At 42.6% G+C, this 1,153,433-nt stretch overlaps 2 protein-coding genes, 1 long non-coding RNA gene and 2 pseudogenes across 18 annotated transcripts; 1 reads left to right on the forward strand and 4 right to left on the reverse strand.

The window, feature by feature from the left end:
* Nucleotides 1-7,598: 7,598 nt before the first annotated feature.
* Nucleotides 7,599-155,737, reverse strand: WWC1 (WW and C2 domain containing 1). Of its 4 annotated transcripts, none has more exons than XM_081231708.1 (23): nucleotides 155,617-155,737; nucleotides 84,654-84,763; nucleotides 74,168-74,371; nucleotides 63,484-63,560; nucleotides 61,675-61,754; nucleotides 55,446-55,575; nucleotides 53,620-53,766; nucleotides 52,335-52,408; nucleotides 48,131-48,373; nucleotides 42,493-42,582; nucleotides 41,155-41,690; nucleotides 37,584-37,692; nucleotides 37,103-37,183; nucleotides 36,351-36,437; nucleotides 34,950-35,142; nucleotides 29,335-29,487; nucleotides 28,602-28,693; nucleotides 21,851-21,974; nucleotides 20,397-20,561; nucleotides 15,007-15,099; nucleotides 12,247-12,480; nucleotides 9,947-10,068; nucleotides 7,599-8,669 (listed from the first exon to the last, which is right to left on the reverse strand). In XM_081231708.1, exons 1-23 carry the CDS (start codon nucleotides 155,733-155,735, stop codon nucleotides 8,603-8,605), a joined length of 3,330 nt encoding a protein of 1,109 aa, XP_081087834.1. In that variant the 5' UTR covers nucleotides 155,736-155,737; the 3' UTR covers nucleotides 7,599-8,602. The 4 variants fall into 4 exon arrangements, with proteins under 4 accessions (XP_081087834.1, XP_081087835.1, XP_081087833.1 ...); XM_081231709.1 differs by having other exon boundaries at nucleotides 9,978-10,068; nucleotides 20,397-20,573; XM_081231707.1 differs by having other exon boundaries at nucleotides 20,397-20,573.
* On the reverse strand, nucleotides 127,660-138,084 carry LOC308615984 (mitochondrial import receptor subunit TOM7 homolog; annotated as a pseudogene). Its single transcript has one exon. The product of its transcript is annotated as a mitochondrial import receptor subunit TOM7 homolog (transcript).
* Nucleotides 155,738-178,128: 22,391 nt separating the features above from the next.
* On the forward strand, nucleotides 178,129-231,091 carry LOC308615857. The gene is made up of 4 exons (XR_014015634.1): nucleotides 178,129-178,241; nucleotides 228,657-228,836; nucleotides 229,537-229,602; nucleotides 231,023-231,091. It is a non-coding gene; the product is annotated as an uncharacterized lncRNA (long non-coding RNA).
* Nucleotides 181,752-717,876, reverse strand: TENM2 (teneurin transmembrane protein 2). Of its 11 annotated transcripts, none has more exons than XM_081231704.1 (28): nucleotides 717,583-717,875; nucleotides 600,620-600,829; nucleotides 516,256-516,490; nucleotides 474,933-475,171; nucleotides 422,160-422,282; nucleotides 407,446-407,651; nucleotides 381,047-381,242; nucleotides 372,832-372,933; nucleotides 354,142-354,336; nucleotides 349,049-349,249; nucleotides 347,134-347,346; nucleotides 314,031-314,177; nucleotides 290,493-290,703; nucleotides 286,083-286,202; nucleotides 282,528-282,789; nucleotides 281,499-281,766; nucleotides 263,709-263,852; nucleotides 263,011-263,260; nucleotides 255,675-255,695; nucleotides 252,263-252,495; nucleotides 250,815-250,969; nucleotides 248,561-249,435; nucleotides 234,341-234,516; nucleotides 232,533-232,768; nucleotides 205,228-205,524; nucleotides 202,138-203,752; nucleotides 185,502-185,632; nucleotides 181,752-183,870 (listed from the first exon to the last, which is right to left on the reverse strand). In XM_081231704.1, the coding sequence occupies exons 1-28, from the start codon at nucleotides 717,632-717,634 to the stop codon at nucleotides 183,109-183,111; spliced, it is 7,875 nt and encodes a 2,624-aa protein (XP_081087830.1). In that variant the 5' UTR covers nucleotides 717,635-717,875; the 3' UTR covers nucleotides 181,752-183,108. The 11 variants fall into 11 exon arrangements, with proteins under 11 accessions (XP_081087830.1, XP_081087828.1, XP_081087825.1 ...); XM_081231702.1 differs by having other exon boundaries at nucleotides 347,161-347,343; nucleotides 717,543-717,875; XM_081231699.1 differs by having other exon boundaries at nucleotides 347,134-347,343; nucleotides 717,543-717,875.
* Nucleotides 211,939-213,219, reverse strand: LOC308615855 (PC-esterase domain-containing protein 1B-like; annotated as a pseudogene). The gene has a single exon. The product of its transcript is annotated as a PC-esterase domain-containing protein 1B-like (transcript).
* Nucleotides 717,877-1,153,433: the final 435,557 nt, after the last annotated feature.

The raw sequence follows: 1,153,433 nt of genomic DNA on the forward strand, positions 1-1,153,433 counted from the left end.
GCAACGGGAGAGGCCACAACAGTGAGAGGCCTGCGTACCGCAAAAAAAAAAAAAAAAAAAAAAAAAAGGAACCCAAAATGGAAAAGAAGAAGTTAAATTGTCACTGTTTGCAGATGACATGATACTATATATAGAAAATCCTAAAGATGCTACCAGAAAACTACTAGAGCTCATCAATGAATTTGGTAAAGTTGCAGGTTACAAAATTAATACACAGAAATCTGTTGCATTTCTATACACTAACAATGAAAGATCAGAAAGAGAAATTCAAGAAACAATCCCATTTACCACTGCATCCAAAAGAATAAAATACCTAGGAATAAACCTACATAAGGAGACAAAAGACCTGTACTCTGAAAACTATTAGACGCTGATGAAAGAAATCTAAGACAACAAAACAGTTGGAAAGATATACCATGTTCTTGGATTAGAAGAAGCAATATTGTCAAAATGACTCTACTACCCAAGGTGATCTACAGATTCAATGCAATCCCTATCAAATTAACAATGGCATTTTTCACAGAACTAGAACAAAAAATCTTAGACTTTGTATGGAGACATGTAAGACCCCAAAGAGCCAAAGCAATCTTGAGAAAGAAAAACAGAGCTGGAGGAATCAGGCTCCCTGACTTTAGACTATACTACAAAGTTATAGTCATCAGAACAGTATGGTACTGGTCAAAAATAGAAATATACATCAATGGAACAGGATAGAAAGCCCAGAAATAAACCCATGCACCCATGGTCTATTAATCTACAACAGGGACTTCCCTGCTGGTGCAGTGGTTAAGAATCCGCCTGCCAATGCAGGGGACACGGGTTCAAGCCCTGGTATGGGAGGATCCCACATGCTGCAGAGCAACTAAGCCCGTGTGCCACAACTACTGAGCCTGCGCTCTAGAGCCCTCAAGCCACAGCTACGGAGCCTGAGTGACACAAGTACTGAAGCCCGCGTGCCTAAAGCCTGTGCTCCACAATAAAGAGAAGCTACCTCAGTGAGAAGCCCATGCACTGCAACGAAGAGTGGTCCCTGCTCGCCACAACTAGAGAAAGTCTGCACGCAGCAACGAAGACCCAATGCAGCCAAAAAATAAAAATAAATAAATAAATAAAATAAAATTGAAATTAAAAAAAAATTAATCTACAACAAAGGAGGCAAGACTATACAATGGGGGAAAGACAGTCCCTTCAATAAATGGTGCTGGGAAAACTGGATGGCTACATGTAAAAAATGAAATTAGAACATTCTTTAACACCATACACAAAAATAAGCTCAAAATTAAAGATTAAAGACCTAAATGTGAGACTGGACACTGTAAAACTCTTAGAGGAAAACATAGGCAAAATACTCTCTGACATATACTGCAGCAATGTCTTTTTCAATCCATCTCCCAGAGTAATGGAAATAAAAACAAAAATAAACAAATGGGACCTAATTAAACTCAAAAGCTTTTGCACAACAAAGGAAAACCATAAGCAAAATGAAAAGACAACCCACAGATTGGGAGAAAATATTTGCAAATGATGTGACTGACAAGGGATTAGTCTCCAAAATTTACAAACAGCACATGTGGCTTAATATCATGAAAACAAACAACCCAATGAAAAAATGGGTAGAAGACCTAAATAGACATTTCTCTAAAGAAGACATACAAATGGCCAAGATCACATGAAAAGATGTTAAACATCACTAATTATTAGAGAAATGCAAATCAAAACTACAATGAGATATCACCTCACACCAATCACATGGCTATCATCAAAAAAATCCACAAAAAATAAATGCTGGAGAGGCTGTGGAGAGAAGGGAACCCTCCTACACTTTTGGTGGTAATGTAAACTGGTATACCACTATAGAGAGCAGTATGGAGGTTCCTTTAAAAACTAAAAATAGAACTACTATATGACCCAGCAATCCCACTACTGGGCATATACCCTGAGAAAACCATAATTCAAAAGGACACATGAACCCCAATGTTCACTGCAGCACTGTTTACAATAGCCAAGACATGGAAGCAACCTAAGTGTCCATCGACACAGGAATGGATAAAGAAGATGTAGTACGTATATATACACAATGGAATATTACTCAGCCATTAAAAAGAATGAAATAATGCCATTTACAGTGACATGGATGGACCTAGAGATTGTCATACTGAGTGAAGTAAGTCAGACAGAGAAAGAGAAATATCGTATGATATCACTTATATGTGGAATCTAAAAAGAAATGATATGGGACTTCCCTGGTGGCGCAGTGGTTAAGAATCCGCCTGTCAATGCAGCGGACATGGGTTCCAGCCCTGGCCTGGGAAGATCTCACATGCTGCGGAGCAACTAAGCCTGTGTACCACAACTACTTACCCTGCACTCTAGAGCCCATGAGGCACAACTACTGAGCCCACGTATCACAAACTGCTGAAGCCCGGGCGCCTAGAGCCTGTGCTCCACAGCAAGAGAAGCCACCACAGTGAGAATCCCACGCACCGCAATGAAGAGTAGCCCCCGCTCACCACAACTAGAGAAAAGCCTGCGCGTAGCAACGAAGACCCAACACAGCCAAAAATAAATAAATAAAATTTAAAAGAAATGATACAAGTGAACTTATTTACAAAACAGAAAGAGACTCACAAACTTAGAGAATGAAATTATGGTTACCAGGGGGGACGTGTCAGGGGAAGGGATAGTTAGGGAGTTTGGGACTGACATGTACACACTGCTATATTTAAAATCGATAATCAACAAGGACCTACTGTATAGCACTATTATGTAACAACCTGAATGGGAAAAGAGTTTGAAAAAGAATAGATACATGTAAATGTATAACTGAATCCCTTTGCTGTACACCTGAAACTATCACAACATTGTTAATCAACTATATTCCAAAATAAAATAAAGTTTAAAAAAAACTGAAAAAAAGAGAATGAAATAGCTTACAGACACCTAGAACCATTCTAGATATATTAACTCAATCATTTCTAAATGTGCTTCTATCATCACTACTTTTGCCATTTCTTTGTGCCACTATGTTGATTATGTGATTTTTTTTTTCCCCACCCCATGGGGCTTGTAGGATCTTAGTTCCCCAACCAGGGATTGAACCCAGGCCCTCGGCAGTGAAAGCACAGAGTCCTAACCACTGGACGGCCAGGGAATTCCCGATCTTTTTCTTTAAGTTGATTCACTTTTTTAACTTAAGTATTTGCTAATCCTCACCCTAAGGAGTAGCAGCTGTGAATTCATGGGTTTAATGGCCAAGTTAAAATAAACATATGATTAAAATTATACAAAGTTCACCTAGGTAACCTCTAACATCTTCTGCTACACTTTGCTTTGGGAAACACTGCATGACATCATTGGTTATCAAGACAGCCTGGCCAAAGGGTGGAAAACCACTGGAAATTGCCCGGGTTTGTGTTGTTACTTAGCAGGACTGGAATTAGAACTTTGGTCTTAGACTAATTCATTCACTGAACAATTGTTTGAGGGTCTGCTATCTCTCAGGGACTGCTTTGGCCCCGGGGCTAAAATGGTGCACAAGACATGCATGATGCCTGCCTCTATGCGTCCAATATCCTCATGATCAGAGATTCAAAACCAAAATATCAAATACGTAAATGCAAGCGGTAAAAACTTTTATAAAATTAAGCTTAGGTCATTTTGTTACTTCTGATTAGCTTCATGTATATTTATGGTTGGTTGTAAATATATGACTTACCATGTTCTCCTAAATAAATGTACTCAGTCCCAAGTGCCCTGGGAGAAGCCTTATTAGTGGTGCAGGACAAACTTCTACGTTTAGTTATTCCCAGGAGCATCTAGAATATAACAAGAATATACTTTCTACTAGAATCTAACAACTTCCCTGTCTCTCATTAACAACTTAATTCTTTTCAGTGCCTGTAACGTATATCTCCCGGAGTCTTCACGCCACTTAAAGAAGCCAGCAAACATGCTGAGAAGAAATGACTGAGAGGCACTTTTACAGCTTCACAGGGAGCTTTGATAATGCATTTCTAAAATGTAGGCAGTAGGGCTTCCCTGGTGGCGCAGTGGTTGAGAGTCCGCCTGCCGGTGCAGGGGACACGGGTTCGTGCCCCGGTCCAGGAAGATCCCACGTGCCGTGGAGCGGCTGGGCCCGTGAGCCATGGCCACTGAGCCTGTGCGTCCGGAGGCTGTGCTCTGCAACGGGAGAGGCCACAACAGTGAGAGGCCCGCGTACTGCCAAAAAAAAAAAAAAAAAAAAAATGTAGGCAGTAATTTATCTACAGATACTCTCATATACATGTGAAAGGATGGATGGAAAAGACAGCAATTAGACACTGTAAAAGCAAGAAACTGGCAACAATACAAATGTCCCTCCATTAATTTGTGGTATATCCATGCAGTGGAATACTACATGGTTGTTAAAAAAAGAATGCAATAGCTTACAGATATCTTATTAAGTGAGAAAAGGGATGGTGCAGGACAGTCTGTCTAGCATGCACTTTCAGGTGGAAGAAAAAAGGCTACACATATAAGATTGTTTACGCACTGCCTATCTCTGGAGAGACGTGGGAGAAACTGGTAATACAGGATGTCTTTAGCGAGGGAAGTAGCTGGTAGGGACAGAAATGTGAAGACTTGTCACTGTAGTGAGATGTCTCAAGAGCACACTCTGGGTTTAACCCCACTCTTCCCTGGGCCACTTTCCTCAACTGTAAAATAGGAATGATCAGGAGACTATCTACCTCATAGGGCTGTTGTGAGGATAAATGAGTTAACAATAAGTAAAGCTTTAGAACAGTGCCGAGGCCTATAGCAGTGGAAGGATTTGCTACCATGGCTCTTGAGTGCCCTTTGGACTTTGTGCAGTAGGTAAGTATTAGCCATTAAAATAATAAAACCAACTGCTAGAAGAGAGGACTGATTTCAGGGTAAAAAATCTAACTGTTTCTCCAAAGGACGTAAACACTGTGTGTGTGTGTGTGTGTGTGTGTGTGTATCTCTGTGTGCATGCACATGCACACTAGGAATCCCCATCAGTTCTGCTTCTTTATGTTGTAGGGTGACGTGTGGGTGTGTTTGGGGGTGTGCGCTGAGCCTGATTGGAGAGTCACCTGCATCCTGACACCCCCCCATAGCAGTCTTCAGTACTCTCACCCAGAACCTACCTTACTTCCTGATTTGGAATGACAAAGGAGACAAGATTACACACACCTCTGGGGCAGACTTTTCATCTCGTTCATTCATTCCGCAGGTATTTATGACGGACCCACTCTGCATCAGATCCAACAGAAAGCAAGGCAAGCAAGGTCCCTGCTTTTAAGATCTTATGTCCTAGAGGGAAGAGACAGTCAAGGGGGATATAACAAGATCACTGCAGAGAGGAACAGTGCTCTGAAGCAAACAAAGCAGGTCACTGTGTCACAGAATGACGTGTGGGAGGGTAAGTGGATGGGGTGGTCCAGGGTCAGGGTGGAGAGGCTCTCCAAGGGGGTGAGGATTGAACTGAGATCTGAATAGGGATGAAGAGAGGGCCGTATAGTGGGGAGGATGAAGACACGGTGGAAGAGTGTACCAGGCAGAAGGAACCAGAGGTGAAAAGGCCCTGTGGTGGGGATGGAGAGAAGAAAGGTCAGTGTGGCTGGAACCTGATCAGCAGAGGGACAGTTCACTGGACAGATCTTGCTGGTTAGCTGTCTTGGGAGGCAGGAGGCACAAAGGCTGCCAGTGTGCATACTGCAAAATATTTATAGTCAAAAGGCAACTACCGGCTTTATGAACAGGACAGTCAGACCCACTGAGGTTTACTGAGTGTCTTTTCCCAGACTAGTCTCCTAGTCACCCCTCCGTTCTCCATACCACCATACAGAGAAACCACAGCATTTCATGACTTCATTCTTCAAAACCAAATGTTCAAAGTCCCTTCAAGTAGGACCTCATGTGACGTGGTAACCCCAGGAAACAGAGAGTGGAGCTGAAAGACAACAGAAATTTTGAAGTCCAAAGATACGATCTGCATCCTAGCTCTGGCCATTTATTACCCGAGTGATCTTGAGCAAGTCATCTCACATTTCTGAGCTTTTGTTTCCTGAAGATTCTGGAGAAGACACAAGCACAATTACAGATGGAAGATCCCTTATTTATTCCTCAGTTTCTTGCCAGGCAAGCAACAGGATGTATTGGTGTCTGGCCAGTGAACTGCTTTTCTAGAGGGTTCAATGCCACGGCTGACAGAGGGCCTTCTGCCTTCCACAGAGGTGGTCTGCTGCTTCTCCCAAATGCTCCATCGGCTGAAGCAACACTGAGACACACTTCTCTAGCTGCAGCCTTTCCCACACTCAAGGAGGGCGTTCAGAGCTCTGCTTCGTAGCACTTGCTGCTCTGGGGGTGGGAGGGGCTGACGGTTGTCGGGAAAGCTGAACACGGATGAAGGTGTGACTGAGTGAAAAAAGTCCCATGGTAGGACCTTCAAGTTTTTACTGAGCACTCTTGACTTGGTTCACCGACAGACTACGAATAGAGCAAGGATGCAGCTGACCTCTGGTCCTGGTGGATTCAGACCCCAAAACACCCCTTCCTTCTCCACTTCTTTTATCTGCTCTTCTCTTAGGGTTGGCCCCAGAAGCTGAAACCACGGTCATGATAGCTTTGGGAAGAGAAAATCTAGCCTCCAACCTTCAGGTGGAAAATGCAGGGGGAAAGTTCGGATTGGTCCAGCTGGGGCCCCAGGCCTAGCCTTAGTCTAATCGTGGTGGCCAGTGGGATAGGTCATCTGCCCCACTGCTGCGGCCAGAGCCCTGAACTGGAGGGCAGGGGCAGCAGGGACAGCAGCTGTCTCAGTGCTCTCAGCTGTGCAGGCATTAAGGGCCACAGGAACAGCACAAGACGCAACCCCTGTGCTCTTGGACCTATTACAATTGAGTCAGGGACAACGTTGATACTCATTTAAAGAAACGTCCAAGCCAACCCTCGGCACGTGCGATGGATTTCCACAGAAGGTGACAGAGTGCATCTGACACTCGTGTGTTCAGAGAGGTGAGGCCCCGGGTTGGTGGTGAGGAATTGGACTGGATAGTTAGAGGGAGGCCTGGCTGTCCAAAGACCTGGAAGCCACGTGGGGAATAACGGTGGATTCTACACCACTCCAGGTTCCTTCTACATAAGGAATAATACACAAGGAACAGCCATGTATGGAATGTAGTGAGGAGTTGGGGGAAAGCCCCCGAAGCCTAGAAGGGGGCTGTACTCCCTCCTTACTCCTCCCCCAATGGTCCTCAGTGGCCTGGAGAGGGTCATGTCTATTAGTGTCCCCTGTCTGACTCTCCGGTAGGATGTGGGGTGATACCACTTTGCCTCTGCCTGGTCTTTATTCATATGAAACCAGCTGGTCCCTCAAACTGCAGTATGCGTTAAGACTTACAGTGGGAACGCGGATAAAAGCTGGTCTCTGAGCCATCCTGGTCTGGGGAAGGGTCCAGGAGTCTGTATTTTTAACAAGCTGCCCCAAGTGATTCCGATGTGGCTGGCAGCACAACATATTATAGTGGGTTGGCCCAAAAGTTCGTTCAGGTTTTTCTGTAACATCTTACGGAAAAACCCGAACGAACTTTTGGGCCAACCCAACACTTGGAGGACAACTGCACAGGCTAACTTCAGAGGAAGGAAGAAGGAAGAGATTCTGCTACTTGTTTGTTAACGGCTGACTTCGGATGTCTGCAACAGCCCCAGCTGAGCAGTGATTTTCACTTAAATGAGCAAATGAGCAGAGGAAAGAAAGAAATCATCCCCTGGACTGGGGATGGGTAGGGAGGGAACGACTGGGAAGCAGAGAGTCAAAATCAGGGAAAAACAGATGAAGTGAGGGGGTGGAGGAGAAAAAGAGAGCGAGGACGTTCATTCAGAAAGGCCACTTTATTGATGGAGATAAAACTGAAAGGAGTTCTCCACAGCCCTCCCTCACTCGTTTCAGTGGCTTCACTGGGCATCTGAGGCCAGCGTGGGCAGGCCTGTCACTTGCACAGGATGGGCAGCTCAGCCGGCCCCACGCTGCCTGCTCCGTGTCAGGCGGCCACATAAAAACACATCACAGCTCGTGAAGATTTGTGGGTGCACCTCAGAATCCCCCAAACAGTTCCCGTGCACTTTTTTTTTTTTTTCACTATTGTACAAAATATGTTAAGTAGGAAAGGTCAGCTGTGCTGTGACATCTGCAGGACGTCCTTTGAGGATTACCGTCCCCCAAACATTACTTCTTATTGCAGTGAAACCTCTAGAAGGTAGAGCTGTACAAAAAAAAAAAAAAATCTAAACAATTTAATTTTAAGAAGAGCAGCAACTTAACACTGCTTTAGTTCATTTAAATTTTCTTTCTCAAAAATACATTCCTAAATATACAAACTATACAATCTTGTCATTGTAATGCTGGTTTTTTGTGGGGTTTTTTGTTTTTGTTTTTTTTAATAATAGAACCCAAACTAAAAAAATCTGTTTGTCTTCAAACCGACAAGAGTGCTAGAGGACTCGTGACTCAGTACCTTCATATAACACCACATAAATAAATTTAGCCACAGTCTAGGTTCACAGCCTGGTCAGTGGAACAAAGGAAATACTTTTCTGGCGATTAGACGTCGTCCGCAGAGAGAGTCGGGATATTCAACCGAGGCCGGGTGAAAAATGCCATCTTCTCCCTGTAAAAGAGGCCATCCCTTTAAAGCAGGGTTTTTCAACCCCACTTTATAGGTATAATGGGCAGGATAATTCTTTGTGGTGAGGCTGTCCTGTGTATGTAAGATGTTTAGCAGCATCCCTGGCCTCCACCCACTAGATGCCAGCTGCAAGCTCTCCCACCCCTCCTTCCAGTTCTGACAATCAAAAATGTCCCTAGGGACTTCCTTGGCCGCACAGTGGTTAAGAATCCGCCTGCCGATGCAGGGGACACAGGTTCGATCCCTGGTCCGGGAAGATCCCACATGCCGTGGAGCAACTAAGCCCATGTGCCACAACTACTGAGCTCATGTGCCACAACTACTGAAGCCCGCACGCTCTAGGGCCCGTGTTCCAAGAGAAGCCACCGCAATGAGAAGCCCGCGCACCGCAATGAAGAGCAGTCCCCGCTCGCCACAACTAGAGAAAAGCCCGTGCGCAGCAACGAAGACCCAACCCAGCCAAAAAAAAAAAAAAAAAAAAAAAAGTCCCTAGACATGGCCAAACGTCCCCCAGGGGCCCAAATCATCCCTGATTGAGAACCACTGCTACAGGGGACATTAGCAGGCCCAGCCACCTTCAGTTCCAATCAGAGGCCTCCAGAGACTAAAAGGGCCCTTGGGCCACTTCCACTGTTGGTTTGTTTTAGATTTCCAATTGGTTAGAAATAAGGGATGTCCAAATGTGGTTAGACACATGACAGTATATTTTACATGTTTATATTCCACAAAGGAATGTGTTTTAGCACATACACAAACATGAGTATCTTTTCTGAGAGGACAACACAAGTCTAAATGCAAAGCCCTCTGTGAATGGGAGGCCCAGGCCCAATGACGTGGGGCGCTCTCCTGTGACACGCCTGGGTCCAGGGCGGCAAGAAGGCATCTCCCGGAGATCCCGGCAGGCAGCAGGCAGAGCTAGGGAGGCCCGGCAAGCATCCATCACTCCCAGGCTTATTTATCATTCAGCCAATCCTCTGCCATTACTGGGGATGGACACGCTACGAGGAACGGGTGGAGCAGGCGGCTCATTCATTAAACAAGAGGATCTAACCCATTAGCTCGAGGGGACGGATGAAGACGGCTGAGGCTGAGCATCGCAGGGCTCACAGACTGCCGGGGCGGCTCGGCAGAGGGCGGACATCTGCTACAGAGAGAGCTGGGGCTCCGCGACGGAAGGGAGCGTGGGATGGGGAGCAGCGAGGCTGGGCGGGCGGGGGGCGGAAAGGCAAAGCCGGCCGGCCGGGCGCCCACGCGCTGACCTGAAAGACTGCACTTCTGGGGGCTCCTTACAGCTCTGGCCTCGAAGCCTGTGCACGTCCTTGGCGGCCGACCTCATCATCTTGTCTGTCTGAAGCTCGCCCTTGTGCTCTGCTCGGTCCATCTGGAGGGCAAAGCGAGGTAGTAGAGAGTCCTTAGGGTCTCTAGAAATGGGTCAGCCACGGGGAACTTTCTGGCACAAATAAGGAGTCTGCTGCAGTTAAAAGGTTTGAGGGTCACAGAATAGGCACCCGGACGCTTCCTCTTCCACCACAGGATCCCCTGTATCCCGAACAATGAGGGGAAGGGATCCCATCATCTGTCAGACAGGACAGGTTTTTGGGGCCAGGAACTGAACACCTGTGGGGACCTGTCAGAAGTAAGGAGACAGGGGCTCCCAGGTAAAATGGGTGCTGCCTCTCTAATTCTCAGGGCCACCTAAGAAGGTAAACATTTTAGTTACCTCTGTATTACAGATGAGGAAACTAAGGCTCAGGCGTGTTAAGACATTTCTTTAACGTCAAACCAGTGAGAAACGGTGGAAACCCAATTCCAAGTCATGCAGTTGTGCTCAAGGGCTTTAGGAACGTTACACTCTTCCCTCCTGATACAAACCTATGGAAGCACTTTTGAGAACAAACCAGAGAGCCCTAAAATATCTATGTTCCATATACTTAAAAACATTGCATAAAGACAGAATTTTGGTCAATGAAGCTACCATTTAAATGGTTTTTTAATAGAAGCTCATCATCAGACAGTCACAGATGTACTAGTTTTTTTTTCTATTTAAAAGGTCAGGTTTTCTTAGTTGGTGCTTTCTTAAGGTAGGGCACATATGCACTTGTTTTCTTACCTCTTTTTGCCTTGGCTACTAGGAAGCTCCAAGATAAATGTAATAACAACTACCATTAGATTAGGGATACATTTATTGCCTTCTCTTCCTTAAAACTTGCTCTAATTTTCTATTTTCTCTTAATGCTATTATTATAACTCTATTATAAGTACATTAAGGTATAAGTAATAAATAAGAAAGAAATCAACATTTCTGGAACTTCTGAATTACCAGAGTCAATTTGAAGCTCCCACATTTGTCCAGACCTAAGAAGCCCAGTACCACCTCCCTGCTCTAAGATATCGTCACCCGCATTGAGAGCTGGAATTTTAGCTAATGGCTCTCCCAACAATCCAGGCAGGCACCCTGTGTACGGTGCTCTTGCACTGCTTGGCTGTGTACGGAGAAAACTAGCAAAAGCCTAACGTTTCTGCCGTGGACCGCAATCCTGGCAGGTATTATAGAAATTGAGTCGAAGGTGGCCTCTGTGTGTTGATCCTATGGTATTTATTTCTTCACCATAGTCCGGGATCTCAAAAGCCCACTGGTGCCAAAGTCAAATTTTTACCCATCCAACTGTTTAAAATGAAGCTCAAATAAGAAGAGTTTTTAGCTGTTTAGAACCTGCCTATTTTGCATACCCCCTAAAGCTGTACCCAACATCTGCCAGTCATAGATAAGATAAACCCCAGGGTTATAAGAGACCCCAAACTGCTGCTGCTTTGGTGTTCTCCAACCCAGAGACTCCTCATGGTGCTCTGAATGACATCATCTAGAAGCCTAGGCCCCCTTTCCAACCCCCTTTCCCCTGCCCTCCTCTTCTCTAGGTAGTGGTCCCAGAACAGCTGCCTTTGGGGGTGGGTGGGCATTGTCATGCAGTGAGGGACTTCCCCCAGATGCAAAGTTGTGAAAGCAGCAGCCACTCAAATTAAACTCATTGTGAGCTCTGGCCATTCTGCGGTTATATCTTCTTCCCTGAGCAACTGCTGAAATCCCTCAAACGCACTACACTAGGGCAGGGACGCGAGCAGGCCTGTATTCCCAGGCATCTCCCTCAGGACAAAGTCCCGCCAGGAGCCGCTCCTTTCCCATTTTGGAAACACCTGCTCTGCGGGACCGCATGGGCAGCCACTGGGGGCAGGTCAGCGTTCTGTATTTACTCTGTTCAAGCGTGTGCCCCAGCGTAGATTAGGTACCCAACATGTTTGATGAAGGACCACCTGGAGGAATAAACGTGTAAACAATAAGCTCTTGCACACATAAACACGGGAATGCAGCAAAAGGACCTGGCAGCCAGGTAAAGAGTTAATAAAGTTTGCTGGGCAGAGGGATTCCTGGATCTCTTTGCTGTTGGGCGTGAGGGGACCTGGGAACACTCCAAGGGCGTCACAGGGCTGCAGGACCCGTTCGAAGGTCCGGCCGGCCTCCCTGGCAGCAGTGCGCCCTCTGTGCGGGCGGAGCGCCACTCACCCGCTTCTCCAACATCCTCAGCAGCAGGCGGAAGCGCGAGTCCTCCCGCAACCACGGTGGAAGCTCTTTCTCCCCGTGGCTCTTGGCCTGTTCCAGCTGCTCCTTGAGCTCCTTCAGCACCGAGATCTCCTGAGTCAGCTGGCTGTGCCAGGTCCTGGTCGCCTGCAGGTCCAACTCAAGGTCCAGTGAGGTGCGTGGTAGGCGCTCAGCACGCAGGGATTTGACAGACGAAGGCTACGGAGGTGGGGATGGTTTTTGACCCGTTATTACAGGGCCGGGTCCAGTAAGCCCACACGACCCCCTGGTCTGAACCTCAGACACCCTCCCTCTTTCGTTCATCCGCGGGCTTCCGTTCCTTCAAAAATGGGGCTCGCCCTCCCCCTGGAGCCCGTCTTGATGTTTTCCATGTCTACTGCTCGTATTATTGAGCATTTTTATGTCCCAGACACGGTGCTAGGCGCTTTACTTCTGTTACCTCAGTTCATTTTCACAACCCTGTGAGGTCCTGACCGTTACCATATGCACAGATGAGGAGGCTCCCAGAGGTTAAATCACACAGATTATAAGCAGTAAAGCGGAGATTCCACCCCAGGCGCTGGCTCCAGAACCTACCCACTCACTCCCTACACGGCGCTGCTTTCCCTACTCACAGTGTCCTCAACATTTACCCCCTCCTTTACTGGATTCTTGTCACTATCCTGCTCTAAAGCTGTTTCCTCAATGCAGGTCTGTTCCCCATGCATTGACTTTGTGGTCCGGTAATGAACATCTATTGTTTCTGCCTGTCCAGCTTCCACTTCTCTAGTCTTATAGTAATAGCATCCTCATCTTCCCTTGGGGATCCACTCATCTGCCATAGTCAATCCATCTGTTTCACATGGGGGGCTTCAGGGATAGGAATGTGACCTGAACCTGGCCAATCAGAATCTCAGTGATTGCTTCAGGGGTGAGCACGTTATCCAAGCCCAGGCAGTACCACTCAATTCTGGCACTTTTGCTGAGCTACTGGGAAAAAAGGCAATGTCTTTACACAGAGGCCGCTGAGCCAGCAAGATATAAACCTAGAAATGATCATGGTCGTCTTCACCAGCATATGGGGTAGCCCTGTTTAAGCCCTCTGGAGAGAGCAGTGCCATGAGAGGGCGACTGAAGCTTGATGACATTGGTTCAGCTCCTGGATCAATCCATGCCTGAAGTCAGCCCAACATCCTAGAGTTTTCCATTAAATGAGCTAATACATTCCCTTTTTCACTTTCAAGCTATATTTGAGTTGAGTTCTTCAATTATCTGTATGTAAAAGATCTTGATTAACTATAATCATTAACTCTCCTCCTATCAGAAAACACTAATCATTAAAAAAGAATAAATGACTGTGGGAGATGGAGTTCTAAGATGGCTCCCAAGATTCCTACCTCCTAACATACAAGCCCTGTGTAATCCCCTCCTCTTCAGTGTGGGTGGGACCTGTGAATATGATGGGCTATCACTCCTATGATTAGGTAACTGCAGGGAGTGAGTTGTAGGATGTGCAGGGGGAGCAGGCGGGAGCTTCTGCAGCTGCAGCATCATTTCTCCAGGAGTGGATCCCGGAACACCTGCTCCAGGATCCTCCGAGGAGCTTATTAAAATGCGGTTTCCAGGGCCCCACCCCAGCTGCCTGGATGAGACAGTCTGGGAGTGTGGTCTCAGAATCTGCATCATCAACAAGCTCCCAAGGAGACTTGGTACTCCAGGGACTGCAACACCAGCCAGCCACAGTAAACGGGGTGGGGCTGGGGTGAGACATGCCTGTCACTTAAGGCCATGTCCACGTTCTCCGGCAGCCAGCACTCTCTCCTTTCCGGGTGCGCCTCTTCTGCACTGCCTTCCTTCTCCTGCTCTCTCTAGTCCTTTCTGGAGACTGGGGCGGGGCGGGGGGGGGGGACAGGCACAGGACCACTCTCCGTGCGGGCTGTCAGCAGCCGCCCCTGCGTGGGGCTGTCAGCACGCTCTCCTTTCTCTGCACTTTCTCTTTCCCTTTGCTCTCTCTGCTTCTCTTCCTGACATTCTGGCTCCTGGGTTTCTTCTAGTTCTGCAAACTCGCCAGAACTGCTGTCGAGCCTGCGTTGAAAGGCCAAAGTGCGGAGAGCCACACTGCACCTCCTGCAGCCCTGAATGGTTGGTGAAAGTCACTGTTGGGAGTTGGGCCATTGTCTAAGACGGCCCCATCCTGACCCCTCAGCCAAGTCTCCGTTAAGGAGAGGTCAGATTGCTCTGCGGGGACAGCTTGTGGCCTCTTCCCTGCGCGTTTGCAGCTGGACTGAGAGAAGCCCATGGCGGGCGGGGGGCGCCCAGCTTCTCCGCCAGCAGGGAGGCTGTCAGGACCTGCAACTGCCCAGTCAGCTAGACGACACACACCGAACAGAGTCCTGCCTGAGGCAGGCTCCCATCGGTGGCTGTGACGTCTTGGGTTGATTAGTTCTTAGTGACTCTGATTTCTACCCAAGAAAACAAAGCCAAGTATGCACACTCCTGATCTAACCCTATTGGTCATAATAACGATGCTACATTGACCCTCTGGCACTTTCCCCAGTGCCTACCCAGGCCTTACAGTTCATCACCTTCCATTTGCAAATATCCCCATGCTTGTGAGAGCGACTTTCTTGCAACCAGTGGCTGAGGAGAAACGGTCAGACGTCAGGGGATGTGTGTGCCGGACACACGGCTCGGGGAAAAGAGGGAGGAGCAGGTGGACACACAGCTCCGAGGTGATCATCTTACCCGCTTCATCCTGACACTGCGCCGCTCCAAGGAATTTCGAACAAAAGGTGGCTTCTTGGACAGGGTGGAGCTGTCACTGTCACTTCGGTTCAGCTGCCAGAGAAAAGGCGTGGGAAGCTCATGCAGGTCTAAGTGCATGCGGAAAGCGCACTGAGTGTGTCCTCAATGAGGCACACCCCTACGTGCCAGCCATGCGACATCTCATGTAACCCTTCCAACAACCCATGGGGGAGGAGACGGAGGGTTAGGGGTTACCGAGTTTGCTCAAGGTTGCAGAGCTGGTACCAGCAGGGCGGGGTTGACACTCGACAGTGTGACTCCAGGATCTACTGACCTCCTGACGTCCTACGCTAAGGCCTATTTGTATCAACTCTTCCCTGTTGCCCCGAGAGCCGCTTTCATGGCTGAAATGGAGCCCCTGTCAAGAATGACATATACATAAAAAAAGCAGCCCACAGGCAAAGCCTTGGGGACCACATCCCTGGAGAAGATAGGCCAGACACGCTCTGTGAGGGCTGTGCTGATCACAGCTCTCCCCTGCTCAGAATCCTTCAGTCACTTAGTGATATGGACTGTCCCCAGAGGGCTAAGGTTCCTCATCCATAGCCAGAGATCAGGGCTACGGTCAAGGAAGATGCTTTTCCACTGACAGTGTGTGTCCCCAGTGGGAGGACCGGAGAGGGGGGTGAGGATGGTAGCACATCCCAGGATGTGTGAGGCGGGGGCTTCTCTCCGGAGTCGTATTTTCAAGTCACTGGGATCGCCACAGGCTGATGCTACAGAGTCTGTTTATTCTGGCAGCTGGCAGCTCACTGCTGCAGGTCTCTTCTGAGAAGCTGTCCACATCGTCATTTTCGTGGTTATTAATAATTATTAGTGATAATGATATTAATAGTCCTGCTACGTTGATGAAATAGCTACTACACTAGGCAGGGGCTCAACCAGAATGAGAAATAGGCAACAGTAACCATGACGGCCACATGGACGGAGCCCCTACTATGTGCCATGGGCTTTACTGACAGTTTCATTTAATCTTCAAACAATCCTAACTGAGGGAACTGAGGCCTGGAGACATTAACACACTTTTATAAGTCATGCAGTAAGCATTTCATTCATATACAGTGAAATGTTCTGGTAAGCATCAGAACAAGAGTTCAAGGTCCCGTCTGTTTGACTCCAAGGCATGTCCTCTTCTGGCCCCCAGGATGAATGTAGGGCTCGGAGATGAAATGAACATACAGACAGAGGGGTGGACCATCCTGACTGGGGTGAATTCATACACATAGACAGGCTGGATATCATAGTAGAAGGGGAATTTATCCTACATTGTTTCAATCCATAGGTGACACTTACAGAATATGTGTCATACCAACTAGAATATGTGTCAGGACAATTGATGCTTAAGTCGTAGCTGTTTTTTTTTGTTGTTGTTTTTGTTTGTTTTAGTATTTATTTATTTATTTGGTTGCACCAGGTCTTAGCTGCAGCAGGCAGGCTCCTTAGTTGCAGCACGTGGGCTCCTCAGTGGCGGCAGGCGGGCTCCTTAGTTGCAGCTCGCCAGCTCCTTCATGGCGGCACGCAGGCTCCTTACTTGCGGCACGCATGTGGAATCTAGTTCCCCGATGAGGGATTGAACCCAGGTCCCCTGCATTGGGAGCACAGAATCTCATCCACTGCGCCACCAGAGAAATCCCGAGTCGTAGGTGTTTATGTGCTAAAGACCATGTTATAAAACAAGCGATGAAAGCTACATTAAGTCCTTGAATTTAACTTTTTCTTAAAGATGTTGTAATGCATTTGATCTCAGACATGGTACAGAATATCGTTCCCTTGTTGTTATTTCCATCTGATGGCTAGGGAAATTGAGGAGCAGAGAGGTGAAATAACTGGCAGTCAGAGGGAGCTACAGGGAAATGAGAATTTTGGAAGGACTGTATCCTTCAGGTCAAAGTGAGCCAACCAACACATGTGCCAGCACTGCTGATAAATATGCAGGTGTTAAAGACACAGGGGTTGGGGAGAGCTGTGGGGAGTATAAGATACCGTCTCTACCCCTCACGGATTTAAAGTCCAGTGGGGGTCCCAAGGCCAGGAAACTCACCAGGTGACACAGGCCATGCTGAGGACCAAAGAAGGGAGACACCCAGCAGAGGGTACTTGATGCGCAGATGTGTGGCATCAGGCCAGAAGGGATTGCTTGTATTCAGAACAAAGTGCCCTGACTTTCTGCATATATGAAATGGGATTAATACAACATGCCTTGCAGGGCTGTTTGTGACATTAGATGACACAGGAAAATAGGGGTCTTTTGCGGGGAGGGGAGGGGGTGCTAATCTAATTACCATCCTCTTATGACTCTTGGTGGGAGACGAAGCCCACTTTCCACGAATGAAGCAGACAGTACCAGCGTCTTGCTTTCATGGCCTCCCGCAGCGGTAGGAGTCTGGCGGGGGAATCAGTGCTGAACCCCAGAGGCAGTGGCACAGCCAGCTGGGACCACGTTCCACAGCATCACGTGGGGTGTCCTCCCCTGACTGCCTTTGTGGTATGATTTTGGCTGTAGTCTGGCCCGCCTTGTTCCTCCCTGATTTCTGAAGTTGGTTCTACAGCTTTCCGATGAATATGTGAACTACTCAATTTCCTTTCCAAACATTTTTTCCCCGCGTACACTGCCCACAGTCTGTTTCTATTGCTTGCTATGAAGAACTCTGACCAGTACAGGACTTGGTACTGAGGAGTGGGGTGCTAGAAACCACAGACCGGGAGACAGGGAGCTGGCTGTGTACTGGAGGTAGGATGGGGGGGGCACAGCACAGGCACCAATATTCCCTGTTGGGAATTTGAGAATGCTCATTCTGTGGGTGAAAACCAGAGGGATATATATACTCGTTACCTGTTGTATCCTGAGAGACAGACCGCACGCCTATAGAGTTTTAAGGGAAATGATAGGGAAAAAATTCAGGATGTTGTACCATTGGCTACTTCTTGTAGCCTTAAGTAAGAATCTACAAGAAACCGATAAGCTTGGGCTCAAGTGCAGTCAGAAAACAAAGAAGGAAAAATATACGGCTTTGCTAAGAAAGATGCCTTTTTTTTTTTTTTTTTTCCCTTTTTTTGGCCACACCCCATGGCATGTGGGATCTTAGTTCCCTGACCAGGGACTGAACCCATGCCTCCTGCATTGGAGGAGGACTTAACCACTGGACTGCCGGGGAAGTCCCAGAAAGGTTGTTTCTGCCTGTGGCAGGTGATCCATGCAGACTAGGAATTTTTTAATCTGCAGTCCTGCAGGGTTGAAAACTGGTCCAGATAATAAAATATGGGAAGGGCCCAGCATAGTGCTAGGCATGCTAAAGCTGCGTAATAAATGGGACTGGAGCTCTTTGTTATTCAAGGATGCCAATCCTGAAAAGGCCACCTAAGGCGAATCCATTTACACAGGAGACCAGAGTTTTATTGTAAATATTGGGGAAAAAAGTTTGAGTTTTTAGTTGGAAAAGAGAAGCACTTTTCAGAAGTTACATTTCATATCTTCCATTTGACAAAATTACAACTGCATTCTAAATCCTGATGACAAAGGATGAATCAAACACTCATTTCTTTTGGTGATGTTTCCAACAAGTGACATTCTTCACTTTGTGTTTGATTTCCACTGCACGTTCATAAAGTCGGGAATTTTGCCAGAAACAGATTATCCATTACCCTAAGGGCTTTTCTAAGTCCTTCAAGTTATCCACATTTGAAACATGGATTGGATTTTCCTCTTCTTCAGCTGTGTGCTCACTTAACTGCAAGATTCTTCACTTGTGATTCACGAATTCCCTCACGTTAAAATCACATTCAGGGCTTCCCTGGTGGCGCAGTGGTTGAGAGTCCGCCTGCCGATGCAGGGGACACGGGTTCATGCCCCGGTCCAGGAAGATCCCACGTGCCGCGGAGCGGCTGGGCCCGTGAGCCATGGCCGCTGAGCCTGCGCGTCCGGAGCCTGTGCTCCGCAACGGGAGAGGCCATAACAGTGAGAGGCCCGCGTACCGCCAAAAAAAAAAAAAAAAAAAATCACATTCAGTGACTGCAGGAAACCCTGTACCTTTCGCAAGATACGCAGCTACGTTGCAGGTGCTCACATTGTCTTTTCAGATGCTTACAAGCTCAAATATTAGCTAGACAATTGACACAGATGGAAGAGGTTTACGTTATTTCTGGGAGGTATTACAGGGAATGTTTTGGGGGGACTAATTTGAAAAGTAGCCAGTAAATTAGTGAAATTGTCATGTTATGAAAAAATCACCTTCCCTACTCAAGCTTATAACTGGAGGCCTTGGATACTGAATATCAGATATTGAACCCCCCATATCCCCTCCCCCTCCCCAATAACAATAGGCAGGTGGGCGGCAGGTTGACAAGGTGGGGCAGGTTCTATGGGCCTTTCCTGCGACAACTTATTGGCACACTAGGCAGGAAGGTTCTGTTTATGCTTCTGGTTATTGCTCGTTGGTTCTTCGCGGTAGGAGGTAAGGAAGGCAGGAGGTAAGTAAGGATGTTGACATGTCATTTGAGTGTCAGGAACAGGGTCTTGGTTTTGTAGCCCCAGAAAGCAGCATGACCCCTCAGACGGGGTAGGCTAATTAGATAGCAAGGCAAAGGGATCAGGGGGCCAAGCCTACTGCACGGCTTCTAAATCCAGCGGGGCCCGCAAGAGCAGGTCGGCAAGTGAAATAGGTTCAACGGGGCCAGGTGGAGGCCCCAGTGAACTTGAAAGCCCTGCCCCTCCACCCCTCCAAGCGCAGTGGCCCTCACTGCTCAGATCCAGCCAGTTGTGTCTGTGACAGAATGTGTAGCCCATGGGGACAGACAGTCCCTTTTTTTCCCAAGAGAAACTAGAATTTTATTTGAAACCTCTTCATTTTTTAAAAATTTCAATTGAATTTCCTAAGTTTTCATTGTTAGCAAAAAGTTCGATTAAAAAAACCCCTAGACCCATGACTGAGTAATAACAGGTCTGTTGCTATTTTGTAACCTCAGGCTGCAGGCTGCAATTGCCCTGGAAGGGGAGGAACTGCCCGCCCATCAGCGATGGTGAGGGTCAGCCTGATCTCAGCAAGGGGTGTGGCAGGGCAGGGCGTAAACAAGGAGGAGGGGGGAGTTGGCTGGAATTATAAAATCACTGGCCCTGTGTTGGTTATGGAGGCTTTCCCAGGCCCTAGCTAATTCAATCCTTAGAGCAAGCCCATAGCGTCGGTCTGTTAACATTATGAGGAAACAGGCTCCGACGGGGACGCAAGGTGAGCGTGATGGGAACTTGCACCCAGAGCTGTGTGAGAACCAGGGCTCTCGGCTACTGGGAGAGAAGCAGGTGCTCTGGGGGAGGAAAGCGCCACGTGGTTGCTTACCCGGCACACGTACTGGCTCTGGGGGCCCGGGGAGAAGGTCTTGGAGCGGATGATGGTGCTCCCTCGAAGAAATGGCCCTGGAGATGGCGCACCCACCCGGCGGTCCTTGGGCCGCACCACGGTGGGAGATGGGGCCGGGGTCTCCGTGTTGGTCTCCGTGTTGGTCTCTTTGTCCACCTGAGGAAGAGGTCACAACTGTGAGGCCACCGGTATCCGCAGAGTCTCGGGCACCTTCCACAGCTGCTCCCCACCCCTGTCACCTTGCCTCTGGCTCTCAGTCACAGCCAGGGGCTTCCGCGGCCCCAGCCCAGCCAGGACAGTGCCCAAGGCCCTGAGTACTGGCCCCCAGTCCTCCCTGACACCTGTGGGCTGGGGCTAGTGGGAAGTGTTCAGTCCCCTAACAAGCTCACGTAAGCAGTAGAGGTACCTCACCCACCCAAGTCCCGGACTTCACACCCTCAAGACCAACTGTGTTTTAACAAAGCCGTAGCCAAGGCCCCCATGACCCCAGCCAAGAACTGCAGATGTTTTCATGGAGTTATGGAGGCAACTAGCAGACCTCATTTAAACTAGGTGATCAGGTTCTCTATTGTCCTTTCACAGTCGTTACCGGCAGAGGTAGATAAGAACACCCAAATGAAAGGCCTGGATTCACCAAAACAGGGCCTTCATGTGATTTTGGGAAAGGCACCCCCTTTGGCTGGAGAAACTATGGAAGGACTTGCCCTCGGTGCGGGGCAGTCAGAAGGCAGGCCCAGGTTCTCCTCTCACACGCCTGTTGCATCCCACTCCCAGGGGTCAGGCACCTTTGTGCAGTGCACAACCTGCCTCTCCAGCCCCATGTGCCCGGCTCAGACACAATGGGGCGCTCTCCTTCCAGGAGTCCTGCAGGTCAAAGAACGTGGAGATCTCTTTGGAGCGTGAAGCCTGTTATATCATGTAACCCTAGTGCAGCAGGGAAGCAGGAGGCGAAGGGAACTTGACTAGAACCTCTTTCCTACTGCACTTTGGGCAGACCCAAATGGAGAAATCCAGTCACTCAAAATCTTAGAACCCACCTGCCAGGTTGGTATTACTGTGTCCATTTTAGAGATGAGGAAACCAAGGCTGGAGAGGGATGAAGTCATCTGCCTAAGGCTACACAGCTAGGAAGGAGCAGAGCTAGAATTTGAACCCAGACCCACCTGCCTGCAAAGACTGAGGTCTGCCCAGAAAACCGGGAACTGCAGAGGGCAGCAGAGATGAGGGGATGAGTCAACGTCTCCTGGCTTCCTGACCCCAATTCCAGGCAGGGACACGCCTGCACAACCTTCTGCAGGTTATCCCACTCGGAAGGCCTGTCCGCGGATGCTGGAGCATGAGACTTAGCCCCGAGCCTCTTCTGATTGCCCAGGTTCAAGGATTGAGGGCTATTTCCCCAAGACAACCCTTCCCATGCCCCCAGCCCTCCCTACCTTTAGCGCTGGGCACTCATCCATATCGTGTGAGGCTTTCTCAGCAAAGACGTCCTCTTCCTCTTCCCCCTCTTCCTCCTCCTCAGCTGCTGACTCGTTCTCGCGGGTCCCCTCCTCGCACGTCCTGCGATGACAAGGCACTTTGATTACCCACAGCACCTACTTTCATCTGTTCACCTGCCATTGAAGTGCATCCAGGGCAGGGCTTCCAGGCATTTTCAGGATTGAGGACACTTTTAAAAAAAATCAATTTTAGTGAGGTATCTTTTACATATAACAAAATGCATTTCATGTATAGTTTGATGAGTTTTGACCAATATATTCCCCTGTGTAACCAATACCACACTCAAGATAAAGAATGTTCCATTACCTTGAAAGGTTCCCTTGTACCCTTTCCCAGTTAAACTCTCCCCAGCCCCAGCCCACCACTGATCAGCTTTCTGTCACTAAAGATTCAATCTGATTTTTCTTGCATTTCACAGAAATGGAATCAGACAGTATATGCTCTTTTGTCTCTGGCTTCATTCTCTCAGCATCATGTTTCTGAGATTCATCCATATTGGTGCATAGTATCAATAGTTCACTCCTTCTTATTGTTGAGTCATCTTCCATTGGATGGATAGACTACACTTTGTTCATCAGGTGATAAACATCTGGATTGTTTCCATTTCTTAGAAATTATGAATAAAGCTTCTATAGACATTCACCTACAAGTCTGTGTAGAAATAGGATTTCATTCCTCCTGGACGTTGTATTAGTTTGCTAGGGCTGCCATAACACAATACCACAGACTGGGTGGCTTTAACAACAGAAATTTATTTCCCACAGTTCTGGAGGCTTAAAGTCCAAGATCAAGGTGTGGGCAGGTTTGGTTTCCTCTGAGGGCTCCCTCTGTGACTTGTAGATGGCCATCTTCATGCCGTGTCCTCAGGTGGTCTTCCCTCTGTATGTGTGTCCCTGGTATCTCTCTGTGTGTCCAAATTTCTTCTTCTTCTAAGAACAGTCACAATGGATTAGGGCCCACCCTAACTTTAACAGCCTTGTGTTAACTGAATCAGCTCTTTAAAGACCCTGTCCTCAAAAACAGTCATTCTCTGGTACTGGGGTCAGAGCCTTGAATATCTGAATTTTGGGGAGACACAATTCAGACTATTACAGATATATATATACATACCTAGGAGTAGAACTGCTGGGTCAGACAGTAAGTATAAGTGATTAAATGTTTTTCCCATGTGGTTATACCATTTTATGTTCCCACAGTAATATTATGAGAATTCTGGTTCCTCACCTATACTTGGTATTATTAATCTTTAAATTTAGTCCTTCAACTGAGTGAGTAAGTACTCATATCTCGTTCTGGTTTTAATTTTCACTTTCCTGTTGAGAATATTTTCCTGCATTTATTGACCATTCATATTTTCTTTTGCAAGGTGTCTGTTAGAATTTTTAGCCCATTTAAAAATTGGGCTGTCTTTTTATTACAGAGTTGTAAGAGTTCATTATATATTCTAGATAGGAATCCTTTGCAGATATTTTCTCCAAGTCTCTGGCTTGCCTTTTCCTCTTCTAAATGGTGTCTTCCAAAGAACAGAAGCTTTTGATTGTGACAAAGTCCAGTTTATCAGTTTTTCTCTTTAATGGTTTGTGCTTTTTATGCTGTACCTAAGAAGTCTTTGCAAAGAGTTTCTCTGGTAGTTTCTTTTAAAAGTTTTATAGTTTCAGCTTTTATGTTTAGCCCTATGATCCACTGCAGATTAATTTTTGTGCATGGTACTCAAAATTTATTTTCTTCTATATGGATAGGCAATGGGGTGGCTGTACCATTTGTTGAGGAGACTTTATTTTTGGTGATATTCTTCATAATTATCCTTTCTCCTTGGACTCCAGGGTTGGAAGGAGTTGGTGTGACAAATGGACGGAATTTGTTAATTAGTAATTTATCTCCATTCCCATCTTTACTTTTCAAAGACATAATAACTGCCAGGCTTCTGATCAGCATGAGGCAGTATTACCATACTGAGCTGGAGGAATTCCAGCCAAAAGCAGAGAATTTGACACCTAGTTAGCTGGCTCAGTGAGACTGTGGATAAACATAAAATCTCCCTTAGGATTTTCCCAACAGGGAGAACAGATCTTGGCTCTCCATCCCCAGCCCTGTGATGAAAACCTCCCTTGCACTTAGAATGGGGACTTATCGCTATGGAGGGGCTTCTCCCTGCTGGCCTTTTTTTTTTTTTTTTTTAAATTTGGTTGCACCGGCTGTTAGTTGTGGCAGGTGGGCTCCTTAGTTGCAGCCCACAGGCTCCTTTGTTGCAGCACGTGGGCTCCTTAACTGCAGCTCCAGGGCTCCTCAGTTGTAGCTCGCCGGGTCCTTCGTTGCGGCATGCAGGCTGCTTAGTTGTGGCACGCGAGTGGGATCTAGTTCCCTGAACAGGGATCGAACCCGGGCCCCCGGCATTGGGAGTGGGGAGTCTCATCCACTGCACCACCAGGGAAGTCCCCCCCAGCCACCTTGATCTACTCATAAAAGAGCCATTAAACGTGAGTGCTCACAGGGAGCACCTTGGTGAGGATTGTATAGATGCCACATCATTAACCAGCATTGACTGAGGGCTTAATGAACTGCAGGTGCTTCGCGGAGGTCTCACAACCACACTGAAAGACACTCTTGTCTCCGTTTTACAGATTCAAAAGCGGAGGATCAGAGAGTGGGTAGGCCTTGTCCAGTGTCACAGGCCACTCAGTGGTGCAGCCAGGTTTCCAATCCACGTTTGTTCAGTTCCACGAAGCGCTCAACCACTAGGGAAGTCTCTTCTTTGTGACTAAGAAGCTGATTTAAGTATTTTCCAGGAAGGAAAAAAAAAACAAAACCCTCAACTGTAAAGAGAAAAATAATTAGTCACATCTTTGCACCCTTTGGAAAAGTGGCCAAAAGTAAATAAATAAAAAATTTTAAATATATATCTGATAATACGAAGTGAGGGTTTGGGAAGAAGGCATATCCCTGTGGGGAGTGTTAATTGGAGCAGCCAGTTTATACTCTGAAGTCAATTTAGCAGCATCTGCTAAAACAAAACATGTACATATTTTTGATTAAATACTCGTCAATTATATTGTATCAGAGAGGATGTAGCTTTAGGGGTACTCTCAGTCACTGCTGGTGGAGCATTTACTAGGACAATCTTACTTGAGAATGATCCTGCAGTGCCTGGTAAAATATAAAACACACATGCCCTGGGACTCAGCTAGGCCACTTCTCAACCTCTGTCCTAGACAAACACACACAAGTCCCCGGGGAGGTAAATCCAAGGGTTTTCACTCTAGCATTGTTTGTGATTATATTCTTCTATATTTTCTAATCCTCTAAGAGTTTTGTTTTGCTTGTGGATCTTAAAAAAAAGATCGAGTCTTCTGATTATATGCACTAAAGAAACCTAAACAAATAAAAGGAGGGAGTAACAATGGCACCCTCCTTTGGGCCTTGGGTGCCGAGGGGGAAGGAGAGGAGATGAGAACTGAGGGCCAGTCTCTGGAACCCTCCACTCCAGAGCTGAGCGGGCACAGCAGAGCTAGTTAACATTCCAGGACCAAAAGAAGCCTCCAGTCTGGGGGGAGGGGGCTGCAGATGGATTTACCCCAGTATAGCAGCTCTGGGATTCCCAGCCCCCTTTGTAAGTCAGTGTCTGGGGAAGTTTGAATGGCAAGGGGTGGGGAGAGAGGGGGCCACAAAGGGAGAGAGAACAGAAGGTGGTTGCTAGGAGATGGCGTGAAAAGTCTCAACAGAAGCTTGGAATTTGGCGGAAACCACTGATCTCGTGCCAGGGTTTTGGAAGACAGGTCCTGGGCCTATTTCCGGCATCAGACCTTTGCAGTGTGCCAGAGAGAAGGAGAGAGAGGGAGAGAGAGGGAAGAGGGAGGGAAAAAGACAGGAGAAAGAGAAAGGCAGGGGGGATGGAGGGAGGGAGGAGGGAAGGAGGGGGAGGGGAGGAGGAGGGGAGAGAGAGAAGGAGGTGGGGAGGGAGGGAAAGGGAAGGAAGCAGGGAGACACAGATGGAGTGGGACAGAGAAGGAAAGAGAGAAACTGAGACCATTCAGAGAGAATCCTAAAACGTACGAACATACAAAAATTCAGGAACCTTGTCCTATTCTTTATCCCATGGAGGAAGAGAAGAGGAAGAGAGGGGCCAGCCTGTGGGCCAAATCCAGCCCACTGCCTGTTTTTGGACAGTGCAAGGTCCAAGCTATGAATGGTTTTTATATTTTTAAATGGCTGAAAAACACAATCGAAAAGAGAGGAAATTTCATGGTGTGTGCAAATGATGTGAAATTCAAATTTCAGTGTCTGTCAATGAAGCTTCAATGACAGAATCCCAGTGGTTGGTGTAGGTACCGTCTATGGCTGCTTTCACACGATGATGGCGGAGTTGAGTGGATATAACAGAGTCCGTATGGCCCCCAAAGCAGACATTTTCTATCTGGCCCCTTCCAGAAAACACCTGCTCACCCCTGGAGTAAAAGATACTAAGGAAAGACTTCATGTGAGACCAAACATATAATCTAGGGCTGTAACAGAAGAGTCACCGTGTGCTTCCTGTGAGTAAGGGTCTGTGTTAAGTGCTCAGCATGCATAATTTTTTGAGTCTACAAAATTCCCCATGTGTAGTGGCTATTTCTTAAATCTATATTTCACAGATAGGGAAACCAGGGTTAGAGCCTGGTTCTCAGCCCAGGCTTCACCTCAGAATTACCCAGGAAGTTTTTAAACTTACTGATGCTCAGGCCCCACCCAGCCCTAGAATCCCACAGGGAGTTGGACGAGTGAGACTCCAACTTCACATCTGTCTGGATTCAGAGCACATGCACTTAAGTACAACTACACACACTTCCTCCAGATGGCAAGGTTCCTAGGCTGTGCTCATTTCCAGCTGGTAGTTACCCGTGCCGCTCCTCGACTGACTGCTAAGAATCTCTGCTGTTTCTGGCGTGTCTCCTACGAGCTTTCTGCTCTCACTTCCTCAGTGGCTCTTCCTTCAATCCCTTCTGATAACCCCACACAGTCGGTGCGATGTCCCCACTTTTCAGCGGAGGATCAGACAAGGTCAGAACGACTTGCCTAAGAGTGGGGGCTCTTGAGGGGGAGGGCAGGGGCTGGGAGGAAGCATGTGTGGGCTTCCGGAGAGCCGGTGACGCTCTGCTTCTCGATTTGGGCACTGGATTCACGGGTAGTTTTGTTTCCGAAAATTCACTGAGCGGTACACTTACGTCAACATTTCTGTATGTACATTATGTTGCAATATACAAAGATTAAAAATGCTTTGCCGGGGCTTCCCTTGGTAGTGCAGCGGTTGAGAGTCCGCCTGCCGATGCAGGGGACACGGGTTCGTGCCCTGATCCGGGAAGATCCCACATGCCGCGGAGTGGCTGGGTGCGTGAGCCATGGCCGCTGAGCCTGCGCGTCCGGAGCCTGTGCTCCACAACGGGGGAGGCCACAGCAGTGAGAGGCCTGCGTACCGCATAAAACAAACAAACAAACAAAAACAAAAACAAAAACGCTTTGCCTAAGGTTACACAAAAAAAGATGAAGCTAGGATTTGAACCCTAGTCTGCATCACTGTTTCCTAAAGTGTGTCATAAGACTCTTCTGTGGGTAAACAAGGGACTAAACAACACTGATCACACAGTGAGAAAGCTGCGTCCTGTTCACTTCTCCTTCAGACCTGTTTACGTCAAGGAGGAAGTCTCTCTTGGGCAGTAGCATGTCTTTAACATTGCTGAAACACTGACTGACCTTCCTTTTTAACAATGGGAGAGGAGACCTTAGTCTTAGAACCTTGGCAAGCGATATACCCAGCAAGACTTGAATACTCTTGTTGTATTTTCATTACACTTAATCTTCCACAGTTACCTTCTGAGGCAGGCTTGGCTCATGGCCTACTCAATATCCATTCCTACTTTCTTCCTTAGTAACAGAATCCTGAATTTTGTGCCAACTAAGAGACCTCATTTCCCAGTCTCCCCTGCAGTTAGGTAGGCCAAGTAGCTAAGCTTGGCCAATGAGAAGCAAGTAGAAATTGCTGGGTGGGACTTTCAGGAATGCTCCTTGGTTACAAGGAGTGCAGGAAGACTCTGTTGTCTTTCCTCTTTCCTGACGCCTGCCTGATGGCTGGTGACTCCGCAGCCATTCTGTGCTTAGCAGCCTTGATGATGGAGGTCACACATAAGGCCAGCAAAGCAGAATGAGAGAAAGAGCCTGGGTTCCCAGTAACATCGTAGGGCTGACAGATGCGCCCCGGAATGCCTTTTTCCAGTCTTTTTTTTTAAGTAACAAAGAAGTAAACTTCTATCTTGTTTAAGCCCATTATTTCTGCTCTATGTTTCTAGCAGTCAACTGCAATTCCTTACTGAGGAATCTTCAATTTATGGCAAATTATACTTATTTCCACTTCTAGTAATATAAAGCTTCCTAAGATTTTTTTTAACCAAAATAAATGTAAATTCATTAAGACAAACACTAATATTAGATGTGAACTAGCATGAGTAATTCCTGGAACACAAAATGACAAAACGACAAGGGATTCTGGGAACTACTGTACCAGACTATATACTGCCTTTTTGCCTGCAGAGAACCCATGAGGAGAGAGGTTCTCCGTTTTCACAGAGGAACACTTCTGTTGGTTGCCCTGGTATTTGGGGATCTCATCCTTGGGCCCAGGTCCAAGCCAGGTCAGTTCCCAGGGACACCCTCACTTACCAGCTGTCTTCCAGGGTCTGTGCGCTGCTCCTTCCCTCCTGCCTCTTCTCCAGCTCCACAGCTGTCTGTTCCAGCAAAGCAGACACGGCATCCTGCAGAGACAAAGGCTGATGGGTCCATCTGTACACCATGGGCATAGCCCCACCCGGCAGGAATCAGAGTGTGTCACCCTCCCAGTGAATGGAGCGTAAAACTGAAGAGCAGAGTGGGTAAGCGTCTTGCTGTAGAGTCACATAAATTGGAAATACAGTCCTTAGTTCTTCTAACTGGCAGTTCTCTGGAGAATAACCTCTGCATGTACAGACAGAGTTTGGAAGACAGCCAAGTTTAGTGTTTGGGTGAGACGGAATTATAGGTCTCCAGCGGTAAGGAGAGCATGGTGTAGTCAGGGAGACCATCCCATAAACCATCAATAACAAAACAATCTGGGAAGGACTATGAGAGAGATAAGTACTGGATGTTTGAGAACAGAGGCATGGTGGCAAAGCTAGCTTGGGGGCTGTATTCAGGGAAGGCTTCCTAGAGGAAGAGTCTTCACACTGAATGGTGTCTATGGTGAGGAAGGCTGTGTGACTTGAGGAAATTATTTAATGTCTCGGAGACTCAGTTTCTTCTAATCATTACTCCACCTCTGATGTCCAGCCATCTCCAATTCAGGGAGAGGCTTTTCTTTCCATCCAGCCAGGTGCCGCATGTACAGGGGAGGGGTGCAAGGCTGTGTGACCCAGCTCACCGTGCTTTCAGGTCCTGGCATGGGGGCCATGGCTCCCGCTGGTTTGGCCTCCCTGCTCTGTTTCTTCAAGTATTTGTAGCTCAGGACGTTGTACCAGCGAGTCGACCTCTCCCCGGACCGGCAGACCTCAGCCAGGCTGATCTGGGCGCCTCCCTGTGGAGAATGGGAAAAAAAAGCACAACCAGGGGGTGACCAGGTATTCTGGGGGCAGTATGTAAGACACCACTCCAGGTGAGACAGAAGCTTCCTGGGAGGAAGAATTGGCTAGGTGCTAATCATTTTCCAATAACTCCCTTGTTCACTAACTTATTCTTTCATTGAGTTGTATGGGTTCTTTAAATATTTATCAGATACATGATTTTCAAATATTTTCTCCCATTCAGTAGGTTGCCTTTTCATTCTGTTGATGATTTCCTTTGCTGTGCAGAAGCTTTTGTTGGAGGTAGTTCCACTTGTTGATTTTTGCTTTTGGTGTCAGAGTCAGAAAACATCATGACCAGGACTGATGTCGAGGAAAACAACTCAAAGCTCCAGAAACAGGGGATCGGAGGCATGAACTGTAATATATCTATAGGGTGGCATGTTACATAGCTATGCACAAAAAATAAGGAAGATCTCTAGGTAGTGATGTAGAGAGTTCTCCAGGCTATATTAATTCCAACAAGATAACAGTCAGTTTCAGGCTGGCTCATAGGCGTGAATACTCTACCTCAGTAAACTGGATGCACTCTGATGGCATTTATGCATTTGTTCATTCGTTAAGTCAACACACACCCATTTTCCCAGTAGCCTCTGGGTGCCCGGCACTGTCCTGGGTGTTGTGGATAGGGAAGGAGTTAAGGCAGAGAAAAATCCCTGCCCTCATGAGCTTCTATTCCAGTCTGGGGGAATCAGATAATCAATAAGTAACTTTATATTGTGTCTCACAGAGTCTAAGATGCCATCGATTATAAAGTGCATTATTATTTCATGTACCACTAAGAAAGAAACGTAGGTGCCCATTAGACTATGACCTGCCATCTAGTGTACACTGCATCTTGATCTCACAGATGATAAACTGTGAAAATAACATGCACCCTGATACCTATGACATAGAGAAATATTAGGTGATGTAAAGTGCTGCAGAGAAAGTAATACAGGGAAAGTGGAGAGGAGGGGGTAAGAGAGTGGAGGGGGCAATGTGACTTTAAATAGGGCGGAAGCAAGTCATCGCATACAAGGTGACATTCGGGTTAAGATCAGACTGAAGCGAGGGGGCGAGACTTGCCCATCAATACCCGGGAGAAGAGGATTCTGGTTAGAGAGGACAGCAGTGCAAAGCGCTGGGGAGGGGGCGTCCGGGTGTATTCAAGGGGCAAAAGGGGGCCGGAAGAGGAGTCTTGGGGATAAAATCCAAGAGATGACGAGGAGCAGACCGTGGAGGGCCGGGGGGGCCAGGCAAAGGCCCAGGTGTTGACTGTGGGTGGAGACAGACACCATCCTAAGGCTTCAAGTAGAGGAGTGGCATGCAGTGGTCTGCGATCTAACAGGATGCCCCTGGCTACCGTGTTGAAAGGAGACGGAGGGCAGCAAGAACAGAAGCAGGGCGATCCCGTGGGGGGTTCTGCAACCATTGGGCCAGAGGTGGTAGTAGGTTAGGTCAGGAGCAGGGAGAGACGTGGTTGGAATCTGGGGATCTCCTGAAGGTAGAGCTTCCAGGAGGTCCTGAAGGATTGGAGGCGGGGTATGAGAGGAAGAATGGGGTCCAGGATGACCCTGATGTCTCTGGCCTGGGCAGTGGAGGAATGGCATTGCCTTTAGCTGAGATAGTGAAGACATGGGAGGCAAGGTCAGGGGCGTGCTTGTGGACACATCACTGCTGATGGCTACTGGACACGCAAAAGGAGATGTGGATTCCGGCAGAGGACATACAACGCCGAGATGAGTGGAAAGGCCCCGGCTGGCGCCATCCCATGGGATGGTGTTCGAAGCCAGGGGATAGGACGAGATCACCGAAGCAGTGCACACAAGTAGAAAAGGGGAGAGGAGCAAGGTCTCAGCTCTGGGGCCTTCAAACAGACAGAGGTCAGGGAAATGAGCAAGAATCTGCAAAGGAGACAGACAGAGAAGGCCGGTGATGGGGGAAGAAGGCCAGGAGAGCGAGGGGCCTGAGAAGCCAAGTCAGGGCAAAGGATGTTGAGGAAGAAGGAGTGAGCAATCGTGCCAAATGCTGTAGGCAGGCCAAGAGGGACAAGGATGGAGAGCCGGCCACCGGATTTAGCAACAAGGAGGTCCCTGATGAGCACGTTTCTGGTGGAACGATGTGGGCAAAAGCCCACGTGGACTGAGATACAGAGAGAACACACACACCTCTTTCACGCGTTGCTAGAGAGCAAAGGAAAGAAATAACGTAGTAACTGGAGGAAGAAATGGGGTTAAAAAAATTTTTTTAAAGCAGGGGAGAAATAACAGTATGTTGGCATACTGATAGGCCAGATCCAGTGAGGAGGGAAAACTGGAGACACAGGAGAGAGCAAAAGAGTAACGGTTGGCGTGACACCCTTGAGAGAGGATGGCCCTAGATGGGAGTGGGGAGGGCCCCTCCTTAGCTCCGGGAAGAACAGCAGAGCCCACGAGGACAGGCAGATGCGGCGTGGCAGCCGTGGGGTTCCTTCTACTCTTCCAGAGCTGGGTGTGAAGGGAGGGCCTCAGCGGAGGGAGAGTAAGGGCAAGGAGAGAGGAGAGGATAAGGATTTGTCACTGAGACAAGCAGGAGAGTAAGTGGTCCAGGGAGACAGAGTATAAACGCTGGGCAGCAAGAGGGCTCACAGGAAGTTCGTGACCACGATTTTAAAATGACACCGCAGGGCGGTGGTGTGTGCGTTTTGCTCCAGTTGCACGGGCGGAGAGGAGGGGAGAGTTCACTTTGATGGGGCTGGGTTTTTGCCAAGTGGGGATGGCAAAGTGAGAAAGGGGCAAGGGGGCGGTTGTGATGAGACATGGGATATGAGTGGGGCCTGGGCAGGGGGCTGCCTTTACAGAACGTGCACAGTCAGGGCTTGAGTAACCAGGACCCGGCTGGAAAGCCTGTGACTCCTGCGATGCCACCCTAAAGCATCTGGCGGAACTGTTGCCCACGATATTGGGGAAGGCAGTATTCATCCAAACCCATAATCCAGTAGGAGAGTGTGATGATGACACGACAAGATGCTGGAATCCTTGTTCAAATCCAGACTTCTCTACCTACTCGCTGGATGATCTGAGCCGGTTAATTAGCCTTTCTGGGCCTTGATCCCTTATTTGTCAGATGGAGATAATCCTAATATTGCTTCCCAGGGCTGTTGTGAGGATTAAATGAGATACTGCACACAAAGTTCTTAGCCCAGTACTAGACACGCAGACACTACTCAGGATGGGTACTATTGTCCTTGCCCGGCTGGTCAAATGGCTCAAAACAGACCAGGGATTCCACAAACCCAGCAGTGCAGGGAGACTGTGCTTGGGAGCCTATGGCCCTTCCTCCTCTTGTCTCATTTCCTTTCCTCCTCCAGCCACCAAAACACAACAGCCTAACACTCACGTCCCCACGGGACACGGGAACAGAGGCTTCCCGTTGGCCGAGGACGGAGACAAGCTACGGCGGGATGAGCGCTTTGGCTGCTGCCATGGCAACCAGCAATGGCCAGACGTCAATTAGGAAGGAGGAATAAAAGGCATCCAATTAGGAGAAGAAAAAGGATTGAGTCTCTTCTCATTTAGGAATGCTCGGGGCTAAGGAAACGCTTCACTGGAGGAGCCTGGATTTGTTTATTCATTTTTATTTTAAAAATTATATCCTTGGGGCTTCCCTAGTGGCGCAGTGGTTAAGAATCTGCCTGCCAGTGCAGGGGGCATGGGTTTGAGCCCTGGTTCGGGAAGACCCCACATGCCACGGAGCAACTAAGCCTGTGCAGCACCACTACTGAGCCTGCGCTCTAGAGCCTGCGAGCCACAACTACTGAGCCTGCGCACCACAATTACTGAAGCCCGCGTGCCCAGAGCCCGTGCTCTGCAGCAGAGAGAAGCCACCGCAATGAGAAGCCCGTGCACCACAATGAAGAGTAGCCCCCGCTCACTGCAACTGGAGAAAGCCCACGCAGCAACAAAGACCCAACTCAGCCAAAAATAAATAAATAAAATAAATAATTTTTTTTTTTAATTCTGTATTTTTTTTTCCTTTTTTTTTTTTTTTTTTTTTTTTGCAGTACACAGGCCTCTCACTGTTGTGGCCTCTCCTGTCGCGGAGCACAGGCTCCGGACGCGAAGGCTCAGCAGCCATGGCTCACGGGCCCAGCCGCTCCATGGCATGTGGGATCTTCCCAGACCGGGGCACGAACCCATGTCCCCTGCATCGGCAGGTGGACTCTCAACCACTGTGCCACCAGGGAAGCCCTATCCTTTTATATATATACACACACGTGTGTGTGTGTCTGTGTCTATCTATCTAGGTAGATATATATATATATATATATGTGCTTTTTTTTTTTTTTGGCTGCACTGCGCAGCTTGTGGGTTTTCTCAGTTCCCCAACCAGGGATTGAACCCAGGCCACGGCAGTGAAAGCCAGGAATCCTAACCACTGGCCACTAGGGAACTCCCTGGAGCCTGGATTTGGAAAAGCTTTCCGCTCCATCCTTCAGCGGCACCCACCCTGCCTGCCAAATCCTGCAGTCATCATCCACCTGGGGGCTCCAGGGAGCACTGTAACGGCACACAGAAAACATCCAGGGTCTGACATGGGTGGACCTGCCTGGGTTCTAACTCTGTTCCTGCCACTTCCCCACTGTGTGACCTTGGGCAAATTCTTTGTGCCTCGGTTTCCTCACTGGTGTAACAGTTACCTATTTTATAAGATTGTAGCGAGGATCAACAGAGATAATACATGAAGGAGCTTAGCTCAGAGCCCACCATACAAACTGCATCCAATTGACACAAGCTATTGCATTACTGTGAGCGTAACAACAACATAAATGGCAATGACGCTGTTATGAACCCTAGCCAAGCAGGAAAGGGATGGGAACTGATTTTCCGTGAGACCTCGTGTGCGCAGACACTTTGCTTTACATCCTTGCTACGGGGACCAGCAGTTCTGGCATCACCTGGGAGCTTGACAGAAATGCAGAATCTTGCTGCCTGCCTACCCAGACTTGCTGAATCAGAGTCTGCATTTTAACCAGAGCTGCAGGTAACCTGTGTGCACGTGAAAGTTCGAGAGGCACTGCTTTAGTGCTTCATTTAACCCTCGGAGAACCACCTGTGAGGTAGCCAGTGTTAGCTGGTTTTACAGAAAAGGAAACAGACAGAATTAAAGAGTCTTAGGCCACATAGTGGGGAAGGCTGGTGACTCAGCCTCAGGCACAAGGGATGTGGCGCTGCAATTCCACGGCAGAAAAAGGAGCTCCCCGCCCCCCCTTCCCCTGCTCTCAATAAGTCTGGGAACAACGCTGTTCATCTGTGGAAGAGCCCCTGCCTAGAACCCAAGAAAGGCTGGGCGGATAGCACAAGCTGTGTTTCTCCAAGCCTTCTTCCTGAAGTGCAAGGTGGACCAATCCCCAGAAGGACAGAAGGCTGCACAGATAGACAGACACAGTCCTCACCAGGCACGCCTCCAGATGGCTCCTGTCGGTGGCGCAGACATCGACTCTTAAGGTCTTCTGGTGAAGGGCTGGGTAGGACATGGACACCCAGAACATCTCGTTGAACACCAGGGTGTCCGAGGCGTCCAGAGGCCGGGTCCGGAACAGGCAGGTGGTACTCTCGGAGCAGGGAAGGATAGCCACGCGAATGTTCCTAGAGGGACAGAAACACAGGAGAGCCTGGGTCAGGTCAGCCCGGGTCTGGGGTTCAGGTGTTAGGCTAAACGGCTGCTGCAAATCCCCAAGGAAACAGCAGCGGACAAGAGTTTGTAATTTCTCCAGTAGTTATGCAGTTATTCATGAGGGATGCATAAGGGCCCCAGGGACAACGTGCTGCTTTTCCTTCTACTGAATCCCCCAATCATGAGGCCCTCAAAGCTTGTGGAGCCTGAGGCCAACGGTGTGCAAACTGCTGTGAACAGAAGGATCTGAGAGGCTGCTTGTTAACACTGAGAGATACTCATACAACCGCTGGTAGGAAGGCAAAATGCCACAACTCAGGTGGCGGGGAAGGTGACAATCCTAACAAAAGTACATGTGCATTCACCCTTTGACCCAGACAGCTGGCTTCTAGGCACAGATACTGCTGCACAAGTACCAATGAGTTACAGAGAAGGTTATTCATCCCGGCCCTGTTTGTAACAGCAAAGACTGCACACAAGTCCAGCGTCCAATCTTGTCTTCCTTCTGTTTTGCCTGTTTTCCGGCCTGCCTTCCTCCTTCCCACGTGTCACACCCCAGACGCTGGCTGGGTGCAGGCCACGGAAATATAAGCTCCTGATGCTGCCCTCAAGGCCTACGGTCTAGCAAAGGAGGAACATGTAGGCAGACGAGCTCAATGAAACATAAATCCGGTCTGCATAGGACCGAGCTGGGAGGCAGACAGTGCAGGTCTTTGCTGTATCAACAACTGTAAGGTAACACCCATCTCAACCTGCCAAAAGAAGCACAGTGATGGGAGCCGGCTCTTCAGAAAGGCAGGCCCGGCTCTTTCTGCGTGGAATACTCGAGCTTAGAGCAGATAAAAGAGGCTGTGACTTTCCTCTTCATCAGGCTTCAAGTTTACAAGGGCAGAGGTTCGCTCGCCACCCCTTCCTTAGTGCTGGCACCTGGTAGGGGCTCAGGACGCGTATGTGGAAGGTCTGGAGCTGTCTGGGGCGGTCCTCTTTAGAGTGAGCGTGTTTGCCGCCCTGCCTGCATCCACGTTCACGGCACTGACACTGTGCATCACGGTCATGTGCACTAAATACCCACAGAGGCTTACGGGGCCCGTTGGTGGAGCAGAACAGAGCAGGAGAGTGTCCCCTGGGATGGGCGCAGGGCGGGAGAGGATAATATACAGCCCGTCAGCTACACACTCACACTTTCTGGTCTTGCTGCAGCAACAGAGCAGAAAGGTTGCTCAGCTGGATGATTAATATTGCAAACTGCTTATTCTTCTCATCATACCTGAAATGAAAAGGGGGCATATGGAGCACCTGTTAGTAACACATTTATCTCTCTCTCCCTTAATCATCACAGATGCGGCTGCTGGCTGCCCTGGGGACTGCGGTGAGCTGGAAGGCACAGGCCCAGTGTTTGCTGCCATGCAGGGATGCAGGTCCAGAGCTGTCGGTCTGAATTTTTAAAGAGAAGCCAGAGGTTGTATCAAATTTCCTGACATTTCAACACTGGCAGTTAATTCCTATTTTAAAAAATATTGGGGCCAACCTGCATCAAGAGAAAACAATAAGAAATCTGGGCTGCAGCCCCCAGGGGTTGACTTCGGTCCAGGTGAGATGATAAGACAAAAGCCGTGGCAACGACGACCAAACAGACCAAAAGGCAGGAGGTCTTGGTCCCTGCCTGGCTCTGCCACTGGCCAGCTCAGTGAATCCGGGCAAGTTACAAGGTCTTCAAACCTTGTTTTTTCTCTTTTGTGAAATGGGGAACTGGGGGGCATGGAAAGAGACGCCCCCCACCCCCTTTAGTTAGGAGCCCACAGCCGTCAGCAGGTCCCGCTGGTTCTGCCTGCCTCGCTGGGCAGCTGTGAGGGTAAATGCTGGAGATGCTGCAGGCCAGGAGGAGACCCTGCACAGACCACGCCCCTCTGTCCTGCCCTCCCTGCCACTTACTTCAGGGCGATCTGAACCCGGGTTGCACCCACTACTTCTGACTCGTCACTGTCAAAAGCAGCGGCTTCTGAGGCACCCAGTCTGGAAAGCAACACAGGAAAGAAAGGGTGAGGCTTCCCTGTAGTGACCAGGGGCCAAAGTCATTTTCTAGAGACAGGGTTCTCTCTGGGAGGAAGCAGCTGTGTCCTCAAGGAGGAAGGTTTGGGTCTGCTCAGCCTCCCTGTGGACCCTGCCTGCCCACAACTACCCCGGATCCCTCTCTTAAAGCAGCAGCTGCGCTTTCTCTAATACTTGCTCCTCTAGCCATACACCCTTAATGGCAATTGCGGAACTAGCAGTCTCCCAAATGTGAAGCCTCTCCAGCCCCAGGAGGAGAAGCACTGCCTGCTTCTTCAGCACCACCCTCCTGTGAGTCCCTCCCACACACCTGAGGAGGCCCGGGGCCTTGCACACTCAGAGTTCCCAAGGCTCAGGGACCCACCTCTGCACGGAAGCCTCATACACACCACTGTCCCCGGCCACGGATTCATCCGACACTGCAGCTGAGACACAGGCCACTTTCAGGTCGCACCCCTGAGCCTTACTTGCAGCTGGAAGAAGAGAGGAAAAAAGGAAGGATGGCAAGGCAGGGTTTAGAAATCAGGATACTGTCGTCACAATACATCTTTTGATCCCCTCACTGTCGTAACGTGGTCCCACCAAAATCCAGCCACCTCTGAACCTGACAGCAAGGTCCTGCCTTTTTTTGCGGCACAGGAAAGGGTAGCGTGTGATTCTGTGTTTAACGTCTCAGACTCCAGAGCCAAACCACCTGGGTTCAAATCTCAGTTCTGCCACATACTGCTTCATGACAGTGGGACACTGATTTACTCCCTCTCAGCCCTGCATTCCTCATCTGTAAAATGGGGATAATAATACCTGCCTTGCAGGGCTGTTGGGAAGACTGGATGAGATGATAAAGGGAAGTCCTTAGTACACAGACTGGTGCAGGGGAAGTGCTCTAGAAAAGTCAGTACCACCATCCTTAGCTACTACGACTATCATTCGCATCACTACAGCGATGTCTTCTAGATCGATCCCTACACACCTGGGGCAAAATAACAGCCCCCGGACGCCCTTGGGAGGGGCAAGAGGAGGAGGAAGGGAAGGACGTAAGTCCTGGCTGTGCTACTCGCCTATCCCATTCCATTCCTAACTCAGCCCATCTCCCCTGCCCTTGACAGAGGCCCTCAGAAGTCTCTACCCGGGGCTCAGGCCCAAGCATTCAGCACACACTGCACATTCCTTCCTTCCCCCAAGTAATGGGTGCTGACGGTGTGCCAGGTCCACTGCTAAGTTCAGAGCTACTAAGATGAATAGGACAGCTCCTGACCTCCACGCAGCAGGGGAAGGACAGGTTCAGGGGCTTCAACCTCACGGCCAGCACGTCCCTGTGTGCCAGGCACATGGGCGGGGGGTGGGCAGACTGGAGAAGGGGCTGGGGGTGGGGATGGGGACAGTGAGCCTGGGAGAAGCCAAGGGGCCACGTGGGCGTGGCTTTCCCAGCCTGTGTCCCACATCTGCTGCTGCAGCCCTGGAGACCTCCTGCCTTCAGACCCACCCCTCTCCACCCTCCACTAAACCACTTAAGGAGATTAATTTGTCTGCTGACTGAACAGTGGGACTAATCGCATAACCTGCTTAGTGTCTGGGCTCAGCCTGGCATCAGCTGGCAGCGGGGAAGGCTTCTGGAGGTGGCATGAAGAAACGCCGACCTGAGACACGAGCGTTGTGGCGGAAGGCGAGGGGATGGGGGTCGTTCCCTGCACTCGGTTGGGGCCCCAGCATCCCCGAGCCAGCTGATCGCAGCCTTTAGACAGGGAGCGCCGGGAACGCTTCTTGAGCCTTGTTAGGGGTACCACCTGCACACCCCTCCTCTCCAGGGAACAATTTTCTGAAGCTTGCCACCGGCTGCAGTAGGAAGCCTGCTTTTATTTTTGTTTGAGGGCACTCAGCAAGACTCCCTTCCCGGTGAGGGAGCTCCAGGGATCTCTCAGCTCCTCTTCTGAGGAAGCGGCTGGCACGCACCCAGCAGAGCCTTTAATTAACGGGGAAATCTCGTCGTTTCCCCCTTGCTCCCACTGGCCCTTGCACATGAAGGAATTGATAGCTCTGGGTGCAGCGGCAGCCCTTCCACCCATTCCTGGAGCTGACGGCTGAAGTGGGTTGAGCTTCTAGCTGGCCTCACGGGAGCCAGGACCAGGAGCCCTTTGCCGACAGAGCTGGCACATGGCTCATTGCGGGTTCTGGGCAGGTGGTCCTGGAGCCAGTCCTGAGTCTACCGCTTCACAGCAGTGACAATGACCTTGGACAAGTCACTTAACCTTGCTGAGTCTCATTCCTTTCAGTCTGTGAGGGGAGGATAATAATAGCACGCACCTCATAGTGTTGTTGTGAGGCTTATGTGAGTAAGTGTGCCTAACGGTGCCTGTTATCTCGCACACCTGAACTTGATGCATGATGGCATCAGCGAGCACCAGGAGTGTCTTAGGAATAAATACACAGAGCTGCCTCATGTCCTAAGGGGAGCGTGATGATAAAGAGATTGGGCTCTGGGGTCAGAAAAACCCAGATGCCAATCCCTGCTTCCCCACCTGCTGGGGAAGCACCTCTCTGAACCTCTGTTTCCTCATCTGTGAAATGGGTATAATGGAAGTAACCTATTTCATCATGTAAAGCACATCGCTCACCACATAATGCACCCCAGTAAATTTTAACTATTATCATTTATTATGTGGTTGCTGGTAAAGATAAAGATTCTTCTTGTAATAAATCTTAGCTGTCATCATCAGCATCCGACCTGAAGCTGATGATGACAGCTTCCGACCTGAATCTCAGTCCACACCATAAGGCTCTTTTCTGACCCCATGCAGAATGGGAGTCATATCATTCCCTGGCTTCAAACAGTCACACGGATCCTTGCTGCAATGAGGGTAAAACGTAAACTCCTTACCTTACGCAACCCGTACTCTGCCCAATTCTCTGCCTTGTTGGTGATCTCCTCCCTCTGGCCCCTCTTGCAGCCCCTTGCTCCAGCCTCAGAGACTTTGCTCTTGCTTCTCCCAAGGCTGGCTCCCTCTCCCTGCTCAAGGCTCCGTTCAAGTGTTGCCTTCCTTCACCACCCAATCTGAACTGGCAGCCCTAACCCAACCCGAAAGGCTCCATCACATGCCCTGTTTTATTTTCTTCCTAGTGCTTTTATTGGTCTGCTTGTACAGTTATTGTCTGTGCCTTCATTTGCATGTAGGCTTCACGGGAACCAGGACCTTGTCTGTCCTCCACGCTGTATCCTTGTGACTAACCCACATGGCATATCAGTGGAATGAAAGAATGAATGAATCCATGTACACCCATTAGCACAGGACTGGCATTTAGTTTCAGGAGGTACTTAATATCTGTTGCATGAATGAACCCACCATGGAAAACCCTTCGCTCAAGACCTAGACCATAGTAAACACATAATAAATACCTACTGAATGAATAAATAAATCAGTATACCATGTAAAGATCTGGCACATAGAAAGCAGTCAGTAAATGTTGCCCGTAGGGGTTTCCCTGGTGGCGCAGTGGTTAAGAATCTGCCTGCCAATGCAGGGGACGCGGTTTCGAGCCCTGGTCAGGGAATATCCCACATGCCGCGGAGCAACTAAGCCCGTGTGCCACAACTACTGGGCCTGCGCTCTAGAGCCTGTGAGCCACAACTACTGAGCCCACGTTCCACAGCTGCGGAAGCCCGTGCGCCTAGAGCCTGTGCTCCGCAGCAAGAGAAGCCACCGCAGTGAGAAGCCCGTGCACCGCAACAGAGAGTAGCACCCGCTCTCCGCAATTAGAGAAAGCCCGCGCGCAGCAACGTAGACTCAACGCAGCCAAAAATAAAATAAATAAATTAATTAAAAAAACCACAAAACCACGTTGCCCATAATTATCACTGGGGTCTGGAACTCGGACCCGAGCACAATTCCCACCCTCCTCCCTCCTGGAGGCTCCCGCCCTCTGGATGTGGTGCCCTGTACCTTGGCCCAGCGGCTTGCCCTCTGTTCCGGGTTCCTCCAGCCGGTACCTCTCCCGGGTGCTGTTGCCAAGGCTCAGTTCGCAAAGAGTGGCACTCAGCTCGGGGTCTTCAAACTCTAGGTTGCTCAGGAAGGCGTCTCCAGCCAGGAGGGGGTCAGCGATGAGAGGGGAGCAGGGCGGGGACGGGGAGGAGAGCGAGGAACGGGGGGACAGGGAGCTCATGGACTTTGGAGTGCCGGACAAGGAGCGCAGGGCCTGCAGGCGGCCGCCCCCCTCTGTCTTCTGGGTCTTGGCCACCTCGTCCTCGTGGATGGTGGTGATGCAGCCCGAGGGCCGGAAGCCCGTGGCCCCCTCCAGGAGCAGGAATTCCACCTTGCTCTGTAGTTCCGAGTCCAGCTGTTCGAAGGGGTCATAGTAGAGGTCGGTGAAGCTGGCCGAGGTGGAGGAGTCCAGGCTAGAGGCGGCCAGGGAGCCCCGGCTGGACGTGAGGGATCCGGGGCTGCTGCCCGAGGACAGGCTCTGCATGCTGCCGGAGAGGCTGGGGCGGGGGAGGGAGGGCGAGGACACCGAGTGGGTGGGCCGCCCCGAACCTCCCCCGAGAAGCACCACGTGCACTGAGAACGCAACATCCCATCAGACCCTCTTGACAGTCTCCAGGGCGGACCACACATCCCCATGTCACTAAAGAGGATATCCTGAGAAGGCCACATAATCAGGAGCTGGCAGAGCTGGGATTCGAACCCAAGCCCGCTGCCTTAAAAGTCCACTTTCTCCTCAATATCTCTGTTTCTCAAACCTCCACCGGCGGCATTCCATTTTCATATTTCTCCATATCTGACTCCAACCCCAAATAATGCTGCTTAATATTTTCCTTCAACTCAACTCACTTTTTACACGTTAAGATAGTTTTCTGAAAAAGGAAACGTAATAGCCTAAGTGTAATTTGAAAAGCATTGTCAACCGTTAAAGATATTTGATGAAAACAGAATGTTGTGAGAAAATTCCAGCCACGTTGCCCACCGAGGCCCCAGCCTGAGGCCTACCTTCTCTGCGTTGTGCAAGTGGGCTGGAGAGACGTGAACAAGACACACCAGCACCCAACTGGGGCCTTCTGTTGTGCTTTCAGAGGACCAAGGAGGCTGCGGTCTGGGGAGGTGAAGGGCCCTGCCCCCAGCCACACCAGGCCCAGAGCGAGTCCCCCAGATCATCTGTCTGCCTGCTGTGCTTCTAAACGGGCACCCTCAGGCCATGGAGGACACGTGAAGCTGGGCTGGGCTGCCTCGGGACGCCTGCATGTGGCCGTGCCCAGGGGAGCGCTCACCCCACTGCCTACTACTCACCTTTTCAGCTGGCAGTGCAGAGCTGCTACCTGCCGGGTGGCTTCCTCAAGCTCTCTCACCAGCTGGTTCCTCTTACTGTTTAACTTCAACCTGAAGGGAGAGAAGGCATGAGTGGGGAGCTCGGAGGGAACCCGCCTCCATCTGCCCGGAAGAGGAATCACAGGCATGGGCTCACGGAGATGTACACACAGACCCACAGACGCACACACAAGAACTTCCTGGAGGCATTATATTATGATGTTTGGAGAGGTATGGCCTCTACGTATAATCCTATAGTAACTGCTATATGCATCACCTGCTATATACCAGGGGCTGACTAGGAAACTGATAACATTGCCTTAAATCATTTGCACAATAACCCTGCATAGTAAGAATTTTTTTTTAACCAATTTATATACGAGAAAACGGAGGCTCTTAGAGTTAAATAGTTTACTTAAAGCTAGAGAGTTACTGGCAGAATTAGAATTCCACCCAACCATCCCTCCCTATGCTGTGTACAGACATGCAGAGAGAGAAGACCAAGTGAAGACACGGTAGATGACCATGTGTAGATGGCCATCCACAGGCCAAGGAGAGAGAGCTCAGGAGAAACAACCCTGCCAACACCTTGTCCTTGGACTTGTGGCTTCCAGGACTGTGAGGACATAAATTACCATTGTTTAAGTCACCCAGTTTGTGGAACTTTGGTTTGGCAGCCCTAACAAATGAATGTACCATCTTAGGGTAAAATTTGGAAGGAGAAAAAAGGTGGGGTCCAGGACTGAGCTCTGAGTCTATCATCCCAAGGCTGAATGGACGGGCAATAGTCAGCCAAGGAGCTGAAGAGAGTGGTTCCAGAGAGCCTGGGGAGGATCCAGGTGAGCGTGACAGAGAGTGAGAACCCGGGAACTAAGGCCTGCACCCAGGCATGCCCACAGCAGAGCCCAATTCAGCAGCTCCCTTCCTGAAGGCAAAACCCTTGAGTTTAGAAGGGATGGCTGGATATAGGCTCTGCTCAGCCCCCAGTTTCTCCTGAAATTCCCCATGGGGGCAGCTTGGGTGGGCTCCAGAGAGGGTGCTGCTCCTTGGATCTGACAGGGAAGGAGCTCCATCACCCACTCATGACTTGGGCTGCTCTCCTGCATCCACTAGATTAGTGGTTCTTTGTCTGTGGCCCACAGAGCTCCCCCACCAGAAGGGGAGGTGTGCTCATTAAATGCACATCCCTGAATTCTACTTAGATCTACTGAATCAGAAAGTCTAGGGGCAGGGCTCAGGAATCTGCATCTTTTTTTTTTTTTTTTTTTTGGGCCACGCTGTGTAGCTTCCAGGATCTGAGTTCTCCAACCAGAGATTGAACCCGGGTCCCGGCAGTGAAAGTGCCAAGTCCTAACCACCGGACCACCAGGGAATTCCCTGGAATCTGCATCTTTATTCCCTATTCCAGGTGACTTTTAGGCACAGTAAGGTTTCTGAGCTGCTGCACTGGCTGGAGATTGTAAGGCAGGAACTGTGCCTCACTCTCTCAGCCCCTAGCATGGCGCCCGCCGCATGGATGTGCTTGAAAAGTTATTGCTGAATGGAAGACTTTTCCCCAGTTGATGGAGGGAAGGCTCATTTGCTCTGCTGAGAGACCTGGACGTTAAATCTCCCATGGTCAGATATGTCCCACCGTTGGCATCTTATCCCCTTATGCCATCCTGCTGCAGGAGGAATGATTGACTCATTGCTTCCAGAGCACAGCCAACCCAGCCTGGGGCCTGGGAGAAAGAGTTCATTTCCATGGAAAACCTAACCACGCCATCCCTCCACTGACACGCCCAAGGCCTCCAGCACAGGCCTTGCCGTGAAGACCAGAGCTGGCTTGAGACACAACTGCAAAGTGATAAGGGACCAGTCATTGGGGGAACTGGCCTTGTGAGATTTCAGAAAAGACCCCGGGAGCCGCGGCCTCGGCATGGTTCTTGGCCAGCTCAGTCCCCAGCCCTGTTTTTCCAGAGTCCTGCCCGGGACTAGGGGGGCTGGCAGATGGAGCCCATAATGAACAAAATCCCGGTTTTCAGCGCAATGGACACGACTATGGAATCTGACCCTTCATGAGAGCAAGACCTTGAAAGGGTGTGAGGTCTGGGGTCAAGGCGCAGCCTGGGCCACCATTTCTACCTTTGTTTTCCTCTCCCCTGGGAGGAGACCACAGAGGTGTGCTCTGGCAGTAAGTGCAGGTCCCCAGTGGAGCCCCAACAGGAGGCTGAGGGGACCGGGAGCCAGATGGCCTTGACCTCCCGAGCACAGGGGTGTAGCTACCAGCAGCCACACACAGATGCCGAGGCGGCCTCCTACAGGTATTGGGCTTTGCTGGCCATACGGTGTTTGCATGTGATGCCTGCCTGGCACATGCCGGGAGGCCAAGAACACATCAAGCGCGGAAGCAGGCAGAGGACCCAGGAGGTGGGGCTGGAACCCCCACAAGCTGCGGCTCAGCCCCTGGGGTGCTGGTTAAAAATGCAAGAGCCTGGGCTCCACCTCAGGCCTGGGGAATTGGTCCCTGGGGTGGGGGTAGGGAGTCCACACTCTAACAGGCACTGCAGCTCTCAAGGGTGCTGGGGAGGGCCCCTGGGGAGGGAGGAGGAAGCAGCGTGCAGGACGGGGAGTCCTGGGGGGACATCTGTGCCTCTGATTGATTCGACACTGGGGTTTGGTAGGCCCTGTGGTGTGCTCTTCCTGGATGTGTCTCTTCCTGGCCTTCTCAAAGGCACCTTGAAAAGAGAGGCTGTTGGGTGAGGTGACGAGTCTAATACTCCCATGTTGAGAGACAGAGAGAGAGAAGAGAGAGAGGAGCATGAGAAGCAAAAAGAGAAAGAAACCTAGAGAGAGAATGAGAGAGTCAGAGGGATGAACACAGCCAAACAGGGGGCCAGAGGCAGACAGTTGAACACAGAAGAAGACGGCTGGGTGGGCTTTCTCCTCTCTTTCGTGCAAGAGGCTTACAGCCGTCAGCCCTGTCCCTGTCCTTCCCGAGGCTCTCACCTCTTCCTGCCCACGTGTCCCCTGGTTTCTCTCTGCATGTCCCCCAGAGGACCTTGCCCTCTGGGACCTCGAGACACCTGCTCAGCAGCTGCTACGGCGTGGAGGTTCTGGCTTCCCTGGACTGGCCGTGTGAACTCACTGTTCCAGGGGAGCAATTAGACCTTTGAAAGACGGGGCTGAAGGCAATAATAAAAGAACTTCTAAGTGGGCAGGAGACTTAAGGCAAGCATGAGCTCCAGAGCCAGCAAGCCTGGGTTGTAATCCCAGCTCTGCCATTTGCTGATGTTGGGTGAGCCTCAGTTTCCACAACTATGAAATGGAGATTAACCTCAGGGTTGCTGGGAGGTTTAAATGAGATGATATAGCTTATAGAGTCTGGTACTTAATGGTACATTTTGCATGTAGTATAGGGGTCTCTAAGAGAATATCCAATCCTAGTTTCGAGAAACCAAAATTATGATAGCAGAGAAGAGCCTCAATTCACAATCTGGTTCAACCACCTGCCTTCAGAATATATAAGTATTCAATGTAATTATCCTGGTTTTTTTTTTTTCCCTATTAGGCCATTGAAGTCCATATTGGTCAATGACTTGCACAAGGTAGATGGTGGGAAGGGTATCTCTATTGACCCAACAAGGAGTAAGGCTGCCAGGGATCTGTTCTCTTCAGCTGCCGGCTGTGAGCATAATGAAAAGCTAAGGGCTTTCTAGTGACGGCTGTAGGGTCTGGGAGCAAGTCAGGGGCCCAGAGGACTGGTAGACAGATCAGGAGATGCATACAGAGGCCTGTAAGGGTCTGCCCGGGATGGCGAACCACTTATTCATTCAAGTAACACTAAAGGCACAAAGGTGTCTAGACACAGGCCTTGTCCCCAAGGTGCACAGACAGCCTTGGGGAAAGCAGGACAAAGTCTTGGCACTAAGAGAGAATTCTAGAAGGTGCTTCCTAGGGTTACAAAGCACCAAATACTGAAGCCCTCTCCTCCTCCCTCTCCCACCTGCCTGGTGGTAGGTCAGTGCTGATCAGCCACCCCTCCCAGGGGAAGATAAAGGAGAGGAAAGTGACACATCCTTGGTAGTAGTTCTGACAAGGGGCTTGGTGGGAAGAGATTCCCCACCATTGACCAGTTAATGGACTGTGTGATGTGGTTACAAGAGGCCAGAAAGAGGCTGGCCAACGTGACCCGTCTGGCACCCCACCATGTGCAAATAGAGCTTACTCAGTTACTAGGGGGGCGGGATTGCAAGCAGGGTTCCTTAGCACTCGGGAGGCTCCCTGAAGGCATCTTAGGACCCATCATGGGGTGATGCAAGGAGCACAGCCAGGCACCTAGGATGCCTGACCTGCTGCCACTGGGCCCAGACAGGTTTATCTGCTTCATAAACTGGGCTTCTGCCTCTGATTTCACTGGAAAGAGGAATTCCCTTACTCATCTCTCTCCCCCACCACCTCCCCCAACAAGTTTGAAAATCACCATCTTCAACTCCAGCTCCTTAAGGGCAGGGACCTTATTCAATAAAGTCTGCTGCCAAAAAGAGTGAAAATAACTGAATAGATTTTAAGGGTATCAGGGCAGGGATCGTGACTTGTTCATTTCTGAATCCTCCAAATTGCCTTGCACACAAAATATGTGCAACAAAACGTTTCTTACATGAATGAATGAATAAACAATGGGCTGATGGACAGAATGAATGAATGAATGAGAAACTGGGGACTGTAGGACCCACTGTGAACACGGAGTTGTGCTCTGTGCAATGTGGGTGTGGAGGCTGGTGAGACACTGAAGGAAGTAAAGTCTGTTATAAGGCTTCAACCGGAGAATGGAAACCAGTGGCTTTCAGGTTAAATCAAGCCCACAGATGAAGCTGATTTAGCCCTCATGGTATTTAAAAAAATTTTTGGATTAGTTCCCAATATTAAAAAAAAAAATCCAAAAAACTCTTTTCTTGAAATATGGGGGCCTCTGGCAGCCTGGGGCCTGCACCTCCACTGGCTGCAGACGGCGCCTGCTTTAGACAAGTGGGGTCTCTACCTTCCAGTCTAACATGGCCCACGGCCAGGTGGGCCTCTGGCATTTATATCACCTCCTTGACTCCTATAAACATCTCAGTGCGCAACCCCCATCTCAACCAGTGTATTTCAAACTGCAAAGTGCAATTTGTTAGCATGTGGCAAAATCAATTTAGTGGGTCATGACCAGCATGAAAAGAGATGCAACATAAAAGAAAATATCAGAGGGCTGTCACACAGAGAAAGAGTATGCACTGCTTTGTGAAACTGTTGTCTATCAGATAATAATACAATGTGAATCACTGTCACAAAGTTGGAGAACGACTGCTCTAAATTACATAGAGTTTATCTTAGTCAGAAGATAATTTCTGAAAACCTGCAGGTAAGCAGATTTTTTGGTAATGCGATTCCCTGTGTAAAGTTCTGGGGTAGCTGGATGGTGAGTCAATTCCCCAGATTCGCTACTTTGGAAAGTGGTGAGATCTTTAAACTGAGTGTCCTCGGGCTGGAGCCCAGGAGCCCCAGGTTGTCCCCGTCACCTCTCCCCACCCCGCTGAGGGCTGGAGGACGGACGGGCAGCGAGGGAAGGGCCCCGGCCCCCCGGCCCCCAGCCCAGCCCCACCTCTCGGTCAGCGCCTTGCTCTGGGTGTCCCGGGCTGCCTGCAGGTCCTTCTCCAGCCGCTTCCGGGCCATCTCCAGCTGCTCCACCTCCCCCTGGGTCCACTTCCGGGGGCTGATGAAGCGCATCTCCTTCAGCAGCTCCTCCTTCTCGTTGATGAGGATCAGCCGGTCCCTCTCAGAGTCGAGGACTCCCGGCCAGGCCTCGCTGTCAAGCTTGGCCAGCTGGATCTTCAGGTTGGCGACCCTGCGGGCCAAGAAGGTGAGCATGACTGGTGCGCCCAGGGCAATGCGGGAGCAGTGTGACAGACTGTGTTTCCAAGGTTACATGGTCCAAGGAGCCATGCTGTCCCCAGAGCATCCTCTTTGACAGTGACTGACCTCCTTTTAATCAGTGTGTGGTCTCAAGGAACAGATTTGTATCTAACAAACGTATGCGGTGCCTACCTTGTGCCAACCGTGAGTAGGCTCTGCAGGGATAGGCTAGAGGCAGTGTCCTTGCCCGCAGGGACACGAAGCCTGATAGAGTAGAGGTGGATTCGTCACCAGGCAATAGCCTCCTACCACTAGCTAGGTGACCCTGGGCAAGTCTCTTCGTCTCTCTGAGGGAATAACAAAACTTCCTTCCTTGTGGGGTAACGGTTGAAGGTTTTATGACATAATTCATAAAATGTCCAAGCACAACATTTCGTGCATGCTAAACATTCACTCAGTGAATGTTTCTGCTGCTACTGTGCTTATTCCCTGGTTTAACTACTTCTTAGGTGTGTAATGCTGGGCACATGCCCTGAGCCTTGTATATAAGAAAAGTTACTCCTTCAGAATTGGTGTGAAAATGAGCACTTATGTGTTCAGTGTGTCTGGCACGTAAGTGCTGAACCAGTGGCAGTCATGGGCCCACTATGACCACAGCAAATACTGCCGTTGCTCACCTTGCGTTCTCAATCTAGAAAGTGGCAGCAATACCCTGTGAAGAGCTGTGGATTTGAGGTCAGAGGCTTTGGGTTGGAGTCTTGGCTCTGACCTTCTTAAGAAATCATTTAGGTAACACAAGCTTCTAGCACAGTGCCTGGTACACTGCAGGCCCTTAATAAGTGTTACAGGAGGGAGTTGGGAGCCCTTCCCTGCTTTGAGACACAGTATCCTCATCTGTAAGATGGGAATAATGATGGCACCTGCAAGGTGGGTTACGAGGACCAAGTGAAAACACATCATTAAGAGCTCTTTGGGGCTTCCCTGGTAGCACAGCGGTTAAGAATCCGCCTGCCAATGCAGGCGACAGAGGTTCGAGCCCTGGTCCGGGAAGATCCCGCGTGCCGCAGAGCAACTAAGCCCATGTGTCACAACTACTGAGCCTGTTCTCTAGAGCCTGCGAGCCACAACTACTGAGCCCAGGAGCCACAACTACTGAAGCCCGCATGCCTAGAGCCCATGCTCTGCAACAAGAGAAGCCCGCACACCACAACAAAGAGTAGCCCCCGCTCGCTGCAACTAGAGAAAGCCTGCTCACAGCAACAAAGACCCAATGCAGCCAAAAATAAATTAAGTAATTAAATAAATTTTTTTAAAAAAGCTCTTTATATAATGCCAAGTGCTACATAGACATTAGGTATGATTATTGTTGGATCAATTAAGATTCACAGTATTGCTAAGAGTATTGCTTCAAATATTTAAAAGCAATCATGTGATCCTTTAGGATTTAGTCTTTGCAAAGTGCTTTTAGCTATCACTGTCCTAGCCTCACCCCATCCCTAAAGGGTGGATAGGACCTGGTGGTAACCCTGTTGGACAGATGGCCAGAGAGGATATGGCTCACCTAAGACTGCAGGTCATAAACATGGTCAATATCTGTTGAGGTCCCAGACCTCTGGACCCTCAGTTAAATCTTTTTTAAAAATAAATAAATAAATAAATGACTAATTTGCTGCGTTGGGTCTTTGTTGCTGCGTGCAGGCTCTCTCTAGTTGTGGGGAGCAGGGGCTACTTTTCGGTGCGGTGCGCTGGCTTCTCATTGCAGTGGATTCTCTTGTAGTGGAGCACAGGCTCTAGGCACGCAGGCTCAGTAGTTGTGGCACGCGGGCTCTAGAGCACAGGCTCAGTAGTTGTGACACACGGGCTTAGCTGCGCTGCGGCATGTGGGATCCTCCTGGACCAGGGATCGAACCCGTGGTCCCCTGCATTGGCAGGCAGACTCCCAACCACTGCACCACCAGGGATGTCACAGTTCAATCTTATCTGCAAACGATGTGACCAAACTCAAAACACTGTTGGAGACAAGATGTCCATGCTGTGTAGTGAAAATTCCATACAGAGAAACACATCTACATGTGCTCATTCCCCAGCCAAGTGTCTCAGCAGGGATTCTCAGAGTTAATTAATTTAAATTCCATATTCACATATAGAGCAATCCATCAAAACTGGCTTTGGGATAACTCTGTCGCTGCTGTTATCCATCCAGCTGCTTCAAGGATAGAGTGGTATGGCCAGGTCTGGCAGGGGCTCCACTACACATGGGACATTGAAGGGGTAATTGATGCTTTCTTGGATGTACTTTCTGGTGGCGTTTTTCTTATGCCAGTTATCCCTAAACTTTTAGCCATACATCCTTAGGAGAATCTGATGAAATCTGCTAGACTCACTCCCAAGAAACGCACACGTGACAAAACTTGGCATACAATGATCAGACCTTGCGTTATATAGCCACTTGCCCTCCCTGCTTCAAGACCTGCAGCCTCTGCTTTCCCATTCAGCAGGCTGCTCTATTCTTTATACGTAACACATGTTTGACCGGAGACGTATTACGGCCACAGGCGTTACTTTCTGCAAAAATCCCACGGTCAATAATGTGTTCAACTACCTTTGGGTGAAGGGGGAGGCACAAAGCTGGATAAAGGACGAGCCAGGAAGCTCTGTGATCAGAAGTTTAACGGCTCAACCTCAAAGGGAAGATTTCAGTCCTTTCATTTCTCCATAACAGATCATCTAAGATAGGCATTCCAGCAAACTGGAATAGATCCAGGGTTCCGAGTGGTCGCCTTCAGAGGGGACAAGAAGTGGTTGTCCAAACGTAGAAGTCGTGCTGTTTTGCTGGACCTCTAGGGGGAGCTGAAATAGTGCACAGGATGTGTTTCTTCCCACCTGAACTGTATCCAATTTCTCCTTCTTTTGTTAACAGTATTCCACATTTTCTTTGGGAAATCAGTCCTCCCGTACTTTCAAGTCACTTGGTTCCCACAAAGCTGACCTCAGTCCCCTTCCCAGAGTCATGCACGTGACCCATGCCTGGACCTTCATAGAATTCTTATTCCTCCCACCCTGCAATAATGATTGGTTCTCCCAGAAAAGCCAGTGAGTCTCAAACCCAAAGCTTGTTAAAACAGTTGTGGAAGGTAGGTCCTCTGGGGTTTCTAACCTGGTAGTATGTAAGCCTAGAATTGCTGGGGTCATCTTTCTGCTTTGACAGGAAAGTCTGTCAACACAAAGGCAAGCAGGGCTAAGAAAAGGAGAGCGTCTGAGTCTATGTAACATCATTTGAATCCCTGGATCCAGCTGTGCCTGAAGCTAGTTACCGCAGCACTTTGGAGTTCAATAGCCAACAAATTTCCTTTTTTGCTTCTTCTATTGAATAGTTTCTATCGGATTCCTGTCCACATTGCCTGGACCGTTACAGATGTTCTAAAAATGTCAGCTTTGATTACTATTTTAATTTTATTTGTGGCAGTGGAACCCAGCTGCTTAGGACTCTGTGAAGCCACAGAACATCTGAAGTCCCTGGTGTCTACACAGTTTAAAAACACAGCTTGTTCCCAGTTGGGCAGGAGACACTGAAGTGGGTAGTATCCGTAGTCTTTTTAGCCTGTTGCTAAAACCCCAGCTGTGCTCCTTCACACCAAACTACTTGTACGATTGCTGGTAAACCTTGATTTTAGAGGTTGATTTTCAGGCGGGCAAGTGGAAAGATTAGGAGGCTTTGAGGTTTAAAGTATGGTTCAAAGCACAGTTCCATTCTTTATCTAGCTAAGTGTCCCTGGTTGAGTCATTTCCTGAGTCTTAGAGAGGATTAAAGTATGAAGATGATAATACCTTCACAATCTTTGCGAGGATTAAACATGATGAGATGTGTAAAAAGCAGGCAGAGAGCAGACACTCTACAGCGGTAGTTATCATTGTTGGGGCCATCCTGCCCCCAGCCCCCAGCCTCTAATTACCTTCTCTTAGCCTCTTCATATCGAAGGCGCAATCTGACCTTCTCCGCCAACTGATTGTTGCTGCTGGTGCCGAACTGGAGGAAAGGACAAGTCGGGAATTATATGGCTATTGTGGCCAGTGCTGAGCTGGGTTTCAGGAGCTCATGAGAGACTTGACAGCTTGTGTGGGAAGCAGCTAAAAATAGTCCCCAATTACTGAGCTGGCTGTGTGAACTGCAGGGAAGCTAGTTAGGGGAAAAACACTTTCTTTCCTTAAGGCATGGGAAGAGCCCCAAACTCAGACATTTAACACTTCTAGAAGAGAAGCCGAGGGCCCAGAATATCATCTTGCAGCCCCAAATGGCTTGGAGCCCATTCAAGCACCAGAAGCATGGCGGACAGCTGGTCAGGAGGAAACACGGACAGCAAATACACAAGATAGCCATTCTGGGCGTGCTGGGGAGGGGGCCCCACCAGACACTCAGGGAGCCTGCAGTCAGGAGTGCAACACTGAGTGAGTGAGAGGACGGTTCCAGAACTTGGAAGAAGGCACACAGTTCCTTCACAAATACTTCGGCCCACAGGTGGCTTGTAGCTGGACACATGGGTGGTGTGGGGAAGGAGAGCGCAGCCCGTTTGCCATTCCACGCTCTGTCGGGAGTGACAAGAAGCTACAAGGCTCACCCCATCAGACGTGAACACAGCTTCTCCTCACAAGTGGGAATACGACTATAGAGACCAGACAGAATAGCCTTTAGCCATGGAGGCTGGTTCATTCAATGTCACCTGCTCTAGGAAAACAAAAGCTCTTCGAAGTTATGGATTGCCGTGGGTCCGTCCTGCTCTAAGTGTTTCAGCAGCGACGTCTGGACAGCACTTGCACTATTCATGACTCTGACCGGGCTGAGCTTTTGAACTGGGAGGCAAGCAGCTGTCTGAAAGCTGTATGCATTGTTTTGGGATGAACAGGAGGGAAATATCCTGTTTCCCAGCTGGTGAAAGAACAACAGAATGGCGCTGCAAATTAGCACGAAGGAAACCAGAGAAAGACGCCTGGTCCTTCAAGCATACTTTCTGTGCAGCATCTAGAGATGCGTTCATGGGGCCAGGGAGTCAGTGCTGGCTTTTTCTCCACATCATCATCTCATGTCATCCGGGGGGCCAGGAGGTCTGCAGGAGAACGGAGCTCCAGAAGGCTGAGTTAGCAGCCAGGCCCATAGACGGTCACCAGCCAGCTCCTCGGGTGAGTAACAAGAAGGGTACTCTGTCCGTCGGGGGCCCGCAGCAGCACACGCTGTCTACTCACACTTCCTGAGATGTCCGTCTGGGAGCTCACATCCAGGTACTGTTTCGGCAGCGGGAAACCTGAACTCTCCAGAGAGCTGCTGCTGGACCACAGGTCAGAGTGAGACCCTCTGTCGGTGCGGAAGCCGTCCTTCAGCATGGCAAGGCTCTGGAACGGAGGGCAGGGTTGGCGATGTGCCCTCCTGGGAGGGAGCTCTGGGCCTGTCACTCGCTATCAATCTACTAGGAACCCATGCTCCCCCTAGACATCCCACTTATCCTGTAAAGAGCTACCAGTGAGTAGGTGCCAAGCACTGGGCCAGGCCCTTTACATGGGGTCAACCAATGTGGACACTGGCTCTGGAGACACACTGACTGAGCTGGAACCCCTGCTCTGCTACTTCCTAGCTGTGTGGTCTGAGCTTGTTGATGAAGCTCTCTGTGCCTCAGTTTCCTCTCCTGCAAAATGGGAATAATCACGGGTCCTATCTCACAGGGCTATCATATTGATTAAACGAGATGACCCGTGTAAAGCACTAGTTCAGTCAATACTCAATAACTGTCAGCTCTACCATGATCTGATTTAATCCTAACCACGGTCCTGCGAGGAGTAACCTATGATTATCCCCCATTTTATCCACGAGGGAGTGGTTACAGGGAGAAGCTGGCAATTGACAGAACCAGGATTTGGTTTTGGTCTATCCGACTTGGTACTTTTTTTTTTTTAATTAATTAATTTATTTTATGGCTGTGTTGGGTCTTCGTTTCTGTGCGAGGGCTTTCTCTAGTTGTGGCAAGCGGGGGCCACCCTTCATCACGGTGCGCGGGCCTCTCACTATCGCGGCCTCTCCCGTTGCGGAGCACAGGCTCCAGACGCGCAGGCTCAGCAATCGTAGCCCACGGGCCCAGCTGCTCCGCTGCATGTGGGATCCTCCCAGACCAGGGCTCGAACCCGTGTCCCCTGCACTGGCAGGCGGACTCTCAACCACTGCGCCACCAGGGAAGCCCGACTTGGTACTCTTAACTGCTAAACACGATCGGAACATGCCTCACTGTCTGCTAATGTCTTGTCACTGGGCTGCAGTCCTGGGCAGGAGCTATGAATTATTCTGTTTCTCACAGAGTGCAAAGCTTCCTTCACCAAGTCATTTACAGTGTCTCTGAGCTTGACTGCTCATCTGCCGATGGGAACGAAAATAGAATATCTCAGAGCTCAAGGAGGCAGTTCCTTTGAGGGTAGGTGGGATGTACAGGGGTTAAGAGAATGGGCTTCTGAGTCAGGTGTCCATGGGTTTGAATCTTGGGTCTACCACTTACTCTCTGATCTGTGCAGTCTTTTGCTGTATGATGGAGATAACCTAGCACTGATGTAAGGGATAAGTGAGGCACAGTGCTTGCAGAGTGCTTGGCACTACTGCCTGAGAGATAGTAAATCGTATCTGTCATCATGTGTCACTTCCCAGCACAGAGCTGGAACATGAAATGAAATGCTTATAAAGATGCTACCTTTTGATGTCGAGGTAATGTTGAAACCACCTCCCTCCATTTGGTTCTGTGCAAAATAAGCCAGATGGCTAAAGCTAGTGGCAAGGAGGTGGCCTTTAGACTAGACCAGAGGGCTCCTGTTCCAGCTCTGCCATTGACACTAGCTGTGTGACCTTAGGCAAGTCACTTCATGCTTCTGAACCTTCATTTCCTCCTCTATAAAATGAGACTAAAAGCCCAAGAGAACTAGAGAGGAGAACTCACAGATCTTGCAGCATGTGGAAATAGCCCACATGAGTCCTGGCATAGGAAGGTGCTCAGGAGAAACTGGGATGGGGCCCACATCACTGAGAACTCTCGTACCTTAATGAGATCTTGCTTTTCCTTTTCTCCACAGGTGATCGCCTTTTTGATAGCTTTGGTTTCTCTCAGGACAGCCTGCGCTTCATCCAGTTTGTAGCTGCCCTGAGCATCAGACATTTTCTTATCGATTCTAGGAGACAGTCAACAGGAAAGGTCAGACAGAGATAGGGCAAGGGATGGGGTTTTCCCAGAAGAAAAGCATAGACCATAGTGCTTCAGTCCTGGAAGAAGTCTCCTCTCTTCCCTGCATACCCTTCTTCCCCAGGTCCTGCCTATTGGATAAGGCACAGAAGATCCCTGTCGAATTGCAAATGTCCCATAGTGCGGGGCTGCAGAAGCAACACCATTCCTGAAGTCAACTCTTACAGGAAGCCTTCCCTGATTACATCCTCGAGTCCTCCAGGCTGGGCTAGGTGTTCTCATAACACGTTGTGCATAGCTGTGACACTGCACTCAGTATGCTGTGCTATAATTAATAATTTATGTGGTAATGTCCTAGACTTGATCCAACAGGCTTGAATATGTTTGTGTAGTTTTAGTATCTGGCATGGAACAGTCCTTTTCTTCCCCCTTAACGTTATTTTGTTTTATTTTACCTTATTTATTGAATGAAAGATTCTTTAAATTCTATAGTACCTCACAATTTTCAAAAGTTTGACCCACATGATTTCATATAATCCCATAATAACCCTTTTATCTTCCTACCCCTATACTGGCCCTTCCCCCTCCCCTCTCCCCACTGGTAACCACTAGTTTGTTCTCTATACCTGTGAGTCCACTTCTTTTTGTTTTATTCACTTGTTTGTTGTATTTTTTAGATTCCACATATAAGTGATATCATACAGTATTTGTCTTTCTCTGACTTATTTCACTTAGGATAATGCTGTCCAAGTCCATCCATGTTGCTGCAAATGGCAAAATTCCATTCTTTTTCATGGCTGAGTAGTATGCCATTGTATACATATACCACATGTTCTTTATCCATTCACCTGTTGACGGACACCTAGGTTGCTTCCATACCTTAACAATTGTAAATAATGCTGCTATGAATGTTGGGGTACATGTATCTTTTTGAATTAGTGTTTTTTGGATATATACCCAGGAGTGGAATTGCTGAGTCATATGGTAGTTCTGTTTTTAGTTTTTTGAGAAATCCCCATACTGTTTTCTACAGTGGCTGCACCAATTTACATTCTCACCAACAGTGTAGGAGGGGTTCCCTTTTCTCCACATCCTCACCAACATTTGTTATTTGTGTTCCTTTTGATGATAGCAATTCTGACAGGTGTGAGGTAATAGCTCATCGTGGTCTTTGATTTGCATTTCCCGATTTTGCAATGTTGAACATCTTTTCATGTCCCTTAATCTGGCTCTCTCCACCTCAGGATTCTTGGGGCTAGACTATTCTTTGCTGTCGGGCTGTCCTGCGCATTGTAGGCTGTTCAGTAGCACCCCTGGTGTCTGCCCACCAGATGCTTGCAGCATCCTGACCTTGAGTTGTGACAACCAAAAATGTCTCCGTCCTTTACCTCATGTCTCTTGGGGGAGAGGAGCAAAATCATCCCTGGTGAGAACCACAGGGATGCTCCTCTCGTTAATGGCCACAGTGAAGGAAAGGTTAGAAGGATGCAGAACTCCCAGCCCTACCACTTAGTAGTGTGACCTTGGGCATGGCCCTCACGCACATGGAGCCTCAGTTTCCTCCTCTGAGAAAACCTGGATAATGTCATCTTGCCCGGCCCATGTTCACGGAGCTGTGAAGAATGTCAAATGGGATAAGGATGGAACATCAGGTAGGGAACTAGGGAGTACCAGGCAAATGTGAGGAGTTAGAATACTTCCATCCTTGGAAGCTTCCCAGCTGATCCAGGCCCTACACACAGGTTCGTTCTGATGGGGGACGATGGGAGTAAAACAGCGAAGGGTAACGGTGTCGTTTTCTGAAGGTCAGACAAATCAGAGGTGGTGGGGAGCCCAGCCCTCTGGGGAAGGAGGGCTGTGCTGTGGAAAAGGTTCTGAGGGCAGAGAGAAATTTTAACTGCTTCACACTTTCATCAAAGGCTAGGGCCGAGGTTTCAGTTCCCGGCGAAGAAAAGGAAGTTTTACAGTCTACGGGAACACCACAAACCCATTATTTCAGGATGAGAAACCACTCATAGGCATTCCTTTCTGGTTTCCTGCTCGAGGCCAAAGTGTCCTGGACTAAAAATAACCTGAGTGGGGAATCACAGGTTGCCATCCTGGCCTCATTGTCCGGGCCTGTGAGCAGGGGAGTGGGTCGGTAGGGGGTGGGGGGAAGATGCGGTCTCAGCTCGGCCCTCCCCCTCCTCCCTTCCGTTATTTCAGCCTCCTCCGTGCAGGGAAAACAAAGCCCCAGTTATGTCTTCCCACTAAAAATAGCCTGTCTGTTCCTTTCGAGGACTTGGGCCTGGGCAAGCCTGCCCGGTCGGCTAAGACTGGTCTCAGATTTAGTTTGAAAAATTAGTCTACAGGGAGCTTTTTCCCAGCAGAGCCGAGTGTCTGGGACCGGAGGTGGCCCTGCCCCAAATGGGAAAGGGGTGCAGGGGAGACGTAGTTTGCTTGAACAGGGCTGGGGGCTCTGGGGAAGGGTCTGTGCCCGGCTGTGCTCTGCTAACTGGGGGAGGGTGGCTTTGAATCCTCAAGAGGGGACAGACGCGGTCTGTCTGACGGGCCTCAGGCTCCTCAGGCACCTTCTACCTGATGGCTCTCAGCGGCCTTAGCAACCCAGGCTCTGGAATTTGGCTCCAGAGAGTAGCTGGGAGAGGGAACACTCTTAGGACTGGGGAGCGGGGGAGGAGAACAAAGGGTTACCATTATGCACTCAGTGAATGCATCTTTTTTTTTTTTTAAGGGAAAGAAAAGTTGCGTGGTTGGTGGGGAGGAGAGGGTGTGTTTCAGGATTTCCAAATCACACAGCTGTCCTTTCTCACAGCACTTGAGAGATTCACACACCCGGCAGCCACAGGACAGCTACAGAGACGCCAGGCGAAGGCTCTGACGGCAGCTGACTCCTCTTGGTCTTGTCCAGACAACTCTCACCTGGGCAGGGTGGCCCTGGGGACATGCAGAAAGATGCTGTCCTGCCCTCCTCCTCCCACGGGGCTGGTGGGCCTAGACTTCCCTATTGACGAGGGCTCGGGGCAGCTGACAGGGCCAAATCCCAAGCGTTGGGCTTGATTTTTCTTTTCAGGCTCCTCTACGAGGTATGCTTCAATCCTCAGCAACCTTTTTTCTTGTCTTTTTTTCATTTTTTTCAGCACGCAGGCCTCTCACTGTCGCAGCCTCTCCCGCTGCGGAGCACAGGCTCCGGACGCGCAGGCCCAGTGGCCACGGCCCACGGGCCCAGCCGCTCCACGGCATGTGGGATCCTCCCGGACCGGGGCACGAACCTGCGTCCCCTGCATCGGCAGGCGGACTCTCAACCACTGCGCCACCAGGGAAGCCCAACCTTTTTTCTTTTAAAAACTGGGTATGCTGACCACGAAGTGAACAAAGGGATGAGTTTCAGCTTCCCCCAGGTTCTGAAAAGCGGGGAGGCCATGAAGCGACTGGGTCATCCCCCACTAGACACTGAAAAGGGTCCCAAGCGAGAGGGTAAGGGGCCTGATGTTTTCTGGGTCTGGGGAGGGGGTTATCTGGGATGATACCAGGAGGGGAGGTGGTAACACACGAGCTTCAAAACCCAAGAGTCCCGGGTTCCAAACCAAGCTCCGACGCTCCCAAGCTAGGGGGCCTCAGCCCCATCAGTGAGGCAGAATAAAAACTGCTCTTCGAGGGAGTAAAGACAATGAAACGAGGAGACTGGTACACAAGCACACACCCAGCGCGGCCTCGAGCCCAGGGAGGACGCAGTTCATCCGAGTTCCTTCCCAAGCGCAAGCAGGCCACTAGCTAGAGGTCACCACCCTCTTCCGCTCACTGGGCTCTCCCTGTGTGCCAGGCACAGTCACGCGCTCGATGTGGATTTTCCAATTCAATGTTTACAATAACTTATTTTTCAGATAAAGAAACAGGAGCTCAAGGGGGTTAAGCCACTTTTCCACGTTCCCAGGGAACTGAGATTTGAACCTAGGCCATCTGTCCCTTGCGGCAACATCCCTAACCCTCTCTGCCAAGGTGCCCATTAAAGCAGAAACCTTCCACAATGAACACGGGGCCGGCTTCCGGCCAGGAGTGTGGGTAGCCAGAGCAGCGATGCAGTCTTATCTGGGCCCCCTATCAGACGGGCGGGCGAGGGAAGGGGAAAGAAAGGAGGCTTGTCTTAGGGGCTTCAGCGTCAGCTTACCAAGCAACAAGAATTTTCAATGCTGCTGCAGGGTGACAAAGTGGTAAAACAGGTTTGTGGTGGCTCGGAGGATAATGGGAAGTGTTCTAACCCGAAGGGGGGAGGCGGGAGAGGAAAGGGAAGGGCACCTGCACTGAGAGTGAATAGCCCTTAAACTATGTGCTCAGAACCTGCTCCACTACCAAGTGGAGGACTCGTGAGGCTATTTGCTTTGCAGGAATTTTCTGAAGTCACAGTACTGCCCTCAACTGTCCTTGGCACCACTGGTGATTATGAAGAAGCATAAAGCACGGCTCCTTGCCCTAATGAGACTTGGACCCGGTTTGAGAGACGGGATTGGCCTATGTATATATACCTACCGAAATAACATATATCTATATAAACACAAATATATAAACACAAAGCCATAATATAGAACACAAAAAGGTACTCTACACAGTAATCTATAATCCAAAGCCATACTTCCTTCTACCCTGTGTTCTGGGATAGTTGTGATAACTCACCCGGGCGGGGGGGGGGCGGTTTGGGGAGTGGGGAGATGTGAATAAGAACCAACCAGCCCCTCGACTGGTGGTCACAGTTTGCTCGATTAATTGGACTTGGAGACAGACACCCAAAGGCTCGGGCTGTGGCCACAGAGTGGTGAAGAGTGGACTGAGGTCCAGGGAATGAGGTAAAGGTACAGTCAGGGAGAGTGAAACAGCAAGTGTCTACAGAAGCTGCCGTCTGTACAGAGGTGGCCTCTCTGGGAATCCAAGTGGACGTCCCTTAGAACAGAGAAACCTACTGGCTGTCCTCCTCGGAGCTTCCACGAGGGCTACCAGGCACCTCTGTAATGACCATCCCGTAAGCCCATCAGATGTACCGAACGTGACTCAATGCACAAGTCTCGATGATCCCCGTGGTTAACAATGACAATAAGCTAACTCTTAGGGGCACTGACTGTGTGCCCCATCTATACAATGGAGTCAGCTAAAAGAACACTGCTTATAGAGTTGTGATGAGGTCACCCGTGCAGAAACACGGAAAGTGCTCCCTGGCACAGAGTATCTGCTCAACAAATCTTAGCTAGTATATTCATGAGTGATAATGAACACATCTTCTCTAAGGAAACAACAGAGCTATATCTTGCTTGGCTGCAAGTCAGCTTCTAAAAGTGAAAATTACATTTGGTCAAAGTTCTGGAAACCCTAGCAGTCACCCATAAAGCACAGCATGCTCGGCATGGTGCCCACTCTTCTAATAATTCATTTCTTGTGGAAGAGATCCTTGTTCCTTCCGGGTGAGCTCACTAGCTGAAGTCGTTGCTCACTTTTAGGGGCCATGGAAAGAGGTGGTTTTGTTTGTGTGCGTATCAGATTCTCCCGGATCTACTGGAGGGGATGAGACTGATGCACAGAAATGCCCAACGATGCTTGTTTCTATGACCGGCTGGCAAAACTCAACTGAATGGAACAGACTTTAACGGCTTCAGGAATTCAGAGGACGATGAGAACCAGGTGGTCTGAAATGATTCCCCTTTTCTCTTTCCAAACCTCAATGTTGGGTGACAGTAAATGCCAGTGGAATAGAACTGGAATCGAATGATTAGAGAGCCCCAATTTTTTTTTTTTCGTGGCACGCAGGCCTCTCACTGCCGTGGCCTCTCCCGTTGTGGAGCACAGGCTCCGGATGCACAGGCTCAGCGGCCATGGCTCACGGGCCCAGCCGCTCCGCGGCATGTGGGATCTTCCCAGACCGGGGCACGAACCCTCGTCCCCTGCATCGGCAGGCGGACTCTCAACCACTGCACCACCAGGGGAGCCCAGAGAGCCCCATTTCGAGGAGGATGGAGAGAGACTGAAGGGGAGGGGGACAGAGAGGGCAGGAGGGAAGCACAGCTTGGGGGCAATCCCCACGCCCCGCACTGCAGGGGGGACTTACTTCTTCAGTGTCTGAAAGCCACGCTCTTTGAACTGTAGCTCCTGTTGGAGGTGAGCCATCTCTCTCTTCAGCTTGTTAACCTGGATGGCAGAAGACCACACACGGGGCTGGGTCGTCAGAGGTTGGTATCAATCCAGAGTCCCCCACTGCCCCTGCATAATGACTCAGGTCAGCATCCCTTGGGCCCCCCTCACTGATGTTGCCTGGGTCTCAGCAGCTGAGCATTCGGTTGGCATCCCAGTCCAGCTGTCCTGCAGGCCATTCCTAGCTGCCCTTGCTCCAGAGAAGCAGGAAGCGGATAGGAGCTGGCTAACCTCTCTCATGCCACCTCACCTCTGTGAGCCTTCCCTTCCTATGCTGACCGATGAGGAGAACAGCAATTTCCTGGGTCGTGCATTACTTAAAGCAGGCACTGGATATGTTAGTGCATGGAGGTAAGAGGCAACGTAGTAACTTTACAGGCAAGACATGGCCCGGGAGCCAGCTTCAGCCTGCAGGATTGCTTTGTTTGGCTTGCAGTGCTATTAAATTTTTTTCTTTTCTTTTTGCGGTACGCGGGCCTCTCACTGCTCTGGCCTCTCCCGTTGCGGAGCACAGGCTCCGGACACGCAGGCTCAGCGGCCATGGCTCACGGGCCTAGCCGCTCCGCAGCATGTGGGATCTTCCCGTACCGGGGCACGAACCCATGTCCCCTGCATCGGCAGGCGGACTCTCAACCGCTGCGCCACCAGGGAAGCCCAAGTGCTATTAAATTTTTAAAACTTAGTTGCTAATGATTAAATATTGAGATGTTTCATATACTTGGCCTAGACAGACAGTTCTTTTCTAAAACTACTTGAAGATCTGCCAATGCGGAACTTCCATTCCAGCATGGCCATAAGAGCGTAGGGCTGAAATTCCATTACCCCTTTAGACAGGGCCCACCCCCTAGGCTACACAGTCCCCCCTACTCCCCACTGCCTCACTGCCAGCCCCCACCCCCCTTTCCTGTGTTCTTGCAGGCATCTGACTTTGTAGAACTATGTGAAGGTGCACTAAGCCAGTGTTCACAACACTGACTTCATCTTGAGCAAGTCATTTAACTGCTGGTCCTCCGTTTCCACATCAGTAAAGGGGGAATAAAAATCTCTCTCCCCCTAAGGTAATCAGGAAGTAACCAAATACAGTACTGCAGAATAAGCAGTGGTTAGCAAGACAGCATCTTTTTTTTTTTTTTTTAAGATCTTTTTGATGTGGACCATTTTTAAAGTCTTCATTGAATTTGTTACAATATTGCTTCTGTTTTAAGTTTTCGGTTTTTCGGCTGCTAGGCATGTGGGATCTTAGCTCCCCGACTAGGGATCAAACCCCGGCCACCTGCATTGGAAGGTGAAGTCGTAACCACTGCGCTGCCAGGCAAGTCCCAGCAAAATAGCTCCTTACACTAAAAACTTTAAAGTAAGCCTTGAGTCCCTGTGACCTTGGGCAAGTTACTTAGTCCTCCCCAAGCCTCTGTCGGCTCATCTTCAAAATGCAGATATTGACAGTGGCTACTTCATGGGGCTGTCTCAAGGGCATGAGGTAGAACTCTTGAAGCAGTTAGGGCTACTCCTGGCATAGACTGAGTGCTTGAGAAAGGGTGGCTGCTATTACCATTACTATTGCAGAAACGATGACTACTACTGCTACTATTGTCATTATTTAGAATCTTGTTAGTCAGCACTGGCTGCCACTGCCTGGTTGAAGCATCTCCTCTGATCTTGTGGGTGGGCTAGTAGCCTAAGGTTGCCTCAGTGACCCCCATCAATAGTATAAGCAAAGAGGACCTACCCGGGATTTTGCTGTGGCAATTTCAGCCTTCAGGATCTCAGGGTCATACTTAGAGCTGGATGACGAACCAGAGACCACTGCAAGGAAAAAGAAAAAAAATGTTTTCTATAGAAGAAACACATTTTGGTCAAGTTGGCTTATTTGGCCATCTAGGTAAACCCAGAAAGGAATGACTATTAGTGAGCAACCTGAATGTCCAACAAAGGGGAATTTGTTAAATAAATATGGTAAACATACAAAACGGGGACTATACAACTTAAGTGATTGAAAATGATGGTGCTGAAGGACACTGAACACTTGGGAAATGTCCAAAACTTACTGTTATATAAAAACAATAATTTACAAAAAACCACAAAGAAGGAATAAGTTAAATCTGCAAAATATACACAGTTAACAAACACACACACACACACACACATGGAAAAAGACCAGAGAGAAATATAGCAAAAAGATAATACTGCTATCTAGAGAGATTTGAATGATGAATAACATTCATTTTCATCTTTGTATTTTTCTGTCTTTGCTACATTTTCTGACACGTACAATTATTATTATTATTATTATTATTATTATTTTTTTTTTTTTTTTTGCGGCACACGGGCCTCTCACCGTTGTGGCCTCTCCCACTGCGGAGCACAGGCTCCGGACGCGCAGGCCCAGCAGCCATGGCTCACGGGCCCAGCCGCTCCACGGCACGCGGGATCTTCCCAGACCGGGGCATGAACCCACGCCCCCCGCATCAGCAGGCGGACTCCCAACCACCGCGCCACCAGGGAAGCCCAAACATACAATTTTTAATCAGAAGAAATTACTAAAAATATTTATTGTACTTTACAATATTAATGTACATTTGAAAAGGAAAATAAATTACCTGTAACGCTATCACCCTAATACAATTACCTTCTCTCCAAGTGACCTTCCAACGTTTATCTACAGTTCTATCATGTACAGTCATACCTCAGAGATACTATGGGTTTGGTTCCAAACCACTGTAATAAAGCGATTATCGCAATAAAGTGATTATTGCAATAAAGCGAGTCACATGAATTTTTTTGTTTCCCAGTGCCTAAAAGATCTATGTTTACACTATACTGCAGTCTATTAAGTGTGCAATAGCATTATGCCTAAAAAAAGTACATATCTTAATTAAATAATACTTTATTGCTAAAGAATGCTAACCATCATCTGACAATGCCAGGTTGCCACAAACCTTCAGTTTGTAAAAACCACAATCTGTGAAGTGTCAACGAGCTATGCCTTTAGCTGTAATCTTACTGCGTTTTAAAAGTAGTATTTCTTTGTGTCTTGATAAAGGATTTTAAGGCTTACAAAAATGGACACAACAGAGTGATCCATTTAAAGTAAGGAAAATGAGACAAGGGACAATGAGAGTGAGGAAGCCAGTGGCATGAGATTAGGGCTCACTGCATACCATGAGGTCCCACTTCCTGACCCGCGGCCACAGACCTGGCTCTGAGCTGATGTGAAGAGGAAAATCGGCCCCGTGTAAGAGTCACTGTGTCTTTAAGGTAAACACAGCCCCACTGTTCAGGAAAGGGACAGTCATTCTTGGGAGACAGGCCAGAGAAGCGTTTCTCCCAAGTCCTTAATCCCATAGTCTGAGCAATTTCATCACCTCCCCTTTCCACTTAACATCACCTGCTGGGACCTGGATTTTTCTGAGGCTAGAGAGGCTTATTTGGAGATTGCTAGCAATTTTCAGTGTCTGGAGGTAGAAGGGACGGTCATGAAGGGGACGCTGCTCTGCTCTTTGGATTTGGTTAAAATACACGAGTGGACCTTTTGATTATGCATAAGGAAAGTTAAAGTTAAAATGGAACACTGGGAAGTTTGGGAAACAAAATAGTATATAGTATAGTATTTACTGCATAGTAACTGACAAGTCATTCTGCACCATGGGTAGCATTACATCTCTGCTGAGTTTGCAATGATGGTGGTGAGGATGAGGATGAGGATGATGATGGAAGCTAGGCTTTACCAGAAGAGATGCGTGGCAGGAACACCTGAACAGGGAGGACCTCGCAGACCTTGTCGTGAGCATGGAACAGGGACTCCAGACACATGTTTTGTTTCCAATCTGAAGCTTTCATTTTCTGCACTCTGGTCTTTGCCGGACTTGGAGATTTCAGGGGAGGGACCTAGCTGGATACACAGCTGGAGGCACTGACTTAAGCAAATTCCCCAGATAGGCACTTTTGGAAAAATTTTAAGGTAATTAACAATCGTTACCCACCGATCGGTAGTGCAAACATGGTAAAAAGACAAGAAGAGTCATCAGTGAGGAAATAAGATGGGGATACACCTAAAAATGGGGGTGCCCGTTCCGTGAGCACCCTGTCCTGCTAACCACCCTGCTCATCGGTGCTGCTGGATGGGGGGTCTACACTAGGGGGAAGTGTTGAGGGGAGTTCTTAGCAGCCTGGGACAGCCTGTGAAGCATGGCAAGTCCCGATCCTAACAAGGAGAGGGTCACCATGGGGATCAGCGCTGCCAGGGCTGATTGTGGAACGTGAGTGTGTTCCATGGGCACACTTAGAAACCTTCCAGGGAAGGGAACCCAAAAAAGAACAGACTCTGCCAACTGGGCCACCAGGGGCTGGAATTATTACCCTCTGGAGAATCACTGTGAAATGCACTGTTTATACCCAAAGCAGCTGAAGTGGGATGTGGCCTGTTGTCTTTTAAATAAACTTTTTGTTGAAGTGAAAAATACATGCGAGAATGGAAAAGTACACAAATCATGTGTGCAGCTTGATGAATTTTCACAAAAGAAACACACTCAAGTGACCGGCACCCCAATCAAGAAACAGGTCATCAGCTTCCTTTCTGTGTCCATGTCCCCTCACTAACCCACAACAAAATAATTTTATATTCAAACAGGTGTGCCTTCAAGGTGACACCTTTTTATAGGTTTAATTTTTAGTTTTTATTCAAGTTATATATGAACAGTTTAACAGTATATATAAAATACTATATATTTTATACACCCAAGATTTGCTATAAAAAAAGAGCATTCCCCAATCCGCTTATCTCACTCATGAAAAAGGAAATGTTTCAACGGGTTCAGCCAGTTTCTTGAGTGTCCACCCGTGTGAGTCTGATAATATGCATGTTTCGCTGTTTCTTGATTTTTTTCAGTCTTAGGCATGATTTATTCACTTCTCTCTCTGGAGGATGGAGTGTTAGCTTCACTCCCTTTCTCAGCCCCTACCCCACACAGGACACCCCTCCCAGCTCCTCATCAGATAACTCTGGCGAGAGCAACCTTCAGTGTTTGCATTACTTTTACACTGTAAACACTATTCAGGGCCGAGGCATATAGCCAACTTTGCCTACTTTTTCTTTCCAGCACATTTTTTGGGTTGTTTTTCCTAGAGTTAATAATTATCATTTTTATGCATGCCTACTTTCCACAAATTTAACACTGATTCAACTTCACACTTGGCCAGTTATCTAAATCTCCTCTCACAGAGCTCCTCTCTTGGGCTCTGTCTTGCAAGGCATGTGCCAGCTTCAGTGCACTCTCTCTGCACAGCTGGCATCCTGAGACCCCTTCCTTGCCTCCTTCTCTCCTCCTTCCTAAATACCATGTTTCCCCCTCTGTGACTACTCCCTCATTTTGGCAGAATATCACTTCCAGGAGCTTCCTGAGAAAGGATCCATGAAGGAAATAAACTTTTGGAAAACTTGTATGTCTAAAAAGATCGTGATTCTAGCCGGCCCTTCATTAAAGGTAGTCTTGCTGGATATAGACTTCTCGGTCGGAAATGATTTTCCTTAAAAGTGTGAATGCATTGCTCCATTGTCTTTTAGGTTTTGTAGTGTTACTGTTGAGAAGCCTGGAGCTATTCTGAGTCCTGATCATTTTTGTGTGACCTGGTTTTCCTCTCTGAAAGCTTTTAGGATCTTGAATCGTTCCCAGTGTTTGAAGTTGCACAATGATATGTCTTTGGTGTGAGTTAACTTTTATCCATTGTGTTGGGTGCTCACTGAGCCCTTTCAATCTAAAAACTCTCCTCTATCAGTTCTGGGAAATTTTTCTGCATTATGTCACTGATGCTTCTTCCCCTCTGTTTCTTCTGCTCTCTCTGGAGCTTTTATTACTCAGATAGAGTTCTTGGCCTGATGCTCTTTTTTTCCATCTCATTTTATTTTTGTTCTGCTTTTTAGAAAACTTTCTGTTTTACCTTCCAGGCTTCCTGTGGATTTTTCATTTCTACTCTCATAGTTTAATTTCCTAAGGCTCTTTTGTGTTCTCTGAAGACTCCTTTTTTTTTTTCTTAATAAAATGTAGCATCCTGTTTTAGTTTCATGGTTATGTAGCTTCTCTCGATGTTTTCTTCTCCACGCATATTCCGTTTCCTACGAGGGCTCCCTATCACCATGTGTTTGTTTTAATCTCCATTGTTCATGTTAGAGGCTTTCCATGGATGTCTGGAATCTCAGCTGTCTGCTCACACTTAAGGCTGGGGGCCCAAAAAGCTGGCTGGAGTGGAGCTTGTTGATGATGGGTTACATGATTGACTGTGGGTTATTTGGTACGTGATTTGGCTGGACTGTTTCATCTAGGAATCCTCACTGTCAGTGTCTTTACATCTTTTCTCTTCACATCTCTTTTCTCTGAAGAGAAGAGACTCCGATTCCCCACACTCTTCTACTGTCTAGCCTGGAGGGTAATAGCCTGGCACCCTTCTGGGAGTCAAGTGGTACAGGCAGGCTGGGGTCTCAATCCTCAAGTCCATGTTCACTTAATCACCGTGTTTTCAGTATGATGCACCTCAAAAAAATAAACCTCCAATTTTTCCCCACGTTGGGGATGGGCAGTGGCCTGGTTGCACTGATCTGGGAAGGAGATCTGGTGGTCTGTGTCTCAGGAACAACTCTCCTCCAATCTTCTTTCAGGCACTCCTCACTTCACTTCCATGCTGAGACAGCCACTCCCTCCAACTCCCGAGGCTTTTGCACGTGCTCCAGGTAGACTAGAGGCCTGTTTTTTCCCTCACTATCAGCCCATTTTCTCTTTTCTCCAGTCTATCAGACAGGCTGCCACCTGACCTTCTGCTTTCCAGCCTCCATATTTTACTGCTGTTCTTTTTTCTACAAGTCTCCCTGTCCTTGTACATGTATGCCATAAAAATCTCTTATCTGATATTTTCTTAGTTTCAGGAATGAGTGAAAGCACGTAGGTGGTTCAACTCGCATTTTTAGCTGCAAGGCTCCCAGTGATTGATTTTTCAAATGGGAAACCAAGGCCCGGAGGAGGAAGGAGCATGGTGAGGTCCCAAAGAACCCAGCTCTCCCAAGTTCTCATCTTCAGAGGATGGAGGGACCCCAGTATAGCCCCCAAACCTTAGAATTTGACTGGCTGTCTTGGATTAAATTAAGAGAATTGGTTTTCAGGTCAGACACTCCTGGGTATAAAAGCTATTTCTGCCACTTTTTACCAGTGTGACCTTGGGGAAGATACTTTCCCTCTCTGGGACTCAGTTTTATTTGTAAAATGGGAACAACAATACCTTGTAAGATTGTGTGTGTGGGGGGGCGTGAGGTTACTTTAAACATAAGTAGAGTGCCAGCATATTGCCCTGCAGAAATTTAATAGGTGTACATTAAATGTGAGTTCTCTTCTCCTTCCCCATGGAGCTAGAGATTGCGCCAGAGATGACAACAAAGCCTCCATCCCCAGGGCAGGGCCCCACCTGTAGCCAAAGCCCTACAGCAGCCAAGGCAAGGTGGCAAGACTCTCACAAGCCCCAGCAGATCATTTGAGTTAGAGGGAGGCATGTTACCTCACCGGTCTATCAACATGCTGGAGAGCTTAACTTGGAAGGCAAACCTGGCTTATAAAATCCAAAGAAAGTCATGAGGAGCCTTGGGTCATGCCTATTTCACTGGGAAGCTTGGATTGGGCCATCCCTCACTGGTTTGCATCTTAGAACTAGTGATCTGACTCCTTCTTTAACATTCAAAATGATGGTGTCTTGGGACTTCCCTGGTGGTCCAGTGGTTAAGACTCCAAGCTTCCAAAGTAGGAGGCACAGGTTCGATCCCTGGTCGGGGAACTAAGATCCCACATGTCGCATGGCGAGGCCAAAAAAAAAAAAGAAAAAGAAAAACCAAAATGATGGTGTTTTAGAACCTGATGGAGCACTTAGTAGCGTTAGAAGTCATATGATAGGACTGTATCAATTCCTACCACGAATCATGTATTTATTCTTATTGGTTCCAGGGATCAGTTAAAAATCTTTGTCATTTCAAATGCCAATGAATTAATAATATCAAATAAGTATTGTTATTATTTATTGCGAGCTTAAGAATGTGACAAGTACTATTCCAAATACTTTGTATTTAACTAAATTAAGCCCCATAACACCTTAATGTGATACTATTATTATGTCAATTTTATAGATGAAGAATTTGAGGCAGAGAGAAGCTGCATCACTTGTGCAAAGTTACATGGCTAGGAAGTTACATATCCTGGATTTGAACCCTAGCAGTCCAGCTCCAGAGTCGACATTCTCAAAATGTATTTCCTGTCAAGAGAATATTTATTGAGCCATTAATATGTTCTAAGGGAATTGTGCTAAGTGGTTTATTTAGACTAGTGGGTCTCGGCTGGGGGCAATTTTGCCCCCCTAGGGCAGTGTCTGGAGACGTTTTTGGTGATCACAACTCTGGGTGGAGAATGTTAGAGGCATCTAGTGGGTATAGAGACCAGGAATGCTGTTAAACATCCCACAACACCCAGGACAGCCCCCACTAGGAATGCTTCATTCCTGCCACTTGACTCTTTTTTCCCCACCTTACCTTTATACTTTGGAAACTTTCTATCTACAGGACATTTGAAAGCATAAGGTCATGAATACTGATGGATCCTTCACCTAGATCCACCAACGTTTAACATTTCCCCACATATGTTCTGTCTATCCCTCCCTCCACTCCAGTTCTTTCTCTCAGTGGGATGCCTGGTTCATAGCAAGCCCTCAAAGAATGATTACTGGAAAATGGTGGCAAAGACGAAAACCTATCCCATATTCAAAACCATCAATGTATCATTGATCTACTCATTTAAGACTGACACCATAATTTTTTCATTTTTTTCCCCTGGACTTTTATGGAATTAAGTTGCAGACATGATGCCACACACGTGTCTTAAAAACACTCTTAGGACACTTAAAGGACACTCTCGGGACTTCCCTGATGGTCCAGTGGTAAAGGATCCGCCTTCCAATGCAGGGGACGTGGGTTTGATCCCTGGTTGGGTAGCTAAGATCCCACATGCTGTGGGGCAGCTAAGCCTGCATGCCACAACTACTGAGCTCACGGGCCTCAACTAGAGAGCCCGCATGCCACAAACTACAGAGCCCACACATCCTGAAGCTCACGCACCACTAGAGAGAGAAAAAACCCACGTGCCCCAACTAGAGAGAAGCCCACGCACCGCAATGAACACCCGACGTGGCCAAGAGAAAAATACAGAAAATAAATAAATTAAATAAATAAATAAATAACAGGACATTCTCCTACATAGCTACAACATCATTATGTTAACTAAGAAAATTCTCCAATTGCCTGAGAATATCTTTTATGGTGGCTTTCCCCTCCACCCAGGGTCTAGTCAAGGTGCAAACACTTCACTGGGTTTATGCCGCCTTAGGCTTTTTTTTTTTTTTTTTTAAGTCTAGAACAGTTTCCCCTCTTTTTGTTTTTTCACAGAATTTTTTTTGGGGGGGGTAGTGTCTAGACCAATTATCTTATAGGATATTGCACATTATGGATTTGTCTAGCCGTTTCTCCATGATTTGATTCAGAGTAAACATTTTTGTCAAGAGTCCTCTATGATGCTTTTATTGCATCACACCAGAAAGCACATAATGTCAGTTTGTCTCATTATTGGTGATGCTAATTTAACACCTGTGTAAGGTGGTGGCTGCAGCTCTCCTGTGTAAAAATACATTTTACCCCTCAAAATTAGTAAGTTATTTGTGGGGTGATACCTTGGGCCCATGTATACATCCTGACCTCCAAAACAGGAAGGTTTGTTTTTCTTTACACTTGTCACTTTTTCAGACTGCAGGACTTTAGAAAGAAAAACATCCTCTACCTCTTTGAATCTGAGTTTCATGAGCGATATTAATATCTCCCTTCAAGGCTCTGGTAAGAATAATGCTATACACTGAATTGTGTTCCCCCCAAATTCATATGTCGAAGCCCTAACGCCTAATGTGATGGTATTTGGAGAAGGGGCCTTTGGGAGGTAATTAGAGTTAGATGAGATCATGAGGGTGGGGCCCTCATGATGGGATTAGTGACCTTATAAGAAGAGACACCACGCAGCTTGCTGTTTCTCTTTCTCTCTCTGTGCCCCGTGAAGACACAGTGAGAAGTCAGGAAGAGGGGTCTCACCAGAACCCATCCATACTGACATCCTGACCTCAGACTTCCAGCCTCCAGAGCTGTGGGAAAATAAATGTCTGTGTTGAAGCCACCCATTCTGTGGTATTTTGTTATGGCAGCCCCCAGCTGACTAAGATAGATTAAGTGCTAAAGCCCTCATGATGATCTCTAGGACATTATTTGACCTAGAAACAGCTAATGAGTGTAATCCAGTTCTTTTCTATAATCTGAGAGTGTTTTTTTCCTTGAATTGCCAAGGAAAAGGGCAGGGCTGGGACAGTGAATAAACCACTCACAGTCTTCCTCCCAGACCAAACTTCTCAAAGACAGGGTGAGTGTTCAAGGACCCAGCTAAGCCATAGACACCCTGACACTATGGCCTAATGCTGGCCCTTTGGCCCACAATGCAGGTGTTGTTGGGACAGACGGAACTTGTATGTTTGCAACTTATCACCTCTCGCCAGCTGTAAGACCCTGGGCATGTTATTGGTCTTCTCTAAGCCGCAGATTCTTTATCTGTTACAGGAGGATATTAACTGTGCTTGCCCTTAGAACTGTTATGAGAATTAACTGAAATAACATACTCAGACTGCAGGCTAGCATGTAGTAAGCACTCATTAAACATAGGAAAGTATTAGTTATTAAAAAGAGTGGTAGGGACTTCCCTGGTGGTCCAGTGGTAAAGAACCCGCCAAACAATGCAGGCAACGTGGGTTCAATCCCTGGTCAGGGAACAAAGATCCCACATGCCACAGGGCAACTAAGCCTGTGCGCCACAACTACTGAGCTCACACGCCTCAACTAGAGAGCCCGCGTGCCGCAAACTACAGAGCCCTTGCGTTTTGGAGCCCGCACGCCACAACTAGAGAGAGAAAACCCGCACACCACTGCTAGAGAGAAGCCCGTGCACCACGATGAAAGATTCCGCATGCCTCAACAAAGATCCCACGTGCTGATGCAGCCAAAAAAATAAAAAATAAGATAAAATAAAGATTACTAAAAATTTTTTAAATTTTTAAAAAGTTAAAAAAAAAAAAAGTGGTGGGCTTCCCTGGTGGTGCAGTGGTTGAGAGTCCGCCTGCTGATGCAGGGGACACGGGTTTGTGCCTCGGTCCGGGAAGATCCCACATGCTGCGGAGCGGCTAGGTCTGTGAGCCATGGTCACTGAGCCTGCGCGTCCGGAGCCTGTGCTCCGCAACAGGAGAGGCCACAACAGTGAGAGGCCCGCGTACCGCAAAAAAAAAAAAAGTGGTAAATTATCAAAAAAAAAAAACCTCAACACATCAGAAAAGGTCAACGGGCTCCTTGAAAGCTACTGATTTGGCATTTCCCTATGTTGGGAATGAGGACTGGGGACCCTGGCATGCCTCTTCTCATCCTGCAGAAACCAGGGAGACAGGAAATCTCCTCCACTCGGAAATACTGATAGCAGCGTATAAGCAGATGTACTGTGATATGTGTTATGAACAAAATAAACAGAGAGCCATTACAGAGGCTAATGCTGGGGAAGGGAGTCTGTGGATGGGGATGTCAGAAGCAAACCTCTCAGAGGACATGACCTGAAGGAAGAGACTGGAAGGGTGAGAAGGAGCCAGCTGTGCAAACAGACCAACAGAAAAGCTTCCTAGGCAGGGGAGCAGCAATTACAAAAGCCCCAAAGTGGAATGGTGCGGGCCAGGCGAGGGGAACACGATGTACGTATTCAGCGCATCTGGAGCCAAGTGAATGAGAGCCTGCGATGAGGTGCGAGTGGCCAGCAGGGGTCTGATCACGTGTGACTGTGTGGGCTATGGAAAGAGCAATGGGACAAAATACACATAACATAAAACTTACCACTTTAACCATTTTAAAATATACAGCTCAAGGGCATTAAAGACATTCATACTATTGTGCAGCCATCACCAACCACCATCCATCTCCAGAACTTTTTCATCTTTCCAAACTGAAACTATCCATTAACCAAGAACTCCCCATTGCCCCCAGCCACTGAAGGGCTTTCAATAAGAAGACAGGTAATAAGTCTGGCATTTTGAGATGACAAATGAATGAACGGAAATGGAATGAAAATGGTAGATGAATCATTGCAAAGCACAAGTAGGAGCCGGAAAACAGTAGAGAGGGTGGTGGTTTGGACAAGGAGTGGAGATGAAAGAAAATAGGTAGATCTGAGAAACACTGAGAGGTAATAGAGGCAAGACTCAGTGTGGCCATTCCCTCCTCCCTGTAGTTGTGTTTGTGGGTGTCCTGGGGCGGAGGAGGTACTCACAGCTGACCTGGGAGCCCAGCTTGTGCTCCCAGACGGCATGCAGCTGCTGATACTCCTGCTGCGCAAGCTCCAAGCGCTGCTGCTTCACCTGGTAGATCTCCTTTTGTGCACTCAGGGCCTCCTGGGCCACCACCAGGTAATCCTTCAGCATGTGCTCCTGCTCCCGCCGCCATTGTACCCGGGGATCCTCAATCTGAGTGGTTTCTGGAAAAGACCCCAGAGACCCTAGGTTAGCACCTCACAAATGTCTGTTGAGTTGGTGGCCTGTAGAATCTACTACCAGAAAACAAAAAGCATAGTAAGTAGAAAATCACAATAAATGTGAATGTGTTAAACTTACCTATTAAACAACAGAGACTCATCCTTTGGATTAAGCAAACAAACACACACACACACACAAACCAGGATCAGTTTACAAACCTGAAGTCAGTCTGTCTGGGAACAGCCAGAGGAAGGACCAGATATGAATTCTAATCTAGACAGAGAGGCTCAACAACATTATAGATGCTTAAGGTCATTCATTTTGGCAAAGAATAAAGGAGAGTAAAATAACTGATATTTCAGAGGATGTGAGGAAATACTGTGTTGGAAATGTAAATTAGAACAGCCTTACTAGAAGGTTATCTGACCACGAAAATCAAGAGCCTTAAAACGTTAATACCCTTTGTCCAATAATTTCTCCTGTAGTAATTTATTATAAAAAGCAATAAATTCAGGCAAAAATGCATTTGTACAAAACCATAATAATCATCAAGCACTTATTTAATATTTATTCTATGCCAAGCACTATTCTAATTACTTTATATCTATTTACTCCTCCAATCCTTACATTAACCCTATAGGGAAGATTCTTTTATTACCCTCATTAAACAAAAGAGAAAACTGAGACATAAAGAGGTTAAGTGACTTGCTCAAGGTCACACAGGAAATAACTGCTCAAATAAGTATGCTATATTTACATAATACACTAAAACAGCCATTAAAAATAATGTCTTCGAAAAAAATTTTTAAAAAAACATAAAGGTGCTTATGATATAAAAGTGAGTAGAAGTACTGGGTGCAAATTTGCATAAATAATTTTGTATTTATCAAAATACGTATGTACATTCACAAAAAGATTAGGAGGAGACTTAGCAAATTATCAACAGCAGATATGTCTTGATGGTAGGATGCCTTTTCTTCATTCTTTTTTATTTTTTAAAATTATGTGTACAATAAATATGTATAGTGATAACTTGGAAAAAAGTCAGAAGACAAAAAAATTTTTTAAAAAGGGTAGCTGGCAGCTGAGCAGATGTCAAAGAGGTCAAAACCATGTCCAAGAATCAATGTCCATTGGCTGTCAACTCCTCAGTCATTTCCCAGCTGGTGGGTGGGGTAAAGGGCGACGAACACACCAGAAATTGTATAATCACAGCCATATGGTGAATCCAGCCTGTAGATAGGTTTTGCTTAGCCCAAAGAACTTTAATAATTTTGAACTGATTACTGGTATGTAAAAACAAGAAGATTTATACATTCAAATCCTGATGTCTGGTTTTTCTCGATCATTCAGAAGACCTGGCCACTGTGGGTCCACAATGTATCTGCTTCATTCATTTACGTCATGTGTGTGGCTCCTGAGGGCTTTGAGTTTGTACCTCCTTTTGCAGTCCCTTTAGCTCTCCATCCTCCTGAATAGGCCCCAATAAGTATTTCCAATGAAAGAAAGAAGAGACGGGAAGAATAATCAGAGAGGTAGCAGAGCCACGTTCTCATGCCTGCCGATAATCGCTGTGTTACAATGGGCAGGCTGCTTGACCTCTCTGAGTCTACGTTTCTCATTATAAAAGAGGATAATGGGCCCTGCCTCACTGCTTCCCAGGAAGCTGTAGTGTACTTACACCCAGGTAAAGTAAACAAATTATGGTGAGAGTAAAGCCAAAACTATTCAGTTCTTCAAGCTCTCCTCCTCCCTTTTTCTGGGAAAGAAAACAAGGTGTGAAGATGGCTGGCAGGGGCCACAAAATTGCTTCCCACAAAGAAAGCTTTGCAACTCTTCAACCAAGTAAGAGGGAGGAACACTTGCAAGAGAAGAAAAAAAGGGGGAGGAAAGAATTTACAAAGCTGGGCTGAAAGACGGTGGGGTCCGATTTCCCATCAGCAGATGTGGATTCCCTCAGGGTTAGGGACTCCTGGGTTCCCCTCAGGGGTCCCGCACTTCTGGCTGCCACGGGCCACAGAAAAGAAAAGAAACATGGCCAGGGTGCAGATGTTTTTTAAAGTTTGTCATTTTTTTAAAAATTTACATTTTGGGGAAAAATATTGAAAAATACAAAAAAAGAAAAATCTCACAATTCCACCATTGCAAATTCGTAAAGTAAGAAATGAGAGCTTAAATCTCTCCAATCCTACATCCTAGAGGCAACTGCTGTTAGGAGTCTCACACACTAACAGATATTGCCCTACGATTATATACAAACCTGTTGATACATACATATCTACACACACAAATTTATTTTTAATGTAAAGTGGCCCATGTTATGTATATTGGTCTGCAATTTGCTTTCATCTCCAAATGATATATCATGTTTTCCCTTGTAGGTACATAAAGATTTACCTCAATTTTTTTTTTTTTTTTTTTTTTGCAGTACGCGGGCCTCTCACTGTTGTGGCCTCTCCCGTTGTGGAGCACAGGCTCCAGACACGCAGGCTCAGTGGCCATGGCTCACGGGCCGAGCCACTCCACTGCATGTGGGATCTTCCCGGACCGGGGCACGAACCCGCGTCCCCTGCATCAGCAGGCGGACTCTCAACCACTGCGCCACCAGGGAAGCCCTACCTCAATTTTTAATTTATCCTTTTTTTCTTTTCATTTGTACCACTGTTTTTATTTATTCATTTTTATTTTTTACTTACCTCAATCATTTAAATGGTTGCGTAGTATTCCATGGTATGGCACTAAGATTTATTTATGATAGGGCTTTAGTGGTCTCCCAGACCACCACCCGGAAACATCCAGACTGTTTTCAGTTCTTTTGCTACCACAACCAATGCTGTAGTGAGGATTCTTAAAAACATACTTCTTTTTTTTTTTTTTTTTTTTTTTTTTGCGGTATGCGGGCCTCTCACTGCTGTGGCCTCTCCCGTTGCGGAGCACAGGCTCCGGATGCGCAGGCTCAGTGGCCATGGCTCACGGGCCCAGCCACTCCGCGGCATATGGGATCCTCCCGGACCGGGGCACGAACCCGTATCCCCTGCATCGGCAGGCGGACTCTCAACCACTGCGCCACCGGGGAGGCCCTTAAAAACATACTTCTGTGAACATGTGCTATTGTTAATTCTGTAGTGTAAAAAGAGGAATTCCTTAAAAGAGGAATTACTGGGTCAGTGGGTATACACATCTTAAATTTTAACAGACACTACCAAATTATCTTCCTAAAGGTTGTTCCAATTTTTATTCTCACAGACAGCCTTATGAGAGTGCCTTTTCCCCCAGACTCTCAGCAAAATTGCTTTAAAAAAAAGGGGGAGGGGGGGTGGTACTTCATCCAGTACACTGGGTCCAGTCAGCAAATTATAATTAGCTATGGAGCTTCAAAAAACAAAAATAAAAACAAAAGCCTGTATTCTGCCCCCCCAGAACACTTAACATCAGAGTTTCCAAGAGTAGGGCCCAGGCATTGGCAGTTTTAAGCTTCGCCAGGTAACTGCTGTGCAGCCAATGTCCAAGAACCCCTGTTTGCATAGTAGAATCACCGGGGGAAATTTTTTAAATCCCGATGCTCAGACCCCACCCCTGGACCAATTAAATCAGAATTTCTGGGGGTGGGAAGGAGGCAATGGTGACCCGCAAAGCTCCCCAAATAATTTCAACATATCACTGAAGGTTAGACCTGCTAAGAGGCAACAACAGCGGTGGGCTGAGCAGTCACTGAAGGTGGCAGGCAAGGCTGGCAGGTGCGATGCTGAGCTCCAGGTAGAATCACCTGCCAGAGGGCTAGGTGAAACGCTGGGTCCCTGACAAATGCCCTGGGGCACCCCTGGATGGATCCTCCCCGTGGCGCTCTGGGTTTAATCTGAGAGTGGCGCCCTCCTTTGGAGGCCACACTCCTTGGAGTATAAAAGCACGTGAGAGCCTTAATTGAAGGCTGGCTTGGCTACCATTTTTGGTGACCCAGGCTTTCTTCTGTAGCACAAACCAACACTGATAGATGGATGCACAGGCAGACAAACACAACCCACAACCCCACACCAGAACACTGGTTTCAACCTGGCTGCATGTTGGAAATTACCCCAGAGATTTCCATTTAATTGGTCTACAGTATTAAGGAGGCATCAATACATTGTTTAAATCACCTTTATTAAGGCGTAATTTAAATACAATGAAGCACAATCATCTAAAGTGTAGACTTGGATGTGTTTTGACAAACGCATACACCATAAACTACCACTTGTTATCAATGTGTAAATGGTTCCTTTACCCTGCAGTCCTGTGTCAGTCACTTCCATCCACTTTCTCCCTCCGGTTCTGTCTTAGAACTTCATGACAATGGAATCAAGCAGTATGTGCTCTTTGGATCTCACCTCCTTCACTTGGCATAAGGCTTTTGAGACTCATTTAGGTTCTATCAGTCGTCCATTTTTTGTTATTGTGGAATAATAGTCTATTGCATGAATACAGCATAATTCACTTTTTGATAGACTTTTGGGTTGTTGTTTGAGATTATTATGAATAAGGCTGTAATGAACATGCATGCACAAGTCTTTGCAATGTCTCCATTTCGCTTAGGTAAAACTATCTAGGGGTGGAATTGTTGGCTTGTATGTTAATTATATGTTGAATTTTATGAGAAACTAAAAAACTGTTTTCCAAAATGGTTGTTCTGATTTACATCCTCACTAGTAGTGAATTAGAGTTCCAGTTCCTGCACGTCCTCACCAACCATTGGTACTGTCAATCTTTTTCATTTTAGTCATTACAGTGGGTGTATAGTGGTACCTCGCTGTAGATTTAATTCCTATTTCCCTAATGACTGATTATGTAAAGCATATTTTTATGTGTTTATTGGCCACTTGTATGTCTTCTTTAGTGAAGTGTCTATTTAAATCTTTTGCTCATACTTTTTATTGGGTTGTTGGGTTTCTTACTATTAAGGTGTAAGGGTTCTTTTTATATTCTTGATATGGATCTGCTCTCAGATATATGTATTGCAAATATTTTCTCCTTATCTGTAGCTTGCTTTTTCAGTTTCTTAATGGTCTTTTGAAGAGCAGAAGTTTTAATTCAATGAAGCCCAATTATTACTTTTTTCTTGTATGCTTAGTGCTTTCTGTGCCTTGTCCAAAAAACCTTTGCCTACCCTAAAATCTTGCAGATTTTCTCCTTAGTCTCCTTCTTGAAGTTTTCTAGTCTTAGTATTTTTTTTTTTTTTTTTTTTTTTTTGCGGTACGCGGGCCTCTCACTGTTGTGGCCTCTCCCATTGCGGAGCACAGGCTCTGGACGCGCAGGCTCAGCGAACATGGCTCACGGGCCCAGCCGCTCCGCTGCATGTGGGATCTTCCCAGACCGGGGCATGAACCCACGTCCCCTGCATTGGCAGGCGGACTCTCAACCACTGCGCCACCAGGGAAGCCCATAGTCTTAGCTTTTATGTTCAGGTCTGTGGTCCGTTCTGAATTTATTTTTACATATGGTGTGAGGCGGGGGTAGAAGTGGAGATGTATTTTTTTCCATGTGGACACCAGTTGTACTAACAACTCTTGAAAAGACTGTCCTTTGGGGACAGCTCCCTAGGTGGCTGTAAGGAGCTGTGCTAACTGATGTACATCCTGAACTGGTCACACTCTGAGGGGTCCTCCCAAGTCCAGCCTCTCCTGCTGACGCTCCACTTCCTTAAGTCCACCTCACCAGAATAGATAACTTTACACCTGGGCAGGTTCTTAGAGATGTCCTTGGCCAACTATTTTTGAGTTCTCGTTTTTATTAAAGCTAAACATGGACATAGTTTAATCATTCAGCATGTCACAAACTCAGCTACATACAACATCACCCCTCTATCACCTTCCCCCTCATGCCCCCTCTCCCCAAAATGCAGCTACTTCCAGTAAACATTTAGTCGATTGGGCGCAGCCATCATTGAGACCCATTCTTCAGCCTCCCCCAGGCTCCAAACCTCTACCTACACACACACTCTACACTCACTCTCCATGCAGCTCACACGTTCACCGCACTTCACACATCCCTCACCCCACCGCCTCTACCCATCACACGCCTGCTTTCTACGTGCACCACGTGCGCACCCACGAGACTAACACTATTGAATTCTCTAACGGCTTGAAAAACAATGGTCTTAAAAACAACTGAACATCTGGAGAACGTCCATCCTTGTTAGTATGGAAATGAATGCAAATGGAAAACGATGAAGTAACAGTTTAAACCTGTGATGAATTTATCGAAAAGTAACTAGTCCCATACTGATCGATGAAGGTATGAGAAAAATAGTACCCTTATTGCTGTGGCAAATACAGATTGACACGATCTTTTAGAAATACTTATCAAACTAGGAAGAGGTACCAGAAGTCTCACAAGTGTTCATAATCTTTCACTTAGCGATCCTACATTTGGAAATACAACTCCAGGAAAGTATCATAGAAGAAAAAAGCAATATGCACAAAGATTCTTCCCCTAGTGTTATTTATTTATAACAAACAAATGGAAAGAACCCAAAAGGTCAGCAATAGGGGGGTATTATGGTACACTCACTTTATGTGTTAAAATGTATCAACACATCTATTTGATACATTAAAAATGACAAATATGAAGACTAGGTAGCATCTCTCCAATATTCATGACATAGTACGAAGGGAAAACAGCACAACACACAATTTGTTCACGGATTAAAACCATCTAATCATGCTGGATGTACACGGCAGTGGGAAAATTGAATACGGATAAATGAAATAATGAAAGCGGGCTCTATTTTGGAAAGAGTTGTCCATATTTGCTGTTTCCAATGCCTCCCCTCTGTTTTTTTTTAGACTCACTCTAGTCAGGCTTTTGCCCCCAGTCCTTGTCCAAAGCTGCCCTCCAAGTCAGGGGCACCAGCGTCACAGGGCTTTGCTAGATCTATCGGTCAATCCTCAGTCCTCTTTGTACTTGATCTGTCAGAAGCATTTCACGGGGTTGACACCTCTCTCCTCGGTGTGCCTCCTTCACATGGCTGCCAAGACGCTCTTGCTTTCCTCCCACCTTTCCGATCACTCCCCAGAATCATGACTGGTTTTCCTCTTCTCTCTACCCTCCTCCTGTCTGAGGACCCCATGGCTCATTCTTTGATTGTCTTCTCTCTGTCTTGACTTATTCCTTTGGTGATCTCATCCAGCTTCCTGTCTTTAAATACTCTCTCTATGCCAACAACTCCCAAATACACATCTTCAGCCCAGATCTCTTTTCCAAACACCAGATTCCTGTATCAAACTGACCAGGGACATCTTCTCTCAGGTGTGTAACAGGCAAGGAAGATGCGACACATCCCAATGAACCCTTGGTCCTCCTTCCTAAACCCACTCCTCCTGCAGTTTTCTCCATCCAATAAATGGCAACTCCATCCTGCCAGCTGCTCAGGCCCAGAGAGGCTCATTTATCCCATTCTTTCACACCGCACGTGCAATCTATCAGGAAGGCTTGTTGGCTCTATCTTGAAAATACCTCCAGCTTCAGGCCACTTCTCACCACCTCTACCACTACGGCCTTGGTCTGGGGCACTGTCCTTTGTCGCCTGGACTACTGCCATCAGCTCTTACAAGTCTCCCTGCTTCTACCCCCGTTCCACTAAGGTCTATTCTCAGCAAAGCAGCCAGAGTGACCCTTTTAAGACATAAAACGGGTCACGCCACTCATCTGCTTAAAATTTTCCAATAGCTCCCACCGTGTTGAATAAGAGCCTGAACCCTTCAGGGGGACCACTGCCCACACCCTGCTGGCCTTCTCCCCACTTCCTCACAAATTCTGCTATATGCACACCTGCGTCCTTGCCATCCCTCAAGCGAGCTAAATATGATCACGCAATGGAGTTGTTGTTCGATCAGCTCTCTCTACTTGAAACGCTCACCCCACCTCCTTCAAGTCTTAGCTCAAATCTCATTTTCTCGACAAGGTCTTCTTCCTGAAGACCTTTACCACTATCCCTGCCCGCCACCCACAAAGGCACCCCAGCACACCTCAGCCCCATGCTGTGCTTCCCCTTTTCCCATATCACTGATAATTTTCTAATATACTACATAATCTGCTTACTTCTTCTGTTTATTTTCTGTTTCTTCTGCCAAAACGAAAGCTCTGTAAGGACAAGGATCATTGCCATTTTGAACTCTCACGTACCCCATGCTCTCAGAACAGCGCCTAGAACATTGTAGGAGGTCGATAAATATTTGCTGAATGAACGAACGCTGGATGGTGGATTTAATTTGTTGCTCAATTCTATTGTGTCTAGAACTCTTGAGAGTAATTTCAGTCAGTGGACACATAGAGGATTGGCCTGAGCCCACAACTCTGAGTGCTTGGGCCTCGATGGTCACACACATACCGCATCTGTATCACTGGCTCCGTCTGCGGAGGTGGTACCCTCTGTCCAATGAGAGCACCTTCCAGCCAAAAGAAAACCAGTAGCCCGATAGCTGGTAAAACTACCAGAGAGAATGCTTCCTACTGTGTTTCTCATTTACTCACCTCCCAACACATACCCCCATTTCTGCCATCATCTCCTCCAGAAGAAACTCTGCCACTGCATGATACTCCTTCCTTCTATCTCTCCAAAAACTCCCAGAAGCACTTGAAAATCTCACTCCCACCATCAGATTTTAATGAGGGGGATGCACTCAGCAATTACAAACAGTAAAGGACTGATTAGGGGTCCTGTACATCAGTGTTTAACCCAGCATACCGTGCAGCCCTCCAAGCATTAACCTCATTCCCCATACATACTCAATTAGGCATATTTACTTCTCATTATCGCGTAGGCAATCATGAGTGCTAATAAAAACCTCGGCTACCACCAACAATGCAATTAATGCCATTAGCTGTCTCTCAGAAACCCTCCTATACTTTGGTGCCAACAACAGTCTGCTCATTCACCCACTTGGTCGTGCATTCATGCACGTATGCCCTTTTCTATGTAGCAAAGGTCAAGTGCACACCTACTATGTGCCTTACCAGGCAAAGGCCTGGGACCAGACAGATGAATTAGACCTTGTCCTGCTCTAGAAGAGCTAGTCACAGTAGGTAAATGGTTATACTACAGAGTGATGAGGGGCACAGCAGAGGTAGGACCAGGTGCTACTGAAACCCAGAGGAGGAAGTGGATGGAGAAGCCCAACTCCACTCCCAGCACCAGTTCAAATCCCAGCTCTGCCATGTTTTGACTCTGAGTGTTGAGCAGTCGATTTCTACCTCTGAGTCCCATTTATAAGGTGGGAATAATCACCCTAGCAGGCCACAGGGAAGCTGGGATGATTGAATGAGTGATGTCTCTCCAGTTCCTCTCCCAGCACACAGCACAGAGTGCACACTCAGGGAACAGGGACCCCTGGGATTTGGTGCCCTAATCTCAACCTTCAGAAACATGCCTTTGCATCCCATTTTCCTCTTGCCTGAGAGGACAAAAAGGAATCCCACAGTTCGGAAGGTGGAGAGCGAGACAGAAACCTCCTCTTTCCTCTGTACACATGAACAAAGGGGGCAGCGAGTTTCCGAGGACAGGAATAGTCTCGGCCGAGAAGGTGCGTGATGGCTGAGGCCCAAATACACATCAACCCTCCCCGGCTGGGGTACCCTGACCTGGGTTCTTCCACCTGTCAGACAACATGCTTCTTCCTGTATCAACCTATGCCTCCATCATAGTCACAGAAACAAAGACACTAAGAATCTTCACTCTGGGTCAGGATACCTGGAGCACAGATATGATGTGAGGGTGGGCTGAACGGTATGATGGGCTAGAGGCACATACACTCAGATCACTCCATGACAGACACATATGTGTGCATGCTGGCTGCTGGGGACCTGCTTTGGGGGCAGTGACGGCTCCAAAATGGTCTGGCAATGACAAGGACACATCTACCTTATATGAAAAAAACCTGTATGCATGGAAATCAATATATGTAAAAAAAAAAAAAGAAGATATGTACATATACACATAAACACACATGACTGGGAAATTTCTGGAGTGATACACAAGAAATTGATAGCAGTGGTTGCCTCTGTAAAATCGGGGAGATGGGTTGTGAGAGGTGGAGTTTTAGATTCTATTTAAAATCCTTCTGAACTGTTATTTATATATGAGCATACATTATCTATCTATATCTACATTGAGATCTCTGTCTAACTCTACGTGAAACAAAACACAATCTGGCTTCATGAGTCCCTGCTGGTAGCTCTTCCAGACTTGGGGGCTGGGCAGGAGGCAGAGGGATGGGCAGAGGGGATGGGAAGGGAGGACGGCCAGGAACTTACTGGTGTTGTGGTCTATGAAGTAATCTCCAACCTGTGGGTCGTACGCCTCTTCCCATCCCAGCGGCAACTCATCACTAATGCAGTCAGCAAAGGTGAGCGGTTTGGTGTACCTGGCAAGGGAGAGGAGAAACAGACTCCATCAGCCTACGGTCCCCAAGACCCTGCAACACGTAGGTGTTCTCAACCTCCCCGCTCCTCTGCGCTGGCCCACCAGATCCAGAAGCTTCGCACTGTGACACCAGCTCTGCTGTCCCCGGGGAAGATGAATGCATAACTGGAGCAGCGGGATGAGAGCACCTGAGAGGGAGGCGGGGAATCTGCTCAGCTCCCAACTTTGCCACAAACTGGGGAGTGATTTGAGCAAGTCACCTGCCTTCTCTGGGCCTCTGTTCCTGCATCTCTAAGTGAGGGGGGGGGGTCACAGGAAAGGGCTCGAGGGTCAAGTCTTACTTCCGGACTCGAACTCCAGCCCTCTCTGGCTGCTCCACCTGCAGTTCACTTGTCCACCACAGCCCCAGCCATCCCCCCCGGCTCTAGCCCATGCCTGTCCTACCTACTTCCCCTCTGGAAAGCTAGCTTACTGCAGCATCTAGAATAGCAGATGTTCCCTCCTTGTGAGTTTGGCCGTATTTCTTTGCTTCCTGGGCCGGTTCCCAAATGCCTGTACCCACTGCTGTCCCTCCCTGCAAAATCCAGGCCAAACTGATCTTTTAGTGATAACTACCCTCTAAGTCACCCTATTGTGGGGAGTGAGGTGGTGGTCATCACCCAGTCTTGGTGGCTAAGTCAGATGGACAGACAGACAAATCACCCAACTAAACAAACAAAGGTTTTTCAAGGCTGGAAAACACCATAAACCCTTGGTCAAGCACTTTAGCCAGCGTGCAGGGAGCCGGGAATCTAGGTACACAAAAGTCAGCCTGAGGGGCTTCCCTGGTGGCGCAGTGGTTGAGAGTCCACCTGCTGATGCAGGGGACGTGGGTTCGTGCCCCAGTCTGGGAGGATCTCACATGCCGCAGAGCGGTTGGGCCCGTGAGCCATGGCCACTGAGCCTGCGCGTCCGGAGCCTGTGCTCCGCAACGGGAGAGGCCACAACGGCGAGAGGCCCGCGTACCGCAAAAAAAAAAAAAAAAAAAAAGTCAGCCTGAGTGGCGCCTCTAGACGGCCCCTTTGGTTTTTTCCCATAGCTGTATCTGCCTAAAATACATATTCTAATATTCTCCCTCTCCTGTCTGCTCCCAATCCCCTCCCAATTCTGAAAGCCCGGAAGGCTCTGCTTCAACACTCTTTAGACAGATTGGCAAACTGACGTACAACGGGACAAGAGGAAAGATGAGTGGGATGGGGTCTAGGATTCCTGATCAAGAACTTCCCTCTAAGCCATAGGAAATGACTCTCCCATCTTGTGCAATCTCCTTCCCTCTTAAACCCACTCCAAATCAAGCTTAAAGCAAAATATGTGGGGAAAAAAGAAACACTAAAAGAGCCCCTGGTGTATAGACCTGGTGTGTTCATGTACCACTATATATCCAGGGTCCGGGAGGCTAAGAAAAGTATCTATTGACTGAAGGAATGGATAGCCCCAAAGCTTCTGTTAGTCAGTAATTTACTGCTGTATTGTGGGAGACAAAGGATGAGGCAGAGGTGTATATGATATGCAACAGACTAAGCCCTATCCAGTAAGGATTCAATAAGCATTACTTACCAGCTGTGTGAGTATGGCAACTTACTGTCGCTCTCTGAGCCTCAGTATTTTTATCTGAAATGTGGGGATAATAATAACTCTCCAGGTTGTCAAGTTAAATAGTCATGTTTGTAAAAACATTTAGTGCATAGGCTGGTGCAAATGAACGCCCAAAGAACATTCTTCTCTGCTTCCCAGAAGGGGAAACTGAGACTAAGAAAGATTAAATAACATTCTCGATGTTCACAACAATGACAAAGCTGGGATTTCAAGCAAGGCACTCTGTCCTCAGAGTCCCTGCTGTGAGCCGAAAGGTTCTCTTGAAAGTTGACATCTTCAATGCATCTCTTGAGCCCCTCGCAAAATTACAAGCCACCGTCTTGGAGTAAAAGAAGGAAGAGGTGGGGAAGACACAGGTGATTTCCTCGGGTCAGAAGGCACTTCATTCCGGAGCACCTTTGCCAACCTGGATAAAGTTTCTGCAAAGCTGTCTTCAGTCCACTCCACCACTACACCCCAAGCCCCGCCCAGACTTCAGAAACAAAAGACCATGTCCCTCAGTACCTCCTCCTCTTCCTCAAACTACTGTAAATGATTTGTTCCCACTTCCTTATGGAGAATGAAGACCAGTGACCAATAGCCAAATCTCATCCAACATCATTTCATCTAACACAGCTTTGAAAAGGCCTCTGAAGGAAAACTCCATACAGAGGCATACTCCTCCACGGCAAGTGACTCTATTACTGAGGACAGATAAATCTGGGAGGGAACAGGAACGCCTGAGCCAACCACAGTCAGACCTTTGTTTCTGACTCATTCCTCTCCCTGGGCTCAGCCGTGAGAAGCCCCACCTGCCAGCCTGGCTGGGGAGATGGGAATCTTGTTAGTTACACTTTGCAACCTAGAAAATCAAGAAGATAAAGATACATCTCCTCTCCACAGCTCCCTGAATCCCTGTGTGGATCATCACCTTTCAAAATTCTTCCCTGGGGATGAATTAAATGATTTCATCAATGGTGCATCTAAGCAACAGAATCCCCACGATCAGTGCTCAATAAATATTTGTGGGGCTTCCCTGGTGGTGCAGTGGTTGAGAATCTGCCTGCTAATGCAGGGGACACGGGTTCGAGCCCTGGTCTGGGAGGATCCCACATGCCGCGGAGCAACTAGGCCCGTGAGCCACAACTACTGAGCCTGCGCGTCTGGAGCCTGTGCTCCGCAACAAGAGAGGCCGCGATAGTGAGAGGCCCGCGCACCGCAATGAAGAGCAGCCCCCGCTTGCCACAACTAGAGAAAGCCCTCACACAGAAACGAAGACCCAACACAGCAAAAATAAATAAATTAATTAATAAACTCCTACCCCCAACATCTAAATAAATAAATAAGCTGGATGTTTAAGTCAATATTTAAAAAAAAAAAAAATATTTGTGGAATGGGTGAATACAATAATGAATACCTAAGAACAAAAAATAATGGTATGTTCTATATTTTGCCAACATGGAAGGATGCTCTTAACATACTATGAGGAAAAGCAACATTGTTGAACAAGATATATACAATGGAATATTACTCAGCGGTAAAAAGAAACGAAATTGAGTTATTTGTAGTGAGGTGGATGGACCTAGAGTCTGTCATACAGAGTGAAGTTGAGTCAGAAAAAGAAAAACAAATACCATATGCTAACGCATATATATGGAATCTAAAAAAAAAAAAAAAGGTACTGATGAACCTAGTTGCAGGGCAGGAATAAAGAGGTAGACATAGAGAATGGACATGAGGACACGGGGTGGGAGGGCGAAGCCAGGGCTAAGGGAGAGTAGCATCGACATACATACACTACCGAATGTAAAATAGTTGGCTGGTGGGAAGCAGCAGCATAGCACAGGGAGATCAGTTCGGTGCTTTGTGATGACCTAGAGGGGTGGGATAGGGAGGGTGGGAGGGAGGCTCAAGAGGGAGGGGATATGGGGACATGTGTACGCGTATGGCTGATTCGCTTTGTTGTGCAACAGAAACTAACACAGTACTGTGAAGCAATTATACTCCAGTAAAGATCTATTAAAAAAAAATGCTACAGGATACTGTTACAGAATATGACATTTTGCCTAAAATGTGTATATGTTTGTAGAAGAGGAACTGGAAAGATATACATTAAAATGCTATCTTGGTATAGGGATTTTAACATAATTTAACTTTTTCCTTTCTAATCATTTTTTTAAACTAGTTTCTCTGTAATATTCCTATATCAGTTGGAATTAAAATATTTAATAATGGCTAAATCTAGGCCTAGAAAACAAGTTATGTACATATCATGTTCCTTCTCTGGGCCACAGGCACTCTTCCTCTATTTTACCAGTGAGAAAACACACCCAACGTCACGGAGTTGGCAAACACCAGAGGTATAACCTGAAGCCCCATTACCTGACTACAGAACCTGAGCTTTGCTAATAAAAACAGACAAGACCAAGGGAATCTCAGAACAATCGAGCACAAAGGAAGCTACGCCCGAGATACAGATGATGAAGCTGGGCAGGGGGGAAATCTGAAGCAGGCAGAAGGCACCCAAGCTGCGTCCTATTTGCAACTTCAGTATTCTGTACCTTGGTGCAGAGCTACTCAATACACTTGGATAATGCACGACTGCCTCATGAAAAGACAACTGTTTCACCGTTACCACGACAAGGGATTCACTGAGTTCTGTGTGTGAGGATGGGGACTGAGGGAGGAGCGGCAGGTCTAAAACACCCAAAATGCATCCCTTTTCCAGAAAGCCATTAACTCCACTGATTGTTCCAGCCTTGGACATCAAGAAGTCAGACCTGAAGTAAATGTTAGATACAAGTATCAGTAATGTACCCGACATTGGATATCCTACCAGGGCTGAGATGTTGATTCCTGCCTGCGGTGAACACAGACATCGCGCCCCACAGGGATAAAGAAGAGGGAATCCAGAGGACCCAATGTTAGACGGAGGGGGGCAAGAGGAGAAAGGAAGGCTTTGGGTTTGATATTCAGGCTTCCCTTCAAAGCGATCATGGAAAAAAAAACCCAGAGGGCTGATATCCAGACTCCCAGAGCTCTTCCATGGGAAAGAGAAAAGCTTCTATTGGAAGACTATGCAACTTACAAGAAATCTGGACAGCGAGATTCTCTCTGGAACAAATGCCAAGAGGGAGATGAATTATTCAGTGTGCAGAGACGTGTCATTCAGAGAATCAGGATGAAGAGAAGCGTTTTTAGCTGCACAAGGATTTAAACACACACACACACACACACACACACACACACACACACACACATATACATGTGCACACAATCCTCTTCCCAGAGAGAGGAACTGTCCGTTTAAACCAGTCTCCCCTGGGAAACTGTGGGTGCTTCTCTGGCCCGCAGTGCTTCCCCTTGGGCAAGTGCCAAGAATGTGAGCTGGGAAGAGATGTCTGCTTTCAGATGTGGCCAGGACTTGGGGGCCTGCCTGCAACTCCCAGCCCCCAGCCCCTGTTGAAGCGATTCGCCCCAATCCAGCCCGGTACAGTCCCTTCCTCCAGCCTCCAAGTCCTGGGCTGCTGAAAACCCAGATCGTGAAATCAAATGACCCAAATGCCGGAGGGGTGAGAGGGAAGGAGGGAAGAGCGCCAAGAGAACTAGCTCTCTTAATTACAAATCTCTGAAGGAACACAAACATTCCTGAATGTTTCACAACAGGCTCTCTTGGAAAAAAAGGGGCCCGGATGTGTTGCCTTGGAGACAGGTAGGGTTCTGTGGGATCACCTGTCCAGGAACGCAGGCCCCTCATCCTCTTTCCAGCTCCACATCGCCACGGCTGGCATTCAGTATTCAGACAGCGCGTCTTTTCTAAGGAGGCAGCTCAGAGAAGGAGCAGAAAGACTTTTGCCAAGTCTAACACTGGGTGGTGATTCTCTTGGGACTGAAGAACGCATAACATATCTTTCATGTTCCTAGTGCTTCCCGAGCAATCTGAACGCTTCCCACAGCAACCTCTTTATCGCCGTCCAGCGGGATGCTGGCCCCCCCAGACCGTGCTCTCTCCGAGGGCCAACTGGGCGGGATCGCTTTCTAAAGGGCCCCGCAGACTGCATGCCAAGAACTGTCCAAACTTTCAGCCGAACCTCTCCTCCCAGCCCAGGCACAATGGCCAGGCCGGTTCTTCCCGCCCCGGGGTGTTTCACATGCATAGTTCCCATAGCTCAGGATTACACAGCTCCTGAGGACACGCCACCACCAGACCTCGGCAGAGCCCCAGTGCTAAGCAGCCCACACCTGCAAGGCTGGGGTGGCCGGAAGAAAGTGCAATCTTTGCAATTCTCCTTCCTCCCTTTAATTCGGTTTCGTGCAAACACCTTCACTCATTCCTTAAACGAATCTGGGGATGAAAAAAAATCACCATCTCATAGTTGGTGAGGACGGCTGAGCACATGAACCACAGCTGAATCGGAGCAAACACCCAGCTACAGAAGTGGACGAGACAGACAGGACCTTGCCCTTACACTCCCGTCAGGGAGACACCCCAACCAGAAAATGAATCCACAGGATCATTTCAGAGACTCATGCTATTCAGAAAAGTACAACAGGGTAGTGGGATTATGTGTAAGGGTGGGGCGGGGCAGGGCAGTCAAGGGAAGCAAGGGAAGCTTCTCGGAGGAGGTGATCGTGGAGGGGAGACCAGATGGTAGGAAGCAACAGGAACAGCCAGTACAAAGGCTTTGGGTAGGGATGATGGTGTGAGGAACAGAAAAGAAAGCCGCATACCTTCACATTATGAGTGATGGACTGGAGGTAGAGTGGGCAGAGGCTGGGCTTCTGGGGCCCTGGGGTCCCCGTTAAGACTTTGAGCGCCACCCTAGTGCCGAGCTGCAGAAGGTGACCCAGAGAGGCTCTCTGACTCACCCTCTCCTCAACTCCGTTCTCCCTCCTTTCAATCAGTCCTCCAAGCAACAAGAATTTATTGCATGGGCTTCCCTGGTGGCACAATGGTTAAGAATCTGCCTGCCAACGCAGGGGACACGGGTTCGAGCCCTGGTCTGGGAAGATCCCACTTGCCGTGGAGCAACTAAGCCCATGCGTCACAACTACTGAAGCCCGCGCGCCTAGAGCCTGTGCTCTGTGTAACAAGAGAAGCCACGACAAGAAGCTCGCGCACAACAATGAAGACCCAACGCAGCCAAAAATAAATAAATAAAATAAATAAACTTATAAATAAAAATTAAAAAATAAACTCAATCGGGCTTTAAAAAAAAAAGGAATAATTTACTGCATGGACCCAACAGCCTGGTCCCACGCCAGACACGACGAGGGCTAAGACACTTGAATAAGCCTTGTTTCTGCCTTCGAGAGCAGAAGCTTACACTGACAGCAGGGAGTGGCCCATCCCTGTGACAGTATGTATGGCAGTTCCACTACCTTAGACTGTGAACCCCAGGCAATGAGAGGGTGCAGGGATAGTTAATAAGATGCTAGGTCAGCTCTACAGATGTGAAGGACCAAGGGGGTGGGAGAAGGGAGAGACTGAGACGACGGGGTGTAGGCCAGGGAGGCTGGAGAAGGAAGTAGTCCAGGGAAAACAGTGGTGGGCTTCACGGCTAATGGGGAGGCAGGGTAGTTGCTACCCACAAAGGCTGCGGAATTGATGCTGGGCTGAAACCCACGCTCTGCTTCGTCTACAACCACAGGTGTGCTACTTAACCTTGTTAGGAGTTTCCTTCTCTGTGAAACTTAGAAATTCCAATCTCACAGGGTGTTGCAGGGATTAAATGAGATAATCCATGTAAAGTGCTTAGCGCAGGGCCTGCCATGTAATAAGCCCTCAGTAAATGTGGGCTGTTAACAGCCGAGAGACTTCTGTGCTCTGCGCACCGTGAGAATTGTGTCATCTCTCATCTTAAGTTGGTTGGATGTGTTAGCTATTATCATATCATCATCATCATCATCCCTGTCCCCATTTTTCAACTCGAGAGATACGAGTGGTGGTAAAAAAAAAAAAAAACATAAGCTCTAGAGGGGTTGCAATGCAGGCGCCGTCACTTATTCACTCTGTCCACTTGGGCGTGAACGCTAACTTGCCTGAACCTGCTTCTCCATCTGTAAAGTGGGGATGCTCAGAGTGACTACCTGTTAAAATGAGCTATGCTTGAGCCCACGACACACAGGGCTCAACCAACATTACCTGTTCTTATCAGTTGGGTTTTATATCCCTTTCCATGAGGAGGCAAAATACTTGTTCATGCTAACAGCCAATAAGCCTTGCACTGTAGTCCACCGCCTCCTTTCCTGGAGGACTTGGGACTGCTTAAGCTCTCTGTTTTTGGGGGAAATGAAACCAGAGAAATTTAAGCGGTGACAGCAGGATTGGCTTTGGCTCTCAACATTTGTCCTCTGACGGAGGCATTTACAACCAGGCATTTCCAAGTTCTCTTTCCCTCCAACACTTCCGCCCCTCCACTCTCAAAACACCTGTCTCGACATTCTGGTTACTCGACCCCCAGACTTCCTTGCTTCCCTGCTTTGGTAGGACTGGTTTATCCAGAAGCTTTCTTGGCCTAGTCACTCCCTCTCATTCCTGGCATTCTCCTATGGGGAGGGAAAGTTCCAGACGGTTCCCCCTACCCCCCTACAGGCTTTAACCCAGGCTTCCACAAACCAGTGGCTAACCTCCTCCTGCTAAATCTTGCCTGCACTCTGCGCCCCCCGAACTGAGTTCTTGGGATCACACACCTGAGCCTTGACTTGGGCCTGTTCCCTTCCTTCGCCTCCAACCCCATGTCTTTATGCCTACTCATCCCTGGATACCCTCCAGCTCACTGACACAGTGGTGTTTCTGCTATGCCTCTGCATCTCACTTGCTGGGATTTAAGGTTAAGATTCTGAGAACCAGATCATGGGTTAGCCTAGGCATGGCCAACTGACTACTGGGTGGCCAAATTCAGCTTATAGATATTTTTGTCTGTCTACTACAGTGCTGTATTTTTTTTTTTTTTTTTTTTTGCGGTACGCAGGCCTCTCACTGTTGTGGCCTCTCCCGTTGCGGAGCACAGGCTCCGGACGCGCAGGCTCAGCGGCCATGGCTCACGGGCCCAGTCACTCCGCGGCATGTGGGATCTTCCCGGACTGGGGCACGAACCCGCGTCCCCCGCATCGGCAGGCGGACTCTCAACCACTGTGCCACCAGGGAAGCCCTACAGTGCTGTATTTTAAGAATGGAGCTAGCGTGCCTTTTGAAGGCAGGCACTCTCTAGCTGCACATAGTCCCCACTTCTCTCTAACATCTTTCTCCTGCATCTTGTCTTATCAAGAGGCAGCACAGAGTAGAAATTAGGAGCACAGGGCTTTGGAGCCCAACTCCTTGGGCTTAAATCTAGGCTCTGCCACTTTCTCGCTCTGTGACCTTGGGCAAGATACTTAAACTCTATTAGGCTCAGTTTTCACACTTGCAGAACAGGAGAAATAATAATACATTGATTGAGCATGGATTCTGTGCCAGGAACTGTTCCAAGCACTTTACATATGTTAACTCCCTTGGACCTCATAACAACGCTTTCAGGTAAGTACCGTTCAAACCCACCTTAGAGTGTTCTTTGAGGATTAGATGAGATAATGGATGAAATATCACTTTGGTATATAGTGCGTGCTCAATAAATGTGAGCCACTCATTATTATTTTCATTGCTGTCCAAATGAGGCACCTGATGCAGGGGTGTTAAGGAATGTTAAAACTGAGTGTGATATCTGGGATCTGACGAATGAACTCCTTGTTTTATTGGTGAGGAAACTGAAGCACAGAGAGAAAGACTTGCCCAGAGCCACCCAAGGACCCAGTGGCAAGGCTGAGACTAAAACCTGGGGACCAACCCCAGGCCTGCATCACACTCATGACACCAAGAGATCAAGTCAGCCTGGTGCTGAGTTCAGCTCCATCTGAGATACAGCAAATCATCTGAACAGCCCTCAAGAAATAGCTATTGATAGTATTGTCCTGGGCTAACTAACCCTGCTATACTGGAAGGAGAATTATCACTGGGCCAGAACCCATATGAAACTATGAAGTTCCCATTCATGGACAGACAAGGTTGGGAGATGGGCCCTTCGTTTTGCTTGTTCCCTTGTTGGAGGGTTAATTCTCTTAAAGCCCAGTACACAGCACAACAGAGCACTGGGTATACATGTTTGCTCCTCACCCAGCTCCATTCTCATTCCCAAATTGGGAGTTAGGCTAAGGAGGTTCTGTGCCCTATAGAAAGGGCCAAAAGAACCAAATGGGACTCCCAGTTCCACCTTTCTTAGCTGTGTAATCTTAGGCATTCCTTCCCCAGCTCTAAGCCTCAGTTTCCCCATAGGTATAAAGCAGTCAGGAAAACCTGCCTCACAGGGCTCTGGTAGCGTTGAACGAATTAGTACATGGGAACAGCTCAATAGAGCCCTCGGCACGTGGTGCTGGGCAGACACGCAGAGCTCCTCCTTTTTGTATTTATGACCCTGAGGGCACTCAACCCCTAGCTTTGCTCCTTTCCAGTCCCAAGAGCTGGGTTTCCAAGGGGTCCTCCCAGGTGCTGGGCTGTCCAGGAGCTCCCAGCTTGACGGACAGAGGCCAAAGCCACCGTTCCCTGGAATCTGGCCATTCCTGTTCCTTGAGCTCTGACCCTCACCCCAGCCATGCAGCCTGAGGAGCTGATCCTTCTGGAAATGGAACTGGCCATGAAGGCTCCTCTGGGATCCTGACCTGTGGCTCCGTCCATGACAACACCGCTTAGGCAGAGCATTGGAAGGGGAGGGACGAGATCTGGGTTTGAATCCTGATGTTGCCACCAGATGAACCAGGCCCTTGGGGAAGGCACCCACCCTCTCTGGGCTTCCCATCTGTAAAATGAGGGAGCTGAGATGTAACATTTCTAAGGCCCCCTTTGCAGCTTCAGCTTTCACAAGTCTTCTATCTTGCCGGTCCCCAAAGTCAAGGGCATTGTGAGGCTGCAATGAAACAATACATCTTTTGCTGAAGGTCAGTAGAGTACTAGGCACTGGACCATATGCTCTACGTGAAATAAATCATGTGCTATACCTTCACAACACTTCTGTGAGGCAGATACAGCCACCCTCATTTGGCCAACAGGAAATTGATGCTTCACAGGAATGCAATAATAATAATAAAAGCTGAATTTCATTGAGTATTTACAAAGTACACATAGGCTCTGTTTCAACGATTCTGAGCTGCACATTTTAAAATACATTTTAGCATCTCCGAAACGGGGATGTGTGTTAGCACTGCTGACATCTTACAACACTGTCAGCCAGGCTGCGGTCTTGATGGAGCTGTCACCGCTCGTGTGTGCACAGACATCAAAGGTGTCATGGGCTTGGGATAAAATCTCAGAGACAATAGTGGAGCACTTTTAACCCCTAGGAACCAAACGATGGTGGGGAAGGGTGGAGAAGGCAATGAACAGACACGTTTAGCAACATTCCCAAAGCAGGAGTGCAAGGGAGGCTACCACTGCATAATTGCCACGCTGGCTGCAGAGCCCAGCACCAGAGCCTTTGAGCTTCTCTGTGGGCCCTGTAACAAGGCTGCAACACCAACACTCTTTTTCTTTTTTTCTTTTTTTTTGCGGTACGCGGGCCTCTCACTGCTGTGGCCTCTCCCGTTGTGGAGCACAGGCTCCGGACACGCAGGCTCAGCGGCCATGGCTCACGGGCCCAGCCGCTCCACGGCATGTGGGATCTTCCCGGACCGGGACACGAACCCGCATCCCCTGCATCGGCAGGCGGACTCTCAACCACTGCGCCACCAGGGAAGCCCCATCACCAACAGTCTTGAGGGCACCAAGGACGACGATATTAAAAGCACAGACATCAGTAATTCTGAGCTAAAGATTGACTCCAAAGAATTGGATTCGGAATGAGAAGATGTATTAGGAACACTGTCGCTTTATTTTTGTTTAGGTATTCCTTTTTTTTTTTTGTATGTTAAAAAGCGATATGTGAGGGCTTCCCTGGTGGCGCAGTGGTTGAGAGTCCGCCTGCCGATGCAGCGGACACAGGTTCGTGCCCCAGTCCGGGAAGATCCCACATGCCACGGAACGGCTGGGCCCGTGAGCCATGGCCGCTGAGCCTGCGCGTCCGGAGACTGTGCTCCGCAACGGGAGAGGCCACAACAGTGAGAGGCCCACGTACCGCAAAAAACAAACAAACAAACAAAAAAAACACTGGGTCATAATTTAATTGGTAGCGCTTTTCCTTTCTTAGTGGCACATAAAATAATGGTGCTTCTTAAAATGAATGTTATGTTGATTTGTAATAATCTTAAGCTAGAAACAATCCAAATGTCCATCAATAGGGGAACGGATAGACAAATGTACATCCACACTGGAATACTACTCAGTAATAAAAAGGAACAAACTATTAACACACACAACAATACAGATGAATCTCAGAAACATACTGGGTAAAAGAAACCAGGGAAGAAAGAGACTGTACTGTACGATTCCATGTATGTAAAATTCTAGAAAATACAAACCAACCTTAAGGACAGAAAGCAGGTCAGTAGTTGCCTGGGGATGAGGAGAGGGAGAGGGGGATTATAAAAGGGCACAAAGAAAGTTTCGGGGGTGATGGGAATGTTTGTTATATTGATTATAGGTTCATAGATGTATATGTGTATGTCAAAATTCATCAAACTGCACTCTTTAAATACATACAAGTTAGTGTGCTTCAGTAATTCCTCAATACAGTTGTAAGGAAAAAATAAAGGAAAACCCCATATTCAATACTATATGATATTAACTTATTTAAAAGAATCTAAGTACTACTATTAGTTCCATTTTACGGATGTGGAAACTGAGACATAGAGAGGCAAGCTGATACATCCTGGGACACTTAGTTTGTCAGGAGGCAAATCCAACTGGCTTCAATTTTCAGCTCTGCCACTGAGTAACTATAGCCAAGTCCCTTCCTCACCCTGGACCACTGTTTCCCCGTTCCCACCATAAGAAGATGACACAGTGATTGCTAAAGGACCTTTCAGTACTGAGTTTCTAAGACTGTGTTCTAAGGAACTGTCCAAGGTCACACAGCCACAGAGGAATGGATCCTCCTGGCACTCAGTTTTCCTAACACTCCCTAGTCTCCCTGGCCCATACGCACTCGTTCTCTGAACACCCCTTCTGACTTCCCTTTATTGTATACAGCAGTGGTCCTCAGCCCTGCGCTGCATCAGAATCCCCTGGAGGGCTTGTCAACTCACAGAGAGCTGTGACCCACTCTCAGAGTTTCTGATTCTGGGCGGCACTGAGAATTTACATTTCCCACAAACTCCCAGGTGATGCCAGTGCTGCTGGTCCCAGCACCATACTTAGGACGACTGGTGTATAACATCCCCTATTTAATAACTGCAGGAACTTTAAAAGCGGTATCGAACCTTGTGGTCGAGAAATCCCTCCCCTTCTCCTTCTTTATCAAAGCTTTCTGCCTCCCATCCCACTCTCAGGGCCTGGTCATGGCCGCCCAGCCTCTCTCTGAGCCCAGTCCTGCAAGCAGCTGCATCAGCCCTTTCCTAGTGTTTGCTGAGTTCCTGTCCCACACAATGTCTTGCCTGAGGGTACACAGCCAGTGAGCACACAGCAGCACACGGCCCTGATTCCGGAACGCAGGTTCTCAGCCCCTTTGCCTCTCTGCACTTAGCAGATCCTCACTGAGCACCACTTTCTGTCCTCCCACATTAAACCAGCCCTCTCCCCTTTGCATCCATTTGCAGACAGAAGGCCAAGCAGAGCTGGGGGGCGGGGGGCGAGGGGGAGTAACTGATTGCACCCTGGCCTACTGGCTCTACAGGAGCCCCTGCTCTGCAGGTGTAGGACTAGACCACAGAGCCCACTGGCCCCATCTCTGCAACCACCAAGGGTGTCCTGGGTGCCCTTTGTGTATTCAGATTCATACCCGTCACCTCATGCTGTAACCCACACGGCTTCTATCGGCCCAGGCCCTCCACACTCTACATCCTGCTACCTCTGGCGGCCCTTATATGTATATATAAGGGGCTCCAAATGCCTGGCTTCCAACCAGCCCCCTTCTCCAGGTCCTTCCACCAGGACCACCAGCAGAAGCCCTTTCAAAGCTGAGCCACGGGGGGCTTCCCTGGTGGCGCAGTGGTTGAGAGTCCGCCTGCCGATGCAGGGGACACGGGTTCGTGCCCCAGTCCGGGAAGATCCCACATGCCGCGGAGTGGCTGGGCCCGTGAGCCATGGCCACTGAGCCTGCGCGTCCGGAGCCTGTGCTCCGCAACGGGAGAGGCCACAGCAGTGAGAGGCCCGCGTACCGCAAAAAAAAAAAAAAAAGCTGAGCCACGCATTTCACACCACAGGCATCCTGCCAGAGCTCCGGGGGGGGACATGGCATTGGACCCCCTACTATTCTACAGGCTACATTGGCAGGGCAGCCCCCAGGTTGCCTGCCCAGGCAGGTAGGGCCTTCCTAATAAGCTTTCCTAGATGCTCTGGCTGGCATGTGTAGGAAAGCACAAGGCAGCACAGCCTGGCCATGTCTGAGAATCTCAAAATCTGTAGATGCCCAAGTGTTTGCCGACTGCATCACGGTGGGCCGACTGATCTAGCCCAGAAGGTCGCCTTGCCTGTCCATGTGACCGCTATTTCTTTATTCTCCAAGACCACAGAGGCCTACAGTGACTGATTACAAAGGAGCTCTGCACAGGAGGTGGAAAAAAAAATGGTTTTTACCTCTGAAAAGTACAACTTGAAGGGTTTATTTTCCCTCCCATTATTTCTTTTTAAAGAAGAAAACAGACCGTTGTTCCCCAAAGGGAAGCCCTACCTGCGAGTCAATGTTAAACTCCGAAGTGTTCTGAGCTGAAGGCGGCTGAATTCAAGTCAGCAGCGAAACAAATAAGCAATTAAAACAGCTACTTGGGGAAGCCCTGCAAAGCAGCAGATACAATGTGAATTATTCATTCGCGCTGCCAGGATGACTTCTGGACATTGTCCTCTGGGCCTCTGTTCTCTTGCTCTTGTTCATTCAGCCGTTCAAGCACAGAGAGGGGACACAATACACTGGCCCTGGGACATGGGTGCCTGAGCGAGTGTGTGCAAACACACAAACACACACACACACTCCACAAGGAGGCCAGGTGGCCACTCCAGATGGTGAACCACATGGAAAAGAAACCCACAGGTTGGCAGATGCCTTCAGCTCCCGTGCCAGGGGAGAATATATGAATTTCCAAGGACCCAAGAGGTATGTGTGTGTGTATGTGTGGTGTGTGTGGTCACACAAGCGCGGACGGTATGGGGGGGTGGGTCACAGGAAATCACCTGTGCAGTGCAAGAGAGAATATATATAGTGTTTCTAATACTCCACAAGCTTCCTAGCTGCTCTGGGATTGATCTGGGGGGCTTAAGAGGCAATGGGTGGAATCTGGACAATTAGCTGAATCCCACACTGAGCCCACCCAAGGCCTAGACATAAAGGATGAGCCACCCCACACCCCCTCCCCGGGCTTGATGCTCTGAAGCCATGAGCCCCTCCTGCTGCCCGATCATAGGAGCAGTATTGTGATGTCATATCTTACACCCATCCAGGTGACCCTTGACAAGTCCCTTCCCCTCTGTGGGCCTCAGTTTCCCCATCAATGAAACCAGGGGGATGGACTCCATCTCAACGTCATCCTTCCAGGTCTGGCATTACATGGTACCATTTTGTCATGAAAATCTAGCATCTTGGAGGTCACTTGCATGCTCCTGTTTTGACCCAGAGTCAAAACCTTTAGCGAATAACAACACTAATACACGGCACTTTAAGTGAACTAATCGTCATTAAATTCTCATAGCAATCCAGTTAAGTGGTTCCCATTATGATCCCATGGTACCCAAGAGTAAACGGAGCCTTAGAGAGAGATGTTAAGTTGACCAAGGTCGCTAGGCTAATAAGAGGTAGACTGAGGATTTGAATTCAGGTCTTGACTATTCCTCGGAAGGTGAACGGAGATGGTGAATCTACATAATTGGGAGGCCAGAAGAAGTAATTTTTTAAATACCGTGGAATTGAAAACTATACCCTGTGGTTTTAAACTATAAAGTCTGGTAAGAAGGGAAAATTAGGGGGCTATTTTTGCTCTGGCTACAAATATTAGGGATGAACATTAGGAATGTTTATTAGGAACGCTGTGGGTGAGGCTGTGAGAGCTGGGGAAGATAAAGAGAAGAAGAAGATGTGTTTTAGACAAACTGAAAGAGATGTTCGCTCTTGGCGCCCAACCCAGGAGCAGAAGTCACAGCTGACAAAGGACAGGAGCAGTCAGAGAAGCACCTGGTTCCTCTAAGAGAAGGGGCCTCAAGAACTTAATCCGCTTCCTTGAAGACAAACGCGTCCGCGACTTGCTGCTGTTCTCACCCTACGCGGGTGGGAAGATTTATACGCAAAGATATTCAAGGCAACATTATTTACCATGGGAAGAAAAAAACGGGTACAGCCTCAGTATCTGCAGGGAATGAATAGTTGGTAAATTATGGTTATAATCATTTGATGCAACTGTTTGAAATGGATGCTCAGGAAGCATTTTGAATGACAGAAGGGAGAAGGTTTATATTACAGAATTGAAAAGAAATTTTAAAAGCAGGTTACAAAACTGTGCATGCAGCATAATCTTACCTGCCTGCAAGTAAAAGGGAAAATGACTATAAGGAAAAATGCCAAAATGTTGACAGTGTTTGCTGTTTCACTGCTGGGGATGAGGTTCAGGTTTGTTTGTTCGTTTGTTTTTGCTGCTCTCATAACCAGAAATAAGACCAAAACCCCTAAAAATACCAAGTACATTTTTCAGTCCTTCTATCCAGAACCTCTTACTCCCTCCTTCATAAAAAAGTCATTCGAAAATGAATCCTAATTTTCCTCTTATAGAAAAATTCAGAGTCTAGAAAAGCATTAAAATATTGAAAGAAAACAAGCATAAACAGTAGTTACATGATTCCTGCATAGAATTGGGGCCACAAAGCAGTGTGGAGGCCAGTGAGACCCCCAGCATGGCCCTGGTCCAGCTGCCAGGAGGGGAACAGAGGCAGCCCTCCTGGGTCTCCTCCCTAAAGTCTGAGACCCCAGAAGAGACAAGCTTGGCAGTTTGTCTAGATGTGATTGATGTGAAAGGCCCCGAGGAGATGTGAAAAGCATTACAGTAAGTGCCCTACATACGAACCTTCAAGTTGTGAACTTTCAAAGATGCAAATGTGTGTTCACATGTCCAATCACGTAAGTTAGGTCACATGTCTGGCATACATTGTCACGTGCATGCATTCTCTACACGTGGTTGTGCTTTTGTGTACTTTACTGTACAATACGGTAGAGAGTACAGTAGTACAGTATCTTTATAGATAAAATTAAATCCAGCCAGGAACCAGAACCTGTGCCATCAACGTCAGGCATGCGTGAAACTGCAGCTTGCCCTCCGTCTCCTGTTGCTGACGATCCTTCAGCTCTACCATCTCCCACCTCCTCTCCCTCCTCCAGTCAGTAACTCTTCTTACCTGTTCACTCAATGCCAGCCCCTGTATGCCAGCTGTTGTACTGTACTACTGTACTTTTCAAGGTACTGTAAGATTAAAAATGTTTTATTTTTTTTTTGTTTTTTTTGTTTTTATGTATTATTTGTGTGAAAAGTATTATAAACCTATTACAGTACAGTACTATATAGTCGATTGTGTTAGTTGGGTACCTAGCCTAACTTTGCTGGACTTACGAACAAACTGGACTTACAGGGGCTTCCTTGGTGGCGCAGTGTTTAAGAATCCGCCTGCCAATGCAGGGGACACAGGTTCGAGCCCTGGTCTGGGAAGATCCCACATGCCGCGGAGCAACTAAGCCCGTGCACCACAACTACTGAGCCTGCACTCTAGAGCCCGTGAGCAACAACTACTGAGCCCGCGTGCCACAACTACTGAGCCCGCGTGCCACAACTACTGAAGCCCACGCGCCTAGAGCCCGTGGTCTGCAACAAGAGAAGCCACCGCAATGAGAAGCCCGCGCACCACAACGAAGAGTAGCCCCCACTCGCCACAACTAGAGAAAGCCCGCACGCAGCAACAAAGACCCAACGCAGCCAATCAATCAGTCAATCAATAAACTGGACTTACGAACACGCTCTTGGAATGGAAGTCGTTCTCATGTAAGGGACTTACTGTTCTAGATAATCTCCCTACTGACATCAGGGTATGAAGAACATAGGAAAAAAAACAAACGATTACCAATCACCCCAAATTAGGTTTTGCTGGAGGAGTGCTAGTGGAGGGTAAAAAATAAGGGGCAGCCTGAAATATTTTGTGTGTCAAATAGAAAGTTGATAGAGATCAGACCACAAACCGTTATAAGACCATGGTTAGAATACTCAGCAGCAGGAGCTGTTAAAACAACTCTCACCCCAGTCTCTCTGCCCTGAGAATGTTCTGGCTGAGGAAACATGGCAGCAGCTTCCTGCTGCTCCTGGTAAGGACACGACACCAAGATCACCCAATGCAAACTGCAGGCTATTTCACATGCTCCATACCTTTGCCTTCACTGTTCCTTCTGCCCAGAACATTCCTTCCTTCCTTCCCTTTGTTTTAAACAATATATGGACTCTTATAATTTGTTGATATGTCTGTCACTTCCATGAGTTTCACAAGGACTTGAGCAGTATCTTATTCATCGCTGTAACCTCAGCATCTTATATGAGCAGACGCCAACTGAATGTTCATTGAATGAATAAATGTACTCACAAAAGAGCAAACGAAGAAAGAAATGGTTCATGGGAATTCCCAGCAGGGTTCAGAGCTAGGTCCTCTACATTCCAAGTTTTGCTTGACCCAACAAAGAAATTTGTGATCGGGTCTTCAAAGTGCCTTTGCATTCTGGACCATATTTGATTCTCAAATACCCATCACAACAGCAGGATCATTACTATCTTGACTAGTAATCAAGATCTTGGGAATCCCCCATTTTACAAATGAGCAAACCAATACTCAGAGACTCTCCTAAACCGACAGGGCTCCCGGGTCCCTGTTTGTGCCAGGACTGGACATGGGCCACGGGAGCCCTGGCCCACTGCTCGGTCCCCTCCTGAACTGTCTCAGTGGCTCTCCCCTGTCATTCCCAGCTGGTAACTGGAGAAGAGTGTGGAAATGGCCAGTTCTCCTTCCCTGGGGAATGGATTATCCCCTGGGGAGCCAAGGGAGGCCTCTGTCTCCTACTCCTGTGTCACTTTCATTAGTATAATCATCATCATGCAGAAGCGAAATTTTCCCTGGCACATGCATTCCACAGGCCTTGGAGAGCTCTGCTCAGAAGTCCTGGGAGAAGGAGGTGACACCTGAGGGTGGACACGACCCTTGTGGATTGTCTATAGGTGTCAGTTACTCGGGAGCCCCTGCTGGCTCCATCACCACACGCTCTCCCCAGATCAGAGCAGGGGCTGGGCCGGGAACACTCCCAGCCAGCTGACTTAGAAGCCAGCTTGGCACTCATGTACTTCGGCTACTTTTCCACAGACGCCAGCACAGAGGGGCCCAGACCCTTAACTAGGTCAGGGGAGCGGGCAAGGGTTTGGGGACCACGGAGACCCGGGTCCCCAGCTGTGACAGCTCGCGCCAGCCTCTTCACCTCTGTGGGCCACGTGCAGCCGGCTCCCCCAGCACGGAACGGGGCTCACGAAGTGTGGGTTCCTTCGCTTCCCTCGACTTTCTCTCCTGAGTGAAGCCTTCCAAGAAATATGCTTTTTAGCTCCTTAACAAGTCTGATCAGTAGAAATCATGTGGCCAGATTTCATGGTGGAAAAAGAACATATTTGGGTCAAGTGCCAGTGGATGAACCAGGATCCTTCCCTTCTGGCTCGCTCCTCATGTCCTACACGGATGGGGAACTGATCCTCGAGCTTCACGCTTTCACAGTCCACGGCCTGGACCTTCACCAGCTAGCTTTCCAAAAGCCCCCAGATCGCTCCCATTTGCTCTCATCAGGGTCGCCAAGGGGGAACCACTGCCATCTTGCTCTCTCTCCCTCTCTTTCCTCTGGCTCTCAGCCGCCCCCTCCCCGCCTCTCCCCCTCCCCCACTTTGCAGCCCCCTTTCCTCACTCCTCCAGCCGTTGGCTTTCTTGGTAATTCTACCCGCTCCCTTCCTGCGCACCCACCCCACCCCACCCCATAAAAAACTCCAAATAAATCCAATCTTGTCCCTCTCCGGCTTCAATCCCTTCAAAGCCTTGCCACCCAAACCAGGAGGAAATCCGAACTTTTTGCGCTGGCCCGGCCCCCTGCCTACCTCTCCAGCCTTATTCAGTTCTCAGAACTCAACAACCTCATTCCCACCTCACACCCTTGGCTCACACCGTGCCCTCTGCCCGGGATGCCGCTACCTGTCCCCACCCACATGTCTGTCCACAGTTTGCACGGCGGATCCCTTCTGTCTGTCAGCTCTCAGCTGCAAGGCCATCTCTAAGAGGCCTTCCCAGGCAGCCCTGCCTGAGGGGGCCCTCCCATCACTTTCTATCACTGTATTTGTTGACATGGTGTCTGCCTGTCGGTCGGTCCCACTCAAACGGAGCCAGCCTGCCGACCTCACCACTATCTCCCTACGGCAGACCACAGACTTAGCTGATGCCTCTACTCTCTGCTGAATGAATGAAACAGGACTTGTGAGCATCCCTTCCTCTCCAAGGGGAAAGTTTTGTTTTGTTTTTTTTAAGATTTTTTTGATGTGGACCATTTCAAAGTCTTCATTGAATTTGTTACAATATTGCTTCTGTTTTATGTGTTTTTGGTTTTCTTGGCCGCTAGGCATATGGGATCTTAGCTCCCCGACCAGGGATCGAACCCTCACCACCCCCCAGCACTGGAAGGTGAAATCCTAACCACTGGACTGCCAGGGAAGTCCCTGGGGAAAGGTTTTTGAGTTTCTTTTTTTGTCTTTGTTTTCCTTTCCCTCCCTCCTGAGGCACAGTCCCTGAGCCTAACACTTACAAAGCCAGCACCAGACTCCTACAGAGTTCCAGGGGCACGAAGCATGCCAGGGTCTGTTCCAGGCTCACGCCTGAACCTCAATGCCCTCCACACAGTCCACAGCAAACTGGAAACTACCAAAGAACAGGCCCTGAGAACCCTCCTTGGGAAGGCTTTGAACTGATAGGGCCAGAACAGGTCCATGAAGAAGAAACTCGCTGATGGAGGGGATGACATGGGCCTCCAGAAACGTCTCTCTGTGGGCTGGCAGAAGCCAGACCCTGGAACTTGGTCCACAGTGAACACCCAAGGGTCCTGTTAACTTCAGGAATAATAATTTATTTTTGTACCTAGGACAGTGCTTGTGCTGGCCACATCCCAGGCTCCCATAGGATGGAGGAAAGAATGATTTTTTTTAAAGTAAGCTAAAATACGTTTCAGAAATTTATCCAAAAAAAAAAGAATACCAAAAAAAAGAAAAAAAAAAACCCAGACTTTTAAAAAAATTTAAAAAAAAGAAATTTATCCAAATAGTTGAAATGCTGCTTTTCCTTAGAGAACAAGCAAACCAGTGCAAAAAGATTCAATAATGAACCCTGATTTATGTCTGCTCGATGGCATCAATATTGAAAAACAAAAGATGAAAACACATTAATTTCTGAAGGAACCTAAGCTAATGAACAAATATCTTTTACAGAGTTATTAGGCGCCCAGCACTGAATACCGTTCATGAGCTTACACCCAGCTGGAAATAAACACACAAACATATTCATTCACACACGACAACATATATGAAGGCATGAAAACAATGAGGACATTGTTTAAAATGAAACTTTCGTGAAACGGGCCACAGGATTCAAAGAAAGGAGAGCCCTGCAGGCTGGCTGCTCCCAGGAGGCTCCCGAAAGGAAGCAGGAAGTAGCCTGGGCACTTGGAGTCAGCACAAGTAAATAACATGGTATATCTTCAACCTTCACAACCAGGCATGTGCAGCAGAGGAAACGAAGGTCTCGAGAGGGGCAGTGATGGCACACAGCTGAGGAAGAACAGCCCTCAAGACCACAGTCCAGGCCAAGGGGGCTGGGATCCCTGGGGCCTTAGATAGGGGAGGAGCAGCAACCCTGATTCTCTGGGGCGGAAAGACTCAGCAAGGTCAGAGCAGGCCAATGCTAGGAACAAGGCTGTCCCATGTTTGCACAGCAACAGCATCTTGTCTCTTTGCTTAAGAACTTCTCATGCAAAGGGCAAGAGCTACCTCAGGGTCTGGAAGAAAATTCTGGAAGGAAGAGGCAGGCTGGTCTTGGGGTTGCTCTAGGGAAGCCCGGGAAGGAGCGGGGAAGGTCAGTGGTGGCCTCTCCTTAGGGAAGGCAGGAGAGGGAAGTGAGCCGATCTGCAGAGGTAAGCCTGGGGTGCTCCAGGGATGAGAGGCAGCTGGGAGGGGCTGTCCCGGGCACCCTAGAAGGGCCCAAAATACACAGAAGGGTTTCCATGTGGGAGCGAGGCTGCTGGTGGAGTGGAAGGGACATGGGTGTTAGAGCACACAGGTCTGGGTTCAAGTTTGGGTTCACCCACTGATCATCTGGTAAGTAACTTCACCTCATCAACCCTAATAACAATAAGAGCTCTCAATATAGAGCATTACTATTTGGCAGGCACTGAACTAAGAGTTACAAGTATGAACTCAGTTTAATGCTCCTAGCAATCCCCTGAGAAGATACTATTTTGTAGCATTTTAGATGGAAACTGAGGCATGAGAGGCTGAGTCAGTTGCCCAAGCCCCTACAGCAGGAAAGCCAAGCCGCCGCAGAGCTGGGAATTTAACCCAGGCCAACAGGTCCTGCGCTCTTAACCACCAATGAATAAATAAGGGGATAAAAATAAGAATACCCTGCAGAGTTATTTTGACAATCAGAAGGAAAAAAAAAAAAAGTCTGGGAGGCTCTGGAACCAAGTTGGAGCTCAATGAATGATACCTGAATAATTACCAGATAAAGCCCAGCTGAAGCGGCCCAGGCAAAAGAAATATCTGCCAAGGGTATACTGTGTCTTTCTTTGTAAACGTTATTTCAGCGCCTGAGGCTCAGGGAGGTTAACTTTCTCAGGGTCCCAGAGTTGGGAAGCAATGGGGGTGGGAGACCAACTGTGTCTCTGTTGTAAAACACACGGTAAGCGCGTCCGGAATAATATTTTTCAAACCGTGTCCGTTAACGTTTATTGAGCTCTTGCCTGTGCCAGGTTGTGTGCTCAGCGCTCTGTGTGCCTTGTCTCATTTTACACTCCCATCTACCCTCTGAGGAAGGTACTTGGATGACCGCCAATACACAGGAGAGAGGAGCCCACCGCTGGAAAGGAGCAGCTCTGGGCTCTGAATCCACATGGGCTCCTTCAACTACACCAGCGGCCCCTCCAGGATGACTGGGTAGAGAACGTGGAGCAAACCAGGGTGTCCTGGGTGGAGAGCAGTGGATTGGGGGTTATTACCAATGCCTGGGGGTGATTTCTGAGGACCCCATCAGGAATGGAAGGAGGACCCTGAGTACGAGCCCAGTGTCACAGATTCAGAAATCTACACTAGGAAAACAACGCCTGTTCCTGTGCTGCAGAGCTCCTTCCATATGCCCCCCCCAACCACCCTGAGATTCCCAAGAGACCCTCAGAATGTGTGTCCAGTGTCCCCACATCAGAGGGAAAGCATCTGGGGACGGGGGAGACACAGTGCCTGACTTAACCACATGGCTCTTACGAAAATCCTTTTACAGGGACTCACACATCCACCATCACATTTGGCAATCATTTCTAAACCACTGCCAATTTATGGAACAATCACTCAAAAAGCATAGCAAACGTAGGCCCTGGGAGGTCCCCCAGCTTTTACTTTTTAACTAATTCTAACTAGTCACACAGGTTTCTCAACAATGGCTCAGCTGAATTCCTTTGAGAAAAACAGGAGGAACTCCAGTGTATTGTGTGCATTTATTCTTTCAACAAGGATTCCAGGCACGCCTACTACGTGCAAGGTGTGTGCCGTCTCTTTACAGTGTTTCTGTACCTCTGAAATACAGATTCCTAGCCTAACTCCAGCCCTGCTGGTATCGGTCTGCAAGAACTTGCCTTTTCCATGCCCTTTCCGTCTCTGCTTCTTACATAGGACACAAGGCAGATGATTAATATCAGGGAGCAGCGAGCTCCAGCTGAAGAGCTGAAGAGCTGGGGTGGTGGCATCTGAGTCCAGTGCTCTGGAAGGTGTGTGCCTCCCTTGACCATCAGGTTCTATTAAGAGACGGGTCAGTCATTTCTCCCTGCCAAGGTGGTGCTGGGTGAGCCTCTCACACCACACAGAGTCCCAAATGCTGGCAGTACTCTTGTTCCCAACCTTGAGGCGGTTCTCCTTCCTGCTGAAGCCTTGTTTATGCTAGACCCTAGACTGGATGTAGAGTGTCACTCACATCGTGAACTGCAGCTCCACAGAAAATCTGGGCCACAGATGAGTGAAAACTTCTGGTGAAAATCATGAACAACAACATTTGGTAATAATAACAACACCTACAGTAAGTTTCCGGAAATGAACCAAGCTCTTTACCTTAACGATCTCGTTTCATCTTCATTAAAAACCCTATGAGTTAGGGGTTGTAACACTGTCCCTTTTACACAGGCAGGAAAAACTGAGACTCTGATTATTTAATTATCTTGTCAAGGGTCACACAGATTGTATAAGTAGGTACTGAGATTTAAACCCAAGTGCTGCGGACTTCCCTGGCGGTCCAGGGGTTAAGACTCCGTGCTTCCACTGCAGGGGGCACGGGTTCGATCCCTGGTTGGGGAACTAAGATCTCACATGCCTCCTGGTGTGGCCAAAAACCAAACAAACAAACAAAAACAAACAAAACCCAAGTGCTCTGACTCTATAGCCTGCACTCTTAATCATGGGAAACTCAGTAACTGGATATTTATTAGCTCGATCCCTGTACATAGAAGACCAATTTGGGAAGCAAGAATCATCACGATCTGAAAATTTAACCCATGAACTGAGCACTTATAAAATCAGTGCCTACTCAAATACCACTCTCCATTTAACATCCAGCCCAGCCCATAACATTTCAAGTCGACAACCACCTGGGTTGGTTGGATGTCTTAGCAGTTGACAAAGCGATGCAAGTACAACACACATCATCTAAAGGGGAAATAACTAATATTCTAAATGATGCAGGATTTCAGGAAGTCGGTGAAAGGGATGCTGAAGAACTACTCAAGTCACACCCGAGGAGTGGTGGAGCCCCCCGGCTAACAAGTAAGGAGAAGAGCCAGCAGGCTGAAGAAGAGACAATAGGTTCTTCACAACAGGAGACCTTCAGTGACAACAGGGATCAGATGAGGCCCTTGGGAACCCGGTGAAGCTCTCTCCAAAATCTGGCAAAAATGACCTTCCTTATGCATCTGCTGGGAAAGTCAAGTGAGAAGAGAAAGCTGTCCCTATTGCTAATGTGAACTGTGTTAAAATAATTACACACAAAATAAATCAATGCTTTATTTGTACTAAGAATTGGGGCATAGTTGCAACTACAACTTAAATTTTGTTAAACACAACATAAAATCTGCTTATCGTCTAAACTTTCTGTTTTGCTTCTCAAAATAAAATCTTTTTTTCCCCAGTATCTACTACAAATTTGATCTCCGTTTTAATTAGTTTCTCTTCTAAGTGCAATCTCTCCTTGGAATAGGAACCCCTGCGATGTAGTTGTCAAGCCCTCCTTGCTTCCTGCTGTGGAAGACCCATTGCGAAGGGCTGAGCAATAATGCCGTTGCCTCAGAGATGCAGAGAGCTGCTCACTCTTCAAAGAACTCTCCCGTCTACTGTTTCACCAGACGCCTTCAAGAACTCCAGGAATGAAGGAAACTGTATACTGTTACTCCACACATGTATATCCACTTTGTAGTTTATGAAACTCTGATCACTTCTATGATCTCACCTTGACTGACAGGAAAATTCTGCCAGGCAAAAGTAACACTCCCATATTACAGGTGAGAAACTGCGGTTCAGATCTAAAGAACATGCCAGAGGCCCCGTAACTCAACGGTGGCAGCTTTAGGACTGGAACCCAGCTTTAAACCGCTTATTCTTTCCCATGGGATACCTGCCTCTCTCAAGCTTAGAAGGACAAATGAAAATTCTGCTGGCTAGCGAACAGTTTTCCAGGCCAATGAAGTCTTTTGAGAAACTATCTGATTTAAAACACCCAGACATATCTCCTTTCCTTTCACATAAATAGTCCAAAGTCTTTCAGCAGAACAGTGATAATGAATACACTTCTACTGCTTTATCATGACTGTTCTAGCTGGAAAATAAGTACCAGAGGAACTCTTAATTCAAATGCGATGCAGGGGTCTTGCAAACCACTGCTGCGATCTGCTGCATGATAGCTTCTGGTCCGTTACAGGCAGAGGTAGCAGTGTTCTCCAATTCCTAACTGAGCCAAGGGAGAAGCACATGAATTATTAAGAAATGCCATCAGTGGAAGACTGAGTCTCCTACTGGGGTGCTGGGAGAAACTCTGAGGTCTGAACCTCTGAGGACAAGGAGGAAACACACCTGGTGACCGACATCTTTGCAACCAGCTGTGTGCTGCTGCCGACAAGCAGCATGGCTCCGTGACCTTGGGCAAGTTACCTCCCCCTTTGAGGCTCAGTTTTCCTCATCTATAAAATGGGGATCAACACTCACACCTGTTGTGAAAAGCATGTGAGATACACAGTTAGCAGAGTGCCTGCTTCGTAGTAAACACTCAAAACAGAGACTGACATGCTCAAAGTCAAGTGCCGGGCACACAACAGCACGCAATAAATGTTAGGTCCCTCCATCAGGAAGGTACTTCTGTGTCCCCTAGCAATACCTTCAATACCATGAAGGGTTTGTCCAAACAGAAGAGGGGATTAAAGTTGGTCAAGTATGGGCTGGGAGCCTCATCTGTGCAGTGGGAAGTTCGTGTAGAGCCCCAGGGCAGGGTGGGGAGCTTAGGGCTGGGGCAGTGGTTATAGGACAAGAATGCCAAGCTGACGGGAGGCGGTCATTCCTTGGAAGGCGTAAACAGAAGGAATCACTTAACAATGGAATTGAAAACTCCCTTTGCTCCCTGCCTGGGCCCTGACACAGGTACTTGGCAGTGGGCACTTGAATAAGCTCCATTGCCTGGAGGACGACAGTGCTCCAGAGCCCCACAATAGCGCCCTCAATCCACATGCAACATAGTCTGCTCTTGGTCACGTTTGCATCCTCTCGTTCTCTGCTCAGGAATTTCCGAGGGCTTCCCATCACTTACAGGTTTCCTTAGCTGAGTCTCCAAGGCTCTTTTTCATTTACCCTTTTTTTTTTTTAAGATGTTGGGGGTAGGAGTTTATTAATTTATTTATCTTTGCTGTGTTGGGTCTTCGTTTCTGTGCGAGGGCTTTCTCCAGTTGTGGCAAGCCGGGGCCACTCTTCATCACGGTGTGCGGGCCTCTCACTATCGCGGCCTCTCTTGTTGCGGAGCACAGGCTCCAGACGCGCAGGCTCAGTAGTTGTGGCTCGCGGGCTCCAGAGCGCAGGCTCAGTAGTTGTGGCTCGCGGGCTCTAGAGCGCACGCTCAGTAGTTGTGGCTCACGGGCCTAGTTGCTCCGCAGCATGTGGGATCCTCCCAGACCAGGGCTCGAACCCGTGTCCCCTGCATTAGCAGGCAGACTTTCAACCACTGCGCCACCAGGGAAGCCCCATTTACCCTTTGAGTTCTCTCCCCTTCCACGAGTCCCCTTCTCCACGCAACAGAAACTAGTCACTGTGTCCCTTCCTGCCTCAGTGCCTTGACCTTTGAAAGCCTTCCACGACCCCTCAGGCCACCGGCGACCACATCAGTTTTGGCCTTTCTAAAACCTACAAAACCTTCAGTGCCTCCACCAAGTCCACAGGAATCTCCCTCTGCTTGAACCTGTCAGCACGAATTGAACGCAAAATCTAATTTCACTACATGCATCACTGGCTGACCTGTAAGTGCCTGGGAAGCAAGGGGATGTGCCACCTGCCTCTGTGATTCACCCACAGCACCTAACATTGTGACTTGGACTCAGCCAAGTGCCTGGCCAAGTGCCTGCCTAGCTGCTGATGCCCTGATTCTTGCTTAGCAACTCTTCCCTCCATAGTCCCTGTCCTAGGTGAGCTCCATCAGCCCCAGACCTATTACCCTGATCTGCACGTTTTCCCTCTCCCTCCTTCTGTTCCATACAATTCAGAAGAAAACCAGGCCAGCTGGACTGGAGCTGTGTCTGATCTCCCCCACGTCTGAAAGTCACTCACCGCGACTCACGTGGAGGGGGCCATTCCACGGTCTCATGAAGCACTTGGACCCAGGGCCCTGGGGACAGGGAGCTGCTTCCTGTATAATGGGACATTACAGGTTGGTGTCTGGCCCCAGCAGGGAGCAGCATGGCTGTGAACTATGAGGTGGTCACAGTTAACTAAGAACACCTGCTCCGCACCCACCTGGAAAAAAGGGGTGGGCTCAGTCGCTGCCAGCAAGAGACGACAAGGGCTGTCCTCTGCTGCCTGTGGGTGAATCACCAGGTCCTCTTCATGGCTCCCTTAAGAAGGGGTCAGGGGAGGACCTGGCTGGCCAAACCCCTGGCAGCGGTGTATCTGATGATGACACCTTCCTTTTTCCCCAACCCAGTTTTCATCAGCACAAGACACCTGCACCCGTTTGAAGAGGAATGGATCTCCTCCGCCATTGAAAGGTCAGCTACCTGTAGGGAAGGAGATGAAAACCACCACCCCAGGTTTAGATCTGAAGCATCCCAGCCTTTTGATGGTTAAGATGAGAGGTGGGGATTGAAATCTGGGCTCCCTGACTGAGACATCAGTAATAGACAACAGCAGGATGTGTTCACGCCTGGTGCAGAGCTTGAGGGATTTTTCTGTCAGCACTGCCCTAGGATCCATCATCCGTGGAGCCCTGTGCCTACTAAGAGGGCTAAATAAAAGCTAAGTAAATGCTTGGCCTCTGAAGGATGCATGCTGTCTTGGCGCTACCCTGGAGGGCTCGCACCCGTGCAAGGCTGCCAACTCCCTTCCCTCTATCTCTGCCTGGTTAGCACCTCTGCATCCTGCAGCTCTTAGCCCAGGCACCCCTGATGAGGACACATCCCAGGGCCTGCCAGTCCACCCACCACAACCTGTAACTCTCTACTGTTACAGCTGCTACATTAGTTGTTTTGTGCGTCTTTGATGATTGCACTGTGGTCTCCCGGTAAGCTTCGTAAGGGCAGGGATGTGTCTGCTTTTCTCGCCTGGTCTCTCTGGCTCCTTCCATCATAGCAGTTACAAGAGGAAGCTCTCAAGAGAGCACAGACTCTGGGGCTAGACTGCCTGAGGTCTGATTACAGCTCTGTCACACACTAGCTGTGGGATCTAGGCAAGTAACTTAACCTTTCCATGCCTGAGCTTCCTTACTTATAAGATGAGGGTAAGAGTAGTACCTACTAGGTACCCAAGAGAAGTTTAAACTTATATATACGCAAAAGCTTGTAAATGAATGTTCATAGCAGCATTATTCATAATAGACAAAAAGTAGGGGCTTCCCTGGTGGAGCGGTGGTTGAGAGTCTGCCTGCCAATGCAGGGGACATGGGTTCGAGCCCTGGTCTGGGAGGATCCCACATGCCGCAGAGCAACTGGGCCCGTGAGCCACAGCTACTGAGCCTGCGCGTCTGGAGCCTGTGCTCCGCAACGAGAGGCCGCGACAGTGAGAGGCCCGCGCACCGCGATGAAGAGTGGCCCCCGCTTGCCACAACTAGAGAAAGCCCTCGCACAGAAACGAAGACCCAACACAGCCAAAAATAAATAAATAAATAATTTTTAAAAAAAAAGTGCAAATAAGCCAACTATCCATCAACTGATGAATGGATAAACAAAATGTGGTAAATCCATACAGTGGAATATTATTTGGCACTAAAAAGGAATTAAGTGCTGACACAGTACTTAACAGCATGGATGAACCTCGAAAACTTTAAGTGAAAGAAGCCAGACACAAAAAGCCACATATGGTTCCATTTATATGAAATGTCCAAAACAGATAAAGCTATAGAGACAGAAAGTAAATTAGTGGCTTCCTAGGGCCGGGAATAAGGGTGGGAAGAAATTGAGGGGGTGATGGCTAAGGGGAGCTGGGTTTCTTTTGGGGGTGATAAAAATGTTCTAAAAGTGACTGTGGTGATGATGGTGGCAAAACTCTGTCTATAAACTAAAAGTCATGTAATTGCGTATTTTAAACAGGTGAGTTGTACGGCATTTGAATTACATCTCAATAAAGCTGTTTAAAACATCATAGTACCTATCTCATAGTACGGCTATAAGGACTAAATTAAATGTATTATTTGTGAAAGTGTTATCTAAACTAACTACGTAATAACTAATACTCACTGAACCTTGATTACACACTAAGCACTTTACAAATAGTACACTCTTTCAACCTCAAAGCCCATGGAGGGAAGTACTCACCCACTTTACAGATGAGGAAACTGAGGCTCACAGAGATTAAGTAACTCGCCTAAGTTGACATGGCTGGTAAGTGGCAGAAGCAGGCAAAACCCATGTGCTGAACCGTCACATACAGACAGAACAACGTTCCCCAAACCCTGGGGTTCCCTGGATTTGAAGTGGGAACCACTCGGCAAAAACAAACATTCTCCCTCGCTTCAAATGAGAGTACCCCCCTATTCGTCTGCATCCTCTCCCCCTAGGCAGCTGGTTGTGGGGTAGCTCCCTCCCTCCCCAGGTCCCAGGACACTCCACCCCAGCCCCAACCCTCTGTTCTGGTGGGGAATCTGGTTTTTACCAGGAGGCCAGCTGACATGCTTTGCTTCTCCTCTCTCAAAGTGTCTTCGTTCATGTAACTCCAAGTGTCCTCACCCCTGCAGAGGGTCAAGGCTTCCCTGGATCCCTTCGTCCCTACAACGGCCAGGACTGGTTTCTTAGCACCTCTCAACCTTTTTAATACAGGAAAAATCCCTTCCAATTCATACTTTTTAAATCTTAAAACAAAAAAAATTAAACAAGATCCTGCCACGTCCCTGTCACAGGCTTTTCAGTGGCTTCTCATTGTGTTTAGAACAAAAGCCACACTCTAGCCCAGGCCTGAAGACCCCTCACGTAGCTCCTAGCACTTTTTTCAAGGCCCCCCTACTCCAGCCATCCTGCACATTCTGACTCACGCCAGGAATCGCTCCTCCTCTCTCCGCATGGCTGGTTCCTGGGTTTCCAGATCCCAGTTTAACTGTTCCCTTCCCAGAGAGGTCTTATCTGACCGAGCCATCTTAATTAGATGTTCATTCTCCACCAGAGCACCATTTTATTTCCTTCAGGGTACTTACCACAATGGGCGATTATATGTTTGTTTCTCTGTTTAGTCATTTAATTTCTGTCCCCCAATCCCCACATGATGCACACTAGACTACAAGATCCATGTGAGCAAGGACCAGACCTGCACCATAGGTGCTTAACATAGATTTCACGGTTTTTTGACCTTGGCCTTCACCATGAGCCGTTGCTGACATTTGGGGCCGGATAATTCTTCATTGTAGGGGAAGAATTGTACTATGCATTGTAGGATGTTTAGCAGCATCCCTGGTTTCTAACCATCAATGCACCCTGCCAGTTGTGACAACCAAAAAAGTCTCCAGACGTTGCCAAATGTGCCCTGGGGCGGGTGGGAAAGGAGTTGTCAAAATGTTCCCCAGTTACGAACCACGGATGTATCTGTTGAAACATCAACAGATGTTTACTTTTCAAAAGTAAAGAAAAAATAATTCATCTCAAGTGCCATATGGTTTGAAAGTGGGGTGTATGGACACTCAGCAGGGCTGTTCACCACCACGTGTAAGAGTGGAGGGGGAGAGGAAAGTTACAAGTTTGGGGCTTTGCAGGACCCCACCAATTTCACCACCATCCACTGGTGTAGGTGGTTGGGGACTGTAGGGTGACGCTCCTTTTTCTTAGGATGCCACCCCAAACTTTGCATAACTCAAGGTTACCTATCTGGGTGACAATTTCTAACTGTGGTCATGGTACATGAGAAATAGCATGTGCTGTCAAACATGATGATGAATAATGGCGAATATTTGTTGAGCACGTACACCATGTTGTTTAATACTAGGACCTGTGGTGGGCATCATCGCCTTCTCAATGCACAGGAGAAACGAAAGCGCAGATCGATTTGGTATCTTGCCCTCCAGGCTCAAGGTGTGAAGTGAAGGTGCAGGGACTTGAACCCACTCGGTTTACCTCCAGCTGTCTTGCAATAACTACTAATCTATATGAATTTCCCAGCAAGTCAGAACACTAACTGCACAGTCACAACGATAAGTCGCATCTTCATTCCCTACAGCTGAGTCAGTGTCTAAACACGCAGGAAGGGTGTTCTGGGGCAGGGCCTCAGCACCTTTTGAACTGGGGTCCTGAGCAGGTGGGAGAACACAAAGTACTGTTTTTAAGAATAAGAACGTACCCTGGCTCTTCTACTGGACCCCAACTTACAGAAGCGGAGATGGCTGACCACAGTGGAAAGGCCTTTGGAAGTCGCCTACTGCTGAGGTCTCAAACTGGGATCTGTTTGAGAATATATGGGGTATAAGGGACGCACGTACCCAGGCAGGCTGGCTACAGCAGGAGTGGGCAGCAAAGGTAGGGGTGCATACACCAGGGTTCAGTGCAAGATTCCACTTGAAGAAATGGCTCCATGGCTAAAACACGTTTGAAAACCCCTGATAAGAGTCCAGTGTCCTTGGTTTATAGATGAGGAAACCGAGGACCAGAGAGGAAAAGTGATTCGCTATAAGCAACACAGACTTCCCTGGTCTCCTAGCGGGGAGGAAATCAAGGACTCTGCAGGTGGACAAAACTGTGTTCGAATCCTGGTTCTGTCGCTTAATTAAGTTCTCTAAGCCTCAGTTTAGTAATTGGAGAAATGAGAGTAATCATATCTTCCTCATCAAATTTGTAAACAATTAAATGAACAGATGTGAAGTGCTAGGAAGACTGTTAAGTGGTCAGGGGCTGGCTGTCAGGGCAATTTGCAGAGGGCACAGTGGTGAGAACAGAGGTGTGGAAGCTCCTAGATGGATCTGTGTTCACATCCTGCCACTTCCACCCCCAGTGGTATGGATGGATACAGGCAGATCTTTCAATTCTTTGAGTCCTAATTCCTCATCTGTCTAACTGGCATAGTAATTCCTCACTTACAGGTGTGTTGGAAGGACCAGAACATATAAAGCAGGCGAAGGGCTTAGCACATTTCCTGGGGCCATAACAGATGCTCAGTAAACACCTGCTATTATCATCAGCCCACCTTTTGCCTTCTGTGGCACCTCATTTGGGAAACTGCTGCTGAGATGTTCTGCGAGTGCCCAGGGAGCATGCCCCATGCAACCTCACCTCCTCCAGGCCGTGCGACGCCAAGGAGTCTTGGAAGGCGCACCTGTACCAGCAAGAAGCAGGTCTGAGTGATGAGTGGAGCATGACTCAGAAGCTCCTACCTAGCAGCTCCCTCAGATAGAATGTGTTGCGGGATTACCCCTTTTATCTCGCTTTTTTAGGAGAGAGGGGGAGAAAAAAAATAAAGGCGAGAACATCAAGGTCAGGTTCACTTCCCTGCAGACTCCTCCTGGGCTGAAGTGAAATTTCAAGAATGCAGCCTCTGGGCCCAGTTTACATTCCCACCCTCTCTGGTATCCAGGATACCAGAGGGACCTGTTGCGATCCATCCCACCAATCAGCCTCCTTGGTCACATCCTGCTGGGGGCAGGGCCTGCCGCTGCCTCTTGGGAGAAGCATCACTGCTTAGCAGGATGATCAGCCATTCATTTGTCCAACAGAAAAGTTCAGAGCTTGCTGCAGCCAGGCACTGGGGATAGAGTTTTATGGAAAAACAGTCCGAGCCCCTGCTCTCGGGGAGCTTGAGGCGGAGAAGAGAGTGAGTCACACAACTCATGTGAGCAGGTCTACGAAGCAGCTGCACACAGTGCCACGAGACTGTCTGTGGGGGGCCTGAACTACTCAGCAATGTTAGAGGAGGCTCCCTTGAGTAAGTGATGATTAAGCACAGGGCTGAAGTAGGTGTTAAAAGGTGAAGCAAGGAGGGAAGAAGAGTCCAGGTAGAGGGACTAGCGTTTGCAAAGACTCTGTAATGCACAGAGTTGCCAGGCCTTTGCAGACCTGTGGTCAGAGTACAGTGGGGGACGGAGGAGGGGGGCAGGATGGGGCAGGATGGGGCAGGAGAGGCAAAGTCAGGGTCAGACTTATGTCCTGTGTGCCATGTTAGAGCATCAAGTGTTTGTTTTTTTTCCTTTGCAGTAGTACATGGGCCTCTCACTGCTGTGGCCTCTCCCGTTGCGGAGCACAGGCTCCGGACGCGCAGGCTCAGCGGCCATGGCTCACGGGCCTAGCCGCTCCGCGGCATGTGGGATCTTCCTGGACCGGGGCATGAACCCGTGTCCCCTGCATCGGCAGGCGGACTCTCAACCACTGCGCCACCAGGGAAGCCCCAAAGTGTTTTTAACGCAAGGGATGGCATGATCAGATTGAATTTCTGTAAGAACCTTGTATTCAGATGATCTTGAAGAGTGGAGTGAGAAGGGAAGAGAAAAAGCAGGTATATCAGTTAGGGAACTTTAGTAGCCATGTCAAAGTCCCCAAAATGATGGGTCTGGGCTGATGGGGAGATGAGGGGAGCTGTCCTCTTCCCACATGTCCCTCTCCTTCTGGAAAGCCCTGGCGGTCACACCAGCACTGAGTTCAGCTTTTGTAGACTGACATCACTTCAGAGCAGCCTCTCTGGGTTGCAAAGGTCACAGAGGTGCTGCCCATCGTTAGGAATCTGATAAACCTACACCTGGCCTTGCATCAAGATCACTCCAGGGAGGAGAAGGCTTTTTCCCCCGGGGGTGGGGGTGGGGTGGGGTTCATAGCATTCAGGGCACATTCTCTGACTTAAAGGCTCTAAAGAGATGATCAAGGATTGTAATGACATACACATTTCTCAGGTACCTCTAGTGCAAAATGGACACCCCCTACAACTCCAGAAGGGAGAGGAGGGTCTGCAGAAGTTGGATGCTATATACACAGGAGAGGTGCTCAAAAAACATCTGAGGAAGGAATGGGGAAAGAAAGCGGGGAAGGCAACAAGATAGTTAATTAGTTAGTTAGTTAGTAATTTCTTTGAAACCCTGATGAGCCTCAGGGAATTCTTGGTCTCACAAATGCAGAGATGCTGGGTGGCTTTCAGCCTGGCTAGATAGATAACCGAACCTGGCTGCCTGGCCCCTGGGGTACTACCCCTAGAGATTAGGAAGTCAGGAGGTCTGAGATGTGGCTTGAGACTCCAAAGGTATTGCCAATAATTTTTTTTTTAACAAAAGTAAAAAAAAAAACCGGAGAAAATATAATGAAAATTATTTTTTTTAAAACCCCAAACAAACAAAAAAACGATCTGCAAATACAGGCAACAAGAACCTTTCCCCTCTTCACCCATGGATGCAAACCCCTAAAATAACAGGGAAGTTAAGATTTACTTCTCAGTTATATGTGAAATCTACAAAGGGGGGGAAAAAAAGCTTATAGATATAAAGAACAGATTGGTAGTTGCCTGGGATGGGGTGGCGGGGTGGTGGTGGGGGGTTGGTGGATCAGGTAAAGGAAGCCAAAAGGTACAAGCTTCCAGTTATAAAATAAGGCAGTCATAGGGGTATAATGTTCGTTCAGCATGGTGACTACAGTTAACCATATTATATTGCATGTTTAAAAGTTGCTAAGGGCTTCCCCGGTGGCGCAGTGGTTGAGAATCTGCCTGCCAATGCAGGGGACACTGGTTCGAGCGCTGGTCTGGGAAGATCTCACATGCCGCAGAGCAACTGGGCCTGGGAGCCACAACTACTGAGCCTGCGCGTCTGGAGCTTGTGCTCCGCAACAAGAGAGGCCGCGACAGTGAGAGGCCCACGCACCGCGATGAAGAGTGGCCCCCGCTCACCGCAACTAGAGAAAGCCCACGAAGACCCAACACAGCCAAAAATTAATTAATTAATTAATTTTTAAAAAAAAGTTGCTAAGAAAGCAGATCTTAATTTTTCGTATTGAAGTACAGTCAATTTACAATGTATTAGCTGCTGGTGTACAGCAAAGTGATTCAGTTGTACACATATAAATACATCGTTTTTCATATTCTTTTCCATTATAGGTTATTACAAGACATTAAATACAGTTCCCTGTACTATACACAGTAAGTTCTTGTTTTTATCTATTTTATATATAGTAGTTTGTGAGAGTAGAATTTAAAAGTCCTCATCACAAGCAAAAAAAAAACTTGTAACTACCTATGGGGACAGATGTTAACTAGACTTACTGCGGTGATCATCTCACGATACATACAAATACTGAACCACTATGTCATACACCTAAAACTAATATAATGTTATATGTCAATTACCCTCAATTAAAAAAAAAAAAGACTTCCTGTCTGTCCTTCCAGAAATACCTTCATGGACATACCAGCATGTGACGTGCCCAGCACACACACATCCACTAGACTTCATCAAACCTAAGAGAACAAACGTCACTTACAAAAGTTTTATTATATATACAACAAAGAAAGAACAACACGGCCAATAAACTATGTCCCATGCTTTCTTTATCTCAGAATATTTATATGTATTGAAAAAGCTTATTTAGGCTTATTCAGATATGGACTTAATTACATGGCTCTCTTTTCCATATATGCAAAAAGGAAAAACAGAAGCAAACGACATTAGCTCAGGTATTGATAAGATTGAACCTTTCTCAGCTCTGAGTCACCTGCACCTGCGGGTTCCTGACAGAGCTATTCTTTGTGCCACGGAGTGCTGGGGTGGCGTTTCTTGAAAGAGACCTCTGATAATGCCTCTGATTTTCTTCCAAGCTACTGAAAATGACTTTGAGTTTGGATTCTCATGCTTTCTTGATTTTACCAGAAGATGTCGAAGACGGGTTTTTTGATAAGAACAAAGGTCCGTCCACAATAGTTCTTAAATTGTTTGGGACTGAAACACAGAGGAGCCATGGTACCAGCTACACTAGCAGGAGCAGCAGAGTGTGTGCATGTGTCGGCAATTACCATGCCAGCGGCATTTATGAGACTCATCCCCAGTGTGAAGGTGTCAGCAGGTTAACATTTGAAGGTGTTAACATTTTGTTTTTGTCAAACAAACAAACAAAAAAAGTCCATCTCAAAACTGATGAGGGGGTTTCCCTGGTGGCGCAGTGGTTGAGAGTCCGCCTGCCAATGCAGGGGACACGGGTTCCATCTCTGGTCTGGGAAGATTCCACATGCCATGGAGCAACTAAGCCTGAGAGCCACAACTACTGAGCCTGCGTGCCCTAGAGCCCGTGCACCGCAACTACTGGGCCCGTGTGCCACAACTACTGAAGCCTGTGAACCTAGAGCCCATGCTCCACAACAAGAGAAGCCACTGCAATGAGAAGTCTGTGCGCCGCAACAAAGAGTAGCCCGCGCTCACCTCAACTAGAGAAAGTCCACGTGCAGCAATGACGACCCAACAGAGCCAAAAGTAAATAAAACTAAAAAAAAAACAAAACAACTGATGAATTACACTACAGTGGGACTTCCCTGGTGGTGGAAGTTAAGAATCCACCTGCCAATGCAGGGGACATGGGTTCAAGCCCTGATCCGGGAAGATCCTACGTGCCATGGAGCAACTAAGCCCGTGTGCCACAACTACTGAAGCCCGCACACCTAGAGCCTGTGCTCCGCAACAAGAGAAGCCACAGCAATGAGAAGCCCACGCACCGCAAGGAAGAGCAGCCCCTGCTCGCCGCAACTAAAGCCCACATGCAGCAACGAAGACCCAATGCAGCCAAAAACAAATAAGTAAGATAAATAAATTTATATAAAAAAAATTACACTATGGTGCGTACACAGTCTCCCTCCACTCACTCTCCGTTGACTGGGAGTTGCAAGCTCAAATCACAACATGAGTCAAGCAGGTAATTCAGTGAAATGAGAAAGGCGAGGCTGTAGAGACACAATGTAGTTCCAAAGTCGTGAGGCTCAAAGGGTGATGCTGGACCAGCAGCTATTTTTATCCTGTGTGGGCCCAGTGTTTCTGTGGAATACCTGCTGCTTTGGAGCCCGTCTATAAGACTCTATTATGTATGGATGTGTATTTTTAAACCCATTTAAAAACACAAAACATACTGTTCTGAATCTTGCTGTCTGCTTAATCACACTTGTTGGAATTCTTTCCGTGTCAGCACGTGTAACTCTACCTCATACTGTTAACTGCGTGGCACTCCATTGTGTGGATGCCCCCCAACTTAACGTGTGCAGCTCCCAGCGTGAGATGTTTAGGCTGCTTCCCGGTTGTGTTGCTCTCACACTCAAGGCTAAGTGAGGAAGTGGCAAAGCTGCTGTTTGAAGCATGACCCACCAGTATGGGTAGGGGGTTCTGATGGCCCCAAACTGGGGAATGGCTGTGAGTCACCCAGCTCACTTCTTGGCAGTTCTGCCCTGAGGTCAGTTTGAGGCTCTGGGGAGGCGGGGCGGGGTGGGGGCGGGATTGGAGGTACAGGATTCTAGAGGCAACCGCTGCTTCTTATAGTAAAAAAGATTCAGTAGCTTTACGGCAGAGGACTGGACGAGGGCCCAACCCTTTCTCCATCTCCCTCTTACTGAACCGCAGAGCGCTGTGGTCCCCAAACCCAGCCGCTGCCTGCCACACCCTCACTGCATCCTTCTCCCCGAGCGCTGTCCCCTTCCCTCCACTACCAGCCCCAACTCCTTCTAGAGGAACAGGGGAAAGAGAAAGGCAAAAGGGGCCTCAGGGAGCGAGTACATGTAGAGGTGGAGGGAGGTCTCAGCTTCATTACCCCCAGGATCCCCTTCCACTAAGCCATCCCCCTCCAGAACCTTCCATACCCGCAGCAGGGGCTCTGCAGGGGTGGGGCTAACGATAATGATTACTGAATGCAGGGGCAAGCATCCACAATCACAAGAGATCCTCACCATTCCGAAAGTGCCCACTGCTCTCCATTTCATTGACAGGAAAACTGAGTCTAGGAGAAGGTGAATGCCTTTGCCCAGGTTACACAAGGCACACGCGGCCTCCAACCACACAATGTCCCAGTTTTTCAAGGGTCTCTTCCGAGGGGGTGTATCTTAGGCAGCAAATTGAAGTCTTTTTCCTGGACAGTGTGGGTCCCAGGCTAATTCCCCAGACCCTCCTATTCAGTGTATTATGCCCCTGGGTGTGGTGAGGGGGACCCAGCCGGGGAAGCAGGGAAATGGACGCTTCTTTTAATAACTGTTTGAAGAATTTACGTTTTAACCAAACCCACGGTTATTAATGAATACTGCTTTGTATCATTTCACTTTCCCCTTTATCTTTCTCCCCTTTTCATTACTGTTTTGCCTTGTTCCTCCTATGTTCATTCACTGACTTCCCCCACAGGGGTTTCTGCCCGTGAGTCGGAATCTTCCTAAACTCCCTTTCTTTCCAGGGGGCCGCGGGCACGAGGTCCAGGAATTCGCACAACCTGGCAAAAAAGCTGTCTCCAAATTCCAGTTCATTAGCATGGCTCGTTAATTATAAACGCTCCCCCCACCCCGCCACCCGTCTCCCCCAAACACCCCAAACAGCAGGTTAAGTTTTAACTTTTACTGGCAGGACACCTGCTTCTGAAATTCCTCCCTCTCGCCCTTCCCCCTCCCCCCCCCTCCCCCCCAGCCCAACCTCCTAAGATTTATAACACAAAAGCAAACATTTACACTGGTTAAGATTTACCAAAAGGAAGTGTAGCCTGGAATGCTTCGTTTGAAGTTCTGTCTCAAAAGAAGAAGGAGCCCTTTTTTTAAACATATAAAATAAGAGACCTCAAAGCCTTCCCGGTGGTGTCCGACAGGCACTCGGCATAACCAGGCCCTCTCAGGTTTTCACTTGAGCCTTGACGTCAGCACACGATCAATCCTAAGCAGAACTCAGAACTATGGAGTTATCAATCAGTAATGCAATCAAGGGGCTTCCTGGAAACTCTAGGGTAGAACTTTCTTCCTGAGATATTACCAAGGGGGAAGGAAGGAAAGGGCACCCCAAAAGGGTGAGCCAAGAGGCAAGGCCCACTTTGCAGGCGGGAAAGAGCCTGAGGGCCACCTGCTCTTCTCCAGACAAAGCTGATGCTCTCAGTGAGGCACGTCTAGTTTACTGGAGGTGGGAGAGGGGTGAGGGCACAGCCAGCCCAGGGTGGATGCTAGCTGAGCAGGTGGAATAAGTACCAAACGCCACGGCAAACAGAGTCACCAGAAACTGAGGTCATGCAGATACTCTGGGGGAAAAGGAAGTGAGGAAATTCCCCGTACCTACCCCACGATTGCTGGTGTAGGCCAATGGAAATGCTCTAACAAGAAAAGTAAGGAGGCTGTACTTGTTTGACCTCTGTATTCAGTCAGAACCTTCTATTCCTTTGGTGAGAGCACCTAAGGTGCAGTCAACCAAGAATCTTGACCACGTGGGGCAAGTCCCAGGCGATGGTTGTACACACCGCCGAGCAAAGGAAGAGCTGATAAAGCAAGAACTCACCAGGAAACAGCAGCATTAGTAACCCGACTCTGTCCTAGGCACTTGCTGGCAGCTTTGCCTGACTGCTCACTAGTCTTCAACACTGCCCAGTGAGGAAAGGGTTCTTATCCAGGCCTTGCAGACAGATGAAAAAGCACTGAGGCCGGCTAACCTGGCCAAGGCTGCAGATGATGCTCAAAAGCCCATGCTCTTTGCACTGTACTACAGGGCTCCAACTGGAAGATGTGTATTAAAAGCAGCCTGCATGATACGCCAGAACCACTGGACCTGGACTCTTAAATTATGGGAGGCCCAGCTCAGCTTTTTTTAGCTGGGTGACCTTGAGCAAGTCCCTCACCACCCCATGGGCATTTCTGATTTCTCTTCTGTCCTCGGCTGCAGCATTTCAGCAAGCTGCACATTGGAGGAAGGAGTCTGCATCCACCCACTTGCTCCAACTTCCTCATCGATCCAGCTGAGCATTCAGAATTTTACCAGCATGAATGCAACCTATTTTGGTAAGGCTTTTTCCTCGTTCCTGGGTCCCCTATAACGGGAGAAGCATGTTCCTTCCAACATGAGCTTATATTCCCTTTATATATCCTTCTAGAGTTGGAAAAGCAGCCAACGCAATGCTCCGCTCTGCTATTTTACACTCAGGCTTTCACTAAGTGGACATCTACAAGCACTGGCCTTTCGTGGTTCTTCAGTCAAACTCAGTCCCCACAAAACCTCATCTTTCCTTGGCGAGAGAGCACATCCAGAGCCCCTGAGCATTCATTCTTGCTGCCTCCGGCTTTCCAGGATCTCATAAAGCCACAGTCTTGCTCAGAGCAACAGCTTGGTTCTGAATCTTGGTTCTGAATTTGATCCAAGGGTCAAAATTACAAACTCATTTCTCAGCAGTTCTAAGCTCAGTTTCTCAGCTTGTCAACTGGGTATGAAACGAATTGACTTCACGAGGTTATCACTGAAGAGCTAATGAGACCCCAGGTAAAAGTCTTTTCATCATAAACATTGCAGCACTTCTTATGTGCTGGGGCCTTTAACACACTATTTCAATGAGTCAGTATCAGACATGCACATAGGAAACAAATACAAAACTACAGCCCCCAGGGTGAACAAATGGGCCAATCAATAAATGAGGGAAATGGAGGGAAGGAGAGAGAAGGGGCCTAGAAGGCCAGTGGGGCCCTGAGTCATGCTAAGAAGCTTCGGGGTTTTCTATGGGCCTTGGAGAACCATGAGAAGTTTCTGAGAAGGGGAGCGATTTGCTCTGGAAGGCCCTGTGGAAGGAAGAAAATTCCAGAAGTGGTTGCCACATGAGTTGCTGGAAAAGGATCTTGGAGTCTGGCCACCCTGTTACAATAGCCGAAGCAAGAAATGACATCTTAACTGTGACGACGGGGGCCACGAAGGGCAAAGGACGGGTGGAAGGGTGGGCTGGACTCTAAAGCCCCCAAACTACCGAAAGGTTTCGACAGCTCTGTTGCATCAAATACGCAGATCTGCAGGGATAAACTCTCCCAGGTGCTTATTTTCTAGGTCTCCTGTGTGAAATAAGGCTGCCCGGGTCCTGAACCACTAACTTCTATCCCCACCGTTACCTCATTACCTTAACACAAAGCAAAATTAAACCAAAACATCACTGCTGTCCGCTCGTGTTCAGAGCAGCATTATTCACAAGAGCCAACAGGTGGAAGCACCCCCAGCGTCCATCAACAGACGAATGGATAAGAAACATGTGGTGGGCTTCCCTGGTGGCGCAGTGGTTAAGAATCCGCCTGCCAACGCAGGGGACACGGGTTTGAGCCCTGGTCCGGGAAGATCCCACATACATGCTCAGGGAGCAACTAAGCCCGTGAGCCACAATACTGAGCCTGTGCTCTAGAGCCCACGAGCCACAACTACTGAAGCCCGCACACCTAGAGGCCGTGCCCTGCAACAAGAGAAGCCACAACAATGAGAAGCCCACGCACCACAACGTAGAGTAGCCCCCACTTGCCGCAACTAGAGAAAGCCCATGCGCAGCAACGAAGACTGAACACAGACCAAAAAAAAAAAAAAAAAAGAAAGAAACATGTGGTGTGTACATACAATGGAATATTACTCAGCCTTAAAAAAGGAAATTCTAACACATGCTATAGCGTGGATGGACCTGGAGGACATTATGCTGAGTGAATCAGCCAGTCCCCAAAACACAAATACCGCATGATTCCACTTACATGGAATACACAGTGTAGTCAAATTCATACAGACAGAAAGTCGAATGGTGGTTGCCAGGGGCTAGAATAAGGAGGTAGTTCTTCAATGAGTACAGAGTCAGTTTTGCAAGATGGAGAGAATTCTGGAGATGGACGGTAAGGTGGTGATGGTTGCATGACAACGTGAAGGTATTCAATGCCACTGAACTGTACACTGAAAGGTGCTTAAGATTGTAAATTTTATATTATGTGTATTTTGCCACAATTTTTTTAACAGTTTGAAAGGGAGAAAGAAAGGAAAGGGAAAGGAGAGGGAAAGGAGATGGAAGGGAAGGGAAGGGAAGGGGAAAGAAATCATTGCTGGACTGTCAGCAAATGGGACGGAAAGTAATGCAATTCTTTGTCATCCAGGCACACCCTATCTGGAAACCACCTCCTTTTCCCCTTCCAGGCAACATTTCATTACTGCTTAAAAATTCCCCTAACCCCCTTCCCCTGCCCCACCTGGGGCTGACTCAGCCCCTTTCAGTATCTGAACGGCAGGAGCCAGCCTGAAGGTAGTAGACGCTGCCACCTTATCCTGTGTCCTGGGACACCTGCAGTTCCCCAGGACCAACTCTGACCCCATCCATCACTCTAGGACCCCAGTCCTCTCCAACCTCAGGGGCACGGGCCCTAGTCCTGGCTGGCTGGCATCCCACGTGAGGTTGGCAGGTTCCAGAAAACCCTTTAGGGCAAGAGGAGGTGGAGCAGCCTGTGGGAACTCTCTGCAAGGGCCCCTGTGGGACAGCCCAGGGCCTGCCTTCTCAGAGGCACAGGAAGGATGGACACAAATGCGGAACACAGAACAAGGCTACGGAGTCAGCTTGCTTCTGCCCGTACTGCTATCCTCCTCACTGACTCAGGGCAGACGGGCCAGGAATGAGGAATGTCTCCATCAGCCCTTCCCCTTGCAAAGAGTGGATCCAGTCACTTCCTTATTCATGTATTTTGAACTCAACTATTACATTGAGTAATAACACATTTAGGGTTACTATGGGTTTTTTGATGAATTGGCCAATTATTATAAACGCTCTCTGTATCTGCGAGTTCTCCTGTTTTGGGTATACTCTATGTGTGGTCATTACAGCCATTCCAGTTTTCTTTTGATTAGTATCTGTATGCTATGCCTTTCCCATCTTTTGACTTTTTTTTTTTAAATATTGTTAAAAACATTTATTTTAGTACGGTCTACCGTAAATAAGTCAGTAGAGGTTCCACTCTGCCACAGACACATCTGAGAAGAGCCTGTGTCATCCAACTGGTGAACATCTAAACGATGTCCCATCTCTTATCCCAGCCAGAGTGCACACCTTCCATGTTGTTCCTCTGCATTGACTGCTTCCAAAACCAGATGAGCAAAGAGTCCTTTATCCCCAGAGTAAGCTCAAAACAGTTGGTTCAGTCATTCCAGGATCTGCAACCCTCTTCAATCCCAGGTAAATCACGAGAGGAATAAAGCCCCAGCAGATGGCAAACTGGCCTCCCTAGAAAAGCTGCTGCAGCCTCTGCTTGGCCTCTTTGCTCAGCTTTACCATGGCGATGGCCCAGGTGACACACTTAAGACCCCCCTCCTTTTACCTTTAACCTACCTGTGTATTCACATCAAAGTGAATCTACTGTAGGCAGCCTGTACACTGGAGTTTTGTTTTTTCCCCCCAAGCTGACAATATCTGCCTTTTAATTGGCGTGTTTAGTCTGTTTACTTTTTTTTTTTTTTTTGCCGTACGCGGGCCTCTCACTGCTGTGGCCTCTCCCGTTGCGGAGCACAGGCTCCGGACGCGCAGGCTCAGCGGCCATGGCTCACGGGCCCAGCCGCCCCGCGGCATGTGGGATCCTCCCGGACCGGGGCACGAACCCGCGTCCCCTGCGTCGGCAGGCAGACTCTCAACCACTGCGCCACCAGGGAAGCCCTAGTCTGTTTATTTTTAATGAATTATTAATGTAGCTAGATTGAAGTCTACTAATTTACTAGTTGTTTTCTGTTTGTCTCATCTGTTTCTTGATTCTCTTTTCCTCCTTTCAAAAAATTTCAATAAAAATAACACTATCATCATGTTTGCTTTATACAGTCAATTATCTTTTAAAGAAATTAAGAAAAAAATTTAAGTCTTTTATATTTCTGGTGCTCTTCATTTCTCATGTAGATCCACATTTCCATCTGATAGCATTTTTTTTCCCCCCAAAGAATTTCTTTTGACATTTCTTATTGTGTAAGTCTGCTGGTGAGCATTTCTCTCAGGCTTTATAACTGAAACTAAAGCTTTTGATTTTACCCTCATTTTTTAAGGATACTTTTGTTGATATAGAATTGCAGACTGTTTTATCTGCCTTTCAGCACCTTAGAGATATTATTCAATTATTTTTTGGCTTGCATCGTTTCTGATAAGTTAGCAATGGTTCTTATTGTTCTACATGCAGCATGTCTTTATCCTCTGGGAGATTTTAAGATTTTCCTCTTTCCCTTTAGTTTTTAGCAAGGTGACTATGATGTATTTACGTGTGATTTTCCACATGATTATCGTGCTTAGGGTTTGTTAAGCTTCTTGGATCTGTGGGTCAATATTTTTCACCAACTTTGGAACTTTTCAGCCATTACCTCTTCAAATATATTTTCTTTCTCACTCTCTCTCTCTCTCCTTTCCTTTTGGGAATCCAAATATACATTTGTTAGATTGACTAACAACATCCCACAGATCACTGAGCTTCGGACCATATTTTTCCAACTTTTTTTTCTCTTTCTGTGCTTCAGTTTGGATAGTTTCTACTGCTCTGACTTCGCGTTCAATGATCTTTCTTCCTGCAGCATCGGAACTACTGTTAGAGCCATCTAGGGAAGTTTTCATTTCAGATACTGTTGTTTTCATCTAGAATTTTTATTTGGTTCCATTTCCCTACTGATTTCTTTTCCTTAAAAATCCTTAAACATATCTATAATAAACATTAGTTCATTTTCCGCTAATTCCAACATCTCTGCCATCCTTGGGTCTGTTTCTACTGTATTTCTTCCTAAGTCTAGTACCTTTTCTATCGTATGCGAGATACTCTGAACACTAAGCTGTCAAGAATCTGGATTTCATGTTCCTTCTTTAAAGAATGTTAAGTTTTGTTCTGATGGGCAGTTCATTATTGGCAGATCAGCTTAATTCTCCTGAGGTTCTTTAAGGTTGGTTGAGCCATGAGGTGAGTTTAATGATGGAAGTCACGTGCTAAGAATGGTGGACCAGAAAAGCACAAGGAACCTGGGTCCCTTGAGCCATCACCCTGGCCCTAACTGGCCTGACTCTTGATTTTTTTTTTTTTAATGTGCTAAAGAAGTTATACCTTGAAGTTAAGCCATTGTTATTTTTGACTTGGACAACCAGCCGCTAAACACTATTTCTGTTATAATTCCTAAGCATCTACTAAGTAGCAGGTCCTGTGCTAGGTGTTGGGGATAAAGCAATTTATCGGTTAGATGTGGTTCCTGGCATTTTACAGCTTAGAACCTCGAGCAGGAGATGGTAAATTATGGTCCATAGGCCAAACTCACTTACTGCTTGTTTCATTGGGACAAAGCCATGCCTATTTGTATACATATTATCTATGGCTGCTTTCATGCTATAGAGTTAAATAGTTAAGACAGAGAGGGTATGGTCCACTAGTCCTTTACAGAAAAAAGTTCCTGATCCCTATTTAGGGCAGCAATCCTCACTCAAATTTTTGGTCTTGGGACACCTTCACACTCTTAAAACCTGAGGACCCCAAGAGTTGTTGCTCATGTGGGTGGTTTTTGGTTTTTTTTTTTTGGCTGCACTGGGTCTTCATTGCTGCACGCAGGCTTTCTCTAGTTGTGGCACGTGGGCCCTAGAGTGTGCATGCTTCTGTAATTGTGGCTCACGGGCTTTGTTGCTCCACGGCATGTGGGATCTTCCCAGCCCAGGGATCGAACCTGTGTCCCCTGCATTGGCAGGTGGATTCTTAACCACTGTGCCACCAGGGAAGTCCACATGTGGGTTTTGTTGATCAACATTTATCATATTAGAAATGAAAACAGAAAATTTAAAAATATTTATTAATTCCTTTGAAAATAAAATAATAAACCAATCACATGTTAACATAAATCACATCCTTATAATTAATTATATTTTCCAAGCCCTCCCCCACAAATTAGTGAGAAGAGTGGCATTATTTCACATTTTTGCAAATGTCTTTAATGAATGGCTTAAAAGAAGACCGCTGAGTCCTAAGAGCTGCTTTTGCATCAGTCTGTTGCAAAACTGCATGTCACGTAGCCTCTGGGAAACTCCACAGTCCTCTCATGATAGGTAGAAAGTTAAAAAGGCAGATAATATCTTAGTATTATTATGAAGTTTGAGTTTGCAGACCTTCTGAGGGAATCTCAGGGGCCTCCAGGGAACACACTTTGAGAATGGCTAGTCTAGAAGAGTCCTCGGCTGACATTAAACAGAAGAAAACATGAGGTCTTAACTAATAACCATTGAACAACTGATTTAAAGAGAAAGACTATTGCTCTGTGAGGGAATATAAACACTGCCCCTGGCCCCATTTGGGGAGCAGGGCGATGATCCCTTGAGGAACTGATGTTAAAAGCTGGGCCCTCAGGGCTTCCCTGGTGGCGCAGTGGTTGAGAGTCCGCCTGCCGATGCAGGGGACATGGGTTCGTGCCCCGGTCCAGGAAGATCCCACATGCCGCGGAGCAGCTGGGCCCGTGAGCCGTGGCCGCTGAGCCTGCGCGTCCGGAGCCTGTGCTCCGCAACGGGAGAGGCCACAACAGTGAGAGGCCTGCGTACCGAAAAAAAAAAAAAAAAAAAAAAAAAAAAAAAAGCTGGGCCTTAAGAAGGAGTTAACCATGTAAAGGCAGGCGAGGGGGAAACCTCCCTCCCCGCCCCGCCACCGCTTCCTTCAGTATGTTTGCTAAGGAAACTGGGTTAGGCTTTAGAGAAGGATCAGAGATGAGGATTAACTTTCCCATGACTCCTTCCCTTGGGCAGAGTGACCAAGTCAGAGATTTGCCCTGGGAAGGACCCAGGGTCCTTCTGACACTCCTGGAATTTCCCCTGGAATTAGGGGCAGGGGAACCCTAATCTCTCTCACAGGAGGCTAATGACCTACAGATGGGGCACAACAGGGAGGCCCAAATGCTGAGATGCAGAGGATATAGGCCTGAGGACGGTTCTCCAGGCTGTCGGGATGCAAAGTCCCATGGTGACACATGCAGCAACACAAACCCTTAGCTAACTGCCTTACTCCAAGGCAATTAGGAGCCATTCCGCATCCAGATGGTTATTTGCTCTAATAGTTATTGGTTGAAGGAACCAGAGAAACTACCTTTGCACTAGATTCCCAGTCCCATTTCCTGGCCGCCAGCTCTATACAAACTCACTCTCGAAACCAGATGCTACCGAGTTTCAGGATGGATTTCAGAGGCTGCCACTGCTCAGTTTTTCTTTCTTTTTTAATAAATTTATTTATTTATTTATTTATGGCTGTGTTGGGTCTTTGTTGCTGCACATGGGCTTTCTCTAGTTGTGGCGAGTGGGGGCTACTCTTCGTTGCGGTGCGCGGGCTTCTCATCGCGGTGGCTTCGCTTGTTGCGGAGCACGGGCTCCAGGCGCACGGGCTTCAAGAGTGCCACTGCTCTTTTTCCTCCTGACATGCCCAACCTGGGGGTGTGAAAACCTACTGGGTTCAAGCCACCATCTTACCTCAAATTCCCCAGGCTGTTACCCCACTTGGAAAAGACTAGGCAGAGAGGAAAACCGTCCCTGGAGGACGGAAGGCAGCAGATTCTACTCTGAGAGTAATGAAGCCCAGCACTCATCAAACGCACATAGCAAGTCTCACACTTTGCATGAGATTTATCTGTATTAGATCATTGAATCCTCCCAGTAGCCCTATGAGGCAGTTTACTTATTACCCCATTTTACAGGTGAGAAGTTGAAGCACAGAGAGATCTTGCAACTGACCCACAGCTACAGTCAGCAAGCAGTGGAGCCAGCACTAAACCCAGGCAGCACAGCTTCTCAGATTCAGTGCCTTGAACCTTACATTTTACTGCCTTTAGCTTTGAAATGACAGGAGAAGTTCGTTTTTTTAAAAGTATCTGTGTAGATGCTCAACATCACTAATCATCAGGGAAGTGCAAATCAAAACCACGAGATACCATGTCATACCCATTAGGATGGCTACTATGAAAAAAAAACAAAAACAGACAATACTAAGTGTATTGGTGAAGGTGTGGAGACATTGGAACCCTTGTGCACTGCTGGTGGGAATGGCAAACGGTGCCGCCAGTGTGGAAAATGGCGTAGCAGTCCCTCAGAGAATTAAAAATAGAACTACCATATGATCCAGCAATTCCACTTCTGGGTGCATACACAAAGGATGTAAAGGCAGGGGCATGAACAGATAGTTTTACACCCATGTTTACAGTGGCATTATTCATGATAATCAAAAGGTGAAAGTGTGTCCGTGAATAAATGAATGGATAAACAAAACATGGTATAAACATACAATAGAATAGTACTCAGCCTGAAAAAGGAAGGAAATCCTGACACATGCTGCAGAGTGGATGGACCTGGAGGACATTATGCTGAGTAAAATAAGCTGGTCACAAAAGGACAATCCTGTATGACTCCACTCATATGTGGTACCTAGAACAGTGAAATTCGTACAGGAAGAAAGTAGAGTGGTGGTTGCCCGGAGCTGGGGGAGAGGGAATGGGGAGTGAGTATTTAACCCGGATAGAGTTTACATTCTGCAAGATGAAAAGAGTTCTGGGGACGGATGGTGGGGATGGCTGCACAGCAATGGGAATGTACTTAATGCCTCTGAACTGTACACTTAAAACTGGTTAAAATGAGGGCCTCCCTGGTGGTGCAGTGGTTGAGAGTCCTCCTGCCGATGCAGGGGACACGGGTTCGTGCCCCGGTCCAGGAGGTTCCCACATGTCACGGAGCGGCTGGGCCTGTGAGCCATGGCCACTGAGCCTGCATGTCCGGAGCCTGTGCTCCGCAACAGGAGAGGCCACAACAGTGAGAGACCCGCGTACCGCAAAAAAAAAAAAAAGGTTAAAATGATACCTTGTATATTATGTATATTTTACCCAATTAAGAACAAATTTTTTTAAAAGTAAACTAAAACAACTATCTATGTAATAAACCTCAGAATGTTTATTATTATAATTACACTAGGGGCTTCCCTGGTGGCACAGTAGATAAGAATCCGCCTGCCAATGCAGGGGACACAGGTTCGAGCCCTGGTCTGGGAAGATCCCACATGCTACAGAGCACCTAAGCCCTGCGCCACAACTACTGAGCCCGCACGCCACAACTACTGAGCCTGTGCTCTAGAGCCCGCAAGCCACAACTACTGAAGCCCATGCACCTAGAGCCCGTGCTCTGCAACAAGAGAAGCCACTGCAATGAGAAGCCCGCGCACCGCAATGTAGCCCCCACTCGCCACAGCTAGAGAAAGCCCACACGTAGCAACGAAGACCCAACACAGCCAAAAATAAATAAATAATAAATTTAAAAAAATATATATATATATATAAAAATACAGTAGGCATTATCCTGAATAAGAGTCTAATTATTTTAAAAATTGGGGCTGACTACATCTCTGAACTTCTGCATCTGACAGAACACATTAAGTGCTGTGGTCTTTCCTGGGTCCACATGCCAAGCTAAAGAGGTGATTAGCAGGCTTAAACTACTGTTTGCTAATCAGAAAGTTAAAAAAAAAAATCATTCTTTGTCAAAGAGAACAGGAACAAGGGGCCAATAAACCCAGGGGTTATACACTAAAAGCTGGATTATGCAGCGTAACCAGGCCCTTCCATCTTTTCATCGCTGCATTCTTGCCTGTGAACATGTTCTCCCAAAGCCTGGATTTTCATGACGTCATCGGGCTATTGCATTGCACTGATAACACATCATTCAACTTGGTGTGGCCCCTCACAAAGGCGGGCGGCATCCCTGAATGCAAACGAAGACATTCTGGATCATGAACAATTAGATCTAAACTGTTCCCGTACACTTGCCTCTCCCTCCCCACACAATCCTGCTTCTCTCTCTCCAGTGAGCGAGGGTACCAGGAAGACGGGAGAATAGGACTCTTTCTGAAAAGGCTTCTGTGCTCACCTTTCCAAATAGCTGTCGATCCTAGGAGGGCAGGAGGCAAAGAGGGAAATAGGAGAGGAGGTCCTGGGCGGGGAGTTGGGGGGGGGGTGCCTGTGTTCAGTGCCTGGGAACTGACAGGGAACACGTGCCCTGTGGGTCATCACAACCTGCCTGCCGGTCCCCCAACCATGGGGCCACATCTCTCGTCCTCACCACCCGACAGAGCAGGGTCTGTGGGATCTGGCTGCCTGCGGATTCTAGGAAGGAAGCAGGATTCCAGCCATGGCTCCCTGGAGAGCTCGAGAGCTTAACTAATTCTCTAATCAGGACACGTGGACAAAACGCTCTGAGAAATGGTGGAGAAATGGTTAGCGATGTTATATCAACAAGCACCAATGACCTCCAGGAGACAACGAAGCGGCACTGACAAGCACCCGGGGCCGTGGAGTCACAGAGCCTGCAGTAAAATCCAAGCCACTCGCCAACTTGCTGTGTGACCTTGATAAATTCTCTAGCCTCTCTGGGCCTCAGCTGCCTCCTCTGGAAGGCACAAGCGAAACGGTAAATGCATGTAAAATTCCTCAGTAAATGACAGCTGTCACAACCTACAGCTTGGGGGAGGGGGTGCTGCAGCATTGAACAAGATTTTTGAACGTTACCATTTTCTGAATGTGAAATTTTGACCAAATGATAACATTGTACTGTCTTCCTCCTGGAAGGGAAGGAGGAAGGGTAATTTGGGGTGATGAGAAGAGAAAGAGAATGGATTCAGAAATGACATCCTTATGAAAAAATCACGAAAGAAACTCAGTAATGACCTTAAAACCTTATAATCCCTGACGCCCTCATGGAATTTCAGCAAATGTCTGAAGGGTTCTGACAGAGCCCACATTTAACACTGGCTGCTCCCTTCTCACCAGCTCAATGTGAGAAGCATTTATTTGCCGAGGGCCTACTGTGCACGGAGCCCTCAGCTGCTCTGCCCTGCCACCTATAATTCAGCCAACCCTCTTTCTCTTCAAAGAACCCAGGAAGGTTCCGACCCTACTTCGGACTGAGAGCGGGTGCCCTGACTCTGACTTCACATGTTAAGAGGTCAGCCTGTCACCCGGGCTAAGGTCCCTGGTGGTCACAGCAGTCTGGGCTGACCCTAGAGTCTCAGCAGGCCAGGCCTTTCCAAAGTCACCTCGTCCCACGACCCCACGTATACACAGATAAGCAAGCAAGATCAGAGGAGGCACCCTGGACTGGTAAAGCAGGTTTCGGGGTGCTCAAGTTGTTAAGATTAAGGAAATACACTTTGTTTTTCAGAGCGAGGTGATGGGAAGCATTCTTCAGCTCACAGGCACCTGGCTCTCCCTTCACCAACACGATTAAGGCAGCCTGTCTGGGGCTTCTCCTATTTTTGCCTGATTTCTGCTGGGTCAACGTTTACCAGTTTGGCAAATGGCAATTCGGAGCCTCACCCAGAAAGCAGTAGCAGCAGTCTCTGAGAAACGCTGGGGGAAAGGACTCTGGGGAGTTTCATGGTCCGACAGCTCTATTCTTTGACTCCTCCTGCCTTGACAAGGGGAGGGGGGTGTTGAACATTCTAGAGGCCCTGAGTTTGGCGTCAGGCTTGGGGCTGGCAAACCATCCTTGAGCCTTTTTCTTCCGCTGGAGTTCTTCCAAAATGTAGATAGAGAGCTAGGCTTCCACTGGGGACGCCTCAGCCCCAAACAGGTGGGCTGTGCCCCAGGCCAGCCAGAGCCCTGGGCTCTCCTTGGGTCCAATACTTGCCCTCTGGCTCCAAAACTTGACCTAGGAGTTCAGAATGACCGAGAGAAGAATTGGAAGGCGGCAGCTTCCTACTGGGAAGCATCTACTTTTCACCCTCTACTCTGAGGCCTCACTGTTACCTCTCAGCTGCCTTTGCTCATATTCATCTATTAGTTCTAACTAGGCGCAAAACTTTGTGCTGGGCCTGGGGAGGCTCGGCAGGATGCGTTACCATTCAGTGGAGAACACAGACAGGAAAAAAATGACGACGATGTGGCAGAGCCGTGTTAGCAGGGTGCACAGCGGGCCCCCTACATGAGCTGGGACGAAGACAGCTAGGCAGGCTCCTGGGAAGAGGTGGCCGTTTAAGTGGGTGTAGCAGCACAGGGAGGGAGTACCAGCAGGCAGGGCAAGGATCCGGTTTATGCAAAGGAAAGAAAGTGCCTGGTGGGTAGGGGGAGGAGAGGTTTTTAAGTTTCAAGGTGTATTAGAATCGGCTGGGTGGCAGGTTAAAAATGCAGATTCTGGGAAGCCCCACTGAGATTCTGATTCAGTCGTTTTCAGGTAGGGCCCCAGGAATCTGTGTTTTACAAGCTCCATGGGGGAGTAAGGCAGGAGGTCGGCGGATCACACTCTGAGAAACCCTGCTTGGAAGGACTGGGGGAAAGAAAAAAGCCATTTGTGGCTTTGATGGGATACTGATTTTCCTGGAATGTTCCCAAAGGGACTTTGGACGGCTCACTAATGACTCGTTCTTCAGTCATTTTACATAGACACACATACAACATCCAGCAAACTGGAAATGAATGCAGGGAGGCTGTCGGGAGCCTTGCTCACACAGTCGGGCAGGATGACGGTAGGTGTTATCTCGGGAATGTGTCAGGGCAAGGTCCACGCTTATGCCGGAACGCTGTTCACAGGTGAACCCGGGCCAGGGAGCAGTGATGGGAAAGCCCTCTGGCATGCAGCCACACCTCCCCACCGCCCTCATGCTAGGAAGGCAAGGAGGTCCACAGGGCCTCATACAGACTTTCCCTCCAGCCTGCAGCTGGCTGCCTGCCCCTCCCGCCCCCGGTCCCCCACCAGGAGCCTGCCCTCTCCTGCCCCAGTGCCACCCCACTCAGGCTGCCCCTGGCTGGGTCCAGGGCTGCGCATGGGGGTCCTGGCTCAGCCGGTCCCAGCCTTGGCCACAGGCACTGTTTCTGCTAGTCCCCTCATGGCGGTACGTCTGCCCTGTTCAAAGCTAGTTCCAGGGAGCCTGCCATTTATTTTGTTGGCTCAAGCCTCTGCCTGGGAAGCTTACTGGGGACCCCAGACCTCCTTGTCTTGCTCTTGCCACTGTTCTCTAAGGGCTGGAATCCTGCCTCTGTGATCTCTGCCAGGTGCCCGCGGGCCACCTCCTCATTCTGTGTTGCAGTTGAGAGACACTGCCCCTGCCACCAAGGGTTCCCATCTTCTGACTGCCCTGTGCACCCCGGAGACCACGTCCTGCCACCGTGGTGGACTTCTACACGGCCTGCATCCACTCTGACCTCTGGCATCTGACCCCACTAGTGGGCAAGCTGCAGGCTCAGGACCCTGTCTTTTCTCAGCAGGTGTGACTCCCACCTTTCAACTGAGCCCTCCTCCACTCCCATCCCCGATCCGGCTTCAATCCCTTATTCCATGTGGGGCTGTGGGAACAGGCTGAGAAGCTCCCTCCCCTCGGCAGTGTTTATACCTGGTTGTAAGAATCCACGGCTTACTGATATTATCTCATATCTATATCGGAGCTAGTTAGAAGCACAGTCAGCTACAGAACAAAAAAACAAAACAGCGCTACGCAGACATAAGTAGTGTTGACTGGCCAGGGCTACTCAAACATTAACCTGCAAGGACCACTGGGGATCTTGTTAAAATGCACTTTCTGATTCAGTGGGTCTGAGGTGGAGCCTGAGATTCTGCATTTCTAACAAGCTCCCAGGCGATGCTGATGTGCTTGCTGGTCCACAGGCCCCACTTCCAGCAGCCAGAGTCAGGGTCACGGAAATGAATGGGAGCTTGCCACAGGGGATGAGGCCAAAAGCAGGGCTCAGAATCGAGCATGTGTTCAGCGAGAGTAACCACCAGGTCCCCTAACTGCCAGACATTCAGAACAGTTGACTCTGGAAGTTCTGAGAAAGAACGACCTAGGGATGCCGGCTGCCCACGGCCTCTCCTGAGTGGAGAGCTGCCGTGCTTGGTATGACCCCTGAGCCCTGTTGTGATTTCTTGTACCAGGTGAATCCAGTTCAAGGCCAGCTCTGTCATCTTTCCAAATCAGCATCTCTCACAAGAAGTTGAACTGGGGACACCGGGTTACCTGTGGCTGCTGAGGCGAAGAGTTACGAGGTCGGCTGGGGCTGTGAAGGTCATATGGGTCACCTGCAAACTAATGTGATGATGTCATGACTGTTAGCATTCTTAAGTACTTATTCTGAATATTGCTCTCGGCTCTGTGTCCTAAATAAGAGAATCCACGCTATAATTCTCACAATAACCCCTAAAAGTGAATGGCGGTCTGATAGCGTGAGCTCTGGAGCCAGAGAGCCTGAGTCTGAATCTTGGCTTTGCCACTTTCTAGCTGTGTGACCTTGGGCAAATTACTTAGCCTCTCTGTGCCTCCACCTCCTCAGCTATGAATGAGGATAGTAACAGTACCTCCCTCAGAAAGTTAGTGTGACAGTTAATTGAGCTAATAAATATAAAACACTTAGAGCGGGGCTTGGCACCCAATAAAATCTTGGCTATTATTACTCGTCATCTTATTTGTATAGAGTGAGGAAACTGAGGCTCACAGAGATTAAGTAGCTTGCCCAGGGTCACATAGCAAGTTCAAGGCAGAGCTAATTCATAACATGGTTTACGAATGTATGAACAAATTTTAGATTTGTTGTAGTCTGTCTGTAGGCTTCAGAGGTAGCAGAAACCATGACATGAGCGGGCCGACAGGAGGGAACAGAGGGGACGTACGTGGAGAACGCTGTTCTTCACGGCCTCCAGCTGCAGCTCCCGCCATCCCGGCAGTGGGGGCCGCTATGCCCATCCTTAGATTCCTGTGAAATCTCTAACCTCATAGCAGCCTCTCTTTTCTAGAGCCATGTCATGTGGGCCTCTGTTGCTTTTGACCAGAACAGGCCTGGCTTAAAGTAGATACCCTCCAGCCAGAGCGGCGCGGGAGATGACAGATGAGGGAAGGCCTCGTGGAGCAAGTGGTACCCCACGTGGCCGGTGAGGGAGGCGGGGCGTCAACGTACACAGATGGGCAAAGCTGTTGGTTTGAGACCCAGACTGGATTCAGTTTTAGATTTGTGGTAGTTTGCAGTGCTCGCCTGGACAGAGAAGTGATGTCCAGCCGGAAACTGGAAATAAGCCCCTGAGGTTTCACTGCAGAGCAGGTGGTCGAAGGCCTGGTGACACAGGCCACCACTAGGGAGGAGACTGCACAATGCCTTACTCTCCTGGATAAGAATGACCGCCGGGAAAGGAGGAGAGCTGGCAATATGGTTAGACACTACAGGGAGGTCAAGGAAGATGCCATCGCAGGTCTCCTGGTGACACTCCTGGAACTTTGCTCAGAGAACGGGGGCAGGAGGAGGAGGATGGAGGGTAAGGTGGGAATGGGGGGGGGTGTGGGGTGGTGGGTATGGAACCCCTCTGTGTCCCTCAGAGAAAGGGGCATGGGTAGGACTGAAGGCTTACTCTTGGGGAGAGAGCACCTGAGCACACTCTAGAAACCCATGGATGCCTGAAGAAAGGAAGAGATGTTTTTGAGGTGAGGACCAATAAATAAGTAGGCCAGGTTGTGGAAGAGGCTGAAGGGATTCTAGTCCTGGTCGAGGCTCTAGAATGATTTGCACTTTGAAACAAGTCTATTCCTTGATCAGTACTTCTCAAACCTAGGATGGTATCAGAATCATTCAGTGGTTCTTTTTACAAAGGAGTCTGGGTTTCACATAATCCAGAAATTCTGATTATGTTGACCAGAGCCAGGCCTTGGAATCTGCATTTGAGTAGGAAGTTCAGATGCATGTGGTTGACCAATCATGCTGCCTTGGGGGAAGAACAGAGCTCCTTGGCCAAAGTTAAGAAAAAAAACACTGCTGGGACTTCCCTGTTGTCACAGTGGTTAAGAATCCACCTGCCATTGCAGGGAACACGGGTTTGAGCCCTGGTCCGGGAAGATCCCACATGCCGCGGAGTAACTAAGCCCGTGAGCCACAACTACTGAGCCTGAGCGCCTAGAGCCTGTGCTCTGCAACAAGAGAAGCCACTGCAATGAGAAGCCCACGCACCGCAACGAAGAGTAGTCCCCGCTCGCCGCAACTAGAGAAAGCCCAGGTGCACAGCAATGAAGACCCAATGCAGCCAAAAATAAATAAATAAATTTATTTTTTAAAAAAAGAAAGAAAAGGCACTGCTTCCCAGTGTTCACAGCAGCGCTATTTACAATTGCCAAGGTATGGCAACCTAAGTATCCATCAGCAGAGGAATGGACAAAGAAAATATGGTCTACATGTACAATGGAATACTACTCGGCCATAAAAAAGAATGAAATTTTGCCATTTGCAGCAACATGGATGGACTTGGAGGGCATTATGCTAAGTGAAGTATGTCAGACAGAGAAAGACAAATGCTGTATGATATCACTTATATGTGGAATCAAAAAAATACATCAAACCAGGGAATAAAACATAAAGAATCAGACTCAACAGACATAGAAAACAAACTACAGGTTACCAGTGGGGAGAGGGAAGGAGAAAGGCACAATATAGGGGTTGGGGATTAAAAAAGAAGGGGGGGTTATTATGAGATTGTATGAAATCACGTGTGTGAAACTTTTGAAAATTGTGAAGCACTACAGAAGTGAAAGAATCTTTCATTCAAAAAAAAAAAGCTAAAAAAAAGAAAATACACTTGTTGCCACTACAGTGAGTGCCAGGATCTCCTGACTTGAATTAAGAGAACCTGGTTGAAGAGGAAGAGCAGTGATCACTATAGATGGATCCCACTTAAAGGTAAAAGCAAACCGTTTTTCTGACTACAGAACTTTTAAATTCTATAGCTGGATCTTTGGTGTCATTTACAAGACCTATTATTTTCTAATACAGCGTCCTCTTTATTTCCCTAATCTGTAAGTATTTTGTTCATGTTCGTATTATGTGTCCATAAACTCTATGAGGAATGATGTCTGTCTTTGGTCACTGCTGAACCCTCTTCTTAGCACAGTTCCCACCAGGAAACAAACACACAAAGGTAATGGCATTCTTTGTTTTCGATTCTACCCAACACGCAACAGAAGTGGAAGGTAATTTGTGCACGGCTAGAGCCACTTCAGATCTGAGATGACCCAATTGACTTCTAGGGAACCCGCACAAACACCCCCTGAAGGATGTGCCACTGGGCAAGCAAGAAGGCTGCCGTCCAAGCCCACATGCCATGCAGACACCAAAGCGTCCGAAGGGAATTTGATTCCTGCTAAGTCTTTCATGCCAAAGTAACAAGAGATGGGGCTACCTTGAGCACAACAGTCTATAAGGAGGGTGAAACAAAGATGCTGATCACCACCAGGACAGGGGAATGTGGTCTAGGAAAGTGATCCTTGGAGGAATTTTGAAAAACTGACTGTACTCAGAAAAAGAGCTCACTCACAGTGCTCACTGAGAGAGGGACATCTCCGAAAATAGGAGGAGAGCAAACAGAAAGGTCTAGCTGTGCAGACAGACCCTGAGCAACTGAGCGAAGCTGCTACTCAAGGAACCACAGTAGTGAAAGGAGCTATGGTCTGAATTACCAGAACAAACTCAGTATTGCTCTCCTTGACAGCCTAGCCTAGCCTGGCCTTCAGGGTGCATTGTGGCAGCAGAGAAAGTGGCATCCCAGTTCTGCCACTTATTAGCTGTGCCATCACTGGCAAGTTCTCAACTGCCTGAGCCTCAGTTTCCCCAGCAGCAGAATGGAGATGGTAACGGTTCTCAGCTCGCAGGGTTGCTAGGCGAATTAAATTGGAAAATGCACTCAAAGCACTCAGCTCAGATCTTTGCACTACCTAGAGTCTCAGCAAGTGTTGGTTATGATGAGTTCTTATCCACCGGCCACGATCTACATGGTGACAACGTCTGCATTCCCCACTCCCTTGGAGTCTTGAGGACTCAGACGTGTGCATGAAATCCAGACCGAGATCTGCTGGGGACAGACAGCAGCTGCCTACCCCCCAGGCCTACAACTCCAAAGTAGCTTAGACCCATATATTTAAAAGCATTACTCCTGCAATGCGAGTTGAAAGATTTTCACATTAAGGCAAAGATGAGCCCAAATCAATTTGATACTTAACACATCAGGAAAGAAATAGCAAGACAGATCTAGAAGAGGGGAAATTACCAAACTGCAAGGTGCCTGACATCCCTCAAATATCTCCTTCTCCCCCCCCATAGCTATTTTTTAATACTTCCTGAATCATCTTCAGTTTTCCACGTGGAACTGTGTAACTCTTAAATTTTAAAGCCCTTTACAAGGTACTTTCGCATAATCTCATTCAAACTCTACAAGCATTTTGAGGAAGGGAGGTATTTACCTACAGTCGTGGTTCTCCAATGTGGCTGTATTCCAGAGTCAACTGGGGAGATTCTAGAAATCCCATGCCCAGGCCATACCCCAGACCAATGAAACCAGATTCTCTGGGAGTGGGGCAGGCATGGGTATTTTTAGCACTCCCCCTCTGCTGAGTCCGATGTGCAACTGAACTTGAGAATCACTGACTGATCCTATTGTCCCCGAGATCCAGACACAGACTCCTATACTCCATTGTGGAAAGGAGACCAAGGGTCCTTATTCCCCCATCATAGAGCAATGAAGACTAGGGCTCGGGAAGGCCAAGGGACTTGCTGCTAGGAGGAAGGGCCAGAAACAGAATCCAAAACTCCCAACTGGGGAGCAGCCATTTCCTGGCTTGGTGCAGTCCTACTGTGTGCCAGCCACTGAGCTGCCTATTAACAAGAATGGAGAGGATGCGGGTAGTCACGCTGTCCTACGACAGCATAAGGTGTCATGGAGCCCAGGCGAGGGAGATGGGGAAGGCCTTTTTACACTTCATTTGTGAGCTGAATCTTGGTGCAAAGATGTTAAGTGATGGTGAGGCCTGGTGAAAGAAGTGCGGAGGTCCCACCTGGACAATAAGGGTTTGGGGATTGATCATAAGATGTTCTCAAGCCAATGAAAACCATTTCAATGGGCTGCATCGACCTGGGCTTGGAAGGCTCTTCAAACCTGGCCGGTTTTTACCTGCGACCACTCACAAAATACCTTACGTCATTCTAGCTGCAAACATTTGGCCAGTAGTTCCCAGACTTGAGGGGGCAGCGGAGTCACCTGGGATGCTCCTTAAAAGACAGCTCTCAAGGCTCCACCCCCCAGAGTGTCTGATTAGTAGGTCTGAGGTGGGACAGGAGAGTCTGCAGGTCTAACCACTTACCAGGTGAAGCTGATGTCCTGGTTTGGGGCCACATTTTGAGAACCACTCAGGCCTGGTGACCAGTTAGGGGGCTGAAGAAATACCCAGGGTCCTCCACCTGCGGCCAGCAAATATTTGTTTTATATCAGCAGTGGAAATAAACCACTCAGGCTGGTTTGAAATTTTTTGAGCTATTAAGATACCGCTTAGTAGTCCCGTCTAGCAAAAGTCTTTGTTGTCTGGGAAGATGTGTATCTGCTTAAGTATGATCCATTTTTCCAGAGAAATGAGAAGAAAGAGGTTTATATCCAAAAAAATTCTGGTGCTCAAAATACATGAACTGAGCAGAAGCTACAGAACTATAGATGAAGCTATCAAGGAGGCCTTAATCTCTGTCGTTAGAACTGTCCAGACAGTGGAACTTAAATATAATGAGAGACCTCGAATTTCACTGTGGCTTACAAGGTAGCTTCTAATTTATTCCCATTTTGCCAGTGAAGAAACAGGGTCAGGAGGCTTTAAGTAGCTTAAACAAGGTCACGGAACTAGCCAGTGACAAGGCTGAGGATGTACAATCCAAGTCATGGTCAAGGGGAACAAGGCCTCCCCAGAGGGCTGTTGTGAGGATTCTGAGAGGAGGGGCTTGCCTCTTGGCCACACCTCACCTGCACTTCCTAGACTCGAAGTAAGACTGGGTTAGGGGTGAAGGAGCCCAGCACCCCTTCCTCTGAAGAGCGGACTCGGCACAGGTCTCCTGGCTCAGCATCAGGGAGAAACAGGGAAGACCCGTGCCCTCTGTTCCTCTCTGTGACCATGGATACACAACTCCACACATTCTAATGTAAAGAGAATTTCCTTCTGGCTTCTGAGATCTGCTCAGACCTCCTGCTTCCCCGTCCTTTACTTTACAATGCGGGAGCAAACCCGACTGGATTTTGCCACCAGTCAGGCTCTGGGTCAGCAAAAGAACTAGAACAAAATTGCTCACAGCAATCATGGCAAGGCAGTTAAACAGTGCTTGCTCCTAAAGTCACTTCCTTTAGCTTGCTTAGCATAACAGGGAGGGCCAAGTTACCTCACCTGCCTTCTTCAGTTCCCTGTCTGTAAAACAGCGATGAGAGGGTTTCCCCCCAACTCCCCTACCCCACCCTAACCCCCAATCCTCCCAGGTTATTGCAAGGATTCAATAAATCAACTGTTAGCGGTCTGCAAAGCAACAGGGCACAAACCAGCAGCATCGTGCGCTGGAAACACCAACTTCCAAGCCCCACGGCAGCCCTACTGACACAAACTGGGTGTGTGGGTGGGAGTGAGGGGGTGGGACCGGGCTTAACAAATCCTCCACGTGATTCTGACGCTTCCCCAAGTTTGAGAATCACTGCTCTAGAATGTAAGCTCCATGAGGGCAGGATTTTTGATGGCTCAATCACTGCCAAATCCCTAGTGCTGGAACAATGCCTGGCATATTACAGACACTCTATTCATTTACGGGCAGTCAATAAATATTTCTAAGTTGAGTCCAGATGAAACAGGAGAGGAAATAAACCAAGGTTCAGAGAGCCTGGCATTTCTATTTGCACAGTTTGATGACTGTCTCTCACTAATTTGTAGTAAATGTTATGAGTTGGAGACTGTCTTACGTCACCCTTGCATTCCCAGCACTTAGCCCGGTGCCCAGCTCATCCTAACAGGCTCTGGGTAACACCCTAGGGAAGGCGCAAAGGTCTCTCAGATCCAAAGCCCAAGTTCACACAGCAACTACCAACAGGTGTTCTAGACAGGGCCATCCCTCCAGCTTCCTAAGATGGGTCAAAGAATTCTAGCAAATACCAAGCCCCCAGTCAGAATGTAATTTATCTGTGTAACTGTTTGCCCATCTGCCTTGCCCGAGGGTACACCCCATTGTAGCAGGGACTTTGCCCTGATCCTTGGTTAGGGCAACGGAGCCTGAAGCCCGGTAGGCACTCAATAAATACCTGCTGAATGAATGGCCAACCCCTGGCTGGGTGGGACACGATAAACACCAATGCCCTTCTGCACCACCTCCATGCTAAAATCAGCAGGTTCTCAAACAGCTCTCCAACAGGGCACAGGGAAGCACGAGTGAAGGACCAGGATAGCAGAGCAGTTACCAGTGAACTCCAGAGACCTCCAGTGCCCACAGCAGCTGTTTTCACTCAGCCGTGACCACTGCAACCCATTATCCCTGCTTCACACACTGCCCTGGTGCCAGCTCCCTGGCAAGGGTCACTTTACTTCAGAAATTCCGCACAAGGGCTTGCCTCTGATAAGACGAGGGGGAAAATAATTTATTGGTTTATTTACACAATGAGTGCCCCAAGGTGGTTTGCAAACTCTGATGTCAAAGCGGCTCAGGTGAGCCCTGCTGAAGCAGGAAAAAACTTGAGTTGGCCAGGAAGGGACAATGGTTCTCGTTTCTCTACCAAGGCAAAGAAGGGTAAACTAGCCTAACTAGTCTCAGCTCCCATTTGAAAGCCTGGTGTGTACCAGGCACTGGGTAAGACCCACCATGTCTGACGTCCTTTCATCTCCCCACAACCCTCGGGGGTAGGTAGGTCCTACGCTTACCTGTGTTTTACACAGCAGAGAAGGGACTTGTTCAAGGTGACTTACTATATGTAAATGACAGAGACAGGACTTGATGTCCTCTGGAGATTGTTATGAAGGCCTTATCTACTGCAGGGAACAGTGTGGTAGGTCAAACCAAAGTTCGGCTGGAACCACACAAACATTTTCCTCCACAGTGAGCAAGGCATATATGCTGATAGATGTGTTGTTTATGTCTCTGTAGTTACAAAGGTCCCTTTGCCTTTGCTCCCTTCCCTTCCTCTCTCCAAATTCACTGAAAAAGACTGCAGTGGTGCAAAGAGTAAGGCTTTGAAATCAGACGGACCTAGATTCGGATTCCAACTCTGCCCCTTTCTACCTCTGTGACCTTGAGTTTGTCACTTGAGTTCTTAACCTCAGTTTCCTCATCTGCAAAATGCCAGAAAAATACCATGAGCAACAAACTGTGTTTGGCCCATGCCAGCTACTGGATAAAGATGACTAAATGTAACTATTAGCATCATGATCACCAGAGGCCAGTTATGGTCCTCACTGTTAGTGATACAAATGCACGTGTGAGAACTTCCTGGACTACACAACGCCATGTTCAGAGAGCCCTAACTATCCAAGAAAAGCCACGACAGATGCAGGATTGGAAGGCTGTCCCAGGGTCATCTCATCCTAGCAGCCACCTGATGCCTGGATCTTGATACTTTATCCGTCCAAGTCAGGTATCAGTCAGTGGATCCTAAGGGCATCCCAGAGACAAATCAAACAAGTAACCGCCACTGGGCGGGGAGGAAGCCAGCGTGGGGACAGCCTGGCTGCCACCAAACCAAGCCCAGCAACAGCAGGCAGCCGGCTGGGGAAAGTCAGCAGCTGCCGTTGGCCTGGTGTCCTGGCTGCCAGAGAGTGATGAATGGATCAGGGGAAGAAAAAAGCCAACAAAGGTGTCCCTAATCTTGATGCAGCTTCATTTTTTTTTTTTTTTTTTTTCTGGCCGACCATTGAACGAGAACTTCAGCCTCGGTCCTTTTTCTTTGGCAGACATTTGAAACGGAAAGATCCCATTTCTCTCCAATGGTGAGATGTCATGGGTAGAAGCACTGAAGAGGCAATGGGGGTGGAGGTAACCCACTGCACTTGTCCTTTTCTTCCCTCCTCCCTGCTCTCTCTACTCCACTCCCTCTCCCCTGTCTAGCATCTTTACAGAATGTTCCACGTTCCCCCCACACAACAACAGTGAACGCCCCCCTTTATTTTGGCAGGAGCTTTTCTGCTCAGGAGCCGGAGGCTTAATGGCCCGCTGGTGAAGGTTAAATAACAAAACGCCACTGTATCCAGTTTCTGAGTGTTCTCTTCTTTTATCTCACTCTGAAACAGGGATTCAGGGCTGCCGAGAAGCTTGTCAGTAGCAGTAACTAGAGCCTCTACCTGTTCCACCTAAAGGTGTGTGGCCCACTGGCCTCTCCGTGCTGGGAGAGGCACGGCATGCATTTTTCACCCAGACTCAGCCCCGATCCAGCCCTCAGCCCTGTCCAAGTGGAAGTACTAGGAGATGCTACCCAGGCCATTTCTCCAAGAGGAGTGGGTTTCTCTTATCCAGGGTCCCTCGCTGAGCCAGGGGTAGATCCCCATAGCCTGGAGGCAGACGTGGCTGGAGACACTCAGCACAGACAGCTGACTGCAGTGAAGTTGGCACCCCCTTCAAATGCTGCCAAAACCTGACCGAGGCTTCCTGCATCCAGAGAGTTCTGCAGCAGCATGCCGGCCACCTTCCAACTCCCACTTATTCTAGCCTCGTCTCTCCTTATGTGCACCTGAGCTTGGCGTTCCAACCTTCCCAGTAACCAAGGCAACCTGATTCGCTTCTCTTCAAAAGGGCAGTGTTGCACGGCTCCCAGGGATCCCAGGGGAGTGGGGAATCAGGTCAGTTTGGCGAGGCCAAAAGCGGGAGGGGTGGTGACAGGGAGGCGCTGCCTTGGCTACTAAGTCCCTGGCCTTTGGGAGCATTTACCCGAGAGACTTGGGAACGACTTTGAACTCTCTCCACACACCGCATCCTTCAGAGTTTCTCTGCCTCCTTCTCTGTTCTTTCCCTCCCTCCCTCCCTCCCAGAGCTCTGGTTAGCTGGCTGCTCCCGGAAGGTAGACTTTGTGCCCGATAGTCTCCTAAGCTGCCATGTGGATCTCACTGGCTTCTCTGATTAAGCCTCCTTGGCAACATCTTTCCCGGAGATCCACAGCAGGTTCGCCTCATTTTAGGAGTAAATGGTAACTTTCCAGCCCAGCTTGTCAACAGGGCATCTGGAGCCCTGAAATGGCAATAGCTAGTTCGAGTGTGGATTCAGAAGTTCAGCCAGCTGGGCCCCAATCCTGGGTGCATCACCTACTGGTGGTGACCTTGAGCAAATATAAATTCTTAACCTTTCTAAATTGCTGTTTCCTTATCTGAGGATGGAGAAAATAACAGTACTTACCTTATATGGTTGGCAAAAGGATTAAATGAGATCATAATATAAAACACTTGGTGCGCAGCACAGAATACATATTAGGAGACTTAGCATTTATTATTATTTTATTCATTTGTGGGTTCCAAGGCCTCTTACTTCTTCCTGTTAGCTAGACTAGTGCTTTTTAACCTTATTTCTTTCTTAATGAATAACGTAAGATATTCTTGGGCATTGCAGACTCCCATGAAATGTGTAGATCATAAATTCAAGCCTTGGAAGGAGAAGAAAAGCCCTCTAATAATTGTAAAGGCTCAAGCTAAAGGTATTAGTGGATCATTAAAAGCAGAAGCATGGAGAATAGAGGCTTTGGGTAAATTCCCTGGCAGGCTGGTTATAATTCCCACTTAAGAAAGCTTGTCAGAATGTAAATTGGTGGAAAGTGACATTAGTCCAATAATAACCTTAAATCTATTTAAATTGATTATAAAAACAGTAATGCACTTGCAATTGCTGGTACTTTAACTGGTCAACATATAACACTTTCTTATGACACGACTCAGAAATGATTGCAGTGCTATGAAAGAAACTTGCTAGTCTGCATAGTCAAAAAGGATTACAAAGAATAAACCACAAGCATAAAATATTCTCAAATTATTACCATGGATGAGAAGAAACTGGGTCTGATTTTTAGGGAAAAGTTTACATAAAAGAAAGAAGAAATGAGACCTCTACTAGAGACTCAAGGTTGACATTTGCTGTGTGACCTTGGGCAAGTCACCAGTCTCTGAGTCTGTTTCATCAGTGAAATGAGAGGGCTGGATTACATGACCAGAAAGGTCCATCCCAGCTGCAAACTGCTACAGAGCTGGATGGAGACTCAGTCTCCACTTGACTTAAGTATTTCCTAAGTGCTTCCTAGTAAAAGCCAAAAGGTTTGGCATTCCCAAGCGTCTCCTGTATGTTAGGTTCTGTGCTAGCTGCCCTACGTGATTTAACTTATTTCATGCTCATAATGGCCCTTGACAGCTTATGCGCATCACCCCATCCTAGAGAAGACAAAATCAAGGCTCAGAGAGGATATGTAACTTGCCAAGGTCACTCAGGCAGCAAGATGCCAGGATTCAAAGACTCAACCTCTTTCCATTTTCTACACCACTCGCTGGATAGCCATGGCCTGGCCACACCAGAATGGCAGCAGGTAACTGAAATCATGCCTGTGCTGGCTCCATTCCCCAAGGCCAAATTCCTTAAGGCAGCGGAGCAGAGGTCTTAATTCAGCAACGGAGGCCAGGCAGCCGAGTGGTTAGAAATTTGGGTTCTGGAGTCGGCATGCCTGGCATTCCCATCTCAGCTCCTCAGAAGCTGAGTGGCTTTCCCCAAACTTAGCCCCCCTGAGGCTCGGGTTTCTCAGGCAGATAACCTATTCCCAGGGTTGTTAGGGGGATTAAAAGAAGTTATCCGTGTAAAGCTCTCAGCAGATTACCTGAATATAGTAAATGCTCAATCATTATGTCCTACCTAGCTAAACAGGAGGGCATACAAGTAGTGATGAGCAGCTTTGTGGTTTTTTTGTTTGTTTGTTTTTTTGCGGTACGCGGGCCTCTCACTGTTGTGGCCTCCCCCGTTGCGGAGCACAGGCTCCGGACGCGCAGGCTCAGCGGCCATGGCTCACGGGCCCAGCCGCTCCGCGGCATGTGGGATCTTCCCGGACCGGGGCACGAACCCGTGTCCGCTGCATCGGCAGGCGGACTCTCAACCACTGCGCCACCAGGGAAGCCCCAGATGAGCAGTTTTTAAGTTAATCTCTGGCAGGGGTTATGAACCCGGGGTCTACAAACGCCCTGAAATTATGTGCCAAAAGCCGTGTTCATGCTTTTCTTCAGGAAACATCCTTAACCTTTGTCAGATTCTTATAAGGGTCTGTGACCAGAAGGAGATTAAGATCTTTTGCCTGCTGTAGACCCAACGTCTTACACTATGAATCATTCCTGAATTAACAGCGTTGGCAAAAATTCCTCCTCAAATCATGAGAGAAGTTGCTGGGTTCTCTCAACATGGCCTCCCAGACACGTGGGCCTCTAGCACTGATCACACAGCCTCAGAAACTGTGCCCACAGAGCTCCCAGGTGGTTCCTAGAAGAAGGTCAGAAGACAAACCCCCCAATGAGCAGGCATTAGGCTTCAGGAACCTTCCCCGGCAGGGCCAGTTCCAACAATCCATCCTTCCTCGGAGAACAATCAGTGTGTTTGTTGTTGCATACCTCTAAGTTAAATATACCCGGAATGCTGGCTCTTTGCTGGAAGCTCCCAGAAGCACCCGGGGTTACTCTGCTAAAGACACGCTGCTCCACGGCCCAATCTGCAGCACCTGATTCCCCACACACCTGTCACCTTCTCAGACCAGCCTTGCCTCGGGAGGAGCCCGTGGTGCCGTTGGAGCCTTTGGCCCAGTAGGCAGGGCCCAAGCTGCCCACTGGCCCCTCTCCGGTTGTTGGGACAACCGTCCTCAGGAATTTCGGCCTCCCTGTCTTCCCCTGGGTGAGAAGGGGAGAGAGCTGGCAACCCCCCGGTGAAACGGGAAGCTGAAAACTGGATTCCCTACCCCCAGCAGCCTCCAAGCCGGACGGCACACAAAACAGCTCAGGCCCAGAGAGAGGAACGTGCCAGGACATTCTTCAGGGTTGGTAACCCAAGACGCTATTCTGTTCTCTGAGGCTAAGAAATCACTTTTCTGACTGAAGGACCATTTGACTGACTTCTTTTAAATTCAGGGGAATGGACAGGTGTATCTCCTTGATTCGGATAAGGAAAAAAACCAAGACAAACGGGCGCGCATGTACACACACACACACTCAAGGAGCAGAATCTTTTTTTTTTTTTTTGATATTTTGTTTCATAGCATTAACCAGCTGCAGAGATGTAAATGCCTTGGCAGAATTTCTCTCCCCTAACCTCACCACCCCAAAGAAGCCTGGCGCTTTTCAGCCTTGTTAAATGTTCTCCTCCTCCTCCTCTCAGCCCCCTCACCCTCCTGCCTGCCGCCCCCCTCCCAATTCTGCCATGGAGTCAGGAGGGAGAAGGCGAGATCAAGCCCGAATCAGCGAAATCCTATCTGAGAACTGGCAGGGGGCTTAGAGACATCTCATCAACCTTCTTCTCTCACCGAAGGAGCACACTTGCACCTCAGAGAGGTCAAGCGATTTGCCTGAGGCCACACAGGTAGGACGAGAAGGCAAAACTCCCTTCTGGGGTGTGCAGGAGGGAATTCCAGGGAGTCAGAAGTGGATACCCTCTGCTCAGCTCTTTCCCCAAACTTTCAAAGTTGGCTCACCACAACAGTGAGCTCAGAACCCCTCAGCGCCCCAAGCTCAGGGGCCCTACCCCGGGCCGGTGCAGGTGGGATGACCAGGAGATATCAATACAAAGATGCAGCATTCAAACCAGTGGCCTACAAGGCGGAGAGAGTCAGCAGCTCCATGAAGTGCCAATATGTTTTTAATGCCTGCCAATCTGCCTAAAAACACAGGCTGCACAGCCCTGTTGCTGGAGCCGTGGACAGGCCCCAGGAGTGAACTCAAATATAATGGCACTGTGGTTTTCCCCCTCCACTGTATTTTTAAAGGTTCCCTAGTATTGGGGGCAAATAGATATTACTAGTTTCCCCTTTATGAAAGTGGCTAAAAAAATTCAAATTGGGTTGATTTAAAGTCAAATATTAAGTAAGCAATAACACAGGTGGATATAGCAAAAAACGTGGTCCACATAATACTAAAATTTGGGAAATTATGCTCTAGTCAAGTCAGTATCCCACAGAAGCTATACTGCTTGCCCCCTTCCAAGGGTAAAAAATGACTGTTGTTTAAGAAGCTTTCTACAGCTGTGTTATCCTCTCAGCAGCCCAGAGAAGTTCCTAGATGCATGACCTGGGATGAGTTAGCCGTGTCCTCGACATTAAACTGCTAACAGCACACTGGACTGGGTAGCTGCTGGGACCTAAAATACAGGAGGACACAGACACTTGAACTTGTGCCTGTATTAGGAGAGGACAAGGGACTGTCCAGTTCACCAACACAGCAACAGAGTCCCTGGGGCAACTGACCCTGAGTGGGGCATGGGGAAGGAAAGTGAGTAGGACCACAAGTGTGGAGGTTAGACCTTCAGAGCCGGTAAAAAACTCGGCATAAGGCAGAGGGGTGGAAAGATCAAAACACAAGCAAATCGCACCTCCAGGCCTCAAAGTTTGTCTCACGTTTGAAAGTGGGAGTTGGGCCTTGATCTTCTATGTCCCTTCCAACTTTGAAGAGTTCCACTGTCCCTTCCAACTTTGAAGAGCTCCACTGTTGGGCTTCTCTGGTGGCGCAATGGTTAAGAATCCGCCTGCCAATACAGGGGACACGGGTTCGAGCCCTGGTCGGAGAAGATCCTACATGCCACGGAGCCACTAAGCCTGTGCGCCACAACTACTGAGCCTGCGCTCTAGAGCTCACGAGCCACAAGTACTGAGCCCACGCACCGCAACTACTGAAGCCCGCGCGCCTAGAGCCCATGCTCCGCAACAAGAGAAGCCACTGCGATGAGAAGCCCACACGCACCGCAACGAAGAGTAGCCCCCGCTCGCGCCAACTAGAGAAAGCCCACGCGCAGCAACAAATACCCAACGCAGCCAAAAATTAAAAAAAAAAAAAAAAAAGAGTTCCACTATTACTCCTTCCCTTCCAAGCAAATCATCTGTCTGACAAATAGGGTAACTGAGGCTCAGAGGTAAAAGCAGCTTGCCTACGGGACGCTCTCCAGCGTTAAAAATTTCTCTTCGGGATTAAACTGATGAGACATTCAGCATGGTACTGAACGTAGAGGAGGCACCCAGTAAATGTTGCATGAATGAACCAAAGTGCTCACAGAAACCACGAGGAACCTCAGCTCACATTTTCTTTCTGCTTTTTCTCAACCTTCACTTCGCTATACACCCCATCCTGGACTTCTGGAACCTCCATCCCAACCCCAGAGGATGAAGGGTCCAAACAATTCACCTGCATTGCTTTACAGGCACCTGACACCCAAGGTCACAGCGACCAGGTGAAAATTCCGCATTCCTGAGGCACTCGGACCACAGAGGTGACAGCAAAGCACAACAAAGCGGTCCCAGAGGGTGGTCCTCCCCTCCCCCAGGATATTCATGGGGAGGGGGTGCGTGTGTGCAAAGAAATGCCGAGCGGTCAAAACCAGGAGAAAGTCTGGAAGCTAAGAGTCACACACTCCACCTGCCTCAGCAAAACCAAATCCGGTGCTCCGGCCGGCCTGGTGCCCACCAAGGTCAGGACGCGCTGGTGCAGGGCTGAGAAGCCGCGGTCCCCAGAGGAAGGGAGGGAGGAGAAAGAGGGATGGGCAGGGCTTTGCGGAGGCCGCTCACCTCCATCTACATCCTAACAGCTTCCAAGTTGCCGTGAGATTCCTGGAGAACCGGTCTCCCCGATCAGACCTCCCCCGCTCCTTCCTTTCCTTCCCTCTCTCGGCCTCCAGGCCCCCAGACTGCTCCCGTGCTCCTCTCAGAGCCGCGGAGACACCTGTCAAAAACCACACTCCAGGCTGCCTTCCCCTGCACGCACGCAGGGTCCTTCCTCCAGCGGTCTCCCACTGAGTCCTGGGTGCCTGCCACCCGCCCCAAACCAGATGCTTCCCCATCCCCCCTCCTCCCCCACCCCGTGCTGGGGAAAGCCTTCCCGGGAAGCCCCAGCATCGCTCGTCTAGGTTGCTCCCCCAGCCCCCGCCCGACCCAACTAAGGGGAAGCGGGGGGCGGGGGGCGGGGCTAGAGCTTAAGGTCAAAACTCCGGGCAGGTGCCGGCTGGGGCCTGAGTCCTCATCAGAGGAAGGCGGTGGTGGCAGCCTGGGCCAACTCACTTGGCCATCCCCTCCTCCCGGCAGCCCACCCGGGCGGGAGCGGCGGTCCAGAAGGGGATGAAGGTGGAGCGTGTGGGGTGCGGGAAACCGAAGAGGCTCGCCAAGCTCCTCGGCATCCCCTGCACAATCCCGGCTGGTGGCCCGTGGGGCAGGAGGGGGCCTCTCGGGGTCCTACCTGTCCCGCGGGTCGATCCAGCTGGTAGTGCGGCTCGTGTGGTCTATGTAGTAGACCTTGCCGTCGAAGTCGTGCGCCTCCTCCCAGCCGTCCGGCAGGGGCAGCTCCGGCCGGGGCATCTTCCCGAGCGCGGCCCGCGCTCCCCCATGCAGCTCCCGGCCGCCGCGGGGGCCCCCGGCTCAACGGCTCCGGCCGGCTCTTTTCGGCTCGGGCGGCCGCCGAGGCACCATGATCTGGGGAGTGGCGCCCGCGGACTGGGGGCCCTAGTGAGGGCCGGCCGGGGTGGCGGCGCTGTCCATGCGGCCCTGCGGCCCCGGCCCGGCGCCGCCCTCTCCTCCCGCCGCCGGCCCTCTCACGCTGCCATGTGCGTCCGCAGCGGCGCGGTGCGGGCCCGGGTGCGCGCCCCGCCGGCGTGGCAGAGCGAGCCGAGCGCAGCTGCCGCCTGCCTTCCTCCGCGGCGCGCGGCGCCCTGCAGCTTCCACGCCGCCGCCCGCCGCCGCCTCTTCCTCCCCACAGCCGGGTGCTGTCCCTCCTCTCAGCTTCGCCGTTCAGCGATAGCTCGGCTTGCGACTTCTGCCTCCGCCAGGTGCGGCTCGGGCGGTGCAGGTAACCGCGCTGCCCCGGAAACGGGAGGCGGAGCACCGGGCGCCAGGGTTCCCGCGTCCCCTCCCCGCGCCCAGCGCAGCGAGGGCGGGTCCTAGGGCCCGAGACGCGCCCCCTCGTGGGACAGTCCCAACCGCCGGCTGCTCCTGCCGGAGGAATGGGAGCCCGCTCCTTACCTGGGTCCCTGACCCAGACTGGCGCCCCAGGAGGCTAGAGCAAGACCCGCTGTCCCTCTGCTTCCCAACGCTCCTGGCTCTCTCCACCCCGAGGGTCCAGGCTCTTGCACAGGTGGCACCAAATCTTACAACTCCCCGCTTCTCTCATGTAGAATCAGGAGTCAGGCAAGAAGTGGTTAAATGGAAACATTCTTGCAAATAGGGGAACATAAGTTTTCCAGGATCTCTGATCCCTTCCCCCAACACACACACCATCTGTCTCCCTCTTATTCTATTCTTCTCCCCACGTTGTTTCACCCATCCCCCCACCCCTCGTATTTGCAAATGTAGCTGGCTTTTCCCGGGACCGTAAAATTAGAAGTGCTATCAATCTACCCCACCCCCCTCGACCCCGGAGGACTTCCAGGCGGTGTCAGGGAAGCACTCTGTAAAAGTAATAGTAATGACATTGTTGTTGTTCATTAAATTGAATACTTAACCTGTCCCAGGCAGCTTCACCTGCGTTCTCCTCTGCGATACTATTTGATATGTTATAGCTTTGGGGGAAAGGGGTTACGAAAAAGAAGAAAGCAAGCAAAGCAAAATTCCATGTTGAAAAAAAAATGAGAAGAAAATTTTAAAATCAGTATTGCTTGAGAAATTAAAAATTTGTAATTCCTTAATTAAAGTTGAGTTAAGGATCAACTGGCTGTCTATGTCTTCTGACTGTGTCTTTAACCATTTTTTGCCCTGGATGTATAGCGGGGAGCTGAACTGGAGGAATGAAGCCCAGTGTGGTGTATCCTTTTGTCTGAGCCCCACAGTCTCCCAGAGGAGCCAGCATTCTGTGTTGTATGGGCCAGGGTGTGCTGAGCAAAGGGGAGAGTCCCATGTTTGTGGTCTCATCTTCTTTTGATAGAGAAGGCCCACCATGGCAGCTCCTCACCTCCAAATGCCTTCTGCAAAGCCAGTTACTTCTTAAGGCCAGACTCATGGGCTCGGTATTTGGCCTTACCCTCCCTCCCTCATTCCATAGATGCCATACACAAAAGTCCAGAAATGTGGGCCTCAGACTGGCCTCAGAATACCTAGAAGTGGGAGTTCCCCCTCCTTTTATGGGGAGATTCCCAGAGCCCTCTACACTGCCTCTGCTTGGGCCTCAACTTCACTATGTATAAAATCCTCACATTCGTGATGAGGGCAATAGCTCAAAATTAAAGTCAACATGGTGCTAGGTGCCTCACACGCAGAATCTCATGTAAGTGTCACAACACCACTCTGGAATAAGGAATACTACTTATTATACCCATTTCACTGATGAGAAAACTGAGGCTGCAAGATGCTATATTGTTGACCAGGGATACAGAGCTAATAAGTGAACCTAGGTCTGACTTCAGTACTCATGCTCTCCACCATTCATCTATTCTTTCTCTCTTTCTTTTTTAGTTACTCTGCAACTCCTGGACCTACCCATGGTCTGGAGCTGGAATATCATGGATGCTTATGAATGCTTGTCCCTTTTGATGCTTGCTTCGTAGTTATTTGGCTGAGAAGCAAAAGTTCTGGAACCAGTCTGTGTGGGTCTTAAACCCTCCCTATTTTCTAGCTGTGTGACCTTGAGTAACGTGCTTAACTGAAGTCCCAGTTTTAGGTCTGAAAGTCACCATAATAATATAGACTCTGTAGGGCTTGTCGTAAGGGCTACAGATGAGAAGTGTAGAGGGCTTGGCACTCCACAGTAAGCTGTCGTCTCAGGGGCCTCCTTGTGGTACATTTGGAGCACCATGTACACCCCTGTGAAACTGATGAAGTGTTTTCTGTTCCAAACACAAGCCCATGTCCTTTCCCCGCCTGAAAATTGTGTGTGGTTGTGACAATCTTCCTCATTGCTGCTTTCATTTTTTTGTCTTGTTTTGCAACCATGCCTTCCCACTGGCTGATGTTGGTTGTGAAGGGAAAACCCCTTTTAGACCACCAAATCCAACGTTCTTTTTAGCCCAGGTGCTCAAGCCCTGGCATTTCCACATGACTTGTTCCTGCACATCTTTAGACCTGGGCTGGGAAGCAGGAAATTGAGACCAGAGCAGGAATCAACTCCTTAAAGCCTTGCTCTGTCCACCTTACCTCCACCCCCCACCTCCCCATGGCAGAAGAATCCTGGGTTATCTCCCAGAAGCTGCAAGCAGGGTGAGGTAATGAAACAGATGACTGCCTGCCCCATGTGACGGTGGGTGAATCATCCCTAGGCATTCTTCGAGGCTGAGGACCAACGTGAAAGGGATTAAAGGTAAAACCGGCTCAGCCATGTGATAGGGCAAATGGGACATTATTCTACAGGTGAATGAACTGCAGGAATCTGACAAGAAGCCCAGCCTCTCCCGGCCTTCCTCCTGGGGCTGCATCTGGCTGCTCTGGAGCTGAGTTGGGCCCAAGCAGAAGTAACCACAGGACAAGCATTTCTTCGTTTGCTTTCACAACCGTGTCGCCCACCTGAACCTGAAAACAGGTTGTCTTGTTTTTTAAAAGACACCCACTGAAATCCTTTCCCCCACCGCAGCAGCAAAGGAGAACACACACGTGTCCCAGAGAATCAGAGAGGCAGGGTAACATATTTCATGAAGATGGTAAGGAAGAGAAATTAGCTTTTAAAAAAAAAGAAACAGATATGCGAGCAGTACTTTCCTGTTAGCGTCGACATTCTTCAAGGAGGCTGTGGAAACCTCTGCGGAGATACTTCTTCCGACTCCATGACTGTTCCTCCCTACATCACGCTTTGCCTCCCACGCATCCTGGAGGATGCACAGTTACGTTTATGTGACTGAGCCGATAATGTCCCCTTTCTTTAGTTGTGCATTATGTGTGGTTCATAATTTGGCCCGTGAGCTATTTTATTTTTTTTTAATAATTTATTTATTTAATTTAATTTATTTATTTTGGCTGTGTTGGGCCTTCGTTGCTGCGCACAGGCTTTCTCTAGTTGCGACGAGCGGGGGCTACTCTTCCTTGCAATGAGCGGGCTTCTCATTGCGGTGGCTTCTCTTGTTGAGGAGCACGGGCTCTAGGCGCACGGGCTTCAGTAGTTGTGGCACGCGGGCTCAGTAGTTGTGGCGCACGGGCTTAGTTGCTCCGCGGCATGTGGGATCTTCCCGGATCAGGGCTCGAATCCGTGTCCCCTGCATTGGCGGGCGGAGTCTTAACCCCTGTGCCACCAGGGAAGCCCCCGTGAACTATTTTCTTTCAATGATGGGAAACCATGTCGTAAGCCAGGGAAAATTAGGGCGCAGAAAACCTTGGTGATATGACAGCTGAGACAGAAGACGTGGCTTCTTATTTATCTCTGAGTCCTCAGTGTTTAATACAGAGCTTGAAAACACATCGCAATAAGTCTAGCACAGTCAACTCATTTTACAAATCGATGGAGTTTCTATGAATAAGACTCGTTGCCCTGGTTCTCATTCGTCCCATTTTACAGATGTGTAAACTGAGACTCAAGGGGCGAAGTGACTTTTCTATAGTGACATGGTAAATAATAGAGCCAAGAGTCCAACTCAGCTCCTCCCAACTGGTTTTTTGCTCCTGAATTCATGGCAGTGTAGGATCTAGAATGCCAATGAAGAAGGAACTTCAGGTTATAAACAGTCTGGTTGGAAGGGGGTGGAGGAGCAGCCAGGAGTACTAGTCTTGAACTCCTGCTTTCAGTCAGATTGCATATCTGTTGGAGTGGTTGCAGGTGGGAGAGGGCATGCTGAGGCCATAGCTGAGTTTACAATGAAAGGGTAGAGTTGAGGTGTGGGTTCTGAATTCCAAGCTGAAGATAGACCAACCTGGTTCTCAACCTCCACCAATGCTGTCAACAAGACCCACCTGGGGCTTAGATAGCAGGGGATTTAACAGGCTGAGCTGTCTCTGTGGAAGGAGGGACACTTTTCTCCCTATGCTGCCTTTTTCTTGCTGGTCCATTCATTAACTGAACTGGATTTCTTCGGGACAGGAGGTTACCCTGGGACTGGCAGGAGAGGTTTCCACTCTCCCATCCAAGAGGCCTCTGTGTACTGGGGGCTGGGAGCTGTTGTGCCTTTCACCAACGACGAAATGAATTATGCACTGAAGGAGGAGGTAAAGATGAAATCTCAGTTTTGAGAGTCCGGGTGTGGAGGAGAAAGAAAGGGTGTGAACAGAGGGAGGGAGTTCCTGCAAAGCACTGCTTTCCTCCACATCTACCCCAACCGCAGAAGCGTAGCCCTGGTGGGAAGCAGGGGAGGGGGTGCAAGTACAGTAACCAGTGCGCTGGCTGAAAGAAGCCTCTCTTGGGTACTTATAGAGCTTGCATCTCCATGGTACCCAGGCACTGAAATTAAACTCCAGCCCAACTGCTTAGAGACTGGTGGAGTGAAATGCTCTTTACCTGTCCTCTACTCACGGTTTGATGCCTCATTGTCAGAATTTTAGATGAGCAAACTGAGTGAGTTTTATAAGATGCTATCAAGAAGGGTGTAGGTTTGGGGCTAAAACCCAGATAACTTGCCTTATCACGGGGGCTGGGTAGAGTAGTGGAAAATACACGGGCAGAAAAAGAAAACCCGTGTGTGAAATTGGGCTCTCCATCATGGTTGCTGTGTGGCTTTGGGTATGAGACAGTACCTTTTTGAGCCTCAGTTTTCTCATCTGTGAAATGAGAGGACAATACCCACCTCACTGTCAACTTGTGACAACTAAACGAGGTGATGTACATAAAGTGCTAGCTCAGCCCCTGAAACACAGGGGTTCTTTTAAAGGTGGTCCCTTACCTCCTTAGCTCTTCACTCATTTATTCAACAAGACTCTTTGTCTGTCAACTGTACCAGACATTGGGTCAAGCCCTCGGGACACAGGGTTGTTTCTGGTCTCAGGGCAAGGACAGTTTAGTAGGGGAGATATACAGTCAACAAATAAATAAACATTTGCATGTTGGGATTGATAATAAGAAGAAAACAGCATGCTATGACAAAATATCTCAGCATGGGGACTGGCCCAGAGGAGAAGACCCTTCTGAGAAACTGACATTTAAGCAGAAACCTGAAGTAGCCAGCAATGTAAACAGGCAAAGAATGGGCATTCAAGGCTAAGGGAGCAGCAGGTAGAAAGGACCCAAAGATTTGGTGTGTTCAACACATCAAAAGAACTCTGTTTCCATTCCACTGTAAACTGTAGGAGGTTGTTTTTATGGAGGGATCCAAGCTAAGCCCTAAAATCTTGCAAGGTTCTCTGACCCCAATCACATGGCTTCCTGCACTGTCATTGACACCCTGATCTGGGCTAAACAGAGTTCCTGTGCCCCAGCCCCTGTTCCTCAGCTGCAGAAGCCTCTAAATGTCCAAGACAGCCTAGTAAAGTTTGGATACTTTACTTACTCTATCTTTAGTTCTCAGAAGGTGTTACGTGTCTCGATGTGGATTTGAGGGGGTTTATCTTCTTTGGCATTTACTTAGCTTCTTAAATCTGTTGTCTGATGATTCCTGTCAAAGTTGGGAAGTTTTCAGCCATTATTTCTGAGTCCTTTTTCAGTCTACCCTCTTTCTCCTCTCCTCCTGGGACTCTCATCTTTAGTTACAGTCCTTCAGGTCCCTGGGGCTCTTGTTAATTTTTTAATTTTTTAGTCTATGTTCTCTCTGTTGTTCAGATTCGCTCATTTCTACTGTTCTATCTTCTAGCTCACAGTTCTTTCCTCTGTCCCTCCCATTCTGCTCTTGAACCCATCCACTGAGCTTTTCATTTCAGTTGTTATGTTTTGTTTTTAGTTCAGATGTTTCCATTTGGTTCTCCTTTATGTCATTGATTTCTTTGCTAAGATTTTCTGTTTCCATGCTGAGGCTTTCTGTTTCTCCATTTTTGTCAAGTGTGTTGATAAATGCTCATTGAAGCATTTTTATCATGGCTGTTCTGAGATCTTTGTTAGATAGTTCTAAATCTCTTCTTTTGTTGTTGGGAGGGCATCTATTGACTATCTTTTTTCACTCGGTTTGAGATCTTCCTGGTTCTTGGTATGGTGAATGATTTTTGACTGAAACCAGGACATTTTTATATGTTCTGAAACTCTGGATCTTAAGTAAACCAGTTTTAGCTGGTTTGCTCTGATACCATTCCAGCAGGGGAATGGGGCAGGGGGCATACCTCATTACTGCCAGGTGGAGGTGAAAGTCCAAGTACCCACTTGGCCTTGTTGACACCTGGTTGGGGCGGGGGAAGCAGTCCACACTGCTCACTGGCCTTCTCTGACACCATTCCAGGGGAGTGTTGGGGCACCTCATCACAGCCTCTTTTTTTTTTTTTTTTTGGCCTCACCGCACGGCATGTGAGATCTTAGATTTCCAACCAGGGATGGAACCTGTGCCCCCTGCAGTGGAAGTGTGGAGTCTTAACCACTGGACCACCAGGGACGTCCCTCATCACAGTCTCTTGAGGGTGGAAGTTTAGGGTCCCTACTTGGCCTTTGCCTGTGTAGGTGAAAGTGTGGCCACAGTTTTTTTTCCATGTATTTAGCTAGAGGAGTAGGGTGGTTGTTGTCTAAAAGTTTTTATTTGCTAGTCTACCCCTTTGCTAGGTCTTGGCTAGAGAGAGCAGGCTTTTTCTTTTTTTTTCTTTTTTTTGCGGTACGTGGGCCTCTCACTGTTGCAGGCTCTCCCGTTGCGGAACACAGGCCCCGGACGCGCAGGCTCAGCGGCCATGGCTCACGGGCCCAGCCGCTCCACGGCCTGTGGGATCCTCCCGGACCGGGGCATGAACCCATGTCCCTTGCATCAGCAGGCGGACTCTCAACCACTGTGCCACCAGGGAAGCCCTCTTCCTTTTTTTTTTGACCTGAGCCCTAGACCAGACCCTTTTGTCTGATTCTTGTCATTTTAATGGGTGTCTTAACCGATTTCATGACTGGGACTCTCACTAATCTTTACCCCTCCAGTATACCTCCTCAGGTATACTTTCTAAAGCAAGGGTCCACAGGTACATTCCTCAGGGTCAAACTAAAAAATACCCTGAAAGCAAATACATTTGGGAAATGTTGGCTTTAATAAAGTAAAGAGATTTCTTTACTGTGGGACTTCTCAGAGCTCTCAGTGTACCTACATCTGTGGTGAGTAGCCAAGAAAACAATATAGAATACAGAATTGCCCAAACTTATTTGACTAAAATATCTTTTTTCTTCCTGAGGCATCTCTGGAATACAATGTTTCTAAAGCAGGGGATGGGAAGCTTTTTCTGTAAAGAACCAGACGATAAATACTTTGGCTTTGCAGACCATATGATCAGTCTCTGTCAAAATGACTCACCTCCTCGGTTGTAGCTAAAAGCAGCCCTGGACAATCTGTAAACAAATGGTGTGGCTGTGTGCCAATAAAACTTTATTTCCAAAATAGGCCACTGGCCCTCAGGTTTTAATTTGCCCATCCCTGTTTTAAAATATTTTAATTACAGAGACTTGGGTCTCATCCTAGATTCTCACTTTTCTTTACTCCCTGTGTACATTCTGTCTACAGAAGCCTTGGATCCTATCTCCAAAATACGTGTCTGTTATCATCTCACACCAGTCAGAATGGCCATCATTAAAAACTCTACAAATAATAAATGCTGGAGCAGGTGTAGAGAAAAGGGAACCCTCCTACACTGTTGGTGGATATGTAAATTGGAAAACAGTGTGGAGGTTCCTTAAAAAACTAAAAATAGAACTACCATATGCTCCAGCAATCCTACTCCTGGGCATATATCTGGAGAAAGCTCTAATCTGAAAAGATACATGCACCCCAATGTTCATAGCAACACTATCTATAATAGCCAAGACATGGAAACAACCTAAGTGTCCATTGACAGAGGAATGGATAAAGAAGATATGGTACATATAGACAATGGACTATTACTTAGCCATAAAAAGAATGAAATAATGCTATTCACAGCAACATGGATGGACCTAGAGATGATCATATTTAAAAAAAAATTATTGGAGTATAGTTAATTTACAATGTTGTGTTCGTTTCAGGTGTACAGCAAATTGAATCAGTTATACATACACATTTATCCACTCTCTTTTTGATTCTTTCCCCATATTGGCCATTACAGAGTATTGAATAGAGTTCCCTGTGCTGTATATACAGTAGGTGCTTATTAGTTATCTATTTTATATATAGTAATGTGTATATGTCAATCCCAAACTCCCAATTTACTCCCTCCCTTACTCCTTGGTAATCATAAATTTGTTTTCTACGTCTGTAATAGAGATGATCATATCTAGTGAAGTAAGTCAGACAGAGAGAGACAAAGGTCACATCACTTATATGTGGAATCTAAAAGAATGATACAGATGAACTTATTTACAGAACAGAAATAGACTCACAGACATAGAAAACGAACTTATGGTTGCCAAAGGGGAAGGGGGGGGAGGGATAAATTAGGAGTATGGGATTAACATATACACACTTCTATATATAACATAGATAATCTCTGTGATAACCTATATGGGAAAAGAATCTACAAAAATGAATATGTGTATATGTATGACTGAATCACTTTACTCTACACCTGAAACAAACACAATATTGTAAATCAACTATACTCCAGTAAAATTAAAAAAAAAAGACAACCAAGAAGGATTAAAAAAAAAAAAAAAAAAAGACAATCGGGCTTCCCTGGTGGCACAGTGGTTGAGAGTCCGCCTGCCGATGCAGGGGACACGGGTTCGTGCCCCGGTCGGTCCGGGAAGATCCCACATCCCGCGGAGCGGCTGGGCCCGTGAGCCATGGCCGCTGAGCCTGCGCGTCCGGAGCCTGTGCTCCGCAACGGGAGAGGCCACAACAGTGAGAGGTCCGCATACCGCAAAAAAAAAAAAAAAAAAAAAAAAAAAAGACAATCAACAAGGACCTACTGTATACACAGGGAACTATATTCAATATTTTGTAATAACCTATAATGGAAAGGAATCTGTAAAAGAATATATGTATGTATAACTGAATCACTTTGCTGTACACTTGAAACTAGCACACCATTGTAAATTAACTATACTTCCATTTTAAAAAATAGTTTGAAAAAATATAAAATCTGTCTGTTCCCCTCTCTCCATCTCCACTTCCACTGTCTTAGCTGCGACCACTCCTCACCTGCATTATCAGCTTCCCAACTGCGTTTCCTCTGCCCCGTTGCCCCATCATGCTAGACAGTGGGCCAGGACATCTGGAAGTGTTCTGGCCCTCAATAGCGCTTCACTGGTCTTAGGATAAAGTCCAGCACCTTACCATGTATTGTAAGGACCAGTTTACGGGGGCCCTCGTGTCCCCCCACACCCCCAGAGCCTCAATTTCTTGCCTTCTCCCCTCACACCACACAATTGAGCTTGTGTATGTGGCTTGCCCTGGGTCACCTCTTCTCACCTCTGGGCATTCACACAGCCTATTTCTCCTGTTAAGGATGCCCCTCTTCTGTCTTCAGCTGGCGAATTCTCCTTCTTCAGCTTGTAGCTTAGATGGGACCTCTTCTCCACCGTCCAAGGTTGAGTTACGTGTCCCTCCATCTATTATACCCTTTAGGAATCCAGCCTGATCATTTGATTTCCCTATTTCTCTCTCTTTCTCTCTTTCTCATTGTTGTTTTTCCCTTCCCCAACTAGACCATAAACCCTGTGAGAGCAGGATGTTTTTTTGTTTTTTAATATTTATTTATTTGGCTGCACTGGGTCTTAGTTGCAGCATACAAGATCTTTAGTTGTGCATGCGGGATCTAGTTCTCTGACCAGGGATCGAACCTGGGCCCCCTGCATTGGGAGCACGGAGCCCTAACCACTGGACCACCAGGGAAGTCCCGAGCACTGCCGGGTTGTTTTTCATCTTTCCCACCTTTCCCACCTTTCCCACATTTCCAGTACCCAGAACAGGCCCCGCCCAGATGGACCTGGATTTGCATTAGAGAACATGGGCTAAACCCTGATCAGGGGCCTAAGATTCCCTGACACCACCTTGTAACCACTTTTCCTGCTTGTAGGGAGCAGATGGCATTAAACTGTTGGAATAATTAGGAGTCCATATGCCCCTCTAAGAAATAATTTGCCCATCTGTGGTGAGGAATGAGAATTATGCAGCATCCAAGTGTCCTTATGGAAGGATTTGTCTTTTTATTTTGAATCTGAAGTTTCTTTCTCAAAAGTCTTTGAGAGCTCTATCTCTTTCTTTACATCTATCAAAACATTAGGAAGAAGCCAAATGCAGTGCATGATCCATGAGTATATCCTGGATTGCTTTAAAAAAAAGCAAGCCACAAAGAACATTCCTGAGACACTTGGGTAAAAGGGAATACGGAATGCATTTTAGACAATATTATCATGTTGGTGTTAACTATCACAGGAGTGATGGTGGTATTGTAGTTATTGCAGGAGAATAATCCTTGTTCTCAGGAGATAGAAGCTGAAACGTTTAGGGGTGAAGTGTCACGATGTCTACAACTTATTCCAAATGGTTCAGGAACCATTTGAGCATTTTGGAGGGAGGGAGGGAGGGAAAGAGGGAGGGAGGGAGGGAGGGAGGGATGAAGAGAATGCAAATGTGGCAATATTGTTGAAAATCAGTAAATAATTTTTTTGTAAAAAGGAACTGTATTTTATGTTTTATTCAACTCTCATCTCTGAGATGAGATGGCATGGAATACACCTCTATAAATGTTAGCTAAACTGCAGCAGCAACAACTACTAGGCTGTCTAACAGTGTGCACTGAATTGCTTTACATGATCTGTTAAATTCCTCTCTATGAACTTCTGATATTAGGATTTGAGTGGCTTTATAACTAAAAAGCCCAGCAAACATCCATCTCTCCCCTAGTGAGCCGAATGGCCTGGGCTCTAGATGGATCTCACATAGCTTAACATTTTTATTGTAAAAGTCTTTATAAAGGAAAACAAGCTAAGGTAGGGGAGAAACTTGCCCACCATATTCCAAATAAGGGAAAAGAAATCTGGGTTTGGGTGTGACCATGGGTGGCCATGTCTGAGCTGACCCAGATTAAGAAAGATGAAGACACTCTTTGGCTCATCTTCCGGGACAGCTCCCTGGATGTCCCTTTAAGAGCTAGGCTGCCAGTGGACTGCGGCCCCTCTGATGTCCACCCCCGACCCAACTCAATAACTGAAGTTGCCTGGGAGGCTGAAGACTTGCACCTGCATGAAATTAACAGGGATTCACGGGCATTTCCTGGCCTCAGTCTCCTGGTATCGTATGTTTTCATTTCCTGGTGATCAAACATAAGGTCCAGCCCGGGAAGCCCTCACATTTGGCAGCTCTTAAGGCAGTGGGACGGGCCTTCAGAGATTGGCCAGCCCTCCGACATGGGCCAGGGACCAGAGGATGGCATGAGAGCAGGCACAGGATGGGTTTGCCCTACGCACAGCCTCCAAGGGGGCTCACCTCGTAAACACGGGCTCCTCTGGGGGACAGCAGTGACAATAGTACCGATAGTGGCTGTGGATTGAGCACGTACCCTGTACCAGGTATCAAGCTGGCACATCCCACATCCAGCCTCAAAATGTAAGTAACCCTGGGAATTCAGACCCAGGCCTGCCTGACATTAAATTCCAGGCTGCAGAGTAGCTGGTGTAACATAACCACCCCTCACCCCTGGGAATACAGAAGATTCTACCAGCACCCGAGATCTCGCGTCTGAGTGCTTGGTAAAGTTCTAGATTAATCTAAACAGTGAATAGTATGACTGTTACTGTAAGGGCACAAGGACTCAGAAGCCCTCCCCTCCACAGGTGTTCATCCTCAGCTCAGCTCCAGCACCGCTGAAGAGGAGCTCATTTCCAATCAGCAAGTTAACAAGTAACGTGGTTGCCCCTCAGTAGGGGCAAGGTTCACCCGTGGGCTACCAGTGAGTGCCTGGATTGGGCAGGAGAATTATGGAGGAAGGTCGGGGGGCAAGTTCTGCCTCTGCTTGGAACCATCAGCATGGACGAGGTCCACTGCCTGCAGTTTGTCCAACAGAGCCCTCTCGTCGGCAGGGAGGCCAGGAACTCCCTTCATCCAGGTGCTGGAGAAGCTCTCCATCTGTGCAGCATCCTCTTGAGAAGAGTCAGCTGGGGCTCCCATCATGAAGGGAGCTTCTGAGCCAGCAAGACGGCAAACAGTAAGTGCAGTGAGTCTTTGGGGGAATGAATGAATGGGCTTATGCAGGAGCAAGTGACATGTGCCAGAGGGTAGAATTTACCTGTGACCAGGAGCTGATCCCGGAGCCTGATTCTTCAGCTTCACCTCTTGCACTAAAGGTGAGCTGGGCTGAGTCCTTCCCATCTGCACCCAAGAACCAGGACCTGGAATGTGGGCTGTGTGTTTGGGGCAGTGTGCGTTTTGTGCCTGGATGTAGAGAGGGCATGTATTCCTGCACGCTTAGGTCTCTGTGTAGTCAGCAGGGCAGGTGGCTATTCCCACAGAGGTCCCGGGTGCTGCTAAACCCAACAAGCAGGTGGCTTTCTTTTGTCTCCCCTCCCCTTGCCGTGCCCTTCAACAGGGATGCCAGCCTGGAAAACAAATAGCAGCTCACACATGTACACACACACACACACACACACACAAACATACACATGCACACTCCATCATGCTTCTCCCCCTACTTCCCCCCTCCCCCAGCAAAACACACAGTGAGGCACCTCTTCCGAGGAATCACCTGCATTGGCTCTGCAGGTCCCAGGCATTTCCACAGCCACGCACATGCCCCCACTGCAGAGAGCCACATGGGACCGGACAGTAGTTCTCCCGGGCAGAGGGAGATGGGTAGGGGGTGTCTTAGGTTGAGTTCCCTGGGAAAAAGATTCTGGGCTGGAGATTTGAGTGCAGGATGTTTCTTAGTGTGTCAGGAACAGCACCCAGGAGGGAGTGAGGGATGCAGGATTGGGCAGTGGGGGAGCTTGGGCTGCAATGCTGTAGCAGCAATGGCCTCGGCCAATCCCACTGGGAGCTCTGGAGCTGGGACAACTCTTCAGAGATGTCGCTTACCCAGGTGAGCAGCCAGACCTTTGTAGTCCTCTATGGACCTGTCCCTGGATGTGGGCTTCCCACCCCCCAACCCCGGGGGGTAGGCGGTGTGACCTTGCCCTGAGCAGCTCCGTTCAGAGGGGGGCTTTATGAAGGTCCACGGGCAGTGTTCCCAGGCACAGGGAGAACCAATGCCTGGGAGCTAAAGGCAGGGATCTGCACTTGCTGCCGGGGGTGGTCCACATCATGGCCCATCACGGTGGTATCGTGAACTGGTTAAACACACCCTGAAAATTTGGAAGAACACAGAAAATGTTCTCTTGCTGCTTCTACCACAGTTATTATTATTAGTTAATTGTTTATTTATTTTAGAATGGTGCCAGGCCTGAGTTCTTGACCTTGGGTGTCCAAGTGCCCGTATCTTTGAAGTCAACAGAGAAAGCTTTTCTCCCTTGGGTTTCTCCTCTCTCCTCCTCTTTCTTTTTTTTTTTTTTTTGCTGTACGCGGGCCTCTCACTGTTGCGGCCCCTCCCGTTGCGGAGCACAGGCTCCGGACGCGCAGGCTCAGCGGCCATGGCTCACGGGCCCAGCCGCTCCGCGGCATGTGGGATCTTCCCGGACCGGGGCACGAACCCGTGTCCCCTGCATCGGCAGGCGGACTCTCAACCACTGCGCCACCAGGGGAGCCCTCTCCTCCTCTTAATGGCTCTTTGACCTCTTTATTCTTTTTTGTATCCCACCACCAACCCCACCCCAGTCTCATGGAAATTTGTCAATGTCCATGGTGTAGACATCCCCTCTATGGCTCATGTCAAGCTACCAGCGTGATGTCACTGAACACGGGGCTGGGAAGGACACGTATCCGTCTTGGGAGCGGGTTCTAGTACATCCCTGAGTGCAGGAGCAGCAGGGAGGGGCCCGGGGCTGAGGCCCCGAGGCCTGCAGTTGGTAGGGAAGGGCTATCCTGCTTCCCGCTGTTCGGAGGGCCTGAGCCGGCTTGGAGTGTCCGATGGCTTCGACTTGGTCTCCATCCTGTTGCCCCCATGCTTTCGCATCCACAGGATGTGCCTCGGAAGAGGAATCTCATTCCTTTATGTGCTGGTCGTCAGTTCTTCCCCTCTGCCAGGTCTCCTGCAGGATAACGCAGGGGCTTCCAGCAGGGGTGGGGTTGCCATGAGGGGGAAAGGGGCCCCTTTCCCCGCCCTTGGTACGATAGCAGAGCCTTTGGCAGGGCCCAGGTTCTCTGTCCCTTGGGCTTTTTGTGATGGTGCTAAGTGCTGGCGTCCGTATCCTGTAGTTAACAAGAGCCAGCATGTGGGACTGTTCCACCTCTGTGTAAGTGCTTTACCCCTGGACCTCAGTGAATTCTCATGGCCTCCACAGGAGGCATGGAGCATTCTTTTTCCCTATTTCACATGTGAGGAAGCTGGGTCTTAGGGAGGTTTGAGATGTGTCGAAGGCTTGTAGCAAGTACATGGTAGAGCAAGGTTCCAGCTCAAATCACTGATTCCAAAGTTTGCACTAAAAACCATTTCACCGTATAGCCTCTCGGGCATAGAGACTCTCAGTTGTCCCATCCTACAAGGTCAAAGGAGGAAGGATAAAGTGACCTTTCTACTGTACTTTTATATACATAGTATATATCCCGTGCTGCGTGTGACTCTGTGGGAACTTCCTGCCTCCCCTCGGCACAGGGAGAAGCGTGAGTGTGTAGTGCGGATGGATACAAACACCTCACCTCAGCACTGGCTGCAGTATCCGTGCTGCTACTCCTGGACACGCAGCCTTGCTCGGCGTGTTCTGTTGTTCTCACATTTCCACAAGTCATACCCCATGCATTCCCCGCCCAGTGCAGGTCACCCCTCCACAGGCACCTCCGTGATACCTTCATTCATGCCCAGCATCTCTGCACCTGCGCGGTCCTTCCCATGCCCTTGCAGTGTGTCTTGCACACACCCAACACCGCCATACTTGTTCTTCTTCCACTTAGCTTGCACTGGGAATCCGGCTTGAGTGTACAAACCAGTACTCACGTGGGCATACACCGTGTGCTCCCCTGCACACGGGAAAACACACAGTGTGCGTTGCAATTCGACATACACACACATGCAGGACATAGCACCTGGGGCAGAGCCTGTGTTTTACACCCCATCCCTCAAAAACACAGTCTGTGGTACACGCCCGGGCGGACTACGTAAGGTACGCCTTTCCCTGGCCCATCCTCTCTTTCCTCATCCCAATGTCACTGGCATCAGGATGCCCGGCACACCCCCAGAGCTGCAAGAGTCAAGACATCCAATCAGTGGAGGTTCCCACAATAATAAAAAGGAAGGAAAACAGCCTGACAGACTTGCGCTCCTGAGAAGAACTCCCCTCCAAGCTGCCCTTGAAGCCTTACAGGTTGGGCGCAGATGGACATCAACTCACATTCTCTCTAGAAATGCTATGGATGCCACGGCTGCATGCCCAGCCCTGCCCAGAGGACACTGGGCATCATCAGTCACTATCAAGATGTTCCTTTTCTGGGCTTCCCTGGTGGTGCAGTGGTTAAGAATCCGCCTGCCAATGCAGGGGACACAGGTTCCATCCCTGGTCCGGGAAGATTCCACATGCCGTGGAGCAACTAAGCCCGTGTGCCACAACTACTGAGCCTGTGCTCTAGAGCCCGCGAGACACAACTACTGAGCCCACGTGCCACAACTACTGAAGCCTGCGCGCCTAGAGCCCGTGCTCTGCAACAAGAGAAGCCACCACAGTGAGAAGCCCACGCACCACAACGAAGAGTAGCCCCCGCTCGCCACAACTAGAGAAAGCCCGCACGCAGCAGTGAAGACCCAACGCAGCCATAAATAAAGAAAATCTATTAAAAAAGAAAAGTTCCATTTCAAGGGGCTGCGTGACCTGCAGCACCGGGACAGTGTAGGAAGGAGGAAATCAAACATTACCCTGTCATCTCGGGCCCTAGCGTCCTGCCCAGGTCCTGAAGGGAGGCCCTTGGGAGGGCCCGGGCTCCTCTCCACTTGTCACTTTCTCCTTTGGGTCACCTCGCTCAGACAGACCCGTCGCCGTTCCGCCTGCAGTGCTCAGTGCTGCCGCCTCTCCCCCTCGCCCCTCCCCCAGCAGGGGCAGCTCCTCAGGGGGGTCTGGGGGAGCAGAGGGAGGACCTGGGAGGGGTGTGGGGAGCGATCAATTCTCTCCTCCACACCTGGCATATGAACTCGGCTACTGAGTAGTATCTCCTGGGTGGTGGAGCCCAGAAGGAGACGCAGGGCGGAGACCCAGTCTTTAGTTCTGGAACCCCTGGCCTGGAGAGGGGGGTTCATCCCTTGGATGAATATGGGTGAGTACTGATAAATGTCTCCTTAGGGGGAACTAGCCTGCCTAACCAGGGGACGGAGGCTTCCCCCTTCCAAAGACTGGAGTCTGGGGTGGAGGAGAGATGGGGGAGAAGGCACTAGAGCAACTGTTCTCAACTGAGGGCAGCTTTTCCCCCCAGAGGACAGTTGACCACGCCTGGAGACATTTGGGGTTGTCACATGCAGGCAGGGGGCGCTGGTGCACAGAGGCCAGGGATGCTGCTAAACATCTTACCATGCACAGGACAGCCCACGACAGAGCCACCTGACCCCACACGTGCATGGTGCCCAGAAGGACAACCCCTGCAGTAGAGCAGAGGCTGGCCCAATGGGCAGAATGACCTCTGCCGACAGAACGTGGTTGACACCGAGGGGCGGTCCTGTTCCCCATGTGTGGAGGGAGGGAGTGAGGATCCAGAGTGAAGGAGCAGGGGACATCCAGCCACCCCCTCCCCCCAGTTCTGCCCAGGGACAAGTTCTCCAGGCTGGTTGGGAAGAGGCTTCCTGCCTTCCCGGAGGAAGGGAAAGGCCCATGCTGGGGCGCGGGGCAGGGCAAGAACCTTGGTGGGAAGACTTGATGGGCTGGATGTCTTCTTGGCTATTAAGGTTCAATCTAGATCTTCCCAGGGCACTATGTGTGCACGTGTCTGTGTCCTTTTTTCCAGATCCCCATCAGAGCCGAATTAACTGCTCCTCCCGCTGTGTTCCCGTGATGCCTTGCATGGTTCTCTCCCCAGCACTTCCGTGTTGCATTGCTATTGTTGATTTGCTGATTGGTATTCCCCACCAGACTGCTCCTGGATGGCCGTGTTTATTCATCCTTGTATCCCTAGCACTTGGCCGAGTCAACTGAGCACCTAAGATGTGGAGGCACTCTTTGTTGACAGAACGGACAGATGAATGATTTCAGGGGATATATCAGGAGCTAACACGTTTTTGGCTAGGCAGTTATCTTTCCTGGGGGAACCACCGTTTCCCTCTCTTTATGGCCCCCAGGTTCTTTTTTTTTTATTGAAGTAGAGTTGATTTACAATGTTGTGTTAATTTCTGCTATACAGCAAAGTGAGTTAGTTATACACATGTACATTCTTTTTCATATTCTTTTCATTATGGTTTATCACAGGATATTGACTACAGTTCCCTGTGCTACACAGTAGGACCTTGTTGTTTATCCATCCTGTATATAATAGTTTGCATCTGCTAATCCCAAACTCCCAATCTATCCCTCTCCCACCCACCTTCTCCTTGGCAACCACCAGTCTATTCCCTATGTCTGTAATTCTGTTTCTGTTTCATAGATAGGTTCATTTGTGTCATATTTTAGATTCCACATATAAGTGATATCCTATGGTATTTGTCTTTCTCTTTCTGACTCACTTCACTTAGTATAATAATCTCTAGCTGCATCCATATTGCTGAAAATGTATGGTCCCCAAGTTCTGATGGGATTTGGGCCAATTCAAGGTCTTCTGTGAGTTAGAGGGAGGGTCTCTCTGCTGTTTCCATGGGTGCTGCAAGGATGTAGGTTTAGGGTTGCTAGCAGTCATCATTCCCACACGTAGAGAAAACCTATCTGGGAATAAAGCCACTTCCCAAGGGAAGCGGAGCTGGAGGTGGAGCAAAGACATCCTTTGAGCCCCTGGATCCAACCATGTCTGAAGTCAGTCATGCCTTTGGACTTCCCAGTTTTTGCTTTGTGTCCGGATTCTGTCACTTACCATCACAAGCGTCCTGATTAATACAGTGATGCTGCCTGGGGGCAGAGCTAGCCTGTGTTCCTCTTCTCATCTCCTCTCCTCTCTAGTCACCTACATGATAGATGTGCATCTGGTTGACTTACAGCCAGTGGGGCAGGATCTTTCTGGCCAATGGCTCCTGCCTTAGAATAAAATCCACATGTGTCCGGCTGAGATAACACTAAGATAAGGGGTTGTCGAGGGAGGGGCCTGGCGATGGAAATAATGAGGTAGGAGATGGAGAACAGGAGGGGAATTTCCAGCCACTAGGAAGGGTCTGTTGTGTTGTGTGACTTCCTCGGGTCACTTCCTCTCTCTAAGCCTCAGTTTCTCATTTGCTCCTGACTGTCTCACTGATTGGGTGTAAAATTCAAAGAAAATCAATTAATTTGGGTGAAAGGGTTTGATAACTTTCACGGCTGCTGCCGTTGGGTTTAGAGGGGGAAGGCGACAAGGGTGGAGAGCCACTGGAAGGGACAGGGGAGCAATCGGGAAGGGGAAAGGATGGAGGGGAACGCTTTGTGAAAGTGGCCGCCCCCATGGAGGACTAAAGATGGGTGGCGTGAGGTAAGGAGAGATGTGGTTTGTCCTGCTCAGGCCGGAGGCCCCTGGAGCCCTGGGGAGGGCTCTGCAGCTGGCCAGGTGCCAGGTGGTCACGTCCTACCTCCATTACCCTCATAACTGAGGACCCAGGTGAGGGACCCCAGCAGGAGCCTCCTGTTTCATTCTCTGGCAGGATGGCCACTGGGGTACAGGCATTGCTTCTTCTTCTCCTCCCGCCCCAGGGTCTGCTAGCCGAGCAAACGCCTATCACTTTACGTAGTTTATGTGGGGGACGGATGGAGTGGGTGCTGGAGACCTTTGCTATTTGACAGGTCAAGCTCCAGGACTGGGACTGTGTCCAGCCAATCTTGGGACAGGGGCCTCACCTTCCATCCTCACAGGCTGAGAATAATAATAGCTAGTGGTGGATTAATAGCCATCCCCGTTCGCCAGGCACTAGACTGGGTGTTTGTTACAGCAACCCTGTGAGATGGGATCATCATATGCATTTCACAGGGGAGGAAACTGAGGCTTCAGAGGTTAGGTAAAGAACTCAGGTTTAGCTAGAAAGGGGAGCAGTTGGAATTTAAATGGTAAACTGCTGTTAGAGGAAAACAGTGGATCATTTTTGGGTTATAGTCTTCGGAGTAAAAAAATAAAACTTTAAATCCCAATTTTGCACTTGCCAAGCACTCTGCATTTGTTATTTTTGTTAGTCTTTTCCAACAATCCTATAAAGCAGGTTTTTATTTTTTTCTCTCTCTTTTTTTTTTTTTTTGCCGTACGCGGGCCTCCCACTGCCGTGGCCTCTCCCGTTGCGGAGCACAGGCTCCGGACGCGCAGGCCCAGTGGCCATGACTCACGGCCCCAGCCGCTCCGCGGCACGTGGGATCCTCCCGGACCGGGGCACGAACCTGCGTTCCCTGCATCGGCAGGCGGACTCCCAACCACTGCGCCACCAGGGAAGCCCTTTTTCTCTTATTTTACACATGAGAAAAGGGGGGCTCAGGAAGGGGAAAGTTTGTATGGACATCTACCCAGGGAGTATATGATGGCGCTGGGCTCGGAATCCAGTCTGGCTGTTATTCCAGTCAGGGCGAATATTCTTTGCAATCTTGCTTCCAGGAACCAATTCCAGGGGCCTCTTTTCAGGGCCCAGGGCTCTCTTGGTGCTCTCTTGCTTCTCAGGCTCTCAGAGCTGCCCAACATTTTCACTAAACCAGCCTGGAGGGCCCAGGCCCAGCTCCAGAAACATTTCATGGGAAGGGCCGCCACCTTGTGGCCAAACAGCAGGCCCACCATGAAGCAGGAGGAAGCCACGGCTTAGGAAGGTGGGGCTTAGGCAACAGGTGAAGCCAGTCTATGGCAGGACTCCAGCTGGGGCAGACTTGCTTTTCGAGGGCTGCCCCACAGCCAGAGGGCCAGCTTGGGCGTCGGAGGGAGGGCTCAGGAGGGACGGTGGCGCTTGGCTGTGAGCAAAGTGGATGAGCACTTTTCCTCAAAGTCCCGACCTGGGCCCATCAGAGGATTCCTGAAGGTAAGCCTAGGTTAGACTTCTTAAGCCCTCTCCAGAGGCATTGCTCCTTTTACCTGCGTCGGGGTGGGGAGAGGCAATGCCGGCGTATATGGCACTTCCCCTGCTGAGATGCCCCCAGAGCTTCTGGGGCTGGACCCTCCCTCGGTGCACTGCCCTGTATAGACACTGTCCCCAGCTCTGAGGGAGTTACAGGACCTCGTCCTCCTAAACCTAATCCTGTGCCTCCATCCTCATCTGGGCTGTTCTATGCGGGCTATTGCGTCTCCCAGGCTCTGTTCTCTCTGCTTCTTTCCTCTCTCCACTTTGCTAATCGAAGGACTTCTTAGTCACATTTCTCCCCAGGTACAAGAGCCCCATGCTGGCTCTTCGTGGCCTGCAAGAGGTTGTCCAGCTTCTTAGCCTGGTTTTCGTTCCTGCCTCACTCTGACATCCACATCTCAGGCCACGTACCTCCTGTTAGGCTCCAATCAGTGCTTCTCAGCCCAGGCTGTACATTCACATCACCTGGGGAGTTTCAAAACCTACCCATACGGCTCCATTCCCGCTTCGAGATCCTGATTTAATTGTCCCGGGCCCCGGAGGTTATGCGCATGTTCAGTAAAGCTCCCCAGGGGATCCAAGTGCGTAGCCATTGCTCCAGGCTTTCTGAACTTCTCCCCCGTTGGCTTGTGTATTTCATCTCACGCCTGCAGTGGGTGCCCATCTCCCAGTCCTCGCAGCCCTCTCCCCTTCTCTCCCTGCATTCTCTTCCCTGTGAGCACCCAGCTCCAAGGCTCGTGGACAGAACTTGTGGTCCTCTCCCCTGGCTTCACACGTTTGTGCATCATTCCTGTGCCAGCATTGAGCTCGCTGTGTCCCGCAGATTGCCTTGTGAGTTGGTCCTCACACCTTAGACGCTGCGATGTTGGACCAGGTTTTATTTCTCTTTGTATTCCCAGCCTCTGATGGCGCCCGGGACAACAGTGTGTTCGGTGACTGGGAATGCCGATGAATGACTGAATGGATGGCCTTCTTAGGCAGCCAGACTTCCTGTTGCTGAGATCTCCGACACTTTCTGAAAAGCCCTGGAGGCTGTGAGCAGTCCTCTCACACTGAGGTACCAGTTCCTGTGCCCTGGGCCTGGGAGGGGGAGGGGGCATGGGGGAGTGGGATCTGAGGGAAAATGTTCTCCATCTCCATGATGAACAAACGGGTCATGCCTCAAGTTCCGCTTTTAGAAAATCCATGCTTGGAGCAAAGATTTAAAAATAATAAACGCTAACATTTATTGGGGACTTACCAGGTGTTGGTGAAATACGCAACCTCATTTCATCATCAAAGCAGCCCCATTCTTATCAGCCCTCACTTATGGGTGACGAAAGGGAGGCTCATAGATGCTGAGTTATGTGGCAGAGACTGCTGGGACTCACCAACACCTAGTCCCCTCCTCTTCCTGGATTCATAGATGACATTTTCTAGTCTCTTTTGCAATAGGTGGGTCCATGGAACTCCCCATGGAATGTGAGTGGAGGCGATGAGTATTATTTCCAGGTGTGGCTCATTAAAAATAAACTAGTTACACATGTGCTCTTGCTGTTCCTTCTCCATCAACCAGTTGAACGCAGAGGACTTCAGAGATCCTGAGGACCTAGAAGAAGGCAGAGCCACAAGATGTAAGGAGCCTGGGGCCCCCAGCTGGAGCAGCGCCGTTCCCATCACTGACCACGATGAACTACGGCATGAGTAAGGACTCGGCTTTTTCTGTGTTAATTTATGTTGGGCTTATTTTTTATTTCTTTTTTTTTTTTTTTTTTGCGGTACGCGGGCCTCTCTCTGTTGTGGCCTCTCCCGTTGAGGAGCACAGGCTCCGGACGCGCAGGCTCAGCGGCCATGGCTCACAGGCCCAGCCGCTCCGTGGCATGTGGGATCTTCCCGGACTGGGGCACAAACCCGTGTCCCCTGCATCGGCAGGCGGACTCCCAACCACTGCACCACCAGGGAAGCCCTGTTGGGCTTATTTCTTAAAGCAGCTAGTGCTATTTACCCTAATTAATACATGTAACCTTCCCAAGCCCTGTGTTTCGTGAGTGCTCAAGTTAGGATTTGTTCCCGTTGGGCTGTCTTCAGAGCACGTAATCTTATTCCCTGAAAGGCCTTTCCAGAATTGTCTATCATTGTGCAAATACTTCAGGAAGAGGCCAAACATTTCATCCTGGTCGTTTTAGGGCTGGCCTGAGGAAAGGCAGGAGAGGTTATTTTTTTTACCCAAGACCGTTTCCTTCTCCCATATTATGAGTTTGTGTGTGTGTGTGTGTGTGTGTTGTGAGGGGCTGCGCTGGCCTGGGTGTAACGGAACACTCGTGGATAATTCAACGATGGTTGGCATAAAAGAGGAGAGTTTCACGTTCAAGGGAAACTCTGGGGACATATGATTGTCTGTGTGCCACACAGTGTGCCCACGCCTTTGGGTCTACCTGGCAGCCGAGAGGCTGGCGGAGGCAGAAAAGCTCTGGCCTGAGTGAGCTCCCCACTGCCTTCTTTTTTTTCCTCCCATTATATGGGTTGTCTTTTCACTTTCTTGCCATCCTTTGAAGCACAAGGCTTTAAATTTTTATTTATTTATTTGTTTGTTTATTTATTTATTTATGGCTGTGTTGGGTCTTCGTTGCTGCGTGCAGGCTTTCTCTAGTCGCGGTGCGTGGGCTTCTCATCGCCGTGGCTTCTCTTGTTGTGGAGCACGGGCTCTAGGCATGCCGGCTTCAGCACTTGTGGCTCGTGGGCTCTAGAGAACAGGCTTAGTAGTTGTGGCGCACGGGCTTAGTTGCTCCGCGGCATGTGGGATCTTCCCGGACCAGCACTCGAACCCGTGTCCCCTGCATTGGCAGGCGGATTCTTAACCACTGCACCACCAGGGAACTTCCTCCCCCCACCCCGACTGCCTTCTTGCCTGAGATCCCCTCCCTGTCTTGGTAGCCCTCCTGGCTGCATCTACCCTGGGAGACAACACCGTGGTTAGTCCCCGTGTGGCTCCCACCAAACCAGGATTCAAGTAGGCCTCATGACCAGCTAGAGGCTGTTCTGTGGGCGCATATCCAAGAGGTCCTAGCGCCAGTTGAATTAAACAAGGCAGCTGGGCTAAAGCATACAGGAGGACCTGTGTCCTGCTTCCTGTTCTCCCGAAGGGAAACAGGGAAACAAGGGTGTTCACACATGCTTCTGAGAAGGAAGTTCTCTGGAGTATTTTTGTTCTCCTGTTTGCTTAACTAACTCACAGCTTGCTCTGCTGACAACAGGGCCCATGGGGTCTGATACTGAGTGTAAAGCAGGCTAGCCTGGTCTCTCTCCCCCTCTCCTTCCACCTGGGGAAGCCGCCCCTGGCCAGGTTAGAGGATGGGAAGGCAGCGGCGATTCAGAGCCCTTGAAGGGCTCAGGGTGACATGCTACCCAGACTTGCTGGAGAGGCTTGGAAATCAGCCGCAGCTGGGCTTGAATCACTCTACCACCTCCCAGCTCAGTGACAAGTGGCCTCAGTTTCTCCACTCGCAAAGTGAATGATACTAGGAGCTTGTCTGTGCAATCTATCCACTCAATTCACTTCTGTTCCCTCCTCGATGGCCACCAGGCTTGTCACCTCACACAGATGATCACATCAGCTCCCCTGCCTGTTCACGCTGCATCAGGAGCACTTGTTGATGAAATTAAAACAGAATCCCTCTTTCTTTTCTTTTTTAAATTAATTAATTTATTTTTTGGCTGTGTTGGGTCTTCGTTGCTGTGCGCGGGCTTTCTCTGTTGCGGCGAGTGGGGGCTACCGTTCGTTGCGGTACGCGGGCTTCTCATTGTGGTGGCTTCTCGTTGCGGAGCACGGGCTCTAGGCGCTCGGGCTTCAGTAGTTGTGGCACGTGGGCTCAGTAGTTGTGGCTCGCGAGCTCTAGAGCGCAGGCTCAGTAGTTGTGGCTCGCGAGCTCTAGAGCGCAGGCTCAGTAGTTGTGGCTCGCGAGCTCTAGAGCGCAGGCTCAGTAGTTGTGGCGCACGGGCTTAGTTGCTCTGCGGCATGTGGGATCTTCCCGGACCGGGGCATGAACCCATGTCCCCTGCGTCGGCAGGCAGACTCTCAACCACTGCGCCACCAGGGATGCCCCTCCCTCTTGTTTTTAATGAAAAAAAAAGTCAGTCTTTAATCGGTGGGTCTTTTGAACCTTGCCACCCTCTTCTGTTTTCTGGCCTTACTATGTGACCATAGTCCCTTTGCATGTGCTGTTCCCTGGGTCTGGGATGCATTTTCTTCTTTTCATCTGGTTAATTCCTCCTTAACTTTCAAATTTCTGTAACTTCCTTTACATTCTCAGTCTAGGTCACCTCTCCAGTTATGTGCTTCCACAGCTTTGTAAATCTCTCCTCCTTGGCACTGAACACCTCCGTCGTTTTCACTTCTTAGGGTAACTATTTGACTATTGTCTGTCTGCATCCCTGACTGTAAGTTTCAAGAGGCGAGGGCCGCTATGTAGGTCTACTGACCTCTTTTGTCCCCAGAACTTAGCACAGGACTTGGCACATGGCAAGCTCTCAAAATAATGTTGTTGAATGAATGAAAGATGAGGATTAAATGAAAATATTGTGTGTAGAGCGCTCAGCACTGTTCTTGGCATGCAGTACACGTCAATAAATACGAGCTGTTAAAGATAATATTGCTATTGTAACTGTAGGATTGGTGGGGGGAAATTCATCCAAATCATAACTGCTCTTCCTTCTTTGGTTGCCCCAGGTGTGCAAGTTTTGGGGTAAAGTGATCCCGTCTGTAAGAAAGTACACACACACACACATGAATGCACACATAGAGCCACACAAACTACAGGCATGTCCTCTAATGTGGGGAGAGTGTTTACCTTCAGTTTCCTGGCAGCACCTTCTGGAACTAGAACATGGCAGCAGGGAGAAGCCTGACTGTCCCGGGAATGCTGGAGGGACCCATCCAGGCACAGGTGGGCCTGAGGGTCCTCGCCACCCACCAGCCCCAGGCCCACACTCTCCTTCCTGTCTCTGCTCCATGAAGGGCGGGGCCTGCAGATGTAGGGAGAGGTCACTCTAGAATTTAGAGCAGCTTGGGGAGCAGGGGGTGCCTCTAACAGAAGCTCCTTGGAAAGTTCCCAATTCCACCTCTGCCTGAGCATCTTGAGAAGCTCCGCTTTCCTCCAGAAACTTTGAGCTGGCCCTCACCTCAAAGCATTTCCACAGAAGACCAGTGTCCACAGGAGTTTTAGAGACTTTATTTATGTATAAACAATTTAAACACTTTGCCATAAATTATCTTTGCCTGTCCCTAGTCTTTGCTTAGCAGCAAATTAAAATTAATATAAAAACTCGATGAACAAGTCATACATGTATATTACAAAAAAGTTCCTGTACCAAAGTTCTTATTAGACATTTTTTTTGTTTTTTTTTTTTAACTTTTTTTTCTTCTTTTTGTGGGTTTTTAAAATTTTTTATTTTCTCTCCTCGTGGTGACTGTCATGTGATTGTCTCAGTTTCTGGACCAAACAAACACACTAATAATTTTAAATCTCAAACAGTGATTGTGCCTTGAGGCTTAGGTATGTACAGGGTGATCTGAAGTGGTGCCCGTTAGCAAAAGAGTGTCACGATGCCCACACCTCTACTGCAACTGATACCCACGAACTACGGAATCTAAACAGACTACACCCTGTAACTGCGTATTACTGTCCACAATGGAATCTTCAAAGACAAAAGAATATGAAATTTATCTGTAGTGATTATAGCCACCCTTGGAATTAAATTTTACACTCTGCGCTCAAATAAATTAGCTCAGGCCAGACTAAATCGGGACCTGAGAGTTAAGTGCTGAACGGTATTATTTCGCTTTGATATCAATTTCCTTTCTTTTCTTGTGTTTTTATATTTTTTTTTCTTTAAAAAGTATTTCCAGTGCTCACTCTTTCACTTTTATCCCCCGCCCCCCAGTCGCTACACACAAATCACCCCCAAAGTCGTGGTTTAAATGCACCTGTATTTGTTAAAAGGAAAACGTCTGTAGTATCTGTCCAACCAGCAGTCTGAATCGTTGTCCTCAACTGGTCCTGGAATGCTGGCCCTCATGGACGTCTGTGTGTCGCTCACGTGTGAATGAGTGAGGTATTAGAAGATGAGGCCTTCTCGTCTTCACGTCTCTGTTTTTCGGTCGCTGTGTTTGTTTGTGTGTATGTGTGTGGGTTTTTTTTCTTATTTTTCCATGTTGTGCGTGTGTCTGTTCTTCCTTTTGGATATTTTGCAGCTCTTTCCATCTCTTTGCTGTGTAGACCCAGAACAAGTGGGTCATATTTTAGGGGAACTCGGAACATGGTCGTGTGATCGTTCATTCGTCTGTTTTGTTTTTCCTCAGGAATTTGCAGCCGGGCTTTAGTCTACTTCGGGAGGTGGGACTTCTCGCGTGGACAGTAGCATTTGAACTCAAAAAATGTGAGCTTTCTTGCCACTTGGTTTCCTAAAGCAGCCCGGCCTCAGTGCCCCTGTTAGGTCTTCATCTCCTTAGGAGAGGAGAGAACAGTGACTCCCGCTGAGCCATCCAGACGAGGAATGGCAGCACATGATTTTGTTACCTCTTTCCCATCTCATTCTGTCTTAAAAACTGGATGTTGCTGCTACTGTCTGCCAGCTCGGGGTATTGCTCGACGGGAAGCACATAATAGCCCTCGTAACCCTGCACACGCCCCGTGCTCAGGAGCTGCTGCTTCTCGCCCTCAGTCCACAGGCGGCTGCCCTCTCGTCCGTCCCTGGCTTTCTGCTGTTCCTTGGCCCAGGCGGTGCCCAGGGCCCTCTGCCTGGCCTGGTCCAGGATGCGGGCCTTCTCTTCGTCCAGGGTGTCGGGGGTGAGGCCGTAGCGGATGCTGAGCAGCAGCGTGGAGTACTGGAACTCGATGTTGGTGAACCTTCGAGTCCTGCCGTTGACCAGCAGCGTGGGCTGCGACACGGTCACGTTCACCCCGCTCTCTAGCACCTTGCGGCCGATGGTGGTGCCCAGGGTGACCAGGTCGCCGTCGGCCGAGCCGATCTTCACAAAGTAGTGGGTGTCCTTGCCCTCGATGCTGTAGTGCATCTTGTCCAGGTAGTAGGCGTTGTTCAGCACGGACGCCACCTTGCGGCTGTCCTCGCTGGCAATGCTGGACGTGCCGGTGGTCACCCGCCCCTCTTTGATGGCGAACATGATGCCTTTGCCGATGATGGGCGTGGTGGTGGCGAACCAGTGGCCTGCTTTCTCTCGGATGCTGGCGTGGAGCTTCTTAGAGATGACCTGCCCTTCAAGGGCCATGAAGGCCTGGTTGTGCCTCTCGGTGGTCTGCTGGACACCTGTAATGAGCTGTGGGCATGAGAAAACACAGAAAGCTGAGAAGGTGGGCTGGGCCGCTGTGTGTACGGGCTGGGCAACACAGCAACAAGGGTCAGAAAGAGGAAGGCTGGGACTCTGCTGCAAGAATATGTCTTGCGTCTGTCACGATAGGAGCTGAGATAGTCCTACCTTTTGGAACTAGGACAGACTGGCAGGTTTCCAGTGCTCTGATGCTATGGCCTCTCCACCTTGTAACTGCGCCATTAACTAAAAAATGGGGCTGCGGAGGAGTACCGCGTTGCTGGTATCTGTACCCAGGGCTACCCACTCACCATGGCTCTCCGTCATTGCGGAAGAGAGAGTCACTCTGCCCACTGATGATCTGGCAGCTGCCGTACACACTTCAGACCCAAGAATATCCTGACCTGAGGGCAGGGTGTTTGTCTGAGCAGCTGTGAACCCCGCTGCTGTGACCTACCTCTCTTTGAGGCCAGTGCCCCGGTTATTCATTAACTTCCTTGGGTTAGCACCTGGCTACTCAAAGTATGGCTAGCAGCTGAGACGTCTCCAGGACTCACCCTGTTAGAAAAGCAGAATCTCAGGCCTCCCTCCTGACCCACCGAGACAGAAGCTGCAGCTTAACGAGACACTTTAGCTGGTTTGCGTGCGTATTAATGTTTGAGAAGCACCGGAGTAACAGATTCTGGCTTCGTGGGCCAGAGGGACCGTCCCTGGGCTTTTTGAGTCATTTGCTTTGGATCCTAGCCCTGCTTCTGCAGAGGGATGAAATCCCCATTATCTCCTTGGCCCTGGGTTCTCTACTCACAAATTACAGCTCACCTCAATTGGTGGTTGGGGGACAGGCTGGGATAATGGAAGAGGCTGTGCTTGGGAGGTAACAGCACTTAGATAAATGAGCGAAATGATGGCTATTCATCCGCCGAGTGGTCCCCACGGGGCAGAACTGTGAGGATGCTGTTCTCAATTACCCAGCAGCTCCTCTGGTCTCTCTCTGGTGACACAGTCTGGACGATTATTCAGAGCAGGTGGGACCTTTCAGACTTTTATTGTGCCGAGCACAGGTTCTGTAGCTGGGGATATCCGAACACAGATATCCCCTGTCCAGGTGTGGCCGAGGTCTCAGTGGCACCCAAATTGAAACCACATCTCGGTCATCACCAAGAAACCCAAGCACAAATTATGTTCAGAAAACTCCATCTGTATACATTTGGGCCATAAAATGCTGAGGTTTTATGTAAGGCATAAAAATGTTCTTTAATGGGACAGAAACTGCAAACCACCATTTTATGACGTCCCATAAAAGCCAAAAGGGTTATGATCTTACAGGCAGAGCAGATGGTAGGTTGCTGCTAGATTTCTCAGTGCTGTGGTTAATCAAGGAATGACTCAAGGGTACACACGGAACACATAATGATACCACAATTAAGGTAATAATTGAGGTTGGGAAGAAATACGTGCTGCGCCAGACAAGTAACCGTACTGATATTCGCTGTTCTGCGAAGTCACCTCGTTTCACGCCCCTTTTATACCCAGCTCCGATGTTTTCCTCCGCTACTGACATGCCCTTGGCTCCAACATGGTTCTGTTTGCCAAAGGGAATGATGATGGTCATTGGATTCTTGGCAGGGACCTCCACTTACCTGTCCGTTCTCACTTGCTTGACTCTCTGACAACTCATAGGGCGGAGGCACGAAATACATTTTGGCTCTTGGGAAGCCGGGAATTATGTTGCTAAGCTGAAATCCAAACATCACCAGCCAGCTTTTCACGTCTACGGTGGAAACGAAAATAAAGATTTCTGAAATCACGATGGATGGAAAGCCAGAGAGGATCTTGGAGACAGAACAAAATAAAATGAGGGGTTGTGTATGGAGTCCAGCAGGAGAGGGAGGCAAGAGCCTGTGAAGGTCTCCTGGCCTGGACCCAGAGCTTCTTACCTGGGTTCTCGGAAGTAGATGCCCGTTCAAACTTGGTCAGTTGACCCCCACTCACCCCTCCCCATGTGGTGATTTAGGACAGTGCTGGAGTAAGATAGATCTACTTTCGATGCCCTTGCTGTGTGACCTTGGGCAAGTTCCTGGCCCTCTCTCAGCTTCAGGTTCCTCAGATATGAATTGGGATAATAACTGTACGAATCTCATTGGGCTGTCGTGAGGACTGATGGAAAAAATCCATGTCAAGGGCTTATCATAGTGCCTGGCACGTGGGTTGCTCAATAAATATGGACTCCCTCATTTGGCAAGTATTTAAGGGAGCATCTATTACGGGCCAGTTAATGTGCTTAGAGGCTAGAGACACAACGACTGGCTACATGCAGACGTGATGATTAACACTGTGCAGGACCTCGGTGTGTGTGTGGGGGGTGTTGCTGCACTGAGGCTGGCTCATTATAGAAAGAGGATTCCCTGAGTGTATGGAACGCAGAGAGTCATCTGGCTCCTGAGACCCTTTCCTCAGGTATCTACTCTTCAAAGAGAGAGCTCTGCGTGCTCAGAGTATGACTGCCATTCCTTGCTAGGGCTCAAGATTGCGTCAGTTCCACTGTCACGCTCTCCATCTCTGTTCCTGAATTCCTTCTTCGTAATTTCATTAGACAAGCAGTCGATCGTTCCAGCAGCCTGGCCTCTTATTTTTTGGGTGATCCTCCCCCAACTAACTCTCCTGCTCATCCTCTGGACCTTCTTATCATCAATAATTCTGATCCCCCCATGATCTCAATTTCATGTACATCACCCTCTGATCACCACCTGGATGCTCTCTAGCGTACTCCTTTTTGTAACCTGACACCCATACTCCCTGAGCCTCTCCTCTCCTTAGGACCTTCAACCTACCCCAAACTTCTTTTCCCTCCCTCAGCTTCTTGGTCTCTCTTCTCTTCTTACCTAGCACACATTCCATGGTCAATCATTAGAATTATTCCCTTGCGTATTATCTCAGATCCTTGCCCCTTTCTCACTTCATCACACCTGCTTGGTGGAATCACAATTTTGGTTAAATCATGGAAGGCTCTGCCTTTTCCATGTTTGTCCCTGTGCAGCTGAATGTGGCAGCAGAAAGGAATGTACCCACACTGACTGGCGTTACTTTAAATTCCTGTCAATGAACCCCAATTGTGCCTTCCTGCTTCCTGGCAATCTGACTACATCCCCTTCCTCCATTTAGTCCCTCTCCCGTTCTCCTGGATGATTTTACCTCTTCTCATCTCTCCTAAAACCTCCCACACCTGCTTTCCCTTCTGCGCTCTAGCAGGTGACCTTAATTTCTAGTCTAAGAAAACTGATGAGGCGAGAGGGGAATGTCCCTAAACCCTCATCATATTTATCAGCCTACCAGCATCTGCACCCATATTCCCGCCTTCCTCCTGTTACTCTAGATGAGCTGTTGGAATCAACCCTCCACTTGTGCACCAGCTCACGTTCACTTTTGCCCACTCAGGGACAGCACTCCAGCAACTCTCTCTCTTCATCAATTTACTCCCTCTTCCAATGGATCAACCCCATCAGCATACAAACATGCCACTACAAATCCACCTTTAAAAAATCCCTCTCTTGTCCCTCCTTCTCCCTTTAGCCACCACCCGTGTCTCACCCCCTTTACAAGAACTTCTCAAACTCAAAATAATTTTCTAGACTCACTGACTCCCGTTCATCTCCTCTGAATCAGGCTTTGCTCCCAAATACTCATTAATAACAGCTCTTGTCAAGGTCACACATGACCTCTGTGTTGCTAAGTCCAGTGCTGATTGTGGTCCTCATCTTGTTTGACCTATCAGAAGTATCTGACAAGTTGAACACTCCTGTGTCTCTCTTTGTCTCGGCTTTCTGGACAGCACACTCTCTTGCCCCCCCCCCCCACCCTCACCTTTGTGGCCACACCTTGTCCCTCTTTGTTTCTTCCTCATCTCCCTGCTCTGAATATCAGGATGTCCTAGACTCAGTCTGTGAACTTCTTTTGCATTCTATCTACTCTTCCAAACACGGTGATCTTATCCAGCCTCAGGGCCCTCAATACCATTTACATGCGGTTGCTGACTCCAAAATGTATGTCTCCATCCAGGACCTCTCCCTCAATTCCAACCTAGCGCATCGAATTACACTTCAGACTTCTATCCCAAACCGAACTCCTCATCTTCCTCTCCACACATGTTGCCAGAGTCTTTTCCATCCCAGGTTATGGCAACTCCATCCTTCCAGCTACCATCCTTGACCTCTTCCTTTTTCTCACTCTCTATGTCTAAACCATCAGTAAAGCCTTTACTTTTTAAAAAAAATTGAGGTAAGTTTCACGTAACATAAAATTCACCATTTTAAACATTTTAAAGTACACAATGCAGGGGCTTCTAGTACATTCACAATATTGTACAACCCTCATTTCTATTGAATTCCAGAACATGTTCATCACGCCCAAAGAAACCGCATACCTGTTAGCAGTCATTCTGCATTCTCCTTTACCCTCAGTCCCTGAAAACCAACACTGCTTTCTGCCTCAATGGAGTTGCCTATTCTGGATACTTCACATAAAGGAAATCATATAATATGTGGCCTTTCATGTCTGGCTTCTTTCATTTAGCACAATGTTTTCAAGGTTCATCCATGTGGTAGCCTATGTCAGTACTTCATTCATTTTTATGGCTGAACAATATTCTGTTATTTGGATATACCCCATGTTGTTTATTCATTCATCAGTTAATAGATATTTGGGTTGTTTACACCTATATTTTTTACTATTATGGATAATGCTATTATGAATATTCATGTACAAATTTATATTGATTTTTCTTCATTCACTGTCAGCATTATTGTTATTTTAGGATAGCATTTTAAAAAATGAAGTATAGTTGATTTACAATGTTGCATTTGTTTCAGGTGTACAGCAAAGTGATTCAGTTATACACATACATACATATATATTCTTTATTTAATTTTTATTTTATGTTGGAGTATAGTTGATTTACAATGTGTTAGTTTCCAGTGTACAGCTTATTCAGTTACGCATGTACATATATCCATTCTTTTTCAGATTCTTTTCCCATATAGGTTATTCCAGAATATTGAGTAGAGTTCCCTGTGCTATATAGTAGGTCCCTGTTGATTATTTTTTATATAGTAGTGTGTATATGTTAATCCCAAACTCCTAATTTATCCCTCCCCACCACATTTCCCCCTGGCAACCACAAGTCTGCTTTCGAAGTCTGTGAGTCTGTTTCTGTTTTGCAAATAAGTTCATTTGTATCATTTTCTTTTAGATTCCACATATAAGTGATATCATGAGATATTTGTCTTTCTCTGTCTGACTTACTTCACTTAGTACGATAATCTCTAGGTCCATCCATGTTGCTGCAAATGGCATTACTTCATTCTTTTTTTTTTTTTTTTTTTTTTTTTTTTGTGGTATGCGGGCCTCTCACTGTTGTGGCCTCTCCCGTTGCGGAGCACAGGCTCCGGACGCGCAGGCTCAACAGCCATGGCTCACGGGCCCAGCCGCTCCGCGGCATGTGGGATCCTCCCAGACCGGGGCACGAACCCGTGTCCCCTGCATCGGCAGGCGGACTCTCAACCACTGCGCCACCAGGGAAGCCCTCATTCTTTTTAATGGCTGAGTAATATTCCATTGTATATATGTACCACATCTTCTTTATCCATTCCTTTGTTGATGGACATTTAGGTTACTTCCATGTCTTGGCTATTGTAAACAGTGCTGCAGTGAACATTGGGGTGTGTGTATCTTTTTGAATTATGGTCTTCTTTGGATATATGCCCAGGAGTGGGATTGCTGGGCATATGGTAGTTCTATTTTTAGTTTTTTAAATAACCTCCATACTGTTCTCCTAGTGGTCGTTCCAATTTACATTCCCACCAACAATGTAGGAGGGTTCCCTTTTTTCCACACCCTTTCCAGCATTTATTGTTTGTAGGCTTTTCAATGATGGCCATTCTGACCTGTGTGAGGTGATTGATTACCTCATTGTAGTTTTGATTTGCATTTCTCTAATAATTAATGATGTTGAGCATCTTTTCATGTGCTTTTTGGCCATCTGTATGTCTTCTTTGGAGAAATGTCTATTTAGATCTTCTGCCCATTTTTTGATTGGGTTGTTTGTTTCTTTGACATAGAGCTGCATGAGCTGTTTGTATATTTTGGAGATTAACCCCTTGTTGGTCACTACGTTTGTAAATAATTTCTCCCATTCTGTAGGTCGTCTTTTCATTCTGTTTATGGTTTCCTTTGCTGTGTAAAAGCTTTTTAAGTTTAATTAGGTCCCATTTGTTTATTTTTGTTTTTATTTTCATTACTCTAGAAGGTGGATCCAAAAAGATCTTGCTGAGATTTATTTCAGAGTGTTCTGCCTATGTTTTCCTCTAAGATTTTTATAGTATCTGGCCTTACATTTAAATCTTTGAACCATTTAAAGTTTATTTTTATGTATGGTGTTACAGAATGTTCTAATTTTATTTTTTTACATGTAGTTGTCCAGTTTTCCCAGCACCACTTATTGAAGAGACTATCTTTTCTCCATTGTTTATTCTTGCCTCCTTTGTCGGAGATTGACCATAGGTGCGTGGGTTTATATTTGGGCTTTCTATCCTGTTCCATTGATTTATATTTCTGTTTTTTGTGCCAGTACCATACTGTTTTGATTACTGTAGCTTTGTAGTATAGTTTGAGGTCAGGGAGTATGATTCCTCCGGCTCCGTTTTTCTTTCTCAGGACTGCTTTGGCTATTTCGGGTCTTTTGTGTTTCCATACAATTTTTTTTTTTTTTTTTTTGGTATGCAGGCCTCTCACTGTTGTGGCCTCTCCCATTGTGGAGCACAGGCTCCGGATGCGCAGGCTCAGTGGCCATGGCTCATGGGCCTAGCCACTCCGCGGCATGTGGGATCTTCCCAGATCGGGGCACAAACCCGTGTCTCCTGCATCGGCAGGCGGGCTCTCAACCACTGCGCCACCAGGGAAGCCCTCCATACAAATTTAAAAATTTTTTGTTCTTGTTCTCTAAAAATGCCATTGGTAATTTGATAGGAATTGCATTGAATCTTTAGATTGCCTAGGTAGTATAGTCATTTTCATAATATTCATTCTTCCAATCCAAGAACATGGTGTATCTTTCCATCTGTTTGTGTCATCTTTGATTTCTTTCACCAACATCTTATAGTTTTCAGACTACAGGTCTTTTGCCTCTTTAGGTAGATTTATTCCTACGTATTTTATTCCTTTTGAAGTGATGGTAAATGGGATTGTTTCCTTAATTTCTCTTTCTGATCTTTCATTGCTAATGTATAGGAATGCAACAGATTTCTGTGTATTAATTTTGTATTCTGCAAATTTACCAAATTCATTGATGAGCTCTAGTAGTTTTCTGGTAGCATCTTTAGGATGTTTGCCATTGTGGCTGGAAAAGATGCTTGATATGATTTCAGTTTTCTTAAATTTATTGAGGCTTGCTTTGTGGCCCAAGATGTGATCTATCCTGGAGAATGTTCTGTGTGTACTTGAGAAGAATGTGTATTCTGCTGCTTTCAGGTGGAAGGTTCTATAAATATCAAGTCCATCTGGTCTAATGTGTCATTTAAGGCCTGTGTTTCCTTATTGATTTTCTGTCTGGATGATCTGTCCATTGATGAAAGTGGGGTGTTAAAGTCCCCCACTGTTATTGTGTTACTGTTGATTCTCCTTTTATGGCTGTTAGTATTTGCCTTATATTTTGAGGTGCTCCTCTGCTGGGTGCATATATATTTACAATTGTTATATCTTCTTCTTGGATTGATCCCTGGATCATTATGTAGTGTCCTTCTTCATCTCTCATAACAGTCTTTATTTTAAAGTCTATTTTGTCTGATATTGATACTCCAGCTTTCTTTTGATTTCTATTTGCATGGAATACCCTTTTCCACCTCCTCACTTTCAGTCTGTATGTGTCTCTAGATCTGAAGTGGGTCTCTTGTAGACAGCAAATATCCGGGTCTTGTTTTTGTATCCATTGAGCCAGTCTACGTCTTTTGGTTGGAGCATTTACTCCATTTACATTTAAGGTAATTTTCGATATGTATGTTTTTATTGCCGTTTTGTTAATTGTTTTGGATTTGCTTTTGTAGGGCTTTTTTCTTCCCTTCCTCTTTTGTTCTGTCTCTTGTGATTTGATAACCATCTTTAGTGTTGTGTTTGGATTGCTTTGTGTGTGTGTGTGTGTGTGTATCTATTGTAGATTTTTGGTTTGCAGTTCCCATGAGGTTTTGATATAGAAGTCTGTATGTATACAAGATTGTTTAAGTTGCTGGTCTTCTAATTTCCAATGCATTTACAATATCCTGTATTTGTACTCTGCTCTTCTCATGACTGCTGGTTTTGATATCATATTTGTATGTGGATGATTTCCTACCTTTACTTTACGTTTGCCTTTACCAGTGAGCTTTCCCATTTGTAATTTTCTTGTTTTTAGTTGTGGCCTTCTTTTCCGCCTAGAGAAGTTCTTTTAGGATTTGTTGTAAAGCTGATTTGGTGGTGCTGAATTCTCTTAGCTTTTGCTTGTCTGTAAACCTTTTACTTTATCCATTGAATCTGAGCAAGAGCCTTGCTGGGTAGAGTATTCTTGGTTGTAGGTTTTTCCCTTTCATCACTTTAAATATATTGTGCCACTCCCTTCTGGCCTGCAGTGTTTCTGCTGAAAAATCAGCTGATAGTCTTATGGGGATTCCCTTGTATGTTATTTGTTGCTTTTCCCTTGTTGTTAATATTTTTTCTTTGTCTTTGATTTTTGTCATTGATTAATATGTCTTGGCGTGTTCCTCCTTGGGTTTATCTTGTGTGGGACTCTGCACTTCCTGGACTTGAACGAGTGTTTACTTTCTCATGTTAGGGGAGTTTTTGGCTATAATCTCTTCAAATATTTTCTTGGGCCCTTTCTCTCTCTCTTCTCCTTCTGGGACCTCTATAATATGAATGTTGGTGTGTTTAATGTTGTCCCAGAGGTCTCTGAGACTGTTCTCATTTCTCTTCATTCCTTTTTCTTTATTCTATTCCACGGCAATGATTTCCAGCACTCTCTTCCAGCTCACTGATTAGTTCTTCTGCCTCATTTATTCTGCTTTTGATTCCTTCTAGTGTATTTTTCATTTCAGTTATTGTGTTGTTCATCTCTGTTTGTTCTTTAAATCTTCTAGGTCTTTGTTAAACATTTTTTGTATTTCCTCAGTCTGTGCCTCTATTCTTTTTCCAAGATCTTGGATCATCTTTACTGTCATTACTCTGAATTCTTTTTCAGGTAGATTGCCTATCTCCACTTCACTTACTTGTTCTTCTGGGTTTTAATCTTGTTCCTTCGTCTGAAACATATTTCTCTGCTGTCTCATTTTGTCTGACTTCCTGTGTTTGTGGTCTCCTTTCTGCAGGCTGCAGGTTCGTAGTTCCTCCTTCTTCTGGTGTCTGCTCTCTGGTGGCTGAGGTTGGTCCAGAGGCCTGTGTAGGCTTCCTGGTGGGAGGGGCTGATGCCTGCACACTGGTGGTTGGAGTTGGGCTTGTCCCTCTGGTGGGCAGGGCTGTGTCAAGGGATATATTTTTAGGTGGCTGTGAGCTCAGTACAACTTTAGGCAGCCTGTCTGCTGATGGGTGGGGCTGTGTTCTGTCCCCCACCCCACTGGTTGTTTGGCCTGAGGCGTCCCAGCACTGGAGCCTGCAGGCTGTTGGGTGGGGCCAGGTCTTGGTGCCAAAATGGTGACCTTTAGGAGAGCTCACACCAATCAATATTCCCTGGGACCTCCACCACCAGTGTTCCTGCCCCCACAGTGAGCCACAGCCAACTGCCGCCTCCCCAGGAGACCCTCCAAGACCAGTAGGTAGGTCTAGCCCAGGCTCCTATGGAGTCACTGCTTTGTGCTGGGCCCAGTGCATGTGAAATCTTGTGTGCATCCTCCAAGAGTGGAGTCTCTTTTTCCTCCAGTCCTGTGGAGCTCCTGCACTCAAGCTCCTCTGGCCTTCCAAGTCAAATGCTCTGGGGCTCCTCCTCCTGTTGCCAGATCCTCAGGCTGGGGAGCCTGACATGGGGCTCAGAAGTCACTCCTGTGGGAGAACCTCTGCAATATAATTATTTTCCAGTTCATGGGTCGCCCACCCAGCAGGTATGGGATTTGATTATAGAGTGAAAGCACTCCTTCTCCTGTCTCATTGTGACCTCTTCTTTGTCTTTGGTAGGTAGAATATCTTTTTTGTTGATGGTTGTTCAGCAGTTGTGATTTTGGTGTTCAGTGGTTAGTTGTGATTTTGGTGTTTTCATGAGAAGAAGTGAGCGTAAGTCCTTCTACTCTGCCATCTTGACTGGAATCGAGGGGCTCTACATATATATTCTTTTTCAAGTTCTTTTCCATTATAGCTGATTACAAAATATTGAATATAGTTCCCTGTGCAATACAGCTGGTCCTTTTTGTGTATCTATTTTATATATAGTAGTGTGTATCTGTTAATCTCAAACTCCTAATTTATCCCGCCCTCCTCCCTTCCCCTTTGGTAACCATAAGTTTTTTTCTCTGTCTGTGAGTTTGTTTCTGTTTTTAAATAACTTAATTTGTACTATTTTTTAGATTCTACATATAAGTGATATCATATAATATTTGTCTTTCTCTCTGATTTTTTCACTTAGTATGATAATCTCTAGGTCCATTCATATTGCTGCAAATGGCATTATTTCATTCTTTTTTATGGCTGAGTAATATTCCATTGTATATATATGCCACATCTTTATCCATTTATCTGTTGATGGGCTTAGGTTGCTTCCACGTCTTGGCTATTGTAAATAGTGCTGCTATGAACATTGGGGTGCATGTATCTTTCTGAGTTATAGTTTCATCTTTTCTGGATATATGCCCAGGAGTGGGATTGCTGGATCATATGGTAGTTCTATTTTTAGTTATTTTAGGAACCTCCATACTGTTCTCCATAGTCGTTACACCAGTTTTCATCCCTGCCAACAGTGTAGGATGGTTCCCTTTTTTCCACACCCTCTCCAGCATTTATTATTTGTAGACTTTCTGATGATGGTACAAACTGATGTTTGAAAACCTCTTTTCAGTTCTCTTGTGTATACACCTAGGTGTGGAATTGCTGGGTCCTATGGTTAAATCCTTTACTTTCACTTTGTTTTTTTTTGGCAGTACGCGGGCCTCTCACTGTTGTGGCCTCTCCCGTTGCGGAGCACAGGCTCCGGACGCGCAGGCTCAGCAGCCATGGCTCACGGGCCCAGCCGCTCCGCGGCATGTGGGATCTTCCCAGACTGGGGCACGAACCCGTGTCCCCTGCATTGGCAGGTGGACTCTCAACCACTGCGCCACCAGGGAAGCCCTACTTTCACTTTTAAAATAGACCAGAATCTGTGTCCACTTCTCACCACTTCCACCACCTCAGCCCTGGCCCATCATCTCTTGCCTTGATTTCTAACTGGCCTCCCTGCTTTCACCTCTGTGCTCCACATACCTTGTATGCTCCACATACCTTTAGACATGGAAAAGGCCCTTACCATTCCTTTACTCGTAACACTCCAGCAATCCCCCATTTCTCTCAATGAAAAAGTGAAAGTCCTTCTAATGGTCTCTAAGGACACTTGCCCATGATCTCTCTGACCTCGTCTTCTCCTCCTCTCTCTCTCTTGCTCACTCAGCTCCAGCCTCTGTGCTGTTTCTTGAACATGCCAGGTGCACATTCATCTCGGAGCCTTTATACAGGCAAGCGCTCTGCCTGGAGTGTGCTTCCCTGAAGGTATCTTCTGGCTGTCTCACTCTTCCCTTTTTCAAGTCTTGCTCAGATGTTGCCTCCAATAAGGCCAACTTCATGTTTAACCCCTGCCTGTTCCCACCCCCAGCAATCCCAAGTCCCCTTCCTCCACTCATGCCCCCACCCCCAAAACAGTTACCACGCTTGAACATATGTCTCATTTGGGCATTTATTACATTTATTGTTTATTGTCTGTCTCCCTCACTGAGAATGTAAGCTCCATCAGGACATGGAGTTAAAAAATCTGTTTCATTCACTGATGGCTCCCCAGGCCTGGCACAAAATAGGTGCTCAATAAGTATCCATGGAGTGGATGAACAAACACTGACTATATGTGGCAAAAGCCACCCTGAGTAGTGTGTGTGACAGAGGAACTACCTGTACCTGCTTGAGAAGATGCTTCTGAAGGGGCTGAGTAAGGTCTACCCACCTCCTGCCCTGGGACTGCTATGAGGGGTTTAATGCTGACGTCACTACTAAACATACAGGCCTAGAAGACTCTCTAATGAGAGGGACTCTGGAATCCACAGTGTGTCCATCAGCCTTAGGCACAAACGAGTTCCTTGAATGATGTGGCAAGTACACGTATTAGCGATAGCCCATTTAAGAGTCATTTAACATCAATAATCATCAGAAAGATGCAAATAAAGGCCACAGTGAGATAGTACCACACACCTGTCAGAATCACTGTCACCAAAAAGACAAGAAACAGTAAGTGTTGGTGAAGATGTGGAGAAAAGGGACCTCTCGTGCAGTGTTGTTGGGAATGTGAATTGGTGTAGCCACTATGGAAAACAGTATGGAGGGTCCTCAAAAATTAAAAATACAACTACCATATGATCCAGCAATTCCATTCCTGGGTATTTATCCAAAGAAAACACTAATTTGAAAAGATATATGCAACCCCATGTTCATTGTAGCATTATTTACAATAGCCAACATATGGAACCTAAGTGTCCATGGACAGAGGAATGGATAAAGAAGCTGTGGTATATATACATATATAATGGAACATTACTCAGCTATAAAAAAGAGTGAAATCTTGCCATTTGTAACAACATGGATGGACCTGGAGGAGATTCTAAGTGAAAGAAGTTACAGAAAGACAAATAACATATGTTTTCACTTAAATGTGGACTCTAAAAAACAAAACTAATGAACAAATGTAACAAAACAAACAGACTCAGATACAGAGGACAAACAGGTGGTTGCCAGAGGGGACGTGGGTTGGGAAATGGGCTAAGTAGGTGAAGGGGATTAAAAGCTACAACTACCAGTTATAAATAGGTCACAGTGATGTAATGTACAACTCAGGGAATATAGTCAGTAGTACTGTAATAACTTTTGTGCATAATCTATAAAAATATTGAATCACTATCTTATACACCTGAAGCTAATGTAATATTGTACGTCAACTATACGTCAATAGAAAACGTCATTTAAGAATACAGGTTTGAAATTGCCTTAAAAAGTGTGTCAGCATCAAGCAGACAGAAGCCTCACTTTAGTCTAGCAATGATCATATATCCACAGAGCACCTCTGTGCAAAGTAGGTGGTGAATGCTGTGCAGTGCGGTTACCAAACTTCGGGTATTCGTGGTTACCCATCATGATCACCTGTCGTGGTTGTTTTGCCATATCCAGGGATCACCTATACTTGTTTTGCTTTGTCTACTTAAGCAAATCCATTATAAAAAAGAAACTTTCTGTCACTACCATAAGTGGGAGAGCACCCTCACTTGATGCAAACAGAAGCTAACTGTAAAATTAAAACAAAACAACGCAATTAAGCTGGAGCATGATTTTGTTACCTGCTACCAGGGGAGTCTTAGACCTGCTCTCTCTGTTAAAAAGGGAGATGAGAAGTGTTAATGAGGTGTTACATACACACCAGCATCAAGTGGAGGCTTTCTCCTCTGCCGAATTGAGAGAATAAAAAGATCACTGAAGAGAAACTAACTTTCCCCATCTGTGTTTTCATGTTATTTAATACCTCATCTGAACAACATATAAACTCATCCCATCTTTCACCAGGGATATGGAGGGAATCCCAAGAAAGGCAAGAGAGAGGTCTTTGCCCTCAACAGACTCTCCCCAGCGTGATCTTTCCCCTGCAGGGATCCCTCCCTAGTCTCCAGGAGATGATGTTAAGAACCTCCTGCCTTTGGGACCAGACATTTTAATGGCTGCTCCCATGAACAGTAATAGTTCATGCCATCTATCTGTTCTATCTTTAATTTTTTTTTTTTTGCGGTACGCGGGCCTCTCACTGTTGTGGCCTCTCCCATTGCGGAGCACAGGCTCCGGACGCGCAGGCTCAGTGGCCATGGCTCACGGGCCCAGCTGCTCCGCGGCATGTGGGATCCTCCCAGACCGGGGCACGAACCCGTGTCCCCTGCATCGGCAGGCGGACTCTCAACCACTGCGCCACCAGGGAAGCCCCAATCTGTTCTATCTTTTTAAGTTTCTAACATGGCTTGGTTTCCAAGTCTAACTCTCTTCTGAAATGTTTCTTCAAGTTGCTTGTCTCCTCCATCCTGCAGAAGGCACTTCTGGCATCACACAAACACCCCTCCTCCTTTCAAAGTCACTGGCTGTCTCAGGTGACAGCCTCCCTAAACAATCTGTCGAGAAGGAGTCCGTGAGGTAGGAGTGGCAATGTGGCCCCTCCTAGTAGCCCATCACTCCCCCACCTCATGTTCTTCACAGCACGGGCAGCTGAAGCCCGTGCGCTCTCTCTAACACACACTGTCCGCGCAGCAGCCTAGGTGGTAAGTGCAGGGAGAGAAGAGAGTAAAGCAAGAAGGAGGTTGGGCCTCCCTCCTCACTTAGGGAAATCAAACTCCACAAAATCCGACTTCACGCTCATGTGTGCCTGGGGGTCTGTAAGCCCAGAGAACAGCCGGGGAGAAGCCAACCCGAGTCATCGTGGGTGACATATGGGAGGTTTGCTTAACTCCAAATTTGGGGTTTCAGATTTGCCAAAGCAATGCCACTCAGAGCAGAGTTGGGATCTGTTTCAGGGTGGAGCTGGAGACCCCTGGGAACCCCAGAGAATTACACAAAGGTGGTAATTTCACTCCTCACCTACAAACTCCCCGGCTCCAAGTGCATAGCTGCTTATAAGTAACAAATGCATTCCTACCATTGATAAGCCTTTGCCCAGGGCTAGGTGCCTTATGTGTCATGATTCACTTACTTTTCACAGCACTACAGGGTGAGTGCTTTTACTGGCACGATGCTGCCAATGAAGAAACTAAGGCTCAGAAAGTTTAAGACATTTGTAGAGGTCACACAGCAAGTGATTGGCAAGGCCAGAATTGGTGTCTGGAGATGTATTCAGGTTCTAATATCAGAAGGAACCGGCTTGAGGACGGGCCAGGCTTGGGCCTGAGCACAGGTCTTGGTTTGCCCAGGACTGAGGAGTTTCCTGGGACTCGCTGTCACTGGAAAAGCCCAGGGCACTGCAGGCTGTTGGGGAGAGGGTCTGTATCTCTCAGTCTGTCTTTTATATCCTTTCCTCTAGTATCTTTCGTATCACAGATATATCAATCATCAATATATTACCTTAAACAATAACTGGTAAAACGGGTGCAGCTTTAGAGCCCGTGAGTGGGAAAGGAATCACTTCTTGCCCTCCCTTACCCCTGCTTGGTAGTTACAGCTGTGTCCAGCCCAGATGTCTTTGAGCTCCTAACGGGTATTCTCTGCTGCTCTCCTTTGTGCCAGCATTTTGGGGGAGGAAACAGCCTCCTCCAGCCTCAGGAGCTGTCTCTTGCATTCAGAGAGCTCTGTTTCCAAACAGCAAAGATTCTCCTGAGCACCAGAGAGAGAGTAGTTCTGTTCACTGTGCTCCTGCCAACTACATCTTAATTCCTTCTTAAATTGTGAGCTGCAAGTTCAGCCACTCTGCTCATCTCCTACAATGCAAATCAAGACGCATATAGATGGCTTTACAGATTAGCCAACATCCGAATGGCGGAGAATGATTTGGTGTTCTCTTCTGGGGTGCAGTCTCCAGGGCTCATCTCACGTTGAGCGGCAGCAGGTGTGGGCTTGTGCCTGGTCCTGCTCTCTTCACCCAGCCCCTCTTACTTTGCTTTGACTGCAGACATCAGCTCTATGCATGTAGCTTCTCTAACATTACCTTTTGTTTTAGAATCTTTCTAATGTTTTCTGGATTCAGTTTTGTTGGACTTAGTTCAACTTGATTTGATGCCCATTTATTGAGTCTCCATGAAGCACTGGAATGAGGAAAGCCGTCTTGCTATTCAGAAAACTCTAATTTCTCTTTGTCTCTTCAGGAGAACCAGGAGAGTAACTGAGGGGGTCAGTGAGGCACACGGTGCTCTGCGAGTGATTTTGTTTGGGTCTTGGCAGCTGTAGGTGTGTGTTCATCCCACGCTGAGGACTTTCTTTTTATTTGCCTCTGGCTGATTCACCCCTAAGGTATCCAGTGCCAAGCCAGGCTCTGGGAAGCACATTCTTGCAGGGCGGGGCCTTCTTCCCCTATGGCTGAGATAGACATGGGCTGCCTCCCCATTCACATTGTTTCCTTTGTCTGGAATATGCTTCCTCTTCCTCCCCCACTTCATAATGGCCTCTGCTCAAATGCCACCTATCTGTGAGTGCCCTAAATAGACAAGACACTTCCCACCACTCTCTAACTCTTTACCTATTTCATTTATCTTCCCTGCTTTATCATTATCTGAAACTATATACATATGGGTATGTACTTTCCTGAGAGGTCCTTTAATTTGAAACTACAGTGAACTGGGGGGGAAACAAACCCTGCCAAGCCCTGGGGAAGAGAGGACGCCCTGGCAGAGTAGCATGGCAGGGCCTCCTGACGAGGCACACTGGGGAGACCAGGAGGGAACTAGCTTGGCCAAAACTCCTGCACTCCAAAGGCAGAAGCTGCTTCGGTTGTAGGAGGATGCTGGGTTCAACTTCAAAGGCTCTGGAACTTGTCAGTGAGGCATAGCAGGGCCACAAGTTGACCTTTAGGGTCATCTATTTCTTTCTGCAACATGGAGCACTGAGGGCAGCACTGTGTTCCAAGGAGCTGCTGCTTTCTTTCCAATCTTGGGGGTGGACAAGTGATCCCTGGTCACCTGAGGGTAGGGACCCCTTGGGCTTGATGCTTCCCTGGCTCATGGCCAAGAGCTGTGAGTTTCCTGGAACTTGGAGGGGGCTTGGAATTGGGGTCCCCATTGTTACTCCTCTACAATGCATGTACAGGTGAGATGGCTCCAGGTTCCTTGCTGAAAGTTGGTATTTTTCCTTCCATCCATCCATCCATCCATCCATCCATCCATCCATCCATCCATCCATCCAAATTTCCTTGCTTATCTCCCTGAAGATAGGGACTCTATCTTGCTCTCCACTGTATCTCTAGTACTTATGTATTAGATGAAAATATCCGTGAATAGGTGGATGGATGGAGATGGATGGAAATAGATGGATAGGGACCCCCCTCCTTTTACCAGTTTCTCACTTATCATGAGGAAGTAGATTATTTGCCCTCCTTGGCCCCTCTATCCACACCCATCTCCAAGCTTCCTTTGTCCTTTTGACTTTTGCTTATAGTCTTTCTTCAGCCTTGAGCTCATTTCTGCCAAACAAGATCCCCCTCATCCTTCAGGCCCAGTTTGACACGGGGCTCTTCTGTACTATGTCAAAATTTTCAAATCTGAAGTCATCTGCATGTGTGCCTCACACACACACACACACACACACACACACCACTTTGAGAGAAGAGTGTTTGTCTTGCTTATCATTGTATCCCCAGAATGTAGCATGCTGGCCCACTATAAATGCTTGTTAAATAAATAACTGAACAAACACCTATATGGTAGCACAGACTTAATTCTGCTTTGCATTATCATTGGTTATTTGTATTTGTATCTCACCAGCCTGGTTGTGAGGTCAGGAACTGGGTCACAGTCATTTCAGTACCTATTCTCATTCATTGCTTCACTAGTAATGGTGATGTTAATAACATGAGCAGATACCCTTTTGTGAACATCCTCGGTCTAAGTGCCAGGCACTAAACTTTACCTACATAAGTTCATCTCCTTACGATCACTCTGTGAGATGATTCTGTTAGTGCCCTTTTGCAGAGAAGGAAACTACAACTCAGAGATACTGGACAACTAGCCCAAGGTCCTTTAGCTTATAAATAGAAGAGAGAGAATTTGAATCAGTTACTTCTGAGACCAGAGTCCCATCCTTTCCCCCTTCATAAGGCTGCTTTCCTCTTTTGGGGTAGTAAGGGCTCTTGTAAAAGTTATTTCAATTGAATGGACTTGAAAGTGGTCAGGACATGTTCAAATAGACCTGATGATTGCTCTGTACTGCTGACACTTGACTGCTCTAGATCCTGTACTGCCGGTGTACACAGCCCTTCAGGATTCTCCTAGCATCAGACATAAGACCTTGTTTTGAAATCCCCGGCAGTCTACTGGGACCACCACCCCACGGGGAGCCACTGCCAAACTGAGGTGGCCAGGTCCTCACCTGTCACGTAGTTCTTCAAATCCAGCTCATTGCTGAGAGGATTGTTGCTCTTGAACATATACAGGTTAAAGGGGGCCGGCTCCTTGCCCACATTTTTCCACATGGTATAGTCCGGAGAGGTCCATCGTCCCGCCAGCACGTCATAATCACGCTGCGTGAAGTGGACCAGCTTGGTCAGGGGATCGTAGAGTCCCCCATGGAAGCCAATGACCATCTGGAAGTCAGGGTTGGAGTCGTAATAAATCTCCCCGTAGGCGGTGTACTGCAGCTGCTTGATCATGAGACCATTGATGCTGAACACAGCCAGGGGAGTCCCTGTGTTATCTGAGGCAACATAGTACTCCTCCCCACTGCTGCTCTCCATGGCAAAGAGGTGACCTTGGAGGTCATAGTAGAGCGAGGTTATCTCCGAGTTGGAGTGATTATAGACATGGGTGATGCGAGTCGGGTTGTGGAGGTCAGAGTAGAAATATTGCAGATGATGGCCCAGGTTGGTCTTGTAGGAAGCCCGCCGCCCCACGCCATCATAGCGGTACTGGACACTCCAGCCACTGGCCTTGTTGTAGGCTCTTGTTAGAAGGCCCTTGGAGTTGTACTCAAAGATGTCAGCCCCTCGCTGGCACAGATAGCCATCGTCGTCAATTTTGTACTGCACGTCACCGAGCCTGGTTATCCGATCTCGGAGGTCGTAGCGCAAGGGCATGAGGCGCACGCTGTTCCCCGGGTTCAGCAAGTGGAGGTTCCCATTGAGGTCATAGCTGTAGCGCCAGGTCGGGCGGTCATTGACGGCCACGCTCTGGAGCTGCCCATCCCCATCATAGTCATAGGTGTACTTAGTGGTGTTGGCATAGGGCCCCAGTTTCAGCTCCCTCTTGATTACCCTGCCCATGCTGTCATACTGCACCGTCATCCAGTACATGAGGGACCGGAACATCTCGTACTGGACTTCCTTGATCCGCCCATGGGTGTCAAAGTGCTTGCTGAGGGTCATCACAGCCGTGGTGATGATCTGGTTGATATCATAATAGATGACTCCGAACTTGCCGAAGTGCTCCACTTTGCCAGAAATCTCATCGTAGCGGTAGAGGTCAACAGGAAGGGGAGTCTCACTTATGACCGGCTTGATGCTTGCGATCCGGAAGCTGTTGTCGTGATAGGTGTATTCAAACCTGGCGTTGACCATGCCTTCCTCAGAGAACCTGTAGATTTGCTTGTCCACAAGTGGGCCAATCTTCCGGTACCTGATGGTGCAGGAGAAGCCCCCACTTTGGAGGCTGACCATTTTTAAGACACCGGTGGTCTCATCATACCCGAAAGTGATGGCAGTACTGTCATAGACAATCTCTGATAGCTTGGAGAGTTTCCCATACTTGTAGAATACCTGGCGCCCAGTGCCTAAAAAGGATGTCTTTAGGATGCGGCCGTCATCACTGTAGTCAAAGATGACCGAAGCGTTGCTTTCAGGCGGGTTGTAAGTGTTGCGGATGTAGCCAATGGAGGTGTGGGTGGACATGCTGTGCCGGGCAACACTGGGCATGGTGACGGCGTGGAGGCGTTCAGAGGAGTCGTACTCGAATATGTACTGACGCTGACTCTGAAGCAGGAGGACCATGGACTGGAGGAAGGAAAGGGGAAGGGAACACATGAGTTGGCCATTTAGGACCAAGTGCTCAAATGGACAGAATTTATTCCATTTCCCTAAATGGCAATTCAAAAGCTGTGAAGGATGGGGAAATTTAGACCAGAGATTATGGGTAAATTGATTTCATCGGGCATGCTACTCTACGGATCACGGTGGCTACTTGGGAGAATGCTCCCCAAACTTTAACGTGCATGCGAAATACCCAGGGATCTGGTTAAAAGGCAAATTCTGATTCAGTAGTTCGGTGGGGGAGGGTGGTGGAGAGGTGGCCTGAGAATCTACTTTTGGAACAAACTCCCAGGTGATGCTGATGTTGCTTGGACCATAACTTTGAGTTGCAAGGGGTTTGAAGGACTGAGGTGAGAGGCACTGAGTTTGCCTCCAGATTCAATGACAAGAAATCCTGAGACTGGTTAGAAATGACTGCTGCTGGCCCAGCAGGGGACAGGTGTGATACACATACTATGTTTGGGAACCACTGATTAAATCTAAGGAAAAACCACATCCTCCATTTAGAAGCTACCGAAAAGATTAAGTAACCCAGAATCATTGATTGTTTGGGGAAGGAATGGCCTCAAACTTGAAGCCGTGGAGAGATTCTTGCCTCCCCTGATCAACCATTGTAGCATCTTATGGTGTAATGAGAACAGTATTCAGAAGGGATCGAAGAGACATCAGCCCCTTTACAGAGGAGGTAACAGCTCTATCTGCAAGTGACCGCTGTCGTGGAGAGGCAAGAAAGGAAGAAATGGAAATGGGCTTGTGTGGAGGTGAGTCCAGATGAGAGGCCCAGGCTGAGCAAGCCCCTGTCTGATGACTAGATGACCAGGGCAGCCTTTCAAAGTCTTGACTCGTGCCCTGAAGGCATCTCTTTTTACCGCTGCTACAACTGGACCTTTTCTGACGCGGAGACCTGAGTCTGCCGCTTGCAGACACAGGAAAATATATAGCAAGAATCCATTGGCTGGTTCAGCCAATAGGCCAAGTAGGGGAGGGTGCTGGTCTGCGTGCTCGAGTTTTACTTTAGGCAGAATTCCCTACCCTGATGGCTCAATTTCGGGCAAGGCAGAAATGAATCACTGCATTTCCAGTTCATAAGGAGTGATTAGCCACGCTGCCAGTGGGATGATTCTGTCCGTTTCAACAGCACTGTTATTTTGGGGTAAAAATCAGACAATCCACCCTTTTTGCCATTACTGAGTGTCTAGAACTTTTTTTTTTTTTTTTTTTTTTTGCTTTTAATGGTAATAGTGCTGGGCTACGAATAACATTTTCCTTCAGATTTCCTCCCTCCCAGAGGGTGAGAGTGCGTGGGGAGCCCTGGTAGAGTCAAAGTGAAAATGTTACAATGTCTTATGGCAAAGCCTATCAGGTCAGCTTAAACAGAGAAGCATGAATGAGAGAGAGAGAGCTAGCCCCAGACGAGCGAGGGCAGCACATCCACCCACCTTGTCAAGGTAGGAATAGCTCCACACTTTCCCGTCGGCAAACATGCGGGACACAATCCGGCCTTGCTTGTCGATGTCTGTCCTCTCGCTCATGGCCCCGCGCTGAAGGCCAGCCAAGCGCCCATTGAAGAAATAGGAGACGTTGACAGCTGCCAGCCCACTGCTGGGGAGCCAGAGGAAGGGACGGCCCACCTGGTCATAAATGATCCTCAGGGTGAACTTCCGGTGATCATCGTAGATCTTCTCTGTCCGAATATTCCGGTCATAGTCAATGGACAAGAGATTTCTTCCGTGGACCTAGGAAAACACAACGGGCCTGCTCTGAAAGACATCACCGGGGCATGTTAGCTCAGGCTTCTATGGAGGACACAGCTGGCGTGGCCAGGGCCTGTGTGTGCGCTGGAAGAAGAAATACCCTTGAAGTTATTTAGAGGAGTGCTTTCTAAACTCCTTCACGTCATAGTACACATAGGAAGTGGTCATTTCTGTAGGGTGCACTAGAATATAGCAAGGCTGCTAATGGCCAGAGATGACTGATCTGGGCATGGCTGCCATGAGCAGTTAGGTAGACTGGGCACTGCACAGTTACAGGGGTGCCATCGTGTTGTAGAGAGTGTGAACGGGAAAAACTGGGCAGTGCACAAATTACATAGCCATACACAATAGCCCTGGGCCCTGAGGTTCTAACTGTCCTGCCTGGCCACCCTGGGAAGCAAGAGGATTTGTATATATTTGTATATATTTGTGTCAAATGATGAAGAGACTGTAAGGGACCCTAGAGGGTTCCACCCTGCGGCTTTGGAGGAGACAAGGGATAATTCTAACATGACAGGCACCTGTTATATTGGGGAGCAGCATTGTACCCAGGTAAAGAACTACATTTCACAGCTTCCTTTGGAGACTGGGGTGGCTAAAGTGATTTAAGTAGTAGTTGTTGGCTGGGTCTTCTGGGAACCTTAAAGGAAGCAGACTTAGCTAAGAAGTAGGCACCCTTTTGTTCTTCCCACTTTCCTTCTTTTCTTAGGTGGAATGTGGATGTGACCACCGGTGCTCCAGTATTCACTTTGTGAATATGGGGTGACATTGAGGATGTTAAACCTCAAAGATAATGGTTCATCCAGAGAAAAAGTCTAGATCCCTGTCAACATAGGTGTCTTCAAGATGACCTAGGTCATCTGTACCAGCCATGAATTGCTTCCCGCTAGACTCCTTTTAGATCATAAAAAATAATAAGCCTGTATCTTGTATAAGATACTGTTATTTCTCATTTATGTTACCAGCAGTTGAAACTAATCTAAACTGATAAACCCTTGATGCTTTGACAGGTACTGTGCTAGGTACTTTACATATCTGATCCCAGTTTAATTCTCACAATGTAGGTAGAAATTATTTTATATATGGGCAATTACCCTCAGAGGCAGAGGCAGGATTTGAACCCAGGACCACCTGATTCCCCAAACCATTGCTGTTTTCATGGAGTCATCCCAGAAAAAAGGGGACAGAACATGTGAGATAAACGTTTAGGAAAAAAAAAAAAAGCTAAGGCATGGAAAGAGAATAAAGGTGGTGAGTTCTTGGGATTATAACGAAATCCAGGTTCAAGTGGAAGAGTCATATCATCAAACCTGCGGTAATTGGGAAGAATCGTCAAGAAAGCAGAGTGAGTGTGGTAGGATATTTTCAACAGGCCCAAAAGTTAATGCTGTCAGAATCACTGAAGATGTTGAAGATATGGTCTAGAGTTCCAGAGCAGACCACAGGCTGGCGTCAGAAAGATCACTTCCTCTGGAAACACAAGTTTGGACATACTGGGTTGCTTCATTTGGGACAACAGCAGAAGGCCACCAAGATTCTTAATCCTATGTGTTTTAGAGTTTCAGTTCAAGACCTCGTTAACATTTTATTAGGCAGAATGAATACTGTGACAACAATGAGGAAGGATTTTCAGGATTTCCCCCACCATGCCTAGGCATATCCCACCTCCTTGGCCATCCTTCTATTCTTCTATCCCTTTGCTTATTCTTTTCCCTTTTGCTTCTCTTTGCTGATAGCATACATCCCCCAGTGCATTTATTATTTATTGAACGTTAAATCTCTGCTCCTGTCAGGCATGGTGCCTGCTCTGGAATGCAAGGATGAGCAACACCAACAAAGCAACACGTCCCAAGAACTTACGATGGGCTTAGTGTGTTCTCAGCACTGCCCATGTTTTATCTTGTTTAATCCTCACAACACTCCCAGGCAAGCACTATTATCCCCATTTTACATGCAAGGCACAGACAGGTTTAAGTGCCCTGCTCAAGCTTACACAAATAGTAAGTGGTGGAGCCAGGGTCCCAATCCTGAGCTCACTGTCTTCACCTCTAGGCTGTATCACCCCCTCTGACGAGTGGCTCTCCATCAGACGTGAAATTCTAAACTACCCGGGATACTCTCTAAAGCATGGCTGCAGGGCTGACTCCACAGCTGCTGAATCAGCCCCCCAGGGAATAGGAGCTGGGTGATTCCGAAGCATACTATTGGTTAAAATACACTTAGTGTGATATAAGGCCTTATCTTCAGTTACCTGGGGGAGACCAACAGACAAATCATATATCCGTAATATAATCGTGGGGGTATGTACGTATGTGTATGTATTTATAGTGCTATAACATGTATTCATCGGAGATGCTAACATGTAAATCAAATATACAAGCATGATTATCATTATAACAACTATATTAGTATGTGAAGGTGCTAAGAATGCAGAAAAAACAGCATAGCGGGCAAGCACAGAAGATGGGTCCCCAACCTCAGACTGCTACCATTTAGGTTTGTCACTATTACTTAAAGCTATCGAGGCCTTTTGTCTCTTGGCCCAGGTGTACCAACCATAAAAAAGTAATAGGTGCTAATCATTAGCCATTGATGATTTAAGGTGGGATTTTATTTCCAAATTCATCATGTCCCTGGGAATGGGATTTTGTTATAGCGCTGATTTGAGCTAACTTCCCCCCCCCCGATTTTAATGAAATAATTGACATACATCATTGCATAAGTTTAAGGTGTACAGCATAATAATTTGACTTACATGTATGATGAAATGATTACCACATTAAGTTTGGTTAACATTCATCATCTCATATAGATATGAAAGAAAAAAGAAAAAGGAAAAAACACAAGATTTACCGTCCTCAACTTTTTTTTTTTTTTTTTTTTTTGCGGTACGCGGGCCTCTCACTGTTGTGGCCTCTCCCGTTGCAGAGCACAGGCTCCGGACGTGCAGGCTCAGCGGCCGTGGCTCACAGGCCCAGCCGCTCCGCGGCATGTGGGATCCTCCTGAACCGGGGCACGAACCCGTGTCCCCTGCATCGGCAGGTGGACTCTCAACCACTGCGCCACCAGGGAAGCCCCTCACAACTTTTTTAATCAATGATTTTTATGTTTATTTTGAAAGTTAAGATAAAATTGACATGTAATATTTTATTAGTTTCAGGTGTACAACATAGTGATTCAATATTGTATCTATTGTGAAATGATCACCATAATAAGACTAGTTAACATTAGTCACTGTACGTAGCTGTGAAATTTTTTTCTTGTGAGAACTTTTAAGATCTACTCTCTTAGCAACTTTCAGATACACAATACAGTATTAACTATAAGGGCCATGCTGTACATTACAACCCCATTACTCATTTATTTTGTAACTGGAAACTTGTGCCTTTTGACTCTCTTTTTCCATTGTGCCCACCCCCACTCCTCACCTCTGTCAACCACCAATCTGTTCTCAGTGCCTATGATCTTTTTTTTTTCTTCTTTTTAAAGATTCCACATGTAAGTGAGATCATATGGCATTTGTCTTTCTCTGTCTAACTTATTTCACTTAGTATAATGCCCTCAAGGTTCATCTATATCACAAATGCAATATTTCATTCTTTTTTTTGGCAGAATAATATTCCGTTTGTGTGTGTGTGTATGTATATTACATATATATATATATATATCACATCTCCTTTACCCATTCATCCATTGATGGACACTTACATTGCTTTCATGTCTTGGCTATTGTAAATAATGCTGCAGTGAACACTGGGGTGCATATCTTTTTGAGTTAGTGTTTTCATTTTCTTCATATGTATGTCCAGAAATGGAATTGCTGGCTCATATGGTAGTTCTATTTTTTAATTTTTTGAGGATATCCCATACTGCTCTCCATAGTGGCTGCACCAATTTACATTCCCACCAATGGTGCACAAGGATTCCCTTTTCTCCACATCCTTCCCAACACTTGTTATTTGTCTTTTTGATAATAGCCATTCTAACAGGTGTGACATATCTCATTATGGTTTGATTTGCACATCCCTAGGGATCAGTAATGTTGAGCACCTTTTCATGGATCTGTTGGCTATCTGTATGTCTTCTTTGGAAAAATGTCTATACAGGTTCTATTTTTTAGTTGAATTGCTTTTTTTTTTAGTATATCTATTTATTTTTATTATTTATTTATTTATTTTTGCCTGTGTTGGGTCTTAGTTGTGGCACGTGGGATCTTTCATTGCATTGCATGAGCTCTTCGTTGTGTCGTGTAGGCTTCTCTCTAGCTGTGGCATGCGGGTTTTCTCTCTATAGTTGTGGCGCACAGGCTCCAGAGCATATGGGCTCTGTAGTTGTGGTGTGCAGGCTCCAGAGGGTGTGGGCTCTGTAGTCTGTGGCACGTGGGCTCTGTAGTCGAGGTGTGTGGGCTTAGTTGCCCCGCGGCAAGTGGGATCTTAGTTCCCCGACCAGGGTTTGAACCCACATCCTCTGCATTGGAAAGTGGATTCTTTTTTTTTTTTTTTTTTTTTTTGCGGTACGCGGGCCTCTCACTGTTGTGGCCTCTCCCGTTGCGGAGCACAGGCTCCGGACATGCAGGCTCAGAGGCCATGGCTCACGGGCCCAGCCGCTCCGCGGCACATGGGATCCTCCCGGACCGGGGCACAAACCCGTGTCCCCTGCATCGGCAGGCGGACTCTCAACCACTGCGCCACCAGGGAAGCCCGAAAGTGGATTCTTTACCATTGTACCACCAGGGAAGTCCCTTAGTTGAATTGGGTTTTTTCTTTTTTGCCTGTGTCAGGTCTTTGCTGCTGCATGTGGGCTTTCTCTAGTTGTGGCAAGCAGGGGCTACTCTTCGTTGTGGTGTGCGGGCTTCTCATTGCAGTGGCTTCTCTTGTTGCGGAGCAAGGATGAGCAACACCTAGGCGCACGGGCTTCAGTAGTTGCAGCACGTGGGCTCAGTAGTTGCGGCACATGGGCCCCAGAGAGCATGGGTTTAAGTAGTTGCAGTGCATGGGCTCAGTAGTTGCAGTGCATGGGCTGTAGAGTGCATGAACTTCAGTAGTTGTGGCTCACGGGTTCTAGAGTGCAGGCTCAGTAGTTATGCCCCATGGGCTTAGTTGCTCTGCAGCATGTGGGATCTTCCCAGACCAGGGATCGAACCCATGTCCCCTGCATTGGCAGGCAGATTCTTAATCACTGCATCACCAGGGAAGTCCCTTAGTTGAATTGGTTAAAAAAATTTTTTTTTTGCTATTGAGTTGTACGAGTTCTTTTTATATTTTAGATATTAACCCTTTATCAGATATATGATTTGTAAATATTAAAAAACATTATAATGAAAAGGCTGCCTTTTCATTTTGTGGATGGCTTCCTTTGCTTGTGTAAGCTTTTTAATAGTCCCACTTATTGGTTTTTGCTTTTATTGCCTTTGCTTTTATGTCAAATCCAAAAAATCATCGTCGAGACTAATGTCAAGGAACCTACGGTTTTTCTTGGAGTTTTATGGTTCCAGGTCTTATGTTCAAGTTTTTAATCCATTTGAGTTAATTTTTGTGCATGGTATAAGATAGTGGTACAGTTCCATTCTTTTGTATGGGGCTGTCAGGTTTTCCCAGCACCACTTGTTGAAGAGAGTGTCCTTTCTCCATTTTATATTCTTGGCTCTTTTGCTGTAAATTAATTGACCATACATGTGTGGGTTTATTTCTGGGCTCTCAATTCTGTTCCATTGGTCTTTGTGTCTATTTTTATTCCAGTACCATATTGTTTTGATTACTATAGCTTTGCAATAGAGTTTGAAATCAGGGATCATGATGCCTTCAGCTTTGTTGTTGTTCTTTTTTTTTAATGAAACAAATAAAAAAAATTTTTATTTATTTATTTTTGGTGTGTTGGGTCTTTGTTGCTGCTTGTGGGCTTTCTCTAGTTGCGGTGAGCGGGGGCTACTCTTCGTTGTGGTGTGCGGGCTTCTCATTGCAGTGGCTTCTCTTGTTGCAGAGCACGAGCTCTAGGCATGTGGGCTTCAGTAGTTGTGGCGCACGGGTTTAGTTGCTCCATGGCATGTGGGATCTTCCCGGACCAGGGCTTGAACCCACGTCCCCTGAATTGGCAGGTGGATTCTTAACCACTGTGCCACCAGGGAAGCCCCAATGAAACAAATTTTTACTTTCATTCTATATTTACAAAAAGACAAAGAGCATAGGGAGTGGGGAGGCAGGAATGATGCTGGTCACCCCCCACCCCCACCAGAGTGCAGCGAGAGGCCACAGCCAACAGAATGGGTCAGACTGCTCTCCCCTGCCATTACTGATAACAGCAATGGACCAAAGGCTTCACTTAACAAGGTCAGTCTGTTTGGGGGGAGTCAGACGATCTGTCCAGTCCGTGTGCATGAGGAGGAAGTCCCAAGTCAGTCTATTGAGGCCTTGGCTCTCCATAGGCTGGGGCCCTTCTCTTGGAAGTTCTGGGCCGCCCTCTCCAGGGCACATAGGGGCCACAGGGATGATGCCAGGGAAAACCCCTATGGACCACAGGGGCCTGCTGCTGATAACAGGGTCGGGGGAAGGGAGGCCTAGGTGGCTGGGGACTAAACATAAAGTCAACTTCGAAGGCAAATTCTGTCTGGGTAGTTTGGGGGAATATCTGAATGGAAATGGTTTAAGGAGAATTGATTCGATTGGAAAGGATGGTCTGAAGAAAAATGGGCATCTTGGGGACAGACTAGGAATGGGGGTGTCACCTCGTGAAAGGGGATGGGACAGGGTTGTGGGGGCAGGAGTGGGAACTGGGGTGGGTGGGGAGATGGTGTGGGGGGCAGGGGGCAGCACCCAGGCGGAGGCAGGGGTCGGGGCAGAGGAGGGAAGGCCGGTTGATCTTTGCAGCACCCCCTTGAGGGGGGCTGCCTCTCAAGTCTCTTGCCAGGTCCTCCCCTGGCAGGGCCATCCTTGATGAACTTGCCCACTGGGTTGCGCTGGGGCAGCTCCACCCCCCAGGCGTCGGCCACGTGGGCCAGCAGAAGCGGGGAGAATTGTTGGTGCACACGCTCGTTCCAGTGCACTCCGTCGGAGCCGTGCTTTTGGGCCTCGTCAGAGCTGTAGAAGTTGGCTTCAATCATGTTGGTTTTCAGGGTGGAGGCTGCGGGTCGGAGCTCCAGCGGGAGGAAGCCACTGGTGATGTTGTCGCCCACGGGCATGGCCGTGTTCCAAACCAGGAGGCACGACTGGGGCAGCACCTGGCACAGGCGCCCAAATAGGCTCTCCAGGTTCTGCAGGTAGTTCGGCCAGGAGTCCTCCCCGTATCTGGTGAGGTCCCAGAGGCAGGAGCTCATGATGACCAGGTTTGGGTTGTGCTCACTCGAATGCAGCTCCTCTAGGATGGCTTCGAGGTAGTCGCACGTCAGGAGCACACGTGCGTCAGGAAGTAGAAGTGCACCAGGTGCTGGCCAGAGCCGAACTGGCGCCCCTCGCGGTAGTGGGTGCCATTAGGCATGCGGCCCTGCTTGCCCCCCTGCACCAGCTCATCCTGCTCGAAGCCGTACTCTCCCTTGGCCTTGAACTGGCTGAGTGTGAGCAGGTAGTCCTTCTGCAGCAGGAGCACTAGGTCCTTGTACACGGCCCTCTGGACCGAGTCTGCCAGGACGACCATGGACTTGTTGTGGAGAAGCTGTTGCACTTTGGAGGCGAGTCCGTGGCCCATGACACTTGGGACGTGCCGCCTAGCTCCTTCCTTTCACTCAGTGGGTCTGCGGATGGCTCCTCAGGTGTAAGGGCGATCCCTCAGCTCAGGTGGCTGGTCCTGCTACATCCTCAGGCACTTTGCTCCAGGAGGTGCCCCAGAGAGGGGAGAATTAGGCATTCTATGTTTCCTTCAATCTCCTGGGGCTGGCTCCTTTCTTTAAACCTTAAACACATTCTAGTTTCTTGCTTTAAAAAGGAAAGGAACCGTCTTTGACTCCACCTCCAGGATAGTCCTATCTTTTGCTTCCCCTTCAAGGCCACTTTTTGCAAAGTTGTTTGAACTGGCTGTGTCTGGGTCCTCACCTCCCATTCATTCCTCCTTTTACTTGATTTTGGCTTCCAACTCCACCAAAGCGAAGAAACGTTTGTCAGTAAATCCCCAGCGATTTCCTTGCTGCTCCTTTCAGTGACTACTTCTTGGTCGTTATCACATCTGTAGCATCCCTAGCTCCTTGGGGCTGGGGCACCAATGGTGATTCCCTTCCATGACTCTGCCGGAGAGTCTGACACCCTGGTCTCCTGTCTCACCTCCCCCGGTATCCTGTGTGAGTTTCTCTTTCTCTGGCCATCCCCAAACGTCAGTCTTTCTCAAGGCCCACTCATTGACTCTTTCTTTCTTTTCTCCAACATTCTTTCCTTAGGTGAATTCATCCATGCTCTTGGTGCCCATACACTCCGATTTGCCCCAACTTTTCTGGTCTGTTCTTCTTTTTAAAGATTGCTTTGGCCATTTGGGTATCTGTGATTCCATACAAATTTTAGGAACGTCTGTTCTACTTCTGTGAAAAACGCTATTGGAATTTTGTTAGGGATTGCATTGAATTTGTAAATTGCTTTTGGTAGTATGGACATTTTATCAATATTAATTCTCCCACTTCATGAGCACGGAACACCTTGCCATTTATTTGTGTCGCCTTCAGTTTCTTTCATCAACGTCTTACAGTTTTCAGTGTACAGGTGTTTTGCCTCCTTGGCTAAATTTATTCCAAGGTATTTTGTTTGTTTTGATGCAATTGTAAATGGGATTGTGTTCTTAATTTCTCTTTCTGATAATTTGTTATTAGTGTATAGAAATGCAACAGATTGCTGTATATTAATTTTGTACCCTGCAACTTTACTGAATTTTTTAATTCTTTTTTTGTTTTGTTTTGTTTTGGTAAAGTCTTTATGGTGTTTTACATATAATTTCATGGGTTCTACAAATAGTGACAGTTTTACTTCTTCCTTTCCCATTTGGATGCCTTTTACTTATTTTTCTTGCTTCATTGCTGTGGCTAGGATTCCAATGTTGTGTTGAATATAAGTAGCAAGAGTGGGTGTACTTGTCTTGTTCCTGATCTTAAAAGAAGAGCTTTCAGCCTTTCACCATTGACTATGATGTTAGGTATGAGCTTATTATATATGGCCTTTATTATGTTGAGGTACGTTCCCTCTACACTCACTTTGATGAAGGTTTTTATCTAAATGGATGTTGAATTTTGTTAATTGCTTTTCACATCTATTGAGATGGTCATATGATTTTTATCCTTTATTTTGTAAATGTGTATCACATTGATTTATCGATGTTGAACCATCCTTTCATCCTTGGAATAAATTTCACTTGATCATATGTATGATTCTTTAAATGTATTGTTGAATTCAGTTTGCTAATCTTATGTTGAGGATTTTTTCATCTATGTCCATCAGGGATATTGGCCTGTAATTTTATTTCTTGCAGTGTCCTTGTCTGGTTTTGGTTTCAGGGCAATGCTGGCCTTGTTAAATGAGTTTGGAAACATTCTTTTTAGAAGGACTGGTATCAATTCTTCTTTGAATGTTAAATAGAATTCACAAGTGAAGCCATGTGATCCTGGACTTGTGTTTCGTGGGAGGTTTTTGACTACTGATTCAATCTCCTTCCTAGTAATTGGTCTGTTCAGATGGTCTTTCTTCTTGATTCAGTCTTTGTATGTTTCTAGAAATTTATCCAGTTCTTCCATGTTGTCCATTTGTTGGTGTATAATTGTTCATAGTAATCTAGTATGATCATTTTATTTCTGTGATATCGATTGTAATTTCTTCTCCATTTCAGATTTTATTTATCTGAGTCCTCTCTTTTTTCTTAAGTCTAGCTAAAGGTTTGTCAATCTTGTTTATCTTTTCAAAGAACTAGCTCTTGGTTTCATTGAATTTTTGCTGTTGTTTAATCTCTGTTTCGTTCATTTTTTTGCTCTGATCTGTATTATTCCTTCCTGCTACTAACTTTGGGCTTCATTTGAGGTATAAAGTTAGGTTGTGTATTTATGATTTTTCTTGTTTCTTCAGGTAGACATTTATCACTATGAACTTCCCTCTTAGAACTGCTTTTTCTGCATCCCTTAAGTGTTAGTATATTGTATTGCCATTTTCATTTGTCTCAAGGTATTTTTTTAATTCTTTTTTGATTTGTTTCACTCATTGATCTATGGCATGTTGCTTAATCTCCATATACTTGTGAATGTTCTAGTTTTCTTCTTCTGAGTTCTATTTCTAGTTTCAAACCATTGTGGTCAGAAAAGATGCTTGATATGATTTCAACCTTGTACATTTTTTAAGAATTGTATTGTGGCCTCATATATGATCTATCCTGGGGAAAGTTCCAAGTGCCCTTGAGGAGATGTGTATTCTGTTGTTTTTGGGTGGAACATTCTATTTATATCTGTTAAATTTATCTGGTCTTATATGTCATTTAAGGCTAATGTTTCCTTATTGATTTTCTGTCTGGATAATCTATCCATTGATGTAAGTGGGGTATTAAGTCTCCTACTATTGTTGTATTCCTGTCTATTTCTCCCTTGAGATATGTTAATATATGCTTTATATATTTAGGTGCTCCTATGTTGGGTGCATAAATACTTACAAATATTATATCCTCTTGTTAGATTTACCCCTTTGTCATTATGTAATACTTTTCTTTAACAACTTCCACACATATCATATGGCAGGGTTAACCATGGTCATCATGTTGTACATTACATACCTAGCACTTATTTATCTTATAACTGGAAGTTTGTGCATTTTGATCACCTTCCTCCAGTTCTACCTCCCCCACCTCTGCCTCTGGTAACCACAAATCTGATCTCTTTTACTATACGTTTTGGGATTTTTGTTTGTTTGTTTGTTTTATAGATTACACCTGTAAGTGAGATCATACAGTATTGGTCTTTCTCTGTCTGACTTATTTCACTTAGCACAATGCCCTCAAGGTTCATCCATGTTGTTGCATATGGCAGAATTTCCTCTTTTAATGACTGAATAACATTCCATTGTATACCACATTGTATACCACAACTTCTTTATCCATTCACTGTCAATGGACACTTAGGATATTTCCATATTTTAGCTATTATAAATAGCTGCTATGAACATGGGGAAACAGATATCCATTGTGTTTTTCCTTCAGACATATTCCCAAAAGTAGAATTGCTGGATCATATAGTAGTTCTATTATATTTTTAATTTTTTGAGGACACTTCATACTGTTTTCCATAGTGGCTGCACCAATTTACAACCCCACGAATAGTGCACAGAGTTCCCTTTTCTCCACATCCTCACCACATTTGTTAACTCTTGTCTTTTTAGGATGGTCATTCTAATGGGGGGTGGGAGTGGTGGTGAGGTGATATCTCATTGTGTTTTTGATTTGCATTTCCCTAGTGATTAGTGATGTTGAGCATCTTTTCATGTACCTGTTGGCCATCTGTATATCTTCTTTGGAAAAATTTCTATTCAGGTCCTTTGCCCAATCCAATTTTTAATTTTTTTTTTTTTTGCCATTGGATTGTATGAGGTTTTTTTTTTTTTTTTTTTTTTTTTGCTGTACGCGGGCCTCTCACTGTTGTGGCCTCTCCCGTTGTGGAGCACAGGCTCTGGACGCGCAGGCTCAGTGGCCATGGCTCACGGGCCCAGCTGCTCCACGGCATGTGGGATCTTCCCGGACCAGGGCACGAACTCGTGTCCCCTGCATCGGCAGGCGGACTCTCAACCACTGCGCCACCAGGGAAGCCCTGTATGAGGTTTTTAAAATAAATTTTAGATGTTAACCCTTTATCAGATATATGGTTCACAAATATTTTTTTCCCATTTTGTAATTATCATTTCCCTTTGTTGATTGTTTCTTTTGCTGTGCAGAGCTTTATAGTTGATGTATTCTCACTTGTTTATTTTTGATTTTATTGATTGTGCTTTAGGTGTCATATCCAAAAAAATCATTACCAAGACCCATATCAAGGAGCTTCTTCCTATTTTTTCCTCTATGAGCTTGATCATTTCAAGTCTTACATTTAAGTCTTTAATCAATTTCAAGTTAATATCTGTGAGAGGTCTAAGACAGGTCTAGGTTCATTATTTTATATGTGAATATCCAATTTTCACAGCACCATTGACTGAAGAGATTATCTTTTCTCCATTGAGTATTCTTGGCTCCCTTGTAAAATAGAGTTGACCATACAAGCTTGAATTTACTTCTGGGCTCTCGGTTCTATTCCTTTGGTCTATCTGTCTGCTTTTATGCCAGTACCATACTGTTTTGTTGACTGTAGCTTATCAGTTTAGCTTGAAACCAGGAAGTGTTTGTTCTTCCTTCTTAGGATTTCTTTGGTCATTGGGGTCTGTTGTGGCTCCATATAAATTTTAGAATTTTTTTTCTACTTTTGTAAAAAATGCCATTGGAATCATAATAGGGATTGCATTGAATCTAGAGATGGCTTTTGGTAGTTTTGACATTTTAACAATCTTAATTCTTCCATTCAATGAAATTGGGACACCTTTCCATTTATTTGTGTCTTCTTTGATTTCTTTTATCAGTGTCTTGTATTTTTCAAAGTAGAAATCTTTCACCTCCTTAGTAAATTTGGTCCTAAGTATTTTATTGCTTTTGATGCTATTGCAAATAGCATCATTTTCTTCATTTCTTTTTAAGATAATCCATTGTGAGTGTATAGAAACATTACTGAGTTCTGTATGTTAATTTTGTATCCTACACTCTTGCCAAATTTGTTGATTATATCCAACAGTGTTCTGGCAGACTATTTAGGATTTTCTATGTATGAAATCATGTCATCTGCAAATAGAGATAATTTTACTTCTTCCTTTCCAATTCTGATACCCTTTATTTAGTTTTCTCGCCTGACTGCTCTGGCTAGAACTTTCAATACTATGTTGAATAGGAGTGGTGAGAGTGGGCACCCTTGTCTTGATCCTGATCTTAGGAGAAAAGCTTTCAACCTTTTACTGTTCAGTATGATGTAGCTATGGGCTTGTTATATATGACCTTTATTGAGGTATGTTCTATCTATACCTAATTTGTTAAAGCGTTTTTATCACAGACAGGTGTTGAATTCTGTCAAATGCTTTTTTTCTGCTTATATTGACATAATCATATGAGTTTTTTCTTTCATTCTATTAATGTGGTGTATCACACTGACTATTTTGCATATGTTGAAACATCCTTGCATCCTAGGGGTAAATCCCACTAGGTCATGGTGAATGATTCTTTTAATGCACTGCTGAATTTGATTTGGTACTATTTTATTGGGAATTTTTGCATCTATATTCATTAGGGATATTTGTCTGTAGTTTTCTTTTCTGGTTTTGGTATTGGGATAATGCTGGCCTTGTAAAATAAGCTTGGGGGAGTGTTCCCCTCCTCTTTATTTTTTTGAAAGAGTTTGAGAATGATTGGTATTCATTCTTCTTAAAATGTTTGGGAAAATTCACCAGTGAAGCCATCTGATCCTGAGCTTATCTTCATTGGGCAATTTCTGGTAACTGATTGTCTCCTTATTAGTAATTGGTCTGTTCAAATTTTCTATTTCTTCCTGAGGCAGTGCTGGTAACTTGTATGTTTCTAAGAAATTTCCATTTCTTCTAGGTTATTCAGTTTGTTGGTGTATAGTTGTTCAGAGGAGCCTCCTATGATCCTTTGTATTTCTGTAGTATAAATTGTAATGTGTCCTTCTTCATTTATAATTTTTTTAAATAAATTTATTTTATTTTATTTTTGGCTGCGTTGGGTCTACGTTGCTGCGCAAGGGCTTTCTCTAGTTGCAGTGAGCGGGAGCTACTCTTTGGTGCAGTGCGTGGGCTTCTCGTTGCGGTGGCTTCTCTTGTTGCGAAGCATGGACTCTAGGCACGTGGGCTTCATTAGTTGTGGCATGTGGATTCAGTAGTTGTGGCACATGGGCTTAGTTGCTCTGCAACATGTGGGATCTTCCTGAACCAGGGCCCGTATCCCCTGCACTGTCAGGCAGATTCTTAACCACTGCACCACCAGGGAAGCCCTTCATTTATAATTTTGTTGATTGGGTCCCTTCTCTTTTTGCCTTGGTTGGTGGACCTAAGGGTTTGTCAGTTTTGTTGATCTTTTCAAAGAACCAACTGTGAGTTTGTTTTATATCATCTATTGTTTTCTTTTCCCTTTATTTATTTCTGCTCTTTTATTTCCTTCCTTCTGGTAACCTTGGGCTCAGTTTGTTCTCCTTTTTTCTAGTTCCTTAAGGCATAGAGTTAGGTTGTTTCTTTGGAATCTTTCTTGCCTCTTAGTGCAGGTGTTTGTTGCTGTGAACTTCCCTCTTAGAACTGCTTTTGCTGCATCCCATAAGGTTTGGTATGTTGTATTTCCATTTTCATTTGTCTCAAAATACTTTTAAAATTTCCGCTTTAGTTTGTTTTTGATCCATTGGTTGCTCAGGAGAGTGTTTTAAAATTTCCATGTATTTGTAAATTTTCTAGTTTTCCTCCTGTTACTGATTTCTAGTTTCATCCCACTGTGGTCAGAAGAGAAACTTGCTATGATTTCAATCTTCTTTAATCTGCTAAGCCTTGTTTGGTGGCCCAACATATAGTTTATCTTAGAAATTGTTCCATGGGTGCTTGAAGAATGTGTTTTCTGCTGTTGTCAGACAGCATGTTCTGTATATGTCTGTAAGGTCTATTTTGTCTATAGCATTGGTCAAATCTGCTGTTTCCTTATTGATTCTGTGTCTGAAGGATCTATCCATTGTTGAAAGTGGGATATTAAAGTTCCCAACTATTTTTGTGTTGCCATTTATTTCTCCTTTTAGCTCTGTTTTTGTTTTATATATTTAGATGCTTCAGTGTTGAGTGTATAAATATTTATAATTGTTATATCTTAATGGATTGACCTCTTTATCAGTATATAATGAACTTTTCTGTTTCTTTTTACCATTTTTAGTTTAAAGTCTCTTTTGTTTCATATAAGTATAGCTACTCTTGCTTTTCTGGGGATTATTATCTGTTTGAAATATCTTTTCCATCCTTTCACTCTCAGTCTATGCATGTCTTTAAGGCTAAAGTGAGTATCATATAAGGCAGCATATTGTTGGATCTTTTTTTTTAAAATCAATTCAGCCATTCTGTATTTTAATTAGAGAATTTAATGTTTGCATTTGAAGTAATTATTGATAAGTAAGGACTTACTGTTGTCATTTTGTTCATCATTTTCTGGCTTTCTTGTAGATGCATTGTTCCCCTTTTCATATCCTGTTGCCCTTTTTTTTTTTTTGGCTGTGCTGTGCAGCTTGTGGGATCTTAGTTCCCTGACCAGGGATCGAACCTGGGCTCCCTGAAGTGGAAGTGTGGAGTCCTAACCACTGGACTACCAGGGAATTCCCCTTGCTGTCTTTTTTTTGTGTGTGTTTTGATGTCTTTTGGTACCAGTGTTCTCTGACTTCTTTATCATGTTCTTCCATGTAATTACTACAGGTTTTTCCCTTTGTGGTTACCATGAGGCTTACGTAAAGTATCTTAAAATGATAACATTCTATTTTAAGCTGATAACAACTTAGCTTTAATATAACTCTTGAAATTTACACTTTTACTTCTCACATTTTGGGTATTGATGTTACAGTTTACATATTTTTAATACTATGAAACTACTAACAGATTATAGTAGTTATTATTATTTTTTTAAACTTATAACTAGAGTTGTAAGTGAATTCACACTACTCTTACCATATTACATAATCTAATTTTGACTATATGTTTACCATTAAAATGAGTTTTATGCTACTTTCTTCTGTTTTTATGATGCTAATTAGTGACCTTTTACTTTCACTCAAAAAACTCCCTTACCATTTTGGTAAGGCAGGTCTAATGGTGGTGAACTCCCTTGCTCTTGTTTGCTCATGAGTCTTTTCCTTCCTTCATTTATAAGGACACCTCTGCTGGGTATAGAATTCTTGGTTTACAGGTTTTTTTGTTTTGTTTTTTTTGTGGTACGCGGGCCTCTCACTGTCGTGGCCTCTCCCGTTGTGGAGCACAGGCTCCAGATGTGCAGGCTCAGTGGCCATGGCTCACGGGCCCAGCCTCTCTGTGGCATGTGGGATCTTCCCGGACTGGGGCACGAACCCGTGTCCCCTGCATCAGCAGGTGGACTCTCAACCACTGCGCCACCAGGGAAGCCCTCCCTTTCAATATTTTGAATATATCATCCCATTCCCTTGTGGCCTGAAAAGTTTCTGTTGAGAAACCTGCTGTTAGTCTCATGGAGATTCCCTTGTATGTAATGTCTGTCTTTTGTCCTGCTGCTCTCAACTTTCTTTATCTTTGACTTTTGACAATGTTAATTGCAATGTGTCTCAGTGTAGTCCTATTTGGGTTCAACATATTTGGGGTCTTTTGGGCCTCATTGATCTGGATATCCATTTCTCTTTTTTGGTTTGGGAAGATTTCAGTCATTATTGCTTTAAGTATACTTTCTGTTCCTTTCTCTTTCTCTTCTGGAGTTCTCATAATGCAAATATTCTTTTTTTTTGTGGGGGTGGGGGGCTTGTGTCTCATAAGTGCAAAGGCTTTCATCATTGTTTTTCTTTCCTTTTTTTTTTCTTTTTTGCTCCTCTGACTGGATAATTTCAACTGTCTTGTCTTCCACGTTGCTGACTTTTTTTACTTCTGTATTGAGTCTGCTTCTGAAGCTCTTAATTGAATTCTTCAGTTTAGTTATTGTATTTTTCAGCTCTAGAATTTTTTTCATGGTTTTTATTTTTGTTCAACTTCTTGTCATGTTCATGAATTGTTTTCCTAATTTCATTTGTCTGTGTTCTTGCATTTCACTAAAGTTCTTTAAGAGGACTATTTTGAATTCTTTGGCTGACAGTTCATAGATATTCATTTAAATAGGCTCAGTTACTGAAGTTCTCTTAGTTTCCTTTGGTGGTATCATATTTCCCTGATTTTTCATGAGCTTTCATTCCTTACATTGGTATCTGTGCATTTGAGTAAGTGATCTCTCTTCTAGACTTTGTAGGTTTGCTTTGGTAGAGAGAATTCTTCGCCAGTTAGCTCAGTTTCAGTTTCTGCAACTGTCTGCTGATAACGACCTTGAGCAGCTGGGGCTTGCTATCAGGGTCTATTTTTGGATGAGGCAACTGCCTGAGCTCTGAGGGCAGGGGTGGGAGGGTGTGCTGCTGACGGAGAACAGTTGGATAGGACTCTTGTCTTGGTTCCCTGCCGAAGTGAGGCTGTAGGATGGGCTCTGCAGTTGCCTGGGTTCTCTGGTCAGGCTTACTAGACCATTGGGCCTGGGTACTGTACTTAGCAGTAGGTATCTGCCCTGCCCTAGTGGGGCAGCAGAATGGAATCCAGGGTCTGCACGGCTTGTTTCAGGACTTGAATTTGGGAAGAGTGTATACTGAGTTCCCTCTCCAGATGGGGGCTACAGGTTTTGCTCTGCAGATGGGAAAAACCTCTCTGTTCAAGTGCCACTGTAAGCAGGGCAGATGGATGGGCTACATAGCTTCCCATGTGCTGTGGTTAGGTTCCTTGGTCGGGTGGACTGAAGCCTATAGTCAGCAGTGAGTGGGGCTACAAATTAGTTTCCCTGCTTGGGCGCAGTGGAAGAACTAGCTCCAAGGTTTGTAAGGCTATTTGTTTGTGATCTTGATTCAAACCAACCTCTGCCCCAAGTTCCCTGGCCAAATAGGGCCACTGGCTTTGCTTTGCAGGTTATCAACTCTGCCTGCCCACCTCTCTGTTCGAGCTTGCTGTGCTATACAGCCTCTACATGTTCCCACCAGTCCCCCTGGCCAGTCAGGGTGGGGAGACACACTCAGCAGCTGGTAGGCCTAGGATCTGCTCTCATGCCTGGGTGGGGCAGGAGGGTCCATTTCAGGCATCTCCCAAATTTTCTGAACAGGCTTTCTGGTTAGAAGGGGCCGAGAGCTACACTTAGCAGCAATGGGGCTGTGAATGAACTCCCCCTGTCTGGGCATATCAGGGGAACCCTCCATGCCTGGTACTCACTTTGCTCTGGGGCAATCAGCTCTGCCTGCCTGCCTCCTGGCTTGAGCATTACTGGGTTTCCATGCCTTGGAGGGGGAAGTGGGCAGATCAGCCTCCAGAGCTGGTAAAACTCCTTGTTTGAGGACCTGGCTTGCACCCTGCCAAGTTCCCTGCTCAGACTGACTTGGTTCTGCAGCTGAGCAAAGCTGCTGGTTGGGATTACTACCTGGGCGCTGCAGGGAGGGACTTGGTCTACCGAGATCTGAGTGCTGGTTGTTGCAAGCCCCTCCCTCTTTCTCCATCAGGATCAGCTCCCCAGTGGTTGAGCCCTGCAGATTCTCCTGCAGTCCCTGTGGGGTAGCTGCTCTCACAAAGCAGCTCACAATGCTGAGGGTCCCAGATGTCACCCACGAGCTCTCTTTTCCCACTAGTGGAGCTGTGTTGGCCTGGGGGAGGGGCAATGCAGTCAGTGTGCAGCTGCTCCTGTTACCCTTCTGATACACGTCTTGATCTCTGTGGTGCAAGGCGTGGGGGTGGGGTGGGGTGTGGCTCAGCCTCACCCTGTGTTCTAGGATGCTCTTGGTGGTTTCCTGTCCATATGAATCCTTGTTAGCTGCTGTGCTTGTGAGGGCAAAGTCAGGGATGACCTATGTTCCCATCTTGGTGATGTCACTGAGTTAACTTTTGAAATACATAATTTCTATAAAAATGCCTGATCCTTCTAATACTTAAATATAATAAATTCACTGGAAGCTGAGTCAAGGAGTTCAGGCCCACCATAAAATCTAGTCAAATATGTTTAATTGTGAGGGTCCCTTTATTAAAGAGAAGGTGCCTGGGCTATGGGGTTCGAAATCTTGGAGGGTCTGACAGGCATGCTCCTCTGTTCATAGGCACCTGCGCCCAACTTCAGAGTGTGCAGGAGCTTTCATTTAGCCACACTGTTCTCTTATTCTGAATTCCATCTAAAAATATTTAAATTAACCTTCAGGCTTCCTGGAGAACATAAAAGTTATTTTGAATTATTTTCACTGCCAGGATCAGCATAATTCCCTTCCCAGCCAGCTCAGTAGGTATTCAGTGATAGAGAAACCGGTTTTTAAATTAGTACAATTTTGTGTTTGTAAGGAAGCCATTATTTTTAATTATTGGGCATTTTCCTCAGCCTGGCTTGCCCAGTTAATAAAACTCAGCTCTTTAGCATGGTTTTTATTTTTGCAGAGGGCAGACTTTGGGAAGTAGTTTCCCGATGTGGAATCTCCCTCCAGAATGTTTTGAACTCTCCAGGCACACGCCTGTCACAAGGAGCCTTGTAAAAAAAAACCCTGAGAAAAGGAAACGCTGTCATTAAAATGGCCCTGCTGGGCCTATAACTGGTGACTCTAACTTAGCTTGAGGGGCAACGTTGGGAGCTGGCGAGTCGAGAAACTGGAAAGAGGAAGTGAACACTGGCATGGATCCCCTCCTGGAAATGGCACTGTAGCACAGCAGGAGAGACCTCAGACTTACAGCGGAATCCCTTGCCCATCCCACTTCACATCTGGGAAACCCAGAAAAGATTAGTGAGGGAGGGCAAGAGATTCTCCATGCCTGGGAAAGCTGAAAAGCAGACCGCCCTGCTTGGAGAGTTTAGTTATTCACCCGCCCAGAGGAAAAGCCTGGCCTAGATGACATCTTCATTTCCTTTCTGGGTCAGTCCTCTGGGATTTAAAAAGCAGCTCCCATACAAGAATCCATGCTATGATGGGATCAGGGATGGAGCAGACGTAACAACTTGCTATAAATTTAATATTAGCTTAAATAATGCATAATTAGAAGGGTAAGCCTCTGCAAACACATTAAATAATGTATTCCCCAAGCAAACATGATTTTTGGATGATTTGCTATTTTGGATGGCAGTGAGGTAGAAAGGTGGAGAGACCTGAATTTGAGTTGCAGTTTTTGTTTTTTTTTAAATGTCGGTTCATTCATTGGTTTGTTTATTTTACTTTTATTTTTGGTTGTGTTGGGTCTTCGTTTCTGTGCGAGGGCTTTGTCCAGTTGCGGCAAGCGGGCGCCACTCTTCATCGTGGTGCGCGGGCCTCTCACTATCGCGGCCTCTCTTGTTGCAGAGCACAGGCTCCAGATGTGCAGGCTCAGTAGTTGTGGCTCACGGGCCTAGTTGCTCCGCGGCATGTGGGATCTTCCCAGACCAGGGCTCGAACCCGTGTCCCCTGCATCGGCAGGCAGATTCTCAACCACTGCGCCACCAGGGAAGCCCTGAGTTGCAGTCTTAACACTGATCAGTTTTGTCATTACAAAGCAGAACCTTTACTGGTCATGCCTCAGTTTCCTTATCTGTCATGGCCTGTGAGCTCCTAGTGGGTAGAGACTTTATCTTATTTTTCTTAGTGTCTCTATTATTTTGGAACACGCTTGGTGCTCAAACATTTGTGAGTAAGGGGGTTGAATTAGACCAAGTATAAGCACGCTGGCAGCTCTGATGATCTCAGCTCTAATATGAAAAACTGAGATGAGAAAATGTGAGCAGGACATTTGTGACTTCCAAGTATCTGAAAGGCTTCCTTCATTCTAAAGAGCAATTGGAGTCATTCTGGGAGGAACCCCCGAGACCTAGAACTTAATAGACAGAGGTCGGAGGGAGAGGATTTTCATGATGTCAACTTAAAATCACATCCACTCATTCAGCATTGACTGAGCACCTACTCTGTGCTTGTTAATGTGACCAATATTTAAACTAGAGCAGGACAGTTAGGGCCCCTGACCTCATGACCTTACAGGTCAGAGGAGGATAAAGACACACGAACCAACAATGAAAAACATTCGTGTGGTGATGAGTGAACAGAGGAAGGCACTATGGGAACGGAGGAGGGACACGGAGCCAGAACTGGACGGACGAGGCCAGTTTCCCAGAGGAACTGCTGCCCCAGTGGGGCCCAAAGTATGAGACTTCACAGGTGAGGGCAGGAGATGAGTCAGGGAGAATAGTCCAGAGGGGGCAGTCAGCAGGTGAAAGCGCGGGTGGTAAGCGAGGGCCCTGCCCAGGCAGAGAACCTCACTTCCGATGCTGTGGGAGTGTTCTAGTGGGGTCAGGTGGTCCATAGGTAGGGATGTGGCAGAGAGGAGGGGTGTCTGATATGGAGCCTCAGCCCAGACGACCTGAACGGACTTGGACTTGTCATCCTGCAACCTGAACTTGGAGAATTCAAGTATGTTGCGTGTCTCCTAGCCTCTCAGAAGCAGGGAAGGCAGTCCAGCCTGCAGATGAATGCTCCTTTGTGTTCAACAGTGGGTACATCTGGGGAGGACGTCTATGCTTCTAAGATCCTTAGCAGCACCAGTCAGGCCCCAATCCCTTGACCTCACCACCCCCCCAGCTAGTCTGCTCCAGCTACACTGGCTCATGTTCTGCCTCAGGGCCTATGCACATGCTGGTACCTTAGCACAGAAGGCTTTCTTGCCATTCCATTCCTGAAAATTTCCTACTCTTCATTCAGTTCTCACCCCAAATGTCATCTTCCTAGAGTGGCCTTAACCTAAATCAGACACTCCCTGTTATCTCAACCAGTTTTTTTTTTCCACAGCACCCATCACCATTTCTTTACACTATTTGTAACTTATTTGATTATCATCTGTTTCCCCTTGCTCCAGCATAAAGCTCCATGAGGGTCTTTCCATTTTTCCATCACACCAATCAAAACAGCAAGCAAGTCATCCGAAAGTAATGTTTGCTTGGGGGATACATTGTTGAATATATTTTGCAGAGGCTTACCCTTCCAATTATATATTATTTAAGCTAATATTACATTTATAGCAAGTTCTGCCTGCACGAGCACTGCTCAGAATTCAGTGTCTTGTCTGTTCACTAACATACACTCAGTGCCTCGTACAGTGCCAGGAACGCAATAGGTGTTTGAAAAAATAAAACGTTGGTTGGTGTAGAATGAATGCACTGTGGCAGGGAGGGCTGATAAAATTCAGGCTCTTGCGATGACTGCATATGTTAACAGACCTACCTGAGTGGGTTCCATGCAGAACTGAGTTCACGTGCGTGCGTTCACAGGCACACATGCACACCCGTCCCTCACCTTGTTCCTGCGTCACTGTCATTTGCCACAAAAGTAAAAGTAACACGAGCCAACGTGTAATTGCAATGTCATATTAATCATACAGAAACCAAAACAAAATTACTAACTCCCACTTCCTGGAATACTAATAACACTAATACCAGTATCATGATGGAAGATTATCTGGGAAGCAGTTTTCCTTTTGTTCTGCTACCTACACATGTAGCTGTTTCTTGCTTTTGCAATCTCTATGTAAATCATAATCAGGAGGAAATATCCTAGAGGGTGGTTATATGCCTTCCTTATCAGAGAGAATCACGCGCTAAATCCATCTTAGGAAAGAGCAGAAGTTTTAAATCGTAACAGGAGGAGGTGGTTTCAGTTCTCTCTTCCAAAAGTCTAGAAGAAAGTCTTGCTGGAGGGGAGGAGCATTAATGCATTAAGAGGTCCTCAGGCAGAAGTTCGCTTTATGATTAGGCTTTGGAGGGGGGAGGATGAAGGATATACCTGGGTGTGTATGAGTGTGATTTAACCATCTCTTCCTTCTGTGGGTGTAGCACCCCCTTTCTCTAAGGTTTCCCCATCTAGGAGTTTTTACTGAGATGTCCATCACACGAGACACGTGTCCACGTGTGACCCAGCCAATCACAGACCCCCACCTGCCTGACCAGTGATTGGCCCCGGGGTGTGACTGCCATTTCATCTGTGCCAGGCCATTCAGAGTTCTTCCAAGGGATTTTAGATTTTAATTCTGTAAGAGATTGCTTCCTCTTCCCCCTGGGTCACTAAGCTGAACTGGTATATCAGTCTGGAGTCATCTTTAGCCAAGTCTGCCTGACTCCCAGGGTGAAGAGGTCACCAGTCGAATGTAGGGGTAAATTAGGCTAAGTGTCAAGGGAAATACTGCTAAGAGATGGAAGGGGGCTGAGAGAAGGATGTCAGCCTGATGATACCATTTGAGCTGGTGAAGTCGCTAAGGCTAGCTCCTCTCTGGTAGCGGCCCGCGAGGCAAGACAACGCATGCCCTTTTTAATTGAGCTAATTTGAGTGCACTTCCTGTCTCTTGCAGTGGAAAGATCCCTGACAGATATGGAGGCATTTATGCACTAAGCATTTCCAAGGAGGCGCCTTAGAAGGGGGCATGGTCATCATACCTTCCTTTGTCACCCACTGTCTGAATGCCCATCCCATGGCACTTGTCACCAGGGATACAGCGGTGAGATGGTCCTCGTGCTCATGGAGCTTACAGGTACCCTGATGTAACAGCTTTGTGAGTTTTTTGAAGGCCAGAGGAAACAGGAAAGGGTGGTGGGTGGTGAGGGCCTGAGGGAGGAGGACTCTTTCAAGTGAGATTCCTGGAGAAATCCTTGGGAGGCATCATGAAGACCTTCCCTACTTTGAGTTTGGGCACGGACAACCTCTCGAGATTTTGCCAAAGCAACCAAGCCATAAAGATTTTGGTGGAAGCGGGTGGCCACGGTCCATCCATCCACTATTTTACATTTCACCAGCCTTTATGTAAGAGCTGCTGACGCGTTCCTCACCTGAGAGGTGCCCTTGGCTGGAATGCTGGAGGAAGGGGTACCTAGTTTCACTGGGTACTGTTCTATGGTACTATCTTCACCGAGATTTTTGGTAAACTCCAGGGATGCTCAGAGCCTTGAGCCCTCATGTCACTCAACTGGCCAGGCCGCCAGGAGCTTGCCAGTCCCTTGGGAAGATCAGGCGATTTGCCTCAATGCACGAGACCTTCAGTTACCACACCAGAGATGCTCTCCAAATCCCTTCTTATCCACGGCGGGTGGGGAGCAACGATTACATGGTGCTGCTTCAGTGGTAGCACCTGCAAGTTCATTCAGTTTCTTCCCCGTTGCAAGTGGCAGCACTGGGGCTGTCAGAATCTCACATCTCTGTCTTGGGGTTCAGTTCCCTGCCTCTTCCCTCCACAGAGCCTGGCAGGCCAGCCCCTGAAGGGCTTCTCAGTCTACATGATCATGGAAGGGGCCCCTTAAAAGGTGAGCATGACACAGCAACCCTGCGAGCTGCCAAATCCTGTTAATTGTGTGTGCTCAGTAGCTCTCAGATGTCCCTCTGTCTTCTCTGCTAATGATTTCATTTCTTGTTTGGATTACCCCTCTCCTCCTATCCTATCCCCGTCTGATCTATCTTCCTCTGCACCCGAGGAAGCCTGAGAGGTCTTTCTAACGCGACAAATCCCAACACGTCGCTCTGCTAACCAAACCCTGGAACAGCCCCGCCACTGTCCTCAGGATAAATGCCAGCCTAGCAAACTATGCCCTTCCATTCCCTTCCCACCCTAACCCTGACCAACTCTCTGGCCACACTGAGTTAGTGTTCTGCAATGACATTCCTTTTCTTTGGGACCTCTCTGCCTTTTTACAGGCGACACTCTGTCTGACCACCCCTTGCTGATATATCTTTGCCTGGCTAATTCCTACTGCTCTGTCGAACTGATTCCAACTCTTCTATGAAGCAACCCTCAGCCCTGATCGGGATGGCAGGGACCCTGCTACGTGGTCACCAAATCTCCTTTCATTGTCTCCTTAGGCATGCAGAAAGACACCATTTCCTGAGCTTCCTTGCAGTTAAGTTGAAGTCACCCCACTGTGTTCTCACCAGGGAGGATGGCAGTGATGCCTGCCCTGTCTAGCCCTGCTCATTAAGCCCTGATTTCAGGGCTTATTTGTTCACATTTGTTAACCGATCACAGCCCATCCTCCCCTGGCTGATACAGTGACGTACCCCTTCCCTTGACATCCTGGCCTCCGGGATAGCTCACGTCACACGACTCACATGTGACACTCCACTTTCCCTCTCTACCTTCTCCCACCTGCTCCCTGGCAATTTCCAGGAGTTGCTTTTATTTCATTCACTAAACAATTTATGAATTTAATTAAAATAAATGAGATGCAAATAAATTCCAGACTTTCTCCCTCATTTTCAAATTACATTTTCAGTCCACTCAACCTGTTATAATCTCATAGTGATTTTCATTTAAGAGAGCTAAATGGATATGTGATTATTGTTACAGGAACTAACACCAGACAATTAAATGTTGAGGTGTTGATAGATAAAGCTGTGTTTCGATTTGCATAAACATGATGCCAGCAAATCTAACCCTGGCAGAAATTCAGTTATGAGACTTGCGTGCCTAACTTCTGCTAATTACCATGAGTACCATTATTACGATTTTTAATATTCAGAGTTGGGATTATAGCCATTTTATTTTAGGGCTGCATTTATCTTTATTTTGAAAACTTTTAGTCAAACTGCATCACTGATTTATCAGAGAAAAGGCACAATTACTATTTCTAATCAACTTCTATGGTGCAGTGTATCAAAAATCAATTATACAGCCCTGAAATCCAGTCATTAAGGATTTAGCTACTAATCTCATTTCATTTTTGTCTTTAGGAAGATACTGCAGCTTGCAACTTTGCAGATACCAGCAGAGGAAGAAAAACATGGGAGACTGCTGATAACCTAACGTGGAGAATTAAACTCCAGACAGACAAAGGCGAGGGCGGAATCTTAACATGGAGTGGCCTGGCTCTGCAGGGAGGTCACCTGGGCTGGCTGGATTTCAAGCCAATAACACGGCAGAAGTTATGACCCAGGTTTTGTTGAGCGTCAGCCTTCTAATCTCAGGAATTCCAAAGCAAAGCATGTGTTAAACCCTGCCGTATTGCATTATTTACCATCTTCCTGGTGAGTATCTCAATCTGCAATGATTTGATCTGTTAACTGACTTCTTATCTGTGGCCCCTGTTGTGCCATGTAGCTCCAGCGCATAGCACAGTGCCTGGCTCCTAGTTAGGGGTTCAATAAATAGGTGCTGACTTTGATGAAGACCGATATCCCGAGGATTCTCCCCAGTGCGAGGGAGAGCCTGATGGTAAGAACCAGTCCCTTTTGATGCCACGTACGTGAACAGAGCAGGAACCAGATTATCTGGATGACTGTTGCTCTAATCAGGAGGCTGTGAGGCCTGCTGGTTAAGAATTCTGGCAAGTGAGACAGACAGAACTGGGGCTGAGTCCTGGCTTTGCTGTTTGTTTGCTAGCCGCTGTACCCTTGGACCGGTTATTTAGCGTCCCAGAGCCTCTGTTTCCTCATCTGAAAAAGGGAGATAGTAACACCTACTCCCACAGGGCTCTTGAAAGTAAGATAATACAAGTAAAGCATTTAATGTAGTGCTCTCATCATAAAAGTCCTCAATACATGTTATATATTGGTTTTAACACCTACTCCCACAGGGCTCTTGAAAGTAAGATAATACAAGTAAAGCATTTAATGTAGTGCTCTCATCATAAAAGTCCTCAATACATGTTATATATTGGTTTTTAAAGCTGTAACTTGTGGGTACGTTACCTAGTCTGGGGAAGCTAGAGTTGGTTAAAACTTCCTGCTGCAGTTTGCTTGTTACTTCCTCTTAGGAAGCCTTCCCTGATGCCTGCAGGCTGGATAGTAGCACCTCCTCTGTGATGCCACCAAGCCCTGGATGTTCCTCTCTCTACTCACTTAATCCATCGGATTATCCTGAGGTTTATACATTCTACCGGATTGTCCACTCCTTGAGCGTAAAGCGCACATTATAAAACTGTCAGTACGGTAGCCATGGGCACCAATTCATTTGTTGAGTTGGGCAAACAGTGAAAGTTGACAGAGAAGATAGCGAGTGTGAAAAGAAGACCAGAGGGTTCTCTGCTTATAGCTTAAGGTAAATCCCCAGCTTTTCTAGTCCTAGGAAATGCAGAACGTTTTCTCCGAGGTCTGAGTCCCGGCAGGATGTGGCTCACGTGTCTCTCTCAGGGAAGAGAGAAAGGCACAATGGAAGCTTGGGAACTGGGAGATGGCCTCAGCTCTGGAGGAAAGGGGGTGTCCCCTACCACTTTGTGGGGACAAGTTGGGTGGAATGACTTACCCGGAGCTTCCTGCCAAAGATGGTAACTTTGCCTTTAATCTGTTCCTTTCTTAGGCGCCACTCGATGGAGTTCAGGCCATTCTCCATGGGCAGCGAGATGTTGCAGCGCCCAATGGTGGGGGTGATGGTGCCCGCTAGGACGTGGGGCTCGCTGTGGAAGCTGACGCCCATCCCGTTGGCGTACATCACCCGCAGGGTACCGTTGTTGCAGAGCTGGTAGCTGTTCCGCACTTGATCTGGAGAAATGTAAGTGGGGGCGGGGAGAGGGAAATAAATTATCCACTCTGTTAGTCACAAGAGAACAGAACCCCTATTTTTGTAGGTTTCCATGGTACTTTGCAGCTGTCAGTGTAAGGCTGCCTTCAATTAGCACACACGCAGTGTTAAGGTGAGTAGCAGAGATGCCACTGATCCACAGAAAGAAAAACATTATTAATATGTGGCACTCCAGAAATAATTATGCTGTGATATTTTTCTTTTACTCACGGAAGACTATGAGGAGTACATTTAAAGACGCCTCTTGCCTACACAATTCGTGTCAATCAAATCCCCGATCTTTAACATATGTATTTTAGCTTAAATGAAACAAAATAAAGGAAAACTACTTAAAAAAATTTTTTTCTCCTTTCGCCTACCCTCTCACCTGAAGCTGATGGTCTACCATAGGTCAGCTCCACTGCAAATCAAGTCTAGGATTCTTTGAGAAAACAAAGAGAAAAAGCAACCTTCCTGCCCCTCATGTGTTTGCTGCTGACTCCACCATGATGCCATCTCCACTCCAGAGGAATCTGAAGAGACTCAACTAGCACGAGGGAGACCGAGCCAGTGGGTGCTGATAACGTGTGTGTCTTCCCAAATGGAATCTACACTAGTCAATCATTCAATCAGACTTCTGGCCTTTTCCTTTATCGAAAAGTTCCAGGTAGGAAATGTGAGTCGGAGACTCCTTTTATAGATACGATGCTTCCTGATTATTTGGGCAAAGGAGTCCAGCTGGCCTGGCCTCTAGAGGCGCTGGCTTTTGGGATAGTGCACAAGTGTGCACCTGTCACGACTGCAGCCCTCGTGCAGAAAGACAAAATCTACATCGTTAATCATCTGGCAGAGCAGAAACAGAGTAATGGAAACAGGCTCTGTCGTGGGATAAATAGTCCAGCAATGACACCATTTATCTACCGAGAGGACACGTTTATCCTCGGCCAGTGGGCTAGCCCACTGACATTATATCTTCATTACCTGCACAATTCCTTTTCTTGCCAGCCTGTGCACTTGTCCTGGACTGTATGTCATGCCGAACAGCAAGAGTAACCACGAGGTGGTCAGAAACCTTTGAGGTCTTGGCAAGAGACTGCTAAAGGGCTCTGTGACTGTAACAACCCCACTCATCACACAAACGCTTGGAAGAAAGGGAGAATCAGAATGGGACCAAAATACAGGTGGGCTCAAGAGACTAAAAACCACCTTTGAGAAGGTAACTGTGTGTGTGTGTGTTGGGTTGGTAGGGAGTGCTGGTGATGGAGAGGTGGGGGCAGCGTACAGAGGGATGAAAACGGACATTTTCACATAAATATGTAGACATTCCCAACTATCCAGCCACTTGGTTTGGTATAGATGACATTCTCCTGCATCTGATTGATTAAGTCCTTTTCTACAAGATTGACCTCTTGCAGAGTTAGTTTGCTATGGACTAAAACAGCAAGCTGAGGGGTGGGAGGTCTCTGGAAGTCCTCCCAGGCTTGGTAACTCACACCTACCTCTGGCCTTGGCTGAGTCTGGGGGTGAGGGGTGGTGGTAGGTGAGGGGCTTACCTTGTACCACTGTGTAGGAGGCCTCCACAGAAGACAGGTTGGTAATGACAGTGACATCGTCATCACGGTTGGAGTTCTCAATGTCAATGGTGATGGATTTCTCCATTTCCCGGTGTAGGCTGGTCACCACCCCCGTGGGGCGTGTCACATTGGTTAGGCGGCCCTCGTGGTCATAGCTGGAGAACAGACACACTGGTTAGAAGCACAGTTCCTGGGACTGAAGGCTTCCCCAACGCTCAGAACCACACAAGGGACAGACTCATGGTGCCAGAGAAAGAGAAACTGGCAGGTGGGGTGGCCAGGTGGTGCAGCACGCTGAGGCTCCTCATCACAGTCATCAAAGCTCCAGCCTGCCCTGAGAAGCAAACGGTGATGCTTTTTTCTACTACCCACTGATACACCTGAAAGCATACATTTCACCTTAGGCAGGGGGTACTTAATCATGCTTTCCCAAGTTAGTTAGTGAGAACAGCAACTTTATGCTCAGCTTTATGCTCTTTGTGTTCCACAAATTAAAGGACTGAATAATGAACAAATAAAATCTGAACAGACCAATTACTAGTAAGGAGATTGAATCAGGCATCAAAAACCTCCCACCAAAAGTCCAGGCTCACTTGGCTTCACTGGTGAATTCTGCTAAACATTCAAAGAAGAGTTAATACCAATTCTTTTCAAACTCTTCCAAAAAATAAAGGGGAGGGAACACTCCAAAGTCATTTTACAAGGCCAGCATTACCCTGATACCAAAACCAGCTAGGGACACTGCAAGAAAAGAAAATTACAAGCCAGTGTCTCTAAACATAAATGCAAGAATCCTCAACAAACAAAATATTAGCAAACCGAATTCAACAGTACATTAAAAGGCTCATACACCATAATTAAGTGGGATTTATTCTAGGGAATGCAAGGATGGGTCACATTGGCAAATCAATCAATGTGAAATACCACATTAACAAAATGAAGGAACAAACCGTATTATCATCTGAATAGATGCAGAAAAAATTCAACGACGTGGGTATAGAGGGAACATACCTCAACATGCTAAAAGCCCACAGCTAACATCTCACACAATGGTAAAACGCTGACAGTTTTTCCTCTAAGATCAGGAACAAGACAAAGGATGCCACTGTATTCAACATAGTATTGGAAGTCTTCTTATCCAGAGCAATTAGGCAAGGGAAAAAAGGCATCCAAATTAGAAAGGCAGAAGTTAAACTGTCATTATTTGTATATGACATCATATTACATAGAGAAAACCCTAAAAACTTCACCCAAAAATCTGTTGGAATAAATAAATTCAGTAAAAGCTGCAGGATACAAAATCAATATATAAAATCTGAACTGCATCAAGAAAAGAATAAAATACATAGGAATAAAGTTAACAAAGGGGCAAAACGCCTGTACACTGTTATAAGACACTGATGAAAGAACTCAAAGAATACACAAATAAATGAAAAGATAGTCCATGCTCATGGATTGGAAGAATTAAACTGTCCATATTACTCAAAGCAATTCCCTATCAAAATTCCAATGGCATTCTTCACAGAAATAGAACAAACAAACACTCCTAAAATTTGTATGGAACCACAGATATCCTACTAGCCAAAGTAATCAAGAAAGAACAAAGCCAGAGGCATCATGCTCCCTGATTTCATTTGGTGTGGCACTGGAATAAAAAACAGCCACACAGACCAATGGAACAGAATCGAGAGCCCAGAAATAAACCCACACACACATGGTCAATTTACTTATGACAAAGGAGCCTAGAATATACAATGGGGGAAAGAACAGTCTCTTCAAAAAGTGGTGTTGGGAAAACTGGCCAGCCACATGGAAAAGAATGAAACACTATCTTATGCCACTCACAAAATACCACTCACAAAATTAACCCAAAGGGATTAAAAACTTGACTGTAAGACCTGAAACTATAAAACTCCTAGAAGTAAATATAGGCGGTAAGCTCTGTGACATTAGTGTTCGTGATTTTTTTTTTTTTTTTTTTTTGCATTTGACACAAAAGCAAAGGCAATAGAGACAGATGCGAGACTTCCGGGTAAGATGGCAGAAGAGTAAGACGCGGAGATCACCTTCCTCCCCACGGATACACCAGAAATACAGCTACACGTGGAACAACTCCTACAGAACACCTACTGAACGCTGGCAGAAGACCCCAGACCTCCCAAAAGGCAAGAAACTCCCCACATACCTGGGTAGGGCAAAGCGGAGAGATTCCCGCACAGAGGATCGGTGCCGAGCGGCACTCACCAGCCCGAGGGGCTTGTCTGCTCGCCCGCCAGAGCGGGCGGCGCTGGAAGCTGAGGCTCGGGCTTCGGTCAGAGCGCAGGGAGAGGACTGGGGCTGGCGGCGAGAACTCAGCCTGAAGGGGGCTAATGTGCCACAGCTAGCCGGCAGGGAGTCCGGGAAAACTCTGGAGCTGCCGAAGAGGCAAGAGACTTTTTCTTCCCTCTTGGTTTCCTGGTGCGCGAGGAGAGGGGATTAAGAGCGCTGCTTAAAGGGGCTCCACAGACGGGCGCGAGTCACGACTGAAAGCGCGGAGCCCAGTGACGGGCGTGGGATGCTGGGGCTGCTGCTGCCGCCGCCAGGAAGCCTGTGTGCGAGCGCAGGTCACTGCCCACACCGCCCTTCCGGGAGCCTGTGCAGCCCGCCACTGCCGGGGTCCCGGGATCCAGGGGCGGCTTCCCTGGGAGAACGCACGGCGCGCCTCGGGCTGGTGCAACGTCACGCCGACCTCTGCCGCTGCAGGCTCGCCCCGCACTCCGTGCCCCTCCCTCCCGCCCGGCCTGAGTGAGCCAGAGTCCCCGAAGAGGCTGCTCCTTTAACCCTGTCCTGTCTGAGCAAAGAACAGACGCCCTCCGGCGACCTACACGCAGAGGCGGGGCCAAATCCAAAGCTGAGACCCAGGAGCTGTGAGAACAAAGAAGAGAAAGGGAAACCTCTCCCAGCAGCCTCAGAAGCAGCGGATTAAAGCTCCACAATCAACTTGATGTACCCTGCATCTGTGGAATACATGAATAGACAACAAATCATCCCAAATTGAGGAGCCAGGAGTCAGTGCTGTGCCTCTGAGGTGGGAGAGCCAACTTCAGGACACTGGTCCACAAGAGACCTCCCAGCTCCACATAATATCAAACGGCGAAAATCTTCCAGAGATCTCCATCTCAACAGCAGCACCCAGCTTCACTCAACGACCAGCAAGCTACAGTGCTGGACACCCTATGCCAAACAACTAGCAAGACAGGAACACAACGCCACCCATTAGCAGAGAGGTGGCCTAAAATCATAAAAAGTCCGCAGACACCCCAAAACACACCACCAGACGTGGACCTGCCCACCAGAAAGACAAGATCCAGCCTCATCCACCAGAACACAGGCACTAGTCCCCTCCACCAGGAAGCCTACACAACCCACTAAACCAACCTTAGCCACTGGGGACAGACACCAAAAACAACGGGAACTACGAACCTGCAGCCTGCAAAAAGGAGACCCCAAACACAGTAAGATAAGCAAAATGAGAAGACAGAAAAACACACAGCAGGAGAAGGAGCAAGATAAAAACCCACCAGACCTAACAAGTGAAGAGGTAATAGGCAGTCTACCTGAAAAAGAATTCAGAATAATGATGGTAAAGATGATCCAAGATTCTATTTCCCAGATCCAAAATCTTGGAAATAGAATCGACAAAATGCAAGAAACAGTTAACAAGGACCTAGAAGAACTAAAGATGAATCAAGCATCGATTAAAAACACAATAAATGAAATAAAAAATACTCTAGATGGGATCAATAGCAGAATAACTGAGGCAGAAGAACGGATAAGTGAGGTGGAAGATAAAATAGTGGAAATAACTGCTGCAGAGCAAAATAAAGAAAAAAGAATGAAAAGAACAGAGGACAGTCTCAGAGACCTCTGGGACAACATTAAACGCACCAACATTCAAATTATAGGGGTTCCAGAAGAAGAAGAGAAAAAGAAAGGGACTGAGAAAATATTTGAAGAGATTATAGTTGAAAACTTCCCTAATATGGGAAAGGAAATAGTTAATCAAGTCCAGGAGGCACAGAGAGTCCCATACAGAATAAATCCAAGGAGAAATACGCCAAGACACATATTAATCAAACTGTCAAAAATTAAACACAAAGAAATCATATTAAAAGCAGCAAGGCAAAAACAACAAATAACACACAAGGGAATCCCCATCAGGATAACAGCTGATCTCTCAGCAGAAACTCTACAAGCCAGAAGGGAGTGGCAGGACATAATTAAAGTGATGAAGGAGAGAAACCTGCAACCAAGATTACTCTACCCAGCAAGGATCTCATTCAGATTTGATGGAGAAATTAAAACGTTTACAGACAAGCAAAAGCTGAGAGAGTTCAGCACCACCAAACCAGCTTTACAACAAATGCTAAAGGAACTTCTCTAGGCAAGAAACACAACAGAAGGAAAAGACCTACAATAACGAACCCAAAACAATTAAGAAAATGGGAATAGGAACATACATATCGATAATTACCTTAAATGTAAATGGACTAAATGCTCCCACCAAAAGACACAGATTGGCTGAATGGATACAAAAACAAGACCCATATATATGCTGTCTACAAGAGACCCACTTCAGACCTAGAGACACATACAGACTGAAAGTAAGGGGATGGAAAAAGATATTCCATGCAAATGGAAACCAAAAGAAAGCTGGAGTAGCAATTCTCATATCAGACAAAATAGACTTTAAAGACTACTAGAAGAGACAAAGAAGGACACTACATAATGATCAACGGATCGATCCAAGAAGAAGATATAACAATTGTAAATATTTATGCACCCAACATAGGAGCACCTCAATACATAAGGCAAATACTAACAGCCATAAAAGGAGAAATCGACAGTAACACAATCATAGTAGGGGACTTTAACACCCCACTTTCACCAATGGACAGATCATCCAAAATGAAAATAAATAAGGAAACACAAGCTTTAAATGATACATCAAACAAGATGGACTTAATTGATATTTATAGGACATTCCATCCAAAAACAACAGAATACACATTTTTCTCAAGTGCTCATGGAACATTCTCCAGGATAGATCATATCTAGGGTCACAAATCAAGCCTTGGTAAATTTAAGAAAATTGAAATTGTATCAAGTATCTTTTCCGACCACAATGCTATGAGACTAGATATCAATTACAGGAAAAGATCTGTAAAAAATACAAACACATGGAGGCTAAACAATACACTACTTAATAACGAAGTGATCACTGAAGAAATCAAAGAGGAAATTTAAAAATACCTAGAAACAAATGACAATGGAGACACGACGACCCAAAACCTATGGGATGCAGCAAAAGCAGTTCTAAGAGGGAAGTTTATAGCAATACAATCCCACCTTAAGAAACAGGAAACATCTCGAATAAACAACCTAACCTTGCACCTAAAGCAATTAGAGAAAGAAGAACAAAAACACCCCAAAGTTGGCAGAAGGAAAGAAATCATAAAAATCAGATCAGAAATAAATGAAAAAGAAATGAAGGAAACGATAGCAAAGATCAATAAAACTAAAAGCTGGTTCTTTGAGAAGATAAACAAAATTGATCAACCATTAGCCAGACTCATCAAGAAAAAAAAGGGAGAAGACTCAAATCAATAGAATTAGAAATGAAAAAGGAGAAGTAACAACTGACACTGCAGAAATACAAAAGATCATGAGAGGTTACTACAAGCAACTCTATGCCAATAAAATGGACAAGCTGGAAGAAATGGACAAATTCTTAGAAATGCACAACCGGCCAAGACTGAATCAGGAAGAAATAGAAAATATAAACAGACCAATCACAAGTACTGAAATTGAAACTGTGATAAAAAATCTTCCAACAAACAAAAGCCCAGGACCAGATGGCTTCACAGGCGAATTCTATCAAACATTTAGAGAAGAGCTAACACCTATCCTTCTCAAACTCTTCCAAAATATAGCAGAGGGAGGAACACTCCCAAACTCATTCTGCGAGGCCACCATCACCTTGATACCAAAACCAGACAAGGATGTCACAAAGAAAGAAAACTACAGGCCAATATCACTGATGAACATACATGCAAAAATCCTCAACAAAATACTAGCAAACAGAATCCAACAGCACATTAAAAGGATCATACACCATGATCAAGTGGGGTTTATTCCAGGAATGCAAGGATTCTTCAATATACGCAAATCAATCAACGTGATACACCATATTAACAAATTGAAGGAGAAAAACCATATGATCATCTCTATAGATGCAGAGAAAGCTTTCGACAAAATTCAACACCCATTTATGATAAAAACCCTGCAGAAAGTAGGCATAGAGGGAACTTTCCTCAACATCATTAAGGCCATATATGACAAACCCACAGCCAGCATCGTCCTCAATGGTGAAAAACTGAAACCATTTCCACTAAGATCAGGAACAAGACAAGGTTGCCCACTCTCACCACTCTTATTCAACATAGTTTTGGAAGTTTTAGCCACAGCAATCAGAGAAGAAAAGGAAATAAAAGGAATCCAAATCGGAAAAGAAGAAGTAAAGCTGTCACTGTTTGCAGATGACATGATACTATACATAGAGAATCCTAAGGATGCTACCAGAAAACTACTAGAGCTAATCAATGAATTTGGTAAAGTAGCAGGATACAAAATTAATGCACAGAAATCTCTGGCATTCCTATATACTAATGATGAAAAATCTGAAAGTGAAATCAAGGAAACACTCCCATTTACCATTGCAACAAAAAGAATAAAATATCTAGGAAAAAACCTACCTAAGGAGACAAAAGACCTGTATGCAGAAAATTATAAGACACTGATGAAAGAAATTAAAGATGATACAAATAGATGGAGCGATGCACCATGTTCTTGGATTGGAAGAATCAACATTGTGAAAATGACTCTACTACCCAAAGCAATCTACAGATTCAATGCAATCCCTATCAAACTACCACTGGCATTTTTCACAGAACTAGAGCAAAAAATGTTGCAATTTGTATGGAAACACAAAAGACCCTGAATAGCCAAAGCAATCTTGAGAACGAAAAATGGAGCTGGAGGAATCAGGCTCCCTGACTTCAGACTATACTACAAAGCTACAGTAATCAAGACAGTATGGTACTGGCACAAAAACAGAAAGACAGATCAATGGAACAGGATAGAAAGCCCAGAGATAAACCCACGGACATATGGTCACCTTATCTTTGATAAAGGAGGCAGGAATGTACAGTGGAGAAAGGACAGTCTCTTCAATAAGTGGTGCTGGGAAAACTGGACAGGGACATGTAAAAGTATGAGATTAGATCACTCCCTAACACCATACACAAAAATAAGCTCAAAATGGATTAAAGACCTAAGTAAGGCCAGACACTATCAAACTCTTAGAGGAAAACATAGGCAGAACACTCTATGACATAAATCACAGCAAGATCCTTTTGGACCCACCTCCTAGAGAAATGGAAATAAAGACAAAAATAAACACATGGGACCTAATGAAACTTAAAAGCTTTTGCACAGCAAAGGAAACCATAAACAAGACCAAAAGACAACCCTCAGAATGGGAGAAAATATTTGTAAATGAAGCAACTGACAAAGGATTAATCTCCAAAATTTATAAGCAGCTCATGCAGCTCAATAACAAAAAAACAAACAACCCAATCCAAAAATGGGCAGAAGACCGAAATAGACATTTCTCCACAGAAGATATACAGACTGCCAACAAACACATGAAAGGATGCTCAACATCTTTACTCATTAGAGAAATGCAAATCAAAACTACAATGAGATATCATCTCACACCAGTCAGAATGGCCATCATCAAAAAATCTACAAACAATAAATGCTGGAGAGGGTGTGGAAAAAAAGGAACACTCTTGCACTGCTGGTGGGAATGTGAATTGGTACAGCCACTATGGAGAACGGTATGGAGGTTCCTTAAAAAACTAAAAATAGAACTACCATATGACCCAGCAATCCCACTACTGGGCATAGACCCTGAGAAAACCATAATTCAAAAAGAGACATGTACCAAAATGTTCATTGCAGCCCTATTTACAATAGCCCGGAGATGGAAACAACCTAAGTGTCCATCATCGGATGAATGGGTAAAGAAGATGTGGCACATATATACAATGGAATATTACTCAGCCATAAAAAGAAATGAAATTGAGCTATTTGTAATGAGGTGGATAGACCTAGAGTCTGTCATACAGAGTGAAGTAAGTCAGAAAGAGAAAGACAAATACTGTATGCTGACACATATATATGGAATTTAAGAAAAAAAATGTCATGAAGAACATAGGGGTAAGACAGGAATACAGACACAGACCTACTAGAGAATGGACTTGAGGATATGGGGAGGGGGAAGGGTAAGCTGTGACAAAGTGAAAGAGCGGCATGGACATATATACACTGCCAGACGTAAGGTAGATAGCTAGTGGGAAGCAGCCGCATAGCACAGGGAGATCAGCTCGGTGCTTTGTGACCGCCTGGAGGGGTGGGATAGGGAGGGTGGGAGGACGCAAAAGGGAGGGGATATGGGAACATATGTATATGTATAACTGATTAAATTTGTTATAAAGCAAAAAAAATAAAAATAAAAAGCAAAGGCAATAAAAGCACAAACCAACAAGTGGGATTATATCAAACTAAAAAGCTTTTGCCCAGCAAAGAAATCATCCACAAAATAAGGCACTACACTGAACGAGAGAAAATATTTGCAAATCACCTATGTGATAAGGGAAGAATATCCAAAATATATAAAGAATTCATACAACTCAATAGCAAAAAACGCAAATAATTTGATTATAAAATAAGCAGAGGATCTGTATAGACACTTTCCCAAAGAAGACACACAGATGGCCAACAGGTACATAAAAAGATGCTCATCGTCACTAATTACTAGAGAAATGCAAATCAAAACTCCAATGGGGTGCCACCTCACACCGGTCAGAACGGCCATCATTAAAAAGTCTACAAGTAAGAAATGCTGGAGAGGGTGGAGAAAACGGAACCCTCCTACACTGTTGGTGGGGATGTAAACTGATACAGCCGCTATGGAAAACAGTATGGAGGTTCCTCAAAAAACTAAAAATAGAGTTACCATATGATCCAGCAATCCCACTCCTGGGCGTATAGCCAGACAAAACTATACATGCACTCCTATGTTCAAAACAGCACTATTCACAATAGGCAAGACACCGAAGCAACCTTAAGTGTCCATCGACAGGGAAATGGATAAAGAAGATGGGGTACATATATACAGTGGAATACTACTCGGCCATAAAAAAGAATGAAATAGTGCCATTTGCAGCAACATGGATGGAACTAGAGATTATCATACTAAGTAAGCCAGAAAGACCACATGATATCACTTATATGTGGAATCTAAAATATGACATAAATGGACCTATCCATGAAACAGAAACAGACTCGTAGACCTGGAGAACAGACTTGTGGTTGCCAAGGGGAAGGTTGGGCGGGGGAGGGATGGATTGGGAGTTTGGGATTAGCAGATGCAAACTGTTATATATTAGAATGGATAAACAACAAGGTCCTACTGTACAGCACAGGGAACTATATTCAATATCCTGTGATAAACCATAATGAAAAGACTATATATATGTATGTAAAACTGAATCACTTTGCTGTACAGCAGAAATTAACACAATGTTGTAAATCACCTAGACAGCAATAAAATCAATTTTAAAAGGTACACATTTTCAGTTTTAAAATAAATAAGTCATGGGGATCTAATATACAGCATGGTAACTATAGTTAATAATACTGTATTACCTATCTGAAAGTTGCTAAGCGAGTGGAACCTGGAAGTTCTCATCACAAGTAAGACATTTTTTTGTAACTATATGGTGACAGACGTTAACTAGACTTGCTGTGGTGATCATTTCACAATATATACGAATACTGAATCATTATGTTGTACCCCTGAAACTAATATAATGTTATATGTTAATTTTACCTTAATAAATAAGAAAATTAAACAATTCTACGTGTATTGATATAGGGAGCTTAGTGTCCCCCCAAGTCTTGCTGCCAAGCAGGGACAACGTGAGGAGTGTATTCTGGGAGCCCCAGGCAGCGATTTAATTCCAATCCACTGTATTACCTGGACACCTACGATGTATAGATTGCTGCGCTTCATTGTGAGATAAACAGTAGGAACTGGAGAGTCTACTTTTGGGGAAGAGCGGATTGGGGTTGAGTACAGACTCTCAGGGGCCAGAGGGAGAAAATAGATCTTCTTTAACTTTTAAGGGAGATTCTGCTTCCTATACCCATGGAGTGAGTATCTCCAGATTCAGGTCTCTTTGCAAATAAGTCTGCACATCCTGGCAAGGAGTTATGAGTTCCAGTAATGGGACCTCACAGCGACCCAGTGGAACCAGTCCTGCCTTGACTCATGTGGGGCTGGAGGCTGCATCTGACTCATTTCTTCAACATCTATTCACTGACTTCCTACTATGTGCCAGGCACCGTTCAAGGCTCTGGGGACACGGCTAGGAACAAAATGGATGAAAATCCTTGCCATCATGATGTGTGCAAGCTAGATGGAGAGAGTCAAAATAAACTGAAGTCTAAACTATAGTGTATGTCACACACTATTGCTACTATGTGTAAAAGAGAGAACTAATGAGAACCTACTGTACAGCACAGAGAACTCTACTCAGTGCTCTGTGGCGACCTAAATGGGAAGGAAATCCAAAAAAAGAGGGAATATATGTACACATATAGCTGATTCACTTTGCTGTACAGCAGAAACTAGCACAACATTGTAAAGCAACTATACTCCAATAATAATTAATACAAATATATGGAGTATGTCAGATGGTGACCAGTGGAAAGGATTGAAATCAAGGCGGGAGAAGAGAGAGAGCACGTGTAGTGGTGGTTGTAATTTTAAGTACAGTCCTGTGACTGTCAGGAATACAGGCCACTCTCCCCCAGTCCGAGAACTTAGCAGACACCACAGAACTTCCAGAAGGCATTCCCACGTCTGCTCCATTCCTGCCGAGCTCTCTGTGAGGCACTTCCCAACACAAAGAGGATGTGGGAGAAAGGTAACAGTTAAAGGGACCCGTTCCAGGCTCCTTGAATTGCAGCGCCTGCTTATTCCAGGAAGTAACTCTTGAACCCTACTCCATGGAAAGGCAACTTCCATCCCTCCCTCCCTCCCTCCCTCCCTCCCTCCCTCTGATCCGATATTCACTCCTTCCCCAGTTGCTTGGTTGGGAGGAGTTGCTCAGGACTGGAATAGCCCTTTACAGTTTCTCTCTTCCTGTCCTTGAGGGTGACGCGTTTTCTGTTCCTCTGGGCCCCAGGTTTACTAAGGCAGGCTCTGCCCTGGCAGGGGATGGGGGGCGGCGCAGAAGCACGGGGGCATGGGGAGAGAGCGGGATAAATTCCAAGTGGAGTGGTAAGGAAAGACCGAATGTGAAAACTGCATTCTTCAATTCTGCTTCTCCAAAACGAATCTCCAGCTACCTGACTCCTGTATCCACTATGCAATTGGTTCTTTGGAATCTGAGGGGGTGGGATGGAGATAGAGGTGCGATAAATCAACTGCTTCTCTCAATCCCATTAGCATCTACCGTTCATTGAATTTCTATATGCCAGGTGCTTTGCTAATTTCTAAAAGTAGCAATATATCATCTCAGTGAATTATCACAGTGCCCCTATACGGTTTGCATTATTATCCCCACTTGACAGATGTATGGACACTGAGGCTCAGAGAGGTTAGGTAACTTGTCCAAAGTCAATAAGTAAGTATATGGCATTCATATCCTTGTCTTCCTGACTCCAAGATCCAGGAGCTTTCTGGTATACTGTGCTGTCTTCTGGGGAAGGCTGTGAAAACCTGTGTTCTCTCAGAGATATACCCACCAGGCTACATCTTCTATCAGGACCCAGTGGCCTACATCTGGGGAAAGTTCAGTTCCAAGGCTGGGGCTTCCTGGAACTTTCTGAAACTGACCGACCATCGAATAGGGCCAGGATAATTCAACAGTGTTATTTTTCCTAACCTTTCTCTCCTGCTTCCAGAGTCAAGGAGGAATTTGTCTTTAGGGGTCGTACCTTCCCCCAACTTTTGGGACAGGTGAGTTCCCTTTTGGAATCCAAAGGAAGGCAGGAGTTCCCAATTCTACTCGCAGCCCTGCTTCAGGACACTGGTGTGTAACGCAAAGAAGGCGAGACTTGGAGACCTGGATTGGAGTCCTGCTGCACCGCTGGCTCTCTCTGGGGCCTTGGGGGCGGGGTGACGGGGGTGGTGGTGGCTTCACGTCTCTGAGCCTCAATTTCTTTATCCATAAAATGAGGATAATCACACCTGTACTTAGAAGGTCGTTGTGACGGGTGGGCGGACGAAAGGCTTCTCTACCTATAAAGCACTATGCAGAAGGCAGGTGATCTTACAAGCACTCACTGAAGGACAGATTGTTTTCTAAGAGCCTCAAGGCCTCTGTGTGGTTTTGTTCATCACTCTGTTAACTCCTTTCTCTAAAGTTTTCACTAAGGCTACTGCGGTCCCCACGGGAAGTAGAGTCTGTCTCTGATTTTTAAACAACCAACTTGCTGACCATGTGTAAAACATACCACAAAACAGAAAAAAATTACCATCTTGTTTAGGAGGCCAAGAAAGCCATACGCACTGAACCCCTACAATGGAGAAGGTATGATAATTTACCAACTCAACAGTATGGAAAAAAAAGCAGCTCTTCATATCAAGAGAGAAAAAAATTATGCTTCCATGTAACTTCTGAACGAACATTAGAAACAACAAACAAACAAACAAAAGCCTTCACCTTGTTTTCATTCAGCTAGGGGCCCCTTCTGGAAGATACTCTTCCAGTTGGAGGTCCTGCCTCAGGATGCACCTCAGTCCGGATGAACTTTGTTACTAGAGCCTCTTAAGTCAGGCCTACTTCACACTGGCCTCCTGAGGATGACACCAATTCTCTCTGAAATGCATTGAGTCTTCAGGTGCAACTTCCAGAAGAGAAGATGAGAATCTAGGAGGCGTTTGGGTGAAAGTGTAGCTTTAGCCTAACTTGGTGTGAGAGCTAAAGACGGCACTTAGATGGTGCCTTCAGGGACAGAGTCACTGGCTGATAAAGTGTGATCAAGTCCCAGTGTCTGAAGGATATTAGGGTGCTTCAGAAGTCTGAGAAAGACAGCTTGGCCCAAAGAAGGAAGGAGAGCAAGGGCAAGCAATTCTGCAGTGCAGCCAGTTTCCAGGAGGTGGCAACAGCTTCCTTTACATTCTCCCAAACCCACTGGAATGCAAACAGGAAGTGCACATCCCTGAAAGTAAAACTGATCAACAATGAGGTCTTCTGTTCTCTCCCCTGTCCCTCCTTCCTTCTGTGACAACACCTTGCCAACTCACTAAATTCTCAGCTGGCAGCAACACCTAGACGGAAAGCAAGCAACGACTCCAAATAGATAGTGGTTAGCCTGATCCTTCACCATCAAGGAGAGCCAGATACTTATAAATTCCATCCCTGTCTCAGCCAGCGAATCATGCCTTAGCAATTTCCTCCCACCAGCATGCCACTGGTTAATACCTGCAGCAGCAGGCAGCTGGACCAAGAACTGCCTGCAGGAGCGAGGGAAAACAGCTTTTTGGTAAAACAAACAGCGGGACTATCAAATATGAGATAATTGTTAGGGGAAATATGCCCAGCTCTCACATCTTTTAATATACCTAGCACTTTATCTGTATTGATCTGCTTCTGCTAAAGAGGAAATTCAGAGTTTATCTACCTGTCTGTGCAATCAAGTGTGTTGCTGGACCTATTGGCAAATTACAGGAGCCCCATCAGGATCCTGCTTTTTAGTTTCTAATTTCCGCACCCATGGCAAACATGAATAATCAGCAAAGTTAATCAACACTTGATCTCTCAGGCGCCGTGCGTGTCCAATATCCTGAAATTGGAGGGGCAAGCAGGCAACAGGCATTCCCAACTCTTGGAGGGAGGATGCTCAATACCAGACACCCAATAGTGCAAATCATTTAGGAGTCAGGGGACGGGAATAGCCTGGGGCATTCAAGTTAGGAAGACAACCCGAGTAAACAATTCTAAAAGCTACACGGACGGCCAGTCCTGACGCCAGCGAGGGTAGGGTGAGTACTATTAGGAACTACTTTAAAAATCTACTTACTCATAGAAAGTTGTCCATCCGGTTTCATCACTCTTGGTGGCTAGGAGGCCAGTGTTCCCATCATAGGTCATGAGGCCAAGCTCCAAGTTCTGCGTGGACACGACTTTGAGACCTCCATTGGTGCCCACTGTGAGAGTGATGATCTGGTTGTCAGGCATGAGCAGGTGGCGGGGCATGCCACTGCTGTCCCGACGGATCTTCAGGGAATTTCCATTATTGTCAATCAACTCAGTGACATCATTGTCGGCACTATACGTGAAATTGTACAAGTACTCCCCTGTCACCAGGCTCACAGTGTACTGGTGGATGCCATCGGCGTTGAAGACGTACAACTCCTGTTCTCCGGGAGATGCAGCCTCATACTGGTTGAAAGCATTCAGGACGGGCTTGTTCTTGCTGACCGCCCTGATCCGAATATTTCCGAGGTCTGCGATGTAGATGGTACCATCGGGAGCTACAGCTAAGGATGATGGGGAATTCAAGATGGCATCAGTTGCATAGGCATCATCTCCGGCGTAGCAGTTGCAATTGACATCGTTTTTGCAGTCACAGTCAGAGGCTGCCCCCGCTAAAAGGCAGATCTCCCCATTGGTTGTTACCTGGCGTAGACGGTTAATCTTCTTCTCATCTGTCTCGGTGATATAGAGGACCCCAGTGTGAGAGAGGGCAATGGCACTGGCTGACTCCAGAGCAGAGTGAATGGCTAGTTTGCTGAGCGAGTAGTCAATGCCAGGAACCTGGCAGTGCATGGGGCGTCCCGCAATGATGCTGACTTGGTGGTTCTCGGTGATGCGAAGGATGACGTTGTTCTCTAGAACATACAGGGAGTTGTCCATGGGGTTGATGGCAAGGTCTGTTGGCCATTCCAGGCGAACCTGTGGATGATATGGCACCAAATTCAAGAACAGCCTCTAATGTGCTCAGTGTTTAACTGTGCAGGGCACTTCTATTGATTTTATGCAACTGGGAGAAAAGACTGACTTTTTTTTTTTTTTTTTTTTTTTTTTTACTAACACACTGTACGAGACGCGCCCATCATGGAACCACTTGCTCATTGCCTATGCTGGGTGTACGCAATAGCGAAGAAGTAACTTGGAACAGACATCTCCTGCTTTATCAACTGCTGTGGCTAGAGTAGGTCATGGCTAGAGTAGGTCACCAGTTCTACCCATGATGCTCTTGACAGCCCCAGATAACTGGACCAGGGTCAGAGTCATCACATACAGTTAGGTGGTTCGCAGCACAGAGGGCTAGTGTGATGCAGCCCATACTCTGCTCACCAAGCTGTGGCCCTGAGAAGGCTAGGTTCATTTAGCATCTTTATCCGATTCACGACAAGGAGCCACACAGTTTAGAAGGTGTCCCTGACCCAAGGGCAGCCAATGCACAGGCTGGCCAGCGAACTACAACCTGAGTGTTTGCTTGAAAAAGTGAACTGGACCAAACACATCCCTTCTCTGCAGAATCTGAAATGAAAACCTCAGTAACTAGTGGTCAGTTAGTTGAGGAACTTGAGCTGAAATTAATGAAGTTGACTGAGGGTGGAAAAGGCCCTTTTGGAAGAGTAAACATAGACTCCAGGTTGTTTGAAGACCCTTATATTCAAGTCCCGTTTTTGTAAATCAACTATACTCCAATAAAAATTTTAAAAAAGAAGTATGAAGTCCCATTTCTCCTGTGGTACATTCGAGTGAGCCTCTGTTCTCTGCCAACAGGTAAGAACCTGGACTAAAAGACTATCACTTGGGGGAACATGGCAGAGGGATCTGCTTTAGTTACTACTGCGCAAAGTAAAGGTTTATCTAGTGAGGATGCAATCATTTCAGATTAACAGGGAAGTTCTGATTGACATGTAATACTGTATGGTACATTCTCAAACCTGCAATAATGATGAAGAAGAAAGGTAATTACACGGTAACTCCTACCCTATAATCTGCCATGGCTGGAGTGTGTCACCAGCTCCACTCTTCTGGGCAGAATTTCCCTCTCCCATTCTCTTTTTCTACTTCTCTCTCATTTCTATCTGACATGTCCCATTCCATCCTGCTGTCTAGCTCACCTGAAGCCTTCTGCAAACAAACCTGGGATCTGTATCTATATCACCTCCTCCCCCTCCACTTCCGACCCAAACAGGCCCCAGGTGAGAACTTCAGGCCCAGAACCAGGTGTGGCGTAGTGATGAGAAGTGAGAGAAAGAGAGAGAGAGAGAAAGAGAGAAAGAAAGAGAGACAGAGAGAGAGTGAGTGAGTCCCACCTGGGCCACGTCCATGCTGGAGTCACAGCTCAGTGGCCGGACAGCAGTGAGGTCATTGGAACCCAGCAAGGTGGAGATGATTCCATTCTGGTCAACCTTGCGGATCATGGTGGCGTCGACAAAGTACATGAGCCCGTTCTTGTCAACTGCAATACCTGAGCAAGACAAACAGTGGGAGTGCGTCTCTTGGCAAAGAGCAGGGCTGGCAGGATGGGGTTGGGGGGTAGGGATGCCCTACCGGGCATTACCTTCTTGGATTAGGGACCTGACTGGAGTAGCACACTGAGAGCTGTGGCTCTCAGTCTTTTAAGGTGATACCCCTTCTCAGGGGCACTGTGCTAGATCTGCCTAATTCCTGGGGCACTGGCTGTTTCACCATGCAGCCAAAGAATGAACCTTGGGCTGCAAATGAACTAAGGCTGCAAATGAAGGAATGGGGAGATCATTTTGCATCTGCTCTTTTTAGAAAAGATGTTATTTTCCCAAGTTCACTGCTTAAAAAATTATTGGTAGTAAATTACTTGAATACCCTTCACAACTGACTGCAACAGTGAGGTTGGGAAACAGCGACCCTTGCAGTCACAAACTCCTAAGTCAACAAGTATCCTCCAGGAAGTATTCCCAATGAAGCCTCCTTGACTCCATCGATACTCTGGGGGGAATGCTGGTCTTAGCACTCCCTTGGTAAGAGGTAGACAGCAGCTTCTATTTCTTTTGCATTTTCACCCCAGGGTGCAAGCCCAAGGCTCCCCGTCCTTATTTCATGCTGCTGTGTGCTTTCAGCATAGCTAAAAATGCTAACAAGAATTGGACCTCCAAATGACGGGTCCTTAACCTTCTTTTTTTTTTCCTTTTTTTTTTTTTTTTTTTTTTTTTTTAACATGCCCTTAACCTTCAGTTAGCCCTTTTCAAACAGAGATCCATCAGGGCCAAGAACTGCACTCCCCCGCCCCCAAATCCAGGCCCTTGGAAATGATACCCATTCTTAATTGCTACCATTATGGGGCATTTGCAAAATGTCAGGTACTGTGCTTTTGACTTTAGATACACTATTATCTAACAGAACAGCTGCGGAGTGCTTGGAGGCCCTCCTACCCGGCTCTGTTCTGTCTGCAGCCCACACAGCTGGCGCTCTGGCTCGAGGAGCGAACATTTCCTCCTGACTCTCTGTGACTGGCAGCAGCCAGCAATCTCCAGGAGCAAATCCACCCCGCTTTCCATTTGCAGCCTTAAAGACATTTGCGGGTGATGAAGTTTACCTCAAATAAATAAATCCGGTTTCTTTAAGAAACATTCACCCACACACCAAAGCCATCTAGCAGAGTTAAATTATTCTAGGGGAAGCTGTGTTTGGGACTGCCTGGGCTTAGTTCAGTTCCAACAGGGAGGGAGCCATGCGTGTGGCAAGCTCTCTTTGGGGAAGGGCTTTCTTCCTCTGCAGCCTCTACCTCGAGGGCTCATCAGGGTGGCATCCACAGCCTTGCCTCCATCCCCGCAGCGGGCTTCGTCGAAGGGCAAGCATTGCTCTCCCGTCCCTGCCACGACTTCTGAATTCCCGGCCAGGTCTTTAGCTCCGCTCAGAGACTTGACTCGGTAGATTCGCCGACTGTTGGTATCAGACACGTAGAGAGAGCCGGACACGGGGTTCACCGCCAGATAGTACTTGTGTGCTGGGTTGTTGCTTTAGGAGAGGAAGTACAGAGAGGAATGAGAAGGGGCTATGCAGCTGGCCTCCTGGATCAAAGAGATGACAAAAATCCCAGCAAGACTCTACCCACCTCTGCTGTCCTTCCACTTTAGTGAACTGGAAAGAATCTAACGTAGTAAGTTAGTGTTCTAACATGTCATGGCTCTTAGCTGCTTCTAATTGGACTTAAGCTCCTCACGCTATCAGAGAATGCATCGCTTTCCTTCATGCTAGAATACCATTGCTTCATTTAGCTGTTGCGAAAGATCTCACTCTGATACTGCTTTTGTGTTTGTGTCTTGTGGGTGCCAGCCTCCTTTCTTTACCCCGTGGGTTTACTATGTTTGCAAGTGGGGCTGAGGAACACTTCCACGGGACAATGTCCTCTTTTTTTTTTTTTTTTTTTTTTTGCAGTACGCGGGCCTCGCACTCACTGTTGTGGCCTCTCCCATTGCAGAGCACAGGCTCCGGATGCACAGGCTCAGCAGCCATGGCTCAGGGGCCCAGCCACTCCGTGGCATGTGGGATCTTCCCGGACCGGGGCACGAACCCGCGTCCCCTGCATCGGCAGGCGGACTCTCAACCACTGCGCCACCAGGGAAGCCCAACAATGTCCTCTTTTTAATCTATGCTTCCTCAGTGCCTCCAAGGTACTAGATCACGAATACTGGGCCAACCTGGAGTTTTCCTAACTTTGTGATGGGCGGCTCCCCAGAGCCATCCCCAGTCCTCAGCCTCAGACCTTCTCTACTGTTCCTCAGTTGTGGATATGAACAAAGTTGGTATCTTGTGTGATGACATGTGATATCTTGCCGATATCATGTCCAGAGTCTGAATTGTAAAGGAAGGAGATGTAGTTTTCAAATCTTGGGTAACAGTGAGGTCACAGGCATGGCCCAGGATCTGCCAGGACCCTAAGACACACTAGGAGAGAGAGACCTCAGGGTGGGGGAAATGAATTAGGAGAGCATGAAGCCTCAGAGACCTGGATCTCTTTCTCTGCCGTGCGTCCAGCTGTCCTGTGTGTTGCTGATGAGGACAGGGTAAGATCTGTAAACTTGGCTCAGGACTAAGACACAGGAAACTTTAAACTCAACTTGGACCCAGCTGGTGAACCGAGGGAAGTCTTTTGGCCACGATGGGTCCTAGATTCCTTATTGGGGTAATAAAGAAGTCAAATCAGAGCATCACTCATGACCCTTTTGGTTCAAACCCTACATTTTCATCCCTCTGCAGTGTCTGTCACTGGCTGGAGGTTGAGACCAGAATGGGTACTCATGCTATTCCCACATTGGTTATTAGCATCCCTGCCCCTAGGATGCAGGCAGCAGACGCCTCTCTGTCCTAGTGTGGGAGACTAGGTTTTGGTGCCACATGCCTAAAATGAGCGCAGGTCTTTCCCCCCCCTCCCCCAGTTATTTTTTAACTGTAGTTTGGAATTATGGGAAGAGAGGAGCTGGGAAAGGTGAAGGGAAGGTGAGGGCGATGGTAGTGCTGGATACGTCTGTCCTGTAGACAGTAGCTGGTAAATTACTAATGAAAACATCACCATTTGGGTTCTTCCCTGAGTTAAGCAAGAAAAGAACAAGGAAGCCATTTTTAGGAACAGTTTGTGTGTCGAGACTGTCTTTAATTCCAGCCTCTCCTCAGGTTGCTATTAAGGCATATCAACTAGAAGTCAAGGTCTTTCTAAAATTCCAGCCTAGATAACAGGTCTGGGAGAGTAGGCTACCTGGGTTCCTTTCCTTCCTTCCTTCTTCTTCTTTTTTTGGCTACTAAGTCTTGAGAGACTATCCATATATGCAAAACAAATTAGGGCAGAAAGGGAAAATTCATGCCATTTTCTAATTAGACGCTGTACTTTGTTACTGACCACACAGGAGCTGGTGCCATCATCAGAAGAATCAGGGCACTGCACACCTGTGCCTGTCTGTGAGCAAGATAATTAATTCCGGACTTTCTAGGGAGCCCAATTCAAGGAGGCTTTTCAAAATCTCTGGCAGAAGAGCAGCCAGTTGAGGGGGTGGGGTCAGTTCTTGCTGGGAGCCCATTCTTCCCAGGGCCTCATAACTCATTTCAATCAACATTCCTGCAGAGGAGCTCAGGGAGATGGATGGCCATGCTTTCACACTGGGGCTACGGCAAAGGTCAGATGGAGTACGGAAGTTTGAAGCGGGTGTCCTTCCGGGGCATTGCTGCCTTTTTAAATATTTGGCCCAATGGGGGTGTCTACAACCAGCCAATTTGGGCGTGCCTGAGATGGTGGAGGCAGAGGAGTCCTACACGTGGCTTTTGCACTGACTTTGATGATCTTGTACAGCTTTATTCTTTGTCTAATTTTGACCTAACATCACGCAGGAGCCTCTGCCAACTTCATTTCAAGGAGTGAAGAGAAGGATTCCCTTGAGTATTAAAATACATTGCTTTGCTTTTTCCTCCTCTTCCAAATAAAAAGAAGGTCCCTTTTCTTCTATTTTAGTGCAACCTGGAGTTTTCCTAACGTTGTAACAGGAAGCTCCCCAGAGCAACATGCACATATATGTGAATTGGACCAATATGGTTTAGGTGATAATCTCAGAGCAGTTGAATGACAAAGCCTACTTAGACAAAAAGTACTCAGTTCACACCCTTCATAATACTTAAAAGTGATCGAATTCCATGGCAATTTCCAATGCATCTGACTGTTGGATTCATTCTGACCAGCAGATTGGCAATTAACTTGTTTATTTTTTTTTCTTTTTTAAAGTGACCATATATCCAGGGGGAAAAAATCATTAAGGAGTTTGAAATTGAGTTTTTGACCCGTTTCCAGTTCATTAAAGCTTTTGTGAACCCAGTCCAGCATTTACAAAAGCCAGAAGTTTGCCTCAACTGTTTAGCCCAAGTATGGACCGCACTGAGCAGTCGGGATGAAAGTTTGCTGAGGGTTCATTACCTTGCACTTGCATCTTCCGGAAATTCTAACTACTGTCAGCTTATTTGGTTCCTTTTTGACTGAATTTCATAATTGCTAAAGCTTATCATATCCACAACACACAATTAGCACATAAAAAGTTACTATATTTGGTACATAAAAATATACAACATTACACAAGAAAGCACAAAACAAAAAGCAAACACAAGGATGCAAACGAACCATATCAAATTATATGGGAAAGACTTCTTCATCTTACCTATGTTTAAACTCTTTATTTCTTTAGAGAAAGAAAACAGAAGGAAAAAGAACAAACAGTTAGTGGAAGAACTGATGATAAAGCAAACATAACATTTTCGTTTCTTGCATAATGGGGCCCCCCAAAAGGCACTCTTTTTCTTTTTTTTTTTTTTTTTCCCTTCTAGCTGACAGCTCCCAGCACGATTATCTGGAAAGCTCCCCTGATCTTGGATTCCTCCCGACCATTGGAGAATCTAGGCAAGAAAGCTTGAATTCTCTGACCAGCAGTATGGCGTTACGTGACACAGGTGGCAACAGGTGAAACAGGCTAATGAAGGGATGGCACACAGGTTACCTCTTGAGTGCTAACATCTATCGATTGGTAATGGCTGCTGGGAGGGCGGGAGTGGAAGGATCCTGAAGCCAAAGTCAAGCTCAGCCGTCAAGAGTGCTGTGATGTCTTTGGAACATCCGCCTTGGTGTGGTGATGCCTGAACCACCTACTTGCCATTGGTGCATCACAGAGTCTGTACCACCCGAGAGAGAGAGCGGCCCTGCCCACAGCCAATTGCATTTGCCAAACACCCTGTTGAACCCTGAGAGTCTCAACCATCTCCTCGCTCTGCTCCTGGCCCCCTCCCCTCTCCCCGTCTCCCTCGCACGCGTGGGCCCCCAAGCCTGCATCCTTTCTTACAGATAACACCCATCAGTGAAAATCACAGGCGATACCATCCTCTCGTAATTGGAGCCAAAGACTCCAGGTAACATTCTTTTTTGGAAAACTAGTCAAAGTGTTGCTTCTGTTTTCTTTTAAGAATAAAAATACACGTCAGTTTCAACAGGAGAGTGGCTGAATCTTAAGGGCATTCAGGAGAAGAGGAGAGAGGCCAGGGCCTGAAACAGAGAAGTGCTCCCCACTCCCGAGGCTCCTAGGGCAACGGGGAAGAAACCCCCGACCCCTCTTTCCCTTCTAGCTAAGGGAGGAGGCTTCAGGGAAGGAACAAAGAGGGTTTAATGCCCTGATTCCTGCCTGGGTGCAGCTCAGGTCTCTGCCGGGGGCCATCATTAGTGGTGGGTTTGCACAGGGATTACATTTCTATATTTTACTCCAACATGTTAGTTTTTGCATTAAAAAAAAGTTAATTAAATGATGCTGATAACTCCTGAGCTCTGACTGACATAGTGCAATTTAAGATTCATTCTGCAAAGCCTGGTGTGTCAGGGTGGCAGCCAGGAATTCTCGCATCTATTTTATATTGCTTAATGAAAGTGAAATGTTATCTGCCACCAGTGGTAGTCATATTTGGCTCTTAATTATTGCAATATCAATTCCACTTTTTTTTTAGTCAAGATTTTGCGAAGACTGGTTGGGATTTGGGTCTGCAGACCTGACCTACTTCTTTGCTAAGAACATCTGCTTTAAGTTGATTAATATAATACCTGTGTTGGGGGAAGGAGAAGGCAGGGGGGACTAAGTCACTGAGACTGCAGAGTCCAAATGATCACGTAGATCTGAACTTTGGAGAAAGGCTGAGGTCACCGCTATTCCAGACCAGGGCCATTAGCAGAGTGGGTGCTTAGCAGGTAACAAACCCAAATAAGGCACCAGCGAGTCAGTCTATGTATTGGGTTGGCCAAAATGTTCGTTCAATTAATCAATCCTTTGTTCAATAAAGTTCTTGGTGAAAATGAAAAAGGTCTTTTATTTTTCTGAAAACCAAACGAACTTTTGGGCCAACCCAACAGAAGAGCATAGGTGCCCTACTTACAAGGGACAGGCCTAGGCTTTGCGTCCACGGCTTCAAAGAAACCAACCCTTTGAGGAAAAAGTGGTGTCTCAGATTCAAGAATTGAGGTGGGTTAGCTCTTCACACTGTGGAGTCTCAATGACTCCCCTGCAAAGCCTTCAGGGTATCTCCAAGCCTTCTCCGCTTGTCTCAGGGAGCTCTCAGCAGGCTGTCTTGTGATTTATGTGTGTGTGCTTGTCTTCCTAGCTTCATCGTGAACAGAAGTGAGTAGGTAAATCTGGACATGAATGACTCATCTCCATACGGCTGATTCTTAGTAGAGAGCCCTGGAGAGAGTAAGGGCTGGAAGAATGGGTTCTTGAGTGGAGGAAGGAATAGGCTGCTTCCCTTAGCGCTGCCAGACCCTGCCCTGGATGAGTTCCAATTCCTCACGTTCTGCTCAGAATCACAAAGCTGCAGTAAGTTGAGACTGTTGTCTCTTTCCATTCCCATTCTATCCCTCTGTGCCACAGAACAGGGTGGAGTTGGAGCGGCCACAGTTTTTGTTTGAATGTTTTAGTTCTAACTAAAGAGAAGTGAGTTGAAATAAATATAGTTCAGTTTTAGGCAGATGTGCTTATGCAGCTCATACATGGTCCTTCTACCATCTTTTTTTTTTTTTTTTTTTTTTGCGGTATGCGGGCCTCTCACTGTTGTGGCCTCTCCCGTTGTGGAGCACAGGCTCCGGACGCGCAGGCTCAGCGGCCATGGCTCACGGGCCCAGCCGCTCCGCGGCATGTGGGATCTTCCCGGACCGTGGCACGAACCCGTGTCCCCTGCATCGGCAGGTGGACTCTCAACCACTGCGGCACCAGGGAGGCTCTTCTACCACCTTTTAGATGGTTGCTAGCCATTCTGGTACTCACGGCTTTCAGGAATCCTCCTGCCCTACTGTGCCAACTCACCTAGCATCATAACAGAAAGTGGAGTGCTCAATGGAGAAGTCATATATCATGGAAGTGTAATAGTTAATTAACAACAAATTTTAGGTTATTTGTCTGGATTTTGTGATGTTTGCACTAGTTGTCAGACTTTCAAAATTTGCAATTTGTTTTGGTTTCTTTTCTTATCCTAAACAATAGTCAGTTTCATTCCAAAATTGCATAAGATTCAGGTCCCATGAAACCTGGGTACCTCCTTGGTGAAAGAGCTTTGAACACAGTGCCAAGAACTGTCCAAAATTTTATGGAACTATTGTTGTCATTGTTACTCTGGGTAGGTGCTGTGTTATATTTTGTTTCCTGACCTCCATGTTTATACCCTGACCTCACAGAGAAAGCATTCCTCTCTGACTACAATCTCATTCTCCTCCCTAATGTTCTACGTTGGCATTAAGCAGGGTCTGTTGGAGCTGTACTCTCAGGCAAAGCTGGCCTTTGGTGAAGCTTACTTTCAATTTCTGCTGCCCTTGCCCGCCTTCCTAGGCTCCCACTTCTCTTGCGTCTCTTCCCTCTCTAGCACTCACACATTTGGGCCAGACCATTCCCTCCCCTAAACATCCTCCCTGGTGCAATGATGCTGCTGACCTACCCCAATACCATCGTCAGAGTCTCAGCATGGGGAAGTGCTTTAGTTGGAAAAAAAGCGCAGTTCATATCATAATATAATTTTATAATGGGAAAATGAAAAGAAAATTAGAATTTCAAACATGAAGGAAAGTGTGAGAGTCTTATGTTTATGGAAAGGGGCCAAGTTAAGAAAAGGCAGAGAGACACTGTCCCGTCCGTTATCATTTACTGCCGCACACTGGGGTTCACGTCTTGAGATAGTCTCAAATGGGGGAGAGAGGAAAGCTTTTCCGCTGACCGAAGTTCACCCTAAGATGTGAGTGACTGACAGACTTACTCTATTCCCCAGGGCCTGGGTTTTCCAAGGACCATCTGAAGAGGGTGATAGTTATGAGAAGGGAAATGGGCTCCTAGAGGTGGGGTATCAGGCTTTCTGGGGAGGTGGGTGTTGAAAATGTCTTGAATGCCAGTGGAATTGGAGCTGGCAGGTGATAACCGGTTTACCTAGGAATAAGTCTCCTGCTACCATCAGAAGTTTTTCAAGCACATAGAACTCTGCCCCTGCATGTTTTGTTAGGCAAAGGAAGAAGCAAGGAAGAAGGAGAGTGAATATTTAAATAAAATTCAGGTTCGGAGGCTCAGCTCTGGGTTGGGTAAGTGAGACAGGGATGGGCACCGACTCCCGAAACTGGATCATTCAGCTGCCAACTCACAATGGAGAAAAGACAGAAGCACGACAGGTCTCTCCCTGCCGGCCCACGCGTCCCCACCTCCCCGCCCTTTGCTGGTTACTGTTTTGAAGAGAGGGGATTGACATCCCTTTGTTTTCAGGTATGTAGTGGGAAGAAAAGAGGAATCAAACCAGTGTTCTTGTTAAAGCTCAACTTCTAATCGCCTGGATACCTGGCTGATAAAACAAGAGCAAGTCCAAAGGCGGTTAAAAAGGGGGAAAAACAAAATCACACAGCCATGAAGGGGAATTGACAGTTACACTTCTCCGCAGCTGTCCTCAATGTCACCACGTGGGCCCTTAGCTTGTACCACTGATGTTGTGGCCCCTGCAACTTCAGAGACGTGGAATCAGGGACAAACTCCAACCAAACGGTGGATGCTGGTCTTTGTCCCCTTTAACTCAAGCAACATGTCTTGACCCCCTCCTGTGGGCCAGGCACTGCTCTGGGCATCAAGGGGCAAAGATGTCGGCTCTACAGAAGTTCACATCCTGGGGCCCTATAGACTTGCAGAAATAGCTAAAAAACAAGGCAGTCAATGGTGTCACCTTTGTGGAAAATTAGAGTTAAGTGGCCCAGGGGAGGGAGAGAATTATTTCTGCTTGGGGAGACTGGGCTTCATGGAAGAGCCCAGTCTTAAAGATGGAACTGATGTGGGAGATGAGGTAGAGAAGGTTATTTTAAGTAGAGTGAGTCAAGGTGTGGAGGCGGGGATGGGCAGGCAAGGGCTGATGTGGCTCTGAGCAGGAAGAGAGGTGACAAAGAAGCAAGGGCCAGATGTGGAGGGTGACAAATGCCAGATGAAATCATGCAGCCCTCATGGAAAAGCCCAGCGCTAGCTCCACCCCCTTCCCTGCCTGCTTTCAGGGCTCCCCACTGCCCAGAGGATGCCTACAAAGAAGATGCTTTACTAGGGTAAAAAAGGAAGTAAACATACTAGGAAAGGGACCTAGTTGGGGAGCTCTAGGAGGGTGGCTTGTCTGGTTGTCATTTTGACAGTCTGAGGATTATCCAGCCTCTTCCACTCTGAGTCCTCCTTCCTCTCACTGTTCGCCTTTCGGTGATTACACCCTCTTACTCTACCCCATGGCCTCCCCCTCTGTGTTTCCATGATGGTTGGTTGTTGGCTCTTCTAGAACACTCAGCTTGAATTGCCTTTCCTTGCCCAGGTCCCCATCTCTCACCCTCAAATGGGTGCTCTTTGAGCCTGGGATTCATCCCCCTTTGGACCCTCAGAGCCCAGCATGGGCCTGACCCACCCTAATGCCTGATAAACACATCCTGGATCACTGATGACTGAGGCTGGAACCTTCTTGGGTGGAAGCTGGGTTTTCTTCTCTCCTTTTATCCCTCCCAGTGCCTGGCACAGTATCAGCTCCTCAGAACACTCAGCATCACTTTCTGGTGGTCAGAGCACTGATCTCTCCCCCAGAAGGGGCCTCAGAGACACAAAATGTAGGTGCACCCTGTGACTTCTTCTAAGTCCTTCACTTGGCAGCTGAAGCTGCCTCAGAAAATACCACTGCCCATTTGGCTGCTCAGGTCAAAATCCTAGCATCACCCTGGATTCTCCTCTCCTCTCTCTTTTTTTCCCTCATTTTTTTTTACACCCTATAAACACAATTCCTATCAGATTTACTTAGAAAATATATCCCAATTGGAAGCTCCCCATCTCCCCTGCTATCACCCTAATCCATCTCACCATCACCCAAATCCTGGACAATTGCTACAGCTCCCAACTGTAGTCTTACACCCCAACAGTCCATTCTTCACCCAATAGCCAGAGTCCTCTTTAAAAAATGCAAATCAGATCATGTCAGCTCCACCCCCCTTCCTACTTCAAATTCCAATGGCTGTGCATTATATAATGGAAAAGAAAATGAAAAAGAATGCATATGTATGTATAACTGAATCACTTTGCTGTACAGCAGAAATTAACACAACACAGTAAATCAACGATACTTCAATAAAATAAATTTAAAAGCAGAATACGATTCACACGTGTCGACATGGTCATTCAGACCCTGAAGCGCTGGTCCCCTATCTACCTCTCTGCCCCACTCTGAGACACTCTCAGAAGTCCATACTGGACTTCCATCAGTCCCTTAAATAAGCAGGCTGTTTGCTGATGTTAGGGCTTTTGCACAACTTTTCTCTGCCTGGGATACTCTTCCCCAGGTCTTCACGTGGCTGATCTCATCATTCAGGTCCCACCTCAAATATCACCTAGTATGAGGGGTTTCTCTGACTTTACCTTACGAAGCTTCTTTCTCCCTCCTTCCCACCACCATGGCTCCTATTTCCTACCCCCTTAGAGTTTCCTTATGGCATTTGGTGCTTCCTGAAAATATTTTAATTTGTCCACATGATTTAGTTTGAAGTTCCCTATCAGGCCACAAACACAACTGAGGCTTTGCTTGTTCCTCTGTTTGTTTGTTTGTTTTTTTCCCTTTGCCAGACAGTTCTGCACATAGTATATATTTGCCTTGTTGAATGAATTATTTCCCTTATTTATAGACTGCATTTCTCCCTCTACTTACAGATCCCTCTCTAGGTTTGAGGGCCTAGAATCAACTTTCCTGAAAAGAGAGTTTCAAAGAGCTTTTGTCCAGCACAGAGACCTGGACTTCAGACTCAGTAGCTAACAATGGCCAGGAGGAATCTCCCAGGGGTGGCCAGAAGTTACCTAGCAAGGCCAATGCAGTACTTCTAAGTCAGATCCTAGTAAATGTGCACAGATATCCAGAAAATTCATAGAGAGCTAGCACATAGAAGTGCTCAATATAAATGCCTGAATTAATAAATGAATGTTAGAGGTTCTTAAACTTTGATGTGCATCAGAATCTTTTACAGAGCCTGTCAAAGAGAAAAGATGCCTTGGCCCTTCTCTAGACTTACTGAACCAGTGCCTCCAGGGGTGGGCTCCAGGAATCTGTATTTTTAAGAAGTGCCACTTTAGAAACCCGTGAAATGGACCATCAGCTTAAAGTAGTGATCCTCTCACTATTTAGTATGTATCAGATTCACATGTGAAGGTTTTATACAATATGGCTACCCAGGTCCCACCCCCAGCACCTTGACTGAAGGCTTTCTCCTTTGCTGTAAGGCAGGTGCCGACAACTGTACTAAATACACATGCAGTGTTTTATAGATACACAAAGCATTTCCCCTAGTCCTTATCTGATTCCAGGCCTAGGTTTTAAACCTCAGCCCATCACAAAGAATCTGTATTCTCTGAAGAACCCCACATGCGGCCACCATTTACCCAGGGAAATTTTGTAGCAGTGGGAGCAATAGGGCAAAAGAAGGTTTTCTGTGCAGTCACTTACCGTAACTCCAAGATGCTGGTCACGTTTCGGGAGGGAAAGATGCGCCGGATGTAATTGAAGTCACCAACGAAGAGGCTCCCATCGACTCCAACAGCCAGAGCTACTGGGGCTAGCAGCTTGTTGCCTTCAGCAAGGCCGTTGCAGCTGGGACAGGAGATGCTCCGACGGCGGCCATTGCCCATGATGCTGGTGATGATGGCGGGCTGCTGGGTCAGGAACTGGTTCTCCCCAGTGCCCTTGTGTAGGATTCCTGGGGCAGGGGCAGTAAACGGGGGCAGTTACTGCAGCCCTCTGGGGAGGACACTTCTATCGGCTTACTGAGGATGAGGGGACGTGACAGAGGGAAGAGACACAGTAGGAAATGACAACTTTGGGGAGCCCCCCAACTTCCTCATGATGCTGAGAGAGCTGTCATAGGATAGGGAAACCCCAAGGCCATGGTACAGGGTAAGGTAACATTTGTAGAGATCACTGAAGAAGAACTGTGAGGTACACTAAGGTGGATGGGCTGGAAAAAACAGCTCAACGTTCCTTGACATTTAAAAGGAGAAGGTGGTAAAACCTATGAGTATTTTGGTCATTTGATGAAAAAGAGCTATGGGAAGGGGAGGGGGATACCACTTAAATGTCAAGGCTGGAGAGAAGGTTCCAGAGGCAAGACTAGGCCGTATTTGGGAAAAGGAAATGTGCTCACATACCACTTTTAACGTTGAGGATGTGATGTTTGTCCAGGGACCAGCCCCCAAGGTTGGAAGGGTCCAGCTCAAATCCCTGAAGGAGGGCTGTCCTTTTCTCCCACAGGATGAGACTGGGGCAGGTCTCATATTCAAACCCGACAGACACTGAAAGATAAAAGGGGGTGGGGCAGAGTGGGAGATGAGAGAGTTTCCTTGATTACTCCAGAGCCCTCCAGCAGGAATGAGAAACTTGTGCTCATGGTAATACAGATTCAGCTCAAAAAACTCACTCGAGGCAGGCTGATTGCTTTTCTCCTTGTGATTCCATACAATATTAAATTCAAATTTCAAGCTGAACTCAACCTTGAAACTTTACACAGTAGTAGTCTGTGGGGATGGAAAGAACTTTCCAGTGAACAGTTGGTTTTCAAAAATGACCCCAGTGATGGGGAAGGAAGAGATGAATCATTTAGAAACTGAATACAACGCTCCTTTACAGACGGACAGGAGACCGTTTCCCTCAGCCTGCTGTTCAGGGCCTGCATTCGCTATATTGTGTGTTATTTATTTTCACTCACTAGGAGAAAGACCTATGGAAGCTTTGTGGCTCATTTATAAGGAGATTCTGGAGGCAACAGCTTGTGTTAGCTGAGGCACTTTGTACATTCACTGAGGATTCCAGAGAGTTCCAAGTGAGGCAGGCATGGGGACACAGCCTGCCAATTATGTGGCAATTCAGTGGGGAACAGAATCCAAAAACTATAAAAATCCTGCATTTGCCACATGGACAAATAGGAGAGAGGGGTGGGAGAAGAAGGATTTTAGCCCCAATTCTGTTCCAGCTCACACTTCCTCGTGGCTCCATCTCCCCCGTGTGTAAAACAGAGCAAGTGAAGCCTCAGTTTCTCAGAGAGATGTCGTGAGGATAGAGGAGACAAAATGCCGACGTGCCATACATTTTTAATTGGAATGCCACTTTAGAAACATGAGGCATTGTTATTATGGCTGTTCCTTCTACATTAAATTCTTAACTATGTGTGTCACCTTTGGGGATTCTCCACAGCTTTTTTTTTTTTTTTTTTTTTTTTTTGCAGTACGCGGGCCTCTCACTGTTGTGGCCTCTCCCGTTGCGGAGCACAGGCTCCGGACGCGCAGGCTCAGTGGCCATGGCTCACGGGCCCAGCCGCTCCGTGGCATGTGGGATCTTCCCGGACCGGGGCACGAACTCGTGTCCCCTGCATCGGCAGGCAGACTCTCAACCGCTGCGCCACCAGGGAAGCCCTCCACAGCTTCTTTTAAATCCTGAGATATGGGAGTGTTGAAATGAAGGAAAGATACATTTTATCTTTTAAAAAAGCCCATGTATGTACTGGCTTGGCCTCTGAAAATTCCAAGGAACAATGACCAACACAGTAGCAAAGAGAAGTGCTAGTGCCTGGTTTGTGGCCTTGAAATATTATTTCTCATTAACAGGAATCAGGGCTCCTTGAAGAAACGGCTGGAACAAGAAATGAACAATAGAAGACCAGGCGATTTTATCACACCAGATAGCAAGGAAGGAAATAAAATCTACTAGGGCCACGTCAAAAGAATTTGGGAATCAGCTTGAAGAAGCTTCCACTGACCAAAGATGAGACAATTTGACTATGAGGAAAGATAATAACTTCAATGGATATATTAGAGGTATTTCATCCTGTGAGTTCACAATGGTATTTAAAAACACTGATTTGCCACCAGTAGAGGATGTGAGAGAGCCAACTTATTATGTTGAAAACTGGTAAATAAAGGGAAAGAATCAAGCATTTATCCTATCTTTCTTATTTGAACTGTACCTCAAATAACCAAGTAGTTAATGAGAAAGTATCTCTATATAAAAGTATTCTAGCTAGTAAATAATAAAGAAGCAATGACAGAATTAAAATATCATTTTGCAATCCCTAATGACCTAATGAATCTAGGCAATGAGCATCAATGCCGCTGAAATCACAAAAGAATAGATAAGCTGACATTAGTCACCTCCAGACAGAAGAAGACAGAACCATCTATCAAGCTGTCTTGTTAAAAAAAAAAAATCAAAGAATAAAATACTTAGGAAGAAATTTAACCAAGGAGGTGAAAGACCTGTACACTGAAAATGACAAGAAAGTGATGAAAGAAACTGGAGAAGACACAAATAAATGGAAAGATACTCCATGCTCATGGATTAGAAGAATTAATATTGTTAAAATGTCCATACTACCCAAAGCAAAGTACAGATTCAATGTCATCCCTATCAAAATTCCAATGTTATTTTTTCACAGAAATAGAAAAATCACCCCTAAAATCTGTATGGAACCACAAAACCCTGAACTGTCAAAGCTATCTTGAGAAGAAGAACAAAGCTAGAGGCATCACACGCTCAGATTTCAAACTATATTACATGGCTATAGTAACCAAAACAGTATGGTGTTGGCATGAAAACAGACACAAATCAATGGAATAGATTAGAGAGTCCAGAAATAAACCCAAGCATACATAGTCTATTAATTTATGACAAAGGAGCCAAGAATATACAATGGGCAAAGGGCACTCTCTTCAATAAATGGGTTGGGAAAGCTGGAGAGCCACATGTGAAAAAAAAAAAAAAAAGAAATTGTACCACTCTATGCCACTCACAAAATGAACTCAAATGGATTAAAAGCTTGAATGTAAGACCTAAAACCATAGAACTCCTAGAAGAAAACATAGGCAATAAGCTCCTTAACATCAGTCATTGCAATGATTTTTTGAATTTGACACCCAAAGCAAAGGAAACTAAAGCAAAAAGGAACAGGTGAGACTACATCAAACTAAAAAGCTTCTGCACAGCAAAGGAAACCATCCATAAAATGATAAGGAAACCTACTGAATGAGAGAAAATATTTGCAAATCATATATCTGATAAGGGGCTAACGTCCAAAGTATATAAAGAACTCACACCACTTGACAGCCAAAAACCAAAGAATGCAATTAAAAAATGGGCAAAGGAACTGAACAGACATCTATCCAAAGAAGACATACACAAGGCCAATGGTACGTGAAAAGATGCTCAGCATCACTAATCTTCAGGGAAATGCAAATCAAACCTATGATGAAATATCACCTCATGCCTGTCAGAATGGCTATCATCAAAAAGAGGATGTGGAGAAAAGGAACGCTTGTGCACTGTTGGTGGGAATGTAAACTGGTGCAGCCATTATGGAAAACAGTATGGACGTTTCTCAAAAACTTAAAAATAAAACTACCATAGGACCCAGCAATTCCACTTCTTGGTATCTATCTGGAGGAAACAAAAACATCAACAGTGAAAAGATATATGCACCCCTATATTCGTTGCAGCATTACTTACAATAGCTAAGATATAGAAACAACCAAGGTGTCCATCGACAGATGAATGGATAAAAATGATGTGATATACAATCAATGAAATATTATTCAGCCGTAAAAAAGAATGAAATCTTGCCATTTGTGACAATATGAATAGACTTTGAGGGCATTATGTTAAGTGAAATAAGTCAGATAAAGAAAGACAAATACTGTATAATCTCACCTATATGTGGATCTAAAAATCTGTGTAAATAGGAATATCATTTGCTCTAAATGCCTCAATGTTTTATTGTGATAAATAGTACATTTGGGGGACTTCCCTCGTGGCGCAGTGGTTAAGAATCCACCTGCCAATTCAGGAGACACGGGTTTGAGCCCTGGTCCGGGAAGATCCCACATGCCACAGAGCAACTAAGCCCATGCACCACAACTACTGAGCCTGCACTCTAGAGCCTGTGAACCACAGCTACTGAAGCCCGCGCGCCTAGAGCCTGTGCTCCACAACAAAGAAGCTGCCACAGTGAGAAGCCTGTGCACTGCAGTGAAGAGTAGCCCCCGCTCACCACAACTAGAGAAAGCCCGCATGCACCAACGAAGACCCAATGCAGCCAAAAATTAATTAATTAATTAATTAAAAAATTTTTGGTGAAATCTAAGTAATGCTTTTAAAGTGTTTATGAAACAAAGATGATCATAAGCGGAATAAAAAATAATAAAAACAAACAAAACAAAAAACAAAAAGCCAAGCTCATGTACAGGGAAAAGATTTGTGGTTGCCAGAGGCAGGGGCTGGGTGGACCAAACAGGTGAAGAAAGTCAAAAGATACAAACTTTCAGTTAAAAAATAAATGAGTCATGGGGATGTGATATACAACATGGTAACTATAATTAGTAATGCCGTACTGTACATTTAAAAGTTACTAAGAGAGTAGATCTTAAAAGTTCTCATCACCAGAAAACAATTTTGTAACTATGTATGGTGACAGATGTTAACTAGATCTACTGTAGTCATCATTTTGCAATATATACAAATATCAAATCATTATGTTGTATACATTATATGTCAGTTATACCTCAAAAAAGTTGGTATAGATAAAATATCAAACTTGAACCTAGAAAGCCTCAAGGTCCAACTATCAATTTATAGGAGATATAGGACAGAGGCCTATGTTAAATAGCCACAGGTGTGCAATCAGAAAACAAACCAGACTATGGTAAATGCTACAGGCAAACAATAAAGTTTCTTCAACAAATAAATCATAAAACCTAAAAAAAGAGGTTGAAATGGAAGGAGAAACCATAGATTAAAATAATTGAAGAGAAATCAACCAGTTGCACAAGGTGGATCTCATCTGGATTCATAGTAAGTACAGGTAAAAATCTATAGTAATTACACAAAGGAACATGAGAGAAAGTCAAAGTAACTAATATGAAAGACAGCAAAAAGAGAAAGAAGGAACAATGGATAACAGAAGGGCCAGAAAACAAAGAATAAAATGACAACACTAAGTCCCTATTATTAATTAGTTTAAACGTAAACAGATTAAATTCTCCAATCAAAAGACATGAAATGGCTGAATGAATAAAACCAACCAGAGCCAATGTTATGATGCCAATAAGAGACTCACTATAGCCATAAGGACCCATATGGACTGAGAATGAAGGGATGGAAAAAGGCATTGCAAACTTTCAAGCAAATGGTAATCCCATCCCCTCCAAAAAGCAGGGGTAGCTATATTTATATCAGACAAAATAGACTTCAAACTAAAAGTGTTAAAAAGAGACAAAGAAGGCCATTATATAATGGTAAAGTGGTAGATACATCAAGAAGATATAACAATTATAAATATTTATGCACCCAACAGTGGAGCATGTAAATATATAAAGCACAAACTAGCAGAGCTAAAAGAAGAAATAAACCATGATAGGATAAAGTTGGGGACTTGAATATCCCACTCTCAAAAATGGACAGATCATCCAGACAGAAAGTCATATAAAGGAAACAGAGGATTTCTACAACATTATAGACCAAATGGACCTAACAAACATACATAGAACATTCTATCCAACAATGGCAGAAGTGTACGTGGAACATTTTCTAGGACAGACCATATGTTAGGCCACAAAACAAGTCTTAGCAAATTCAGGAAGATTAAAATCATACAAAATATCTTCTCTGACCACAATGCCATGAAACTAGAACTCAATAACAAGAGGAAAACTGGAAAATTCAAAAATATATGGAAATTAAAAAACACTCTCCTGAATAACCAATAGATTAAGGAAGAAACCAAAGGGGAAATAGAAAGAGACAAATTAAAATGGAAACACAAATACCAGAACTTCTGGGATGCATTAAAAGCCAGTTCTAAGAGGGAAGTTCATAGCAATAAGCACCTACATTAAGGAAGATCCCAAATAAACAATCTAATGTTGTGCCTTAAGGAACTAGAAAAAGAAGAACAAACTGAGCCCAAAGTTAGCAGAATAAAGGAAATAATAAATATTGCAGCATACATGAATAAAATAGAAAAGAGAAACAATAGAAAAGGTTAAACAAACAAAGAGTTGGTTCTTTAAAAAGAAAAACAAAATTGACAAACCCTTAATTAGACTACCTAGGGAAAAAACAGAGAGGACCCAAATAAACAAAATTATGAATGAATAAGGACACATTATTTAATAATTTATACTAGGACTCCTGGGGAAGATGGCGGAAGAGTAAGACGTGGAGATCACCTTCCTCCCCACAGATACACCAGAAATACAGCTACACGTGGAACAACTCCTACAGAGCACCTACTGAACGCTGGCAGAAGACCTCAGACCTCCCAAAAGGCAAGAAACTCCCCACATACCTGGGTAGGGCAAAGCGGAGACATTCCCACACAGAGGATCGGTGCCGAGCGGCACTCACCAGCCCGAGAGGCCTGTCTGCTCGCCCGCCGGGGCGGGCGGCGCTGGGAGCTGAGGCTCGGGCTTCAGTCGGAGCGCAGGGAGAGGACTGGGGCTGGTGGCGTGAACACAGCCTGAAGGGGTTAATGCGCCACAGCTAGGCGGGAGGGAGTCCGGGAAAAAGTCTGGACCTGCCGAAGAGGCAAGAGACGTTTTCTTCCCACTTTGTTTCCTGGTGCGCGAGGAGAGGGGATTAAGAGCGCTGCTTAAAGGAGCTCCAGAGACGGGCGCGAGCCACGGCTGAAAGCGCGGACCCCAGAGACGGGCGTGGGACGCTGGGGCTGCTGCTGCCGCCACCAAGAAGCCTGTGTGCGAGCACAGGTCACTATTCACACCTAGCCTGTGCAGCCTGTCACTGCCGGTGTCCCGGGATCCAGGGACGGCTTCCCCGGGAGAGCACACGGCGCGCCTCGGGCTAGTGCAACGTCACGCCGGCCTCTGCCGCTGCAGGCTCGCCCCGCACTCTGTGCCCCTCCCTCCCCCCGGCCTGAGTGAACCAGAGTGCCCGAAGCGGCTGCTCCTTTAACCCTGTCCTGTCTGAGCAAAGAACAGACGCCCTCCGGCGACCTACACGCAGAGGCGGGGCCAAATCCAAAGCTGAGACCCGGGAGCTGTGAGAACAAAGAAGAGAAAGGGAAACCTCTCCCAGCAGCCTCAAAAGCAGCGGATTAAAGCTCCACAATCAACTTCATGTACCCTGCATCTGTGGAATACATGAATAGACAATGAATCATCCCAAATTGAGGAGCCAGGAGTCAGTGCTGTGCCCCTGAGGTGGGAGAGCCAACTTCAGGACCCTGGTCCACAAGAGACCTCCCAGCTCCACATAATATCAAACGGCGAAAATCTTCCAGAGATCTCCATCTCAACAGCAGCACCCAGCTTCACTCAACGACCAGCAAGCTACAGTGCTGGACACCCTATGCCAAACAACTAGCAAGACAGGAACACAACGCCATCCATTAGCAGAGAGGCTGCCTAAAATCATAAAAAGTCCACAGACACCCCAAAACACACCACCAGACGTGGACCTGCCCACCAGAAAGACAAGATCCAGCCTCATCCACCAGAACACAGGCACCAGTCCCCTCCACCAGGAAGCCTACACAACCCACTGAACCAACCTTAGCCACTGGGGGCAGACACCAAAAACAACGGGAACTACGAACCTGCAGCCTGCAAAAAGGAGACCCCAAACACAGTAAGATAAGCAAAATGAGAAGACAGAAAAACACACAGCAGGAGAAGGAGCAAGATAAAAACCCACCAGACCTAACAAATGAAGAGGAAATAGGCAGTCTACCTGAAAAAGAATTCAGAATAATGATAGTAAAGATGATCCAAAATCTTGGAAATAGAATAGACAAAATGCAAGAAACAGTTAACAAGGACCTAGAAGAACTAAAGACGAATCAAGCAACGATTAAAAACACAATAAATGAAATGAAAAATACTCTAGATGGGATCAACAGCTGAATAACTGAGGCAGAAGAACGGATAAGTGAGGTGGAAGATAAAATAGTGGAAATAACTACTGCAGAGCAGAAGAAAGAAAAAAGAATGAAAAGAACAGAGGACAGTCTCAGACACCTGGGACAACATTAAATGCACCAACATTCGAATTATAGGGGTTCCAGAAGAAGAAGAGAAAAAGAAAGGGACTGAGAAAATATTTGAAGAGATTATAGTTGAAAACTTCCCTAATATGGGAAAAGAAATAGTCAGTCAAGTCCAGGAGGCACAGAGAGTCCCATACAGGATAAATCCAAGGAGAAATATGCCAAGACACATATTAATCAAACCGTCAAAAATTAAAAACAAAGAAAACATATTAAAAGCAGCAAGGCAAAAACAACAAATAACACACAAGGGAATCCCCATAAGGTTAACAGCTGATCTTTCATCAGAAACTCTGCAAGGCAGAAGGGACTAGCAGGACATATTTAAAGTGATGAAGGAGAGAAACCTGCAACCAAGATTACTCTACCCAGCAAGGATCTCATTCAGATTTGATGGAGAAATTAAAACGTTTACAGACAAGCAAAAGCTGAGAGAGTTCAGCACCACCAAACCAGCTTTACAACAAATGCTAAAGGAACTTCTCTAGGCAAGAAACACAACAGAAGGAAAAGACCTACAATAACGAACCCAAAACAATTAAGAAAATGGGAATAGGAACATACATATCGATAATTACCTTAAATGTAAATGGACTAAATGCTCCCACCAAAAGACACAGATTGGCTGAATGGATACAAAAACAAGACCCATATATATGCTGTCTACAAGAGACCCACTTCAGACCTAGAGACACATACAGACTGAAAGTAAGGGGATGGAAAAAGATATTCCATGCAAATGGAAACCAAAAGAAAGCTGGAGTAGCAATTCTCATATCAGACAAAATAGACTTTAAAATAAAGACTACTAGAAGAGACAAAGAAGGACACTACATAATGATCAACGGATCGATCCAAGAAGAACATATAGCAATTGTAAATATTTATGCACCCAACATAGGAGCACCTCAATACATAAGGCAAATACTAACAGCCATAAAAGGGGAAATCGACAGTAACACATTCACAGTAGGGGACTTTAACACCCCACTTTCACCAATGGACAGATCATCCAAAATGAAAATAAATAAGGAAACACAAGCTTTAAATGATACATTAAACAAGATGGACTTAATTGATATTTATAGGACATTCCATCCAAAAACAACAGAATACACATTTTTCTCAAGTGCTCATGGAACATTCTCCAGGATAGATCATATCTTGGGTCACAAATCAAGCCTTGGTAAATTTAAGAAAATTGAAATTGTATCAGGTATCTTTTCCGACCACAATGCTATGAGACTAGATATCAATTACAGGAAAAGATCTGTAAAAAATACAAACACATGGAGGCTAAACAATACACTACTTAATAACGAAGTGATCACTGAAGAAATCAAAGGGGAAATTTAAAAATACCTAGAAACAAATGACAATGGAGACACGACGACCCAAAACCTATGGGATGCAGCAAAAGCAGTTCTAAGAGGGAAGTTTATAGCAATACAATCCCACCTTAAGAAACAGGAAACATCTCGAATAAACAACCTAACCTTGCACCTAAAGCAATTAGAGAAAGAAGAACAAAAACACCCCAAAGTTGGCAGAAGGAAAGAAATCATAAAAATCAGATCAGAAATAAATGAAAAAGAAATGAAGGAAACGATAGCAAAGATCAATAAAACTAAAAGCTGGTTCTTTGAGAAGATAAACAAAATTGATCAACCATTAGCCAGACTCATCAAGAAAAAAAAGGGAGAAGACTCAAATCAATAGAATTAGAAATGAAAAAGGAGAAGTAACAACTGACACTGCAGAAATACAAAAGATCATGAGAGGTTACTACAAGCAACTCTATGCCAATAAAATGGACAAGCTGGAAGAAATGGACAAATTCTTAGAAATGCACAACTGGCCAAGACTGAATCAGGAAGAAATAGAAAATATAAACAGACCAATCACAAGTACTGAAATTGAAACTGTGATAAAAAATCTTCCAACAAACAAAAGCCCAGGACCAGATGGCTTCACAGGCGAATTCTATCAAACATTTAGAGAAGAGCTAACACCTATCCTTCTCAAACTCTTCCAAAATATAGCAGAGGGAGGAACACTCCCAAACTCATTCTGCGAGGGCACCATCACCTTGATACCAAAACCAGACAAGGATGTCACAAAGAAAGAAAACTATAGGCCAATATCACTGATGAACTTAGATGCAAAAATCCTCAACAAAATACTAGCAAACAGAATCCAACAGCACATTAAAAGGCTCATACACCATGATCAAGTGGGGTTTATTCCAGGAATGCAAGGATTCTTCAATATACACAAGTCAATCAACGTGATACACCATATTAACAAATTGAAGGAGAAAAACCATATGATCATCTCAATAGATGCAGAGAAAGCTTTCGACAAAATTAAACACCCATTTATCATAAAAACACTGCAGAAAGTAGGCATAGAGGGAACTTTCCTCAACATCATAAAGGCCATATATGACAAACCCACAGCCAACATCATCCTCAATGGTGAAAAACTGAAACCATTTCCACTAAGATCAGGAACAAGACAAGGCTGCCCACTCTCACCACTCTTATTCAACATGGTTTTGGAAGTTTTAGCCACAGCAATCAGAGAAGAAAAGGAAATAAAAGGAATCCAAATCGGAAAAGAAGAAGTAAAGCTGTCACTGTTTGCAGATGACATGATACTATACATAGAGAATCCTAAAGATGCTACCAGAAAACTACTAGAGCTAATCAATGAATTTGGTAAAGTAGCAGGATACAAAATTAATGCACAGAAATCTCTGGCATTCCTATATACTAATGATGAAAATACTGAAAGTGAAATCAAGAAAACACTCCCATTTACCATTGCAACAAAAAGAATAAAATATCTAGGAATAAACCTACCTAAGGAGACAAAAGACCTGTATGCAGAAAGTTATAAGACACTGATGAAAGAAATTAAAGATGATACAAATAGATGGAGAGATATACCATGTTCTTGGATTGGAAGAATCAACATCGTGAATATGACTCTACTACCCAAAGCAATCTACAGATTCAATGCAATCCCTATCAAACTACCACTGGCAGTTTTCACAGAACTAGAACAAAAAATTTCAAAATTTGTTTGGAAACACAAAAGACCCCGAATAGCCAAAGCAATCTTGAGAACGAAAAATGGAGCTGGAGGAATCAGGCTCCCTGACTTCAGACTGTACTACAAAGCTACAGTAATCAAGACAGTGTGGTACTGGCACAAAAACAGAAAGATAGATCAATGGAACAGGATAGAAAGCCCAGAGATAAACCCACGCACATACGGTCAACTTATCTTTGATAAAGGAGGCAGGAATGTACAGTGGAGAAAGGACCGTCTCTTCAATAAGTGGTGCTGGGAAAACTGGACAGGGACATGTAAAAGTATGAGATTAGATCACTCCCTAACACCATACACAAAAATAAGCTCAAAATGGATTAAAGACCTAAATGTAAGGCCAGACACTATCAAGCTCTTAGAGGAAAACATAGGCAGAACACTCTATGACATAAATCACAGCAAGATCCTTTTTGAGCCACCTCCTAGAGAAATGGAAATAAAAACAAAAATAAACACATGGGACCTAATGAAACTTAAAAGCTTTTGCACAGCAAAGGAAACCATAAACAAGACCAAAAGACAACTCTTAGAATGGGAGAAAATATTTGCAAATGAAGCAACTGACAAAGGATTAATCTCCAATATTTGTAAGCAGCTCATGCAGCTCAATAACAAAGAAACAAACAACCCAATCCAAAAATGGGCAGAAGACCGAAATAGACATTTCTCCACAGAAGATATACAGACTGCCAACAAACACATGAAAGGATGCTCAACATCTTTACTCATTAGAGAAATGCAAATCAAAACTACAATGAGATATCATCTCACACCAGTCAGAATGGCCATCATCAAAAAATCTAGAAACAATAAATGCTGGAGAGGGTGTGGAAAAAAGGGAACACTCTTGCACTGCTGGTGGGAATGTGAATTGGTACAGCCACTATGGAGAACAGTATGGAAGTTCCTTAAAAAACTACAAATAGAACTACCATATGACCCAGCAATCCCACTACTGGGCATAGACCCTGAGAAAACCATAATTCAAAAAGAGTCATGTACCAAAATGTTCATAGCAGCCCTATTTACAATAGCCCGGAGATGGAAACAACCTAAGTGTCCATCATCGGATGAATGGATAAAGAAGATGTGGCACATATATACAATGGAATATTACTCAGCCATAAAAAGAAACGAAATTGAGCTATTTGTAATGAGGTGGATGGACCTAGAGTCTGTCATACAGAGTGAAGTAAGTCAGAAAGAGAAAGACAAATACTGTATGCTGACACATATATATGAAATTTAAGAAAAAAAATGTCCTGAAGAACATAGGGGTAAGACAGGAATAAAGACACAGACCTACTAGAGAATGGACTTGAGGATATGGGGAGGGGGAAGGGTAAGCTGTGACAAAGCGAAAGAGAGGCATGGACATATATACACTACCAAACGTAAGGTAGATAGCTAGTGGGAAGCAGCCACATAGCACAGGGAGATCAGCTCTGTGCTTTGTGACTGCCTGGACGGGTGGGATAGGGAGGGTGGGAGGGAGACCCAAGAGGGAGGGGATATGGGAACATATGTATATGTATAACTGAATTATTTTGTTATAAAGCAGAAACTAACACACCATTGTTAAGCAATTATACTCCAATAAAGATGTAAAAAAAAATAATTTATACTACAGAAATACTAAGGATCATAAGAGGCTCCTCTGAATAACTATACACCAACAAACTGAACAACCTATAAGAAATGGAAAAATTCTTAAAGACATACAACTTACCAAAACTGCATCAGGAAGAATTAGAAAATCTGAATGAACAATTGCTAGTCAGGAAGAAATAGAAAATCTGAATGACTAGTTGCTAGTAAAGAGATTGAACCAGTAATCAAAAATCTCCCAGTGAAGAAAAGCTTAGGACCAGATGGCTCCACTGGTGAACTTTCCCAAACATTTTAAGCAGAATCAACACCAATCCTTCTCAAACTCTTCCAAAAAATCAAAGAGGAGGGAACACTTTCCCAATCTCATTTTCAAGGCCAGCATTACCCTGATACCAAAACCAGAAAAGGACACTATCAGAAAAGAAAAATACAGGTCCGTATCCCTGATAAGTACAGATGCAAAAATTCTCAATAAAATACTAGCAAATCAAATTCAGCAGCATATTAAAATGATCATACACCATGATCCAGTGGGATTTATCTCTGGGATGCAAGGATGGTTCAACATATGCAAATCAATCAATGTGATAATCCAATTAATAGGATAAAAGAAAAAAAATCATATGATTATCCCAAGAGATGCAGAAAAAGCATTTGACAATACTCAACATCCATTCGTGATAAAAACTCTTAACAATATAGGCATAGAAAAAACCCAACTCAACAAAATAAAGGCCATATATGACCAGCCCGCAGCTAACATCATACTCAATGGAAAACTGTTGAAAGCTTTTTCTCTAAGATCAGGAACAAGACAGGAGTGCCCATTTTCACCACTCCTAGTCAACATAGTATTAGAAGTCCTAACTGGAGTAATCAGGAAGAAAAATAAATAAGATGTATCAGAACTGGAAAGGAAGCAGTAAAATTGTCCCTATTTGCCAATGACATGATTTTATATATAGAAAATCCTAAAGACTCCAAAAAAAAAAGTTAAGACTTAATCAGTAAATTCAGTAAAGTTGCAGGATACAAAATTAACATACAAAAAACAGTAGCATCCCTATACACCAAAATGAATCTTCTGAATAAGAAATAAAATAAATAAATCCCATTTATAATAGCATCAAAAAATACTTAGGAATACATTTAATCAAGGAGGTGAAAGATCTCTACTCTGAAAACTACAAGACATCAAAAGAAATCAAAGAAAACACAAATAAATGGAAGGTATCTTGTGTACATGGACTGGAAGAATTAAGAGTGTTAAGATGTCAATACTACCAAAAGCCATTTATAGGTTCAATGTAATTCCTATTAAGATTCCAATAGCAATTTTTTTTTACAGAAGTAGAAAAAAACACTCCTAAAAGTTATATGGAACCACAAAAGACTCTGAGTAGCCAAAGAAATACTGAGAAAGCAGAAAAAAGCAGGATGCATCATACTTCCTGATTTCAGGCTATATTATAAAGCCACAGTCATCAAAACAGTATGGTACTGGCATAGAAACAGACAAAGAGACAATTGGAATAGCACTGACAGCCCAGAAATAAACCCATGCCTATATGGTCAACAAATATTTGACAAAGCAGCCAAGAATACTCAATGGAAGAAGACAGTCTTTTCGATATATGGTGCCAGGATAATTGCATATTCTCATGTACTAGAATGAAACTGGACCCATATCTATACCACTTACAAAAATTAACCCAAAATGGATTAAATACTTAAATGTAAGACCTGAAACTATAAGGAAACAGGAATAAAGCTCCTTGACATGGGTCTTGGTAATGATTTTTTTGGCTATGACACCTAAAGCACAAGTAACAAAATCGAAAATAAGCAAGTGGGACTACATCAAACTAAAAAGCTTCTGCACAAGAAACCATAAAAGTGAAAAAACAACCTATATAATGGGAAAAATATTTGCAAATTGTAGATCTGATAAGGAGTTAATATCCAAAACACATAAAGAACTCATACAACTCAATAGCAAAAAACCCAAATAATCCAATTAAAAAATGGACCTGAATAGACATTTCTCCAAAGAAGATACACAAAAGGCTAACAGATACATGAAAAAAATGCTGAACATCACTGGTCATTAGGGAAATGCAAACGAAAAGCACAATGAGATAACACCTCATGCCTATTAGAATGGCCATCAAAAAGACAAGGGATAACAAATGCTGGTGACGATGTGGAGAAAAGGGGACCGCTGTGCAACGTTGGTGGGACTGGAAACAGTATGGAGGTTCCTGAAAAATTAAAAATTAAAGTACCATACGATCCAGCAATTCTACTTCTGGGAATATATCTGAAGAAATGGAAACACTATGTCAAAGAGATATTTGCACTCCCATGTTCATAGCAGCATAATCAAGATATGGAAACAATGTAAGTGTCCACCGATGGATGAATGAATAAAGAAACTGTAGTATGTGTGTGTGTGTGTATATATATGTGTGTGTGTGTGTATGTATACATATATATAATGGATATATATACACACATACATACAATATACATATGTGTGTGTATACATATGTGTGTGTGTATATATATATATATACACACAATGAAATATTACTGATCCATAAAAAATGGGAAATCCTACCATTTGCAACAACATGATGGAACTTGAAGGCATTATGCTAAGTGAAATAAGTCAGACAGAGAAAGACAAACACTGTATGATCTCACTTACATGTGGAACTAAAAACAAAACAAACTCATAGGAAAACATATCAAACTTGAAGTTTACCAGAGGCAGAGAGTGGGGAAAGGGGAAATTGGATGAAGGTAGTGGAAAGGTACAAATTTCTAGATACAAGATAAATAAGTACTAGGGATGTAATGTACAACATGATGACTAGAGTTAACACTGCTGTATGAAATACAGGAAAGTTGTTGAAAGACTAAATCCTATGAGTTCTCATCACAATTTTCCTTTTTTCTCTTCTTTATTGTATCTTTATGAGAAGATGAATGCTAGCTGAATCTACTGTGCTAATCATTTCACAATATAAGTAAATCAACTATCATGCTGTATGTCATAAAGTTATACAGTGATGTATGTCAATTATTTCTCAGTAAAACTGAGAAAAATGAGCTAGCAATGAAAGGCAAAACCACAGATTAAAAAAATTTAAGAGAACCCAGCTATTCCCTTCTTGGTATATATCCAGAGGACACCAAAACATTAATTCAAAAAATATATACACCTCTATGTTCACTGCAGTATTATTTACAATAGCTAAGATACGGAAACAACCTAACTGTCCACCAATGGATGAATGAATAAAGAAATTGCGGTATATATAATCGAATACTACTCAGCCGTAAAAAGAATGAAAGCCTGCCAGTTGTGACAATGTGGATGGGCCTTGAAGGTTTTATGCTAAGTGAAATAAGTCAGAAGGAGAAAGATAGATCCTGAATGATTTCACTCATATGTGGAATCTAAAAAACAAAACAAATGAACAAACAAAATAAAACAAAAAGAAACTCAGAGATACACAGATTAGATTAGTGGTTACCAGAGGGGAAGGGGTTTGGAGGGTGGGCAAAATGGGTGAAGGGGGTCAGCTGTATGGTGATGGGTACTAACTACAGTTGTGGTGGTGATTACTTTGTAGTGTATACAGATGTCAAATTATAATGCTGTAAACCTGAAACCTATATAATAACAAAAAATTTGTTGCAATTGAAATATTGAACAATGGCTATTCGATATTAAGAACTTATTGTTTCTTTGTTGTGATATTGTTGTTATGCTTTTAAAGTGTTTTTTAAGGATACACTCTGATATACTACAGATGAAATGATTTGATGTTTGGGACTTGCTTCAGAAAAATATGGGAGGCGGAGGAGTGGATGAAGGTAAGGAAGAAACAAGATGTGTTGATAATGGTAGGAGCTGGAGTACATGCGGTGCATTATGATATTCAGTCTTCTTTTTCATGTTGGCTATCATTTTGATATTGGCTAAAGCCTGACATAATATTTATTAAATTAGCCACTGTTTATATTTAAATGCACTCGTTACTCCAATAACTTACTACTGTCTTTAAGTTATTAACTCCACCCATTGACGAAGCACACCACAAGGGCAATATTCTGAGCATGTGTAGCCTGCTAGGCCTGTGACTTTAGGCAACTTGCTTACCCTCTCCCTCTGGTCCCATCTGCACAATGGGGATTATGAGAGGGTCTACTTGATAGGGTTATTGAGAGGTCACCCAAGACAAAAGGATTTAGCACAATGCTCTGCAGCAAGGGAGTGTCTGATAAACACTGGCTGCCAATTACAGTGAAAATTTCTGAGTTTGCTGGTTTCTTATTTTGGTAACTTATTGCAGTTCTTGAAAACCACAAGCCTACTGGTGAAGGAAATACAGGATTCTGGATTTTAATTAATCCCAGACAGCTTTCTACAAGTAAGAAAATATACTGGGTAGGTTGATATGAATCCACAGCTCACAACTCTTCAAAGACCGATAACGATACGATCCTTCTCTTATGCTGGCCTTTCCCAAGTGGGAAATCACGTGATTCCCTCAGAGGCAAAGCCTGAAACATAGCATGTGGCTTTCAGGCCCCCTCTAGCTCCGTCTTCTGGTTCTCTGGTTCTGTGCCACCTGAGAGTGTTCTCTCTGGAACATGATTGAGCCCCTGCCCACCTCTCTCCCCATCTCAAATAGTCTCCCTGTCCACTACAGCCCAGCCACACCAGCCTATGTTTGTCCTTCAAAAACACCTCCCTCTTCTCTTTTTCTGCCAGGAAAAGAATGCTCTTTTCCTGATTTTCACATGGCTCCTTTTCATTCAAGTCTCTGTTTAAACATCACCTGCTGAGGAACCTTCCCTGAACGCCCACCCACCGTTGCCCCTCTTCCCCAGTATACAACACACTTTTATTTTCATATTAGCACCTAACGCTGCTTGATATTTTCTTGTCCAGGCTGTGTTTACTATTTCGATCCCTCAGTAGAAGAGGAAGTCCATGGAAGAGGACGCTTGTCTGCTTATGGACTTATGGACCACTGCCTCCCTAGCTACTAGAATAGTTCTTGGCACATACTAGGAGCTCAATAAATACAGGTTGATTTAATGCATGCCTAAATCCAAGAATCAATAAGGGGTTGAAACTGAAACATACCAACAGCGTCAGAGAGTCCGTAGACCCTTTGGCCATAGGCATCCGTCTTGTCCCAGATGAAGGTGTAGGCCAGGTTGGGAGAGGCCTGGAATGACTTCTGGAAGAGGTGCCCCTCTACAGCTACCATCAGATGAACCTTGATGAGGTTCAGGGGCACCGTGGACTGGGTCATGGTGATCTTCAGCAGCGACTTGTAGCCTGCGGCCCTGGAGCTCAGGTAGCGAAGCTTCACGTTGGAACCAGGGAGCTCAATTTCTTCATGAAGAACCTGGAGAGGAAACGCAAGGTAGATACACTGCATCAAAGGCACCCCGGCAGCTGGGCTGCTTGCAACCCAAGGCTACCTGTCTGCTACCACCCTCACCGAAGCATCACGCCTTATGGGGGAGTGCAAGAACCACCTTCCATGGCTGAGAAGAGAGAAAAAAAACCCCAACAACCAAAACTTTATCCTGCACTACGGAGCAAAGTGGCTGAGGTTATGATTTTTGGATTAATAATTATTCTTGGTCACTGTTGTGTTTCTTTTTAAAACCACGCTGTTGGCAAAAGATGTAAATAAGAACAGCAGGCTTTATTGCTAGTTGCATGCAAGGAGGCCACAAGAGGCTGTAATTATATGAACCTGCAACTTCCACCGACAATTGCTATAAAGCAACAGGGAGGCAATAATGTAATATGCCCTCTGTCGTAACACTGATGTAGATCATTAAAGCGCCTCTTATCATGTATCTCTGTGACTAACAGGAATAAAAAGCAATTTGCAGGTGGGTTGCACATATGTGTACTGTTTTTATTCTATTAAAAGCTCCAGTGACTGCCAAAGTCTGGAAACATCTGGAATGTCCAGGAGGGATTCAGTTTTCTCTCCAGTGACTACAAATTCTACTGCGTTCTTACTTTTTGTCCCTCCCCCTTAATATTAGTTTCTGGCTTTTCCAGGCAGAGAGAGATGGTGGGAGGAACTCAGCCAGCCAGTTTGGGTCAGGGCAGTATTGAGAGTCCCACCCTGGTACCTGGTGCTCCTACCTGGGTCTCAGGCACGATGGGATTCTGCCCAGGGGCAGCGCTGAAGAAGGTGGACAGCGGGGAGGAGATGATGATTGGATCCGGCCGGACAAAGCCACTGAGGTCACAGCTGGGGATGGAGTTCTCCTCTGTCTTCATCACCAGAGTGTCCATGGCATAAAAGCTATTCCACGGCAGCCACACTGTACGCTCCTGGCTCATGAACGGGGCTCGCTCAAAGTGCAGGGTCAAGGAGGCGCCGCCATTGGCGATCAGGTCAAACCTGGAGAGGGGGTAAGTGAACTCACTGAGAGGGGTGGACTCACCAGCAGACCACGTGGGTGCTCTGACCTCCAGGCTGAAGGTAGTGGGAGGGGCAGAACAGGCAGGAGAAGAACATGGGCTTTGTGGGAACCCAAACTCTACCATTTACTAGTTGTGTGACTGTGAGCAAGCTGCTAACCCTCTCTCAGCCCCCGTGTTTTCATCTGTGAAATGGGAAGAATTATACCGATGTCACGGTGTGGCTGAGAGGATGAAATATTGTGATGAATTCAAAGTAGGGGTCAGCCGACTCGGCCCATGAGCTAAGGCCGGCCCACGACCTGTTTTGGTAAAAAGTTTTATTGGAATCCCAGCCACGCCCATTGATTGGCTTATCCTCTCCAGCTGTTCTGACCTATAGTGGAAGAGCCTGGTAGTTTTAACAGGAACCATATGGCATCAAAGCCTAAAATAGATACTACCTGGCCCTTTACAGAAAATCTGTGGCCCCCTCCTCCCACCGCCCCCGGTGTAAAGCATTTAGCATCGTGCTAGGCTAACAGGAGTCTTCACCGCATCGTGGAGTTACAATGATTGGATTCTAGGACACAGGGAGGGGCTCATGAAAGCCTTCTTTTCATCAACCTGTACTGTTTCTGATTTTTTTTTTTTTTTTTTGGTTTCACAGAACCTTAACTTTTTTTGAGATACAATTGACATATAACATTATATTAGTTTCAGGTGTACAACATAATTCGCTATTTGTATATATTGTGAAATGATCACCACCATAAATCCATTCATCACCACACCGGGTTACAATTTTTTTTTCTTGTGCTGAAAACTTTTAAGATCTGTCTCAGCAACGTTCAAATATACAATATGGTAATAGTAACTATAGTCATCATGTTATACATACATCCCAGGACTTATTTATCACTAGAAGTGTGGACTTTTTAACCCCCTTCATCCATTTTGCCTTGTTTCTGATATTTTTTTCCAAAACACAAATTTATTTGGCATTTGGATGAAATGGTTCTTACTATTTCTGATATTTTTGACAATCGTTCTTAAACTATATTCCTGTTTTCCTCCAGAGCTGGATGGAAGTGTATTACTAGTAAAGTAAAATAAAGGTAGTTCTTCCCCCAATTAATGGAAAAGAACGTTAATGGAGAGAAGTCTCTCAATTTTGTGCTTTACTCCTCCACCGGGATCTCAACTCTTTGAGGGCAGTGGTACCCCCTTGTATACACTTCAGAATCCCCAGCAACTAGCAGAGTTCCCGGATCACAGTAAAAACTCAGTGAAAATATACGGACTCACTGGCTTCACTGAATTTTGGTAACACTTTTAGTGTTTTTCAATAGACATAAAATGAGTGAACATGGAACATATGAATATTAAGGTAAATATCATGGTGGAAGAGTTTATTCTATTAACTTGTTTATATTTTATTTTGGGACATGCACGCTGCTGGGGACGCTTTTTTTAAATTTATTTATTTTTGGCTGCATTGTGTCTTCGTTGCTGCACGCGAGCTTTCTCTAGTTGCGGCGAGCGGGGGCTACTCTTGGTTGTAGTGCGTGGGCTTCTCATTGTGGTGGCTTCTCTTTGTTGTGGAGCACGGGCTCTAGGCACAAAGGCTTCAGTAGTTGTGGTGCACGGGGTTAGTTGCTCTGCGGCATGTGGGATCTTCCTAGACCAGGGCTCAAACCCATGTCCCCTGCATTGGCAGGCAGATTCTTAACCACTGCACCACCAGGGACACCCGGGGATAGTTTTGTATAGGGTACAGGAGAGTCAAATGTTTTGAAGTGAAACTGTTCCTCGTTGGGATGATAGCATTAAACCACTCATGTCTGTGGCACACACCACTACACAACAGACTGTGGGATTCCTCGGAGCATTTCCAAACACATCCTGTGACTTCCAGGGCTTTGCTACCTGGACAAGCGGAAGAACCACCAATCCATGAGGTTGGATAGATGAGCTGGGAAGTGGATTTAGGCGATAATTAGTCAGGAAGCAGCTGAGAGGGATGGGGCGGCATAAGGTGGTGAGAAACATCAGGCCAAGGACTCAGAAATGTCCTCTGGTGTCGTCACGGGACTTACAGGGCAAGATCACTGGCTTCTAAGAATGAACAAGCACGGAGGCAGCTCAGCATCGTACACCTTCACAGTCCTAGTGCTTTCAGCTAATTAGAATTGCCTGCACCTAGTGAATACCGAGAATATTTGGTTTCAGAGGTGAAAATAGGAGGACAGGGCTACTGTGGGCTGGTGATTTTTGAAACTACCTGCAAGGCTACCTTAGGACATTAGGAAAAAAAGACCAGATTCTTCACCAGAGAAAGGCAAGATTCACAGCACATGATACACTTATGATTTTCCAGGTTCCAGTTTTATAGAAAAAGTGTTGCATCAGATTTATATCAACCGTCTCCTCTTTCATTTGGAATCGAATACAGTAGTGTGTCTGTGTGTGTTTTAAGGCTAGGGTGGGTGACTTGTTTTCCCCTTCCCACAGATTTCGTTTCTTCTTTTTATCTTTTTCTTTAAATTTCAAGTCCATGCCCAACGGATTAAGGAAACGACAGCTTTCATCTTGGTGGAGGCTGCATGGGTGCGGGTTTTCAATCAGAAGATAATAGGGAAAGGTTGCCTCCTTCACACCGCAGGGTGACGGCTAAATGTATCTAATTAGGCTTCTCTGATTACATCCCACCCCCTCAAAACAGGAGCAAAAATAACACAACTCCTAAAGCCACAGATGAAAGCAGAAGGGGTTCACCACAGGACACTGGGGCATGTGGATCCTTGTCACCCGGCACTGCCTTTGATTTAAAATAAAATAGGAGTGAGGTTCCAAGAGCTACTCTCTCTTCCTTCTGGCCTCTGCCACACGCAACACCAAACACACACACACACACACACACACACACACACACACACACACACACACACACACACACACACACACACACACACACACACACACACACACACACACACACACACACACACACACACACACACACACACACACACGGAAAAGCATTTACCTGCCATGGAAAAAGCATTGCTGTGGGCAGCCCTGGAGAGGTTGGCCATTCTAGTTATTTTCCATTTCTGAGACCATACTAAAAAAATTATATATATATATATGGGGGGGATTCTCCCTAGAGATCTGGCCTGGTGGGTCTCCCCCCAGTCCACAAGGGGGAGGCACGTGGTTCCAAGCCAACAGCACCATCTGTCTCTTTGCAGCCTCAGTCCTAAGTAAGTGGAGCCCCACAAAGCTACTTACGTGCCATCTTGGCGGGTAATGGTGTAGCCATATTTTGGATACTTGACAAAAGACACGTTCACACCAATCAGGGGAGTTCCATCTGTAGTTACGACTTGGCCTCGGATGAGAGAAACCAAGCTGAGAGAAAGAGAAACACAAGCTTTTGAGCCCCAGGCAGGAGAACAAGGGGACAAGGGGGTGTCGCAGAGTTCCCCTTCCCCATTGCCCACCCTCCATCCTCATCTGGTCCCTAAGGCAAGGACGAGACCTTTAAACATGAACTTCTGGCTTCACACGATCGATCACATCTCGATGAGAGATGTGGGCCAGAGGGATGTCTCAATGCTGGCAGTCCCCGAGGAACAGTCTGGGGTGAAATCCACGGGCAGCATCTTCAGTCATTCTGCTGGGCGATGGGGTGCCCTGTGCACATTCCCTCTGCCCTCAGCCTCACTCCGTTTCTTGACATCACTTGCCTTTTGCTTGGCCCGAGCTTCAGGCTGCCCCTCATCACCATGTTTGTGCCTTAGCCTGGCACGGAGAGTACTATCCTCGGGTGAGAGCTTCCCCATCTGCCTACTCATTTCCTTTTTTGGCTGTGGAGGAAGGCACTGTTACTCTTCTCCTCCAGGCTGGGATGACAGAGGGAGTGGGGGGTTGGGTGGTGGGAGCACACAAAGGTTTTTTATGAGGCTGGGACGTATACATACATTATTTTTTTTGTTGCCCTTTAAGAGCAAAATTTCTCACAATCCATGGCATCCTGAGGAAAAGAGAACATTAGAGAATTTTTTTTTTTCTGGTAGAACTATCTCGGATTCTGGATTCCATGTAACTATGTATTTCTCTTACATCAAATTCCTGCTACCGGGATTTGGGGCAGGGGAGCGGGGAGGTGGTATATACCTCTCAACTTTTTGCCACAATGAGAGAAAGCCCCCTGCTCTCCAGATCATAGTAATTAGAACTTTCCCAAAGATGCCAGCATTCAACAAGCTCCTTCTGGGAAATCCCATAAAGCAGTAGAGATGCCACAATAGTCTACTCAAAATCCATGGGGAGAGAATGCACACACCTTCATAGAGAAATGGGCTAATGAGAAGTTCCATTTTTGTACTAAGTTTCCAGCCTACCAGGCAGGTTTGCAGCTGTATTGTTGGCCTTCAAGCCACTGGGCAATTTGGCGAAGGCAGAGAGGTTCTCAGGCATCCAGATTCTTGGACACACTCCCAATTTCTGGACCAGGTAATAAAGCTGACCAGTTCTTTGCCAGAATCTTGTCCAAGTCTGCTCAATTTTTGGAATGCACTTATTTCTGCAGTCCCAGGTGAACCAAAAACTGGAGGGGTGCTCTCTCCAAGCACCTCTCTTTTTATTAGCAATCCCCCCAACTGTTCAACTCCGACCCCTTGGTGATCTCAGGAGGGTTTAGACCGTTCCACTGACAGCTCTAATTGTCTGCTACTGGCTGCCTATCAAGTGAATTCCATTTTTAGCTGGTTCCAACCACAATGCTACTGTCTTTTGAGAGTGGAAAACTAATTTATGAAAATAATTCTTTCGTTCAATTCCATTTCCTTATCTTAGCTCAGACTAAGATTTCTTTCAGGCCTTCCTAGACACTATTTTAAAATCAATGATGTGTGTTGATGACCACAAGGTACAAGCTGCTTGTGATGAGAAAACAAAATTGGGAGTACATCCCACAGTGGAGTATTTTTCCCCTCCATTTTTTATACAACTGTTATTTCTTCTAAATCATTCCTGTAGCATAAGACTTTGCAGAGTGCCATAGGAATAAAGGGAGCTGGGTTGCCTGTGATTTCTACCCTCTATTTTCCTAATTCTTCATTGCTGCTGGCTTCCTGTCGTCTCTAGGCAGTCAATTCGCAGAAAAGATTCAGCTAAGACATGGTATCAGTTCGTTTCTATTTATGATTATTGGTGTGTAACAATTATCACATTATCTAGATAGTGAGATCTGCTCTATAAATTATAGTGGTGGAGTCCAGGCATTTTAGTTATTTTTGTATGCCATTATCTAGGGGAAACGCCTTCTTAGCAGTCTTGAATTAAGCTCTGTTTTACTCCTAGCTTTGTCTTTCATTATTTGTCAGAGGATAATGCACTGAAATTCACATGCTTGGTGAACTTCAACCTATGTCTTGGAGTAACATTTTACATTTCTGAATTATGCATCCAAGCCGACATGCTGGAGCGTGGGCTCATTTGGGTGGTGCTACTGATTGCCACCTTCAGAGCTTCAGAGAAGCTTTCTCTAAAGCGAGCTTCTTTTGCCCAGGTCTCTGGGGCTGGTATAGTCTACCAAAATATTCTGGAGCCCCTGCCTGCTCCCTACATCTTGCCTCTAACTCAGGGTGCCTTCTGGGAGTGGTAACTACTGGTGAGGAGGATAAGATTGATTTTCAAGGTACAGGTGAAGAAAGAGTATGAAAAGGAGATGAGGAAATGACTGGATTTAGGGTAGAAATAATAAAATGTTAATAGGAAGCCGACTGAAACAGAGCACGAGCCTTTGAAAGATGCCCTTACGGTGTAAGCAAACTGTATGCAAACCTCACCGAAATGCTCATGGACTAGTGCAAGGGCCTGTCACGAGTCTCTGGCAATGGGAATTATGTTCATAATTAAAAAGAAACATACCTACACAATCCCTGTCCCAGAACTGGGATTTAATAAGCAGAGAAAATATTTTTTCATTCTGAGATCTGTGGTTTATTTTTTTGAGGGTTACTCATATTAAAATAATATTACTGTGTGTAGTATAATCTGTACGTATTAATTTAATTTTAACAATCAAGAAAATAAAGTTTGAGGTTAAATAATTTGCCTAACATGACACAGCTAGAGGGTGTCGGGGGTGGGGGGGCTGAAATAGACAAGGGCTGAGATTATTTTTTCTTTTCTATTTTATTTTTAGTAAAACCAGAACAGAGAGAGGCTAAAGTTGCTGGCCCAAGGTGACCTCATTAAGAACCCTCATAGTCAAAGAGCTGCCAGGAATTGGGGCTGCACAGCTTCCCAGAGAGTTCTAAGGGGCTGTAGAATTAATTGGCTGTACCATTACCCACCACCTCCCCATCCCACCCTCGCCAGGCTCTCCCAGGGAGGAGCAGAGTCTCGGTCGTGGCCTGATGGTGTTTCCTCCCCAAAGTCTAATGAGGGGGGCTCCAAGACAATCACTTATAAAGGTAAGGGCTCCTCTAAGAAGTAAAGTCTGGTATTTCCTTCGCCAGCGAGAAGCCTGCTTAAGCAGTGTTATTTCCCGAGTTGCTTCAGGGTCTGCCCAGACCTAAGTGAGGATGAAGAAAACTAAGAGAAAGATGCCATGAAGAGGGCTGTCAGAGGGGTAAGGGGGCAGGTATAAGTTCCTAGTTCCTAGAGGTTCCCAGTTCTTATTTCTCCATGAGAAGGGGTGCCCCCAAGAAGATCACACCCACCATCCTCACATCTGTGGACACCAGCGTTATCTGGACCCAGTCCGACCCAGAGTGAGATCAGAGATGTGCAGGCAGGCCTGAAGAAGATCCCTACCTCTCCTATCCTTCCTTCCACCCTCAGAATCAGAAACAGTGCCTAGAAGACAGAACGGGCCAGGGGGTATCTCAAAGCCAACTCTTCCCCTTGCTTTGTTCTCCAGGGGTACACTTCTAACCTGCCCTGGTGGGGGTGGGGGGAGGAGAGGCCAAGCTGATTACAAAATAAATCCAGAATTTGCCTCTAGAATATTCATAAGCCTCAAATTAGCAACTGAGAGCAAATGGAAACTCAAGAGAAACCCCCATCCCACCCCCACCCCCCGCCATTTTGGAATGAGAAGGGGACACGCACTGGCACAATGTCTAGCACAAAGTAGGCAATTAGCAGATGCAGCTGATGGGGTGGGTGACTGTGAGGATTAGAGCCAATCTACTTCAAGCCTCCAGCTCATCATAGGCGTTCAATAAATTCTAGCCACTGGCATCATCTTGACTCTAAGATGCCACAAATGATAAGTTGTGTTATTAAGTTTATAACTGCTTTTAAAAAATACTCTGTTGAATGAAATATTTCAGTGATGATCAAACAAGAGCCACAATGAGGGGTATTCTAAAAGGAGATTTAATATAGCAATAATGTCGTAAAATAATAGATCATAAAAATGATCTAGAAACCAGGCAATCAACAGGTGTCTCCAAGCAGGTTCTGGGTTGCAGGTGGCCAAATCCCATAGAGGGACCAGGACTCTGCTCTGGAGCTTGAACCACAGAGAGGAAAGGGCCTTCCATGAACCAGAGCAGGGAGCTGCTTCCATGGGGTAGTTTCCAGGCCAACTAGGCCCACAGAAAAACCAGGAGCACTTCCTCCTGCTCCGACAGAAAGGGAAGCAGCGACCTCAGCCACCTGCGGGGACAGTAGGGTGCCTACCTGCTGTTGAAGGGGTTGTCTCCAGGAATGATGTGGGTGCTATCTTTGCCGGCCAGGAGCTTGATGCGGTCGTAGAAGGACTTCACTGCGGGTGAGTCTGTCTGGCCCTGCTGAATGATGTCCAGGGGGTCCCGGGACCCCCGGCAGAGCAGGCTGTTCTGACAGGCTGACTGCAGGCAGCAGTCAGGGTCCAGGCAGTCCACCAGGCCATCTGGAAGGGCAGAGCCAGAGCCAGGGGTCAGCAGATTTCATGGCACAAAGCTGCTTCGAGATGCTAACGCCTTGTTCCGAGCAGCCTCAACCCTTCCCAACGGTCCGAATTGGCAGGTTTCACACAACAAGCCTAGTATAATTCCACTATATACTCACAGGAAATAAAAGACTGAAAGGAAATAATTGAGAATGCGGACAAATGGTTATCCCCAGGTAGTAGATTAGTGTGTTTCTCTCTTTTTCTTTCTTGTATTTTTCTGGAATTTCTACTTTTTCTATCATGAGCAAGTATTATTTGAGTGGTTGGCAATAAAAACAAACATGTTGCTCTTAAACAACATAGTGCAAAAGAATTACCTGTTGCCAGATCTCAGGGGCCCGTGCTAATGGGTGTGCAAGTCATCAAAATGCATGGGATTCCTTAAATCTTGCTTCAGTGGAGAAAAGCATTCCGTCTCTTCTCCCTCTCTAAGCCAGGGAGGGTACTGTTGACTAGTGGGAGAACCACGGTGATGAGTCTGACACTTTCCAGGCAATGTGGAGAAATGGCTTTAGCTTGAGCACCCACAAAATAAGCCATTAGTTTCCCCAATTGCTCCTGGAACTACCTTCCCCATACCTGCAGGACTTTGAACGTTCTGATTTATTTGCCTAGATTCCTGCGCCTCCACCTCTTTCCTGAGCTGATTCCTACTCATCTACCCTTCAACAAATATTTGAGTGCCATCCCTGTTCGGGAAATAAAACAGGAAACAAAGAATGATGGTGTCTGTCCTTAAGGAGCTGACAATAGAGTGGAGGAAACAGATTATGACTCATCCTTTAAGACCCAGACTAGGTGCGGCCTCCTCCAGGAAGCCTTCCTGATGATGCCCCAGCTAGGTTAGGTATTCCCGTTCTGTATGTCCCTGAATCAGAGGTTCTCAGAGAATGGTTTTGCATCACAATCCTGTGGGGAGAATCAAGGGCCTACCCCAGAGCTCCCCAGGCACAGCTTCCAGGAGCAGGTCCTGGAGTCTGCACTTTAAACGTGATTCTCAGGTGATTCTAAATGCACAAGAAATACTAGAAACCGCTGTTAAAGCCAACTTGCTTGTACTAGAATTAACTGTCTCCGTAGGCTTGCCTTCCTGTCTGGAAAATGAGCTCTTTGAAAAGAACAGTGTCGTATTCATTTTTATATTCATGCCTCGCTCGGTGCCAACCGTGGAGTCAGGCACTCAACAAATGTTTGTTGAATGAGTAAATGACTGTTTCCCATTCCTCACATGTCTGTTAGGGCTGAGGATGGGGGTGTTTAGGGCAGTGTTTGCTCCTTAGAATTCCTATTAGAATGGATGAGTTAGCCAACCCTTCTTCACTCTGCTGGGAATTGATTGAATATACAGCGTAGGAGCTTGGAGAGTAACTTGCTTACATGTAACTCCCTGATTTGATAGCGAGGCATTTTGGGGCCATAATTAGCATCACAGAAACATGCACTCCAACCCTGGGCTGTGACTTAACAAACACTTGAACTGGAACACTGAATCCGAGGCCTGGCTGTGTGCTTTACATTTACTACAGTGTAATTTTTTGGCATTACCCTTTACGTTTGGTTCCACTAATGAAATTGAAATATTTAATTTCACCAAAGTTCCACTGTAACTTAGCAATTAATGTACAATGATTTTAACTGCATTACTTTCTTTTTAGCAAACAAACAAATTAGGAGGTTGCGTGTTCTGCTCGGCTTTAAATTACTAAAACTAGCCTCTCATTTTCCACGCGGGCAAATGTTGCTCGTGTGCCTCGTAACACATTTAGATTTACAAAGTTTTCTGGAAACGCAGACACAGGAGGGTGAGTAGGCATGCATGCTTGAAATTTAGAGACTTTCAAAGTCATGGCTCTGAGCACCTCAGCCTGATGTGCTGGTTGAATCGGGTGCCCCCCAGGGGCCCGCAAATCTCAGACCCAAGAAACGGTGCTGGAGAACTGTATCTCAGCAGCAGAATGATGCTGAGGTACCGTGTCAGACCCACGTTCAGATCATCCAGTGGCTCCCAGGGCCCTTGGCAGAACAAGAAAAAGAAAATAGAAAATAAAAAAGGCAAAGTATTCTGCCTCTACCATCACCTTCCATGGAGCACCTTCATTAGACAGAAGGAATCCACCATGGAATGCCTGCTTCAGATTTAAAAATATCCTGCTGAGACATGTTGGCAGTGCTTCATCCAGCCACTGCAGAAACTTCTCAGGTGAGAAGAAAGCCACTGTTATTAGCACTATAGAGTTCTTTAAGGCCACCGGCCTCTTCCCATTAGGAGTTCCATCCATCTCTGGTGGCCTTTTCCTCCTGAAGCTGGGAATGTGCCACCTCCCACCCCCAACCCTTTCCATACAACCAGCTTGAGGGCCTCACATCAGGAGCGAATAATACATTACGACAGGCTTGCCTATTAAGCACTGAACGTTTTCCTCTCCCCACCCCCTCTAGTCTGCTACTCATTCTGTGACTGTGACTGCTTCAAAACCATGGACCTCAAATTTCCCCACTGTTTTGTTGACTCCAGGCTTTTTATTCCAGGGCCTGTCTGGCAGGAGATGTCTTACAAACACATCAGCAATAGCAGATGGCAAATGCTAACAAAAAGGGGATAAAAAGGATAGAAATGATTTCCTCCTACATATTTACATTGACCTGCTCCAGAGATGGTGCATTGGGGGATCTATCCATTACTAAGTGTGAGCATATACGTTACACCTGTAATGACCTCATCATGTTTCGTGATTATGGCCTGCTGCTGCCGAACACTTGCAGACAACACTGTGAACTTGAAACTGGCACTCCAATCTCCCCGTGGCCTGTCAGTCATGAGAAGCGCATCTTTATGCCAGCAAGCCCCTCGCATGGAGTCTGACATGGCAATCTTCAGTAAATTACCCTGTCACTGACAATCTTGCAGTTATCTCGCAAACAATCAAGCAGGCAATCAAACTGTTCTGAATTGCCAGTTCAGGACCTGAGAGGCTGCCAATGTCTCCATTCAACAGGGGCATGGAAGCGGCACAGCCCCCCTATGACACTGGACGATTTATTTTATTTTTTATTTATTTATTTTTTTGCGGTACGCGGGCCTCTCACTGTTGTGGCCTCTCCCGTTGTGGAGCACAGGCTCCGGACGCGCAGGCTCAGCAGCCATGGCTCACGGGCCCAGCCACTCCGCGGCATGTGGAATCTTCCCGGACCGGGGCACGAACCCGCATCCCCTGCATCGGCAGGCGGACTCTCAACCACTGCACCACCAGGGAAGCCCCCGATTTATTTTTTTATTTATCCACCTCCTTATTTGTTTGTTTGCTTGGCTTTTTTCCTGGTGAGAGAGGTTTGCAGAGTCTTCGATAAGGGCCCCATTCTGACTCAGCGGTTATGGGAAAGTGACCCAGGCCTGCCCCATGGGCTCACGGTGGTGCCCTGCGTCTGCTTAATAAACATCCTCATTTACTCCCCTCTGTGAGATGTGGCCGCCGCCTATCATCTAGGTGCTTTCTGTTAGAACGCACGCTAAATCATAGCTCTGGCTGCGTTCCACACACATACGTCATATGCTGATTGTAATGGCCACTTCAGAGAAATATGGACGTGGAGAAACTTTCTGGGAACGGTAGGTTAGGCATTCTTTGTCTTGCTTTTGATAAAGAAAATCAGAGAATCTTTCATAACAGTTCTGGCAACGTGACACAGAAATCAGGTTAAGGCTACATTGAAGTCTTTGGATTGGAATTCCCAAGGTAAAAAGCCAAAAAATCTATACAGCGTCAGAGGTAAGAGCCTGGCCTGTGGAATCCTCTAGGCCCTGGCTGTGTGAGCTTAGAAAGATAATCAGCCTGGCTAAAACTCAATTTCTTTGCCTTTAAAACTGAGTGACAACAATGCATATATCATAGGGTTATGTGATGGGGAGTTGACAGATATAGTATCAGGCTGGCACACAGTATGTGTTCAATGAACAGTAGGTATTACTATAACCAGAAACTCCCTGAAGTTTTCCACTTTTTCAATTTATAAAAACTGGACATAAAAATAAATGAAATGAATGTCCCCTGATTAGAGTCATTCACTGGTATGTGCTACAGGTAGGTTGCATCTTGGCAAGAATGCTATGTTTTCAAATAGTGATGACATAATAATAATGGGTAGTAATAATAAATGCTATATATTGCACAGGATTTACATATGTTCTTGATTTAAATCCTCATGGTAACCCTACAAAGCAGAATAATATAACCCTTAAGCTGCAGACTCTGGGTCAGGGTATCTGGGTTTGAATCTCAGATCAGCGACTACCAACCTGCTGACCTTGGACAATTAACTGCTCTGTGCCTCAGTTTCCTTATGTACAAAATGAAGAAGATGTTAACATTAGAAGGTGCTGCTGGGAGGATGAAAGCAGTTATTACATATTCAGGACTTGGAAGAGTGCCCGGTGTAGCAAGCACTCACTAAACTGTGTATTATACCCCGCATCACCATATCACCCATCCTATAGAGTTGGAAACTGAGGCTCAGAGAAGCCGAGTAAGTTATCCAAGAGGCGGAGCAGCAGCTTTGGAGGAAAACTAGGAAAAGGCAACCCATGAGATCATCACCCTTGTCTTCTTCATTATCGGAAGGAGGAGATGTTTCCTTCCCAAAGGGAGGCTGAAGACAGGGCAGTGGACACCCATCAAGCTGGGAAAGTGTGAGCAGCCATGAGATTTAATCACTTCTGAAGGCCTGTCTGCTCCTACAGCTGCGGAAGTGTTTGGCTGTTTGAGATGAACATCTGAAAAGGAATCAACGTGAGAAACAAGATGCCTGGGAATTCATTCCCTGCAAGGCAGGCTGCTGAGGACTACACTATTTACCTGTGAGACTCAAAGCCCCTTTCAGCTGTTTACTGCTGGCACAAGGTTGCCCTTCTGGGTGGGCTGCAGGTTTGTGTCAGCAGTTTCCACCCCCTGCCTAGTTTGCTCTGCGAGACTTTTTAAGGAGTTCCTAAACAGTCAAGAGATTTAACCTCAAAGCCTTAACTGAACACCTACTAGTGATGCTCCACTCAGGGCAAAGGGGGTCACGGGTGAACAGAGAGGTTACAGAGAAGCCACAGCAAACATCTGAACATTTCCGAGTTGGCTGAAACATGCACAGCTTTTCTGTCTCAGGAAGGCTGCCTGAGTCCATGCATCACTCCTACACGGAAGCAAAGTCTTCAGGAACGAGAGGAGGTTTATTTCATTTATTTCCTCTCTGATCTTCGTAAACTGGGCAGCTGTGGGAGAATCCAGATGGAAGCATTTGGGTCAGTCTTGGGTGCCTTTTGTTCCCTGCAGCTTGGTATGCAAGTGACTCCCTCTACAACCTGCATGAGCTCTCCGGTTTTCTTGGGCGGTAAAGGCTTCAGAGGAAGATCCAAATTTACTTTTCTTAGTTTTATTTTGTGACAGGGTGGCACAAATCGACTCCCACAATTCACTTCAGGCGCCATGGATAGCGCTGCTAGCGTCTGCATGGGAGCTAGGCAGCAGCTCAGATTTGAAAAATGAGCCCCACTTTTCCCAGACCATGGTTTGCTGAGAGGGACTACCAACCACCAAATCTACCTTCCCCACTCAGTGGGTCAGGAGGCCGTAGGGTGGACTGGGTAAAACATGGGCTTTGAAGACTACATAGTCTTTCATGTATAGGATGCTCAAGAACAGGCAAAGTTCATGAATTACAGTAGAAAGTTAGAAATTGTGGTCACCTTAATGGGGAGGTATTAGCTGGAAAAGAATATAGGGGACTTTTCAGGTTCTGGGAATTTTCTAGATCTTCATCGTATTCACTTGGCTTCACTGGTGAATATGTCTATAAAAATTCATCAAGGTGTATAGTTAAGATTATGCACTTTATGTATTTGCTAACAGACTGACTTTAGGTAAGATAATCACCCTCTCTGTGCCCTGTCCTCCTTATGTACAAAGTAGGCATGATGATGAGGATGGTGATGAGGATGATGATGATGCTTCAAGAAGCATTGGGAGGATTAAAGAAGATAATCCACAAAAGATCCTTAGAACGGTTGTGAGCACCTAGTGACCTACTAAGTGTCTCAGTCATTTCTACTTCTTTTCTTCTTTGTGAGTCTTCTTGACATCATATATGTTTGTTTCGCATCCAGAGTGAGGTACTTGCCAAATTCTCGTTTTCCCAGGAAAAATACAGGGAGTTAAGGTGGTGAACGCAATATACCCTAGGGCTACTTTTGAGATTGCTTACTGATGGGGAGGTGGGGAAATCAATGAAGCAGTGGCGAGAAGGCAGGAGGTAACAAGCTGGGGCAAGAAGGGAGAGTCCTGTACTGCCTGCTCTTTGTGATGGAAATGAAGAGGGAGCAGGGGGTGCTGGAGAGCACCCTTCTCTGAGGGCTGGCAAAAGCCAAAGGCTCCTGAATTTAGGCAGCAGCATAAAGGGGTTCTTGAGTAAAGAAGAAATATGGCGACCATAGCATTTGTTTTGTCTCGGGAGTTATTTTGTTTTAAGGAGAGCTCCTGCAGGACTGTGAGGAAAGTGTGGGGGGCTCCTGGCTCATATTTTTCTGCCCGGCCCCTATCTATATAAACAATTTGAGTTTCCCAAATCAGCATACCAGCATTATTCTGGCAGCCTGATCTTACATAAGCTTGCAAAACATACACTCCTTCAGCCAGCAGGAGCAATCGCCTTGCCAATCCGCCCTCTAGAATTGAGGCTGGGCATTGGACCCTGAGATAGCTCAAAGATGCAAATCTTCCAACACCTTAGGGTATCTGGTCAACCCTACATGCATGGGGGGGTGGAGGTGAGGAGAGGCAGAGGGTCAGAGAGCACCCTGAAAGGGAGAAACAGGGCCCAGGGCTCATGGGGGTCCTAGTCCGGGTGAGGGCGCTCTTCCCAGACAGCACTGCTGATCCTGGCCAGTCCCTGCCACTGGAACAGCACTTAGAAAATTTTAAGGTGGGCACTCCAAAGCTCAGGGAACCACTGGGCTCCTATCCTAGTTAGACAAATAACGTAATAATACAGGCTTTAGGGTCAGAATGGTCTGGTTTTAAAACCTGTTCTATCATTCATTAGCTATGTACATTTGGCAAGTGACTGACCTCCTGTGACTCAGTGTTCCCAGCTATAGAATGGACTTAATAGCACCCACATCACCAGAGAGCACAGTGACGGTCCCTGTGACTAAGACGGTCCCTGTGAAATGAGAAGACGAAGGTACTGCACTTAACACGGAGGAAGAACTCAATAAATGGAGCCTATTCTTAATGATACTTCCTGCTCTCCACCAGGGAAAGGCACTGTTCTATTTGCATTTTACCCAATGCCTGCTGACAAGTTGGAAGTGAGGGATAATTGAAAGTATTCTGGCTTGATGTAACTAAGAAGTGAAAGGAATGGGCAAGGCTGACTTGATTTAACCTGGCAATATGAGATCAGTTCTTCATTGCTGCTGTTAGGTCTACCGCATTGCCAACCTTTTAAAGCAATAGATTGGCTGACAGTGTGCTCATTTGGAAGGTTTCACCTGCCATTAATACCCTGGCTGCCTGATGGACTGACATTCAGCAGGCATCTTGCCTCTCCCTCCACAGGGCAACCGCCATCCTTAAACATTGCAAGAAGTAAAATTGTATTTGCACTCCTTCTGGAAGGCCCGTTGGAAGTTTTCCTCTTGCTTCTTGTCAACTCTTTTTGTCAGTCTGTGAATTCCAAGGCCCGGGATCCTTGCCCCCAAAGCACCTTCCAGCTTTTCTTATAACTTAGCAATGGAAGATCCATCATGTCCAACCAGAGATCTGGCAGAGTGGAGGCCTCCCTGAGAGCTGTTTTGCTGGCTTTCCTAGTCTTCAGGATGGATGTGGGAAAGAAAGCAAAGGCTGCCTAGGACAACCCAGGCACTGTTACTGAAGGCAGGGATATAATCCAGGTAAGACCTCTCTTTGATATGACTCTGGCTTTACCGCGAAGCTACTGGGGCATCTGGTCGACCCCACATGACTGGGGGTGGGGATGAAGGATGGTAGAAATTTTATGACAATGATCTTGAAGTGTGTGTCTAGTTGTTGTTGTTGTTGTTGTTTTTTTGAATGGTTCTTCATCAGAAACGAAACAAACGGACAAAAAACAAAACACTATTAACCAAACCCTTTAAAACCAATGCTTCTCAAATTCTAATCAGCGTCAGAATCACCTGGGGAACTTGTTAAAATGTAGATTCTAATTCTGTAGTCCTAGACTGGGGCTTGAGAGCCTGCATTTCTTACAAGCTCCTAGGTGATGCTGACGCTGGTGTTCTGAGCACTGTACTTCTATAAGTCAGGCACTAAACCGCTACTGGTCGAGTTGTGCTCCCTGATTTCTTGTCCTGGAATCACCTCAGTGATGTTAAAATACTGATCCCTGTTGTCACCCACACCTACTACATTCCTGAGAGCGGAAACTGGGAATCTGCATTTTAATGAAAAGGCCCCAATGATTCCTTAGTTCACTAACGCTTGAGACCCCCTGCTCTGAATTACTGAAAACACCTTTCAGATATCCACAGCAGCACAACTGACCCTCAGGAACTACACCAGCTTTTCCAAATTATGCCTCCTGGGGATGTTAATAGGGGTTCCCTGAAATAGAAATGGACGTGGGACAGGAGGGTCTGTGGTCAAATGCAGTTTGGGAGATGCTGGTTAAACAAAGTTAAGCTGGTTTAATCACACCAGGAGTTCTCAGAGCCCCTGATGAGTGAATATGCATTAGGACTCTTTACCGTTGCAATGGAGTGTGCAGTATTTCCTGACCACGGACCCCGTTTGGCTTGGAGCATCTCCCTGCAACAGTCTCCCTGCAATCAGCCTTACTGGTTGGGGAGCACTTCATGAGAACACAGAGCTCTAGGTATGGGGGTTCTATCCCAGGAAGGACCAGCCAAACCTTCATCTATTCAACAGTCACGAGTGGCAGCCCCAGGCTTGATTGACTGTCTCATAAAATGCAGGCTTTTGGGTGATCAGGCCCAGTGCAAGCCACATCATCACTACCAGCACACCAGCTCAGAGCCTCTGTCCTTGGGCTCCCAGAGCCTCCCGCAAACTGATGCATTTCAGCATAGGGGTCCTATGCTAGGTGGCAGTATCCTGGGGGGTCAGCATGACCGTGAAGTGTTAATGGCAACCATGTCTTATGAGAGTTGATAGTTGGCATTTAGGAAAAGCTTACTAAGTGCCAGGCACCATGCTAAGTGCTTTACATGCATCCTCTCATTAAATCACCACCAGAACTCTAGGCATCATTAGCCCTGCTGTTTACAGATGAAGAATTGCAGATTTAGAGAGAGGTTAAATACCTCGCCTAAGACCATGCAGCTTTTGTATGGTGGGGCTGGGTTCTGAACCCAGTTTGCTGCACTCCAACGTTAAATCCTACACGCAACTGCCATGATAGGTCTGTTACCGTTAAACATTCCAAGTGGCCGATACACAGGAGCTGTCGTACCTGCCACTAAGACATGCTTGGTGCCTGCACCAAGCTCTTTTAGTTAAGGCAGGACTACGTCAAACAGAAGAGGGACAATTTAAAGACATACTGAAGGGCGATTTATTTTTTAGAAAACTGGGACACAGAATGTTTTAGTTGCCCTCCGCCCCAGCCCCTAACTTTACCAGCTTACACTTCTGACTTGGGTGGACCACCACAGGGCTGTCCCCCTCACCAGCAGCTTAAGCTCCTCTGTGCTTTCTCAGCCTGCAGCATGCAACCTTATCCAGACACCATGCAGTAATGCTCACAAGAACCCTTTGAGGAGGCTTCTGTGATCTCTACTTCGCAGATAAAGAAACGGAGGCTCAGAGAGGTTAAGGGCCTTGCCCACAATCACACAGCAAGTAAATGATGGAGGAGTGATTCACCCCTAGGCTGTCCACCTCCGAAGCTTACACTCTTGGTTTCTACCCTCCATTCTTCATAGGAGGCTGTGAGTGATCACAGCCATATCAAGGTTCCCTGTGAATGTTGTAGAATGTGGGGAAGGAAAGGCCAAGCCTTCAGAAAACATTTTTTTTTCCTAGTTGCCGTTCCTTTCGGTCTTTCTCTTTCACTCTCTTTCTCTCTCTCTCTCTCCCCCTGTTCTTCCCCGCCCCCTCCCACTGCTGCTTCTCCACAACCCAGACAGAGGCTCAAGGAATAATGATCTCACTTGATCAGAAAGTTTTCACCTCGGACATACCTGACAGGCCTCTCTGGCACAGTCTCACCCTTGTTAGCCCAGGGCCATGTTTTTATCCCCAGGGGCTTTCTACCCTGCCTGCAGCTGTCTTCCCCCCTTTCCTGTTACAAAAAACCAGTGGCAACAGAGAGCAGGGGCCTCTGATCTCAGCCACTGATTTCCCCACATGCTCGCCCTTGCCCTGCTGTTTCTGGCCTCTCCCAGCCCAGGCTGCTCCACCCCACACGCGTGCTGACCTCATCAACCACTATTTCCAAGAGCCCACTGACAGGTCAGACAGAAGCGAGCCGATGGCCGGGGACTCCAGGCCCGGCCGGGGGTGGCAGCCTGGTGGGGTGCCAGGCAGTGACCTGCTGGGCCCCTCAGAAAGGAAAGGGGCTGTCACCACGGACACCTCTGAGCAACAAGCCGGAACAGTTACTTTCTGCCTGAGGAGAGATCCCGTCTCTTGGGGGGGAGGTGGGAGGACCGGCCCCAAAGCTGAGAGAATTAGCAGCTTTGGTGACCGTGTAAAGAACAGAGAAATACCCACAGCCCTGCAACTGCGAGAAGGACCAGACTCCGCTATCTACAAACTTCCTGCTAGACTAGGGAAATCAGAAGTATGAATTCCTAAACACGGCCATTACTACACTCCAGGCACTGTGCTGAACACTCCCTAGAGATTTTATCATTTAACCTTCACATCCACTCTACTGCGTCGGTACTAGGAGCTGGTATTGAACTGCCAGTTATGAACACAGCATCTGGAGGTCTGCAACACATTGTCTGTGTGGCTTTGGGCTAGTTACTTTACCTCTCTGAGCCTCCGCTTCCTCATCAGTAAAATGGAAATAATAATCCTACCAGCATAATAGAGCTGTTGTGAAAGACTAAATAAGCTTTATGCAAAAGCACTCAGCGGATAGTAACCATCTGTTTACTCTGGCTTCCTCACTATTCCACATCTGGCCAAGCAAGCCATTGTGTGGGAGGTCTGGGCTCACTCAACAGTCATCCCTGGCCGTCCCTGCCTTTCCTCCTGTCTTGGAGGAGGATTACGGAGCTTGCCTACCTACTGCCATCAGCCCGCAGGAAGCCGATACACTGGGTGAGCAAAGCCGGCTATAGAGGTGAAAAGCAGCAGAATCACGTGTTCACGTCTTGGTGAAAGAAACAGTGTATCTTACTTTTGGATTTTCTTGGCATTGATAAAATGGTGTTCAGTGATATACAGTGACTTGGGTGTCACTGTCTGTATGCATGTTTCTTTAATCCCCAAATGAAACTTATTCATCCTAAAATAATCTACTGAATAAATGACAACTGCTTTTTATCCTAGATACTTCGCACTGAAGCTTTCACTCTTCGATTCATTTAATAAGGAATTGACCAAGACAGACAGGGACCCTGAGGTTGTGGGCCTAGATTCGAGAGGGGAAACAATGAACAAATAAATGTATAATAGACTTTGCAAGAGTGATAGTGTTTTGAAGCAAAGTAAAGCAGGGCAAAGGGTTGGAGAGGGTTGGAGGGGAGCCAGGGATGGCATCTCTGAAGCAGTCATGTTTGGGTAGAAACCTAAATGAAATGAGGAAACAAGTCACGGAAACATCTGGGGGAAAAGCATTCTGGGCAGAGGGAACAGCAGGTGCAAACGGCCAGGGTTGGGCTGTATTTTGTGAGCTATGGGAAGAACAAGATGGTGGATGTTGGCCCAGTGGAGGGAGAGGAGCAGAAGGACAAAATGAGATCAGATGGAAGCAGGGACCTGCTGATGCAAAGCAATGGCCAACGTTGCACCTGGACGCCATTCTATGGGAGATGAGATGCCCTGGGAGATACCAGAAGAGGTGTGATATGACCTGACTTTGAAAAGAATTCTTCTGAGGGCTCTGTGTGGGATAGACTGGCAGCTGCAGGAACAGGATCCCAGCCTAGCAAAGCTGGTGGCATGATCTGGGTGGAGGTGGGAAGACATTAAGAAACCAGGGCCTTCGGAGATGGAAACAACCTAAGTGTCCATCATCGGATGAATGGGTAAAGAAGATGTGGCACATATATACAATGGAATATTACTCAGCCATAAAAAGAAACGAAATTGAGCTATTTGTAATGAGGTGGATGGACCTAGAGTCTGTCATACAGAGTGAAGTAAGTCAGAAAGAGAAAGACAAATACTGTATGCTGACACATATATATGGAATTTAAGAAAAAAAATGTCATGACGAACATAGGGGTAAGACAGGAATAAAGACACAGACCTACTAGAGAATGGACTTGAGGATATGGGGAGGGGGAAGGGTAAGCTGTGACAAAGCGAAAGAGAGGCATGGACATATATACACTACCAAACGTAAGGTAGATAGCTAGTGGGAAGCAGCTGCATAGCACAGGGAGATCAGCTCGGTGCTTTGTGACCGCCTGGAGGGGTGGGATAGGGAGGGTGGGAGGGAGACGCAAAAGGGAGGGGATATGCGAACATATGTATATGTATAACTGATTAAATTTGTTATAAAGCAGAAAAAAAATAAAATTAAACTTAACTGGTAAAAAAAAAAGAAAAAAAAGAAACCAGGGCCTTCATAATTAAGAATAGAGATTGGAGGGGCCAGACAGGGGTGCGTCCACAGATCTGTGCAGCCACATGCAGGGACAAACGTGGCAGGAGAGAGAGCCTGGGAACCTGTCACAGATGTGAGCCCAGGGACGTCTGCAGTGTCCATACACCAATCAAGTGGCCACTGCCTTGAGAAGCAGAGCGTCTCAGCTTGTCTCCCCATCAGGCAGCCCAGGGCCACCACGCCTGGAGACATCACTCACTGCAGGCTCTTGAGCTCCCCTCTAAAGGGGACATATTGTGCCAAGTCAGTGGTTCTCAAAGTGTCAGCATCATCTGGGTATTCGCTAGAAATGCACGTCAGCGGGCCCCATACCAGACCTATCGGACGAGAAACTGGGGGAGAGGCCCAGCCTGACCTGTGGCTCATGCCTTCCGGGGACTCTGATGCCCACTGACCTACCAGAAGCACTGTGCTAAGTGTTTTGCACGTATAAACCCATCTAAGCCTCACAGTGTCCTATAAGGTAGGAACGGTCATTAGCCCCACTTTACGGAGGATAAAACTGAGGCTCAGAGAGAGGGAGAGAGAATGACTTGCTTTTGCTCACACTGTGGAGCAGTGGAGGAGCCAGGACGTGAACCAAAGTTTCCTGACCCCAAAGCCTCGTTACCACCCTGCCAGGCTGCTTCCTCCTGCCACGGGCAATGAGGAAACATAAGGAAAGGCTCTTCTTTCTTCCCTGCTCTGAGCATGTGTGTTCAGGAATAATCCAAGCAGACACATCAGTTTGAAGGAAGAGGGGTCGTTGCGATTTTGGGGACCAAGATGCTAAGTTGGAGGAAGGTAAGGCCAATACCTGGGGTAAAGTGCACTCTGCCCAGCCTGGCACACGCGACCTGTCTCTGTCTGTCCAGACCTGCTTCCCCAACGTCCCCCTCCTCCACTCTCCACACCTGAGTCTTCTCAGATGTCCCCACATGTGCTCTGCTGCCTCTGGCCTCTGTGCCTTTGCCATTTTCTTTGCCCACAATGCCCTTCTCTCTTGCCTTATCTAATTCCTCTGTAGCTTTCAAAATTCAAGCTTTACCGGCTCTGGAAGCCTCCAGTGTCCCTCTGCTGGTCTGCCATCGGCCCTTGGCCTTATGTCTATCATGGACACTTAGGATACAGCTTTGCAGTGACTGGTTTCACATAGGCCTCACCCCCCACGAGACTGTGGATTCTTTGCGGGTCTCTGTGTCTCGTTCATTCCTGCAGAGGAGAGGCTCGGTGTTTATTTGTTGAATGACTAAATGATTTGGGGGGTTCTGTCCAAGAGTGTGGCTTGTTTGTGGGGGAGGTGTTTGCCATCATCACCATCAGTGAGAAGAGGTCTGTGCAGGGCAGGGATGGGAGGCGGTGAGGGAGGCCCACCTGGGGTGCAAAATTAAAGAAGGCGCTCACTCTCAGGTGTGAGGTTCCTCCGTTCATCCTAGTCTAGGTCCTGGGTCTCAGATAGATCTCGGCTCAAACCAGCAACGCCAGGCACCTGTTCTCTGAATGGTGACTGGGTCCCTTTGGGGGAAGCACGTACTGGATTTAAAGCCAGGAAACTCAGCCTCTGGCTCCTATCTGCCCCACCCTGCTACGTGGCCTTGAAGAAGTTACTTTCCCTCTCTGGGTTTTGCAGCTGCTGAAGACTATATTTCAGCCTTTCTGTATCTGACATTCCTGGGCTCCATGATCTCATGGCAAAATGATCTCCCTGTCTCATGAAGACATAGTGTCCCTCAGTGCGTGGCCCTGCCCGTGGGTAGTGCTGGTAGTACTGGCTGAGCAGATCAAGGATGAAATACCTTGAGGATTGAAAAGGGAGGGAATTCCCTGGAAGAGGCTTGGATCTTGCTGTGTGTGGAGAGATACGGAAGCACTGGGCACAGAGCTTTGGGGGACACCTTGCAGTTTTCTTTGGATTCACATTTGGCCGCATAATTTTGGCCCCTCTCCAATCCCCCAGAGCTCGCGGCTGAGAAGATGGAAAGTCAAAGAAAAGAGCACAGGCTTTGGGGCAGCTGTTCTCGCTGCAGTGTGGAGAACGCCTAGCTATTTAAAGTCCAACTGCTCCACTTTCCCCCGCTGGCCCCCGGCATTCCATTGCAGAAGTACTTTGTGGCAAAAATGCACTCCAGATCCAAAATGGGGTGGGCGGGGGGGCGGGAAGCTAACACCAAGGCTATTTTTCAGAATGCTGCAGAATTCGTGCTGCTGAGGGGCTGAGGGTGTTAAGGAGATCTGCCCTGCTCTGATCCCGGACACGAAACTCAGGTGCTGCGAGGGGCCTACAAGGAGGGCTCTTGACCTGCTTTCTGAACCCTGAGTTGGCTACATTCTAGCTGGGGGACCTGGGTAAGCCACTTCACTTCTCCGGCCCTTAGTTTCTGCTTCTATGTAAAGGATAATAAGAGGCTCTCAGGGCTCTCATGGGCTATTGCCATGATTTATTTGGGCAGTTTGGTAACGTCTGAGCACCGGCCTGGCCTCTAATAAGTGCTCCGTGCATCGGGCCTTTGACATTGAACCAAAGGACACTCCCTGTGTTGGTACTGTCCAGCTCCTCAGGTACGTTCCTGGGAGATGTTAGCGTCTACCTCAGATCTGTCAGCCCTGGCATTACTGACATTTTGGGTTGGACCATTCTTTGTGGTGAGGCTGTCCTGGGCGTGCAGGACGTTTAGCAGCATCCCTGGCCTCCACCCACTAGATGCTGGGAGCACCTCCTCTCTTTCTCCTTGTTGTGACTCATAAAATGTCAGACACTGACAATGTTCCCCGGACAGCAAAGTCACCCTTTGTAGGAAGCAACTGGTCTGGACTGAGGGGAGGATTGTGGCAGCAACCGAGCTAATCGTGGCACCGGGGCCCTTGAACCTTCATTCAGATGCTGGTCACAGAAACCAAGAGGGTAATCTCTGCCATCTAGGCGGTTTCTCTGGCCAAGGCAAAAATAGAGGAAGCCAACAGAATGACACAAAAGTTACTTCTCTGCCACCAGTTAAACCTGTGTTTTGATCCTTTAATTCCCTAAAATAAGTCCTGATTTAAATTATTAACTCTTTTTTGCAGATTATGCATTTTAATTACAATTTTATGATGAATATTTGATTTGTTATCTAATCAGGGAAAAATATATAATCCCTTAAGAGACACTTAATAATCATTTAAACTATTTAAGATTTGATTAGAAAAGACTGAAGGTGCTATGTTAGGTAAACTCATGAACAACAAATTCCACGGTCAAATAAATTTACTGGGAAAGGGGAAAGTTTCTTACTATGGGAAAGTTTTACCTTGGAGGTGGTTTTTCCGGAGACCTTTCTGCGACAGCACACATTCTGTACTTATTTGAACCTTTTTCAGAAACAACTTTCAAATTTCAGTAGTGTTGCAGGAGAAATGTGATGCTGGCTTTAAGGTAGAAAAGCAGTATGCTGGCGTGGCTAGCTGAAAGGCCTGTTTTGAATATGACCTTCTTGAGGTACCTTATCTGGGAAATGGAAAAACTATGAAGAGATAGACTCATAGACCTTGCATTTCTGGTGTGAAGAAACAGATAACATAGAAGAAAGAAGGGGTAATTTAGGGGTGTGACATTTGCTACGAAGGAAACAACAGAGAGGTGAAACTTCCAGGTCAAGATAGGCCTCTTTGGGGCCTTTGAGCTGAGACCTAAGAATGAGTAGAAGAAGCCAGTCATGCAAAATGCCCAGGTCAGAGTATTGCTGGCCCTGGACCAGCAAAGGCTCTTAGGGGGGATGAAGCTTAGCTTGTGCAAGGATGGGAAGGCTGGCCAGAGTGGATGAAGCAGGGTTGCTACAGAGGCTGTTGGGGACACAGTGAGAGAGAAGGCAGGGACCCATCATAGCAGGCCCTCTAGGCCAAGGTGAAACATTTGATTTTGATTCTAGCTACAGGAGAGGCCTTTTTTTTTTTTTTTTTTTTGCGGTATGCAGGCCTCTCACTGTTGTGGCCTCTCCCGTTGTGGAGCACAGGCTCCAGACGCGCAGGCTCAGCCGCCATGGCTCACAGGCCCAGCCGCTCCGCAGCACGTGGGATCTTCCCGGACCGGGGCACGAACCCGTGTCCCCCTGCATCGGCAGGTGGACTCTCAACCACTGCGCCACCAGGGAAGCCCTGAGTATAGCTTTTATATGCAATGGAGAATGGATTCTATCTTTTTTTTTTTTAACCTCAATAGAATAAAAGAAAACTGAACCCCCAATTCTCAGTCTCCTAAACAGAAGAGTCTCTAGTCCAATGTGCCTAGGAAATCAATGATCTTATTTCAACTGGAAGATTCTGAATAATAATAACAGCCTGCTGTCGCCATGTGGTCCTCTAGGAGTTCAGTTGCAGCTAGTTCTGCTTCCCTCCCAAAGAAGAGAGCCCCAGTGCCTGGCCAGGTGGCAGTGGCCTCTAGGTCAAGTTTTCCTTCTAAGCATTAGATATATTGCTTTCCTCTCTGGGAGCTAATCGTTTATGGCTCCAGTTACATTTCCCACAAGGTCTTTGGACCGCAAAGGGAATCCTTATCCAACCCAATTAATAGAGCAATGTTGCAATTTTAAGCTGTCCCCCACCCAACCCACCCATCAACATGATTTGCACACATGAATCAAGGCATTTACAATGGGTTCACCAAGCTTTCCCTCTCGCTGGATGAAGAAATGGGACTATTTGGACTTGTGAACCGTAACTCTTCCAGAGTCCCTGAAGTCCCGAGCTTGGCTCTGCTAAACGCACAGACAAGGTGAGTTATTAATTACCAATTGAGATAAATGCTGGGATAGCATCCCTGAATCATGTCAAGCCAATTTGGATGGTTATGGGATGGGGAGAGAGGGGGAGGCGACGGTCGGTGAGGAGTGGGTTTCGTCTGTTCCAAGTGCTTTTGGACAGACTCCAGTGTTATTTCTCCTCATTTAGACCTGGCTGGAGTGCCCTGAGCTCAGGCCAGCATCCACATCTCTTAACCCAAGGCAGCCTCCTTTGGAGCAAAACAAGGAACCAAGCTTCACAGATGAAGGTGGGTTGGGAAATTCCATTCTGAAGAGCAGCCTGACTGAAGTCCTTAATTTAGAGAGAGAAATGCCGATGCTGCTGGTGGATGGAACAGTCCCTACCAGGGGCTCCTGATCACACAGATCCGTGGAATCGAGGGAAACAAGGAGAAAGGTGAAGACCCTGGGCTTTAGTATTGCGACGGGTTTTCTCTCCTGTCCTGCAGCCAACACCCATGCTCCGGGACAGTCCCTTCCTACCCCGTCTGTCCTCACACACTGCATTGTAATAATAATACCACCATGTTTACACATCTTGTCCTTTCAGATGGATTCTGAGCTTCAGATGGATTCAGTGAGCTCTTTGCGGACACTTTGTGTCATGTCTGTCTTCGTATTTCCAAAGGCCTAATGTTACTGATGTCTAACATTTAGTAAACCCTCAACGAATGTCTGTTAAAACATGAATGAATGGCTGGGCTTCCCTGGTGGTGCAGTGGTTGAGAGTCCGCCTGCCGATGCAGGGGACACGGGTTCGTGCCCCCGTCTGGGAAGATCCCACATGCCGCGGAGCGGCTGGGCCCGTGAGCCATGGCCGCTGAGCCTGCGCGTCTGGAGCCTGTGCTCCGCAACCAGAGAGGCCACAACAGTGAGAGGCCCGCGTACCGCAAAAAAAAAAAAACCCAAAAAACAAACAAAAAAAAACCATGAATGAATGGCTGATGGATGGATGGATGGATTCACACCCTAATGACAGAGAGTTAAAGGATTTTTAAATTTTGAGACAAACATTGGCCACCTCTCCAGCCAGGAATGGAGAACACTTCTAAAACATACTAAAATTATTGACTCAGCAACTAAACAGGAAAATGTGTTTATATTTTTCCAATTACTTCCTTCTACTTGAAGTAAAATTCTCCTTTCTTCACTTCACTCCTCTTGTGTTCTGGAAATTCTAGGGGTAGAGTTCTGGGAATAGGCACCATGACATTGGGCTGGGTCAGCCCACCCAGGGGAAACCATCATTTGAACAAGTTTTTCTCCAAATGTGGTCAGCAGACCACTTGCATCAGAATCCTCTGGAGTGCTTGATAAAAATGCAGATTCCTAGATTCCATATCGGACTTAATGAATCAGAATCTCAAAGGCCTAGAAATCTAAATTTTAAACAAGCTCTCCAGTGTGGTCACGCAACACTGAAGTCTGCTGAGCACTGGTTACAATCTCAGTGGTTCTGTCCCGTGGGAAAATTATGGGTTAGGCGCCATCTCTGTGGATTCAGCATCCATTCTAGACAATAACAACAATATTTTAAAACTAATAACATTAAAGCTAGAAACGGCCCACACAGGAGGGTAACCTATGAGTCACGCACCTTGTAACACATATCACACACATTTTCTCAGTGAAACTTCACCCCTGTTCACGGAGGTGGCATTGCCACGCCAGTTTTACAGACGACAAAACTGAGACTTTGAGGGGTAAACTGACGTGCAGAAGTGGGACACAGAGACTGAGCCCCGAGCCCAGGCTCTTAACTATATGATGCTACAGTGTCACCTATTCAGCAATCAGGAAAGTGACTGAGAAGGAGCAAAGCATCTAACTTTCAGAGCTGTGTTGAAGCAGAACAGAGGGAAACAAAGACAACTCCCTAGCGTGGCCAGGAAGGACATGGGGCATGGCAACTCGTGGGTAAGCTCAGCTTCGGAAGGGCCATCTCCCACCCCTCTACCTCTGGGCCTCTGCCCACAGACTGGAGACAGCATCTGAAAGGATTCCATGGGAGCTTCTGACGGGCTCCCAGGCTGGCTTACAATGATGGGAGCCTTGGACTTCTATAGACAGAGGGCCGGGGCTCCTGACTCCAAGTTCTGGGTGATAAAGAGGTGGAGGGAAGGAATAAGGACTGTCTTTCCAGGCCAGAGAGCCTACCAACGCCTCCCCACCTCGAGGTTTCCACTTTGAGAGAAAATCTACACCCTTTCTCCTACCCCTGGCTGTGATGAACTAAATCTCACACCTCTGTCTTGGTGGTGATAATTAAATATTATCCGCCTGTCACTTGATGTACATGTTGTGTGTGTTCTCAGACTTTAATGAGCTCGTATTTGTCCTCTGTAGCAAAAATATTTCTTTGAGTCTCTCCTTTTTCAAATTGGGGTGAGCAGTTCAGGTAAAGATCTCTCACTATTAAAAAGACAGTCTGCTCCCCAGCACGTCTGAACCGTTTCTACTATTTCTCAGGGGCCATGGCAGGTGAACTTTGTCCCTTCGGAAGCAGCCAATGCTTCCTGAGTTTACGTTGGTGGTCATATGGCTGGGGATGTTGGGAGAATTTGAAAGCAATGGGAGTCAGAAGGTAGGAATCCATAAATTGTTTCGGGGGGATATTTGAAGGCAGCTTTTTTCAACAGGGTTTCTCGTCTGAGTACCAGGGAATCCAGAAAGTAGTTGAGTGAAAAATTTCCCAAGTTTTCCAAGGCAGGTACTTAGTACCATTCTAGATGCATCGGAGAGAAGTTTATTCATTCCACATAATGGCTGGCTTAGGTCAGTGGCTCTCAAAGAGAACCTGCATCAGCATCCTCTGGAAATTTCCTAGAATCTGCATCAGCATTCTCTGGAAATTTACAAGAGGTACAAATTCTTGCATCCTACCCCAGACCTACGGAATCAGAAACCCGGGTAGGGTTTAGCAATCTGTGTGTAATCAAGCCCTCCAGGTGGTTTTGCTGTAAGCTAACATTTTGGAACTACTAGTGTCTGTAGGCATTAGAGCTTCTTTCTCTCATGGAGGAACTCAGGTTGAAAAAGGCTGTTATGGGCTTCGAATATCTATATCCATATTTATATCTATATTTATATCAGTTTAAAGTATAAAAAAATACTATCACTTTAAACTTGAGATTTTTTTTAAATGGAGAGCATTCCTAGATGGAAAAATGATTTGCCTCTTTCAGTTCACTTTGGAAGGGCGCTCTATTATTTTTCCCATTCATGAGGTTTATAACAAATGTGTTCACTGCAGCTGCTCCCCAGGCCTGGGCGTCTGCTCTTACCCACCCACTGCTACGTTTAGAGACCCACACAGCTCTTCCTGAGAACGGGGCAAAGCAGGACAGAGCCTGGGGCAGAACTTCCACCCCCCCCATCCCCCCCAAACAAACAAAACAGTGATGTAATTAGTGTGCTACAGGATTGGATCTGCAGTTGATGAGGAATAACTTTAATATTTATCAATAAACAGGAAAGTGCTGAGCACACCTCCTAGGGGAGTAATTAACCATAAAAAAGGATACTCTGCACGGAGGAATCTCCTCCAAAAAAAGACCTCAGTTAATTGTGAATTGCTTACACCAGGTGAGACAGAATCCATGCCTACCCCTCTCACCTGACACAAGCAACTGAATTAACTGGGAGTTTCTTTTTATAAATACTGCGCAGAGCCTTTTTTTCTTGGTGGTTAATTACTTCCTTGGGAGGTTGCTTTAATAGTTCCCATAACAAGGCCATTATTGTCTTTAGCATAATCACTGCCTCATTTGCTTTTGTGCCCTGCCTTTCCGGGTGCCTCTTGCCTCTGCCTGCCAGGAGGGACCCTGAACTGTGCTCCTTGGGCCGTCCTCAGGCTGGGGACTTGCAGGGTTCCTCCTCCAGCCCCACCACTTTAGGAATTTGGTTTTCTCCTGGTGGGAGCTGGGATCAGGGTGGGGCTGGTGGAGAGGGAAGTGGGCGGCGTAGGGCACATTGCAGGAGACTGAGTCCCCCTCCCCTGGGTGCACCATTCCAGCCTGTTTGCTAAGCTTTCAGCTGCTGACACCAGCGACAGGGAAGAAAGCTAGGACAGCAGCTCCTTTCTGGAAGAGGAAGGAGTGGATCTGTAAACAACCGCTTTGCTTGGTGAAACCACCAGGGACCAGAAGCAAAAACAGTGAACATTACCAGGGAAACTAGTGCAATTTTGACCGACTCTCTTGGGGAAAAAAATGTATATGGAGTTATGGCTCACTTTATTCAAAAAATGAATTAAAGTGGCTTCTATTTTGGCTCTGTTTCAGGGAGGTAAATGAATGAATGGGAGCTCTGTAAATTGCATCAAGTCTATAAACTTTTTTTGATTGGTGTACTCCTATCAGCGTATGCACATTTGTTTACTTACAAATTGTAGGCATGTTACAACTGCAAACATAGGTTATGGAAATTGTAAAATGTCTATCAGGAGGATGAAGAAAAATAAAAATAGTGTGTCTGATACTTTCAGCCTTAACCCAATGGATTGCACCTCACTCTGGACATCAGTGAAGCTTATGGACTCCTTGGGGCCATGAGGGCAGGGGCTGACAGTCCCAGAGCCCAGGGACTGGCACATACAAGACAATACATATTTTTGTTAAATAATCAGACTCATACCCTCTTAAACCCTGAAATAGCTTCTGCCCTGAGGGAATTCTGCCCAGTTAGTCATTTTGGTAGGGGTGGATGACAAGCTTGTACTAATGTTACAGGAGCATGACTCTGTGTTCTCAGGAAATCAGGTGGTCCACAGGCTACTGCACCCCCATTTAGCCCCAGAATCTTAAAACTCCATCAGGAAACAACACAGGAAAATTCAGCTAGGGGTACAGAACAGAGGTTAGCAAACTTCCTGTAAGGGGTCAGAGAGTAAAAGTTTTAGGCTTTGTCTCGGCCAACTAACCAACATTGCCTTTGAGGGTGAAAGCAGGACAAAACATAAATGAATAGTCATGTCTGTGCTCCCACAAAACTCTACTTATGGACACTGAAATTTGAATTCCACATAGTTTTCATGTGTTGTAAAATATTCTCCTTCTTTAGGTTTTATTCCCCCCAACTGTTAAAAATGTAAAAACCATCTTTTGCTTGCAGGCCGGTACAAAACCAGGCAGTGGGTCGGATTTGGCCCAAGGGCTGTGGTTTGCCAACCACTGGGTAGAACATGGACTTTGGAGTCAGAGCTGGGTTTGGGTCATGATTTTACTATTGGTGACTAAGTTGTTTTTAAAAAGTGACTTAATTGCTCTCTAGGCCTTGGTTTCCTCATTTGTAAAAGTAACATCTCAAAGGGCTGAAAGGATGAAGGGATGCATTCTTACCACCTCTTAGCTCAGGGTGAGCACACACTGTCATCACCAGCACAGATTTGTTTGTAACTCCCTGCCCTGGAAGGCCTGGCAGGGACGGTCACCCAAAGGCAAAGCCAGGGCCCGGCCACCTTTCTGTGGCAATGTGTACTTGAGAAACCAAAGCCAGCATCCAATCCCAGTGCCTCCAGCCCATGTCTCCAGGAGCCCCCGTTGGCCCAAGGATGCCCCTTCTCTGCTGCGCTTGCTTCAAAGGAAATGTTACAACAACATTTGACAATAGCTGAGGGGAGGTCTTTCAGGATAAAGGACTCATGATGACCATCTATAAACAATGCTTTGCTCTTGAGGGGCTGGGAGTTAGAAGACGCTTGCTCACCTCCCTCATTATCCTTGTTATCCGCACAGGAGGTTTCCATGGCAACGTTGCATCCGGGCCCTCTCCAGCCGGTCTGGCAGACACACTGCCAGCTGTTCTGACCCAGTGTGCATCTCCCGTTGCCGTTGCACAAATCGGGGCAGCCATCTGGTTGGAGAAATGGAGAGGATGAGACGGAGGAATGTGAGGCCGCGCTGGGGCAGCGGGGGAGCCATGCAAAGGGGGAACAAGGCCACAGGGCAGCCGCTGGGCCAGCCGCAGAGTGGGGCCCGGACCTGCCTCGGGAAGAGCGGGGAAGCAGGCGACTCATGCGGTTGCAAGACGTTAGCAGGGGCCCAGATGCAGAGGATCCCCAATGACACTGACCTGTGCGTAGGGGTCTGAGGCAACCTTCCCAAAGTGGGGAACATTCCGGAAAGCTAAACTAGCCCTGAGCTTACAACACACCTAGCTGGGCCGTTATTTCCAGCCCGTTGGCTCAGGATGGATGCTACCTCAAGAAAAATCTTTTCTTTCTTTCTGTTTTCAGAAGAGCCTTCTGCAGCAGAGAGAAAATTCCCTATCAACCCAGAATGGAGGCAGAGTGCCCTCCGTCTTTCAGAATTTTAAAGCTAAATTTACATGCGATTAGCACGAGCTTCTTATGACCACAAGCTGGATGGTTCTGCTGGGCTATTTTCATATTTTTGTAGTATTTCGCTTTAAGGGGCACTTAAAAATGTTGGCTGCCAATCATTCAACCTATTTATGGCATGATTTTAAAATACTGCAGGATCGGAAGGCTGGGGAGAGAGTAGGTGCTGAGTGCCATGAATCGGGAAAAGATAGAGGAATGCTTATGCCCGTGGGGGAAGGCAGTGGGGTTCGAGTGATTCCTATGGGGTGTGTGTGTGTGTGAAATCAGCAGCCTACCTCATTCCCTAATTGCTCCAGCACCCAAAACAGTTGCAGCTATTACTCTCCTGACCTGAGCGTGGGCAAAGAGAGCCTGGATGACGAAAGAAGAGAAAGAGCGGGGGGCACTATAGTGAGATGGGGAGTCTCTGTGGCAGAGCCTCTGTCGCCATTTATAAGATGTAGAGAGAAGCACAGGATTGGTAGGATGTGGCCACACTCACAAAACCTACTTGCTGGCAAGAATTCCTAGATACGTTTTTATTTTTCTTTCCTTTAACGGCTTTACTGAGGTGTAATCTACATACCATAAAATTCACCTGTTTTAAGTGTACGGTACAAGGCAATGACTTCGAGGAAATTTACGGCATTGTGCAACCTAGGTATGTTTCCCTACTACGTTTAAATACATTCCGGAAGACCATTAATTTAATTGTCCTCAAAAAATAACTCTCCTGAATCTCTCTCTCTCTCTCTCTCATTCTATCTTGACATCTGCTACCATCTCTATCTCCATCTCTTTCTATATCTATTTTTAAACCACACAAAGAGCAGGGTAACTTGGGCCGTGGTGGAGGGATGGAGAACTTTGTAATGATGGAGGTAATTGATTTGAAACCTTTGTGGCCCACATCTTCTGAATCGAAAGTGTGCATCTCCCCTTACTTCTGTCTCCAGCGTTCCAGAGGCCGTCACCTGGCAGCCTTCCTCTCTTCCCTCGAGTACCCCTTCCAAGAATGCCAATAAACCTAATTTGTGCATGTGGCAGCGGTGGGAATTTAAAGGACTCCCCCTAAGAAGAAAGGGCTGGAGGGTTTGAAATTGAGTTGAAATTTACTTCTTTAAGGAGTTTCACTCCTCCGTGCTTATTCCCTCCCATCCTTTCCAGAATGTGGTATGCATGGGTTAGGACCTGGGAGAACAAGGTAAGCAACAGAGGAGACGTTCTACATGCAGAAGTCTGTAAGGAAGACGAGCTGTTGAGAGGAGGAATGAGGAGATGATTACCAGCGAATCTTTTCTTTTGTTGAAGAACCTGGCACTAAATCCAGGATGTGAGCAAATCATCAGTGTTTGCATATCTGAAAAAAGACTTACTTGTCCCCGTACCTATCCTCACAAAGCAGAGTCACATTTCCATTCCTTCCTTACCAAGGAGGTGACCACAGCCCTACCTGGAATACCTGTGACTCTCCCCCTTTATACTCTGAGAGAGAGCGCTGGGAAGGGAAGCCAGCCCCAGTGGGTGTCAGAGAAATGCCACAAATATTTCTGCAGGAGCAAAATGCAACTCAGTAGGAAAAGCCCAAGGGACATTTCACAAATTCTCAAGGAAAAGAGAGTATCTTCAACCTCCAGCCACCCCCAGGCTTTACAATTTCTACCAGTAAGTTTTAGGGAATGGATCACAGAGAATACACTCCATGACAGACCTACCAGCCTTCACCCGGCATGGTATCTATTAGATGTGCTTTGTTTTTTTAGCTACTTTGAGGCCTCATGTTTGAATAATATCCTGCACAAAGTCTCCACGGAAGCCTCACTGTGTAGGAAACCCACGTCCACTACATAAAAGTCCAGTTTGCAAAGAACACTATTAGCGTGTCAGTCAGAGATATGCACTCAAAATATGCACGCTCCTAGACTGAACGAGGCTTTTTTCCCCTTCTCTTTCTCTCTCGATTCCCTCCCCTTCTCCCCTGACCCACTGAAACGAGATAAACAGACCACAGTAGTGGGTTTTCTCCACATCGCGGGAGGAAGATGAAAACACGAACAGTGGGAAGCTCGCAAATTTCCGAGGAGTTCTGGGGCAGCTGGGAATTAATGGACAGGACTTTGTTTTTTAGCTCGAAGAGGAAGAAAGCAGCCTTGGTGAATGCGTGGCGTTGCTAGGCAACCCCAAGCTACCCCCAGCACAAGTTCCTTCTGCTGGTGGCCTTCTGAGGAGGTGATTCGTTGTGTTTGTAAAGGGCAAAGCCAGCCTCCACTTCAGGGAAAACAAAACGGTAGGAAGTAATTAGTCGGGAGGGCAAATGGGTATCAGGTGGTGGCTATTCTCTGGAGAGGAATCTGTAACTGGAGTTGAATTGGGCTTATGGGCTCATACTTTGGGATCCATGAGGTCTCCTGCATGGAGTCTTCTGGATTTCAGGCTAGCTAGCACTGCTTCTTCCTTGAGTGCCTATCTCTGAGACCACCGATACAGGAGGCCTTCGGCACAGCTGTCTGATTCTTTGTGCAGGTGTCGGGCTGGCTGTTGGAGACTTCAGGTTCTATCGTGACCCTAGACTAGAGATTCTCAACTGAGGCAATTCTGTCCCCCCATCCCTCCCTCCAGGGGACATGTGACAATGTCTGGAGACACTTTTGATGATCACATCTAGGGGAGGATGCTACTGACACCTGGTGGGTAGAGGATGGATGTTCAGCATCTTAAAATGCCTAGGACAGGGGCTTCCCTGGTGGCGCAGTGGTTGGGAGTCTGCCTGCCGATGCGGGGGACGCGGGTTCATGCCCCAGTCCGGGAAGATCCCACGTGCCGCACAGCGGCTAGGCCCGTGAGCCATGGCCACTGAGCCTGTGCGTCCGGAGCCTGTGCTCCGCAACGGGAGAGGCCACAGTAGTGAGAGGCCCGCGTACCGCAAAACAACAACAACAACAACAAAAATGCCTAGGACATCCCCACAACAAAGAATGATACAGCCCCGAATGTCACTAGTGCTGAGGTTGAGAAACCCTGCCCTTGATCTAAAGCTGCATGAGAGTTGAGATTTCCCTGTTTGCTGTTGCATCCCAGCACCTGCCCTAGTGTCAGGCACATAGTAGGTGCTTAAATGAATGGAAAACAATCAGGTGGTGCCAGTATCATTTCAGCCTGGCCCTCATCTATAGACTCTTCCGAGAGTTATGAGAAGCTAGTGGGACCTCTTTCTCAAAGATCTAAGTCTTCTTCCCAGGGAGAACTTTCAAGGGCAACAGTGATATCTTGGGATGGTTCTCTCACACTTCCAATACTTTTGGCAGAGTGGAAATGGAATAGTTTCCAAGACTTTTCTACACATAGAATTCCAACCACCAGGAGAAAAATATCTGTTGGCATAGTTACCAGGTAGGCAGGCTTTTTGTCTTAACAAAAATTAGAGCTGATGCAGAAATTTGGGATTAAAAACAAAACAAAAGCCAAGCACACTGATATATTCAGATGACTCCTGAATTTTCAGCTCTTCCCCTGATCTCTGGACCTGGACTCCAACTTGCATTTCAGCATCTCCATCTGTTCACTCACAAGCATCTCAAACTCAGCAGAATTCAGTCTCTTGATCTTTCTTCCCCTCCCAAACTCTGATTCCTTGATCAATGAATGGCATCTGCATGTACCCCACTGGCCAAGATTGAAACCTTGGAGTCATTGTTAATTAACCTTCCCCACCTCCTCTCTCATCTCATGTATCTGGTCAAAAACCAAGTCCGGCCTAATTTTCCTCTTTACTATAAGAAGCCCTACCTGCTCTTCCTAAATATCTCTAGAATCTGCTCTCCACTCCTACCCCTACTGTTACTATGTTAACCTAAGCCATCCTCATCTCTGGTTTAGACTCTGGTCAAAGCCATCTAACTGGTCTCCCTGCCTCCGGTCTTGCACCATCATCCATTTCTCTCTGTTCTGGACACTGCTGAAAATACTTCTATAGCTTTCCATTGACCCTGGGGCAAAGTCTGAAGTCCTCACCCTGGCTTCCAGATCTTACACGAACTGGTTGTCACCACATCAGCCTAACTCAATATCACTTTAGGGTTTGTTCAGACTGAAGCCATTCAGCCTTTCCTTATCTGCCTAACTTCAACCCATCCTTCACCCAAGTCATCTCCAGGGAGCCTTTCCAAAGCTCCCAAATCAAGGCTAGCTCCACCTGTCATGGTACCTTTATCCTACCGTATCCTATCCCATCCACCACGCTGAATCGCAACTGTCTGGCAACTCCCTGATGCTTGCTAGCCCTTGTAGTAGCCCTTTCTTAAGACATTTTATTGTCACCTGCAGGAAAATTGTTGTAATAAAGGTGCACATCGTCATTAACTGCCATTTGAATGGGGCCCCTAGAACTGTGCAGCGTACAACTGCTCTGGGCATTTCTGTTATGACGTAAACCTGTCAGGGCAGGGACCACGTCTATCTTGTTTACTCTTAGATTGCCGGTACTCAACACAGAGTCAGGGGATGGATGAACGAATGACTTTTGACTGAAATCAGCATCTCTAATGCCTTTGGCAGAGTGAAGATGGAATAGTTTCCAAGACTTTTCTACACACAAGATTCCGAAGACTGGGGAAAAAAAAAAAAATCCATCGACACAGTTACCAGATAGGAAGGCTTTCTGCCCTAACAAAAATTAGGCATGAGCAAAATAATGTCTACAGCACAGTAAAAAGGGGAGCATAAATGTACTTGAAGAAAGCTATACTTGCCATAAAGGGCTTTTCTAAAAAAGCATCAAGAAACCTTCTGCCATGTGCAGCAATTGAGAGGTAGAAATAAGTGGCTAATACGGTAGAAAGGATGTGGAAAGAGAAGTAGGATTTTAGCATTCAACATCAGGCGCACCTTAGAAAAGCAGAGAGGGCAACACCCAGATGGGAATGCAAGTGAAAACACAAAACAGGCTGCATGTCAACACAGACAGATGACAAGGAAAGCCAGAGAAGGGAGACGTCCCTGCTTGGTTCAAGAGACCATTAGGAGAGCTACTGCAGCCTGGACTACACCCCTGTAGGAAGGCTTTTCTGAACCAAGGGGAAAACCTTAACCCAGTTCGGAGTCAGAGGTCTGAGATTAAAACCTAGATCTGAAAAAAAAAAAAAATCCTAGATCTGCTTCTTCTTGTCTATGTGACCTTGAGCTGGTAGCTTCGCCTTTCACCCCCATCTGTAAAACTACATATCTTGCTAGAGCTTGAGCACATTGTAAATGCTCAATAGAGAGTAGAACTTATAGTTGTTCATGTTGATATAATTGTTGATATTACAAATATTATAATGAGCAGCAGGTTTTTTTGCGGGGGCATAGTTTGAAGTGCAGGCCACTTCTTCTTGCCTCACCTCCAGATCAGGAAAAAAAAAAAAAAAGAGCCTATCCTATTTCAAATTAAGAAATGGAGGCTTCTGGGGTGTCCTGAGTGTGTGATTGCATCACATCCTAGGGAATCCTCACTCCCCTTTGCCCACCACCCAAGAATCTAGTAATGTCACTAGAAGTGTTTTCAGAAAACCCACTGATGCTGAGGGTGACTCTGAAGGGCGAGAGAGCTGACGGTGAAATAAGTGATGACTTCCTCTTGGGCAGCATGGTACCTTTGCTTGTTAACTTAATGAGGGAACCCCCCTCCCCCAACGGCTTTAAACATGACTGTTTTCTCAGAGCTGTGCACTGTTGGAACTGAGGAACGGACACACACTGGAAATATGTAAGAGTCTGCCATTGCACTCCAGAACTCTTTAGACTTGCCAACAGCTGAGGTGCTGGGGACTGGGGATCACTGGGGCTTTGGTGGCCGTTTCTACTAAACAGAGGTGACAAACGCTCAGAAGATTAATATGGTGTTTCGAGACACTCCGGGGACAACTCCAACTAATTTTAGAAGACTGACTGCCAAAGAAGCCTTCTGGTCCCAGAAAACAGCAAGGCTTGTCCTCTTGCTCATCTCTGTAAGCAGGAGGGAGTGGTGAAGAGACTGTTTCCAGGCACAGACTGGCATGGACGCTCAGCCATGAACCTGAGCTTGAACAGCTGCCCCTGCTTTGTCAGAGAAGGTGTGGAAAATCCAGAGGCAGATGTTCCTCTTCGTTTCAACAGCGTGTGTGTGTCTTTAAGGGTTTGCATAGGAGTGCGGGGGGAGGAGGAGGGCTGGGAAGGACAGTGATCCTTCCCATGGTCTAACGTTCCTCTTTTGCTCATAAGGCAGAAGTCATGCCCCTCCACCCCAGCAGCAACAGAAACAGCAGAGCTTCCATGAGGTGATGTAAGTTTGGATCCAGGTGTCAAAGCTGCATGTTTCCTGGATGTACCAGGATTCTCACTGAACAGCATCATTTCTGTCAGCCTGGGAAAAGGAAGGCAGTGGGCTCAGCCTTGGGCTCAGAAAACAAAATGCATCTTATTTTGTACTGTTTTGATGCTTCGAACTCTTATCAACACAATTTTTTTAAAAGTAGAAATCATGGACTTCCCTGGTGGCGCAGTGGATGAGAATCCGCCCGCCAATGCAGGGGACACGGGTTTGAGCCCTGGTCCGGGAAGATCCCACATGCCGTGGAGCAACTAAGCCCGTGCACCACAACTACCGAGCCTGCGCTCTAGAGCCCGCGAGCCACAACTACTGAGACTGCGTGCCACAACTACTGAAGCCTGCGCGCCTACAGTCCGTGCTCCACAACAAAGAGAAGCCACTGCAATGCGAAGCCCGCGCACTGCAACGAAGAGTAGCCCCCGCTCGCCGCAGCTAGAGAAAGCCTGCGCGCAACAGCGAAGACCCAACACAGCTAAAAAAAAAAAAAAAAAAGTAGAAATCATGAGGGGAGGAAACAGAGTTTAGGCGGCAGTAACCGGGAATAACTCTTCTTGGGAGGGAAATCCCATGTCAATTACTTAGTGAATTGGGACTGAGTCATTATCACCCAGTAGCACTGGGGTCCAACACAAGCCTTGCTTTCCTTGAGGGGAGCCTGCTTTCTTCCCCTGGAACAACACCTTTCTTTATCCCACTTCACCCAATCAGAGGAGGATGTCATGGGTAGTGATGGGCAAATATCAGCAGGTTGCCAAGGCCCACACCAACTGGGGCCACGCTGAAACCCACAGCCAATGTACCAGGAGTTTCTCCCATTGCTTTAGATCACAGCACTGCTTCTCCAAGTGTGGTTCTGGCACCAGAAGCAGCAGCATCACCTGGGATCTCATTAGAAATGCACATTCTCAGGTTCCATCCCAGACCCACCATTCAGGACCTCTGGGGGGATGGGGCCAGGCAACCTGCATTTTAACAAGCCCTCCAGCAGGTTCCGATGGCTGTTGGGTGAGAACCAGTGCTTTCAGGCTTAAGTCCTAACTCCTTAAAAGGGCCTCCGAGGCCCTGCCTGATCGGAACCTGTCCATTTCTCCCCTTCTCATCTCCTGTCACTTGAGTCTCTGCTCTCTGACCTTGGCCACGCTGCCCTCCTCTGTTCTCGAACATAGTCTGGATCCTCCTCCTTTTGCACTTTTGCAGAGCCCTCTCCCTAAATTCTGCCCCCTGCGCTCACTTGGCAAAGCCATTTATCCTTGGCTGAGCCAGCGGTTGTTCAGGGAAGGCTCTCTGACTTGCAGCTCGGGGTTCCCCCTCCATCACATGACTTCACAGCACCACCTACTCCTTCTGAAGCACTCACCATCATTCTAATTCCTCTTTTGTTTAGAGCAGTGGCTTCGCATTAGAATCGCCTGGGAGCCTTGAAAAATCCGGATGCCAGGCTGCACCCCCAATTAAATCAGTATTTTGATTTCTTGAGCTCCCCAAGTGGTTCCTCTGTGCAGCTGAGGTTGAGAAGCCTCAATGCCCATCTTCCTGGGAGCCTCCAAGCGTCCCGAGTGCAGAAGACTCTGACTCCGTTGTACAGGCTGTTTTCCCAGCACCTGGCATTAAAGCTGTTTGTTGAATGAATGCATAAATAAACCATGTGGTGCTTCTCTGCTGCTTCACTGGGCCCTTGATTCGGCAGCCAGGCAAAGGGAAAAGATTCCTGCAGGTCACACCCCAAGCCCCTGGATGGATGACACCTCCCCAAGCAAAAGAAACAGTTGGTTCCAGTACAGGGTCTAAAACTGAGCTGATGCCAGCGGCCGTGGATGAGTGCTGGAGGAGTCCGTGCCTTTCACCTTGGAATAAACTGATCCCTCCTGACTGAGAGAGGCAGGATAGAGCAGCCAGCGAGGGAGGAGAGAGGCATGTTGGTAGATTAAGAGGGTAACAAGAGTTCCACAAAGGCAGGGATGACAATAATCAGAAAGCCCAATGGTTTAATTTGGTTCTTGGAGGATAATCAAGTTGCTGTAGCTCGTGTCACTTACTCCCACAGCTGTCCAGCAAATAATGAATGTGGTACCTCCCTGGCATGGAAATAGGGACGAAGGCACGGGCTTTGATCTCTTTTTTGTTATTTTTAACCATCCAATTTCTACACCCACTGAGCATCCCTATAGCCACAGGAGGGTCGTAAAAATACAAATAACACCTAAAAGGCCTGTGGGCAAGGACTTGTTACTTACTGCAGGCTGACAGCTCCCTTTTAACTGGTGTTAAGATCAGGCTGATGATAAATTGCCGTGTATATTCTTTTGTTGTTGCTGTTTGCAGCCCAACTTTAGAAAATGTAAGAAAATCACGAGATGTTTCTTTCTTATAGATGTTAAAAGGGCTAGACAAAGAACCTGCCCCAGGACTGTAACTCTGGATTTTAGGAAGCTTTTAATAGAATGACAACAATAGCAATTCCTCAACGAGACATTTCTGTGTGCCTGGCACTCTTTTATATGCCTCTCTTGCATTAACTTATTGTTACAACAACCCTATGGTGTAGGCCCTAGTATTATTCCCATTTTACAGGAGAGCAAATGGAGGCACAGAAAAGTTAAGTAACTTGACCAAAGTGGCAGAACTGGTTAGTGGTGGAGCCAGGATGTGATGTCAGGCGTCAGACGGGCTCCAGAGTCTCTGCTTTCAACTAGAGGGACCAACTGTCCCCGTTTGCCTGGGACTGTCTGGGTTTTAGCCCTGAAAGTCCTGAGTCCCAGGAAACCCCTCAGTCACATGCCACCTGGGATAACTGTCATTATCAAGGTCAGCGAGTGAGGACTGGGCTCTTTTCACTGGTGGTCATGGAGGCGAACGCCCCCCCAAGGGCAAGGGAGAGGGCACAGACTTTTATTCTGGGTTACTTGTTTGAGGACGTTGGCCCCTCCAGCAGTATCTGTGGCCTCCTTGGACCAAAGTACCAGGTCAGCCCAGTAACCACGTGGCAGTAGTGTGGTGAAGGCAGTGGGCTCTGAATCCAGCCCTATCCCTTGGCTGTATAATCCTAGGCAAAAATTATAAGCTCTTTATTCCTTAGTTTCTTCATCTATGAAACCAGGGCAAGAAGGGTACCTATCCTAGAGGGTTGTTGGGATTTAAAAGAGAGAATACATATCATATTACTTATCATACTTAGCATGAGTGTTAACAGGTGTTAATGCACAAAAATACGCATGATGTGTAAATCATGTGTAAATGCACATAGTAAATGTTCCAGAACTGATAGCTATTATTATTAGTGTTGCTGTTAAAAGTAACCTTGAAGAAAACAAAAAAGAAAAAAAAGTAACCTCAAATAGTAGCAGAAGGGTCCCGTGTGGCTTGGGAGAGCCTCTGACTGGCACTTGAATTGGTGATGGCGAGGGAGTGTCCGCCACTGTTTATACCAGGATCAGCGCAGTCAGTAGAGCAAAGACCCCAGGAAGGTGTCCTCCAAAGAGGAGGAAATGGACATGAGAATAGTGAGATAATTTCCTGAGAGTTACATGAGTAAGATGGGCACATAATGTGACCCGTTATGTTCAGAATCCCCCTTAAATGCAAGAGGCATGTGAGGTAAAACTGTAAAGGATCCCAGGGCTGAGAAATCTCATTCAGGCTAAAAAAAGTATGTTAACAGAGAGGGGTGGTCTGCCCGGGGCGTGCAAGGGGAGCCCCGTGGAGCAGTAGAGAGTCAGGGTCAACTCAGCAGTGAGTGCGTTCTGCTTGATTGGGGGGAAAAAAGGGACACCACTTGCCACTGATGAGTGCGGGTCCCGGTGCTCGGCACTTCACATCCTCATTACTTCACTGAGTCTTTACAAGGAGCATATAAAGTACAAATTATTATCATCATCTGTGGCTGAAAAATCTGAAGCTCAGAGAGGTTAATGAACTTTCCCAGGGTCATAATCAGTGAAAGTGGTAGCCTGAGGGTTTGCACCCAGGCCCGTCCAACTCTGGGCCCATGCACTTCGCTTCCCTCTAACCAGGGAAGATTCTACAGGAAGAGGGTTGGCATCGGAATAACACACCCCTTGCTTTGACTCTTTGCTTCCCGGGGGATTTTCTGATCTTAACTTCCTTTCCCATATAGCTTTCTCTTGAGGGAGAGAATACACTGAGAAGGAGATGTGGGTTTTCCTCACTGTGGATTAATCAATGACCATTTTGAGTTTATAGGTGGTTTAGGGTAGTGTGAGGTGTCAGTCTGGAGCTTGACCCACTCTGTTAATAAGATGAGAAGCGGACCAGATCCTGCCGGGTGAAGCCACCCCATGATGTCCTGCCTGAGTGGCTTGGTGGTCCCCAGTTAAGAGGGTTGCCCTTTGTCTCCAGCTCTACCCCTCGCCCTTGATGGGTCTAGCGTGTGGAAATACAGGAAGTGAAAGGACTTCTAAGGGAGAAATCCCAATGCAACATCAAGCATGTACGGAGTTGTAATACTGTGTCAGCTTCCAGAATAAATTCATGAGCTTATTCTTTCATTCATTCGGTAAATATCTGCTGAGTATCTACCAAATGTCAGGAACTTTCTAGACACAGAACATATAGTGGTAAATAAAAGAGACAAAGTCTCACTCTTAAAGGTCTTACATTCTACTGGGGGAGACTCATAGTAAACAAATAAGAAATTAATATGGCATGTCAGATGGTGATAATTGCTAGGGGGGAACTGTGATGGGGGTGGTGTGTGATGAGGATTGCTGTTATGTATGGGGTGGTCCGGGAAGTCCTCACTGATGAGGTGATGTTTGAGTGAAAACCCTAAAGGAGGGGAGGGAGAGAGTCATGCTAATGTCTGGGGTGGGGGGACAGGAATCCAGGCAGAGGAAACTGTAGGTGCAAAGGCCCTGAGGCAGAGAGCGCTTGGGATGTTGGAAGGACAGCAAGGTGGCTAGTGTGACTGGAGCAGCGTGAACAAGAGGACAATGTGGGGACAGGGTAATGGGGTGGGGACAGATATATGCAGAACCTTGCAGTTTACTCTGAGGATAGTGGCTTTATTCTGAGTCACACGAGCTCTGGGGATATTTTGAGCAGAGGAGTGGCCCGATGTGACTTGAAGTTTTAAAGGGTCCCTTTGTGCAAGGAGAACACACAGGGATGGGGCAAGGGCGGGATCTGGGAAGCTGGCCAGGAGGAGGCCATAGGGATAGTCTCGGTAACTGTTGTGGTGGCTCAGGCAGGCTACAGGGGTGCCCTGCTACCATGGCTCTGTCTGGCAAGGCTAACTCTCTATGGGTTTAGGGTTCCCTACGCATCCCTCCAAAAGAAAAGACTTCTGAGACACAAAAGCAGAGGATAAAATACTTCGTCCATGAAAGAGTGCTCCGGTTACGCACATACATTTGAGTCCTCCGCTGAGAGTCGGTGAACAAATGAGGTTGAGGACACGGGATCCTGCCCTCCTCTCCAAGTTGCTTTTCCTTATTAAAGACAACAAGCAGAGTGAACGGGAAGGGCGGCATGGGTGGAGGAGATCAGAGAAGCACGGGCTCTCCCAGGCTCTGTCCCTATAGTCAGGGTTGACAGTCTAACATGGAACAGCTCCAGCAAACGAACTTCCTGACTTTCTTAACAGAATGACTTCAGACCACAGGCTGCATGTATTCTGCCAGCTTTGTCTAGGTCTTCTTGGCATTAGGGCCTCCTTGGCCACCCCCAAGCATCCTCCCAGATTATTAAGCCTGGACTTTAAATCCCTGTGCATTCTGTTTATCTCTATAGGTCAGCTTGACGCATCCGAATTGTGGCACTCAAACACACTAAAGCTATCTCTATCTCTCATCTACCTACCCACCCATCACTTATCCAATATCTATTTATCTATCTATATTTATATTTATTTATTCATCTATCGAGCTTTCCCTACCAAACAATCTCTCCAAATCCTCTGAAGACGTGCTCTCAGAACACTGCCTATCAAATGACCTCATACAGTAACCATATTTTATCTTGTTTGCTTTACTTTCTGCCTGGTACAGAAACAATAAAAACACTCCAATCTCCCCTCCGCTTTTCACCTCCTTTCTCTCCTCTGGCTGGCATGGTGTCTCCCATGCCGTCCTTACTCACAAAACCAGCGCCTTCATCATTCACCAATCCCCATCCCTGTGACGCGGGGAACCCTGTCGTCCTGACCATATCCTGCGCTTTGAAACTCTACTTGCATGTAGTGTTCTAGTCCTTTTCTTAACGCATATTTTAGCTGATCAAGGACTTAGGGTGCAGGTCGCTGGTCATGAGAGGGTTTTTATCTACCAATTTTGCAAGAAGTCTCCATCCGTATGAGGAATGAGGAGACTTGTTTTCTGAGAGTATAGAATTCCAACAATCTGGCCCATGCTATTGTTAGGTGCTACTCTTCAGTTTTGCATAATGAGTGTGCCCTTAGGAAGGCAAGAGCTTCCTCTTGGAAATCCTCTCATTTACAGAGAAACAAAAAATCCCTCCTTTCAAATACATTTTAAACATGCAAAACAGCAGTATGTTTCTGCTGTCGTATTTTCGCTAAATGGATAATTGAATGGTGAATGGGAGCTGCTACTCAGCTGCTTAACCTGCCGAGTTTCCACCCATACACACTCCCAAATTGCAGCCGAGCAATCCCCGGGAGGCAGAAAGCATGACTGATTTTTCCAATAAAGCTACAGAAATCGATAATCCTTGTAGATGGAACGCTCACGTCTCTAACCATCTCAGAGTTTCACTTGCTCTTCTAGCCCTCCCAAACAAGCTTCTGCCTTTACCCTGGCACATGTTACCAATTCTCTACCACCAGGACTTAGCCCGAGTTCTATTCCAGTTCTGCTGAATGTCCCTTTTAGAGAGGCCCTGCAATGCATCTTGATTTAGAGATGCTTGAGTTTTATGGGGCTCTGGGAAATGCTGTTTAGCTTTTCCGGAGCTCCAATAAGTTCTTATGCATGGCTGTGTATGCCTGCATGATTAATGGCACTTGTGAAGGTCTTGGAGCTTTCAGAGGTCACCCTGTGTGTACTGAATAACACAGCGCAGGGCCAGAATTACCCTTGGATGAGAATCCTGGCTCCACACAAATGCAATGGCATCGCCTGCTTTAGTCAACATTGCCCAAGACTTGGTACCTCTCCCTGACTGTGCTTCTAAGGAAAGTTACCTCTCCAAAACATTCTAAAGATAAAATGGGAACCCTTTTGGTTTCTTGGTGATTTCTCCGTGCTGTGTCTTCAGTACCAGGATAAGAAAGAAGGCTGGGAAAACCAGAAGGCGGCTATGCTAGTCTCTGACGAGATGTCCAAGGTCAGGGTAGACAGGCCACGGTGCGAAGCAAATTAAGCGTCCATGCAAAATCTGCTACAGTGTGCAATGCTGTGGTTGAGAATTTAAATGCACGAAAGTCAAGAGATTCGAAATGATGGTTCCCACAGCAACTATAACTCAGTTCTCTGGTGAATATAAAATTAACTTCATTGCACAACATGCTGTTCGATTTACACCTTAATATAGTCACGGCAGAGTTACAGTTGCTGTGAGAACGCTAACTCTGAATTGTTTTGAATAATTAGTTTAATGAAAAGTTGGTAGAAATGTGAACTCTGATAGAAAGTCAACTTAAATTTAGGGGAGTTGGTCAAGGACGCCTATGCTGAGGAGCAGTAAGTCATTTTCGAAATCTGAGATAAGTTAGGGCACTCTTTGGCCAGGGGGCGCTGGTAAAGCAGAGAACCCCAAAGCATACTAACAGAGGGGTCATTCTCCATCACCAAACAGACGTTTCTGCAGGTGGTGACCTTACCAGTAGGTGAGGGTGGCTCCCTGGTGCCCATATATACTCTGATTTCATCGCTGGCCTCCAAAGTAACCCTCTTGTTGTAATTACCTGGGGTCAAAGCAGCTGATCAAACCAGTGTGCTGGTTACACCTGGTCTCTGTCAAGTCAGCCTGGATTTAGAGCTCACCTCCCCCTGTCCCTGTCAGTTAAGACTTCCACTGATTGTTGAACCTCTCTGAGCCAGTTTTCTCACCTGTACGATGCTGAGGACAGCAGTTTCCACCTCGCAAAACTGAAGATTTGACAAGAGAAGGTCAACACGTGAAGAATCTGGCACCAGGACTCGCAAGTTTTATGGTCAATACTCAATAACTATCAGCTATTATTATCCGAAAGGGGAAGTCAGTCAATCCGTACATTCAAAACATATACGACATCAATTATTTGTCCCGTCTCCTTATTTCAGCCCAAACCGATTTGGGGTAAGCCTGAGTCAGCCGGCAAGGGGTGATAAAGACAGAAATGTGAACTGGAAGAAAGCTTCCTAAGCCACAGTGTGTCTTCAGGAAAGATACTTGAGGCCACTTCTATTGAAGTGCTGAAACGAATCATTCGATCATCTCTTCCACCAGATGAATATTTCCTAACATTTTTGGTTACTGTTTCCTTCCCCATGAATCTGTTTTATTCAATAAAGAGTAAGATGTTTTCACACCCTCCCAAGGAACATGTTTCACTCCCTTGGGGGTGATTCTGTGTCACTTTGAATGTATGCACTAGGTTACAGGCCAGCACATCCTTTGTTCAAGCCCTCATGTTCCCAACTCAGGAGGAACCCTGCATTTACTCAGTTTTGGTTATTCCCTTTGCTATTCCTTCTTCCAATCCAGCTCTTGACTTTGTAACAAATGGGCTATTTTGGCAGCTAAGAAACCCAGTATTTTTTTTTTTAACATTATAACATTTTTTTAAACATCTTTATTGGGGTATAATTGCTTTACATTGTTGTGTTAGTTGCTGCTGAATAACAAAGAAGAAACGCAGTATTTTTGAAGCCAACTCACAGTGGCTCTTCACTCTTTTCCTCTCCAACTTGTCTCCTCAGATCTGATGTGCTTTCTCTTTTTCTCTCTCTGAAATGGCTGAGAGGGTCACACCCAGGGAATCTCAAGCCAGCTAGCACTTACAGAGCAACTTCTGTACTCCTGCTCAGGGCAGGGGATCATTCAGGCTCTTTCTGGGTAGTACTTGTGGTACTTTCTGGGTAGTACTTTCTGGTAGTACTGGCACGTGGTACACACGTGCCACCCAGTACAATCCTGCTGGGTGGCAGGATTGGCCAAACCAAAGGAACTGGTCCTGCCAGAGATCATCTTTCTTGGGAGCAACTGTCAGGGTTTTAATAGAAAGGGGTGAAACCCCAGCCTGGGAAGAAAAACAAATGAAAAGCAAAACCCCCAGCAATGTGCACTTCTAGCTTCTGAAGCCATTCCCAGCTGGCTTTAACTCCTGTCTTCCTGTGTCAGCCTCATGCTGTTTTCAGGGGTTCTGCCTTCTTCCCCTCAATCTTGGCCTGTGGCTTTTTACCTCTCTGAGATCAGTATCAGTAACATTTTCATGGCTGCTAAAAGGCGGGATTTTATAACACTGCAAACGTTTGCTTTTACTGCTCAGAAAATAGTTTAAGGTTGCATTGCTTAGTGTAACCCAATCTCACTGGTGATGGATGCGGAAGTTTACATGTCAAGGTAAAGGCATCCCAGGAAGCTGAGGTCAGTTAGGTGCATTGAAACCGACCTGTGGTCCTGCCAGGTATTTAACTCAACCTGGAATTTCACTTCAGTTTCTTCCGAAACCTGAGTAGGGCTGCCGAGCTGAAACTGCAGGGGCCGAACTCCCTGCTGACCAGTGCATCTGGCCTCTTGCGCTTCCCTTGAATGTCACTGTCTGCCTTCAGGAGTAGATTTAACCCGAAGGCCAGTTCAGCCAGGTGGGCTTGAATTTGCCGGCAGATCTACGGTGAGCGTCACCTGCGCTGGCATTTTACACACTGTACCATGGGCACTTTGGGCTTTACCAGATTTGGCAGCATTGAGGATGCCAGTGGCTACCTTGGCTTTTTTGACTTTCTAGAATGCCACCCTGAGGCCATGATGACAGAGGAGTCCCCAATATGGTGCCCCTTGAACTCCCCCAAAATGTATGTTGGCTTATCTGTTCTAAAAATACAAATGATGATTTGTTTGTATGATATTGAACATTTTGAGAAGCGTAATGTACGGAGACAAAGAGCAGCCTCAGCTGACCTTGGAAAGCTTCCATTCTGAACAGCCACATGGAAAGCACAAGTCGATTTCTCCCAAGGCAGCAAAAAAGCCATTTCTTTATATACTCAGCTATACTCCTATATATGAAGAAATCATTCTTTTAATCTACGTACTTTAAACATATTCAATATTGATTTTGATCTACTGGACGAGCTAAAACATTATGGTTGATTCAGGAGGCTCCATCAACCGTGGCTCAGACTAGACTGAGGAAGGATTTCCATGGCTTTTCTGCAAGATCTTTAAAGTTTGCATCCCTGGTAAAGGCCGTTTCCTTTGACTCTAATGAAGAGTGTCCTGATTCGCAGGATCAGATGGCAAGCGGGGTGGGTATGACAGCCTTTGTAGTTCCAATGTCAATAAGTTTAGTTTTCTCCCCAACACATGCATTTGAAAATGGCCAGGTGTTTCTCTCATTTTGCATCTTCCTCTGAAGGATGTTTATGGCATGCTCGCATGCGGAGAATGTGAATGATTGTAGTAGAATATCATGCTGGGAACCGTTCCCAGGAATCAGCAGCCTGATCTGAGACAACTTGGAGGGAATCTAGAAAATGCAGGATACTTGTGCTCTGCTGTCCTGGCGTAAAGATCAACAGGTTTACACTGCTGTACTGGAGTCTTCCTTCTGGGCCATGCCTGCAAAGCCCATGGAATTCCCCTGAGTAGAGCAAGACAGACAGCACATATGCCCAAGAAGCCGAGGGGAAGGGGCTGGGCAGGGGGACTGTGTACGAAAGCCCTTGAACCCAGTCATGGAGGGGAAGTGATGGCAGTGACAGAGCTCCAATCACTGATGGTCAGTGTTACTTTCTTGGCTGTTCTCCCCAAGGCAACTCAGGGAAGATCCTTGTTCCTGGCCCCTTATTGCACTGCTCTAGCCCTTGTGCCTGTTTTACACGGCCATTCCCACTAATCCACTGTGGCCATAGAGAGGGCACACGTGCCAGCTCTGTAAGGGAAAGACTTCTCCTCTACCATTGTAATTCTATCAGACTGAGGAAGAGAAAGGGACATAGGGACCTCAAGCAGCATGAATTATTCAGGCACGGTTAGTAAAATATAGGTATCCAGATTCCCGAAGATACCTATTTGGAGTTTCTAGGTCTTGAGCACTTGCAAAGGTAGCATTTCAGAGCATGGCATTAGACCAATGACCAATGCAGAGACCTATTGTAATGGGTGCGGATGTACCATGCTGGGCCTGCTGAGAAGTCAGATGGGTGCACACACATGCATGCACACACAGACGTGTACACACTCACACGCACGGCAGGAATAAGTTACTGGCTCAGTTGGCCTACACTGCTGAGATCTGGGGCTGAGCTGTCAACTGGAGCAGTTGCAAGGAATAGAAGCCAAAAAGGGCAGCAGAGGAGGCAGTAATGGAAACCCTGCCCGTGCTTCTTGAATGCTGTATTTGCCAACTGTGTAGACCGTGGATTGAAACCAATGAGTTGACCTAGCTGCCTCGTGTCAAATCCTGTCTGATGCTGCTCACTGTGCATTGGGGGGCAAGAGCCTCCTGCTGGCCTCACAGGCTTGTTGTGAGGTTGACTGAGGCAACACAAAGTCTTTGAGCTCCTTGGAGAAAAATTCACCATGTAAGTGCAAAGTATCACCGTTCTATCAGGATAATGAGACTCCCTCCAGCTTAAACCAGTCACCAGGAGAGGTGGGGTATCAAAGAAAAGTAGTCAAAGCTATGCAAGTCTCAATCCAGGCAAATGATGTTTCCTCATTCAGCACTCATCTTTCACTGGAGGTGTCAGTGGCCACAGATGGGTGTCTCGTTTGGCCCCCAGTCTTGTTTGAATGGCTTGTACAGCATTTTCATAAATTTTGAGTTGCCTGCCAACATTTAAACGTTGGGACAGTATGCGTACCAATCTGGATCTCTGGCTCCTACTGAAGAAGTGGAAAATTTGGCAAAACTAGGCTTGCATTTCTACGTGGCAACATTCAGCCAGTGGTGGGTTGTGTCTGCCCTCCACAGATAGGGCCTTTAGTTTCCAGATTATTCCCAATCCTTACCATCTTACACCCTATTTAATGCACTTACTTACACTGGGCTTGCCTCACCCACATAGGGGTGTTTGAGTTTATGCCTTCTTCTATAGATTTTGCCCTCCCTCCCCTTCCCATAGTCAACAAAGATACCGAATGCATGGTGCCCTCATTATCCAAATCTAGGTTAAGCCCCCCAGCAAAGGAGAGGCCTGTCTGCCAGCTCCTGCCAGGGGAGAACTTGGTTTCTCCCGCACCCTCCTCTAGCCAGTAATTCCACCTGAAAACCCCACAGTTTTCTTACTTAGAGATGTCCAAGCAGTAATCCAACTAAATTAGATTATAAGCCTCTAAAGGTTTTCCTAATAAATAAAAATATAGATACAGCTAGGAGAAGATGAGATTTAATTAATGAGTGCTGTTTAACTGAACAAGCTGCGCCATATATGGAGGATTAAAAGATAAAAAAGGAGAGGAGGGAAAATCAAATTTTAATGAGTTGCCATCTTCATTTGATTTAACTAACTGTCTTCCATTGTTGGAAATATTAACACTTATGAGGGAGTCATTTGTGTGTATCCACACAGTTTGATACCTGACTGCTTCCTTTTATGTAATTACACTGTGTTACAAATGAATTTAAACTCCCATTTGAAGTACAGGGCTTCTATTCTTACATTGATCTCCTTGGGAAGCTATGAGCAAGGCATGGTGTAGACAAATAAGCCAAAAATATAGGTAGAAACACCAGGAGGCTGTCCCAAGTTAGAAAACGGCAAAGTCACATGCAGTGAAAAAGGCAGTAGAGGTCTCGAGTTCCTCAGGCTGTCAACCACCCCTCTGCAAATCACGTCTCATCCTTGCTGCCCCCGGGGCTCCCACGGAAGAGGGGAGGGGGCGTGTGCTATAGCCAGCTCACAGGAGGCACGTCATACATGTTTCGTGACGCATGAATGAATGTAGTTGCCATTGCCCAGCTAGAACCAGAGAGAGGAAGTGTGGACCCCAGACGTGGCATGCAATGAAACACGTGTGGCTCTCTTGTTTATTACACCCACGTTCCTGCAGTTGGCAGTCAGATCCACCCCGGGCCGTTTCTACCGCCCTCCCTGCTTTACACTTGCTCCTTGGGTTCTCCCTTCTTAAAGGAACAGAATCCAGGTGTTCCAAAGAGCTCCTCCTGCAAGAGTGAAATCACAGGAAGGGCCCAGACACCTGGCTTAACACATGAGGTCTAGTACCCTGGCCTCTCTTTCTGGACTTTTGGGCTCCTTCCCATGCGTTGTTGTATCCTATCCCTACTGCTTTCTTAACTGCTCACTTCATGAAGACACAGTGGGGAAACTACAGTAAAGGCAAAAAGAAGTGCTGCTCATGATTACTAAGCCAACATTTATGGAACATCAAGCACTGTGTTAAGTGCTTCGCCTATAAGTGAAGTCCTCACAACAGTAGGGCATGGGTATTATTAATTCCCAATTTACAGATGGGAAAAACCAAAGCTTACTGAAGATACAGAAATTGCCAAAGGTCACCCGACAGGCAATGGATTTGAAGCCAGGCCTGTTTCATTCACATATTTAATCTTTTTGCTACACATTTCCTTACACCAGCCCCTCCCTGTGAACCCATGATAACTACAGTAGTAACTATTGAGCACTGATAATGAGTGTTCATAGTTAGCAGAAAGGGAAGATGTTACAGTCTATAGACAGGATGTGGTAGCTATTGAGAGTCTGGAGTGGGTATTGATGTATATTATGTGTTTCAAGCTGTTTAATTCTGGGTAGACTGTTTTGGGCGCTAGGCTTTTCTATGATATGAAAACATTTCCTGTATCAGACCCCTAGAGAGCAGGTCTGTAAGTGAACAGATACAGATCTTTCTTGGCTCCATTAAATGGAGATACAACGTTAAATCAATTCATATTCAAAGTATGGTGAGAAGCTGATAGCAACTTGCTTCAGGGACCCAACTCCACTTGCTTGCGTTCCTGGATTAATAGGAAGAAGCTAGTTTCTCTCAACATCTTCAGTCTCCCTCCCTATTCACGGGCGGGCGTTGCTATCACCAGCAGCTTCTGGGCTTCCTGAGCTCACATACACCTAACGTAGAGAAACAATCTCACTGCCTCTTGCCAGGAAGCTCTCTTGCAGGGCCAAGCCACCACGTTTGAGTTTCGCGTCATGAGACAGTGTGTCTCTTGGATGGAGTAGTGTGACCAGGGGGTGACAGCTTGCTAACATGTTGGAATCAAATCAGGTACAAATGTTTCCTCTGTGTTGTGAGGTGGCTGTTTTATAATCTTTGGGGGCCCCTACCCCCCGACATTGATTCTAGATGAGACACGGCTGCCTGGCAAGCCCTCTTGAAGTTAAAGCATAATTTAAAAAATAAAGAAACGCAATTCACACTTATCAGAGCCCATCACTCTGCCTACAGCTTTAGACAGATGACGCTTCTGGGCTAGGCTCTAACAAACTTCATTGCTAATCTGACCAGGTGCTGCTGTGGCTGAACTTGGAATTTGTGGCCCAGGATCTTCAGCAATTTTCTTTTTTCTTTTTCTTTTTCTTTTTTTTTTTTTTTTTTACTGTGCTTTCTTTTTCTCTTCTTTTTTTTTAACATCTTTATTGCAGTATAATTGCTTTACAACGGTGTGTTAGTTTCTGCTTTATAACAAAGTGAATCAGCTATACATATATTCCCATATCTCCTCCCTCTTGCGTCTCCCTCCCTCCCACCCTCCCTATCCCAGCCCTCTAGGTGGTCACACAGCACCGATCTGATCTCCCTGAGCTATGCGGCTGCTTCCCACTAGCTATCTATTTTACATTTGGTAGTGTGTATATGTCCATGCCACTCTCTCACTTCGTCCCAGCTTACCCTTCCCCCTCTCCCTATCCTCAAGTCCATTCTCTAGTAGGTCTGTGTCTTTAATTCCTCCTGGACAACAATTACCTGGGGCTTTCTGTCTCTAGAATGCTGGTTAACCCTTCCTTTCTCTGGCAGGATGTAGTTTTTGTGATGTATAGTTTGGCCCGCTGGGTGATGCTGGGTGCCATACATGGTTAGAGCAAGCAGCTTCAAAGAGCTGTACCAGAAACTGCTGGAAACCTAGAGTCTAGGGCACATGGAAGCAGTTCCCTCTCCCTTCCTCCTGGGACATGACTATTAGGAAGGTGGGAGGCCACAGGGACTCTTTGATTGGCAGTTGAGCTGGCTGAAAACGGAAGCAACCTTAAGGGCTGGCTGTGTAGACGGTAGGGGTCCCAAGGCTAAGTTGGGATTCAGAGCCTGGCTGTGTTTGGAGAACTTGTGAGCATCCCTCACTGTCCCTGGGTCTATAGAAGGTGTCTGAGGATGAACACAGGTGAGGAAACAGAAAGGATCCTGTGGTCTGTTCTACAGCCCAGCCCTGGGACAAAACCTTGAAGTATGGGAGAGGGGCTATAGGCAAAATATGAAGGGCTGTTTTCTCAAAGGAACATGTTACCAGCTGATAAAGTTTCCCAGCGCGGGAGAGTGTGGCATTCTCTCCTTCTGTGTGTAAACACAGCAGGGGTTCAGTAGAGTGGGTGCTGAGGGTCCTGGCTGGCACACCCCTGGCGTGGACCCGGGCAGTAGGGGAAGCACCCTAGGATTCCCCTTAACTGCATTTTGTAGGCAGCCTCGCTGAGGGGACTGAGCTAGAAGAATCTGAATGGGCTAAAGATGAACATGTGAGACACATTTGGAAACTTCTAGGAATGTCTGGGGTGAGGGTGGGGAGGAAGCTTTGCAGTTGGGATGAACCATAAAATTGAAGAAGTGATGTAAATCATTCCTTACTGGTGGGGCAGACTTGTAGGGCTTGGGGCAGTGTGGGATCTGTCAGCCTTGGAATAGAACTCATGGAGGGCTAGACTGTGACCCTGGTCTATTTCATGCATGTCTCATGTTGCCTACTGATCTTATTTTAACTATTATCCCAGCTCACTTGGAAAAGTATATAAACTCTCCTGAATTAATCTCCCCACTTGACACTTGTTGATTAAGACGAGTCAGCCACATCTTCAACCGTTTGGGCACAGAAAGAGGGTAACATTGCCACGGACCACAGAAAAAGGTCATTTATGGAGAATCCCATGGTGAAAGCAATGGGAAAAGACTGAATAGGCTCCTGAAGGATCTTAATCATCAAAAAAACACTGGCTGGTAGCTTTTAATTACTTTGCAGATGTTGAATCCTATCATTGAGGACCAAGCAGGCCTCCCCACTACTGATTACAATGAAAACATGTTTTTAAAAACAAACACTTAACTTAAAACCAGGGATACTTTTCTAATTAGAGGAAAGATTAACTAAATGCATTTTCTCTTGTAATTTAATCCGTTTTAATTATCCCGAGAATGTTTATGATGAAATACTCAACTTTCTCCTAGCTGCTACTTGGTGAGGTTTCTTTCTTTATTACTCATGAAGGGAAAGGCTGAGAGATCGTCAGTGGTATGAAGGCCTCTGTGGGTCTGGTTATAATGATACATAGAAATGCATGATGGCAAGGATGGAGGAGGAGAGCAATAATCCCTGACTTCGACTGGCGGGTTTTTTAAATGATGGTACCTGGGCTTCCCTGGTGGCGCAGTGGTTGAGAGTTCGCCTGCCGACGCAGGGGACACGGGTTCGTGCCCCGGTCTGGGAAGATCCCACATGCCGTGGAGCGGCTGGGCCCGTGAGCCATGGCCGCCGAGCCTGTGCATCCGGAGCCTGTGCTCCACCACGGGAGAGGCCAAAACAGTGAGAGGCCCACGTGCCGCAAATAAATAAATAAATAAATAAATAAATGATGGTACCCTATTTTCCGAAAGCAATAAAGGCAAGCCTTTGAAAAAGAGCTTGTGAAATAGAATGCTGTGAAAGAAGTGGGTTAGTATAAGAGTGAACCCCATGAGGCAGGCAACTTGGGAGAAAATGCAAAATCTGTTTCTTCCATGAACATCTGGGATACCCGGTATGACTCCTGATAACCCAGGAGATGAGCCAAGGAATTGCAAAGAATCCCCAGATATGACCCCTGGGTTATGCTCCAAGGAGTCAAGCAATTGCAGCCTGGGAGGAATGTGGGTAATTGTGAAGTTTATTGGGCTGAATAAGGACAGACAATCAGTGAGAGTCTTGACTCTCCAAAAAGCATGTGTGCTACTCAACTGAGTCAAAGTTGAGGCTCCTAGGTCATTCTTTTTTTTTTTTTTTTTTTTTTTTTTGCGGTACGCGGGCCTCTCACTGTTGTGGCCTCTCCCGTTGCGGAGCACAGGCTCCGGACACGCAGGCTCGGCGGCCATGGCTCACGGGCCCAGCCGCTCCACGGCATGTGGGATCTTCCCGGACCGGGGCACGAACCCGTGTCCCCTGCATCGGCAGGCGGACTCTCAACCACTGCGCCACCAGGGAAGCCCCCTAGGTCATTCTTTGATCCACAGAGCCAGGCAGATAGAATCTTAGAACCCGAGTCATGAGGAATGAGAAGGAGTAAGGAAAGGCGAGACCAGGACAGGGTGTTCTAAGACACACTGAGCTGATAACGTCCTCAAATGTAAGAAATACCAGATATCTTCTTAAAGGAGAACAGATTCCTACCAAAGGCCTCCAGAATATGTCAGTGGTCCCTATATGGAGAAACACCGGCTGAAAGAACTGAAGTTTTATTCTCTTCAAATAATAATAGAATTCCCAAGTAATGTTTCAAGGGAAAAGTTTTTTTCCTTTTGAAGTATACTTATGGTAAAAAGGAAACCCAGAATTAAAAATAAATTCTCAGAGAACTCTTGGCTACCCCCGGATATGTCCAAGAGGTCTAGTTTGGGGAACTTTGGTTGAAAGTAGCAAACCCCAATTTCACAACTGTATTAATATTAACCTGTATTAACCTAAGGATATTCAGATGTTTGGTTTCATGTACAATTGGGTTGTTTGGTAAAATAAGCAGGTTCAATCCCAGGTAAGAGAGGCAGTTTCTCTGTTAGAACCAGATGCCAGCAAGTTACAGAACAAATCTTTGTTTGGGAAATGGAGAGTGGGTTGGTGTTATTTTTGACATGCTGCTAACTGCTTGATGGATTGAAGGCAGATGTGAGAGGGAGACTGAAGGTAGCAGAAATGTCTTAAAGAGAAGTTGATTTTGATAATCCTCCCCTGTGCTCTGTCTTACGTTGGTAGTAGATAATGATGGTGATAATGGGGGATGATGATGATGATGTTGGCTCACATTGATTTGGCTTTTACTTTATGATGGGCACTGGGCCAACTATTTTACATATAACCCAACAAGGTAGGTCATATTCGGTATTCTCATTTTACAGATAAACTGAGGCACATAGAGGTTAAGAAATCTGCTCGGATTTGATCTCAGGTAGATTGACACGAAAGACTGTGTCTTAATCCCTTCATTATCATGCTTGCATTGCTCAAATCCAAGTGACGTGGACATAGTTAGATGGACCTCTACTTTAACACCATCTCTTTTTTAATTAGGGAACATAAATATATCCAAAGAAGGCACACAGATTGCCAATAGGCACATGAAAAGATGCTCAACATAGCTAATTATTAGAGAAATGCAAATCAAAACTACAATGAGGTATCACCTCACACCAGTCAGAATGGCCATCATTAAAAAGTCTACAAGTAAGAAATGCTGGAGAGGGTGTGGAGAAAAGGGAACCCTCCTACACTGTTGGTGGGAATGTAAATTGGTGCAGCTGCTATGGAAAAGAGCATGGAGGTTCCTCAAAAAACTAAAAATAGAGTCGCCATATGAGCTAGCAATCCCACTCCTGTGCATATATCCGGACAAAACTATAATTCGAAAAGATGCATGCATCTCTATGTTCATAGCACACTATTTACGATAGCCAAGACATGGAAACAACCTAAATGTCAATAGACAGATGAATGGATAAAGAAGATGTGGTGTACACACACACACCCACACACACACCCACCCACCCACACACACACACACAATGGAATATGACTCAGCCATAAAAAAGAATGAAATAATGCCATTTGCAGCAACATGGATGGACCTAGAGATTATCATACTAAGCGAAGTAAGTCAGAAAGAGAAAGACAAATACCATATGATATTACTTATATGTGGAATCTAAAATATGACACAAATGAACCTATCTATGAAACAAATAGAATCATGGACATAGAGAACAGACTTGTGGTTGCCAAGGGGGAGGGGGTTGGGGAAGGGATGGAGTGGGAGGTTGAGGTTAGCAGACTTCAGCTAATTTATACAGGATGGATAAACAACAAGGTCCTACTGCACAGCACAGAGAACTATATTCAATATCTTATGATAAACCATAATGGAAAAGAATATTTAAAAAAGGAATGTATATATATGTATAACAGAATCACTTTTGTTGTACAGCAGAAATTAACACAACATTCTAAATCAACTATACTTCAATAAAAATTTTTTAAAAAGAAACACAAATATAAACCACTGAAGGAAGTTTTTCAATGCACAGAAGCATTCTCTAGGTAAATCAGATATAAACTGGAGCTGAGATGAGCAGATAATCAGACTAACTAACAAAATTCACAACGTATCATCGGCAAAACCAACACTCTGCTGTATCCATCCCTTTGATGTAAAGTGTATCAGTATATTATGGGAATCTACCTGGAGACCCTCCCTGACCTTATAGAAGAGAGAAAGATTTGATTGTCCGGGAGTGGACCATTCCATTTGATGCATATAAATTTGCATCAAAAGTAATAAATTTCTGGAGATGGACAGGTCCTTCGAGATCATCTCATCCAAGTGTGTTCTAAATCTAGTCAATCACATATTGCATTCGTGATATTTGCAATATCTGCACTGTTATTTACTTAATATTTTTCTTCAAATTTACTTAGGCCTAATATCACTACCTGCTTTTGCCACATCCCTAAGCATTAATGCCCATATAATCATGAGTTTAACGAGCTAGTTATGGTTTTTCCTAACACTTCTTTTTAAAAGCCCCATATAACCAGTCAATAAAATACATTTGCACACCAACAAAAACATCTCATGTTTGTGGACCACACTCTAGAAAGCAGTGATGTGGTTCACCCCCCTCACTGGCCTTGGGAAGAAACTAAGGTCAGAAAGGTTGGGTGACTTCTCAAGGGCACCCAGAATGTTCATGGCACAGTCAAGCCTAGAACACAGAGCTCCTGTCCTCTGTCAATTTATTCTTCATGACACCACAATGAATCAGATAGCAAGCGATGAGAAAATGCCCATCAGGAACATCTTATGGAGTTCATTGCTCCAGGGCCCTCTTTGCGTTCCCTTTTTCTTTAATATAAAGTCTTGAGCGCATATTGTGGAATCCAAGACTCATTGTCTTGGAAGAAATGTTGATTCTTTGTAAAAGCTCAAGCGACCAAGTACTCACTACATACACTCAGGGAGTGCAGCCCATTTTTCAACAGCTCTTATTCTTTGATGTTTTCCTTTCTTTTGAGTCTGGAATCTTCCTCATGCTAACTCTCACCCATGGGTTTCTGTTCTAAGAGTTCCATACTGTTTTTAGTTCTTTGCTCTTGTGAAGGCGGTGATACCTCGTATCAAGCTATCTACTTGTTGGATCTGGCCTTGTCCCTGCGGGCCACGTGCTAGTACATCAAGGGGACCCTCTGAAACATGAAGGTGATGGTACAAGAATGCTCCAACTCACTGTCTCCCCACAGAACTATAACTGCAAGACTTCTTCCCCTCTTTTCTTTTTTGATGAGACCTCCTTTTCTGCTGGGGCATATGTTACTAAATCACATAGAAAGTCATACCAAAAAAATGTTTCCCTTTAAACTAGAGGATGGTTGAGCCATAAAGCCAGGGGGAGCTTTGTGTCTATCTAGTCTACCTTCCCCTGAAAGGCCCTCTTCAACATCTAGGCTAAGAAAGTAAACACTTTCAGCTACGAGAGTCTCACTACTTGTGAGGCAGTTTTTTTCCCTTTCATTATATTCTACTTTTTGCATTGAGTTGAAAATGGGTTCCTATAACTTCTACCTCCAGGGCCTTGTTCTGAGTTTGGGTAGGAAACCTGGGCAGACTGCCTGACCCAGACGTGAAGAGAACTTCTGGGCATGTGGTGATTCCTGATCTTCAATGAAAAGGCTCACATTTTGGCCACCGTGTAGGGGAAGAAAAAAGCAGCAGTGGAACATATTCTGCTCTCTGCTGTCCATAATCTTAAAGAGTGAAGAACTATCACTTTAGGCTTTCACTTCAAAAAATATGGAGATCCTAGGATGGGTTCCAATAAGAGCTCCCGGAGGAATATGTTAATGAACCAATCAGAGAATTAGTTGCTTCCAAAGACCCAGTGGGAAGGATGGCTCCATAGTGGCTAATTTTCTCTCAACTTGATATCTCATGGTAGAGTCATGAAAGCTCAAATGTTGAAGGATAATAGCTACAAGAAAAAAAATAAGTTTCCATAACTTAAATGAAGCTGGAATGAGATGCAGAAGCAGCTGTACTCAGTCTGAAGTTGGTTCTTTTTTTTTTTTTGCAGTACATGGGCCTCTCACTGCTGTGGCCTCTCCTGTTGCGGAGCACAGGCTCCAGACGCGCAGGCTCAGCGGCCATGGCTCACGGCCCTAGCTGCTCCGCGGCATGTGGGATCTTCCCGGACCGGGGCACGAACCCATGTCCCCTGCATCGGCAGGCGGACTCTCAACCACTGAGCCACCAGGGAAGCCCTGAAGTTGGTTCATTTTGACAGTCGTTTTCTTCCTGACCTGTTCCCTGTAGCTCCGAAGCTCTCTCCCTCTTGGACTGTGACCCTGTCTACTCCTGATGACAATCACTTAATCAGCACATCAGATTGTCGCACGGCTGGTTTTACCTTGGGTAAAGATTCATTTTCCTTATTAACATCACAAGAACCTAGTTCTTTCCCCAACCAATTAAAGAGGAAAAATAGAAGGGTCCCAGTGCGATAGAGGGAAAAGAAAACTGTTCTGACTTGTGGTACAGGGGCAGGTTACTCAGTCCCACATGATCCTGGGAATCCAGGCCTCATGATTCTGAAATGCAGCTGGAGGTCAGGACCACATAGAAAAAGTAAACAGGCTGGAATAACCATTATAGACATTGCTCACTACCCAGATATCAAAGAGTTCACCTAGGGTCGGAGCCTAGCTTTGGTGGATTTACTCTGTGTGTGTGTGTTAGCTTGTATTATTTAGAGTGGATATCTGGACAGCTGACGACAATAGCAACAATCCCCAATGAGCATTTTGCTTTCCTCCTTGTAATCTCCAGCAATAAGAACTTTGGTCTCTCCCTGTATTTTGCCCGACTATTCTGCTTGCAGAACATGTTAACATTTACTCTGTTTCTTTATAAGAGATGTTTATCTGAATTTACTCTAGTTCATAGAGATTTCTGAGTTATTCTATGGTTCCTTTTTGCCCTGGTGTTAAAGACTTTGAATAGACTGCTGAGGTTGAATCCACAGTATTAATAAGGGGTGGTGGGAGGGATGGCAGGTGATAGGACCAACAACCCATTTCAGGATTATGTTTAAAGAATGAAACTAGTCTAACCACACAATGTGCCTTCTGATTTATTCATATGAGTAAACTGCAGCCTATTCAAATAATGCTAATATATTCCAAAGAGATACACGAATTGTGGTTGATTTGGATTCAATGTCTATTTCTCCTCTCTGCAATTCTGGAGATTTTTGCCATACTCTGTATTTAACTTGTTAGAAAGAGGTAATAAAAGATCATTGCTTGGTAGAATCCAACCTGTTGGCAAGTTAGCTCTACCAGTTAACATTGAAATGTTATACCTTATATTTAAACCTTTAGCAATATGTATTAAATAACCAAATATAAACGAATAATTTGCTTGAAAATTTCCAGAAACGCATTTGACCAAGCATGGATAGATCCTGGTGATTCTACTTGATTGAGTTTTGGAAGGCTGTGCTTTTATCCTCATCCCTTTCCCCCATGCATCTGTCTTCTTGCTTCCTTGGGTAAAATGAACGTGATACACAAGGACTGATGTGAAATGCTTAGCTGACTATTTGCAATGACCCTAAGAAAACTGTTGCACCATGACCTTTCGAAAATAAACCACAGACAACCGAAGCACCCACTGCTTTGCCTTACCCCGAACCTCCCAACGCAATTTTTTTTTTTTTTTTTGCAGACTAGGTGCCATTTCATTCTTATTTATTTTCTATTTTCAAAATATAGCATTTGAGGCTCTGCTTGAAAGGGACCAAAGAGCCTCTCTTTCTTTTCTGACTGTCAGTATCCCTGAGGAGGAGGACTGATTCTGGGCTTGTAAATTGCGGCATTCACTTAGAGTGAATCCACAGGAGAGTCTGCTCAAAATAAAAGATTAAAACTCCATGAAACAACTCCGGGGGCAGAGGTTGAAAAGCAAAAGGAGCAATTACATGTGTACGAACACCTCTAGATTTTGAATAGCAAATCTCACCAACCAAGGAATGCTTGGGTTTTTTTGAACAAAGCCCAATGAATGTAAATCTGTGAGGGGATGGCACTGATACTACTAATAAAACCACAGAGCCCTAATTTCTCACAAGGACAGACTTTGGTGATAAAGATCTTTATGACATACGTAGTGCGAGCTCATGAAGTCGTGAGAGATCATAATTCTGAAGGAGAGACTTTTCTGGGACGTCACTAGCTTCATTTGGGGGAGCTTTACTTGGCACATAAATCTGCACCTTTTCTGTTTCTCAAGAGCTCACGGAGCTGTGAAACTTGGACTAGACACTTCAAGTAGCAAAAACACCTTTCTCTAATTCATCTCACCCAAAGGGCTGGCTAGAAAGAATCATCTCCTGTGTTCTCCTGCTGGCCACATCCTCACCATCTTCTATGAGACTCAAGTTACCATCTTCCCATTTCATCTGCAAAGGCCCCAGAGACATTTCCACGCAACAGTTGTTCTCTCTCCACTCGCTCTCTTTGACATTTGGACCCTTCCCTTTCTCTTGGCCCCTCATGGCCTTCAAGTCACAGTTGGTATCCTTTCTCTAAAGTGAATGTTGACCCTCTTCTCTTTTCTCCTCCCTCTCTTGCCAACACTTGCGCAACTCTCCAATTCAGAGGTTGGCCAGTTTTTTTCCTGTATTTTTTGCACCAGACAACAAATAGCTTTGTGGACCACGTTGCAATTACTTAAGGCCAAGTGCAGTGCAGAAGCTGATGATACATCCACACATGGGTGTGGTTGTCCTCTACTACCACTTGGTTTAAGGGACACTGAAATTGGAATTTCATATGATGGTCACGTGTCAGGAAATATTTTGCTTTCAACTCTTAAAAAAAGGTAACTATTCTTAGCTCGTAAGCCACAGAGCAACAGGCAGCAGGCTAGATTTGGTCCGCACCCCCACCTACAGTTCTCCAACCTCTGCTCTAATCCATCAGGGCTGCCCTCCTGTGAGCTCTTCCCAGAGTAGAGATGAGTTGTAGGTGGGAGAGAGTCAGCAGGAATCCCTGTGGGATGCTAAACCCTCGGCAGATGCGGGAAGGGGAGAGCAAAGGGGAGGCTGAGGCTGGGTTGTGTGAATTGAGAGAAAGGGGGATGTTCTACCTAAAGGTTTCTGGTTGGCAAGAGCTCTTTTGGGGAGGGAGACTGGGGGCAATGAAGGTAGGAGGGTGGGGAGAGTCTGTATTTAGATCACACCGAGCATGCAAAAGTATATCAAGAGGAGCACCCCTGAAGAGTGGGAGCTATTAATAAGGATTTTAAACTGTCTCAGTATTGGGCTGTGCACTTCCTTCCCTTCAAAGCCTTCTGAATTATCCCCCAGACTCTGCAGGGAACTGAAGATGAAAGCGGCTGCAGGGGGAGCGGGATCTGGAGCATCACTGAACGATTGCAAAAACAATTCACTGCCAACAGACTGTCCCGGCAGGGTCCCAGTGCTACAGGTTGTGGCCTGGATAGGTACGCTGCCCCTCGGATGCCCAATTAGATAGAATTGGGGGAAACCTAATGCAGAGAGCACTTTATCTCTGCTTGACCACCCAAATGAACAGCATGGGAAACTGAGTCTGAGCTCATGAGTCAGCCCTGGAGAAGCTTAAAACTCCATGAAACAGAAGTTTTAACCCTGCCTCTCACTCCAGGTGCCTGGGGTCTTGGGGCTAGGACAGAGGGGAGGGCCCCCAACTCAATGGCTAGAATCAAAGGTAAGTTCAAGGGGCCGTGTTAGTAGTTTGGATAGAGACTTCTCTGAGAGTTTCCATGCAAGCACGTGGCCTCAGCCAGCTTGGCATGAAACCAACCCCAAACCGTGACAAAACCAAAACCAAAACCGAAGAAACTTGAGAAGTATTACTTCTTTAAAAAAATGACCTTTTAAGAAATATTCTCAGTCATCAGGCTTTACATATACAGAGAGGTGACTGAGTGAGGATGAAATGGGGCCAGAGGAGGAGACATTTATCGAAGGTGGTGGTGAGGGGGAGGGTCAGGAGCCCAAGGACAAAGCCTTGACCTGGGACAACAAGGGGATGCTCAAACCTATTAGAGGGGTACCTGGTTACCCAGGAAACCTGGGAGTCCCGCCCTGCATCCAACCTGGTCTAAAAGAAGTGAGTTCAACTGTTGCCAGCAAGCAGGGATCCGGCTGGGAGGGTATTCAAAAAGGGGGGAGACTTGAAGATCACAGTCATTTGGGGTGCTTGAAACCTCCAGGCCCTGACAATTTCCCATGCGTGTGCATTTCCCTTCTCCACGATGAGTAATTTGGATGGATTTTCTTATCTGATCTGCTCCCTTTCCTCCCAATCTGGAACTCTGGAAAGAAGGGAAAGCCTTTTCCCGTCAGGGCCTTGCCTCTCCCTTCCCTATGCCCTGGGAGATTTGGAGGGGCAGCAGGGAATGCCGGAGAGCACTCGTGTCCCTGAAGGAACAGCCAGTTGCAACGCACGACCATCACTATAGATCTACAATTTATGAAAATAAAGCAATATGTGCCTGTTTCGGTGCCTGCCGTTTGCCTACCAATGGTGCAGTGTTCACCATTCCAGCCCTCTCGGCATTCACATTTGCCATCTTTACAGGTCCCGTGCTCAATGCAGCGGGGGTGGCACACGCGCTGGTCACAAGCTGCGCCTGTCCAGCCTTCTTCACAGCGGCAGGCTCCCCCGATGCAGACGCCGTGAGTGCCACAGTCTACTGAGCACACTTCTGGAAGAAAAACAATGATTACAGCTCAACACCACAGCCGGTGAAACCCTCCACTGGAGGCCAGACCACACACGTGGCCCGGGTCCTTGGAGCTGGCCCAAGACCCAGAGGTATGTCATCTTGGGCGGCCTGTCTCTCCACTGGCTGGGTACTCATCCACTGTGAGGTAGTTTCTAGAGCAGCGTTCTCACAGTGGGGTCCCTGGACTGGCTGCATCGCCATCACTGGGGAACTATGTGGAAATGCAAATTCTTATGCCCTGGTTGGTCCTCTTGACTTAGAAACGCGGGGAGTGGGACTTAGATATCTGTTTTATCAAGTCCGCCGAGTGTTTCTGATGTACACTGAAGTGTAAGAACCACTGCTCTAGGGCTTGAGACCATCCCAGGAAGAGGTCAGACATTGTTGCTCAACCAGTCTGGCAAAGCTACCCGGGAGGTGCCCACCTGAAAAGATACCTGTGGAGCCTGACTCCCCAGCCAGCTGGGATTCTTTTCCCTGTTGAGAGCCTGAACTGACCAGAGGCCAGTTAGAGACCCAGCGGCTCCAACCTCACGATGACTGCAGGTCCAGCTGTCACCCAGATCGGCACCTTGGTGGCAATCATGACCGCTCTAATTGTGCTGCATTTACATAGCCTCTTTCTCAAAGGAGCTCAAAGTCTTTTGTGGTTGGGGAGGAGACATACAGACAGATATGCACTCTCTGGCATTCCAGACCTCTCACTCGAGGACAAGCACGTGCCGTGCCAGACATTCATCCTTATGACAGACTACTGAGGGAGGCATGGCTCATCATGCCAGGGGAGGGGAAACCAGACCAGGAGGGTTAGTGACTCACTCCAAGTCACACAGCATGTCGGCAGCACTGCTGGGCGTTGGATCTAGGGCGCCCCTCCCCCCATCCTCCACAGAGCTTGGCCTGGACCACCAACATCAGAGTTGAAGGCAGAGGCGAGTGGGCTGAGAAGATACCCAAAATAGCCCATTTTAACTGACTCTTCCTTTTTTTTTTTCCTTCTGGAATGAAATATTCATTTCTTTCCCATTGTAGCAAAGCTTCGCATAGATTCCCTTCCTGATTGCCATGGTAATCTGACAGAAGGGGGCGGAAGGATGATGGCTTGCTTGGATAGGCACTTGACAGTGTGAACGGAACCATTCTAGGCAAGGTGGAGCCTGGCTTGAACTGTTGAACCATTCCATTTTAAGGTCACTAGGGAGGTAAGACACGTACTCCTAATTTTAGGAAAATAAAGGGTACAGTGCAACTTCATTATTTTCCTGTCACTGGAGTATTGCAGAGCTTTATAACATGTTCACCTGGCACCCCGAGGGAACGTCCTTTCTCTTTTATAGGACATTCCATTCAGTTTGTCTGGGACTGAATTGTTCTGTTTTGTTACCTTTAGGGAGTGTACATAAGAAAGCTATAATGCAAATGGAAGCATCCCTCCCGGGCCCCTCATCCATTTGCAGTGATGAAACCAAGGAGGCACAAGAACCAAGTGGTGTTTGTTTGTTTGTTCTTTTCTCAAGGATCAAAGACTTCATGACTGAGGATAGAGTTAGAGAGGTACTATACAACTGACCAAAGTCCCTCCATCCTGAATGGAAAGAGCAGATTCCCATCTGTTTGGGCTTTTGGAAGGAACACAGGGCATGAGTGTTGGGGAAAGTAAGGAGAAAACCTCTTGGCTTACCGACGGAGCAGTCGGGACCCATCCAGTTGGGATCACAGCTGCAGAGGCCCGTATCAGGGAGGTAAGTGCCATGTCCACTGCACTGGTCTGGGCACTGGACCCTCGCCAGCTCACAGTTGAGGCCACCCCAGCCAGGGCTGCAAAGGCATTCTCCATTTACACAGACCCCATGGCTGGAGCACGTAGGATCCAAGCAATCAACTGAAAAAAAACAAAGAGGAAAAGTATTGATCATTCATGGGGGGTGGGCCATGAAACACCAGTTTACAGCTGAACGGACCAGTGGTTCACCAATTCCTACCTGCCTGCAAGCAAACAGAGCAGCCCAGGTAGTACATGACCCCTTGAAGAATACCCATAAAGAATTAAAGACTTTTTATTTTTTAAAATATCAAATCTCAAACTTGAAGAGAATGTAAAGGAAAAAGGGGGATTTCTCAAGCAGAATTAGGAGGAACCAAATATAGAGATGTATCATCCAACCTTGAGAACCTTGTACTTAGAAGCATTAGTATCTTACTAAACCACATCAGGGCTTCTGAGACTGGACCATGAATGCTGGTGATGTCTCTACATGTAATACCAAACCCGAGCATCCCTCACTTTTGGAGAGAAAAGTAGAGAGGCTCAGTCTAACTTCACTAATACTTGACTTCAGAAGGTACCAAAAGATGAAAAAGAAAACCAGTAACACTCATGCATGAGTCACTTTCCTAATTAAGTTTCACTTAGGCTAAGTCTAAAATTAGTTTTCATTCTCTGAGCACACATCTACTGGAAGAAGTTAGTAAATGTGCAGGGTAGAAGAGGTGAAGTTGGGTGTGGAAGTGATCCCAAAGGGGTAACCTTCCTACACATAATCTCAGTAAAATGGATGGGTGAGTCTCTGGCTGTGGCACTGACCTCCCCCCAGACCATTAATCAGGCGAATTAACGGTCAGATTCCAGTCACTGTTGTTCTTGCCAGTTTCATGGTCTGATTGCTTGGCCATCTTAGTAATCAGAGTGGCTATACATCCAGTAGTGACTTGAAGTTTATTACTCTGGAATCCACTCAAAGTGAGGAGAGCAGTGAGCTGCAAAGGCCAGTTCTCAGGACAGGACTCTTTGTATGAGAATGTGACCCTAAACTCTGGACATCCATCCAGCCTAAGGATGGACAAAGAGGGCTTTTTAGAGGAAGACCAGCTTCCTTAGGTATTCCTAGAAAATGATGCAGTGGCATTTGAACAGAGGGCACTGCACACCGTGGGGTTTGAGTGGTGAACAGTGGTCTTACGTGAGGCTCAGATGGTGCCTTATGGATCAGAGCAATGGCGGGGGGGTCTTGTCATCTTATTTGACTAAGACATAAACTTCGCTCATTTTAACAGCTTGGAAATCAGGTCTGTTGGCCTAGATTAAAGCCTTTGCTTCTGCCATCATCTGGGGGCACAGCTTGAGGCAGAAATAAGAATTTTCAGCGTTAAGAGATGTTTGTTCAGGATCCCATTTGGACCTTCTCAGGAAGATGTTATTTATGGAAATCAGTTCAAAACTATTTGAGCCATGGGGAAGCAAAAGCTGCCATTGTTTTTTGAAATTTTAATCAGGAATACTCTCAGAGAGGTACATTTCAGTGACTTATTATTAGTTGGAGACATTTATGATGATGCCATTTTCTCTGGTTACAATCACTTTAATGTTGAACTCATTGTCTTGGGGACTATTACTCCTGATGACACGAACCCTTTCTGATATTTTCAAATTTGCTCCATTCAGGAGGGTGGAGCACATCTGGATGTAAATGAACTGAAAGATTCAAACACATGGAAGACATTCACAAAGAGGCTGTGCAATGCCTTTAACATCTCATGCCTCTCACAGTCAAGGGAATACAGTAGGTGCTCAATACATAATTGCTGTGAGGATAAACGGCAGACTTTGCCATAAGCATTTGTTGTTAATGAGACAAATTTCCAGTGTGAAGGACTGACAAGAAAGAGAAAAGGGTGCTAATAACATCTTGCTTTTGGGAAGAATGCTGTGCAATTTGGAATCTGCAAAACATGAACTCATTCATTCAGAATCAATCTTGTCCATATTCTTCTCATAAAAGAAAATCCCAAAGTTCTAGTTTTTTACTCTGTCCCCATTTCAAACATAGCAAACTCAAAATCTACACAAAAATACCTCATGTGCTATGTGTCTCAAAAATCACTCTCCATCTATAATTAGCCACTTAAAATGTTTGGTGAGGTGCCAATAGCTAGGAGTTCTCAAGAAACTGAAAAAACCTATCATATGATCTTTTTCTAAAAGGATGAAATAAAAAGTAATATACCAAAAAAAAAAAAAGGAAGAAAATGACACTTTTCTTCCAGATAAATTAGCTTTCGCTTCTCTATCCTGAATTACAGTATGAAGGAAGGAGGAAAATCCACTGAGATTTATTAGCCCTGGAGTGGAATGTCATTAAAAGAACCATTTGTTGTATCTAGAAATATGAGATAACCCTTTCTCAGGTCAGTGAAACCAGTAAATATGCCCTTTGTGCTATATAATTATAGCAGCTGATGGAATAACTAAATTCAGACATTAAGGGGGGTAGTTTCACTCTGAATTTTAAATTTGGTTCCAGTTTCATACGATGGTCTCGTGGCCACCTCCTCAGAGTATTTGGCAGGCAGCAGGGAGGATGGCATTGTACAAAGCTTTATAAATAGAAACAGTGTTATACTTAAAAGGGGGACAGTGGTCTTTACCAGCTAAGTACCATGTGCCTTACACCACCAGCCCTCTGGCAGCTGAAATCATTAGAACTCATTTAGTCTTGGGCCCTCTGTAGGTTTGACAAAAAAGGGTTGTGAATGCAATTTTTGTCCCTAAGGATAAAAAAGGAGGTCAAGGAGTTTTACAAACAATATGTACTATAAACCCCTGAAGAACCATGAATTACATTTATGAAGTTAAATGTCATTGAAAAATGACTCAACCATGAAACTGACATGAAAACATGGCTGACTTAAACTAATATGTCAATTCTTCTCTCGTCTCACCTTCCCACTCCCCCAGACATCATCGAGTGAAACCTCACGAATCTGTCCTTTCATTTTCTTGTGCAAATTTGCTAATAGTACAACAATGTTTATGCAACAAAAATGGAGGATGACAACTATTGATTTCGTTGCCATGGCCATTTCAGGTAAACTGTTTGAACGTTATGACTAAGATGAATATCAGAAAGAAAAAAGGTAAATGGAAGAAAAAGGGCTGATCCAGGCTTTCTGATTCCATTTCCTATTTTGAAAACAGCATATGCATCATCTCGGCTCATTCTTTTGGGGCAGCAGAAATCAATAGAGGCGACTTCATCCTTTCATAATGATCCACGTGGCTTCCTTGTTTTGTTGGATGCTTAATTCATTCTGAACATTTAAATGAGACCAGGTGGGAGAGTGAGAAAGTTGAGAGAGTACTTGAAATCCCACTCATACAGATATGCACAATCTTGACTGGACTGAAAAAATTCTAAGATGGGCAACACCATTGCTCTATCACTATCCTCTTGCCAAATGAGGTATATGCAAAAGGTCGTGTTAACCTTGCTTGTCATATTGTTGGCCTCTCCCCTGTCTTCAGCCAATGCAGCTTTGCCTCCTGCAGTCCATTTATCTTTAAGAGCTTTAACCTTTCAAACAGGGTCATTAAATCAGCACTTCCTCCATCCAAGCTCCCAATTTGGTTTTATGATGCAGATGGAGGGAGGGAGGCTACCTTTTATTATAGAGGAAAACTAGAGAGAGAGTTGAGCAAGTGAGGATCTGGGGGTGGGGTCACACTTCTGGGCCCCATTAAGGGCACTAGCAGTGATGTATTGGAAAATCTTAGAAGAATAATGTCACAGAAGCTGAGTCTTTGTGGAACTAGTTCTAAAAACTATGAAATGGGAGAAGTCACAAGGGGAGCTTCTGTGTGGGTATCTAAGGGAAAGCCACTGTCATTACTTTGTGGTGAGGGCTGTAATGACTGAGCCAATTCAAAGGGAGGGGAGCAGGCGAGAGATGGAGAGAACCTAGGTTTTCACCTTCCTACTAACTGTGGATGATTCTTTGTAAGGGGAAAAGCAATAGATGGGCAACTAAAATCATACTCTGGAAGGGCAAATACAGAGGGGGAAGGCTGACAGGCAGCTTGGCTGAGTTCCAGTGCCTTACAGGTCCCAACACCTTGCTACCAAATGACTTCCTGAAGCACTAACCAGAGCAACTAGGACTAGTTAGAGCTGGCTTCCGAACACCTCCGGAGAGGTGCTCTTTCCCTGTATTCCTATACTTCCTCCCCCAAACCACCCCCCCACCCCCAGCTTCTGATCAGGCTTGGTTTGCCCACGTGTGCTAGCGACCAATTCAAAGCACGTTAGAGTGAGCTCTTCAGGACTCATCAAATCCCAGCCCTCTCACTGCGCGCCCACTCTCCTCTAAGTCTCTGTGATTGTAGGTAACCAGGATCATTTGCCCTACATGGTGTCTCTAAATGACGCAGGTACCTATAGTCTTTCAAGCCTGACTGCCTTCTATTGATATTAATTTTTGAAGAAATATTTACACAGACATATACGGGTCTGAGATGACCAGGAACAGCTTTAAGATAAAACAACAAAAAAGAAAAGAAAACAGCCTTGGGGAAGGGAGGAGGATTAAGGATTCTTGTTTCTTTTTTTCTGGATACCATAATTCCCAAGTCAGAGGACTTTAAATAAAGCAGAAAAAAGAGGAAGATGGGGAAGCGGAAGGAAGAAAAAGGAAAAGAAAGAGCAGGAGGGGGAGGAGAAGCAGAGGGAGACAGAAGACAGAAAAACACAGGAGAAAAGGAAAAGGAACTAATTAACATAAAGAAGGGGAAAACAAAACATGTCTTCCAGAGTCAGCCTGCAAGCCTCCTCTCTTGAGTTCTAAAGCTTAAGAAGTCCATCAAAGCCGAGGGGTTTGAAGTGCAAAATGTTGAAACTTCCTTTGCAAAACACGGAGCCAGGACTGGGCTCACTAGCAAAGGTCCAGGCCTGCAAACGCCTCCCGCCCCCATGGCTGCCCAGCCCACCCCTTGGCGCTTACCTTCCTCGCAGTGCTTGCCTTTGAAGCCGGCAGAGCAGACACAGTTGCCATCGATGCAGGAGCCATGGCCCCCGCAGGAAGGATCGATGCACTGATTCAAGGGCACATCGCACTCCGCGCCTTTCCAGCCGCTGTAGCACTGGCATGTCCCTTTAGAGTACTGCCCATTCCCGCTGCACAGGACGGGGCAGGCGGCTGCAAAGAGCAAAGACAGAGCACCAGGTCACAGAGGATGGGGCTGGGGACAGCGCCTGAAGGGCTGTGTCCGTCTAAGGAGGCTGAGCCTGCCAGGCATCTCGGCTTTGCTTGCAGGGCTCTTGGCTGGGGACTTGGGCCACGGAGGTGCAGAGCCATCTTCAGATAAACAATAACCACCACAACAGAAATGCTACTAAGAACAACTAATGAGAACCTACTGAATAGCACAGGGAACTCTCCTCAATACTCTGTAATGACCTGTATGGGAAAAGAATCTAAAAAAGAGTGGATATAGCCATATGTATAATTGATTCACTTTGCTGCACAGCAGAAGCTAACACAACATTGGAAATCAACTATACACCAATAAAAATTAATTTAAAAAATGCTACTAATAACAGCAGTTACCACCAACTGAATGCTTATTATATGCTGGGCACGGCATAGGATCCTTCACACGCAATTTATTGCTGAATCGTCATGATCACCCAACGAGGTGGGAGGCTAGGATCACGCTCCCATTTTATAGCTGAGGCTCAGATTGGTGAAATTACTTTGCTGGAAATCATAAAGGTCACGAGTAGGGGGTCCCCACTGGAAACCAGGTTGCCTTGACTCTAAGCTGTGCCTTGAACGAAGCTGCATGGACATGCGTGTTGCTGCTGTCGGTAATGGGGATCAGAACCCATTTTGCTGAATATTCTACCCTCAGATTAGTCAACTCCTACTCCTGATAAGTTTATGTTCATTAAAAAGGAAGGGGAGGGTTTCCCTGGTGGTGCAGTGGTTGAGAGTCCGCCTGCCGATGCAGGGGACACGGGTTCGTGCCCCGGTCCGGGAAGATCCCACATGCTGCGGAGCGGCTGGGCCCGTGAGCCATGGCTGCTGAGCCTGTGCATCCGGAGCCTGTGCTCCGCAACGGGAGAGGCCACAGCAGTGAGCGGCCCGCGTACAGCGGAAAAAAAAAAAAAAAGAAGGAAGGGGATGGGCCACTGTTGAGGCACCATCTCTCTATGCTTCACTTTCCTTATCTAGACCACAGAGAAATAACTGTGCCTACCCCAAAGCATAACATGTGTGATAAAGTATAAAGAGGAAATAAGCCTGGCCTTAAAAAAAAAAAAAAAAAAAAAAGGAAGGGGAGGGCAGGTTGAAGACATGAAATCTCTAGCAGTTCATGTCAGCAGGGACCCTCTTGCCTCTGTTGATAGGAAGAAGGCTGACAATCTGGGGATGGTCTGGTATGAATTACCAACAGTTCTTACCAGTTTGGCCTCAACTGTGCCAATACTGCCCATTTGGAGGTCATCAAGAGTGAGATTTTAGTGGTCACCTTCAGACTTTGGACTCTTCACTTCAGGATTAGTTTGTAAAGAACCTGAATTTCCAACCTGGCTTCCACCATGAGCCTAAAATGAGGGCATGGCTCCAGGCTATGGAACTGGCATTCAGGGACCTTCAGAAATGACCGACAGGGGTGTTTTAACAATTCCTGGTTTACCTGTGATTTTGAATGCACAGGCTCCAAGAATTCTCCAGGTACACGTGTGCCTGCAACTGGAATGGTCTCCCCATCCCCTGACGCGATTACATACCTAATTAGATCGCTCCTTAGTAAAGGCCCCATCCACCTTACCGTGCCCCTTTTGTTGTCATGTTCTATTTAGTTTTTATAGTAATTAATTCTCCTTCTGTGTCTCATTTCCCAAAGATACAGTAAGCTACTCAAGGACAAGACTATGTTTATCACTGTTGATTTCCTTCCAGTGTTGCATTCATCAGTGTTGGCTTGATTGAGTAAATATGTCTGTTATGTTCCTGACATTCAGAGACTCCCAAGTGGTGGGCGTGCGGGCAAAGCAGAAAATGGCCATTTATGAAAGGTGTGGAAAGAACAGTTTCTAGAGCAGACCTCATGTTGTACATACAATGCCTTTTTCTCGTGAAGTGTGTGTTGGTTGTAATTGACCCTAATTGTAAACTGACATGAAACAAAAACATCTCAACAGCTGACCTACTATCCAGGGGCTTTCCCCACCCCCATATTCTATTTTAGAATAGTTGTACAAACAACCATTTCCAGGAGAATTCTTATGCTTATGAATCTACCAGAGAAGAAGAATGAGATCAAAAGAGAGAACATCAAAGCTACATGTTAAATTTAGATAAACTCTTTCTAAATGTAGGGAGCATGCCTTCTATTTCCAAGAGACTTGAGCAGAGAGATCTGTAGAGTTGCGACCCATGCTGATTGTCTGAGAGAGGGTACCATTCTAAACCAGGGTGCCCCAGATTCAGATTAGAGACTGTGCAAATACGAACAAGTATGAGAAATGATGGGCTTTCTCAAAGTATTGAGAGGGCTTCCAGGACAAAGTAAATTGGTTCCATGTCAGTGTCCCATACATAAGACTCATGCTAAGCTTTAGGTCAGGGAGGGGAAATGAGGGCCCATGAGCTACTCGTCTCCCTCCTGCACCTCTGCAGGGGCAGATCATGGCATCTTGTCCTCCGGAGCCTAGGAAGAGCCTAAAAACCTTCAATGTAGTGCCCTGGCTGGGACTTGGGAGCAGGTGGAGGTGGCAAGAGAAAACTCACTTGCCATTTCTGACCTAGGTAACACTTTTGGGATATCTCCTGGTAGGAAGACTAGAATCAGCATCATTTCTTACCACACTTCTTCCCTTGCACACTCAAACAGGACAACAGGAAGAAGCGTGGCTACCCATGCCTAGTGATAAGAGCTTCCAAGGGCTGTTTCTGACATGAGGGCTCTCTATTGAACTTGCCCCGGATGGCAGAGAAAGTTCCATCCAATCACCACCAATAGGCTCCCACTGTACTTTCCTTCCACCCAAAAGGTGGAAGAGGGTAGAACGTAAGGAGGAAACAATTATTGTCTTTATTAATTGATAAAATACAGTTAGGATTATTTTCTTTAATCGTATTGTGACTGTTTTTCTTCTGCATAAACTCCAAGTGGTGAAAAAAAATTGGATTGTCTAGAAGGTAAGAATGGATTTTATTTAAAACCAGGTGCCTGGGAAGTCAAATTTAAAATATGACCTACTTAAATTACTCAGGGGGAAAAAAGTAGAGAATAGTCAGGTCAGGGAGTTCTCCACATTCTAAATGCAGCCTTCTTTCAATATGTTGGCTGTATGCTCACCAGGAGGGTGGTAGAAAATGAAAAACACTGTGATGTTCTCCAGAAAGCAGGGCACTTGACAGGTTCCGCTGATGTCACATAAAAAAAGCAGAAGGCAGGTTAAAGAAGAATGACGCTCTCTAGTAACCCATTTACCATGGGACAGAGGGCAAGTGTCAGATGAGCGCCTTCCAGTGGTCACTGGGCTGACCTGCATGGAGAACTCCTTCCCTCAGGGTGACTGACTCATCCTCAGACACAACTCAACCCAGAGCATCACAGTATGTAAGGCTCAGCCTGGTCCTCATCTGAGAGGCTGCGTGTGAGGTGGGGACCTCCTGCATTAATAACTTTTCTTATAGTTTTACTATCACTAAATCTACAAGATTTTTTTTTTATGACAGGTTATAGGACAGACAATTCTGACTGCACCTGCCTGGAAGTGATATGGAACAGAGGTGGAAAGAATAAGGGTTTTGATGCCAGAAAGACCTGGGTTCAAATCCTGACCCATCACTTACCAGCCTTGGGATTTTGACAAGATCACTGTACTTCTCTGAGACCCACTTTCCCCATCAAAAAATTCTCTCTCAGAGTTGATGGGAACATTAAGTGTGCTAAAATGCCTGAGGACTCCAAACAGTAGCTGACACCTGGTTTGTAATTAACGCATGTTCCCTTATGAAATTCCAAACTGAATCTCCAGACTGACTTCAAGGGTTAATAAAATTAAAAATGCAGTAGGTCTCAAAGGCACACACACCACCACCACCACCACCAGAAAAGCATCAAATAATACTAATAGAAAGACATCATCTTTTTCTTCCCCTAGTCTTCTCTGGTTGTGGGCGGGAGATGGTTCTGGAATCATGTGTGGAAAGTTTTACATCCCTGTCTCTCTCCCCTGTTCCTAAGGCTTTCCAGGAGCACAGCATTGTACATTCAACTTTCTATTTAAAATTAATTAAAATGTTTGCACAAAGTGACTATTCCTGTTTTACTAAATCTAGTAAATGGAAGCTCTAAGACTTGCGCAGAAGAAAAATATACCACTGCCACTAAGGCCTGACAAGTTAACAGGCTGATGACAAAAAGAAATGACACAATTTAGATTCACCTAAATGGTGTAAAGCTCATTTTAATGATCAAGCTGGAGCTTTTTTTTTTCTCCCCCCAGAGTTCTCTGTAAGGGATGAAATGAATTATCAGTGTTAGTTACTCAGTGGGAAGTAACAGGACAAGCCACCCGTGTCTGCTGCTTTAAGTTAAACGGGTCCCACCTACTTGGAGCTTACAGTACAGAGACTACCTGGAGAGAAGGTAAAGGGGGTTGAGGAGCCCCAACCAGCCAGCCAGCCAGACAGCCAGCCAGACAGACAGAGGGGAAAATGCCTGCAACTTGACAAGTCATTTGTGGGCTGGGCTAGATATGCAGAGGGACTTACGAACAATGTGTCTTTTTAAAAATAGGGTTGCCATATGATTCTGCAATGCCACTTCTGGGCATATATCCTGACACAACTATAATTCGAAAATATACACGCACCCCAATGTTCATAGCAGCACTATTTACAATAGCCAAGACATGGAAACCACCTAAATGTCCATCGACTGATGAATGGATGAAGAAGATGTACATATACACAATGGAGTACTACTCAGCTATAGAAAGAACGAAATAACGCCATTTGCAGCAACATGGATGGACCTAGAGATGATCATACTAAGCGAAGTCAGACAGAGAAAGACAAATACCATATGATATCACTTATGTGTGGAATATAAAACATAACACAAATGAACTTATTCACAAATCGGAAACAGACTCACAGACACAGAGAACAGACTTCTGGTTGCCAAGGGGGAGGGGAATGGAGGAGGGACGAACTGGGAGTTTGGGATTAGCAGATGCAAACTATTATATACAGGATGGATAAACAACAAGGTCCTACTGTATAGCACAGGGAACTATATTCAATATCCTGTGATAAACCATAATGAAAAGAATATGAAAAAGAATATATACATGTATAACTGAATCACTTTGCTGTACAGCAGAAATTAACACAACATCGTAACTCAACTATACTTCAATAAAATTAAAAAACAAAAACCCAATAATGTGTCTTTTAAAAATGAGTTGAAATCTGATTGAAAACCCTTCTGGAAAAGAGACTTGAGAATACTTGAACCTAGTACTCTGGGTAAAGTGTTAAAATCGTACTAACAATTGGTTGCCTCACATCCCAGTTAGTCAGTGAACACTTATGAAGAAGCTAATATGTGCTAGTAGCTGGGTTAGGTGGTGGGGAAAAGGGACAGAGAAACAAAGATGCCTTGAGTCTCCTGAAGCAGTTGAGGATATAATATTTGGATCATGGAGGTGAGGCAAACAAAGTTCAGTGTCCTCGAAACCAAAACTGGTGTCCCGTTGTCTTTCGAGACTGTGGACGTAGCTTGGTGCTGAGCCGAAGTCAGGAAAGGCAAGTTTTGCTTCTTGCTCGATCCTTGCAATTGACAATCTATGGGGTTGGCCTGAAAGTTCGTTCGGGTTTTTCCATAACATCTTACAGTGCGGTGTTAGATACCGTATTTGGCAGACAATAATGTTTGACCTCTACTGCGCACTATACTCAGAAATAGATCTGATACAGATTAAAGATTCAAAAAGAAAAATAAACTACAACAGTATTAGAAAAAATATTGAAGAATAATTTTATTTTCTTGAGAGTGGGATATATAAAAAAGACATAAATTCCAGAAACCAAGAAGATCAGATTTGATCACTTAAAATTTAAATCTTCTACATGATAAAGAACACCCTAAACAAAACTGAGGGATGAGCAACACTGGGAAAAAATATTTTCTAACATATTTCACAGAATAAAGTTTGATATATGAAATACACAAAGAGCTCTCACAAATCAACAAAAACAAACGAAATGAAAACCTGGGCAAAGGACATATAAATATACACTGCCAATAAAAGTATGCAAAGATTCTCAGCTTCATTAGCAATAAGTATAGATAAAAAATGAGAGATAATCCTTGACTTAGATTTTAAAAGATCTATAAGCTTTTATATATAGAATGGATAACAAGGTCCTACTGTATATAGCACAGAGAACTATACTCAATATCCTATGATAAACCATAATGGAAAAGAATATAAATAAAGAATGTATATATATGTACAACTGAATCACTTTGCTGTACAACGGAAATTAACACAACACTGTAAATCAACTGTACTTCAATTAAAAAATTAAACAAAAAACCAACAAAACAAATCTAAAAGACTGATAACCCCCAACACTGCCATGGCTGAGGGGAAATGGGCTCTGTCACAGTGGGTAGGGGTTAGAAATCCAAACTAGTTTCTAGGGGGATCACTTGTCCCTATCTGAATAGCTGTCTGGCCTCCCATGCCCAACGGTGAAGCCTGTCGACGCTGGTGCCTAAGTTTTCCCTCCCTATTCAATGGTCAGGACAAGAAAGGACTGTTTTTTGTAGGAAGAGTGAGGAGGTTGGAAAGCAGAACTAAGGAGCAATGACGAAAGTATAAATGCAAAGATCACCAGGCATTCTGTTCACAATGGTCACCTCTGACCAGAACAGCCCCCCACCACCTTCCTGCCTGGACCACTCAGACACTCTAGCTGGTCTCGGGGGAGGGGGGCAAGATCCAGCAGGCCCCCCATGAAGAGAGGAAAGCGAAGGATGCTTCTGACAGACGGGGGCAGAGTCTCCGGCTCAGAGGGCCACAGTTCAGGTGCACCCACTTCCTCATTCCCATTCTGTCAGATGGCATATTAATAAGCCAGGAAGTGATTCAGGGAAGAATTTCCACAAGGACGAAAAACTCATCAGGTGCGTCAGATCTCTGACATTCAGGAGCCATGTGGGGAAAGAAGCACGGGCTGACTTAAGCACGAAAGTATGGATGCTTTAATTAATCCAGGGTGAATTTAATTGCTTTAGTTAAGTGGAAATCGGGTTAAAAATGATGCAGAGCATGCTGGGGTGTGTTAAAAACATGACATATGAGTTGGATGAATCGATAAATTAAAAGTGCACAGATGTTTTAATTAAACCCAGGGAAGTTAACGAAGATCGCAAGAGACTTTTAAGCCTATGATTAATTCAACTCATTTAAAATACCTGTAGAGATATGGGGATGCCTCCATTTTGAGAGTTATAAAAGTTCTCAATCGATAAGTGCTTAAGCTGTTCTTAAAAAGTTTAAGTTTGTGTGTGTGTGTATGTGTGTGTGTGTGTGTGACTGAACAGCATTAATTATATAATGAATATTTAAAATTTTCAGAGTACACAGTAAGCTTTCTGCAGCTCAAGTCCAGATTGAAGTAGCTTTTCATTCTTATTATGCTTTAAGCATTGAGACCAGCTTGCAAATTATTGGTGTCTCATTATCCACAAGCGTGGGAGCTTCCCCAAGACATGAAGGTCTGTTTATTCACTGCCATCTCCCCAGCAGGTAGAACAATACCAGGCAGTGTAGGCTTATGAGTTAGCCCGAATTTCCCTTCGTTTTTACCAGCTGTGTAACTATGGACACTATTTTTCACCTCAATTTCCTTATCTTTAAAATGGGACAAAAATTCTGGATGAAAAACCCATGGTGTTTTTAAGAGGATGAAATGAAATAATGCCTGTGAAGTGCCATGTACAATGCCTGGCACATAGTAAGAAATCTATAGATTTGATTTTATTATCATTATTTTTATTAGGAGAAAATTGTTCCAAATCATCACATCATAAAGAGACAAGAGGGGGGAAACACTCTCTTTCCCAGCACCCACCCCAGCTGACCTCTCTAAAGACTTTTTTTTCCCAATACGGAAGTTTTTTTCTAAAACCGGAGTACTTCCCCACCTCTGTACGCATTACACCTACAGCAAGTTTCTCCGGGGTTAGGCACTCTGCTTTGTAAGACGGTTCTGCAACTTATCTAGTAGTTTAAAAAGGAAACAAAAAGTTTTTAGTCTCAGAAGCGATTTGACTTGGGGGAGGGCTGACTGAGGTAGGTCCTGCCAAGTGATTTATGTTTGGTGATGCAACAATCATGGGAAACAGCGGGAGTGGCCACGTTCTAGAGTCATGGACTCACATGAGGGCACCAAATAAAGGGCACTGCAGCTTCCAAACTGGGGAGGCAAGCATCCTCCACACCTGCTTGGCAAGCTGGGGAGAAGTAAGATAAAAGTGGTAGTGCTGCTCCTGTTCAGTTCTCTCTGGGCCATGTAAGCAGAGTCCAAGGGCAATGTCATCCAGACTCAGACTTGGATGGGCACATAAGTCATGTGGGGATGCTGGGAGAGTGAGATTCTGATTCAGAGGGTCTGGCGTGGGGCCTGAGGGTTTGGATATCTAACAAGCTCTCCAGGCTGATGCTGGCACTCCAGACCTACTCAATCAGAAACTTTGGGGGGCGGGTGGGGAGAAGCCAGCAAGCTGTGAGTTAACAGGTGATTCTGATACATAGGGTTCTAAAGCCATAACTGCGCTAGTACCTTAACTTCTCTGAGCCTCAGTTTCCTTAGCTGTGAAATGGGGATGATAATGATGCATGACGTGAGGATGACATAAGATCACTCTGGTTAAACCCTTTGCACAGTGCCTGGCACGCACTTCGTGCTGAATATACGCAGAGGTTCTTCGACTGTTTTATCAAAGGTGCCTTTGCCAAGTGTGGAGACACTTTCTGCAAAGCACAAACCAAGGGCCCGGCTTCAAACCCCACCTCCTGGGTTCTTGCTGCCAAGGAATCCCTGCACATTTTCTCAGGTCCAGGGTGGGACGAAGGAGAGGTGGGATTCAGCCTCGAACTGCAATGGGTGGTGGAATGGCTCCTGTGGGCAGCAGCCATGGCCCCTGGCCTGTCTGCATTACAGGAGATTGCGGGGAGCAGCTGGGGTGGCAGAGGAAGACAGGTGTGAAAGATGGAGGGTCTGAAGGAACATCCTAGGTGGTTCCAGGAAGGACAGGTGGGATCTGATCATCTTTCACTGAGAGAGGTGAGGCCAGCTGTGAAAGGGGAAAGTGGCTTCTTTGCAGAGGATGCTCTGAGGAAAGCATTTCTGGGGTGGTGGGGAGGACCCCTACACCTTTGGTGGGGATGAAGGGGCTTGTCATCTCTCTCCTGAGCGCAGACGTCCACTAGGGGAGGAACTGATGGGGAGACGGAAAAGCGGTGGGCGGGGGTGGGCAGTGAAGCCAGCCAGGAGAGTCAGGCGGCTGCGCTGTCTGTGAGGGCTTTGAGAGTGAGTGGTCACTGCCCCCCTTTTAGGGGATCTTCCTGCCAAGCTAGGAAAACCAAGTAAGGGCCATAAGCCTCAAAGTCAGCCAGACATGGCCTCAAAATCTAGCCTGCAGTGTGACCTTCGGCAAGTAGCTTACTTTCTCTAAGTCTCTGTTTCTCCTGTAAAATAGGGATAATAACAATGATTTCAAAGGCTTGTGAAGATTAATGCTGGCTAATATTTATGGAGCATTGAATACATGCCGAGCATGGTTCTACATGCTTTACACGCATTTACTTTTTAGTCCTCACAGCAATCCATCAGGCGGTATTGCTACTGCCCCCACTTTATGGATGAGACAATAAAGGCCCAGAGAGGTTAAGTAATTTTCTAAAGTGGGAACAGTTAACTAGAGGAGCATGGATTCAAACCTAGCCAATTCAAACTCTGCAGCTTCCATTCTTTTTTTTTTTTTTTTTGCGGTACGCGGGCCTCTCACTGTTGTGGCCTCTCCCATTGCGGAGCTCAGGCTCCGGACACGCAGGCTCAGCGGCTATGGCTCACGGGCCCAGCTGCTCTGCGGCATGTGGGATCCTCCCGGACCAGGGCACAAACCCGCGTCCCCTGCATCGGCAGGCGGACTCCCAACCACTGCGCCACCAGGGAAGCCCGCAGCTTCCATTCTTAATAGCTTTGTCCTTCTGAGATGATGCAGGTAAACTGCAGAACAAATGGTACTTCTTTTCTGTAAACTCTTGTTGGTTCCTCCTTTTCTTCATTCCTCCATTTTCCCTCCCTCACTTGCTCTCTCCCCTCCTTCACTGAAATTTGTGTCTCGATGTTGGCTGATGTATCCCTGTGTGATGAATGCAACAAATTTGAATCTTGTTTTCTAGCATTCACTTTGTCTTGTACATTTTCCAGCAATGTTTTCATCTGTATGATCCTTGACCCTTAAATTCAAGCCCCTAGACATTTAGAGAGCACTTACTATCTCCTGGGTGCCAAACTAGGTGCAGGGAGATACAAAGAAAACAGCTGGAAGCTTGTGATCCAGTGGGAGAAACCGATGTAACCCCCCAGCTAGAACATGGCACAGGATGAAGGGCCACTGCCAAGGTGTCGCCAAGTCCTGTGTGACTGCAGGGTTCTCTCTGTGGGTGCATCAGGGAGGTGGTGACCTGGGAGATTGGTCCTCAAGCATCAGGAGCCGTTTGATAGGAAAGTTTGGGAAGGATGAGAACATTCCAGCCAAGAAAATGGCATGAGTAGAGAGAAAGAAGCAGGGCCGTGGTGTCTAGGAGGGACAAGTAGCTGGACTCTATGGTGTATGGGACTTAGTGGGAGATGGTGCCAAAGGAGCGCAGATCATGCAAGACCCTGAAGCTCATTCTAAGAAATATGTTTATTTATTCTCAGCCTACGGCCCCTGACCACCAGCATCAGGGCCCTCCTGGAGGATAATTAAAAATGTGCACGTGCCTGAGCTACACACCAGTCCTACTGCTTCAGAACCGGCTGGCATGGGGGAAGAGCCTGGGAATACGCATTTATAACAATCTCCCCAGGTAAATGTCTTTAAACCAAAGATCGACAACCATTGTGGGAGGCAATGGGGAGCCACTGAAGGCGTTTGGGGAGAGAGTATCATGCTCCTAAGAGCTCTGGGAGAACGCCGCAGGTGGTGAGCAGGAGGAATGCCATCAGGGAGAGCTGGTGGCCAAGTGAACAGGGCAGTGGCTGTGAGGATAGGAGAACAATGGGTTGAAGGTCGATGAAATAGGAGTTGGCAAATGATAAGAGAAGGGAGGTGACAGAAAGTCCCAGCTTGGGGCTGGGAGGACAGTGGCTCAGAGCAACAGGCTCCGATGTCAGACAGACTTGGTTTCAAATGCCTGCTTTGCCACTCTCTAGCTAGTAAACCCTGGTTTCCTCTCCTTAAGGTTTCTGGGGTTCAAACCCAAATCCTAGTGTGCAATGGCCACACAAACTTGCAAAGCACGTCTTCCTTACACCTCACATCTTCTTCATTCCTCCATTTTCCCTCCCTCACTTGCTCTCTCCCTTCCTTCATTGAAAGTTGTGTCTCGATGTTGGCTGATGTATCCCTGTGTGATGAATCCAACAAATCTGAATCTTGTTTTCTAGCATTCACTTTGTCTTGTACATTTTCCAGCAATGTTTTCATCTGTATGATCCTTGACCCCTAAATTCAAGCCCCTAGACATTCAAGCCCTTATCCCCTCATGGCTGGTCTAGCGTTAAGAGGGCAGGCCAGATTGCTTGGTTTGAATACTAGTAATACCGCTTATGAGCTGAGTGATCTTGAGCGTGTTACTTAACCTCTCTGTGTTTCATTTTCCTCCTCTGTAAAAGGGGATAATAGGCATCTATAAAATAGGACAATTAATGATTCAGTGAGATAATTATGCAGTTGCTTAGTGCAGTGGTTGGCTCATAGTAAAAACTCAATAAATGTCAGCAATGATGACAATGATGATGATGATTTGACTTTGTGCTAGCACTTGGCCGAGAAGGACTGAGTAGTGGGTACGTTTGCCAGATAATAGGAGAAAAATGGCAAGATCCCCATTCTGTTTTTTCAAGGCTCCACAGAAACTGGGTAGGAGCGGAGACCAACCCCCAGAAAGAAGACTTCATGTTCCCGTGGTTGTGGCATTTCTGGGCCTCCCCTGACAGCTGATCAGCAGTGGGCGTTGTCATTTCTAAATCGCTATTAAACACACATTACCGAACAAGGAAGGCTCTGGTGTGTTAAGTTTCTACTGCAGGTTGGGGCCTTAAGCTCAGCACCAAATATGCCATCGGAGAAGCCAGTGTCACAACAAGGTCATCAGAAGCCTTGGATTTCTTCTGAAAGGCAAAACTGCTTTAAACGCGACCCAAGGAAGCATCTTAAGTCATTGAGAGACGTTTCAATAAAAGTCAATGAAAGAAAAAGGAATCAGAGTTAAAAAGCATCTAGCCCACAACAAATAGCATAGGAGTATAGTAATGAGAAAGTCATGCAAGGGGATTAGTAATAACAGAAAAAACCATAAACTAAACAATAACTGAATTATAAGCACAGTTCTAGCTGGACAAGAGAGGCACCTGATGGAAAATGGTACAAGTTATTGGGAAAGAAACGCCATTTTTCCTCAAGCTCTGAATCTGAACAGATTGTTTATTGCATTAAACAATTAATTAAATTCTATGCTAGAAGACACTATTCAGTGTAGCTCCTTTACTAGACTCTCCCTCCACGGAATTTTCTTCACATTCCCCGATACTAATTGACTATTTTCATAGATCCACACTTCGTTGCTTCATGAACTTCCTCATCTTCTCCTTAATAACATCTATAGCATTCAGAGCCCACAACCCAGCATTTTGGACTTAGACGCTTACATTTCCCACTCACTTATCACGTGCATCCATCAGACCGGAAGCTCTCAGAAGGCAGGCCCTGGCGTTCTTGCCCATCATTGTATTTCTGGTGCTTAGTGCAGGCATATGATAAGCGTTTGCTGGATGCATGAATAAGTTTGGTCCCCTTGACTGATTTGGAACAAGGTGTTAGAACCCTCATACATTCTTTTGGGGTGAGGGTCAGTTCCACTTTGACATCTGAGCCCCTCGGAGCCCCCAGTTTGGTGGGGGCTGAGGAATGAACGCCCTGCAAATTCATGCTGACTGCTTCCTCCATTCACTGCGAGGATGTCTTCAGATGCCTGATGCAGACTGGCAGGTTTATCAGGAGACAAGGAGCTGTCGTCTGCACCGCACATCTGAGGGCACGGGAGGCGCAGCATGAGGTCAGGAGAGTAAATCCGCATTTCTGTCACTTGGACATACACCGGCCGCTCGGATGTGATGGGAATCTCGCTTGCTAATGTGGAGAATTCTCCCTCTGGCAGGAGGGCCTGAGTCTGCCGGCTGCCTGCAGTAGCAGAAACTGGCAGACCCGAGGCATCCTGGGCACAGCTGGCAGTGCAGGAACAAAGGGGAATGCGAGTTTGTGATGCGGGTGAACCTGGGCTTGGGCCCTCCTAAGGGCTTTTATCAAGAAAGAAGGGACATGATTGTGGGCCATGGCCGGGAGACGGCATGCACTGTTCAGGGTAGCAGGGGCCTCGGGACCAGCTGTCTCTCCTCTCTGCACTTGCTAGCTCGATTACCTCACCCTGGCTGCTCCAGGTCACTCCCCGCTAACACCTACGAGCTTCCTGGGCTCAAAAGTTGTTTGTGAGTAGCAATGAGTCATAGTCACTGACAGACTGTGCTGGACGAACGGGATACGGCCACCCAAGCATCTCTGCCTTATGCGTGAGGGTTGAGGAGAAGGTACACACATGCTCACACCCGAAACCACACATACCCTCACACACACAACCACATTTGAATCTTTTTCTTGTTAAAGATCAGAAATGCGTCTTTGATAGGATTCACTGAGGAGGGCACAGCATCTTGTGAAAAATGCAGAACCTCCATCTAATCACGAGTAAACATGAGACAAACCCACATCCAGGGCCAAGCTAAAAAATACCTGACCAGTGCTCTTCAAGACGGTCAAGGTCATGAAAGACAAGAAAAGAGTGAGGAGCCCTCGCAGATTGGAGGGGACTAAGGAGACATGACAACTAAACACAAGGTGGGATCTCGACCAGAAAAAAAAAAAGGGCAAAATTAGAAACAAGTCTGTGAATTAGTCAATAGCATCGATCAATGTTAATTTCCTGGTTTCACTAACTGAACTTTGATAATTTAAAATGTTGACATTAGGGGAAGCTGAGTGAACTCTGGGAACTCTATGTGCTCTTTTTTGCAACTTGACTGCAAGACAAAAATGCTTTTAATATAAAAAGCTTAGGGCTTCCCTGGTGGTGCAGTGGTTGAGAGTCCGCCTGCCGATGCAGGGGACACGGGTTCGTGCGCCCCGTCTGGGAAGATCCCACATGCCGCTGAGCGGCTAGACCCGTGAGCCATGGCCACTGAGCCTGCGCGTCGGGGGCCTGTGCTCCGCAACGGGAGAGGCCACAACAGTGAGAGGCCCGCGTACCGCAAAAAAAAAAAAAAAAAAAAAAAAAGCTTAAAATATTGGGGGGGTGGTTAAAATAGGATTTATCTCACATTGTTGATATGAGAACAGATAAGATAGTATGTGTTATGTACTTACACAATGCTTGGTACATCTTTAATACGTAATAACTATTAGTTGTTATTAAAACTATCCGAAATGGAGGCTTAATCGACCACAAGTAAACCAGGAGCTAATCATTAGGTTTACCCACTTGAAGCTGGTAGAGTTAAATCTGTGTGCCTATTTTTACTGGGTGCTCACTATATCGCAAAGGTGTAGGTAGTGAATTTTGTTATTTTCAGGAGCCCATGCTTAGGAGATGAGATGCTCAAGGCTTGAATTTATCTAGGAGCCAGGCTGCTTCACATGTGCTATATATACAGTAGGACCCAATTTGGGGATTCTTGATGTGAAATGAATGTGTGAGAACCTGACTGGGATTGATTGCTCAGGGCAGTGCAAAGATTCCTTTCTCGAATGCAAATCAAAACTCCAATGAGGTATCACCTCACACCAGTCAGAACAGCCATCATTAAAAAGTCTACAAATAACAAATGCTGGAGAGGGTGTGGAGAAAAGGGAATGCTCCTACACTGTTGGTGAGAATGTAAATGGTGCAGCCACTATGGAGAACAGTATGGAGGTTACTCAAAAAACTAAAAATAGAGTTGCCATATGAGCTAGCAATCCCTCTCCTGGGCATATATCTGGACAAAACTGTAATTCAAAAAGATACATGCACTCTATGTTCATAGCACACTATTTACAATAGCCAAGACATGGAAAAAATCTAAATGTCCATCAACAGATGAATGGATAAAGATGTGGTATATATATATATATAATATATATATATATATATATATATATATATATATATATACAATGGAATATGACTCAGCCATAAAAAAGAATGAAATAATACGATTTGCAGCAATATGGATGGACCTAGAGATTATCATACTAAGCCAATAAGTCAGAAAGAGAAAGACAAATACCATATGATATCACTTACATGAACCTAAAATATGACACAAATGGACATATCTACAAAACAGAAACAGACTCACAGACATAGAGATCAGACTTGTGGTTGCCAAGGCAGAGGGGGAGGTGGGGAAGGGATGGATTGGGAGTTTGGGATGAGCAGATGCAAACTACTATATATAGGATGGATAAACAACAAGGTCCTATGGGACGGATAAACAACAAGGTCCTACTGTATAGCACAGGGAACTATATTCAATATCCTCTGATAAACCATAATGGAAAAGAATATGAAAAATATATATATAAAACTGAATCACTTTGCTGTACACCAGAAACCAACACAACATTGTAAATCAATTATACTTCAATAAAATTTTTTAAAAAGGGAAATATTCCTTTCTCAGTAGATTTAAAGGCGGCACTAACATTTCCTATTTATTGCAATGGATTCCAATTTTCTCTTTTTTAACTTTTCATTTTGACCTGAGTCCTTTTAAAATAAATTCATCTGTGTAAACCTAATGGGTAGACTCAAAGAAATATGTGAAGGAAATAAAGATTCTGATGGCCCACGAATTTGGCAACAAACATAAAGGTGGTACATGAAAGAGCAAAGTGTGGGAAACAAGGGTTTAGAGCATTTCCAAACACCATCATTGTTAATGAAGTAGCTTAAATTTCAAAAATACTAAGGAAGCAACATCTTTAGGGCAAAGCGGTAGAAGCTTACTCCTGACATTCTTAAGCCAACTTTGCCAAGAATAAATGGGGAAACAAGGAGAAAGCAATTTTAATCTCTAAACGCTTCCATTTTGTCCACTGTAGGCATCAACAGCTGAATTAAAATACATACAAGTTCAGAGGCCGATTTCAGGAACAGCTTCTGAGGATGCAGGAGGAACTACTCTTAACAGCCACTCGATATTTGTTTCGTGAGGATCAATTATATACCGTGGCTAATGCATGCTCGGAGCGCGCGCCTGGCCACAGTACAGGTGGTGAATGCAAAACGCACACCGAGAGGCCTTTTAAGCAGCTAAATGCACACCCCATTACAGATCCATAATGCAGAATGGACGCTCATCTGCAAATGGATCGAGAGTGAAGAGTTCTTAAATGGCTGGGGTACTTAGGGCTGAAAGGCTGATCCCTGGATGTGCAGTCAGAGCACACACGCTTTGGGGGATTAATAATACATTGATGTGTGTCAGTGTTAATATACATTTACAGCTCACAGGCCCTGCAGCTGAGGGTTCAGCCCATTTGCAGCCACAGAAAAAAGGACTATTCTGTCCTTCCTCTCATTAAGGCCTTCACTCCTAGGAAATTAGATTATGCAAGGAAAGCCGTTCGAATGCTACTGAGGTTTTCCCTCCTTTAAAGCCTTCGCTCTGAAAAGTACATGGCACTGTGCGGCAGGGTGTCATCTACCTGCCTCATCAGGGCCCTTCAGAACCGGAGCAAAGGGCTGGCTGCGAGGAACACCAGGCTCCAGTGTCTGCTTGGGCACGTGTCCACATGCCCCCGGGCAGAGCATGCCAAGGTGAAAAGCAGCCAAGAGAACGGTCTGGTGGCTTCATACTCTCTTCTCCTTTTGTATCTGACAGGTTTACCAAACCTTTATGAATGTATCCATAGGTGGTGTCATCTAAGAATGAGTCTCACACACGTGCAACCAAATCCAGAACTTCAGGCACTTAAAAGAGTCCTATTCACTGATCAGTCAGCATTCAGAAGGTTGGGGATTGCAAATCTTTGAAATACTGTGAATATCTGAAATACGATTTTCCCAAGCCATTGTGATTTAGCTTTTCCAGAGCAGCTTGATTAATGACTGCCTCTCTCTCAGAACGTCAAGGTAGGATGGTCTTTTAATGAAGAGCACATAAAAGGATTAAAATATTATATGAATGTATAAGTAAATATACTATGACATATGTAAATAAAAGATGGTAAAACTAAACCCTCCGAGAGCTCACAATGTGTTCTGATAAGAGCTTGGGGTGTGTTCTTGCATTCCATCCTCACAATGAATTTAGGAAGGAATTCCCCACTTTCCCAGAGGAGGAACTGGAGATTCAGAAATGTTAGATCACTTGCTCAAGATCACAGAGATCCTGAATGGCTGAGCTCGGGATTGGAACCCAGGAATGCCTGACTTCTGAGCAAGGGCCTGGAACCTCTCCATCACTGTTTTTCAGACGCACTGGTGGGTGGGGAATCAGTGTAGTCAGTGTATTTCATTTTTAAAAGTGAAACAGTACAGAATAGAAAAGAAACATGAAGTGTTGTTTGTGAAAGTCTCATTTTAATTTTACGGTTGTATTTATCTAGAATGTATACTTGTGTGTGTGTGTGCACATACCATGTCTAAAAAGTGTGAGAAACTCTGCTCTCCACTGTCCTCGCCTGTGATCGCACTGCTTGAAGGTCAAGCTCAAGGTCTCTTGCTAGCTAGGTATGCAGCCCTAAGTCCTCTGTTCTTGTGAGAGTCATTTTCTTTCTTATAATACTTTCCCCCCAAGAATCCCAGGGCCCCCATCATTCTGTGCAAAGCAGTGTAGATAAATTAATAATACAATTTAAAACCAATTCCACCAAGATAAATAGCACTTCCTAGATTAAGAGCATAGCTGGCCAGAATGAATGAAATTTACTAACCCTGAGATGCTTAATCTTCCATTACATGGACGTTAATGATTATAAGAGAGGAGTGATGGTAATTCACTTCTGCTTTTACAGGAAATCTAACCGTCTCATTTTTAGCAAATCTCTCTTCTCAGCACACCTCAATGGCAAGGATACTTGCCCTGCTCTTATAGGTATATTGGCCAGTTGTCATACATCGAAGTCTACTCTTTGCCCAAGCATTAGGACGTGTAGCATGCACGGGTTTACAAGATATCCCAGTGGAATTTGCTGGGGAGGCTACTTTGGTGCCCTTTCTCCCACCCCTTTTGAGAAGCCTATTTTCTATTTTCCAGGCATAGCAGGGAAGTGGTGGTAAATACCTTTAGCACAGTCTACTCCTAGAAATCCTGGAAAGCAGTGACACAGCCCGGACACACATTCGCCATTCCCATGGCAGTTACGTGGACAGTCCTGCACTGAATCTGAAAAAGAGAGAAATTGAACAATTACTTTTTTCTCTGCCTGCTGGTGAAACAATTTAATAGTCAGCCATCCACTGTTTTTCAGGAGCAGTGGTAGTAACCTCAGATGCCTACAGAGGACCGGTAGGGAGAAGTGAGTGAAGGAGGAGAAGAGGGATGGGTGGGGACTAGGGCAAGTTGAACAATGCATGGATGTAACCACTGCTCTCCATGTGATTAGCCCAGGCAGGAATATGGGGCTAATACTGCTGCAATTTTTGCTTTTTCAAAAGAAACTGCTTATCTGGATTTAAAAACTACAATTTTCCAAGATTGAACGCTGGCAAGTTTTTAAACACTGCAAGCCCCACCCTGCCCCAATATCATCCTGTCAATCTGAGATTTGGTCTGAGATGTGGGATATCAGCTTTTAGCCTTAGGGATAGAGAGTGATTCTCCAAATGACAGTGGTGGCTCCTGATCTCAGATTTATAGAGTAAAAAAATCCCCCGCGTTAAAGAAAGAGAAGTCTAAATACGTAAGGGTGATCAATTTTGGCATGATTTGGGGATTCATTAAGTAGTAGGTTTGGGGTGGTACAAAAGGCCTTTTATGCCTAGCTTTTTGCAGATCTTATTTTTCATGAAATTCAATTAGCTCACCCTTGTTCTAACCTGTAGAGCCATCTTATTTCGTGATTTACCTTGCTATGTGTACTCTCAAGTAATGCCTTCAAAGGGATCATTTTGGAACTTTTTCATGTTGATTTGGGTCTGCACAGAAGTAGTCATACTCTTTTAAAATTATGATTATTATTAACCTAATTTTGCCTTACATTCAAATAAACACATTTAGACTTTCAGGTTCTAAATTACTAAGATGATCAAAAGCCACTATGCCCCAAAGATGACATGACACAGTCCTTGGGGAATTGGGGACATTGGCTTGGTGATATGCATGAAAGACTAGGAAGTCTAATTGCCCCTAATGGAGTCACCTGTGAATGGTAAGGGAGGTTTTCCTTTAAACCGAATTTCCCATTTATTCCCACTCTGGACTGAAAAACCAAACCACGCTGTAGTGCTTTCTTTCTATAGTGCTTCACTTCTCAGCTCTCTTCTTCCAGAATCCGGGTGTGGTTGGTTTCTGGCACTAGGCGAACTCAATCAGTGTATCTGCTTTTTCAAAATCAGTATCAAGCCAATTTATTTTCTTCTTCTCCTTTTTTTTTTTGGCTGCATTGCGTGGCTTGAGGATCTTAGTTCCCTGACCAGAGATTGAACCCAAGCCCTCAGCAGTGAAAGCGCAGAGTCCTAACCACTGGACTGCCAGGGAATTTCCAAGCCAATGTCTTTAGGGTCTAACAATTATCACTGCAGGCTCAACTCCCTGAGGTTGGCAGAATAAAGGTGGGCTGAGAAGCATCCAAGTGGCTGTCGATTTGTTTCATCTATTCATTCTCCCTTCCTTCTTTCATTCAAAAAGCATTAGGTTGAATCATACGAAGTAGCTGCTTTTGCAGGTCAAAAAGCAATTTCACATGATGTTAGGAGACAATTTGCCATGGGTGTCTTGTGTTCCTGAATGTGTTATGAGCAGAGGCACTGACTCCTTAGCTCTGGACTATCTTTTTTGAAAGGCTGTCTGTATAGTGAACAGCCTTGGGAGATAGAGACAGTGTCTGCCTCCAGAGCAAAGGGCAAGTTTAGTTACTGTCCAGTATAAATAAAGATAATGTCTCCCTCTGGAGAAAAGAATGAGCAGGCTCACCGCCCATTTGGAGACTCAAGGATAGTAAATTCAGAGTTTCTCTCCTGTCATGTAACCCACTGCCTGTGTAGGTAACACCTGGCTCTGTTTGTGTTGCCCTGTGGGAACTGGGGCTTGGAACTGGCACATATGTTGATACTGTGGATATTACATTGCTCTGAGGAATAAAGTCTTTTGTCTCTGACCCAGAAGCACCTCCTCTTCTGATAAGATCTATGAGACTGTGGCCGGCTACTGTGTTAGCTGACAATTATGGTGAGATCTCAGACATGTCACAGTCCTTGACAAAGGGTTTACTTTTTTTTTTTTTTTTTTTTTTTTGCGGTATGTGGGCCTCTCATTGCTGTGGCCTCTCCCGATGCGGAGCACAGGCTCCAGACACGCAGGCTCAGCGGCCATGGCTCACGGGCCCAGTTGCTCCGTGGCATGTGGGATCTTCCCGGACCGGGGCATGAACCCGTGTCCCCTGCATCGGCAGGCAGACTCTCAACCACTGAGCCACCAGGGAAGCCCGGGTTTACTTTATTAACTGAGCAACTGTTATATGCAAGGCACCCTACAAGACATTGGTGAATACAATGGTGACTAAGACAGACACAGTCCCTGCCCTCACAGAACTTCCACTGTCATAGAGAATACAGGCCAAAAAAATTATCAAATCAAATAAAAATTGTGATATGTGCTTTGAAGAGAATAGGATACTGTGACGGGGAGTAAGAGGTGGAAGCTACTGAGAAAGGACAGTCAGGGAGGGCGTCTCTATTCTATGCAGGTGACATATAAGGGTGAGCTGGAACAGCCAAGTGAAGAGCAATGTGAAGAGTATTCCAGGCAGGGGAATGCCCTGGCGGTCCAGTGCTTAGGATTCTGTGCTTCCACTGCAGTGGGCCAAGGTTTGATCCCTGGTCGGGGAACTAAGATCCTGCAAGCCTCGCAGCATGGCCAAAAACAAAAGCAAGCAAGAAAGAGTATCCCAGGAGTACCCCAGGCAGAAGGAACAGCTGATGCAAAGGCCCTGAGGTGGAAAACAGCAGAACTGAATCCCACGTGGCTGGAGGGTAGCTTAAAAGGAAGAGAGTGACCTAAGATGAGTCTGGAGAAACCCAGATCATTTAGGGCCCTGGAGACCATGTGGATGAATTAAATTTTATTCTGGGACCAATGGGAGCAAGTGAAAACTTTTAAACAGAAACATGATATTATCCAACTTGCATGTTCAGAAGTCACTTGGACAGCAAAGTAGAGCTAGATTCTCACTGAGCATCTGGGTCTGGGGATGGTTTGGTGGAAATTGACATGGCCGAGGTCAAAGCTCCCTGTTCTCCAACCTAACATCCTCAGAGATACAGCAGCGAAGAGAGGAAGCTCTTTGCTACCACAGTCCCAGGGAAAAGGACTAAGGTCTTTGCGTAGGTTCTGTGCTGGGCTGGAAGCCCTCCTTGCCCTTTAGCTGAGGTATTTATCCTTAAGTCTCAGTTTAGAAAACATTTAGCTTCTAGGCATCTTCCTTCCCTACTGCCCTCAACCTGGGTTTTGTACCCTTTCCTCTATCTTCCCCTAATTCTTATAATTGTCTTTTTACCTATCTGTCTTCTCTCATCAAGCTCCATGAGGAAGAGACCAGATCTGAACTGATCACCTAGGTATTCTCAATGCTCGGCACACAGTAGGTCCTTGGTAAGTAATCGTTGAAGTGTATGTATGTGTGTACGTACACGCATCTCAGAGGGTGGGAGAATCCAAAATAAGCAGAAACTGCAGTGAAGAGTATTTTTCATTCAATTTCCCCAGGTCTTTTTTAAAAATTAATTTGTATTGGAGTATAGTTGCTTTACAATGTTGTGTTAGTTTCTGCTGTACAGCAAAGTGAATCAGCTATACATATACATATACATATATCCCCTCTTTTTTGGATTTCTTTCCCATTTAGGTCACCACAGAGCACTGAGTAGAGTTCCCTGTGCTATACAGTAGGTTCTCATTAGTTATCTATCTTATGTATAGTAGTGTATATATGTCAATCCCAATCTCCCAATTCATCCCACCTCCCCACCACCTTGGTATCCATACGTTTGTTCTCTACGTCTTTGTCTCTATTTCTGCTTTGCAAATAAGCTCAACTGCATCATTTTTCTAGATTTCAAATATAAGTGATATTATACGATGTTTGTTTTTCTCTTTCTGACTCTCTTCACTCTGTATGACAGTCTCTAGGTCTATCCACGTCACTGCAAATGGCACAATTTTGTTCCTTTTTATGGCTGAGTAACATTCCATTGTATATATGTACCACGTCTTTATCCATTCATCTGTCGATGGACACTTAGGTTGCTTCCGTGTCCTGGCTACTGTAAGTAGTGCTGCAATGAACATTGGGGTGCATGTGTCTCTTTGAATTATGGTTTTCTCAGGGTATATGCCCAGTAGTGGGATTGCTGGGTCATATGGTAATTCTATTTTTAGTTTTTTAAGGAACCTTCATACTGTTCTCCATAGTGGCTGTATCAATTTACATTCCCACCATGCCATCCCCCCCACCAGGTCTTGTCTTTGAAGCATTTCTACAGTTTTTGAGGAAAGAAACAATTATGTAGTACTGCTGAAATACAGAAGGAGCTCACCTCTCTCAGTCCCCTTTTTCCAACACCCAATTAAATATTACTCTTGAAATCTTATCAGCTTTCCTTTTTGTCAACCTGGTTGGACTTTTGTTGAGGAAACAAGGCAGGTGATGAGAGTTAGCCCAGGAAATGGGATTTTTATACAAGTGGAGGCTGGCCTCCCCGAAATCTGCACCGTGCTTCAAGAATGCCACTCTGTTGTACCCTGAGATGAAACTCATTTCTGAAAGCAGGCTGCTTCTCTCCAAAACACAAAAGACATCCCTGAGTCAAAGGTATATTTAGTGTGATGGCTGGTCAACACCCATCTAACATCCTTCCTTCTGTTTCATATCACAGGGGCTTTCGGCGCTCCTGGCTGCTCTTGATGGAGTGTGTTCCGATAATAGATATGTGTGGGAGAAGCTCTGAACCAAATAAAACACTGCACTTTTCCCTACATTTCAGGCCAATTACTATCATTGCTCTATCAAGATGTCTGCCCAACTATTAGGCCGATTACCTTTGACTTTCTCTTTGAGCTACACTCCAGACAAGAGAAATTCTCTGGGGAGAATTGCTATTCCCAGCTCCGACAGGTGAATGAGGGTAATGGCCTGGGGGAAGGGCATCTCACTCCCACAGTCTGTGTCCATGTGGATAAAGGCAATGGAAGGCAGAAGCCATTATTAGATAATATGGCCCCCAGACAACTTGCTGTGTGGAAGGGGAAAGGGATTTATCTGGCTAGAATCCAAAGCAATCCACTGGTTAAGAGCACAGTCTCTGGGAGAGTTTGAATCCCGACTCCACCTCTTACGAGCTGTGTGTGACCTTGGGCAACTTGTTTAACTTCTCTGAGCCTGGGCTTCCTCAATTGGAAAACAGAATATTGGTAGTAATGACCTCATATAACTACTCTATGGGTTAACTGATCTAGACCCCAGAAGGGCCAAGTCCAGGAGCTAGTACATGGTCAACTCTCTATAGATGTGCCGTTGTTACTGTTTTTGTTATTAACCATTCCACTGAGTCTTTATAGACTCCAGCTAAGCCAGCTGCTGTGTGTGGGGTTTGCTGTCATGTGTATCAAGCCTTTGCATTTAAACACAAGGCCAATGCATGGACCTGGAGACTGTCATACTGAGTGAGGTCACTCAGACAGAGAAAGACAAATATCACCTGCTATCACTTATATGTGGAATCTCAAAAAATGGTGCAAATAAACTTATTTACAAAACAGAAATGGAGTCACAGATGTAGAAAACAAGCTTATGGTTACCAAGGGGGAAAGGGGAGGGGATAAATTGGAAGATTGGGATTGACATGTACACACTACTACATATAAAATAGATAACTAATAAGGACCAACTGTATAGCACCAAGGAACTCTACTTTGCTCTGTAATGATCTATATGGGAAAGAAACTAAAAAAGAGTAGATATATGTTTATGTATAACCGACGCACTTTACTGCGTACCTGAAACTAACACAACATTGTAAATCTACTATACTCCAATAAAAATTAGAAAAAAAAAGATTTACAAAAAAATTAAAAAAAAAACACACACAAGGTGACCAAAAGGATATCATTTCCCATCATGTTCTTAAGCAAAAGATTGTTCTTTATCTTACCGTCTCAAACTAGTTCTAAATGTGTTGCCAGTTTCTTTCTTTTGTGATCTGGTTTTTATCCTTTTACTTTTTTTTTTTTCCCTCATTGGTACACAACATGCTCCTGGGGACTTTCCCTAACGGTGGAAGACTTCTCCAGCGACTTTCCTGATACAAAGTTTATGCCATTAGTGTAGAGCAGGGCTTGGCAAACTTTTTCTGTCAAGTGACAGAGAGTAAATATTTAGGCTTTATGGGCCAAACTGTCTCCACTGCAACCACTCAACTCTGTTGTTATAGCTGCCACAGACAATTTGTCAACAGATGAATGTGGCTGTGGTCCAATAAAACTTTATTTATAAAAATAGGCAGTGGGCCAGACTTGGCCCATGGGCTCTGGCATGCCAAGCACTGTTTTAAAAGGAGCATTTGGCTAACCCTGTTAGGGCCAATCTTTCCTTAACAGAGGGACTAAGCATTAACTTCAATGCTATGGTGAATACCAAATCCTACCTGATTTTGTACCATTCTGAAGTTGTGGCTGCCACCTGAATTTCAGGTTCTCTTTCAGGAATCAGGGAATCCTTCAGAGCAATCCATGAAACTAACAGAGAAGTTCTTAACATGCAGTCAATAGATAAACAGCTGTACAAGATGTGCTCTTAAAAAATCATCAGCTTGGGACTTCCCTGGTGGTCCAGTGGCTAAGGCTCCATGCTCCCAATGCAGGGGGCCTGGGTTTGATCCCTGGTCAGGGAACTAGATCCCACATGCCACAACTAAAAGATCCTGCATGCAGCAACTAAAAGATTCCGCATGCCGCAACTAAAGATCCTGCGTGCCGCAACTAAAGATCCTGCATGCTGCAACGAAGATCCTGAAATAAGACCCGGTGCAGCCAAATAAATAAATAAATATTTTCAAAAAATCATCAGCTTTCACGAGTGACTACCAGCTCCATTCCAGACAGGTTCAGTACGTGAAGTCACATCATCCCTCCCTTCGGAGATATGGTCATTACCTTCCCACAAACGATGAATCTGAGGCTCAGGGAGTTTAGTGACTCTCCCAGGTAGGATGTGGGAAAGAAAATGTAGGATTTAATCCTGGATCAACCATCTTATTTAGGTTTCTCCAGTGAAACTCGAGGTCCACAACTAAACGCTGCTGGGACAACATGGCATTGCAGAAAGGCAGTGAATGAGGCCCAGAAGTCCATGCCATTTCCACCATTTCCATATCCTGGGACCTTGAGGGACTCAGTTTCCTGAACCTCAGTTTATTCCTCTGTGAAATGGGTCTAACAATCTGCCCTGATTCAGAGAGGATCAGTTATTATCATTAGTAAGAAGATTAAAACCTAATGACAAAATAAATGTTATGAAAATTATTTATAGGTGATATGATTGCTAAAATTCTTAGGGCTTGCTTTAGAAAACCTCATGAAATATTCTCAAAATAATGGCTCTCTTACAGGTTTGTATGCACATATAAGGGGAAATTTTGGATAAAATCTTAGCTTTTCCCCAACGGCTACTAAAAAGGACTGCTATAAAACATGCCCTAAATGACAAGTGCTTAATTAAAGCTTTTTGAGATTTACTAATTTGGGAACAAAGATATGATTTCTTTCTTATGGCTACATCCTTTTCCTGATTTACTTTTCAGGTTTTTAAAAAAAATTTAGTTTGAGCTTTCCTTGATTTTTGAGAAAAATTGTGACCTGACGCAAATGGTCAGTATTTACTGGCTGTTTAGGGATTTATACCTGTAACTTATTTCATTTACTCCTTACAGTAGCCCTATAAGGAGGGACTAGTTAGTTCTATTTTACCATGAGGAACTGAGGCTGACGAAAGTCCAATGATCTGCCTAGACTGTGTGGCCAGGGCTTGAGCCAGGTGGTTGGACCCAAGCTCTCCACTTCAACTCAATCCCTGGTACTCACAGTGGCTTTTTCATGATTTAAGTAGCATTCATATTTTAATCAGGGCTAGTTTTAGGTGGATGATACTATGAACCCTAAATTAAGGATGCTGGTTTGGTCCCCTACATAGTAGGCCCACCTTGGAAGATGTGCCTTCAACAGAGAAGCCAGACACTTCCATCCTTTCGTTCATGACATATCACCTCAGAGATCCCGTACCTACCTAAGACTACAGTGTTGAAGGAAACCATCTCTTTGTCTTTGCCATCATTGTAGAAGGCCAGGTGCCACAGGCCCACATCCAGGTACTGGACAAACACGGCTTCATTTTGAACCAGGGTCTGTATGCTCCGGCGTTCCCTGGGTGACTCAACCACGCTCCATTTCTCCTTCCCGTCCAGACGCTCCATGAAGTCATACTGGGAAAAGAAGAGAGCATGTGACACAGGGTGCAGACCTGGTCCCATAACAAGCACCTTCCCCTCCAGCCCCATTAGTTAACTGAGAGATACTCCTGAGTACATTTTACTATAAGCTCATTTGATTATAAGTAAAACAAGAGTCATGAAAGTTGTAATAAAACAGTCACCATTTATTATAATTATTGCTAATAGTTTTATGACTATAAGGTCATAATCTCTTTTCAGCTTTTATGTTTTTTTCCCTGTGTGTGTGTGTGTGTGTGAGAGAGAGAGAGAGAGAGAGAGAGAGAGAGATGGGGTTTTGCTCCAGTCCCTACTGGGGTGATATAGAATACATAGCATATGCCAAGTATAACTTTTTTTTTTTTTTTTTGCGGTATGTGGGCCTCTCACTGTTGTGGCCTGTCCCGTTGCGGAGCGCAGGCTCAGCGGCCATGGCTCACGGGCTCAGCCGCTCCGTGGCATGTGGGATTCTCCCGGACCGGGGCACGAACCCGTGTCCCCTGCATCGGCAGGCGGACTCTCAACCACCGCACCACCAGGGAAGCCCAAGTATAACTTTTTAATAATTCCTCCAATTCTGAATTCCAAATTGCATCTGGCACTCAAGAGTTTCAGGTAAAGAATTATGAACCTATGTTACCAAATACCGTTGACTGATCATTCACTAAAGGAAGGTGGTATATCAGAGTAGTTAAGAAAGAGGGCTGAGGAGCCAGACTACCTGGGAGAGAATCTGGAACTTATTAGCTTCACCTGTCCCTCCCTCAATTTTCCCATCTGCAAAACTGAAAATAACAGTACCTATGTTATAGCTTGTTGTGAGAAATAAGATCATACTGATAACAGTGCCTGGCACAAAGCAAACACAAAATACACATGAGCTGTCATCACCGCCATCATCGTCATCATCATTTCATTCAACTCTTGCAAAACCCCTGTAAGATCGGCACTATTTGTATCTTATTTTACAGATAAGAAAACTGAGGCTCAGAGAAGTCCAGCAACATAGTAAAAGTCACCTAGTGACCGAGTGAGCAAGCGAAAATTTTGACCTAGATCTGTTTAGGTGCAGTGCCTGGCCTCCCATCGACCAGCAATTAACTATGAAACTCTGTTTCAATGGAAACCGGGCTCAGAACTGGAAGCAATCAGTGGGAGACAGAGTGGTGGGTGAAGGCAACCAGGAATGGGGTGAGGGGAATGGGAGAGCAAGTGTGATCCGTGGGGGCCTGTCCTAGGGAATGGTGAAATCCTGCGGCAGGCAAGTGGGAGCCACAGAAGATCCTTGAGCAGTGACTGACGACGTGATGGGAGGAATATTCTGAGGAATTCATTTGCAGGCAGCCTATGAGATGTTCTAGAAGAGGGAATGAAAAGAAGCAGAAAGACCAGTTAGCAAGCAATTGCAGAAACCCAAGTGTGAGGTGACAGGCGTCTTGATTAGGACAGTGAATGAGAAAAGGGGACAACTTTGCAGGAACAGTTCTAGGGAAGAGAGGACAGGGCTTGACCATGGACTGGACAGAGAGGATGAAGGAAAAGGCAAAGAGGGCACCCACGTTTCTTACTTGTTGATGAGAAAATCAATAAAACCCCAGTAGAAATGCAATCATCTTGCGAACGCTTGCAAAATCATTCCACCGGAAAGTCATTTGCACCGTGACTTCCAGGGAACATTCAAAGTGTAGGTCTTTAGCAGATAAAAACCACCACTGTGGGATTAAGCTCTCTCTCACCACTTTCCCCGCCATAAAAAGGGTTATATGGGTTACTGACGTCCACTGTAACCCCTTTCACGAACTTCAAAGAATGAAACTCCAGGAAATCTACTAATGTGACTCCCTCATCAGCAGAATTGCCAGTTTGTCCCATCTGAAATGTGATAATTGAAACGGAAAGAGTCTATAAGCTTAGGTACAAAGGTTTTGCTGTCAGACAGACCTGGGTTTGAATTCTGACTGCCATTTGCTACTGTTTGAAGTTAGGCGAATCTTTTACCCTCTTCCTGGTTTGCATACTAGGGAATAATAACACCCACCTTTTGGGGATGTTATAAGGATGACATGAGATAATGCTTAGGGAAGTGCCTGGAAGATAATAACCATTTTATTAAGTACCTTGTGACTCTGAGTCACTTATTTGCAAATCACAAGGATGACAGAAGAGAAGCACATGGTTCTAGTTTTTGTATCTGGGGGCCTGGCAAGGGACGTTGCGTAGGAAGTGGAAATTTCCTCCATCTCTCAGGAAACGAATGTTTGTATTTAGCTTCCCTCTACCCCAGAGCCCGTTGGTTGCAGCTGTCTTTATGGGATAAAATAAATGATTTGAAGTGATATGACAAACTGATGCTCCTTTCGGAGCCCTTTGTAACCAGAGCATTTGTTCCTTAGCAACCTCGTAAATGTCCGACTACCTAGAACCATGTCTACAAACTGCTGTCAGCCAGAGGAATGAGTGTAACTTCCTTGGTGCCGAGGTGAGAAGGATATAGTTCATTTGGGGTCCAGGTTATCACTCCCACGAGGAAAAGTTGGGGGAAGGTGATTACTTGCATGGGGCCATTGCTCATTATTAATCTGGGCATCAGTCATCTCTTGCTGAACTGGCTGCCCAGCCCAGGGGCACAGAAATGGCTTAGGACCAGCAGCAGTGCTCGCTGTCCAACCAATCAAATGACTCTGGGAAAAGGTATTTGTCAGAGGAGAGAGCGGACATCTATTTTGGCCAGCTCCTCGAGCCCCTCCACAGAAGTACGGAGAGCAGTTTTCATTTAAGGAAGAATCTGTGAGCCAGGGGCACTGGGACATGTTGGTCTGAGGTGTCCCAATCCTGTATCTCTTTGTTGTGCTTTATTTTCTTCAAAGCACTTATCGCCCTCTAAAATGATATAATTTTTTTTAAATAAATTTATTTATTTATTTTTGGCTGCTTTGGGTCTTCGTTGCTGTGCGCGGGCTTTCTCCAGTTGTGGCGAGCGGGGGCTACTCTTCGTTGCGGTGCGTGGGTTTCTCATTGCGGTGGCTTCTCTTGTTGTGGAGCACAGGCTCTAGTGGCATGGGCTTCAGTAGTTGTGGCACGTGGGCTCAGTAGTTGTGACCCGCAGGCTCTAGAGCGCAGGCTCAGTAGTTGTGGCACACAGGCTTAGTTGCTCCGGCGGCATGTGGGATCTTCCTGGACCAGAGATCGAACCTGTGTCCCCTGCATTGGCAGGCGGATTCTTAACCACTGCGCGACCAGGGAAGCCCTGATATAATGTTTTTATGTTTATTGTCTGTCTACTCAGAAGAACATAAACTCCAGGAGGGCAGGGATTTCTTCTGCATGGTAGAGTGGTTAAGACTGAGAACTTTGGAGCTAGACTGCCTGATTAGAACCCATGCTCTGCTGCTTACTTGCTGTGACACTTGCACAAGCTATTTCAATTCTCTGTGCCTCAGTCTCCTTATCTTTAAAATGGGTATAATTTCAAAACATAATAATAATACAGCAAAACACTGTTGTAAAGATTAAATGAGTCAAACCATGTAAAGTGCTTAGAATAGTCAGTACTCAGTATATGGTAAACACACCTTGAAAGTTTCTGCTATCGTGATGATAATTCATTACCGTGTCTAATTCATCTTGAGCAGAGTTTGATCAATAAATATTTGTAAAATATCAAGTGCATTAAATACTGAATCTGTAAATGAAATCCATTGAAAGGAAACTAAGTTGCCATGTACTGAAGGTTTTGTCTCCAGTAATAATCACCTGCCCTCCCTTGTCTTCTAATGTGCTTTCCTGAATAGGAGAGAAAGAGGCAGAGTTACAGGCAGCAAGCCTCAGTCATGCACCACCAGACATGCACATGATGCACACTGTGACCCAAGGAATCTGTGCATGCCTACAGATCATCAAGATTTGAGAGATGACTTTAGGCGGCCATTATGACTTCACCTTTTCCATTCTCAGTGGAGGGACTTCCCTGGTGGTGCAGTGGTTGAGAGTCCGCCTGCCAATGCAGGGGACATGGGTTCAAGCCCTGGTCCGGGAAGATCCCACATGCCACCGGAGCAACTAAGCCTGTGTGCCACAACTACTGAGCCTGCGCTCTAGAGCCCGCGAGCCACAACTACTGAGCCTGAGTGCCTAGCACCCGTGCTCCGCAACCAGAGAAGCCAGCGCAATGAGAAGCCCACGCACTGCAATGAAGAGTAGCCCCCGCTCGCTGCGACTAGAGAAAGCCAGCGTGCAGCAACGAAGACCCAACACAGCCAAAAATAAATAAATAAATAAATAAATTAAAAAAATTCTCAGTGGGATGATGTCCAATGTACACCTTCTTTCTTTGGACTTTCTTTGCTCCATCGCTTGTCTTCCTTCTTTTCCTCCTTTGACACTGTTCCTTAGTGACCACTGTGGTGGAGGTTGATGGTCACTGTCTGTATCAGTGTCTTGCGCCTTTCCAGCTTCCTTGCTTTTCTGTGGGAGCATGTGACAGCGTTCCTGTCAATGGAACATATGCTGTGGGATGAACTCCACTTGCAGACCCTGCCATAAAACTTTCTGTGCCACCCCCTACATGCTCGCTCTTCCTGCCTATCTGCCTCTAGAGAGAACCAGAGTTCTCTTAAAGCCCAAGACGATGGAGTCACAAGATAGGAGTGTCCTGGATCCTAGATGAGCACTTGGAGGGAAGCCGGAAATACTGACCCAAGCAAGCGATAAACACTTACTAAATGAGGCCACTGACACAGAGAAGAGGGGGAGTGGCTACCAGAGGGGAAGGGGGGTGGGGGAGGGCAAAATGGGTGAAGGGGGTCAACTGTATGGTGATGGATGGAAACAAAACGTTGGCGGTGAGCACACGGCAGTGCATACAGACGCTGAAATACTGGGATGGCCCCAAAGTTCATTCGGTGAATGAATCCATTTTTCGGTAAAGGTCTTGGTGAAAATGAAAAATGTGTCTTTTATTTTTACTTAAAACTGAACGAACTTTTTGGCCAACCCACTGTAATGTTGTCCACATGAAAAAAAATCGAGCTACTGAAGTGTTGAGGCTGATGTGTTCTTTCAGCACAGCCTTCAAGATTTCTCGACCTCATGCTTCTCCTCCTTCCTGGTTCACCTCCTAAGATTATAGTAAAGTGCCAGCAAATGTTTCCATTTCTTAGGGGCGGTGGGAGAGAATCACCCAGGATGGCAGCATGTTTTGTTGGTCAAGTTCCAACCTATTATGTGTAGGGTGTCTGTCTATCCCGGTTTGCCCAGGGATGTACCAGTTTCCATCTCCCCTGTTCCTCCTTTCACTCTTGAGAGCACTCTCGTTTGGAATATGGAGCTACCCTCCTCATAGGTTAACATATACCAAGCAGCGTCACATAGCATCATTCATGGCTGCTATAACCTGGGGAGGGTTGGAGGCTAGAAATACAAGGTGGATCAAGCCAGCCAAATGCAGAGACTGCTTTCCAGGGCAGGGAGAGCAGGAGCACAGTAAGAAGCTGGTTTGTATGGAGGCCATCTGGTTCTGGAGAGCGTCTGTTCTCTAGGAATCCTAGACGGCAGCCTGGCTGACACTAGGAAGAGTCCATCTTCCAAGAACTCAGACCCTGGCCAGAGTTGCTTTCTCATGCCCCAGCACTGGGGATTGATAGCTCAGGCTTAGCACCAGGGACATCTGTTTCCTCCGTTCCAGGATCCCATCATGATCAATTCCAGGCTGCTTGGAGGACCGTGCTGTGCCTGAAGGACTAAGAAGGTTGCTTCCGAGCACGTTCTGTCTAATAGATCTGCAGAAAGCCTTGGAAGAGGATTAGAAGGCACGTGACCCAACCCCGATGGGGCATGTGTGTGCACAGGCTGCCTGCAGGGCCAAGTCTGTCTCTCAAGGCAGCTGGCCTCTCTTGACCAGGCAGTAAGGTCACCCAGAGGGTGACAGTGCCATAACCCCCGATAAACTCCCCCTCTCTCACCAAAGTTCTCTTCTTTCCCTTGGCCTCTGCAAAACAAGCCATGTTGGCATGCAGTGTGAGGGCTGTGCCTTTGAGTCATCAGTCATACCCCAAAGTGGCATGAAAACACAACTTTTACGAGCGCTTGAGGGACAAAGAAAGAAACCACAGCAAATATTTGATCCAATTTTCAATCTGCCCCCTTCTTGGCAGACACCAAGGAGGAATGGTAATTAAGAGAACTTAGTGGGTTTCCAGAGGAGCTGGAGGAGAGAGCAGAGGGGGCTGCACCGTTGAGCAGGGCCTGTCACTTTCCCAGGAGGGAAAGTGTCCACAGGCAGGGAGCGCGCAGCTGAGAGATGCTTCTGGAAGCCACGCCAATACACACCTGCCACAGAGGGCAAGGTTAAAGACAGATTCATCGCCCTTCAGGAAGATGTTATAACTGGGTCCAGGACCCTGGGAAAGCGGGGCGGGTGGCGGGTAAGTAAGTTTATTGCTATTTGGACCACCTGCTCGCCGAGGGCCCACGCGGACAGGAGCAGTAGCGAACGCCGACATTTCCCACGGAGAGCCTGCCGCGTCTGGCCCCGCGCTGGCTGCATCCCCAGCCTCCTGATGTCTGATGTTGATTCTGCCTCCGGTGGCAGGGCACACGCAGCAGTCGGTTGGATGGCAGGGAAGCAGCATGTATGAGTGAGGGCTGCTCGAAGCCACATGACCACAGAGTCTCTGGTGGCATCTGGTGACAAGTGGCAGTGGCGGGTCGCTGCTGGGGGCCTGTGCATCTCTTTCCGCCTCCAGCTAGGCCCGTGGCAAAGTGGGTCTGGCTGATTCCTCATTCAAAGCTCTGCACCACCTCTTTTCTCTCCTTCAAAGGGCTGAGTGCTCCAGGAAGCGTGGAAGGATGAGAGCGGTGGGCCGTGCTCCGGTGGGGGTGGGAGGCTCCCTTCCTTCCACGTGGCCTCGCTTGTCATTTTCAGTTCCTGCTTACAGTGTCCAAGTCACTTCATTAGATGCTGACTGGCCCCGTGTGGGCACTGCTGGGCTGTCTGTCCACCAGCTATGTGAACGAGCCCCTAAGCTTCTGGGAAGGAAACACCACCTATATTTGCAGACTGTAACAATCCTCATGCTGGGCTCCATCGTGAGGATCAAGCAGCCCGAAATTCCTTACAATAAGGAGAAGGGGAGACTACATCTACATAGGTGCAATTCTTGATTCTTTCACCACACGTCCTCTTGCAGTGGCGGAAACCGTAATCATCAAAAATAAGAAGCACCTATTTTTTTTTCTAGGCACTTGCTATGTGCCAGGCATAATGGCAAAAGCTGATATATGGTATCTCATTTCATCTTCCCAGAAATCTTATTCTCCTCCCCATTTCTCAGGAGAGAACAAAGGCTGCTAGAGAAGTTAAGTAACATACCCAGGGCCACTGACTGTGGTTGGTGGCCAAGCGAGGACTTGAACTTGGATTTGCATGAGTCTTAACGGTGGGAGGTCGCCTTAAGTTTTCCAAGGACCTGGCTGTAGCTTCCAGCATAGCTGGTGGCTGGCCTGGTTTGTAAATTTCCTAAAGATGCCAGTGAGCAGAGAAGGGGGAGGAAGGCAGAGTCCAGGAGTGTTAGCGTCAGACTTGAGCAGAGTGGGTTGGGCACCTGAGGACAGAAAGATGGACCACTGGAGAAGATGCAAAAAGAGGTCAAGAAAGTTCTGGATGGTTTTGCTGGGTGCTGGCCATACCTGGCCCATAATTTCCTCTTGCCCACCTCCAAACTCCTCTCTCCTTGTGTTCCAGCCACACTGCTCTCCTCTCTGTTTCTGGAATATGCCAAGCTCATCCCAGCCTCAGGGCCTTTGCACAAGCTCTTCCTCCTGATCTTACAGCTGCCTGCTATTTTTCTTTCTTTTTTTTTTTTTAACAATTTATTTATTTTAGTTTTGGCTGCATTGAGTCTTAGTTGTGGCACACGGGATCTTCGCTGAGGCATGCGGGATCATTCATTTCAGAGTGGGCTCTTCGTTGTGGCGTGCAGCCTTCTCTCTAGTTGTGGCTTGCGGGTTTTCTCTCTCTAGTTGTGGCACGCGGGCTCCAGGGCGCATGGGCTCTGTAGTTTGCAGCACATGGGCTCTCTCGTTGAGGTGCGTGAGCTCAGTAGTTGTGGCGTGCAGGCTTAGTTGCCCCGTGGCATGTGGGAACTTAGTTTCCAGATCAGGGATCAAACCTGCATCCCCTGCGTTGGAAGGCGAATTCTTTACCACTGGACCACCAGGGAAGTCCCTCGCTGCCTGCTTCTCGTCAATCACGCCTGCCTAAACACCACGACCTTAGAAAAGGCATCCCTAACCACCCACTCTAAAATGCTTCTATCACTTCTCCTTTTCTGTCCTCAGCAAAAACTCATCAAAAACTCGTTGAAAAAACCTTGTCACTTATCTGCTAATTTTTTTTTTTTTTTTTTTTTTTTGCGGTACGCAGCCCTCTCACCGCTGTGGCCTCTCCCGTTGCGGAGCACAGGCTCCGGACGCGCAGGCTCAGCGGCCATGGCTCACGGGCCTAGCCGCTCCGCGGCATGTGGGGTCTTCCCGGACCGGGGCATGAACCCGTGTCCCCTGCATCGGCAGGCGGACTCTCAACCACTGCGCCACCAGGGAAGCCCCACTTATCTGCTAATTTATAGTCCATCTCACTACTCTTGAACACAAACTTCTTAAGACTGGGAGACCTCAGAATAACTATAAATGGAATGGAATGTTTAAAAATTGTGAATCACTATGTTGTACACCTGAAACTTATATAATATTGTACATAAACTATACCTCAAAAAAAAACCAAACAAACAAATAAATAAATGTTAACCAGCTTTGAATCCAGAAAAATAAATAAATAAATAAGTAGGAGACTTGTCTGTTTTTTTTTTTTTTTTTTTTTTTTTGCGGTACGCGGGCCTCACTGTTGTGGCCTCTCCTGTTGCGGAGCACAGGCTCTGGACACGCAGGCTCAGCGGCCATGGCTCACGGGCCCAGCCGCTCCGCGGCATGTGGGATCTTCCCGGACCGGGGCACGAACCCGTGTCCCCTGTATCGGCAGGCGGACCCTCAACCACTGTGCCACCAGGGAAGCCCGACTTGTCTGTTTTATTCCATATGGTATCCCCTGGGGCCTAGAGCAGTGCCTGGCACGTAGTGGGTACTCAGCAGAGATCCTGACTGAATGAATGAAAACCTTTAGGCCCAAAGGAAATCGTACCCAGAGTGAAGTGTACACCAACACAGTGGAATTTGGTGATACAACTACTGAAAGGACATAACCTCTTTAGGAAAAGTTCTCAGGAATTTTTAGTAAACTCTATACAGTTTTCCTGATTTTTGTTTGCTAACTGCTTGGATGATACTACGAGGTAACGTTTAATGAGGCCAGGCAGTGTTCTAAGTGATTTGCATGTACGATCTTATTTAATGCTTATAACAGCCCCAATGAATACAAATCACTATCCCCACTTTGCATATGAGGAAACTGAGGCACAGAGAGGTTACATCACTTGCTCAAGATTTGGTAAGTGGCAGAACTGTGCTTCACACCCAAGCAGTCAGCTTAGGAGAGCGTGTCCCGAATCCGCTGCATTCCAGACCAGTACACTGAATAAACAGGCAGCCAGAACGCGGTGCTGGTCAGCCTTGCTCATATGGGGAGATCAAAGTTTACCTTCCTGTCTTTGGGAAAGAGAATCTATGCTATGTGTCAGGGTGGGAGGGCCTCTGATGACAGAAAGGGGCTCCTAAAGTAGCCTGCAGGACTGTCAACAGAATCATACTCAGGACACAAGTTGCTTTGTGTTTTGGATTCCATTTCCCTGACCCGGAGTATCTCTTCCCTCTTGGGAGGCTGTGCTGGTAAGACAAAGACAGGGGTGCCTGTGATTCAGGGGGTACCCCGCCCATCTGTGATGAGATGGAGCCATTTTACTAATCTTATTGGGGGAAAAACTGTTCTTCAACACACTGCTTAAGCAGAAAGCAAGAAACCAAGGAACGTGAGGGCAGCCGGGACTTTGCTGGGAGAGACAAAGGAAGACGTTTTTGGTTACTGGAAATAGAGAGGGAGCTAGAGAGAGGTAAAGGGAGGGGAGGAGAGAGCAGCAAGATGTTGGGGACCACCCAGGCCACAATGTGGCCTCTTCCTGTGACCCCTCCCCACACTCCCAAATCCAAGAAATAAAAAAAGAGAAAAAAGCTAAGGGAAATTGTTAAGAGCCTTGATGTGATGAAATTTCTTATGGAAACCAGCAAAGAGAGTGAGCACCATTCCTGGATATCACAGGGCAAGAAAGCAGAGATCAAAAGATACAAGAGGAGGGCTTCCCTGGTGGCGCAGTGGTTGAGAGTACACCTGCCGATGCAGTGGACACGAGTTCGTGCCCCAGTCCGGGAAGATCCCACATGCCGCGGAGCGGCTATGGCCGTGAGCCATGGCCGCTGAGCCTGCGCGTCCGGAGCCTGTGCTCCGCAACGGGAGAGGCCACGACTGAGAGGCCTGCGTACCGCAAAAAAAAAAAAAAATACAAGAGGAAGAAGCCACAGGAACTCAGAAATCATGGGCAGGACGACAGGGCACAGACACACTGAGCACTGAGCAGGGAGCCCCAGCTAACGTTTGGTTTCCCTTGGAAGGCTTGAAGGTCTCTAGATTGCGTCCATAGGAAAGAAAGATCTGAAGCCCAGCTTGCAAGCCTGTGTCTTGCCCAGGCCTCATGCTACAGGGGAAAATGAATGTAAAACTATTGGTTCCATCAACAAACACTGAGCACCTACTATGTGCCTGGCCCTGCTCTGGGCCCTGGGGATCCAGCAGTGAATCCTACGGCCAAGGTTCCTGCCCTCCGGGGGACTGACATTGCCTTAGGGGAACAGAATGCCAGGGAGTGATGAGGGCTATGAATAAAACAGAGCAAACCAAAGACAACCCAAATGCCCATCAACAAGTGAGTGGACAAGCAGATTATAGTGTAGCCATACAACCGGACGTCCACTCAGTAATAAAAGCCATGGATACACACAACAACATGGGTGAATCTCACTGGTATTATGCTGAGTGAAAGACGCCAGACACAAAAGAGCACAGGCTACCCTGTTCATAAAACTCCAGGGAAGACAAATCTAACCTCTAGTGGCAGAAAGCAGATCAGCGGGGGGCTGGTATGAGGTTGCCATGGGGCCCAGGGGAGCTTCTGAGGGGTGGCAACGCTTTATATCGTGATTGTGATGGTGCTTACTCAGATAGACACAGTTTTCACATTTTAGGAATCAAACTGCACACGTAAAATGTGCGCATTGGGTGGCTAGTCATTTATAGCTAAATTAAGTTGACTGAAGCCAAATAAAACAGAGTATGGGGATAAAGTATAAGGGGATAAAGTATAAAGGAGTATCCAGTTTTAGAGTCCCTTGTCGGGAAAGGGCTCACGGAGGGCATGGTGTTTGGGTAGAGGCCTGACAGAAGGAAGGAAGGAGCCACCTGAATATCAGGGAGGAACATTCCAGAAAGAGGGAACAGCCAGTGCAGAAGCTACGAGACAGAATGAGCTTGGCATGACTAGGGGAGAGCGAGTGGGCCAGCACCGTGGAGTGGAGGGAGTACGGACAAGACCATGGGTCTGCAGGCTGCAGAGGGAACCAGCAGGCCACGGGGATGGATGCGCCCACTACAGACCACACTGCTGTCAGCCCTGGAGTTGAGGCAGGGAACCCGACAGTCTTTGCCCTCAGGGAGCTGGCATTCTAGAACTTCAGAGTTTCCTTTCAGTGTGATGGTAGCCCGATGGAAGGTCTGCAGAGATGGATGCTCTGACGAATGGTTATAAAAGATGAGACCAGACCCTTTTTTTTGTAATAAAAAGAAAGCTTCTCACCTGGTGTGTTCACTGTGTCTGGTTCCCCTGAGGGCCCTCTGGGCTTGGCAGGGGCTTTGGCGGTTTGCTGGGTGAAGATAAGCAGCCGATGGGTCCTGCCAAGCCCCACCCCCTGCCCACCAACTCCGTTATCAAGCCTAAAAGTGTGGTTTTCGAAGGAGTATGTTTTGAATGTCTGGGATGGGATGGGGGGAATGTAGGGGGAATGAAAAATGAATAGAAAGGATCGACTGTTACTGCTAAAGAATGTTAGCACCAACTCTACTACTGTGGTGAGATCCCAGCACCCCTCCTTCTCAGAGGTGTTTCAGAGAGGGATTTCCACGAGAAAGACAGATAAACTTTATCATTTTTTTTTTGGCCACACCATGTGGCATGCTAGGATCCGACCAGGGATCGAACCCGTGCCCCCTGCAGTGGAAGCACGGAGTCCTAACCACTGGACCACCAGGGAAGTCCCAACACGGATAAACTTTTAGTAATAAGGCCAGGCCAGGGCAAGGCAGGGACAGTGCATGCCCTGGTAGGTGGCCCTTCCTTCTTGGGAATTCTTAGAGGGGCCTAATGCCAGTGCCCGGCAGCCACACAAGGGCCAGCTCTGCCTTGTCCACTGCTGCAGCCCCTTGACACACGGCACATAGTAGGTGCTGAATAAACGTTGGTGGAGTCCAAGGTTATGGCCTGCCTCTGATAGAATGATGTATCTATCTGAAGACAGGGTCCTCTTGGGAGATTGTTAACCCTCTCCCATGAAATTTTCGAGGTCAGGGAGAAACAGTTGAAAACCCTAAGTCTTGATCTCCTATTTTCAAGACTTCCCCTCAGTACATAAAAAGTGTGTGCTCCCAGTTTCAAGGGTAATTCATAGCTTTGTGGTGTTTGACCACTTTTTCCCTTTTATTTAACGTGGATTCCTAGCAGGGGCTGTGTACACGCTGTAAATCTGCAACAACTCAATCCAGGGTCACAGCTACTAAACCTCCAGAGGGGCTGCCCTCCTTGGTCCCTCCTGGCCTTGTAAGAGCCAGTTCTGAAAGGAAAAGCTATGTACTCGTTGGTAAGTGACGGCTAAAGAAAAGCACCATTTTTAAAAAAGGACAATCGTTATGTGAAGCTTCAACACAGCCCATACAAAAGGGGGATCTTCACCGCCCTCGGCTTGGAATGATCTTTCCCTGTCTTCCCTTTCTCTTTATCTGCTTAACTCACCTTCTAAGAGCCAGCTCGGGTAGCATCTCCTTCAGGAAGCTGCCCTAAAATCCTGCACAGGTCAGAACTGGTGGCCTATTTTCATGGTCTTAAACTACCTGTACCCAACTCTTTAGCTAACATTTGATGAGTTTATCATACAAGGGACAGGAACAAACTTCATAAGTGATACATGGCATTGACTTTGAGAAATGTACAACAGAATAGCGCTAGCAGGATGCACACTGTCCACCCCTCTCCCAGCCCACGAAGAGCTGGGCTCGGGCTGGACATGACTGGATGTGCTGTGCAATGTGCCCCAGGAGAGGCACCCTGATCCCCTGCCACCTCACATATTTATAAAAGGATTGAGAGGAGACAGGAATCCTGAGTTGTTTCCAATCCTTCCAATCCTGACCGAGTTGGAAGACTCTGATCTTTGCAATCTGGATTAGAGTCTTGAGGAGGACCAATGAAAACTCAGTTTGCAAACCAGAGCTGGTTTCTGCCAGGGACCTTGCCATTTTCTCCCTGTAGAGACCTCTGGTTGCTAGGTTACCTGCGAGTGAGCGGTAAGGGTTATAACCAGTCAGACTAATCGACTGATCTCCACGGGGTGCTTACTATTTCCTAGGCATTGTCTCATTTATTCTCACAACAACCTGATGAGGTACAGCCCTCATGTTACGGATGGCAAAGCTGAATCTAGAGAGCCTCATCCACAAACCTCCAGCTACTATGGAGCAGAGATAAGATTCAAACCCAGACCAAGCTGATTCTGGAACGTCAGTTCTAATCTTCCACCCGGTACCGCATCTCACAGCTCTCCCTACATGACGCTGCCATTGTTGCTTAGCTTGTCAGGTCCCCATCTTTTTAAATGCCTTTCATCTCTGCATCCCCAGTACTGACATTCAGTGAATATTTGTTGAGCACGTGACTGGATTGATTTCACATTTCGTCTTCCCACAAGGCTGTGCCCTCGTCATGCTGCCTTTTGATCCAACCCAGGAGAAGTGTGGAAGGTACTGCTCTGAAGACCTAGTCAGCCACAGTGTATGGGTCAAGTTCAGCAAAAGTGATGAACATCTCAAGGCTATTCCAAGAGGTGCCAAAGCTCTACCACGAGGTCAGAAGAATGGAGGTTTTTACCTCTCAGTGCCTTGCTGATGTGATTTCTTATTTACTGCACATTCCCATTTAATTGTCTGTAGACAGTGGTTTATCAACAATGTCACACTTGGCTCCGTGCCCTCCTAAGATCAGTAGGAGGGTCTTATGTGGGCTGCTTGTGAAAATAAATCAAATATATCTCTGAGGAGACGGAGTAAACTGGGAACATGTCTAGTCACAAAATGCCTTCCCAAGAACAAAAGCGGAACAGAATCATGGGCACTGGTGGCTTCTCTCAAAGCTGGGCCTAAACCTTTCACCAGGCTGCACTGTGACCTTGGGCAAGTTACTTCAACTCTCTGAGTCTCTGCTCTCTAATCCCTAAGATGCGGAAAGTAAAATTTCCTACCTCCGAGGGTCATTGTGAGTCCGGCCCAGCTCACGGTAAGCACCAGATCAACATCAGCTATTCTTCTTTTTTTTTTTTTTTTTTTGTGGTACGCGGGCCTCTCACTGTCGTGGCCTCTCCCGTTGCGGAGCACAGGCTCTGGACGCACAGGCTCAGCGGCCATGGCTCACGGGCCCAGCCGCTCTGCGGTATGTGGGATCCTCCCGGACCGGGGCACGAACCCGTGTCCCCTGCATCAGCAGGCAGATTCTCAACCACTGCGCCACCAGGGAAGCCCAACATCAGCTATTCTTATGGCTGTTGTTATCGTTACATAAGTTTGACATATTGTAACTCCTTTATGCTAGCAATTCTACTCTTAAGAACTCATCATAAGGAAATTACTAAAAGCTAAATAAATACTGAGCTGCATGAGGTGCTTGTATATTTTGGAGATTAATCCTTTGTCAACAGCTTTGTAGCATAGTCTGAAGTCAGGGAGCCTGATTCCTCCAGCTCCGTTTTTCTTTCTCAAGATTGCTTTGGCTATTTGGGGTCTTTTGGGTTTCCATACAAAAACAAACAACCCAATCCAAAAATAGGCAGAAGACCTAAATAGACATTTCTCCAAAGAAGATATACAGATTGCCAACAAACACATGAAAGGATGCTCAACATCACTGATCATTAGAGAAAGGCAAATCAAAACTACAATGAGGTATCCCCTCACACCGGTCAGAATGGCCATCATCAAAAAGTCTACAAACAACAAATGCTGGAGAGGGTGTGGAGAAAAGGGAACCCTCTTGCACTGTTGGTGGGAATGTACATTGATACAGCCACTAAGGAGAACAGTATGGAAGTTCCTTAAAAAACTAAAAATAAAACTACCATACAATCCAGCTTTCCCACTACTGGGCATATACCCTGAGAAAACCATAATTCACAAAGAGGCATGCACCACAATGTTCACTGCAGCTCTATTTACAATAGCCAGGACATGGAATCAACCTAAGTGTCCATTGACAGATGAATGGATAAAGAAGATGTGGCACATATATACATATACAATGGAATATTACTCAGCCATAAAAAGAAACGAAATTTATTTGTAGTGAGGTGGATGGACCTAGAGTCTGTCAGACAGAGTGAAGTAAGTCAGAAAGAGAAAAACAGATACTGTATGCTAACACATATATATGGAATCTAAAAAAAAAAAAAGAAAAAATGGTTCTGATGAACCTAGGGGCAGGACAGGAATAAAGACGCAGACACAGAGAATGGACTTGAGGACACGGGGAGGGGGAAGGGTAGGCTGGGACGAAGTGAGAGAGTGGCATGGACTTATATATATTACCAAATGTAAAATAGATAGCTAGTGGGAAGCAGCTGCATAGCACAGGGAGATCAGCTCAGTGCTTTGTGACCACCTAGAGGGGTGGGATAGGGAGGGTGGGAGGGAGATGCAACAGGGAGGGGACATGGGGATATATGTATATGTATAGCTGATTCACTTTGTTATACAGCAAAAACTAACACAACATTGTAAAACAATTATACTCCAATAAAGATGTTAAAAAAATTTTTAATCTATAGAATGAGTTATTTTTGAGGCATTTAAAATGAGTTTATGGAAGAATATTCAAATTTAGAAAGTTGTTCCCTACTTATCATTATGCAAAGAATCAGAGTAAAAAGGGTATGTATGGTATGATCCTATATTTGTAAAAATGATTACTGTATGTGAACAGAAGATATACTAAAAATGTTAATGTTTTCTATTTTTCCTATCACTGGCATAAATTCTTCTTATAATGAGAAAACCACAAATAAAAGTTATCTTTTAATAAAACAGTTGGAATTTGTTTTGTTTTGTTTGTTTGGAGGCTTGTGGGGTTTGCATTACGGATGCTTTGAAAAACATGATGAGAGCTTATACCATTTCTTTGTGCCAGCCCAGTTGTAAGTGCTTTATAAAGATTACCTCATTTACATCTTACAACAATGCTATGGATGTATAATATTATCTCCATCTTATAGATGAAGTAATCAGAGCACAGAGAGGCTGAGGGACTTGCCCAAGGTCACACAGCTTGGAAATACTGGAGGTTAAAATTCAAGATCAGGCAGTCTGGACTGGTCCACACCCTTACGCCCATGCTTGTCTGTGTCTGGAACAGCTGCATAGGCCTTCCACAGAATGTTTATTTAAACTTTATTTTTGTGTATTTATATATTTAAAAAATTATATTTAAATACCCTCCCTGGCTTGACACATACAGTAGGATCTAGTTATCTGAGGATATTTGGAATTAATAAAAGGCCACTTAAAATGGATGCTCTTAACATTGATTGATTGGGAATTTACCTTGAAAAGTAAAACTGTAATTATGAAAGTATTTTTTATCTGATATCTAGGAATATTCAGGTTATACTTGCAACTACGTTCTAATTTTTAGAATGAACACTGAGCGTTCCTACGTACACAAACATGCGACACCAAACATCTCATTGTCCCTCCACTTCATTGATTGCAAAATGCATCCTGTTTTCAGAGATGTCAAAAGATGAGCATTGTGTGTATCTCAGAGTTGATGAAATACTCGAGAACAATGCAGCATCACTGTAGCTTGCCTGGCGCAACACAATCAAATGTAAACATACTGGATGTCTTCATCAAATTTTCCAGGACCTCTCTTTATGATATTATAACCGCCCTCTTGGAAGTGCTGATCTTGTCACCTTCCTTGTCACTTCTCTCTGCCACAGTATTTAACTGTGCTACCTCAGCCAGATCTGCATTTACCAAGGCTTCCCCGGGCACTTAGAAGCAGATCTCCAGCATCACTTTCGTTGACTTAATGAAATTCTCGTCTTGGGCTTGAGTTGTAATTTTACTCTGTCAGCATTCATGTTGACATTGTACTGCAGGATGTTCCTGGAAATGACTGCCGGCAGAGAGGAGAAAAAGGAGGTGCCGGTCTGCTGTGTTCAGTGCATACCAGCTTTGTGACCCTAAACGCTGCCTCAGTTCTTTCGTCTGTAAAATGGGGCTGCTCCTAATGGGGCCTACCTCACAGGGTTGTTGTGAAGATAAAATAATTCATGTGAAACAGTCCTTGGCACATTGGAGCCCTAAAATAATGCTGACTATTATTATTATAACTAGTGTTAAATGGGGAGGGATCTCTGAGTGGAGAACATTTTTATAAGAGATCAGATGATTGATAGTAATTTTTGTCTTCTAACATCTTCGGCTTCCCTACAAACATCTGTACTGAGGGGGGCTTCAATGAACATTTTAAAAGCTGTTAATTTTTGTGAAGATCTTGGAATAAAGCTTTTCTAAATATCTCTGAACACAGATCTGAACTTCTGTTACTCTGCTGTTTATTAGAAAACTTCAAGATCTGCACTGGGCTTTCTTTGAATCCACCTGATGTGTGTCTGCTCAGATAAGGTTGTATAAGCAACTGCGCTGGTGGATCCTGCAAGCAAATGCCAGGCAGAGCAGAGGTTCAAGTTCATGTCAGGATGTTAAACCAGGAATGCAGTTTCAAATGAACATGCAACTGCACCCCAATGTTCACAGTAGCACTATTTACAATAGCCAAGATATAGAAGCAACCTAAGTGTCCATCAACAGATGAATGGATAAAGAAGATGTGGTGTATATATACAATGGAATACTACTCAGCCATATAAAAGAATGAAATTTTGACATTTGCAGCTACATGGATGGACTTGGAGGGCATTATGCTAAATGAAGTAAGTCAGACAGAGAAAGCCAAATAATGTATGATAGCACTTATATGTGGAGCCTAAAAAATATAACAAACTAGTGACTATAACAAAAAATAAGCAGACTCACAGATATAGAGAACAAACTGGGAGTCACCAGTGGGGAAAGGGAAGAAGGGAGGGGAAATATACGGGTAGAGGAGTAAGAGGTACAAAGTATTAGGTATAAAATAAGCTACAAGGATATATTGTACAATGTGGGGGATATAGCCAATATTTTCTAATAACTATAAATAGAGTACAACCTTTAAAAATTGTGAATCACTATGTTGTAACCTGTAACTTATATAATATTGTACACGACTATACTTCAATTAAAAAAAAAAGAACATGTAGCATGTTCCAGAATGGTGTTTTTTTTTTTTTTAATAAAGAGTTTCACAGCTTATTTTAAGTTTGGGGTGCAACCTCTCTACTTCTGTATCTAAGGCAAGGGATGTGAGTAGATATTTTAAGTGATTTAACCTTGAAACGATTATTTTCTATCTCTCCTCCTTCAAGCTTGTGGATCAATTTAATTGAAGACTAGCCAGAGCCTGTAAGGGAAATGATGAAAGAAAATACAGTTGCTCTTTGCAACTGCTTGTATATATTCACTGTGATTTTTCTCAAAGCTGTGCAGACAAAACAAAGTACATAAATAAATTGAATCCTGAGAGTGGTATAAGATTAGAGTCATCATCTATAACCTCTTAATGCTTGTTTTACTCAAAATAGACTCAAGCTTGTCACAGACCTACTTTTCTTAAAGACAGAGAGATCACTAAAATTAAGAAAAGTATAAAGAATATGGTGACAAATTACCCATATTTCAACCACTCAAATGAATAAATGTTAGCATTGTGTCATATTTATTTTCAGTCTTTGTACGTGGGTGAGCATGCATGTGTCTTAGAGATGGGGAAGGGCTTGCCTTACCTTTAATGTTTTATTATGGATAAAAACAAGTACTTGTTTTTCTTTTGACAGGAGGCAATACACAGAATTTACTTTTCATTCTAGGGTGTGGCAGGCAGATGATGTTTCAGGAAATTTTATTTTATTTTATTTTTTATATAGTAGGTTCTTATTAGTTATCTATTTTATACATATTAGTGTATGTATGTCAATCCCAATCTCCCCGTTCATCCTACCTTCACCACACATTCCACCGCCCCGCTGAACAAGTACCTTTTAAACCTAATTCTCAGTCCTGTTCTCCTCACCTATTCCTACGGGTGACCAACCTCACGAGTTTAGTTTCTCTCTCTGTGTCTCTGTCTCCATCTGTATACATAGTTACATACACACGTATAAACATATATATATACACACATACAATAAACATATGTATACAGAGATCAAAACATTATAATAATAAATATGGATTTGAATTATAAACCATGCTTATACTAATAAAACTGTCACATTGATTTGTTTTATATATGGGGTTCTACAGAAGATTTCACTTGAAGATTAAGGTCTTTGTCTAGAAAATTTGAAACTCTTGACTTACGGCACCTCTGAGACTCTGCTCAGTCAAAATATGTGGTTTGGTGCTGCCCGCTTTTACTCATCCCTGCTTTCTCTGTTTCTGTCTTTCTCCCCGAGTTCCATGTTCTCAATAATTGACTTTTTTGAAAAACATTCAACGTGCCCTCCCCGTGCATCCCCCTCAATACCAGGTCCCTTGTAACACTCAAGCATCTTCTGAGATTTTTCCTGCTTGGTGACTGCCCAGGAGGGTGCCCACTGATTTAATTGGCAGTTTCCATTCCTGTCAGGAGGCCACCAGATAATCACAAGGGGTGTGCTGAGAAAGACCTTTCCAAAAGCACTTTTAGTCCAATACAGAAGAAACCAAGGTTCTCCTGGTTTCACAAACTCTTTCTCTGTACCTCAAGCTCTTTTGGAAAGGAAGGGTCTGAAAAACATGCCTGTAAAAATATGCCTCCCTCCAAAATGAAATTAAAATGCTATGTGGTGGGCTATGCAAGCTGACAGCCAAACCCTGGTATTCTCTCCCCACTGAGACCCCAGAACACAGCTCTGCAGGAAGAGTGAAGTCCAAGGAGAGCCTGTGTGCCTGGATCATGGGCACTGGACAGGGGCACGGTGACAGAATCAGGCTGCTCAGAACACATGGGTGTCCCAGTGACCCAGGGATCCAGTTACGTCCACCTCTAATGGAAACTGTGTGCAGTTGACTTGCTTGGGCAAGAGAGAAGGGGACAAGGAAAGAGGGAATTCATTTTCAAACAAGGCTCTGAATTGGAAAGGGATAAACCGAGCTGGCGAACAGCTAACCCCACTCATTGCTATTTATAAATTTGCTTTGAAAAAATGTCATTTAGGGGAATTCTGCTGAAGAGGACAATAGGAATGTTTGCTCAGCTCATTTGATCTTGGTCTGCACATGCTCGATCTGCCATATTTGCATTTATTTGGGGCAATTTGTGGTCTCTTAAATCGTTCCCTTCTATTGTTCAGTGACTGTGTGGATAGTTTTGCTTCCCATCCCACAGACACACCTCAGGGTACAGCACTGGGGGTGACAGTGTCTGCTTCTATCTTAGCGTCATTGAATCCCTACTACCCCCCTCTAATCAACCCGTACAGCTGGAGCTGTGAGCCCGCCCCACATGTTCAAGTTGCCTCTGGAAGTGACTGGGCTCATGGCTCCATCAGGCTGAGTGATGAAATAGGCGTTTTTAATACTTGCTAAACAGGACTGGGGAGAAGGTGAAGTCCCGGCAGACCTCCCCAGCGTTAACTGCATCTTGTTGGCTCGGTTAATCATGTACCTAATTTGCCGATTATTGACTTGTTCTCACGCAGGATTTTACTTGGCTTGACATGTCAGTAGCAATCAGTGATGAACTGTCAAGTAAACCTGCTCCCTGCCTTAACCACCAAGATGCTCACTGGCATCAACAGCTTCTGAGATTTCCTTTGATCCCTAGCACTGCGGCCAGGTAAGATGATGATGATGATGATGATCTTTAAGTCTCACCTGTTTCCCTTCTAGAACTGGGCTCAAGCAAACCTGACACAGTTTGTAGGATTTCAAATACTCGGCAAGATGGACTAGGCTACCTTGCATACACCAGCCCCATAAGAATTTGAGTTGGTAGGTTGACAATGGCTTAGATCAACTTTTTTTTTTCTTTTTTGTCTAGATCTTAAAAAAATGGAATGCAGGGTACCAAAATGCTACATTTAAAAGACAATGGGATAGCTACCTTTCTAACAGACAAGGATTAAACAATGATATCCAGTTTATGCAAGAGTTCAAGTAAATAATATGGGCACTTACTGCCGCCGGTGGGCAGGAGAGTAGGGAGGGTAATTGGTATAAACTTTCAGAAGGAAAATCTGGCAATTAGTATAAAATCCTTAAGGGTTACTTTCAGGAAAAGAACTAAGGGTCTACACAAAGACTAGCCATGAGGACAGGTCTCCCAACATTTTATCGTAAGTCATAAGGGCCTTTCATTGGGATATCTGGTGCCCCTCCACCCAGGAACCTCAGAGGACTGTAATTCCAGCTCCATGGAAGTTAGGATCTGACTCGCTTTGGCCCATATGAGAAGGGCTTAAATGATATGTGACATTTCCAAGCAGAAGTCTTTAGGGATTGGTACATAACTCACCATCTTCTCCTTCCTTTGAGATGGGGTACTAGTTATGTTCCTGACAGTGAAAATTCCACAGGTCCGTGCCCTTGAAGGAGACTGACATTGAGCAAAGCCCAATATCACCCAAAGTGAACACATGAAGTAGGATGTTCCCAACCTCAACATGTTTGCCATTTTGGGTTGGATAACTCCTTGCTGTGGAGAGTTCTCCTGTGCGTGTTTAGCAGCATCCCACCTGCCACTGCCTGCCAGGGGCAACCTCTCCCCAGGGTGACAACCAAAAATATTTCCAGACACTGCAGAATGCCTCTGGGGTGGGGGAAGAATTGCCCTGTGTTGAGAACCACTGATATAAACAAGAAATAGCCTCTGTTGCTTTAAGCCACTTAGATGCTGAGGTTTTTGGTTTTTTTAAACTGCCACTGATATCTTTTTTTTTTTTTTTTTGTGGTACGCGGGCCTCTCACTGTTGTGGCCTCTCCCGTTGCGGCCTCTCCCGTTGCGGAGCACAGGTTCCGGACGCGTAGGCTCAGTGGCCATGGCTCACGGGCCCAGCCGCTCTGCGGCATGTGGGATCCTCCCGAACCGTGGCACGAACCCGTGTCCCCTGCATCGGCAGGCGGACTCTCAACCACTGTGCCACCAGGGAAGCCCGTGCCACTGATATCTTTTACTATAGCAAAAACACTATATAAATATTCAGCAAAAGGGGACTGCTTCCAATTACGGGTGTTTTTACTTCCTTTTGTTTTTCTGTGCTTTAAAAATTTTTCTGTAATGAAAACAATTTGTCCTTTGATAAGAAGAAAAAAATGAGAAAATTAATTTTATTTAAAAAACCTATATTTACATAATTGCTTATCGATAGACAGTATTGCCTAGGGCCACGCAGGATTTCTAAGTACAATAAAACACTAGTGTACCATATCTTTATACTGTGCTTCCGTTTGCAGAGTGTTTTCCCATCTTCCCTTTGCTGTGGTAGGGGTAGTGTAATTATAGCAACACTGTGAGGCAGGGAACACAGGTAGACAGGGAAACTGAGGCTAAGAGAGGTTAAGGCGCATGTCCGAGGGCACCCGGTTAGCACGCAGCAGGGATTCCATCCTCAGTTTTCTAATTCCAGGACTTTCTCCCCTATGCCATGCTGCCTCTGTACTGTATCGCTGTAGAAAGCCACGTTCAAAAAGTCAACTGGGACAGACTCTGATTCTTTGGGAAATTTAAACAGGTAAGAAAGGATTCTCCCCTGTATTTAATATCCTTGGACAAGGATACTAAATCTTGTAGGCACTTGGTCAGAGCATGATACTCAATAAAATTTAAGCATAGCCATTCATGCAATGCAGCCAAGAGAATTTCATATTCCTCCCCCTCCCCACTTCTTCCTCTTTCTCTCTTTTCAGCTCAAATGAGTCACCTTGGCTAGCCTGCCAATCCCCATAGAACTTATGTTCCTTGATAGGATATGCCAATAGAAATGAAAAATTCTATAATGGTTTGAGACGTGAGTTAGTCACCTAGCACCGCGAGGGGCTAAGCTCCATCTCCTCCAGGAAATGCAGCTCATCAAATGGACATGAATGCACGTTATGATAGCGAATGATCGTGAGAATGCGTGGGGAGTCGTTTTCTCCTCTCTTTCTTTTTTGAAGAAGCGCCCCTGTATTGTACCTGTCTTGTGCATTCTAAGCACCTGCACCTTGTCTTGCCTACCTGACCCTCCGACGCATGCTAAACTCCCAAATTGGGTGCTGGACGGCAACCCTCCGTGCACACCTATTCATTTCCCTTCCCATGAAATGGGAAGGGGCTGTCCCTGGAGTGGAGCTATTTTAAGAGGACAATCACTAAAACAATCACCGGCTTAGCAGGAGATGGACAGTGTGGTGTAGCCACAAAAGAAGGAGAGACACTGTCATTGAGGGTTTGAGTCCTGAATGTCAGAACAGCGGGGAACCTGGGTAGAGTACGTTTCTGCCTGCTGTCCACTGTCACTCCGTTTCAGAGAGTTACCTACTTGACTTGCCATGATCGCTGGCCCTTCCATGATTCTGGCTGCTCAGAGCATTCGAGCAAAGGGGGAGAGCAGTGCTTCAGAACAATGTCAAAAGGGAGTGTTTTTTTCCCCAGCAAAGCTCCCGGCATCCAAGGGGCTGATAGGGAAGTTATGCTCAGCTGTGCCCAGAGGCATGTTCCTATGTACTCAAATAATGCCAACAGGCAGATTTCACTGCTGTCAATCTTTCATTATGCTACAGTAGAAACAGTGGAGTCTGAAGGTCAGGGAGACCCCCTAACAATGTGCATAACTTCCCAGACCAGCACCCTGCACCTGGCCAGAAGTTACAGAAATGCCTCAGGGACTCCTCTGAGCTGAATCCTTCTCTTTCTCTTGATGAGAATCTCTTTAAAGAACAGATGTGATTTTTGTAACAGGAGTTCTGCTGGGTCATGGGCTATGTTAACTCATCTCTAGATAATCAGTGCTTAGACCAATAAATATTTTTCTGGATGGATGGATGGAGGACTTATTGATTACCACTGTACACATTGATCCCTATAGCATGGGCTGTGTATGTTAATATAAACCTACACAGCTCTCCCTGCTCAAAAAAGAACTAGTCCTTTTAGTCCCTTAGATCGATCGTTTCAGGCTGTAGAGATGGGACTGCAAATAAATTTCGTCTTGAGAGCCAACACCAGTCAATTGGTGGTGGCTGCCTTTAGGGTTCTCTTGGAGGTCTCTGTGCACCAGAGTTTAGTGAGGAAAAAGTACAGTCATCGATTAGCAATGTCTGCTGTGAGCTAAAGACAAAGAAATGGTGGCCTGACTGCTTTGCATTTGTCAATGGGTTTAAAGTTTTAAATTCTTCCAGTTGAATTTTCTGGATGAATACTTTTCCACCACATGTTTAAAAAGGTCAGCTTTGACTGGATATAATGGGTGGTTGAGGGTGTTTTTCCCTCCACTGGTGTATTTTCCTAATGTACTTCTTTATATACTTGCTGGATTTGAAAGCAAATGAGGCGGGAAAACACTACTTGGTTTTCCTTAGGATATATAATTCTTATTAGAAAAGAAAACTAAACTAGATGAGGGTTAATTTATCCCAAGTGGGATGTATAAGAAAATCTCTACCAGGAAAAATTAAAGGAGGGATGAGAAGAAAAACAATGAAATCCATAATATAATCTAATCTTTTCATGTCCAATGCTGGGAATAATCTCACTTTTGCAGTGTCAAGCACTTCCCAAGACACTTAGTAAAGGGAAGAACAGGGAAGCCACAGAGAAATGGTTGCTGAATTTTGGTAAATGTCACATCACTCTTTTCAAACACAGTGGGATGTCTCCTAGTGATGTTTTAACAAATAACTAGACTCCTTGAACAAAAAGTACCCAAGGATTAGCAAAGGTCTGGCAAAGGTGACTTCATCAGATGGGGAGGTAACCATTTTCTTTTTCTGAGGAATAGTTCCCATAACATAAATTTCACCATTTTACAGTTTGGTAGTTTTTAGTATATTCACTATGTTGTACAACCATCACCGCTATCTAATTACAGAGCATTTACATCACCCTGAAAAGAAACCCCAAAGGTATTAGCAGTCAGTCCCCATTCTTTCCTCCCTCTCCCCTGGCAATCACTAATCTCCTTTTTGTCTCTAAGGATTTGCCTATTCCAGACAATACAAATGGAATCATACAATATGTAGCCTATTGTATCTGGCTTCTTTCATTTAGCATAACATTTTCAAGATTCATCCATGTTGTAGCATGTAACAATATTTCATTCCCTTTTCCTAAAAAAAATATTTCATTCCCTTTTATGTTTGAAGAATATCTCATGGTAGGGATAGATCACATCTTGTTCCTCCATTCATTAGTTGATGGACATTTGGGTTGTTTCCACTTTTGGGCTATTATGAATAAACACTGCTATGAACATCTGTGCATATTTTTAAATGATAAATAAAGTTTTCAATTCTCTGTAGGAATACACCTATTAGTGGAACTGCTGGATCATACTGTAATTCTTTGTTTAACTTTTGGAAGAACTATTGAATTCTTTTCCACAGTGGCCCTCCGTTTTACATTCCCACAAACCATACAGGAGGGTTCCAATTGTTATTGTCCATCCTTTAGTTATAACCATCCTAGTGGGTGTGAAGTGGTTTTTTTTTTTTTTTTTTTTTTTTTTTTTTAACTCATGGCTATATCAAGCATATTCCTACCTGGGCATGAGATGGTGGAAGTCCTCTTCTTATGTAAACCCCGAAGAGAGCGTCCTTCCCGAGGGAGATATTGAACTTTAAGAACTGGGGTTGACTGATGTGAATCTGTGATCTCCAAAACACGCCAGGTGGGACTTCTTGGGTCACCCGCCGACCAACTTCTGCTTCGCCACTGTCTATGCTGCTGTTCTTCAAGGACCAGGGCACTGGAAAATAGGAATTGACATCAAGTCCGTGACATGTGCACACATTAGTTGTCTCTACATTTCTGTTTGATTATATGCCAGTATTTTAAAAAAATATGAAGGTGAAACCCATGGCAAATTTCTCTTTAGGTCACAACTTAAAATATCTAGGTTTTAAATAATAATCCTAGAAACTCATACCCCAGGGCATCTGAAATATTGGCACAGTGCTTGCTAAACTTCTGAGATTACTCTTTACTGATCAACTATCATAAGAGCTGGAGTTTGATAAGTACATGTAAGCTCCAAATGTGACTGGGATGTAAAATGATCAGTAGGGAAGGGGAGAGTGATATTAATTTGGCACCAGATTTAATTCTTGCAGCTGTTAATTATTCTTTCCTGCCACAAACAAGTCCAATATACTCTGACATTCTCATAAATTAATAAAAAAGAGCCAGCAGTGAACAAACATCAGTCCAAAATAAATAAAATAACTCAACAGAAAATGCTGACTTGCTCTAAGGCTGACCCAGCATTGGGTGTCAGTCACCCCTTCCTCGTTTAAGAGGAGGGACTTAAGAACCGTGTGGAAACCACACCCCTCTCACGGTGACACTGGTGCATCTCTGTTGCATTATTTGAAATCACTTATATAGAAACCACTGGTTGCCCATACTCAGCAACCTTCAGAACTTTAATAATAGGAGTTCCAGAAATTCCTATTTTAAAAGAGGGTTTCTTAATAACAATGAACTAGCCAGGGTCTCCTACACTTCGGAGGGTGGTTTTCTTTATGAATACAGAATTAAGAAAAAGCTGGGAGTTACTAGTAGTTGCCCAAGAAAAGTTAACTGATCTCTCAGAGCCTCATTATCATCCTCTCTAAAATGGGAACAAAACCTTGATGGAAGCTAGTTTTACATAGGTCATTTGTGATTCCTTCAAATGGATTCTGAACTTGAAAGGAAACATAAAACCACAATCTCCTATCGTCTTGAGAACTTCTAAACCAGTTGAAACCAAAAACAGAAAGAATTGAAGACATTTTGGTTTTGAGGGTCTTTTCACTTTTTGATTGGTCACTTTGGTGGCCTTGTGGATCTAAAACTTCTTCAGTCTCATGGGCAAAGGATGGGAAGCAAGCTCCCTCCTGCATTCTGTAATGGACGGACTCCTCTGAATAAATTCATCTGTATTTGGCCACAATCCATTGCAAAAGGTGTGGATGGTCAAGAGAGATCATAAGATTAAAGAAGGCTGGCATGAAAGGTTAGTGAGGCATTCTGACTTAGCTGACCCGGCTCTGTTACCATCTGGCCACTGCATCAAGACAATACTCGTAAATGACCTTGGTGCCAGTTTCTCATTCTGGATAATGGAGAGGTGACATTCTTGGACCCCTAAAGGTTTTCCATATCTAAATTATAAAAGAAAAACCACAGAGTGACTTGAGGGTGTAAAGTTATTTTTTTCCCCGTATTTAGTTCAATAGTGGATCAAATACAAAGTAAACAGGGGCTTAAAATAAAGTAGAAGACACGCTGCTTTGGACCTTAAGAAGAAATCCTTGACCTCTAGAATAGGGAACAGGCTCCTACAGGAAGTTTGGAAGCTTCCATCACAAAACATTGTTAGGAAGAAAAGAAACTAGTAATCCTTCGTGGGTCAGCTCTTTAGACGGGGACTAGATGGTTTGCTCCTCAAACATTTTTTTTTTCTTCTCTTTTTGAGGTACGTGGGGCTCTCACTGTTGTGGTCTCTCCCGTTGCGGAGCACAGGCTCCGGACGCGCAGGCTCAGCGGCCATGGCTCACGAGCCCAGCCGCTCCGCGGCATGTGGGATCTTCCCGGACCGGGTCATGAACCCGTGTCCCCTGCATCGGCAGGCGGACTCTCAACCACTGCGCCACCAGGGAAGCCCTCCTCAAACATTTTTATGTTGTCCATCAGATATGAAATACTTTCCTGTAGGGGAGGAATACTGCATAGCATGTAAGAGCAGAGACTCTGGGCTGAGACAGCCTTGGTTCAAACCCCAGCTTTGATACTTGGTAAAGTGTATCCATTCTCTGTGCCTCAGTTCCCTCCCTTGTATAATTGGGACACTATTATTAGTTATTTCATAGCATTGTTAAGAGGATTTAATGAGTGAATCCATGCAAAGCTCTTCGACTAATTTTTGGCACAAAGTAAGCACTAAATAAAAATTAGCTATCATGATTAGTATTATCGGTAAAGCTCTAAGCCTCAAAAGCATATTGTTTATTTTGCTGACATAGTGACATATCCAGGGGGAACCACTTGCTATCACCAGTTGACCAGAAGCTCTGATTATTATAAATTAAAAACGAATTTGTACTTAAAAATGCTGCTTTGGACGGGCTCCTCTCCCCGCCAAATTAAGGCCTTTGGAGGAAAGAATACAATAAAAAGGATGCAGTAAGGAAGAGCTGTAGGAAAAAAAAAAACCAACCCTGGGGAAGAATAGTTTAGGAGTCTCTGATAGAGAGCAAATGTAACCCCAGCAATCACGTGTAGCAACAAGTTAAAGAAATGCACTAAAAATAAAAAAGAATTCTAAAGAAATCACTCATCTTTAAACTTAATAAAGTGAGCTTTCCTTCATGTCTTTTGGGCTTTCAGGGGTTGCTGGGTTAATGACAGGCTATGAAAAAGAAGCAGGGAATCGGCACCCACGAGCCCGCTAATCTGCTGTTGAAACTTAAACGGATTTTGATAATGTCAAACCAAATGAGGACGCCAGAGGTGGCAAAGAGGCTTCCAGGGAGCGGCTGCGCTGGAGAAATTCCGACAAGGAGCCTCAGGGGTTTGGTTCTTTTTTTTTTTTTTTTTTTAATAAATTTATTTATTTATTTTTAGCTGCGTTGGGTCTTTGTTGCTGCACGTGGGCTTGCTCTAGTTGCGGCGAGCAGGGGCTACTCTTCGTTGCAGTGCACAGGCTTCTTATTGCGGTGGCTTCTCTTGTTGCAGAGCACGGGCTCTAGGCGCGCGGGCTTCAGTAGTTGTGGCTCACGGACTCTAGAGTGCAGGCTCAGTAGTTGTGGCGCACGGGCTTAGTTGCTCCGCAGCATGTGGGATCCTCCCGGACCAGGGCTCGAACCCGTGTCCCCTGCATTGGCAGGCGGATTCTTAACCACTGCCACCACAAGGGAAGTCTGGGTTTGGTTCTTATAGTAGTGGGGTCCCCCTTCTTTCAGTAGACCCCAACTTCAGGACACTGACGTCAGTAAATTAGCTGCTCCCACCAATGAGTACAGGCTGACTTCTCAGTACTCACACCCCCCCACCAGGGTTTCAGATGCCCCCCTCCTCATGTTCCATCCACCAAAGGAGGCAGTGCACCTGGGTGCTGAAGTATAGGTTTTGTAGCCAGACAACTGGGTTCAAATCCTGGCTCTGGTTCTTCCTTGCTGTGTGACCGCCAGCAATTTGCTTAACCTATCTGGGTCTTCATTCTCTTTTTGTTAAAATGGGAATAATAATAACTATCTCATAGGCTGAGAGTAACAAATGGAGATACATAAAGGTCCTTAGCACATAATAATAGCAAAATAAATGCTAGTTACATTTAATTAAATAAAAGAATGAAAAACGATAAGGGAAAGTGTCTGGCTTTCTTTTTTTTTTTTTTACCATCTTCATTGGAGTATAATTGCTTTACAATGGTGTTAGTTTCTGCTGTATAACAAAGTGAGTCAACTATACGTATACATATATCCCCATATCCCCTCCCTGTTGCGTCTCCCTCCCACCCTCCCTATCCCACCCCTCTAGGTGGTCACAAAGCACTGAGTTGATCTCCCTGTGAGACGCAGCTGCTTCCCACTAGCTATCTGTTTTATATTTGGCAGTGTATATATGTCCATGCCACTCTCTCACTTCGTCCCAGCCTACCCTTCCCCCTCCCTGTGTCCTCAAGTCCATTCTCTACGTCTGCGTCTTTATTCCTGTCCTGGCCCTAGGTTCTTCAGAACCATTTTTTTTCTAGATTCCATATATATGTGTTAGCATACGGTATTTGTTTTTCTCTTTCTGACTTACTTCACCCTGTATGACAGTCTCTAGGTGCATCCACCTCACTACAAATAACTCAATTTCATTTCTTTTTATGGCTGAGTAATATTCCATGGCTTTCTTTTCAGAGTAAAGGATTTTCAAAAAGACATTGTGTGTATATGTGATATGCATGTATATACTTACATATATGTATATGTGCATATATGTGTATATATATATATGTATGTATGTATCTATCAAGAGAGAGGGGAGAGTCTAACTCTTCTGGAATAGACTTAACTATGGGAACAAGCTTAAAACGGGGAGTCAGGCTCTATTTCCATTACTGATTTTTGGTGGGACTTTCTAGAAGCCAGTTTGGTTATTTTATTGATTAGCTTAGTTTATTGAAAATCCTGCTTTATTTAGCAACACTGAAATTAAGATCCAATCAGCTATACCTTCACACTGAAGCTCTTTTATCCTTTATACCCTGCCTCCTGCCAGATAAACAGGTTCTTTCTCTGCGTTTTCATAGCATTTACACTTAACTCTACTGCAGCACTGTTGTTGGGTACTATGTTGATTTTACTTGCCTTTCTAAGTGTCTCTTATTAGACGCTGTGCTCCCTGAGGTCAGGCAGGGCTACAAATTCATCTCTGGGTTCTCCGTGGTTTGCACCTGGCAACCCACCTATAAATTCTTATTGAACTGAATCAAGTTTTATCTGACCATCTGATGGGGTATTTTAACAAACCCCCTGTGACTACTGGGTGAAATGAGAGCCTTAAGAAAGATTTACTTTGAAAAGTTGCACGGAAACCGGCTTTAAAAAAAAAAATTAAATTCTCCTTGGAAAGCTCCATGGGGAAATTTACTACCTAAAGAAAACTTCCTTATGAATCCTTCTGAAAAATCATGAGTCAACTCTAATTTATCTTTTGTATAAAGTCTTATAAACAAAAAAAATGAGCCAAGGCAGCTGGAGTCTAGTGTATAGGTCATTGGATTAACAACCAAAAGGTAAGGGTCCTAATCCTGATGCTTTATGATGCTGAACCATTTGTGGAAGGAACAGGGATGTAAATGAACTATGCTGTTGAACTCCCATCCTTGTTACTAAGCAGCTGGCTAGTTTTAGGCAGTTCAGCTCTCCAGGTCTCATTGTCCTTATCTCCATAAGAGTGGTTTGGACCCAAAGATTCCTTAAGGGGCATTCCACCTTAGCCTACTGTGGTCTACAGAGCATGCCAGGAGGGTCATCTCTGGGTTTGTGCTACAAAGACACCTGTGTGGTGTCCGCGGTGGGGAGGGGTTATCAGAAAGTGAAGGTAACATCCCTTTTAACAAACCAGTGATTGCTTTCAAACTAAACTTTCCACATATGTAACTGAATTATTCTTTTGCAAAGAGTTTTCACTTTTTCCATATATATATATACATATATATATATATACATCTGCATATAAATACCTTTAATATATAAAACATTTTCATTTTTTATTTTTTATTTTTTTATTTTTATTTTTTTGTGGTACACGGGCCTCTCACTGTTGTGGCCTCTCCCGTTGTGGAGCACAGGCTCCGGACGCGCAGGCTCAGTGGCCATGGCTCACGGGCCCAGCCGCTCCACGGCATGTGGGATCTTCCTGGACCAGGGCACGAGCCCGTGTCCCCTGCATCGGCAGGTGGACTCTCAACCACTGCGCCACCAGGGAAGCCCAACATTTTCATTTTGAAATAATTTCAGATTTATGGAAAAATTTCAAACAATGGTACAAAGATTCCTGCATATCCTTCACCCAGATTCCATAAATGTTACATAGATTTGTGTTCCCTCTCTGTATATAAATATATATTTTTCCTGAAACATTGAGTTAAGTTATAAACAGGTGGCTCCCTTACCTCTAAATATTTCCAAGTGTTTCTCCTAAAAACAAGGTCATTCTTTTTCAGAACCACAGTACAGTTATCACAAACAGAAAATTAACATTGATACAACCAAATATATCTAATTTATAGATCTTATTCAAATTTGCCAATTGTTACACTAATAGACTTTACAGCCAAAGGAAAAAAGACTTTTTCTACATACTTAAAAAAGAACCTTCAAGGACTTCCTTGGTGGCGCGGTGGTTAAGAATCCGCCTGCCAATGCAGGGGACACGGGTTCAAGCCCTGGTCCAGGAAGATCCCACATGCCACAGAGCAACTAAGCCCATGCGCCACAACTACTGAGCCTGCACTCTAGAGCCCGCGAGCCACAACTACTGAAGCCTGCGCGCCTAGAGCCTGTGCTCCGCGATAAGAGAAGCCACTGCGACGAGAAGCCTGCGCACCGCACCCAAGAGTAGCTCCCGCTCGCCACAACTAGAGAAAACCTGCGCACAGCAACAAAGACACAATGCAGCCAAAAATAAAAATAAATAAATAAAAATTTAAAAAAAAGAACCTTCAGAATGAGTGGGCATAACTTCTGTAACTTTAAAAATAATAAAAGGAAGAGAAAAGTTAGGCCAATACTGCCTCCCAAGAGATTAAAAGGAAAGGTGGCTTTTGTAAATTGCTACAGCCAGCGTGGGGAACTATCTCCATGACTCTGTCCCTGGAGGTCAAATCCCTGGGCTGATGTCCAGGAGGTCTCTGCTGCCCTCCAAGGTCAAAGAGGCCAGCAGCCCGGACCAGGCTCCCAGTCCCACAAACAAGGATCAGAACCTGGGCTCCCGGAGCCATGCCAGCTCTTCTAGGACCACAAACATGGTTAACCCCTAAAAGGATGCCATTGAGAGACACTTAACAAGGAAACAAAGTAATTATGGTTTCTACCTTTACCTCCAAGATGGGTGTCCTCATATTGAGAAATTCTGAGTTCTCAGGAGGCAATGTTGCATGTGGAGCTGGTCAGCCCTGGGTTTGAATCCCAGCTCTGACAACTACTAGCCATGTGCCTTCGGGCTGATCCCTCCCCCTCTCTGAGTTTGTCTACTCCTCTGTATAATGGGGTTGCTTCTGAGGATTAACCAGGGTAACATAGGACGCGAATTTTAGGCACTTTTACATCTTTCTATCCAGTTGTTGTGCTGCCTTTAAAACACCTGTAACTATCCCAGATTTGGAGGATAAATATGTGATGATTTATTGATAGTTTATGATATCAGCTGCCTAGTGCACTATTAACTACAAGAGGGCCCAGGGCTGGAGTGGGCTGTAATGAAACAGACATCTTCCAGAGCAGCTGAAATCAATACACAATGAGTGGTCAATACATCTGCAGACCCGGGGGGGGGAACCTACTGCATGAATTAAAGTGCTACGGCCAGAGAAAGCAAAGGCCAGTTTAACACCCAAACTGCAGCTGTTAATGTGGGCTCTAGCTGCTTCTCAGGCGGGCAACTGAAAAGCAGCCATGTGTTTATTTCACAATGATCCATGAACGTGCCAAGCAATGCTGGGTGGGTCATTCACTCATATTTTCATGCAACGACTATTTATCAAGCATCGACTGTAGTGCTAGGTAATCTCTGGTCAACATCAACGTTGGGGTGTCTGTCATATTCCCATTATCCATTATCAAGGCATCCTGAAGTCAGGGTCCCATGGACCCTTGGGTTTGCATTGACAGTATCAAGAACAGAGGAATTTAACACCATTCTGTAATCATTCTGTGTGAGTCTGGCCACCACCCTTGGGTTCTAGGCAATGACCAAGCGTGGTGTCCTGGCAAACAGGATGGAGTCCAGCCTCCATCTCCCAGAACCATGGCCTCCATGTCCAACTTTTCTATCTACGAGCTGCACAGTGAAAAGTGGAGATGGTGATCATTTTGCCCTAAGAAGCAGATGCTTAAGACACATTGGTTCTTGCTGGTTCATCTCCAGCTTAAAGATGAGATTTCTAGGATTTTAGAGGTAACATTCTAATGATCAATTTCACAGGATAGTCCACGTCTATAACTCCACGGAAGATTGCTCATGGAAATGTGAAGTGATTGCCTATTTCAGACACATGTACCTTAAATTCCAACTAGTTAAATAAGACTGATGTGGAGCAAAACAACAGCCTTCCATAGCCACATTAGAAGCTAATCATTTCAGAAAATGTTGCCATAATTCATTTATGGAAGCAGCAAGGCTATTCCCCAAACGAGTGATAAAGGGAATGGACTCACAGTCATAGCACGGAAATGAAGCCTTATGTTAATACTTCCTAAACTTAAACTGAACTCTGGAGGCACCCTGGCATAAATCTGCCTTGCAGATTATTCTGCCTCACATATTTTTATCTATTGCAAATAAAGTTGAATTCAGAATATTGCTTCAGTCGTCACACCTCGTTTCCATTTATTTGGGGATCAGGACAACCATCTGTGAATTCTGTTTAACCAAAAGATAGGCGAAAAGATTCTCCTAAGGACATTAGATTCACTAGCTCATCTGAGTCAGCAGCAGCCCAGGAGCCTTCTTCACCCGGCTGTTGCCTGGCTATTCTTCAGGAATAGACTTCCATCCTGAGCGTCCACTGAGGCTGTTATAGTATGCACAACATCACACAGCAATAATGATTTTTATAAAATCCTTCAGCACTCAGAACTACGCATGGCCTTTATTTCTTTTGAAACCTCCATTTGTCATCTTAGACAAAAATGGCCAAATCTCTGCCACTCAAGGTGTTAATAGATATTTACACATCTGACTGTTCAGGTGAACATACTTCTGTATTAATAAGTAGTTCAGTTTATTAGTATTATTTATAGCAGCTAAAAAATTTATTGAGTGGTTACAACTTGCCATGTAGCCTCCTGATTCCTTTATGATTATTTTTCCTGTTTTTCAGACAAGAGGACCACAGGAGTAAAGTGACTCGCTTCGGATCACACAGGTCTTAAGTGGCAGAGCTGGGATCAAAAGCTCTGTCCGACCGTTTTAGAAACCCACATACGTAACCACTAGGCTGACTGCCTTTCAGACCCTGGGCTAAATACGAGAGAGACAAAGAGAGGCGTATCCAAGCAGAGAGCAGAGACCAAGCTCTGGGTGTGCAGGTCTCTCTGAAAGAGAAGCATGCCAATGAAAGTAAGGGCAAATGTAGCAGGAAGGGAAACTGGATCTCATGATTAATACGTATGTCAAGCCACGATGATGCCACGTACAACAGAAAGTATGCAACTGGGAACGGCTTGTGGAGGGCAATCAGAAGCTGAGATCCACCAATGTGATGCACTAAGTGGCACCCATCTGTAACAACGGTAGAAGAGTAGGGCCTCCAAAATGAGGGGAGTTGTTGCATTGGTATGTAGGTTGTTGGTGTATCTGCCAGTAGATGTGCAGTATCTCAAGGGCTGGCTCAAACATAATGACCCCTTGTCCTTCTGGGAACGTCACCGACTTTGAAAAAGCCCCATGTAGGGAAGTGATCATTTTGGAACCCTGGGCTGTGTTCATTGAGAGGCTGATGAGAGCCAGAGGAAGAATTACCAACCTCCCTGCTAATCTGGCTCCTAGCACCATACATTAAGCCAACTAGTAAAAATCATTATGAAGTTTTTGCTGAAAGGGCAAGTGTAGAAAAACATGTTTCTAAACAGAATAACAGTCTTTGCCATTTTTTTCCAACTTGCATACCATCTGGAAATTCTGATTTTTTTTTCAAAGGGTAGGAAAGAAATGTGCTCCAGGCATAAATAAATGTTTACAGCTGAGTTATAAACCGAGAATGGTGGGGCTTAAAACAGACATGCTGGCAGTGATGGAACTCAAGCTGCAGTGAGACAAATAATGCTGCAAGGAGCTGGCCAGCTCATTCTTGCACATTGGCCCTTGGGAACGGGAAGTCCTGCTTCCTACTGACCTCATCAAGCACGTGGTTGAGAAGAAGTCTTCATTGGGGTTTGTCCCAATTCTTAGAAGGTAAAGGAAAAAGATGAAGTGGTAGGATTGTCTACCTTCACATTCTGAAGGCAGCCTGTGCCTTTGGAAAATACAGCACCTCATAAGAAGTGGCAGCCTGTGGAGGCTTGTTAAATGGACCGACCGAGAGACGTTATGATGATGTCAGGAAAAACAACATATATTCATGGATCTCTTATTAAGTATCTGATATCACACACCATATTCTATAAGTGACATCTCATTATGGGGGACAGCAAGCTTATGAGGGGGTACCATTTTACAGAGGCCGAGGGAGGGCAAATGACCTGTTTACATCCACACAGCTCCTTAGTGATGGAGCTGGTGTTTGCATCTAGTCAGACCAACCCCAGAGCCCTGTAGTATACAGCATCTGTCAATGCGAAGTTATCCGAGAATATATTATACCCAACACTATGTCAAGAAGGAAAAACTGATATATTGGAGTTTTGTCTTTCTCCCTAGTCTCCTACAACTTGTAGTTACAGACAAGTCCGAGGAACGTAGAAATGGGTTTGTACATGATCAAGACTAGTCAGCCAACTTTTCCTGTAAAGGGCCAGAGAGTAAACATTTCAGGCTTTGGGGGCCATCTAGGCTCAGTTGCACCTACTCAACTCCATTGCCAGAGTGCAAAAGCAGCCAGGGACAATGAATGGACGTGGCTGTGTTCCAATAAATCTTTATTTGCAAAAACAGGTGGCTGGCCAGATTTGGTCCATGAGATGCAGTTTGCTGACCCCAGATATAGAGGACACCTTGAATGTAAAATGAGTGTAGGTTTTGAGAGTGACCCATGAAATTCTACTTGGGAGTTTATCCTTTCTTAAGATCAGTGCACAAATTCACTACATACGATGTGCCCTTTAAAAGTTCTTGTATATTTTGCCTCTGGACCTAGCCAATCACACTGGATTCCCTTATGCTATCTGACCAGGTCAGAACACTGTATTGAATCTTCGTTCTCAAGGCTTATCTAAACCCAGACCTATAGAAAAAGTGTTCTGTGCTCTTGTAATGAAGACGTATGAGTTCGTCCCTTTTAACATAGAAATACACTTGAGATGGTGAGTGATTCTGGCAGTCTGTGGGCTCTCCTTCCTTGATGTGAAATCCAACGACCAAATCAACCACGTTAAGTTTTAATTGAAAGAGAGAATGGAGAAAAAATAAACCGTGAACAACAACAAATGGAAAAGGGAAGACAAAGCCCAAAGAACATATATTCTCCCAACCAATTAATCAAGTGCTTTGTTTCTACTAACATATCAGAGTGTGTAGGCTGCCCTGTCTATTAGACTCCTTTCCAAATCTGAGCAGTGTAAACACTCCTAAAGACCAGGTAATGAAATCTCTATCGATGTGCCATCTTAGATGGGACTCACATGCCTGTGTTTTGCTTACATTTTAATTTGCTTCTGCTGGATACTTACCTAGTAATTGCTTAATAAGATTAACCTCCCTGGCAATGTGTGGTGTATCTTGATTAAAACATTATCGGAGTGAAGGATTATCGTACAGCACAAAAAAAATAGAGAGGGTGGTATTTAATTAATTTATTGCCAATATATCTTGATTGTCTCTTTGAAACACTGGAAAAGTAGTCGATTGGAATTGATCCAGGTTATCTAAATGTATAGATTTGGATTGTGCAGAGGAGGTAGGTCACTGGGTAAAGAAATTCAAACATAGGATCATTGCCTTTAAAAAGAGTTAGGCAGGTATAACACACCATTTGTAAAGCAATTATACTCCAATAAAGATGTTAAAAAAAAAAAGAGGTGGGTGTGTGAAAACACAAACCTTTCTAGTCATTTTTTTTTTTTTTTTTCGATACGCGGGCCTCTCACTGTTGTGGCCTCTCCCGTTGCGGAGCACAGGCTCCGGACGCGCAGGCTCAGCGGCCATGGCTCACGGGCCCAGCCACTCTGCGGCATGTGGGATCTTCCCGGACCGGGGCACGAACCTGTGTCCCCTGCATCGGCAGGCGGACTCTCAACCACTGCGTCACCAGGGAAGCCCTCTAGTCATTTTTAAAACCAAACCTCACAACAACTTAAGAAGAGATCTGATCCCTTCGGTCACAGGAAGAATACTGTTTTGGCATTCAGAAAGAAGACATTCTGAGTTTTACTTCAACTTTAAGCAATTTCAAATGCTCAGACTTTATCATAAAAGTCCTCTTGACAAAATTCACTGCACAATGACTTGGTAACCTCTTTTCTGGCTCAGAACTCATTTGGAAAATATTCTGCTGTGTGTGATGTTATACAACTCACACAGTATTTTCAAAAGCAGGTGGCCTCTGAGGGGAAAAGTTCTGGCCTTTCCAAAGACACCATGGAAAATGTTTCTTTGTTCATTTAGAGACATCATACTCTTAGTTAGGACCTGTTCTTTTCCGGGAATCTTCTGTCCTGCTGGTGTGGGAGGCTCCAGTGGGGTTGGAAATGAAGCTTAATCACAAATGGGAGGAGAGGCCGACCTTCACTTATGGAAGTTAATGCCTATCAGTGATTCCCTTCTGTGAAGAATGCTATTTAAAAAGTGTTTGTGTGAATTCCCTGGCGGTCCAGTGGTTAGGACTCTGCTCTCTCACTGTCGAGGGCCCGGGTTCAATCCCTGGTCGGGGAGCTAAGATCCCACAAGCTGCGAGGAGCGGCCAAAAAAAAAAAAAAAAAACAATTGTTTTTTAGTTAAAAAAAAAAAAGTGTTTGTATGTAATCTCAGTAGGCATATGGACATAAAATACATCCCTGTGCAAAAAAAAATGCATATTCACATTTCAAATGTGTCTTCTGCACTCTTTTCAAAGGATGGAGTGCTGATTTGCAGATTAAAGGACATTTGTGGATCAAACATAACAGAGACCCCCAAAAGCAGTTTCTCAAAGAGCAGCACCACGGACGTTTTGGATGGGATACTTCCTCATCGTAGGAGGCTCTCCTGTGCATTGTAGGCTGTTTAACTGTATCTCAGCTTCTACCTACTGGATGCTGGTTGCACCTCTTCTAAATGTGACAATCAAAAGAGTCTTCAGACCTTGCCAGATGTGCCCCTAGGGGGCAAAAACACCCCAGCTGAGAACCACTGCAGTAAAGGCAACTGAAGTTACATTTACAGGTGGTGTCAAGCCCTGGAGATGAGCAGACTGCAAATCTGAGGCCAGCAAGTCTGGCTCCTGGCTTTTGGGTCAGTTAAGGTAAAATATACTTTTCATTTTCAGGTCTAGTTTCAGTCACTTGATAATGGAAAGCATATAATTTCATCCTCAGATAAAACTTTTTCATGCTGACTTAAAGTTAATTTAGTGTAATGATTAGGATAGATGAGGAGAACGACTCTTAAAGCCTCGATCAAAAGATGAAAAAGTCACACTTGAAGCATTAGGACAGCTCCGGAGAGGCTAATTTAAGCAACATTAGCATCTCAGGGCTGATTAATGTACACCTCTATGGGAAGATGATTCTGGAATATCCTCTGTGGAAAACGCCTGATCTAGGAAAAACCCAACAGCTCCCTTAAAGATGCACACGGCACAGACCTGAGTTCAAATTTGTACCTGCCTACTTGTTGGATTTGGGGTAAATTTCTAAAACATCCTGGGCCCCAGTTTCTCCAAGATCATTTTTCTCCCTTTAGGGTTATGGAAGTGACACAACGTTAAATCTGGCACACAATAGGTGCACCCAATAAATGTTTCCCTTACCATTGCTGAAATATCCCTGTGGGGTATTTTAAGAAATGTCAGGTGAACTGCCTAGTGTGCTAAGAGGCAGAGTGAAAAATTCTGTGTTTGGAGAACCCTTCTGTGCAATCTCTTCTCCTTGTGATTTCCATCCTGTATCAAGCATCCTCCCCTACCCTGCATGCCAGCCTGCCTAATGGTGCCATTGGCTGCCGTTGGTTGTCTCTTAATTGCCCCATGTCCCCACTTCCCCATGGTTCTGTTTTTTTCTCCTCTTTCTTAGCACCTTGTTAGCACCTAATTTTTTCTTTTTTTTCCTGCAAAAATACAGTTGCCTGATTGCTTCAGGAAACATTTCTATTGTTCCCTTCACTGTTTTGCCAAGGGAAGCTTTGTTCCCGAGTTGTCAAAACTCCTTTCTCTTCTCCCACGAAGCGGAACAGCTCCGGGTCTTTCTCTTTCATGCCTTGCCAGGTGGTGCTTCCTCCCTGGGGAAGCTGCATCTCTCCCCTGGGGAGACGGCTCTAGTCTACTGGCCCGTGCCGCCTGCTGCTCTCAGCTTTCCCCATCAGGCAGGACTTTCTCCTGCTGCTCCCGCTGCTGCTGTGGCTGCTGTTCCTGCCCAGGCCTTGAGATGCTTTCAAGTAGCTCCAGACCCTGCCGGTCGCTGCAGATAGCGTAGGGGTGCACATGGCTCTGAGCGGGCACGGCGCCAGCTCCGAGTGGCTCCAGCCAGACACAGCTCACAGACAGGAACAGCAGACAGCTTTCAACGGGGGTACCTAGAAAATGCAGGGCTTTTTTTCTCCCTTTTGCAATACCTTACAAGATTCGGATTAGAAAACCTGGACCAGGTGGCGGGAGCTCTGAATTTTCCTGTGGCCTCAAGAGGGCGCGCCGCGGCTGTAACCTCACCTTTACCTCCAGATGGCGCTGTTGTCACATCATCGTTTCCTGGTAAGCCGGTCCTTATCCCATTGTTAAAGGTGTGTCCATCTGCCGGCTGGAGTTGCCAGTTGAGTCCGAGCAGATGCATGGCTGCAGGAGAGACAAAGTAATGAAACCATGAATAGAGAATTCAGCAATGCAGATGTCAAGGGGGAGGGCCAGGTGCCTTTTGCAAATGACTGCCTTTGAAGGAAGCTGCAGTTCAACACTGGCTTGCCCCAGACCTCAGGGATTAGCTAAATACAGAAGGCAAGTAGATCTGGGTAGTTGGGTTTCCTCTCCCAGTGGAAAGGAAACAACAGCCTCAGGGGCAGAGCATCCCCAGTGGCGGGCGGAGGAGGGAGGGGAAAACAAAGCCCGGACCTTCCAAATGGTGCCACCATAAAGGGGAAAATGCCCCTCTGGAATCACTGTAAAGGGCACTCCCCATCCCTCCCGGCCCTTCCTGCACTCCGGAGAGAGCTGTTTATAGACTGGTGGTCCAGGGGCATTGAAAAGAATACTTTCCCCCAAACTGCTCACAATCTAAATCTGTTTCAAATCAAGCCTCCCCCAGTGGGGCCAGCCTGCTGGTCTGGTTCAGACGAGACTATACCTGCGCTGAAATACCAATGCAGCCTCCAGTATCTGCAGTAGTACTGGCCCACGGTAAAGCCCCACCTCCCTGTTTCAAACTTGAAAAAGGTTTTTCCGCTCCAGCCCTCTTCCTGACACGTGAGTATCTTTTCAGCCTATGGTGGAATAAGCTTGGGGGTAGTGATGGAATGGAGTTCTTTTCTGGAAATAGTACTACGGCGATTCACTGTCTCTCTCCCTCTCACCAGACCTACCTCTACCCTTCCCCACAGTCCAAGATGAGACACAGAGCTCTGAAGCACTGCCTCTTCTTTGCTAAGCAAACAAGCACGCCTACAAAACTCTCGTTTTATTCCCATGCAACCTCCAACCTCCAGACACCAAACTTCCTTCTGGTGGTCCTTGTCACTCTGTTGGTGCCAACTCCCCACGTCCCGGTTAGTTGAGCTAAGCCAATATCCCCCTATGTCTGATGGCTCTTGGTGAGTTGTTCATACTGTGTGGAGTGAAAGGCAAGTTCCACACACCTGCATTCTTTCAAAGTCTGTATCTAAGAAATGCTTCCTTTGTGAAAAAATAAGGACTTCCTTCCCCTGCATATTTCTCAACCTGGCAATAACCACCACATGTCTGTCTGGCATTTCAATCAGACACAGGTTGATGCCTTTGCTACGTTTCCAGCACTGCAGGAGGGAAAGGGCTGTTGACAGGGAAAGGTTCCTAGTATGAGGCTGGGGATGGGAGAAACAATTAACCACAGGAAACGCAATTAACAATGCTTAGGAAATTGTTCACACAGCAATTAATTCTGCTTGCTTACCACCACCTAAAGTCAGGCTGCATTCTTTTAAGGTTAAAAACCTATCTTCAAACCTTACAGCTCAGATTGATGGCCATGGATGAAGGTGGCAAGGTGTCCCTGCGTGTACATCTGCTTTTTTCTTACACACATCCCCACCCCAGAACCAAGTTTTCTTTCTCCACATTACTCCGAAGTGCAAGGCCCACGGCTGCAACTCTTCGAGATGATACATGCTAATAAGAATAAGTGACATTTACTGCACACTTTCTGTCTGGGTAACACCTAATTTTCTCCTGCAGTTTATCTGTTCTATGTAGGTCACTTAGTTGAAGAGGCCAGATTCGATTGCCTCAAATAATGACATATTTTCACTGTACAGAGGTCAGGACATGAGAACTAATCGTGGCAGCTTCAAGATAACGATAGCTTCTGATTTGTAATTACCAGGTGAAGGGAGCCAAGGAATTAGCTATTTTTAGAAGATTTCCAAAAAAAGATACTATTGGGTTATCGGCGCTTGCCTTGAGCCAGCTTGCTGATGCACTGGAGATGCGGTTCTTTCAAGGAGGGTCTCTGTGTTTTAAGAGAGACACAAATAGATACTGCAGATCCAGCTGGGGCCCAGGCCTTACAAAGCTTTGATTTTTCATGTCTACAAAAGGAAGTGATGGGTCCATCAGGCAAAGATGACAACCTCCCCAGTGCCCCATCAATATGAAAACTCTTGTCAAAATTGCTCCCCTTTCCTGGTACTCAATCTTGTCATTCCAAGGTGCAGAACATACTGCAACCATCAGCTTTGGCAGATCAGAGAGCAAGCAATACCCCAATCTTACTGGATATACCGAGGGCGTCCACGAAACGGTGGTCTCCGTTTGCAAAGACGCCTGCCCCCCCTTGCTTTTTATCTTGGGTTCCATAGCATCTCTTTATTTAAAAAAAAAAAAAAAAGTATTCTGAAAACAAGAAGACCACAGATGCGGTGAGAAGCGTTCGGGTCAGAGTACACAAGTAACTTCTCAGACGACTCCCAGAAGTGAAAGGAGAAATAAGAAAGTGAGATGAAGATGGAAAAAGGACCAAAGCCAAATCTGCGGTGCATAAACTCTGTCCTCCCAGTAGAAGCGATGCAACTCAAGTTGCAAAACGAAACTCAAGTTTGGGCATACTTTCTGTTGTTGAATTGAACATTAAGTAAATAAGTGTGAACTATATCGGGGTACAACCACCTCCTCTTGGTTTTTTATTTTATTTTATTTTTTTGTAGGCGGGGTGTTGCGGGGAGTCTGAAATAGGCTTTTGTTTGCACTTTTTATTTTTTTCTTGGTCAGCTATTCCTTCTCTCTTACTTCAGTAGGAGAATGAGAATATCTTTCTGGCCTGTGGGGATGGACTAAAGTGTCCTTAGGATAAAGACCCAAGGGAGCTGTGAAGTAAATGAGTTTCCTGACTAATGAGAATTCTGTTTCTTATTCTGCTACTGATTTGCTTGATGGCAGGGGCTGAGAAATCAGTCAGTCTCTCTCTTTACCTTTTGTAAAGGTTCCCTTTTACAGGTAGGATAATGGCTGCTTAGGGCCAGAGGAAAGTTCAGCAGCTGCCACCCCCTGAAGATTTGTTGATAGCAGAGTATCTTGAACATAGAAGGTGCCCCATAAGTGTTCATTAGAATCAGTAATGATACATGGGGGCAGATGTGAGGGGCTGGATTGTAGGACATGATACTCTTTATAAATAAAACACACATAATACAGGGGTGTAAAGGAGGGAATGAAACAGTGCTGGCAACTATATGGAGGGGTCTGCAAAGAGAAGCTTTTTGATGATTAGCGTATTAGTACCTGCTGCCAGTCCTTGGACCCCTTCTATGGCCAGCACTGTGGTAGACATTCTACAGATATTAAGACCTGCAGCTTACATTTGAGGTGGTTGCCATCATCATGCCCATTTCACAGACGAGGAAGCTGGTGACTATAAAGTTTGATCACAGGGGGCTTTTGGAATACGAGGAGGATGACAGTGGGAGGCAGTTGGCTGCTTCATAGTTCATAGTGATCTGGTTACAAATTCTGGTTTGCAGTGGAATCTCGGCAAACCTGGTCTCTTTCTTGCAACTCATGATAATCTCCCTGTGGTTGAGGAATTGCCAATTTTGTATAGTCAGCACCCCGTTCCTGAGGGGGGGTTACATCATAGTTCCTCACCTTGTTCATCTCACCACACACGCTGCATACCTTCTCCTTCCACCACATCATCAGCCTGGGTCTGGAGTGAGGACAGCACGGTCCAGAGCCACGGCTGACCGGTGATAGAATACAGAATAATTGGAGAAAGGAACTGTTACTGTTGTAAGCCATGGAGAGTTTGGGGCTCTTTGTTACAGCAGCATGCCTGAGCCGATCTTGACTGATACGTTCAAGTATACGGTAAGTGAGAAGTTCCACTTTTATACACTAGGTGTCCATGTGGTCCTTAAAGTTATTCATTTACCGGGTCAGGATCCTTTCTAAAACCCAGCCAGGAAGAGTTTGCACATATTTAGGGCCACTACCTTACCTCTATGAACAACAACAAGTAGCTCTTTAAACATTATGTCATAATATCTCCAATTCTGATCTGCTCTCAGAATCAGACTTAGAAGCTGAGAAGCCTCAGAGTAGCCAGAGTTACTGCTCCTTCACCTCAAGATTTTGGGTGAACATTGGCCTCATCAATTTCTCCCAAAAGACATCTGGATGCAGTGGGGGTGGTCCCCTCCCCCCAATCCCCACAAATGCTCCAGCAGCTCATCCCAAAAGGTCCTGTTCAGACCATCTGAGGGTCAGAAGTGAAATGAGTTTGGGAGACCCTCTCCCTAATGTTATTCACCCCCCCACTGACAGCCTAAATGCACAATGTATCATGGTTTGACAGACTCTGCTCCAGAGAGATCCTGGGATGCAACAAGGGGGCTCCATGGGTCAGCAGGGACAATACAGGGAAAGGCTCCAAGGGGAAGTTCATGTAATCCAGGTGGCAGCTGGGAAATCAGCCACCAAAAACACCATAGGGCAGCCAAACTCTGAAAGTATCCCTCTGGCTAATTGCAGAAAACCTTTATCAAGTATTGAAAATGAACCAAGATAGGATGGACAGACCACACACAGATCCCAGATTTCAGCAGGAGTAGTAAACAGACCTACCTGGAGTTATGGTGCTATTTTCTTACTGAAGTTGCCTGCGTTTATGCCAGATGGGGTCCGATAGAAATACTCAGGGGGAGCCAGAGCAAAGGGAAGAGAGAGGGGTTGGCTGCAGGTAAAAGAATTCTCCAGCAACCACAAGGAAGGAGACTGTAGGCCTTGAAAAGTGGCAGCTTGGAATGGGGGTCGTCTGAAATAGTAATTAGGGTATGTGTGGGCCCTGCTGGGTGCCACTTAGAACCTTCCCTGTTCACTGGCTGGCAGAGGATCAAGTTGACAAGAGGGCCAATCAATATGTCAGCAACGCTCCCCAGAGAGCTGCTCAGCCCTTGTTTGTCAAAGAGGGCAAACACAGGGGCCACGGGTGTTCTGCATTTGCCGAGCAGGTCCCCAGGAACCGGGGGTATCTTTAAAGATCAGTCTTGTCAATACATAACTGGAGGAAGAGACTGGGCTTTCCCTTTGAAAATGGAAGTCTTCAGGCCAAGCAGAGCTTAGGGAGGGGAGGAGGGAGTCAAGCTTGCTGGGTCTTGTGGCTCAGCCTGCGATCAGATTCACAAGGGCCTTAGAGAGGACGGCAAAGCTCCATCAGAGACCAAGGCAGGATGATGGGAAGGGTCAGGGCTGGGTGTCCCCACCCTGACATCACCCGATTTAGTCAACAATGCCAGGGCTCCCGTGGAAAATGTAGCCAATTCTGAAAGGGCCCCTGCCCAGATGACGGAAAAAAACACAGCGGAATACTCCGAGCTCAAATGCACCAACGCTGACCTCGAACTTGCACAGGCAATCTGTAAAGGCACTTTTGCAAGTAGTAGTGAAAATTAACACATTGCAAATGAGCCTCCTTGATGATGGTGACAATGAATATTTATTTTGGCACCGTGCCAGGTATTGGGCTAATTACATTATTTGCATCGTTTATTCATCATTTATCATTCAGCAGGTATTTATTGAGCCCCTACAGTGTGTTAGGTGTGTATTCCTAGGCACCAGGAATAAAGCAGTTAACAAGACAAGTTCCTCGCTCTCAGGGGAAAAGAGAAACTAAACACATAAGCGAAAAGTAGAGTATAGGGCTAGGGAATGCCAGGGCATGGGGGTTGGGAAGTTGAACTTTTTTGGTTTAATTGTAGACCAATTAAAGATGATTGCCTGTGATAGGTAAATCTGAGGCAAGGCTTGAAGGAAGTAAGAAAGCAATGCAATGCTGACATCAGGTTTGAGTGAAGCTAGGGGAAAAGGAGAGTGTGGGGTGCTGGGGGGGATCAGTGGTGGGGAGTGGGTGCCCTTGGAAGGGGTCTGCCTTATATTTGGGTGAGATGGGATGACCCTGGAGGATTCTAAAGAGGATGAAAGCTCACTTATTTTCATTCTCACCCTGTGAGATGGTAATATAATCTACATTTTCTAGATGAGGAAATGGAGGCTTAGGGAGGTTAAGTGACTTGCCCAAGATCACACAGCCAGGAAATGGGAAATCTGGGATTCAGACTGAGACACTTGTACCTGCAGAGTCAACCACCATGCTCTCCTGCTAGTGACTCACTCCCTCTGAGTCCTCACTGGAGGCCATCAGGCCCTTGGAGTTCTTTAAATGAACCACTACTTTGCCAAGGCTGAACAAGGCAGGTGGGCTACAGAACCACTTACTAAATACGGTCAAGGCTCAGTCGGGAACAGACACCTCCTTGTGTAAGCAGTCATTAGTCCTCTATAAATATAAAAACCAGTTTGCTATTTAACTTAAAGGAATCGCTGTTGTCAATAGAAAATAAATATGTTGGACAACTTCAATTTACCGTCCTGCTGGCTAACAATCAATATGTTTGGTGACTTTTTCCTTGGTGAGTTTACTTATCATCCTTCAGGGATGCAGTACAGTGGGTCTTCTTTAAAGAGGTGAGGGCCCACTGCAATGTATTAACGTATTAATTATCCTTTTTAGGAAGGCTGTCAGTGCCAAAATGACCTTCTGCCTAAAAGAAGAGATGTAAACAAAACCATGAGCGATAACATTCTCAGAAATGCCCCAAGTCTTCAAGGAGTTAAAAATTTTTAAATCTTAAAGGAGTTTAAAAAATAAAAATCCCTTCCAGATCACCTTGGTGAAGTGATTTCTTTTAGTTTCGCCCCATTGTATTGCAATACATTGAATGGAATAAATTTTCAAAGCCCTGCAGGGAAGTTACGCCCACAAATCCCTTTACTAGTAATGGGATTTGTGCACCTATCTGCTAAGAATGCTCTGAAAACTGACTTGCCTGTGTCCAACTTCCAGCCTGCAGCTTCCAAAATGGTTGGCAAGGCTTATGGCACAGGAATTAACACAGACGAGGAAGGATGAGTTGTAGATACGATACTAGAATCCTGGCAGGACCACGGAATATGAGAGGGGCTTGGGAGAAATGCACCTGCATTTACCCCTCTACCTGCACTCTCTCATCTTCCAGCTATGGTGCTAAAGTGGTCCTCGGCAAGAATTCTGTCTGTGCCTTTCCAATTCTAGTCCCTCACAAAAGCAGGGAGACTTTCTGGCCTGCATGTCTGTCATGAGGACGAGGTGAAAGTCGCAGGAGACAGCTCTGGGACCGGAGAGCAGTGTGTTCCCGAGACAAGAAGAATCCACATGGAGGGACCGGCACATTCATCTATTCCTGTGACAGGCTTGGGATGGTACAGTGAGTGGGAAGTGGTATGAGATTAATCAATTCCTGTGTTAGGAGGAAACAAACGGGGCTCCCTGCCGCTGTAGGGTGCATGGTGCCCCCAAGCCGGTGTCATCCCCACCCCCTTCGTCCCCTTGCACCTGCTGCACTGCAGGTGGCAGCTATTAACAGTGTGGGTGTGTGGTGTCTGGTGTGCTCAGGTGACCTCTAACAAGGCCCCCTGGCTCCCAGCATCACCGGGCAGATCGATATGTAAGACAGACCCATGAGCTGACATCCACTTTCTGTTTCTGGTGCGGGGTCCCCAGGAACGTACACTGGAGGACAGGCGATGCTGGCCAGGCACCCCATTGTCCACCGAGCCAGCTCATCCTTGGGCTGATAAATACACACCTGGAGCCATTCAACGTACAGAGCATCATTTCCCACCCCAGACTACTCTGTTCCTGCTGCTATTTTTCCCTGGAAAGAACTAAAATAAAAGCCTTTCTTTCTCCAAGAAAGGACCCATGTGATCAAAATACCTTTAGAGAATGATAACATTGGTAGGTTTTATTCTTCAAATAAATCACGGTCTCGGATTTTAAGAGCTTTTGTGATAGCAGAACACATCCCCACAATCCATACACATACACCTCAGTGCATCTTTCTTCCGCCCTACCCCGAAGCTTGTCATTCAGTGTCAACAATCCAAGCATCATTCGTCTTTCTTTAAAGAACAGCAACCAGCAGTCCTGTTCAAGAGGGGGCTGGTCCACAAGACCACCAACTACAAAAGGAAGGCGACGTGGGCTGCACGCGGCATGCAGCCACCGGAATCCTAGGAAGCAGACATCATGAATGTTTTAGAGGATGAGATGTCATATTGATCAGGAGATGTGCTGTGTGTGCTGGAACAAAGAGGGGGAACTCTCTCGTGAAAAATAGCCTTCTGCAGGAGGGAGTGGGGAGGGGGTTCTGGGAGGTGGCCGTTAGGGCGCTGGCCCTACTCTGTTCCCTCAGCTGCAGCAAATGAGGGAAAGAGAGTCTGGACTCACTTCCCTTCCTGAGTCCCGGGCAGCCCCCAGCAAACCACTCCCTGTGAGCCTTCTGATTGAACCCAGAACCCACAGCCAGGCAGCCTGAGATTGGCAGCCAAGCCAGGGGGCCTTAGGAACAGGATAAAGGAAGAGCTATCTCCCTATCTTGGGTCCCTGAGAGATTCAGTCCCATCAGGGTTCAAATCCCCACACTACTACTCATAAGCAGATGAACTTGTACCAATGAATTCACGTCTCTGAGCTTTGCTTTCCTTAGCTAGAATAAAAGCTAACATTTTTATAAAGCACTGACTCAGGGGCCAACATTCTGCTGAGCACTTGGTATACATTACTTTATTTGCCCTTGACAATAAACCTGGAGGTGGGTACTGTTATCATTCCCATTTTGTGATGAAAAGATTGAGGCAGAAAGGTGTTGGGAACTTTGCCCACACTGATAGGGCTCACAGTTGGGGCAGCTGGTTATGGAATCAAGCACATGCTCTCAGCCCTTTATATCTCTATGGGGAGAGGGGTGATCAAACCAACCTTGTAGGGCCTTGTGATATAAAGGAGACAGGAACCTGGGAGTATCAAACACAAAGGAGGCACTCAAGAAACGTGTCTCACTTCCTGCTGGGTCTCGGATCACTCTGTCATTACAACAATGGTGATCACGGCTAACTTTTTTTAAGCCCTTACTGTGTGCCAGGCACCGATTTTATGGAGTGTGTATATTATTCTCCCATCTCGTAGATGAAGACACTGAAGCTCAAGGAACTGAAGTAACATGCAGCTGGTAAGTGGTCGAGGGGTGATTTGAACCTGAGCCCCGTGACACCTACGGCCTGAGTACTGCACCACCCAACTCATAGCAGGATGACTGTCGGCTCAAAGTCCAATACCAGTGAAGATGGGGGATGTATATTCATCTAGATATTCTTCCCCCATTGGCCTGAACCCCCTATCAGAGACACCTTTGTGGCTTCCTTTTCTGCATCCCATCAGAATGGCAGAGCCACAGTCAAGAGGGGCTCCAAGGTCGTCTGGTCCGCACCTTTGCTGTACAGATGGTGCCCATGACAGCCAATGACTGGCTGAGCCAGGATTTGAAATTTGGTCTCTTGATTCTTTGTCTGGTGCCCTCTCTACTGTCTCGTCCACCTCCTTAAAGACAGAGAAACTGATGGGCAATAAAATGCCTTAAAAAACAGACCATGAGGGCACTGCAGAGAAGCCTTCTCCTCTCACCTAAGATTTTTATTACTATGATTTGCAATGCAGGGCATGAGCAAAAATAAATTAGTCAACAAAAGGGGCATTATGGTTCTTTCTGATCCTAAATTCATTAGCTCGGGCTTCTATGGCAAATTACTTCTACCACAGAAGTTCATTCACACCTACAATCTAAAATCACCATTTTTCTATTTCTACCCGGTTCAAGGATGTCATGGTCGATATAGATGTGTTCCCTCCTGCGTGTGAACTTGGTAATTTTTCAGGAGTGAGAAATGAGTTGAAGAAATAAAGACGTTGAGCAAATCCTGTATGTAATTCTCATTTCAATTTGGTCATTTGTTCAGCAAAGCCAAATTAGGCACATGGGGAGGCTGCCAGTGTTCTTTTCAATTTTTAATTTTTGACATGGTTCGCTCAAGGATTTTTTTTTTAACTCAGGAATAAAAAAATCTCATGTTACAGTAAATTGGGCTTGCTCTTTCTCTTAAATGGTTTTAAGTGGATTTCACATGCCTAACCTAAAACATTTAAAACTTGATTCTGATGGAAAGAAACATCACGTTAAAAAAGAATTAGTTCTCTCTCCCAGGGATTGATCATACAGTAGGAACTGAAAATCCCAGAGATATGGTAGTCCTGGTTCTCTGATGTGCTTAATATCAACACAGTCAACTTTTTACCGGGAGAAAGCTAGTCTGGATAAAAAAGGATACTTTCTTTTCGGAATGCAAGCCACCTAAATCCATCAAAAAAGAACATTTTCCTCTGCAATTAGATAAATGACACAATTAGGCTTATTTGGAGTTCTTGACAATTTACTTGGCAGAGCTAATTTCAGGGGCTTTAAGTGACACTTAAGTCCCACACATTTCTTTCCTGCTGAAGGTACACATTTCTCTCAACAGGTAGCAGCACTGTAACTGCTGTGGCATTTTCGGCTTATACAAAGCATTGCAATGACAACAGAAAGACATTCAACACGGCTCATAATTAGCCATCCTCCTCCCTTCGGCTGGTGCTCCCTCTCCACCCCCCCATCCCCAATTACTCGATGGAAGATCCCAACTCAGGTATAACCCAATTCACCTCCAGGCGGGGGTTGGTGTCTCCTCTAATACCAGCCTGGGAGAGAGATGCTCCCTGACCTACATGTTTGGAACTCAAGAAGGATGAACACGTTTGAAAAGTTCCCCCACTTGTTTTTTTTTTTTTTTTTTTTTGCGGTACGCGGGCCTCTCACTGCCGTGGCCTCTACCGTTGCGGAGCACAGGGTCCGGACGCGCAGGCTCAGCGGCCATGGCTCACAGGCCCAGCCGCTCCGCGGCATGTGGGATCTTCCCGGACCAGGGCACGAACCTGTGTCCCCTGCATCGGCAGGCAGACTCTCAACCACTGCGCCACCAGGGAAGCCCCCACCCCCCCCACCCCGCCACTTGTTTTTATTACTTAGATCTTTGAGGCTGAAGTTTCTAAAATGTCCACATTAGTTTTATCCGATTTCATTTAGTCTTTAATATAAGACACTCCTGTGGTAGATATTTTATTATCCCTATTTTACAAATGAAGAGAATGAGACACCAGTTATACAACACGCCCAAGGTCAAGGGTTACCAGATTAAAAAAAAAAAAAGTTAAATCTGGCAATTCTACCAAGTCCCCATAGTTAGACTAAATCTCAGCAGCCCCAGGAACAGCCCCTTGGCTGCTTCCCTCAGATCCTCTCAGCTTAGTTCCAGATCTGTCAGAAAGAATTGTCCAAGGTAACCAGAGTTGGGTCTCTCCTCTGAACTTCTAGAGTTCTCTAATCTAAATGCCATTTGCATTCTGCTTCCAGTCCAACAGAAATATAACACGAGCCACATATGCAACTTAAAATGTTCTAGTAACCACATTAAATAGGTAAAAATAAATGTCATGCTTTCAACCTAATACATCCAAAACATTATCACTTCAATATGTAATCAATGTAAAAGTCATTTTTCGTTAAGTCTTCCAAATCCCCCTTGTATTCTGCACTAAGAGCATATCTCAATTGAGGTGCTAAACTTTCAGTGGTTAGAGTGAAATGTGGTCCTGCCAAAACAATAAAAGTCTGTTAAACAGAAGAATATATTCCTTCAGTTTTTAAATTTAATTACAATGAAATGAAGTGAAAAACTCAGTTCACATGTGGCTATTGGACAGAGCAGTTCTAGACCACTGTGGCTAAATGCGGTTCTTCTAGGCCAGTTTCCTCCTCTCTGCCCCCAGGATATTTTGTATCCGCACCTCTCACAGCATCTATGGCTTTATGTGGTGATAACTTATTTGCTGATCACCCTACTTCCCCTCCCATCCCCCCTCAAACTTTGATTCATGAGCACCTTGAGGGGTGAGAGTGAGTCTTTATACCCCCTCTTTTCAATTTGCTGCACTAGAGCCACTATCAGGTTTAGAACACATTCGTGTCCAAAAACTATTTATTGAATGAAAGAATGGCTTAACAACTGTGTTTAAAAAAATACAGTTGGGCTTCCCTGGCGGCGCAGTGGTTGAGAGTCCGCCTGCCGACGCAGGGGACATGGGTTCATGCCCCGGTCCGGGAGGATCCTGCATGTCACGGAGAGGCTGGGCCCGTGAGCTATGGCCGCTGAGCCTGCGCGTCTGGAGCCTGTGCTCCACAACGGGAGAGGCCACGGCAGTGAGAGGCCCGCGTACCACAAAAAAAAAAAAAAAAAAAAAGCAGTTAATTGAGGTCTTACAGTGTACCAGGCTAAGAATAATCATGGCAATAGTAATGAACAGTATCTATTGAATTCTGACTTTGTACCAGGCTCTCCATTACTACCAGCTTTTAAGCATTTTCTCATTTGAATACACTGCTCCCCACCCCCCCAAAATCATCTTTGAGGCAGGACCTATTATTTCCATTTTACAGATGAGAAAACTGAGGCTTAGGGAGATTAAATAACGTGCCCACTCTCACACAGCTACTAAGCGCCAGAGCCAGGAATATGCGGATGTATCTCAACCTCCCTGCTGGTATTTCCCTAACCTCAGTCATCATGGACCACATTCCTGAGTTTTTACTAAATCTGATCTCTACTCGTGCTAGTATTTCCTCACTACATTTTAAAATCAATACCCCCCCTTAAAACTTTAATCCACTTAGCCTCAACCCAAAATAGTATCTGTGAAATAGAATGTGTGATGTATTAGTTATAAGGCTTTGTGATACATGAAAATGGACATAGGATTATTGAAATAAAGACGTTTGCCCACACAGCACACAGTCACACTGCGCATGTGCTACTAGTGGTCTGTCTCCTGCAGTGGAGAAAACATTACCCCCTGCTGGACTGCCTCTAACTTCGAACATTTGTCTTTCTATTCCCAAGGACCCACCATTATTTCTGTGTTTTCCCTGCCTTCTACAGTGGTCTAAGAAAGCGAAAACATCAGCAGTAGAAGAATGGGCTGGAAAGAAGGCTGCCCGTGCCTGTCTCTTCTCATGATTTCCAGCTGGATAAAAGCAAAACACAAGCAAACCACAAGACCTGACCTCCCACCCACCCCCTCCACCTTGAGGCTTTTTCTTTACTTCTTCAGGGCCAGAGGACTAAGACTGCTTCAGGTAGGCTGCATCCATGGGGTCAGTCCTTCCTGCTGAGAGCCTCCCCACCTTAGGCCAGAGTGATGCCAGCAGAGTCTGGAACCTGCTAGAATCCAAGAGTCCTGCTTCTGCCCAGAAACATGTCCACAGCCCAGACCACCACAGATGTGTTCCTGGGCATCCCAGTTTCTACTTAATTCATAAATTCACCAGCCATCATTGAGCACTGACTATATCCCAGATACTGCAAACCCTCAATGCAATTTTCTTTCTTTGTTTTAAAAAAATGTTATCGAAGTAGAGTTGATTTACAATGTTGTGTTGATTTCTGCTGTCTAGCAAAGTGATTCAGTTATACACATATATATTCTTTTTATATTCTTTTCCGTTATGGTTTATCACAGGATATTGAACATAGTTCCCTATGCTATACGGTAGGACCCGGTTGTTTATCCATCCTGTATATACTAGTTTTCAATGCAATTTTCAATAACAATAATAGTCAACATTAATATAGTGGTTACTGTGTGCTAGACACTGTTCTAAGAACGTTAAATATTTAGATATGAAATGTTTGGTAGATCAAAGATGGTAGAATATCGGTAATTTTATATGGTCCAACTTAAATATATTAATCACTTAATACAATAGCCCCAGGGACCGATACTTTTATTACACCCATTTACAGATGAAGAAACTATAGGGGAGAGAGATTAAGTAACTTGGTCATTCCACCACTAGTATAGAGCTGGGCTGTGAACTTGGGGACTTTCGCTCAAAACACTGAACCATAATGCTTTCTGCCTCTTACAGCAGAAGTGCCAAAAAAGAATGCTGCCTTCTGCCTAAAGGCTAGACGCTATACTTCAGGTGCATTGTGGCTAAGATACACTTTTATGGGAACAATGGAACATGATGGTTAGAGTAGCTTTGCAGCCAAAAACCCTTGGCCTCAAATCCAGATCCCTTTGGACCTTAGTATCTGTGAGACTCTGGGAAAGTTTAGTTTAGTTTAGTTTTTCAACTTCTCAGACCCTCTATTTCCTCATCTGTAAACTGAGAATCTTAAAACTCCCTACCTCCCAGGGGAGATTTTCACATTAAACAAAATAAAGCGTGCAAAGCACTTGGCTTGACAAAGAGTTACAAGCTCAACAAATTAGTTATTGTGTGGACTGGCCAGAAAGAACTGTCTGGAGAAAAGTATCTTTCAGATTCCAAACAGCTAGATTAGAGGCAAATAGTCATTCCTGAATTGGAGATGTCCTGCCTTCCGAATTAAAACATCAGTAAAATAACTTCACATTTTCTATCATTAATGGATGTGCAATTATAGAGGAGATTAGTGATTTAAGCCAAACATATAAACTCTCAGGGTGGAAATTTTAAGCACTGTGCCTAAAATTGGGGAGATACTTTCAGAGAGAAGATATTTTAGACAGTGGCTCTGAGATGGCATAAAGGGAGGGTTCTCTCCTCCACTCTCTGGTCAGCCCTGACCATGGATGTGCAGACCGAAGGCAGGTGGGTCTTGGGGGATCTGGGCTCTGGCAGAAGGGCTGCATCCCCTTTCCCCCCATCAGGCACAGAGCTGCCCCAAACCAGACAATGCACTGGGGTAGTTGTGCCGGGGGCATGTGATTGGAAAAATCTGTCTGTAAGCATTCTTGGGGCAAATTCTTTTTTTCTTTAGTCCGGGAGGCTGACCCCATGAGTTTGAGCTGAACAGCTATGTATTAGCTTAGGACTGTTAGGGCTCAGCTTGACCTAGCTTCAGCAGAATAGGGCAATTTTTGGAAGGTTGTTAAAATAGCTCATGGAAGTGAGGGAAGATCTGCCTCACCAAGCCCTGTCTTTCTTCTCTGTCAGGGGGCTCTCTCCACAAAGGGTGGACCGTGGCCACAGAGAATGCCAGACTCATCGCCCCACCCTCTTGGGCCACCAGAGAAAAGAGGGCTTCATTTTTTGAGCTTCACTTTTAGACAGGCAAGCATTCTGATCGTCGCAGCTGGGGTCATGTGCCCTTCCTTGGGCCTGTCACTGTGGCCTTGAAGGTAAGATAACACTATGGCCCTGACCTGAAGACAATGCGAAGAGGGTGTTGAGTATAGACCTGGCCACCAAGTAAAGATGTCACATCTAGCAAATAAAAATATAGGATGCTAGTTAAATTTGAATTTCCCATGCAATATTCAGGACATAGTTATACTAAAAACATTATTTGTTATTTATCTGCAACTCAGATTTAACTGGGGTTCTACACTGAATCTGGTAGCCCTGTCACCAAGGGAATTGGTGTGAGCCAGTCAGGCTCCCCATTTTGTGTCTACCACAGTTTGTATAAACCCTTGAAGAGGTCCAGAGTTCTTTGTGGAACAAAGCACTGTCCATGCTCAGGGGTGCCCCTGAGACCCTGCTCCATGCTGTGTTGGGATGGCTGTCTGTCCAGATGAGAATCTGTGTCAGGCATCTGCATTTTTCACCAAGTGTCAAAACTGCCTGGCTGTCTGATGTGTAAAGCATATGGACTATACTTCTTTTCTTTTTTTTTTTTTTGTGGTACGCGGGCCTCTCACTGTTGTGGCCTCTCCTGTTGCGGAGCACAGGCTCCGGACGCGCAGGCTCAGCGGCCACGGCTCACGGGCCCAGCCGCTCCGCGGCATGTGGGATCTTCCCGGACCGGGGCACGAACCTGTGTCCCCTGCATCGGCAGGTGGACTCTCAACCACTGTGCCACCAGGGAAACCCTGGACTATACTTCTTATCAACCATATCGGTTCCTGGGTGGGACCTGAGGAATTTATCAGAAAATTCAGCTAGAATTATTAGAGAAATGCAAATCAAAACTACAATGAGGTACTATCTCACACCGGTCAGAACGGCCATCATTAAAAAGTCTACAAATAACAAATGCTGGAGAGGGTGTGGAGAAAAGGGAGCCCTCCTACACTCTTGGTAGCAATGTAAGTTGTTGCAGCCACTACGGAGAACAGTATGGATGTTCCTCAGAAAACTAAAAACAGAATTACCACGTGATCCAGCAATCCCACTCCTGGGCATATATCCAGACAAAACTGTAATTCGAAATGATACATGGACCTCTATGTTCATAGCAGCACTATTTACAGTAGCTAAGACATGGAAACTGCCTAAATGTCCATTGACAGATGAATGGATAAAGATATGGGGTAGATGTGTGTGTGTGTAGTAAGCGAAATAAGTCAGAAAGAGAAAGACAACTATCATATGATATCACTTACATGTGGAATCTAAAATATGACACAAATGAACTTATCTATGAAGCAGAAACAGACTCACAGACATAGAGATCAGACTTGTGGTTGCCAAGGGGGAGGAGGAGTGGGGGAGGGATGGATTGGGAGTTTGGGATTAGCAGATGCAAACCATTATCTATAGAATGGATAAACAACAAGGTCCTATTGTATAGCACAGAGAACTATATTCAATATCCCATAATAAACTTTAATGGAAAAGAAAAAGAAAAACAAAATTCAGCTAGCGTCAAACTGTGATTCCACTCTTGCCAAAGCTCCCTAGAGATGTCTGATAGTCAGCATGAGGCTACCTAGCTGGTCCAAGCCCATCTCTTAGGCTGGGTTTTAGTGCCCTTTTTCTAGAAGGCTCCCTACAACCCGTTTATAAGGTCTCTCCCTCTCTAGTCTTGGCTGAAAATTTGGAACCTAAAGATCTCTGCAAGTTCCATTTCTGCCAACAGTGTTGATTCCTGTAAATATTTACCAAACTTGCTCTGCAGTCAAGGCACAGCCATTTTTTCTCTTCCTCTGGAAGGAAGTTTATGACACAAAGTAATAGGTGATGTCTTCTTACTGCCATATCAATCTGCTGTAGTACCCGTGAGCTGAACTTCTTCAACAGCAAGAACAAACGGTTGTTACTGAAACCTTCCACACGGAGGAAACCAATAAAACCAGAAGCAAAAGCAAACCAACAAAGCAAACTTTTATAGAGATTTATTCTCTGTTGGAATACTGAACACAAAGACAGAGCAGCCCAAAGCTGAGGTTCAATTATATTTCCTAAAGTAGGAAGACCAAACAGTTCACTTTGATTTTTCCTTCAGACAATACTTTCTTATTCTGGTGATAAGGGGTGACTTTTCAGCACCAAGTATCCCAGAAAGAACTCTGAGCGATGGGGTGAAGTACTGGGCTTGGATTTAGGATACACAAAGCCAGCCCAGGGGCAAGGTCAGTCTAGGCAAGAGTTTGAGCTGAAGAACTTTCTCTGTGTGTTCTCCCATCTGTTCCCCGGAGCAAGCGATGCCTGAAAAACTCTGTGTGAATGAACTGATACTTTTAGTGAAAGAAAAAGGTAGTCTAGGGGCCTCTGGGCATCACGTTTGGACTTAAGGGCAAGACTGTATTTCTTTTTCTGGGAAGGCCGTATGCACTTAGAACAGAATCCTTAATGAAGCGCCATATGATCTCGGACTTGACCTTCAATGTTCTTTCCATGCAGCCCTGTGCTTCATACAGTGGTCAGGAGCCAGCTCTCACTGGGTGAGGGTACTTGGCTCTCCACGGTCTTTCTGAGAAATATGCTTCAGTGCACATGGGACCACTTTGTCCACAGGAGGGGTTACCATTCTGATAAGTGGCTTTAGCCAATTAGTTTATTTTTGATGAGTTTATTTTTTTTCCCATTCCATACTCCTAATTCAATATCCTTATTTCATATAGCACTTAGAAGGCTGATTGACCCTTATAAGGATGCATGCCTAGGGTATGATGGGCCCTATTATGAAAACTGAGCAGACTGCTTAGTGGTAACAAGACACACTTCTCACATAGATTCTCTTTATAGGTCGACTATCTCTCTGTGTATCTATGTATATGTATGTACACAAATGCATATAAACAAAAATGTATATATGTCTGTATATATGTGTGTGTGTACACATGTATATCTCTCCTTGCATATATGTATATGTCTGATTAGTGATTTGTCTTCACTGGTTCTATCCAGGTTTGCTGCTGTGTATTCTAGACGGGCAGTGACTAGGTACGTCTGGTTCACTATTGTACATCTGGAATCCAGCACAGTAAAAACAGTCTTTACATAGCTCCTTCCTTTGCCAAGCACTGTGCTAAGGGCTAGTCAAGAACTCTCTCATTTAATCGCTCCAAAACCCCTATAAGACAAGTACTATTACTGTGCCCATTTTACAGGGAGGAAACTGAGTCACAGGGAGGCTAAGTATCCTGGCTGTGCTCACGTCGCTCGTAAATATTAATAATAATAATGAAAAAAACCCTGGGATTTGATCCTGAGCAGTCTGGATTCTAGAGCCTGTTTTCTTGCCTTGTACTGGAAAATACCTGTTCTATAATTAATAAATAAATGGATGACTAGTAAGACTAAAGCACTCTGTGACAAAACCATGGTTTTCACCCTTAGCTGTTAGACCCAGAATTCGCATAAAATTCTCTAAAAGTACTGCCCATTCCAGCATTTCTCCCTCTGACTCACGTCTGTGGCTTTCCACACCATCTAAGGCTCATCCTAACTTCCAGAGTCTGTATTATTCTCACAATTCTATTACACGAACTCCCTGTTGTGGGACTGCTAACTGCTAATTGCTAATCCCCACATCAGTGGATACATGTTTAGGTGGACACTGCTGCTGCCTGCTCTTTGCATTTTAGAGCGGTCTTCAACAGCCAAGGAAACTGTGGGCCAAACCTCCTCATGGAGGACAAGCTTCTTGTGATGAGCTACAGGAAGCTACGCCCCCTGAACACCCAGGTGAGGCCCATCTGATCTCACGCCTTGAGAAGAGCAAAGAAGTATCCAAGATCCAAACCATGTTCATCTCCAGACAACTAAACAGACCACTGGAATCAGAAGTTGTGTTTCTCTCCATTCACAATCCACTCCCCATCACAGGTGGGCCCCCATCATGGCCCTGGGAGAGGAGTATCACACTCTCTGAGCTCAGACGGGCGATCAAATCCTATCCTCAGGTCTCAGGGGCTAATTAAGCCTCTACGGCTGGTCAATGATCGTCATTGTGGCAGTGATTTTAAACAACTTCTAGGCGGTCTCTTCCTGTTCAAAAACTTCTCTCCATCTTTTCACGTACGATTGACACAAACAAATTTTGAATGGTAGAATTTCTGTCAACCCCCCAGGATGCTTCTCTAATTCCATACCCAAAAGGCAGCACTGCTCGACCCACAAACTTGTATCTGCTCTTTGAAAATACAAAGACACAACATGGAAGAAAACGCTACCAGCAGTCCACTCTTCTCCCCAATCAAGCCACATAGACCCAATACTTGACGCTTCCTTTTGCCACTTGGATTCCAATTTTCAATTCCCGTTGGAGACATCTCGTGTTCTCACTGTGGCATCATCTGTTAATGCCCACTGTCAATAGGGAAGAATCATTCAGCACTAAAACGCATGGAAAACAAACAAAAAAAGGATTCTACTTTCCAAGCAAGCCAGGTTGCAAGAACTGCTACTAGAGAGAAGTGTCCAACACTTTTCCACTTAAATCGCTTTCAAAACTTTTAATGAATCTTCTCTTTTAAACAAATAATGCCATTAGCATGGATGCTCTGCAAATGAGATGCAGGGCCTGCATTTGTTTGGCTTCCTTGATATTGTTTCAGAAACCTGATTACATCAAATATTTTTCAGTTTATGCAAAGCAGAACTTCTCAATACATTTTTTTTGAAGAGTATGTAGTTTTCATTTGCATGTTAGTCCCAAGTGGTAAATTTACACTCTGAATGTAGGATTAACAAATTTCCATGTCTGTACTGCATTTTGAAACTTAACCATTAAGAAGTTGCTTTCATATGCCAAGAGGCTTCAGAAGCTGAAACCGAATGAACGTGGAGGCACCTGGATGCAAGAGTTTAGCACATAGACAGACAGCACCAAGGAAACCTGTTTTCCCAGAGGAACATATTTTTGTAGTCACCTATTACATACAGTGGTTTTTCAAAAACTGATTTCAAGTCATTTTGGAGAATTCAGGGACAAGGATACACTTTGTGCGGCTAAGAAACCATTCAGATTCTGGGATCCACAGATATGCATCTAAACCCCTTTCCAACTGCTCTTTCCCAGTCTGGCGAGCAGGACTGGCAGTGCCACTTCCTCCCTGCCAGTGAACAATGTTAGGGCTTGAGAGAGCGATGCATGATCACATTTACTGTAGCATCAACTCTTTTTTTCTTAATTGTCCTGAGAACCTAGAAAGGAAACAAGCGTCTGTGCTGACAGAGGAGCTCAGCGTGAACTCTCATTTTTCACATGGAGCTAATTAAAAACTGAAATTAGTTAAATATGGAAATGACACTTGCAAGCACTTTAGTAGAATTCTGGCAAAATCCCTCTGGTGTGCTGTGACATTACCTGCTGCTCCGAAACTCCCCAACTGAATTTCACAGTTAAAGGGCTGAGCAAAGGGAAAGTTATTATTGAGATTTCGGATTCAGAACGGGTCTGTAAAACTCCAAATTAAATTTCACGGCTGGCCCTTGAGTGGTTGGCAATATATAACGTAGGCCAATGGAGTGGGCTGCTCACAATGTCCCTTCAAGCAGCCGCTGCAACTACTCCTCTTTAGGTATGGTCCTGTGGGTGGCATGGGGGGACAATCAGAAGGTTAACGGATGTATTTCTCCTGGAATCCGACTCGGGGTGCTTTACATACACGCCAGTTCCGACAAAGAGCTGGGATTCATGCTTGGGGTATGATTGGCCCTATTATGAAAATTGAGGAGACTGCTCAGGGGTTACGAGACACCCTTCTCAAATGGATTCTCTTTATAGGTCGGACTGTCTGGGTATCTGTGTATATGTATGTACAGAAATGCATATAAACATACATGTATATATGTGTATATTTATGTGTGTGCACACATACATATCTCTCCCTGCATATATGTATATGTCTTATAGGAATTTCTGTTTTTACTTATAATTGTGATACCCCATCATGAAGCCAGGAGATCAAGCAGCTTGAGTGTTAGAGGGAAGGGAGAATGGTCTTCTCTTAAAATCCCTGGTAGAAGAAACAGCCTTTCCAAATGGACAGTGAGGAAGCGGGATCTTCCAACATAGATGGCAACAGAACACCAGCCACGATGCCATAGTCCTCCTTCACAGGCAAAAGCAGTAGCGTTTGCTCAAGGGCAAATTATGGTGTTTGTCTACATCTGCATACAATTTAATTAAACCGGCCTACGTGTCTGACTGTTCTGCATCTGTGGCAGAGTGTTTGGGAAGTCCAGCCACTCTGCAAACAACTGGAGTGTTGGGATTTTACTGTCTTTCTGACACCCTGTCCACTTGCCCTTGAGGCATCCCCTCCTCCTGGAGCCCGGCCAAGACTGAGGCAGACACCACATCCCTGCCTGGGCAGGCCAGCGAGAGGAGCCGCCTATTGCCAGAGCCAGTCCTGCTCTGTGAGTCAGCTGGCAGGGCGCCGGCAGCGGGCTGAGTTGCCAGAGAGAGTTATCTGGCAAGCCCTGGAGCTCATCTTCCCATCACACTCGGGCTTTGCTAGTCCGAGGCCTGGAAATCATCACGGCTTACCCAGCTGGATGGGTGGAATGCTTCAGCTGTACCATCGAGCTGGCTTATTTTTATTGAATTTTGAATATCCAATTTCAAAGCAATTCAAATGAATGTGCCCAAGGCTTCAGATCAGCGTGGCTGCCGCCACTCTGCAGTAGGGTTTGGAAGTTCATATTTCTAAACAACGGCAAGATTACAGAAGCTTTCCCTGCCAGGACCAGCGCCTCTAAAGAACCCTCTGTACCAACTCCATTAGGTCACATGCTGACAGCGGCGGAAGCTGTTGTGCTAATCCAGGTCCCTCACTATTCAGGCCACGGTGGCCAAGCAAACTTCTTCCACTGATGAAAGAAAGACAGGGGAGTGGAGTGGGGAGGGGGAGGGTAATAGGATGCAAAAGGATCCAGGTCCTGGAGGTTGGCACATGGAAGTTTGCTTACAGAGGGCAGGCTGGAGAGACATGATGCGCCAAAGTGTGGCATCAACTGGGCAGAGTGGGCGGGGGTGATCCCGAAGCCCTGACCCTAGGGGGAGAAAACAACCGTTCAGGAAGTCAGGAATAACTCTAAACTTGTTCTGTAACAATCATCCCCCTGCCCCATTAAGACTGAAAATACAAAGAAACACTATACCTGCTTCTGTAAGACTGACCTGATGACGGGAATCTTCCCTCTCAGGCAGTCTTTTCACAGGCTCCAAAAGATCCGTCTTCCCTCATCTCTGTCATTTTATCCTAATCCTGCTACACCCATGCCCAGAAGGCATTTGTTTTATTTATTTTTATTTATTCTTTTTATTATTATTTTTTTAATTTATTTTAGTTTTGGCTGCGTTGGGTCTTTGTTGCTGCGCACGGGCTTTCTCTAGTTGTGGCGAGTGGGGGCTACTTTTTGTTGTGGTGCACGGGCTTCTCATTGTGGTGGCTTCTCTTGTTGCAGAGCACGGGCTCTAGGTGCATGGGCTTCAGTAGTTGTGGCACGCTGGCTTATTTGCTCTGCGGCATGTGGGATCTTCCCAGACCAGGGCTTGAACCCGTGTCCCCTGCATTGGCAGATGGATTCTTAACCACTGCGCCACCAGGGAAACCCAAGGCATTTGTTTTAAATGCACAAAGCAAAACTTAACCCAAGTGGTAGAAGGCTGAAGAGTTGAGAAAAATGGGCCTCCTGAGAAAAAGGCCAACACAGCAACCTAAGGCTGAGGATGGTTAGACAATCAAAATACAACCTGCTCTGATTTCTTTCAGTAGTACTTGGGAGACATCCCAAGTAGTGCCAAGTAGGGCTTGGCACTCACTGAAAATTGTTTTTAAGAAGCCTGGGGACAAAACCAATTCAATAATTATCGATGTTCCCAATCTGTCAACTCCTCCCCACAGGGGCTAAAACATAACTTCAAAACACAGAGCAGGGCTTACTTGGTGGCACAGTGGTTAGGAATCTGCCTGCCAATGCAGGGGACACGGGTTCGAGCCCCGGTCCAGGAAGATCCCACATGCCGCAGAGCAACTAAGCCCGTGCGCCACAACTACTGAGCCTGCGCTCTAGAGCCCGTGAGCCACAACTACTGAGCCTGCGTGTCACAACTACTGAAGCTGGCATGCCTAGAGCCCGTGTTCCACAAGAGAAGCCACCACAATGAGAAGCCCATGCACCACAACGAAGAGTAGCCCCCGCTCACCACAACTAGAGAAAGCCCACATACAGCAACGAAGACCCAATGCAGCCAAAAATAAAATAAATAAATTTATTTAAAAAACCAAACAAACAAAAAAACCACAGAGCAAACTAGGATGTGGTGACTCTGATTGTAACACGAGGCAGTCAGTTTCACAGGAGCAGGGCACCTGCCTGCTCTCCCTCAGCACTGCACCCCTGCCCCCAGCATAGTGCTGGGCCATTAGCAGGACTTAATGAATATTTGTGGAATGAATGAATGAACAAACGAACAAAGGTTGTCTTTGTCTTACATCACTTACAGTCAGAAAGACTCCTAATATGGCCATTTAATTGTTAGACAGCACTAGATAAATAATCTCTAGGCCTCAGTTTTCCCATCTGTAAAATGGGTTTGATAGAAGTACCGACTGCATAAGATTGTACTGCAGATTAGATGAGAAAATGGACAGAAAGGGCCTGGCACCATTTAGAAGAGGCAGAGCTCAACTCCTTTCTCACTTATTCAACTGGATAAATCACAGCTCTTTGTACCTGATCCACTTATGTTCCCTTTGCATCATTCTATGGAGTCTGCCTTTAAAAAGGAAAAAAAAAAAATCAAATATGTAGGAGACCCTCTGTTTTTCTGAAAAATGTTTATCATTCTTCAAAAGGGATTGTTTTGCCTGCTCAATGCAGTCAGTGTTGGGGTACCTTTTGCAAACCTTGAATGTCCCCTTAAATGAGGGAGCCATAATTTTCCTTTAAGGACAAGCTCTATTGATTCAGATACAGAGTAAAGACATAGAAACCCAAACATGAAATAAATAGCACCAGGATAAAGCAAAAGCCCCAAAGACAGCAGTAAAGGAAACCCAAGAACCCAACAGCTAAAAGAAGGTGGGGGGAGCCAGGTAGATGCTTCTAGAAACCAGAGGTAAGAACAGCTACCCAGAGGTCATCCCCCTTTTGTGTGTGACCCAGTCAGTTTTAAATCATTTGCTCCTTTGAGCAAACAGTGCTGCTGGTTAGTTATCCAGTAGATGTTTTTAATTACAAGCTGAAAAAGTCATTCTGTAGCCCTGAAACCAGTGCCCTCATGCCTAAGAAGTGCTTTTTAATATTTATACATCTAAAGAGGGTTTGCCCTTGCAGACACAGAAAATCATTAGGAAGCCTTCTCAGGAGGATGTAACTTTGGTCAAGGTCATGCACAAATCTAAACTTCAAATTTCAGCCAAGGCTTACCAGTAGGTGCCACTTTCGTGCCACAAACCACTTCTAACCCTTTCTCAACTTTATTTCTAGGTTATCAATTTTTAAGTAGAGGAGAGGAACAAAAATATGCTTGTGAGACAATTCTGAGCGTATAAAAGTTGAAGAAACTTTTCTTTTTTTCCTCGTTACTTGGCACATTTATTTAATAGAGCTTTTTTTGACTTGACTTTTTTCTTCCAGCACGGCAGATGAATGGGAGAACCAAGGAGACTGCACTCAAAGAAATGTCTTCTAACGGTGCTAACTTTGGTTTGGCATGTCACCTATCTAACAATATCAGGGAGAGGAAATATTCCGTCAAAGCTGTGAGCCTGGAGGGAAACAGCCTGGATGGTGTCCAAACACACACAGTATCTTAGCAACTTTTGAAGTTCACAAAAGCCAACATTTCAGTTTGGGAAGCCGGCTGGTAGAAGTTCCATCGTACCCAACCACGAATCGCTGAAAACCACAGCCCAAGGTAGAAGTGGCTATCGTTTTCAGGATCTGCCACCCAAGCTGCCGAAAATCAAGTGGCTGTGAGAGGGCAGGCAGCTCTCTTCCCAAGAAAACAAAATAAAATGATGACACCAAAACCCCCCCAAACACATAGAACAGTGACAACCAGGTAAGGCCAAACATATCATGACTGAAAAATGTCTTGTAGGAGCATATTCGGCAAAAAAATAAAAGCATACAATTAATCTCCATTGGAAGAAAAGGGGAACAGGAATCAGGCAATAGCTACTCCAAGACCTTCCCGTTAAGAATCTGGGTGTGCCTTTGTGCCTTTGCCCTGTAAAGAGAGGGCTTGAGAATCCTCTCTCACTCATTTCTGGAGAATGGGGAGACTCCAAACACCCATTAAAGATGTCTTGGGGATCACCTTGTAGCCCCTGGCCTGTCTTTTACAGCTAAGTGATGAGCATGTACTTGGGTGGGGCGAGGTCTAAATGAACTTGACTGATAAGCCAATCTATATCCTCACCATTATCCCCCAGATCTGATGCTGATAGTTAATCCTAACAATCTAATCCTTGAATCCATCCTAAATCCAGCCCTGAAGCCCAAAACGGATCCTAACCCTCTGAGAACCCTATGTATAACTGTCACAGGAGTAGAAATCCATGCCCCTCTCTGAAGCTCAGCTTAGGTTATCTGTACCTCGACTGTTCCTTACTTTTAGGCAATTAAACCACCAGGCAAGTGAGACAAGTCATTTCAAGTGAAGAGAGGCAGGTGCTTTTTAAGCCTTTTGTTTTCTCTACCACCTATTGTCCTTAAAACATCATTCAGTGACAAAATCAGAAAGTTTGCTCAATCCAATTCTACAGTGTTCTAACTTGTTTATTACGTGTGTGAAAATAAGTGAGGAAGTACATTCTTTGTCCCAGAGCCCCCAGCGTCATCCAGCCCAGCTGACATGTACTGACATAACACATGGAACTGATCAGGCTTCCGTTGTGGATTACAGGAACAGGAACACTTCTCTTACCTCCCCCATTTCCAGAGGCTGACTGCTGTTTTCTCTGCCCAGGAGAGAGCAAAAGCCTGATCATTTTGATGGAGTCATACCTGGTGCCTCCCTCCTCTTCCTACCAGATTCACAATGACCAAACCTGGACATTCAACCTCTAAAATGTCTCCCAGATCTGCTCCCCTCCTGGCCTGCCCTGCTTTTGTCCTTGGTCTGTTCACCTTCTCTGCTTTCTGGGCTTTGGAAACAGCCTCCTTAGATCTTATCGCCTCCAGTCTTGACCACTCATTTCATTCCACACGGGGCTGCCACACTGTTCCATGCCCTCCTCTACTCATGATTCTCAGCAGGGTTCGCATCACTTAAGAATCAAATCCGGAGAACTTCCCTGGTGGTGCAGTGGTTAAGAATCCACCTGCCAATGCAGGGGACACGGGTTCGAACCCTGGTCCGGGAAGATCCCACATGCCACGGGGCAACTAAGCCCGTGCGCCACAACTACTGAAGCCTGCGCTCTAGAGCCCATGTGCCACAACCACTGAGCCTGTGTGCCACAGCTACTGAAGCCCGCGCGCCTAGAGCCCGTGCTCTGCAACAAGAGAAGCCACCACAATGAGAAGCCCACACACCGCAACGAAGAGTAGCCCCCGCTCGCCGCAACTAGAGAAAGCCCGCGCACCAACGAGGACCCACCGCGGCCAAAAATAAGTAAATAAAATAAATAAATTAAAGAAAAAAAAAGAATCAAATCCAAATACACATTTGTATGGTGTGAAAGGCTCTTTGTCACCTGGCACTTCTCTCCAGACCCAGCTCCTTTCATACCTCAGCGCCCTGTGTACTGTTTGCTTCCATATGAACCATAAGTGGTTCCCCAGAACACCACGATTCCCCAGGCTGAATCACTCACTGCACTTGGTGTTCTTAATTCCTGAAATGTACTTCTCCCTCCTCATCTCCCACCTCATCTCCTATGCACCCTTCCAGCTAGGAGTCAAATATCACCTCCTCCCTGAAGTATTCCCTGATACCTTCAGCTAAAGTCCTCCTTTTCCTCTCCCCATTCACTTCCCATGGAGCACAGTTATGACCTCCTTAGCCTTTTGTTATAAGTGATGGTTGGCACATCTGTTTTCCTTCTGTGTGTGACAGGGATCTGCTGGGGGTGGGGGCAGGGACCTTGGATGCATTTTTGCATCACCAAGATCTCAGAACTTAGAAGACAAAATTCAGTAAACGTTTGCTGAATGAGTGGATGGATAAAGGACAAAGCTAGTCCTCAGGAGGTACCTCAGAATCGACCCAAACTTGAGAATGAGCCTTAAAATTAAAATACTTCTGTGGGGGTTCTCTCACCTAAAAAGTCCTCAGCAGCCAGACTAGCTCTATTTTCTCTTTTTTGTTTGTTTTTTTTTTTTTTTCGTATGTGGGCCTCTCACTGTTGTGGCCTCTCCTGTTGCAGAGCACAGGCTCCAGACGTGCAGGTTCAGTGGCCATGGCTCACAGGCCCAGCCGCTCTGCGGCATGTGGGATCCTCCCGGACCGGGGCACGAACCCACGTCCCCTGCATCGGCAGGCGGACTCTCAACCACTGCGCCACCAGGGAAGCCCACTAGCTCTATTTTCTGAACTCAGTTGCTTCCTCCTTTCTCCTCCCTCTTATCCTGTGCCTTTCTGGGACTTCTAGGGCAGGGGTCTGAATTGAACTGCCTTCTTCCTCCGCCAACCCCGGGGTCAGCAAGTCCGTATCTGCAGTTACTCTGGCCATCAGGGACCCGACGTTGTCATCAGTGAAAGAGAGGGCAATCCAATCCTTTTTAACTCCAGGCCCTATTTCCCTGGAAACACTTATTTCCTCATGAAAAAAAAGAAAGAGGAAAAAAGCTCACAAGACCATGTTAAAGCGAATGCTTGGAAAATATTTTTGAAACATTTGGAAGTAATTTCTATTCACAAATTGTCTCTATTCACAAAATGAAAAGGCAAATTATGTGAGCTGGATAAATTGAGAGAGAGAAGAAATCAGACATAATGCTGGGAGCAGACGAGGAATAGGGAGCAAGGAACAGAGAGAAAGACTAGCAAGTCTTGCACTTCGACAGTAAGTAGAATTTTAAAACATTAAACATGTACTACCTCCCATGAATGCTTCAACCAATTCCAAGATGCCGGTGGGCAGTTAATTTCACCATATGGCAGAAGAGAAAGTTTAAGCTCAATAAAGACAGGTCTTCCATCACCCAACAGTTGGGAGAGTTGGGGTTAGCAAGTAAGAAGTATGGAAGACGGGCTTCCCTGGTGGCGCAGTGGTTGAGAGTCCGCCTGCCGATGCAGGGGACACGGGTTCGTGCCCCGGTCCGGGAAGATCCCACATGCCGCGGAGCGGCTGGGCCCGTGAGCCATGGCTGCTGAGCCTGCGCGTCCAGAGCCTGTGCTCCACAACGAGAGAGGCCACAACAGTGAGAAGCCCGTGTACTACTACTACAACAACAACAACAACAACAACAACAACAAAAAGGAAGTATGGAAGAAGAGAAAGATGAGAAAGAGCAAGATGGGGAGATGGAGGAAGAAGGCAAGAAGGCTAATATGTCAAGAAGAGATTGACAGGAGGGGCCCCGAAGATTCACCCAACAACAACAATGAATGGCAAAAATGTCATGAAGAACTTTGAAGTCATCCTGTGCTTTGAGCTCCTGACATATGAAGCCCCTTTCTCAAATAGCCACAACGGAAAAAAGAATCAGAATCATTACCAAGCCCCGAAAGCCCCTAGGTTCTTAGGAGGATGAAACCACTGATGGCTCAGAGGCTCCAACTCTGGGATGAATGCTTCTGAATATCCTAATGGGCAGACTGCTTTGCTTGTAATATGTCTTTCTCTACTCAATAAAAATTAAATAGCTATATGTATTATCAAAAGTGATCTGCTTGGCCCACACTATTCTCTTATACTCTTTCCCACCAGCAACAGCAGGAGTGGGACAAGTTCAGAATATAAACAATGCCAAATAAAATGAGCAAAGAGCATTTGCAGAACTCAGATCACTTCTTCTCAGTGGGCCACCACAAATTGCCCAGAGTAAACGTGCTGGCCAATCTAAAAATGACAATCATTTTCTTATTCCATGTCAGGGCACTCCACAACTATCTTCTTGTTTAGTTCTAATGATAATTCTGCAAAGGGGGGCACTATTACCCTCATTTTAGAGTGATAATCTGGAGCTCAGGGAGATTTAAATGATATCCAAATTTGAACCCATTTCTGAGCAGATCCAAACACACGTTCTTTCCACCTCAGTCCCTATTTCTAAAATTGACCACGAATTGTCTCTACTTCCTATTCCTTTAATGAAATGATGAGAGGCCTGTCTAGCTGGGTCAGAACCAAGGGAAGAAGAAATCCCAAGGGGCAGGAGAAGAGGCTGATAAATGACCAATGCATGTAGTAAGCAGGGTGCAAGCAGGGTGCCTGCGGGGAGAAGCCCTGTGCCAAGTTGGGTCCTGCTCTGGGCTGGCTCAGTCTGGTGACCCTGTGAGGTCCACTCCAATCCCTTCTAGCAATTATTGAGCACTTACTTTATACCAAGCACAGTGCAAAAAGCTGTGCACACAGCATCTAATTTAATCCTTGCAGCAACTCTTGCAGGTAGGTGCATCTATTATTACTGTTTCATGGATGACAAAACCATCTGAGAGGTTAAGTAACTTGGTCAAAATCATACAGCTGGTAAGTAAAACAGTGGGGATTCCAGCCCTGTTCTGATTCTAGAGAGTCTGCCGTTAGCCACCAAGCAAACTGCCTTCTTCAACTCCCACTGAGAGGATGATCAGGGATCGTGATGTCATTGCCCATATGAGGTCAAGGTTGAGGGGCAGTAAGCATAGTTTCTGAGTTTCAGCTCCCCAGAACCTACATTAACAAGGGCACTGGAATTCAGCAGGCCTGACTTTGAAGACACTCTCTACCTTTCTAATTGTATTACTTTAAGCAAGTTATTTAATTTGCACCTCAGTTTCTGCATCTGTCAAGTGGGAATAAAATGTAGACAATGCATGCTCTTTGAAATGTTGCAGCACTCACTATAGAGCTGCAACACTTGGGAAGAAAAATTTATATTAAGTTTAAAAAGTTAGATGAAATAATGCACTGACAGAAATTTAGAGCTGAAGGACCTTGGGGATGACCCATGGCCACAGAGCATTATGGTTAAGTGCCCAGATGCTTTATTAGGCAGCTCCTCGCTGTGTGACCCTGGACAGGTTACTTAACATCTCTTAGCCTCAGTTTCCTCATCTATGAAATGGAAGTAAAAATAGCAAAACCCGATAGGCCTGTTACAAGGATGAAATGAGAGCATGTAGGCAAAGCCCAGTGACCTGCGCAGAGTAAGTGCTGCATAAATGCTGGGATTGTTATGATAGGGAAACAGAGGCCCTCGGAGGGTAAACACTTGTCCATGGCTGCACTGAGAATTAATAACACAGAAAGTAATGAAATACAGGCCTCTTGATTCATTCATGCCGCTTCTCAGCTGTGCAAACCTGAACAAGTTACTTAAACTTTCTATGACTCAGTCTCCCCATCTGTTGAATGGGGACAATTCTTCTTACCACTACTAATAAGGATGTGGAGGGGAAGTAAATGAGTGATTCCAACAAAGCCTTCAACTTGAAGCATCTCGAGGGCTCATTGAATGTTAGCTGCTATAATTATTCCTACCCTTCTGATCTGGAAGAGCATAGCTTTTATCCTCAGGAATAAGGATGATAAAAGTGGGAGGAAACTGTTCCTCACGGTTGTTTGCTGACTCAAAGAACGAGTGACGTGGACAAATCCCAAACTGAGGAAAGCCAGCCAAGAGATGTCCCTTCAAGTCCTTTTATCTCCCCAACTAAACAGACTTCTCCTTGAGGCATGGCGCCTGGAATCAGCACCTTAGTCCTCTAGGTGGAAGTCTTGCCCTTTCTGATTCTAGAAGCTTCTGTCAGCCCAAATCAGAAGCCCTTAATTACAGTTCTCTGCAGCAGTGCTGAATCTTCTTGTGGAAGGAGCACAGTATTTGGAGTCCAACGACCTGGGTACTAGCCCCTGACCTGCTATGGACAAGCTGTGTGCCTTGGACAAGTTCCTTCTCTACATGAGCCCATGTCTGCAGCTGTAAAATGAGGATCATAATGAATGCTGTCGACCACACAGAATCATGAGGCACCACACAGACATAAAGTATTACTTGCTCTTTTGCTCTCATGTCCTTCCCCATCTGGCCCCAGCCAGGAAGAAATGAGCAACCTATGTGATTGCCTTTAAAAAGCCACATTTCCCTCTCAGTCTTCAGTCCTTTATTTAAGGGAGGGCAGCCTTCTTTTCCATTCATGGTCCTGTTGCAGAAGAAGGATGATAGCAAAGCACTGGATGATGGTAAGTGGCTACTAAGGCAGTTTTATGGCAAGAGGGATCAATTACAGGGCTGTGTAACCAAAGCAATGCCGGTAAAGTCCTTTCCCTGTACCGGTCCACACAGATCGATGCCAGGCTTCTGATGACTGAGAAGAGCCAGAAGACCCGCATGGATGCAGCACTTCTGCCTTGTGGACTGCTTGGCCACCGCAGCACAATTTCATCCAGCTTCCCAGAGCCCCTCTTCTTCCCTGGGGTTGTTGGAGCAGACCACAGTCCCCCCAAGACTGGGCAGGAGTGGCGGACAGGACCAACGCACCCATCGCCTTGGCTTTTGCCTCAAAGGTGGCACGTTTGGGTTTCTACACAAATCATTTGCCTTCAGTTTAGGAATCCTTCCATTTCATTGCTCCATTAAGGGTGATTTCATCTTTTAAGTGGACTTCAACAAATGATGAAATAAAATACTTTGTAGATGGCGCTGCATTTGAATAAGAGGAAACCGTTACACCCAGTACAGGGTGAAGTATTTTATTTGTGTTTCAAAGGCAGCAAAGAAAGCTTTGAGAAGAAAAAAAATTTTTAAGGAAACCAACTTGTCTACCCTTATTTGGCATTTATGAACAGGAAACTTGCAAGACCAGAGGTGAAGATGGCTGTGGTGAAGACAGTCTAGGTGATAGTTAAGTAGAAGGACTCAGAGGTCACGCTGCATGGGGTTGAGACCTGGTCCTATTATGTACTAATTATGTGATTTGGGGGAGAGTTATCCAATTTTTTTTTTTTTTTTTTTTTGTGGTACGCGGGCCCCTCAGTGTTGTGGCCTCTCCCGTTGTGGAGCACAGGCTCCGGACGCGCAGGCCCAGCGGCCATGGCTCACGGGCCCAGCGGCACCACGGCATGTGGGATCTTCCCGGACCGGGGCACGAACCTGTGTCCCCTGCATCGGCAGGCGGACCCTCAACCACTGCGCCACCAGGGAAGCCCCAATATTTTTTTGCCTCAGCTTTCTCTCCTGTAAGATAGAAATGATGATAGTACCAAACTTTTAATGTGGTGGTAACACACATTAAATGAGAAAATTCATATGAGCTCTTTGGCATATGTTAGTATTTTTGAGTAAATGCTCAAAAATACTAACAGTCGTCATTACTGTTAAGATACTATGAATGATTCAGAAAAATCCCATGTCGCAGGTTGAGTTGTATTCCACCGCCCCCTGCCCCCCCATCAAAAGATGTTGCAGTCCTAACCTCCAGCGTCTGTGAATGTGATCTTATTTACAAGTAAGTTTCTTTGTAGATAATTAAGTTAAGATGAACTCATTAGGGTGGGCCCTAATCCAATATGACTGGCGGCCTTAAGAAAAGGGAAAATTTGGCCACATAGACAGATATGCACATAAGAGAGAATGCCATGTGAAGATAGGAGTTTTGTTGCCACAAGCCAAGGAACCACCAGAAGCTACGAGAAAGGCCCATAACAGATCCTTTCCTAGTGCCTTCAGAGGGAGCAGGAATCAGCTGACACTTTAACCTTTGACTTCTAGCCTCTAGAACTGTGAGACAATAGACTTTTGTGGTAAGCCATCCATTTCATGGTACTTCTGTAGGGCAGCCCTCGCAAACTAACACACGCTCTTTCAAAGTGCCACCTTGGATACGTATGTAAAAGAGATTTCTTAGAAGTAGAGGTTGCATCTATTTCCAGAAAAGCAGAAACTTTTTTTTTTTTTTTTTTTTTTTGCAGTACGCGGGCCTCTCACTGCTGTGGCCTCTCCCGTTGTGGAGCACAGGCTCCGGACGCGCAGGCTCAGCGGCCATGGCTCACGGGCCCAGCCGCTCCGCGGCATGTGGGATCTTCCCGGACCGGGGCACAAACCCGTGTCCCCTGCATCGGCAGGCGGACTCTCAACCACTGCGCCACCAGGGAAGCCCAAGCAGAAACTTTTGAGTGTAAAAGCTTTTGAGTGTAAAAATCACTGTTATAAGACACTGCTCTTTTCAGATTTATCAGACAATTCTAACCTTCTTTTCCCTGTTGCCTCTAAGCAAAGAGTCTAGAAAAGCTTTCCCAGCCTCCCTTGAAGCAAGGGACAGCCATGTGACACAATTCTGACTAGCAAGATATAAGTAAAATTCTGCTGGGAAGTGTATGTGTGTGTGTGTGTGTGTGTGTGTTTTGGGGGAGTGGGTTTAGGCTTTTCCTGATAGATGACTCAGAGACTTGAACGTTTTCTTTCTCTTTGTTCCCCCCTTGAAGCTGGATATGATATCTGGAGCTACATCAGCTATCTTGTGACAATGAGGCAGCAAAACCAAGGGAAAAACACTAAAGTTCTGGGAATGGCGAAGTGGAGAGATAGGAAGGGCTCATGTCTTAGATGGTATCACTGAGCAGCATAAACAATGCCAGTTCCTGCCAACCTTGGCTATCTAGCTGGCTCTGTGAGAAACATAGAGCCTTCATTTTTTTAAGCCACTATGAGGGGTTTCATGGTTGTTGTTTTTGATAACTGGCAGCTGAATGCCTCCCTAACTCAAACGCTGCCCTGTCTGACCGTCCTGACCAGGACTTTAAGGTCTCCTCCTCACTTTCAGTTTTGAAGCATATTTCATTTTATCTCCCAATTCCTTCTGCCTGTCTCCAGGCTTCCTACCTGCTCTGCTGTGGAGAACTGGCTAGGGAATGTGTCAACCTTCAGTTCTCAGGACAAGGCTAAGGTGCAGCTAACCTGTCTGTGCGTGATCAGAGGGACCCTGTTTTCTCCTTTCTTGGAAGCGTTATGGTTAAGGGTGGTTTTGTAAGAACTTCTTGGAGGATGGAGACACATAATGTCAAAGTCACCAAGTTCACATATTGATAAGATCATGGACTTGGAGTCAAGTAGACCTTTGTTTTAATTCCAGATCCCAACCACTGACTAGTGAGTTACTGTGGGCAAGTGACTTAAGGGCTCTAAATCTCGTTCCTTAATTAGAAACAGGAAAATCAAGTCATTCGGAAGATTAGATAAGATATTGCATGTGAAGTTCCTGCACATAGTAGATCCTTAATAAATGATTGACTTCATTGTCCTTTTTATAGAGAAAAAAAATCAGTGGTGATACTTTGGGAAAGATGTACATTCAAGGGTACTTGTCATTACACCTCTGCAGTTGAACCCTCTTTTCACAGCACAAAGTTGACCAGTTTAGTCAAATAACTTCTCAGAACTTAGCACCATAGCTTGCTCTCATGAAGGGGATTGAGGACTTTGAGTGTGAAAAATAGCATCGAGAGGAATAGCAATACAGAGCTAAAGATGACCCACACAAGGGCAATACTGGGTCTGAGGTCTTATTTTGGTTCTGATGGTAAAGGAGAAAAAAAAATACACCTAAAAGCATGATTACAAGTCAGTGAGAACAGAATTTCTTGATCTTGGCACTATCGACATTTTGGGTTAGACGATTCTTCCTATGCATTGCACGACATTTAGCAACATCGCTGGCCTCTACCCACTAGATGCCAGTAGCATCCCCCAGTTGTGACAACCAAAGGAGTCTGCAGACATTGCTAAATGTTTCCAGAGGTGGGATGGGCTGTGCTGAGTTAGAGCGGAGAGGAATGGAGTCCCGATGTACAAAAGTCTCGCTGGGTGAATCTTACCGGGATGGATCCACAAGTGGGCCTCAACGCATTACAATCCTGCATCACGTACAAAATAGCAAGAGAGGAAAGGAAATAATTCTTCACATCTTTGGGCCCTGACCACCTTCTTAATAAGCAAAGGTTGAGGTGACTGGTTATTACTCCACCCAGACTGCAGAACAGGGAGTGGTCATATGTAGATTATTTCATCAATCTGTATAAGGACCTCTTCAAGTCAAGTCAGCTTAATGGGTAAAATATTTGATATTCTATAAAAAGACCTACCGGGTTTCAATCCATCCTTTTCACCTAGGACCACAGGAAGAGCAGTTACAGAAAGGAAGTGGAGCCGGGAAGGAGCCTCAGCGCCATTCTCTAGTTACACCCCCAACTTGAAGATGGAGGGGTACCGTTAGCCAAGCCCTCGGCTCACCTCCCACGTGGAAACTATCATAGATCTGCTAATCAGTATAGCTGCGGAATAGGAGTGTTTGCATTTTGCTTTCATTCCCTGCTGATCCTGACAATTTTAAGGGGTTCTTCCCCACGAAGGTCCCCCCTCATCATTCATCATCATTTACTTACAAAAATGCAGTCTTAGAGTTACTACTCTTTTACACTTCTCTCGGGATCTTTTTAGGAGCCCTTGGTCTTGAGATTATAAAACGCTGTTCTAAAAGGCTCTGTTGTATATACCACGGAGCTCTGAAGAGGGTAAAACTAGAGGAAAAGGCTGTTCTGCATGAAAATATTCATACACATTATTTCATTATACACTCGAGAAATGACAAGTTGGTTTGCAAGAATAGTGTAAGATGTTCTCTCACAATTTCACCCACAGTTAAGAGCCTGTTCATTCTCTTCCAAACTCCACTTTAAAACTTCCTCCAATCTTGGAGTTCCCAGAGCGGGTTCCTTTTATTTTAAAGAGGATTTCAGAGTGTCGTCAGCTACAGTAACACTACTCAGACAATAATGCTGTATTGTCCTGTGATTATTCTAACCTGGCTGAGAAGTTGACTAAATTTAAGTGCCATTTATAATAACTCTCCACATTTATGACGGAGCCATGGGCTTGTTGAGAATGCACACAATTAATTAACCCACAAGACATGACATCCAATCCCAGGAACTTCTCTCATGGAGGCTTGGGGAGGCTGCAGGGAGACTGCACAGACTTTATGGGTGGGATTATCGTGGTGTTACAGTATTGCCTCTCTCATGGGATGCAGTGGAGACGGCTAGGGTCTGATGTCCATCTTTACCTAACTGAGCTTGGAAATGGTTACTGATTTAGGTCTCTCTGAAAACCAGCACCATGATCCAGGGTCAAAAGCTGGACAGAAATGCGATGTCTGGCTTCATAGCCAAGCTTTATCTCCTGCTCCCTTCTGGCAGAAAAGAGACTAGAAGAAGGGAGAAGAAGGAGAAAAAGAAAGCAGAGACACATAATTATCAACGAAATTTAGGATCATCCACACACTCAATCCAGATAACAGAAACTAAACTGCCTTTGGGGCCTAAATTATCTTGGTGGTTAGTTTGGAAGCTAATTCTAAAATTCCCCAGGTGATCATGCAGTTTTATGCTTTACTTTGGGTCCCTAGCATCTGACAGGGTATTTCATGCACTTCAGTCAAATGTTAAAGCATAGAAAATAAATGGAGACTTGAGCGTGGTGCAGAGAGAGGGCTGGTGGGAGGAGAGCAAAGGCTCATTCCCTGACGTCTGGTCGTCTCTGCCTGGATCCGTAAACCCATAACCTACTTCATCCATCTCACCCTTCAGCCTGAGTACAGTGAGTCAGCCTCATTTGCAGAAACACATTAGAATTTAAACCTGCTCATACAGTGAATATGTAGCAGATTTATCATAATTTCAGACCTGCCTCTAACCAGCTGATCAAAAGGCAAGTTTCTTCTTTGAAGATTTTCATTTGTAAGCTTCACTGCCCCAGATCAAAAAGGGCAATGGTACAGACTCCCAGGACCAGTCTGCGTTTCTAAGGCAAGTGCCTTCAAGTCCTGGAGCACGTTTTTCTATTTATAAATGGGTGTGCTGTGTGTCAATGTATACCCTGATGCCTCTTTTTGGTTCACAAGATTTGCACCACATATGAGGACTATGTTTTGGAGGAATTTTGTTAGCCTTTCAGAGTTTAGTTTTAACCTGAATCTGCTCTTCTTTCCCCCCCCCAGACTTCCATACAAAATCCAAAGTGAATGCCTCCGAAGGGGTCTGGATGGGTTTTACTGGATCAAATGGTCCTCTCACAATAAAGAGAACAGCACAGAGATTTACTGAGTGCATTAAAAAAGAATGGCTTTGTGGCAGCCCTGGTAGAATTACACACTCATAAAAAAGAAAAAAAAAAAAAAAAACGTTTTGACCAGCCATGCTTTTAGAAGAGTGAGTGGTGATTTTAAAAATGGTGGGTTACTTTTTAATTTGTCAGCTCCCTCATTCTTGACAGCATCCCTCCAGGGATCCAGGTTGGAAACCAGATGGGCATACTAGATATTTCTGTCTTCACCTCCATAGTCAACACACGACAGATACTATCACAAATCTGTTTTTTCTTCTCTGGAAGACGTCTCTCACAGATTCCCTCTGTTTCTCTGTTTCCACGGCTCCCCGTCTAATCTGGGCCTTCACCGACTCACACACTCACTTGTGATTGCCAGAGTCTCTGGATCAGTCTCCCTTGTCTCCTGTCTTATTTCCCAATCTATCTTCATCTTTAATCAATTAGCGAATAAATATTTATGGAGCATCTTACTAGGTAACTGACACGATATCATGTCATAATTTTATCGTATTATACTCCCGCTTATGAACTTAAAGCACCTCCCTGATGCCAAATTAATCACATTAAACCTCCTGCCAGATTTCTAGGCCATCCATCACCTGGGTCCGCTGTGCCTCACCTACTATTTTCCATGGCTCTTCCGCCGGCATCCTTCCCCTCACCAGCTGAGCTGCTCATTGCCCTTCATCTACCCTATTAATTCTTACCCCTCACCTTCCCTGCTGTCAGTTTCTCTGCCTGGAACACTCCTCAGCCCACTCCTAGTTCATTTCCTCTCCATCCTCCCAGGACTGGGTCAGCCTCGCACTTTCTCCACTCAGTCATCCTCAATTTCTCCAGCCCTTGGGGGTTTCCTCCTTCTCTAAACTTCGATAGCCCAATCCCCAAATTGCAATTCAGCATCTCTGTGTGTTTTCTCTTGAAAGAGCAAAGAGCAATAATAATAAAACACATGAATATCTACTTTAAATTTCCCATAGACTATGAAAAAAGGTACCATCATCATTATAACCATTATCAAACGTTCCTGATAGTTGAAAGAAGGGAGGCTCAGGGCATTGAATCTACTTTCCCCAAAGCACCCAGTTAGCAAGGGTTCAGACTGGAACCCAACTTCCTAAACCAAATTCAGGGCTTTCTTCACTGGATTGCTCCAATGCCAGCGGGCCCTTAAAACGAGGAGCTCTTACAACTACCAGTCAGGTTTCCTGATCCAGGCGAACAATGATCCTGGATGTATAAAGTTTCAATGAGTCATTATTTGGGTCACGAGGAACAGAGGCAGGGAATTGTGTTGATAACGCATGAAAAAGAAAACCTATCCCAAACTGATAACCCCTCTCCTCATCACCGCTGCTCTTCTACAACAGAGTCCCCAAACCTTTTTCAAACCCCCACTGAAACTCATCCTTGAAGACCACCCCTCCCAATCCCCCGCCATGGTCCCCTTGGCTGCCAAGACACAGGACGTGCTCAGATCAGTTTCTTGATCACACATCGAAGTGCTGAGAAGAAGAGAGGCCTGGGGTGGGCCTGCTGAATTTTGAGTTCCTGTATCAGGAAAGACTCAAACGGATAGCCAAGTTTGCCTGAAACAATAAAACTTCGTACTACCTTCAAAAGAAATACACCTGTGTGTGCTGGTGAGCCTGATGTGGATAAAAATAAAACAGCAGCAACTACTACCCCAAACCTTGCCAATGTCTCCATCACTGGCTTCCTTGCAGATTTCAGCAGCACCCAGGTGGGACCTGACTCAAACCGTAGCTCATTAGCACCGAGGGAGAGAAGTTTAAGGGAAAGTGTGTCATAAACAATGGTAATCCAGGCTTAAGCGGGAGAAAGTGACCTTTCTCCCTTCCCTAAAACAAATCGCTGTTTCCGGCCACGCTTGCCTGTTTTACTATTACTGGTTAATATGACCGGAGGCCGAAGATGCAGCTGTGACCCTGGGAACAGGCTCCAGAGTCAGGATGAACCTAATCCCTCATGTAATGAAAAACCTATTTCTATTTCTGAGGCCTCACTACTCTTCATACTGAAGAGCCTTGTGCCTGTCACCCATTTATTGAAGCTTATTACTCATCGCGACAGCGGGGCCCAGTTAGTATTTGGAATTATATTTCAAATCACAGTCTTTCTCTTATTTAGTTTAGGATTCCAAGGCCATGGTGAAAGCATGTTGGTGCTACTCTTGATGCGCTTTCAAACGCATTAAAGCCCCTAGTCGAAATTCTTTTCTACACAGAGAACCTTTACGCATATGTGGCAAATCTTCAGTCAAGACACTGGGGTCACCCCTGCGCGTGAGAACCTCAGGACCCCACGCGATCACAGGGCTCTGGGGAGAGATTTTCAGTCTCCCCACTCAGCATCAGACTAATCTTTCCTGGGCCACCGGCTTTACTTCCCCCTTTCACATCATGCTCTTTTCTTTGGCTTTCGAAGATGAGTGGATGCAGTCCCTGAGAATGCCGGGGACGGGGCTGGGAACAGATGGGCTAAAATTGCAGCCTCATCATCCAGTGGAAAAATAAGACCCGGCTTAATCTAAGGCAGAGGATTTTCTGAACTGACCATGAGGCTTGAGCTTCCGTTTATTCACTAGCCCAGTAGTGAACGTGTGGTTGTTTCTTGTTCTACAGAAGCCAGTGAAAATGATAATTCTCTCTAGCTATTCATTTGGCCTCCTGCACCCTTTATCTTCCCAGGAAAAAAATGTATATGCCATATACACTACCGTTACGCAAAGGGATGCCTCGCCATATTTTTTCTCTCTTGTGCATGCTTGCTTTTTCTTGTGGCGCTTACATTTTTCTCCCTCTGTCATGTTTTTCACATGCTTTGCCATTAGGGTCTGCCCCCCAGTTTTTCACGTGAAAGAAAATCAGCCACAGTTGGATCGCGTTTGCACAATATAAAGAATCCTTTCCATTTCTCTGCAATTCACACCTAGTTCCTTTTTATGTCTGGACTCTTTCTTTACATTTCCACCAAGAGAGATTCTAGATCAGCCAGGCCCTGGAAGAAAACCCCTGTGGTATATCCGACCCGGTAAATGCGTTTTGAAGGATATGACAAGCCAAGAGCCCATTCAGTCTACTCTGGGTATCTTCTCAATTAGCCAGGTTTTAGTTCGTTTGTTTTGTGATGTGGCAGGACACACAGGCACAGTAAAGCTTTTAGTTAGGGATAAGGCAGCAGTAGTGTGTGGTGAAGAAAGAATCACAAAGGGCGTGAGCAAAATTAGCCAGGGTGCTCAGACATGCAATTATGAGAAGAGTTCAGGCGTGGCTTTCTTGTGATCTCTGTTTTCTCTTTTTCCTTCTTCTTCGTGTTTTAACAGCATTCTCCCTGGGTGGGGTACCTAGCTTGTTTAATAAATCCCTTAGTCATACATACATGACAGACGATTCTTTTTCTTCCTTTGAGATAAATTTAGTCACAGATATTTTGGGTCTGCTCTCCAATTTTCCCCTGACATTAAAATAAGCCATCGGTATTTTCCTATGATAAGGATAGATAGCACTGCTGGGTCAACTGACCTTTCGAAAAGGCTTTATTCCTGTCAGTTTTGATGAGAAGAATAAAATACCATGCAATGAGCATCTATATCCCTACAAAAGAAATGGAGATATGTTCTCCCAGAAGAGGCCCCAGCCTAGGCAGCACTTTCACCCCAATGACCTCCGCCTAAAGAACCAAGGCGGTGGTGCACAAGAGTTGGGAAAAAGCCACAGATGGGCAGACTAGTACATGTTTTAAAAGACTAAAATTAAATTAACTGTAATGTATGTATATTCCTTTAAAAAAATTAAACTTGACAGAGCAAGCTAAATCTGGACTTGTCCCAAGGATACTTAAAGGTGGAATATGTATAGAGAGGAGAGGAGAGGAGAGGAGAGAAACAGAGACATTCGTATCCGAGCAGATAAAAGCAAACATTGTGAAAAAGCAAAACTTTAGAAGCAGGATTGGAAGTTGGTTTCCTTAAAGTCAGACCAAATTTACATGTCAAAACAGTTCATTAAAATGTGCACATAATAGAAAGTGTTTCTGACCAGACTATTCAGGACAGTGTCTGGGGGAGTAGTGGTGTGTGGGAATCATTTACACACATGCCAAGTAGAAGAGGTGACCTCCGGTCCCTTCTCTTTCACTGCTCCACTCTCTGTCCCCATACCACCAGCCAGGACTTGGGTAAATAGTGAGTGGCTATCAGCCTGGGCATATCCATGTCCTGTCTTAGACCAAGACCTGCCCAATGAGGAATTAGGAAACTTTCCTAAATGTTGGAAGTTCATAAATCCGTTGAATTGGACTGGGAGCTAAAATCGAAGGGTAACCTCAAATAGTCTCTATTGGACCTTTTTTTTTTTTTTTTTTTTACACCATGAAGATTACAAAATAAGGCAAAGAAAAGATCTGATAAAAAACAGTTCTCCTTCCTCATGTTGATTTTTGATCAAGATCGAAAAGAAGACTTTGGAGAATGCCCTCACTTGATGAAAATCAAACATCCTTGACCTCTGGCTTCAAGGGTTATTCCAAAGACAACACTCTAAAGACAAAAGTGATTCCTAACCCCCAACTTTTAATGCTGTCCTGGGAACCAACACCCACATTCATTCTTTCTATCTCTTACATCACTTGCAGTAGCAGAGATGGTAGCAGAATTACATGGATATCAATCAGACACAAGGGAAGATAAACCAACCTTAGTGAGAAATGACTGTGTAGGAGGGAGGTGTTTTGAGAGGCCCCCCTTCATACACTGTATTTGAAATATAGATTGATGTTCATCATTGAACACATTGCACTTGTCTATTAGGCAAGAGCCTACCGTGTCTATAAATTCAATTTCCTTTACCATGGTAGCTTTCTGGCTTATTTGGATAAATGTCGAACTGTCTACTGTTATTTATCTAAGTGGCTCATGAGGGAACCAAAAGTCTAATGATGTAAGATGAGGTGGTGAAACAGCACCTCCAAGCAATTCTCAAGGATAGCTCTTCATCTCATTACCTTGCCTGGATGTATTGGTTGGAGAAATTGTGCAGAAGATTATGTGTAATTTGGTATGCTGGGTGTCATTTTTCCACCATACTTGTGTCTTCTGATTGTGCCATGTTTTATCCTGCTTGATACATGGCACTTCACAGTTTGCATTGCTAGGTAACATTTCTAATTATTCTAGTCACAGCTTCTTCTGCCTTGTTCTTACTTCTCGCCTTAATTTCATCCCACTCGTTTTAGTATTTATTCTTCTTTCTTTGGCTCTTCAAAGAAAGAGTGGTCCCACAAAGTGTAAGCTTTTTTATTTGGGAGCTTTAGGGTTGTTAAAGTAACTTCAGGAGGAGATTATGCCTTCACTGGACAAAACCAGACTGCATAAAAATTGACACAAATCTCCTCAGTTTCTTATTGTAGAATGGTTAGACCACTCCACATTTCTAGGGGAAGAAAAGGATAGTTGAGCATTGATTCATACCGACGAGTTGATACAAAGCTTTTTAGTATAAAAGCTTCTGTTCCCTGTTGGATCTGGGAAAAACTGAAACTCAGATGCCTCTATCACTGTTTTATGTATCTGATTAACATCACGGCACGCGTTGTGCAAAACATAACTTACCCAGGCTCTAAGCTTTCCTACTAACTGTACTATTTTACGGGGTTACTTATGAGACTCTAGGTCTAGGAAAAAATTTCAAGTAAAAATGTCCTAGAATCCGAGGCTCATCAGCAGATTCCAACATACAATGTGACCAGACGGTAACTCACCTAAATAACATTTCTTGCCCAATGGAAAAACATAAAATTAATGTAATAAATTTAATAAATTTTAAATTAATATAAAATTAATAATACATAAAATTAATATACAAAGTTATAAGAATTTTTTTCATGGCAAAAAAAGTCTTTACCCCACAATTCTCTTGAGATTCAGAAAGTCTACAAATCATCTTATGAAACACATGTACTCTAATTTAGCTAATACCCCAGAAGTCAATGTTTGTAAAATTGGGGGCATAAGGGAGCCTTAAAGCCCATTTCCAAAATGCATCTAACTCAAGGGCACACTGAACTTCCTTGAAAGATGTCCTCTTGTTTATTCATGGTCTGAAGAACAGAAAGCATTTGACACACTGCCTTTCCCTGTGGAATATGACCAAGCCTAATCTAAACTTCATTAACGTGCCTCTAAAACGTTCATGGTGTAACGTAAGTAAGCAAACTGATAGAATTACATCATGACTGCAAAGGCCAAAGCAAGGCAATATACCTTTCTTTTACAAAGATCAGAGTCCCTAAGGGCAGTGCCGTATATGTTTGCACAAATCTTCCCGTAAATGACCTAACTCCCGTGAAAACCCATCCCAAGGGAAGGACCTTCCCTAACCGCTGTACAGACAGTCATGATGAAAGAAATGTAAAGACTGGAGGCAAAGCTCCTCCCTTCTCATCCATAGCTCTGATTTTTAGGAAAAAAAAAAAAAAAAAGAAAAGAAAACGCCTTTGAAAGATGCTACATATTATATATCTTATACCTTCCTTTCTCTCTCCAAGAAGGGAGGATATTATTTTCTTCTGCAAAGCTCTTTTCTTATCAACATGTAGCTTAGGACTATTTTCTGAAACGTTCTGATATTTATGTATTTATTTAAGGCTAGACGTCATTAAGATAAAAAATGAAATTAGTGGAACGTGCAATGCATTATCCTCTTTTTTATGGTAATATTAAATATGTTAATATAGTTGATGGACCATTTGCTCTCCTAATGCAGGGTATCTTATTATGAGACATCAATTTCATAAAAGATTTATTTCATGACAGAAGGGCTCAGGCAAAAATTCTGAGTGTCTATTCTTTACAACCAAGATATGAATTTTCTCTACAGGCATTTTCCATGAAGGACATAAGAAGTCTGGTTTAAGGTGACCTCAAGGGAAATATGAATGTTTTAAAAGTTTGCTTTGGGGTCAAGTTTCTGAGCTACACTGCTAAACAGGGCATTGCAGAGCACAAAAGATTCTGTATGGCTTGTGTACACAGACCTAATTCACCATATAATAGTTCCTTTCTCTACTTGCTGCCTTGTAGCAATTGCTTTCATTTCTTAGCACATCCTCATTTACGGAGAAGCAGCCAGCAGACTTTCAGATTTATGCCATTATTTGCTTCTTCACCTTGAACTCCAACTGAATCCTGCTACACTTTTGTAACATGAGTGCCAAATGGTGGTCGTGTGCCAGACACACACGCTTCCCAGTTGCACTCAGCTAGCTCTCTTGATTTCAGGGAATCACAGGTTCCTGCTAGAGGGTTTCAATGTGGTACTTGCACAGACCACCTAACTTAACTGTTCCTTTGCCTAAACACTTCCTAACTTGGAGACGCAATTTGGGAACAGAGGCAATTACAACATCAGGGAACCAGCCACTTCCCCTGACATGGGGAACTAGTAAAACTAGAAATCAGGGATTCTGGGTACTTGACAAGTGCCCTCCACTAATGGTTCAACTCAGCCCTAACCCTAACGAGCATTCACTCACTCAACAAATATTTATTGATTGCTTACAAGGTGGTAGGCACTGTTTTGAGGATACAATGACCCAAGGACCTGTTCTAGGCTTCTCACTGGACCTGCCCTAGGAGTATGGTAACCAATACAATAATCACAATAACTCCTTCTAGTTGAGCTTTTACTGTATGCCAGGTACCACCATATTTCGCCAGTTCTAAGATTCAAATTTTGTTCACATTTTCACATCTCTGGAATCAGAATGCTCCTTCAAAATTAGTGTTTTCTTACAACTGAGGCTGGCCAGGCAGCACACTGGTCTGCTGGTGTGACTGTGGACCTATCTATACACAGGGTTGTATATCAGTTCAGGTGGTCTGTGTCTACCTTCTAAAGATACATAGTATAAATGCTAAGGAATCATGCCATATTTAACGGATAACCTTTTCTCTCCTTGGGGATACGAACAATGATGACACTTCTCATACACGATGACATATTGGATTTGAAGAAAACTGTATGCATGTATCATTTCAGGGAATACTTGACGCATCTTTATAAGGTAGGAGTTATCCCTGCTTTCTTGTATGGGAAACTCAGGTGCAGGGAGATTAAACAGCAAGCCCATAGTCCTATGGCTTTTAAGTATATACATCAGAATTAGAACCCAGGTCTCTCTGACACCAAAGCCCAAGTATGTGCTTTCCATTACAACAAGCTGTTTCTTTTGTAATTACCAAGGCAGGGCGAGAACCTCTGCAACTGTGTTATAGGTAAAATGTAGAATGAAATAATACCTATTTACAGTACATTCAAAGCTGCACCCAGAATCTTAAATCATGAAACAAGTAAAAATAAATGAACACATGAAAGACTTAGGAAATGGGGATCTGTGCGCTTGGTGACCACTCTAAGTGATCCAGACAAATAAACAGAGTGTGTGGAGACAGAGACAACAGTGTCTCATTACTGCTTCAGGACCAATGACTACTAGAGAGAGAATTGCTACAGAGGAAGTCCAGGACAGAACTGAATGGTGACTCCAGGGACAGATAGGTGGTGGACACTCCATCCTCATCCACCCGACACGTTCTTCGTGGAGGCACAAAGTCCTGGACTGGCAGATGATAACAGTATCCCATTTCCTTACTGTGGTCCTTGGGAACCTGGGGTATAGCACTTACTCCCTCCTTCCTGGTTTTGCATTAAGACACTCTATTAAGTTGGAACCAAAAATTGTGTCCTTGTTCTCACCAATCAAGTCCACCCATGAGGGTGGAAAGCCCTGTACTGGCCGACTAGCTTGATTTCTTATTTCTTACTATTTTTTTATGGAAGTGTAGTTGATTTACAATGTTGTGTTACTTTCAGGTGCAAAGTGATTCAATTATATATACATATATATATTTATATGTACATATCTATTCTTTTTCACATTCTTTTCCATTATAGGTTATTACAAGATATTGAATATAGTTCCCCATGCTATTCAGTAGGTCTTTGTTGTTTGCCTATTTTGTATGTAGTAGTGTGTATTGTTAATCTCAGACTCCTAACGTATCCCTCCATCTGACCCCTGACTACTTTGATTTCTGACAGGCACCTTGGGGAGGAAAGCAAAACCACTTCTGTCCCCTCAGCAGAGGAACTCATCTTTTCTGAATGTCAAATGTGAGATACAAATGTTGCCACGTGGTGGCTAGGTGATGAAGACCTACCTAATGACTTAATTGACTTTCTGTAAGTCGACAGACCCTCTGAAATCAGGTATACATTAGGAAATGGCAGTCCCACTGCCAGAGACGCACCAGTGTGGAGACACTGACAGGATTTTATTATCTGGTTAAGAGTACATTAGCATATCTATTAGATAAAAAGTCTGCTACTAACATGGAATGGGTAACATAACTGGGTCCCCTGACTTACTTGTGGGCAGTTCTCTTTTTCTCTGTGTGGTTGACTGTGAGGTTGGACCGTCTGGGGCCGGGGAATTGGGTGGAAATGTTATTTGCCGGATTGTTCAGACATCATCATTAGCATTTTGCCCTTTAGATAATGGGAGATAAATATATAATCTGGAATTCATACAGGAGGGGAAGGTTTAGTGTTTCTCTGGATAGTCAAAGAGCAGTGAGTTTGAAAGAGAGAGCTGACATTTTTCCTAGGCTCTGTCCTCATGAAGGATGCCAGGTTAAACTGACTGTTCTCATCAGTTTCTGTCATTTTCTTTATGTTTCCCCCCCCCAAACCTGCTCTATTCAGCAAGATGGGAATACACAAAATAGCAGCTGAGAACGCAGGATTCATCAGCGTGAGTCTCAACACATCAATTTCCAAGTGTAGCAACTTTAAACACATTGTCGGCTTTTAGTTTCCATAGAAAATAATCTCTCATTGTTTTCAAAAGAAACTGAAAGCACCCCAAATTACCACACTTTTAACATCCTGACATGTTGACGGCCCGCGTTCTTCCCAGATCAAAGTGAGAGTGGCAGAAGACAGAGCAGGGAACGGCTTACTTAAAACACAGTATTTCATATTTGGCAGGAATTACTGTAGTGAAAAGAGACAAGGTGACTTTCTAACACACACACACACATATATATATTAGTTTGGCAGGGATCTGAAGAGCTAAAAACTAATTTAGGATGACATAAATGCTCTTATCTTTCTCTCTGCCACCCTTCCTTTCTCAGCCACGTGAAGAGTTTTTGACAGAAGACTTGTTTTTAACTCAGGGGTGACGGTCTGAATCCTGTGTCACGCTGAACTGTTCTGTTGATGCTCATCTTAGAATTTTGAGGATTATCTGGATTTAAACAGCAAAGTCATACACTGCAAGCCTCTTTCTTCCTTGATGGGGGGTAGCCCTGCAAGAACGTTGGTGCCTTTTAAGGAAATGAGATCAAGCCAATGTTAACCTGGGACAAGAAAGCAATGATGTCATTCAGGGACCCAGCATTGTTACGACCCGTTAGAAAACCTCAACAAACTAGGCATCAGGCACTGAGTCATCTTTAAAAACAGGCAATCGTTTTGCAGGGACACCTATGGTAACTGAAGATTGAGGACAAGTGAGTAAGTGGCAAAATTCCTAGGCGATTCTACTCCATCCGTGAGTTGGGGCAGTGTTTCAAGCAGTCTGTTGGGATGGAAATTTTTATCTTATAGAAAGTTTTTTTAAAGAGAAAAGGGACTTGCTTTTTCTACTTTTGGTTTGGGTCAAAAATCAGATGTAATTATTCATTATGTAACGGGATTGCAGGCAATCACCTGCTCCATTTACAGTGGACATATGTGTGGACTCTTAGCCAATTTGATAGCATTATGTTTTTGTTTGTTTGTTTGTTTTCTTTTGATAAAGGTGGAAACACTCTGAAAAGGTACTCTTAGGAAAAGAACAGTAATACAATCAGACGGGGGTTGGCAAACTCTGGCAACGGCACATGGAGCTAGGGGAGAGTTTTGCATTTTAAACAGTTGAAAAAAATCAAAAGAATAACATTTCATGACACAGGAAAAGTACATAAAATTCAAATTTCTGTGTCCATAATTAAAGACGCCTGGAACGAAGTCATGCCCGTTTGTTTACACACTGTCTGTGGCTGCTTTTGAATTATAAGGGCAAAGTTGAGAAGTTGTAACAGACTGTATGACCCACAAAATCAAAAATATTTACTCTCTGGTTCTTGACAGAAAAAGTTTTCTGGTCTCTGTAATAGAAGATATTTGGGAAAGCAGAAATATGAGGACAGGTTAGGAGACCAAGGAGATGTGGCTTTCGTACACTTTGTTAGAAGACGATTCAGGAAGGAGGGGAACCAACTACGCTCCCTTGCTAATAAGGACAGAATTAGGTAAGGTGAATTGATGCTACAAAAAGGATGACTGAGGTTTTATGCAGTATTTGGGAAACATGGCTAACTGTGATGTTTAGTAAGAGCAGTCAAGGGAAAGATGCTAGACTAGGCATCAGGAGACCAAGCGCCTAGTCCTGGCCCTGCAACTAACTAGCCATGTGACTGAAACCCTCTGGGCCTCAGCATCAGTTCTTATCACATGATTATAATACGCCAATTTCATTTTCTGCTAGAGTGTATGTTGGGGGCTGGGGGTGTGGTTCAAATTTAATAGTAACATAAAAGTGCTTTAAATGGAAAAGCTTACAGTCCTAAACAAATAGAAGGCTCTAACCAGTTACTGTATATACCCTATAAGGATAAAAACATGGTAGAGTTGGCATAAAACAGGTGAGAAACACTACACTGGTTACATGATTTAGAAACTTAGGCATCCAGAGGGATTTTTGGTGTTGCAGGCAATGAAAGTACTTGTGCTGCCCAAGGATAACAGACAACTTCCTGAGCACGAAGCTCCCTTGCGTTTCACAGCCAAATTCTTCTAAACCCGTCTTCCCTAGGAACCATTTGGGCCAGGGGCTGAGTAACTCACAAAACAGTCCCCTAGTGGTTTGTGCAGCTTTTCAGAGTAATTCATTTTAGGATGTTTTGTACACTGGGAGAATTTGGCATCGGGAGAATCTGCTGGAAGAGTGTATCATAAAAGATCTCTGACCTCAGCTGTGTGAACAGGAACTGGGGGACCTTTCCCGAGCTGGTAAAGGCTCACATCCTCCATTTTGCCAGAGGGCTGGCGTTATGCTGATTTACACCCACCCACAGGCTGGGTCTATGGAAGAATTTGTCATGGGGCTGAACGTTTCCAAATTGCTCATTTCTGGAAAGACTTTGCAGGTTTCAACATGCAAGGAGGATAATTTGGCCTATCTGTCACAGTTCCTGGCAGGCCTGAACCCAGTGCCTGTCCATAAATGTCCTGCAGTAGACGCTTCAATTTCAGGACCTGTCATGTTCTAGTGGAACACAGGGTCATGTACGAGCTAGTGTGGGCTCAGGCCTTAAAAACTTCAGCCTCCTTAACAGGAAGGCTTTGATTTTATTTATTTATTTATTTATCTTTTTGCGGTACACGGGCCTCTCACTGTTGTGGCCTCTCCCGCTGCGGAGCACAGGCTCCGGACGTGCAGGCTCAGCGGCCATGGCTCACGGGCCCAGCCGCTCCGCGGCATGTGGGATCTTCCCGGACCTGGGCACGAACCCGGGTCCCGTACCTCGGCAGGCGGACTCTCAACCACTGCGCCACCAGGGAAGCCCAAGGCTTTGATTTTTATGTTGTCCTTCTGTTCTACCTGATGGCTTGTCTTCTAGGTAGGCACAATCACGTGTGGCTCCTGACGGCACTTTTCTCTGTGTTTTCAATGCACTGTTTGTGTCCCTGCAGCTCCGTAATAAATACTATACTGCCTTTCATCTTTAAAGTGATTTATACACATTAATTAATCCTCACCATACTTTGGAGTTTCTGAACGTTGATAACCATCATACTCCCAGGTTTTACTTAGGAAACAAAGACCCAGAAAGAAAACAACTTTGTTAAAGCTAAGGAGAAAGGGATCACTGGGGTCAAGATCAGCCCTCCAGATCGTGACCCCACACCATGGTTGCAGACCCATCATCACCTCTGGAGAGAAGCCCTGTAGCCCTACGTGCACCGCCACTACTGCTGGGTGAAGCGGCCCATTCCACCACTCATTTTGAGTCATAAACAATTCTTCCGTACTCCAGGGTCGAAGCATAATCTTACCTAAAGCATACATAATAGGAAATGATGGGTTATAAACGAATAAGCCGTCCTAAGATGCTCGGGTCCAGCTTCCAGTAGCCTCCAGACTGAGGATAAGTATGTTTCCTAATCCATCGTTTACAAGTTACACACCCAGTTAAAACATTAAACTCTCACTACAGGGTTCTCCATGATCACCTGACAGAAAACTATTATATTTTAACTATCAAGCTCGATAACTCAGGCACTAGCCATCTCTCTCTCTCCTGTGAGTGGAGAAGGAGGTACACAAGGGACGGTATTGGCAGAGGCAGGCAGTGCCTCAGTTTCTATATTTGGGCCTCCCCCTCGTGCCCACCGGCCCAGTAGAACATTAAGCCTGAGAGGTGAGCTCATGGACCCTTTTGGAAGTTTCTGACACACAGCTGAATCATGCAAGGAACCCAAAGGCATGTTCAATTTGCTTCCACCAACCCCTCCCCTTCTCCTCCCCAAAAGCTACCTGGGGAAGCACACAAAACTACCTTTAATGATACAAAAGATTCCACTCAAGTGATTGAGGGTGCAACAGATGCCCTCCCCCCTCCTCGAGTCAATCCATGACTCCATCTTTCATCAAGAGGTAAGTGAGAAGCAGACATGACCTTCAACTAGGGGTGTGTGGGTATCTGACCTCAGCCCACATGCAGAGCTGGGGTTTAGAGCACAAGGGTGTTTGCAAAGCCCCAGGTAAACATGGTGCCTTTCCCTGGAGTGTCAATTTTCTTACTTCTGGAGGCCATTCCTGAGAGATGCAACTGACGAGGACTGTAAAAACATCTTTTTCTATATTAAGATGAGCATAGCAACATGACGGGAGAGAGTGAAACCTCGTATCAGTTTCCGGCCTGTCATGGTTTGCCTTGGACAGGATCTCTGGGGGAGCACCGTCACCCTCCTCTGCCATCAGGCAAGCTTGGGCACAATGGTCTGGGAAGTTCTGGACCAGCTTATTCTCTTGCTGGCTGCCTGAGGATGAAAGAAGTGTGAGAGAGAAGGGAGGGCTTACACTGGGAGAAAGGGCAAAACCAGAATGGTTAGGGTTGGTTTTTATTTTCCCTCTTGTAAATGGGAAGGGTTTCAGCATAAGTGTTACGAGCTGATTTAGAGCCGGTCTCTTTTTGCTGCTGTTTTATAGGTTTGCTTTGCGATGTGGCACAGCCAAACTAGGGACGCCTGACGGAGCGGTCCTGAGACCAAGCCAGAACCATCAAGTGTTTCAAATAAACGTTAACAGATGTCACCATGGCCTCGGCCTGGGCCAGGAGATCTGCCACTAGCAAGTTCAGGTGACAAAGTAGCAGTGCTGAGGGCACTTCGTTGTGGCCAGGAGCTGCGAGCAGGCTTTGTGTCTAGCCCAGGATGCTCAAATGCATGGGGCACCCTGTCCCTGAACTGTTGGCATCTGCTGCTTCCCATAGTTACAAGGCCACATCCCACAGATGCAAGTCAACATCCCTGACATTCAGAGAAAGACACCCCAGCAACTTCACCAATCTGCTATCCTAAGTCATACCCTGAGCTTCCACCCAGAATCACAGCTGGCGTGGGAGGTTGAACCTGACTCAGATTCAGCAGCATGTGAGATGAGAGTTGAGGCTAAAGAGACAGAGGCAAAGGAGGGGACTTGGGCAAGATCCACTGGGTCTGGGCGACCTGATTCCCTGCGAAGACCTGGTTGGGTCCTCTAGCCTCTCTATCCTGTTTCTGTTCTCCAGCTCTAAAAATCATCTAGCTACTTTGGCTTTCCATCCAGTCATGATGTTCTAGGCATGCTGATTGCTTTTCTTCTTCTATTTGGTTTTTGTCTGAAGTTAACCAATGCTGCGTGAATTTTAGAGCACAGACCTGGGTTAAAACCCAAGGAGTGAGGGATGGGTTGGCAGGAATGACAATTTTCAACTTATCTCCAAGAGAGAATACAGTAAGGATGCTTAATTTCACTTCTGATAAATGTCATTTAGAATCATGAAGGAGAAACTCATCAGATTGCAATGGATTTCGGAAGGAAAAAAGCGCTCCCATCCATCACTCATGTTTACATCTTTCAGGAGCCAACAAGCCAGCAGTACAGACAACAGAGGCCCTCTACATTCACAAGTCGGCGACATCGCCCCCACCGGCTCACAGCTGCCCTGACTTACCTATGAAATACGCCAGCAGGATGGCCAAGAGGAGGGCCGCAGCGATGGCCGACAGGGCGGCGCATTTCCAGCTGCAGTATTTGGAGGGTTTCTTCAGCTTGAAGGCCTTCCTGGAGAAGGTATTCCGGGGCAGCAGGCGGGGTGGTGGTGTGTAAACGGTTCCTGAGGTCAAAGGGTATCCCGGAGAGGAGCTGCTAAACAGGGGTGTGCTTCCCGAGGATGTCTTAAAGAGGAAGTGCCTGCCAGGGAAAGGGCAAGGGTCAGGATCCGCATCGTGGCTATCGAGGACCATCCAGCTGCTTTTTTCCCCCCCACTCTGCTTTCTATAGCACTAATGTAGTCCTCATTATCTACCCAACCCTGTCACGGGCAAAGGGGCAAATGTTACATTTGATGGTGACATAAACTAATTCCATAAACTCACATCATTTCATGTTTTCACATATATAAACTAATTCCATAAACTCGCATCATTTCATGTTTTCACATATACCTCTGGATTTCATCTTCCCCAATAATCCTGTAACATATGCAGGGCAAATATGGAAACTGAGTTACTGTTGCTCACTCAGAGATGCTGGCCATGATGATGGTGAAGACGATGCTGAGCTCTATCAGCTATTAGGACCTATTATTTAAAGGTACTTGAAGAACAGACTTGCGGTTGCCAAGGGTGGGGAAGGAGTGGGGGAGGGATAGGGGAGGGATGGAGTGGGAGTTTGGGATTAGCAGATGCGAACTATTATATGTAGGATGGATAAACAACAAGGTCCTACTGTATAGCACGGGGAACTATATGCAATATCCTGGGATAAACCATAATGGAAAAGAGTATGAAAAAGAATATATGTATGCATAACTGAATCGCTTTGCTGTACAGCAGAAATTAACACTGTAAATCAACTATACGTCAATCAGAAAAAAAGAAAGAAAAAGGCACTTGAAATATGTTGTCACAACTATTTACAAACTAAATATTATAATATCCCCATTTAAGATATGAGAAATCAGGCTTGGCAAAGTCAAGCAACCGTTCAAGGATTTAAACCCCGAGCTCTGTCTTATACTGAAGTCTGCACTCTTAAGCGTCATCCTAAACTGTCTATCTTGAGCCTTCTTTCTGGGCTGTTTTCCCCTTTCACTTGCCTCCTGTTCTGAGACCACCCCTCCAGGTCATTTTTTATTTTCCGCATCCTTTTTTTCTTTAAATTGAAGTATAGTTGATTTACAATGTTGTGTTACTTTCAGGTGTACAGCACAATGATTATATATACATACATATCTATATGTATGTATATGTGTATATATTCTTTTTCAGATTCTTTTCCATTATAGGTTATTACAAGACATTGAACATAGTTCCCTGTGCTATACAGTAAATCCTTGTTGGTCATCTATTTTATATATAGTAGTGTATATCTGTTAATCCCAAACTTCTAATTTATCTCTCCCGCCCCCACCCCCCCAACCCTTTCCCCTTTGGTAACCACAAGTTTGCTTTCGAGATCACAGTTCTTTCTTTGGAAATATCTTTGTCTGCCAATTGAACAAGGTGCCCCTTGTCTAGAACTATGGTATGTCAACAGGATAATGCACTGTACTGTTAACCCTTAATAGAACCCTTCCTCAGGGGTCAGGAGCCTGTCACTCTAAGGACACATCAAAGACTATCAATTTTCCCACAACAGATTTTCTCCCTCTTATGTGTGCCATTTACGAAACTTCAAAGGTGCCGTGCCACACCTTGTTTAAAATGATGACTCGTCTTCTGGAAAATCTAGCGGATTTCAAAGCATGGGTTCAGTAGAGTCTAGAGTCTGAGCAGGTGGAGGCTGGGGGCTGTGTCTTATTTTGTACCTTGTTCATCTTTATGGTCCCAGGACCCAACGCCAGTTCAGCATGTAGGGGCGACTTGAATGAATAAATGAAGCTCCCTCATTGTTTTATGTATTTATTCAGTATCAATTCTAAGATTTTAAAATGTTGTACAGGTATTTCCCTTCCCTTCAAGTTTTCTTTAGGTGCAATTATATTTATGGACCACACACACTATGTGTCATAATGCTAAATATTTTACTTGAAACTAAATCTCACGTTGACCCTATGAAGTGAATACTATTTTTACTTTAGTTTTACCAACAAGAAAACTGAAGCCCAGAGTTAGCACGCGGTGTCACTGGGCCTTAAACTCCGGTCTGCCTGACGCTAAAAGCTCTAACGGGACTTACTACACCACATTCTCCTTGCATAGGGTGGTTAGCAGGCTTTCCCAGTGGGATTGAGGCAAGATCATTGTCCTTACAAATATTTGTATCTTGGCTGCTTCCAGATAAAACTTTGGAAGTATTTTAATTCTTGACAAAGATCAAAGGAGCCTGAGATCACTGACAACCATGTCAGAAAATGAGTATCTGATTAGTGAATTATTTAGCATGGCTAACATCAAAATAAACAACCAGTACTTAAAACTTTATTTGCGCTATAAGAATGTTCAATGGTCTGAACACAGCCAAGAGGTTTGATTCTATAAATAAGGTTTGTACTCCTTGTCCAATAGATGTCTTTGAATGCTCCTGATAAAAAGAGCCTTTGGAAGAGGAGGCAGTCTAAAGGAGGCACTTTGGAGCAAGATTCATCTGGATCGGAGTCCTGGCAGTGCCATTCCTGGACAAGGAAGTTCATGTAAGTTACCTTGACAGCCTCCATCTCCTCATCAGTAAAATAGAGTAAAGTGGGAGTAATAATAGCACAGGTTGTTGTGGGGATTACACCCCATCATGTAGGACGAGCACATAACCAAGGGTGTGTTTCATCGTAAGTGCTCGATGCCCTACAAATAGCATTGATTCTTAATTCTTCAGAGAATATAAGGAGCAGTTCTTCAGAGAATATAAAACCATGAGTTTTACATTTAAAGCTTGACAAACGTTGAGCAAACACCTGAAGAGTTCTCCAAATCACTAAATAATAGTCCACTGCCTTATAATTAAGCTAGAACATATGCACACCAGAAAGCCAGGGTGGTGGAAGAACTCTGGGATTTGACTTAGAACTACTTCAAGTTTACTTCTTGGACAATTCTCCAAAAGTGGGTAGTAAAAACAGGGAATCAAACTTAAAGGAATATACAGACATTGTAAGCCATCATTAATGAGTGTTTACAAATATACAAACACCAGTTTTCACTCCAACAGAGATCTCACCTATTGCCCTGGCTTCAGTCATCATGGATGGGGCTGGAGTCCCCAGATCTCCACTTCTAGCTCAAGTTCTTTCCTGAGACCCACATTCCAATTGTGTATTGGGCATCGCTTCCTCTACATTCCTTAACTCTCTTGAGCAAGTTACAACCAAACACGGACTCTCTTCCTTCCCCTCCCCAGTCACACTCCCCCGACTCCTGTTATTCCCAGTCGTCTAGGACACAATCGTCATCTTCACCTCCTCCTTTCCCTCATCTTCTCCTACACAATGGGTTAAAGATCCCTTTCATTTTATTTCTGAAAACTTCTCCCACCAACCCTCTCCTTCATCCTTCTGCTACTTCTCTTCCCAAACCACGAACTCCATCATGCCCTCACTTATAAATCCCTAGGGATTTTCCAGTACTTAGAAGAGGAAACCCAAATCTCAATACGGGACCACACTCTTACAACCACCCCTCACCCTCTTCAGCCTCATCTCCAACCTTATGCTTCCAGCTCCCATGAACTCCATACTTCAGCCACACCAAACAGACACAGTGCTCCTTAACTAGTCTGTTCATGCCACTGTGCCTCTGTGGATGATGTGTAATGCTTTCTGGAATGGCTTTTCTTGTTCTTTCCCACCCATCCCACCCCACCCAATGCCTACTCACCTGCCAACGACCCACCTCGGAAACCTATTCCAACATTCCCCCCAACCCCAAGCACCCCATCACTTTGTGCACTCAAGAAGCTATTTATATACTTGTTTATATATATATATATATGTGTGTGTATATATATGTGTGTGTGTGTGTGCATATATATGTATATATGTATATACAAACAATACTTATATAAATAATATATAACATATTATATACTATGTTGTTATGTAAATATGTTTAATGTGTCTGTCCCAAACCAAACTTACACTTGACAGTGGTATTACTATCTTGGTACTTCCAGAATCTAAACATCAGGGCCTCAACATCAGTCATATTTGTGGACAGAATCAATAAAGTGAAAACAGGAATGTTTTAGCAACATGAGAGAAATCACAAGATGAAGATTAAGAAGTTTAAATTGACTTTAGTTATTTTTTAATGCACTCATTTATAAGAAATAATAGAAGAATATGATTATTATTTCTTATACAGTAAGTCTCCTACACATGAGCCTTCAAGTTGTGAACTTTCAAAGGTGCGAACACGTGTTTGCCTGTCCAATCACGTAAGTTAGTTCACGTGCCTCACGTACTTTGTCACACACGTGCATCCTCCACAAGTGGTTGTGCTTTTGTGTGCTTTATTGTACAATACTGTACAGAGTACAGTAGTACAGTACCTTTATTTCAAGCCCAGAACCTGTGCCATCAACGTCAGGCATGCGTGAAACTGCAGCCTGCCCTCTGTCTCCTGTTGCTGACGATCCTTCAGCTCTACCATCTCCCACCTCCTCTCCCTCTCCAGTCAGTAGCTCTTCTTGCCTGTTCACTCGATGCCAGCCCCTGTATGCCAGCTGTTGTACTGTACTACTGTACTTTTCAAGGTACTGTAAGATTAAAAATGTTTTATTTTTTGTGTTTTTTTTTTTCATGTATGATTTGTGTGAAAAGTATTATAAACCTATTACAGTACAGTACTATATAGCCGATTGTGTTAGTTGGGTACCCAGGCTAACTTTGCTGGACTTACGAACAAATTGGACTTATGAAAGAGCTCTCAGAACAGAACTCGTTTGTATGTAGGGACTTAACTGTATATGGGATTGCTTCATGAGATCCTAACACTGTCCCCTTGACAATCCAACCTATTTTTCATACTTCCTTCTAAAAAGAAAGTCAGATTATGTCACATGTCATCACCATCCCTTTCTCCAAGAAAGAAAGAAAGAAAGAAAGGAAGGAAGGAAGGAAGGAGGGAGGGAGGGAGGGAGGGAGGGGAAGGGAAGAAAAGAAGGAAGGAAAGTAAAAGAAAAGGCTTCCAATAATACTTAGAATAAAATCAGAAATCCTTCCCATGGCCTACAGTTCCCTGCATGATCTTCCCTCTGGCCACCTCTCCAACTGTATCTTCCTCCACTTTATCCTCCTCCCCTCCATGAGTTACACTGTCCTTTTGCTAGTCCTCGTCATATCACATCCAACATATTCCTGCCTCAGGGCCTTTGCACTTGCTGTTCCCTTTGCCTGGAAATATCTGCACAATTCGTTTCTTCATATCAGTCAACATTCTGTTCCAGAGTCACTTTCCCAGAGAGATCTTTCCTGCCTCCCTTACTCTTTTCTCTGTCCTTCTGTATCCTGTTATAACTGCTTTATTCTTCTTCAGGGTATATGCATTTGTGCTATTTACTGTCTGCCTCCATCATTGGAACTGAATTTCTATGAAGTCCAAAATAATCAGGTTTGCCTGATGTGTTCATCACTGTATCCTAACATCTAGAATAGAGCCTGGCACAAAGAGGGAAGTCAACAAATCTTTGTTGAGTGAAAGACCTGCAACGTTCCCAAGGCCAAAATCATGAATGCTAAAAGGACAATACTGTGAACATTTTGAATTTTGAAATTAGGATTCCTTCTGCCATGTTGATTCTTATTTTCCAAGCAGATTTATAAGTCTGCATAGTTCATACACGCAAGTGTCTATATTTATACATACAAGGCCAGATCCTGCCACAGACCAAAAACAACCTGTGTACTTTGTGGCACTGTCTTATCTTTTTCAGGATACATCTCTCAGGCCGCTCATTGGTACTGTGGTGTCTCTAATGATCATTGTTAAATGAAACTCATTTAGTTATCACATCCCTTGTTTCTAGTTTCTGGTCCTTAGAATTATTAAACCAGAGTACCAAAGATACGTAGTCTCCTCACACAATACAGTTACACCCTGGTGTTAGGAATCTCTAGAAGATTACATTCAGCAAATAAAAAAAGAAAGATTCTAAAGAAGCGATCTATAGAGTACGTCCCATAAATACCTGCTTTAGGATCACTTGAAGGCTCTGCTAGAAAAGTACAAATTCCTGGGCTGCATCCAGACCTAGGCCTGGGGTCTGGGAGTGTATTGGTGAAGAAGCTTCCTAAGTGATTCTAATGTAGGATAAAGTTTAAGAAACTCTACCCTAACCATTTTTGCAACTTTCAAATACGTCTGACTTATCCAGAACACACTAGATGGTTACTAGATATATTTTTTTAAATGCAAGTTTTGAATGCTGATGTCTTTAGGAGTGAAATGTCATGTCAAAACTTATTTTCAAATGACTCAGCCAAAAGATCTCTCTATATATAGATACATAAGTCACATGTGGCAAAATGATAGCAATTGTTGAAACTAGGTGGTTTTTCTTATGTAGTACTATTCTTCCAACTTTTCTGAATGTTTGAAAATTTTCATAGTAACAAGTTGAAAAAATGCAAGCTCTGGGGCTTCCCTGGTGGCGCAGTGGTTGAGAGTCTGCCTGCCGATGCAGGGGACACGGGTTCGTGCCCCGGTCTGGGAAGATCCCACATGCCGCGGAGCGACTGGGCCCGTGAGCCATGGCCGCTGAGCCTGCGCGTCCGGAGCCTGTGCTCCGCAACGGGAGAGGCCACGGCAGTGAGAGGCCCGCGTACCGCAAAAAAAAAAAAAAAAGAAAAAAAAGAAAAAAGCAAGCTCTGATTCACCCAAAGGTCGCAGTCACATGAAGCAGGAATAAAGATAAATAAAATGAAGCAAGACCCACAAGGTGATGGTCTGGCCAGATGGTCAATGGGAGGACCTGGAAGGCTTAGGGAACTTCACCGGATTTTTCCTGAACTGGCTATTAAGACAGCTTTTCCCCCTCAGGGGCAGGCTGAGGGTGCTCCAAGGGATTATTTGTGATGCCCCAACCAAACGTCTTCCCAGCAGTCGGCCATGGAAGTAGCTCAGCTCAGGACTCCAGGCATCAGCAGAAATGTGTAGTTTCCAAATGCACTTGACATTTTTCAAGCACAACTCAATTGCTCTCAGAATCGGCCACTTGTGCCTCGGAAAGGAAAGGCAAATGAGGGGCCCCTAAAGTGCTGTCCTTGGAGTTTGCTAACACTTGAGAGGAGAGAGAAAATCAGCCCTTGATGTTGCACAAAAAATAATACTTCTTTTTTTGTGTGCATATGTCTTTCCTTCGTAGCCACGTGGGTTATCAAAGCTTCAGTCCCGGGAGCCAGCATCCTGCTCGGCACAGGTTAGGGGCTCAGAGGCTGGCTGTCAAATTGAGTAGTGAAACTAAGGAAGGATGGTCCCTGTCTGTCCTCTGTTCTGTACCCTCGGTCCCAGTGAGTTCTTAGAGTAAACTGATCATCACTTCACCCTAAACTATCTATCTTTTTAGTACATGTCACCACTTCTCCTCTTGTGAAGACAAAACTATTTAATAAAAACTATGAGAGAGCACGCAAACCTAACAGCCATTCCCCCATGCGCCTTACATGACAGCAAAGGCATGTACTTTTGAGGCAGAATCTTGGCAAACCAGGCTTTTGCTTCAGATTGGCTTAGAAAATTAAGGGCATACATTTTTCTCTGATGAAACAACCATGGAAGATTTTAAAAAGAAGTCTAACAAACAAGAAACTCATGCCTCACATCCATGTAAGAAGGACCCCATCAATTAAAAACACCGTGCATTTTTTAAAAAACATCATTATTGGAGTATAATTGCTTTACAATGGTGTGTTAGTTTCTGCTGTATAACAAAGTGAGTCAGCTATACATATACATATATCCCCATATCTCCTCCCTCTTGCGTCTCCCTCCCACCCTCCCTATCCCACCCCTCTAGGTGGTCACAAAGCACCGAGCTGATCTCCCTGTGCTATGCGGCTGCTTCCCACTAGCTTTCTATTTTACATTTGGTAGTGTATATATGTCCGTGCCACTCTCTCACTTCGTCCCAGCTTACCCTTCCCCCTCCCCATGTCCTCAAGTCCATTCTCTACGTCTGTGTCTTTATTCCTGTCCTGCCCCTAGGTTTATCAGAACCATTTTTTTGATTCCATATATATGTGTTAGCATATGGTATTTGTTTTTCTCTTTCTGACTGACTTCACTCTGTATGACAGACTCTAGGTCCATCCACCTCACTACAAATAACTCAATTTCGTTACTTTTTATGGCTGAGTAATATTCCATTGTATACATGTTCCACATATTCTTTATCCATTCATCTGTCGATGGACACTTAGGTTGCTTCTGTGTCCTGGCTATGGTAAATAGAGCTGCAATGAACATTGTGGTACATGACACTTTTTGAATTATGATTTTCTCAGGGTATATGTCCAGTAGTGGGATTGCTGGGTCGTATGGTAGCTCTAGTTTTAGTTTTTTAAGGAACCTCCATACTGTTCTCGATAGTGGCTGTATCAATTCACATTCCCACCAACAGTGCAAGAGGGTTCCCTTTTCTCCACACCCTCTCCAGCATTTATTATTTGTAGATTTTTTGATGATGTCCATTCTGACCGGTGTGAGGTGATACCTCATTGCAGTTTTGATTTGCATTTCTCTAAGGATTAGTGATGTTGAGCATCCTTTCATGTGTCTGTTGGCAATCTGCATGTCTTCTTTGGAGAAATGTCTATTTAGGTCTTCTGCCCATTTTTGGATTGGGTTGTTTGTTTTTTGATATTGAGCTGCATGAGCTGCTTGTATATTTCACTGTGCATTTTTATTTTATTCTTGCGATAGAGATGGAGTTTGACGGATCTAGAGCAGAAGCTTTGAGAAGCAGTGGCTGGCTAAATTACTTGAGGCCCCAACAAAAGATTTCTCTTCCTTCTCTCCTGAGTCAGTTGTGAATAAACTCATTCATTAACCTGAAAACCTACCAAAGAAACAAAGAAACAAATATGGAAAATCCCTTAACACCAAGTACCATTTTGTTTTCCAGTTTGCAACCAGTGGGATCCTAGGAGGCAGTCTCCCTCTTTTTTCTTGGTTTAGCTGTATTCCCAGGGTGAAATCCCAGCAGGGCTTCGAAAAAGAAATGTACTAGAGAAACAACTGTACAGAGGTCAAGTTTTTGTTTCCTTCCTCTCGCTCTCTCTCAATCTGGATCCTGCTCTCTCATCACAGAGCACCATGCAACTAACCAGGACGACTAATGACAACAGTGCAGCCGCTGTCTTTGCTCATGAAGTCAGCTGCAGCCAACGTTCTCCTTGAAACCGAGTGAACGCCTTGAATGGTCTCCAGGTAGCACCGTGTGCAAAAAAGCAGCTCTGGTTATCAGGGAAACCAGGTATTGATTGTTGCTCTACCAAGAAAACTGACTTCTCCAGAAAATAAACTCAGACGTATTCACAGTAGTGGATGAAAGTATGGATACGCCATCCATTAATCCCTGAAAGATTCTGAATATCATACAGGCTGTTGCTGAAATATGATAAAAAGCCAGAGAAAGGAGAGAGGCAGAAGTGCACCAGGAGTGGGGGCGTGGTGATCAGTACAGGAGATCCCATCCCATCTCACTGGCACTGGCCATGCCCTTCAAAGCACCAGGTTTATTGTGTGTAAAGGAGTTAGTTTAATAAAGAGGCAGCCCATATATATGTGTTAGCATATGGTATTTGTTTTTCTCTTTCTGACTTAGGGGGAAGGGTAAGCTGGGATGAAGTGAGAGAGTGGCATGGACATATGTACACTACCAAACGTAAAATAGATAGCTAGTGGGAAGCAGCCGCATAGCACAGGGAGATCAGCTCGGTGCTTTGTGACCGCCTGGAGGGGTGGGATAGGGAGGGTGGGAGGGAAACGCCAGAGGGAGGGGATTTGAGGATATATGTATGCATATAGCTGATTCACTTTGTTATACAGCAGAAACTAACACTCCATTGTACATCAATTATACTCCAATAAAGATGGTAAAGGAAAAAATTAAAAATTAAAAAAGAAATTAAAAAAAAAGAGGCAGCCCATAAAGGGTACTGTAGCATGTAACGTTGCTATAATTAGATTTTCAGGAGATATGATAAAAGGTTTAGCTGGAGAGAGGTTAAATAACCACCACACTTTCTGGCACCGCTATTATGCTCTCCAATCTGAGAAGGAATGGTGGTGGTAGAGGGGAAACTCGAATGGTGGGTGAGATGGGGGGCGGAGAGAGAGAGAAGGGAGAGAGAGACACACATAGGGCATGCAGAGAAAGAGAAAATAGAAAAAGAGAGAAGCTTCCAGGATGAGATGGAAAAACCATGAGATAATGAGAAAGATGATGTTGGATACCATACTGTTCAGCCACTATTTATTTATTTATTTATTACCCGTGCCGCGCAGCATGTGGGATCTTAGTTCCCCAATCAGGGATCGAACCCACACTCCTGCATTAGAAGCACGGAGTCTTAACCACTGGACCCCCAGGGAAGCCCCCCAGCCACTTTTTGAATAGCAAAACTAAGCAATCTTTTAAGCGTCCTGCTTTTATTTTCCTATTTGCAAATGTAAGAGGTACACATTATAAAAAGAAAAAACAAGTATATAAGTCAAAAAAAAAAAAAAAAAACAGAAAGCAGAGGTCTCCCATACTCTGAGAGAGAGACTGGTAAACATTTGATGTTTAGAGTCAGACTTTTTCCCTACATATAAACATTCTCTTATTATTAGTAGTAATTTAATTCTTTTTGAAACCAGTAAGATATTGAGCGTACAGATTCTGAACTTGGACAACCAGGGTTTGGATCCTGGCATTGGGCAAGTTACTTACCCCTCTAAGTCCCTGTGGTCTCACCTTTAAAGTGAAAGATGGCTAGTACCTACTTTATAGGCTTGTTAGAGGGATTGGATGAATTTATTTACGTGAAAGCCTTAACACTGAGCTTGACGTCCAGTGAGTGATCAATAAATGTAGCTATTAATCGCTTGAAGGCAGGAATCATGTATATCTTGCTCTTTACTAGATCTCCTTGACCTACGCAGTGCCCAGCTCATTTAAAATATATGTAAAATGAATGCGTTGTCCTAATTAGCACAGTGACTACAGCTGGCAGCTCCACCCCTCAAACATAATTTTATTAGGAAGGGAAGGAATGGAGGACATCACTAATATGTTTCTTCTCCTCTTCCGGTTGGGAAATTATGCTTGGGTTGAGAAGTGAACTGTTGCTTTAAAAACAAAACTTTAAAAATGTTTAAAAAAACGGCTACTTCCCAAGTTTGAAGAAGCAGCCAATAACCCAATTAGTATAATGAAAAGCCCATTTCATATCGTGAGTCCCGAAGCTTAGACTCAAACCAATTTTGATGCAATGAGAAATAGGCTTTCAAGGTTTCTGATCCCTGAACCTTTTAGATCAGAGGGGACCGTCATTACATTTGCATATGCCATGAACAACAGGAAGATCCTCTATTTTGCCCTCTTCAAAATGTGCAGTCATACCAAAAATACTCACAGCTGGAATAATTAGCAACTCAATTTATTGCCTTCCATTTTCTAAATAGAAGCTTGATATTTAAATAGCGTCACACTGTGATATAACATAGCCTTTCTCATGGCGACACTTTGTTTTTCTTTTCCCCCTATGAAATGATATGCTGTTCAGCGTGACAGGCAAGATCTCAGGAGGTCACTAAAGAAACCTGGTGTTTTGTGAGCAAATCCATTTCAGAGTCTTTGGGATGAGATGAGGAGTCGTCCCCCTCCCTCAAACCGCCCCCCACCCCCGCCAGTTGTTCACTCCTTGACTTTTTTCAAGTTAATTGGTAAGAGTCTTAATATAGTCGAGCAGAAAAAAACAAAGACTTCTGACTTTGACTTCAGACTTGACCTTGAATCCACCATACACTATAATATGGGAGTGTAGAGACAGCCATTTGAAATAGACTTGCATTTGTGCTCAGTGGCAGCCAGAGGTGGATGAAGAGAGAAGGCATGCCATCAGATACAATCAAGGAGCAGAATGACTTCTCCCACTGCGTTTGCTGCCTGTACCATTCAGAGAGTCAAAGAATTTTCGAGCTGGAAGGAACCTTAAGAGTATGTCCCTTTATCATATTCTGCTTCACGCTATTACATCTGTCCTGTGTGTTTGCCTTGTCTCTCCAGTCAAATTACAAGCTTCTCTAGGGCAGGTCCTAGATCTTTTGCTTCCTAGTATTCTTCTCTGTTCATAGTGTGTGTTCACAAATGTCTGCTGAAGGAACACACAAATTACGGTTTAATGGAAAATATACAGGCTTTGGAGTGAGGAACATCTGGATTGAAATCTCAACTCCATGAGGAGCTGCATGATGTTGGGAATGCCAAATAATCTCTCTGAGCCTCAGATGCCTCCTCTAAAGGATGGGTAAATAATAATATGTACATTACAGAACTGTTGGAAGGGCTGAAAGAGGTAATATAATTTGTGAGCACAGAAGCTGGCCTACAGGAGGTGTTTAATACATGTATGTATTGTATTTTTTCCTCATCCCTGGAAAGAATATCTAAAATATGAAGTTATGAGTCAACCGATATTTATTGGGCACATGGATACAATGGTGAATTAAGTCCTTACCCTCATGGGGAATTTCTAATTAGAGAGACAGACCAAATAAAACTCAAGTCTGAGTAAACCAATAAATACATGAAATAATTACAAAGTGTGAGAAGTACTATGAAGGAAACAAAGAACGAAGAGAAAATGTGGGACGCCATTAGTGTGGTCGCTCCTCTCTGAGGAGATGATCAAAAAGAGGAGGTCTGAAGATAAGAAACGGGTAATCAAACGGTAAAAAGAGCATCCCAGGCAAAGGAAATGTATGTGCAAAGGTCCTGAGGTGGGAAAGATTGAATTTTTGAGGATATGAATGAAGAACAGTGTGGATCACTGTGTCATGATCCAGGGGCTAAGTGGTAGGAAGAAGAAGTTGGCCCAATGGAAGACTATATTATGCATGGTTTTGAGAGCAAGGAATTTGGATTTTAGTCCAAATACAGAGGGTTTTAAACTTTATCTTCTCTGTGAACAAAGGAAGCAGATTTAGGAACATTCAAACTTGAAAATAACTATGGGTAGAAGAGACTCATGGGAATTCAGTCTAGTCCTCTATGATGAAAAGGCCTGGCTGTCTTCTTTGCCATCTGCCTTGAGGGTTTGGGTTTTCCTCCAGAATATTCTAGCCACCCCTTAACATGGCACCTATTACTCTATCGGCATGTGGATATAATTAGATATCTTAAGGTGAACATGAGCAAACACAATTCCTGATTTTCACTCCAAACTATCCTTCTCTTCAGGCTTCACCCACATTGGTTAAAGAAGCCATCACCCATCAGCTGGACAGGTGCCATCCCCAGGAAGCAGACTCTAGGAAGAAACATCTGCATACAGAAACTTTATTAGCAAGTGCTCTTGGGAGTGACAGAAGCAGGCTGGGCGGAGGGAGAAACTGAACAGGGATGCTGTTGCAAAGCGCGAGCTCTGGAGCTGGGATGCCTCTGCGGAGCGGTTTCAATTTGGGCTGCAGGATTTGGGCCTTAATAACCTCACCTGGACCAGTCATTAGATGTGGGCTGTCCACAGGGATGTAACCTTGGGCGCAGGGTGTCTGTCTTTAGCTGAAGTTCAGTCTCTAGCTGAAGTTCAATCTCAGAGAGGGACTTGGCTGAGATCTGTTGGCAGGGGAGAGGCGTGCTCCAGTTTCAGAGGGTGGCATCTGGGTGAGCACCATACCATACACGACACTAGGCTTCACTAGGGTTCCTGTCCTTCCCTCACACCTGATCCATCGTCAGTCGATTTCCTTTCTGCCTCCAATCCATCCTCTTCTCACCACTTATACCTCTGTATCACCTCGCGCCTGACCTACAGCATCCAGCAGCCTCTAAACAGGTCTCCCTTTTTCCACTTTGGACCTTTACATCCATCCTCCACTCAGGAGCCAGTCACTGTCTGCAAGCACAAGTCAAATCGCATTACTCTTCTGCTTAAAATCTGCCACTTCCTTTATACTTAGCAGTAATCCAGCTCCTTGCCATGGCTGACGAGGAACCTTGTTATGGCCTATCTCACCTCCTCCCAGCCTCCACTGACGCTGCTCCTGAGGCTTCGCCATCCTTTTCTGCTGTCCCTCAAAGAGGCCAGGCTTCTCTCCATCTCAGGGTATTCTCATTGTGTTTCCCTTGGTCTGAAATGTTCTTAGCTGAGATATCTGCATGGCTCCTCCTTCTGAGGTCTTTCAAGTCTCCTTTCAAAACTCACTTTCTCAGAAAGCCTTCCTTGATCAGTCCTTCCCACCCCATCATTTGATTATCCTCCCTGGCCTGAGGACCACCCCACTTCCTTGTTCATGGCAGTGGTGTAGAGACACAGCCCTCTCATCTGCTCAGCACTAATCCCTTTGAGTAGCTATCTTGTTTGTGCCTGTCTTACTGTCTGCTTCCCCAATGGCATGTACCTTCCTTAAGGGCCCAGAATGAAGTCTTCCTCACCACTGTATCCCCAGCCTCTGGAAGAGTGCCAGCAGATGTCTGGTGCTCGATCAATTTTTAGGAAACGAATAAAACCACGAGCCAATCTAGATCTTGAAAAGTTTATTTTCTGCTGACTGTAGGAAGCCATGAATTTCAAAGTTTCCTGTCTGCTCCCAGAGGCAACACTTCTATTTATTTATGCTGTAGCGTCTCCTTCAAGGCGTGCTCTGTCATTTTGGTTTTCAACGTTTTGGTAAACAAGACCATGTTTTCATTACGTCTACACGTGGTTATTTTAGATCCTTTGAGAAACCTTCACCTTTCTATTCTGAGGAGGCTTCTAGCACATTTTGTGAGAGCCTTCTCATTTTCTTGATCTGTCAAGCTAGAACCCTCCTCAACTTTTCTGTCATTCTTGAGGTACATTAGCCGTAATCACATCGACTATTTCCGCTGAGAACACACAATGGTTTAGGGAAATCGTGGGGTAATGCATTTTTTAGGCTTATTTCTAGGACCCCACTTAGTGATTCTGTACATTTTGCAGTCCTTCATTTCTCCCTTTTCACAGTAAACCCAATGGATGTATATATTCAGGCATTAGTTTACACTAATCTCAGGGCTAGTTCCTGGCTTATAACCAGGAGCCTCAGAGATAAAATTCGTGTAAGTCTGGAAGAATTTTTGGTAAATGTCTGTCACTTCTCTGCCCACCGATATACCGAGCAGTTTATCTTCATAGGTTTCATAGCTCTGCAAACATGGAGATTTCATTGTGTATTTTCTCTTCCAAATCACTTTTAAAAGAATATGATGAGAATGGATTTCATCTCTGAAACATCCTATGTTTACCCTCCACCACCCAGAGAAGAATCCATTTATCTTTCTCTTTTTCCTCCCTACCTCTGTAACAAAGGAGTCCTGCCTGAGACACCTTTTTTATTTCCTTATCTTTGGTGCTTCAGTGATCTCGGAAAAGCCTGAAGAGTTGCATTTACCATGATGCTGCACAGGGATCATGTGGACCATCTTTCAGATGTTAACATATTACCCACATGGATCCATTTACCAGCATTAATCAAATCACACGTGCTGATAGTTTCTGTCGTGCCCTCAAAGTTAGCCATTTGAGAGCATGTTTTGGAAACAGACATTTATTCCCTAGCGTTCTTCTTGGAAAAGACTGGAGCAAGAATCGGGTTCTCCAGACTACTTTGTCTCTCCCATGAGTAGATCTTTTAGACGGAGGGAGACACATGGATCCTCTAGCTGTTTTCCATTAATTAATTTTTTCTTCTACTGAGGTGAAATTTACATAACATAAAATTAACCATTTTAAGGTGTACAATTCTGTGGCACTTAGTGCATTCACAATGTCGTACAACCACCTCTATTTTGTTCCAAAATTTTTCATCACCCCAAAAGAAAACCCTGTCTCCATTAAGCAGCAACTCTCATTCCCTCTTCCCCCACCCCCAGCTCCGGGTAATCACTGATCTGATTTCTATCTCTATGGATTTCCCTATTCTGGATATTTCAGTTACTACATGGAATCATACAGCACATGACCTTTTGTGCCTGGCTTCTCTCACTTAGCATAATGTTTTCAAGGTGATCTCCACTGTAGCATTTATTAGTACATCATTACTTTTTTTGTGGCTGAATACTATTCCATCATATATATCATCAACCTTCAGTATCTGCAGGGGACTGGTGCCGGGACTCCACCTGGATACCAAAATCCGTGGATACTCAAGTCCCTTATATGAAATGGCAGAGTATTTGCATATAATTACATACATCCTCCTTTGAATTATCTCTAGATTACTTATATTACCTGGTACAATGTAAGTGCTATGTAAATAGTTGTAAATACAATATAAATGCTATGTAAATAGTTGCCAGTGCATCGCAAATTCAAGTTTTGCTTTTCGGAACTTTTGTTTTTCCAAATATTTTTGATTCACGGTTTGTCGACTCCACGGATGAAGAACTTGCGGACGTGGAGGGCCAACTGTATATGTGCCACATTTTGTTTATTCATTCATCCATTGATGGATATTTGTGTTGTCTCCATCTTTGGGCCATTGGGAATAGAGTTGCTCTGGACATTTGCAAGCAAGTATTTATTTAAGTACTTGTTTCCAGTGATTTGGAGGATTGCAGTTGCTGGGTCATATGGTAACTATGTTTAACTTTTTGAGAAACCTTTGGTTGGTTTCTAAATGTAGAGAATGGTGGTCCACATTGAACTCCTCAGCAAGGTTACATTCTGGTTGGCCCTAAACACTGTGTCAGACTCCTTGCATCCAACCCATGTCCTAAGCTTATTTTTGAAAACTTGAAATAAATTACAAAAACAAGAAGCATCACCAAAGAGCCAGGTAGCAGTATTTGCAGAAAGAGTAATCATACCTTACAAAATGCTTTAACACTCCCAACTCAATGGCTCTCATTTCAGGAAAGAGGCTATATTGAGAGCCTGGTAGGGTTTATATTCTAGGAAAGCTATCTTATCCCTTACATTTTTAAAAAAAAATTATTTTATTTTATTTATTTTTATTTTTGGCTGCATTGGGTCATCATTGCTGTGCACGGGCTTTTTCTAGTTGCAGTGAGTGGGGTCTACTCTTCGTTGCAGTGCGCAGGCATTTCATTGTGGTGGCTTCTCTTGTTGTGGAGCACGGGCTCTAGGCGTGCGGGCTTCAGTAGTTGTGGCATGCGGGCTCAGTAGTTGTAGCTCATGGGCTTAGTTGCTCCGTGGCATGTGGGATCTTCCCAGACCAGGGATCGAACCTGTGTCCCCTGCACTGGGAGGCAGATTCTTAACCACTGCACCACCAGGGAAGTCCCGTATCCCTGACATTTTTATTTGAAAAGCTTTCATTGTTAGCCCATGCTCTGAGCACTGTATTATAAGCAGTGCTTACTCATCAGGCCCAACTATTGCAGAACCTGGTAAATGAGTCTGCATATGGATGAATTTCAAAAGTTTAGGTGGAGAGAGATATTATATTTTATCTTTAAAGCAAAATTACAAAGTCCTTCTCTAGGAAGGGTTTGAAGAAACTCTGGGCTTCCTACTTCAGTCAGCGTCAGAGAAGGTCTGAAATGTAAGACTCAAAGTGTGTTCCTGGCTACCATCTGACCCAGCAATCCCACTACTGGGCATATACCTTAAGAAAACCATAATTCAAAAAGAGTCATGTATCACAATGTTCATTGCAGCTCTATTTACAATAGCCAGGACATGGAAGCAACCTAAGTGTCCATCAACAGATGAATGGATAAAGAAGATGTGGCACATATATACAATGGAATATTACTCAGCCACAGAAAGAAACAAAATTGAGTTATTTGTAGTGAGGTGGATGGACCTAGAGACTGTCATACAGAGTGAAGCAAGTCAGAAAGAGAAAAACAAATACCAGATGCTAACACATATATATGGAATCAAAAAAAACGGTTCTGATGAACCTAGAGGCAGAACAGGAATAAAGATGCAGACATAGAGAATGGACTTGAGGACATGGGAGGGGGAAGGGTAAGCTGGGATGAAGTGAGAGAGGGGCATGGACATATATACACTACCGAACGTAAAATAGATAGCTAGTGGGAAGCAGCTGCATGGCACAGGGAGATCAGCTCGGTGCTTTGTGTCCACCTGGGTGCTTTGTAGCCCACCCTAGAGGGGTGGGCTAGGGAGGGTGGAGGGAGATGCAAGAGGGAGGAGATATGGGGATATATGTATACGTATAGCTGATTCACTTTGTTATACAGCAGAAACTAACACACCATCGTAAAGCAATTATACTCCAATAAAGATGTAAAAAATACAATACAATACAAAAAATAAAAGTGCGTTCTTGGGATCACCAAGTGTGTTTGTATATTACTAACTTCAGGTAAAGAAAGTGTTCCATGGTATTTGGGAAATACTGGAGTAAATAAAATTAAGGAGATTACTACATATTTTCACAAGCCTTTAACATCTTAAATATTCTAAGTATCCCAGTACCCTCTGCAAAATATTTATCATTCTGCTTACTGATTTGATTACAGAAATTTTAACCCACCCACCTTCCCAGTCTTCAAACTGGTGTTCCATGCGGTATACCTTTGAGAAATAAAGTTTTCATTCATTTCTATTTCTGAATGAGTACACTAAAGTACAGAAGAAACGAAAAACAAACAAACCCCAATAATGGTTATTTCCTAGATCTTTGTAGGTTCTTAAGACCTAGTCACTGGGTGGAGAGAGGGAGGGAGGGATGGTAAGAAGGAGAGAAAGAAGAGAAGAAGGCAGGCCTATCTATGGCATAAAAATTAAAAGGGACAGATTAAGTACTTTATGGGATTCCTTCAAAACCTAGAAAAGAAAACAAAATCGATTTATCTAAATTCTTGCATAGCTAACAACAAGTCCTAATTCATCAAAGCTATCTTAGACGTAGGAACAGCCAGAGGAGAAAGAAAACTGCTACTCATTTTTGTGTGTTATGGATTTCCTTTTTCCACTGTGGTGGACATTTCTGGCATTTAAGTTTGGGGCTCAGCTCCCTTTTTTCAACCCTCAAATAAAAGATAGTTATCTTGAAAACAATTTATTTTCCCATTTGAATTTACATCAGACCCTTTGGGGCATAAGCAAATATAAGAAGGCCTATCAGTGTATGTACCCACATTTCTTTACATGTATAATATCCATAGGTACAACATTTTCTTCTCATTTAGCACTGTATAGGAAATGCTATAGCCCTTCAGGGATATTAATTAAGCTTTGTAGCAACACCTGTGACATGTCTGCTTGCCTACATATATCTGTTGGACACTCAGAAATTAATGCTTTGCAGAAGTGTGCCATTTAAGTGTGTTTGTAGGCCAGCCACATACCCACTGACAATGCACAGAACAGGTCCATACATTTCAGTCACACACACACACACACAAAGCCATTAAAAAAGGCAACCATCATTTAGCATCAACACGTAAATATTGCTATGGCACTTCATATCCTCTTGGGCAGATCCTGCAGTGTCCCTGTCGCAAAACATGTCCCAGGGAAGCAGGCTCTGAAAGCCTGGCTTCCTTGAAAGGCTCCTGGTTTCTCAAATGGTGGGTTTCCGAGGGCTCAAGGCAAGGCTTTTTAAAAATGCAAGTGTCAAGGAAAACTGTCATGCATGTTTGCCTTAAGCACCCAAAAAGCTTGTCACTGCCATCTTGGAAGTCTTGATGAAGATGCAGACGGACATGCTGAGGCACAGGAAATTGAAAGCTGCCTGACGCGGAGGTGGCATGTTAGACTAAAAGGCAGGGGCCCGCCATCAGGCATTTTCTTTGCAAGTGGGAGCATTAAACAAAACCTCAAGGAGAGTCTGGTGAGGGGAGGCTGCCTTGTAGACATTGCAGAGGTTTGGACTTGAACTGGGGTCCTGTCTGGCTCTTAGGTTTGGCTTGACAAGAAGTGAAGTGGTTACATGAAAAACAAAGCAGTGTCTGCCTTTCTGGGAACGGAAGAGGCGTGGCTGGGAAGGGCAGGGGCCAGGAGGGAGGAGGAAGGTCAGGCCAGGCTTGGGGGCTTGGACAGCACCCACTCATTCTTGGGGGCTGGGCAGGGCGGTGGTTAATGGGTAAACCGTAGGCAGCATGCGGATTTCCGAGCCTGGCTGCCCCACCTGTAACCTGCACAGCCTGGGGCAAATGACGTGATATTGTTGAATCTGTTTCCTTGGTTGGAAAATGGTGAAAACGACTGAAAATATGTCATGGGGATATTGTGTGGATTAAACGGGGGGACTCAGCACATACCTGACAGTAAATGTTGGCTTTCACTGTTCTGGAGCTAAGGACCAATGACTCCCATAGATATAGCCTCCTGAGAGTATGTATTTCTTGCCTTTTAGTCCCTTTTCCTTTCTTCCCTATGGGATCCTTTGGTTAACTGCAGTGAACTTTAGTTCTTGTCTTTCTGGTATGTCCATCAAAGTCTCTCCTCTTCCTCACTGCAAATGTGACCATAACACACCTCTGCACAAATCTCTGCAGGCTCCGTTTCCTACACAGAATAAACCACAGGGTGCTTCACTGGGCCTGGAAGGTGTCCCTGCCACAGGCCCTGGGGCCTCTCCTATACTGAGTCTCAGCCCAGTGGATCCAGAATACTTGGGCATTCTAGCTTTTCTGGCCTTTTCTTACTCCCTTGCCTCTGCATGGAAGGCCCTTTCGCTGGGGTAACTCTCATGTTTCCATCAGAATGGGATTCACACCCCATTTCTTTTTTTTTTTTTTAATCTTTATTGGAGTATAATTGCTTAACAATGGTTCACACCCCATTTCTACACAGTCCAAGCTTCCCTGACCCCCAGCATCCTATGTTCCCAGACAGTGCCCTGAGCTTAAATCCATCTTACAACTTTCCATATTCATGTAAACTACCTGCTTACCTTTCTCCTACTAGACTGTAATTCCCAGGGGACAAGGGCCACACCATCTTCCTCCTACACCCTCGGCGCCTTGCTCGATGCTCAGCCCCTAACATGACCTGCATAAATGCTGGATGAATTAAGCTGAAGTCCAATGAACACAGCTGGTAATGGGATTACAAATGGGAGGTGGGAAATACAAAAATCCTTATTTAGCATAAAATCATAAAATCGGAGTTTCAGATAAAGAACCTAGATAAGTTTGGCTTGAGGGCCTCTTATTAACAGAGCGCTCACATACTTATTTCACAAAAGAGACTGTCCATGTGGGATTTTCAAACCCTTGATCATTGTGCTCTCCTGTAATAGTTAGAACAATAATACTGCTGTACTCAACGTTTCTCCTGGGGACTCAGAAACTTGACTAAGTCGTCTTAGACCTTCTTATAATATCCCCGTTAGGGAGATAGAGGCAAGGTAGATGGGGAAAAGAGGCAAATTTAAGCCTTGCCAAATATTAATGAGAAAATAAAAGGCAGCAAAGGTTAGGCTTGAATCACACTGGCCACGCTGCGGCAAGTTTGGGATAAAGAGAAAGGGCCCTACGGCTAGAACCAAGGGCAGTGAGTGAATCCAATTTTCCCCACAGCGATACCTCTTTTTCATTTTACCTGGCACGTAAGAAGCAGAGTTGAGTTTCTAGGGTATTTGAGTATTAGTTAGTACATTATTCCTTGAAAAAGAAAATCCTTTCAATTCTATGCTGAAAATCCAGCACCGTGAACTTCAGGGCTCTTATTTTAAACCCATAAAAGAAATGCAGACCATTAAGCAATAAAGAGAGATTGTAACATTTGAATTGAGATGGACATAATTCAGCGCAATCTATCAAAACTCAAAATGCACATTATACATACCCTTTGATCTAGCAATTTCACTTCCAGGAATTTAACTTTTGAATATAATCAGGTAAGTATGCAAAGAAAGATATATACACAAGACTCTTCATTACAGTTTTGTTTGTAATAGCGAAAACCTGAAAGCAATCTAAATGTCCATCAAGAAGAGACTGGAAAAATAAATCATGCCATTATGGAATACTACACAGACTTTACAAAAGAATGAGGAGGAGTCAAGATGGCGGTGTGGGAAGATGGCGGAGTTAGTGTTGTCCTCCAACTAGGGCACCTGCTGGCCTCCGGTGGGGGACTCTGACCCCAAGGAGAGGGGAGCAACCCAAAAGTGAACCAGTAGGACACAGGGGGACTGAGCGGGGAGGAGAACTGGAGGCCAGACAAGATCAGCGCCCCTGAAGCTAGGGAGATCAGGAGAGGCAGGTGGGAGGGACTCTCTGGGAAGAGTGGGAGAGGAGTGGAGGGTGACTGCCCTGCCCACTGGGGCCCGGGGAGCCTGCTGAGCTCCCAGTTCGATCCCCTGCCCTCCAAGGCCCCCTCCAGGTCACGTGGGTCCTTGGGGGCATAGGAAGGAGGCTGAGGGGAGAACGGGAGAGGCAGGCGGGAGGGGCCCTGAGGGAGGAGCAGGAGAGGAGCAGAGGGCATTTGCCCTGACCACTCGGGCCTTGCAAGCCTGCCAGGGTCCCAGGTGAGGTCCCCTGCCCTCTGAGACCAGGGTTGGGGGCAAGCCTGGGTCCCTTCAGTTCCTTGAGCCTAAGCTCCATCTCCTACAGCCCCCAGGGCCTTTTCCAGTCCTGGGGGTTCTAAGCATTGGCCCCACCCACCACCCAAACCTTGCCCTTGCTTAGGCCCCACTCTCCACAGCCAAGTCCTTCCACCCCCCTTTTTTTTTCTTCCTTTCCCTCCTCCTCTTTTTTTTACTGTTGTGGTACTGATGTACCTTCCAGTTGTTGATTCATCTGTACTTTATTTTTACATTCTTTCTACCATATCTGTTAGTTTCCTAGTCTAATTTTATTTTTCACTTTGTTGTTTTTCTCTTTTTTTTGCCACCCCACGCAGCTTGCGGGATCTTGATTAGCAAGCGCGGGGTCAGGGGGAAGCTCCTGCGGTGGGAGCTCCAAGTCCAAACCATTGGACTAACAGATAACCCCAGACCCCAGGGAATATTCATCAGAGTGAGGTCTCACCAAGTTCTTCATCTCAGCACCAAGACCCAGCCCTACCCAGTAGCCTACAAACTCCAGTGCTGGAAGCCTCAGGCCAAACAACGAGTAAAACAGGAACACAACCTGACTCATACAAAAAAAAAAAAAAAAAGAGACAGCGGAAACATATGTCACAGATGAAGAAGCAAAGGTAAAAACCTACAAGACCAAATAAATGAAGAAATAGGCAATCTACCTGAAAAAGAATCAGAGTAATGATAGTAAAGATGATCCAGAATCTTGGAAATAGAATGGAAGCATGCATTGAGATAATACAAGAAATGTTTAACAAAGATCTAGAAGAACTAAACAACAAACAGAGACGAACAACACAATAACTGAAATGAAAAACACACCAGAAGGAATCAATAACAGAATAACTGAGGTAGAAGAATGAATAAGCTGGCTGGAAGACAAAATGGTGGAAGTAACTGCTGAGGAGTAGAATAAAGAAAAAAGAATGAAAAGAATTGAAGACAATTTCAGAGACCTCTGGGACAACACTAAATGCACAAACATTCGAATTATAGGCGTCCCAGAAGAAGAGAAAAAGAAAGGGTCTGAGAAAATATTTGAAGAGATTATAGTGGAAAACTTGATTTCCCCCTAACATGGGAAAGGAAATAGTCACCCAGGTCTAAGAAGCACAGAGAGTCCCATACAGGATAAACCCTAGGAAAAACACACCAGGACACATATTAATCAAAGTAACAAAAATTAATTCAAAGAAAAAATATTATAAGGAGCAAGGGAAAACAAAAAATAAACTTATGGGGATTCCTTTGTATGTTATCAGCTGATTTTTCAGCAGAAACTCTGCAGGCCAGAAGGGAGTGGCAGGATATACTTAAAATGATGAAAGAAAAAAATTTAACACCAAGATTACTCTACCCAGAAAGGATCTCATTCAGATTTGAAGGAGAAATCAAAAGTTTTTCAGACAAACAAAAGCTAACAGAATTCAGCACCACCAAACCAGCTTTACAACAAATGCTGAAGAAACTTCTCTAGGCGGGAAACACAAGAGAAGAAAAACACCCATAAAAACAATTCCAGGGCTTCCCTGGTGGCGCAGTGGTTGAGAGTCTGCTTGCCAATGCAGGGGACACAGGTTCATGCCCTGGTCCGGGAAGATCCCACATGCCACAGAGTAGCTGGGCCCGTGAGCCATGGCTGCTGAGCCTGCACGTCCGGAGCCTGTGCTCCGCAACGGGAGAGGTCACAACAGTGAGAGGCCCACGTACCACAAAAAAAAAACAACCCAAAAACAATTCCAGAACAATTAAGAAAATGGTAATAGGAACATACCTATCAATAATAACCTCAGATGTAAATGGATTAAATGCCCCAACCAAAAGACACAGACTGGCTGAATGGAAACAAAAACAAGACCCATATATATGTGGCCTACAAGAGACCCACTTCAAACCTAGGGACACATACAGACTGAAAGTGAGGGGATGGAAAAAGATATTCCATGCAAAAGGAAGTCAAAAGAAAGCTGGAGTAGCAATACTCATATCAGATAAAATAGACTTTAAAATAAAGACTTTTATGAGAGATAAGGAAGGACACTACATAATGATCAAGGGATCAATCCAAGAAGAAGATATAACAATTATAAATGTTCATGTACCCAACACAGGAGCACCTCAAAACATAAGGCAAATGCTAACAACCATGAAAGGGGAAATCGACAGTAACACAATAATCGTAGGGGACTTTAACACCCTGCTTACACCAATGGACAGATCATCCAAACAGAAAATAAATAAGGAAACACAAGCTTTAAATGACACAATAGACCAGATAGATTTAATTGATATTTATAGAACATTCCACCCAAAAGTGGCAGAATACACTTTCTTCTCAGGTGCACATGGAATGTTCTCCAGGACAGATCACATCTTGGGTCACAAATCAAGCCTCGGAAAATTTAAGAAAATTGAAATTATATCAAGCATCTTTTCTGACCACAACACTATGAGATTGGAAATCAATTACAGGAAAAAAACTGTAAAAAACACAAATACATGGAGGCTAAATAGTGCTCTACTAAATAACCAGAGATCACTGAAGAAATCAAAGAAGAAATTTAAAAAATACATAGAAATAAATGACAACGTAAACTCGACGACCCAAAACCTATGGGATGCAGCAAAAGCAGTTCTAAGAGGGGAGTTTATAGCAATTCAGTCTCACCTCAAGAAACAAGAAAAATCTCAAATACACAATCTAATCCTACACTTAAAACAACTAGAGAAAGAAGAACAAAGAAAACCCACAGTCAGTAGAACGAACGAAATCATAAAGATCAGAGCAGAAATAAATGAAATAGAAACGAAGAAAACAATAGCAAAGATCAATGAAACTAAAAGCTGGTTCTTTGAGAAGATAAACAAAATTGATAAACCCTTAATCAGACTCATCACGAAAAAAAGGGAGAGGATGCAAATCAATAAAACTAGAAATGAAAAAGGAGAAATCATAGCTGACACTGCAGAAATACAAAGGATTATAAGAGACTACTACAAACAACTATATGCCAATAAAATGGACAACCACGAAGAAATGGACAAATTCTTGGAAAGGTACCATTTTCCAAGACTGAACCAGGAAGAGTTAGAAAATATAAACAGACCTATCACAAGCAATGAAGTTGAAACCATAATTAAAAATCCTCCAACAAACAAAAGTCCAGGACCAGATTGCTTCACATGCGAAATCTATCAAACATTTAGAGAAGAGCTTACACCGATCGTTCTCAAACTCTTCCAAAAACTTGCAGGGGGAGAAACACTCCCAAATTCATTCTATGAAGCCATCATCATCCTGATACCAAAACCAGAAAAAGATATCACAAAAAAAGAAAATTATAGACCAATATCACTGATGAACATAGATGCAAAACTCCTGAACAAAATCCTAGCAAACAGAATCCAAGAGCACATTAAAAGGATCATACATCATGATCAAGTGGGATTTATCCCAGGGATGCAAGGATTCTTCAATACATGCAAATCAATCAATGTGATACACCACATTAACAAATTAAAGAATAAAAACCATATGATCTAACTTTTCTTTTACAGAAATGTTCTACTAAATATGATTTGGTTCATCTTGGTATAAAAAGGAAAAAGGTAAATAATTGTCCTCTGTGATCACTTCTTTCCATCACCAATCCAAAGAAAGACATTTTCATTTTCTGTTAATAAGAATAACTAAACTAAAAAAATAAAGTAAAATAAAATAAAATAAATAAAAACCATAGGATCATCTCAATAAATGCACAAAAAGCTTTTGACAAAATTCAACACCCATTTATGATAAAAACTCTCCAGAAAATGGGCATAGAGGGAATGTACCTTAACATAATAAAGGCCATATATGACAAACCCACAGCAAACACCATACTCAATGGTGAAAAACTGAAAGCATTTCCACTAGGATCAGGAACAAGACAAAGATGTCCACTCTCGCCACTCTCATTCAACATAGTTTTGGAAGTCCTAGCCATGGTAATCAGAGAAGAAAAAGAAATAAAAGGAATACAAATCAGGAAGAAAGAAGTAAAATTGTCACTGTTTGCAGATGACATGATACTATACACAGAAAATCCCAAAGATGCCCCAGAAAATGACTAGAACTAGTCAATGAATTTGGTAAGGTTGCAGGATACAAAAATTAATGCACAGAAATCTCTTGCATTCCTATACACTAACAACAAAAAATCAGAAAGAGAAATTAAGGAAACAATCCCATTTACCATTGCAACAAAAAGAATAAAATAACTAGGAATAAACCTACCTAGGCAGGTGAAAGACTTGTACTCAGAAGACTATAAAACACTGATGAAAGAAACCAAAGATGACATAAACAGATGGAGAAATATACCATGTTCTTGGATTGGAAGAATCAATATTGTGAGAATGACTATACTACCCAAAGCAATCTACAGATTCAATGCAATCCCTATCAAACTACCAATGGCATTCTTCACAGAAACAGAACAAAAAATCTTACAATTCGTATGGAAACACAAAGGACCCCAAATAGCCAAAGCAGTCTTGAGAAAGAAAAAAGGAGCTGGAGGAATCAGGCTACTTGACTTCAAACTATACCACTAAGCTACAGTAATCAAGACAGTATGGTACTGGCACAAAAACAGAAATAGAGATCAATGATTCAGGATAGAATGCCCAGAGATAAACCCACACACATATGGTCATCTAATTTACGACAAAGGAGGCAAGAGCATACAATGGAGAAAAGACAGCCTCTTCAGTAAGTGGTGCTGGGAAAAGTGGACAGGTGCATGTAAAAGAATGAAATTAGAACACTCCCTAATATCATACACAAAAATAAACTCCAAATGGATTAAAGACTTAAATGTAAGACCAGACACTATAAAACATTTAGAGGAAAACATAGGAAAAACACTCTTTGACATAAACCACAGCAAGATCTTTTTTTTTTTTTTTTTTTTTTTTTTTTTTTTTTTTTTTTGCGGTACGCGGGCCTCTCACTGTTGCGGCCTCTCCCGTTGCGGAGCACAGGCTCCGGACGCACAGGCTCAGCGGCCATGGCTCACGGGCCCAGCCGCTCCACGGCATGTGGGATCTTCCCGGACCGGGGCACGAACCCGTGTCCCCTGCATCGGCAGGCGGACTCTCAACCACTGCGCCACCAGGGAAGCCCGCAAGATCTTTTTTGACCCACCTCCTACAGCAACAGAAATAAAAACAAAAATAAACAAATGGGACTTAATTAAATTTAAAAGCTTTTGCACAACAAAGGAAACCATAAACAAGTCAAAAAGACAACCCTCAGAATGGGAGAAAATATTTGCAAATGAAACAACAGACAAAGGATTAATCTGCAAAATATACAAACAGTTCATGGAGCTCAGTATCAAAAAAACAAACAATCCAGTTAAAAAATGGGTGGAAGATCTAAATAGACATTTCACCAAGGAAGACATACAGATGGCCAAGAGGCACATGAAAAGCTGCTCAACATCACTAATTATTAGAGAAATGCAAATCAAAACTACAGTGAGGTATCACCTCACACCAGTTAGAATGGGCTTCATCAGAAAATCTACAAACAACAAATGCTGGAGAGGGTGTGGAGAAAAGGGAACCCTCTTGTACTGTTGGTGGGAATGTAAATTGATACAACCACTATGGAAAACAGTATGGAGGTTCCTTAAAAAACTAAAAATAGAACTACCATATGACCCAGCAATCCCACTGCTGGGTATATACCCTGAGAAAACCATCATTCAAAAAGAGACATGTACCACAATGTTCTTTGCAGCTCTATTTACAATACCCAGGACATGGAACCAACCTAGCTGTCCCTCAACAGATGAATGGATGAAGAAGATGTGGCACATAATTACAATGGAATATTACTCAGCCATAGAAAGAAACGAAATTGAGCTATTTGTAGTGAGGTGGATGGACCTAGAGTCTGTCATACAGAATGAAGTAAGTCAGAAAGAGCAAAACAAATACTGTACACTAATGCATATATGTGGAATCTAAAGAAAAAAAAATGGTACTGATGAACCTAGTTGTAGGGCAGGAATAAAGAGGTAGACGTAGAGAATGGACTTGATGACATGGGGTGGGAGGGTGAAGCTGGGGCAAAGCGAGAGTAGCATCGACATATATACACTACTGAATATGAAACAGTTGGCTGGTGGGAAGCAGCCGCGTAGCACAGGGAGATCAGCTCGGTGCTTTGTGATGACCTAGAGGGGTGGGATAGGGAGGGTGGGAGGGAGGCTCAAGAGGGAGGGGATATGGGGAACATATGTATGCATATGGCTGATTTGCTTTGTTGTGCAACAGAAACTAACATGGTATTGTGAAGCAATTATACTCCAATAAAGATCTATTAAAAAAAAGAGGTAATTAAGGGAAAACGAGGACTTTAGGCTGGGGTGTCCTTGTAAGAAGAGGAGATAAGGAGAAAGACACACAGGGAAGACCACGTGAAGACACAGGGAGAAAACAGTCACCCACAAGCAACGGGGAGAGAATCTCGGAAGAAACCTAACCTATCAACACACTGATCTCAGACTTCTAGCCTTCAGAATTGTAAGAAAATAAATTTCTGTTGTTTAAGCCAAAAAATAAAAAAAAGAATGAGGTAGGTATACATGATGTTACCTGAACTGCTTTCTACAATTTCTCATGAAGTTAAAAAAGGCCGTTGCCAAATGGTAGGTTGAACACGATCCCTTTTAGATTAAACTTAAAAAAAAATATGCTCAGATACCATAAACATTTCTGGAAGCCTAAAATAATAAACCTTCAAATGAGATGTCCTTGAAAATAGGAATGGAGGGGCAGGGAATGAATATACTTTGTACTTTTCACCTTTCTAATTGTTGAATGTTTTTACCAAGAGAATGAATACATTGTGTAATAAAACACCTGGAAATACCAAAGCTGTTGTACTATGTGCTCTAATTCTTTGTCTTAAATTCTTGACCATTCCTTTGCAGAAGGAAATGGAGATAAAGAGGCAACAAAGTCGCCTACTCATCACGCAGGGAAGAGTGAGGGGATCTGCGGGAAGCTCCAGCAGGAAGCCTGCCTGCAGTCCCACCCAGACACTCGGCGTGAGAAACCAACGAGTCATCTGGCCTCACCCTCCTCATCTGTAGAATAGACATCGGCCTGCACAAGTTATCCTAACATGGGTTCTGGTCTCAAAATTCTGCCTTGGTGCTGTCAAATGATTCCCCCTCCTCTTTAGGTTGATCAGCTCAACCTAAACCATGTTGACCTTGATTCCTTCTCTTGGTCTGCTTTCTGATGCAGTGGTCGGAATCAAGGGGCCGACTTCCCAGAAGATGGCAGGTAAATATTTATTTGTGTCATCACCAGACCCTTTCTTTCCTACGCCACCCCTCACCTCTCCCTCTTCTATCCTTGAAATAGGCCTTCAATTTTAGCCCTGCAGAAAATGCTATACTTCTCCCTTCTCCCCCAAACTGAAGGTATTGTGAATTTGAAGATGCACGTTATAGGCAGGACGTGAGGCGGTCCCCATCCTAACACAGCTTTCATATTTCCAGACAAGGCCAAGAACTCAGATGGCGAGAACTCAGAAAACAAAGCACCCCCAGACCCAAACTGAATGTGTCCTTCCCGCCTGGTTCTCACACCCAACCCAGTGTCCCACACACCATTATAATGAAATTCTGGGGGGGGGTAAATGTAAGTGTGCTACCTTTCCCCCTACTACTGAGCTTTTCTACAGCTAGTAATATCAGTTTAAATCACAAGAGTGTAAATAGCAGTGGGCATAATTATTGACATTAGGACATGTTGACTTTTAGGACAAAACTTTTTGTCTAATTAAATGTGGAACTATTCCGATGGTAGCTATAATAAGGTCCATTACAGAGCAGACTGACCCCTGCAAAATGTCCTATCTAAGATGTTCACCTCAAAAAGGCATAAAATGCATTTTTATATTGCTGAGAATAGAAGCTTGGAGCATGGAGTTAAATGTTTCCCATTCACTGTCTTATGAAAAAGCAAAACCAAGGACTTCAACTTGATAAAGGTAAAACTGCTTCTCCAGCCATTTTCAGGAGATGAGAAACTCATTGAGTTGTTCTGAGTTAACTTTCTCATCATGAACCCTCGTAAAGAGCACTGTTTAGTGAGACAATAAATGAGCATGTTTTAATTAGAAAATGTGGAATCCAAGCAGTTATGCAGGAAAGAGGAGGATAGCTTAAAAGAGACATCAATAAAATAAAAGTTAAAATGCATTAAGTGGCTACAGTGAACTCAAAGGTAAAGTCGTGGGCCGTTTGAGAAGTGAACCAGAGAGGGTGATGAATCAGAAGGGAATGCGAATTACTCAGTGGACCTTATTCTTTCTACTTCATATTGGAATCAGTTGTAAACCCCTTTCGGTGCCCAAGGCAAGTGAAGTAACTGGATGCTCTGAACCTTCCCTAATCCCACCCCTGGCCAGGACTGTGTGCTCAGAGGAGAATCACTATAATTAGCCAATAAGAAAAGGCAGCTGGGCTAGGGCAAAACGAGTTTGAACTTGGCCTGTTTTTTTCTTTCTTTCTTTTTTTTTTTCCTTCTAGACCTCTATCTTTTTTTTTTTTTTTTTTTTTTGCTGTACGTGGGCCTCCCACTGCTGTGGCCTCTCCCGTTGCGGAGCACAGGCTCCGGACGCGCAGGCTAAGCGGCCATGGCTCACGGGCCCAGCCGCTCCGCGGCATGTGGGATCTTCCCAGACCGGGGCACGAACCCATGTCCCCTGCATCGGCAGGCGGACTCTCAACCACTGCGCCACCAGGGAAGCCCTAGACCTCTATCTTATGGTCTCCTAACACTGTGGTGTTTGGTTATGGCCACGCCCTTCTTCCTGGTCTCCTGTTCCACGTGGGCACGTGATCCAGGCCTAGCCAGTCAACATGGCCCATGATCCAGGCCTCGGGATTGGGTTTGCTGTGGGCACGGGATTCTAGCTGGGTTCCTGAGAATCAGGACGTTCCATTGAAATATCCAGAAGAAGAATTCCTTTTTCTATTACTTTCTGAGCTATGAGGATAGAGCCTATAATTCCCACAAAGATCTCACAAAAGGAGACCTGCTTAAGAACAATGTTGGAAAATAGAAAAACAAAACTGAGACAGAGAGAGCCTAATGCCTGAGTTTAAGTCCCTGAATCCAGTTCTGCCTGAATCTTGATTCTGTCCCAGACCCTTCATCTCCCCAGGTTTCATCCTCCTGACATGCTGAAGGGGACAACTGTATCCATTGCACAGGGCTTCAACTCGGATAATATAAAGCGCCTGATACAGTGCTTGGCACAAGGCAGGCACTGAGGAGGTGACTATGCCTAAAAACAAAGCCAAAAAGAGTGTTCGGTCCTTCACAGGAAGTGGAAAGATTTTCAATATGACCACCATCTCTCCTCACATGGATTCTGAGGTTTAGAAGCTGGAGAAGATGACCTTTGCCATCCTCTGCCTTTAGCACTCAGCTGTAGGACATGAACATACTAAGAGAGCCCTAAGCTGAATACAAGACACTCACACAGCAGGGTCCCATCCCCAGAGGGCTTTTACATTTATTCTCTCACCTTACTAAATTGGCCGGGGTGGGGTGGATTTGGGGTCCCACCAAATGCTTAAATGTACCTCATATCACCTTATGCCTTATTACCGGTTCCAAAGTGCAGTGGAGAGGATCTGGGTTGATAAGAGATTAAAAAGTCACGAAGATTAAGCTCCATTTAAAATTCTTATCTAAGCACATACCAACACAGGAAGAAGACATTTCCCACCTTCTTCCTAGAACAGGATTTTTAATCCAGTCCTTCAAATAATTACAAAAAACAAAGCTTTTAATCGTCATATTGTTGGTGTGCAACAGCTTGACAGGAGGACTAATTGTTGAGCAGTTGTCTTAGGGACGCTCCAACCCAGCTGAAGCTTTAACAAACTGAAATAGAATTTCAGAACCATCTCACAAATAAAAAAGAAGTGTTACTCATTCTCTTTTTAAATATAAGGCAAGCACTCACAGCTAAAACATCAATAACAGAAATTGGAAGCACTTGCTGATTCCTCAAACAGTTATGCTGAGCAAGAAATGATTCTGTAAGGGATTTAAAAACACATGATTTTGAGGGTGATTCTCCATGGTTAACATTGCCATGGGCTTCCCTGGTGGCACAGTGGTTAAGAATCTGCCTGCCAATGCAGGGGACTAGGGTTGGAGCCCTGGTCTGGGAAGATCCCACATGCCATGAACCGATTAAGCCCGTGTGCCCTAACTACTGAGCCTGCGCCCTAGAGCCCGCGAGCCACAACTATTGAAGCCCACGCCCTAGAGCCCATGCTCCGCAGCAAGAGAAGCCACAGCAATGAGAAGCCCACGCACCGCAATGAAGAGTAGCTCCCACTCGCTGCAACCAGAGAAGGCCCGCGTGCAGCAATGAAGACCCAACGCAGCCAAATAAATAAATTAATTAACTTAAAAAATTGTCATGACTTCTGAAAATGGATATTGGCATTCAAGACTTAGGGAACAGCCCGGAATTGTTCAGTGGGTTTTGGAGGGGAAAAAAGGTATCTGAGAAAAAGTTGCTTCAAGTTTCTTAAACTCCCCTATCATCTAAAGGATGCAGCCCTAGTTGAGCAAACTGGCTGAACGCCTGTGATAGATTGCAATTCTGGGGACATAAGATCCCCACTCACAGGGGCAGGCGAGACCAAGACTAATAAATCAAAGGAAGCTTCAGAAAAGGTGCAGAGCCTACTTCGCCTGCCTGGGAGAACCACGAACGCCTTATCTGACTTCTGTGAAAAGAAAAAATCATTGGGGAGCCAGAATTAGAAGAGCCTTGCGTTCCATCCAGTCTCTCCCGTCTAAGCCAGATAAAATATCCTCTGGGAAGGCTTCAGGAAATGCCCCAGGGGAATGACAGTTGATATTAGCTGAATGGGTGAGAGAGCACAGGCAGAGATGAAAATATTTAGCTTTTTTCAACCTTGAACTTAACCCAAGAGTCCAACATTTACACATACTCAGGGCAGAGTCTTGCGCTTCCAAGCCATGACCACAAGGTGGCCTCAATCCCTAATTGGGTCCCCACGGTCCAGGCTGCAGAGGGACGGCTTTTGAAAAAAAGTTCCTTCTACCCAGAGGCTTCCCTGTAGTAACTCGCAAGTAAGAAGTTCAAGTCGCCAAAGCTTTAATAAACTTAACAGGGCTTTAAAATTTTACAGCAGGAGACAAATTTAAAAAGGACAGCCCTCCTTGTATACCTCTACCTTCAAGGATGTTTCCAAGTTTGCAAACCATGCCAAGAACAGACTGGAGTGGTCTTAAGTAAGATGCAATGCTTGTTTCTTTCTTAATGCACCTTGTAATTTGCACACGAGCCACAACACTTTATTTTCTTATTAACAGGTTTGAATATGTTTAACACCGCAAGCCCTAAATTGCAGAGCAGTGGATTAGACTAGGTTCTCTTTATTTTCCTGCCAATTGTCAGAAAGTGATTTGGGGTACGGGGTGCCCCTCCTTACTGGCTTTTTCTCTACCACTCATCCCCCCACCCCCCTGCCTCTATCCAACAACCAATCTCTTGTCTCCATCTACCGAAAAAAACAAAAAGACACAGCCTCATTCCTCATTGGAGAGCTTGCCTATCGAGCAGTTCAGTTATTGAGATTAATAAGCTGCCAGTTTCCAAGGAAGACTAAAAAAAACTACAAAATTAAAGCTCACTGCAACGTGCAATGCTGCTGGTGGCCAGGCGGGATCATGGTGTCAAAAAGGCAAGGTAAAGCTATAAACTAAGGCTGAGCTGGAAACGCTAACCTAAAGGTCTCATTAATTTCCATGTTGCCTCTGATGAGAATTTAGAGGGAGCATAATGTTCTGCAATATGGAGAAATCAAGCGGCCTATCGATTTGAAAAGTGCTGGAATGCATCTGGTTCACCCGGAATGAATTCTAGTTTTAAACCTCACGCAGAAACGTTAAAAAAAAAAAAAAAAAAAAAAAAGGAAGAAAAGCAAACAGGTTACGTTGGTTTAATATTCTCAAGATCAAACTTGTCAGTGATTCTGTCAGAAAATTAATCCTTAGGTAGAAAAATCAATCTGGAGAACAAGTGGAGAAGAGTCTTCAGGTTCAGCACGGTGAAGATGTTTCAACAGTCTTGTTGCTTCCCCATGACAACCTTATTTACTAAAGGTCTTGAGTCTTGATTCCCAAATACGCACTCCCAATAAAGCATCCATATGAGGCTAAGATTACTTGGTCTTAAAGATAAAAAGTATGTTTTCTGAAATGCTGATACCCAAATTAGATTCCTCAGGTGCCACTTACCAAGCCCAACAAGCTCCATTCTTTATCAGAGCACTTCCTGGGTGTTCATCACAACTTCCTGAGTGTCCCTACTCAAACTATGACCAAATGGCCAGCCACCATACCCGTGGCTGCATGGCTTTCTCCTACCAGTCTAGCAAAGACTGTCTGGAAGATAAACCCTATGCAAATCACAGAAGTAAAAAGGTAGCACCGCTTCTTATTTCTGCAGTGTCAATTTGCTCTAGCATTTTACGACATGCAGTGCACTAAACCTCCTCTGTAACTCAGCTCACATGGATCCCATGCTGCCACCACCATGGAGGCTCAGGACTTCAGACTGACCATCCTGGGTGGCCACTGATCCCGCAGAGCTGGAGACAAGGGTCGCTTCTATCCTGCCTGGCTTATGATATTGTCAGTGACTAACTCTATGTCCAGTAACAGACTGGGATTCGTCCCTCAGATAATTTCTTGCCTTGTGTCACTTATACTGCATTAACTTCACCATTTCCATGGACTGGATACATTCTAATTGGATAATAAGCATCGTTTTGTTTTGTTCTTCTGGTCTCAAAGGCATTATCATGTGGTGGTTAAGAGCATTGCACATGGAGTCTGGTAGACCCAGGTTTCCACCCCAGTTCGGCCCCTTACTTATTTGGAGACGTGTAAGTAACTTCATCTTCCCAAGCCTCAGTTTCTGTTTATTTAAAATAGGGATAGTAACATATACTCAACAGAAGGGTTAAAGGGTTCAGTGGGATCATGCATGTAAAACTAAGCATGGAGCAAAAACTATTTGATAAAGTTGTTATTCACAGAACTATTCAATCATGTACAATAACTATTAAATTGAACAAAATTTCTGGAGAGATTTTTTTTTTTTAAGAGAAAAGTCCACTGCTGAGAGCTCTGATACACGAACTATGCTATCATTTGCAAATGGTTGTGCTTCTGTGTTACATCTATTATTTTAGAATCAAAATAAGTCTGGCCAATAACAGCTACTCTTAATACTCTTGTTGCCTCAGAGATTTAACAAGTGGAAAACCGAACTTGTTTCCTAAATGACATCCCTATTCACTCAGCCTCTTAGGCCAAAAAATTGGATACCGTGCTCACACCTGCCTAACCTACATCTTTTTTTTTTTTTTGCGGTACGCAGGCCTCTCACCATTGTGGACTCTCCCGCTGCGGAGCACAGGTTCCGGACGTGCAGGCCCAGCGGCCATGCCTCACGGGCCCAGCCGCTCCGCGGCATGTGGGATCTTCCCGGACCGGGGCACGAACCCGTGTCCCCTGCATTGGCAGGCGGACTCTCAACCACTGCGCCACCAGGGAAGCCCCTAACCTACATCTTGACATTCCATCAATCACAAATTCCTGCTGATTCTACCTTCAGTACCTACCCCACATCTTTGACCGTTCACCTTCTGGCCAGATTGGTAAGAGAAAGGCAGACAGCTCTGATACTGCAGCTATGGGCACCCTAATGGAAGCCCCACCATTTTTCATCTTAACTATGACAGTATTCTCCAGATTGGACCCTTAGTCCTGCTATAACTTGCCCTCAACCCCCCCACCCCCACCTATTGACCCTATGGCAGCTACCATAGTTAAAACCAAAACGGAACCATTTATGTTATTATTTTGGCCTCCTGTTTAAAATGCTTCAATGACTTTTCACTGTTCTTGGCGCTGAGTCCAAAATCTTTAAAGCAGCCCCAAACCTTGCACTGTCCGGCTCTTGCCGGCCTGTCTAGTTTGCTTTCTCTTCCTGGCATCTTAGCGTTTCTTCCCCCAGCGGGTCGTGGTTTTCGCCACCTAGAACATTCTTTCAGTCTAATTAACACCTACTCATCCTTAGGGCTCAGCCTAAATGCAAATTTCTCCTGAGTCTGGCTTCTCTATACCTCACACGGCACTTATTACACCTGTCACCGTAGGGGCATATGCCTAATCTTTTGTTCACATTCTGTCTACAGTCAGGAAACTCCAGAAGGGCAAGGACTTTGCTTTTCTTCTTCACTGCTGCATCCTCAATATGCCTGGTACCTGGTTGGGTCTCTTATTAGATGTTTCTCGAATGAGTAATGGATGACCATTTCAAAGAGCAACTTGCAAACTTGTTTGTAGCTTGAGGATCTGGATGGCTAAAATTAGGCCTTCTGGTATTTCAGGGCAAAAGCAAACTCAGAGGGAAGTTTTGTCCTGCTTAGGGATTCTCTTTAGTGACCTGCTACCGAGATAGATTCCAAGAAAGAAGCTTGCCTCAGCAAAATGCATAAAGGAAAGAAAGTTAGGTTCTGTTGCTGAGCTACTTTCTACCATCTTAGACAAAGAGATGCTGACTTCAGAAACTCCCAAAGAAGCAGCTGGCTAGGAAGATTCCTGCCCTTGCTCCTCTCAGGAGAGGAAGGAGGAGATAGGTGCTATCAACCCAGAATTACACAGGAACCTTGTTCTAAGATCTTCTGCAAGTAAGCCAAGAGAAAGATGGTGGGCAGAGTGATTCTGTTACGCATACGTTAGAAAAGAGAGTCCAGGCTGTTTGCAATTAGTTCCTCTGCCCTATGTTTGGTTTTTCTTGGATTATATTATGGCTTACACATCAGTTGATTGCCTTGGGTAGTACAAATTTATATGCATTGCTATTTATATTATTAACATTGATACAGAACTCTCCTTATAAGCTTTTTCATCTTGTGTTAAATTCCAGATTCATACAATCTATTTTCTGGCTATGCCTCCTTAATTAGCACCTTGCTTCTACTTGTCATAGAACAAAAATGGAAAACACACAGTCCAGGGAAGATCTAACATGGCTCATTAAGACTGACGAGAACATCAAAAAGCAATGCAGAGGGGCAAGGGCTTGTTCCTTACTGGTCTAAAGAAACACCTTGGATTTAGCCTGGAGTCTCGGGGGGTGGCAGAATGCTGCCCGTCATCTCCCAGAGTTAGGATTCTTCCATCATGCCCAGAAGTCTGTATTAATGAAAGTAGAGGTGGTGAAGCTGTTTGTAAATTCCCATTGCGTTTTCAAAATTGATGAGTACATCATGATCAGCCTCCAGAATGTCTTGCCCTGAATGGTTCTTTTTCCTGCTGTGGTTAATCAATTCTTATTGGGTATGAAAGACACGAATTGGAATCCTAGTATGATATCATGCCCCTAACGTAAGAGCTTCCATTCCTACATTTGCTCTTGTGGGTAAGAAAATGACATCATTAAACTCACAATATTTCAGCATTTGAGTGAGTGAAATTGTTCACTTCTACAGTTTCCAAGACTATATGGAAAACCACTGAAGAATGGGAACAAATGATGCTATAATCTTTGACTTTTTTCCACTTACCTGCTAGGTAAACTCTTTTTTTTTTTTTAAACATCTTTATTGGAGTATAATTGCTTTGCAATGGTGTGTTAGTTTCTGCTGTATAACAAAGTGAATCAGCTATACATATACATATGTCCCCATATCCCCTCCCTCTTGCATCTCCCTCCCTCCCACCCTCCCCATCCCACCCCTCTACCTTCTAGGTAAACTCTTGTTCATCCTTCGAAACCCAGCTCCATCAGCCCCTCAGCCGGGAAGCTTTTCCTGACCATCCTGGGAAATTTAATAACTATTTCAACTGTACAACCACTGTAACTTACGCACTTCCATTCCTGTAAACACTGCACTATCTTTTTGTTTATGTGCCTATCTCCTTTTTTAGATTGTATGAGCTTTAAGGGCAGGATACATGTTTTAATCATAATCTCCCCAGTACCTAACATAGCGCTTAGTATTTTCGAGGGATTTGGTAAGTAAGTGCTAATAAGAGACTGTATAAATCATATTTAAAAGAGAAACACAAAGTTCAACAATTCTATTAATTATTGCTAAAGTTTTCATATATGAGACAAGCTGCACACCCAAATTATATGTATTCAGTTCCATGAATGGAGTTTCAAATATCTGTGACTGACTTTTAGTAATAGCCCCATCTCAAGGGCCTTATATTCTTGAACTCTTGGCCCTTGAATGTACTGATCAAAGAACATCCAGATATGCTCTCCCTTGTTTTTTTCCTTCTGCTAGGCTTCAAGGTTTGGGCCATCTTACTTCCCAAGCTTGCCTCCTCTAAAAGCATCACTGAGAAGCCCCAATCCTAGGAGAAATGCCATGTATCCTAACGATCTGCAGAAGGACTCTACAGGTCAGAAAGCATGTTCTGGGAGAACTTCAGGAGAACAAGAAGGGGACAGGCTTGGCTTTGCTGGTCCTCTCCTCCAGAGCCTTTCAAGGGAACACTTTATTGCCAACTGATCACATCAGAAACTGGGTGATGGGAGATACACTTATGCAGTGTATGTGTTCTCATCACCAACAGGAGACTCTTTGTGAGGAGAAGATACTCTGATGGATCTTTCCCTGAAGACGTGACAATTAAGGCAATACATGTAGGTTCGTGGCTGCTCCTGCATCAGACAATCTGACCACCTTTTTTATGTGTAGGAATCACGAGAGTTCCATCCAATGCGGCTCATAATTTACCATCTCAATGAAGCCCTAGAACGCTTGCAAGTTACTCTGTCCCCCAAGTCTAGATTCTGAGTTTTTAAAATGCTAATAACAACGATTCCTTCCTACCTCATTGGATTGCTTCCATGCTTGAATGAGGTAGTGCATTTAAACCACTAACATCGGCATGTACAAACTGCACAATAAAAACTGGTTGTTAATGGCGATGGTGGTCCTCTTCTTTCCTTTTTCTCCTTCTTTTTCCCCAATATCTACTACATTTCTCCTTCCCTTTCTCCCTCCTCTTTCTTCATCCTAACCACAGTGCATAGGCTTTATGTCTAGAAACCAGTTTTCAAACAATGGTCTGTTAATGTGAAAATAGTCTGACTAGTACCCAACAAACTCTATGGCAGTTCATAGATATAAGGACGAAAAAGATAGAGTCTTATCCAGCCTTAAAGACCACTACCAACTATGAAAATATCCTAAATTAAGCCTGGTGGACCAGTCAACTTTCAGCCTGGAACCTTTCCAGCAAAGCTACTTATTAGTGGGTTATTCTATCAGTACAAATGTTTAAATCTATCTATTATGTATAATATATGCATAGAGTTCCTATTGACTTTCCCTACTGTAGGCCTTAGAGATTAAGACTGCAGGCCTGGTTACAAATCACCTACAGTTGTTAGAAAATAAAATGTATTAAAGTTTGGAGCGACTACAGTGACAGTGGTATACAACTCATTCAAGTTCAAGATCTTATTAATAAAACAAAACATATTAGAGAGAAGAAACAACATCAAATGCTATGGCTTGCACAATTATTTCCAGCTGTGTGCAGAAACTTCACGGGTCATTACCAGAAAGATGACAGATTATTTCAGTCTCTCCTTAAACCTAAGTTATTAAAGTTTAAAAACTATGTGGGAACTTTTTGAAGGTTCAGTATGAATTAGTCCTTCTCTCTTTGCTCTCCATGGTTCTTCCAGGCAAGGAAACAGTAACAATTGAAGCACACAAACATGAAAGTGTCTGGGGATAGAACGGCAAGGCCTGTTCCAGTATCTGGCTGACCCACTGTCAATTACATTGCAACTTGCCGTGCTGTGACCAATGCCCCTTCCTTCAGGTCACGAAGGCAGGTGTGATTTTGGAAGACCAGAAGCAAAGGGGAGAAAAGGACAGGAGCAAAGGCAAAACAAAACAAAGCCAGACCTGGAATCACTTTGAAACCCTTCCCTCTCAACATAAGTGCTGCCGCTTTTTTCTTGTTTGTTTTTTTACACTATTGTTTGCCCCTCAGGCATCAAGCTGTTAGTGTATACGGGAGGGATTAAAGCGAGACTGCATGTTGGATGAAGTATAAATTAAAATTATACTTCTGTCAGTCTGGAATCAGGGATTGTTTCTCAAGGTCTCCCCAAACACTTAATTTCAAATGAGTCTTCATTTATGACTTCAAGAAAGGCTAAATGCATAATTTATCAGCAGCTTTCTGTCAATATACCCTTAGAAGCATGTTCCCCATGAGTCTTTGAGTAAAAATATGTTATGCTAATTCTATTAGTTGGGTACACAGGAGCTGTGGAGGAAAGTAAACAAGCATTAAAAGGAGACACATGTGAACAAAGAAATACCTATCAACCTACCGTCCAGGGTCAAATTACCAAGGGAACAGCACAGAGTTGGTCAACGTGTCCCATAAGGTAGGCGGGATTTTCTCCCGACTGCTCTGGGCGGGTGATGCAGCAGGGAGCCAAGTGTGATCGTGATAGGGACTTACCGGGTCTCCAGGGGCACGTTGCTGTTTAGCACCCAGCTGTCCTGAAGCTGAACTGACTCGGGCGTGGTGGCCAGGTCATTGGGCGCGGGAGCTGGGGCGTGAATCTGACTCCGCCGATTGGTCAGCGAGTTCCTGTTGAGGGAATTGGCTGACGAGTGGTGATGGGACAGCGTGTGGTTGTGCGGGGGTGGCAGAGGGGGCCTCAGAGTTGACTGGCTGTGGTGGTTCGGAGGGCCTGAGAAAAGAGGAAGGAGAAACGGCCATTAGGGGCTTCAGAATGCGGCTGCGATCACTCTGCAAGCCTGCGGAGGAGAGCCTGGAACCAAAGCCTCGATATTGACCATTGCCGAATGTCAGGAACTACAGATGCAGATACGACTGTGACCAGCATCCCAATGTCAGTTACTAACAAATAGTATACTTTATCCCTTTATCCCTCGGCATCAAATTAAGAATGAGAAACTGGGTTAGCAAAACCAGGCTGGTGAGGGGTGACCAGTGGAATTATTTGAAACATATTAATTCTGCAATGAAAGTAACATGATATTCAACGAGGCTGAGCATTGTTGTAACAAGTCCCTAGCCCATTTCCTGGTAAACCAGTGCACTCCATACATTCTTTAAAAACACGGCATCTTTGTGAAGGTATAAGAAAGATGGAACACTCTAAGTCAGGGAGTAGTAAATTTAAACACCTATCAGGGGCCAGGCAAGAAAGTGAAGTGGACTGGGGTGAACTGGAGATGGCAGGGAGCAGCCCTCACTCAGATCCAGGCTCACGTGGCCATGTAGGGGTTAGAGCTCAAGGCAGATGATCTTCCAGTTTTTCTAGGAGAGCTGAAGATCTGGACTTTTTCAAAAGAGTTTTCTGATTTTTAAAAAATGTTGACAATTAAAAAATATGTGTGTGTGTGTGTATTTATATATATATATGTTTATATACACACACATATTCACATGTATATGTATACTTTTTAAAATAAGAATCAACAAAACGCACCTGTGAGCCTGCTCAGATCAGGGGCTTCATAACATCTGTCCTCTGAGAGATGAACCCTGAGGACCCAGTCTCTGGAGAAGGTCAGGGTTGATGTTTTCAAACCACGACCCTTACTCCAAATTGCATCCTGGTTTCTAAACTTGCAATCCTCTGTCCTTGCAGGAAAAACTCACAAAGGACAACTATACCCCTGTTTTCCCCTGTAATTCTCCTGTAAATATGACCATGGATGACAATTCCACACACCGTTTTCCTAGCAACCCACTCTCCACCTACCAAGTGAAATATTTTAAGCATAATGAAAATGAAGGTCGTTCACTATGCAACGTAAGCCTATCATTTGGTTCTAATGGCTGCTGAAACATGACTTTTAATTTGTGTCCTTTGAGAAAGTTTATGTTTTGAAGCCTCCAGTCGGGGTTGGCAGCCCGCCAGGTGACTGCCGAGCCGTGTCATTTTGGCCCCTGCCAACTTTGAATATCCTCAGCCCCTGCTGTCCTGGCTTTAAGAAGTTGGCTCAAGTCATTTAAACAAGCAATTTGACACAAATTTCAACTACTTGTCTCCTTATGTGACCGGGCTACATCTCCAAAAGTTGTAATCTACATTCCGTGGCTCCTGGGAAGCTTGCAGAAACGTTCCGAAAGAAAGACAACATGTCAAGAAGATCCTAGGTTTGGAGAGCATCATGACCATCGAAAACAGGAAAGAAAAATACAGAGGAAAATGGTTCCTTGAAGTTTGCATCTCTGGGCTGAAATTACTTGGGGAGATTTTTTTTTTTTGGTGTCCAGAAAAAGACAACTAAAACTAAAACCTAATGGGAAATGCCACTGTACAAGTTGCATAGATTTTAAATCGCGTCCTCCAAATGAACCTGTAATTCGTATTTTCCATTCTGCACCGGTGACATTTTAAATATATCTTTGAGGGAGTTCCATTGCTGTAACAGGCTGCTATATTTTCTGGCATTGTTGTCTGTCTTGTAATCTATTATTATATGGTTATTTACATTTGTCTGTCTCGTATTAGTGGAAAGAGGTGAGAAAAGGGGGTGAAATGATGTAATAACGATCCTTCAGAGATGGTATCCAAGCCCCTCACACAAGGTTAATGAATTCTCATGCCTTTCTTTCTCCCCGTCTCAACTCCCATCGAAGTGGTGTCATTATTCTCCATTAGTTAGGTAATTATGAGACTTGCCTCGGGAAGGCGAGATGAATCAGTGTTCAAGCGAGAACCCACCCTCCCCAGCCCCAAGTCCTAACCTACTATCTCCCTCAGCCCCCCGCCCCCGCCCTCCAGCCCTCCAGCCCTCCAGACCACACACTCTCCCAAAGTACAAAGAGGCTGTGTGAGGGATTTAATTCACTAAATGAGATATCGGGACCCTCCTGCTTCCTGTCTGTTCACCCTGAGATTTCTCTGTCTGCTCCAGCCTGGGTGGCCCTTCCCTGTCCATCTGTGTTCAGTGTGGGTGGAATTCCCGTGGTTGTCTTTCTGCGGACGCAGCCAGGGATGGTGCTGATGGGGGAATGGAAACGCCGACCCGGGTGTGGTGTGGTATGTTCCAAACAAAACAGAGGCTGAGTTTTCCAGTTAATTTAAAGAAACGTCAACTCTCCTCCCATTTCTCCTAAGGAGAAGGCCTGGAGTTTCATGGGGTCGGGGGGAGACGGAGAAAGAAGTGCAGAGGAAGATGAACAAATACTTAACTCTCCACTCACCCGGGTCCTCCTATAAAGCAACAAGCTCTTTCACTGCACTTACATCAAATCACTGATAGCAATTACAACAAAAACTATCCCGCGTCCTCAATATCGAAAGATGTCCTCCTTATACTGTTGCTCATTTCCACTGTGACGTTGATCATATTTGCTCATTTACCTCTCTATCTGAAACACAAACTTTTCAACTAGGTACAGGAGCTAGAAGGAAAAGACAGTGACAGCACAGAGGGGTAAAGGCTACCACTGGGGGAGAAGCAGAGTGGTGCGGGAGCATTGAGCCAGTGGTTAGGGGATAAAATCCGAAGAACTGAGTTCAAGGATCGGGGCTGACCAATTTTGAGTTGCGTGACCCTGGGCCTGAGCCTTCATTTCTTTGTCAGTGTCTTCATCTGCCAAATGATGAAAACAGCACTAACTACCTGTAAGGAAGTTCTAGGGGAAGATGAATGTAAAATGCTAAACATGCTACCCGATGGCTGGCAAGTTCCCCCAAACCATGTGCAGGGAACACTGCTTGGTTCTCCTAGGAATAAACGGATGGATAAAGACGTAACTGCAGCTCTCAAGGATCCCAGATTTGAGTAGATGGAATACACCCCGACTTCAGCTCTCTAGGCCAGGAGTCACAAACCAGCAGCACCCAAGCTGAATATTACCAAAAATTCAAGGTCAAGATTGTACATCGTGTCCTGGACTTCTGACTTCTCTTGAAAACAAAAACAAATTGAAGTCTGTATTCCCTCAAGGCAACAACTGGATAGAGCTGAATGCCACTGGGTGGTTTTGTTTGTTTAGTTTGTTTTTGTCATCAGCCCGAATGATCCCTGTTATCTTCATCTGATCGGATGTATGCACTTATGTTACTGGCTGGTGGGCATTTATGTTTTTGACTGCTGGCTTGACTGGGGGTTCCTTAGCATTCTCTGTGGGTCACGTACCGCTAATATAACAACATCTCTGCTACAGCTAATGATCTCAAGCACTTTTTGTGTTTGTTTTTGTTATACTCATCCAATGCATTTGCAGATTGTGACGGTTTTCTATTTCAAAAAATGCAGACAATGGCAAGCAACATGCCTCACCGCTTTCTAAGAAGCTAAATGACATGAAAAGCCGTTCTCCAAGGCAAGTGTTGTCTTCAGTCTGTGGTGAAACAAAAATGAATACCTCAGCTTGATGAAGGAAACTTCGCATCCACTCTGAGTCCTATACTTTTATTGGGCTTAATTCATGTGCATCGAATGGCCCTTCTATTACATAAATATGAAATCACATAATAATGTAATTGAGCCACAAATAACTATGCAACATAAACACTTACATGGTATCAACCTAATAAGTAGGCTTTTAGCAGGCAAAAGGCAACGGTCATTAAAATTGCTGTGTTAACCTATTATTCTACACCTGATTTATCTCGGGTCCAGAACCTGGAATTTGTTTTTAGGTACTGTGGAGCTTTTAGTCCTAGGAAGAAGGAGCTATATATTGGTTCTTTGCTAAAAGCTAGGGTGGGACAGGTAGGACTCATATCAAAGATAAGTTAATTTGTGGAGAAGGTGCTTCCTGTAGATTTAAAAATTAAATGCTTGAATGAATGCTTAACTTGTCCTGTTTGCTTGTTTGGACTTATTTGCTTGAATGGTCTATGCTTCTGAGCTTTTAGATTTGCTGTGGGACAGTTGCCAGCAATTTTGATCCTGACAGAGATGCCGTTCACATATGCTGTCCCTCCTAAATGCCAACTGGTTGACAGTAGAGTTTTAAAACATAAAGCAGTGCTTCTTTATCAGTTCACAATATCAATTCCAACAAAGTTGTGTGGCCACTACAAAATCAACTCTGTTTAAAATAATTTTTAAGTATAGTTGGTTTACGATATCATGTAAGTTTCAGTGTACAGCACAGCAATTCAGTTATACATATAATATATATTCTTTTTCAGATTCTTTTCCCATATAGGTTATTACGTAATACTGAGTATAGTTTCCTGTGCTAAACAGTAGGTCCTCGTTGGTTATCTATTTTATACGTGTATATGTTAATCCCAGCCTCCTAATTTATCCCTCCCCCCATCCCCCTTTCCCCTTTGGTAACCATTAGTTTGTTTTCTGTGTCTGTGAGTCTCTTTCTGTTTTGGAAATAAGTTCATTTGTGTCTTTTTTTTTTGGCTGTGTTGGGTCTTCGTTGCTGCACGGGCTTTTCTCTAATTGAGGCAAGTGGGAGCTACTCTTTTTTTTTTTTTTTTAAAGAAACTGCTTTTTATTTATTTATTTATTTTCGGCTGTGTTGGGTCTTCGTTTCTGTGCAAGGGCTTTCTCTAGTTGCGGCAAGCAGGGACCACTCTTCATCGTGGTGCGCAGGCCTTTCACTGTTGCATCCTCTCTTGTGGTGGGGCACGGGCTCCAGATGCGCAGGCTCAGTAGTTGTGGCTCATGGGCCTAGTTGCTCCGCGGCATGTGGGATCTTCCCAGATCAGGGCTCAAACCCATGTCCCCTGCATTGGCAGGCAGATCCTTAACCACTGCGCCACCAGGGAAGCCCAGTGTCTTTTTTTTTTTTTGATTCCACATATAAGCTATATCATATGGTATTTGTCTTTGTCTGGCTTACTTCACTTAGTATGATAATCTCTAGGTCTATCCATGTTGCTGCAAATGGCATTATTTCATTCCTTTTTATGGCTGAGTAGTATTCCATTGTGTATATATACTGGAGTATCAACTCTTGTGTTGACTAGATGAGTGGTGCTCAAATAGTATGTGGAAACCAGCAACACCCACATTTTAAATAATGTATAAAGAAAGAAATTTCGGGCTTCCCTAGTGGCGCAGTGGTTGAGAGTCCGCCTGCCGATGTAGGGGATGCGGGTTCGTGCCCTGGTCCGGGAAGATCCCACATGCCGCAGAGCGGCTGGGCCCGTGAGCCATGGCCGCTGAGCCTGCGCGTCCGGAGCCTGTGCTCCGCAACGGGAGAGGCCACAACAGTGAGAGGCCCGCGTACCGCAAAAAAAAAAAAAGAAAGAAATTTCTTTGCAGCTAAGGAAGTAAATTCACAATAATTGGCTACTGTTGTTGCATTTTTCCTAAATAAACAGCTGGGGGAGGCATTTAGGCTGGGTCTACCCTTGCCAAGGGGGGTGTTGATGACAGTGGGAAGGCAGGGATGAACTCAGATTGGTGGTGTCTTGCCCACACCAATTATTCCTGGCAATTAAAAATGATGATAAAATGTGTGAAAGAAAAATAAAAGTAGAGCCCTGCCTAGCTGCTAATAATTCGCTCATTCTTGGAGATGGCATGCCAATTGTTGGCCTTTAAAAAAATTTCAACCCTTCAGACCCCAAGATGATGAATTAACCACAAACTGTCTGCCTTAAGAACATCATCTTTGGAGCAGGTTCCATCTTGATGGCAATCTGAAGATGCAAGAAGTGGGGATGGTGTTGACAGAGCTTCTGGAGTCTCTGGGTGATGAAAACTGGCACCAGGACATCCTGTTCAAATTTGACCTTGAATGGGAGCTAGAGGGAGTCGGAGGTGAGAATTTTCAAGAGTAACAGCCTGTGGTTAGAACTATGGAGAGTGGAGGCTATTGCAGATGGCCAGGCTGCTGGGTGGCTTTGAACCCCTGCTTGGCCACTTACTAGCTGTGTGACCACTGGAAAGTTACGTATTGTTTTATGAGTCTGTTTCTTCATCTGTAAAATGGGTATAGAGATTTTACTTCTCTCATATGGCTGTTAGGAGAATCAAATGAGAATATTTATAGGGAGCCCAGCACAATTCTTAGCATAGAGTAAGCTATCAACACATATTATTTTGTGTTATAATTAATAATACCAGTAATAGTAATACCAGCAATAACAACCATGGTTCTGGTGAAAGTAACGAGTACCTCCTGGGTCACTCCAGTTTTCCTAGCTCTTTGAGGTGGCAGCTTTCATGGTGAGATATCAAATCAACATATGGAGGCGAAGTCACTAACCTCAACCTCTCTACCTTCAAATTCTGTCTACAGAAGGGCATAGTGACTAAGTGACATGGCACAGGCATTAATTCAGGTGGTCTCAAGAGCATCTCTCTAAGAATCTGCCGAAGTGGAACTTGGGATTCAGAACTGTCCCATTTCCATAAACCAATAATGACAACAAACCAATAATACTGACAATAGATGCTATGAATTAAGCTCTCCCTGTGTGTCTGATCCTGTGGTAAGTGCTGTACTTAAATTATTTCAGGGTATTCCCACTCACTCCTATGGGATAGGTTCTCTTATCATCCCCATTTATACAGATCCTGCACGTGAGGCTCAGAGAGGTTAAGTAATTCGCCAGTGGTCACACAGCTCAGTAAACGGTAGAGCTGATATTTGACCCCAGGGTCTCTTCCCCACTCTGCCCCATGCAGAGGAGCACGAGGCCCCAGAGAGCACGCACACAGGGAGGGAATGAGGACCCTGCCCCAGTTTATGCACGCCCCCTCAGATACAGAGGAAAACTGGCTTGACGCATTTCTTTGCACATGTGCTTAAATTGTAGAAGCAAATCTTGTGAGAAAGTGGAGGGAATCACCCACCTCAAAGCTCTGCCCCTCACAGTGCTGCTTGAATCAGGAGAAATAGGCCAGAACAGCTAAAGTGCAGCGCAGTCTCTTTTCTGTGCTTTCCCAAAAGGCCCTCCTCAAGCTTCCTCCTCCACGCTGCATCCCTGGCTCCCAATTAGGTCTGCTGGAGGCAGAAACGAGGGCACACTGGTCCCATCTCATCCTGCCAGCTCTGACTGGAGGCACTTTGCCAATAGCCCGGGGTTGGGGGGAGGGGGGTCCAGATCCAGCTTCCTCCTGCATTTGGAGAGAGGCTTACTTATTTGTCTCAAAGTACTGGATGCTGTGGACATTCAGCTTGCTCCCTCCTTCCCTGTCTTTAATATCTACTGAATGATTTGTTTCCTAAAGAGCGGACTCTTATTTTTTTATTATTGACCCTCCTATGGTATTGCTGGCTTTTCAGGATGGTTGACTGGTCTGCAGTATTTCTTGCATCTGGCTGCTATTGTCAGGCTGCACATTTCTCCGCCTTTCAGAATAGAGGAGAAAAAAGAAAGCAGGATGAAGGAGCCAGCCAAGTTACGGCCTCTTTCTCATCTCCCACGGGGCCTCACATAGGCTCTGGCCAGTGCCTCTTGGCCTGAGTTGCACAGTCCTGGACCAGGGGCCATCCTTCATGGAAAGACCCCAGTCAGCCTGACCAGAGCACCAGAGAAGGAAAGGATGGTACTTACTCATAAGCAATGATTTGTAGTTCTCTTACTTACATAAAATGCGTGACCTCAGAGAAAAAATATTCCGGGTGCCTTCATAATGACACATCCCATGACAGAAGCATGGGGATTGCAGTCCTAAGGAGGAATCACTTGCAGGCTTAGAAACCAAAGTTTTGTCACCTCTACCTACATTCATAAACAACTACAGTTTAGAGGGACATATTAGCTCATCTAAGAACAATTGCTCACATTTAATAAGCCCCAGCTGTGTAATAAGCACTCTATATATTGTACCTTATTTCAAATTTATAATACTCTACTCAATATTCTGTGAAAACCTATATGAGAAAAGAATCTGAAAAAGAATGAATATATGTATATGTGTAACTGAATCACTTTGCTGTACACCTGAAACTAACACAACATTGTAAATCAACTATACTCCAATAAAATCAAAATGAAAAAAAACTTATAATAACCTTCAGAATAGATGTTGTTGTCCACTTCAAAGATGAGGAAATGGAGGGGCAAGGAGGTTAAATGATATGTTTCCCTTCGTACAGTTTGTATTTAACTGTATACATTTGGGCCCCTTTCCAGTGCACACAGGGTACATCTCTTTCATCACCCTTGGCACAAGGTTTTGTATTATTTTTGGACTCTCCTGTGTTCCCCACTAGACTGTGAGCTCCTCCAATGCAAAGAGCATGTCTCTCTTATTTTTATATCCCCAGCACAAGGCAACAGTACCTGGCACAGAAGTAGCACAGAGTGAATGAACAAATGAATTGACAACTCATGTCCCTGGAGGGTGGTGAGCCTCAGCAGAGAGGGATCAGAGTAGATTTTTGCCTCTGTTCTTTGAGCATGTAGTTAATTCCCCTAATGCTTATTGCCCTCAGAGGGTCCATTAACAGCGAGAGAGCCAGACACGGGAGGAAGGTGACTTCCATCCCCTCTGTTTTGTTTGTTTTTTCCTGGCTCTGCCTGAATTCCTTTTTATTTTTATTAGTAACAATCTTACTGAGCTATAATAAAATTCAGCTTCTTGGAGTGTACATTTCAGTATTTTAAAAGTATATTTACCAAGATGTGCAAACATCACGGCTGTCTAAGTTTAGGACATTTCTGTCACCACCCCTCTCCCCCCGGCAAGGAAACCCCATACCTATCAGCAGGTGCCTTCCATTCCCTCCTGTTAATCTACTTTCTGTTCCCATGAATTTGCCTATTCTGGACATTTCATTTTAATTAATTAATTTATTATTTATTTATTTATTTTTGGCTGCGTTGGGTCTTTGTTGCTGCGCGCGGGCTTTCTCTAGTTGCGGTGAGCGGGGACTACTCTTTGTTGCGGTGCGAGGGCTTCTCATGTGGTGGCTTCTCTTGTTGTGGAGCATCGGCTCCAGGCACATGGGCTCAGTAGTTGTGGCACGTGGGCTCTAGAGCGCAGGCTCAGTAGTTGTGGCCCATGGGCTTATGTTGCTCCGTGGCACGTGGGATCTTCTGGACCAGGGCTTGAACCCGTGTCCCCTGCATTGGCAGGCAGATTCTTAACCACTGAGCCACCAGGGAAGCCCTGGACATTTCATATAAATGGGATTCCTTCTGGTTTTTTATAACCACAATGTTTGTCTGTTGCAGAGTCCTGTTGGAACCAATCAAAGTTAGATCCCAGATGGGGGCCACTTCACACCGTTAAAAAAAAATCTTTCCCAGGCAACCTGAAGCCAGTCCTTCACAGGAGCTTTTCGGCTGGGGCCCCGCTGCTGTTGATATTTTTCAGGTGGAGATTGTTAGGCGATGGCCATTTGAGAGCCAACTGTACACTTGAGGGTCTGAGGGGGATCCTGAAATTTGTTCCAGTGCTTCAGGCATGGCTGTAATCACAGCAGAGAGCCATTTCTGATAAGCTAAAACCTAGCCACGCACAGGCAGGGACTCTTGAGGGGAGGAAGGAAGAGAGAGAGAAGTCTTGAATCGGGTGCCAAACCAGCAGCTACCCTTGAATTACAAGCTTAATAGTGCTTGTTGGTTTGGGACTGTACTGCCCAAATAGGGCAAGTTCTCACCTCTGATGGATCACAAAGGGATTTTAATCATAGATGCCACATCATTTTACCATAGCCCTATACTCACTCCTTGCTTTCTTAAATCATCAGAAAAGTATCACTTGAGATCAATGTCAACTCCATTAGCTACTTTCCAAGTGACAAATACAAAAAGAAAAAAAAAAGACCACTTGAAATATTTGAGAGAAATCCTTCTAAAGAGAAGATTCTATTGCGAAGTTACATCTGAGCAGTGCCTGTCTGAGCATTTCAATAAATCTACATTACCCTAGGTATTTTGGCATCCTCTGGGAGAGGAAAGCCTATCAGTAGAAAGTAATGATTTTGGGTTTTTCAATTGCCCTAAGGATCTTGACAATGCTATTAAGACCCATGCTCTCCCTGTTGAGAAGTTTAGCAGTGAAATTATTAATACGCCCAGACGTTATGTTGATTGTTGCGCTGTAGCAGAAAATACTCTCTCTCTTATTTGAGCTGCATTATCACTTTCCCAAGCAGAGAATTGCATCAAAAATTTAAACTCCTCTCATTCCAGCTCATCGCATAGCTTTTCAAGGTCTTATTGTAAAATAGGTTGGGCATAATTTGGATATTTCTCTACCCATGAAAGATAGTATGTTTTTCAAAGGCCAGACTATTTTTTTTAAAATAAAAATCACAGCGGAATTTTCTTCCATCAATATGTCATTCTTTAGCTCTTTAACTAGGTTTTCCTTGGGGTGTATTTCATTCCTTTTTTTTTTCTTTGAAATGGTCACAATTCTTTCCCCTGAACATAGGAAGAGGATCAAAACAAAGATAAAATATTATTTTGATTTCAGATTGAGCCTCTGAGAAACAGAATGATGGGTACAAGCTCTGATCTACACCATTCGTTAATACCAAGAATGACTGAAGCGCACTAGTTAAATGGCAAGGACAGGATAAAGGTTCCTAGAGCATTTTCACTTCAAAGCTCAGCAGAATTATTTACTATCTGGGTGACCTTTTCCCCAGATCTCTTGTGGTACACACCTTATAGGGCAAGGGAACAAAAGTTTCTCCACACTATATAAACAGAAGTCAGGGGAAAGTCAGACCTTGAACTGCATCTGGTTTCACGTCAAGTGACAGCTGATATAATGGGATATACAGGGCATATTGCTGGAGATGTTTTCAGGATACTCTGTCTGCCTTCAAAATACACACACACACACACACACACACACACACACAAGCACATAATTATCCCAGAGAAACAAATATCTGAGAGCTTCCTGAAGAAGCATTCCCCTCCCAGGATTACATGGTTCATGTACTATCAGAGAGAGTGCCCTTTGGATTTTCTTTATAATTGTTTGGTGTTTTCTCTCAAAGTTGTCTTGGAACTGCTTTGCACTCTTAGTTAAAGTGGATCAGACAGTGCTCATGGTTCTTCTTATGATGTAGCATGGATGATGAGCAGGAATATCCAGTGCTGAGCAGAGTAAGATGAGAAAATCCACCCCTTGGCACTACCCAAGAGTCCCAGGATGCAAACAACTTTCAGAAAACACTGGGACCAACAGGATGCCAGTGTGCTCTGCCGATCTCAGTTTTGCGGGGGAGGAGGTGTCAATGACATTAGAATCACCATCTCCTACTGTGCCCCCGCCTTGAAAAACAGGGTTTCCTCTTAGCCATGGTTCATCATGCCATTTCCAGGGCGTTTTCACAGTCTTTTCAACATTGATTTCTCTAGTTTTGCCAGAGCAACTTCTGTCGACAACCAGAGTTATGAAGTAGGTAACCCATCTGGCCTTCTGTATCCCCATCCATAAAAGGTGGTTAATAACCATCCCTACTTGGTAAAGAGAGTTAAATGAGATAGTATGTTTAAAGCTAAAGTGCTTAGAAAATGCATTATGAATAGGAAGTACTTAGGAAATGTCAGTATTTAGTTATTTTTGCCTAACCAGCCTAATTCTTTCTAGAAATGGTGGAGAGAGGAGTGGAATAGATCCTGTGACTCCAAGATTATTTCAACGACCTGGAAAACTTCCTGCTGCCAGATATTCTTGAGGTAAATGGCACCATTAAGTATATGGGACCCTTATCTTAAAAAAAATGATGCAAATGAACGTATTTACAAAACAGAAATAGATTCACAGACATAGAAATAAACTTATGGTTACCAAAGGGGAAAGAGGGGGAGGGATAAATTAGGAGTTTGGGATTAACATATACACACTACTATACATAAAATACACAAACAACAAGGACCCTTTGTATAGCACAGGGAACTATATTCAATATCTTATAATAAATTATAATGGAAAAGAATCTGAAAGGAACAGATATATGTACATATGTATATATATATCACAGATATACCTGTATCTATACCTATATCTAAATATATACGTACAACTGAGTCAATTTGCTGTACACCTGAAACTAACACATAATAAATCAACTATACTTCAATTAAAAAAAAACAACAACAAAGGGTCTTTTTCCTACTCATGAGTTACAATAGCTCTAGGTCTTAAAACATATCGAAATAATCAGTGCTCTTAATTTTCCCCTTTTGTAACTTAAATGCATTGAAATAGAACCACCTGATGGTGGGCAATTTGAAGGACCTTATAAGTAGCTTTTCACTTTTTATAAATTCTCTTATTCCCTATGAAAATCAGCATTAGGAAAGCTTAGCTCTTCTTGAACCTTGGTGTTCCTATTTAGTATCAGCCCTTATTTTGCATGAAAAACTTGTGGAAAATCCAGACTTTTAAGTTTCTTTTGCTGAGGTTCACCTGTGAGGCAAGTGAGTTGCTTTATTACTGCAATTCACCAGTGAACCCCCTGAGGCCCTGAGTTATTCATCACATTTAGATGGCGTAAGTCATGAATTAGCAATTTGTTTCTCAGGGCTTCTTGGGTTACTAAAACTTTCTAGTATTTATCATCTCAAATGGGATTATTCTTAATCCCATAACATAGAGAATGAGTCAGTCTCTTTCATGAAATAATCAGATTTGGTAGAGCAAATAATTTCCATTTCTAACACTGCTTATCTAACACTTTAACAGTGTGGTCTGGGAAGGCTTCTCAATAAGATGATATTTGATCAAAGACCTGAAAGAAAGAGGGAGAGAGCCATTCCAATATCTGGGGGAAGAAACATAGCAGGCAGAGAAAAAGCAAGAACACAGACATTTTAAAATCTGGGACGTGTGTAGGGATTGGCCAGATTATCAGCCTAGGTTTGTCTCTTCCATTCAGCTTCAAGCCTTGTTCTGAAAGAAAACACTGAACCCTGAGCCTGTACTCTAGAGCCCACAAGCCACAACTACTGAGCCTGCATACCACAACTTCAGAAGCCTGCACGCCTAGAGCCCGTGCTCCGTAACAAGAGAAGCCACCGCAATGAGAAGCCCACACACCGCAATGAAGAGTAGCCCCTGCTCGCCGCAACTAAAGAAAGCCCACGTGCAGCAACAAAGACCCAATGCAGCCAAAAATAAAATAAATAAAATAAAATAAATTAATTAAAAACAACAACAACAACATTGAAGTAGATAAGAAAGGCCCTCCTCTGGGACCGGAGGAGTGGGAGAGGAGTGGAAGATGTTTGCCCCACCCACTCGACCCCAGGAATCCTACTGAGCTCCCAGGCCAGGTCCCCCACCCTCCAAGGCACCCGCCCCCCACCTCCTGCTGCATAGGTCCTGGGGGTGTAGGAGGGAGGCCAGGGGAGAGCAGGAGAGGCAGGCAGGAGGGGCCCTCCAGGACCAGAGGAGCAGGAGAAGAGCAGAGGGCATTGGTCCCACCCTTTCGGGCCCGGAGAGCCTGCTGGGCTCCCAGGAAGGGTCCCCAGTCCTCTGAGACTAGAGGCAGGAGGCACGCCCGGGCCCCTTCTCTTCCACTGAGCCTAAGCCCCAAAGCTCCCAGGGCCTTTTCCAGCCCTGGGGGTCCTAAGCATAGGTCCTGCCCACCGTCCAAACCCCACCCCTGCTTAGGCCCCGCCCTCCACAGCCAAGGTCATTTCCACCTTTTTTTTTTTCTCCTCTTCTTTTTTTTTTTACTATTGTGGTTCTGTTCTACCTTCCGGTTGTTGTTTTATTGATATATATATATATTTTTTTCTGGTACACGGGCCTCTCACTGTTGTGGCCTCTCCCATTGCGGAGCACAGGCTCCGGACGCGCAGGCTCAGCGGCCATGGCTCACGGGCCCAGCCGCTCCGCGGCATGTGGGATCCTCCCAGACCGGGGCACGAACCCGTGTCCCCTGCATCGGCAGGCAGACTCTCAACCACTGCGCCACCAGGGAAGCCCGATATTTTTATTTTTATATTCTTTCTAACATATCTGTTAGTTTCCTAGTCTAATTTTAGTTTTTACTTTGTTATTGTTTTCCTTTTTTTGTTGTTGCTTTTTTGCCGCCCCGCATGGCTTGAGGGATCTTGGTTCATGACCTGGGAGCTGGGCCAAAGCTCCTGCGGTGGGAGCTCCGAGCCCGAACCACTGGACTAACAGAGAACCTCAGACCCCAGGGAATCTTCATCAGGGTGAGGTCCCCTGGAGGTCCTCATCTTGGCACCAAGACCCAGCTCTACCCAACAGCCTACAAGCTCTAGTGTGGGAAGCCTTAGGCCGAACAACCTGTAAGACAGGAACACAATTCTACTAATCCAAAAAAAAAAGAAAAAAAAATGAGATGGCAAAAAAATATGTCACAGATGAAGGAGCAAGGTAAAATCCTACAAGACCAAATAAATGAAGAGGAAATAGGCAACCTACCTGAAAAAGAATTCAGAGTAATGATAGTAAAGATGATCCAGAACCTCAGGAAAAGAATGAGAAAATACAAGAAATGTTTAACAAAGATCTAGAGAAGTAAAGGACAAACAAACAGATGAACAACACAATAACTGAAATGAAAAACACTCTAGAAGGAATCAATAATAGAATAACGGAGGCAGAAGAATTAATAAGTGAGCTGGAAGACAAAATGGTGTAAATAACACCTGAGGAGTAGAATAAACAAAAAAGAATGAAAATAATTGAAGACAATCTCAGAGACCTCTTGGACAACACTAAACGCACCAACATTCGAATTATAGGGGTCCCAGAAGAAGAAGAGAAAAAGAACGGGTCTGAGAAAATATTCAAACAGATTATAGTAGTCCATAACCCTAACATGGGAAAGGAAATAGTCACCAAAGTCCAGGAAGCACAGAGAGTCCCATACAGGATAAACCCTAGTAGAAGCACACCAAGACACATATTTTTCTTTTTTTTAGCCGTACGCGGGCCTCTCACTGTTGTGGCCTCTCCCGTTGTGGAGCACAGGCTCCGGACGTGCAGGCTCAGCAGCCATGGCTCATGGGCCCAGCTGCTCCGCGGCATGTGGGATCTTCCCGGACTGGGGCACAAACCCATGTCCCCTGCATCAGCAGGCGGACTCTCAACCACTGCACCACCAGGGAAGCCCAAAACACATATTAATCAAACTAACAAAAATTAAATTCAAAGAAAAAATATTAAAAGCAGCAGGGGAAAAACAAAAAAATAACATACAAAGGAATCCCCATAAGGTTATCAGCTGATTTTTCAGCAGAAACTCTGCAGACCAGAAGGGAGTGGCAGGCTATACTTAAAGTGATGAAAGAGAAAAACCTACAACCAAGATTACTCTACCTAACAAGGATCTCATTCAGATTCGATGGAGAAATCAAAAGCTTTTCAGAAAAGCAAAAGCTAAGAGAATTCAGCACCACCAAACCAGCTTTACAGCAAATGCTAAAGAAACTTCTCTAGGCAGGAAACACAAGAGAAGAAAAAGACCCACAAAAACAATCCCACAAAATTAAGAAAATGGTAATAGGAACACACATATCGATAATAACCATGAATGTAAATGGATTAAATGCCCCAACCAAAAGACACAGACTGGCTGAATGGAAACAAAAACAAGACCCATATATATGCTGCCTACAAGAGACCCACTTCAGACCTAGGGACACATACAGACTGAAAGTGAAGGGATGGAAAAAGATATTCCATGCAAAAGGAAGTCAAAAGAAAGCTGGAGGGCTTCCCTGGTGGCGCAGTGGTTGGAAGTCCGCTTGCCGATACAGGGGACACGGGTTCGTGCCGCGGTCTGGGAAGATCCCACATGCCGCGGAGCGACTGGGCCCGTGAGCCATAACTGCTGAGCCTGCGCATCTGGAGCCTGTGCTCCGCAGCGGGAGAGGCCACAGCAGTGAGAGGCCTGCGCACCGCAAAAAAAAAAAGAAAAAAAAAAAAAAAAAGAAAGCTGGAGTAGCAATACTCATATCAGATAAAATAGACTTTAAAATAAAGACTTTTATGAGAGATAAGGAAGGACACTACATAATGATCAAGGGATCAATCCAAGAAGACGATATAACAATCATAAATGTTCATGTACCCAACACAGGAGCACCTCAATACATAAGGCAAATGCTAACAACCATGAAAGGGGAAATCGACAGAAACACAATAATAGTAGGAGACTTTAACACCTCACTTACACCAATGGACAGATCATCCAAACAGAAAATAAATAAGGAAACACAAGCTTTAAATGACACAATAGACCAGATAGATTTAATTGATATTTATAGAACATTCCACCCAAAAATGGCAGAATACACTTTCTTCTCAGGTGCACATGGAATGTTCTCCAGGATAGATCACATCTTGGGCCACAAATCAAGCCTCGGAAAATTTAAGAAAACTGAAATGATATCAAGCATCTTTTCTGACCACAACACTATGAGATTGGAAATCAATTACAGGAAGAAAACTGTAAAAAGCACAAATATATGGAGGCTAAACAGTGCACTACTAAATAACTAAGAGATCACTGAAGAAATCAAAGAAGAAATAAAAAGATACATAGAAGCAAATGACAATGGAAACATGACGACCCAAAACATATGTGATGCAGCAAAAGCAGTTCTAAGAGGGAAGTTTATAGCAATACAATCCTACCTTAAGAGGCAAAAAAAATCTCAAATAAATGATCTACCCCTACATTTAAAAAGAGCTAGAGAAAGAAGAACAAAGAAAACCCAAAGTCAGTAGAAGGAAAGAAATCATAAAAATCAAAGCAGAAATAAATGAAATAGAAATGAAGAAAACAATAGCAAAGATCAATAAAACTAAAAGCTGGTTCTTTGAGAAGATAAACAAAATTGATAAACCCTTAGCCAGACTTATCAAGAAAAAAGGGAGAGGATGCACATCAATAAAACTAGAAATGAAAAAGGAGAAATCACAACTGACACTGCCAAAATACAAAGGATTATAAGAGACTACTACAAACAACTATATGCCAATAAAATGGACAACCACGAAGAAATGGACAAATTCTTGGAAAGGTACAATTTTCCAAGACTGAACCAGGAAGAATTCGAAAATATAAACAAACCTATCACAAGTAATAAAATTGAAACTGTAATTAAAAATCTTCCAACAAACAAAAGTCTAGGACCAGATGGCTTCACAGGTGAATTCTATCAAACATTTAGAGAAGAGCTAACATCAATCCTTCTCAAGCTCGTCCAAAAATTTGAAGAGGCAGGAACACTCCCAAATTCATTCTATGAAGCCACCATCGCCCTGATACCAAAATCAGAAAAAGATATCACACAAAAAAGAAAATTATAGACCAGTATCACTGATGAACGGAGACGCAAAAATCCTGAATAAAATACTAGCAAACAGAATCCATCAACACAGTAAAAGGATCATACAGCGTGATCAAGTGGGATTTATCCCAGGGATGCAAGGATTCTTCAATACACACAAATCAATCAATGTGACACACCATATTAACAAATTAAGGAATAAAACCATAGGATCATCTCAATAGACGCAGAAAAAACTTTTGACAAAATTCAACACCTATTTATGATAAAAACTCGCCAGAAAATGGGCATAGAGGGAACCTACCTAAACATAATAAAGGCCATATATGACAAATGCACAGCAAACGTCATACTCAATGGTGAAAAACTAAAACCATTTCCACTAAGATCAGGAACAAAACAAGGATGTCCACTCGTGCCACTCTTATTCAAGATAGTTGTGGAAGTCCTAGCCATGGTAATCAGAGAAGAAAAAAAAATAAAAGGAATACAAATCAGAAAGAAAGAAGTAAAATTGTCACTGTTTGCAAATGACATGACACTATACACAGAAAATCCTAAAGATGCCCCAGAAAATGACTAGAACTAATCAATGAATTTGGTAAGGTTGCAAGATACAAAATTAATGCACAGAAATCTCTTGCATTCCTATACACTAACAACAAAAAATCAGAAAGAGAAATTAAGGAAACAATCCCATTTACCATTGCAACAAAAAGAATAAAATAACTAGGAATAAACCTACCTAGGCAGGTGAAAGACTTGTACTCAGAAGACTATAAAACACTGATGAAAGAAACCAAAGATGACATAAACAGATGGAGAAATATACCATGTTCTTGGATTGGAAGAATCAATATTGTGAGAATGACTATACTACCCAAAGCAATCTACAGATTCAATGCAATCCCTATCAAACTACCAATGGCATTCTTCACAGAAACAGAACAAAAAACTTTACAATTCGTATGGAAACACAAAAGACCCCAAATAGCCAAAGCAGTCTTGAGAAAGAAAAACGGAGCTGGAGGAATCAGGCTCCCTGACTTCAAACTATACTACAAAGCTACAGTAATCAAGACAGTGTGGTACTGGCACAAAAACAGAAATATAGATCAATGTAACAGGATAGAAAGCCCAGAGATAGACCCACGCACATATGGTCACCTAGTTTATGAGAGAAGAGGCAAAAACGTACAATGGAGAAAAGATAGCCTCTTTAATAAGTGGTGCTGGGAAAACTGGACAGGTGCATGTAAAAGAATGAAATTAGAACACTACCTAACACCACACACAAAAATAAACTCCAAATGGATAAAAGACCAAAATGTAAGGCCGGACACTATAAAACTTTTAGAGGAAAACATCGGAAAAACACTCTTTGACATAAACCACAGCAAGATCTTTTTCGACTCAGAGTAATGAGTCATGAAAATTAAAACAAAAATAAACAAATGGGACCTAATGAAACTTAAAAGCTTTTGTACAGCAAAGGAAACCATAAATAAGACAAAAAGACAACCCTCAGAATGGAAGAAAATATTTGCAAATGAAAAAACGGACAAAGGATTAATCTCCAAAATAGACAAACAGTTCATGGAGCTCAATATCAAAAAATGAACAATCCAATTTAAAAATGGGTGGAAGACCTAAATAGCCATTTCACCAAAGAAGACATACAGATGGGCAAGAGGCACATGAAAAGATGCTCAACATCACTAATTATTAGAGAAATGCAAATCAAAACTACAATGAGGTATCATCTCACACTGGTCAGATTGGCCATTATCAAAAAATCTAGAAACAGTAAATGCTGGAAAGGGTGTGGTGAAAGGGAACCCTCCTACACTGTTGGTGGGAATGTAAATTGATACAACCACTATGGAGAACAGTATGGAGGTTCCTTAAAAAACTAAAAATAGAGCTACAACATGACCCAGCCATCCCACTACTAGGCATATACCCTGAGAAAACCATCATTCAAAAAGGGATAGGTACCACAATGTTCACTGTAGCACTATTTACAATAGCCAGGACATGGATACAGCCTAAGCGTCCATTGACAGATAAATGGATAAAGAAGATGTGGCACATATATACAAAGGAATATTACTCAGCCATAAAAAGAAATGAAACTGAGTTATTTGTAGTGAGGTGGATGGAACTAGAGTCTGTCGTACAGAGTGAAATAAGTCAGAAAGAGAAAAACAAATACCGTATGCACACAAAAAACAAACAAACAAACAAAAACAGGTACTGATGAACCTAGTGGCAGGGCAGGAATAAAGACGTAGACATAGAGAATGGACTTGAGGACACAGTGGGGGGAAGGGGAAGCTGGGGCGAAGTGTTAGTAGCAGCGACATACATACACGACCGAATGTAAAATAGTTGGCTGGTGGGAAGCAGCCGCATAGCACAGGGAGGTCAGCTCAGTGCTTTGTGATGACCTAGAGGGGTGGGATAGGGAGGGTGGGAGGGAGGCTTAAGAGGGAGGGGATATGGGGATATTTGTATGCATATGGCTGATTTACTTTGTTGTACAACAGAAACTAACACAGTATTGTGAAGCAATTATACTCCAATAAAGATCTATTAAAAATAATAAAAATAAAAAAGGCCCTGATCCTCTCTGGTCTCTGCCTGATCTGGGACTGAGGCAAGTAGTCTTAGACCTCAGGTCCCTTGCACTTGCCACACCCTTGGCCTGGGGATACAGATTGTGGAGTGGCCCACTCCTTTAGTGTGTTCAGGTCTCAACTAAGCGTCACCTTTTAGGACATGCCTTCCCAAGACAACCTCAGCACTCTTATCTTCCTTACATTGCTTTCTTTTTGCCTAAAGTACTTATCACATTTTTAAAAATTGTCTTTTAGAAAGTAAGCTCCTTGAAGGCAAGGATGCTGTTTTATTCTCTGCTGAATTCCTGGCTCCTGGAACACTTAGTAGATACAATAAAGTGTTGCTGAAAGAATGAATGAATGAATGACACTTTGAAAAGTAAGGTCAGAACAAAGGAGTCGAAAGGGGAGTGCAAATTCTAACCAAAGGGAAAGTCTTTCAAAGGGGCTATTGCTTGATATCATTTGAGACAAATGACAAAAGCTTGAACTTGACCGAAGTTCAGGAAAAAAATAACTGCAGGCTTCTTTACCAAAACACAAGCTCTATCTCACGCAAACTGCAGCAATTTTTTTGTCTTCTGGAGCAACCCAGACGTGACAACAAATGCCTTATAAGCAGAAATCCCCACGGAACTAATGACGGCAGAGGCCTCTGACACACCCCAAGTGGGAATAGACACACTTCACTTCCACATTCTGACTAACGGGATCTCTGGTGGTTCCCTGGACCACTGGAAAATGTTAGTTTCTCCATCACGAATCTACTGTATTAAAGAATCTCTGCTACAGGCCACTGACTCACCTGAGCAGAGTAAATCCTGATTTATCTCTGTGGCTGGTGATACAAAAAGCAAATGACTGCGGCAAAGGAAAAGGACAGTGCTGCAGAGGACTTGCAAATCAAAAGCAAGATAGATGGAATTCCTCCTCCTTCAGGAAGCCTTTTTGGATTGGATCAGATGAACTCCGACAGCTTCCTTAATATATGGTGACAAGTGTAAGATATTTTATGGTTGCTCTGTTCTAGGACTGCCACTGGGGCTAACACTGGCACGTTACATATTAAACCACTCCCCTTGGCCATATTTAGCCCATTAAATCTTTACAAATCTCTCTAACTTACACATGGTATATAATTGGAAAATGTTTTCATTCTATGGGATTCTTTTTGTACAGAGCCTAGCAAAGTCATATGCTAGTTGCTTCTTGATAAAGCCTTTCATATTCTCTTCCTTTTGCCTTCTCTCCAATTAAATTCCTTGCCCAAGAACAATGACCCTTGAGCTAAGCTCACTTATGACAAACCATTTTCAACCATTTGTTTGTTCGTTCCTTCACTCATGTCTTCATTTATTCACGTGCACATTCATTCAGCAATTAATTATTGAGCATCTACCCTGGGTCCCATGGATTTTTGAGGCTATAGAATCTCTGACCTCTAGGAAGGTAAAGAAACAGTCATAACCTATGCTCACCTTTTCACTGAGCCACAAAGATCCCGCCTTAACACTCTTTTTCCCCTTGTGGGTGTTACTATCAGAATGCTTCATTTTTCATGTACGTTTTTATTCACATTGCAGTTTATGCATAAAAATTTTCTAAGGGCCATTATGACATATTGCTCTGAAAAATTTTCATATATGCATATTATTAAGCTAAACATGAACCCCCTCTCCCCACCCTGGTCTTATCTCCAAAAGCTAACTCACTATTCTGTTGGGTCTACATACACACATGTCTCAATATACTAGGATTTTTTTGCTAGCGTACCATTTAAAGGATGCTCTGTGACACACAGAGAAATTCAGAAGAATGTTAATTATTACCTGTGGAGAGAAACGATAACATTTTGATTCATTTGTGTTTTGAACTGAATGTGGTATTTATCAACTGTCTTTTGTGTTGAATTCTAGATAATAGAGCATGGTGAATTGGAGTTCTCAATTATGCACGTGGAATATAAGTGCTATACTGCTTTCTTAGCAAGGTTCAGACTTGGAATTCCTGCCCTGGATTCTGAATCACATCAGTACGACACACATGGCCCTCGGGGTACTCTCTGCACACTTAAAGTGTAGTGAGGCATCTGGATTCATGAAGTGAAAATGGAAGTGGACCATATGAAGAGGTCTCACCACTCGGGTTTACTCTGATTGTCCAAGCCACATCTGTCTGCACATCTACAAGTACCCTAAGCTTGTGGCCCTCATTCTGTGAAAAACACAAGTGACATATAATTGATATGTTTTCCTAGTTAAAGCACATGTAATGTGAACCGAAGAAGAAACCATAAATAGAAGTGAGAAAAGCAGGCAAACATCATTTATGCTTCTTTAAAAAAAAAGGTTAACTTTAACATTAAAAATACAGAAAATCTAAGGACTGTTTCATTAGAGAACTAAAAAATAAATGACCTATTCAATTAACCAGAAGAAGCTCATGGCAAAAGAGAGCATTATGCCAGGACAAACTTTTGACAGACGTGAAAGCTAATCAAAATACCATGATGGGAACACTCATACCTTTCTGGTGGGGATGCAAAATGGTACAGTCACCTGGGAAAACAGTTTCCCACGATACTACACGTACCCACACCAACTAATAATCCCAATCGTAGTATTCACCCTAGAGAAATGAAAATGTATGTTCACCCAAAACCCACACGTGAAAGTTTTATAGCAGCTCTAGTCTTAATCACCAAAAACCAGAAACAACTCAGAGGTCCCACAATGAGTGAATGGATAAACAAAGCGGGGTACAATAGAATAGAACGTAGCAGTGGAAGGAATCAGCTATGGATCCAACAATCGGGATACATCTCCAAGGCACCAGGCCGAATGAAAGAAGTCAGTTTCAAAAGGTTACCTACTGTATGATGCCGTCCATAGGACATTCTCAAAAGACCAAAACTTTAGTGACTCAGAACAGATTAGTGACTGCCAGGGGTTGGGACTGGGGGAATGGTGTGACTACAAGAGGATGGCACAAGGGAGGTTTATGAGGTGATGGAGCTGTTCTGTGTCACAATAGTGACAGTGGTTACACAAATCTATTCATGTGTTACAAGTCATGGAACCCTACACCATAAAGGTAGGTACTATATGTTAATTTTTAAAAGCATAATAAAACAAAATTAAACACCTTGATGAATGCTAAGAGCAGGACAGAGTTATTCGGTGTTGATGGGGGAAAGATTTGCATCAGGTCAGGAGCCATTTCAGGTGCAGAAGTTGAGGCTCTTCTCCAAAAAACAAGGGAGCAAATTGACCCCCAAACTTGAACATCTGTTTTCAACATATATAAGAGCACATCCTTAAAAATAAAAAAATAAAAAAGCACACCAGAACAAACCCCAGATGGAATCAAGATCTGTGTAAAAGTCCTATCGGCAGGTCGCTAATCGTTTTGGTATTTGAATTCATTAGAATATTGTTTGCTGAAGCTCGTGTACCTCTCGCAAGCTGTTTAAGAAACTATGCTGTGTAAGAAGGAGATAGGATGGTCTTGCTGTACGGCGCTGACGGCTCCTTTACCGACACTCAGCACAATCCATAACCTCGTAGCAACCTTAACAGTACTGCATTATTCATCACAGTGAGATCAGTAGTTGATGGAAGACAAATTACAGAGCTTCACAACCTGCTATACTCCCCGACTCCATACAAGGCAATTCTTCATGAATGGAGATTGCTACCCAGGAAGAGAAACTTGTGTTTGTCTTATGAAATTTCCCATAATAGAAGGGGTCGATTCTGGGAGCAGAAAAGTCCAGTATAGTAAAAGAAAAAAAAAAGTTGTAAAAGTATTTAGAAAGAACCCCGAAGGCAGCTCACAGCTCAGCTACATGTCAGGGACGCAACAGAACGTAAGCTGGGAGAAACGGAGAAAATCATACCTGTCTTGTTTAAACGTGATGGCCCAGTTCTGCATGATGCCATGGATGTATTGGAAAACCATCTTCAGGAATGGAGGGGTCGCCAACAGTGGATACAGGTCTGGCCCTTCACACGTGGCCATTTGCACTGACTTGGCTTGTGCTGGTGCCTGTGCTCACAACTGGCCAGTGCCTTCTCATCTTGTACATTTCACATCCTCCTGCAATCCCTTCCTGACCACTTTCTTCCCCTGCAGGTGGAATGGACCCTTCTCTCTTTCAGGAGCTCCAGGTACCACATACAGATGCTCCTTTCCCACGTGCCACTCCTTACTGTCCTTGTCCCCTCGCACAAGGGACCGAGCCCCAGGTCCAGGGGGGAAGAGCAATAACTTCCTGCTGGGAAATGGATGGATGAAAAGGGATATCAAGGTTGCCAATAGCAACGGCTTCACCTGGGGAAACAGGTGTGATGTAATTCGCATAGTGTCTGTGCAGCTCTAGCACCTGTGACCCACATCAGTCCTGTCCTTCAGAGACCAGGAAGTTCCTAACTGATGCACTGGGATCCTGGCAGAAAGGAGACGGAAGTACAGGAACATGACCCTGCCTGCACTCAGAGCAGGGACTGGGGCTTACAAGGGCTGGTCCCAAGAAGGGGACAAGGGCCAAGTGCGAGAAGCGAGAATTCTAACCAGGGTAACACAGGCACTGACGAATAACGGGACGGGCTCAGTGCTTGTCTTTGCCCCTCTGTTTCTGGCTCAGTTGGTAGAGCAGTTCACGTCTTCTTTCCTCTTCCCTTCCTGGGCACATTTTTCCCCTGGCTCTGCTCTTGTCCCTTAGGTGTTCTGTTCTTTCCCACGCACACTTATGAGGACACAGCTAAAAGGCCATCTACTGTTCTGATATTTCCAGCCCCTGTTCTTTGCTTCCAAGCCTCAGGGCAAGTCTATAAGAAACCATCATTCTGCTTACCTGGACGATTCAAGGGCAGTGCTGCCTGCACAACTGTCCGGCAGACCGTGTAGTCAGCTAGGGCTCCTCTAGCACAACAGCTGACTGTAGAGCTGAGGACACAAATGCCAGTCCCTGGAAAGCCGGTGCTGCATAGGCTGGACCCGAGATACCCACTCGTGAGACTGTCTGAACGAGGAGAGACTTGCAGGAGGGCAGGAAGGTGCAGCAATGTGGGCAGCCCTGAGTGAGGAAGGCGGTAGCTATCTTTGTCTTTCCTCCCAGGGATCACACTGCCAGTCTGGTTAATACCCAAAGGCTCTCGACATTTCTCATTGCTCCAGCCAAACTCCCTCGTCCCAACTTCTCCCTCTGAAGCAGCCCTTTCTCTGTGTTACATCAGTGGCGAGACTTGTCATCAGCGCTTGTTTTTCCATAAGGAAGCAGCCCTTTTCAGGTCCTTGCTTTTAAAGGTCACAACCAGCGTGGCATGTCTGCAACCCCACTGGGTTACATTTTGGGGAATACAGTGAAGTGTGGTTTGAAGCCAAAACAGTTTGAAAGAACATATCAGGGGAGAAAATGTGAATCCTGTCCCCTTCTTCTAGGAGGGGGTCTGGTGTTCTGAGTGAAGTGAAATGCTATTGTTCCACTCCACTTCCACGCTCCCATTCTGCCTTCGGTGAGGAACAAACAAACTAACATGATAGGGCACCACAAATTCAAAACATTTGGGGGTTTAGAGTAGGATCTGATGTGAAAATATGTGGGTGGATTTTACTGTTCTAGAAAACAGCCTTTCTCAGCCTAACCAAAGAAAGTATTCCAGGGGTAAATAGTGTCCTGAGGGAATTAGTCCCAGTTTAGCCTGATTTCTAGAATTTGTTTGATCATTCTAGATCAAGTAGCACTTTCCATAAGGTGCTATCTCAGTTGTTTTCACCATATTTACTCTTTTATGTAGTCTCCTTGAGTACTTTGTGTCAAATTCATTTTTCACACTTAATCATAAACAATACTGATAATAATTGTAGTACTAATAGCTAACCTTTTTGAGCCCCTACTTTATGCCAGCTTCTATGTCAAGAATTTTATTTACTTAACACAGAATGCTAAGTAATGATAAGATATTGACTTACTTAACACAGAATAACGAGATTATCTAAGTAAAATAATCTTACTTAGTCCTTACAGTGACCCTAGGGGAACGTGCCCATTACACAGATCAGGAGACTGAGGCTTAGAGGCGTTAAGTAACTTGCTTCAGGTTGCACAGCTGGAAAGGAAGAACCATGCCAGGCCATCTGATTCTACAGCCCTTGCCCTTCATGGTAGGTGGTCCTGGGTTGCAAATGGGCCTTTCATCACACATTACTCATAAATGAGGAGGTCCAAGGAGGGAACTTTCCAGATAACCAAAACTAACTGCAAGTGCTTGGATATTTTTATTTGAACCATGTTATGTAGATATAATAATTCAAAATTGGATGCTAAATTTGGTTGCATTTTTAAAGAGAGCATAATGAGCATAATTCAACATTTAATTGATGACTGAAAACCTATGAAGAGCACACATAATTGTTCTAGGCAGACAGCTAGCTCCGTATCTCCTGATTTACTCTGTCCGCTTCTTGGAGGTCAGGCTGTCCAGTGTCAATCTCGGGGTTGCCTCTGGGCCTACTGCTTTGCTCAGCAGCATCACACACATCCCTCCATTCCTGCCGTCCATCTTTTAAGTTATTTTTTTTAAAAAATTATTACAATTAAAAGAAATTACATGCTAAGGAAGAACAAACAAGACCCCAGATGAAAGCCTAATGAAGTACAGAGCAAAGGCTTTCTTAATGCTATTGTGAGAACTCAGGAGGGCATTGAAAAAACTCAGTTTTCAACTTGGGGTTCTATTCCAGAAAGCCAAAGTTGCCAAGGATCTGTCGAGAACACTCACTGTGTTCTGAATCGTTACTTAACTGGTTTCTGTAGAGGATTTTTCTTCCCAGCTGGAATATAAAACTGGAAGCCGGTGATCGCTGTATATTTGGAAAATGAACACTTGCCAGTGCTTAGGCCAGGGCTGCAGAGCTAAGAACCTCCCCTCCGAGAATTTTGAGTCGAGCTCTTTTCAATAGGACATGGAGGTTGCTCTGGGTGAAGAAACGAGGGACACTTGGCTTTGTCTTGGGGTTGGCAAACTATGGCCCATGGATCATTTTCAGCCCTTGGGCTAAGAATGTTTTGTTCATCTTTGAAGGATAGTTAAAAAAGAAGCAGATGTGATAGAGACCATTTGTAGCTCACAAAGTGAAGTCTAAAATATTTACTATCTGGACCTTTACAGAAAAAAATTTGTTGACTTCTGGCCTAGTGGGTGAGGGAAGTCTTCCCGGAGGAAGAGGTACATGAGCAGTCTCATAAATTCATCAAGATCTACTTCAGTCTTGCACACACATGTAGGTATGTTTATTATAGGTATATTATGTTTGTGTGAATGAACGAATGATGAAACACACAGGCATAATTGGTAGATTCAATTAGTTTTGATCATAGGTTATGGTTCTGGCTTATTCCACTGGGCTGATACCTTGAGCAAACAGAGACTCTAAATCAGACACATTCATGTCAGTGTACGGGAGAAACAACGGAGAAAAAAAAATAACACATAAACAGTCGAGTTTCCTTTCTCAGGTTTCACATTACATTCAATCAATCTATACAGGATTGAGACATTCAAATATGGAATTAGAGTAAGGCATGCGCTAAGTGTCCAAAAAATGACAAATCACAGAAGTTAATATTCCCCCCACACACCTGCAATCAGCCTCCCTACTTACAACTGTTCACCCAGGACAATGGGAAAATGAGCAAACACATCTTTTTCTTCTCTGGTGTTTTATATCTCGCCTACTCCTTGGGCTTCATTGAAACAGAAATGTCACACTGCTATCTTTAGAACATTCAGAGTTTGAACTAAAAAACACTGTAGCTGATGCCATAGACAAAAAGTGAAGGCATGCAGATTTCATCTCTGGAACAGCAAAAGGAGACACAATTTCAAAACAGCTATTAATCTGTGATGAGGGAAAACGTAGAAAGGCATAGGATCTTCCTTCCAACCACAGTCAAAGCCAAAGTTAAAGAATCCAGCTATTTCTGAAGCAATTAGCAGTATGTATTATTTCCCAGCACTCATGAACAGAATCATTTTGAAAACCAGTGCTCTTGACGCATTTCACTAAAAAATCAATTACTTTTAAAAACAGGAAGCTCATTCTCCACTCCGGGAACATATGATACACCACCTGCCTGTTCCAAGAGATGCTTCATGTTTTTTAAAAAATGGGCTTATGGGATTGGGGTGCTCATCCTTCTGGAGTTATCTGCACATTTCTGCAATAACGAATTTCAAATTCACTCTTTACTTCTATGACCATTACATGGCCCCATTCACAAGCATTCTGAGTCTACATCATAGGGAAACTTTCATCTCCTGTTAGGAATTATGTTTTCCAAACCTGATATGATCTTAATTATCAGAAGTGCATTCATGCCCCAGTTCAATCTCTGACATCATAATAAAGTACAATAGCTCCATTTCAGATGAGAAAAAGCTGATTCACGGAGATACTGTATGTGTCTGTTTGCATAACAAGAATCAGGCCTGGACTTATTTTCTTAGAGAGATGTTTCATAGATAACTTTTTCATTTTCATCAAAGGCAAGCAATTTAAAAGCTTCTGTTGCTGTTGGCACTCTCTATAGCAGGGGATCTGGGCTGATTACAAATGGTGATGTTTTTCAAGGGGCAAAAGGTGCTATTCTATTTCCAGAGCATATGGGGTAAAGCATGGTCACAATGGTGCTGCAATACTTTGGGATCTTTTGTTTTTTACAGAAAAGGAAAATAACTCCTCCCAGCTACGGCTGGCAATGATAAAGTTGTAAGTGTTATGGAACTATATGGTATATGACGCTCATATCTCTCAGTAAGTGTTTTAAACGGATCATTTTCTACCAGAGCAAAAACAGTAACTTTTCCTGGCCATTTTATTTATTTTATTTTATTTTATTTTTTATGATATGTGGGCCTCTCACTGTTGTGGCCTCTCCCGTTGCGGAACACAGGCTCTGGACGTGCAGGCCCAGCGGCCATGGTTCACGGGCCCAGCCGCCCCGCGGCATGTGGGATCTTCCCGGACCGGGGCACGAACCCGTGTCCCCTGCATCAGCAGGCGGACTCTCAACCACTGCGCCACCAGGGAAGCCCCTCCTGGCCATTTTAAATGTCATTTAATGAATTTCCTGTTTGGTTCAATTAAAGCCTCCTTGAAAAGACATCATGCTTTCTTTCCCAAAAATCTCTCTCTGTTCTAGGAACAATTTACTCACTGTCAAAAACTGGCTAAGCATCTTCAATGGAAAAAAAAAAAAAAAAAGAAAAGAGAGAGAGAGAGGGGAAAGAAAAAGAAAAAGAAAAGGAAAAATGTTCAGTTCACCCTAAGTCAATTGTCAACAGAGTACAGAAAATCAGGATTTTTGGAACAAGCTTAAAGTCCATGCCCCAAAACAAAAAATCCTGTTTTTGACTTTTCATTAATTCTTCATACCATGTCACTAATTTATTTGTTCCAACAACAAATTGAAAATTTTATGTCTAAACATCCATCAGCACCCAGATAAAAATTAATTGTTATGAAATCTGTATTTGTGGGGATGTGCCTCAGGTCATGTCAAACCTGCCCTTTAAGTTACCTCTGAAAAAGCCTCCTCTCTCTGAGATAGGCCAGACCCAACTGATCTTTTTATGTCCCTGGTCTCCTCTGAAAGAAAGTAAGAATTGCTATTTCCCCAGAGCACAGTAAAGAGATCTGAGCATGCCTCTTCGTTAAGCAATAACCATTAATATGGGTTCTGCTTGTACCAGACATCTGTAATGCTCTGGGCTGTGTTTTCTGGCGCGATAACAGCGTTGTCTTGAGAACCGGTGCATGAAGAGGACAGGAGGCAGAAAGGCAGAGCTGAACTACTCACTTGTGCTCCTATCTAAGGGACGACGCTGTTATCCTGCAGGAAAACCGAGCCCCGAGCCATCAAGGAAAGTTTCATAAATCTTCCTCCACCAATTTTGTCAGTCTCTGTTCTAGCTTACGGCCCATGGCTGACCGGGGTTAGAATCCACTCTCTCGTATAAGGATACCAAGCGATCTGAAAGATCACTGAAGAACATCGCTCAGACTCCTTCAGGTCCAGACCCCAACTTCTTCAACCACCCATCCTAGGGGCAATCTTTCCTGGAAATGAGCCAGAACTCATGCTAAGAAGTCCAATCGCCATTAACTGAGCATCTGTTTTGTCCCTGGGCCCAAGTGTGATGCTTAGAACCATGTGATGCCTAAGATTTAGCTCTTACCCTGGAGGAGTTTGTAGTCCAGTAGGAGGAACAGACAACTTCAACAGAACTTGATAAGTGGTAAGAAAGGAGAGGGTGCAGGTGCTTTGTAATTGTCTTCTCATGATGATAACATACTGCAAACTCATAAGCTTTTGCATGGACTCAGAATTTTCTAGACTGGAGCAATTTCATGGTCAAGTGACGCAGGCGGTAACATCCTCTCATAGGCCTTTCTCAAATGCACTGAGGAAAGTCTAGGAATGACCCTGCCTTTCTTCACACATTCTTCCCACACACATTTGGGTGTCTCTTCCGTGCCCTTGAAAGATCGAGGCTTATCACTCCATCTTCATTTATCGCTGAATAATTAAATGCACTGCTCTTCCCATCAGATGTCATTTTGGGAACATGAAAGCTCTAGCTATTGGCCTAAAACTCTCTGTCCCACGGCTCTAGTAGAACTGCCTCAGATTACACTAGGAATATCCTTTATGGACCTAGAGGAAACAAATGCCTTCATTACATGTTAGAGCTTCATGTTACCCAATTAATCTAATTATCACTCGGTGTCTTATAAAGGCTCAGGGTCCAGAGGGACTGGGAAACAGAACTGGTGAGTTCTGATGTTGGAGTGAGAATGAGATGGGAACCTCAGGCCTTTGGGGGGGGGTGTTTAGAGAAGGTAAGAAAATGCTAGTAGAGGAAATGAGGAAAGACTATGAGAATTTTCCATCCTTGTCTTAGATGCTTACGACGCCCCCTCCCCAGGGAGGAGCAGGAACAGGGGGAGGGGGAGAAAGAGGAAGAAGAAAAAGGAAGACTAGGAAGAGGGAAAGGATGAAGGAGCGGAAGGTGGTTTCGGTGTGATTCACTGATCTTCCTTCTGCAAAATGGAAGAAACCATATACCAACCCACCTCCTGGACATCAGCAGGCATATTGGGATAATGTTGGTGATAGCCTTACCAGAAAAAAAGGGACTTAGGGGCTTCCCTGGTGGCACAGTGGTTGAGAGTCCGCCTGCCGATGCAGGGGACACGTGTTCGTGGCCCGGTCCGGGAAGATCCCACATGCCGCGGAGCGGCTGGGCCCATGAGCCATGGCCGCTGAGCCTGCGCGTCCGGAGCCTGTGCTCCGCAATGGGAGAGGCCACAGCAGTGAGAGGCCCACGTACCGCAAAAAAAAAAAAAAAAAAAAAGTGACTTAGTTTCCTAAATTGCACCTTGATAATTACTGGCATTTTAAACTCAAGAGCATCAGCCTTTACTATGGAGACATTTGACTAAGGCAGAATGCACAAGGCTAGGTGTGTTTCAGAGTGGTGTGGGGGCTTCCCTGGTGGCGCAGTGGTTGAGAGTCCGCCTGCCGATGCAGGGGACACGGGTTCGTGCCCCAGTCCAGGAAGATCCCACATGCCGTGGAGCGGCTAGGCCTGTGAGCCATGGCCGCTGAGCCTGTGCGTCTGGAGCCTGTGCTCCGCAATGGGAGAGGCCACAACAGTGAGAGGCCCGGGTACCGCAAAAAAAAAAAAAAAACAAAAAAAAACAGAGTGGTGTGGGCAGATGCCAGGAGACAGGCTGCAATGGAGACTCAAGGATGACCTTCTGCAGCCTTAGGCAGGCAACTTAATTCCAGCTGATGAACCCCTTCCTTCCTACATCTGTCCAAGCCAGATCAGCCTTCCCAGGGATTTCAATAAAGAAAACACCCCCAAAACCTAGGTTCTGATATTGCACGTATTGCTTGCTTTCCTCAAATGTAAACTGTTTGCACATGGAGGCATCCTGCCCTCCCTCAAAATGGGCAGCATACATGAGGAAGCCCTCTCTGCATGTACTGGAAAAAAAAAAAAGGATTAATTTATGTACTTAGGCCCCCAAGGGAGTGACATAAACCCAGCTGGTGTCCCTGCATCCAGGAGACTGCATTAGCACTACTGCATTGCCCGGGAAACTTGCAAAATCACATGCGGCTGACATCTCCCCCGACCCGGGATCGTAGATAACTCACAGGCACTATTTGCTCCTCAGTGTCGGTGGAATAATGTTCCACAGACATATTCCAATGTCAGTGGAATAATAATGTTCAGGAAAGGGGTTCCTTGTATTTCATGGCAACTTTGGAGTGATAAGACATTGGGGAGAAGCGAGGAGTGATGTAAAGATTTTTGACCTTAGACTGATGAAGTCAACCCCATTGAAGGAGTGGATGTTTAATCATGAGCAGACAAAACAAAAATCAAAATAAAAATGGAGAAATCAAAACAAAACTCAAAATAAATTTAAAATTACTTAAAAGCCCTGTTTTCTTTCTCTCTTTCCCATAAAAAGTATACACACACACACAAACACAGCAGGTTACTCACAAGAAGACAAAAATTCAAATCCCAAGCTGTTAATACCAAATGTTTGTTGTTTTGTTTTAAGTAAAACTTTTAAATTTGAGATAATTATAGATTCACATGCAGTTGTAAGAATAATGCAGAGAGATACCAAGTACCCTTTATCCAGTTTCCCCTAATTGTAACTAACATCCTATGAAACAATATCAACAATATTACAACTAAGATGTTGATGTTGACCCAGTCAAGATACAGAACATTTCCATCACCAAGAGGGTCCCTCATACTGCCCTTTTCAGGCCACACCCACTTCTCGTGCACCCTCCTTTTTAAGAAGTGAGGTGAACTTTAGACATCCCAATCTTAAGCATACAGTTTGAAAAGTTTTGATAAATAATCCACCCATGTAACTCTCAGCTCTCTCAAGATATAGACTATCTCCATCACCCCAGAAAGTTCCCTTGTGTCCTTTTTCAGGCAATCCCCAAGCCCTCTAAGTCATGCTTATGATTTTGACCACCATAAATTAGTTTTACATGTTTTGAACATTTATAAAGGGAATAAGTCTGTGCTATTTTGTATCTGACTTCTTTTGCTCGGCGTAACGTTTCTGAGATTCATCCATGCTGTTGTGTATCTCAGTAGCTCACTCCATTGTATCACTAAATACTACTCCATGTGTGATGATACGAGAGTTCACTTATCCATTAATTTGTGGGTGGACGTTTGTTTTGTTTCCAGTCTATGGTTATTGAGAACCAAAGCTGCTATTGACATTCAGGCAAAAATCTACTTTGGGACATATATTTTTATTTTTGGGGGGTTAACACTTAGGCTTGGGATTGCTGGGTATATGTTTAATTGTATAAGAAAATGCCAAACCATTTTCCAAAGTGATTATACGACTTTACAACCCGCCATCCTCACCACCGTATGTGAAGTATTCTACATCTCTGCTAGTATTAACGTTGTCAATCTTTTTAATTTTAGCCACTCTGGTATGTGTGAAATGATACTAAGTTTTATTTCTTTCTACCCAGAGATATGGCAGAAAGAAAATCTTGAGATACATTTTGTCTGCTTGTTTGTTTTTGAGATACATTTTGCAATCCAATGTGTGGATTAGACGCCTTGTTGGATCTCAGTTAAAGCCACAGCTTAAGCATCTAGCTGGCAACATAAGACAAGACATGCCATCTCAAGCTCTCCAGATGCTTCTAATGCAGGCAGTCCTCCAACTTCACTGTGACCAACGGTCCTGGGGAATATAAGTTTCATGTGATCCTGACTTATGCATTTAGCAGGGTCCCTTTCAGGTTCTGCCGAACACTTTATCCATGCTTTGGTTACCTTGAGCTGAAGGAAGTGTTAACCCTTCCAACTGGGATATACCCAGCAGTCCCATTCCTAAGTGTCATGAACTCTAAATATTTTTCCACCTTTACGCTATTGCCAAGAGAGATGAAAATTGGCTGACAGGTCAGACTAGCCAGTTGGACATTTTCACCTACTCTGCATGCTCCTGTCGAGAAAAACAATGTTTGGCCCATCAATGGGCATCCTATTGACTTGCCTGCATGGTTCCTGGCAGGCGCCCACGGACAGAAATGGATCAGAGCTGGTCCCCATGACGCTGACACAGGAGTCGGCAAGAACACCTCGCCTGTCATCCGTGTTCAGCTAACTGGACCCCAGAGCCAAGAACTGCACCTGATTCTGCTCACCTGTTAAAAGTATGTATAAAGACAAATATATGACTAAAGTCTGGATGTAGAGAGATGCTATAATCACATCTGTGAGCTGATAATGAAGCATCCCCTCCTCTCCGGGGTGCATTTGAGAGACAAGAAAACAAAAATAAGAAGACTCAGGACTTGGACAGTGTCAGCACACAGAGCCGGTCATGAGTACAAACACAGGGGTGTTTTCACACAGCAGGCATGATAGTAAGGCACTCAAAGAGACTTCCATGTATGTTTTATTCTAACATCTTTCTGCTTTATAGTCACACCTCACGTCTCTATATAGTCACACATATTCCTTGGGTAACTCTGATCGGAAGATGATGGCCAGGAGAGAGAGGGAGCTGTGGGTGAGTAGTCCGCCAGGTATAGTGGGAAATACTGGGTCTCCTTTATAGTCACACCTCACGTCTCTATATAGTCACACATATTCCTTGGGTAACTCTGATCGGAAGATGATGGCCAGGAGAGAGAGGGAGCTGTGGGTGAGTAGTCCGCCAGGTATAGTGGGAAATACTGGGTCTCCCGTCTGAGCATAAACTCCCAACCTCCACACTTAAAAGCCATAACGTGGGAGCCATGTGAGAAACTATTTAACATATCCAGGGCCCCGATTTCCTCATCTGTCAAATGGAACTTATAACATTTATCCCATGGGACTACTAGGGGAAATAGACAAGCTAAAACCTGTGAAAGTCTTCTAATATACAACGTGAAGTTACTAGGACTCAAACATGGACTGAATCTTTTTTTTTTTTTGGCCACACCATGGGCTTGTGGGATCTGAGTTCTCCAATCAGGGATGGAACCCAGGCCCCAGCAGTGAAAGCACCAAGTCCTAACCACTGGACTTCCAGGGAATTCCCAAACATGGACTGAATCTGACGACATTGTCCATGGGGACATAATTCTGGTTTGAAGCCACTCAAGCTGTCTTTCTAACTCTCTGGCAGAGGTTCTGAGATTACATAGATAATTTAAACTATTTATTGGTCAGTTAATCCTGTTTCTATTCAGATGCAAACAAGGCTGTTGAAACAAAGGTGACTGAGAGACCAGGTGGCGTTCTCACATGATGAGTTAAAGCCTGAAAACATTCCACACCCTCTTTATATAGCTTCCGTTAGAGTATAAGAGATGGGTGTTTGGGGTAATCCGTCTACAAGGTCTTAAACTGGACAACAAATACTAAAGTCCAGTTTTTTGGATCTGTGAGCCATTCTCTTGTCTCCTCATTCTTTCTCTGTTCCAGGGATATGGCAGGAATACAAATTCTGATTTAGAAGGGGCAATAAGCAAAATGCTAATTGATCTAAAAGTGGCCTAAACCAAGGGAGCAAGTCCTTCTGCTTGGGTAAGGTGAAGGAAGAGACTTCACAGCCAAACTCCCTACTGAAGGATGGGTTGAGTTCATCAGACAGTTGAGATGGAAAGAGTGTCCCTGGCGGTGGAAAATGTGTGATGGGTGAGGGTGGCTGGGATGTTGCAGGTAGGAATGGGGAGAGGGAAATGAGAACAGACAGGCAGGCCAGGTAGAGAGTGAGGGCTTTCCATGACATTGTCACTTCCTTGAGGGTAAAATATATGTTTCAGTTGCCCTTGTGTTTCAGTACCTGACAGAGCCAGGCAGAGGAAACATGCTTGGATTGGCTTTTAGGAAGGTAGCAGTGATTAACTAGCAGTACGACAGATGGACTGTAAAAGGTAGAGGCTGCAGGTGGGGATGCTGTGGAGCGTGTTTCTGCAGACCCAGCTACAGGCGACAAACTAAGACAGCAGGGTGAACTTCAAGAGCCAGGAAAACAGGTTAGAGACACTAAAGAAAGGAAGTGACAGAGATGGTCAACTGGCTCTGGGTCATCAGGGAAAAGGAAAAATCAAGAAGGGCTGCAGGTTTTTAGCTGGGGAACTCGGAGAGGGACATATTTTCATAGGACCTAGAAGATCATTTGCTGGTCTTCCTTTTCTCCTTCCCTATAAGGACAGTTCCCATTTCAGGACTTAATTTCCTTCTTAATATTCCAGTGTCTTCCTCCAACACGGCTGCCCCCATCCACTAGCAACGCTAACTAACAGGACTTCACTGCAGGTGATATGACGTCACACAGATATGGGTGTCCATCCTGGCACTGGTACTCACAAGCTTTCAGACTGGGGGAAAGTTCTTTAATCCTCTTCGGCTTTATTTCATTTGTAAAGTAGGGAGACCACACCACTCTACTCACAGGGTTGTCTTCATGAAGATTATACGGGGTCAAGTATAGAATATCCTCTGTACAATGTTTTGTTCATCTTAAGGGTTCAATAAACGTTAACTACCATTTTAATTGTTTTGCTACTTTGGCTTATTATTAATCATCATCATCATCATCAACATTTTGGTCATGTCTCATGCTCATTCCGGACACTTTTTGAGACACATCAGGAGCTCCCCCGCTTCTTTCACACTTTATGTCTATGACAGCATGACTTGCCTCTAGACCTACACTTTGCAAGCTGCAATGCCCATATGAATCACCTGAGGATCGAATTCCAGATCCAGAATCTAATTCAGGGAGTCTGGGGTGGGGCCTCAGAGACTATACTTCTCACAAGCTCCCAGAGATCGCCAATGTGCTGGTTTGTGCACCACCCTTTAAGGAACAAGTATCCAGACTCTCCAGACAATTCTGGAGCGGAGAATGAAATGCAGATTGTAACCCATTTTGATCTTTCAGTGCATATCATTCATCTGACCAGGAAACACTTCCTTTTAGAGTCAATAGCTTCACTGTAATTATATACTTTGTTTCCCTACCTACGTGTTTAACTCCTGTGAATGGGGCCAACTGAAGATCACCCAGTCTTTTGAAACTCTGAAGTTCTTGGAACTGAAGTGGGCATGAAAAAATAAACTCTATTTATTCCGCGAACAGTGAGTGAAATCTTTGCACATCCAAATGTAATAAAGATATTTTTCGACACCTGTTCTATAATTTATCACACAGTTTCTCTCTCTGCTTACTGTGGCTTATCATCAGGACAATACCAATCGGATAAGATGAAGATGCTGCCAGTAAGTTTTAATATTATGGTGAAATCGTATATTTTCCTAGATGGTTGATTTGATACAAGGCCTAAGCCTCGGTCCATAAATCTTTGGGTGCTTGAGATTTGTAGTAATTTCATATTTAATCTATAGCCTATCAATACATCGTCAGGACCTGAGAAATGACTATGAAGAACTTGGGAGATAAGCATGGGTGATAGTGGATAATAACCTAATTTCAAATGCATTTATAGACAAGAGGACCCTGGAATGGGCAAAATAAGTCAGGGGGTTTTTTTCCTTATATTGTTGATGATTTTTTACTTAACTCCCAACTTGCATGCTGGGCTCTTGAGCGGGTGTTTTCTTAGGCATTATGGACGCCATCACATCATGAATGATACTAAATGCAAAGAAAACATTTCCTTTCTGGGAAGTTTGTTTAGTTAAAGTGTTGTATGTGAATTTCAAGATCTCTCTCAGTTATTTACCTCCTTGAGTTTAGAACTTGCCAAGGGCTGGGTGTGAGAATCTATGTGCCCTGAAGGCTGTGACTTTGCTTTATTCCTGACTGTACCTCCCGCACTGAGAATAATACTTGACCCATAACAAATCTTTTTTGAGTGATTGAATTTGGTGTTTAATCTTCATTCATTTGTTGGAAGCCACCAACAGAGTCACTTCTAAAACATAGCATTCCTGCTTCTCCTTTAGTCTAGGTGTCAAGTTAAATTGTTAACATCCTCCTCCAAGCTCCTCTCCTGACAGATGAACCCATTCCAGAACAATCCTGGGCGCTTAGAAATGCAGACACCCTGATGTTATGACTCTTATTTCCTCCACGTTGCAAATGGAGACGGGGCTCCCGCCTTTACAACTCAGCAGTCAGCTGAGATCAGCATACTCAGACAGCAGAGTGTTACTTCATATTCGCCTTGTCTCGTCTGAAAATAAGAGTGTCTTGATTTATTCCATTTCGCGTCGCTGCGATCTTGTGGGAATTTAGGAAACGCAAATAAACTCGAGAAAGAAACGGTTGTGATCCTGTCTCCCTCTGAGAGCCTTTGCTGGATCTATCGCCAGGGCACTCTGATGTACACGCCAACATTTTCGGTTTACTGCTCATAAATTCTGCACGGCTTGCTATTCTTTCCGAAAGGGATTTCAGAAAGTGAGACACAGAGATTCTTTCCAAACAAAACGCATCCCCCTTAAGTTTCAGACCAAGGCTGCTCTCGCAAAGCATTTTTCTCGGAGGCCAAGGGATCGCCTCCCCCCTTCCCCGCTCTGGGAATCCAAGGAAAGCTGAGCTCTCCTCCCTCACTTAGAATAAAAGCCAAGGAATAATGCGTCCTTAAACTATAATTTGCTTGCGTTCACCAGCTTCCTATGCACTCCCACAATGGTCCTCTATGTAAATCAGATTTATTTATTCATAGGCACTAGCATTCCATTACTTTCATCAAAACCAGTCAAGCTGCATTCAGCGGTTTCTGCATTCTTATAAACTAACTGGAAAAGCAATTAACATTCGCCAGTCTTTTAGGTAGTGGGGAGAGGGGGCAGGACCCCACCACCCTCTTGATGACACCACCTCCGTAGGCGGATGGCGGTGCAAAATGACTGCTGCTCTGTGTCGAGGGAGATAAGAGAAGTGACACAGATTAAAACAAATTGTTGATCCATACCAGGGAGAAGCTAGGGAAACAATAGAAGTAAAAGCATAAATGTCAATTTGGGATGATAAAGGATACAATCTAAATGTAATATGAGAGGCCCCCAGACAAAAGCAAGAAATAGAGATTGCACATTAGTGAAGTATCAAAGTACTGGAGCCTTTGAACACACATGCGCACGCACGCGGAGGCATATGTTCCCAGCATATGAAAATACAAGCAACACATTGTTGATTGCTCAGCAAACCCCATTATGAATTAACCGCTCTTGCAGAAATTCTCCCAAATTATGCTCATTTCAAGCTGCTCCGAAGAACATTTTGTCCCCGTGGTAACTTTGCTTCCCATATTGACTTCATTCTTCTTCTCCTTTTTCTTCTAAGTGCCTACAGGCCACACACACACACACACACACACACACACACACACACACACACAGAACCATTCTGGTTGTCAGCCTAACAGGAGGTTCTGGCCAAGTGCTCACTGGGCTCTCTGAGAGAAAGATTAAGAGTGAGGGCAACGTACAAGGTCACCATCTCAGCTTCCAAAACAGTGCCACCCGCTCCTGTCTCCCTCCCCGGCAGTGTGCCTGAGAAGTCGAGATCTGAAAATTCATGCCTAATTACTTTAGTGTCGAGTCCTGCCTTTATGGTGACAAAAATCAAACCGCAGGCTCAGCTGTGGCTCCGTCTATTATAATCGCGGCAGCTTGCTAATATGGCAGGCAGAGCTGACGGGGAGGTGTGCAGGTGGTGACGTGTCCCTCATCCTCCCAGACTAGGACAGCATCTCATACCTGATGGGCTTCAAGTGTCAAGATGGTTATTAATTACCACAATGGTCAGCGTGATGCAGTGGGACCCGGGGAATCGGCCACATTCTGGAAATGTTCTGTGCTTGTTCAACACCCATCTCAGTGCCTCTTTTTGAGTATGAGTGGTAACTATTTTTATTCACTCAACATAACTCTTACGTTTTAACAAAAAAGAGAAATACAAACAAATCCTTCATCTCACAGATGCAATGCCATTTTGAAAGGCAGGCTATGTGTTGTTTCACTATTATTTAACCATCATTGAATGCTAACTTTGTGCTAAGTACTATACTAAATGTCATATATTAGTAAACAGTAGCTGTTGTTATTGTTGCCCTCCGTAGGGAATAATAATAACATTAATCAAAGTAGCTACACTAATAAAATAATACTGGGGTGGTTACAAAAAGCTTCTTCACTTTACAAAATAATTTGTCAGAAAGTTCGCTTATACACACTTTCCTGAACATATGGAAAGTATTGGTCATCGTTAAAGTCAACTCAATCTAATCAATGCATACAGAGTCTCCATGATATGCAAAGCAACGTGCTGGGCACAAGGAGACAGACAAGACTGAGACCCTTTGCTTGGCAGAGAAGCCTTCTCTTGGTGTCTGCCATGCTATGGGGCTATGAACTACATGAGGCACAAACTGTCAGGCGCTGGTTGAAGCGCTTTGCATGGATTTTTATCCTTTATCCTTATCCCCAATTCCCCATTTCATGGATGAGGAACCTCAGACATTCAGTTTAGTCAGTCTCTCAAGGTCACCAATAGGCAGGTGGCAGGCTTTGCACCCCCTGACCCACGCTTAGCCTGTCATTACACATTCTTTTTCCTACTCCCTGATCTAAGGTGGAAAGAGAGTCCTTCAACTTGGTAACTATTATTAAAAAAATTCCCCACCTAGGGACACCCTGAGATTCCCAATTCGCAAAGATAGAGAATGCTCCATCTCTATAGGGTTTACGGCACTGCATCCCCATAAGCCCCAGAGATTCCAAACTCTCATCAGTGGATGAAGTCTGTTCATCAAGTTGTCCCTTTCACTTGGCTTGGCTTCTGAGACGATGTTCTCTTGGGCTAGAATTGGGATTTGCAGATCACCCTGGATTTCCACAGGCAACTTGTCCCGTGAGCAAGTCTCTTCCTCTTCCTCAGTTTCCACATCATAATTTAGCAGTGAGGGGAGGGGGGGAGAGGGGAAGGGGAGAGGTGGGGAGGGGAGGAGGAGGAAAACGAAGCTCCTTCGAGAATTCCTCCTTCCACAGAATTGTCAGGGACGTCTGATGCTCGAGGCGTCAAAGACGGGCCTTCCTCGGTTTGAAAGGCACTGATACGCCCCCTTGGGAAAAGCATTTCCTCCCGACCCCTTCCCATCCCCTCCCTGTACGCCTCTGCACTCAGACTCCAAGTGAGAAACCCAAGGCGGCTCCTTTTTACGTAGAGCCTGGGCCAGTGGCTCTTCTCACCCTGAGAAGGAATTGAGCTACCAAGGCAAGGGCAGTGGACCACTGAGAATTAGTGAGGCCACCCACGGACTTTGTCTTTTTTTCCTTTTTTTTTTTTTTTTGTTCCGGGGCTTCCCTCCCTCTCAGGAAGAGCCCGGCTCTGCTCACCGGCATCTCAGCCTTTCAAGGTGAACCTCTAGTCCTGGAGATGTGCTTCCCGGCAAAGGCTGGGGGAGAGGGAAGGGAGGGGGTCCAGATCAAAGCCAGCTTTGAAATGAGTATAATTTTTGGAATGTTGCTGAGAGTGTAACACACAGTTCAGCAGGAAATTGGCTCTGGAAACAGCTTTGTAGTTGCTCCCCAGGACTGATGATTTCCCTGACCTGGTGGCAAAGGTGGGGAGCCGAACAGCGGGGGAGATGAAGATTGCTGACTCTCACGGATCTGATTTAAATTTTTCACCAACCGGGTCCTTTGGCTCTGACTCGCTGCACAAAAATATAGTACAATAAAGTCAGAGACAAATCCAGGGAGAAACTGGGGCTCTTGAAATGGATTTTTGAGCAGCTTCCAGGACTGGACGTAAAGGACAGGAAGAATATTTTGCTTCCCGTGGCAGATTGAAAAAAAGTCACGGAGTAACAAAAAATAGCGACTGTTTATTATGCATCAGACTCTCTAAGTGGCTTCCATCACCCAAGAGTCCATAAAAAGGGCCGACCACAGTGCCTGGCACACAGCAAGTGTCCATATATGTTATTAGCTTCTTTAATCCTCATCACAAACCTATCAGTTAGGTACCTGTTTATCCTCCTTTTACTAAAAAGCAAGGAGTCCAAGTAACTTCCTGAAGGCCAGGCAGACAAAAGGGCAGCACAGATCATCAAACCCATGTATCGGAATCTGAACCTACATTCCTCACATATATACAGAGTGTCTTGCATCTTGGATCAGAATAGTTAACAGTGACATTTGTTTTGATACAATGAATGTTTTGATACAATGAATGCCCTGTAAATTAAGGAGACAGCATTTTTACCTAAAATAAAAGCCTGCCTATGTTTTCCTACAGAAAAAGAAATAGAGGACAGATAGTCTTCCCTTGTTAGTTCACAGGCTTTTTTCTCTCAGGAATGTTCTGTGCTTCTGGTTTATGCCTTTAATTTCTATTGGTGGTGGGCGTGTTTTAAGGGGAGGGAACGGCGAGTGGGGATTAGGTAGATACTTGGGGAATCGATGCAGGGGAACAGAAGATTTTGCTGGGAAAGCGAGACCTAGCCACACGCTTGGAGTATCAGTGGAGTGACAGAGGCCGATGCCAGCAGAAGGGAGCTGGTGGGTAGCGGGGGTGTGGAGCAGAAAAGAACTTCAATATGGAGCAAACTTCCCCGAACAGGAGGGGAAAAGACACTTCCAAGAACGGATTCAGACACCTTAAATGAAAGCTCGCTTGGGATGAGATTTGACCATATGTTGTCAAGGATTTAGTTTCTTCCTTTTTCTCCTCTCTCTCCAACTCCCTTCTCTACTGCTGGGGACCGAAATCCCTTTTGACAACACTGGCTAGCTGTCCTTCATGTGTCATAGAAGGGCTGCCTCTTCTCACAGTAATGGACATTCAGAAGAGAGCACCCTGAGGCTGGGGGTGAACCTCAGTTTCTCCTTGCCTCTCATTCTGAGCTGTTATCTTCTCATCCCAATCAGGAATGAGGGTGACTTGAAGGCGGGGGGGTGGTAAGTGGAATGATGCCCCCTAAAAATGTCCGCACCCTCATCCCCAGAACACGTGAATATGTTAGGTTACATGGTGGTATGGGCTGAATTGTGCCTCCCCCTCCAAAATATGTTGAAGTCCTAACTGCCAACCTCAGATGTGCTAATAGGGTTATTGCAGATGTAACTAGTTAAAACGAGGTCCTACTGGAGCAGGGTGGGTTCCTAATCCAATACGACTCATGTCCTTGTAAGAAAACAGACACACAGGGAACACTCCATATGACAACAAAGTCAGGGAATGGAGTTACGCAGCTGCAAGATTGTCAGCAAACCACGAGGACCTAGCAAGAGACAAGGAAGGATTCCTCTAGAGGTTTCAGAGAGAGCACAGTCCCAACAACATCTTGATTTTGGATTTCTAGGCTCTGGAACTCTGCGACAATGAATTTCTGTTGCTTTAAGCCACCCAGTTTGTGGTCCTTTGGTACGGCAGCCCAAGGAAACTAATGTGGGGAAATGAACTAATGGGGAACAAAGGTTGCAGAAGAAATGAAGTTTGTTAATCAGGTGACTCTGAGATTATCCTGTAGCATCTAGGTGGACTCAATGTAATCATCAGGGTCCTTATAAGTAGAAGAGGGTAGCTGGAGAGTGAGAACCAGAGAGATGGCAAAATCAGAAAGAGTAGGTCTGACGCTACTGGTTTTGAAGATGGAGGAAGGGTCCATGAGTCAAGGAATTCTGGCAGAGCCTCTGGAAGCTGGAAAAGGCAGAGAAACAGAGGCTCCCCTAGAGCCTCCAGAAGGAACGCAGCCCAGTGACACCTTGATTTAGGCTAAAATCAAGGTGTTTCCAATGTCTGACCTGCAGAAGTGTTAAGACGATAAATTTGTGTTGTTAAGCCACTAAATTGTGGTGACTTTCCTGTTGATGGACATTTAGGTTGCTTCCATGTCTTGGCTATTGTAAATAGTGCTGCAATGAACACTGGGGTGCATGTATCTTTTCGAATTACAGTTTTCTCCAGATACATGCCCAGGAGTGGGATTGCTGGATCATATGGTCGCTCTATTTTTAGTTTTTTACGAAGCCTCCATGCTGTTCTCCATAGTGGCTGCACCAATTTACACAATATCGCTTATATGTGGAATCTAAAAACGTGGCACAAATGGACTTATTTATAAAACAGAGGTAGAGTCACAGATGGAGAAAACAAACTTATGGTTACCGGGGGGTGTGGGGGAAGGGCCGGGGAGGGATAAATTGGGAGATCGGGATTGACATATACACACTACTATGTATAAAATAGATAACTAATAAGGACCCACTGTATAGCACAGGGAACTCTACTCAGTTCTCTGTAATGACCTACATGGGAAAAGAATCTAAAAACGACTGGATATATGTATGTGTATAACTGATTTACTTTGCTGTACACCTGAAATTGACAGAACATTGTAAATCAACTATATTCCAAGAAAAAAAAATTGTAGTGACTTATTGCAGCAGCCGTGGAGAACTTATACAGGCGGTAACCCTGAACCCATGCAAGTAAAACTCAAGAGTCAGTCATCCCCCAGCCCAAGTACAACATAAGAGGAAATGGGAAAACTCAACCTTGGTTGAGCTCCTGTTTTCTTCCCTTTCCACTTTCTGGCCCTGCCATTTAAGGCACACGGTCTCTGGTCTGTACATGTAACAATAAGTACCGTAATAGTAACGATAGCTGTTAACATTATTGATAGCTCACCAGATGCAGGCACCATGCTTAGCACTTAATATACATCTCTTCTAATCCTTGCAGCAAACTTTGGTTAGGCTCTGCTCTCATTTCCTTTTTACTGAGGAGGAAACAGAGGCAATCGAAATTAAATAACTTGACCTAAGGTACACAGTTGGACAGTGGTGAAGCCCAGACTTCAGTGGACAGAAGTGGTAGCAGGGTGGCATTCACAAGTTGCTGGAGTGACTGGGCCTCCTGCAGACTGAGCAGCAGAAGAGGGTGTAACCCCTCTCCCCTCTCTGCCTGTCCCTATGTCCAGGGAGGGTATGCCAATTGCAAATGGCTTTCTATCTCACTTTCAGACTTCTATTGTTTTCATTTCTCCACCACAATCTAGCAATAGATTCATGCTGAAGATATTCAAATCTTGAAGTTGGTCTTCATTCAACGTTGGCAGGAAGGGTATTGAGAAATGGGAACATGTTGCTTTCTTCCTCCCCCCCCCCATTTCAACTGCAGTGCCAATATCCTGTCGAGGAAAGGATAAAAAGATTGTCTGCATAAATAAATATGCTTTGTAACATCACTGAAACTTATTCTTCCTGCTTGATATGAAAATATGATGGGTGATAGTATGTGAAACTTGCTTCTTCCACTGCTTTATCAAAGTGTATAAACCCACTGGGTTTTGGCACGTAGTTAACATGCTGAAATCCCATGCAAAGAGGATGGATTCAGCCATTAGAACATAGTTGAGGGTCCAGGTTGTGCAAGGAAAAGAGGCAGGAGGATGCAGAGATAAAGCACTCCACTAGCTAGGCAGCCAGCCATTGAGCTCTGGTGAGTGCCCTGCAAGCTTCTCAACATCACCTTGGGCTAACTCCATCTCGCTGAGGTTGCCAGCAGAGCTTTGCTGGAATGCACGGATGCTAAGGAATGATCGCCTCCAGGCCTTCTAAGAGATAGTCCCTCATCCATCACTTCATGCGTCTCTGAACCTTCCTTGCTGTGTGGCCGTTCCTGTTCCACCTAGGAATGCACTCTCCTTTCCCTGCCTTTGCCCAAGGTGTACCAGCGGCTGGCACAAGAAATAATGATGAACACAAGGTGTACACTGGGTAAATCACCTCCATTCTCCACTTGCTCTTGAGAGAAGGAAAAGGTACTCTGGATTTCTACTTTTCAAATCACGGTGGTCTCAAATTACCTTATGCTCCGGTCCTTCTTTTGCTTCACATCTTAACACCTAACCTACCTCTAATCTGTTCCTTGGATACCTCTGAAATCACTCTGCAACATTTTTTTTTTGCACGCCCAGGAGATGCCAAGATCTCAGAACACAAAGATAGCAGACCTGTGTCCACCCTTAGGGAGCTCACTGTCTACAAAAGGAATGTGCAAAATTACATGAGTCCACTCACTGCCTCTTCCTGCCCCCTTAGTATTATTCATTCAGTCAACATGTGTGTATTGAGTGCCTGCTTTGTGTCAGAACTGTGCTAGATGCCGAGGATCCAACAATGAACTAGACAGGCAAGGTCACTGGCCCCAAAGAACTTCATTTCAGGGAAACTTAAAATGGAACACTCATGGGTCATAAGCCACCGCCCCCCCCCCCACCCCCGGTTGTACACCTTTCTGCAGTCTGATAGCAGCCCTGGAGGGCAAGGACACTGCCTGGTACAAAGAAAACATCCATAAATATTCACTGCATGAATGACTGCTGGAGTTAATGCTCACTGCTTCCTGGACCCCCTCACAGGTGGGTACTCTTGTTACTGCTCCTGGGACCAACCACGGCTACCTGAGTTGCAGTTTCGATGCCTAACACAGAATAGGTGCTCGATAGATATTTGTTGATTTCATTCGGGTTCCTCACTTCGCTGCCCACCATGCAGCACGCACGACACACCTCTGTTCTACAGGAACAATGAAAACTGCAGGCAGTTCCTTCATCTTAAGTAAAACAAGATATGATTGTCTCTTATCACAAAAGGAAGTAGAAAGTCACTCTGAATTCTAGAGATTGTGGCAGATGGAAAAAATTTCAAATCTTCTAATAAGAAGTTTATATTCTGAGCTCTTAATAACAGGTTTTGGATGCCTAAACATGCTTTTTTCCTAGGGTTTGTTTAACCAAAAAATATGTATTCATAAATTGTATAGTCCTCAATTTAGCAGAAATCCAAAGAGAATGTGAGAGTAATGATAGGTTCTTGCTCTTAGGAATTTAACTGTGCTGCCATGGATTTACTTATTTTAATGTAACTCAGGATAAATTATTCCTCTATAAATATTACTCCTTCAAAATTCAGAGTATTTCATTCTGTGGAAGGACACGATTTAGTATCAATATTCAAGACCGAGGATGCTAAGCATTCAGAACTATCTGCCCACAGAAGAATGATTTAATAATAGTGAAACTGTACCATAAGCATTGTCTCTTCCTTGTTTTTGGAGGAAATGAATGTGGACTGAGCTATGAGTTAGTGGATTTCAATGACAGCACTTTTTGTGCAAGAACAGTTTAGATCTTGGAGCCACTTTGGAGAAATGAAAAATGTTAGAAGTTTCTCTCCCAAACAGAACTTACTTGGCATGCCTTTATTCTTTTTACTTGTAATGGAGGAAAGGAGAATATTAAACACACATTTTGAAGAGACAATTATAATAGGTTTTAGCATCCTGGATACCCCAGGGAATCACATCTATGAGATTGCTACTTTATGTGATTCTTGCCCTGAATGGCAAGTGCATTTCATCATGCATGCCAATCTGATTGATTAGTAGTGGCTGCTTAAAGGACTGTTGAGAAGTATTGGCAGGCTGCATCTGTTCCCAGCAGGAAAGAGCACTGCGATCAATTAGTGATGTCTGCCCTGGGTGCAAGAATGAGAAGTAGTAGCAGGTACACTTAGTTTCTGCCAAAACAGGTATAATTCCAAAACCAGAAGAGAAAATTTTCATTGTGTTAGTATTGCAGAAAGATAAATTAAGCTACACATCCCAATGGGCCAGATTGTTATAGAAGTCAAAAACTGAATCCTGTGAGAGTCCTAGAAGATAAATCCCTGGTCGATAATTGTACAATAAGAGCCCAATCTGCCCTTCATGATTAAAAAACATATCTATTGACACAAAGTCTGATATCTTGTACAAACGTAGTCTGTCCTAGAAAAAAGCCTCACTCACAATTGTAAAGGCAGGTGTGAACTTCAGAAGGCTTAATGTTCCTTAACCACATGAGTTCCATAGTCTGTCCAGTTTCTACTCATAATATGTGTTACCCTACATTTTTTTTCTCTATAAAATAAAACTATTTGTTCAAAATTTTATTTCTAGTTTGCATGATAAAGTCTAGCCATTTGGGTGATAATAAACATCCTAATTTTTGTGTTCAAATCCCAACTATTTATATTTTTTAACTGAAAATTTAATTTTCTAATCTTTGCAAATGCAGGTTTGATAACTTATTGTTAAATTCAGGTTCACCCTTAAGGCTCTAAGAGAACTTTTCACCTAAAAAGTACTGACAAATAAGAGTTAACAACCAAACAATTATAAGTGAAGGGTGATAGCTGAGTACTGACAAAGTAGATCTCTTTAAGAGTAATTTTCCGGTGACACTGCAACAATACTTTTGATAATCCTTCATTCCCTAAAGAAGGGAGATTAAACACAAGTGATTACATTATGCCACAGGACAAAGGGAATGTAGTTAATACTTTTGAAGTAAGGCAATAATCAGACATTCAGTCGATTAGCCCTTTAAAAAGTCCAACTGTAAACCCTGACACAGGATAAAGAAAACTTCCATGTGGCATCCAAATTTTAAAAAATTATACTATAAAGTTCTAGTTTGTTTTCTCTTCTCCCTTTAGAAAAGGAAACTCTCTCCCTTGGAAGAGAATAAAACTGGTTCAATTTTTGCTTTAAAAAAAAAGAAAAAAGAAAATGAAAATATAAAACTCAGCAGAAATGTCACACTGAGGAATCATAATAAGCATTAAACATTATTTAAGTCATGCATAACCACTAAAATATATGACCCCTTTCCATAAATTGAAAGGCGCTGTATTCAGCAGATTACGGGCCTCAAATGCTGAACTAAGGGAAGCTCCTAAGATACCCATGTCTTTGTAGACCTAAAGATTAACTCTGATCCGTGGTACCTTTCTCTCCAAGCAAGCAACACACTCTGCCTGGAGAACTGCCAAGGCTGGCCTTTCTCTTCTCTTTCATCAGGAGATATTTGTTGAGAACCTATATGCTGAGGGCTGTGTTGGGGAGAGAAGGAGGGAGGGAGAGAGACAGAGAGAAGGAGGGAGGGAAGGAAGGAAGGAAGGAGAGAAGGAGGAACGAAGAAGGAGAAAAGAAGAGAAAAGAAAAGTGTGACTACAAACTTTCTCCTCCGAGGATTTCCAGCCAGCTGAGCTCTGCCAATAGTCTCTAGACAACACTTTTAGGCTCATCTGTTGCTAACAGCATGTGCAGTTGTAACAACAGAAAGCCTAGAACAGAGTGATTCTGAGAACCAAGAACTGGCTGGAAATATTAAACAGGCAATCAGAGGAAATGCTCCAGTCAAAAACTAACTTTAACTTAGAGACAAGGAATTTCAGCTTAGAAGGATCTAGAGGATCACAGAGTTGAATGTCCTCATTTTACAAATGAGAAAACGGAATTATATGGATAAGTGACTTGCCCTCTTACCAGTTATCTGTCTACAGGACACAGCGTCTTTAGGCAACAGAGAACTTCGTGTTTTCCTAAGAACTTTGATGTCATCAGTTCTATCAGATTGATTTAAGTGAGGGCGGCATCAGAGTTAAAAATTGGGTTGTATGGCTATTAATACAAAATCAGTGATGCTTTTATCTCTATGTTGGGGCTTGCAGGAGAAAAGAAGGAATAATACCTCTTCCTGAATTCTTAGGTCTATACATAGGCTACAAGAATTTACAAAAGTATTTATTTTCATTTTTAGGATGATTTCAACAAACTAAAGGTTCCAGGACCATCTTGACCAGAAAAAAAATTGCCCACTTTTATTTATACCCCTTTTTATTACTGAGTTGGTGTCGTGAGTGACAATGTCTAAAGTAAGCCTGTTCAACTTTTGGTGCAGTATTTTGCAAACTAGGGTCTGTGCGTTCTTAAAATGGAGACATACAGATATGGAATATAATAATTCAGAGTTATGCTTTCTTAAGTGGATATGCCTCCTTTGTCTTTGATTTCATCTGCTGTGCCATCTAGGATAGAGGGCCTATTTAATTAGATTCTAGGGCAGCTGGCAAAAATATCAACTCCCAGTCTCTCTCCCTCCTTTTCCCAGCTTTCTGTTCTTTCTTTCTTAATCAAAGGAATGTAATGTAGCCAATCAGCAGAAAACCTACAAACAGAAATAAGAAGCCACAGGAGGCATCATTCACTTTGGACACCCCCAAGGCACAACTTTACATAGAAAACAACATGAATGGCTCCCCCTGGATTTGTACGCCCCGCTGGGCTGTGTACTCTCCTCCCCGAATCCGATGGTCGATGTGAAGTCAAAATCTTGACTCTTCAGCCTCATTAAAGACAGACCGAGGCCGGGGTGGGTAGGAGGTGCAGATGAATGCGCCCAAATGCTGACCTTGAGTAGTTTTGTCAAAGGAGAAATTGACGGGTTTGATCGCGGCCACTGAGTTCAGGGTGGGTGGGTAGTGATGCCTTTCTCAGAAAATCAGGGGCTGCACTTGGGCAAACAGGTGCACAGGCTAATTGTCAGCTCCCTGCCGAGTCCGCCAGTCCCCAGAGAGTGGGCCTTCGCCTTGGGAGTTCTTTGAAATGGTGCCTGATTTGATTGTTTAGCGCCACCCACAAGAGGCTCTTAATTGCATTCCTAGAGCACTGGCTTTCGACGGAAATTACTTAAAACACAGCTTAAGTGGTAAATCTGGACTGTGTAATGTGCAATTGAGGGGTTTTCTTTTCTTTTATTATTATTAAAAAAAAATAACCTCACTCCCGGCTGCCTCCTTGTAGGAAGCTCTGACAGGTTCAGTGGGAAACCTTGGGGCTGGCGCACATTAGAAGTTCTCTCCTGCAGAGCTGGCAGGTGTGAGCTATGTCAAATAAATTTATTACAGTCTGTGCTAATAATGAAAATTATAGAAAAGCTAGATGAAAGTGCTCTAGAGCCAGCTAATTTGAAGCTACCTTACTAGACAATAACAAGCTCCTAAGAGTTTTTCCTTTTTTTGAAAAAAAAAAAAAACACTAATTATGCTTAATGTTCCCTGTCGCATTAGCTTTCATGGTAATTATATTTCAAAACTTTTGCAATTAGGGTGCAGTTAATATTGTGGAATATTGCAATTATTTTTCATTGTGACACCTCTATTGAAAACTGGTGTCATAATGATCACATTGTTCAACTAAATCAGAACTGTAGAAATATGGCAAATGAACCAATTACACATTATTATTTCTAATTACAGATAATGTCATTTTCTCCGCTTTTGTCCAAAAGAATTTCTCAGACACAGATATCCTGAGTTCTCCTATTTGTAAAGTCTCCCTCATTTTCTCATCCACACACTGGTATTTTCTTATATTAGTGCCTTGAGTGCTAAATTTAAAAAGGTCTCATGGGGATTTCTTGACTTTACTTCCTCCACCCCCAACTCCCTGCTGTGGAGTTTCTAAGCCAGATGCTCTCATTGAAAAATCTCAGCTTGGCCTGGCTACAGACAACACACTGCGGCTAGGAGCCGATGTGAATTTAGCGTCTCATAATCATCCTTCACAATGGCTCATTTTTATTCATTCCACAGGTCTAACCTCTCCTCCCAATGAAGATTCATCGGTGGTAACTTGCTGTATCCCAAATACCTTCTAAATAGCCCCTATTACCCTCCCTCCATCACAAAATGATGAGGTTGGAAGTTGAATTTTTTTAATCTGTGTGTTTCTACCTCTGTATTTCTAACTATCTGAAAATGGAATAGAGACCCACAGAGGGTTTCTGGAAAATAGTTAAGTTTGGATTTGGGGATTTATTTTTTCCTTTTATGTCTAATATCCTCATCTATGGTGACCCTAATAATAATGATCGTGACCATGAGGTCATTTACAGACTCACCATCCCTGATCATTTGGGGTATGAAATGCTGTCCAATTTCATCCTACAACCATGTCCTGAGACATAGAGACTAGACATTAATATCCAGTTTTACAGATAAAGAAAATGAAGCTTAAAGAGTTGTCCAAGACCTTGTATCTAGTCTGCGGTCATCAAATTGAGAGCAGCTCTCCTGGCTCTTACCCACCGTCTCTATGGTCAGGACAATCAATCAGGCATTGGGGGTATCTGGGGTGTGGCACTTTCAGCGTTCACCCCGGGACAGTCCCCAGCAAACCAGGACCATTGATCATCCTGTCTACAGTTAAAGTTAACTTGTCTATGAACTAAGAAACATACAGGTAAGATGCTTTCTACCTTGCGCTCCCTTTAAGTTCTGAGTTTCCAGAGTAGAAAAGAGACAGAAGTGAGAAATGGGGAAAGATAAATAGAAATGACCCCACAGCTAGATTTAATCCCCTTCCTCACCTGTCGGTTCTCCCAAGTAGCCTGCAATCTCTGCGTGCAGGAGGGGCTGGCTATTGCCCCCCACTTGGCCCCAGGACCTCTCTCTGTCCCCAGCCTGTGGTAGGTAGGTGTGCAATACATATTTGTGAAATAATATTGCTGATACTAATAACTCGTGTCTATAGAGCCCTTATTAAATTACTTTGCTAAGTAACTTAAATGCATTTTCTCAATTAATACACATACCAATTTACTAAGGAAAGCGTTGTGCTACTTTTCTCCCTTCTGTACCAATGAGGGAGCCAAGACAGAGAGAATCTAGGTGATGTGGTCACTGTTGCCCAGGAAGGGTGTGTGGGAGGTAGATGGGGACACAATTCTGATGATTCTACAGCCCAGGCTCTTAACGATAAGGTGACACGTTGGAAAGAAGGACCACTGTGGCTTATCCAACCCCCTGACGGTGTCTGACTCTTTGAGAGTCTAAGACAAAGCATCTGCTTGAGGGGAAACAAATGTCCTGTTGTCCTGCCTGGGGAACATAGACGGGCATATTTTTTCTCTGCTTGCCCAGGCTCATAGGACAGCAGAAAAGCTTCCCAGGCACACAATCATGTTTGGAATTTCTCTGTAATCTAGTCTTGGCTGAATTCACCTCTCAAATGAGCGACTACAGCTGCCTCCAAGCTTGTTCTCTCTCTCTCTCTTTTTTTTTTTTGTTCAACCAAATTTATTGGGAGCCTACTAAGTAAGGGGCCTTATAATGGAACCCCAAAGTTTAATCTTACCAAAAGTGAGTGGGGAATGAGGAAGGGATTACAAATGGGCAGGAGGACACATTAAACATGGTGGATCTATTCAGTGTCCTGACTGTGGGGATGGTTCATTAGTACATATACTCCTCTAACTTGCTCTCTTGTTTCTATTCTTCCTACTCTCCCATCCCTCTCCATTCAGCCAGAGTGATCTTTCAGGATCTCATTAAAGCATGCCACACCCTGCTTCAAATCGACCAAAACTTCCCCTTGCAGTTTACAGAAATCCTGAACCTCTTACCTTAATTGCCTGCATCAGCTCTTCTCAAACTTTCCTGAGCAGGTCCGCGAATGGCCTGAGGATCCAGTGGAGGGAAATGCCTGTTCTGAATCATAAGTTCTGGAGTGGGGCGTGGATGCTGTATTTTTTTTTTTTTTTTTTTTGCAGCCTCCCACCGCCATGGCCCCTCCTGTTGCGGAGCACAGGCTCCGGACGCGCAGCCTCAGCAGCCATGGCTCACGGGCCCAGCCGCTCCGCGGCACGTGGGATATTCCCGGACCGGGGCACGAACCCGCGTCCCCCTGCATCGGCAGGCGGACTCTCAACCACTGCGCCACCAGGGGAACCCAATGCTGTATTTTTAATAAGCTCCCAGAGGCTGCGGGTGCTACTGGTGCTATCTCCACCTACTTTTCTATCACCTCTTGGGCTTCTCTCTCCCTTGGGCTGGTGACATTCTAGCCACGTGCATTTTCTTCTAGCTCCTCTATGTAATCCAGAGCTTTCCTGTCTTGGAGCCTTTTCCTTACTGTTCCCTTGGCCTGTATAAAGCCCTCCCCCTGCCCCAGGCCCCAGCCCAGCCACTCAAACCTTGTTCCATGGTAACCTCAATTTTACTTTTCAGGTTTCTGTTAAAAAGTTACCTCCTCAAAAGCCTTCCTCCCCCATCCTATCTAGGTAGGTATCTTCATGTTTGTTTGTTTGATTTCAACACCTGGTATGTCTCTGTCATAGTATGTTATTGTCATAGCACTCATGTTGGTCATCATTCTATTTTTATGACTCCAAGATTTTAAGTTCCCCTTTAGAATAGAAGCTTCATGAAGGCAGGGGCCACATCTTCCTTGGGTACCGTTAGGCCCCTAGTGCTTAGAAAGGTGTTCCCTTGGGATAGGCATGCCATGATATAGTGAATGGAAGCTCTATCTAATCAAACGGCGGGTTTACTGTACATCAGAACATTCATGGGAATTGCTTCCGTTTGAACTGCAATTTCCCTTAGGCCGCCAAAGCTATTTTTCCCAGGAGTACAGAACAATATGTAAAAATGCCAGATTTGTTTTCCTGTTTGGAACAAATACAGCCAATCTAAGTGCCTCACTCCTTTCATATAAACTGGAGGAGTACAAAAGCAAACTGTCACACGCGATCACTTTCCAGGCGGAATGGAAGCCCTGCAATATGAAACCAAGTTCCCCTTCGTTAAGATACAGAGAGCTCCGAAACATGTAAGTGACACCGGGTCTCATCCTCCCCGAGTTGGCTGCCAGAACGCTTTATTTATACAACTCATTCCATTTCTCTGAGGAGTCTTACGACCACCTTATCAGTTTTCCTCTTGAGGAGGCAACTCCATAGGAGGCATGAATCCTCTTAGGCTGGGGCAGCCCCACAAAGCCCCAGAAAGTGAGTGATATGATCCGTGTCACAGAAGCTGAAGCCAGGGGACCAAGGAGGCTGCAATGGCCTTGCATCTGCTATCTTGAGAAGGGCAAGGAGATTAAAAGGACAAGGCAACCAGGGATACCAACAACAGTAGCAGTTGTGGAGATGCCAGCCCGGGTCCACACCTTGGGTATGGCACTTTCTACACTTTGCTTTGAGCACTTAGATCTACTGAAGGCAACAATGGGGTTCATCTCTGATACACACACAGCTTCTTGGGACAGAAGATCCACACCTACGCATCCCCCCTCCCCCTCCCCACTGCCCCTCACCTGCAGAGACAGCCAGAACCTGCTCCTAAAACTCTGTTGCTTGTTGGCAGAGATACTCCTTGACCTGACTCAAGATGGCCTCAAGAAATCGAAGGGGACTTGTTTTTCAAAAAGAGCCTGTGTAACAGGTTAAAACAGCCTCGCTCGTACGCTGTTGGTCGTTCCTACACAGCTACTACATTTCATTGGCAATATGTTATACAGAGTTCTAAAAAGATATATTGCCTATGATCTTCTATTTCTACTTCTACAATTTTATCCGAAGGAAACAGTTGTAGATGGGTAAAGCAATTTTTATAGAAAGATGATCTTTGCAGTGATATTTTTTAACACCAAAGAAAACTGAAAAAGCAAAAGTGCCTGACAAAAGGGGGTAAGTTTAAATAAACCGTGCTATGTCAGCAGGACGGAATAACACTAATATGGTGCTCTGGAATAATACTTAATAACATACAATAAGATGAATAACTAGTATTTACGAGCAGTTACGAGCTTGTGAGTCAAGGTGCTAAGTTCATTTACGTACCAATTTACTTCCTCTCGCAAAGATGCACTGAGATGGATATTATTATGACTCCCATTTTACAGACTAAGAAACTGAGACCTAAAGAGATTAAGACACTACCTAAGGTCACCCTGCTAGTAAGTGCTGGAGTGCAGATTCCAACTCGGGTAGTCTAACTCCAGAGCCCAAATTCTGAAGCCTAGTGTCCTCGTGTGCTGGTTCATGGTACCATATGTTGCCATATGAAAGAGGGTTTGTGTAGAGTGGAATCTCTGATTGGGATTTAAAACTTGCATGAATATGCCATTACATATAACTTGTTTATAATATATAATTGCATATAATAAATATAATGGGTTTTTCTTTCCGTCCTACGTCAGCACATATTGATTGAGTGTCGACTACTTGCTCAGGAACTGTTCCAGGTGCTAGTAATTTAGTTGTGAACAATTAAGATAAAGTCCTTGTTCTCATAGATCTTACACATAAAGAAAGAGACAGAGGAGAGAGAGGGACGCTATATATCAAAGGTTAATGGTGATTATCTCTGGGTATGTGTAATTTGGGGTATTTTTAACGGTCTTCTTAAATCTTGTCTAAATATTCCAATTGTTCTCCTATGTTCACAGCACATAAGAAAATAAGAGCATAGTTCATTCACGTTATTAATGAAAGACAATTTTTAAAAAATTAGAAAGCACATACATTTCAAAAACGACGTCTCAGTCCATTTTTACCCTCTTATCTCCCGGGGGCTCCCCGTGAGTCTGTCCTGAATTGCCTGTCTCCAACAGAAGAGTCCCCTGGGCCAGCACTGCTGTCCTCCCGTCTCTGGCAGAGCTGGTCACGGTACTATCTATTCTACCTCCCCTGTCCCTCCCACTGCTGAGTCTTTGTGCTTCCGGAGCCTTCCATCAAGACAGGACACGCCAGGCTGACTGAAGGCGTGACCTAGTTCAGACAATCTCTCTCTGCCACAGTCATAACCAGGTAGTTATTAGCCAACCCTGTGATTACCAAGCAAATTAACAGTTTGAAAACAGGGCCAATCCTCCTATCCTTTCACTTCAAAAACGAATCTGTGTCAGCCTCCTCTATCTGGGCTGTTTTGCAATTAATTCTCACAGCCAAATTTCACTTCGAAACATGGGAAATGATTTTTTAAAAACCTTGTGCTGATAAATCATTACCGCAATTCCCAAATTTTTACCGTGAATCATCAGAGCAGCCCTAAGTAGAAAACAAATACAAATAGAGAAGTTCTCATGGCAGGCCTGGGAAAGTTTCTTCTCTTGCCTGCTGGGAAAATCATTTAACCTCTCAGTGCCGTAATTTCCACCTTCATGATAACCAGATAATAATTCCTCCCCCACATAAGTGTTGGTGGTTTCATGTATATAAAGTGCTTTGATGACTTTTTTAAAAATTGCAAGGGAAGTACCAATGCTTTTTCACATCTCTCCGGCACCTGACATCTAAGGGTTTCCTAATGCACCACGGTGAAACGTTTGCCTCTGTGTGATGTTTCCAGAGGAAGGTATCATTCCTTCCCCCTCCCCGCTTCTTTTTTTTTTTTTTTTTCGTGGGTTGAGAGCACAGACAGAAAGATACTGTAAGAAACGGTATGAGGTCTAGCCATTTCAGGTGTGAAATGAACCTTCCCTGGCATCATCCCCAATGTGCTGTGAGCTCCTGCAGTAATGGAACTCAGGGAGGTGAGCCAAGGGTAGAATAAAAGGCTTAATTGAGAACGCCTTTGCGTGAGTGGATTTAAACAAGACCTTTCAAATTAATTTAACGTACTCTCTTTTATTTAATTCCCTTTGTTCAAATGTCAACTTTTTGTCAGAATAGAGTGCAGTGCTTTTCCTCCGTCCTGATAGGTGCTTGCACATTTGCCCAGTGACATTTTCTCAGTACAGAGAATCTGCTTTCTGTGGAGAATTCCTGTCTGGAGCAACACGGGAGATATTTTCATCTACCTGGGCAGAGACTTCCGGTCCCTGTTGGTTTTTCCACCTCCACAAAGCATCGCCCTCTGAATGGCTCTTGCTGGTTTCCACAGAGTGGCCAGATGTCTGCAGTCGGGCTGCCCTGATTTCTCACCGGGGCTCCACCACTTTTTTCTGTGTCATCTGTGCGAGGTACTTGACATCTCTGTGCCTCACTTTCTGCATCTGCAAAATGGGGAGACCCAGTACTTCGAGGGTTGTTGTTCAGTTAACGTACAGCCCTTGGCTAAGAGCCTGGCTCGTCAATGGACTGTAAGCACGAGGGGTTATTATCATCATTACTATCATTATGATTTTGCAAAAGCTTTCTTTTTACCTGAAATATCTCACCCTCCTTGCTTGTCTCTAGCATTTGATACTGCTGGCAACAGTGATTCTTGCAATCTTTCCCCAGGATGCTACATTAATGTGGCTCTTCTCCAAACGTGCCCACTTTGCTACCTTCTTTTCTTTTGTTTTTTCTCCCACCCCGAACATCCTGGAGGCTCTGTTTCCTCCTATCAGCACACCCGTTCTCTCAGCAATGACCTTCTCTCCACGGGCTTCAAATGATATCTCTGTGCAGATGACTGCAAACTCCCCTCTCTGTTCGCAGCGTCCCTCAGTGTTCCTCGTGGTATTCCCCTTCATTCTTCTCTTCTCTTCCACTCTTCCCTTCCCTCCTGTCTCTCCTCTGAATTCCAGACGCACACTTTCAGCTACCTGATGGGTGGGCATCATCATCTGGCCAGTCCACAGCTCATCAGAGTCAGATTTGGTTTCTACTTTCCATCAAAGATCTCCTTCCCTCCAAACCTCAACCCTTCTTTTGCTAAGAGGAATCTTCCTATTTTCCTGGCCGTGCTCAAGTACTCACAGCTACCTTTGATTTTTCCTTCTCTCTTTTTAAAAAAAATTTATTTATTTTTATTTATTTATTTGGCTGCACTGGGTCTTGGTTGCAGCACGCAGGATCTTCACTGCAGCATGCTGGATCTTTAGCTGTGGCATGCGGGATCTTTAACTGCAGCACGCAAGATCTTTAGTTGCGGCCTGCAAGCACTCAGTGGTGGCATGTGGGATCTAGTTCCCTGACCAGGGATGAAACCCGGGCCCCCTACATCGTGAGCGCAGGGTCTTAGCCACTGGTTCACTAGGGAAGTCCCTTCTCTTTTTTTCCTCCACATTCGTCCAACAGGCAGGTTCCGTGGCTTCTTTCTGGCCAAAGTCTCGGCATCTCTCACCACCCAATGACACAGCCTAACATAAGTCTGTCCTTACTTCTGAGAGCCCAGGCTGTGCTCTGCAATAACAAGCTAACTCTTTGCATATCTCCGGTTTCTCCCCCATGGCTTGTCTTACACCTGCTTCCATGGGAACCCTTCCTCAAGAGCATCTGGGGAGCTTTAAACACCCTGGCGCTCAGGCTACTCCCCGGTCCTATCACATCAGAATCTGGGGGTTGTCGCTCAGGCATTGTTTTAAAATCCCGAGGTGATTCCAGTGTGTAACCAAGGCTGCCCATTACAGCCTAAAGGGGCAGCTCAACAAGACTAAGCTACTGGATCAGGGCTCCCCAAACTTTAACACGAGTCAGGACCCCCTGGAGAGCCTGGTAAACCAAAGACTGCTGGGACCCAACCCTGGAGTTTCTGATTCTACAGGTCTGGGGAAGGCGAGAGGTGGGTGCTGAGGATTTGCATTTCTAGCAAGTTCTCAGAAGCTGCTGATGCAGTTGGTCTGGGGAAACCAAACTTTGAGACCTAAAGTCTGGCACTAAATTATTTCCTTTATTGGAGGCATCTGAAGGTAAGCTTGTTGAGAGGAAAACCACACTTCTTGCTTAAGTCTGGGTAGACTAAGAAGTCCTCAGTAATGCTACAGCAAAGGGCTCTTGGAATATGACCCAGATTAGCAGAAGATGGGAGGAAGTCATGTTTTCTGTTCACAAATCCCTTGTCTCCGCAGTCACGTTGCCCACTGTGAAAGGGCCCGAGTTAATATTCTGACCCTACTTACAATAGGATTGTGTCAGCTGCCCAAAAGGTTAAAAAAAAGACCATGGCATGGATTGCTTGTGTGTGCTTTTCCAACCCAAACTCCTATGGAATTGTCTAGGCTCATCAGTTTAGTTATCTATTTGTTGCTCTCTCTACTTATCATCCTACCTATGCCTATCTACCTGCCTACCTATCAACCTATATCTATGTATCTATGTGTCTTTCTGTCTACCTACCTACTTATCTATCTACATTGCTTCTAAAAATAAGGACCTTTGGACTAGCCTGAGGCAGCTCTCACAGATGCAGCAAAGCATATGGGTGCTCACAAGACTATTGCAGGAATATCCCATTACTGAGAAGAATGTGGTTTCTCCTTTTTCATTTCATTTAGATTTTAAAGGTAATTCTGACCTGCCAGGTGGATACATCTATATTCAACATCTCCTGACAGCGATCACTGTAAATAGCATTCCTATCCGAATTCTTGAGAGTTTATAGTAAGAAAGGAAGATGATGAATATAATCTGGGATGGGGTTTATACATCTTTTTAAGACCTGATTTTTCCCCTACTTTTCTGAGCATCTGTATTACAACCAGCACTTTAGCTAATATTGTTCTTGTGCTGAAAAGCAAAGTTTACCAGAGCTGTCTTGACTGTGAGCACTTTATAATTATAAGAGAAGCATGAGTCTCTGAATTCTGAGTAAGGAAAAAAAAGTCACTACGAGCTGTACTAGTTCAGCTAATGGCACAGATGAGACTTAAAAGCCAAATGAAAGAGTAGAAATCACGCGGGTCCTCATTGCTCACTAAATTGGGGGAAAAAATCCTACACAGCTAAACTAACTCAGCTCATCAGTCAGTCCTTACCCATATTCTAAAAGTGTGGATTAATCAGGGAGCAAAGGAAGAATGGAACAGGGCCTCTGCCTCCCGTTCTTCTAAGCATGAGAGGATGATAACTGCCATCGCAGACCAGCCGAGCTCAGCTCATTTGGGTGGTTATAAAGATTCATGCAGCAATTATTTAGAGGCTGGCACATCCATCCTTTCATCAGGCTGTGGAAACACACAGGCTAGCTCTTCTCTGGACGTTCAGCTAGGGGGGAAAAGCAGGCATGAGTCTAAAGGCAATCCCTCTCTAAAAGCCTGTGGAGTTCATGCTTCCCATCTTCATCCCTACACTCTTGGAGGTGAATCAGAGAGCTGGTTATACAAATACCCATAAAGGTCTTAGAGGTTGATAACGGGGACGAGCTTTGCCTTCCAGCTCTGACCCTCCTGCAAGAGTTATCACAAATGTGGCTTCTGTGCTTCTGCCAGTGAGTCACCTCTTTCCCTCCATGCTGCTCCAGAACTTCTCATTCTGTGTCTCGCTGCTTTTTAATAAGGGCACATTTTTACCTTTGTATAGGAGTTTAGGTCAGAAATGTTTTCTTTCTCTTCCTAAAGGACAGATTCAGAGTTTGAGCCTTCTTTGTATTGCCCCCATCATCCAGCACAGACTCAAAAATATTTACTAAATTAGAAAAATGCAAATCAAAACTACAATGATGAGGTGAGGTATTACTTCACACCACTCAGAATGGCCATCATCAAAAAATCTACAAACAATAAATGCTGGAGAGGGTGTGGCGAAAAGGGAACCCTCCTATACTGTCGGTGGGAATGTAAACTGGTACACACTAGGGACAACAGTACGGAGGTTCCTTAAAAAGCTAAAAACAGAGTCACCATATGATCCAGTCATCCCACTCCTGGGCATATATCTGGAGAAAACCATAATTCAAAAAGATACATGCACCCCAATGTTCATTGAAGCACTATTTACAATAGCCAAGACATGGAAACAACCTAAATATCCATCAACAGAGGAGTGGATAAAGAAGATGTGGTACATATATACAATGGAATATTACTCAGCCATAAAAAGGATGAAATAATGCCATTTGCAGCAACATGGATGTCATACTGAGTGAAGTAAGTCAGAGAGAGAAAGACAAATAGCACATGATATCGCTTATATATGGAATCTAAAAAAAAAGGCCACAAATGAACTTAGCTACAAAACAGAAATAGAGTTATGGATGTAGAAAATTAACTTATGGTTACCAGGGGGTAAGGGGGGAGAGGGATAAATTGGAAGATTGGGATTGACACATACTCACTACTATACATAAAATAGGTAACTAATAAGGACCTACTGTATAGCACAGGGAACTCAACTCAATACTCTGTAATGACCTAGCTAGGAAAAGATCTAAAAAAGAGTGGATACACGTATAACAGATTCACTTTGCTGTACACCTGAAATGAGCACAATATTGTAAATCAACTATACTCCAGTAAAAATTAAAAAAAAATTACTGAATGAACGCATGTCTGAATAAATAGCAGATATCACATGTTTTGGACAGGAGCCACATACCTCAATTACGAGCTTTCTTCATTGTCTGACTTCCATTTATAATCCATGGTATGTAGACAGGGCCCTCTACAACCAGATTCCACCCTCGCTTCTGGTCATTCCCACTCTTGGCCTGAATCTAGATACATCTGCATGCTAGTCTTGGCATCAACATTTCCCCAAGCCTTCTCCAAATGCACCATGTTCTTTCCTATCTCCGTGCCTTTGCACTTGCTGTTGGCTTTTCCTGGAACCCCAACTGCCCCCTCTCAGCTGACCACTAATCATGATTTAGCAGTCAGGTGTAGGGAGACTTTCCCCCATCCCAGCTGTAGCTCAGGTGGGGAGGGGCTGGCTGTGCCATTCTAGTATTGCGTCCCACATTCATCAGAACACCTGACCTGCTGTATCACCGTCATCTGTTTATTTCTGCTCTCCTCAGCCCATCCTGCCACTAGCTAGATAAGGGTCTCCCTAAGGCCATGTACCTGGTGTTAGTCATCTCTGACTTTCATCTCTGTGTACTACATAATGTGTCTGTAACAGTAGATACTCAAGAAGTGCATTGAAGTGAATTCGTCGTATCATTTGAGGGCAGTAAAAACTACCTGCTAGAATCTTCAGCTTCTCAAGCCTCTAAGAACATTATTTCGAAACAACATGAAACAGTGATACTCACTGTTTAAGACAGTGCTTCTTAAAATGTGGGTCCCAGACCAGCAGTATCAGACACTACTTGGTAACCTGTTAGAAATGCAAATGTACAGGTCCAACCTCGGACCTCCTGAATTAAAAATGCTGGTAGAGGGCCTAGAAATCTGCATCTTATAAGCTCTGAAGGTGATTCTAGAGCTTGCTAGCAAGAACATCTGCTTTAATGAAGTTGAAGCGCTCTTTTGAGAAGTATGTAGCAGTGAGAAGATCAGGGCCATTGGAATCAAGCAGAAATGGTTCAAATCCTGGCTGCTATACTTGATTTGATGGTTACATGATTTGGTCAAGTTAGCTAAACTCTGAGAGGCTCATTTTCTTCATCAATAAAAGGCAGAGGGACCAAAGCAAGTGACAAACTTGAAATGCCTGGTACAGTGCCTGGGACTATGGTAAATGTTCTGCAGATGTCGGTCCTTAACTTTCTGTTTCCCAAAATGTATGCCAAGATTAGTCCTTCCAAATCTTCAGGAGGAAGAGGAGGAGAAACAATGCTGCCTGGTCAAATCGTTTTTAGAAACAAGGCATCTATTCTCCTCTTGAAGATTCTCAGTTCCCATAAGCATATGAAAGACTTTGAGAAGTCTTACAACTTTTTTTCCTCCAAACTTTGTTTGATCCAGTCTTTTTCAAGGTTTTCTTTTTCTTTCTCTCCCTTTTTCCCTCTCTCCCGCCCACCTTCTCTTCCTTCCTTCTTTTTCTGGTGGGGAGTGGTGGAGAGGAAGCAACCCCTTAGCTTCCCATTATTTAGGAGGACAAAACCAAAGGAACATTTCCACCTTGGATTTGCCTTTTAGATTATTTGCTTTTGAATTGGAGTTTGGGAAGAAGAATAACCTCAAGAGTTTTCTGACAGTATCATACTGAATATTTGGCAAATATAAATTATTATTTGGCAATCACCCAACAGATAGTGAGTATATGCTAAATGCCAGGCTTTCTTTTGGGTGTTGAGGATACAGAAAGAGGGAAGGCCTGTCTGGGGAGATGATACTGGAGCTAAGTGAATGGAAGGTCAGCTGTGGGGAAATAGGAAGTCAGCTATAAGTGGTCCAGATTTTATTCTAAGTGAAATGAAAATATATTTTATAAAACATGCCACTCTGGCCTGCTTTTTAGGCATGAGGATCTTGCCCTATATTCTATATCTTCACTGATGAAACCAGAAACTGTAAAGATCAAGTAAGTCAAGTATTTTCTCTCCATTCATCCATCCACCCATCCATTTAATACAGAGTCATCTCTGGCTTCTGACATGCTGGGCACTGTGCTTAACAGGTAACAGAGGTTTAAAGATAAGACAAGGCTTCCCCTCTCGAGGACTTTATTATCTAATAAAGTACTCACCATGTGAAAGAGACCTGGTAGAATAATAGATGATTATGCTTGCTGCACTGAACTACTTTGCCATATTTCTCAGGGAGTCAATGTACACCCTGGGACGCAATCTTTGGGTGGAAGAAATACCACAGAACTTTGATTACTTACATTTTGTTTTATGGTATTATTTTACCATATTCAAAAGCATGCTAAGCAGAATTGTTTGGATCCTGAATTTGTGTGGCACACAGAAACTAGGGTAATAAGGATTCAAAGCTGACACGTCAAACTCAGTTTGTCTGTCACCCATTAGACCTAATCTTGCTTAGGGGTTGATCCTGTACTTGAATGATTGTCCTACTACATAGTGTTAAAAGGCTTTGGAAATTTTTTCCTTCTTTATTTCATTAACCCACGTTTTCCCCCCTCTAACACCTTCTTGAAAAGCTTCTTATTAAAAAAAAACTTTTTCTGTTTCCTGTGGCAAAGGAAAGGAAGAAAAATACCAGCAACAAAGCATATGCTAAGGTAATTTAAGAGTTGTGATAAGCCAAAAGGAAAAGATAAACAGGCCCCAGAAACCCACGAAGTTAAAGAGTTTGTTCCTTTTTAAGGAAGTCTAATTGGACACGGCAGGGGTCTTCATCAGTGTGCCTAGTTGTTTTATGAGCGGAAATTTCTACTACAATGTAGGAAGTTAAAGTGTGCGCTGAATTTCTCTGAAATTGCTTTTCTCACATCTATCGTTCAACCTTGAACTGGTCTGACCAATTCTGGAGGGAGGAGGGCCGTGGAAATGTAGGTATAAACTCCGAACCTGAGGTATGTGGAGAGTTTTCACAATCGGCCAACTCTTTGGTCTGAGTAGCTACTGAGTTACTTTCCCATTATGAATTTCTCTTGTGATCATTATAGTCAGTGAGTCCTGAGTAGCCCAAGCCTAATTGTTTATAGGAGGTCTTGATGAAGGCAACGAGAAAAGAAGAAACCCAGCAAAAAGGTGATGCCTACCTGCCAGTGAAATCTCAGAGTGAATGTCAGGTTTAACGAGGGAGTCTGGAGGAAGCTTCTGAGTTCTATAGGGGAGAGTGCTTGATTTCACTGTCCACGTGGGGTGTCATGACTATTTATAAACGATAATGATAACTTGCATGCCTGCTTCTCACTGGGAAAGGAGAGGCATTATTTTTCCACACGTGATCTTGAAGTATAATTATCCCTGTGTTAAAAATGGTGAAACTAAAACATAGAGAAGTTAATTAAAGAACTTGCCCAAGGTAACAATAGTCCGAATGGAGACGGGAGTAAGGCACAGACTTTGGATCTCTTACGAGAGGGTTTTTCAGAACTGTGATGGAGACAGAATGAAGGCATGGGCTCCCACCTTTAGTCTTGCTGAGGAAATACTTCTCAAGTACTTTTTCTAGCCTTGACCTCTGAAACGTGATAGTTTGGAAAATGAAATCACCTCCGTCCCCAAGTAGCTGCACAATGGATTTTGGGTGGCACTTGCCCTCCCATGTAAAGCTCTTTCCAGACGATCTCTGCTTTGGTTCTGCACCCTGACAATGGGGAAGGTGTGCTACACGATTGGTCCTTCACCTCAGGAAGGAAAACCACTCCTGTGAAGAGGCCCCTTTGAAGCTTAGTTGCACTGCAACACAGGGATGTTTCTTAGATCAACCTAATCTGACCCCAGTTATTCAAAACATGCGACTCTGGGCATGAATATGAGCCGGGCATATATCTTCTATTCCTTTATAAAGAAATGTATTTGGCTTATATGCATGTATGTGCTATACTTCCTCCATTCTGGGAAATGTTTTTTCCACATTTAATATTCCTGAAATTAGGACTTTATGATTAACATGCACGTTGAAAGTAGCATTTCTTATTTCTGCTCCGAAATGCTGTAATTAAGTCCACAGTGTGTCCACTATCAATGTCATCTCACAATCTAGAATAGAGTCTATTTATCTCTACCAGAAACCCCTTTCACAAAGGACTTAAGGCATTTTGCAAGATAATACAATGAAACAGAATTTCCTCAGCATAGGAAGTTTCCTCTTTGTAAAGGTTGAGTCTTTTCCAAAACAGGCTAGAGTAAAATCAAAGCCTAGAAGCCTCTGGGTTATTTTGAAAAAGGGATCTGATCTTGTGCTGCTATGAGGACATGGGCAAGTTAGGGCCAGCAGAGTCTCAGAGCTGTGGAACTCATCAGCATCAGACAGAATGCCAGAAGGAGGACAGGGGATCTGGCTCTGGTGTGATGATGGCTCTTCAAACGCAGGCAATGCCCAGCCCCTGTGACACGGTGGACATACTGTGGGTATTGAATTAAAACGTGCTGACATTCTGTGACTGCCAATACTAACTTTGGAACCAGAGGTGAGGCAATCTTCCACACTGTATACTCCCATATCAGAAAGAACAACCACAACAAAACACTTGAGTTTGAAGTCTTCTCCATCTGGCTGCCTTGGCAGTGACCTTAGCAGATCAGCATAAAACTCAGCTATGTTATAAGATATTTGGTCCAGGGTCCCTAGAACTCACCTAACCTTTTCATGACCCATGTAAGCTCTCCTTCCTCTTAACTGCATATACTTGTTGGTAAGTCCACCTAGAAATCCAGAGTAACTGTGCAAAGGAACCAAAGAATTTGTCCATTAGCAGTTATAATCTTACTTGGTAAATAAATTAAACTCATCACTGAGGGTACAGGAAGATAGTAGCTGAAATGTAGTTGAAAAAGTTGCTGGTAGCTTAGGGGAAGTTAAGAGAAATCAGTCATGAAGGTAAAAGCCTATTTTGGGGGTGTTCTGAGCCCAAGGTGTAAGAATTCTATTAGTTCAGTGTGTTAAAACAAACCAATAGTCTGAAACACATATATATGTATTTTCATGTAAAAAAAAAAAAGAGAGAAACAAACTATGACTTAATACACGTGAATAGGTAGACAAAGTCTTACAAAACAGACTTTGGTAATGGAAAGCCTGGGGCCATTAGAGACTAATTACTATCCATTGATAAGTAACTTGAGTTTTATGACCCTCAAATGTCTTATCTGTTTTAAGTGGGGAAAATGAAACTCTTTATGTCCTTCTCACTACCTGGTAGTAATGGGGTTTAAAATAGATACTACATATGATAGTGTTTTCTAAAGGCAAAAATGGTATACCAACAGGGATATTATTATCAAAGACAGTGGTGGTGCTACCATCACCATTATCATCATCATCACCACCATCGCCCATAAGCTAGATAACTGGGACCACAGTTCAAATGTCTACAGAGGCCAAGCCAATCACATAGAGAAGTTAAGTGGAAAATGCCTACCCCATCTAAAACGCGCAGCCTCTACTTGACTCCAGATATTTGCGGCCATGATGTAGTGCAGGCAGGTAATGCTAGATCTGTTGTTATTTCAAGAAAAACAGGATTATGAATGTTTATATAAAATATCCTGTTTTTTCAATGTTGTCACCTAAATAAAAACATTTTAAAAATACCAGCAAGGACAAATCACATAGGTTTGCAGGCTCATGTGTCCAAGGGCCAAATATTTGCGACCTCTGAGATAATGTACATGAACTTGTTCTTTGCAACAGACAATATCAAAGATATGTTATGCTATACAAGCATAAGTGATGATTATTATTTAATATCATCATATCATTATCATCATTACCATCACTGTCACCATCATCACCATTCATCTAGAAAGAGACAACGGTTTTAGTTTAACAGACTCGGCAACTCAAGACATCCTTAGAAGTGGACTGTGTTGTGCCTAGTTCTTATTCTTTTCCTAGAATTGTGACATTTGAAAGTTGGAAGAGACCTTTCAAAACATCTGGCCCCAATTTCCCCAACACTGTAGAATCAAAAACAGAGGGTCCAGGAGGAGAAGTGACCACCCAGGTGACACAGTGAGTTCTCGTAGAATGAGGACACAGATTGATTCACTGGTCCCCCACTGCCTCAGGGCTCTTTTCTTCTTTGCCATGATTTTCTTTCTTTGTCTCACAGATTCTTTTTATCTTCTGAACCCCTTCAGCAATTTGAGATAAAAAATGAGAGGCAGAAAATGCCAAGCCTGCCCAGTGTAATAAGACTTTTTTCCCTCCCTGTGAATTATTTTCACAACCCATTTTCAGTCTCTTATATGCTAACCAGTTTTCAGTCTTCAAGAGGAGGTACACAGGTTAGCAAAAGAAACAGAAATCTCAGCATCCTCGTATTTAAATAGGTGGTGTCCCATCCAATCTCTTCCCAGTTTTTCAAGCAAATTGCTCTACCGGAGAGAGAACCCACCTAGAAGTAGGGGCGGGGTCATAGGCTGATAAAGATCACTGCTCCAGTAAAATCGCTAATAGAAATGTATCACAGACAACAGTCAATGGCTGCAAGAGTAACACATAAAGCCATATCTTAAGCAGGCAGAGTGAAAGTGGGGTGGGTAATGGCGAGGCGCCCCAGGGAGATGGAAAAGGTCATTGAGATGAAAATAACCTTGGGAACTTGGAAAGAGTGCTCCATTACTACAGACGGGGAAGAAAACCCAGTATCCAATCAGATGGAACAGATTGAAACGCGATTCCAGTCAAGTGTGAATGCCACCAAATGCACGGTGGAACTATTGGGGGGGCTGGCATGAGGGAATATGAGCCCTGGCCCCACCCCACCTCAGTCCACGGTTGGACATCAACACAATTGAAAAGCAGGGATTTGTAAGGTCCTAATTTGCACAAGTGCATCTTTGTAAATCCTGAGTGAGGGTGAGGGGTGGGAAAATGTGATAAAGATAAATTAGGGGTCTTTCTGAGAAGGAACACGACTGTTCTGCTGAGGTGTTAAAAGAGATGCTACACGGTCAGCTTGTTTTTTTTTTTTTTTTTTTTTTTTTTTTTTTTTTTTTTTAAGTGAAGGGATGCAAAGTCTGCCTTTGGAGTGGAAGAGGGAAGGAAAAAGGACGATTGATCATTGCCTTTATTGTTAGCTTCCCATGGTTGAGTGTTCACTGATAGAACTGGTTCAACTCCAAGATGCTGTCTTTGAAACAATTATTGTTTTCCACTAAAATACAACTCTAGCAGAAAATATTAATTGAAGTGATAACTGCCTAAATGCTTCAGTATCAAAAACGCATGTGCCTTCACATTTTTGTATTTTACAAGCACCAGAAAGGAATAAGGATAATAAGCCACAGAAATCGTAAAACACAAGATGTGATAGAAAATGACAAAAGAGAGGGCTGGGGGCCTGGGAGGCATCAGGGGGAAAGCTGGTCCTGGAACTTTAAAGGACCACACAAAATAGTTTTTCTATACTTTACTGGTTTATTCAGATTCTAGAGTTGAAATATTAACTATACTGGTTTTCTTTGCTTGCTCTGGCTTTCTTTGCCATGCACACTGCATATTCCATCAACCAGAAATGCCTTCTTAATTCTTTACCTCTTCTACAACAGGATGAGGAAAACAGCCTGGGAGCCAGGGTCTGCCCCCACTACTTTCTTGGATCATTCTTTGGAAACTGAAAATAGCCTCTGCACACCATTCCTCCATTCTTTGACTTTGTTCCTATTTATTTGTTCATTCACCTAATATTTATTGAGCACCTGCTCTGTGCCAGGCACTGTGCTAGCTAAATGCATAAAGTAAAATGGGACACAAGGGAGATATGGTTCTTGGCTTCAACGAGCTTAAATCCAGTGTTGAGTTCAGGCAGATGGTGAGTTCAATAATAGAGGCAGCATGGGGAACCATGGAAGGGTGACTAACCCACATCAGGTAGACCAGAAGGCTTCCCGGAGGAAAGAACACCACATGCAAAGACTCTACAGCACGAGTGTGCCATATTCAGGAACGATGTATGGAGTGGGGTGAACGGTGAGAGATGGGGATAGGGACATGCATAGGAGCCTTCTGTGATATGCTGAAATGTATAGGCTATATCCAGGGAACAAGGGGGTCCCTCCAAAGAGTCTGAAGGAGCAGAGAGACGTGTTGAGTTACGCGTTTTATGGAAACTCTGCTAACTGAAATGTGAGAAAGAATTAGATGACAGAGACAAAAGGAAAGAATAACCAGTTAGAATCAATTATATCTCCAAGCCAAAGATAATAGAAATTTGAGCTAGGGTAGTGGTAGCAGGGATATGAAAATATTTAAGAGTCAAATTTGATAGTGTTTGGCCATTTATTCTCCATAGAACTGAGGAACAGAAAGCCTGGTTTCTATGTTTCTGGCTTGAGCGACTGATTGGATGATAGTGCATGCACTGAGATGAGGAATACCAGACACGAATCAGATGGAAAGAATATGTATGGGATTGAATATGCTGAGATTTTTGAGTTTCATTTCAGAGCTGTTGTATTTGAATTGCCTGCTGGACATCCTAGCAGAAATATATGGGGGACATTTAGATATATTGGATAAAAGATTTGACCTGGAGAAATGGGTATCAGGGTCATAAACTCATAGATAGTTAATTTTAGTTATGAGTGTAGATGATCACCCATGGGAGAGTGCATAAAAAGGAAAGGAAAGGGGGCCTGGGTTTATAGATACCCTGACATTTAAGGGAGCAACAGAGAAGGGGGCATCTATGGGAAGACAGAAGTGGCCAGAAACATAGGAATAAGAATGAAGAGAATGTGGAACAATAGACGCCAAAGGAAATGGCATTTCAAGGTGGGAGGAGAAGTGAAGAAGGGAAATGTAAGACATGATGAGACATTTATTAAATTTAGCAAATGGGGGCTATTTGTGAATGTCGTGAAAGCAGTTATTAAGTAAGTAAAAATAAGAGGTTGCAGAGTATATGGGGAGTGAGAAAGTAGAGAGAGGCTAGACAACATTTTCAAGAAATTTTTCAAGGAGAGGAGTAATTCTCCACTTATTTAAATCCTGTTGGCAAAGATCCTCCAGAGGGGATCCTTAACACAGGGCGAAGGTGGGACCAGATGGGATCTAGAACACAAGTGGAGGAAGGCAAGAGGGATGATGCTTCTTCCAATGTCACAGAAATAAGACAGGAGGCTTTGAGCTCTACTCTGACGCCCAACATCTAATAGCTCTGTCTTGCTTTGTATTCAGTTGGATTCTGCTGTGGGTGAATTGTGTTCTTCCAAAAGATATGCTGAAGTCTTAAACCCTGGTCCCTGTGAAAATGACCTTATCTGGAAATAGGGTCTTTGCAGATGGAATTAAAATGAGGTTATACTGGATTAGGGTGAGCTCTAAATCCAATCACTGGTATCCTTATAAAGAGAGATTTGGGGACCCAGAGACACATACAGGGAGAAGACAGCCACGTGAAGATGGAGGCAGGGATTGAGCTATGCTACTACAAACAAGGAAAGCCAAGGATTTCCAGCAACCACTAGAAGTGAGGAGACACAAGGAAAGATTGTTCCCTAGAACCTTTGCAGGAAGCACGGACCAGCCAACACCTTGATTTTAGACTTCTAGCCTCTAGAACTGTAAGAGAATACATTTCTGTTGTTTTAAACTACCCAGTTTGTGGTGCCTTATAACAGTGGCTCTGGGAAACTGGTATAGATGCTAAGGCCATGCATTTACCAGGCTAGTTTCCCAGATTATGACTGTTCCACAAAAAAGGGATCAATAGAAACAACTATCTCAAAAGCACCATCAACTCAGGAGAGCAGCTACTAAAAAGAATGAAGAGAGGGGCTTCCCTGGTGTCGCAATTGTTGAGAGTCCGCCTGCCAATGCAGGGGACGCGGGTTCGTGCCCCAGTCTGGGAGGATCCCACATGCTGTGGAGCAGCTGGGCCCGTGGGCCATGGCCGTTGGGCCTGCGCGTCCGGAGCCTGTGCTCCGCAATGGGAGAGGCCACAACAGTGAGAGGCCCACATACCGCAAAAAAAAAAAAAAAAAAAAGAATGAAGAGAGAAATATTCCTTAGATCCAAGGAAGACAATAGATTGGACAAACATGCATCTTTTCTCATCATGACCTAGGGTACCTTTTCTGTTCTTTCTAACAGTGATCAAGCTCACACCCACAATCATAGATGATCTCAGATATAAAAACATTACAGTGACCTTCAGTCAACTGGCCCAAGTTGGAAGACTTTAACTGGGGATGCATCCACCTTTTTTGCTGCCCCAGTCTACCACTGTCCTTTGAAAGCTAGATCAATAAGTCTGTCTTAGCTCATCTCAACATGTACCAATGGCTAAATGATACAAAAAGACCAAAGAAATGACACTTGTCTTGAAGTGGTGACAACTTAATGTTGACACAAGTGACTTCTATGCATGAAATACCAAGAGAATATTACAATTCAGAATGTAATGAGGTGCTGAATTGAATAAGGCAGACTATAATACTTGTGCAATTCTGACTCTGGCTGGAGTTGGGCTGAGTTGGTTGGGAAAGTTTCGGGGAAAAGATGGGACCTGTACTTAGACGGCTACTGGGTTAGTGCCGAGGAGGAACAGTCATTAGGATATCTTCTCTGTCTCATGCCATCCTAAGCCTGGGATTTTTCAGCAGGGCTCGGGGCTGGGTTGGGATAAAGCTCTAAAACCCTAACAACTCCACAGGGCTCCCTAATAAACAGATACCAGACAAATCTACAGATTTGATGAAAATGCTCCAGTGCCCAACCATCCAAGTTCACATCGCCTGGGATCACCTCAAAGACATAGCCTCTAATCAACATACGTTTGTTGAATGAAAATATGTCTGATAATATTAAACAGCTACCATTTGGGGTTCTAACACTGTATTAAGTGTTTTGCGTGACCAATCTCTTGTACTTCCTTTTAAAATTCTTTTCTTTTTGTCAAAAGAAAAAAATGCACATAGTTTAAAGAATCGAATAGTTCTACAGCGTTTGCTTCAAAAATAGCAATCCTTTTGCATCACCACCAATTTCTTCTTTCCCAGAGGCAATAACATTTACCTTTATTTTAGCTGACTATTTTAGTATTTATCTCCAGGTCTATAAATAACAGGCTTTGCTATTATTTCTTGCATTTTCAATTTTAGGCCTTATCTAGTAACTTCTCACTAGAAAAAGGCAGATCTAGGCTTCTCCTTCTACCTGCCCCATCCACATATGTACTTTTCCATCACCCCATCCTTCAGATATAATGCTTAGATCATTATTCAGTGTTTAAGAGCTGAGCCATGTAGGAAATGATAACTATTTTTATTTCTTGAACCAATTTTGGGGGAGTTGTCTTTTAAAAATTTACTTAAATTTCTATATACTTATCATGCTAGAGACTGATTTCTTTGTTCCTGTTGTACTGCTGATTCACTATGTATCCTTGGGCAAGTTACTTAACCTCTCTGTTCCACAGTTTTCCCATCTGTTGAACAGGAGATCATACCAACCCACAGCATAACGGTGTCATTGTCCTCCAGCCAAAACACCACTAGGAACATATTGTGGTCAAACAAAGATGGGTTTATTAACTCATTGCAAGGAGGGAGAAGATACACAGCGGGGCACCATGGGGTGCTTCAGCAGAGGGTATTAGAGAGGGCCGTGGTCAGTGATTTTAGGGAGGGGCCAAAGAAACCGGTTCACTCTCCATTTGGTGCTGTCAGTCAGTGGGAATGATCCTGATTGGATCGCAATATAGTTCACCTATAGGAAGACTGACTAGAAGAGGCTAACACTGCCATTGATAAAGAAAGTAAAGTCACTCATTTCAGCCTGGAGAGGGGGGTGTTTTGTACTTTTTTGTTTGGGATAGTGACCTGGTTTCTGTCTGTGTTCAGGCAAGATTATGAAGTGGGCTTGCTTTCACTTTATCTCACTTTATCCCAACCACAGAGAGGTCTTGATGAATGTTGGTATTCGGTAAGCTTGCTTAGGTTCAAGGGCAGAACACCATGACCTAGCTGGGAATGCCAGGCCAGCTCGTAACAGCACTTATGCCCAGATGCTAGTGTCAGGCCAATTCCCAGCGTCAAGGGCTGATTTTCCTGTTCTCATTGGTAAGAAGGATTAAATGAGCTGCCATCTGTAAAAATCATGTAAAACAATGGCTGCTATAAAATAAGCCCTTACGAGTGTTTGTTATACGACACTAAATGCACAGGGTATGGAAGAGAAAATAGGTAAGTGGGACAACATCAAAATTAAAAACTTTTGCACATCAAAGGACACTCGACAGAGTGAAAAGGCAACCTCCAGAATTCAAGAAAATCTTTCCAAATCATATTTCTAATAAGTGATTGATATCCAGAGTACAGGCAGACCTCAAAGATATTGTGGATTTGGTTTCAGACCACCACAATAAAGCTAATATTGCAATAAAGTTACATGAATTTTTTTGTCTACCAGTGCATTTAAAGTTATCTTTATGCTATACTGTAGTCTATTAAATGTACAATAGCATTATGTCTAAAAAAACAATGCACATACCTTAATTCAAAATACTTTATTGCTAAGGGGCTTCCTTGGTGGCACAGTGGTTGAGAATCCGCCTGCCGATGCAGGGGACACGGGCTCGTGCCCCGGTCCGGGAAGATCCCACATGCCGCGGAGCGGCTGGGCCCGTGAGCCATGGCCGCTGAGCCTGTGCCTCTGGAGCCTTTGCCCCACAGCGGGAGAGGCCACAACAGTGAGAGGCCCATGTACCGCAAAAAAAAAAAACACCAAAAAAATCCAAAAAAAAACTTTATTGCTAAAAAATGCTAACTATCATCTGAGCTTTCAGTGAGTCAGAGTAATAACAGCAAAGACCACTGATCAGGGATCACCATATCAAATATAATAAGAATGAAAAACTGAAATTTTGCAAGAATTACAAAATGTGACACAGAGACACGAAGTGAGGAAATGCTGCTGGAAAAATGACACCAATAGACTTGCTTGATTCAGGGTTGCCACAAACCTTCAATTTGTAAAAAACATAATATTTGTGAAACGCAATATAGCAAAGCACAATAAAAGGCGATATGTGTGTATATAAAGAACTCCTACAACTCAACAACGACAACAAAACAAACAACCTGATTAAAAAGTGGGCAAAGAACCTGAATAAACATTTTTCCAAAGAAGATATACAGATGGCCAATAAGTACATGAAAAGATGCTCAACATCACTAATTATTAGGTAAATGCAAATCAAAACCGCTTCACATGCATTATGATGGCAATTATTAAAAAAACACACAGAAAATAACAAGTGTTAGAAGGATGTAGAGAAATGGTAACTCTTGTGCATTGCTGGTGGGGTAATAAATTGGTGTAGCCACTATGGAAAATGGTATGGCAAGTCCTCAAAAAATTAAACATAGAATTACTATACGATTCAGGAATTCCACTTCTGGGTATATACCCAAAAGAAGTCAGAGCTGGTCCTCAAACAGATATCTGTACACCAATGCTCATAGCAGCATGAATCACAATAGCCAAAAGGTGGAAATAACCCAAGTGTCTAGTGACTGATAAATGAATAATTAAAGTGTGGGGGCTTCCCTGGTGGCACAGTGGTTGAGAGTCTGCCTGCCGATGCAGAGGACACGGGTTCGTGCCCCAATCTGGGAGGATCCCACATGCCGCGGAGCGGCTGGGCCCGTGAGCCATGGCCGCTGAGCCTGCGCGTCTGGAGCCTGTGCTCCGCAACGGGAGAGGCCACAGCAGTGAGAGGCCCGCATACAGCAAAAAAAAAAAAAAAAAAAAAAAAAAAATGTGGTACACAGATACAAAAGAATAGTATTCAGCCTCATAAAGGGAGGAAATCCTGACACCTGACACAACATGGATGAATCTTGAAGTCATTATACTAAGTGAGATAAGCTGGTCACAAAAAGACACACATTGTGTGATTCCACTTATCTGAGGTACCTAGAGTAGTCAAATTCATAGAGACAGAAAGTATAATGGTGGTTGCAAGGGTCTGGGGTGAGTAGGGAGTTAGTGTTCAATGGGTAGAGAGTTTCTGTTGGGAAGATGAAAAGGTTCTGGAGATGGACGGTGGTGACAGTGGCACAACAATGTGAATGTACTTCATGTCTCAGAATGGTACCCTTAAACATGATATTTTTAAAAAGGTAAATTTCATGTTATGTATATTTTATCACAATGTATTTGTTAAAGTAAAAAATAAATAACATCAAACCTGATCTCTCTTCCATCTAAATCTCCTTTCAAGATATTCAGATGCATCAGAATGTTCTTTAATATTCATGACAACTTTAGGAGTTGTACACTTTTTTTTTTTTTTTTTGCGGTACGTGGGTCTCTCACTGCTGTGGCCTCTCCCGTTGCGGAGCACAGGCTCCGGACGCGCAGGCTCAGCGGCCATGGCTCACGGGCCCAGCTGCTCCGCGGCATGCGGGATCTTCCCGGACCGGGGCACGAGCCCGTGTCCCCTGCATCGGCAGGCGGACTCTCAACCACTGCGCCACGAGGGAAGCCCAGGAGTTGTAGACTTTTATTACTGTTTTACTGATAAAAAACACCGAGGCATAGATGAAGTAAGTCATTCACGATCACAGTGTTACAAAGTGGCTGAGCTATGATTTGAATCCAACTAGTATAGACTACAGTTATTCTTAATTATTATTTTTGAGAGGGGTTTAAGAGATTTACCAGGGACTGGGGTTATAACTTCTGTTGAAACTGCCCACTGGTAAAAGAAATCTATCTTTTCATTTATAGAGCACTGAGACATTTCTAGCAAGGGACTGGGACCACATTTTTAAACGGCTATTTAATATTATGCGAGAAGCTAGTTAGAATTAAATGTAGTCTTGAAGAAAAATTGGGAGAAGCTGAAGTTCCGGGTAAAAATTGTTAGGGGCAGGAAACTGTTAAGATGTCACATATAGGACATCTTGTATGTACCATGAAGCCAGGGACAGAGATGGAGAGGTAGAATGTACACAATGCTTATCGACCTTGGGAATTTTGTCAATAGCAAGATTATTTGCTGAGAAGAAACATTTCACTGCTGTATGTCACTTCCGTGCTACGCATCTCCAAAGGAATTATCTGTCCATCTTGCCTGTGTGCTCATTTGCGCTGTGGTGCAGAACGGCAGTCCCAGCCCTAGCTGGGCTGGAAATTGGTGAACCTACAAACTACGTGTTTGTGTGTGTGTACACGTGCACACGCAAGTGCATGACAAGAAGGCACAAATAAAAACAAGAAAAGGTCCAACCTCTGTTTAGCAATGTCAAGAGACTCCCTGAGAACTTTCAATTCCCAATCTCAGAGTGGAAGACCTTATTTCAGAGGCTGGGGTGAGGCTCTCTGGGAGCCCTGGTCAGTGGTACAGGTGCTTGCTTTTTCTGCCTGCAGGGATGGATATTGACATTTTCAACCAAGTGTCATCAGACCCCAAAACCACGCTTCTCAGCTTCTGCAGGGAAACTGCAAGCAGCTACTTTGCATGACGGTGTAGGTCTCAATTTTGACAAAGCCCTAGAGGATGGGGTGAAATCCACACTGTGCAGTAAGGGGGGGTTGGGGGGGCCTATAAACGTGGGGACAGTCTGGTCCAGCTGGATGCAAGGAACTTACACACATAAAGAATGTTACAGCAAGAAGGGAAGCTCAGAGACCTTTTGGGCCAATGCTCAACCTTGACAGGTAGGGAAACCGAGGCACAGGATTATTAAAGATCGTGCTGTGAATTGAATCAGGGACAGAGTAGAGAAAAACTAAGTTCTTCAGCTTCTACCTTAGAGCCTTCCCATTACACTCATGCTTCCCAAACTTGCCAGACCCTAAGAGTCATCCGAAGAGAGGAGTGAAATCACAGTTCCTGGGTTCCTCCTGAACTTATTCAACCAGAATCTTCTGGAAAGAGTCAGGGGATATGTGTGTTTGCCAAGCAGTGGAGGTGAGGAGTATTTTGTGATGCTGTGTCCGTTTTTTCCAAACCTTCTAAACACTGTAACTCATGCCCCTTAATGCAATGCGTTCCTTGCCTTCTGTTTCAATAAGCCACACAAATATTTTAGAGGTTAACATTTAACAGAGGGGTGGGGAGAAAAGTCTCTGGAATTAGGAAGGTTGGGTTTGAAACCCAGGCCCTTCATTTCCCAGTTTTGTGACTTTGGTCACTTAACTTCTTTGTGCCACAGTTTTCTCATCAATAGAATGGGTATGATGGCAATCCTTGTTGCACTGGGATGTGGTGGCGGTTAAATGAAAGTAAATGAAGTAAGGTATATAAAATGCTTAGCATAATAGCTAGCGTGGAGGGAGAAAGCGGCCTCGGGCTGAGAGCCAATCCCATGGGCTTTGCATTTAGGGCAAGAGTAGGGGGTGAGTGTGCCCTCCCCAGCCTTGAGATGGCATCCAGGACTCACTCTGTGCTGCTGGTATGCTGGGAACCCCTCTGGAGGAGAGGCGGCCAAACCACTGCCTGGAACCAGAAGGGGATTACAGGTAGCTCTGCACATCTGACCCCAACATCCAAGTTGATGGAGGAGAACTGGGAACCAAGGGACTCCTGCATAAAACAAATCCAATTTGGGAGAGGAAATGATGTTTGGACTCGATTTCCTGACCCCCAAATCAAGAGTGAAGAATGAAATCTCTCCCAGACAGGTGAGGCCTCCTTTGACTGAGGCTCCCACCTGGGGCCCCCTCTGGGGCCCTTACATAGGCTCTGCCACTACTTGTCATGATATGTACAAAAAGTATTTTTCAAAACCTTCTCATTTAAAGATGATCTACAAAGTTCTAGAGTCTAGAAAAACAGACAAAACAAAAAATAGGTATATTGAATATGTTTTGTAAAATAAGTATATTTCCCTGAGCTGGGATAGTCTAACCTGCCTTCCTTCCCCATTATGATCCATTTTCTTCATTCATACATGATGAAAAACATTACATTTAGCAGTGACTGAAGACACTAATTAATTCATTTATTTAATAAATACTTATTGAGCATCTATTGTGGACTGACACCAGGAATCCTCCAGCGGAGGTTTCTGCATAATGAAGTGAAGCTAAGAGAAGAAAGAACAGCCTAGAAAGAACAGACTAACATTAAAATGCGGGACCTTAAAAGAGGTCGGATAAACAGCTTCACAATGTCGAACGACTTCTAAAAGAAAATGACTTCGTATTATCAGCACAGTCCAATCATCCATGTGCATAAGAATTGCTGTGAGCTATTCAGGAAATCCTAAACTAAATTAAATTATAGCGGGCATAATCTGTTTAAGGAGGCAAGAAAATTTGTAACATATGAAAGGAAAAATTCTTCCCCAAACCTAACATATATAAGGGGAAGACCTTTCATTAACTTAAAAAATTTCTGTGCACCCCGCTTCTTCCTCATCCCACATCCAGCCCCGTGGATGGTGGGAGAAGCCAGATGAGTGAGGCTGTCTAGGGCAGTGCTTTAGTCTTCAGGAGAGGATATCATTTCTAACTTCTCAATGGCTGTCAAGACAAATTTGTAACATAGAACATCTGCTTTTCAGGTTCTGGGGGGTGACTATCACCCCAAAGTTGGCTAATTCCTGTAAACATTTAGTTATGAGCAATGATATTTAAGGTCTATGGTCTATGGGGCATACGGCTTACATGCTCCTTTGTAGAACTAAGGTTTATGGATGGACCAAGTCAAGTTTTGCCCTTGGGCTGTGCAATTTTGGTGCATTAGTAGAATGGTTTTTTAAATGAAAATATTCTCTAAGGCTTATGTGGAGGGAGGTTATAAGAAATTTTGACAGGATATTCTTTAGCATATGAATTATGGCATGTTTCTGAGAATCGTTCATCTGGAATGCACACATCATCTCCTGTAAGAGACATTTCCTTCTGGCCTCACTATAAGGATTCACAGAATCTCCCTGATGCTGTCAGTTGATTTGCTTTTATCTCACAGATGTTGTGCGTCTTGCTCTTTCTCTTTTTGCTTTGGTTTCTAGGAAGCTTAGAATCAAGTTTTCTATCTTAAATAACGGAACAGGACTTTATGTGTATAAGTCTACATGTAAGTTCCTCCCCCTAGATTTTTCCCTTTATCCTTACTGTATCATTTTATAGTTCTCCAGTTTTTAAAAAACTTGTTATAAGCTGTCACAAATTATAGGGAAGGTGTAAGAAAAGGAATGAATGAATGAATGGATGGCTGAATTATTGAATGAGTAAAGGTCTTTTGCTTTATGATGCCTGATAAATAAGAGAATCATTAAATGAGCTAGGCAACTGAATTCCTGAACCACTCTAGGGAACTGGGAGCTTGCTGGTTTTGAAGTGTTATGTTCTTTAGAATTAACCAAGGCGTTGCTTTTTAAAAAAAGAGGTGGTTGGTGCTTTTTGACCACTTAGAGGGATGGGATAGGGAGAGCGGGAGGGAGACGCAAGAGGGAGGGGATACGGGGATATACGCATACATATAGCTGATTCACTTTGTTATAGAGCAGAAACTAACACACCATTGTAAAGCAATTATACTCCAATAAAGATGTTATTAAAAAAAAAAAAAAGCGGGGCACCTTCAATGCACTTTAACAAACTGACACTCTCCAGCAGGGACAGCTCCTTTGCCACACAGAACCTATGGAAAGGGTCCTGGCAGAGGCATACTGGTTACATTTCTTCTGTATCATTTGATGTTACTAATGAGTATTCCAAACTCCTTTTATTTAGACTTTCAAGAAAACAAAAACTCAACCTTTTAGAGTGGAGGAGGTAAGCCAATGCTTTTAGACCACACAATGTGGCTGCCCGGGTATTTTCTGCCTCATATTCTGATAGCAAAGTGCAAGCCCCATTCTGATTTGGAAGGTAGTCCTATTCGTCCATCGGCAGGAGCCTCCATTATGCTGCCACTGAGATCCAGATTTTTTTCTTCCAGATGAGTTATTTCATAGATTTGAAATTATGCTGCTATAGACAAGAAACATCTCTGAAGCTGACCTGGCAGAAGGTCAGAGCACAGGATGAGCCACTTGCTGGAGTTCAGCTATCTGGAAGAAAATGCTTGAGGTGATGGGAAACGCTCCTCTTCTAAGCATCTCACTAGCTGTACCTGGGTATCTGCACGACTGGCATAGATTGAAGGTGAGAGCAATTTGGCTGCAAAGGTGCCAAGGTTTTAGTACCATCCACTAAAGAATGTACTACAGTCATAGAAAATAATGACAGTGGAACCATAAAGGTGAAGTTTTTTTGTTGCTTTGAGGAGGTGTTCATGTCAAAAACGTTTTAGTTGTATAGTTTATGTCCAGTTTGTCTCTTTAGAACAGAGGCTCTTTGGGCAGGAAATGAGTGCAGTCACTCTCCTAATGAGGGCCTTCACTAACGTCAAGTCATAACAGCAACAATAAGAGGACAGCAGGAAATAATTCTTTGACTGTCATGTATGGGCTGAAGGTGTTGGAAGGGGTTTTATTTCACCTAAGAAAGAGGCAAAGACCAAACTGGACCAGATCTTCAAAGCACAAGGTCATTGCCAAGAGACCAAATTCAAAAGTCCTGTGTTATGAACCAGCTAAACATAACATAATCAATCACATGGTCGCTTGCTTTGTGCCTCCACACCGACCGAAAAATCCAGCCCCTTTTCATCAAACTCAATTCAGAACACCCAGGCGCGGCTCTGTACTTTGCACCTTCTGTGTCAAATTCTCTTTTCAATCCTTTATGTCAAATTTAAATTCATGGCAACTGCATTCAGATCTTGATAGAATCCCCAATTTGCCCTGGACCCCAAATCCATTCCACAACACACACACACACACGTGAGCACACACATTTGAACTTGATTTGCACTCACTTCAGCGCTAAGCCAGAGTCAAGAATTTTGAATGGCTGCCTGTTGGCCGGAGCTCTAACCAGTTCTCAGATAAGTACCCCCCTGAAAACAAGGATATTGCACATTGGTGTCTTCACCCCTCAGGTGAAGAAGTCATATCAGTGTACTTCTTGTGTGGGATGAAAATGGACCCTCACATTTTCTGTGGTATTTTGCCCTGTTACTGAAGCTTACATTGCTATCAATCTTAAGTGAGCTGAACAAATTGGTGTGAGTGATGAAAAAATGGATAAGTTTGACTCTGAACACACACATCTGTTGTGTCCACCAAGATGAGGTCTTGATTAGGCAGAAAATCAACAAAAACTCCCTATCAACCACTCACAATCTGATACAACGTCCAAAAGAAAAGAAATCACTCACAGCATTATTACTAAGAAAACATTCCAGACAGCCCTGAGATTAAGAACTGACCCCTCTTATGGAAATCAGCTTGGCTTGGGCATACATATATGCATAAAAGGATATAGTTTTTAAAAGCTCATTTTCTTGCTAATAATCATCTTTTTAAAAAAGCTATCAGCAGGTGCACCTCATTTCAAAAGCGTCTTGTACTTTATAATACAATATTCATCACAATTACATAGTATGAAATAAAAAGCAGCAAAACATAAGCGAGGATAGTTCAATTAAATGCAACATAATCTCTGCAGAAAAAAAAAAAAAAAGATCCTGTAGCTAAAATCAGGTTCTGATGAAAGAAAAAAAGGGAATATATTTCCACATATTTTTAATTATATAGAATTTCCTCAAACATGATTTTTCATAATATATTCCATTAAGTTAACATCATATTTGAAGAAAGAGCATTTTCCGATTTCATTCCAAGCCTGATTTTGAGCAATTACAGTGTCATTGTTCCGCGGTAGAAAGGTTGAATTCATTTACTGTGTGGTTATGCTAGTCATGATTGATGTCTCTTCTCTAAATGATAAACCAATCACCCCAATGATGTAATGTCATTTTAAGAGTGCCATAATCACATTTCTCTCAAAGTAGAAGTTCTGATGAGTTCTAATAAAGATTTATGGTAGATTAAAGGCCTTTATAATATCAACAATGGATTGCTCATTTGATGAGAGATTTGATTAGGTAATTTTTTTTGAAAAAGAATATGAGTTTACTAAATATATCAGGCCTGGCTTTGATGAAGGGCATAGGCCATCATAAGTAGCAGTACATCATTCCATCTCTTGAATGAATCATCTTAAATGTATTTAGGAGGTCCTCTGTAATTGTAGAGGTTGAGGCCACTGGTGGCATATACTCATGGGTGGAGCCAAAACACAGGCTCATCAAGAAACACTCTTGGCCTGGAAAGCTCTGGATTGCTTTTGATGGGATATGCTAAGGAACACCATGAGTGGCCAACTCAAAAGATAACTCCAAAGCCTTGGGATTGGAAGCAATTAATTTGTGCCAATGTCTCTCCTTGGGCCCATGGGTGCTTAACCCTAGATATTGCTCAATCCTACACTCACATGTTTTGTGAACATACCACCAACAGCAGAAATTGAAATAAGGCATGGCTATTGTGGGACCTGAGACAATTCCACCTAAGATTTAGAGATCTGGAACTGAGGCGGGCACCACAAAATCCTCAAAAGGGGAATGGAACGCTGTGACCAGTCCCTTTGCTCTGTGAATGTGAAAATCACCATGAGAACCAGGGATTTAGAGGCAGTATATATCATGGTACCACGCGATCTGCTTGTTAATTTCAAGTGAAGTGGGACAAGTAGAGGGTTAGAGGAGAGGTCACCCACCCCCCAAACACTTCAGACTTGGCCAGATATTCAGCATTCATGTCAAGGGAACACATTTTAATCGCAAAATCATCTAAACAAGCAAGAAAGAGTCAGAAGTCAACCATCAAAAAAACAAGAGATCTGAGATGCACACACACTGGGCACGTGAGGGTGCCCGGGGTCACCTGGCTATGACGAGAATTGTAGTAATAGAGCATTCACTATTCCATCATCTCTGTGCACTTCCTCCTTGAGACCCGCATGCTCTCACATGCAGCAGTGGGCAAATTCCTCCCACTGAAGGAGGCCCAAACTCTGTTCAGGTAAGCAATGCCTCTTCAGTAACTGCAGCCTTTAAACAAACATACTCTGGAACTGCAATGCCACCAAACGACAAGCGCACTTCACCTCCCCGCTCCCCACACCACCTTCTCCCCAGCCCTTGTTTCAGAGTTGTCATTTTGCAGGAGACGCGAGACTGTCACACACACAACATGTTCAGACACCACAGTTTCCTTACCACCGCTGGAGGCTTGCTGGGGCCCTGAGCATGCTCTGAGCAGGTATGAATTGGGGGAGAACTCCTCATCGGGGTTGGTGTCCATGATTTGATGGGAGGTGTTGCTGTCTAGCAATGGCATCTGGCAGCTAACTGGTGGAGGATTATGGGAGCTGGGCAGCTGAGCAGATGGGAGGAGGCTAGACGAGGATGTAGGTGGAAGGGGACGACCTGGGAAAGAGGACAGAGGGGTCAAAGGTCAGCAATGAACGTCATGAGAGCAACCAGAGAAAGTTACATCGCAAGCACCTCACAATACAAATAGCCAAAAAAAAAAGAAAAAAAAGAAAAAAAATGCCCCAGATGTATTTCCTCAGTTTCTCCAAATGTCCAAATTCATACGACCGTAGTTGCATATTTCAGAAAACGGGCATGAGCGGAAGTACCCATCTACACGGCTGAAATGGAATCAGTCAGGAAAACATCCACTTCCTTCTCTCTCTCCTGCTACGGTCCTAACTGAAGTCTCCATCATCTCTCAATGGACTAGCTCCCTGAGGTGCTCCCTGAGGTTCTTTCTCCCTGCTTCCACTCTTGCCATACGCCATCTACATCTCCCTTTGTCTCTCTCCCTTCTCTACAGCAGCCAGAATGCCATTTTAATTTTTTAATTTTTTATTTTTTGCGGTACGCAGGCCTCACTGTTGTGGCCTCTCCCGTTGCGGAGCACAGGCTCTGGACACGCAGGCTCAGCGGCCATGGCTCACGGACCCAGCCGCTCCGCGGCATGTGGGATCCTCCCGGACCGGGGCACGAACCCGTGTCCCCTGCATCGGCAGGCGGACTCTCAACCACTGTGCCACCAGGGAAGCCCCAGAATGCTATTTTAATGATAGAAGTTAGGTCATATCACTCTCCTGCTTGGCACTCTCCAATGACTTCCCAATGCCTGTAGAAAGAGACCCAAACTCCTTATGATGCCCTGCATGTCTCTCCTACTCTGGCACTAACTGCCTCTCTCACTCACCTCTGGAAGAGGTCCTTACCACACTCCACTTGGCCCCTTAATCTCCAGCCAATGTGCCATCTTTATTTCTGTTGCTTGAACATGCCACACCATTCCATCTTCAGAGTCTTCACACTTCCTGTCCCCTCTCTGTGGAACATTCTCCCCTACTCGTCACATCACTGATACTCACAGGCCTGCTTCTTCTCTTCATTCAAGCCTTCCCTGTTTGCCTTCTTGAAAACTGCCCACTCACCTGCTCTATCCTACTAGCCTGTTTAAATTTCTTTAAAGCCCTTATTACTATCTGAAGGTGGATATATCTATTTATTTTATTCACCCCTATATCCTCAGTATCTTCCTAACAAATAGCACCTGTTGAATGAATGAACAGATAAATAAGGTAGACTAAAACCAAGTTAATTAGTTTGGGGAAGAAGCGGAGGAGAAGCAGAGAGGGTGACATATTTGCATCTCGAAGAATTGGCCAGTGCCACCTCTCTCTCCACCACGCGGTTCTTCTGGATATCACGGGGGAATTCCTACAAAGAAAAGCCGCATCAGGCCACGGGGAGGAGCAGCCATCCTGGCAGGAGGTACGGGCAGTGCCTTGGAGCTGGCCTTGGGTCAAGAAGTTCTCCTCCCGCACAGAAGGCTGCTGCAACCTCTATTTTCCCATGGCAGGGAGCTCCTGGCAGCCAAATTGCTGAGTGAAGATAATTGCCATGTGGACTTTCCCCTGATTCACGCTTACGTCTTGGGGTCCTCGTGATTGCTTGCCTGCTGGTTTGTTCATTTGGGAAGCTCAGAAAAACGAGCCAAGAGCTGCAGCCCAGGGGATATGCCGTGAATTGGGCGTGGCGGAGGAAAGGGTAAGGTATTAAGAAAGCAAACTTAAGAACGAGGCTAGAGTTTCAAGTCAGGCAGAAGAAATCTGTTTTCCTGCTTTTAGATGCACTATGTGTGTGGAGGCATTTTCAGGCACCTCAGATGCATGTTAATTTTTGTCATCGCTTTTGAAATTGTATTTCCTGATCAATCGCTCGGTGCATTAAATGCTACTTACTGATAGATCATTGTGAATGAATAAAATGTGTGAGGGCCTCCAAAGGGCACTCTGCTGGACGCTGAGGATACAAAAAAAAAAAAAAAAAGATATCATCCCTGCCCTCAGAGAGCTCACAGTCTAGTGGGAGAGGCAGAGAGTAAAACACATCATTTCAATACCACCTGATAAGGGGCAGGATGGTCTCATGTAAGAACATGGTTCTGTGGGGACCCAGAAAAGGGACACTTGGTTCAGCCTGGCCAGGTGGAGGTAGTGGTGGAGAGCCAAACAAGGATTCCTGGGAAAGGTGGCATCTGGGCAATCTTCAAGAGAAGAGGAAAGGGACTCCTGGCGAGAGGAAACACAACTAACAATAGCACAGAGGCATCAAACCACTAGCCTATTACCCTTTTTGAGGGTGGGAGTGGCAGAAAGAGACAGGAAATAAGGTATCCTTAAAGCTTAAATGTTAGGGGCTCAGTAACACAGTTGAAGAAGAATCATCCCTGAAACAGATCAATGGATGAATGAAGTTTGAGTTGAAATATTTAATTCATTCATAACTGTTTGGGAGCCATATAAAAGGCATGATATTCTTGTGAGATGATCTGGCAAAGGTAGACTGAATACATCAGTGTCATCAGAATCAGTACTCACATTTAATCCATGTGACTTCCCCCCAAAGTCTTCTTCTAATAACAATACTACCATCATTATTACTATTTTAACTGCTAATGTTTTTGCACAATGACTATCTGCCGCTCACAGCGCCAGTCACTGTACACAGATTATCTCATTTAATTCTGAAAACAATTCTATGAGGTTAGAATGATGATAATCCCCATTTTGTAGATGAGGAAACTGAGGCACAGCGAAGTGAGATTGCATAGCTAGCAAGTGACAGGGGCCAGGTTTGTCTATTCCCAAATCTGCCCTCTCACCCCGTCTGCATGGTGTTTGCCCAAACAGCATGGTGACAAAAAAGGAAGACAGTGACATAGAAGGAGGGGAGGTGATGGACAGGAAATCATATTTCCAGTTCCCCATCTCCCCATCCCAAGGCACTCTCGAGATTTCAAATAAGAAACATTTCTTTGAATAACCATTGATAGCAGCTATCAGCCGGTAGAGTTCAAAGCTTTTCTCGTAATTTTGTTATGAAGTTCAAAGTGGCTCTTTCACAGCCACGTTACCCTCCACCTTCTTCAAGGCTCCTGGTTGCAGAAGCGTCCTGACCAGGGCACTGTGAAGTTGGCATTGACGTCCACTTAGCAGCGGGGCCCTGGCAGGAGCAGATTTTAACTCACGATCAATAGGCTTTAAAGTTTGTATTATTGAGGCATATCTGAAACTGCATGTTGAAGAACAAGGATGGCTGGGAGCCAATTTTTAAATTCCTTTGAGTGACTGAGGTGGAACTGAAGTTCAGGGGCAATTTTCCAGGAGCCTGATATAATAGTTGCTGTGAAATCAGTCTTTACATGAACTTTTCGGAATTTTGTTCAGCATGAATTCATTTCCTATAGTACAGACAGAACTGCCTTTTAATTTACACAAATACAGACAATGCAAGAGCACTCCTAACACAGTGAAAGCGCTGGGGCTATTCCAGTGTATTGGAATACACATCACAGAATTGTCTGCTTCCTGTAAAATCCATGCCTCCTTAAAATCTATGCCTTGGGGGCGCCTTAAATTCTCTATCTGGTATCTACCACCACTTGGGAAATTTCTCAGTCCCTTGATCTGCCCCCAGTCAAATTGTACGCGGTTCTCTATTTGCTATGTCATTTGCTAATTTTGTTCACTTATGCTACATTCTTCCCCATGACTACTACAACTGACAGAGACCATCTGTACCGACACAAACAGGTTCCAAAGTACAGGGGAGAAAGCTGGAACTTATACAGGCTCACTTTATAGACCAGGATTTCTTACTAAAATACTTAGCGTGGGATGGGCATGTAACCAGGGGCTATGCCCTTACCCAGTTCCTATTCTATGCACTACGGGGGCTCCCTGACCCGCAAACTATTTTCGAAGTATCATTCTGAATGGGTATAGAGTCCACAGCAAATGTACAGAAAACTGGGTTTAATCAATCCGTTAAAAAGCAAGAGGAAACACGCAAAGGCAGCAATATGTCATTCATTAAACTCATATGGTCTTGCATATGTGTGGGTGTGTATGTGTGTTTTCCAAGATCCCCATGTAAATCAAAGTCTAATTATCTGTGTGATTGGATTCCCCATGACCTTAGAAATGGGGACCAATTCAAATTTTGCTAATTTATCTGTTTCCAAATGAATACGATTTTGTGATGGTTTCAACTCCTAAAATTTTTCTGATTGAAAGAAAGACCTACAGCCAGATAAAACAGTTCCATGTGAACTCTGATAGATTGGGAGCAGCTGTTTGGAAGGCTGTGTTGAGAATGATTCTGAGGACGCCCGGGTTTCAGTGGTATCACCACTTAGAAAAATCGTGGACAAGGAGTGGGGGAAAGGTAGCAGATGCACAGAGCATATTTGCCATCTATGCTCCAGGACTTCATCCGCCATCTGCTTCAGTCACACCTGAAAACATTATCCTACAGCATCTGCAGTTTAAGTCACATTACTTTAACTCCCAATGTCTCAATTACAGCTCTATTTTTCTTCTTACACTGATTTGGATCCAGTTTTATTTCTCCCACCCAAGATTAAAGGGCTACAATCTCCTCTCCATCCCCAGTGCAGTAAGTATCATCCATGAAATTGCTGCTCTGCCCAACTGTTGCTAATATATTCACTAATTTATGATGGAGGGCGTGTTGCAGATCAATCCCCAAATTCACTTCAAACGAGTTCCTTTTTCACTCAAAAGATTAATGGCCAGCTGATATTAAAATGTTCTGTGTAGACAATGTATAATTGATCTATGCAGGGACGGGGTGTCAGGATATTTGGTGGAGTAGAGAGACACAGATGGGAGACAGTCAAAACAAAACAAAACAAACAGCATGAAGAATAATTACATAAAAAATAATAAGTCAAATGACTTCATTATCAATTATACATGTGATCTTGCTTTGTGCTAAGCCAAGTATTTTACATGCACAATTTTCTATGAACAAAATCCTATTATCATCCTCTTTTACAGGTGAAGAAACTGAGGCTTAAATGGACTGACTTTCCTAACATTGTACCACTAGCAGAACTGGCTGGGATTTGAACTCAAGCATTCTGACGCCAAAACCCAAGCCTTGAATGGTCCATTCTACTCTTGTCCGTATTAGAGAAGCGTGATTGTTAAAAAATGAACAAGGTGTGAACCCCAGACTGACTGGCCCTCTTCTGGAAGGCACCATCGAGGTCATCCTAGGTGAGGTAATTAACCATAAACAGCCACAGTGATTGCTCACGCACGATACATGATTTATAAAGAGAGAAAGCAATTCTTAAGTCAGAAACGGGAAATCCTCTGCAGTTTTGTACGTTTAAGGATGAATAAAAATATAGCTTTTGTGTTAAAGCTGAGTATTGCAAAAGGACTGCATTAACAAAAGCAAAACAGTTGGTTAGAGAATTTAAACAATGATCCTAATGACAGTTCCCAACACTAGCTATTTATTCAGATGTCTGACTAAATTATCCATTTCCCCCCAAACGTCTGGGGGTTTGTGAAGTCCCTGTTTTTGACACAGTGAAAAGTGAGGTATGTGACTATGTATGTAAATAGACATAATTTCAGTGCTTGAGATTATGGTCTCCTTTTTGTTTGTAATCAATGAATAGTTGAGGGATGTGGTCCCACCTTCTCTGGAGTTCCACGAGAACATCGTTCAGGAAGGCACATTAGATCTTTAAGGTCTACCTAGCACATGGAACTTGCAGAGGGCCGTGTGGTGGGACATTCTTCAAGGGATGGTGGGCTCAGTGAGGCACTGGGCCATGGCAGTCACGGCCACCACCACATCTGCTACAAGGTACCCTGACAACAAATCTAACCGGACTCCCTACCTCCAGCTGAAGGAACGCAGATGAAGCCGCTGCACATCTATTCAGCCTATTTCATGTGCTAAGCACCAGGCTCGGGGATTTTCACAAACCCTTCCACAACGATCACGGCAACACTGTCTAGAGACTCGGGGCTGTTAGTAACACACCCAAGAGGCAGAATCAAGATCTGAACTTCAGTTTGTGTTTTGCCAAAACTACAACGGGCTCTTCCCAAACCTGCAGTTAGCTCACATTCAAATTCCCCTGTTAGTTGGCTTCATCATCCAACCCACCCCATTCTCATTTTCCACTCTGCCCCAAATGAAACCCTGGACTCCAATGGATGTGATCATCCAGTGGTCTTTTGCAAATGTGTATTTCTGACTTCCTGCCTGCAGTATTCCTGTCTCTGTACTGTGCAATCCATCCTTAGTTTCTTGGCCTACCCGCTTTTATCTGTCCTCCAAAGCCCGAGTGGGGAATGGAGAGGGCACAGACTTTGGAGCCCGGCTGACTGAGCTCTGCCACTTTCTGTGTGAGTTTAAGCAACTAACTTTACTTCTCTGGGGCTCTTCGATGACATGTTGCTGTGAAGACAGGAGATGATATACGTAAGGCTGTGTTTGACACATGATAGATGCCAGGGACCCAGATGGAGCCAGTGACACTTGCAGCTTATCGGTTCCAGTTGGTTCACAAGCACCTACTGTGTGTGCATGGCCGTGTGACAGTTATGGGGACTTGTCATTCTTTCCTCTTGGGGTTGAGTCTGGGAGATGGTGAGGCTGGAAAAAGAAAGCCGTCTTGCCACTCAAGGGGAGAGGCCACCTGAGAAAGGGGGCTGCAGGGAGGAAAGTTGAGGTGTAAGGTGTGGGGAGAGATATTCTGATGGCATTGCTAGGGTACCTGGATTCAGCCATTATTAACGCAACGCTGCCACTAAACTTTTCGATATATGAACCAATTTATTCTCCACCCAACCCTCTTTTCTTGTTTTGGTTTTTCTTTAAGCCAGCTTCAGTTGGTTTTGGTCACTCAGAACCAAAAGCATCCTGCCTAAAACTGACTACCAAGCCGAAGTGAGAAAATGATCTGGCCAATGCCATACAGTTATTTAGTAGTAGACCTAGAATACATTTCAGCACAGAAGACCTCCAGAATTATGAAATGTTCATGTTCTATAATAGGCCTGTCTTCCTATTAAATCACGAGAAATTGAACACGTGCGGTCCCAGAGAAACAATTTATGGTAGGAGGTACCTTGTCTATTTATAAGAATACTGTGGGCATCAGGGAGTGGGGGAGACATGCAGGCAAATGGCTGTCTCCTTGTTACCAATCAAGCATGCACTGCAGCAGCTTTCTGTCCTTGGCATTGTAGAGAAACTCAAATCACTTTCTAGCTGGACTGGGCCTTAGAATAAATACATTGATCTTGGGGGTAGTGAGAGAGACTCACCCAAGACTCAATTTCTTGCCTGCATCTGAAATTTTTAAAAAGAACAGAGAGAGTAGTTTCAATCATAACTGTAGAATGCAAAGTGACCTCAATGAACAGAGCATCTGAAAATTAAAATATAGGCATGTACACACATATATGTATATTTTTACATCACATTATGTATTTATATTCCCTGTAGCAGGCTGCATATATTTAACATATATACATGTTAGGCTAGATCAGTCGTTCTTAACAGGGGGCAATTTTGCCCCCTAGGGCAGGGGTCCCCAACCTCCGGGCCGCGGACTGGTAGCGGTCCGCAGCCTGTTAGGAATCCGACCGCACAGCAGGAGGGGAGCGGCAGGCGAGTGAGCGAAGCTTCATCTGCCGCTCGCCATCGCTCCCCATAGCTCGCATTACTGCCTGAACCTCCACAAAACTGGTCCCTGGTGCCCAAAAGGTTGGGGACCGCTGCCCTAGGGAACATTTGGCAATGTCTGGAGACATTTTGGTTGTCACAATTCAGTGGGATGGGGGTGGGGAAGGGAGAGGATGCTACTGGCCTCTAGTGAGCAGAGACCAGAGATGCTGCTACACATCCTACAACGCACAGGACTGTCCACCACAACAAAGAATTTCCAGCCCCAAATGTCAACAGTGCTGAGGTTGAGAAACGCTGGGTCAGCCTGTGTGATGGCTTCAGATTAATATCCTTTATGTTACATGGTCAGTTTCTAAGTAGCTCTTTTTTTCCAGTTGATGAGAATTAGGTTGATCTTAGAAGTAAATACTGGATTCAGTTAGCCCTTCCCCCTCACCCAAGAAACCTTCAAGCAAATAAGTTTAAGTGGCAATTGGGGAATTTAAGTTAAAGAGAGGGAAAAGTTCCTCAAAGCAAATCTAATTTGTCACTGAGGGACGTTGTAAGTTGCCTTTCTCCAGAAGTGGGAGAGACCTGTTGGTCAAGAGAGAGTTGGGCTGCCTTTATAGACACAAGAGATTCAGGGGAGAATGTTCCAACTCGTGTGTAGGTGAGTGAATCTCACCTGAGGAATTTTCATGATGACCTCTTATGTCTTCTCAGTGAGGCGATATCGGCTTAACTGGGTTTGAGCTATTCCAGATCAGCCCATTTCAAGTTCTTCTTTTTACAGAAGACATAACTGCGCTCTTCACTCACACTTCACTGAACTCACTAAAGCCCAGTTAAGCATCTTCTCAAAAACAAATGGTTTTCAGATGGCCCTGGCACAACTACCTCGATTTCGCACAGGCTATTATAGATAATTTTTCGGAAGAGTGGCAGGCTGTTGGACCTGCCCCAGTTAAAGGGCCTCTTTCAGGAGCTTCAAGCATGAACTGTCTTCACAGTTTGGGGCTCCATGCCTTTGAGTGTCATTCCTAGATCTCACTGACAACTTGCCTGTTTATATATCACATCTTCCTGGCAGCACTGCACTTTGGAAGGTGTCAAATATAGATCAGGCTCTAGATAGAGGGGAGAGTTTATTTTTGAAGTAATATGATTTCTATAACATTTTTAATGCCAGCCTTTTCATATTCATGAGATGAAATGCAGTGAATCTGTATAGATCCCCCCTTTGAGGACACAAATCTATTTCACCTGAAGCGACACAAATCTTTACCAAAAGGCAAGGGATCCTCAGATACGTTCTGACCAGAAATTCCTAGTTCCTTGACACATGCACCTTAATTACATCTCTCAGCTCCTTTAAGATGAGATATCATTACTATTTTGGTGATGTGTAGTTGTTTAGATCAGTGCTGTCCGATAGAACTTTCTGTGAGGACAGGCATGTTCTAGGTCGATAATGTTTAATACATGTGATTATTGAACACTTGAAATGTGACTGGTGCAAATGAGGAACGGAATTCTTAATTAATTTAGGTTTATACGGCCACATGTGGCTAGTGGCTACCATACTGAATGGCACAGTCTACGCTATGGTTCTAGCTTCCCGGTAACTGGTATCCCTCGCTCCTGTGTTTCTCCCCTCCACTCAAGAGCCAACATATTTCTGAATATACAGATCCGTTCCTGTCATCCTTAAATCTCCCAGGACTCCCCATTGCCTACACAATACAGTTCAAACTCTTGCATGGAATTCTCTCTTGCCAGATGCCCTCATTTCCTATACCCTAACCATATCAAAGTAACTGGACTACTGAATATCTAGCTTCCCCTCCCATCCCTCCTCTCTGATAGTCTCAATCTTCTCCTGCAAACCTCCTGAAAGACTCAGCTCAAGCATCATCTTCTTTGTAAATCTTTCCTGATCACTCCACCCACTGGTTACCCAGGACATCCTTCTATCATTGTACTCGTAATATGTTAATATATTTATTTTTCTAAATGTCTGGCTCGGGACTTCCCTGGTGGCGCAGTGGTTAAGAATCCACCTGCCAATGCAGGGGACACGCGTTCGAGCCCTGGTCCGGGAAGATCCCACATGCCGCAGAACAACTAAGCCCGTGTGCCACAACTACTGGGCCTGTGCTCTAGAATCCGCGAGCCACAACTGCTGAGCCTGTGTGCCACAACTACTGAGGCTGCGTGCCACAACTACTGAAGCCCGTGCACCTAGAGCCCATGCTCCGCAACAAGGGAAGCCACCGCAATGAGAAGCCCGCGCAATGAAGATGAGCCCCTGCTCGCCGCAACTAGAGAAAGCCTGCACACAACAATGAAGACCCGATGCAGCCAAAAGTAAATAAATTTATTTTTAAAAAATTCTTAAATGGCTCATTCATGGGACTATGAATGACTGGGTAGAAACTGTGGATAATTCACCTTTGTATACTGGAACCCAGCCCAGAGCCTGTACACGGTAAATAGCAGTGCGACTGGTTGATTATAACAATTCACTCCATAAACATTTACTGGTTGTATATCAAATGCACATGGCATTGACTTCACTGTCGGGTGCAGTGGCTGTTGGTCTTGGGTTTTTGGTGCCTCTCCGTGGGTAAATATTTTTCTGAGAAGAATTGATTCTGATTTTAAATGTATGTTTTCCTTTTAATCAAGTAGCTAGAATATTAAGTTAACTGCTTCATCTGGTGCTCAGATGAAGACAGCAGTCTGTGACAACGTTGGAGGAAAAACTGACCGCTTGATTTATTAAGAGATAATATGTCAGTATCCAAGGTGGTGCCTTTCTAAGGAATTCTCCAGGGTGGTGGTATGACCATATTTTTTGTCTTGGCTGCTGACCCCAGAACCTAACCCCTGTGTAAGATGTACTCCCACCCTAATTATGAAAGCTTCCTACCCTAGTGAACTGCTTGGGAGGTGTGACCCAACACTATCCAAGAACACAAGATCAAAGTGCTAAATGCAGTCCCTATGGTGTCATGAGTAACACAGAGAAGATACATTGGACTGTTTCCCTGCCCTCCTGGAACCTACATTATAGTCTCAAAAGAACTTAGTTGGGGGGAAAACTTTTAGAGAAAGACTTAAAGAAACTGTATGCCCATGTCAAAACTTAATTTTCAAAAAGCTTCCTTGGAAAACATCTCCCATGACATGTAGGAATCCATCTTACTTTTTTTTTTTTTTTTTGCGGTACGCAGGCCTCTCCCTGTTGTGGCCTCTCCCGTTGCGGAGCACAGGCTCCGGACGCGCAGGCTCAGCGGCCACGGCTCACGGGCCCAGCTGCTCTGCTGCATGTGGGATCTTCCCGGACCGGGGCACGAACCCGTGTCCCCTGCATTGGCAGGTGGACTCTCAACCACTGCGCCACCAGGGAAGCCCAATCCATCTTACTTTTACGTTCACCCCTTGGGTTCATGGTACATGGACATAATACTATTGCCAATTGCTAAGATTTGTTGAGCTCTCACAGTGTACCAGGCATTATTTCCAAGCCCTTTACATATATTATTATATTTACTCTTATAACAACACATTAGGGTAGGTAATAGCATCCCCATTTCAAAGGACAGAAGACTGAACTAAGAGGGGATAGGTTGTTTGATTTGAAGAATTTGAGCCCAGGCTCTAGAGCTTCTAACACTGCATAGGGAGTGACAATGGAATTTAATTAACCATTGTAATGACAAAGTACCCATCACCAATACGACAGTATGATTAGCAGTAGAACCAGATTGAGGTTTAACTTGGCTCTGCCATTGATTTGCTGGGTGAATTTTGGCAAGTCACCTCACTTTACTGTTTTCAAATGTTTGATAAGTAAAATGTATATAAAAATACAGATTATTATAAGCATTGAGTGAGACGGTTATATAAATGTTCTGAAGTAAAGGGTAAATGTTATCATCCATTAGAAGGGGATGAGATAGATGTCCTAGTCTCCTTTTCCAGGACATTCTGAGGAATAAATGATATCATGTACGAAAGTACAATGTAAATGGTAAGATGCTCTACACGTGGTAATTGTTCGTTCTCATATGGAAGCTTTCTTTTTCAAAAGCTTTGTTTGCAGATAGCAAACAGTTCTCAACTGTAAGTCTGTATTTTGCTATGTGCCTCAGGGACAGCAGAGATAAAGCATGGGCTCTAGGTGACAGATGCTTGAACTATTTCATCTCCCTGCTACCCAGGCTCACAGTATCCCATCCATTCCTCATTGAATGGTCCTTGATAAGGTGCTAAAGATTAGAACCACCAATAACCAAGAGAAAGGCTGAAAAGCTCCCGTTCAAAGAATGTGGAAATGTTTGAAAACTAGAATGGAAAGTTTAAGCTAGACTAGTACTAGGTCTAGTTTGTTAGGAGACCATGGATGTCATACACATTAGTTCATTCCTTCCCCGAATAGTCGTTTCAAAGTCATTGCCTTGTACACAAAAAATCTCCACTAATAGTACAGTTAGAGTTAGGAGGCCACGGTTCCTACTGTGGTTACCTCAGGGCTTGCTAGTTGTGTGACTTACAGTAAACCTGTAAGTCAATGCATGCAATGTTTACTGCACTATCACATAACAGCACCTAGTACTCATAAGCAATGTGATGTAGTCTCGGCCACAATCGAACCCACACTCCAGTGGAGGAGACTAATATTCATAACCTTTTTCGAGCATTCACAATGTTCTAGGCAGCATGCTTAGCACATTTCATGGTTTGTAATTTATGTAATCCTTCCAACAATACTATCTGGAAGGTACGATTATTATCCCCATTTTACAGATGAGGAAACTGAGGCTTGTAGAGATCAAGTGATTGGACCAAGGTCACGCAGTAAGTAATGGACAAAGCCAGGATACTAATTCAGATCATACTAATATGATCTCCTTATTGCATGGCCACAAAGAGTTATTGCAACATTAGTGAGATAAAGAGAGAAGAGTAACTAATTCCAATTACGATAAGCCGGGAAGGCAGATTAGAAAGCGTAGCAGTGTGGGGGTGACAAAACAATCTGTAGGGAGCTCTCCTTCAGCTCTAAAATTCCACAGTTTCTAAATATCATCTGCCCACATAACAAGTACGTAGATCAATAATTGGGTCAAGATCACAGGCGAGGTTGCGTCCTAACAGAAATTCACAACCTGACTTGCACCTTCCCCATCTTCTCCGAGCCTGGCTTCCTTTTTCCATGAAGGTCAGAATGAATCTTCACATTTCTCTTTACAGGCACTGCAGGGTCCTGTTCTCTGAAGGCTCATTTAGAATACTCAGGGTAAACTATGCCTCTATGCACATAACTGAAGACACAAAAAAAATGGCCTTAGAGGGGCAGGAGGAAGCACTAAGGGGGAAAAAGAGGAGAATTAACTCCACAACTGGGAGCATGATAATCACGCCTACCACACAACCCAGCCACACGTGCTTCTCAGCCTGAGGACTGGCTGCCAAGTGACTGATGTGTGTCTGAAATCTCACCTTGCTACATTGTGGTTGACAAGACATGGAAGGGGAGATGTTTCAGACTTTCCACAATACCCAGGCATCCTAGTGGCCTTCCGAACAACGAAGATGTCTTAGTTCAGCTCGTGAGAAGTTGTCTTGTGTGCATGCATGCGCACATCAACACATTCTTAAATTGACTGGAGTCAGCAAAATTAATACGCACCCACAGGGCACTGTTGGCCAAGTCTCTATTTTCATAAATAATGCCTTTGTCGCCTTCTACAAGCCTGTTTGAAGACCTGCAGTGCATCCTGGCTCCAATTCAAAGCCCATCTAATGAAAGCACCTCCACTGTCAGCAATGTTAATGTCACTTTAAACAGTGTGAACTGTTGCTAAATGTGTCAGGAAACAATTAGATAACATAAGAGGCATGTTTTCTCAGTGCACAGAGAAATATATTATGCAGACGGGAGATAAACGCAAAGTTTTCTGAGCTCCGGCATATTCAGCACTCTCCCTCGCTCTTTTTAATCCAACAGAGAAATTGTTTGGCAAGACTCAGCCCTGTTTCAAACACTTGGAGAAGGGGGAAAGGCCTGCTTTGCCTCTGACTGCTGTTGCTTGAGCCCTGTGTTATCAGGCTCAGCGAGATACAAACAGTCTTCCACTCAAATTCAATGTGTGCTCTCCTAATTAGCATTATAAATATAGGTTTCTCTGAGCCAGGGTTGATAAAATTACAGCGCTGGGCTGGAAAGGAACCGGCAGCTCTGCCATGCCCACACAATGGCTGCAGCGTTTGCCCGGTTAGAACAATGCCTCCAGAGCCTGCCCCCATCATCAGAGGTCAGCCTGGGGAAGGAAGGTAAATTCCAAGCAAGCTGACATTAGGACAATGGCCAGGCCCAGATGCAATCTGTTCTTTGTATGTGATGGTATAAGGTTTGGCTTCTAATCTCTGGGGAGAATGGTTCTTACTGCAAAGCTTCTTTGTAGAATTTTGTTATCTCCGCCACCGGTGGGGTTCCAACAGGGGCCTCAAAACCACAGGCAAAGACCGACTAAAATGGATTTTTCCCAGGTCTCCACCCACAATGGCTGTCCGTGGTTCTGAAACCTCACCAAGCACTAGGAAATGGTTGCTTCTTTCTTCCCACCCCTGAGATGCATCTGCCCAACTTCTTGGGGGAGTTTTGAATTAGTCAAGGGAATCGATGGAGGAGAGAGAAAGAGAGAGAAGAGGAAAAGAGTAATGAAAGAGATGAGGGCAGAGTCACGGGAGTCGGCATAGCCACTAAATAATTATCAGGGAGCGAAAAAGGGAAATGATTTGACATTAGTTTCAAACAATCGCAGTTGCCAAGAAAGAAAGCACTGCCAACCAGGGCTGAAATGCAGAAAGACTTAAGGTGAGTGAGGAGTTTGCATGTCAGGTGATGCCATGATGTGCAAGGTGGGGCAACCCCACATGGTAGAAGTGATGTGATTAAAGTGTCAGTATCACTTAACATACACAGAAACTCTGAAGCTTTTCCTTATGAAAACTTGCCACATTGTACAGGCAAAGAACAAAGACAGCCACCGGTAGTAGTTCACGTCTGTTTCACCATTCACGTAGCTCCGCCACGTTAGGTGAATCTTGGAAGCAGTCGGTAAGGTTGACCTGTTGCTCGTCTTCTTTGCTCCTTTGCTTCTCTTTAGAACAGCTATCTAGTTACCTCTTGTTCTTTTCCTGAGATTAGTAAAATTCATAGACTCATCTGGATAAAGTCAAAGAAAGCTATGGCTTAAGACCACTGAATGCTAGCTTTACAAGGAACCTTGGAGGGTATCTGGACCAACCATTTCACTTTGCTGATGGCAGAATTGTGGTTCAGAGAAAGAAAGTGGCTTTTCCCAGAACACACAGTGAATTCGTGACCCGAGTCCAAGGTTCCGTCCACTAAATGACACTACTCTGAATAAGATTCAAGTTGAAGGATACACAGAAAAACCAAAGTTCAAGTTACAATGAAGAAAATCGAGTTTCATAGCAAATCATATGAATGGGCTACAATTTCACAACTGTACTGCAAAATGTATAAAATAGGTACTGCCCCCCTTCCTTTAATGAAGCCCAACATAAAATGTGACATTCTTATTTTCCAAACTGTGTTCTTTGGAACACTGGGCTTTCTTAGAATAGAAACATGTGTCCCAGGAGAGAAGGGCTCCAGAACCAAATGGTTTGTACAGTATGAGACGCATAAGAAAAAAAAGAGGCTCGCTGTATGCTATGCTGGTGTGATCACACCTGGACTGGCGGGGTCCATTCCATTCTCGGCTAACATGATCTTAAGAGCCTAGCTGAGAAACTGGATTTGCCCAGGGGAGGACATTCAGACGGACATGAGTTTGAGAAATCATTTAAGAGATTATAGGCCCTGCAACTCTTGAGCCTGGGAAAGAAGTAAGGGAAGATGTAGCAATCCTGAAATAATTGAGTCATGATGCATGGAAGAAGAAATGAACTTTTTGGAATGAGTTCAGATGTCAGTGCTAGGAAGGATGAAAGAGAAAGGAGGCAGATTCAGCTTGATATCGACGGTATTTATTTTTCCCTCTCCTTTATCTAAGTTCTACCTAGTATTATGGTTCCTTAGGCATGTACTTTCTCATTCTTCCTGGAGCGTAATCCACTCTTCCGTTCATTCAAAACATATTTATTGAATAACTACTACATTTCACGTGTCTTCTAGGCTAGAGCATCGCTCTAGGTGGTGGTTGAATCTGCACTATCAGTGTTGTTGTTTTTAATCTTTCCGTCTCCCAGCACCTCACAAAGCACTTGCTCATGCAAAGTGTTTAATATTACTATTTGACCAAATGGAGAAACAGGCAAAGAGCTTTCTAACAACAGTTGCTGAATAACATCAGCATCTGCAGCCTTACAGGTAATAAGCTCCCCATCACAGAGATTATTTAAGCAGTCCTGATCAGCCCTGGTCAGCAAGGCCACAGAAAGTGTTTTCGAGTTCAGTGAGAGGTGGGATTATAGGCCCTTTACATTCAGCTCCAGTTCTAAATCCCCATAATTGTGCGTGTTGTTGTCCCTGTCCCTTGGGGTAAAGGAGAGAGAGGATCATTTAGAAGATGTCTCAAAAGTAAGGAGTCTGCTCAGAGCATCTCCCTGCCCCACAGGAAGTCAGAGACACATTTGTCTTCCTGTCTTCTGCATATCTGAAAATTTTTAGTTCCCAGCTGAAAACTGAGACCCATATAGATTCAATGCATCCTTAGAGGACTTCCATTTATTTAAAGGAAACATGTCACTGCGTTGAAGCTCAGGCTCAGATTAATTATAACAAGTGTAATATGTGGCCAACCTCAGTCTCATGATTCAACATTCCTGCTTGATCAGTTTCCAGAGCTGAATGAGAGCCTGTAACCATTTGCAAAGTTGTAACATTTTTTCCTTTTATGAGTGCTTTCATCTGTGAATCTCAAAGCCAGGGGTAAACAGTGATTAATGTTCACTTGGGAGGTAAACATGCATTTGCTCACTCATTTGGCAAACCAGTTGCGGGAGGGGCTGACTGGTCAATGTACACGCAGGAACCGGCATGCCGGGCTCCCTCTTCCCACCTTCTTTTTTTTTTCCCTATGATCCCAGTAAACAAGCCACACTGTTTGTTTAAGCCAAGAGTTGGCATATGTATACTTAAACTAAAATAGTTTCTATCCAGTATAAGAGGTTGTGTGGAAGATAAAAGGACTAGTAGGGAATTCCCATCAGAGTTCCTAGACAAGCCAAAGAAAAGATTCACGAACCCTCCTTTTCTCCCTCCTCTCTCTCCTTCCTGGCCCTACATTTCCTCCCTCCCTCCCTCTTTCCTCCCTCCCTCCCTGTTTCCTCCCGCCCTCCCTCCCTCCCTTTCTTCCATTTATTCAACATATATTCTTTGACTGTCTAATACATGTCAGGCACTGTTCTGTGGGCTAGGACTCTGAAGTGAAAAACCAAAATCTTTGCCTTCTTAGAGCTTATATTCTGGTGAGGAGAGAGGAAAACCAACAAAGAAGTAATAATGAAAATAATCACAAAAAACTAACAAAATAACATACCTACAGGCACTCATATACAAACACCTACATGCATGCATGTATACACGGGCTATAGGGAAAAATAGAGAACAGCAAGGGGACTAGGCAGAGGCAAGGTGGGGCTTAAAAGTGGTGCTACTTAATTCAAGGTCATCAGGGAAGACCTCCCAGTTAAGACAACATTTGAACAGGGATCCAAAGGAAGTGAGAGAGGGGGCTACACTGATACCTAGGGGGAAGCGCATTCCAGACACAAGGAATAGCACTGATGCAGGCTCTGTGCTGGCAGCATGCTTGGTGTATCCAGGAAGAGCAAGCAGGTTGGGGAGCCTGGAATGCAAGGAGAGGTGATGAAGAGGGAATCCTGACAAGCCACTGTGAGGTCTTTGTCTTTCACTCTGAGCTGCTCGAGACTTCTGAGGGAGGAGTGACCTGTCTGATGTACAGTTTAGCAAGATCACTGTGGCTACTGTGTTGAGAGCAGACCTAAGGGAGGCCAGGGCAGAAGCGGGCAGGCCCGTTAGAACGTGCCGTAATAACCAGGTTGGAGGTTATTGGGGCTTGGACTGTGACAAAGATCAGAACCTTGAAACATTCTGAAGGTAAAGTGGACATGTTTTGCTGATGGATTAATGCGGGCATAAGAGAAAGGGAGAAGTCAACAATAATTCGGCTTGTGGCCTGAATAAACCATGGTTACAGAGGCGTGAGTCCTACCGTATTCACATATTGATGCTATGTGCTTGCTTTTGCACATAGCATAAGATGAAAGACATACCTGACCGAAAACCATTCCCAATGTTTGAAAATGATGCTAATCGTTGCCTAGAAAACCCTTCTCATACAGACAGGCAAATCATTATTTTATTCACAACTTTACAAAAAAATATCTCCCAGGAAGAAAGATGTACAAAAAGAGCTTTTAGATGTTCTGAAACAGAACAAAATTGACAAGGTAGACACCCATCTTTTATCTGACTTAAGAAAATCTAATAAAATCTAAGCCGAGAGAGCTGAACTTTCACCTTTGTCCAGGCAAGGTGATGCTATACATGCCTCAGAGTTAAAATTGCTCAACACAAACAGAGATAGGAGTGGTCCAGAGAATAAGCCATTTTCCCCCTGCAAACTCATATTCACATGTGGTACAGAGTAGTGTATTAATTTTGGTCCCATTCTCTGATTTCTCCTTTAGCTTGACCTGATTTTCTTGCAAGCCTCAGGCACAGTTAATATGTAGGGAGGGGTGTGTATATATATTAGAGAATATGTATTTGTGTGTGTGTGCATGAGTAGATGGGGATCTCGGTTGAAATATTAATATAGTGCCTTTTTATTATTATGTATGGGAGAACTATATCTTCAGGGCTTTTAAAATAGAAAGAAATGGAAGATAGGTGATGTGAAATTATTTTTTAGTGTTCATACCCTTTGGTTGATATATAAATAATACAAATGAAATGGTAAACAGCATTAAGGTTACACTTATTGAATAAAGAGAAATGTAGATTCACAACTATACAAAGTTGTCAGTTGTTATCATGAGAGGGAAGTGGTTATTTATGTAAAGCTCCATAAATTTTTAGTCTTATTTGCATTTTGCTGTCATTGAATTATTTTATCACAAAACTGGAAGATGAATTTCTATCTATGAAGTTGAAAATCTAAAGCCTGGATAGCAATTGGCCACAAATATACAGCTTCAGTCTGAACAGAAGAGGTAAAAAGCAAATTGTGATAGTCTGTGGAATGAAACGGTTGCTTAATTGGTTCTGAGTGACCCGCCATTCTAGACAGGCATGCAGTATTAATGGTGGAGAAACTGCTTAAACCTTTCCAGGAAAATATGCCAAGTCCTGAAAAGAAAGACAAACATTCTCCTGAGGTGGATGGACCTAGAGTCTGTCATACAGAGTGAAGTAAGTCAGAAAGAAAAAAACAAATACTGTATGCTAACACATATATATGGAATCTAAAAAAAAATAAATGGTCTGAAGAACCTAGGGGCAGGACAGGAATAAAGACACAGATGCAGAGAATGGACTTGAGGATATGGGGAGGGGGAAGGGTAAGCTGGGACGAAGTGAGAGAGTGGCATGGACGTATATACACTACCAAACGTAAAACAGATAGCTAGTGGGAAGCAGCCGCATAGCACAGGGAGATCAGCTCAGTGCTTTGTGACCACCTAGAGGGGTGGGATAGGGAGGGTGGGAGGGAGACGCAAGAGGGAGGAGATATGGGGATGTATGTACACATATAGCTGATTCACTTTGTTATACAGCAGCAACTAACACACCATTGTAAAGCAATTATACTCCAATAAAGATGTTAGAAAAAATAACTTAAAAAAATTATTAAAAAAAAATGCAACAAAGGAAATGTAGCCACAAAAATCACGTCGGAACCATCTACTTAAAAGTAGGTTATGAGTGAAATTTCCTCTTCTCAAAAGGAGCCTCGATTCAAATGAATGTCTCACCCCTGTAATCTCCCATAGGGTTTTGGAATCTTATTTATTTAAATTGGCTGGTCGTCCCCTGAGAGTTCTACCAATGGAGTGATGCGAAAACTCATTAGTCCCATTTTATTTTTAAATTCCATGGAACAGTCTCAAACAGAGTATGATCACTTTCTCAAGTGTTCCCACTGTGGAGCATCATTTGCAACAGGATGTGCACCAGTAAATCATAATGCCCATCACTCAAATAGAGGTTTTTGTCTTATCTTCTGCCTTTCCTATATCACTTCGTGGGTAACAAATGCAGCTCAGAATGACACCTCCTATCAAAATGTGACTTACCACAGCAGGGCACATGTGCCCCTTTTTGTCTAATTCTGCAATTTCTTAAATTCTATGAGGAATACACGTAACTTTAAATTCCATGCTAAAGAGAAATATAAAAGAGCCGATCATGCACATTTGCTTTCTAGAAGACTCATACTCAGCGTATACAGTAGAGGCAAGAAAGCAAAAAAATACCAATTATCATTAAGCCCAAATGTAAAGAGATCAATGCATGGGCTAACAATCGGGGGCTGTCAAATGTTAAAACCACTACATTCTCATCTTGTTAAATCATCTGATGGCCGTTTCTTCTTTAGTTAAATAGGAATAAATAATAAAAAACAATTTACAACTAAAAGATGCTAGCGTTTTGCAGCTGCTGAATGTCTTTGGGGGAGATTAGGTTCTATAATGAGGAGATATAACCATCATTTTATAAAAGCTGTTGCTGTCTTGGGAAAAACACCACTGAATTCGATTAGAAAAAGCCTTTCCTTCATGAACCTATTACAGTCGTGCACTGATTGCTTGGCATATGCTTAATGATATCTTCATAGCTGAAAAACAATAATTTGTTGCTGTAAATCTTGACATAATATAGTAAGTTCAACTGTGCTTTTATTAGTTCTACCTTTGACTTCAGTCTTTTAAACTTGCAAAACCCTGCAAAAGTTGAAAAGCAAATCAGCTACCTATAATTTTAACATATATATTTCCCAATAGCTTAATTAGAAGTCTTTCTCAAATAATTTAAATATCATTTCAAGCATCCCTGGCTGCTGGTTCTCCATTAAGAATATCAAGGATACAGTAATGGGGAGATGAGAATTATGGAGTCGGGAAAATTCTGTGTGTAGTGTAGACAATTAGTATTAGGTAATAAGCAGCCAGCATAAAATACTCTTTTCCTTATTTTTAAAAAATCACAGGGTCAATTAAGACAATATTAACTGACGTAACTCGAACAAAGGCATTTCTAAAAGAGACAGTAACTCCTTGGATTCAATTTCTTTCACCAGAGAGATGAAGAGAAGAGGAAGGAACACAGCACTTCTATTTCCTTCACTTCCTACACACCTCCCTCCGCAACAAGTGAGCTGCAGCAATCTCTAGCTGTCCCCTGCAGAAAGACCCAAGCAAGTCTTGACCCTTAGATTCCTTTTTGCTGCTGCTGCTTCTCACAAAGACAGACATGGCCTCAATCAAAGCTTAAGCCCCAGAACTCTTTTTTATTCCTTATAGTCAGAAGTCTACCCTTGAGCTCTGGTATCATTACATTCAAGGCCAAAATCAGAAGCCTTGCAGGGAAACTTTTTTATACCCTAAAACAAGAAGATGAGTAACCTCTAGAAGGGAAATAGATAACAGGTTTTCTGACCTTACCAAATACTTCTGTAGTGTTTGACAGTTAAAAAGTCCTTGCTTAATATCTTTGGCAACTAGGATAAATCTGGATACAGATATATACATATTTCTTTATAATACATTTTTAAAAATCAATGACTATACACACAAGCATTGTGTCTTCTCATCAAAGACAAAGAACTTCATACCACGACTCAGAATTCATGAGTCATAGGACAAACTAAGGTAAAACCGGCTCTCTCTCAAGTAGTTTATTCCACCCTCTACCACCTAGCAAATGATCACACTGATCAACAACCCTGCCCCCTTAATCTTCCACTTACTCCAATCAACATAATATCCAAGTTGGGAAATGGAAATCTCCATGTAGGCTGACACATTTCCTCATATATAAGGTTTAAGGCTTTGTTCTTTGCTGCTAGGTTCCATGGAGAAACTTACCTCCCGAGATTCAGATAACAATTAGTGATTCATGCCCTCTAAGAGTGACTGGTACTAGGTGGGAAACATAACACCTTCGTGAATGAAGATAAGAACATTCCGTTGTAACTATTTAGCATTTTTAATGCCAAACCTCATCTAAGTCACACCAGTCCCTGAATCCAGTACTACAGAGCTACTATTAACTCCCTGCACGCTACTGGGCAGGGCTGGGGGGCGGGCGATGGGATAGACAGATGAGGCCAGCCCTTGGCGACCAGCTGAAGGTCCAGTTTTCTTGCTTTGTCTTCACAGCCTGGGTGTTTTGGAAAGGAGTTTCTCTTAAATAATCACACAAATCTTACCTTGCAATCCCTATCTTCTGGAACACCTCCCGGGAAGTTATTTCCCAGGCTTTTCCTGGATTGTATTTATGGCTTTGCTTACTTTCAGAAGTGAGGCTACATCCTCTCTGGGTTAAATGTGGGAGGAGGAAAGCAGTTTCTTGTTTTAAATTTTGAGCTCAGGGGAGGAGCTCTATCTTCTCTCTCCATCACATGACCTAGCATAGTACAGAGACTGGGACTGTCACCTAAGTCCTAGTAGAATTCCCCTCCTCAATGAACCCTTCCCCCCACAGCATCACACAGCTGATGAGCATGAAAGTGACAGAGCTGAGTGCTTTCACCCTCCAGCTGGCCTTGAGGCCATACATTAGAACTGAGTTATAACCTATGTGGTGAACACAATGATGGCCCCCATCATCATCCATATCCTAATCCCTGGAACCTGTGAGTATGTTACCTTGCACAGTAAAAGGGAATTTGCAGATGTGATTGAGTTAAGGATCTTGGGTTGGGGTGATAAGAGGGAAATAACAACGAAGCAGGAGGGTCAGAGTTCAAGGAGAAGATGTGACCACAGAAGCAAAGGTTGGAGTGATGTGAGGAAGGGGCCAGGAGCCAAGGAATGCAGGCAGCCTCTAGAAGTGGAAAAGGCAAGGAAACAGACTCTTCCCTAGAGCTCCCTGCTGACACCTTGATTTTAGTCCACTGGGACTTCTTTTGGACTTTTCACCTCCAGAGCTATAAGCCAATAAATTTGTGTTATCTTAAGCCACTAAATCTGTGGCAATCAGTTAGATTCATAATAGGAAACGAACACAATGTACAATGTGGCTTTAAAGGAGGCCTGTTCTACATAGTCTGTCTTGTCCAATATCAGGACCACCCACAGCAGGGTGCTGGGAATGGGGTGGAAGTGGGAAAGATGTCCAGCCTGCTCCCAAATTCCTCAGCCAGAAAACCAAGCTCTGTGAGAACAATCAAATCAACAACAAACAGAAGGAATGCTGACACTGTCAGTTCTGGCAAAAAATCAGCAGTTGGTGAATCGACTAATACCTTAACAACTACCCAAGAAGGAAAAGTGGTCAGAGCACTAGTTTTTTCGCCGTGACTCTCCAGGAAATCTTTAAGAGCTGGGGACTGCTGTCTACATGGGAGTAATACATGGGTCCATTCCTTGGTTCTTAATGCTGCTCTCTAGAGAAGAGTCTGCCCTGTGGCAGCTCACTGGTCTCATTTGGCATACAGACATATATTTTTTTGAAAACACAGTGGTTTTTTAAAAATTGAATCTTAATGCCTTTGATTGAAATGCGCACTCTCTACTTTACCAGAGACATCACCATTCTCTCTTACATACCCCTGGCTATTTCATTCATTCTGATTGCCTAGATGGTCCTTATGGGAACTTGAGTTTTCAATCCAAGAATAAGATCTATGGTCACTTTATTATTATGCATTTACTATTTAACACTCTGAAGCAACTCTCATGACCTATTCAACTGCCTGTTCTGACCCACCAAAGACTATCCCTCTGCATGTTCCTCGTGATAAGCCACAGGGCTCTCTTGTTGGGCATGTCCCATATGTTCATGGAAAAACTGAAGAAGGATACAAATAAAGGTCTTAGTATATTTGTAGAGAACACAGTGCTAGAATTAAAAGCTTATATTTTGGACATGAGAATGAAGACCCAAACATACCTGAGTCACCCAACCTGAAATCTATGCGGGTAAATGTAAATTCTGCATGGAGGATAAATGAAAAGAAGAAAAAAGAAAAAAAATCTATGCAAGCACTAGATGGGAAAATAGGATTCAACAGAAGCACATATAAAATAGCAGCTCTGCTATGAGGCAGTGATGGATGTGTTTGGCCCAAACAAACCACTAAGAGAAGTCAAAGCTCTGATCAAGAGACACCATACTTCTTCAAGTTCTACACTAAGCCAGTCAAAACATGCTCATAGACGTAGTAACTTTTCAAGATGACACTGTAAACTGGAAGATGTTCATAAGAAAATGGCAGGATGGTGTTGGGGAGTAAATTCAAGTCAGGTGAAAGTCTCAAAGAAACTAAGATGCTCAGCCAGGAGAACTGGAGACTGGGCAGACAGGGTCCGGTGTGCACAAGGGCAGATATGATCCAGTCCATACTGTCTAGCCCTGTAGAGGGAGGGTGGCATTTATTTTGTTTGTTTACAGAGGGCAGAAAAGGGGCCAAAAATAGAGGAGATAAGAAGAAAACGTCTAGCTAAGTAAGATGGATTTTCTAATTAATTGACTGGTGTACAAAAGAAATGCACTTTCCTGTGTGGGAGTGAGTTCATCATGGATGGAGGCATTCAAGCAGATGTAAAACAGCCCTTAGTGGTGATGCTAGAGAAGAAATCCAAGTGTGGATAAAAATGGAGTAAGATGACTGCTGTGGTTCAGTCCAAAAGCAAGATTCTCTGATACCATATCCTTACTATCCTCAAGATAATGCATAATTTGGAATGTGGTTCCTATAGAAGTAGAAGGGGAGAAATCAAGTTCATTTACGTGGAGCTAGAGATGCCACTTAGGGACAACTGAAAGAGGCTTTCTCTTCTAACAAACTGGTCCCTGGTGAAACTTAGCCTTGGGAATGTGATTCACAAGCATGTCCCGGGCTATTGATTTGTTAATAAAAGAGGTCCAAAATACCCTATCATTGAAGTATTCAGTGTCATTTGTAGCATTTTCCTCTGTGGCTTCATCTGTTCTCAACCTCCCAAAAGATTCCTGGCAGCACGTAAACAACACCTGAGCATTCTAAAAAAGACTCCCCAGCACTTCTGGGCTACTTGGGGGTGAACACTTCTAGCAGTCTAAGTGCTGCGGACAGGTCAGAGTTTCCCTTTCCCTCTTGTTTCTGACTCAGGATAATTTCTAAATCCAACCATTCACCAGTCAGCCCCTATGGATGGATGCATGTAGAAGGAGAAAAAAGTTGAGTGAAGGGATGCTGGATCCAATGCTTTTCTAAGTCGCTGAGCTGTCATGAGTGTATGCTAACATTTCACACTTGCTCAGCCAGTCTTCACTGAGGGCCGACCATGTGACAAGAGCCCGGCTAGACAGCAGGAACAAAACGTGGAACCAGACTGGCCTGTGCCCTCGAGGAATTCACACGTTAGTGAGCAACACAGATGCGTAAATACATAACTGTTTTCAGTGTGGTAACTGCTCTTCAAGGGATCAGCTTAGAGTGGTGTGGGAACCCAGAGAAAGTGCAGTGAACTCTCCTTGGGAAAGGAGGGGCTGATAACAACCAGAGACAGTGATGGTTTGGGAATTAGACATTGCTAAGTAGACAGAGGTGAAAGAACAAGGCTGGAAGGAGGTCTGGTATGATACCTAGGTGGGTGGAAACTAGCAAGTAGAATGGCCATGGGAGCAACAGCAAGGATGAGCTGTCCAGGCTGCTCCCTGTCTCCATCTAACAAGTCGAATTTTGGATGTGTCTGTTTCCAATGTGAAGTGGGAAAAATGGAATTTCAAGTCCCTGCCTTTTAGGGTTACTCTGAAGATAAAAATGAGATATCAAGGGAGTGTTTTGGAAAAGGTTAAATGTGGTAAGTTTACGTTGAAAAATCACAAACTCTGCATCTCGACAGCCTGCAGAATGCAGGGTATGTCTGTCTGTGAGCATAGCCTCGAATGCCTTCAGAGGGGTATATATTCTCCAGTTTGCTTCAGGCCCTACCACTCCCTTGTCTTATTTCATATGCCAGGCTGTCTCAAATACCTATGCGATCTGCCTAAAACAAGAACACCTTATTATTAAAGGGGTCTGCACAAAGTAATATGGGAATTATGGACATTTTTGAGTCTGGATCTCTCTTAGACGGTGGGAAAGTGATACATTGTTCTGAGCTGTGACATCAATGAAGGCGATTAATACGATAAAATAATACCCAGTTATTTCAAAGATTCACTTATATTTTATTATATTCAATTTCTTGTATTTCTTATATTTTGAAGTTATTTTTCACACAGCCCTTTTAAATAAAAATAAATATCATTCCTGCCCTACCAGGAATGGACTAATAGTCTGAAAAATTGAGAGAGAGAGAGAGAGGAAAGTGATGATGGGGAGGATTCCTACTTGAAAAAAATAAAAAGGAAGCTCTGCAACAATGGTTTAATTTAAATTACACCCTTAAAGGGAAAATAAAATTTTACCTAATTTGCAAAAAATGGCAAACAAGACTGAAAGATGACTGCTGGATGGATCTCTCTGGCAGTCTGCTCACTACTTGATACAAATTATAGTTGATTGTACAGAAAGAGATGTAAGGAGGGGGCTGAGAAATGACAGACATTCACTAATTCAGCATGCTGGAAGGAGAGAAAGAGGAGGGAAAGTGCTAGAAAAATAATGCTAGGGGACAACTAAAAGAGAAAGAAATACTGAAGGGCTGAAGATAGGACAAGTCTATGAAGGATTTTTGTGGCCACTCCCAAATTTCTAAAATAAAACTTACCTATCTAAAAACTGCCAATTCAAGCCTGTGGTGCGATTAAGCCAATTAGATCCATCAGGCCGGAAGAGAATCATGGAACGTGGATGAAAGGGGAGCTTCTGCACATGTGTTTGTCTGAAACCTATTGTTGAGTGGAAAACGTCTGCCCAGTCATTTCCTGTATTTCAGTGGAAGATGTCGGCTTGAAGCAGGTACACTGCTTCCCTTTTTCTCCCCCAATTCGAAAGCCATTTACAAATGCATCCTGGTGATACACACCAAAAAATTACCAAACACAAGAACAGCAGGAGGCTGCATGGGAATCTGAACTTTGTTTGCACAATTCGGAGACACCCAAGTGCGCATTCCATAAATGACAAGGTTCCAGCAGCAAATTAACAAGAACAATTGTCCCATCTCAGGAGCTGTCAAGATGGGCCCTGTTGGCCAATTGATCTTTACTCCAGCACATCTCTGGTGCTTGTCAATCAATACGTGAAACATTTGGTGCTGATTGCCATGTTTCTATCCACTTCCTTTCACCTCTTGTACCAGGCAATTTACTGCAAGTCAATCAAGGTCGGAGCCGACCCTGTTTAAATAAAACACTGTTGAGCTCTTTTCACACCAACAATTTCAAAGACAGAATGAGCTGTATCTTTTACATTTACATTTATACTACCTTTTTTTTTTAACCCCCTACCAGTTCTCCTAAAATGCCACCCTGAAGTTATAAATCATCACTATCCACTTGTAACTAAGAAAAGTAAGTTGAGAAAATGGTGAGAAAAATGTATATTTCATATACATTTCTCTGCCAGTAAAGATTCACCCAGCCAGCAGAGGAGTCTTACCATGAAAGAGTACTCCTGGGCTTTCCTGGTGGCGCAGTGGTTGAGAGTCCGCCTGCCAATGCAGGGGTTCGAGCCCTGGTCTAGGAAGATCCCACATGCTGCGGAGCGGCTGGGCCCGTGAGCCACGGCTACTGAGCCTGCGCGTCTGGAGCCTGTGCTCCGCAACGAGAGAGGCCGCGACAGTGAGAGGCCCGCTCACCGCGATGAAGAGTGGCCCCCGCTCGCCGCAACTAGAGAGAGCCCTCGCACAGAAACAAAGACCCAACACAGCCAAAATAAATTCATAAATAAATTCATAAAAAAAACCCCAAAAGAGTACTCCTGACTGTCTTGCTACCACTGGTCAGCCCTAATTCAAGGCGGGGCCTCACAGCACAAACAATATATCCTGGATCATCAAAACTTGACAACCCAAAGTCAGCAATTTTAAGTGTTTGCCCCAGGGATCACGTCCTATAGTTGAGAGAGTTTCAGGACATTTTGGTGATAGTTCGTATCGTTACTGAGTGGAGCATCAACTTTATTGTTATTATTATTATACACATGGAAGGAAAAAAGTGGAGGAGAGAAAGCAGCTGAGCCTATTGAAGTTCTTGAAAACAATCCGTTCCCAGGTTTGGTTGTCAAAACCTTCTTTTCCTTGCAAACCATCTACAATCTATATTTTTCTGAGTAAATAGGGCTCTGGTTGTTCAGTAAGATAGAACTTTGCAGTCCCATCCCCGGCAAATGATAAGAATACACACTGAAATGAGGTCTGGCTAAACGTGACTCTTAAAGTAATACAATTGGACAAATGTAGAATTTCCTGAAAATAGTAACATGCAGTTTCCCTGCTAAAGTAGTGCTATGCTCTCAAAATGATTAATTAGAAGTGGATGCTTTTTAAGTGTCTACTATGTATATGTTAAGTCCCAGTTCAGGTCAAAAGTGAGATTTCTCCCCATTAAAACAAGCAAAATGCCCTCGAATTCTCAGAGCTGGAATGATTGATCCCTATTCTTTTATGCCAAATGCGGTTTCGTTGGGCTTAAACATCTCTCAGGGTGGCCCATGGTCTTGTCGTTTGTCAGAAGGCACTACTGATGTATTCACTCTTCCACGTGACAGCTACTTATTGAGTGTCTATTAAGCATCAGACACTACCGATGCCACACAATGGGGAGCAAAACTGAGGGGGTCTTTGTTCCATGGAGACTAGAGTCAGGTCAGGGTATTAGATACTAACGAAATCATCTCCCCAGTAGAAGTATTGGTATAAACGGAGATTAGCTCTGTGCAGGAGGCATTTAATGGTGGCCTGAAACAGGCTGGGGAATTAGGAATGCTCCACGAGCATGTAAACCAGCTGAATTCTGACTGAGAGGGGCTTACTGCCCAGTCCAGTACTGCTCAAAATGTGGTCCATGAGCCCCATCCCATCAGTGCCCGATGAGAGGAATATAGAAATTGAGAGCACATGCTCAGAAACTTTCATAGCGGTTTGACATGGCCACGATGATGCAGCTGGTCAGTAGGAATGAGTCATAGACCAGTTTGGGTGAGGTCAACCTTGCATGGGAAGTCCCAGGTGGTGCAAACTGCACACAGTCAAGTGCAGAAGGACCATATTTAAAAGGTTCCCGAAGAATTGGATCACAAAGGGGTCCATCACCACAGACAGTTTAAGGAGTTCTGATCTTTGGATGTAAACAATATCATTTCCCTGTCTAACTTCATTAAAGTCGAACACTTGGCTTCATTTAGACCACAGAGGACAGCAATGCCCCGCCCCTTCCTGGTCTGAGATGGCAGCAAGATGTCTGTTCCACTATGAGAACAAGACAACTTAGAGCCATAATCAGGAGATCTTCTAGGATGAAAGAGTTGAATTTGGCCAAAAAGAATTCATGCTTCTTTTGGCTAATCAACGTGTACCATAAAAGTTAACTGCGGAGGAGGATTCTGGGGTACTGTGTTTATGGTCCAATTCTTGCTCTGGAGCCAATAACATAGGTGTGTTCCATCTGTGGAAAATTCACTGGACTCTACATTTATTATATATATGTAAAACTTCAATAAAAAGTTAAAAAGGTCACAATCAAAAAAGACAAAGAAGGGCAAACGAACTGTTTCAGATGAAAGGAGACCGAAAAGACATGAGAACAAAGTGCAGCTTGTGATCCTGAAAGGAATACTAGACTGAGGAACTGGAGCTATAAAGGGCATTACTGGGGCAACTGATAATATTTGAATATGGATTGAGGATTAGATTATCTTCTATCAATGCTAAATTCATTTTTGGGGGTATTGTTTTGTTTTGGTAACTTGTACTGTGGTTATGTAAGAATGTCTTTGTTCTTGGGAAACACACACTGAAGAATTCAGGGGTAAAGGGGCTGGATGTTGGATGTGGGAGCATCTTACTCAATTGGCTCAGAAAAAATGATATGCTCCTGAGAAAGGGGGGTTGAGGGGAGACAGAGGGATGCGGAGAAAGAGGAGAAAAAGGGGGAGAGAATGATAAAGTAATTGACAAATGGGGCAAACATACACAACTGGCGAATCTAGTAATTGTGTTGGAGTGGTTCTGTTGACTTTTTCTAGAGTTTTGAAATTGCGTCAAAAGTTACAAAAATGAGGATGACAATTTTTAAAGAAAAGTTAACTGCTCTTCAAATGAATGACCAGCTTGACTAGGTGGCACATGGCTGCTCCAACAAATTGGGTATTCTGTACAAAGAAAAGTGAGGGGGCAAGGTTCCTCTGAGCATTCAGAATCACTGGCACAATTACCCCTCAAATGGAGGTTGGGAAAGCTTGACAGTTCCTTGGGCAGACGTGTTCAAACCAGTCTGACATAGTCTGATAGACCAAACGTTCTTTTTCTGACATAAATTCACTTGTGATCTCTACTCTGACACTGAGTATCTTATCTCGAGGTGGTCCTTAATGGTGCATGGTATAGTTATTGCTTTTTCTCTTATTCTGGTGTTTTCTTCCTCATGATTATATGTGTTGGTACTCTCTGTCTCCTTCAAAATGCTATTCTCTTTTGAGACTAGGCACTTTTTAGAGGCTTAATGAGGCTTCTATATTGTTAGCTGATTTATGGGGTTCTCAGTTAATGTGGGGGTGGGGAGAGAAAAGAGGGTAAAAGAGGTAAGGTGCTCCAGGAAGCACTGAACACACACAGTTTGTATTAAGTTCATTCTTATGTGTGTAGAATTTGTCAAAGAGTGACATTCAGCTACAGCAGAACCCGTATGGGAGAAATGTACCTGTCTTTCTTCAATTCCTCCCATTATTTCTCTCCCACTGGAATACGGAAGAACAAATCTGACTCCATATTAGGTCTGTTTCTTTTACTTAAGCCTTTGTGTTCTATTGCTTTTGCTTAGAGTTAAGAATGTTGCCTATAGCCTGAAATATACAGGATAGCCCATCCTCAAGGCTCTGACCTTTAAGGGTATAACACTTTTCCATTCATATAGAGATAAAAAGCTGCAGAACAGAGAATAACATTTGCCTTGTTGGAGGTTGACAGGAACATGGTGACCTGACCTGTGTGGACAGCTGCAAGGACAAAGGATTCCAACACCAAGAAATCTGCAACAACAAACCACACTCCTCCCTCACCTTGCTTTTACAGATGCTTTGCTGAAACCCTTCAAGGAGTTTAAGGTTTTGGGGGCACGTGCCACCTGTCCCCTTGCATGGCCCTGCAATAAACCTTTCTCTGCTCCAAACTGATGTTTCAGTGTGTTTGGCCTCATTGTGCATCAGGCACGCAAACTTGTGTTCGGTGACACCATGATATTTTTTAAAGTATAATTATTAGACCAATGGGTCACATTATACAGTAGAATTCCAAAGCTGTGTGTTAGCTTGGCCGTAAAAGTCAGGGTCCAAACTCTGCTTTTTCCACTCTGAACTCTCTTCAGAAAAAAAGTTAAACTTTCAAATGCTTACCTACTGTTCCATTTAGCACTGCCTTATGGGCAAGGGAGTAGTTGGATTTACCTTGAATAAGGAAGTCTTGTGAACTAGGTAGGTAGTTCAATTTCTTCCCCAAGCTTGGAAAATTTTGTCATTAAAAAAAAAAAGTATTCTTTCTCCAAAGCATACTGTAAACATTGCATGTGCTTGTTGCTAATAAGGGGAATATTTTCACTATCAATGGAAATTAGGCCATCATACTGGAGGATGTGGTATCACATTTACTTTATATTTTGGTCTCCATTCTTTAAACACACATGCTCACATGCATGCACACACACACACACACATAATCTTTCATTTCTAAAATAAAAGTTGGTTAAAAAATTCATATCTCAGGTTCTATCTAACCTCTTCATTTTTCTTCCCTAAAAGCTATGGTGCCTTAGTTTTCGATGCTAACAAATGTTGCATGACAGGGCCACCGATTTACTTCTCTGCACCCTTTTTAATTATGGATGGATGAAGGAAAATTTCACTGAGGAAAACAATAAATCACCAGTGAAATTATTTGTTAGTTGAATGAGCTGAATAAACAGTTGGCTTCGGGGCAGAGATTCGTCTGGCATCTTTTAAGTCATCTCACATTTTTCCTTTCTATTTCCACAAAAAAGCAGGACTGGGCCTGCCAGAATCAGCTGGGAATATCGATGTTGCTGAAAAGTGGAGGAAACAGATAAACACCAGCCCCACAGATGTCCTGAGTGTTGAATACAATACTTCTGGTCAACTTTTAACAATAATGAAGACAATACAGGCATACCTCATTTTACTGCACTTCACAGACGTTGCATTTTGTACAAACTGAAGGTTTGTGGTAACTCTGAGTCGAGCAAGTCTATGGGGACATTTTTTCCAGCACCATTTGCTCACTTACGTCTCTGTGCCAAATTCTGGTGATTTGTGCAATATTTCAAACCCTCCACCAGCTAAAAAGATCACAACTTGCTGAAGGCTCAGATGCTGGCGTGCAGTTTTTAGTAATCAAGTATTTTTAAATTAAGCTATGTACATTGTTTTTCTTTAAGACATAAGGCTATTGCACACTTACTAGACTATGGTGTAAATGTATCTATTATATGCACTGGGAAACCGAAAACATCATGGGACTCACTTTATTGCGATATTCACTTTATTGCGATGGTCTGGAACTGAACTCACAGTGCCTCCAAGGCATGCCTGTACTCAGAAACTCTTACTGACGGTGTACCGTATGCTTAAGTCATTTCATTTACTTCTAACAACACCCCTATTTCCCTACACCCTTAACAACACCACCTTTAACCTAGAAAGTGGCAAACCCAGAATTCAAGCCAGTTTCTGACTCTAGATCTTGAGCTCTCAGCCATCCAATGTCTATAAATTTCCTCCAAGGAAAGCACTTTTCTCAAAGCAGTCTTCGTGTATTATTTAAACTTTAAAAAGAAAGCCCAAGTTAGTGCTGGAAACCCTGGTTTGTAATGTTACCTGAAACCTATACAATGCTCGTTCTCTCTGTCTAGGTGATGAAGGAAGGAGATTTCCCAGGGCCTCCTCAAGGAAAGCAAGTTTGAAGCAAAGTATACAAAGGACAGGCTGAGATGGGAAAACAGGCTACGGTTGGAGTTTCTTGGGGACGTGAAAGAAATAAGAGTAATAAGACTGTTCGTTTTCTAGATTCCATATATATGTGTTAGCGTACGGTATTTCTCTCTTTCTGACTTACTTCACTCTGTATGACAGACTCTAGGTCCATCCACCTCACTACAAATAACTCAATTTCATTTCTTTTTATGGCTGAGTAATATTCCATTGTATATGTGTGCCACATCTTCTTTGTCCATTCATCTGTTGATGGACACTTAGGTTGCTTCCATATATATGGAATCTAAAAAAAAAAAACAAAGTTCTGAAGAACGTAGGGGCAGGACAGGAATAAAGACACAGATGTAGAGAATGGACCTGAGGACACGGGGAGGGGGAAGGGGAAGCTGAGACGAAGTGAGAGAGTGGCATGGACATATATACACTGCCATATGTAAAACAGATAGCTAGTGGGAAGGAGCCGCATAGCACAGGGAGATCAGCTCGGTGCTTTGTGACCACCTAGAGGGGTGGGATGGGGAGGGTGGGAGGGAGACCCTAGAGGGAGGAGACATGGGGATATATGTATAAATATAGTTGATTCACTTTGTTATACAGCAGCAACTACATACACCATTGTAAAGCAATTATACTCCAACAAAGATGATAAAAAACAACAACAACAACAGACTGTTCATTTCCAATTTGAAGGCAGTGGACTGGGTCAGGACTGATAACAAACTGTTGCTGTTTTTTTTTTTTTTTTTTTTTGCGGTACGCGGGCCTCTCACTGCTGTGGCCTCTCCCGCCGCGGAGCACAGGCTCCGGATGCACAGACTCAGCGGCCATGGCTCACGGGCCCAGCCGCTCCGCGGCATGTGGGATCCTCCTGGACTGGGGCACGAACCTGTGTCCCCTGCATCAGCAGGCGGACTCTCAACCACTGCGCCACCAGGGAATCCCTGTTGCTGTTTTTATAACAAGTGAGTCACCAGCACATGCTGAGCCCCGGAAACTTCTCTGTAGGAATTCATTTAGTACCCACCCTTCCTTGATGTTCCTGCTGAACTCGTTAGAAAAGTTATGAAGGGTCATGGCCACTTGGAACGCATTCATTCCAGTAGTAGTGACAGTTTTCCAGTGAGGGCAAATGTCTCAGCTTTGGACTTGCTCTCACACCAGCAAATGGGCTGCCCTGGAGTGAATCTCATAAAGATCTCCACTGGAACCTTTGTTTAAAGGTACTTCAATGGACCCTGGAGCTCCCAGCTTTGGAAAGAGATTTGAGTCCAGTCATCAGATATTCTCACCGGAATTGCGGACTATTTCTGTGGCTCCTCCTGTATCATTAAGCTTCAGATTCCTCGTCAATATACTGATTAGACACTGCTTTATGCTGGACCCTACAATCTTGTACGGGGAGCAGTGCTTGTGATTTAGTAATTTAGATAGAGGCTCAAGTCTATGTTTCTGATAGGCATTTCCTGTTTCCCTCAGTACTAAAACAGGTGCAGGTTTCCAAAGGGCTTCACTGGGACTTGTCGAGGGGACCAAATCAAGGGTTGGGAGGTGGAAGACAGAGGCCCCTGGGGCAGTTTTGTTTATGGCTTCATATGTTGTACTGAGATATGAACGATCCCTTCCCACCTATGGCAAATGTGGAAGAGTATGACAGCGGCAGAAAAACCCAACCCCTCCTTCCCGTAGATCCTGAGCTAGTTGTGTGTTCTGAGCTATGGTCCGTTGTTTCTTGGCACTGACAAGCTAGTGGCTTTGAGGCAGCGCTATCTCCACAGATTTAATAAAGCATAAAGAATTTAAAATCTTGATTGTGTCGATAAAAAAGGAGGTACACCCCAACAGAAAAATGGCCAGCGTGGGAAAGAACATGGAGTTCGCAAAGGCATATCCAAGCATACCATTAATAATTAGATGAAAAAGATGTTTGACTTCACTATCGATCAAATAAATGCAACTTTACAAAATGATGGGATGCTTTTTTTGTAAGTTAGCAACTGGACCAATATTTTAATAAAGGTTAATATCTTATGCTGGGAAAAGTATGGGAAATTCAGCACGCATATACTGCTCGGAGTGTGTATTGTGAAATTCAACTTTTTTGGAGGGTGATTCAAGGGTATATTCAACGGCTAGGACATTTTCTTGAGGGGATTATCAGAGATGGATAGGAAATGCACATCACTTTTTTGTAATGCTAAAAACTGAGAAACTAAATATCCAACAGGAGTGGAGCGCTTCAGTAACCAATGGTGAATCCATATGTTGGACCATATGTAGTCCTTAAAAATAGTATCTTAGAAGAATATTAAATCATGTGAGAAAATATATTATAAACACTAGTATACATATATGTATGCATTTATGCAAAAATATACTATATACTGTTAGTAGGATTATAGTTAGTTTTCTCCATATTTTTCTCTTTGTACTTTTCTGAATTTATTTAACTTAAGAAAATGAACATAAAATGCCTTTGTAGTTAATATGTATGTTATTCTACATATATTAAGATATGTACATATCTCTACTGGGAATTCTGTCCCTTTCTGATGTCACAGAGTTAATTATACAAAAAATCCTATAGGAAATGGGGCAGGACATGTTCTTCCCTTCTTCCAGAATGTTCACACTTATCATAGTGCAATACATAAAGTACTGGTATGAAAATCCTCATTAAAATTGTTCAAAGCGTGACATTCTTCCTTTTTAAAATTTTTTTTGGTGAGGTAGCTTCAAAACAAAGTGGACAAACTCAACGATGCAGAAGTCTGAAAATGTATCAACCCGGTGGGTCTTTCAAAAGATGTGTCACATTTGTCACCATGGCTGCCACCTCAGTTCGACAATCCACCAAGTCCTAATAGTGTCCTCCAGTGGTCTTTGAGTTTCCAGCATGAGCTCTCTCGGGGTGATGCCTGGTCTGAAACCCTTTGGTGAATGGGACAGTTTGTTAGCTCCAATAGACAATTAAAAATTCAAATTATGTTAATAGGCCAGAGAAAAATGACTGTTTGCAGAAATCAGTGGCGATTACCAGACATAATGGTTCCCAATTAGGCTGGAGGGGATTTTCAGTCATTCATAATTCACTATCTTAAATGTATCATAAAAAAGTAATTGTCGCTTGTTAATAAAACTTACTTAAAAACAACGTAGCTGTCTTGTGTAGAAAGTAACTCTTCTCTCTTCCTCGTTGGTTTTTAAAAAGGTACAGTTCTTAATTTAAAAATATAGTACAGGCTGGTTCAAAACAAAATCAAGCAGTGATGAATGTGATTAAAATAAAAAATAACTCCCTTTCTAGGCCTCCACTTGTACTTCCCAGGGGTAACCACTGTTTTATCAATTCAGTGAGTATTCTTTCTCCAAATCACTTTCCCACTCCCATTAAAAAAGAAGGGAGGGAGGTTGGGGAGACTGTCCAAGGAATATGTTGTATTGATAGTTTTAGTCAATTAAAGGTGAAAACATAAAAACATCACCTTGCTGCTTCCGTCGTGTTCATTTTTCCCAAGGTTTTTATTTTTATATTCACCCCTAGGAGCAGAGTCAGCATTCATGCATGTCCTTACAATTCTATTCTCAGGCAATGCCATTTGCTGTGTAAATCACGCTGCACATGGGATGTGATTCATGGACTCTGACCAGTTGGTTCCGAGCTGAGCTTTATTTCTGGTGCTTCAGGGAGAACCAAAAAGGACTAAAAGAAGCAAGAGAGAAGGAGAAGCAGGTAGGGGAAGGGCAGAGGGTAACTCTTAAATAAAATATTAAGGGAATGGGTTTTTCTCTTGCTGAGTGCCCATATCACGTCTCTTTTGTCTTCTGTGATGGATCCTGCCAAAAAAATGACATCTGCATTCCCAATTTTCTTGCCCAATCTGGGACACTTTGCTACAACTTCAAGTCCCAAGTTGCAGTGCTGCACCCAACATAAAGACTGAAGCAAAGGCAAGAATGGGCTCTCCCTGTCCCCATGCAATGGAAGTCTCACTCTAGTGAGTCACAGTTCAGCAATATTTCCAGAAATTTCTCTAAAACGAAGCTTCAGGAGGATGCTCTGAGCCAGGTGCTTTATAGACAGGATCTTATTCCATTTTCACCATCCCCCTATGAAGAGGGCATTTTTATATCCCCATGTTACAGGCAAGGGCCCTGAGTACTCAGAGAGGGTCCATACCATGCGAGTGACACGAAGTGGCAGTGCTGGCATTTGAACCCAGATATTTCTTGATCCAAAGTCTGCATACATTCCCCTCCAACGCACCGTTGTCTCTTTGCTCACATTTTGAATATTTCTCAGAAGTACTTGGAGCAGTGAACTTGCTTTGAGATAGTTACCAGGAAAGCAAGCAAGTACTTACAGTGCCCTTCATTGCACCCAGTCTTAAAAGTGGGTGCTCCCACAGCGGGAGCAGAGAAACCTCCATAAAGAGCCTTTAGGGGCTTCCCTGGTGGCGCAGTGGTTGAGAATCTGCCTGCCGGTGCAGGGGACACAGGTTCGAGCCCTGGTCTGGGAGGATCCCACATGCCGCGGAGCAATTGGGCCGTGCACCACAACTACTGAGCCTGCACGTCTGGAGCCCGCGAGCCACAACTACTGAGCCTGTGCGTCTGGAGCCCGCGAGCCACAACTACTGAGCCTGCGCGTCTGGAGCCCGCGAGCCACAACTACTGAGCCTGCGCGTCTGGAGCCCGTGAGCCACAGCTACTGAGCCTGCGCGCCTGGAGCCCGTGAGCCACAGCTACTGAGCCTGCGGGTCTGGAGCCTGTGCTCCGCAACAAGAGAGGCCGCGACAGTGAGAGGCCCGTGTACCCTGATGAAGAGTGGCCACCGCTCGCCGCAACTAGAGAAAGCCCTCGCACAGAAACGAAGACCCAACACGGCCAAAAATAAATAAATAAATAAATAAATAAATAAATAAATAAATAAACAAACTTAAAAAAAAAAAAAACAGCCTTTAGGACATACATCTCATATCACGATCGACACATGGCTGGCTGCTCCTTGTCATTCCCATTTCAGTTCAAAGTTTACCTTTCCAGAAATGTTTTGTCTTTCTCCCCTCTAAAGCGAGGATATAAAGTACTTGTTACTCTATCACACCACCTTATTTCTTTGTTTTTCAAAGGTTACTCACGCGATGGTATTTTTTTATTGGTTTACCTATTTATGTCTGTCTCCATTTACTGGGATGTCAGCTTCAGGTAAGTGAGGTCTTTGTCTGATGTGTTTACGATTGTATCCCCACACCTAACCCCGTGCCAGGCACATAGAACTGAGACAGGCTGGGACGTGGGACCCTTTGCTGCAGTGCTTGCACCTGCACAAACGTCTCCTCGAGCAACAGAGCACAAAGAAACCGTAAGGGACTAAAAACAACTGCGTGCATGCGCAGATGGGGCCAGTTATGCGCAATGAGACACCAAGAGACCAAAAAGCCCAACTGACATTCCTGAAGAGCCAGGAGCAAAAACAGGGTGTTGGGAGCAAAAGCAGGGTACCGCACATGCCCCCTGCAGAAACACCACCAAAGCGGTGGGCAAACCACCTAATTCACCCCTCCGGCCCGAGCCCTGGACACACCCCTATCCTCACCTCATATAAGGAACAGCTCGCACCCCGTCAGCGAGCGAGCCAGCAAAGGAACCTGTTACTTCTTTTCCATCCCCCCCCACCCGCCCGCTGCAGCAGGGCCCCCAATAAAGCCTTGCCTATATTTCTTATCTGGCCTCCTATCAATTTCTATTGATTAAGGAGGCCAAGAACCCTGGTCAGTAAAAGAATTATGTGTTGAATGAATGAATACATGTTTATAAAATCAAGCATCTGTCTTCATGAATGGTTCAAGTGTTGGCTTTTAGATGCGGGACTTTCATTTGTAAGAGTCCGAGGGAATAAGAGCAATTCGGTCATTGGTAGGATATCACCTGGAGTTGGTTGCTGTCATGGAGACAGAACTGAGATGAACGACAGGGCTTTGGAGAGGAGGGGGCAACGGTGAGCCTTCTTTACTCTGCACCTTCCTGAGATCTCAGCGTCTCAAAGTGGCGAAAGGAAGTGTCACCATCACTTTGGTTGGTGACAAACTGGCTGGTCCCCGTGGATGGTACATCTTCAGTGGGGTTTCAGCTCCGTTTCTGGAGTGGAGCGCTTTTCTCCTCATTAGCAATGTTTCACACCGCCAACTCAAGGTCGCTGATTAGGTCAAGACCGTACGGTTTGGCTCAAGTGGTCAACGTGAGGGGATGAGCTCTGGATGTACAGCATGTGATTTTCCTCACTGGACTCTGTTGTGGGATGGGATCTCACAGCAAACGCTCCACGCCCCTGGACCGATCTACGTTCACACGTTGTGTTTCTGTTTTCCTTCGGATTCGGAAGACGGAGGAAGTTTTCACCACCAAAGGACACACTTCTGGCTGAGTCTTAAGTCCTTTGACTATTGGATTCTATCACTGGTCTGAATTGTTTTTCCTTGTACAAATGCTTTGTTCCTGACTTAGAAAGGAAAGGTGACTAATTCTATTTCTGTATTTTTCAAAAAAGTTTCAATGATAGTTGTAAACCAATTTGAAAATTAAATGTTTAAAAGGAATGATTAATATTATAAAAGTAATAAATGCTTAATGAAAATGGAAGGAATAAAGACATGTACAAAATAAAGAGGAAGGATGCCTGTTTCTCATTCCCAACACCCTTGCTTCATATCCCCCACCTTCTCCTAGCAAACCCACTTTCTAGATAGAACTACTCTGAATGCCTTGTTGTATGTCCAGCAGTGTGCTGCTAAAGGCTTAACAATTGGCTCTCCAGAAAAAAAGCTCTGGCTTATAAAAGCATTTACCTGTTTCTGTGGAATAAATACTTTCACCATGTGCAATTTTAAACTAAGAATATGATGGAATTGGGAAAGGGTGTTACACAATCAGCTCTTACAAGACAGTGCAAGCCAGCTCTAGCACACCACTATGTGCTCCTTCCAGATTATCTGTGTATCATGTGTATTTCTTTCCCTTCCTCCCTCTCTCCCTCCCTCCCATCCTCTCTCCTCCTTTTCCTCCTCTCCATCCTTCCTTGCATCCATCCATCCATCTATACTGGTACATAAACAGACATACATGAGTCAAAATCTAACATAAACATTGTGCATTTTATTCTGCAAGTTTCACTTTTTCACCTGGTATATTGCAGCTCTGTATTTTGAAAATTTCCTGACCCTCCCTGTAACTGGAAACACTGTGCTAGCTCAGCAGCAAAGCTGGGCATCACTTGGTCTACAGATGTGCCTGTGAGCGTGCATGTGTACCCACGCACTCGCTGTTGTCTATCTACTGTAAAAGGGAGTATTTCATCATTGGGCAGCAGGTTCTGCTCAGATGGTTTATTGTCCTGACCTCATTAAAAGCATGTAATCTACGCAGGGCCGTAAATCTATGCCTCTAAATACTTTCCTCTTTAATTTTTTAATACTGCACACATGAAGGGAGAGGTTAAAGCCAATTAAAAGAGATACAAATACCATTAGTACTGCCCTGACAAACAGTTAGTTATTGGATTTGGTCCTTTCAGTTTAGAAAGCCATTTTTTTTCTGTTGTTCCTCCTCAATGAATTAGTAATCAAGCTGTTTATTGACTTGTCTCATCTCTGAGATGCTAAATATATATGTTTTGGTCCATTCTCTCTCTCAAGTGACATCATGGCTACACACATAAAAATTAGACAACTTAAGGTCTACGTACAAACAATAACAGCACAGCTACATGTGGAAATCCACATGTGGACGGACCATCATTTTCACTGCGGTCCGGGAAGGAGAGAGCCACTCAATTCATTCTTATGCAGCAAATAGTTGTTACTGTTGTTGTTGTTGTTTTTCCCTCCCATTAAAGCTATTATATGATACTGACAAATGCTTAAAAGCATTTAGAGCTGAAAGAACTATTAGGAAAATTGCTGCAAAGGATTGACAAATGATGACCTTTCTGTCCACAAGGTTCTTATTTCCTGTGCAAAACAGACAAAAAGAATAAAGGAAAAGAGCAAGAACCATCAATCTAGGGACTGGGTATTGTTTTCTGACATGAGTTCATATTTTCCATCGCATTTGGCCAAGAACGTGACTCTGTTTATGAAAAGGCTGCAGTACTGCCACTGTGTTAGGCTTTCTTGGTGTCCGCTGGTCTCCTGTCTCTCTCTTTCATTCCTCTGGGAGTATGACATAGGCCCCATAGGATCTGAGACAACCTGCAGATGTACAGGAGTGGATCTGAAATTTGACCACCTTATTCATTTCATTGTCCATCCACAGTATTTTGTGAGAATCAGTGCTGCCCATTGTTTCAGAAGAAACTCATCTTCACACCCTCACATCCATAAGAATTCATACAACTCATGATTCGTGTAAGTGGCCTATCATTTTTCTTAGTATCTTGCCCTTCCCTCCTATAAGAGGTCAAAGTCAGGCACTTAAAAAAGAGCTTTCAGAACACTACAGAGCTACACTTTCAAAGGAGAGAACAGAGGCACACACATTCATAAGGAAACTCTGAAGACAGAGAGAGTATAACAGGGAAGAACAAATTTGACTCCATATTGGACGTGTTTCTTTTACTTTAACCTTGTATTCTATTGCTTTTGCTACAAGTTAAGAATGTCGCCTATAGCCTAAAATATACAGGAGAGCCCATTCTCAAGGCTCTGACCTTTAAAGGTATAATACTTTTCCATTCTTAGAGAGATAAAAAGTTGCAGAACAGAGAGTAACATTTGTCTTGTTGGAGGTTTATAGGAACATCGTGACCTGATGTATGTGGACAGCTGTTAGAACGAAGGATTCTGACACCAAGAAGTTTGCCACAACCGATACCCTCCCCCCTTCTAATATGAAAGAAGCCTGAATTCTAACTCAGGGTCTTGGGGACACTAGTCCACTATCTTTCTCAGTCTGCTGGCTTTCTGAATACATTCCCTATTCCTTGCCCCCAAACCTCGTCTCTCAATCTATGGGCCTGTTGTGTGGCGAGCAGTATGAGCTTGGACTCAGTAACAAGAGCATAAAATATTTTTAAGTTAAGGGGATAAAACCCTAGAAACAATAAGAAGTATTTTCTATACCATCTGTCCTCTGGAAATGCTAGGACAGGGGTTCTCAAAGTACGTTCCCTGGATGAGCAGCATCACCCTCATCTAAGGACCTGTTAGAAATGCGAATTTGGGGACCCATCCCATACACACTGAATTAGAATCTCAGGTTGGGGCCCATCAAGCTGTGTTTCGAATAAGCCCTCTGAGGGATTCTGATGCCTACTCAAGTTTAAGAATCCTTATTCCAGGGAATACAGTTTTCTTAGCTGCTTCTCCAAGTCTGTGCTTGTAGCCAGTAATAAACTTCTGAACACGAGCCGACCATTCGCGCTGCTGCTTCCACACTATACCATGCGCTACAACACATTACACAGATTTGTTTACATGGCCTCCTCTCCTACTAGACTGTAAGCTCCTTGAGGCCAGACGCTATATCTGATTCACTTCTTAATTCTCAGTGCCCAGCCAGGGGCCTAGATCAAAGCTGGTGCCTAGGACATTAATTACAAGATAAAACGGCTAGATAAAGCCCAACGAATGAAAAAGAAACAGAAGTATACAAATTCATTAAAGTTATTAGTTCTAACTTGATAAATGACATCCACATCTAAGTCAAAAAGATTTTGCCTCCTTTAAAAAAGAAAGAAGGAATTAAAAGTGGTTACAGGAATATTCTCAAGCAACTTCTAACAGGTTCACTGTTTATTCTCTTGAGGAAAGCAAGAAATAATTGAATACACTTCACACTAATAGCCTCTTCTAAAGTGTGCTGACAAAATCCAGTTAGTTCTGAATATTCCTAAGATGGTTTCACATTCACACAGGACCCACCTGCCCGTCTGATGGCAGACATTGTCAAATCGAAAGTTAAATACGGGCTATAATAAAACCACAAGAACTGCCAGTTCAAGCCTCTGGGAGCCCCTTCCACCCTCCCAATATGTAGGAGGGTGGAAGGCACTTCTTGGAAAGAGGATATACCCTGAAACCATTCTGATTGCCTCTCCATGAGGAAATGAAAGACCTGAAGTAAGGAGTCTTCAGCCCTCTGTAGCCTTCATGGACACTCTGAAGGTGTCCTATTTAGCCTTTATTTTCTACAATGGGATTTACCACGGCATCACATACAGGCTGGTCAAGGCCTACTTTGTGAAAACATCCTGTGCCTGCCTTTATGTGGCTATGGCATCAGATCACCTGGGTTCTAATCCAGGCTCCAATATGCTCTGGTTTCTTTAGCTTTTCTGAGCTTCAGTCTCCTCATCTGTAAAATGGGAACAATTGTGATACCTGAGGACTAAGTAAAAAAAAATGTACATATATAATATGTATAGTTTACATATAAAGCATATCTATCTATCTATCTAATGAGCCAGGTGTCTGACACATAATAAGAGCTTAATAAATACTAGCTATTATAATGAACTAATACTGTTATGTGCTATGTGCTACCAGGGCTTCTTAAACTAGAATCCATGGGCCTCTAGAGAGCTATGAAATGGACAAAAATGTGTCCATGAGCTCCTTGAAATGATCTGCAAAATGTTTCCTGTTTGTCCATATTCCTTTTCTCTGGGCATATGGCTCAAAAGTTTAATCACATTCTCAGTGTGATCCACGGCTTCTAAATGGTAAAAAATCATGGTGTTGGGGATTTTAGGAGCCAGATTATGTCCCCGACAAGCTGGCAAACCAGAGAAATGAGACAGTTTCTCTAAGGCTGGTGTCTTCCTCTAGGGCGTGATGTATAGCGTTAGGATCTCCATTTTTAATTCCACACAATGTGTGTTTGTTTATTTTTCTTCTTCCACTTCATAACAGGAAATAGCATTTCAAATGCATTCCACCATGAAGATAGGCAGACAGTTAATCTTCACCTCCAACACCCTCAAGATTTAAGAAAATAAGAGAGCTTCAAACTACCACTCCTGACCTGCCAAGCACAACGTGTAAGTGAGGCAGATGGGAAGAAACAACACTGGACCATGAGCCAAGAGCACGAGGGTTTGCTCTCGAATCCTGTCCTAACCACCTCCGTGCCTTGAGCAAGTGGCTTCTCCTCCCAGCTTCTCTGATTCCTTACCTGTCAGACAGGAGTTATTCTCAATCGTCATTTCCAACTTTTTGTGTCTAAGGACCCAGATATAACACAGAAATGGTTATACTAGGCTGCCTTTTTTTTTTTTTTTTTGCGGTACGCAGGCCTTTAACTGTTGTGGCCTCTCCCATTGTGGAGCACAGGCTCCAGACGCACAGGCTCAGCGGCCATGGCTCATGGGCCCAGCCACTCCGCGGCATGTGGGATCCTCCCGGACTGGGGCACGAACCCGTGTCCCCTGCATCGGCAGGCAGACTCTCAACCACTGCACCACCAGGGAAGCCCCTAGGCTGCCATTTTTCACAAAAGAAAGTTATCTTCTCTTTTTGAAAATTTGAAAAAAATATATATTTTCACCTATTTGTCCATCTATCCGGATAGGTGAAAAATATCATTTATTCTAGCTACAGACAGCAAATGGTGAACATATGAGTTTAAGGACCCATTAAACAAATATTTATTTAGTACTTATTAAATGTCAGTCACTTGAATAGGGCTGGGGATACAGCATCAAACAAAAACAGTTGCTGCCTTCATGGACATGACGGTAGTGCCAGAGAATGAAAATGACTGAAAATACACGTGCATATCACCATTTTAAATTGTGCTAATATGCACTGCAAACGATAAACTGGATCCTGAAAGATTAAATGGGGGAGGGTGACTTGACATAAAGCTGTCAGGGACAGCATCTGAGCTGAGAGCTGAGGGATGGTAGTAGCCAACCCTACAAAGCAGCAGCAAAACTTTGTGGCAAAGAGAAGACCTCAAGTCAGCAGGACCTAGGGCAAGGCCCTTGGCCTCTCTCTGACTTATTTCCCTGTGTGTAGAATGGGGACGACAATGGGATTTAGTCCATTAGACTGTTGTGAGGATTCAATGAACTGGTAATGAAAATTTGTTTGGGACCAAGGCTGGCGATGTCCTAATGAAGTGGTGCAAAATAAACATCACGCTGAAGTAAAAGCATGTGCTAAGGCCCTGAGGCGGCCAAGAGCTGGGTCTGTTTGAGAAACTGCAAGGAGGGTGGGGCTCTCGGGTGGAGCATAAATGGGAAGGTGGTGGAAACTGAAGCTGGGGGAGTGACAGGTATGGTGGAGGACGTTGAAGCCCATGCCAAGTTCAATGAGAAGGGATTGGAGAGTTTAGCAGTATCCCCAGTGGACCTCTGAAGTTCACTGCCCAAAACTTAGACTATTATTGTCTCTAATTTACCTTTTGTATAGTTTTCTAATTCAACGGTTCTATGAAATACCTCCTCAAAGGGAAGTTTCTTTAGGTAACAAGTTCTAAATAAAGAACCCCTGTTCCATTCATGCTCATTAAACGGTTTCCCCCCCACCTAGATCCCTGCAATAATAAATATAATTATATACATCTTTAATGACTTTAGTTTCTTGAGCTGCAGGTGCTGGAATACTGTATTTATTAACATATTTTAAGCCCTTTAAAAAGACTGCATTCATTCCTATGGTAATTTAGTATCCATAATACATTCTCTGTTCTGAATAGATATTAATCACCACAGAATGACTGATTTGCCCGTGTAGGAGCTAAGCCGCACTCTAACTAGTAACTAGTAACTTTTTAATTCAATATTGTCACTGAAACTGTTGATTAAAATTTAGTTGCCATAACTGTCCTTGCCCCCCTGCCAGCCCCGCCCGCTCTGAGGATGCAAACCAAGTGCGAACAATCAGATTCTCTGCCACTGAAGATGAATGAGATAATTTTGAGTGTTTGCATTTCTAGTAATACTCTGCTTGGAAAAAAAAAGTTCTGCTAAGGCCAGTTATTCTGAACCACTTCGGGTTTGTTAGCAGTAGGAGAGATGGTTACCACAGAGAAACAGACACTAACCCAAAAGCCTGCTCCCAGGAAGGCAGCAGAACCGCCTGCTTCTGTCTTGAACAGAGGGAGGCCGGTAACTGTGTGTCAGTTTCCACGTGGTGGGCTGAGGTGCATTCTGCCAGAATCCCAGCACCTACCAGGTTCAACAAAATTCTTCTTCTTTCTTTGGAAATAAAAGGAACAATCCTATCATAAAATTCAGATCAAAATGAAATGAGGACAATGAGTACAGAGGAAATAACCATTGCATGTGCCGGGTTCTGAGATAATATCTCATTGAATCCCATAAGAGGGATCAGAGAGGTACCACGATCATCCCTCATTTACCTGGAGCTCAGAGAACTTTAACTCACTCAGGGTCACACAGCTAGTAATGGACAGACCACCAGAGTCTGTGCTCTTACCTTGTGGCCACACTGCCTCTATAATCAATCAGTCAATCAAACAATCAATCATCCCTGGGGGAAGGGCATTGAAAAGCATAATGAAATATATAATGCACTGTTATGTGTCAGAAAAACTCTTACTTAAAACAAAAACTTAGCAGCTTTCCCTTTTTGCTGGCTTGGAGGTTGGTGATGGGCAATGGCATTATTCAGATCTGTGGGGAACTACATCTCTACGCTACTGTCTTCCTCTGGCAGAGCCTGTCGGGATAGAGAGAAAGGCTAAGTGTGGAATAGACTTGGCTTCTGTCTGTCAATGTACTGCCAAGGGCACTGGCTCTGGGGGCAGAGGTGGGGAGTGCTGACCTGCTTTGTGTAAGTACAGTGGGAGGGACACTTGAATTTATGGCCAGTCAAGAGAGAGGGAGAGAGGGAAAGAAACTCTTCCTCTTCCCCAAACTCAGTACAGTCTGCTCTGCACAGAGGTCTTAGGTGGATGACCGTGTTTGCCTGTGTGTTTGCTTGCTACTTGGTGATTCCTTTTTTGCACGCGCCAGGGGAAAGGGCCCGAGTTCTACAACTGGATCAGTATGGAGTGGAGAGAAAGGAACAGGTGCTGGTGTGATAGGCCATTGCACTCTGAGACCCCGGGCGCTGGTGGGCAGGAAACGTGAGCAGGAGTCCAGGCAACTAGGGAACTCACGGAAGTTGTGGCTGGTTTGTGGGACTGGGGTTTGAGCCGATACCTTAGCCAATTTTTTTTTTTTTTTTTTTTTTTTGCGGTACACGGGGCTCTCACTGTTGTGGCCTCTCCCGTTGCGGAGCACAGGCTCCGGACACGCAGGCTCAGCGGCCATGGCTCACGGGCCCAGCTGCTCCGCGGCATGTGGGATCTTCCCGGACCGGGGCACGAACCCGTGTCCCCTGCATTGGCAGGCGGACTCTCAACCACTGCGCCACCAGGGAAGCCCCCTTGGCCAAATTTCTAAACAGTTATTATTAACGCTATTCCCACAAGAAGTATTACCATCCACTCTGCAGACAGATCAATTAGGGCACGGAGAGCTCAGTCACTTCAGCAAACGCAAGCGCCAGCGCCCTGCCCCAAAACCGGCAAAGCAGCCAGGGCCCACACCCGGGTGTCTCATCACCAGCCTGGCTCGTACTGCACAGGGAGCCCTGCCAACGTGGGAGGCAGAGACTGTGGGATGGTGGATGGGATCCTCTGACCAGTCCTTCCTGGGACACGCAGCCAACAGACTGCCACGCAGAAGCATCAGTCCTTCCCCGCCTGGGGCCAGATGCGGGTCAAGTGGTAGCAGAGAGTCAAGGTCAAGGTGATCACCTGCAGCCTCCCTTCCACCACCCCACTCAGTGGGGGGCTGCATTCTCAAAAGGTAGCACGGAACCTGCTAGGGCTTTCTAACAGAAGTGGGAGCATCTCTGCCATGACCGTAGGGTAGAAAGTTAAATTGCTAGTGAGAAGATTAAAAAGTTAAAGACAAAGGAAAAAAGCCCCCAAACCTCGTACAACGTGGGCTAAGCGAAAAAGCCCTCATTAGCTGTGACAGGCTAATTGTGTGTATCTTTATCTACAGAGTCAGTATTTCAACCTGAATTTCTGATTCCACCTCCAGAAGCTTTGACTCTGTGAAGGAATCTGAACACACACACCATTATATAAATACATGTAAATCCACCGGTAAACATAAACACCCCGCCATCACCAACCAGATTTTCAAGTGAGGGTGCTTGGAAATTACAGAATTTTGGAGACACTGTGTCTCGAAACACACTGTTTATGTAAAAGCTCCTCTATAAAATCTTTCCAGATTAAAAGCAAGTTGGATCTTAGCCAGAGGAAGAAATCCCTTTGCAGGCACCCTATGGTCCACATGCAAAGGACGCTAGCTCGTAGCCCCCAGGCTCCATCTGGGACCTTCACATTTAATTCTTTGGTCCACACAGTGGCAGCGGCGCAATTTTTTTTTTTTTTTTTAAGTTAAGTTGAATTAGATGTGGAAATTGCAAACCTTAGGGACTCTCCCATAACCCCCACGTCCGGCCCTTGCTGTGCTTACCGCCATGAATGGCCTGGCTGCTTTACACTTCTGAGATGGTGGGCCAGACTGGATGGCATGTAATGGCATTCAACATGAGGGCTCTGCCCATCTTCCTAGTCCAATCCTTTGCCTTCCTCGTGCTCTGTGTACCGGCCTTCCTGGACTGAGTATCTGAAGTTCCCTGATCTGCCAACTGCTGGCCATTTTCAGGGCCCAGAAGGCCCCACCTCACATCTTCCAGGAGAACCTTCCAGGCTACTTCTCTGGATCAAAGGCCTCTACGAAGCCTTTCCTGACCTTTTTGCTGACGACCGGCTGCCCTCTCTTCTGCACCCACCTGGTGCCAGCCGCCGTGCAAGGCTTTCCTTCCTCAGCACCAAAGTCTACGCTTTCTGCCTTTCTGTTGGCAGCCCTTCCCCATGAGATAGGAGCTTTTTCAAGCTGGGGACCATGTCTCATTTGCTTTTCCTTCCAGTGCCTGTCAGAGTGCCAGCATAAGAAATGGGCCTCAAAAGAGGCCTTTGGAAGGGAAGAGAGTCACCTGTGGGTTAGGATGATGGTCAGAGAAGGGTAACACACGCAGCATGCCTCCTTAGCTGGGGGAAGAAGACAGGGGGTGCCATCCAGGCAATCCAAGATAAGCCGACCCCACCCTGCTGGAAATCAGCCCTTGGACCCAAAGGCCATCCTGGTAAGCAGGTGGTGAGTAAGCACAGACCATTCTTCCTGCCGTGGCCCAGGGGTCTTCCCGACTCCCCAATCCCCACCAAAGGAAATAGGGCTCCCCAGCAGTCCAGGTTACTCCTTTGCACCCCCATTCCAGAATGCAACCTCCAAGAGAGTTAAAAAAATATATATTATTCAACTCAAGAAAGTATTCACTGCTACTTAGGAGAGGGTTAAAACCATTTTTTTAAAGGTGAAAAAGCTACTTGCTCTTCAGGTCAGTCACCATCGAAACGATTCTTCTCTTGCCATATGCTCCTTTGAATTGCATTAATAAGACATCTCTCGCTGAAGCATCTGGTCTCAGCCACTTCAAGGCACACGAGGAAGCACACACATTCAGGCTGAGTCTATGGTAACGCGGAGACGTATTTGTACTCCTGCCATCATAAAACCAAATACTGAACTTGCAAAATTCTATGCTGGTTGTGTTTTATAAAAACATTCCAGAAATGGGGCAAGAGATAATCCAAATGAATGGAGGCAGAATTTGGGGGGTGGGTGGGGCTTTTGTATGCCTGTATGTTGTGTGCGTATATATGTTTGCGTGTTTGTATAAATTCATATCTGTACACATATACACACGTTTTATGAATTGGTAATCACCTTCACGGCTCAAACATACATTCTTGTTTTCTATCCAAAGGAGCTAAACATTGAAAGCATCAGTTGAAAACAGAGCCCCAACAATCTGCAAAATATGGACAGAGAGGTGGGACATATCTATATTTTACCACTTTGAAATACAGAAATGGAAATTTTCCATCACAAGCCAAAGGCACAGTAGCATTATCAACCAGCAACCACATTTCTCCCACCAAAAAAGAAGACTGTTCTGGCAAGCAATGCCATACAAAGGGCTTCTTCTCTTTCATTGGTAATAATCTTTATCAAATGGATACACTTCCTTCAGTTTTTCCAAATAACTCACCCCACTTTCTTAAATAGTTCATTAAAAATTCTGAGTGGGTTAAATAAAAAGTTCACTATGTAACAAATGATGGCAACATCCATTCTTTTCTTGTCCCGAAGATCCTTGTGCTTATTTTGTCAGAAACACAAGAAGTAGAAATGTGATTGCATTTGTGCTGACGCTAAATGTTAATAGATTTGCCTAAACGCCTGCTAATAGCCCCCCTAAAATTAGCTAGACTAGTAGTGCATGCCTAATGTGGTGGTGTTTTTCTTGTTTTACTTGCATTTCTGCTTCTCCTTCTTTGATCAGAGGGAAAAAAAGAGCCCTAGAAAAAAGTAGAGGTCTTTGGATGTGAAACATTTCCAGTGTCACATGTGAATTCTGCAGAAGGAACATATATTCTGAAACTATCCCACAGTTCTGACATTCTGTCATGAAGGTGACAAATCCTAGTGCTCTAATGTTTCATTAAATTAAACATGAAATGTTTAATGTTTTGCTAAATTAAACATGAAGCCACGACTTTGCACCTGAGAACCAGGGCCTTCTGTCAATCCCTCACATTCCTCCAGGTCACTCCTTAGGTTATAAAAGCCGAGTTTTGTTTACTAGAAGTATCGTATTTCTCTCTGCAGTTAAAATGTACTTTCTCTTAATGCGCTTATTTATAAAAACCAACAAGCAACACAGTTTTTAGGTGCTTACAACGTTTCTAAACTCAGGCCCAAAGAGAACAGCTTGCTAAGAGACTCTTAGCTAATTCTCTATTACAATTTTTTTCCTTTCAAATATTTACCACCATGACTGAGAGGCTTCCAGAGGGCAGAGGTATTACGTTTTCGTCAGATCCCAAGCCCATTTCACAGATGGGCATGTGACTGTCCAAAGAATGGAAGACTTGCTAGAAAACTGTTGAAACAGATCTTCCAGACTAAAGAAACCTCAATAACCTGCCCCTGCCCCGTGTCCTTTTCTATGATGACAGAAATTGACAAGGTAAACAGAACAAGACAAAACAACAGCTCAGATTTAGGAATGTATTTGCACAAGCAGAGAGGCAGTGTGCAGAGCTCTTGTGTTTACGGAATAAACGTTTTCATGGAATGCCTTAAAGCAGCAGGTAAACAAAGCATGGGCACGGTTGGGAGGGGGTGAAATGAAGCTCAGACAAAAAGCCTTGCTCCTTTTCCACCAGTTCGATTGGATGGTTATAAGCAACTTCTTGAGCTCCTCGTAATCCATCCATAGGATCATGTCACAAGCAAGATTTCCAAATGCTATTTTATAAAACACATTTGGATGCTACTTTTTAAATGGGGGAAAAACCCCTACCAACTACGTAGCAACTTAAAAGGGAAAAAAATACTCATGTCCCATGATGAAAGTGTCTGAATATTTTTATACTTTTTTTTTTGTCAGTTTAAGTGGGTTATAGCTTAACCCACTTTAACAAGGTTCCATCATTGTCAAACCAGCAACGGCAGAAAGAACCATCTCTTAAAGGGTAAGTTGCACAGACCCTTCCAGTCCAACCAAACTTGACATCTATACTTTCTCTTTGTCAACACACCAGCTCCTATCACTGGCCAAAAACATAAAACAGCCCCGACTGGGTAACACATCTTTGCTCAGATCTCCTGCTTGAGAACCCTGCTCCCAGTTAGTTCTCCAACAGGTAAGGATATATTTGACACCTACCATTCTGAAACTTCATGTCTGTGAGGCAAACTAAAGAAATTAAACGGATCCTGCTTTAATCTTCTTTTCTAGACCACAAATGCCTTAATCAAAAGGAAAGACAAAAAACAAGCAAACGAAAAAAACAACAAAGAAAAACAAATGTTTCCTGAGGTCCTTCTCTAAACCACCAGAGTCTAAGCAAGGAATAGCTGTCTTTTTTACTGAATGCCCAGAATTTGTCCCTTAATATCGACAACAGAGAATTATTTCTAACATCCCTCAACTCCATCTTCCTCACCAACCCCCCACCTCTTTTCCCTCACTTCTATAATTTGTGGCCAAGACAAGGCTTAAGTTGCACTTTAAATCAAAATCTGAAAGATGCTTCAATTGGATATTTGGCTGGGCAGACCTCCTGTAAAAATCCCACGTAGAGACACATTTGTTTCCTTCCTGCAAATGAACTGTGGCGTTTGTGGTCCCTCTGGCTCTCTCTAGTGCATACTTCGCCTGTCAATGAGCTTAAGTTGCAGGACTTCAGCTGGGGTTAGCTGTCCTGCAAGCTCATTTGGCTCTTACCATTAAGGCAAGAGGCTCTAAAGGGCCAGCAAGATGCTTTTAACTATGTTGGAGGGGCCAGTCATATCTTGTTAGCAACAGCTGCACACTTACCAGGCTTTCAGGGACTAGACAGGGCTGTCCTGTGCCTTCTGGGATTAGGAACACAGAAAGGAGTTAACCAGTCATTCACTGGAGCCATCCAGGCTGCACCAGGTTCTTTCTCCCAAAACCAAGTGAGGCCGCTTCCTCCAAACTTCCTCCTCCGTCGGCTTCCCCTGGAATATATGGCCCACCAACCTGACTGCTGTTTCCAAACTACTACTCAATAAAAGGATTTTACAGGCTGTGCCGGGAGCCAGGAGCTTCAGGTCCCCGTTTGGCTCTTTCTCCATCAGCATTCCTTAGCAAGCCTGCACAGAGTGAGGTATGCTACATTATTTATGTCAGCTCTAGGCTCTGGAAAACACACACTGGCATCCTGATTACTAAGAATCCTCATGGATACAATTAAACCGTTCCCACATATATTTTTTCACTGCCCCCCCCCACCCCCCACTTCCCAGATTCAACCTCTTTCAGAGGAAACAAAAGCACTTTGAGGCGTATCCCAGCTCATCCGTTTACGAGCCAAGACAGCATTGAAATATGGTCACAATGGCACATGAGCAAAGGGAAAAGGACACTTTGCCTGGAGTGGGCGGAAGACACTCCAGGGAGGAAGGTTCAGATAATAGTTTGGGGAATGCCCGGCAAGTGGCCTCCCTGGGTTGGGGATATTGATACGGAAGCAGCCAAGTGGAGGCGCTAGAAAGAAACCACTTTGATGAATTCATGGAAGACTGATTTCCAATGGGCTGTTAAGGGAAGGAAGGAGCATTTCGCAACACCACTAACCTTCCAAGCTGGATGAAGAGCAATCACGCTCACCCAGCAAATGCTCCTTGGTGCCCCATCCGAGTCACAGTTCTAGACAGGAAGATCACGGATTTAGCCAGGTTGAGCCAGGATCCTGTCCCCAAGTCTCCTCTTTAGCAAAACGAACAACTCTCCAAGTTGTGGTCTGCCATTTCCCTTCTGGTCAATAGCTCAGCCACACGTTCTGAGTCGGGCCTCTTCGCGGGCAGAATGCGCTGCACGCTGGTACAGCAGAGGAAGGCTGATGACAGCAACTTCCTCCTCTGTAGGAGTAGTGACAAGGCTATGAATCTCCCCCGGTCTCTAGCTAAAAAGTCCCTGCTTGGTAGGCAGAGGTGACTTCACTTTGTGAAAGCCCCGGGCACTGCTTAGTGAAACCACCTTAGGCAGGACCTCACAGTGAAGTCAGTTTATGGAGGCAAGAAGTCGGCTGGGGGAAAGGCAATGTCTCATCCAAGAACACAAGGAGAAAAGAGCAACCTGCTTCTCTGCAAAGGCTTTCTGTGAATGTGTATTCCTGTGTTGAGTCCGTTTTTTTTTTTTTGTTTTTTTTTTTTAAGTGACTGTCACTTGCAATGACTTAGTCCATCCCCACTCAGATATCTTGGGTGGAAAATTGGTGTGTGAGATGGAAACAACGGTAGAGAACGCAGTGTAGGTCAGTGGAGCACAGCCCGGAGGGGCCAAACCCACTCTCTGATGCACACGGGAGCAAAGCAATTTGCTCCAGTGCACAAAGAACAGAGCTTTCCTCAACCATAAACAGACGAAAGGGAGCACGACAGCGCACACACACACACACACACACACACACACACACACACACACAGGCACACATTCACATACCACAAAATGATACAACCCAGGCACCCAAAGACCTGGTGAATGGAAAACAGATACAAGTTGCCTTATGGGATGATTTCAAATTAGGGTATTGGCTGCTTAGATCCAGAACGCTGGGTCATCCAATCCACTGTCCCTTAGGGAGGCCTTGGCCACACGTGGGCACCACTGTACTGTCAGCTAGAAGTGAATTCTCTCATCTTCTCCACTGAGGAATCCAACCCACACTGTAATTTTTGTTGGAAAGGATTTAGAAGCAACTAACCAGAGTGATGAACAGAGATGATTCCTTGGAAGGAAGATTATTTAAGAATATCATGTATTCCTCCAGTAACTTCGCAATCATCAACTTAGAGGCTGACCTCAGGCTAAAAATCTTGGCAAGGATCCCCCTGAGAGCCTGTTGCTGCCCACCAGAGCTGCAGTGTGGGCGAGACCCAAGGATCTACCGGTGCTTTGCTAACCTGTGGCCTCAGATGAGCTGTTCAACCTCCCTGAGCCTCCGTTTGCTCACCTGGAAACTATGGATAATGAGACTCACTTCTAGGATTTTGAGGATTCAGTCAGAAAGGCCAAGGGCTTAACCCAGTGCCTGGCACCTTGCGAACTCACAATTAACCTGGGTGTCTGTGAATTTTCAAAAGCTTATCTGTTCAGTGGCACAAAACTGACCGTGACTGGTTCACAGACTCCCGAGCCCCGTCTCTAAGTGCTCCCCCAACAGCTGGATTGTTATTGACAATCTGTGTGCCAAGTGCTGTAGCTATCGCTCTCGTTTCCCTCAATAAACTTGCTCAGATGAGCTGCCCCATGACAGAGATGTCAATAAAAACTAAAGAGAGTATAAAAACTGAGGGTATTAAGAGGCGGATTGTGAAACATTTTTGTTTTTTTAAAAGGGAATTCCAGCACTTTAAAAATCAACTGAATACCTTTCTGTTGATTAAACTGTAAACTAAAACTATTTCAGAACTTTGATATCCAAAGCAGGACTGCTCTACTTGAGATGGAAGAAAAAGTAGCCTGAAGTCACATCCTCTAGAACTTTCCATCCACTTATCCCCACACCCCCCTTCCACAAGCTACAAAAGGAACAGAGATTGAGAACCTCTAATCTAATACAGAGCTAGCATTTTATATATATATAAAAAAAAAGACAAGGAGGAATGGAGAGATTAAGGGACTCTCAATTTCATGTCACCCAGCATAGTTCAGCTGGAACCCATGGGTCTGACATCCTGTCAAACGCTCCTTCCATCCCCCTGCAAGGCCGAGGGTAAAACCAATGGAACTCAGGTTTTTATTTCACTGTCCAATAAATTGGTTTTGACTCAGTCCAGTATTTCTACTTCAATACTGTGTGTGTAGGACCCATACTTAACTTCATGATGAACTTAATTTTTTTTTTCAGAAAGTGATTACTTTAGATTTTAAGTTCCTCCATAAATGAGGTTTCACAGTTTTCCTTAAGCCATTTTACTATCTAAGGGTTTTGGTCAAGGTTTTTAAGTCTTTTGAATGGGAAAGGCAATACTTCAAACTCTTCCTATTTTATAAAGGCTACATTTTCAATGGATGATAACATACCCAAGTTATTATCAATATCTTTGAAACATAGAGACATTTACCCGTGTAGCTCTTCTCTAGTGATCTAGTTAACAGATCGTTGTAGCCTCTTCTGTATATACAAACACAGGAGGTCCTTAATACGCAGTTATTTGAAGTATTAACCACCCTCCTTCTTGCTTACATAAACAAGAACTATCAAAATTATAAATCTTCGGGGCTTCCCTGGTGGCGCAGTGGTTGAGAATCTGCCTGCTAATGCAGGGGACACGGGTTCGAGCCCCGGTCTGGGAGGATCCCACATGCCGCAGAGCAACTAAGCCCGTGAGCCACAACTACTGAGCCTGCGCGTCTGGAGCCTGTGCTCCACAACAAGAGAGGGCGCGAGAGTGAGAGGCCCGCACGCTGCGATGAAGAGTGGCCCCCACTTGCCACAACTAGAGAAAGCCCTCGCACAGATATGAAGACCCAAGACAGCCCAAAATAAATAAATAAATTTTTAAAAAATCAGAGAGAACATTTTTAAAAAATTATAAATCTTCAAAAGAAGCAGGTTCTACAACATTTCACTACTAAGAAATAGCCACACAAACTGCTACTACATCTCTATGAACAGCTGGATTGCAGGGACATCGTTAAGATCCTTTTCTCAATTCAAGTTTCAAACAACTCCATCTTTCGCTTTTTGTCAAACCACCTGAACAAAAATGCGGTATGCTGCATCATTCACTGGAGCTATTTCTCCAGTTGAAACATGAATTATGAGTTCTTCTGAAACACAGCAGCTAAATCAAGTTGTAACATGCTTTAGTCACGGCACAGATCATGGCTAATCGCTTTCAACAAGTCAACATTTTGCTGCATTAACTTAACATTTCTCTTATTTTTTCCTCCATGGTATGAACTAGATTGGGCGGCATGAAGTTGAACATTTCTTCTCTTACTAGGTCTCCTTCATCTGAGGGTAACTGACTCTGCTGGGCCATTTGTGCTTTTACAATGTGTGGGGCTCAAATGCTCCTCTTACGACACAGGCTTCCTTTGTAAATAACGTGGAGGAACTCTTGGTGGTGTTTACATTCTATGTTGTTTTTTTGTTTCCCATGTGGAAGCTCCAACTCCATCCCTAATAATGAACATCCCCAAATACGTACTCCTGAGACTACCTAAGAGGCATGGGTGTGTCTTGTTGTCAGCAGGGTTGAGAAACTACCCTGTGTCCAGAGCAGTACAATGGATGGCCTGGGGCACCTACATCCTGTTTCCATCAGGCAGAACAATTGCTTGAGGGTATCCTTTAAACTGGGGGCTTAAGAAGTGAAAGTGTCAGAGAAGATTCAGAAATTGCGTAATCCTCATCTGAATAACTTTCTTCCATGAAGCAAAAGAAAAACAGTCATTGGATTCCCCTCAAGTTAAAGTTAAGCTCTTTAGGAAGAGGACTCTGCATTTTTCTCGTCTGTAGAGGCTGATTCAGAAACTTGGTTGCTTCTACAGCATTCCAAGCTATGGTTGGGCCAGAAGGCAGCAGAGCTTCTGGTACAGAGCCCACAGAGAGAGTGCAGGGATGGGGTCGCTCCTACGCCATGCCTTCTCTTTCTGCTCCAGAACAAGATATCCTATTTAACCCTTCCTGGGATATTTTATGATGATGTGGCTCTGTTTTCCCTTTTTAGACTGAATCACCAGTGAAGGTAAGGTATTCCTAGTGTTTTAACAACCATCCTCCAACCCAACTCTTTGCTTCTGAGCCGTTGTACATCAAAGGCAAGATCAAGATAAATTACTCATCCTAACATGGATTGAAAGGGTTTTCCCGGGACTTAATGGTCATTTAGTCCAAATCTCTCATTAATCTACGTGAGGAAAAAGAAGATCAAGGAGGATAAGGGATTTTCCTAATGTTGTCAGGGCTCCCAATGGAGCTGGGAAGAGAACACTAGCATGGAATTCCTCTCATTTATATGAATTTATTATTTTATTTCCCTTCTCTTCCTTCCACACCAACCATCCTCCCACTTTGCTGCCCTTTTCCAGACCTGAAAAAAGATCATGGTCAAAGTTTTCTTAGTCTGTGATTGCCTGTTGCCAGGGAGGAAGTTTAAATCTGGGCACTGTTCTTAGGAAGCCTTTGAAGGATGTTCAAATGCCCATTGTGGACGGGACCACAGTTATAGGAGCAGCTGTTCCCCAAAGTGTTCACAGCTGGAGTGTGGCCTCTCATGTCCAACCTCTTGTTCAGACAGAACTGGTTTTGAATCTCTGAATGGTGTATGTCCTAACTTTAGCTTCTGTATAAATATACCAGGAAGATAATGGTGCCTGGTCCATCTAGCTCTTCTGAAGTTTAGGCTTAATTAGCCATGCCTGGCACATATTGAAGACTGTGTAGCTAGGCACTGTCATCATAATCTCTCCAACATGGACTCAGATACATCCTAGGAGAGTTACATATTCTCCTCTAGCACTTGAGAATCGGGGGCAGAGCCCACTCACTCATCTGGAGGACTCCCTCTCTGAAAGGCGTGTCTCCTGAGTGGCTGGCAGCATCCTGTCTTATACCCTTCCACTGGGAAGAGGGTTGATAGGACGTGTTGGATTGGGGCACCATGAACATGCACTTTTCTGCTTAAATCCACAAGGAAGGCAGGACTTCAGACAACAGGGAATTGTGATTCAAATCCCATTGAGCCCCAGGGCATCGGTGTGCTCTGTGTCTCTGCCTGGGGGCCTAAGCTCACGGATTCCCACTCATCACCACTGGCTGGGAAAGGGTGGGGCTAGCCCTGACTCTCCTATTAGTTCAACAGGTGGGGAATTTTCTCAAATTTTCTCAGCATTTCTCAAATGTTAGTCATACTCCTACCACCTTCTGGACCTTTGCTCTACCCAGCTGCCCCCTGCAGGGGCTACAGCTGTCATTCCATCCAATCTCTGCTTCTTCCAGTACTTAATATTTTTCTTTAAATTGACTTGCTTCCAGCTTTAGCCTCATCCTAGCTAGTAATATCCATGAAATCACAGCTTAGAACTGCTAGCTATATACGTCTACATATATATACGTGCTTATGAGTATATACATACAATTCCTCATATGCATTTCAATAAATAAATAAATATTAAAATAAAAACATCAGTTCTGTGCCTCTTAAGGATGTCTTGTGTTTTTGTACCACACACATTGACACCGACATGGCACTCAGACATGTGTTTGGAAATAGTGTCCTAAATGAAACAGTATTCTTTTTTCTTTTTTTGAACTACAATGTGCCTTTTCCTCTTCAGAATGCAGTGCCTCAGAGTGAAATGTCACCAGGAAAAGAAATGCTCTAAAAATGAAGTTTTGATTATGTCCTATAGCCTGGATAGAAAACTCAGAGAAGAGCCCACATGCTACTTTTCATCCCGGGGACTGATGCTTGAGGGTGTTAAAATGCTATTTATTTTCTGACAGGCCGCTTGGGCTTGGCACCATGTAAATCCAACGTGTTTGTAGAGGTTCCCTTGGGGACAAACGAAAAATCATCTGTATAGATCAAATGTGTATTAGCTGCATTAGCAATTGGTCCCTGGAGACTGATAAAGAGTTTTTTAGACAGATTTCCCTGCACAGCTTTTTAAGAGCTTTCATTGAACTAGCCTGGCCTGTATGAGTTTGGGGCTTTCTTCACGTCCTAAGTGTCAGAAGAGAAAGGTGGAAAATGAGAAGCTGGGAATGAGAACTGCTACATTCATCAGAGGCAAATCTCGATACCACGTCCACGCTCCTTTCCCCCATCAATATTTCATGTTCCCAGAGTCATAAGAAAACACATCTGTTGCCTTCCTGCATCGTAATTTGTGGGATGGCAGGAAGATTATTACACCACAAGTTCAGGACTTTAAAAATTCATTGCCTACTCCATTTAGAAAGCTGACTGTGGTTAGGACTTAGGAAGGCTCCAGAGACCTGAAGTGACCAAGAGGACAGAGTCCTGTTCCTAAGAAATCTGTGCAGCGTGAGACGCGGGGAGGGAGGAGATGCTCCCAACTGCTACTGCCGGGCTGCCAACCGAGCCAGGGAGGTGGAGGCCTCAATTCTCTGCTTCCTGTCCACGGAAGGTTTGCTTTGTTCCCTGGCACCATCTGGGGGTACAGAGGGAGAACGCTGCCCTGGTTGTAAGCTCCAAGGCAAAATCCAAGCTTTCAGCAAGCATGTATTCTCCTCTTTCCACCATAGCATAGTGGTTTCCAGGGCTAAGCTCAGTTCTGTGTGTGTGTGTGTGTGTGTGCATGTGTGTGTGTGTAGAACTGGCAAGCTCTCTAGTAAAGCAACTCCCTTTCAGAACCCTGGGCAGTGACGTTAATAGTCCGCCATCCTCTGAAGACCTTCCAAGTCATTAATCTGGGTTGTTTTGACTGCTTTCCTTTTACCTCCGGACACATTTCAGAGACTTAGACAATCTCACAACATCACCCCCATTCTCACTAACTGGGATGCACACAGCCCTCCTCAGAATGGAGGGGACCAGGCCCTGCTCATGAAGCAACAAGAGCCACTGGCCACAGCAAGGGTCCCCAGGAAACTCTGAGACTTCTCAGGGCAGGAGGCAAACCTTTGCATTTCCAGCAGCTGCTTCACAGAAGCATGCAGGAGAGTTTAACCTGAAGCAAAATGGTTAAGGAAGAAATGAGTGTACTTTCTGGCCTGATATATTATCTCATAATCTCATCCCCTGTGCCCTACCTTTTCTTGGGGACACTATCACCAGTCTGTGTGCCATCCTGGACACCTCTCTGTGGGGCTCACAAACACATTACTGCTTCTGTTGTGTCCCCCTCCCCTGCTGCTGCCTTTCTCATTTGCCTTGGTCCTTAGTCATGTTACTGGGCCAATAAAGATAGGCATCGCTCAGCAAGACAGTTTTCCTTAACCTGTAGGTATGAGATGCAGACGTCCTTAGACACAAGCCTGGTAGAAAACGCAGCTAGGAGTTCAACTGCTCCAGCCAATTGCCCATGGAGCATCTTTTCCACAGACATAGTCGGACACTTTGTGGGATACACTCAGGTTTCTGCTTAAAGAAGGTAATGTTTTCTAAGAAATCCTAGGGCGTTAGATTTGATATAGGAGCATTATGTTTCCATGAGCAGCATTCACCAATAAATAAAAAATACAGATCTTCATTCCTTCCATTTCTAGTCAACAAATAGAAAGTTAGGATATCTGAATCTGGAGAGTTCTACACAGGGACCTCTGCCAGGGCAGTGCCCACCTTCGGGGGTAGGTTTTTTCCAAGGGAGGTCTACGGGGCAAACTCGCCCAGCTATAACTTCAACAGGGACAGAAGCAATTCTAAACAGAAATAGGAACATCAACCCTACTTAAGAATCCTCCAGTGGCTCCATCACCCATAGGACAAAACCTTCATTTCCATCCCATGACTTTCAGCCCCCTCTCCACCACCTGCCTTTTGCTCTATGCTGCAGGAATACTACAGTTCTTGGATGATTTCATCTTATGTCACACTTTAAGCCTCTATGCTTGAGGTTTTTTCTATTTAACAAGGTTTTTCTTGCATTCTTTTATTTCTTAAACGTCGGAGATAATCCCTGTACTTCCTTCAAAACCCAAGCAAACCACTCATTTGGGGGGGATTTTGCACACCCTTTGTGCTCCAGGCATGACAATCTAACCTCTACATTAAATGACTTGTTCTCTGTAAAGCACTCTGAACAGTGACTAGCACACTCAATAGGCACTCAATAATTTTTAAAATCTATAAGTATTGCCTCATCATCGCATTACACCACCTTATATTTATAGTATTTGCTCCTGTGCCGTTATTAGACACAAAGCTCCTGTCTATGACTTTGCTGAACCACTAATGTCTTGCCAGGGTTTGGCACAGAGTAGGTGTCAGATAGGACAGGCCGAGCTAAAATGGACTAAAGCAGTTCGGGTGTCTGGGAATTTTACAGGGTGACTGGTTCACTATTGCTGGATCCATCATGCAAAAACTGGGAGTGAGGCTCTTCTCAATTCTGTTCTCAGGAGACTAAGTCTCATACTCTCCTTGAATTCTATTTGGGCACTACTGTCTGGTTGTATTACTTACCAGGCCAGTGCTCAGAAGCCACACCTCTTAGGAGCAAAAGCAGCAGAGGCAAGACAAGAGCTGGCTCCCTGCTTTCCATTACCCTAATCAAGCTCTGTGTTGCTGCGCCTTCCCCTAATCTGATTTGAGAAGGGCCTTAATAGCAGGGTAGAAGCAAAGAATGAAGCCAGTTCTTCGAGGAGTCACTCACGTTAATGGCATTTTTTGTGTGTGGTCTATTGGGACAAGTGCGGCCCCTGACTGCGGCCAGTTGTTGCTCTTGGATACAAGCATCAGGCCCTGGCTGAAGATGCACCCGTGTTTGATGGCACAAGTCAGCCCTCCTGATTTAATTAGAGTCTTTTTTTTTCTCTCTCTCTCTCTCTCTCTTGACCTTCTGCTTGATTATGTAGTGAAGTATTCCTGGAGAGCAGTAATCCTACAAACTCAACATCAGCCCTCACAGCTATGAAAACACCAAAGCTGTCAAAATTTCAGCCTTATGACCTCCAGACGGGATCAGCTCAGAGACAGAACGGCAGAGAAATGGAAGGACCAGGGTCCATTAAGAGAAAAAAAATGAAGTTAAATAAATAAAAGGACCCAAACAATGACAACGGGAAGCTTTAAATTTCAGGTTACGCAGGAAACTTTTGCCTTTCTGCTTGTGCCATTAACACAGTGATTTAGTAATTTCCGTGGGAGCTGCCATCCCCTTGGAATCCTATTAGTGTCAGAGTCAGGGAAAATGAGAAAGTCTTTTTTTTTCTCCCCGAGTATGCAAACAGAAGCTTAGAAACATGTTTGCATTTGGATTGGATGATCTAAACCAACAAAGTTCAACCTTTTCACTAGGAGCTGTGAGCTGTTTGACAAGACCTACTTTTTATCAGGCAGGTTCAAAGTCTACACACTGCAGAGGCTTCCTTAATAAGAGGACTAATAAGATTATTTCTTTAAAGATCTAACTTTGGCACCCATCCTCCTATTAGACAGCAGAGCCCATTCATTCTCTAAATTGCTTACCCTCAAAAGAAAAGCTCTGTTGATTGGACAAGGGCCCCAGCATGGCACACCAAGATGCAATTAGTAGGATTGTCAACTGGATTTGACGTGGCTATTATTTTCGTCTCTTTTTTTTTCTCGATTTTTTTTCTGTCAACAAAAAATTAATTTTCCAAACTAAATACAAAGATTGCATTTCAATGAGATGAGTCAGAATCAGTGATGTTTCACCTGTCCTCGGAATCTCTTCAAACACATTGCCTCCACTTGGGGATATATTTCGCCAGCTACCAAAAAAAAAAATCTAGTAAATGTAGGCACATTTATGGGCAAGCTGGCTTTAATGTAAGGAGAGAGAAATGGGGCATATCTGTATTAAGTATATATAGAATAGAGCAAAGGGCTCTATTCAGTAAATTTTTTTCCAAGCTTCTATTTCGACCCATTTGGGATCATAACCCAAAATCTTCAGTTGAATGGGGAGGTTTGAGGAAGAAAGATCATGTGATCATCAGATTGAAGTCCCTCTAACTTCCCACCCCCTACCTTCCTGTATCAAGGCTTATGTGATCTGCTGAAATAATGAGCCATTTTCACTCTCCCTTCCCTAGGTGGGATGATGTTCAGCCATTTAAAATTGACCCCGTTTGGAGAAAAGTGATTTAAAAATGGGGACCATTTAAACTGGTCACTGTATTTCTCAAAGGTGAAATGGTGATCAGCGTATGATATTTAATGACCTAAAAGAAGTGTGAAAATTTTTTTTCTCCTGATGGAAATAGAGTCAATCTTCTAAGGAGAGAGGATGAAGCCATCTGTGGAACTTGGTCCTTTCTGGCCTCCAATGACTGAATCAGCATCATGTATAGCTCTATATCTTAATGCCTAGCATCCTGGAGGACACCACATCTCACTGACTCTGTGACATACATTTCCTTGCTCTGAACATTTATGAAATAGGAATTCCTATTGCAACTCATGGCATGTCACAGTTTAATTGGCAAAGGTTTCTCCTTTCTCGTTCATACATAAGATAACAATGAGTTATTTTGCAGGTGAGTGTATTTTAGGATTGCTGAAATATTGTCATAGAGACTTAATAAATCTTGCGTGGATAAATGACTAAATGGGCCACCTTCTCAATGCTTAAGGGAACAATTATATTTAATGACAAAAAAATTTCCAACTTTTGCATGATTGACTGAGATATAATTTTTTAATCCTTACATAGATATGTTAAAAATGAAAAAACACAACAAACACAAAGCAACAAAGTCTGAAAGGTAGGGGAAAAAAAAAGACAAGGGGTTTCTATTCTCTCTCTCTCAAAATAAGTGTAATGACATAAAAAAGGGAATTGATGTTTGCTATGTCAGGTATTCTCTCCATACTCTCTTTCTGAAGTTCCACATGGTAGAAGTTACTAGTTGTTTCACAGATGACGTAACTGAACCTCAGAGGCTAAGAGACTTGCTCAAGATCCAACATGTAGAAAATATAAAAGCCAGGTTTGAACCCAGTTATCTCTGACTTAGGTTTTGCACCACATCCTGCTAATTCTGGAGAGCAATTCTTCTGACTAGTGATTGGGTGGTATTCGTTTAATCAAGTAAATTTGACGGTACTGGAAACTAGTGTTCAGAGCAGTGGTGTTTGTGTTGCTTTAATACCCTATGATGGTGGTTTCCAAACCGCTTCACATTGGAATCTCCTAGGGATCTTAAAAAAAATATATGAATGCCTGTATTCCACCCCTAGCCATTCTGATTTCACTGCTATGGAGTGTGACATGGGCATTCAGACTTTAAAAGCTCTCCAGATGATTCTAAAGCACATCAAGCCTGAGAACCACTGTTCTAGGTGGTTTTCATGTTGCTCTAGGGAAATGAGACAGATAACTCATTTCTGGCGGGAAATCTGCACGAACAATCACATATGGAGCCTCTTCACCAACTCTTTATTATTCTTTCTTAAATCACACATGTCGTATTTTAAGAGGTTCCGTCTCTTTTCAAAAAACTATATTAAGTCACCTTTAGTTCCTTTTCCCATAGACTTGCTAATGACATCTCATGAAGTCAAAATGAAAGGAATTTGGTGTTTTATTTATTCTGTGAAGTCTTGTCATGAGTTAACACAGACTTTCACCCTCATTTTATTTACTACTGAAAAGAGTTTGATCAATGTCCGATTTTCTCGGAGAACCGCCTCTCCTTGCTATTGTTTTATGTAGTGGGCAAGTTCAATGGCCCCATCACTAAGCCTAGCCAGTTGGCATATTTCATCTCCATGCCAGGGCAACTGGTTCGGGCATAGGCTCCTGACCCCAATGGAAGCCAGGGCTGTCACTGGAACAGCTGGGGAATTGTGTAGTAAAGAGGTAACCTTACTCAAAAAAGAAGTCTGGCCTTTGTCCTTGGCTCCTGAAAGGTGATCTTAAAGCCTTTGGAATATTTTGCCTGGTAGGAGTCTTTGTTTACCTGGGGGCCTTGGGCCACACTGGAGAGTTTAACAATGTGATTTATGGTGCGGGCTTTGGACCATGAGGTTATCAGCTTGACCTCCGGAGAGACTAGAGACTGAAGGTCAGCATCTGGGTGGACAACCACGTCTCTGTGACTGATACCCAATAAAAACTCTGGACACCAAGACTCAGGAGAGCTTCCCTGGATGGCAATATCCCGTGCACACTGTCACACACTGTTACCTGGAAAAGTTGGTGTTGCCCATGACTGTACCGGGGGAACACGACTGGAAGCTTTGCTTTTGGAACTTCCCTGGACTATGTTCCATGAGATCCTTCCCTTGATTTAATTTCATCTGTATCCTTTTATGGTAATAAATCGTAACTATGAGTATCATAGCTGTCAGTGAGTTCTGTGAATCCTTCTAGCAAATTATCAAAACTGAAGGTGATGGTGGGGACTCCCAAACTTTGCAGTTGATGTTAGAAGTGAAGGTAATCTTGTGGACTTTCCTGACTCTGCAGGAAGAGTCTTCTCTTCCATGGGAATTGATCTTCCTAGGACGTAAGTTGGAGTTGCTGGTGCTCATCATTATCATCACAGAAAAATGCCAATAGTGAAGACAAGGGTCCTATGATATCATTTGAGCCCCTAAAATCTAACTTGCCTGGAGGTACCCCTGCACTCCTTTTCACTTTTATGAGCAAAAAACATTTTGTTTTGTTTTTTTTTTCTTAAGCCCAATCTTAGTTGAGACACTCATCTGTAATTCACTACATTACTTCATTAGGTTCTTGTAAAGAATCAATTAGATAGCATGATGTGTAAAAGAGCTTAGTACAATATCTGGAACTTAGGGGCTTGATGAATGGTAGCCCATTAATTATTATTATTATAGTCATTTTGATTTTTAATATTTTCCTATTAAAAAATTTTTTTGAAGCTCAATGATCCTAAAATTAGACAACGATGCACTGGCTGTGCTGACTCCAGGTGACTTGGTCCTATATCTTAACCCCAGTCCTCTCAGCCGAGGCTGGCATCCCCTGACTTACTCAATTGCCTGCACCTGCCCCTCTTAACTCCTGAGTTTCATATACATTTGGGAGCACACTTAGGACTGTCTGTGATAAAATATGCATATTTCCTGAAACCCAGAGTATTCGCACTGAACGTAATAAGTGGAAAGTTATTTTACAGGAAATGAAAATCTGAGATGAATACTCTCCAATGCCATCTAGTCCCCTCAGGACAATTACTCACTGTACTACAGCAAAATAAACTCACAAAATGAGGGAACTGGTTTTCTCCTTGGGTTTCTAGGATAAGTGAACTCCTGAAACTACTCCAAATCAGCTCCTGGCTGCTATGCCCACCACCCTACCTCGCTGAAAAGGTATGAGGTTTTCCAGAACACAAGACTTTAAACAAATTCATGGCCATTTCCCCAGTGCTGAGCAAAGGTAGAGGAAAAATAAAACAGATTTAAAGCTAATCAATCAATACATAGTTACTGATCACTATTTACTAACATTGTGGGACATAAGTTACATCATCACTGACCCCAAGGATATTATAATATTCATTCATTCTCTCCTTCAGTCAATAAATATCTACTGAACTTTGTGCCAAGCTCTCTGCTAGGTGCTAGGAAACAAAATGCCCTTACAGACTAAACGATTTTAAACAACAGCAAATCGCTGTTCATTCTAAGAATCGTGGTTCATTCTAAGAATCACAGGAAAGCCTTATAAAAATACAGGTATCTGAGCCTTAACTCAAGACTTCTGTATGAAAAGCCTCTCCGGGGACCAGAAACCTATTCTCGCCTTAAGTGGTTCCCTTGACTGTTGTGCTTAACCAAGTTTGAGAACCATGGGGAGAGATGATAAAACATATGCATGAAAACAATCTAATACAAGGCACTGTTTACGTGCCAAGTGACGAATGAGTGGTACATTGAAGGGTTAGCTGAGGAAGAGATCACTTCCGACAATGCCCCTCTTACACCCTCCAAGTTGCTATATAATCATAACTTACTCTGAGCTTATTCAAGCTGGCAAATCATGATGCCTCCCCATGCATTACCACAGATCTGTGCAGTTCATTCCCAGGTGGAAAGTCACCAAAGATGAGTCAGGCAGGCTTGTCCATACACAGTCTCATCCCTCCCTCAGAGCCTCAGACACCGCACTGCTCAAAGGACGTCTCAGGACTTCCACAGCCATAAGGATTCTCGCCTTAAATCATTCTTCTATTCGCATCATTTTTGAATGGCTGTTAAGTGTGATGTTGGCGTACCTTTTTCCCTAGGGCCACGTGTTTTCAGTTTTTCTTCCCTAGCACTAGAAGCAGACCTCTGACAACTGGGCTGCCCCTGGATTGCTGTGCCTTGATTCATTTGTCTGGAGATGGAATGAGGGGCCATCTTGAAAGGAGGGGCAGGGCAGTGAGACAGACCTGGTTTCCTTCCTAGCTTGGCCGTCTACTGTGGAGTGACTTTGACAAATTGCATTCCATCTCTCTGAACCTCAGTTTTCTAATCTTTAAAAAGGGAGAGAGCTCAGGGTGGGGCTTAAATGAGGTAATGTATGCAAAGAGAATAAAATAGAATATATGGTCCATGAGTAGCAGAGGTGATTACTATCATTGTTCCAACTTACTGGCAACTAAAGGCTTAATAACTTCAGTCTAAGACACATAACTCAAGAAGTGGGTTCTCCCTTCTGCCAAACACAAAAAGTTGTACTTTTTCAAATCTCAGTGTGGGATATCAAAGTATGGTGAAATGGAGCAGCTCTGCAAACTTGGCTTCATTGCTGTAAAAGACCATCTCCCCCCCATCCCGCCATTTAATCTCAGGCCACAGCAATTATAATAGTGAAATAGAAGCTAGAAATATCAATTTAAATACATTTTTAGAATAAATACTACAAAACATGCTTCCATGTTTTTCAAATAAAAGATTATCCATCAGCCAATTGTGGAGGGGGTTTGTTAAATTGTAGACTTACAATGGGTGAATTTTTTGGTATATAAATTATACCTGCATAAAAAGACATGGCAACTAAAAGTAAAGAATAAAGAGAAGGAAGGAAGGGAAGAAAGAAGTAAAGGTGAAGCTAAACTTTGAATCATATTTATTCCTCCCTCTGTTTTAAACAGTAATATTGGGACTTCCTTGGTGGTCCAGTGGTAAAGAATCCACCTTACAGTGCAGGGGACGTGGGTTCGATCCCTGGTTGGGGAGTTGGGATCCCACATGCCGTGGGGCAACTAAGCCCACATGCCACAACTACTGAGCTCACGCGCCTCAAGTAGAGAGCCCATGTGCCGCAAACTACAGAGCCCATGAGCCCTGGAACCCGCGTGCCACAACTACAGAGCCCACATGACCTGGAGCCTGCGTGCCACAACTAGAGAAGAGAAAAACCTGCCCGCCACAACTAGAGAGAAGCCCTTGCACTGCAACAAAGAGCCTGTGTGCCGCAACCAAGACCTGGCACAGCCAAAAATAAATTATATAAGTAATAATAAAATAAATCTTAAAACAACAACAAAAAAACAGTAACATTACTTTGACTAACCCTAAGGTATCAGATCCGTGTCTTGGTAAGGGAAAATTTGGAGTTCCATAGGAGCCAGTGCTTCCTGACTCATGATCTGATCTCAACACAGAAAGAAGCTGCTCCAGGAAATGAAGAAAAGTGGAGAATGACAAGCCTGCCACTGGTTCTTTTCTGTCTTTGTTGAAGACTCTTCTCCCTGGATCACTCCTGCAAGATAACACTCTTTAAATCTTCCATTAATCAAAATCTACTCTCAAATCTTTAGCTGTTCAAAGGAGCACAGAAAGTAAGTCAGGCAAAGGTAGGCGGAGCTGAATATGCAAAGGACGCCACTCCTAGAGGACCCTTCACTAGTGGAATTTTAGGTGCCAGACCACAGGTCCTGGGAACAACGGCGTATTCTTTAGTCCTTTCTATCTTCCCAGGTACGTGACCACAGAAGAGAAATCTGACCCAGGCAGGCAGATTTGATGTTCATTGTGTAAGAGATAGAGAATTTGATAAAATCAAAGTAGTGATTTTTAGCAATTATTGATTTGCCACTTTTCTTGTCTATGCCTAAGGCTCTCCCTAAACGCCTCCTACATCAGGTATTTAGCTGCGTCTTCACTGAATTCTCCGCTCGTACGTGCCTGCAGTTGGCAACTGTTCCTTCACGCACTCGTTTGATTTTCTTTGACTATTCAGGGTTAATAAGCCATCATTTCTAGGACTCATGCAAGTTAATATTTGACATCCCAGGAAATAAAATCTCATAGTGAAAGCATAAAGGTTTGTAGGTATGAACCTTGTTTGGACATTAGTTGCACTGCCATGCATTTACAATTACTCAACAAATGAGCGCTTGATCACTTTAATGGGAATCAAGAAGAACCCATTTAAATGATCAGAAGATGCCATAAAGAAGCCTCTACCAGGTGCTTCAAACAATGTGTACCTTGACCAGTGTGTAACTCTATAATTATCTCAAGCTGTAAGGAACATCTTTGGCATCCTTCAACAAATATTCTGAGATGCCTAAAGGAGGAAGGTAGACCTTTCAAGTTTGAAGCTCAATGAATTACTATCTAAGAAGACCACGCATGTAAAGGAACTGGAGAGATTTAATGAATATGGTCAGAATAAGTTTTGACACATCCTAAAGTCTCAGGAGGTTGTTCCACATCATCATGTCATTTAATGCTCTTAGTAACTCATCTTATTGTGGATGAGTCACAGAATGGTCACGAATGTATTAGAAGAAATGTTAAGTGTGAAGATGTGATTAGTCTTGACCTGCACTCCTCATTAAAGTCCCAAAGGTCTTGAACCATAAAGGATCCCACTCTTAACTGTGTTTTTCTCCTCTCCAACTTCATTATCCCAACCCTTTCCTTATCTTTCAGCCCCACCCAGCTCTCTAGGTTAGGTCAATGTACCCATGCATCGTGCCCCACCAGTCTGTACATGTAGACCTTAAATATGGGCCAGATTCACAATCTTCTCTCAAGAGACAATCTGCCACCCCCTGTCAGTATTTGATTCTGACCTGCCTTGTTTCCTTCTTGCTTTCCTGGATCTCTGGTTCTCTGTCCCCCTATTTCAGTCCTGACTTTTCTTGAGTTCCCCTAACACAGGATCTCATTATCTGTCAAGTCTTTGTCTTAGTTCCTTTCTCTCCATCCTGTTGCCTTCTGTTCAGAGCTCTATTCATGCCACTTATCTTGCTCCATTGTATTTATCTGTCCAGAAGACTGGCTTTCCTCACTGTTAGTTCCATTAGGGAATGAAACAGGTGTGATTTATCGCTGTACTTTCAAGGCCTAACACCCTTCCAGGCACATTCCAGGCACTAAGTCATTGACTGAGGAATGAATCAACATGCTCCTTCATAACCAGCCACCAAGAAAAAAAAAAAAAGTAATAGAAATAAATGATGCCTTCAGCAGCCAGAATCATTTCTTTACAAAGTACGAAACTGCCCAATGTTCTCAGTCTTCTATGTCTCCAGGGTCAGGGATGCTGACCCTGGAGACACAGAATATTTTTCCCCAAATGCAGGGTTTTCAAAATATAGAGGTTGGGGGTGGGATGCGGGGGAAGAAGCGTTATACTTAGTTGGCTAAAGGCCTTTATTTGAAATCTGATCATTTGGAATTAGAGCATTATTTTCAAGGCAGTGGTTTGGAGACCCACAGAATAAGTTCTAGAACAAAGGAAGATATACTCAACTCCAGAAATCAGCCTATTCATCTACAGGGACTACTGGGTATAACTTTCACAGTGTCACCTAAATTAATTTGGTTCCTGAAGGAATCTGTTCACTAGGGGATCAAGAGCGCCTCGTTTGGTGATTGAAGGGACCCCCAGACAAAGAATGAAAGGAGACACAAATAGGATAGGTGTGTAATTTTACAGTCGGCCTAGCCTTGTGGAAAACATGCAGAAAGACAGCAGGCCTTGGCAAAGCCCACAGGGCTGCCAGCGTTCCTGTACTGATGCCCAACAGAACTGAAATTCAGTGGAAATCAAGTAGCAGATTACGTGAGCTGCAAGACTTGAAAACTAACGTGCAGCCTAATGAGCATGTTCTAACTGCAGGCTCTGCTTGTTAACTGCTGAAGATATTTTCACAAGGCTTTGGGTAAGGCAGGATCTGGCTAGTTACACAACGTCTGTGCTGAAAGGGAGCTCTGTGTAAGTCAGGCTCAAGCAAGTCACCTGGGTCTCGTCAGTGATTAGAAATGAAATCAGAGCATGGTCTGGACTTGGGTGTTCCTTGACAAAGCCCATTGGTTTTTGTAGAAACCAGAAGGTAAGCAGCTTCGTCAGGCTCAGGGGAGAGAAGGGCTGTCAAGCTCCTACTGGGGGGACGCGTGGTCCTCCTCTGACCTGTGAAAGAGAACCTGATTCAAGACTTGCCTCGAATAGGAACTGAGAAAGTTCTTGTCAATGGCCTTCAGTGAAAATGAGTTTTTAAGGGAACATGTGCACACTATGCAGATAAAATGGACCTAAATGAATCATCCAGCCAGGTGTGTTATTCTCATGCAGGTAAATATCATCATCCTAATTTTCCAGAAAAGGTTCCTGAGGTCAAGAGAAGCCAATGGGATTGACAAACCACTTAGCTGTTTGGTGAACACGGGACTGCATGTATTGGAAATTTATTCTTGACATTGACGATTACAAGCTCTAATGCTGTTACTTGTCTTCTGTTGGTTTGGGCTCTTTACACCGAAAGGCTTGATATTTACATGGTGCAGTCCACACATTTCTTCATTTTGATGTGCACACAACCCTGGGTACTAACGTGGACCAAATTCTATCGGTGGAGGTTCTCCTTTGGGAGTGCTCAATGGTGACCTGGGGTAGTTATTAAAATGCACATCCCTCAGTCCCACCCCAGATCCACTGAAACAGAATCTCTGGGGGGTGGGACTCAGGTATCTGAATTTTAATAAAGAAAAACAAAGCCAATATCGCCCCTAAGTCTGATACCCATCCAACCACTGTTATAGATTATGGTACTCTATGAACTAAGGAGATACCTACTCCAAAATACCTTCCTTTTGATCCTGCCTTTAGGAGCCTGAAAATGTTGTTAGATCTCCTCACCACTCAGTGTTAAGAATCTGCCACGATTTTCAAGACTCCCTGAAAACATGTGTGTCTGAGAAGAGATTTGCAGGAATAGCATCTCACAGGCTGAGTCAGAGTGAAGCATAACTCAGGACCTCTAGAATAAAGCTTTTGTCAAAACTTGGCCCTTCCTTTTCCCCTCCCGTTCTTTGCTTTGTCATGTACGACCACTGACTTCACAAGTTTTCTTTAAGTACGTCTATTTTTTTCTCCTGCCTAAATGCATTCGTTGAAAAGAAAATTTTACGTCATTGCAAGAAGTGTAAAATAAGCATCACCTGCCCTAAAGACAAAGTAAAGGTAAGAATAGATATAATGAAATGAGAGGGAGATGATAAAAACACCAAACCAAAGATGTTCTCCTTGATTTAATCTGAAGGATTAAGAGCGTTGAAAAGGGACTCTCCTTACTGTGTGATCAGTCCTTCAACACACATTGCTGTGCATCTATGATCTCAAATAACCCCCCAGTACTACTAGCCCGAGGCATTACCCCAAAGGCATGCTCCCCACGCCTAGCCGGCTTAGCAAGTACAGGTAAGTGCTCTCCCAGAATGTCTGAGTGATGAGCACTGTTGAGGGGGGCTTGGAGCACAGAGGCACGAGGTCTGGGAGTCACAGGGGTCGGACACGGGAGGCCCATGCAGCCCCCCTAGGCTTCGCAGTTTTGTTCAAAGCCCCTCAGGTTCTGCCGACTGACAAAGCGTCCTCATTAGGTGTCCGCGGAAGGCTGCGCAGAGGTGGGGACAGTGAGGCAGGAAAGAGAAAGGTTCTTTCACTCGACGTTTGAACCTCATGGAGGGTAGCTAAGTCCTTTGCTAACGGTAAAGATAAAAAGATAAAATAGCTCCCACAAACCACAGCGGAGCTTTGGATGTCTTTGACAAGCGGCATCATTAAGATCTAGCATAAACACAGCACCTCCGAGGACAGTAGCAGCTGACTAAATGGGAACTTGTTCTGTTTGGCTTTTCTTTCCTTTATTTAGTTTCACTTTGAAGCCGGGGCCAGCCCTAGGCAAAAGTGCGGAGTCTGCGATCTCCTGGAATCTACCCACACCCCCCAACTCCGCTCCTTTCTGAGCTCCAGCCCCATGTGGGTCAAGGCCACCCAGCCCGGAAGAGCTTCCCGCACATGTGCCCCGTGCCGGCCGGCCGCCCGCCATCCACTTGGGTCCCCGCGGGCTTCTGTGCTAACAGGAGGTGTTCAGTGGCTGGTGCTGCGCTCCACAGTTTGAAGCTCTCCCCCTGCTTCTCCTTATCAAACACTTTAGGACTGTGTCCTAAACCACCAGAACACCTGCCTTGCACTGTGGACTGACCTGCATGGGGAAAAGGTGCCTGGCAGTGGTTTCCTTGATGGGACATTTCAAAGGAGTGACCCACTTACAATCTTTAGCTCACAGAAAGCCATAGAGATGGGACTTGGGAGCAATAGGTCTTGATGGAGGTGCAATGAACCCGATAGTTAACATCTGTGTGCTTGGTTGGTGGTGTCAAGGCTCTGGCCCTGGAGGTAGCTTGCCTGGGTCCAAGTCCCAGTTCGCCCATTTTTAGCTGAACAAACTCAGGCATTCGACTGACGCTTTCTAAACACCCATTCTCTCATCGGTAAATAGGGCAGTCAGGGATGAGTAAGTGGAATAAATCATGGAAAACCCTCTGCATAGTCCCTGGAATGTAATAACCACTCCCTAAATGTTTATTGTCATTACTACCCATATTATCAAATAATAGCTATATTTTTCAAATGGCATCAAAACCATTCATGGGGGCTTCCCTGGTGGCGCAGTGGTTGAGAGTCTGCCTGCCGATGCAGGGGACACGGGTTCGTGCCCCGGTCCGGGAAGATCCCACATGCCGCGGAGCGGCTGGGCCCGTGAGCCATGGCCGCTGAGCCTGCACGTCCGGAGCCTGTGCTCCGCAACGGGAGAGGCCACAACAGTGAGAGGCCCGCGTACTTCAAAAACAAAAACAAACAAAAAAAACGTTCATGGATCAGAATGACCCAATTCAGTCGCATATAACTTTTGCCGGGTCAGAAACACATTGCATGAGATTCACGTTTCCCCCCTAAACTATCACAGAAGATTTTTTCCCCCTGTTGCTGTCAGTCAGTAACAAGATTCCTCTCCTTCCTTTTTCTGACACAGTACTCATTTTTGACCCATAGCCTCACTCTTCATTTCTCTGACAGTGGCCGGAAGTCAGCGATCTCGAAGGCAATGAGAGAATTAATTATAACATGTGAAACATACTCAACCTTCAGATCTGAAATGACGGATAAATAGCACGGGTTCAAAGGAACACAGTCTCCTTCCTCAGAAAATGCTTACGTGTTAAAGGGGTTTCTACTTACCCACCGTCCTCTCACATCATGATGCAAATACAACTCACAATAACGCTGCTCTTAGCCTCACAGCCATATATGCGTGCAGGTTCTATCACAGGGAAAAATGAGCATCTATCTTCCAGCTTCAAATTTGTCCACGATGGGTAATTTGAGGCAGACATTATTCCCAAACAAAAAATTTCCCTCAGTGCTAACTGTTTCTGAGAGCTGGTCAGTTAAACAGGACACATGTTTTGCACATTAAAGGCAATGCCATTTAGAATGGGTCTCAGTTACTGCAAGGAAGCTTTAAGTGGCAGGTCACAAGAAAAAAGAAGTCAGGATTCCAGGGCTCAAGTGACACCTCCCACATGCCACGGCATCTGACTGGAGGATTTTGGGCTGATTGGCTCAAAAATTAGTAGATGTGACAATACTGAGAACATATTCCTGCATGTCAACCATTGTTAAGTCCCCGCCACGGTAAAATGGTCAAACAATCGTCAAGGTCAGGCTAAGGCTAACAAGCAGAGATTCCACTCCCTTCTTACTACTGATAACTTCTGAGTGGTATTTAATAGGGGATTGTGACAAACTGGAGAGTGGGTCCCTGTTTCACTCCTATAGGCAGGAGAGTTTATATATCTTGTTGGCATATACCCTATTGAAGGTAAAAATGAGAAAAGACTAAGATAAATTTACTCCTGGGGAAGAAGGGCTGAATCAAGCTGCATCAGGACCTGGACAGACAGCTAGAGAGGGGACTTCTAGAAGTCCCAAAGAAACACTTGAACGTGGACAACTCATCTTTGTAGCAACTTCCAATAGATGTGCAACTTCTATGTTCAGGTTGCTGTTTCCCGGCTGTGGAGGATGAATGGTGACAGCATGGCATCCCTAAAGCCTTGAGCTGCTTCCAACTATGTGGGGGAGACACACATTTATCAAATAACTCTGTGTGCGTGCATGCATTCGTGCAAGCACACCCACACACATAGGCCAAATAAACTGTGACAAAAACCTCAAAAGAATAGAAGATGCTGAAAGAGTGTAAGAATGGGAGAACTGAGGGAGATTGTCCAAGGCCTCATTTAGGTGTTGATCATTGAGCTAAGAGTTGTAGGATGAGTAGATGAAGACAGAAGGGAAGGGCAAGAAAGAGTAAGCAGTACAAGCATACCTCATTTGACTGTGCTTCACTTTATGATGCTTTGAAGATACTGTGTTTTATACAGATCGAAGATTTGAGGCAACCCTTTGTGGAGTGGGTCTATGGGCGCCATTTTGCCAACAGCATTTGTTCACTTTGTGTCTCTGTGTCACATTTTGGTAATTCTCACAGTATTTCGAACTTTTCATTATTGTATTTATTATGGTGACCTGTGACCAGTGATCTTTGATGTTACCACTACGACTCGCTGAAGGCTCACATGATGGTCAGCATTTTTTAGCAATAAAGTAGTTTTTAAGTTAAGGTATGTATATTGTTTTTAGACATAATGCTGTTGCACATTTAATAGGCTACACTATAGTGTAAGCATAACTTTTTATGCACTGGGAAACCAAAAACTCCTGTGACTTGCTTCATGGTGATATTCGCTTTATTGCGGTGGTCTGGAACCGAACCCACAATATCTTGGGAATATGTCTGCTTGTACAAATACTCAGGAGGAGGAAACCACGGTGCTTTCAAGAAATGGAAAACAAGCCATTGTGGGTGGAAGCAGAGAATAAGGAGCGAGGATGGTGTCATATAAAGCTGGAACGGCTTGTAGGATTTTGATCTTTATCCCAAGAACAAAGGTGTAAAGGGTTTTTAGAGAGGGAGGGGTACCACATGATAAAATTCTAGTTAAACTGTGGCAAATACACGGGGGCGGGTGAGGCAAGATTAACAGATGAGTCTGGAAGCTATCACGGCTCCAGATGAGAAATGCTGGTGGTGTCCGCTGAGACAAAGCCACCTCCTTCTCAGGTGCCCCGTTTCTATCTCTTTCTAGCTCTTAAAAGACACTGTTTCCTTTCCATTACTTTCTCCAGCCTGTGTAGTCTTCCCCCCGCCTTTCTCCTCTTCTTTCACAAGATCCATTTTTCTCTGTCTTTAAAAATAATACTAAAATAAAACAACAAAATGCATTACAACTCGTACAGATGTCCCCATTATTTGACATCTTTTGTTCCCCTCTATTTCTAAAGAAATAATTTCTTCTAAGAGTGGGATGTGCACTGTGCCTCTATTTCTTCTCTTCTCCATCTGGTGAAAAGCTGGCTTTTGTCTTCATCAGTGACACAATTCATCAGTGACACAATTCCCTTGATGGTCATTAGTTACCTCCCTAGTGATATCTGTATGCCTCCTGTCTACCTTGCTGGATTTTGCTACATTTAACAATATGGTCCATGCTCGTTTCCTTCAAATTCTCTCCTCCCTTTGCCTTTGGGGGCTTCATATCCTTATGGCTCTTCTCTTACCTCCTCAATCTCCTCATTCTCAAGTTACCTTCAAGGCTTTTTACCCTCCTTGTACTTCCTCACTGTGGATATCTGCTAAAGGGAGGACCTTCGATGACTGTTCTCTGTGTCACTCCCTTGCAGAACTGAACACAACTCAATGTGGGTTTCTCCTCCAACTTCTAAAATCCACTCATAAGCCTCAAAAATTTGGAAGACAGATCTACCTTTACGTACCACCATCACTACATTCTCTAATGTTCAGAAAGTACTCATTCGAAATGTAATGTCCCCCCATTTTCTTAGTAAAGGAATTACTGATGACTTGACCCTCCTAACAGCTAACATTTTCTCCCTAAGCTGCCAGGGGAAAATACAGTCATAAAATATTATATTCCCCCAAAATGATTCCCTCCAAAAAAGCTTTCTAACTTGTTCATGTCTCTTGCTTACTAGTTTTTCCTGCACACTTCTACCAGATATCAGATTAAGTCATCCAAAAACTGTACATCATTAAGATTACTACTTTGCTTAAAACAAAAAAAACACTTCTCTACCAGGGTGAAGAGTCTTCAGCCCGGCATTCAAGTCCCTTTTCAATATGGTCCAAACTTCCTTTCCACCTTAGCTACAGTTTCACTCACCTACCCAAAATCCAGGTCAACTGAATGTATTGTTCTACTTTGTATTCCCCACTCTTGATTTTCTTTTGTAAAATAAACTTTTATTTGGGTACTTTTAGATTTATAGAAAAGTTGCAAAGATAATCCAGTGAGTGCTCATATGCCCTTTACCCAGTCCCCCAGTCTCAGCATCTTATGTCACCATGGTACATTTGTCAAAAGTACATAAGAAATTAACACTGGCACATGACAGGTAACTCAACTCCAGACTTTACCAGATTTTCCTCTCCCAGGATCCAAAGCAGGACACAACACTGCATTTAGCATGCTTCTTGCTTTTCATAAGCCTAAATGTCTCCTCTCCCCACCAATTTGTTCCCTAAGTACCTTCCAGCTTTTTTCTTTTTCCTGGTGTTCCCAGATCTCTGCCATGGAGCTATCTCCCTACTCACCTTTATCGTGAAACCTCTCTCAGGATAGTTGCTGACTACTTTTTCTTTCTTTTCAACTCTTCCAGAGCTTACTCTTTTTCCCACTAATTTGACGCTTATTGTATATGCGCACATCAACCTCCGTATCCAGAACACAGAAGCAATCAACAAACACTCACTGATTCATCTCTAACCAAGAGCAAAGCAAAATCATGTTGTTAAGGACTCATTCCAAATGTAATTTCTTCCCATTTGCCTCTACTAAAGGAGTTACTGATGACTTGACCCTCCTAACAGCCAACCTTTTCCCCGGGACCCAAACAACTTATTTTCCTTTGAGGTTCACCAGCAGAAGAAACAGTTTTGAAAGAAACGCATGTAATTTGTCATGCCCAAAGAGAAAGTTTTTCTCAAACAACGGTTTTATTTGGCAAATGTGTGCCACTTGTAGCATTTGCTATAATGTGTGTTTGTAGAAGCAGCTTTAGATTTTATCTGGGTTCTGAGTGGACTGGTGGGTGACATATCTACTGTAATATATTCCCCAATTAAACAGATGTATAGAAATAGAATTTAAATATTGAGGAATAATAATTGTTGGGGCTTTGTGTCCACCTAGAGGGGTGGGATAGGGAGGGTGGGAGAGAGACGCAAGAGGGAGGAGATATGGGGATATATGTATACGTATAGCTGATTCACTTTGTTATAAAGCAGGAACTAACACACCATTGTAAAGCAATTATACTCCAATAAGGATGTTAAAAAAAAAAAATTGTTGGAGAGAGGAGCCCTAAGCGATATTCCTCACTGTCTATCATTTTTCTACTCTTGCTTCTCAAATCTAGGGCTGATTAACATTTTTCTAATATTTTCCCCCAAGCGAACAGAAAGATGAATACAAAAGTGAAACTGGGGGGGCTTCCCTGGTGGCGCAGTGGTTGAGAGTCCGCCTGCCGATGCAGGGAACGCGGGTGCGTGCCCTGGTCCGGGAGGATCCCACATGCCGCGGAGCGGCTGGGCCCGTGGGCCATGGCTGCTGAGCCTGCGCGTCAGGGGCCTGTGCTCCGCGGCAGGAGAGGCCACAGCAGTGAGAGGCCCGCGTACCACACACACACACACACACACACACACACACAAAGTGAAACTGGGGAATAATAGAAAGTTATGTTACACGACAGTCTTATCATACTTTGGACCCTAGTTGGTTGTGTTTGCACACTTCCTGATGGTTCTTAAGAATAAATTGCAATTTGAGAGAGAAAATATTATTTACACATGCTTTTACCAAAGAGGAAAAAAAAAAAAAGAAAGGCTAAGAAGAAATAGAAGTTGAAAAATAATAGTAGATATTTATTAAGAATTTACCATCATCTATTGCATATGGTTATGTAGTGACTGTGGTCATTCTCTCCTCTAATCCTCAAAATCATCCCCAAAAACTGTTATCATAACCCCCATTTTACAGATGAGAAAACAGAGCCTCAGAGACCTTAAGTCATTGGCCCAAGATCATACATTGGCAATTGATGGAACCTGGTGTCCTCTTGATTTTAAAGCCCAGGTTGCACTACACCACCTCAGAAGGAAAGGTAAGAATATTTAATTTCAGGCACAATTTCATTCTAGAAAGGGCAAAGCTCTCTTGAGGCTTTAACAGCAAGGAGAGACCCTTTCACCCCTACCTATTTCTAAAAGCAGGTAGAAATAAGTATTTGCTGCTCATTTGGAGAATCCAGGGAGTATGGGTGTCCAAATAAAAGATTTTCTTCCCCTGCGTGCTTTCTGTGTGGCAGGACTCACAGAAGGAAGAAGACGACAAACTGGAAAACTCAATCAGGGACTGAAACCTCAGAGGAAAAGCCTCCTGCAGAAACTGTGAAAACGTTACTGAGCTTAGAGCAAAACTTCTTTCTTCACATTACAAATGTTGACATCGATATTATCACGCAAATGCCTGTTAACAGAACAATACCTCATGGGGCTAAAAATGAGTCACCTTTAAAAAAAAAAACAAGGCAGCACAGATCACCATGCAGATTTTTCTTTTTTTGTTTTTGGCCACACTGCGCAGCATGTGGGATCTTAGTTCCCCAACCAGGGATAGAACCTGTGCCCCCTGCAGTGCAAGCATGGAGTCCGAACCACTGGACCTCCAGGGAATTCCCACCATGCAGATTTATATGACCTCTGGTAACCAGTCCCAGAGAGCCATTATGTTCTACTGAGTGAAACACTAGCTCAGGAGGAAACCCCTAAATTTAAGGATGCAGACATCTTTTTGGAACTATTACAGTTAGTGTGGTAGACAGACCGTGTTGTCTCCAAGTCTCTAGCTACCCTCTGGGGCCACACGTGGACTACCTCCTCTCTTAAAGCGTGCTTCTGGTTGGGACGCATCCCTACCCCCTCTCTGCACCTGTGCCACAAACATCACCAGGGAGACTGGCATAGTAGAGACTTGCTCTTCCAGCAAGTGCCAACATGCTCTGCCTTCATGGCCAAGTTGTCCCCAGGACCCACACAATGATCTGTAAGCCAGAGGTCAATGGCTAACCCTTGATTCACACAGATGGTCTGTGTCAGTTCTAATGACGTCATCATGACAGTTACTCTGTTTTATCTTCATAGAAAAACTAAGATGAATAGAACGTGTAAGGAAGCCTCCAGGCTGTTATGATTTGCTTGATGGGGTCTGCAAATTTGCAGGCCTGGAGCACCTACTTAGATCTCATAACGAGAGAGGCTGGTTATGAGAAACTGCAGCCCTCTTGACCTGTTTTTCATGTGCCTGCTTTTGACAGAGACATGGGGGTAAGAAACAGTTCAGTCTCATAAACTGAGAGATTGGGATTGACACATACACACTACTATATATAAATAGGTAACTAATACGGACCTACTATATAACACAGGGAACTCTACTAAATACTCTGTAATGGCCTCTATGGGAAAAGAATCTAAAAAAGAGTGGATATATGTATAACAGATTCACTTTTCTGTATGCCCAAAACTAACACAACTTTGCAAACCAACTATACCCCAATAAAAATTTAAAAAAAAAAGAAAATTCAAGTGAATAGCTGTATTTGTACAATTAGAAAATGTCCATGGGTTAAAATGCATCTGGTAATGTACAATTGAAGTTGATAATAAAATCCTTTCTTGTAAAAAAAAAAAAGTTCACTCTCTTCTTTACTGTAAGAAAAACAGTGTTTCAACCTTGATGATAAATGCAAGTGACACCAATCCTCACTGTTGGGAAGACAATATGGGGAGCTGGGGACTATGGCCCCCTGGAAAGTGTACATTCCATCTGAAGGATCAGCTGCCCTTGCCCCTGAATGATATCACGTGAGGGTGTGGCTCAGAGATAGGACTGTCTGATATTTCAAAAGCAATTGGAAATCTAGGTGTTTATTTTGTTTCGAATCCTAGCCCTCTAATTCCAAGTTTTCTTAATCACTGTGTAGGTCACACAAACAGGTTTGCTTCCTTCAACAGCAAGAGAGAGCTGAAATCAAGACCAGAACTTGGGAATCAATGATCATACTTAGGGTTCCAATTGTTATCCTTGTATGCTCTGCAATCATGATCCTTGTTAATTTATTCAGTACATTTTTACCAAGAATTTACTATATGTAAAACCCTTTACTATATTCTGTGGAATATTTATATATTTCCATATGTAGGGTGTATTGTATCACATTTTATATAAAATATACAGATATATAAAAGTACATGCATATGCACATGTATATGATATAGTCCATGTTTTCTGGAGTATACGATGTACTGAAGAGAAATAAGTATGCAAAAAATTGAAATATGATGGCTAAAACATCACTAGAGAGCTTTTATTGAAGACATGGGCTTTGCTAGGTGAAATCTAAGGATTACACAGATGCTCTTCTTACACACTTGGGGTTTACTTCCTAAGCCAAATGCATCCTTGTGGACAGTTATTGATAAGGTATAGACACAGAGAAACAGAAACCTCTAGCAGAGATGTGACTGGCCATGAGACTTTCGAGTCATACTCTAAGGGTTGGAGTGAAAAATGAAGGCCAAGGTACATTTTTTACTGGATTAGAAAAAAGGAAGAATCAATGTAGTCATTGAATGGCTGCCCTGCCAGTGATGGAGAAATATTTGCAATATGGAAAGCACTTGATGGAGAAGTGGTTTCAGACAATGTTTTCCTGAGGGATGGATTACCACTTGGGGGCTTCAGGCAAAGGTCTTTGCAGAGCTCTGATGAGGAGAAGGTTAGAGGAAGGAGTGTTGAAAAGCGACTCGGAAACTGAGTACCGCCCCTTCACACCCATCTTCCCTCTGTTGGTATATGTATTGCTAATACTGATTCCCACAGGGATGGTGACTGACAGCAGCAGGGTGCCTCTGTGATAGAGAGACTGGGAACCCCCTCTTTTATACTCTGCTGGGTCTAGGGACCTAGACCATTTATGTTTCTAAGTTTGCTTTTGGGCATGCACTATCTGAAGGCCCATTATTCCTCTCCCTATTTTGGTTCCTCTGCGTTAAAAAAGACTGATGTTCTGGCAGTTGGAGAAGGCAAGCGTGTGCATTTTCTAAGTAGGAATCATGCAGAGTTGAACATCGCTTTACCCAAATAAAACTTTTTGCTTTCAGACTTTCGGTGGGCATATTCCTTTTTTTAGCTTAAAAATTTTCTGGTCTGTATTAACAGTTTCTTTCACCCGCTTAGTCGCTCCCATTTTGCCAGCTGTGGACCCCGCCAGTGTGATTCCTCTTGTGCCCTGCTTTAAACAGTCTTAGAAACAGGCCGTATTCTGCCATCAAGCCATGCAGAGAAATGGCTCTGACAATGAATGGAGGCTCTGTGCAGGAATCAAAGCCAGGGCATGGCTTCATCATATCTTAAAAAAAAAAAGTCTGCTTTTTATTTTGTCTGTTATTAACAAAAAATACACTCAAAGAGCTGAGATAGAGGTTAAATCAAGAAACTAGGCAATGAGAAACTCAACTTCTGTGATGTTATTTCTTTTATCTGTAAACTATAATAGGATCCAGCCCCCTAATAAAAATTCTCAGGTATGAATACTTGGATAATTACAATAAAAATAATGCTGGTGGGCTTCCCTGGTGGCACAGTGGTTGAGAGTCCGCCTGCCGATGCAGGGGACACAGGTTCGTGCCCTGGTCTGGGAGGATCCCACATGCCGTGGAGCGGCTGGGCCCGTGAGCCATGGCCGCTGAGCCTGCGCGTCCGGAGCCTGTGCTCCGCAATGGGAGAGGCCACAACAGTGAGAGGCCCACGTACCACAAAAATAAATAAATAATAATGCTGGTTAACATTTATTAAATACATGTTGTATCTCAGGCACTGTGATAAGTACTTTTAAAAAATATAATAACCTTCTAGAATAGGAAATATTATTAAAGCCCCATTTTACCCCACTGGTAGGAGCTGAGCCAAGATTTGAATTAAGGCGGTCTGACTGCAGAGGGTATATTCTTAACTGCTTCTCTAACCTGCCTTAGAAGATGGACCAAAGAATACTGTTGTTCATGACAACAAACAAAAGCACCCACTAAGTTGGCCTTTAAAGGTAGCTGGCCAGAATCTAAACAACATCATCGAAAAGGAAAAAAGAAAATCCAAATTAGTTTATGTGAACGATAAAATAATCATAATAACAGGGTTTTCAAAATGTCCAAGCGACCTGAAAGATGACAGACCCATGGCCCATGGGCAGCCAAAATTGGCCGGGCTGGCGAGAGGGTAAAACTGCACCCTGCTCCCCCCACCTGCTCAGGGCTACCGCGGCTCCTCTTCCACAAACCAAGGAATGAGGTGGGCTTAGCTTTACGGGGGGGACGGGATCTGGGGAGAGTCAGACAGCCATTGACCTACAACTGGTCTGGCTTCCTGCACTGGGTAACTCCTGCTTATCAATTCTCCAGTCAGATGCTATGAAGGTTGTAATGATCCTTCTTTTATCTCAAAGCCTACAAAAAAGACAGAGCCTAGGGAAAGGAAAATATGGATTTCAAATGATTGCAACTATCTACCTAAGAACTCTTTGTGAGCCCAGTCTTGAACATTTGCCAGTTCGTTTCGGTAATTCTTTTATTCAACCAGGAAACGCTTAGGTACAATGCTGGGCAATAAGAATGCAATGATCAATGAGACACGGCATTCTCCTTGAAACGCTCACAGACTCCTACATCACAGCACAGGGCAGCAGGGTCTAGGGTGGCACAGCTGAAGCAGCTGGCCCATGTAGGTTTTGGTTTTGCCTCCCCTTCTGTTGTGAATGGTTGTTGCTAGACTCCATTTCCCAGCTTCACCTGCATCTTGGTAGGGCCATGTAGCTATTAGTAGAAAGGGAGAGGAAGGGATGGGTCAGTGATCAAGAAAGTGACACTTTTCCTTTGGCTGAATGGAGAGGATGCTGATGATCCAAAGGAAGGCAGAGCCAACAACTGGAAGGCATTTGGATTCCTGAAGAGTTATGAGGAAGGCTGGACTCTTGGCCACTGGACCGTGGTGGGAGTGAGATATACATTTTTCTTTTGACTGAAGCTACTGGGGGAATCCAGGCTTTTCTGTTACCACAACTAGCATCGCCTTAACTAATACATGACCTATAAGCAAAGCGTTATTGAAGATCCATTCTGTGATGAGCCATTTTGACTCTAAGAAGACCTAAATATGTCCTGTATTTTCAGCATCTTGTTTGGTATTCCATTGTTGCTTATATATACCACTAACAATTACTAATAACACTTTCATCATAATAATGAGTTGTAAATCGTGTGTCTTTTCCTTGATGAAGTAGATTCAATCTAGGAAATATTTTGATAGATTCTTCACTGTAAATTAATCTATGGTTCACATGTTCTAAGGAATTCTTTATTTAAAGAATCCTTGGGGTAAATCACTTGAAAAAGAGAAAAGCAGTACTTCCCATGAGCTAGGCACTGTGCTAAGACCTTTTTGTATATCATGTTGTTTCAGTTCATCCTCACAAAAATCCTATGAAGGAGGAGCCTGGAGAAAATCATTGGCCCAAGGTCGCACAAAGATACTCAGTAATGGCCAGGATCTGAATCCATTACCTGCTGTCTACTGTACACATATTTTCTCAAACAGTGTAGTAAATCAGAACAATACCTCTCACTTTTGGCAAAACAGCAATCTCCATGGACCACCTATCCAATTATTTTTATTCCCATAATTGCCATGGGAAAATAAGAATTCAGAAAAAGTTAATATAAAAGCTACTATTTTTTTTCTTAACATCTTTATTGGAACATAATTGCTTTACAATGGTGTGTTAGTTTCTGCTTCATAACGAAGTGAATCAGCTATACATATACATATATCCCCATATCTCCTCCCTCTATACATATACATATATTCCCATATCCCCTCCCTCTTGCGTCTCCCTCCCACCCTCCCTATCCCACCCCTCTAGGTGGTCACAAAGCACCTAGCTGATCTCCCTGTGCTGTGCGGCTGCTTCCCACTAGCGATCTATTTTACGTTTGGCAGTGTATGTATGTCCATGCCTCTCTCTCACTTCATCCCAGCTTACCCTTCCCCCTCCCCGTGTCCTCAAGTGAAGTAAGTCAGAAAGAGTAAAAGCTACTACTTTTAAAGGGCTACACCAAGGACAAAAGGGAGGCAACAAGATACACTGGAAAGAGTATTCATTTGAAATTAAAGGTCTATGCTATGACTCTGGCTCGACCACAGAGCTGGTGGACTTTCTCACTGCCACTGGCCACCTTCCCCTAATAATCCTCTGGTTTCCCTTTAGGAGTCATCTCTCCCATGCCTTCACATCCCATGTGGTTTGCAAGGGTCATCTCCCATTCCTAGGTGCACAGGAGTATTCCTAGGTGCCCAGGAGTCACCTGACTCTACCATGGTCAAACAAAGCATGGTATTCCTTTGGCCACAGAGATCAGGAATAAGCAGGCAATATAAGACAGGTCAAGAAGATCTAATAAGACTCAATGACAAGCAGATCTAGTTAGACTCTTCGAACCAGTGGAAAATGAAAGTCTTTTCTCTGTTGAGAGCGCTAAAAGATGGGATGAATGCCTGGAGCTACCTGGGGGGAGAGACAGGCTCTAAACAAAGTGAAAAAAAGGAAAGGCGACAGATAACCATCCAGCTTCCACATGGAGGCAAAGAATGGAACTAATCTTGAACAGAAGAGATCCAAGGTATGAACCCCTAGAATCAGCTCTTCCTGGACTTTTGTCATCTCAGTCAACATATTTCCTCTTTTTTGTTGCTGTTAAATTAGAGATTAGAGTTCTGTCATTTGTAATTGTATGAATACTGAAAAGAAAATCACTTAATTACTTGCTAAGTAATATTCAGGAAAAGAATACTAAGTACTAATGCCTTAAAAAAATTAGTACACAGAACTTAAAAATGTTAGACCGACGAACGCACTGCTCTGGTTGAGACGCGGCTTAGATCGCCTGGCTCCCTGGAACACAAATTAGAACCTCGAATGGCAGATGCTCCCTATTTGGCCCCTGGGGATAATTATCTCTATGTTTTGTGAGATTGTTGTTTGAATAATATAAATCACCATGTGAGAAAAGACTATCTAACAAAGTACCTGATATTTAGTAAGTGCTTAATAATGTATGTTAAAGAAAAGAATGGAGAAAATAGAGAAGAAGATGGGGTTCATCTTTTGCATTTGAGTCACTGGAAATTGTACTGGTCCCCAGTATTGCCTTCTGATCAGTTCAGGGAGCTCTAGGATATTGCCCCACAAATTCCAACCACCTAAGCCCCATGCTAATCCTCCTAGCTGGGAGAGACAAGCTCTGAACAGAGTACGAAGGGGAAGCATGATGGATATCTAATTGTTTTTGCCTGCCTACTTCTCATCACCTTCTTTTAAAACAGTGTCTTGATCTTTCTTGCTCATTCCCAGGCCAGGAAGTTCACTGGGGAGACTCTACCTTCAATCAATTATTCCTTTCTCCTGGCCATACGGATTGGTTTAGGGAAGAGTACATGACCCAAAGTTATTCCAAGGAGACTCAATCTTAGGATTTTGTTGTTCACAGCCACTAAGAAAAAGAAGTTCTACCACAATTTGGTTGGGTTGTCATATACAGCTATGTAAGCCTACACCTACTGGAACTCATTTTGTCATGACAAAGGGAAGTATTCCTAAAAATGAGGCCAACAGGAAAAAAAAAAGAGCCAAGAGGTGGAGACATGGCGTCTTGAGGAGCTGATTCGAGCATCTAGATTCAGCCATGCCTTTAAGCTAGAGTTTCTCTGTTCTTGTGCGACACAATGAATTCCCCTTTAAGTTTTGCTGAAGCTGGTTGAAGTTTGGTTGCTGTCATTTTTAAAGGAGAGAATCCTGCCTAATACTGTAAGCAATAGGATTCCATAGAGCTTGGTACCTGAGGCGTGAGAGGCTGTTTTCCTAAACTAGAAGTTGAACTTTAAGCATGGTATTTGGTAATGGCATCAGGGACAAAAAAAAAAAAAAAAAAAAATGTGAGAAGGTGGAATTCTGCGTGTGACACACTGGGGAAGGGTTTTACTTCTCACTTTCTAAGTTTTCTCTTCTGTAAAATGAGTAAGACTAATTCAGGGGTCACAAACAGCAGGCTGTTGGCAAAGATAACCCATGAATATGGGTTGTTTTTTATTTTTTGGGGTGCAGATAGGCTTTTTTAAAAAATTGAAGTACAGTTGATTTACAATGTTGTATTAGTTTCAGGTGAACAGCAAAGTGATTCCATTTTATATATATATACATATATATATATACATACACACACATTTTTTTCAGATTTTTTTCCATTTTAGGTTATTATAAGATATTGAACATAGCACAGTTCCCTGTGCTATACAGTACGTCCTTGTTGTCCCATGAGTATGTTTTTTGTGACCATTTTATTTCCTTACCCTCCTAGCATAATACCTGCCTACTTACTTTGTCTTATAAAGCACTAATTGAGCAGTTACTATCTTACACCCACACACCTGGTACTTGTAGACATTTGAATCTGCAATCCCTTGACTAATGTTCTCTTAGGGCCCTTCAGCACCATCATTCAATGTTTCTACCTCGGATTTGCCTATTTCTCAAGTCTGAATTAGTAAATTTGGCAGTTTATTATGGCAGGGCAGACCCAAAGAGGGATGAACATGGGTGAGCACACCTGCCTACTTAAACTTCTATCTGGACCCTATGAAGTTACTGTCCTGGGGATTTTCCTATTGATGAGAGGATTGTTCATGCATTCAAGATGTGGATGATATCGAAGCATCCCACAGGGCCTGTATCTTAGCGATCAATCCATCTGACTTTTCTACTGCTTCCCCTTTTCCTGCAGGGTGGGAAATCAATTGTGTGGTAGCTACTCTCTACGTATGAATCCTGGGAGCCTGGGAATTGAAATGCATATGGTTGCATTAGCTACCACAGCAAGGAAAAAAAGAAAAAAAAAAAAAAAGGAAAGGAAAGGAAGAAACTCCCCTAAGTGACTACTTCACCAAATGAAGTGCAAATTAATAGATAGTTGATTTATCTTCCCATGACACTGAGGAAAAACAGGAGGAAAAAAAATCAGTGACCACGTTAAATCACATGATATGATATCCAGAAATGAGCATGGACTGGGATAGAAGACCAGGAGGAAAAAACTCTATATGTACATACAATCTCTATACACACATGCCTTGACAGACTGTATAGTAGGGGGAAAAAAAAAGAAATTTTATTTTAAGATTAGATATGTGAAAATTTTTCCTGTTAGTTCAGATTGGCTCAAAATACCATGCCGGGCTGCATTAATGAAGATTAAGTATATTTAGAGAGAATAATTCAGAAGACTTTATCAGTTTGGCACTATTTCCTTCAACATGAAAAAACCTTAATTTAACAGGATATAGATGAATTCCTGGATTTATGGAAATAGTCTGGAGTCGAATAAGTTGAGTAGGAGTCACAAATCATTTGTCTTTGGTATTTTAGATTCTCTACCTTGAATTAAAACCCAAACAACACAAACTCTCAATTCCGGGTGATGTTCTGAAGAGAGACTGGTACACATTTTGATATTTCCTTCCAACGCGTGACATCCCTGCTAACCTTCTTTTCACTCCTTTTTGGAACAAAAGAATTACAATGACAAATGCAAATGTGCGAAATCTCATATTCACTGGCTGGCTGAGAGGAAAACATAGTTTTATGTTTCTCTGGCACCCCAAAATCGCCTAACGCCTCATGCTGGAGAAGGTTAAAAGCAGGCGAGCAGTGAATACTAGGAGTGTAAACTCCCAGAAGACAGGAACTATGCCACCCTTTGGTCGATGACCATACACATGGTCGCACTTAAAAGTCTATGTGACTTTAATATACGACTTAGCCTAAAATGGAAGGCTGAATGATGTCAGTAAAACCACTATTGCTGCTTTAAATGATCTAACCACAGAAGAGAATTAGGAAGAGGAGGCGGGGGAGGAGAAGGGGAGAGAGGAAGCAGCAAGCATTGAGCTTTTACTGGATGCATTCTGCGGCTAGGCCATGTGTGAGTCATATCCACACCCACTGTTTCATTTATCTCTTTACCAAAACAAAACCCCCAAACCAAAATGCAAACCCTTTAGGTCATTATTATTTTTTCCCCCATTTTACAGAAGAGGAAACTGAAGCTTTAGAGATTCAACAATTTTGTCCAAGATCTAAAAGTTATTAAGTTATTAACTTATTAGTTTCACCCCATGGTTTACTCAGTTACTCCCAGATCCCTCCCTGTCTCCCTCCTTCAGTCTCAAACATTGATGCTCCTCATATGCCCCACATAGGACTGTATCCATAAGCCTGACCAAGGCCTTGCTAGATCCGTGTGATTTCTCAGCAGAACCAAGTGATTTGTTTGGTAGGCAAAGAACACTTCATGTGTCAGCTGACATTTTGTAACATTAGAAACATCATGGTGCTGGGGAATTCTGCCTGTGCTAGTTCTCAGAAGGCCGGAAGCATCTCCAAAAGGTCAATGTGGAAGAAGGGGCTGGGCTAGGGGACGGAGGAGATGCTTTGGCATTGGTGGAGGGCAAGAGTAGCTACACTTCCTCTCTGTCTGAAGCACACGCAGCCGTGGCATCTAACTGCATTAATGAGTTTCCTGGGGCTCAGAACCAGAGCTGTGAAGGGTTTGTTAAACTGGGCTTCAGAAACCCCTCCTTCTGAAATGATGTCCTCTGGTTGCCGGCAGTGAAAGCTGCTGCCAATGCCGTGTGGGTCTGTCCCACGGCCTCCAGTGGTCATCCACAAACATGCCCCACTCCTGCCCTGCCCTGCCCTGCCCCAGCCTGGCCCGCACCATCTCCCAGACGAACAGGACCCTTTCTCTCGGACTTCCTGAGTGAGCTGAACTGGGTTTGTGCTGATGAACGAAACCATCCGGGGGGAATGAGGAAAAAACAAACAAAAGCAAAAGCAAAAAAAAAAAAAAAAAAAGAAAAGAAAAGAAAATCCTGTTTTTAGCTGGAGCTGATCAATGTTTCACTGTCCCTGGTTAGAACAGAACCTGAGCTTACGCCCAATTTCAAAAGCACTGTCCTTTCAGTGTGCTTTGAAAATTAAGCAAGGCTTCCTCCCCCTTTTTAAGTGGCAGAAGCAGCAAGTCGGTCAGATGACCATAAGAAAGGTCAAGCCAAGTGGAGACACGCTGATGATTAGAAATAAGGTGAACAAAGCTGCTGCTTTTATACGGAGACTTCTGTTGTCCAGCATAAACCTGGCCACTGAGCTAGGCAAGCAGATCCTGTGTTCATGGCATCTGACAGCTGCTTGACTGACTCACCTACATTTGTTTTTTAATCCAAAGCAGCCTTTCCTATAATGTTCATTTCTTTCCTGCCAGCAGTGTTTTAAGCTAAGGTGGGGAAAATTAAAAGCTACTAATTCCTTGGTGAAAAGATCAAAAAAGTACCCAAAAGGCAGCTAAGAGGACTTTTTGTCTCTTTAATTGCTCTCATTTCAGTTTGACTGCTCCCTTGTACTCTTTTGTTTTTACATCTTTTGCTCCAGGTGTCAAAAATATCCTTTCTCTTGCATTTACTATAAAAAAGCAGGTTGAAGAACGGTGTGCCACAAAGAGCTGAACTTGGAAATGATCTCAGTGCCTTACAGAGGCAGGGCGAGAGCATCTTCCCTTCCCAGGGGTGCACACGGGTGGTCTTTATCAGACGAGAGAGAACCAGCTTGCTCGGGTGATTGGACAATTGGGGCTTGAAGGCCAGGTCTGGTGAGCTAGGTTATTAACATTCATTCAGAAGCCTGCGATAAATTATAAGAAAACTTAGAAACAATATAGAAAACTCCTAATCCACGATCCTCGTAAATTCTGTCTAGATGGTCAAGGCTTGTAGCCTGTGTTTAGAATGCCCATACACTCACCCCATCCCTTTTATTTACTTTTTGCACTCTTTAAGTCACAGTACCTCTATTCAATGTGCTCATGGCTACAGAACAAGACTCTAAGGAGACAAAATAAGAAAGGTGAAGAATAAATGCTTTCTTCAATTCTAGGCTCCCATAGATTTATATTTTTGCTACCTCCTTCACGTGTTATTTCGTATTTATATTTACTACCATATTTCCTAGTACACAGTATCATTGACTTAATATTTTTTATTGCAGTGAACTCAGTTATTTCACTTAAATAAATGTATCTAGGGAAAAACTTTGACTTATTATTATAACACAAGGAAACTTTACAATACTATTTATGCCATAAATCGAAAGTAACAGCAAAGATAAATAATGCAAAATATGAAAAACAAATAAGTGGAAACAAAAGTGTTTACAACTTCCTGCAAATGCTACTGCCAGCTAATTGTAAGTATGATCCTTATTATTCATGAGAGTTATGTTTTTTAAAGTCACCAAGGACACTCCATTAGGGAATACTGAACCTTTGCTCCTAGGAGAAATAAAGGGTTAGGTTCCTATGAGCCTCTGGTCACAACATTTTCACCAACTGACCAATATATAGCTTTGTTTTATGTTTCTGTTTAAAGACATCTTATTTAATAGGTATTGTTGATTCATAAACATTGAACTCATGGCCAAGAGCACTATATAATTCACGCCTGAACAAAGCGTATCTAACACATGCACTTTCTCCATAAGGCACATCCTAGCCTTCTTGTACCTAGGATCACTAGACAGTATCTTAGCACTGAGCTCAGAGACCGTTTTAAGTAGCAGAATTACCAAAAAAAAAAACCCACAAAAATATTAAAACCATGGCACTAAACAGACTGTGAAAGGACACTTTTTAACACTATGAGAATTGAAAGGAGGCAACAGAATATCTCCTTGTTTAGCCTCGGCTGGGAGTGTGCACAGGGCAACTCAAATTTTTCACTGCTCTGCACATGTCCATGACTGACGGTGAAAGTGCCACAAGTACGGATTTTGGGGGTTAACAATAAATTTAATGAGTATGCAAATTCACAAATGTGAAATCCATGAATAATCAGGATTGACTGTATTAGGAAGTAAGACATGCTAGTGTCAAATGAAGGCTTTCTTTTTGACGTAATAAAAAGAGAGTAGCATTGACATGTCTGTACTACCGTGTGCAAAATAGCTAGCTAGTGGGAAACTGCTGTATAGCACAGGGAGATCAGCTCGGTGCTTTGTGATGACCTGGCGCTGGGGGATGAGGAGGGGGGGGATGAGGGGGGGGGTGAGGGGGTGTGGGAGGGAGGCCCAAGAGGGAGGGGATATAAGTATACATATAGCTGAGTCACTTTGTCATACAGCAGAAACACAACATTGTGAAACGATTATAATCTAATAAAGATGTAAATAAATAAACAACACAAAAATTATTTAAAAAAATAAAAAGAACTGAAGGAGTGAAAACAGCTAACACTGGGCTTGCTATGTGATTCAATGTACTTAATGTCAAGCATGTGAAACAGCTACTCCCCTGGAGTATCACCACTGATACTTGTCCCATGCTTTGGGAAATTCTCCCTTATCTGTATACATCTGGAAGATTGGAGATTTGTCCTGTGGCTTCCTGGAGGCTGGCCCTGGCACCTCTGGAACATTGAAGGATGGCTCACAATCCTTCCTGGCAAAGTATAAAGGTGGCTGTGTTTCCTTCCTTCCTCCTTCCCTCTCCCACTGCCCCAAAGGCAGTTGGACGTAGCCTTCTATAGAGCTGTGCTGGGAACAGCACAGATTTTGTGTACAGCAATTGTAGGAGATCTTTGTAATGCCAGGGCTTATAAAGCATTTCAGGAAGCCTGTCTCTCTAAGCCACATTTATTCTGGTGTGTTACCTGACTCCAACATCAAGTGGAGGACCACTGACTAATACATCTCTTAAAACTCAGTTATTTAAAAGAGTTCTGCCCTAGTATATGTTGTTCTAAGCCTGCTAGTAGCAAGACTAGAGGGAGCGTGGGTTCTAGGAGAGTCACTGTATAAAGGACAACAGGAAGTAATACGTTCTCATTTTTTCAAGAGTCTGCAGCATGTTCACCCAATCTTCAGAATTTCTGGACATGGTGAAAGTGCATTTGGGATCTCACAACGTACGGTCTAGGCTTCTGAGGACTATGTCCACCTCGCCACCTGCCCCCATCGTATTGTTTTCTAGAGAGGTTCTTGGTCGGTAGGGCAGTGAATATTTCCTCTAACATCATCTATGCTGTTGGGTTGTTTCTTAGTTCTGAGTTGCTAAAGATCTTTTGTCAGTGGAGGCTTTAATAATTAACAGAGGACCTCAAAGATGCAGTATGAAAACACTTTCACCCAGCACGCGATGTCACGGCCTACCACTGCCTGTCTACTTGGTGTTTCAAAGGTTGCATGCTGGATGCTTTCCTTTTCATTTTACATTTAGGAAGGAAACTTTTTTCCTTCCATCTCATTACCACTATGATGTTCTGTACCACAATAAAGGCCTAAGATACCCTAAGCTCTGGGTGACAGCCTGATATGTGTTAATGCCGTTGACACCATTAGCCAAGGGCTAAGTTGAGTGTGAGTCAGATCAGACGTTGATAACTGGCAAGGTAAGCGCACAGATCTTGCCACTGCAGAAGGAATTCTGATAGAATAAGATCATTTTAATGCTGTTTCCCCAAACGGACGCTTGTGCAGCCTACACGTAAATGAATGCATGACTTTTGAAGGAAGACATTCTGAGCCTAATCTAGGTTTTTATCCAGAAGAAGCATCCCATTTTGCAATTATTCTTTTAATACCTTTTGTAGAAAAGACTGCTATTCTGCTAACGCCGATGAACTCTGCTGCTGACTACATGCTACTAAGCTTGTTTCCAGGGAAGAAGCCCATGGTGTTTTCTTTGTGAGAATATGGGAAATGGTTCTTAAAAGGATTTAAGGACCACGTGAAACTTAATTTTCTATTCCATCCCACTACTAATCTTGCTGAGACCCCATTTTCTCATCGCCATGTTCCTCTAACAGGTACCTATTGATGCTCTAGTTACAGGTTTACCTTCTATAATTCCTGCACATACCCCACCATCAGATAATCTCCTTTAAGCCATGTTACGTTTGTCCTGATCAACAGACTGTGGCCCACCACGCTAGACCTAAGCATCGTCGCTGCTGTGAACAGAGATCTTCACATTGGTCTACTCTAACTTATTTTTGGAGCCTATCCTTCCATAATTTTTATTGGCTTCAGCAGATTCCTTGCACACATCATTTGGACACACCTCTCAGTATCCCTTTGGTCCACCTCCTTCTAGCTCACAAAACCTTCTCTTTTTACTCCAACTCATAAGGATACCCGATGAATTCCCTACAGCAGGGGTGGGCAAACGTCTTCTATAAAAAACCAGAGTAAATATTTCAGCTTTTCCGGTCCATGTGGTCTCTGCCACAGCTACTCAACTCTGTCTGCTGGAGCGTAGAAGCAACCATAGACAATAAATAAATCGGTGGCGTGGCAGTGTTCCCAGAAAACCTTATTTACAAAAACGGGCGGTAGGTCAGATTTGGGCCATGGGTTGCAGTTTGCCAACCCGTCTCCCACAGCATCAAGACAAATACTCGTGCTCTCACTAAATCATTTGTTTACTTGCATTTTTCTTTGAACAACAGGCTCAGTTTGGCTCACAATTGAGAAATTCGGCCCCTTGACATAAGAAAAATAATAGTAAAACAAGACCAGCTAATACGTAAGTCCTTTGCATCATGAAGTTTTTTAGGTCTTGATATACTTTATCTGATCTTCACAACAACCTGGCTGTTGGATGCTATTACTACTATGTCTATTTTGCAGTTACAGAAACTGGGTTTGCAGGGAACTTTCTCACAGGTATACATGTAAAAAGTGGCAGATCTGAGATTCAAAGCCAGGGAGCCCAAGTGTAAAGACAGTCCTGCTAACAACTCTGTCATACTACCTCTCAAACACTGATTGCATCATATAGCCCAGTGCGAGGCACAGTGCGTCTTTTATCTTTAATATTTATTTAAAAATTAATTAACGGAATGAGTAATTTGTCTGCTAATAAAAGAATGCATATTCATCGTAAAGAGTTTGAATAATACAGAAAAGGAGAAAAATAATACAAATGTATCATAATTTCCCCTTCCAGAGAGAAGCACTATGAACATTGTGGTTTCTATTCTTTTGGTCATGTGCTTTTGTCTTCTGACTAACGTATGCACCTGAAGCTCCCCTAGTCAGCTTTCACTTGAGTAGTTTGTTGGATTAGCCCATACTCTGCGTACCCTCCATAAAACGTACAAGCCTATCCACAGCGTGCAGCTTGCGGGCTACTCTCTAAGAACCTTCGCCCTTCTCCTTCAAATTGTGTTTGTTCTCAAACCTATTGATGCCAGTTGTATTTTAATCTAATTTCACAATTCAGTTAAATATAGCAAGAACCAATAAAATGGTGTAAACACAAAGCATTTTCTTAAGTTCAGTGCTTTGAAAAAACTCAACGCATGCAAATTGCTACAAACAATACTGTCAAATTAGGTATGGATACAACTGGAAAAACTTGTTGGGGAACATGTAAACATCTAGAAGGATTCAGGATTCAGACTTCTTTGCAAGCCATCTGATGTCTGGCTTTACTTTAAAGAACTGAAATAGGAAATCATACAGACTGCATAATGGGAGTAGTTTATGCAAGAAAGAAACCATTTCACACTCAAAGAAAAAGCCTAGCCTTGCCCCTTAAGATCAGTGTAGTTTAGGATTAGTGGGAAAAAATACTTTTCTATATTTTAAGTTGAAACAAACTATTTATGTAGGTATGGATTGATTTTTATGACTCACTGCTTTCCTCTTTTAGTTATAACCCATCCATCAGTTGGTTTGGTCATATAGCATAGGAATGTTTTTCTTCTGTATTTCTTTTCTTTCCACAAAACCAGAATCATACTACACATATTTGTTTGTAAGCACTTTCATTAAACAATAAATGGAGAAATCTTTCCCATGCTGTAAAGTATTCTTCACAAAATTTAAAATTCCTCCCAAATCTTTTATTTTATAGATGTCATCTTCAGCGAATTCTCCGTTACATTTAGAATTTCCCATTTCTGCTCTTATGAGTTCCTAATATTTATTTATGCAACAAATAGCCATTGAGCATCTACTTAGCTATCCGTCACCATGATACAACTAATATCCACGTAAACATAATTTTGCACACTGTTCCTTTGGATAAATTCCTAGAAATAAACTTGCTGCGTCAAAAGGTAAAACAATTTAAGCAACGTACTGCTACACTGCATTATACTTACTTAAATACGTCTGTTTCTCTCCCAGTCCCTGAGAATAGGGACCATGTCTTGTTCATCTTTTTATCCCAGAGCACTGAACATAGACTGTGCCCAGAGTAGGTACTCAAAAAAATGTTTATTGAATCTTGAATAATGAATAGTCCTTGACTCAAGTACTTATTTACTAGAATTACAGATTTTTTTCCTGAACACTCCTAGTAAAGTCAATTAAAAATCATTACTTGCATTTGTAACAGAAGGCAGGGTGAGCAAAAATAACCAAAAATGAGTACCATTTTTGTCAAGAAAGTATCTGAGGGCCCTAGTTAAACCTACTTCTTATTACCAGCAGTTTGAAAGCTTCCCAATGCATCCACAATCTCAGGAGATTTTCCACCAACAAGAGCTGGAAATCCTCAGGAGAGAAGTTCCATCTGCCAAGGGACCATATAACCTGGTTTCCTCCTGCTCACTTCTCCTGGTGGGATGGCCTTGTGAGATCTCACATCCTGCAGAAGCCCCAGCACACCCTCTGGACCACTTGCTAATTGGGCAACATTCACCCTCTCAACAGATGCACTGGTGAAACTGTACCATGGACATACACAGTTGAGGATAGGTTTTAAAAATACTTTCAGAGAAAATCATGGGTACGTGGACTCACAGGCTTGCAGACTACTGCCAACAGTCTACTTTCTCACCAACCATTCTGTGCAGAATACATTGGTATGGCACTTCTGAGACTCTTGATCTGATGGCTGGATAATAGGATAATACCTACAGTTCCTTCTCAGTAACTTGGAATTCCCCGTTCCCTTTAATAAACCGTATTAGGCAACTGTGGGTGTCCGTGTACTAATTAAATGGATATCCATCTGTTAGATTTTTTTCTTTTTTTTTTTTGCGGTACGCGGGCCTCTCACTGTTGTGGCCCCTCCCGCTGCGGGGCACAGGGTCCGGACACGCAGGCTCAGCAGCCGTGGCTCACGGGCCCAGCTGCTCCGCGGCATGTGGGATCTTCCCGGACCGGGGCACGAACCCGCGTCCCCTGCATCGGCAGGCGGACTCCCAACCACTGCGCCACCAGGGAAGCCCCTGTTAGGTATTTTTATACACTTTCTAGAGCTGACTACGGCTAAGAAAGATTATCCCTGATGTACCTGTTGAGATGATAAATGTCAAGATGAAGAATACAACATAATTTGCACCTGGTTTAGTGTTTCCACGTCTAGGTTTAAAGACAGCTATGGAGTAAGGTTAGGCAACCTGACCTCTGGGCAAATTTGGCAAGGCAGGTCAAGCTATCTGCAAGGTGTGCTAGCCATCCTGAATACTGTCTGACAGATATGTGTATCCAAGCTTTATCTAAAGAAGCTGCCCTTAGCATATCTCATCCACCTGAGAATCTATGAACCGTCCCTCCTTCTTTTTTTTCTTTGTAAAATATTGAGATGACAATTGTTTGTGATTGGCATACGGGGCAGCCCTTTCTCACAGCTCTGGAAGAACTCAGCTTTTGCTGCTGGCATGTGGGTCACCTGCTTCTTCTAGGCATGCCCTTATATTAGTTAATTTGTTAGCTTGCTTGAATCACAGTCGAGGACCCTTCAGCTTTGGTTTGCAGCAATAAATTCAACTGACAGCTGAAATTTGGAACGCTCACTTAATATTGATTCTGAATGTAATAACAAGCGACATGACCTTTTGGATGGTGTAAAATATGGCCGCCACAACATCTGTGCCACATTTCTTGCTGTTTAGTAATATGCTGTAACAGCATGGAGCTGGCATTAAAGCTAAGCTTTATTATCAGGCAGATCACTCCATCTCTCTGGCTTCATTTAAAAAAAAATGCTTTCAGCTTCTAGAGCTGATATCGTATCTAATATACGTTGCTGTTTTTGAGACCTAATTTACCCTGCAGTTAAAATTAAAAAAAGAAAAGAAAAAAGAAAGATATCTGATGATCAAATAGGAAGGCAGCAAAGAACAGGGAGAGTAAGAAAGGCCCCCTGACACCCCAAATTCCAATGGGTCAGAAATTGACAGAATTCTCCATGACAGTGGCAGAACACTATGAATTCTCAATTGCACCCTTGAAAAATAATTATGAAGTTGATGTCATTTAGTGTTTCTCACAAGATGTAAAAATACCTTTCCTTTTCTCAGTCCCCCCCGTAATGAAAAAAAAGATGATTACCAGTGGTACTCGCCCTCATGTCTGAGCATCATTCTAATTTAGCATTGCCCTAGGAAATCCTAAACTAATTTTGCTAGGATGGATATAGGGATGTTTGCATCTGATTTACTCTGTTTTTCTTTGAAGTCTTGGTATCTTTAAAACATTCTCCAAGTAGGCAGAACATCAATTTGTGCACTTTAAAAAATCCAATTTAAGCAGGTTAAAAATTGTCAAAATAGTCTAACCATATTTCTCCAACAGAATTTCCAACCATGGAGCGCACACAAAAATGCTCAACTTGAAAGCTTTCTATCATTTCAATATATTCCATGGCTCAGATTGGCTTGTACCTGTGAATAGTGAGGATTTAAATATCTTTATCACAAGAGACAGATCTGGACTCTGAAACAATACAGCATCTTTTTTATTCACTGCTGTGATATTTTGATTCTGTTTGGTTGGGCCTTTTCTGGAGGGGACAAGCACAAATTTTAAATCCTGTTTCTCTGGAGGGAAGAAAAGAATTAAATCATATTTAGGCAGTCTTCTCCCCTGTAAAATATACTTCCAAAATAAAAGACCTGCCAGTGGTTTCAAAGAGCTTAAACATATAGAAAATGGAGAATAGTTTTATTCATTCTTCTGGTTAATAGGATACTGATTCTATTTAACATGCAAACCTGCCCATTGGAGGTGCTTAAACTTGGCACTGTGGCCACCTACATGCAACAAATTATTAACAGGGCGCTTTTAATGTTAGGACTGCAGACAAGTGGGTCTGATACTTGGCGTTTTACTCGGAGAGAATACCAGGTCTGGTAGGTGATTGAAAACGTCACACTTCAAAGTCCTAACACAAAATGAGAGAAGTTGGCCTGTACCCTTTCCCCAGGGAAACCTAGGAGAATGCCCGCTGGGATAATATCCAAAAGAGTAGAGAGCCACGCTGCCTAAAAAAGCTAATCAAGCCCTAAGTGAGATGGCCTGACAGTGAAACGCTGGTCTGGAGAAAACTTTACACAGCTTTACACAGCTGCCTTTAGGTAGATTTCCAAGACTGACAAGACACCTATCACCAGTAATCCAGGCTACTTTTTCCCATTAGATTCCAGCAATTATTCGGATTTTTTTTTTTTTGGATATGTTATTTGTTCAAGTAGTATTCATTTTAGGAAAGATCAGCAACTCAGGAGGCCACTCCTATATTCTAGGGAGCACATATTTATTTATAAAGACTAAGCTCATTATTCACGCAAAATAACATGGGTAAGATGTGATTGGATTCCTTTATTGACAGCAGCCTATGCCAGATGGCTGAAATGCCACTTTCATTTCAGGAAGAAAGGCAGCCTTCACAGAAAAAAAAGGAAGCCTGGAGTTGCAAGGTAGGCTCGCTCTTAATTATCAGGCCCAGGGAATGCATGGCCCCTACTGTCTTCATATATTTATGATTAGAAAGTGAAATTCAAACTAAGGAGTTCAAAGCCTACCATTAATAGCAAAGTACACATGGCAGCAGGTTAGAGGGTCTACAAAGGGGAGCTGGACCCAGATGATCAAAAAATATTTCAGCTTTAAGATGAGTTCTTAGTTCTGGGCTTAGAGTGAATCAATCCTCCAACTTGGCAAGCAATAATTAATTCCAGGAGTGTATCACTCATCTGTGTAGTGGCTGCTCCCTCGAATAGAGATCTTACAAAACTCTCCCTGGTGAAATCAGACACAGCCATATGTTCAAAGCTCAGAGTGGATCGGTCAGGAGATAGTTGTCTCTGAATTGAGATATAACTGCCCAACAAAATTTCCGTAGCCTCGGGTGGAGAGCCTCAGGGTTGTTTCCACCGTTACCCAGAAAGCAAAAAAAAAAAAAAAAAAAAAAAATCAAGAACCCACTCCTCTTCAAACATTTAAGTCTATTCCTTTTCTTTCTGGTCTGGTAATTGACTTGTTCTCAGAGATACTGGGATCTCTTTGTTGATAGCACCCACTGAGGCCAAGAGGAAGGATGAAATGATTGGGAAAAGGAAGTGCCCACACAGACAAGGTAAACAGGCATGAATTGGATTACTCCAACAGCCTCCACTGAGGTAGGATTCAAAACTAATCTGATTATATGAATATTATGAGCCACTAAGTATCTTTCTGCAGCAATCATCAAGCTTGCACATGTAAAAGAGGGCACTTTCTTTAGTGGTGGGCTAATCTGTCAAGAGTTCAGCTTCAAAGCAAAAGTTGAGGGTAGGGGAGGAGGAGGGAGGGGAGGAGGGGGGCGGGGAGGAGGGGGGCGGGGAGAGAGGGAGAGAATATGACTGAAGCCGATTTATAATGTAGCCATTGTTTCTCTTCTCTCTTCCCCTCCCCTCCCCTCCCCCCTCTCTTGTTCCTTTCCCTCCCCTCCCCTTCCCTTTTCTTTTCTCCTCTTTGTATGTAACCTCAGAGGATTCTTTTCATTCCTTAAATACACTGTAACCCTTTTTTAATATAACACTAATTTTGCTCTCTTTAAACTCCTTTTTTTGGACTTCACAACTTGTTCTCAGCTAAGAAAGCTATACGACCCTCTCTGAGCCACCGTGCTGCCCAAGGGGACTAATGGCACTCAAGCCCTAATTTTTAAGCCTCCCCCTGAGGCTTGGAGACCCAGGATTTGGTGTAAACATAACAGCGGTTGTGTTCATCTGTGTACTCTGTTTAGTTTACCAGCAGTTAGCTTAGTTTCTTTCTGATGCCAACCAAACCCATGGCAGACCTAAGTACCAGATTCTATAGAAAGATCACGTTGACACTGGATGATGACATTGTGAGTCAAAACCCCATGAAAATATTTGGGAAGCATCTTACAGAGGAACTATAATAGGGTGATTAGAAGCTCAGGCTATGGTTTACATCCTCCATATGCCACTTCCTAGATGAGGAAGGAGGTTATTTCACCACTTTAAGCTTTAATTTGCCAAAGCATTGGGAAGATGCTATCAACAGTACCTACTATTGTCCTAAGTTGGTCTAAGAAGTCAAGACACAACTCCTAACATGGTCTAGGTGGACTGGTCCTTAGCACTTCTCCAGAATTATTCTGGACCTTGCTTTTCCTGGTTCCAGACACCCAGCACTTCTCCCAGTTCCCCACCTGGCAACGCCCACACTTGCCACACGGCCATATGCACCTTGCTTCTCTTGCCTGAGATACTCATTCCTAGTCATTAAGCCTTCATGGTTCTGCCCAATCAGCACCTTTTCAGGGAAACCTTCTGTAATTCCCAGAAGGTGACTACATCACCTCTTCCTTGATCCCTAGAATGGAAGCTCCAAGAAACAGGGGCTGTGCCTGCCTTGGGTCATCATTCCATCCTCAGCTAGGAGATGAGGGATTTACACACAGTAAGAACTCCACAAGTATCAGTTGCTATCATGATGCTATGTGTTAGGTCTTCAGAGCAGAGGTTAGGAAAAACTAACGCCTGTCCTGTGGGACCGCTAGGCACTGGGAAGGTAGAAAGTGGCATCGTTTTGGTGGTTTTGAAATGTCCCATAATTCATATGATTGAGACTGGGCGTAACCTCAGTCGAATTGTGATTTTAATGAGCAACGCTCTGTGTTTGCTGCAAAACTCAGCAAACTCCAGCTGTACATGTGTGCTGTGCTGTAATCAGTGCCACACATCCTGGCTTCACTGGCCATTGTCTTGAAAGCCGTCCCTCGATGTGCACCATCCTAGTATTCACGGGCAATAGCCCAGGTATTAGTATTCAAGCTTGATCATCTCTCTGCAAATCCAGTGGCTAAATACATATTTTAATTGAGCCCAGGAGTGTTGACGTGCAGACACAGTGTAGGAAAAAAATCACTAGAAAAATGGCAAGTGGAAACAGCCTTTTACCTTTGAACGGAATATACTTACAAAATATCAATAACAATTTTCTATTGGGGAAAAGCCTGTGGCAAGAATAACCTGCTTAGGTTTTTAAGCTGCAGCTCAACCAAAAATTAGTGTTTCTTCTTCTTTAGAAAACAGAATTGCCCGTAGTAAGCCAGGTAAGGTAGCTTTAACTGCATGAAATACAATATAATTAGTTTTCTGTAATGTTAAGTTATTGAAATTATCATGAGCCAAAGAATAGTCTCCAATGTCCAGAATGATGTGAAGAGGGGTCACTGTGATTAAAATGGGCAACAAATCTAATAAGAAACAGAGTAACCAGAGTGGGTGAGGACGTGCCTTTGCAATAACATCAAACTAGTTATGGACCAAGATTTCTAATCTCTGTTGTACAGGATAAAATCCTGCTAAATCTTTATCATGGACACCAAGCACACCATAAACTCTAAAGCATTCCTCACATTAATTTCACTGTCATACATACATAGTCACACAATAATGACCTCAGTGTATCTATTTCTCTTTTTAAAAAATTTTTTATGGATGTATAGTTGATTTACAATGTTGTGTTAATTTCTGTGAAGTGATTCAGCTATACATAGATATACATGCTTTTTTTATATTCTTTTCCATTATTGTTTATCACTGGATATTGAATATAGTTCCCTGTGCTACAGAATAGGACCTTGTTGTTTACCCATCCTATGTATAATAGCTTACATCTGCTCATCCCAAACTCCCGGACCATCCCTCCCCCAATCCCTCCCCCTTGGCAACCACCAGTCTATTTCTCTATCTTTTTATATTATGTCTCTACATATATTTATTTTCATAATGTCTTTCTCATGGGCATACAGTTTGCAATTCACTGATGATAATAACAGCTAATATTTATTGAGCATTTATTCTAAGGCACTGTTCCAAAGGCTTTACATTTAGTATCTCAATCATCACAAGGACCTCTGGAGATAGGTATGGCTATTGCCCCATTTTATAGAAGATAACACTGAGGTTCAGGGAGCTTAAGTACATCACCTAAGGTTACACAACCAGTCGGTGGCTGGGATATGACTCAGGCAGTGGAACTGCTGAGCTCCAGACCCAGCCAATACTCTCTACCATTTTATAACCTCATGGTTCAGACCATTCCAGAAACATTCCAAACAAAAAAAACAAGACTCCTGGGGTCTTCAGAGGCTCCATGAGAAGCCCAAATGTGGCCCTTTCATGGATCATTAAATCTTATATGGAGTGTTTGCTCATAACAAACATCTTAATAATCTAATAATTTTTAAATTCCAAGTCACTTATGTGGGATGCCACTAAAATGGCATAGATTTTCAATCAAAAAAAAATAAACCACATTCATAATCTTTCTAGTGGGCTTTCCAATTGTTTGTTTCTGCACCATGTAATTATCACGTAAAGAAATATCTACTTATGTGGAAGCAAGAAAGAGAAAACAAAACAAATGGAAAACACCAACACAGCCATGTTTGTTGTTTCACATTGAGGGTTATTTAGCTTGGATAATAAATCATTACAATGAATGTCAACACTACACAGGGGAAAAGGAGTAGTTAGTTGCATATGCTAATGGAAGACGTGCATTACTAATAAGGAAGGGAGTGAACAACTCCAGCCACATGCTAGTTATCCCTGCAAATCACGAGACAAGCCGTGTTCACACAGAGCATATGACTGCTGTGTGACAGTGCATGCAAATATTCACATGTCAACAGCAATAGCTCCCATACTCCATCCAAGACTACTGAAAGGTTTAAAAATAAAGCTTTCCTTGTCATACACCAAGATGTCAAGCTTAAACACATCTGCCAGTCAAAGGGATTCTGCCAGTCTTCACCCGCCCCCCCTCCCCCCATAAGTGTGGTCTAAAAGCTTCAAGTGTATCAGAGGTCAAACTATAAAGAACTGTGATGTTATCCATCAGTAAGTCCTGTAGCTTTTTCCCTTTAATATATGTCTCAGATCCACTGATCCTCTGCATCTCTATTGCCACTGGAACACCATTGTCTTAATACTGGACTGGAGCAATTATCTGTCTTCCCTACTGTTCCTCTTGCCTTTCTAGCTAGCATAAAATAGAGTGGGATTTTTCAAAGCATTTTAAAATGATGGTAAAGTATATAACACATAAAATTTACCATCTTAATCCTTTTTAAGTGTACAATTAAGTGGCTTTAAGTACATTCTCAGTGTTGTACAACCATTGCCACCATCCATCTCCAGAACTTTGACACCTTTTCAATGGAAATTCCATACCCATTAAACAGTAACTCCTCATTCCCTTCCCGCCTGCCCCCCCTTCCCCCAGCCCCTGGCAATCACCATTGTACTTTCTGTCTCTATGAATTTGACTACTTTAGGTACCTCATATAAGTAGGAATATATGACACTTATTTTCTGTATCTGGCTTATTTCTCTTAGTATAATGTCTTCAAGGTTCATATATTGAGGCATGTGTCAGAGTTTTCTTTTTTAAGCCTGAATACTCTTCCACTATATGTATATATCCCATTTTGCTTATCCTTTCATCTGTCAATGGACAATCGGTTTATCTCCACCTTTTGGTAATTGTGAATAATGCTGCTGCAAACATGGCTGTACAAATACCTGTTTGAACTCTTGCTTTTAATTCTTTTAGGAATATACTCAGAAGTGGAATCCCTGGATCCTATGGTTATTCTATGTTTAATATTTTGAGGAATTGTCACACTGTTTTGTACAAGTACTATACAATTTTATATTCCCATTAGCTACACATAAGGGTTCCAATTTCTCCTCAGCCTTGCCTTTTTAAAAAATAATAATAACCATCCTAATAGGTGTGCAAAGATAGATTTAAAAGATATAAACTGAACTAAGAAACACTCTTTCATGGCTTCTCACTGCACTTAGGATAAAATGGTAAACTCCTTCCATGGCTACAAAGGCCCTGTATGATCTATTCTCTGCAGAAGCCTCTTTAATTCCATCTCATCCCACGCTGCCTTCCTGTTTTGCACTAGACATGCTCATCTCCATTTAATTCTTCAAACATCCCAGGCTCTTCCCCAGGTTAGGATCTTTGCACATACTATTCTTTTGTGTTGAAAGCTCTTTCCCCCTCCATCTTCAAGGCTGGCTTGGCCTCATCCTTTCTGTCGCAGCTTAAATATTGTCCTGTCCCCAACAGATATAGTGGTTTCCCTCCCCATAATTCCGTCTCTTCTCATCCTCTTTTCCCATGGTGCACTGATGTCAGTGCGCAACTGTAATTTTTTGCTTGTGTGTTTACTTTGTTGTTTCTCTCCATATCTAAGTAGGAATCCTATGGGGGAAGAGCCCAGATCTTGCTGTTCACTCTTTCATCCCCAGAGTCAAACAGAGTGTCTGGCACATAGTAGGTACTCAAAAAATATCAGTTAAGTTTATGAGTGAACTACAGGAAAAGGCAAACCTACAGACACAACTTGGTAGCAGGCACCAATGATAACCTCACTTAGTTCTGGGAAAAGGATGGAAGGAACCTATCGCACTCAGATATTCATCAGCCCTGGCAACAGGCACTATGGATCTTCAGCCTGAAAAAAACCGCACGTCTCAATAACAATGGGATCAATTTTGACATTAACACGAATATTACCAAAGCCCAAGAGATATAGTTAAATTCACCGAGCTCCGCGGCAGATAATATAAAAGCTCTAACTTGTTCTCTAGAAACAAGAAACTTTCATTTATGGCTTCCCAGCTCTTGCGATTCCTGCCCATTAGGTCCCAATATTGCATTTTACACAGGATGCGAGATCATACGAGAGACTGATGTAATACTTAGGCACAAAACCAGCTGGCAGATTTAACGCTGAAATCCCCTCTATTCAGAAGGAACAAATCAAGCCCAGAGTGCCGTTTTTTGACAGATTCCTGCATGTTCCTCATTACAGGATAGATGAAAGAAGACAACTCCGAGTTCTGGGGCACAACCCCCCTGCATTTGCATACTGTCATTTGTAAACGGAAAGAAACACAGCCCCGCATTTGCCCAGAGGTGACTGTTTACTCAGGAAGGCGACTTCTGACACTGACACTACTGTCAGTTTTCCATCTGCGTAGTTTAAGGGAATAAGTGCTTTCAGTCCAGCGTCTTGGTTTCCCTCTTTCAATGAGCACAGCGCCACCCAGACCTCGAGGTCTCAACTGGAATAACTTTCTGGGAGGAGAGAAGAATGCAGTAAGGCTTCCTTCTAGCCCAAGGACAGGCACTGGGGTTGCTAAAAAAGCGAGCGCGGTAACTGTAGTCTTTTATCTTCTTTACCCCAGCAACTCCGCTAGCTCAGGGCTAAAAGGCTCACCCCGGGCTGTGGATGAAGCCTTCTCTAAAATGTGGTTTATCCCTGGAGATCTCTCTGGAACATGTGCTCAGGTAGCTGAGCAGTTCATCAGCATAGCAATTTGCCCAGTCAGCTCCATCCATCAAAGCAGGCAAGTGTGGCTGGTGGAGGGGAGACTCGTGGGAGAGCTCCCCATGGGCAGGTAGAGAAGGCACATTCAACCAGAGATCATAAATATGCATCCTGGCCCTGATCTTCTCTGCGTGAGGGTGACAGACTGGAGGAGAGGCAATCCTCATGGCCCGCAGTCTCCCAGTGCCCCTGTTCTGCTTAGGAATGTGCTCTATTTATTTCTAAAAAGGTAGGCTTATTTGCCACGCGTGACTCAATGGACTGTCTGAAACACAGAGGCAAGAGGGAGTGCTCTCTCTGGCTTCCAGATCACAAAGCTTTACAAATCACATCCCACAGAGGTCTACTTCTTGGGAAGCTGCTCTTTGCCAGGTGGGATCTGACAAAGGGCGAGACAGTATCTCACTCCTTGGAGAGCTGACAATCGAGACAATTTAAATTAAATTGCTAAATTAATTTAAATAGGATGTAAGCAGCACTGTGATGGAAAAAAACAGATGGTGCCATGAGAGCAGGCAAGAGGAACCTTACTTAACTGTGGGTGGCATGGGGAGGGGTGGTCACTGAAAATTTCCTGGGAGAAGTAAAATCTGGAAGGAGACATAAAAAAGCAAATAGCAGCTTGGAGCATCAAATCGGAGTTCCAAGAAGTGGAAGGAAGACTCAGCAGTCTCTCAAATTTACCCTCAACTATGAATTTTTTTCTTTTTGCCACAGCAGGAATGTGAAATTGAGAACTTCCCAGCATCTCTCTCTTGGCCAGACCCTATCTAAAGATGCCTATTTTAAGAAGCCAAAGTAAAGAGACACAACGTAGACCATCAGCAGGAATAGCTTGGAAATTCAGACTTTCATTGGTTAAGTCACCTTTCTCCCCTAGAAAGCCCGGATTAACAATGTATTGCTTGTCAGTTGTTCACTGGCTTCTTTGCCTTGCAAGCATGAAAGGGCTAAAGTAAAAAAGAAAAAAAAAAAAAAGTAAGAAAAGGAAAAAAAGTGCTCTCTGTAAATGAATGCTTGTCAAGCTCAACACGTTGGAGAGCTAGGGAAGGCTTCATTAAAGTAAACAGACAATTTAAAGTGAGGGGAAGTTCAGCCTACATGGGAGAATCATTCCAGGTATTAAAACAAATTCATGAAAATTTAGAAGTACCCACTGCCAGTTACCACTCGTTCAAGGCAAGGCTGGTAATGAAGTTAGCAAACTGCCTCCAAATTTGGTGTTAGCATGACTTTGTTTATTGAAAGATGCTGAACAATTGAAGATGAGGTGTTTGTGTCTGTGTGAGGCATCTTCTCCCCCCCCGACCCCCGCCTTTTCTCCTATTCCCCATCCCACCAGAAACCTAACAACAATAACACAATCCTCCTTCAGCCGGCAGTGCCTTAGTATCTCAGCTGGTTTCTGTGCTTGGGGACACTTGACATTTGCTGATCACTTGGGAGCTCGAGGCTGCCATTTCAAACACTCAGCATAAAGAACCTAATGGAAAGAACACAATGACATTGACTTGGGAGCCGGGAAAAGCTGTTGATAAAAGCTGTGCTTTCTATGGCCTGTGTAGGTGAGAGAGAAAATGAACACAGCAGACAGGATGGAACACAAACCCATCTACCTCAAGAAGCACTTTTCAAAAAGATCTTTGAAAGCATTCACTTGCTTAGACCATATTTTTCTCTAAGCAGTAAGCCTTGCACGGGCTGCCTTCAACGAGAGAGTCGGAATAAACTCTTGCGACTTGGAGTGCCAGTATTTGATAGCGTGTGCGTTAGGGCCACAGAACTGGTTTCTGGAATTGCTCTGCAGGGAGGAGGCAGGCCAGAGAGAAAGCGTGAACGTGGACTTCACAAACTAGAAAATCAGTGATAATGGAAAGGGAATCAAGGGAGGAAGGGGAAAAAAAACAAAAACAAAAACAAAAACAAAACTCTGAGAGTTCAATTGGATTTTGGTCAAGTATTTCCTGCATGGCAGTCTTTCTTTACACCAGAAGACAGCAGCTTTTGGAGGGCAAGATACAGGGGCCTTACAGCAATTCCTGTGGTAACAACTGTAGGAGGAACTCTGATTGCTTTGCAACCTCTGTGTAAACTCAATGAAGCACCTTGAGTTGGATGTTTTTAAAACTGGGTCAGAGAAAGGGAAACGGCACCCTGAATGCTGATGCTACTTTATAATAGATTGAAAATGCTGTGGCGGTAAATCTGTCAAAGCCTTTGCGTAAGCACAGAAGCGAACCAGCACAGCAAAAGCCTTTCTGATAAACAGAGATCAATACTAGGAGAGTATCTAAAATCGGCTTTTCATCCCTAACCTTACCATTGCCCGTTGACAACCAGAACTCTGCATATTGGGAAATCCCAGAGGGTCTCACACAGGCAAAAGAAACACACGAAGATAAGGGGATGGAAGCAGCTCTGAGAAAATGATTGGCTCTTGCAAACATTATGCATTCTTGTTGATATTTAGTGGAATTTCTTCTACCTGATAAAGAAGCTCGAATGTGTTATGCAGATGACAAACAGATCATAGACGTGCTTAGGTTCTTCCACACCTAAAAGTAGAAATAAGGGTGTTTGGGGACGTGGCAGGAGGAGATTTTTTTCCTACTAAAAAGCTGCTCAGATTCTTAGTTCATTTGTAGGCTACCTCAGATCTGCGTATGCACGCATGCACACTGTGTGTGTTCGTGTGTGTGAGAGAGAGATGGAAAACTAGTCACTTTGATTCCCTTCCAAAAAGCCATCTGAGAATCAAGAACTATGTGTTCCTCAGGCTAGCCCCAAGTCAGGCGGTACTTCCGCATCTGCTTAATTCTTTCCAGCCACACAGCTGATTCCTGCAGCCCTCAGCTCATTGGTGCAAGCATACTGATGATTCAAAGTTGATGAAACTTTTCTAATCAGTGATGTTGTTAGATGTGGCCCTTCTGGCACTCTGTCTCTGGCCCAGCGGATATATGATCATCGTTGGATGCCTCTGTGGTGGGAGGGGGAATGTCAAGGGCCCGAGCTCAGAACAACTGTTGGGAAACTCAGGAAGCTAAGTGGAGATGCCAGTTTCCGCAGAGGGCTCTGGGATAGATTCTGATGCCTCACGCCAGGCCAATGGGCCTTAATCAGAGGTTGGCAGGGCATTTTGTGGGGTCGTGTAGTACTTGGGGATTTTAACCTTGTGCTTTCAATTTGTTAACAATCGAAAGCTGAAACATGTAACAGTTATGAAGACAAATTTCTCTTTTGCCTTGATACTAACATTTTCATAGAATCTGATTTTTGAGTGATTTTTCCTAACAGCAGTTCACAGTCTTCAAGGTGGAGAAAAACATAGCATTGGGCCTTTTTCTAGAGTTAAGGAATCTCCTGGAGTGGCCTCTTTGGGACGCTTGGTTAGTCATTCATTCTGCAAAACACTGGCAGAGAACCTACCATGTACCAGGCACCATTCTGGGCCCATGGGATATATTTTTGAACAAAATAGACCAAGTTTCCTGCCCTGGTGGTGCTTATATATCAGTGAGTAGAGGCAAAGAAACCATAACGTAATAAATAACTACATAGCATGTCAGAAACTCAGAAGTACCATGAACACACACAAAGAAAGAAAGAAAAAAAATACAACGAGGTAAAGGGGATTGAGAGTGAGAGGGCTGGGTAGGAGAGAGAGTGATTTACTTTTAAATAGCATATTTGGGACAGGACTCACTGACAAAGTTCCTTAAAAAAAAAAAAGACTGAAAAGAGATACAGCAGCAAACTGAGAAAGGAGGATGCGTTCACTCACTATCTTAGTCACAGACAGTCCTGGATGTGGTGCCACAGAGGCGCTCAGTGGGTGCCTTGCTGGGCGGGAGTGTGGACACACTGGGTGCACAGAGCAACAAGAGGCCAGCTATGGGGGGAAGCACACTCACTAGGGACTGATGTTTATTTACAAGTCACTCCATCAAGGGCGCTTAGGGCAGCCTCAATGCAATCTGACTGTCGGCTCCAGGGTTAATGACCTTCTGGACCAGAAATCAAAATCCTAGTCAAAGGAGAAAAGGGAAAAGGGGGACAAGTGGGAGTAGCCCCGGCTGCCTGAGTAGGATGTTAGGACCCCCTCACAGAGACAGTGCAGCATGGACTTCCTCCTAGGTTCCTACAGTCTCCAAAAGGGTATTCAACTCTCTGCTTGTCTGATATAAAGTAATAACAGAGGGTTGTCACTGGGCAATAGAAGATGGGATGACTTTATTTCCTTTTCTTCCAGAGGTATGTCCCAGGTTCCTATTTAATGATAGGAGAGAAGACACTGTACATAAGTAAGGGAACCAGGACTTACCACATCTCTGGGGAGACCAGGAGAAAATGCACCACACGGAGTTTTAATCAGGGAGGAGCCCGCCTCACATTCTACTTGATTAGGTAGTTTAGGATGGTCCAGTCCCTCTCTCCAAATACCCACAACTCTTCTCTCTGGATGGCCACACTCAAATATAACCCATTTCCCATTTCTGAATATTCATCAACAATTCCAAAGGAAGCCTAAGTCTCTGAAAAACAAAATCTACTTTTTTGGAAAAAGAACCCAATGCTTTATTTTACACCCTGACACTAAAGAAATCCTGTCTCCAGGTGGGGACTCGTCGGCATCTTTGCAAACTAGCCCTTGTATCTTTATGGTTACAGGAAACTCCAGGCTCATGACTGTCTCTCTCAAGCAATAGGTTCCATGATCTCCCCCGGATCCGCCAGCTGGGAATGACACCCACCCTGCCGGAAAGGAGCTGATTCCCATCCCTGCCACGCAGAGCACAGCTTCCGGGCAAATCTAGGCTTGTCCGTCAGGGCGCTGTCTGCATTCCTGTTCCGTCTGTCCTCGAAGCCCCATGACTCACATCCCCGCTCATCAGCACCTCCCCCATCACTTCCCCATCACTCTTCGGCGTTCCTCGGAACTAACGACTTCATCTTCATGAAATTTTATGACACTGTGCAAGGCTCGGGAAAATCTGCACATTTTCCACTTACAGAATTAGAGTCCTAATAAATGTTTCCATGTACAGAAATTGAGCCCTGACAGAGAGCAAATGCTAGTAAAACCTAACATTTACAGAACACTTACCATGTGCTGGGCACTTATGAACACTCCATATTGAACACTTATGTGTACTAAGTCCTCTGAATGCACTGGTATCACTTAATCTTCACCATAGCCTTTTAGTTATGAACGAGGATACTGAGACACAGAGAGGTCAAGCAACTTGCTAGTTAAGAAACACCTAGTAAGTGGCAGAACCGAGATTTGAACCCAAGACTTTGAACACATGTGTTGAACCACTGAATGCTAATACTCTTCATAGTGACTAGCAATATGTATTTATAAGAGATTATGTATTTATGCAAAGTATTAAGCTATCCATAATAAACGAATTATGGTGTAAGGACTAACAGGGTAGGGGTCAGAAGAGGGAGAACCAGCTGGGCTGTAGTTTTAGCTCCAGCTGTTACTATGTCAGTCAAGGTCACAGCCTGAAAGCAGATGACACACAAACTGGGTAAAGTGAGGAAAGCTTATTCAGTGGACTATTTTAAAAGTTGTGGTCAGGGATCAGGGAAAACAGAAGGGTTGGTGCAGTGCTCTCGGGCAAGCCAAAGAGGGAAGTTGCCGGCATTGTCAAGGGTCAAGGAGAGGGAGTGACGAGGGGAACCAGAAAGAGAAAACTATATGGAGAGGGCCACCTGAGAGGGTTGGCATCTCGGGGACAGGGAAATAGCCAGCTCGTGGCCCTATGACAAAAAGGAAGCTGGTGATAAGTACCCTGCCCGCCTTCCCTCCACCCTCTGATCTCTTCCCACTGAGTAAACAGTTGGCAGCCAGAGGACAAGGGCGACCACAATGCAGCCTACGTGGTCAGCTTTCAGGACAGAGAGCAAGGTCTTGAAAGACGGAGGGGCACGTGAAGGACACATGCAAGATATGGAACACAGTCATTCTCATGATAAACTGGGACAAATCTCAACCTCCCTGGGACTTGATTTCTGCATCATTATAATAAGACAGTTGGACCACATGCAATTTACGCTGCCTTCCAGCTCTGACATTGTAAGATTTGATGAATCCACCCTCCACCTATGTCTCAAGAGATTTTTCAGAATAACTTCAAAAAGAAAGTTGAAAAGACAGCCCTCACCAGGCCAACTCTGGCGATATTCTGTGTCACTTCTGCATGTGCGCGTGGATGAAAGCACGAAGGCAGACGGGGGCTGAGGTGGGAGGGCATCTGTCTGTTCTAGAAAGTAACCGGGGCACTATTCACTGATCTAAGAAGGCGGCTTGAGAATATGAAATTGTCCTGACATAGGAAATAATGTCACGCAAAATCCCTCGCCCTCTTTCTGCCAAAGCAAGTACTGCCAAGCATACTTGGTAAACCTGAAAAGAGATGCCTCCCTTTTCATGGGAGCCTGTGTCATGACAGTTCAAGTCCCATCCCTGTGTTCTGACAAAGAGCCAGTGGACACCTGCTGTCGGGCCTGAATGCGGATGTTGGGAAGCAGGGCCTTGGTTGGGGGAAGGGAGGGGAGGGAGGAGGGGATTGTATCCACCTGAATCCAATGAGGCGCATCCAGGTAGCCATTAGAAAGTGTTCCTAGGGACCTCCCAGGCGATCCAGTGGTTAGGATGCTGCACTTCCACTGCAGGAGGCACGGGTTCGATCCCTGGTTGGGGAACTAAGATCCCACATGCTGTACAGTGCAGCCAAAAAAAAAAAAAAAACAGAAAAGAAAAAAGAGTGTCCCTAGACACTTCAGGCGCGGGTCTCAGCTCTCAAGGTCTCTGGCTGGCCAGTTTTCGACAGAGCGCTAAGCTCCACGAGGGCGTCTGCCCTCCCTGGCTGCTGGGGGCACACTCGACTGTTCTCAAACGTGGAGGGACCTGATGTGTGATGATGTGAAGGACGCTGGCATTTCCTCCGGCTCTCCCTGATCCCTTCTACTCAAACAACTGTCAACAAAATCACACTATTATAGAATTGGCCTTCTGTTTTCTCTAGAGTCATGAGAGTGAGTATTAACCCTCCATCAGATTTAGTAATGATTTGCTTTTTAAATGACAGGAAATTCACAGCACCTCAGGGGCCCCTAAACCCAGGGAGCAGAGTGCGTGCACACGCGGCACACGTGTGTACGCATGTGTGCAGCGGGAAAGGAAGGCATGGCACGCTCAAATGGAACTTGTTCTACTCCACACTGTCCTTACTGTGGCCTGAAGAGCAAGAAGTGGGCGACACAAGGAAAATGGCAAATATATGTTAGGCAGTATGGAAGTAGGAACCTGTATTTGTGTGGTTGTGTCTCTACCACCTACAGGTCATTTGCAGAAGAAAACAAAAGCCTGAGACGAGGAGTGAAGCACCAACACATCCACTTCTCAGCTGTATGACCTTGGATGAGTCCTTTGCCATTAGTTTCCTCCTTCACAAAATGGAGCTAATAAAAATCGTAATACCTACCACACGGGGTTGATGTAATGATCAAATGAGATCAATTCGATAAAATGAGTAAAAGAACTCTGTAAAACATACATGGCCCTGAAATGCAAAGGATTATTATTACTCTATTTAAATTACCGTGACAGCAGTGTGCCCTTTGTGTGTGAAGGCAAATAAGATGTGTGAGCAGACCCGGCACCTGCAGCAGAGTACACCAGGAGTTTCGTCAAAATCTGCTCAGCGTACTAAGTACCAGATACAGATCGCAAGAATCACCCATGTTTTGAAGAAAAGTTCAGTTAATAGAATGAATCATGTCCCCTCTCTTTCTTTTTGCCCGTTTTAAAAAATGCTTCAACCTCACACCAGTCCAAATGGCCATCACCAAAAAATCTACCAACAATAAATGCTGGCGAGGGTGGGGAGAAAAGGGAACCCTGTTGCACTGTTGGTGGGAATGTGAATTGATACAGCCACTATGGAGAACGGTATGGAGGTTCCTCAAAAAACTAAACACAGAACTACCATACGACCCAGCCACCCCACTACTGGGCATAGACCCCGAGAAAACCATCATTCAAAAAGAGACAGGTACCACAATGTTCACTGTAGCACTATTTACAATAGCCAGGACGTGGAAGCAACCTAAGTGTCCATCGACAGGTGAATGGATAAAGAAGATGTGGCACCTATATACAATGGAATATTACTCAGCCATAAAAAGAAACGAAATTGAGTTATTGGTAGTGAGGTGGATGGACCTAGAGTCTGTCATACAGAGTGAAGTAAGTCAGAAAGAGAAAAACAGATACCGTATGCTAACACATATATACGGAATCTAAAAAAAAAAAAAGGTTCTGAAGAACCTACGGGCAGCACGGGAATAAAGACGCAGACGTAGAGAATGGACCTGAGGACACGGGGAGGGGGAAGCTGGGATGAAGTGAGAGAGTGGCATGGACATATATACACGACCAAATGTAAAACAGATAGCTAGTGGGAAGCAGCTGCATAGCATAGGGAGATCAGCTCCGCGCTTTGTGTCCACCTAGAGGGGTGGGATAGGGAGGGTGGGAGGGAGACCAAAGAGGGAGGGGATATGGGGATGAATGTATACGTATAGCTGATTCACTTTGTTATACAGCAGCAACTCACACAACAGTGTAAAGCAACTGTACCCCAATAAAGATGTTAAAAAAATAAAATGCCTCAACACAGAACTACAGCCAAGGGTAAAGCCAATCAGTGCACAGAGAGCTACCACAAACAGGTCTCTGGAGGGTGAAAAACTGTGACAGATGTAGACAGAGTCACTTGAAAGAATATTTCGGCAATAGACGTAAGATGCTTGACCTAACAGAAGTTTACAGTTAATCAATCCCATTTTATATCTATGTTCACAGAATATTTTTCTGATGCCATACCTGGCAGCCATCATGAAGGTAGTAGAAAAAATTGCAGATCCACAGCTTGATAGGAATTGGAAATTCTATTCGGTGACAAGAATCCACGGCTACTCTTAGAGCGCTGCAGGCAAAAGCAGTTTCACTGCCAAGTCCCCCATCCTTCCCTCAATACCCACTGAAGGCTTAAAGGAAATGCTCCAACTACTCTGTCAATTAGGAAAGGTCCTTGCAAAGCCCCATCTGCATGCACCTCCGTTATCCTTACCCAGAGACTCCATCACAACCTTCCCATGGAGAGGACTCACAGGCAGAGGTGAGGCACTGACGCGTCTCCATGAGAGGCAGTCTGGCTTGCATTCAATTGTGCCAGCCACGCTGACGATCAGGAGAGGCTGGGTCACCGTTGGCATAAGCTGGGATGGGCTGCTCTTCCTTATGTGGTCCCCTCTACAGAAAATCACCAGCAGTCCCAGCCTGACACAGCTGAGGCCTTCTCCAGCTGCGAAGGAAAAACATCAGAGGCAATATCTGCTCTCCCCCTCCTCCCTTTTTTTTCTCCCTTCCCTGTAGACAGACACAGCATGAGGTTCCTGAGGAATTAGTGTGGGAGGATGCCTCCCCCGCTGGCAGCCAAATGCCAACCGCAAGTCCTGCCCATGTCTGACATTTCTGCATTTCTCTGGGTTAACATTGTTTGACACAGACTTTTAAAAATATCTCTTAAAAAGGTTTGTGCATGTGTGTGTGTATGTGTACAATTTCTGTTGTTTCGAGGCATCATCATTGGGTGTATTTATTATTACTTCAAACAACTATTCTCTTAGTTGCTGACATATCTCTGCTTTGGCATTTCTACTTAGGTAGAAGTAATTGGTTTCAGAAGGCTGGAAACCCTTATTTGAAACCATGTGCACATTCTTGTTGATGGATGCCATAAAATGTTCCAATATCATCTTCCCTCAAGGAGAACAAGCGTTCAAATGCAGAAAGACAGAATGTGATTGACGGCATGGCATACTTACATTTTAACTACCTGTTGTCAAATTATTTTAAAGCACCTGTATATGAAGTGGGATCAGTTCTCCTTCTTGGTCAGTTACCTTTAGATAAATCTTACCGAGTCTGAAAGGGATTCTCTCTCTTTCCCAACTATAAAGTACTTGCCATTTCTTATGCTTCCTAACTGTCAAAGGGCTGATGAAGGCAAGGTATCTCTCAAACATTCATATAAGGTGCAGTCCCTGGGGGAGAAGAGGACAAACAGCTATCCATCATGTCTGGAAGAAAGGTCTAGCTGTAGCCTGTACACCCAGATAGCAGGGCTTTTTTTCTTGCAATGTTTCTGGATATGTTTTCGATTATTATTATTATTTTTTTTTGCAGTACGCGGGCCTCTCACTGTTGTGGCCTCTCCCGTTGCGGGGCACAGGCTCTGGACGCGCAGGCTCAGCGGCCATGGCTCACGGGCCCAGCCGCTCCGCGGCATGTGGGATCTTCCCGGACCGGGGCACGAACCCGTGTCCCCTGCATTGGCAGGCAGACTCTCAACCACTGCGCCACCAGGGAAGCCCTCGATGTTTTTTTTTTTTAAAGGAACGTCATGGTATGGCTGAAGTGGATGACATGGATGTGGCAAGACAAAGACAATTCTACCAAGAAACAACGAAGCCCAACTCCAGATGGTGTGGGGAAGGCAACTGAATGGCTATGCGTACCTACAGCAGAATGAGCAGCTGGGCATGGAGCCTCAACCTCAAGGGCTCTGGGTGTACGTGCAGGAAGGCACCTCTGAATGTACTGTGTACCACCCCAGAATGCACTGCTACTGGTGGACTCTTCAAACACCTCCTTGGAAACTCAGGGCAGAAATCCCATCCACAGATTCTCTAAGTGATGCCCATCTATAAGCAATATAGCAACTCAGTTAAGCCTAAGGACTCTACAATCAGACTGCACGGTTTCAAATCCCAGCTTTGTCACCTACTAATTAGGTGACAAATTAGGCAAGTGGCTTAGCCATACTGTGCCTCAGTTTCTCCATCCATACTATTGAAATGATAAAAGAAGCTAACTCAAAGCGGTGTTATGATGACTGAGTTAATACATGCAAAAACACTTAAATCACTGCCTCTTCTGATCACTATTGTTAATATCCAGTCTCCTGTGTATTACTCCCCTACACAAGGGAAACTAGGTCACCTTCCATTCTTGGTTAGCTAGTGTTGTCAGAAATTTCTTCTCCACACTGAGCGCAAATTAAGCTGGCTAAAATTTCAATCGATTTACCCCAGGCCTAATAGGAAAGGCAGAACCAGGATAAGTCTCATTTCTCTTCCCTTGACAGTTCTACACAATATTTGAGACAGCTGTAATGTATCCCTAAGTCTTCAAGACCAAGCCTTTCCAATTTTTAACAACGTTTCCTTATATAGCCAATTTCCCAGATTTTTCTTCATCTTTGTCATGTTTCTTTGATTCAGATTTGTCAGCATCTTTAAATTGCATCATATCAAATAGAACAGAATTTTCTGGGTGTGGTCTAAGAATGCAAACTATGGGAGACTACTATTTTTCTTAGCCCAGATATGATGTTTCTTCAATCTTCAAAACCACCAGACACAGTCAAACTTCATATTCAAAGAGCCACCTCTTGCCCCAAATGCATTTTTCAGATACTTAGAGGACTAAAGGAATTCTCTTTCTCTCTTTCTTCTCTGACATCAGTATGAAGGATACATAGAGTCAAGCACTCTCTTGTGCACAGGCCCATGTAACTAAACATGTGCAATTATCCGGAGCCTAAAGAACCTTCTGGAAAATTAGTTCACAGCTCTCCTGGATGGAAATAGATATCTGGAACTAAGATGGCAAAACACCTGGGTGATCAATCAGCATAACCATCTTATTTTTCGAAAGAAACTCAGAGAGCTTAAATGACTTACCCAAACTCACATATGGATGGAGCTGAGAGTTAAGCCAATATGAAATCATGAGCAAGAACTTTCCCAATGCCTCTCTACATGACCAACTGAAAGTTTTCCTTCTCATAAGCTCAGTATAATCCAGCCTATTTCTTTTCAAAGGAGATTCACCAGTGGAACCGGTCAGCTTTTCCATCACAGCAAATCAGCACACCTGACTGGCCATCCTCATTGAAAGAGAGTTGGATGTAGGTGTGGGAAGTGATGACTGGTAAGTAGAGTGGAGTCTCAGAAGGGTATTTCAAAAAGGGGCCCCAAGAGCTATAGGAGAACGGTATATAGGTCTTTCTACCTGCAATCTCTTTCAAATTTCTCAAGATAAAATCATTGTATACCTTTCATGTGCATTTGCTTGTGCGTCCATATTGTTGACTCAGCAGTAGTATGTCCTCTACAAAGAGATTTGTCTCTCAATTTTTCCTGACTGTACTGACAGACAGATGACCTGGACAAGGAATGGGAAATTTACTTACTTCTTTCTAAAAGGAAATTAACCAAAACATGCTTTCTACTGTCTGACAAATATAATGTGAAACTGAATATAAAATATGTGTTTGTGTTGTAGCTTTAAAAGCAACCGAAACAGTGGGAATGCTACTTTTAAAGCAGTTTCTTATCCTGGAAGCAGTTGTAACTAAAATCAAAACAACAACAACAAAAGCACAAAACAAAACAAACAAACCTCAGGTCACAGGATTGGCTGTTCAACACGTCAGAAGATATTTCCCTGACTTTCTCTGCTAAAATGGCTTTTCCCTTTTCTCATTTTACTTTGCTTAATTCCTGTGGCACATTACATATTTCATGGTAATAGTCTGTGTATGTATTTCCGATCCATTACTAGATTGTAAACTTCCGAGGCAAAAGGACAAATTATCATGCTGTTCTCTGCCATCACTGCACCTTACACAGTATGACAACCTCGTGTTGGTTCTCTCAATATCACTCTTGCTCCTCTCTCTAATTCTTTATCCACATGGCAGGCAAGATGACCTTTTAAAGACAAATCTGATCAGGACAGCCCCTTCGTCAAAATCCTTCGCTGGCTTCCCAGTTTCCCGAGGATGGAGTCCATATCCCTTTAAGATGGACCAGATGGACCAGGAACCTGTGTTCGATCTGGACCTTGCCCACTTCCTTTTTTTTTTTTTTTTTTTTTTTTTGTGGTACGCGGGCCTCTCACTGCTGTGACCGCTCCCGTTGCGGAGCACAGGCTCCAGACGCGCAGGCTCAGCGGCCATGGCTCACGGGGCCCAGCCGCTCCGCGGCACGTGGGATCTTCCTGGACCGGGGCAGGAACCCGTGTCCCCTGCATCGGCAGGCGGACTCTCAACCACTGCGCCACCAGGGAAGCCCTTGCCCACTTCTTACCACCTGTTTCACTCCTCTCTCCTGCTTCCTCTCTCTGCCCCAGGAACCTTATCCTTTCATTCTTGGAACTCACTATCTTCCTCCCAGTCTGCACATATTCCTCCTCTCCCTCCCTCCCAAACCCGTTCTTCTGGTTACCTACTATTAATCAGTTCAGTTCTTTAGGGCAGCCTTTCCTGATATCATATTCAAGTCAGGTCCCCCTGATGTTACATACAGTTGTCCTATCCTATACATTTTCTCTAAGATCTTCCTAAAGCATAATTTCTGAAATACTGGTGGAATATGATATAGTCACATCAGAAAATGTTTAAGTCCTAAGTTCTCAGAGACCTTCTACAGAGTCATGCCACGGAAGGAGGAATTCTATCTCCCTCCCGGAAATAAAATATCAGTCCAGACATATTTCTGGAGGGGGTGGCAGTTAGAATCTACCATAATGCCGAATCAGCCACCCACATCATTTTTACGTAAAAAAAAAGCCCCAGGCTGGTTAATGAGTTTAGTATTCAAAAGACTCCCAGAGGTCTAGGGAAAGGATCAAAATGTACGTATATTACTTTACCATAGTGTGGTTTCAAAGTCCCAGTTGTCCATTCTTGATTAACTGCCTCTTTGGTATATCAATCATCTCAGCAGAAAATGTTAGGTCACCACAAACATAGCACACCTGGGCTCATCCCCTTTATAATCAGACTCACACTTCAGAGAATGCTGGAGTCAAAAGAAGAGGACCATTGCTGGATGACGAGGGCAAAGCTATCATCAAGAATTACTCAGTACATTAGAAGTCAAGGAGAAAGATGCTGCTCTGATAATCGGACCCCTTAACCCGCGGGTGTCACTGGAGCCCTTGAAGCTCTAAGCACATTTACAGGAACACCAGCTGGAACATATGAGAGCATAGGGCTAAGCCATCCTGCTGGAGCAGCGGAAGAGAGATGGAGAATTTACATTCATTGAGCACCTATTCTGTGCCAGTTCTCTGTCAGGGGCTTTACAGCCAGTTTATCATTTAAATCAACTTGTCGCTAGGCTCAGTCTTTCCTTCCTTAGAGTTCTCCAGGGAGGCTGATAACTTTCCCCCTGAATAATGAACCAATCCTGCAAGGAACCCCCTTATGCCTTTTCACTTTAAAAAATCATCTCCATGACTTTTGACAAAGTCTACTACACCTGATCAAAGCAAAAGAGAGATTATTAAGAGGATGATGATTTTATCAGAATGGGCAAAGTAGCTAGGGATCGAGCCACTTCCAGATCCCAATTTTGCCCCCAAATTGCCTCCTTCAAAAAAGGAGGTGTTGATCTTCTTATTAATCTAATATACATGGTCTAAGAGATTTGGGGTAAAAAGCAAAGATACCCACTCAAAAAAGAGAGATATCAAATGCTAACGCACGTCACTGGCTGATCTCACTGTACTGCTCCCTCCTCTCATGCTGACCTGGAAGATGTGGGTCACAGGACTCAGCATCGAATTCGCAGACCTACTCAGTCTTTATAAATCTCACTTTCTTTCCCTTGAACTTTTATTTCCTTCTGTTCATCTAATTATGGATATCTGAACATTCTTTTTGCCCTAACCTACTCAAGTGTAAGTCTTTTAAAGACAGGAATCATATCTTATTTATGTCAGTTCTTAATATAAATACCTTGTACACTTCTTGTCCTAAATAACAAATTTTTTTCACTTTTGCCTCAGTTTCTCTGCTGTTACAGTAAAATACTCAATTTCAATAGACATGTAATGAAATCAATATCATTATGTTTGATTCCTTTAAAAAATGGAGATATACATACAAAAATGTGAATTGTTCTTATCTTAATGAAAAACAAGCAGTTTCTTACAGATTGAAACGTCTTTAGACATCAACACCTTAAAAAAGGGTCAATGAAACATAATGGAATTACAAAAACTTCTCAATACATATCATAACATAATTTAATCTAACTATTAAATTGGGGTGGGGAGAATTCTACATACTCTTACCAGAAAGAAGAATTATAGAAAAAAAATACTGACCAATGGGAAAAATTTCTGTTAATGACCACAGGCAATTGGAAGACATACAGACAACTAATACCACAGTAGGAAGTAGTATAGGGTAGTACATTTTCAAAAAGGAATTCTCTGGGATGTGGAGGTTATAAAAGCTAAAACTATGTTTTTATCCTAGAAATGTTTAAGGAAAAATGATCACATTACTAAAGGGTTCTGGCAACTGGAAAGTAACAAGGATTAGCCAGAGAAGCTTTATAAGAAACTGTGAAAAAGACTGAGAATGTACAGAGAAGAGGATCTGAAATAAAATGCAGTGTGTCACTTAAGATGATAAAAAACAAAGAACAGGAACCTACACTTATCATTAAAAGAAACTTCAGAACTAGGACCACCTGTTGTTTTTCTAATTCATGAAATAGTTGAAAATAAAAGTCATAGGATACTGTTGACGTTGAAGACCAAATCCACAGCAAGTAACCAAGAATCAAATTCAGTTTTTAATCCCTTCAAATGAAAGAGATGGTATTTTTCCCCCCCAAAGGGAAGACAGCCTCATGATCAAATGACTCAGAAAAGGCCCAACTGATGTTACTGACATTTGGCAAAAGTATTCACATTTCAGCTGAGTTATAAGGTTGAGTTTTTACAGCCCAGAGGCATATCTTTAAGAAAGTTATAGGGGAACATAAATAGCTTTTTAGAATAGAAATGGCTCTTTCAGCATAGGTTAACGGAAGATATTCTATCACTAACTTGGGCAGGGAAAATGGAGAACTGATATAACAGGTTACCGAGGCTTGATAGTGAAATTGCCAATCTTTATGGAAGTTTTGCAGAGTATTTAAAAAAGACACAGAAGGAAGGGCTTTACGTCTTTAAATGTGACTATTTCTCTCCATTTATCCTGTCAGGCCCATATTCTAAGCCACCGGGATATGTCACTTGCTCCCTGCTAATTCTTCCTCCATACATTGCCTTGAGAGGTGGTGTTTTGATTTTTGGTTTTGCTTGGTTGTTTTTGTTTGGTTTTAAGGCAAAGCTGAGCATGAGCCCACTGCCTTCTGCCCCTGATAGACAGGTCCTCTTGTCATACTCTATTTCTTCATGGCTCTTCCTATGATTTCAATGATTTATCTATTTATTTACTATCCATTGTTTTTGTCAGCTCAGGCTGCTATAACAAATACAAGACTGGGTAGCTTAAACCACAGACTTTTACTTCTTACAATTCTGGAGACTGGAAGTATGAGACAGGGTGCCAGCAGGGTTGGGCACCTGCTTTGTGAAGGATTGCCTTCCCATTGTGGCCTCAGCTGGTGAAGAAAGAGTGCTGAGTTCTGGTCTCTTCATCCCCTCCTAAGGGCACTAACCCCATCATGGGGGCCCCACCCTCAGGACCTCATCTAAACCTAACTACCTCCCAAAGGCCTCACCTCCAATTGCCATCACATTGGGGATTAGGTATTCAACACATGGACATTTTTGGGGGGAGAGGGAGGGCACAAATGTTCAATCTATAACCTTCATCTTCCCTTGTAACATTTATAAGCTCTAGGAGGTCAGGGAACTCTATTTTGCTCCCTGCTAAAGCCTACATGACTTGCACTGTACCTGGAACACGGCAGGTGTTTCATAAAGATTTATGGGATGTATGGAAGAAACAAATATTTATAATCCTCTCCCCCCTCCACTTTGTGTGTGTGTGTGCAGGCATGCATGTGAACACATGTATATATGAATATAATCTCTAGGGGAAACTGTAGATTATCCAATTACTACCTGGGAAACTGCCTTAAATGATGTTAACATCTCTACGTTTCCACAGAATATGTTTTGAGCAGCTCATTAATTGTGTAGAGTCCAGTCCTCTTTATATTACGTATTAGTAATTAACCTCCACAGTGTTCACATAACTCAAGAAGGAAATAGGTAGGTGGCATATGAGTTATAAGTGGCCTGGGTATTAGCACAGGTTTTTAAGTAATCAAAGCTCTCCGTACATGTGTACTTGGTTCTACGTCATTTAGATGTGTGGGTATGAGTCTGGTCTTCCATTATACTGCCCTCAAGGGGCCATGTTGTTTGTCATTCATCTTTTGAATTCACACACTGCCCAACCTGGTGCTAAGCATCAGATAGATAATTGATACATTTGCACTGATCTGTGTATCAATGTTAACAATTGGGTTGAAAGTGACCTGCTATCATTTAGCAGAGAATATTTTTAGGTGAAAGAATCCTAGGGCAGATTTGCAAACCTCAAACCCACTTAAAGTGGCTACACCAGGGACTTTTGATATGGCTGGAGGGTGGGCAATGGGGCTTGCAGTGGAAAGCTCAGTGCGGATGTCTGCTTTGCTGTTTGAGAGGTAGAGAGGCTGCCGGGCATGGTGGAAAGAGCATGGGTTTGAATTTTGGCCCCAGAAACATTTTTCCAAGTGAGCTCTCTCTTTTAAGCCTTGGTTATCTGATTGAAATTCCTGCTCTACCAGTTGTTGTGAAGTCTAGAAATGATGCACTGAAAATGATTAGCATAGCTTGGGGAACATGAGATCTAATGCGTGGCAGTTAAGAGGTCCATGCAAAGAAACGCACGCAAATGTTCATAAGAGCATAATAGCGCCTAATTAGAAATGATCCAAATATCCATCAACTGGTGGGTGGATACAGATAAGGTGGTGTATCTGTGTCCATGGAATACTATTCAGTCATAGAAAGGAATGAACTATTGGTACATGCTACAACATGGACAAACCTCAAAAACATCATGCTACATGTTATATAATTCCACTGGTGAGAAATGTCCAGAAAAGGCACACTGAGACAAAAAGTAGATTAGTGCTGAATTAGGGCTGAGAGTGGGAGTGTAGATGGCCAGTAAATGAGCTGTAGGGAATTTCTGGATGGTAGAAATATTCTAAAAGTAGAGCATGTTGATGGTTGTACAACTCCATGAATTTAATTTAAAAAATCATACATTGTATACTTATAATGGGTAAATTTTATGGTATATAGGTTATACAGCAAAAAGCTTTTCTTCTTTTCTTTTCTTTTTTTTTTTAAGATCTATTAGAATGCTGAGGGAAATCAAGGGAGTAAGAAATCCCCTTGTACTTCCTATTGGGAGAAGGGTCTCAGACGGAGCTCTACACAGAAGCTGCCATAAAGGCAATGGTTTCGCTGGGCAAAGTGATGGCAGAGCTGGCATTCTTTGAGACTCCTGGGAAATACCCTCATTCCTTCACAGAGGAGGCAACAAGCCAGAATCAGAGGGGGTGGCTTCTGGAGCCAGTGTCCACGCAACTGTCGGCCTGGGGGACGCCGCCTCCCTCAGGGGGCAGCCGGAGGACTGTCGCTGGGACTGTTGGGAAAGGAGAAATTGTGGTACTTCCTATTCCTGCCTTCTAGCCACCTTTTCCAATTTCCTCTCGTTGTAATTATTAACTAACGGCAGGCAGCTAACTGAAGATGTATTTGTATGACTTGCTGTGCCGGTGAGAATCTATACAGGGGCCGTTGTCTGTTACCTGTCCAGAAAGGTGTTCAAAGAGAGATGGGTGATGCTGACACGGGTGTCCGGTGTCACACGGAGATAAAAAGGTGCGCGGAAGACCATCCGTCAGCCACAAACATCCAAGTTCCAATAAAAGAGGAAAAATTGACATATTAAAATCTATAGGCCCTAGGAGGATACTAAACGCATCACTTTTTTTTTTTTTTTTTTTTAAGAGAGAGAAAGCACGGTACTCGCAATACATCAATTAAAACCTGCCACTTCCCTGAAGTTGTCAGCTGCAGAGCAGCTGCCAGAAGTCCTCCTTCTCCGAGGGTGTCTTGAAAATGAACACCTGGGGCAGCCAGAGCTATTAATAGGTGGAGGGAATGATAGAAAATGTCACAATGCACCTTTCCAAATAAAAATGTGTCCAGACTTCTTGGGGAGGGAAGTAAGAGAGGAAAATGGCCCAAAGTACTTAAGAAATTATTGCATTTTCCTTTTTTTGAAATCCTACTATATATTATAAGGGAGAGCTTGTCACTTCCAAGGTGTCTGGCCTCTCTCACTGCTGTTCTGGAGAGTTTCATAACACAGTCACAGCCGGCAGGGTCTTCTGGCTTCATTCTTCTCACAATAGGGGCCAGAGAGACATTGCTTCTGTTCCAACAAGGAGAGTGTGTGGGTACAAGGTGCTGACTGTCACCACAGTACAGTGCTGAGGAAGGATGGGGGTCCCCTGTCACTTCTGCTTCTACTGCTTGATGCCTAGTCCAGACAGGGGAGAGAACCCTGGGACCCCTCAAGTCACAAAACTTTAACAAGTATACTCAAAATCCCTGAACATGCCTCTGGATTGATTTCAGAATGATCGCCATAAATTTCTTTTTAGTATGATGCTTTCCTGGTAAGATGGGAAAAAAAGAGATTCTATATCTGGAGAAAATAAGTTTCAGTTCCTGCTGATTTCTAGAATTTAACCTTGAAATTCAAAAGCTGGGTGAGCATGGGCAAGATACTTAACTGCTTTAGACACCAATTCCCCCAATTATAAAACAAGATACTCCAACATAATGATTATTCAAGCTCCCTTTGAGTTTTAAAATTCCTGCATTGTATCATTGAGGCAAGAATTTTGCCCCCGAAACAGACTCAAGAAAGCTCTCAATGAGGGTAAGGTCAATAGTCATCGCTTCAGTAGAGGCTGATTAAAAGATCTACTCTTTCTTTCTTCTTCTTTTTTTAATAGCAAAGTTTGTTCTATTTCCCTCCAACCAAACTATCAAGCTTCTAGTTGTTCTAATTTAACTTTATTACTCTTTTGTCTTGTCAATAAGAACATAATAGTGTCCTTAAAGAAAATGACAGCTTTTTTCTTTGAGGTTTATTTCAAACAGTTTTCCTTCTTCTTAATGAGGCTGATCCATGTTTGCAGTTGCATATTGTGTTCTTTTAATGGGGAGGTTTTCAAACACTGAGAAGAAAAAGAAAAGCCAGCTTTCTTTTCCTTATTTATTATTTTGCTAGCCTTTTTTGTCACTTCAAATAGTTACCTTACACATCATTTACAAATCATGGGCTTTTTGCAATGTAGCGCATTTCAAGGATGGTGCCTCTTTTTTTTTGGTCTTTTTATAAATGAGGTCTTGCCCAGACAGTCAATGTGTCCAAATCACCCCTCCTTCTGAGGCCCTGGGTCCCCCGTGTTTTCTTCCACAAACGGTAGGGGCCCAGCAGCTTTAAAGCTTTTTGATCAGGTTTCATGCAGGGAGACATTATGCATTAACTGGCATATTGGAACTACCACCGAGGCACCATTAGTCAACAATTATTGGTCTTTCAAACTCTGGCCTCAGCTATCCCCTAGTTAGCAGCCTCCTGGGTTTTATACTAAAAGAGAAAAAGCAACTGTGTGTGCGCGTTTGGTTTTTTCTTCAGCATCGAGATGAGTTCAAGGATTTGGATTACGAAAGATTTTGGCAGCTCAGAATATAGGCATCCTATTCTAACGACCCAGATGACAAACGCGGACGAGCGGAGAACACAGATAACACTCGTCCCCCTGCATCCATCGGGTGTCCAGGACCCACTGTGGATACCAAAATCTGCGGATGCTCAAGTCCCATAGTTGGCGCACCCTATTCTGTATCTGCAGATTCAGCCAACTTCGGATGGCAAACAAAATTCACCATCCATGGTTCTTTGAATCCGCAGATGCGGAACCCATGGATATACTAAAGGCCGACTGTAGTCAAATCTGCAAACGCGCTTCCTTTTAGCCACTTCTTCCTTCCCCTTTCCCTACCAGGCTTCTTTTCCCCAGTTTACTCGAGAAAACCTCCCTCTTGACTCTCCACTTGATTTGAGAACTTTAAACGGGCTCTGACAGTAACTGCTAAATACTAGCCACGTGGACATACAGCTATAAAGCATACATGAAAATGTATTGGGTAAAGAGCCTTAAAACTCAGAAAGTAATATTCTTAGGACTAGCTTTCTGACTTGAAGCCTATGAACTTCAGTTTTCTTTTTGGTACTATGCAAGGGTTGAGCTAAATAATGTTTCAGGTTCTATCTACATCTAAATTCTGTGCTAGGAACTATAGGGAAAAAAATGAAGGTTAAAGGGAGAAAAAAGCAAATGATGTGGCTGGGAAAGAGGGAATTATGAGAGAAGCGTGGGAATAAATTAGAGTGATGGTCAGATGATAAAAACTTTCCAAAGCTCAGTATAAGAAAACTCTGGACCCAAAGTCGAGTTAGTTTAGGTTCCAGAAGAGGAGGTAGAATGATTCATTGCTGATTAGGATGATTAGTTTGGCAACAATGTGCAAGACATGGTTAGAAGATTGTTGTCCAAGAAAGGAGGGTTCAGGTGGTGAGGGCCTGGACCCTGGGAGGGATGCTCATTCAGTGTTCTTTCATCCAATTAAAACAGAAAATGCATGACTCTAAGTTCCCTGGGGGCCAGAGCCCTGTTTGTTTATAGGCGTAGCGCAGTTTCTAGGAATAACAACAGGTGTTGAATGAATGCATGATTGTTTAAGTTTATAGAAAGTAACATAACTCCATTTTGATACACTGAGAATGAGGGACTACAGATAGTGAAAAGAGCCAGGGAGGGCTGGCGTTTTTCTTCTTGAGGAAACAGAAGATGGGCAGTAAGACTGACAGGAGGGTTCAGAAGGTAGACTGAGTTGCTGAGCCAGAAGTCAGGATAATATTTTCAATATTTTGACTTGAAGGTGATAGTAGTATCTAGAAATGAGGGAAGATGGCACACATTCCTTAGAGCACTCTGTGTAGAGGTGATGGTTGAAGCAGGTTGGCTACACCATGGCCACGTCTCAGAGATGGCCCATGATTTAGAGAAACTCCTAAAGAGCTACAAACTTAAGTGCTAGAACCTGAACCAACAAGGCAATTTCTCCACTGATTCCCTTTTGAAGATCATTCATTGTATTTTCCTAAATTGCCTCCCTTAACCCTATTCTTCAAAACCTACTCATTCAAGAAAGGTTTGTTGAGTATCTCATCTGTAACAAGCACAGTTAAAGATGCTGGAGAAAACGGGGGCCACAGCACAAAGTTCCAGCCCTCACGGAGCTTTTTTTTTTTTTTTTTTTTTTTTGCAGTACACGGGCCTCTCACTGTTGTGGCCTCTCCCGTTGCGGAGCACAGGCTCCAGACGTGCAGGCTCTGTGGCCATGGCTCATGGGCCCAGCCGCTCCGCGGCATGTGGGATCTTCCCGGACCGGGGCACGAACCCGTGTCCCCTGCATCGGCAGGCAGACTCTCAACCACTGCGCCACCAGGGAAGCCCACGGAGCTTACTTTTGACAGTAAGGAGGTTAAGAAGTAAATGGAAAAGAGAGTGACTGGTGGAGATGGTGAAATCACTTCAACCAGGGTGGTCAGGGGAGGTTTCCTCAAGGAGGTAACATTTGAGCTCAGACTGAACTTCTCAGATTGATGAGAAAGATGCAGTGCAGCTATAGGGTAGGAACATGCTGGAAAGAGGAAACAAGAGCTAAGGTTTTCAGATGGGCATGAGCTTGGCATATCTGCAGGGTCTAAAGGAGGCTGGTGTGGCTGGAGCCCCATAAGTGAAAGGGGTAGTGGGGGCTGATGAGGTCAAAGGGGGAGGGACCACTAAGAAGGAATTAAGAAACAGGTTAGGGATGCTTTTTCTCAGTAAGAGAAAATCAAGATTGTCCTGATCCTTAGTCTTTAAGAATAAAGCCCAGAGTACGAACTTCTGGTTGAACTCTATCAGGTACCTTTCATGAGTCCCTAGGCCCAATAACTGAGGCCAAAGGGTGGCTTTTATCTTGGCAGTTTCCCAATTGTGTTTGCAGAGCTAAGAAAGGGATCAAGTAGGACATGGAATAGAGAAGAAAGAAGAGAGATGCACGGCATGGTTTCTCAAAGATTGGCTGAGCTGAGGTATAAAGCCACCGGGAAGAGAAATGGGAAATCCTAGCAGAAGGAGAATTGCAGTTATATAGAAAGGGAGATTGAAGGAAAATAGTCAACAAAATGTGAATTGACTGCACAATCCAAAAGCAGACAGGAGAAGCGTTCTATCAGGTGTGGGTGTGCGAAGTTTCCCAAGTTCCATTCAGTGTATTTCAGAAGCTGCTGTCTTCTGCTGAAATGCAAATGGCCTTGAATTTCTGAGGTCACAATTAGTTGCACAAGTTTTTGCCTTCCTGTCTCTGTAACCCCATGTGACTGAATAAATGAAGAGAAGACACTAGCTAGAAAGGCAAAGGTACAGACTTGGAAAGTCATTGTCGATTCAGAAAGGGGATTTCTTGGGCAAAGGGGTGGTGAGTGAAAATGGGAGAAACATACGTGTATCCAAACAAAGGCAGCTACCATCCTCCTTTTGGAGTGCCGTGAGCAAGATGGCAGACTTCTAGACCAGCACACCTCACTAATGAGACAAGGCAGAAACCCCTGCAGCTGTTAATCATCTTATGGATTTTATTCTAGCAGCATCTTAGCAAGTTCTCACATAGAGGAATGACCATTTTCAAGAGACAAAAGGGTAGGAGAGGGTTACCAAAAATTACTTGTTGCACTTGGCTGGAGTACTACACTGCCATTTTACTGCTCAAGACAATGTCTCAACTAAGCACTCAGAGAGCAAAGAATAGAAAACATCAGTGAAACAGGGTGGAAAGTGGTCCTTTATGGCAGCGGTCCCCAACCTTTTTGGCACCAGGGACCGGTTTCGTGGAAGACAATTTTTCCACGGATGGCGGCAGCGGTGGGATGGTGCAGGCAGTCATGCGAGCGATGGGGAGCGGCTGATGAAGCTTTGCTCGCTTGCCCGCTGCTCACCTCCTGCTGTGCAGCCCGGTGCCTAACAGGCCATGGACCGGTACCGTTTTATGGGGCTTCACCAGTTATCTATTCTGAGCTTTGGGGCAGAGTAGGGGAAAGGGCTGAGTTTTGACTAGTACATTTGTGGAAATACAGTCTCTCTTACTGCCCCAACCACCATATCCCCCAAATCAATTATCACCAAGAGAGGTGGAGATGGATGGAAGCCGGCAAAGAGTGGCTCCCAGGCAACAAGATGGAAATCTGGAATGCTGGCCAGCTTTTTCCTATTTATGAAGTCGCTTAAAGTTGCTTAAAAGTGGCTATTTAGGAAGCAGCCTGGGGTAGAGACTTTTGCCTCCCCAGGTCTCCAACCTGCACAGAACTAGAATCCCACTAAGGAAAAAACAGGGGAAACTTTGGATCCCTGCTTTCTTTCCCCAAGCCTTTGAGAAGGAGAATTACTGAAGGTCATCGCTCTTAGTCACACAGAAGAGTCAGAAGGAATATTTCCATTCTGGTCCGCTTTTCACAGATGCCAGAGTGACTCAGTGATTCCAAGTCTTTCATTTTTTAGGTTAAAGAACTGAGGCCCGGAAATAGACGAGCCCCAAATGACAGACCTAACCTGTGCCCCAGTGCCAGCTAGGACACCATCCCTGGCCTGCTGGCTGTAACGCCACCCTTTGTTTCTTACCCAAGGGAACCTATGAGGGAGAGTGATATTATCACAAGGAATCGCCTTACCTCATTTTAATGCAATATTTATGTCTATTATTCTCAAATTTCTCGACTTTAATATGAACCTGTTTCCTGTGAAGTACATCATTCTGTTTATAGCATTCATCCTTGTAATCTGAAGTGTGTCCCCGTCTCCCCCAAATTCACATGCTGAAGTCCTCACCCCCAGTACTATAGAATGTGACTAAAATTGGAAACAGGCCTTTTAAGAGGTCATTAAGTTAAAATGAGGCCATTAGGGTGGGCCCTAATCCAGTCTTACAGGTGTCCTTATGAGAAGAGGAAATTTGCACACACAGAGACACCAGGGATGCACACACAGAGGAAAAGGCCATGTGAGGACACAGGGAGAAAGCAGCACCTGCAATCCAAGGAGAGAGGCGTCGGGAGAAACCAAACCCGCCAACACCTTGACCTTGGACTTCCAGCCTCCAAAACTGTGAGAAATAAATTTCCATTGTCTAAGCCACCCAGCCTGTGGTATTTTATTATGTCAACCCTACTGAACTAATACAATCCCCTTAACAGATACTTATCGAGCACTTCATGCCAAATCTGTTTAAGACATCAGGGTTACAATAATGAAGAATCCACCTTTTGTCATGCGTTCCTGGGAATTACAGTCTTGCAAGGGGGAAAGACATCCAATAAATTGGGTTACTAATAATTACTTTATTAGAGTTACAGTAAGTCTTCTAAAAGAAAATCACCTAGCACAAGAAGCGACTCTCCTAGGAAGTAAGAGGGTATCAAAAGTGGGAAAAAGCAGATCTGAGATGATGTAAACTCAAGTCCAACGTGTCACTTTGTGTTCTAACAGCCTCTAATGCTACTTTCTGATTCTATAAACAATTAGAATGTCACACAGCCTGAAACTTCCACCATGTTATTGCACTGCCAGATACTAAGCGGTCACGCACACCAACCTGTGTTCTGAGTTACGAACAAAATCGAGAACAAAATCATACAAACAACACAACAAAAAGAGGAGGCACATTGGAGCCAGGCTTTCAGAATGGAAGTGTGGATTAACCACAGCAGCCATGACTGCTGGGGCCTCATCTGGTTTCCCTTGGACCTCAGAGGGATATGGCTCAGCTTAGTGCCCCCATGAGACTGTGTGCAAAGCATCTCATGGATCAGAGGCAGCCCTCTTCATTCTTGGGAGGTGTCTCTTCAGTGGAGGTCTCACTTTGCCTTACATCTTGCTTGTGTCCTAAAGTGATAGGAAGAACCCTGATAAGGCAGGGACAATTTCTTTGGGTCTTTACTAAATGCTGCCAGCGGTCCTTTCTCAGGATCAGCGCTACATCAAGAGCCTGGAACAATCCCTGAATTCCTGCAGCCATGACTGCCAAGCTCTTAATTATGTGGAGGCTCCATGGATCATCCGGCTGCCTCCTGCCTGTGTGTCTGGACTCCCTGGCAGGACTGCAGACCACCAGAGGGCTGCATACCCCACAGGACTGGACCCTCTGCAGGAACACATTAACTACTTGCAGAGTTGAAATGAAGGAGAAGATTGTCTGCAACTGGCAACTTCCCAGGTGAGTTCTCTCTTCCTGGGAGGTATCAGCATGGACCTTCCGCGGCAGCAGCCAAACAGTTAAGCCTCTGCCAGAGACAGATTTTGGACTCCTGGGCTGGGGCACTGGCTCAGTAGCTGCCGGAGCTCGGTGACAGGCATGTTCTGGTCAGAGGAGAGATGCTTCTCACCTCCCAGGGAAACTTGTTGATGAGCAGCCCGCCTCTGTAGGAACCACAGAACCTTTGCAGGGGCTCAGCGGATGAGCCTGGCATCGAGAGGACCATCATTTTAGACTCGCCCTTTTAAAACGCTTTGATGTGGGAGCTCTTGAAACTGGCTAAGTACCCAGAGGTGAATAATGAACTTAAAAATAGGACATGATCGGGAGTGACAGGAGTTGTCACTTTCTGAAAGGCAGAAAGATCTGAATTAGAATCCCAGGTGTGAACGGGGACAGCTTCTATGGCCTGGGGCAAATCTCATCAACTCAGCTTCATTTTCGATACCATTCAGGAGGGAGGCCGGTGCTTCTCTGCAGCCAGGTCGACCCGAGGCTTAACTGGCCTGGCTCACCTCGGCTGGGGAAAGTGGGCTTCCTCACTGGCATTCCATGGTGGGGCTGCTCTGGCTCCTCCTTAGGGTCCCCTGCTTGCTTGTGGCCTTTCTTTTGGCCTCAAGACCTTCAGATTTCAACCACACTCCTCAAGTTCTCTCTGGGGCAACCTCACCTGGAAGTATGCATGCCAGGGAGCCCTTCCTCTCTTCTAAAGCCTTGCTGCAGCACCTCCAGCGTTTCTGTCCTGGGCCCTGATGCTACAGAGATCCTAGGTGACAGCTGCTAATCCAACACATTTATCAGAGCAGAATTTTTAAGGTTTTCTAACAGCTTTCCATTTTCTCTGGGGAGATGACATCTCTTACTGAGACCTTAACCTGAAGAAATGAGTGATACCGAATTTGTAAATTGGTTTTACAAGAGATATTTTGATATCTATCTATGTTGTATTTTTGGCTCCTTTAAAATCATGGACTATAAGCAGATGGCTCTTTTGTGTTCAAATTCCTTCTGATTAGAAGCAGGAATAGATATTTCTAAGTTCCTTTGGTAACGTTTATCACATTTATAAAACTTCATTTTTTTCTCTCTCTCCTTCCCCACTAGATTATAAAAGCAGCACAAGAGTGGTCTAGATCTTAATGCTGCATGGCACTTATTTAGGTGCCCAATGAATAACTGATGAATTGATAAGGGCTGTTCTGGGAACTTGGTCAACAGTTCTCATATCAAGCCCAGCCCTCCTTTTAAAACCATCTGCTAAGTATTTCTACTTATAAAAGGTTTTGTTTACCAAGTTGCATTTATTTAGTATTGACTTTCGAACCAAAAGAAACTTGACATTTTAGTTAGCTTGTAACAAGAAGGGTACTCATTCCGTTTGGCTTTGTGAAATACTGAAATGACCTTGGGTACCCCTATGTAGTTTTGTTCACCTGTAAATTTTGAGACTCCAACATGGGAATTGGTAGGTAAGATTTATTTATATATTATAGGAAGTTGAACCATAATTTTCAGACACACTGGATATGGCTGCCTGACATACCACAGTGTGACTGTAGTGGAACTTCAAAGGAATTGTATTCTGTTATTATTCTTTTTCTTTATATATTAATGTCTGTTGTCTCTACAAGACTCCAAAGAGAGCCAGATGCACAATGGATATAGCTGGTTAATTTGTCTACACCACACTAAACATCCAGATGCTTGGATACTTGAAGACCCTGTTTCACCGGCATATTCAATTTTTTAAAAAATTAATTAATTTATTTAATTTATTTATTTTTGGCTGTGTTGGGTCTTCGTTGCTGCGCGTGGGCTTTCTCTAGTTGCGGCGAGTGGGGGCTACTCTTCGTTGCAGTGCACGGGCTTCTCATTACAGTGGCTTCTCTTGTTGCGGGGCACGGGCTCTAGGCATGCAGGCTCAGTAGTTGTGGCGCACGGGCTTAGTTGCTCCGCGGCATGTGGGATCTTCCCGGACCAGGGCTTGATCCCGTGTCCCCTGCCCTGGCAGATGGATAACCACTGCACCACCAGGGAAGCCCTGGCACATTCAATTTTCATTGAGAAAATTCAGTGCCACTTAGACTAAAACAAAGTGAGTGAGTTTCCTTCTAGCTTTGAAGGATAAAAATTGGGTGTGTGCACTATGGAGAAAGACAGTTGAAGGGAGGAAGGTTAGGAGGGAGGAAGAGAAGGAGAATGAACAGAATTGATTTTTGCAATCACCTGTGCTGTGTGGATCTTCTCTGCCCTACAAAAGAGGGCAGTAGGTCAAGCTCGGTGTTTAATTGCCCCTGTATTCTTAAGGGTGCAGTACAGATTATGCTAATCATCCCACTTAAATAATGCAGACCACATTATTGAAAGCTACAGAGTCACTCTGAATAATGCAGACAGAACATACTGAGAAACTATGGAAATCCTATAAGTGGTATCTGTTTGGCACAAGAAGAATGAAATGATGAAATAGAGCCTTCTTTTCTTTTACTGGCCTAGTTTTTATTAACTGTACTTATTGATATTTACAGTATGTGATCCTTTTACTTGCTTTTTAGATTTTACTGATTGCTCACATTTATTACTGGAAGTGAAGGACTATTTCTCATACTATTTTATAAATGGCCTTGAAGACAAGACATGGATCTTCTCGTGTGAGTCCTCACAAGTTGGCTCTACCAGATCTCAAAGATGACATGCCAGATTAGGTGATAGGAAAAATAAGAACTATGACCAGAACCCCAAAGGGCCAGGAATACTGTTCATGCCCTTTTCAGCAAACAGGGCATCTGTATTTTTGTTTGGTATTATAATTTGTTCCCCACAAGTGTTTCCTAAGTTACGGAAAATCTCCAAAGCGCGTTAGCACATAGTGGAAACATCATCTCTCCAGAGCAGGACACCAAATGTGGGGGAGTCTAACTGCTGTTTGAAGTGAGACAAACCTGGGGTCAAGCTATCACTCCACCCCTTACGAGGTGAGAGATGTGACCTTGGACTTCTACCTCTCTGGACCTTAACTTCCTCACCTGTAAAACGGCAGGATGATTCCTTCCCTGCGTTCTGTGGAAATCATGTATAGGCAGTGGCTGGCACATACACTGTCAAAATGTGGTGGCCACTTCTGTTAAGATACTCTGGGATTCTTATTGATCAACTGGACAGCAAAGAATGAGATAATGACTTTGAAAATCTGGATAGTTTTCTGGTCTTAAGCAGAGACCCATAGGGCTTTCCGTTTAAAGGAAAAATGTGCTAACGTTACCAGCTACATGTGTAAACATATATAAACCAGATTATCAGCTTGTTAAAAACTAGACTTCAGGAGTCAGAGGACAGGCATTCTGGCTCAAGCCTTTCCTCTCTTTGTGTGATTTCAAGAAAGCCTCAACTCCTTTGGATCACAGTTTTCTCATATGTAAAACAGAGGATTTGGAATAGAGGTAGGGGTATGCTGGTGCTGACTATTATGGGCTCAAGGGATCCAATTATTATTAGTATCTCTCCCTAATGCCACATTCAGTATCACACAGGTAGCTTGAAATTGGATATGGTAAGAATGTTCACACCATGGAAATCAAATTGTCAAATGCTATACACCAACCTCATCTTGTGCGTCCAGACCTTGTTGTGAACCATTTACCAGCACAGCACTGACAAGACGTTCTTTCAGAACTATCCACATTTAGGTCCTTGATCTTATACTACGTCTGTATGGCTTGCACTTTTACAACAGGTGATCAAAACCAAAAGTGGCAGATTGAGTAGCTTCACTAGTGAGTATCTTTTGACTGCAAGCCATGGAAAACTCAACTCAATGATCTTGAATAATAAAGGAAAAGAATTTAGAAAAGAGTCTAGAAATAGGACAGTCTTCAGAGAGGGTTTAATTCAAAGGTTTGGAACTCGGCTCACATTTCTTTGAGATTCTTTTAGCTCTTCCCGTTTTGGAGGGCCCACTTTCTCTTCAGGCTGGCTTCCCTCTTAGCAGCTAAAACTGGCAGCAGCAGTTTCTGTGCTCACATCTTTACACCCCACAGACTCACTCTTAGCTGCTTTGTCTCCCAGTTCTCATTAAGAGTCCTGAGAGGCTCTTTGGTTGGGCCAGCTTAGGTCAATGACCATGTGGGGAGAAGGAGAGAATCCACTGGCAGCCTTAGCCTATATCTTGGCTTCCTCTCCTGTATCCCCAAGCAGACACAGGGCACAGTTGGCAAGTGGGTGATGAAATCTGATGGTTGCTGAGGGTGAGGGGAATAATCCACAAACGTCTACCACTGCGTGGGAACACGGCTTTTCTCTTTGACACTACCAAGCCAATTTGAAGAATCAAACTGAGGAGACGCTGGGGTTAAAGAAAACAGGGAAAATTATCGCTTTCCCTTTCTACTCCAGGAAAATATTTCCTGATGGGAAAATAAGACTCCAGTGTCAAAAAATTCCAACTAACGCACAGTTTTCACTACAGACCGAGTACTGTACACATCACTCCTTAATGAACAGTGAGAAGTTGGCATTGTTAATGTGTTCACTTACCTGCAACCTTACAACAGCCAGAAATGAACAAGGAAGCATCTTCCATTTCAAGGCTGTGCATTTCAGTATCAGTTTGTCATGTTTGGCACACCTACAGCCTGTTGGTGAATCAGAAAGATTGGTTCAGAGCTTCTCCACTCCATGATGGAATAACATTTTCTTGGAAACTTGAACCATGTCATCTATCTCTGTCAGGAAATCGTCCGCGTACAATAAAGTGAAGTGTCACTATATGTCACTAATGAGAAATTTTCTTGTCCTCCTAAGACTTCCAGCCAAGACACAATAAGAGAGTGGCAGAAGAGGGTCTGACCAACAAACTCTAAAAGCGCAACTGAAATTCAAAAAGGCAAACTGTCAACCATTTGGCCGTAAGAAAAAAAAAATTCTTATCGTCTTGGAAGTTTTCTTGAAAACAATAATGTATTCAGTTTTTTTCCCTCCATAATTGATCTTAAATCTCATCCCATTGACTAAACAGGGCCTTAAGTGTAAATTTTACACTTTCCAAAGCCTCAGATGCACTTAAGTTTTACATAATGGACATTACATTCACAAGGGTCACATTTCTCCCTGAACAGCTTTAAAAAAATCTAAGAGAAGTCTAATTAAAATAAGCACAAACACAGTAATGGCCTAGTGATTTTTATACATCCTGCTTCTGGCAGTTCTCCTAGGTGCTGGTAATGACCATTGGAGGAAAACTAAATACAAAAATACCTCATCTGTCTGCAATTCAACTGTCATACAGTTTTGTGGATTCAGAGCTCAGTTTCAAAGCAGGAAGCAAGTTTTAAAAGTGACCTCGTAGCAATCAAAATAGATGTCGCAAAATCCAAGCCTTCACTGGATTGTCATTTCTCAGACAAGTAAAGTCCTCATTCATACACTGCTTAATCTTGATTTGCACATAAGATTATCATGCAGGGCTATCAAATTTCTAAAACCTGAACAAACTAGACATAGGCAATTAGAAAAGAGAAGGAGAGAGACTGAAAACATAAATGCTACAATAGAAGTGAAAAGTGACATTTTATTCGTTTAACAAATACTTAACGAGCACCTACTACTTGCCAGGCCTTGTGACAAGGTAACAGCATGGAAGCAACAAATGAGATAGCAACACTATAAAAAGAAAAAGAAAACCTCATCAAAATGCAATAGTCTGGAAGCATTTAGGAGACAAGCAAATAGCCTCAAATATCTCAAAAAAAGTTCTGAGAAACTGATGCTTTAGCGACCACCCAGAGTCCATGAGAAGAAATTCAGTTATACCAAAAATATTCTAGGAAGGCAGAAGCAACATAATATACATATTTTAAAATGATAAAATAGATTCAATAAACATATTTTTTGTTACAAAGAACATTAAGCTACTAGCAAGATGACATTTTTCCTGAACATCTGGAGGGCTGAGATTTACCCTATTCTGACCTGGTTTGACCATTAGGAAGTGCAGAATAAGAGAAAGATCAAAGAATAACCTGGTTGAGACCTCAAAAACCTGGATAAATGGTCATGCACCTGATAAAAAGATGTTCTCAGAGCACAGACCAGAAAAATCTCCCTCAGCGGGGACCAGCCGATTTCAGATCCATGGAATGCATGAAACTCTAACAGAGGCAAACATCTTCCATGTTGTACAAAACTACTGATACAGCTAAAAATTGAACTTTTCCCCTTAGAACTGGCAAAAAAAATTCCAGAGGGTAAATGCCCATTTTAGTCAACCGGTATGGGGTTTTCATCTGATGTTTTGGTATTAAAAGATTATTTGGGGCTTCCCTGGTGGCGCAGTGGTTGAGAGTCCGCCTGCCGATGCAGGGGACACAGGTTCGTGCCCCGGTCCGCGAAGATCCCACATGCCGCGGAGCGGCTGGGCCCGTGAGCCATGGCCGCTGAGCCTGCGCGTCCGGAGCCTGTGCTCCGCAACGGGAGAGGCCACAACAGTGAGAGGCCCGCATACCGCAAACAAACAAACAAACAAAAACAAAGATTATTTGCATCTTCTGAAAGTGAAACAATCAGCTGCATTGTTCTTGTACACGGGAACTAAGGCTGTTCCTATCAAGAGTATCCCTGCATCCACACAGAAATCAGAGCGACCATATTTCAACACTGTATGAATTACCTTATGACAGAGCAGGCAATTTTGCTGTGAGAAGTATTATGTTGAAACTGTTAGGAATCTAAGTGTATAGGTATGCTTCTTATTCGGCTGTTCATGTTGCATAAAATTTAGTAGAGGGGAGGATAAACATAACAACCAGTTGGGTAAATCCCTCTGGGGAAAAATACAAGTTTAGTCTATTAAGAGAATGCTGATTTCACTAGTATTTGGTTCTAGCAATAAAAAAGTCAGCTTCACAAGTGACTTGATTGATAAAATCAATACTTTGAGTATTAATCATAGAAGTCCATGGAATGAACCCCCAACATCTCCAATGTGAACAAAGAAAATCTGAATAGATGAAACTCTGACGGTTTACTTCCAGAATCGTGGGGGAGTGGGGTAGGAGGGGGAGAGGAGAGCTGTGTCCTATCATAGAATGAAGAAACACTATCATCTAGTCATCACAAAAAGCCCTAGAAATTCTACATGATCCACCACCTACAATGATTACTTTCAAATGCTGGAAGACACTAAGAACAGGTGTTGATAGAGAAACTCTGGAATGTGGGTCTCTTTTCTGGTTTTCAAAGCTAATGACTCACAAACAATATGCAGTAAGAAAGGAGCTTAGAGCTCTAGAGTATTACTCATTCATTTGTCTTCCCAGCCTCAGTCGAAACGATCCCAACACCCTTGGTTGACCTCAATTCTGTAAATTGCATAAGTGACCAAAAATTCCCTTCCCTACAACTATTTGGAAACCACAAGATATTTTTCATAAATAGGTTTCTGTAGTATGCTCCAATGAGAACATTTATACTGCAAGACTAGAGTTATGAGCAGTTCCAGGTGAGGGTTATTGAGAAGACGATGGATTTTAGGGTTGTTGCATGGAGAGGGTTATTTCCAATGGTGGAGAGGCTAAGAAATTAAGACCCATAATAAGAATGTTAAGTATCTTTCCAATGGAATGCAATGCTTCTTGCTATCAAAAGCAGAGAGATCAAAATCCTTTTGTAAAAGGATAACTATCTCAAAAAGAAAAAAGTGAAATCTCCAAATATTTCTCCAAGTACCCACAGCATGGTGGCAGAAATGCCATGTGGCCCTTTATGGCCAGCCAGAAAATGACCTTCACATAGGAGAAGTGTTCTAAGTATAATATCCGATAACCTGCTAAATTTAAATTTCTGTTACTAAACAAAACCTACTTTTGACAAACTGAAAAGAAAATCCAACAGATTCAAAAACAGGGGAGAACAAAATAGTCATAAACCTTCCCTCAGGCCTTAGACAGTCATTATTACTTTACCAGGACCATTTTCTAAGCTACAAGAGAAAACTGATTGTTTAAATAATATTATTTAACAATCTCCTGTTAATTGACATTTCCCAGTTGTTGGGTTCACCCAATTACATTAGCCTTTAAACAGCCAGCACACTTCCATAATTTTTAATAAAAATGGCCATTTTGCAAGGTTTAACTTGCTAAATAAGGGTATTAATTTCAATAAAGCAATTAACACACATTTACATAATTTGATATTGTTATTTTAATAGAACACAAGAGCTTTAAAAAGCAGTTTCTAATACAGGAAGAACAGTGGCTTATTCACATGCAAAAACTAAACTTTAGCTTCCTGATAAAAAGTTAATAGCTTTTTATATTTTAGAAGTAACTAAAATATACTCCAAGTTCATAGAGAGTTAAGGGCTTGAAAGTCTAACAACTAGACAAGGAGCCAGTAGGGGGAAAGGAAAGGAGAGAAGGAGGTCTCTTGGGAATACTAAGAGGCTACTTAGATGTGGAAAATGGTGCCTGGGTTTTCAGTGATGCTTTTGTGATGGAGCAGTTTGGTGAATGTGAAGTACTGAGATGGATGTTCAGTTAGAGTGCAAGGGGAAGGTAACAAAACGTAAAGACAACAAAGTAGGGTTATCATTGAAAAGATGCTGCCAACTTTAGATATTTATTGAAATGGCAAGCGTTTGCCTTCTTGATGAGCATGCCCACGTTTGAACACATGAGAAGTGTCTCTTCCTGACAACTGCCTAGCAGTATCATATGGTCAGCCTGGCCTCGGCTGCACAGATTTTGTTTGGACCTCCTCCTCAGTGTCAAGGGCTGGGCGTTCCAAGGAGTCCTTGTGGTTCCCACCTACATTGGTCCAGGAGCTCATTTCTGTTGGGGGAAGGAGCAGGTGGTGGGAAGACTAATAAGGTTCCAGGCTTCTAGGCTGTAGATGAAACACAGAAGGAACCACAGTCTCCCTCAGACACTCCATTTAGAACTAGGAAAACTCATCTAATACTTGTGTGCAGGCAGGGCTGAGAATCCTTGACTAAAGCAAGGGAGGGAGGGAGGGAAGAGAGGTAGTTTCATCTTTCTCAGCTTCCTTGAGATATATCTTGCCAAAAACAAGGGGTAGGGAATAAATTGGGGTGGAGAGAAAGCATTTTAGAAATATGAACAGTATGTGCAAAGAGCCTCCATCACAGCAATGGCTGTAGTTCCCCCTAGTCAACTAGCCTCCTCCTTTTTAAGTAAACTAGATTTGAAACTGTTACCTGGCATGTTACCTGGAGCCATAATGTTAACACAATCTAAAAATAAAGCCCACATAAGCTAAGTGACATGCCCAGGGCCTCACAGCATGTTCCCAATGAGAAGTGCAGTTTGATGAATCTTAATTTAAACCTAGTCCAGTGATGTTGACAAGTCTAGGAATCACAGTGGATATGAATAAGGATATAATCTACATTACAAGAGTTGAGAGGCTGGATGGTTCAAGATGGTGGTATAGGAAGATCCTGAACTCATCTCCTCCCATGAGCACAGTGAATCTACAACTACACAAGGAATAATTCCTTTGGAAAGGGACCTGAAAACTGGATAAACAGAGCTTCCACAATAAAGGGTAAAAGAACAGCAGTGAGACAGGTAGGAGAGGCAGAGATACAGTCTTGCCAAGGAAAAAAAACAGACGTCAGCTGCGGTGATTCACAACCAGTACATGTCACAAAGGTATGGATTTTTCCCTGTGGAGTATTCAAGTTTGACACCAGGCACCCCAACCCTTAGATCTTGCACAGGAGAAATGAGCTCCTCAAATACTTAGTTTTGAAAATTAATGAGGAATATGTCCAGGAAAACTATAGAACTACAGGGAACAGAAAACCTGCTCTTAAAGGGCTTGTGTGCATACTCACTTGACCTGAAAACATGCAAAAACATCAGACTGAGAAGGACCAGGACCACAGGTGAAGGGGACCTACTTACTACTCTTGAAGCATCTACTGGAAAGGCAGGAACCAGGTGAGATGTGGCCAAGGACTGAGACACCGGCAGGACCCACTTTTGCAATCTCAGTCTACCTTGCTAATGCTACCACTGGCAGGCATCATTTTGGAATTCTCCCTCTAAGGTATTAGTGCCCTGCTGAAAGCCCTGCCTATCTCTGCACCTTAGCTGGGCCTCACAGCCAGTGGAATGATAGCCCCACCTGTGAGTGTGACACAGAAGCCACAGCTGGGCTCTACAGCCAGTCCAGAGGACAAAGCCCACTCACTAGTGCCCCACACCAGCCTTGGCCCTGCCACAACAAGAGGGCACTTGGCTCTGGTAGCCAGGTAGGATTGCTCTTCTGAGCCCCACAAAACATCTCTGAAACATGGCCACTCCTTCAAGTCTAGGAAAGATAGCTGATTTACTTAATACATAGAAACAAACACAGAATTAGGCAAAATGAAGACAAAAAGAGTATGTTTCAGTTGAAAGAACAAGACAAGACCTCAGAAAAAGAACTAAAAGAAATGGAGCTAAGGAATCTACCTGATAGAGTTCAAAGTAATGGTCATAAAGCTGTTCACTGAACTTGGGAGGGTAATGGATGAACTCAGTGACACTTCAACCAAGAGACTGAAAATACAAGAAAATACTAAACAGAAGTTACAGCTAAGTTGAAAAATAACTAGAGGGGTTCAACAGCAGACTGGATGAGGTAGAAAAACAAACCAGTGAGCTGGAAGACAAAACAATGGAACTCACCCAGATGGAGCAGCAAAATGAAAAAAAGAATTAAAAAAAAATTAAAGATAACTTAAGGGACATTTGGGACAACATCAGGCAGAACATTCACATTATAGGGTTCCCAGAAGGAAAAGAGAGAGAGAATGAGCCAGAAAAACTATTTCAAGATATAGGGGCTAAAAACTTCCCTAATCTGGGGAAGAAAACAAACATCTAGGTCCAGGAAGCCCAGAAAGTTCTAAATGAGATAAACTCAAAGAGTCACACATTAAGACACATGTAATTAAAGTGGTAAAAGTTAAGGATAAAGAGAACAACATGTTACATACAAGGGTAACCCCATAAGGCTATCAGCAGATTTTTCATCAGAAACTCTACAGGCTAGAAGGGAGTGTCATGACATATTAAAAGTGCTGAAAGGAAAAACAAAAACAAAACTTTCAACCAAGAATTCTCTACCAAGCAAGCTTATCATTCAGAACTGAATGAGAGATCAAGAGTTTCCCAGATAAGCAAAAGCTAAAAGAGTTCATCACCATTAAACGAGCCCTACAAGAAATATTAAGGGGATTTCTTCAAGCTGAAAAGAAATGGCACTAATAAGAAAACATACAAAAGCAAAAATCTCACTGGAAAAGGTAAATATATAAAGGTAGCGGATCAATCACTTACCAAGCAAGTATGAAGGTTAAAAGACAAAAATAGTAAAAATAAAATTACAATAATCAGTTAAGGGATGCATAAAATGAGATGTAAAATGTGTCAGCAAAATATAAAACAAGTGGGGAGTAAAAAAGATAAAGCTTTAGAATGTGTTCAAATGTAAGTTGCTACCAACTTAAAACAAGCTACTATTGCATATGTGAACCTCATGGTCACCACAAAGAAAAGACAGTAAAAAAACAAAAGAAAATTTGAAAGCAATCTAAACATATAACAAACCACCAAAACACAAGGGAAGAGAGAAAGAACAGAAAGGAATTACAAAAACAGGCAGAAAACAATGAACAAAATGGCAATAAGAACCTACCTATCAATAATTAATTTAAATGTAAATGGATAATAAATAAAGCAAATATTAATATACTTAAAGGAAAAAACTGAAAGAGATACAATAATAGTAGGAGTTGTTAACACCCCACTTACATCAATGGATAGACCATCCAGACAAAAAATCAATAAGGAAACATCAGACTTAGATGACATATTAGACCAGTTGATTTAATAGATATATGCAGAACATTCGATCCAAAAGCAGAAAAATACACATTCTTCTCTAGTATGCATGAAACATTTTCCAGGATAAGTAGATCAAATGTTAGGTCACAAAAAATGTCTCAGTTAATTCAAGAAGCCTGAAATACCAAGTATCTTGTTTGACCACAATGATACGAAACTAAAAATCAAAAGAAAAAAATGGGAAAACCCACAAAAACATGAAGATTGCATGCTACTGAACAGCCAATGGGTCATGGAAGAAATCAAAGGAGAAATTAAAAAATACCTACAGACAAATTAAAACAGAAATATAACATACCAAAATCTATGAGATGCAGCAAAAGTGATTCTAAGAGGGACGTTCATAGCAATACAGGCCTACCTTAAATAAGAAATATACCTCCCCACCTCAGATCTAACTTTATACTGAAAAAGGAACTAGAAAAAGAAGAATAAATGAACCTCAAAATTAGCAGAAGGAAGGAAATACAAAAATCACAGCAGAAAAATTAAAATAGATTAAAAGACAATAGAAAAAAGATCAATGAAACTAAGAGCTGGTTCCTTACAAGCTAGAATTGACCAATTTTTAGCTAGACTGACCAAGAAAAAAGGAGAGGATGCAAATTAAATCTGAAATAAGAGAGGTGAAATTACAACTGTTACCACAGAAATACAAAGGATTCTGAGAGACCACTATGAATAATTATACACCAAAAAAGTTGGACAAGCTGGACAAGATGTATAAATTCCTAGGGATATACAATCTTCCAAGACTGAATCATGAAGAAATGAAAAATCTGAATAGAAGGATTACTACTAAGGAGATTGGGTCAGTAAAAAAAAAAAAAAAAATCTCCCAACAAACAAAGCCCAGGACTAGACAGCTTCACTGGAGAATTCTGCCAAATATTCAAAGATTTAATGCCTATCATTTTCAAACTCTTACAAAAAATTGTAGAGGATGGAAACCTTCCATACAAATGTTATGTAGTCAGCATTACCCTCCCTGATAACAAGACCCTCCCAGACAAGGACACCACAAAAAAAGAAAATGAGAGGCCAATATCCTTGATGAACATAGATGCAAAAATCCTCAATGAACTATTAGCAAACTGAATCCAACAATACATTAAAAGGATCATACACCAAGATCAAGTGGGATTTATTCCAGGCATGCCAGGATGGTTCAATGAAAGCAAATCAATCAGCATGATACACCACATTAACAAAATAAAGGATAAAAATCATATGATCATCTCAACAGAAGCAGAAAAAGCACTTGACAAAATTCAACATCCATTTATGATAAAAAAAAACTCTGAACAAAGTGTGTATAGAGGGTACATACCTCAACATGATAAAAGCCATATATGAGAAACCCACAGGCAATATCATACTCAATGGTGAAAAGCTGAAAGCCTTTCCTTTAAGATCAGGAATGAGACAAGTATGCTCACCCTGTTACTTTTATTCAAAATAGTATTGGAAGTCCTAGCCACAGAAATTAGTCAAGAAAAAGAAATAAAAGGCATCCAAATTGGAAAGAAAGAGGTAAAATTGTCACTATTTGCAGATGACATGATACTATATACAGAAAGCCCTACAGCCTGCACCCAAAAACTGCTAGAACTAAGAAAAAAATCATTAAAGTCCCAGGATACAAAAATCAATATACAGAAATATGTGATGTTTCTATACACTAACAGCAAACTATCAGAAAGAGAAATTAAGAAAACAACTCAATTTACAATTGCATCAAAAAGAATAAAATATCTAGGAATGAATTTAACCAAGGAGGTGAAAACTACACATTGAAAAATATAAAGACACTGATGAAAGAAACTGGAGAAGAGACTAGGAAAATGTTCCATGCTCACAGATTGGAATAATTAATATTGTCAAAATATCCAGAATACCCAAAGCAAATCTCAGATTCAAAGCAATACCAAAATTCCAACAGCATATTTCACAGAACTAGAACAAATAATTCTAAAATTTGTATGGAACCTCAAAAGACCCCGAATAGCCAAAACAATCTTGAGAAAGAAGAGCAAAGCTGAATGTATCATGCTCCCTGATTGCAAACTATTCTACAAAACTACAGTCATCAAAACAGCATGGTATTGGCACAGAAACAGACACACAGGTCAATGGAACAGAATTAAGGGCCCAGAAATAAACCCACATATATATAAACAATTAATTTATGACTAAAGAGCAAAGAACATACCATGGAGAAAGGATGGTCTTTTCAATGAACAGTGCTGGGAAAACTAGTCAGCAACATGCAAAAGAATGAAACTAGACCACTACCTTATACCATATAAAAAATTAACTCAAAATGGATAAGATTCGACTGTAAGACCTGAAATCGTAAAATTCCTAAAGCAAAACGTAGGTGGAAACCTCACTAATAGTTTCAGCAATGGTTTTGTGGATCTGACTCTAAAGGCAAGGGAAACAAAAGCAAAAATAAACAAATAGGATTACATCAAACTAAAAAGCTTCGGCACAGTGAAGGAAACGATCATCTAAACAAAAAGGCAGCCTACTTAATGGGAGAATATCTTTTCAAATCATATATCTAATAAGAGGTTAATGTCTAAAATATATAAAGAACTCACACAACTAGACAAGAACAAAAAAGAAACCATCTGATTAAAAAATGGGCAGAGGGGGGCTTCCCTGGTGGCGCAGTGGTTGAGAGTCCGCCTGCCGATGCAGGGGACAGGGGTTCGTGCCCCGGTCCGGGAAGATCCCACATGCCATGGAGCGGCTGGGCCCGTGAGCCATGGCTGCTGAGCCTGTGCGTCCGGAGCCTGTGCTCCACAGCAGGAGAGGCCACAACAGTGAGAGGCCCGCGTACCACAAAAAAAAAAAAAAAAAAAAATTGGGCAGAGGATCTGTATAGAATTTTTCCAAAGACAACATACAGATAGCCAACAGGCACATGAAATGGTGAACAAAATCACTAAGTATCAAGGAAATGCAAATCAAAACCATAATGGTGTATCACCTTATACTTGTTAGAATGGCTATTATCAAAAAGACAAGGAATAACAAATGCTAGAGAGGACGTGGAGACAGGGAATCCCTGTGCACTGTGGTGGGAATATAAATTGTTGCAGCCACTATGAACAACGGCACGGAGTTTCTTCAAAAAAAATTCAGAACTACCATATGACCCAGCTATTCCTGGTTTGTATCCAAAGGACATGAAAACATTAGAAAAGATATATGAACCCCTATATTCACTGCAGCATTATTTACAATAGCCAAGATATGGAAACAACTGAAGTGTCCATCAATGAATGAATGCATAAAGAAGATATAAACACAATGGAATACTACTCAGCCATAAAAAATGAAATTCTGTCATTTGCAGCAACACGGATGGACCTTGAAGTTATTAGGCTAAGTGAAATAAGTCAGAAACACAAAAAGATAACTACCATCTGATTTCACTCATATGTGGAATCTAAAAAAAACTAAACAAACGAACAAAGAAAATAAAAACAAATGCATTGATACAGAGATCAAACTAGTGGTTACCAGAGGGGGAGTGAGTTGGGGAGTACAGGAAATCGGTGAAGGGTGGGAGGTCAACTTTTTGGTGATAGATGGCAATTAGACTTGTGGTGGTGATCCCTTTGTAGTGTATACAGGTGCCAAATTAGCATGCTGTGCACCTGAAACTTATATAATATACAAAACAAACAAAAAGAGTTGAGAGCCTCTTCACTCTCTACCCCAGTTGATAAATTGCTGATCTAGGAAGTAGCCTTTGATTTAGGTGGGACTCAGCAGATGCCGGTGGGAGTCCTAACAAGATCTTAGAAAAGCCATGTCAGCATATTAATGGAGTCATTACTGATTCAGCAAGCTTTACTTTGGGTCGAGTTGGAGGCTTCACTTTGATAACCATTTAAAATTTAAAACACACAAGTTTTGCATTTGCACCACTGGGATTTTCTTCAATAAAACATATTTATTAACCTCTCATGAAGACTTATTCTTTCAATTAATTACTAACAATAGAAATTCAAAGCAATCAATTCTACACAACGAAATTGAAAGCTAGGGGAATTTAGGACGGTTAGAGGCATCCACAGTCATTAACAAGCCCCCAGAATGAGAGGCACAGTACTGACATAGATTGCCAGAGTTTGGAATGGTTCTATTTAAAAAAAGGGAGAAAAAAGAAAAGGGGAAGAAAGAAAGGAAATAAAAGAAGTTCTTCTGCTATTATTATTTATGAATACTGGTATTATCAAATTGGATTTTTGGACTGTGGATCATGAAGCTAGACTTCAAGTAGTGAAGAGTTTATCTACTACTTTTTCAGAGTCATTTGATTTAAAGGCTCCTTTTAAATTCAACAAATGCTTCCTGAGTACTTGCTGTATGCCATGCAGTGTGCCCTGCATTGGGGGTTTAAAGAAGAACCTCATGGTCAAAATGCCTGTCCCCATTAGCTAACAATCTAGTTGGGGGGCTAGGCAGGCAGCAATGACAATGGAGCAGGATAATTCTGAGACAGACAGAGGTGCCCTGTGAGGGCACCTAACTAGACAGGGCAGTAGGGTGGACATGAAAATGTAGTCCTTGGGAAATGACTTCAGTTGGGACTTAAAGGTTGAGTAGAAATTAGTTTGGTAAAAGCACAGGGAAAGAAGTTGGGAGGAGGAAGGGCAGTTTAGGCAAATGTGACAGCATGAGACAGAGAGCAAGGATTCTTTGAGGAAAGGAAAGAAGGTGAGGTGATGGTAGGAAGCAGCAGGAGATACACTTAGAAAAATAAATAAGGGGCAAAAAGTAAAGAAGCCCCTAGACCACTCAGGGCAGTGGCAAGCCAAGCAAAGATTTGAAAGCAGGGAGCAAAGGGGCAGATGTGCATTTGAGAAGACCTCATTAGGAAGCTGCTGCAGAAATACAGCGAGGGACGGTGGAGTCTGAGAGTGCAGTAGTGGGGATAAAACAACTATATGTACATTAGAGGTATAGAGCCTGTAAACCCATACAACCTGGGGCCTAATTAATAAGCATTTAGAATGAGGCATAATACATAGTCACCAGCATTCAGTAAGTATTTGTTGGGAGAACAAACAAATATGCCCAATTAATGAAAACACTTATTATTTAAAGATTTCCAAAGAAGACCTTCAGATCCTTTTTTTTTTTTATTCACATAGGCTTTCAGGAAATATATATACTAGGAATTTTTTCAACACATATTTTTCTTGAAGATATCCAAACTAAAGTATCTCTTTTAAAATAGCACGACTCATTTTGTACCATATTATGGGCATTATGCTTGCCTTAATCCAAGGGAAAATGCTTGACCATATTCTGGATTAAAAAGTTATCAGATTTTAATAAGAATTAATTTTCTGTGGCCTTAATTAAAATCGTGATTGATAATAAACGCAAATTAGCACAAACACAACAAACTACTTGAATACACCTTTGTTCATGCCCTTTATTTTAATGGAGAATAAATGCAGTCCTTCTAGTTGGAAATTTTTAATTTGAAAGAGAAGGAGAAAATTTTAGTTTATCAGACAATTACTAGGTGCCAGAAGCAGGGGTGAGGTGATTCCTCCAGGAACGCTTTGCCATGGCGCTCCCTACACGAGCCACCTTTGCTAACATCTCGGGGCCCATTTAGAACCACGCTCACTACCACTTTAGCCATGACAGCCACCTTTCTGGTTCCTGAACCACCTAGCTCCCAGCCACCGCAGGGACTTTGAACTTACTGTTATCCCTACGTGGAAAATTATTTCCTAGAACCTTTGCATTTGATTCTTCTCAGCATTTGGTTCTCAGCACAAAGAACAGTCTTCTCTGACAGTTCCATCTTAAGTGGTATCCTTGTGTCCCCCACGTCTACCTTCTCTATTTCATCACACTGGTGTTTTTTGAAAACACTTACCACTCATTGAAAATACCTTACTAAATTATGCATCTCCTTCCTACTTTACTATCTAACACCCCCCACTCCCAATAGACTGAAAGCTACATGAAGACAGGCATCTTATTTGTCTAGTACAGCACTCTTCCCCTAGCACCTAGGTGATGCCTGAACCTTATTAGGTGCTCAAGAAAATATTAAATAAATAAATGTGAACTTTACAAAGTTGATTTAAAAAACAAAATCCCATTTCATACATGAAGACATTCAGAGAGGTTAAGAAACTTGCCCAAAGTCACATAGCAAGTAAACGGAAAAATTAGCATTTTGCCCTTAGAGTGTCTTTTCCAAAGCCACTGACAAGGCTGCTGCTGGAGAGGAAGGCAAGTCACACTGGGGCCTAACAGGTGTGCTACATAAAAAAGTGATATTTGTACAATATTAATTGATATGAGATGCAGTGAGATGTGTAAAGCAACCACAGACAAAAAGGAAGGAACCGACCTCTGGTTTCACTGCAATGATTATCCTGGGTAAATTACAAAGTACTAAGGAAACTCACTTCTAATCAACAGCACAGAGCAGGAAAGGCAGTAGAATCTGTATATTTATTTATATTTCAGTGAGTGTGAACACTGAAATTTACAGCCTGTCTGGACACCACCTTTTACATTATATTCAAGTTCCTGCTTAGCGGGGGTATAGATCTAATTTCAGTCAATGAAGCCTTGTTTTCTTTCAGATTTACTCATTCATCAAATATTTATCGAGTCCCAATCATGTGGCAGTATTGCACTAAGTGCTGGGGACACAGCAATGAAGCAGTTAGTCATGGTCCCTGCTCCTAGGAGCTAACTTCTTAGTAAAGCAGACAGAAAACCGGAAAATATGCAGTCTAAGTGCTACGGAAGAAATAAAGAGGGCGATGCGTTACAGAATACAGGGAGGACTATAAATTAGACTGTCAGGAGGCTCCATGAACAGGTAACGCTTGCTTTTGTTCATTCATGCATTCAACAGACATTTACTGAGCACCTACTAAATGCTTGTTCTAGATCCTGAAAGTATAGTGGTAATGAATGGAGGCGGGAATCCTTGCATACATCTAGGGGATGACCACTAAAAGTCAGGGATAGCAAAGGTAAAGGTCTAGAGGTGGGGGAATATCCAGCATATTTGAGGGATATGGAGAAATCTGAATTTGAGAATGAGAAGGAATGGGCAGAAGTGTCTGAGAGGTAACAGAGGCCAGATTGTGGAGGCTTTGAAGGTCACTCTAAGGACCAACCACAGTGAGGTTAGAGGCCATTGGAAGGCTGGGAGCAGAGCAGTGACAGATCAGAATGTATCTAGCACCCTCTGGTGGCTGTGCTGAGAACACAAGTACAGATGAAGGCGCTGTGGAAGGAAGAGCATTGCGGGCAGAAAGAGTAGCAAGGGCAAAGCTCTAGAGACAAGATAGTTTGGCCTTTTCCAGAGACAGAAAGAAGCCCCATCACAGAAGAGGAGTCATGAGAGACAGTGGCATGAGATGAGGATGCAGGGGACAAATCAGGCAGGGCATCTGGATCTCATTATAAATGTAAGGAAAGCCACCGATATAAAAATCTTTTTCTAATAGGAGCCATGCGCCTTCAGCAAAGGCTCACCTTCTAATGCTTTTCTTTGCTTCGTTGGTGTCAGCCAACAGTGGGACAGGAAAGTGTGGCTTCTAAGCATTGACTAAAAAAAAAAAAAAGCCTTAATTTTTAAAACGCGTGCCAATAGAGTTATAATTACTGAACACACAACCTCATGTGTATTTAAATGACAGATGCAGTGATTACAGTGGTAAAGTCCTTCAGGGATAAAGAACTCTAATACCGTCATTCTAGTTCCAAAGAGGGTTTTGTAGTTGGCTGCCTCATCACACTCGCACTCCCAATAAATTTCCTCATTTCTCCATGACTAGTCATATTGGAGATATCTGTTTTCTGAAATTTAGAAGAAAGAGCTAAGGTCAGTGTAGAAACATTTTTAAGAACTTTAAAAAAAAGTTGAGGATTTTTCAACTCTTCCAGATATACCCCTTCTCCTCCTTTTTAATCTCTACCAAGGACTTATGAGTGAACAAGGGTCCATTTTCCATAGCTTTCATGGAAAACGAGTAATACTGTATTCTGACCACAGCCTCCTTCACATTAGAAAGCCTGGTTTCTTATGCTCAAAGAGCAGTTTATCTCCAATGCATACACTGATGGGGTTCAAATGATTCCTCTTACCAGATATTAACAGCTAATTGTGGAGCCAGCCGTAGTCCCATGCTTGCTGACACCAGTAACTGTCTGTGTGTAGGAATCAGGGCCTGAGGGAAGGCAGAAGTGACACAGCTGAGCTACACGGAGCAAGACATGCAGGCTAGGAGGCGAATACGTGGGTATTCATAGCCGGAAGTTGACAGATGATAGATGTTGAACATCTATCACTTATCACTCGTCCTGGGACAAATCCTACTCAGCATCTTCAGGAGTTTTATTTCTACAGCATGAATGGGAAAAGAATGGAGCTGATGGATGAGTCCATGTCCGGGTTAATTTGATTTTAAAGCTTAAAAAGTAATGGCTAATGTTTTAAAAACTAATTTGAAATATGCTTTTCTGATTTTTGAGAATCTTTTGGAATTTCTCTCAAATCATACTGGAAACGAGGAAATGAGGCATCATAGGTAGGATCATGAATTCCCAAAGATGTCCACGTCTTAATCCCTAGAATTTGTGAATATGTTACTGTTCAGGGCAAACGGGATTTTGCAGATGAGATTCAGATTAAGGAACTTGAGATGGGGAGATGATCCTGGGTTAGCTAGCTGGGCTCAATCTAACCCTTTTTTTTTTTTTGTGACCTGTAGAATTATGTTTATGGTTGATTCTTTTCTTTGTTTTTCTGGTTTTTTTTTTAAAACATTTTTATTGGAGTATAATTGCTTTACAATGGTGTGTTAGTTTCTGCTTTATAACAAAGTGAATCAGTTATACATATACACATATCCCCATATCTCTTCCCTCTTGCGTGAATCAGTTATACATATACACATATACACATACCTCTTCCCTCTTGCGTCTCCCTCCCTCCTACCCTCCCTATCCCACCCTTCTAGTCACAAAGCACCGACCTGATCTTCCTGTGCTATGCGACTGCTTCCCACTAGCTACCTATTTTACATTTGGTAGTGTACATATGTCCATACCACTCTCTCATTTCGTCCCAGCTTACCCTTCCCCCTCCCCACGTCCTCAATTCCATTCTCTGGTAGGTCTGCGTCTTTATTCCCATCTTGCCCTTAGGTTCTTAATGACTTTTTTTTTTAGATTCCATATATGTGTGTTAGCGTACGGTATTTGTTTTTCTCTTTCTGACTTACTTCACTCTGTATGACAGACTCTAGGTCCATCCACCTCACTACAGATAACTCAATTTCATTTCTTTTTATGGCTGAGTAATATTCCACTGTATATATGTGCCACATCTTCTTTATCCATTCATCTGTTGATGGACACTTGGGTTGCTTCCATGTCCTGGCTATTGTAAATAGAGCTGCAATGAACATTGTGGTACATGACTCTTTTTGAATGATGGTTTTCTCAGGGTATATGCCCAGTAGTGGGATTGCTGGGTCGTATGGTAGTTCTATTTGTAGTTTTTTAAGGAACCTCCATACTGTTCTCCATAGTGGCTGTATCAGTTTACATTCCCACCAACAGTGCAAGAGGGTTCCCTTTTCTCCATACCCTCTCCAGCATTTATTGTTTCTAGATTTTTTGATGATGGCCATTCTGACTGATGTGAGATGATACCTCATTGCAGTTCTGAATTGCATTTCTCTAATGATTAATGATGTTGAGCACTCTCTCATGTGTCTGTTGGCACTCTGTATATCTTCTTTGGAGAAATGTCTATTTAGCTCTTCTGCCCATTTTTGGATTGGGTTGTTTGTTTTTTTGCTATTGAGCTGCATGAACTGCTTGTAAATTTTGGAGATTAATCCTTTGTCAGTTGCTTCATTTGCAAATATTTTCTCCCATTCTGAGGGTTGTCTTTTCATCTTGTTTATGGTTTCCTTTGCTGTGCAAAAGCTTTTAAATTTCATTAGGTCCCATTTGTTTATTTTTGTTTTTATTTCCATTTCTCTAGGAGGTGGGTCAAAAAGGATCTTGCTGTGATTTACGTCATAGAGTGTTCTGCCTATGTTTTCCTCTACGAGTTTGATAGTGTCTGGCCTTACATTTAGGTCTTTAATCCATTTTGAGTTTACTTTTGTGTATGTTGTTAGGGAGTGTTCTAATTTCATTCTTTTACATGTAGCTGTCCAGTTCTCCCAGCACCACTTATTGAAGAGGCTGTCTTTTCTCCACTGTATATTCTTGCCTCCTTTATCAAAGATAAGGTGACCATATGTGCATGGGTTTATATCTCTGGGCTTTCTATCCTGTTCCACTGATCTATATTTCTGTTTTGTGCCAGTACCACACTGTCTTGATTACTGTAGCCTTGTAGTATAGTCTGAAGTCAGGGAGCCTGATTCCTCCAGCTCCGTTTTTCTGTCTCAAGATTGCTTTGGCTATTCGGGGTCTTTTGTGTTTCCATACAAATTGTGAAATTTTTTGTTCTAGTTCTGTGAAAACTGCCAGTGGTAGTTTGATAGGGATTGCATTGAATCTGTAGATTGCTTTGGGTAGTAGAGTCATTTTCACAATGTTGATTCTTCCAATCCAAGAACATGGTATATCTCTCCATCTATTTGTATCATCTTTAATTTCTTTCATCATTGTCTTATAAGGTCTTTAATTTCTTCATCAGGTCTTTTGTCTCCTTAGGTACGTTTATTCCTAGGTATTCTTTTTGTTGCAATGGTAGATGGGAGTGTTTTCTTAATTTCACTTTCAGATTTTTCATCATTAGTGTGTAGGAATGTAAGAGATTTCTGTGCATTAATTTTCCATCCTGCTACTTTACTAAATTCATTGATTAGCTCTAGTAGTTTCCTGGTAGCATCTTTAGGATTCTCTATGTATAGTATCATGCCATCTGCAAACAGTGACTGTTTTACTTTTTCTTTTCCAGTTTGGATTCCTTTTATTTCTTTTTCTTCTCTGATTGCTGTGGCTAAAACGTCCAAAACTATGTTGAATAATAGTGGTGAGAGTGGGCAACCTTGTCTTGTTCCTGATCTTAATGGAAATGGTTTCTGTTTTTCACCATTGAGGACAATGTTGGCTGTAGGTTTGTTATATATGGCCTTTATTATGTTGATGTAAGTCCCCTCTATGCCTACTTTCTGGAGAGTTTTTATCATAAATGGGTGTTGAATTTTGTCAAAAGCTTTCTCTGCATCTATTGAGATGATCATATGGGTTTTCTCCTTCAATTTGTTAATGTGGTGTATCACATTGATTCATTTGCATACATTGAAGAATCCTTGCATTCCTGGGATAAACCCCCCCTTGATCATGGTGTATGATCCTTTTAATGTGCTCTTGGATTCTGTTTGCTAGTATTTTGTTGAGGATTTTTGCATCTCTGTTCATCAGTGATATTGGTCTGTAGTTTTCTTTTTTTGTGACATCTTTGTCTGGTGTTGGTATCAGGGTGATGGTGGCCTCGTAGAATGAGTTTGGGAGTGTTCCTCCCTCTGCTATATTTTGGAAGAGTTTGAGAAGGATCGGTGTTAGCTCTTCTCTAAATGTTTGATAGAATTCGCCTGTGAAGCCATCTGGTCCTGGGCTTTTCAATCTAATCATTGAATCCCTATAAATGAAGAAACTTTCTGGGCTATGGTGAGATGGAAATGTGACAATGAAAGCACAGTCAGAGAGACACAGCACTGGTAATCTTTGAAGTTGAAGGAAGGGGCCATGAACCAAGGAATGTGGGCAGCCTCTAGAGGCTAGAGAAAACAAGGGACAGATTCTCTCCTGGAACCTCCAGAAAGAAATGCAACCCTGGTTTTATCCCAGTGAAACTCATGTCGGACTTCTTATCTACATAACCATAAGATAATAAATTTGTGTTGTTTCAAGTCATCTTTGTGGTACTCTGCTATGGTAGCGATAGAAAAATGAATACATAAGGATTTAAGTGGCATTTGATACAAAATTAAACCACTGAAAAAAAATTTTCAACATTCTTTTCAAGTGATATTACTTTTTTTTAAACCTGCAAAATGACGATAGCTGATTATATTAACTGAATTTTCTGCAAATGGAAATGGGGATTAGGTATAACATCAAGCTAATGAATGACTGAAGGACAAAAGGTCCTAAGGTTTTTAATCCCTTAATACTATAGTAAGTAGGATCAAAGGAGAGATGAGATATAAGGTTTCTCCTGGAAAATTAAGTAATTGGGCTACTAGAAGGCAGGGATTTTATTATGCTAAACACACATGCCTATTTCCTAATAAATTGCCATTTGTAACAGATTACTGCAGATTTCATTACAGCACAGCACACACCCAATTCCTCCCCTGCAAGGCCCCTCCAGGTCCACTTTGGAGTGATGCATATTACATTCATGTAACTAAGGAAACTTAAAGCTTCTGTATAACATGTAAACAATAATAAATTCTCCCCTTATTCCTCTGGGCTTCTACTTTCACTCAAAAGCTCTGATGTCAGCCCAACACCACTACTTAAATTATGTCCTTGCATTCAACCAGGGAGCATACATTATTTGGGCTCTCTTCTGAATACATCTTCTAAGAAGATGCACTTAAATAAATGCAATATTTCAGAGTGGAAAAAAAATGCAAGTGAATGGAATCCTTTTACAAACAAAGCAATCAGATGTGAGCATCCGCTGTAACTACTCACTTATAACTGGGGTGGGGAGAACCACTTAAGTATCAACAATAAATTCAGTTCAACAAACGTACTGAGTGCCTATCAGGGAAATGGCTGTATTAGCATCCTGGCATACTGATGAGACATTAGACTTTTGTCATTCTTAGTGCTAGAGATGGTATGAAGGAACCATGGACTAGAATATTCTTTGATTTCTCACTGCCTGAGCCATCAAGATGATGTACTCTCTCTCAGGATGCAATCTTTCATGCCTCCACATTTTTATTCAAATGCATGGCTAGGTTTTGTGTTTGATTGTGTGTGTGTGTGTTTAAACAATTGAAGGTCGACTGTGTCTACTTTTTTTCAAGTAGATACTGTGGCATATCCTACCAGAGTAATTAACAGGAAATGCTAGGTTAGTGTTTCCCATACTATACTTTGCAGAACATTTGTAAGTTACAAAGTTATTTCTAGGGAAATTGGCTTTGGCAATGGTTTCCTTTTTTATTAAATACGAGAAACATTCTGCAGTCAAGAAACCTATTGACATTTTGGGGTCACAGAACTTCCCCAATTTATGGCGACATGGAACCTCCCTTCCCAAACCACATCTCCTCCACGCACCCCGCCCCGCAAATGTCATTACCCTGTGGCAGGCTGGTGGAATGGAGTTTAGAAAATGCCTTTCTAGAGCAGGGTTTCTCAACCTGGACACTCTTGACATCTTGGGCCGGGTCATTCTTTGTTGGAGGTAGGGACTGTCTTGTGCATTGTGGGGTGTGTAGCAGCATCTCTGGATTCTCTCTACCAGATGCAGGTAGCACCCCCTTCCCCAAATTGTGTGAAACAAAAATGTCTGCAGACAATGCCAAAGCCCTTTGGGGGGCAAAATCACCCCAGGTTGAGAATCACTATTCTAGAGGGTCTGCTCAGCCCCTGAGAAAACTATCTTTTGTGTACTTTATTGCACGTATTCTGGTTATTTAGATTTCCCTTCTTCTTGCCATTAACCCTATGCCCAGCCATCATCCAGGGCTTAGGCTGTTTATTGTCTGTCATTCTACTCTCATTCTCAGTTCATCAAACATTCATTTTACCTTTCACCTCCTCAGAAACACACTCTTTCCCCTTGGAAACCCAATTCAAGCAGTTCGAGGACTGCTCCTGCTCTCCAGGACCCTCTGTGCTCAAACCCTTAGGAATTTTCCTTACATCTTAGTGTTGCCCTAAAAATCTCAATACTTGACAGCACCAAAGAGCTGTCCTCTCTATCTAGTCTTTTGTGATAAGTCACTGAGACCAAGGGTATTGACCGAAGACAAGAACTTGGTCCAGAGGGACTTTCACAAGTGTGCAGGCCAATCCATTTCAAAAAGTGTTTCCATTCTAAAATTTACCTTGAAAGGTGATGCATGTCTTATTAGGAATGGGATCTCCTCTCTGCCAAATAATTTCTTTCATCTGTTCTTCTTTAATTACATTCCCAACCTGTCTTTGCTTTTTTTGGGTAGAATTCTTTTCATCCTTCTTTTATTTATATACACCTTGATATCTAAAAAAGCATCTATATCACACGGGCCGAGTTCAACATCTGGTTTAGTTGTACACTTGGAAAGGTGTAAAATCTAGAAACAATCATCAATATTTCTTTGGGGCACGTGTGTCTCTGGGATTGTGCTAGGTGCTTTACATATTTTTACATGTCTCTAATTCACACACACACACACACACACACACACACACACATAAAGCTGAAAAACTGCTGTTAGTATCACCTTTGGGCCGATGAGGAAACTGAAGCTCAGAAAGGTTAAATGAAATGTCAAAGGTCTCAAAACTGGTAAATTCTGAAGCAGAAAAATATATAAAACTGAACCATTGATTCAAACTAGGCTTTCTTAACTGGAACCCACCTTGTTGTGCTTGGAAATTGGTTTCTCTTTATTTGTGTGAATCCTGATCTATGGTAGGACCTCAAAACCCTTATTCTTTCAACCACACAATGGATAAAATAATTCAGATATCAAACCCCAGTCAACCTGTCTTTGAATTACATATTTGACTTTGGCCCCTTTTAGTCCCAGAGGGTTATACAGGCTCTGTGCTTTTCTACACTACCAATGGTTCATCCAGAATTTGTTCATCCCAGGAGGTTTTTCAAACGTCTTTAATATACACTGTCTCTGGCAAGGCAGAAAGAACAGGGGTGACTACCCTTTTTAGAGACGCAAACACTGAGCCACAGAGAAGCTGTGACTTGCCCTGGTCACTGGCTCTTCTGTGAGTGGCCCAGGAACAGGTCTCAATTTGTCAGACAATAAGCCTAGCAATGATCATACAACATAGCTTCAGGTGAGGTCCTCAGAGCTGGATCATTCCACAGCAACAGAGAGAGGGATGGAGGACATGTAAAACAAAACAAAACAACACACACACACACACACACACACACACACACACACACACTAGAACAAACTGGATGATGGCTTTCCTGTACTTGACTCTGCAAAGAGAGTAGAAGTTTCCCACATTATGTTGAAGGAAGCGGTGCGTGTTGGATTCAGGAAATAACTATTACAGTATATCTAAAACCTATTTCATATTTGGATGACAGATATTCAGAATTTCAGAACAGCAAAACCTTTAGAAATCACCTATTTAAAATTAAAACTCCCTTGAAAATTAGCAGGGCTAAAATCTCAAAAGATAAGTCAGGGTGCTTGACAGATGTAGAACAACTCACTGTAATTCCAACTCAAAGGACACTGAACAAAAGTCTGGTTTGCTTTTCCCAAAAGTCCACTTTGGGGCAGTACCTGTGAGCAAATCTATATAGTTTCTCTCCCACAGCGATTCTGGTCTTTGTTTATTTTAATCCCCATTTTGCAGGTTTAGCAACTGAGGCTCAGAGAAGTGGATCCAAGGGCACAAGTCTGTCAGTGATGTAGCTTTGATTATGACTGACAGATGATTCCAAAGATCATGCTCTTTTCTTTTGCTATAATTCCTTTCAACCAGAAAGGGAAAATACTGCTTCCTCAAGAAGCAGGAAAATATCTTTATATTTTAAGCACTAGTAAGATCTCAAAAGAGATGGTGTAAAAACTGTATGATTCTCGAGAAAATTAATAAGCATTCAAGGAGGCAAAGAATTCAGAACATGAAGTGTGTGCCACTGAAATCATTCAAATACAACTCTTAGGTTATTTCAGAATATTTGAGAATATGTTCAATCTATTTCTAAGTCATCTTGCTTTGAGACTTTAAAACTGAGGAGGGGGGCTTCCCTGGTGGCGCAGTGGTTGGGAGTCCGCCTGCCGATGCGGGGGGCGCGGTTTCGTGCCCCGGTCCGGGAGGATCCCACGTGCCGCGGGGCGGCTGGGCCCGTGAGCCGTGGCCGCTGGGCCTGCGCGTCCGGGGCCTGTGCTCCGCGGCGGGAGAGGCCGCAGCGGTGAGAGGCCCGCGTACAGCAAAAAAAAACAAAACAAAAACTGAGGAGGTAGAACGGGTCACTTTATAGCCAAGGATGAAGCCCTCAAAACACTGAGTTGAAAGCCAAGTTCAAGAAAGCAGGTTAGTGTGGTCTTGGTAGTGCTAGAAAATGTACAAAGGCTGAGTAAAGATGTTTTATGTAAAGTTTACCAACTTGAAGAAAAAGGTAACAAAAAAGACTTAAGATTGATACTTTTCCTTCAGATTTTTGTAATGGCTTGCCTCAGAAAACTGAGTTTACCCAGCTCCCAAAAACTACCACTTAGTAACCATCTGGATTGCTCAGACTTGCATAAAGCCAAAGCTTATATTTTATTTTTGTCAGTTTGACTGGAAGCCATTCAATTCATTTCATTTATTAAAAGCATAAATAAAACACACATTTTTTTTAAAAAAAGAAAGAAGTGACTCTCTGAGCTTCTTGACCTTGGCTCATTACACATTCCATTGGTCTCCCTACCCAAAGGCCACAATCTGGAAGTTATGTAAATATTAACAATAAAAGCCAATGAGTGAAACTGCTGTTAATTCCAACTGACATTAACCCATTGCTGACTAACACTTCAATCTTGGTCATCAACTCTCAGATAAAAGGCACAGGAGTGATGCATATTTCACAGGCATGGCACAACAAGGGGAGCCGGGTGGCATTCAAGGAGATGAAAGCGGAAGTCTACAGATTAGCAGATTGCTGAAGGAGGCATGAATGTTAAAGAGGCGCCTCGGGATCCTTCAAAATACAGCTTCCCGGTCATCATCAACCCTCAGGTGACTTGTTTTCAAGCCTTCCTGACAGCAGTCACTGTTGCTACAACAAAGGACCTCTGCAGGTTCCTGTGCTCCTGGGCTGATGTGGGATGAACCGGGGACGATGTTCCTCAGTGACCCTGAAGAGCCTCGGGCTCCGAGCAACGGCAGGAAGGATTATACCTTCCCTCCAAGCTCTGTCTCTGTTGTTTGTGATGGCAGCAAGCAAAGTGTGCCTAATTGCTCAACTTCCACCGTCCCTCTCCTTGAAAGCCCCATCTGAAATATATTCAGTTGCTTCAGAGATAATTAGAAAACTTAAAAATTCCCCAAGGATGGAAACATTCTAAAATAACTGACTCCCCGAATTGAAGTGGACCCCTCCTGTGTCCCAAACAAATATGAGAAGGTGGCAAGAAGGTATTTTCCATTCAGCAGGTCACATGACCTCTATAAAATGAGAACCTAAAGAGGGAAGTTTTGAACTCACTACTTGTTTTCCTTTGCTACTCTGAATTTTTTTTCTCTGTCATTTTGATTCCAAAGAAGATCTGACCCCATCATTCACTCTGGATGAATGGGTTCTGTACGAAAAGGTATATGAAGTTGATTAAGAAATTAAATTGGCTTAAGCTTATTGCTCCCAGGAAATATTTTCTCAATAAAAATTTATCAATCTTGGGACAATTCTGTTGAAAATATCTGTGTCCATAAGTATACCGTCAAAGCACCCTAGAAGACAAAGCAATGAAAATGATATTTTAATTCTACTGCTTTAAATCCTTCAATGGCTCATTGTGGATTCAATGGCCTCTCTAGCCCCCTCTTCATCTGGGCCTCAGCAAGCAGCACACGTTACCTACCCCCATATACAGACTTCTTGAAAAATCCCCAAAGAAACAGGTGGTCACTAATATATATATTAGTGTGCAGACCTGTAATTCCAGCTAAGTTAATTTGACCAACCCTCTTCTTTCTCCTAAGATATAGTTTAAAAGGTATCTTCTTGGGCCAACTATGCCAAGTGAGCCTCCTTCCTGGTGTCCCTTCTCTAGCCTCACCATCCCTTGTCCACATATTATGTACTACAGATCCTCTACAATATGAACTTCCAAGACCATGAGATCTTTGAGGTCGGGGATATGTCCTGTTAGCTTGGCATCCTTAAAGCCTAACACTAAAATTAATATAAAGTAGGTACTCATTGTTCTATTAACAATAAAGAGTATGTTGCTTAGAAATCATGTACAGAGGTAGAAAGTGTTTAGGTAATTGTATACATCGGAACTTCAGGGCTTTTTAAGCTAACACTGGAAGTCCTAACTATACTGCGTTTTCAGGCCCCACCAACCTTGGGGACAAAAGTGACAGTGTAAGGCTGTGGAGATAGCCCCAGTGACATGAATTTGGGGCCAGTGTCTGGGTTGGGGATGGTAGGCAACAGACTGGGAAAATACTGCCAGAATCTCATGGGATTTGAGCTGGTAGACGTTTCCTCTATTGGACTAGTAAATCCTCCTAAGCAGTTTATTCACTGTCCAATTTTCTGACAAAAGTCAGTTCCTCTCACTTGTTTGTTGTTCAGGAGCCCCTCTGGCAGGGGTATGTTGACCTGAAAGCTGACAGATCACAGAATCCTGAGCTCAGAGGCCTGGGAAGCCAAAGTCTACCCACAACAAGAAAGATAGGAGTCAATCAACTCAGAGCATTCAACTAAGAGACACGATCCTCCTCTTCTTGTTTCCAATCTTTTCCGCAGTGACTTAGCAGAGGTCGGACCCAGTGTGCCCTCTCTCAATGCATGAAACAAAAGCAGAAGAGCAGAGGTGAGATCTACAGGGCATGATGAAGCCACCTCCAATCCCTGCCACTTCTTGCCCCAGCAGGAGAAACAACTTTCAACGCCTCTCTCATCAGTCTAACGCAAAGAACCCTGGAACACAGGGGAAGTGCTGGGATGTGAAAACCAATGCCCCCCACAAAGAAGTAATCAGGGAAAGTGGTAGAAAACACTTGCAAATCCCTGTGTGTGTTGACACCCTGGATCTAGGGAAGGATGCTGTGGGAAGTTCTCAGTTCCATGTCCCTCACTTATTACAACACAGACAGCCCAAGTCAGAAGGCAAGGCCAAGATGACCCTCATTTCTTTAGGATTAAGCTTCAATGATGTCATGTCTCTTCTGCTTAGGCGGGTTATGAAAATTTCCATAACTGATGCATAGGACTGTTCGGTGATCTTGTAAGAAGAGAAATCCAGGCCTCATCTGTAGAAATATCATATTCTGAACAGCAGTGAGTTATAAAATAACCTCAAAAGAGTCTCAATATTGGGGACATTGAGGAGAAAACTGTCACTTCACACCGGTCAGAATGGCCATCATCAAGAAGTCTACAAACACTAAATGCAGAGGGTGTGGAGCAAAGGGAACCCTCCCACACTGTTGGTGGGAATGTACATTGGTACAGCCTCTATGGAAAACAGTATGGAGGTTCCTCAAAATACTAAAAATAGAGTTGCCATATGATCCAGCAATCCCACTCCTGGGCATGTATCCAGAGAAAACCGTACTTCGAAAAGATACATGCACCCCGCTCTTCACTGCAACACCATTCACCATAGCCAGGACATGGAAGCAACCTAAATGTCCAGTGACAGAGAAATGGATAAAGAAGATGTGGTACATGGGCTTCCCTGGTGGCGCAGTGGTTGAGAGTCCGCCTGCCGATGCAGGGGACATGGGTTCGTGCCCCGGTCCGGGAAGATCCCACATGCCGCGGAGCGGCTGGGCCTGTGAGCCGTGGCCGCTGAGCCTGCGCGTCCGGAGCCTGTGCTCCACAGTGGGAGAGGCCACAACAGTGAGAGGCCCGCGTACCGCAAAAAAAAAAAAAAAAAAAGAAAAGAAAAGAAGATGTGGTACATATATACACTGGAATACCATTCAGCCATAAAAAGAGTGAAATAATGCCATTTGCAGCAACACAGATGGATCTAGAGATTATTATATTAAGTGAAGTAGGACAAAGACAAATACCATATGATATCACTTATATGTGGAATACAAAAAGATGATACAAATGAACTTATTTACAAAACACTTCACCACTGGTGGTCCAGTGGTAAAGAATCCACCTTACAACACAGGGGACGTGGGTTCGATCCCTGGTCGGGGAACTAAGATCCCACATGCCACAGGGCAATTAGGCCCTCGCAGCACAACTACTGAGCTTGCGTGCCTCAACTAGAGCCCGCTTGCCACAAACTACAGAGCCCACGTGCCCTGGAGCCTGCACGCCACAACTAGAGAGAAGCCCATGCAACAAAGAAAGATCCCACATGCCTCAACGAAGATCCCACGTGCGGCAATTAAGACCTGATATAGCCATAAATAAATAAATAAATAAATAAATAAATAAATAAAAGTTAAGATTAAAAACAACAACAACAACAGACTCACAGACTTAAAAAACAAACTTACGGTTACCAAAGGGGAAAAGGGGGCAGGGAGGGATAAATTAGGAGTTTGGGATTAACACATACACACTACTATATATAAAATAGTTAATCAACAAGGACCTACTACAGCACAGGGAACTATACTCAGTATTCTGTAATAACCTATATGGGAAAAGAATCTGAAAAAGAATGAATATATGTATATGTATAATTGAATCACTTTGCTGTACACATGAAACTAACACAACTTTGTAAGTCAACTATACCCCAATATAAATTTAAAATTTTTTTAAAAAGGGAACAAAGGAAAAAGTTTAGGTGGGAGAGGTAAGAGGAAAAGGGCTTTGGATCTGTGTGTGCATGTGTGTGCATGCAAATGCAGATGTATGCATCTACATGCATGTGTACTACACACATATATATGTGTGCATGTGGGTGTGCACGCATAGGTGTGTGTTGTGTACTGCACACATACATGCATATGTGCACACATGTACACGATACTCATGTGTATGTGTGTGCATATACATGTATATTTGCCTGTGAGTGCATGTGTGTGTGCCCGTTTGTGTATGCACGCCTATAGCTGTGTGTGTGCTTAGTCCATGAGATCAGTATCCTATGCGCAAGCTAGTAAAGTGATTCACCAGGAAAAGAGTACCAGCCAAATTAAATAGGAAGCTGGAACGAGAGGTCTTTCAGCCAGCTGTGGCACAGAAACCCAAAGGCAGTCCTACAGGATGGTAGTAACAAGTAGCTTTCTGACTTCTAGGCTGTCAATTTGGTACCTCTCACTAGCTAAGGCTATTTTAGAAGAGAGAGAAAACCAAAATCTCCATGGGAAGATAGAAAACATGGCAGAGGCTCAGGGAGTTCAAGGCATTCTAATAAACATTCACTGAACATTTCAAACACTGTATCCTTTAAAAAAGGCTGTTAAAATATATAAATGTATACATACATGTATACAAAAGTATATATATCCATATAGCAGCACTAACTGTGAGTCTGAGACAGCAAAATACTTTTGCCCAGACTGAGTCTTATTTTGTGCAATCAGATGCTTCCAGCAGGAAGACACTAAAATCCAGAGCTAGAGTGATTTTATCATTTAATAAGGGAAACAGGCACACGCGAACACATACGGCTGTTTGCTGAGAAATATTCTGTCATTTTAGAGCAAATAAATTGCTTTCTCCACTAAACTCCTACTGGGGTAGAAGAATGAAAATTGTGTCCTAATTTGCTTATGTCTAGATTCATGTTTTATTCCCTATTCAAAAAAAGCCTCCTAAGTTATGGGCTTTTCTTTCCTTGTGGTGCTTCCATCTTTACCGAAGGTATGTTTATGTTTTTGAAAAAGATCGTCGAGCAAAGCCATCAAAAAACAATTCTTAACCTAAGAGAGAAATGGCTATCATGGGTCTCAGATACTACTACCCTGTAAAACAAAAAATGCAGCAAAAATTTTAACAGAGGGCACTGTGGCCTAAGAATTTTCTAACTGACCAAGTTAGACTTAGCTACAAGCACTAGGTAAAAAGAAGCATAATTCTAGGAATAAAACTTACTGTATCATATTATTTATAAAATCCAATTTTTCTACACATTTGCACATTCACATTTCTGACATCAGGATTAAATTTGCATTTATGCATTTAATTTCCCTCAAATCCCTTTTTTAAAAAAATCTTAAAATGGTGGCATCTTAATACTTGTTAATATATAGTAAAAGACCTAGTTTTTGAGATATTAATGACTTTTGCCTTTCTTTACTTGTTAAACTTATTTTTTGTCTGGTAATTCATTGGCTGAGGCTTAGAAAGGGAAGTGAAACATCATTTTGGGGCTAATTAAAATCTAGTTGATTGGAGGTTAACCTACTTCATCCTGACCCGAGGTAGGGATGAAGGAAGTTGAGCCCTTCTCATAGTTTGCTGTGGGATGACAGAAGCTCTGCTAATGATGACAATATTATTTTTCTTTACCTGAATTTGCATGGTGCACACATTTTAAATAATGTATTAAAATAGTTTGCACACAATTGATCAAGTTTCAGTTGGTGGCAAGAAGAGAAACCACCTCTTTTTCTGAAATAAGAGTGGAGACAGGAGGATGGATCATAATGAATGTGGAGGTGTGGGCAGCTAAGTTGAGCAACCTCAACTTACACGACCTCGATTCCTAAGTCAGTGGCAAAGTCACTTCACCTTGCAAAGAGCAGGTGTCTGGGTAGGGTCTAAGGAAAGGGGCTCAGTGTAGAACAGGAGGGGGAGGTTGATGGAAGAAGAAGGAAAGGATAAGGGTGAGTGAGGGCACTAAACCCAGCTGCTTTTTGCAGGGATCAGTGCATGACTTTCCATGAGCTGACACAGGGTAAATGGACAGTAAGTTTGATCCAAGGAAAGCGACTGGCAAGGTGGGTACGGTGGAAAGGTCAGGGGACAAAGGGACTGCAGGAACTGTAAAACAGGTAGAAATATTGGCCAAGGGGCCCAGGCCAGGAGGGCTGGAGTGACTGACTAGCCACAGAATATGGAAGGGCCAAGGGTCTGGAGAGTGATGTTGGCAAATGACTCGTTTCCAGGTGTTGGATTTCAGTTGGAATGAATATCAAAGGTCCTTTTCAAAAATGAACAAAATCCAGTCCTTCTGCATCCACCACCCTAGACATCCAGGCTCAAAACGTGGTAGCTATCCTGGGCGAATTCTTCTCCCTTATTCCCTGAACCTGGTCCATCACGTAGTCTGGATAATTATACCTCCTAAATATTTCTGACCTGTCTCCTTCCTTTTCATCACTATTACCATTGGGATGGTGGTTAATTACTAAAGTTTGTTGTCAGAGTGACCTGGATTTAAATATTGCCTTTACCTGGCCAAAAGTCTCATAGCCAATAAGTGGCAATCTCTCTCTCTCAGCCTCAGCTTTCTCACCTGCAATAACAGTACCTGACATGATAGGTCTTTTCTAGAGACTGAATAAGATGGCCCATGGAAGATATCTAGCACAGTAGCTGGCACATAAGAAATGTTACTATCTGTTTGTTGAAGTCATGAATATTCATGTTATTCTGCTTTAGTTTAGCTCTCCATCTTTCCCCTAGATCACTGCCATAGTTACTTAACTAGTCTCCCTGTCTCCCAAATCGTCTTCCTCTCGGATCCATTTTCCAGCTCTCTGCCAGGTGATCTACATAAAACACAAGTTTGGTGGTATCACTCCCCGGCTTAAAATCTTTCCATGGTTTCCCAATGTCCTTAGATTAATGTCTGGATTTATGAACCGGGCCAGCAAAGTTCTTTAAAGTGTGCCCTTTGCTCCCTCCCTACGGCTTTTCTCTCTTTACCTCTTTCTGCTTTAGCAACTCCAGGCTACCCTTCCCAGAACATACACCATATTATTTCTCACCATCCTGTCCCCGTCCATGTTATCCCTCCCACTGGGAATGGCCTGCTCACCCATCCTTCATCCGGCCACTTCCTATTCTGCCTTTCAGAGCCATCCCAGGCATCTACTCCTCTGGGAAGACTTCCTGTCATTCTCCCTCCCTGGGTTATTAAGTGGTCTCTGGGCTCCATGATCACCATTCACAAGAGCTTCACTTTTCTCGGTTTGTGTTTCCCATGAGACTGAAAGCTGCCTGAGAACAAGGGCTCTTCCAGTACGTGGCAGAGTATGTATTCACTAAGTGTGTTGTATGTGTATAAATGCATACACATACCTATACATACATATACACACACACATACACAGGCTCTTTTGAATTTCAGGTTCCAAAGAAGTGAAATTATAATCAGTGTCTCTCAATTCTCTCATTTACTTTTTTATGTTCTTCTACCATTCACTTTCACCTCCATAAGTAGATCTTTTGGGGGCTGTGCCTGATTCCAAATGATTCTCCTTCATTTATCCACAGGCTTGGGAATGCTGAGCCTTATTTCACTCCATAACTTTGCCCTCTTTGCTAGAGTTTATTGGACCAGATGTGGATGCTTGACCAAGCTGGACCAAGAACAGTCTCTCTCACTCTTTCTCTCTCTTGAATTCTTTCTCTCACTCTCTCTCATTCTAATATTTTGAACTACTAAAAATCAGAGGCAATTTCTCAAATGGGGTGGAGGGTACAAAACTTTGGGGGTGTTGGCAGCCCTGTCCTGCCATGTGAACCATGGAACAAGAAAAATGGGTCTGCAGAGACAGGAGAGTGAGGAAGATATGCAGAGACAAAGATATTCTTAGAGAGGGAGAGAGAGAGAGAGCGAGCTAGTACACGCAAGCTAAATCAGTTTTCCATTTGTTCTAGCTGCCTTATGTGCAAGAACAAGTACGCACCCATTGGACCAGCCTGGTGGATGGCTCCCATCTCCTCTAACTTTCACTGTAGTTTTACTGTTCTATTTATAAGTGTGTGGCCATCACAGTTAAGTATATATTTGTACTCTACAATGAATACCCAGCTGTCAGGAATGAGACAACATGTTTAGAATCCAAAATGGCCTGGATGCACTGCAGGGATTATATGAAATGAAATTCAAATAAGATAGATACAAAAAATTACACTTAGGAAAGGAAAAATAAATTCTATAAAACCTAAGTAGGAAAGTGCTGGGGAGAAAATGAGAGTAGATCAAATAACCTGGGGATTAGAGGAGGCCACACAGTGAACCCAAGTCGGCAGAGACAGGAACCACAAAGCAGGAAAGTGACCCAGTCGAGGATGTATGTACTGGGGGGAAGGAGAGAGGGGAGAAGTGCCCCCGCTCTGCTCACCCCTGAGATTTCCCCTGAGAGTTCTCATGTAGTTTTGGAGGCTGCCCCTGGATTCAAATGTCGACACTGTCATCGTCAGGGAGGGCTGTGCTGGATAGGCAGTTTGAAGCATAAGCTCGATTTAGGAAGAAGGGTACTGTGTTCAACAGGCCCATTTAATGAAAGAGAAAGAATGCTTTGGCAAAGCTTCTTAGCAGATATAAAAATAGACAATTTGTACGGAAAGGGAAATCACGTATTTTGCCTTCTTGTGTTTCTAATCTAGACTTCCGGTGTGCTTTACATTCTCCAAAAAGCTTTGACATACACAGTATGAGTCAACGTAGGCAACCAACCTTGCTTTTTGGGGCGCCACACAGTAAAAGTGTATTTCTTGTTCATGGCAGGACAAAGCAGGTTGGCAGGCAAAAGCGGGAGGGGCCGGGGGAGGCCTCTGATCCATGCAGTCATTCAGGGACCCAGGCCCCTTCTTGTGTCCACAGTCCCTTCTAGGTTTTCTGACCAAAGTCTTCTGCCAGTGCACAGAGAAATAGGATGGAGAATCCTATGTGGATTTATTTTCTGTGCCTGGAAATGATGTCATTTCTATGCACACATTCCCTTCTCCAGAACTCAGGGACAGGGACACACCTAACATCAAGGGAGGCTAAAATTGCATTTTCATTGTCTGCCCGAGAGGGAAAGGGCCAACAGGTCGATAAACAATTAGCCAGTATCTGACACCTATATTGTGCAATTTCACCCTTACAATGACCTCTTAAAAGTGCATATACAATTATTTTAGATAATTTGGTACATACATATATAAGTATGTCTATATAATACAGTACATCTGTCTTCCTCTCTCTCCCCCTCCCCCACCTTGTGGCAGAAAGTACTCTTCAATTGTGGCAACTCTTTTATGTTTTTTTTTAATTGAACCCAGATATTATGATATCATAATCTTCTTAAATCAACACCTTAGGCAGCTACTATCAATCGACAGGAATCAGAATTTTAGATAAAATCTATTTGTCTTTTCAGCCCTAGACTGTATCTCTCAACATCAACGAGTTAAAATACATAGAGACAGCAAGAAAGTCCTCATCATATTCACTGAGCAGAGAAATGGCTGGACCAGAAAACCGAGCAACACCCACTCCTTTTCACTTTGGTAAACTGTAGCTAATATTTTGACTTTCCATGTGTCTGAATACCATTTCCCTAATTGATGGGGAGTCTCTACTAATCAGAGCTACTTAAAGACCTTTATCAGAGCTTGGAGGCTTCTGAAGAGAAACCTTTTTCTGACGCTCACACACACCTTCAGTCTGGTTTGGACTCCACCCCAAAGCCTAATGGAATACAGAGTTCGACTGCCCAGGAGTCTACTCAGGGTGCAGGCACTGGGTTCCAGGATTTCTAGAAGTTTATCATGTACAACTCATGTTGTCAATTTTGATGTATTTTTAATAACACCTCTATGCATTATGAGTCTAAGTCATTGCTAAGTGTCAGAGCAGAGGATACACTTGGTGAACTACCCTGAACAGGATGAATTAATTCTAATGGAGTCTTAGGAAAAATCCACACTTCCCCTCCTCACCACAGCCAGTAAACACTAAGCCTTGCCATTCATCATCTTTTAATCTTCAAATTCAGAAGCAAATTACTACAGAGGTAGATAAATTATAGGGAGCATGCCAAAGAGAGCCAAAGGCAGTCATAAATATTCTGAAGTTCCATCCAGAACATCCAATGGGGGGAAAAAGGAAAAAAAATAGGAACACCCAGATATCCACCAATTAGTCTACAATTTTGAGAATAGTAAGTCAAGATCTTATTAATTATTCGGTTTCATTGAAATATTTGTTTGTCCATTAGCTGGTTTTGTATTGGCATTAAATGATCACCTAGTATTAACTTGGCAGAGTTCCACTCATATGTAACAGGAACGTGATAACCATACTTGCTAAAAGGGTTAGGACAAAGTTTTCCCTTTAAATATTTACTATTAAGAAAATGGATGAAGAAGATGTGGTATATTTATACAATGGAATATTACTCAACCATAAAAAAGAATGAAATAATGCCATTTGCAGCAAAATGGATGGACCTAGAGATTAACATGCTAAGTGAAGTAAGCCAGACAGAGAAAGACAAATATGATATTGCTTATATGCAGAATATAAAAAAATATATACAAATGAACTTATAGACAAAACAGAAATAGACCCACAGACATAGGAAAAAAAAAACTTATGGTTACCAAAGGGGAAAGGTCGGGAGGGATAAATTGGGGCTTTGGGATTAGCAGATACAAACTACTATATATAAAAGAGATAAACAACAAGGTCCTACTGTACAGCACAGGGAACTATATTTGATATTTTTTAATAAACTTTAGGGGCAAATAATATGAAAAAAATATATGTATGTACAACTGAATCACTTTGCTGTACACCTGAAACTTGTAGAGTTGTACTTGTACAGAACATTGTAATCAACTATACTTCAAGTAAAAAAAAAAGAAAGAAAGTAAGTTCAAGTCCTCAATTTTCACCTTCTGATGCACAAAAAGCACAGGACCATCAGGACAGCAAGGGATCATCTTCCTCAGGTGTTTCTGCAAACTCAAAGCAACACATGGTTTCTCAACAGGAACATTTACCAACTTCAAACTATTCAAACCCCACTGTCAATAATGTACACCACAGGACTTCCCTAGTGGCTCAGTGGTTAAGAATCTGCCTGCCAATGCAGGGGACACAGGTTCGAGCCCTGGCCCGGGAAGATCCCCCATGCTGCAGAGCAAATAAGCCTGTGTGCCACAACTGCTGAGCCTGCGCTCTAGAGCCCATGAGCCACAATTACTGAGCCCACGTGCCACAACTACTGAAGCTCACATGCCTGGAGCCCACACTCCATGACAAGAGAAGCCACTGCAATGAGAAGCCCATGCACCGCAACGAAGAGTAGCCCCCGCTCGCTGCAACTAGAGAAAGCCCGCATGCATCAACAAAGACCCAATGCAGCCGAAAATCAATAAATAAAATAAATAATTTAAAGAAAGAAGCAAAACCAGTTAACTCACACAAAGTTCTATAATTTTGTTTCAAAGCCTTCTTTTTCCTTGAGCTTTCTGGTCTTCCCTGCCTCTCCTTTCCTGTTATTGTTGCTTCTGGGCTCAATCGTGTAGCCCATAATATTGGCATTTCACTCTTCTGTCTGAATATAGTTCATATTCCTAATTGTAGTGAGGGATGAGGGTGGAACATTTTTTTTTTAATCAGAGGCATTTACTTTTCCACACAAAGAATGACTCCACCTACAGTACTAGTTTTTGCATTATGGGCTTTGTATTAAATGATTTAGTAAGGATGGCTCCTATTGGATGAGGTGTGCTTAGGTTACAGCTCTCAGAAAGAGAAAATTGTTAAAGCTACAAAAAAAGCTGGGGCTAAGACTGTACCCAGAGAAATGATCGGTAGTGACAAATAAATATCATTTGTCAAGACAGGAGCCCACAATGCAGATGAGGCTGAGAGGATGACCCCATGAAGGCAAGTGGGGAAGACATACCCTGCTTCCAGCTTGTTACCAAAATTCCACACCATGGCCATACTCAACTGAGGGAATAAAAGCCTTAATCATAGTAACCCCAGGTAGGTGAGCTCCACAGAAAATTTCCATAACAAAGTTCTCAGATGGGATCAACTTCAGAACTGCCTGAAAATCTTTTTTTTTTTTTTCTTTTTTACTTCAAGGAATTCCTTCTCTTACTCGGCCAAACAGTTCATTCCTTCTCTTCCCCCTCCATTCCTTTCACCTGCTCTTTTGTCAAAGAGAAGCGGCTGAAGAGACGGAATGAGCAACAGCAAAACACAGACTTTTGATGGAGAGGAACAAACCCTCACCTCCTGTTACTCTCCCCTATTAGCCGAGGAGAGAGCTATTTGCTACATCACACCCAAAGACCTAAGTTGTTGATACAACTTTCCTAAAATGAATACATCAATGATACTATAAACTTGAGGATTAGGGCTACTTCAGTGTACTCATTGGTTTCTACTATACTTTTCTGGAAAAAAAAAAAACAACCCTGTTTTTTCCTAAATGATATAAAGTAATCCTATGTTGACTCCTCTTCGGTGAACAAAGAAGAATCACACCCAATTCACTTGTTGCTTAAGTCAAGATTTAGTGTGTCCTTTTTAAGGCTGTATACCACTCACTGCAGGGGGCCCCTAGCGTATATTATACATGGCTTTGGATTTGAAGTCTCTGGAGTCATTGTAGCCAAGGCAACTGTGGGGCATGGGATGATGCTATGAGAAGGCTAAGAGGTATGTGAATGTTGGTGTGTCTGCCTGTCCTTGTGCATGTGTGCAAGAGAGAAAGCAAGAACAAGACAGAGAAGGAGAGACAGAGAGAGGGGGCACAAATAAAGAATTCTGAAGAAAATAAAAACAGCAGTTCTTGGAAAAACATTTACCACTGAAAGGTTTCACACTGCGGCAAAACCAGCCCTTTCTTCATGAAAGCAAGGGACATGGCACCGTGGAGGGAAGCAAAACCCAAACCAGAACATTAGTGTATAAACAAGTATGATGGTGAGGTGGATGTGGACTCAGACACTCAAGAGGTGACCTGGAAGGACTTGGGAGACAGAACTTTCTCAAAGAACGACTTGATACTGAAACCCAAGTGCCTCTATCCTTTCTTATGTTGTTTATGAGACTTGGTCATCCAGGCGTGGAAGTTCAGATGTCATTTATTTCATTGTGTAGCTGAATGAATGGGTGGGCAGCGTTCACAGGGTTTGCTCATTAAACAGTTAAATCAGCATGTCATTTTAGTTATTACAGTTATATTAAACCTTTCTTTGGTATTTCAGGATGATTCTTGTTCTGCATAAAAGATGTCAATAATCCTCCCCCAGATCTCTTCAAAGGCAGAGAACATACTTTTTAGTTTTCTGTAACTGCTGCAATGTTCAAAATGTTGTGAAAATGTCTTTAAATCGAATAAGCCTGGTGGTTTGATTAGAGCAGGAAATACCTCTACTTGCCAAAGCAAATATTCTCTAAAAGGAACTGGTAGATAATAACATTGAAAGAAATCTATTTACTTGGAGTGTAGTTCAAGTTTATTACAACATACATATAATAGTAAGGAAAGGTCAAATGAGAAGTTAGCAGCTATCATTAAAATAAGAAAATATTTATACAGCAATACAGGCAGATCCTTTCTCAGTGCAGAGCAGAGAATACCACAATACAGTAATTATAAAAGCTATAAAAAATGAGTCCCACTAACTAGGAATCAGGCACTTTGCTGAACACTTTATACATGTATTGATTCAGTGAACCCATGTAATAGTCAGTAAGGTGGACTGGAAGCTTTCCTATTTCCGAAGGAGGACACAAGACCAGAGTTTAAGTGACTTGCCCAAGATCTCACGTGCAGTTAGTGAGAAGCAAAGCAAAGCAAGCCTGATTCTAAAGCCAGTGGTCTCAGACATTATATTTCAGGAGTCCATGTTATTTTTCCATCTTACTGAAAGTTCAGAAGCTACACAGAGTGAGAATGAGTAGTTGCCACCTTATGCTAATTTCAGGCAGAGTCATTTGAAAACAATATATTAAAAAATACCATCATCATGATAACACTAGTGTTTAAGGTTCCACCTTTCAAACCAGTTCAGAGTATTCATAACTTCATGCTTACACAACTTTTGCCAAGTCAAAAAAATGCCTCATTTAACCATGAATTTGCAACTTATGCAAAAACTCTACATCTTGCCAGAGTGGGGGGAACGTAATGATTGGGGAAAAAAATCTAATAGCTAGTATACAAAAATTCCATTTTCCACAGAACTGCCACATTTATTGTGTACATTTCTCTAGCAGCTGTTGTTTAGAAAGTGCTACTGGTCATGCTGATTAAATGTGGCAATTCCATCACAGTGACATAAATATTTTTACCTGAATAATCCCTGCTGTTCTTTTGAACTGAAATTAATTCATGTATTGTTTTCCCCAAAAACTTACTAATTGTTTTTTCTTTAAGGTGGAGACTGTGGGTACTGATGCTGAACCAAGTATTATTTCTAAACAGCGATTTTATTTTTCCAGCGCATGCTATGCTAAAAAGCAGGATAATGGTACTGAATATAGAATCAATACATATTCAAATGGAATCTGTTTATTTTGCTTTGAAAACATGGGCTGAATCGTGATATCCACAATCTACTGCTAATAGTATCGAGTCCCTAACAGCTGGCTTTGTGCTTCCTCTGAAGACCGATTTCATATAACTCAGGCAAGCTTGGCCATGCTGATTTAATCAGCCTGCTTCTCTGCCTTCTGAGAGGATGCTTATAGGCATACTAGTGTAGCAAGAGCAGTGAGGAACAAGAGCTCTGAAGGATGCTCCTGGTTACAATCTCAGCTCAGCTTAGGGAAGTTCCATGAAGCCTGGACCAACCATGGAAACTCTGCCTTCTCAACAGCAAGTGGGATAATATTAACCACCTCAGAGGCAGGGCCATTGTACTGCCCTAGACCCAAAGCCACTGTGTGTGTCATCGTTTGTATGAATGGTACCCTTTGGAGTTGTGCAGTGCACAACCTGAACATGCCAGCCTGCTCAAGGTGTGTGGGGATTCAAGTCATTCTGTTTATAAAACACTTAGCCCAGCGCCTAGCACATAGTAAGTCCCCAGGGAAGGCTCGCTCTTTTTATGACTTTTATCTTAACGCAGATCATCTATAGCTTCTAGTTTCACATTCCAATTTTTAGAAGACTTAAGAAAATACTGTAGTCCACATTTCATCTGATTTTCCTATCAAGGAGCAACAGGATTTTGTAGATTTCCTAAGTACTCTTTATATCTTTTCAGAGCAACTGTCTTTGCAAATTTCATTGTCTCTATACTATATCATGTCTGTGAAGAGGTCGGAAGAACTCAAGCCGTCCTCCAAGGACAAAGTGATTTTGGAGTCAGACTGAGTGCAAAGTCCAGCTCTCTCCATTTTTAGCTGTGTGATTTTTCCCAAGTTAGTTAATCATTCAGGCCTCAGTTTTCTCATTTGCATATTAGGGATGACGATCATTTCTATCACAGAGCATTGTTGGGGTGGATGAAAAAGATACTGCATAGCACAGTGTTTAGCAAAAGCCTGGCTCAAGTTGATAGTAAACAAATCATTGCTGCATTATTACTAGCTGCTACTAGGCATCTCTCAGCCACCAGCAGAGGAATATTAGATCCAGAAGCCTCTTCAACTGCAAGCCATGTCACGGGACTGCTGCCCCTTGAACACAGCATGGGTCAGAATTCTTAGACAGATAATCAGCAGGGCATTGTTCTAGTTCTATCTTTGCTATTGTGGGGCTTGCTCATCATACTGACTCTGCAGACCTTAGCTGCTTCATCTATAAAAGAAGGTGATTAGATTCAGGGATGTCTTAGGAAGTCTCTTCAAGTACTGGTCCTCTGATTTGAACACTTAGGTAAAAAAGGCAGAATTTTTGTTAGGAGTTTTCTTTTACTTTTTAGGTACCTCTTTAGAGTTTGGATGTTACACATCCCTGCCTGATGTTTATAACACTTTGCTGATGGATCCAATTATTCTTTTTATCAAGCTTGCATGAGGTCTCAGAATCCTGCTCAGCACACTATTCCAGAGTGTTGACCCTCTCAAGCCTTCTAAGTTTTGACTGGAAGGACTTGACATATGTGCCATCTCTGTTTTGAAAGATATTCGTCAGTACTTAGGACAGTCTTTGGTAATAGCCATATATATTTCTTTTCACTACCCCTAACGAAACATGGACTTTTATAACTAGCTAACAATAGAATTGATTTTCAGTTTCAGGGGGCTTACCTTTTAAAAGGTACTTCATTAATTCCTACAGAAAATATTTATAGGAGCCTTTTTCTGTTCCTCTCACTAGGCATTTCCAAGCAAAGTTAGGGGTCAGGCAGGCAATGAACACGCAACTGCAGTGTAGTGTATTAAGCACAATAGCACTGAGAAAATTGGGGGCCAGGTAAGTGGGTAGGAAAGATGTCAGATCAATCTTGGGAATTACGGGACTGTTTCTCGGAGAAGGTACTGGGTGAGAATGTTCTAACACAAGGAACAGTGTGGCCAAAGCCTGATGGAGGGACAGATATGATGGTCTGGTTGGAAAATGTCAAGTCACTCAGGACAGTAAAGCACAGTGTATGGTGAGCTGGGCTTGTGAGAGACACAAAAAATGAGGAACTGACCAGAAGCCATTATCTTATAGAAAGAAATGCAGTACTTTGAACTGAGAGATAACTCCAAAGGTAAAAACAAAACAAAACCAAAAACAATAACAACAAAACCCCACAAAATCTGGGAGGGTACTGGTAAAAGAAATAGTACAGAGAAGAAGGGCTTTTAATGCAGCTCACATCACTGCATGGAGAGGCCGCCTACTCAGGTTAATCAGATCTGGACACAGATCAGCTCATCCAATGAGAAAAAGGGAGGAGGAGAAATTTCCCTCCATGGCATTTGGAGTTAGGTGTATTTTCTTGTCAACAATAAAGGCACTTGTTTGTACCCTAAATATGAGAGTAATTTAATCATGTAGAGGGATAATTTGTTGGGTTATTATATTTAGAGCTCCTGAAAATTTATTTTTCTGTGTTAAGAAACCTGAATCAGGGCTTCCCTGGTGGCGCAGTGGTTGAGAGTCCGCCTGCCGGTGCAGGGGACACGGGTTCGTGCCCCGGTCCGGGAGGATCCCACATGCCGCGGAACGGCTGGGCTCGTGATCCATGGCCGCTGAGCCTGCGCGTCCGGAGCCTGTGCTCCGCAACGGGAGAGGCCACAACAGTGAGAGGCCCTCGTACAGCGGAAAAAAAAAAAACAACAACAGAAAAAAGAAACCTGAATCATAGCAGCTGGGGATGGTGTTTATGTGAGCACAGGTGTAGGCAACTAGGGTTATGGAAGGAAACTTTGCCTTTGTTCATTGGAAATTTGTTTCTTGATATACTGCAACGTGCCAGGCCCTGTGATAAATGCTGGGAATAAGTCAGTGAACAAATCAGCATGCCTCCAAGAAGCTTATAGTCTAGGGAACAAACAGACATTAAACTAATAAACACATCACAGATCCATGATTATAATTGACAAGTACTCCTAAGGAAAAGTGAAGCATGGAATGAAAGGTTCAAATCCGAGGAACCATTTTATTTTATTTTTTTTTGCAGTACGCGGGCCTCTCACCGCCGCGTCCTCTCCCGTTGCGGAGCACAGGCTCCGACGCGCAGGCTCAGCGGCCATGGCTCACGGGCCCAGCCGCTCCACGGCATGTGGGATCTTCCCGGACCGGGGCACGAACCCGTGTCCCCTGCATTGGCAGGCGGACTCTCAACCACTGCGCCACCAGGGAAGCCCCCAGAGGCATTTTTGTTGGCTTTAACTGTGGGGAGGTGATGCTCCTGGCATCGAAGTGGGAGAGCCCAGAACGCTGCTCAATATCCTGCAGTGCATAGGTCAGCCTCCCACTACCAAGAACTACCTGACCCAAATGTCAATCGTGCCAAGGATGAGAAACTCTGAGATGGAGGGAACAGCATCTCTGCTTTAGACTCCAAGGCAGGACAGAACCGGGCAAGGGTGAGGCACTGAAGGAAGGTCAGGGGCTGGACTAAGGAAGGAGCACAAGCTGAGGCCCCGGAATGGCAGGGATGGAATGGTGCAGGGCCTGGTTGGCTGGCTGCCTTAGAGAGTTTGGATGGTGGGTGTCCCCAGGGCAGTGATGAGTCTCCTGAGGTTTTTAAGCAGGACGGCCCTGGGCTGATTTACTGAAGATCTTACTGGCTGCTGAGTGAGAAGGAAAGGCAAGGAGGTGGAACTTGAGGGAAGAGCTCAGAGAGGTGGCAGGAGGAGAAGCTAGGAGAGAACTTAGTGCCTGTTGCAGCTGATGTACTGAGAGAATGTGGTACCAGGTATAAGCACGGCCTCTGCATTAATGGAAACATTTGTAGTCACAGTCACTGGTTAGTTTTGCTTAGAAAATTTAGTCGGCTTTCTTTCAAAAGAATACCTCCCAATCCCTATTCTACAATCCTGATTGTACTTTCATACAAAGAAAAGGGAGAGTCACCATTTTGGATAAAGATGAATCAGCTGGCTCCTGATCATGCAGACATGGTAAGCAGTAAGATAAAACGTGTGGTAAGAAACTACATGAGATTATGTCGGACTCTTCCACAGATGATTCCGGAGAGATAATTCCACTACTCTTGCTCTGTGTATTTTAAGAGTCATCTCAAGTTTTAACCTTATTTTACTTTGGTTTTCATACCTCAGCTGGCTCTGATATGAATAGGTGGCTGGGGGATTTGTGTGTTTCATCAGGGGCTTTTTAAAAAACATCACGAGCTGTGGTGAAACATAGTAAGGGTTTTTTTGGTTGTTTTTGGAAACACAGGTATTCCTTTGAAGAAAAGTGACAGATACTCAAACCTGGATAGCATTTTCCCAAATATTAACCCTTGCATACATGTCTCGAGATCATTGCCAATCATGCATCACCTGGACTCTTCTCTACTTAGTATGTTTCTGTAAGTCATTTAAAAAATCACCATTCTAAATGGAAAACAACCACTTAACTAGACATGAATATAAGGTAATTTTTAAAATAAAATATAAGGGATTCAACACAGCGTGGTTCAGTTCTAGCTAAATAGTCTTGTCTGACAAAGAGATAAAACATTCAACTTCTAACTCTGTTAAACAGTGAAATTCAAAGGCTTTAGAGAAATGTTAAAGTCAATCATCAAACAGAGGCTTCCCTTATGGCAGGACTTGGCAAACTTGCCCGGTGATTATTTTTGTACAGACAGAAAGCTAAGAATAATTTTTACATTTTTAAATGGCGGAAGAAAATCAAAAGAGTACTATTTTATGGCATGTAAAAATTCTATGAAACTGAAATCTCAGCATCCATAAAAAGTGGTTTATTTAGAGCCACGCCTATCACTTATGAATTGTCTACAGCTGTTTTGCTAATAAAATGGCTGGGCTGAGCTGTAGCCACAGAAACCGTATGGCCTGCAAAGTCTAAGATGTTTACTACCTGGCTTTTTAAAGAAAAGGTTTGTCTCCTCTCCTATGTGATCCAAAGTTATTTAATGCCACATCAGGTGCTGTACCTAAAATCATCTTGTTACCACCTGTGGTATATGTAGCTCCCACACTGGAAAATTCTGCCCTGTGAATGATTGTAGCTTAAGACTGGGGTTTTGAGTCCCACAAAAAGTCATAAAGCTTGAGAAAAGTGTGTATTCCTTTGGGAAATGACAATATCAAAAGCAAGAGTAGATAAATATTGTACAGAAATATATATGGTAAAAAGTAATATATCCAAATTTCTGGCTCTTAGATGTAGCCTGCCTAGGAAAATAAACAGAGTTAAGTTTGGTGGCTGTTTGCTCCTGCTCTGTGAAAAAATGGGTTATTTATCTACGTGTGATGATATTTTTTTCTCCATGTAAATATTAAAATCCATTCTGATGAACAATGTAATTACATAGTCCAGTTTCAGTGAGCTTCTATACTTAGTTTCACTTAACTCACTTACCACAGCTAATGAGAGCTATTCACGTACACCCAGAGATTGAGAAGGGACCCAATTCTCAAAAGTGTGGGGAAGGAAAGAAATGCTTAGCAAGCACCATTGGCACCGACAAGACTCCGACCACTAAGACTCCGACCACTAAGTTCATTTAGAGCACCACATACTAAAGAAGCAAAGCAAAGCGGTGAAACAGTGAATAGGTTCATCACAAAATCATCTCCCATGAAAACGAGACTGTGTTGTTACGTAAAAGCAGTCAGGGGCACAATTTGCCACTAATTTGTCAAAGTTAGTCATGAAAAACATACCTGAGTCTAGTCCTGGGGAAAGGGACGCTCCTCTCTCGTGGTTCTGTACCTGGTTGTAAGTGAGAATCACGTGGTGGGGGGTTGGTTTAAAAGCTGCATTCCTAGGCCACACCCTCAACCAATTAACCAGCATCAGAGTTTCGTGGGGCTGCCCAGGTGATTCCAGTATGCAGGCACAGCTGAGAACCATCACTCTCCAATTGTCTACCATGTGCCCCGAGGCTCACAAGATTGTAAAATGGGCTCAAACTGGGATGAGAAATTGAACCGGGCAAGCGCAGAGGAGGTAGGGTGAACGGGGAACTCGGGAGAGATGTCGATTTAGAAGGCTGATGATTTTTGCAGACCTCTGAGAATACTAAAATCTCCGCTTGAGGTTTATGGTGCCTGTCTAAAAATCTTAAATAAATGGTATTGTAAAAAGTTCATTCAAAAATTAGTCTGTTGTGCTTCCATGATTTAAGTTACTTTTAAAAGTGAAAAGGGATGATTGTTCTGGATTCCTTGAGTTTCAACCTTAAGCTAAATATTTGGGGAAGCGGAACCCCCCAGTAAGGGATGTTCCCATACATAACTATACGGTGATGATGGCGCCTCTGCAGCACTGTGGACATGCTAGTCAGTATACTTTGAGATCAACGTATAAATCACTCTTAGCATTAAAGTCTAGCTGTATATTGGTTTTGCTTACAAATATCGAGCTATATCTCTTCTACCATCAACCCCAGGTCCCTTCACTCCAACTCATGCTTAATAACTCACATTAACAAACTTTTTTTTTTCTTGCCTAGAAATTTCTTAAAAGGTCGACGACAGTGAGGGAGAGTGGCATCAGGCGCTGTGCTGGCATATGACAGTTACCGGGTCTTCCAGTAACAACTGCTCAGTTTACCCATTAAGATTGTTCCTTAGGAAATTAATTTTTGAGTCATCTGAATCAAGCCCAAACTGAATGAAGCCCAACTTTTTTTCTGGGAACCCAATCCATCTTTTAGGAAAATTATGTAACTATTTAAAAATTTTTAATTAAAATCCTAACTTCATATAGCAAGTGTCAAATGAAATTTGGAGGAGGAATTTTTTTTAACAAAGTTCCATTATTAGCACTTTTTCCACATCCAACTAAGCACTTTTTGGCTGGTCCCTCTCTTGATCACTGAGGACAAGATTTCTTAGACTTTGGAGACTTGGTAGGGTGATTTCTGGCAATGGATGTCTGAGTTAATCTTCCCAGAGGTTATGATATTTGCATTTATTAAGCACCATATATACAAAATGCCCAGTGCACTGTACTTATAGCTCATCACAGACCCATGAGTTGGACAATATTATCCCTAATTACAGATGAAAGATCGGAGGCTCACAAAGGCTATGTAAAATGCCCCATATCACAGTTTAATCAGTGGCCATTCTGTGATTCAGACCTGGAGCTGTCTGACTCTAAAGCTTGGGCTCTCAATTTCTACTCCATCCTGCCAACTGGATACATGCAAACCAACCAGGCAGCCCTTGAGGGGACCAATGGAAGAACTCGAAATGGCCTCATTCCTCAGCAGGAGTCTGCAACACTGTGGTCCATCTGCCACAATGCTACAGTGTATCAAATGTCATTCTAGAAGAAAACCTGAAGGCCATTTGTGCAATTTCTCAGCAGTTCACCAATTTATTTGTTAACCTAAACGATCTTTTTCTTGGGGAAGAGGCACCTGACTGAACAGCTGGTCTCCCTACCATAATGCAAACTGGGTATGAATAAATACAGTTGGGTCTGCCAGAGCACATACACAAACTGGATAAGCCTTTGAGGTATACATTTTAAAAATCATAAATGCATACTTAATTAATTGCTTTCAATACAGGAGACTGTCTTCATGTGCCGACAATGAAGTTCTTTCTTCAGTAATACTCCACAAGGGAGTAATTCCCACCTGGCTGTCCAGGCACTGGCTGTGTCTCATCACCTGTGATGCTAATAAAAATACAGATTCCTAAGCTTCACCCAAGACAAACTGAATCAGACTATCCAGGGGTGATGATCTGGAAAGTGTGTTTCCAACAAAGCCCTGGGTGACGGTAGTGCACAGCAAGAATTAGGAGCTAATTCAGTAAGTTAGAGTGAATGGGGTCAATGCCTAGGGCCAGTTCATTCGACTTTTCAGTAAATACTTATTGACCTAACACTCTGTGCCGAGCACTGTTCTAGACCCTGAGAACAAGCTGTGAACAGGATAGACGAAGTCTGTCTTACACTCTAGTGAGGGAAGAACAGCAGTAAGCAAGTAGACATTACGCATAAATGAGAGAATTTCAGGTAGCGGCATTAGAGGGTGGTAACACAGGAAGGAAGATAGGCCTCCCAACAATGTGTCAGGAAGGCGGATGGTTAGGCTGGAAGGCAGAGGGTGAAGAAAGAGGTATCCTCCTCTCCCAAATGGTGCTAGAAAAATAGCTGAGACATTAACCACACAGTTTCAGATTTCAGGTCCATTGCAGTTCAGAAGTTAGGACAGATAGCTCATTGCACAGTGCGTATCTGTGGAAAGGCCAGTGATTCAGATTGGATACCAGACGGGGATGCCCCCTGCCTGCCTTTCCTCTGCTGTGAAGCTCCTCCTCTATCATCTCCTGAGAGATCCCTCGGAGAACGCCCCGTTCTTCCATCCACCAAGAGCCACTGACTGCCTCTCCATCCTGATGTGGCAGAGAGTTGGGATTTGAACCCAGCTCTCTTTGACTGCAATGTCCAGGCTCCTTCTAAAATATCATAAGATAAAATGGAGTAAAGAAGTAAGTTTCGGTGGAGGTGACTGGGAGTTGGGGCAGCACAGTAGGATTGGAGATACTTGATAGAACAGAAAACCCTTGGTCAATGTACTCAGCTCCATCCTCATCACACGCTATTCACTTTAACCTGACCTTCAGTGGGAAAATACTGGCTGGTGGAAGACACACCATGGCTTGCATCAGGCCTTAACTTGCCTATCTCTCTCTGTCTACTTCCTTCTCTTGAACCTTCCCAGAAGAACAAGGAGGAATTGTTCTTATCTGTTCCAGGTCTTATTTTTTTTTCCACTTGTGAGCCAAGATGCAGAGACAGTATTTCTGCAGTCAGAGGATTAGTTCTTACAAATTTTGCAATTGAAAAGATGAGGAGAAATGAGGCCAAAGGTAGGTGAAGGTGGAGAATGGAAATCACAGGTGCATGCGATTGCACGGCTGTTACAAATCATTTTTCCAGTGTATCCCAAGGTGTAGGACACTGGCCATCCACAAAATGATATTAGGTGAGGCAACGTGTCAAATTACATTGGATCTCTAGAACATTCTCACTAGAAATACTCTGTTTTCAAATTTCCATCAAACTTTCTGATTATATCAATTAAGGAGGAAATCTCAGTTGGTTGCTAGCATTTCCTTAACAGGTTGCATTCCTTACATATCTCTTACATTATATACATAGAAATATATATGGCATGTACATGTATATGCCATATATAGTTTTATGTATATATGATAAAGTAAATATATTCAATTAAAAGTTATAAACATAAAATTCTGCTTGTTATCTATACTGGTGTTCCATTCTAAACAATGATGTAATGTGTTCACTTCAAATACATTTTCATTAAAAGGGGGGAATTGTTTTGATTGTAATTGAAGTATAGTTGATTTACAATATTGTGTTAGTTTCAGGTGTACAACAAAGTGATTCAGTTTTATATATATATATATATTTATATATATACTGTTTTCAGATTCTTTTCCTTTATAGGTTATTACAAGATATTGAATATAGTTCCCTGTGCTATACAGTTAGTCCTTTTTGGTTATTTATTTTATAAATAGTTGTGTGTATCTGTTAATCCTAAACTCCTAATTTACCCCTCCCCCTCCTTTCCCCTTTGGTAACCTCTAGTTTGTTTTCTATGCCTGTGAGTCTGTTTCTGTTTTGTAAATAGGTTCATTTATATCAAGCAAAGAAATTAGAGGTGGTCTTACAGATGTGACACAAATCAGGGTGATGGAAAATGGCTGAGGTTTGGTAAATACTATCTATAACCTAATCTCCTTTCTTTACTGAGGGAAAAACTAAGGCCCAAAGAACTTAACTAATTCACAGCCACACAACTATTTCATAGCAGAAACGGTAATAGAATGCAGGTCTCTCTGTTCAGTGCCCTTTTCAGGATGTAAAGAAAGATATCTGTACAAATATTAGAAGTGCTTCCCACACAAGTAAAGTAACTGGTAGAACTGAGAAATTCCGGCAAATCTATTCTGTATGTGAATGCAGCAAAAACAGAGAAAGAACAGGTTGAAACCCTGATCTGTTTTTTAGTTATGTGCCAATGAAAAGTCACCAGATCTTTCTGCACTTTGTTTCTCTCTTTTGTTAAAAACAGAGAAACAAACCCAACAACACAAACCCTACTTACCTCAGAAGGTTGTCAAAATGAAGGAAGAAGACAATATAAAGGCCTGGCACAGAGACAGTGATTGTATAATGTAGCATTCATTTTTTTGCCTTCTGGCTCTCAAAATACGTTTTGGGTTTTGAATGGCTGGAAAGCATGTGTTCTTTCCTAAATTTCACCTCTCCCATCCCCAGATGATTTTTCAGTTCAAATAGGAGGAGGGGTTCCTGGGTTCACAGCCAAGAATTATGGCAAACCTAAGGAGCACTTTCCACCAAAAGTGAAATCAGCAGCAGCATTAGAACCCCTCAGAGTTTTTTTTTAAGAGCAGATGAAGAGGTAAGAACTGTGTGAAGCACTCTTTTCTTCTCCTCAGCTGATAGAATTTAATCAAAACAGGACTCACCTCTCCAATTATGCTAACCTTCTTGCTGGAGATCAATGGAGAAACTGGGAGAGGAGAGATCATTTAAAATAGTATACTTTCTTTTAAAAAAAGACATAGAGATAAATGAATGTAGCGGTCACCTCATCTCTCTCAGTCATTGTCTGGGTAGATATTTGTGGTGGCCATGCAAGTGCAGCCCTCAGATCGCCTGTTGTGGAAACACATTTGATGTACAGCCACAGTCGCTGTCCCCTTTGGACCCACCACTGTATCTGTGCCGAGGTCAGGCTTCCCATAGGATGCTCTCAGACAATGACCAAGCACAGTGGATAAAATAATTCAGTCCCATTTCTGTGGAATGTAGGAAAGCTCTGAGAGACAAATTTGGTTCCTGGATTCTCCACTGTCCTGGCTGACATTTTTTAGAACTAGCTGTAGTCTGGGGCTCTTTGACCCCACCCTCCTTCCCTCCCACTTTCCTGTCACTGGTGTCAGACTCACACTGCCAGCAAACCTCTCCCCATCTTCTCCTGTACCTCTGTTTTAATCATCAGGTGTTTCCCCCAAATCTCTAGCATATCTATTCCTGTCTTGGTTATCTGCTTCTCCGAGCATCCAAAATAACACAACATTGTTCCAAAAGTTCAACCACAGCCAAACGGATAATGCTGCACAAGGTTTAAAATGAGTAACTAGCTGGGGACTCAGACATGTCCCATTGGTTATAATAGAAAGGGAAAAAAAATGTTCTGTTAGCATTTTGTGTAAACTTATGACCACAGTTAATTACCCGAAGTGTACGTTCACTGACTACCAGATGTGTCATTAACCATTTCTGAAAAGAGTAAAATAAAATCACCCAGCATGAGAATGCTGTAGAATAAATCAATACTAACAGATGGTGTTTATTTTGTCACTGATCGTGTTAAAAAATTACCACCTAGTCCCATCAAATCCATTTCTTTAAGGTGGAAGCTTTATGTAAAAACTGCTACAGAAAATGCAATATTTTATCAGCTGTCACTGAGTTCCTTAAAATATGAGCACTTGTTTTCATGGCTTTCAGTTTTCTAGGACATGGTGCAATACACAGGAGATGGGTTTGTATAAATCTGACACGATGGAGTATTTTGCCAGCAGCTCTGTCTTGCAACATGCAATCTGTTTTGTTTTTCAAACAAAGTTGGTACATGAGTTAGTTGGAACGCTAGTGTTTCAAGGACAAAGACAGAAATTCCTCAATTAAACAACTTTCTGCCATGTGACACGGTCTCCGTGATCCACAAGAGAGGATCATTTAAAGACATTATTGCCTGCCCTGTTAGAAGGATTCACAGGGAGAATCAGGAAAAATGGTGCCATAGAAGAATACACGATAACATGGGGGAAAGTTTACAATGCGTTAAGTGAAAAAATTATAAAGCAAGAAGTGAAATATGATGCCATTTTTGTTTTAAAATATACACAGTGAGAGGCAATATAACAGAGTGGTTAGGAAAAGGTCATCCTGAGCCAGGATGGCTGAGAGCAAAGCCTAGCTCTGCCACTCACACTCACCTCACTCACTACCTTTCTAACCTTACTGATGCCACTTGACCTGTTTCTACCCCAGTTTCTCCATGTATCAGGGATGATGATAATAGTGTACTTGGATCATGGGACTCTTTGGCTGATTAAATGTAAACCATCTTAAAAAGCACCTGGCACAGAGTAAGTGCTATATAAATACTATCATTATTCTTTTAATTTTTTATTACATATAAAGAAAGGCCTAGACGCATATTTCTCACAATGTTGATAGTGATTCTTGCTAAATGCTAAGATGGTAGATGATTTTCAAGTTGGTTTTTTTTTTTTGCTGGCTTCTTTGTTTATTCTTTTTTTTTTTTTTTTTTTTTTTTTTTTTTTTTTTTTTGCGGTATGCGGGCCTCTCACTGTTGTGGCCTCTCCCGTTGCGGAGCACAGGCTCCGGACACGCAGGCTCAGCGGCCATGGCTCACGGGCCCAGCCCGCGGCATGTGGGATCTTCCCGGACCGGGGCACGAACGCGTGTCCCCTGCATCGGCAGGCGGACTCTCAACTACTGCGCCACCAGGGAAGCCCTTCTTTGTTTATTCTAATGTTTTCTCACACATACAAAAATGTACCATTTGAGAAAAAAAAGAAGGGAAGGGAAGAATGCGAGAGGTAGAAGGAAAATTCTTGCATGTTTTTGCCGTACCAAATTCTGCTACTATACATAGTATATAATTGGCTGGATAAAGTGGCTTAATTTTTTCCAAGTCTTAAACTCAAAGTACCTTGATCATTTAAAATTTACTTTAAAATACCTTAACTAAAACATCTGTGAACTCTCAACCTAAATGGTAAGTGAACAAAATCACGTATCAATCAATGTGATGATGGGAACAAAGTGAAAACACTACATACACAGAGTTTTTCCCTGATAATAAAGTTGGGAAATAAATGTACTCCCTTGCCCAATGCTTCCATTTCACCCTCCCTTAATTTAGGATGACAATTGAGCCAATTATTTTTCTTCAGGAAATGTTCATCTCTGTAACATTTTTGTATGTGCATAATCCTAAAAAATGTACTGACAATTATATCAAATAAACATATAGACATATATTCGTATATGCTCTAAATCTGTAAATAAGCCAAATGTCACACGGGTGCCATTTTGATGCAAATGATTGACTTAAGAAAACAAACTGTGTTTCCTGGCACCCTACAGTACACCTGAGTCAATTTTCTCTGAGGTTACGAGAGAATGTATCACTAAAATTTAACAGCAAAATGCTGAGCAAGATGTAACTTCCTTCATGTCCTTGATATATTTTTTGTTAACTACGCATGTCATTCAGTGTGTTTTAAGAAACGTGACAACAGATCTTTCAACAGGTAGGAATCCGTGATGAGATGGGACTCTACTGGCCTATGACTCTGTCTCTTTGCCACTGCATTTCAACAGGGACTTGGCAAATGAGAAGTGGAGCTTTTAAGCTGAGGGATCGCCCATACACCAAGATGTCATAAGCTTCATTTCTCGACGTTCCATACTCTTCGTTATCTAAAGTATCAGCTCCTTTATTGGCTCCAGCATCCCAGCAAAGCTACAGTGATGTATCTATCCTATTATTTTTAACCTCAACAGTTAGCTTGACTATCAAGAAAATTCCAGAACATATCTTTGAATGCCATCTCATTCCATGAGATTGGCCCTTGTGATGTTGAATGAGGTTACCGTAGAAACTCACCAGGCCCCACTTACGCCAAGACCTTCCTGCCTCTCTACTTTGTAAACATGTTTCCATTTTTAACCCCCTCACTCAATCAAAGTGACTGCCATGCAGAGGCTACCTGGAGCAAACAGGCCCTCCATGTACAAGTGTAGCAACCTTTGGGCTGTAGAATAGATAGCTGCAAGGAAATAAATCGTAACAAATGTGCTATAGTTCCTTTAAACACTTAAGTTAAAGAACATGCATCATTATTCACCCCAGGGAGCAGACTTCTCCATCTTGAATCTAAAACATTAAGGATAAGAAAAGTCACAGGCTCTACAGAAAACTGTCTTTTTTGGTCATTAAAGCATGAATCTGCATTGCTTAAGCATTTATAAAAGAGCTGGGCTACCCTTTTCACACGCATGTACTCAGTGTGTCATCACTAACCATCACGGAAATGCAAATCAAAACCACAAGGAGCTCTTACCTCACACCTGTCAGAATGGCCATCATCAAAAAGACAAGAACTAACAAGTGTTGGTGATGATGTGGAGAAAAGGGAACCCCTGTGCACTGTTAGTGGGAATGTAAATTCGTGCAGCTGCTACGAAAAACAGTATGGAGGTTCCTCAAACAATTAAAAATAGGACTACCATATGATCCAGTGATTTCCTTTCTGGGTATTTAGTCAAAGAAAATGAAAACATTAAGTCAAGTATCTGCACCCCCCATGTTCATTGCAGCATATTTACAATAGCCAAGATATGGAAGCAACCTAAATCTAAGTGTCCATTGACAGATGAATGGATAAGGGAGATGTGATGTATACATACAGTGGAATATTACTCAGCCATACAAAAGAATGAAATCTTGCCATTTGCAACAACGTGGATGGACCTAGAGAGTATCATGCTAAGTAAAATAAGTCAGACAGAGAAAGACAAATACTGTGTGCTTTCACTTATATATGGAATCTAAAAAACAAACAAATATAACAAAACAGAAACAGACTCATGGATATATAGAACAAACTAGTGGTCACCAGATGGGACAGGGGTGGGTGAAGGGGTAAAAAAGGTGAAGGGGATTAAGAGGTACAAACTTACCAGTTACAAAATAAATAAGTCACAGGCATGTTAATATACAGTACAGGGAATATAGGCAATAATTTAATATAAATTTGTATGGTATATAATCTGTAAAAATATAGAACTACTATGTTGTACACAGGAAACTAATATTCAAAATCAACTACACTTCAATAAAAAAAATGTGTCTTTACAAAGATATCCTTTGCCACAGGATAGATAAGAGACCTTGGCAATTAATATGAAGTGGTCAATAAATTCCAAGTCTTATTATGTGTCAGGCACTATTCTATGTGCTTTAATACATTGTTTTATTTGATCTTTTCATCATTCATATGAGAAAAATGCTTTTTTTTTTTTTTTTGGCTGCACCGCAGGGCATGTGGGATCTTAGTTCCCTGACCAGGGATGGAACCTGTGCCCCCTGCAGTGGAAGTGTGGACTCTTAACCACTGGACCACCAGGGAAGTCCCATGAGAAAAATATATTTATTATTTCCACTTTATAGATTAGTAAGTTGAAGCTAAAAGATGGTAAGTGACTTATTCAAGGTAACGTTACTATTGGTGGCCGTGCTGGATTTGAAATCAGGTTACCTCATTCCACAAAAGGATACTTTTCTGACTCTACAAGCTCGTAGCCAATCATAACACTCCTGAAAAACCTTATGGGCACTCTTATCCAGCCTTAGTGTTCCAACCCCTCTATATCCTTTCACCATTTTTTGAAAGGTAAATGTATCCTGTGTTAGAAGCTATCACAGACTGTCACATACCATCATGTATTACCTATCTATCCTGAATTGCCTCAACTACATAGTTCTCCTGATGATGTTTAGAATTAAACCACTATGAATATTTTAACTTAAAAAGGCTTTTACGTTTTCACAGTACTTTTGTAAGCACTGGAGCCAGGTAGAAGCTCATAAGTGTAGGTAGGAGTGAAAATTCTCTGAAAAAGAATTACTGATCCAGCAGTGAACCAACAGTACCAACCACTGAGATATTGAAGATGCATTTCCTCCCAACAGTATTTAAAAGATCATCTCAGGGATTCCCTAGGAAAAAGTAAATTAAAGAGACAGGGGAAAAGGAGTGAGAATTGATTGATGGCTTGATTGATTCAAGATGGAATATAAAAACCCAGAATTCCATGTATTTGGGGTATGAAAATAGGAGGACAGCTTTTACTTTGGCGCAGTGGATATGGGGTATGCACAAATAAAAAGGAAAGTTTTAATCTTCACAGATAGGCTTATTTTTTTGCCATTAAATGATACATTTGAGTCACTTCAGAAATATAATTTTTTGTACTACAAACATCATTGCACAATTTTCTTTTCAGGTTGGTTTCTAAAGATGCAAAGTTTGACAGTAACGAGAAGAAAGGTTTAACTATTGATGACTAACAATTTCACATGAAGTTCTAAGAGTTTGTTTCTAAAATGGCACCTTGGAATGGTAACCCCCAAGACAGCACTGAGTACCGGTTGAGAGCTGAAGATTGAGATTCCATAGGCTCCTATTTGGGTTCTAATTTGGCCTCTCCACTTACAAGCCATGTATCCTTAGGCTAATGGCTTTAGATCCATATATCTCCATTATTCTCATCTATAATATGCTGCTATTAATAGAACCTGCATAGTTATTAACAGAACTTTCATGAATTAACTGAGACAATGTATGTGAAGGTAATTCAGTATGGTAGGTGTTCAGTAAAGATGGGTATTCTTGTTATGATACTTACAACTACTACTACTAATCTTAGTAATGGGAAAAGGACTTCTTGTGATCGTAGGAAATAATGTACTGTCCTTATAGAAAATAGCATGTAGCATGCTTTATTCTTACAATAAAATATTTTAACTAAATTCTTCCACTGTTTTCCACCTGGCATGTACAGAACAGTGGACAAGAGCATTTGCATTGAGGAATCCTTCCTTAAATATAACCCAAGCTCTGTCTGAGGGCACGAGATTTCTTCATTTGTTGCAGACTCATTCTCCCAACTTACTAACTCATTTGCACCATGAATGAAATATCAATGCATGGCTTCATTCTTGATCAGGCCGATACAGAAGGATGCATTTTTGATGCTGAAGACACAGGGAATGAACTGGGAGTTTCCTGAAAGCAAAAGCCTCCTGCTCTATGCCAATGCCTAGACAAAAGCTACTTGGATGCTGACCTGCATGAGAATCAAGGTGGTATCATTTGGAAAGACCATCAACGAACTGGGACAGGAAGTCAAGACTGAGGCCATCTGTCTCCTGCAGAAGAATCCAGTGGGTATAGAAGATCTTATCAGTGAGGACCGGGTGTGTATTTCATGCTTGCTTTCATTAAAATAAATCTGAGTGTTGGTCAAGATACTGAATTATGACAGCTGAAGATGAGCTGGCATGGTGGTCCCCCTGCCAGCTGCAGGAGTAGACCCTCTGATTTGTCCCACTGGCACATCCACACGGAGTGTGTGATTTGTCCTTTCAAAAGCTCGAGAAGCCGCAGGCAAAGCACAATGGCCACCAGGCCACCCAAGAGGCATTTCCTTTATCCAAGTACTACATGCATTTTTAATTTAAAAATACTTCCAATTACATTAGAATCATCATAAATAAAAGTACAATGTGGTAGAGAGTGAAGCTGGCAGACCATGCTTTTGTGAGTTTCATTATAACATCAGGTGCCCCTTTCATAGGAAGATAAATTTCATGTCTGACAAATATGGTTTGCCCTATCTCAGGAAACCATTCCATTTGGAACATGGAGAAAATGATAATGTTATTTCTAATGCTGCTTGTGTTTAATCCCTCACGTAAACCCAATTATTGGCAGCTTTGGGGATTCCGTTAGAGTTAACCAGATGTTTATACAACAACACACTTTAGTTTTAAAAGATAAACATAATGGACAGTATTCTATTTCATTCTTCTAAGAGGTTAGTGATATCTGCACAACCAGGAAGTCGGATGATATCACAGGGACCATCTTTCCTTTGAGAAACGAAGACAAACTAATACAAAAATGCCAGCGAAGGCTATGTTTATTTTCTTGGCTTTCCTATCTCTGACTTTCAGTGAGGAAGAGAGATATGGTACTGCCTATCACAGAGCTACTGGAGGAGACAGCCAATAAGTATTCAACCAAACAAATATATACAATTAATACAGATACGATAACTATGAAAGAAATAAGTAGAGCTGTTGTTATTATTTACCATTAGTACAGGAAACTATGCTAACAAACATCCATGTCAACACGTTGAAAAGATGCCATGTGTTTCAACAGCAGTAGGGTCCTGAAATAGAGTGTGTGTATGTGTGTGTGTGTAATCTCTGTATAATCCATTCATAGACAGTTTACAACAGAATCAATTGAAGTTTATTCTTCAACGTATACCAAGCACCTACAATGTGTCAGGCAGTGAATTCGGTTTTAGATTTACAAAAAAATGACTCCCAGTTTTACAGGAGAGAGAGCAAAATAAGTCATTGTAATTCAGAATGACAAAGGCATATGTTAGATACATGCTTTGATCTCAAAGTTCTGCCATTTCTACATCCTAAGCATTCCCAGCATCTGTTCTGCGCTTTGCATCTCCACTCTCTCCTGCGTGCCTGGGCCACCATCTTCATGTAGTGACAGCACCTGTAGTGTCTTAACGAGCCTCTGCCTGTCCTCCTGCTCTCCACACCTAGGGCTTTTTAAACTGTGTTCTCCCCATGTCACTGTGCATAAACATATGCTCAATATGTTGATACATCTCTGTCCTTAACATCCTAACTGGAACCTAGAGGCCTTTCTAATATCTCACCCTCTCAAGTCCCCCCACTTCATTTTTATTCTTCTCTCTCTTTCCCATGACTTTTAGTTCTTTAAACCAACACTTCCTCATTTGCCCCAAATCTTTATAATTCCTCTTTGCCTGGAAACCTCTCTCCCAACTCTTTTGCTGAATTCCTACTTATCCTTCAGATGTAGCCCTATTATCACTTTCTCAGGGAGTTTTCTTTTTAACCTATTAGAGTCCCCCATGAATATTTTTTTCTTAAAGCCCCTCTTCATGCTTGTTTTCTCTTATAAATCTGTAAGTGGTATAAAGGCGGGGATCATTTCTTCACCATCCCCAGAGCCAAGTACTGTACCCAGTGTAAAATGGGTTCAACATTGGCTGAAGGAATGGAGCGATTAATTAAATAATCAGGCTGTAAAGCCTAAGGGAACCCTGAGAAGGAAAGTCCGCCACTGCCTAGAGGATACTTTCTCCAAAGCCTGTGTCTTGAAAAATGACAAGGAAAAGACAAAGGCAATGCGGAGACAGACTGCTGATATTTAACCAGGTGGTTATAAAATCTGTGTTCCCTTAAAAATAAAGAATATCTTGGCCAATGAGAAGAACTGACTTAAAAAAGAGCTGTTACCACAATGAAACATAAGCCATAAATGCTATTCGTTCCACAATAGATCACAGACTATCCCAGGTGACCACTGCAAAAAGGTTTGGCTTTTCTTTTTCTACATGTCGAGACAGAGACCATGCTTTAGATTCTTCATCAGTGTAATCAAATTCTCCCTGCACCTTGAATAAAACTCTAAACTGCTGGGACTTCCCTGGTGGTGCAGTGGTTAAAAATCCGCCTGCCAATCCAGGGGACACGGGTTCGATCCCTGGTCCGGGAAGATCCCACATGCTGTGGAGTAATTAAGCCCGTGTGCCACAACTACTGAGCCTGAGTGCCACAACTACTGAAGCCCGCGCACCTAGAGCCTGTGCTCTGCAGGAAGAGAAGCCACCGCAATGAGAAGCCTGAGCACGGCAACGAAGAGTAGCCCCGGCTCACCGCAGCTAGGGAAAGCCCACGTGCAGCAACGAAGACCCAACACAGCCAAAAATAAATAAATATTAAAAAACAAAAATCTAAACTGCTTATAATGTTGGAGAGTATAAATGTCTAATAACACATTTTAGGAAAACAGCCTAAGAAAAGAATTTCCAAGGTTTCACTGTTAAATTACCATTTCTGAAATAAAAACTTGCATTCAGCACCAACAGAGAAAACTGGTTAAAAGTTGAATTATGCATATAATATATTGAAATTAATCATGATCACATAACCCCTTAACTTTAAATAAGTCTAATTATTCCTAATCTAAACTGGATAAAAATAATGCATGTATTTTCAAAAGAAATACATCTATCGTACTTGCTGATAACATAAATTCATGCCAGGATTCCTGAATTGAGAAAATGCTTTTAACAACCAGAGCTTTGAAATCTAATGAATTACCTATTTTATTTTTATCGCTTGAATTCCACCGTATGAATGTGGAAAAATAAGTATAGCAATACAGTTTAACATATTATTAATAGTATTTTTTCCTAGGTAGATCTTGAAGCCTGTCTAAGTAGATGATAACAGGGTAAATCTTATTTTAAAGTTATAAGGAAGTCAGAAGGGCTATAGGAAATAGTCCTGTGGCAGCTGATACGAAATTATATGTACTTCATCAAAACCCAGCCAGCCACAGCTACCTCATAACTCATGCTTAGAGCTTCAGAATGTGATTAGGTTTTCAAGAGGGTGCATTTGTGTTTTGGTTTTCTTTTAATCACTTTATGTTCAGCTTGGCTTCCAATTTACTATTGATTGACTACAGTCATCACGGCGAGAATAAAGAGATTGTCAACTTTGCCGAAGAAAAGTTATTAAATTTTAGTTTTCCTAAAGGGAAACATTCCCTGCAACAGTAATTGAAAAAAAATAAAATCTTTATTGACATTCTTTGAGGGGAAAATACAATATTCAACATTTAGGCAGAAGCTAGATAGGTAAAGGAAATTCAGATTTGAGGCAATTTATACAAAGTGAGCCAAGAAAATTGGCTGTGAGAGGAGGTGTCTTGTCTGCTGTTATTCTGGTCTGATTGGCAGCAAGGGTGTCTCTGCTTCTTCTACTCAGTCACTCACACACTCACCCCACACACATTTAAGGAAGGCCTAAAAATATGAATCATTTTTTCTGCAAATGAGATGCAGACTAATGGGTAGTTGGGTATGGAAACAAAGACTAATGAACAGAGAAGTGAACTTCAAGGTGGCAAGTGCTGTAACAGAAACTCAGACTGCTGTGGAAACACGGGGGAAAAAAAGAGAATGACTGTGCAGGTAGAATCTGCTTATTAGATATTTTTACCAATCTCTAGACACTATACCATTGTCATCAAGGTGAAAAAGGCCCTGCATTGAGTAAATAGGAATCCTTTCTTATGGCTTATTTTGAGAGACAGGGCTTTTCTGCTAGATGTGATAACAGTAGATACTTCATATCTGGCTTTTTAAAACAAATACTTTTCCCTGATTAGAAATATAGCACATGTTCTCTACATGTTCACTGTAGAGAACTTAGAAAATACAAAAAAAAAAAAAGAGAGAGGAGAGAAAAAAATAGAAAACTCAGCCGTAATGTCATTGTTTGGAGATAGTCAAAATTTTATTTCAGATATTTCTAACCTTTAATGTGTGTGTATGTGTGTGCATTAAAATCTATTATTTTACCTAACAAGAACAGCTCTAGATAGACTACTTTGTAACCTGCCATTTTAAATTTTATAATTTACCACAAATACTATTCCATATTTTAAAATGTTGTTCTACATCATGATTTTAAGTCATATATTACTTTATTGCATTAATACATCAATGTATTTAACAATTGCTTACTGATGACCATGTAGACAATTTCCAGTTCTTCTACATTATAAACAATGTAGTAGCTTGGATCTGTTAACTTTGGGGAAGAGAGATGCATCATTTCAATCATAGTCTATTCAAATTTATCTTAAAATCTCTGATATTATCAATAAATAGGTTTATAGTATTTTCTTTAATTATTATTATATTTGAAACCATATTCTGTTAACTATATGGTCCAAAAAAAATTCTAAGTTTCTTATAGAGTTTTATGTTGAAAGGAAAATTTTAAAAATAACGATGGTGAGTAAGAGTTGGAAAATATGAAGAAAAGAGAGATAAGATTAGTACACAGAATACATGCCATAAATATCTACAGATTTTGGTGGAGGGGAGTTAAAGTCTAGGCCTGATTTACTTACCAACCAATGGAAACAGAAAAATACTACTGGTCGTCACGCAATAATTTCTTTAAAATGAAAAACAAAAAAACAACCAGTTGCTCTTTAATCTATCTATTCCAGTACTAAGTCATGAGAAATGTTTTCTTGCAAAACTTCATAAAAATCTGTGTGATATTATGAGTGATATCCTGAATTACATAGTCAAAGTAAATGTAATCATTTGTTTGTATAAAACTGTAATTTTAAAATAAAATTTACTTATTGTTAAGAACAAACTGTTTAGGGAATCATTTCATGTTATATTATTCTCTTGAGATAACTGAAAACACTGGAATGTTGTTAAACTATGTTGAGAGTTCTCTCGGAGAGTTGCTCTAGCAGCTGAATAAGAGATGTGATGACATTCCTTTGTCCTCCACATGTGAAAGGCTGGTGGAAGAGTCTGAACAGTGCACAGAGGGAAAGGCCACTGACCGCCTAGTGCCCTTACTGTACAACATGCATACATTTGGTTGAGAGAATTACCTACAGACATCAGCTGACTCTAAGAAGTCATTTTCAGGCGCTCTGTTCTCACGTAGTTTAATTAGGTTGACTTTTTCTTGATGACAAAAAGCATTAGATTCACAATAAGAGCCTAGCATAATCTCAACTTTCTCAAGGGCATTTCAGGAGGGAGGGAAATGTATGTTTAATTCCACAAAGCATTATTTTAACAAAGGATACAGTGGATTATTGAAAACATATTATTTATGGGATATGGATGCAGAAGAAAGCTGCAGAGAGCAGTCACTGCATAAAATTTGTCAACCCTAAGTTCCCTTTTCAGCTTCCGAAACTGAATCATTTGCCATTTTTCCAGGAAGCCTTCCCTGACTGACACCCCTCAACTATGATTACTCTCCTCCTGGGCAGACATGAATGTATATATTCAATGTGTGAGAAAACAGTTTTACACTTGCCATATTACTTTGTATACATTCTCAAGTTCACCTATTAATTTGTCAAAGTACTCTTTTGTACCAGGCATTAGAAATAAGTATAAAGTATAGATATGCTTATACTTATTTCCTTTTTTACCTAGGCTGCATATTCCAAAATAAACCAGGAACCATGCCTGCTATTTATTTTTTTTGAGGGATGATTTATAGGGTAATTATTTAGACTGGGTAGAGAAGAATGAGTAAAGAAGGGTGTTGGTGACATATATTTAATTTCAAGAGAGAAAAATCTGGATTAAAAAGAAAAAGGGTGAAGTATGAACTAAAGATAGTAGAGATGAGAAAATTATAATCAAAGATTCATAAAATAGATGATATCTGTAACATCTATATTCTGGAAAAATTGATCATGTATAGAATAAAAGTGTGATGTAAACAGATGTGAATTGTTGTAATGATAGAAGGTTTGGGTGATAGGATTTTTTTCAAAACTAGTTCCTTGAATGTGCTTGAGACTTCACATTGCCTATTCCAGGTTGTTGTCGAGCATCATGGGTCAGTAAATACCCCAAAGGCTTTGAAAACCAGACTGATCTCTGACATTTCCGTATTACCCAGGTGACCTAAGAAGTGTGCAACTACTAGGATCATCAGGAAACAGAGGGAAGAAAAGGTTCCTGTAAAAGTATTATCTGGATATTTGTCTTCTCCTCTCTATATTTGTCTTCTATTCTCTATATGAGAATGTGACTCTGTGACTTAACAACTTCTACTGTTTATCAAATATTGAACATGTGCTAGATCTCACTTACTCCCTTTGAGCCAGGAACTATTATTTTCCCATTGTACTGATAGAAATATACAGTCTCTGAAACAAAATCACCAAATTCTCAGTTGCAGAGCTGAGATTTTTAACCCCTTAACAACTGTATATGGGAAGCTAGACAGTCTCTCATGTGAAGTCCTTACACTGTGTGGTCAAAAAAACATCCTAAGATTCTGTAAACATGAATCACCTTCAAATGACTCCAGAGATCCCCTGATTAAAGGCAGGCAGTTCTGGTGACACAGACAAAGCAATAGCAATTGGTTGAACATCCAGGCCTGACCCTCCGAGGAGCAGATCAACTACGTGGTACAAAGATGTGCAGTGGATACACATGATTTTAGAAAGCCAAATATTGTTAATGGAAAGATAGGACCACTGTGGTCTGAACATTGTGTTCCTTTGTCTCTTTTTGTGAGCTTCATGTAGCAACTGACTGTCAAATTCTACATCCTCAGGTTTACTTAAATATCAGCAGGTATGCAAAAGTCTTTGTGTGTCACACCAAACAACAGGAAACATGATAATTTATCTTCCCAATTCAAAAGAAGCACAGGCCATTAATTAATCATGCCAATCTCATTAGACTACAACATCACTTTAAAAAAATCCCATATATCATATTGGCATTGGGCTTGCTTGGTATTTTCAGAGCGCTCACATATTACCACGGTGATGTGTTTCTTTTGTCCCCACAATTCATTGGACGGCACATCAGTTTGACAGAATGGGTGTCTAACTTGAAGATTTACTTTCTTGCCTTCGTTTTGTGAGCCAGAGAGAGAGAGAATGCAAATGCAGGAAATGCAAATTTGGAGCTGTCTGGGGCTAGAGCTTTAACAGAACCCAGAAACATAAAGATTGCAGTGTTTTGATAGGCAGACATTTATAAAAGCTTCAGTGCTGACAATGTGACCAGCTAGTACATAAACACAATCTAAATTCTAGGTTTAGGAAGATTACATTTCTGTTAACTGATGCTCCTCTGGTAAAATCCCAGCTACAGTCACTCCTGCACTCACATTCATCAATGCTACTACCATTCTTGATTTCTTATTAGGTGTTTCACATATTTATCTCACTTGATCCACCTGAAGAGAGAAGTTCTATTAACGACCCCCTTTCCAGGTCAGGAAGTTGAGACATACAGAGGTGATATAACTCACCCTAGGTCACATGGCTAATAAACAGGAGAAACTTGGTCTCAAATTTTTTTTTTTTTTTTAAATTTTTGGCTGCGTTGGGTCTTCGTTGCTGCACACGGGCTTCCTCTAGTTGTGGCAAGCGGGGACTACTCTTCGTTGCAGTGTGCAGGCTTCTCATTGCGGTGGCTTCTCTTGTTGCAGAGCACGGGCTCTAGGCACGCGGGCCTCAGTAGTTGTGGCTCGCGGGCTTCAGTGGTTGTGGCTCGCGGGCTCTAGAGCGCAGGCTCAGTAGTTGTGGTGCACGGGCTTAGTCACTCCATGGCATGTGGGATCTTCCCGGACCAGGGCTCGAACCCGTGTCCCTTGCATTGGCAGACGGATTCTTAACCACTGCACCACCAGGGAGGTCCTGGTCTCAAATTTTTTGTTTCTTCTCCTTATTTTTTTCCCCTACTACAATTCTGCCTTTCAAATACATGTTTTAGACTGTCCATTTTGGGTATCTGCCACCCTGGGAATGGTGTTAAATGTGTTCTAGGCATCAGCTATGGATCTCTGTATTTGAGTTGCAGATGTACTTTCACAGGAATAAACATTTGGGGACATCAAATCAAAGGTGAGGACCTAAAGAATAAATGTTCAAAGATGCCAAGGTAGAACAAAGGTGATGGCATGACTGAATAATCAGTTTTTGACCCCAGGTGACCTGACCTGCATAATCCTGGAAATTCATTTGTCTCCAGAAAAAGGGCAGCTGAGTTGACTAAACTGCATGCAGGAAGGTCAAATGGCTTTAGCAGAGTGACTGGAGGCACAGACATTCAATGTCAATACCATGCGGAGTCATACACCCTGGAGTTTATTCCTCTTTTAAAGAGAATGTAATAGAGAAATTCTAGTCAGCAATAAGTTAGCTTTTCAGGAGTCTAATGACATCATTATAGAACATTCTAACTTGGCTCTGTGGATGCAATGTCATTAGTGCCCCTGGGGTTTAGACCATGCTATCTCAGTTATTCTAAGCAGCCTCTCTCCATGTTGTATCCTCTCCCGTATGTCGGAAAAAAATGAGAGCTCTTATAGACACAAAAGGGTCTGCAATAGCCCCAAGAGCACACAATATTATTTTATTCATTAGTTGTCAAGTGCCTGCAGGGTTCAAAGAGACAGGTCAGTAGAAGGGTGTACATAATATGAATTGTTCTACACTCAAAAAAAAATAAGGTATTTGCAGGAAGGTGTCTCTAGGGTTCAAATTTAATAGAAGCTGCAGATTCAATTGGGGTCTCTCAACTTTACTCCTTTTCTGAGACCACCAACCTAGAAGTCAGTATTTGAACTATGACTTGGATTTTTTCTGATGATTCAATATTATCTTCGAACGCCCTCACAAGCTACACTGAAGCCCGTCCATCACGCTCTTGCTAGCAATCTCAAGTACTTGAAATACACTGTACATAGTGGGTGCTCAATACATCTTGGGTGAAGGAACAAATGTCAGGGGCTTCGTAGAGGCAATCTCTGTTTCAGAGAGCTTCTCCAGTGGCAATCATGAGACCTAGCATCCCTTTCAATCAAAAGTGAACAAACTTGTTTTGGCATGGGAGCCAAAAAGCCAAAAAAAGTGTTACTGGGAACCATCTTTTTTTTTTTTTTTTTTTTGTGGTACACGGGCCTCTCACTGCTGTGGCCTCTCCCGTTGCGGAGCACAGGCTCCGGACGCGCAGGCTCAGCAGCCATGGCTCACGGGCCCAGCCGCTCTGCGGCATGTGGGATCTTCCCAGACGGGGGCACGAACCCATGTCCCCTGCATCAGCAGGCAGACTCTCAACCACTGCGCCACCAGGGAAGCCCGGGAACCATCTTTTAATTAAAACTAGAATAACTTCATTTTTTCTCATTATTAAAGCAGTATACACACATTGCAAAAAATGGAAACAGGGCTTCCTTGGTGGTGCAGTGGTTGAGAGCCCGCCTGCCGATGCAGGGGACACGGGTTCGTGCCCCAGTCTGGGAAGATCCCACACGCCGCGGAGCAGCTGGGCCCATGAGCCATGGCCGCTGAGCCTGCGCGTCCGGAGCCTGTGCTCCGCAGCGGGAGAGGCCACAACAGTGAGAGGCCCGCGTACCGCAAAAAAACCCAAAACAAACAAACAAAAAAAATGGAAACAATACTGAAAACTAAAAAGTAGACATTTCCCCTCACCCCAAACATGCAAGATATTAAATAGTAAAATATAATTTAAATTATTTTACTGAGTCCTACTCACAGATATAGATATAGAAATAGCTGTATGATAACTGGCATCTGCACATTGGTGACACTGCCGTAAGTCATAACAGACATGACTGTCTCATGTTCTTTGTACGAACTCTAGCAGTCATTGTGTTGGGTTCGGGGTGTGGGGAAGGTCTGTTGGTATCTCTTGAGAAACTGACATGGCTTCCTTTATTACGTGATAAGAGGCAAATCATCACATTTTCTTCTTTATTTTGCTTAATTTTTGGCTTAGTTTTCAGGAATTTGCCTCATTAAAGTATTTCTGCCCACATCATTTGTCACACTACTATTCTTACTCTTGGGTACTCAAGTCACTAATCTGTCTGAAGTTCTCTTCTGAGAGAAACAGATGCTTGTGTGTAGGCCTGTTTTCATGTCTCTGAAGATAAACTTTCATTTGGGAACCAAAGGTATTAGCTCCTGGTTTGATTTTCAGATCATACAGACCTACTCTTAATAACTCATGGTGCATATCACCATGCCAAGCCTTTTCCAGAGAGCACTGCCTACTGGATTATTTGATTCCAAGCTTCTGTTGAAAGCCTGGCTGGGAGAAATGATGGGTCAGAAAGCTTGTGGGATACATGATCCCTTCACCCCTCTAGTAACTGAAGTCAGATTACCAGAAGGTCAGGTGCTTAGACCTCAGCGTTATGTCGAGGGGAATGAATCTATACTGAATGAGGTTCTAACGCTATGCCATCGACTTTGATCAAAGGATATCATCGGATATGTGCATGCAAAACCCATCTGGGTCTTGGTTATCAAGAAAGGCCATTGAGAACTTTGCCCATGCCATCAATTCGTATCCTTGATTTAAAAAAAAAAAAGCAAACTGGGCATGAAAAAATGTATTTTGGCATTTAATACCTGGAAAACATTTCTCTTCTTGAGCAACTTCTATGTTTCTCTCACCCCTAAGCCCATTTTGATTAACAAACAAAAAAACCTACATAAGTACCATGAACTTCATGTTTATACTGAGAAATTCAGAGTCTAACATTGAAGTTCAATAAACACAGCTATGTTGACCCTTCTGGTATTGATACAGTCACCGTCGATTTTTTCCCCATATTGTTTTCTATTCTCTAACTCATAACTTTGATGAATACACCTTATAGTGTAACTATTTCAGATATTTTTATGCAAAGGGGGCAAGAAAAATTAATGCTACTTGTTGTGGTTTTGTCACTGATATCAAGTTTTCTCAATTCTTTTAATTTATTTTTTATTATAGAGTTTATAAATGATGAATGGTATAGACATGCACGTGGCCTGTGTAGACACATACAGTTGATTCTGGGAAATTCAGTATATACAATAGAACTGGGATTTTATTTTATACAGTTTGGCAGATTTTAGTTTGATAATTTATACATACACACATGAACACATAGAAGTGTCCTCTACCTTAAAGTGGATTTTCATTTTTAAGTTCTTTTGTAAGTGTGCTGTCTGGATTTTATAATCTATTTCCTAAAAGAACATTCTAATAATAATAACAGTTACTATTAATCAAACACTAACTCTGTCTCTGCCTATAGATTTAACGTAAGTATTATATTTATTCTTTATAATAACCCTCTCTGGGCAAAGTTATTGTCCCCATTTTATAGATCAGGAAACTGAGGCCAGACAAGCTAAGTAACCAGATTACTAAGAAAGTAGAATTAGAATATAAGCCCAAATCTGCCTGAATTCAAAGCTCGTACTCCAAACCACCAGTCTGAAGCAAGGCAGGTCCAAGTACAGAGTCAGCTTAAAACCATAGACCTTGGTCTTCAGTAACAATAAATCATTTCAACAACACTAAGTCCCGGTATTATGTCTGCAGCAAAGAGTGCTATGGGCTTTATTAATTAGAATGTGAAACGTCTATCTTTGTTTCTCAGCAGTGGAGTACCACAGATGTTGGAATCAGGGTTGGGGGAAAAAGTAAAGCAAAGAGTCAGCCCTTCCTAATTTACAGGATGCTTCTCTGGGCTTTGGTCATTCCATCTTCAACACGGAGTTAGCGATACCTCCCCTAACAGTTTGAACAGGGCCACAGTGAACATCAAATAAGGTAAATGATGAGGCAACACACAATAAACTCCCAGTAGAGATAAAAGTTATCTTAGCATGAGAGAAAGAGCCTTCTTAGAGCCCCATAATTGTATTAAAAATGTATCCTTTTCAATGTCTACCTGACTGCCTAGTGGATAACAAAACCTGTACACCCTTATTTTTGCTAAAGATCACACCCTTTCCTAAATGAGCCTCTCTTCTACATGTCATCAATGCTAGAAATACCGGGCAGGAAAGAGAAGGGCAGGGTGAGGGAAACACTACCTCTCCAAGAATGCCTGTATCCACAGATTATAGTGTCCTCAATCTGTAAGATGTGGCTAATAATAGAACAGTGTATGCTTCTACAACAGGTGTTTGTTGTCATACATAAGCTGATAGGCCACTGGCAAATAAGGGAATAATGCCAGGGCAATTTAGGATTTCAATGGTCGATACCTACTTTTTCCCAACAACTCCATGTTTTATGTTGGGAATACAGCATTACTAGGAATGAGAACCTAGATGATGCAGCAAGTCAGACAATAATGCTGCAGCCACCCTCTCCTTCCCTGCCCCCGCTGCATGACTTCCACTCACTCCACATTCTTATTATGGCTCATTTTGGCTGTTATGTCTTTGAAGGACATATGGTTCTCCCTGATGTTTGTGCATTTTGCTCTTGTTTCCAGAGCTCAGCAGTCTTTACCTTTCATACTCTTTGTTTTACCTTTAATTAAAGGTAAATATATACCTTTAATTAAATATAAATTATGTAAATATATGTAAATATATACATATATGCACACGTATGTATAAACACACATTAGAAATTTAATAATATCCTGCTAGTGTTTCATCTTGGGGATTATAATTGTTGTGTTGATGCTTGATTACCAAGTTGTATAGGCTTTAAATGGTCTGACCCAAACCAGATTTACTGTAAATCATCTTATTTTATTTTTCAGTGCACGATTTTGCACAAAACAAGGTTTTTAAAGAGTGTATATGTTGCATGAGAGCAGAACTGCAAGCACAGCTTTCACAGGTTTGTTGGCAGGACTGATGAAATAATGCATGAAAAACATTTATCCCAGCCCACGGCACAGAGTGAGCTCAACAAAGGAGAGCTATCACGACTCTTGTCATGTTTATATCTCAGGGAGGGGAGTTTGTAAACTCTATACTATAAGCAGAGTGTATAGTTCAGGAGTTGTAAATAATTTTTAGAAAAATATTTGTGGCCATTCTGCCTATAATATTTCTGGGTTTGTATGTCTATAGCTATAGATTTTATTTATATATAACATAATTATAGATTTTCTAAAGGAATTAACATGATATGATGATAAATGGGTATTTATAAATGTAATGGATACACACGGTGTTCATACAGACATACATAAAATCTCAATGTGAAATAAAATAGGTCCATGGGTCTTAAACCGGGATGTCAGAATCATTTGGGGAACTTAAAAAAATATATCCCACCTAGGGCGTCACCCAAGCTGCTGATGAGGAAGCTTGAGATGGGACCCAGTCCGTGTAGTTCTATAAAACTCTCCAGATGGGCTTCCCTGGTGGCGCAGTGGTTGAGAGTCCACCTGCTGATGCAGGGGACACGGGTTCGTGCCCCGGTCCGGGAGGATCCCACAGGCCGCAGAGCGGCTGGGCCCGTGAGCCATGGCCGCTGAGCCTGCGCGTCCAGAGACTGTGCTCCGCAACGGGAGAGGCCACAGCAGTGAGAGGCCCACGTACCGCAAAAAAAAAAAAAAAAAAAAAAAAAAACAACAACTCTCCAGATGACTCTGACTTTAGCTGGGCTTGGAAGAAAATTGTCAAAACACTGGATCATAAAATTCCCTCTTCATAAAATAATAGAGGGAGTGACTGATTCCTAACCAGTTTTATGATGATGTTCAATAAACACAAGCTTACCCTTTGGCTTATGGATTCTTAAACACCTCTCCAATCATTTCAAAGCTATTGTGAAATAATAAAACAGTCTCAAAATAAATTTCATTTTGATTCACGTTATCTTTACAAAGTAAATATCTACCAGTCACCACTACAGAGCTATAGAACTACGGGGTGGGATATGTGTGTGTGAGACCAAATTAAGTTGATGATGTCTTGTATCTATACTCCCTACACTTTGGTAACTATGAGGCTAAAGCCTTAATTCAAAGGTGGAAGGCAAGGAAAACTATTACAAGATTCCACATTTATAGTCATACTTGGATGAGGGTAGACAGACAAATGAAAGAGCCTCGTTGCTTAGTTTGGTGACAGAGAACTTCATACACTTACAAACGTGAGACAGTGCTAAGTTTCACAGTCTCTCCTATCCAAACAGAGACTAAAGTTCTGAGTGAATGCAGTGGTTTGGGAGGCAACAAAGGAGTAGGGAAGAGCGGGAAAGGGAACATGGCAATGAAAGAGGGTAAAACCCAAGGACCACCCAAGGGCTTCTTGGCAACATGATAGAGTTGCCCAGCCGGCGATGGAGAAAAGCATGTGTAGAGGTATCTGACACAGGAAACTATGAAAGAAGATACCTTTCAAGGAAGAAATGGAAGGGTGGAGATATAGATAGAAACTGGAAGGCAGCCTCCCTATGAATGTGCATGCTGCAGGAGATTGCAAAGAATATCAGTATTGACTGTGGGACCTTATTTGAAGAACTGACCTGAGTAGTAATCCACGACAATTTGAATGATCAAATCTATGAATGGGTTTTTTTCTGAGGGTTATTCAGGTCTTTTAGTATACAAAGAAAATTGGAGAATGTGTGTGTGAGAGAGAGAGAGACAGAGACAGAGAGACAGAGACAAAGACAGAGACAGGAAGAGGATATGAATACATCTGGCCAAAGGGAATGCAATTAATAAAGTGAAACACAGAGAACAGAATGTGGACACACCATCACTGACACTGGATCACACTACCCTTTACAATGTGTATATGTTTAGTAAAATCGCACCGCTCCCTTTGTCCTTATCTCTGGCCACCTTGGGAGTTTTGATCCTTAAACTTACAAAGAGGACAGAGAAGGATCACAAAGCACTCCCTCTAGGATGCACTGCCATCCATCCTTTTGATATGAAACTTCTAAAACCAAATTCTCAAAAATAATTTTCCACTGAGCATTTATTCTGAGCTCTGTTTCTCTGGTGATTCTTAACAAAGGTTTTGTTGCCAGTGCCCAGAGGAAAGACTAATTTAAATGTAGAAAGAGACACTTGAGAAATAATGTCATCTGTTGGCAAAATCTCAGAGGGTATTACCTTCCTTTCATACAGGCAGGGAGCTAAACCTGATTGCATTTAGGGTTATCTTTAGCAGCTGTACTCAGAATCAAAACATTCTCATGAGGACTATTGTTCTAACTAATCTACTTATTATGCTTTTATTCAGTTTTAATAGTCTTTTATTAAAAAAAAACTCAAAGGGGACAGCAATGGATTTTGCAATTATTAGCAAGGAAAGCACAGCCTATGACCTACAATCACTGGTTTGTCTAAGGATGTTCATCTTTTGAAAGCTATATTTTAAACCATTATGTTAATTACAGGCACTCACTCCCCCATCTGCCACCCTGCCCTCTACTCCCAACAAAATACAACCAGTATGAAGCTGACTTTCCTCCTATTTGGAGTCACAGGTGGAAAAGCTCAGTAGGTGTGATGCATGACTGCCATTTAAAGGAATGAGATGGAGCAGCTGAGGGTGGCTTATCAGGAAAAAAAAAATCACACTCTAGAATATCTGTGAGTAGGATGTTGAAAGCTTTGTTTAAACCAATCCTTTGTGCCATCTAATAGGAATGCGTGTCTTTCATTTTCTTTACGCTTCCTCCACCTTCCTGTCTTCAGGGGATAGAACAAATCAGTCTGATATGTTTCCTTCTTTATGTGTTGTTTGTCTTGGGCAAAAGATATTCACATATTTCTTTTGACTGAAAGCTAGATTCACCAAACCAATTAAATGAAGATTTTCTAATTTCTTATTTCTTATTCAGGACTTTCTCCACAATGTACAAAGAGTACAACTTTAAAGTAGAGGACTCTTTCCTCACATCTAAACAGATTATCCATCATGCATTTGAACATAAATAGAAACCACAAACACCTATAGACAAATATAGAGCCAGGCACCATAGTATGCGTGAAAACGCTGGAACCATGGCAGGTAGAATCCTACCAAAATCATACTGGATTTCCTGGATATACTTTCACTATTTTTTTCCCTAAATTCAGTTTGGAAATTCCAAATGAAAGGAGCAGGCTGTGGCTATGTTAAATATATGCCCAGTTAAAAGGCAGGGCCGGGAGGGAGGGAGATGCATGAGGGAAGGGATGTGGGAACAGATGTATATGTATGACTGATTCACTTTGTTATAAAGCAGAAACTAATTAAAAAAAAAATAAATAAACTTTAAAAAAAAAAAAAAAAAAAAAGGCAGGGCCATATGACTGCTGATTTATTCTTGAACTCCTAATCAAATATTTTATACATTAGACCTTTACTATCAGAAGTTACTGTTTTCCAGATCATTATCACTCATGGTCTCTCCGAAAGGTTTTACGAATCGAATCATCTAAAAGCAAAAAGGAAAATTAAACCTCACTTTGCACTGCCATCTTTTTGTTCCTAAGAAGCCAGGAAATGTTTAAGGGATCCATCCTCCCATTAGAGTGCATGGATGATGCTCGAAGTCGTATTAATGCAAATAGGGAATGACCCAAAGAGTAACAGCACTTAACATTTGTGGAACATTTCTACAATGTATTAAAATACCATAATCATTAGTTAATGAAAACTTTTAACACCCTCATAAGAGACATAAGGGTATAAATGAGATAACAAACCTTGATAGCATAAGGCAAGTCTCTGATAAACAAGGGTCTGGTCACTTACACAAGAGCTCTTGTGTCTTGGTGGAGCTGAGGAAGATTTGCTTCAATGACCTTGAACCCTCATCCTTAAATAAACAAAGCAGCCCCAGGAAGGAGGGAAGAGTATAATCATTCAGCTCACAGAGAGGAGGTGACTCAGGGAATTGAGAAAGATTTTCAAAGGTGAGAAAACCAGATCACATTTTCTTTGGTGGGGACTTTGTTACGAGAATTGGGGCATCAAAGTTCCAATGAAAGACTTTCTCTTGAGATGGAAGATCAATATCTTATTTGATTTGCAGGCAAGAAATAAACTTCAGAATGGAGAGTTCCTTACTGTTTTCTTTGGTTAGATTCCTCTTCCAGTTTAGAAAGCTGCTGGCCATAACTTAAGTGGCAGATAGAGAGAAACTGAGACAGGCAGAAGTTTCATATGAATTCCCTGGGCCTTATGACCTACACTGACCAATAAACGGTGATCCATCTGCCATATTCCTATTATACTCAGGTCCCTGGGAAATCAACAGCTAGAAGCACTCACATCAGTGTGGTAAGTGACTGACTAAAGAACAGGAGTGGATTCTAGAGAGATAGACTGCCCCCTTTTCCCTGCCCATGGTAGATTCTGTTGTCTGCCTACTCCTTAGCCATTAGTTCTTTCTCCAATCTCCCTCCTTCTTTCCTAACCAAGTCCTATTTTTGTTCGTGTTAAAAGGTGCTTATTAGCAAAGGTTGGCCCCTTCCTCAGCGCAGAGGATGAACTCTGCTTTGCCTAATTGTCTAGTAATTCCAAGCATTTGCTTGATTGATTAATGGGTGGGCAGATGACCCAGCTCTGGCTAGGGAAACAAAGGAAAATAGTCTGGGTCAGACACAGAAAGTGATTTTACTCCGTGATGAAAAAAGAGAGATGCCTCTTTCTCTCCTCCTCCGTTTGTCCTTCTGGGATTAGATGCAGTAAAGGGAGAGTGAGATGCTTGAGGATGAAGCCGAAAGGGACTCTAAGGGTGAACACGGCCAAAGCCAATACAAAGGTTCTCCAGTCCTCAAAGACACTGTCGAACTACTAACTCAATCCAGAAACCATCTATCTTCAGACTCGAAGGACTTTTATTTTAGTTAGTTTAGCATTGATTAGTTTTTGAGGCTGAAAGCAGCTCTAAGGATATATCCCTCCTCCCCCTTCGCTTCCCTCCACACTTTCTTCACTGAAGGATTTTAAAAATTTACACAAGACCTATGTATTGCTTAAAAGCTCATCAGATTTGAGTGCTTTACAGTGTTTACCAGGAGCTATAATGTGTAAGGTGACGAACTCATCCAGTTTGCTTGGCACTGTCCTGGTTTTCACACTGAAAATGCAGCATCCCAGAAACTCCTTCAGTCTCAGGCAAACCCAGATGGTTGGTTACCCTAAACATATAAAAGAAGACTCAACATATGACATTTGTCCTGCCCCAAACTGAGAAATTATCCAGGTAATTCAAGGTGGTTTTCTTTGTCCCTCAAACATCTTGGCATATCAAGTACAAGTAGAATTTAGACTACATTTAAAATAATGTCTTTAATTGCCCACTTTGCTTTCCAGATATAAACTGAGGAACAGAAATCTCCAATCATTTGTGGAAAAAAAAAAAGAACGACTGTAGGCCAACATTAGCATTAACATTAAATATTATGAATATATATACATGTACATATAAAATGTGCCAGGCCCTTGAAGTCCTGAACTTGAACTATCTCACTGAAATCTCAAATAATTCTTAAAAAAGATTAATATTTACTTCCATTTTACAGATGAGGCAAGTGAGGCTTAGAGAACTTAAGTCGCCTGCAAAAGATCACTCATATGATAAGGGTTTGCAGAACAATTCCTGATTTTTGTGAGCAACCCTGAGTAGATTTAGTTTGGAGTTGAAAGTGTCACAAAACATGGGCAATGCTTCTGTGAACTGAGTTAGAACATCCTAAATGCTCACAACCATTTCTTAGAAATTTCACTGCAATTCCTTCCAACCTACAGATATGAGCACAAGCCCTTGGGGGGAAGGATAAACATGTGGGACCTGGGAAGGTCCCTGTTGATACGGGCTCCAGTTGGTACAAGTCACCCTCAGGGACCTACAGAGTCTCTGCACCCAGCAGGAGGGAAGTCCAATTAAAGGCAAATGTCACATGCATCTCTGCTGATGGGAATCACCTGTTTTACATGAATACCTCTGACTCTAGTCCAAGGGAAAACCACACAGAGCATTTCAAGTAGTGGAATCAGAGCTTACTGAAGTGGAAGTTATCAGCCAGACCCTATCCTGTATTATCTGCTTGCAGGAGAGGAATGAGAATGATGTTGGCAATTTTTGATCTGATTGTATTGGGAAGATAATGTCAATGAAAATTGAGTGTTGTTACTAGTGCAAAGTAAATGTCAGGGCAGACTGAGACATTTAAGAAAGAGTGGAGAGGCCACTTTCCAGGGAAGACCATTCAATTTTATTAACATTAGAGCTATTACATGCCATAAGCTTTTGCTTTGTTTTTTTGGCAAAAATAACATGGGGGGGAAGTCCAAAAGGGAGGGGATATCTGTATGTGTATGGCTGATTCATCTTGTTGTGCAGTGGAGGCTAACACAACATTGTAAAGCAACCACACTCCAATAAAATTAATTAAAAAAAGATAGTTGAGGGAACCCGATGACCCAATATCAGAGTCGATTTATATAAGGGTAAAATCCAGAATGGAACCGCAAGTGACCTTGTTTACCTGTTAGTTTCTCTCTCTCTTCTTCAAAATGCACGACTCCTACAACTGCACATGCAAAGATATTTTAATGACTGTTACCTGAAAGGTCAGTGATTTATTTGGTACACACTGGTACTCAAAAACTCTAAATAGTTGGAAGGTATAAGTATTAACTTTATCCGTCTCATATGCTATTCTGCCCCTCACCGTCCAAATGTTTTAAAATAAATGAGATGGGGTCACATGCACATTTCTGTGTGATGTTGGTGACTTGATGCAGATATTCATCCATTAGTAATAATAAAAATATTCATAATGGTCCTACTAAGAATAGTTTCATTTCACTGCTTACTTTAAGTCTTGTACTATGTAATTTTACATGCATTATCTGATTCCTTTTTTTTACAATAACCTATGATAACCCTAAAATCATTGCCCATTTCCAGGAAAGGAAACAGAAGTTCCGAAGAGTGAAAGATTCTGCTCAAGGTCACATAGCTAGGACACAAGCATGAAGCCCGTATTTGAACACAGGCTGTCGCCTCACAGTCCGTGTTTCACACCACTCTACTATGTGCCTTCCACTTGCAGAGTCTACTTATACAACAAGATTTATGATACTTAAAATCATATTTTAAAAGGACCTCAGGGTTACTTAGCCCATGTCCTGACTAGTATAAGATCAATTTCATATATATATATATAAAGCCACGCCTGAAAGTTGTACAAACCAAAACTATAATGAGAGTCCAAGAAGGGTTTAAAGAAATTCTTGGATGATAGATCTTCCCCAGTTAGGGATGCCCCCTTGGAGGACAACGTCATGAAGGGCAACTCTCATCATGTCACACCAATGTCCCTTGGTGCTACTATAGAAGACAAAACAGTGAATAGTGTGGACTATAATTCTTATCCCATGTGACTTTTTTATGTTCTTATGATTCTTAAAATATATCTAAGTAACCTATTTCTATAATTCGTCAAACTTAGCCACGAGGAATAACTGAATCTTGCTGTTCCTTGTTCAACTGGAGGCAAGGGTGAAGCCATTCTTATTAGAAGAAGGCACAACTATTTTTGTAGCTTGTTTTGTTGGAGAGAAAATGACTGGTCTATGAGAAGATCTGGGTCCTTTTTTTCATCTCTGCCTCCCAGGTGCTGGGTGAGCCCAAGCCAGTCAGACTCTGAGCCACACTTGACTCATTAACAGTGTGAATGACTTGAAGCTGGGGTGCCACCCCTCAAAGAAAGGATGGAACAAAAAAAAAATTCACTGGTCAGCAAAGAGACAAACCAGGGAATCTGTGGAATTCTAATGATGAATTCTAGATGGAAAAAAGGACCTTCTGAAAAATTTATCACCACAGGCCTGCCCTCAGGCAAATTTGGGATTCAACATTTACATAAGCAGCATATATCAGGAAACCCCAAGACAAGAAATCAAAGTAGTCTTGACTCAGTTGTATTTTAGAGAACGTGGCAGAAGCCAACACATATTTCTCTACAAAGATGGGATGTCTCTACAAGGATGGAATGCAGCCTCAACTCAGGCCTCACAAAATATCCACAGATAAATTCCAGATAACATAAGCTCACTCTCCAAAACTGCAAAACAAGCAAGGAAACAGGTGTTCATGAGGAGTAATCAGCAGGAACAACAGGAAGAAACCCGTAGACATTGGAATTATGAGATTCAGATTGTAATATAACTATGTTTAAATATTTTTTTAAAGAACTGAAATAATGAGCAAGGAGAAAGACAGAACTGAAGAAAGACTGGTCGGGTTATAAAAAGAACTCCTGAAATAAAATATTCTAAATAGAAATTCAAACACTGAAAAAAATAAAAGCATGTAAATAAAAGCCCAATGTATATTAGTCACATATTAGATGGGAAGATACAAAGAATTTATCCAGAGTGCTGAAGAGAGAGACAAGAAGATTAAAATTTGAGAGAATAAGAAACACTTAGGAAGATAAAATGAAAATGTTATGCATGAGTCTAACATAGTTTCCAGGGAAAAAAGGAGTGAATAGAATGTGGGATAATAACATGGCTAAGAATTTTTCCAACGTGATGAAAAACCTGAATCCTCAGATTGAGAAAACACAACAAATTCTAAATGTGATAAGAAATGTACACCTAGCCACAATGCCTTAAAATTGCATAACATCAAAAACCAGAAGATCTTGATGACAGTGAAAAGTTAGTAACTCAGACTGCCTACAAAGGAAAAACTATTCTCAAGAAATTTTCCAGCAACAGCAATTAAAGCCAGAAAAGAGTGAAAATCTTTTAAATCACTGAGGGAAAATAAATGTCAACCTAGCATTGCATAACTGACTATTATTCAATGTGAATAGTAGATATTTTTCAGACAAACAGAAAACGAGAATTTGTTACCAAATGATCCTAAATAAAGGAACTTCTAGAGTAGCTTCTGGCCCCATGCCCAGATATTCTTACTTAGTTGGTCTGAGGAAGGGCCTGGCATCTATATACGTATCTCTACATATATATAAAATACACACACACTTATACTTAAGTTTTAAGGCCACCTAGGAGATTCTAATGGGCAGCCAGTCCAATCTCTGTCCTAAAATAGGGTTTTTCCAACTTTAATATATATTCAGATTATCTGGGGATCTTGTTAAACTACTGAATCTGATTCAGTGGGCCCCAAATTCTGCATTTCTAACAAGCTCCCAGTTGATGCTGATGATTCTGGTCTGTGGACCACACTTTGAGTAGAAAGCTTCCAAAGGATTAGTTCAGGAAGATGACAATTTATCTCAGGAGAAAGATTGAGATTCAAGAAGCAATAGTAAACATAGAATTTGTTAAAGGTGGGTAACTCTACACAAACATTAATTGTATACATGATATAGTTATACAATTAATGTTTGTGTAGAGTAACTTACAACAATAAAGTTTAACTTTGGGAAAGAAGTAAAATGGGAGAGGATGATTAGAGATAAAATGTCCCAAGATCTTCATATTATTCAGGTGGAACACAGAAATATTTATCAAAATGAATGCAGTGGTGTAGATCAAGAGATTTCCAATTGTGTTTGATGGACAAAAACAGATCTCAGAGATTCCCCAAGATCTAGCAACCCCAAATTTTATTAAGCAAACCAGAACACTTTTGAGAGTAAAAGGGGTGCTATTAATAATTACCCTGGACAACAGACCCAAATCAGGATCATCCCAGAAAAATCAGGATCATCCCAGAAAAATCAGGACAGATGGTCAGCTCCCTCAAGAGCTGAGAGGAGAGGCTGAATGAGCAGGTCTCTGGGTCCCTTCCCCTCTCCCCCAGGACCATCTAATGAGAAATTTCCTCTTTTTCTTTATTTTACACCTCATGATTCTATGTACATGTTCACTTGAAAACAACATAATGGACACCTACTGATTTTGCCTGCGCTGCATCAATTCCCCCTTCTTTTGGTACCTGTACCTCAATTTCCTTTGGGGAAAACCACATCTACCCCACTCCATATCATCCACTATTGGTCTGTGCCAACTCCAGGAATAAAAACATCTTCCAAGCCTGGCCAAGCAGGTCACTCTATTCTTTTCATCACTATGATTGGTTGCAGCATAAGCATCTGAGTCAGGAGAGCCTAATGAGAGTCAATTCTGAGAATCATTAAGAAAGAGATTGTTCTGGGACTTCCCTGGTGGCGCAGTGGTTAAGAATCTGCCTGCCAATACAGGGGACCTAGGTTCGAGCCCTGGTCCAGGAAGATCCCATAAGCCACGGAGCAACTAAGCCCGTGTGCCACAACTACTGAGCCTGCACTCTAGAGCCAGTGAGCCACAACTACTGAAGCCCACACGCCTAGAGCCCGTGCTCCACAACAAGAGAAGCCACCGCAACAAGAGAAGGCCGCGCACCGCAACGAGGAGTAGCCCCCACTCGCCGCAACTAGAGAAAGCCACACGCAGCAACGAAGACCCAATGAAGCCAAAAATAAATAATAAAATAAATTTATATAAAAAAAAAAAGAGATTGTTCTTTGTGTTGGGTTTTCTAGTTGGAGGAATTTTGTAAGCCTGCAGCTGCTGGGAACCAGCAGGTGGAGAGTCCTGTCTGAGATCCATGCCCAACCTGGAAAAGAGTGAGACACGTACAAGGTCCCAGTGACATGGTCTGCACCACTGAATCTGTCAAGCCAGAGCAAATGATGCCCCTGCACTCTGAGATGAAGTGAGACATCTCCTAGACTATTTTTTTGGTCTTTATTTATTCATTTCATTACTGTTGTTGTTGTTCTTATTTACTTAAGCCAGATTGAACTGAGTCTTCCAACCAGCAAATGAAAGTCATAATTAATAAGATGTCTAGTTTGTGAAAACCACTTGACTAAATTAACTTGGCAACCCCTTTCAGCTCTAGTGACATGGCTGAAGTGACATAAGCTACATAAGAATGAGAATCAGAATTACTTTTCTCCATGTGCTATTATCTAAATCTATGGCTTGTAGCTTCTACAAACTTTAAAAATGTTTACTATTTCTAAAAATAGATTTTCTAACCCAACTTGCCTTACATTTGAAAAAATGGGTCAGATTTGTGCCATTCTAAATCCACATTCTAAAAGAGGCAGCTTATAAAATTTTGTTTATGATCTGATTTTCAAAACATTTGAAGGGACTGATTTAGATCATAGAAATTCAGCTAAAGCAAGAAGCTAAAATTAATCCTTCTGAATTTCTTTGCTTCTGATTCTAAATCTCATAACTGTGAGTTATTCAAATGTATCATTGTATTCCAGGAAGAGTCACAACAATAAATAAGGTACCTGCTCACTTCAAGGTACCCTAATGACACGTAAGGAAAAGTATCTATTATTTTGCACTTTTCCTGACCACCTGCCTTAAGAGTCTTAAATAGTATGTATTTGATGTGTTGCAATACTTTGATTTTTAATCTAATTTGTTATTTATATTAGTGACTAAGTAACATATTTTGAAAACTAAATTAAAATATGCTTTTGAACTGATGTGTCCCCAGCACCCAACAGTCCTGGGCACAGAAAAGTTCCTCAAATACTTGCTGAATGAATGACAAATAAATGAATATGCCTAAACTATATATTAAAAACATGCATTAGGGGCCATAAAAAGTGTAATGAAAACAGGAGAATGTATTTACTGCTAGTTATCAGTTAACACTTAGACCACAGTTTTGGTATGTGTGTTCCCAAGAAAACATGTTCCAATGCCAGGTGTTAGATTTAAAAAAGAAAAATTTTTTTCTCTGAACAAAAAGTCTGGGCAAACAAGTCTTCATACATGTCTTTCCTGCTGGACTTCTCAGAGCCTTTAATATGCCACTATGCCTTTAAATATTCCAGAAAGGAGCTAAGTGAAGTGGTGGTTCTTAGTCATAATTCTAACTTGACAACCAAATTTAATTTTTGTGGAATAGTTCTTATTAAGAGTATTCTTCAGACCCCACTTTTGAGGAGTGTTTCCAGATTCTCACTGCCAACATCTAGAAAAGAGCTTGACTAATTTCATTTCCTTTGAGAAATGTATTGCAAAGCATAGTAAAGTCAGAGAAAACTGTGTTATGAGTTCAGATACATCATAAAATTAACTGTTGTCACTGAATTATTGATTTTTATCTGATTTCGGGTGTATTTATAGAAATGAGTGTGATGTTTAAAACAATGGTTTAAATCATCAGAGCATCAGTATGGCACTTGGCAACTTGGGAGAAAGAGGTGGCACTTTCTCACTCTTCTGGGTTTCACTACGGCAAACACATCATGTGGGGAGGCAGGTGTGTTTCTTGCATAGATAGAGGAATCCAACATCCGCTTCCTGGAATGCACAATTGAACTCTACAAAAAGATTTTTTTCCTTGGATCGCAACGAAATAGAGAGCTTAGAGGAGCAGAAAGAATTACCCTGGATGTAGAACTGATCTGCATAAATTCATCAAAGGATCACGCTGCGGATGCACAGATTATTTGAAAGAGGAAACATGAATATCAAGCCATGCTTTAAAAAAAACTGCCTGAAATAAAAAGGATACAGTTTCAAAACTCAAATGCAGTTCTACATTTCTTATGTAACAATAAAATGTGGATAAACGTGTCAAAGAGAGTATTGAGGATTTCATTTGTTCCTTGTATTCAGCCACACTTTGGGTTATGCCTTATTGATTTATGATTTTATTAAAGCCCTAGGGATATGTCCGCCTGCATATTTCTAGTTGATGATTGAATGTGTATCTGATGTTTTGTAAAGAACACGTGGAATGCTTCCTTGCCAAGCTTCACCCACTTTTAAAGCAACACTTATAATAGGAGTTCAATACAACAACAAATAAGCATCATTTGTTTCCCTCTTTATCTTATCTTTGTTCCACAGGAATTTAAATGCAAATGTGAAATAGAATGAACACCAGCAAATGCATCAACTGCTCCCACAATATAATCATTGCAATCTATAAAGCATAACAGGCTCTCTTGTGCTGTCTGCTTACTGTCACAGTATTGTGTGGCTGGAAATACATTCTCTGGGTGCTATTTTGCAGCCACATTTGAGAAGGAACATTCTGAGGAATCATCCCAGTGTTTATGTGAAAAGAGTGTAATGTTTGCCTGTGCATGTATGGAACAGCTTTATTCTTTATTTAACTTAATTTCACAAAACAATTAAGGGAAAAGTATTTTTAGCATCAATAATTAAAACCGGGGAACTCAAAGGAAGGGCTGATCTCTGAAGCCTTATCTAAGCAGAGCTTTCTGCCTTGCTACTAACCATATGCCCTGCCTGACAGTCTCCTGAAATGCTCCATTCTGATATATTGGCCAGTTCTTACAACCTGCCTTGTGCCCTGAACTGAATACAGAACATCCCAAACATGACTCCTTCTACTGTGAGAATCCACCCCCATGTGCTACCATAGGCCAGTCGGTTACATTTTTCAGTACTCTAGAAATGCTCCCAGGGGAATGGACTGGGTTTCTAGACCAGTGGTTCTTAATTTAATCATGCATAAAATTCTCTAGGACAACTTGTTAGACTCTCAGACTTCAAACCTAGAGATTTAGGTTCAGTGTGTTTGGAGGAAGGCACAAGAATCTGCATTTTTAATAGGCATCGCGTGCGATAGACTGGCACATGCTCCCAAGTTCTGTTAAATCAGAGATCAGCACACCAAGGCTGATGGTCCAAATCTGGCCTACTGCTTCTTTTTCTAAATAAAGATATGTGTATGTATAACTGAATCAATTTGCTGTACACCTAAAACTAACACAACACTGTAAATCAACTATACTCCAATAAAATTAAAAAAAAAAGATTTGCTGGAACACAGCAATACCTATTTTTTAAAAAGTATTGTCTATGGCTACTCTCACACGATCATGAGATTTTTGAGTAGCTGTGACAGAGACTGTATGGTTTGAGAAGCTTATAATATTTACTAGCCAGCACTTGATAGAAATGTTTGCCCACCTCTACTCTAGATGATGTTGTATTAAGTTTTATGCTTCAGACTTAATTTTAAGTTCCAAAATATATGGTGTTATAATACATACATCATCTTCAGTATAGACCTCAACAACTGAAACCTTTCCGATGGTTTCCCATCACATTTAATTTCTTACTCTAGTCTGCAAGGTTCCTGGGTCCCTCATAAACTTCACTTCTTTCCTCTTTCCCCTAAGACTTAGCTCCCTGTGTCCCAGGCATATCAGTCCTTCTTTCTGGTCCTCAAACGTGCCACATTTGTTCATGTCTCAGGGTCTCTGTACTTGATGCCACTTTAAAAACAGAGTATGCACTTCCACGCTTTTTTTTTAATTCAATATATATTTATGGGACATTTACTATGTGCTTAGGAGCCATGCTAAGTACTTGGCACACACTGGAGAGTAAGAGAAGTTTGTGTTCTGTCCCTTAAGTTTACAACTTAATATGGGAGGGAAACATCAAATAACAAATTATACAAAATCTGCAATGTCACCTTACATCAGTCAGAATGGCCATCATCAAAATGTCTGCAAATAACAAATACTGGAGAGGGTGTGGAGAGATGACAACCCTTCCACACTGTTGGTGGGAATGTAAATTGGTACAGCCAGTAAGGAGAACAGTATGGAGATCCCTCTAAAAACTAAAAATAGAGCTACAGTGTGATCCTACAATCCCACTCCTGGGTGTATATCCAGAGGAAACCATAATTCAAAAAGATACATGCACTCCAGTGTTCATCGTAGCACTATTCACAATAGCCAAGACTTGGAAGCAACCTAAAGGTCCACTGACAGATGAATGGATAAAGAAGATGTGGTACATATATACAATGGAATATTACTCAGCCATAAAAAAGAACAAAATAATGCCATTTGCGGCAACATGGATGGAATTAGAGATTATCACACTAAGTGAAGCAAGTCAGACAAAGACAATTATCATATGATATCACTTATATGAGGAATCTAAAAAAATGATACAAATGAACTTATTTACAAAACAGAAACAGACTCATAGACATAATAAACAAACTTATGGTTACCAAAGGGGAAAGGTGGGGGGGAGGGATAAAGTAGGAATTTGGGAGTAATATATACACACTACAATATATAAAATAGATAAACAGCAAGGACCTACTGTATAGCACAGGGAACTCTACTCAATATTTTGTAATAATCTATATGGGAAAAGAATCTGAAAAAGAATAGATTATGTATATGTATAACAATCACTGCTGTACACCTGAAACTAACACAACATTGAAAATCAACTATGCTTCAATAAAAAAAGTTTTTTTAATTATGAAAAATATTATGTTGAACAACAGATGCCCTAAGAGAGCCCATCAAGAGTCCTGATTTGATTTGGAAAGACAAGGAAGGCTTCTCTTAGCAAGTGATATTTATACCAAGATCTGAATATCAGTGGACCTTATTCAGGAATTTCATTTTTATTCAACTTTCCACAATGAGAATAGACTGAAGGATTTTAAACAGATGAATAACATGTTCCAATATCTGGCTTTAACAGAACACTATTCTACTAGGAGATGCAGCATTCTGTACTTAACTATATTTTAAGTCAACCTTCAATGACTGATAGAATGCTGTATTTTCTCTTGAACCTAGCAAAGTGCCCTGCAGGCTTCATATAACAAATGGTTGAATAAATTAAAAACAGAGTGTATATATATATATATATATATATATATATATATATTTTTTTTTTTTTTTTTTTTTTTTTTTTTTTTTTTGCGGTACACGGGCCTCTCACTGTTGTGGCCTCTCCCGTTGCGGAGCACAGGCTCCAGCCACGCAGGCTCAGCAGCCATGGCTCACGGGCCTAGCCGCTCTGCGGCATGTGGGATCTTCCCAGACCGGGGCACGAACCTGTGTCCCCTGCATCGGCAGGCGGACTCTCAACCACTGTGCCACCAGGGAAGCCCTAGAGTATATTTTTTAAAAACAGCAAAGCCAATTCATCCAAGGAGTTAATATTCACCCTTGGAGAACAACCAATTTCAAATACACACGCACACACACACGCATATTTGAGATATAATTGACATTTAACAATATATTAGTTTCAGGTGTACAACATAATGATTTAATATATTTGTATATTGTGAAATGATCACCACAATAAGTCTAGATAACATCCATCACCACACACAGTTACAGTTTTTTTCTCTTGTGATGAGGACTTTAGAGATCTATTCTCTTAGCAACTTTCAAACATGCAATACAGTAGTATTAACTATGGTCACCACGCTGTACGTTACATTCCAGGAATTATTTGTTTCATAACTGGAAGTTTGTACCTTTTGAGCACCTTCACGCATTCCTCTCATGCCCTACCTATCAAAATACTTTATGTTTCAAAAAAGTGATCTGGATTGGATAAATCAACACGTCTGAGGTCTAGTTCCAAAGACTGCAGGCCGAGCACTTGCTTCTAGTAGTGGGAACGCTATAGTTCGTCTCCATCATTTTCACCTGTCCCCTACCGTTGCTGCCCTTACTAAGAAGAAAGTGTGTTAAATATGGATTGCTCAAATTCTAGCATTTTGTACCTGGCTAGTGTGTCAAGAGATGACATTTGTTTAAAGACATTAAAAGTTGTGTCACCTTGTGGCCTAGGTGTTCCCACTTGTAAGCTACTCTGGCTTCCTTTGTTTCTGTCTTTCTCAGCATCAGCTGTAAAATACGCAAGGCCCAGAGCAGAATGAAAATACAAGCCTTTCGTTCGAGTTATTAACAGCTTCAACAGAGGACTGCAGTATATTAAACCAAGTGTGTGAAGTTCTTCTGAGAACAGGACAACTACACAGATCACAAGCCCACGAAGCTGGCGCTGGTTCCTCTCTTTATAGACGGTCTTTCAGTGGGGCTTAGATGCAGCTATCTTGGGGGAAGCTCTGAATCACTGCAAAGGCCTGAACTGGGTAGCGTGGGGCGGCTGAACTCTAGGCACTGGGACCAAATCTTACGCTCTTTTGGCTTTGCCTTTGCTATCCTCTGGGAAGGACAAAACCTGCATTGGACTTGCCTTGAATTTGAGAGTAAGATCCGGTTTGTAATTCCAGAAAAGTACAAAAACAAGACTTTCAGCGTGTATTAGTTCCAGGCTACTTAGCCCTAATAAACCCAGACAAAAGAGTCTTCTATACGCTGCAGCCCACATCATTGGAGTTCCACGTTGGTAACTGGGGTCAGTGCCCAAATTAATAATAGTGTCCTTGTATCTAGCTTATCTGGATTGTGCACACATTTTCTAAGCATCCACCAGGGGGAAAAGGGCTAGTGTGGGACAGAATTGGGGATTTAAAAATCTGTGTGTTGGACATTCTCACTCTCCATATCTATTGGCAAAAGCATTTCAACACAGCTCACAGAGAGATTAGTCCAATTCATGTACTAATAGATGGCAGCATAGACTTTGAGTAGCCAAATACTTGAACTAAAATACAGCAACACCAAATCTTTTTTTTTTTCTACCAAATTCACCCACATACCTATGGACGCAGCTTTGTGCTTTTGAAATTTGAGCAAATGTGATATAACTGCTACAGTAAAGTATCATGATAAAGTGATTTTGTTCATGCTGAACACAAATTGGCAATTCGCCCAGAATATGTGTAAAGTAGGACAGGGAAGGTTTTCAGATTCTAACTGTACCAAAGTAATGGACATCTGTTGTTTGTGTATAGTGTTGGTAGAACTTTTCAAGAGAATGCCTTGCTTGCTCTTGGTCGAGGGGTAGACGTATGATCACAACCAGGAAATGATCCCACTGTCCTAGGAATAAGTCTTGAGTAAAATAATGCAAAGACAAAAACTGAGTAGAATCATGTGAGGGAAATTGTTGGTGTAGATTCTTCCTATTTGTGCTTAATGAGACAACAGATGTATGTTCTTGTTATCTAGCTTTCTGGAGCTGTCTTGCTTCCAGCCTGTTCCAATGTTTTTCTTTGGAACCTGTTTATTTGATCCGATATTCCTTTCTGAAACATTTTCTTTATTTGGAGTCAGTTTCTGCTGCTTACAACCAATAAACCAACACCAGCACAAACACAAAGTGACTAGTGATCTCCCACAGTTTTTTAAATAACAAAATTTCATATAAAATGAAGCTACAATATTTATAGCTTATTGTGCTTATTGTACAGACTTCATTGATTTGTTTCTCTAATTTACTTATTTAACACTTTTATTAATAATAGGTGCCAGCTTGGAAGCAGCTTTACCACTGAGAATTCTAGTGTAAAAAGTAGCACATCTGTGCTGACAAGATGGCTCACGAGATTGACCTAGATAATGAGTTGTATAATTCTGGCTCCACAACAGACACTGAACTATGAAAATATAAGTAAATGAGTGAAAATTCAATCCTCTATTCCCTATTCTATGTTATTTCTGAATGTGTCTCTTAGTAGAGTTATTACTTCACCTCCTTGCTGGGAAATATTATTTAGAGGTTTCTTGAGTCAGGTCATCAACAACGCATCCCTATAATTGTTGTATATTGACGAATGACTTTATGATGAAGAGGGAAAGGTTAAAAAAAAGTGGATCAGGCTTGCCAAATGAGTATAATGCTAAAAAATGCAATGCTGGATAATGTCCAATCTCATGCAAAGTGTGGAATTCTCTTGAATTTGCCAAAAACTTATTGAGTAGTTACTCTGTTAGCAGAATCAGAACTAGAATGAGGTGAGTGATGCATAGGGAGCAAAATTTAAGGAGGCACTCACTCTCTCCTCTCGTGGGAGTGCAGAGTTAACGCCTGAGAGTGAGTGCTTCCTTAAATGTTGCACCTGAGGCAACTTACCAAACCTTAGTTCAGGCCCTGTTTGCCAGACCAATCAAGAGCTCTTCCATTCAAATCTGGTAGGGGACAAGTTCACAAAGGACTCTAAAATAAGGATGATAAAATATGTACCAGAGTTGAGATACAAAATGATTGATGGTAGAGAGACACTGTATTGAATTGGGAACACCAATAAAGGTTCAGTGAAAGGAGTAGTATTTGAGATTGGTTGATGGTAGTTTTTTTTTCTCTTTTAGAAAACACAACTCTGACTTAAGCAAAAGGGAAAATGATTGGTTTATGTAACTAACAATTCCAAGGGTGTGGTGTAATTTGATTTGGGGACATCACAAGATCTTACCAAGAAAGGGAAAAAGAAACCCTATCTCCTTCTGGGTTGACTCCATTCTCCAAAAGACAAGGTGGCTCTGGTAACTCTAAATCTTCTATCCTCTCAGGTTCAAATCCAACAGGAATAAATGAAGACTGCTTCCCAGTGGTTTCTTCAAAAGCCCTCAGATTAGCTGTTTGTCTAGCTTAAGTCACATGCCATTTCAGAACCAACCCCTCTGAGCAGAGAAATGTAGCTCAGATGATTGGTTGAGTCTGAGGTCACATGACCCATCTCTGGCCCAAAGGCTGGATTGAGGGCTTGGAAGGGGTCGAGTGAGAGAAAGTAACACTGATGAGGCAAAAAAATTAAGCCTCAATAAATATGCCTTTAAATATGGATCAGATATTGACTATTAGAGACAAGGACATTCTGAGAAAAGGGCACATAAGCAAAGAAAAATAGGCAGAAAATACTAAGCAGTATTCAGAATTACTAAACTACTCAACTTAGGTCAAGTATTAGATATATTTAAGTTACTTAAATGTATAGAGTTACTTCCCTGTTACTTTTTTATCATATTCTTTGTTTCTATTATACAACTTGTGTGAGTGTGTGTGTGTGTGTGTGTGTGTATGTTTGGCTTTTCTCTTCCATTAGACTGAAAGTTTCACATTTGTATTGTATCTCTGGGGTCTTGCATACTTTTGGTTCTTAATCAAATATTTGTTGAAAAAATAAAGGGGTGAATAAATAGAATAATAAACAAAAAGCAGAAAACTATCCTAGAAAAGTAGTCAGGGTCATATTGTACAGGACTTTGAAAGTCAGGCTAAAGAGTTTAGACTTTACTATACGGCTCACAAATATTTGGGAGCGTGGACAATCAAACGTTCAGAGCTGTACTCCAGAACATAAATTAATCTTACAGTTTTATAACCTGAAGTGAAAGAGAAAAAAAGGAAGAAGTTGGATGACCTGTTGGGAGGTTATTTCACTATTTCAGGCCCTGAGATACTACTGCAGTATTCCTGAGGATGAGGACCCAATTTGAGTAATACTAATGGCAACAGGAAAGGGAAAGTACAAATAATGGTGTAGCTAGAAAAGCTGGTAAGCAATTAAAGGGAGAGAGAGATGGGGAGGAATCAAAAGGAATGAGATCGTGAGTCTAGCTGCCTGTACCAACAGAGGTGCCATTAACAGAAGGCAGAAGCCATGGCTGCTTGGTCGTCTGGGGAAGGATATGATGAATGACACCTCAGACATGCTGACCAGAATTCAAGGGGGATAAATTATGCTAGCTGTTAGAAATGCAAGTAAGAACTCAGCACAAATTTGGGGCTAGAGGCGTCTCCTTCTGAAGGAGGAAGAGGAGAAGGAGGAGCCTGAAGTTGTGGAAGAGGATACAAGTGGTGAAGAGGATGAAAAAGAAAAGAAGGGGTCCGGAGTCAAATATTAACGTTAAATATGGTAGAGTTTGGACTTTACTCTAAATGCAGTGCAGTGAGGAACCATGGATGGCATTTAAACAACAGGAGGATGTGTTTTGATTTCAATTTTAAAAAGAAGACTTTGGGTGTTATATAGCCAGTAAAATTAAGGTCAGGCAATTGCTCGTCCCAGAGATAGATACATAACCCTTGATTCCTCACTCTTAATCTAGGCCGGTTGATCAAGGTCCTCCTTCTAGTCCTTTTTCTAGACCTTTAAAACAAAACAGAACAAATCAGAACAAAATTCTACCATTTAGCAGTGAAAGGAGGAGGACGAGACAGCAAGGGAACAGAAAAGGATCAGTGAAAGAGGATCTTTAGTGCACGTTACAGCTGCAGAATGGAGGCTGAGATAATTAAGTAGCTGGGGAGAAGAGGTAATGATGACACCCAAATGCTTAACCACGATGCTATCCTCGCATCTGGTAGGTTCAGGATAATTTTTCAGAAAGTTGGACTGACTGAGATTTCTTTGGGTAATACATGGATAAAATGTTGGAAGCCAAATGCATTCAGAATAGAAAGGACCTCTTTGTTTAACCTATACTGGAACAAACAGCTGAGATAACTTGTCCAACATCACAATAGACACGCAGTATTAGAGGTGGGCACAGCGACCAGGCCTCCTGAGTCCCTGGGGTAGAGCGATTTTCCCATTCTATCATATGGCTTTTTCTATGCTGAAACTTAACTGGATCTTGAGAGTTACAGCTGCAGCTGTAAAGTGGGAACTTTTATAGAGGACTGTCATGAGTTCAGAAGATACAGGGACCTAGAAGGTAACTCAGATGATAAAGAGTGAAATTGGTCTGGGGTAAGAAAAATATTTTTTTCTGAGGCTTGAGTATCACCTACCATTAAAATCATCACATATCCAGTGTTACACTTTGTTTTTGCTGGGCCCTGACATAACATGCAAATGTGAAAATGCAAATGAAAATATTGATGTGCAAAGGAAATTATGTGAGAGGTGGTTTTTATTTGGAGAATACTGAGGAGTATCCATATTTTTTGAGCCAAATTTCGTGTAGGGTTAATGACACTGATTTCGTATGAAATGAGGATGCCCTTTTGTTATTGTACAATTTCGATGCCCCCTTGTTCTCATAAACATGCTATTTTGTACCCATAATAGTAAGCAACATGATCTTCTTTGCTATATGAAAAAATTGTGACACAAGGATTTCTTTTTTACTTCCAACTCTAATGGTTAGCGAGCAAAAAGACAATTTGGATGGTTTTGTATATACTTCGTGGATCAGAGGGTGGTGGAACCATAGAGTATCAATTTCTCTACCCATGGAACCACTGCAGCAAATCACAGAGAATTCAGATGAAGACCCTTACAGCTCATACCTGATCCAAGGGTCAGTTCAATGTTATTTTGCCTCCCAGCATCATGATCTGGTTTTACTTTCTGTAATTGTTGTTGCTCTTGGTTTTCTAAATATCCTTCTTGTTGCAGAAGAAATGGCTTCATTTTGTTTGAGCAGCTATCACAAATAAAACCAACTGTATTGTAATGAGTCTTAAAGGCTTCAGTTAGCACACTCCTAATAACCTTTCAAAGGTAGATCAGCATTAAAGATGTATTACCAGGAACTCATAAAAGTTAAATGTATTTCCTAGGAACCTTAGCTGAATTAGGGGCAAAGCCAGAAAAAAGAATTATTACCGCTACTTTAGCCTTTAGGCCATGTTATAAGAACAGACACCCCATCAAACAACTTCATAAATGTGAAGAACCTAATTAGAAAATTAATTCCCAATTATGCATATAGAACGAAGTTTGCTAAATGAGGAAGGGACCACAGCGGGGAAAGTCAAAGCAATGTGGAAAGTCTTTCAGTTGGGAAACCTGCTTCTCACAGAAGGGTATAGATATTGAGATGAGGGAACACAATTTATTTTACGGAAAAAGACCCTGTGGTTTCATTTCTCTGGCCTTTGGGACTTTCGTTATTACTTACAGAAGGTCAGAAAGTCCTAAAACTCTTTGAAGTATGGGCCACCTCCCATGATGGGGGTGAGAATAAAGAAAAAAACAAAACAAAAAAACACCTCATCCATCATTCTGCTAAAGGAGTAATCCCAGAGTCTCCATGTATGTGTGGTTTATCTGTATGGCTTAATTTCCATTTGAAAAACTAGAAAATGCCCATGCATAGGAATGCATATTTTATCTTGAATACTGAACAGTATTCTGTTGCCTGAGAAACTTCGATATGAATCTACTACTTATATAAGGACAAGGGATTAATATACAAGAGGATCAAATATATTACGTTTGCTTAGATACTTAATACAATGTTAGTACCCTTAAGGTCTGATAATGACAGCCAGGGTAACTAACAGGCTCCTCTAAGACACACCCAGATGGCTCCTGTCTGTGTTTTCCAAGGGAACAGTCCACCTCTTTAAATGGGTTTCAGATGCAATTCAAATGAAAATGCCATAATGGGCCATGACATAAGAACAAAACACACTCTCAGAAGGTTTCTACGTGTGTTTTGTTTTGTTTCTTTTTCCTGAGCACTGAAAATTATCTCTTTGTCAGCCCTGTGGCATGGTCACAACGCAAGGGCCTCAGACTAGGGAGACGTGTTCATTAGGAGAATTGGATTACTAGGCAAGGTGCCAGCTTGTGTTGCCTTGTTTGGAAGAGAAAGGAGAGCTGGGTTCTCCAGCACCACCTGCCCATCAAACCCCAGAGCATTTCTCAGCCTTTCAGGTCAACCTGGAGCATGTTAACTTGTATCAACAAAGGAAAGGGCAGGAAATCTGACTCCCAACCCATTAATTTAATATACTGTCTTACAAATCAAGGTCTAGGTTTCTAATATTCAGTCCTTTTGTTGCAAGAGCTATTCAAGGTGTTTACCAAGAGATACAGACAGAAAGAGAGATGGGAGTTTCAAATTAAGATCTAAGGAGGGAATGATCAAGTTGTGTGCTCTCTGCTGTTCAAAAGATGTTTAACAATTGCTGCTAAAAGTCATCATTTTCCTACCAATGAAACTGCAAGGGCTCTGAAGGAGAAGAGGTCTGCTCAATCAGGATGGTACTATGGTAGAACCAGAGGATCAAAATCAAGGCCGTGGACTGAGCCCTTTTCATTTGCTTGAGATGCCCTGGAAGGTTGCCCTCCGGTTCCTCAGATCAAAGTACAGGCAGTTCAAGAACAGAGCCTTCAGACTGTTTCCTAGTCCCTCAAACCAATTTCGGCTAGTAATTAACTGATTCCCAACATCAAAAGGTGAGTTATCCCAGGAGGAGTCAAGGAAGATCAAAGCCTGTGGTGAGGGGTCCCCCAGCACCCCTTCCACCCTCCGCCCTCTTTCCCAGACAGGTATCCATCCGACTGCAGTAAGTGAACAGTCGCATTGTTTCTCACTAGAGACCAACATCAAACAGACTTCCAAATCACTTGCTGGAATTTTCAAGCTCTGTGAGGAGAAAAAGAGGAAGCTATAGGTATGCGACCATATGGTCCAGGTTTTCTAGGATGGTCTAGGTTTCTAATACTCAGTCCTGTTGTCCCCAACACTGGGACGGATTCCAAAACAGGGTCACCATGGTAAAGAAAAACTGGGCAATGCCTGCACACAGTATATGATAAACAAATGTTAAACCCTTTTTTCTGCATATCACCAAACAGTAGAATTCCTAATTACTACATTTGTTTAAATACTGTGGGGTGTGTGTGTGTGTGTGTGTGTGTGTACTTATTATAATATGAGAGGAAAGAGTATTGCACACTGGTTTTAAATAATTTGTCTAAGCCAGGTGCTGGGCAGAAGCCTGTAAGAGCTGGTCAGTCTCTGTGAGAATGGGCCATCATCTGTAATACATTTACGAAGGCATTTTTATATGACATTCTGAAATGCACCTGACTAGCTTGGTTCCCTTTGCTTTCATTCATACCACTGGTTAGTTTCTGTGGTTTTCTACAGAAGTATGTATACATATGGATGCACTCAAGCAGATCCTGGGGATTGCTTTTTGGATAGAGACTAGCTCTAGCCAAAGCTTTTTACAGATTTTGTGAAGTTGAAACAAATTTCAGGGTGACTTGCAGTCAAAATGTACCCGAGGATTAAATATAGGAGAAAAATGAGAGGAGAAGTCAGGATAGGGCTCAACTTTCTAAACTGGGAAGGCTTCTGCCAGTATCTTAGGTCTAAAGATCTAAAACTGAACCTAGAAGCACTTCCTACAGGAGGGGATCAGACCAGAGGGCACTTCCAGGCAGATGTGCATTTCTATTTCCTGTTCCTGTCCTTGGGAATGCCTGCCCATGTGAAATAATTCGGTATCTCAGCATCTTCCCTTCAAAACACGCTCCTTTCCTTATGGTCGGATGCTGTCAGTAGCGCCAACATCTTTCTTGAGAGTCTGTGTCAACAACTATACCTTCTTGGACATTAACCTTCATCCTAGATCTGTCAGCTCTACCAACTTCCCATCGGTCTGGTAATATCCAATGTTACTATGCTAATTCCAGTCCTTATGACTCTTCTGTAAAGTCTCAGGACTGGTTTCCATAGTTGAAACCACTGAACAAAGCACTGTCAGGTTAATTTGTCAACATCCCATTTTTTATATGATCACATCCCAACTCTTGGAACTCTTTGAGAGCTCCACATTTCCTCCAAGACATAAATAAAGTTGAGAAATTGTCTCATATCTCTACATCCTATCCAGGCATGAAAGGACTTCTCAGTTGCTCCTTTCTCTCCCTTCAGCTACATGCAACCCTTATCCTCCTCTGGATTTTGACCCAGATTTTCAAAATATGGAAGGAAAAATGGGCTTGAGTTGAATTACAGCTGTGCCCTTCATAAGCCATCTGGCTTGCCAATGTCTTTCCTCTCCCAGTTATCTACCTTGACACTGGGGTTGAATATCTGTTACTTTTTAACTTTGCACTTGTGCTATTATATTTTTATCACAGGATGAGGGGAAATATGAATGTTTTTAATGCTCCCATGTCTCTATCACCAGTCAGCCTGGTTCACTCATTTATATAACCTGTTTCATTCTAGTACATACCTGAGTTTGTGTCTCCTGTCTCAGCCTTTGCGTAACTGAATGGAGCATGCTAACCTCTAAAACAACTAAAAGTTTTAACACCAGTGTCTCATTTTCTAAGGTGCAGCTTGGTTTCCTCAGAACTACCCTTAGTATTTCCACATTTTTCCTTTCTTTTGACATTTTAATGGAAATAACCATACCTCCACAACATTTAATAACATCTTCCAGAAATAAGCCAGCTCTTCGATAATGACCCACTATGCCCTGATACCATCAGAAAATAATACCCAAGGATACTAACATGAACCTTTTGCAGAAAAGAATAGCTATGAGGTGAAACCCATTACTTGGAATGAATACAGGAAAGGATTTTTTTCTTGTTGCGGTAATATATATTCTGTTTTGTTTTGTTTTGTTTTTCTTTTTCTTTTTCTTTTTACATATAGCTCCTTCAGGCATAACCTTTGTGAAAAGATAAAGATATCAAAGCTTAACTTTTTGACCTTTCTTTCTCTGAACTAACATTGATAACATACTGTGAAACTTATTTACTGGATAACATCCACTGAAGGGATTTATGAAAGCATTTTTAAAAGCTTCATTGTCTATTTCCTTTTACTCTTTCTTGTTTACCTAAAAAAAAAAATCTCTGCTTACTAAATTACATGTCTCTGACAAAAGAAAAAGAACACACAAGTTTTCCTGTGAAGAGCATCAGAGAAGCTTCAGAGATTGAGGGGGATTTTCTGGTTGATTGACAGGCTTGATTTGATTGGTGCTTGTTACGACTTCCTGTGGCAACTACAATAGCCCTAGTACCCTGCTTTGCTGGTTATCACCACCATCTTTCTTCCACACCCTTCCTCCATGTTTAGAGATTGCTTTTTCCTCACTGCTCACACCACTTTCTATCCCAACGAGCAATTTACACTGATTCCTCCCTCACCACAGCCATAAATCTGTCATTTTAAAAGAGCAGGAAAATGAAAATGTGATTCTGCTCAAGAAAAGGACGCTTGTGTAGAATGAACCTCTCATTCTTTAGATTAATAAACGGAGACCTTAGAGGTCCTTTGACATGTTAATGTAGCTGAGGAGCCAGAGGGGTGGGGAGGGGCAGATCTTTGGGAAACTATTTAGCATAAAGTGACACTTACTAACTTAGTAATTTTTGACAAATTTCTTAACCTCCTTGAGCCTCAGTTTCTTCATCTGCCAAATGGAATAATGATAGAAGCTACTTCATAAGGCATTTATCTTATTGAATCTTCCCAACATCTACAGTACACATACATAACAGTAGCTTCCATATATTGAGTGCATAACTCTACCCTTACTATTATTGTTTGGGTACCACAGACCCACCTCCTGACCCTTTTTACAATCCTCTGGAATTGCCTGAGTCTGGAAATCCACACTATACTTGGCAAGACCTCTCCCACCCCAGAGAAAGGAAGACAGCCTTTGCCCCACTTAGAAGAGAAATTGGGAAAACAGAAAACGGCAAAGGTGATGTGAGCAAAACATGAATTCAAACCTCAGGTTGACAAAGCCCATCAATGCTGCTCCAGGAATTTCATGTGAAACACATGAACATTTCATGTGAAATTTCATGTGAAACACCCATTACCAAGCTGGTTTAATTTGTTTTGTTAATAAACTTTATATGACCCGTTTTTATTTAGCATGTGTACTGGAAGCTTTTTTTATATAATTTCTGAGTCCACAGTGGCATGCTTTCCCTGAACATTTATGACGTCCCACAACTCAACTTCCAAAGAAACCCATTATGAAATTAAATGGATCCAGGTGGATAATCTGAGAGGGCAACTATATTGCAGGCAGCAAAGACAATATGTAAATATTGCAGCAATCTCTCTGACATGATATTAGAATATGAAAGAAAATGAGATCAACGAAACTATGAGATACGGAATTAATTTACTTTCAGATATTAAAAGTAATGAATCTTCTACTTATTTTCAGATTCCTATGACTCATCTTAATACTATGATAATTTTTAACTCCATTACATTACTTAACATGTATTTGCATCACAGCACTCTCCAAACGAATGCCTGGCATTTTTTTTTTCCCAAAAACAGTTGGCCAGAAATTGCTGTTATATTTTCACCATTCTGGTTTGAATAGTTTCTTGGGAAATTATATTTTTAAAAGTGCAACACTTGACGTGGTATTTTCTTTACAAGAGGGACAAGTAAATGAGAAAGTATAATCAGTCACATTCTGTGAGATCTAGAGAATAAAACCCTATTCTGAATCTGGATCTACCTTGCTCTTCACTGGAAACGAGTCTTCCCTCCAGTTTTTGTATGCGTATCAATATATAAACATAAGCCTTTAAAAAGAGTTTAACAGAAGCTGTTGGTATATTATTCAGCGATAGAAAGGAATGAACTACTGACACAGGCTGGATCCTGGATGAACCTCACAAAGATGATGCCAAGTGAAACAAGCCAGACACAAGAGACTATATATTGTATGATTCCATTGATATGTCCAGAAAAGGCAAACTTATAGAGACAGAAAGTAGATAAGTGGTCACCTGCGGGCTGGGCATGGGAATGAGGATTAACTGTAAATGGGCTCCAGGGATTTTATTAGGGGTGGGAGCAAAAATACCCCCAAATTTACTTATGGTGATGGTATCTCAGTAAAGTTACTAAAAGTCATTGAATTATACACTCACATGTGTACAATTTGATATAAAGCCTGACAATTTTATGATAAATAAAACATACCTCAGTAAAGCTGTTAAAAAAAAACAAACCGGAAGCTGTAATTAATGCACAGATGATTTGAAGCTAATGGCAGGGCAGGCTGTTTGGGAGAGGAATTTTTGCCTTAATGTCATCAAACAGTAACATCTCACTTTGCAGTGATACATTAGGACATCTTCTTTGGGAACCCTGATGACTTAAGCTTATATACTGAGCACCATGACATTGCCAAATCTTGCACGAAACGCCATGATTTACTTGTAGGAGTGGGTTTCCAACACTCTCCTCTAAAGAATACCTTGTCCCTCCCACCACACCACTTTTCACACGCTACATCCATACAATGCATAATATTCACAAACTTAACATGCAAACTCAAATGATATCAAGGAGATGAGTCCTCAATCCCTTGAGTTCCCCGAATTTTTCTCAGCACTGCATCTCCATCATTCAGCAATGCTGTATGTCCCACCCTTTTACGGTTCTATCATGCTTTTTTCTATCTTAAATCTTTTGACATGAAGCCCGACTATGATACTTGTACTGTACTTCACGGGAATGATAATAATACAAGCTTACAATAGACTCAATTTGGTGTGCAGGGGTGTGTGTGTGTACAGACACACATATAGATGTAGGGAGCATGAAGAATGGGAATTGAAAAAGAGTCTGCACGTCTAATGGATCTTTGAGAGAGCTACTTAAGTCTTTCGGTCAACTGTGTAGTCGTCTCAGCAGAAAGGAGCTCATTTTATAAGTACCATCTACGCTGACACTTAAGTTACTGTATTTTGAGATGTCTCTCTTCTCACAGTCGCTGTGTCCTCATTTTCTCAATACCTGACATTTTGGAAATCTGGGGTGCAGATAAAGAGAAAAGGTGTGGAGTGTGAAAAAGACTCATTTGTGGTTTTTTACCAAAGAGAGCAGGCAAAGCAGAAGCCACCAGTGAATGAGTGTCATTTTGTGCCAGGCTTGATGGGTGGTTTGCTGGTGGGTCCTCCCTCTATATTATTTTATTTAGTCCTTGTAACAACTCTCTGAGGCTGGCTTTATCCTCCCCTTTCCACAGATGAGGAAGCCGAAGCTCAGGGAAAGTTAGCGAACGAGCCCGGGTTCACCAGGCTAGTAAGTGAAGCAGACAGATTTCATTTTAATACCCATTTGTTTCATGATTGAAATTGAGTCTGAGGCTCAGTAACTTTTACTCTCTTCATAATATTTAGTAAACTGTTATCGGGGCGGGGCGGGGGAGTTCTGCTCCCCTGTCAACTCCAAAAGGATTGTTGGAGAGATGAAACATCAAGAATTCTGGGAGGAAAAGAAAGTGACCATCTTTTCAAGAAAACCAGAACACTTGTTTGTTTGTTTTCTGAACCATCCCAATAAGTTCCTTACTTCCTCAGTGAACTGCCTAATTGGCAGGAGTGTCTTTGTAATTATAATGTCCTCCTCCTGCAATCAGCCATGATATGTCGGTGATAAATTATTGGTCTCCTGTCTCATTATGGGAATCTACTGTCCATGATTTATTTGGTTCTGTAAGTCTGCTGTAATGGAAATAAGTAGGTGACACACTTTGATGCACATCTGACTTTTGGGTTTCACGATGAACTTCTATGAAAATATGTACTAACACAGTTAGACCTTAGAATTCTGAAAGTTATCATGTGTACCTTATGAAATCACTTATAGCAAAAGTTCTCAAATTGAATGTGCATCAAAATTCCCTGGAGGGCTTGATATAACACAGATTGTTTGTCTGACTCCTATGGTATCTACTTCAGTAGGTCTAAGGTCTGCCAGAGATTTTATAGTACTTTGGAAAAGTTTTCAGATAACACTGATATACTGATTTGGGGATAGCTTTGTGAGACCCACTTGTTCTTTCAAAAGAAAGAAGAAAGATGCATCTGGAGAAATTATTTTTTCTATTTCTTTCTTTTGTTCTCATAGATAGGTAAGAATACATTTTATAATTTCTATGGAATTTCAGTATCTGAACCTATTCAAAAATAGACATACCAAGAATTAAGTTCTGCTTTATATTATTTAATTAAGTGGCACCTGGGTCTTGATTATTATCATTGCAAACTACATTTTTCCATTTACCAATTCATTCTGCAATTTTTTTTGTTACTTTATTCTCACAATCACTTGACTGGGCATAGCTAATGTGTTACTATATTACAGATAAGCTATTCCTGTATTATAGAAGAGATAGCCAAAGCCCTGGGCAGTTAAGTGACTTGCCCACTTGCAGAAAGGATTTAACTGGTATGATTTTGACTCAAAATCTTAAATCTTTAAATGTTAATACATATCATGTGTGTGAATATATGTTTAAACAGGCACAACCAGATAGATGAAAATAAAGGCAATTGGCAAAATGACGGCACATTGGGCCAGCAATTAGGAAACTTGGGACCTTAATCTCCTAGGTCTACTCTAACAGGCTGTGTCCTCTTGGAGACAAATCATGGGCGCAAATAAACTCCAGCTTACTCATCTATGAAATGAGGGGTAGACCAGATAGCTGAGATTCCTTCTTGTGTCACCTTATTTATTCATCTAATTGTTCACTGAAGGAGTATTTTATTAAGACTATATCATGCACCAGGCACTGTTTTAGGCCCTGAAGATAAAGAGCAGAATGAGAGACCAGACATGTCATGAAGCTTACATTCTAGGTGCACAAACTAGCTTATTTAAAATAGTGATGATATTTAAAGATAAAAGAAAATAAAACTGGGTAAGACAGTAGAGAATGACTGTATCACTAAAGCATCACTGTAGCTAAGAGTCCAGTATCTCCGCAAAGAAGTGATATCTTAGTGGACCCTTGGATGAAAAAAGGGAGCCAGCTACATAAAGTGATGGGGAAAGCATATACCAGGCAGGGCTGTACTAAATGCAAGAGATCCTGAGATATAAACCAGCTTGGCTTTTAGAATTAATTAATTAATTAATTAATTAATTTCTATTGAAGTACAGTCGATTGACAATGTTGTGTTCATTTCTGCTGTACAGCAAAGTGATTCAGTTATACACACATATACATCCTTTTTTATATTATTTTCCAAACTGGTTTGACCTTTGTGAGAAATAGGAAGAAGATCAGTATTCTGGAACCGGGAGAAAAAGCAAATGGTAGGAAACAAAGTTTGAATGGTACCCAGAGCCAGATCACTTACTTAAGATCATTTAGAGTCTTTTTTTTTTTTTTTGAGTGACATTTATTGAAAATTTCATTAGTGGGGGTGTCTCCATTAAAAACATGGAGTTAAGATGATCATAAAATATTCTTGTAATATAAGGTAATAATAGCACCAGCATTTACCTAGCTCTCTTTATTTTCTGAGACGTGCACCTAACTAATAGGATATGAGGCTGCACTCCAGCCCTGTGAGATGTCAGCAAAGGCTGCTGAGACCAGTCCAGTCCAATGAATATCTTTTTTTTATTTAAAAGATCTATTTGGCTTTAAAAAATTTTTGTTTCATTAAAGTACAGTTGATTTACAATGTTGTGTTAATTTCTGCTGTACAGCAAAGTGCAATAAATATCTTTTTGATCTTCTTTTCCTTTTTGTATGCCACACATTCTTTTATTTTATATTTATTATTTTTTTCTTTTTTGAGTCTTAAAGGCTACCATAAGAACTTGGAGGTCTTTTAGGAGAGAAAGGTAAGACTTGATTTAGGCTAAAATGACTCACTGGTTCTATGGGTATTGAATGAAGTGCGTAAAAGTGAACATACACACATGTAAGAATCCATTTAAAAATTCTGACCTTTAAATAGATGTTTTTCCCTCATTTATTTAGCATATGAATGAGAACATACAAATTAATACACCAGCCAAAATTGTGCCTTCACCATTGATACTTTAAGGATATTACTAAGTATTATAAACATGGGCAACTCAAATAATAATTAGGGGGAAAATCATATGGAAATTGCTCACAAACTCATTAGAGTGTGCTTAATTATCGCAGTGAAGGGTTAGCAAGAGGATTGGAGCTTACCAAGTAAATCTGTTTGCACATGGATTGATATGCTTGTATCATAATTACTCACAGCTGTTGGACTTTTGAAGTTTATTAGGAACTTAATTCCAAAACTTTCATGCTGAAAAGATTTTTTAAGAGGGAAGTGTTAGCCCAGTGCCAGTAATGTGAGCAAGGAGAATTTTTCTAGCAACTCTTTTCGGAGATACTTACAGAATAACTACAGATCTCCTCATTATACATAATGAAGTGAACCCACTCATTTTTGATTTTCACACACTTTCTAGAAAGAGCAAAGCCTCCTGAATTGAAACTGCCTGAGCCCTGAAATGAGAAGTTGCATGTAACATGTATTCCAATTTAAAAAATGGTCTCAGAAAACAGGCTTGATGCCTGATATATTCATTTGAAAGCAATTCTTGGCTAAATTGATCTTTAAATTATCTATACGCTTGTTAATTTCACAGATCAACTGATTATCAGGAGAAGACAGGAGTGCTTCATCCTTCACACTCTGTCTTACAGCTGACAACAAATCCTTCATCCTTGGTGACTCATTTATTATACTTAATAAATTAGAAGAAACGTAGAGGGGCCCTGAAATACAGCTGAGGCTATGCCCAACAGCTTCTTCTTACTCAGCATCAATCAGAAAATTAATACTGTGCCTGGGCTCACAATTTTGATCTCAGTCTAATTTTTGGTCTATTTAACTGATGGCTGCTGTCCAGACTTACTCTGTTACTGAGCATAAATAAAGCGATTATTTGCATCTAAGTGGTTTCCTTTGTTTCTGAGCCTTCTTTTCAGATCAGCTTTTGACAAGTGCTAAGATTATCTAATGAGGGCAATTGAAAAAGAAAACAATAACTTGAGAACCAAGTGTTTTCACAGTCATCGAATTTTCCATTGTGCATGCATGAGCATTCATACACACGTTCTGCCAATATAGACCAAATCACAATATTAAAAATCTTTTATAATCTGGTCTGTTTATCCTTGTCATATACCTTGCATTCTAGACTCCCCAATTACTAATTTTTCTTCAGATTTACACTGGACTAGTATACATCCATGCCTATGTTCATTTCATTCTTTCTTCCTGGAGTGCACTTCCTAATTTGAACTGAAATTCCACACCACCTTCAAGGACCAAATCAGCCTCTCTTCCTATGAAAAATCTCGCCTCACTGTATCCCAGGCAAAATCAATAGGTAAATAAACTCTGTTTTTAATACTAATACATTATTTCTCATCAATTACAATGGAAAGAGCAACTATCATAGTGATAGTAAACACACTGTTCTCAATTCTTTGGTCTAACTTCACTGTTCTAAGTTCTCCGTATACTATCATTTCACTTAATCTTTACGATAGCTCTCTGACATTGGTGATTTTGCTTTCTCCATTTTGCACAGAGCAACAGAGGCAATGGAGAGATCAAATAACTCATTCTGGTTCACTCATATGTAACGAGGGCTGAGTCAAATTTTGGACCCAGTCAGCGTGGCTTCAGAGTTCAGTCTCTCAACTCCCATGCTGTGCTATAATGCCAACCTTGCAGGGGAGTTGAAAGCATTACAATAAATCTAAAGTGCCTGCCACAGTATCTCAAACATAATTCAAGAAGCAGTGGTTATCTTATTATCATATGCAATTAAAATACTATAAAAATAGAGGATAAGGAACAATAAATCTGATATGATATATGTATTTCTTTTCTCATGTCAACTGTCAGCCTACCATTTTAGGTTGATGCTCTATAAATCAGCAATCACAGCTAATGCATGAGTCTGCATTCACACATGAGGCTGTGATGCAGAATAAGCATTCCTTAAACATTAAGTGAATGAATGAATGAAATGAATGAACAAACTAATCTGAGAAGCTTCTGGATGGGCTTTTTCCTCTCCTCCACGTTTGCCCGAGGCACAGTGCTAAAGCCCTCAAAAATCAGATGAATAGCAAGCTACTGAAGCATGGATTAAATCAACCTTTTCCTTCCATTTCAATGACTTATTAAGATAAAATCCACAAAGCAATATTTTTAAAAGTCTACATCCCAAAGTAAAACATGGAAATTATCTGATTAATGCAGATAGCCACTCACCAATTTATATCCTTGAACTCAAGAGAATCATTTTGCTAATTGTATAGGTGATTATTATGCTTTTCACAGAAGTGTGTATCATGCATTTAGAATTTTTAAATTGCGTCTCTGAGAGAATCCTCTTAAATCTAATTATTGTATACTTAGAATTTTCCACAATCATCTAAAAGATTTCTTTCTTTCTTTAAGGAAAAAGAGCTTTTACATATGTGGAAATCCTTTTGTGAGAAGGTGAGTTAAACATTTTAAAAAATAATTAAGCAGGCTTTTTAAAAAATGTAGGCTGAAACATACATCAAAATAACTGGTCAATGAAGAAACAAAACCTCTTCCTCATATGTTTCCTGCCATGTATTTAAAGTTGACTGTGTGATCACCCCCCAAAATTATATCAATAATTTAATAATAGTCAGAATTCTTACACTTAGGGGATTTCTCTGATATTTCAGAACTTTTTTTTTTTTTTTTTTTTTTTGCGGTACGCGGGCCTCTCACTGTTGTGGCCTCTCCTGTTGCGGAGCACAGGCTCCAGACGCGCAGGCTCAGCGGCCACGGCTCACGGGCCCAGCCGCTCCGCGGCATATGGGATCCCCCCGGACCGGGGCACGAACCCGCATCCCCTGCACCGGCAGGCGGACCCCCAACCACTGAGCCACCAGGGAGGCCCTCAGAACATATTTTGAGATAAAGTTCTGATAGAACTACTGAGTTTGGAGAATGGTTGAAATTCTTTGAGCATCCCATGTGACTGGTGATTTGATCCACAGAGAATACAGAGAGGTATTTAGAGAACGTTCTTAGGAGACAAAGAAAAAGTAGGGAAGGAAAGAAGAAAGGAAGGAACACAGGAAGAAAGAAAGAAAGAGGGAGAAAAGTCAGGGAGGGAGGGAGTGGTGATTTGTTTCTCTAAGTGACCTGGGATAGAAACAATAGAAAAATCAGGTTTCAGACCTCTATCAGTGGTCTGAAACCTATTTTGACTCCTGTGTTCATGTAAGTTTTTAAAAAATGGCACAAACTCACATTATATGTATACTTATTTATAAAACATATACTTCTCTATTACATAAGCTATATTACACATTATTAAATGTACACAACATTTTCAAGGATACACAAAATAAATGAAAAGAAGTTCAATAGCTCCTTCCTGTACCACATTTGAGAAACATTGCTCTAGACAAAGGCAATGACAATATTTCAAAATATGGGATTTCCCAATTGGGAAATCTTCAACATGTCAGCATCTGATAACATTCTGATTTGCCAAAACTTAACAATGGACCCATCATCTAAAATCAATGCCCAAATCTTTTAGTTAATTTCATAGAAATTTGTTTTTGGTGCTCATCTCTTGGACTGCAGGAAAAAAAAAAGACAGAAAGAGAAAGAAAGTAGTTTTCAAGGACAAATGAGTGCTTTGGGGAGGCTTTCGATATATTGGAGGTTTGTTTAACAGTTCCTTCCAGGCTGAGTAAGTTGGGGAACGTAGGGGATTCGGGTGGGATTGCTTAAAGTTAAGTACATGGGAAAAGTACTTTATTTACAGAGCCATCAATTTTCTTTATGAAACTGAGACTGCAGAGAGAACGTTGGACTATGAATCAAAAGATGTGGGTGCTGCTATGAGAGGTGATGCTGGGACTAAGTCCTTGGATGACCTTGATCAAGTCATTTAACATTTTTGTGTCTCCCTTAAAAAAAATTCAGCTGAGTTCCTCAGACATTGGTGAAGCTTCTTCTATGCACTCTACAATAATAACCAAATGAATAATTAACCCTAATACTTTTAAGCACCTATTGAGACTGCAAAAAAAAAAAAGAATTTCTAACTTTTGAGACATTTTCTCTAACTTTGTGGGATTTTAACATTTAAGTTATTTTCAAAGTCTATGCCAAATATCGGCAGAATGCCTTGTTTGTAGCAGGAATCTGGATGTACTTCCTGGGGCTATGTGGAAATGCAATCATTGGCCAAATATTCATTATAAACTATAAGTGTCTTACAAACAGAAACAAAAGCCAAGCTTTTCAAACTTCTTGGATCATCAGAATTACTTGTTGAGCTTTTTGAATCCCATGTCCCAACCTTGGCATTTGTGATTCAGGACATCTGAGCCAAAATTTGTTTCCAAGCCCAAGTTTTCTAGCAACCAGCTCAAAGAGGAAGCCCAGGCAGTTACAACACCCGTGGTGTTCATAATACAGAAACAAACTAGTTGCTCAGGAAAAGTCCGACCATTCCTTATAACTGGAGGAAATGTCTCTCTTGGGGTTGGATCAATGAACCAAAGCAAAATTGCTGTTGATAATAAAAATACTGCCTTTCACATTGGGACTACAAAATGATCTATTACTTTCTTTGAGGTATGTTTCCAGGGATGGATTTCCATTGATTAATCAAACCTCTCTTTTGAAGGACTGTACCTATAGGAGGGTACAGGTACAATACCTGAGCCATACAAAGTTGTTAATTAATACATGGGCAAAGATGGAGGGAAAGAAAGCAGCAAGGGAGGAAGAAAACAAGGAGGAGAGGGAGGGAGAGGAGGAGTACCGCTAAGCTGCTAAAATTATATTTCCAGGAGCCAAGCTAAACCGCACACTGTTTAGGTTGATTGGCACCACCAATTCAGTTCTGCTTTAGAAAGATCCCTTCAGCTAACACTTGGAGAGCTTCAAATGAAACTCTACCTGATGTTGTGAAGTCAATTTGCTTGGATTAAGTCCTGCATTTGCCATGTGTTTTCAAGAGTATTTTGACTGATTTGCTCCAATTATCCCTGAATGTCTTCTAAGAACTTTCCAAATTCCATTCATTTTTCAAGGGCCAGTTCAAGTCCTAACTTTTTTTTCTGGAAGGTTTTGCCAACAATTCTAGCCCTAAACATTTCTTCTTTCTAAAAACTTTTTGAACTTAAAAGTGGTGACAAGTATATCTTGTCAACCTGAGAGGAGTGTAAACTCTTTGAGCAGAGATAAACCTCTGATAAACCTAAACTGTGAAATTCCTTAGAGAGCATATTGGGTTTCTGCATTATCACCTTTTAAATTTATATTTCTGAGTATTTATTAAATGCTGCTGGATCCCAGCTCAAACTCCAGCTCAAACTTCTAACTTGAGTGAGCTATCACCTTTGAGACATCTTCACACGTGTATCACCAACACCTCAAACTCCAAATATCCCAAATTAAACCTTGATTTCCTCCTAGACTTGCTATTTCACTGATGACCTTTATTAAACAAGCTGGAAACCCTGCAAGCATCCTCAGTTTCACCCTCCACTAGCTCTTACTTGCAATGTATAAACAGTCAGTTTTACCTCAGAAAATGTTACAGGATAATGGAGGGGAAATCACACTTCCAAGCAATAAAATGTTTGTCAAGCCATAACTTCTGCTTGTTTTTTGTCAGTGTGATCAAGAGTAGGGTATTTCCTTTCATGGAGTATTTTTTTTAATATGTAGAATAAAAATAGCTAGATTTTTTTTTTAAACATCTTAACTGGAGTATAATTGCTTTACAATGTTGTGTTAGTTTCTGCTGTATAACAAAGTCAATCAGCTATACTTATACATATATCCCCATATCCCCTCCCTCTTGCGTCTCCCTCCCACCCTCCCTATCCCACCCCTCTAGGTGGTCACAAAGCACCTAGCTGATCTCCCTGTGCTATGCGGCTGCTTCCCACTAGCTATTTTACATTTGGTAGTGTATATATGTCCATGCCACTCTCTCACTTCGTCCCAGCTTACCCTGCCCCCTCCCCGTGTCCTCAAGTCCATTCTCTACGTCTGCATCTTTGTTCCTGTCCTGTTCCCAGGTTCTTCAGAACCCCTTTTTTTTTTTTAGATTCCATATATATGTGTTAGCGTACAGTATTTGTTTTTCTCTTTCTGACTTACTTCACTCTGACAGACTGTAGGTCCATCCACTTCACTACAAATAACTCAATTTCGTTTCTTTTTATGGCTGAGTAACATTCCATTGTTTATATGTGCCACATCTTCTTTATCCATTCATCTGTTGATGGACACATAGGTTGCTTCCATGTCCTGGCTACCGTAAGTAGAGCTGCAATGAACATTGTGGTACATGAATCTTTTTGGATTATGGTTTTCTCAGGTATAGTGCCTACTTTAAGTATAGTGTGCTGGGTAGTATGCTGGATACTTGACCTTACATTCATACGCATGTGTGTATACCACTCACCTATACTGAGTCTAAACAAAATAAAGGGACTGCTTTGAAAGTGAAGGGCAAAAAGCTTAATCACTTCAGGACTAATAATTGATTTATTTTTCTCAACTGGGTAGATTTCAGTATGGCTGTGGTGGGTGCCTGCCTTACAAATATGTATTAAAAAGCTGATTCGACATGTAGTGCTGAGTAGATTTATTGATTCTCTACTCCAGTATCACTTTGGCATTTTATTTCATTGATATGTCTTCACATATTTTGTAACAGGCCAATTTATTCACAAAGAATATGGAATGATTTTCCCTAAGAGCTTCCTCTTTTCTTGCAGAGTTACCTGGTATATGTGGATGCAGGATGCCGTGCTTCACAGATGCTGTCATGCTCAGTAGGGCTACTACTGTATGTATAGAGCAAAGACTCTCCATTTCACTCTCCTTGATAGGAAGCTTCTAGAGCTTTTTCGAGAGGGCCCCCCAACTTGGGAGCTGAGAGGCTGGGTAAGGCAACCTCCACACTGTACTGTTTAAAATCCCACTTCATCGCTGTAGAAGTGAGATGGCAGAGTTAGACCCTTTTACAGTCATTTCTCTGGTCATGAACATGCTACCAGGCTCAACAAGTGTTTGATGAATGTGTTCTATATACCAGGCATCATGATAGGTATGCTGAGAGTCCAACGTGAGCAAAACTGATCCATCTCCTGACCTCACAGTGCCCATAATCAAAAGAGAGGAGCAGATAATAATCAGATGGATAAATACATGATTACGACCCATAAACTGGGTTATAAAATAGAAGCCCAAAGAGTGTGTGACAGGCATCCTGACCTAGTCTGGGGTGTTGGGTCCAGGAGGGCTTTTCTGAGGAAACCAAGTTTGAAACAAAATCTAACAAGAGTAGAAGTTTATAGGTAAAGGCTAAGGGGGTAGGGTGCAGGGAGACCATTCTTAGAAAGTGAGATAAACCTAAAATGGGAAGAAGAAATGCCAGTCAAAAGAAAAGGAAGAAGGTCCCTGGGCAGGTGCTCAGAGACTAAGGTGGGTCTTATGAGGAGGGAGGGGCCAGGCCTTCTAGACTGTGCTAAGCAATTTGGTCTCTATTCTAATGACAATGGGAAGCTCCTCCTGAGTGATTTAAGAAGGTCCAACAGAGGTACAGTAATCCAATTTCTAATTTTCAATGATTGATCTGAGTGCAAGTTAGAGAAGTGATTGGCAGGGCTGTGCAGTCTTAGGGAGAACAGCTGGCGCTCCAGTGAACATCCAGGTGAGAGCTGATGGTGACTTGGATGGAGTAGCAGCTCTGCACAGAGAGAGCAGAGGAGAGAGAGACACATAGGAGGTAAATTCATCAGAACTTGATGGTGGGTGGAATATAGGAATGATGGAGAAGGAAAGAAAAGCCATGTCTGAAAGTCATGTGGCCCTTTAAAGGATAAAAAAGTTTCCCTCATGTTTGTTTTAAACTTTGCCATTAGTAATTTATTTCTTTGCTCTCAACACTGGCTTCCTCTTTTTAAAAATGTGAATACTAATGCAAGCTTTAACCTAATTGGTACCCATGTCTTTTGAACAAATATATATACCACTGATCCAGCAATTAGCTAGGGTAGAGAGGCAAGGTGAAGCTACATGGGCTAAAGAGTCAGACAGACTTGAGTTCTGTTTCCAGGTCTTAATTACTAGCCTTGGGCAATCATGTCACCTCTCTGAATTATACTTGTCCCATGTAAGATGGGCATTAGAATATACACTTCACAAGTTAGTTGTGAGGGTTAAATACATAGTGTAAAGTGCTTGGAATAGTAGTAGGCATATGGTAAATATTCAATAAAAGCTAGCTCATTTCTGCCTTCAAAGACTCCCCATTGGAGGGGTAGTAATAAATTCCATCAAACTCCATGTCAGAGCCTAGAAGACCATATATAATCTGGCTGCTACCCCCATCATCTTCTTTCCTCCCTCTTTGCTCTCTATACTTCAGCCATAGCCATGTCCAACTTCTTTCTATCTCTGGATACACCCAGCTGGGCCCTATCTTAGGACCTTTGCTGTAGCTATTTCCTCTGCATGGGACCCTCCGGATCTTTCCATAGCTGGCACCTTATCATTGTTCAAACCTTAGCACAAATGTCACACTCTCAGCGTGGCCCGCCCTGACTGCCCTCTATGAAGTGGCCCCTTTCCTGTCATCCTCCATTCTATTATTTCATTGTATTTTCTTCATAGCCCAGATCACTTGCTGAAGTTACTGTGTTTCTTTCTTTCCAAGCTTACTGACCGTCTTTCCCAAATGTAAGGCAGGCAACAAGAAGGCAGGTGTTTCATCTATCTTATATCCCAAATAGCTGCAATAGTTTATGGCATGTAGTAAGGACTCCACGAATAACTGTTGAATGAGTGAATGAATCAATTACAACCACAAGTACCATGAAAGAGCAGCGATCTCTGTCAGTGATCCAAAACCCTGTCGGGGTTACAGGAGGACGCTGGGGAGCACTTTCCTAGGTGGATCAAAAACAGGATTCATCTTCTTTATCATTTTGCCTTGGAGGCAGCGTCCCACCCCGGCGTTTTCCCAGCAGAGAAAAGCTACTCAGGGGTGCAGCTCCATGTATAATATTTTTGCCTTGCTAATTTCCCCTCTGACTGGTGACGCTCTTAGAACTGCATTGCTGGAATACTGTTCCAGTTTGCCTTTAAATATACTAGAAAAGGTGATTCTATTTTAAACAATAAATGTTTGGGGAAGGGTGAGGTTTTAATCTGAGATTTTTTTTCAAGACCAGTGGTCACTGAAATCACCATGTATTGCCTGGACTCTTAAAGTCACCCAAAGAAGTGGACTTGGATTTCTCGCAGCATTGTCCCATTTCTACTTCTTCTTCTTTTTAAATTTTTACATAGAAACTGAATTGTAACAAGATGTAACAAGCAGTGCATTTCTTGGTGATTATAACACACCCTGGGTGGTGTCATAAGGCACCAGAAGTGCAATAATTTCCCCAAATCCCATAGAGTTTTCTTGCCTAATGTAGTTGACTTTCTGTATAACAATGAGAAAACCAGATGTGTGTATTTACTGGACACTGCAAAGGTGAGCATGGAATGTTATTATCACCCCATCAGTAAGCCTTGAAAGTGTTCAGAGTCTGAAAACACCATCCTGGTTTATGTTCTAGTGTGAAGTTCATTCATGTACTTGCTCAGTCCTGGATTTTTCTTATGATGAAACTATTTTTGTCCAGAGAGGCTGTGGTGTGATACCAATCAACTGAAAAGTGTGTACCAACAAGGTATGTGCATATGATATAAGTGGATGGATTGTAAGGGTATAATGATTAAATATTAATAGTTAATATTTATAGAAACTTTAAAACACACCAGGTACTTTAACACGGGTTATTTCATTTAATCCTCACAAGAACCCTAGGAGGTAAATACTTTTAATATCCTCATTTTACAGATCAAGAGACTGAGGCTTATAAAGATTAGGAAATTCACCCAAAGTCATACATCTAGAAAGTGGTAAACAGGATGCAAACCTAGGTCTCTCTCTGTCTCCAATCTCTCTTTCTCTCTCATTCTTCTAGAAGTGAAAAATATAACACTAAACCATTCGGTCTGATTCAACATTTTGTTCTACCACTTTGATGCTATCCGACCTTGGACCCAAATTTTCTAATGTAGAAAATGGTGATGCTAATAGGATTTACTGCATAGACTGTTTGGAGGGTTAATATAGCAGAGTACTTCACTTATACTAAGTGTTTAATAAATTACAATAATTATCCATTATCAGTACTTTATGCAAAGCTCTATGCCAGGTTCAACTGTGGAGATCCAATGACATGAGCCTCCTTTGGGTGGTTGACAATAGATTTAGAACACAACACAAGCAATACGCAGCTAAAAATTCAAAGAGTAATACAAGGGACAAGAGTAAATGGTCAAGTATAGAAAGTTAGCAATAGTCACAGTGTGCTAAAGGCTTTCTCTATCCTTACGTAACCCCCGTCATATTCCGAAAAAGTAGGCGTTATTACCTTTTGTTTATAGAAGAAACTCAAGCCAGAGAGGTTATGTGTCCAAGGTCATACAATCAGCATTTGCTAATGCTGACAGAGGCAGACTTTAAACCCAGGCCAGCTCATTCTCAAGCCTACAGTCTCTATGCCACCTTATACTATGCCTTGCTGTTTTGCACTGATATAGGAGATGGAGGGAGATTCCCTCCATCTCCCTCAGAGATGGAGGGAATCAGTGTGCATGAGGAAGAGAAGGAGGTCTTAGAAACAAGGAGGTGTTGACTGGAATGTAGAGTATATTTTCAGGAGGTAGAACACCATCACAGGAGGAGAAATGACAGATCATAAACAAAGAAGAAAGAGCATACAATGCGAACACCATGAGGGAAGGTAACGTAATTGAATGTTGGAAATGTAAGGAAAACTAGACCAGGAAGGGCCTTAAGCTGCAGCTCTTGGGTCAATCCCACAGATCATGGAGGGATAAACCACTATAAACCCTACCAAGAACTTAGATTTTTGAGTAGGACCATGAGAAGATGACAAAGTCTTTGGAATCAATCCATATGGCAGGAAAGTGTAAGATGGAGAAGGAAATGTCACTTAGGAGCTTTCTGAAGAAAACACAAAATGAGGGACAAAAACCTGAATACAGTGGTAGACGTAACAACTGGAAGATAAATACAGATGAGCCACTATAAAGCAGGCTTCAAGTTGTACAGGGCAGCCGTTAGAGGCCCAGGGTTGTGTGTTAAACTTCTTCCAATGCCTGGGCACAGAAATCTGATACATAGAGAGTGATCTCCGTAACACTGCTTTTAAACTGCAAAGTTCTTTACACATAGAAGACATTCTTGTAATCATCTTTATTTTGTGTGATACCTATAGACACTTTCTTTTTAGCAGCCTATTCAAAATAATGTGGCTCTCTCTAAATGTAACTAGGATAATGTAAGGAACTAAGGGGTAGTGGTGGAGTAAGGGTGAGCTTCCTGTCTTGAGGAATCAAAGCCTTATATTTATAAAGATTTAGTGGGTTACATCAACTATACATCTGGGGGAACTTAAGGTTGTTGGGAAAAGGGTTGTCAGAATTATCCTCTTTTTTTGCAGTGTAATACGCACTGGTTTCTACATTGATAATAGGGCCCCACCATCGCTCTTTCAAAGGAAACACATATACTGAATGATCAGTACCCAGATGAAATCCAGTTAATAGCTGAAATTGCTGTTTTCTTCACTGTACTACCTTATCTCTTTTTAACAAGCCTTACCTACCAGGGTAATTGCACTGAATTCAATCCATTATCTATGGATTAATTCATTAGGGTGGTTTAAACTTTGGGAAAATGGATGGGTTTTAACAGTCCTCCCCTCAATTCCACACATTGACACTGTAAAACAAGCCTGTGCCATTTTTATGGAGGCACCAATTCATGAAATAAAAATCAATGAAGACATTTCCTTTCCAAGCCCTCATGTCATTGTTATGCTCCCTTGGTTGCATGGAAAACCTTTGGGTAAAAGGAGGACAACTCTAATCAGAAAGAGAGTCACTGTCTTCAGAAAGCGTGAACAGTGCATTTCTGGGCCAGTGCCCTGAGCACTGGGACGACCCCTCATGTTACTGCCTTGGGGGGACGCAGCTACAGAATCAAATAGTCATAGTCAGTCACGGGGCTGGTATGGGGAAAGTGCCTAGAAACCCAAACAGAAGCATTTTTGAGAGCAGAATAACATTATCATGAATGTTATCAATATTTTTTTGATGTCATCCTTTACAAGTGACTTTAGATGGTGAATAGATTTGGTTAAGTATGGCAGTAGTTCCCAAACACTGCTCTAATAATAACTGGCTATGTCAGAATCACCTAGAGCTTTAAAAACGATAACAAGTCTCAGGGTCCCATTCCCCAGAATTTATGATTTAGTAGATCTGGGCTAGTAGCCAGGAATTTTTATTTGTAAAAAGCTTCAGGTGAGCCAGATGCAAAACCTATGTTTATAAAGCACTGACCTAGTAAAGGTTCTGTTTTCCATTAAAAAAAAACAGCCACTTAGCCAAATGAGAAGGGAAGCCTTGGGTTGTTTTATATACGATGCCAATAAGTGGATTTAATTTTACTAAATACATCGAGCACTCTGGGAAGCCACTACAGAAACACATAGCAGGAAAACCCACATATATTGTCCGACTTGAAGCCATTCTGTGTACCTGGAAGAACCTTGCCTCCCACAGTGGTCTTCTGATCACATGTCAAGACTGACCAAAAAAAAAAAAAAAATTACTGACGATCTACTCCAATTTGTGGACTATATGGGCATTATAAAAGTTAAAAATTACTGGAATATCATGTGGTAGTTTTAAAATATGTTCACAAATTCTTTCATGCTACTTCCTTCCAAAGGCAGAGCCCATTCCCTTTCCCTTGAATGTGGGCTGGACTCAACTACTCCCTTCTCATGAACAGAATAGGGCATATATAACAGTGGGTCCCAAGTTTGGGTCATAAGAGAGATTGCTTCTTCATCTCTTTTGAATCTCCTGCTTTTGGAAAAGCAAGCTGCCATGTCATGAGGACATTCAAGCAACCTGTGTAGGAAACCCAGCAGAAGAGAACTTGAGCCTCCCACTAATTGACAGTGCCAACATGCTAGCCTTGTGAAGAAGCTATGTAGGAAACAGATCTGTCAGCCCCAGTAAAGCCTTCAGACGCTGCACTTGGGCTACACATCTTCAGTGTAACCTCATGAAGAGGTCTTGAGCGAAAACTGCCTGATTAATTCACTCCCAAATTTCTGACTCACAAAACTGTGATTATTACATGTTTATTATTGTTTTAAGCCACTAAATTTTGGGGTAATTTGTTATTCGGCAATAGATAACCGATACACCTGAGATGTTCCTTTTCTAACTTACATTTTTTAAACTCTACTTTTACTTGTTCCTTATCTGAGATACACAGACACATAAAAATGCTCACCCTCGCACATATCAGTATGTATTTCATATTTATATTTGATTCATTCATACTTACTGCTTATTTACAGTAAGCACTGCTGTAAGTATATAGTGCCTAAAAAATGCGATAAGTAATGGTTAAATAATACAATTTTGGATGGCTTCAGTGAGGTGGTACATGATAATAAAACAGTTAAGGTAAGCATGGACTAAAAAAATAAACCTGAATCACTGGGAAGACTTTAATCAGGAAATGGCTGTTGTATTTTACAAAGTCATATATGCATAAGGAATTAAACTTACTGGTAATAACAGGCAGCTGCAATTGTCACTGTGCAAAATCATCTTAGTCCTGACTTTGCAAACATTTTTCAAAGAGCAAATTAGGAAGAGCAGTAGCTGGGACTAGTATACAGGTGGTGAGGATGAAAGTGGGAAATCTGAACCTGCACCCTGCAAAAAGGAAATGTGAGCATTCTCTGTTTGGGGTAAACCAGCCACCACAGAGGCAGCGATTTGCTAAATGAGGCCACCAGGAATGCAACACTGAAAATCAGCAAATAGTTAAGATGGTGAATAGTTCCCTGGTGAAATAAGATGGGTGTTAATGCAAGAAGCACCTTGTTTATAGCTCTCTATATAATGTTATGTTTCTGCAGATAAACACTTCCACTAAGTGTTTGGTAATGATATTATAGAATATATTTTGTCATTCCCAACAAATGTTCTCGTTATGAAGTCCTCAGTTTAAAAATGCCATCAGCTGTTGTTAAAGAGAAGCTTCTGAATCCTGAACTCCTAGCTGACAGAGTCAAATATCTGAGGCTCAGAATACTTTTATAACTAGATGAGTCTTTTTATATCAGGATTTTGTCTTTGGGGAGGAGAAAAAGTATCACATAAACTATATGGTAAATATTGGCAAATAAAATATGAAAACCACCTAACTTTTAGATAAGTATTAAAATCTCCCAAGTGAACATATGCATATAGCTGATTCACTTTGTTATACAACAGAAACTAACACAACATTGTAAAGCAATTATACTCCAATAAAGATGGTAAAAAATAAAAAAACTCCCAAGTGAGATAGAATTTATCTGGCTATTAAGGGAGGTGGGTAAGAAAGAAAGAAAATCATAATAACCAGTTGCTCCGTTAGCATCCCCACTCAACACCACACCACACAGACACACACACACACACACACACACAAATACACATATACTAAAGCATACAACTAAAGTATGCACAGCAGACATGTGGCACCCCACCCACCTCATACACACAACCAATACACGTACCATCAACACATACCAACAGCCAACACACATACACACAAACATACTCTCCCAAAACTTAGCAGTTACACAAGCAGAAAAAATGGATGAAGAAGCTGTAATAGAAGATCAGCATCAGTGTTGGTCTTGCTAGGATTCCTTCAGAAGCCAATGGGGGAAGCAGCCAGGTATGAGGCAATTATGGGTACTAGGGAGTGTACTTATCTAAAGGCATTCAGGTTCAATTAAAAAATCACTTTGCTGGCTAAACAAACCCCTCGTGGCTATGACGTAGCCTGCAGACTGCCAGATTGTAATAATATCAGATTTGATGGCAAACACAGGGTTAAGGAGAAAATTAAAATGGCACTAGCTCAACTGACTGGAGGTGCTGGAACTGAACCTGAAAAAAGGTAAAAAAATTGAAAAACAACCTCAGGTGTTTTTCTGAGATGCTAAAGAGAAACCAGACAAGCTGGGAAAAGGACAGTCAATCATTCCTAGTAATTTTCGGTAGAAATTATGTCATTTCATAAAATGGGACAACAAAAAAATAATAAGTAGAACTCCGTATTAGAAAGTGAAACAAATACAAGTCTCCTTTTTTTCAGGGGAGAATGAGGGGACTTCATCAAGTAATCTGTGTTGGAAGCAGCTGGCTTTGGAACAAGAAGCAGCAACCCTATTTCTGGGGCTAGGAGACCTAAAGCAAGTCTTAGCTTCCTGCCATCTTATTCAGCATCTTACAGTGTCATTTTATTTTTTTAAGTTTTGGAGCAAGATTTTAAGACAATTTTGTTTAAAAAAGATCTGCCTCTTTTGTTTTCCCTGCCACGAGTGCAAACAATTGTATATTTTGTTAGGAAACAGGTAGCAGCAAGAGGAAATGAATGATAACATATGCAGCTTTGACAAGTCAGTGAAAGAAGGAAATACCAAAAAGGGGAAAACAAAGCCAAACCCCAAAGGTGAAATGAAAGAATTTCCATCCTTTGACCTCCTCTTTGGCTGTTTGGATTGGAGTAAACATACAGCAAAAATAGCTCTAAAGCCATGTCCCTCCTCCCAACTGAAGATCTGTCATTTTCTTCCTTGGAAATACTACTTGAAGCGATTGTCATGTCTGCAGTGTTTGAGGGATTCTGAAAAACACAATGCACTTTGAGAAAGAACGATACTCACTTGAACTGCGTGGTATGGCTTAATCTTAGTGCTGAATCTTTTTCTCTGATATCTTTCTAAAACCTTATTAGGGGAATAGAGGAATCAAAATCTTCATCAATATTTGGATAGAGCTTGCCAAATGTGGAAGCTTGTTCTGAATCTCAACTCACTGTTTTACCATTTTATCCAATTCTTCTTCTTTCAAACATTAGTTCATTAAGGCCATGTGTGTTTCTAACACATGGAAGACTTTTGTATGTCTCTGCGTTTATACAGTTTTCAGTCCTGAGCTCTTAGATTTCAGAGGTTTGCTGAGCTGTGCTGCCCAAAGGGTTTGCCAAGGTCTTCCTCAGCCAAGCTGGAATTTACCTTTTGATAATAAAATGAAGTAAATGGAATAGAACAAAAGTAAGAATAGAATTAATTTCCCAATTTCACTCATTTTGCTTGAATTAATAAAGATAAATCCTAAGTACGTTCAAAATTGACACACTTATCTTATTATGATCCAGTATATAAAATAGTGTAAACACATGCAGCTGTCAGCAGGAATTTTTCATGAATACACACACACATTAGCCTAAATATTTTTGCCTTTGAGATTTTTATAATATATTAGGAACTTCTTGGGAGAAATGAAAAGGAGGTTGTTTCTCCAATTTCCTGTGCATAAGAATTGTTTGAGGAGCTTGAACATGCAGAATGAAAGTTCTACTCCCAGAAAGTCTGAATTCATAAGCTTGGGGTAAGGCCTTGGAATCTTCACTTTAAATAACATGCCCTGCCCCACCCCAGATGACTGTGATGTAGGTAGGTTATGACCACACTTTGACAACATTCCTGCTCAGTTTATCAAACCTATTTGCTGATTACACACCAGGTCCTATGCTAGGTTTCCAGGGATGCAAAAATAGATGAGGTACAGACTTTACTCCACAGCACAGTGGTGGCAATGACACGGGTCTACTTGTGTTTGTATGTCCTTGCTGCAAATCTACACCCAATCAGGGGGAAGGGCACTGGAGAAGTTCTTATCCCCTTAGAAAGATTACAGGCAGTGAAGCAATGGAACTTGACTTTTCACATTTAATACCACCCTCTTAAAATACGTACATATACGCATTATTAATCATACTTCGTCTCTATTCTCCCCAAAGACATTTCCTCTGCTTCTACAAGCATAACCTCCAGATCAGTATGGTCCACGTCAGAGGGAGTGGAAACGCGCATTTCTGTCCATCACCATGAAGCCATCAGTCCTGCTAATTTTTGAAAAATAGGAATACTAGGAAAAGGCCTTGCGATGTCAATGGATGGGGTATCAAAGGAGGAACAAGCAGGCCTGCCCAATGCTTGAGGCCAACAAGAGCAATGGGACAAAGTCCAGGGCTGTGGATTGCCTGATTTCAGTATTAAAAATATTACACTCATTAAAGATATCTTTCATTATTACTAGGGTCAATGATTTACCACTCCACACTTTAAATACACAATTTAATTTAATCTTCAGGACAACCGTGAGAGTTAGTATCTTTTGCCACCATTTTACAGATGAGGAAATGGAGACTCTGAAAGCTAAATAACTCATTTAAAATCACGGAGCTGGTGAGCAGTAGCAAGAGGGTCTCAACTTCACCAGCCTTTTCTCCAGAGCCCAAGTCTTTAATGCCCACTATAATTCTATCATGCCCTTCCCTGGGTTCAATTTCACACATGAGGAAGCAGGGTCCACAAAATTCGGTGCCTTGTCTGCAGTCAGAATGGCAATTTCTGGCAAAGACTGGAACTCGGAACACTTGGTAGTTAGTGAGGAAAAAGAAATTATTTATTTCCAAATGCACAAAGGTAGCAGGATAAGGCAGCTGCTTGCTTTGAGCTACACACCAGTTCTTTGGTGTTTTTACTGGTGACACAATATTGACCTGTACGGTGTTGAAAGAAAGAAATGGAACTATATAGTATTGTAAATCAGCTATACCTTAATAAAAAAAGAAGAAAAGACAAAACTAAAACACCCAAACAAACAAACAAAAACCCAAATGGAACTAGCTGCCAAGTAATTTTGCAACAGAAAACAAAACAAACCAAAAATTAGGTTTCCAGAGTCTCCTGAAAAACTGGAAGATCCAGAACACTGAGCAGGATTTCTGGGTGGCAACCTTGTGAGATTAGTGAGTACCCTTAGAAATGGGATACATATTCCCCAGTTTGCCCCAGTGATAACCACTTCTGTCTTTTAAAAACGGGACACCCTACTCAAAGACTCACTACTCAAAGACTTGCCTTCTTCCTTCATTTACCTGATCTGCCCAGCTCCCCTAAACAGGTGAATTTTTAGGATTCTTGGTATAAAAGCTCTTTTTCTTTCCTTTTTTTTTTTTTTTTGGCAAACAGATGCCTTTATATAGGTAAATGCTATTAAAATGAACATCAGTGGCAGATGGTGAGTGGTGGAAATGGGAAGACTGAAGCTGAGAATCTGAGAAGCAGATTGCTAACAAAAGGTGGGAAATTGATGACAAAGGAGGTTAGACTCCCAGCTCCCTCTCTCCATAGGTAGGTGGGTGGGACCACTACCCTGCACTGCAATGGTGAAGCCCAGATGAAATGAACTTATCAGTAGAATACGATATTAAGTTCCACTCTTCACAGATATTAAGTTCCGATGTGCAGCTAAGCAAGTGATGCTCACCACGGCTGCCCATTAGAACCAACCACGGAACTTTAACAAAATGTCCCCGCAGATAAATAAGTATATCTGGGAGTGGGTCCAGGAAGAGGTCCTCAGATGAGTCTAATATGTAACCACTCGCCATTTAAGAGCATAAGGGCACACATTTGAGAGGGAGACCACATAAGGTCCTCTGAAGGCAGGTTTCCTGGGTTCAAGTCCCAGCTCAGCCACTCACAAGCCAATTACGGGTGACCCTGGACAAGTTATTTTACTCAACTCTAAGCTAGTAATGGAGTAAAATTAAAGGGAGAGAATACATGTAAAGTGCTTAGAATACTAATCACTCAATAAATGATAACCATTATCACCATCGTATGTTGTGGATGGCATTGATTCCCATTTGAGCGACAAGTAATTAGTGATAAATTTTGTCACAGTCCTCCTCAATTAGGTATCACTTCAAGACCTCCAATCCCAAATATCGCACCTCAATGAAGCAATGACAATTAATGAGCCATCTCAGAATTGGAGTCTGTCACAAAGTACTCAAACGAACAGATGGCTCGGCAGGCACAGAGTCCTATCTTGCTAAAGTACAAAATTCACATGTGAACAAAATTAATTAATTAATTCCTTCATTTAGATTATTCAGAGTGTTTTTACTGTGGGGCAAACATTGTGCAGAGGTAGCTACTCCTTAGTCACTTCACCATCCTTCCATGACTTATTTTCCTTTCATATTTTATATTCATATAGGAATATACAACGATCAAATGTCCCAGGAACAGGATGTCTAAAGCTCTGGGGCCACCGTTAGTTTCTGGGGTTAAAAAGACCGTTCAGATGTGGACCCTATGCTAAAGGGTATGGGAGTTAAGTGGGGTAGGCATACATGCAATGTACCAAGAAGTAGAAGAAGAAAATTGTGGGTGTTCAAAAGGCTGGTGATATCTCAGTGTTGCTTATGAAAATAAAACTAATTTAATACAGATCAAGTAGGAATCAATATTTGCTGGTAGTGGTTTAGTAGTTAATGGACTAAAACTATACATTTTTTAAACTTTTTATTTAAAATAAAGACCCACTGAAGTTGCAAAAATAGTACTGAGAGTTCCCCTGTAGGTTTCACTCAACTTTTCCCAATGAAATCTCACATCACCATAGTACCTTATTGAAACCAGAAAATTGACACAGGTATGATATCATTAAGTAAACTGACCTTATTCAAATTTCACCAGTTTCTACATGCATTCATTTGTGTGTGTGTGTGTGTGTGTGTGTGTGTGTGTGTGTGTGAGAGAGAGAGAGAGAGAGAGAGACGATGAAATTTAACCACATGACTATACAGTAATTTTAAAATGCAGAGAACATATGTAAGAAATAGCATCTCAAGGTGACACAGTTTAGAGGGGGAAACCCAACAATAAATTAAAACTAGGGTACCCATTGGAAAAACAAAATAAAACACTATAGTTTCCAACACAGCGGCTCTGTTCCAACTGAAATTCAAAGCAATACTTGCATACTATTTACAACAGATTATATAGCAAAATTTTAAACTGAAAGTTGCATGTGTACAGGTACAAAGAGGAGAGACAGAGATGCAAAATTCCAAACCAGATGATCATCCTGGAAGGTTTCCCATAGAACAAACACTCCATCTAAGTTAGAAGAATGAGTAACCTGCATTTTCAAGTATTTCAGGCGAGGAAGTAAACTGAAAAAACAAATGTACCTGGAGAAATTATCAGCTCGTAGAGTCAGGCATTGTCCTTTCTATGTTTGAGTAAACCCAAAGCAGAAGAAAACAATTACACTATTTCCCCACGTTTCCATCATAGGGAAAAGGAACACAGCCCTCCCAATCCACCCTCCCTCCCTTCCTTTCTTTCTTCCTTCCCTTATTCTTCAGAAATAGTTTCCAAAAAAAATCGAAGATCTGATTTTCCTCATTTCCTACCAGCCTTAAATGAATGTATACATGCTCATAATTACAAGGAAGGCATTTGCTATTTTGCATCAGTGGAATTTAAGAAATTAAAAAACAAAAGGGGGTTTTCAGGAACACAGCAGAATTGTCTTTTTAATAATAGATTTGGCCCCTCTAATCCATTCTTAATCTAATTAAGACAATGAAAAGCATTGGGCTGCCATTTCAGAAGATGGCAGGGATGCTATAAACAGAGTGCAATAAAGGGATCCGTTCACACCCCATCAAATTTACTCAGTCTGAATAACCGTTCTTCTTTTCTGTGTTTCATTTTTACAAGTTAACAAATGTTTTCATTTGATTTCCACAGCTTCATCTTCAGATGAAGCAGAGGCTGGGGGACTTGTAGTTCTGGAAAGTGTGTTATATCTGGTGAAGCAACACCCAGTGTGTGATTATGGAACCCTACAAATTGATGCTAACATCTCCAATAAGCGAAGATAATAATTAAGTGGTAAACCTTTTGGCACTGAAAACAGCACCGGTGTTATTAATACCCAAATGGGCACCAAAACAAACAGCATTAATGGAATTTAATTAAATGATTTTATGATTGTGTATTCTTTGCAAGCTCAGCTGATTACACTGGTTATCTCTAGATGAGCCTTTAAATCTGGAAGCTAAGATTCTACCTAATGGCAAATATTCCCTAGGAAAAAAGGTGGATTTTTAAAAAATCGAAGGTAGAGTAATGGAGGAAAAAAAAAAAGAACTGTTTTTGGTCTCTATTCCCACCACCAGCATAAGAAATATTAAGGGGATGAAGGTTTAGTCTAACTGGGGAGTTTCGCTTACCTTTCTTTCTGTTCTTTAGTGATGTGCAACTCTGGGAGAAAATTGACTATTTGCTATCTCCCTTAATTATGATTAAGATAGTCTGACTGTTTATTCATGGATGACACTAAAGATCCAAAAAAAAAAAAAATCTGCCATGTCACAAGTCTGAATCCCTTTTCCCACAAGTGTCGGAATCCATAGAAAACCAACTGGAAAATCTATTATAGTCTGAAATTATAACACAATCAAAGAACTAGCATTTTCTGTTTGATTCTGCAGAGGCAAAATGATAATAAATGATGACTGACAGTAGAGACCAAATGAGTCAAGGGGCCTCGATCCCAGGATCAGGGATCTACAACTTGCTCATTACTTTTTTCAGAACAAAACAAAGCAAAAATCAACTAACCAACTATAACACCTGAACTCCAAAAGACACCATCAGTCAACTTCCTGAACAGTGAGACTTGATCAAGGTCAGGTCACCTGATGATATTTACTGTCCTCTCACCCTTAAGGAAGAATCATACAAATGAACAGATATTTCTAAACATATAGGACGAAAAAAATCACCCCAGCCATATTATTCACAGTAACAGGGCAGTCCAGAATAGAAATATTGTTATAATAAAAACCCTTATTAGGTGACAAAATGTATGTTTTGTTCCGAAACAAGATAACGTTGTTTAGAATGTTTATGACTATTGTCGGAAGCTCCACACAGTTCTCATAAATTATAACCTCCCTCTTAGATTCCTTGTTTACATAAAATAACTAATATGCAGGACGCTGAACCCCTGCGGTGAGACAGACAGCATTTGCTTCCAGTCGGTGGAGCCACCAGTGAGGAGGAAGCACAGAGATAAAGGAGATCACCTGCTCACATGTTTATGAGAGCTTTATGCTTATTCAGTGGGAAAATGAAAGGAGAAAGGGAGATGAGGGACAGATAAGCTTTTAGAAACTGCCTGCTATGAGATATGGTTTGCATGAGCCTGGAAGTGACTCGTGTCAATCCCCCAGCCTTCCCCACTGCTCCTTGGTCATTCCCACAGATCAAATCCCTTAGGGTGGGCCACACGCCCTTGTTGATTCTGATGTGTTTCTCTCTTCCTCGTGTGGTCAGAAAACCATAGGCTGGAAAAATCTTCCTTTTGTGTTCTACAATCCTCAAATCCAATCCTGTGAATCCAACCTAAGAGTAAATCCTATGAATCCAATCTAAAAGTGTTTTCCGCTTCCCAAATATACATGCAAAATAATGTTTTCTCTCTTGTGTGAGTTAACAGACCACACCACTTTACTCCTGCCTGATAACAAGTAAAAGAGGCAGAAAAAGGTATTGAAACTAACCAAGGCCTAGAACTCTGGGGGCCTGGGTTCCTGTCCTATATCACTATGGCCTCTCTGTATGATCTTAAAGATCTCGAAAGGTGATCTTTACTTTCTCTCTGGGGGAAGGTTTCTGAATATGCAAAATGTCTGGGTCGGTCAGATTAAATCTCAAGTAACACAATGGCTCACTCTGGGCCAAAAATGGCCTGCAGACAGCTACTGTTTATCCCACAACAGTTTTACACATTTTTTAAATTAGTTAATGATATTCAAAAACTATGAACTTTGTCATAAAAGTCAGATATGATTTTGTGTTGAAAGCTGGCATACCTTTAGGCATATCAGCTGGATCTCAGCAGTAGAGTGCCCTCCCAGTTCACTGTGATCACCTCATTTGCTTGTCGTGACAGAAACAAGTACATTCAGATGAACTGAGAACCTGAGAACTCTGAGCTCAATCATCTCTAAAGATTCCTCAAATTTTAAGAATTTATTATTGGTTGGTTTTCGAGTGATTTTTTTTTTTTTCTGTGCTAAAGCCAAGAGAAAGAAAAAGAAAACAAACAATGAAAAAGAATAATTGTCTTTACTCAGAACAGTACACAGTTGAAAATCAGTAATTTCTAGGTAAAATTTCTTCCACAGCTGCATTTTGGAGACACACTTAGCAGGTTATTTACTTACTGACATTTTCTTTAATGTTGTGTTAAAAATATGACACTAACACTCATACATACACACAAAGCCCAGCTTATTTTCTTCTTAAGAGAGAAAAGGGAGCAAATATGAGGATGTATATATATTTAAAACCAACTATGGGGCTGCCCTTGTGGAGCAGTGGTTAAGAATCCACCTGCCAATGCAAGGGACACGGGTTCGAGCCCTGGTCCGGGAAGATCCCACATGCCGCGGAGCAACAAAGCCCGTGAGCCACAACAACGAAGCCTGCGCTCTAGAGCCCGCGAGCCACAACTACTGAGCCAGTCAGTGTGCAACAACTACTGAAGCCCACGCACCTGGAGCCCGTGCTCTGCAACAAGAGAAGCCACTGCAATGAGAAGCCCACACACCGCAACAAAGAGTAGCCCCCGCTCGCCGCCAACTAGAGAAAGCCCGTGCGCAGCAACGAAGACCCACTGCGCCCATAAATAAATAAATAAATAAATAATTTATAAATTTATAAAAAACCACCCAAAACCAACTGTGTCTGGGCACTTGGATTTATGGATGTCATTTTTCTCAGTGGGTGACAGTGGGTGGCTCCTGGTGTCACTGTTTCCAATCATGGTTGATGTAGGTGGGACCCTCAAGTTCAATTACCACCTTTTACAGATGAACAAACTGACCTAAAAAATGTTATTGGTTCCCTGACTCCCTGTCTTTGCCCCTTACGAGGTGGATAACTATGAACAAAATAGGCATCCGCTGAAGTCTCTGTTTCTTCATCTGTAAATTAGTGATGATAACTCGTGACATCTGAATTAAATGAATATGCGCCAAGCACCTCACAGGGTCCTGCTGTACAATAATAATAGATAACCTTCATTGAACTCACAGTATCCTCAGTGTAACTCTGTGAGGTAAATAATATTATTATCCTAATTTTATAAATTAGCAAATTGAGGCATCTAGATGTCAAGTGACTTGCCCAAAGTCACAGAGTAAGTCGTGGAGCCAGCCTTTGAACTTGCATAGTCTGACAGAAGAGAGCCTGGGGTTTTAAACACTATGCTTTTTGTGTTGTGCCCTTCATGTAGCACTTAATCGTTGATAGTTGCTATTAATTTTAGTAATGAAATTATTTTTAAAACCGGACCTGACTGTTCCATGCATGTCTCCCCCTGCTCAGATCTACCCAAAGGAATTTTTTATTCATGACCCCTTTGCCTGAGCTATAGTCCAAATTCTGCCATTTTGCACCTAGAGCAAATATGTCTATTTTTCTTATTGGAAACTCTCCAGTGGACATTTCCATTTCCGAATAAGCCTCTTGAAGCTTTTCCAAATTGCCACCATTTGGACAACCTGAGAGTTGAATGCTGCCACGCTTGTCATTTGATGGTCTCATGTCATAGAGGAGGTCAAAGAGAAGTCACATATTCAAGTTCCCCTCAAAACATTCCGTATGTCAGGGCTGTGCTACATAAATGTAGCATGCTCGTAGTCAATGTACGATAACAGTTTGTCAAATACAATTTACTGAGTCCAACTGAAATTAATGAAGGGTGTAAAAATGACAGTTATCTGACATATTTCAAATCTCAGTTTGACATTTACAACCTTTTAAAGTTATTTTTAAATGCAGCAGTGTTTAAAATGTATTGAATATATCATATGCCGCTAAGCCAGTGTTGGATGACTGGGTGTGTAGCCATGGAAATTAACACAGGACCACATTGCCTAGCCTTAAAAAAAGCATGCAGTATATCTAGATATAAAGGAAATAAGGCAAGGTATCTTAGGAAAATTAAATTAATGCCACCTTCTGCCTATCTTTTTTGGGGATGGTGTTCATTTCCATGGAAATGTATGTCTCGATGAAACTCGGATACAGGTAGAAATGTGCATGTATAAGCTTGGCGATGGAGGAAACAGAAGCAGAGAGCAGTGGATGATGAAGACAGCTCTATTTAGGAAGGCACTGTTCTGCTCTGAGCTGTGTGTGCGGGATTCCAAAGAAGTTAGCAGGGTTGGACTTTGAGAACTTGTGCTCCAGTTTTGGCTTCAGTAATAACTTGGTAATTCTAACCTTGGACATGACACTGTGACTTCATACTTTATTTGTAAAATAAAATAAACACTGGGACAAATTCATGGCATGGAAATATTGATCAGTTGAAGTAAATGTGTATGAAATTGCTTCAGAGCATCTGGAACATGATACAAAATATAAATTGTTATCATTCAATCTATATGTTAAATATCCTTAAACTAGACTTTCTTATCTAGACTTTCTTGACAAAACTCTCCCTTCCTCTTGGCATGGTCATCCCAAAGCAACAATATTGCTCAGGTAGGCACATGCAAAAAGAGAAGGGGAGGGACTCTGAGATGGAGGCACCTTTCTTCCATGGCACTACCTGGATGCAACCTGGATGCAACCCGAGATCAGGGCTTTCCCTATCTTCTTCCAGCAGGACTTAATGCTCCAGGATTCCAGATCACAAGAAGCCTACACTCCTATGTCAACCATGAATGCTCCTCTTTGATCTATTTTATACATTTCAGTGTGAAAGGAAACCTGCTGCCAAAGAAAGACAAATTAGAGATATTGATATTGATGTGTTAAACGCCACTATGATCTAAAAAAGAAAGAGTTACAAGATTACTAGTAGCCCATTAAAAATAACAATGAGAGAATGCTTGGGATCCTGTCATGCAAAGCCTTGGGGAATAGGAAGAAGGTTAGCAGATGACTGTTTCTTCTCATAAAGTAATTCACATTAAACCAGTGGGAGGCTCAGATTCCTCTTGATGTTCCCAGGACTTAGTCCAGGGACAGGCACATCATAAATGTGGAATAGAATCTGATGATTGAATGGATTTATGAGGGACTGTCTTCTTATGAATCAGAGTAGGTTTAATACATTGAGATTTCCTAGTTCAGGGATCTGAGAAGGTTGTAATGAATAGCTAGTTAAAGATCACATGTTTTCCTATGAAAGGGACATTGACAGTAACTAAGATATACAATGGAAATGAACCAGCATGAACATCTAGAAACATTAATCTAAGACTTCTAGAATAAAACAAGAAAGGAATCACTTAGCAAGTGCTATTTTATTCAACTTAGCCCATCTGTCTCATGCTTATCACTCCAGCCTGTTACATCACTTAGAAGATGGAACTCACAAGAAACCAAAGGGGACCACCCATTGGCCTACAAAAGACAGAATGGCAACAGTTCTCAGATTCTAACACAACAATCCTATTTGTTTCTAGTACCAGAAGTTCATTCTCTCAAACCATACTTTAGAGTAGTTGATTCTATCTTATAAAGTACAGTCAGATAAAAGTTTCTAAACTAGCCTGTCCTTTTCTTTCACTTTTCTTTCCCCAATTTTCTAAAAAAAAGAAATTTTAAATAAATGTTTTGCATCCTCAGACAAGGAATAAAAACAGAAATCAAATACAAACTGACTAGTTAAAGAGGACCTGGGGAAAAGAGAATGATGACTTGGAAGTGGAGTTATAATTTAGTAATATGGCCAACACAGAATCATTTCAACAAATGCTTATTCCCTCCTGGATATCCAAATAATAATGATACTGTGGACTAGAGTCAACAGGCATGAACTGGAAATGATACTCAACTGGTGGGCAATAACCTTTCTGATTCTCAGTTTTGTCATCTCTAAAATGGGAGTAATAGTGTATGGCCAGTCTGCTTTGAAGGGTTGTTATGGCTGGACCATGAAAGTGTATGAATAACACGTGAGGCATTACGCAAAGCATGGCACCTACACAGTACAGGACAGGATGACAGAAACAGATTCATCCTTCACCTCCTTCCAATGATTTCCTAAAATTTAAAGACAAAGGGTAGACTGTTCACTACTGAATAACAAAGAATCGTTCCATTCATTTTGTGGTTGTTGTTTACTAATTTAATTTAAGTGTATAGGGTATGGATTTTCTTAACGGAAACACTTGCTATTGTCTATCTGACCACAAAGAAATGACAGTGGTCACTCAACAGCAAAGTCGCTAAAAAAATTAGAATCTATTTCTCCTGCCAAGAGAAGACATTCGGGTGTCCCATCCGACAAGCTTTCAATACCTCTCTCTACCCAAGCACAAAAGCACTTTCAAGAAACACTGGACAACCCTCCAAAAAAAATTATGTTTTGGTCTTTTGCAAATCTGTAGACTCTGGCGAGACACAAAGCAACAAGCTCTAGTCCATTAGTGTGACAGGTAGTGCTCTTACTAACAACTGCTTTTTACTCCCTCTGACAAATGAGCTTGGTGCCACGGCTGACGTTTGTGTGGTAATCAGGAGTGATGGAGAGGGGACGTCGGCGCTGCCGAAAGTGCCCCCCGATTTAATGTGAACCATTTGTCAAACGTGCTGTGATGGCAAATGCTGTCAGACCCAGGCAGGGAAGCACTCTGTCATCTTTGCGCCAACCAAGGTCACTTTGGCGGGAAGGAGGGCTCTCACCAATGAAATTTTCATGTTTATCAGTGATGCACATGGCCTACTTTCACAACTTGTTTTTCCTTCTATTAACAGATAGCCATCTCAGGGTTGGGGAGACACTTCCCTGGAGAGGAGCCTGCTACAAGAGACGGTCTGCAGGGTGAGTCACTTGGCATCACTGAGCGCCCCAAACCCACACTGCAAACAGAAAAGCCAGGTGCACCAAGTACATCCGGGTGTCTTTTTTTTTCCTAGTAGAATTTCCTAGCTATCACATAGCTTGCATGTCACATACAATGGGGATAGTATTAGTTATTAGCATTACATTGGGTGGTAAGACTTCTAGTTTTATACCCTGACCTTCTGGGCATCATCTATCTCCTAAGCCTCAAAAGAACCAAAGGTTAGATGTGGTCTTTACACCGTGGGGGTCAATGCCTTGGCTAAATGTTCAAAAACGTAAGGGAAAGAAAAGGTGGGTAAATGAAAAGGCAGGACATTTTCTGTTATTCATAAAAAGAACTAGAAGCAACAGACACAGTGGAGGAGCCTGGGTTAGATGTCTGCATCTCATATTCGTGTCCTATTCTTTCAGACCTTGGTCACTGCGCTGGGCATCCATCCTAGACTAGACTGGAAGCAACACAGGGCAGGGACTCTGTCTTATTGACTCTTATATCATTATTATCTAGCACAGTATCATCTATCTCAGTAAATATTGATAACAGGAATGAATATAAATCCATAGCAATGAATGCCAGAAAATTGAGTGAAAGGAAACAAGGACCCATGCCAGAGATTGCCAACTGGGTGCCAGCACAGAGAGGCATTTTCTTTGTGGATGAACAATATATGTAAAAAAAACAATGATTTAGTAGATGGAAGAGTATAATAAGCCCAGAGGCAGGGTCATCAACTAGTGGTGTGCAGGCCAACTGGGGCACGCAGGCAAAATTCAGACTACAAATGTGTGTTGTTTATACCAGGCAGGGTTAGCCTATGAAGTGCTTACACACATACTGTGTATGTGTTTGTATATGTGTGTGTTGTGTGTTTAATTAGTTGTTAACATTTAAATATTGGGAGCTTTTACCTAAGAGCATAGATACGGGATGCTCTGGGGAGAAATGGGGTGATGTAGCCATGCTGGGCTGAGTACAGACAGATGCCCCTTCAGAGGACATTCACTCTCTAGCTTCCCCAGCCCTGAGAGGCCCATGCCAGCTGCCATTAGTCACCATGTTTGCACTATTACTTTTCTAACAGCAGGGAGACGTTTCTCCCTCCTAGGTCTCAATCCAAAGTGGCTCAGAGCACTGAATGATTGTCCTCACTGTTGGCTCACTCCCTCTTTATTTACAAGGTCTGTCCTGGCCCGGTGGGTATGAGAACTTGTGACACCGGATTTATGCTTTCTTGGGGGACTGATTTCCTGATATCATCTGAGCAGCAGCGAGCAGAAAACCTGGACCTTAAAAGCTCTGCTGTGTAAAACTTAAAATGCTGACTTCATGTGAAGCTCTTTAACAAAGGAAGACAGTTAATTAAGACTGAAAATTGTACTTTTATAATGCTTGAGAGATGTCCAATACCTTCTGATATCTGTAATCTCACGTCATCTTGAGCAGAGCTAGGAATGCCATTCCCATTTTGCAGATGACAAAATCAAGGATGTAAGTAAAGTTATATCACCAGCAGGATGAAGAGGTATGCCTAGCAAACATATTAAATTTGAATCTCATGGGCTAGGATCAGAGAGACAGTATTTTCTTAAAGCTCCCCACATGACGCTAAAGTGAAGCCAGGGTTGAGAACCACTCTCTTAGTGTAATGGACTGAGTGTTTGTGCTTCTGCAAAGTTCACATGATGAAGCCCTAACTCCCAATGTAATGATATTAGGAGGTGGGGCCTTTGGGAGATAAATTGGTTTTGATGCGGTCATGAGTGTAGGGTCCTCGTGATGGTATTGGTGCCTTTATAAGAAGAGACCAGAGAGCTTTCCTCCCCTTCCTCTCTTTATCCTTTTCTCGCTCTCTTTTTTGCTCTCTCCCTCTCCCTCCCCTTGGTAAGGTGAGGACACAGTAAGAAGGTAGCCATCTGTCAGCCAAGGAAGAGAGCCCACACCAAGAACCCAACCACACTGGCACCCTGATCTCAGATTTCCAGCCTCCAGAACTGTGAGAAATAAATGTCCACTGTTTGAACCATGCAGACTGTGGCATTTTGTTATAGCAGCATGAGCCAACGAATACACTTAGACTGAGATTAAAGCAATGCAAACATGGATTTCTTGGCCCCAGGTCCAGGGGTGGCTGGATGGACACAGGAAGAGGTGCAGTAATGGGAAGTGCCCTGAGCTAGGCCTCAGGGGATGGGACTGCTAGTCTTAGCGCTAAAAATCTATGCTTTGGGATACCTGATTAGAATGAGTGGTTTTTCAAGTAGGTGAATGTGTAAGAATCCACTGGGGGAGCTTTTAACACTACAAATTATTCAGGGTCCTATCCCTAATCTGAGATTAGAGATTCTGATCTCTTAGTTGGCACCCATATATGCAGAGTTTTAAAAAGTTCCTCTCTTGATCCTGATATGCATTCCTAGTTAAGAACCACTTTGTGAGATGATAAGGAAAATGTGGCCAATGTACCCCGTGCCTGAACAGGTTCAGTAACAGTAAGAGGATGTGGTTACACCAAACATTTACACACATGTTCAAAACTGAGTTCCCATCAGATAGCTATTCCGCCCAATGAAGAGAAGACTTGTTCAACACATAATCCTCAAGCACACATGCAGGTGGCCTAATTATACTCAGTGGCAGTAACCCCAGGGGAAAACTTCTCAGTGGGGACAGGAGGCTATATTTAAAGGGAGTACTTTGGGGTGAATAGTTATTCACTGGCCCTTTTTGGATAATGTAACTTATATAATCCTTGCCTTTGAGAGTCACAGCATGCCCTACTGTGACTATTTATTCATTGTTCATAGCCCTGTACTCAGCATATAGACAAAAGCTGACTCATAGCAGTTTCTTAATTTCGAGCGATAAAAGAATATTTTTTTAAAAAGAATAAAAAATTTGAGTACTGTTGTTTCCATACTTCCGTTTGCCAATATGGTTTTTAAAAAATAAAAATGAACATAAAATCATTACATTCTCATGTTTAAAATTCTTTAATGATGTCCCATGGACTACGGCATAAAGTGGAAAGCACTCAGTAACTTTAGGAGCACATGCACAATCTGGCCTGGACAGCATTTGTGATTTCATCTCTCTGCACTGACAAGGGATGACCTTGTCATTAATCGCAGGTCAAGAAACACACCTTAGTGCACACCTCCAAGTCTGTGATCAAACCACTTCCCCCTGCCTGGAATATCATCTTTCTGTTTGCTTCCCCAATACTTTCCAAAGTTCGGCTCTAGGAAATCTTTCTGAATGTGTCCAAATAGAATTAATCATTCTTTCTCTCTTTGCATCATCTACAGACTTCATTCATTGTTCCTTCATTATTTTACACCACTTAGTGGTCATGCACTTATTCCCCTAAAACTCTTCAAGTTACCAGAAGCTTGGTCCTAAGTTTGCTCTTAGCCTTGGCATCTGCCAAAAGATCTGGGTCATCGTAAGCACCCATCAAAAACAGTTTGAACCACTGATATAACTCATCCTGGTGCCCCAGGTATCAGGAACATACTCTAGAGGACTTACTCTTCTCGGACAGGGAAAATAGTAGAGGATTTTTGAATGATAAGCCTTAGAGAAACTCAAATCCAACATAGGAATGTACTTACCGACATGGAGACCTACTAGATACTTAGATCACAAGAAAGTGACCCCAAAAGATTAAAAGTGACTAAACCACGTAAAACAAAGCCTCCTGATGATGAGCCAAAACAACATTAATCATCAATATCAATTTGGAATACAAAGGAGGGGACTGAAAGAATGCTCACTGCCCTATTTTGTTAATGAAATGGTAATTCGCTAATTACTAACTTTCCAATTTGAGTTTCAAGGCTTATTTAAGGCTTAAGCTATTTTACCTGCTTTAGTTTTAATTGCAGAGTATGTACTCATTTTCCACCTCCACCTGCTACCATTCTTGACAAACATTTCCTGAGCATCTACTATGTGCCAGGCATTATTTTAGTAGTAAACAGGACTGACAGGTCCGGCTCTCATGTTTCATGTTTGCCTTTTCTTTTTCTGTTACTGTCGTCTACCATTTTTAGTCTTTTCAAATTCAGTGTTTTAACAAAATCAGAAACCAGTTTAGTATTATTTTATTTCCCACTAATCAGAACTCTGAGTTATGAAAATGGGGGGATACATGCCTCACCCCCGAGACACATTTCGAAACACACAGACATGAAACTCCAGACCAATTAAAGGAGGTACTTAATGGAAAAGAAAGCAGTGTTGTAGAGTTTCTTTTTCATGTCCCACTGCGACACTCCCCTTCCTTCTGCTTGCCTCTTGTTTGCAAGTGTTCTGTCTTTAGCAAGGCTTGGAGATACAGATCCTTCCATCCTCCCTCACCAGTGATGAGGAAGAGACAACAGTATAAGTTCAACGTCTTCATTCCTATTTCTCAAACTGATTCTATGGTCTTAAAGAACACTTTTAAGTATTCTGCAAGTATTTCTTTTTTCAAAAATTTTTATTGAAATATAGTTGATTTACAATGTTGTGTTAGTTTCAGGTATAGCGCCAAGTGATTCAGTAATGTAAAAAATATATATGTATATATGCGTGTGTGTGTGTGTGTATGTATATATATTCTTTTTTAGATTCTTTTCCACTACAGGTTATTACAAGATACTGAGTATAGTTCTCTGTGCTGTACAGTAGGCCCTTGTCGGTTATCTACTCTACATATAGTAGGGTGTACATTTTAATCCCAAACTCCTAATGTATCCCCACCTTTGCCCATTGGGAAGCATACGTTTGTTTTCTGTCTGTGAGTCTGTTTCTGTTCTGTAAATAAGTTCATTTGTATCATTTTTTTAGATTTCACATATAAGTGATATAATTTGTCTTTGTCTGGCTTACTTCACTTAGTATGATAAACTCTAGGTCCATCCATGTTGCTGCAAATGGCATTATTTCATTCCTTTTTATGTCTGAGTAACATTCCATTGTATATATGTACCACATCTTCTTTATCCATTCATCTGTTGATAGATTCTATGGTCTTAAAGAATACTTTTATGCATCCTACAGCTATTTCTGAACCTGGACTTTTTTTCCTTAATGCCTTGAAATTTGTGACATCTGAAAGCAACGTAAACTTCCTCCTTAAAATAGATATTAAACAATTCAAGGGAACACCTCTGGTTTCAACAATAAAACTGAAATAATATTATGACCTCATACTATCTAATGGAATTTAAGAAACTGTATGGTCTATTAATTGATTACTAACCTGTCACATAGGCAAAATGACAATCTAGGTGGTCAAGCAACTAGCAACGCTTAAGTATCTATAACCTTCTCTTAACACCCCCTTCCTCTTCTTCATTTCGCTTCAGCCTACTGGATCTATGTGTTCTTCAAACTCTGAGAATCTGAAATATCAGAGTCATATTCATCTCAGGATCCTTGGCCTTGGTGTTCCTTGGAAAGCTCTACCACAGCTATTCCCACAGCAGGCTCCCTCTATCACCCAAGTCTCGGTTCAACTGTCCCTGTTTTTACGAGGTCTTCCATGACCATCCTCTTTTAAGGAAGTCCTCCGCATGACCATTTATCATCATATGACTCTGTATTAATTTATCTTTCAGCCTTTATCTCTATGAAGTTTTCTTTTGTCCCTTGTTTACATATTTATTTTCTTTCTCCTTTCTGGCCCCACTGCCTGACAAAATGTAAGTTCCATTTCTCAGTTTCCTTGTCTGTCTTGCTCTCTCTCTCTTTCTCTTTCCTTATATCATCGGAATCTAAGAAAGCCATTGCAAAGTATGCACTCAATTCATATCAACTGAAAGAATATATGAATTTATGAGCTGAAATGCATTCGTAAGATATATTTTCCTCTTCAATGGACTTGAGCAAATAGTCTAAAATAGTCTCAACAACATATATTCTTCCCACCCCCCCCCAAAAGCTTACTTGACCCAAACCATGACCCAGAACACTCAGTCTTCAGTAGAAATTGATAGGGAAATATTTTTTCTTTGCTCTGCCCTCATCAATAAAAAAATACAGATGGTGAGACAGTATGATGGCGTGAACCCCAAGTGGAGAGGTGACACACACACATCTTACAGATGCCCAGCAGGGGGTTTCACACAAGGCAGTGAGTTAAAAGGTCTTGGATATCAGTTGGAAAAGAGAAGGAGCAGAAAATTGTTTGGCTCATTTTTCCTTCTTTGGCAAGAAATAGAATGAGAAACAAACAAGAAGCAGCTGAGGAATGTAGGGTCCAAAAACACTCGGTTATTCTCTGCACTACAAAACTGCAGGGACAAGGAATCTAGAGAGTAATAAAAATGCTAGAGGAAGGAAATGAGATGGCAGTTTTAATGATCATAGCTGTATGCACGGCCAAAGGATTCCCACGTTCCCTGGCAACAAAGCCTACCTCCTCTGGGTTGTTTTAATTCTACGGTACCGCCTTTCTCTCCTCCTTCCTTGCTTTTCCCTTCCTCTTCCTCTTTGCATCCTTCTGCATGCCCCCCTGCCCCAGTTCCTTTTCAATTTCCATCATTAATAAATACATACACGCTACGAAATGAGCATGAGATATTGGTTACTGTGGAATGATGCTGAATACAATTCTGGGTGAAAATACATTTGCAGTTTTGACTAAGTGGCAGCATAAGCTAAAGGAGAAGATTTATGGTAATAAATCATATTAATCAACTAAATTAATATACAATCTCAGTGACTCATAGAGTAAGAATAACAAAAAAATATTGGACTTAGGAAAATATCCTCACCAGGTATAGGATTCAAGACATAAATTAAAGATGAACTTGTAATCTACTCACACACTAAGATCGAGGACATTCTTTTATCATTTCTTTTTTTAATACATTCATTCATTCATTCATGGCTGCATTGGGTCTTCATTGCTGCATGCAGGCTTTTCTCTAGTTGTGGCAAGTGGGGGCTACTCTTCGTTGTGGTGTGTGGGCTTCTCACTGCGGTGGCTTCTCTTGTTGTGGAGCACGGGCTCTAGGCACGTGCGCTTCAGTAGTTGTGGCTCGCGGGCTCTAGAGCACAGGCTCAGTAGTTGTGGCACACGGGCTTAGTTGCTCCGTGGCATGTGGGATCTTCCCGGACCAGGGCTCGAACCCATGCCCCCTGCATTGGCAGGAGGATTCTTAACCACTACACCACCAGGGAAGCCCTATTTCATCATTTCTTATCAAATATGCAAAAACATAGTCATTCCTCATAGATTCTCTTCGTCTTTGAAAGTGTTCCTTACAGCTCATGGAGTAAGTGATAAATCAAACTTACACATACCTTGTCCTGTTTTTATGCTGTAGCAAGTGCCATTTTCAAGGGCAAAAGTAGATACAGGTAATAATATGGTATGTTTTAGAGTAGCGTCATCTAACATGGTAGTCAAGAGCCACATGTGTCTGTTTATATTTAAGTGTAAGTTAATTAAAATTAAAGAAAATTAAAAACTCTGTTCCTCAGTCACACCATCCACATTTCAAGTTCTCAATAAGTTAAATATGGCTAGTGTCAATGTACTGGAAAACACAGATGTAGAATATTTCCATCATTGTGGAAAGTTCTATTGAATACTCCTTCATGGCAAACATTTATTGTGTCAGGGCTAAAGAACGAGTTACGAGGACCACGTGAATTATCTAGTTGTTTTTCACATTTTTCTGTTAATTAGATATATTGGTTATTATTACATTATTTAAATAATGTCTTTCTTCTCAGATGGACTGCCAACTTCACAAGGGCTTTTTGGCTTTGCTCTCCCTGTAACCTCACAGCTTGGCAAAAGGCCTTGCACAATGCTGGCACCTGATAAATATTTGTTGAGTGACTGAATGATGGAATACATGTCAAATTGGCAATGGCAAATAATGACAACAACTATATGTCTGAGGACAAAAAGAGAGAAAATGCCACTTAGTTACATATAAACACAGAGGAGTGTCTATTTTTCTCATTGTTTCATCTGCCTATGAAGAACCCAGACATCACTTCCACCCTTAACATATGGGGATTTTCTTGCCTAGATGAGCAAATGAACCCTAACCATATCAGCTGAGGAAACTGCGAAATTAATTGTGTTGACATCTACTTGGGCAGAAAACAGTTAACCCAGCGTGACAGGGTTATGATAGTGACTGAAAACTCCTCGGAGGCCCTCGAGAAAGAGTTGTTTTCATCTCATTATGTCTGCCTTGATAATTACAACCAACTCATCAGCCTTGAGTTGAACACCACATATAATCACTTTCCTGCATATTTTTTGAAGGAGGAAGCATAATAAGGTAAAATCTGTAGACTAATTTATGACATTTGTGATCTATTTTCAGGAAAAGAAAAACTACAGCACAGTGGGGATGCTGAAATTCTCTTTTAAATGGTGTAGATATTTTTTCAAACTGTGCTTAAAAATTAAGGAAAAAAATCTTCCTTATATAAAAAAGAGCAAGCATACAACATTTAACACTTGTTCTATTAACAAAAACTTTCTAACATGTTGCCCAAATCCATCTCCATCTTTAATTTCAAGAACATATTACTAGAAAAAAGTTAAAAAAAAATCCCAAATCTGGCTAAAGGCATAGATTAAAACACCGAATACAGGAATATACCATTAGTGAAAATATAGAAGGAAAAAGTTATTAGCTCAGACTGAACATTAACATATTTGTGCAATAAAAGAGCCTTGGGAGGACTTTTTAGTTTTCTGGATTCCATGTATCTGTAAATGAAGACAAAATAATGAAGCTCTTTATGCTATTCTCAATCACCTCACTGAGCTTCTACACTCAGCAAGTCATCTGTCAGCTATCATAAGGACATTGCACTAATCAAAAAACAGTGAACAATTTTTTAAAAATCACCAAATCTCTGTGCTAAACACAAAACACACGCAGTCAACAAACAAATAACAATAATAATTAAAAAACCTCCCACAAAACCATCTGGCTACTTCTATTTCAGGTCACAGCAGCTAAAAATGGCATTAAAGAAGATCGTGAGCAAACATAGTCACTGCTCTTACCCAGAGGGTTTTAAAACAAGAAAACAGGTCTCTGAGTTTTGCCATTGAGGCCACCAAACTCCTTGCTGGCAGTATTTTCCCCAATGGAATCAAACAGATCCATAGAAAATTCTTAATTTCGAGCTGCTGATAATGTTCAGATATAATCAGATTTTAATTATATGCAAGAGGCAGCACTTGAGAGTTATAAGATTTATTTTTAACTGCGAAACGTTAGGTATCGGTGGCTGTAAAAATCAATTAAAATGCCCACCTGCAAATTGGGAATCTGCATTTGTGTAAAGTACCTAATTAAAGAGCACTGTTCCACTCCTTCTCTTTCTTTGCCCTTGACAATTTGCTGCCCTAATAGGACGACACACACAAAATGACCCGAAGCCCTATCTTTAGCTGCCTATTACTTTCCCAGCTCACGCTAAACACAAAGTTGTACCCAAAGATCCAAGAAGTTGCTTTCCTTCCACCAGCTCTGGTTCCTCCCCTATATACGTTTTGCCCTTTAATGTTTGCTTCTGTGTTCATTTATTCCAAGTGTTCATTTTATAGCTCAAAAGGAATACCTAAGAAAATTTCCAGTGTCTTCTGAAGTGAAACAAAACCCTTTAATCTTTGAGGTTTTTCTAGGAGAGCAAAGTTGCTCAAATGAAGTTCAAAAGAACTCTTAATGTAAGAATTTTCCTGATGGGAGGAGGCTGTGATTAACCTGGAGTCTGAATTATGCTTGTCTAACTTAATTTCCAGTTTAGGAGAATCACTTTTTTCCCTTTACTTTGATAACTGCCAGCATTTACATATATTACACAGTGCTTCCAACATTAAAATACTCTGACAATCATACCTTCAACTCTCTGTTAAAATGCTAGTGACCAGGGATTCCCTGGTGGCGCAGTGGTTGAGAGTCCGCCTGCCGACGCAGGGGACACGGGTTCATGCCCCGGTCCGGGAAGATCCTGCATGCCGCGGAGCGGCTGGGCCCGTGAGCCGTGGCCGCTGAGCCTGCGCGTCCGGAGCCTGTGCTCCTCAACGGGAGAGGCCACAACGGTGAGAGGCCCGCGTACCGAAAAAAAAAAAAAGCTAGTGACCACGGGGAAGAGAATAGCTGTTTGTAGGAAGGTTGTGATGAGAACACTTTCAGATTCACAGTAGGGCTCTGAATCGCCATAAATACCCGACACATAACTTCCATGATGCTTTTCATGTTCTAACACGGGGTTACCCACCTAATAAAGTGCAATCATCTTCCTCTCTAGACATCATCTGTATCCATATTTACCGAAGCTGGCAAAATGTAGAAAGATGATTCCTTCCAGCTTTTTTAATTGCCAAAATTCAAGTTGCTTTTAAAATACCATAGTCTCCCTTGAGATTTCAGGAGAGCTGGAGATCACCATGGCAATAAGAAAATGGTGCCAGCATCATCTTGGCATTGACTCGTTACACATCTCAGGAGACTTTTGCACGGGAGAAAACTGAACTGGTGTAAAAAGCAGGCTTCTCCCTTCAATCCTTTCTTTTGTGAAGAAAAGGACAAATTTCATGTTACAGAAGGTAAATAGGAAAAGGTTGTAACCATATGCCTTCCGCTAATATACACAATTCAAATGCAATATCAATCTGCTCTCCTGGTATGTAAAGTAAAAATGGAAAGTTAACAGACAGTAGCCTACATACAATATCCATGTGCCAGTTTTACTTCACTCCTTCATGCTTGACGGATCTCTCATGAAGCAATCTCTCTGACTGCAAGAGGGGTTAATGCATCGAACCTCATGGCATGTGGGTGTAAGTCATCTCAGTGCCTCCTGTCATTTGTAGGTTTGTTCATTCATTCTTTTAGTCAACACTTCCTGCTTATTCAGAATATGCTGGGCACTGAAGAACTAAGGGTGACGAGCACAGAGTAGCAAGTAAACAGCAGAGTGGGAGCTGTGTGTGTGTGTGTGTGTGTGTGTGTGCGTGCGTGTAACTACAAAAAAAATACGGTAAGCTGGGAGAGATTTGTACAGAATATTATAGAAATACTGAAATACAGCACCATGTATAATCTTAAAAATAATACTATAGCATTATCATATTAAAATAAATATAGAAATAAATGTTAATTTTAATATAATAACATATGAGTACGTATACATTAGGAGGAATATAATACTATTATTTCTCTCACCTGCTTCCCCTCCCCTATGGTGTCAAATGCCGGTTTTATCTGCTCTGTTTAAGCGAACCATTCCTAGGACATTCCAAGGGACATTTCAAATGTGCATTTAATGTCCCAGCAACACTTGCCCCAGTCTTACTACTTCAGACAGAAGAAACCCTCATAACTCTGAGAGGGTGGGAGCTGAGAGGTGGAGGTCTAAGCCCATGAGGCTTTCCCTTAAAAAGCTGGTTTTGGAAAAGCAAGGCTCTGAACTGGCCTCTTCATATATTTTTGGGAGCCTTGTTCTAGCACTGTATTGTATCCTCTGAAGGTAAACTGATGGCTGGAGAAAAGCTTGATCACTTTCCTTCAAATGTGACACAGAAGTCCTGATGGAAGAAGAGAGATTTCTGAATGCCTCTGAATATTTTTTTTTCCTATCATTAAAATGGAAAATTCACTGATGGAACAATAAAATCAGTGGGCATCAGCCCAGGAGATTCTTGGAACTAGGGGTCTCTAGGGGTGTCCTCAGGGGAGACAGTCCAGTAGAAGGGGGCAGACAGGGGCGTGGCAGAGTCAAAGCCAGGTTTCCTGCTTCCTAGCTATGGGACATCATAGAAGCTACCTAGACTTTTAGGCAGTAAAGCTTTATTTTTTTTGTGGTACGCGGGCCTCTCACTGTCGTGGCCTCTCCCGTTGCGGAGCACAGGCTCCGGACGCGCAGGCTCAGCGGCCATGGCTCACGGGCCCAGCCGCTCCACGGCATGTGGGATCTTCCCGGACCGGGGCACGAACCCGCATCCCCTGCATTGGCAGGAGGACTCTCAACCACTGCGCCACCAGGGAAGCCCAAAGCTTTATTTTTATTTATTTATTTTTTAACACCTTTATTGGAGTATAATTGCTTTACAATGGTGTGTTAGTTTCTGCTTTATAACAAAGTGAATCAGCTATACATATATTCCCATATCTCCTCCCTCTTGTGTCTCCCTCCCTCCCACCCTCCCTATCCCACCCCTCTAGGTGGTCACAAAGCACCGAGCTGATCTCCCTGTGCTATGCAGCTGCTTCCCACTAGCTATCTGTTTTACGTTTGGTAGTGTATATATGTCCATGCCACTCTCTCACTTCGTCCCAGCTTACCCTTGCCCCTCCCCGTGTCCTGAAGTCCATTCTCTACGTCTGCGTCTTTATTCCTGTCCTGCCCCTAGGTTCTTCAGAAGCAATTTTTGTTTTTTTAGATTCCATCTATATGTGTTAGCATACAAGAAACTACCTAGACTTTTAGTGCCTCCATTTTCTCATCTGCAAAATAGGGATGCTACTTACTTCTGTCATTTAGGTTTACTTGAAATGATAGTCAACTGTTTAGCACATAATTAGCATTAAATTAGTGTTGCTACTCCCCCATCAACCCCAGTAGTTGTTGAGCCATCTAGCATACAACTTGCCATCACACTAGAAAACAGCAGGGGTCACTGGACAAGGTAGAATTCAAAGGGAATTCAAGGGGGAGAATTCAAATCAAAAGGGGAAATCCAAATAAGAGGAGGGAGGCTTTGCCTTCTGTTCACTCCTTAGGTAGCTGTGAACATTTACACACTGAAATTACACTTAAACCAAACAGTCATTCTGTCTTTCCAATAACCCCCATGCTTAGTGTCTGTGATGGAGTTTTTCCTCCTTTATTTTTCGGAGGGAGGGGAGAGATGGCGGAGAAGGGTTTACACAAGGCTGTTCTTGCTGAGGATTTACACAAGTATCTATTTGTACATTACAAACATTAAGTGCAAACACTCCTACCAATCCTAGATCTGAAGTTCAATGTCAAAACCAGCCGTTAGTTTATATGTCATGTTTCGATATAAGAGGCTTCCTTCCTCAGACACAAATAAGTCTGAAATTGCTAAAGGAATACTAAATAACTGAGGAAATCCAAATGGTTCTCTGTTTATTCTCCTTAATGAGAATAGTAATACAAGAAATATTTCATGCCTGCTTGAGGGCTAGTATTTTTTGAAAAAGTAACTGGTTTGAAAATTAACCTTTTGTTGCAGAATGGGGTCTATTTACTGTGAATGTTGGTGATGTTAGATTTCATGTCATAAATCTTGATCAGGAACAAAAACCAGAGTCAATTCTCATCAATTCCCTAGTCCTAATTTTCTGTGTAAGTCACTTCCATTCTTGGAGCCTCAGTTTCCCTATATTTCAAAAGTCAGTTTTGGGCTACGTATTTCTTGGTGCCTTAGAATATCTGTGATTCTAAGTGAGTAGGAGAAACCTAATTTTATTGCTTAAAGTCCTTTGATTCATTTTCACTAATTTTTCTTTTGATAGCTTATTCTCCCAGTACCTTGTCTTTTCTTTCCCTTCTTAATAACTGAGGGGCTATCTTGAGAGACAGTAGCTGCCCATGTAAAGGAAGATTTTCTGATAATAAGGTGAGATGATTATCTTAAATCCTTGAAATTGATGTTCTCCAAATGAAGGACCCACAAGAACTTCTTGATTTTGCACTGATCGGTTCTGGCAGTTTCAAATGAGTAATTTCAGTTTTGTGACCATTCCAAGGTTTGGAATCATTCTATTTTCATTTGAGCTGGGGTCAGAACAAACATAATACTTGTCAAACTGCCAGAGCCTATCAGTCTTTCACTTCCTAATCTGTATGTGTAAGTAAAATTGCAAGGACTTTGGTGTGTCAAAAATAGTGTGACACTGGTGAACTGATCAGACTTTCTTTTCAGACATCTATCAACATATGATCGAAGACAGAAAATCACTGCTTGGGGTTAGTTCTTTCCATATGAAAGGAGGCTGAAGTACACAATTCTCTCGCTTTCCACTCTCTGAGTCTTTGACTCTATAAAAATAAATACTGAAGCATGCCACAAAATTGCAATTACTTTAAGAGCATTAAATTTTTAGTCTAGGCTTTAAAAATGTTATTTCTAATTAATGAAAACATCATCTTTTACGTTAAACAAAACACACAAAAATTACATATCTGTATAGAAGGAAAGCTGGATGCAAACACTATTTCTAAGTTGATTATTATCTTGATGGTAGCTGATTTCTAATATCTACGAGAGGGACTTATTTGTAACAACTCGGGTTTCTAGAACCATGTTTAGCTACTACACTCCCATGTTGGTTAGATTAAGCATTATATTTTTATAGATCACATATTTTAAAGATTAAAATAAAAACCATGTGCTTTCTCAAATTCGCATTTCACATAGTGCATTTAGGAGCAAAGTCGTATGTTATCATCAATGAGAAATACAACTTCTATACTGGCTGGCTAAAGACAGAAGGAAACAGAAAGTTGGCACCTGGCATTGTATGAGCTGATCTTAATACAGTTTAATTTTAGCAGTGGATGCTTCAAGCCAGATTTCTAATCTACTAGCAGATTTAAAGAATTTAAGTTCTTCTTAAATACTGCATATTTTATCATTGGTTTATACAATATTCCTTTCTAACAGGCAGAGAATGTGTAACTTAAGGAATGTACATGAAAGTCTAGATATGCAAGAGAAAAGTCACATTTCAGCAAAGAAATGCATCCCAGTCATCTCGAAGTCTACATGTGATTGTCACCCAATGACATCAGCATGATATGACTAACATGATGTTGCTAACATGCCTATTTTGCTGAGGTGAGAGAGAGAAGAAAGTAGCAAGCATTCCTGCTATACAGGGACCCATTCCAGAAATGCTTGTGACCAGTAATGCAAAGATCCACAATGGTGGTTTATCTCAAAACTCTACAAGAAATAGCTGTGACTGGGGACATTCTTTCCAATTTCAGGAGTGTTCTTACAAACTGGATGGATAGACTCAAAGGATATAATGTATATGTTATCATCTAAAGGCAAATCTAGAAATCTTAGAGTGAAGATGAGGAATAAGCATTTATAGTTTTAATTTAAGTCTTAATTCCCAACTTCCCTTCACAGATAGACAGAAGCCTAAAGAAATGAACAGTGACCAGAGTCCCATAGTTTTGGGTGAGGCTTACGGCCAAATGGGATTTGGCAAAGAGCCTGGGGCTTATAACCACCAATGCAGTTCAAAAAAAGTCTTATTTCAAAGAGCCCAAACAGAGAGGAAGAATTTATGTCCATAAGAAGATGATCAAGTTAGAGGTCCATGACTAGAAGAATTTCTACAAAAGATGGCAGAACGCGGAAAGCTTTTCCAAGGCTATCCCCTTTAAAAAACAAAAAAACAAAGAAACTTGTATTCTTAGCATGAATGGAAAGAGAGGGCCAGATCAAATATTCCTGAGTGATTCAATTGAGACCCCAAATCATCTTTTTTATAATAGCTCCAAAATGAAAGGAGCTCCAATCTCTACTAATAGAGGATTATTTCCACAGGGACATGGGCTGTGTCTGTTTTAACTGTTACTGTATTCCTTCAGAAACTAGGGCAGGGCCATGTAAAGAGTGAACACTTGATAAATATTTATATAAGGAATAATTGTTAAATGAAAAAAATCACATTTTATAAAATGAAAAATTATAGTTATTAAAATAAAGTTTTTAAAGTAAAGAAAAAGACCACAGTGACATCAATTTAAAAAGTAGCTTACTAAATCATGTGTGATATAAATTTCATTTCATTAAACATTTTATAGTATATGTATCAAAAAATATCTGAGCCCATATTTTTTCCATAATATTGAACATTATGATTATGACAGAAAAAAACACAAAAAAGGAAATTTATGTTTTTCCAATCTATAAAGAACAGATATTTTCCTGAAGTAATAAAGAATTTATCTTTAAAAATATAATAAAAGCTAAAGCTTGCCAACATAACTTTAAATATACGCATCTCAAGCTCATGGACCATATCAAAAACTTCCAAATTTAAGTCTTTAGAAGTGACCAGGGTCTGGTGAAAGAAAAAAATCCATGAGACAGGCAGAATGAAACCACATCTCTGTGGTACCATTTGTGTGAGTAAAACAGCTTCACAATCTATGTAATATTTATTTAATGGGTAACTGATACGAGGACTGAATTGATGGTTCTGAATATGTTGATGTGACAAAATGCCAGGCAGGATCAGGGCTGCCTTATACTCTTAAGCTGCATCCTATAAATAACACAGTTTAGAAGATCCTCAAGTGGAGAATTACGGTAGTCTAGACTTAAAGTAATAAAGGGGTTTACCAACATTTCCACCTTGTTCTTGCTGAGCTGGGGCTTCACTTCCAGGAGGTTAAAATGGTGCTCCAGTAACAATGGCAGGATGTTTACCCATTGATGAATCAGATGTCAACAGGACACAAAGGCACTCACAACTTTGGGATGCTTTTAAAATCACATTCCATAAAACGGTTACCAGAGAAGAAGCCCAACTCAGCAAGCACTTGGAGCTAAGGAACTTGTGACAGCCTCCCATACTCAACCTGGGTAAAATCCTCATTCTGGACTGGCATATACTGGAATGTGGAATAACCACCCTCTGAGAACCTCTGTATCACTTGATTTCAGCTCCCTCATTGCATTTGTCTGTTCTTTCTCTTACTTGCATACTCACTCTCTCAACAGTGTACCATTAAAATACATGTCAATTGCAAAGCATTATGAAATTGTTACTTCTTACTGCACCAACTGTTAGGGCGTTTGAGAACATGGAATATGTCCTATTCACTTTTCTTGTAAATGATTATGAAGTGTAATGCCACCTGTAATTTTATAAGTGGCTTCTCTGTGTAGAAATTGTATTAAGGACTTTATATGCATCATTGCTGCTGCTCGTAACCTCCTGCAGTGATACTGTCCCCATTTTACAGAAAAAAATTGATCGGCAAAAAGCTTAATTTATTTGCAAAGGAGCATAGAGCTTCTGTGTATGATGATGGTATAACACTGCCTACTGCAACCGCACTGTTATTTACCATTAAGTAAATGGTCAGTGAATGAAATGCTTCGAGATCTTCCTCTAAAGATCTGAGTAGAACTATCTTTCATTCCACACCTAAAAGAAACAAGACTCACTGGAAATTGAAATTGATTAGAATAATGCCATTTGAATGCTCAGTATGTTTGTTGGTTGAGTGATAAGTATTACATTTATCCCATAACAAAATACAAACCATCAAACCAAATAATTGCCCCTCCTCCAAAAAAAAAAAACAGCAGAGGTTCATTTTATTGATTAAATCTGGGAGAAGTTGGGTTCAAATAGATGAGAGAAGTTTTTATTGTCGACCTCCCCAGAGCTTTTAATATGATAATAGTTATTATGAAGTGCCAAGAAAAGGCTATTATATGAATTATTTCTCAAACTTATTCCACTAAAGGAGCACTTTCTTTGCAGAGTTTCATATTGGACTGACTTTCTATGGATTATATCTTAGAAAATTCTACCCTTGGGAAGCTAGAGCAATAAGAACTGTTCAGACTGCTTTGTGTATTTAATGTTGACACACAAATGAATAAAGACCAACAATGTTAAATCAGCATTTTATTTTGTGCAGCTATGGTTCAGAAAATGTAACTGGGCACTTGGTAGACTAATATAATGAGCACTTTTTAATGGACGAACATTGCTGTCTAAGAAGAAAAGGAAGTAATGTGGGAGAAATTTCTTGCATCATTGTATGCAAATATGTAAGGGATATTTTATGAAATTCAAAAAAAATTGCCTGATTAAGACAAATGACAGAGTAATAAGTCAAAACACCAAACCCACATATTCAAAAGGGTAGAAATATTTTGTTGGAGAAAAGAGGGAAAAAAGTAACTACCATTTATAAAAACCTCAAATCAAAGAGAAAAATACTGTTGAAGTCGGTTAACATTTCCCTACTGTTCTATATGAAGACAATTAACATTTCCCTACTGTTCTATATATGCATACAATTGAATAAATCTGGTTGAAATTTCATCAAACTGAATTTAATGTATATAAATGTATGCTTAAAGTTTTTAATATCGTGATTCTATTCAATTTATTAGGGAAAATGAATAAGAATGACATTCTGAACAGAAGAAAAACAAGGAAGAAAGCCTTCCTCTATTACTATAAACTTAGTATGACAAATCAGTGGACTAACAGTGCAAAAAAAAATATATATATATATATAAATACACACACACAAGTATATTTTACAGAGCAGAAGGCCCTGAAATAGACTCTACTGCACAAGAGATTTAATATAGACTACAGGTGAAAATTTTAATAATAGACTAACTTTGAGGGGGAAATAGATCCTTATCTGACACACACATACATTTCTAAATGGATTAAAAAGTTTAATGTTATTAACATTTTTTTAATTACTAGGAGAAAATAGTACATATTTATTGGACCTTATAATGTGGATTCTTTTAAAGCTGAGAACCAATTCAAGATAGCTAAAATATTAGAAAGCTTTACTACATGAAGAGTTTAAATAGCTTCATGTGACAAAACAAAATAAAAAAACTACTGAGGTAAAATATTAGCAATGAAAATGACAAGCAGAAGTTTATCATACCCTAAAAATATTAAGGGTGGTTATAAAGAAAGAAATCTGAGTTTGTTTTTAGAAAGATTAAATTAAGCAGAAAATTCAGTGGAAAGTGAATAAATTAAAAGATCAAGTGTATAATCTCAATACAAATAACCTAAATTTTAAAAATAATAATTATGATTACTTATTATATAGGCAAAATGATCAAAATGATAGACCAAACTATTATCAGTATTTATCTTTTTATAGTAGCATTTCAAAATGTAAAACCATCTTTCACTTGTATATTTTTCCAAAGTATTTTATAACAAGCATATATTAGATTTTTATAATCACAAAATTAGTGAAAGTTACTTTTTAAGTCATGGTATATTTTTAAGGCATACACTCTGGTAGAATATTAACATTTTTGAGTGCTACTTAATACATGAGGGAATTCCCACAGTATAACAATGAATGTATGAAACAAAATCTTGATTCTTAAAATATTCATTTGTTTAAGTGCATTTAAAAATAGATTTGGGTGAGATTGCGTGTGATTTTTATTATGTTTACTTTTTCCTGAATTTTCTGAATTTCATGCATGGACCATTCTACTTTTATAGTTAGAAAATACGTATTTAAATAAATGTGATTTTCATTGCTATCATAAACTTATTGGAGAGTGTGTAGCCAAGAAAACATAGAATGGAATATGGTATAAAATGTGGTATTCAGTATTCCTGTCTCTCCCTCACAATATTCACATTTACTTTTGTATGCTGATACTAGTTTTCCTGTTTTTCCTTTTTAAGAACCAAACTACGTAGTCTTAACAGAGAGTCAAATTTCGTTACTGATTTGCTGATATTTAACAAATGTTAAATAATGTGTATACTGTGCATTAGGGAATACTGAGAGAGACAACTGAAAAGTTTGTGGCTTTATGAAGATAGAAAAGATGATACATCTTTCTCTCATCGAGAGAGACATTCATGTCATTCATGTCATCTGATTTTTATGTTTCTTGGCAGATTGGCAGATCTGAAGGAAAGTTTCAAGAACAAAGAGATGAGGTGAATTAAATGGGACCCAAACATAAATGCAAAACAGAAATCCACACTCCAACTGTTGAATAACCAGTATCCCCCATACTGTCCTTTGCAAAACTGTAAGAAATTCTACATAGGTTATACATGTCTCTTAGAGGGGCCTAGTAATTTTCAGCAAATGGTCTCAGGTATATCGCTTTTTAAAAACACTAACATCAGTAGGTACCTGTAGTAGATTTTATTTTATTTCATTTTTGTTTTTTGAGCTTCCCAAGTGATTGTGGGAACAAAAGTGGTTTGAAAAGGTAATCTGTAACTAAGTATCAAAAGGAAATAATATCTTTTAACAATGCTTATTCATATCAATTCATTGGAACAAAAACTATACCTGTGGCTACATAATTACCTTCTAAAATAAATTTCACTCAACACACCCAATTGATGGCAAAAAATAATATCACAGTCTGCCTAGAAATATGAGAAGTGATATCTCAAATTAAGGAACAACTCAGTGCATGAATATTCACAAAAACATGCAAACTAGTACATACCAAGGCACCATATCTAAACATCGTCACCTGGCTTAGACTAGTAGCTATAACCAGGTGGGCAACCACTATATTTAGAACATGAAGACAAGAAGAAATATGCCCCCAAACACCAGTTTTCTACTGCATCATCCAGCAGACACTGTCATGTTGCAATAATGTTGCACACTCATTCCATTTATGATGAAACATATGGAAACTTAATTCTCTGAGAAGGTGAACAATAAGCCCTGGGAATATCACTCACTTTCAACAGATTGAAATGGTTTGATCACCTCCTGCCATTCCCTGCCTTTTTCTGTGCTCAGATGCCTCTTGGGATCTCAGCATGCGATTCTCATTAATGGCAGCAGAGGGGGGTGCTGGAGCTCTAGGTGACCATGCTTCTGCATTAAACCAGAACTTTGCAAACCATCAGGCTCTCGGGCTAAGGGGGGAAAAAGTGGGAATTTCCCAGCCCCCGTAATGCTTTCTGACATATAAAAAGGGAAAATAGTTACACCTTTCACTGCATCACTGTGGGAAACTAATTTGTTTTGACATACCGGGAAGTAATCTGATGTTCGTATTTATTCTGAAAAAAGCTGTATTAGCTAAAAACAAATTTCATGAATAAAACCAGGGGTACGTAATCAGACATGTCTACTAAGTACAGCTGATAGAGAGGGAATTAACCATTGCTCGGAAACTTCTCTTTAAAGGAATCTAATTTCTATCACTTTGAAATCTTTCCCAATTCCTCTCTCTAGCACTGTTAGGACCCAGGACACAGCTGTCTCTGCCAACACATGGAAACATTATACCCAGAACACTAGTGGGCATTGATCCGACCCGCTTGTCTCATGCTTCTCCTTCCAAAAGGCCTTATAAATGATCTTGATTGAAGAGCTATTTCAATACTATTCTTGGCACAATGACAGTCACTGAAAACCTTTCTGGGCCGCAGCCTGTTTCACACAAGCTGACACACCACCTTATTTATCTTCAGTTTAGGAAAAGCTAATAGCTAAAATTCTGTTTGAACTGACGAATCACCAAAAACTCCCTTCTCCAAACTCTTCTGGTTAGGAAAGCCATATAGAAAGATATTGGGCCTTAAAGATAACAGAAAGAAGCGATGTGGGGTGGGGGGGGAGGGGCAGAGGGGACTCCAATGAAACCACAGTGAGTGATAAGGGACTCAGAGTTACAAGTATTAAAAGAGATGAATTGCATTAACCCCTGCCCTTCCCCATTATATGCACTGCCCACTGGAAACAACAACAGAATTACTAAAATCCCACACTCTCTAATGGGATGGTAATAGGATTCAGAGGCCATTAGGGTAAAGGCAATCCATATTTTACACAGTAATAAGCTCAGACTGAAGATGCTACACCCCTCCTCAGAGATCAACAATTACCAATTTAACATTAACAAATCCACAAGCACGTACAAAATTGCAAAATAGACCCAAGTTAAAAGTCAAAGGTCTATTTTTTATAATCGCATGTATTTTTGTGAAGTAAAATCATCTAACTAAATTGAAATATATATATTTTTTTACTCCAATATTGATTATTATTTCTCATTCTAGAACGCTTTGGAAATGAGGGATACTGTGATTGGTTTGAGGCGGTTCTAATTCTTTACAAATGGAATATATTTTCTCATGGAAAGTACATTCCACTTTACAAAGAATTACTGTTTTTCTAAAAATGTTCTTTTTTTATTCCAGAAAAAAGATAAACTATTTTTGGTATTAAGAGTGTCTACAAAAGATATCTGAGTGAATTTAATAGGACACTCTGGAGAAGAAACAGGAGAGTGAGGCAGAAATGGACATGCCAACATTATCCTCACGGAAGCAAAAATTGGGGTAAGAAGGTATAGGTAAAAAATTAAAAGAGATAGAAGTTACAGTAGTGAACTCAAATCATTTAATATGCATGTCGTCAGGGGGACAGTAAACTGACAAGCCTTTTAAAGTTTATTAGTATAAATTAGAATAATTATTTTATTAGTTGTTGAACATTTGTATTAAATTGTTATCTAAAAAAAAACCTGTTATCTAAAGAACTTCTAGGATGGCTGTAAGGTTGTTTATGCTTTTGTGTAATACAGAAAGATAATGAATTTTTAGGAAAATATTTTGATGTATGAGTTCTTAAATTTTTACCAGAGATGAAGAAAAGGATTTAGGATTAATCTCCACATGTCCCTCTTTTTAACTCTCCTGACACAATACTAAAAAAGAGAATCCCTATATGTATAACTGATTCACTTTGTTATAAAGCAGAAACTAATAAAAAAAAAAAAGAGAATCCCTGAAAATAGATAGCAAATATTACCAAAGTGTAGAATAATAGCCAGCTCCCCCATCAGCTTCCATGCTGTATCATGTGTGCTTTAGTTCTTCCTAAAACTTTCTCATTATTCTTTCTGAATAATAATATAGTTCCAAAGCTGTCTTAATCATATAAATATATGGAGAAAATCTCATTTTATACTGTTTATAAAATATATACTACCTCCTTTGGACAACAATAAAAATAAATGACAGTGAGCACAGGACTAGACGATAAAGGCAGAAGGTAATTTAAAATAATAATAATAAGGAGAAGATACCATATCTGAATGCTCTTTCTACCACATTCCTCATATGTCTTGCCGAACTCATCACACATTTGCAAATTAAAATAATACCTGGAATGTAGCTGAGTTAAAATCATGAAAGGTTAAAGTTGTCCACTCTTTAATTCCAAATCCATTTGTAACCATTTTTCAGGGTACTATGAGAATAATTTTCTACTTTGAGGGTATGGCTTAACTAACATAACCAACTAAAAACCAAATAGAAGTGAATTGGGTACTCTGACACTAAAAACTACCCAGTCACTTAAATGTGTCCCTCTGTAGAGAATGATAGAGTGGGAATCTGTTTGGGATGCAAACATAAGTCTCAGGGTGTTAAAAGGAAGACTGGCACCTATTAGGGACTTTCATGTGCAAGTAACGAGAGATACCTCCATCTTATCAAATCAGAGAACTCAAAGACCTCATTGAAACATTTAAGGAGAAGAGTGGGAAAAGATAGCAGGGAAGGATGATTTGGAGGAAGAAGATCCTCACATAAAGTGAGGTCCCTAGACCCAACAAAAAACAAGTTGATATTTATTTATTCTGCATCATCTTTTTCAGTAGTTCTGAGAGCCAAGGCTCCATATCTTAAACCAATCACTAGAGTGGACAGGGTTTCACCAGGACAAGTCTACTGTCTCTGATAAGTAATCTGATCAGAGACTAGTGCGAAAACCACAACTTTAAAGTGTACACCTCCCTTCAGCTAAGAGGATGGTTCTGTTCTGCTACTTAGGGACCTTGATTATTTCAAGGCAGATAAGGAGAGGCAGAAGAAAGGTAACACTTGGGACCGCTTTGAACCTGTCCTTGAATAAGACTTGAATCCAAACAAGGTTGTCAGTCCTTCCCAGATTCTTGAAGGTGTGATAACTTCTTTTTAATTTATCAATGCATTGTGATTATTTATATATTTAAACATTTATTCAAGAGTTACTGGTTAAATAAACTTTATGCTGCCAGATATTTTACTAGGCTTCACCATATACCATGAACAAGCTTGATCACATGGTTCATGGCTTCACTGAGCTTAACAGATTATGCAGATATGTACAGTTAGATTGGTAGTTCTATAAATGGTAAACAGTGTTGCAATAAGGTAAGTACATTGATACAGAGTTACAGAGTGGGAGCTCAGAATTTAGGCTTAGGGAGGGACAGTCCAGGAAAACTTCTGGGAGAAATCAGCATTTAACCTGAGATCTAAAAGATGAACAGGAATCAGCCAGGGGCAAGCTGGCTTGTTAGCAGAAGACAAGAAGGATGAGCATTTGCAAAGACACAATTATGAAAGCTGCAAGGACTGACAGGAATTCTGTGGAGATGGAACAGAGAATGCAAAAGCTTGAGAGAGCAGACATGGGGCACAGAGGCAAGGGAGGGGATGCCCTGGAGGCATCCAACTATCCTGCAAACTCCTTGAGGATAGGAAATATATTGTATCTTCCTCATTTAATAATTTGGCAGCAAAGTAAGGACTAGATTACCTATTGGAAGTAATCTATCAATATTTATCAAACACCTATTGGGGATCTCTTGGTGATGACTGAAGCCCCTCTAAGCCTAAATTTCTATTAAGTACTTCCTGTGATCACTCTTTAAAAATGCTTATGGATTTCTGTTTGGTTTCATTTAGCATAGGTTTGGTGTGAACGTGTGTGTTTAAATTTGGAATGGCTCTTTACCATCCCCCATCACCTCCTATTGTCTTATTTCTGAATATTCCCCTCTAAGCATTTGTGTTTGCAACCCCTGGATTAGGGTTTATCATGGAGGAAACTGAGCTAAGAATGCAATCTGCTATGGTGTAAATGAACACATATGGGAATAGGTTATCGATAGCTTGGTTCCAAGTGTGAGTGATCTTCATTCACATGTGCAAGACATATTAAGTTCTAAGCCATGGCAGGCAACGTCAACTCAGGAGATAATCATTCCTTCTCAAATCCAGATGAAACCGGAAGCTCTGCCACACTGTTTTCTCTGGCGTGGGATGGAGTGTAAGAGGCGCCAGAAACTCCACTGTCAAGTAGTTCATAGCTACCTGCCATCATTTTCTATATTTTCTTGTGCATGACTTTTCTAGAGAAAAATCTGACCAACGTGCTCACCTGTGCGGTAATTTGCTGAACTGTCAACAATTTTAGCTTTATATATAAAATAAATCACAACTTTCTAAGATATTTCCCAACATCAGGGACATTTAGTTCATAAAAACAATTGGAATTGCAACATATAAATCATCAAATCGTTCATTTCTAAGAGTGGAGGAGACTGAATTGGCAGCTAAAATAGAAGTAGTGTTTTGAATGTAATAGTCAAGTGTTGAAAAACAATTTACTATTTTGTTCTGTTAGCATTAAAAATAGCTTCAAAAAGTATTCTAGAGAATCACAGACTTATAACAAACCATCATAAAGTAATTACAGCTTGGGTTTCTGTCAAGGTTCTTGCCATGTAAATGTTCATCTATATGAAATTTGCTCAAAATAAATAGAATAGATTCATTTCAGGAACAAGAATGACATGATTTGTTTGTTAACACTGATTAATGATTTTAGTTCCTAATGTCATTAGTCGACTATCATCATTTTATCATTTGAAAAATGGCCTTCAGAATCTCTAGGTCTCATCTAGATGTGAATGTTTGCCCATTTCTTATATTCTACTGACCTCTAGAGACTATATGTGTGTGTATATAAATTACATATGATATGTGGTTATGAACACATGAAACATACATCATAAATGCCACAGATTGAGAAAAAGGAATCGTCACTGCATAAGCCCATTTCATTTTAGAAAAATATGCACACATTGTTTGCATATATTTTCAAACAAGACCTTATGTGTACACGTTTAATAGTGAGCGTTTTGATGGCACTTTCCCTGTGTTCTCACTCATACAGAACTCATAAAAAATTGAATACCAGACAAATGGATCCTATGTTTCATTCGTGACTTGCCAGCAGTTAAGGGGTAACAGAGAATGTAGTCTTGTTGGCCTGGCTTTTCCATAAAGCCAGATTTATTTTTAGTTGAGACCAGATCACTTTATGTGAGGCTCTTCTTCCCCACAGTCACGCTTGCCGTGTTTCTTTTCCAATCCTCCTCCTGACCAGGCAAAGCATATTAAATTTAGAACTACCTACTGAGGGCTCTGATGGCTTTGTAATCCTTGAATTTTTTCTCCCAATGTTTCCAACTATTAAATATATCCGTGAGTGAAATATTCAACATTAAAATAATTTCGAATTCAGGACTAGATCATGAACTCCTTAAGAGTTATGTCTGGTTCATCTGGTACCTAGCACACTGCATGTCAGATTGTGGGAAGTTAATCATGTCAGCTGGAAAGAAACATGATATCTTACCAGGAGTATAACCACATTTTATCTTACTAGGAATATGCCCATTCACTCTCTCTCTCTCTAACTCTGACTAGAGATACAGGTACAAATATCAATATAGATACAGATGCAGAGATGGAGATATAGATAAAAATATGCACATACATAGAGTAACCATGTATGTATGTATGTATATATATATATGTGTATATACATGTGTATAAATGTGCACACACATATAAATGACAAGAGGCATCTCCTACATACATATAACTCATGATCAAGGTTCTCCATTTTCAGTTTTTTCTGCTATAGTACTTGTTAAATTTTCATTTACACTATGGATTGAAAACTATTGGTTATTATACTACATCATCAGCTACACCTCAACGTTTAAAAACTTCAAGTACATTCCTTTCTAATAACCTCAATTCTAATGATAAAAGACTATTTTTAGTGTCAAGAATAATAACATTTTTGCCCTTTAGTATATCTGTGTTTATATTACATATTATATATTTTGTTAGTTACATTATATTACACAATATGTTTAGAAATAGAAACACCTCCTGAAGTTTGATTATGCACCTCAAAAGTGCAACCAGTTATAGACATGTTTGTCCAATAAGGGTAGTAAGAGAGAAGAGTGCATTATTTGACAAGACATTGTTACAACGTGGCAGGTATGACCACAAGATTTTGAAAATGTCCAAGCCACAACTAATGTATAAGAAAAGGAGGGAAATCAAATTCTGATTCTGTAGCAATATCCACTAGATGGAATCCTGCACCCTGTTCTGCAAACTTGGAAGGTGGCTGGTAACATTCATGCCTATTCTGTGAGTACAACCTCTCTGGAAAAGCCAGCTACCCTTCCAGTCCTTTCACCATTTTAATGTAATTCTGGGATCTAAGAGATTTTCAAGTCTTTAAAGTCATTTGGGACTTTGACGACCTCCACGGGTCAAATTCTAAATGTAAATAATTTATCAAGGATTGACTAGCAGTCACTGATAATGGAAATGAGATAGGACCGGTATTGGAGATTAACTAAGTGGTGTTTGGGCACCAGTAATCCACTTTTATACTTAACACTAAAGAAATATGCTTATCAGAACCCTGATAACCTGCACAAGGTATACTTGCTTGATCTCAATGGTCTTAAAAAATGCCAGCTAGGGCTTCCCTGGTGGTACAGTCGTTGAGAGTCCGCCTGCCGATGCAGGGGACGCGGGTTCGTGCCCCGGTCCGGGAAGATCCCACATGCCCCGGAGAGGTTGGGCTCGTGAGCCATGGCCACAGAGCCTGTGTGTCCAGAGTCTGTGCTCCGCAACGGGAGAGGCCACAACAGTGAGAGGCCCGCGTACCGCAAAAAAAAAAAAAAAAAAGCCAGCTAGGCACGCTATCCAACCAGTTTATTCAACACTGTAGTTGGTTGGGTGGTAGGGCAGGGACATGATATAAGCCAGAGCAATGAAATCATTTGGCATGGTTCAGATCAGTGGATTTACTTTTTGCCTCTTAAGCATGTGGCTAAAATATTGGCATTTTAACAGCTATAGTAAACCACCATTTGTAAATAGAAGGAGGGGTTCCCCCAAATGGAAATTTAGTCAGTCAATTTTAGTTTCAAAAACCTACCTCTTAGACTTTTTACATAATTAGCTCTTCCTGAAGGAAAATTCACAGGTTTGGATTTTGCTGTACAAATATGCCTTTCCATACCCTTAGCAGAGGTGCCAGTGATTAGAGAAACGATACATGTCAGGTAGTGAGAGAGAAGACGGGGAAGTCAGAGAAGAAATCTGAATGATCTCTATGCTGGAAATTCGAACCTGGATAATCCAGACTGTACTATATGCACAATAATGATTCTGTCCAGTTAAGAGAAATTTGTAATCCACTCTGTTTCAAGCCTAAAAAGTCACATTTTTCAAAAATCTGTATTTTGGCCTCCAATGGCTTAAAAAGTTCTCCTAGCTAGATTGTCTCCAATTACAGAAATCCTTCCAAAGTACAAGGCTACAGAAGTATATTAAACCTGTAGGATACCATGTAGCTGACTGTTTTACAGAGCTCTACAGCACACCCGATCTCTATGCATGAGGTAATACCACTGAAGCAATTCACCACAATCTGATAATACTATCTGTTCAGCTCACAAATATTGTCTTACATATGGGGGTAAATTGTCTTTGAATAGAAGGTCCATGATAGCAAGCAAAGGGAGGTACAAATAAATTTATATTAACTTTAAGAATCCCTCCCACCATCCCAACACACACACACACACACACACACACACACACACACACACAGAGAGAGAGAGAGAGAGATTTCATGGGTAAACAAACACAGGACTGCTGTGGATTCAATAGATTTCTGGTCTACCCAGCAATGATGGAGTGACTGCAGTGACCACACATGTGTGAGTCAGGAAGAAGGTCTGGCCACAGCTAACTGACTGTCAGAAGAGCTGATGGCAACAGTGAAAAGACAGCTCCAGTGCAGGGCTCAACTTCGGTCCTGTATCAAGTAGTGGTCGGTGACTAGCAAATAACAGATAATAACAGAGTTGTAAATTTCCATTGTATTAATACACATCCCTCCAATGAACATAGGGATGTGTACGTTACGGATTGGTGAGTGCTAGTTTTTCCAGGTTTTCAGTACTCTGCAAACACACAGAAGCAAAACAGTCAAATGAGGCAGACTGAAGGAAACAGAAAAAAAAAAATCCACCTACATTCAAGGTATGAAACAATAATTTCTAAGCCTTTGGGGATCTATTTTTTTCCCTTGCATTGTAGTGCAGTCAAGTGTCTGAGTGATGCCTTTGTGGTTGATAATGTCAAGTTTGAATGTCATGGGTAGCCCCCATCTCTGATGGTATTAAAATGGTGGGAGGATGAAAAGCTTGGAAGAGTAAATGGAACAAATTAGATTAAAGTAGTTGGAGGACAAGGCAAAGCATTCATCTATAGCTTGGTTCTGAGGTGACGTTGGTCACCCCGTCTATGGGAATAGGCTGGTTAAATCAGTTTCTGAGGAAAAGGGTGGCACTCCACTTAATTATGCTAATAATTATTTTTGCTCCTTCTCATTATGAAGTCTATCAAATGAAAGAAAACATCTTATATGTTAACATATAAACTTCCATTAAATGATCAGAGGAGGGCTTCCCTGGTGGCGCAGTGGTTGGGAGTCCGCCTGCCGATGCAGGGGACATGGGTTCGTGCCCCGGTCCGGGAGGATCCCACCTGCCGCGGAGCGGCTGGGCCCGTGAGCCATGGCCGCTGAGCCTGCGTGTCCGGAGCCTGTGCTCCGCAGCGGGAGAGGCCGCAACAGTGAGAGGCCCGCGTACCGCAAAAAAAAAAAAAAAAAAAAAAAAAAGATCAGAGAAGTCTCCACAACTGAGCTTTGGTCAAACATTCTAGGCATCTCCCAGTTCAAGTTAAGTTAGTCAAGGTTTATAGAAAATAACTGACACAGTCAATTCAGGGAGGCAATTAATTCCCCAAAAGAAAGTATATACCTTTTCAGAGAGATTAAACCTTAAAGATCATAAAAACCCATTCTAATCGATGTCAGGAAACCAGAGATGAGCCTAACACTAATTGATTATATCCAAATAGTATGGCGAGAATACCACACCTGCTAAATTACAGGTCTCATCTCCGACAAATGGTGAAGGTTTTTCTTATGAAAACTAAAGCATATACACAAAATCCCTGCCTAATGAGGCCGTGACATCTACAGTACATACAAGAGATTGCAATAATTACAATAGGAAGGTGTTTTTCCGAGTCATTCTCCCTCCCCTCAGCAGTGTTTCTCAACCTTACCACTTATATCTAGGCTAATGCAGTGGATTATTCAAGGCTTCAAGCCTCAAGACTAGGGGTTCTCGCTGTTTTTTCAACAATAACCCTAGAAGATAAAGCAATATTCCATGAGTAACGATAGCTCCTTAGGGCCACAATTTAATGAGAGGGCAGATGGACCCCAAATAGGCATTTTAGCATCACTATCTATGGGCAAGCGGCATGGTATGGACCCATTATTCCACTCCTCCCTGACTCCCACACAAAGAAAACTCCTTTAGAAGCTGCCAGATCACATCTTTCCAGTGGCTATTGAATACCTGCCATTCAAGGTTCTCAATGGCACTGGCATTGGTCATTCATTTTGGTGTTACTGCCCATAGGACCCCTCTGACTTTGCTCGTCCGGATTATTTTGTGTTTTCGCCTTTTACTCCTGATTCAAAGGCGACCATCCTCAGGATCCCCTCAACCTGCAGTGACCTTTCCTCCTTTGCTCTCCTAGGGAAAGAGTCGGGACTAACCAGCACATTTTAACCCACTCGGAAATTCTTCAGGTCTGGTCGACATTTTCTGTTTTCCTAAGGTTCTCACTGAGAGGACAGGCATTTTTTGCTATCGGGACAGACATTTTTTGGCACATTTAACTCACAGTGTTTTGAGTATAGTCAGTGCTTGATAGCTATAATGAAAAACAGAGAACACCTAAAGCGAAGCGCAAATCAACCAGAGAAAGAAACCAAATTCTCTGGCCAAATTGTAAAGCTTTTCTTATTTAAAGACAGAGAGAAAAAAATAATCACTATGGGTCAAACACAAAACATGTATATGAATCAAAGCAAAAAAAAAAAAAAAAATTGAAACAACCTTACCCCAGTGGAATTATAGTGCTAATTACACTATACTTACAGTGCTAATTACAAAATATGAGTAGATGTACTCATGCCTTATAAATGTAAGCTTTTTCCTCCCAGAAAAGAGAAACGAATAGGTGTTAAATCAAAAACAACCTATGGAGCATTTCACACCTCAGGAATGAAAACTGATAAAGAAAGGCTTCAATGCAAAAGAAAAATGCACCAGAAAACAGCATGGACTGTTTAAGGTAAGAAAAACTGAAAGCTCTACCACATAGGGTGTACACTTGTCTTGTCTGAATGTGTTTTTGTAATATCCAAGGCCCCCTTTGCATTGGAAAAATTGTACACACTTCTCTTTCACAATTGAAATCGGTTAATTGATCATTTCCAAAAATAAATACTCTCATAGACAGAGGTCATTGGTTGTCTGAAATTGCATCAGTTTGTGTCTGGGTACTAGAATCCCGGGCTCCTCTGGGTTGTCTTTGTCATTTTATCAGAGTGATTACCAGCAGAGTAGTTCCAGCGTGGGTGCCCTCAGCTTCGAGCGCTGATGCTTGCTCTCTGCCGTCCCAGTTTCTCCATCAAGCCTTGTGGCTCTTGCTTTGGAAATCTGGCACTTAATAGCCAATGTTAATTATATTTCCTAGTCAGAGGAAAATCCTATTGGACCAATTTTTCAAAATCACGTAATAAAAATAACTTCAGTGACAAACCATGTAGGTTTTCAATTGTTTTTTAACAGAGAGATCTATTAAGCACTTAATATTCGATGGGAAAACAGTCTCAGAGCAATGAAATTCTATTACTTTAGAGGTTGCATGCTTTTAATTTCTTAATATTTTATTACACGTTGGCAACTGGTGCATATTTTTATAATGCGTTTGATCATTACTCTTCTCGGGGTATTCTATTTCAGTTCTTCCTCTGACATCATATTTGCATGTTAAAGGGTTTTAGCATTCAGGGATGAAATGTTCTGAATAGTAATGTGCAGTTAACTTGATTTCTTAAAAACGGAAAACAGCAAACAGGCATTATATATAGGGTCTAAAGAGAACAATCTCATAATTTAAAAATCTAGCTCAAGTTTTAATCGCTTTCTATAGAACATCATAAAAGGTAATGATTCAATATAATTCATTAATTAGCAAATTACGCAAAATGCTATCAGTGGAGTTTGGGGAGAAGGATCTTGCTCGCTGGCTTTTCTAAGTCTATCACATTTCTTTTTTTTGCCAGTAAAAAAAAAAAAAAGATCTTTTCTTTGCTCTCCAGCAACATCTACTGGAAAAGTCAGAAAAATGCTATTTATATTAATCAGATCGTTTGAGTAAAAGGATAGCTGTGGTTACCATCTGCTTAAAAAGTGCACGCTGAACTACCAACCAGTTTACAACTGATGTATTTCTGCCTGCTTTAGTTCCATTTAATTCTCCAGGAGAAGGACAGTGGTTCAGTGATACAAACGGCCAAGCTACAACTTCAAATTTATCATCTCCTCACCACGAAGTAGTCATTTTCATAAATAAAATTAAAACACATATATGATGCAGACAACATATTTCTCCCAGTCTGTCTCCTCAACACTTGTCACTTATTTAAGATGTAATCATTATTTAAGATGTAATCATTATTATCAGCAGCGGCATGGAAACACTCAATGGTTAGCTAAAGCAAGAGTCAAAGAAAAGGTTTTATCAGAGAAAGCTATGTAGAAACAGGGACCGAATTTGAGAAGAGACGCTTCAAGATTCTGCCAAGTTTCCTAAGTTGAAAAAAAGGAAAGCGACATGTGATATGATTTTTAAAACTCACTATGCTACCACCAGCATGATTACATCAAACATCCTAGCAGTTTCTTTCTCCCTTATCCACATCTTTCCCCACTCTTTTAACCATGATGGAAAAATTAAGTTTCCCCACACCTGTATGAGGGGCTTTCCAGAGAACTTCTGTTGGAGATTATCTCTAGATGATGAAGTGTGATGAGACCTATAGTCGGTTTGGTCTCCATTCCCCAACATTCAGCAGCTCCTGATGTCCCCATAAAACTGGATTCACAGGTTGCTACCACAAGATGCCATTAGATAGTCTGGCAAACACAAGACGTGTCAGGGTAAGGAACTGAGGGGCAAGTTGCTTGGAAACTTGGTAAGAAAATAATCTTATCACCAAATAAATATATAAAATATTTTCTCATGCATAGTGCTGAACTCAACCGTGTCACAGTCTAGCAATTCTTTCTAGGACCAAACCCTGTGGAGGCATTAAAGTCACCTTTCTATATCTCATTCTGGAGAAGCATTTTTAAACAGAATTTTATACTTTTAATATTCTGATTTTCCCAACCTTCCAAAAAATCATCTAAATATTAATTCAAACATTTTAGGTAACATCCTAGGTAAAAATGTGGATATCATTTGGATGTCATTATCCTTAAATCAAAACTCTGGCTAATTAAAATTTTTTCCTTTTGCGTTCTCAAATCTCAGTTCATTCACACCAGCAATAAATTTCAGCAGCAGAGGCAAGGAACATAAAATCAATGAAGACTGAGGTTCAAAACAAATGATCACAACTTTAAAACAACAGCAGCAGCAACAAAAATCAGGCGCCGGGAGACTACAGTGTATTGTATTTGGTGTTTGTTCAACGTTAAAATAGATGTGAGCCTTTTAAAGCTTCATCCCAAAGCTCTTTAAAGGAGAAATGCCATCAAATATAATCCACAACTCTCATTCATAGCGCACAAAAGGGACAGATACCCGAAAGCCACCTACAGTAGAAGCATGTATTCTATATTTAAGGTCCTAATGCAAAGTTCCGACTTGGGGCTGATAATTAGTCCCCTTTATTACTGAGCCGCTTAAAATCCAGGACGGCTGATCAAACAGCACCTCCAGAGTTAACTCCCATTTCAAACTGTCATAATTCAGTTATCCTAATTATTTACTGGAATCTTTTCTAACACATGCCCTAACCTGATTTTTTAACTTCATATTTCATTTGGGGCAACACAATCTCCATTTATGAAGCATCAACCTGACACAGGTTAAGGAGATAGAAGCAGCGCTTCACCCACAAGATCCAAGCCAAATGCAGCCCAGCAGCTCGACTTAAACTCTACCCTTGCCTAAACCTCCGGTGGAAAATTATTATAACGCAGCAGAAGTTCAGTTAGAAGAAAAATTTCAAATCCCAGCTGTCTCCCAGGGTTTAAGTCCCGGAGTTCAAAAACAAGATCAATTGAATTATTATTATTATTTTCCCCGTTAGCTATTTAGAATTTCACATAATGCAAAGTGCTAATCTGATCAAAATCATCTTTCTCATCTCTCCCCTGAAATAAAACAGAGGAGAAATCATTCAGTTTAAATGCATTTGCTATACAAATCTATTTTCAATTGAATTTGCTGCATGCTCTAATTCATCAAAATTAATACAGGTACTTTCTATGTTAAACAAAAGGAAGTCGACTGAAAAATCGGCTTCTGCTGTGGATGCCTTTCTCAATTACAAAACGGTGAAAACAGAGATTTAACTAAGCCACTCGGTCAAACCCTCCGATGGGCGCTCTTACCTGTCTCCGCTGAAGGCTTCCTTCCCTTGTTAGCAGCGTGCAGCATCTCCACTAGCTCGCCACCGGTCTCAAATTACGCCGCTAAATCCACCCCCTGCCTTTTTTTCCCCCTTTCTTTCTTTCCCTTTTTTTTTTTTTCTTCTTTTCTTTTCCCCAGCAAGAAAATGCTTATTGAAAGTGATTAGTTTTTGTTGTCCCTTTAAACTCCCTCCTGAGGGAAGGGACAGGGGAGCAATGTGACGCCACCTTTTAATCTTTTGTAAGAGTGCAAAGGCAGAAAAGGAACGCTCGATCAAACTGAGCTGCACACATGACTAAAACTCGCAGGAGAGGCTGCCGCTGCCTGGCGAAAGCATCGCTAGGCTTGAGTGTAAGAACAGAGAAGAGGGAAGAGTCAATGGAATGTGACAACGTATGTGCATCAAAGGCAGGAGGAGAGAGAGAACAATGAGCGAGGGAAGGACAGCGGGGAGAGAGGGAGAGGGAGATGGAGAGAGAGATGGAGAGAGAGAGGGAAGAGAGAACATGGGGAAAAGATAGAGCGGGTTTCAGGCAAAGGATTCTGAGAATAAAGCCACAGTGCAGTGTCTGGCAGCTTCTGTTTTTATCTCAGCAAGCATGATACACTGCCTCTCTCATTTAGAAACACATTCGTGTATCTTCCAGGTTTGAAAACTGAGATAATCGCCATGTGTCTCTGGTTTTTTCTGACTGGCATTTAACTGTGTGGTGTACCTGTGATTTTTTAGGGTGCGTTTATGTGCAATTTATTTCGCATATTTATTTATGTAAGCAAAAATGAAAGCTGCTAATTTCTACGGCAATTTGCAACGTAGTTTTACTGACAGATGGAATTCTACTTATCATAACTGCTGACAAACTGCCACGGGTAAACAAAAGAAGAAACAAATGCTTCGTCTTGATAATTGTCTTTAAAAGGAAGAGCCCACACCAAAATATTAGCAGTTGCAAAAACCTATGTTTCCTGGTTAAAGTTGGAAAGGTGGTTTCTTTCCAGTCATTTTGTTAAGAAAGGCAAAATAAAAGGCAGGGCAAGATGTTTGAAGGAAAGGTGTTGGAAAAGAGCTATTAGGAAAGTGCAAACCTCAATTCTTTCTGGTTTCCCTCCAAATGTGACAACAGGCTTGCTTTCTTGAGTCCTGGAACAGAGTTTTTGAGTCACTATTTCTATAGACTTCCACTGCATCCGTCTGCCTTCCTGTACCATTTTAAAGTAGGCTCCATTTTTAAAACAGAGTCAAAAAGAAATGATTTCCTAATTCAAATGGTTTCGAATGGTGTTTCACCAGCTTTGGTCCATCTCTACTCCGTTCCTGCCACATGGGGGCTAGGATTACACAGTTAAATTCCCTAAGTGACCTCTTTTATAAGGATGTAAATTGCTTACTCCAAGGTCAAGTATTTGGTATAAGTTAAGTTATTGGTGAAAATAACTGCTTGCTTCCCATGGTAACCTGAGCTAATGCAGTAGTAAGCCAGCAGGAAGAGGTTACATTCAAGCTTTTGACTGACCATCTTTTTTAAATGAAGCAGTTCTAATATGGAAAATAAATCCCATGTCTCCTACTCATAAGAGTTATTATTTGGGAAAAACTAAAAGCAAAACAAAACATTCAATCATTTCACTTTAACTATGATGTATCCCAATAATATATCCCTGGACCCTAAGCATCTGGTATTTTGGAGTTCTTGTGTAAACCACCAGATATAGACTGAGAACTGGTCCAGGAATGAGATCTTCTGTCTCCACCCTGGCCACACTGCTGTATCCAAAGAGGGATTGCTTGATCTTGTTAAACTTGGGAGTGTCATCATTTTCATGGTTTGCCAATAGGAGGATATGTCTATAGTTTGGACCCAAATAAAGAAGTAACAACCTCCCTCCATCCCTCCAACGTGATCAAGATGAAGCCCTACTGATCATTAAGGCAGAGCTGAGAATGGAGAACACACAGAGGCTGAACAGAAGGCAGCTGGCCAGGGAACAGAGCGTGCTCAGATGTAGAAGGAAAGGAGACTGTAGGGCCGGTGAGTAGCTAAGGAAGTGGTGCCCTGGTAAATCCAGAATTCTCTGCAAACATTTCGAAGAGTGTATCGGAAGCAGCCTCCTTTAAATGGCATTATTGAGATAGATTCTGTAGTTAAAATTAACTTGATACAAGGGAGTAAGCAGACTGAGAATTTTCTGCCAATAAAAATAAAGACCCTGTTACAAGAACATAACCATTTCAATGAAAGAAAAGCCGGGGAGGGGCCTGGGTCGAATTGAACAGGATCGGCAAAATACAGTCAAGGAAAAATAAAAAGAAATCAAGGCGACAAAAAGAGATTTTTTTAAAAGCTATAAATGGCTATCGGTGTTGTTGCTTATTTTCACCACTTCCTTAGTGAGAAGGTGAGGACCCTGAGAGGGGAACGTTTGCAGTTTAATATATATGACTTAAGTTACCTTGACTGAGGGCGGACCATCTGACTCTACGAGGGTGCCCAAGGTGGCCCAAATCACGTTAATGTTTCTTGCTAGAATATGACTTTCACAAGTCTTTTTTCTCTGCAGGAGAGCTTTCTGCCCATGTGGTTATACTGTGGAGTAGATGGTGGTAAAATGCTCCGTTTTTGGAACCAGGCTTCCTGGGACTGAATCCCAGCTCCACGACCTGCTTGCTGTGTGATCTTGACCAAATTATTTTGCCTCTCTGTGGCGCTCTCCTTACCTCAAAATGGGTACAATAACATTACCTGCCTCACGGGGCTGTCATTTGGAAAAAATAATGCATGTGCTGTTATGAGTTCTGTTCCCGACCCATAGCAAGTGCCTCATATGTGTTAAGTCCTATTAGGAAATCCACCTAAAGGATTTTTTTTTTAATAGCTAAAATAGACAATATTTTCTCACCTCAGAGTAGATGGCTCACAAAGACTTATTTCCACTCTGTTTTTCCTTGTAAGCTCTACTTATTCAGCCTGCCCTCTGGGTCTTTCCACTTGGATGATATGCTTAAAACTCAAGAAGTTCCACAATCAAACTCATGAATCAAAACAAGCTTTTTCTCCCAATTCCCTCACCTGTGTAAAGTGTATAAATCTTGGAGTCATACAGGGTTCTATTTCTTTCCTTTCTCTCATCATTCGACTATCAGTAACTATCAAGCATCACCCCCTCATATCTTTTAAAGTTACTGTTTCATTTCCAGACTTTTTTTTTTTTTTTTTTTTTTTTTTTCTTTTTGTGGTATGCGGGCCTCTCACTGTTGTGGCCTCTCCCGTCGCGGAGCACAGGCTCCGGACGCGCAGGCCCAGCGGCCACGGCTCACAGGCCCAGCCGCTCCGCGGCATATGGGATCCTCCCAGACCGGGGCACGAACCCGTATCCCCTGCATCGGCAGGCGGACTCTCAACCACTGCGCCACCAGGGAGGCCCATTTCCAGACTTTTAATACCTTCTCCACCTGTGCATTTTTGCCTGGACTATTGCGATAATCTTTTAATGCAGCACTTCGCCGTGGTTTTCTGTCCTGAAACACACGGATGGGGACGAAATGCAGCATTTGCTTCTCTAGGGACAGTCCTAGGGTCCTGCCAAAGACCCAACCAGATCATAACAACACCCCTTTTCCTCCTCTCAAGAAAGCACTCGGAATTTAAGTGAAGGCGAGTGGCATTATTCTAGAAATGACCTTGAATCTGCTCTAATGGATAAAGCAGCTAATCTTCAGCAAACCAATACTTTACTATTAGTGCCTTGTTAGTTGTGACACATCTCCCAACTGTCATGACACAGCTATTGAAAACAACCATTTTAAGAGGTTTTCTTTTCATCTCCAATTCATCCTTCACAAACCAGAATAACCTTCTTAAAATGCCACCCGGAAGGACATCCATCCCCAATAGTTATTGATCGGTCGATTGAAAGTCTGTTTTATTTCATTACCTTATGTAGCAGCTTAAAAATCATCAAAGGTTCAAAAAAATGATAGTAAAAATCATTATCATCTGAAGAAACAAAGAGCACGCAGGAAAAAAAAATGCGGGGAAAAGAAAGAGGTGTGTCAAGCTGATGATAAAAAAGATCATGTTACTTTCCTGGCAACTGTAATATTTGCAATTATCGTCAGCCTTTTAACATTTGTAATCTGTGATTTCTTTTCTCGTTCCAAATACATATCAGTTTTTATAAGAAATCATCAAAGGTTCACAGTTCTTTAGAGAACTAGTAAAAATCACTTTGTTGTACAGATTTTTTCCCCCTCATATTCAGTCACCTCTGACACCAACCTATCCCTGTAAACACTCACTGTCACCTCCTCACAGGAGCTCCCTCCCCTGTCCCCAGCCTGACCTGGCACATCCCTTCCAGCCTCATTCCTCATTCTCTTTAGAATGTCTTCTCCTCCTTCATCCCAACATACTTAACTCTTAGCTCTTTATCTAACACCGGGGCAAGTTACATATTCCCCAGGAAGACTTTCTTGACCTTCCGAAGTTTACAGTGATGAAATTATTTTAACCACAATAACTACTCAAATGCTCTAGGGAAAGTGATTTGTGTGATAATAACGAGCTTGGCTTTGGAGTTACTCCTAGGTCTAAATCCTGACCTGAAATTGCTTCCAAATCGTGGGACCCTGATCAAATCCCTTTTCTCTTTCAACCTCACTGTTATCACCTGTAAAGTTCATTAGGTAATAAATGTAAAGTAATTAGCACAACAGCTGGTATACAGCTAGCACCTACACAATAAAGAGGAGTTAGTAATCATACAAGTGCTTATTAAATGACAGGGATTTATCGTTGCCTCTAATTTCTAAACCTCAGGACAACCCACCAAATGGCTATTAGAACCTTTTTACAGAAGATGAGACTGAGGTTTATCAAAATTAACTTAGCCAATATTACACAAAGAACAAATGGCACAGCCAGAATATAAACCCTTGTCTTCTACCTTCTAGTTATTTTTATCCTTGCCTATCATTTACCACTGAGCCTATACTGTATTGCTTTATTATTACTTGGGTTTTCAGGTTTGTGCCCTATTTTTCTGTATTATAGACTAAATGAGAGCAATATTCATGTTTAAATTATCTTTGCATCTTTAGTATCTTTCAGAAATCTTTAAACAAAGTAACCTGCCTACTTGGTAAATGTTGACTGCTTGACCATCTGTGCTCATGGGGATTCAAGTTTTTAACCATATTTGAATTCAGTGACACTGGTTTTTGCAGAAATGGCTTCATCATCCTTTCTATGAAAAACATCATAATTATACAAAATAATATAAAAGAGAAACAGTACATATGAATGAGGCATGGAGACAGAAAAGAATGACAGTCTCTGCAAAAAAGCGGTAGAAAAAGTGATACTCATTGATTTGATTTGCTTCTTCATACTTGGCATTTATATTCTGCTTGAAGATAGGACCCTCAGGCTACCCATTCCATGCATGGAAAAGTGGAGGTTATTAGCTGAACATCATCCATTTAAGGTTACACAGAAAGGTAGAAATATCCACTCAAATACCCATGGCATTCCGTCACCTTTAATTCTTTCTTTTTAAATAAATGCAGTAATTATATTCTCATTTCTTTTCTTTCTGGCTATTAGTCTATACAATACTAAAACAATGTGGAATAGGATAAAATATTCAGTCCACCAGTATCATGTTTTCCAGTGTATGTGGTAATAAACAATGCTACTGAATTTTTCAACAAGTTGAATGAATGCTTTTATTTCAAATATGTGTGGACCATGGTCTCTGCCAGTCTGTGCACAAGTGAAAAAGCAACAGAACTAAGAAGAGAAATGCCCTGTGCACCCCACATGGGATAATTAATATTAGCAAACACTTACTGTCTTATAACAGTCTTGATATGTGCATAAACTTCATGAAGTCAGGATATACTGTTGTTCACTGCTGTGTTCCTGGTACCTAGAGCAGTGCTTAATTTACAGTGGGTGCTCAATACATATGTGTCTGATAAATGAATGAGTGAATGGGGTCATCCCCCGATGTTACCTAAACCTGTCCATTTCTAGCGATTTTTTTTGATTTCCACACAACTGGTGTATATATACCCCAATATATTTCATACTCTGCCACCTCCCTGCGTTATTTCCCCTGGAATTTATTTTGTTAAATGTTTGCTACCCTTTGTTCCCCATAACATGTCCTCATCCTCAAAAAAATCCTTTCTAGATTATATTAGCTCATGGTAAATGCTGTTGTCTCCAATTTCAAAGTGCCCCTTGCCTGAGACATTTTATTACATATACTTTTTCAAATTAATCTTGTCCTGGCTTTGGATATCTCAGACTGTTAGTGAATTGTTATTCTTCTAATATCTCTAGGTTATTCTTCGTTCATCACTTAGATTTTAAATTTTCTGAAGGCTATAGGAACTAAGTGCCTTTATTTTTTAATGTATAATATATGTCGCTATTCCTTTGGGTACTATCTTGTACATAGTGTGTGCATGTGTATAATATATATATGTGTGTGTGTGTATATATATATATATATATATATATATATATACATACATATATATATATAAAACATGTTGATTTGATATTTATACTGAAAGTACTGATAGGTATAAAATTCTATCATTCAGAAATTATGTGAAAAAGCATCTAATATAGTCCTCGGCCTTTAGAAAATTGTTGTTAGAATCCTGCTAGAATAGTGGTAAAATGGAATTTTTTGTAGCTTATTCAGCCCTTAGGTGCTATGGAAGGCCATTCCTTTTATTTACTTCAGTGTATATTTTTTGAGCACATGGTCAGAGTCAACCAGCTAGTGTTGAAATTAACTCATTACAACAAATTGAGATTCTTAGGCAGGAAGAATTAGCAACTGTCCTCTGTAAGATTATCATTTTTTCCCCAATCATTGACACATTAGTTGGAAGTCAGCTTATATGGACCTGTCAGCAACTAAGCCTTAGAGAAGAGGTTTCTCAGTTCCATAGGGTCTCCCCTATGGGGTCATTTCAGGCCCGATTATCCACTTATTTATTCTGGGAGGTTAGTTTTTCCTTAGGGGGGTATATGATGGGAAAGAACATTGTGGAAGACACCTCACCATAATAAGCCTTACTCCTTGGACACAAGGAGCTTTCTTAGGGAAGATTTTTCACTCTTGTAGTGGTTCTGTATGGATTCACTAGAGATTCAAGCTGTTGGGATTGTCTATAAAGTACTGGTTTTCAAAAAAAAAAAAGAAATATTCTCCAAAATTATAAAAAGGATGTAACCTCTGAAGTTTCAAAAAAAAACCCTTAATGTATTCTTCTTACTATTGTAAAGATAAGATAATTCAGGTCCATTTTCATATCTGTTTCCAAAATTGCAATAAGTATATAAGATGATTAAAGGTTGGTGATTTAATTTTCTGAAATTAGTTTATCAAATATTCTAATCATATCAGATCTTATTTAGCCAATTAAAACAAATTATTTTGCTTATAAAATTGCTTACATTAATTAGTGTGTTCAGGCATTTTGGTTTTTGTCTGCTGAAGAGAAGCCAGTTATCTGTTTTCCGTTACTGTTTTTGCATAGTGATTTGAACACCCCCCCTTAAGTGAAAACCAAAGTAGCGGCCACCTAATCCTAAAGTAAAAATGGAAAGCAAATCAAGAGAGAACCTCAATTCTCTGCTTCCCATGGTGGACCAAATAGAGTTGGCCTCAATGAAACTCTAAGACTTTACGTTCCTCTCCATTGAGTTGAATACAGCCTTCGGTGGACTATTTGGTTCTTGTTACTGATGTTTTTCAATACGGAACATTTGAAAGCATCCAACCAGAAGTTGCACAATGATCACAGCCTTGAATGTATTCATCAGAAAAACACATTCACTGCTACAGGTTTTATTTTTACAGTAACCAGTGTACTGCACTGTTTGCCAGTTTCTTCAATACTCTTACCTATGACAATCACAAAAAGCAATTCACAACCTTACTTATCAGATAGTTCTGTTTTACAATAATCTGGTTGCTATTTGTAAAATCCAGGATAAAACAGTGCAATTTCTGATGCGGAATATCTGAAAAGCTCTGGAAGCTGCTAGGAAGAGATATGCACTAAAATATGTAATGCGATGGAATTACAACAAACAGACTTTCTGGAAGGTACACACTCAAGTGCCTCTCAGACAGAGTATGTGACATTTAAGGGTGTGACTTTCAAGATTTACAAATAATCTCTGCATTTAAACTGCCCCTTTCCACCCACAGTCTTTCTTAGCTCCAAATTTAATTCTCTCATCAAAAAAAGAAAGGTAGACACAGAGAACCATTTGGAAGTGAGGGTTGGCAACATCTCACCTCCTGCCCACCTCTGCAGCTATAGTGTAAGTGTCATGCTCCAGGCATTGCTAGCATTGCTAGAGATGAAAGGGGAAAATGCCGGTCAGGGACCAGTAGTGAATGCAGGGACCATTGATAGCCCTTTCCAATCTGGAGAGTGAGGAGCTGGGATCTTGCAGTCACAGTTGAGGGAAGGCAGATCAGGGCTTTGGGGTGCCTCCCATTGCTAGATTCTAAGGCTTTTCTAAGCTGAGTGTTGGGCAAGTGCAGAACAAGGTAGGGGAAATACTCCCTTCTTTCACGTGGCTACCAGAGGAGAAATACAGTTTATCAGGAACTGTCCTTAGGAATCTCCCAGGTTGATGAGCCTTTCCTCTTCTGGCCTCATTTTCTTCACTGTCTTTCAAGTCTTCTACTGAGTGCCCTGGGGATGCTGGGGGCCCCAGGCTCCCTGCTTGTCCCGTAGTGGCCTGTAGTGGATGCTGTTGGTACATTCCAGATGCCTGATGGGCATTCATCCCTTGCTGTGAGGGGTGGCTGACAAGCACTCCCTGCTGTCTCCTTCTCAGCCAGTGGGAGCCTTCTCAAAAGAGGCCGTCCCCCACTGTCCCATCCCCTGCTCCCTTCTTGCCTTAAGGTGGGACCATCCTCAATTACACGGAAGCTCATCTTCAGCTGAGACCACATCCTTGTTCTTTGTTTCTTTGTCCTATCCTGCTTCCCCCGTCTCTTCTCCCGGAAGCATTCTTTCATAAACCACATGAATAAGAATCCCTGTCTTAAGCTGTGCTTCTAGGGAAGCCAAGATAGTGCCCCTGCTCAAGCCTTCCTTCTGTTTTCTTTTCAATTAGGACCTGTCTCTACTAGGTAAAGATGGGTCATATTAATAAGTGATCATAAATAAATGCTCCTAGTATGTTTGTTGTCTAATGTGCTACTCTTTCCGATAACATAATACCTTACCACCAAGAATTTATTTTTAGGACTTCTTTTAAGTAGCAATCCCAGTGGGCAAATGCAAAAACAAACAAACAAAAAAGGTAGAACTCTCTCAAAAAGAACAATCAATCAGAACAATCACCACTGAATCACTGTTTCTAGAACAAAATGAAAATAGGGATCTCAATTAAATCATTTATTTCACATGTTGGTTCCTAAATATCTAGATGCACTCTGAAATCAACAACATCTTTCTGATGAGAATTTAACTAACACAAAAAAGTGGTGATTTTAACAGCTGACAAATCCCCTATAATAAGGGGCTTAAAAAAACAATGCAAACAAACAAACAAACCACTTTTCCAGTGATTAGGCTGTGCAGATGTCAAAGAACAGTGTGTCAAACACTCCCCGGAAGAGCAGAGATGCCAGTTAAATCTTGTAGAATGAGTTTTCATGACTGTGCATTAGTGTGAGAGAGAAATGGGAATCACGTGCACCACTGAGAGGCAGTGTAGTGCAATAAAAAAAGGTTACTGTATTTCAATTTCAGATCTGCCACCATCTTAGTACATGGCATTGGCCAGAGCAGTTAACCACTATCCACTTCCACTGCTCCATCTACTAAATGGGAATAACAGCTCACAGCTTCTGATAATAAGATTAATAAAAAAAGCATTAGCGTATTCATAAAGATGGAGAACTCTATATTTTCCTTGTGCAGTCAGACCCTACCAAAGCTAAATCTATTCCAAGGGAATAAGAAATTATATTCTGGAAGCTGAATGCTTTCCTTGGGGCTGCTGGGGCACCAATTAATAGACTGAGGCAATAAACCACTCAATAATCCTGCATTGGCTGAAAGAATTAATGCAGCTCACCTCTGCTGCTGTGAGCGAATACCATGTACTCAGAGGATGCTCAATAAATATTAGCTGATGATGATATTGACAGGGTGCCGTGTACAGTCACGGCACTAAGTGAATTACGAAGTGTACGGTTGTTCAGAAAACTCATTGAATAATTATTGGCAATAAGAGAAACCTATCTCTGACCTCATTTACTTTATTATGATATCACCTCATGCATAATAAGAATATCGCCAGTCCCTGGAACCTTAATAGCCTTATCCTAGTGACTTAGGAGAATACAAATAAGGTCATTCTTCCAACTACATTCAGAATCTAGGCATTTCTTAAAACTTCCATTGTCATCACCCTGGTGCAATCCATCATCATTTCTTTTCTGCGTTATTGTAGAGCCTCCTAATTGCTCTCTGCGATTTCCACTTTTGGCTCCTGTGTCAGATTGCAACAATAAGGACTTCCAATGTATCTGGCTTTCATGCATCTGTATTCTTATGTAGTCCTCTCCCACACTGACCCTGGGATTGGCCTTGTGACTTGCTTTGGCCAATGGGACATAAGCAAACACCATACAAGTAGAGGCATGATAAGCACTTGGGATTTGGGGCTTGCCCTGTTGGAAGGGTGCCGCTTCCATCAAAGAAAGCCTTGTCTGGCCTCCTGGAGGATGAAAGATCACAGGAAGAGGGAAAGAGAGGCCCAACCATTTCCTGGAGCCCATCCACCACCTGACCCACCAGCTGGATGTAACTGTGTGAGGGCAGGCAAGCCCAGCAGAAGACCTGACCAGCCAACACACTGAAGTTTGAGAAATAAATTCTTGTTTCAAGCCACCAACTTCTGGTGTAGTTTGTTATTTAGCAATAGGTAACCGATACAGCCTCCTCCTTATTATTCTCAAGGCTGCAATCAAGTGATTCTTTTTATAATATAAGCCACTTAATCTCACTCCTCTGATAAACACCCTCTAAGAACTCCTTCTCTCCTCCAGAGTTAAAGCCAGAGCCTTTCCAATATTCTAAAGGCTGGACATGCTTTGTCCTCCCCACAGTTTTTCACATCCCAAATCCTACTAATTTCTCCCTCATTCTCTTCCCCAGCAGCTACACACATCTCTTTCTAGAATGTTCTTCCTTGTGAACAAGGATTACTCTCTCACCTCATTTGAGAGTTTCCTTCGATATCATTTTTTTCCAATGATGCCTACTCCATTTAAAACTGCATCACCCCCTCACCTCAAATTCTCTATCCCCCTTTTGGTTTCTTCTCCAAGGCAGTTAACACATCTAAATCGCTATAGTTTGCTTACTTTGTTCATCATCTGATCCCTTTACCAGAATGTAAGCTCCAGAAGAGTGGGGGGTGGTCTTTCTGGTTTACTCTCGGATTCCCAGCACCTAGAACCATGCCTGTGATACATAGGATAGACTTAATAACTATTTGCTAAATTAGGAAATGAATCCTCCTGGGTACTGCAAAGGTGCTCCGACTGGATTCTACATTGAAAGATAACGCTGAGGGTGAGAAGAGTCTGTAAGTGCACACAGCTGATGCAACTTCCAAAGATTTATGGGCCCTCACTTGAGAGAGCACAGAAGTAGCCTTGTGGTCAAGGAAAAGAGAAGGTCGAGAAGGTTCTTTGGGAAGTGTTTTATCAGCAAGTCTCTTCAGCAGGTAGTGAGAACTGCATTTGAAAGCAAAGAGAGGTGACTTGGCACCAGAACAGTCACCTCAGAAAGGCTAAGGAGGAACCCAAGGAAGAGAAGGAGACTCTCCAGGCCTGTTTGAATGGAAACAGCAAGAGGGCCAAAGAGAAAGATGCATCCAAAGGATAAACCTGGTCTTTTTATGGAAGATGAAGTTTGGGATGTACCTGTTTCAGGAAAAGCCTAAACGTAAAGAGAAATATATCTGAGGTTTGGTCTTTTCATGTCTGTATCAGGGCTGAGGATGCAGACAGATAAACACCAGTAATAGGACCTAGGCAGGCACCCAGGGGCATGACGCGTCGGCATTTACACTCCATAAGCATGTATATTACCAGGCTTGTCACGGTTTCCTTAAGAAGCTAGCACTTGATTTGACCCATCAGAAAGCTGGCCAAGCACCAGTCACAAGCTTCCATCCGATCCTTTATTTTGTGAAAAAGTCCATCTTCCAAAGGTGCAGCCTGGGCTGGCGGTGTGGCCTCCAGCTTGTAGCACAAGTGTGTGGCCAATAATTCAGTGTTGTTAGTGTAGAACAGATGTGGCCTGGGATGACCTCACTTCACCTCGCTGACCCCATCTTTGTGCAAAACTCATCCGAAACCATCCATTTTCCTCCTTGCCCACACCTCATCTTCCCTGTTGCTCTAGCAATTATTTGTTATCTGGCTCAGTAATTGTATTGTTTACAGCAGCCATGAAAACTCTATTGTTAGGGGAAAAACATGCTTCTTTGCCCAGCTAGAGTCTCCTGTGTGGGCAATAAACGATGTTGGTCTTATACAGCTCTTAATATACTGTTCTCTGGGTTCAATTTTCCTAAAAATGAAAATTGCCCAAAAGCAAAGGAGGCAGGAAATGTATAGGGGGATGCTACTGTATCCCGCGTTCCTGCTGATGGATGGTTGCCGCCTGAATGTTGGGGAGCACACGCTAGTCACTGCCATGGCTCCTGCTTTCCGAGAAGCTGGCAACGTCTAGCCCTTTGGAATAGCAAGTCCCCCGCTCCACCCCACCTACTGTCTCCCGAACTGCTTCAGTTAGTCATTCACGGCCTTTTCCAAAACCAGAACACAGACAGGCTGGGCTATTATTCCAGCCCAGCAGATGACTAGGCTGAAGAAGGTTCTGGGACTTGGTATCATTTTTTCTTTTGTGGTTCTCATGTATATGTTTCAGCATTTGATCCCCCTTCACATAAAATATTTACTTCATGATGGGGGGTGGGGGAAATGTCATTTTTAAAAAATTCCTTTAGCTTAATTACAAAAGATGTAAATGTGGTCTCACTTGTGGGAAAAAAGCTGCAGACCACAGCTCTCTTGTCTGACCTCAGTCACGGGCAGCCAGAGTCTAGCCTTCTCTGGTCTCCTTTCTCCCCAACCACCATGGTCTCCTTCAGATCCCCAAAATGGAGTAAAATTAATAGGGGAACCAGCATTATTTATACAATGACCTTGTGCTCCTGGGGGAAGTGCAGGCGCTATTCTTTCACTTATGGTGTTTTACATTTCAAAGAACCTAGCTCTCTTTGATATTAAAGATTGCAATGTGCTTTAATAGGTTAATCAGGCTGCATCAGGTTTTCCTGTGTGTGGCTCTGTTCCAAAGGAAATGATTTGGCTTTTAGTCGATGAATTCTGACAAGGGGCCTCAACATTAATATTTGAGAGACTTAATATATACTGAGGTACCTAAATCCTCAAGAAAAATGCTGGCTTTGCTTACCTCCGTCCCTCGGTGCGTAATAGAGGGCTACTCAGCACTGGCGTTACTAACACTGGGGCCTGATCATGCTTTGTTGTGCAGGGCTGTCTTGTGCTCCGTAGGACATTAAGCAGCATCCCCTGGCCTCTCCCAACTGGATGTCAATAGCGCCATCCCCCATTCATGACCATCAAACGTCTCCAGACATTGCCATCCATGCCCAGAGAATAAAATCAACCCCAGTGAAGAATCACAAGGTCAACTGAAAGAGTGGTGGGAGAGGGGGATTTCTTTTAGGGCTTATGATATGTATAGAACTTCCTGATTTCAATGATAATTAAGATAATGGTGGCTAACATGCCTTGAGAACTCACTGTGAACCAATTAGCACTATGCTAATGGCTTTACATGTTTGATCCCATTCGATCCTTAAAATAAACCTATGAGGTAGTTATTGGGATTGGCGTTTTACTGTTAAGGAAACCTAGGCTTAGAGGAGTTAAAAACATTTGCCCAAGACTCCCCAGCTGGAAAGTAGGACAGTTATGTATGCCTAAATCCAGAGCTGCAGTGCAAAAACCCTCTCTTCCCTTTCTGGCTTGCCTCCTCTTCTTGGGGTTATAATCTGAGTATCTAAATTAAATTCAGGAGTTGATTAAGCACCACTATGTTTAGGAAATGCACTTACAAACTAAATAGGTCTAAATAAAATAAGGCTATTTTTGCCCTCAAGTAATATATGCAAAATAGAAACTATAATACAGAAATAAATAAGATAAACATTTGATAAGGGCCACAACAAGATCAGAGGTCAGGGTGCTCTGGATCAGTGCTTCTCAGATCTCAGTGTGCAGAAGAATCACCTGAGACCTTATTATTAAAATGCAGGTTCTGCTCCTAAGTAGGTGTGGATTGGGGCCTGGCATTCTGCATTCCTAACCAGCTCCCTGGGTGGTGATGCTGCAGGTCTGAGGGCCACAGTTTTTGCAGGAGGCGCTAATGTGCTAGGAAACGTAGCCTCAATACATTCGAGAACTGAGACCCAGCGTGTGCATCTGAGATGCCAAGAACTCATCATCACAAGGTGGAAGGGGTGGGAGGAGGGGGTGGGATTGCCTTGGCCGTGAGAGCCACACTTGTCTCTCAGCCCTCCACTTGGAACTTCCGTGGTGTGCCTACTCACACCGACAGCCCACATCTACAGCTGAACATCTGCTATTGCAAAGGACAAATATTAATTTGAAGCACGAAAACACCTACCCATTGAACACAACTTGTTTCTGCAAACAGATTTCATTCTTATGACCGATTTTGTACTTAGTATACTTCTCTCATTTCAACATGCTCTGCTGTTGGCTACATAACAAATACTATCATTCCCCCTCCAGACCTTGTGACTTGAAGGACTACTGAACTGCAACTGGCCAAGAGTTTACATAACAAGGGAAAATCATATGTGTGGGAGGCCAAAAACAGAGAGATTTTTCTTAATCTAGTGAAAGTCACGGTTAAAATTACAATTATGAGCATTGTAAACGAGATTGCCATTTATTTGGCTGCATTCAGATGGAATTGACTCCTGTAATAAACATTCACAAAGAAATGGCTTGGGAACCAATCTCCACTAGTAGCTGTGGCATCTTCACCCAGACCTCAGGGACTACTGCAGATCACAGATTGTTTTGTGACATCTGGGTTTGACCAGAGGTCACAATAAAGGGGATGATTTTTGAGTCACTTGACTCTCTGAATGCATTCAGCTAATTCACCATGCATAATGCAGGGGAACACAGTAGAGGAATGATTCACTGGGGTGTAGGGATGGACTATGTGAAAGCAAAGGCTGAGAGGCTGAGAACCAGAGTCAACCCAATTATTGCTAACTTCTATTCTGATATAAAATGCGATGGGATTGTGTATATCTGAGGTTACAGTTATACCACCATTAAACCGCATTGTACTGATGGAGTAAGATTGAGAGCTTGGGTTCATTCATTAAGTACATATATCCTCAGTCCCTGCTATGTGCCAGATCCCAGGATACCTAGAGGAACTCTCTCTCGCCCCTGTAGTCAAGGGTCACCTGGGACAAAGTGTTTCCCACTCATGAGTCATATGGGTCACTTTTATGATTTCTGCCACATCTACTACTAACTGTACTAATATTTACTCAGTATTTTTTTCTTTAGATAGTCTCACTTTTCACAGTTTTATCTTGGCCTCATCTTTAGCAACAGTAACTGTGAACTGATACATTTGAAGCGCTTCTCAGGGTTGACCAAATCTGTTGCTAAAATATTAAAATATACTTCTGTGACTATAGGCAGAGAAAGCCTGCGCCACCCAATCCCCCCTGGCTTAGCACCCTAGACCTCCCCAGGATCCAGCAGCATCACAGGGGTCAGGCCTGGCCCTGGAGGGGTTTCTAGTACAATGATACTGCACTCTGGACAGTGTCCGTTCTGATTGGCCTGATCCCATTCTTCAACTGTTCTAGTTCCACAAAACACACAGGATTTCTGATTTGGGGTTTTTAGAGGGCTTGTACACGTTCAACTTAAAATAAACCCTCTGCTCTAAAAGGCTTCTGCATAGTAGTTAGATGCATCGAATCTGCGGTGTGAGAAGTTACTTTCTCCAAGCTTCAGTTTCTCTCTTCTGTAAAATGAGCAAAATATTAATAATTCCTACTATATGGATTAAATCAGGGCTTTTCAACCTCAGCTCTGTTAACATCATGGGCCGGACAATTCTTTGTTGTGGACTCCTGTCCTCTGCGTTGAGCAGCATCGCTGGCCTCTATCCACTAGATGCCAGTAGCAACCCCCAAGTCTTGGCAATCCAATATGCCTCTGGACACTGCCTAATGTCCTCTGGCCGGGGGGCAAAAATCACCCCCCAGTTGAGTATGAGTGGATTAAATAAATAAACCATGTAAACTTCTCAGGGTAGTACCTGGCACGTACTATAAGTTCAGTAGTATTCATAGCACTTATTAAGCACTTACTGTAGGCTTGGCACACCTCTAAGCACTTGAAATCTGTTACCTTACTGAATCCATACATGACCTTCTGAGCTAGGCCCTACCATTATTCCATTTTTCCAGATGAAGAAAATAAATGCCAGAAAGGTAGATAATTTGCCTGAAGTTCCACAATTACCAAGTGGCAGAGCCGGGATTCTAACACAGGTAAGCTGTCACCAAAGTCCTTGCTCTTAACCTTTTGGCTTTCCTCCCTTTGGAGAAAAGGAAGTCTCCACAAAAATAGGCATCATGGTGACGATCATGAAAATGATGATGAAAAAATTAGCACCCAATAGGCTCCGATTTTCACATTAAAAATTATATTCCAAATAGACTGCCAAGTATCCAAGGTACCTGATAGGAAATTCAAATATGGATCATCCATCATTCAATGTTCATATGCTGGGGTTTCTGTACACATACACACTTTTCTCAAAATGGTTAGAGAAATCTTAACTTTCCCCAAACTGATAGAGATAAAAAAATTAAAACTTAACACATCAAATACATATCCTGCTAGAATTGGTATGATGATGGGTTTAGGGAATTCGGGAACTGTGAAAAGATGTAGTGCTGGTGCAGTACCATGGAAAAGCGCTGGGAGAATCAGGCTGTGGTCAAGCTGGCTGCCTAAAACAGAGATGATGACCAATGATGGGCACACACGGCATTCCCCATTGGTTATTGAACCTTGTATGTTTTTCCCAGGGATTCTTCTTTTCCCAGTGTCCTAGGCAGCTGGTATATATCATAGGCACTGACACAGACTAGAAGCCATTTGTCTAGGTTGGTCTAAGAGAACCCAGAAAACCCGTTGACCTACTGTGGCAGCTTGAGAACTAACACTCTTAATTATCCTTCTGCTTACCAGCAGCAAAAAGAAATATTTTGTGGTATTTAATGTCCCCCTTATACAATATATAAGTGTAAATAGGTACATGTGTATTCTTTCCACTGACAAAAATTCATGCATAAATATCAAAATCAACACAAAAAGAATAAGCAAGTGTAAACACAGAACCTTGATCTGAGATATGTGTACATGAAAGAGAAACTAAAATACAGACTAACAATTCAGAAAGATACCAGTATTTCCTGCCTCTAAAGTTTTAGAATCCAGGCTCACAGTGAATTATTAAGTTTGTCATTGTTGAACACAGAAAAATGGGAGCTTTTCTCCATTTGACTGAAAATCTTTGCATTTCTACCAGTCTGAAATAGAAACTTGCAATTAAATCAATTAAGCAATGAAAATCAAATATTCCATTAAAATCTAATTTTCCTCTTATCTGATTGGCTGTAACTCAACTGAGTTGAAAACAGATGAGAGAGGCAAAATGACTCAAAGTCTGAGGCATGGAGACAGGAGAAAGGGAACACTTGAAATATGTTCCTAGGAAATTTAATAAGGGCATTTTATTTTCCTTCTGCTGTGTAAGTTTAGCCATTAGGGGTTCCCCAAACATAGGCTTTCAGAAGTAATTCAGCAGATTAAAATGCGAATCGCGAGATTCCTTTCTCTTCTGTCTCCTTTTTTTGCAAATGTGTCCTTGAAGTTCCTCTTTCCCCTTAAGGAATTTGAAAAGGCTGGTCAACACTCAGAAGGTGCTGGGTGTCTTTGTGCACTCCAGCCAGCCTGAAATGTAGTTGCTATGACCAACGGTCAGATTGGAATGGGCGGTATTTACTGATTCGTGGAGTTCCTGAGACCCAACGTGTCAAGGACGGATTTATTCCTCTGAGTAGCAAAATGAAGGAGTTGTCTCTTGGAGATGCTGGAAAAGAACATGGCAACTGACTTAAACATTCTTTCTCCCTCTGTCCTTATAGGTGACACAAGCGAGCTATTTCCATCCCAGCAACCACACGTGGAAGGATGGCTGAATCTCCAAGAAGGAAGTGGGAAATGAAAGCAAGTCAGGGAAGTGAAGACAACAGCGTATAAGGAAGATGCTTTTCCAAATTTGACAGACACCAGGATGCCCAACCGAGTCTGAATTAAATATACTATTGAATGTGAATTTTAAAAATATAATATGCAAGTAGGCAAAAAGAGAAAGAGAACATTCAGGAACCACAGTGTGCTTCAAATTTTAAACACAGAGGTGCTGTTGGTCAGTATTTCTGAGATGGCTTTTTAATAAAATTCAATTGTCAAAACCATTTTTAAAGCCTAAACTGTTGGGATCTTCCAGAGAGCTGTTCACATATTTAATTGCCATAGCCAGCCCCAAATTATGTGAATCTGAGAAAGCACAGAGAACCACAGAAAGTTTTTCAAGTGCTACTAGAAATGTGTGTGTGTGTGCATGTGTGTGCATGTGTGTGCACGCGTGCCCACGTCTATGGACTAAGGGAGAAAGGGAAGAAAGAATTAAATTCAGTGGCTACCCTATAGTTTCCAGAGAGATGGGTGATGGGAAATTTGTGGTTTTAATCCTGTAATTAAAAAAGCAATAATTTATAAGGATATTCTTTTCTCTGCTGCTCACACCCCACCCCCCAAGCATCTGTCGTCTCTGAGCAGTTGGAATAGGAGGTTGGAGGAGGAGCACAGAAAGAGAAGTTCCTTTGAAAATAAACAACTGCTCGGGCTTGCCTGGTGGCACAGTGGTTGAGAGTCCGCCTGCCGATGCAGGGGACACAGGTTCGTGCCCCGGTCTGGGAAGAGCCCACATGCCTCGGAGCGGCTGGGCCCGTGAGCCATGGCCGCTGAGCCTGTGCGTCCGGAGCCTGTGCTCCGCAACGGGAGAGGCCACAACAGTGAGAGGCCCGCGTACCGCAAAAATAAAATAAAATAAACAACTGCTCTTGAGTTTCTTATCTCTGCCACGCTCTCAGCCCAATCCATTTCTTGGTGATGATATAGATAACGGTTAGGAATACAGGCTTGGGAACTGGGCTGCCTGGATGCGAGTCCCAAGCTCCTCTGTTTATTAGCTTAGTGACCTTGGGCAAATTACTTTACCTCTCTGTGCCTCAGTCCTGATCTGTAAAATGCACACACACACAAAAAACAAAACCCACACACACCAAAAAACAACGACAACAACAAAAACCCAACAAAAAAACAGTATACATGTCCTAGGCTTGTTATGAGAATCAAAGTCATTCTAGGTGCCTTTTGTCCACAGCTAAGTATCCACAGCTCTGAATGTAACTGTCAGTGTTACACCCACCCTGGTAACAGTACTGTAACCCACCATCTCCTTTGTCATTGGATTCATTAAATGATGAAAACTGTAGAGTGAGGTCATTGAATCTAAGGCATCTGATCAGAACAACTGTCAGAAAACTGATGGAAAATCATCACCACTCCTTCTAAAAACACATATGCTCAAGTCTTCTCAAAGAGTCTGGCTTGGTTAACATCTTTTATATTTAGAGTATAATACATCCAGTTATTGAGTCAAGGCATGGTAACCTTCCTTACTTCAATTTAACCATTTTTTTAAGGCAGGTCAGGAGCAAAGTCATCCCTATTTTAGAACCAAGATAAATAACAGTTTATTGTCCAAGAGGTTGGAGAGTCCTACCACAGAGTTAAGTCAAGGAATGGATATTGCTCTGGTGGTAATTCTGGACAAAAAATGAAATTGTGTCAGAGGAAAGCCCATATGTCCCGCAGAGCCCTGTTTGATGAACGCATCCTACCAAGTGCCACACTGTTGCCAGATCTGAACGGGATCCTTCCATGCTGACAGAAGGAGACCCCATCTAGCCTTCCTCCTCCCGCTCTGAGGGAGACACTTGGGCTCTGTCCAGGCTGCCCTGCCCACCTGGAATCTTCCAGGCCTTTCTGTCACAATACTGCTTTAGAAAAGTCTGCCTGACGTGGGGGTGGGACTCTGGTATTTAACTCCATCCATCAATGTCAACCCCTCTTTCCCCACTACCCCAACTGCTTGGTACATTTACCTAAAAGCTGAATAGCCTAAATGGATGGATTTTGTGCTGGTCTCATTAGAAAGGGAAATTAGCCAGGCACTGTTCAGCTGTGCAGAAGGCATATGCTGATCCTGAAAGCCTATCCCAACTCCCGCCCCCAATCTTTTCTTCATCACATATGCTGTCCATGATTTCTTTAACATTTACTAAAGCTTTCCTTATCCCTAGTTCCCATCTCCTTCTCTCATTGCCCAGCCCCAAACTGGGCACAGGTCCGGATGCTATGTGAGCGTCAAAGATTTCAAAGTGGTTTCCTGCTCTTCTACATAGATTTCTATTCAGAGTTTGCTTTTGAAAAAATCAGGATTATTTACTGACCTAGTACCTAATGTTTCGGTTCCTGCATGCCCCTCCAGCCCAGTTCCTAGACTCTCCCCCAAGCCCTGAGTTCCCGCCACATCAGCTCTTGGGGACCATGGGTTCCCTGCCACCACTGGGCCAGTGGGTGTGCTGTTGTGCGTGTCTGAAATGGCCTTCCCCGCCCATCACTTAGCTCACTCTCCATCCTTTCATTTTTAGCTCATGTTGCCGCCTCAGAAAAATCCATATGTGTTCTCTAAAATCATGTTTCTGTCCTTCGAAGTATTTTTCCTCAGCCTGTAATTATATTTTTATTTATTGCCTATTTGAATAATGTCTTGTTTCTCTACTAAATTATAATATTGTTCCATGGAGCAGGAACTCTCTCTTATTTATTCATTCACTCATTCACTCATTTATTCATTTATTATTAACTTCCCATTGCACACCAGTACCTATCATAAGGCTTGGCAACTAGTAGGTATTTACTATTTGTCAAATGAATGAATATCATGACACTGCAAGAGGCTATGCTGTTAGGACCCTTAAGAATGTAATTCTCCTATTTTCCTGTCACTTTTGATCTCCCTGAAGACAGCAAGAGAAGAAATCTCAGTCTTATGTACAATAAATATTTATGGAATATGCCAGTCATCTTGCAAGCCCAAAGCAGCAACTCCTCCAATGCTTATGGGCATTACAAGCTGTGATGCCAATGGGTCTGGACAATGCTACCATGGCCCCTTATCTTGGGGGGGGGATAAAGGGATAAGAGCCCATCTTTGGCTGAATCATCTCAGTGGCAATCAGCTTTAGTTAAATATGGTAGCTTCCTAACTAGTGCTTCAAAAATCAGAGACTAATATTAGAAGCTCCAGAGAATACAAATAAAAATCATATGAAAGAATTGCAACTCTCAAAAATCATGCTAAATGTGACAGTTGAAATTTCCCAATGAACTGAAAAGAAATACTATATCCTCTTGACTCTGCCTAATGTAGACCTCGGGTATGTATGTGCTGCTTGAACTTTAGAACTTCAGGGAGTTCTGATTAATAACACAGCTATCCCAAGCTATTTGATACAAGTGGACCAAGGATTTTGCCACATTGTCTAGCACGTTCATTTATGATCTATTTGCACTGACAGTGGCCCAGAGATACTTTCTAGGGTACTTGAGAATTTCGATTGATAAGTAATATACTAAAGTGATTTATTGCAGGTATTATACTACACTTTTTCTCCCCAGAAAACCCCCAACATAGCTGTTCAGTGAATGAACAATTAGAGAGCGTTCACCAGGGAGCTGGTACCTTCTGTCCTTGCTTAAAGGAGGTAAGCCCCATCCTCCTGTTCCCTCACCAATGGCCTAGAGGTCAACCTCTCCTCGACAGCCCTCACTTTTTAACTAACCCCCATAGGTTGCTGTTGGCAGCCCCAACAAAGAGCAAGCTGGGACCTTTCATACTTCGAAGAAATGAGTATGTGCCCCTCAAAGAAAGTACATAATGAAGTAGGTTTGTACAACAACTTAAATTACACAAAACTAATGACTCACCCTTGGTAAGATAGACAGATAGATGAGAGAGAGACAAGGAGGTGAAATAATCTCAAAACTTCTATTTTATATGTTTATATAGATATTTTTGTACCTATATCTTCACAAAGAGTTAATTGTTATATCTAGATAAAATAATCTGTAAACTTTTATTTTGCTTACAGAGTCATTTATTAGTTTTTTGTAAAAGAAATATATTTATATGTGTATTTGTTTATTGCTGATAGAGAAATGGATAGATAAAATGATCTATAAGCTTACGTTTTGCTTACAGGTTGCTTATTGCTTATGTATTTACTGGGTCTCTTCTCATGGGAATGTGAGTGTGCTAAGAGCAGAAATCTTGTATTTCTTGCTCACCAGTTCATTTCCAGGGCATAGAAAAGTGCCTGGCATATACTAAACATTATTTGCTGTTTTTAATAATAAGCACTTCACACTTTACCATATAGAAATACATGTACATTACTGTACAAGGAGATACCCACACAATCATTGATACTGTAGGTCATGGATGGTTCAAGAGATTTTCATAGGCCATATGGATCATGCTTAATCTTTGCTCCCCATGGTGAGAGTGGCTTTAAAATCTTCTCCCCCAACAAAAGGGCTACTCTGTTGTATCAGGGGTTATTCATTGTGTAGAAACTACTCAGACTATCAGGGATGAACCAGTTTGGTGTGGTGTCCCGAGTGCTGTCACTGTGTCAAACATCAGCCTCTCTAGAGCCAACTGCCAGGCTACAGATCAGGCTGGTGCTATTCACAAGTGCTCGGACACAAGGAGGGGTGTGCAAAGTGTTGTGTATAATGAAGTTACTCTTTCCCTCTCACTGAGACTGCCAGAAATTGACTACCACTTAACCAAAACAGAAAGTGATTTCTGATTCATGGCAGAACAAGAATATTGACACTCATAGTTTAATCTTAAAAGGCAAGAGTTGTGAGAGACCCTGGCAATAATTCAAATCCTGCACCATAATAAAATCTATGCTGGGCACAATATGGTCCAGGAAAAGAGTGAAACAGCAGTATGCACCACTGCCTGAAACTCGTAGCTAGGTGCTTTCACTGCACCATATGCTGGTTTCTTTAAGTAACCCATTACACAGAAATTAAATATCTTGTGACAGATTGTTTTGACAGTGGAAAAAAAAAGCGGGAGAGAGCGAGAGAGATTTAATTTTTTTTTAAAAAATGCATTTGACTGAAGGCAAAATGTTAGGTAGATGTTAATTTAACAGATGTCTGGTTTTGCATCATCAGCCTGAAACGGGCAATTTCTGGCAAGCCTTCCCACCACATCACAACACAAGATCCTCTCAATTCCACATGGATATGCCTTTCACAACCTTCCAAGTGAGCCATTTTCATTCAAAGGAAAATGCCTGAAATTACTCAGGGAAGATGCTAACACCTGGCAATAGTGTGGAAGGAGGAGTCCATGAATGCACTGAGGTATAATGGAACAAAAGTCAGCTTACAGCAACTTTTTAGTTGAGAGAGAAAGCGGGAGGAAATGAATTCACGCTGCAAAAACAGCTAACGCATCACAAAGTTACCGCATACGATACAATAACCTCAAGACCATAACTGGTAATTAGTTCATACATCATACAAATACATTAAATCTTTTTTTTCTTTTTTGGTAGGCGGGGCTCTCACTGTTGTGGCCTCTCCCGTTGCGGAGCACAGGCTCCGGACGCGCAGGCTCAGCAGCCATGGCTCACGGGCCCAGCCGCTCCGCGGCATGTGGGATCTTCCCAGACTGCGGCACGAACCCATGTCCCCTGCATCGGCAGGCGGACTCTCAACCACTGCGCCACCAGGGAAGCCCCATTAAATCTTATTTGACATTATTATAAAGTTGTCTGAAAAGTCATCTGGAAAGGGACACTTTAGGACTTCATTGTTCCCAGATTGCTTCTCTGCAAAAAGCCCCACCCCTCCATAACAGGCCTGTATAGAAATCTAATAGTTAAGAGTTATTTTTATATAAACATCTAATTTGTGTATAATTTCATAAAAACCGACTTGGGTAGCAGTACCCTGGTTGACTGACATAATGGTAAGTTCAGTATTTGGTAGACATTTAACCAAACTTGATCAATTTGGATTTTGTAATTTTATTTTCATTTTGGAGTCAATACACTTTCTTTTTAGGACACAGATAAGCCTTGCAAACTTCAAGTGTACGAGATATGATGCTCATAATGGTTCATGGGTAAATGTCCTTCTACATGAAATAAAACAGAGCTTCTAGATTTTGGATTGGTGTTATCCCCAATCTTTCCACACCAAAGATATGCTGATATTCGTTCCTTGGTAGAAGCCATAAGATTACTCTACTATGATTGGCTGAACTGAAATACCACTACAAACACAGACCCTAAAACAGTTCCCACTGTGATAGGTATTTCTGGAAAGAAGGAAGGAACGCAGGAAAGAAGAGAGAGAGAGGAGGAGCTTCAAGATGGTGGAACAGTAAGACCCGGATATCACCTTCCTCCCCACAAATACATCAGAAATACATCGACACGTGGAACAGCTCCTACAGAACACCTACTGAATGCTGGCAGAAGACCTCAGACCTCCCAAAAGGCAAGAAACCCCCCCCACGTACCTGGCTGGGGTAAAAGAAAAAAAAAAAAAACAGACAAGAGAGTAGGGACGGGACCTGCACCAGTGGGAGGGAGCCGTGAAGGAGGAAAGGTTTCCACACACTAGAAGCCGCTTCGTGGGCGGAGACTGTGGGTGGCGGAGGGGGAAAGCTTCGGAGTAGCGGAGGAGAGCACAGCAACAGGGGTGTGGAGGGCAAAGCGGAGAGATTCCCGCACAGAGGATCGGTGCAGACCGGCACTCACCAGCCCGAGAGGCTTGTCTGCTCGGCCGCCGGGGCGGGCGGGGCTGGGAGCTGAGGCTCGGGCTCCGGTCGGAGCGTAGGGAGAGGACTGGGGTTGGCGGCGTGAACACAGCCTGAAGGGGCTAGTGCGCCACGGCTGGCCGGGAGGGAGTCCGGGGAAAAGTCTGGACCTGCCGAAGAGGCAAGAGACTTTTTCTTCCCTCTTTGTTTCCTGGCGCGCGAGGAGAGGGGATTAAGAGCGCTGCTTAAAGGAGCTCCAGAGACGGGTGCGAGCCGCGGCTGAAAGCGCGGACCCCAGAGACGGGCGTGGGACGCTAAGGCTGCTGCTGCCACCGCCAAGAAGCCTGTGTGAGAGCACTATCCACACCTCCCCTCCTGCGAGCCTGGCAGCCCACCACTGCCAGGTTCCCGGGATCCAGGGACAACTTCCCCGGGAGAACGCACGGCGCGCCTCAGGCTGGTGCAACGTCACGCCGGCCTCTGCCACCGTAGGCTCGCCCTGCACTCCGTACCCCTCCCTCCCCCTGGCCTGAGTGAGCCGGAGCCCCCAAATCAGCGGCGCCTTTAACCCCATCCTATCTGAGCGAAGAATACATGCCCTCCGGCGACCTACACACAGAGGCGGGTCCAAATCCAAAGCTGAATCCCGGGAGCTGTACGAACAAAGAAGACAAAGGGAAATCTCTCCCAGCAGCCTCAGGAGCAGCGGATTAAAGCTCCACAATCAACTTGATGTACCCTGCATCTGTGGAATACCTGAATACACAACAAATCATCCCAAATTGAGGAGGTGGACTTTGGGAGCAAGATAGATTATTTTTTCCCCTTTTCCTCTTTTTGTGAGTGTGTATGTGTATTCTTCTGTGTGAGATTTTGTCGGTATAGCTTTGCTTTTACCATTTGTCCTAGGGTTCTGTCCGTCCAGTTTTTCTTTTTTTTTTTTACTTGAAAAAAAATTTATTCTTAATAATTATTTTTTATTTTAATAACTTTCTTTTCTTTTACTTTATTTTATCTTTTTCTTTCTTTCTTTCTTTCTTTTTTTTCTCCCTTTTATTCTGAGCCGCGTGGAGGACAGGCTCTTGGTGCTCCACCCTGGCATCAGGGCTGTGCCCCTGAGGTGGGAGAGCCAAGTTCAGGACACTGGTCCACAAGAGACCTCCCAGGTCCACGTAATATCAAACGGCGAAAATCTCCCAGAGATCTCCATCTTAACACCAACACCCAGCTTCACTCAACAGCCAGCAAGCTACAGTGCTGGACACCCTATGCCAAACAACTAGCAACACAGGAACACAACCCCATCCATTAGCACAGAGGCTGCCTAAAATCATAATAAGGCCACAGATACCCCCAAACACACCACCAGACATGGACCTGCCCACCAGAAAGACAAGATCCAGCTTCATCCACCTGAACACACGCACTAGTCTCCTCCACCAGGAAGCCTACACAACCCACTGAACCAACCTTGGCCACTGGGGACAGAAACCAAAAACAACGGAAACTATGAACCTGCAGCCTGCGAAAAGGAGACCCTAAACACAGTAAGGTAAGCAAAATGAGAAGACAGAGAAACACACAGCAGATGAAAGAGCAAGGCAAAAACCCACCAGACCAAACAAATGAAGAGGAAATAGGCAGTTTACCTGAAAAAGAATTCAGAATAATGATAGTAAAGATGATCCAAAATCTTAGAAATAGAATGGAGAAAACACAAGAAACGTTTAACAAGGACACAGAAGAACTAAGGAGCAAACAAACAATGATGAACAACACAATAAATGAAATTAAAAATTCTCTAGAAGGAATCAATAGCAGAATAACTGAGGCAGAAGAAAGGATAAGTGACGTGGGAGATAAAATAGTGGAAATAACTGCCACAGAGTAAAATAAAGAAAAAAATGAAAAGAATTGAGAACAGTCTCAGAGACCTCTGGGACAACATTAAATGCACCAACGTTCGAATTATAGGGATCCCAGAAGAAGAAGAGAAAAAGAAAGGGACTGAGAAAATATTTGAAAAGGTTATAGTTGAAAATTTCCCTAATATGGAAAAGAAAATAGTTAATCAAGTCCAGGAAGCATAGAGTCCCACACAGGATAAATCCAAGGAGAAACATGCCAAGACACATATTAATCAAACTATCAAAAATTAAATACAAAGAACAAATATTAAAAGCAGCAAGGGAAAAACAGCAAATAACACATAAGGGAATCCCCATAAGGTTAACAGCTGATCTTTCAGCAGAAACTCTGCAAGCCAGAAGGGAGGGGCAGGACATATTTAAAGTGATGGAGGAGAAAAACCTACAACAAAGATTACTCTAGCCAGCAAGGATCTCATTCAGATTTGACAGAGAAATTAAAACCTTTACAGACAAGCAAAAGCTAAGAGAATTCAGCACCACCAAACCAGCTTTACAACAAATGCTAAAGGAACTTCTCTATGCAGGAAACACAAGAGAAGGAAAAGACCTACAATAATAAACCCAAAACAATTAAGAAAATGGTAATAGGAACATACATATCAATAATTACCTTAAATGTAAATGGATTAAATGTCCCAACCAAAAGACACAGATTGGCTGAATGGATACAAAAACAAGACCTGTATATATGCTGTCTACAAGAGACCCACTTCATACCTAGGGACACATACAGACTGAAAGTGAGGGGATGGAAAAACATATTCCATGCAAATGGAAATCAAAAGAAAGCTGGAGTAGCAATTCTCATATCAGACAAAATAGACTTTAAAACAAACAATATTACAAGAGACAAAGAAGGACACTACATAATGATCAAGGGATCAATCCAAGAAGAAGATATAACCATTGTAAATATTTATGCACCCAATATGGGAGCACCTCAATACATAAGGCAAACACTAGCAGCCATAAAAGGGGAAATCGACTGTAACACAATCATAGTAGGGGACTTTAACACTCCACTTTCACCAATGGACAGATCATCCAAAATGAAAATAAAGAAGGAAACACAAGCTTTAAATGATACATTAAACAAGATGGACATTGATATTTATAAGACATTCCATCCAAAAACAACAGAATACACATTCTTCTCAAGTGCACATGGAACATTCTCCAGGATAGATCATATCTTGGGTCACAAATCAAGCCTTGGTAAATTTAAGAAAATTGAAAACATATCAAGTATCTTTTCCGACCACAACGCTATGAGACTAGATATCAATTACAGGAAAAATCTGTAAAAAAATAAAAACACATGGAGGCTAAACAACACACTACTTAATAACTAAGAGATCACTGAAGAAATGAAAGAGGAAATTAAAAAATACGTAGGAACAAATGACCATGAAAACACAATGACCCAAAACCTATGGGATGCAGCAAAAGCAGTTCTAAAAGGGAAGTTTATAGCAATAAAATCCTACCTCAGGAAACAAGAAACATCTCAAATAAACAACCTAAACTTAAACCTAAAGCAATTAGAGAAAGAAGAACAAAGAAACCCCAAAGTTAGCAGAAGGAAAGAAATCATAAAGATCAGATAAGAAATAAATGAAAAAGAAATGAAGGAAACAATAGCAAAGATCAATAAAACTAAAAGCTGGTTCTTTGAGAAGATAAACAAAATTGATAAACCACCAGCCACTTATCAAGGAAAAAAGGGAGAAGACTCAAATCAATAGAATTAGAAATGAAAAAAAAGAAGTAACAACTGACACTGTAGAAATACAAAGGATCATGAGAGATAAGTACAAGCAACTATATGCCAATAAAATGGACAACCTGGAAGAAATGGACAAATTCTTAGAAATGCACAACCTTCGGAGACTGAATAAGGAAGAAATAGAAAATATGCACAGACCAATCACAAGCACTGAAATTGTGATTAAAAATCTTCCAACAACAACAACAAAAAAATCTTCCAACAAAAAATAGCCCAGGATCAGATGGCTTCACAGGCAAATTCTGTCAAACATTTAGAGAAGAGCTAATACCTATCCTTCTCAAACTCTTCCAAAATATAGCAGAGGGAGGAAGACTCCCAAACTCATTCTACGAGGCCACCATCACTCTGATACCAAAACCAGACAAAGATGTCACAAAGAAAGAAAACTACAGGCCAATATCACTGATGAACATAGATGCAAAAATCCTCAACAAAATACTAGCAAACAGAATCCAACAGTACATTAAAAGGATCATACACCATGATCAAGGGGGGTTTATCCCAGGAATGCAAGGATTCTTCAATATATGCAAATCAATCAACGTGATACACCATATTAACAAATTGAAGGAGAAAAACCACATGATCACCTCAATAGATGCCGAGAAAGCTTTCGACAAAATTCAACACCCATTTATGATAAAAACCCTCCAGAAAGTAGGCATAGAGGGAACTTTCCTCAACATAATAAAGGCCATATATGACAAACCCACAGCCAACATCGTCCTCAATGGTGAAAAACTGAAACCATTTCCACTAAAATCAGGAACAAGACAGGGCTGCCCACTCTCAACACTATTATTCAACATAGTTTTGGAAGTTTTAGCCACAGCAATCAGAGAAGGAAAAGAAATAAAAGAATCCAAATCAGAAAAGAAGTCAAGCTGTCACTGTTTGCAGATGACATGATACTATACACAGAGAATCCTAAAGATGCTACCAGAAAACTACTAGAGCTAATCAATGAATTTGGTGAAGCAGCAGGATACAAAATGAATGCACGGAAATTGCTTGCATTCCTCTACACTAATGATGAAAAATCTGAAAGTGAAGTTGAGGAAACACTCCCATTTACCACTGCAACAAAAAGAATAAAATATCTAGGAATAAACCTACCTAAGGAGACAAAAGACCTGTTTGCAGAAAAGTATAAGACACTGATGAAAGAAATTAAAGATGATACAAATAAATGGAGAGATATACAGTGTTCTTGGATTGGAAGAATCAACACTGTGAAAATGACTCTACTACCCAAAGCAATCTACAGATTCAATGCAATCCCTATCAAACTACCACTGGCAGTTTTCACAGAACTAGAACAAAAAATTTCACAATGTGTATGGAAGCACAAAAGACCCCAAATAGCCAAAGCAATCTTGAGACAGAAAAACGGAGCTGGAGGAATCAGGCTCCCAGACTTCAGATTATACTACAAAGCTACAGTAATCAAGACAGTATGGTAGTGGCACAGAAACAGAAATATAGATCAATGGAACAGGAGAGAAAGCCCAGAGATAAATCCATGCACGTATGATCACCTTATCTTTGATAAAGGAGGCAAGAATATACAGTGGAGAAAAAACAGCATCTTCAATAAGTGGTGCTGGGAAAACTGGACAGCTACATGTAAAAGAATGAAATTAGAACATTCCCTAACACCATACACAATAATAAACTCAAAATGGATTAAAGACCTAAATGTAAGGCCAGACACCATCAAACTCTTAGAGGAAAACATAGGCAGAACACTCTATGACATAAATCACAGCAAGATCCTTTTGGACCCACATCCTAGAGAAATGGAAATAAAAACAAAAATAAACAAATAGGACCTAATGAAACTTAAAAGCCTTTGCACAGCAAAGGAAAACATAAACAAGACCAAAAGAAAACCCTCAGAATGGGAGAAAATATTTGCAAATGAAGCAACTGATAAAGGATCAATCTCCAAAATTTACAAGCAGCTCATGCAGCTCAATAACAAAAAAACAAACAACCCAATCCAAAAATGGGCAGAAGAGCTAAATAGACATTTCTCCAAAGAAGATATACAGATTGCCAACAAACATATGAAAGGATGCTCAACATCTTTACTCATTAGAGAAATGCAAATCAAAACTACAATGAGATATCATCTCACACCGGTCACAATGGCCATCATCAAAACATCTACAAACAATAAAGGCTCGAGAGGGTGTGGAGAAAAGGGAACCCTCTTGCACTGTTGGTGGGAATGTAATTTGATACAGCCACTATGGAGAACAGTATGGAGGTTCCTTAAAAAAATAAAAATAGAACTACCGTACAGCCCAGCAATCCCACTACTGGGTATATACCCTGAGAAAACCGTAATTCGAAAAGAGTCATGCACCAAAATGTTTATTGCAGCTCTTTTTACAATAGCCAGGACATGGAAGCAACCTAAGTGTCCATCAAGAGATGAATCGATAAAGAAGATGCGGCCTATATATACAGTGGAATATTACTCAGCCGTAAAAAGGAAAACTGAGTTATTTGTAGCGAGGTGGATGGACCTAGAGACTGTCATACAGAGTGAGGTAAGTCAGAAAGAGAAAAACAAATACCGTATGCTAACACATATATATCGAATCTGTAAAAGAAAAAAAGGTCATGAAGAACCTAGGGGCAAGACGGGAATAAAGATGCAGACCTAGTAGAGAATGGACTTGAGGATATGGGGAGGGGGAAGGGTAAGCTGGGACGAAGTGAGAGAGTGGCATGGACATATATACACTACCAAACGTAAAATAGATCGCTAGTGGGAAGCAGCCGCATAGCACAGGGAGATCAGCTCCGTGCTTTGTGATCACCTAGAGGGGTGGGATAGGGAGGGTGGGAGGGAGGGAGACGCAAGAGCGAAGAGATACGGGGATATATGTATATGTATAGCTGATTCACTTTGTTATAAAGCAGAAACTAACACACCATTGTAAAGCAATTATACTCCAATAAAGATGTTAAAAAAAAAGAAAAGAAGAGAGAGAGAAAGGAAAAGCAGAATTCTACTGCAAAGGATTAATAATCTATTCTTGTAGTTCAACGGCTGCTCTACCATTCTGCAGGATTATTAATTAGCACTACTTGTTTTAATAGCAAAGAACATTTTCAACTAATGTAATAAAACATTTCAATCTCAATAAACTGCAAATTCTATTGCTCGTCCCCACCCACAATGCACAGAGATTTCCAAAAATTACAAAGTGCATTAGCTCCTGGGTGTATGTGTGTGTGTGCATGTGTGTAATCACTGATTCAGCATTTTTATTTTTAGGTATTTAAAGTAAATGGGGACTTCCCGGGTGGCACAGTGGTTAAGAATCCGCCTGCCAGTGTAAGGGGACATGGGTTCGAGCCCTGGTCCGGGAAGATTCCACATGCTGTGGAGCAACTAAGCATGTGCGCCACAACTACTGAGCCTGCGCTCTAGAGCCCATGAGCCGCAACTACTGAAGCCTGTGCGCCTAGAGCCCGTGCTCTGCAACAAGAGAAGCCACCGCAGTGAGAAGCCCGCACACAGCAATGAAGAGTAGCCCCCGCTCAACGCAACTAGAGAAAAGCCTGTGCGCAGCAATGAAGACCCAACGCAGCCATAAACAAACAAACAAACAAATAAATAAATAAAGTAAATGGTCTATATCTTGTTTTCTGACAGAATATGGCAAAGGGCCATCTTTAAAGGCTGAGAGAGATTAATGATATGATGGCAACCTTTGGAGAATGAAACAAAATTGGTCTGGTCTCCAAACAATTTAATACAGGGACGTGTGACTGTGTGTATATGTGTGTGTGAGTACGTGTGTATGCCTCTGTGACCTGTAACAAATACTGACTTACAAAACACTGTCCCCAGGTAATTCTATTTTACTTTATAAACATCACAACCATGGGAAATGAGAAAAATTAGCCCTATGAATTCAAAGAGGCTAAAATGCATACTGGAAAAAAATTCAAAAAGGAGCTAGGCAGTTTATACCAACACATAGTCCTCCTCATGAAAGCTGTACCAGTCAAGGACATGATCTAAAATTGAAGAAATTGGTAAAGAAAAGAAAAATTTTTAACCACTATAGGACTGCCAAAAAAAGAATAAGAAAAAAACCTGTCAACACAAAAGATTCCTTTCTCCCTCTCTGAAATTCTAATCGAGTAATCCTGTCTGCCATCTAAAGCACCTTTCATCTGACTATCTCAGAGTCTTTTATTGTATTAAACAGTCACTGAATCCCTGAGGTGGCTAAAATTATTCTAGTCATTTTACGAATGCAGCTATTCTCTCAAACCTCTCATCCTGGGGAGTGATAAGTCTGGGAATAAAAATCAGGAATCGATGAATGACCAGAGTCCTTATTCCTTGAACCTGTTCTATAATTACTTAGGGGAAAATTCTGTGATTTGCTCTGGGAAAGTGCCCTGAGGAATTTAATGTGAGTTTTGAATTGGTGTAAGTTATCTCGACATATGCCAATATATTCTTCCTCCTATCCTTGTTTCCCCTTTTCCCCTCATCCCTTTAACTGGAAGGATTGAAGAGTATGTTGCAGTATGATAAAACAGAAATAGAAGTGATTAAAAATGTAGAGCAAACGAGTTTAGTAGATATTTCCACATCTTTGCATCTTAGAGAATATTTAAAAGACTGCCATTAGTTAGTCAGGTGACCTTGGACTAGGCATATGACCTATCCAAGCCTCAGTTTACACATCTGTAAAGAGAAGGTTAAATTATATGAATTTTAAAGTCCCTGGCAGCTCTACTATTAATTGTATGGTTCCACATTTAGAGCCAACATAGTTTCTGTATTTTGGCATGAATCATTATGAAAAGAAGATTCTAAAAAATCTAAGATAAATATTTCAAAATATTTCCAAAAACTAAATGTGGTTGAGAGGCATTTACGAGGTCAAAATCATTCTTTTTCCTTCATATGCCACTGTTCGTAACGGGTCCTGAAGAGCAAATACCCCAATTCAGAGCCCACCACCAGATAGAGGCTAGTCCACCAAAATAAGTGGACCCCTCAAGTTCAAGTCCCATTAGAATGACCCTGTACTTTACACTGTCATGTTACGAATGTATCAGAATGTATCAAGTGCAGTCACTGTGACTGCCCCTTTGAAGGCCAGATAAGTGGAGCCTCTGTACCCAGATTACCCAGGTGAGGAGGCCAGTTTGATGACTGAGGTGTCACTTATGGGGAAGGGGATAGAAATACGGCCCAAGGGTGTTAAGCTGTAAATTAACACACTGAAGTTGACAGAGAGATTTAGTTCGGTCTTCGAGGGTGCAAGAAAGCCAAGGGACCATGGAAGCTCTGAAGCTTAGCTGTCATTATTTCTGCCTTGAAGAACTCCCCCTCCCTTTTTTAAACCAGAGGCCCTGCCAACATCTCTCTGTAGGACACCTAAATCATGAGACTCTCAAATGTAGGCACCCATTCACAGTAAATCCTACCCGCTCCTTCCTAATTTAGACTTGCAGCTCAAAGAACATTTACCTTCTGTGCAACCTTCTGTCATTTCAATGTTCAGTTCAGTGGTTAGCAAAGATTTCGTGTTGGGCACCTAGAGGAGGTCTGAGCTATCAGGGCACCAGGCTCCATGTCTTGAATAAAGATTTCCTTTCAGGTCAGGGATTGAAATCTCAGCAGTATGAAGCTCACATTGTAAGGTTTCTGGGCAGATCATACCATTTAACAGGGATAATTCCAGAAGACAATGGCTCGCTTAATGAAGGAATATTTTACAAGTCAGATACTAGTTTCTGATATTAAAAAAAAAAAATAGAGGACTTTCCATGTCTAGCTCTACAGCAGATGACACAAATCACTCAGCCCCATGCATTCTCTATCAGGTGGTCTATACAGCATGATGATGAAGCCTAAAGATGCCAGAGTAAGAATAATAAAGTTCAGATCTCTGCTTCCCCACTTTCTGTCTGACGTATTTGGATAAGTTATTTAATTTCCCAGGGTACATACTCCCCGTCTGTAAAATGCTGGTAACATTTCCTGACTCATGGGATTGTTCTGAACATTGAGTGAGCTGCTTCAGATGTGGTAAGTATAGAGTAACTTTTTTCTGATAATGTTATCATTTGCAAAATAATTATTACACTTGGAGATGCAACCTACATGACAGAACCAAGTTTTTTCCTTACCAATATTACAGCTATCACTGGTATGGATGACCTATCAAGTCTACAAGGATGGTCCTAATTTACTCATGGAGGGTATAAAAGAGAACATTGTACAGCAGCCTGTGTAGCAGATATAATCAAGATTATTATGCACAAATTAAGAATACGAAAATGCAGTCCTAATGCAAGGTACTATTTAAAGGTTGTTTTTTTTTAAAAGAGTCACAAAACTTTGGGTGCATCCATATAAGTAGAAAACCATAAATATTATGTGAAAGCATGAATCAGATTTTAGTGTAAATGGTTTTTGCCTTTTTATTGTATTTGATATCCAATGCATGATGGAGAAGTCATACATTTTTGAAGATGTAAAAATTAACTATGCCTGTTTTCTTCATCTCGGAAGAATAACAATTAATTTGTTTTTGTTTTTCTTTTCGCTGTGTGGCATGTGGAATCTTAGTTCCCCGACCAGGGATCAAACCCTCGCTCCCTGCACTGGAAGCATTGGAAGCGTGGAGTCTTAACCACTGGACTGCCAGGGAAGTCCAACAATTAAATTTTTAAATGAATATGTTTACCCAGCAAGATGGTGCTCCCATTGTGCACAGGTGTTTGATTGATATCATTTAAGAGAGGAGGATATTTGATTGATCTGTCCTCATGAGACTATTTGATACGTGGGCCTCTCACCACTGTGGCCTCTCCCGTTGTGGAGCACAGGTTCCAAATCTTTGTAAAACATGCTTTCACGTGATACTTAAGAGTTATTTGAACAAATATTAATTCTATTCCCCAATTACACATATATTTCTTCATAGCACATTTTACTGTCTGAAATTGTATTTTATGCTGCATATTTATTATTATTTAAAAATTTTATGTCCCCCTCTTGAATATCAGCCCCATGCAGTCAGGGCAGAAAACTGTTTCATTATTACTTTGTTATTTCTGATTCCCAAGTCTCCCAGTAGGCACTCAGTCCACATTTGTTGAATGAAAGAATGGACAATGAATGAATGAATGAATGAATGAATGAATGAATACATTGATACAGCTCTATATAACCATACATATAGACAGGTGTACATGTTCTAAAACCCAAAGGCTTATTACATAAGAGATAGCATAAAAGTGTCCTGGTAAGTTCCAGGGAAGATGATGTAAAACCATCACTTTACATAATTGAAACTACATATATCCTGTTGCAGCTATCAATATTTCCAAGCTGTAACAGGATATTGTAAATGTGCCCCTGGCATTATTATGCTAAACAATACCACTGATTTCCATGCTATGTAACAGGATACTTTCAAATACACAGCTCAGGAAGATACCATCTTCTGTGGCTTCTCCATCATAAGTATCACATTCTACGCTGACATTCCCTCCTGTGCTCCATGTCCAGTACATCACTAAACAATGAAACATTTATTTATCTATTCACACAAGAGGGTCAAGTATATACAACCAGGCAGTGAATTAAAAGGTTTATTAAGCCCTTTGGAATCCATCCTTCCTCCCAGTACAGAGTTACTCCTTGATTCTAAATATTGTAACATATAGTCAACCAGAGGGTTGAATTCACTAGGTAGGTGTCGTGGGTTGAATTGTGTCCCCCGCAACCAAAAGAAATGTTAAAGTCCTAATCCCCAGGACCTCACAATGTGACTGTGTTGGGAAATAGGATCACTGCAAATGTAATTATTTTAATTCAGATAAGGTCATACTGAATTAGGCTGGATCCTTAATCCAATGTGACTCGTGTCCTCCAAGATGGTGTGATGACACAGGGAGAACCCCATGTGACAACAGAGGCAGAGACTGGAGGGGTGCAACTACAAGCCAACAAAAACTAATACTTGTTTGCCAATCACCAGGAACTAGGAAGAGGCAAGGAAAGGATTTTCCCCAACAGGCTTCAGAGGGAGCATGGTCTTACTGACACATTTATTTTGGAATTCCAGAATCTAGAACTGTCTGAAGGAAATTTCTGTTGTTTTACACCACCCAAGTTTGGGTTATTTTTGTCAGGGCAGCCCGTGGAAACTAATAAAACCAGCATTGTATTCTGCATGGAAGAGAAAAATCCTGAGGATCATGTTGGGAAATCTTGGGAGAATAAGGCATTTAGGTCTATTATATTATTACCTAGTGTGGTAGATTGTTTGCAAAGATGGCCAAAACAATTATTCCCATTTCTGTATCTGGGCCACTTTGCTCTGTGACTTTACCATTCCTCTCAACAGGAAGTAGAATCTATTTTCCTTCCCCTTAAATTTGGGCTGACCATGTGATTTGCTTTAGCCAATAGATTTAACCAACTTAACCAATGGCCAGCTTCTGGGCCTAGGCCACAAGAGACCTTTCAATGTCTGATTTCACCCTACTGGAAGGTGGTGTCGCCATCTGAGGAAGCTCAAGCTAGCCTACTGGAGGATGAGACCATTTGGAATGGAAATGAGCTCCCCATTTACTACTCCCTAAACCAGAGTTCTTAAGCATGAGTGTGCATTGGAATCACCTGGAGGACTTATTAAAACAGATTGCTGGGTCCCACTCTTAGAGTTTTTGATTCAGTAGCTCTGGGATGGTGTCTGAGAACTTTCACTTCTAACAACTTCCCTAATGATGGTGATGATACTGGTCCAATGACCACACTTTGGGAATAACTGCCCTAGACCAATCAGCCACCACTGAAGCCCTGAGATGACTGCAGGCATGTGACTGACCCCAGGTGAGTCCAGCAGAACTGTTCAGTTGACCCACAAGCCCCTGAGTTTCAGGGTGGTTTGGTACATAGCAAGAAGCAACTATGACTTCATGTTATTCTGTCATCTTGTGTGAATGACTTCTAACTCATTACTGGCTTTATACAATCTTTTAAATTTCCACTGCAAAAGCCATTTATGGTTGACAGGAAGAAACCAGAGAATATAATGGTGGGCAAAGGTAAAGTTCTTGTTCGGGGGAAAACAAAGCACAATACTATGAAAGATGGCTTTATGGATGTAGGAATAGGTAAAGACAATGCAAAACATATGCAGAACAAACAACTGGTTATTTTTTTTCTATTTGAAAATGACCCAGAGATATTTTTCTCAATCATTAAGGTACTTAAGAATCACTCGAGAAGCTCACTAACATTCAGATTCCAGGGCATGACCCCACAGAGATGTAGATGAAGGCAGACCAGGAGAGGACTCAGTAATCTGTATTTTTTAAGAACTACCTCCATTCCTGGTGGTTCTTATTCAGATGGTTTAGATATCTGTAAAGACACCAAGGCAAGACCTGATGGTAAGCTCCTGGGGGCCAGACAATGTTTATAAATCTCAGTATGGTTCACACATACAAAGGCTCTTGAAAAATGTGTTAAACAACCTGCCTGGTTGGAAACACCCTCTCTTCAATAGGAAGAACTTCCTTTGTGACCAAGATCCTCTATTTGTAGTTATAATCACTTTCCTTTTTTCTTCTCTATTTGGCTTTTAAAATATGGTAGAAAAAACCCATAGGTTTTTAAAATGGTAGAGTTTAAGGGCTCCTGGCCCCCCTCATCCATTGGCATCAGATCCTTCTGTCTGCTGCTAGGTCAACCCAACTCACCTCCAACCACCTGCTGCCATGCTCTCTAAATATAACTTGCCTGCTGCCCAGAGCACTTCCAGACTGAGTGGGCTCATTAACTGCACAGAGTGACCAGTGAGTAGAGTGGAGCTATTCTAGGACACCAGCTTTTCCTGTTCTCCCCCAACTACAGCAACCATCCTAGGCAGTTCCTGTTTCTATTGCACGGCATGTGATTATATGCTAACGTGTCATTGTGATCCCATTTTTCAAATTATCGACTCAGGTGTCGGTCACCTAAAATCAATATTATTTCAAAATATTTTTCTAATGCATATTGTCTCAGAGAAAATGTATTAACATTGCTCACAACCCTCAGAGAGATAAAAATGGAGCCATTATATCTTCAGTTTAAACCTCACTTTAAATGCTTTCTACAGTTTGTAGTCTTGGTTCCCAAGAACATATAAAGCAATTTGAATTATGGCCAAATTTTAATGTAGATAACTTTGATGGCTGTATACATGTGTGCCTTGATTAAAATTCCTGCTGCTTTGAAACTGAGACTTTTCAGCTTAGAGAATAATTTTGTAAAGTTTTCAGTTCACCCAATCCCTCCTCCCCCAAAACACCTCACCCTCTAAAAAAACACTCCGATTTTCCTTATAAAAGATAGGCTCCCTGTGGCATTTAATGAGTTACCCATCATTAACTCTGCAGGATACAGTCAATAAATTTAATATGCGTGTACTTACATGAAAGATATGACAGCTATGAATTGTAAACAGGAATTTGGTATCAACAGAGATTTTTATGAATAAAAAAATAAGAACAACATCACTGGAACTTACATTAACAATAAATTTTTCCTGGCTACTTCCTTCCTTCAGGTTTTATTAGAAGAAGGAATTGATGCTTAAGGGCATTTGGGGACAAGATGGGGACAAAGCACCATAATATTAGAAGCAGAAATCTCCAGTGAGATCATTTTGGTTTAGTACCTATCCCTTTTTCCATCTTATTCATGAATTGGGTGAAGAATTAATACTGCTTCCAGTTCTGGACCATTCACCCTTCCATTTAGAAACCTTTTTAAGGAGGATGAGAAGGAGAACTAATAAAGAAACCTAACTTTATTTTGTTTCTAGGAAGGGTTGGGATCCAGGGGAGTAACTTTTACCGTTTATCTACCATAAGTCAAGTACCAAGTGAGGTACATTATTTAAGTAGTTCTATTTAGTTCTTAAAAGCCTCAGTTTTCACAGATCTATGAAGAGATGAATAATTCCTGTATTATCAACTGAAGCTAAGAAATTTTAAACCACCTACCCAAAGTCACACAGCTAACAAATTATAGAACTGATATCAGTCTACTTGACTCCCCAAGCTGCTCTACTGTATCAAGATATTTAGCTTTTAATTCAGTAATGGGCAAAAAATTTTTTCTGTAAAGGGCCAGAGAGTAAATATTTTAGGCTCTGAGAGCCATATGGTCTCTGTTGCAACTACTCAATTCTGCCGTGATAGGCGAAAACAGCCATAGACAGTACATAAATGAATAAGCATGGCTGGGTTCCAATAAAAAAAAAATTATGGACACTGAAATTTGAATTTCATTAAATTTTCATGTGTCATGAAATATCACTCTTGGTTCTTTTTATTCAACCACTTAAAAATGTAAAACACACTCTCAGTTTAAAGTCATACAAAAACACTGTGGCTGGCTGAATTTGGGTCTGGGGCCTTAGTTTGCAAACCCCTCCTTTAATTTCCTGAGCATCTGGAGGTTAGGGGCTACATTTTTTGGTTCTCTGGGTCTTCTGAGGGCCTCCCACAATGCCTAAAATAGAGCAAGCTCTTGCTAACATTTGGTGATTGGATTGAATATGTGGCTTTCAATGGTGTCATTTTTATCTTTCCAATTGCATATTCCTCGATCTCTTTTTACTAGAGCCTACATTTACTCCATTGCTGTAACTTAAATTTTTTTCAAAGAAAAATAAAAGTTGTATCATTTAAAGTTACTGTACCTTAACAAATGCACCTAAAATGGCACTGTTTTTGCATGCATGAAAGCTCAAAGCCTCAACAACTCCCAAGAGTGATTAATCTTCTAACACTAATTAGATATTTGCTAATTAGCGTCTGATGTGTGAAATGAAAAAACATTTTGAAGCTGAAATGAATAGGGTCTAGAAAGATAGGGCTGTGTTCCAGTTCCCCCTTTTTCATATTATTATCATATTTCATAAATATTAATAAGATCACATGATACCAGCTGCTCTATAAAATTATCTCTGTGAACGAAGGCTTTTGTTTGATATAATAGGGATGTGTCAATATTTTGCATATGGAAGAAAGCACTCAATGAAGGAAAGCATTTTTTTCCTCAATGTTAAAGAGATGTCATATTTCATGAATCACTTTTATGCTAGATCAACCAGTCCTACTTTTTAGCCTAGACTTCCTCCCATAAAGGAAGGTAGAAAACCTTTCTCCAAATTAACACTTCTCTTCCTCTCTTACACCTTAATCTTATCTTGGTTTAAAAGAGAACTTACCAGAGTGGAAAGTATACTAAACCTATGATTCTCTGTAATGAAATAATAGAAATCATTACGGAATGGTAAATTGCAATAAGAAATTTGGTAAAAGAGAGACATTTGAATTTCATTAATTGTATGCATGAGGACAGTCCTAAAAAAAACCCCATATGCCATCTTGAGTTAAAAAAAAAAAAGCCTATAAGGAATGAGATAGAGGTTTCAGTGCTTCAAGCTCACACACTTAGGCTATAATATTCAAGTCATAAATATTAATTCATGTTGTATTCATAAAATGTAACATTTTGATATGAAATATTTCTCAAGGGACAGCCCACATTAAACATATTTGTTTCTGAAAGAAAAGACCTATAATAATAAACTATTTCATTTGGTGTGGGATTTTTTGAAAAACCACTCACCTGTGAATGCTGGTCATATCACAAATTATATCTAATTACAGCATTGATACAGTAATTTGAAATGATAGCTAAGCACAAGTTGACAAAGGTGACATTGAAACATAATGACGATGAGATTATCATTTTCTTAGGCTGACATTTTGTGATTATAATAATGCTGATCGAGATGATTAAAACCATAATGAAGGGAAAGCTTCAAGAACCAGAACAAAACACACCGAGATTAGAGAGAGGCTAACTATCATTCTGTCTTCTGCTTCTTCAGTATGCTTTGTCCTTCTGATGTGAAGTTAGGCACTTGTATTAGTCCCAGAGAACTGTGGAAACTGTGGTTGATAGATGGTGTTGTCTACCTACTCACAGAAGTGTCTGTTTTTCAAAGCTGGAATGAGAGGATAAGGTCATCCATGCCAATTTATCCATTTACACTGGGGATTGTTTTCCAGTTGGCTCTGAGATTGTGTATCAGCTCCCAGATGCAAAACATCAATATACTATCTGCACTGATATTCAGTTACCAGGACATCAGCTTAAAATTCATGGTGATCCCAAGGCTCTGCACTGTTGCAAACAACAAGCGAATGGGAAAAGTCTGGCAGACATTACCCCTTCACTTATCATTACATGAGAATAAAACCAGACAGCTTTTAATTATCAACAACAGAGAAATAAGTCAAGGGGAATCATACCCAATCAAGACATCACCAGTCAATCCAGCGGGCAGACTGGCTAAACTTGGGAATGAATGACGCTCTGTACTTTGCTCAAATGAGCCTATTTAAATTGTAGCAAGTTCAAAGTCTCTGATGATACTTTAACTCCAGCTGAATTCTGAACGTCATTTCAAAAATAGAAGATAAATGTGTCTCAATTATTTAAAATCGCCTTCCCAACTATCCACGTGTTCTCAAATTTGGTTTTCATTTAACTATAGCATACAGTGCCTTAAAGGCTCATCATAGATCTATGGCTATTCATCTGAAAGTAATTTGCAAAACATCTCTGCCACCAGCTAGGTAGGTGCAATTGTCCCATTTTACTGATGAGGCAACTGAGACACAGACTGACAGGTATGGACTATAATAAGTACTGCCTCCTAATGGGGAACTTCCCATTATCCGAAAGTGTCCTACATTCTGCAACACTTGAAAAGTTTCTTTCCTCCCTTAAAGTATAAGCTGACTGCCTGTTTTATAGCTCAGATATCATGGCTTGGTTATTACCACCTATTTTTCTGCAAATCGTAAGGGTACGTTACAATGTGAATTGCATGACGTCCAGTGTACCCTATTCCTTAGTAAAGTCTCTATCTCATTGTAATCTTCATCCTTATATGTTCCATGCTAATGGTGTCCACCTGGTTTGTAACAGCACCTTTCCCCAGGGATCACCTATGACTAATCTTTGCCATGCGCTTAGGAAGAGGGACTCGTGGGAGCGAGGAAAGGCTTATAGATGTGCACAGTCAGCGTCAGAGGTAGAAAGCAGTGGCCTTTCCTCAAGGTCTGATTTTGTTTTGTTTGTTTTTCAAGAAAAAGAAATTATCATCATTCTGAGATAAATACACTCTTTCTGATGGATGAAGCTAGTGTTTCTCCATTTTTAATCACTCTATCCTTAGAACTTTAAAATTTTCCTTTCAAATCAACTGCTGACTATTGATAAAATAATTTGAAATGATACCTAAGTGCATGTTGACAACGGTTACACTGGAACATAATGATGATGAGATTATTGTCATTATGTGACTGGCACTGTAATACACACATTTTATATAGTACCTCCTTTGTTCCTGACGATGTTTTTCTTTGCAATTTATAGATGAAGAAATCCAGCTCAAAAAACTTTAAATCATTTCAATTCATTCCCTCAAAAATATTGACTGAGCACATACAGCATGGTGACCATTGTGTTCGGGCTGATTTTGAGACAAACAGACAACCTAGAGTCTACGCTCTCACCACTATAGGGGCTGGCTGAGAGCTTAGGGCAAAGACCGACGAGTTCTATCTATCTGCTGTCTGACTCCATGCTAAAATCATAGGTACCCCAAATTAACGAACTCACAGACGTCCGTGTTCTTTGCATTCTTTATCATTAAACTGTAGCCCATGAACCAAATCTAGTCCGAAGACGGTTTTTGTATGGCCCATAAACTATGGCCCATAAACTAAGAATTCCATTTTTACAGTGTTGTTTAAAAAAGAAGAATATGTGACAGAGGCATTATGGCTCACAGAGCCCTAAATATTTACTATTTGGCCCTTTATAGAAAAAGTTTGCCAATGGGTGATTTTTATGAAGGAAAGTTAAATCTGCCTTCAAGGCCTTTTATGTGACTCCTGAATAACTTTGTACAGACAGTATGTGTTGCTGGTTTTGTGGTAGTGGTTATAATTTATTTGCAGCTATGTTCTAGTCATTGTGAGAAGCATTTTTTAGCAATATGAGCCTAGGTAGGCATTATTATTATCCCACTTTGCAGGTAAAGAGATTTAGGCTCAGGATGGGCAAGTATCAGAGCACACGGTCTGACAACTAGCCAGATTCAAACCTTACTCTGTCCAGCCGCATCACTAGTCTAGACGGCATCCCTATGCCAGTAAGAAAAAGGTGTCCCCTCCTGATGGATGCAGACTGTGCCAGAGCTAACTGCTTGGCAAGGGGATTAGGACCTAGATTTCTGCCCCACTTTCCCTCTTGCCAAGCTTTCTGCACAACCACAAGCAAGCTGAGCTTCTAAGTCTCTCTGATATCTTTTCACTCTTGAGCTTTAATTCTCATGCATTAACCTTCAGTGACATCCTCATGCTTGGTACCTTCTTGGTACTGTTTGTTCACTTAAGACTTTGGCTGTTCTCTAAGCAGATTTAGGTTTCCTCTAAGCATCATCACTGGCCATCTCTGCTAAGCTTCTGCTTGTTTCTCAGGCCCCAATTCCCCTGAGTAACTCTACCCACTGACTTGAGTCACAGAGAGGCTAGTGTCAGATGAGTAGGGAATCCCCCCTCAAAAGGTCAGTAGCTAATGTTGTGCCTTTAAGCTCCTCACTGGAACCTTCTGAAAAGGCACATCCAGAAGGCACTGGTACAAGCAGAAAAGGAGATGGGCAAGTCATCTGAACTTTGATTTTTACAGTTCTACGTCTTTGCTTGAAAAGAAAATACACAGCTATTTCATCTCAGAGAAGTGGTGAATTCACTTAACCTAAAACAACCATGTTAACAAGATGCTTCTAACTGACCAAAAAGAAAATGAGGAAAGAAGGTATCACATTAAGGAGAAACTTTGTCCTTAAGACATGGAAAAGGCTGGGCTCAAGGGACTCTTGTTCAGGTCCCCAGGTGTTCTGCAAAGGTAGATATGGTATCAGGAGTAAGGAAGGATACGAGTGACAGGGCAGTGCAGAAACATGGTTTGAGAGATGGTGGGATGGTGGGTGGAAGGAGAAATCTCGTCAGCTCTTACCAGTATTATCCCTAGACCACCCACAGCTATCCGCCTTACTCTCAGTCTCTCCTCCATCCTGCACAACAAATTAATCCTTCTAAAACTCGTTCCATCGTGTCACTCCATTGCTCAAATGCCCTTCAAATGTTTCTCACTGAAAATTAGGTCCAACTGCCTTTCCCTGGCATCCAAACATAGGGCTGCCGGATAAAACAGGGGACACCCAGTTCAATTTGAATTTCACATCAACAACAAGTTAATTTATTCAGCATAGTATGATCCAAGCAAAATCACTTGTATTTTTATTTGCTAAATCTGCAAATTCAAAAGTGTCTTCAATCTGGCCCCAACCTCCCTTTGGAGCTTTATCTTCTTGCATTCCACTAAGTGGTTTTCTTGCTCTTTGTAATGCTCAAGGCACATTCCTGTCTCCAAGGCTTGCTCAAGCCTGCACCCTCACCTGAATGCCTATTTTATTTTTCTCCAGTGAAGTACTACACTGCAGGCCCCCAAGAGTATTCTTTGCCCCTGAGAAACCAGATCTATGAGACGTCTATGGACTCCTCATTTGACCCTTGGTAAATAGCTGCATTGTTTTTTATCAACACTTTGATACTGTTGGTAGGTGGCACCTTTGGTTATTTAAGCCCTGAATTCCTATGCTAGTCTGACCAGTATGTCATGCTCCCAATGTATTCTTCATTATGGACAGACTCGTTGACTCAATTTGGCTTAAACCTCAAACCAGTTGCTCCTAGAGCCACTGAGAGGTTCAGTAGCTTGTCTAAGACCACAAATCTGGCAAATAACATAGCAGGCTTTGAACCTACTGAAGAGGGTGTGTGACTCCTAAGCTATGCTGTCGATTTTTGTTGATTTTACCCATACGCGTATCGTGCATCTGATCTTTTTTTTATTTTTTTCCATCTCTATGCATTCCACTCCATGCCTTTTAACCAATATGCTGTACACAAGCAATGGCTACCTGGCCAATTTCTCTGCCTGCAGTATTCCCTCCAAGCTTCTACCATAATTCATTGTACTCAAGCCTGTGAAAAATCTTCCTAAAACCACTACGAACATGGTACCTGCAAGTTCAGGAACCTTCATTCTTCCCAAGTGTATTGGCTTGTTTTTCCAGCTTGTCCATTTTCGGACCCCAATGTACTGTTTTGCTTTACTTGTACTAATCCCTTTCATGGGCGTTTTTCACCCAACCCGTATCTTCTCTGAATATATCCATTTTTTCTGCTTCCCTGTGCTGTCTCCTGGAATTCTCCACTTTCCCATCTCAAACAATCAGGATCTTTCAATTTTCTACTCATATTCTACCGCCTTCAGGAAGCTTTCCTTGATCATCCTAGTTAGAAGTTATAGAACTTTAAGTTTAGGAGGAAGACCTTAGAGTTCATCTCATATCACATTCTAGTTTGCACATTTACCCATTGGCTACATATTTATCTTCCCACTGAATAAATATTTTGTGAAAGTTGGGGACCATGGTCCCCATGTCATACCTTCATTGCATCATTTGGATTAGATTACTTACCATACTTTTTAGGGTACATATACACATGTATTTCAATTTCAATTAGTTTTTACTAAACTTTTCATATGTCTTACCTAAGTAATAAAACTTTAAATGTCTTACAGTGACAAAGAACACCTATCATGGTCCTAAGATCTTAGGCAAGTTACTCACTTTTAAAAATATTGTTTCCTCATCTGCAAATGGGGAAAATATTAGCTCCCATCCCATGTGACTATGAGATTGAATGAGACCACACCGACCACTCAGGGCAGCTTAAGCTGTGTTTGGAGAAAATTCTAAGTAAAGACATGCTGAATAAAAAAATGATGTTGGGGAGAGGTACTCGATTTCCCAATATACCTAGGAACTGTGACCTAACTCACAGCATCAATGAAGATGTGAAAAGATAGCCTGCTGGGTAACAACGTTTCCTGATTTTCAAGTACTTACAGAGGAGTACCTAAGTTCTAATGCTCATTACAAGATAACTTGTTGGGCCATTATTTATTATAATAAAGTAAAAACAATGGCTTTGAACCTTAGTTCATTTTCTTTCTTTCTTTCTTTGAACCTTAGTTTATTTTCTAATAAAAAGTTTTACTCTTGGGATTCCCTGGTGGCGCAGTGGTTGAGAGTCTGCCTGCCGATGCAGGGGACACGGGTTCGTGCCCCGGTCTGGGAGGATCCCACATGCCGCGGAGCGGCTGGGCCCGTGAGCCATGGCCGCTGAGCCTGTGCGTCCGGAGACTGTGCTCCACAGTGGGAGAGGCCACAGCAGTGAGAGGCCCGCATACTGCAAAAAAAAAAAAAGTTGTACTCTTTGAAAACAGTATAAAGGAAGCCTATAATTCTTGCCTCATTCTTTAAACTCACTAGTAGAAATGCACACAGGGTATTCTTGAGTATAAGACAGCTGTCATCCATAGCTCTAAGACGCAGGAGGGGGAACCTACCATTAGAAAACCCTCGAAAAGAAAGGAAGCTGCTACTGCAGCTACTTCTAATGTTTAACCAGGTCTGTAAACGTTATATTAGATGTCCTGCGCTACTCTGGTGTCATTTATGTGAAGGCAGTGAGTGAAACCGCTTTAGGCTCCCGTGCTCCTTGCCGTCATGGACTCTTGTATGGCTGCCTTGTTTTCTTCACTTCAGCTCAGTCGAACCATGTACCCTCTTCAGCCTTCTCCACTCAGACGGAGGAGTTAATGCAGTTAGATTGCTCCTGGGCTTCTAGCAGGACTACTTCAAATGATATTACTTCCATTTGTGACATGCATCACCAGCAGTGCTCACATTTGAGGCCAACAGCAAACACACAACTAAGTCCGCTTGCTGGAAGAAAAGCTGCGCTTCCCCCACTGAAAAGCCAGGCAGCGACAAGGCTATAAATTTGTCAATTTCCTCAACAGCCTGGTGGTGCGCGGGGTGCCACCTGAATGGGACTCTTGAGCAAGGCGACGCATTGCTCTGTGCTCACAGGATTTGGAGGGAACTCTGTTCACAGATCACAAGCCCATTTCTGACAACGTGGATCGATGCAAGGAGAGTGAAAACTTAAATCAGGGATTTCTTCTGACATCTGCCATTTGGGGAGAAAATCCACTTTGGGCCAAAAAGAAGAGCCTCAAGAGCACCCACCACACAGAGGTCCTCAAGGATGAAAAGACATTGTGGAAGTAACTTCAGAAGCTCAGAGCCTGACAGGATAGTCGGAATGCATGAACGGTACCGCCACATATACAGATATTCACGTGCAAACGATTAGACAGCCCTTCCCAGTTTTATTCCTTATTCTTTGATTTTTTTATTTTTAATTATTCTGTGTTACAACTGATGTTTTAAAAAAGTTTCCAAATTATCTGTGTGAGCAACTGTTTTTTTTTTAAAGTTTCCAATCTCTCAGACAGAAAATATAATAAAAAAATAAATTATTAGAAAAATGGATATCCTGGTTATGTCAAATTGCTCTAAAAGTTTCTAATATTCTCAGTTTATATATCTTCTTGTGGATTGGTAGCAGTGCATTCTGAAGATCACACTTTGAGCGACACTACTTCGGGATATGTTCTATACAGTTTAGTACATAGGACTAGTCTCACATAAATGGTTAAGGAGCATTAAAGATTTTTCTTTGTAATATATAAGGTATATATAAACTATATACTGGTTATAATATCATACCCCCAATTCTTTCAGTTTTGGAAGAGCAGCCATTCCTTTCTTGTCTAGTCCACTCATCACTTCAAACATGCTGCTATGGGGTCTCCAGAGGACCCGTGAATGCTGGGCTCTGGGAATGCTGTAACCTCTGTCACTTGTGTTTTCTCTCATCACAGTAGACATTTGAGAATTTAAAAAGGCTAAGAGAATGTATTACAGAATTTGGAAATGTTAACTTTAAATCAGTGATTTATTTGTGATTTTATAAGGTAACCCAGACAGCCACTTACTTCTGTAGTAACCGACAGAACCCAGTCAATAATTTATATTGTTTTACATGTAAATTCACTCTTTTCAAGGCTTTAGAGGCACTTCCTATTAAAACTACCCTTCATACTAGCTCTCCCTCTGTGTCTACTCCACGTATTCAGACCCTCTGGGTTGAAGATATATGGTGGGTACTCATGAAAGACATGAAGGTTCTCCTAAGTGCAAAGGTGAACACAATAAGATGTAATGATAAATTATGTTAATCCCAAACTCCTAATCATATACACACTACTATATATAAAATAGATAACCAACAAGGACCTACTGTATAGCACAGGGAATTCTACTCAATATTTTATAATAACCTATAAGGGAAAAGAATCTGAAAAATAGATATATGTATATGTGTAACTGAATCACTTTGCTGCACACCTGAAACTAACACAACATTGTAAATCAAATATACTTCAATAAAAAAATAAAATAAAATAAAGAATTCAATTATCACAATATAAAGTAAAGGAAAAAAAGATGTAATGAAGAAGAGATGATCCCAAGCCAAGAAACGGGGGAGTAGAATCTAGTTATAGCAACATTAATTAAAATCACAGGACTACAGTTTGTTCAAGGGCTTAAAGAAACTCCTGAGATCATGCCTCAATTTCCTTATTTGTAAATGCGAAAACTAGAACAGGGACTTCAGTACCAAGAATCTGGCTCAGAAGGCAAGGGGACAGCGATTAAACAGAAATTACTGCTGACCGATTGGCTTTTTCTCCACCTGAGTCTAACATAAAATTGAAAAAAAAAAAAAGTATACTTGGTTTATTCACTCAATTACCCACATCTAGTGTATGTAATCCCACATGAAGAAGAGATAAGAGCTCTCTGGATAAAATGAGGCAAGTCAAGCCAAGGTTTTCTTACTGATGATGGTCTTTACCATTTTTAGAAACAGATTTAAAGCAGACTCTTAGAGAAATCTTTCTCCTATTTTTAATTTCTATTTCAATAGTAGAAAGTAACAATACGTACTCAAGTAAACTAAAATTAAAAGAAAACCATATGGGAATGCATAGTACAGAATTTCAAGAAGCCTAAAGACAGCTGTTAGTGGCAAAGGACAACCAATACTGGGCTAAGAGGCTTCTACAAACACACAAAAGGAGAGACAAGGGTGTGAATAGCTTACCGCAATTCACTGCGATGAGCTCATCAGAGATTATTTAAATACATCAGAGATTACTTTAATTAAGTAATATCAGCCATTGATTGAGCAGCTACAGATGCTGGGCACTTGAAGCACCATACATTGTATGATGGATTCAAAGAACGAAATTCAGATAAGTTAATTTTCTCCATTTATACAGCTACGGGTTTGAATCCTGGGTCACATAGTATGTGCCAGGTATTATGGTAAGACTTTTGCACACATAGTTTTATTTAATCCTCTCAACAGACTGCTAAGGTGGCTATATTATTATAGCGTGACTGTAAAGATAAAATTATCGAGACTCAGATTAAGAAATTTAGCTAAGTTAACACAATAAGTAAGGTTCAGAAATGGGATTCTGTACAGAGAGCCCATGCTTTATTCTTGACACCATTCTTTTTCTCCAGTACCCTCTTCCACCTGGCAGCAAGGGGCAGGACATTCAACCAAACACCATGCATGCTTAGCCCAGGAAATCTTCCAGTCCCTTTTGACTTCCAGATGAGCCAGGGACAAGAAAGCCAATGACCTTTCTTATCTAAGATGAATATCTTTCCAGTTATTGCACACCACTGTCACATTACATCATTCAAGATTGTTTCCTAATTTGCAGTCCTCTGAATTGTCAGACTTCCACTGGACACTCTAATTATTGAAGTTTATCTAAATAGAAAAGAGGCAATACGTGATGAAATTTGTCCGAAGACTGACTTTATATAGCTATGAAAGCAAATGCTGAATATCTTGTATGGGCTTATTAAAAAGTATTTAAGGGACTTGAACTCAAACTATTTTTCATTCTCCTCCCCCCCCAGAAAAGATGGAATTTCTCTGGAGTTTTCAGAAAAGCTACAAGGTGTCATGATGCAGCCATTTTGATAGGGCAGAAGCATCCTCTTTGCACACTGAAGATAAACTCTGTTTTTTTCTCATCAGAGCAAGAACCCCCTAACGCTATGTCATCTGATTAAATTTTCATTCAGTAAGCATTTATTGAGTGCCTACTGTGTGTTATGGTTGAAGTATTTATTGTACAAGGATTCATGGTCTCTGCCCTCTCAGAATTCTGAATCTATAGTTCATAAGACACACATAATTTATTCAATAAAAATAACTATAAAGAAGTTTGCAGAAAATATTATGGGATCACAGGTGAATAAGCAACTATTTCTACCCTTGGGGTCAGGGAATGCACTAAGAGAAAAGGGGCCATTTTCTCCTGTCTTTGAGGTATTAGCATCAGTTTACTGAGCAGGACAAGGGGTAGAACAATCCAGACAGAGGGAATGGCATAGATGTAGAGAGGCCAGAAGATGCAAATCGTGGGAAGAAAATGGTGGATTTGAAAAGAAGCCATATACCTACATGAAAAAGGAAAACAATTCATAACATGAAATTCCAATCATCCAAATATTTGATATCCTGTACATATAATTTATGAAGGTCTGCTGAACTATTTTTGGAAGGGGCACTGTTTTTTGTTGACTCTTTAGGCCTACTGAACACGATCCTTTGGGTTTGTGCATGAGGGCCTATGTAATATTTCAGATACATCCTTTTTATATCAAAAAGTTAAATTCAAGAATTATTTTTCCTATGTGGAAATGCACAGTTCCAGCTGTCCTTCTTTGTAAATAACAATTCTCTTTTCCCAACTGAGACGTGGAGGATGGGGGTGTATGAGAAGGGAGTGTGCTGAGTGGGGACTCTCAAATCAAAAATCTTTTATTTCCAGAGAGTTTATTCTTAATGCCAGGAAACAGGGGATTGATTGTACTTGAATCCATGTGGACCCCATACTTTTCTGGGGTATAGTGTGTCATATAAGGTTACAACATATGTCCTCAGAAACATTTGCATAAACATTTCAGCAAGATTCCATGATCTTCTCTACTTGATTGTAGACTACAAACATTTCGGGAGCAGATTTCCAGAGACACTGACTGACGTTTGTTCTAGAAAAAAAGACTCTAAATGTATGCTAATAGAGAAGGCATTATCCATGGTAGAGGGCACAGATCAAACAATTAGCCACTGAATAGGAATAAGAAAGAAAGACTCTAACTTCCTAGGCATAGACATCTAGAGAAACTTATGGGTTTGGTTTTTTTTTAATTTTGTTGGTATTTATAAGATAAACTTTTTTTTTTTAAAAAAGAGCTAAGAAACGATCAATGTTGACTAGGAAGTAATCACGAAGCGCCAACAAGCCAAAAGAAGAAAAACGTTAATTCAACAGTTGTTATTGTTGTTTTCTGATTATATAAGCAGTAATAGAGGCTTGTTATGGAACATTTAAAAAATACAGAACCATGCATTGCCACTACCCCACTGTTAGCAATCTGTTGCAGAATATTCCATTCTTCTTTTCTAGGTGTGTGTGTGTATGTCACTTCTTACATAGATAGGGAACATACATAGATAGTTTTGGACACTGGTAGCTGACTACATGCATTCACACCTTGGATACTTTTTTCAGAGATTACTACCTGTTATCCAGTTACGTTCCAAACATGCCTATTCCTTAACTATGTATTTAGGCATTTAAAAAATTCTGGATTCCTGCAATAGAAGTATCTTTTTGTTGTTCATGAAGGCACAAGAAGATGCTATGCAACTATTCGATACTGTTCATGTATTCTTCTTGTTTTTAAGGCCATGGATACATTCCTTCCTACTGCAGCTCTTTCTTCCTTGATTAGGTGGGTTGGCCATTTTCAATTAAATCAATAGTAATGAATATGAAGAAAGACATTCACTCCCCAATTCCATTCCCTGATAATTGGGAGATAATAGACATCCCACAAATATATAAAAATAATACCACTAGGAAAATAATACAAACTATATTCTTCTAACAGTGTCCACCAAATCACATAACTACTGAAAATGGTCGCTAGGGACTTAGGCAGGTTTCACTATTTGCTTCTCTATTTTCCTCTTACACTTCCCCATAAGGACTATAACCTGCTAGAAATGTCAAGTTCAAGGTGATTTCTACAGTAGAATTCATGACCTGAGACTACAGAAGGATCTCAGTCTAAATAGAGATACCCATCGAGAAACTGCCATAGGTGCACACAGAAATGGCAGAAGGGTGACAGTTGGTCCTTTCGGTCCTAGGTCGATGGGTCTTTAGTGATACCCAGGGTGTAGTTTACACAGAGGAGTTGACCCTATGGAAATTTCCATGTTCTTGGAATCTTATTTTATTTGGTCTTTTGCTAAGGTACTGCCAGCACACTCACGCATTCTCTCTGACAGCAGATCCCAGTAGAGCTGAGCCATATGTTACTCCTTGGTTCTTGGAATGGTGTGCTTAGGTTGACACTATGGAGGCTCAAGACCTATAGATAACTGATCCAGGCAACACCCGTATATAAGGAGCATCAGACCTAAAAAAAAAGGCTGACATTTGGATATTGGTCAATATATTACTCCTTGACATGAAAGTATGTCATCACGGTGTCGTAATATTATGACATATTATAGTGTCACATCAGACCAACCACCACACAGTACGAGTCTAAGGAATCCACTTGTACAGATTTGCACGTTCAAAATTCCTTCCTGATACTCTAAAGGGTGGTGAGCAGCTTGAAGAGAGGGCAGTGTGTAATTTATGTACTTGATTTGGAAACTGGCCAACACACTTTGGGAAGATTGACACAGGAACTGCTCATCAAGCTGATTAACAAACACAAACAAGGGATGATTCTTGTTAACAGCACCAGGTTGGGAAATACCAAAATATTGTGTTTCCCATAAGATACTTACAAGACTTGCTGTGGGCACCACTTCAAATGTATTCTTGTTTATGCTGCTAGCTTCTTCCAGGTGGGGTGAGGATTTAATTCGTAACAGAGAGGTCTCACGTTTCTTTTTACCCCATTACACGGGAGGGTATGAAAATTTTTATATTGTAAGACGGTGGTTCTTGACTCTGGTTGCATATTAGATTCCCTTGGCATTATGGGCTGAATGTTCATGTCCCCCCAACACTCATATGTTGAAACCCTAGTCCTAATACGATGATACTTGGAGGTGGGGAACTTGGGAGGTAATTGAATCATGTGAGTGGAGCCCTTATGAGTGGGATTAGTGCCCTTATAAGACAAAGCCAGAGAGGTAGCTCACTCTTTTTCCTCATGAGAGGATACAAGAGGACAGCAGTCTGCAACCTGCTAGAAGGTTCTCACCAGAACCTGATCATGCTTGGCACCCTGACCTCAGAATTCCAGTCTCCAGAACTGTGAGAAATAAATTTCTGTTGTTTATGGTATTTTGTTACAGCAGCCTGAACTAAGACACTCAGGGAGCTGTTACAAAAATACCAATCAATAGACTGGGTTCCTACCACCAGTGATTTTGATTTAATTGGTTTGCAGGTGGGGAGGGAGCTATGCATTGGTATTTTTTGAATGCTTTCCAGATTATTGCAATGTGCAGGCAGTCTCACAGGCTACTCAAAGGATGATTTTCAGATAGGTAGCATCAGGCTCACCTGGGACATTATTAAAAATGCAGAATTAGGTCCCATTCAGGTCTACGGAATCAGAATCTGCATTTTAACATGATCCTCAGGAGAACAGAACGCACATCATATTTTAAGAAGCACTGCCATAGGGAAGGAGACAGAATAATAAAGTGAAGATATTTACCAACATTTGATAATAATAAAGATAATTACATAGCTAATGCTTATTAGGTGTTCATTATGTGCCAGGCATTCCTCTAAATACTTCATATGCATTGACCCCTTTAATGCTCAAAATAACCTAGGGAGAGAGATATTGATATTTTCTTCTTTTTTCTTCCAGTTTTGTTGAAATACAATTGACAGATAACATCGTATAAGTTTAAGGCACATAACATAATGATCTGATACATATATATTGTGAAATGATTACTGCAGTAAGTTTAATTAACATCTATCACCTCACAAGTTACGATTTTTCTTTGTCTTATAATGAGAACTTTAAGATTTACTCTCTATATCTCTATTTTCTAAGTAAAAAAACCAAGGTTAATGAACTTGGGCAAGATCTCACAGCTACTGAGAGCAGACCAGGCACCTACAAGAACTTTCTCCTTTGTATTAAAGAAATATGTGGTTGGACAGCTGATGATGAAGAAAATTGAAGGACTTGATATTCTAACGTGTTGGCCTAATTCAGTAGTGCTGACTCAACAGGGATGAGGGGCTATATGAAATGCAAACGGCTTTTCTGTTGTTATCTACAAAGAATCATAGTCAAGATAGACAAGATAAATATTCAGTAAATGTGAGATATTAGGCAAGTCTAGGGGCACTATTATCTCCAAGGTACTCAAGGATCAGACCACATTTAAAATTTTGAATTTGGGTCTTGAATTCATTCCTGGGTCATAAAGCCCAGTTGATCTCAATGAAGTCTACAGAGTCATAGAAAATATCTCCAAAAAGGAAATATGAAGTGAATTCTGTCTTTTCTTAAGAAAAATTATGAGCACTACAATTTGGGAATAATTTTCTCAAAGTGGCAAGGTCTCCCCTGGTCAATCTAAAATAAATATTATTTTATTAGGTGCTAAATAAATATTTGTTGAGTTAATAAATATGTACACAAAGTGCTCTTTCAAAGAAAATTTTATTCTGGCAGCCTTTGCAGTGAATGTGGTCCATACATGGGTTTTATTTGGCACATGTAGTGTTGTTTTTTAAATGAGCCATCATCAGATATCAGGGGATTTCACTCACAAACACAGAGACACAAATCCAGGTTTCTAGTGTTTCTTTTAAAATTGGAAATTCTGGCAAAACTCAGCCTGTGCTCCTATGTTCAACAATCATCCAGCACTGCATGGGTGCTCTCATAGCACTGAGATGCATGTTCACTAGTGACCCATTGTCCCACCTGGAGTGTGTCAAATGGTGGCCCCCAGAAATATGTCAGTGTCCTAATTCCCGGAACCTGCAAATATTACCTTATACAGAAAAAGACTGAATATTGCCTTATATGGCAAAAGATGTGATTAATGGTGATCTTGAGGGGAGGAATTTATCCTTGATTATCTGGCTGGGCCCTCAATGACCTCACGTGTATTCTTATAGGAGAGAAGCAGAGAGAGAGACAAACACACAGAGAAAGCGATGTGAAGAGGGAGAAGAGGGGGATGTGACTGCAAGCCAAGGGATGCTGGCAGCCTCCAAGGGATGCTGATAACCTCCAAGGGATGCTGACAACCTCCAAGGGACGCTGACAGCCTCTATCTGTCAGTAACAGATACTATCAATTAACACCTCTAGCTGAAAGAAGTCAGGAACAGATCCTCCCACAGAGCCTCCAGAGAGAGTGCAGCCCTGTAGACACCTTGTTTTGGACTCTTGGCTTTCAGAACTGTGAGTGAATAAATTTCTGTTGTTTTAAGCCACCCAGTTTGTGGCATTTTGTTATGGCAGCCCTAGGAATCTAGTATACTACCTCTTGCACATAGATGCCCTTGCATCTACACGGGATATTTTTATTAGGACAGAGGCTTTTTGCTGGGGGGTGGGGGCGGGAGGGTAAAATGGACAAAGGAGACCATAGAAGTAACAGCTCCTGTCTCCCAGGGCAAGGTACTGTACAAATCCAGGTGTTATCCCTTAGAATGGATCTAGTTGAGATTCACTCATTATTGTACTCTGCCAGGATACTTGGTATCTTAATATGAAAGTTATGGCTTTTAGATAGATGTATATTTTTATATTCTAACTTTATAAAATGCCAGGATGAATGTATTTCCCTTCAGGTACGAAATACATAATATAGGCAAATGACCCTTAGAGAGTGAATACTCCATAACCCTCATTTTTTCAAATGGGAAAACTAGACCCAGAGAGAAAACGAGGGGCCCAAGGTCACACAGATAATTAGGGCAGAGTTCGGCTTAGACCTTCTAACTCTTGGTTCATTGATCATTTTACATCCCAGTCCCCTTTTATGACCTAACTCTTTCAAGTCCTAACTATTAGCTTTTGATCATTGAAATAAGGTTGACTGTGAGATCCATTTAGCTTAACAGAATGCCACTTTTGTTCAAAGTAAGTGTAGACATGCCCTCAGTCTATCAAAGGGAATGTTTTAAGTCCATGTCCAAATGGGACTTTTTCTAAGCAAACTAATTTGTCCAGAACATTTAAATCACATCATGTTTAACTAAAAAAAGGCCTTGTCATGATATAAGCAGTAATTAATACACTAAAGAGTAGGGATCTTAAAATAAATTGGACAGAAACAACTCAATTGGTAACTTTCTAAAGGGAGGAGAGAATGCAAGAGACTATATCAATTTATTAGAAACATCTGTAAGGTCTTAAGAAAACCTGAAAAACATGATTGTGCTATACAAATTGAGGGTTAACAGAGAGAGTTCAGCACTTAAATGATACTATAAATTGACATTGTACACCGATGTTCTTTTTGGCATATGAAAAAAGAGAGAGTAGAACTTTTAATTAAATCTTTTCTAAAGGTAATTTTTTTAGAGCGATCAAAGATGCCCCAATAAGGCGAGAACGGACGGTTATAGTATTGCATTAGCTAACTTTTAGACCTTTTTAAGCCTCAGGTGGCGAAGTCACATTTGGACTCTGCTCTGCATACATTTTACACTCCAACACAACGGCAACATTTTCTCCAATGCTGATCCCAGAACTCCCTAAAAATACATGGGGGTCTCTGCATTGCTGGAACTAATTCATGAAATAATAAGGATTTCTGCAACCAGTCAGAAGGCATATTAAAATATTATGTCAATATTTGGCTGTGCCAAGAACCTACCATCCGCAATGATAAGCTCGTCTCACCCACGCCCAATGTAAAGCATACAGGATGAATGTTTCTGCAGAGTCCCTAAATTAATCCAGGGGCTTGTATCATGTCTCGGTCTAGCCATGCCACAGCCTGTTTATTCAAACTCAACGGGCATTCAAAATTTGTACTTCATTTATAGATCTCTCTTCTAGTAAGCAAAGGTGTTAGGAATCCACCCAACTGGCCCTTTCTCAAGGAAAAAAAAAAATCAAACATTTGATTAGTGATATACTTGCTTTTTACTGGCTCAAGGAATGGGTTTGGCTTAATCCAATTAATCTGAGATACTAAAAGTTCATTTTGACAACCTCTATCTCTGACTATGAACAGCCTGGGTGTTGTTTATTTCTGAGACCTGTCCAAAGTGACACATGATAGCCTGTATCACCCTCTGCAATGGAAACCACAGCCATAGCCCTGCCAGAATGGTCAGCTCCAAATGACCATGTTATTGGCATCTGACCTTTCTGTCACCTCCATCTCACCAAATCTTGGCTAATTCATTAGAGGCAAGCTCTGACTTACAGGCTGTTATAGCAAACATGATCTGGCACCAAAAATCAACCAAACAAAAAAAAACTGAACTGAGCCATTATTTAGGAATTTGAATTAATACTAAGAAAGAATTAAGTAGTTAAGAATGAGAGCTGAAGGTGAGAGTTGAAATTGGGAGATAAGTCAGATAGGCCATCATAGGCCCTATGGAGGCAGAGTTATGGGGAAGCAGGAACAGTGAGTAAGCAATGCTGTGATGTAGAGAAAAGACAGAGTAAATGATAGCAAAGATTAGAGAGAAGAACACACACAGGAGCCAAGCCACAAATACCATAGACAGAGCACTAAATGATGAACCTTGAACTCTAACCTGCAGAGGTCTTTGGCACCTTTTTGTACCTAGAACAATCTGGCTAGAAAAGTCTACCCATGTCCAGGATAGCTCTCATTCTTCATCTTCTATAGACATAATGGGACAACATTCCATATTATTACTCTCATACAAAATCCCACCTTCCCACTCCTTACGGAAGGAACATGAAGGAGTCTGTTTCTGGCAAGCAAGAGATTAACTAAAAACATTACATAAACTTCACCATTCATCTGATGACGTTATACCATTTTCCAGGTTTGATTATGTACTATTTGAGATATCTCTTTGCTTCCCGCAGAGATCCTGCTGTTTCATAACCACTTTGTTTGAGGTTATATGGGCATCTAAAGAGTAGGCATCTTGATATACATTGCACAATAAGACCTAATCTAACACAGACACATACTGGCATACTGGCTACAGAGAATGCAAAAATACTTTAAAGCTCAGATGTGCACTTCCCCAACTGCTCCTTGCTGGGCATTTTAGGGCACTGGTTGATTAAATATCTGGTATCATTAACTCGAATTTTAACTTCAGTTAAATGTTTAGGCTCCATTTAGTCTATGCTGACAAATGGTGAATCAAGGTTCTAATTTTCAACACTCTTTAGCATGATTCTTTGGTTTTAGAATGTTTTTTATGTTCTTTTAGGTGTCTTAAAGTACTCAGTTAACACACCTTAAATGATGCATCTTGCAAATATCATATTAAAGCTAAAACTAACATTAAACTGAAAGTTTAATTTGACATGTTTCTTGGAGTCCCTATCTAAACCTAAACTAATTATGTGTGTATAGATGTGTGTGTTTTAAAAAAACAATCACCATTTGATTATGAATTATAGGTCAAAACCCATTTCTAAGAAATAATAAATTCAAACTATTTAGACATCTAAATGAATTGGTTACATATTTTAGATTCTTCACTGTCTTCTCTTAGTGAACTATAATTCCATGCTTACTTAGAGGTAAATGAGATGAAACAGTGAAATCTGGACACACTGAATTTTTTCCTTACTTTGAAAGTAATATAACAATTTTAGCTGTTGAGCCATTGGCTCTAACATGTAATAAATGTATATTGGACACCTAGAATCCTTATTCAAGAAAACGTATTGTTTTGGCATAGACAGTGGTGTTCTTGTTTGAATGATTCAATGTCTTAGAAAGAACTTCTGATGTTAATGCTAATGTTAGTGCCCACTGGTATTCCTGTTCTATAAATGGATCAATGGTAGATCTGGGAGTAAAACTTAGAATCAAGTACCTTAACTGATCAAGCAGTCAGCATGTATTCAGTGACCTGTTATATGTCCAGCATTGGGACAAACCCTTTAGAAATTATGAAATAAAAATAAGACAGTGTTTCTACCTTGGAAGAGGTTCTAACCTGGATAGGGGGATAATATTAAAGCAGAGAAGCCGTGGGAGAACCACAAAGGACACAATACAATTAAATGCATGGCTGTTCCCTATCAGAACAGGGAACATAGAGTGGCCTACAGTGGAGGGGAAAGCATTAAGGATTTGAACCCTGCACTGAAAGAGGAAAGGGTGTCGGCTAAGTAAAGCTTTTTTCTTTCCACATTCTCTACGGAGGTACTGCTGCACAAACCATACAAGAAGTAAGCCACCATAGTAGCTTATACCTCTTCTCTTCCCCAAGGCTGAATCTAAACACAGACAGCCTAGGTACAGGCTACACGTATGATTCTCAAGGTCCAAGAATCCTCTCTTTTCCCATCTTCCCATTGGTTTCTACCACCGCCCCCTTCTGAATCAGGCTCAACATTCAATCACTTGTATTCTTTTGGAGACAACATAAAATGAACATGGGCTTTAAAGTCATAAAAATTTTAGTCTAGCTCTGATCTGGTCCTTCTACTGTCACTATGTGACCCTGGGTTGATTACTTCATCTTAATTTTCATGTTGGTAATCAGATTATTAGTGGCTTAAAAGATAGAATATAATAGGGACTTCCTTGGTGGTGCAGTGGTTAAGAATCCACCTGCCAATGCAGGGGACACGGGTTCGAGCCCTGGTCCGGGAAGATCCCACATGCCGCGGAGCAACTAAGCCCATGCACCACAACTACTGAGTCTGTGCTCTAGAGCCTGCGAGCCACAACTACTGAGCCCGCATGCCACAACTGTTGAAGCCCGCACACCTAGAGCCTGTGCTCTGCAACAAGAGAAGCCACCGCAATGAGAAGCCCGTGCACCGCAATGAAGAGTAGCCCCCGCTCGTCACAACTAGAGAAAGCCCGCGCGCAGGAACGAAGACCCAACTCAGCCAAAAATAAATGAATAATAAAATAAATATTAAAAAAAGAATATATGACAAGTGTTGGCACATATATGCAGTATTGTGGAGAGTGTATGAATACTCACATGGTCATCAGATGTTATTTACCCCAGTTAACCCATACACATCTGAAAATTACAAACTGAGCTATAGGAAATGACCAACATTCAACTTTTTTTGTCCTACGAAAATGACAATTTCACATGATTCCACCTAATAATAATACATTCATCTATTTTTAGATGTTACATATTTTCTCCAATCTTATCATCAAAATGAATAGTTAGTGGTTTCTTGGGACCCTGAGGGGGTGACATAAAACACAGGTTTTGAAGATGGCGGAAGAGTAAGACGCGGAGATCACCTTCCTCCCCACGGATACACCAGAAATACAGCTACACGTGGAACAACTCCTACAGAACACCTACTGAACGCTGGCAGAAGACCCCAGACCTCCCAAAAGGCAAGAAACTCCCCACATACCTGGGTAGGGCAAAGCGGAGAGATCCCCACACAGAGGATCGGTGCCGAGCGGCACTCACCAGCCCGAGAGGCTTGTCTGCTCGCCCGCCAGAGCGGGCGGCGATGGAAGCTGAGGCTCGGGCTTCGGTCAGAGCGCAGGGAGAGGACTGGGGCTGGCGGCGAGAACTCAGCCTGAAGGGGGCTAATGTGCCACAGCTAGCCGGCAGGGAGTCCGGGAAAACTCTGGAGCTGCCGAAGAGGCAAGAGACTTTTTCTTCCCTCTTGGTTTCCTGGTGCGCGAGGAGAGGGGATTAAGAGCGCTGCTTAAAGGGGCTCCACAGACGGGCGCGAGTCACGACTGAAAGCGCGGAGCCCCGTGACGGGCGTGGGACGCTGGGGCTGCTGCTGCTGCCGCCGCCAAGAAGCCTGTGTGCGAGCGCAGGTCACTGTCCACGCCCCCCTTCCGGGAGCCTGTGCAGCCCGCCACTGCCGGGGTCCCGGGATCCAGGGGCGGCTTCCCTGGGAGAACGCAAGGCGCGCCTCGGGCTGGTGCAGCGTCACGCCGACCTCTGCCGCTGCAGGCTCGCCCCGCACTCCGTGCCCCTCCCTCCCGCCCGGCCTGAGTGAGCCAGAGTCCCCGAAGAGGCTGCTCCTTTAGCCCTGTCCTGTCTGAGTGAAGAACATACGCCCTCCGGCGACCTACATGCAGAGGCGGGGCCAAATCCAAAGCTGAGACCCAGGAGCTGTGAGAACAAAGAAGAGAAAGGGAAACCTCTCCCAGGAGCCTCAGAAGCAGCGGATTAAAGCTCCACAATCAACTTGATGTACCCTGCATCTGTGGAATACATGAATAGACAACGAATCATCCCAAATTGAGGAGCCAGGAGTCAGTGCTGTGCCTCTGAGGTGGGAGAGCCAACTTCAGGACACTGGTCCACAAGAGACCTCCCAGCTCCACATAATATCAAACGGCGAAAATCTTCCAGAGATCTCCATCTCAACACTAGCACCCAGCTTCGCTCAACGACCAGCAAGCTACAGTGCTGGACACCCTATGCCAAACAACTAGCAAGACAGGAACACAACGCCACCCATTAGCAGAGAGGTGGCCTAAAATCATAAAAAGTCCGCAGACACCCCAAAACACACCACCAGACGTGGACCTGCCCACCAGAAAGACAAGATCCAGCCTCACCCACCAGAACACAGGCACTAGTCCCCTCCACCAGGAAGCCTACACAACCCACTAAACCAACCTTAGCCACTGGGGACAGACACCAAAAACAACGGGAACTACGAACCTGCAGCCTGCAAAAAGGAGACCCCAAACACAGTAACATAAGCAAAATGAGAAGACAGAAAAACACACAGCAGGAGAAGGAGCAAGATAAAAACCCACCAGACCTAACAAATGAAGAGGTAATAGGCAGTCTACCTGAAAAAGAATTCAGAATAATGATGGTAAAGATGATCCAAGATTCTATTTCCCAGATCCAAAATCTTGGAAATAGAATAGACAAAATGCAAGAAACAGTTAACAAGGACCTAGAAGAACTAAAGATGAATCAAGCAACGATTAAAAACACAATAAATGAAATAAAAAATACTCTAGATGGGATCAATAGCAGAATAACTGAGGCAGAAGAACGGATAAGTGAGGTGGAAGATAAAATAGTGGAAATAACTGATGCAGAGCAAAATAAAGAAAAAAGAATGAAAAGAACAGAGGACAGTCTCAGAGACCTCTGGGACAACATTAAACGCACCAACATTCGAATTATAGGGGTTCCAGAAGAAGAAGAGAAAAAGAAAGGGACTGAGAAAATATTTGAAGAGATTATAGTTGAAAACTTCCCTAATATGGGAAAGGAAATAGTTAATCAAGTCCAGGAGGCACAGAGAGTCCCATACAGAATAAATCCAAGGAGAAATACGCCAAGACACGTATTAATCAAACTGTCAAAAATTAAACACAAAGAAATCATATTAAAAGCAGCAAGGCAAAAACAACAAATAACACACAAGGGAATCCCCATCAGGATAACAGCTGATCTCTCAGCAGAAACTCTACAAGCCAGAAGGGAGTGGCAGGACATAATTAAAGTGATGAAGGAGAAAAACCTGCAACCAAGATTACTCTACCCAGCAAGGATCTCATTCAGATTTGATGGAGAAATTAAAACGTTTACAGACAAGCAAAAGCTGAGAGAGTTCAGCACCACCAAACCAGCTTTACAACAAATGCTAAAGGAACTTCTCTAGGCAAGAAACACAACAGAAGGAAAAGACCTACAATAACGAACCCAAAACAATTAAGAAAATGGGAATAGGAACATACATATCGATAATTACCTTAAATGTAAATGGACTAAATGCTCCCACCAAAAGACACAGATTGGCTGAATGGATACAAAAACAAGACCCATATATATGCTGTCTACAAGAGACCCACTTCAGACCTAGAGACACATACAGACTGAAAGTAAGGGGATGGAAAAAGATATTCCATGCAAATGGAAACCAAAAGAAAGCTGGAGTAGCAATTCTCATATCAGACAAAATAGACTTTAAAATAAAGACTACTAGAAGAGACAAAGAAGGACACTACATAATGATCAAGGGATCGATCCAAGAAGAAGATATAACAATTGTAAATATTTATGCACCAAACATAGGAGCACCTCAATACATAAGGCAAATACTAACAGCCATAAAAGGAGAAATCGACAGTAACACAATCATAGTAGGGGACTTTAACACCCCACTTTCACCAATGGACAGATCATCCAAAATGAAAATAAATAAGGAAACACAAGCTTTAAATGATACATTAAACAAGATGGACTTAATTGATATTTATAGGACATTCCATCCAAAAACAACAGAATACACATTTTTCTCAAGTGCTCATGGAACATTCTCCAGGATAGATCATATCTTGGGTCACAAATCAAGCCTTGGTAAATTTAAGAAAATTGAAATTGTATCAAGTATCTTTTCCGACCACAATGCTATGAGACTAGATATCAATTACAGGAAAAGAGCTGTAAAAAATACAAACACATGGAGGCTAAACAATACACTACTTAATAACGAAGTGATCACTGAAGAAATCAAAGGGGAAATTAAAAAATACCTAAAAACAAATGACAATGGAGACACGACGGCCCCAAACCTATGGGATGCAGCAAAAGCAGTTCTAAGAGGGAAGTTTATAGCAATACAATCCCACCTTAAGAAACAGGAAACATCTCGAATAAACAACCTAACCTTGCACCTAAAGCAATTAGAGAAAGAAGAACAAAAACATCCCAAAGTTAGCAGAAGGAAAGAAATCATAAAAATCAGATCAGAAATAAATGAAAAAGAAATGAAGGAAATGATAGCTAAGATCAATAAAACTAAAAGCTGGTTCTTTGAGAAGATAAACAAAATTGATCAACCATTAGCCAGACTCATCAAGAAAAAAAGGGAGAAGACTCAAATCAATAGAATTAGAAATGAAAAAGGAGAAATAACAACTGACACTGCAGAAATACAAAAGATCATGAGAGATTACTACAAGCAACTCTATGCCAATAAAATGGACAACCTGGAAGAAATGGACAAATTCTTAGAAATGCACAACCTGCCAAGACTGAATCAGGAAGAAATAGAAAATATAAACAGACCAACCACAAGCACTGAAATTGAAACTGTGATAAAAAATCTTCCAACAAACAAAAGCCCAGGACCAGATGGCTTCACAGGTGAATTCTATCAAACATTTAGAGAAGAGCTAACACCTATCCTTCTCAAACTCTTCCAAACTATAGCACAGGGAGGAACACTCCCAAACTCATTCTACGAGGCCACCATCACCTTGATACCAAAACCAGACAAGGATGTCACAAAGAAAGAAAACTACAGGCCAATATCACTGATGAACATAGATGCAAAAATCCTCAACAAAATACTAGCAAACAGAATCCAACAGCACATTAAAAGGATCATACACCATGATCAAGTGGGGTTTATTCCAGGAATGCAAGGATTCTTCAATATACGCAAATCAATCAACGTGATACACCATATTAACAAATTGAAGGAGAAAAACCATATGATCATCTCAATAGATGCAGAGAAAGCTTTCGACAAAATTCAACACCCATTTATGATAAAAACCCTGCAGAAAGTAGGCATAGGGGGAACTTTCCTCAACATAATAAAGGCCATATATGACAAACCCACAGCCAACATCGTCCTCAATGGTGAAAAACTGAAACCATTTCCACTAAGATCAGGAACAAGACAAGGTTGCCCACTCTCACCACTCTTATTCAACATAGTTTTGGAAGTTTTAGCCACAGCAATCAGAGAAGAAAAGGAAATAAAAGGAATCCAAATCGGAAAAGAAGAAGTAAAGCTGTCACTGTTTGCAGGTGAGATGATACTATACATAGAGAATCCTAAAGATGCTACCAGAAAACTACTAGAGCTAATCAATGAATTTGGTAAAGTAGCAGGATACAAAATTAATGCACAGAAATCTCTGGCATTCGTATATACTAATGATGAAAAATCTGAAAGTGAAATCAAGGCAACACTCCCATTTACCATTGCAACAAAAAGAATAAAATATCTAGGAATAAACCTACCTAACGAGACAAAAGACCTGTATGCAGAAAATTATAAGACACTGATGAAAGAAATTAAAGATGATACAAATAGATGGAGAGATGTACCATGTTCTTGGATTGGAAGAATCAACATTGTGAAAATGACTCTACTACCCAAAGCAATCTACAGATTCAATGCAATCCCTATCAAACTACCACTGGCATTTTTCACAGAACTAGAGCAAAAAATTTCGCAATTTGTATGGAAACACAAAAGACCCCGAATAGCCAAAGCAATCTTGAGAACGAAAAATGGAGCTGGAGGAATCAGGCTCCCTGACTTCAGACTATACTACAAAGCTACAGTAATCAAGACAGTATGGTACTGGCACAAAAACAGAAAGATAGATCAATGGAACAGGATAGAAAGCCCAGAGATAAACCCACGGACATATGGTCACCTTACCTTTGATAAAGGAGGCAGGAATGTACAGTGGAGAAACGACAGTCTCTTCAATAAGTGGTGCTGGGAAAACTGGATAGGGACATGTAAAAGTATGAGATTAGATCACTCCCTAACACCATACACAAAAATAAGCTCAAAATGGATTAAAGACCTAAATGTAAGGCCAGACACTGTCAAACTCTTAGAGGAAAACATAGGCAGAACACTCTATGACATAAATCACAGCAAGATCCTTTTGGACCCACCTCCTAGAGAAATGGAAATAAAGACAAAAATAAACACATGGGACCTAATGAAACTTAAAAGCTTTTGCACAGCAAAGGAAACCATAAACAAGACCAAAAGACAACCCTCAGAATGGGAGAAAATATTTGTAAATGAGGCAACTGACAAAGGATTAATCTCCAAAATTTATAAGCAGCTCATGCAGCTCAATAACAAAAAAACAAACAACCCAATCCAAAAATGGGCAGGAGACCTAAATAGACATTTCTCCACAGAAGATATACAGACTGCCAACAAACACATGAAAGGATGCTCAACATCTTTACTCATTAGAGAAATGCAAATCAAAACTACAATGAGATATCATCTCACACCAGTCAGAATGGCCATCATCAAAAAATCTACAAACAATAAATGCTGGAGAGGGTGTGGAAAAAAAGGAACACTCTTGCACTGCTGGTGGGAAAGTGAATTGGTACAGCCACTATGGAGAACGGTATGGAGGTTCCTTAAAAAACTACAAATAGAACTACCATATGACCCAGCAATCCCACTACTGGGCATATACCCTGAGAAAACCATAATTCACAAAGAGACATGTACCAAAATGTTCATTGCAGCTCTATTCACAATAGCCCGGAGCTGGAAACAACCTAAGTGTCCATCATCGGATGAATGGGTAAAGAAGATGTGGCACATATATACAATGGAATATTACTCAGCCATAAAAAGAAATGAAATTGAGCTATTTGTAATGAGGTGGATGGACCTAGAGTCTGTCATACAGAGTGAAGTAAGTCAGAAAGAGAAAGACAAATACTCTATGCTGACACATATATATGGAATTTAAGAAAAAAAAATGTCATGAAGAACATAGGGGTAAGACAGGAATACAGACACAGACCTACTAGAGAATGGACTTGAGGATATGGGGAGGGGGAAGGGTAAGCTGTGACAAAGTGAAAGAGCGGCATGGACATATATACACTACCAAACGTAAGGTAGATAGCTAGTGGGAAGCAGCTGCATAGCACAGGGAGATCAGCTCGGTGCTTTGTGACCGCCTGGAGGGGTGGGATAGGGAGGGTGGGAGGGAGACGCAAAAGGGAGGGGATATGGGAACATATATATATATGTATAACTGATTAAATTTGTTATAAAGCAAAAAATAAAAAAAAATAAAAAAAAATAAAAATAAATAAAAATAAAAAAAAACACAGGTTTTGATTTTGGTCAAGGTAGAGGAAAATCCAAGTTTTGGATGTTAGCTTTATTGGCACCTGTGGTAGGGTCATTAGACAGAAAGTGAATGTTATTACTGACTGTCTGGATTTGAACCAAGGGAAAGAGAAGGAGGAGAAATGAATTTAAAGTACTAGATAGTTTTTCATAGGACAGACCCAGCTCTCTCACTGTCTATCCCTTCTACCCTCCCCCGCCACCTGTACACAATATTCTCTTTGGGGGACAGGACAGAAATCAGTTGACTGCTATGTTAGGTTGGATGGCATCATTCTCTCCAAAATAGCACAGATCCAGTAAAGACCTCGAGCTAGGCAAGAAACTATAGGTTTGTTTACTGTATATGCTTTTAAATGTTCCCATATAAAACCTCCATTTGTCAATGACCCAGCAGGGAGTAAATGAAAATGCTTATTCAGACCCCTCAGCAGAGAGAGCTCCCTTAATCCGCTCACTGATGAGATAACACTGTAGGATTACAATAATCAACTTGCAGTATGTCCTCTATTAGTACTTAAAACTACAGCAGTTCATAAGTACTAGAAGACATTTCTTCATTTACATAATATAGTGACAGACCTTCACCCTTCTGAGACCATCCATTATCTCCCTACCCCTCCCTTGAAGTATTTCAAATAGGTACAATTATATTGAGGATCATTTAACAATAATATCCTAAATGCCTGAACTTAGAGGAATATATATATATTCTTTTACATATATATATTTCCTTTTGTGTGTATATATATACATACACACACACACGTGATGTGTTTACGTAAGTTTGTATACATATATACATACATACATACACATATATATACACATACATACATACACAGACATATCCCATCACTTACTTTAGTCACCAAATTATAAACATATCTAGATATTAACAGTGACATGAAGCTTCTCAACTTCCTCTTGGAGTGAGAATTAATTACAATGAACTGTCTGTGAGACTGGTATGTAAATAGGGAAAGTAATAATGCACAGACTCTTATTAAAATACTTTCTGTATCACTATTAGTTTATGCAGTGACACTTTAAAGTTATGTCCCTCTACATCCTTTCCTAGTTAGTCAACGGAATGCCCAGTGACAAAGAGAGAAGGCACTTTCTGGTACACGTTTTTTTTTAAAGTTGGTTAAAATTCATGTTATGAAATTGCAAAAGTTAAGATAATTCATTCAAACTTGGATTTTTTCCGTGCAGTTTTCTAAAGAAAATTTAAAGTGTCAAAAATACATATCTTGTGCTCATTATTAATGCTAAATACCACAGTGTTTTGAGCTGCCTCGTGGCAACTGTAAAGAAAACAGGTGTTCTGATAGATTATAAAGTGAGAGTCAGATGATGTGTAGGACGGAATTTTAATGAAGCCGCAAGCACAGAACTCTGACTGGCCTCTTGAATGTGATGCTAAAACCCTGAAAGTAGTTTTAAAGACAAAATAGCAAGAACGCAACTCAGGAAGCATTCGTCAATAATCAACAGGTAAATGGGACGTGGAAAGTCATTATAGTTAGAGTTGCATATAGTTAAATTGCATTTCAATGCAATTTAATATAGCATTAGCCTAAGGAGAAGGTGGGTATAATTTGAAAGGACATCCATGTCTTTGTGTATGTGCAAATATACAAAGAAAGTATCTTAATCACCACATTTACTAGTCAAGACCATAAGCAAAAGCCACAATTCTTCTAGGTGCAGAGGTGCTACTGGAGATGGGAAAAGGCTCATGATTATGGAATCAAAGAATAATTATCCATGTCTTTAATTAGGCAATATTTAGAGATCTTTTGTGAAACCTAACTTTTCTCCCTTTTGTTTTTCTTTAAAATGTCTAGGGAAGACATGTAAGTGAAAATGCACTTGGAGTTTTAGGTGTCTGGTGGAATTGCGAAAGAAAAGACCTAGGCTTCATATCTTCAAACTCTTAAAAGGTCAGGAAATAAACACTATATATATATATATATATTTTTTTTTTTTTTTTCTTTTTGCGGTATGCGGGCCTCTCACTGTCGTGGCCTCTCCCGTTGCGGAGCACAGGCTCCGGACGCGCAGGCCCAGTGGCCATGGCTCACGGGCCCAGCCGCTCCGCGGCATATGGGATCCTCCCAGACCGGGGCACGAACCCGTATCCCCTGCATCCGCAGGCGGACTCTCAACCACTGCGCCACCAGGGAGGCCCAACACTATATATTAAGGTAGCTGATATCTTTCACTAATAACTATGAATTTATCTAGTTTCTCTTTCAGAATCCTAGATCATATCTGGTTTTCCTAAATATTTTTCCTCTACATTTCCCCCAATTTTAGAGATGGTTATGTATAATTTATATCACTAGTTTAGTTACAAATATTAGCATTTTGATGTTTTCTGACACTCGTATACAATCATTATCAAGAGAAATTTCTGAAAAAAGAATTGTGCCCTTTGGCTAATATTTTAGCTACTTCAGAACAAAGATTACTAGAGAGTTCATCAAAAGGAAAGAACTTGCACATGAATAAATTTCCTTTGGCCAAATAAGCATAATTAACAAGAAAACTGGAAATAATCTTGTCCCACATATTTATAGAGTAAACTAAAAATTGTCCTATGCTTTGCTTATTATCTTCTTCAATGAACTTTAGGCTGTTAGAAGGCAAAGCTCTAGAGACTTCTCCCTTGGTATCCCCAGAACTTAGCATAGTAGCTGGCTCCACAGCCATTGGAAATATTCCATCAAGATTCATTTGCATGAATAGAGAACTAAATGTCTATGCATGATATAGAGTTCTGAGAAAATATTAAGACTACATGAAAAGGCAATCTACAAAATGGTTTATAAACTATGTGTCTTGATTTAAATATCGTATCAAATCTATGAATAAAGCAATCCTGTATTTAACATATAAGATTGGCTGTGACATAAATGATGCTACTTTCCTACTCTTCGTGTTATGGAGACTTACACATATACTTTACTTGTAGTCTACATCTTGTAGACAGTCAAAAAATTGTTAACTTTGCCAACTCTGTTTATAAGAGTGCAGTCTGAAGTGAATATGACTGTTGTTTAACTTTCGTGCTTTAAATGCACTTTGCCAATGACCTGTTATCTACCAGATTAAAAAGGAATGATGAATGGACTTCCCTAGTGGCGCAGTGGTTAAGAATCCGCCTGCCAATGCAGGGTACATGGGTTCGAGCCCTGGTCTGGGAAGATCCCACATGCCGAGGAGCAACTAAGCCCATGCGCCACAGCTACTGAGCCTGCGCTCTAGAGCCCGCGAACCACAACTACTGAGCCCACGCGCCTAGAGCCCGTGCTCAGCAACAAAGTGAAGCCACCGCAATAAGCCCACGCACCACAATGAAGAGTAGCCCCTGCTCGTCACAACTAGAGAAAGCCCGCGCACAGCAACAAAGACCCAATGCAGTCAAAAATAAATAAACAAACAAACAAATAAATGTTTATTTTTTTAAAAAGGGAACCATGAACCCTGGGAAGAAGAACTAAAATAACTTTATAACTCTCACTTTCAATATTTACCTTTAAGAACTTACTGGAGCAGAGAGTTTTCCTTACCATCTCATATGAATTGTTTCCATTTCCAGCTCTACACATCTTGTCCCTTTTGTAGGGAGTGCCCTTCCCCTGGCTTGTTACCTGTATAAGTTCTACCTGTCAGTCGTTCAGGCCCTGCACGTCCTCTAAGAAGCCTTCCCCAAACTTCCGATGGGATCTCTCATTCCTCTGGATATCTCTAGCATTCGTTTTCCAACAATTACTTGTCACTTCTTATTTAATGGCTATTGCCATTATTTATTTTTTATGGGAATTCTGGTATTTCTAACCAAATTTCAAACCCTTAAGATACTGTTATGTGTTTCTCTGGGAGGAACATTAAGAGTTCTCATTACAAGGATAATTCTTTTTCTTTTCTTTTTGTTTTATCTATATGAGATGATGGATTATAACCAAACCTACTGCTATAATATTTCATAATATATGTAAATCAAACTATAATGCTGTACACCTTAAACTTATACAGTGAAGTTTGCCAATTATGTCTCAATAAAATGGGGAAGAAAAGAAGCACTGACCCGTTTATCGTTTCATTCACCTAACAATTCCTCTAGGAAGCTGATGGGGCCGTGGCCCTAACTGACTATTCACTTTCCCATCTTCTCTATAAGATGGTTGCTTCCTTGAGGGCAGGGTAGGGATGATGTGTTTGTATTGTATCTTCAGGACTTTGAATAATACCTGCTAAACTTGGATCGCTAGTCAATGATAGCTTTTGGAATGAATATATGGGAATATTGAGATTCAGTAAGCTGCAATGTCCTATGCAAGGTCATGGGGCCACTGAGCTGAAGAGGGCAGGAAGGTCTCCATCTGCATGCTTCCTAGTGACATAATCTAAATGAGATAGCACTGCAACCTAAAGAACAGGTAATCCGGACGTTTAACGAAACAGCTAAGAGAACAGTTGACTGAAGAGCAGAGAGCAGTTAGATGCCTTATCATTCTTCCTTCCCAGAGACCTAAGGCATTGATTTGACCACAGTGAGACCCAGGAGAGCAGAGCCTTAGTCAGCAGGACCACGACTGGAGGCCAACTCAAGAGCCAGCCTAACAATAGGAAGTCAGCAAAGGATAGAGTGCTTCTCCTCTCACGGAAGTGGCTCCTGCATGTCTAGGGTGAGATATTTTGAGAGACAGGAAAGCTCCTGCTGAATGGATCTGGAGGAATCACAGAACATGACTGACTACCCCACGGCTATGAATAAGTGCATTTCATTAGGGCAGATGCAAAATGTGTGTTCAGTTCATCCAGGCAAGGTCACCTGCTCTGAAGTGGCCGTGCTGGTAGATTTTGAGAATGATGTGATACTGAAGATAGAACACAACATGCCAAAGCAAACATTTAGCAGCACAAGTATAATGAGGTTTCACAGACAATCTACATAGTCAACAGTATTTCCTACCAAACAAGCTCAGAAAGCATTTCTCTGTCTACTCTGAGCATGTTCACTCCCGGGAAGCAGGCTTCACTCATCACTCCAGTTTCAGCCTATCTTTGCTGTTTACTTTCCTTTCACTGAGTTTTACTCTGTTATTAAAATGACACTCTGTACTTTATTGCCCCTGAACATCTCCAAGTAAAACATATTTTAGTGCCCAAAGAAGTGCAGGCATACTTTAAAGAGGTCTTTTGAAAACACTCACAGCGTCCATGGGTCATGTAAGTGACATGTTACTAAGGAAGATAAAAGACAGCTCAAAGGAAACCACTATTCCTTGCTTTCTAGCCAATTAAATTAAAGCCAACAAATGGCTTAAGCCCCAGTGGAATGAGTTACAGATTTTATCTCATGTCTATGAAAAATGAGACTTTGGAACCTTTGTGTTTCAACCCTTCCACCATAAAACCATACCTTCAAACCAGTCATACCTAGTCCCATTTTCTTTCGAAATCCAATCCCCTATCACTTCTTTATTCGTGTACGAATCAATGATAATTTAAGGGCATTGACAACTAGCAGTGTTCTGTGATGGCTCTCAGCATCCTTGCTTCACCATAAGATACAATACCACAACGTATCCATTTAAAAACTGTAAAAGGGGAAAAAACCCACAAGAAAACTACTTCGTAAAAAGAGACACCACAAAGGCTCAGACACAGGAAGAAATTAAGTTGGTTTTCCTGGAGTTCCATAGGTAATTCTGACGTTTGTGTCACTGGAGGGCAATGGATAAACTATATTTTAAAAATAATTTTGTAATAAATCCTAGCCCTCTCTTAACCTAAGAGGTGTAGTTAGGAGGCTAAATATACTGCCAAAGAAACGTCAGTAAAAGGAAACATCAGTAAAAGGAAAACAAACAGATGCAAAAGGTGCTATTCCTTTCTGCTTATTTATAGGAACGGAGAGTGCTCATGCTATAAATTCATTACAGCCAATGATTCCAAGGCGTCCCTGGAAGGGTAGGGATTGTATAAAATAAAATAAAGATTAAGTTTATTAAGCACCATCTTGTGCCTCAGCATCCAGTGTGAGGGTAATCATTTTAAATGAACTATTTTGAAACAATGTTGATGAAACTCATAATTTAAATAAGCAAGGTTTAGAGTTGCCAGAATAGCTGTGTGGGCCTTGCCACGTTATTTTAGCAATTAACCAATATATCTCAGTCTATATCAGAGATCTCTTATGGGATACAGCCCGCCCGCCATTTAAACGCCCAATTATGTGCATTCTCAAGTGCTTTCCATGGATCATGTTTCATTCCTTGTATTACCTAGATAACCCAGTCGCCCAAGATGTCTTTTGATATCTTCAAGGTATCTTTTGAGTTTATATAACCAAATCCAACTGATATTCAACTACTTTCAAATCTAGAGCTTCCCAGTCCACTTCCTAGGAAATTCTGAGGTTGCCTGTCTGCTTAAACTGTCTCTGAAACAGAAAATCACAAGACTCAAATGCTCGGTATTTCAGCTTTGCTTTAACATCCAGGTGTGTTGCCTATAAAGCCTGATCATGACTTCCTAGGAGTGCCTCTACGAATTGGGAAAGTCTACCTCAAATCCCACTCTTCATGGAGAAGGTTGGAAATAAAGGCATGCCTTGGTATTTAGCAACCCCCACATGTGGAATGTCTGCTTAGTTGAAATGACTAACTCTGTGGCTGGAAAGATGTGGCCAGTGTAACATCACTCCTGCATTCTATGCCAATAGCAGACATAATTATTTGATCACCAGATTCTTTTGGCTTTGTTCAGGCTTGGCCTGCTAGTGTTCAGAACACAGCCCACCAGGAATACCAGGCAGTCACAACCAATGGATTGGAGCTGGGACTTGTGATCCCAGTTCGAGTCCATTTCTCTTATTCATAGAGGAGGAAATGGAGAGTCAACAAAGAGAAGTAAATTCCTCTTTGCCCCTAACCTAGTTCACCTAGAGTCCTTAAGATTGCCTTTATGGGAAGTCCTCTTATGACAAAGGCATGCAAATTCCGTATCTACTGTAGGAATTGGTAGGAAAGACGAATTAAGGGTGAGCAGTGTTTAAAGGTGGTTAGAAGGAACCTATTTTTATTCTACAGTGGGAGAAGGAGGAGAGAACCAGTGTGAACCCTTCCCAGCATCTCCATCAGACTTCGGCAGTAGCTGAATTCTATTCTTTCCTCAAGGCCAGCTCACATTTTACTTTCTAACTGAATTTTTTTCTTACCCCCTGGACCTCTCTAAAATTCAAGATAATCTCTTTTTGTTCTGAATTCCCACAATCTTTTATCTCTCCAACTTGGAGGACAGTCAACATTGTCTTTGGGTGTGCTTTATCTCTTCTCTACTAGATTGCAGATTAGTTTAGGATGTAGGGCTGTTCTTATTTATCTTGGAATTTATGCTAATCCCTTATCACAGTGCCTCATCCACAGAAGATATTCAATAAATACCTGTGGAATGCATGACATAGAACAAAATGTGGAAAAAGTAGGGATGGCAGCAAGGAGGAGGTTAATGCCATGTTCAAACATGCTCTCACCGAGTTCCCCAGCTCCATTTCTCTCTCTCTCTCTTTAATTCTGTCCCACGGAGCACTTTACTTGGAATCCATTTCATTTTAAAATGAGAGATGAAGAAAGGCAATAATTTATATTTGTATTTGGAAACATAATGAGATTATGTATGTATGGGACAGTACATTGACAGTTTGCAATTACAATTCAAGTGATGTAGATATAATCACAGGTGGAGTTTCCCAGTCCAGAAGAAAGATAACCACCACAACAAAACCAAACTCTACTACACTGTCAACATTTTTCCTTTCCTTTCCTTTCCTTTTCATCTGTTTTCTTTTATCAGGTATTGACTTTCTTCTATAACTACAGTTTGGGAAAATAATTATTAAGAAATTTTTATAATGTGAAACATAAAATGCTAATCCTCTATATCCATTTCCCTTTTCATAGAAAGGGTTCTTCCAGGAGCAATGGCATTTTCAAAGAGAATAATGTGAGCTCTACAAATCAGTGACAGCTTTCTTTGATATAACTTAGAAATTCCCTAGATGCATCACAAGGTGCCACAGGCCTGGTCATGGACGTTATTTTATGGAAATTCATATTACGGGGCACATGCAAATTGCCTTAGAGAAGATGTTGGCAAGCACACTGTTGCATTTAGAAGACAAAGAGAAAGAAAGACAGAGAGAAAGAAAGTCACTATTAACTTGAAAACTTTAGAGGTTTAATTATTCATGCATTAATAAAGCTACATTCCAAACTGAGCAAATGCATTTCATATTTTAGTACATTTAAAAAATAAACATCAATTAAATTAAATTGAACAAATATTTATGGAGAGCCCATTTGTGCTGAATGCTGTGCTAGGCTCTGTATGCATATTTATATGACATATTAACTTTCTTTGGAATGGATAAATATGTGGTGTGTATATATAAAACGGAATATTATTCACTCACGATAAAGAAGGACATCCAGCCATTTGTGACAACGTGGGGGGGACCTTGAGGACATTATGCTGAGCGAAGTAAGTCAGACTTAGAAAGACAAGTACTACGTGGTATCACGTACATGTGAAATCTAAAAAAGCTGAACTCGTAGGAACAGAGAGTAGAATGGTGGTTACCAGAGGCTACAGGTTGGGGGAAACTGACAGATGTTGGTCAAAGGGTACAAACTTCCAGATATAAGATGAATAAGTTTCAAGGATCGAATGTACAGCATAGTATTGCAGTTAACAACACTGTGATATATACCTGGAAGTTGCTAAGAGAGTAAATATTAAACGTTCTCATGACAAAAAAGAAATAGTGATTAGACAATGTGCTGCAGACGTTAGCTAACACAATGGTGGTGATCATTTTGCAATATATAAGGGTATTAAATCAAGATGCTGTACACCTTAAATTTACATAATGTTATATGTCAGTTATATCCTAATAAAGCTGGGATGAAACACCTTAACATAATTTAGTGAAAAATATGTTGATAGTAGAAAGGCAGCCAGATATGAGAGTTAAATATCATTCTTCAGTTACCCTCACTTGTATTTTAGGTCTAACTGTGATACATTGTTCTATCATTCTATATACCCACACCAGATGGGCTTGGGAGTCAAACAGACACAGGTCCATTCCTGGCTCTGCCACTTAATAGTTTTTAAACTGCATTGGGTTACTCAGCATCCCTAGGCCTAAAGTGGGATAATAAATAACAAGAATATCTTCATTTAATAGTGATATTGTTAAAAGTATGTGAGGCAATGCTTGTGAGGTGCATTCACGGTTCCTGGCACATGTTAAGTGCTCAATAAACTTTCACTCTTATTACCTGTATCACTAATAATAATGACCTCTGTTAGAAAACTCGAAGAGCTTTAATTACCCATTAAATTCCAAATTATTAGATTCTAGAGTATGTAATTGTTACAAATCAAAATATCACAATTGGGATAAGAAATATCATTCCGAGAAATAATCAACCAAAAGTAAACGTGTTAATTAAGTGTCAAGTAAAGGCATCAACCTTAAAATTTGTACTTGAAATAAATCTGCAGAGAATATACAACTTTTCAAGTTATTCCAATAACTTTGGCATTCTGAATGTCCTCAATTATTTTAAGCCAAGTAAAACTATCTCTAAATGAATCTCCCATGTGAGGAAACTGATTCAACAATGACTCAAGGGGAAATACCGCATTGCTTCTCACCACAATTAGAAATTTTAATATATTTAATTTAAGGACAATTAGTCTACAGTCAACGGAGTTGACACTATCTGACGGTTACGGGTAACATCCAGAGGTAGAAAAATAGAGACAAGAAAAATGACCTTTATTTGTCACAGTGAGAAACAGTACACCCTAAAATATTAAAAGATATATCAGATATTAGGGGGAAAAATTGAGCTTGAGATTCTAATTTTGAGAGAGAGGGTTATGAGACCACTCTTTGTTCAGTAAAATTGACCAAGTAAAAGGAAGCATCTACTACAACTTTGTTTTTTGAATTTGTAATAAATAGCTTCTAACACTGGCATATTTGTCTTGCACAGGAAAAGAGTTGTTTTTTGTTTTTTGGTTTTTTTTTTTTTGCGGTACGCGGGCCTCTCACTGTCGTGGCCTCTCCTGTTGCGGAGCACAGGCTCCGGACGCGCAGGCTCAGTGGCCATGGCTCACGGGCCCAGCCGCTCCACGGCATGTGGGATCTTCCCGGACCGGGGCACGAACCCGTGTCCCCTGCATTGGCAGGTGGACTCTCAACCACTGCGCCACCAGGGAAGCCCAGGAAAAGATTTTAAAAAAGGAAAACCGGTCTTTCAGTGAGTGCCTCATGGTGGTATGTTTGGTGTGATAACATATGAAAGACAACTGAGGTGCTCTGTTGTCCTGACTGTGGTTTTTGGGTTTTTTTTTTTTTCCTTCAAATTCTGTGAATGCATGGAGCCATAGGATCTGGTTTATAATTTCACTGAGCTGAGGTTTACTCTCATAACTAAACAATAAAGTTAAAGTAATGAGTTTCAATCACAGGACTGCAGCACATAGTTTAATTTACATGGATAATTAAAATCACCACGCCTACTGTCCTTTCTTTGTACTTGGAGCTGTCCTAGAAAGATAGCTGGATATTACCATGATCCCTTTTCCATGAAAGGGTGAGGGAGGAGAGTAAAGGGGTGTGGAGAGCCATTTAATGTAATTCACCCACACTCTTTCGAAGTTGAAAATGCCTAAGTGAAATATATTTGGCCCAGTTGGTTTTAAGTTCCAAGTGAAAATTATTCTGATAATTAAGGGAAGTTTAACAAACTGGCAATGAGCACTTACAACAGAAAACACTACTTCTGCCTTCACTTTCCAGCATGTCCAGTGGGGTTTCCTTGGTAAACGAGTTGCATATCTTTATCTGCTGAGTCACAGAGCTCTACCTATGGGCAGGAATTTCTCATTCCACTAATCATTTGCAAACTATTATTTAACTGTCAGAACCCCATAGTGAAGCGACAAGTTCTAATTTTATAGTAGAAAGAAAAATAAAATCTACAGAGAAAGAACCTTTATGGATTTCATTTTTAAAAATTCAGATTCCATACTCACTCCTAGGGTAATTATTATTTATTGGTGAATTACTTTGCTAACCCATCCACAGCAACCTGGTACTTGTTTTATATTTTCTTTTAGTTTTCTTTGAGCTCTGTGACAAAAGTTAGAGCCTAGCAACCTGATATTGCTTGACAGGGCTGACGGGGAAGCCATTATTACTCGTGACACTAATGCCACCATTTGCATGATGTCACTTGGCCCAGGCTGGGTATGGGATGCTACATCCACCCTGAATTGAAGGTACATGGTGGTGACAGGTATTTCTGAGAGCACTGCTGCAATCTATGTACTAATTTTTATAGAGGTTGGGAATTTTATATAAATGGTGTATACTGTGCCATAAATTTCTTAGGTATCTTTGTTGGATTATATTGCATTTTTAATATTTTATTGAACACACTATATCTTTGATATGGACAAACTACTATCGAAAATGAGAGATTCTATTTTTAATGAGGAGTGATAATGGCGAGTTGATACTAGATCCCAAAGCCTATGAGAAACTTACTCTAAAAAAAATTAAATAACTAAACGTACTTGGGAGCAATACAGTTTAATAATAAGATTGAATTAATATTTTCTTTTAATTTCTTAAGAGATAGATGCTATTCTGTTTATCTGAGAGCACAGCATACTTAACAAAATTAAAATTAGTTTACCATTAGGAAAGTTGATAGCTGACTTCTTGTACTTAAGAACAACATACAGAAATCCAATTACAAATTCAAAAATGCTTCCAGCAACTTGTTTTGCTTTAATAATATGTATTAATAATTAACTGACATTTTGCACTAGAAAAGTTGTTTAAGTCTGATGGCTAATTATGTGAGTGAGGATAGAACATTCACAAACAAATTAATTTGGATTTATTTAATTTAGACACATTTAAAAAGTAGAGTCAAGATGATGGATAATTTTCAAAGCCAGAAACTCATGTCTAGAAATATCTTCAAATGCTATACAGCAAATACTTCTATATGCCAATTATGAATGATGATAAAAACAATCACTCATATCCTGCAACTAGCAATCAAGCAAGAATTGAGTAAAGTAAAACAGTTAAGCTGATAGTTTCAAAGAGTTACCCTTCTTTTTTACCCTCCCTTTCCTTAATAATGGGATTGGGCATCAGGAAATGGACCAGAAGTCAAGCAACCCTTAAGTGTCATTATACCCAATGAACCTCTATGTCAGCAAATCTGACTCAATTGCTGAGTCTTATTTACTAAAAATAGCTTTAAATAGAACTTCAGACATCAACGTATTTGTAACAGTAAGATACCAAATTATTTTTCTTTTTTGAACAGTATCAACATGTGGTTTCTGATCTTTTTATTCCAACCTGGACTGCAAACCAATTTTCACTAAGTAAGCTGTAGTGAAAGCCATTCTCTCCAAGTCATACAAAGAACCTTCTTAGAAGAATCATGAAGGGGTTTGTAAATAGGTAGAAAGAATAAGTCCAATTGCATGAAATTACTTGCACGTATCTCATTGTTCTTACTCTAATAGTCAATTCAGTATTACATGGATTCTAAAAAATTTTGCTAGAGTCCATGTGAAACATTATATGCTACTCTAAAAACACATGATGGAGCATGTGATACATACAAATGGAACACTCTTAACGTCATGCCATGCTGATATTTCTGTCTGAAATGCTTTTCTTTTCATAGGTCCCTTGGTCAATTCCTACTCGTATTTTAAGCCTGAGCTTAAAAATCAGTCCCTAAAACAGATTTCCCCTGTCCAAGATTATGCCCCCTTTAATATTTTCTCATCACCCCCTTAATTTCCTCTCATAGAACCTATCACAACTAATGATTATACATCTTTTGTAGTTTTTCACCTCATGTCTGTTCCTCTTAACTCCATGAAGACAAAGCCTGTTTCTATTTTATGGCTCGCTATATTTCTTAGTAAATAAGTATTTTTTGAAAGAATGAATGAATGGCCACCTCGTTTGTACCACTCCTGTTTTGTATATACTTTACAAAACATCCAGACTCCATACAAACTGACAATTTTAAAGAACAAGTTTACCTGCATTTTTCACCTCCCCTCGTGTTTCCATTAGTCTTTATATAATAACAAGAGTTTGGTTGACAAAGCAATCCTTTTCCTTGTATCTGTATACACAGTTTGTTTTTCTAGGGTCTCTGTACTTTATATATTTAAACTTAGAATAAGTAAGTAGCAGGTAAGACCATTACATATTCTTCTGCTCTTGCATGAAGCCTCAAAAATAATACTAACAGTAGAATAATAACCATGAATTTTATAAACATATTTTGTACTTGACTAATTTACACGTTAAAGATTTGATGTAACTAATAATTCATCAGTCTTTTCTACATGCAAACCAAGAAAATGATAACATCAGTTTGAATATCAAACATAATGATACAGAGGCAGCTTTCAATCATCACTAAGAAAATGATGGCATCAGCTTGAATATCAAACACAACGATACTGAGGCAGCATTCAATCATCCATGTTAATAGAATAGATACAATACATCCTCACCAATAAATGCAAAGCCTCACTTTACCCTTAATTTGTTTTCCTCTTTAACCCATTGTAAGATCTGCTAAGAGGTGGAAAGGAAAGATGGAGGCCACCACTTCTATTTTTGCCTCTGCCCAGCCTCTTCGAATGGGGATCACTAAAAGTAGTATAATGTTTTTCAAGTAAAAGTAGTATAAGATCCTTTAGGAAAAAGGAGAAGAGCAGGAAAGAAGGAAAGCAGACAAAGGAGGAGGCATGGTAACTCGCAACGAGAATAAGGGGTCTCTAGATATTCCGCGAGGAATTATATTTTGCAAGAAATTCTGAGCTACCTAACAGAGGTTTGCCAATAACAGAAGAGAGAATGCTATGACAATAGACGTTAATTCTGGATCAAAACTAAACAACTAAAGGCAGGTCTAATCTCAACACTCAGGACAGGCATAACAAAGTTCAGTGAAGTTATCAGACTTTCATGTACACAATCCTCCCCTACAGAGTCACAAGACTCTTCCTGGTCTTCCTACTTCCAAGTGGTCAAAGCAATATTTCTTCCAGTGAGATGCATGTAATTTTTCATTATATGGTTTCAAATCAAGTGCCAGTCTTAGAAAACAGAAACAGAAAATCAACATTGTGAAGTATTATAGATTTTGCATGTCTCAACAGCTGTGATGAATTAGTCACAGTTACAATGAACTGTAGGAAAAATCTACAGGCAATATATTGCTTTTCCAAGTTCTATATTAAAGTAAAAGAAAACCCTAAAGTAATATTATATAATAAATTATTGTAACAGTGGTTGGCAGTAGGAGTAATTTAAATAAGATTAATTTAACAACCTTTAAATATCAATAAGTAATAAATATCTTCATGCATGGGGGGGTCCACATTTCACTTTATTTAGAAATAATGAATAATGCTAGTAGCCTAATATAACCCTAATAAGAGAATAGGAATACTCTAAACTTTAACAATTTTCATTAGAAGAGCTCAAGTATTGCTTCCATTTGACTGAAACTGCATCTGTTCCACATTAGGCAAGCAAAAGTTAAGTTCTGTAAAGATGTTCCCAAATTAACTTTGCAAAGGAAAAGCAAAATAAACCCAAACACTAAACCAAATCATGCAATCGACCTCACTGGCAATGATCTATTCTTAACTGCATACACATTATGTTCTTTTTTCTTTTTTTTTAAACACCTTTATTGGAGTATAATTGCTTTACATTGTTGGGTTAGTTTCTCCTGTATAACAAAGTGAACCAGTTATACGTATAAATATATCCCAATATCCCCTTCCTCTTGCGTCTCCCTCCCACCCTCCCTATCCCACCCCTCTAGGTGGTCACAAAGCACTGAGCTGATCTCCCTGTGCTATGCGGCTGCTTCCCACTAGCTATCTGTTTTACATATGGCAGTGTATTTATGTCCATGCCACTCTCTCACTTCGTCCCAGCTTACCCTTCCCCCTCCCCATGTCCTCAAGTCCATTCTCTAGTAGGTCTGCGTCTTTATTACCATCTTGCTCCTAGGTTCTTCATGACCTCTTTTTTTTTTTTTTTAAGATTCCATATATATGTGCTAGCATATGGTATTTGTTTTTCTCTTTCTGGCTTACTTCACTCTGTAAGACTATGTTCTTAATAGGTTTTCATTATGTGTTTTCAATGTTTTAAAAATATAATAATAGTAAAGATTTTGCATTGTCGGGTATTGAGTTATTTTTAGCTCTTAGTCGTTTACTGTATTGTCAAATTTCCCACAGTAAAATGTATTACTTTGATTAGTAAATGATAATAATATATAAACTTCCAAATGTTATTTATTTATTTATTTTTTTGTGGTACGCGGGCCTCTCACTGTTGTGGCCTCTCCCGCTGCAGAGCACAGGCTCCGGACGCGCAGGCTCAGCGGCCATGGCTCATGGGCCTAGCCGCTCTGCGGCATGTGGGATCTCCCCGGACCGGGGCACGAACCCGTGTCCCCTGCACTGGCAGGCGGACTCTCAACCACTGCGCCACCAGGGAAGCCCCCAAATGTTATTTTTAAGCTTAAATTAGCTATGGGCCCTGCCTAGAAGAATGTATGATTCCATACATACGTGTTAGGGACAGGACAGGAGGAATAAAGATGCAGATGTAGAGAATGGACTTGAGGACACAGGGAAGGGGAAGGGTAAGCTGGGACGAAGTGAGAGAGTGGCATGGACTTATATATATTACCAAATGTAAAACAGATAGCTAGTGGGAAGCAGCTGCATAGCACAGGGAGATCAGCTCAGTGCTTTGTGACCACCTAGAGGGGTGGGATAGGGAGGGTGGGAGGGAGACGCAAGAGGGAGGAGATATGGGGATATAAGTATATGTATAGCTGATTCACTTTGTTATAAAGCAGAAACTAACACACCACTGTAAAGCAATTATACTCCAATAAAGACGTTAAATAAAAAAGAATGTATGAAGATCAGAGTCTTAAATATCTTACACAAAAATGTATGTAATCAACTTATGAGGGTTGACTCAGGGAGTGGAAGGGATACAAGTTGAGGTGGTGGGTTGCTCACTGCTCTGCACTGATCAGACAGCTGGACATTTGATCTGAAGAAGCAAGAGAAGACACAGCAGGGCTTTGAAGAGCAAAACAGCACAGCTGAAATAAAAGAAGACTAAACAGGTTTGGGGACCAACTCCGTAAAAGCTGGATTTGATTATGAGTCTAAAACAGAACCTCCAAATTTAGGAAGGAGAGATTTGTTTAGATTGACTTATTAAAATTTAAAAGGGTGAAGTTTTAACCATAAAGCAGTACAATTAACAAAATAAATAAAATATAATTCATATAAAATATTAGGAGGTTGAAGTTATACTGGTGATTTTAAAAACCTGCTTCTTACTTCTTTGATAAATTATGTGCAGCTATTACCTTTAATACTGAAACCAGCAAAGCCTCAAAAGTTGGTGTGAACAGGCTCTTCTAGAAGGTTGTTAAAAATCCCCATCTCTGTTCACCAGCACACATTTTGATGCATTTAGTCTTAGGAGTGACTCAGTAATGTGCATTTTTAGTGCAAATCCCCTCCTGAAGCCAATACAATTACCCAAGAACCACACTTTGCAAAACACTGGATCACAATGGGATTCAGTGATTTTTGACTAAAGTCAACCACTGAACCAGCATGATTTTCTAGGCTGATATTCTTAGCCATCTTGAAAAGAAGAGAAATAACTTAACCATGCAAAATGTAATGTCCTATAATAACTAAATACTCCATTATAGACAGTGAAATATAAAATACATTGGAAGGGGCTCAACAAAGATTTGAAAGCTTTTCTGTATTGTTTGTCCAGTGAATATTAAAAGTTGTAGTTGAGTGAAATAGTAGTTAGAGAAAATGAAGGAAATAAATAGATTGCAAAAACTGTAATCTGAAAGTAGCATTTTATTTGTATCTTGAGCATGTAACACATTTTTCTTTCATTAAACTGTGGCATGCTGTTTTCTAGCTTCTATTCAACCTATTAGCTCCTGATTCACAATTTGACTGCTTAGACTCCTGATTCTTAAACAAAAAAGAAGAAATAGGTCACTCAAGCTCTTCCACCAGAGGCTGTAGATACACTAGGCTCAAATAAGTCTGCTGAATCCTTAACATGGCCGCAGTGCATCACAATATCATGGTCACAAACCCTACCCTGTCTTGGGTAAATATATGCATTCTGGTCATTTACAAGCGAAAAGTGGTCAGAGTTTATATCAAAAATGAAATATTCCTAGCACATCTTAGCCATGCCAAAAATATCTGGAGCAAGCAACATGACCTAGTACTTTTTTTTTTTTTAATTTTTAAGTTTTGCTTCCAAGTTCCCTGCTATCTTTGTCAAACATCAAGTTTGGAAAAATAGTTCCTTTTAAGGGGCTATTACACAAGTTATTACACAAGTAATAACAAAAACCAAGCTTTCTCTTGACATATTCCTATTTCACCTATTTTTTCCCCTCTTTCCCCAGTACTTCTACTGTGATAATTAATTGATTTGTTCAATAAATATTTATTTCTAAGCACTGCCACCCAAAACCAAAATAAATTAGGGGGTGTGGTGAAATCCAGCTACCCCAAATGGCCAAATCCTCTTCACCAAGGAAGAGGGAACAACTGAGTTAACAAGTCCTCACACTGACTCAACCCAGTTCAAGGTAACAAAAGAGCTCCCACTCTTGGTCTCAACTGTAGGGTGGGTGATGTGAAAATCAGCAGAGATTTGGGAAGAATGAGGAGATGGAAGAAGTATCTGGAGAATGGGGATGGGGAGGGAGAGGTCAGTAAAAAGTATCAAGTGAAATATGAGAATGTACTGACCTTTATGTCACTGACCACTAATAAGATATGGATGAGGACAACTCTGTGAATGCACCTGTACAAAGTCCATGATCGACATGAACAAGAAGACATAGCATGAGATGCTCACTGAAAATCCAATGATAGGTGATCACCTGGTACAGGTCACATGGTGCCAGTGGCCACACAGAGAAGATATATGGAGGTGAGGAACATGGTCCCTGCCCGCGAGGAGTTCACTCTCTAGGCTGAAGCAGGGGGAGCACCCACACTGAAAAGGCCAGCCCACAGAGATTCCCAAGTAAGTGCAATGGAACACAGGTCGTGTGATTTGGATCAAGAAGGATGAGTAAGAATTAGCAAGGCCAAGGGGAAAAAGAAGGGTGGTTCAGGCAGAGAGAGAAGCTTGACTCGAGTCATCCAGAAATGACAGTAAGCAGCATGTTTAAAAAATAAATGATTTGCATGACTAGTATCCACAGCCTGGGTATGGACAAAAATGGCCAGAGAGGCAAAAAAGAAAGGTAGATTGGGGCTGTTTATAAAAGTCCACACTCGGGCTTCCCTGGTGGCGCAGTGGTTGAGAGTCCACCTGCCGATGCAGGGGACACAGGTTCGTGCCCCAGTCCGGGAAGATCCCACATGCCGCGGAGCGGCTGGGCCCATGAGCCATGGCCGCTGAGCCTGCGTGTCCGCAGCCTGTGCTCTGCAACGGGAGAGGCCACAACAGTGAGAGGCCCGCGTACCGCAAAAAAAAAAAAAAAAAAGTCCACACTTGGATAGCATATTAAAGGAGTATGGAAATGATTATATAGTAACAAAAGCTACTAGAGATTTTAAAGCTGAAGAACAGGGCTTCCCTGGTGGCGCAGTGGTTGAGAGTCCGCCTGCCGATGCAGGGGACACGGGTTCGTGCCCCGGTCTGGGAAGATCCCACATGCCGCGGAGCGGCTGGGCCCGTGAGCCATGGCCGCTGAGCCTGCGCAGCCGGAGCCTGTGCTCCGCAATGGGAGAGGCCACAACGGTGAGAGGCCCACATACAGCAAAAAAAAAAAAAAAAAAAAAAAAAAAAAAAAAGCTGAAGAACAAAATGAGCAGCTGTGAGTCATGGAGAACACTGAGAGGGACATTTATTATTTGGGGCCACCCAGTAATTTTTCCTTCAGCCAAACACCTGTCTTCCCTTGGAGGAACTTCTCCCCGAGACTCAGAGTTGTTGATGCTGGTTAGTCAAACACCCACTGCATCTCATCACACCCCAGGAGGATCCCATTTTCTCCCAGAATCTTCTACTCATCTTCTAGAGACAGCTAGAAACCAGGCATGGAAAGCAGGCCAGTTCCACCAGACACTGCCTGCCTGGAATTGGGACTTCAGCCCAGTGATGGACACAAAAAAAAGGTAAGTGCTCATTTTACCTGTTGTTTCCTAACCAGGCAGTTCTTCAACTGCTCACAATTTCTCTCTTTCCTTCTTCTTAGCCATCCAGGTCACCTTGGTTCCTGCCCATTTCTTTTTATTTTTTTAAATTTTTTGAGATGTAATATGGGAAATTTATTGACAACACACTACATTGCAGATTATCTTTTTACATTATATTGCATTGATTGAGAGCATACAAATCATATCTTAAAAAATCAATAATAAAAAATAGTCAATGGGGGGAAAAGGACATTTATATTTTGGGTTTAGTATTCACTGGACAGAAACCTCAAAGGCTGAAGTGATTATTAAACAGGACAGTTGCCAATTAAATATGGGACAGACCTGCTGCAGATGACAAGGCACTTCAACCCTGTCACCTCTGTTCTCACACCTCAAACATTGCCAGACTTATCACACACACACACCCCTTACAGAACACACACGCTTATATACCTACACACACACACACACACTCAAACACATATTCCTACACTTACATACATACTCATTTCAAAGGACATACATTCATATACATGAGCGTGCACACACACACACACACACACCTTGACTGGATCAGAGCAGGACAAATACTACGAACTAAGTGTGTCTTCCTTAGAGGGCAACTTAGATCCACTGAAGAGTCATAACACCCATCTCTATCAGTTCAAAGTCATTGGGAAGCTCCCAGGAGCAGAAGCGTTGGATCCATCTTTTCATTTTGACTTTTTTTCATGGAAATTTCAAACATGCCCCACAGCAAATGAACTCTCACGTACCCATCATCCAGCTACAGAACGCATCAACTCATGATGATTCTTGTTTCCTTTAGCCCCATCTACCCTCACCCTACAATGGAAAATTTTGAAGCAAATTCTAGAAAGATCATTACGTTATCTATAAATATTTCAGAAAGCATTTCTAAAACAGGGATTTTTTGCACACATTCCCCAGGCCCATTTCTAGCACTTGGTTCTTTAGCCTGCCCAGCAATTCTCTGAGTGTCCACATTCTTCCACTAAATTCCTCTTTTGCTCATTTTCCCAGAGTTGTCTATGTCGCTTGCAACTGAGGAATGAGACCTGATAAAGGACCTGTGGTGAAAGCCATATGATGGTGGGACAGGGAAGGGCACCCCTAGGACAACGTTAAAGATACAGGACACTTGTTAGCAGTAGTAAAAGGTTCCAGGTGACACAGTGGAAGGGGCCAGAAAGGGGAAGCAGGTTGAAAACAGGCAAGGAAAGAGGACTGGCTGAACTAGGGGAGAAAGCACATGTATTTTGGAAGCTATGGTGCATTTTAATACCCTTTAGAATGCTTGTTTTTGCATTAGACTCAGTTTTACTTTTTTTAAGCGAAATCTTTTTTACAACCATTGCACATGAAGCTCTCGCCCTCGGTTTTGTAATAAAATATAAACAATCATACATTTTTAAATAATCCCCCAAAGAGAGAATATTTTCATTGTCTCACTAATGACACTCCCACACAGGTCATCCTCTCCCACAATCAAAGAGACAAGGTGATAAGACAGTGTCAAATTTGGAATAAAACTTTTAAAATAAAATATGAAAAGTATAGTTTTTCTTAATTCATGTTTTGCCATCATCCTTGAGAGAACCCAAAGGCTCTGTGTGATGCCGTCTGTGCAGGGTTGTCTACTTAGTGTTAGGGTAGAAGCTTTCAAAGAGCAAGTGCTTTGCTTCCTCTCTCCACCTCCCCAGCGCCTGCGTCAGGATGCATGAGTGTGCAGCTGTGTAGTATGAAACCTTTAGACCAGAGGGTTGATGTCTCAAGAGTGAACCCTCTTTGGTTGAAAAAGATAATCCCTGAAATGCTTACTCCTCACGGCCATGTCACACTCACTAAGAAGTTAAGCTATAAAACCTGAAATCTCCAAATTTGTGAGCAAAGTGGTTGAAACATGGCAAAAGTTAAGTGTGGTCACTGAAATACAAAGTCATTCAAGAGACAGACCTAAAATCAGGCTACAAATCAAGATAGCGTCTGGAGAAACTGGAAAAAAAGCATCAGACCTGATGCTTTCTAAGAGTTTCCAGAGCCTCTGCATCCAGTGAACAGAGCTAGATAGCAAAAAAGGCTAGCAGATGGTACAGATGACAATGTAATCCTAGACACACAGAGGTCATGTTGAACGTTAAAAGCATGCTGCTCATTAGGACAACAAACTCACCCCCTCTGCGCCCCCCAGAAGAGCAGAGGTTTGTACTCTGTAATTGGTCAGATATGAAAGGCCAGCTCACACTCTCTGGTCAGCTCCCACAAAGAGCGTCTTGACATAATTCTGAAGCTGTTAGGATCCAATGATCTGAAGGACATTTTTGATTAGAGGTGTACCAGATGGACAGATATCAGAAGAGAGCAAGGTAGCACCGTATCACAAGGATGGATGCTATTTCTGTGATAATGAATAGACTGTTCAAACTTGGGTCCTCCATACTCACTCTCAGAGGAGACAACTGGCACTCAGGAACACTTAATTACCAAGTCGCCCTGTCCCAAGCCATTCACCCTGTGGGTACCCAATAAATATTAATGAAAGATGATGATAAAGAACAGCTTATTTGGGGGTGAGACAAGTTTGCTACTTAGCCGTGCAGTACCTATCCTTATACACCACCACAGGTAGAAGAGTGAGGTAAAACGATTTTTCTAATTGAAACTACAGGGGGTCTTTAGGTAACAGAATGTAATTACCTAACCTGGCATTTGGCCAGAGCAATGGGGTGTACGCCTCACGTTTTCAAAGAGGAGGCCATGATTGCGCAAAAGCAGGAAGGCTTCAATCCACATTGACGTTAAGTGACAAAAGTGACCATGGTGGATGTGGACTTCTCAAAGGTAAATGATGGCCCGACAAAGATAAGGCATTCCTGAGGTATCTTAGTACGTACCTATTTTGTAGGAAAACATCTATTTGGAATAATTCATGAAAAGAGTCTAAGGAATTAGACCTTGCTGCAGGCCACGCATCTTTCATGTGGTTCTACTTCACTGTGAATTATATTGGGAGGTATACTTCTGTATTGGAAAGTATCAATAGTTCATCAGCTGCCAGGATAGAAGGAAGGGAGGGGCAGATGCCTTCTCTCCTAAATGTCCTGTTAGGACTGGTTTGTCACTCATGCATCTTTCCTCATCCGGATACATTTTATCCCCTTTGATTGTAGCATCCTACTTGGTCACTTTGATCTTATAACTTGGTTCTTCCTTTAGCCAGAGAACAGTGTTTTGACAGGAGAAACCGGCATAACCAGAAAACAGAAATCAGAGGAGCATACGCCTCTTTAGCAGGAAGTGACCACCAAGATGGATTAAACTGCTGCCCAGTTCTAATTAGGCAAATACTTTTGATAGAGTCTTTCAAATTTAAATTTTACACAGCCCTTGTTTTTAAACCTGAAACTCACGTGCCAATATGCCTATTTTATTTTTTAAGTCTTTCTAGGAGTACTGATTTAAGTGGCCCCATTTTTGAGGACTACAAGGGGGAAAAAAAAGCAAACCTACAGATGGCTAGCATCTGTGGTTCGACAGCGTTAATATGTGCAATAACACACAGTCTCTAATTGAATACAAGAATGTAACTCAATGCAGGGTCTGTGCTAACATCATAAACCATGACAGTGCAGCCCGAGCAATTAATAAGTAGTAATAGCATCTTACAATTGAATTGTCAGGAAGGGCATTGTAATGGAGGTTTCTGCAGGATATTCTTCTTGGATTACACCTGCTAACAAAATAAAAGTGGATACTCTTCTAAAATCTTGTCACAGACATTAATTTTTAATGTGTATCATTAAAGAAAAAACCAACAACAACAAAAAAGGGAAGACGTATAATGGACAAAGAGGAAGTGATTAACAACTGCCTGTTGTTCGGGAAAGGATTCGGTCTCAGTGACATTAAGTTTCCGCTTTACCAAAATCCATCTGAAGCTACAGATCCCCTCAGTGTCATTTTAAACATTGAAGTAAACATCAGAGTTGAAAGGAGTAATACAAAGAGACAGGGCAATCTTCTAAGCTACCAGGCATTTCTCCCTGTTGTTGACAAACATACCCTTGAACAGTTCAGAGCTAAAAGAGGAAGGAGAATTTTGTGAATATTTCAAGCAATAGTCTGAAATCAATCACATCAAGATCACAGCGTTACTCTGGAAGTACTCTTGTCTGCCCTAACTTAATTTCTAAAAGGACTTGTCCTAGCTGTGTTTTAAAATCTGTTCCAATTGATTTAGAGTTCAAGATCATCTGTATTTGTGGCAAGGCTGAATTTCCTTTGCTTGCACTAGGAATTCTCTTTATTCTGGGGTAGTACAGGGTAGAGGAAAGTAAGAGAGAACCTATATAATATTCTGCAAAATTTTAAAACCACTGAAAAATGAACCTTGGCTTTGAAGTCACAAGAAACAGTTTGCAACCAATGGCTTCTTATTTCTTGAGCGGAAAAACAGTTTATACTGACTATATGTTAGGCTAACTTTATTTTTATTTCTTTATTTATATTCTTAATTGAAGTATAGTTGATTTAAATATTGTTAGTTTCAGGTGTTCAGCACACTTTTTTTTTTTTTGCAGCTTATATTACAAGATACCAAATATAATTCCCTGTGCTATAGAGTAAATCTTTGTTGCTTACCTATTTTATGTATAGTAGTGTGTATCTCTTAATCCCATACTCCTAATACTCTTTCCTCTCCCTCCCCACTTTGGTAACCAGAAGTTTGTTTTCTATGTCTGTGAGTCTGTTTTATATATAGATTTTTATATATAGATTCAATTGTATATAGATTCATTCATTGTATTATTTTTTTAGATGCCACATATAAGTGATATCATATAGTATTTGTCTTTCTCTCTCTTACTTCACCAACTATAATATTCTTTAGGTCCATCCATGTTGCTGCAAATGGCATTATTTCATTCTTTTTTTATGGCTGAGTAATATTCCATTGTATACATGTACCATATCTTCTTAAGCCAATCATCTGTTGACAGGCATTTGGGTTGTTTCCATGTCTTGGCTATTGTAAATAGTGCTGCTATGAATACTGCGGTGCATGTATCTTTTCAAATTAGAGTTTTCATCTTTTCTGGATATAAATCCAGGAGTGGGATTGCTGGATCCTACTGTAGTTCTATTTTTAGATTTTTAAGGAACCTCCATACTGTTCACCATAGTGGTTGCATCAGTTTACATTCCCACCAACAGTGTAGAAGGGCTCCCTTTTTTCTGCACACTTTCCAGCATTTATTATTTGTAGACTTTGATGATAGCCATTCCAACTTCTGTGTGGTGGTTGTGTGATACCTCATTGTGGTTTGTATTTGCATTTCTCTAATAATTAGCCATGTTGAGCATCTTTTCACGTGCCTGTTAGCCATCTGTATGTCTTCTTTGGAAAAATAACTATTTAGGACTTCTTCCCATTTTTGGATTGAGTTTTACTTATTTATTTTTGATATTGAGTTGTATGAGCTGTTTGTACATTTTAGATATTAACCCCTTGTCAGTTACACCATTTGCAAATATTTTCCCTCATTCCATAGGTTGTCTTTTTATTTTGTTAATGGTTTCTTTTGCTGTGCAAAAGCTTTTAAATTTGATTAGGCCCCATTTTAAAATTTTTGCTTAGGCTAACTTTTAAAATTCAAAGGGTTATTGCTTCTCACTATAAAAGAAATGTAAGGATTAAGTTCTTTTTGTTTTGCTTTGTTTTTAGGTTGCAAACAATAAAAACTAATTTAAGTTATCCTAAACAAGACAGGGGTTTCATTGCAAGGATGCTGAACACCTGAAAGGATCCACATAAGAGAGGAACAATCTGGACCAGGAAGGGCAGAAACCAAGGCATCTCCACAGAGTATTGGTAGCAGTTATTTTGGGAACTTCCTTAACATGCATTATTGTTCTTGCCCTAATCATTTCTGGGTCATACAACACACCTGACCACTACTGTCCTACCCTTGTGAACCTATGATCCAAGACTGCTTTAAAGGAAGATTGCTATTGTAGGCTGAAGAAGCATTGCCAAAGTATTTTCAAGCACAACTCCCGTTTTGCCATTGCTGACTCTGTCTCCATATTTATGTCAATTCTGGTTGTCTACTCTCAATAATGCAAAAATTTAATTTTATGGGGGAAACTTTATATTACTTTGTGATCTTGAAAGGAAAGCAGTATGATTACTTACCAGTTTATTTAACTATGAGTTTGCATTAGCTTACAAAACTGAGGGTGGCATTTGAAAAATCTGACCTTGAGGGCTTCTCAACAAGTGTGTGTGGTGTTCATTTTAAATTATTAAAATAAAAGCTTTATATGAAAAAGTCCCACCATTAGAAAGACTGTATATCTTCTAAATAAATTCATTTGCTTTTGTGGATTGAAAATGTCATCTAACTACAGTTCATAAATTTTAGAGACTGTATATTAAAAGTATTCATAATAGTCTAAATGAAATCTTAAAAATATGAATTATTGCAATTGGTTGAATATATTAGGTTTTTATTATCCCAGCGTTTTTATCTAGGGTCATCTGTTCAGTCCAACTTTAAGTCTTGCTCATAACAGGCTAAGGTAGACAGTTAGAAAAATGGCATAATTGGATTTTTAAAAGAATCTTCTATTTTTCTAACAAAGAATAGAGAAAACACATATACAGTTATTTCTTTAAACCTTCACTTCACTTGAAATTATAGTCTTCTTCATGTATTGGCTTCAAATATGTCGGTTTCATACTTGTTTGTAACTGTAATTCTCTTTATTAGTAGGGAAACCCCCTACTAATCCTCTTGCCCTGGACTGGACACATAGGGTCAGTACTTGCTAAATTAATGAATGTATGAATGAATGAATGAAAAAGAAGTCACATAAGTATTGAAAAGCATTTCCTAACTGTCCCTGAGTTGGTTTTTAAAACATTTGATCACATTACTTCCTTGTCCAAAGATTTTAATTCGTTAGTATCTAAAGAATCAAGTTCCGCATCCTCTAAACTTTTAAAACTTAAGTTTACTTTTCCAGCCTTTTCTCCCACCAATTAATTGTTACATTTTCTGCAAGAAGTGTGCTTTCTTACTTTTGGTACTATTGTTGCTCTTTTGCATCTCAGAGACAGCTGCCTATTTTTTATCTAATGCTCCATGGGAGAATATTCTCTTGAATTTCCAATACTAATTATAATGAGTCTCACATACACATGAAGTACTAGTTGATTGAATCAACTAATGGATAAGTCATGAAATTATAATCATCCTTTAGGAATGAACTCTAATATCATTTTTGCCATGAAGGTTACCTAATGAGTCCATCTAGTAGCCATCTTTCCTCCCTCTAAACTCTCTTCCATCACCCAAGTAACAGATCCTGTTGCCTTCTCGGCCAGGTAGGTCCTGACCACACCTGCTATCTCTATGTCATTCTCCATGCCTTCCACCCTATTTTATATGGTTTATTAGCTTGACATTCTTCGTCCACTGTAATAGCACACCAACTCCCTGATGTCAAGAGTCTATACTTCCAACCCACAACTACTGAGCCCGTGTGCCACAACTACTGAAGCCCGAGCACTCTAGGGCCCACCTGCTGCAACTCCTGAGCCTGCGTGCTGCAACTACTGAAACCCATGTGCCTAGAGCCCGTGCTCTGCAACAAGAGAAGTCACCGCAATGAGGAGTCCGTGCACTGCAACGAATAGTAGCCCCTGCTCGCCACAACTAGAGAAAGCCCACGTGCAGCAATGAAGACCCAATGCAGAAAAAAAAAAAAGATAGCAGGTAATTCACCTTTGATCCTGCACACATAAATGCACTTTCATTTATTCAATATTAATAATAATAATCACAAACATTTACTGAGTGCGTAATAGATACCAGGAATTGTGCTAAGGTTATTACGTGCTATATTTTATTTGATACTCCTAGGAAACCTTTTAGGTAAAAACTATTACGTCCACTTTTTAAAAAAGATTTATTTATTTATTTATTTATTTTTGGCTGTGTTGGGTCTTAGTTACAGCAGGAGGGATCTTTCGTTGCGGCACGCGGGCTTCTCTAGTTGTGGCACGTGGGTTTTCTCTTCTCTGGTTGGGGCGTGCAGGCTCCAGGGTGCACGGGCTCTGTAGTTGTGGTGCGCAGGTTCCAGAGCATGTGGGCTCTGCAGTTTGTGGCACGCAGGCTCTCTAGTTGAGGTGTGCGAGCTCAGCAGTTGTGGCTCACGGGCTTGGCTGCCCCGTGGCATGTGACATCTTAGCTCCCTGATCAGGGATCTAACCCACATCCCCTGCATTGTAAGCTGGATTCTCTGTCACTGGACCACCAGGAAAGTCCCACTGTTACTTTCATTTTAATATGAGTAAATAAAGGCTTCAGAGATGCCAAGTCATTTGCCCAAATCATAATAGATTCAATGCCAAGACCAGGATTGAACACAGGCGTATCGGACTCCACAACGTATACACTTAATAAACAAGGTTCCATGACATTTCTTGTTGTATCAATAAAGTTTTCCTGAATGAGTGATTCAATGAATACACATTTATCGAAAACAAAAATATCTGACTTTTATTTAAAACCAGAATCATGGAATCCCACAGCAGGAAGGGCTCCTATCCACCACCTCACCTAACCCATGCTCACTCCCTCTTCCACAAATGCATCTTCTTTATAATTTCCTGGCTAAGATTTTGCCCAGCTTCTACTTGGAATTCTCTAGGGAAAAGGAGCTGACTTTCTCTAGAAGTAGACTTTAGCATTGTAGGTTAATTTTGAATTTTAAGGTGAGTCAAAATCATATTACAGTGAACCAAAATCTGTCTTCCTGAACATTCTATTCACACATCTATTTCTTTTCCCTGTGACCATATAGGATAAGTGTAACCTCTTCCTTATCATGACCAATGAGCCTTCTCTTCCAGAGACTAAGCATCCTTGTTTTTTTTGTCTGCTTTTTACCTCTGCACAGTACCAGGGATAGCTTACTGGAGAATATGCAAAGCTTTATACAAATTATTAAAGAGAGTCATATAAATTTTATAAAATTACAAAAGCCTAAAGATAAAATAAAAGGGATGATTTGCTCACAACCTTCTTAATAACATTATGCATTATTGAAAGAAAGCTAATACACTGATTCTTTCTTTGTGGAGAGGCTGTAGTCAACGCATTACATGCATTATCTTATTGCATCCTTATAAGGTATCACAGTGTAGGTGCTATAATTAGTAAGTTTAGTAATTCGATCATGAAACTGTGTCTCAAATAGGGCTATGCACTCTTCAAGGACATTCAAGTAGTAAGTGAAATGATCATCATCATCATCATCATCTCTGATTCTAAAACACCTGCTCTTTTTTTTTATTGGGGTATAGTTGCTTTACAATGCTGTGTTAGTTTCTGCTGTAGAAGGAAGTAAATCAGCTATATGTATACACATATCCCCTCCCTCTCAGACCTCCCTCCCACACCCCCATCCCACCCACCTAGGTCACCACAGAGCACTGAGCTGCTCTTAACCACTACTCATACTGCCTCATAATTTGAAAATTAACTATATATAAATAGACATTTACAAAGTAAATAATGCAATTTGAATTTCAAGGATTTCTACAGTTTTATGATGATATAAATTAAAGGCTTCTCTGCTAACTCACCACCTTCTCTCTTGCCCTACCTCAAGCAATAAGTTTTACATTGAAAACACCCTTTTAGTCTTTAAAACACTAATAATGCAATAGCCATAAAATTGAAAAATTGCCCATCATCCCCTTGCTCTCTCGCTCTCTTTATTTACATCTTTTCAATCTGGCTTTGTTCTGCTTTGTTAGGGCAGCAATTACTTGAGATAACATTGCCATAGCTCTTATGTGATACCCAAAGATCCCATGTACTTTGTTCATTCTCTTGATGGCTCCTGACCCCTTGGTATTTTTTAGATCAGGTAGTTAGTTGAGTGTGGGTGTGTGAGAAAGTAAAGAGATGAATGTACAGGTGAATGACTGTACGAATTTAACTGGGACTTTTAATAAAACACCTTGTGGACTGTTCAGACAAGAGAGTAGAGAGCTGGGTATCCTTGACAACTGTGTAGGTATCGAGCGAAACAAAAGAAAGACCAGGGAATTCACAGTAGATCTAAGCAGTAGATCATTGGGGTAACAGCTGACAGCCTTTTGGTGAAAGCCTCAAAAATTTTCAAATGTGTTCATGAAATGTACCATGCATAGTAAGTCATTAGAACATGTGAACAAAAGGCATTAATAACTGGCATAGTAGCTGATGGACCACCGTAAAAACTGATGTTGAGTGTTAAATTTTCTGTGTGGTTACGAGTAATGGTTCTAAGTAATGCAGTTACAGTTGGAAAGAATGATCAGTAAATAAGGAATAAGAGCCAGCTTTTAGCACCGCTAACTATGTATCATTGAGCTGAGTTTCCCCATAGGTAAAATGGGGTAAAAAAAAAAAAAAAAGTTTATCCTACTTATGTCACAGGTAATTGAAAACAATGCTCATGACAGTTTTGGGATACTGAGTGGTCTCATCTGAAATTAAAGTGGACTTCTTAATGATCATGTGTGAAATCCAATAACAGCAGACATTTAGTTTAACTGCATGACATTCATACTCACCCCAGGAAAGAGTTCACAATTTTAATTCAGGGATATGCATTCTTTTGATGTCAGTACATGAGATTCTGTCTACCTCTAGGAGTGGACACTTGCCCCTGGAAAAAGCCACTGAGCACAGCTTATTCCTCGTGTCACTGTGATTGGTTTAGGAACAAATAAGTGATCCATGAGATTTTTGCTGGAGGCCCTCTTACTATCCTGACAAGGGGAGTCAATGTGGACTTGAGAAATCGAGAGACACCAAGTCCTAATGACAACATGTGATTCCTGAATCTAGCTACCTTACCCTGGGACTTATCATTACATCATACAATTCACTACCCTTTTGTGTTTAAGCAAGTTGAGTTAGAGTTTTTGTCACTTGTAACAGAGATTTAACTAATAAATCATTAACTAATAAATCAAGAAATAACTTGAATCTATTTAATCTTGGTTTAAAAACCATGCTTCCACTATATTATATATTAGCGTTTCCCAAATACTTAGGATGAGGCAACGCTTTGTCATAAAACATCTACCAATTTTGGAGAAATTACTGATAATATGACATTTTGAGACATGCAGGTATAAATGATCACTGCTTTCAATAGATCTTAGTCTACCATATCTAAAACAGACAATGTTAATTCATCAAAAATACATTATATGCTTAAAAAAATTGGCAAATGACATACAATTACATTTCATGAAAGGAGACATACAAATGACAAATGGGTAAGGTAGGATTCAACCCAGTAGACATACAAATGACAAATGGGTAAGGTAGGATTCAACCCAGTAAAAACAAATAACTCAAAACATTATCAGACAGAGTTAGTTAATAGGAATATACCAATGTTAATTTCTTAGTTTTGGCAAATGTACCAAGATTATGTAAGATGTTAACATTAGGGAAAATTCTCTATACTATCTTTGTGACCTCCATAAATCTAAAATTCTTCCAAAATAAAAAGTTAATTAAAATTCATACGCATTTTGCATATCAAGTTGGTAAGATTTTTTAGCAGCAATAAAAAATGTGGTTCCTTGTGCTGGAAAAGGGTATCCTTATAACTTACAATGGAAGAGTAAATGCCAGCTTTCTGGAGGTTTATTCAGTTAACATATCTGAACCCACAAAATCAGCTCACACTTTGGTCCAAATTACCTCTTCCAGAAAAATAATTCTTAGGAAATAATCTGAAGGATGTACAAATATTTATGCAGATGGATATTTATGTAGGTAATATCCTTCTATTAGTTAAAAATTCAAGCTATGTACATATCCAGTAATAGGGATCTCATAAATGATGGAACATTAATACAAATGGGATACTATTGTACCTGAAACAAATCATACTGTACTAGATAAAAATACCTAGCAAAACCGGAGCTTTCTTGGGTAATATTAAGTGGGAAAAAATCACATCAACATGTAATATATATAGTACAATGCCAATTATATTATTATTTATTTCTGAAAAGAATATATATATCAAGCACCTATGGTGTTTGGCATGGGGGATTTGGACAGCAATGAACAAAATACACAAAAATCTCTGCCGTAACGGAGCATATAGTGTAGAGGCCAATAAGAGCAGTAAACAAGTATGTTGAATAGTATGTTAGAAGGTGGTAAGTTTCATAGAGAAAAACAAAGCAGGTTGGGAGATGGGGAATGTGGGAATGCCATAGGAAAGTGGTCTCTGAGAAAATGATACTTGAAAAACACCTGAAGATAGTGAGGGAGTGAGGCTGTGGCTTTCTAGGGGAAGAGTAATCCAGAAGGAGAGACTAGAAAGTGCCTGGGCTTGGAGGTAAGGGCATGCCTGGAGATTTCTAGGATCTGCAAGGAGGCTAGTGTACTGGAGTATAAAGGAAATGGGAAAGAGTAGTAAAAGTTCAGCACAGGGTAGACTGCATAGGTCCTTGTAAGAACGTGGCCTTTACTTTGAGTGACATGGAGAGCCATTGCAGGGATTTGAAATGAAGGGGGACATGGCTTGACTTACCTTTTAAAGAGATCATTCTGGCCGCCACTTTTGAGAACGGAGATTGAAGGAGGTAAGGGTGAAAGCAGGCCAATGCAATGGTGCAGGGGAGCAATGATGGTGGCTTACACCAGAGTAATGGCAGTGCAAGTGGTAAGCAGTAGTTAGATTCTGGAGATATTTCTAAATTATAATAACTGAGAGGACTGGATATGGGATGAGGTGTGACATGAATCAAAAACTCCTTTAAATATTTTGACCTGAGAAAATAGAAGGATGGAGTTGCCACTGACTGAGATGGGGAAGGCTGCAGCTAGGGCCAGTTGGATGGTAGGACCAGGAATTCAATTTTAACATGTCAAGTGTGGGATATTTATTAGACTTTCAAGTACAGATATTAAGTAAGCAATTGAATATTTTAGTATGGAGTTCAGAGTAAATCTCATGTAACATTGGATCTCACACAAATAGAGACGCAAGACTGGGTAAGACCACCAAAGCAGGGGAGATATTAAGTAGTGAAAAGCAAGTTCCAGTGAGTAAAGCCACGGCAAACTCCAAAACTAAGAGGTCAGAGAAAACAAACTCTTGTTCTTGTTAGAGAAAAGCAACGCAAAGGAGACTCAGAAAAACCAGTTAATGAGTTAGGAGCAAAACCATCCTGGAGGCCAAGGGAACAGAATATTTCAAGGGGAAGGGAGTGATCTGTTGGATCAAATGACACTTACAGGTCCAGTAAGATGAGACTGAGAATGGACAATTGGATTTAGCAACATGGAGGTCATTAATGATCTTTACAAGGTCAGTTTCAGTGGAAAAGAATGTCTTTTAAGAGAGGGAGAGAGGACAGTGTGTTGACAGTGATTTCCAGGCATTTTCCTATTAAGACCAGGGAAGAATTAGGACCATTGCTAGCAGAGGAAGCGGGATCAAGAAGAGATTTTGAAAAAATAACATGCGACATAAGAGCATGTTTCATACTTACAGCTAAGCTCCAAGAAAGAGAACTGATGATGAAAGAAGAGAGAGAAAAGTTCCTGGAGCGGGAAGAAGGGACGTGACCTAATAGTCCAGGTTGGTGTGTGTGCAATTCTGTTTATCTATTCAAATAGTATCTGTGAATTCTGTGGGGTTTCATGCAATCTTCATCTTCTCAAATATTTCAACATATTTTCATGATAGTTTTACAGATTATAAATTTTAGGACCAGAAAATATTGTGTTAAGAAGGCATCAAGCATTTCTTTAGATTTTGCATTATATATTGTTGCAAGAGATGTGGAGGAAAACAACCAAACACAAAATAAGTAACCCAGACTTACGGGAGGTATCCCACCTGAAATTTTCAAGAGTAACACAGCTAAGGAACCATCCTATACTTTTATCTGCCATTTTATATTTAATACAGTTCTTTATTTGGTACTTAACTAGGCAAATGATGTAACAGAAGAGGTTTGGGAAAGCAGAAATTCCTTGAGTTAATGCCATGATCTGAATGTTTTTGTCTCCCTAAAATTCATACGTTGACATCCTAACCCTCAAAGGAGATGGTATTAGTAAGTGGGGTCCTTGGGAGGTGCTAAAGCTATGAGGGTGGAACCCTCTTAAATGGGATTAGTTCCTAGAAAAGAGGCTCCAAAGCAATCCCCAGCCCCTTCCACCATGTGAGGATACAGTGAGAAGTCTGCAACTGGAAGAGGGCCCATGTTTGATCTCAGACTTAGAGCCCGCAGAACTGTGTGCAGTAAATTTCTGTTGTTCATAAGCTACCCAGTCTGTGGCATTTTGTTACAGCAGCCTGAATGGACTAAGACAGTTAATCAGAAGAATAAATGAAGAAAAAAATACTTCATGAGAGTTGAAAAGGCATCAAACCACAGTCACAGACACAGAGCTCACAATCATACATGCATACCACACACAGAGGCATACAAAACACATGCATAAACACACACAATCACATGCATACATATGACTCACACAAACATCCACACATGCGTATAAATATACAAACATGTATACATACACAAATACACACAATCACATGCACTCACACCTACAAACACACATGCACATATATTCACAAACATAGATACACACAAGTCTGTCTAGTTCTGGTTTAGCTTGGTTTCCTCTGGTGCTTTCTCTTCTCACAGATAACACCCCACATGTTTGTGTAAATTCAGATATTAGCCTGAATAACTAAGATTCTTACAGCTAACTTTTTAAAGTGACACTAATATCTAGGCCCCAAACCAAAGATAACTGGAATTAGACTAGATCATGGCCTGAATACTCAAAAAAAAAAAAAAAAATCTCCACAAACCTCCACTATAGCACTGTGTAAGATGAGATGTTTTCAGGTCATCCTATGAGAAGTCCAATCTAACTTGCAAGTTATGCTGCTTCCCCATTAAGATAGCACAACAATCTCTTGATATTTTCATACATATATTTCTTCTGAACTTTTACATAAAACTTTTCATTAATTTATTCATAGATGTGAAGTATAATTGCTCTTTTGATTTTTTTTGCTCCCACTCCATTTTAAATCTTGCATAATATAAAAAGGTGTACACCAGGCACAGATTTGGTCCTTTGATAAGGCTCATCTTGCCTGGGCAAAGCACACAGGGGGTGGGGTTGTCACTTCCGACTTATACAGGGTCCTCAACCAAATCCCATCCAGTAGTTGAGAGACAGAGGGAGAAAAGCATTAAATTATATTCTTCCCTTTAGTGATGTATTCTCTGGGACATACATCCATGCACTAGTAACTTGTGTTAGATATTATTTAAGGAATGGAACAAAAATAAAACTATCAGACAGACTGTGGGCTCTCAGAGGGCAGGAGCAAAATCCTATGAGTTTGTTTCTATCCCCAACACAAGCACCGCTCTGGAATATGGCAGATACTCTTATATGTTTATGTTACTCAACCTTTGAGTAGAATCATTACTTTTCATTTATCACCACACTATACCACATCTGCCATAAAAATCATTCTGAAAAGAAGACATGATTTTATTTTTTTCTCAGAAATTTTAAGGATACTTTATGGATCAATGAGGGGGGGAGCATTTCAATTAGACACTGGAGACGGTTTTAATATGATTGTGTGTTTACAAATGTGTGTTGTATATAACATTGGTGTGTGTACATACATGGAGGAAGAGGCCTCGCCTCTATCAGGCTTCATATATGTGTGTATATGGATAGGTACACAAGTATATATCATTATTAAGGTGGCTATACCTACATCAAAAGGAAAGCAGCATCTTGAATCAACAGTCAGAATTTTGCAGCCCAGTAGGTACCAAGATACAAAATATGTGCCCTCTGCCACCCTCCATTTGCTCTGCTCTTGCCCCTGTAACTCGTTCCAGCATTGAGGTCTTCGGTGTCATAGTGACACCGTCCTTTACAGGCCTTACTGTTCTGTTGTTCAGCAACTGCACTTTGGAAGTGACAAAAGCCACTTACCAGGGAGCTGCAAGGCAGCCTCTTAGTAACGAAAGTCTATTTCCATGCCCCCTTCCTGCCCCAAATTCCATCTTCATGATACAGAAACACAGTTAGAGATGAAAAATATGCTTCATTATCTTGGGAGCACAGAGAAAGATGTTATGGCTTTATTTAGCAGCTGCTTTTATGTTTTTAAAAACATGTTAATTTCATTTTTTTTAATGTAATTGTGCATTAAATCATCTCAGACAATTGTGTGATTTGGAAATAAAAGTCCAACAAAATAAGTAAAAGCTATAATGTGGTTTTTTTCCTTCCCGCTTTTTGTAGTCTGTTTTTATGTTCATTAAGCATTAGTGTCTCCGCTCCTTCCTGGGAAGATTAATCTGAAGGCTCATAGAGACTCTTGCCTTCCTGTCTTTAGTTCTCCTGGTGCTCTGAGCTTTTCCCTGTGGCTTCTGCATCTACTGCTCATGAATTACCAGTCCCAACAACATTAGGACTTATAAAGCCTCATAATCCTTTAGTGGACTCCCTAACAGGGCCACCAGCTGGATGAAGACCTCAACCCTGGGGGAGAAATTGTAAAGAGACCTAAACTGCCTAAAGTAAAATTATGAATTCCAGGCTCCAGAATATCACTGTACTCACGCAGAATACCTGTGATAGATTTTTGCTTTTTACTAGAATGTATGCAATGGAATGCATGCAGTGTAATTCAGCATGTTTGAGAGTTGTTTATCTTTCTCTTAAAAGTTGGTCCATTTATTATATACATAGTTATCTATACTATCTCCCATTTTAAGAAGTTTGTGAGGCATGAGACTTTCTGATGGATGTTAATGATGGACTGGGACTCTTGAGTGGGGCCTCTGTGTCATGAATTGATTCAAGACTAATCTCATACATGTTAGATTTTTTTTTCTTTTTACAAATGTCCCTCAATACATATGAATAATCAAACTCTCTCTTTTGTTCTACTTTCTTTAGTCTCTTTTAATGTATATTATTGTTATAAGGTATGATACTGCCTTTAAGGGAATGTGTACTAGTCTGCTGGGCTGTTGTAACAGAGTACTGGAGATTAACCATGGAAATTTATTGTCTAATGGTTCTGGAGGCTAGAAGTCCAAGATCAAGATTCTAATAGGGTTCATTCGTTCTGAGGGCTTAGGGAAGGATCTGTTCCAGGCCTCTCTTATTGGCTTACAGATGGTCATCTTCTCCCTGAATCTTTTCACATAATCTTTCCTCTAGCATGCCTCTGTATTCAACTTTCTCCTTTTTATAAGGACACCAGTCGTTTTGGATTCAGTCCCACCCAAATGACCTTATTTTAACTTGATTACTTTTTAAGGAGGCTATCTCCAAATGAGGTCACATTCTGAGGTAAGGAAGGTTAGGACTTTAACCTATGAATTTTAGGGGACACAATTCAAACCATAACAGGATGTAAAACTTTTTTTTTAGTCTTCTAGTGGTGTTCACCCAACTTAAAAATACATAGCTTTCCAAAGACACATTCTGAAAAAATCACTAAAGAGTAACTTTTCTTTCACAAGTCTAACATGAAATTTTGTATGATACAGGCAAGATTATATATAAAACAAACAAAATCACACTTAATTTACTTGTAGTGTAACCCTCAAGACAGATATATGTATATGTATGTACACATGCACTAACCTATACAACAACAAAAGTATGTGTACATAACCAGCGTTGAAATTAATTTCCGCCTGAGGCTACTATGAAATGTCAATTAAACTGCCAAACTTTCAGAGCTTGGTACTCTATCTTCCTGCCTTAGGGAGCTTTTGTGTTCAATTTATTGTTAAATAAAACAGCCAACTTGGCAGCAGAGTTAGATTAACAAATTATAATGAACTTTATTTTTTGCTTAAAAAAATAAGGTGAGCTAATATTCCTGGAGAATAAATTTCAGAGAGATTAAAGATTTTGAGAGAGGTTATTTGTTTGTAACCATTTCAAGTTGAGCAGGAGAAAAAGAATGTGCCCACAAGCTTGTTTGAATTAAACAGAAGTGTAAAAGGAACCTGACCAAAAACTAATAGTGGTTTTAACATTTCTTTTATTAACATTTAATATTTTATTATGAGGAACTTGACATCAGAAGCCAAAAGGAGCCATGGAACAGCTGTGGGCCTGAAATTTAAAAGTCTTCCATTTGACCCATTTATATTCATTTTTTACTTCCTTAAAAAGTAAGCACGGGCACACACGCATGCATGCATGCACGCACGCACACACACACACACACACCCCTAATTAAATCAGCTTGTCTGCAGAGCCCACTCATCCGATTTTGCAGCTGAGGCTATCACTGCTCCAATAAAATTCTGTGATTCTACTCTCTATCAAGGGGGATTACGGAACTTTCTGGAAGGCCACTGGGGCAAGAAGGCATCTTTTGTCTGATTATAGACTTTAAATGTTTGTTATTATTGGCATATGTGACACGGTACAGGTGGGCTAACTCCATACAGGGGCTGGGCTAAGTGTTTTACAAGTATTATCTAATTTAATCCTCTCAACAATCCATAAAGGTGAGGCAAAGGAGAATTCAACGGAGATTAAGTGACTGGCTCACCAACATAAATATCATTAATGGCATTTCTGCAGCTTTTGAAAGTCTGACAGTGAGAAGAGGGGAAGAAGCTGAATTTAATGTAGTAGAAGAAAGATTTCCTTTCAAAAGTCAGGTGTGTATTTCTCAATTTAAGTGAGAGAAAAGGGCTGAATATTTATATTTTATTATATCGCAGCTAACATATTGAGCTCCTACTGATTGCCAGACACTGATCTAAGCACTTTATGTATACTACCTCTTTTACTTTAACTGGGAAAACAGTTACCCTATGAGATAAATTCCACTGTTATTTCCAATTTCCAGAGCTTAATTACTTTACTTAGGTCACCCAGTTGGGATTTAAAGGACCCTGGCTTGTTCTACAGCCTTTATCTTAACTATCATTTTACTATTAGGCTTTAATAGGATCAAGCAACCTTTGTTTTATCAAGCAACTAATGGGTAGCTTGACTTGCCCATAGGGCGTGTTTATAAAAATTAAGGTGTGTTATCCAAATCCTTCAAATAAATTTTATATTAAATAAATGAAGGCAGTATATCATCTAAAAATATTCTGGAAATAGACATTTTTTCTAAAGAAGACATACAAATGGCCAACAGGCTCCTGAAAAGATGCTCAACATCACTAATTATTAGAAAAATGCAAAAGCAAGACCGCAATGAGGTATCACCTCACACTGGTCAGAACGGCCATCATCAAAATGTCTACAAATAATAAATGCTGGAGAGGGTGTGGAGAAAAGGGAACTCTCCTACACAGTTAGTGGGAATGTAAATTGGTGCAACCACTATGGGAAACAGTATGGAGGTTCCTTAAAAAACTAAAAACTGAGCTAACCTATGATCCAACAATCCTACTCCTGGGTATATACCTAGAAAAAATGAAAACTCTAATTTGAAAAGATACATGCACCCCAATTTTCATAGCAGCACTATTTATAAGAGCCAAGGCGTGGAAACAACCCAAGGGCCCATCAACAGATGACTGTCTGAAGAACATGTGGTATTGTATATATACAATGGACTATTACTTAACCATATAAGAGAATGAAATATTGCCATTTGCAGCAACATGGATGGACCTAGAGATGGACCTTAGTGAAATAAGTCAGAGAAAGACAAATACTGTATATCATTTATATCTGGAATCTAAAAAATAATAAAAATGAATCTATATGCGAAACAGAAACAGACTCACAGACACAGAAACCAAACTTATGCGTTACCAAAGATGAGAGGAAGGGTAGTAGGGACAAATTAAGAGTATGGGACTAACAGATACAAACTACTATACATAAAATAGATAAGCAACGAGGATTTACTGTATTGCACAGGTAATTATATTCAACATCTTGTAATAACCTATAATGGAATATAATCAGAAAAAAATAACTGAATCACTATGCAGTACTCTTGAAACTAACACGATAGTGTAAATCAACTATATTTCAATAAAAGAAGATCTCTGATAAAATAATCTGCAATTTGAGCAACTAAATTATTCACCATAAAATTATTAAAAAGGGAAGAAAGTTAAAACCAAATATCTTAATGATCTTACTAAAGGAGAACTCAGATTATGGCACATCCAAATGAATAAATAATATTAAATCATAAAAATAACATTTAAAAAGATTGGCAAATGGTATGGGAAACTACTTATAAAGTTTCAAGTAATACTGAGTATTGTTTTTATAGTAAGTTTTCAAATATATAAAAGTATTTGAAAAAAGATCTAGAGGGAAATATATTGATATGTTGGCAGGATTTATTCATGTCCAGGTGGTAAAGATTAAGGGGGTGGAGTCTCACTTACACCTTGTAGCCTTTTTTCAGATTTTGTATTGGTAACATGTATTACTTACATAATCAGGGAAAATCATATTTTTGAAAGATAATTCTATCGCAATGAGACATTTTCCATAACCAAACTAAGCATCTCGGTTTTTGTGCATTCAGTATTTAACAACAGGGATCAGGAAACTTTTTCTGTATAGAACCAAACAGTACATATTTCAGACTTGCCGACCAACCAGTAAAATTGAGGATATTATGTAGATACCTAACAAGAAAGAAAACAAATGTCCGCTCATTTTTTGACAAAATTCAAAATATAATCCTAAATGGAGTATTCCTTTTTGTAATACGAATGAAAAGGCTGAAATTCTTTTCATGTGCATGCTCACATTTTGCTTAATTGGGATTCAAAGTGAGCATTCCCCATCACCAAAATTTACTGCAAATGCTCATCTGTTAATACTGATCTATAATGAGATTTTTCGTATTTTATCTTTGAAAGTGGTTTTTCACACGGATAGGTGACACATGGGGCTCTTGAAACGCCGTCGAGTTGCGACTGCTTCAACTGCAATTTATAGTGCGCCCAGCAGTGAGCGACACATATGGCCTCTGCTGTAACTACAGAACAGTGTCTTCTGTGGTAGGAAGGCAACCACATACATACACAAATGAGTGTGGCTGTGTGCCAATAACACTCTATTTACAGGACGCTAGCATTTGGATTTCAAATAATTTTCAGGTGTTCCAAAATATTATTCTGCTTTTGAATCCGAAACCATCACAAAGGTAAAAAATGAATTTTTTTTTCAAAATAAAATGTTCAAGAAAGAAAAGATACATCTATTTTTAGCTAATGGACCAGGCAATCACTGGCAGCAGGTTACATTGGGTCTGTGGGTTGAACTTTGCTGATCCCTACTCGAGAAGCAGGCAAGCCTCTCCTGTAAACTTCATCCAGTAACCATCTCTGAGAGCACTGAACACATTAATATATCCTTCTAAAAAAATGAAAATACCTGTAGGTAAAATGATGTCTCTAGTATATCTATGAATTAATTCTGTGGGTAAAGAAACTACACAACCAGACAGTGAAAACCATGTGAGAGACAATTTGAAGGAAATGATTACAGCATCAGAAAGAAAATCAAGGTTTTGAGAGCTAAACTCAATGTTACATCCTCCAGACCTCTGGATACTTTTAATGGGAATTCTAGATTGCCAGGAATTATGCTAAACAGATCCATTATCTTAACCTTTTAAGAAATAACATCAAATATTTAGAATGTTAAAAATAAAGCTGCCAAATCTATTAAAGTTCTATACCCCTATCTTCATATGTTCATATGTTATTTCTTCCCTTACTGGCTACCTGAGGCCTTAGCAGAACACAAACGAGATGTGGAAGTGTTAGAGTTTTGAGCAGGAAAATACTTGAGGCTTAAAGATGAAAAGTGTGTTGAAACACATTAGCCATCTGCTTCCACCATATCTTTAGTGCAAAGTTCCTCATGAAACATCTCTATAGATCGGGATCATCTAGGTTCCTTGTTAAAATGCAGATTCCTGAGTCCAAGGTGTTTCTAACAGGACTAAATTTGGAGAATTAGAGTTTTAGAAGTTGTTTCAGGCAAACATTGTATGGTTTCCATTTACAAAGCATAATATTTCTAGATTTTCCTCTTTAATAATTTACATACATAATCTGCCTCTTCCACTCACTTCCTTATGAGATATAATTCTTTTCAGCAAAGTAATTTCATATCTAGTAAAAAGGTGTGCATTCTTATAAAAATATCATAAAAAGTAATCAATGCTTATTCCAGGCAGCTATCTGTATAACTCATATCATGGGAATGTTTTACACTCATCGACGGAGAGAAAGGGAAAGTTAGCAATCAGGTAAGGGAGGTAACCAGGGAAAGCCTCAAGTTGGGATGGAAAAGAAGGTACAAGTGACTACTGGATTAAGTGTTCCATATGAAGCTTCTCTATTAGGAACAGGGATTTAAATGTGCAAAGCAGAGAAAGGAAATTTGCGAGTCAGTCACAAATCAGGACCTTTCTCAATCACTTCTTAAATTGTTTAAGGTAACTACATTCCTTGAAGTGTGGTCTGAAATGCCCAAGGTACTTTTGAAAAAAATTCAGATTCCTTGACCTATCCCAGATCTACTGATTCAGAATGCAGTATGTCCATAAATCTGTATTTTAAATCACCTGGGCAACCATACATGCATTAAAATGTATTAAAATTGATGGTGAATGGATAAAGAACATGTGGTATATGTATACGAAGGAATATTATTCAGCCATAAAGAAAGAATAAAATCTTGTAATTTCTGACAACATGGATGGAACTTGAGGGCATCATGCTAAGTGAAATAAGTCAGAGAGAAAGACAAATACAGTTTAATCTCACTTATATGTGGAATCTTAAAAAAAAAGAAAAAACAAACAAACCCCTAGCTCATAGATCAGATTATTGGTTGCCAGAGGCAGGGAGCATGGGGTGGGCAAAATGGGTGAAGGGTATCAAAAGATCCAACCTTCCAGTTATAAAAGAAATAAGTCATGGGGATATAATGTACAGCATGGTGACTACAGTTACTACTGTATTGCATATTTAAAAGTTGTTAAGAGAGGAGATGTTAAACATTCTCATCACAAGAAAAAAATTCTGTAACTATGTATGGTGATGGATGTTAACTAGACCTATTGTGGTGATCATTTTGCAATGTATATAAATAGCGAAGCATTATGTTGTACACCTGAAAGCAATATAATGTTACATGTCAATTACATCTCAGTAAAAATGTGTTAAAATGGCCTACTCCCTGGGCACATGATTCCATTTTTTCTTTTGAGTTGTTAAAAGTCTTTTAATTTATTCATTTCAAAAAACTTCCTAGAGATCTAATTATGTCAAAGGATTCTATATACAATAAAAAATCAACTTGCAGTGGTAGCCTCAAAAAAAAATCCACAATACACTTAGGAAATGCAGATAAATTGGCTGCCACAGGCAGAGTAATAAATGTTGTGATACCAAAAAATCCAAGGTGCCAAGAAAACATTAAAAAATGAAAACAAAAAATTTATGTTCAGGTAGAGTCACTTTTGCCTTTAGGATACTGTAATCTGTTTCTTTTCAGATGTTTTGTCTGGGTGATAATATTTTTAATCATAAATTATTTATTCATGATTGAAATTTACCTACTTTGACCGTATCTTTGATGCTGTTTCTAAAAAGTGACCTACTAACCATTTTCATCAAAATTATCTGGAAGGAAATGAGTCCAGTTCTTCGACTCTTAGTCAAAGGCTTAATCTATTCAAGATTGTTCCTCATGAAATTTTGTTATTAGTTTAGAATAGAAGAACCCCAAACATTATACTTTTATATTTAATTGTGTTCAGAGAAATAAAATATGAAGAAATTTCTTCCTGTTTTGTACATGATTTAATTAAATAATTTGGGGTTGAGTGGAATAAAACACAGCAAAAGGTCTTATTTCCAAATATTCTAAGAGAGAAGCCACGATAAACCCAGAGGTTTAGATAAACCTGGGTTTGATCCAAGGCCTAACTTAGAAGCTGTGTGTCCTTGGACAGCTTACTCAATATCATCAAGTTTGTCTCCTCTTATATCTACCACATTAGACTTAGCAACATACACATCATGTCAATTGCATGCATATTTGATATACACAAATACACACGTGTACCAGTATATGTACACCCTATTATACACAACACATATACAAGTGTACCTGTGTACACACACACACACAAGTAGTTATAAGTAATCATGCTTATTTTGTAATATTGTAGAGATTAAATAAAATAATGAATATAAAGTGATTACAAAGCACCTGGCTCATAACAGGTGCTCAATGAACACTGGTGGGAGGGCTGAGAGAAAGAGAGTGAGGGATTTGAGGTTGGAGTGAAACAAAAAACAAAATCAGGAACTCATACCATAAAAGTGAGAGGAAGGTAAAAACATTTTTTAAAAGGTTTACTCCTAATACCTTGAAGAGCTTTACTTTTTGTAAATAGATACAAGATGCTTCTGTGCTATTAAATGTAGTGGCCATGCTATCCTCTCATTGATTGAATGGACATCATTAGAATAAGCACAAAATAGAGTAAGCACAGTCAGGTTATTAGTATTTCATCTGGACTCTGAAAATGTCAAGCCATATAGGGCTGATGGATGGTGATATGAAAGCCATTTCCACTTATCATATGTTAATGAATGGAAACAATGTGCAATCTACAAGGATGTTGAAAACCCCAGAATGAGCAGAGCACAGAGTCTATACAGTTACCTACATTTTCGGCCTCATTAAAATATGCAGATCATATCATTAGGAGACAGTTTCCTGGCAGAGCCTTCTCCTAGAGTTCAGTCACAGGCACACATTGGCAGTTGTTAGTACAATGAGTTTAACCACAGCAACATTCTTCTATGTAAAAACAGATGCAAAAGAAGACGAAGAAGGAGAAGCAGCTCTTACAAGCTATGTTTTCATTTAGAGTGTTCTTCCCCCAAAGTATGAGTCTGAATGTTTAAAAACATGGTCACTGATACTTGTTTGTTTTGTTCTTCCCAAAACACACCAGAACCTTAGACTGCAACTTCATATTGGTTTTCATATTTGGGGGGCACACAATGATAGATTTAACGGGGTAACACATGACACTTGGGTTTAATGCAGCAAAATGATTAAGAGTAGCTACTGAATTGAACAAACAGTGATTTCAAAGACCTTCCCTGACCAAACTTCAGTGTCAACCCAGATGAAAAGCATTTAAGTGTGCATCTCAGTTCTTTATTTCTTGCATGTCTTCCCTTCATTTGTTTCTTCATTACTGCCTTGGTTCCTTCCTCCCCACTTTTCTTCCTTATTGCCTCTCTTCCTTCCTTCCTTCTTAGCCATCTATACGTCTAACCTATCTTTTGGGGGGGGGTTGGGCAAGATGGTATTTATACAAATATCTTACCAATAAGCCTAATAGAGCCTCACAAAATGAACATTTTTGACATGAAGGCCCAGTATAGATACCACCTTGAGCAAAACTGGTGAATGGACAGGACAGAATGGTAATAAGGAGATGACTAAATAATCAAAATTACTCCATGGATATCAACACTGAACAATGCAGTAATGTGAAACCGCATGTAAACAAAAGATGTCATCTATCAATATTATTACAGATAAATACCATTTATTTAATTTCTTCTGTCAGTGGTTTTTCAAGTGTAGTCTGAGACCCCTGAAGGTCTCCAAGTTCAAAACTATTTTCATAATAATGTTTACACATTATTTTCTTTTTCACAGATGGTGCAACAGCACTGGAGGCTAAAACTGGTGGTATCTTAGCATAAATCAAGGCAGTGGCACCAAATGGTGCTACCAGTCACTGCATTTTTCATCATCATTTACTTGCAGGGAAAAAAATGATAGTTTCACTCAAGAATGCTCTTGATGAAGCAGGAAAAATTATTGATTTTATTACATATTGACCTTTGAGTACCTTTAAAAAATATTCTATGTGATGAGATGGTAAATATGCACGAAGCATTTTCTGTTGCAAACAAATATCCAATAGTTGGACCAAGGAAAAGTATTTATGTGATTGTTTGAGTTATGGGTGAACTATTTTTTTCATATAGGACATTGTTTTTACTTAAAATAACTACTGAAAAACAACTTATGGCTATTCAGATTTCAGTATTTAACAGATACTCTCTGAAAAATGCATGAAGTGACTTAGTCACTTTAAGGAAATCAACTGTAGTAGTATTTGTTGCCAATGGTAAAATGCAAGATTTCAAGCAGAAATTAATTTCATGCAAAACATGAATCCACACCATGAGCGTTTCAGTACTCAGCTTTCCAATACTTCAAGACTTTTCTGATGAGATTGATGGTGATATTTACAAATGTGATTTTTTGACATTTTATAATGAGATGTGTCAATATGTGGAAGATCTGCATATCTCAGTGAACCAATATTTTCTGAATGACCAAGGCATGGTGTTACAAGTTATTGCATAAGAAAAAGGATCCATTCCAAGCTCAAGAAAGTCAATGGATTTTAATTTAATAGAGTAAAAAAATTATTAATATGATTTCAAAAAGATCCCACACTGTAAGTAATATTTAAGAAACTACCACTTGTTGAGTTTTTGAATAAAGTCAAATAAGATTATCCATAATTAACTGAAAAGGCTAATAAAGTTTTCATTTTCTATCTAAATATCTGCATGAGGCCAGATTTTCTTCATATGTTTCAAGCAATGAGCCCAGCTGTACTAAGTCTGGATTGAAGATATTTAGAAAGAACAAAATAATGTCATTCTTCTACTAAATTTTTTGAAATATACTTATTTTTCATAAAGCATGCTCTTTATATTAACGTGATGAGTTTATTATACCTATTTTAAAATTAATAAATGTTAAATATTTCTCAGTTTTAATTTTTAATATAGTAAATATTGATGGATGTAATTTTAATATACATACACAAAATTTCTTTGGGTCAATATTTTTAAGTGTGTAAAGGGATCTTGCAACTAAAATTTGGAGAAATGCTATTCTAGGTACATTCTAGGTATCTGATTCTTTAGCAGTCTACATATTATTTAGTAATTTTAACTATGTCATCTTACTTGCATTAAACATATTTCCATATAAACCTAAGTTTAAGATAAGTGCCCACCAAAAGAGATATCTCTTAGAAAGCAGGTATTGCATATATTTGTGTTTATAATTTCATGGTATGTCCTATCAATTACATTACTTTCACAACATACTATGCTTGCGGAAGATACATTAGCATTTCAAATGATGCTGTTTGCAAACTTTTGGAGGTCCACTGACTACACTGTAATCACTGAAAAAAGGGAGAGAAACTGTAAAAATAATGTAGATTTTATCATTTTCCCAGGATTTCTACAGCCTGCAAATAAGCATGTTGATAAATCTTCTATGCATCTCTCTTAAAAAACATGTAGTAACTGCTTCCTATGGAGATAAACATTTGCCTATGGAATTAATGAAAAAACTAAGAGTTGTAATGGATTTTTGTGGCTTGGAATAAAATTGATAACATGCATGAATTAATGAATTGCTATATCCCAGAACCCTCAGAATGAAGTGAAGATGAGAGCTCTGAAAACCTGCATTAGTTAACAAAGACATTAATATTAAGTATGAATGTGTAATTAAAGCTATTACATGGATATTGTGTTACAGTTTGACTATACAGTACAGTTAAAATTTTGTATAACTAAATAAAGACTATAAGTGTACACAACTATTTCATCTACCTGTAAAAGTTTTCACAATTAACTTGGCCAAAAATGTTTTTATTTTTAAAATTTCATCATTTGGCTAATGGGACAGCTTTTTTTCCTGAGATCACTTTATATTCAAGCTAAATGAAATCTGTAATTCTTTATGAATGCTGTTAAGAAAAAAATAGTTCTACCGATGGGAATCTGAGAATCAAAGAGTTTGAGAACCTGCTCATACTTGCACAGTTAGTAAGATGAGAATTGGAATTGGAACCCAGGTCCATTGCAAAGCTCTTTATCTTTCCATATGCTGCTGTTCATCAAGTATTTGCTACGGCCCAGGGCCTGCTCCCACATAAATATATGAGGAGGGGAGTGAATCTCTTAATCCCAGGGATTACAGTTGACCCTAGAGTAACATGGGGGATAGAGGTTAAAATCTGCTTATAACTTTTGAATCCCCCAATCCTTAACTAGTAATAGTCTAGTGTTGACCAGAAGCCTTACTGATAACTTCCAACAGTTGATTAACAGATTTTGTATGTTATATGTATTATATACTGCATTCTTAAATAATAAACTAGAGAAAAGAAAATGCTATTAAGAAAATCATAAGGAAGAGAAAAAACATTTATAGAATTATAAAAAAAATGTTTAAAAAAATCCTCATGTAAGTGGCCCCGTGCAGTTCAAACCTATATTGTTGAAGGATCAACTGTATATCTACATATCTATACAGACATAGATATATATTACATCTATCATCTATCTATCTATTTATCTCATTAACAGTAACACAATGAGAATGATTATATACATTTGGCAAATAGCTCCAGCAGGGTGGACAGTCACATCTATATAATATGCAAAACCTAAAGGGCACTTACTACTCACAATAAGTCTATGTAGGTACCCAGCTCAATATTCATCATAAAATCATAAAGATATTAAGCTTTTTTTTTTGGAGAAAGTACTATACAGAGGTGGGAAACTGGTAAATGTTAACACACGTATGATAGTGTTATCATGCAAGAACTGGAAATTCAGTTGTTTTGTTACTGTGTTTGTTTTTAGCTTTTCTATTCACACCCCAATTTGTTTATTGTCCAGCAGGGACACAGAGAAGTTATTAAATTCCTCAAGGTCACGGCTGTTCTTGGGAAAGGGGCTTACATATTCCTGAATCCCAGGCAGGTCCTATTGCTTCCTGCAGTGGATGGCTCCATGTGGAATGAAAGAATGCTCTTAAGCAAATTCCAATTATGGTTTATTAACTTCACACGTAGCATTTATCTTCTAGTTTCCAAAAATAGCAGAACCAATTAAACTGCCTGTTTAGCATGAAGTTTTTTTTTTTTTAACTTTTAATTTTCCTTCAGATAAAGCCTTTATGGAGAGATAAATGGAACGTTACAGATATGACAGAGAGGGAGGAAACCGTCACCTCTCCGTCACCACCACCGTCTTCTTTGACCATCACTCTAAAGCAACCAAGGCAAGACCATTTCTGTTCCTGAACCAATAGTATAACATCCTCAGTCAAGCACACCAGGCCATTTTAGGCATGATGGAGAGTGATGAAACATTTTTATTCCAGACAGCTGCTGATTTGAAATAAAAGTCCAACAAATTCTGTGCTCTGTCCACTGTCAAAACAAGATTAAATAATTGCAGCAAGAAAAGTAGCAGGCTTGTAAAAGAAGGCTTCAGAACAGTGTTTTACTTTACACTTAGAACCACTGTCTATATTTCCAATCCAAGGTATAGAAGGGGGAGTTAATTGGGTGAAAACCCTACAGGGATTTAACTTTTGAGATGTTTCCTTTAAGTTTCTCTTTTACAACTATTCCCTTAAAGAACCACATGCCCAGCTGAGGGCCACAGAGAGCTGGAATTGGAATATCTACACTGGACAACTTCAGTGAAAAACAAAATTCAGGAAGTCTTGAGTCTGAACGTTAAAGGGAGAATAGTGCATAGGAGACCTCGACTCTGTGGCTTGATTACCATCAACTTCCAGACACCACACAAGGTCTAAAGAGCAAAAGATGGATGAGCAAATGGGGTCTCCAGCCTGCTTTGCCAGGAATGGAGTTGCATGTCAAGGAAAAGATTCCCTGAAACTGAGGCTCAGAGAAAGAAAGTGATTTTCCTTGTATCACACGGCTGGGACTCAATCTACTGTCTCCGGACACTTAATCGAGTTCTTTTTCCACTACTGCAATGCTATGAATTGGAGATTATTTTTTTACCTCCTCTAGATTTTTAACATAAAATCTCTCTTGACTTTTTCACTGTTATAGGTACCACAGTCGTGTGTCTATCACCACACACCTGCGTGTCTAACAAGAGCTGTGGGAATGCCATAGGAAGCATTCATGCGGTTCTGTTGAATGTGTATGGTAATTATTTGACACTTCGAAGAGGTGGTAACCATCTTGAAATCATAAAATTGCAATTATCTTATCAAATTTAATATTCTGTACACTTCAGAACTAAATTTTTTTTTGTTGGAGATGGCTGCATCAATCAGTGTAGCTGATTGAATTCGAATTCTTATAGTAATGAACCTTGTATTACTTTCATTCTTAGAGTTTTGTTACTATAGTAATTCACTTCTTTGTTCCCACCACCATGCTCTTATCTATCTATGTATCTATTTATCTATGTATCATCTATCTATCCTCTTTAGAAAAGAGCTAAAAATCCATTCCCTCTTTACAAACATTCGGAAAACCCTATTTAATGGGAGAGAATGCTAGCTAGCTCATACCCAAAAGGACAACAAACTATGACTGTACTTACAAGTCTAACTGACAAATATCCCAGTCTGACTTGATCTGTATAATTTAACAAGGAAGAACTACTGCCAATTTGCAGAGTTAGGAAACAAGGCCATGCCGTTAAGTAGAAGTACCTTTATAATATGGACTACATGCTTTCTGAGTGAAGGAATCCTCTCTAGAAAAGCCAAGGTCTTGTAGATTCATATATATTTTTTTAACACTTTCCCTAAAAATTAAAGTCCAGCAATTCTAAAGCACTTGTTCAGAATCATTCAGCTTTCTAATGATACAGCAGAAAAAGAACACAGATGCCTTGGCAATTCAATGGTGGCTCTTTCATCAAATTTCCACAACCAAACTGATAACCCCTTTCCAGAAGATAGACCTCCTTACTTAGCTAGGCCTCTATAAATTTTAAAAGAATTAGTAGTTTCAAAAAAAAAAAAAAAAGGGGGGGGGCTTCCCTGGTGGCGCAGTGGTTGAGAGTCTGCCTGCTGATGCAGGGGACACAGGTTCATTTCAAGTTCCGGGAAGATCCCACATGCCACTGGGCGGCTGGGCCCGTGAGCCATGGCCACTGAGCCTGTGCGTCCGGAGCCTGTGCTCCGCAATGGGAGAGGCCACAACAGTGAGAGGCCCGTGTACCACAAAAAAAAAAAAAAAAAAAAAAGAATTAGTAGTTTCTTAATTTTACTGCAGAATCCCTTTCTACTTGATTGTAAATGACTATAATCACCTTGTGTTGCTTCCCTGCCTCCATGACAGGTCATGTGATACTTGGTGATAGCATACCAAGGCACTGACTGGTTCTTTTCAGATCACAGAGTAAAGGCAACTCCTCTAACTTCCCCTCCATGGAACGTACTGTCATTCTTAGACCCATATTCTGATCAGATTAACTAGAAAATATTACACTGTGTTCCTTTAGTCCCGCAATCGGGAAAGAATCTTTCTCTCTAAGTCGAAACACAAAAATTAAAACCAAACCAAATTAACTGCAAATAGATTTTGAGGAAAAGAACTACCCTACCTCACCTCTAAGCCAAAAACAAGCACTGTGAATACTGCACTTAATTTTTGAATGCACCATAATATGGAATATCAGAATCATAATGGAATTCAAAGGCTCTACTGACATATTTGGAAGAACAATGTTGATCTATAATTGCACTGCAGCCACATAAAATAAGCAGTTATATTTGTCAATATAGATAAATATAATTTGTGTTTAAGGTCTGCTAACTTGATTTCCGTGTTGGTCACCATCTATTACTGCAAAACCTTATATCACTGGCTTATTAAAGCTTCATTATGGCAGAAAATTTTAATGCCCATTTGGTTCCAGTCCATGCAGAAAGCTTTGTATTCACAAATGACTGACACAAGTAATCTTTTCTAGTAGACTGTTTGGGGCTCACTGATCACTGCAACATTTTATTGTGGATATAAGAGAATTTGAACTATTAAACTTGTAAAGATCATTTATTTTAAAAAAGTCATTTTTTGGAAAATATGATGTGTATAGACAGAAGTATAAAGGAAGATAATGAATACTAAAAATATGGTAAATTTATAAGATTCTGATGAAACAAAACTCATTTGCAGTTTTTCCAAAATAGAAATAAGGAATCTCTTGTTTGGTAAAACAAACATAAGATTCCAGTTGTGACTGTGCCCATATCAAGTTTCTATTCTGTATAGTTTCTTTTAATAAACATACACAGCTAAAAGAATCTTGATGTCATATTTTCGCTAAAATAGTTTAGGTTTTCAATTGCCAATAAAAATCGATTGTAACTAAAAATGTAAAGGGCTAAGAATGAAATAAAAACTTAACTGGCAATCAGAAAAATAATCACAGAAGTAATTTGTTAATGGCTAATGACTCATTAAGTCTAACACTAGCATCATAAACCATGGAAGCACTTTAAAAACTGTGGCCCCAATTAAAAGGTTACACACAACGATAAATATTCCAGAAAAGCCAGACTTGATGATAACAGACAGTCAGAGTTGTGTCTAACATATTGCATTTAAGCCTCAGATTTAGAAAACTGATTTATAACATTAATCTTTACTTGGGAAAATAACAAATGCTTATCATCATCAGACTGTAATTAAAAAAACAAATAGTCTTGCAAGAGTCTCTTTTTACTGTAGTTTATACAATGCCATTTCTGCATTGAAAAATATGTTTTTTAAGTAACCATCAAACATGTTCATTAAAACCTAATTACACAGACATAAAATGTGCATTTTGATGCAGTGCTAGGACTAATCCCTGGTTTGATGATCTTCCTATTGGTCTAACTTCAGATTAAAAACACACACACACAAACTTTTACTTTTTATCTATTGTCAAGATTAAACACTCCTGGTAGAGTGTCTGATGGAATAATTTGATTAGGATAGTGTTTAAAGTTTCTATGCAAATCTAAAGGCACTTCTCATTTTTAATACAGGAAAACAGAAAGTCAGAATTAAAGAATTTTAATTATGCATCATTTGGGAGGACAGAGATGTTTACAACTGACAATTTTTCAATATGGTAAAGTAGACTATTCAACTGAGTTTAACAGAAGTGTTTTCTATCATGGAAGTGTCACAATTTTAAAAGACTATTTGCTTGCTCTTCCTGTGCATATTAAATGGTAAGACTGCTAAACTGATAGGAGGAAGACATGGTGGGAATGCATACAACAACCAGTGATTCAATGTACAGGTTCCTATAAATGGCCTAAGTGAGAAAGTGGTATTAGAACAGTAAATATCTATATTTGATGCTTGGTTCCATCACAAAGAGAGAATTGCTACACATTTTAGAAGAATAGGATGAAACCCAGCTTTGCCTGATAGCTTTCTGAGCGCTGTAGATTTTGGGTTTCCTAGTTCTAAGAAGTATGGAAAGAAATAATAAGGATGTTGTCACAGGCAAACTATTCTAGCTATCAAAAATATATGTCGGGCTTCCCTGGTGGCGCAGTGGTTGAGAGTCCGCCTGCCGATGCAGGGGACACGGGTTCGTGCCCCGGTCCGGGAAGATCCCACATGTCGCGGAGCGGCTGGGCCCGTGAGCCATGGCCGCTGAGCCTGCGCGTCCGGAGCCTGTGCTCCGCAACGGGAGAGGCCACAACAGTGAGAGGCCCGCGTACCACACACACACACACACACACAAATATATATATATATATATATATATATATATATATGTCAACGGATTACAGAGAGCCTGATTATTTCATTCGGATTTTCAATACAAAGTGGACAGTTTCTGAACACATGGAGTTTTATTTTTCTCCCTTTCCTCCATGTCTAATAGTTTAGAGTTCATCTTACGCCTAATTTCTGAGTAGAGCACACACAGACATTCTAGTGTTGCAAGGTAGAACATTCTTATTTCTGAAAATTCAAGAACTCCTAAAAGCCCTGTTTGCACTCATGGTGGACCATCCTTCCAGAAAAATTCCTGTAATGAAATGTGAATAGAATAGATGCCAGTGTATGGGTTTATATTTCTGATCAAGCTTCTAGTTAACTTCATTACTTCAAACTATAAGATTTGGCCAAATATTTAATCAACCTGAATGCTATATTGTATGAAAACTTCCACCACATACATAAATTATGCAGGGCCAGTAGAATAACCTAACACATCAAATTTTATTTCAGTTGATTCAGTACCATGGTACTCTATAAAATAAGTTCTTATCTTCCTCTTAATTCCAGCCTTATATTTGCTGTAACAACTATGAAAGGGAATAAATACTTTCTCCAGCTTCTATGATGTTTAGGAGGGGTTCTATTTAGAAGGTGGAATGTTTTAAAAGGTATCTTTGAAGACTCCTCTGAAAAGGCATAAGGCCACTATTTCCTCCCCCCGCCAAAGAGAGCAAGAAAAGCTTATCTTCCATTCTTTTTCTAAATTTTATTTTAACTATGGTGAGCATGTGATTTAAGGATCAAGGTGCTGTACTAACTCCTGAATCCAAAGTTAGGATTCATTCCTTCAAAACTGGCTGGGCACCCTCTGGTTCATCCTGTGATGCTTGCCTCGATGGCACATATAACACCAGGATACAATCGCAAAAGGCTTAAGTCCAAAACACTTCCCACAAATTCCTGTTCAGCTGAGGCCTCCTCACACACAATCGAAAGGGATGGGGAGAAGCCGCTCAAAGAAGAAAACCATTAGTGACATTGTACAAATATGTCAGAATATGGCCCATACATGAATAAGTGATTTTCATGATCCTGAAAGAAAAAGTTAAAGATACGCTTTCACAAAATCATTTTTCATTGAAAACAATATTTTTGGAAAATTGGAAGTCAAAACATTTGTAAAGGGACTTCCCTGCTGGTCCAGTGGTAAAGAATCCGCCTTCCAGTGCAGGGGACATGGGTTCGACCCATGGTCGGGGAGCTGGGATCCCATATGCCGTGGGGCAACTAAGCTTACACACGCCATGACTACTGAGCTCGCGTGCCTCAACGAGACAGTCCACGTGCCGCAAACTACAGAGCCCACGAGCTCTGGAACCCGCGTGCCACAACTACAGAGCCCATGCGCACTGGAGCCTGTGCACCACAACTAGAGAGAGAAAATCTGCATGCCACAACTAGAGAGAAGCCTGAGCACCGCAACAAAAAATATCCCGTATGCCTTATCGAAGATCCCGCATGCTGCAACTAAGACCCAACGCAGTGATAAAAATAAAGAAATAAATTAAATAAATATGAAAAACTTTTTTTTAAAGTTTGTAAAAAATACTTCCATATCCGTTTATTTATTTTTACCTAACAGGAAGAGTAAAAATATATTTAGCTATCATTTGTAAATGTATTCCTTGGAAGATGTTATCACAATGCAAGATGTCAATGACTAATATAATTACAGCCAATAAGAATCCTCCAAAAAATAGCAACAAGAAATTTGTCGCATTGTATGTATTGAGACGCATATAGGTTTTGGGACTCCATTAATTCAACTTACTCTTTTCTGTTATGGATATCAGACACTGTGGAACTGTAAGACTAGGTAGACATGAGTGTGATGAAAAGTTCTTGCTGTGCCTCTCCAAAAACCAACTGAACCTGGAGCAGTAGGGCTGTCTTGTGATGACAGTAGGTAGGAAGCAGTGTTCTTCGGCCACACAGGAAGACAGCAGAAGGGGAGTTAGGAGTGTAGGAGGAAAAGTTCAGCTGTCTCTGAACACTGCAATGTCAAACTACCTTTAGGGACCTTTCAGAGCCAGGCAAAGGGAACCATATTGGTAAGTTCAGCTTTACTTCCTCTTCAAGGACAGTCTATAATCTTATAGTCTAAAGGATAGAAAATATAGCCAGACTGGGGGTTTAGATGTGAAATCGGTCATCATTAGATCTTTTCTTTCTTAAGAAAGATCACATTTAGATCAATATCATTAAGAATCAGAATCTTTATTTAGTCATTCTCCCTGGACATTCACGGGCTTTGGATTAAGGCAGATACTGATAAACCCCAGCTTTGTCATTCAGTAGCTCTGTGACCTTGGGCATGTTCCTTCCCATGCTGACCCTCATCTGTCAATCAGAATAATAACACTTTCACAGGGTGATTGTGAAGTCCAAGTAAAACCATGCAGATTGTGGAGTACATGCTTAGAGTAGAGTAAGAACTCAGTTCATGCTTCTCCCTTTCACCATCTCTTCTCATCTAACAAGAGGACAAAAAATGCTTCAAGAGAAAATATGAGCTGATTTTTTTTTACTGAACAAAACGAGATACATTCACCTTTAATAACTTCTCACACTATTTCTGCAACCCAACATCATAAAAAGAGCCGTATTAGAATCATTAAATAAGCCGACCAAGGAGCTATGAGTTGCACCTAACCTTGAATGTGCTTACCACTGATACCTGAGAGAAACTGCACTTGACATCACCTGCAACTTAAGCACCTCTAATAATGTGTGATTGGCCAAACTAGAGAGACGTGAACTATTTGGGGAGATCTAGGTTTTAAAATATTAAATATTTAAATAATTAATCATGGTAACCATATCAATGTGACATGGCAAGTTTGAGACACATTGTGGCGGGGGGAAGGGAGTTATGGATCATAAGTTAGACCCAACTATAGGTACTATGCATGCTGAGTTTCTGAATTAAATGTGAATAGTTCAGTACATTTCCAGTAAATGCATAGTTATGTGGGTTTTTTTTTCCAGAGAATTCACTTGGAAAGAAATGAGTCTCTTGCTAATACTAATAAAAGGGATTTGAAAGCTGAAACAGTATCCAATCTTTTTTCTACAAGGGTGATTGACCATAATCTCCTATAAGTTAATACAGTCAAGCCTGTTGTGAAGAGACAGGGTCTGTCTTCAATTTTTGCAGAGCAGGTTTACAAATGATTTGGTCTCCTACACTAAGGTAAGCATATTTATGGCTCCTCACCCTAATGTTATAATGAAAACGGGTTCCATTCAAAGGCTTCTATCAATAATACTCGATAACGGGAAACATAAAAAAATACCTAATATGGTATTCATGATACAGGCTCACATTGACAATTCATCACTAAAGATTTTTACTTGTTTTTCCTTCTAACTGCTATAAAAACTGTGTATCCAGATAGATGATTGGATTGCAACAGATGTTAACTTCTTTATTACTCATATATAGAAAGAGGATACATACTTGTCAAAGATATGCTCTCCAGGAATATGAGGTTGTAGATGGCATTAGGGTTTACCTGCTTAATCCTTCAGTATTCTCTTTATTTTTAAAATTTTATTGAAGTATAGTTGATTTACAATGTTGTGTTAATTTTTGCTATACAGCAAAGTGATTCAGTTATATGTATATATAACTGAATATGAATAATATAATATGAAATATAGTATAATATAAATACAAAAATAAAAATATGAAAAAGAATGGATTATCACAGGATATTGAATATAGTTCCCTGTGCTATACAGTAGGAACTTGTTTATCCATTCTATATATAATGGTTTGCATCTGCTAATCCTGAACTCCCAATCCATCCCTCCCTGACACCCACCCCTCCTTGGCAACCACATGTCTGTTCTCTATGTCTGTGAGTCTGTTTCTGTTTCTGCAGTATTCTCTTAACGGGAGGGAAAAAAGAAAACAATGCTCTCACTAAGGCACTTTTTCTCCAGATCACTTGTGTTTTTCCTCATGGCTTAAACTCTTCACTCCTTCCTGATAAGAAGCAAGTCTCTTGAGATAAAAATACTACTCTGCGTCAGCAGTAAAATCACATACCGTGAAGGTAAAAAACTATCCTTAAGTTCCCCCTGCAGCAGTTCTGCCCCCCATTTATCCAACAGTGAGTTGGGGCAGCTCCCTGGGATTTTGTGCTCACCCGTCTTCATCCTTCCTATTTGAAATTTCAGTGAGCTTCCATGTGCCGGCCTACATCCTTACCACCACAGTAAACATTCTAGATTCATGATTTAAATGTTTTCTTCTATGAAATACAGCTCTTTGACCTTCTAATAATTGAGAAATGAACCAAACAACTAACACTCTTGAGAAGTTGAAATGAAACAAATAAATCGTGTATAAAATTAAATATTTTTTAAGATCCAAGAATATTCATATTTTACTGAAAAGGCATTCACTTGCCTTTGAGTTCAAATTAGTTGTCCTGGAGTAAACCCTGTCCTCTGGGCGACAACTAGCCAGTTAACACTGGGTGGTCCGGAGTGAAATATTAACTTTGGTTGGAGTTCTGATTCTGTCCTTTGCCATCTTCATGACACTGGGCTCGTTTCTCTTATTCTCTGAGCTGTGTTTTCCTTATGTATAAAATGCGGATAAAAATAAGAGACGCATCTTATGTGACTGGTACGATGCTTAAACAAAAATACCCATGTTAAAAAAAAAACACCCATGTGAAGGGCTTATCAAGGTGCCTGGTACACAGCACATGATCAATGAATGTTGGTTGTTGTTATTATCAGTAGGCATGCATGCCTGGTTATGTTTGCGGTCGCGGCAGTAATGCTGAGAAGGAGAGAAGTATACGTTCATTGTTTTGAGCATTAAGACCCGTGATCTGCAGAAATTAAACTAGAAAATATGATTTGTTCTCCTACCTTTTCTCTTGCCCCTTTCTGGATTTCCATGAAAAAGTAGCACCTTATTTTTTTAAATTTTTGGTTCTATGGGGACTGTGGAGTTCACTGCATTCATTATTTACTTCAGTACCCTATGGACCGTATTAATCTGAAGAAAATCCAAGGAAGGGGTGCCTATGTGTGTATGTATGTGTGCATGTGTGTGTATCTCCGTGTGTGAAATTGACCAGTCAAGGGGCTCTGAAACTTGACTGTCCTATCTGTCTCTTGAGGATTCACTGCTTTTGGGCTCTGTAGCTTATTTCTATCTCTAACTTACAACTATGAAGCTTTTCACAGGCCATCAATCACTCAAATCTGTTAAACTTAAATTCATCTCAAGCATACTGCAAAATGCTGTTATGATCAATAGGCAATACGTATCTGAAATTACCAAGAATGTTAACTTCTAGGTGAAACAAATAAACAAAATACAATTCATAAATTAGAATCAAATCATATTACCAGAAATAGTTAAATTAATTTATACCTTATAGTAGAGATACATTTGCTTATGCTTTGTACAGATGTTTATTTATCTGGCATAAAACCCTGGCTGCTAATTTTTGTAGATAGTATTTGAGATATAAGTAAGGCACATGTAATATAAGTACTACATATTTTTCTAAAATATTTATTGAGTGCCCATCTATGCATTAGATATGGTGCTGAATAATCAGAGTTCAGGGCAGTATAATATCTCTTATAAACATTAAATAAAATATCTAGGAAAGGCTGAGTTTGCTGGAAAATAACCAACACACTGGCATCACAATGTGACATCATTCCCCAATGAAAGTGATTTCAGTAGGCATTCCTATGAATCTTTGAATTTGCTGGGGGGTGCGCAGGGGGGTTCTTCTCTAATTGCTACAAGAACATCCAAGAAGCAGGCTGTCTCTTGAGGCCATCTAGTACATGGACCTCAAGGAAGCAGGCTTCTGATAATGTGGCTTCTGTAAAGCAAAGAGTCCATGTCTTTCTTTTATTTTCTTCCAAATATGGGGAAAGCACAATGGTATCCCTGAAGGGATTCCAAGCATCCCCAAAAAGAACATTAAAAAAAAGACTTTCTGGACTTTATAAATCTTAATAGTTTTTATAAAACACAACAATGTATCTGAATATGAACTAAAAAAATTTATACCCTCCCCAACAAAAACAAAAAATAGGGGCACAGAGTGCTTAAAATAGTGCTACAAGCCTGGAGGGATGTTCAGGTGATAGTGACGAAACACTGCACTTAGTCTAGGCTTTCTTCCTACCAAAAGGTGCATGATGCTAACTTATTAGTTGCTTATTTGTGGGTTGAAATGAAAGCTCAGTTTACAATTTCATTGCAAGGGCATAAACAACTGCAGTTTCTTTCAACAGTGTGAGTGGCACAAATCACACAATCCTGAAGTGACGGATTTGAAAACCAAAGGTATTAAAACAAAAGGAGTCCCCTAAAAGCCCAGCCAGGAGGCGAATAAAGTAGACATTTTGCACAACTGAAATGCAGTAGATTTGTTTTAAAACATGTTTTATTTGGTGGTTTAGGGAAATTGACATTGTCTTTGTTAGTGTTTCACAGAGGCATCTATTTTTAGTTATACAGCTGAAACTCTCCAGCCCAATGAACTGTGGCTGTCTGTGGTGTATTCAGCAGAAGGAAAAAAAAAAAGACACTTTGCCATTAGTTCTAAAAATATCAGTGACATGTCAGGGTCATCATCTCTATGCTAAGGACTATGGAGAGTTAGAGATGAACTTATGTCTTTCACACTCAGCATCTTGAGTGCAAATGAAATTTTAAAAGAACCTTTCACAGTTTTTAAGCTGAATATGCATCTCAATTCACAATCTAAAAACAAATATACCTATAGCAAACAGTATAACTGGAAAACTGGTGGGAGATGGCTCACATCTGAACTCCATATGGGAGATGGGAATGATCTTAAACTGAAAGTATCTTATTAACATCTATAATATAATGCATAATGCTATAGATTATAGATATCATAGTAAGATACTGTAGATATTATCTTACAGACATTGGATAATATCTTACAGAGGTTGGATGGGGCACTGGATGGAGTAAAGCTTCGAGAAAAGGATTCTAGGCTGGATCAGGCTCGAACTAGATTTGCAACTTGGGACCAATCACTTCACCGGTCTGGACTTCAGTTTCCTCAACTTTGACATGAGATAATGGCTCCTTCTGAATTGAAAATTCCACACTTTGGAAATGGGAGAGAAGCTATCTGTTTAAATATGTTTGTCCTATTTTCCATGAGAGACACAAAAGTTAAATTCATAAAGTCTAATGTATCTATATATAAAACAAGTGTTTTATATATATATATATATATATATATATAAAACATTTGAATAACTGTGTTTGTCTTCATATTCAGTGATATGCAGAGCGATCTGGGGGCCCAACTAGTTTGTAAACTATAGATACAAACAAGAAGTAAGAAAATACTTAGGAAATTTACTTTTGAGTAACACTGGCTGTGTTCACAACGTGTGTGTACCAGTTTACGTGACTGATTAAGAAGGAAAGTTTGCTGCCTCACAGCCATTAGGATGGTTACTATTAACAGCAAGAGAAAATAACAAGTGTTGACAAGGATGTAGATAAAATGGACCCTTATGCACTGTTGGTGGGATTGTAAAACGATGCAACCACTATGACAAACAGTACGGTGGTTCCTCGCAAAATTAAAAATAAAATTTTCATATGATCCAGCAATCCCACGTGTGGGCATATACCAGGTCAAATCAAAAGCAGAGTCTCAAATTGATATTTGTACATTCATGTTCATAGTAGCATTATGCATAATAGCCAAAAGGTAGAAGCGACCCAAGGAACTATCAAAGGATGAATAGATAAACAAAATGTGGTATATACATACAATAGAATATTATACAGACTTTAAAAGGAAGGAGAATCTAACATATGCTACAATAAGATGAACCTTGAGGAAATTATGCTAAGTGAAATGAACCAGACACAAAAGGACGGACAGATATTGTATAATTCCAATATATGAAGGACCTAAGTCAGTCAAGATCATAGAAACAGAAAGCAGAACAATAATTGTCAGGGGTTATGGGGAGAGGGGAATTGGGGGTTATTGTTTAATGAGTACAGAGTTTCCCAGTGGGTACAGATGAAGAGTTCTGCAGATGGATGGTGGTCACGGTTGCACAACATGTGAATGTATTAATGACACTAAACTGCACACTTAAGAATAGTTAAGATTGTCACCTGGATGTTATGCATATTATCCCACAATAAAAAAAAAAGAATAAATGAATGAATGAAAATGTGACTTGAACCTGAATGTACTGGTTTTTAATGCTTAGACAGCATTTCACAGCAGATAAGAGGACAGATTCTGGAACTAGATTGCCTGCCTTTGAATTCTGACTCCACCTTTTCACCCCCCAGTGCGCTACTTTAGGTCAGTTATGTAAACCCTCTCTGACTCCTTTTTCTCATCTTCAAATTGAGGATAAAAACAATACTCTCAATGGGCATTTAGGTTGCTTCCATGACCTGGCTATTGTAAAGAGTGCTGCAATGAACATTGGGGTGCACGTGTCTTTTTGAATTATGGTTTTATCGACAGACAAATGGACACAGAAGATGTGGTACATATATACAATGGAATATTACTCAGCCATAAAAAGGAACAAAATTGTGTCATTTGTAGAGACGTGGATGGATCTAAGACTGTCATATAGAGTGAAGTAAGTCAGAAAGAGAAAAACAAATATCGTATATTAACACATATATGTGGAACCTAGCAAAATGGTACAGATGAACCTGGTTGCAGGGCAGAAATAGAGACACAAATACAGAGAACAAACATGTGGACACCAAGGGGAGGAAAGTGGCGGGGGGTAGTGGTGGTGGTGTGATGAATTGGGAGATTGGGATTGGCATGTATACACTAATATGTATAAAACAGATCACTAATAAGAACCTGCTGTATAAAAAATAAATAAAATTCAAAAAAAAAAGACAAAACAAAACAAAAAACAGTACTCTCTTCATAGGATTGTTGGAAGCTAACACGTGTGGATATAGTACAGCATTTAGGAAGGGACCTGGCAAATATGAAGCATGATATAGATGTTGCCTCTTGTTATTATTCTTAGTGTTTTTACTACTAATAAAATTCTGTTGCAATGTCTCCTTTTGTATATGATGTCAGCTTTATCTTCTTAAAGATAGCAATGAAATCCTGTTAACTTGCTTGACATTTTGAAATCGCTCATAATTATAACTAAAAGGTTGACTGCTCTGAAATAAGGAGGAAAATTAGAATATTTTCTTGCTTTTTTTTTTTACTGTAGTAAACAATATTTATTTTATAATAATTTAAAAGTTTGGGAAGGCAAAGGGTCATTGCAGAAGACTAATACTTTGACCTGTGCAGCCTGAAGAGGTAATGCTATCACCAAGTTGAAGACAATCAGCAAAATGATACATCACATGAACAAAAAAAATTGGCTGCATTAGCTGTGCCTCTTTTCATTAATGATCGCATCTGAAAATCTTGGCATTGTTTGCAATAGGTATGTTTAGCAAATATTTTGCCAGAAAGTTTCTTGGTAAGTAGGAAATTTTGCTGTGACTTAAGGAGGGGTGTTACACTAATTCTGGAAAAAGTCTCTAAAGTGATTGTTCATTTGTTTGACAAAAGAAGAAAGAAAAAAAGCATTCTTTTTTTTTTGGCGGGGGTGTATGTGTCTATGGTTTTCAAAGTTGCTGAGACATGGGCTCTTTCAAAAAGGACTTAACCATTGTGCATAAAGTTTGGAGAGGCAGAGGGCAGCCTTTAAAAGCCGGAGGCAAATGAGGTTGAATTATCTAAATCTCATAAACTTTCGCCTGTGCGACAGGATTCCACACTTTTTCAAGTGATGGGTATGCTTGTAACAGGCCCACTTGCTAACATACCTGAGGTGTTCCGCTTCTCCAGCACTTTAGAGTGAACTGATAGGGCAAAGAAGAGAAAAGAGAGCCTTCCAAGATGGCTCTGAGGCTAAGGAGAAAAGAAGTTATTAAAGTAACGCTTACATTTTGGCCTAAGGTAAGAAAGGCCTGTGAGAAGAAACCATACACTTCCAAACACAACTGGAGACAGCACAGTGGACAGAGGAATTCTCACTCCTGTATTTAGCTCTGGTAACAGTCTTCTCTCAGGGAGCAGCCTCAGAATCCACTATGGATTTCTCAGAAATGTGGCGTGACTTATGAATGTGGATATTCAGATATTGGCCAATATATACCTTTAATATTATCTGCCTGAACCTGATGAACAGATGGTATAAACTAAAATCAGCTTACCAGAAATAATTATACAAAATGAAAATTAGATGGATGAAACCTAAAATTTGATGCTTTTTATATTAAGTCAAAATTAGAAATGGATAAGCTCATTTATGCAGCTAATAAATTGAAAGCAGAACATCCATCTTGTGTAAAAAGGAATACTCTGAAATGGAAATTAATATCCTAGTGCATAAACACTTTGAAGCCCAGTTACCTCTAGGCAGTCTACATTTTGTCTGAAAATGTTTTTCCTAAACAACACAGTAAAAGCTCTGGAACAATGGCAGAGAACATAAAAAACCCACAGATGGGGCTTCCCTGGTGGCGCAGTGGTTAAGAATCCGCCTGCCAATGCAGGAGACACGTGTTCAAGTCCTGGTGGAAAGATCCCACATGCCAAGGAGCAACTAAGCCCGTGTGCCACAACTACTGAGCCTGTGCTCTAGAGCCCACGAGCCACAATTACTGAGCCCACGTGCCACAACTACTGAAGCCCGTGTGCCTAGAGCCCGAGCTCTGCAACAAGAAAAGCCACTGCAATGAGAAGCCCGCACACCACAATGAAGAGTAGCCCCGGCTCGCCACAACTAGAGAAAGCCTGCACAGCAACGAAGACCCAACTCAGCCAAAAATAAATACATTAAAAAAATAATAAATAAATAAAAGAAATACATTTACTAAAAACAATCTAGATTTATTAAAAAAAAACTGGTCAGATGTGTGTGTGTATTCATGAAAACTAAAAATGTACCTAGTAAAAATAATAGAGTTGGAAAAGAAAAACAGGTCGGATTTAGTTCAATTTGATTTATCAGTACTTACTAGGCACCTACTAAGTGTACATTCCATAGTGGTAAATTTACAGAAGAAACCACAAAGGTCATTATACACTTGTGGGATTAGGTTAAGTCATTTAAAGAATTAAGCTCTCCTTCCTTTCCCCAGGATACTCGAAGTGGTCTGAGGTCCCCATTTGACTAGAGTGTAATTAAGCAACCAGAGACAGTGGAGCATCTCTTCCAAGGACATGCCTAACTCCGTACAGCCAACTTTGAGATTTCAACCAAAGAATGAACACCTTGGCTCCACTCTGCCCAGATATCAATGTGGCATCTACTAAAGAAGTTGTCTCCAAAATTTAGGGCACAATAGTTCTTCTTAAGGACAGCCAGTGAGAAAAAGTTAGTAAGACCACTCAACAGTCATTCAAAATTCATGATTCAGTTGTTCTTTCTAACCTCCTAAGGACAAGAACTTGGTGTCCTCCCATCATCTTGCTACCAGAGACACTCTATATTATTTTATGAAGAATCTATGAAATTGATTTGTAATAAGTGCCTGTTAGAGGTCAAGGTGCAGCTAAGAGCAGCTGTGTGTCTTTTGAGAAAAGGTCATGGCCATTGCATACAAACAAGCTTGAAAACTATAATCACCCTTGAATATTCTCTTGGGTCAATGACAACTTAAAAGCTGTATAAACACAAGGAGATTTGGGGAGACACAGAACAGTCTTTAAAAGCAAGAGCCAAATGAACCTGAATTATCAAAGATAACTGGGACAGCAGATTCAGTTAACTTCTTTATCAACTAAAATTAATGTACTGACAAATTAAAAGCAACAGTGAATTACATGCATTTCATATCTGGCAGAGACATCACTTGGAAAAAAAAATAAAAGGAAGATGGATAATGAAATGTTTTATTTTAATGTTCCCAGGAGATACATTTGAAAAATACACACCCATATCAGCAACAAGGGGATAAGCCATGCTTATGACACTCAGAAATGAAGCATTTCAACATACAGCCTTTTTCAGGAAATTTGATAGTTTGGATTGAGAGGAGATACCTGTTTCAAACAAGAGCTATATTTTCACTTCAAAGCTCGGAACAAAACCCAAGCAATGAACTGCATGTTTTGAGTTTGACTACTCAGAAATTCCTTTGTTCTAGTGTTTATCAGTGAACAAGAAACTCTGTATAATAGGGAATTTCTTTGGCTTCTCAAGAGAAAGAATCCAACATCAATGGATTGATGTCACATGAATATAGGAAGAATAGATAAATTTGAGTTAGAAAAGATCAGAAGGTGAACTATTGATTAATTTACGATCATGTATTGCTTTGCTTCACACTCCTGTGGGTCAAACACACAAATTCTGTTTTCTCGGGGGAAACAATTGCAGTTGACATATGCATACTTCTCCTACCCCCTCTTTTATTTCTGGTAACAGCATTCCTATATTCACTGAAGAAGCAGCCCTGCTCTAACTTTAGGCAACATTGTTTGGGAGGGAAAATTCCACTGCAGATTCCTGTCATGGACATGTAACCCAGACTTGGATGATCACGATGATAGTCATTCAGGGATGAAAGTGCCTAAAACCAGGCCAATCCTAGTGCCAGGACTTTTGCTGGAACTATGGTAGAAAATAGGTCGTACAGGTCTGATGTTACTGTTCGCCAAAATTCCAAGGTAAGCTGGCCTGAGTGCAAGGGTAACCCAGAAGAAAACAGAATTAATGGTTGGGGGAGTGGGTAGATGGGGCGGGGAGAATGGGGGTGGTGGGGAGAAAAAGAAAGAAAGAAAGAGAAGGAAAGAAAGAAAGAAAGGAAGGAAGGAAGGAAGGAAGGGAGGGAGGGAGGGAGGAAGAAAGGAAGTAAGAAAGGAAGAAAGAAAGAGAGAGAAAGAAAGGGGAGAGAGAGAGGAAGAGAGATTTCTAGTGTCACTGTTCTTTGAACCCTGGTATTTAGCCATGCCTGAAGCCATCCATATTCACTCCTTGATCTTCCTAATTACATTCCCTTTCATGTTTATGCTGGTTTGAACTGCAGTTCCTCTCATCTGAAAGAGTAAACATCCTGACTGGTACAGCTCTTCAGGTTTGCCAATGAGCAGTATGCGTATTGGAAAGGAAAGAGAATGTTTCCACCCTTCCCCGCTTCCCATGAACAAATTCTGTTCTCCTTTACCCAGGAATGACTCAAAGCATTGCACTTACTCCTCTGCCATCCCTTTAATATACCTTTCTTGGTGATCCCCTGTGACCCTGTAATACGATTATAGACATTGATGATTTATAAGAAGGGAAAATTCAACTGAAATGATTCAAAGTGACTTTGATAAACTACCATCGGGGGGACATGCATATTCTTGAAATACACATTTTCATTGATGACCTGTGTCCCTAAACAGTGAAGGGATGGCAAATAATAAAGCTTAAAACCATTACAGACAGGGATGGAGGAAGACTTAAAACATGTTAGTAATTGGCTGGAGCATGATTCACCTAGTGAATATTCCAAAACGAATCAGAGTTCCTCCAGACCAAAGGACCCACTTCCCTTTTAAATTTTATATAGAAGCAAACTGAATGCTTAGATGAGTGGACGGCTGAACTGAGTTTGATGTTTTTGTGTGGACTCCATTTACAGTTCATGACTCTAGTCCCTAAATTATCTGTTCTTTTGATCCTGAATTGATGGTAGATTTGGACTCTATGGCCTGTTCTCTCCCTGGCCTATGAACTACATGGGGATAAAAGAGATAAAAGGAAGCTTGGCGGGCCTCTAATTTAATGACTTCCCTTAGAAATGAAGAAACTGAGGTACAGAAAGTTCAATATGATTTGTCCAAAGTCACACAAGCAGTTAGTGATAGAGTCATTCTGAAGTTTCCTGTCTTTTATTTTATAATGAGATTCAGAGATGTTCCAAACGCTATGTTTCATTATCAAGGGAAAAAGAAAGATTTGTCTTTTTTTTACTCAAATAGTAGTGACTGGGCATGCTTAACCATTTTTTTCTTCAATTAGAGGTGGAAGATGGGTTTTCTGAGACAAAAAGAGTGGGCCATTTCAAGAAAACAAATGCATTACAAAGAGGATTTGTGAGTCTCTACATGAACTGGAAAGCTTTTAAAACTCTATTAAAAACATGACTTAACCTGTTGCTCCCAGCTTCTATTTTACTGAGTTATATAAGGAACTGAAGCTTCCAAAGGCAGTTACAATATATTGTCAAATTCCCTCTCTGGGCTGTTTTCCATTTCTCACCCCACTTTTCTTGTGCTCTCTCTCTCTTCTTCCACCCATGGAAATATGACGTACTGTCAGAAAGCTCATCTTCTCATTCAGGTCCCCCTCTCACCAACAAAAATTCATTTACATTTCCACAGCTGCCATATTGGTCTCTGATAATAAGAATTTGAACTTACTGTCAGCGAATTTGATTTAGTACCAGCACAGATGCCTTAAACTGAACAGGTCCGTGCATCAGGGTTCAGAGTAACATGGGCAGCCATTATGAATAAGGTATATGCCTAAGTCTCCTTTCCAATACCCAGGACATTCCATTTTCACCACACACCTGTTGTTACTGACGAAGTAGAAAACCACAGCATAACTGGGTTCTAGCCTCATTTTAGCCACCAACTGGCTCTGTCACCCTGGGTTACCCACATCTTTCCTCTGGGTTTCTGTTCCCAACCATAAGAGAAGAGGTTAAATTGAACATTTACTGATGCAAAAATCTGACAAATACTCCATGAATTTCTACTATGTCCTAGTCATGTATAATTCACTGGTGAGAAAAGACAAGGGAGCCATAATGCACCTTCCCCCCATAGAACCTTCCAGTCTAGGACCATGTTAATCTCTCACTTTCAGTGCATGTATATTTATAAAGAGTCAACTCTTCAGGAAATTTTGGAAAAAAAAGATTGTCCATCACCCTACTCCGAAGCTAGAAAAAGCAACCACATAACTGACTTGAGCTGATGTTTTCAATTCTATTAGATGGTTTATTAGACCTAAGCTTTGTTTTTTTCATAAGTCACTATCATACCTCTTCAAAGAACTATGTAGGTAATGCTTTGTGCTCTGATTTAATTCTTAAGTCATAGAAAAAGCCATCACACCCCCTCCCCAAATTTTGAGGAAACCTTCATTGATGGCAGCCTTAGGAAAAACACTTGTTATCTGGTGCCTGCTCCCAAAAGCACCCTTGAGAAAGGCAATGTCACCCTACAGGCCTCAGACAAGTGTGGAAACTGAAGGAATAAAAGCACGACAGGATGGGTATAGGGACCCAGGCTATTCTTTTCGGTTTCTCTTATTTCAACACAGAATCTCTAACTTCAGAGACTGGTCTTCACAGGGATAAAACAAACATTAATAACCATAAGGAGAGGAAGATCCTGAAAGCAGAGACCCAGGTATCTGCACCACGAAGACAAAGACCCTTTTCATAAATTTCAATCGTTCCTTCCTGGCACCACACTGTCTAGTCATATAAAGCTGTAATTGAAACCATGTGGCACGTGCACAAGGCTCAGTACAGCCTCCTCCAGAGTCGTCTCATGGCCGAGTCCTGTGGCGGGTATCTGACAATCTTGGGGTCAAGATATCGTCGCTTAAATATGAGAAACGACACGCGAACTTGCCTCCTCAGGGAAAACAAAACTGGTCTGAATTAAGTGTGTGCAGATAAACACTTCTGCTCCCAAGTGTGTGTTCATGATTTTATTGACATCTACTGTAGGAGAGGAATACATTTTATGAAACAGTTTAGCAATTCATTTTCTAATGTAAAAGGCAGCAGTTATCATGATTTTTGAAATAGAGATTTTTAAAAATAAAAAAATGGAAACCATATATTCTTGCAAAATATTACATTAACCACGGATATCAACACACGAAAGAATCAGAACAGTGAAATATGTTGTGCTATTAATAGTAATACCCCACAGAGAAACATCCTCTAGTTTTTGACTACTAAGTCATACCACCCATTAAGGTATCTAATTTAGCACAGAGAGTCGTGAAAACTAAACTGAGTTAATGCCGACAGCAAATGAGGGGAGAGGTGAGAACGTACGTTCTGATTTGAACCTGAGCACCCCCGCCCTGTGAGCTATCATTTGCTGCACCACTGGTACTTCCTTCTTTTCCTAATGCTCCCAACATTAGCTATTTCTTAAGAATCACCTACTTAGAAGAAGCTATAGACCTCAGGATCTAAGTACACCCATATGGAAAGTCACAGAATAGCTTATGGTTCTGAAAGCCTTACTTCCTCACCCACCCTACACAGACTCAGGATATAGTAATGCACACCAAATAAAAGACACGGTTCTTGGTGCAAGGGAAATAACAGGAAGTTAGACAAGGTTCTGACTCTCATGGGACTTATAGTCTAGCAGCAGGGAGGTCATTAACAGGTAAGCAAACAAGATACATTTTGAAAATAATGAGCTGTAAGGAAAAGAAAGCAGGAAAATATGATTGCCTGTGGTAAGGGATTAAGGAAGGTGAGAAAGAGACATCTGGGTTTTTTGTTCAATGGTGATAAAACAAGCCTGGTGAAAAGCCAGGAAGAGTGTCCCAGTCATAGGGAAAAGCAAGCACGAAGCCTCCTGAGCTAAAAACGAGTGGGCATTTGTGAGGAAAATAAAAATAGCTTTATATACATATATACATAGTTTTTAAAGAGGGAGCAAAAAGAAGGTGTAGTATTTGAAGGCAGGGAAGTAGGCAGGGGAAAGAACATGAAGATATTTGAAAGCTACATGAACTGCATTTACTATCTATCCATGAATCCGTCCATCCATCCAACCATCCAACCATCCATCCATCCAAATATGCCTTATACTAGACAAAGGGAATATTTTCTTTTCCTAATGAAAATGTGGTTCAACCCAGGGTATATCTGAAATTACAAAGTATCAAAATATCAAAGAATACAATTACACACACACAGACACACACACACACCTACACTTACATATCTTTAGTGTCTGTGAATTTAGCCACAATGTAGCCAGGCTCAGCTGTTGCTGCGATCCAGAAGGTAACCTTCGCTCCTGTTGAGGTACTGTGTCTGCACAGGGCCTGGAGCCACCACACATGGGAGCCTGGGAGCATCCACACACCCTCACCTCCCACTCACCATAAATCCTCATTATCACGTTGTCAGCACTGGAGTCTGTTAACCTCTTCAGGGCCCAGGCTGACAGGCAGGATCTGCTTATTAATTTGCCTAAGCTCAACTTCATTGTCTGAAACACCAAATGCTGTTTTTCTCATCTCAAGGACCAGTGCTAGGTACTCCAATAAAAGCAGAGAGCAAACCATATAGCACTGCTTATATTCTTTAGCTTTCACATCTAAACTGGCCACATTACAGTTTTAGTTGGGAGATTAACTTAAAAATGAAAAGCATTCGTGAAGCATCTTCACAAGTGATAGGCTCTTGTTTTTGCTTTTGCTTTTCCTTTTTGCATTGTTCTGCTACTTAGAATAGGCTAAGAACCATGAGAACTTGGCTAATAAACCTTCTAATTGTTCTTCAGCTGCCATACGAACTCATGCAAGGTTGCCACCTTGCATTATAAAGTGATATTACTGAAATTAAGGCATTCTAGTTCCTATTTATTTAGGCATGTAAACTTTCTTGGCATGTTTCTGCAAAACCAGTTTCTTTGATAATAAATGCATTTAATTTTCCTTCTAACATGGTATGTATTGCTCCCCGGTGCTATGTGTTGGCTGACAGTATCAACTTTTGCACATCCCTAATCAAATTTCATCTAACAAAAAGCTGAACTAAGCATATTTGTTTTCCTATTTATAGCAGCATGTGCTTACATAACATATGAGCTAGCAAGATTTTTTTAAACACCGATCCAAATCTTCAAATGCATTCATTATGTTTAGTTTAAATAAAAGCTATGTTCTCCCATTAAAAAGAATATTAAACACAACTGGAGACAGGCAGAAGCATATTGCTCCTTTTCCAACCAGTATCATCGCTGTGTTCATCCACAAGAAAACAGAACAGTGGACAGGAATTTATTGCTCCTGGGGAAAATTTTCCTCTCCACCCTCCCCATTTGCACAATTGCCCTGGCATTAATCCCCTCTCACTGGCGCACCGTGTCTTTGGTAGCACAAGTACAGGAATGAATTATTACAGTGCAGCCGGTTGGGGTGGGGTAGGGGCATACCATTGTGCTGCATAGAGGCAGCGATCTCACCGTATCAATAATTCTGCCTGCCACTGGGAACCACTGTAGCTGAAACAGATGTTTCATGTTGATAAGTGGGGACTGGGCAAGGAACTTTTATCCCACTGTTCATTTTTCTCTATTTCCACTCCCCATACCTGGCAGCAGCTCCTCCAGTACAGCTGTCTCTTGCAAGCCAATCTGTTCAATCCAGGCTCCTAGGTCTCATTTCATAAATCAAACTCAGCGCCGGACAAGCCACAATCTCAGAGCACCCTTGCTGCTTTCCTTGGTGGAAATGCCGTTGTCACAATGAGAGACACTGGGCCAGTTGTGCTTAGATTAGTGCACTGTCACAATTCATTAAGAAAGACAGCCTGGGCAGGGGCTCTTTTTGGTATTCTGCATTAACTGTTGAGGAGAGAGTCACATGTGCGGCATTTTGCACTAGGCATTCACCTTCAGATGAAGCATTTGGGAAGAAGCCCAGAATTTCTGCGGGAAGCAGTTCCATGCGATTCCAGTGGGGTCAGGTGCTACTGCTCCTGTTTGCAAAGCATTCCCTGGTCCTCTTTACTGGAGATAAAACTTCGCTGGCTGAGTCTCAGGTCAGAGATGCAAGCTCAACTCTGGGTCGTAACAGCTCAGTAGCTCAGTGAGGATCAAGGGAGATGCTCGTTAAATTAACTAGGAAAAAATTTACTCAAGTTCAAACTATTTTAACACATTTTACATACACCAATTTATATGCAATTTCAACTTACTTTAATAACTAAGTACACATCATGTAGTAATTATTTAAAACACCTACCATTTATTAAGTAACTATTATGGGCCAGGGATTGTGCCAGATTTTTAATACACGTTGCCTTATGTCATCTGCACATAATCTCTGGAGTGGGATTTGCCCTCCTCATTCCATACAGTAGGAAATTAGAGAGGTTCTGAGGCTCGCCTAATGTAGCTAAGCTTTAAAACCAGGTCTAATAAGTTCTAAAGCCCACATTCCTGACCATTTGTTAATTCTAATCCCTGGCAAGCATGTGTGTGTGTGTGTGTGTGTGTGTGTGTGTATTTGTTTTAAAGACTGAGATGGGGTGAGTGAAAAAATCAAGATGATAGCTGTGTTACCAAAGTTAGACATTAACTGGGTATCAACTCTCCAAAAAGTTTAGGTAGTAATTCTTACAACATTATTGTGTGTTTGAAAGCAGTCATAATAAAACATTGAGAAATGGTTAAGGATAATAGTTCAGGCAAAAGGCAATTAGAAGAAGGTGAAGGTAGGTTTCCAGACTTCATGAAACACTGCTGGTGGAAAGTGAAATATCAGTTCCAAGTCATATATTTAGAATAGTATAATAAATTAACACACTTTGGCCCAGGAGATGTGTGGATGGAGCTTTAAATGATAAACTTTCCAAATTAGAAGGCGGAGTGATTTAATCGATGCCAAACAAATACAGAAACTGGGGCAAAGAGCCACTATTTATATTTGTAGCTCTTGTCCAGGCTTTAGAGATAGGGCACCAGGAGGGAGGGCTAAAGAGGACTATTCAGAATTTATTTTATTATTTATTTTCAGAATAATAATTTATTATTCTCTTCAGTCTGAAGAGATTCAGTCAACAGACGAGAAAGGGAGTAGATAGATGGCCTTTCACTGGTCCCTCAAAGTTTAAAGTCCCAGAGGGAAAAAAAAAAAAAAGAAAACTCAGCAGAAAACAGAATTCAAACTGTTTACATTTTTTTCATTCCAACTCGAATCACTTGTATTTCAGTATCAGTCGTTCATTAATATTGTCAACATGTGGTTTCAGGAAAACAAGAAGCTACACTCCCATTGCTCAGCTTATCACTAGACCAACAGCTGAAGAGGTCCACCAACCCCAGGGAAGATTAAACATTTCACCACAGCATTGTTATTTACAAGGACACATTGAGCCAGTGATTAGCATGTACATAAGCACTGAGAAGAAATCAGGCCAGACTGAACAGACTGCAGTCAAGAGTCCTAAAATGAAATGGCTTCTCTCCATGTTTCTTTCTGCTCCATTGTGGCGTCCAGACTAGGGATGGTTTGGGCAGCCACACCATGGAGTAAGCAATGTCCTAGCCAACACTCTCAGTGTTGAGGGATCCAAGCAAGCAAAGTCTGAGGGATTGGAAAACCATGAATTTTGGTCCCTGAAGACCTAGGATCAATCCTGCCTTTGCCATACCCTGGATGCATGAATCTAGGTTAGTGACATCCTCACCACATTTTTTTCATATGAAAAATGAGGATGATAAGACCAACCCTGCAGGGTGGCTGGGGGGATAAAAATGGATGTATGAAGTCCCTTTATAACAGCTTTTAGTTATTTGCTACCAAGTTCTTCACAGTTCCTACCTCTGTCTTAGATAGAATTGCTTTGAAATTATTTGCTTTTAATTTGTTTCCCCTCCTGGGATGTACACTCATTGAGAGCAGAGACAACTCTGTAACTGTGCTTGTGTCCAAGATATCTGCCCAGAATTAGGACAAAGCCTGATTAGTGGTTCTAGAATGAATAAACAAATGAATGGCTTACATCTTTCGCTTACAATGAAGACTCAGGACAGTGCATCTGTTAATACTGGTATCATTTGTTTACACTCTAAACTGGGAAATTTGGGGACATCTGAAGATGCTTTTAACTACTATTACTAGTTCTTCTACTACTACTACTACTACTATAAGCAGGTGAAATCGATGGAACACTATATACCAGGACTTTTAAAAGTGCTTTATGTGTAATAACTCTTAATTGTCTCCCCAACCCTATAAGGTAGGTGTCATTATTATATCCACTTTTCCAAGTGGGAAAACTGAGGCACAGGGAAATTGTGCCTGTGATCACTTGAATATCAATAAGGAAAAATATGTATGATTCAGTGTACACATTGAATCTGATAATACTGATACTGTGACTGTTTTTCTAGAAACACATTTTCAGTACAATAATTTGTTTTAATATTTGCCGAAATGTTCATTTACTGCAAAAGTGCAATGAGATTTTACCTAGCACAAGGTATTCTGGTTATAAATTAGAAAAGACACGGAGTTCCTCTCCTATTCCTGGTCAGCATAAACTCTTACTAGTGTGTTTTCTGAAGAAAATAACTGCCAACAACATGACAGGAACTAGTGGAAGTTGGAGAGTTGCAACTTTTGGAAAAGAAATCTGATTTTACTTATTTCGGGTCAGTAACCTACTTATGGGTGAGTTCTTTCTCTACATGAGGTTGAAGCTGGGATGCTTCTTTTAACTTGCATTTGTTTGAGGTGTGATTACTTCTGTTTTTATTTTAGGTATTTGCTAACAGTAGTTTCTGATTTTTCTCCAGACATTTCATTAGTTTCATATTGAAACTTGATTGTCCCCAAATGTCTGACTTTTCTTGGTTGAGAGCTTACTCATCTATTACATATGAAAGTCACCAACGTAATTCTTTTACCATGGCAGAGTTCAGGACAGTGTGTGTGTGTGTGTGTGTGTGTGTGTGTGTGTGTGTGTGTACATATGTATGACTTTGAGACAAGTCTACTGGACACTGGATGTGTAGAAATATAAAAAAAAATAAGACTTTGATTATAGTTTGACTATGCTGATAAAATTTGAGGCTGGCATTATTTTCTTGCATTACTAAAATCTCTTGAGACTACCTTACTTATCTATTGCCATAACACCAGTCACTATGAATTGAGGAAATACAAAATATAATTATTAAAAATTTATTTGCCAATGAATATACTAATATTTAATGCTATTTTAAGTAAGTCTTTTTGAACACAATGAATTAACTTACTGGGGTATGTTTTGAGGAATCAGAAGACAGATTTTTTACCGTTAAACACTACAAAAATCCATAAACCATAATTTGGCTGTCTTTTTTTTAACTTTTAAAAATTAAAGAGTCACCATGTATAATAAGCTCCTTTGTTCAAGTTAAAGGGGATACTATTTCAGGAATATACTAGAAAATAATAGCAAACAAAGGACATTGTTTAAATTAGTATTTTCCACCAGTTAAGATGTTTTTCAGAAGTACTTGTACTATAATCCTCATCTGTTTTTAGGACAAACAAAAAATATTTTATCAACAAAATTTCACTGTAAATTTCCCACCATTATAATCCATCTGCTAAGAGATTTATTCAAAGTCCTTTAAATGTTTCAATGTAATGAAAACACAGGATCCGTGTATCTATTCACAAATTAGTTCTCAAACTTTCAGAATGTAGTCTACTCAGATCATGTATGTAGAAGACCCCGGGTTAGTAAACCTTTACTGTAAAGGGCCAGGCAGCCAATAACCTACTTTGTATCATATGGCCTCACAGTTGAAACTTCTCAACTCTGCCTTTGTAGTGTCAGCAGCCATAGACAATACCTAAACAAGTGGGCTTTTCTTAAGTTGTCCTGATAAAACTTTATTTACAAAAAGAAGTTTGGGTATGCATTTGACACCTACATGGTAATTTACAGACCAATGCTAGACCAGCATTACCAAGTCCATGCAGAAGCCAACCATCACTGCATGGGTGCTCACTTTCTTGGGTTTCATTATTTCAAAACGTAGAACAGATGGAGAAAATGTCAAGCTATTGAAATGTCCTGACCACTTGAAAGACTTTCACAGAATTACAAAACTTATCGTCATCTCCCTTTTGACCTAAATGGCTAATTTTCAAAGGCCATCAAGCAGGGTGACCTTTTGTGCATTTTCAAAGTTCTGTATGCACAGCAACTTCATTTTTAGCCCAGAAAAGGTAATGTTTCATAAACCATTCCTATATAAGCAAGTTGCACAACTCCAAGTCAAGATACCTGAATAATTGGGGTAGGATTCCTACATCTTCATAACCAGCCCACGGTAAACTCAACAGGGATGCTTACACAGATAACAGGCCCCTTTGCACTGAGAAGGTTAGAGGTGAGAGCTCTCAATGAAATTTGACCATACTATACAGTTTCCCTTTTTATCCATCTAATAATTCCAAGACATAAGCAAATAGTGCTATTTTTGAAAAATGCCTCAAAGATCTCAAATCTCTAATACATTTTAAGTTCTTTTAAAATTAATTAATTATTATTTTATTAGAAACCTAAGTCTCTCATTGTATCGATTTAAATAAAAACAGAATCAAGAAATGCTAGTAAAATGATATAATGTTTTCTAATAAAATTGGCAGATAAATGTCAAACTTTCATAAGATCAATAGTATCAAGTGTTGCTAAGATTGGAGGGAAATGGACATCTCTTACACTATTGGTGGAAGCTCGAGTGATATAGCTACTTTGAGGGCAACTAGACAATACTTATTAAAATTAAAAACTGACATCCTTGTAATCTAGCAAATCCATTTCTAGTTATCAACCAATGGAGAGATATCCACACATACATAGGATGGTTATCATATCATTTTGTGTAATACAAAATATTGCAAATAACATGGACATTCATCATTAGTAAATGGTCAAATAAATGATTCACTCATGTAATATAATGCTATAAGCAGTTGAAAGGAATGAAATCTAGTCATGTATCAACGTGTATGAACCCATCTCAGAAAACATCACTGGATGAGAAAAGCAAGTAAAAAATGATAGGAATTTATAAAAATGATCACCTGTAGGGAAGTGAGGAAAGGGCTTGGGTTTCCATATGTAGGGTTTTCAGAGTGCAAGAAATTGTTTAATAATATTCAATTTTTTGAGAAGAGTATGCTCTTTTCCATTATTTTCTCCTTTGGTATAACTAAAGTTTTGAAACAAACATCTGAGGCCCAGAAAGCATAAGAGATTGACCCAAGGGTACATGTCAAGTAAATGGCAGAGAAGGCATCCGATTCTAGGGAAACTCACCAAATGATGCTCTAGCTGTGACCCTTCTCTGTAGCTACAACATTCTCCCAAAAGAAAATTGAATAACTTCCCTCCACTGCCTTACCCATCTTCACAAGAAGAGCACGAAACTCATTTTCAGTAGGGGAAAAATAAAATTATTATACAGTAGAGTAAAAAAAAAAAAAAAAAACTGTTCAATAGAGAAAGACTTTCCACACCCTTTACCACCATAACATATGAAAGGTAGAGATAATTTTTCTTGCTCCCATTTCTACCTGAGAAGAAGGGTTAAGACCATATCACAGAACAATTTATCAGTAACAGTAACTTATCCATTGATGAAATGGGGAACAAAATTACTTTACATTTGATTTTCCTCATTAGAATTCGATAAAAGGGGATTTACAGGGCTCAGTTGATACAAGTGTAGAAAAATAGCTGAAAAATTGTATTTAAGGAAGTGCATGCTAACAGAGTATACAAGATATACAATAATATAGTTTGATGAGTGAGTTCCAAAAACATCCATAGAGTTACACAGCAATTTTACTTGAAAGACAAAGAGTTGACTGAATGCAAAGAATAGAAAATTATTAAGATTTGGCTACCGCAGACACAGGTACTAGTCGGTCGCTAATGCTAAATTTCCTTAAAATATTACTTGTCCTCCTGTCCCCCACCCCCAAACAAACAAACAAAAAATAACCTCTTCTATATTACTTTTTAAAATATGGTCAACATTATGGCAAAAATTGCCTTTAGTCTGGGCTTGGAAAGTGTTAATATTCAAGTAAATGTTGGATTAATACCTAGGAAACCCAAAGGGCAATTCACTCTCCATAAAGGAAAGCAGTCCTAGAAAGATGATATGGGTGGGTGAGCACGCAAGCATTTTCAAAGCAGCCAGCTCTCCATGACCTTGAGGAGTCAGGTGGGAAACAGATGCCTCCTGGGTCATTAGCTTGCTGGGCAGTTGAAGGAGGGGTTAGCAAAGAGCAGTTTGGAACATCCATACGCTGGTTAGGAAAAGCTACCTGGAGTCCTCTATGTGATCAGGACTAACTACAATTGACCTATTAGATACAACCAAACAATGTTACTGTTCAAGTGTTGCACAGACCCTTGATTTACCTGGGCACCTGGATTCATATGTAAGCACACTGTAGATGCTAAAAAAGCTTAAAGAAGAAAGGAAAATGAAAGAGATGGAGAAAAGAAAAATAAAGGAATTTAAAGCAGAACAGGAAAGGTAAAAAGAAGGAAGAATGGGAGAGAGGATGAAGATAGAAGACATAAGAAAAAAATTAAAAGAGGGAAAAAGTCTGCCCACGATTAATATTACATATAGTACTTTTTTTCTTATCAGGGGGTTGAAGAGTCACTACAATACTGAAGGGAAAATATTCTTGGTATTTCATATTTTTTACATTTCCCCAGTAACTATAGATATTACACATAAGTTTAATTTGGACGGGAAAAAATGAATATATGCTCAAGATCCACCATATCCTGCTCCTAGACTTATGACCATCATGGCACTCTTTGTTCCTAAGCCTGAATCATCCTTTTCATATAGGGATCCCGGAAGCCATTTCCAATGAGTCGCAGTTGGCACCCTAGATAAACACTGTTTTGCCATCTCTCCATTAGGATCATTGTTCTTGTTCTACATTTCACTTAGCCTTGAAGCTTTTATCTCAGGAAACTCATTGTATTATGGAAATTCTATTCAATAACACAAAAACATTTATTTTCATTAAATTGTTATAAGTAGAATGATCTCAATATACTATTGAAGAGACGAAAAATAGGACCATGTTATCTAGAGTTATTAAAACAAGATCTGGTTATAACATATAAAGGGCTAGATAGACATTTTAAAAATAAAATCTATTTACTGAAAACAAATTATGTCTGAACACATCAGACAGTGGTAATTGGGGAAAGGTTAGAACTACCATGTAAAAGAAGACATTATTTTCCAGCCATAGGAGATGGTCAAAGGTATAAATTAAATTAAATAATGCCTTTATACTGTAACTGAATTAGAATTGGCAATTATGCATTATAGATAAAATGTTCCATCTTTTAAAATTTGGCCTTGGTAATGATTTAGAATCTTATTCTTTTCAAGAAGAATATAGATGGTTAAGAATGCTTCATGAGTCTCAGACAAAGTGTTGAATATTCATGAAAGGCTACTGAATTCTTTGTGACTTAGGAAGGAGTAGCAAAAGGATAAAGAAGGGTAATGTTATTAATAATATTTCCACACATAGAGAACTTAACCACATGCCAATCTTTTGAGTATTTATATACAGTTTATTATTCACTCATGCATGGACTCTAGGAAATTGGTATTATTATTCCAGTTTTCAGAGGGAGAAACCAGCCTAGAAAGGTTAAGTAAGTTTCCTAATATCACAGTAAGCAGAGAGAGGATTCAATTCAAAGTGTTTTCACCATAGGATTTAGTGTCCTTAACAGTTGTTGATTCATTGAATCACAGCTTAGAAAGCAACCCACATGGATTCTTGTTTCTTAGTCGCAAAAGCAGGTGAAGCATCTCTACAAAGCAAACCATCTCCTTTCTAAGTCTTCCCACTCACTACAGACAGGGGGCCTATGATTTTAGAGCTTCTGCTCACATTTGCAAAAAAAGTTAACAGGTATATTATTTAATCAAGATACAACTTAGGTCCTGCCCTCTCTATAAGTCTAACTTGATCCTCTCTGCCTCCTGTGAAAATGGCAGGGCTAATTCTCTCATGTGGTACATGGAAAAAACCTTGCTTCGTTGGTTTCCTCATAATAGTGCCTGGCATGATACACAATGTTCAGAGGCACTAAAAATGTTTGTTCAAGCTTCATTTGATATGTTGATTGCATAGCTGCACACCGAGAATCTCATACTGGCATATCATCTATGTGAGGATATGTGTGAAACACCTACTAGGCACTTAGATTTGAACCTATAGAGGGAAGAGAGAGAGGTAAAAGACATTCCATATGGAGGAAATAATGTGAACAAAGGCGCACAAAAGGAACATCTTGGGGATTCATGGAGGGAAAAATACATAGTTCATTCTGATTGCTGTACAGATTTCCTGATAAAACTAAAGTTGGGAAATAGATTGAAGGTAGACTGGATTATCAGGTAGTTAGTAGTAGACTCCATTTTATACGGAGGGATTTCACACACTATGTTATTCTGTAGAAATATTAATAAGTAATGTTTGGTAAATGGTATTTTGGGAGACACTGATAAAGAGATGTCTTCTCTGTTAGAACCCTGAGAACTTTCATGTACTGAAGGTATCAAATATGGAGAACATTCCCCAAATCTCTCTGATCATACTATCCTTTTATTTTCCCCCATGAAAAATTCGTAAGACACACATTAGGAAGTTGATCTGCTTATTGGCAAATTGTTTAAAATAATAGACAATTGACACAATAAGTGAGACACACACGGAAGATTACTCTAGGTTGGAGCACCTATGTATATGGCCATCATGTTAGCATTCAACTACTAAATGCATTCTCTCTAGCCAAGTGGTTCTATTTGCTATTTTGCTAATTTTTGGACAAGAAAATAGATGGGTCATATAGCATATTCAATTCAACCCTCAAATTAATCTAAATCTTGTCTATAATTTCCTATATTTTTTCCCCCATAAGGTTAGAGAAACTCACAGAATTTGACGTAACTATATAATAGTCTCTTTGTGTTTGAGGAGATATTGCCAATAAATAACAATATATTCTAAATTTTAGCTATTTTATGAATATGAAATCATGAATTATATGTCCCATCAATACTTCTAGAGTCTCCATTATACTAAATCTGGATAAAATTCAGGGGTAAGCCATTCTGTGTTACAGATTTCTTAATCTTTTTTTAAATGATTTTTTATGAGGTTCAAAAGTTCAATAACGGAACATAAATTCATTTTTTCAGGTTATATCTGAAATATGAAATAATTACTTATTTAGAAACAATTTGGCTTGGGTATTTTAAGAGTAAAATAGTAATGAAAATATATTTTGTTTGAAAATGTTTTCATGTATTATTAAATTATTTGATTATCTAATGCATTATTATAATTTCAAATATGTTTTATTTAATAACAGTTTATATTAAGACATTTTAGAATATCTGAAAAGTACCCTGTCCATCATGTTAATTAAAACTCATATTCATATGAAAATTTTTTCTTGGTAAAGAGATAAAGGGATTCCACGACAGAATAATTCAAAGGTATGTTATCACATTGATTTTTTTGTAGTTACACAGACCTCTTTTTAATTTCAGAAAAGACATATTTGAGTTATTCCTGGATGGTTCATAGATCTGGACTGTACTGTATTTTTGCAAATACATCGATTTAACCATAAGGAGTTTTTTCAATAAAAGGGCAATGACTAATGTGCATTATGATATTTTATTTCAAAATGTTTCTTAGACTTTATCTTACTATTTTTTGAATTATGTTAATATTAATATTATATTTTCACTTTAGGAGCTAAATAGATAAATATGGAAATAAATATAAATATTTATTTGCTGGAAAGATACAAATAGTACAAATATTACATTGCTCTGTTTGGGTATTAACTATGCTCAGGCTTTACCTCAAGAAAAAAATTAACTTGGTAAAAATCATTCCTTAAATTGCTTCAGCTTCCCTTCTAATTAGAAGCTCAAAAATGTAAGAACATCAACCAAAAGCATAAAAGGAGAAAAATTCCTCAGAGGAGCAATAGCACATACAGAAAGAGTCTAAACATTAGACAGAATCTCAACCTGCCACTGTTACCCTTCCTGAGTCTAAATGCTGAAATTAATTTTAAAGTCTTATTTGGTAGTTCTCTCAATAATAGTGCCTAATATAATACACTGTACACAGTAGCCATTAAAAATGTTCATTCAAGTTCTAAACCGAGTAGAGAACTCTCACAGTTTCTGTAACGTGGCCACAATGTCTAATCTGTAGTAAACCTGACTTGAAACCAATCAGTGTCTTATAAATTCACTTGAGAGGCAAGGAATATGAGTTACCTGCTGTTAATAAGTTTTGTTAAGGGGGGAATATAGAAATGCTTATGCCTATTGTTCCAAATTTACTCAGGGTTTATTCGCAAAATTCAATTAATCCTTTGGGAAGTGAAACAACAATGTATTTTTTCTCTTGGCAGAGCAAAAGAAAATAGAACTTTAATAATCTAAGTGCTATATTTTAAAACAGTCTAATAAATTCCAGATTTACCCTTAAAACATTAAGGCATTAATTGGTATTGATTCTGTTTATTGATAGTCTAACTTGAGATTCTTTGTCCGAAGACTCCTAAGAAGAACTTTAAATTTCAGGGCTAGGAGAGTGGTTGTCATGGATTATACTCTACCTAACCACCTTAACATCTGCTGAATATGAAGTTTCATTTTCCCCTCTCCTTTATAAATAATTCTCAGAAGTGTTGAGGAAATGAGGGGGAAAGGTAGCATTTAAAAGTTAACCAGAATAGAAAGGGAAAGATGTTTTTCACTTATGAAAAGCAGCACCAATAATTATTCAATGAATTTGGAAATCAACTCCAGCAGAGAAGTATATGAGATTCCTGCTGATATTGGTCATCTAAGAAATAATGATTTATTTTTGTTTGGTATATGCTTACTTATGTGAATACAATTTTCCACTGTGGAATCAAGATAAAATAAGTGCTCCAACTGCTTGCAAGGTTTCTTTAAAGAGACGAAGAGAAACAAATTGGGCACTAATGAGTACGTTTAGCCAAGCTGATTCACTCTGTAACAGTGAAGTGTACAACAAGCAGAAGAAGAATATGCAGTGGGGTTACCTTAGCCGGTTTTTATTTTTTAAGTGCAGAGAAGAAATGATAAAGGTGATATCTATGGAAATGATAATTTAGAGCGATATTAGACACCCTTGCTTTTCAATCGTTGGTTGCTTCATGCTGCAAAACTCAAACGTTTGTAATTCAAATGTAAATATAGCGAGTCCATCCATGATGAGCTGTTTTGTGGGTATAAACCACTTACTGTACTTTTCCAAATTGGGAATGTCACCTAAAAAATCTATGGTGGCAAGTAGGTAATTGAACAGGGGTAAAAGTTTATTTCCAGGGGAGGTTTTATTGCATTAGAATTTAACTTCTATATATTTTCTCTTATCTTGGCCATTATTTTTCTCAAGTGTAGATATATACTCAGACTTTCAGTTTACAGAAAGCATTGAAACATACAGTGAAAAAATAGCCCAGAATCATTTACTTAAGTGTAAAGTAATAATGATTCTCACTGTCAATACATAAAAGAATAAAACTTTTTTTTTATTCTTGTGATGTAGTAGTGAAAATATTAGTTGCAGGCATTCTGTATGAGAATGTTCTTTTAGGAATAGTAGGTGGTAGGAAAAATAAGTTTACCTTGTGCTTCCTAAGTTGTGATCCATATATATATGGATATATAAATTGATAAATATGTGTTTATGTACAGGGGTAGGAGTGTTTAGGTAGGTATTCATACATACTTCAAGACCAAATGCAATCTATTTGAAGAAAACACTGGCTAGGCAAGGAGGGGGGAGGAAAATGTAACGCAAAACAATTATCTTACATTTCCTTCCATTTAAACCGTTTTCTCAATCTTGTGTTTGTACAGATATAATCCCATTTTTTCAAGTAAATTTTCTTTATTTTACATAAAAGATTTTTAATGTGTCCCCCCTGCCCATCCATGTTTTTCCTAAGTCAGATACAATTTCATCCCAGGTTTAACATTCCAAAGAAATTCTCCTGCCTTCCTTGACATCAAGTTAAATATGGGGGAAACCAACCTTACCTATTTTATAATTCTCTTCTGAAAAACATCCTTCTTTTGCACAGGCTGATATTAACCAAGCAATGAAATAAGGTATACCATTTGCTTCTGTATGTAACGGTTCAAATAAAAAGAAATCCGTTAATTGTTTTAATGTCCTACAATCTAAATGTTATGCCCTTACTATGAAAATTTCATAGCAATATTATGGCTAGCCTAACAATAAAGATTCGTAGTTCATTTGTTTTATATTTAAAGGATGAATTTCTTTATTTATGTAGGGTTTTAGGTTTGGGACTCCTCTTAAAAACAGAGGACAAAATATTCTTAATTATTTGGATACTGTTTCTATATAAGCTATTCAACTAGATATTTTGAATCATTAAACACTTTTGAATTTCTCAGGTTCCATGGAATAGTTAGCTTGTATAGAAACATTGGAAATATGGGATAGCAGCAGATTACTTATTTCTATTTGCTATTACCTGGACCCTTGAAAAATTATGGACCAAATTATCTGCTAGGCGTTGTTTGGCTTTGACATATGTAGGCAAAATGAATCATCTGGGATTCAAAATGGTTTTGTTAGAAGGACTTTTTTGAGAGCTGTCACATTAGAGTTTAACTGATATGTTATTAATGGGAAAATGTCCATTTTTAAACCCCCTAAAGCCCAAACCTGTTTTGGGACGATGTTTGTTTGTTTTGATTTTTGCTGCTAGGGCAGCCCCATGGGGCCACTTAATAGGCTGCACCACCTCCCAGTCTCCCTGGTTATTCTAGTTGTGATGGCACTTCCAGCAGAGAACAGCTAAAATTAACAGACAGTAAACCGGACCCCCTGCTATCTCCAGAGGCCCAAATGCCATGAATCTCAGAGAAAATTGTCAAAAATTTCAGATATTAAGGGAGAGGAGGAAAGCACAAAATAAATTAATGAATGGTCCAGGTTAGAGAATGAAGCAGACACTTAAGAGAGACCTAAGTGTTTCTCTGAATACCTCTGTCTGCTGAAGGCTTACCGCTGACAGAGCAGTGTGTACTGATTGCCTTTTTCATCTTTACCATATGAGTGGATGATGATCATATGATGACCATACAGGATCATAATGATGCCCATTTTATGGATAACAAAATGGGGGCTTAGGGAGGTAAGTCAGAGTCAAGATTCAATTTTGGTAGATTACTGCATATATTGTTATTATTTTTAAATGTAAATTACACCATGCCACTCCTACCCCAAAAGCCCTCCAATGGTTTGACTTTCGTTTAAAATAAAATAAAAACTCCTTATACATCATGGCCCTACATAATTCTGCTACCATCCCTTCATCAGTCTCATCTCTTATGCCCTCCAGCTCAGTCATATAAGGCTTTATGGAGATTCCCCTTCCTTCCACCAGCACTCCACATCCATTCTTCTCCGGACATTCAGACATGTTATTTTATCCTGGGTTTGTCCATGGCTACCTCCCTCCTTATAATTCACAACTCAGCTCAAATAATATGCCTTCAGAGAAGCTTTCCATGACCTTCCTGAAGAAGATCTTTGATGCTTTACTCACATGTTACCATACTGCATTTTCTATTCTGCAGTCCATACTTGTGATTTTTGTCCTGTTCAGCTTCAGGCTTTCCCCACTGGAATTAAATTCCATGAACATGAGGACTGTGATGTTTACACCTATGTCTGCAGCACCTTGAGGGGGGCCTGGCACAGAGTTGATGTGCAGTAAGTAATTTGGGGTTAATTTAGTCCTCACAACAATCTTTGGAGAAACATAGGAGGCAAGCTTACAAATGAATTCTCTATTATTCAAGCCACAAACCTTACTGCATAGAGAGGAACAATTAAAACAAACCCAGAGGCAAAATCATGACCACTTTTCTACAAACTGATGCTAGACCCTCATCCCTGCCAGAAGTAGTCTTAATGAGAGGCACTGATTTTGAAGGAGAAAACGGCTGATTGCAAAGCAGGTAAAACTATGAGAAAGCTTTAAGTTATTTATATCACAGGGTTTCCATTCAAAAATTCCATTTATAGATTTGCTAGAAGAGAGAAGTAAAACTACATGTGTATATAAATATTTTGTGGACAGAGGACATTACTGATGAAGAAGAATTTTATTTTTATTAGTGACAGCACATATTATCAGTGAACTACCACAAGCATTTGGGAGTCCAAAAGAACAAAGCATGCCACTACCTTGTTTGAGGCTCTGGCCACTGTTAAAAAAAAAAGAGAGGAAATATATTTTTCCCTAGGTACTGAGCTCAGCTTCGATTGAACAATTATTCAAGGTGGATATCATTTATAAGGGTAGCCAGGAATAAAGAAAATACGTTTTTTTCCCCCATTCCTAGAACAAGGCTACTCAATTTTGAGATAAAATCAAATACATCATATACCTCATTCAAACCTTCAATATGACAGCATTGGAAAAGTATCCCAGGCAAACTAATCATGCTTCACTTTTGCAAAGACACCTGTGAAATTTCAAATTCTTGTTTTCCCAATTTCTAAACTTCTTTAAGTAATCAACTGTGGGTGAACATAGATGATATTAAAAAAAGAAGCTTAATTGCTACTCCAGCTCATGGGTCTACTAGCACATTTTAGGTATTCAACAAATGAGTGCTACTGATTATGAACATATTTAAAGACTGAATGTTATTTTTAAAAATAGAGGGGATCATTTTAGAAAAGTAATGTAGCTTTCCAATTGTTTTGCATAGGTTAAGATTAATTTGCATTCATTGAACATATGCCAAATCATGGTATCCCAGTGACTAGCACAATGCCTGGCACAGTTGGTGTACAGACATTTGTGTGTGTGAATGAGTGAAGCTCATTATATGGCACAGGGAAGCCAGCTGGCACAGGATTACATACATTACCACAAGCAAACTAATGAGTTAACGCTAATTTAATATATTTTTACCTCACACTAAGGTAATGCTTGATAAGGACCTTAATACTCGACTTTTAAAATGTTAGCACAGTGCTATGCACGTAGTGGGTGCTCAACAATGTTGAAGGGACAGATATGCAATACTAGACTTAATTCCATCTGACTACTCTGTTAAATTTTCAGTTAGAGTATAGATACTGTAAAATCCAAATACACATTAAATCTTGGTTTCCTAAAAGTATGACATTTAAAATATTTGTAGAAAAGCTTTGTCACAACTGATTTGAATGTTTGTATTTTCTTTTGCTTCAATCTTGATATTGGCTTGTAATGTCTCTTTTCATTATATGTAATATTGGTAGAACATGCAACTCTACCCAGATCATAAGAATTTCTCAATGATTGGTTGTCCAAAGCCATTACATGAACTGTTGGATTAGATTTGGCTGGGTGTGGCAGTTGTTGGACCTTAAGAAATCAAAGGACTTCTTAAAAGTATCTTCCAAAAGCAAATGCTAGAATCCTATTCAAGTGCATATGTACATTATCATAGAGCAAAATAAACTGAAATTGGCTGCTACATTTTATATAATAATTTCTGCAAAAGCCCATTTTTTGGGATACTAATATTTGACATGATTCACTCTTATTAATTTGTTGGAATTGTTTATTGTTAATAATGCAAATAGATAATTTTTTTTTTTTTTTTTTTTTTTTTTGTGGTACGCGGGCCTCTCACTGCTGTGGCTTCTCCCGTTGCGGGGCACAGGCTCTGGATGCGCAGGCTCAGTGGCCATGGCTCACGGGCCCAGCCGCTCCGCGGCATGCGGGATCTTCCCGGACCGGGGCACGAACCCGGGTCCCCTGCATCGGCAGGCGGACTCTCAACCACTGCGCCACCAGGGAAGCCCTAGATAATTTTTAATTATCCTTAAGTAACATTTCACTCTTAATGGTTTGGTATGGATGATAAGCAAACCAATTTGAAATAAAATATGAACATGTAGTATAGTATTATAACACTATACACTTTCTTGACAGTTAAATTTTTTTAAATGTTCTTTTTATAGCTGTACTGTATATGTTTATAGTATATGTAGTAAATAAAAATATGGCCAAATGTTTGGTTTGGTGAAAAAAAATTTTTTTAAATAATAATAATAAATAAATAAATAAATAGAGGCGATGACATTCTTTAAGAATTTCAATAACCTGTAAAAGTTTGCAAAAAGAATGTACAGAACTGAAATTTGCTTGCACCTGTCCCAAGCATAGAGTTAGGAATGCACCTTATTGGTTTAGAGACAGTTGGGATCCATTTCCTACTAAGTGTTTCCATGTAACCATAACAGTGAGAGTAATTGCTTTTTTATTAAAAAAAAAAAAAACAATCTGTTGGGGAGACTGTACGATCTCGATTTCTATACCATTTTGTCTTCTGCAAGAAGAGAGTATTTACCCAAAATTGAGATATTAAAAGACGCGCAAAAATTAATAGCAACTGAAAAAAAAAGCACAGAGGAAATTCTCAATAAGTGAATATGGATGGAAAAATAGAATACGAGATGCTGAAACCTGAGATTGTTATTGTTGACTAACTCTCTTTCTCCTTCCTCCTATCCTCCCTCCAGCCCTCTATCTTCTTCCTATCTTTTCTTTGTTTTTTTGAAACTAAAAATTGGACATATGAACACATCGTGATCAAATGATGCCCTCTATCCACTCTCCTGTTTCTCACAGTACTCCAGCTGGGGAACCACATCTGGAATACATCTGTCCTTGTGGTTTTTATTCTAGGTTCTTGAAAGGCAAGCTATTTATGTCACTGGTGGAGCTTCGAACTTTTTGTAGTGAAGACGATCTTTGAGATAATCATTTATGTATCAAAATCAATCTACAGCATCCTTTTTCTCCCTAGAATTCAACTTGCTGCTATGTCTCTAAATTCTCAATGAACATTCGCTGATAAACTCTAAAAGTAAACACTTACAGGTATGAGGAATAAATAGGTCCAATTGTGTCAACAACTGCCCATGCTTTGACAGAGCTGACACATCCGTTCAGTTAAACACTAAATTAATAACATACAAAATGGTATTAAAACATTATCAAAATGCTTAAATCTGATATTATTTAATAAAACACTTGCAATATAATTTTTAAATAATATTATTTTGAATAGAAGTGCACATATTTAAAGTGATGTTATAGTATCATTTTTATCTAATACCAATATTAGCGTGACTAATATTAGGATTCTAGAAGAAATATATTTTACAGGCAGACTTGTAGCCTTTAATACTCACAGGACCTAGCCAGATATGTCTCAAAGGCACTGTAAGACCTCCATCATTCTTGGAAAATATCATGTTAAACAATAATTGGGAATGGCAATAATAATAGGCATATTTATTAATAAGCATTTACTATAAGACAGGCAGCGTATAGAGAAGTAACATACTACAGAACTTATGAGACATGAGGAATTTAGATGAGGTTTAAATAACTTCCCCAAGATCCTGTAGTAAGTTAGTAGCCAAAGTGGCTTTGTCACAAAATCAGCCTGATTCTAGAGACAGGCAGTATTTGACTAAAATGGGTTCATGAATTGATCATTCCCTGTAATCTCTTTATAAATCACAGCCCTATGGACAACATTTTATTTTTATGCAATATATTCTTCTTCAGACAAAAATACTGCATTGCCAAAAAGCTATGCTGGCAAGATAGATGAGGAGTATATGGAACAGAAGGGGGGTGTTAGCAGTATGCTGTTCTTAAACTAGTGGAGCTGATGTTCTCTCCTGTTCCTAAAAACACCAACAGAGAGATAAAGTAAGGAGAGCAGAGAATCTCTAGGTCCATCCATGTCTCTACAAATGACCCAATTTTGTTCCTTTCTATGGCTGAGTAATATTCCATTGTATATATGTATACAGAGTGAAGTAAGTCATAAAGAGGAAAACAAATATCGTATATTAACGCATATATGTGGAATCTACAAAAATGGTACAGATGAACCAGTTTGCAAGGCAGAAGTAGAGACAAGAACAAACGTATGGACACCAAGAGGGGAAAGAGGTGGGGGGGATGGTGGGATAAATTGGGAGATAGGGATTGACATGTATACACTACTATGTATAAAATAGAAAACTAATAAGAACCTGCTGTATAAAAAAATAAATAAACAACAACAAAAAAGAAAACTTAGATGACAAAAAAAAAAAGAAGAGCAGAGAAGAGTGGTACTGGATGACGTTACTATGGCGTTGCTCACAATGAAGAATCTAAATCTTGGTTGACTGAGTAGTCAATTATACATGTTGGACAAAGTAGATGAAAGTGGATGATTGCAGGCACTTGGGATGGACAGAAAAACAGGCAGTTTTCTTTTGCAAATACATTCCCATGATGGGCATTTTCATTATTTCCCCCACAAGACTGTTATGTCTTTCATATCATAATCATTCTATAAACTTCTGGATCCTTTAATAATGTTTAAAGTCAATCCTAAAATAACATCGACTTTGAGCCTCCTCTCCCCATCAGTGTAAGAGACAATCTTGCAGCTACCACAACCAACGATCAGATTAATAAACTGTCTGCCAAAAGTGGTGTTTACGAGTCACCAAGGAATGACTTCTTTGACTTGTGGGAAGAGATCAAGAGAGGAAAAAATGATGCTAGTGCAAACTGGGAAGGATGCATTTAGAACCCTTGAGACTTCTGGAGGATTTGGGAGTGTGGGCCATAGTTAAGAAGCATCACAAACACGGGGCTGGAAATATGACATCTAATAACAGTGGAGAAGCTCTTGAAAATCTGAGTGATGTAGATTAAAAAACACTCTTAAAATGCAGATTAATTAGAATTTCAAAGAGAGACTGACTGCAGTGTGTTCCTCCGGGACTTGGTGTCCAGGGGCAGTACAAAGGGAGTCCTGGATCTTAAGCTTGTTTTGAAGCCCCTTCAATTCCTGACAGCACTGGTGTGGGTGGAGGAAGCAAAGACAAAGCTACCATTACCCAGGTTAAAAGGACATTTAAAGGTTTTAAGACAGTGGGACAAGGGGAAAACGGGCAGGCTTGTGCCTCTGTGACTCCAGGTTTTCCTTGTCATCCGAATTTATTCTCTGTATTCTGAAATAATTCACTGATACTTGAAACTCTCCTATTTACATTTCTAACACTTACAAATAAATTTTTCAAACTGCGGAGTAGGTGCCATAACCAAACATATAAAGCCATCCATATTCCTTGTCCTATCATGAAAAGTAGAGCTCTAAGATTGGGAATCTAACAAAAGGAAATACGAGGGGAATGTGATACATGCAAAAATGATTAGCCACAAAAGATTCCATTTCCCTCTACTGACTTCTTACATACAGCAGGGTTTCTAAAGATCGCATTACCCTTCACAACAGTAATAATAATGCTGGGACTGTGCAACTAACAATAAGAGGTGACTGAGCACTTGCTATGGGTCAGGCACTGTGCTAAGTACTTCACAGGGATGATCTCACCTAATCTTCACAACAGCCTTGCGAAGCACCTGTCCCCATCTGGAGCAGCAGCAGCCGCTATGTTTCAGTTGAGGAAACTTGAGACGTAGAGAGGTTAAGTAATATTCCCAAGTTCATATAGTTATGAAGTTGTAGAATTAAGGAATAATAGAATAGAATACCTTGTCCTTTATCTTATTTCTATATAAATTGCACAAATGCTCAGGAAGGTAATCCACAAATGTCTAAAGGGAATAAAAAACAAGAGCATATCAAAACATCACAAACTGTATGTTATTTAGAGTTGAAAAAATAGAAATTGAAGCATGCATAAGACTAGTGCCTGGCACACAGCAAGCACGGAGTGAGTGTTATTTGTTTATTATCATTAACCTATTTCATCCACGGGGTCATCCTAGGAGCTGGGCATAATCACCACCATTTATAGATGAAGACATGAAGGTACTAGGTGGTCAAGATGGTTGCTGACCCCAGAGCCCAGCTCTTCCCATCGCACCCCTCCTGCTTCTCAAAAGGCTGATTCACTTTTTTCTTTCAGTTTATTGGATTATTTCCTTTGATTGTGCGGCTTGTTTTATCAGTCATGAGAATTGCAGTTTTATACTGCCCTCATCTGTCTTGGGAGGAGTTAAGTGGTATTTAGAAATAACTTATAGATACCTGAAACTCTCCTATTTACATTTTCAACACTTACAAATAAATTTTTCAAACTGCGGAGCAGGTACTATAATCAAACATATAAAGCCATCCATATTCCTCTTGGACATTAACACGAAATTGCACTGTGCAAAACCTTATGATAACTACATTTCATTGGCAAATATTTATCGCATTTTTGATATACTTATAACAAAACAGCTTAATCCATCATTTCAACTAGATATGAATGCATGATTTTTTCTGTAGATTATGATACTTCCTTTATGAAACATTATAACTCTCAGAGCTGAGAGTATGGTTTTTAAAAAAAACTTCAAGAATAATATTTTCAATAATTTTGGAGTAAGTAATATGCTAACAAGTGCACAAGTCTCCATGCTCAAAGCTGAACAGAAGATTGTTTTTTTCACGTAAAATACCAATTTCATATAATGAAAACATGACTTTCACGACACAAAACAAGATGTAATTTCACATTTCTGGGGGGAATATTAAGAGCCTTTAGAAGATGTCTGCTTTAATTGTACTGTGAGGTGAAGCATTCTTAAAGGGTTGCTCTCTCATTATCACCATCTGGATAAAATTCTGATCATAACAATTAAAAATAAAAGTGATGAGACTGCAGCAAAATTATTATAAATATTGGGAACCATTTAATAACCTTAGTTTTATTATAAAATATAAGTCTGAGCAGAATTTCTTGAAAAGTGTCACGAGGTGGCTCTTTTCTAATGTTGAAAAATGTGATTCATTAAGATGAATACGAGGCAGACTGGATTCTGAAGGAGCTCACATTTTTGTGTGAGGGAGGGATGGAGGGTAGGAGGTGGTGATGGTGGAAGACACTTGAGTTGTTTAGAGTACTCTGGAGACACTGCAAAAAGGGACTGATGTACTCTGCCAGGGGAAGGAGATAAAAAGAACTATAGAGAAATATAAGAGTTGTAAAGATCCTTGAAGGATGCATGGGCATGTATTAGGTCAACAAACTGAAGAGTATTTGAAATTAAAAAAAAAAAGAAGAAAGATAGAGTTAGTGGATGTACTGGCCACAAACAGTGCATTTCGTCTGGGGTATAGGCGGGGAAGCACACTTCTTGTTTTTTAATTGTATTCAATTTTTTCTAAATATGTTGCGGTTTTTGGGGTTTTTTTTTTTTGGCCATACCACGTAGCATGCAGGATCTTAGTTCTCCAACCAGGGATGAACCTGTGCCCAATGCATTGGAAGTGTGGAGTCTCAACCACTGGACCTCCAGGGAAGTCCCCAGAGAAGCAGATATTTGAAAGAAATATTTTTAATTTAACAATTCACAACCACAGAAAGGATTTATTCTAAAGAGATGATCTCGAGTACTACAAAGAGGCCTGGGATTTGGGACAGCTGATGTCAGTGCAGGACACTTAAGGAGTAGGGGTGTGGGAAGCAATGCTTTTACCATAGTGGATAGCCTCCAGTGGGAAGAAAGGGAAAACTGTAAGGCCCACATGAGAATCATAAAATAGTTACAGGTGAATTTCAGAACACTTAACATTGAACTTCACTCATGGCCGAGGCTGAATGAAAATGATTCCAGAATTGCTAACATAGAGCAAAACACTTCCTACAGATTGATCTGTCCTGTTCTCTGAACACATCCTTGAAGAAGGTGTGGGCTGTCCTTTTCCATTGCACACATTTTGGGAAGAGCTCAGTGGTAAAGGAGAGCAAATGTTTAAGAACAGTTATTAAAAGAGGAATTATTGGGCCTCCCTGGTGGCGCAGTGGTTGAGAGTCCGCCTGCCGATGCAGGGGATACGGGTTCGTGCCCCGGTCCGGGAGGATCCCATATGCCGCGGAGCGGCTGGGCCCGTGAGCCATGGCCGCTGAGCCTGCGCATCCGGAGCCTGCGCATCCGGAGCCTGTGCTCCGCAACGGGAGAGGCCACAACAGTGAGAGGCCCGCATACCGCAAAAAAAAAAAAAAAGAGGAATTATTAACATCACGATATTTCAAGGAGGCATTCTTTTTTTTTTTTTTTTTTTTTTTTTTGCGGTACGCGGGCCTCTCACCACTGTGGCCTCTCCCATTGCGGAGCACGGGCTCCAGACGCGCAGGCTCAGCGGCCATGGCTCACGGGCCCAGCCGCTCCGCGGCATGTGGGATCTTCCCGGACCGGGGCACAAACCCGTGTCCCCTGCATTGGCAGGAGGACTCTCAACCACTGCGCCACCAGGGAAGCCCATCAAGGAGGCATTCTTAATGCTAGGCACATCAATCTTTCAATGTCTCTTTCCCTAATTTTCATAAACATCGTAATCGACAGCTTGTTAACAGTTCATTAATAACACTAAAATCTTGTGATAAACAACAGCCTGCCAACCTCACAGTGGACACAATATCTAGCCATGCATTTTATCCACCTCAAAATCAACCTAGTTTCCTAATGGTGAGTCCAAAAGGTGGCGTGGCTGGTTGGTATGTTCATACAGACAAGTGCTCAAACATGCCATCCAGCTCTCATTAAGGACTGATTAGCAGTTAATTTATGTCTTTCAAGCTAGCTAACTTCGCTGAGTAAATGTCTCTATGACCCCTAAAAATGCTAAAATCATTTTATTTGAATAATTGCAAGTGCTAGGAACACCCTCCAAATCAGAAGAAGAAACTAAAAAAAAAAAAAAAAAAAAAAATGGCAGACACGAGCAATTTGTATTTCTTGTGTGTTGCTTAAAAAAAATCTAGTTTCAAGTGTGGCTTTTTCTTCTTAGTGGTCTAAAATGGAAAATTGTCCTGATTGCAGTTTGAAATATTCTATACCAGAGCAGGAGTCAACACTGCACCAACACAGAGAAATCTATTTGTGTTTTCCTGGTAAGAGCGCATCATAAAACTACAGGGTGTTGTCCTTCCTTATCTTTGGAGGAAAGCCTGATTATAAGCTCATTTCAGTTGAACAAATCTCTCTGGACTCCCCGCTGAGCAAGGCATTTAAACTTGAAAGCCGAGAGGTCTTCATTTTCTGTACCCTGACAGTGGGCTCCTTGCAGCCCTGGCATCGGGATTCATGTGGATGCATTAAGATTCAAGGGGCATCTCACATTAAGGCCTTTAGTCACTCCACTTTACATTTTTCTTCATGAAATAGACATCAAATAGACTATTACTATCATTGGCGTGCATCCTAGTAACTCCCTCTTTTTCCCACCTGGAATTGTCTTCTCACAAGGAAGGGAAATGTGAAATAAACACTGAATCATCCTAGAGAACACTCCAGGATGCACAGCGAGGCTGCGTGACGATGCACTGCTGCAAAGCCCTTGGCAATATAAGAGATTGGGAAAGAGCTGAAAACCCCTTGAAAAGGTAGGTAGGGAGCTTTCTACCTATTAGCTTAGGGCTACTGAAGTTCCTAAAGGTTCATAGTTGAAGTCATGGATATACTGATTTGCTTGAATAAACAGACCTCCTGGGATGCTGACTGGGGACAATGGGAACTTACTGTGTTGAACTGCATACTGTAGACTTCTAAAGTATTTTGAGTATTGTGAAAATGCTGGCCATATTTTTTTGTTTTTTAGCCAGGATATTCCGTTACATCCAACTGGAACAGAATAAATGTTCTAATTGTCAAACTACCATCACCACTATCACAAATGGCAAACAGATATGATTACAACTTGTTAAAGCCATGAGTATACCTTATCAATGGAGAAGGTAATCATAACCTTCCTAGGAATACTACTAAAAGTACTATGTGGTACTTGAGAACAGTATGCTAAGGAATTTTATATGCATTAGCTCGTAATATTCACAATAATCCCATGTAGTAGATTTTTCCATTATCTCTATTTTATGGATAAGGAAACAGTCTCACGATGAACTGTCTAGGAATTCACAGAGTGGAAGAGCCATTTTAAACCCAGACTACTGGTCTCCAAAGTCTGTGCTCTGGATTAGCAGATTAAACTGCCCACTGAATATCTTTATGTTCGTTACAATTCTTTCTAGAGGTTCAAAGAGGGGCCACCTGTTGAGTGGACTTGACTCTCTTTAAAAACCTCAAGGATGACACCCTATAAGATGCCACACCAAGACTAGTCTGACCTCTAGTTCAATGGAGCTAAAATAGGCACTTAAGTTAGGTGACTGACTGAGAGCCAGGTTAATGTGCAAACAGTGGAAATGCTAATTTTGGTATAAGTGACTACTCTGTCAGAACAATGTTTTGCAAAACAACCATTAACACTCAAATATAATTATCTTTATTGCTGTTGTCAGAAAAATAATACTGAAGAGCATGGATCAGCGGCCTAAATTAGACTGTTTCTTTTGAGATGTCAACAATACTTCTTTTTTCACACAAGTTTTATTAATTAGAGAATAAGTTTTTGCATCAACATTATTATTGTTTAAGTGGGTCCTCAAAATACTTTTTACAACTTAATAAGCCTTTTCCAATTCTTACTACTCTGGTTCCACAATCCTGAATTTGAACAAAGGTCCTCTCTGCTCTGGTTCCTTCAGTTTCGTCTCGAACTTTAAAAAATGTCTATCCTTTTCTACGATGGCCTTTAAACCATAGATGAATTCATTTACCCATTAACTTATTCCGTTTTGCAACAAATGCTTTGAGTGTGTACAACCTAAAGGCTCAGTTTTTGTTTTGTTAGTAGACGAAACAAAGATTTCTTCCACCTGCCCAACCATCCCAGCAGGAGAGACAGATCAGTGTTATATAAGGAAACTATATAGTAGGTTGGAGGGTTTTAGCACTATGGAAAAAAGACAAGGGATATCATGGTAAAGCAGAGGTGGGAAGGGAGTTACAATTATACATAATAGCCTTGACGTTTGAACTTGCAGGAGACAGGGTTAGACGGGAAGGTATCTGGGAGAAGATCAACCCAGGCAGGGAGAGCAGCTAGGGCAAAACTTCCTAAACTGGTGTGGTCTGGCGTATTGAAAGATAACGTGGCTGGGAAGGCGCAGGGCAAAGGGGACTGGTAGGAGGCGAGGTCACAGAACTTCCAGGGTTCCACTGCTGAAAAGAGGGGAAAGACAGCTACACCACCCTTGTGTCATACTTATTACAGGGAGACATGGGCCTCACAGTCTAGTAAGAGATAAGCATCTAGGAATCCACATGATTCTTTGATTTGGTCCTAGAATGCTTTAACAATTTAATTAAAGTTATTCAAAAATCAGAGGGCTTTTCAAAAATTGGATTTCAGGATTCTCTAGAAGACTCAAAGGATCTGACACCCCACAATTTCATTCCCAGAGGGCAACAACTAGCTGTCTGTGTTTCCAGGACATGTGCTTTTCAGGTTGCAAAATACTCTAGCTTCTGGCATCCTGATTTGTTAGGTGACTGACCACATTTTGCAGAGTGTAAAACTCTGTACCTGCTTACACCCTTATCTCTTACTCTCTTCTCTTTTACCACTTTGACTACTATTTTTCCCTCAAAGTTCAACTTAATTCTAATTCATACCATAAAAAAAAGACAAAAATCAAAGATAAAAACAAAACTTCTCTGTTGCTGCAAAGTCCTGGAATGTTTACCATTTTTTTGGTAGAACTTGGAGTGAGTTTCCTCTCCTTACTTGTAACTTGTCCTTTAACCTGATTTTAGTTCCAGTGAGACCTGGGTTTTCCCTCCTTGGATCGTCTCAGCCTTACAACCTAGGTATTTTTATTCATAGTTTACTGAAGAGAAGTCACGTAACTCATCCAAAGAAACACAGAAAGTGATGTGAAAACTCAGGATTGCAATCTAGGCCTGTCTGGCTTTCGAATGGACGCACTTTCCACAATGTTAGGCAGGGGATGTGCTGAAATATCTGATGTAACTTTAAACAAAGCCATCTCTTTGTTTCAGGCATTCTGACTGAGCAGGGCTTTTCAGAGCTCTAAGCAAAATGGGAAATGATGCTGCTGAAACTTTATCTTTGTAGATATCTAGCCATCAATGTAAATTATTATGTTTATCTTTATGTGTGTATATATAATCTTTCATATATAGACCTATTTTATATTTTATTACATCTATAACTTTAAGTTTAGATTGCTTAGCATGGTTATCTACATTACTCAAATTATTAAATTTCCCAAAAATGCTTGGTCAGGGGCTTCCCTGGTGGTACAGTGGTTAAGAATCCGCCTGCCAATGCAGGGGACACAGGTTCAAGGCCTGGTCTGGGAAGATCCCACATGCCGCGGAGCAACTAAGTCCGGGCTCCACAACTACTGAGCCTGTACTCTAGGGCCCATGAGCCACAACTACTGAGCCCACATGCCACAACTACTGAAGCCTCTGTGCCTAGAGCCTATGCTCTGCAACAAGAGAAGTCACTGCAATGAGAAGCCCGCGCACTGCAACAAAGAGTAGCCCCCGCTCGCCACAACTACAGAAAAGCCCGTGTGCAGCAGTGAAGGCCCAACACAGCCAAAAATAAATATATTTATATTAAAAAAAAATAAAATGATTTGTTGTATTTAATGTTAAAGTTTAAACTACCCTGAAGCAATCATAACTTTAAAAGAAGACATAAGTTTGTTCTTGATAAATATTTATAGGATAATGATTTATATTCATTCTCGACACCAAAGGATGCTACATGATTTACTCATCACCCTCATCACCAATTGCTTTTACCAATTCTGATTTCCCCGTTCTTGACCTTTCAAAGCCAAACAAGACAAATCCTAAGAATAATTAATATTTTCCTCCCTCCAGAAAATACATTAATATTTTTTATAGAAAAAAGTTATAAAAGAGAAAAGTACAGACTGAATCCAACAATCACATAAAATTTTGAAAGTATCCAAATCTCCATGTCCTCCAAATGGCCACCAGATTCTTTACTACTTATGTTCTGCTCTTTGTTCTGGATACGGCTGAATGGTCAGAGGTTTGTTTGCAAAACATTGCCTTTCTCAAGTTTCAAAATGGAAGAAAATATAATTAGTCTGTGGTTTACCAAACGGAAACATTAAAATAAAATATAGAGACAAAGCCATCCTTACAATGTGACCCAATTAGTGAGTCGGATGTTCACCTTCATTAGGGACTATGGCTACAAAGTCCTGTTTGAAAGAATGGAAATTATTTTGATTCCATACGTCTCTATAAAGCAGTTTAATTTGATTGGGATGGAGACTAGGTTGCACGTGGACAAGCACAAATACTAAGTCACACATTATTCAATGCAAATTAATGCACTAAAAATAAATACAGAAATGTCAAAGAAAAAGCAGGGTCAGTCTCTGAATGTGCACAAAGGGAATGAGGGACATGAATTATCAGAAAAAAATGAATATTAAATATTGGATCTTTGGAGTCCCATCCATGCTTCAGGGGACCTTAAGGTTGTCTGGGACCTGAGGAGGACTTGAAGACCATCTTGAGAAGTGACCTCTGTTCCCAAGTCCTAATGGAAGACCTTGTTCCCTTCAAATTCCCTGGACCTATTTAACACAGTCTTCTCCAGTGGAAGCCTCAAATGTTTTAGTCAGAGAATCTCTCAGCTATCCTTCCTCCTTTATTTCCCATTTTCATCCTACAATGCCTTGGAATGACATAGATGGGCTTCTATGTACCTTCTATCACCTGCTACTTCTATCACAGAAAGCATCATGTTACATGTCAAATGCAGAAGTGGATGTTCTCTGTGAAGAGGTGCTCTAGGTGTGCCCTTGACAGGTTAAAGGAAACTCTAGAAATGTATCAAATCCTCTCTGTCCATACAGCTTTGGCTTTTAAATCCTGCTAAAACCAGCAAGTACCCACCCTCTCACATCCTAAGGAAGAGGGGGAGCATTTTAAAATAAAGCATGAATTAAGGAAGGAAATAAAAGTGATGTTTACAAAATATGGCATCTAATGTGTGATCGTATGTGTGTGTTTTAGAAATATCCTCATATAAATTTATTTTTAAAAAAAGAATGCAAATTCATCTAAAGGTACTGGCAGTAGACCCGTACCAGCAAGGGTGCCAGTGTTGCATGGTGCCTGACTGTATCATTGCAAAGGCAGATTCGCATACCTTGGACCCTGGCTCTACCTCTTACAGCTGCATGTTGATGGGCAAGTTGTTTCACATTTCTGAGCCTCTGTTTCCTTGATTATAAAAAGGGAACCATTCCACTTATCTTGCAGGAATGGTATAAGTCTTAAACCAGATAATACACGGGAAGCACTTAGCACAGTGCCTGGCTCAAAAAATTATAAATGACAAATAAAATTAGCCAATTATGTGTGCTAAGGAAAGGGGAAGAGAGAGACAAGAAAAAAAGGGCCCAAGTCCCTTAGGCTGAAATAAGAAAAAGCAAAAGGCTCAGTGCCAGGGGGAGGCAATATGAATGGATATAATCAATATTTAAGAGATCCATCTGGCAGCCTGGTATATATAGGCTCTCCTGGCATGGGGAGAGAGGTGGCAGGGAGATGGAGTGGGAGAGTGGCACAGTTCTCCAGGCGTGGAGTGATGAAAGGGGGCAGGGATGGGGCTCTAGAAATGGAAAAGAAGGGGTGATCTAAGAGGCTCTCCTGGGAAAGGATCAGCAGGTGTTGGTGATAAACTGGACATGGAAGGTGAAGAGGAGAGTCGAAAATAACTCCCAGATAAGGGCTTTAGGGAGCTGGAAGAGTACTGGTGAGACTGACAAAAGGGAGGACTTGATAGGTGTCTTCCTATTACCTTCAAAGTGAAATAACCCAACTAGAGTTGGGTTACCAAGCAGCTCTTCTAAATTTGTAATTCTGGGTAATTAAAGTTAGGGACAAGGTGAAGGGGCTAAGGCATACATTAAGATACTAAGACAACATTTTCTTTTAGATTTTCTTGGAAATTTCAGAATCAATTTAGCAGTTGATGGAAGCAATAACTATACTAAGAAAAGCAAAAAAAAAAAAAAAATACTCCATGGTTTGCTTTGTGATCAAATGACAATCCTGCTTGACAAATAAAAGGGATCAATTACACATAAATTTCTATAGCATACTAAAAGAAAAAGAGTAGTTTTCTGCATGAATCTGGTTTGGAGTTAAGAATGTCAGTACTCCTGAATATGCTCTCAGTAAACATTAAAACGAAAACAAAACAAACACAGCCAGGGAATAATTCTCATGCAATAGTAATATTGAGGCGACTTCACAGTTGTACATGTTTTGGGAGTCCTGCAGTAAATTTGGCCTAACGTGGTGTTATGCCACCAGTATCTGCATCACCAACCACTGTCATCATATGCCTTTCAGAAGCACCTGACAGTTCGTTTATCTTGCAAACAGTTGCAAAGCAAAAAAAAAAAAAAAAGGAGTAATGTTATATTTTAAGTTGCTTAAAAACTCCTTGCCATTAGGAGCCCCAAATGTACCTAAATCAAAACAACCCAGCAATGTTCTCAGGACTGCTGTAAATGCAATATATAGATGAGAATTTACAGTGTTCCATAAGCAGGGAAATTGTGATACCAGATTGCATTTACTTTTATCTTACCCGAAGTAACATGATCTTCCACAACCATAAAGAAACTGCACTATCCTATAAATCTATTGAAAGGAATTGGCACTGTGACAATCAAGGCATCCATATACTGTGGTTTATTCTTTGAAAATCACCCAAATGCCAGTGTCTAAAAACAGAGACTTGATTTCTTCCTGGATTGCCACTAAGCACCTGCCTCACTCTTATACACATATCCCACAAACTATGTCAAAAGCAGGAACAAATTTCCTAACCCAAACTGAAAAGTCCTTGGTTCTCCAAATGACTATAAATTGCACGGCTGAGTGCGTGTGGCCACAGGGCTGTCACAGCTACTTCTCCTGACAATTCATCATAGCCTACTAATTCTATAATATCATTACTGTGTCTCTTCTCACTGTACTGATCCAGCCACTTAATTTAATCAACTAATAATAGATTCAGAAATGGATGCAAGGGGCCCTAGCACTTCAAATTATATTACCAGACATGTACCTCGGTGAGGAGGATGCATTCCTCGCCATCCGACATAACCTCCAGAAGATAACTGCCTAATAAGTTAGGTGAGATTACCTCTGAATATTTCAGTTGGAAATTACAACCGCAGAACTTTCTTTCAAAATCAATACTTTTTTGCTTAGAATATATTAACCATGTCAACAGGGGAACAAAACTAACTCTTTTTCTAAGTGCCAGGTTCATATTGGATATTAGTAAGACACAGGAACTCCAAAGTTTTCAAGTAAGTAGAAGAAATCAGAGTTCTATGATTAACTACAAAGTGAGCCATTCAAGAATGGACAATTAATTTTATTAAATTTTAATCTTCTCTGCAAATGTCAATGATAATTAGAAAACATTATTCTTTAACATCACAGTCCATCTTGCATGTCATGAAGAGTGTAATAAGTTAATTTATTATAAAGAAAAAATGGTTTGAAAACATAATGTTAGAAGGTATACAACAGGTAAAATAAATATCACAAATATGTGCATATATTTTCAAATGTACAGTAAAGGCTATAGTACATTTTTAGAAGAGTCACTTATTTGAAAAAATAATACAATTTCCTTTTAATACCTTTCTATCAAAATGGAGTTGCCTATTTATCCTATGGTTGGAACAGAGATCGACAGAAAAGTTCAAGTGTGTAAGTGTGTCAGCCAACTTTGCACCTAGCTTTACTTTGCAATTAACATGTGGATTAATTAAATGTTACCCACTTGTCTTGGCAATGATTTTTACCTGTACAGACTCCTGAGGAAAGAGAATCAGCTTGCAAAGAAACTTTTCATATTAACTGAGCTTTTATCAAAGTGATACTTCCCATGTAAGTTATGAACATATGAATATATCTAGTCCTTCCACTGATTTCTCCCACCAGTGGAAGGAATGACTCTTGCTCCTTTGGATGGAGCAATGTCCTCAGAAGCCCTAAGATGAGAGGCCATATACCAACCATTCATGTAGTGAAAACTGACTTAAGAGGGTTTAAATTTTGTCTGTACCTATTATTTTACATTTAATTTTACTTTCAATGATTTAAAATTAATAGTCTACACACACAAATCTGCACTTCTGTCTTTTATTGCAAAACACAAGAACTGGGACCCAGACATGACAATCAAATGAAGTGGATAACTGAGGCACTATTCTCCAGCCAACCAGGGGCCTAGTGCATTCTAATGGTTCCAAGAATCTCTGGCTAAGTGTTAGCTACTGTTTTTCAAATCATATGGAACCAACTCTGTCCATTTATGTTACCTACATTACCTGAACACCTGTAGCTATTAGGATTTCCAAATTCCCCTTAATCGATCAAAAACTTCAACCAAATGAACTTATTTACAAAGCAGAAACAGACTCACAAAGAAAACAAACTTATAGACCTTAAAGATGGTGGAGAAGTAAGACGTGGAGATCACCTTCCTCTCCACAAATACATCAGAAATACATCTACATGTGGAACAACTCCTACAGAACACCTACTGAACGTTGGCAAAAGACCTCAGACTTCCCAAAAGGCAAGAAACTCCCCACGTACCTCGGTAAGGCAAAAGAAAAAACAGAGACAAAACAATAGGGACAGGACCTGCACCTCTGGGAGGGAGCTGAGAAGCAGGAAAGGTTTCCACACAGTAGGAAGCCTCTTCGTGGGCGGAGACTGCGGGTGGCAGAGTCGGGGAGCTTCGGGGCCGCGGAGGAGAGCACAGCAACAGGGGTGTGGAGGGCAAAGCAGAGAGATTCCCGCACAGAGGATCGGTGCCGACCAGCACTCACCAGCCTGAGAGGCTTGTCTGCTCACCCGCCAGTGTGGGCGGGGGCTGGGAGCTGAGGCTCGGGCTTCCGTGCTCCAGCTGGGTTTCAGGCCTGTGCCTCTGAGGTGGGAGAGCCGAGTTCGGGACACTGATCCACCAGAGAGCTCCCGGCTCCACGTAATATCAAAGGGTGAAAGCTCTCCCAGAGATCTCCATCTCAATGCTAAGACCCAGCTCCACTCAACAACCAGCAAGCTACAGTGCTGGACACCCTGTGCCAAACAACTAGCAAGACAGGAGCACAACTCCACCCATTAGCAGAGAGGCTGCCTAAAATCATAATAAGGTCAAAGGCACCCCAAAACACACTACCAGATGCGGTCCTGCCCACCAGAAAGACAAGATCCAGCCTCATCCACCAGAACACAGGGACCAGTCCCCTCTACCAGGAAGCTTATACAACCCACTGAACCAACCTTACCCACTGTGGACAGACACCAAAAACAAGGGGAACTACAAACCTGCAGCCTGCAAAAAGGAGACCCCAAACACAGTAAGGTAAGCAAAATGAGAAGATAGATAAACACATAGCAGATGAAGGAGAAAGGTAAAAACCCACCAGACCAAACAAATGAAGAGGAAATAGGCAGTTCACCTGAAAAAGAATTCAGAGTAATGATAGTAAAGATGATCCAAAATCTTGGAAATAGAATGGAGAAAATAACAGAAACGTTTAACAAGGACCTAGAAGAACTAAAGAGCAAACAAACAATGATGAACAACACAATAAATGCAACTAAAAATTCTCTAGAAGGAATCAGTAACAGAATAACTGAGGCAGAAGAACGGATAAGTGACCTGGAAGATAAAACAGTGGAAATAACTACTGCAGAGCAGAATAAAGAAAAAAGAATGAAAAGAATTGAGGACAGTCTCAGAGACCTCTGGGACAACATTAAATGCACCAATATTCGGATTACAGGGGTTCCAGGAGAAGAGGAGAAAAAGAAAGGGACTGAGAAAATATATGAAGAGATTATACCTGAAAAGTTCCCTAATATGGGAAAGGAAATAGTCAGTGAAGTCCAGGAAGCACAGAGAGTCCCATACAGGATAAATCCAAAGAGAAACAGGCCAAGACACATATTAATAAAACTATCAAAAATTAAATACAAAGAAAAAATATGAAAAGCAGCAAGGGAAAAGCAACAAATAACATAGAAGGGAACCTCCATAAGGTTAACAGCTGATCTTTCAGCAGAAACTCTGCAAGCCAGAAGGGAGTGGCAGGACATATTTAAAGTGATGAAAGGGAAAAACCTACAACCAAGATTATTCTAGCCAGCAAGGATCTCATTCACATTCGGCAGAGAAATTAAAACCTTTACAGACAAGCAAAAGCTAAGAGAATTCAGCACCACCAAAGCAGCTTTACAACAAATGTGAAAGGAACTTCTCTAGGTAGGAAATACAAGAGAAGGAAAAGACCTACAATAACAAACCCAAAATAATTAAGAAAATGGTAACAGGAACATATCGATAATTACCTTAAATGTAAATGGATTAAATGCTCCAACCAAAAGATGCAGACTGGCTGAATGGATACCAAAAAAGGCCCATATATACACTGTCTACAAGAGACACACTTCAGACCTAGAGACACATACAGACTGAAAGTGAGGGGATGGAAAAAGACATTCCATACAAATGGAAATCAAAAGAAAGCTGGAGTAGCAATTCTCAAATCAGACAAAACAGACTTTAAAATAAAGACTATTACTAGAGACAAAGAAGGACACTACACAATGATCAAGGGATCAATCCAATAAGAAGATATAACAATTGTAAATATTTAGGCACCCAACATAGGAGCACCACAATACATAAAGCAAATGCTAAGAGCCATAAAAGGGGAAATCGACAGTAACACAATCATAGTAAGGGACTTTAACATCCCACTTTCACCAATGAAAGATCATGCAAAATGAAAATAAATAATGAAACACAAGCTTTAAATGATACATTAAACAAGATGGACTTAATTGATATTTATAGGACATTCCAACCAAAAGCAACAGAATACACTTTCTTCTCAAGTGCTCATGGAACATTCTCCAGGACAGATCATATCTTGGGTCACAAACCAAGCCTTGGTAAATTTAAGAAAATTGAAATTGTATCAAGTATCTTTTCCGACCACAACACTAAGAGACTAGATATCAGTTACAGGAAAAAATCTGTAAAAAATACAAACACATGGAGGCTAAACAATACACCACTAAATAGCCAAGAGATCACTGAACACATCAAAGAGGAAATCAAAAAATACCTAGAAACAAATGTCAATGAAAACACAATGACCCAAAACCTATGGGAAGCAGCAAAAGCAGTTCTAAGAGGGAAGTTTATAGCAATATAATCCTACCTCAAGAAACAAGAAACAGCAAAAAAAAAAAAAAAGAAACAAGAAACATCTCAGATAAATAACCTAACCTTACACCTAAAGCAATTAGAGAAAGAAGAACAAAAAAACCCCAAAGTTAGCAGAAGGAAAGAAATCATAAAGATCACACCACAAATAAATGAAAAATAATTGAAGGAAACAATAGCAAAGATCAATAAAACTAAAAGCTGGTTCTCTGAGAAGAGAAACAAAATTGATTAACCATTAGCCAGACTCATCAAGAAAAAAAGGGAGAAGACTCAAACCAACAGAATTAGAAATGAAAAAGGAAAACTAACAACTGACACTGCAGAAATACAAAGGATCATGAGAGATTACTACAAGCAACTCTATGCCAATAAAATGGACAACCTTGGTGAAATGGACAAATTCTTAGAAAGGTATATAACCTTCCAAGACTGAACCACGAAGAAACAGAAAATATAAACAGACCCGTCACAAGTAATGAAAATGAAACTCTGATTAAAAATCTTCCAACAAACAAAAGTCCAGGACCAGATGGCTTCACAGGTGAATTCGGTCAAACATTTAGAGAAGAGCTAACACTCATCCTTCTCAAACTCTTCCAAAAAATTGCAGAGGAAGGAACACTCCCAAACTCATTCTGTGAGGCCACCATCACCCTGATACCAAAACCAGACAAAGATAGTACATAAAAAGAAAATTACAGACCAATATCACTCATGAATATCGATGAAAAATCCTCAACAAAATACTAGCAAACAGAATCCAACAGCACATTAAAAAGATCATACACCATGATCAAGGGCGGTTTATCGCAGGAATGCAAGGATTCTTCAATATATGCAAATCAATCAATGTGATACACCATATTAACAAATTGAAGGAGAAAAACCATATGATCATCTCAGTAGATGCAGAAAAAGCTTTTGACAAAATTCAACACCATTTATGATAAAAACACTCCAGAAAGTAGGCATAGAGGGAACCTACCTCAACATAATAAAGGCCATATATGACAAACCCACAGCCAACATCGTTCTCAATGGTGAAAAACTGAAACCATTTCCACTAAGCTCAGGAACAAGACAAGGTTGTCCACTCTCACCACTGTTATTCAACATAGTTTTGGAAGTTTTAGCCACAGCAATCAGAGAAGAAAAAGAAATAAAAGAATCCAAATCAGAAAAGAAGTCAAGCTGTCACTGTTTGCAGGTGAGATGATACTATACATAGAGAATCCTAAAGATGCTACCAGAAAACTACTAGAGATAATCAATGAATCTGGTAAAGTAGCAGGATACAAAATTAATGCACAGAAACCTCTTGCATTCCTATACACTAATGATGAAATAGCTGAAAGAGAAATTAAGGAAACACTACCATTTACCACTGCAACAAAAAGAATAAGATACCTAGGAATAAACCTACCTAAGGAGACAAAAGACCTGTAGGCAGAAAACTATAAGACATTGATGAAAGAAATTAAAGATGATACAAATAGATGGAGAGATGTACCATGTTCTTGGATTGGAAGAATCAACATTGTGAAAATGACTCTACTACCCAAAGCAATCTACAGATTCAATGCAATCCCTATCAAACTACCCCTGGCATTTTTCACCTAAGTAAAACAAAAAAAATTCACAATTTGTATGGAAACACAAAAGACCCCAAATAGCCAAAGCAATCTTGAGAAGGAAAAACGTAGCTGGAGGAATCAGGCTCCTGGACTTCAGACTATACTACAAAGCTACAGTAATCAAGACAGTATGGTACTGGCACAGAAACAGAAATATAGATCAGTGGAACAGGAGAGAAAGCCCAGAGATAAACCCATGCACATATGGTCACCTTATCTTTGATAAAGGAGGCAAGAATATACAATGGAGAAAAGACAGCCTCTTCAGTAAGTGGCGCTGGGAAAACTGGATAGCTACATGTAAAAGAATGAAATTAGAACACTCCCTAACACCATACACAAAAGTAAACTCAAAATGCATTGAAGACCTAAATGTAAGGCCAGACACTATCAAACTCTTAGAGGAAAACATAGGCAGAACACTCTATGACATAAATCACAGCAAGATCCTTTTTGACCCACCTCCTAGAGAAATGGAAATAAAAACAAAAATAAATAAATAGGACCTAATGAAACTGAAAAGCTTTTGCACAGCAAAGGAAAGCATAAACAATATGAAAAGACAACCCTCAGAATGGGAGAAAATATTTGCAAATGAAGCAACTGACAAAGGATTAATCTCCAAAATTTACAAGCAGCTCATGCAGCTCAATACCAAAAAAAACAAACAACCCAATCCAAAAATGGGCAGAAGACTTAAATAGGCATTTCTCCAAAGAAGATATACAGACTGCCAACAAACACATGAAAGGATGCTCAACATCACTGATCCTTAGAGAAATGCAAATGAAAACTACAATGAGGTATCACCTCACACCAGTCAGAATGGCCATTATCAAAAAATCTACAAACAATAAATGCTGGAGAGGTTGTGGAGAAAAAGGAACCCTCTTGCGCTACTGGTGGGAATGTAAATTGATACAGCCACTATCAGTGGAGAACAGTATGGAGGTTTCTTAAAAAAACTAAAAATAGAACTACCATACAACCCCGCAATCCACTACAGGGCATATACCCTGAGGAAACCATAATTCAAAGAGTCATATTACCACAATGTTCACTGCTATTTACAATAGCCAGGACATGGAAGTAACCTAGGTGTCCATCGACAGATGAATGGATAAAGAACATGTAGCACATATATACAATGCAATATTACTCAGCCATAAAAAGAAACGAAATTGAGTTACTTGTAGTGAGGTGGATGGAACTAGAGTCTGTCATACAGAGTGAAGTAAGTCAGAAAGAGAAAGACAAATACCGTATGCTAACACATATATATGGAATCTAAAAAAAAAAAAAAAAAGGTTCTGAAGAACCTAGGGGCAGGACAGGAATAAAGATGCAGATGTAGAGAATGGACTTGAGGACACAGGGATTGGGAAGGGTAAGCTGGAATGAAGTGAGAGAGTGGCATGGACATTATACACTATCAAATGTAAAATAGATAGCTAGTGGGAAGCAGCCAGATAGCACAGGGAGATCAACTCGCTGCTTTGTGACCACCTAGAGGGGTGAGATAGGGAAGGTGGGAGAGAGACGCAAGAGGGAGGAGCTATGGGGATATATGTATATGTATAGCTGATTCACTTTGTCATAAAGCAGAAACTAACACACCATTGTAAAGCAATTATACTGCAATAAAGATGTTAAAAAATTTAATTTAATTTAATTTAATTTAATTTAAGGTAAAAAAAAACAAAGAAAACAAAGTTATGGTTACCAAAGGGGAAAGGTGAGAGGGGGAGGGATAAACTAGGAATTTGGGAGTAACAAATACACACTACTATATATAAAATAGATAATCAACAATGACCTACTGTACAGCACAGGGAACTCTACTCGTAAATATTTTGCAGTAACCTATATGGGAAAAGAATCTGAAAAAGAATATATATATGTATATGTATATGTGTATATATATATATATATATATATACACACACACACATATATATATATATAACAAAATCACTTTGTCATACATCTGAAACTAACACACTATAAACCAAATATACTTCAATAAAAAATAAATGTAAAAATTTAAAAAAGACTCTTCTACTGCAAAGGTTTTTATAAAACTTGTATTTATCATAAGATTATTATTTCTCTTTTTAAAGAGGCTTTTAGATTTTATGAAGATGATGATAATTTTACAAGATAGACTCATGCATTTAGAGATATTGACCTTAAAAGTCCTTGTGGAATTGCTTCTATCAGTTTCAGAAAATTTACAGCAAAATGGGTTTCTACAAAAAGTCAGTACCTACCTTGTCTTAATCTTTCCTCTTTGTTAAAAAAAAAAAGTGAACACACCATTGTAAAGCAATTATACTCCAATAAAGATGTTAAAAAAATACATTAAAAAAAGTGAGAAAACTGTCAAGATCATGGTTCTATATAGCTATTTTGAGAAACAAATGTAAATTCACTAAAACGTCCATCCAATGTCACCCTTTGCTAAGTGTGATTCAAATCATGTTTGCCTAGCCTAAATGCAAGGAATCTTCATGAGCACTTAATATAACAAAACAAATAATTTTCCTTTCATCAATATACAACAGCTTTGCTCATTATTGAGAAACGTTAGGTGGTAAAGTATTGCGTGCTATGCATTTTATGCTTAAATCAATGTACTGTCTTGCAGTTATGCCACCTAATGTGTTTTTAAGTCATCCACTACAGAGATCAATGTGATTCTTATTTGATATTCAGTGTTAAGTTCAGCCTCATAAATTTAGAATTGCACTCTGTTATTTTGATGGTTATATATTAACCACGTACTGAAAGTTTTACGATTTTATACTCAGCCTGGCTGTAAATCACACGGGTTCCATACGTAAGGCATAGGATCTGACTTGATTTTTATTGCTCTGCTCTGAAGGCAACGGATGGATGACTGGATATTTGAGGGAGGTAAACCTACAATGTGTTTGGATAAATACCTGAGGTCTGTGAGCATTAAACGCATGGTTCAGAAAATTCAAATTAGACAATTCGCAACCAGCCTCACAGGCACGGATAATAATGCAGCAGGAGGTGCCACAAATTGGCAATCTTTTACATTAGTACCCTCACTGACATGGGCCCTGATCTCTTACAAGTTCATAGTGCTCACTGTGGTGAGTGAGTCTGACAAACATGGCCTCACTTGGGCTAAATGTAAAAGGAGTGGCCTCACATTATCCAGACAAAAGTATAATTTGAAAAGATACATGTACCCCTATGTTCATAGCAACACTATTTACAATAGCCAAGACACTGAAACAACCTAAATGTCCACTGACAGATAAATGGATAAAGAAGATGTGGTGTGTGTGTGTGTGTGTGTGCGTGTATATATATATATATATATATATATATATATATATATATATATATATATATGTGATGGAATATGACTCAGCCATAAAAAAGAATGAAATGATGCCACTTGCAGAAACATGGATAGACCTAGAGATTATCATATTAAGTAAAGTAAGTCAGAAAAAGAAAGACAAATACCATGTGATATCATTTATATGTGGAATCTAAAATATGACACAAATGAAAATATCTACGAAACGGACTCACAAACAGAGAGGGGGAGGGGGTGGGGAGGGATGGCTTGGGAGTTTGGGATTAGCAGATGAAAACTATTATATATTAGAATGGATAAACAACAAGGTTCTACTATATAGCATAGGGAACTATATTCAATATCCTGTGATAAACCATAATGGAAAAGAATATGAAAAAGAATGTATATATACATAAAACTGAATCAGTTTGCTGTACAGCAGAAATTAACACAATATTGTAAATCAACTATATTTCAGTAAACTAAATTTAAAAAAGGAGTAGCCTCATTAAGAGAGACAGAGAGTTATATAATATTTTACTCAGTATGAGACCTATATATTATTTCATAGATTAAAAATAATGATGGATCCCAACATCACCTCCTTGAAACAATAAACTGGGTTATAACACTGGAATAGATTATTCCTCTAAAAGAACAACTTCTGATTTATGTAAAAAACTGATAGAATTGAATTCATAATGATCATCAGAACCAGTAAAATTTAAAAAACCAGATAAAGCCTTTTAAAAAAAAGATGCCCAAATGGTACAAAACTAGATACAATAATAAAAGTTTTTTTACATAAATGATGTTAAATTACAGATATAAGTCCACTATAAATTTTTAATCTTTAGTTCTATTCCAGGAGATGAACACATGGCAGGGTCTCAAATACTCATGTTCTCTAAACATGCCTAGTTAGTCCCTTTACTATATTTTTGTCATAAACTGAAGTCACTTTTTTTTCTTTCGATGACATATTTTCAGACTCTGCACTCACCTCCCTAAGTTAAACATGCAACATCTTAAACTATGACTAAACTGACAGACATGACAAAACACTTCAAAGGAAATTATGCTAAGCTGGGCCAAAAGTTAGATCAATTTTGATTTAGCAGAAATGCAACAGCCACCATTTTTTTTTTCAAACCACTGGGAAGTGCGAACTGCCCGACCTTTCTATTTTCCCTGGTAGAGTATTTCCTTGATTTCTGATTCAAGGGAGAAACATAGTTAAAAATATTCCATATTTTCTTTCACTGCTTCCAAGATTGATAAGAGACAATCTCATTACGACAAAAAAGTCTGGCATTACCCACAAATACAAGTGGTAACAAGTCACTAGGCAATCATTTTTCTTACTGAAAGGGTATCTGTGGGGGGAAAAAAATTTGACAGATTACTGAGAGAGAGAAATTGGACTGTCTTTCAGTAATTAATGAAACACTTTTTTAAAAAAGAAAACAACCCGTTTTATTTGCAAAGTTGGCATTTGGTTCACAAGATTGACATTACATCGTTACTCAAACCTGAGTGAGCATCAGAATCCTCTGGCGAGCTTGGTGACACACAGATTGCAGATTGATTCTGGATGTCTGTGATGGGGTCTGAGAATCTGCATATCTAACAAGTTTCCTGGTGACTAACCTGAGGCTGCTGGTCTGGGGACTGTACTTTGAGAACTACTGCTGAAAACACTTGGAGATTCTAGAAGTTCACTGAACTGGAGAGAGTCAAGTCACCTGTTAAATGACGTTTCAATATAGCTACTGGGTGAAACTTCAAAGCCCACTACACTGGATTTGGTACCTGGAGATTTATGTACCAAACAGGCACCCACAAAACATATCTTGGTCAGCCTTCTGATAATGTCTTTTTTTTTTTAAAGATTTTTTTTTTTTGATGTGGACAAATTTTAAAGTCTTTATTGAATTTGTTACAATATTGCTTTTATGTTTCGGTTTTTTGGCTGCAAGGCATATGAGATCTTAGCTCCCTGACCCTGGAGAACCCTCACCCCCTACACTGGAAGGCAAAGTCTCAACCAGTGGAGTGCCAGGGAAGTCCCTGACAATGTCTTTTTTTTTTTTTTTTTTCCTGCCGTACACGGGCCTCTCACTGTTGTGGCCTCTCCCGTTGCGGAGCACAGGCTCTGGACGCACAGGCTCAGCGGCCATGGCTCACGGGCCCAGCCGCTCCATGGCATGTGGGATCTTCCCGGACCGGGGCACGAATCCGTGTCCCCTGCATCGGCAGGCGGACTCTCAACCACTGCGCCACCGGGGAATGTTTTTCTGGCATTTGTATTTCTATAGTCTGTCCTTTTCCACACACATACGTGGTTTGATCAGCAATAATTTAGTCAAAACAGATGCATTTAGACATGAACGTGATATTATAAATATATAGTGTAATAGAGCACTTAGTAACTGAGAGATGAAAAAATTAACCCCTTACGGTTTCAGGTGTATTCTGCACCATGAGGATTATGCTTTGCCAAAACTGAGTTTTGCTAATGTGGTTTAGCAGACTCATAGTGAGAGTCATGAATGTATTCTAGATTATTTTATCATTTTGAAAGACTTCTTCAAATCTCCTGGAATCCCGTGGAGAAATTTTAAGCTAAGTCATTCAGTTGCCTCTCACTAACACACACACACACACACACACACACACACACACACACACACACACAGAGGATAACACATAGAGCTTTTGAAAACTGAGAATTTAGATCAGGTTCTTGGTCTTGCCTCTGGACTGATACTCCATCTTTTTCAGTTAAAGACTCAATATGTCCCAGAAAGATCAGAATTCTGTGTTACACAATTAAAAGTAAAAGACACATTTTCTCAAATAGTGTGTGTTTCTAGGGGCAAAGGAATTAGTAATTGATCTACCAATTTTAAATTGAATTCCCCAGATGATCAAAAAATAGCCATGGTTGGGCTTCCCTGGTGGCGCAGTGGTTGAGAGTCCGCCTGCCGATGCAGGGGACACGGGTTCGTGCCCCGGTCCGGGAAGATTCCACATGCCACGGAGTGGCTGGGCCCGTGAGCCATGGCCGCTGAGCCTGCGCGTCCGGAGCCTGTGCTCCGCAACGGGAGAGGCCACAGCAGTGAGAGGCCCGAGTACCGCAAAAAAAAAAAAAAAAAAAAAAAAAAATAGCCACGGTTATATAAGTATACATATGTATATATAAAAATGAGGTATAATTTATTTTTAAAATTGACTTTAGTTTTGATTACTTATATCACCATGCTCTCCTCTACTCTCTTAGCTTCAGAGAGTTTAAGTAACTGGCCCAACATCACACAGTGAAGCAAATGGTGGATTCACGTTTGGAACGCATCTCAGTTACAAGGCTCATACTCTTTGATCTCATAACAGTGCTTCCCTAAATTGACTAAATAAGTTCCTCTGTTCATGGAATTTATACTTAAAATTTTTTTCTAGGGAATACAGTATTTAAAACAAAGGAATGCCTATCCAATATTTGGTTTCAGATATTGGATCATTTGGATGTGGCTGGAGGTTTACAGGTCCAGTTGCCATTCAATCATACACACATGTAGTTGCCTATTTTGATACAGCATTCTTTACAGCACTAAATACAATGCACTGAAGTGTACTTTAAAATACATAAAATTAAAAATTAAATGAACTTTCTTGTTTAAGGACCCAGAAACATTGTTAGTTCCTTCTGAGACCCCGTCAACCTCTAACTTAAATAAAGAATGACAGGGAAGCTGTATTCCTCCTTAGGGATTCCTTCTGGAATAATTTTAGGCCTGCTTTATGTATACTAAGGAAGCTGTCAGTTTATCTGATCTTCAAAGACACCGTCAACTCTATAGGGAGAATCTTTGGCAAATCAGAGACTGTTCACTTAAATGTATTTAATTTCCCCCCCTTTTGTCAACACAAAAGCTGTGCCTCTACAACTATTTACTTGTTATTTGGAAGCTTTGCTAATTTTTAAAATTGAGTTGCAGGGAATGTAGGTATAATAAAGACATTGCAAAGAAGAGTTTTATGTCTATACCACTGAATGGAATAAATCAATTCATTGAGCATATGGCTTATTAGGCTTAAATAGCTCTTTTCCAAGATGATTCTGAGCACCATATTTTGAAAGATAAGATAGTGAGTTGTTGTTTTTGGATATTTCCCTTCATAAAGATAGGCCATCTGTCCCAGCAAGTGAAAAGAGTCGAATGCTTTGACTGCTATTTTCCTAATCAAGACTAATTCTAGCATATTTTACTGTACTGATTAACCAGATCTGACATTATATCTTGGAGATGTTTGCTGGTATCATCACTGAAAGTATTTCATGCTATCCACAAATATTTCTACATACTCCATTTTGAAAATGTAGGAATTTTATTTTCTGATGATAGAGGGAAATAATGCTAAAACAATGTAGTTATATCATAATGAAAGCACAGAATTTATACTTTTTAAATAGAGGAATGAAATTAATATTAAGTACAAGGTTCTACCCCCCCACCCAAATTCTTCTTTGATACTTTCCTTGTGACCTAATTCTTCTAACTTAAAAAAAAAAAAAACTAAGAAAAGCAGAGGGATTTCAAAACTACAAGGAAATTCTGCTATGAAGTATCATCATTAACTGTTTGCAATTCCATCAAGGATCATTCATATAACTGGTATTTCCCTTATTATCAATAAGCTAAAAAAATACTTGAATAATAAAAAGGCATAAGCACATTTAACATACCAATATACGTACAATTTTACGTAAAAATAAGTTTTCTCTGTATAAAGGAATTATATTCTTATTATTTAACAAATCAGACAAATGGAACAACACATACAAAACCATCCATAATCCTATTGTGTGAGTACACCATTGTTAATGTTTTTGAGCACGTTTCTGGTCTGCTTTCTATGTGAGTTTATCTTTTTTTTTTTTAAGCTTAATTGGTTCTATAATGTGCATACCAATTTTTAGAGTGCTTATTAACTTAACAAATAGATGGGTGAACACTTCCCTATGTTATTAAAATTTCACAATGGCTTTTGAAATTGCCCCTTCAGGATATGGAAGTTTCTTGTACTGTTTTTGCAACTTTTCTGTAAGTTTATCCACTTTGTTCTCTTTAAATATTCCCGTCTCCTTTTCTTGAGCACTAAAAATTGAGCGAAACAAATTCCTATCTTAATGAGTACACATCTCTTTTCACCATATTCAATCATTTATTCCTCCTTATAATAAGAATAAACCTTTAACAAAATAAAACTGGTTGAGTTCCTTATTCTTACTACTTGATTCTTTTCAAATGACATCTCTTTTAAGTTTTTCCTATGTAGGTGGGCTTGAGTTCATTTTTGTGAAGAACAAGACCATTAAAATACTCCCCAAATGGCTTCTGAGTTGTCTGTTAACTTTTATTCAGTGAGATGGTTTCATGACATTAACTGACAGCAGCCCCTAAGAAATACTTGCAAATGTGTTTGTTTGTTTTTAATTACATATACATTAGATTTGGGGGAAGATACACAGAAAGCATACGGCTCTAAAATACTATTTCTGGCTAATACCTAGCCCCAAAGTAAGTACTTCAGCACATCTCTAACACACTCAATAAGCTTGCTATTATTAACTAAAGACTGCTTTTCAAGTATATTATGGCATCACTTGAAGTAATAGCAACTGAAATGTATCTACTTAATGGAATCGATCTTTCATAAAGACAGCAGTAAAGTATTATCAGAAGTCACTTATTGAACTTTATTCTCAATGATATAATAAAAAGTAGCATGTCAGGAATAAAAATGTCATTTGCCACCTGAATCTCTGGCACCTCAGAAATGTTATTAAGAAGTAGGGGCATTCCTTGAGAAATACAGTGAAAGTAAGGACTACTCTTCTGCTAAAGCTTCTTGTCAAAAGATCCCGAATTCATTCATACTCAGGATCAAACACTAATGTCACACACATACATAGAGATATATTCTTGAGAAAGAGCAATATTTATTGCATTTCTTTTTCCAAGTCAACTCCTTAACTCCTCCAGTTCCAAGATTCCCCATGATTTTAAGAGTTGAAAGGATTTGAGAGATTGTAATTTGGCAGAGATGAATTTATTTTCTCTATTGTGTTTCTCCAGTTTTTTTTTCTATGTGCTTGGTTTTCAAGGTAAATTTGTTAGATTTGATGTCTTTATGTATAACAAGGAATCACAATGGGCCACAATGGAATTAAGGGGATGCAATGAAATGTAGGGGTTTCTCCAGAAAAAAAATGAAGGTTTGGTTAAGTCTGATTCTTTGTATGAATTTTCCACTTTTAGTACCTCAGTATTAAATGGGGATGGGTTTTCTTTCCAGGAGGAAGGTCCATTTCAGTGGAAGTTGAAAATAAATGGCCCATGGACCAATACCTGTGGTTTGTGCTTTTGTTTGTCCTACAAATGATTTGATTTCATTGGATTTAATCAATTAAAATATTAAGAGACTTCACAACTGTAAAAGAAAATTGATTTGTCTTTATTTGGAAAACCAGAAGATCTAGAAAAATCTGATACTAATGTCAAGGTGGCAACTATCAACCAGAGCAAGATATGTCTCCTTTAACTCAACACACGTGCTGGCCCTCTGCAGTTCCCACCACTTGCAAAACACATGTATCTATATTATCTACCCGGTTGCTATAGACATTTGAATGGGACCACTGTTTTCAAGTACCCTGTATCTCTACAAACCAGTCACCACCAACCATCGCTGTAATAGTAATGCTCTAACACAGCGACAATGATCCTAGAAAAGAAGACGACCTTGAACATCTCAGAAGCAAGGGCAAAGCAAGTGGTATATTTCAAATACGTATAGAATTAACCCACCCTCATTTCTTTTGCTTGCTTATTTGCATTCAATGTTTATCAAATGAATTGCCGGTGTGTGTTTTCCTTGAATGTTTAATTAATATTGCAAACAAACACCTTATTTTTTTATTAAATGATTAATGAAGAATTACATTTACCCCTGGCATCAGGAAATGCTGTATTCTGTCCACTACCAAATGTCCATGTGGTTCAGCAATTAAGCTAATAATACCACGACATATATAGGAGCTGAAATAAAAACCGAAACTAGGTAGGTACTTTCCAACCTGTAGGAACAACTCCTTTCCCAGGGAGACAATAGGATGCAGAAAAAGTAATAAAGAACTAGAAGTCAGAAGGGTCTAGATTCTAATCTCGCTTCAGTACTTACCTTATGATCTTAGATAAGATATCCTTCTTATAGGACAGTTTCCTCATCTGTAAAATACTTTCTGTTCACAGAGTTTTGTGAGGAAAAAATTGTGCTCATTATAATCTAAGACATTGTGTGAACTATATATCAAGGAATAATATTGATGGTAATTGTCTTAAAAATCCAGCTGATAAAGTAGGGATGGTGGTTTCCTGCTGATAGCCATTCACACTTTCTATTTCAAGGATTTGACCAGGCCTTGAAATATTCAATCAATTCCACTTCAGCATACGCAACTAAGCATGCAATTGCAAAAAATAATTGAGCTCTTTAAGTCCATCGATAATACTTAATTCTATGAATATTCATGCGGAGAATAATGCAATTTCCACAGGCTGCCTAATGTCAGGCTGTAAAGAGGGAGAAGCTGATTTTGATTTGGAAACTAAAGCAAACCCATCATTAAACATCCTGGATGAGAAGTGACAAGGTGAATTGCTACACACTTTAAGCAAACTTTACAAGAAAGTTTAATTAAATGAGTCTATTCGTTTTTTGCAACCTCATTTAGACGCATTTATTTAGGTATGGCATTTCTACTTAAAGACTTGGTGAGCCACTATCTTTGACTCAATTACTAAAAAAAAAAAAAAAAAAACTCTCGGCACGCTCTCAGACTTCTATAAAGGGTCCTATTTGTATCCTGCATATTTTTCTCTGGTTGAAATTCAAATGAGAAAGTTTTAACAGCACATGATAAACAACACTTTAAATTTAAAGACGTAAAAGGCTTAGTTCTTGGGTTTCTGAAATCCTGGATTACCTAGTGAATCTGGGACATTATCTGTTCCTCAACAGATAATGCTATGAAATGGGAAGACCTGTGCTAGTTCCTCTTTTGGGGGGGTTGCCAGCATTGATTTAATTTTTTTGAATGATACTACATCTAAGATGAGGGTTTGTGGGGTTTACCACCTGGAATTAAAGGGTGAGGCTGAGTTAGGAAAAGATGAACAGAAACAGCTCTCATGGAGCTTTGCTGAGTCTTTCACGGAGTACACTGTCAATACCAGGAGGTGTCTCTGAAGTCTTCACTTGCTTGATTTAAAACAGAGTGTAATAGCCTGGCATTACCCAGATTACTTTTCTATAAAATATACAAGATCTCCACGGGAAAGCTCATATTATGTGACTACCTAGTCAAGATATGGAAAATTGCTCAACGGTTATCTCATTTAATCTTCACAGCAAGCCAATGGTATGGTACATGATGCCTCGTTGTATAAAACAAGGAAATAAAGGAACACAAGGCTACCGAACTTGACCATGGGCCCACAGCTAATCAGCAGCAGCAGAACTGGGGTTTGAGCCCAGAGGCAGGTAACCCCAAAATCTGTGCTTGTGATGTCATACCATTCAGAAGTCATGCACGATGTCAAAGTCAACAATCATGGGAGCAGCCCCAAAGTGGAAAGAACACAAATGTTAATGAACTGATGAATGGATAAATAGACATGACATATTCATATAATGGAATATTATTTGTCAATAAGGAATGATACTGATACATTCTGTAACACAGGAGAGCGAACTCTGAGAACATGATGCTAAGTGAAAGAAGCTAGTCCAAAAGACCACGCATTGCACGATGTCATTTAGATGCAATGTACAGTATAGACAAATTCATAGGGACAAGACAGACTGATGGTTGCATAGGGCTGGTGACTCAGGGGGAGGGAGGAGAACAGGGAGTGGCTGCTTATAGGGACTCGGTTTCTTTGGGGAGCCCTAACAATGTTCTAAAATTGATTGTGCTGATGGTCACACAACTCCACAAATAGACCAGAAACCAGAGAATTGTATACTTTAAATGGGTGAATGTATGCTACGTGAATGACACCTCAAGATTGCTGATACTAAAAAATGAGTTATAGGAGAAACTTGGAGAGGCACGAGCAATTTCTCAAGGGCACCAAGAAGTGGATGGAGATAATCAACACCCCCAGAGAGTGTTGTTACGGATTTCAACAGTCAGCAGTACTGGGTTTGCTTTCACTGGAGAATGTGGTGAAAAATACAGTTTCCCGCAAGAGCAATTGTGACAAACTTCCTAAGGAGTTGCTTCCGGCCTTGCTGGCAAAAATGGTTAAAAGGGCTTCCTTCAAAGCTTTCTCTCTCTTGAAGGGGCTCCACCAGAGCTTTCTCGTTTTCACAAGCTTGAACTCACCTTGCCTGAGACCTAAGTGACAGTCAATCATAATATTTGCCTGCAGGAATCCTGCCTTCACTGTAATGATGGGACCTTCTGATCTTACCCGATGTGGATGGATAGTCAGTGATTTTGTATAACCCCAAATCACCGTCTTTAGTGCCTTCTCAGGGAAATGCACCAGGAAATTCTCCAGCATCCAAGGCCTTTCATCTCCCCTCCTGCCTCTTAAACACTGCGGTGCCCCTCTCTCTCTGCTACACCTCTCTTCTCTCCATCTTCAATTTTAATAACTTTCTCTTGGCTTAGAGACAAGAGGAGAGGCACAGATGGCCCATTTTGAGATTTAATTTGGTTTAAAAGTTAGGTGTCATTTCCTTCATGAAAGGTAAGTAAGGGAGGGAGATAATTTCATAATTCTCCATGAAACCTTTTTTTTTTTTTTTTTAAATAGAGGGAAACTGGTGGTGAGGGCATCATGTTTCACACATTTTAATATGTGTAGCTGTTTCGGTGCATTTCCCTTAATAATGAAAAAAAATCTTTTGATGATAAGAAAATGACTTTTTAAAAAATAGAAGCAGGATCATGCTATACACCACCTCCGCCAAGGATGGAAGGAGGGTTGTGTTACGTCTATACTGATTTCAAAGTCACCACCATCTTTCTGGGTTATTCCCTAGTGGAAGTTTGTACATCTTTATAATGACTTCAGAATAATTTATCACATAGTAAAGATTTTAAAAAATCATTATTCTTTTGATCGAAAAATCCTTATACTTCAACTTTAATATGTTCTTTCTGAAGAAGTGGCCGCGTATATTTTACTCCTAGGAGAAATCAACAGCAGGGCACTCAAGCAAGGTTTTAGAATGTTCCAATCTCACTTTAAAAATTTTTTATGAAACTTTTTGTTGTGTCTCTCTACCATGACACATACTTTTGGGTGCAAAATATGAAGACCTTTGAAACATAGAGACAAAACTTAGGCTGGTGAGATCATTAGAAAGGAGATTCAGATATTCAAACTAATGGTTTAAAGTTAGTTTAATATTTAGAATTATTTCTTGCCTATGGCAAATGTATTAGCACAGCATCAGTAAGCTAAGAACAACACTGATTTATGTTTCTGTCTTTAGGTTCCATTAAACTGTTCTTTTTCTCACTACCAAAAATCAAGGGTGGCAGACATTTCAGCTTAGTTCGGCATCCCCAGAAAGCATCGTTCTGAAAGCAGTGGGACACCAACCAAATATTGTAGTATTATTCTCTCAATATCAGGGATATTTTATTCTGAGGTAATTTTGTTTATTAACCAAAACTAAAACCCATCACACACACATAAATGCACGTACACACACACACATACACACAATGTCTAAGCTGATAAATCTTCTTTGAGGACAGGAACTAGAACCATAACCAAATCCATTCTCCCTTGTTTCTTGTAAAGGGTTTACATCAAATCCACTGAAAGCTGCAAAATTTGGAACTTTTAGGCCTTCCTATGTATTAGCTTTAAGGAAACGTTCCTTTTATCAGGCTCTCAGGATACTACAGAGAGAGACCAAAATTAACTCAAAAGATCATACTGAGCTCAATCATGCTGTATCGTTGCATCACCTGAGCATGGTCACCCAAGGGTGGATTAGACAACAAGACTGCATGGCTCAGAGTTCTGATACTGCTGGCTCTGAAGAAGGCTCTTTAGATCCTTTTTAAGCTATAGAGCAACTTTTTATTTGAAAAAACAAAAAATTTCTATTAGGAAAACAAAAGGCATGAAAACTAGAAATGGCTATTTATTGAGTGTTTACTATGTGTTAGGAACTGTGACATGCCTTTGGCTTACAGTGGTAGCCCACTGTGTACACTGGAGAATTCTCTGATGGTGGGTGTTGGAGAAAGAAGAGAGAAAGTATCCCTATGCTTCAGTGAGAGTGAGGGATGGGAGACATGAATCTGCTCATATGTCAGGCATGTCATTTCCCCCTAACGCTCACAGTATGTGTGTCTCCATACACTTAATATATCCAGGCTTGATACACATTCACCTTATTATGTTCTGTGTATTACTGTAAGCATTAAACTTTCATACCTACTTATCACAGTATAGGGTTGCATGCACAAAACCATGCATTCTCTACTTTAGAGCCAGTTTAAGGGAATTTCCAGGGCTGATTGTTTGTATACACGATTATGATTTTACCTCTTGTTTGAATACAGAACCAGGGAAGTGGTAACGTTACACTCCTACAAGGCACTGGCTTACATAATCCCCACAAGAACTTTTCAGAATGAGTGTTGGGCTTCCCTTGGCTAGGCCCGTGAGCCATGGCCGCTGAGCCTGCACGTCCGGAGCCTGTGCTCCGCAACGGGAGAGGCCACAACAGTGAGAGGCCCGTGTACCACAAAAAAAAAAAAAAAAAAAAAAAAAAAAAAAAAAAAAAAGAATGAGTGTTTATACTCTCTTTTGTTATTTTACCAATGAGAAAAGAGGAAGTCAGAAAGCTTAAGAAATTGGCTGACCACCCAACTTTCAAAGGAGAGAAGTGGGATTCTAACCCAGGTCTGTCCGAATCTAAAACCTAAGCGTTAACTGCTTCTTTTATTAAAAAAAAAAAAGGTAGTGCCAATCTTGTGTTATTTTAAAGGGATTATTAAAAGGCTTAAACAATGACGTGTTCTATTAAAGAAAAAAAGAAGAAAGGAGGGAGGAGCCATTAATTATGCATTTTCGGGAGAGGGAAGGAGAACCCAGCCTCTAGAGAGTTCTATTCTTCTCCACCTTCTCTTCTACCACTAGGCAAATGACAAAAAGAAGCTCAAGTTACAACTGACAACAGTCAAAACTAAATAACTAACTTACTAACCAGAACAAAAACTAATTTTTCAGTCATTTTATGCCATTTGTCAAAATTTGGAAGACTAGTGTTCTGGTAGGAAAATTCACCCCCACGCCTAAATCTGCAAAGTTGGGGTCTTCTTAGAAAAAAAGATTTGTGATTTAGTTCTAAATGGATCACATAAGTTTATCTATCATCCCAAATCTGGTGCAACTTTTGAATAACCACATAACTACAGAACAGAGGTCAATGGCTTTGATTAAAATTCACTGATTAGGCTTACAGAGAAGCTACACTTTTCAGTTAAGCATGTTAGCCCTTTAATTCAGAATATTTTATACCCTCTCTTTTTAAGAAAAATTATAAAGACTTCTTGTTTTATAATAATGACCCAAAATGCCACATAAGTTATGAGACGGTTACTGACTGTCCACGATTCTCAGCAAACATAATTCCTAGAATTCTAATTCTAATTCTAATTCTGCCCCTCTCCCTAAGTATCTTTGCTCTAGACCAAGGTCCTCTTGGACAGAATATGATGAAAATTGTCATTTAGCATCACTCCTTTAAGTTGAAACCTACAAAATACACACAGCAAGAGGCATGGTTAAATTATCTACTGTATATAAAACATTAGTACAGGGAATACAAGGTCTTTACAGATGTACGGGAGGTAATGCCTGCTCTCCGCTTTCATTTTCTTTCCACCCTCCTCTCCATTAGCCCTTTTAATCAAGCATCTGCAACAGCCTTACTTCAGAATGCTCCATCAAATGTTATCAATGTCAGACCCAAAGGCCTCTCCTCATTCTTCATCCTAATTAAACACTTTGGCATCGCTGACCTTGCTCTTCCTGGTAATCTCTACTTCCAGAAGGAGGACAGATTCACCCCCCTTTTCTCTGAGTATCCTTTCTCCATCGACTTTGCTGATTCATCTTCCTTGGACTGCCCTTTAAAAAGCAGCATTGCTAGGACCCTGTCCTTGGTTCTGATCACTGGACATCCCCTGTCCCAGACATCCTACCTCTCAGATGGCCCCACTTAAAACCTGTGGGTGAGAGTTTCCTTGTCTCTGTTCCCAGGTTCACATCCTGCCTTATTTTCACTAAAGCATTTCCAAGTGCTTATTTAATAGCTTCACAGAGAAGTCCAAGAAAATCTATACTCAATATTTTCCAAAATGGAAGTTGTTCTCCTCTTCCCTGCCTCTATCTCATTTACTTTCTTCTAACCTAGTCATCCTCATTGCAGTCCTCTTGAATCCTCTCTTTCCTTTTAAACCCAGCCTTGCCCATGCTAGTCATTTGCAAGCCACTGTCAAGCTGCCTCTGAAACCTCCCTCCCCCGCATCCCTTCCCATCACTTTCACTGCCCCAGATGGGACCATAATGGACTCTTAGCCTCTTTCTGGTCCAAGCCCTCCTCCTCCCAATGTAGATTCCATGTTTAGAACAATTTTTCTAAAATGCAATCGAATCAAGTCACTCCTTTGCCAATAACCTGCAGCAGCCCCCACTTACTTACATGGTCAAGTCAAAGCATTTGCCATGTAATTCTACCTTTTCCAAAAGCTGGCCCAGAGTTAACTTTCCAGTCTTCCCTTTGTTCACTTCCAATTCCAGCCCCCCACCCCTGAGAGGCTGTTCTTTTCTCTACTATGAGACTGTTCTTTATCCCCCAACTATAACAACGTGTTCACAGCTCTGGATTCTGTTGTGTCCTCAGCTCCAGATGTCATCTATTCTCTTTCTTACCTGGAACAAGCTTCCTCCAGCTTCAAAGCCCAGCCCAAACAGTAACTTCTTTGTGCAAAATTTCACTGTGTAACAATAATGGATGACTGCCTATAATGATATGTATTATTGCCTATATTAGGTAGTAGGTATTGCATTAAGTCCATTTCAACATTTTACTCATTTGCTTTTCACAACACATCCATGGGTAGGTTCTTCCATTTTACCCATGAAAAAATTCAGGCTCAAAGAGATGAAGTCATTTTCCATGTCCCAAAGGCTAGGAAGTGGCAGAACTGAGCTTTAAACCCAGACAATCTCATTTCAAAGAAATGTGCTTAATTACTGTGCTATTCTATCTCCCGTCACCATTTAGGTCTCTTCCTGCTAGGATGGGAGTTACTTGAGGGCAAGGATTCTGTGAAATTTATCTTTGTGCTTCAAGTTCCCAGAATGTAGTAGATATTCAATAAACGTTTGATGACTTGTATTCAGAATGAGCGATACTGCAGTGTCTTCCTGTAGTTAAAGGCCTTCTGCACTGTTAACTGTGATTGGTCTTCTTGCATATTTTGATCTCATCTCACATCTCTTGCTCTGCTCATCCTGGCTCAGTGTTGGCTTCAAACCCTTCCCAGATCCTTTTATCACAAACTCTGTGAGTCTGAGATGGTTTCATCTCCATGTTTACTGGATTAGACTCCTTAATTAATATTTAACTCCTTTGCCTTGAAGAACAAGATGAAGGCACAAATGAAATCATCTTTTAGAATCCCTTTTTGATATACAAGGCAGAACTCCCACTTACGACAGGTTCCCAGAAAAGGGGGATGGACACTGTAAGTGGAAATGACCTAATCCCCATCACCTTTACTGCAGGATCAGTACAAGAACAGGGATTTACATTTCTGCCCGAGGACCGATAGCCAAGGATTAAGAAGAAGACACCAGAAATCATGTTGAATCACTTGAATGTGATAAATCTATAAATGTTAAAAGCAGTATAAATGTATTAAATATGGCAATCAAGAAAATTATTTTTAAAACAGTAGTACAAAAATTATGAATACTATGCATAGAGTGTTTACCATGCGTCCAGCACTTTGCTAACAGCTTGATACACCCCATTTCATTTGATAATAACAAGAACATTGGAGAGGTACAAGCATTATCTCCATTTTACAGAAGACAGAAGAGTTTTGAGAGCTTAGTGGGTAAACTGGCAAGGTCGTTACAGCTGATAAGGGACAGAGCTAGGACTCAAAGCCTTATCTACCTGACTCCAAGATTCATGCACTTAATAGCCATGCTCCCCTGCCCCCAACGTGTTCATATCATGACCTGTGGACGCCTAATGAGATTAGGCCTGTTGTCCTCAGCCATACAGCTAGTTATTGGCAGAGCTTGGACAAGAACCCAGGCCTCCAGACTTTTTCTCCTGAACCCTCCAGCCTCTCCCATACATATGTCATACCAATATTAACATGCAACACAGAGTATATGTACTTCCTGCATTTTCTTCATAATATCTGGTGTTTTTTTTTTTTACACAAATAAATTGAAAGCTGAACAAAGGTCACAGTCATGAATATAGGCACAGTTTTCCTAGAGGAGATAGTGAGAGAAATCTTTGATAATTTAAAAGAATTATTCCCACCGAACAGACCCTAGAGAATGATCCAGAGTCATGTTTTGGCACCTACTTTTTTGATACATCTTTCCAGAAAGCAAAAAAAGGCATACAAGATCAAGTTGTCATTCCTGTGCTTTCAAAGTACAGTCATTCCTCTTTCTTAACCTACTATTTCAGCAGGAACACTATTTTGCACCCTATTATACAATACCCATATATTTTTTAGAAGGTATGGAATGATCTTCCTGTCACTTCCTGTACTCCTAGCTCACTGATTTCTTAACTCACAGGGTTATTCCTCTTCAAAATGAGAAGCTCCAGTTTTACATTAAACCATGGACACACATACACTCAAGCTAAGTTAGATTCTTAATCAACAGAACCTATCTTTCCTGGGTTCCATACTTTGCTTTATCAAGTGGATTGCAATTTACCAAGCGATTATTTCCTAATCTTTCATCCTTTTGAGTTTGCCTTTCTATTGTCCTTTCTCTTTCCTTTTTTCATTTTCTTGCCTTCTCTCCTATTCTCCCTATCACAGTTCTGTGACTCATCTGAGAAACAATGTGCTAGACAATGTAGAAACATGTATAAGATGTCCCTGTCATCAAGATTTCTTACAGTATATTAGAAAATGATTCTTCCCTCTTTATACTTGAATAGGAAATATTATAAAGGATCTGTCCCCTGCCCCCTATCCAAGCACAACCATTTCTCTATACTAAGGGATGACTCCATGTTTTCTCCAGCATCATCAGGTGACCACTGCCTTAAATAAGAGAACTAGATTGAGGATATCTCTGCAGGATCAACAGTACACCCACACACCAGGGTTAAACCACCTCCCTCCTAGTTCTTCTAATCCCATCAAGAGGGGTTAAATGCCATTGGGTTCCAGAGATCCATCTCTCCGTATCATACACCAAAAGCCTTGCCTTCACTCTCCATTTTAAGTCCTTATTATGTACTTGATCACTGAGAAACATCGCAACCGTATCTCCGAAGGGACATTTCACGTTCTTGCTCCAGTGGAAATCCTACTCTTCCTGGGATTCTGCTTCTCCCAGATTGTGCTCAAGAGGTGGCCGTTTTTCCTCCCTGTGCCTTCAAACCATTAAGACTGAAGATGTGAAAAGGGGGCATCTTGCTCCTCGTCACTGGCAGGCCACGCTCCCTCAATGCCCTGTACGTATTCTCAACACTGAGTCTCTTGCCATCTGACTATAACACACGTGACCAAGCATTCACTGACACCGTAGCTCCCTCTTGCCATCACTCCTCCTTCTTTCTGGATAATTTTAACGACCGGCTGTCTATCACTCACTCAGTACTCCTCCTGTCTACAGTGGTGGCTATTTCAGTGCACGGAGAGGTGATTCTTCCAATACTTTCACTTCCATTTATGTGAACTGCTCTTGCTGCCCGTCTTGTCTGCCATCCAGCTTCAGCGACTCACGCTCATGGTCCTATCTTGTCACTGTTGATAACAACAACCCTTCCTTAATCTCAATTTCATGCAACCCACTTGCTAATTAGCACTGCCTATTTTCATAGCTCAGCCTCTCTCATCCCCTGACTCCATTAGTCTTTTGACACCCATGTATCCCTCCAATCAATTGATTTTATGACCATCTCTCACCCTATGGTGTTCTCATTCTCATCCTTACTTAGCTTAACTTTCAGGGTGAATCATTATGATTATTATAAATACTCCTTGTACTTACTTACCCCTCTATTGCATTATGGTGTTTGGTACTGGCTTGGTAAAACCAGAGCCCAAGGTACATCAAACACTACCTACTCTGTGCCTGGGCATATTACTAGAATGTGGACAAACACACACACACACATCCGACCATGATAAGTAGTAAATGGTAGTGTCTTCATTCTACTAGTAATTTCTTCTCATTTCTCTTCTCTCTTTAAAATTTAACACATCCCCCTCCATCCTTTCGCTCAGCAGATGACCACAGTTCACACATCACTGAGAAAACAGAAGTAATCAGTGCAGAAATTCTCCAGAATTCCATCAGAGGTCTACCCACCTGCCATAATCTGCCCTCTCTCTTTACTGTAGGTGAACTTCCCATCCTCCTGTACTTGTGAAAGACATCCCATTCTCTTCTCTATCATCAACTGATCTCTTCTTCTCTATTGGATCACTCTCATCCATCACACAAATATACAGTTCTTATTAAAAAAAAAAAAGAGTTCTCTTGACTCCCCTCCTTGGAGTTGCAGCAGAGCTCATGGAAACGGTTGTCTCTATTTGTGTCTTTAGTTCTTATCACCCTGTTCTCAATGCTGCCACCATCAGGCTTTCACCATTTTCCACTCCAAAATTTGTTCCACTTCACTTTCAGTTGATTGAATTTACTATTTCAGTTGGGACAAAATCATACCTCCAGTCAAAGCCTTGGCATCATCTTTTTCTTTTCTCTTTTCTTCTCCTTTCTTTTCTTTTTTATTGTAGTAAGAACAGATAACATGAAATCTACCTTCTTAACAAAATTTTAAGTGTACAGGACACTACTGTTAACTATAAGCACAATGTTGCACAGCAGATCTCTAGAACTTACTCATCTTGCATAACTGAAATTATATATCCATTGAACAGCAACTCCCAATTTTCCCCAGGCCCCCAACCCCTAGGGGGAAACCACCATTCTATTTTCTGATTCCATGAGTGTTACTACTTTAGATACTTCATATAAGTGAAATCATGAAGTATTTGTCCTTCTGTGAATGGCTTATTGCACATATCATAATGTTCTTAAGGTTTATTCATGTTGTCACATATGGCAGGATTTCCTTAATTTTTTATGGCTGAATAATATTACATTGTATATATATACCATATTTTCTTTATCCATTCATCCAGTGATGGACATTTAACTGTTTCTATATTATTCAATCACGAATAATGCTACAGTGACAAGAGCTGCGTACATCTTTTCAAGATCCCAATTTTCATTCTTTTGAACAAATAGCCAAAAGTGGGATTGCTGCATCATATGGCAATGCCATTTTTAATTATTTGAGGAATGTCATGTTGTTTTCCATAGAGGCTACACCATTTTACATTCCCAAAAACAGTGTACAAGAGTGCCAACTTCTCTGTATCCTTGCCAACACTTTTATCCTTTTTTTTATGCATAGTGGTCATTTTAACAAGTGCATGATATCTCATTATGATTTTGATCTGCACTTCCTTATTAGTGATGTTGAGCATTTTTTCATATACTTCTTGGCCATCTGAATATATTCTTTGGAGAAAGCAAAAGCTCTTCCTCTAAGATTAGGAACAAAGCAAGAGTGCCCACTCTCACCACTTATATTTTACATAGTACTGCAAGTGCTAGCCAGAGCAATTAGGCAAGAAGAAGAAATAAACGCATCTAGATTGAAAAGGTAGAAGTAAAATGATCTGTTTGCAGATCTTATATGTAGAAAATCTTAAAGTAAAATGATCTGTTTGCAGATCTTATATGTAGAAAATCTTAAAGATCCTACAAAAAAAAACAGGTAGAAGTAAGAAATGAACTCAGTAAAGTTGCAGGACACAAAATCAACATATAAAAACCAGCTGCATTTCTGCACACCAACAGTAATCTATCTGAAAAGGAAATTGATAAAATAATTCCATTTATAATAGCATCAAAAAGAATAAAATATTTAGGAATAAACTTAACCAAAGAGGTGAAAGACTTGTATGCTGAAATCTACAAAATTTTGATGAATAAAATGAAAGAAGACACAAATAAATGGCAAGACAGTCCATGTTCATGGACTGAAAGATTTAATATTGTTAAAATGTCCATACTACCCAAAGCAATCTAAAGATTCAATGCAATCCCACTCAAAATTCCCAATGACCATTTTTTACAGAAATAGGAAAAGCAATCCTAAAATTCATATGGAACCACAAAGGACACCAAATAGCCAAAGCGATCTTGAGAATAAGAACAAAGCATCACATTTCCTGATTTCAAAATATATTATAAAGCTACAGCAATCAGAACATTATGTTACTTGTATAAAGACAGCGATATAGACCAATGGGACAGAACAGAGAACCCAAAAATGAACTCACGCAAATGAAGTCAACTGATCTTTCACAAGGGTGCCAAAAATACACAATGGGAAAGTACAGTCTCTTCAACAAATAGTGTTGAGTAGACTGGATATTCACGTGCAAAAAATGAAGTTGAACTCTTATCTTTCACCATACACAAAATTCAACTCAAAATGGATTAAAGATTTAAAGACAAGATCTGAAACCGTAAAACTACTAGAAGAAAACATAGAGGAAAACATCGTGACATTCGTCTTTGCGACTACTTCTTGGATTTGATAACAACAAAAGCACAGGCAACAAAAGCAAAACTAGACAAGTGGGACTACATCAAACTAAAAAGCTACTGCACAGCAAAGGAACTATCAAGAGAATGAAAAGGCATTCAATGGAATGGGACATAATATTTGCAAATCATATATCTGATAGGGAGTAATGTCCAAAACATATAAAGAACTCCTAAAACTCAATACCAAAATACAGATAACCTGATTAGAAAATAGGTAAAGGACTTGAGAGTCACCTTTGACATCCCTTTTTCACAAACATATTGGCCAATACCCCTAGAAATACTACTACCTCTACCTTCAAGATATACTGAGAATCAGACCATTTATCACCACCGTCATTGGTCCTAGACACTATCATCTCTTGTCTTGGTTATTGCAAGAAATAGCTCTTTACTCTTCTTTCCCTGCCTTTCTCCTTGTGTGAGCTCATTTTCTTCCATGCATATATACAAAGAGACAACTGCCATGCTGTTGAATCTCAAATTGAGGTCTCTAGTTCAGACCTCACCTTTAAGTTCCATTCTTAATAATTACACAACTAACCCCATTACCTTTCTACTTGGATGTCTTATGTTACTTAACAGTGTCCAAAATGAAACTCTGGTTCAGCCCCCAAATCCTATCCTTTCCAAATATTCCCCATCTTAGTAACCAGGAATCCCTTCAATCACTAAAGTCAGCAATTCTTGATAGCTCTTTTTCATTGGCACCTACATTCAAACCAGCATCAAGTTCTATATATTCTATTTCCAAAATGTATCTCGAATCATTTACTTCTCTATCTTGATGAAGTCTGCACCATTTCCCCTTGTTTCCAAAACAAATGGATAAATAAAATGCTAAAGAATTCAAAGGAGTGGAAGTTCATATATAGTTAAAGAGACCAAAATAGTTTCACAGAGGACTTGGCATCTTAAATAATTCTTTGATGATATAAGGAAATGTGATAGATGGGCAGGTTTGGGGATAACAATGAAAGCACAGGGAACAGGTCAAACAAAGACACCAGAGGAAAAAGCATGCTCTGGAAAAAATAAGTAGTCCAGTTGGGCTGGAGCTGAAAATATATTAAGATGAGAAGTGGGAGCAAGGGCTAAAAACATAAAATTGGACTATATTGTGGAGGGCCTGAAATACCACAGAGGGACAGATTAAGTTGATTTGTATACTTCCTGCCTTCCCAGTGTGCCTTGCTGTTCATAGCCATAAATGTGCATCAGTGGAAGTAGAAGACAGCCCATATTCTCTTAATTGTTCTGCATTTCACTAGGGTCTTTTCCTTTCTGAATGTACTAGGGGATGCCCCAGAATACAGAACTTTTTCTGCTCTTTTTTTCCCTATAACATCAATTATTAAGCAACACTCTATATTAGCAGAGCCATATGCTTATTATAACAGTAATTGCTTCCCCATGATTATTTTCAGAGTGTTTCTTTATGTACTGAGATATTTATCTTGCATGCAGAACTACCTATTTTGTAAAAATACCAATAGCTGGAATACCACTGTGTTTATGATTACTATCCTCATTGAATCAAAGGCACCATAGATGGAGGAAGTTTTAAGAATATTTAATACATCATTTACTTGATTTTATCTCCTCAAGGTGCCTTGCAGATTGTCTTAGCAGATGTGAATTTCCTTTCATCATGTGGAATGCAATTCTATCCTTGGTTTGTTATAAATTAACAATCTGAAGTAAAGTCCTGCATTCTGAGCAACAGCTGAAATATTCAATACGGAAAAAAATTCCCTACCCTACTCAGAGTTAGCTTTTCTTCTTTGGTTAATGCAACCACTTAAAATGGTTTTCCAGCTTTCAGGCCTGATAGATTACATGTATGTGTATGTGTGTATGTATATACATATACATATATATTTCTATTGTATGTATATTTCTCATTTCTATTCCACAGAAAATAAGTCATATGATTTTGAGAATGTAGCCAAATGATTTTCACACCTATAAATGAACATTTTAAACCATCTGTAGAACTAACAAAGCACAACAGGACTTACTCGGGGGTCACTGTAGGCACTGTAAAAAGTTAGAACAAACTAAAAAATGAGAAGGGTGATTCCAACATCTTCTCACCTGGAGAGGATATCTAAATCGTAAAATAAGAAATACAAATAGACAGTAAACACATGATTAGTTGCTCAGCCTTACTTGTATTCAAATAAATGATAAAAATATTTTCATCAATAAATAGGAAAAATATTAAGATAGTTTTCAGTGACTTCTGAGCACAAGTGTGTGTGTCAGGTCATTTGCACATAGTGCTGGTGCAAGGGTAAACATTCCTATAAAGAAATTGGTTGAAAATGATTACCATTTAAAATAACCATGTATGTACTAAATCTTCTAGGAATTTATCATAAGAAAAGAATTTGGGATGTGCACAGGAATTTAGCTACAAGGATTTTACTCATCATACTACACTTTATTGCTTCTAAAAAAAATAAGTTAAATGTCCACTGAAAGAAAATTGAGGAAATGTCTCATGCTACAAAAATTCTATGAACCCCTTAACTAGTGCAGAAATTAATGCCATGGGAAAAAGTTTACAATAGATTTACTGGAAAAAAAACATGATGCCAACTCTGTACAAATATTTACACTGCATACACACAGCACACAGACTGTAAAAAATATGCACCAAAATATTAACCATGTTTTTTTCTGGTGTCAAATTACATGTGGTGATACACACACATACATGGATATTTTCATATATTTTAGATATGCTTTGCATAAGTATGTAGTTTACACATATGTATATTTATGTACATATATTGTGTATTAATATATGTTAATATTATGTATTATTTATATCTCAATTCGGACATTATAAAGAATTAACAAAAAAATTGGCTTCTTCCAGCAATTATTAGTACTAAAGTAAAAAGTGGTAGCATTAGGATTCCATTTTATTTTGAGAGTCCAGATGGCTGAGAATCTTTAGAAAGCAATGAAGAGGACAACACTTTGTATCAAATCCTATGGGACCTGGTAAATATATTTACTCTTACTTAAAAAGAAAGACTGAAAGTTGCAAAACGTAATACTCATCTTAAAATGTTAGAAAAAGAACAAAATATACTCCAAAAATTAAAATGAGAGAATTATGAAAGTGAACTTAATGAAAAAAGATAAAAACTAGAGAAAATTATAAAGACAAATAGAAAGCCCGAAAGAAAAAAATAAATATATCTCTTTCAAGACTGATTTTTGTAAAAAAATGAGGGATAAAAATATAAAGGATTAGGGATGAAAGGGAAACAACACACTTACAAAGGAACTTCAACAAATTACATGAGAATATGATTCCAGAAAAGCACCAAGGATACAGAAACAGAAATAATCTTCAAGAAACTATTAATCAACCTGGAATAGTTCTAGCCAATGTTCACCTAAAACACACTAGCTGTTCCTTTAAAAATAATATTATTAAAAAAAATAATATTATGACCTGTCTTCCCTGTCCATAGCAATATTTGATGCTATTTTATTATTTAATCATGTGATTTAAAAGGAATAAGCACTGGAGTCTGGCTGTTGTAATACTGTACTATATGTGTAAGCATAACAGATTCCTCTGTAAGGAACATTCTCTGTACTCTGTGAGCTTCAAATTGATGCTTTTTCAAATTTTAATATTTTAATTATAAATATTCAATGTTCATATGCTAATCAGGGCTTAATTTTTCCTACTGAAATGCCAAGAATGAGGACTCTCTGTAATCCAGAGATTTCTTGGGTTCTCCTACTTATATTACAGCTTCTCCCTCTAATATCACTGCTTCTAATTTTGTTACCTTCCTGTCCAAACGTGTGTGTGTGTGTGTGTGTGTGTGTGTATGCGTGTGTGCTTTAATCAGATGCTTCCTAAAACATTACTGTTCCTGCTCAAATAAACTTTTAGTTGTTCTCTAACTCTCCTTGGTCAGATCATAACTCAAAGCTCTTGGTCATCTAGTTCCTACACCTCTATTGTTATATATCTACTGCTGTCCAATGAAATTACTATGTTCCCATTAGTCTGACTTGAGTTGGAATTTTGGGGAAGACAATGTTCCTGAAAAATCATCATCATCATCTTTGCACCATCTCCTCACTCCCCAACCACCATACACATTGGTTTTCTTTCATACACACTGGTTTTCTTTCATTTAGAATATCCATCATCTCATTCCCACTTATATGAGTTCTAATCCTCATTTACAACCTAATTAAAACTGTCTCCTTAAAGCTGCCCCTACTATACCAGTCAGCTGATGCAATGTTTATATTTTTATTTCTCTACTGAGAAGAGACAGGGATTTCTCTATAAATGTATAGGGGTGCTTGCTTTCTTCAATAAACAGCAAAGTAAATATTGTTATCTATCCATAAAAGAACTGGAAGTTGACACAGGGGACTGAGAAGAAAATGGGAATTGTATCAAAAAAAGAGTAAGGTATGATTGGTACAGATAGCTCTGAACAACAAGAAAGACAATCTGTTAGGCTGCCACAAGGTAATGGATTATCCAAATATTCCAGGGAGAGACTGCTGCTTAGACTTCATCTCCTGGGAAATAAAATGTCTAAAACAATAGTCACTTAACATTTTGTTATATACCTACATCAACATAAAAATTTTGGACACACTTCCAATATATACATTTCTGCATTTATGTACTCTACCATATATGTATGTGGGTGTGTGTACATACACTAATACATTACATGCACTATAAAATACACTCAAAAAATAGAAATTTTAAAGGATAAAGGAAGAGAAATGTACCTTTAAATAAAAGCATTAATTTTTTTTTGCAACCCAGTGTTCAAATCCCATTTTGGAAACATGATCCCACCAATTTTAATAAGAGGGTTGAATGAAAGAATAAAGAAATTAGTTCACTGATGGGGTGATCTTTGCTAGATGCAGGGTGAGGGGGGTAAAGTATTAGGGGAAGAGATCAGGATTGGGAAGGGAGGAGAGACAGAGAAGAATACATTTTGTGCTGCAAATAAATCAGCCTCCCCACCAAATCACGTATGATTTCTCTGACAACTCAAACTGGTTCAGGGTTGCCAAGAGGCAAGAGTTCTTATGTGGGAATCGAGAGAAAGTGGGCTCTGTTACATTCATTCTGATGTACACAGATGGAACGGTATACTTGGAACAGTGGCTTGTGGCCTTAAAGGGACCAACAGAGCTCGAGTTAAAAGAAGGTCGGCACAGGTCTCTCTTTTCTCCTTCTCCTAAAACTGTACACTACAAAACATCAACAGTACTCATTCTGGCATTTTCATAAATACCCTTATGGTACCATTTCCCTGGTATTTGATCAATTTCTATTTCCTGATATCCATCCCTGTCAATAACATCCTTCCTCCCAACTGAACTCCCCTCCGTGCACACACAACACAGACACACAAATACAAAGAGACGCACAACAGCTTTGTATAATGCTGAGCATCCAACAGCCACTCCCAAATTTTTTTCAGAAATAAAATAAGGATCCCCCAGACTGAAGTGTCTCCTCATCTGTGATTACTTAGCTTACTTTTTGTCAATACTAAATAAAACAGAACATAGTTTTATCAGCATCACATATGTTGCGTGTATTAAAATATGCATATTTAACCAATGTGCATTATCTTCCAAATACCAATTTTCTTTTTCTAAAAAAAAATATTTCAAAGATCATTTTGGATCAGTGAATGTGTGATGGTGTAATTTCTTGCATAAAACACACTATAAAGAAATACTTCCTGAACCTCCTTGTGAGCCTAGCTCTCTCCACGTAAATCCACACCCTCCTTTTTCACATTTAACACAAGCATAAATAGTCTTGCTATAGTGTCGATCTCTTCTACCCACTTCAGGCCAGGCCAGTATAAAACTCCATGAATGGAGTTTCCAAAGAATGCTAACTCAAATATTTCAATCCCTTCCATTAGTAAACATGCTTGTATTTCAATTACCTTCTCTCCTTCACACATATCCTTAGGATACAAAGAGAACTGGGAGTATATTGTACTGTGACTCAGAGCTGTACCTGAACAATACCTGGATATCCTGCTTATCCGTGTAGACGAACGTTCCTTAGTTTGTGGCGCACGATTTCTGACCCGCTTTTTCCCAACTCAGCATAACCCAACAACACTCCTAGTCTTTCTCTTTTGGGGTGCTGGAGGTCTTCATATATCACTGCATTTTCCTCTTCTAGTCTTTACTTTAGTGTTTTTTCACTTCATTATAACAAACTCCATAAACCACTCGCCTGATCAAGCTAAACATAGTACGAAGTCACTTTCCTCCTCTTTGAATGGCTTCCTCCTGAAAAGCCTCAGAGTTTTCCTTAATCAGCTGAAGTAGCTAAAGTTTTTTTTTTTTTTTACATCTTTACTGGAGTATGATTGCTTTACAATGGTGTGTTAGTTTCTGCTTCATAACAAAGTGAATCAGTCACACACACACATATGTTCCCATATCCCTTCTCCTCATGTCTCCCTCCCTCCCACCCTCCCTATCCCACCCCTCTAGGTGGTCACAAAGCACCGAGCTGATCTCCCTGTGCTATGCGGCTGCTTCCCACTAGCTATCTATTTTACATTTGGTAGTGTACATATGTGAAGTAGCTAAAGTTTTTAAAGTAGGTTCTCCCTCCATCTATTTCCTAAAAGTCCATCTAGATACTTTTACATGAAAATAACTTAAATACATGTGTTAAAATTAAAGGTTCTGACCTTAACTGTTCAATACGTCAGGGCATCTACTTCAGAAGATGGGGATGGCTTATCACCCACTTAGCCTGCCCCGGCCCACACATACAGTTACTTTATTAATTTCCATGCTAAATTGATTTTCATTTAATTTTATCGGAACCCCTTTAAACTATTTTAGAAATTTGGTAGAGCAAAAGTAAACCCATTTTACAGATAAGCCAAACTTACAGAAAAGAAGTAACATCACTATGCTAAACACATGTTAAATTAAGCTACGATTGCTGGTTTCTAGCTTTCTTTCTACATTTTTATGAACTCTGATTTCCCTGAAGTTTGTACATAGGTCAAGTTGGTCATCCAAGTGCTACAAAGGCTAAGGCAGACCTTAACTGATAGGAGTAGCCTGCAGGGAGCTCAGGTGAACCAGATGAAATGGGCTTGTCTACAGCTGCTATGGTTACTGCTTCTAAGCCTGTTTGTCCAGAGGGAAACCTGGACAAATGTTAATGAGTCTTGTACATTGCAAGAGAAGCCAAAAATGAAAATTTCTAATATGAAATCTCCCCTTCTTAAAATGTTGATTAGTAATGTACAATGTGTTAAACACTGCACTGACCAAATGAAATCACTCACGGGCTAGATTCGCTCGTGGACTCTACATAGTTCATCACCTCTGTAGCTGATGACTGTTCCGTGACTCACTTACCTCTACCTTCTACTGCTTTAACATTCCTCAAACTGAGTTTAGGGAAACCGTGAAAGGATAATCTGCTAGGCAGTTCCTTCAGCTAGTACTGACTACTACTCAACATTACATCACCAGTAACCTTTTTTCCTTTGTGTATAAGCATATAGACGTAATAGGTACACCTCTGCAATTTCTGTTCTATTTACAAATGTATCACTTGGAATTTTCCCCTTCCCCTCACACATCCCAGTTTCAGAATGGGTAATTGAAATGTCTCATTACTTTTCATATGCACTTCTCAAATCCTGTCTGATTTGATTGTAGGTTCTGAGCAATTCATCCTGATTCAGTTGTGTGTAGAAAATATATACTATCAACTTCCTTAGCTTTAACTCAATTTTATTTAATACTTGATTACATCTCTCCTCCATCTTTAAACTTAATTTGATCCTTGACAAACAACAACTAAACTAAAAAGTGACCGAGCAATAAGCAAAAAAGTGAAGAGTTCTCTTCTGAGTTAAGAGGCTTCCAATCGTGAACTGACACGAACATGGCGCGTCTCACCTGGTTACTGCCTTTGCTCTTAACTGAAGTAAAAGTACAGACATCAGAAACTCAGCAGCTTAAAAAGCAAATGATTATCCACCAAGCCCAACGTCTCCCCGAAGGCCTGGAGATTACATGTGTAATAATCAGGCTGCCCTTGCCAAAAGTAAGGCTTAATGCTTCATTGTTTTATTGTATTTACTGAATGCAGCCATTGCTTGATAGCCCCTCTGAGCATTAACAAACATAAAAGAAACCACCAAAGGAAAGAAAGAAATAGATAAATAATGAAAAACCATGCCACTAAAGTTTATCATCTGGAACATGCAGTCCTGGAAATCAGGTACATACTCTGACACTCCTTCAAGGACTCTGTGTTCTACTTTAAAGTTACGCAAGCACTGCTTAATTTCTCAAAAACCTGAGTCTCTGAAGTCCCATTTAGATGCATTTGCAAAATACCAATCCTTTTGCTTCTTGTTTCTGTATCATGCCATGTGACAATGTGATATTCCTAAATTTTGTTCCTGGTTCTATATTATTATCAGCTGTATTTTAACACTGTGATAATCATATATTTAGGACTCCCCTGAATAACTTTTTGTAAGATAAGGTGCCCCTATAGCCGCTAGTATGTGGACTTGCAGGGAAGTGGACCGGAGTTATTAAAATCAAATCATCCTTGCATTTAGGAAGAGACAAGACTAAGGACCTGTGACGTGTGGTTCCCACGTCCTTCACTTTGTTTCTATCCATGATAACTCATTTCACAGTCTTCTTTGTAAGTGCTACTCTTTCAAATTTGCAAGTATAAAAAAAAGATAAAGTTTAGAAACACAATTTGAAATAATGGTCATCCAAAAGGGATTAAAGTGTGATTTTTGTTTTATCTTTAAGGGACTGAGGCAACATTTTCTTTAGCTATCATGGAAGTCTTTTCCCATAAAATATGGCTGAAAAAGAAATCATCCACACAGCAACATCAAAAGTACAAATATTACCCTATGATTTTGTACTTACCTCTTTAACTATTCCTACTCTGAACATTTTTGCTTTTGTGAAGAGCAAAATTATGAGCTCTTGGCTATCATTGTCTGGTGCTGTTAGGAAGATTTTATATTTGTTCCGGGCATGCTCTGTAATTTTTACATGTGGCTGGGCGGCAGGGAGAAAGGAGTAGAGAGGATTATAAAACACAAAATAAATTTAAGAATATGTAGGAGGAATAGAGTGGGACAGAAATAGAAACTCACTGGCAGGTCTTGTGTGTGTTTGCTTACCGGATATTCTAATGTAAAATCTACTGAGGAGCTGCTTTTTGAAGAGAAAGAAGGAAGACTTATGAAACTCACCTCCTAGGACAAATGAAGGCCATGTAGTTGGAGGTAACGATCTACAGACAGTGTCCTGGTACTAAGGGAACGCCTTCCTCCCATCTGAGTTCACACCCCATGTCTCCATTAACCTGTGACGAATACCTGGGTGCACTCAAGTTCTCTTGAGGAGGGAGGAACACTACAGACCTCTTCCAAGAGGACTCACAACCTAATAGCACCTGGGTTCCCCAAATACACTTCACACAAATCCATTAGGTGCCGCGAGCCAGCTTGTTTTATAAATGATTTGGTGTAATGTAACGGAATTAACCTAACATTTATATTTTCATCCTCAAAGTACATTAGGAGAATTAGAAATTTCCCAACTGACAACAGATGAAAATGAATGCTGTCCTTATTTTTTTTGGGTGGAAAAAAACAGGGCAAAGGAAGGATACTTTTCTTAAAGCTTCATCCAAGGTCAGATTTTGTTTTCTGTTATTTCTGGCTTCCTATCCCAGAGCCAAGCTTGTTTTCTTTGTCTTTTCCTTTTCTTTTTTCTTTCTGGATTTCCAATAAAATAACTGAAACTAGAATTATGCTAAAAAAAAAATCTCAAGGATATTTTTAAGACCCCAAGGTAAAGAAACTGCCTAAGGGGGTCAAGAGTGTGCAGACCAGATTTTTTACAGCATGTACTATTTCACATTTTTAAGAAGGTAATTAGTTATTCTTGTGTATTAGTGGCTGCCCCTTTTTCTCTATAACTCAGGTGACAAAAAGGGCCTTGGAGAGGGCATATTTTAAGTGCGACATTTATTACCCAAAAAAGGAATGATTCTAATTTAGAGTCACTGGGAAAGCCCTTTCTATAGATGCAGTTAAATTTCACAGTTGCAAAAGCTTGGCCTCGCTGTTTTCAACTCTCACTGCCATTTCTAGCTAAGTCATCGTTAGCTTAAAGATAGAGTTAAAGAACCTGATAAAATAACCTGAACACGAGAGTTTTATCTATATAAAGCAATCCAAGGGAGCACAATATTAATTTGGTGGCCATGGAGTATGTGTAAGATGTAGAGCTGTGCGTGGTGATAACCTTGAAGAATCTACACTTGGAAAAAAAAAATAAAAGGGAGAAGGACAAATTCACCTGTGTGTTTGGCGTGATGGGACTTTCAAGTTACCAGTTACTAGTAGGTCATTTTTGTCACAGCAGCATGTACGAAGAACTGTTGACAGTTCGGGATTTTTATTACATGAGTTTGAAGGTTGGATCCATATTTTAGGTTATAAAAAGCCAAGTTGATTTTTGAGATATGTCTTGACTTGCTACCTATGCTTAGCAAAACCACACTAGGAATTTTTTAAGGCAATTTTAAATAAGCGTAAAAATCTCTGTACCCCAAGATTCCACCATAAAAATGAAATAAAAATATGTGGGGTCCAAAGAAAAGATTCATTCCATGGCCACATATCCTTAAAATCTAAAATGGAATTGGAGGCCTTCTTTCTCAGAGTATAGATTCTCGTTACTTCCTCTTCAAGAGAAGCATATCTAAAAGGTTATTGATTTGGTTCTGAAGGACAGAGTGTTTATTATGGAGGAAGCCATGGTGGAGTACGAGTGTGAGAAATTAATGATGGCTTTGTAAGTGTCCATGCTGTGGTGTGGAACCAGTGGGGCAACTGTCAATCTATATGATAATACATTCCCAAAGTTCATAAAACCAGTGAGGTGAAAACGCATTGATTTTTTGGGGGAGCTAAATAGAATTTATCAAAAAGAAAGGGCAAGAAGTTGACTGAAGTTAACACCTCAGTCTGCAGAGTAGCTCACACCTCACTTTTTATTTGCTTGAGGAGTTTATGATGTGACGTGTACAATTTCTTGTTTTTCTTTCTGGCCCCCAAGGAGAACAGAGCATGCGTCATGTAAATCTTTGGAATCTGTGAAATATTGAAAAAATTGAAAAAGAGAAAAGGAAACACATTCTATCTGTCCATTTTTAAATAACCATCTATCACCTAAGCTTGAACTCTGGCTTCAGAATGCCCCCTTCATGCTCTGCCAGATTCAGGAACAAAAGAATTGCTTCCTGGTTCTAAGTACATTACCTAAGTTCTTTATGCAATTCTGATTGTATTAGAACTAGCATTACAGGGAAAAATCGCCACACTGTATCTAAGGGTTTATTTCCTATCAGTACACAGGGATTTATACAGAGTGCCACAAGGTGAAAACTGAGTATGTTTCAAATGATATTGGAAACAAGCAACTACTGTTGGTTTACATCTTTACCTGTAAAATCCCCTCAACCCTAACAGTTGTAGGTAAATTCAAGGCAAGCCTTTTTGCTCCCTTTTCTTCTCTGGAAACCTCCCCTTATTCGTTGAGTTTTTAAGATGTATACAGCTTAAAAAAGGGTGAGAATTCTAGGAATATGTCTAAATAATTCTTTATAGATGGTGCCCATGAGACCAGCGAGAATTCCAACCATGGAACATTTGCTAAAATACCTTGTTTAAGATATGCCGTAAATTCTTGGATTACAAATGATTTTATTAATTTATTAGGCAATCAAAGTGCCTCCATTTAAATAGTACCTGACACACACTGAAGTGGAAAAAGTACACCAGTAAATGGATTCAATGTATGCCTTTATGAAAACTTCTGAAAATAATTTCTCAACAAGTAAGCACCTTTAGAGTGCTGAATATACCAAGTGTCAGAATTCTGTTAAAATTCAAAAGGAGTCAAGTGCAGATTTTTCCTTGAGAGGACACCTTGATTAGCTACCTGAACTGACGCATAAGGAAGACACATCCCCTTGTCCTCACTGTAGAATAAATTATTTCACAATTAAACATAAATTTAAATGCAACATAGTGACATCTCTTAGAATATATGCGACTTACCCAGGAAATGCTGTATTTTCAACACGGTTTGGAGAATAAACGATATTTAGGTATGCTTTTGTATTTACAACAAGCTGCCTGCCTGCCTGCCTGCCAATTTCTTTCTTTTATTTTTTAAAGGCAAGAAAATACTTAGAGCTGCTCTAGTAGAGGTTTATAATATTTATGGAAACCTTCTTAACTGATCTATTTGTCAACATTTTAACGGTAATTCTTTTAGCAAACACACAATATATTCGTAACAAACCAGATAGCACCTGATGTTTTCTCAATAAATCCACCATACCTAATGCAATTTATCTTTTAAAAAATGTTTTGGACTCAACACGGTTCTGAGTTGCTAAGAAAGCCACAAATAAGCACCTTCTCTCTTTAATGACTTGCTTAGGCTTCCCTATATTTACTGCTTAATGATCGGAAGCACTTAATTTTCAAAATTTCATTAAAACACATCCACAAAGCTGATGGATAAAGCAACAGTGATTTGTGACAGAAGGTGTGGGAAGCCGTGAACCTACATAGGTACCAAGGAGAAAAGTAAACATAGAAGAGAATACTTTTTTGAAGACAAGTCTCTTCCTATTTGTCATTATTAAACTCCAGAGCATCTGTTCCAAGTTTGATCTCCAATACGGATATGAGGCATTGACGCCTGGAAATGAAAGTCTAAGATAAGGTAGGATTCTTAAGAGTTCTTCATGAAAAAAAATAACCCAGGTTGCCATTTACTGGGAAGGGGAAATCAATACAAAGACCTAGAAACTTGCGGAGAGAGGACATTTCTAGGTATAGGTCATAGTTTATCAAGTTGCTTCTTTTGAAATGTAATTTACTTGCTAATAAGACCAACTGACGATGCCTGACTAGTGTGCTATCATCAAAATGTGATTTTAAAATTCTCTCCTCATTTTTTGTGTGTTTGAGGTTTGCTGGTTTATTTTCCCCCAGCTCAGCGTGGGTAGACAAGGTCGATTTAAAAGAAAATGAATGGTTTTTATACGCCTCTTTATTAAAACACAAAAACATCCCAAGCCCCACATTGTGCAGTACCCAGAACATTAAAAAATATTTAAGAAGCAGGCCTACCGTTCTCATCATCTGACTTATTTTCGTTGTCAGAATCAGTCAAAGTAAGGGCCGAGTTTTCACGACTGGACAGGCCGGAACTGCGCCTGGATTTTATCCCTCTCCCCCACAATCGGATGGCATGTTCTGGAGACATCCCTCCCTCTGTATCGGAGTCGGCGTCAGACCCTGTGCTCAGAGAGTAGCCCTGGTGAAGGATCCCCATGTCGGAACAGTAGCCGCTTCGGTGTGGGGAGGGCTCACAGATCCCCAGCTCTGCAAGGGTGAAGTTAGTTCCTAGGGTGACAGCAACAAAGAGACCGATTAAAATTTGTGAAATGTTTTCAAACTTCAAAGTTATTCTTACAAAAAGCAGACAGACATTTTCCTGTTCAAAAAATATACCGGATTTGCTGTAGTATACGGCTAAGCAAGAGTATTTAGGATACTGGGGTATATTTGAGAACAAGAGCAACAAAAAAGTAAACATCTAAGATTAATTTTAATCCTAAAATGGAATGCTCAGATTTTATTTGAAAAAAATTTAAGTATTTACTGTTGTCTAGGTAGCACCATGTAGCTGATAAAAACACTGGATTTATAAGAGGAGCTAATATATACCAAGCATGTGCTTTGCTCCAGGCATCTTTTATTCTGCAACTTTTATTTTACATTTAAAATTTTCACAATGACTTTATGGTGATGATAATATTACTGGAATCATTCTGTCAATAAGGAAACTGAGGAACAGAGAATTTAAGTGACTTACCCAAGGTCACACATCTAGACTGTAGTAAAACCTGGATCTGATCCTTGAGCAGTCTGTCTTCATGTCAAAGAAGCTTAATCCTCCAATAAATGGGAGTGGTGGCCAGGAGACCTGGGGACCAGTCCTAGCTTTCCACTGGTAAGCCTCATTGTGGCAAGTCTCTCTTAACAACTTGAGCCCAGTTTTCTCTTCTGTAAAATCTGGGTATTAATCTCTTAAATTCCTCTCAGAATCACTGTGTGTTTTATATGTGATAATACATACACCCAAGTTTGTTCCCTTTTTTTTTTTTTTTTTTAAGTGAGTATAGGTAAGGTGTTAATTAAATGAGCATCCTAGGGATGGAGTTAGTCCAGTTTTGTTCTGTTTTTTAATTAATTGTTATTGGAGTATAGTTGATTTACAATGTTGTATTAGTTTTAGGTGTACAGCCAAGTGAATACGTTTTATATATATATATATATCTCCATTCTTTTTCAGATTCTTTTCCCATATAGGTCATTACAGAGTATTGAGTAGAGTTCCCTGTGCTATACAAGAAGTCCTTATTAGTTATCTATTTTATATATAGTAGTGTGTATATATTAGTCCCAATCTCCTAATTGATCACTTCCCCCCCCCCGTTTCCCCCTTGGTAACCATAGGTTTGATTTCGAGATATGTGAGTCTGTTTCTGTTTTGTAAATAAGTTCATTTATATCATTTTTAATTAGATTCCACATATAAGTGATATCATATGATATTGTTTTTCAATGGTATCAACTTCTTTTTGCTAACATAATTTAAAACCGCAAGTGGGTTTCATCAAGGACAGTGAATGTGTGCACATGTGGGGAGTGCAGGGGTGGGCCTGTGGTTTGACGGGAAGCAGAAGAGAATAGGCATTTATTGAACATGTCTACGCCACCATGTGTTGGGCATGGGGCCAGGTACTCTAATAGGCTTTATCTCATTTCAATCTCATAAAAGCACAGCAGTTTAGGTGTTAACCACTTTACAGGGAAGCTAAATACTGTCTCCAAGGTCACACCTGGGCAAGCGGCAGATCCACGAATCACCTCTACATCTGCAGACCCCAAGCCTAAGCTCTCTCTGCAATGTCAAATGGTCTCAATCAAAAACCAATCGGGCAACATTTTTGCACAGTGAATGCTTTATCTATCTGTGTGCTTTAACATTCAGCTTCTTAAAAAGACATTTTAAGGTTTCACTGCATATTAGATGGACTCATGTGGTCCACTGTATTTACTGACATGTAAATCTGATTTTTTAATTCTTACCCAATTTATGGGCAATGAAATAAATGTAAGGAAGAAATGTACTTTTATGCTAGAAGTGAAGAAAATCTTCTAAATAACACCAAAGCCATGGGCTTACTCACTCTCTCTATATATTGGCTACATTAGAGCCATTCATGTCTCCAAACTCATGATATAATTAACACTATGATCATCTACATTCATGATATCATTTCTCAGATTTTATTTTTAAAAAGCCCCAAACAACTGTTTATATTAACCTAGTATAATGTTAATTTGTGATAGACACAAGTGTTTTTATTCTGAGGCTTTCCTTTCCCTTCTCTACTGCACACTGAACTTCCACAGCTTATTTCACTGTGTAAATGGATCAAATCCAATACTTGACACAATTGTTTCTGGAGAGTGAAACCTGTTCACTGGAGAGCCAACCCAAGCAAATATTTCCGTGGGGGGTGGGGTCATTTCCTACTACCTGTCCAGAGAAGAGTGGTGTTTCCACCACCACTCAGTGCAGTTCTGAGTGTTAATTCCCTGGGCACAGTTTCATGATGCTGTCTGAAATTCTCTACCCAATGTATTCTGTTCCAGTTTGCATCCTTGGCAATTAGGTATTGTCTTCTAATTGTACACTAAAAATGTATATTTCAGTTTCAGTAGTCTATAAAACTAAAGTTATTGAGTTCATGTGTATCTGATATTATAATACTTTTCTCTCTATTGTTGCTTTTCTCATTCTTCAGTCACTGGGAAAAGTCATTTCATATGAGCATTCTCCCATCTTGTCTTCAGAGCTCACATTCATTCTGGAGGGTCATGAGGGATATTGCTTCCTTTTCCTCCAATAAAGGAAAACAACCCAAACTAAAACATACATGTTTTTATTCCACATGTGGGAATTTTGAGCTCTATGATTCCATTTGAAATGGAGTATGTATGTATTAAGGCAACTTTCCAGATGGTTTTCTCACATCTCATTATCCGGGACTAGCTTCACAAAGACCTTCTCAGGAAAAGAGAAACAGCCCTATGAGCAAAGGAAGCCTCAGCTTTCTGAGGAGCCCATGTGCTCTTCAATCTGGGTATTAGAAGTCATAGACAGGGAGCCTAGGGCATGGGGAACTGTGGAATAAATGTAGTGCCCCTTCTTTGGTTATGACATTTACTTGATGATAAGCAATAAAAATATTTTTCTGTTAAAACAAACTTGAGATCTTCATAAATGAGTGAAAATTTGCATACATTTTTCAAGTAATCACAATGTTAGAAAAGAAAAAAGTGTACTTCAAGAGTTTCAACTTCAAGCTTACAAACCTGAAGCTGCAAACAAGAAACATTGTAAAGAAAATTGAAGGTATTATACCAAATTCACCAGAAAAAGTTAAATAAGTTCACACTTATAGAAAGGCAGGCTTTCCTCTAAAAACAGAATTGTTTCTTCAAAAGTATTCCCATCTAAACTCCTCAGCTTCATCTTCCACTGGGACCATACTTCCCCAATGTTACCCGCTCCCCACAATTCCTAGTTTGGTACCTTTTTGTCCTCAACAAACTCACAGAAGAGAAACCTCACTCTAAGTACCTGGGGAAGATTTTGGACCAAGCCTTTCCCAAATTTGCTGGTTTAACATATGAAGCTGGAGAGCCACAGATATAGTAGAAAGGAAAGACTGGTCTAACGTTTATTAAATCACTCAACAAATATTTATTGTTCCTAGTGCTGTGCTAGGCCTTGGAGATATAACAGTGAGAAGTATAAAAATACAGTCTGTGACATTTACAGCCTAATCGGGAAAGGGGCATTAATCAAAGAATCACATAAAAAAGTACAATCTATACAGTGATAAATACTATAGAGAAAAGGGCCAGGGAGCCATGAAAGGTCATCCGGTGCTCCAACCCTTTATCCGGTCGCAGCTTGCCCACCAGATGTTCACCTAGTGGTAGACACGAGGGACTGGGAGTTTACTCCACAGAGAAGTTATCATGTCCCCTTCCATTTGCTCTTACCATACCCAGTTTCCCAAGCACTCCTCTATGTGAATTTATTTCAGACAAACATTTTTCATGTATTTTGGCTTAGACGAAGTCCTCATGTTATACTACTTTGCTTAGCATGTAAATAGTACCGGGGAATGTTAATATTATGTCAACTTATTGTTTTACACTTACTTTGCTCATTGATGGAAGACTGATTTGGCTCTAATTCATCTTGTATAATTATGTCTTTATTAAGCTCCATGGCAGCTTTGAATAGAAGAGAGAAACTAGTCACTGTGTGATTCTCCAAGCTAAGGTTTCTAGTGGAAAGCAGTCAACATTTCACTCCTTTACTATCTTGCAGAGGATAAAAAGAGGCACAATACTGCAGCATTCATGGAACACATATTCACCCTCTATCTGCCTCCAACCTCGCTAGATCACTAATTAAAGCAGGTGTGGACGATGTCTCCAACTCCTTCCATCTCAGGTGTGTGTTTTATGGCTGTTGCCAATACACTGCTTAATGTGGCCCCATATTACATTGTCAAGGCCAGAGTCAATATTTTGATAGATGAATGATTACACAAAAGCAATGATATTTATATCATGGAATTTTATTATAATTTAAGGTGTTATCAATGTCTGAATATTGACACTGAGAGAACAGCAATGTCTAAAAACTGTTAGGTGATCAGGATAGCAGAACGCAAGTCTTTAAAAATAACTCCATTGATAAGTCTCTTTTGCTTTAAGTTGCCTTTTTTTTTTTTTTTAAATCGTAATCTCAGTGTATGACCTGGATCCTTCCCAAAACTTTTTTAGAGAAAAATTTTGCAACAGGTATCAGGAGTCATCCTTTGACCAACTAATTTTATTTGGGGAAAAAATCCTAAGGAAGGATATGTCAGTGCACTGTGATCTTGGCTTTATTTTCTAAGTTTTTCCCAACTTCTCGCATTTTGAAATAACCTTTAAGTAGGAAAAGCACATATGTCGCTAAGTCAGAATTATCATGTCATGGTAATACCAGCGAATACAAATAGCACTGAAAATGTCAGCATTTGAACAGACTTTTACTATGAGGGCAGGAAGATAAAAGTTAACCGTAGTAATGGGGGCGGGTACAATATAGAGAACTTTTATTATCTACATGTTTACTATGTGAGTCCTCTCAGTTTAAGAGAAGAAATTTCACACGGGAAAGGAAAAATTGCTATAACATGAAACTAGTCCATAGTAATCACTTACGAAATTAATCCCCACCTATCCCCACCCACTTACTACTCGTATCTCTTCTCATATCAACCACCGTATTAATGTCTATATCATCAATTAGTTGCTGACAACAGGAAGTAAAATGGTGCCAATCTGAGATTAAATTATAAAACTTGTGAAGATGCAGATATCCATGAAGTCAATAAAAGTGATTCCAAAAAACACTAGGATCATAATCAAGGACATAAAATAACAAAGATTTAACAGAATTAAGCTGTTAACAACAGAAAATAGAAATGAATGTCGGCATGATCAAAAGATTATGGACATCTGGTTCTAGATTAAGATAAAATTTCCCACGTCTCTCTACACTTCCCACTAAAGACAGCTAAAATCCCTGGACAGTACATGCAAAAACGACATAAAATGAGTCTAAAAGAGATTGAGAAGAAGACAGATCTATTAGGGTCCTGGGACCTGAGGAAAAACGTAGCTGAGTTCTCTGGGTTTTCTTTTGGCCTCATATATCCCAGATGTGGTGCTGGAGAAATATTGGAAATACCAATGGAAGCAGATAAAATAAACCCAAAGTAAAGCCTACTTCTATGAGGGGTCCTTCCCCACCTCTACAAACACACCAGGGTGGAATCAAAGAAGACTGAGTGGTGAGGTGCAACTTTCACTGTCACCCAGTGGCAAAGAGCTTTTCCTGATTCCCTGCAAAGGTGCCACTGGAGTCCATGAGGGGATTCTAGACTTCCATCTACACACAGTGGTACTGAAGTACCCCTCCCTCTCCCTGCTGAAGTTAGAGGAGGATAAATGTTAAATCTAGTTTCACCACCACCGGAGGACTCATGGGGAACTCTAAGGAGGTGCCCCTCTCCCTCTCAACCTGGTTGGTATCTGCCGGGTCCCAGTGGGGAGGCTGAAAACCCAACTCTGCCCAGTAACAAGGAGGCATCCCTCCCCACTTCACCCCAATTCCCGCCCTTGTCAAAGTGGGTCAAGTGAGGAGCCTGGACTTTCACCTCCACCTGGCAGTCAAGCCTCAGGGTCCCACTTTCCCCACTGGCTTGGTGTCAGAGGAGGCCTGCTGAAACAGAAGATTTAAGTAAGATCCAGATTTTCAAAACATAATACTTCAAATAGCCAGGATACAGTAAAAAAAAAAAATCATTCATCATACCAAGAACCGGGAAAATCTCAACTTGAATGAGGAAAGATAATTATTTAAATAAAAGGTTAATGAGAGGCCCTTTGGAAAATTAATGAATCCATCAAATATTTTTTTGCAAAATATGACCCCCTGTGATCATGCTGCAAAATGCCACTAGGAATGAAAGATGTAATGTTGTACAGTCATACAATTGTGCCATAAAATGTATATCATGCCCCACACAAATTGGTATTCTTTATCCTTCTGAATAATTATAGCACAGTTGGAATAATAAATGTATTAAACATAAAATAAAATATACTCTTGATAATCAATCTTATTTTCTCAAGATACAGTCACAATAAATTATTCTTACTATTTAATATGAAATATTGGTTCTTTGTAAACACTGATTCCTTTTGGAAGTGGCCTTTTTTCTAGGATCATTTATCCTAAGACAAAGAAAATCTCTTGTAAATAAACATGGGTCACTTTTCTCAAGCAAATGTTAGACTCTACACATAAAGTCAGGAATAAATACTCACTCCAAACTTTTTAGCAGATATTTAAGAAAAAAACACAAATTATAATGTTATAGTTCTCTTTATCACAGAAAGTGAAGTAATTTAATCAGATGCTATAAGCTTTTGCAAAATAGAAAGCTATCAAGAAAAATGTCGAAATTATAAGAGATAAAATGTAACTTTCATTTCGGTTTGATTCATCAAAATATATCATCAAATTATCTTACATTGAATGTCAATACTTTAAATTTTGAGCAATTAAAGATATGTATAAGCTACACAAAAAATCAGTCCAAATCAGTTACCATTATCTAAAATATTATTTTCATAAAAATTTAAAATCTACATATTTGTACATGCAATGGTAACAATTTTGAAAGCCAGTGAAGGAACTACTTATGAATTCTAAATTTTATGCTTGTGTATACTAAAATTCTTCACATCAACTCTCTCTTAATGCCCTTCTAAAGTTCATCTGATTTTACACATTCAGATAGTTTCCCAAATGTTGACAAAACTGTTCACAAAAAATCCTGTGGCTTAAAACTACAGAGTAGATGTACATGCATTATTATTCATAAAATTTAGGTCCAATATTTATATTTCAAAAATACACTTTAAGAATCGAAATTTTCTTTTGTGTAGATAACCTAAATGTTCATATTTTGATATTTCTAAACTTGTATAATAATTATTTTGGTCTCTATCTGAATCTCTGTCTGACATGTCACAACTTACGCAATTCGTAACTAGAATCACTCCAATGTTAATAAACACATTCCAAATCAAAGAAACACCAAAGGCTAGTGAAGAGAGGAGAGTTTCCAATATTTGAGGTTTTTCCCGTAAGCTTTACCTCCTCAAAGCCAAAGGTGAATGTGGCATTCTCCTCTGATATGGCATTTTCACACATTCCAACCTGAACAAAGCCCGACCTGGAAAACCCGAAAGCGACCACAACAAAGCATTCTGCTGAACAACTGCCAGTTCAGAAATAGAAGGGAAATGCTCCAGCTAGCTGGAGACTCTCTTCTGCTGATGAAAATTCCAACAAGATTAAAAATCAATTCCAGTATTAAAAACTATACCAATCAGTTATCCTATGTAAGAGAATTACAAAGCCATAGTCATCTGACCCTGCGAGACTCTGTTTCTCCAATTTTTTTTATTAATTAGAAAAAATAAAGAAATCAAAGGACAATAGTGGGTTAGCTCCAATGGTCTAGCTCTTCTAAGTTTGAGAACGTAAGTAGCCTACTTTTACCGAGGACTTCAGAATGTGGCAGGCGCTGTCCGAAATGCTTTTATACACAGTTTTCCAATTAATTAGGACCGCAACCCTGTAAAATAATCACTATGTATATGGCCTAGGGTTAAAGTGCGAGTTCCAGTGTCTGTTTTAAAAATACTCGTTGACCATATATTCTCAGAATGAATTACTTCTGATGAGTCTCCACTTATGCATTTATAAAATAGACATAAAAATAGCACCTGCCTTCATAAGATTCTTGTGAGCATTGAATTAGATAAGGCAGGTAAAAGTGCTTAGAACACTACCTGCCACATAGTAATCACACAAAAAATGTACATAATATGATGATCATCAGTTTACAAATGAAGAAACTTTGCTTTTTTTTAAAAAAATTACAGAATTATTAGCTCTTTTTTTTTCTTGAGTTGATTTTGAAAATTTTGGAACAATACATTTTTCTAGGAAAGTGCCCATTTCATCTATGTCTTCAAATGGATTGGCACAAAGTTATCCAAATATTTTTAAGTCCCTTCAAATTTCTGCTAGGTTTGTATCAATAGGATGCTGTCTTTTTTTTCATTCCCGACATCATTTATTTATGCTTTATTTTAACTGGATTGGTTTCAGCAGTGATTGAATAATGGTTTTTGTCTTTCAAAAAAACAAATTTTTGCTTTTCTGATTCTATCTACTATCTCTACATATTTTCTAGTTTATTTATACTTACGTATACAAATTATCCCTTTTCTCTTTCCTCCTTTGAGTATCGTCTATTGATCTTTTCCATATCTTTAAAATTTGACTTCTTACGTCATCAGTGTTCGGCCATTTTTCCTTTTTATTGTATGCATTTTAGGCTATATATTTCTCTCCACGGACCACTTTCACAGCATCTCAGAGGTTTTGATTCACAGCATTTTCACTGTTGTTTAGATCTAAATATTTTCATGTTCCTATTTAACCTATTTATTAAATTTCCAAATGTATTGGGATATTTTGTATACATTTCTGGTTTTGATCTCTAATTTAATTGTATTTGGCTAGAGAGCATCATTTTTATGTTACTAAACTTTTGAACAACTTTAAAATTTGCTTCATAGCCTGCTAAATTTTTATAAGTATTTCATGTGTATTTGAGAAGAACACATGTTCTCTAATTACTGAACGCAAGATTTTATATATGTCAATTAAACAAAATTATTAATCATGTGTTCAATTTTTGTACATGGTACTAATTTGCCATTTGATTATCTTACCAAGAATTGTAAGTTACAATGATGAAATTTCTTACTGTGATGGGTGTTTCCCTCCATAGCTTTATCCATATTTGCTTTATCTCTATTCAAGGCCATATTATAGGTACATATATGTTTAGAATAATTATAGTTTTATCACCAATATGTAGTGATTATTTCTAATAAATTTTTGAGATATTATTTTGAGATAATATCTAATACATTTTTGAGATAATATCTGTTTTTTAATATTAATTATATTTTACAAGGAATTTGTCCATTTCATCTAAATTGTCACAGTTTATGACAATGTCCTTGATTTGGGATATTTGTGTAGTCTCTCTTTTTTTTTTTTGATTATTCTAGCTTTGGCTTTATCAATTTTATCAGTTTTTCAAAGGACCAGCTTTTGGCTTTAATATTTTCATTTCTTTTCTATTTCTTTAATTTTTGCTCTTATCTTGATTATTTATCTCTACTTATTTTGGGTTTCATTTCCTCATCCTTTTCTAGGTTCCTGAGGTAGAAATGTAGATCACTGATTTGCAAACAATTTTTATTTCTTAAATAAAAATACAAACTTATCATCTTCCCCTCTTTAGCTGCATCTCACAAATTTGGATATGTTGCACATTCATTATCATTCAATTGCAGATATTTTCTAATTTCTCTTGTACTTCTTTGATGCATGGGTTACTTAGAAGTGTGTAGTTTTATTTCCACATATTTCGGACTTGTCTAGATTTCTTTATTATTAATGATTTCTCACTTAAGTACTTGGTGGACAGAGAACAAATTCTCTAGGATTCCCTCTTGAAATTAACTGAGACTCACTTTGTAGTCCAGAATACAGTATATGTTGCTGAATGTACCATTGAAAAATACAGTGTATTCTAAAGTTGTATGTAGTGGTCTATAAATGTCTATAAGGTCAAGATGATTAAAAATGGTGTTCTCTACATCCTTACTGATGTTTTTGGTCTAGATGTCCTATCGGTTACTGAGGAAAGGGTTAAATCTGTAACTAATTATGTATTTTTTCTTTCTCCCTTTACTTTTGTCAATTCTGCTCCCCTCCCTCCCCCTTTCTTCTTCATAGGCTTCTTTTTGAAACTATATTATTAGACACATACAATTTTTTTATCACCAGGGCAAACTGACCCTTTTATCAATTTCAAATATCCATCTTTTCCTCTGGTAATACTCGTGGTCTTAAAGTCTATTTTGCCTGATGCAAAACTGTTCAGCTTTCTTAAGTTTACTGTTAACAGTGAACATATTATATGTCTAATTTCCTTCCTTTGCTTTCAACTGTTCTGTGTCTTTGTATTTAAAATGTGTCTCTTGTAGACAGCATATATTTGGAACTTGCTACTTAACTACTCAATCTTTTCCTTTTAATTGGTGTGATGGTTCATTTATATTAATGTAATTATTGATACGGCTGGATTCAGGTTCACCATTTTGCTGTTTTTCCTGTTTGTCCCTTTTCTGTTGTTCCTTTCTGTATTTCCTTCTCTACCTTCACTTGGGTTAATAATTGTTTTTTAAATTCCACTTTAATTTTTCTATTGGCTTTTAAGCTATCGCTTAACATAATTTTTTTAGTGGTTGCTTTAGGGATTACCATATGTATGTTACATTAGTCTATTTAGAGTTCTAATCTTACTTGGTATACGCTGTTCCTCCAATTTCTGTGAATTCATGATTTCTTTATTCTAAAAAATTCTCAGCCATTGTCTCTTAAATATTAACTCACTCCCATGCTCTTTACTGTCGTCACTAATTTATTTTTTATTTTATTTTATTTATTTATTTTTTAAATTTTTTATTTTTTTATTAGTTTCTGCTTTATAACAAAGTGAATCAGTCATACATATACATCTGTTCCCACATCCCTTCCCTCATACATCTCCCTCCTTCCCACCCTCCCCATCCCACCCCTCCAGGCGGACACAAATCGTCACTAATTTAAACTAAGACCATCCTTCTCTCCTCGTGTCTCTATTATATTTTTAACATTTTTTCTTTCTGTGCCATCTCTTGCCAATTTCTTCTGGTTATCTTTTCATTTGGCCAATTCTCTTTTTAATTGTGCCTGATCTCATATTTACTGCATGTACTAAACCTTTTATTTCAACAATTCTGTGTTTCATTTATAAAATTTATATAGCTTTCTAAGTGTTTCTATTCTGTTTTTCTATTATAATTGTACTTGCTAATTTGCATATTATACACAGCTGAAAGTATGTATCTGACAAATTCTAACATTTTAGGACTTTAAAGATCAAAACTGGTTGTTCGTTGATTTGCTCACTCTTAATTATAAAGGTCTGTTTTCTTACATACTTAATTAGATTTAATTTTAGCTGACATGGGTTTATTTTAATTTTTTAAAATCACAAGGGCCTAAATTGAGGATTCTTGCCTTCTGAAAAATGTGTATTTGCTTCCTTTCAGGCCAAGCGATACCATTCACTACATGTCTCTTGTCAATTTCCAGCTGAATGCAGGAATCTCAGTTTCATGCCCTCCCTCTTGCTCTGAGAGCAACGCTTGCCCTCATTGAAGGCCTACTGTGAGCTTGCAATTCAATCTTCAGATTTCTGACTTCAGCTCCTTTTTAGTTCTTATTTTGCTTTGTTTTAGCTGCTTAGGGATTTCTTTTACTTACTCTCAGGACTATATTGTTGTTGTTTTGATCATGCTAGTTAATATTTCTATGTTTCAATTTTCTCACCTGTAAAATGGAGGAAATTACAGCAGTACTTGCCTCAAAAGGTCATTGTGTCGATGAACAAATATTTATAAATGTAGAACATTGTAGAACAGAGTAAGTAGTCAATAAATATTAGCTATTATTATGAATATTACTATTATGTTACCCAGTAAGTGTAAAACTACAAAACGATGGATATGATTATATTTTCAAATTTTTTCTACCACTATACAAATGAAATACTTTTTCCAGTTAAGCTACGTACATTTAGATATATTTAATGCTTATTCCATTATGTAATGTAATATCCTGCTTTCCCAAAGTAATATAAAGAAGATTTGAGAAGTCAGTAGAGAAGCTACCAATATTAACTGAAATTCTGACAAAGGCATATGACATTTGCATTCTCAGCACTCATGAAGGTCCCTGTCTCCGTCATGCACTTGATGTTTTGAAAACATTTTGACTTTCCCATCACTGAAGAATTATTCTAGATCTCAAGAGTTAATTAACTCATCTACAGTCTGACATCTAGTGAGATGGATAGATCACGGTGTACCACCAAGTGAACATATGTATAGCAGATATTTTGCTTCAGTGACTAATCAGGGTCTACTTCGTAACTGCAAATATTTGGGGGAGAAATGTTAACGATATACTCTTGTTTGTAAATCAGTTCCCTTAAATCAACTGCTTCGTCACCGTTTACTGTTAGGATTTAGATACTTGTCTAAAACCATGTTAAGCATCCAGCCATTGAGCTTGTAGAAAATAGCAAGACCATAGTTTCCTAGTGCCTGTTAGCATCCGTTGAACAGGGAGAGGATAATTGAAACTGAGTCAAGAGTTTTCCTTTTCTTCCTTTCCCACCTTGCTTCCTGCATTTCAAACTCATGTCGTAGGTTACAAATACATGTAAAGCTTTAATTACATTTAGCATCTGGCAGCTGTTGACTTACAGAGAGTTGTTGAGTCACATAAATTCAAAGTCAAAAAGAAATTCAGGAATAGAAGGCAGAAGCTTGCCCAATGGGGGAAAAAAATCTTATGTCATCACAACTGAAATACTCCACCATCAGCACTTTTATGTTGGTGGTGTGAGCCATGCTGTAACTAATCAGTCTCAGCAACACCAGAGACTATCTCACCACTAAAATATGTATTCCCAAAGTGGATGGAGCCATCAACCAAAGGGCCTTACAAGCATTGTTTTCAATGTGCGATGGATGTGTTGGCCTGCAATGGAGACAACAACTTCACTGGGACTTCAGTCTCTAGAGGCATCAACTGATAAGTTTTCAAAAACAAGATCTTCACACTATCCACTCAACACTGTCACCAAAGTCAAACGTGTTAAGTAATTTAATTCAGACACTGCTTACTTTCGGAAGAAATAAGTCTCCTGAGAAACTGGCAAGAAGAGCTGCAAACCTTTAACACTGGCCACCATTTGCCACACGATGCAGTTTTATGAGGAGAGAACTGTTGGAAGTAATAGTCTTGGTCTTAATAAACAGAGATCTAAAAATCCAAATGTCAAGTTACAAAAACACAACTAGAAAAATATAATAAGTGGTGTGCACTGTCTATATACAGATACATATACACTAACAGGATAAATCTGAACTGGAAAAATCTACACCAAATTTTTAATAGCAATTACTTCTGGAGATGAAGTTCAGGGTGGGGGGGCATGGAGAAAGAGGATGTGAAACAAATTTCACAAAATAGTAACATTTGTTAATTAGAAATTATGAGTATTATATACTTTATTCTTTGTACTTTTCTGTGGTTTAAGGTTTTTTCCTAAAAATTAAAATAATTTAAAAATAGGAGCCTTGGGCCAATCTAGCTCCATTCCCTACTTTAAAATATTTGCAATATCATAATTTTTCTATTGTTCAGTCATTCAAAATTTTTATGTTTATATTTTGAGTTAAACTACAAAGAAATGCCTCCAGTTGCGTGCCTCTTTAAGTTCCAGTCAATCAGAAATTAATTCATGAAGCAAAAGTAAATGCAATCAATGGATAAATAAACTGTGGTACATTCAGGCAATAGAATATTATTCAGCACTAAAAGGAAATGAACTCTCAAGCCATGAAAAGACATAGAAGAGCCTTAAATGCATATTACTAAGTGAAAGAAGCCAATCTGAAAAGGCTACATATGTATGATTCCAACTATGGGACATTCTGGAAAAGGCAAAACTATGGAGACAGTAAAAAGGTAAACGGTTGCCAGGAATTGGGCAGGAGGAGAAGAACAGGCTGAACACAGAGGACTTTTAGGGTAGTGAACATATTCTGTATGACACTATAATGATAGAGACATGTCATTACACATTTGTCCAAACCCATAGAACGTACAGCATCAAGAGTGATCCATAATGTAAACTACGGACTTTGGGTGATCATAATGTGCCAATGTAGATCTATCGGTTATAACAAAGGTCTATCATTCCAATGGGGAATATTTACAACGGTGGAGGTTACGCATGTGGGGGGGGAAGGGGGCATATGGGAAATATCTGTACCTTCCACTAAGTTTTGCTGTGAACCGAAAACCGCTCCAAAAATTACTGTTAATTAAAAAAAATAAAAAGTAAACGCAACCACATCATTATATGACAGATACACTGCCAGGAAACCCTTGCACTTTTCTCCCTAGGAGAATGACTCTACATTCCTGTGGTTAAGAATACTTCACAAACAAGTAACCCGGAGTTTGAGTTCCTACTCCACCATTTATGGTCAGATCACAAGAAAGTCAATTGACCCCCTCCCCCCAAGGATTAGTCTCCTCACCTATGAAATAGGTCTAATAATACCTACGCTCAGAAGGCTGTAGGGACAAAGTTATCTATGCTCATAAAACACTTAACAGTATAGCCAGAACACAGGGGTACGGAATAAAATGTTTTAGACAATACTAGGAACAGCAGCGGGAGCAGAGATTTTCGTGCCCTCACTCATGGAACCTACGTTCATTTGTAACGTATACTGTTATCTCATTGCCCCACACCAGAGTGAGGGTTATCCCGAGAAGAAGGACAGCTGACCACATGGGAGCAAACACACGAATACAAGAGAAGAGACGTACACCTAAAAGAAGAGGACTCTAGGCAAGTAGAACGAAGGTAAAAAGCCCTATTCATTCATTCATTCATTTGGTGAATATTTATTAAGTGCTTACTAAGTGTTCAGCCTTATTCTAGGGCTTGGAATATGTCAGCAAACAAAAGAGATAACCATCTCTATTCTTGTGGAGCTTGTATTTCAGCTGGGGTAGACAAACAATAAAAAGTTAATGTAATGACTAAGTACTAGTATCTTCAAAGGTGACAAGTGCTATGAGAAAAGAGAAAGTAGAGTGGCGAAAGCCATTTGTGAGTATTTTGAATCATCTGATCTTGGGAAGGCCTCAATGAAAAGGGAGCATTTCGCAAAGGCTGGCAGGACTTGAGGGAGTCGGCTTTCCAATACACGGGGCAAGAAGCAACCATCTGTGCACAGGTCCCAGGCAGGAGCACACCTGGCATGTTCTAGAACAGCCAGAAGGACTGTGTAGCTGGAATGAAGTGAGCAAAGGTGCAACCTTCAGAGAAGGGTAGAGCGTTAGCGAGAGCTGAGTCCTGAAGGGCTCTGGGGTGATTTTAAGGACACTGTTTCTTACTCAGAGTGAAACAGAAAGCTATTGCATTGTTTTGGGGGAAAGGAGTGACATCATGTAATTTACATCTTTTGAGACTGCACAATTGTGTTAGAAGACTGGGGAGAGGGAGCAAGAGCGTCATCAACCACTCAGAAAGCATTTTAAGAGCCCATCACAGCCCATTCCAGATGGAAGCAGAGTGGGATTTCCTGGTGGATTGCATGGGAGGGTGTGGCAGAAAGAAAGAAATTGGAAATGACATCAGTGCTTTCAAACGGAAAACTAGCAGGGAGTTGCCATCGAATGCGATGGGGAAGGCTGCAAGAAGATCAAGCGGGGTGTGTGTCTGTATGCGTGCAAGCATGCATGCAGAGGATCAGGATTTCAGTCTTGGATACTTGAGTTAGAAATATGGGTTAGACATAAAAATGGAGATGCTGAGTTGGCTGATGGATCTATAAGCAACAGGTCTGATACAAGCGATAGAGGTTTGTGAGTCACTGGCATATAGATGCTGTTCTATGTCATGGAACTGGACAAAATCACCAGTGTGGAATAACTGTAGGTAGAAAAGAAAAGAATACCAAAGACTGGGTACTGAGTTACTTTTATATTCAGAGGTTGGAGCAAAGAGAAGGAAGCAGTAAAGGAGTAGGAAAAAGAACAACCTGTGCATTAGTAGGAAAGCCACGAGTATGTGCTAGAGGACAATCTAAGTGAAGAAAGTATATCAAAGAGGAGGGACTGATTAACTGTTTCAAATGTTGCTGACAGGTCATTAAGATGAGATTGGAGAACGGCCCATCACGATGTAATGACATGGTAACCACTGGTGATTTTGGCAAGATAAGTTGTGTGGAGGGGCATGTGTGAGCATCTGATTGGACTGCATTTCAAGAAGACAGGGAAGAGGAATCGGTGGCAGTACAACAGACACCTCTTCTGAGATGCACTGCAATAAGGGGTAAAGGAATATGACAGGAGCTGGTGGAGGAAGGGGTGAAAAGAAACTGGAGAAAGTCACAGCATGTTTGTGTACCGGTGGAAATGAAAAAACGGTTCATGTAGAGGTGGGAGAACTTGTGCAGCAACATTCGTGAATAGACCAGTGGGACTCTGATCTAGCATACAAGTGGCGGTTGCTCCTGGGATACGAGTAGGGATTATTCACTTACAGTAACAGGCAGGAAGGCAGAGTGTGTGGTTGCAGATGCTGGGAATGGGTAGGTGGTAGATGTGGATTTGGGATTTCACCTCTGACAGAGGATGGGAAGGTGCTAGAGGTTTAGGAGAGAGGAGAGGGAAGGAAGCTGACATCCAGAAGAGTGAGACAATGCCTAGACCAGATGGTTCAGTACAACTGCAGAGCGCTTGACATTTAAATTTGTTACAGTGCACACATAACACTGAACCATCATCATTCACTAGGGCTGCCTTGATTCATATGAAAAAAATTAAAAGATGGTGATTATATTCAGTTTTAAAAAGTGAGACAATAATAAATGCAATGGACAAACACTGTCTTGAAAAGGAATGGCACTTACGTTAGGGGGAAAATAGAGCAATTAGGGTGATGTGTTACAGGGGGACCAAACTATTCTTTAAGTGTAAATTGTAACTGTGATTCTGAATCCACAGAAATTAATTAGCATTGTGTCACAAACTTCTACTTTTCCTCAGATGGAGGTACCACCTTTAAGACGAGGTCGTGGGACTTCCCTGGTGGCGCAGTGGTTAAGAATCCGCCTGCCAATGCAGGGGACACAGGTTGGCCCCTGGTGCGGGAAGATCCCACATGCCTTGGAGCAACTAAGCCCGTGCACCACAACTACTGAGCCTGTGCTCTAGAGTCCATGAGCCACAACTACTGAGCTCTCATGTCACAACTACTGAAGCCCGTAGAGCCTGTGCTCCGCAACAAGAGAAGCCACCGCAGTGAGAAGCCCGTGCACTGCAACGAAGAGTAGCCCCTGCTCGCTGCAACTAGAGACAGCCCGTGTGTAGCAGTGAAGACCCAACACAACCAAAAATAAATAAATAAAATAAATAAATTTATATATTAAAAAAAAAGACAAGAAGTCTTTATCTCAAAGCACTGAAATTCACATTTTTAGATCCATGAGTAAACGCAGCAAAAAGACATGTCAGTTTCAATAGGGCCAGGGCCAAGATACCCAGTAGGGACTACAGGCAGAGTCACTAGGGCCCAAAATATCTTTCAGAGCCCACAAAAATGGTTTGATTTCTTTTAAAATCAGGAAAAAGTAAACTTGCAGTTTGTAGAAAATGTTTTAAACTCTGACAATAATATATCCATCTTTATACCAATGCAGTTGTAAAATATAATCTTAAATGGTTTTTTAGAGAGGAAGGGTCTGTCAAAGGCAGAGGTGCCAAGGGCCCACAGAAACCACAGGGCAGCCCTGCTTCCTCCGTGACATCCTTACGTGTACAAAAGGCCAAAGTCATAATGAATCAAAACACCAACCTCCTCAAAGGATTTGAAAAAAAAAAAAAGTAGGTTGTGTTTTAATAGTGTTAGTGTATTCATCCTGGAATGCATGAAAAACATCTGGCCCTCCATCAACATCAAATGCTCTGGCCACTTGTCTCTTTTAGAGGCACAGAAGAGTGCCTGGTCTCCGTGTGCACGTGTTCTGGCAAAGGCACACCCAGTGTTAACATCATCCTGCCTCTTCTAATTAGCAGAACAACTGTTCAGTCATTACAAACAACTTCCTTGGCCTCATCTCCCCAAAACATCTTCTGGAATCCAGTGATTCTACTACTTATCGCTTCTGTTTGGTAATCGGAGAGCACGTTTATTAAAGATTTTCAAAGCAAACTGCCTTAGGAATCAACATCACCTGTGGAAAGTAGCAAGCATTACACTCCCTTGAGAAACAGAGAAATAAGGAGTTTCCTGGGCTTTCCAGAAGTCACAAAGCATGCCTCTGACAGTTGAGAAGGGAGATGGTAAGACGCCTCTCTCCATTTCCCTGTCTTTTTTTTTTTTTCCTATTAAAATCAGGGGTCACTCCACATAGATTGTTTATTTCTTAAAAAGCCAACTTTTCCCAGCAAAACTGCCACTTCTCTGCAATGACAGGCAATGAAATCCAATGTGACACTTAATGGTTCTCTATTGAGACGTTTCTCTTTGCTGAGGTTTTTCCAGGTGCTTTATGAAAAACATTTGCCCTACCTGGCACTTTGTGAGCCTTCATCTGAGAAACAACCTTTGCCTTATGAAGACAGCTCTGCTTTCAGAGGGGACATTGGTTTTGTTTGCTCCCTCACAGCCCGTGATCGGACCACCAGGGAAATTGCTGCTGTACTGGCTTAAGTCCCGTATGCCTATGTCACGGGGGTCAGAAGCCTCATTAATTCCTCTGCTCTCATTGCAGCTTGTTTAGGGATCAGAAGCAGATTATTATTTCAAACACTTATTTCTTGATTCAATTTCCTCTCTTTTAGAATTGGCTCCAGATCACTCTCTCTTGCGTGCAGTGTGTTCCATCTCCATCCAGATAAGAAAATCAAAATAGTCCTTTCAGAAAACCTATCCATCAGAATTATCAGGAACACACCCCGCAAAGGCTTTGGTTGACTTTCCTGCATATCTGGCAGGTTTTATGCTTCTTTGGACTAGTCTCCCCAAGAATCGCTGCCATTATATGGCTCACACAGACCCAAGGGCACCCACAATTCGTGTTTCAAACTGACTGGTTCAATTGAATTCTACAAATAGACAAAAAGGTGTGCTAAGAACGAACTAGAGATACACAGATGAAAAACCTGTGTCCCTGCTTTCAGGAGCCTCCAGATTAATAAGTAAGATAAACATACAAATATATCATTACAATACCACATCGTCTGCCTGGTAAATTTACCTTCTGTTCCACCTACATTGGTGGGGATGGGAAGGCAGGGCCAGGGGATGGGTGACTATATTTCATTGTCCTATAGAAAACATGATTCTGGGTGGCAAATATATAAGTACTGGCAAACCCCTTAATCCCCTGAGTTCTCAGGTTCTTTGGAAAATAAAAGGATGGGAGCAGAAGGGTGGCATCCTTCATTCATTTATTCAACAAACATTTATGGCTTAATACTGATTGTGTTGTATGTTCAAGACTGGGTTATAAACACTGCATGTGAAAAATCTCACATAATCCTCAGAACAAAACTAGGAGGAAGTCATCAGGCTTGAGATAAAGAGTGGAATAGCCTCTATACATGCATTTCTCTTTTTGGCTCCAAAGCCTGTGTGCTCTCTTACATGCCATGCTTTCTAGCTGAGTCCAAAGACTTTCATCTTTAAAATTCTGTAATTATACAATATTGCTAGCAAGAGATTAGGCATCAGAGCAACTTTTCTCACTTAGCATACTGGAAGGTGGGGTGCTGGGAAAAGGAAAAAGCTCTTTGAAGAATCTGTAGAAAAAGGGCAAAACAGGAAAGTAATCTTTTTATAAGAGAATGGCTTATAGGCTCCTAGACTTAATTTTCTCCCAACTGTTCAAATCAATGAAATACTTTGTAAATTATCAAAGTGGATTTGACTTATTCCTTTAAATACCCTTTTTGCTATTAACAAGCAAGAAATGAGCACGGACATAGAGGATCTAATGTAAAGAAGTGGGGAATTGAGCCCTTGGTCACAGTAACTAACTGATACGTGACATTGACACTGACATTGATTCATTGACTTCTCAGCCTCCCCTAACACGAGATCCTCCTCAGCAACTCTGGCTGATCTGTTCCCTTGTAGGCCAGGATATAGTATAGTAGCTACTCAATAAATATTTGTTGAAATAATTAATGAAACAAAGATATGCAGGTAGATTAAAAATAGAGAAAATGTACCAGTTTCATTCATCAGGAATTAATATTTTATTTTGTTCTACGCATCCCTCTTTATTATCTTTCCTGACTTTTCCTTCTACCTGTTTTATGTATCTTAAAGTACGCATGGGGTATTAATACAGATTAAAAAATGTGAAACAGCTTCCCATATAGTGGTTTCAACATCTTGGCAGTGCCATCTTCCCAACCATTCTGAGAATTACATCTTCAAAACAAAACAAAGCACCTTATACTATTCACTGTCATCAAGTGGGCGCTCGGACAGACCCAAAACCGTAGACCAGGTGAGAAGTATATGTAAATATTTGTGTATTTTTATTTCTCGGCATTCTACCAGGTTTTATTTCAAGCAAGAAATGATCTGCCCCTCCCTCCTTTTTGCACATCACAGAGCTAAGTTTCCCGTGTTACACCAATTTCAAAATGTTCAGCACCATTTATTGCTTTTTTATAGTTCATATAAAGACATGGCTCTGAGACCTCAAATAACAAAAAGTTTATTTATGTATTTATTTTTGCATGGCATGCACTGATGAGCTAGTCTGCTCAGCGAGCATTTCACAGATTAGACGCCCGAGTATGGTTTCAGGCAAGGCTCCCTCATGTTTCTGCGTATTGGCTGATAAACACTTCAAAGTAAACCGCTCATAAATATGAAATGAAAAGCCGAGGAGTCGTTATGCACAGCTTTGAGATACAAATCTCTTTATTCCCTTCTGAAGTGGGGTTTGATTGACATAATGAGTCATAGATCCTGTCCAGGGACACACTGCCTTTTCCCCTTTTTCTCTGGAGACAGGGAGACTTGAAAGAAATCCACTTCAGAACTTGGTGATAGACAGCTCACTTGAAAAAATAATAAAGTTGAATCTTATATTAAATAACTTATTATTTTGTGTTAATGCCAACTCTGACAACCATGACATATGTCAAAGTTTCACTCCACATCCTCAGAAAGACATGATTAACTACAAGTCTAAGAAAAAGATTGCCAAATTTCAAAAAAGTGCCCTTTTCTTTTTGTCATATATATTGTTGCTCTATAGACCCTTCATCTGGTAAGAGAAAAATCACTACTTCAATTAACTCAGAGCAGAAGACTAAAATCCCGTAGCCAAAAGGCTACCGGGAGTAACCCGCGCGATTGGGAATAATTATTGTGGAGAATTCATTTTATAAATAAATGTCTTTCAAGACAGAGAGGCTCACGCAGCAGAACTTTCTATGAAAAATAGGCTGAAGAACAATTCAAAGTGGAGATTCAATTTATTCTTGCTCATACGTTTTTAATAATTATCTGCTTGCCTGAAAAAGATAAAATTTCAGCGAGGTCACACAATTTCCCATTAGATCATATTTTGTAAATTTAAATGACTTAGAGAAGCCAGGCAGTTAACATAAAGGAGCTAAGTAAGTCAGCCTGTGTACACAGGGCAATAAGGAGCCATGGGGGCTTGTGGGAAAATAGGAGAAAATGCAGGTCCCGTTGGATAAGGCAGCTGTTATTCAGCTACAGCAGATTTCTGCCATTCAAGAAGGTAGAATTACTGTTGCCAGGTCTGGCAATTTTTCTAGAAAAGCCTAAAAACTAGATTTTATGTGACGTTTACCAATTGATAAACAATGGCCCAAAATGTAACTTCAAAAAAGTGCAATCCAAATAGAAGAGGTGTTTGGGCTACCAGTCTTCCATCTCCGCTCTAAACTTTCTGTAGTGACCATTTAAATAAGTTTTGTTTAAGAAATAGGGAATTCCCTGAATTCCCCGGTGGTCCAGTGGTTAGGACTCTGTGTTTTCACTGCCGAGGGCCTGGGTTCAATCCCTGATCAGGGAACTAAGATCCCAAAAGCTGTGTGGCCAAAAAAAAAAAAAAAAAAAAAAAGAGGAGGGAGAGAAAATGAAAACTTTAAATCAGATTATGGAGAGAGAGGAAGGAATCCCGAGATTGTTAGTCTGTCTTTTCAGGATCCCCGGGGATTGTGCTGCCAGCCCACAGTCAGTGAGCAGGACCTACTTAGAGCTGTCTCTTCCGAAAGTCCCTTCAACCAGAACAGTTCTGCTTTCTTATTTAAATAATGATTGTGGGCCAGAACACTTCTAAAAACAGCTAACTAAGACCATCCCCTCATTTGAGAGTAAGGTAATGCAGTTACCCACCATGCTCTCCTGGAATATTTAATTGGCTCAAGGTTTTAGACTCCATTAAGTTTCAGGGTCAGATCACCTCTAATCTTCTGCCTTAGAAACTCAGCTTGAGTGTCAGAGAAAATTAACTCTCCACCAAAATTAGTGCTTCCCTTTCCACAGTACAGAACTGCCATAGAACGTAGCTTTCCAGCCAGGATCTATTATTCAATTTCCATTGCATCTAGGTCAGACCATGTGTCTAGCTCTTGTCAACCTAGTGAAGTAGAAATGATGGTGCCATTTAAAAACCAGAGACCTTAAAAGGCAAATGATCCTTTTCCATGTTCTCATTTCCTTATGATACAGGAGATATGAGTGAAGATGGATTTAAGATGGCAGTGCCACCAGATGAAAGAAACCTTGTTCCCAGAGTTCCACCTGGAGGAAAGGAACCCAGGCATCAGCATTACTGATTTCTGACTTCACAGGAATGAGACATTAGTCATGATGGTGGTGGATCCTTCATATGCATTTTTCCTTGTTCCGTCATCTAGATTTATCCAAAATAATTCAGTCAATATCCAACTGTTTGAAGCTGTGTTTTATAATAGTAAATGTATACAACTTAAGTGATCCAAAAAAATAAAACACTGGCTTCCTGCTGAGAATTTGCTAATGTCAATAACTGCCATTTAGTCAGACCTATTTTATATTAAATAGTGGAGGACCAGGGAAATGACATGACCCGCTGAAGAACATAAAACTGGTCCATATAAAAACAGGGATTCAAACCCAGATATTGGCAGCTCCAAAGAAGTTCTCACCAACTTACACTAATTTCTGTTGCAGTGTCATGAGTCAGTGAGTTTTTATTAAAATCCTCACCCATCCAACTTGATAAAATTTAGCATCATTCTGATACGTCAGATGTTAGATCTCTGATGATTTGTACTACAAATTAAAAACAAAAACTCTAAATAATGCAAGTATCTCTTAATAAACTTTCTGCTGTAAAGAACTGGTTAGCTATAAAACTGTATTTCAATATAGGCGATTTTATTTTTCAATAACAACAGTAAGTTAGCATCAGAAAACTGGCAGCTATTAAATCCTAACACAACCCAAAATAAAAAAAGAGATATGATATATGTGTGTGTGCGTGTGTATATATATATAGTATATATGTGTATATATAAAGTATATATATTAATAAGAAATGAGAAAGAAGAGTGAAATGGTATATACACAAGAAAAACAAGAATAATCTCTGATTAATTTCCAACTTCCATTAACCAGCTTATTTTCCAACTGGAGCAATGGTGCAGCACGGTGCAAAAGGGCTGTAGAATCAGACTAAACAAAGTTCAAATCCTCCCACTTCTCAGCTTTGGGGCCTTGGGTCAATTTCCTGGCTTCTCTCAATCTCAATTTCCTTATTTATAAAATAAGAATGATAATATCTACTGTATTCAAAAATACAGACTAAAGTGCACCTCTAAGGAAATCAAACCTAGACTTTTCAGGTGATGAGCAGAAATTGTGATCATGTGAGCTTAAAATTAAACCACTTTGTTGCCTGGAACTGGAGCTGGGGGCAAAGGAGCAGGAGAAATCTTCTGGGGATGATAGATATGTGCTAAAATTGTATTGTGGTGATGGGCACACAACTATTAATTTACTAACATTAATTCAACTGCACACTTGAAATGGGAGAATTTTATGATTTGTAAATTATACCTCAACAAAGCTGTTAAAAAATTAAACTGGTTGCATGTAAGTATTTCCCTGTATGGAGGTGAAAACTGCACCTGGAAAACCCAGAGAAAAACAAGAGTCAACACTTAAGATTTATAGAATGTGCAATAAACTAGTTAAAGCTAATCTACAACTCTTGTATCATGAATTGAAAGAAAGTAGGATCTCTATACAAAGAAAGCAGAATTAGTGTAACAGTGTGACTTTATCTTGATTCCATCACAAATTTTAGCGGCTAAAATATTCCTAGAATAATAGTTCCTCATTAACTTTTCTTTGAAAATGGTTTAGGCACAAGTCCCCTGGGATTAAAACACTTGATGTTAACCGCAAGGGTAAAAAGAATAGCCTTTATAAGAATAAATCTAGAACAGAATACTTTTTTTTTCAATTTTTTTTGCGGTACACGGGCCTCTCACTGTTGTGGCCTCTCCCGTTGCGGAGCACAGGCTCCGGACGCGCAGGCTCAGCGGCCATGGCTCATGGGCCCAGCCGCTCCGCGGCATGTGGGATCTTCCCGGACCGGGGCACGAACCCGCATCCCCTGCATCAGCAGGCGTACTCTCAACCACTGTGCCACCAGGGAAGCCCAGAACAGAATACTTTTGCATCTCGAGGTGGTTTAATCCTCTCGACTGAAAATAGTTTGATCTAACAGACTGCACGCTGTCTCAGTCCAGGAAGAAACAGCTGTCAGTCACAACACTGTCCTCCTCCCACAGTCCCTGGAGGGCATCCTAAGCAAGCTGTCTCCAGGATAAGCGTTCCTCTGAGAACTGCCGGCTCATTGTGGACTGCAGCTGAAAAGCGGCCACTCTGCTCACTCCGTCTATTAGCCCTTTGACTTCCTTCCTTCACGCACAAATATAAATATAATGCTTAAGTGAATGATGACTACTGTCCCCAAAGAAATTTCAATTAAACACTTGGAATCCTTAGGAACAGTACCTAGGGAGATTCCCAAACAGAGCTGCAATTCGTTACGTGTCATTAAGTCTGGCTTCAGACTGTAAATTTCCTGTTTTTTCTTTTTTTTCTTTTCATGTTAGCCAGGGCCTTTCAAAGAACTGCCTGATTTGAACAACTCTTTTCTAAACTCTAAGCAGGACTGATGGAATGGAGTTATTCCTGAATAACAAGCCCCCTGTCCAGTTTAAAAAGCAGATGGGAGAATTCCCTTGTGCACTAGCTATCAGAGTTTGGGATGAGATAACCTTTCCTCTCTTCCCAAAGGGAAGGGAGGGCAGATTCTTTCCTGTAGCCTCACTGTTTACATAGACTATAATCCTGCAGCACCGCATGGGTGGAAGCTGATTACCAGACTTTAAGCTCCATGAAGCGAGTACTTTTCTAACCAGTTTCTGTGTTTTCACCACCTACAGCAGTGCTGGGTGTATAGAGAGAAGGTTTTCCATAAATAAATTTAAATGGGTGGAAGAAAAGAAAGAAGGAAGGAAGAATGGAAGAGAGGATGGGGAAAGGGTGGGCTTGACTAGAAGTCCCTTGATAATTAAACCAGGTCTTTCTGTTCTGCTGGCAAAATTTCTTAAAACATTTCCTTGGGCCACATTTACTACTGGATTCTTTTGAAAGAATTTACTTAGGAACCAGATATTTGGTAAAACTCATGTTATGCTTTCCTTTTACTGATTGCTTGTTTTTCACTATGTGTTTTTCAGCTGAATTAAATGATCAGAGCTAATCATATTATATTCAGAGATAAGAAAAAAGTTCCTCCTCAGAAGAAAAAAAAATTCACTAGTGTCAGTGGGTCACCAAATAACGTTCCCTCCTATACTGATATTCTATGAATCACTCTCTTTTGGTTTGTCCAAATATAGTTTTTAAAGAAATCAGGAATATTAGCTTCTTTCCAGTACTGGGGCTTATGACAATTACATAAAACAATATTAATATTAATAAAACAATTTTTAAAGGCCACTGAAAAAGCTTATTTCTACCAAAGGGAATGTCTGTGTTAATACCTCTCTTCAAACATTCATTCTCCAACTAAAGAAGCAGTTTTAAATCCTCTCCTGTTAGTACTAATTTTCTTTCTGTCAACTGCATATGCTCATGGTCCCCAAACCTGACAAAACTGATACATAAATGATAAGTGATGGAAGGTGAGTTTTCTGATATTTTGGACTACACTTTTGTCCCCTTACAATGAAAGCTATGTGCTCCCCGGCACTCTCCCATGTGCCAATGCATCAATACGTGTGGCCACTGAAACCAGAATAGAGGGAGAGCCTGGGAACACCAGCTTTCTGTCATAATCTTGAAGTCAGCGCTTGGTACACAGCAAGTTGACTCTTTGCTCACCTCCTGGAACTCTCAGTGATGCCTGTTTTTGAACAAACGTTCCCAAAACAAGAGGAACATCTCTTAGGAACCCAGTCTCTATGTCCTCTGTAAAATGCTGGTCAGCAGTGCAGGAGAAATATGCTTAAGAAAGCTGAAATTCTCTCTTCCCCCTCAAATGAGGCTGCTTTTCCTGTCCTTCTGTCTCTCAGGGCCTGGGACACCACGAGGACAAAGGAGGCTTGAGATGGGCTGATTTTGGAGGGCCAAAATGGTCATGATTTACCCAGCTTTCATCTTCATTTAAAGGCTGTTAACACTCCTCTTTCTGGTAGCCCAGGAGCTAAGAACTGCTCCAAGAAATTAAAGAGCAGATATGACATCTTTTTTTATTTTTTATTTTTTTTTCAGACATGACATCTTAATCCCCTCCAAGTTTCTGGTGTGTCCTGCCTTCCAGATGTCTTTCCTTGTAACCACTTCCAAGAATCAAAAAGAGGGAAACAGGGAGGAATAAGAAACTAAGTTATGAGACACAAACTCTGTGGCTGATTGTTGGAAAGGATGAAGACAACACCATCAGATTAATGGCGTTTCTTAGGAAACCTTTATTTCCATTTTTAGTGTCATTCAAAGGGATATATTCTTGGTGAATCATCAAAATCAGCCTAGTTAGCTGTGTATTTTATTTTCCTTTACATAAGTTAATTTCTCCTTGTACATTTGGTCCCAAGCAAAGATTAATTTGTCTTCAAAAATTTTGGTTCTATCCAGTGAATCTCAGGTAAAAATAGCAAATGCAATTCAGATTGTCATGTCCCCAGCCACCAAAATGCTTCATTGAATCCAAGTTTCATTTCTCTGTAATTTCGTATTTAAATTTTGGAAGTAAATTTTTTTCTACTCTAGATGGAAGTTTGCATTCTAGGACACTTGAATTCTCATTCTAGTTTGGCAGCTACATAAATGAATGAGCTTAGATAAGTCATTTTACTCAATATTAAGATGACTGAGTGGAGGATAGTTTTTAAGATTCCTTCCAGGTCTAAAATTAATATATTTTATGATGAAAGTAATTGTTCTAATAAATAATTTTTGCCTCTTTGAAACTGCCATCCCATGCCCAATGACTTCTACTGCAGTATGCCATTTCTCAGACAGATCTTCCAAAAGGCAGATCATTGTAACATAGGGTTTAAGAAAAATGAAAATGTCGGGGCTTCCCTGGTGGCGCAGTGGTTGACAGTCCGCCTGCCGATGCAGGGGACACGGGTTCGTGCCCCGGTCCGGGAGGATCCTACATGCCATGGAGCGGCTGGGCCCGTGAGCCATGGCCGCTGAGCTTGCGTGTCCGGAGCCTGTGCTCCGCAACAGTAGAGGCCACAGCAGTGAGAGGCCCGCGTACCGCAAAAAAAAAAAAAAAAAAAAAAAAGAAAGAAAAATGAAAATGTTAATACAATGGTCTCAGAACAATTTAACTAGTCATGATTTTATGTTAAGGAGCAAACTTCTTTCATCAATTCACTTAAAAAATTCAGTAGAGGCATTCTGTTATCAATTCTAGTTTAATTTCTGGTATTTTTCTCACACCTGGGTAGACTACAGAAGAAAGCTATGCTCTGTTGAACTAAAAAGCACGTCCCATTTTAGATGGCCAAAGAAGTCTGATTCTAAAGGTCCTAGTTGATAAAACAAAACATCTGGAAGCAAAACCTGAAGCTCATATAGTACATAAATGGGAATGAAGGAAAACAGGACTTCTTCATAGTCTGTGGGAGAAACATCAAGTCCTCAGTGGTCAACCTACATTAAAGCTAAATCAAAACAGAGAATGGAAAACATCAAATCACACCTAAACTGTCATTTCTAATAGTATTCAAAAAAAAAAAAAAAAAGTGGCGGGCTGGGGGGAGGAACCAGGGCCCCTTGGAGAAGTGGCTGATTCTAGGTTTGGGGGCAGAAAATATACAAGAAAACATATACAAGCCTGATATATCTTGTAGTGTCAGAAGTAAGAAAGTGCTCAAAACAAAACAAACAAAATAAAGCCCACATGATGGGTATATAACAAAGGGACCCAAAAGCCAACTGAAATAGCTCCCAGTGGCCAAATGGAACATTTTGAGCAACAAAATAGGTCAAGTAGTATTGGCTTATAACCCAAAGTATAAAAACATCCATGAGTCCATAGTGACATGAATTAATAACTGAATAAACAGATTACATGTGGAGAAGAACAACTCTCTCATGCAGAATTCCAAATCATTCACACAGATACTCTGCTCTAGATGAGGTAGAACTCTCCACTCTTTAGGCATGGTGACTTTTTTCCAAAAAAAAAAAAAAAAATTAATTATGGAAAAGGAAGACCAAAAGAGTAATGTTACAGTGGAGAAACCTGAAAAACTAGAATCAGACTAGAATCAGTCAGGCAATCGGTTCCTATCAACAGTGATGTCATGTTGATAGGATGTACCCTTGACATGATATAATGAGAATGGCATTTTTACCTCTGTAACCCTCCTTGTAAAAACACTTTATCCTGCTCTAACCAGGAGAAAACTATCAGACAAGTTCCAACTCAGGAACATTTTATGAAAACTGACCAGACTCCTAAAATCTGCCAAGTTCATTATAACCAAGGAAAATCTGGGAAACCGTCACAACCAAGAAAGCCTAAGGAGCCATGTCAAGGCTGGGATAGTCATGGATGGGATTCTGGAAGATAAAAAGGACATTAGGAAAAAACTGAGAGGATCTGAATGAACTATGAACTTTAGTAAATAATATTGTATCAATATTGGTTCATTAATTATGACAAATGTACCATGCAAGATGTCACTAACAGGAAGACTGGGAATGGGGGTATACAGGAACTGTGTACTATCTTTGCAGTAATTTTGTAAATTTAAAACTTTAAAAACATTTTTAAACTGTTTTAAGATTACAGGTTTAAAAAAAGAATGATCCTAATGTGTTCTGAAACCTCACTCCATTCAGCAATGAAAGACAAAAGAAAAAAGTGATAGAAAAGGGGGAAAACAACAGTATTTAGGGAGATGAATGGGGGAAACTATTTGGTGAAATGTAAATTTTGCTTTGTTTCTTTTTTTTTTCTTTTTTCTTTTTTAAACCACAGCTAAATTAGCCAAGTAATGTCACAACTATTTCTTTGCCTTCAGTCACAAGAGCCATCCTTTGGCTGAGAGTAAGATACCTACAACCTCATCTTCAATAATAAAACAGACACATGATTCCTCCTTCATGAAATTTAAGACAGAAAGTTTCTTCAATCATCTCAAATGTGAAGTACTTCATAAAGATCATGCACCGCCTCCCTATGAATCATTTAATGGCATAGTAATAACCAGCTGACTGAAACGTTCACAGAAAAATCAAGGAACAAACAGAAAAAAAAAGGAAGAAAAGAAGCAGTCAAATGTGTTCTTTGTTGAAACAGGTAGATGATTCCATTGAGTTATAACACATGAATAAATCTAGTGATTAAGCTTGACTGATTTTCTAACCAGCTATCCTGGCATTTTGGAAGAAAAAAAAAAAAAAACTAACTAAAAACTCCTTCAGCAGTAGCAAGGAATGAAAAATAATTTAGCTTTTAGGACAAACCAATGACTAACAGTTAGATATTGAGCTAAAATAAAACCTCCTTTTCTAATTTTAAAACATAAAGATGGCAGGAAAATAATAAATGACAATTAAACGAGAACAACTCACAGGAGAGCTAGCCGTGACCTGTTCATGGAGAAATGGTGGCACACCTATCACTTAGCTAAAGTTAGACCTAAACCACAATAGTAGAGACCTGGGAACACACTGACAGTATCGTCAGGGATGGCCTCGCATCAAGGCAGAATCTGCAGTGTGCCAGCAGAACTGCCTCCATTCCACAAATGGAGAAGGAACGAGGAGAGTTGAGGAGTGACAGATGAGCAAACTCCCTTTCTACTTCCTTCTGACTTGTCTTTCTTTTTAAGAATCTTGTTGAAATAAGTTTAAACAAAAGCCTACACAGGAATATTTTAGGATCTAATCTTGACAATATTTACTAACAGTTTTTAGAGCACATAGTTTAATAATTTGTCAATGTAATCAATACGGTTTATGCTACTGTAGTGCCAACCCATCTTTTATATGCACCAAACCATTTCAGTAGTGTCATTCCCAAAGTTTACATTTAATCAAACTTGATAAAAAAAATACATATGATATATTCACCTATGGGCTGAATTGTGTCCCCTTCCTGCAAATTCATATGTTGAAGCCTTAGCCCTCCAAGTGATTGTATAGGAGATAGAACTGGTACCCTTATAAAAAGGTGAGACACCAGTGCTCTCTGCCATGTGAGGACGCAGTGAGAAGGTAGCTGTCTGCAAGCCAGTAAAGAAGCGCTTAACCAGAACCCAACAATGCTGGCACCTTGATCTCTGACTTCCGGCCTCCAGATTGTGAGAAAATAAGTGTCTGTTGTTTCAGCCACCCACTCTGTAATATTCTGTTAAGGTAGCCTGAGCTGACTAATACATCATGTAGGAAATTTAGCATGGCCCCTAAATAATCGGGGTTCTCTTCTTTCAAGGCATATAGTAGGACTGTACTTCCTTAACCCTCTTTAAAAGTAGAGAAAGCCACATGATACTTTTTAGCCAATGGAATGTCAGCAAGTGTGACGACTGTCGCTTTCAGTGAGTCTTCAATAAGAAGAGAAGGTGTGATTTTCCATATGTTTTGTTTTTCCTTTCTTTCCCACCTGCAGTGCTCCAGGTGGTGAAATCTTTATCAGCAGAATGTCTGAGTGAGGACAATGGGAAGCAAAGGCCCCAGTCAACTCACAGTGGACATGGAGTATGAGTGAGAAATAAACATGTGTTGTTTTGAGTCACTGAGACTTTCCAATGTTAACGGTGGTATAGCAACCTTAGTTGTATGGGAAAAAAAAGAAACAAAACTAAACGGTAAAGCAAGTGAGCCCACAAACAAAAAAAACCCCTTAGTCCTACAGGGGAAAAAAAGCAGAAGCAAACAACCACAAGAACAAAGTTGGTAATGCTCTGCATAGCCTGCTGGATAACCACAGTGGGTATACATTACAGATGTGATAATAAGAAAAAATGTGTCCACCTTTGTAACCATGTAGACATTTTAATTATGAGATGGCCCAACTGATTTGGTATCTACTGAGAAAGCACAAAATTTCATTTTATTAAAAATACCTATCCACGTGGCAGATATTTCTGAAACAACATTGTGATTTCATCTAACTTTGTTTAACATTATTTGCAAAGCTTTTATTAGTTATAAGGGTGAACAATAGAAAATTAATCTTATTCGATTTATGAGAAAACATCCCAACACATATTGAGATTGGCATTTGAAATTAGCATATTTTGGTGTGAACCTTTTATCATCTCAACTATGTTCCCAAGGCTAACCCCTGGCCTCCTTTCTCATTGCCACTTCCTGATGTCCCCCCACTACTCTGAACAATCCACCTTTTCCTCAGTGGTCCACATCCTTTTGCCACACTGAGTCTCTATACAATGGGCTCCCTCTGCCTTGGAGGACTCCTTCCTCCCATTTACCATCTGGATGATGACCACTCATTCCAGAAGACTCACCTCAAATGTCAATTACTCCAAAATATCTTGGCCCAAATCTCCAGCAACAATTATTTCCTCCTTTAGATTCCCAAATCATGTTATAGATATCTTTACTGTCATGGTTATTCCCCTTAATTATAATTTACTTGTTAATGTGCCTGTTGTTTTGTGAATTCTAAGTGGGCTGAAAAAATCCCTCACTTATTGCATTATGTAGCTACAATATATTTGTTGAATGAATGGGTGAAAGTGTCAAATTGTAAATTATTTCTGCCTAAAAATGTTGTCTACTTAATAAAAGTGAATATTTATATGCATACTGATTATTTTTTTTCTTAATCATCAAAGAAGAATGGATTGTAAACTTGCCTGCCTTCATTTTTCTTGTTTTCTTTTTTTCTACTTATTATATATGCTATTAAAACACAGGAAGTTTCGCTGTACTAGCATTTAAGTTTGCTGGACCCTGCTTTGTAATAGCTGATTAGACAGAATTGGGAGATTAGGTTTGACATAAATGCACGTCCATGTGTAAAACAGATAGCTAGTGGAAACCTGCTGTAGAGCACAGGGAGCTCAGCTCGGTGCTCTGTGACGACCTAGAGGGGTGGGATGAGGGGGTGGGAGGGGATACATGTGTACGTATAGCTGATCCACTTCATTGTCAGCAGAAACTAACACAACATTGTAAAGCAATTTTACTCCAATAAAAAAGAAAATAAGGAGCCTTAGAAGTCTCTACAGTTCTGTCTACTTTTCCCTCTGCAAAGTTCTGACATGTGATTTATATTCCTCAGGTAATAAAGGAGCTTTCTTCAACTTTCTTCACAGCCAGCCTACAGAACCTCTTCAGTCTCCATCCCTCCCACTCCTGTGGGCAAGAACAAAAGCAGAAAAAAGCCAGAGACCAGAGATGCCTTTTTATGCTCGTAATCAAAGGCTGTGGCTGCCTGAGCCTGGGGCACACTACAAGCAGCTCTCCCAAGTAGGGATGGTCCAGATCAGCCGGCTACAGCATGTGGCCGGCAAACAGAGACACCACAAATGACCGCACCCACCCCGAATCCTGGTCCCCTACCTTGACAGAGAAAGGAGAAACCACAAGGACTAACATCAGATGAAACCATGCAAAGACGGTCGTGGGTGTGAGTGCGTGTTTACACATGTTCTAGTTTGAGAGAGGAGAGAAATGGATTGGAAACCCTTCAGGAGGCATCGGGAAATAGGGGCTCAAAAGTAAACTCCACCACTTCATGCTTACGGATTTCAGGAAATGTCTTAATCTGGCAAGGCTTCGTTTCTTCATTTACAAAGGCGGAGGGACCATGACAGATCCCCAGTAGGGCTGCTGAAGTGATTCGGCAGGAGTGTTGAACACAGCACATGGCACAAGGCACATAACTCAGTCCCACTGAGGGCTTATGTGTTGTTAGGTCCCTTAGGCTATATACAGGATCGGAGCCTTCATTATTAATAACCACTAACATTACACCAGCAACTGATCACAGTTTGATTAGTCTGATTTGTTGTGATAATGGGGGGTATAGCTGGGATGGATTTGGAAGAGTAGAGTTTGAGGCATGGCTAAACCTCTAAGTAGTCATATTATGTTTCATAAGTCACTCTTTCAGCTTCAGTTTCCTCATCTTTAAAATAAAGGGGTTACAACAATTGGTCTCATCTGTCATGGTAATGTTTCATTTTCTGGGATAAACTAGGCTCGATTATGTTGTGTGCAAAAGGAAGTAGTCATAGTGACCCAGGTGGAGGTGAGAGGGTGTGTTCATAAAACAGGTGTCCCCTAAGGAAGTCACAGAACAGGAGATTGCTAGCCAGCCAAGTTAAAACAATTAAGCCCTGCTCGCAATAACCTAAGAGGCTCCAGTTTGGCAACGCCAGTGAGTGACTTGCAATGAAATCTGAGTTGAATTTCTATCCAACAATGGATTTTGTCACCTTCCTTTCCTGTTAGGTTTCAAACCTGGAAGCCCTCCACAAATTCTGATTTCAAAAGACAAATAGGGCTAAGGTGACACGTGCAAAATGCTTGCAAATCACAGCCTCAGTTCCACGTCCTTTGAGGATATCAGGAGAGCTCGCCACTTCAAATAATAGGACCTGCAAACCTGAGGGTGTGTTTTAAGGGGGCCTTTTACTGCCAAAATGCAATGTACCTATAGCATGTGAACCCAAAGTTGAAAGTCTTCAAAACATGACGAGCACCATGGAAGAATGAAAGAGAAAAGAAGGGAGTAAGAAAAGGGAAGGGGAAGGAGAAAAAAAAAAGAAAAAAAGAAAGGAGAATGCATTGTTGAATGGGAATTCCTGGAATAGCAAATGCACCGTTTGCTCGGCCAAGTCTAAAAAGCGCCACTAAACTCTGATTTTTTGAGACAAAGGTGGTGCTCATGCAGATGTTACTTAATTATTTTATACTATTAAGTGTATCTGAAAACAAATTATTTTCAAAAGACCAACTCTTTAATATTGACATCGAAGGAATATTTTAAAGTTCATCAAGTACCATTAAGGACTTTTAAGAGAGTTCCACTGTCCTTCAATCAAATCCAAATGGCGACCACTGAATTGCTTAAGGCCAGTTTTTGTTTTAAGTTTCGTTACGATCATGGGTCCAGAGTCAGGATTCCGACGTTAGAACTCAACTCCACGATTTTATAACTGTGTTAACTTCAGCAAGCGACTTACCCTCTCTTCATCTTAGTTTTCCCACTGCCAAATAAGGAGAATGAAAGAGTCCTAAATCATAAGGTTTTGGTGGGGTAATAAATAGAACAATTTATAAAAACAGTTAAAATAGTATCTGGGGGCTTCCCTGGTGGCGCAGTGGTTGAGAATCTGCCTGCTAATGCAGGGGACACGGGTTCGAGCCCTGGGCTGGGAGGATCCCACATGCCGCGGAGCAACTAGGCCCATGAGCCACAACTACTGAGCCTGCGTGTCTGGAGCCTGTGCTCCGCAACGAGAGGCCGTGATAGTGAGAGGCCCGTGCACTGCGATGAAGAGTGGCCCCCGCTTGCCACAGCTAGAGAAAGCCCTCGCACAGAAACGAAGACCCAACACAGCAAAAATAAATAAATTAATAAACTCCTACCCCCAACATCTTCTTTAAAAAAAAAAAAAAAAGTATCTGGCACATAGTAAGTACTCAATAAATATATGCTATAATTATTAGTAGAGTTCTTATTTAAATACTTTTAAATCTTACATATTTTGTTATAAAACACGTACATACATCAACTCATAACTGGATGTAGACGAGGTAACCTGTACCATTGATTTAATGAGTGTATTATAATTCCATTGAAATTATTTCTCCAACACTGCTGCCATATGGAGTGAAGCCAAGGTATCCACTGAATCCATGAGCCTAGAAGGTGTACTTAGGGAGGTTGGCACAGATTTTCTAAATCTCCTTAATTTTCTAAGAGGTAAACATTATGCCAGCCTTGCTGCTTAGAGACCTACTTTTAAAGACATACCTTCCCCACCACGCAGGTGGATCCATATCCCTCACCTTGGAGCCAAGAGACAAGAACACCAAACATCCACACCACCACAAACTAGAAAGCAACAGCAATGCTAATCTCTCTTCCAATTCCCTAGAAGTACTCTAACCCACCTCCAATACCACCGTTTGCCCATCCCCAAAGAACATGCCTAATCTTAGGTGGCCCGAGGACACAGGAAATAAGTGATAATTACAAATTTCTTTGCAATTATTTTTCAGTTAAAAGGCTCAAAAAAGTTGGGAGGGAGAGTCTCTGATCAACTTGTGTAGAATATTTGTTTTCCTAATAATAATAACGATAAAATATTTATAGTTATAATAGCAACCACAGCTATTACATAATATATATTAGGTGTTGCTTTAAGAAATTTATGTAAAGGGTATCTCATTACACAGACTTGGGAGGTGATATGATCATTTATTCTCACACTATCCATGAGAAAGTTGAGGCTAAGAAGAGAAGTCAGTAGTTCTAGGGGTCCCACAGTCAGAAATTGGTGAAGGCAGAGCCCTGAAGTCACTAGAATATTCACCTCCCATTTTCTTTGATTTGTCCCCATAATCCGTTAGGAATTCAGCCTTGTTTTCCTGTTCTTTAGGACAGGCTTACTCCACTTACTTTTGCCCTCTTCGTCTATTTTACTTACTGCCTGTGTCACTGATAGAAAATTTCTTTCATCTTTGTTAATGACTTATGGATTCATTTTGGAATTTCCATGACATGCACTATTGTTTCTGGGATTTAAATTCACATCCAATTCTTCCTGAACCTGATCCTACCTTTTAAACTAACTCCTTACCTGGTTTGGCACCGTGTTTGCATGTAATTCAGAGAATCCGTTTGCCTCTTTGACTTGGGACTCAGCCCTAAAATTTATATGCAGTACCTTCTATTCCTGGCTTCCTTGATAAGTGTGTCTCTATAGGATATTATGATTTTCCTGCAATATGTAGGACATGAAATATACACGATAACTAAGTGAATCAATAACCCTGAAAGACTGTTCTGTAAGCACTCAGATGTTCAGTGCTTCCATTTTCATTGTGGAGCTAATTAGTTTTTTTGTGATTAGTGTTTATGAACTCGACCCAGCACAAGCAAATAAAATACTGCACAGGATATTCCTGAAGTGATAGGTCGCATTAAGAATCCCAAGTTATGAATGCCTGCTACTCATGGGTATGAAACTGGAGCAAAGCCAAGCATCCAGTTCCAGATGAAATGAATTCTCATCTCCTGACTCCTCCCTGGCAAGACAGAAGCCTCGGGTTCAGTTGTCACAAAGCTGTTTTCCAGGGAACAAAGCCTTTTTCTGTTGAGGCGGGTGGAGCTACCAGCAAAAAAACACTC

This window comes from Mesoplodon bidens (genome assembly GCF_964165515.1).
Source record: "Mesoplodon bidens genome assembly, chromosome: 4".
In the NCBI taxonomy this organism is placed as follows: Eukaryota; Metazoa; Chordata; class Mammalia; order Artiodactyla; family Ziphiidae; genus Mesoplodon; species Mesoplodon bidens.

What these genes read in the sequence shown, in the direction of transcription:
- WWC1 (XM_081231707.1), bottom strand. Translation starts at nt 155,735, where the DNA reads ATGCCCCGGCCGGAGCTGCCCCTGCCGGACGGCTGGGAGGAGGCGCAC. An exon ending in TGGATCGACCCGCGGGACAG is followed by an intron (nt 84,764 to 155,616) that starts GTAGGACCCCGA and finishes CTCCCTTGCCAG; the next exon opens with GTACACCAAACCGCTCACCT. An exon ending in GCAGTGTCAGGATGAAGCGG is followed by an intron (nt 12,481 to 15,006) that starts GTAAGATGATCA and finishes CCACCTCCGTAG; the next exon opens with CCTTCGTCTGTCAAATCCCT.
- TENM2 (XM_081231696.1), bottom strand. Translation starts at nt 717,687, where the DNA reads ATGCCAACGGTGACCCAGCCTCTCCTGATCGTCAGCGTGGCTGGCACA. An exon ending in AGGCAAGCACTGCGAGGAAG is followed by an intron (nt 349,250 to 354,141) that starts GTAAGCGCCAAG and finishes GTTTTTTTTCAG; the next exon opens with TTGATTGCTTGGATCCTACG. An exon ending in CATCCTCAACGTTAAAAGTG is followed by an intron (nt 263,261 to 263,708) that starts GTATGTGAGCAC and finishes CCCCTGCCCCAG; the next exon opens with GAATCCTACACAAGGGCACT.